Here is a 1,153,433-nt window from a genome sequence, read left to right on the forward strand (position 1 = left end):
TCTTCTGTTCCGATTTTCCCACAGTGCTGGCCGCTGGGCCGCTGTGGCCGAGTGGTTTTAGCCGGCACCGTAGCTCAGTGTGTTCGGTCAGAGGGTTAGCTGCCCTCTGTAATAAAAAACTGAGCTAACGGATCAACGATGAACTTTAACAGGTGTCATGGGACGTCCGCCCTGAAAATATCCAACGAACAATTACGAACAAAATGAGATCAGCGAAAAAAAAAGCGGTTCTACGCGCTTCAGTCCGGAACCGCGCTGCTGCTACGGTCGCAGGTTCGAATCCTGCCTCTGGCATGGAAGTATGTAATGTCCTCAGGTTAGTTAGCTTTAAGCAGTTCTAAGTCTAGGTGACTGACGACCTCAGATGTTAAGTCCCATGGTGCTTAGAGCCAATTGAACCTTTTTTCCCACAGTCCATTTTTCACTACCATACAATGCTGTACTCAATATATACATCCTCAGAAATTAATTCCTCAAATTAAGGACTATGTTTGATACTAGTAGACTTCTCTTGACCGGGAATGCCCTCTTTGCCATTGCTAGTCTGCTTTTGGTGTCCTCCTGCTCCGTCTATTATTGGTTATTTTACTGCCTAGGTAGCAAAAGTCCTTTACTTCATCTACTTTCTGACCATCATTCCTGATATTAAGTTTCTCGCTGTTCTCATTTCTGCTACTACTCATTACTTTCGTCTTTCGTCTATTTACTCTCAATCCATATTGTGTACTCATTAGACTGTGCATTCCATTCAACAGATCATGTTATTCTTCTGCACTTTCACTCAGGATAGCAATGTCATGAGTGAATCGAATCATTGACATCCTTTCACCTTGAATTTTAATTCCACTCTCGAACCTTTCCTTTATTTCCATCATTGTTTCTTCGATGTGCAGGTTGGACAGTAAAGGCTAAGGACTACATCCCTGTCTTACACCCTGAGAACTTCGTTCTTGATCGTCTATTCTCATGATTCCCTCTTGGTCCTTGTACATATTGTATATTACCCGTCTCTCCCTATAGCTTACCTCTATTTTTCTCAGAATTTCGAACATCCTGCACCATTTTACATTCTCGAACGCTTTTCCCAGGTCGACAAATCCTATGAACGTGTCTTGATTTTTCTTTAGTCTTGCTTCCATTATCATCCGCAACATCACAATTGCGTCTCTTGTGCCTTTACCTTTTCTAAAGCCAAACTAATCGTCATTTAACACATCCCCAATTTTCATTTCCATTTTTCTGTATGTTATTCTTGTCAGCAATTGGATGCATGAGCTGTTAAGCTGATTGAGCGATAATTCTCGCAGTTGTCAGCTCTTGCCGTCTTCGGAACTGTGTGCGTTAAATTTTTCCGGAGGTCAGATGGTATGTCGCGAGAGTCAAACATTCTACACACGAACGTGAATAGTCGTTTTGTTGCCACTTCCACCAATGATTTTAGAGTTTCTGATGAAATGTTATGTATCCCTTCTGCCATATTTGATCTTACGTCCTCCAAAGTCTTTTAAATTCTAGTTCTAATACTGGATCCCCTGCATTTTCTAAATCGACTCCTGTTTCTTCTTCTATCCCCTTACTCATAGAGGCTTTCAGTGTATTCTTTCCACCTATCCGTGGAGTTCCCGTTGAACTCTTAACGTTGCCACACTTGCTTTTTGGGTCACAGAAGGTTGTTTTGACTTTCCTGTAAGCTGAGTCAGTGCTTCCGACAATCACATCTTTTTCGATTTCTTCACATTTTTCATGTAGCCATTTCTTCTTAGCTTCTCTGCACTTCCTATTTATTTCATTCCTCTGCGACCTATATTTCTGTATTCCTGAGTTTCCTGGAAAATTTTTATACTTCCTCCTTTCATCGATCAACTGAAGTATTTCTTCTGTTACCTATGGTTTCTTCGCAGTTACCTTCTTTGTATCTTTTCTTTCCAAAATCTGTGATGGCCCTTCTTAGAGATGTCCAGTCCTCTTCAACTGTACTGACTACTGAGTTATTCCTTATTGCTATATCTATAACCTTAGCGAATTTTAAGAGTATCTCGTCATTCCTTAGTACTTTAATATCCTACTTCTTTGGGCATTGATATTTTCTGACTAACGTCTTAAAACTTCAGCCTACTCTTCATCACAACTATATTGTAATCTGAGTCTATATCTGCTTTTGGGTGCGCCTCAAATCTAGAATCTGATTTCGGAATCTCTTTCTGACCATGATGTAATCTAACTGAAATGTTCCCGTACCACCCGGCCTTTTGCAAGTATACATCCTCCTCTTGTGATTCTTGAACAGAGTATTCACTATTACTAGCTGAAATATGTTACAGAACTCAATTAGTCTTTCTCCTCTCTCATTCCGTGTCCCAAGCCCATATTCTCCAGTAACCTTTTCTCCTAGTCCTTCCCCTACAACTACATTTCAGTCCCCCATGACTATTAGATTTTCATCTTCTTTTACGTATTGTATTAGCCTTTGAATGTCGTCATATACTTGCTCTATATCTTCATCGTCAGCTTGTGATGTCGGCATGTATACCTGAACTATTATTGTCAGTGTTGGTTTGCTATCGATTCTGATAAGACCAACCCTATCGCTGAAGTAACACACACTCTGCCCTACCTTCCTATTTATGACGAATCCTACTCCTGTTATACCATTTTCTGTTACGGTTCATATTACCCTACACTCATCTGACCAGAAATCCTTGTCTTCTTTACATTTCACTTCATTGACCACTCTCATATCTAGATTCAGCTTTTGCATTTCCCTACCATATTCAAGCTTCCGACGTTCCACGCCCCGACTAATAGAACGTTTTTCTTTCGTTGATTATTCAGTCTTTTTCTCATGGTCACCTCCCTCTTGGCAGACCCCTCCCGGAGATACGAATGGGGAACTATTCCGGAATCTTTTGCTAATGGAGAGATCATCATGACACTTTACGTGTCTTTAATTCAGTGGTTTCCATTGCCTTCTGCATCCTCATGCCGTTGATCATTGCTGATTCTTCCGCCTTTAGGGGCAGTTTCCCACCGCTAGGACAACAGAGCGCCCTGAACCTCTGTCCACTCGTCCGCCCTTTTTCACAAGGCCGTTGGCAGAATTAGGGTGACATGTTATGCCGGAAGTCTTCGGCCACCAATGCTAATTATTAATCAAAATTTAAGCGCTGGCGGGTTTCGAACCCAAAAGACTCTACCACCTTCTTTTTTTAAAAAAAAATCTCATATTGTTCGTTAGTGTTCGTTCTATTTGTTCGGGGCAGTTGTACCATGACGCTTGTTCAAGTTCTTCGGTGATCCATTAACTAAGTTTTTTTTATTATAGAGGGCAGCTAACCCTCTGACTGAACACGTTGAGCAACCGTGCCGGCACCCCTAGACCACGGAAAAGTATTTGTACCAAGTCCCCTCTGCAACTGTTAGAAAGTTGTAATAGGAATTTTGAAACACTGTATACTTTCCTTACCATGTCATGAGCCCACCACAAATCCACCAAGCGGTATTCAGTCTCGCGGTGAGCAGTGGTCACAGTATTCTGAATCATCAATGTCTTCAGAACGGAGACCAGTTTGATTCGACATTGCAAGGTACTGTACCCCGTGCAAGTCTCTTCATCTCTGAATAACTACCGCAATCTATGTCCTTCTTAATCCGCTTACTGTATTCATCTCTTGGTCTCCCTGTACTATTTTAGCAACCCCCCCCCCTCGCTCCTCCACCACCCATCACACTTACCTTAAATACTAAATTGGATATTGCTTGAGTCTATGTATGCTATCAACTGATCCCTTCTTTTACTCTATTTATACCACAAATATCAGGTCTCCTTAATTCTGTACACTGCTTCCTATGTATGTTCGTTTTATCTTACTATGAGGTTCCCTTCGATTGGATTAGTCTTGCATTGTTTCTCCTTATCATACTTGGACTATGGAAACTAGCATTGCTAAAATAGAATTACTATTGCTCCTAGTGAAAGATGAAATTTACTCTACATATATCACTTTAGACAGTGAAACATGGATCAGAACATGGTCTTATGCTTACAAAACCAATGTGCCGAGGTAGTGAAAGCCTGGAGTGTAAAATGAAACTCCTTTATCGGAAGGAGGTGCCGAGAATAATCGGAATCTGAGAGAGAACCCCGTCTTATACCAAGGCTTAATGATCATAAAACCACATTTTTTAGAAGTTGAAATGGTGCACATATCGTATCCTCCGCACATAATCCGGACTCGTACCAAGATCGCTGCCTTTAAAAAATTGTGGTTACCTGTTGAACGTCTCTCATCCCGGTAATATGTTAAAATATCCAAACAAGCATCACATCTTTAAAAAGACACGAAACGCATGATGATGAACAACAAAATTACACACTCGGGAAGGGAACAAAGCGGCCGTCTTGCGATGAAATTCTTTTACTGCATTTTACAGCCTCGGGCCACACAAGGGCAGTTTTCGAATCATTGATAAGTCATCATCAGATATTGTGAAGCTGTTACACAGTAATAAAAACTAACACCTGCTCGTATAGTGCAACAACCGTGGGTGGCTACACGGGCTAGCCTAAGTGTGGTATTTTATATGGTTTTTTACTTAGCTTAGACAAATGCTGCATTGATCGCAAATTCCACCTCAGAGAATACTATGCTTAAGCACATAATATACAATAACATGCAGAACAAAGGTTACACGATTCAGAGACGGGCGCAGCACAAGATTTTCCTTCCTTAGGTTACTTTGCGACCTGGGTGTCAGGAAGGGCATAAGGAAAATAATAAAACCCATTTCGCCAAATTCTCAAAAGGCATATTTCGTACTAGACGGGAGAACCACTGTGGAAAAGAAAGACGTAACTCGTAACTGAAGAGTTACTATGTAATGGACCCAGAAAATTTGGTGATGACTTACTAAAAGATTAGAAAGCGGTCTTCCACTAAGCTATTTCTGTGACTCGAGGCCGAGAAATGAAAAAAAGAACAACTGAACAAATTTTTCGCGTAAGACTCTGTGATTTCAGCTGTACAGCTACACTGTATGAAGGACAGCGAGATGAAAACGAGACAGATGGTGAAACTATCTCTTTAATTATTTTTACTAAACACTGACCTACAGAATTTTCCTGACAAAGATCACGCAAACTTAATCTATTCATTTATTACCCACAATATACAAGCCGAACGCAATCTGGCTGCTCCACGTTGACAACATGACTTCCAATAATTAACACAAAAGAAAGGCCCTAAAATTGCAAGAAATCCTAACAATAACACAAATCCAAAAAAAAAAATGAAACTAAAGAAATATGAAACTACCTCCAACTCTGTTACTTGCCTAAACTCGTTTCAATTACGAATCCCAACAGTGCAAACCCCATTCTTTTTCATACGTCACTTACATCAAAGAAAATCTTCACAACACGAACTATACAATTACATCAAGTAGCAACTGCAGCCAGCTAAATAAAAAGATTCTAACTATTATAGACTCTAACTACTAGGAGGCATATGGTTAGCGAAAGAAAGATTTTATTGAAGAGCAATAATTTATTTAGAAAATTGTATCTTATCTATGTGACATCCAGTTCCCAAAAATTACACGTTGTTGTTGTTGTGGTCTTCTGTCCTGAGACTGGTTTGATGCAGCTCTCCATGCTACTCTATCCTGTGCAAGCTTCTTCATCTCCCAGTACTTACTGCAACCTACATCCTTCTGAATCTGCTTAGTGTATTCATCTCTTGGTCTCCCTGTACGATTTTTACCCTCCACGCTGCCCTCCAATGCTAAATTTGTGATCCCTTGGTGCCTCAGAACATGCCTTACCAACCGGTCCCTTCTTCTTGTCAAGTTGTGCCACAAACTCCTTTTCTCCCCTATTCTATTCAATACCTCCTCATTAGTTACGTGATCTACCCATCTAACCTTCAGCATTCTTCTGTAGCACCACGTTTCGAAAGCTTCTATTCTCTTCTTGTCCACTGAAAGACCTGAGTCGAAACAAGGCCCTGGGAGTAGTCAACATTCCATTAGAACTACTGACGGCCTTGGGAGATCCAGTCATGACAAAACTCTACCATCTGGTGAGCAAGATGTATGAGACAGGCGAAATACCCTCAGACTTCAAGAAGAATATAATAGTTCCAATCCCAAAGAAGGCAGGTGTTGACGGATGCCGGCCTAGGCGGCCGAGCTGTTCTAGGCGCTACAGTCTGAAACCGCGCGACCACTACTGTCGCAGGTTCGAATCCTGCCTCGGGCATGGATGTGTGTGATATCCTTAGGTTAGTTAGGTTTAAGTAGTTCTAAGTTCTAGGGGACTGATGACCTCAGAAGTTAAGTCCCATAGTGCTCAGAGCCATTTGAACCATTTTTTTTGTTGACAGATGTGAAAATTACCGAACTATCAGTTTAATAAGTCATGTAGCTTTACTGTATAGTTAAATGATGATGGTGTCCTCTTGGGTAAAATATTGCGGAGTTAAATTAGTCCCCCATATGGATCTCCGGTCGGGGACTACTCAAGAGGACGTCGTTATCAGGAGAAGGAAAACTGGCGTTCTACGGATCGGAGAGTGGAATGTCAGATCCCTTAATCGGCCAGGTAGGTTAGAAAATTTAAAAACTGAAATGGATAGGTTAAAGTTAGATATAGTAAAGTACGGTGGCAGGAGGAATAAGACTTTTGGTCAGGTGAATACTGGGTTATAAATACAAAATCAAATAGGGGTAATGCAGGAGTAGGTTTAATAATGAATAAAAAAAATAGGAGAGCGGGTAAGCTACTACAAACAGCATAATGAACGCATTATTGTGGCCAAGACAGACACGAAGCCCACGCCTACTACAGTAGTACAAGTTTATATCCCAACTAGCTCTGCAGATTATAAAGAAATTGATGAAATGTATGATGAGATAAAAGAAATTATTCAGGTAGTGAAGGGAGACGAAAATTTAATAGTCATGGGTGACTGGAATTCAAGAGTAGGAAAAGGGAGAGAAGGAAACATAGTAGGTGAATATGGATTGGGGGTAAGAAATGAAAGTGGAAGCCGTCTGGTAGAATTTTGCACAGAGCATAAATTAATCATAGCTAACACTTGGTTCAAGAATCATGAAAGAAGGTTGTATACATGGAAGAACGCTGGAGATACAAAAAAATTATACAGTTGTCAATAATTCCACCACCCAAACAATATCAAACAAACATCCATCATCATACATTTCCTTGCATATTTTCTTATGAACACATCATTTCATCTCACTTCACAATGAGTGTCCTACCAACACAGAGTCTGCGCTAAGAATATCATGTCCATACACTTCCCTAGCCACTCGCCAACTGCTAGTCCGTCCAACCACAGAATCTCTTGCCGAGGGCGCAGAGCGCTGTCAGCGATATTAACACAGTCTATGGCGCGGCCAACATACAAACAGGCTACTTACAATGGGAAAAAGGACGTAAACTATTTATTCTTCCAGTTAACAGATTTATCCCAGATTAAGACAAGACGGTAAATGCCTTCACGGAAATATATCTACGGATTCCTGCGGAACCATGATTGTACCCAGGCGTGCCCCTCTCGTCCGAAGCAAATCGACAGCCACTAACATCTTTCTTCAGGACTCCAAAAATTTGGATATCACATGGGGAAGAGATTGGAAGGTAAGGAGGTAATCTAAGGGCTTCCCAGCGAAACTTCAGCAACGTAGTCGAAACAAAAGGCACGCCAGCACTGAGAATGTCGTGATGACCTTTTTCTTTGAGAGCCGCTAATTGACCTCTGGAACTCGGCGCTACAATTATCGCACTGTGGCACGTGGAGACTTTGCAAAACTTGAAGCAGGCCATCAAGTTCAATCACCCAGGAATGTTGACGGACAGCATTGACGGACAGCATCATTCTATAGCAAGATATGTTCCCAAAGTCGTTTCGATTACGCTGCAGACGTTTCGCTGGGAAGGCCTTACACATCCTCGGTACAGTCCCGATGTCTCCCCATGCGATTTTCATACATTTGGAGCCCTGAAGAAAGACATTCGTGGCCGTCGATTTGCTTCAGATGAAGAGGTGCACGCCCGGATACAGTCATAGTTCCTTAAGCAACCGCAAACATTGTTCCATGAAGGTATTCACAGTCTTTTCTCACTGCAGTATTACCAGTTATAGCGGCTACTTTTGAAATAATAAACAGTTTACTTGCGGTTTTTTTTCCATTTCTCTCATTTTCATTTGAGAGTCCCTTAACAGTTTCAACTGAAGACCTGTAAGTTACATACGTGTTACATATTCGAAACTTAGGAAGTGACATATGAAGACTGCACATATAAGCTGCGCATGTTGAAAAACGGTCCAACTTTCCTGCCACCAACACGCTTGTCCAGCAGAACTCGTAAGATGGGAATGTCGCTGAATTACCATGAGATTGCACGTAGTGGGAACAGACAAGAGATTTAAAGCTCGATCGCTGGGACTTGTGCAGTTACAGATGTCCGATCACAAGCAGACATAAGTAGTGCGCTCAAGAGCAGGGCGTGGCCGATGAACGTGCTTCGTCGCACAAAGTGGAAATATTAACTGCCGACCAGTGTAAGAAGTACAGTCTCCAGAGGCTCTCGCCACCATAGTTCCAGAGCGTACCTCTTTGTTGCACGCCAACAGCCTGTGTGTCTAGCGAGATTCACAGCAACGTTAAGAAACCATCGTTTACCAGATGAAGGAGGACTCATCCTCCCGACATTGACAAGTAAAAGAAGGTGTAAAAATTCCCTCCAACCAGATTTCGGAGAACGAACTGAATTAATGGACGCTCCTTGTGGAAGTCTGCAGAAATACGCTGTCTCACAAAAATAAAGTCGCATTAATACACTGGTAGTAGCCGCTATTAGAATCTTACAGCTGCCTGATTCTTCTCAGCAGCAAGTAGTACCATTTATACAGCAAATCAGCGGTGTTGTGTGTGCGTGTGTGTGTGCGCGCGCGCGCGCGCTCGCGCGTGTGTGTGTATGTATGTATGTATGTGTGTGTGTGTGTGTGTGTGTGTGTGTGTGTGTGTATAGATGTATCAGAGAGAGAGACACAGAGACAGAGACAGAGAGAGAGAGAGATACTAAGCTCTCGCAAGAGCACTGAGTGGTATTTCAGGACACCCGAATGAAAAACGGCGTATAATCTTTATTCTGTTGTTATTTCCTCCAATCGAGCTATTACGTTTGGACGTCAGGTGAGAGAAATAGAGAACTTTCTTCTATAATAGTATAATTTTGTGTAAACCACTGGATCAGCTGCTTCAAACCAGTCTTCCGATTGAAGAACACGACAACAACAAAACCTGAGAGAATACTTCATAAACAATGTGATTGAGCGTGTTAGGAAACACAGTTAACATACCTTGTCGAAGCACGGAGAAACGGAATCGACGAAAAATGGTAAATTGAAGCGGCATTGATTAGTAATCAAAACGGCCTCGGTCACGGGGTCGATCTCATCACCGCTTAATTTTTGGTTAATAATCAGCACTGGCGGCCGAAGACTTCGGCATAAGAAGTCATCCACATTCCGCCAACGGCCTTGTCAAAGAGGGTGGAGGAGCGGGCAGAGTCTTGTCCTTGGAGAGGGAAACTGCCCCTAAAGGCGAAAGAATCAGCAACGATCAGCGCCATGAGGATCCAGATGGCAATGGAAACCACTGCATTAAAGACACAACGTGTATCTACAGGACGTGTGGTCTGTAATTGAAAAAGTGTCATGATGATCTCTCCATCGGCAAAAGATTCCGGAATAGTCTTCGGATCCCCACGAGGGGCCTAGGGGACGGTGACCATGAGAAAAAGACTGCGGGATAACGTTCTGCGAGTCGGGACGTGAAATATCAGAAGCTTGAAAGTGGGAGGGAAGCTAGAAAGTCTGAAAAGGGAAATGCGAAAGCTCAGTCTAGATATAGTGGGGATGACTGAAGTGAAATGGAAAGCAGACAATAATTTCTGGTCAGATGAGTATAGGGTAATATCAACAGCAGCAGAAAATGGTATAATGGGAATAGGATTCGTTATGGATAGGAAGGTAGGGCAGATCGTGTGTTACTGTGATCAGTTCAGTGACAGGGCTGCTCTTATCGGAATCGACAGCAAACCAACATCGATAACGATAGGTCAGATACACATGCCGACGTCGGAAGCTGAAGATGAAGGGACAGAGAAAGTATATGAAAGATGAAAATATAATAGTCATGGGTTACTAGAATGTATTTGTAGGGGAAGGAGTAGAAGAAACTGTTACAGGAAAATATGGCCTTCGGAGAAGGAATGAAAAGGGAGAGAGAATAATTGAATTCTGTAGTAAATTTTAGCGAATACACTGTTCAAGAAACACAACAGAAGGAGGTATACTTGGAAAAGCTCGCGTGATGCTGGAAGATTACGGTTACAATACATCAAGGTCCTGCAGAGATTCCGAAATCAGATACTGAATTGTAAGGCATACCCAGGAGCAAATACACTCCTGGAAATTGAAATAAGAACACCGTGAATTCATTGTCCCAGGAAGGGGAAACTTTATTGACACATTCCTGGGGTAGGATACATCACATGATCACACCGACAGAACCACAGGCACATAGACACAGGCAACAGAGCATGCACAATGTCGGCACTAGTACAGTGTATATCCACCTTTCGCAGCAATGCAGGCTGCTATTCTCCCATGGAGACGATCGTAGAGATGCTGGATGTAGTCCTGTGGAACGGCTTGCCATGCCATTTCCACCTGGCGCCTCAGTTGGACCAGCGTTCGTGCTGGACGTGCAGACCGCGTGAGACGACGCTTCATCCAGTCCCAAACATGCTCAATGAGGGACAGATCCGGAGATCTTGCTGGCCAGGGTAGTTGACTTACACCTTCTAGAGCACGTTGGGTGGCACGGGATACATGCAGACGTGCATTGTCCTGTTGGAACAGCAAGTTCCCTTGCCGGTCTAGGAATGGTAGAACGATGGGTTCGATGACGGTTTGGATGTACCGTGCACTATTCAGTGTCCCCTCGACGATCACCAGTGGTGTACGGCCAGTGTAGGAGATCGCTCCCCACACCATGATGCCGGGTGTTGGCCCCGTGTGCCTCGGTCGTATGCAGTCCTGATTGTGGCGCTCACCTGCACGGCGCCAAACACGCATACGACCATCATTGGCACCAAGGCAGAAGCGACTCTCATCGCTGAAGACGACACGTCTCCATTCGTCCCTCCATTCACGCCTGTCGCGACACCACTGGAGGCGGGCTGCACGATGTTGGGGCGTGAGCGGAAGACGGCCTAACGGTGTGCGGGACCGTAGCCCAGCTTCATGGAGACGGTTGCGAATGGTCCTCGCCGATACCCCAGGAGCAACAGTGTCCCTAATTTGCTGGGAAGTGGCGGTGCGGTCCCCTACGGCACTGCGTAGGATCCTACGGTCTTGGCGTACATCCGTGCGTCGCTGCGGTCCGGTCCCAGGTCGACGGGCACGTGCACCTTCCGCCGACCACTGGCGACAACATCGATGTACTGTGGAGACCTCACGCCCCACGTGTTGAGCAATTCGGCGGTACGTCCACCCGGCCTCCCGCATGCCCACTATACGCCCTCGCTCAAAGTCCGTCAACTGCACATACGGTTCACGTCCACGCTGTCGCGGCATGCTACCAGTGTTAAAGACTGCGATGGAGCTCCGTATGCCACGGCAAACTGGCTGACACTGACGGCGGCGGTGCACAAATGCTGCGCAGCTAGCGCCATTCGACGGCCAACACCGCGGTTCCTGGTGTGTCCGCTGTGCCGTGCGTGTGATCATTGCTTGTACAGCCCTCTCGCAGTGTCCGGAGCAAGTATGGTGGGTCTGACACACCGGTGTCAATGTGTTCTTTTTTCCATTTCCAGGAGTGTATACATTCAGATCACAATTTAATAGTGACGAATAGTAGGCTGAAGCTCAAGAAATTAGTCAGAAAGAATCAGTACGCAAAGAAGTGGGACACGGAAGCACTAAGGAATGACGAGATACACTTGAAGTTCTCTCGGGCTATAGGTACAGCAATAAGGAATAGCTCAGTAGGCAGTACAGTTGAAGAGGAATGGACATCTCCAAAACGGGCAATCACAGAAGATGGAAACCTTTGGTAACAGAAGAAATACTGAGTTAATAGATGAAAGAAGGAAGTACAAAAATACTAAGGGATATTCAGGAATACAGAAACACAAAACGCTGAGGATCGAAATATACAGGAAGTACATGGAAACTAAGTCGAAATGGCTGCATGAAAAATGTGAAGAAATCGAAAAAGAAATGATTGTCGGAAGGATTGACAGAGCAGATAGAAGCATATAGAGGAAGAAACAGGAGTCGATTTCGAAGAGAAAGAGGATCCAGTTTTAGAATCTGAATTTAAAAGACTGTGCTGGAGGGAACACATACCGTGAATCCTGCAGGGCTGTCCATAAATCTGAACAGCACGTTGTAAGGCATCCCAAATATGCTAAATAACGTTAATATCTGGGGAGTCTGATGGCCACCGGTAGTGTCTGAAATCAGAAGGGTCTTCCTAGAGCCACTCTGTAGAAATACAGGATGTGTGGGATGTCGCATTGTCCTGCTGGAATTGGATAAGTCTGTCGAAATGCACAATGGACATGAATGGATGCAGGTGTTCAGAGAGGATGCTTATGTACGTGTCACCTGTCAGAGTCCCATATCACTCCAACTGCACACGCCCCACACCATTACAGAGCCTGCACCGGCTTGAACAAATCCTTGCTGACATTCAGGGTCCATGGATCCATGAGGTTTTCTCCTCTCTCGTACACGTCCATCCCGTCGATACAATTTAAAACGAGACTCGTCCGACGAGGCAACATGTTTCCAGCCATCAAAAGTCCACTGTCGGTGTTGACGTGCCCGGGCCAGGCGTTAAGCTTTGTGTCGTGCAGTCATCAATGGTACACGAGTGGGCCTTCGACTCCGAAAGCCCATATCGATGAAGTTTCGTTGTATGGTTCGCACGATGACACTTGCTGTTGACCCAGCGTTGAAATCTGCAGCAATTTGCGGAAGGGTGACACTTGTGTCACGTTGACCGATTCTCTTCAGTCGTCTTTGGTCCCGTTCTTACAGGATTTTTTTTCCAGCCGCCGCGACGTCGGAGATATCATGTTTTACATGATGCCTTATATTCACGGTCCACTCATGAAGTGGTCGTACGGGAAAAGCCCCACTTCATCGCTACCTCGGAGATGCTGTGTCCCATCGCTCGTGCGCCAACTATAACACCACGTTCAGACTCACTTAAATCTACCGTTATAGCAGCAGTAACCGATCTAACAACTGCGTCAGACACTTGTTGTCTTATATAAACGTTGCCGACGGCAGCGCTGTATTCTGCCTATTTACATATCTCTGTACTTGAATACGCATGTCTATAACAGTTTCTTTGGCACTTTAGTGTAAAAAGTCAAGGATGTAGCTTGTGTAGGATTTCCCGAAGTATCTGTCCAATGGTCGACGTAGCGAAACAAAATTATTTCTCTCTTCCGTTTTACAAATACTTTATTCGCAGTCCAATTATGAAGTGGAGTCTGTACGAGAAATACCCACGGAGCTTCAGTTAGCACACCTACACAATAATGTTAACTAACAAATGTTTTGTTCGTTTGCAGGTACACTTTGAAATCCCTACTTGAGCGACCGTACATTAGAGTAAATACTGACATGTATGAGGGGAACAGACCAGAAACTCGCAGTGTCTACGTATTTAGTAGAGAATGTCGTCACCATATTTTGCCCTTAGAGACCCACGAATGGTGTCTTTTAGTTGCATACTATTCATATTATACTCAGTTCTTAGCTATAGAAATCCTTTCTACATACCAAGCGCACAATATATGAACACAGTCTTTTAACTACAGCGAAGAGTGATAAAAATAATGAACAAAACTTATAGTAGAGCTCATCATAAAGACCTGTTCTAAACATTGGTGATTTTAACTACGCCATGTGAACACGATTACGCGCATCCAATATAACATTGCCAATTGCTTCACATACAGATCTATCCACGATCAAGAAACAGGATCTGGGCTAAGCTCACAGCTAGTTAGAAAGAATAAAGGTACATTTCGAAACAGCATTTTCTACCAAGGAATAAAACAGTACAATAAATAGCCTAAGGAGGTTACTGAAATGAACTTATTTAAAAGTCAGTTAAAGTTACCGGTTATGCAATACTTTTATACAATGAACCATTACTTACGAAACACAGAGTAGGGATTTGGTAGCCCGCCCGGTTAGCCGTGCGGTCTAACGCACGGCTTTCCGGACTGGGAAGTACAGCCTGGTCCCCGGCACGAATCCACCCGGCGGACTTGTGTCGAGGTCCGGTGAGCCCGCCAGTCTGTGGATTGTTTTTAGGCGCTTTTCCATCTGCGTCGGTGAATGCGGGCTGGTTCCCCTTATTTCGCCTCAGCCATATTATGTCGGCGATTGCTGCACAAACAAGTTCTCCACGTACCCGTACACCACCATTACTCTACCACACAAACGGAAGGGGGGGGGGGTGTTCACCGGGGACCGAACCGCACAATAACCCTGGGTTCGGTGTGGGGTGGCGGTAGTCGTCGTGGGGTTGTGGACCACTGCGGCTGCGGCGGGGACGGAGCCTCTCCGTCGTTTCTAGGCCCCCGGTTAACATACAATACAATACAACATCAAATATATTAGTTGTTAATCTCTGAGTGCGTTTTCGTCAATGACACTTCACCCAACAATAAACAGACACGAAAAACACCAGGTAGTCTCAAAGATAAATATATTGATAAGTAACAAATGTATAATCCAACGGTACGCTACAGTGATTTCAGATAAACATTTCGCTTTTTCTTCGTGATTATAGTCCTTTTCACAAATTAGAGCGTTTTCACCAATAATTTCGCTTACTCTTCTTTTGCGTATTGGCCATGTCCTATTTTACTAAACTAGCGTTTGCCCCGTGATGCTACCGGCGGTTGAATGTGTCTGCGTAAGTAATGTTAATGGCAATATGGCTGGAAAGGGTGACTATTGTATATGCTAGAATACTCACTAACACGTTGACGTTCGAAAGTCATAGATAACATAGCTTTTTCTAAGAGAACTAATTGTTCCGGATAGCGCATTACACCGAAATACCGAGATATGTGCCAGCCACATTCACCCTCTTCCATCCACCACAGTATGGATGAAACACGTTGAGGACTGTGTCACCATTACATTTCGTCTTGAATGAAACAATAAAAACATTTTCACCTATACGGTGAAGTTCGTAAGTCGTATAGTATTTAGCTTTACCTGAGTGTATTTATTGCTCAATATTTCCGTGAGTTTTGCCCACCACACTCATCCACTGCCACGCACCACGACCAAACTACCTTACAAACAGGATAATTGCACCCACAATAACCACGATGAGATATACATCTGCATGTTCCTCGTATGTAGAAAAGTTATTATGCCTTCTCCCATGCCATATATTGTGACTCGGGTAACCGCGGGTTTTTTCCGTTTACGCCTATATACGAGGGTAATCCGAAAAGTAAGGTCTCCTATTTTTTATAAGTACATAGACCTGTTTATTTCTACACTGGATTTACATCAGTTTACAGCTTGAACATTTAGCTATTTTTCGACATAATCACTATTTCTGTTGATGCATTTTTGTAGACGCTGTGGCAGTTTTTGTATGCCCATGTCATACCAGCTCTCCGCCATGGTGTTCAGAAAGCTATGAACCTCTTCTTTCACCTCGTCGTCGGAGCTGAATCGCTTTCCGGCCAAATGTTCTTTTAACGTAGGGAACAGGTTACGCACTGGCGCCAAGTCAGGAATACAGGGTGGCTGGGTGATTATGTTCCACTGAAACTGTTGCAGGAGAGCAACGGTTTGCCGAGCGATGTGTGGGCTAGCGTTGTCATGGAGAATGTGTACGCCCTTGCTCAACATTCCTCTTCTCCGGTTCTGAATTGCCCGTTTGAGTTTTTTCAGAGTCTGACAGTACCCGTCAGCGTTAATTGTGGTCCCAGCGACTCAGCTCCGACGACGAGGTGAAAGAAGAGGTTCATAACTTTCTGAACTGCATGGCGGCGAGCTGGTATCACATGGGCATACAAAAACTGGTACAGCGTCTACAAAAATGCATCGACAGAAACGGTGATTACGTCGAAAAATAGCTAAATGTTGAAGCTGTAAACTGATGTAAACCATTGTAGAAATAGACAGGTTTATGTACTTATAAAAAAATAGGATACCTTACTTTTGGGATTACCCTCGTAAATGAATTATTTTTATAGTAGCAACATGACATTAGCTAGGCTGTCGTTGGAGAGGTGAGTAAACGAGGCAGCTACTCCAGCCGCCGATGCTGCAGACGGTGCACAGTGTCTGGAGCCGCGGCGGCGGCGGCGGCGGACTGCCCGCCCGGCCGCGGGTTATCACCTGATCTGGGCGCCTCCTGTCAGCATACCAAGCAGCACGCGGCCCCTTCCAGGAATGCCGGCGGTCACCGCGTCCGCATTCGGCTCACATACGACGCTTTTTGGAAGCGTTGTTGCCCCGACGGCCACAACTGCGCCATAAATGCTTCCGGTGACCTTTTCGGTAACCTAACAGAAAATCTGCTTAAGAATCGGTATTTGATACGCATGCTCTTTAGCAGAACATTCAGAGGATTCCCGAGCCTTATTTGATCACAGAGTATGATATACTATATGTCTGAGCTAAATATACGCTGGTTTCTATAACTTACCAGGAAAGTACTTGGGCTCGAATAAACAGATCTGTATAAACGCTTGGTTACAGGACCATTATGTACCTCTGAATGTGGTGGTGGGTGTCGTTTTTCTGCAAAACTGTGCAGTCATGTTCTAGATATCACTGTAGATGTAATTGTAGACGCCATACGCAATGTAGCACTCTGAACTATAAATGTAAATGCGGAATGTCAATAAAATGCTCCGAGCAATACGAATGATTGCAAAACGCACAGTGAAGAAATGCAAGTTGATCGCATGGCGTACTTGCACATTCTATAATACCAGTGTTGAACGCTACGTCAATGACACTTTTGAAGTTGTTCACTGGTTCACCAATATCGTAGCCAGCGTTCTGCCACGCGTAACGAAGCATTGGTAATAATCATGTTCTCCAGTGTGTTGTCATCAAACGCCGTGATGATACTTGCAACTTTAACCTTCTTCTTGGGAGACGGTTGGTATTCACTGTCACTGCTTCCATCGCCTCTTCCCGCAGCACTACCGTTTGCAATGAGTTGTTTGTCATTATCATCCCTATCATCATCATTATGTCTTACTGTCACAACAGTATCTGTTTCTAACTTATGCTCATATTTCTGCACTATAATAGATACCAGAAAACATGCGAATGATTCGTCTTCTACACCAATACCATCTTCACGAAGAAGGGTTCTTCGTAACTTCATCTCAACCAATCGCAATACATTAGCAGGACTGATTACTAATCGCCGAGCCATCTGACGCTTCAATACACAAATAATGTCACAAAACGCAACTTCAGAGGCACACTGCACCGTCCCTACTGGTCCCGACTGGCGTACCGGCAGGTCAGTGTGCAATGCGGCATGGCATACGCAGAGGCCTCTAACGGACGACTGCAGAGTTTTGCAGATGCGGGAGTATCGCTAGTGCAATAAGAGATCTTTACATTATTTCTCACACGATTTTGGTGTATTTGTGTTTGTTCGAGCCCAAGTACTTTCTTGGTTAGTGAAAATTTATAGAGAAATACAGCTACGAGAGTCGGTCATCAACTTTTAATTATTAGTTCGTCAACAGCTCGTGATCTCGCGATTACCGTTACTGACACTCTGTTACTGGGCCCCGGGTTCGATTTCCGGCCGGGTCAAAAATTTTCTCCACCCAGGGCTGCCAGTGTGTGCTGTCCTCATCATCATTTCGTCACCACTCATGCGCGAGTCGTCGAAATGGCGTCAAATGAAAAGTTTCGCCAGGCGGCCGATCAACCCAGATAGGGTCTCCCAGGCAAACATGCCATACGCACCTTTCATTTCATTTCATTTCATTTCAATTAGAACCTCGGAGAAAATCAAACTGTCATCATGAAATTTGCCACTATCTATTTCTGAGCATTATTTTTTTATATCAGTGGCATCATTAAGATGTATTTGACATTGTCCCTTCATAAGTACCACATACATTCGTCGTTTTTATAAGTCGTATTTTAACGTTGTTACCAAAAATGTCGACAATTATTGTCTGGTTTACTCCATATTTTTAAACGATACTCTCTGAACTTTCGGACGGACTTAGGCTATTTATTTAACATATAACTATTATGTAATATGTAAAGGGGAAACGTAACGAAAATCTCGAAAAGTTCTTTTCACCGATTTACTTCAGATTTTTACACGATACTCTAATAAATAATTAGAAGGACATAGGAGAAATATTGTTAATGTATATAATATATATGTAATATGCAAAGTTCTTACCAAAACCCATGAGAAGTTCTTGACCTATTTTCTTCAAATTTTTACAGGATACTCTAATTAACTTCCCGACGGACAAGGACTACATGTTTTTAACGTTCAATATATAAATATACATGTTATATACAAAAGAGAAACGTTTTTACGAAAATTCTCGAAAAGTTCTTCGCCGATTTACTTCAAACTTTCACACGATACTCTCATAGACATTCAGACGTCCATGGTGCACACATTTGTTAAACAACAATCTATAGCTTTTATATTAAAATGTACTCCGAAAAGGATAAGCCTGTGCTGTGCTCTGCGTTAAAATGTGCGGTTTTGTTTTCAGTCAGACAAATTGTTTCTCACGTGTTTGTTCTTTCCCACGGCACACATTTTTATAATACTGTATTTTTGTTTCCTTCCTCGCAGTCAATTATTTAGAGAAAACAGAAAGCTTATGTACATGGCTAATCGGCTTATTATTAGAATAGTGCTGTCAAACACAAATTTCCAATAACAATAAACAAGATTCAAATTCAGAGAGAGAGGAAGGAAGAGGAGATGCACAGAGAAGGGTGCAGGAGGAACAAATGGGCATAGAGAGTGGGAAAGAGCAGATTGACAAAGAGAGGTGGAAGCAGTAGATGGAGAGAGATGGAGGCGGGAGAAGATAGAGCAGGGCCGGCCAGAAATTCTGCACGCGTGCGGAGCTCCTGCACGTGTGCAACTTCCGGGTCACAGCGTGCACGCCGCAGCCGTCAGCGTTCATGTAGTGCATGTTTCTACGCACAGATGTCGCTTTATCCACTTGCTGGGATACTCTGTACCGGCGCATTCTAGAGCTGTTTCCACAGCTTGCAAGCCAACCATGGGAAGGTATTTCGCGTATTAAACATTTAAAATACTGTCACAGTCTACTCATTGAGACGTCTACTTTTATGTTAACAGTTTAACCCAGTAAGACAAGTAATACAGTTAACAACCGTGGGTTTTTATTAAGGGAGCTTGACTGACTGCACGTAAATACGCGTAATGTTTTTGATCTAGTATTTAAGAAAGAGAGCACTTAGCGACTTCCAACGAACCTTATTCATGATTTCAAATAACATTAAACTAATGCAAGGTTTCCTATAACTAATTCTCGGTGCCCTCAGTTACATCCACATAATTTCTGTCTCACTGACCTCTGAACAGACTGATAACCGCAGACCCCTCGATGATCACCTGTTATTTCAATACGATTATTGCTACATCTTTCATCAGTTCCGTCTGAAATCTACATAACAACCGACAATTAGATGAATGTTACGTTTTATCGACTTCAGCTGAGCGAAGCCCTTCACACATTTAAAAAACCATAAATGTAAGTATACATTGGAACAGTCGTTTTAATGACCAACTTTCCTGATAATAATGTAACATGGAGCAGAATGAGGCAATAATGCACAGTTAGTAAACAATAATTTTTAATTACGAAAGGAATAAATCGAAACACGTTTATCACTGGTCATGAGAAATGATAATCGAGTTGATGTGTCTCATCCATTTTCTTAAGGACATTTAATTTTGCTTGCCGTTCTTCACTGTTGAGTACACTACACTCGTCCTTGTGATATGTGTTGTAGTGTCTTTCAACTGAAAACTTACGCTGGCCGCCTGTTATTCGGCGTAATAGCAAACACTGTGAGTTTTCACCAACGGCTACAGAAAAGAATTGCAGTTCCCAGTCATTTTTAAACTACTGAGAACATAGATCTCCCGTCCTTTGCTTTTTCACAGTACCTGCCATTTCTCAGTACTTCTCTGTTAAGGTTACGGTCACCAGGGGTAAACGAGACTGGGTATGTAGCACTCTTGCTTGTACCACATGAACGGGGAAGTGGAGCCGCCGCCGTTCATTTAGGACACATGTCTAATAACAGATGTCGCTGTCGCTCGCTGTCGCACACGTGCGCACATGTGCAGCACTTCCGCACGTCTGCACACTGCGCAGCGTTTGGCCGGCCCTGAGATAGAGAGACGGCGGAAGAGTTGATGGACAAAAAAATGGTTCAAATGGCTCTGAGCACTATGCGACTTAACTGCTCAGGTCATCAGTCGCCTAGAACTTAGAACTAATTAAACCTAAATAACCTAAGGACATCACACACATCCATGCCCGAGGCAGGATTCGAACCTGAGACCGTAGCGGTCGCTCGGTTCCAGACTGTAGCGCCCAGAACCGCACGGCCACTCCGGCCGGCAGTTGATGGACAGAAGGGATGGGACCGAGAGAGGCTGAGGAGGTGGTGGACAGACAGGGGGGGGGGAGAAGGATATTAGGATGTACATTTAATTTGCGTACGTATTCAGCAGTTGCGAGTTATTGCTGCGTTTGCTAGTTTTGTATGATTTTAATCCAGTCCGTGCTAACGTGACTTCTTTCATCTGTACACGTATAAAATACTTTCTGCATAGAGTTTTATAAATTATTATACGATTAATCCAATTTGAATATATAAAAAGTTTTGTAACGTTACGTCGTCTGCTAGAACTTTTATCTGTGTAAATCCATATCTATATATATATATATATATATATATATATATATATATATATGCAACTTGTCTATTTTACTCTAATAGTTTCATTACAATAGGTATAATGTTAATTGTTTTTTGTTTTCATTTTATAACGTAACTGTATATCACTTACTATACTACTCGAAATTGTGGTGTACTATTCAGACACCTTGCTACATTTTCTTCACCTATGAGACTCGGCACTGAGCATAGGTCAGTCTGATTACGACCAGCTCGCGAAAACTTTGACTGCCGCTGTTACCTGACTGGATGGTTATTTGTCGTGTCGGTTTGACTGCACGACAAGAGTGCTAGTCTATACTTAGTATATAATAGTGTTACAAGCACGAGTTGGAAGGTATGCCTTTAACGTAATGATTTTCACGTAGCTTTCAAACTATTATCTTCTCATTTATGGCGTCTATAGACTTGTATTACGTTGCTTCTACGCCAATCTTTACGCCAGTTTTGACAGCTGATGTCCATACATTACAGTTGACATTCCTTTACGTTGTTAACAGCCAACTGAAAAAGTGTCCAGCTATCTAATACGTGCTGTTCAATAATTTTGTTAAAATATTTTGTAAATATCATTAATGGTGGATGCAATTTCTTTCTTTCAACCCCCTATTTCAATATGTTTCACATTATGAAGATGGCACGAAGCGGCCGAAAATAGTTGTCTACTTTCCTACGTGCAAACTTGGCTAATAATAATTTACAAAAAAATTCAACATTCAATGAAATTTGGTGATGTTATTCCTCTACATACTCATGCCTCAATTCGACACATTTTTCCTAATGATGGATGACTTGGCGGACACCTTGGTGTTGGAGATTGAATTTTGGCCGCTTAACGGAAGTTGCGCCTTGCAAATCAGGTCCTCGTCTTTCTGAAAATGCCTGCCGCTCAATGATTTCTTCACCAGCGGAAAGAGGAAGAAGTCGCTGGACGACATGAATAGGGAATGCAGAGGGTGAGGCAAAATTTAATAGCCTAAAGAAATAGAAGGTGTGCGTGTGTACTGTACAGAAAGAGTTACGGCGTTGTGGAGTAAAAACACACTCTTGGACATCGTCCTGCAGTATTGACAACTTCCCGTAATTTCGTCAGGAGATTCCGGTAGCGAGCGTTTTTAATTGTTTCTCCAATACGAACATAAGCTGTTAGCACCAGACATTGGCAAACGGTGTAGTTCTCGCCATTTTTTTCTTACTGTTTGCTTTAATTCTTGTCTTTAAATTACAGCGATGCATTCAGCACTCCTTCATATAAAAAAACAATGGAAAATCCAGGATGAAATGTAAAAATATTGTGAAAAGGAATGTTGTTACTCACCATATAGCGGAGAGTGTGTAAGCGTGTGTTTGTCGTCTAATTTTGACGAAGGCCTTACTGGCTGAAAGTTATGTTTATGACAGTCTTTTTGGCGTGCCTATCTGTGACTCAGCATCTCCGCTATATTGCCAGTAGCAGCTTTTCTTTTCACAATATTGCTTCATATAAATAAAGTGGTTATCTAACTCACCTACACTGACATGACAGAGCTGCAATATCTCAGCTACCGACACGGTCGGGTGCCATTCTTAATTCGAGATCCTCAAAAATTGATCCATTACAAATTTTCAAATATTCCCCTTTCACCTCGGTTGAGATTTGTCAATCCTCGAACCCCAGCGTCTCCTCTTGCTATCCCCATTTCTTCACAGAAATATGGTCTGTCAACTTCATTCTTCGCCATTCAAATCGTTTGACCACACTGGAAGCAACTGTGCTACATAACTGCTCTGTCGTATGATCTTGCACTTTTGCCATACCTTTCCACCAACTCAGCTAAAAACTACGACCTTGTTTCTCTTCAAATACAGGAAACGAATAATGGCGTGATAATCCAGGATATCAACTGACTGTACCATTTTGTTTTCGACCATGTACAAGAGTACTAGGAATACTACAGGTCTGTGACATTGCAAGAAAACAAAAAAATATTTACGGAACCTTATTTTTCCGAGGTAACAATTAAGAATTACGGGGTTACCTCTCGTAGTGACGGACACTGCAACAGTTACTTTTATGAAAATACCAATCGTTTGTAAATAAAGTTATCGTGAACCCGAAGGTGAATTTGAACACCATAATGGTTTACTAGTCACGGTTCTATTGAGATGATTTGTCTTTGCCTCCTGAGAATTTGGACCTGACATATCCCGATCGTTGCATGGGACTTCCAATTTAACGTGGATTCCAAACCACAGTGCAGCTTCGAATTTTTCACATGAAGAAATTATTGCTAAAGGTGAAAGGAGTGATAAGTTACAGAAAAAGTATTAGGGACGACTGTGGACTGACTCCCAATCATTTCGATTTGTTGTCTGACATCACCCGCTAAGGGACAACAGTAGTCAAAATCCAAGATGGCAGAACTAAAACAGTTGTGCTAGTAGGAAACTTTTTTAAAAAATCAAAAAACCCTGACGGTGGAACTAACTCGTTTTTACTTTGCAGTCCTTCCACTTCCCCCCCCCCCCCTTCCTTGTAACGGAACTGATCAAAGGGCCATTTTCATTGACAAATACTCCGACCCCGGTAGCTGAATGGTCAGCGCGACAAAATGTCAATCCTCAGGCCTCGGGTTCGATTTCCGACTGGGTCGGAGATTTACTCCGCTCAGGGACTGGGTGTTGTGTTGTTATCATCATCATCATTTCATTCTCATCCACGCGCAAGTTGCCGAAGTGGCGTCACATCGAAAGACTTACACCCGGCGAACGGTCTACCCGACGGGAGACCCTAGTCAAACGACATTTATTTATAGACAAATATACAGAAGTAACTGATGTACTCGATCATAATAATGACTATCCAATACACTAAGATAACGCATCACCTAACGAACATTAATTTTTCTGAGGTCGCATAAACTGTGAAATATTATTTTATTTATATTCAAATACAGAAATTTATCTTGAAACGAAAGATCTAACATAAATAATGTTAATTTATTTTATTTTTCCAATAACATAATTATTTTTCGTAGTCTTGATTTAATGCAAAATTGTAATTGAAATTTTTGACGTTATTGTTGTTGCTATAATGTAATTTACTCTAGGTAACAATCTGTAATTATTTGTAAGATGTGACTTTCTGTGTCTTAAAAAATCAATATGTAAACAATGGCATCTCTATACTGTGAAATTCGCATTAGTGGTCGCCTAAGGTAAGTTTTTTCCTCTTGACCTATCATGTTTTGGCGCATGGTAAGGACTTACTCTGGTTTTGGTGCGTCGTAAAAGTAGCAGTCTGGAATCTGTGCTGTACTGTTTCAGTGTGTTGGATTGTATGTGTGATGTTGTACTGCGAAATTTTGTTTTCTCGAGGAATTGGAACTATACCATGTCAAGATGTGAATTAAGTATTTTATGCTACCTGCAACTCATTTCAGAGCACATATTTGAAAACCAAATCCCAGCCTCCTGTAAGCAGATGATTTCCACTAGATACTGAACACCGACAAAGAAAACCAAGATATCTAGTCAAGAAAACAAGTTAAGTAATTTAATAATTGCTAACTAATTCTGTTCACAAGCAATACCACAAGGAAAACTCTACCTGTTTCTTTCACTGGCAAAATACATTATGGAAACAAAAGCAACGAACTGAATTGTGAGGCTTGCACATCAAAAACTTAAATAGCTTTAAGTGGAAATAAAATGAGAAGCAGGTTTGTCCAATCAAAAATTTTAACCTTAAGTAGAAATGAGAAGCAGGTTTAACCTACTCCAGCCAATCTCAGCGTACTATTAGCATGAGCCAGCCAATCCCAGGAGTGTAGGATTGTATTTTCGCAGGTATTAAAATGAGGCAGCCAATTACAGTTCACCTGTGAAATTAGGCAAATTTCACTTCAATTGCGCGAAAAGTTCGAAGACACTAGTATTTCCGAAAAGAAATTGAGTTGGATTCACTTCAATTGGGGTCATGTTTAAAATTATTTTAGTAAAATGGCGTCATGTTCGAAGATGTTTGCCTCTGAATTGTGTAAATTGGCTCCATTACACACACACACACACACACACACACACACACACACACACTGCATAAAGCTCCACGTTTGTAAGTTCTGTGCTGACTCATCATTAAACTTCATCTCAAACACGTCCACGTAATACTTCCAAGTCTACTGTATTATCATCATCTTTCTGCTTTGTACACTTCGTAAATTTCCTATCTTCTCCTCTCCCTCTCCATCTCTGCTTCACCAATAAATTTATGTGTGTGCACGCAACATCGAAAGAATTAGGTACAATACTTCCGCTTCTGCCTCATCGTCATCATCATCTCTGTGAGTTACAGATCACAGTACGAACTCGAAACGGCGCACCGAGTCGAATTTTTTTCTTAAAGTTATTTTTCAGCACAGCCTCCCATACAACGTCCTCACAAGCTTTTCGGCCCGTTTCTGGCCACCGTGTGAACATGTGAAAGGAACTATGGCTTGTATGTGTGACATACTACTCACATCAAAAAAGTTTTGCATCACCTCGGTTCCTAGAGTTCCGGAACCGGCACAGAAAATTGCAATAGAGATCAACGTAAACATCATTTCCACCCTTTTTATTGCTCATGAAAACCACACTCTGTTTGTTGTACCACCATACAATGAGACCTTCAGCGGTGGTGGTCCAGATTGCTGTACACACCGGTACCTGTAATACCCAGTAGCACGTCCACTTGCATTGATGCATGCCTGTATTCGTCGTGCAAATTGCCCGCCTGGTTAGCTGTGTGGTCTAACGCACTACTTTCCGGGCGGGAAGGCGTGCCGGTCCCCAGCACGAATCCGCCCGGCGGATTAGAGGTCCGGCGCGCCGCCCAGTCGATAGATGGTTTTTAAGGCTGTTTTCCATCTGCCTCGTTGAAAGCAGGCTGGTTCCCCTTAGTCTGCCTCAGTTACACTTTGTCGGCGATTGCTGCGCAAACACTTTCTCCACGTACGCGTGCATCGTAATTTCTCTACAACGCAAACATTGGGGTCACACTCATCTGGTAAGAGACGTTCCCAGGGGGGAGGGGGTGGGGTCCACTGGGATGGCGGTGGGGTGAGTGGACTGCTGTAGCCCCAGTTCCATACAGTACAATACAATCTACAAGTTCGTCAAGGTACTGTTGGTCCAGATTGTCCCACTCCTCAACGGTGATTCGGCGCGGATCCCTCGGAGTGGCTGGTGGTTCACGTCGTCCATAGACAACCATTTTTAATGTATTTCAGGCATGTCCGATAGGGTTCTTGTCTGTAGAACATGCTGGCCACTCTAGTCGAGCATGTCGTTACTCTGAAGTGGAAAGGTCACATAATATCAGTTGTAGACTAAGGAGATGCCAGGCTACGATTGACTGGAAGAATCCTAAGGCAAATTAATTCATTCAAGAAAGGAGCGGCTTACTAGCGACTGATTCTTGACTACTTCACGTCGTCACAAGATATGCAAGATGGGGGAGCGAATTGTTGTCCATGAAGACGAATGACTCGCCAATATGCTGCCGATATGGTTGCGCTATCGGTCGGAGGATGGCATTCACGGATCGTACAGCCGTTACGGCGCCTTGTATGACCACCAGCGGCGTACGTTGGCCCCACATAATGCCACCCCAAAACATCAGGGAACCTCCACCTTGCTGCACTCGCTGGACAGTGTCTCTAAGGCGTTCAGCCTGACCCGGTTGCCTCCAAACACGTCTCCGACGATTGTCTGGTTGAAGGCATATGCGACACTCATCGATGAAGAGAATGTGATGCCAATCCTGAGCGGTCCATTCGGCATGTTGTTGGGCCCATCTGTACTGCGCTACATAGTGTCGTGGTTGCAAAGATGAACCTCGCCAAGGACGTCAGGAGTGTAGTTGCGCATCATGCCCTCAGTTTGAGTCGTAACACGACGACCTATGGTTGCACGAAAAGCATTATTCAACATTGCGGCGTTACTGTTAGGGTTCCTCCGATTCATAATCCGTAGATAGAGGTCACCCACTGCAATAGTAGCACTTGGGCAGCATGAGCGAGGCATGCCATCGACGGTTCCTGTCTCTCTGTATCTCCTCCATAACCGAACAACATCGCTTTGGTTCACTTCGAGACACCTGGACACTTCCCTTGTTGAGGGCAATTTCTGGAACAAAGAAACAATGTGGACATGATGGAACAGCGGTATTGACCGTCTAGGCATGGTTGAACTACAGACAACACGAGCCGTGTACCTCCTTCCTGGTATATTGACTGGAACTGATCGGCTGTCCGACCTCCTCCGTCTAATAGGCGCTGCTCATGCATGGTTGTTTACATCTTCAAATGGTTCAAATGGCTCTGAGCACTATGGGACTTAACATCTGAGGTCATCAGTCCCCTAGAACTCAGAACTGCTTAAACCTAAGGACATCACACACATCCATACTCGAGGCAGTATTCGAATCTGCGACCGTAGTGGTCAGGCGGTTCCAGACTGAAGCGCCTAGAACCGCTCGGCCACACCGGCCAGCTGTTTTCATCTTCTGGCGGGTTTAGTGACATCTCTGAACAGTCAAAGGGACTGTATCTGTGATACTATATCCAACGTTAACGTCTATCTTCAGGAGTTCTGGGAGCCGGGGTAATGCAAAACTGTTATTGATGTGTGTATATTAAAATAAATCTTCCCTCATACGACGCTTCTGGGAGAAAGGTGGCATTTTTGCAGTACTAAATGTGGAGTGAACCATGTAGGATTATCGAGATTTATCTGAGTCAAGTACTGAATGATGTGGCAGACTGGTTCACGAATGCGATGCGGTAGGGTGATGCAGAACTTATCTGGTGAGCGAAATATAGGCTTGTTAAATGCCATCACGAAATAAATGCAGTTAATAAATAGAACAGAAATTCTCTGTTTATAAATTGCAGTTATTTCGTGAAGGCGTTTAGCAAGTCAATATTTTGCTCACCAAATATGTTCAGCATAGATGAAGATTATGAAACTAGAACGCATGTTTGAATATGGTAGCACAGTGCAAGATTCTTACAAATTTTCAAGTATATTTTCATTACCCATTCACCAAATACTTGGTTCACACTCACTGTCATAAACCTTATTGAATTTCTCTCTCAGAACTAGTAATTTATTCTTAAGAAGTACGATAGTTCTCCGTAAAACCATGTAAGTAATATTTGGAGATGAAGAGCGTTTAAATGTGCTCATTATAGATTGTTTTAGTGTTACAATTGGGCCAGGTTTACGAACGCTGTGTTTGTATATAATTGGTAATTCAAGAATTACGTGACTTTGTGATATTTAGCACTATTATGGCTCATATGTGGTGAACATAACTATCATCCAAGTTTTTGTTGTAGAGGGTATAAAGATAATTTTCAAATGTATATTGAAGAAATGATTTTTGTATGGCTGTACTGAGGGCAGCACGTATTTCATGCAACTGTTACCAACGTATTCCATGTAAAACTTTTGTATTCTTGAGACACCATAGTAATTGCAAAGTTGACGCAGATTGTATGTCTCTATTTGAAATTCATACCTTTCAGAAATTTCTATAAATGGATACAAGTTTCGTGAGTCGACAGATGTGAGCAACCATAAGGTCCTGCATGAATGCCTTGTGTAGAAGTAACTTAACTAAATGTTTTCGTGTCCAATTCAAACAATATTTCATTCAGCATTACTCCTGCTCGTAATGAAAATTCAGAGACGAGCAACTAGTTAGTTACTTTCAGATCACGGAAAGTAAGTTTGCCCCGACATGTTCGAGAAAGCAGCTGCACCATATTCCCATTAACATATTTTGTGATATTGTGGAATTACAATATCCCCATGACGAAATATAATCACTTTATATGTGAACGCACAGGTTTTGATCTGTCTTTTTTTTTTTATCAGAGGAAAATTACTTGTAGTTAGAAAAGTCCAGTTTGGATTCAGTAAAGGGCAAGTTATCAAGTTTAACCAGTGGACAATATTAAATTATTTTAAGTATCAAATGTAGTATCTGCTGTGCTATCTAAATATCTGTGTCTGAAGAAATTGAACTGAGAGTAGTCAGATTGCATTATACTAATATATGTTTGCCTTACTAGTTTTCAGAAGAGTACTGTTACGTGGATCTTAACAAGCATTGAGTGTTAGTCGGTATACAGACACCATACATCGTCAAGTAACAATGGAAGCTCCTCTTCAATAGAAACTATTTCATTATCATGTGAATTACTGCCTGTCGCTTTCGAAGTTAGCAAGCAAACTAATCACTCCACCGATTCATTTGGATTATTCCTATCGGCAACATCAAGTGCACTGTCATTATTTATCTCTCTCTGTTTTTCTCTCTCCCTCATTCATGGTTACATGTTACACAAGACCTAAAAAGCTGCACTTCTCTTTACAACAAAAATTGCAACATTGTAAAATTAATGTGTGTCCATCCTTTGCGTTTGTGATAGCTTCAACTTTGCTGGACAGACTGTCAACGAGGAATCTGAATGTCTGTGTAGGAATGGCACCCCACTCTTCCTCAAGAACTGAAACTAGAGTAGGTAGTGACACTGAAAGTTGAGGTCTGGAGAAAAGTCGACTTTCTAACTCATCTCAAAAATGTTCCATAGGGTTTCGGGTCAGGACACAAGGCAGGCCAGTCCATTTAATTAATGGTAGTGCCCACAAACGATTGCCCCACAGATGATCTATGACAGAGTGGATTGTCATGCGTATACAGTCATCGTCTCCAGATTGCTCCTTCGCTGTACGCAGTGCAGAATTCTGTAATAGCCGTGACAAACACCGCCATACAGTAACACCATCATCTCCATACTTTACTTATGGCAGACAACGTTCACAACTTCAGATCACTTGTTTCCGGTAATCCACGGTCTAGTGACATCACTCTTCACACGAACTCGCCCATCGTTTAGCAATGAATGTAGAAATGTGTGCTTTATGAGGAACTGCTTTACCGCTGCATAACTGACCCACCGGACAATAATGAGTCCAGCCAACAATTTAGGATGAGCATTGCCACTATCGAGAGTGGGCCATAAAAAGCCGGCATTGTTCTCGTAAATAAGGACTTGTTCGGGACTGAATTGAAGATGTGATGTCGCAGCCCTCCTTGTATCTTAAATTCAAATTTCTGTCCAGGATAGAACTCTATTTATACACTACTGTCCATTAAAATTGCTACACCACGAAGATGACGTGCTACAGACGCGAAATTTAACGGACAGAAAGAAGATGCTATGATATGCATATGATTAGCTTTTCAGAGCATTCACACAAGGTTGGCGCCGGTGGCGACACCTACAACGTGCTCACATGAGGAAAGTTTCCAACCGATTTCTCATACACAAACAGCAGTTGACCGGCGTTGCCTGATGAAACGTTGTTGTGATGCGTCGTGTAAGGAGGAGAAATGCGTACCCTCACGTTTCTGACTTTGATAAAGGTCGGATTGTAGCCTATCGCGATTGCGGTTTATCGTATCGCGACATTGCTACTCGCGATGGTCGAGATCCAATGACTGTTAGCAGAATATCGAATCGGTGGGTTCAGGAGGGTAATACGAAACGCCGTGCTGGATCCCAACGGCCTCGTATCACCTTCAGTCGAAATGACAGGTATCTTATCAGCATGGCTGTAACGGATCGTGCAGCCACGTCTCGATCCCTGAGTCAACAGATGGGGACGTTTGCAAGACAACAACCACTTGCACGAACAGTTCGACGACGTTTGCAGCAGCATGGACTATCAGCTCGGAGACCACGGCTGCGGTTACCCTTGACGCTGCATCACAGACAAGAGCGCCTGCGTTGGTGTACTCAACGACGAACCTGGGTGCACGAATGGCAAAACGTCATTTTTTCGTATGAATCCAGGTTCTGTTTGCACCATCATGATGGTCGCATCCGTGTTTGGCGACATCGCGGTGAACGCACATTGGAAGGATGTATTCGTCATCGCCATACTGGCGTATCACCCGGCGTGATGGTATGGGGTGCCATTAGTTACACGTCTCGATCATCTCTTGTTAGCATTGACGGCACTTTGAACAGTGGACGTTACATTTCAGATGTGTTACGACCGTGGCTCCACCCTTCATTCGATCCCTGAGAAACCCTACATTTCAGCATGATAATGCACGACCGCATGTTGCAGGTCCTGTATGGGCCTTTCTGGATACAGAAAATGTTCGACTGCTGCCCTGGCCAGCACATTCTCCAGATCTATCACCATTTGAAAACCTCTGGTCAATGGTGGCCGAGCAACTGGCTCATCACAATACGCCAGTCACTACTCTTGATGAAGTATGGTATCGAGTTGAAACTGCATGGGCAGCTGTACCTGTACGCGCCATCCAAGCTCTGTTTGACTCAATGCCCAGGCGTATCAAGGGCGTTATTACGGCCAGAGGTGGTTGATCTGGGTACTGATTTCCCAGGACCTATGCATCCAAATTGCGTGAAAATGTAATCACATGTCAGTTCTAGTATAATATACTTGTCCAATGAACACCCGTTTATCCTCTGCATTTCTTCTTAGTGTAGCAATTTTAACGGCCAGTAGTGTATCTTATTGAGAATTTGAGTGTAGCCACTGGTTTTCCCACCAGAAGAACAATCTAAACCATAGATAAGCAGTTAGTATTTCGATTCAAGAGGTTTATGTAGTGCAGCTGCAGTGCAAATAGTGCATTTGTGGCTTTTAAGTGCGAAAGCATATCTGCAATCAATGAAGGAGAAGTACTGTCCAGCAGAGGCAGTAATGGAAGGCAGAAGAGGCGAGTAGCTGTGTTTCCATTCATCCATGTGTCCGTGGGCACATACATCGCGTCACTCCTCGTCCAAGGTGTCAGTCCATGAGAGTTGGCATCGCATCGCGACATGGTGGTAGATAGCGGTTACACATCACGTTTGCATTGCGGCAGGGAGCAACGGGCGGCGCTAGCGTGTTTGATTACATCCGTGTTGCACCATGTGATCAGACTGTATCGCTCCACTTACATGGGGCAGACAACGAGGGGACACTTAACAGCTTCATTTGGCGTGTAGAGTCTTCGCATAGCGAGCGGCATCCTCATGTGACCGGCAGTGTTTTCGCGTAGCAGCTAACAATTTCGTGTGGTGGATGGGATCTTCACGTAGCGGACTTTGGCTTTGCTTCACAGTAGTAGCAGATACCATCATCCCATCACACCGGCCACAGAACTGCGAAGGCAGCATACACTGGGTGAGATTGAGATAAGTCTAGGCAACAGTCACATTGCACAGTTTTTGTTCTTCTGATCATCAGGCATGGGTGATGGAACTAAGTAGCTATTGAGTAATTGCGGGTCAGAGGGTGTAGCAAATGATTAATAAAGCCCTAAAATGTGAATGGCAGGAGTAGAAATGCAAAGCCAATAGGTGGTACAAAATCTACTACCACGTTTTGAACACTTTGAATGAATTAAAGGAGGACATAAAAACAAAGTTTGGGAACATAGGATCAAAATTTCAGTTTATGAAATTCTAATGGGGCAATAAGGTTCAGGGGATAATTTTGGGAATATGGAATCAAACACTAGGGAAATGAAAGCAAATTATGAGAAAATAAATCTAACTTTGGTGAACTGAAATTGGGGAGCAGTAAAACAATAAATTTAGTGAGAAATTCAATTTGTTGGTATATTGTTTCAAATAAAATGAAAATACAATTTAAGAAAATGTTAAAGTGGCAGAGAGAATCAATAACAACGTCGATAATATAGAAAAAAGACTGTCAGCAAAGGTGAAAACAGTGCAAAGTAACCTTATGGGGATGAATTGAGGCACAGGATCAGAAAGGAAAGAAGTATGAATTGAAGAAAGACTCTAAATTAAAGTCTATGAGTATTTATGTGACTGAAAGTACCACAGGCATAAGGAAATAATGGTAATGATAGTAATGAAAAGTTAGAAGAGGAGGAAAACAACAAAATGAGGCAAATAAATGAACTACAAGATACATCAAATAGTGTAGCAATTGGGCAAGCACGTTTACTAGTGTGATAGACCACGAGGCAAAAGCTGGTGCACTACACCGTTCAATGGTGAAAATAAATACCATGCCATAGATTTCTTGGCATCATGCAAAAACAATTTTATTCCTTGTGTGAGTCATGCCGTTAAGGTACAATTTGTACAGAGGCAGTTCGAAGAGGGAACTGAGGTATGGGCTAGCAAGCACATTCAGCTACTCACTAATGATAAAACTTTTGAAAATCTTTTTTTTAAAGAAAGAGATACTGGGATAATCCAAGAAATACCGATTGCAAAATCATTTCTTAAATGGGAAAAGTCATAAAAATGGGAATGGTTTTATGAAACAACCATGTACCAGTGAATTAAATAAATTGTTCAGTTAGATAGACCACTAGAGATGCTGGCAGAAATTTCTGCCTTAAAGAGTGACTTCACACCCATTAATGTGAGAACTTATGTATGGGAAAGAGGGATAGGGGTCTGTTAGAGACCAAAATTGGCAGAGTATAGAGCGAATAATGATTAGAGATATCATGACACATGTTACAATAATAAATAATAATTATAATGGTAGAATAGGTAACATATGGAGAGCCTGCCCAGTTAGCCGTGAGGTCTAACACACTGCTTTCCGGGCTGGAAGGCGCGCCGGTCCCTCGCACGATTAGTGTCGAGGTCCGGTGTGCCGGCTAGTCTGTGGATTGTGTTTAGGCGGTTTTCTATCTGCCTCGGCGAATGTGGGCTGGTTCCCCTTATTCCGCCTCAGTTACACTATGTCGGCGATTTCTGTGCAAACACTTTCTCCATGTGCGCGTACACTGTAATTACTCTACCACATAAACATTGTGGCTCCACTCGTCTGGTGTTAGACGTTCTCGGGAGGGGGGGGGGGGTCCACTTGGGGCGGAACCGCACAATAAACCTAGGTTCGGTGTGGGGTGGCGGTAGGGTGAGTGGACTGCTCTAGCCTGTTGTGGAGTTATGTACCACTAAGGCTACGGCACGGACGAAGCCTCTCCACCTTTTCTCGGTCCCCAGTTCCATACAACATAATACAACATATGGAGAAATGACAGGAAAGGGCAAAGTAGGACAGCAAGGCGAGTACAAGAATTATGGAGGTGGAAATCGGTATACACCATACGGATGCCATTAAATGAAATTAAAAGATGTGCGGAAGCTGAAAAACGTATAACAGATGGGATAAAGGCAACAAATATAATAAATCTTACAGAAACAATAAATTGAAAGAATATTCTAATTTTGTGTTACGGAATTGTTTAGCTCAAATACACTCCTGGAAATTGAAATAAGAACACCGTGAATTCATTGTCCCAGGAAGGGGAAACTTTATTGACACATTCCTGGGGTCAGATACATCACATGATCACACTGACAGAACCACAGGCACATAGACACAGGCAACAGAGCATGCACAATGTCGGCACTAGTACAGTGTATATCCACCTTTCGCAGCAATGCAGGCTGCTATTCTCCCATGGAGACGATCGTAGAGATGCTGGATGTAGTCCTGTGGAACGGCTTGCCATGCCATTTCCACCTGGCGCCTCAGTTGGACCAGCGTTCGTGCTGGACGTGCAGACCGCGTGAGACGACGCTTCATCCAGTCCCAAACATGCTCAATGGGGGACAGATCCGGAAATCTTGCTGGCCAGGGTAGTTGACTCACACCTTCTAGAGCACGTTGGGTGGCACGGGATACACGCGGACGTGCATTGTCCTGTTGGAACAGCAAGTTCCCTTGCCGGTCTAGGAATGGTAGAACGATGGGTTCGATAACGGTTTGGATGTACCGTGCACTATTCAGCGTCCCCTCGACGATCACCAGTGGTGTACGGCCAGTGTAGGAGATCGCTCCCCACACCATGATGCCGGGTGTTGGCCCTGTGTGCCTCGGTCGTATGCAGTCCTGATTGTGGCGCTCACCTGCATGGCGCCAAACAGGCATACGACCATCATTGGCACCAAGGCAGAAGCGACTCTCATCGCTGAAGACGACACGTCTCCATTCGTCCCTCCATTCACGCCTGTCGCGACACCATTGGAGGCGGGCTGCACGATGTTGGGGAGTGAGCGGAAGACGGCCTAACGGTGTGCGGGACCGTAGCCCAGCTTCATGGAGACGGTTGCGAATGGTCCTCGCCGATACCCCAGGAGCAACAGTGTCCCTAATTTGCTGGGAAGTGGCGGTGCGGTCCCCTACGGCACTGCGTAGGATCCTACGGTCTTGGCGTGCATCCGTGCGTCGCTGCGGTCCGGTCCCAGGTCGACGGGCACGTGCACCTTCCGCCGACCACTGGCGACAACATCGATGTACTGTGGAGACCTCACGCCCCACGTGTTGAGCAATTCGGCGGTACGTCCACCCGGCCTCCCGCATGCCCACTATACGCCCTCGTTCAAAGTCCGTCAACTGCACATACGGTTCACGTCCACGCTGTCGCGGCATGCTACCAGTGTTAAAGACTGCGATGGAGCTCCGTATGCCACGGCAAACTGGCTGACACTGACGGCGGCGGTGCACAAATGCTGCGCAGCTAGCGCCATTCGACGGCCAACACCGCGGTTCCTGGTGTGTCCGCTGTGCCGTGCGTGTGATCATTGCTTGTAGAGCCCTCTCGCAGTGTCCGGAGCAAGTATGGTGGGTCTGACACACCGGTGTCAATTTGTTCTTTTTTCCATTTCCAGGAGTGTATATCTAATTACAAAAATCAGAATTATTACTGCGCGTGCGCGTGTACGTGTGTATGTACTTGTGTGACTGCGCGCGCGTGTATGTGTGTGTGTGTGTGTGTGTAGGAGATGCTCAAGACACAAATGAATCAAGGCAGCTCGAATTAAGGTCCTCAGTTATAATCTAGTAATAATTCTGCGTTGTTCATCAGATACTGAATACGTACAATAACAGGAAAGTGCCTATTATTTCTGCGAAAATGGGGGAAGTGAAACGTATTCTACTTTTAGATTCTCTATTTTGCCAGCTACGAGCGGATGCTGAATTTTAATGCCGCCGAGTTTTTTACTCTGTTCTCAAAATCGGTTGAGATGTTACACGTTATGCATATCACTCCGCTGACACGAGTTACAACCCTTGGCCGCTAGAGGGCTCCGAATCGTACCGTTTAACATGGCAGTGTGTAGCGTAACCATGTCGGTGTCTGAGGAACAGCGTGCTGTAATCGATTTTCGAACTCGAAGAACACTGTCGCCTTCAGCTAGACAATACCAGACCACACACGAGCTCTACAACATCTGTGGCAGTTCGACGCCTTGAGGTCACTGTCGTTGATCAGCCTCCATACAGTCTCGAATTGGGCCCATCCGATTTTCACCTGTTTCCAAAACTTAAAGAAAACCTCCGAAGACCACTTTGGTAGTGATGAAGCGATACAAGCAGAGGTGAGGTTGTGACTCCGTCAACGAAGTCAAACATTGTACAGTGACGGTACCAACAAATTGTTCCCTCGTTGGAAGAAAGGTGTTCGTCGCTAGGGCGCCTAGGTTGAGATAATTATGTAGACATGAAGATTAAAGATGTAGTAAATAACGGTTGTTTACTTTAAATTCTTCAAGAGTTTTCACTTACAAAACTCGGACGCACTACTTTTACTATTGTATTTCACAATCTTTCTGGCAAAAAAGTTGGTTGAGCTTGTGTGAAAATAAAGGCAGCAAATAGGGCATGCAGCAAGCCAGTTAAGAAAGAAACATTGATAGAATTTAAGATTTAATACATGATTCTGTCTTGAAATTAGCCCAGACAGCTTCCTAATACATGGATGGGCAGAGAGTAATATCATTCTCATCCGTTGGTGTCGTCAATTGCATAATGTATGCATGACACTACACATTTGTACCACTGCCAATGTTAGTTCGTTTTCCGTTTGTACTTTCTATGCCTCTTCATAGAAGTATTTTACCTCCTCATCAGGATGTGTGCTCTTTGGGATGTGTGTGATGTCCTTAGGTTAGTTGGGTTTAAGTAGTTCTAAGTTCTACGGGATTGATGACCTCCGCTGTTAAGTCCCATAGTGCTCAGAGCCATTTGAACCTTTTTTTTTTATTCACGTGAAATATCTTTCGTTTATTTTTAAAACGAGTCTTACTAGTTTCGCTCACACCTATGATATTGTTTAATCTTTTTTGTTTAGGATAAATGCATGAACTTTATCCCTGCAGTGTCGCCATGTTATAAAATTAAGACACTACTTTTGGTTCTATTTCAATCTACACTTCGTTTCTTTCCCCTGCTGATGTCTCATGACCCTGCTACATGTAATTCTATCCTATTTAACTGCTCACCTAACTCCACTGACCTATCATCGGAGCCTAGAGTTATGTAATTTAATGTCACTAAATAATTAAGCAGAAGAAGATGAATTATTGAAGATGCTAATAACTCTGTCCATGGAAAGGCAAATGCCTGCATGCCTGCATTCCAGCATGCAGGTAAATTCTCTCCTCAAACATTGATTCATAACACTAGGCTTGTTCGACTTATACACCTGTACGACATTACTGAAATGTATGGAACAGCTTAACTTATGAGGTCGTATTTACCAGGAACCACGACTTTCACGTGAAGAAAAGCTTTTAGATCTTTAGAAACTTAACATTTATATGTTTACCTGTCAGTCGTTATTCACTCACAGTTGCAACGGTGACAATAATTTATCTTTACGGAGGAGTGTATTTGTGGAGAAAAGTACACAATGATAACACTGATAAGCTCACACCTACGGCCTCCCAGAGATAAACGTGCTCATACGCCAGTACCTCCACACGGTGCCTTGGATGTCGGAGCTAACACACCAGGTATAGTTTTAGTTCCTTTACATAAATATCTTATTTATCTGCTATGTCAGTATCACGTCACTGTTATCTGTGACTTATTACTGAATTAATAAAATAGACAGCCACCTAGTTGCCGGACGTTTAGTTGTTTAGACCTGACCCAGGTTTCGATACTATTATGACAATCATCTTTGTTGTTTGCTTCTGTTAAACAGCCGTGCCTACCTCACTTTCAGAGTTTAGACATTTTAATTAAAGTTGTTGCATGTGACTTGAGGTGGTTAGCTCGTGATTCATATAACATGTTTAAATGTAACCAAAGTACTAGCATGTACTTCTGAAAAAAATATTCGTAGAAGTGTCGAAACCTAATTCAAGTTAAAATAAACAAACTGTTGGGAACTGGTTGGATGTTTATTTCATCAACTGAAGATATTCACTGTCGTTGTTAACAGCCATGTTTTAGATTCTAAGTACGTGTATGATCAATTTTCCTCTTTCCACCCAAAGTGAGAATTTAGCATAGTTCTGTTTTCTACAGTGCTGGCTCTTAAATTCGTTTTTATGGGACGGTTGATTTCTTACTTTGCCACCACCAAACAGAAACAAAATGTTTTAGGTAAATACAACCAGTGTGATAATTAGAAATGCAAAATGTGATATCTTTACTGCGCCGTTTGCTGGCGTTTATCGCATCACTTGGATAAATATACTCATTGTGTCATTATCATTCCAAACGACTAGCCATTTTCTCAGTCTGTGTGCTACTACTTTGGGACAGCGTGTATACATCTTGCCTCTGTTCTCCGAATGTTCGTTTCGTATATTCAATTACTTTTTCGTGGAACTTTTTGAACTTTTACTGAATAGAACAACAAGCTACTTGGTCCGCGCTAATAGTATGCGTATGCGTATAAAATGTCGAATCAGAACACCTTAAAGCCGTCTAAATTTCCAGTTGTTATTTTATTTGATCAGCTAGTTTCAGCGCTACATTAGGCAATCTTCAGTCCTCCTGATCGACGTGCAGTACGAATCCCACATCTTGTCCAACCAAAATAGGAACCAACATTCAGTGAATGGTATCCGCAGACTTTTAACACAGTGATCCCTTCGATCATCATCACAATCATGTCTGTCTAACACTCGGCAAGTAATGCTCGAAGGGATCACTGTGTCGAAAATCTATGGACACCAGTCATTGAAAGCTGACCCCTATTTTGACTGGACCAGGAGTGGGAAAAACGGTAGCAGCATGCTTATAAATATATTTGTTAATCTATGTCTTTGTTTATGTCCGACAGATACTATTCATGAAGAAATTGGTTAAATATTTACTGTGTTTTAGAAAGCACAGAGACATTAGGCTACTGGCCTACCTTTGTTGCTATTCCTTCGATATAAGTTTATTTAATTTGTTTATGTATTAAATAATGTGTATTAGAGCATGTTTATGGTCCAGCCGTAGGAATATTTAATTGAAAGTTATTTAAATGTAAATCCAGTATTTCGAATGTGTTTAATTATGATTGCGAGTGTGCGTTGGCTTGAAAACAGGGCGGGAGCGCTCTAGCCAATCACAGCGCTTGTGTATGGGGAGACTGGATGGAAGAGGGAGGGGAGTACGGCACAGGACACGTGAGGTGCTGGACGCGACGGCGCGATGGACGGACGGTCGCAGAAGAGACTAGTAGAGTGTGGAGCTTTGCGTGTCGTCGTGGAGGATAGAAATATTTCGGAGTGCCGACCTGTGCTCTTGTGTGATTTCTGAGGATTCTGCAGTGAAGACGTAGTATGCGATCAGAAGTGAATATCTCGCGAGCTATGTTGTTGTTCATAACTAATTACGTGAAGTAGGAATCTATTGTTTCCCTGTTATTCAACTTATATTTTATTTAATTGCAGAAATATACTGCATTCTCAAAAGTACTTATGCTATTATACTCATCATATAAAGTCGTCGTTAAGATAGTTCCTGCAGATTTTATTTAATTGAAATTTATCATTTATAAATTTCTATGTTACATTCGCAGTTGCCGAGTGATAGGAATCTTTGACCACTCGATTCATGTGTATGTTCATATTGTATACTGTAGACTCAGCGGTATTTGGCTTGTAATGTGGCAACCACGTATCCCAGCCCCTAGACAATGAAACCAGACAAAACTTTTAATATTTCAACACTGAGTCTGAGGGTACGCAGCTGAAGGCCACAACACGTCATTTCATCATTTTATATGAAAGCCCGCAATCTGCAGTTCATAACCAATAAATTGTGGTCAGAGTCGATATCTGCCCCTGGAAATGTGTTACAATTTGAAATCTGGTTCCTAAATTTCTGTCTAACCATTATATAATCAGTCTGAGACCTTCCGGTGTCTCCAGGCCTCTTCCAAGTACACAATCTTCTTTCATGGTTCTTAAACCAAGCCTTAGCTACGACTAAATTATGCTCTGTAGAAAATTCTTCCAGGAGGCTTCCTCTTTCTTTCTTTTCCCCCAGTGCGTATTCACCTGCTACTTTTCTTTTTCTTCATTTTCCTACTGTCGAATTCCATTCTCTCATAACTATTTCGGCTCCTTTATGTATCTGAATAATTTCTTCTGTCTACCATAAATTTCCTCAATCTCGTCATCTGCGGAGCTAGTTGGCATATGAACTTGTACTACTGTGGTGGGTGTGTGCTTCGTGTTTATCTTGGCTGCAATAATGTGTTCACTATGCGGTTCATAGTAGCTTATCCGATTTCCTATTTTTTTACTCATTATTAAACCTACTCCTGTATTACTCCTATTTTATTTTGTATTTATAATCCTGTACTCACCTGACCAGAAGTCCTGATCCTCCTGCCACCGAACTTCACTAATTTCCGCTATATCTAACATTAACCTAACCATTTCCCTTTTTAAATTTCTAACCTACTTGTCCGATTACGCGATCTGGCATTCCACGCACCCATCAGTAGAACTACAGTTTTGTTTCTCCTGATAAAGACGTCCTCCTGCGTAGTCCCCGCCTGGAGATCCGAATGGGGGACTATTTTGCTTCCAGAATGTTCTACCCATGAGGATGTCATCATCATTTACGGAAACAGCAGTGCTGCATGTCCTCGAGAAAAATTACGGCTGTAGTTTCCCCTTGCTTTCAGCCGTTCGCAATACCAGCAAAGCGAGGCCGTTTTGGTTGATGTTACAGGGCCAAATTAGTCAGTCATCAAGACTGTTGCCCCTGAAACTACTGAAAAGGCTGCTGCCCCTCTTCAGGAACCAAAACAGATTATGTTGAATTATTATTTCGCTTAGATGAGCGTTGGCATATGAGCCGAATAGCTTCTACCTGGAATGCTCCCTGTGTCAGCAAAAGTGAGCTGATGTGATGGGTTTCACGAACCCTGTTTGCTTCTCCCAGTACTCGGAGTATGCTGTTTCATGAGTAATAGCATGTTCTGTATGCCAGAGGTGAAAATTTGAATATTAAAACGAAAAGTGGGTTAGAGCGCTGCAGGACTCGTATCTGTGGAGTAAGAGTTGTGATTTTTTAACGTTGTCTCGTGAAGTGAACGGAGTGAGATGGCGCAGCGGTAAGACACTGGACTTCCAGAGTACGTTTTCTTCACCGTAGGTGACGCAATTACGTCCTATTGACAACTGGCACGCGCAACAGAGTCGTGGAACTCATGGGCAGCAGCCTTGCAGGCATGATTTTCATGTCGCGCCTAAAAGAATTCGTAACCAAGTACAAATGGAATTTGTTCCACTGTAATGATTTTTGGCTATGGCCCGAAATCGGATGGCTACATTTAATCGGAAATCATCCTGAGACAAACGAGTATTATCGGCGGTTGTGACACGCAGCGTGCAAAATACGTGGTATAGTAAGCACATGACAGCACGTTTGCTTTTCATCCTAAACTCTACAGCACGTTTCGAGAACCCTGTATATCAGTTACGTATATTGTGCCAAGAAAACTTGGCAACTTGGCAAGAAATAAGTTCTATCTCAATGTAGTTGGTTGGTTGGTTTAGGGATGAAAGGGACCAAACTGCAGAGGTCATCGGTCCCCTCAATGTGGCATGTGATAACCAAATAGTGTAGAACAACCATCAGTTCGATTTATAAGACGCTGTGTGTAGAAAACAATGTACGCTTCGTGTTTGCACGCTGTATCCTAAAATTACTGACAGCACCCGTAACTTAGCGACAGGGCGATGTAAATATAGTTGTAAGAGTATAGTTGAAGGACCTTGTCTACCATCAGCTAGGCGAGACGATAAAAATTTATTCCAAAGGACTTATGATTGGTTGAGATACTTTATAAATCTTCTGTAATTCTTGGTATTTAAAATACACGATAATGACCTTAACACGTTCACAGATTTATCTTTTCTTAAGTTCTTCTATTATGGACTACGATATAAAGATGCCTGGTAGTGGTAAAAAGACGTTTAGTCCGACATTCATATTATTTGCGTCTCTTACTTTGATTTCACTTCACAGGCGATTTTTTTTTTTACCTTCACGTACAAAGAAATGTAGTACCTCCAATTTTCATTCAATAATGATCATAATTGGTCTATATTACTCAGAAGTATTAAATGCGCGGACTGAACGAACTACTACTTATCTACATAATACGCTGCAAGTCGCCATACGCTACACGGCAGAAGATACCTTCCGTTACTGCTCGTCATTCCCTTTCCTGTTCCACTTGCAAAAGGACCGAGGGAAAAACAACTGAATATATGCTTCCATCCGAGTCCTGACTTCTATTTATCTTGTCTCGCTGTCCTCACACCGACTGAAAGTTGCTGTCAGCTGGACCGTTCTGCAGTCTGTCACAAACGCCGTTGCTCTGAACTTTCTCAATAGTGTTACCTGATTCTTCTGTCACTTCTTGGTAGAGTAACGCACTAACAGATGAAAGTCATAATATTGTGTATGTTGTACAGGATTAATTTACTTAGTTAACTGATTTTTGGCTTACAACGCCATTATCGGACTTTAACTGACTAAAATGTCGAATCAAATTACCTTCAGCCGTCTAAATTTAAATCTCCAGTTGCTATTTTATTTGAGTAAACAGTTTGGGTGCTACATTACGCCATCATCTGTCCACCTGATTACACCATCAGAATCGTCGTGCAAATAATGTACATGTTTCTTTTTTGAGATATCATGATTCATCTGGCTTCTCTTAATTTCTGTATGAGCTGTAAAATGTCTGACATGATGGTTTCACAAAGTCCGCCATCTTTGGCACTCTCGGCATACAAGTCTCTTTCATCGAGACAGTGTCACCATGGAATTCCCAGCCACGCGGCCGCGGGACCCCTTTTGCTTCGGGTAGCATTCATTTCACGCTAGGTGAGGAGAGCCATACGTCAACGTGACGTAGGCGCGCGTCATGAGTTTCACGAGTTGTCCTATCGACTGTTGTGAGCATTGCATTCTGTATACATCGACTGTTGTGAGCGTATTGAATCTGCACTGTTCATTGTTCTTAGTTGATGTACAACGTGAAGGCAAAATTAAATGGAACTGGATGGTTTAATATTTCCAGCAACATTCGGAATTACTTCGAACTTCAGTTTCTCAGTTTAACGTTTCTGCCCACATGAATTATGTACAATTCATTGGCGTTTATAAAAATTAATTTCTCCCTATTTCACGTTTTTATCCACATGATTTACGCACGATTAATCAGACTAAAAATGCCTAGACACTTTCGACATGGTTATGATTCCTTCAATCAGATATTCGTTATGTTCATGAAACACACAATAACATCACACATTCTTTGGATTGCAGCTTAATAATTAATTATTTCATGTTTCTATCCACAGGATTTAGACACGATTCATCGGATTTTTTTTAAAAAAATGGGGTAGCATTCATTTCACGCTAGAAAAATAACAAGACACTTTCGTTATGGTTATGATTCCTTCTTTCAGATATTCAGTATATTCATGAAACACATAATACCATCCCAAATTGTTGGGATTACAGCTTAATAATTAATTCAACTGGGATGAGCGTAACAGATAATTCCTGTCACTTTGTTTGTACACATGTTTTTATTATTTATTTTATGGCCTTCATTGGACCACTGTAGTCAAAAATACAAAGTTCTAAACAAGTTGTTACACATGGATACAATTTGGTTCAACAATAACTTAATATATTTAGGTAATATAATTATTAGAGGATATTCTTATATGAAAGGTGTTTTGCTCTTCTGTCTGCCCAAATTTCTTCATTCTTTCAGATATTTTCTTTCTTTCTTCATCTGAGACAACTCTTCCTGTACTCCTTTTATTGATTTTCATTTGTAGTCTGGTTTGCGGGTCTTGCAGTATTCTGGTTTTCTCTGTCTTGTTTTTCAGGTCATCTACTGTAATTTGAAGTTCTTTTATATCTTCCTTGATTTCTGTGATCCATTTAATGTCGCTCTTGCTATTCCACAATTTTTGTATTATTTTTTTACTAATTCTGTTTTCTGGAGTTCTCAACAGATGTCCAAAGAATGAGATGCGTTTCTTCCTGATTGTGCTCATGACTGGTTATATTTTCTTATATACTGTTTCATTTGATGCTATTCTCCAGTGTCCATTTATTTTATACTGTTTATTTATACATGTCCTAATTATTCTTCTTTCTATTTTTTAGTATTCTGTCAATTTCTGCTGTATTAGTTGTTTTGAAGATAGTTTCAGCTGCATACGTTATTTCTGGTTGTGTAACTGTTTTATAATGTTTTAATTTTGCATCTATAGATAGGCTTTTTTTGTTGTATGTAGTTTTGGTAATGTAATTTGCATAGTTCAGTTTTTTTATTCTATTTTGCCATGATGGCTTCCCATTTAGATTGTATGTTATTATTTCGCCTAAATATTTAAATTCATCAATAATTTTGATTTCCTGTTCTCCTATTGTAATTTTGTTTGCAAGTGGTGGATCAGTTAGCATAATCTCCGTTTTTTCAAATGATATTCTAAGGCCTACTTTCTCTGCTATTTCTTGTAGTGATTTCACTTGTTGCCTGGCTTCTTGAACGGTGTTGGCTAGGAGAGCAAGATCATCAGCGAATCCCAAGCAGTTTAAGCTAATATCATCTTTTGCACTTCCAATTCTTATCCGCTTTGGATTGTCCTTGTACCATTCTCTCATTATGTATTCCAGTGCACAGTTGAAAAGTAATGGTGATAGGCAGTCAACTTGTCTTAAGCCTGTTTTTATGAGGAATGGTTCCGAAATTTCTCCTCTAAACTTCACTTTTGATTTGGTGTTGGTTAGAGTGAGTTGTATTATTTTAATTAGTTTTGGATGCAGTCCTAGATTTCTTAAAATTTTTAATACTGAAGGTCTGTGGAGACAGGCATATGCCTTCTTAAAATCTACAAATGTTATTGCGAGAGGTTTGTTCCGTTTCTTGTAGTATGTCATAATCAATTTTAAACTAATTATCTGCTCTGCACAGCTTCTCCATGGTCTGAAACCTCCCTGATATTCCCCTAACTCCTGTTCTAATTGCTCCTTGATTCTTTCATATAGGATCTTGGATAGAATTTTATATGTGCAATCTAGGAGAGAGATTCCTCTGTAGTTGTCTGGGTTGCTCTTATCTCCCTTTTTGTGTAGTGGGTGGATGATAGCTGTGGTCCAATGTTCGGGAAATTGTTCTGTTACCCAAATTGTTGTTAGAGCCATGTGTAAGGAGGTCTTGACTGTGTCACTTGCATATTTCCACATTTCAACAAAAACCTGATCTTCTCCACATGCCTTATAATTTTTTTGTTCTTGAAGAATTTCTTCTACTTCTTGGAAAGTTGGAGGGTCTAGTTTGTTAGGTTTGGTTTTTATTGGGGTATTTATGTTGATTTGTAAGGGTTTTTTGGGTTAATCGCAATTCAGAAGTTTGTAAAATGCTTTTGCCATGATTTCTGCATTTTTCTTGTTGCTGTGTGTCATTCTTCCATCTTCATCTTTCAGTATTAGTGTAGGGGCCTCATATTGTTGTAGTTGTTTCCCAAAGATTTTGTAGTAGTTCCTGGAGTTGGTTTTATGATAATTACCTTCTATAGACTTTATAATATCTTTATGAAATCCTCTCTTGATTCTTCTAATATTTTGAGTGAATTTTTTTCTTTCATTTTTTAGGTTGATGGCATTTTCTTCAGTTTTATGTGTTTGAAACTTTAACCATGCTTGGTGTCTATCTTCATGGAATTTGTCACATTCTGATGTCCACCATGCATGTTTCCTTCGTGGGTTCAAGGGAGCTAGATTCTCTGCTTCTTTTTTAAGATTAGGCACTAGTTGTTCTAGATCATCTGTTAATTTGATGGTTTGTGTTATTTGTTGGTACTTATTATTTTTAATTAGCTGATGTGTGTCAAACCTCCTTTTTATTTTATTAGTTTTTCCGGTCCTCTTCTTTAACGGTGTGAATTTGATTTTATTTTTAACCATATAATGGTCTGAGCCTGTGTCTACAGCCTGTGTCCATACAGACATGGTCTAGCTGCCACTCGCCCTTCCTCCAGTCTGGATGTTTCCATGTTTTAAGTTTACTTGGCTTCCTCTTAAAGTATGTTGATTTAGATATAAGGTTGTGTTCTCTGCAGAGTTCTACAAGTCTTTGACCGTTTTTGTTTGTAAATTTATGTGGACTCCATTTTCCAGTTATATGTTTATATTCCCTTTCTTTTCCCAACTGAGCATTGAAATCTCCCAATAAGATTTTTACATTCTTTTTATTTACTCTGTTCACAGTTCGTTCTAGAAGGTCCCAAAATTTATCTACCTCTTCCTTTGTTTTTGTTAGACAATTTTTTTCATTTGTTGGGGCATGAGCATTTATTATTGTATAGGTTTTATTCATTGTTTTAAAGCTTAGAGTCGCAATTCTTGGTGATACTGCTTGGAAATCCGTTACTGAATCTATTATTTTTATGTTTACTAAAAACCCTGTTCCGAACTGAGGACATTGTTTCATTGCCCTCGGTCCTGGTTTCCCATTATAAATTCTGTATCCTTGTGATTCGAATGGGTCCTCTGTGGTGTTTCTCATTTCTTGGATCCCTGTTATTAAAATTTTTTGTTTATTTAGTTCATCTGTGAGCTCCTTGAGTTTTCCGGTTTGAAGTAGTGAGTTTATGTTGTGTGTTGCTATATAATTTATTTGCTCATGTTTAATCTTCTTTTTGTGTTTTAGTGTGCATTTGGATGGTTGCAAACGCTCCGAGTCGTTGCTGTCTTCTGGTTGACTACCCACCGAATCCGATGTAGCCTTTTCCTGCCTTTTTGAGCAGGACGGTGGATTTTTTTTCCTAAAAGACCTTTCCATTTTTGACTGTCGAAGGTTGTCAACCTTAGTTGGAGCAAGCTCCGATTTACAACTCCGGTTGTTAACCGAAGAGGGTGTGTTTGGTCCGCGAGAGCTATTTTATTTCACTCAAGTCCGCCAGTAAACCGGTGAGGACTTCCCTATCCGCCATCTGGGACGCGCCACGTAGGAGTATCACCTCTCCTCCTACTATAACAGCATAATAGGTTCGTGGTTGTACACATGTATTTACGTTTAGCTTTGACGTTATCGGTACAACCGCAAAGATCGATATATGCACTCATGTAGTCGATTTAGTTGATTTACGTCACGATGACAGAGTGTTACGTCATTATGACGCAGGGTTCTCCTTACCTAGCGTGAAATGAATGCCACCCTTTTGCTTCGGCCAACGTCGGGCACCACGTGGTCGGCATGCCGAGCGGCCGGCGCCCGCCGAGCGGCGCGTGCGGCCACGCCAAATCCGAACTTAGAATATTTTCAGGCCGCCACATCTCGCCCGTCACCTCAGAAGGTTAAAACCAAAGAAACTGCAAAAATGCAGGAATTTAAGGAGATGGGACCTGGATAAACTGAAAGAACCAGAGGTTGGAGAGGATTTCAGAGGGAGCATTAGGGAACAATTGACAAGAAAAGAGGAAAGGAATGCAGTAGAAAAAGAATGGGTAGCTTTGAGAGATAATGTAGTGAGGGGCAACACAGGATCAAATAGCTAAATAGGTACAAAGACGAGGGCTAGTAGAAATTCTTGGTAACACAAGAAATATCGAATTTAATCGATGATAGGAGAAAATACAAAAACGCAGTAAATGAAGCAGGAGAAAGAGAATACAAACGTCTCAAAAATGAGTTCGATAGGAGGTGGAAAATGGCTAAGCAGGAATGGCTAGAGGACAAATATAAATATGTAGAAGCACATATCACTAGGGGTAAGGTAGATACTGCCCTATGAAAATTAGAGACGTTTGGGGAAAAGAGGACCACCTGCATGAATATCAAGTGCTCAGATGGAAAACCAGTCCTAAACGAAGAAGGGAAGCCGAAAGGTGGAAAAGTATGTAGAGGGTCTCTACAAGGGAGATGTACTTGAGGACAATATTATGGAAACGGAAGATGACGGAGAGGAAGATGAGAAGGAGATCTGATATTGCATGAAGAATTTGACAAAGCACTGAAATACTTAAGTCGAAATGCGGCCTCGGGAGTGGACAACATCCCGTTAGAGCTACTGATAGGAGAGCCAGACATGACAAGACTTTTCCATGTGATGAGCAAGATGTATGAGACAGCCGAAGCACCCTCAGACTTCAAGAAGAATATAATAATCCCAGTTCCAAAGAAAGCAGGTGATGAGAGGAGTGAAAATTACCGAACTATCAGTTTTATAAATCACGGCTGCAAAATACTAACACTAATCCTTTACAGAAGAATGGAGAAACTGGTAGGAGCCGACCTTGGTGAAGTTCAGTTTGAATTCCGGAGAAACGTCGGAACACGCGAGGCAATACTGACCCTACGACATCTCATAGAAGATAGGTTAAGGAATGGCAAACCTACATTTATAGCACTTGTATACTAAGAGAAAGCTTTTGATAATATTGACTGGAATACCCTTTTTCAAAATCTAATGGTGGCAGGGGTAAAATACAGGGAGCGAAGGGCTACCTACAATTTGCACAGAAACGATATGGCAGAGTCGAGGGCCACGAAAGGGAAGCAGTAGTTGAGAAGGGTATGAGACAGAGTTGTAGCCTATCCCCGATGTTATTCAATCTGTATATTGTGCAACAATTAAAGGAATCGAAGGAAAAGTTTGGGACAGGAATTAAAGTTCAGGGAGAAGAAACAAAAACTTCGAGTTTTGCTGACGACATTGTAATTCTGTCAGAGACAGCAAAGGACCTGGAAGAGCGGTTGAACGGAATGGACAGTGTCTTGAAAGGAGGATATAAGATGAACATCAACAAAAGCAAAACGAGGATAATGGAATGTAGTGGAACTGAATCAGTTGATGCTGAGGGTATTAAATTAGGGAATGAGACACCTAAAGAAGTAAATGGATTTTGCTATTTGGGGAGTAAAATAACTGATGATGGTCAAAGTAGAGAGGATATAAAATGTAGACTGGCAATGGCAAGGAAAGCTTTTCTGAGGAAGAGGAATTTGTTAAAATGGAGTATAGATTTAACTGTCAGAAAGCCTTTTCTGAAAGTATTTGTATGGAGCGTAGCCATGTATGGAAGTGAAACATGGACGATAAATAGTTTGGACAAGAAGAGGATAGAAGCTTTCGAAATGTGGCGCTACAGAAGATTAGATGGGTCGATCACGTAAATAATGAGTAGGTACTGAATAGAATTGGGGAGAAGAGAAATTTGTGGTACAACCTGACTAGAAGAAGGGATCGGTTGATAGGACATATTCTGAGGCGTCAAGGGATCACCAATTTAGTTCTGGAGGGTAGCGTGAGTGGTAAAAATCGTAGAGGGAGACCAAGAGATGAATACAGTAAGTGGATTCAGAAATACGTAGCTTGCAGTAGTTACTCGGAGATGAAAAGGCTTGCACAGGATATAGTAGCATGCAGATCTGCATCAAAGCAGTCTTTGTACTGAAGACAACAACAACAACATTAATGTACAGGATGTTTCCAGATGACTGATCTGCTTTCATAAATCTTCACATTGTACACATATAAGCTAGACATTTTTAGCGAAATTTAGCTTATGCATAAGAATTAAAAGTTTGCCTTGGCGCCAGTCGTAAATTTCCGGTTCATGGTGGTCTCCCTGGTATAGCTAGCTTGCTCTCTCCCTCGTCCGTTGCTCATTGTGTGTCGAATAGGTCTGATGATAACACGGCAACACATGGAATCTTGCGTTCTCCGTTTCAACAGATACAGTTCAGTTACAGTCGTGCGTTGTGATTTTCGTCTGGCGTGTTTTGCGGCGACGTTTAGTGTTTAACAAGGAGGCTGCTTTCCATTTGAGTTAAAGGTAAACAGCCATAGCATAATGATACGGGGACATCAACATCCGCACTCAACAGTCACGCACGAGGGCGACTCTCCAAAGCTACATGCGCTTTCCTTATTTTCCCGAGAAAAGTATTTCAGCGCATTACTTCATGTGTAAAAAGACGTTACAGGAATCGCTACCTGGATTTTTTGGAGGCGTACCTCTTTGTAGAATTGTTAAATCTGCCGAAAAGTTCATTTGTTTGACAGTACGGCCTACAGATTTACTGGAACCTGGATGAAAGACCATTTCGTAACAGTGAATAGCCTCGACGATGGATCGTCCGCAAGGGACTTAACGTTCTCATAATGTGCCATCGACCCCGACCTCCTCGCGACGTGGGTTTGATCGAAGCTACGGGTAATTAATCTAGCACCATCTTTGTAAATTACTTCGCTATGTGCTTTCAATCCGACCTGGTGGGGATCCCAAACAGAAGAGCAGTACTCAACAATACGTCGCACGCTCGTTCTATTCTCTACTGCTTCATAAATGAGCCACATTTCCCTGCAGTTCTCCAAATAAACATAAGTCGACCGTTTGCCTTCCGTACAACGTACCTTACGTGCTCAGTCGATTTCGTGTTTCTATGCAACGCTAGACTTAGATATTTAATAGACGTGGCACTGTCAGGCAGCACACTAGCAGTAATGTACGCGAAAATTATTGGATTATTTTTCCTACTCATTCGCATTTCCTCACATTTAGAGCAAGTTGCCATTCATCACACCACATCGTAATTCTGTCCAAGTCATCTCGCATCCTCCTACAGTCACTTAAAGACAGCACTGTCTCATACACTACAACTTCGTCGCTAAAAACTCATATTGCTGCTTACCATACCCATCAAATCGCCTGTGTGTGTGCAGAACAAGAGCGGTCCTATTACACTACCCTGGAACACACCTGACGATGCATATGTCCGATGCACTCTTACCGTCCTGGGTTCTATTACTTAACAAGTCTCCGAGTCAATCACATATTTGAGCACCTACTCTCTATGCTCAGACATCTTCGTAAACACATAAAATATCCAAGGGGACAAACTATACATTAATTATCAACAGACTGCACGAAAACAGTAAACGACTTATTATCATTCCGACTCCGCAGACTGTTGTCGACTGTGGCTTTCTCCACCGCTCGCCTCCATTCACCTTCGTTGTCTCTTTATCTCCCCGACCATACGCGTTCACCAACATCTATTTTTCGTTTATGAAGTATTTTTTCCTTTAATATAAGTCCTATTGTGAGGCTCTAATTGAGATTACTTACCTAAATTTTATAATGTAACATAATATTTGATACTAGGTGCAACCCTCAACCTGGAAGACGTATCCTTGTATAAGGATGCAGTAGCTCGTACCTCTCCTCCCTCATTTCACACTCTTCTCTGCTGTATCTGGCCACATGGTGTATTATATTCCGGAGCATGAGAGTGTGGCTAATGGGCTGAGCTGAGTTCTGTGCCTCTAACCTTCAACTCGTAAGTTTCTCAGACATTTACTTCAATGTGTGTATCAGCCGCTCACATGGTCTCTGAGATCTTTTCCAGCTTTTAACCACATTTTCAGTATGGTACTTCTGAAATACCTGATTTATAGTGTGCACTGAAGTGACAAAAGTCATGGGTTACCTCTTAATATCGTGTCGGACCTCCTTTTTCACGGCGTGATGAAGCAACTCCACGTGGCATGGACTCAAATTGTTGTAAGTCCCCTATAGAAATATTGAGCCATGCTTTCTCTACAACTGTCCACAATTGCGAAACTGTTGTCGGTGCAGGATGTTGTGCACGAACTGACCGCTCGAATCGTCCAGGTGTTCTTCTAACCAATCACAAACAACTGTGCCCTAGTGAAAATTCCATCGTTGTTTGAGAACAACAAATCCACGAACGGCTGCAAATGGTCTCCAAGTAGCCGAAAACCATTTCCAGTCAATGATCGGTTCAGTTGGACCAGAGGACCAGTACATAGTTGTCTTATTGACAACTTGGGCCCATGACTTCGAACGGGTCTGCACCACACTCGAACCCTACCACAGCTCTTACCAACTTAAATCGGGACACATGTGACAAGGACACCGTTTTCGAGTCGTCTAGGGTCCTACCGATTATGATCACGAGCCCATGAGAGGCACTACAGACCGTGTCGTGCTATTAGCAAAGGCACTCTGTCACCTGCTGCTATAGCCCAGAAACGCAAGATTTTGCCCCTCTGACCTAACGGATACGAAGGTCGTAGGTCCCACATTGGTTTCTGTAGTTATATCACGCAGAGTTTCTACTCTATTAGCACTGACAACTCTACCCAAACTCTATCCAAACGCCACTGCTCTCCGTCACTTCGTTTTCTGTGGTAAGAGTAATGCCTGAAATTTGGTATTCTCGACACACACTTGACACTATGGATCGCAGAATACTGAATACCCGAACGATTTCCGAAATGGAGTGACCCGTGCGTCTAGCTCCAACTATAATTTCGCGTTCAAAGTCTGCTAATTCCCGTTGTACGGCCATAATCACGCCACAAAGCTTTTCACGTGTATCGCCTGAGTACAAACGACAGATCCACCAACGCACTTCCCTTCTATACGTTGTGCAAGCGACACTGTCGCCATCTGTACATGTGCATATCGCTATCCCATGACATTCGACACCTCAGTGTATGTGAAACAGTGTCCCATCGTCTTAATCGAGGACAGGGACACGATTAGAAGCAATTTGCAGTATTGTGATTCATAAATCCCTTGGGCAGTTTTGATAGGTTTGTTGCGATTGGTGAAGATTCATAAAGGAACACCATTATCACAGTGAATTTTTTTTCGTGTACCCTGCCTAAACAACATTACATCCCACAATGGACTGGTCTGTGAGCATTGTATCTTATTAATAGTGCAGAATTAACAATAACGTCTTACTTTGCTCTCGCTGATAGTGTGTTACAGTAGTCACTCCACCATCAAAAAGTAGTCCTCTTGTTTGAGTAACGACACGTTCAGCATTCTCTGCTTCGTCATTAAGGAATTCTTTTAAAGTAAAACAGTGTTTGTCTGTTATTTATTCCAATGTCTTTAATTTAATCTATATGCAGACCGCATTCTTCTGCGGGTATTAAATTGAGCTGGAAATGGGCCGCGTTGTATTTTGACCGTATTATAGTACGGAAGCCTGCAAATATATATGTTTCACATGAAGGATCTACCTTTGCCAATTTCAATTAAATTTTTCACTTTTCGCTTTATTCGTTCCTGTAGTTTTTAATTTCATACAATTTCCTTGATTATCCGTGGCTTTCTTCTTGGGTGCATACTGAACCAAATCTGAAAAGTCTGAAACGAAACACGTAAGCAGAAAAGCTTATAACGCGGTTTAAATGTCTATGTATATAATAAGCAGTTGTATTATTGCAAGGGAGATTGATTTAGTAGCAGCAAACAACAGTAGGTTAGGTAATATGCAATAAGCTGCAATTAAAATTTGTTTGTTGTTACGTTTGCGAAATATTTTCCTTCAGTAATATTTGTTTTACATAACCTGCAGAATCGTGCAGAATTGATGTAAGAACAAAGTCAACAGTCGCCCAACTGAGTGACTCAAAATGTAGTCACACTATCGTAATATGAAGTGTTAACTTCCTAAGGTCCTTGTCTTCACAGATTTCACAAAATACATAAACTAAATAATTTACAAAAAACGATAGGTCTCATAATACCTATTGTGTACCAGTAAAATGTTTATTAACTGCATATTGTAGCCCTAAAATGGATTTCCAACTACGGAAGGAAAAACCACTTTCTTCTACTATGCGTCGTACAACAGTCAGTGTTTTGTCAGTGCATTGCATTGACCGTGGGAGAAATCAGCTACAGCACAATTCAAGAAGACGTAATCATGTCATCTGTTGCTACACTGCTTGGGTTCATGGCATCAAGATTGTAGCAAAACACTGCAATATTACCTGTACTACGAAAGTACTTAACCTTACCCTTATATACTGTACAAAGGCAACGAAATGCGGAGCTAGCCCATGTCGATCATTATAGGCCTCATGTCAAAGTGTCTTGTTTCAAACATGTCGCATACTAGTCTCAAAAGCAAGGTACTTCCCTTGTAATGGCACAATGTATTTTCCTGATTCGATATCACTACATTTGTACCGACCATCAGCTAAAGCTGCCTGTTTTCCCCATATTGCGTGTCTTGAGATCTTTTTTCGTAATCTAAATGTCAAGCGGAGATTAGATAGGAGGGTCGATAGATAGTTTTTATCACAATGACGTCTGATCGACTGATCACCGAATGATAAATGCGGTCTTACCGTGAGATGGCGGTAGCCGAACTAAAAGGAATGTGTGACTCAATTTAAAACGTAATTTTTTAATTACTTTTTTAATTAAGCTCGACTTGTTTCTTAATCAAGATATCCGCAGTGACTCAGATAAGTATTTTAGACAGGTCATTTGCATCAGAGGCTGTCTTTTTGACAAATCACCACAGGTGTGCACAGTGTTCGAATTTGAGTACATCTCCACTTTTGTTAGCACTCACTGACATGAAAAGGTGTGATGTTCTCAGGTAACTAAACACTGTAAGCTCATTTTTCATTTTGAAATTCGCCATTATGAACATTTAGATTTATAAATGTAGCACTAAAAACACAAGGAAATATTATATTGTTCACGACAGTATTCCAGCTGTAGCACAGAAAGGTCCCAAGTATATATGTGTATACATTTTAATCATCAGTTTTCTGACTGGTTTGATGCTGCCCGCCAAGAATTCCTTCCCTGTGCCAACCTTTTCATCTCAGAGGAGCACTTGTAACCTACGTCCTCAATTATTTGCTGGATGTATTCCAGTCTCTGTCTTCCTCTACAGTTTTACGCTCTACGTCTCCCTCCAGAACCATGGAAGTTGTTCCTTGATGACTTAAAAGATGTCTTATCATCGTGTCCTTTCTTCTCGTCAGTGTTTACCATACATTCCTTTCCTCATAAATTCTGCGGAGAACCTCCTCATTTCTTACCTTACCAGTCCACCTAATTTTCAACATTCTTCTGTAGCATCACATCTCAAATACTTCGATTCTCTTCTATTCTGGTTTTCTCACAGTCCATGTTTCACCACCGTGCAATGTTGTTGTCCAAACGCACATTCTCACAAATTTCTTCCTCAAATTAAGATCTATGTTTGATACTAGTAGACCTCCCTTGGCCAGGACGTAGATAATAAGAGATAATAAATGTAATTTTAAAAACCAGGTAAATTAATTTTTGTGTGACGAATTCTCTTCTCTTCCAAAGAGCTTGTTCCGAATTGATAACATATTCGAGCGTACGAGCGCGCGCGCGCTCATATGTGTGTGTGTGTGTGTGTGTGTGATGTATAACCCTAAAGTTAATTTAAATTTTAATAACAATTACTACATACTAATAGCCAAACGTAGCAACACACTGGTAAAAACCTTTTTGAAATACAGATTATAACAGTAACGCGTTTGTAAAATTTATGCAGTGAAGTTTATCATTAAGTAGCATACATAAAAAAAACACAAATCGTGAAATGTAACCAGTCAAATAAACGTACGCTAACTCTGTAGTTCAACAAAACTGAATTCTGTTAGCAGGGAATTACCTGATGTTGGTAGTAAGTATCAGGACTGGTAGGAAAATGTTGCACGTTGAGTATCTTTTTCTGCTTTGGTACCGATGTGGGTTTTAAGGTCGGTGATAGTATACAACAGACAATCCAGGCCCATTTCAGACACTAGAAAACTTATGACCCAACAGTACACGGAATTTGCCTGTTGTGGAACAAGTTTGGAGGGAACTTAGTTCATACCTGCGGTTTTTTTTTAACATTCAGAATGAGGGCGTTACTCAGAAGTAAAGAAAGTTGCTTATAAACAATTCAGTTAGCGGGACTTAAAATTGGAGGGGTCAGTCGAAAGAAAAGACATACCTAGGAAAACTTTTGTAAAAAGCAAGCGGCTTCAACGTGCTTCTACTATAACATAGTTTGCTTCCATGGATGATGTGACATACATTACCTTCTGCTGAAATGTTGCTCATAAGCGTAAGTGACAATGATTAGGCAGGTGAATCCCAGTAGGTACCAAGACTGGCTGAGCAGTACCCCACACTCATGCCTCCAGATGTTGCCGTCACAGGTGCACAGTCTAAAAGGCAGAGGCTCTCCATGTCAACATAGTGACCACACTCCTTCTGATAATGAAATCGGCTAACGAACCTCAGTAAAAATCCGCCTGCCAATGTTCTGTTTGTCTCAAAGAAACTAAAAACTAACACGCAAGTAAGCAACCACGAGTTTCTTAACAGAATGAACATGATTCTAAATGTTAGTTTTGGAAGAACGTTACCTGCTTAGGTTTATACACCACAGAGTAAGCTGTTAAATAATTTTGTACGTGGTAATCACTTTCATGTTATCTGTGATCCAAAATGGATAAGTGTATGAAGAAATAATGCAACTATGGTAGACTTTAATTCCATATCTAAAGCTGATACATTTAATTCTTTAATTTTATTGATATCAAATCCTACTTTTAAGTGACATTCTTCAATTAGTCTGACTATAGTTTGTAAGGAATACGTGCACTGTTTGTCAATTAGAAATGTAATTAAAGCAAAGTAGTTCTCCCAGCCGAATAACTTAATTAAGTTATTGCTACGTAACCTTCATCCTAAGAGTATCATCGTAATTAAATTAATTTTTGAGAGGAATATCAAAAAAAGTGTGAAAAGGAACTCTGTGCATATTGGCACTAAATTGAACACAAAAGGTACTAAACCCAAATCACTATTTTCAGCTGAGGACATTGAAGATGCTCCTGGTCTTAATAAGAGATACTTAAAATAAAAATAGCACTGTAATAGAAATTACAGGTTAAATAGACTTATCAAACAGAGAGACTTTGAAGATACTTATGAAGTCTGGCGGCACTCGAGAAAAGTAATTTAGTTAAAATTATATAAAGGATCTGAATTCCGTGCATAGTTGTTCATTAATATTTGCTTCTAATTTATAAGTCGGCTGTGTTATGATTTGTTCGCTGCTATTCATCTTCCTATCATGTTTTAACCTCTTCATCCCTATAGACACTATTTGATCAAAAGTTTCCTGACACCGATCAGTGGACATTAATAACGAGGATGCCGGTACTTCGCCTTTATGACGGCTTGGATTCAGCTGGGGACACTCTCAATGAGCATGTCTTTGGGGGGCTCGCAGCCCATTCTTCCTCAAGACCGGAAACCAGAGAAGTTAGTGATGCCGGACGCGAAGTTGGAGCGAAGTAGACTTTCTGCCTCATCCCAGAGGTGCTCTATTGGGTTCAGGTCTGGAATCCGAACAGGTCAGTTCATTTTAGGAATGAATTATCTTATTGTCCACAAACCATTCTCTCACAGATGCTGTTTTCTGAGGGGCTGATACAAATCATTGTCTACCAACCTTTCTTCCACTGTATGCAGTACGCTATGCTGTAAATTTTCTTCAAATCTTTCCACATTTAGCACTTTCTTAATCACAGTAAGGGACCACGGCCAAACCACAAAAAATCTCCGTACTTTAACATCATTTCCTCCTTACGTAGCTGTTAGCCGATAGCACGTAACATTCTTCAGGCATTCGCGCAAGCTAAATCCTTCCTTTAGACTGCGACAGTACTTTGCGTGATTTATCACTGTAAATCACTCATTTCCCATCGTCCACTGTCCAGTGACGTCGCTCTTTACACCTCTTCATGGATTGCTTAGCTCTGACGACAGAAACGTGTGGCTTATGAGCAGCTGATCGATCATTGCACCTAATTCTTTTTAACTCCCTACGCGGAGCCGTAGTGCTAGCTGGACTGTTGGCAGCACTTTCAGACTCGTGAGTGACTCCTTCCGCTAATTTCACGTGATTTTTTACAAGCACGCTGCTCAATACTCGACGGCAGCTGTACGTCAATACATGAAGTCTGCTTGCTCGTGGTTTAGCTGTAATTGTTTCTTCGAGTTTCACTTAACAGTCGCATAACCAACGGTCAACCTGAGCAGCTTTGAAATTGTTGAAATGACCCTGATGAATCCGTTACTCAGGTGACATCCAATGACTAGCCAAAGTTCGAAGTCACTGTGCTGTTACTGCTTCTCTTCTAACAACACAATCCTGCCCGCATCCTTCTATATCGGCGGGTCCGCCTTCCAGGACATCTAGTGGTCCATTCCGCTTTACATAGGCGTGTCCGGATGCTTTTAATCAGATAGTGTGCTTATTGCACCAAAATCTGAAATAGTCTTTTTTTTTTTTTTAATCTTTGTGTGCCCAATTGATCCCTCTTACAGCTCCGTCCATTGTCTGCTAAACATTGCTATATGAGTAGCAGATGTCCCAACCGCCTTCCCTAAACGAAATTTTGCGTGATCATTCCTTTTCATATCGCTTGTTACTATTAGCCCTAAACACCCATGTGATATGCTCCCCATCACTCTTGTAATCGGACACTGTCATGTTGTTTATATCTGTGTAGGCCTCGTCTTCTATAACTAAATTGAACTTCTTTTCATTACACCGAGTGGAAATTTTGTGGAAGTCATTCGACATTCACCGAGCGAGATGGCACAATGAATGGCACAACACACTCGTATCCTTGACAAAAGCGTTTCAAACATCTGTCGGGCCATCCAGATATAAGTTTCCAGTGGCTTCATTATAACGTTTAGATCAAATAGCAGAACTGTTCCTCTGAAAAGGGTATTGTCAATGTCCTTTTCCATCCGAGCTCTAAAGACCTCGACGTTGACGGGACTTTAAACCGTAGCCTTCCTATCCCTTTTCTTTCGGCGTTTGCTTACAATCAACCAACAACGATACTTCATTGTAGACAACTGCTTTGTCAGCAAACACTCCGACAAATATGTGTATTGAGCAAAGCAGCTGTCCCATTATGCTTGCTTGGAGCACATCGCTTGTTACTTTCGTTTCTGTTTAATTATTAGTTAGATATTCATCCGGTAAATCACATATGTTCGAAGATACTCCTTATGGTGGTAAGTATGGAAAGCCTTTCGGAAACTAGGAAAACGGAATCTACCAGTTCAGCTGCATCTACCGTTTGTAGGATAATGTGTGTGAGCGAAGCACCTTATGTTTCCGAGTGGTTTTTGTAGAATCAGCTCTGATTCTTTTAGAGAAGCTCGATTTCTTCTAGGAACGTCATAATACAAAACTGTTGAGGCTTTCTGTGGCCATTTGACGACGTATTGCCTGTTGCTGTTCGTCACGGGATCTTCGACCAACGTTTGCATAATGATTTTTCAAACGTTTCGACAGAGTGAGTCGCTAGTAATGTCAAAGATTCACTCTCCATTGCTTGTGGCGGACCGACCTACTGCAAACTATGACCTCCATTCATTAACTTACTTACATGTAATGACCCTTGTGAAACTACATAAAATCTTTGAGGTAAAGCACCTCAAGATGTGCCTCTAGAACTCGAAATTTATTGTGGATCTCCAGTGGACCAACAGTTTGTGACAGTTGTTCATTCCCTTCTAGCTGCATCCGCCACGTTTTTCTGTTGTTCAGTCTGCTTAAACGGAAAAGAAAGAAAAGATAAAGCACGCGTTTCTAATATGTATGGGAATTGGATATACGTACTAATCTCCTTATCTCCCCTGTCTCTTTCTCCATCTCTTCCCTCTCTCTATCCATCACCTCCTCCCCCTCTCTCTTTCCATTTTCTCCTCCCCCTCTCTCCCAACCTCCTCTCCCCCTCTCTCAGTCCACCATTTCCTCCCCCTTTGCTCAATCTCTACTCCTCTCTCTCTCTCTGTCGATCTCCTCCTGGCCCCTCTCTCTGTCCATTTCCTCCTACTCCTACTCCTCTGTTCATCTGCTCTTCTCTCCCCCTCCCCCTCTCCCTCCCCCCCTCTCTCTCTCTCTCTCTCTGTCTCTGAAGTAGTGTCTTGTTTATTTTTATTAGAAATTCAGATCCTGCTGCAGTAATCTAATCCTAAACCTATAAACCATAAAAACAATTTCCCTCTTCGCTAACAAAGTTTCTCTATTTTATATTCTACACGTATATAAATTCATGTATTAAAAACTATATAGTCATTATGTGTCTACACGTTTATCACAGATAACCTTTATTACAGACTGCATTTATTACAGATCGCCTTCATATATCATATGTATTAAAACATATGTATATTAAATAATTATGTGCCTAAAAACAAGCCCATATTAGAATTCAACGATGTTTCAAAATTTCAAAGCATTCGGTCAAGAACTTTCGGAGATTAACGATTTTGAACAAACCAACGTTTCCCTATATATCAGATAGTGTTCCAGTAGGTATATAAAACACTTGAGTATTGAAATGCAAAGTTATATCAAAATTTCAAAGCCATCTGTCAAGAACTTTCGGAGGTAAACGATTTTGAACAAACATACATTTAAATTTTTATTTATAAAGATTTTACGCAAACACTCTCACGGCCGTAACATCAGTTGGCATGAAGTGTGTTCAAATGTGTGTGAAATCTTATGGGAGTTAACTGCTAAGGTCATCAGTCCCTAAGCTTACACACTACTTAACCTAAATTATCCAAACACACACACCCATGCCCGAGGGAGGACTCGATCCTCCGCCAGGACCATACGCACGGTCCATGACTGCAGCGCCTAAGACCACTCGGCTAATCCCGCGCGCCTGGCACGAAGTGCTAATCTAAATCATCAATTACTTGTGTGTGTCAAATCAGTTTGTTCAGCATATTTTTATGAATTTTTTCTTTACTGATAGGTCGTCCTACAATTTTTTCACCCAAAAATGTACGTCGCTGAAAGTTACTCTTACCAAAGCTACTATTTTCAATTATCGATTGCTGTAAATTTCCGTGTTCTAATATAGGTCATTGTCTAATTAATTTTTGCCTGCTATGAGTAGTCAAAGTTTACTGAGTATAGATTCACTCTCGACATAATTGAAAACCTGCTGAAAGAAAGGCAGTTTGAAGTTTTCATTCAGTTTTTCACTTGGATGTATCTCGCACTTCTTCCTTCAAAAACCAACTACTATTCAAAGAAAGATTTTCTTCTGACTTACGTGAAGCTTAACAAAATATTCCTTTTGATTGGCAGTGCTGCCCCCAGCAGTGGAAGTTCGAAAGACGTCTCTATGCAGCGGGGAGAGAGTAGCACTAAAGCTTCTCGGAAATAACCTCTGACTGGGCGAATGGGCAGCAGTCAAAGTCATCCAGCTCAGAAGGCGGAAGTAGCAGACACAGTAGAAGAAGTGAGGGTGGAAGACCAGGAAAATGCCAGTAAGCCTGTTTGAAAACGTGACACTTCACGGTTACAGCTGTGAAGTTAGCTGCTGCATAATTTTAACTACTGACACTGGAAATTTATTGTCTTGCTTCATACTTTTATTAAATGGAGTAGTTTTTTTCTAGTGCTTGGTCCAGAACTTTATAGTAACTTGCTTTCAGTAATATTAGAACGAAGTTTACATAGTTTTTCTGTAAATAGTTTGGGTTTTTCTATTACCTTCCGTAAATTAAGGAAAAATCATAGAAGTAACAACATCCTGAAGCAGTTAATGTTGAGTGTGATAACAAATACTTCCGTTATTCAAAGGCCATTCACAACCATTAACAATATTTTATCCATCAAGCTCAAAATAACAATGTTTTTGTTATGGTCTTCAGTCCAAAGATTGTTTTGATGCAGCTCTCCAAGCTTCTCTTCATTTTCGAGTAACTACTGCAACCTACACCCATTTCGACTTTCTTATTGCAGTAAATCATCTGCCTTCGCATTTTTACCACCCTCCCCCATATCTCTATGCTATCAAAATGACGGTTCTTTAATGCCTCATAATGTGCCCTGTTAACTGATCTTTTGTTTTAGTAAAGTTTAGTAAAGTTGTGCAATAATTTCGCCCCCATTCCCCTTCCAGTTCCATTCCGGACCTTCGCATTACTCGATCCATCCATCTAATCTTCATCATTCTTCTGTAGCACTCTCCCATTATTGGGTCATTTGCTTATCGTCCACGTTTAGCTTTCATACATGGCTACACTCCAGAAAAATACCTTTACAAAAGACTTCCTAACACATTTATGTTAGATGTCAATAAAGTCCTCTTTTGCAGGAAAACAATTTTTGCCATTGCTATTCTGAATTTTATATCCTCTCTACTTCGCCCATCATCTATTATTTTGCTTCCCAGATATCAGAACTCATCTACTTCTAGTGTCTAACTGCCTAGTCTAATTCCTTCAGTGTCTCCTTATAATTCCACTGCATTCCATTACCTGGTTTCACTTCTGTTGATGCTCACCTGATAACTTCTTTTTAAGACACTGTCCATTCCATTCAGCTGCTCTTCTATGTCCTTTGCTGCCTCTGACAGAATTAAAGTGTCATCACCAAATCCAATCTTTTTATTTCTTCTCACTAAACTTCAAATCCCTCTCAAAATTTCTCCTTGGACACCTTTACTGCCCGCGCAATCTACGGACTGAATGATATGGGCGAAATGGGATGAAGCCCTGAGACATTCTCTTCTTATACTGCTTCGCTTTGTGAGATATACGAGGGCTATTTGGAAAATAACGTCCGATCGATTACGCAAATGACAACCAGAGTAAAAATCCGATGAAGCTTTGCATAGGTGTATTGGACATTGTCACTAGTATACCCCTCGATCGCGTCACGTCGCTCTTTTCTGTTCTGAGTACACAAAGAGCACTTAAAGATGCATAGAAAAAATGTGTCTCACGACAAGTATGAGTGGCTTTGGAAGATTTCCCCTGATTTGATGCAGCCCACACAACGTAACTGTCATGCATTTCCTCCAATTATCGGTTGCACACTGCAGGAGCAATGAGGACTCTGCTGCAGCGTTTGATCACCCACCATACAGCCCAGTCGTGACTCCCTGTGATTTTCATCTCTGCTGACATGAACCGCTGGCTATGAAGATAATATTCTGGCGCAGACAACAAGCTGCAGATCAGCATAGAGAATTGGCAGAAAACACAGGCGGCTCCCTTCCGTGAAGAGGGCATTGAAAAGTTGGAATAATGCTACGACATTTGTTTAGTCGCAGCAGTGACTACGTAGAGAAGTAGCCGGAAGATGCAGCTAACTATTGCAAACAACACATTTTTGACTTTCACTGTGCTTTCCGTTTAGCGAACTATCGGACCTTACTTTGCGAACAGCCGTCACATGTGTGCCTCCAGAGTTCAACTTTTGTATCAATGTATCGAATGATGCACTTTTATGTGGTTTTTCTGAATTATGTACTTTGAGTGAATGTGAATGTTCATTGCTGTTTGTTTCTGGTCTCAACAGTGGCCCTGATTTGGTGCGGGCCAGCATGCAAAAAGCGTGTTGCATTAGTATGCATGAGAAGAAGTCGCTGTGCGAAAGCGGGTCTACCAGGCCGCGTTGGTCTGTCGTGTTTCTGGAACAGTATGCATTGTGTTAAGTGTAGGGCTGTCTGTATGGCAGTAGCACATGATCAAATGGTTCAAATGGTTCTGAGCACTATGGGACTTAACATCTATGGTCATCAGTCCCCTAGAACTTAGAACTACTTAAACCTAACTAACCTAAGGACATCACTCAACACCCAGCCATCACGAGGCAGAGAAAATCCCTGACCCCGCCGGGAATCGAACCCGGGAACCCGGGCGTGGGTAGCGAGAACGGTACCGCACGACCAGGCACATGATCATTCACGAAATTAATGGCTGTCATGTTGGATGTTTTCTGGGACCGGTAAAATAAACGTAGTTGCTCTTCCGTATTTGACGACATTTTTGCTGACGTGCGACGGTCACAGACAGTTCCTGAACCCTGTAGCAGTAGAGCCTATCAATAGAGTCCATGAACTTGCATCCTAAACAGCCCGAAATTTCGAGGATGACCAAAATAATACCGAGTGACAGGACAGTAGGGGAAGAGCTCACACCTTCCGTGTCCTTCGCCGCTTATAACTGCAGTCTGATTTCTGTGTAATTTGTAAAGCCGGCCGAAGTGGCCGAGCGGTTCAAGGCGCTACAGTCTGGAACCGCACGACCGCTACGGTCGCAGTTTCGAATCCTGCCTCGGGCATGGATGTGTGTGATGTCCTTAGGTTAGTTAGGTTTAAGTATTTCTAAGTTCTAGGGGACTTATGACCACAGCAGTTGAGTCCCATAGTGCTCAGAGCCATTTTTTTGTAATTTGTAAACAACCTCTCACTCCCTGTATTTTTCCCCTCTGCCTTCATAATTTCAAAGAGAATATGCCTGTCAACTTTGTCGACAGATTTCTCTAAATCTACAAATGTTACAAATGTATGTTTGTCTTTCTTTAAACTGTCTTCTACGATGAGTCGGCGGGCGAGTATTATCTGAAGCGTTCCTGCATTTCATAGGAACGCAAACGGATCTTCCCCGAGGTTGGCTTTTACCAGTTTTTCCATTCTGCTGTAAATAATTTGTATTAGTATTTTTCAAGCAATTGTGTGAGTCTATTGTGATATAGGTTACTTATTAATTACACGACTTACTAAGTAGATAACTTATTAAACTGATACTATGGTAGTATTCAAACCAGTCAACATTTGCCTTTTTTTAATTATTTCATTCTTCTTGAAGTCTGAGAGCATTTCGCATGTCTCATATACACTCCTGGAAATTGAAATAAGAACACCGTGAATTCATTGTCCCAGGAAGGGGAAACTTTATTGACACCTTCGTGGGGTCAGATACATCACATGATCACACTGACAGAACCACAGGCACATAGACACAGGCAACAGAGCATGCACAATGTCGGCACTAGTACAGTGTATATCCACCTTTCGCAGCAATGCAGGCTGCTATTCTCCCATGGAGACGATCGTAGAGATGCTGGATGTAGTCCTGTGGAACGGCTTGCCATGCCATTTCCACCTGGCGCCTCAGTTGGACCAGCGTTCGTGCTGGACGTGCAGACCGCATGAGACGACGCTGCGTCCAGTCCCAAACATGCTCAATGGGGGACAGATCCGGAGATCTTGCTGGCCAGGGTAGTTGACTTACACCTTCTAGAGCACGTTGGGTGGCACGGGATACATGCGGACGTGCATTGTCCTGTTGGAACAGCAAGTTCCCTTGCCGGTCTAGGAATGGTAGAACGATGGGTTCGATGACGGTTTGGATGTACCGTGCACTATTCAGTGTCCCCTCGACGATCACCAGTGGTGTACGGCCAGTGTAGGAGATCGCTCCCCACACCATGATGCCGGGTGTTGGCCCTGTGTGCCTCGGTCGTATGCAGTCCTGATTGTGGCGCTCACCTGCACGGCACCAAACACGCATACGACCATCATTGGCACCAAGGCAGAAGCGACTCTCATCGCTGAAGACGACACGTCTCCATTCGTCCCTCCATTCACGCCTGTCGCGACACCACTGGAGGCGGGCTGCACGATGTTGGGGCGTGAGCGGAAGACGGCCTAACGGTGTGCGGGACCGTAGCCCAGCTTCATGGAGACGGTTGCGAATGGTCCTCGCCGATACCCCAGGAGCAACAGTGTCCCTAATTTGCTGGGAAGTGGCGGTGCGGTCCCCTACGGCACTGCGTAGGATCCTACGGTCTTGGCGTGCATCCGTGCGTCGCTGCGGTCCGGTCCCAGGTCGACGGGCACGTGCACCTTCCGCCGACCACTGGCGACAACATCGATGTACTGTGGAGACCTCACGCCCCACGTGTTGAGCAATTCGGCGGTACGTCCACCCGGCCTCCCGCATGCCCACTATACGCCCTCGCTCAAAGTCCGTCAACTGCACATACGGTTCACGTCCACGCTGTCGCGGCATGCTACCAGTGTTAAAGACTGCGATGGAGCTCCGTATGCCACGGCAAACTGGCTGACACTGACGGCGGCGGTGCACAAATGCTGCGCAGCTAGCGCCATTCGACGGCCAACACCGCGGTTCCTGGTGTGTCCGCTGTGCCGTGCGTGTGATCATTGCTTGTACAGCCCTCTCGCAGTGTCCGGAGCAAGTATGGTTGGTCTGACACACCGGTGTCAATGTGTTCTTTTTTCCATTTCCAGGAGTGTATCTTGTACACAAGGTGGAATAGTTCTCTCATTATTGCCTCTCCCGACGTTCTCTTTAATTCTGAGGGAATGACGTTTACTACAGGGGCCTTGTTTCGATTATGGTTAACACTTGCCAACCAAAGTTTGAGCTTACGCTGGATTTTTTTATGAGATAGAGTGGCAAATCACAGGCACACGCCGTCACTGAACCGTGAAGGCATTGGTGCCTGTGGACATACAGGGTGTCCAGATAAGGGCTCCCTGATTTCAAAATTAAATCTCTCGAAAGCAAAGACCGATAGAGGAATGCCGCAAACGGTATGTTTATTGTGAAAGCTGTAAGAAGTTTATACAGCAGTTTGAAATAATAGTTACAAAAGCTGCTAACAGATGGCGCTGTAATCGCCATACGTAATGCCTAGTATTAATAGTGATCCGAAGCCCAGAGCGATCAGTTCCACTATTGAAACGTGAAAGGAGGTTAGCGTACCGAAGGAAGAGATTAAAACCATGTACTCCATTGAACAACACGTTTTTCTGGTGCTAGAGTACCACAGGTTAGAAGAGAGTCCTACGGCAACAAGGCGAAGTTTTCAAGCACGATTTAATGTTCCAAAAGGATCCGATGCGAAAACCATTCGTACGCTCTTCGCAAAATTTCAACGACCAGGCAGCGTAACTGATGATCTAGTGGGGCATGTTGGCCGCAAGCAAACCGCAGTTACGCCTGAAAATATCGCCACAGTTTCTGGAATTATTCAGCGAAATCCAATGTCATCCGTCCGTAGAATTGCATCTGAGACTGGTTTGACGCGTTCCAGCACGCAGAAAATACTGAGAAAGAGCCTACACATGTTTCCATTCAAAATTCAAACGCACCAGGCCATACCCGTACGAGATGTGCAACAAAGGGTTTCCTTTGCTAATCAGATGCTCACAATGATTGATAGTGAAGGATTTGATGTTGGCTGCATCTGGTTTACAGATGAAGCACACTTCCACCTGAATGGATACGTGAATAAGCAGAACTGGCGATTTTGGGGTTCCGGAAAGCCATATTGGTGTGAATCGTAACCCCTGTATTCTCCTAAAGTTACTGTGTGGGCTGCAGTATGCAGCAGAGGCATTATTGGGCCTTTTTTCATTCGAGAAACGGTCATTGGTGCACGTTACGTTGCACTTTGTCGCCACACAGCAAGCATTAGAGGATCGACCAGGTACTGAATGGTTTATGCAAGATGGAGCCCGACCACATCGGACCGAACAAGTGTTTCGCTTTCTTGAGGAATACTTCGGGAATCGAGTCATTGCTTTGGAATATCCCAAATTTACTGGTGCAGGAATGGATTGGCCTCCATATTCGCCGGATTTGACTCCCTGTGACTTTTTTTTGTGGGGCACAGTGAAAGACATGGTCCACCCGAAGCATCCCCCCACGCTGGACGAGCTTGAGTCGGCGATCTCTGTGGCATGTGAATCCTTTCGGTTGAGACACTACGAAATGTGATGGCGAATTTCATTCTTCGTTTGCGCCACCTCTGTAGTGCCAATGGTGAACATTTTGAAAACATTGTGATGTGATTGTTTGCAAAGATTGTTTTCATATGATTATTTCACTTATGTATGCTGATATGAGCTGTGCAGCGGACAGGGCGATCTGTTAGCAGCTTTTGTAACTATTATTTCAAACTGCTGTATAAACTTCTTACAGCTTTCACAATAAACATACCGTTTACTACATTCCTCTATAGATCTTTGTTTTCGAGATATTTAATTTTGAAATCAGGGAGTCCTTTTCTGGACATCCTGTATAGTCATCTTGACTGTTGATGGGAGAGGTCACTGCTAGTACTTTGCATTTCATAATATTGTTGACCGTTTGGTAGGCCAGCGCATATGTCATGTCAGTCATGTGACTGTTAGTCGCTAGCATCCATGAACTGCTTACAATGTATACAGTCATTTGACATTCACTAATGGACAAGAACCTGCTGAAGACTTTTGTAAGCATTGCGATTTTCAGCTGTTTGCATCCATATTGTTCCTTCCTGTTCTCTAATGTCACCTACCCACCTTCCATTACTTCATCATCTTGATATTATCTCTTGAATTCCAGCAAGGATCTTACTTGGTCTATATATCACCCAGTCGCTTGGTTGTAAGTCCCTCTCATTTCCGTATAATTTTAATTCCGGTTATAATTCCAGAAACACTCCAATCGTCGTGCTGGAGTGTGTAATCCAGGCATAAAACTGGTCATCCTAATCTATAGTGATCTATTTCGGAGCAGATAGTGGGTATGAAGAGTGTAGTTACAAATTTGAACCAATTTTTGTAGTCATCTACGATAAAATTTCCTTTCAGTAGAGAACATAGAGTTCCGATAGCTATGAGCTAGTGCTTACATCCAATATAACATGATGTAATGTAACAAACATTATGCGTCCATCAGTTGCAAGCTCATACAATACATGTTATGCTAATAACTCATATTGGATAGTTTGTGTATTTAAGGCCCATGACTCGTAATCTATTTTACAACCCTTCACTACATATCTACAAATCTTTTAGTTGGAAAAAACAGCTGTACTCAGTAGTCGGTTGTCGTCGTATGCGTTTGTTGGGTGACGCCATGACCCCTTGCATAATTACGTAGTTCAGCGACGAGGATAAACGCCACGTCAGTCAATATAGAGGGTGTGATTCTTGAGTTTCTCCCGGCGTATTTTATAATCAAAATATCCACGGGTGTACTGCCGGTCTACAGTGTCCAACGGGCACAATATTTCGGCGATCATACATGTCGCCATCATCAGGTGAACTGACGGACTGAGCTCCTGTGAACGTGCCGGCACGGAGATCCGAACACAATGGCTGCTCAGGGGGAACTGGGTTCGGTCGCGGCGGCGGCCGATTTAAATACCCTCCGCCCGCGGCGCGCTCACTCCGCCGTCCGCGCCCCGCGCCACGGTCGCGCGGTGGAACAGATTGCGACGGCGTCTGAGATGACGTCGGTGTGATGGCTCTATCCGCCGTGGTCGTCACAACTATACATTTGCTCGATTTACTCTTGATTAACCCAATCGCTGGTTCCCAAGCCTTGCTAAGATTATAGCCACAGTCACGGTTTATGAGGTCGTCATTGGTGCGAATTTCGATGGCCTCTCTAACAACGCTGTACCAGTATCTCGACGTCTGTACCAGAATCCTCGTGCGTTCATACTCCATAGCGTGATTTTCCGACAAACAATGTTCAGCGACCGCCGACTTGCTCGGATACATCAGTCGAGTGTGCCTCTGGTGTTCACGGCATCGATCCTCGACGGTACGCATCGTCTGACCAATATACGACTTGCCACATTGACACGGAATCTAGTACACGCCGGCCTTCCTCAAACCGAGGTCATCTTTGGCGCTCCCCACCAATGCACGAGTTTTATTCGGAGGACAAAACACAGTTCCGACCCGGTGTTTCTTCAAAATGCGGGCGATTTTCCCCGAGAGTGCGCCTGTATATGGGATAAACGCAGTGCCTACCTCCTCCCTCGTGATTTCATCCATCTCCACAGGTTGTGCTGTAGTGGTTGGGCGGAGAACACGTTGAATCTGCCACTCTGAGTACCCATTTTTTCGAAATACAGTTCTCAGATGTTACAATTCCTGGGGTAGACTCTCTGCGTCAGAGATAATGCGCGCCCTATGTACTAGAGTTTTAAGCACCCCATTCCTCTGTGAAGGGTGGTGGCAGCTGTCTGCGTGCAAATACAGATCAGTGTGCGTTGTCTTCCGATACACCCCATGGCCTAGGGTGCCGTCAGGCCTTCCCTTGACCAAGACGTCAAGGAAAGGTAGTTTACCCTCTGTTTCAGTCTCCATAGTGAATTTGATGTTGGGGTGTATGGAGTTTAGATGTGTAAGGTAGTCAAGGAATTTATCCATACCATGTTTGTTCGTAGTATTCTCCATTAAAAAGAAAATACGTGGAAGTCAAGACATGCCTAAAAAGTTCAGTGGTCTTCTCGTCAAACTTCTGACTAATCAATTCTAGTGACTCTCGCAGGGGTACCCTCGTGAACAAGGAGGGAGTCGCCATGGGTAGCCCACTCTCACCGGTGGTAGCGAATTTGTACATGGAGAACTTCGAGGAGGAAGCCCTGTCGTCATCAGAATGGAAACCTACTTGCTTTTTCCGTTACGTGGACGACACGTTCGTCATCTGGCCACATGGTATGGATAAACTCCTTGACTTCCTTACACATCTAAACTCCATACACCCCAACATCAAATTCACTATGGAGACTGAAACGGAGGGTAAACTACCTTTCCTTGACGTCTTGGTCAAGAGAAGGCCTGACTGCACCCTAGGCCATGGGATGTATCGGAAGACAACGCACACTGATCTGTATTTGCACGCAGACAGCTGCCACCACCCTTCACATAGGAATGGGGTGCTTAAAACTCTAGTACATAGGGCGCGCACTATCTCTGACGCAGAGAGTCTACCCCAGGAATTGGAACATCTGAGAACTGTATTTCGAAAAAATGGGTACTCAGAGTGGCAGATTCAACGTGCTCTCCGCCCAACCACTACAGCACAACCTGTGGAGATGGATGAAATCACGAGGGAGGAGGTAGGCACTGCGTTTATCCCATATACAGGCGCACTCTCGGGGAAAATCGCCCGCATTTTGAAGAAACACCGGGTCGGAACTGTGTTTTGTCCTCCGAATAAAACTCGTGCATTGGTGGGGAGCGCCAAAGATGACCTCGGTTTGAGGAAGGCCGGCGTGTACCAGATTCCGTGTCAATGTGGCAAGTCGTATATTGGTCAGACGATGCATACCGTCGAGGATCGATGCCGTGAACACCAGAGGCACACTCGACTGATGTATCCGAGCAAGTCGGCGGTCGCTGAACATTGTTTGTCGGAAAATCACGCTATGGAGTATGAATGCACGAGGATTCTGGTACAGACGTCGAGATACTGGTACAGCGTTGTTAGAGAGGCCATCGAAACTCGCACCAATGACGACCTCATTAACCGTGACTGTGGCTATACTCTTAGCAAGGCTTGGGAACCAGCGATTGGGTTAATCAAGAATAAATCGAGCAAATGTATAGTTGTGACGACCACGGCGGACAGAGCCATCACACCGACGTCATCTCAGACGCCGTCGAAATCTGTTCCACCGCGCGACCGTGGCGCGGGGCGCGGACGGCGGAGTGAGCGCGCCGCGGGCGGAGGGTATTTAAATCGGCCGCCGCCGCGACCGAACCCAGTTCCCCCTGAGCAGCCATAGTGTTCGGATCTCCGTGCCGGCACGTTCACAGGAGCTCAGTCCGTCAGTTCACCTGATGATGGCGACATGTATGATCGCCGAAATATTGTGCACGTTGGACACTGTAGACCGGCAGTACACCCGTGGATATTTTGAATATAGAGGGTCTTCGGAGCGTGATTGTCGATCAGAGCATCCATCATGATTAACTTTATGGCTGACAATAAAGTCTGATAAGATCGCTGCACGAGCTGTGTTGCTGTTCAGTGTAATCGCACTCCATATTGCTGTTAAAACCCAACTGTAACCGACGTATGTTTGCCTGAAGACGATGCTGTGGACAGCGGACGGAGCTAACCGTCCGAACTATAGCTCGGAGCTACTGCAAGTGTAGCAAAGTTGTTGTCAATGGTTTTCGTATTGTTACCGTTTGTGTAATCATACATAATCCCCAACTTTTTTGCTATTTATACCCGCGGTTGAACGAAATTTGACTGGTGTGAACAGGGAACTGGCCACTACTACATCAGCCAACCTTACAAGGTGAAATTCAGGACATCACTGTGTTATTGATTCCTAACAATAAGTTTTGGTCGATATTTAAGCAAAATGTTTGAAAGAAAATGAATTTTCAGATATTAATTCGCTTTGTTAAGCAAAATATATTGTTACTGAAAGCATGATACTAAATTTGTTGCCAAAAGCAACGTTAATTTTGACTTTCATATCACAGTGATAGTAAAAATTCAAATTGAGCTATGATTTGTCTTAGTTGTCTTTCGAAAAAGGTCAGCTATCCTACTTCAAACTATAGAGAAAGAGACAAATTAAAAGGGAAGGTGAGTGGGGTGTAAAGGGAGTCATTTCGAATGTGATAGCTATAGCCTCTATGAATTCAAGTCTCGGGGCTGTCAACCAGAATTATTGTCTTCTACAGGGGTACTATTTTACGGCAAAAATGAAAATTGTGTTTCGGACTCTGAACTGCAACAACAAAAGGGACAGAAAAGACCTGTCAACTTCCTCCCTGTAAGGCGGAAGATGTTACCTAAAAATAATTAAAAAAAAAAAGGTATTTTAATCAGACTAAGGATCAAGCTGATGTTAGAAGTGAATAAAACATTATCAAGTTGTCAGTGAAATTATGGATCGGAACTGCGAGTAGGTATATGTTCTGAGACAGTTTTACACTGACTTTCAACAAAGGCGGTACTGACAATCCTTGAGGAGCAAGGCGTTAATTTAACCTATGTCACGACACTGAAGAATACGACATATACGTTCATAGCTTCAATTCAGAATTGAAAGGAGAGTCAGGCAAGGATTCATTAACAGTAAAACTATTATTAGCAGCCCTAGCGTAAATTTTCAGAGCCCCAAACCGAGAAAATATGGAATGAATACGTATTAATAAAAATCTGAAACAACCGTGTTTTGCTGATGTCGTTGTGTTGCTCACGTTCAGTGCAGATTTACGTCAACAGCGAATGGAATATCTTAAAAGATGGTTTGGAAATCACTTACCGCAAGACTAAAATAATTCACAGATCAACATGGCGAAAAGAAAGAAATAGAAATCATCAATGAAGTCCCAGACCCGGGGGATAGGCTTCTATATTTAGGGCAGGGTAGGAAGGTAAACAAACAGATGAGTGAAAACTGCCTGGATGCTTCTTAATACAAAAAACCATCCAGAATTGATGTTGCTCAACAAAGCACTCTTATTAGTAGTTAGTGGGAGAACCATGAAAAAAAAATGTTTTAGGGAACAGACTGGAGTGAATGACATTCCAGGTTGTCTCCAACAAGTACAGCACCAGATTACTGTTATAAGAATCGAAGGGCACGAAAACGAGATAATATTTGAGAAGGATGTGAGACGGGGTTGTAACCTACCCTCAGCATTATTACATCTTAGCATTGAGCAAGCTATGAAGTAAACCAAGGAGAGATGTGGATAGGTAATTAAAGTTCGAAGAGAAATCTTTAAGGTTTACCGAATGGCGTGTAATTCTGATATAGGAGCCAAATGGCTTCGAAGATCCGTTGAACAGAATGAAAACAAAAGTGAAACAATGAAAAGTAGTTGAACCAAAAGAAGCAATGCTTAGGGAAATATTTTACAAAATGAGACAGTAAAAGTAGTGCGTGAATTTTCTGTTTTACTTCGAAATTTTACGACTAGGAATGTTATGGTTAGGCCTGACGTCAACTAATTCTTTGTAGAAGTGTGTGGTGTGTGTGTGGGGGGGGGGGGGGGGAGAGAGTGGGTGTTTACTCACCATAACTTTCCCAATCGTAAAACTTTGAAGTAAATAACTATTCTACATTAAGATCTGTAAGGGTGCAGATGACAAACTGAAACAAAACAAGTGCAATAAAAAACGAGGAAAGCCACAGCATTTCGTAACAAGGTATATACACAAAGTCTTTCTGGTATTTAAATTCATAAATATTGTCTTAAAGAAACATGTCTGCGATACAGAAAAAAATATAAAAATATGTTTTTCTCAAGGGGGTCCTCCAAAAACAAATCTGTACACCAAATACTCTTGTTTCATTAGCAGCCTCAGATCACATTATTCAGAGTAACCACAGAAATTTTAGTTGGATTTATTCAATTATATGCCGCACAAAACCAGAATTGCAGGAAAGATGTCAGCATGGCAATTGTATTCACCTTGGCACTGAACTCCAACGTAAGTCAAATTACAATTTTACATGTATTGAGTTACCAAAGTCCCAATAAACAAATATATGGATCGATAGGCTAATGGAACAGCAGTATCTTGCTGAAGATAATCATTTGTGTATATGTGCGGAAATCTTTGTTTTGGTATGTTTATTCAATTTATTCAGTAAAGATATATAACTATTTGTTTACATGTTCCACATTAATAGAAACCTGATCATTTCCTAGCTAACATGAAGCTCTACCTGACGGTGTGTCACATTCCCATACTGCGTGTCTGCAACATGAGGTGCTGTTTTTATAAACAATTTCCAGCGTCAATATTAATAACCTTGTTAATAACAATTTTATGCACATGATGATAATTTTTGCGAGCTCATCTCACAGTTGTGTACCCAGGGAAGTCCTTGGATTTTTCATAGTACGCCTGTAACCAGTTTTAGTGTTTTCAGTAAATATATCGGGTTTCAGTTATTACATACTCACGAGGAAAGCACCGCAAGTGCCGTAACCCGATTTCCCAGTAACTTCGCTCAGTGGGAGAGGAGCCAAAATAAGCGAACACTTGTCTTGGCTTATCCGTAGATACTCCATAGTTTCTGAGAAAATGATTCAAAGTTTTCACCGTAATTACATGCCTTTTAGCACCCAGTAGGTTGGGCCGAAGCAGTGCCGCAGTGACTAGCGTGGCCGTTTCAAGCATTTGCGTCCCGTGTTCTAAACCCGATTTTGTAAAGTACATTAAATTTAATTTATCTACCCATGTTCGTAGAAGATTTCTATAAAAGTGTTTCTTATCAAATTAGGGGATACAAGGGCGTTACATTAACCTTAAAATTGCAACTGGATTTCACAGTAAGTGTCAGACATTTATTGAATAATACATGTGTGTGTGGTATTTTAACGGTTTACAGTCTTTTCAAATTCTAATGCTCTCTTAGATTTCATTTATATATAAGTTCTTAGATCAATTCTTGTATTTTACTCTTATGTTTACTCTTTAGGATGATTTATTGCCTTGGATGATGCCGATCGTAGAAACATTCAAAATATGGAAATTCCAAACACCATGAGCATCGCGGGAAGGCAGATTTACCACAGTGACATTTCTTTGTCAGAATATCACTTGGGAAAGAAAGGTCGTTAAAACTGCTGAAGATTTCACGCATTGGCAATAATTTCATGGTAAACGATGCGTAATGGATATTTTTCCGAAAAATCGTGTTCCCAAATTCCTTATGAATCAAGATACCGTACAGGAATTTCACCATAAACAATGTCAAATAATTTTCTCATTCTTTTAGTTTATTTTTTTTATTCATTTATCAGACAGATAATTAGTAGACGAATAAGCACAAAATTATTTCAACAGATATTGGATAACATTCGTGTAGTAATCTTCATGGACAATGGTAGATAAATGAAAAGCAAAAACAAAAATAAAGACAATAATCTTGTTTCGAATACTGGATGCAAACCTGTGAAACCGCGACGCTAGCCCCTGTGCCCCCTCTTCAGTTAAAATTTATCACGTGCTAAAAGACTCACCTCCTCTTAGAAAAGGTCGATTACCTGCTGTTAAGGCGAGGCACGTGTTCGCTTATTTTGACGCCTCCTCCAGGGAGTGAAGTTTCTGGGAATCTTGGTTATGGCTCTTGCCGTGTTCTTCTCGTCAGTTCCTGGGTCATCTTGCCTTGCTTCATCAAGCACACGGTAGCACACTCTCCCCTTACCAGGCAGAGATTTCCATATCGCTGAACCACGGTCCCCAGCAGAGCGGCCTCCACATCCAGTCGCAGCTCACTGCGACAGCAGGGTTAACTCAGCCCGGAGCAAAGTCGGGCTTACCTGGCGCAGCACAGCACGGCACCTTCCCAGCCATACACCACTCAACTAAATACTCTGCGTGTACCGTACCCACCACAATTAACGATCTCGCCACTCGTAACGTCATACCTCGTAGGGAAAGTGAAACGTAGACGATAAACCATTAAGACAAGAAGAGAACAGCCACTCTAAAATGTAGTGACAGACAAGACTGCTGAACATTAGGTGGATGGAACGGAAAACTAACAAGGACGAACTCAATTTAATTGGTGATAAAAGAAATTTATGGCGGAGCTTAACTAAAAGAGCGACCGGTTGATAGAAAGTAAAGAATGGAAATGTGGGGGTAAAAATTGTATATTCGTGACCACGTCCAGAATCCACATACTCTCAGCGATGTGCGGGGATGAGACAAATAACGCGACGTAATGGTCCATGGATTTGACTGGAATAATTTACTGGCAGGCCAGGACTAATTCTCTGCTGTGTTACACTGTTATTGTTGTTGTGGTCTTCAGTCCTGAGACTGGTTTGATGCAGCTCTCCATGATACTCCATCCTGTGCAAGCTTCTTCATCTCCCAGTACCTACTACAGCCTACATCCTGCTGAATCTGCTTGGTGTATTCATCTCTTGGTCTCCCTCTACGATTTTTACCGTCCACACTGCCCTCCAATACTAAATTGGTGATCTCTCGATGTCTCAGAACATGTCCTACCAACCGATCCCTTATTCTAGTCAAGTTGTGCCACAAGCTCCTCTTCTCCCCAATTCTATTCGATACCTCCTCATTAGTTATGTGATCTACCCATTAAATCTTCAGCATTCTTCTGTATCACCACATTTCGAAAGCTTCTATTCTCTTCTTGTCTAAACTATTTATCGTCCACGTTTCACTTCCATACATGGCTACACTCCATACAAATACTTTCAGAAATGACTTCCTGACATTTAAATCTATACTCGATGTTATCAAATTATTCTTCTTCAGAAACGCTTTCCTTGCCATTGCCAGCCTGTATTTTGTATCCTCTCTACTTCGACCATTATCAGTTATTTTGCTCCCCAAATAGCAACACTCCTTTACTATTTTAAGTGTCTGATTTCCTAATCTAATTCCCTCAGCATCACCCGACTTAATTCGACTACATTCCATTATCCTCGTTTTGCTTTTGTTGATGTTCATCTTATATCCTCCTTTCAAAACACTTTCCATTCCGTTCAAATGCTCTTCCAAGTCCTTTGCTGTCTCTGACAGAATTACAATGTCATTGGCGAACCTCAAAGTTTTTACACTCCTGGAAATTGAAATAAGAACACCGTGAATTCATTGTCCCAGGAAGGGGAAACTTTATTGACACATTCCTGGGGTCAGATACATCACATGATCACACTGACAGAACCACAGGCACATAGACACAGGCAACAGAGCATGCACAATGTCGGCACTAGTACATTGTATATCCACCTTTCGCAGCAATGCAGGCTGCTATTCTCCCATGGAGACGATCGTAGAGATGCTGGATGTAGTCCTGTGGAACGGCTTGCCATGCCATTTCCACCTGGCGCCTCAGTTGGACCAGCGTTCGTGCTGGACGTGCAGACCGCGTGAGACGACGCTTCATCCAGTCCCAAACATGCTCAATGGGGGACAGATCCGGAGATCTTGCTGGCCAGGGTAGTTGACTTACACCTTCTAGAGCACGTTGGGTGGCACGGGATACATGCGGACGTGCATTGACCTGTTGGAACAGCAAGTTCCCTTGCCGGTCTAGGAATGGTAGAACGATGGGTTCGATGACGGTTTGGATGTACCGTGCACTATTCAGTGTCCCCTCGACGATCACCAGTGGTGTACGGCCAGTGTAGGAGATCGTTCCCCACACCATGATGCCGGGTGTTGGCCCTGTGTGCCTCGGTCGTATGCAGTCCTGATTGTGGCGCTCACCTGCACGGCACCAAACACGCATACGACCATCATTGGCACCAAGGCAGAAGCGACTCTCATCGCTGAAGACGACACGTCTCCATTCGTCCCTCCATTCACGCCTGTCGCGACACCACTGGAGGCGGGCTGCACGATGTTGGGGCGTGAGCGGAAGACGGCCTAACGGTGTGCGGGACCGTAGCCCAGCTTCATGGAGACGGTTGCGAATGGTCCTCGCCGATACCCCAGGAGCAACAGTGTCCCTAATTTGCTGGGAAGTGGCGGTGCGGTCCCCTACGGCACTGCGTAGGATCCTACGGTCTTGGCGTGCATCCGTGCGTCGCTGCGGTCCGGTCCCAGGTCGACGGACACGTGCACCTTCCGCCGACCACTGGCGACAACATCGATGTACTGTGGAGACCTCACGCCCCACGTGTTGGGCAATTCGGCGGTACGTCCACCCGGCCTCCCGCATGCCCACTATACGCCCTCGCTCAAAGTCCGTCAACTGCACATACGGTTCACGTCCACGCTGTCGCGGCATGCTACCAGTGTTAAAGACTGCGATGGAGCTCCGTATGCCACGGCAAACTGGCTGACACTGACGGCGGCGGTGCACAAATGCTGCGCAGCTAGCGCCATTCGACGGCCAACACCGCGGTTCCTGGTGTGTCCGCTGTGCCGTGCGTGTGATCATTGCTTGTACAGCCCTCTCGCAGTGTCCGGAGCAAGTATGGTGGGTCTGACACACCGGTGTCAATGTGTTCTTTTTTCCATTTCCAGGAGTGTATTTCTTCTCCATGGATTTTAATTCCTACTCCGAACTTTTCTTTTGTTTCCTTTACTGCTTGCTCAATATACAGATTGAATAACATCGGGGATAGGCTACAACCCTGTCTCACTCCCTTCCCAACCACTGCTCCCCTTTCATACCCCTCGACTCTTATAACTGCCATCTGCTTTCTGTATAAACTGTAAATAGCCTTTCGCTCCCTGTATTTTACCCCTGCCACCTTTAGAATTTGAAAGAGAATATTCCAGTCAACATTGTCAAAAGCTTTCTCTAAGTCTACAAACGCTAGAAACTTAGGTTTGCCTTTCCTTAATCTTTCTTCTAAGATAAGTCGTAGGGTCCGTATTGCCCCACGTGTTCCAACATTTCTACGGAATCCAATCTAATCTTCCCCGACGTCGGCTTTTATCAGTTTTTCCATTCGTCTGTAAAGAATTCGCGTTAGTATTTTGCAGCTGTGACTTATTAAACAGATAGTTCGGTAATTTTCACATCTGGCAACACCTATTTTCTTTGGGACTGTTTCATACATCTTGCTCACTAGATGGTCGAGTTTTGTCAGGACTGGCTCTCCCAAGGCTGTCAGTAGTTCTAATGGAATGTTATCTACCCCGGGGGTCTTGTTTCGACTCAGGTCTTTCAGTGCTCTGTCAAACTCTTCACGCAGTATCATATCTCCCATTTCATCTTCATCTACATCCTCTTCCATTTGAATAATATTGTCCTCAAGTACATTGCCCTTGTATAGACCCTCTATATACTCCTTCCACCTTTCTGCTTTCCCTTCTTTGCTTAGAACTGGACCGAGCGAAGTGGCGCAGTGGTTAGCACACTGGACTCGCATTCGGGAGGACGACGGTTCAATCCCGTCTCCGGCCATCCTGATTTAGGTTTTCCGTGATTTCTCTAAATCGTTTCAGGCAAATGCCGGGATGGTTCCTTTGAAAGGGCACGGCCGATTTCCTTCCCAATCCTTCCCTAACCCTAGCTAGCGCTCCGTCTCTAATGACCTCGTTGTCGACGGGACGTTAAACACTAACCACCACCACCACCACCGCTTAGAACTGGGTTTCCATCAAAGCTCTTGATATTCATGCAAGTGGTTCTCCTTTCTCCAAAGGACTCTTTAATTTTCCTGTAGGCAGTATCTGTCTTACCCCTAGTGAGATAAGCCTCTACATCCTTACATTTGTCCTCTAGCCATCCCTGCTTAGCCATTTTACACTGCCCGTCGATTTCATTTTTGAGACGTTTGTATTCCTTTTTGCCTGCTTCATTTACTGCATTTTTATATTTTCTCCTTTCATCAATTAAATTTAATATTTCTTCTGTTACTCAAGGGTTTCTATTAGCCCTCGTCTTGTTACCTATTTGATTCTCTGCTGCCTTTACTATTTCATCCCTCAAAGCTACTGTATTTCTTTCCCCCATCCCTGTCAATTGTTCCCTTATGCTCTCCCTGAAATTCTGTACAACCTCTGGTTCTTTCAGTTTATCCAGGTCCCATCTCCTTAAATTCCCACCTTTTTGCAGTTTCTTCAGTTTTAATCTACAGTTCATAACCAATAGATTGTGGTCAGAGTCCACATCTGCACCTGGAAATGTCTTACAATTTAAAACCTGGTTCCTAAATCTCTGTCTTACCATTATACAATCTATCTGATACCTTTTAGTATCTCCAGGGTTCTTCCATGTATACAACCTTCTCTCATGATTCTACACTACCATATCAAAATAAGGGTCGGTAGCCCCACTTTGATACGCAAGACAGGGTTCAGCTTCTCATTACTCCATTGTCAGTAGTCAAACGCCCGTAACTGCGTGACCACTTTCAGGTAACATTCCGAGATCCGACCATTGGACTAAGATATGTTCACTGCCAACACTTCTACACATTGTCTCAAAGTGGCAACTAGAAACTCTCGCAGATAATCACCACAACGACAAAGAAGGAATGCAGTTCAAAGACAGTAGGAAAAGACGCTAGACAACTCTGTCATTTTTGTCCGACTTTATCTTCAGTTAACTAATGGCTCAATGCTGTGCTCTGAGGTTGTTCTTTTCACCGAACGATCCCTGCTCTCTAATCTGCAGCAGTTTCCGGGAAAAACAGGAAAATACCTGATAGAATTCCATTTCCTAGCACCGGAACGTGCTTCCCTTACCGATAAGTAACCTCGTTTATCATGAAGGATCACTAACTCCACACCTCCGAAATGATATCTACAGTAAAACACAAACCCCACCACCAGGGCAGCACACAGATTCTCATCTCAGCTTGACAAAGGCTGCGAGCTATCTCCTCGTGAGCTCCACACTACTTCACGACATCATTTAACATATGAGCCTTCCAGCTGCTCAGAACTAGTAGCGAAGTATGCATTCTCATTGGCGCTTCTTTAAGGTGCAGCTTCCAGAGAGGTCCAAAAAGAACTCATTCTGCAATGTGTTAGAAACACCAGCCATGATGGACAAATTACTCGTCCTTAAAATTCGCCTAGAGGGCTCTGACTATCACCCACTTAGAAGTATTAAGCAAAATCCTGCCCATCATCTTCAGGCCGAACAGAAGCTCCCTTCCCACTGCAGCTAGGAACTGACTGAGGTGAGTATAAAACGAAGCACACATGGGTGGCCAGGAAATGACACGTTACAACGTATTCCACAATAGCTCTTGCGTCATCTGCAAAGACTAACAGATATAGGTTGCAGCAGCTAAGCAGGGATAAAGAGACTTGCCCAGGATAGACTAGTATGTAGAGCTGAAGCGAACCACTCTTTGAACAGCTCTGATGACCTTCATGCTGCCACAGATTCCGCTTTCTACAACCCTGAAGCTGCCTGCACAACTGGGTGAGAGCCTATGCTGCAGCATGACAAGCCTCCATTCCTCTCCTTGTGTTCTTTGCTGTGTCCAGGTGCCTCAGATGCCGCTGTAGAGCGGTGTCAAAGTGCCTCAGATGCCACCATACAGCCTTGTCCACATGCCTCGGAAGCTGCCACAGGACTGCGTCCGGATACCTCGGATGCCACCAGAGAGCCGTGCCCAGGTGCCCCGGATGCGGCCGTAGAGCCTTGTCCAAGTGCCCCGGATGCGGCCGTACAGCCTTGTCCAAGTGCCCCAGATGCCGCTGTAGAGCTGTGTCCAAGTGTCTCGGATGCCAACACACAGCCTTGTCCACATGCCTCGGGAGCTGCCACAGGGCTGCGTCCGGATACCTCGGATGCCACCAGAGAGCCTTGTCCAGGTGCCCCAGCTGCGGCCGTACAGCCTTGTCCAAGTGCCCCGGATGCGGCCGTACAGCCTTGTCCAAGTGCCCCAGATGCCGCTGTAGAGCCTTGTCCAGGTGCCTCGGAAGCCACTGAAGAGCTGTGTCCTGATGCCCTCGCTCTGGCGCCGCAGGCAGCCGCGGGCGACCCGCAACGCGCGTTCCGCCGCCGCTGGGCCAAGGTGCAGCTGTACACGCACGCGCTGTGCGGCATGGGCGTGGCGGGCGCGGCCGCGTCTATCAGCCTGCCCATGATCCTGCACTGCGTCAGTTCCCAGCTGCTCAAGCACTGGTGCCTCACCGTGAGATTCTTCGACGAGGAAGACCGCGACCGCATCTGGCTCTGCGACTTCGCCAACTCCCTCAGCTTCAAGCTGGCCAGCGCAGGGGCCTGGCATCCGCGGAAAGGTACTTTGCGCTCTACACAATACATAATCCGTCAGCACGTTTTTGTTTTTTTTTCTTTACTGTGTGGCGCAGGAACCGTTGGGATTGGAAAGTAACTCGGGGTTTTGTCGTCATAAATACTTTACAAAAAAACTTTTATTAGTAACATCTCTGTATACATAAACTGAAGCACCCTGTTCACTTTCGGCAGGTTTGGGCTAATCTCAACGAGCACTGTAGGGGTTTTGACCCAGTTTGACTAATAGTCTGATTCGCGAGAAATATTCGTGAATTTAATTCATAATTATTTCTTGGTAACTGGCTGAACTACAGCGAATTAAAGTCCCCCACTGTTGTGGAAACGATGGCTTTGTCATCTAGTGGTACGTTTTCCACAACTCCAGGCAACATGGAGGCTCCTAATCAAGCCTGGTAGACCATCAGTAAAGCGCGTGCATGAAAACCGAAAGGTCATGGGATCGAATCCCACTTTGACCATAGGTTATTCACTGTAGAGCATTCACCTCTCAGTGATATTGACACTGCCAGAATGCAAACGAGATTCAGGTATCATGTTTTTTTTTTTAATTTATCTTTTTTAATAGGTTTCTTTATAAATAACTCATCTGCTACCAGTCAAGATTTACTTTATCTTATTTCTCACACAACGCGTTTCCGGGAACTGATTACCATTTTCAAGTACGTTTTTTGTGTTTTTCATGCCATTTCAAAAATGGCCCTAAGCACTATGGGACTTAACATCTGAGGTCATCAGTCCCTAGACTTAGAACTACTTAAACCTAACTAACCTCAGGACATCACACACATCCATGCCGGAGGCAGGATTCGAACCTGCGACCGTAGCAGCAGCGCGTTCCGAACTGAAGCGTCGAGAACCGCTCGGCCACAGCGGCCAGCTTATGCCATTTCTATGTGAAGTTGTCGATGTGTGAAAGCCTGCTTCATTTCTTTGACTTTAACCTTGTGGTCCATTTGTTGCTGAGTTTAAAACATACTAAACATCACACACAAGTTGTTGTACACTTTTAAACATCGAAAACATGTTTAAAAGTGTACAACAAAACATTTTAGATGTAAATTATTTTCGATGTTTAAAAGTGTAGAAGTTGTGTGTGATGTTTAGTGTGTGTGAAACTCAGCACAAATGGACCATAAGGAAACTTGAAGTCAACGAATGAAGCAGGCTCTCACACATCGACAATATCACATACAAATGGTGTAACAACACAAAAAACGCACTTGAAAATGGGAATCATTTCCCGAAACGTGCCGTGCGAAAAATAAAATAAATAAAATCGTGACTGTTAGGAGATGAGTTATTTACAAACAAACCTATTGTTTTCACAGTCGCAGGCTTTCAGAACCATTTACAATGGATCAAATCAGATTATCTTTTTTAACCTAGCATATTCGCCAGAAAATAAACGTGTTTCAGTTTCCATTTTAAGTAGGTCGGCTTTTTCTGGTTGGATAATTGGCTAAAGAGATTCACCGAACTAACATCCGATTGAAAGACACTGATCCACACGTAATTATTATTGTATTTAAATAAAACAGGTCAGATTCAGGGTCACTTAAGTTAATAAGAAATTATATATATAAATGCAGGGACGGAATTCTGACTGGAAATTGAGGAAAAAAGATCCTATGCACACCTGTCCCGAAATGGACGATGTGAGTGCAACGACAAAATAATCGTCCTGGAAGTACGCACAGTCCGCCGCCTCCCTGCACGTTCATCTGTCTGAAAGGACCCATGATCACACAAACGGCCTAAAAAGGGGCCTGAAATGTTGTGTGACGTGGTTGGGCTCACGTTTTCGTATAACCGTGTTGCCTCTCGGTCATCTCCTTGGTCGTACACGAACGTCGTCTCGGCTTTTTCCTGACATGAATACCGGAGCATTCTGCTGCGTCAATCACACAACCTGCGACACACAAGGAACACACGGCACTTACAAGGGAACCTCCCCATCGCACCCACCTCAGATTTAGTTATAAGTTGGCAAGTGGATAGGCCTTGAAAAACGGAACACAGATCAATCGAGAAAACAGGAAAAAGTTGTGCGGAACTATGAAAAAAATAAGCAAAATATAGAAACTGAGTAGTCCATGCGAAATGATAGGCAACATCAAGAAAAGTGTGAGCCAAGGAGCGCCGTGGTCCCGTGGTTAGCGTGAGCGGTTGCGAGCGAGAGGTACTTGGTTCAAGTTTTCCCTCGAGAAAAAAATTTAATTTCTTATTTTCAGACAATTATTATCTGTCCGTCCGTTATGTTTTCATCACTTTTTGGGAGTGATTATCACATCACAAGAAAACCTAAATCGGGCAAGGTAGAAGAATCTTTTTACCCATTCGCCAAGTGTACAAGTTAGGTGGGTCAACAACATATTCCTGTCATGTGACGCACATGCCGTCACCAGTGTCCTATAGAATATATCAGACATGTTTTACTGTAGAGGCATCGGTTGACCTATGACCTTGCGATCAAATGTTTTCAGTTCCCATTGAAGAGGCACGTCCTTTCGTCTACTAATCGCACGGTTTTGCGGTGCGGTCGCAAAACACAGACACTAAACTTATTACAGTGAATAGAGATGTCAATGAACGAACGGACAGATAATAATTGTCTGAAAATAAAAAAGTAAACTTTGCACTCGAGGGAGGACTTGAACCAAGGACCTCTCGTTCCGCAGCCGCTCACGCTAACCACGGGACCACGGCGCTCCTTGGCTCACACTTTTCTTGATGTTGCCTATCATTTCGCATGGACTACTCAGTTTCTATATTTTGCTTATTTTTTTCATAGTTCCGCACAACTTTTTCCTGTTTTCCAGATTGATTTGTGTTCCGTGTTTCAAGGCCTATCCACTGTGCCAACTTATAACTAAATCTGAGGGGGGTGCGATGGGGAGGTTCCCTTGTTAGTAAGGAACTCCCATTCATCAACTCCATCTACCGTGGCAACGATGCATTTCCGAACACGTGTTCATAGGATGTCCATTTCCAGTCAGGAATCCGCACCTGCAATTTATTTACTGTTGTTCGCCCTTTATTTGTAGCTTTGTTGCTCAGACTATAAATGAACAAGTTTTGAAGTCATCCAACTTGTGAGCGCGCGACCGTCAATTGACCATGTGCAAAGCATGATTCGCTTAAATGAACACGACAATACGGAACGTTTGATCCTGTGCTTTGTTGATGGTCATACTGTAAGCCAACTTTACTGGAATTTGGAATCGCCGTAAACAGAAGGGCAATCCAGTTGATATGCAAGGTATTAGTGATACAAATACTGTCAGCCCTTTTCTTCCCAGACATTATACTGGCTTCGATTATGTTATTATGCAGTTGTTTGATGCAACATCTTGTAATATTATACATTTTTAGTGAATTCATATTTCGCAATTAAATTTCTGGGGAGTCGGCCATCAATCTGAGGCAGTGTAACAGCATTCCTGGAACACTGAACGAATTTAAAAATTCATTACGAAAATTTCATTAGTCATACTATCGATCGACATGTAAATTTTCTCTGCTCCCAGATTTATCTCTTGGGCGGTCTTGTTGATGTCATGTAAAAATTCGTGTGGCGTAACTAGAATAATTCGCTCACATAACCATTCTTAATTGGTATAAATTTGTACGATATCCTTATATAGTTCGCTTATAATTAAAAGTTTTTCGGTAAATTCTTGTGGTCTTTCATCTTCTGAGATTCTATAACATTTGGATATATTAGATTTCGGCAACTGAAGAAATTTCGTGAGAATTTAGCCGTATACATCTTGAAGAATGTAAATCTAAATTTTTTTAGTGTTTTAGAGTTATCTCTGAGAGAAAATATTAGAATATGTTAGAAAATTCTAAAACCATTTTAAAAAATTGTTAAAGATTTGAGTTGTAAATTTTTAAAAATAGTTAACTACATAATTCTATGAATATCTGTTTTTAATTATTAATAATTATTGTAATTATGTTACTTTAGACGCTGTTTATAAATCAATAAACACCCACTGTGACCAATCTCCCTTAGTAAAAACAGGTTACAAAAGGCTATCTACCACCACATCCATGAGTGAGTGGCAGCGGGTGATAATGAAGAAAAGTGCGTCTTTACCTGCATGCTCTTGTCTTATACATATTGGTCCTCTTTCTATACATGCTATAAATTATAGTTACCCATCTACTTTTCCTACCTATATATGTAGGAAAATCCTAGGAACTACGGCAGGGTTTTTGGTAAGGTTTGCACTAACAGATGCACTGATTCATTTAAGCAGAGGGTTTATGTATGAACTTATTAATGTTGATTTCAAATTGGCTAAACTACACGATTACAGTCCCCCGCCTCGTTTTTCCATCTGTATGTGAAGACCTACTGTAGGAAGTTTGATGCATGGCTCGTACGGGCTGCAGTTGGGTAGTCTCTCACGCTTTTAGGCGCTGCCTTACGGTAGCAAGCGGCGTGTGCTTGCTTAAATCGTTTATTTTATAAGGAAGTGATGCTATTCTGTTACATACCGTTGTTCTACGATTTTAAGTTACAACTCTACGAAGCGCCCTGTAAACAAAGTTACCGTTACACCGGACAAGCCTTCTAGCCGAAGATACTTAGTGCTTTCCGAGCGAAGCCGGGCAGGTCGCTAGTAATTAGGTAAACCAAAGTGAACAAGAAAAATTGAGATGTAAGGAAAACGACCAGTGCTCAGTCAACATATATGCATTAACTTCGTACCTAATACAACATGCCAACGGTGAAACTCCTGCCCTTCAAAATAAATTTAGCTTCACAATAACAAGGAGGGCACAAAGAAGTAGGCAAGCAAAGGCCTAATAGCTATACTTGCTGTAAGGGATGACAAGAATATTAAAATAGCAGCACCAACGTCCAAAAATAAACCAACTATAGCCGACACATCTAAGTCCCAAAACTAATATAAGTACAACTAATTAACAAGAGATAATGGCAAATATTTAATTAAAGCACGCGGAAGGAGGCTACACAAAGCTGGCCACAAAACAAATCAGACCAGTAATTCAAGAAGGCAACCAGTTAGAAGTCCTGAAGTAAATCCTTTAAGCACAATAGACAATAAAGCAAGGTACTCCCATAAGGTGTAATTCACACAGAATCTTCGCACACTAAAATGTATACCAGATAACACCGGTAGGTGTTGCAGGTGCCCTACTGTGATGGCACGGTAATAACTAGCACAGATTAAGCTGGCACACAGGCGTCTGCACAACAGAAGTTTTCCGCCGCTCACAACTGGCCCAAAGCTCTTTTTGTGCACATCCATCAGACAAGACAGCTGGTATCTGTTTGCATCTTGTCAGCACGACCTTCCCTAGAGCCAACACACCAGGCATCGTCTGCTCTCCTGCGAAAGGAATCCCTGTCCAGTGCTAGGTCAGGCCCAGACTCCGTCTGGCTGGCCCCACCTACTGGTTACGCAAAGTTGCAGCTCCGTCTTCTCCAGCTGACTCCGTCTCAGTTGCTAACTTGTTGTTGTCTTCCCTCGTTGGCTCTGTGTATAGTGACAACATCTGCGCTACAGATCATCGCAGCTCCAGCGTGGCGGCTCTGACTATCGATGACCTCTCCCTGACCAATTGACAAGTCAAAGTTGAAACGCCCCTCTAGCAAGAGGGAATACAATGTGCCATGACTCACTCCTTCATCCGACTGTCTAAAGGTGAGTTGGCACGCAGTAATAATGCAAAACCCCACACTTGGGAAGTCCCCCTAGCCCAGAAAACTATCTGTGGGTAGTCCACGCCTTCAAGATCTACGATATGAATTTAATGAGCACAGCTTAAGCGGATTACGCGGATTTTAATGGCCCTAGCTGTGTATTTCAAAGCAGGGATTTAAACTCAGAATAATTAAATTGGAGAGAAGGTGTCTAACAGAAGCAATATTTCGTTTAAACACGTTAATTGTTAATTTATTCACTAAAAACATCAGTCATAAGCATAAATCATGAGAAAATGTAGAATAGTTGAGACGCCCTGCTAAACCCGTAGGACAGGACAGGTAGTTGGCATTGTGGAAAGGGGCCAATATGAGCGGCTGTCAGTTACGCTCGAACACATAACTTTATTTATTTGACCAAACATTACAGTACAAATTCTTGAACTTACTTATCGGCTGAATACGCCACACTATCTTATGCTTTAAGGGCACAACCACTTTAATTTTTTTTAAAACGCCTAAAAGCCATTAACTCAAAATTCAGACTCCAAAGATAATATTTAGAGGGCAGAAGGCCTCACGTTAAGTACGTTCTACAATTTGGCTGAAGGCCCAAAATCTAACACTTGAAAAGAAACAACCTTAATTTAAAAACGGCTGAAGGCCCCATGACTTAAAACTCAAGGTAAAATAAATTTAAACAACAAAGCCTTATCTTAAATTAGGCTGAAGGCCCCAAACAATCTAACACTTGACAAGCAAGGAACTTTAATTTTAAACAGCTGAAGGCCCATGACTTAAAACACCACTAAAAACAATTCAACTTTAATTGAAAACCATCGGCTATGAGCCATACTAATACACACAACAGAAAATAAGAAAAGGTAGTGCATCTAACGGCGCTCAGAAGCTTTGGGGGTCGGCCAGCACTTGAAATACTAACGATCACTTAGGTGAGACAGGCAGTCGGTCCAACCATTCTCGATCTGACGACAACCCAACCAACAGACAGTCAACGGCCCACTGACAAGGTAACTTGCACTCCACTCGACAAGCGCACAACCAGGAGTTCAATGCAAAACGAAAAACGCATGGAAGCCCGCAACCAAGCATACATTAAGCTGTCGAACTACACACCATGCTGGAGAGCGACAACACGGTGAGGAAAGAACACTGCCTAAATTTACACCAATGGCCAGGGCAGGTAATCGGAACGTTAACGGCCACAAGGCAGAAAATTCCGCTGGTGCACCTCAATTGCAAATAACCAAATACATTTAGACTCCACCGGATGGTGGCTAAACCTTCGCCAACTCGAACACACACTTTGTTGCTTGCGGGAATGTCCCAATAGCCAACACCAAGAACCAATTGGCACAACGTGAAAAGTCTACACTTGCTGGTAAATTAAATCCAAACTCAAATTTTGTGTCCAGGGTCGGTGAGCCACGGACGTCGTAGCGATGAGAACAGCCCCACACACTCCGACCCTGCGTAGAAACCGCCAGCGGGCCCAGCCAAACCACGCCCCGTGGAGATTTCCTCGCTGCTTCACGCCAACCGACCGACTCCACACATCATCATGGAGACAGCACAAAAATAACTGAGCAGTCGACATGACAAGCTAAACACAGTTTCACGAACACTTGCACGAAGGACTAGGCAATACTAACGACAGTGACTGTTCAATCACAAGGACGAATCACGAGTCGGCACACGCAGGCAACCTGTGGTGTCACAGCCAGACACCACACGTCCTAGGTGGTAGCTTAAATCGGCCGCGGTCCTGTAGTACATGTCGGACCCGCGTGTCGCCACTGTGTGATCGCAAACCTAGCGCCACCACAAGGCAGGTCTCGAGAGACTGACTCGAACTCAGCCCAGTTGTACGGACGACAGAGCTAGCGACTAGACATACGAAGCCTTTCTCTCTCATTAGCCGAGAGACAGAATAGCCTTCAGCTAAGTTAATGGCCACGAACTAGCAAGGCGCCATTAGCCTTACAGTGATTGTAATTAAAGTCTCCTTTGTGCGATGTACCACAATGAATGAGTAAAGATAAGTGTTATACCAGCTACGTACTTTTCTTCATAGCATTAATTACGTATCCTGTTCCAGTACTTCACGCCCGTCTGCGTTAGTCTAGCGTGCATTAAGCCACCTCTATCTACAAGGTGTTGGCCCAGCTGCCGACACATCACAACCCATAAGCGATCGCCGGCCAACATACACGTCGTCCGACTAGACGACCGACCGACGACCAACCAAGATGGTCCGCACTCAAGTGATACGCATCGGCACCGTCGGGCGAGTCATGGCGGTCCGGACCTCACTGCAGCTGCGCCCTGACTGAACTTCTGCCGCGTCCTAAGTCAAACACTGCCATGTCCGAACTGCACTGCTAGCGCCTCCCAACTCACTAGCAGATCCGAACTAACTCTGAACATACGACAATCGGGAAGTAATAGTAGTCAGCAAAGAAAATACGCCAGCGCTTATATCGATAAGGGCCGCTGCTGCCACTCACGGACAGGCAAGGTGGCAACTCAGTGACACCAGTAATTGAAATTAACCTAACGAGGTGGTAGTACAGTAAAATTAGGATGTCAAATGAGATATGGCACGAACACGAGCCATGCATGGCTCAATGGTTTACAAACACAAATTCCAGAAATTGTAGTTAGTGGTAGTAATTTATTAGCAATGTAGCTGCTGACACTGAAGTCAATCAGAAAGTCAGTCGCAAAACTTGTTAATTCCTGTCGAAAAACAGTGACTCCATATCTGGTTACTAATTGGAAAGCTCACACATTCCACCCAACAAGCCTGCATCTTGCACAGGTACTCGCGTAGAATTCTGCAAGCTCTGTCCAAAAATGCCCTTGAAGCCTTCGATGCTTCCTTCCACGCACCGTGGCGTATTCACAACCAAAGTCGACACTTCAGTTTTAAAAACGAGTACGTACTACCGAAAGCATTAGAAATTGAACAGTTTTTACGATATGACGTTCACATCGATTACCACGATATAATAGATTCACCTTTCATCATGAGCAGCGTGATTTACGAAAAACTGGTGGACGACGCGACTTGTGAAAAGATTGGTTCAAATGGCTCTGAGCACTATGGGACTCAACTGCTGTGGTCATCAGTCCCCTAGAACTTAGAACTACTTAAACCTAACTAACCTAAGGACATCACACACATCCATGCCCGAGGCAGGATTCGAACCTGCGACCGTAGCAGTCGCACGGTTCCGGACTGCGCGCCTAGAACCGCGAGACCACCGCGGCCGGCGTGAAAAGATTGTCAAAAGGACAAGAGATCTTCAGTTCAGGCATTGGGAGGGGCACATTGGCCCTGTGAAAGTAGAACATGCAGGTCTCGGCCAGAGGACAGTCCAGGTGTTCGAGCTGCCTTTTGAGGTGCCAGCAGAGATGATGATGGCATCGTTGAGACCCTACAGCACTGTGATAAGCCATACGGCGGAAAAATGGGCGCACTTTAGCACGTACCCCTTGAACATCGGCGGATGCTGTGCCATCGTAATTTACGACGGCCAGCCAATGACCTGTTCGGGATGCGGGCAAGTGGGACATCTCAGATCAAGCTGTATCCGACGTCGCATCACGCAACTGCCGACGGGGAAGGAGAAGACGTCGCCCGATCTAACCATGCTCCCATCGGCATACTTTGGGGCCCTCCAAACTGCTCCGTTTGATCATCGACCGTCGACAGAGGCGTCGCCTTCAGTCCGCAAACGTCCGCAAACAACGGGCTCCTAATCGACGGTAGAAACGTCGACAGGCTCCGTCTGATACCTGCAGGACGAAGTCAACAGAAGAGGAAGATCTCGTCAACAGGAAAATGGGATTGTTGGTTCCCCTTATAGGATTCGATCAGCAGCGGATCCGAATAAGACCTCTCACGGTGCCATGCTTCTGGATGAAGGGCAGCAGGTGGATTCAGTATCTGAACCTGTCACTGACGTCCTGCAACCTTTGGCAGCCCCGTTAATTCCGAGGGATGACTGCAACACAAGCCTGTCCGCGTTTCCGACGATGTCGAGGTCTTGATGTCTGCTACAACAGTTAAAGCGGTTGCAGATGCTTCGCGTCATGACAGTTAAATGCCACTTGACATAGGAGGGGACCCACTGTTGACAGTGGGGCCTTCTTCCGGTCTTCCATCTCCATCTCTCCCAACAGGTGCCTACAAAACCGCTTTCCAACGCCAGGCCTACCGAATTGGCAACATCAGTATCAATGCCATCAGTTCTGAGGTCAAGGTACAGGTGTTTCGTGACATCTCGCTTGCAGCAGATCTCGACGTCGCACTCCTCCAGGAAGTGCACATCGACCAGTTGCTGTCTGTTTATGGATACGACATTTATAAGGATAATGGTAGTGGTAAAGCCGTTCTTATGAAAGGAAGCGTCGCGGTCGACCATATGACCTACCTATCGTCAGCATGAGGACCTGCTGTTGCATATCAGGGTGTCAGGATTGTGAATTTGTAAGCCCTCTCTGATATAAACGAGAGACCGTTCGAGATTTTATGAGGAGGAGGTCGCGTCCTTATTGGAAGAACGCTACGATCAATCATCGTAGGGTGCGTCATCAATTGTGTCCTGTCACCACGGGATTCCACTTTAACACATGCAGTGAACTGCAACGCCTGGTGCAAGACCTTCGCCTTGTCGACACATGGCGGAGTATCTATGGCAACAGACAGAGATACACATATGTTACTGGGTATTCAGAAATTCCCCTTGACCGGGTCTGTGTCTCCCAGGGAGAAACAGCCTTTGCAGATCATGATGTTTACCTGTGCATCATCTCCCTCCCACGATAGAGGGCGTGGGGTAGGAAGAGAGCATGGAAGATGAACTTAGCACTCCTCGAGGATCCAGAGTGTAGCCAGAGGATAGTGGAGACCTGGAGGAACTGTGAGAGGTGGCATTCGACGTTTGCTTCCATTATCGAGTAGCGGCTCGATTGATCAAAACCTGCACTGCGGCGTGTGATGATGAATTACGGTCGAGAGGCTATGTTTTGGTAACGGCAAACCATAAAATATCATTTTATGCTACTGCGGGAGATAGCCGCCCAGCCACCGTCGCCATGGTGTCGGGCTGAGGTCCACAGACTGCAAGCAAATATTACAACGCTTACACGCCATCGTCTCGAGGGCGTGAATGTGCGCGCGAGTAGCCAAGACCGGATAGAGGATGAAGAGCTGTCCATGTATTACATTATCCACGAACGTCGCAGATGTTGGAGAGCATTGATTTCCGTGCTAGAAAGGCTAGATGTTCAACATCTGATGGCCCAAAAGGGTATTGCCAACGCCTTCTTGGATCATTACCGGCGGTTCAACGGCGTAGAAGACCAGGATGCTAAGAGGACGGATGGTCCTCCATCTGCTGTCTCGGACCCTCGATGTCAACGCGGCGGCGGCCCTCACGAACCCCAAACAGTGGAGGACGTCGCCGATGCGACGAACAACATATCGCCTGGTCCAAATATTATCCCGATATAGTACTGTCGTACGTTCCCTGACGTTACCATGCCCCGATGGGCTACAGTGTACTAAGAAATGATGGACCCTGTAGTGCAGATGTCACCTGCCTTTGTCGACGGCATACATCGGTCCCCAAGCCATCTGCCAGACAGGGAATTGACATTAACCAGTCTCTACGCTGCTCAACAGCGCTTTCAATATATTTACGAGCATTGTGGGTGCCCGAATTGGTAGTGTCCTGCACCGAGCTCTTTCTACCGACCACACCTGTCTTGACGGTAACATAAACGTACAGGCGGTGCTCAGTGATTACCACCATGTCATTGCACTGGCAGCGGCACATCGCGCGCACGGGCCCTTAGTGTCAGTGGACTTTGACCATGCTTTTGATATGGTATGCCATAACTGACAACTGGCCTTGCCTCAGTCCTTCATAAACACCATCATGCGCCTTTTGGATGGTGCGACTTCACAGGTCGCACTCAATGGATGTATAGCAAGCAAGATTACTATCGCCCGCTTCGTGAGGCAAGGTTGCCCCTGTCAGTGGTTATGTATACCATTGCCATGACTGCTACATGGACTACGATGTCGGCTGCAGGGACTTACTTTGAGAGCCTATACCTTTGTCTGCCGAGCGTATGCGGACGATCTGATGTTTTCAGTGATTTCGCTAGCCGAAGTCGAAAGGTCACTGGACTGGACAGCCCAATATAGTGCTATAGCCGGAAGCCGCGTGAACTCGAAGAAGTCTGGAGCGACTGTCATTGACAGCGGTTTCCCAGAATGGAACTTGGCCCCAAATCCACTCTGGAATACTATCAAATGTCTGGGGGCTATATTTACGCGTGACGGTCGATGGACTGCAAAATTTGCCTCTACTCGTCTCCTAGAAGGCGCACTTATAGATATCCACAGCAACTTGTTCCAATCTATGAACAAGGTACAGCAGGTGTCTTATATCAACACTTATCTGGCTGGCATCTAGGATACACCATTTGGCCATGATCCTCCGGATGCCAAAGGTGATAGTCAGCAGTTTACAAGCAGTCTTTGGTTACTTTGCCAGTGCAGAAAAGACCATTAAAGTGCGAAGCGACACGCTTACTCTCCCTACCACAAAGGGCAGTCTCGGAATGGTAAATGTGTGGATTGAGGCAGCTGCCTCATATGTCGCCACGATGGTGAAGATGTGGAACCACCACCACTCAAATTGAAGAACTGGCACGCGCTTCTCACGAACTGTCCACTGCAGTGACGCATATTTCGCCACCAGTATCTGACCTAAAGGATTTTTTGTGGACTTCAGCTATGTCAACGCTGCCCTGCCGAGTGAGTGACTCCAGAGGGCGCATGAAGCTTACTGCCAAATGATGCGAGGCTATCCCTGAAATTCGACTGAGAGCAGTATATCCTCGATTACTTGACCGGTGGTCTGGCGTCCAGTGTATTTCGCTCTTCTACATTCCGATGCCAGAACGGCCTGGTATTTGGTGGTCAACCACAAACATATAGATCGGCAGAGACTCCATTCCGTACGAATGGTTGATTCTCCATTATGTCCTCAGTGCCCTCTACCTGTTACATATGAACACCATCTGGAATGTGGGTCCACCATGAAGGTGTGTCAGCGAACGCCCCTTACAGCAGTGACTTCGACATCCCTTCTTATGCCAGATAAGACGCTTTATCCACATACTAAGATGAATGCAGTGATGGATCATGCGCCTGACGGCATTGTGTCTTTAGCATGGCGACGACAAACACTTTCTCACCTTTTGGACATTTCTGTAGAAACGATTCAATCTTCTACGACGCCACCGGCGGTTCCACCAATACGTTTGCTAATCATCTGGGTAGTGTCTTCTTGGACCTTACGCACAGTTGTGGTGTGCCAGGTGTGAGAAGTTAACCTTATGAGCATGTTAATTTTACAGAACGGATAAGAACAAGTGAAAGAATCGTATGAACCCCTTCTTAGTGAAGACATCCCAGGCCCGAATGATGGGTTAGAAGGATCAGTGGGCATGTTGAACGATTTTAGCTGTGGGTGTCGTGTCTAATGTCGGTTCCGCCAAAATGGCGACCTTTGCGTTCTACTTATGCTTTAATTTTTTTTGGTTGGTTGGTTACCGTCCATATCCCTAGAAGGACACCATCGTAAGAATAAAGATGATAAAATAAAATAAAATAAACTGATGGGAAGCGGTTCGGGGACGGAAAAATGGAGGCATCGTGGCCAGGCCTCGGGTTCGACCCTGGCCAACCTGCCTCCACCGGCCTGACGCTGATGCTCTACTTCTTTACTTAAAAAGTGGTTAACGCAAAAAAAAGACGTGGGCGTGTCCCTACTGCTGCTCCATGCTTGTCTGCTAAAATGCGCTGACCTCCCTCTCCCAGGTATGCGGCTGACATTGCGAGGTGCCGGGGCTAGTAGTGTATTTATCACTAAATTCTACTAGAATCCACATGTGTAAATCATGCTCTAAGCCCCCCCTATTCTAACTCCGACTTTTGCTGTTGCACAAGGATAAAACAAATACGCGAACTGACTCTAATCAACCCTGCTAGTGGAGTAGAAGAGAGTTTGGCACCTGCAATAATTTAATTTGATAAATAAGTTAAATAAACAAAGGTTTCATTAGCATAGTGAGGAATGATAGGGTTGCTCTATTGATTAACAGAAAGAAAGTTCTGTCCAAAATAACAATATGATTTATTAAGATTAAATGCAGAATAGTAAAAGAGACACAGGAAATATAAAACATCAAATTGGCTAAAATTGGAGATTCATACAAACACAGTAAAAGTGAAGTTGTCCCTAACTTAGATCGTGAGGTTTAAGACGAAGTGGTATGTGGAGCCAATTCCTTTCCACTCAAATCTCAAGAGAGACACACAGCTAACCCAATAGTAATTGCTGCTACTCGAAACTGAACAAAGTTAGAAAAGGATGAACAGGCGCGCTCTGCTGAGCTCTGATTATCACCTAGGGAAATCCCTATCTGCCGGTGCTGCGGACGTACATTACCAACAGTCTTCTTATCTCCCAGAACACGATCTGGCGTACCGCAGGCGAGGGCTGGTTGCTCCGACGTCCTCGACCGAAAGGCGACTGCCGACTACCCAGAGCACCCGCACAGGCCGAACACCGAACATTCCCGCCCCCACGACAGTGGCCGTGGTTACGTTCCAATCAGCAACTCGAAAACCGGCGGAAATTCCACTCCATTGCCGGAGCACTACCATTCCACCAATGGAGATTCTTGGCGCCAATTTCTGTGCTGATTTTGCAGAAAGTGCGGGAATTTTCCCGCCACAACTGCGTGGGTACACAAGTCATTCCCACGCCTCGCTGGTAGCCCGCCAGAAAGTGTTTTCGCAAAGTTTCTCTGAAGTAACGGAACCTCTAGCCCAGCCGCTACTTCACACCCCAGCGGGCGTGTCTCTTGACAATGTCGGCGTCTGAAAAGCATTCACTCGACTGCCTCACACACGTCGGCTTAACTCTCTCCATTTCCACAGAGCCCGCCTGTCACCGGCCCACCCGGGTGACGAGAGACGCTGCGTGGGAAGTACGCGTGTTAAGGAAAAGCAACCCTCCACCGCATGCAACTAGAGAGGAGAATCGTAAGATAGAAATATGAGAGGGGGCTCATGCCACCTCTCATTGCCCCTACGCCATTTTAGATTGTAATTGGTGAGCGGTTGGCTCACTTAGGAGCAAGGTAGTGAGTCAATCGCCCAAGAACAATCTTACAAAGTGACTCCACATGCCGCACTCTATAAAGAAAATCACTGCAACTGAAAAATGCAGCTCATAGAGGGAGGATTATTTATGATGTAGCCAACTTCACCTTCTTAATATGGAACACTAACACTCACATCACACATCCATACCCAGGGAGCCCCTTCCAAACACCGATTCACGCAGACATTCACGCTCTAAACATGGCCCGGGCATCTGAGCCAAATATGGAGCAGTTTATTCTTTACAATCAGAGTTGGAGTGCTCCGCAATTAAATGCCCAAGATGTTACAACAATTTTAATCATTAAACTAACCTGACCTCACTCACACATGATAATATTTAAGTTAACAATCTCTTTGTGAGTTTTCAGAATCTAGTTACAACCTCCGATTCATTCTGTCTCCCTGCAGCAAGAATAACCTTTACAAAATGTTCCCTGAACTGATGGTCCATTCACAATGACAGTGGTGGTATCTGCTTCAGTTTATGGGGACTTCAGGCACACTGTTAGCATACACACAACAATAAACACAAAATACAAAAAAAACATGATGTGGAGAACAATACAGTAATCTGTAATAAGAATTACAGTGTAAAACACAAACGCATACCAGGTATAACATACATTACAGAAACAACATAAGAGAAAGAAATTTAAGAAAAACAAAAAAAACAAGGTTCATGGGGCATCAAATTGTGCGTGCACATTGCACAAAGTTCACGACTGTGCTGAGAATGAGGCACTAAATCACATTGTTAGAAATATCCGTGGCACTTCACTGATTCCACTGTACTGACATCACATAAGGCTAAACGTCGGTTGTAGTTGCTACGTTGTGGCAACAGCAATAGGGAGTTCTGGAGTGTCTGCAGTACGCTGTTGAGATTGTAGTCAGACCCACGCATATGATCACGGCCGTATGGTAGGAAGACACAGTGATAGGCTCTCCTCACGTCGATTAATTGTCTCTGAGGTCTACTCGTTGGGATACATCACTAGTCTAGGTCTCTTCTCTCGCTGGACAGAACTTTATGTTTCCCAATATTGCAGTTCGACGAGGGATGATGGCACGTGGAGTGACTCCATAAGTGTGTGAGGTCATCCATACAGGATCGAACTAGGAGCGACTATTGTTAAAAACTGCTCTCTAATAGAGAGGAGAAGTAAGACATGAGACCATACATTTGTTAGTGTGGCACGATACTGCTTTGTGTATGCAGATCGGCCAATGCTAGTGAGTTGTAAAAACCCAAACAGGTGAGTATAGAGCGTCCCTTTCTGTCCTGAGGCACATGAGGCGCAGGTTCTGACACGATATGTGATGTTCTTCGTGTACTCACGACAACGTGGTCTGCCGCAGGGAATCCCTCCAAGCGGCTGCCGCGTCCGGAGAGCTAGCAGGCTGTCGCGTGTCAGGGTCAACGGCCAGCCCCACTTTCGCTTGTGGCGGGGCGAGGGTCCCGTGTAATCCCTCAGGTAGGCAGCCGGGTGACTGTCAGCGTGTAGGACGGGACGCTCGCCCTCTAGCAGGTAGCCGAAGACCTCTTGTTTTTGCGCTGGCTGGCCTCTGCATTGCCACGTTCCTCGTCATCTGTACAATTCTTACAAAAGTCTTATGCCTAACTTTTTCCCATGACCTTCTATGTTATAATAAATTTACATAATGAAACATTGATGGTCTGTCATTTCAGACACTCTTATTTTACTTTTATAGTTATTAATCTATGGCAATCATTATAACATCTAATCTAGACATGGAAATAATTTATTTTGATATATGTGTAGAGACCGATCTCAGTATGTACATGGTGTGTGATAACTGATGCTTTGTAATGGATGGACAACTAAATGTGCGGGCCCGCACTAATATTACTATTAATTATATAGATCGACAGTAGACATGCTTCAAGAATTAACTACCATATCCCAACGATCTACATTCTACGTCTTTTAATTAAATTATGTTGTTATGCAGGTCTAAGTTTTACTGTGCTATAAAGAACATGCAACTACGCTACTTTCGCTCGCCCGTCGTCCCTCCATCTCGGGTCTGTGGTTTGGTGACCTGAAAAATAGCAACTCAACAGGCGCGCGCCACACTTGTGGTAGAAAACCCCCACAATATTAATCTAGTTATTGTTAAATCCTACAGTTTAACTTATCCTAGTATCGTACTTTCCCTTTTATTTATTTATTTATTTATTTTATTTATTTATTTATTTATTTATTTATTTATTTATTTTTTTATTTACCTTATACAATACCCTTACATAGTTCCTGTTACGCTGAGATGTCTTGCTGCTCGCCGCTATTGACGACAGTGATGTGCGCGCCGTACGACATGACCTCCGAGTTTTCATTACGCCTCACTGAAACTCCAGAGACTGGGTTAGCCATGGCTATACACGACAATAAATTTATAGTTGCAACTTCCTTCTCTATGTGAAGCGGTTTTCGCGATCGAAGTACACCTTTCCAGAAGCAATGTAATATGACCAAGCCAGGACTGGTTCCTGTTGAGGATTCAGACACCCAACACACGCCAGCTACACAGTATGTCACGAATATCCAAGTACAATTCCTTGGTGATTCATCTGTGACAAAAACGAGCAGCACGCTAAATCCCCAACCAGCACATTAGCATGGTAGGCTTTTATGCCCTCATTTCTCTCGTCTAGGGCACCATTAGAGTCAAATGCTCACAGGTTCACCCCGACTTGCAAGACAACGATACCGGCGCAGCTCTGCAAAAACTATACTGCCCATATTCACCCTCGAAATCGCGCAATATACCACAATCGTGCAGTGCACTGACGCGTGCCTGCAAGCATTGGTATGAACGTCTCACGAACTGGTTGTGGCCGCTATGAAGCGTATCACGACCTCTCAGAACGCTTCTAAGAGCACGTTCTTGTATGCGCCCGTTTGTGCGACGTCTCGTCACTCATCCTTATCCCTTAACATGGACACCAGATAGGAAAGGACAAAAACATTGCTCATGAAAAGGTAGTGTCTCCTACTCCATCGACATTGGAGATCGCAAACATAAACAAAAAGAGGATAGCAGCAGTAAATTCTTATGCAAGACAACGCAGCGTGTTAATACTTTAGCAATCTTAATCTATTAATGTAACGATTATTGTTCCCCGAACAAAGGTTCATATATTTGCCTATTCTACTATGTACATTTCTTACACTACTACTATTCTACGAACTCCTTTACGTGAGATATGTGGTGGAGTCCTATGGACTTCTTTCCTTTCAGCGTCTCCAATTCATAAGCATTGTGGTGAGCTGCTCTCCTTATACGGTACGGGCCGTTGTAAACAGAATAGAATTTTTGGCATTTCATTTTTTGTTTGTTCGAAAGTCGGAAAGACTTAACGAGCACCTTTTGTCCAACTTGGAAGTGTCGTAGACGAGCTCCCCTGTCGGCACGTCTCTTCCTGACCTCTGCTGCAGCCCGTATCCTCTTGAGAGCCAAATCCACTATGGCTTGGTGCTGCGTTCGCGCCCTTGGTGGGAAGTTTACGACCTTGGTTATCAAGTCCTTAGGAATCCAGTTTTTTAGTACTGTAATGGGTGCCAATTTTGTTATCCCATGGGGTGCCTCATTGATCACCTCCTGGAAGTCTTTAAGGAAAACGTCCCATGTCGTGTGCTGTTTGTTACAGTACAACCGGCACAAGTTTCCGAGTTCTTTAATAACCCGTTCTGCAGCATTCGAGCTCGGATGGTGTGAAGATATAAAAATGGGATCAATTTTACATCGACGCAACGTCTCCTTCCATGTTTTTGACTTAAACTGTGGCCCGTTATCAGAAATGATTCTACTCACATGACCAACCTGTGGTAGGAAATCCCGGATGAGGGCTCGTGATACAGTTCGTCCTGTCGCCCTCTTCAGTGGCGTAAAGGTAACGTATTTGGACGTTAGTTCAACAAACACTAATACGTAAGTATATCCTCTTCTTGTTCTTGGCAAAGGTCCCATCAAATCTGTTGCTGCTAATTGTCTTAATTTGGTCGGTACGATTGGGTATAATGGTGCCTGCATGCTCACAGTGGTGTGCTTAGCCTTTTGGCAGTCTTTACACACCGACAGTACCCTCCGAATTCGACGCTCCATGTTTCGAAAGTAACACATGGTCCTTAGCTTGAGATTGCACTTGCGTGGTCCGAAGTGTCCATAGCTAAGGTAAGTATGCCATATAACCTTGTTTATTAGGTGTTCAGGGATGCATACCCCCCATTCAGTGTCATTGGTATAATTTCGGTGGAAAATTATGCCTTTACGCAAGAGGTAGAACTGCCTGATGGTGGCGTGTCTTCTGTCTATCCATTTCTGCTTCAATAACACTAGGGCAGGGTCCTTGTCTTGCTCCTTCTTGATGTCCTGCATACTACAGGTAATAAAATTCTCAAAGGCTACTTTCTGCATATAGTAAAGGCAGTAGTGATTTTCCTCTAGATCTTCTTCCATGTTGTGCTCAAATCCGATCGGTGACCGTGATAAGGCGTCTGCAATAATGTTCTGACTGCCGGGGATATATTCTATCGAAAAGTTGTACTGCTGTAGATATGATGCCCACCTAATGAGCCGCCTGTGATTAAGCTTTGCAGTCATCAAGAACTCGAGTGCCTTGTGGTCTGTGTAGACTTTCGTCTGGCGACCAAACAGAAGGTATCTGAATTTTTCAAACGCCCATACAATAGCCAGCGCCTCTAACTCGGTTACTGAGTAATTCCTCTCACTCTTGGCTAGTACTCTGCTAGCAAACGCAATTGTCTTCCACACCCTGTTTCCTTCATGTACATAGTCTTGGAACACCATGACACCCAGACCGGAGTATGAACTGTCCGTTACTATGCAAAGCTCTTCAGCTAAATTAGGGTGTGATAGGATGGGTGCTTGTAATAATGCGAATTTTAATGTTTTCCATTCGGATTCGGCCGCCTCATCCCATTCCCAAGGAATCTTCTTTCCTGTAAGTTGATGCAACCTAGGACTGCTCTGAGTTTTGACATGTATAAAGCGGTTGTAAAAATTTATGATCCCCAAGAACCCCCTTAACTGCTTCTTTGTCGTAGGAATGGGAAACTTTTCAATCGCTTCGATCTTTTCGGGATTTGGCGCAATGCCCTCACCCGTGATGATATGTCCTAGAAATTTCACAGAGGACGTCCCAAAATTCGATTTTTCGATATTGATAGTCACACCGTATTCCTTGAATGTCGCTAGGAGTTCACCGAGGACCGCATTGTGCTCTCCCCAAGATTTCTCCGCGATCAGCAAATCGTCCACATAGCTGGTGACATGACGTTTCAAATTATCGCTTAGTATGCCGTCCAGCCCCCGAATGAATGCGGCAGATGAAACGTTCAAACCAAATGGTAGACGACGAAACCGGTAACATCTTCCAAACGCTAAAAAGGCTGTGTACTGTCTGCAATTTGGATGGAGCTCGATCTGCCAGAAACTCGATTTTAGATCAACTGATGAGAAGATTGATATTCCATGGAAGTTTTGTAAGAGTTCCTCTAATCGTTCCGGTCTGTCTGTTTCGGGTTCTATTATGGTATTAATTTGTCGCGAGTCCAAGACTAAACGAATACTACCATCTGCCTTCTCGACTACTCTTAACGGGTTATTATAGGCTGAAGCCGTAGGTTCTATTATTCCTTCACTCAGCATTCGCGTAATTTCAGCTGCTACTTTCTGTCGATATGCCAAGGGGATTGGATAGGGTGGCACACGAAACTGGTTGTGCGGACGTACACGAAATTCATATTGGAAGTTCTTTATTGATCCTGTCTTGGGAAGGAAGACCTCCGCATGTTCTACTAGTAATTTATGAAGTTCTTTGCGGTGTTCGCCCCTTATATTCTTTATTGCTTCCACTTTTTCTCCTATTTTCTCCTTTATTTCTCCCATTATTCCGACTTCCTTCTCATTCGTGTCCTCTCCCCTATCCGCAACGTCGTCCTGTTCTTCCTTTCTGTCTTTCAGACACGCATAGTTTATCCGAACACAGTTAGACGGTAGTTGAGCTGGGATCAGCTGATCGTCGAACTTAATGTGGACGGGATTCCCTTTCCTCAAAACCACTTCACCTCGTCCTAGATCAACTATCACTTCATGTTCATTTAGGAAGTCCGTTCCTATTATCATGTCGATCGCCAGATTTGGCACGATCCAGAAGTTAGACTCTATTTTGTGTCCTTGGCAGGAGAATTCCAGTCTTGTTTGTTGGGTGACCTCCGTACATTTACCCGCTAATGCCCCTTTTATTTTGGTTTTCTTAACCGATAGGACAGGCCAGTCCATCTCCTGAGAGCACCTCTTGTATGCTGCCTCAGATATTGCTGTTATGTAGCTTCCACTATCTATTATCGCATTCAGACTCTTTTCAGCTATTGCTACTGTGATAAGAGGCTGCCGATCATGTCGAGGAGTTGCTTTATGTTCCTCGAGCAGGATTTCTGATAAATCTTCGTAATGTATCATCCGTAGTTGGCCAGGTCCGAGATTACGTGCGAAATTCCGGCGGCCTGTGTTCGCACTAGTCTGGCGTCAATCCCTAGTTAGGCTCCCCCTCCTCTGACGTGCATTAGGATTTGCGGGTCTGGTTTCAATCTCCTGGTTCCACCGTTGTCCTTGGTTTCGCTCTCTCCAATTACGGTCGCTTTGCCGTTCGTTATTCCTTCTATCCCAGATTCCTTGTCTAGATTGACCCTGCTCCCTGACGTTCTGGCTTCCGTGTCTTTGGTTTCCATAACCTTGAATAGCGTAACCTTGACTTCCGTAACCCTGGTTTCCTAACTGACCAGTGCGATTATGCAATCTGCTATCGTCTTCTGTTCCTGGCCGGTGGTATTTGTTACTTTGCCCCTTCTTCCTGTCCTTTGCGTCTTGTTTATCAAAGACTACTTCGAGTTCGCGCAATAGAATCTTGAATGCTTCTATGTCAGCTCCACACTTGCCGACAAGTGTCTGTTGGTACCTAACTGGCAATTTGGAAAAGCAAAATTTAATGATTTCTCCGTTACTATATGGACTATCTAAAAATTGATTCTTCTTGAGTAAATCATCAAGAAATTTGGTTGCGCTCCTATGCCCGGACACTTCCAGTTCAGGACAAAATATTATTTCCTCTTTAATCCTATCTTGCGTTTCCTTTGACCAGTAGGTCCGCAGGAATGCACCAACAAATTCCTGATAAGTCCGACACGTCACTGCCACACCCCGCATCTTTTCCGCGGCTTGGCCTTCGATGTGTCCACACATGAATTCTAATTTTGCCTGGGTTGGCCATGATGCCGGTAATGAATTTGTAAACTGCATCACCCAGCTCTTCGGATGCATCGACCCTCCATTTTCTTTGAACTTCTGGAATTTCAGTATCGACAGGAAGTGATTGTGATCAAAATCCTGTCTGATCCTCGCACTGGTGTTGTCACTCGTTTCCGATACTTGCACGTCTGCTGAGTGTCCTGTTCTATCTTGCTGATAACTGTGATGTGCAACCTCTGTATCACAGTGGAAGTGGCACTCAGAATTCACTCTCCTAAGTGGGCTATAATTATTGGAGCTATTACTTGCTGTTTCTGCGTGTGCATTGTTAGTTCCGCACTCTGTCACTGGGCTAGAGCACGGCGGGCTTTTCCTCGGAGACACAATTCTGTGTACTCCATCATGGGTATCCGAACGCGCAGTGCTCGTGTGCCCGTTTTGCTCTAGTTTTGCTATCCGACTCTCTACTTCTTCCATTCGTTTCGTGGAGTTCGCAACCGCGATATTACCTTGAGTTTTTAAGAATGCTAGGGATTTTGAGTGGGATTGTGTTGTACGTCGCAAGCGCCCTGCGAGTTTAGAAGTTGCTTCCGCGACTTTCATTGCCCCTGTTGCTGCAGTTTTGGCAAGGCCTGCTACTTTTTGTGCTACCGTTGACATTTGTTTTGCTTCTCCACATTCTTTCTTTATTGTTAATAATTCCCCACGAATTTCCCCTATATGCGAAATTATTGCCTCCGTGTCCTTCTTACGCTGTTCGTCAGCTTCTTCCTTCTCCTTCTTACGTTGTTTCTCCTCTTCTTCCTTCTCCTTCTTACGTTGTTTCTCCTCTTCTTCCTTCTCCCTCTTACGCTGTTCGTCAGCTTCTTCCTGCTTCTTACGCTGTTCGTCAGCTTCTTCTTTCATTGATCGTAGGAAGCTCAGTATTGGGTTTACGTCATCTTCTTGATCCTCTTCAAACATGGGCGATGTAACTCTGGACACCTGGGCGCTAGAGCTCTGACGTGACCGAGCTGGCCTCTGTCTGCACTCGTTCGTTTGACTATAAACTTCTGCTACCGTCTCGACCTGTGTGCCTGTCTCTGTTTCATCCTCTACCTCACTATCATAATCACGGCCGCAACGCTGCTCTGAGATCGCGTCCAAATCACCTTCCTCATCAATGCCCCTGGCGTCCTGTCCTGCTAAAAATGTGCCCATCTCATCTCCGAACCTATTCCCGTCAGTAAACTGCCCCTTATCCATTATGCTATCCTCTTTTGTTTTAGCTTCGCCCGATAATAGTCGTGCCTTACTTCTCGTTATCATTCATAAAAACAAATTCATCTAAAATGCACAATAAAATTAATCTACTCCATATATTTTTTACACATAAACATAAAATTTCAACAACGCTGTTCCAACGCTGTAATCACAAACACAATTTGATGTGGTACAGAAACCGCACACAAATCCGACAAAGTGCGATGCGGTACAGACACCACATCAGCGAAACACAAAAAAAACAATGAACAAAAAATGTATACACTGAAAACAAAAACTGTAGTCATGCGCCGCTACTTAAAACTAAACGCGGAACTACCAAAAAAAACTTGGGTATTAATCATTAAAAAAAATAGAGAGAAAAAAAATTGAATGTTCCTACTAAGAATCCTGTTTGTTTATCAGAGATTCACAGGAAAGATCCGAGGCCAAGGGTCGCCATATTATGCGAGGTGCCGGGGCTAGTAGTGTATTTATCACTAAATTCTACTAGAATCCACATGTGTAAATCATGCTCTAAGCCCCCCCTATTCTAACTCCGACTTTTGCTGTTGCACAAGGATAAAACAAATACGCGAACTGACTCTAATCAACCCTGCTAGTGGAGTAGAAGAGAGTTTGGCACCTGCAATAATTTAATTTGATAAATAAGTTAAATAAACAAAGGTTTCATTAGCATAGTGAGGAATGATAGGGTTGCTCTATTGATTAACAGAAAGAAAGTTCTGTCCAAAATAACAATATGACTTATTAAGATTAAATGCAGAATAGTAAAAGAGACACAGGAAATATAAAACATCAAATTGGCTAAAATTGGAGATTCATACAAACACAGTAAAAGTGAAGTTGTCCCTAACTTAGATCGTGAGGTTTAAGACGAAGTGGTATGTGGAGCCAATTCCTTTCCACTCAAATCTCAAGAGAGACACACAGCTAACCCAATAGTAATTGCTGCTACTCGAAACTGAACAAAGTTAGAAAAGGATGAACAGGCGCGCTCTGCTGAGCTCTGATTATCACCTAGGGAAATCCCTATCTGCCGGTGCTGCGGACGTACATTACCAACAGTCTTCTTATCTCCCAGAACACGATCTGGCGTACCGCAGGCGAGGGCTGGTTGCTCCGACGTCCTCGACCGAAAGGCGACTGCCGACTACCCAGAGCACCCGCACAGGCCGAACACCGAACATTCCCGCCCCCACGACAGTGGCCGTGGTTACGTTCCAATCAGCAACTCGAAAACCGGCGGAAATTCCACTCCATTGCCGGAGCACTACCATTCCACCAATGGAGATTCTTGGCGCCAATTTCTGTGCTGATTTTGCAGAAAGTGCGGGAATTTTCCCGCCACAACTGCGTGGGTACACAAGTCATTCCCACGCCTCGCTGGTAGCCCGCCAGAAAGTGTTTTCGCAAAGTTTCTCTGAAGTAACGGAACCTCTAGCCCAGCCGCTACTTCACACCCCAGCGGGCGTGTCTCTTGACAATGTCGGCGTCTGAAAAGCATTCACTCGACTGCCTCACACACGTCGGCTTAACTCTCTCCATTTCCACAGAGCCCGCCTGTCACCGGCCCACCCGGGTGACGAGAGACGCTGCGTGGGAAGTACGCGTGTTAAGGAAAAGCAACCCTCCACCGCATGCAACTAGAGAGGAGAATCGTAAGATAGAAATATGAGAGGGGGCTCATGCCACCTCTCAACATGTACAAGACGGGCACAGCTCCTCACCCCCATAAGAAGACTAGATGCGGTGCTCCTCCGTGTCTCCCCAAGAATTCTCTCAATTCTGATGGATACTAACGTACTCCTATTTTTTCCCGCCTACCATTAATGAAAAAAGCAAAACACAGCGGTGCAGTAGCGACATTTTTTTCTGTCACACAAAATCCTGTCAAACTCTTTCTGCCTTATGGTAGGTCTTGTCATGGGGGAAGCCTCGTCAGAGAGGTCCACCGCATGAGCGTTTAGGGAGGTGATTCCAGTGGTTATCTCCCGTTGCCTTCCACTGATGATGAAACGATAATGAGGACAACATAACACCCAGTCCCGAGAAACGAACCCGGGCCCCATGGCATGACAGACCGCCGCGCTGACCACTCAGCTATTGGGGCAAACATCCTGTCAAAAGCACGCTACAAAAAGACTTGCTAGCACTAAGAAACGGCCACTTCAATGGCGTCTCCATGACGAGACTGACTTATATACCAATCGTACCATTTCAAGACCAATTAGCCTTGCATCAGAGGGCCTCTGAAATTCCATGAGCAGCTCACGAGGCTAGACCATTACTTTCTGGAAGCTATGTTTTCCTCCTAAAAGAGTCAGATGACTATCTGCAACGACCCTTCGAAAAACATAAAAAAACTTTGCACTCCTGTTGCTAATGTCGCCACTCCAACCTCATTTCAGCCGATGAGCAAGGGGAAGTAGTAAAAACAATAGCCACTATCCCTGGCTGGACCTGGTGCCCTCGTTCCTGGGAAGCCAACGCCTAAGCCACCAGCCTACTCTCACGTCAATGACCCTTTTTTCCATTCTGTCAATCTCATCTTAAATCCAACGCATTGTGCCTTCACACACACAAAATGATCCAGAAACATGTGAGTCCAGCACCACAGTAAATGGAATGAAATGAGGCTACATAGCAGCGATTCTCTATATTTAAATAAAGACCTTCACTTCGTATCCCATTTCGATATCATCCTCTACTTACAGACACAATCTTATTTTCAATTAAATTGGCATGTAAACCGCCTTCATGTAAGTCTGCTAGATGCCGCCGCTGCATGTCATCTTACATGATATCAAAGAAGTACGTTCCTTATGCAAAAGTATATATGCACTGTATAACAATCAGTAATTATCTTCTATACTGAAGGAAGGAAGGGAAATAAAATTGCACAATACAAAATTTGCGATCACTCTACATCTCAGCATAAATTTTAAAAAAAGCATAAAAAGGTAAAGAAGCAGAGACAAGTAAAAGAGCAGTTTAAAAAAGACTTGAAGAATGTGGTTTGTCGATGTAACGTATTTATTATACCTTTTGGTCTCGTTTATTAAGGTTGTTTACCAGAGAAATAACTCAATTATTCTCCTCTGTAGCCCATTGCGAACACGTGCTTATGCACTAGAGTTCAGCTTTGAGGCAATCGATACGAATCCTTGTAACATTAAAAAATATCTGTCATTCATATAGGAGACAAGAGATGAGCTGTTGTTATATTTTAATCACTGGGCAAAAGTGACTCATTCGAACAGCGAATTTTTTTGGTAACTATTGACTTACTTGAACATACGAACCTTCAGATGCTGGTTAGTATTGTCTATATTTGACTAGAGAACAATCACATTTCCTAATTACTGAACAATAATGCTTGATTCGAACTTTATCACCACTGGACATGTAAACTTGTCTAGTGATGTGTAGCATTAGCTTTATTTCGATCACGAGAAAAATAATTGTGTTACTCTGTTGTTCGTAGTGACTCTTGAGTAATACTGAAACTATACACTTCCACGTCCGTTTTACACCACTGTTAAAGCCCATGTGACTTCTACCTTCAAGGAAGGCACGATCTTTATACAACGGTTTGAATCCAATTCATTTCCAATATGGTTACATACTTTTGCGTTTTCAACAAGACTGACGAGATAGTTAGATCGACTAGAAATCTTACTCTTGTCCCCGTTTCCTGCGTGTTTTCACTCTAGGGATAACTGGCATGCGTCGAAGTATCATCTGTGAGACTGCGTCATAGTCCCCAAACTAGAGAATAGCTTCTACACAGCGCTAGCGTGACACCTGTTAGGCGCAAAGGATCTTTCGGTTCAGTTACTACACATATGCAACACATTAGCCGACGTGTCGTGCTGTTTCCACGAAAAACAAACATAGTAAACAACAGCTTGTGGGAGATCAGAAGACATCTTGACGGATATCCAAGTTGGCCGAATGACATCGAAGTGTTATTTACTGGATAAAATATTGTGGCGAGCCTGTAGCAGATTAGAAAGAGAGAAGACTCAAATGGGTTTGAAATAAGCCGTTGTTCCGACGATGCTTTTGTCTAATGTAAATAATTTCAGAATATTGATCGCCTAAAAATGTGATTTCGCGCGACGCTACCGTAGCTCCGAGGCTCGAGCGAAAGGATCGTTTCAAATTCAGTGCATAGGCACGAACTTATAGCAAGATTTCCCAACATTAAAGAAACAGCGTTATTGCGATATACAGGGTGAACTAGAACACCATTGAAAAACTTTCAGTGGTGGTAGTATGGCCCAAAAGAAGAAAAGATGTCTAGTAGAAAAGGGCTCTAAAATGCATATTTTAAGAGCTATGAGCAATTTTTCGTCTTCTGTACTGCCAGACACATCTATTTTCCTGAAAGTTCCTTGCGTTCCGTATTTTGAGAGGTGGTAGCATGGGCCAAACCAAGAAAAAAGGTCTAGTAAAATTGGCTCTACAATGCGTACCTTGACAGCTGTGAGCAGTTTTTCATCTTCGCTACAATGAAACACATCTGTTCTACTGAACAAGTGTTCGTAGCTCTTAAGCTCTGCATATTATATACCATGTTTATTATGCATTTATTCTTTTCCGTGTTTCGCTCTACACCAACTCTGATTGTCTGTCGGTGGAATTCCGGTTCACTGACTGTACTCCTATCAGGAGCATCGATGGTTGCAGTTTTCCCTTCCCCCCTCCTTCCGTCGGCTATTAGCTTCCAACGAAGCTCACTACATTGTTTTAGTGCTCCGGATAAACCAGTCCACACTGACATTATTGTCGTATGTCAAACAACCACACCCACTTCGTACACTTCAGATGTGTCTAAGACCGAACATAAATCCTCTGTCTCGAATTACGTTTCAAGTTTTTAGTGCTGGAGTGTTGTGTTCTCGGCTTTGCAATAGACTCATCATATTAGTCTTCTAACCCTATTTTCACTTTTTGAGATTTTCCTCGATTATGTTTATTTCTTCCAGAATGAGATTTTCACTCTGCAGCGGAGTGTACGCTGATATGAAACTTCCTGGCAGATTAAAACTGTGTGCCGGACCGAGACTCGAACCCGGGACCTTTGGCTTTCGCGGGCAAGTGCTCTACCAACTGAGCTACCCAAGCACGACTTGGGTAGCTCAGTTGGTAGAGCACTTGCCCGCGAAAGGCAAAGTTCCCGAGTTCGAGTCTCGGTTCGGCACACAGTTTTAATCTGCCAGGAAGCTTCATGTGTATTTATTATTTAATTTACAATGTCTGTTCCTTCAGACATGTGTATCTGTAGGAAAAGGCATTGCTGAAGATCCACACCTGTAGTAAATATTATGAAAATATTCGCTGATGGCGAAATCTTTCACGCCAGCTGTGACACACGAAAATTTGTGTCATACCGCGGCTCGAATCCCGATTTTCCACTTATCGCGAGCGGTGTAATGTGGCACAAATAGATAGCACATCTATACGTAACACAGCTAATGTTAAATAATTCGCCCTCGGCGCATAATTTCGCATGTGTATTCAATTGCTACAGCTGTCCCTAATGCTTTACAGGCGAACGCATTAACTACATGGCGCGTCCAGTCAGCAAGCGGGCGCTGCGGAAGGGCAAGATGATGGAACGCAAGTTCTATCTGGGCACCATAAAGATCTCGGAGTACGAGCTGCAGGCCATCTGCAGCACCATGAGGCACAACGGCAAGAAGTACCACCCGCTAATCAGGAACTGCCAGGACTGCTCCAAGGACCTCTGCCGCCGCCTCGGCCTCTCGCCGGGTTTGGCCAACGACCACCTGCTGGTCTTACTCTGTCCGCCCCTGGCGCTCCTGATAGAGCTCCTCAGTTCCTCCTACAATGCGGCCACTAAATTCGCAGCGTCCAAAAGCACGAAGTGACGAATGCATTCCAACAAGAAGAAATGTAACAGTTCATTACCTGGCGCAACGGGGTTCGTGATTCTTGCGTAAATAATATTATGTTAAAACCCCTATCACGTATTGACACAGATGTTCTGAGGATGAATACATTTTCTATAGTAAACTCAGGTATCACTGAAGAGGATTTCTAACTTGAAGCTTAGCATTTGTTTAAAGTGGAACGTAAAACCCACAGGTCAGCTTCTCGCTTGTAGAGCTCTACCCGTTGAGCAATCTGGATCTGGCTGAAGGGGACCTGCTAAGTTTCAGTTCTACATTCCGAAATTCCAAAGATTCTCATTATTTGATCAAACCTAACGCTGATAATAATTAGTCAGTCTGTTAGTGACAAAGAGAGAGGGATCCAACACAACGTGCAAAAACCTTTTTTGTTGTGGACTCATAAGTGTTTAATTTCTACTCTTTTTATTAAAAAATATGAACTGTAACTTGTAATTTTGCTTCACTTCTTTGCCATTTATTTAAAATTCAGGAAAGGTTATGAAAAAATGATGTACGTTTGTTACCCATACTTCACATTTCATGAACAATTTGAGGCACACTAGTCTTTAAAAAGAAGGCTTTGAAGCTGCCTAAAAGTTATCGAGGTTCATAGTTCATTTGCACATCCACCTATAACTTTCCTGCCTGGATAGTTTACTGGTCGGAGATTTATCACCTAGCTTCAAGTGAGTCTCTAAATACAATGTTTCTGTAAAATGTGTAAAGTTCCTCTTGGTGTGAACATCTTTGAATAGTAAGCTCGCTAAAACATTATTTAAATAAAATTCAAATTCAAATACAATTATTTAGGTGATTTATGCATAAAGACTGGAGATGTCTTATATACTTAGATAATCACTCTTTCTTGTAGCCAATTATTTGTAAATTTTAGATGGCTTTCATGTACACTAAAATTTTCAACCATCCATTTACAAGTAATTGCTAATTATCACCTTTGAAACTTCCTGGCAGATTAAAACTGTGTGCCGGACCGAGACTCGAACTCCGGACCTTTGCCTTTCGCGGGCAAGTGCTCTACCAACTGAGCTACCCAAGCACGACTCACGGCCCGTCCTCACAGCTTTACTTCTGCCAGTACCTCGTCTCCTCTTCTTCTCTTTCATTCTAGAATTATCACCTTTATTTTTCGATGGTATTCTGATCCACACAGGTATTTGTATCCTCGACTGAAGACACAGATGTGTCTGCCATCACAGTCTGAAGTGCTGATGAAGACGAGAGATTCAGAATTCCAAATGACAAACAGTTGAAATTTTTACCATTGCGGGTATAATTTCCTTTTCATTGAAAGCAGTAACAGAGCAACAGTGGATTATGTCAGACTGTATTCCTACGTGAGATTTGGACTAATAACATCACTCATTAGCCGGCCGGAGTGGCCGAGCGGTTAAAGGCGCTACAGTCTGGAACCGCACGACCGCTACGGTCGCAGGTTCGAATCCTGCCTCGGGCATGGATGTGTGTGATGTCCTTAGGTTAGTTAGGTTTAAGTAGTTCTAAGTTCTAGGGGACTTATGGCCATAGCAGTTGAGTCCCATAGTGCTCAGAGCCATTTGAACCATCACTCACTAGAAAAAAATAAGGATTTATGGACTGCAAGAATGAAGAGTTATCGGTGGTTAGTATGTCACTACTGCAGCTTCGCCACTCTGTCATCAAATAGTATAGATGACTGCTACATCTCTCGGAAATAAATTACGCCTACATATTCTTCATATAGCAGATCCTGCTTATGACAGTCCAAATACGTTCTGTAAGATCCAAACATTTTGAAATAAAACATTATTAAGTTAATAAGATGACTATCAGGACTGCAAGAGGGATTTTAATTAAATAGTGACTTGTCAATATTTGTAAAACTACAATTTACAGCACGTACAGATTACTGAATCATTGATAAAAATCTTAATTTAAAGAATAACTCATACTTGTAAAAACTATAGTTCTATTTTGTCAACATACGGCGCAGATATTTTTATACATGGTGCCTTAATCTGTACACATATCAGTGAGTTGGTTGGTTTTCCTCTACGTCGAGTCTTCCCACAAAAACACCACACAATTTACTGCCTGAGGTTTTCTGTACAGTTGTAAGTGCTCCATTAAGTGGACTGCGTCTGTCAGTATAGACTACCCGTTTCGTATCCATGAATCCACATTTCAACACCGGAGTTCCTGCCTAGGGGTAAATAAGCGTTAATGACTACTAGGTACTAACTAACCTAAAAACGTGCTACTCCTAATAGCTATAATTATCAGTCTGCAAATGAAATAAAAGTGATATTATGCAGTTCAATATACTGCCCTCATAAAAATATTTGCACTTACACCCCTAACATTCCATATTTACATTCTTAGTTCATAAAGTACAGTTGAACGTATCAAGATATAATTATGTTAGATATATTTTCGAAGGTCTTCTAGGAGTGTTTATTCAGGTAGACAACACGTTTTCTAGTTATGTGTGATATGTGCAAGAAAGATACCACTGATACGGAAATGATTTGGCAGTCGCCAGGGCTGTGTAGTGGAAGTGGCTAGGAGTTATGCGGGCACCATACATATTTGCATATACAGGGTGAACATCAATAAAGCCTACAAACTGCAGGGACTAATTCCTGACTGCAAATGGAGGAAAAAAAGTCCTATGAAAATGTGGCCAGAAAAGCTTCGTTGCCACTGTAGATGGCGATGATGAATGAAAGCTCCTCTGACCACATGTTGTGCGTTCCTTGTGTGTTGCAGGCTGTGTGACTGACTCAGCGTATTGTAAGCAGCAGTGTTCCAGTATTTATATTGGAACCCGGTCGACATGGTTTCGTGTGTGGCTAAGCAGATGGAAACGGTCGGAAGGCAATACGACTGTACTTAAACATGTACCCTGACATACATATCGCGCAATATTTCAAGACCTTTTTGGGCATTTGCGTAAAACTGGGTCCTTTCACACAGAAGAACGTGAAGGAGGCGGACTGTACTTACACTAGATTTGGAGGTCCGAGTTTTACAAGATATTGAGACGAATCCTAGTACAAGCTCCAGGCAAGTGACCCAGCATCATGGTGTAAGCCAAAGTACGATTATGTGTATCCTGCATCACAAACGCTACTGTCCCTATCACCTGACCGAGTTCAATGGTTATCAGCGGCGGATTTCCCTCTGCGGGAAGATTTTTGTCGATGATTTTTGCATCACACCATCACAATTGAGGGATTTCTATTATCAGTTCTCTTTATTGACGAAGCAACCTTTAGCAGAACTCGCATCATCGATCTGATTAATCGTCATCTGTGAGCTACAGGCAGTCCTGTTTTCTGATGATACAAGCATCATTATTAATCCAATAAAGGAACTCCAGTAGAAAATTATACAAATACTGTCTTGGGAAAAGTTATTAATTGATTTTCTGGGAATGGGCTAGCTCTGAACTTTGAAAAAACTATATCCAATTTTCTACTGCAGGGAGTACCATTCGTTCAATAAATATAATATATCAACATTATTCAGTAGCCATTGTAGAGCATACTAAATTTTTGGTGTACACCTAGGTGAAAATCTTAGTGGAAAAATTCATATTTTGGATCTCCTAAAGTGACTAGGTTCAGCAACTTTTGCAACCAGAATAATTGCCAATTTTGAGGATATAAAAATTAGTAAGCTAAAATACTTCACATACTTTCACTGTCTGATATCATACAGAACAATATTTTGGGGTAACTCAACACTTAGGCAAAAAGTATTCACTGCTCAAAAGAAAGCCGTTAAAATAATTTGTGGGGCTCATAGCTGCACAGCTTGTAGGAATATGCTTAAAAGGTTAGAAATTCTTACGACAGCCTCACAGTCCATTTACCCAGCAATTAAATTTGTTCTCAACAACATGGACCAGTTTAAAAACAACAGTGACTTTGATTATTATAATACCAGAAGAAAGAAAGACTTACACTATCCTCTACTTAACCTATCTTTGGCACAGAAAGGGATAAAATATGCTGCTGTAAAACTTTTCGATAAATTACCAGATGAAATAAAATCTCTGACAGGCAGCAGTAACAGTTTCAAAAATAAATTGAAATTATATCTCCTTGATAACTCCTTCTGTACTGTAAATGAATGCTTGAATTGGAGAACAAGACCCACATCGTCTCAAAAACAAAAACAACAGAGCAAAATATATCTATAAAACTGGACAAAAAACACAATGCAATGATCACCAGAGCAGACAAAGGGAATACACTTGTACTGATGAATCAGGCAGAGTACATTAACAAAACAGAAGAAGTTGTAGAACAGAACAACATCATCAAGTTAATCAATGATCCTACCATGAGGTACCAAACAAACATTCAAAAACTCTTAAAAACCCTCAGAGTCACCATCACAGAAACTCAAGCCGAATAGATGACACAAATGAATCCCAAAGCACTCAGCCTCAGCAGTTTATCAAAGATACATACAAATAACTGTCCAATCAGGCCTGTAATCAATTTCAAAAATGCAGCATCTTACCATCTAGCTAGACACTTATATACATTGGTGCAGAAATTATACACTTTCACAGACAACAGGAACCTAAAAAAATATAAGTGAACTGATAGAAAAGATAATAGATATAAACATACCATCAACAGCAACGCTGGTATCTTTTGACATCACATCAATGTACACAATTGTGCCAGTAGAAGAAACAATCAGTATTGTTAAAAACCAGCTGCAGTATCAAGGGGACATAACAAGCACACACACAGATGAAAGAGAAGCCACCCTAAAGATCATAACAGAACAGAACTACTTCACTTTCAAGAAAGAGTTCTATCTGCAAAAGGATGGCCTAACAATGGGCTCACCCATCAGTGGTCTACGTGCAAACATATTTCCAAGCCACATTGAAAACAAAATATTCAGTAAAATCATACATCCATAACAGTACAAGACTATATACTGGCACCGATATGTAGATGACATCATTTGCTTGACTGATGAAACACATAACCGAAAAAAAGTTACACAGTGGCATAAATACAGTTCACCCAAAAAATAAAATTCACCATTGAGACAGAAGAGGGAATGAAGCTTAATTTCTTAGACATTACCATGCAGAGAATCAACAACAAACATATTTTTGGAATTTTCAGGAAACCTACAGCCACAAGTACAACCATTCACATCACCTCCAACCACCACAAGCACACAAACTCTCAAGTTTCAGACACATGCTACACAGGCTCAACAGAACTCCACTGTACAAACTCAACTACACACAGGAACTAAATACAATACACCAAATATCCAGGGAAAATGGGTACAACACACAAATAATAAGCAAACTCAACAACAAAATTAAAAAACAAATTAAAAGTGAACAAACCATCGACGATCACCAGGCACAACAGAGAACCAAGAACACAAGTTCCAGACAAACGCAGGATACCAGGAACACCCTACAAACAGTACGGTATAGCACACACTAACATACAGTAACAAAATCGTACACAGGGTGGGAAATATACCGAAGAAACAAGGGCTACAAATATCATTTCACACAAATAACACAGTACAGAAGAATCTAAGATCCAAGAACACCGCTGCAGAGAAATTCTCCAAAGCTGTAATATATCAGTTAACCTGCAGTTCATGCCAGTCGGTCTACATAGGCCAAATACAGAAATTTCAAAACGAGGTACTCCGAGCACCTCACAGCCCTAAGAAGTAGTAGTACACCCTCCACATTTGCAGACCATATAATACAAGTAGACCACCACCCGAAAAACATGGAGACTGATCTTAAGAACCTCTGAGAAAGCAACAGTCTCTATCAAAAACTCACAATAGAGAAGAACTACCACATACAAAAAGCAATAATACAGGGAAAGAGAGTTCTGAATGAAAATACAACACTGTGCAACAAATTTTTTGGATCACTCAATGAACTATACATAGGTGACTCCTTACAAAAAACATAACAGAAAAAAAAACAAAAAATCTTCTGTTGTCTTGGTTCTCTCCACACCCATCTCTCTCTCTCTCTCTCTCTCTCTCTCTCTCTCTCTCTCTCTCTCTCACACGCACACACACACACACATTCAAAATCAGCGCCATGACAAACACAAGACCAACGATGAACAAGTGTGCAACGACAATAACATGACACATCTCACTGAGTGTATTGTCAGAAGTGTCTGCTCAGATCTCATTTCGCCACATTTTGTGTAAGTGCATATGAGGTGAAGTAGTGAGCGGAAATTTATGGAAAACTTAGTAAAACAGTGCACTAAGTAGTAGCTGATTGAGACACCAACCAGGGACACGAAACAGGACGGATAATGTAAGTACAGAAACATACATAACCTCTACCCTCGAAACAGCTCTCCACAAATACGCAATAATTTTCTTCGTGGCTAGTTTGCAGATGCCATTCTGTCAAAAAAATACGAAAACGAGCTCAGAAAATCGATATACAATAATACAGTTCGACTAGCGATGTAATTTTAAGGTGAGTGTCCAAACAAAACGCAGCCAATTGCAAACATTGTATTTCTTAGGCCTACAGTAGTTAAATTATTACAAATGTGATATTGCACTTTACAGAAATAAACATTTAACCCACAGAAAATGACACATTGGTGTCGAAACATGTCTGGGGAAATATAAAAATAAACTAATTGTGTTTGCACGAGGCTGATTTCCAAAACAACCCAGTTTTTAAATCGCGAACACGGAAGAACGAAAAGAGGAGCTTCAAACCTTAGTAAAATGAGTAACATTTCTTGTTAAGCACTGCTGGACCACACAATTACACGGATCACCTGAACTTCAGTAAAGCAGATGAGTGTTTCACTTGGGGGCTCATGTACTGGGCACTTAGTTCAAGGCGCTCCACAGCCCATGCACTCCGGCAAGAAGAGTACGCCGGCAGTGGCAACCAAATCGACGGCCATGCTTCCTCCAGCATTGCTCTGTGTGGTCGGCGAGTTTCACTCGAAGATTAAGGGGTGGGGGATGTTGGGAGACATCACTCGAAATTGAGGGGAGTTAACAGGGTCTTCCCTGAAATGATAAAGGTATTGTAATCGTTTTTTATTCTGACATCAATTCACGAAGAAAAATACGTAATTAAAACATGGAGAAATCATAACGTCTCCTGTTGTCGTATTCGAATTATACTGTGTCTGATGATTCTTTAGTGGTACAATATTCATTCTTCCAGAATAAAACTTACTTCAATACCTGAAATGCAGTATTAGTATATGAACTCAAGAAACAGTGTATGTAAAATCCAAAATGCGTGTAATTACTCCGACAGAGGAATAAACAAGGCATTTTGTTGCAAAGTATACATTTCAGGCTGATTATATATTTGCTAGTGAATATATGAAACTACTCTTATCAGCACGGCATTTGTAACATTAATTATCACGATGTCTCCAAAACTTGAGCAGTTAATGTGGGTGTGGTTCAGACACCCTCTTTTGCAATTTGTTCGATCATTTTCTGGCATGTTCACGAAATCGAACGAACTCACTCCTAAGTATGAGCAGTTCTATACGTATATAACATCAAATATTGCAGAACAATCTTAAAGAAATGAGGACGTTCCAGAATCATTATCAAACAGTGTTTGAATATAGTAAAACACGAACCTACTCCTTATGATTCCATAACGCTACTACTGCTCTATCAGCTACATCATCGCGAAGTCACACGTCTTCTGACTTACATCTTAGAATCTGCTGAAGCCTTTTACCACCGATTTCCTACTAACAGATATTTGATTACATCAGATCGTACCGAAAGTGACGAGTCTTTGACAGAATGTATGCCTAAGAAGAAAAACAAGATAGTGTCTCCAAAGTTGTTCATTTGTCGAATTTCCTTCCCCGTCGTTCCCTAATCCGAAGGGACCGATGACCTCGCTGTGGCCGGCCGCTTTGGTCTAGCGGTTCTAGGCGCTCAGTCCGGAACCGCGCGGCTGCTACGGTCGCAGGTTCGAATCCTGCCTCGGGCATGGATGTGTGTGACGTCCTTAGGTTAGTTAGGTTTAAGTAGTTCTAAGTTCTAGGGGACTGATGACCTAAGATGTTAAGTCCCATAGTGCTCAGAGCCATTTGAACCTCGCTGTGTGGTCCCCTCCCCCGAACCAACAAACCATTTGTCGATCCCTATCGACCTTACTGGAACACACGTCATTTTGACGTCACTTTTCAATAAGCTACGAGTGACAGAGGTCGCTGCAGTCGCTTGCTCATCGATATCGGTGACGCTAGCTGCCGCTGCCTCAGATACTTTCAGCCTCCCGTCTTCCGCAACGAGAAAACTATTAAATGCAAATTTGGCGCCGGCTGCTCAGCAAGGCGGGACCTCAACTTCGCCGCACACTACTTTGTCGGTAGAAAAGTACCGAGCAGAAATATTTCTGGCCTCCGGCCAGAACACATACGGTATGTATACAGCTATAGAACATTCCAGTACAACGACTCTGGTCGTAATAACAGAGCTTGGTTGGCGTGTACAGGTACAGCTGCCCATGCAGCTTCAACACGATACCACAGTTCATCAAGAGTAGTGACGGGCGTATTGTGACGAGCCAGTTGCTCGGCCACCATTGACCAGACGTTTTCAATTGGTGAGAGATCTGGGGAATGTGCTGGCCAGCGCAGCAGTCGAACGTTTTCTGTATCCAGAAAGGCCCCCACAGGACCTGCAACATGCAGTCGTGCATTATACTGCTGAAATGTAGGGTTTCGCAGGGATCGAATGAAGGGTAGAGCCACGGGTCGTAACACATCTGAAATGTAACGTCCACTGTTCAAAGTGTCGTTAATGCGAACAAGAGGTGACCGAGATGTGTAACCAGTGGCACCCCATACCATCACGCCAGTATGGCGATGACGAATACACGCTTCCAATGTGCGTTCACCGCGATGTCGCCAAACAGGGATGCGACCAGCATGATGCTGTAAGCAGAACCTGGATTCATCCGAAAAAATGACGTTCCGCCATTCGTGCACCCAGGTTCGTCGCTGAGTAGACCATCGCAGGCGCTCCTGTCTGTGATGCAGCGTCAAGGCTAACCGCAGCCGCGGTCTCCGAGCTGATAGTCCATGCCGCTGCAGACGTCGTCGAACTGTTCGTGCAGATGGTTGTTGTCTTGCAAACGTCCTCATCTGTTGACTCAGGGATTGAGACGTGACTGCACCATCCGTTACAGCCATACGGATAAGATGCCTGTCACCTCGACTGCTAGTGATACGAGGCCGTTTGGATCCAGCACGGCGTTCCGTATTACCCTCCTGAACTCACCGATTCCATATTCTCCTAACAGTCATTGGATCTCGACCAACGCGAGCAGCAATGTCGCGATAGGCTACAATCCGACCTTTATCAAAGTCGGAAACGTGATGGTACATATTTCTCCTCCTTACGCGAGGCATCACAACAACGTTTCACCAGGCAACGCCGGTCAACTGCTGTTTGCGTATGAGAAATCGGTTGGAAACTTTCCTCATATCAGCACGTTGTAGGTGTCGCCACCGGCGCCAACGTTGTGTGAATGCTCTGAAAATCTAATCATTTGCATATCACAGCATCTTCCTCTTGTCGATTAAATTTCGCGTCTGTAGCACGTCATCTTCGTGGTGTAGCAATTTTAATGGCCAGTAGTGTAGAATGTACTCGAACCGAGTATAGAAATTAAAAGTTTACAGTTTAGGGTAGTTTTTAACTAACGACTTTATGCCACCGTCTAGTATCATAACCACTACACCACGGTGACTGTGCTATATGCACTCCTGGAAATTGAAATAAGAACACCGTGAATTCATTGTCCCAGGAAGGGGAAACTTTATTGACACATTCCTGGGGTCAGATACATCACATGATCACACTGACAGAACCACAGGCACATAGACACAGGCAACAGAGCAATCACAATGTCGGCACTAGTACAGTGTATATCCACCTTTCGCAGCAATGCAGGCTGCTATTCTCCCATGGAGACGATCGTAGAGATGCTGGATGTAGTCCTGTGGAACGGCTTGCCATGCCATTTCCACCTGGCGCCTCAGTTGGACCAGCGTTCGTGCTGGACGTGCAGACCGCGTGAGACGACGCTTCATCCAGTCCCAAACATGCTCAATGGGGGACAGATCCGGAGATCTTGCTGGCCAGGGTAGTTGACCTACACCTTCTAGAGCACGTTGGGTGGCACGGGATACATGCGGACGTGCATTGTCCTGTTGGAACAGCAAGTTCCCTTGCCGGTCTAGGAATAGTAGAACGATGGGTTCGATGACGGTTTGGATGTACCGTGCACTATTCAGTGTCCCCTCGACGATCACCAGTGGTGTACGGCCAGTGTAGGAGATCGCTCCCCACACCCTGTGTGCCTCGGTCGTATGCAGTCCTGATTGTGGCGCTCACCTGCACGGCGCCAAACACGCATACGACCATCATTGGCACCAAGGCAGAAGCGACTCTCATCGCTGAAGACGACACGTCTCCATTCGTCCCTCCACTCACGCCTGTCGCGACACCACTGGAGGCGGGCTGCACGATGTTGGGGCGTGAGCGGAAGACGGCCTAACGGTGTGCGGGACCGTAGCCCAGCTTCATGGAGACGGTTGCGAATGGTCCTCGCCGATACCCCAGGAGCAACAGTGTCCCTAATTTGCTGGGAAGTGGCGGTGCGGTCCCCTACGGCACTGCGTAGGATCCTACGGTCTTGGCGTGCATCCGTGCGTCGCTGCGGTCCGGTCCCAGGTCGACGGGCACGTGCACCTTCCGCCGACCACTGGCGACAACATCGATGTACTGTGGAGACCTCACGCCCCACGTGTTGAGCAATTCGGCGGTACGTCCACCCGGCCTCCCGCATGCCCACTATACGCCCTCGCTCAAAGTCCGTCAACTGCACATACGGTTCACGTCCACGCTGTCGCGGCATGCTACCAGTGTTAAAGACTGCGATGGAGCTCCGTATGCCACGGCAAACTGGCTGACACTGACGGCGGCGGTGCACAAATGCTGCGCAGCTAGCGCCATTCGACGGCCAATACCGCGGTTCCTGGTGTGTCCGCTGTGCCGTGCGTGTGATCATTGCTTGTACAGCCCTCTCGCAGTGTCCGGAGCAAGTATGGTGGGTCTGACACACCGGTGTCAATGTGTTCTTTTTTCCATTTCCGGGAGTGTATATATGATGATAATGGATGATGATAATAATAATAATAATTATTATTATTATTATTATTATTATAATGTTTTTGTATGGTGCAGTGGCCTGATGCAAAACTTCCTACTGGACGCCACTTCGTCGACTTGGGTGCCCCTAACCTACCCCAGATATCCAACATGGGAAAGCGAGCCTAAAGTTTAAGGTGGAATCCGAATCACGTGTTGTTTCTGGCGACTGCTCGCATAGTTTAGGGGTGAAGGCTAGATTAAAGCGAAGACTGGAATATCTGTAGTAAAATGTAACACCTACGGCCATCGTTTTGAAGTTATTTTATTATTTTGCAACCAGTTTCGACTACTTAATACATTTTCACACCGTAACTGGCACTGAAGGGGTGAAGTTCAATCGCATATGCGATCCCATCAGTGGCCTAAATCTTTGAACTGCCTTCTGTAGAAAACTGTGAAAGCGATGTTGTGTCTGCAGCTGCAACTACCAACTTACAGTCAAAACGACGGCCGTAGGTGCTTCATTTTACTATGTAAATGAATGCCCGAAGTTCCGCAGAGCATCTACCACAAGGATGGACATATAAACATAAGATGTATCCGTGGTCCAAGAGACATTAAATCCAAGAACATCTTGAAGGCACTTGGTTTACCATTAGACCCGATCCTGCGATACAGGGGCCTTGAAAGTCGGACGGTCTGAGAGAGAGACAGGGAACAAAGTGAACCCGGCCAACAAAGTGGCACTTTAAGGATCTCGTTTTTAACGATTGAGGTATGGAACACTAGAAAACGGCGAAGAATCTAGGAGCAACTTCTGATCAACGTCTAAACTGAACAGAAAACACTGTCCCTACGTGCAGCACGAAACTCATTTATCTCTATGCCATATGAAAATTACACTACGTATATCCATAGGATGAGAAACAGAAGCTGGTGAATCCAATCTCTCTATCAACTGTAGACGTTTAAAAAAAGTTTTAACACCATGTGTGTTTTACATCTTTAAATGGAACACACGGTCTACTTTATTTAGTGTACTGACTGTATCCTTTCGTAAAATAATAACATTTCAAACTCTTCCACCAGTGCTGGCAATTTCTCTTTATCTAAAAGAAAAGAAAACACTTATTTCAGCTTTCGGTTACAATTTTTTTCTTCTTCCTGCGGCATCATTCATATTGTTTCCTCTCTGCTTTAACAGTATCCAGTCGTTACCCCTCAGCCTTCATTTCCCCCATTTTCATTTCTGTTTGTAGCTTGCTATACGAGGTGTGGCTAGAAAAAAACCGGACTAGTACTGGTGAAACAATAAAACGAATGCAATAAGGCTGAAAGTCGCGTGGCCTGTCACGTGACTCTCGCTCCGCCTACTGCTCGAGTTTCATCTGCCTCCTGCACTCAGTCTGCCCGTGGTGTCTGTTTTAAGTAGTTGACGTTTTGTCTGTGCGTCGGAAAATGTTGAGTGTACAGAAAGAACAGCGTGTTAACATCAAATTTTGTTTCAAACTAGGAAAAACTACAAGTGAAACGTTTGTAATGTTACAACAAGTGTACGGCGATGATTGTTTATCGCGAACACAAGTGTTTGAGTGGTTTAAACGATTTAAAGATGGCCGCGAAGACACCAGTGATGACACTCGCACTGGCAGACCATTGTCAGCAAAAACTGATGCAAACATTGAAAAAATCGGTAAACTTGTTCGACAAGATCGCCGTTTAACAATCAGAGCAGTGTCTGAGTTAACAGGAGTTGACAAGGAAAGTGTCGAACAAGTTTACCGATTTTTTCAATGTTTGCATCAGTTTTTGCTGACAATGGTCTGCCAGTGCGAGTGTCATCACTGGTGTCTTCGCGGCCATCTTTAAATCGTTTAAACCACTCAAACACTTGTTTTCGCGATAAACAATTATCGCCGTACACTTGTTGTAACATTACAAACGTTTCACTTGCAGATTTTCCTAGTTTGAAACAAAATTTGATGTTAACACGCTGTTCTTTCTGTACACTCAACATTTTCCGACGCACAGACAAAACGTCAACTACTTAAAACAGACGCCACGGGCAGACTGAGTGCAGGAGGCAGATGAAACTCGATCAGTAGGCGGAGCGAGAGTCACGTGACAGGCCACGCGACTTTCAGCCTTATTGCATTCGTTTTATTGTTTCACCAGTACTAGTCCGGTTTTTTTCTACCCACACCTCGTACGTGCTTCCCTATTATAAATTATCTACGAGGGTATGCTCAAAAGTAAAGCCTCCTATTTGTTATGTGAGAACTCTTAAAGCTTTTTCAACAAAACAAACGTTATTAATCTTTACATCTACATCTACTTCGACGTACATACTGAGCAATCCACCATACGGTGCGTGGCTGAGGGTACGTCGTACCACAACTAGCATCTTTTCTCCCTGTTCCACTCACAAATAGAACGAGGGAAAAGTGACTTCCTATATGCCTCTGTACGAGCCCTAATCTCTCTTATTTTATCTTTGTGGTCTTTCCGCGAAATATAAATTGGCGGCAGTAAAATTGTACTGGAGTCAGCCTCAAATGCTGGTTCTCTAAATTTCCTCAATAGCGATTCACGAAAAGAACGCCTCCTTTCCTCTAGAGACTCCCACCCGAGTTCCTGATGCATTTCCGTAACACTCGCGTGATGATGAGACCTACCAGTAACAAATCTAGCAGCCCGCCTCTGAATTGCTTTTATGTCCTCCCTCAATCCGACCTGATAGGGATCCCAAATGCTGGAGCAGTACTCAAGAATAGGTCGTATTAGTGTTTTATAAGCGGTCTCCTTTACAGATGAACATCTTCCCAAAAGTCTACAAATGAACTGAAGACGACTATCTGCCTTCCCCACAACTGCCGTTACATGCTTGTCCCACTTCATATCGCTCTGCGATGTTACACCCAAATATTTAACCGACGTGACTGTGTCAAGCACTACACTACTAATGGAGTATTCAAATATTACGGGATTATTTTTCCTATTCATCTGAGAGGTGGCATGAGCCCCCTCTCATATTTCTATCTTACGATTCTCCTCTCTAATTGCATGCGGTGCAAAGTTGCTATTCCTTCACACGCGGACTTCCCACGCAGCGTCTCTCGTCACCCGGGTGGTCCGGTGACAGGCGGGCTCTCCTGAGCTGGAGAGGGTTAAGCCGACGGGTGTGAGGAAGTCGAGTGAATGCTTTGCAGACGCCGACATTGTCAAAAGACACGCCCGGAGGGGTCTGAAGTAGCGGCTGGGCTAGAGGTTCCGTTACTTCGCAGAATCTTAGCGAAAACACTTTCTGGCGGGCTACCAGCGAGGCGTGGGAATGACTTGTGTACCCAGGCAGTTGTGGCGGGAAAATTCCCGCGCTGTCTGCAAAATAGTAACTGTGATTGGCTTGCTCAGGGCATAGCTCCGTGACGTAGCAAAATCAGCGCAGAAATTGGCGTCAAGAATCTCCATTGGTGGAATGGTAGTGCTCCGGCAATGGAGTGGAATTTTCCGCCGGTTTTCGAGTTGCTGGTTGGAACGTTTAACCACGGCCACTGTCGTGGGGGCGGGAATGTTCGGTGTTCGGCCTGTACGGGTGCTCTGGGGAGTCGTCTCTCGCTTTTCGGTCGAGGACGTCGAAGCAACCAGCCATCGCCGCCGATACGCCAGATCGTGTTCTGGCAGTCAAGAAGACAGTTTGGTAATGTATGTCCGCAGCACCGGAAGATAGGGATTTTCCTAGTCAATCAGAGCTCAGCAGAGCGCGCCTGTTCGTCTTTTTCTAACTTTGTTCTGTCTTGAGTAGCAGCAATTACTGTTGGGTTAGCTGTGTGTCTCTCTTGAGATTTGAGTGGCAAGGAATTGGCTTCACATACCACTTCGTCTTAAACCTCACGATCTAGTTTAGGGACAACTTCACCTTTACAGTGTTTGTATGAGTCTCCAATTTGAGCCAATTTGATGTATTATAAATATTTAATGTGTTTTTTTTTTATTATTTTGTGTTTAGTCTTAATAAATCATATTGTTATTTTGGACAGAACTTTCATTCTGTTAATCGGTAGAGCAACCCATCATTTCCCACTATGTTAATGAAACCTTCGTTTATTTAACTTATTTATCAAATTAAATTATTGCAGGTGCCAAACTCTCTTCTACTCCACTGGCAGGGTTGATTAGAGTCAGTTCGCGTGTTTTTTTTTATCCTTGTGCAACAGCAAAAGTCGGAGTTAGAATAGGGGGGGGGGGGGGGCGCTTAGAGCATCATTTACATATGTAGATTCAAGAAGAATTTAGTGTCAAATACACTGCTAGCCCCGGCACCTCGCACATCTGCATTAATTTACATTTACCTATATTTAAAGTTAGCTTCCATTCTTTTCACAAATCCTGTCCAAGTCATCTCGTATCCTCCTACAGCACTCAACGACGACACCTTCCCGTACACCACAGCGTCATCAGCAAAGAGCCGCACATTGCTATCCAGCCTATCCAAAAGATCATTTATGTAGATAGAAAACAACAGTGAACCTACCACACTTCCCTGGGGCACTCCAGATGATACCCTCACCTCCGATGAACACTCACCATCGAGGACAACGTACTGGGTTCTATTACTTAAGAAGTCTTCGAGCCACTCATATATTTGGGAACCAATCCCATATGCTCGTACCTTAGTTATGAGTCTGCTGTGGGGCACCGAGTCAAACGCTTTCCGGAAGTCAATGAATATGGCATCCGTCTGATACCCTTCATCCATGGTTCGCAAGATATCATGGGAAAAGAGGGAGAGTTGCGTTTCGCAGGAGCGATGCTTTCTAAAGCCGTGCTGATCCATGGACAACAACTTCTCTGTCTCAAGGAAATTCATTATATTCCAACTGAGAATATGTTCGAGAATCCTGCAACAAACCGCTGTTAAGGATATTGGTCTGTAATTTTGAGGATCCGTCCTTCTACCCTTCTTATATACAGGGGCACCTGCACTTTTTTCCAGTCGCTCGAGACTTTACGTCGGGCAAGAGATTCGCGATAAATGCAAGCTAAGTAAGGAGCCAATGCAGTAGAGTACTCTCTGTAAAACCGAATTAGAATCCCATCAGGACCTGGCGATTCATTTATTTTCAACCCATTCAGCTGCTACACAACCCCAGGGGTGTCTATCACTACGTCCTCCATACGGCAATCTGTACGAGACTCAAACGGCGGTATGTTTGTACGATCCTCCTGCGTGAAAGATTTCTCAAATGCTAAATTTAAAATGTCAGCTTTCGTTTTGCTGTCTTCCGTTGCGAGGCCAGACTGATCAGTGAGTGACTGGATGGAAGCTTTCGTCGCGCTTACAGATTTTACGTAAGACCAGAATTTCCTTGGGTTTTCAGCAAGTTCTTTTGTTAGGGTATGACGGTGGTAGTGGTTGTATGCTTCGCGCATCGCTCTTTTTACAGCAGCACGAATCTCTACTAACTTTTGCCTGTCATTCTCCCGATCTTTCTTGTACCGCCAGTGCAACTGCCTTTGCTTCCTGAGCATTCTCCGAATTGAGCTGTTAAACCACGGTGGGTCTTTTTCGGCACATACTTGTCCAATGCGTGATTTACAATGTGTTTAAAATTTGCCCATAATTCTTCCGCGTCCATTGTACCGGAAGTAAATGAAGTCGATTCATTTACTGGGTGGGATGCTAACAACTGCTTATCTGCTCTTTCTAGTAAGAATAATCTCCTAGCCTTCTTGACCGACTTTTTAACTTTCGTAACCATAGTCGTAATGACAACAACATAATCACTAATCCCTGTCTCAACACTGACACCGTCGATGAGGTCTGGTCTGTTCGTGGCTACCAGATTCAAAATGTTTTTATTACGCGTTGGCTGTCGATTTAGCTGCTCAAGACAGTTTTCGGATAATGTGTTCAAAAGTAATTAACACGACGGCTTGTCTGTACCACCTGTAATGAATCCATAGACATCCCAGTCTATACTAGGTAGGTTGAAGTTGCCTCCGTCTAATATTTCATGATCCGGGTACTTCTGCGATACATAGTGTAGACTCCCTTTGAAAGATTCTAGAACTGTCACGGTGTCTACACATTTGCAGTCCTCTGCCGCTAGAGCGCTCCGAATTCTAGCGTATAACATCAAATATTCAACAGCGGCGGTATCAACAAACTGGTTCCTTGTTGGGCTGGCTCTGAGCACCATGGGACTCAACTGCTGAGGTCATTAGTCCCCTAGAACTTAGAACTAGTTAAACCTAACTAACCTAAGGACATCACAAACATCCATGCCCAAGGCAGGATTCGAACCTGCGACCGTAGCGGTCTTGCGGTTCCAGACTGCAGCGCCTTTAACCGCACGGCCACTTCGGCCGGCTCCTTGTTGGGAGAAATATGTTTGTCGCCAGGGGTATTATGTTCAGAAGCAAATATATAGATGTGAAGAATAAAAATGCAGAATGTTATTAGTGTTTATTTTATTTAAAAACCTTTAAGAGCGTCACATTAAAAAATTCGGAGGCATTACTTTTCAGCTCGCCCTCGTACATTACCCAGCTCTTCACACACAAATGTTTCTCTGTCGTAGGTGTCACAATTTTTACTTATTCTGTGGTTACTACTGTTAAATGTTGGGTTCCACTCTAAAGACAAGACTAGCACATCACACAGATTTGTTGAAATGGCTCTGAGGACTATGGGACTTAACATATGAACTTAGAACTACTTAAACCTAACTAACCTAACGACATCACACACATCCATGCCCTAGGCAGGATTCGAACCTGCGACCGTAGCGGTCGCCCAGTTCCAGACTGAAGCGCCTAGAACCGCTCGGCCACACTACATCACACAGATTAATCAAGTGCAATGATAAAATATGAAAAAAGCATATTTAGATATAATTATCCTGCAGGATAAATAAATCCCAAATTAAATTTATATTCCATACACTTTTTGGTGAAGACACATTTCTCTCAATTTCAGTGCACCTGAATGGCTACATCTTATCCTTGTTTCAGATACGCTGAAGAAAGAGTCGTAGAATATTGTTTAGTACAGTACAGAATTTTCTAAATACTATAACAAATTCAGTATTTAGCCAAATTTCTTTTGTTGTCTATAAGCAGCAACTAAAATGTAAATTATTTTTTCAAGCCGTTTATAATTCTTCTATGTGCATTTGTTCTAAGAATGTTGTAAGTAGGAACTTATGAAATGAAATAGTGCTGCAAACGAACTGTGTCTGGCTTACGTAAATTTCGCAGGACAGTGTGGCCGAGCGGTTCTAGGCGCTTCAGTCCGGAACTGCACTGCTGCTATGGTCGCAGGTTCGAATCCTGCCTAGAGCATGGATGTGTGAGATGTTCTTATGCTAGTAAGGTTTAAGTAGTTCTAAGTTCTAGGGGAATGATGATTTCAGATGTTAAGTCCAATAGTGCTCAGAGCCATTTGATCCATTTTTTTGAGCTTACGTAAATTTCTTTTCAGTTGTTATGGTGCCTGTATGAAATTATGCTTCGGCTTGGCAGAAACAAACGTCAGGTTTGTCGACCCAAAATGACAGTAATTTCACACTGACAGTGCCCATTTCAGCTTCCCTTGGAGCTGCTACATTTTCGTTGGTGGTCTACATTTCCTGTTATTTTCCTATCGCTTTTTCTTGATCACGACGGATTCTCCACTTGAGAGGGGTCATTCCTTCACCATTTCGTACGAAATTAAACTAATTCAAACACAGTTTGATTTCAACACTATCTGTTTTTGGCACCTTATTACTTACAATCATTTTTTTTTTCTTTTTCTTCAAGTAAACTGTAGATGAGGTAAAAGTCTGAGTAGTGCCACATAGTTTTACAAAGATACTTTCCGGTAAATATGGACATAAAATCATGAAGTGCTTGAAAAAAAATTACTTTTTAGTCACTTTTCACATTTCTGTATCTCCCCACTTTCTCTTGCATGTGTGTTGCAATAAAATATGAAAAATTTGTACATATTTATTTAAGAGAAAGTTTTCACTCAGATAATCATAGCAAAATTTTTCAAATTATTAGTTATAGACTCTGTGGAGAATATAAGCTTTGGAATTCCAAGAATAAAATTCTTAGGCCCCTAAACAAACGCTGTAATTTCTCCCTTCAATTTGTTAGACAAGGAAAATAAAAAGTAAAAACTTACTTAGTTCCGTACATCAATTTCATTTACAATGGACGCTATTTTACTGTTTGATGTAGCAGTGTATCTAGTTAACGAGTTTTTTAGTGCGAGGTTTCCCTTCTCATTTCAGCTCTATGTATTTAAAATGTTCCGCTTCACTGGCTGCTAGCCTATTTGGAGGCAGTGAGACGTCGCACTTAACTGAATAGCATGTAAGGAACTGCACACTGTGAATTTAGCTGCAATCTCGTTGCGTGTGACGGAGAACTTTCCGCGGAGCGGTGAATGAGGTGCTTGCTACGGCAGCCAGTTGCTAGAGATTTTGAGGATGGAGAACGTGACCGGACAGGAGCAGCACTATGTCACGCCTCGCTGCGTATTCCTCTTTGAGATACTGTCTTTGGAGGCGACATGTAAGGAGACCGCCTTAGCCGACCTTACCCACGGTGAACGCACGTAACGAGCAGTGAACGGCGGCTGACTTACTGCGCGTGCGCCACGACAAATGACGCGCGAAGGGCGTGTTCGGCTCACCCGAATAAATCTCCGCCGCCAGCGCCAGCCCAATTACAGAAATCGCAGTCTCCGGCAGTCGGCTGCCAGTCGCCTGCGATATTCCCTCCGTCCTGCCTCCATCTCTCCGCCTCTCCTTCGCTTATTTTCCCGCCGGCGAACGGCGAGCCTACCGGTCTATTGAGAATGCGACGCGCAGCTGTTTCTCACACTTCGAGGTGGAATCTGGGCGCTGTTGTTTCCGCGGATGAGCTAATGGGCGTTGTCTGGGCGGACATCTGGGTTCGTGACCTGGGGGAGTGGGTCTCCGCGTCTACATGCTAATGTGGAGATGGCACCGCGCACGCACTGACCCAAACCCCCTCTGCTTTCCACCCACGCCGGTTCTGTTTCAGGCCGGTCGTGCTGCGGCGTCAAAGCGATCGCTACGGGCGTCATTCCCGTAGAAGCTGTACGCAGGTTATCTGGCGAACGTCAGTCACACACCTCTTCTAGCTAGTGCGCCGCAGTGCAGTGTCGCCATGACGCCAGAAAGAATAGAAGTCGTTTCTGTCGATTATCCGTTGCGAAATCTCACCCGACACGCGGAAAGCTGCAGTCTGTTTAAAGGTTGCTTTGATAATATGTTTACATACGAGAATCATATTTGCATTTGCGAATATTACTAATCTCTGGCTGCAGTACGCAGTGGTGACGCGCGAATGACTCTGCACGGGTGGGGATTCGAACCCGGATATTCCTCTTGACGTGAGCGGTCGCCTTGACCGGCTCGGCCACCGGAGCCTTCTCCTCAGACCGACCCAAACTTCCATATATCACCACTTTTGTCTAAATTCTGTACTCCAACATATACGGCTAATCCTGTACAGGAAGGGATGTATGATTAGAGTCGAAGCCCAGTTATTAGGCGTGAAATACTGAATTGCAATGCCTGTGTTATTCTAATAAATTTTGCGATGTCCCCCCAGATATTAGAACAACACAGATACTGCAATGTAGTAACATCATTAGAGGTAAGAAACATTTTATAAATTTTTATTTGTGGGATATGCACAACTGTCCTGCAACACGTTCATGGTTAGCACACTGGACTCGCATTCGGGAGGACTACGGTTAAATCCCGCGTCCGGCCATCCTGAATTAGGTTTTCCGTGATTTCCCTAAATCACTCCAGGCAAATGCCGGGATGGTTCCTTTTAAAGGGCACGGCCGGCTTCCCTCCCTGTCCTTCCCTAATCCGATGAGACCGAGGACCTCGCTGTCTGGTCTCCTCCCCGAAACAATCCAACCACGTTCATGGTAAACAAATCCACCGCAGTTGTAAAATACTTCTATTGACCGAAGTCTTACACGACAGAATCAGCTATACACAACCAAGGTTTCGGGGTCTTAGCCCCATCCTCAGGTGTATCTAAAATCTAGCAGTCATGTCAATGCGTACTATTTGTTTGGATGCGGACAGGAGGTACTAATACTGCTAGATTGTGACAGCGACTTCTATCGTGTAAGACTTCATCAATAAAAATGTTTTACATCTGTGACTGATATGTTTACGATGAACAGAAGCAGTTTTGTTAATAACACGCCGTCGTCAGTCACAGTGTCCGCCTCCGAAGAGTAATCAGCCCAGACGGCCGGCATGCGGAGGACCAGCCCTATATTCCCGGCGCGGCCAGGAATTTTTCCTTGGTGCAAGACCGTAACGGGTCCACTTAGTCCTGTTGTGCCAAGTGAGGAACTACTGGAATGAGAAATAGCCACTCCCACAACTGCAAGGCCGACAACAGCCGGGGATAGCAATGGGATGAGCCCACACCGCTCCATACCGCATACAAATCACGCCATAGGAAAAGGTTAACACGCCGGTCGGCCGGTCCCCATCTGCCCATCAGAGTACAGAACAGTACCGGAACTTTTTCTTTCAGTCACAATATTTTGTAAAAAAAAATGGTTCAAATGGCTCGGAGCACTATGGGACTTAACATCTATGGTCATCAGACCCCTAGAACTACTTAAACCTAACTAAACTAAGGACATCACACAACACCCAGTCATCACAAGACAGAGAAAATCCCTGACCCCGCAGGGAATCGAACCCGGGCGCGGGAAGCGAGAACGCTACCGCGCGACCACGAGCTGCGGACAATATTTTGTCATCCTCTTCTGTCAATCAGCTATACGTCGCACTCCGCATCATGCCTCATCACGCCCTGTCCTATATCGTCTCTCTTCTCCTCCCCAAGCCCCGCCCTCCTCACAGCCATCACTGTGACATCTGCTAAACACACTAATCTAACTCACTAATTAGTCTTCATAAAATAAAAGTAACACGACAATACTGCTGAATGAGGTACACTACTGGCCGTTAAAATTGCTACACCAAGAAGAAATGCAGATAATAAACGGGTATTCATTGGACAAATATATTATACTAGAACTAACATTTTCACGCAATTCGGGTGCATAGATCCTGCGAAATCAGTACCCAGAACAACCACCTCTGGTCGTAATAACAGCCTTGATACGCCTGGGCATTGAGTCAAACAGAGCTTGGATGGCGTGTACAGGTACAGCTGCCCATGCAGTTTCAACACCATACCACAGTTCATCAAGAGTAGTGACTGGCATATTGTGACGAGCCAGTTGCTCAGCCACCATCGACCAGACGTTTTCAATTGGTGAGAGATCCGGAGAAAGTGCTGGCCAGGGCAGCAGTCGAACATTTTCTTTATCCAGAAAGGCCCGTACAGGACGTGCAACATACGGTCGTGCATTATCCTGCTGAAATGTAGGGTTTCGCAGGGATCGAATGAAGGGTAGAGCCAAGGGTCGTAACACATCTGAAAAGTAACGTCCACTGTTCAAAGTGCCGTCAATGCGAACAAGAGGAGACCGAGACGTGTAACCAATGTCTCCCTATACCATCACGCCGGGTGATACGCCAGTACGGCGATGACGAATACACGCTTCCAATGTGTGTTCATCGCGATGTCGCAAAACACGGATGCGACCATAATGATGTTGTAAACAGAACCTGGATTCATTCGAAAAAATGACGTTTTTGCCATTCGTGCACCCAGGTTCGTCGCCGAGTAGCCCATCGCTGGCGCTCCTGTCTGTGATGCAGCGTCAACGGTAACCGCAGCCATGGTCTCCGAGCTGATAGTTCATGCTGCTGCAAACGTCGTCGAACTGTTCGTGCAGATGGTTCTTGTCTTGCAAACGTCCTCATCTGTTGACTCAGGGCTCGAGACGTGGCTGCACGATCCGTTACAGCCATGGGGATAAGATGCCTGTCATCTCGATTGCTAGTGATACGAGGCCGTTGGGATCCAGCACGGCGTTCCGTATTACCCTCCTGAACCCACCGATTCCATATTCTTCTAACAGTCATTCGATCTCGACCAACACGAGCAGCAATGTCACGTTACGATAAACCGCAATAGCGGTAGGCTACAATCCGACCTTTATCAAAGTCGGAAACGTGATGGTACGCATTTCTCCTCCTTACACGAGCCATCACAACAACGTTTCACCAGGCAACACCGGCCAACTGCTGTTTGTGTATGAGAAATCGGTTAGAAACGTTCCTCGTGTCAGTACGTTGTACGAGGGCAGTTCAATAAGTAATGCAACACATTTTTTTTCTGAAACAGGGGTTGTTTTATTCAGTATTGAAATACACCAGGTTATTCCCCAATCTTTTAGCTACACAACACTATTTTTCAACGTAATCTCCATTCAATGCTACGGCCTTACGCCACCTTGAAATGAGGGCCTGTATGCCTGCACGGTACCATTCCACTGGTCGATGTCGGAGCCAACGTCGTACTGCATCAATAACTTCTTCATCATCCGCGTAGTGCCTCCCACGGATTGCGTCCTTCATTGGGCCAAACATATGGAAATCCGACGGTGCGAGATCGGGGCTGTAGGGTGCATGAGGAAGAACAGTCCACTGAAGTTTTGTGAGCTCCTCTACATCTACATCTACATTCATACTCCGCAAGCCACCCAACGGTGTGTGGCGGAGGGCACTTTACGTGCCACTGTCATTAGCTCCCTTTCCTGTTCCAGTCGCGTATGGTTCGCGGGAAGAACGACTGTCTGAAAGCCTCCGTGCGCGCTCTAATCTCTCTAATTTTACATTCGTGATCTCCTCGGGAGGTATAAGTAGGGGGAAGCAATATACTCGATACCTCATCCAGAAACGCACCCTCTCGAAACCTGGCGAGCAAGCTACACCGCGATGCAGAGCGCCTCTCTTGCAGAGTCTGCCACTTGAGTTTATTAAACATCTCCGTAACGCTATCACGGTTACCAAATAACCCTGTGACGAAACGCGCCGCTCTTCTTTGGATCTTCTCTATCTCCTCCGTCAACCCGATCTGGTACGGATCCCACACTGATGAGCAATACTCAAGTATAGGTCGAACGAGTGTTTTGTAAGCCACCTCCTTTGTTGATGGACTACATTTTCTAAGCACTCTCCCAATGAATCTCAACCTGGTACCCGCCTTACCAACAATTAATTTTATATGATCATTCCACTTCAAATCGTTCCGCACGCATACTCCCAGATATTTTACAGAAGTAACTGCTACCAGTGTTTGTTCCGCTATCATATAATCATACAATAAAGGATCCTTCTTTCTATGTATTCGCAATACATTACATTTGTCTATGTTAAGGGACAGTTGCCACTCCCTGCACCAAGTGCCTATCCGCTGCAGATCTTCCTGCATTTCGCTACAATTTTCTAATGCTGCAACTTCTCTGTATACTACAGCATCATCCGCGAAAAGCCGCATGGAACTTCCGACACTATCTACTAGGTCATTTATATATATTGTGAAAAGCAATGGTCCCATAACACTTCCCTGTGGCACGCCAGAGGTTACCTTAACGTCTGTAGACGTCTCTCCATTGATAACAACATGCTGTGTTCTGTTTGCTAAAAAATCTTCAATCCAGCCACACAGCTGGTCTGATATTCCGTAGGCTCTTACTTTGTTTATCAGGCGACAGTGCGGAACTGTATCGAACGCCTTCCGGAAGTCAAGAGAAATAGCATCTACCTGGGAGCCTGTATCTAATATTTTCTGGGTCTCATGAACAAATAACGCGAGTTGGGTCTCACACGATCGCTGTTTCCGGAATCCATGTTGATTCCTACATAGTAGATTCTGGGTTTCCAAAAACGACATGATACTCGAGCAAAAAACATGTTCTAAAATTCTACAACAGATCGACGTCACAGATATAGGTCTATAGTTTCGCGCATCTGCTCGACGACCCTTCTTGAAGACTGGGACTACCTGTGCTCTTTTCCAATCATTTGGAACCCTCCGTTCCTCTAGAGACTTGCGGTACACGGCTGTTAGAAGGGGGGCAAGTTCTTTCGCGTACTCTGTGTAGAATCGAATTGGTATCCCGTCAGGTCCAGTGGACTTTCCTCTGTTGAGTGATTCCAGTTGCTTTTCTATTCCTTGGACACTTATTTCGATGTCAGCCATTTTTTCGTTTGTGCGAGGATTTAGAGAAGGAACTGCAGTGCGGTCTTCCTCTGTGAAACAGCTTTGGAAAAAGGTGTTTAGTATTTCAGCTTTACGCGTGTCATCCTCTGTTTCAATGCCATCATCATCCCAGAGTGTCTGGATATGCTGTTTCGAGCCACTTACTGATTTAACGTAAGACCAGAACTTCCTAGGATTTTCTGTCAAGTCTGTACATAGAATTTTACTTTCGAATTCACTGAACCCTTCTCACATAGCCCTCCTTACGCTAACTTTGACATCGCTTAGCTTCTGTTTGTCTGAGAGGTTTTGGCTGCGTTTAAACTTGGAGTGAAGCTCTCTTTGCTTTCGCAGTAGTTTCCTAACTTTGTTGTTGTACCACGGTGGGTTTTTCCCGTCCCTCACAGTTTTACTCGGCACGTACCTGTCTAAAACGCATTTTACGATTGCCTTGAACTTTTTCCATAAACACTCAACATTATCAGTGTCGGAACAGAAATTTTCGTTTTGATCTGTTAGGTGGTCTGAAATCTGCCTTCTATTACTCTTGCTAAACAGATAAACCTTCCTCCCTTTTTTTATATTCCTATTAACTTCCATATTCAGGGATGCTACAACGGCCTTATGATCACTGATTCCCTGTTCTGCACTTACAGAGTCGAGAAGTTCGGGTCTGTTTGTTATCAGTAGGTCCAAGATGTTATCTCCACGAGTCGGTTCTCTGTTTAATTGCTCGAGGTAATTTTCGGATAGTGCACTCAGTATAATGTCACTCGATGCTCTGTCCCTACCACCCGTCCTAAACATCTGAGTGTCCCAGTCTATATCTGGTAAATTGAAATCTCCACCTAAGACTATAAAATGCTGAGGAAATTTATGCGAAATGTATTCCAAATTTTCTCTCAGTTGTTCTGCCACTAATGCTGCTGAGTCGGGAGGTCGGTAAAAGGAGCCGATTATTAACCCAGCTCGGTTGTTGAGTGTAACCTCCACCTGTAATAATTCACAGGAACTATCCACTTCTACTTCACTACAGGATAAACTACTACTAACAGCGACAAACACTCCACCACCGGTTGCATGCAATCTATCCTTCCTAAACACCGTCTGTACCTCTGTAAAAATTTCGGCAGAATTTATCTCTGGCTTAAGCCAGCTCTCTGTACCTATAACGATTTCAGCTTCGGTGCTTTCTATCAGCGCTTGAAGTTCCGGTACTTTACCAACGCAGCATCGACAGTTTACAATTACAATACCGATTGCTGCTTGGTCCCCGCATGTCCTGACTTTGCTCCGCACCCTTTGAGGCTGTTGCCCTTTCTGTACTTGCCCGAGGCCATCTAACCTAAAAAACCGCCCAGTCCACGCCACACAACCCCTGCTACCCGTGTAGCCGCTTGCTGCGTGTAGTGGACTCCTGACCTATCCAGCGGAACCCGAAACCCCACCACCCGATGGCGCAAGTCGAGGAATCTGCAGCCCACACTGTCGCAGAACCGTCTCAGCCTCTGATTCAGACCCTCCACTCGGCTCTGTACCAAAGGTCCGCAGTCAGTCCTGTCGACGATGCTGCAGATGGTGAGCTCTGCTTTCATCCCGCTAGCGAGACTGGCAGTCTTCACCAAATCAGATAGCCGTCGGAAGCCAGAGAGGATTTCCTCCGATCCATAGCGACATACATCATTGGTGCCGACATGAGCGACCACCTGCAGATGGGTGCACCCTGTACCCTTCATGGCATCCGGAAGGACCCTTTCCACATCTGGAATGACTCCCCCCGGTATGCACACGGAGTGCACATTGGTTTTCTTCCCCTCTCTTGCTGCCATTTCTCTAAGGGGCCCCATTACGCGCCTGACGTTGGAGCTCCCAACTACCAGTAAGCCCACCCTCTGCGACCGCCCGGATCTTGCAGACTGAGGGGCAACCTCTGGAACAGGACAAGCAGCCATGTCAGGCCGAAGATCAGTATCAGCCTGAGACAGAACCTGAAACCGGTTCGTCAGACAAACTGGAGAGGCCTTCCGTTCAGCCCTCCGGAATGTCTTTCGCCCCCTGCCACACCTTGAGACTACCTCCCACTCTACCACATGTGAGGGATCAGCCTCAATGCGGGCAGTATCCCGGGCAACCACAGTCTTAGTCCGATCGGGGGATGCGTGGGACGAGCTGGCCGTCCCCGACAGACCCCCATCCGGACCCCCACAGTGATGCCCATTGGCAACAGCCTCAAGCTGTGTGACCGAAGCCAACACTGCCTGAAGCTGGGAGCGAAGGGATGCCAACTCAGCCTGCATCCGAACACAGCAGTTGCAGTCCCTATCCATGCTAAAAACTGTTTTGCAAAGAACGTCTGAACTAATCTACAGAGAGCGCAAACAAATCGACAAAATTTAAACGGTTATTAAAATACAAGATTGCCTAGTAAATGCAGTAATGCTGCTACTAACGCACTGCTGACACACTGCTCGGCAGCGGAAGGAGACTACGCGATTTTACACTATTCAGGTACTAAAACGCGATGCTACAACTCGCAAATACTATAATACGCCCGAAATTTATGTATCAAACAATGCAAGTACCAAAAACACTCAAAGAAATTAAGAATTAAACTATGTAAGAAATGAGTGAGCTAGGAGTATACGACTCTCGGGTGCGAAGACTTGTGTGAGGTCTTGTGTTGTCATGAAGAAGGAGAAGTTCGTTCAGATTTTTGTGCCTACGAACACGCTGAAGTCGTTTCTTCAATTTCTGAAGAGTAGCACAATACACTTCAGAGTTGATCGTTTGACCATGGGGAAGGACATCGAACAGAATAACCCCTTCAGCGTCCCAGAAGACTGTAACCATGACTTTACCGGCTGAGGGTATGGCTTTAAACTTTTTCTTGGTAGGGGAGTGGGTGTGGCGCCACTCCATTGATTGCCGTTTTGTTTCAGGTTCGAAGTGATGAACCCATGTTTCATCGCCTGTAACAATCTTTGACAAGAAATTGTCACCCTCAGCCACATGACGAGCAAGCAATTCCGCACAGATGGTTCTCCTTTGCTCTTTGTGGTGTTCGGTTAGACAACGAGGGACCCAGCGGGAACAAACCTTTGAATATCCCAACTGGTGAACAATTGTAACAGCACTACCAACAGAGATGTCAAGTTGAGCACTGAGTTGTTTGATGGTGATCCGTCGATCATCTCGAACGAGTGTGTTCGCACGCTCCGCCATTGCAGGGGTCACAGCTGTGCACGGCCGGCCCGCACGCGGGAGATCAGACAGTCTTGCTTGACCTTGCGGCGATGATGACACACGCTTTGCCCAACGACTCACCGTGCTTTTGTCCACTGCCAGATCACCGTAGACATTCTGCAAGCGCCTATGAATATCTGAGATGCCCTGGTTTGCCGCCAAAAGAAATTCGATCACTGCCCGTTGTTTGCAACGCACATCCGTTACAGACACCATTTTAACAGCTCCGTACAGCGCTGCCACCTGTCGGAAGTCAATGAAACTATACGAGACGAAGCGGGAATGTTTGAAAATATTCCACAAGAAATTTCCGGTTTTTTCAACCAAAATTGGCCGAGAAAAATAATGTGTTGCATTACTTATTGAACTGCCCTCGTAGATGTCGCCACCGGCGACAACCTTGTGTGAATGCTCTGAAAAGATAATTATTTGCGTAACACAGCATCTTCTTCCTGTCGGTTAAACTTCGCGTCTGTAGCACGCCATCTTCGTGGTGTAGCAATTTTAATGGCCAGTAGTGTATTTAGATTCATGAACAAGATACGTATGAACAGAAGCCAGTAGCGCGAGGGCGAGAGGACATTCAAAATCTCACACGACGCGCCACGTGTGCTCTGTAGCTTTTGTAGACCAATTTGTGGTACTTTCTCGATTGGTTGGATCACAGGTGTCCTGTATGAAATGGTTCGTATTGACTTCCTCTACGCCATTACACCATGTTGTGAACAGTTGTAGTTGATACGCTGTATGTAAGAATACGTCGTTAGTGTACTACCCCGAATAACTTTGTGTTAACTCACATGTTAAGGAAACTCTACTAATTTGAACTCTGCTGCTTCAGTACACCCTATAATCAGAAATTGAAGTCTGTCATTTGAACAATGTAGTACAGTCATAAGCATGTTTTATTATTTCCATATTTGCACTCATACTTCAGAGTGCGAATATGGAAATTTTTCATCGAAGCATATGTTGAACATTTTGTGTCCTAATAAAGGTAAACATTATTTATACTTTTTTATGTCGTCTATCACATCCGACATTTTCTTTTTTCCACGTTAATTTGACACCTGTTTCGTCATGTACCGGTAGGTGATGAACTGAAGAAGATGTGACGCCTAAACTCCGTCAACACAGTTCTTGAGAAGGGATCTGTAGCTACGAAATACGCAAGACTAAAAGAATTAAATAAAATGCGGGTGATAAAAGCATTTATAAGCTATAAGTTACAGTCATGAGCAATGAGCAGCCCAGACGGAATATCAGTTAACAACGAACAGGTATCATTTGTTGCGTTCAGACTGCCTCAGTGATAATTCAGGTACTGAAGTAAAGCAGGGAACTGTCATTAAAGTTAAGAATAATGAATAGGTTGTTTCACAGGAGGCTTCAAACCTGACGTCGGTGGACAAACTTCGTTTTAGAAAAATATTGAAGTTGCTGTTGATACTTTCCTTAAGGAAAAGGATTCAACTAACGTCTGACCAATTATTCCGCATAGGCCTTAAGCATCTCCTTAGTAGAAAGTTCGTAGGATATCATTGAAAATGAGGCATCATTCAAATTCACAACACATATCCTTGGTGATTTTAAGTGTTGTTGTGCAATGCGTATATGCATTATATGGCTCATTCAAAGCATTTGAATGGGCAGAAAGTGAGCTTCTGCACTGGGTAATATTTTCGACACCAAAATGTCTCGGAAACAATTTTTCTGTTAGATAATGCTCAGCAGCCGCCGGCCAAGACAGAGCAGCAACAGGGAAGTAAGAAATTTTGTGCCATTTTACGGCTTCCCAACCAGCAACGAATTATGTAGATTCATCGGTGTGCTTTGGTAGTTTAATTTTCGAATTTCTGTTTGTTAGTTTGGTATTTAATAGACACTGTTCTCGATTTTTCATTTCTGTCGGAAAGTAACCGATTTCACGACACTCTACAAGTTCATAACCAGGAGCGAATTATTTGGTCTCACCTTTGTGCTTTGGTAGTTTAGGTGTTGAATCTCTGTGTGTTAAACTGTTTTATTAGACACTGTTGTTGCATTTTCGTCGATGTCTACAGTAGAATTTCGTAGCGTGTGTCGATAGGCGTTTGTTTGTCTATGTAGTGTTGTTGGCCTGCTGTTGGGATCCAAACGGACGTCCAGCACCAACCACGACTCCACCGATCGGTCCGCACCTGTGGCCAGTGAGGTTGACCCCTCATCTGTGGTCGAGTGGGAAGTCGTCTCGGGGTGTGACATGCTGCGAAAGACCTCCCGGAGGATCGAACGTAAGGCCTTCTCGGTTAGTTTGACAAACAGATTCCAAACGCTTTTTGTGGCTGGCAGTAAATCTCAGCCAGATGCAGTCGCTAGTCCTGTATCAGGGGAAACCTCTCAGCCTGCAAGATCCAGAATAAATTCACGCCGATGAGCACTTATACTGAGTGAGTGTCTCTCTCAATATGTTTCCCACAACACCTTGTATTTGTCTTTATATGTATAAGTGACTGTGTGTGCTCAGTTGTGTTGAATACCCACACAGTTGGTTTGAAACTGCTTTCACACGACACGCTTACGTTGTTGTAGCGATCTGCTCCAGCTGCTGCAGACGCTGTATTGAAGCTGAAAGTGTTAATCAAAGTTGCGGAGAAATATTCGTCTGCGTTCTGTTGCATAGCAATCAGATTTTCTTTCAGTTCTTAGAAATGTCCAACATTGGTGCACTTAAATGATCCGTGAAATTACTCCTTTTCCGAAGAAAGCATCAAACTATTTAATTATAACTTAACGCTCCCGTCGGAAATGTTCTCGAGCTGGTATTCATTAATAAGTCATAATTGAAGTATACGTCAATTGTGGAATAAACACGTACCTTCTTGAAATGAACAATCTTTTATTGACTTTTGGGTCAATGAAATTCTTCTCGTAACCTGAATTATCTGTTCACTGGCTTATATACAAATATATAATACATTTTCCTTCAAAAACTCGCAGTGGTGTCGATTTCTGCTTCAGAAGAACGAAAACTTCTAATGAATTACTTCTTAACCAGAACAAGGACTTCCTACAGTAAGAATAATTTCCTGAGCACTAACCGCCGCAGAGTAATAAAGAATATCTTTGTCTCTCTCCAGCACCGTCACGCCAAGTCACACTGCTTTTTCTCGTAGCCGGCCGCGGTGGTCTAGCGGTTCTGGCGCTGCAGTCCGGAACCTCGGGACAGCTACGGTCGCAGGTTCGAATCCTGCCTCGGGCATGGGTGTGTCTGATGTCCTTAGGTTAGTTAGGTTTAAGTAGTTCTAAGTTCTAGGGGACTTATGACCTAAGATGTTGAGTCCCATTGTGCTCAGAGCCATTTAATTTTTTTTTTCTCGTATTGCATGATACATCATATCAGGCAGTCACAGAGAGTGGAATTATTCGTAGCTGTGAACTCCAATGTTAGGCGCGCTATGGGGTCCCTTAGGAACACGGATGCCAAGGAGAGAAGCAAGAAAATGTTCACTCAGTGTGTATAGCAGGTGGAGTCATTCGACACGTGGAACGTGTCCTTCCGGATGCCGTGAGCAGCACAGTGTGTAGCCACCTGCAGATGGTTGCTCATGTCGGTACCAATGGTATGCGTCGCTTTGGATCGGAAGAAACTCTCTGGTTTCGAGCGGTTATCAGAAGTGGTAAAGGCTGTCAGTCTTGCGTGCGAGGTGAAAGCAGAGCTCACCATTTGCATCATAGTCGACAGGATCACAGACCTCTGGTGCAGATCCGAGTGGAGAGTCGACGCAGAGGCTGAAGACGGTTCTTGATGTAGGTATAGATGAGAACTCAGTGAAACAGCGTGTTGGCAGATGATCTTGCGTCACGTGCTCACGAGGGGAAACTCCGCGGCGTCCCTGTTTAGAAAACAGTCTGACAGAACGGAGGTTTATTGCAGCTCGGCGCATTGTGTCAGGATGTTTCCAAACAAAGTGACGGATTCCTCCGTGACCGCTCACGCGGGACGTGGCTGTGTGTTCCCCGGGGTGTTCGAGCGGAGAGGACAATGTGCCAACGTGCGGCGAGACAGGTAGCGGGATCGAGCGCCCACACGCCGGTGGGAACGCGCCCTGCACCCCGCTGGGTTACCTCTCGCTGTTCGCGACTCAGCGAAGGTGTACCTACAACTACCGTTAGAGCTTCCCTCGTTCAGAAATCTGGAAGTACCCGTTTCAGCGACGCCAGTCGATTCGAAAACGGAAAGTTGATGACTAATGTAATGATAATATACCACAAAGGCAATAAGAAATTAAAAAAATAAAAATACTCACGACGGGGAGAAAGAATTTTATCTTGTAAATGTATTTCAGTTCGACAATATAAATGATATTTAGGTTAGGATCGTCTGTGTGTAATTGAATAACGGTTATATTTGTATGTAAATAAGTGCATAAAACTGCAACCAGTCACTTTTTTGAATAATTATGTTTTATTCCATGAGCGTGTTTTCGAAAGTGACTGGTTGCAGTTTTATGTAATTTATTTACATTCAATTAACAGACACCGGTTCTGAAATATCCATAATGGATAAGCTTAATAACAGCAATATTTGTTTTACCAGGTGCATTTCGACTCAGTTTTTAAGGTATTATCAGTGAACTGAAATACACAAACTTTTTCTGAATGAAAAGAGGATGAATGGAAAACATTAAAGAAGCATTTTAATTCTGTTAACAACAACAATAAAGTTTTGTTGTGTTACCTTAATACTGTTACCGATTGCAAGCACGCAGTTATTGTTTTGCTTTAACGCCCAAACTTGTTTCACCACAGTTGAGGCATCCGTAGTGTTTTTTCTTCTTTTTTTTCTATTTATATTTTGTTCACATTGTGTGTGTCCTGTGGCTGCCAGCCAAAGTCAGCCACAGATCTAAAACAATACACTATGTTATTATTGCTGTGTATGGCTTTTCATGAACTGTGGTTGGTGTTTATGCGTCTTCCAACACGGGTTTTTCGTACGTTTCAATGCATAATTTACGCTTGAGGTACCAAAGAGGCAGAGCAATAGCTTCACCAGAAGAGTGCACGTAGAGCAATATCAAAGTAGCAAGTAAACAAGTGGCGAATATACTGAGCAAAAAGCTCCTACGTGAATACTGCTTGTAACTTATATATATATCAGCGGAATATGTCAGTTGAGAAAGCTGTATACAAATGAAAATACATAAGTATTCCAGGTCACTAATGATGCCTTAATGACTTGAGGCGAAACACTTCAGAAAAAAGAAAGAAAATGCCGTTATTGAGTTGCACACGGGCGGCCCTAACCTATAAATCTGCAATATAATATTAATAATCATCGAGAAGTGATAGACCAAAAACATTAAAGAAGCATTTTAATTCTGTTAATAAAAACAACCGAACTATAAATTTAATAAATCAAGTTTGCAAAATACTCATGCAAATCATTTGCAGAAAAATGGAAAACTGTCAGATAACAATCTCGCGGAAGGTAAGTTTGGGTTCAGGAGAAATGTAACAACAGGCGAGACAATAATAACCGGCTTATCTTACAAGACAGTTTACAGAAAGGAAAATATACTTTAATAACATTTGTGAGCTTAGAGAAAGTTTTGGACAATGTTGAGTGGCGTACATTCTTTGAAATTCTGAAGGGAGCATGGGTAAAAAAATATGGATCTGAAAATTACTTACAATGTGTACAGAAACCAGACGGCACTTGTAAGCTTTACCTAGGAAAATCGCCAAACAACCGCACGGTTTGATAAGTCATTTTATTTTGACAGTCAGCTTCGGCTTCTCAATAATGCCATCCTCAAGCCCATTTGCACTCCATGTACAGCCAATCAGACATATCGACACTTACATACTGGAGCCATCAATATCTGGATATCGTGAATTCGTTTATGGAGTGTTTACTTCGAAGATTTGACAACAGTCTCTCAGTTGGAGATGTCCCTTGCTAAATATTTGACCGGCCTCCACCCCGATTCCAGAATGGACCAACAGAGTCAGTTAAATGAGTCGAGTGGCAAGAAAGGAAAGCAGTGTCTTAAGAATGGAGTGAGATATGATTGTAGCTTATCCCCAGTGTTATTGCCTGTACAACGACTAAACAGTAGCAGAAACCAAAGAAAAATTTAGAGAAGAAATTAAAGTTCGGAGAGAAGAAATGAAATTTGCGATGTTTGCAGATGACACTGTAATTCTGTCGTAGACTTGAGCAGTTGAACGACAAGGAAAGTGTTTTGAAAGATGGATATAAGTTGCACACCAAGAAAAGCAAAACAATGATATACGATTTAAATCAAGCGATGTTGAGGGAAACAGCCTAAAAATGGTTCAAATGGCTCTGAGCACTATGCGACTTAACTTCTGAGGTCATCAGTCGCCTAGAACTTAGAACTAATTAAACCTAACTAACCTAAGGACATCACACACATACATGCCCGAGGCAGGATTCGAACCTGCGACCTTAGCGGTCGCGCGGCTCCAGACTGTTGCGCCTAGAGCCGCACGGCCACTCCGGCCAGCAACAGCATAAGAAATAACTGATTACTTAAGCAGAGAGGGTATAAAATGTATACTGCCGACGATTGAAAAAAAATATTGGTGAAGAAGAGAAATTTCTTAATATCAAATATACATTTAACTATTATGAAGTCTTTCCTCAAGAAAGCTTTGTACACAAATAGAAACCTGGTCGATAAATGGTTCAGACAAGAAAAGTACAGCTTTTGAAATGTAGCGCTACAAAAGAATGCTGAAGGTTAATTGGGTAGTTCGCGTAACTAACGACGATATACTGAAGAGAACTTGGGAGAAAAGAAATTGTGGCACCACTTGACTAAAAGAACGAGATCATAAATTTGGGATTGAAGAGAAGTGTGGTGGTAAGAACTGTAGGGGGAGAGCAAGAAAAGAAGAGGCTTGCACAGGACAGAGTAGCGTGGAGAGCTGCAGCAAAGCCTTGAAGCTGTGGGCGAGAGGTTCTAGGCGCTTCAGTCCGGAAACATTAGGCTGTTACGGTCGCGGGTTCGAATCCTGCCTCGGGCATGGTTGTGTGTGATGTCCTTAGGTTAGTTAGGTTTTAGTAGTTCTAAGTCCAGGTGACTGATGGCCTCAGATGTTAAGGCCCATAGTGCTTAGAGTCATTTGAACCATTTTTAGCTACAGCAAAGCATTCTCCATACTGAAGACCATAACAACAAAAAGTTTGTTGAAAGCTTTGTTGAAACGCATGTGCCGCGCGGAGTAGCCGTGCGGTTTGAGGCGTCATGTAACGGACTGCGCAGTCACTCCTGCCGGAGGTTCGAGTCCCTCGGGCATGGGTGTTTGAGTTGTTGTTAGCATAAGTTAGTTTACGTAGTGTGTAAGTCTAGGGACGGATTACCTAAGCAGTTTGGTCCCTTAGGAATTCACACACATTTGAACATTTGAAACGCATTTTGCGCGTTATGGAAACATGCAGAAACTAATATAAGTGATGCAGAAAGGCACACGGCTGGGTATATCACCGTAAAGTGAATCTGGGTGCTTTTTGTCAAGTGACAGGAATGCGATGCACTGCTGTGTCGGCTGCCGCTGGTTGAGACGGAACTGTTAGTTGCAGGAAGGACAGGAGAGTGGCCGGTGCAGAGACTGGGGCTCCCTGTGGCGAAGCCCGCAGCCGCGCTGCGGTGGACGCCCACCTACCAGTGGGAACGGCTGTTGGCGGATTCTCCGGCTGACAAAGAGCCGGCAGGTAGGGCGGCTCGCGGCTGCCTCCAGGGACGCAGCAGTCGCTACTCCGCCGGCCGCAGACCTGTCGCGGCCCGACGCTGTCCTTCGCGTCACGGCCTCGCCTGCCGTGAAATCAGAATTCTAAGGACGCAAACGGACGGCGAAACGAATTGCGGGGGACTTGACCCACCGCAAGTGACACACACAGACCAGCACCTGCTTGACAGAAGACTCAACCGGCAGAGTTAGGAAAGTCCATTGGACCAATCACGTCAGCTCGACACACTGCTCTAGTTTGTTTTAATACAGTACTTAGCAGCTGTTCATTTAATGCTAGTTAGAAGCTACCTTTTAATCAATCATCCGTCGGTTTACTCACTGCTATCGTGATCCTATTTCCCCATTTATTGCTTAAAAAGCTGAATCTTCGACTGGACCCCACCATCCACAGCGACCTTCCGCTCTTCTTAATATAACGTGAAGAGATAGGCTAGTAATCTTCTTCACTTGATTCAACCATCTACTTGCTGCACTTCCTCGCAGTTTTCTGCCATTGAATTTGCTTTGTTAGATTTCTTTTCTCCATTCAAAATGTGCCCAAGGAACTGGAGTTATCTTTGACTGATACGGGAAAACAAGCTTCTTATGTTGCAAAGTTTCTTCTATAATTGGGGCATAGGTTCTTCTTTCTAATCATGGTACCCGTAACACGTTCCTTCAACACCACATCTCGAAGGCGTCAATTCGGCTCTTTTCACTCACTAGCTTTAATGGTTCAAGGTCCGCCCCGAGAGCTGGTCAGCGTGACAGTTTGCCGTCCTACTGGCCCGGGTTCGATTCCCGGCTGGGTCGGGGATTTTCTCCGATCAGGGACTGGGTGTTGTGTTGTCTTCATCATCATTTCATCCCCATCCGGCGCGCAGGTCGCCCAATGTGGCGTCGAATGTAATAAGACCTGCACCAAGGCGGCCGGACCTGCCCCGCAAGGGGCTTCCGGGCCAATGACACCAAACGCTCATTTCCATTTCCACGGTTCAAGTCTCACAGCCATACAGGAACACAGAGGACACCAACGAGCCCATCGAGCACATCTTGTTGTTTTGCATATTGCCCACTTCTGCCAGATCTTAGTGAGGTTAGCCATTGCGTCTCGACCAAGGACGATTCGTTTTTTTTACTTGTTTAAGACACGTCCCTGTGTTACTGATCAGAGATGCTAGATATACACAACCATTCAAGGCCCCCGAATCATACAAGCTACATGTAAGGTAAATTTAACGGTTAACAACCATTAGTCCAGCTATTTTTATGTGTACTCCAGATAGAAATTTAAGCTATGCGGGCTTGCTGGAAAGTAACGCATCTGAATTTTTTATGTGCAAGCGTTTTTAATTAAAACAAACGTTACTAGTAGTCTACATCTTTGTCCTTCATGTCTATTAAGGGTAATTCACCAAGATATGCAAATATTTTAGTATGTTATTCTAGAAGCAAAACTGAAGAAAAAAGTTCATATAAACATAGGTCCGAAAACGTTTAGTTACAGAGTTACAGATAAAAAAAGATTTTGCCTGAAATTAAGTAACTTCGCTAATCTGAAGCCATTGCAAAACTGAACGATGGTGAATCTAATAAAACATGTTCTAGACATGTATCTTCTGCAGTAGTTTTCCAGAACATCCAGAGAATTAAAGAAGTAATTTAGTAAAATATTGAATTTATTAACTACTTGACCCAACTTGTTTTTTAAATTCCAGACAATTGCACAAAATTTTCAACAGAAGTTGTAGAGAACTTAATTTTGGAAAAATGATGGTAATAACGTTAACTTAAACTGTATGAAAGTGTCAGATAATCAGCTTTTATTAATACCATAGCACACGTAAATTCATGTTAAACCAGAAAAAAAACAAAGCTCGGTGTTAAGGAAGTTGTACAGTGTACATACAGTTTCACAATACATTCACAGCAAACGTTAAAAATGTCTCCACCGCGTCCAATGCATTTATCTGTACGTGTATGAACAGTTTTTGTTGCTCGTTTAAGTTTCACAGGGTTGTTCTTACTTTCGTCTATTGTGTTCATAATGGGAGCAAGTAATGCCTCACGTGTATTGACTTTCACTGTACAATACATAAAACTAACTCGTTTCAAAGTTAGGAAACAACTGAAACAACTCTCTAACGGTTACCAACAATGACATAAACGTTTCTAAATTCTTAATGCAAGGTAAACAAATTTACTTGAACAATAATCTTTGCTTGTCTGGATGTTCTAGAAAACTACTGCAGATACACGTCTGGGACATGTTTTATTAGATTTACCAGACCGATAACAACAAAAGAAATGGAAATCGTTCTTTACTTTAAACTCGTACAGTTTTGCAGTGGCTTCATATTTGCGAAGTTGCTAAATTTCCAGCAAAATCTTTTATTAGCTGTAACTCCGTGAGAAAGGAAGCAAAAGAAAAATTCGGAGTAGGAATTAAAATCCTTGGAGAAGAAATAAAATCTTTGAGGTTCGCCGATGACATTTTAATTCTATCAGAGACAGCAAAGGACCTGGAAGAGCAGCTGAACGGAATGGACAGTTTGTTGAAAGTAGGATATAAGATGAACATCAACAAAATCAAAACGAGGATAGTGGAATGTAGTCGAATTAAATCGGGTGATGCTGCGGGAATTAGATTACGAAATGAGGCGCTTAAACTTGTAAATGAGTTTTGCTATTTAGGGAGCAAAGTAACTGATGATGGCCGAAATAGAGAGGATATAAAATGTAAACTGACAATGGCAAGGAAAGCGTTTCTGAAGAAGAGAAATTTGTTAACATTGAGTATAGATTTAAGTATCAGGAAGTCGTTTCTGAAAGGATTTGTATGGAGTGTAGCCATGTATGGAAGTGAAACGTGGACGATAAATAGCTTAGACAAGAAGAGAATAGAAGCTTTCGAAATGTGGTGCTACAGAAGAATGCTGAAGATTAGATGGGTAGATCACATAACTAATGAGGAGGTATTGAATAGAATTGGGGAGAAGAGAAATTTGTGGCACAACTTGACTAGAAGAAGGGATCGGTTGGTAGGGCATATTCTGATGCATCAAGGGATCACCAGTTTAGTATTGGAGGGCAGCGTGGAGGGTAAAAATCGTAGAGGAAGACCAAGAGATGAATACACTAAACAGATTCAGAAGGATGTAGGTTGCAGTAGTTACTGGGAGATGAAGAACCTTGCACAGGATAGAGTAGCATGGAGAGCTGCATCAAACTAGTCTCTGGACTGAAGACCACAACAACAACAACTCCGTAACCAAACATTTCAAAAAATTTTGAAATGTGTGTGAAATCTTGTGGGACTTAACTGCCAAGGTCATCAGTCCCTAAGCTTACACACTACTTAACCTAAATTATCCTAAGGACAAACACACACACCCATGCCCGAGGGAGGACTCGAACCTCCGCCGGGACCAGCCGCACAGTCCATGACTGCAGCGCCTTAGACCGCTCGGCTAATCCCACGCGGCAACTAAACATTTGCGGACCTATGTTTATATGAACTTTTTTCTTTAGTTTTACTTATAAAATAACATATTAAAATATTTGCACTTCTTCGTGAATCACCCTGTATTTTTACAGCTCTCTGACGCTAGCTAGAGTACTCAACTATAGCGTGTAACAAAGCGGCGTGTAATACAACTACGTCCGTGCTTGACAAACAACGTGCTTTAATCGAGTTTCGAATTCGAAGAGTTCTTGTTCGCCCACACACAGAGCAGCTGCTCTTTCAGCACGACAATGCCGAATACACACGAGCGCTGCGACATCTGCAACAACCCCACGCCTTGGGTTCACAGTCATCGATTATCCTCCATACAATCCCGACATGGCCCCGTCCGGTTCTCATCTGTTTCCAAAACTTAAACAACAACTTTGAGGACTTCACTTTGCTTGTAATGAAGCGGTGCAAGCAGGAGCGAGGTTGTGGCTTCGTTAACGAAGTTAAACATTCTACATGTGGCGGTAGCGACAAACTGGTCTCTCGTTGGGAGAAACGTGTCCGTCACCAGGGTGACTATGTTGAGAAATCTAGATACATACTCCGCAAGCCACCATACGGTGCATGGCGGAGAGTACCCTAGATCACTATCTGTCATTTCTTTTCGTGTTACACTTGCAAATAGAGCGAGGGAAAAACGACTGTCTATATGCCTCCGTACGACCCCTAATTTCTCATATCACATCTACGTCGTCAGTACGCGAAATTTACGTCGTTTGCAGTAGACTCGTTCTGTAGTCAACTTCAAATACCGTTCTATAAATTTTCTCAATAGCGTTCCTCTTAAAGAACGTCGTCTACCCTGCAGGGATTCCCGTTTGGGTTCAGAAGCACCTGCGTAATACTATTCCGCATCGGGGTTATTTCGACGTCTTCCTTTAATTCGACCTGGTGTGGATCATAAACACTCGAGCAGTACTCAAGAATAGGTTACACCAGCGTCCTATATGCGCTCTCCTTTACAGATAAATCACACTTTCCTAAAATTCTCCCAATAAACCGAAGTTGACTATTTGTCTTCCCTAACACAAGCCTCACGTGCTAGTTCCATTTCATATCGCTTTGCAACTTTAGATCCAGATATTTAAACGTCTTGACAGTGTCAAACAGGACACTAGTAATACTGTACCCGGAAATTACGGCTTTGTTTTTCCGCATCACTTACATTATTTTTCTTCATTGGGAACTAGCTGCCTTTAATCACAACAACCAGAAATTTTTCTAAGTCATCGTGTATCCTACTACAGTCACCCAACTTCGACACTTTGCCATACACCACAGCATCATCAGCAAATAATCGCAGCTTTCTGCCCAGCCTCTCTGCCAGGTCATTTTTGTATATACGAGGGTGAGTCAAATGAAAATCTTAAAGCCGGCCGGTGTGGCCGTGCGGTTAAAGGCGCTTCAGTCTGGAACCGCGTGACCGCTACGGTCGCAGGTTCGAATCCTGCCTCGGGCATGGATGTGTGTGATGTCCTTAGGTTAGTTAGGTTTAATTAGTTCTAAGTTCTGGGCGACTGATGACCTCAGAAGTTAAGTCGCATAGTGCTCAGAGCCAGCCAAAATCTTAAATTTGTAATGTTGTTGTTGTGGTCTTCAGGCCTGAGACTGGTTTGATGCAGCTCTCCATGCTACTCTATCCTGTGCAAGCCTCTTCATCTCCCATCTTCATCTCCTTCTGAATCTGCTTAGTGTATTCATCTCTTGGTCTCCCTCTACGATTTTTACCCTCCACGCTGCCCTCCAGTACTAAATTGGTGATCCCTTGATGCCTCAGAACATGTCCTATCAACCGATCCCTTCTTCTAGTGAAGTTATTTTGCTCCCCAAATAGCAAAACTCCTTTTCTACTTTAAGTGTCTCATTTCCTAATCTAATTCCCGCAGCATTACCCGACTTAATTCGACTACATTGCATTATCCTCGTTGTAATAACAAATCGAAATTTTGCGCCGTTATCCTGTAAGTTGGGAAGAGTGCTTCAAACAGTGTGCAGAACGGTCTGTAGTTGGCAGCATAGTGCAGATGCACACATACCGTCGCAGTATCAGTAAAGAGATGGCCGCCCCACTTGCGACTTGCACCAGGGAAGAACAGCGTTCTGTTATTCGGTTTTTGTGTATTGAAGGTGTGAAACGTATTGAAATTCATCGACGAATGATGGTTCAGTACGGTGATGCATGTTTGTCACAGCAGCAAGTCTATGAATGGAGTAGGAAGTTCGCAAATGGTGTGACTTCAGTGGAAGATGCTCCTCGTCCAGGTCAGGCACAACGAGTTGTGACTCCACAGAACATTGCAGCAGTTGAAGCCATAGTGAAGGAAAACCGCCGAGTGACACTGAATAACATTGCAGCATGTTTATAGATTAGCCATGGGTCAGCACATCCATTGTGCATTATGTGCTCCAGTTTCACAAAGTATCTGCAAGATGGATTCCACGGCAGCTGACTCCTGAAATGAGAGAACGACGTCTTGATGCTTGTGAAGAACTTCTTCGGCGCTTTGAACAAGAAGGTGATGGCTTCCTTGCAAGAATCGTTACTGGGGACGAAACCTGGGTTCACTTGCATCAACCGGAAACGAAGAGAGCGAACAAGGAATGGCGCCATTCCTCATCATAAGAACCAAAGAAGTTTCGAACAGAACCAAAGAAGTTTCGAACAGAACCATCAGCTGACTCTCTTTTGGGACGAAAAAGGCCTCATTTTGGAGCATTACATGCCTAGAGAGACCACTGTCATCAGTGCATCATACACAGATCTCCTAAAAAACCATCTGCGGCTTGCAATGAAATCAAAGCGACGTGGATTGCTGTCAGCACGTGTCCTTTTGCAACATGACAATGCAAGACTCCACACTGCCCGTACAACAGTTGCAACAATCACAGGCCCGAATTTTGAGTGTCTTCCTCATCCACCATACTCACCAGACCTTGCCCCAAGTGATTTCCATATGTTTGGACCACTCAAAGACGCAATTGGAGGAAAGAAGTCCCGTTCTCATGAAGAGGTACGCCACGCGGTGCATGAGTGGTCGCGCGGACTAACAAAAGAATTCTTTTCTAAAGGAATTTATGCACTTTCTAAGCACTGGAGGACTTGCATTGAGATTATGTTATGTTGAAAAGTGATACAGCTTTGTACCACTTCTGCACAATAAATAATATTTAAAAAATATTTAAGTTTTTCATTTGAATCACCCTCGTAAAATATTATAGCGGTCCTGTCACACTTCCCTTGTCTATGATGAACACACACCACCGAGGACAACGTACTGGATCCCATCACTTATGAACTCTTCGAGCTACTCATACACTCCTGGAAATTGAAATAAGAACACCGTGAATTCATTGTCCCAGGAAGGGGAAACTTTATTGACACATTCCTGGGGTCAGATACATCACATGATCACACTGACAGAACCACAGGCACATAGACACAGGCAACAGAGCATGCACAATGTCGGCACTAGTACAGTGTATATCCACCTTTCGCAGCAATGCAGGCTGCTATTCTCCCATGGAGACGATCGTAGAGATGCTGGATGTAGTCCTGTGGAACGGCTTGCCATGCCATTTCCACCTGGCGCCTCAGTTGGACCAGCGTTCGTGCTGGACGTGCAGACCGCGTGAGACGACGCTTCATCCAGTCCCAAACATGCTCAATGGGGGACAGATCCGGAGATCTTGCTGGCCAGGGTAGTTGACTTACACCTTCTAGAGCACGTTGGGTGGCACGGGATACATGCGGACGTGCATTGTCCTGTTGGAACAGCAAGTTCCCTTGCCGGTCTAGGAATGGTAAAACGATGGGTTCGATGACGGTTTGGATGTACCGTGCACTATTCAGTGTCCCCTCGACGATCACCAGTGGTGTACGGCCAGTGTAGGAGATCGCTCCCCACACCATGATGCCGGGTGTTGGCCCTGTGTGCCTCGGTCGTATGCAGTCCTGATTGTGGCGCTCACCTGCACGGCGCCAAACACGCATACGACCATCATTGGCACCAAGGCAGAAGCGACTCTCATCGCTGAAGACGACACGTCTCCATTCGTCCCTCCATTCACGCCTGTCGCGACACCACTGGAGGCGGGCTGCACGATGTTGGGGCGTGAGCGGAAGACGGCCTAACGGTGTGCGGGACCGTAGCCCAGCTTCATGGAGACGGTTGCGAATGGTCCTCGCCGATACCCCAGGAGCAACAGTGTCCCTAATTTGCTGGGAAGTGGCGGTGCGGTCCCCTACGGCACTGCGTAGGATCCTACGGTCTTGGCGTGCATCCGTGCGTCGCTGCGGTCCAGTCCCAGGTCGACGGGCACGTGCACCTTTCGCCGACCACTGGCGACAACATCGATGTACTGTGGAGACCTCACGCCCTACGTGTTGAGCAATTCGGCGGTACGTCCACCTGGCCTCCCGCATGCCCACTATACGCCCTCGCTCAAAGTCCGTCAACTGCACATACGGTTCACGTCCACGCTGTCGCGGCATGCTACCAGTGTTAAAGACTGCGATGGAGCTCCGTATGCCACGGCAAACTGGCTGACACTGACGGCGGCGGTGCACAAATGCTGCGCAGCTAGCGCCATTCGACGGCCAACACCGCGGTTCCTGGTGTGTCCGCTGTGCCGTGCGTGTGATCATTGCTTGTACAGCCCTCTCGCAGTGTCCGGAGCAAGTATGGTGGGTCTGACACACCGGTGTCAATGTGTTCTTTTTTCCATTTCCAGGAGTGTATATCTGGAAACCGAATCCTTATGCTTGTACCTTCATTAATAGTTTGCAGTGGGACACCGTGTCAAAGGAAATATAGAAATATGTGATGTGTCTGTTGCCCTTCATCCATAGTTCGCAGTACATCATGTGAGAAAAGGGCGAGTTGAGTTTCGCACGAGCGATGTTTTCTAAAACAGTGCTGAATCGTGGACGTAAGCTAGTGTTCATCAGAGACACAGATATCGTCAGTGATACCCCAGGGAAGTGTGTTAGGACCGCTATAATATTTTATATACATAAATGACCTGGTAGAGAGGCTGGGCAACAATCTGCGATTGTTTGATGATGATGCTGTGGTGTATGGCAGGGTGTTGAAGTTGAGTGACTGTAGTAGGATACAAGATGGCTTAGACAAAATGTCCAGTTGGGGTGATGAATGGCAGCTAACTCTAAATGTAGAAAAATCTAAGTTATGCGGATCAGTGGAAAAACAAAACATTAATGTTCGATACAGCATTAGTAGAGTTCTGTTTGACAAACTCACGTCATTAAAACATCTGGGCGTAACGTTACAAAGGGATATGAAATGTAACAAGCATGTGGGGACTGAGTTAGGGAAGGCGAATAGTCGATTTTGGTTTATTGGGAGAATTTTGGGAAAGTATGGCTCGTCTGTAAAGGAGACCGCATATAGGACGCTAGTGCGACCTATTCTTGAGTACTGCTTGAGTGTTTGGTGTCCGTACCAGGTCGGATTAAAGGAAGACGTTGAAGCAAATCGGATGTGGGCTCCTAAATTTGTTATCGTTAGGTTCAAATAACACGTTGGAAGTTGACTTTCTTTTCGAGGAACACTACTGAGATATTTAGCGAACAGTCATTTCAAGCTGACTGCAGAATGATTTTACGGCCGCTAACATACATTTTGCGAAAGGGTACGAGAAATTAGGGTTACAAAATTGTTAAGGCTTTCGTGGCCACTTGTTGACAAACTGCCTATTGGCTTATGTCTCGGGTTCTTCGGCCGACGTTCATCTAATGATTTTTCTGACGTTTCGCCAGCACGAGTGGCTGGCATTGTCAATGCTTCTCCCTCCATTGCCGGTGGTGAACTGGAGGCGAGCTCGCGGCCGCAGACTATATGTACCTGGCGCGCCAACGTCCGAGGGCTTCTCCGCGGTCATTTCCGGTGCGGTTCTCCTCTTGCTACCTGCGACGGTCGTTCGCTGCAGTACGGGAAGCCAGGATCCGTTTACCTTAAGGCTTTCCTCTTTCTTGTTGAAACTGTTCGCGTGTTTTTGGATTTCTACAGCTTCTCTGAACAAGCGCGTGTGATAGTGCTTCTCTACAGCCAGAACTTCCGTGTCGGCGAATTTTACTACGTGGTCGGTCTCATTCAGTGCGTGCTCTGCCACGGCCGATTTCTCCACCTGCCCCAACCTGCAATGTCGCTTATGCTCTTTGATCCTGGTGTTAATGGATCGTCCAGTCATTCCGACATAAACTTTTCCGCATGTGCAAGGTATACGGTATATTCCCGACAAAAAAAAATCATTAGATGAACGTCGGCCGAAGAACCCGAGACATAAGCCAATAGGCAGTTTGTCAAATTAGGGTTAGTACGGAGGCCTTTAGTTAGTTGTTTTTTCCTCGCTCTATTTGCGAGTGGAAGAGGACAAGGTTTTTACAATTCACTTCCTATATCTTACGTAAACGTATGGTCAAGGGATACTGATTTATTCTGAGGATAACAGATTAATCTGTTGAAGCCGTTAAAGCGAAATGAAATTTACCGTGCAAGTGACAGCTGAATTTAGTCTGAAATATGTACTACTATTGTTGAGAAAATAACAGCCCTGAATAAAATCATAAATGAATACAATCACATATAACTACATTCTAAGAAGAAAAATAGAAAAAACCGACTCACCAAGAAGAAATCGTCCGAATGGGAAGGAAATCGGTAGATGCGATGTACATGTAAGGACAAACAAGAGATTACAATTTCGGTTTTATTCAAGACAAAGAGCTTCACAAATGAGCAAGACAATAACGCGTTGGCCCACCCCTGGCCCTTGTGCAAGGGAGCAGAATAACTGCTTGCATAAGGGTCAGAGGTGGACCAACCCGTTGTTGTCTTCCTCAGTTTGTGAACTTCCTTCTCTTCAATACATCATCCAGTGTTTCTGAAATTGTAATCATTTTCTTTTGTATACATGTGTATCAGATCTGCCGATTTCCGTTCTATTCAAAGAATTCCGTCACGGTGCGGTGTTTTTTTTTCTTTCTTTCCTTTTTTTAGGGTGTATTTTGTTTGTGTCTTGAAGTTTTACGTTCATATGTTGCCATATAAAACATCAGTTTTGTAAACCACTTAACATCAATTAATTGTAAATATTGCACAATTTCCCCTCATTTTGGAAAAGCAACCTGATTTCTTCCAAACAAACAACAAATATTTGAAGCACGTCGCCGCAGCTCAACCAGCGAATATTGTTAAATATCATAGGCGATTGTAGGCGGAGTTGAGTTCAACTAAAAATGCTTCGAACTCCCTTCCATTAGAAGTTCGTGACGATATAAGGTTCATTATTTTTGTGACAATGGGTATTATATTGTTAAAGAACGCGAAACCACGTTTTGCACGCAAGGCTTGTTGATGTTTGATAGAATATATACTTGGAATAAACTAATAAAACCGTTTTTGTAAGTGTTTTTAACAGCTGCACAAATATCTGTGCGCTTATAAGTTACTGGCAACGATACTATAGCAATCAGCTCTTCTTTGATATCATTGACAACAAATTATCGAGAAAACATATCAGATTTTGTTACGTCTGTACTACGTCATCAACATACAATTAAATGTACGGATATGTAGTTTGAAGGTTGTATCACTGGTATAAGGGGCGCTATAAAAAGACATGGAAGTCTCAGGTTGTATGGTGACTACATTCTTTAATAACGCGTTTCGATTTACACATCCTCAGATAAGTTAAGGTTAAGGAGAACACATCGTACATAAGTATGGAGTGAAATATCTCATCCGTAAGACAATTCAGGGCGTTATAAAACTGATACAACTTTCAAATTCTGTAATGATGGACACATACCTCTTACCTGATCTCACGTCACACCTGTTATAAGCATATGACTTGATCTGTCTCAGGATTCTGTCTTTTGTTGTGTTTCAAGATAAAGGAGTACCTTTGATGCGCTGAATTATCTTACCTTTATTTTCAATATCTTCAAAAGTGAGGCTTGGCAATGACATTTGCAGCCGAGAAAGTTGCAGCACTGACATGACAATCCTTGGTAACACATTTAATCATAGATAACGACTGTCTATTCCTGGACATGCAACGAACTGCTTTTGCTGTGGTTCACTTTTTTGACAGAGGGATATGTGAGTTGTTTTATAGTGCTGTTTTACAGGCTATGTTCTACATACCACTGTTCCAGAACACTTGACACACACTGCTTTATTGTCTTTATTAATGATGCCATATTTCTCGTGCTTCTTTGCCAAATTATCCATGCTGAATAATACTGACAAATTTATAAATGTTACTAACTATGTGTAATCTGGCAGTATATTACTTATTGGTAAAGCCTGGAAGTCGTCGTTGTTGCAGCACTTGCCAGCCTGTGCTACTTAACAGTGGATGACGTTGTATTATTGTTAATACATCTGAATACACCATAATTCACAGTGAATGAGCATGAGTGAAGATCTGTCATCTTCAGCTTCTATGACGCTGGTTTTAGCTCTGGATTAAAAACATGCGAGTGCTACCCAGTTGTTGCCACAATTAAAATCTTTAAATATTATACATTTCACTCATAATTTGGCCACTGCGCACAACTAAAACAACATCTCACTCAAACAACGCTAATGTATTCCTGATTATATTTGTTAAATAAGAGTGATGTAGAGTTTGGAGAAGTTATAGGGGGTATGATTCCTAAATGGAAGTCTCAGTACATAAATGGAAGACTCAATACATCGAAAGCAAGCCTGTAGATTATCTCCCTATTACAACTCTATACGGGAATGTGGTACGAGTTGCGCACTTCATATATCTGGGAGAGAGAATCCAACCACCAGGACTGAACTGCATAGCAAATCAAGAAAGAATCTCCAAATTACAGAAAGCATAAAAACTCACTTGGGGTCACTACAATAAAAAACCTATTTCCGATAATGCAAAACTAAGGCATTACTACACATTTGTTCTACCAGGAGCACTCAACCCTGCAGAAACTGCAGTGATTCATAGTCATGAAAGATTGAAAAATAACGATGAAAAATTCTGAGGAAATTATGTGGACCAGTTTTGGTGAAGGAATTTGGATAAAGTGGTCAACAAGAGAGATCTACAAAGAGATAGGAAAAATAACGGACACCTTTAGAAAGAGAAGGCTGAAATTTTATGGACATATCAGCAAGATGAATAAGAATAGGTTCACAAGGCAAATCTTCGACATAACAAACACTAACAAGAACAAGAACAAGACAAAGTGACCACTGGTATAGAACTTTTAAGTGTTACAGAGTTTAGGTTAGCATCTCACTTTTGTAGATCAGAAATGGAGAAAGGAGGAGTTGCCACATTCATCAGGAACTGTTATAAATTTAAGAACATAGACATTCATAAATTTTGCCTAGAACAGCATATGGAAGCATGTGCAACAGAATTAGAATTTCACAAAAAATCCTTCATAATATTAAGTGTATATCGAGCACCTGCAGGTAACTTTAATCTGTTTGTCAACCACCTTGAAGCTGTACTGGCCCATTTAACAACCAAAAACAAAGAAATAGTGGTTGCTGGTGATTTCAATGTAGATTTCCTTAAAGACTCTCCCAATAAGAACTTGTTTGAGTTAGTAACACTATCATTCAACTTAATTCCCACAGTAAAGTTCCCCACTAGGATAGCCACTTGCTCACAAACAGCCATTGATAATATCTTTATAGAAAAGTCCAATGAACAAAATTATATTACAAAACCAATAGTCAATGGCCTCTCAGACCATGACATGCAGTTCCTTCTGTTAAATGTTAATACTGAACAGGATATAAAATCTGTTAAATCTGAGCTCAAAAGGGTAATCAGTAAGCCAAAAATTGATTATTTCAGGACACTCCTCAGAGACATTCACTGGACTGATGTTTACAGCGTTCATGGCATGAACGAAAAATATAACATTTTTGCTAATAAAGTGCTTACCTTATTCGAACACTGCTTTCCCCCAAAACTTACCAAGGTTAGAGCAAAGTCTACAAAGAAGCCATGGATTACTCGAGGAATAGGGGTATCTTGTAAAACAAAAAGAAAACTGTATCTGTCACTCCGAAACATTTCCAATGTTGATGCTATAGCACATTATAAGAAATACTGCAAAATATTAAAGACTGTAATACGGATGTCAAAGCAAATATATTACAAGGAAAAGATAGTCATATCAGATAACAAAATAAAGACAATATGGGATATAGTGAAGGAGGAGACCGGTAGAACCAGACATGAAGAGGAACAAATAGCATTAAGAGTAAATGATACATTGGTGACAGATGTGTATAGTGTTGCAGAACTTTTTAACAAACATTTTATAACTGTTACTGAAAAGATGGGGTTGTCAGGTTCGGTAGATGCTGCTATGGATTACCTTAGACCAGACATTTCAAGTAACTTCCTTAATATGAATTTGACCCTCACTACCCCAACAGAAATAATGTCCATCATAAAATCTTTAAAATCAAAAACATCTAGTGGGTATGATGAAATATCAACAAAGTTAATTAAAGAATGTGATTCTGAGCTAAGTAACATATTAAGCTATCTGTGTAACCAGTCGTTTATTAGTGGAATATTTCCTGAATGGCTGAAATATGCTGAAGTTAAGCCACTGTTTAAGAAGGGAGATAAAGAAATAGCATCAAATTTCCGTCCAATTTCACTGTTGCCAGCATTCTCAAAAATTTTCGAAAAAGTAATGTACAGTCGTCTTTATAACCATCTTATCTCAAATAACATACTGTCAAAGTCACAGTTTGGATTTCTAAAAGGTTCTGACATTGAGAGGGCTATCTACACTTACAGTGAAAATGTGCTTAATTCATTAGACAAAAAATTGCAGGCAACTGGTATATTTTGTGATCTGTCAAAGGCATTTGACTGTGTAAATCACAATATCCTTTTAAAGGCAACTGGTATATAAGGCAACTGGTATATTTTGTGATCTGTCAAAGGCATTTGACTGTGTAAATCACAATATCCTTTTAAGTAAACTAGAATATTATAGTATAACAGGAAATGCTGCAAAATGGTTCAAATCTTATATCTCTGGCAGGAAACAAAGGGTGTTATTAGGAAAGAGACATGTATCAAGCTATCAGGCCTCATCCAACTGGGAACTAATTACATGTGGGGTCCCACAAGGTTCCATTTTGGGGCCCTTACTTTTTCTTGTGTTTATCAATGACCTTTCATCAGTAACATTACCAGATGCAAAGTTTGTTTTGTTTGCCGATGATACAAACATTGCAATAAATAGCAAGTCAAATGTAGTCTTAGAAAGATCAGCCAATAAAATATTTGTGGACATTAATCACTGGTTCCTAGCCAATTCTTTGTCACTAAACTTTGAAAAAACACACTACATGCAGTTCAGAACTTGTAAGGGGTGCCCCAAGAGTATATGTCTAACATACGATGACAGGGAGATAGAAGAAGTGGACAGTGTTAAATTCTTGGGATTACAGCTTGATAATAAATTCAACTGGGAGGAGCACACCACAGAACTTCTGAAGCGTCTTAACAAATCTCTGTTTGCAATGCGAATTTTGTCAGACATAGGGGATATAAAAATGAAAAAGCTGGCATACTATGCTTACTTTCATTCCATAATGTCATATGGGATTATTTTTTGGGGTAATTCATCAAGCCAAGCTAAAGTTTTCCGGGCACAAAAACGTGCAGTGAGAGTTATATGTGGTGTGAACTCAAGAACATCCTGCAGAAGCCTGTTTAGGGAACTAGGGATACTAACTACTGCTTCCCAATATATTTATTCCTTAATGAAATTTGTCATTAAAAATATATCACTTTTTCAAACCAACAGCTCAATTCATGGAATCAATACTAGAAATAAGAATAATCTTCACAAGGATTTAAAGTCACTTAGTCTTGTACAAAAAGGTGTGCATTATTCAGGAACACACATTTTCAATAACTTGCCAGCAGCCATAAAAAGCTTAACAACCAATGAAATTCAGTTTAAGAGAAGCCTAAAGGATTTATTGGTGGCCAACTCCTTCTACTCCATTGACGAATTTCTTAGTAAAACCAACTGATTTGTATATGAGTACAACATAACTTCTGCACAATTTCAGTGCAGTAATGTGTCCATTGAAAATTTGTGTGTGTGTGTGTGTGTGTGTGTGTGTGTGTGTGTGTGTGTGTTAGTATAATCTAACTTCTGCACCATTTCAGTGCAGTAATGTGTTCATTGTAAATAAGTATTACAGTAGTTGTATTACTTTATAAATAATTAAAATACTTTTTTATTTTCAATTCAGTGCATTAGTATTTGTAAAATGACTCTTAGTGTTCATTAAAAAATGACGATCATTCCACTTGGGACCTGTGGAATGGTACATTAGCTTATTTGTTTTAGTTGTAAATATTTGTCATGTATTGTTGTTTTTCTGACATGTTCCACATCCTGGAGGACCTCCTCACTACGGATCAATTGGAATGAAAGTAAATCTAATCTAAAAGTGGATCACTGAAACAGAAGAAGACGTTAAGGAACTGGGAATCACACAAGACAAAATAAACAATAGAGAACTGATTGTTTACTGCAGGTATCTTGTATCGACTTAGGTCTTTCAGTGTGATGTCAAATTCTTCTCGTGTATCGTATCTCCCATCTCATCTTCAACTACGCCCTCTTCCATTGCAGTAATATTGCCTTCAAGTTCTTTTCCCCACAATATAATCCTTCCACCTTGCAGCTTTCCCTTCTTTGCCTAGTACTGCTTTCCCTACTGTTCACACAGCTGCTTCTCTTCCCCCAAAGACCCCTTTAATTTTCCTATAGGAGGTAACTATCTTTCCCCTAGTAATACAAGCTCCTATATCCTTACCTTTGTCTCTAGCCATTCCTATTTAGCCATTTTACACTTCCTGTCAATATAAATTTTTAGACATGTGTATTCCCCTTCACCTCGTCCATTTTCTGCATTTTTAGATTTTTGCCTTTCATCAATTAAATTCAATATCTCCTGTGACATCCAAGAATTTCTACTAGCCCTTGTCTTTTTACCTATTTGCTCCTCTGCTGCCTTCACTATGTCTAAAAAGCAACCCATTCCTATTCTTGTATTCCTTTCCCGTGAATTGATATAGGATCGTGAGTCGATGCGTACGATTCATATTACGTTGTGTAGACAGTAAAGACGATGACTTGCTCTGTACGTGCAAAGTACCTATGCTGGCGTGCGAGCGCAACCTTTGCCTGATGAGTCTGGAACAATGAAAATATTCTCCATTTATGGAAGCTATGCAGACTGATAGCTGCGACTAGTAACTGAATAAAATTGTAGCTGATTGTATGCTAGAGAACCCATAGTAAAGAAGGTAAGTCAGAGGGCAGTCACTGCACGTTCCACATGCTCCACAATCAGCTGCGCACTCAGACGTCGCGTATGAACATGTTGAGTGATATTACACGTGTCTGCCACGCTACAAAATCTGAGGATTTGTTCCTGCGCCTTTCCCCTCGTAACGCATTCCACAAATGGTGCAGACGATAATCTGTAGACAAGCGCTGCGTACACAGTGTAGCTGGCTGCAGGATGTGGCATTAACAGTCCCCGCACTCGTCGCGATGACGTCTGTGTGCGGCGAGCATCGCTCCTCTGGGACAGATTTACTGGCCAGGGGGTATGAATTCTGAGGCGCTCATCTGCCGTCTGCCTCCACAAGCACCGCTTCATAACCGCAGCCGAAAGTGACAAGACGCTTCGATCGACGAGCTGAGACCTTGTGTCAACTAGGCGATTAAATTGTCCAGAATATTTCCGCATTACGCAGCTTACAGAACTATCAAGCGGAATAAAGGGACGTCTTCAGATAAAGGAACCCCTTTATGCCCTTGTTCTCAGTAAGATTATGTCCGAAATCCTATACGCTGGAACTTTGGAATAAATTACACTACGGCCAATTAAAATTGCTACACCACAGAGATGACGTGCTACAGACGCGAAATTTAACCGATAGGAAGAAGATGCTGTGATATGCAAATGACAGGCTTTCCAGAGCATTCACACAAGATTGGTGCCGGTGGCAACACCTACAACGTGCTGATATGAGGCAATTTTCCAATCGATTTCTCATACACAAACAGCAGTTGAACGGCGTTGCCTGGTGAAACGTTGTTGTGATGCCTCGTGTAAGGAGGAGAAATGGGTACCATCACGTTTCCGACTTTGATAAAGGACGGATTGGAGCCTATCGCGATTGCGGGTTATCGTATCGCGACATTGCTGCTCGTGTTGGTCGAGATCCAATGACTGTTAGCAGAATATAGAATCTATGGGTTCAGGTGGGTAATACGGAAAGCCGTGCTGGATACCAACGGCCGCGTATCACTAGCAGTCGAGATGACAGGCATCTTATCAGCAAGGCTGTAACGGATCGTGCAGCCACGTCTCGATCCCTGAGTCAACAGACGGGAACGCTTGCAAGACAACAACCATCTGCACGAACAGTTCGACGACGTCTGCAGCGGCATGGACTATCAGCTGGGAGACCGCGGCTGCGGTTACCCTTGACGCTGCATCACAGCCAGGAGCGCCTGCGATGGTCTACTCAACTACGAACCTGGGTGCACGTCATTTTTTCGGATGAATCCGGTTCTGCTTACAGCATCATGATGGTCGCATCCGTGTTTCGCGACATCGCGGTGAACGCACATTGGAAGCGTGTATTCGTCATCGCCATACTGGCGCATCACCCGGCGTGATGGTATGGGGTGCCATTGGTTACACATCTCGGTCACCTCTTGTTCGCATTAACGACACTTTGAACAGTGGACGTTACATTTCAGATGTGTTACGACCCGTGGCTCTACCCTTCATTCGATCCCTGCGAAACCCTACATTTCAGCAGGATAATGCACGACTGCATGTTGCAGGTCCTGTACGGGCCTTTGTGGATACAGAAAATGTTCGACTGCTGCCCTGGCCAGCACATTCTCCAGATCTCTCACCAATTGAAAACATCTGGTCAATGGTGGCCGAGCAACTGGCTCGTCACAATACTCCAGTCACTACTCTTGATGAACTGTAGTATCGTGTTGAAGCTCCGTGGGCAGCTGTACCTGTACACGCCATCCAAGCTCTGCTAGACTCAATGACCAGGCGTATCAAGGCCGTTATTACGGCCAGAGGTGGTTGTTATGGGTACTGATTTCTCAGGATCTATGCACCCAAATTGCGTGAAAATGTAATCACATGTCAGTTCTAATATAATATATTTGTCCAATGAATACCCGTTTACCATCTGCATTTCTTCTTGGTGTAGCAATTTTAATGGCCAGTAGTGTATAATCAGCTACCTCCGTCCCGCGGTTTTGGCCCCGGTAAAGTGCTGGGTATTTATTTATTCCAATCTGCCATCCATAAAGTTCTTTTCCCCTCCATATGTCTCCTCCTTCCCACTCTCTCTGTCCATCTCCTCCATCCTCTTTCTGTCCATCTACTCCACCCCTACTCTCTGTCGATATCCTCCAAACCCCTTTATCTGTCCATATTCTCCTCCCCCTTCTCCCTGTGCATAACCTTTGCCCCTCTCACGGTCCATCTCTTCCTTCCCCTCTTACCGCTGCTCCTTCCTCTCTCCGTCCATCTCCCCGTTTTTCATTTCTCTGTCAACGTCCTCTTCCCTCATTCTGTCTATCTGCTTCTTCCCCTCCGATTCCATCTACTTCTACCTACAAACAGAGTCCATCTCCTCCTTCGCCCCAGTGTCTATCTCCCCATTCGCCATCTCTGTCCATCTCCTCGTCCCCTGCTCTCTCCACGTTATCCCCCCCCCCCCCCCCACACCGATTGGAGACTGGTGGTCCTTATCCCCACAGCGTTTCTTTGCAGAAAAGACATATGTGTCCCAAATTTGGCTGGAACCGTTCCTGGTGTTTAGGATGAGCTTTTTATCTGTTACTTTGCCCGCATTCTCACATGTCAGATATGTTTACATGTGTGTAACATATTTCACACGTATTTGTACACATATTACACCTGCATCTCTAGAGAATTTCTCCCAGCAGTTTCATATTCAAGCAGCTAATGATTATGACGTCGTATCCCGTGGAGCATTTGTCATAGAATAATATAAATTTGCAGGTATACCCAATGATATATGTGTCTGCTGTCTTCCAGATGTGCTGCAAATCGAGTTAGTAGTAAAGAAGTACAAAATTAATACATCATGCATGATGCGGCAGTTTTTCACGCGTCTCAGTATTTGACATCATATCTCCTGAACCATGCATCGTACAACGATATTTTCGTGGGTACATTCAGCGATTATGTGGATACTGTCTGAAAAATGTGTCCCGAATATAGTGGATAGCAAAAGTAATAAATTTGAACGCCATGCACGATACGGCATTCTTTCACGCATCTCAGTGTTTATGACATAATATCTCCTGAACTGTGTGTATTATAATGATATAACTCTGTAGGTATATTCAGCGGCATATGTAATAGCATAGTTGGACACTCTGAAAGATGTGTTGGAAACACAGTTAGTAGTAAAGAAGTGATAAAACATTATCCCTGATGCGATAGTTTTACGGAATGAATAGAGAAAATGTAATAAGCGATAACATTTTTTCTATCATAATTTGTTTGGGGTTGTCAGCGAGAAAAAGTTTCCTAAGTGTTTGTTATTATGCGTAAAGTTTGCTGCAATTCACTAAGTGCTGTCATCCTCAGATACCGGATGAGTAAAATATGGGTACTCGCGCGTCTTAGGCACACTTTTTTTAAAATTTCATCCAGATCCGTCCAGCTGTTTCAGTGTGAAGAAGTAACAAATATATATATACATACACAAACACACACACACACACACACACATATATACTTTCGGATTTGAAATACAATTGTTCTTGGAAAATTACATAAAGGAAGTATATGACAATAGAGAGGTAACTAAATATGACCACAAAGAGTACTCGAAAGGAGAAAAATTATTTCCTAAGGCTTAGGGTATCTATCACGATGGCACAAAAAAATTAGGCTTGAGACTGACATTACAGTATTGCATTACGGAACAATAGGTAATTCATAATATGTGAGAAATCTTCATTTAGATAACAGACAACAGCATTCATAGTACCCCCTTAATCTCCCCCATTTATTAAATTTGTCACTATAGTAATGCTGTAAAAGACAGATGAATAGAGCCTTGATGAGAAAGTGACGAATCTTAAAAAACATCAAACGTTGAAGACGTTGGTAAAAGCGCACAGATGGACGGGGATGGTGAAAAGACAATTATTGTAGAAAGGTCAAAAACACACCATCAACAAAGAAGTCGTATTATTAATAATAATAATAACATTTATTCATCCATTGGTCATTTTGTACAACTATACAGACATGTCATTTCTAAAGACGTGTATAATACATAGAATGTGGGTCGCATTGTAGGGAAACCAATTTATGTATCAATTACGTCCAAAAACAGTCATGCCTCTTCAGATAACATCACTCACACAATCTTTGTTGCACAGGGTCCAGATAATGTTCCTCTAACGCTTCCGTCTGATGATGAACCTGCAGTTGATTGAAAACAGATACTGAAAATGAATCGTATCAAAATTCAAAAACGTAACTGGATGTGCATTGTACCCAAATAAACCGTCATTTGTTGTTGCTCTGCGTCAAATCATATAATAGCTTTGCGCGTCCTCAACTGTCTGACACAGTTTAAATAGAAAAGCAGCAGAAATAGAAGAAACATTCCTTGTATGAAAGATATATACAGTCCAATCGCATGAATGTGGCCATCTGTGCCGGCCGAAGTGGCCGTGCGGTTAAAGGCGCTGCAGTCTGGAACCGCAAGACCGCTACGGTCACAGGTTCGAATCCTGCCTCGGGCATGGATGTTTGTGATGTCCTTAGGTTAGTTAGGTTTAACTAGTTCTAGGTTCTAGGGGACTAATGACCTCAGCAGTTGAGTCCCATAGTGCTCAGAGCCATTTGAACCATTTGGCCATCTGTCAAGAGCCTGAATAACCATCTTTTGCACACCTGACGTGTAGAAAGGGAGTGAGTGAGGTTCTGGAAGATACCGTCGGGAATGTGGAATAAGGCCGATTCCAGTGCCGTGGCCAAATGCTCTAGGATTCTCTCAATTTAGAAGCCAAGGCGCGAACAACCCGATCGAGGTGACGCCACAGATTCTCGATTGAGCTTAAATCCGGAGCGGTTGGTGGCCATGGGAGTGCGGTAAACTCATCTTGGTGCTCTTCAAAGCACGCAGGTACTCCCGAACTATGTGGCGCGTTGCATTATCCTGTTGGTGGACGCCATCATGATGAGGAAAAAACAAGCTGCCTTCTGGGTTGGGCATAGTCTCCAAGGATAGATGTACACTTCAGTTGATAGACTGTGCCTTCCCGAATGAGAAGATTTCCCAGGGATTTCCACGAAAACGTTCCCCAAACCATGACGCGCCCTCCTCTGGTCTGGGCCCTTCGACTATTGTAGACGGGCCATACACGCCAGCGGCCACCTATCCGAAGCAGGAAAGGTGATTCATCTGAAAAGGTCCCCTGTCGCCGCTCAGTGGACGTCCAGTTGCAATAGAGACTAAGATTTAAAAACGGAATTATCAAATTGATTTTATCCATTAAATCAATCTTTACAAAATTCATTTCTTATATAGATTACTATCCTCCCGTGTAACTTATTAATGAAAAGGTAACGGAGTAGTGAATCTTTAACTGAGTTCAAGCCACGTGAGCCGATACTTTTGCTGAATCTCCTCCAGACAATCAATCTAACCGACCCGAATCCGCAAAAGAAAAATCATGCTGAAAATATGCTTTTTACAAATTCATTATAAATTACGAGTGAGTGAGCAATGCAGCGACAACATTACCTGACTATCGCACACTTCTAAAGTCAATCTCTACAAAATCATTTTTCTAAAAATCAAACCCTTCTGCGTTTGCACTTCTCTGTCCTGCTAGTTGCTCCCAGACCTCTCAGCAGCGTGACCAACACGAGACTCTCTCCCTTAATACTATCGACAATGCCCCTGGCAACCAAAGATCATATTGCTTGTACTCACAACATGTGTGGCGCAACATATCGACTGTTAAAGACATCTGTCCGAAAAAATATCCAGTGTACAAATATAAAGTATGACTCATCCAATAAAAGGAAAACTCTTCACTCTCATGAAACACGAAAAGTAAGCTGGAGACATTACAGTTGATATGAGAATAATATTTTAGTTCTTTGATCACTCTTTACTCCAAATTTCACATTTACTACTGGTTTTGTAAATAAAACTGCCTTTTCCTGCTGCTAGTTACTTTATTTATCCCATACGCGTCTCGCCTTCTCCTGTTCAAAGCATCATCAATGGGATCTATAATGCTACAGTTTTGTTAGTTTTAGGTTATTAAACAGTTCACTTCGTGATTTCTTGTAAAAAAAAGTAATTACTTACGATATGCTGATCTGCGTTTCCTCGCATCTGGTCTGGAGGTCGCACAACCACTTTTATCACTGCCATATAATCACATCTTTGTGTTCTCGCTTTCCACAGTGATAAAAGTGGTAGTGCGACCTCCAACCCAGATGTGAGGAAACGCAGATCAGCAAATCGTAAGTAATTACTTTTTTTACAAAAAAATCATCGAAGTGAACTGTTTAATGATCTAAAACTAACAAAATGGTATCATTATAGATCCCACTGATGATGCTTTGAACAGGAGAAGGCGAGACGCCTATGGGATAAGTAAACTAACTAGCAGCAGGAAAAGGCAGTTCAACTTACAAAACAAGCATTTATATGCTTGCTGCGGAGGATGGCCACACAAACAAACTTGTTTCACATTTACTCTCCTGACCTTCCTTTTTTTTCGTTATACAAGCACAGATGGCAACAAATCAGCGCATCTTTATCTTAGCTCGCCATATGAGGGTTGTCCAGAAAGTGGTTCAAATGGCTCTGAGCACTATCGGACTTAACATCTGAGGTCATCAGTCCCCTAGAACTTAGAACTACTTAAACCTAACCAACCTAAGGACATCACACACGTCCATGCCCCAGGCAGGATTCGAACCTGCGACCGTAGCGGTCGCGCGGTTCCGGACTGTAGCGCCTAGAACCGCTTGGCCAAACCGGCCGGCCAGAAAGTAAGTTCCGACCTTTCGCGAAATGGAAACCACAGTGAGAACCTGCAACGCTTTATTTTCAACAGTTAGATACACATTCCACCTACTTCTCTACATAGTCGCCGCTCCAACTTCGAAACTTGTCGTAGTGTCGTATCAACTTTCCAATATCCTCGTCATAGAAAGCAGCCGCCTGTGCTTTCGACCAGTTATCTGCACTGGTCTGTAGCTCGTGGTCTTGTGAGCAGTGATGAGACTCGGGGGGAGCCAATTACGGTCTGTATTGTGGGTGATCAAACACTTCTCAACGGAAACGCTGCAGGAGCGTCTTCATTGCCCCTGCATTGTGCGGCCGAGAATTGACACGAAGAAGGAAGTGCTCGACAGTTGTGTTACGTGGGTTGCATGACACAGGCGAAATCTCTAACCAGGCCCTCATACATGGCGGGAGACGCTATTCCCTACACATCTTTATGCGCTCACTGTTCACTCAAAACTGAAAAGAGCGACGCGACGCAATCGATGTACATACTAGAGACACTGCCCAACTCATCTGTGCAAAGCTTTACCAGATTTTCCCAGTACAGTAGTTTCCATTTCGCGACCGATCGGAACTTACTTTCTGGACAAGCCTCGTATTTCTGGTACAAAGTAATAATTGTATAAGAACGCTACAGCAGAGTGGAGCTGCGAGAAATTTGTGCGTGCTTGCACAAAACGCTTGTGCATGCGTGCCTGTCAAGCATGCAGTTACGTTGTTGCAGCCAGGACAGCAGCACAGCAGTGAATGCCGGGTTCCGGTGTCGGCCGCCGCTGGAACCCCGTCAGTCAGGTGGCGCGCTGTGCGGCAGATTTACGGCCGCCGGCGGGGCTCGGCAAGGCTGGGCGCGCATTCCCGCTTCCATTAGCTGTGCCCGCGGCCGAACAATGGAAACACTGAGGCTCGCGTGAGCGACCGCCCTTAGCCCGCTTTCCTGGCGCACGTCACTCACTGCCCATTTCCTCGCCTCGTTTCTCCCCTTCCCTCATCCTCAGTTCACGAGGAACGCTTTCTTCATTCTCCTCTTGGAGATTTCTTCCAAATTAATTCTTGCTTGTACACATTCAGAGTGGTTACAGTGCTTTGGCGTCATATATATATATATATATATATATATATATATATATATATATATACACTCCTGGAAATTGAAATAAGAACACCGTGAATTCATTGTCCCAGGAAGGGGAAACTTTATTTACACATTCCTGGGGTCAGATACATCACATGATCACACTGACAGAACCACAGGCACATAGACACAGGCAACAGAGCATGCACAATGTCGGCACTAGTACAGTGTATATCCACCTTTCGCAGCAATGCAGGCTGCTATTCTCCCATGGAGACGATCGTAGAGATGCTGGATGTAGTCCTGTGGAACGGCTTGCCATGCCATTTCCACCTGGCGCCTCAGTTGGACCAGCGTTCGTGCTGGACGTGCAGACCGCGTGAGACGACGCTTCATCCAGTCCCAAACATGCTTAATGGGGGACAGATCCGGAGATCTTGCTGGCCAGGGTAGTTGACTTACACCTTCTAGAGCACGTTGGGTGGCACGGGATACATGCGGACGTGCATTGTCCTGTTGGAACAGCAAGTTCCCTTGCCGGTGTAGGAATGGTAGAACGATGGGTTCGATGACGATTTGGATGTACCGTGCACTATTCAGTGTCCCCTCGACGATCACCAGTGGTGTACGGCCAGTGTAGGAGATCGCTCCCCACACCATGATGCCGGGTGTTGGCCCTGTGTGCCTCGGTCGTATGCAGTCCTGATTGTGGCGCTCACCTGCACGGCGCCAAACACGCATACGACCATCATTGGCACCAAGGCAGAAGCGACTCTCATCGCTGAAGACGACACGTCTCCATTCGTCCCTCCATTCACGCCTGTCGCGACACCACTGGAGGCGGGCTGCACGATGTTGGGGCGTGAGCGGAAGACGGCCTAACGGTGTGCGGGACCGTAGCCCAGCTTCATGGAGACGGTTGCGAATGGTCCTCGCCGATACCCCAGGAGCAACAGTGTCCCTAATTTGCTGGGAAGTGGCGGTGCGGTCCCCTACGGCACTGCGTAGGATCCTACGGTCTTGGCGTGCATCCGTGCGTCGCTGCGGTCCGGTCCCAGGTCGACGGGCACGTGCACCTTCCGCCGACCACTGGCGACAACATCTATGTACTGTGGAGACCTCACGCCCCACGTGTTGAGCAATTCGGCGGTACGTCCAGCCGGCCTCCCGCATGCCCACTATACGCCCTCGCTCAAAGCCCGTCAACTGCACATACGGTTCACGTCCACGCTGTCGCGGCATGCTACCAGTGTTAAAGACTGCGATGGAGCTCCGTATGCCACGGCAAACTGGGTGACACTGACGGCGGCGGTGCACAAATGCTGCGCAGCTAGCGCCATTCGACGGCCAACACCGCGGTTCCTGGTGTGTCCGCTGTGCCGTGCGTGTGATCATTGCTTGTACAGCCCTCTCGCAGTGTCCGGAGCAAGTATGGTGTGTCTGACACACCGGTGTCAATGTGTTCTTTTTTCCATTTCCAGGAGTATATATATATATATATATATATATATATATATATATATATATATATATATATAATGTATTTTTACCGCTATTGACTACTAAATTATCAGTTGCATTTTTTAATGAGGAAATGTGCGTATTTATGAAGACTGTTAGAATTATCATATGCAGCAGAAACGTTTGGAGAAATTAACCGATTCACTATCTAGTATGTCATTTACAACTTTTTCTCCTTGCTTTCTGTGGTGTATAGAAATTTCAAGTTCCTCCATTAAACCCATTAAATGAGAGTTTTGGAAGTGGTGGAGTATCTTAAGAGCTTCTTCAATGTTTTCGAATGGGTGTCCAATGTTTCTTTATGTAGCAGTTGATGTGTTCAGTGTATGTAATTTGAAAATTCCTACCAGTTTGTATTATGTAGGAGCTTGAGCAAGTTTTTCATGTTATTTTATATATTCCTGTGTCTGAGAATTTATCTTTTTTTGTTCAATGAGTCGCCTACCTTCTGTTGCAATTTGTCATTTGTGGAGAAAGATACGAGTACTTTCACTTAATGTGGCCTAAGTAGGTTTGCTATTTTTGAGGAACGTTACCTACATAAGTTATGCTAGCCATACATTTGACTGTATTATTGGTTTCTCCTAAAGAGCCAGGAATTTCTTTGTTTTCTGTTATTTCTCTCTACATACTGCCTGTCATTGAGCTGAAAAAGTCACTGGCCACTGCAATTTGATTAATGACGTCTAATTCTTTTTCCCTGTCCACTTTGTTCATCGGGACTTTGTTTGCAGAAAGACGCAAGAGTGGCAGACACTCATCCACGCAAAGGTTACCAAATATATTCATGTAAACAAATGCACTTGAAAATGAGAACAAATTCTGGAAAAGTGTTAAGCATAAAAAATTTATTAAAATTATCTGTTGAACTTAGTGCAAAAAGAAGCCGACGCTACTTTCCGGTCCCCGTAATAATTAATTTTTTTTCAATTTTTCACATAAAAATGCGAAAATTCCTGATTTGTAACATGGAAACAAAGCTTTTCCTGACCCATGTTCATAATTTCTTCGTCTTCGTGTGAGGAATGTGTCCTGCAATTTGTGCCGTACCTTTTTGTTACACCGTGTCTCGAAACTCTTTGTTTCCATGTTTCAACTCGTTTTCTATGACTCATTAATCGTAGGAATCACACACGAACACAACGCACCACCATACCACATGTAACTCTTCCTAACAGGCGATGTTCAATACGACCTCCATGAACATTGGTAAATGCATCAATCGGCCGTCGTAGTGGATCTCGGATGCGCTGATGTATCTATGGAATATTGCGTGTAATGGTTGGGGGTTGGTTTTGGGGGAAAAGACCAAAGAGCGAGGTCATCGGTCTCATTGGATTAGGGAAGAATGGGGAAAGAAGTCGGCCGTGTCCTTTCAAAGCAACCATCCCGCCATTTCCCTGGAGCGATTTAGGGAAGTCACGGAAAACATAAATCAGGATGGCTGGACGCGGGATTGAGCCGTCGTCCTCCCGAATGCGAGTCCAGTGTGCTAACCACTGCGCCACATCGCTCGCTATTGCGTATGGTTTCGCAGTCTTCCCTAATACGGGCACACAGGCTCTGAACATCTTGTACTGGGGTTCCATACACACAAGATTTCAAATGCCCCCACAAATAAACGTCCTGTGGGTTTATACCCGTGGTGCTCGGAGGCCAGGCAATTGGTCCATTTCTACATATGCATCTGTCACCGAATCTGTTATTTAGAAGCTGACGGACATTAACACTAAAATGAGGAGGTGCTCCATCATGCATGAGGTACGTGTATCGCTCACAGCTGAAGGCACATCTGCTACCAGATCAGGTAAAACATTTTCAACGAAATTATGATACCATCATCTGTTGAGCCTGTATAGAACAAAGTGAGGCCGTACCAGTTACCAACGATGCCGGCTCAAACATTGACAGAAAATCTTTCTTAATGACTTGCTTCAACAATTTCGTGAGGATTGACGTCTTCCTATACTTGCCTATAAAGCACAGCGGTACGTCGAAGATATAGTACGCCCCGTTTTGTTCCCCTTCGTGCAAACCATCCTGGACTTACATTTCAGCAAGATAACGCCTGCCCGCAAACGCCGAGAGCGTCTACTGCTTGTCTCCATGCTTGCAAACCCTACCTTGGCCAGCAAGGTCGCCGAATCTCTCCCCAATTGAGAACGTTTGGAGCAGTATGGCAGGGCCCTCCAATCATCTCGGGATTCTGACGATCTAACGCATCAGTTGGATAGAATTAAGCACGATATACCTCAGGAGGAGATACAATTATTCTTTCGATCAATGCCAAACCGAACATCTGCTTCCATAAGGGTCAGAGTTGTACCAACGCTTTACTGAGTTGCTTAGCTTGTGAAACTCTTTCTTCTGAACAAATTATCCGATTTCTCTGAAATGGTTAATATCAAGGGTAAAATTTTATAAATACGAAACAATCAATTTGAATATTTATTTGTACGACACAGTTGTCAGAAAGCACTATTTATTTGGTCTCCCTTCTACCTACAAACCATCTGTTCGGGAGAAAGAGTGAAGGTAGTGAAGGTAGACGATTTTAGTTTCATTCGGCATCCGAACTGCACCGGCACTAATTTTGACCCAGAAGACGTTCTGCTAGAAGCGGAATCGCACTAGAGGCCACCATATGCAGTTTCCCCCTTTTTGTACAGTTTTAATTGTACTTGACACAAGGTGCTTTGTGTAGTAATTGTAAATATTTAGAGCTGTACACCTGTAAGAGCTGTATAATATACACTCCTGGAAATGGAAACAAGAACACATTGACACCGGTGTGTCAGACACACCATACTTGCTCCGGACACTGCGAGAGGGCTGTACAAGCAATCATCACACGCACGGCACAGCGGACACACCAGGAACCGCGGTGTTGGCCGTCGAATGGCGCTAGCTGCGCAGCATATGTGCACCGCCGCCGTCAGTGTCACCCAGTTTGCCGTGGCATACGGAGCTCCATCGCAGTCTTTAACACTGGTAGCATGCCGCGACAGCGTGGACGTGAACCGTATGTGCAGTTGACGGACTTTGAGCGAGGGCGTATAGTGGGCATGCGGGAGGCCGGCTGGACGTACCGCCGAATTGCTCAACACGTGGGGCGTGAGGTCTCCACAGTACATAGATGTTGTCGCCAGTGGTCGGCGGAAGGTGCACGTGCCCGTCGACCTGGGACCGGACCGCAGCGACGCACGGATGCACGCCAAGACCGTAGGATCCTACGCAGTGCCGTAGGGGACCGCACCGCCACTTCCCAGCAAATTAGGGACACTGTTGCTCCTGGGGTATCGGCGAGGACCATTCGCAACCGTCTCCATGAAGCTGGGCTACGGTCCCGCACACCGTTAGGCCGTCTTCCGCTCACGCCCCAACATCGTGCAGCCCGCCTCCAGTGGTGTCGCGACAGGCGTGAATGGAGGGACGAATGGAGACGTGTCGTCTTCAGCGATGAGAGTCGCTTCTGCCTTGGTGCCAATGATGGTCGTATGCGTGTTTGGCGCCGTGCAGGTGAGCGCCACAATCAGGACTGCATACGACCGAGGCACACAGGGCCAACACCCGGCATCATGGTGTGGGGAGCGATCTCCTACTCTGGCCGTACACCACTGGTGATCGTCGAGGGGACACTGAATAGTGCACGGTACATCCAAACCGTCATCGAACCCATCGTTCTACCATTCCTAGACCGGCAAGGGAACTTGCTGTTCCAACAGGACAATGCACGTCCGCATGTATCCCGTGCCACCCAACGTGCTCTAGAAGGTGTAAGTCAACTACCCTGGCCAGCAAGATCTCCGGATCTGTCCCCCATTAAGCATGTTTGGGACTGGATGAAGCGTCGTCTCACGCGGTCTGCACGTCCAGCACGAATGCTGGTCCAACTGAGGCGCCAGGTGGAAATGGCATGGCAAGCCGTTCCACAGGACTACATCCAGCATCTCTACGATCGTCTCCATGGGAGAATAGCAGCCTGCATTGCTGCGAAAGGTGGATATACACTGTACTAGTGCCGACATTGTGCATGCTCTGTTGCCTGTGTCTATGTGCCTGTGGTTCTGTCAGTGTGATCATGTGATGTATCTGACCCCAGGAATGTGTCAATAAAGTTTCCCCTTCCTGGGACAATGAATTCACGGTGTTCTTATTTCAATTTCCATGAGTGTATTTGGAATGTATTGTTAATTCCTCAGCTATAGAATTTTATGGCAAGTGAAATTCATTAGTTTTAAAACTAGTTTTATAACGCGTGGACGGTAAAGCCATGCTTCGTCGGGCGTGCACCATCTTGTACCTTCAAACAGACGATCCTTAGTTATGGAAATTTTCAAATTAATTGACTTATGTTAATATCGTAGTAATTTTTTCTTGGAAATTTATGTTAGTTTCCAATAGCCCCAATTTCAAAATTCATTTAACTTATAACTGTTTTTGATAATACTTCTGCTTATTTTGATTTCAGTTACAGATCATTGGTGTGTAGTAGGGTAATAATATAACAGATAGACGACTATACACACTACTGGCAAGATTTTCTCGAACGAAACGCTTTGAAATTCGAATAGAGTGTTGGTTCCTTGGTACATTACCATGTTGTTTACTGGAACATGGATTTTTATTTAATTTTTTACATTCGGGAAAACTAATTTTTCGGAGTGTTTGTATAATTTCAGAAGAAGTGAACGTCGTAATTTAAAAATGGGTCCTGAGAATATATTAAACTTCTATTACAGAGCTGGCTAGAGATGAAGGTCCTAGTGTCGCAAGGTACAACACTCATTTATTCCGATGTTTGTACAAAACTAATGAACCAAAACACATGATATGGTAATCTGTTCCGAGCACACGTTCTATAATGGGTGCAAGAGCTTGCTTCGTATCTCTTTTCCGTTCTTTTCCATTATTATTCCTCTATGAAAATATAATGACATCCAGAATGTTACAAACAGCTCTCTGAATAAGGAATGTCGCCTCCCCATCGGCATCTAAGGCAGGTGCGAAGCATGAATAAAAATAAATATTGTATCGTTCATTTGATATCTTTACATTGATGTTTATCATTATACTGTAAATGTTTCCGTTATTTGTAAATAAATATGAAATGAAACGTAGTAGTGCCACCACAGACTAACATACGGTCGCGACACACACTACTGCAATAGTTGATGCCGTTTGACAACTGGAGCAACAATGGCGCTCCAAGCGGCGAGAAAGCAGTCGCATACGTCGTAAGAATAATGTTTGCTTTTAACTATTTTTCTATTTAATTAAATACAAAGTTATTGTATTGTTGTTTTTCTACGCCTTATTAAGTTACCAAGAGACGAGTTATGGTGAAATAACTGATTCAGTGACATAGCCTACAACTTATTCATGAAGAAATCTTTCGAAATATGTGCATAATTGCAGCTTACCCAATTAAAGGATGAGAATATAAACAAATATTTCATGCATGAGAAGCATAGATTTCTGTTGTTATATTTTCTAAAAAATTTTTATAGAGTCCAATGATTCGCCCATTCTCACACGTCACTCGACTTTCAAGCACCCGAATATTTTTGGAAATGTAATTACCTTTACCTCAAAAGCCAATGTGTTGATTCTTGTAGGTTGTGACTCTGATGTAGAAAACATTGTGCAATTGTTTTATTCTACGTCGGGAAACAGTGTTACTGTTTTTGGCGTTTTATGCGTCTTTGTGGTTTTTCCTTCCGCTTCAGGTATGGTGGCCTATTTGGTAGATTAAATCATGTAGGTTTTACATTCCATACCAGTTTCCTACGTTCCACATTCACTGATTTGGGGAAAGTATAGCGAGCAAAACATCCCGCTGCAGGTTAGGTACATGAAGTCCTTGTGCAAAATATCAGATCTTCTGCTGTTCACTAGAAATAGAAAATGATGTTCTTCAGTAAATATCTGTATGTTACAAGATAACTGTAAATAAACTCTTCTGTAATGTACCCTTTCATATCTCCCAGGGCCGTACGAGACTACGGAAAGACAAATGTGGAGTCATTTATTGGTTATTGTAGATTTTTATGGCACTACGTACCCTCCCCAAATCAATATAAACCGTGCTTTTCGCACTCATCCGATATCTTATTCATATGTGTTGCTTGGTGGCCACTTGGCGCGCTGCTATTGCGGTGTGTAATAAAAACAAGACGGAGTGTTGCGACTGTTATGTCAGACTGTGGTGATACTAAAAAATATATTGACATAGGGTATTACGTAGACTCTGTGGCCAAACGAACAGAGGAAGCTCTTTGGTGCAACTGTATATCTTTAAAAACAACTGCAAAGCGAACACAACGATGCTATATAACACTCTTTGGGACGACGTACAACGAACAACGGAAGAGTAGTTTGTAAGTAACAGTAAAACTTTAACTAAAGCTGCCGCATAGCGCTTTACAGACTTGCATGACCACAGAAAAATGTGACTGTACTGTCTGCAGAAACTGTTTGCATAGAGTGAGAGACAAATTAGCGCTTGAATACCATGTCATTTAGTAGCGCAGCTTCGTCTGCATTTACTTTTATGAAATTTAGTGTGCTTAGTTGTCCGAAAGTAGCGGAACTATTTACGGATTGACGTATTGTGCCACAATAGTCGATTCACACTAATGCAAGAACAACAACGAAACATAATCCTTTTCGACCACTTACAGCTTTCGATTTGACTATACCTATAGATAATTCGGTTTTTCATTTAAGTTGTAGTTATGTTAAAATTGTGTGTGTGTGTGTGTGTGTATTTCTAGCTAGATGATATGTAGATGCACTTTTAAATTTGAGTTGTTCGCTTCTTATTGTTTCATTATGCATCTCTTTCTGGGGCGCTAACTATCGGTCTTAATGGAACATTATTCTTATGGATATTTGGTACACCATACAGCCGAGGTGATAGTGCTTCTGTGTTACGCGAGTTCCTTTGTATGTCCACCGAGAGAGAAGACGCATTGATTAACCGATTCGTATTCCATGTGATCCGCTGTGTCGGATCTGTGACTAGTTTTCAGTACGACACCGGATCTAATATGTCCAAGATCTTCTGCTCATAGCTGCCGGTCTGAATCGGACAATATTGCGCAAACACAGCTTAAAGACTATTTACAAACCGACAAAGAAGGTTAAAGAGTGTCTCAGATCGACAAAGGAAAAAAGTGACCCAATTTCTTCGCTACCGCACACCTTGTATATGCGGAAAGTTTATGTTCGAATGACTGGACGATCAGACAACGCCAGGTTCACTGAACGTAAACGGCATTGCAGGTTGAGGCAGGTGGAGAAATAGGCAGTAGTGGATCACAAGTTATGTGGGACGGACCACGTAGCGAAATTCGCCGACACGGAAGTTCTTGCTGTGTAGAAGAGCTATTACACCTGTTTATTCAGAGAAGCTATAGAAATACACAAATATGACAATAGCGTCAACAAGAAAGAAGAACGGATTCTGGATTCCCGTGCTCCGTGCTGCAAGGAACGACCGTCGCAGGTAGCAGGGGAGAACCGCAGCGGAAATGACTATGGGAAAATCCATTGAACGTTGGCGCGCCAGGTACATATATAGGTTCGTTTGAGCAGTTACAGACAGCGCCAGACAACAGGCTGTACTGCGAATGCGCAGCTACGATGACGTAGGCAGCCCGTGCTTGGTGCTTGCTCTGTTCATACGCTTTTCTGTGTGGAATTTCGTGCGTAGTGGGGCATCACGTGACCATGTGCAGCCCTGCGGCATGTTGTTGAGAGGACATACAGAACTGCACTTAGAACAATTGTTTTATCATATCCCACCCAGATAAAAGATGCAAATAAGAAAGCAGTTCTTGACAAAATATCATTTCAAAATTAGACTCCACAGCTCGAAGTACCATAACATTTTGCTATGGGGTGACTTTGACAGATTTTTTTTTTAATTCTTACTCTGCAATATTGTTATGTAGCATTTCCAACAGGTTTACATCTACACAGCACTGCAAAAAGCTGGTAGGATGGAATACAAATTTCTTGCAAAAAAAAATGAAACAATTTCTTGTGTAGCTTACATCATTTCATGACTATTTCAAAATGTGTAAAAAATTAACAAGGTTGTCTGTGAGGCAAAGAAACTGTATAACTGACAGTTTACATTCTACTCAAGGAATAAATGTGAAGCCATGTGGGGAGTTAAAACGATAAAACACGGTATGCTGACAGTCTACAATTTAGCATAGAATGACATTCTATAAATTTAAGACGTAAACACAAATTAAGAAATAACTTCAGCCCTAGAGGAAGTAAGTGCCTTGTGATCGAAAAACACTTTCACAGGAGGTAGATTTGTAAAAATCTGCTACAGCCGTCATTGTATCTGAAAAAAATATTTAGTTCAAAACTACTGACCAAATTTGCCTACTTAGTCAGCTTCAAGTAAATTTTTACGTATGTTTGTACGTATATAGCGTTAAGAGATCTTACAGTGTCAGAAAAGGAACAGGACATCAGAGACTACTCCAGCCAGCATCGGAATTTCATAAACCATACTAAAATGCTTCATTCCGCTCTAATTGCACATTTCTATGTTCAGATGCACTCTGAAGTACTTGATATTCAGCTTTTCATGTGGTTTTCGTGATACCAATTTTCTCAGAGATCCAGTACTGTATTCTCATATTTGGTTCTTTATTATGGTATAATGTCATTCGTCCCATGAAATGAAAATTTGCACTTGAAATTGAACGAAGTTGAAAGTATCCACTAGTGCGGAATGAAACACTTCGTTTCAAATAAACTAACTGCCTCAGCGGCAAAAAATTAATAGAAACAAATTTCTCTACAAAACAGACAGAAATAGTTTCATTAAGACATTAATGGTTGATTGCTAATAATGTGGAAATAATATAAAATCAGAAAAATGAAACTACTAACTTATTTTGGTCTTTCATGGTTATGAGAATGTATATTAATTCACTTGATGGCTCCCGGCCACAGAAATCTGTTTTGATTTCATTTGACGTGGGAGCTGTAAACGAAGAGACCAGCAATATTACGAAGACATGAAACATATACACGGGTCACATGGGGAAGTATCCCTCCCACCATAACTCAGCTTGCTCTGCGCATGCGCGAATCTGGCAGCTTGGGCGCGCCGGAAAAATGTTTCCGGGTAGTATCTGGCTACTTGCTGCTACTGCTCATACAGCAAACAGCCACGCTTCAAGTAGCCAGAAGCGGGAGGAAGGCACTGCTTCTACGCGAATTCAGCTCTGTGCATGCGCACGAACCCGCTGGCAACTGCTCATACAAACCTTATCTACGGCCCCGAGCTCGACTCGAGTCCACACCAGCAATGAATGGTGAAGCTTTGACGATAGCAGCCACTCGTGCTGTCGAAACGTCAGAAGAATCATCAAACATGTTCCAGCCGAGGAACCCGAGACAGAAGCCAACATGTAGTTTCTCAAAAAGTGGCCACGAAAGCATTAACGTTTTTTGTTTCAGGGATATTGGGAAACTAACCATTATTCTGGAATATTTCTAAAGGAAGCAACTGTCAGCAAGTGTGTCTTTTTTTTAGCATGGAGGAAAAGGATAAATAGCTAGTAACAACTAATTCGATTTTCGGGACTCAAATCCTAAACTGACTAAGCACACGTAAAGACACGTAAGCAACAAATTTTTATGAATGATGTGGGAAACAAGAGATTTTGTTCGATTACTCCTACTGTGACACACTTGATGCTACACCTGATGTGATCAATTTTTATGTGAACTGGAGGCTTGCTCAAAAGTAAACAGAAGCGTGACCGGTGGAGAGTCATTCTAGACATACGCTTGTGCTAGTCCATCTTTTCCAGCCGCAGCCTACACAATAACGTCTGCTGCCATCAAATGCAACTGTGTCGCACACAGTATTGCGAAAGTCATGAGTTGTCTGATAGTAACCCACTACCTTATAATGAAATTCTGCAGTATATCTGACTAAACATTTGCCTTTAGCACTCCAGTTTTCTCAAAGCCATTATTTTGGATGTGGATAGGTGACTCTACAACACATGGAACAGAAACCTGAATGCTTGAAGAAAAAGATTGTAACTCGTGTAAAAGTCTAGTGAGGTCTTGACCAAGCAGTGGATGTCAAATGGCCGAAGAATATTATGATGATGATGAAGGACCCTCAATTCGTACGTGGTGCATAATGGGCAATAAATGTAGAAATAAAAACGCTTATGGTGTATTTACATTTGTCCCACAGTTGGTGCACTTAGTCCTTTAATTTTTTAATAACAAACACTCATATGCAGCAGTTTAATTAGTTTGTTTAAAAGCAATTTGCTGCACTATTAGTTAACAGAAATTTACATAAAGTAAATTAGTTCAAGCTGAATCGCATAAAAAAACACATCACCACATAAATGAATTGCCCAAAGCCAGTTCCGTAAAGTGCACTAAATGGTCGCTATCTTCTTGCGTTATAGGGACTAGGTGTCTGCTTGTTCCATAGTCTGGTGAACAAGAACTGTATCTCATCTTTGCCCATTACTGATGTAAATTTCGTACACCACCTGACGCCGCTGCGTCTCCCGAACCCACTTGCAGGTTGCCAATCAAACGAATTGCAGGGGCTACGAAAATATGATTTTCGGTATCTCACATAATTGTTGATCGATTTTAGAAATTTTAAATCCTATCATAATCTACTCTTTAAGAACTACAATCTTACGTTAAAAGTTTCACACAGTAAGTCCTGGTCAGTTTTGATGTTGTTTCGTTATTTACGAAAGTGCCACACAGCGACGCTCTGGAGCACATCGGTTCCAAGTTCCCGCAAGACATCAAAAAGCTCTTCCATGCATGTCTCACCACGAGCTATTTCACGTGGAATGGCGATTTCTACGAACAGCTGGAAGGCGTCGCCATGGGTAGTCCTCTCAGTCCAGTGGTGACCAACTTCTTCATGGAACAATTCGAAGCACAGGCACTGGACTCGGCGACTTGCAAGCCTAAGGTGTAGTACAGGTACGTCGATGATACCTTCATGGTGTGGAGCCATGGTGAAGAACAGCTCGGTGAATTCCTGAGACACTTGAACAGCCTCCATGCCAACATAACATTTACCATGGAAGTAGAAAAGGACAAGAAACTGCCATATCTAGATGTGCTGGTCACAAGGGACGGCGAAAACCTGGGACACAGCGTGTATCGAAAACCGACACACACGGACCGATACCTGCACAAACTGTCAAACCACCACCCGAGCCAGAAAAGAGGCATGATTAGTACGCTCGTAACGAGAGCAGGACGTATATGTGAGCCTCAACACCTCAAACGAGAAATGCAACACCTGGAAACTGTTCTGAGGAGCAATGGGTACTCCACAAATTACATTACAAGTGTAACAGAGCCAAACACTCGGCGAAGTAAGGAACCAGAAAAAGAAATGTCGGGTACGGCCTTTCTGCCATACATTCCCAGAGTGACGGACAGAATCGGCCGTATATTGCGCAAACACGGCGTAAAGACGATTTTCAAACCGACAAGGAAGATCAAAGAGTGTCTTAGATCGGCGAAGGAGAAAAGAGACCCACTTGCAATGTCGGGAATATACCGTATACCTTGCACATGCGGAAAAGTTTATGTCGGAATGACTGGACGATCCATTAACACCAGGATCAAAGAGCATAAGCGACATTGCAGGTTGGGTGGAGAAATCGGCCGTGGCAGAGCACGCACTGAATGAGACCGACCACGTAATAAAATTCGCCGACACGGAAGTTCTGGCTGTAGAGAAGCACTATCACACGCGCTTGTTCAGAGAAGCTGTAGAAATCCAAAAACACGCGAACAGTTTCAACAAGAAAGAGGAAAGCCTTAAGGTAAACGGATCCTGGCTTCCCGTACTGCAGCGAACGACCGTCGCAGGTAGCAAGAGGAGAACCGCACCGGAAATGACCGCGGAGAAGCCCTCGGACGTTGGCGCGCCAGGTACATATAGTCTGCGGCCGCGAGCTCGCCTCCACTTGTAAGGGCATAACATCTATGGCCAAGCATACGCAAACATAACGGCACAGGCGAGCCCCTGTTAATCAGACGCCATTACTGGATATCCAGCTGAAATATACTGCCGAATAACTGGCACCACACAGGGAAGCCGTACCGTACACTGCATGCAAACAAGCTCCACACATCCCCCACACAGTGAGACGATCTATGGCCGATCTCCCACTACTGTATAACGATCTTGATTGTTCCAGGAATGTAGCAGCTGCAGCCACTGGGACACATCGCCATCGCTTGTCACGGTAATGATGCATGATACCCATACTAACAAATCCAACCTTGCATGAGCTATCGCAGCTAGTAAGCCACTACTGCTCTTACTACCCATCCCACTGTCGCAGAGGTTTTTTTCCCACGGCACGAGCCATGGCACTTTTTTCCCTCTGCTCTTCAAATCGCTACCCTCACTCGCGTTTCGTCCACTATCTATCACCTGATGGACCGTGTTAATGCGTAGTCTTACCCAGACGCACGGACAACATCACAGCCCAGCATCCTGTGATCCACTTACTAGATAACTAACATGTTTACGGAGGTGACAGTAGAACTTTTGGTTTGGTCACCACGTTGGTGCGGGCGTGGAGGGGCCCCATCTCTATTAAAGCTCGCCTCCAGTTCACCACCGGCAATGGAGGGCGAAGCTTTGACAATGCCAGCCACTCGTGCTGGCGAAACGTCAGAAAAATCATTAGATGAACGTCGGCCGAAGAACCCGAGACAGAAGCCAATAGGCAGTTTGTCAGTAAGTCAAATGTTAAAGCTAGAAACATTGTATGTCTTGAGGCAGATTAGCTCATGGCGCGCAAATTACTCACTTTATATACATCCCGTATTTGAGAATGAAAGCACTTAGCGACTTCCGAGTAACTTTAACACAATTTCAAACCTTTTTCGTAATTGTTTCTTGTTGGCATTTCCCACAAAATAATGGAAGGAAATAAGTTTATCTCTTACTACATTTTCACTGGTTATGCGGTTAAACTTCAGCATCAGCCAAGACGTTTTAGCTTTTTACTTCTTTATTACTAATTGTATTCGCAACACTTCTGCAGACAGTATCCACATATACCACCGAATGTATTTGCAAAATTATATCTTTATATGTCACATAAGCATTGAAATGCGTGAAAGACTGTATTTTCTTAAAATGAGATGCAAAATACCCCGACTATACTCATCCGTTGGTTGGTAATTAGAGCACTTAGCGATTTTCAAGAGACTTTAAATATAATACGAAGTTGTTTTATATATGAAAGTTCGATCCATTAAAGAATCGGACATGGGGTATTGTCGGTTAATGCTAAACGGGCTATGAAATAACAGCTGGAAGTTGGTGTTAGAAACATTTGGCTTCAGTGTAAAAATCAGACTTAACTGAAACGCATAAATTGCAGTTAACAAGTTACTTTTGAAGAAACAATATGGAGGGGGGGTTAACAACCTTTTGCTTTTTATCTTGTCGATATTGTAAATGACTAAGGTTGTGACTGTCTGGCATTTCGATCCTTGTCCTCTTAAATTAATGTGCTCTTTAAAGTTACCATAAACTCCTATATATATATATATATATATATATATATATATATATATATATATATATATATATATATATATATATATTCATTTCTGTGCCTGTTAGGAAAATCTTAAATTTCTATATTTTTCACATCAACTTAAAACAACCTATAGGCCTAAATATATTCAGATGTACGTTTGCAATTACAGATACTGCAAATATTGACAGTTACATATCATTCACACGACACTTCAGTTATCAAATGTACATACATTATCTTTCATTAAACCGCTGACTCAAAGAGAACATGTCGTAGACGTACAAGATGAGAAGTTATATCAACGATATTCTGACAGTGTAGACTCCGTGGCCATGTCTTTATGCACCTTGTTACTTAGAGCTCTTGTTTCGGTGACTCTTGTTAGTCTTTTTCCAGCTGTCTTTGCACTGAAAGGGCACTGACGCACCGCAATTTCAAATAGCGAAATAGATTTCTCGAAAGAGTAGTAACATGTAATGAGACCTATGCTCATTATTATGAATCTGAACCCTACCAGTGACAATAAAGGTCCCATTCTGGGACCTAATTCAAGAAAAAAACGATAGTATGGAAAGAGGAAGATCAATTTATTACAAAATTTGCGAAGTACAGCGTTCTATAATTAATCATAAACATAGATGTGTGCTTAACAATACACCAAAGTCTTTGATGTATAGGAATGAATAGTCTATGTCGGAGACAACGGTGAATCACATGATAACTGGGGTAGAAAGTTCAGGCACAGCAATTCACGCCTTGTAGCATGAAATCATTAACTTACGCAAGGAGACTTACGAGCTGTATGTGTCTGCTGAATGCACGAATGACTAAAGCTTAGAATTTAACGTATCGTCAACTTACTCACAAGAAACGAGAGGTAGCACTGGTTGAGCAGGAACGAGGAATAAATTATCCGTATCGCCAGCTCTGCGTACTCCACTATTAGCTCAAAAATGGTACAAATGGCTCTGAACACTATGTGACTTAACGTCTGAGGTCATCAGTCCCCTAGAACTTAGAACTACCTAAACTTAACTGACCTAAGGACATCACACTCATCCATGCCCGAGGCAGGATTCGAACCTGCGACCGTAGCAGCAGCGCGGTTCCGGACTGAAGCACCTAGAACCGCTCGGCCACAGCGGCCGGCTCCACTATTAGCAATGTACATAATGGCAGGTAACGTTCTCCAGGCATTCGCCATATCCAAACGTTGGTATCGGTTTGCCACAGGGTATAGCGTGGTTCATGACTCAAGATAAGTCTTTGGCAGTCATTTAGTGTCCAGTGATGTCGCTCTGTACTCCTCCTCAAGTGTCGTCTAACATTGAATACACAAATAGTTGAGTTATGAGCAGCTGCTTGACCGTTGTATCCCATTCTTTATAACTCCCTACGCACAATCGTTGCTATAGCTGCACTGTTGGTAGCAATTTGGTACTCACGAGAGATTTCTTCCGCTGATCGCACGTGATTTTTTAAAAGCACCCTCCTCAGTGCTCGACAGTCCCCCTTTATCAGTACATAAGATCTGCCTTGACCTTTGTTTAGCTATGGTCGTCCCCTCGCATTTCCACTTCGCAGTCACTTCAGCAACAGTCGACCTAAGCAGCTGTAGACGGATTGAAATATGTCTGACATGTTTGTTACATAGGTGACATCTAGTGACTTGTCCACGCTCGAAGTCAGCAAGTCCTACCGACCGAAATATTCTGCCATTATTGCTTCTCTGCTGATAACACAATACTCGCTGTCTCCTTTCATATTGGCCCTTGTTACGTCTAGTGATCAATTTCGCATTACACAGGTGTGTAACTATTGGTTTAAGTGCAATACTTCTGAACAGATAGTGTTTTTATTTTGGGTATAAAAGTAGTGGGGGTTTTAACTTTGTCTCAGAGATCACAACGACGTTGGCGACCCTGTAACGCCCTATGATCTAAAAGCGTAGCAGCGTAAAGGGTAAGTCTGAGTTCACCAGTAAACGTTTCCGAGAAGATCAATGGGACAATTGTAACGTAATTTGTCTCGCACGCTGCACACTGGTGAGAGTGTCTGGATTCTGGTAGCGGCCGCTAGTAGGACTTAGCTTGACGCCACGGAAGCTCCAGCCGCGCAAAGTGGCCGCGCGGTTTGAAGCGCAATGTCACGGATTGCGCGGCCCCTCCCGCCGGAGATTCGTGTCCTCCCTCGGACATTGGTGTGTTTGTTGTTCTTAGCACAAGTTAGTTTAAGTAGTGTGTAAGTCTAGGGACCGATGACCCCAGCAGTTTGGTCCCTTAGGAATTCACACGCATTTGAACGGAAGCTCCGACGACGAAACTAAACGAACGTTTCAACTCATCGTCCGCAAAAACTACTACAGAAAGATTGGAATAAAGCAAACTTAATAGTCTGATTTGACCCATTATAAATGGTTTGTGAAGACCTGCGACTTTGAAAACAGTCGGTTTGTTTGTAAGTAACTTTTCTGCTACCAGGCACGATTTTCTTTTATTTATCTACGCCTACATCTACATGATTACTCTGCTATTCACAATAAAGTGCATGGCAGAGGGTTCAGTGAACTACGTTCATGCTGTCTCTCTACCGTTGCACTCTCGAACGGCACGCGGGAAAAACGAGCACTTAAATTTTTCTGTGCGAGCCCTTATTTCTCTTATTTTATCGTGATAATCATTTCTCCCTATGTAGGTGGGTGCCAATAGAATGTTTTCGCAATCGGAGGAGAAAACTGATGATTGAAATTTCACGATAAGATCCCGCCGCAACGAAAAACGCCTTTGTTTTAGTGACTGCCACTACAATTCACGTATCACGTCTGTGACACTATCTCCCCTATTTCGCGATAATACAAAACGAGCTGCCCTTCTTTATACTTTTTCGATGTCATCCGTCAGTCCCACCTGATGCGGATCCCACACCGCACAGCAATACTCCAGAATAGGGAGACAGGCGTAGTGTAAGCAGACTCTTTGGTAGACGTGTTGCACCCTGTAAGTGTTCTGCCAATGAATCGCAGTCTTTGGTTTGCTCTACCCACAATGTTATCTATGTGATCGTTCCAATTTAGGTTATTTGTAATTGTAATCCCTAAGTATTTAGTTAAATTTACAGCCCTCAGATTTTTGTGACTTATTGTGTAATCGAAATTTAGCGAAATTATTTTAGTACTCATGTGAATAACTTCACACTTTTCTTCATTCAGGGTCAATTGCCAGTTTTTGCACCATACCTATATCTTATCTAAATCATTTTGCAAGTGGTTTTGATCATCTGATGACTTTACAAGACGGTAAATGACAGCATCATCTGCAAACAATCTAAGATGGCTACTCAGATTGTCTCCTACGTCGTTAATATAGATAAGGAACAATAGAGGCCATATAACACTTCCTTGGGGAACGCCGGATATTACTTCTGTTTTACTCGATGACTTTCCGTCTATTACTTCGAACTGTGATCTTTCTGACAGGGAATCAGGAATCCAGGCGATACTCCATAGGCACGCAGTTTGGTTAGAAGACGCTTGTGAGGAGCGGTGTTTAAGTACGAGTAGTTATCAATGTCTATTAGTGTATACTGTGCACAGAAGATTGTGTATGATGTTTAACATGTAAAAAATTTTACACAAAGCGTTCCCCATTTTTCAAGTGCGTTTTTCCCTGTGTACTGCGCTATTTTTACGTAATGTATTTGATATGTGAGGTTCTGGTCTGTAATGTTCCTTTACTGCAGTATATTTAAAAAAACGCAATTTTTAGTTGGTTATCAATCTTTACATGTAGTTAATGACGAAATGTGGATGAACTTGTAGTTTTTTTGTGGTCCATTTGTGCAAAGTCACACACATTTTAAACATCATACACAGTATACACTCATAGACATTGATAACTACTCGTACTTAAACAAGCAAACAGTTACAAGGATGTTTTTAGATATAGTCGACAGAGATAATGCTATTGGTCTCCCACATAGTACGATACGTTTTTGTACAGACATAAACATAATTTTCTTACATTTATTTGCAATGGTGCTTCTTCCTGTGTGTTACAGTTTTATTTAAGCATACTGTCGAAGCATATGAAGAAATTCACTGATTCACTTTCAAGTTTTTCGTTTAATACTTTATCTTGTAATGTGATTGTATCTCCAGTTCTCCTAACAAATCCATTTTATGACTTTTATTTAGTGACAGTTCTTTGAAATTTTGTTCTAATATATCCAAATGGATGCCCTGTACTACGTATGTGTGTGGCTATTGCTGATGCTGTGTATCTGTTGTGTGTGTAGGCTTCAAATGCGTTCTGTGTACCTGATGCTGAAAATTGGTCCTGTTTGTCCTAGGTAGAACATGGAGCATTACTGATATGTTAATTTGTATATTCCAGAGTCTGAGTATGGGTCATTATTACACTTCATATTATGTATTACATTTTGTTGTAGTTTCTTAGATGTAGAAAACCCAATTCTTTACTTTGTTTTTTGAAAATATTTCAGGCTTCTGTGACATATTGCCAATGTATGGCTTGCTAGATATAAATCTGTTTTGTCTTTTTCTTTTGTGGTGCAGTTTGCGTCTGGATCTTACTTCACTTTGTCTAGTACTGTGTCAACCAAGGAAAAAGTACAGCAATTGGCAACTGCAATCTATTCCACTAGTTTTATTTCTTGTTGCCTGTTCTCTTGGTCCAACGGTATTTTAGTTCTTCTACGTAGCATTGACCTGTATGCTACCTGTTTACAGATGTTTGGGTGACATGAGGTTGCAGCGATTGTGGCGTTAGTCACTGTATTTTTCCTATAAATTTTGAATAGCCTGTATTATTGAGTCTTGTAACATTTAGCTCCAGGTAATTATTACTTTTGTCTTGTTTATGTCTCACTGTTAATGTAATTTTCTCATGTAGATTACTGAAGCAATTTGTGGTGTCTCTTATGGCGTTGGCATCTCCTTCCGCTAACATTAATGTGTCATCTACATATCTGCTATAGAATTCAGTTTTCTTTGTGCAGAGTTCTTGGGTCCTAAATGATTTTTGTCACAGTAATTTATGTATATGTCTGCTTTGGTACCAGATATGTATGATTTGATTGCTACGTCATTTAGTTACTTTATGTTACCATTAAAAGTACAGCAATTGCAAGTTAGGGTTAGCTGAAGGAGTTCCATAAATTCAACAACCTCTGTGTATACAAGTTTTTTATGTTTCATGAGGTTCTTTTGGATAACTGTTACAGCATCTTGTATGGGTATGTTTGAGGAAAGGCTCGTAATATGAAGTGATAAGAACTGAGTATCTTGAGGGAGATTTTTGGTTTTACTTCTTCAGATAGTATCATGCTGTTTTTTCTAATAGAAAATGATGTTTCATATGTACAATTTTTTAAATTTAGTTTCTGAGACAGTTTGTTTGTTGCGGTATTTACAGAGTTTACCACCGTGCACGTCAGATTACCTTCTTTGCGTATTTTTGGCTGTGCTCTAAGGTGTGATGCTTTTGGATTCATACATGTAAGATATTTGTTTCAGTTTCTGTCAATATCAATGTATGTTCCGGTTGTTCCTTCACTTTGAAATTGTTTTGTGGGTCCTTTTTAATGTGTTGAATATTGTTAACATCGAAGAATTACAGTGTTTTGTCAATGTAGTCCTTTTCTTTCATCACGACTAATTTACTGCTTTTGTCTGACTTTGAAACTACGGATTGTTTACTTTTCAGTTAATTATGTATTGATTTTAGGGTTTTCTTTTTGTATCATTTATTGTATATTTATATCTAAATTTATCTTCATTCGTTTCTTTCTCAAGGAGATCGCTTACTTTGTGAGCTATTGCTGCTTTTTTTGCATTTGAATTTAATTCTGCAGCAGCTGCTGTATTTTTAGGTGCAACTATGATTATTTTAGTGTATGATAGTTGTATTTTAGTCCTTTTCGGAGCAGATTATTTTCTCTTTGGTCGAATTCTGCATCTGTTGTTTACCATAAGGAAAATATGTGCAAGTTCTTCCAAATTTGTCTACTAAATACATATACATAAAAAGCGATAACCAACTAAAACTTTAGCGGTCTTTTTTTTTTTTTTTCATTGCAATGAAGTCAATAGAACAAAGTAGAAACTCACTACTCAAAAGATATTACGTAAAAATGTCATAGAGCACAGAGAAAAGCACACTTCGAAATGAGAATCATTTCCCGAAACGCGTCGCGTAAAATATAAACAAAAGAAAATTGTGACTGGTAACAGAAAAGTTATTTATAAACAAATCCACAAACTGAATGAGTTCTACGGAAGAGCAACGATGCAGTTACTCCACAGTAGCGATCCCCGTCGAGCACTGAACTCCCCAAACGGCAAGAGTTCCCCCAGGTTGCTGCTGTTTCCGATGGGTGAAGAGGTACGGAGATGGCCCTCCGACGCCGCGGGCGAGCGACGCTGGAGGCTTGCACGTGTAGCCCGCGGCAGGCAGGCGGCGGCCGCCATTGGCTGGAGCCAGCGGCGCGCATGCGCAGTGGCGGCTTCCCCCTCCGGGGCGCCCGGGGCCACAGCTCCCAGGCCGGCGGCGAGTCAGTGTCCAGTGGCAGGCGAGCCGTGGCGGTATGTAGCGCGCTGACGGATGCGGCGTCGCGATGTGTCGTGCATTGTGGTCGCGTTTGTGTAGGGGCCGCCTTCTGCATGGATATGTCGTGTTCCTCGGCCTCCTGCTGTTCCTACAGGTAAACCGACGCCCTGTGGATACCGACAGAAGACACTGCCTGCTACCACCATCACCTTTCTTTAATCGTATTTGTGTGTGTTGTTTATTTTGACGTTGAGTGCCAGTGAGAAAGCTTTGACGTCTGTACTCCTCTGTGTTGTTTGTGATATATCTGCGGATGGACCACAGATTTCTCAGCAACTCGGCTAGAACCACTGCAGAATGTGTCACCGTTATGCTTCTGGATATGACAACGGCATCTCTGAGCGTTTCGGACTCGATCCGAACATCTTAAATTTCTTTTTCGTTTGGTTGTGTCTGGGCGTTAATGGCGTATTACACTATTAGAGACTTTCGTTATTTATCACGTAGCTGCTAATGTTAGCTAGTTTTTATGCATGACGCACAAGGGGGTCGTTCTGAGCGTCTATTTCAAAACAGAAGCGGGCTGGACCGGTGATGTTACAAACGATCTTCATCAGATGAGTAGCTGCGCTTCTGTACAATCAAAGATCTTCTAACACTTGCATTTATCTTCCACTATTTGCATAAAGATGTAATTTTGAATGTAGTACAATGAGGTAAAAAGTCGCCTGTCGCTGTCTGACGCACAGTCCGATCCGAAAAGCAATCGTAATGTTTTCAGCTGCAGAGTCCTGCAGTGAAGTCGACCAGCGTTAGGATTATTTGCGTTACAACGCTTTGGGAAGAGTTCTTCAATTACAGAAATTATACTTTGTTTCATGTATAATTCCTCAAACAAATGTGAGTTAAACGTGCAGTTAAGCGAACGAGTGAGGTGATTTGAGCTCCAGATTTTTTTCGTGATTTTCTTAAATAGCACAAGTCAAACGACGGGTTGGTTCCTTTGAAAGAGAACGCGACGAATTTCGTTCCTCAATCCGCTGTTGTGTCGCCATGTCCGATCACTCCATCGTCGACGAGACGTAAATGAAACGTGTGTGTGGCTACGGCCTCCCGTCGGGTAGACCGGTCTCGTGGTGGAAGACTTTATAGTTGACGCCACTCTCGCGGCTTACGGGTCGATGAGGATGAAATGATGAAGACAACACGCACCCAGTCTGTGAGCAGAGAAAATCTCCAACCTGGCTGGGGGTCGAACTCAAGTCCCTCGCATGGCATTTTGCAGCGCTGTTGAGGCGGACTCCACGAAATATTTAACCCCAATATTCCTACTTTCTTCACGTCATAGTCCGCAGCTACATGGACAGTTGCCGGATGGCTACAAAAGCAATCAGACTGTTTACATCTACATCTGTATTCTGCAAGCCATGTTGCGTCATGTACCATTGTTACAGCCCCACTTTGCTGTTCCAGCCGCGTATGCTGGGTGGGACAAGCCTCCGTGAGTGCTCGAACCTCTCGAATTTCCCTGTAGGAGGGAGAAATCTTTTGGCTAACTCTTCCCAAAAAGTGCGCCTCGGGTTTTGACAGCAAGTCATACCGTGATGCACAACACGTCTCTTGCGGCGTCTACAGCTGGAGTCGCTTCCAAGCTTACAAACTCAAACTGTGACGAAACGCGCAGCTCTTCTTTGGATCTTACTCTCCATAACGCGTTCGAGCCGAAGCCTGAAGAAGGCAAGCGCGCCGAGCAGCGTGTGTGAGCTCGCGGTCGCGGCGGAGCGCCTGACAGCGAAGGCTGCCGCCGTGGGACCGGCGGGTCGCTGTCCTCGGGTACGCCGGAGCGCAGGTGCGCCGCGCCAGTAGGGGGACGGACAACTCCTCGAGCTGGGCGCGCCCGCTCGTGGACCGCCACTGTGGCGGCCGCTCTGACTCACCTCCCAGGGTCTCGAGCGTGCTCGCAACAGCACTCGTTACCAGCGCAGGTCCGCGCGGCGGACAGAAATATTATACGCACCGTATCGGCAAGTTCCTTACTAGCATCGGAGGGTACTATAATTCTGTAAACCACTTTAAACCGTTCGGCAAGCCGGAACTCTGGCGGTATGATTGTCTCAGCCCTAAATTTTCATCTACTCGTAATTTACGTACCACACTCAACGTTCAGGGTGAGAGCGGTACCACTTTGTAATACAGCTTATCGTGTCATTTTCTTGGGACGTCCCACAAGTTATAAATTTCTGACGTAACTGTAGGAACGAATTTTCTTGGAGCAGTTTTACAGTACTGGGAAGTTAATTGTAGCCGTGCTACAAGTGTGTCGAGACGTCTTGCATGGGACCGTGTTTCACTGCCAAAGTTCTTTGACAAATCTTTCATGAACGCGAGGACCACGCTCTTTCCGTACAGCTATGATAAAAGTACTCCACCACTCCGTTAAAAAAATAAATATATATATATTAAAAGTCTACCATAAAAGATGACTGACAAAATTCTTTTACTGTGTAACACAGGCCATGTTAAAAGTTAATCAGATATTACTTTTATTAACTACACGTTAATTCACCATAATGTTAAATCGTGTTAACGTACCACACTTCCCAATGCAAATAAGCCGTTGTAATGCGTACTTGTATTTAAGAGAAATGTTGACAACTTCGTTTACATTATACCGAACATTACTTGTGTCATATGTGATCGATAAGCAAGAGTCAGGCTATGAAGCGAAGATTCCAATGGACGAAATTTTCCTGTAGCACATTTTATGGTGGTTTGTAGCACCTATATGATTAGGTAAGGCCAAGTCCACACATTAGCGCCAAGATTGTTCGTCCAATGTGTCGATCGATGAAATTGCGCTGGATCCAACGTTGGCCCCAGTATCGGTACGAACCGTTGCTTGTCGGTATTTCGCCCACACATCAAAGAACGTCGGCGCAGTATCGATACGCCGACCACACATAGCTCCAACGTTGTTTGTTTTCTGTCTTTGCCGTTTAGAAACCGATATTACTTGTTCTTTCGTTCGTTGTCGTCGTATTTACGTCGTAGCTGAGTTTTTCGAAATGGTTCTGGAACAGTGGAGCAACATTACTCATGCTCAAAGCCGCGAATACACCGGCCTCGATCTGAGCGTCAGACGTGTTTACGACGGCTCTATACGAATTCAACTGAATGTTGGCTCCAATGTGTAAGCGCTGCCCCGTAAATATTGGCCAATGTTGGCTCCGGCTACGACACCATTGTGTGGACGAAGGATAACTCTTATTGCAAATGAAACACGAACGACTTAGACATAAGGTAGTTGCTAGTTGGATTAAAACAGGATACACTACTAGAGGATACATTACTAAAAGTTAGGGAAAACTACATATCGCCGTAGCAGATTTTAGCAACACAGCTGGAAAACAGTAATAATAATGACAATGATTGTTCCGATAGTATGTAACGCAAATAGATGCAAATTTTAACACTACACTCTACCTTTTAAACGTAAAGTAGTTATTATCGTGGATATCCTCGGATATCATTGATGCAGGAATTACTGCGGATATCCGCGGACATCTTCATTCACACAGACCTCTAGTTACCACATTTCCTGCCAAATTCAGGGATGTAACACGGGAAAAACTGCCTCTGCGATACGAAAGTAACGACTGAATAAAATATTCGTACACTGTTCACTGGATTCAAGTCTTAGAAACTTCCAGTGAAGATCTGAAAGACACTCGCACCTACGTTGCAAAGTATCCCAAGGGTAGTTGTTGTGGAATTAATTAATCCTTTGTGCCTAATACCAATAGGACCGTCTTCGCAGGGCACAATTATTTTGTCTTAATGCCGGAGAAGATGTTCTATAATTCCTCCTCTTTCTTTCAATTATATAATATAATTTTCAAAGAGTTGTGGCATTCTTTCCCTTTTGTAACTGTTTTAAACTGTGATTTTCTTTTATGTTTTCTTTTATCTTACTGGAGAAACATTGGGCATAGTTAACGTGACTCTCCGACACTCCACGTTTGAAGGTAAATTGTGCCATCGTTCATCGGTAAAGTGCACCCACTGATTGTGACATAACTGATGAACGTTGAGAACATGTGAGCACGAATGATTGGGAAAGCACACGTCTTGTCTGATCCACAACATCAGCGTAGAACGAAACAATAAAACCAAATTGAAGTATCAGTTGATTTTATTAACACAGTAACAATAATATCGGGTTTAATCCCTCAAGTACCTTTGGCCTACAGTTGGCGACTCTCTAGACACTGAAAACTAATAAAATCTGCACCACAACATCATCTGCTAGAAGGACACCATTTCAGACGTTGTGGACCAAAAACACCTTAAAATCTGTGATTAAATCTTTAAATGCGCCGTACGATATTATTAAAATCATTTGCGGCTAATTATGGATTGTAATTTGTTTTTCTACTCATAAAACTGACGTTCGCAGCAGTCCACTTGATAATGCCCAAAAGACCGAAAGTCAAATACTAGATTTTAAGAATAAACAGATTTAACAGTCAAAGACGAAAGGTATTCCAAAAAATTTACGTGCCTGAAGCCCAAGCACAAAAAATCTGAAGGAATTGTGTTTTGCTAAGAGGGAGTTACGGAGCATCCCCGTATTACTGTTGAACTGGCCAAATAAACAGAATTGCTCTTATTCAGCCATGCCGATGCAATATCAACTGAGAACAATCAGTGTTGGTTGAGAATGGATTGCGTAAGCGTCTTGAATGAACATTAAACAAAAATGGGACAGCAAATTGCTCATGGCCTTTCTATGACAGTATCTTGACGTAGTTTAAGAAAACCGGACAAAACTTAACGCAAGACAGCGCCACAAGATTTGGAACCCGCTCCTCCACAAATAGTTTCCTGAGCTACTCCACAAATAGTGTCCTGAGTCTCAACCATTGCGTTACCTTCCACGACTAATGACTGAATAGTAAGTTTCATCCTTCCCAAATAACTTACATCTCCTCAGAATCGTTCCAAAGACTGAGACGATCTAATATTCACTGCTCACATTGTTAAAACTGGTTTAGCGTATTCAAACCGTCATAAAAAATTATTTAAAAGAGACCAGCACTCACCGTAGCGATTTATCACAATTATTGGGACCTTCGTCCTCTAATGCGTGTTAGTTCGTGTTTAATCATCTTTAAAGACTTTTGGTGGTTGTGGAATAAGTATCAGAATACAAATTTCATGCTTCCGGTAACTATTCAAGCATTACTCTAAACGATTTTCTGCCATGTTGGATTACTTTCGGCTTTGGCAAAGTCGTACGTTGGTGGAAAATTTGTAAGTTGTTCCGTGCTGTAACACTCTCCTCTACATCTATTTCTTCTTCCGTAAACGTCGGAGGAGGACATGCGCACAGAAGCGCATGATCCCCAATATTGTGAGCTTCAAACCAACCTTATGGGCACGACAGCTTTACTTACGTTTAAAGAGAGTGACCACTCGTCAACCAAAACGTTTTTTATATGTCCAAAATGTCCTACATAGCACAACATTAATCATAAGAGATCTCCTCCCTTTGTGTGTGCACATTATCTGCGTCTTAGTCAACTGATACTGATTAAATCACATTGTTATAATATGCATAGTAACAATACTGTCTCATTTAGGTGAGTTATAGCCTAACTCCGAAGAAGACCCTCCGTCTAGAAATACGAATTGACTTCTATCCGTTAAAAAAAAATAGTTCTCGATTCAATCATATGTCTGATCGAATAGTCCGAAACTGTATACGTTACCGATCTACTTATTGTGTTACTGTATCAGAAACAGTGTGAAATTTTATGAACGCATCTTTCACATGACTGCGTGACTTAAACAATAAAGGGAGTCGGACATCACAGGATAATTGTTTCCGAAAACCGTACTGACCCCAACATCGATCTCCTACCGGGACCATCGTTATACTTCAAATACGCGTGATATGCAGCTTTAGAGATTATCAAACCAGCTGCAGCAATATGAACTCCTGTGCAACAGGTGTTCACAGTTCTTCTCAGATTCTATAGTATCTCAATAACACACGACGAAAGGACTACAAACTACTTCCATAGCAATTTTGTATGAAGGTGTATTTATTTCTGTGCTTCAAGCACTACCTGATAACGCTGGCAACTCCAATAACGACTTTCATAGTCTGTTCGGCTCATGGATGGTAAATCGAAAATTTAGTTTTCCAACACTGAAGTTTGTCAAATTTATAAATACAGGATTCAGAGAAAAGAGTAAAAATTGACCATTTAATCGTTACGTTTACTGCCTGTTCAACAAGGATATTGAAACAAAAAACTTCCGATAAGAGATGTCATGTTTCATATAAAACTTGTGGTTTCGTCTGTTCTTAGTCCGGGGCTATGATCCTGTTAAAATTTTGCAATCATAAATATTTTTTGAAACAGTTTTTGAAATATTTTCCATGTCGAGAACGGGATTATTAGAGCCTGTGACGTTAAGATACCGCGAAAGATAGTATTTTTACGTGTTATGTTACCCTTTAACCCACTATGAACAGATTTTCATAATTTGTTTGCACAGTAATCCCGTACCATCACGTACGTCAAGGTTCGCAAATTGCCCTTCCACAGGTTGTTAATTATGTTACACGCTTCCATGACGACAAGAATAAGAAATTTACCAAGTATCGGGATCGGGCAACGATGTTTCATAGAGATAGCACAAAAATTTTGTCTTACAAGTACGTCGCGTAAGGGCCAACACTTGTACTATCCAATGTGAATGTCAGCGAATAGTGTATAACATGCCTGCAACAGTCTGCGAACGTAAAACTATCACACAAAATAACATGTAGTTATTATAAGGCGCTGATCATTAAAAAATACTATAGAAACCAATGTCGAGTATTACCATGATCTGATAGTGACAGACAACATAAAAAATAAATTGTTACGTTTCATAACAATTATATTCCACAACTACCGAAGTAGATTTTTGTAAAATAGGTTTCTGATTGCGATAACAAGTAGAATCCATCGAAATACAAACTTAAACATAAATGTAACAGATTCACCCCTAAACATTTGACACTGTGCGTGATCGATTCTATTTGCAAACATTCTGTAGCCTTATTATATAGTTTAGAACGCCGTGACGCACGCTGTGACCAACAGTATATATATCGACATCTGTATTAGCATAGTAAGACGCGATTTCCCATTACTCGTTCGGTATTCTTTTGAGTTTGGTGCAATGCTGTGTATCTGGGTCCAACGCAATTATAAATTTGTTGTGTTTCATTCTCACTAGCAGATAGTTTCGCATACAGTAAAGTGTAGGAGAAAGTTTGAGATTTAGCGGACAACTTCTGAAAAAATTTTATACTCACCAATTACGATGTGTCTAGATAAATAACGTAAAATTCCTGGTCCTGAACAAGTACCGATCCGAAATGCGCTACTATAAAACATAAATTTATCTTACGTTTAAGTCCGATTGAAGGTTGCTTTCGTAAATAGTGTAACAAGGCCCGTATTACACTGTAAAAGAACTTATTCAAAGACTTGAGAATGTTCGATAGCGCACTGGTGTGCTTTTATTGTTTGTTGCGGTTACTGATTTCGAACAGTTCCTTAATCTTCAGACGGCTGCAGTACATTTTTGAGAGGCACAAATTTTTTTGGCGCGTAACGGTAGACTAACAACAATTTTAAATGACAAAATTTGTAAATGGAAGCAAAACTAATTTCTGTTTGCACCGTATGTATGACCAAATTAAATTTTTTACTCGCATACATTGAAAACTCCACTACATTTTTTTCGCGAAGTTCTCTGTAAACAAAGAGCCAATCATTGTTACCTCGCACAAATGTACTGCAGCCTTCTAAGGACTAGCAAATTTTACTGAAACAGTAACCGCAGGAAGCAATAAAGAGATTGAAACATTTCTTCAATTTAGTATTCGCACAACACCTTTTCCGCGAACCACTGCGTTAGAAACTAATGTTTTAGCCAATCCATTGGAGATTCAAGGGTAGAGTTAAGAGTGTGTGACGCACGAATTCGAAACCTTGTGCTTCATTAGTCATTGGTCTACTTCCAACAGTAAAGCAAGGTATCCACTGCGACTTGGAATACTGCACCCGTTGAATGTGACTTCTATTTGAAGGCGTGTAATTGCTTCCACCTCCTCGCTGGTTAGGGAGAATTCTTTTGAGGAATCTTTCGTTAACCAGTCATTGTTTCATGTTCCACGGTGGAGCTATTACTTTTGCATGCAGCAGCAAACAAAACGCTTTGGATGCCGCAACGGTTTCGTAGTTAGCGGTTTTTTTAAGGAGGTCCATTCGTAGTACGGCCGAATGCTGGGTCTTTTAATGGCTCGGGGTGCAGGTGAGCGGGTCGTTTTAATTATACGTGGAATGACTCATCCTGAAATATGACACTGGCGACGGTCGTGGAACAGGTTGGCCGTGCTCCTGAGTGAGGGAGGCGACCGTGGGAACAGCCGCCGGAAGCTTATTAACGTGGAAGGAACCCGTTTTCAGGAAACGTCATCAGGAGCTGCAGAGACTCCCCGTTCACTGCACTCATTAACAAAGAGACGGAAGAGCACTGTGATAAGTCGCGGGATCTGCACGCTAGAATATGGATGTGTGAGGTTCGACGCGATAGCGAAAGAATTACAGATGGGAATATCTCAATTTAGATGTCACCCGAACAACTTTGGGAGAGTCGTTTCGTAATACAACTCCCGAGATACCGCCTTTTATATGTGTCCTGTCACAAACGGGTTACTGTTGTGTAGTCAAGCCATAAAAGAAGTTAAGATGGCTCTAAGCACTATGGGACTTAACATTCGAGGTCATCAGTCCCCTAGATTTAGAACTACTTAAACCTAACTAACCTAAGGACAGCTCACACATCCATGCCCGTGGCACGATTCGAACCTGCGACCGTAGCAGCAGCGTGGTTCCAGACTGAAGTGCCGAGAACCGCTCGGCCACAGCTGCCGGCCATAAAGGAAGTAACAATATAATTGCATCATCATTACAAATGATAGAAATGTTTCTTTCATTGTGCTAAAACAAAGATGCTGGTAAACGTTATACATAGTTTGTCTCAGAAAATTACTCAGGTGTGTGGGACCCGTATCAAACAGGACTAGCAGAAGGGCAGAACGAATGGTAGGAGGTGTGTTTGACTTGCGGGAGAGTGTCACTGAAACTTTGAAAGAAATGAAGTGGCAGGCTCTTCAAAATAGACGGAAACCATGCCGTGAAAGTCTACTGACAATGTTTCAAGAGCAGGCTCTAAATGATGATTCTATGAATATACTTACAGGCCCCTATATATCGCTGATCATAAGATAATATTAATTACAGTACCCACAGAGGCATTTAAGCCATCACTATTCCCACGCCCCATACGTGAATGGACGGGAAAGAACCCTAATAATTGGTATAGTGCGATGTAACATTTGCCATGTACCTCACAGTGATTCACAGAGCATAGATGTGGACGTAGATACGAGCTAACTGAAATAAAGGAATGATTTGCGAAATGACTGAAAAGGCCACAAAAAGGAAATTTTATGTTAAATTCCTGCGGTAACATTTCTACCGACAGTTAATAATTATCTGTACCGCTCTACAGTGAGCGTTAGGCGTAGCTATTTTCAACCCTTCTCTCAATTCCATTAGACGTAGTAATATTAAAGCAGCTGCATGTTGCTATTTGTGAAAAGTGTTAGGGATATGCTTGCGAATATCATCATTCACTCTCAAGCGAGCTATTAAATCACTGTTGTTTGCTATACTTTTGCCAATTATAGTAAATAATTCATCCTCTTGGGTTCTCAAAAGTAATATATTAAGAACACTGTTTATATGTAATGCCTGGTCGCTGCTGATATTCCATAAGTTTATTTATGGACTTCTCTCTCTCTCTTTCCTTTTTAAATTTTTTTTTCTTTTTTTACCTGGGAAGAAGCCTTCAACAACCAGTCATCCTTAGAGATTCTGTTTATAGCTAACGTTGGAGTGTATATTGTATGTTATATGGGTTAAAAATATTAAAAGTAAATAATAATAATGAGCGTAGATGTAGCATGAATGCCCGCATCTCGTGGTCGTGCGGTAGCGTTCTCGCTTCCCACGCCCGGGTTCCCGGGTTCGATTCCCGGCGGGGTCAGGAATTTTCTCTGCCTCGTGATTGGTTGGTTGGTTTTGGGGAAGGAGACCAGACAGCGTGGTCATCGGTCTCATCGGATTAGGGAAGGATGGGGAAGGAAGTCGGCCGTGCCCTTTTAGAGGAACCATCCCGGCATTTGCCTGGAGTGATTTAGGGAAATCACGGAAAACCTAAATCAGGATGGCCGGACGCGGGATTGAACCGTCGTCCTCCCGAATGCGAGTCCAGTGTCTAACCACTGCGCTGCCTCGTGATGGCTGGGTGTTGTGTGCTGTCCTTAGGTTAGTTAGGTTTAAGTAGTTCTAAGTTCTAGGGGACTGATGACCATAGATGTTAAGTCCCATAGTGCTCAGAGCCATTTGCACCATTTGTAGCATGAATGGCATTCCTATTAACATTTCGGTAAACTCATTTCTCAAAATAATAAGTTCGTTGTGAATTTAGCTTTCGCCAAGTGATTTAAGGAACGCCTTAGTGGCAAAGATGTTATATTTCTATCCCAATGGAACCTACGTCATCCTACTGTCACCCGCAAACCTTCTGCGACGAACTGTAAAAGTTGACCTTTTAATCTTCCTTACTATTGTGAGCTTCTTACCTAGTGTATACGTTGTGAAAGCTCTCGCATGTGTTCTTCCTTAAGCTACAGTTGTTACAGTATCATAACTTTGGAAAATGTTAAGAAATCCATAAAACATAGATGCAGTATCAGTCAGTCATCAATGCAAGAATGCACAGTATAAATTAACGATAATCGACCATTTGCAGATAGATACATTAAATATACCGGCGCTTGTGTAGCAAACACATGTAGAACGTGTGCTGTTGGGTGACAACATCTGTAGAAAGCATGCTCGTTATCAATCATTTTCCATCCGTTTCTTGACAGATTTTTCATGACGGCTCTATACAGGACGACCTCACCTTGACGCATCAAAGCTGTTCGTTATATTTCTTGATGTCGCCTACTCATCTTACAGTAATTTATCGTACAATTTGTCGCTCTAGACTAGAACACATATTGTTTTAAGACAATTGTAGTTGAAGGTAAGAAAAATGAGATGACCGCACGTGCATTCCTAGTTTTCCTAAAAGCTAATTACAGATTCTTGTTTGAGAGTTAAAGGTGAAGTTTCGTGGAGAGCATCTATGTTTGTGCAATCTGACGTAAACCTGAGTGGCACGGTTTGTTCTGTAAGGCTGTGTTATGTTGGGAACTTACTTTGTAAATAACGCTGTTTTACCTTCACGTAGCGTATGAACAATAATGACGTCAATTTTAGAATGGCGCAAAGTTATAAGGAAAATGAACTGTGCACTATCTGCTCAGTCTCTTGCCCACAAAAGCCTGTCAAGTTCCTCGTTGTTGAAGTTAAGTGGCATGAAAGAATTCAATTGATGTACATCATCACTTGATATTTCTTAGGTATTCTTAATATCCAATTTGCCATTCACTGATGTTTTCGAAGCATCATACACATTGTTAGTTATTTCATTGACAAATGATACGCAACGACATAACTCCATTTTCTACTCAGAAATAATTATCAAATCTCCATCCATGATTCGCGAATAATCTTTCCTGTTACACCACTCTTTCCCATTTGAACACCAAGGGAATTCCAGCTTCAGCCATTCTGGTCGAAATTCACTATCTGGAATGTCTGAGATCTTGTTATATATATATATATATATATATATATATATATATATATATATATATATATATATATATATATATATATATACTAATCTTGAAGCGGTCAAGGCAGCTTGTTTATTTATTCTTGTTAGCTATTTTCGGTAAACTGGGTGTCAAGACTAAATAAAAATGCTGCTTGTATTGTTTCAAGATTAGTTTCTGATAGTCGTATAGGTCCACAGATATAACTAAATTCTGTATGATTCTGCCGCCCTTAAAAAATAAAATTTTGAGTTCATGTATAGAACTGCAGTTAGAGCATATTCGTAATTTAAAATTCAATGTTTTTCGTAACCTCGGATTTAAATAATTAGAAAGCATACATCTGAACCTGTACGTCTGAAGGCATATACTTGAACAGCGTACACTTTCGAAATCACTATTGTCGATTTCTGAATGCCGACGACTTCGATAATTCTCATCGTTTGCTTAGCTTCTATCGCAAACTTCGAAGCACTTTTCTTCATAATGTTTGTGTAAGCACTGATAGAGGAAACGAAAGTTATTTAGTTTATCTTCCCGGTAACTGGCTATCTTCAGCATAAACTACAAACAGAGAAGCACTGAACACTGCGTAAGTTTTCAATATGTCCGAGGGCTTCTCGAGTGCACTGCGACAATTTTTTACGACATTCTTTTTCAGATTTACTACACCCACAAAATTTTTACTGTAACACTGCTAATTAGGTCTCCAGAAAATAATGTTTCTTCACTTGGTGTCCAGTAAATCACATTTATTGACTCTTTGCGAGATTAACGCATCACCAAAAACTTAAGAAGAAAGGTGGAATTCTTCATATGCGCGTTGTCACGTTCCGGAGCAGTTAGCTTACACACGACACTGTACTGTGTAGATGCTATGATGAGTCATTTTCGAAACACGTCATAAAATGTGAATTACTGAACACCAAGTGAAAAAAATATTTTCTAGCTCCCAGTCAGTAGTGCTCTAAAAATTTTTGTTAGACAATGGTCGCAATCCTCCCACGCGGAAAAAAATACTACATTCGCTATAGAAAATATCAAATAGTAATTCAGTACAGTGTATTTTTACAACATTTTTCTGAGTTTATAAATGCACAACTTCAACGTTTATTTTCTGCATATGGAAGGTACATTCCAAAAATTAAAGACCGCCTAAATCACAGACCAACAAATTAAAGATCGCCTAAATCATAGAATAGGAAATTAAATCACCTAAATGACACGACAGACATGGTTTGGTTCTTGTTTTTCTGCTGCTGCTTCTTTTTAGTTTCTACTGATCGCCCAGCTTGCCTAATTACTATCTCATACTTTTGATGGAATTATTTTTTTTACATTATTCCGTTGTATCTCGTTGTGGCTTACATTTCGAGTGAGATCTTCGCATCAGCAAAAGTCGTTTCCGTCCATGAAGTGCTGACGGCCTATTTGCACTCCCCCTATGTACTCGCTAGGTGTAGCCAAGGGGGTCGTGGGAAAGGGGGGGGGAGGAGGAGGGTAACCCGTGTTGACTGCTGGCTGCAGCAGAGGAAGGTCGGTTCCTAGCAACAAGTTCTCTTGGCACGGCTTCCAGCTAGCTGGGACGTCTTTCCTTCTTTATTCTTGTGTGGATCCAGGCCCGAAGTTACGTTGCCAATGTCATCACAACTGTTCCCCGCTAGCGGCTTTGCAAAGCAACCTAGGCGTTCAAGGATGTAGTCTTAAGGAACGGACTTTCTTTGGTTCATGAAAAGATACATCATATGTTTTAACGCCTCCTCAAGAGGCTTACACCTTGACTATTCTGACATGTCTCGCTCTACACCTAAACACATGTTTACTTTTCTGATACTCCCCGTTTAATATTAACGTCACAATTGTTAGAAACACACAACTAAAAATCAATATTCATAAAGCGGTGCATAACGCGCTTTTTCCCTATCCCCTGGATCTTGTTTTCTTTCATATTACCGAACAGAGTTAGAGAACTGGCCGTTTCACACTTGGGCAGCGCTGTATTTTTAAAATTTGTGTATTTTGTAATTTACCTTATGCAAAAAATTTTCTTTTTATTCACCCAGACGTGTTTCGGCACCTATGTGAAATCTTCTGTATAATATAAAGTTTATGATCGTTTATCCATTTCAGGAGTAAAAATTATATAACATATGGTATTTTCTTTGGTTTGTTTCGATTGTTCACTTGAAAATTACATTACTAGTGAAACTTAATTTTTACAAATCGGTTTTCTTACCTTTTTTTTGTCAGTTTGTCACCATGTCTGGGATAGTGGTTATGTATGTGACTGTGCTTACATTTTCCAGCCAGTTTTGTATTTCTGGTGGATACCTCTTTCTACTGCTGCTGACTAAACTGTTTTCAAACAGTTTTTTTTATATAATTTCACTCACATTTACTTCAGACGTATTTTCCCGAAAACATGATTTGAACCGATACGTCTGTCTCAGTATTCATTGAGAGGTATTATGTTGTTGTCGCTGCTCACTTTTTCATCGTTTGCCCTATGTTTGATGTGGCGCTAATTTTAAATGTTTCGTGAGAACTGTTGTGGTGATTATATATTTGTGTGTGTGTGAGCGCGTGAAAACTTACGCAAAAATCTTTGTGAAAACAGTGAATAGCAGTAGAAAGAGATGTTCACAACAGGACAGAAAATGTAGCTGTAGTCACAATCATAACTACTATCCACGAGAAAGTAAACTCCAGACAAGGAAAAATTTTCCTTCATGACTACTTTGCAGATGACATGCTGTGATTTCAAGACTAGCAATGCAATTTTCAAATGAGTTATCGAAACAAACCAAACAAAATACACACTTCATAATTTTAGGGCAATAGATAAACGATTATAAACTTTGTGTTTATTACTCTTCACAGGAATAAATTTGACCAACAGATAGTTACACGCAGTGTCAAAACACGTCTGGGTGAATAAAAAAAGATAGCGTTTTGCATAAGGCATGTTTACAAAAAATTTAAATCGCAACACGGGAAAACATCAAGAGTAGCTTAGAACCTGAGCAAGATGACTCTTTGAGGTCTTTTTCGTTATCCTTTGATGTAAAACAATTGTTCTTTCACGGATGATCAGTTGGGGAAGTCGCGATGCAGTATTCCGAATGTATCATGAAAACAAAGGGGAAGAAATAAAATAAGTGATATACTGCACTAGATACACTGTAACATGATCGGGCGCTGCCGCAGTACATTAATTTCACGTGCTCTTATGGGGCGTGCCATCAACATCGAAACTTTCTTACAGACGCGTTGACGTTCTGTACCGAACCGCTGACGGGTGTTGTGAATGACGCCATTTGAAACACACTGTGGAATGTTTCGACCTAACGTGACGTAAAATCGTCACTGGTACTGAATATATTCGTACGTTACGGAGCGGCCGCCCATGTGGGGAAAGGCGTTGATCGCCGGCCGATGAGCCGGTGCGCCCTCGTAAACACAAAGTGCAGCGCGGAGGGGCGGCCGGCCTCGCGCCAGCGCCATTTAGGAGGCCAATTTGTTGCAATTACTAGCCTAATAGCTGCCACAATTGTCTCTGGCTTGGCAGCGCTAGCGCGGGCCGCGCCGCCGCCCGCCGCCGACCTCTCGTATCGGTTCCGCTCTTCCAGCTCTTCTGCAACACTTTCATGTCACTGTACGGTTCCAGAGGAAAGCTCTCACTTACGGATTCTCTGCTACAAAAATCTTCATGCAGATGCGTAAGTCGTAATTCCCTGCAGTCTAGTAGCATCTGCGGGGTCTACACTAGACAAATCGGTTGTCTAGTTCTGTTCATTTTAATCCATCTCTTTGAATTATGCCATTGGCACACGCTGCTAATAAGCTCCCGCTTTGAAATTAAATTCCGGGACGTTTAGCCCTGCAGTGCTTAAGTAATCGAGTTTTTACCAATCAAGCAATAACATGGAAGAGAAGTAAGGAAGATCCATCGACGCCTGAGTCATCACAGCTGCCGGCCGGGGTGGCCGAGCGGTTCTAGGTGCTACAGTCTGGAACAGCGCGAAGGTTACGGTCGCAGGTTCGAATCCTGCCTCGGGCATGGATGTGTGTGATGTCCTTAGGTTAGTTAGGTGTAAGTAGTTCTAAGTTCTAGGGGACTGATGACCTCAGATGTTAAGTCCCATAGTACTCAGAGCCTTTGAACCATTCATCACAGCTGGAGGCCAGGCTCGGACTGAGCAAAGAAAATGATTGCGTCATTTTCGAAGGAACCATCCACGGAAAAACCAAGTCAGAATTCCCGGATGAGGGTCTGAACCGCCGTTCTCCCAAATACATGTCCAGTGCGCCACATCTCTCGGGGCAACCGATAAGAAATGTACGCATTTGCAACACTAGGATCAAAGCTTTTGGCCAAAATTTTTCCCCACTAGCAACATCGCAAGGAGTCCCATGAACTATTAATACCAAACAGGCCTGTGCTTTGCTTATTTTTCACACACTTTGAGTGGTCGCTGTCTCAACTGCTTAAAAAAAATTAAAAAATGGTTCAAATGGCTCTGAGCACTATGGGACTTAACTGCTGAGGTCATCAGTCCCCTAGAACTTGAAATTACTTAAACCTAACCAACCTAAATACATCACACACATCCATACCTGAGGTAGGATTCGAACCTGCGACCGTAGCGGTCGCGCCGTTCCAGACTGTAGCGCCTAGAACCGCTCGGCCACTTCGGCCGGCTCAACGGCGTATTTACATTATTTTGCAAAAGCAGGAAAGTATTATTTGCCCCTCTTTCTAGTTCTAAAGACATTTTATAATAATAACGCGAGACTGTTTTTATATTTGGGACCTCTTTAGTTCGTTTCGGTTACCAACGCTTTTCGCATACTTTCCCCGTTATTATCGCTCAGCACTTTTTCTTTCCTCTGTTCTTGCTTATCGGTTGATGGTCTTCGTCTTCTTATCCTCTGCAGCTTGAGATCTTCCTGAACATGTACCCATTCACTTCATCCTCTTCTGTTATCACACTTTTCGTCAACGCCTTCGTTCCTTCTAGTTTTCCCTGTGCGCTCACAAAGAGACGCGTATCTTGTCGAACCATATCAGTCTTCTTTCTCTAATGCAGGGTCTTAATTTTTCCAAATTTTTTAACCACGTTGTCATTGTCCCCTTTAGATGCAGAGTTTTCTTCCGTTTCTCCGAGGCCACTTTTCCAGGTCTTACTCTTAAGGTCAGATTCTGGTTTCTTCGCCGGCTGGTGTGGCCGAGCGGTTCTAGGCGCTTCAGTCTGGAACCGCGCGACCGCTACGGTTGCAGGATCCAATCCTGCCTCGGGCGTGGATGTGTGTGATGTCCTTAGGTTAGTTAGGTTTAAGTAGTTCTAAGTTCTAGGGGACTGATGACCTCAGATGTTAAGTCCCATAGTGGTCAGAGCAATTTGAACAATTTTGAATCTGGTTTATTCATCGGCAGTATCTGTTCTTGGTGCAAGTGACAGCTGTGTCGTTTGTCGTAATCGTAGTTGGTTTTACAGCATCATAATGTTTTTTTTTTTTTTTATTGTGCAAGGCATTGTATCATCTTTTGTATTTACTTATATATTCTTCTTTGCAGGACTAGAGCTATAAGCCGCTCTCTTATATGTAACTAGGCGTTCATGTGATTACATTAATTATCGTGTATTTACTACAATAGCCCTTACATTAATTCTGGAATTAAGAGTTAGACGTAGTAATTAGTCGCAGTAATGGAATTCTCTTTAATGAGACTCTATAATTATACTTCGTTCATTAATTAACAATTTTCGTGTGTCATACTTCTCGGAATTTATCAGTCTTGTAAAAAATTTCCTAGCGGCTCGTCTCTCTCTCTCTCTCTCTCTCTCTCTCTTAAACCCGTTACACCAACGGCATCGACCATCGACACAAATGAGCGAACTCTCGCAATGATTCAGCCACACGAACGTTCAAATCTCCACCCACTCATCCTGATTCACATTTTCCGTGCTTTTCCTAAGTCAGATCGGAACAAAATTTGGCTAGTTTCTTCGAAAAAGGCTAAGCACCAGTTCCCCTCTTCTCTTCTCCAACTTAATTAGCGCTTCGTCTCAATGTCCACACGGTCTGGATCTTCCTTCCTTCGTCACTCTGAAGACGCATCCAGTGTGCGAGTTGGTTAAAATACCTATTAGGGGGATGCCTAAAGTCCTTCCTTGTGGATACTGGTTTCTACTCGGAAGTACAAAATAGGCTTCTGCGGAGAAGACACGCGCAGAGGCGCACGCCTCGGTAGGGTGCGCGGACGTCGCCGGAAGCAGCACGAGGGAGAACTGCCGGTTTTGCTGCTGGTCTGCAGGACCTCATTCCTACACGTAGGAGAGCCTGCGCCTGCGCCATTCACGGTGCGCGACCAGTTCCTTCCCTGCCAACTGGAGGCCGCGGAGGGCGACAGCCGACCGCTCAGTCACCCAACACGGTACGAGCAGGGCTCCGGGTGTAACAGCCCGTCACTGTCTACAGCCCTTTGGGACAGCTTTGCGTGGATCATGTCATTCATGTCATCTTGCACGGACATTAAGAACATTTGATCTACGGATAGTCGTTGTAAAGTTAATAATACGCTAACATACTTATATTTCAAATAAGAATAATTGTCGAAGGAAATGTTATCAATACAGAATAATGACAACTCTAAATACAGTTAATTAATTCATTATGTTTACGGTATGTTCGCGTTTTACACCGATAAATGCTAATGAGAATTGTAAATCTTAGTTAGGAATGAAACTGGAAAGTAAATGAATGCTTTGCTGGTCCACGTACTAAAGTTCCTTTTTTTTTTACCAAAGAAAGGCGAAATACCCTCAGACTTCAAGAAAAATATAATAATTCCAATCCCAAAGAAAGCACTAACGCGAATTCTTTACAGACGAATGGAAAAACTGATAAATCCGACCTCGGGGAAGATCAGTTTGGATTCCGTAGAAATGTTGGAACACGTGGGGCAATACTGACTTATCTTAGAAGAAAGATTAAGGAAAGACAAACCTACGTTTCTAGCATTTGTAGACTTAGAGAAAGCTTTTGACAATGTTGATTGGAATACTCTCTTTCAAATTCTAAAAGTGGCAGGGGTAAAATACAGGGAGCGAAAGGCTATTTACAATTTGTACAGAAAACAGATGGCAGTTATAAGAGTCGAGGGACATGAAAAGGAAGCAGTGGTTGGGAAGGGAGTGAGACAGGGTTGTAGCCTATCCTCGATGTTATTCAATCTGTATATTGAGCAAGCAGTAATGGAAACGAAAAAAAAAAGTTCTGAGTAGGTATTAAAATCCATGGAGAAGAAATAAAAACTTTGAGGTTCGCCGATGACATTGTAATTCTGCCATAGACAGCAAACGACTTGGAAGATGGTGGTGGTGGTGGTTAGTGTTTAACGTCCCGTCGACAACGAGGTCATTAGAGACGGAGCGCAAGCTCGGGTTAGGGAAGGATTGGGAAGGAAATCGGCCGTGCCCTTTCAAAGGAACCATCCCGGCATTTGCCTGAAACGATTTAGGGAAATCACGGAAAACCTAAATCAGGATGGCCGGAGACGGGATTGAACCGTCGTCCTCCCGAATGCGAGTCCAGTGTGCTAACCACTGCGCCACCTCGCTCGGTGACTTGGAAGAGAAGTTGAACGGAATGGACAGTGTCTTTTAAGGAGGCTATAAGATGAGCATCAACAAAAGCAAAACGAGGATAATGGAATGTAGTCGAATTAAGTCGGGTGATGCTGAGGGAATTAGATTAGGAAATGAGACACTTAAAGTAGTAAAGGAGTTTTGCTATTTGGGGAGCAAAATAACTGATGATGGTAGAAGTAGAGAGGATACAAAATACAGGCTGGCAATGGCAAGGAAAGCGTTTCTGAAGAAGAAAAATGTGTTAACAACGAGTATAGATTTAAATGTCAGGAAGTCGTTTCTGGAAGTATTTGTATGAAGTGTAGCCATGTATGAAAGTGAAACGTGGGCGATAAATAGTTTAGACAAGAAGAGAATAGAAGCTTTCGAAATGTGGTGCTACAGAAGAATGCTGAAGATTAGATGGGTAAATCACATAACTAATGAGGAGGTATTGAATAGGATTGGGGAGAAGAGAAGTTTGTGGCACAACTTGACTAGAAGAAGGGATCGGTTGGTAGGACATGTTCTGAGACAGCGAGGGATCACCAATTTAGTATTGGAGGGCAGCGTGGAGCGTAAAAATCGTAGAGGGAGACCAAGAGATGAATACACCAAGCAGTTTCAGAAGGATGTAGGCTGCAGTAGGTACTGGGAGATGAAGAAGCTTGCACAGGATAATGTGCTCCTAAAATAGTGTAAAACATGTAGGATTTATTTTATGAGCATAACATGGAATCACATGAGCAACGACACACATTGCGTAAAAAAATAATCCATAAAATACTTGAAAACAGCCTAAGGCCGAAATTAATCTGTCAAAAAATTCATCGCCGTTGCACGCTCTATCGCACTGAAAATCCTGGAAAGTTTGTAAGACGATGAAATTTCCAGAGGTAAGCGAAAACCTAGACAAAATGGTTATTGTCGGTCTTTTAAATCAATGAAAGGAAAAGCGTAATGTAAAATAAACACGCACGTTGATAACATGATACCATGATGCACATTAATATATCTGAGTTGGAAGTGCAGCTCAAAATTATTGACGAAATAACAGCGAAGAAAGGGCTAACGCGAGCCTATTGATTGTTCCCCCAACAGGCACGGTATCCGGTTACAGAGTACAGAGGCCCGTCTAAAGCGCAGGAGCTCGGCGACAGACGGCGAGCTCTGCTGTACCGGTGTACTTGTGGCGTTTGCCGGGCTGGGACTGTACGCGGCCGGGCAGGCGCGGCGAGGCGCCCTGTCGCGCGCAACAAGTGGTCGTCCTCCGCGGCTTGTGTCTGCTGACGGACGCGATCGTCGGCAGAGCCGCTTTTTGTGCGCAGCGTCCGAGCAGTCGCTGTGCGCTTAGCTTTCCCGCAGTCCTTAACGAATTCGCTCCGCTGCTCATTGCCACGGTCACTTCACTACTTTCAGTTTGCGAGTGTTTTCTTCAATCGGAAAACTCATACTACTTACCTGCTTAATTGGTCACACGAACCGAACTCTATTGAATGCCTCTGTCCTTAGTCTCGAACATCGCTGTCTGTCGCTGGTCATGTTCTCGTGGGCTCCCAGGATCCCCAGGTCTTTCTCGACTCCACTTGTCCACCTCAGTTTTGATCCAACGAGGGATCTCGTATATTCCTGCTGCTTCCCTTCTAGCACTGTCTTCACCAACTTTTCTTCTTTTACCTGTCCCAGCAATTCAGTTCTTCTGTTGTTTATTACAGCTGACGTATCTGGCTCATTAAATAGCGTGTAGCTTTTTGTGTTTCACCTTCTTCTAAAAATTCCGTTTTGTAACACAAGTCCAAAGATTTTTCTTAACACCTTGTTTTCGAAGGTCACAGTTTTTTTCTCCATCTTCTTGCCCAGTGTCCATGTTCATACATTAATACTGGTCGCTCAGTTGTCCTGTACATGCAGACTTTTGTTGCTCTTGTCAGTAGTTTGCTGCTGAATACTTAACCCATTGAGAATAGACATCTCTCCGCAGATTTTGTCCGGTTCATTATCTGCTTCTCCATGTTGCTGTTCACACTGCCATACTACCTAGGTATCTGAAGGACGTAATCGTCTTAAATTCTACATCTTCTATTGCCAGCAATTCCTCCGTTTCCTCCTCATTGTTCCATGTTACAATCATTCACTGTGTTTCATCTTGATTGATCATCAGCCCCTTTTTCTGCCTGCTCTATGAGCACTTTAGTTTTTCTTATTAGTTCATCTTTATCATTCGCTATAACGACCTTACCATCAGCTAACACTAACGGATTCACTTAAGCAGCTACACTAACACTTCTTTCTATCAATCGCACTCTTTTTAGGACCTTTTCCAGTGCCAAATTAAATAGGCTAGGGCAGATGCGGATGCGTTTGACATCTGTCTCCACTGTAAACCACTCAAACCCCCTGCCTCCAAACCTCACTTTGCATTTAGTATTCTCAATGCACATTTTGGTCAGCCTGATCAATTTGGGAAGTATTCCTGATCCTTGCTTTATCAAAGTTGTGTATAATTTATTTCTTGAGTTCACGCGATATTTTTTGGGATACACTGGTTGTTAGCCACAGAACAGACGATGCTTGAAACAGATGCGAACCACTTTCTTCCAAGTAGGAAGGGCTGTTAGTTTTCTGCCTCAGCTCATCATACTTTAACTAAAAATCTATATTTAAAAAGAAAATTTCCATGTATTTGTGGCATTAAAGAATTAATAGCTTTAACGAAAGTTAAAGCTACTATCCATATCAAATAACCCCATCCTGCAGTTTGCATTATTGTAGATATACAAAAACCGCGAGAATACCACTTAACTATAAAGTTAATGCACTTCAGTGCTCTAAAAATGGTTCAAATGGCTCTGAGCACTATGGGACTTAACATCTATGGTCATCAGTCCCCTAGAACTTAGAACTACTTAAACCTAACGAACCTAAGGACATCACACAACACCCAGTCATCACGAGGCAGAGAAAATCCCTGACCCCGCCGGGAATCGAACCCGGGACCCCGTGCTTCAGTGCTCTCACAGTTTTTTTTTTTTTTTGTGCTGGCTATACTGGTTTACATTTTTCAGTTATAATCAATAAAAATTTATTTTTGTGGGGGTCCACAACCTCAACGAGAATAAAACCATGGTTCCAGTCCGGAGTATTTTTCCATGTAGCTAGCCAGTTTCAACCGTGGATCATTTTCAGTCACATATCTTAAGCTCCCAGCTTCATTTCTCATTCAGATACATCTCCGGTAGTGTTAACAGTAGTAGTAGTAGTAGTTATATGCGTATGTGACAGAAAAAAATATAACAGTATGAATGATTATCGATAATGCAAAACGTGCTGCCCTTCTTAGAACTATCTCGATATGCTCCGTTAATCCTATCTTGTAAGGATCCCACATGGCGCAGCAGTACTCCAAAAGAGGAAGGACAAGCGTAGTGTAGGAAGTCTCTTTATCACATCAACTGCATCTTCTAAGGGTTCTGCTAGTAAAACGCAGTCTTTGGTTTGCCTTCCCAACAACATTTGCTATGTGTTCTTTACAATTTAAGTTGTTCGTAATTGTGATTTCTAGGTATTTAGTTGAATTTACGGCCTTTAAATTTGATTGATTTATCGTATAACCGAAGTTTCGAGATTCCTTTTAGCACTCATATGGATGACACTTTACATTAATTGTGGTCAATTGCCAATTTTCGCACCATACAAATGTCTTCTTTCAATCGTTTTGTATTTGGTTTTGATTTTTAAAAAAGGTTTTTTCTCATCATATCTGTTTTACAAAGTTGATTCAGGTTCCAGATGATGGTCGGTGACAACCGGCAGGAAATTAATAAATTGCTCTAAAGCTGTCAAGTGTCATGAAGTTACAGCGACTACAGAAGATGCTTTAAAATACAGCGAAACGCGTATAGTCTAATTAAAACTTTTTTTAGAGTCACAAAAGACGGTGCATAACTTGTATAACTGCGACTAGGAAAAGAGGCCTAAAAAATAACACATAATAAAAAATATACAACAATCTGAAAAAAATAAAAACATCAGACTCGCTCCACACGGAACAAAACAGGTTCCGTAAATGAAACTGCAAACTCGTTTAGCGTCCGAAACAAACAATGCTGTAATGGGAGCGCTGAAGCAGCTTAACCGGCGACCGGGCAATTGGGAGCGTAAGCTGTATCCCGGCGGGCAGATAGGCGCCGTGTCGGCCGGAGCGGCACGCGCCCAGTAGCTCTCGTGACGGCCGCCGGCCTACAAGCGCGGAGCCGGCACGGCGGCTCGTTTCGCCGGATTACAGAAGGTAAACACCGCTATCGCCGCGCCTCAATTTGGCCCGAGTGTCCCAGCCGGCGCGCCCCGGGCGCCGAGGCCCAACCGTGGCTCTTGCCGCCGCCGTAATTGACCGCCGGTGAGCGGTCGTTACCAAATGAAGCGCGCCGTTGCGCCCCTTCGAGAACACATTTCCATTCCAGGTGTTTTAATTACCAATTCTTCCACTCTGGATGCCTTTATTGCGTGTTCCATTACTATAGTGGTGTCCACTTAAGAAGCTTGCTGGTGGGGCGATGTACAGTGGCAAGGTGCAGTGTACCAAGTGACACTTCAGCCAATAGCGTCATTCTGCAGCGTCTGTAGCGTGGGCTTCGGGCTACGCTTAGAATATTTAGATGTTCATAGCTGTTCATGGATAACGTCGGTCCGTAGCTACACTACTGGCCATTAAAATTGCTATACCAAGAAGAAATGCAGATGATAAACAGGTATTCATTGGACAAATATACTATACTAGAACTAACATGTGATTACATTTTCACGCAATTTGGGTGCTTAGAGAGCCGGCCGGTGTGGCCGAGCGGTTCTAGGCGCTACAGTCTGGAACCGCGCGACCGCTACGGTTGCAGGTTCGAGTCCTGCCTCGGGCATGGATGTGTGTGATCTCCTTAGGTTAGTTAGGTTTAAGTAGTTCTAAGTTCTATGGGACTGATGACCTGAGAAGTTAAGTCCCATAGTGCTCAGAGCCATTTGAACCATTTTTTTTTTTTTTTTTTTTTTTTTTTTTTGTGCTTAGATCCTTTGCACGCAATTCGGGTGCATAGATCCTGAGAAATCAGTACCCACAACAACCACCTCTGGCCGTAATAACGGCCTTGATACGCATGGGCATTGAGTCAAACAGAGCTGGGATGGCGTGTACAGGTACAGCTGCCCATGTAGCTTCAACACGATACCACAGTTCATCAAGAGTAGTGACTGGCGTATTGTGATGAGCCAGTTGCTCGCCCACCATTGACCAGACGTTTTCAGTTGGTGAGAGATATGGAGAATGTGCTAGCCAGGGCAGCAGTCGAACATTTTCTGTATCCACAAAGGCCCGTACAGGACCTACAACATGCGGTCGTGCATTATCCTGCTGAAATGTAGGGTTTCGCAGGGATCGAATGAAGGGTAGAGCCACGGGTCGTACCACATATGAAATGTAACGTCCACTGTTCAAAGTGCCGTTAATGCGAACAAGAAGTGACCGAGACGTGTAACCAATGACACCCCATACCATCACGCCGGGTGATACGCCAGTATGGCGATGACGTATACACGCTTCCAATGTGCGTTCACCGCGATGTCGCCAAACACGGATGCGACCGTCATGATGGTGTAAAGAGAACCTGGATTGATCCGAAAAAATGACGTTTTGCCATTCGTGCACCCAGGTTCGTCGCTGAGTACACCATCGCAGGCGCTACTGTCTGTGATGCAGTGTCAAGCGAAACCGCAGCCATGGTCTCCGAGCTGATAGTCCACGCTGCTGCAAACGTCGTCGAACTGTTCGTGGAGATGGTTTTTATCTTGCAAACGTCCCCATCTGTTGACTCAGGGATCGAGACGTGGCTGGACGATCCATTACAGCCATGCGGATAAGATGCCTGTCATCTTACCGTTGGGATCCACCACGGCGTTCCGTATTACCCTCCTGAACCCACCGATTCCATATTCTGCTAACAGTCATTGGATCTCGGCCAACGCGAGCAGCAATGTCGCGATACGATAAACCGCAATCGCGATAGGCTCCAGTCCGACCTTTATCAAAGTCGGAAACGTGATGGTAAGCATTTCTGCTCCTTACACGACGCATCACAACAACGTTTCACCAGGCAACGCCGGACAACTGCTGTTTGTGTTTGAGAAATCGGTTGGAAACTTTCCTCATGTCAGCACGTTGTAGGTGTCGCCACAGGCGCCAACCTTGTGCGAATGCTCTGAAAAGCTAATCATTTGCATATCACAGCATCTTCTTCCTATCAGTTAAATTTCGCGTCTGTAGCACGTCATCTTCGTGGCGTACTTAGAGCTGACACGGCAACAATTACGTTGAGAAAGGGATAGCGATAGTTTCAGATTCAAATTTGTGTGAATTTCTAAGGGATCAAACTGCTGTGGTCATCGGTCCATAGACTTACACACTACTTAAACCATCTTATGCTAATAACAACACACACACCCTTGCCCGAGGGACGACTCGAACCTCCGGTGGGTGGGGCATCGCATTCCGTGACATGGCTCCTCAAACCGCGCGTCCGATAGTTTCCAGAGCATGTAAATGTTATCTGGAGAGTTCTAAGAAGAAACAGTGGCACAAAGTGGTGCTAATCCCAGTATTGCCAGTGACTAGGGTAGTCAAAGGCCGGGGGAGTGGCGTGTTGCGGATGCCCAAGCGCTGTGGGTGACCCGCCATTACGCGGGAACGAGGTTGATGTTGTTGAGATTTCGCGTTTTTGAGGTTTCGCAGTCGAGTAGCACTAAAACATATATGAACAGTTTGAAGATTTTAAGAAAAATGTGAGTCTGGAAGTTTTTGCGTTGAACGGTAGAGCAACAGTGAGTGGCAAATCGTTTTATTTGCGGAGGGTGCGAGTAATTACACGCGAAATCGGTAGACAAATCAGTATCGTTGTTCTTAGTCAGTAGCATCCGTTGGCAAGCTATAAATGGTACGAGCTGTTATCCTTTCAAGACAATGAACTTTAATACTGGTAAAGAAATAATACTCATTTTCGTTTTTAGCAACGCGGTCAGATTTCATACAAAGTGTGTTCTCTCTGTTAAATAAACCTTACCAACGACCTTTCGACGCAAAGAAAATTGTCCAAAGTAGGAACTATCAAAATATAGTGAGAGATTTGCGCGGATGCTTATATCCTTGGAATCACTGTGGATATCTATTAAAAAATGCCTTTGTCGCCAAAATTGTGGGATATTGTTCTATTAGTATACAGTTTTCGTCAAATTGTGTTACTTGCAATTAATAAACGCAATTGCATGAAGCTACAATTCTTACAGTGAGGTAACACCTTGGCATGATTTTAACATTATAGAGAAATAACGTAGGCATATGGCTAACGAACTGTATTACAGACATTTAAAAATACGCAACATGTGAGAACTGTACCACGACTTGATCTGACTTCACAATGTCGCGGAAATGCCTAGCAGAAAATTTCACTTATGTCTCAGTAATTACGACAAAATGCTATAATTTGTGGAAAGTATCGAGAATGTGGCAGGCTGTGTGTACTGTAATGGTGTCACAATCGCTCTCTACGTTCTTATTCCAAGGAATGTAAATTATGAGGTCCGTCCGCACCGTGACGAGAAACGTATACTAATTTTCTTCTCAACAAAAGGCCTTAAACTTAAATAACAAACAAGGGTACTTAGTGCCACCCTTTGACGCAGACGGAAATGAGTTTTAAATTGATATGAGTGGCATTGAAGTATGTCCAATTGTCTGTTCGCAGCAAAGCTTCACAAACGAAATCTCAGACCAGGAGAAAATCTCTATTCCAGCGCAGCATACGGATTGGAGTGCTTAACCACATTGAAGTATGTCCAATTGTCTGTTCGCAGCAAAGCTTCACAAACGAAATCTCAGACCAGGAGAAAATCTCTATTCCAGCGCAGCATACGGATTGGAGTGCTTAACCAAACTTAAATACCTGCGGGAGTGAATCAGACCTGCGGGTAAAGGACTTATGGACGTCTACACACATCTCTGTCCATTACGTTTGACGGTGAAAGTACTCTCGAAACACTTTTTAATTACATATGTCATTTTGCTATAAGTAGCCTTCATAGTTCACGTATTTAGATCATAAAGGAACGACATCCAAATCTAGCGTTTACAGGTTGCATCCATTTCCTTTCATGCAGAGTATAACGACAGAGACAAATTGTTCTACATCTGTATTCTAGGAATTACAGTGAAGTGAGGGAGGGTACTTTTTATTTTAGCATGACAGCATTTACGCCTATGTACAAGTTACTATTTTCCTGTTTGTTTCAGCATCATTTCTAGAGAGTAGATAAGTAGATAGCTGAAGAATAGTCGTTTCTTCCCTGAAATATGATTTCTTAAGCTTTCTAAACAGGTACTCGCTGGATGTACGGCGTCTTTTGTCCGACAATCTTCCAGTTATGATTTTTCGTAACTATTCGCACCGTACTTCTTAGACTGTGCTCAATCTTCCGTGATAGTCTGACTTGATATGCTTTCCATACACTTAAGTCGCCATCATTTACGAGCTGTACAAGTATTTGTGTGTAGTCTCCTTCACAAATAAACGTAATTTCCTGGTGTCGTGCCAATAAATAATAGCCTATCGTTAGCTATACATGCGACGGATCCTTTTTGGTACTTTACTTTATATCTACATGTTGTTGTAGCTGTAAGTCATTAATTCAGAGTTCAAAGAATAGCGCACTACCGCGGTTCTGATGTGCACAACTTTGAATTTCTCCACATTAAGAGCTAATTACCGTCTTTGCACTAGGTGGATATTTTGTCAAGAAATGGGCTGCGTAAGTCTCCTGTCTTCTTTCCAACTTGGGATTACATAAAAATACGTACCCTGAAACATTCTGTGAATAACATGTCCTCTTCCATGTGAAGTTTTCTGTCATTAATTCATAATAACACACGGTGGTTGCACCGCTTTCGAAGAAATGGAGCGAGATAAGAACAAGAGTGGTTTCTTCGTACAACTTAACAATGGTGGCCATAAGCAGATACTTGAGAAGGAACACATTTCACACGGTACGATAGCAATGTGCACAGTTTTATTGCTCCGGGATGAACGATTTGAACAGTCTCATGCTCCCATCATCTAAGGGGGAAGGAAAGATAATAAGGGGGAGGGGGGGGGGAGGGAAAATACGGTTCATATGAAGGATATATAAAATATACAATATTCCACGTATCTATTGGAAGTTATTATAAAAATACCATGTTACATTACAACAAGTCAAATCACAAAAAGCATTTCTCATATATACATGTGTTGATAGAAATACAGGCGATAAAATATACGCGCTTGGTAAAATGCACACAAATGGAAAACGCAGTTCTGTAAGCTGTGACTGTGGCAAAGTACTTTCAACTGGATACTATCACAATTTTTACATTACAGAATTTACTCATAGGTACCTGTATCGTCTGCGTAAAAACTGAGATTAAAATTAATACTATCCAGAATGAAACTAATACCATTCCCAAAGTCAACAATGAATAACATGATCAGCAACATAAGTATTACACTTCACAGCGGCACACCAGATATTACTTCGGTGTCTAGATGATGACTCATCTGCAATAACGTGCTGCGTGCAGCCAGTTGAAACGTTTTAGCAGATATATTCATCTTTTCTGTCAGTTTACGCAGCATAAAGTAGCTGTCGCTTTCGTGACATGAGTGTGAAATCAGAGAGTAACACCTTCAAATGCCGTTGGCGACGTCTGAAATACGCTGAGACTTGACACCGTCTGTGCGAAACTGTTCAAAAGCACTGTCTAATCCTTCGTCGGAGTCAGAACGCCGTGATCCTTGAAAGGCAAATTGAGATACTGAGTCATATTTCCTATTTTTCCACTTCTTTGCTCTATGTGGAGTCAAGAGCGTATCCTGCATCAAGTGAACGCTGTGTTGGAGTGCTTGACGAAAGCAGTATCATACGTCGTACTTCACGATACAAGGTGGAGAGCTTTGGGATTTAAGGGAAAATATTGGCGCAATCCGGGGATAGGAAATAGAAGCCTTTGGTCCGGCATTTTACGCACAAATAGTAGTAATGAAAATTACTTCCGCGACCAGGATTCAAGTCATTTGCCTTCAAGAGTTGATTTTTTTTCGGGTGAATGTTGGGATAGTCACATCCCCCCCCACCCCCCCCCCCCACCCCCACCCCCACCCTTGCAATGTCACTGCCTTTTCCGTCTCAAGATCTTTCCCAAATGAATTATCTGCCAACCTCTTAACTTGCAACATCGATCCCGACAAGGCGTTAAGTTTTAGACATTCCCTTCCTTCTGCGTATAACAGAGCCGTGCGTTATTAATCTCTTTGATGGTCGTAGGTTACGTCAATTTGGTGTAGCTTTTCTCACGTCCTCTGAGAAAAATAACTGCTTCAACGCTTTGTGACGAACGTGTTTATTCGAAGGCACTGGTATCGAAGTGGAATGAGACCAGCAAACAACGGAGGGGAATGTGTGCTCTCGCGCGGTTTAACCCGGTAAGCGCTGCGTGAGTTTCTTTTCCCGGTTCCCGCGGGACGTTAAGAAGATTAACCTCTCGGCGATGACCTTATTTCCTGAAAGACGGCTGAGTAATGGTGGCGGCAGCAGGCCGTGCTTATTGACATTCGCGTGGGCCGCGGCCCGACTGCTGACACGTGAGACGGGGGAAGGACGCGCTGCCGAGTTACGACACCAGCGGCCACCGTGGGCCGAAGAGCCACACTGGAGTACGCTTACCCGATCTCTTCACGAAAGTCTGTACTGCAGTGCAGATTTAGTCTTTGGTGGTGCACATTCATGGGAAAGGCACTAGAGAATATACCGGGTAACTGTAACACACGTAGCATTGAGTAACATTGCATTGTGGGTATGCAATTGTTGCTTGGATTCTTTGTGTGCTGATTTGGGTATCCTATGTAGCCTTGTCATCTAAAATTCTTATTAACCAGTTAGAGACAGCAAAGCGAGGTGTCTGGCTGGTGATTTTACGCAGAGGGGAAGGTATCTTGCTGTATAGTTACTATAAGGGTGTGCTGAAACGAAATGCCTCTGAATTTTTTATTTAACGACCCTTAAGTGTTTTAAGAAAAATAATATTCTACATCTTTATTCTTCATGTGCATACATTTCCAGTCCTTTGCTGCTACTGGGCGCCGACCTGTAGCGTGTAAAATGACGTGCTGTAATCGAGTTTCGAATTCGAATAGTTCGTACATACACGGAGCACCTCTCCAGCAGCTTGCCATGCACACACAACACTGCGCTATTCATAACAACGCGACGCCTTGGGTTCACTGTCCTCGGACATTCTTCATGCAACTTGGGCACATACGATTCTCATTTGTTCCAAAATTTAAAGAGCACCTTCTAGGACTTCACTCTAAAGCGTTGCAAACAGAGGTGAGGTCATGGTTCCGCGAACAAAGTCAAACATTATACAGTGATGGTATCAACAAACTGGTCTCTCGTTGGGAGAAATGTGTTCGACCCGCCGGCCGAAGTGGCCGTGCGGTTCTAGGCGCTACAGTCTGGAGCCGAGCGACCGCTACGGTCGCTGGTTCGAATCCTGCCTCGGACATGGATGTGTGTGATGTACTTAGGTTAATTGGGTTTAATTAGTTCTAAGTTCTAGGCGACTGATGACCTCAGAAGTTAAGTCGCATAGTGCTCAGAGCAATTTGAACCATTTTTTTGTGTTCGACGCCAGTGTGACTATGTTGAGAAATACATACCCAGAAACGAAGAATAAAGCTATAGAATATTAATAATGTTTGTTTTATTTAAAAAGCTTTAAGAATTTTCACCTTAAGAAATCGAAGGTATTATTTTTCAGAACGCCATTGTAGACGTAAGATTTTAACCTAACCAGAAAGTGAAGCAAATGTCTTTTAGAAGCTTGTAGACACTTTTCAATGGAAAGGAACATAGACATACAACGAATTTTATTGTTCATTGTAAAACTTTTCCCATGGAAATCTGCACAACGAATGGGTGACCGTCTTCCACCTCCACCGTTTGTGAAAAGGGGGGGGGGGGGTGAGGGAGGTTGTACTGTAAAACAGAAACAGGAATCGCAGGTGGCAGTCTCCTCTTGGGAAAGCGTGAGTTTTAAATGGGGCCGTCCTTGGGTGCCTTGCAGAGATCTTTTTTTTTTTTCCTCCTATGGTGAATCTGTCTTATGACATGACATCTCCTTCATGTCCTCTTCGGAGCACAGTCCTTCGCCTGTCCGTATGTTTGTCCATTTGTAATGTCATCCATCATTCCAATTCTCTATCTACCATTTCTGAACAATCCTTCCACTTTTTCCTCTATAATTCTTTGTTGCAGACAATTCCTATTCAGTAATTCACAGCCCAGATATTTTCCTCTTTCTAATATTTTCCAATAATCTTCTTTCTATCCGTATTCCTAGAAATCCAGTTAAATCGGTTTTTTTTCCGCGCCAGTTTACCGTGATTGTTAAAACCGCTCAAAATAACCGGTCTCTGAAATAACCGATTTCTGGTTTTCTATTCCTATTATTTCTTGTAAGCCTAACAGAGACTGAAAAAATTTGACTCTCTCAGTGTCCATAAAGATGGAATAAAAAATATCAAATTAAATAGACAAATAGAAAAACTTAGTCCGTCCAACGTTTGCTGCTTTTCTTGAAAACAGATAGGTGGTTGAATACTACAAAACACCAGTATTCTCCTACTGATTCTAATTTTTTGAAACTCTATTCAAAAATCAAGTTGTAATCAAGGACCAAACCACTATTAAGACAATACGAATAATCAGTGCCAAAGGGTGAAAACTGAGGTTGAAGACCTCTGTTTTTCGTCTTAAGTATCCGTCTTCAATGGCTACAAACAAACAAACGCACATTATGTAGACACAGACAGCAGATCAGCTACTTCCTCCTATTTACATTGTATACAATGAAAGGATTTTGCAAAGTTTTTAATTTTTTGCTTTTACCGTAAGTTCCTTGCTCTTTCATTATTTCGTAGAAATGTCAGACAAATCTTTAATCTTGTAAAAAGATAGTGTAATGCATCGCTACGTCACTTCGTAAAAATATTTCCAACCTAGGGTTTGTGCTATTCTGCAACAAAATAGATGTCTGGCGAAGACACCGAGAAACTATCATGACCAGGTGGGGGCAAGTCTTGCATGCACGAAGCCACGACACATGGCAGCAGGAATATTGTCTCAGCAGTGCTGTACTAATGCTAAAAATGTTCAAATGTGTGTGAAATCTCATGGGACTTAACTCAAATGGCTCTGAGCACTATGCGACTTAACTTTTGAGGTCATCAGTCGCGTAGAACTTAGAACTAATTAAAGCTAACTAACCTAAGGACATCACACACATCCATGCCCGAGGCAGGATTCGAACCTGCGGCCGCTCGGTTCCAGACTGTAGCGCCTAGAACCGCACGGCCACTCTGGCTGGCGGGACTTAACTGCTAAGGTCATCAGTCCCTAAGCGTACACACTACTTAACCTATATTATCCAAAGCACAAACACACACACGCATGCCCGAGGAAGGACTCGAACCTCCGCCGGGACCAGCCGTACAGTCCATGACTGCAGCGCCCTAGACCGCTCGGCTAATCCCGCGCGGTAAGTACTAGAGCTTATCCCATGTTTGTTGCCCGTTTCTGTCAGTATTGTTATTAAAATATCACTGAGCGCTTTCTCCATTTTCTAAAATAACGCAATATTTCAAGGAAATGCAAATTTTACGAATAAAAATTACGCCTATTTTAATAAAATGTTTGTTTGAAAACAAAGAATTTTAGCATTGATGCTGCGCCTAACTGATATTTCGTTTTTTACTCGGTTATTAGTAAAAATTAAAAAAACACCTGTTATAACCGAGACCAAATAAATGCCAAAAATACCAGTTATTCACAACTAAAATACAGTTATTGATTTTAACCGGTCGGTTTTTCTCATCCCTAGACAGAATTTGTGATACAGTGCGGGGTCTGTTATTTCATTGCTCAAGCTGTGGAAATATTATGTATAAACTAAATTTATAGCCTCCCTTGTGTTACGCAGTTCTCTGACTTAGTAACCACATCATCGATGGGACGTTAAACTCAGAGGATAAGTGATTAACCTCAGGTAGAGATAGACTGCTGAGTCCAGTAGTCAACACGTGTTTTCCTTTTATTTTCGTCTCTCAGGATCGCCATTTAGGGGTGGAAGAGGCGTGCAAAGCAGTTGCAGAAGCCATCGGCTGCGCCCACGAGCGAGCGGCGTTAGCGGCTACTAGCGTCGGCGTCGTGGTCGGTGTCGGCGCCGGCGCCGTGGGCAGAGCGAGGCCCTCACCACTGTGTCAATAGCGGCGTGAGAACCGCCTGTTAACGCCCACGCTCGGCCGGCTCTTTAGACCGGCCACTTGCTAATGGCGGCCGGCACGTAGGCTTCGCAGCTGCAGGTCGCGTGGGTTGCACTCGCCGGCTGCTGTCGAGGCGCTCGCAATGTTTATCGGCTTCAGCGATGGATAGCCACCACTGTTTCTTGCTTGCGTCATGTGGTGTCTCCCAACACGTAATTTCAACACGTACATCACCCTAGATCATGGTGTCGGTTGGATGAGTGGGCTAGCAACGCCATGGGTAGATTAACACCGAAATCTTGAAACGAACTGTTCGCTCAAAAAATACTATTGCTATATTCAGGCGCTGACTACAATTTAAATATATTTTTTAAAACTGTTCTTGAATCGTTTCTTACACTTCTTCGAGACATGTTTTACGTGATTAGTAATCCATTAGCTTTTGGTATCGACACATACACGTATATCAAGAGCTCCTCTGAAGGCAGAGCGAAGCTCCTAGCTCTGGCACAAATGAGCCAATCGGGACCGACCGACCGACCACCATGTCTTCCTCTGACCGTCACTGGATGCTATAGAAGGGACGAGGGGTCAGCACACCGCTCTCCCGGCCGTGTCGGCCTTTTTGAACTTAGAGCCGCTACTTCTCACTCGGGTAGCTTCTCAGTTGGCTTCGCGAGGTTGAGTGCACCTCATTCCAGTCCTCCCACCAAAGAAAAATCCGTGGCAAATAACGGGAATCGAGCCCAGGTCCTCCGCGTGGCAGTGAGATACGCTGACCCCTAAGCTAAGGAGGCCGGCTATCTCCTCCCACTCTTTACCACTAACATTGCCAAATTCGAAAATCAACATGCCTACCCTGTGTAGATATGGAGTAAATGCCAGGGAAAAAATATGTATGTACAGAGTTCAAAATGGTTCAAATGGCTCAGAGCACTATGGGACTTAACATCTGAGGTCATCAATCCCCTAGAACTTAGAACTAGTTAAACCTAACTAACCTAAGGATAGCACACACATCCGTGCCCGCGGCAGGATTCGAACCTGCGACCGTAGCGGTCTCGCGGTTCCTGACTGAAACGCCTAGAACCGCTCGTCCACACTGGCCGGCTATGTACAGAGTCGTAAGGCGCATTTTCTCTGGTTTTTCAGCAAATATTTGCTGATTCGTAATTCCATTGCGTAGCTGGAGCACAAATAGTGTTCATAAAGTCTTTGATACGAAGCCCTGTGTCGATAGAAAGCGTCGATTTGTTTCCCGTTACAAACAAAGTTATTTTTAAACCGGAATTTTCCGTGGCCATTCGACAGAACGGTCTCAGATTAATCTAGTGGTATATTTGTTTTATCGATATGCGTTAACAGGGACAGTAAAACTTGAAAAGTAGCCAGTATTCGAACAGTGACATCACTGCCCTGACCCACGCTGTCTGTTAACGCCAAGCATGCAGCATTACTGAATTTATTCTTCGTGTTTCAATGTCCCCATTAATATATATCGATTAAACAAATACCGCACTAGATTAAGCTGACACCGCTCTATCGGATGGACGTATAACAATCCGATTTTAAATTCATTTTGTTTGTAATGAGAAAAAAACCGGCGCTTTCAATTTCCATCGGTCGTCGCATGAAAGACGTGACTAGCAGTAATTCTTTGGACTGACTCCAGCTACATAACGTAAAGACGAAATAGCAAACATCTGCCGAAACACCACAGAAAATGCACCTGAGAACTCTTAGGAGAGAGACCCGGTGACGAAACCCAGCACTGTTTGGGTATTCATTTTGCCAGTTTTCTGCTAGGAACGAAAACAAATAATTAAGTGTGTGTATTGTGAAGTATAGGAAAAAATTCAAGTCCTTGTATTCGGGGAAACACCTTTGAAATTAGGAAACAGTTGTTCAAAGAAATATGCACAATATAAAAATATTTATGTACCGTATCCAAATTAAGAAATATGACCTCGGACAGTTTCTGTACGCTGGACGCAACTGCTTCCCACGTCTACAACGCGATTTTGTAAACGACTCTATGGAAACGCCTTTTCATAGTTCTATAGGCAGCTATCGTTTTCGCCTAAAGCCGTTTGCACTTCGCAGTTGAAATCTATCAAAAGAGCTGTCATGTATCAGGGATATGCTTAAGTTGACTCGACTGCACGATTGTCTTAACAGTAAGGAACAAATGTATTAAAACTTCATGCATGATGCGGCATTTCTCTGGGTTTATTGCGCCATATCTAACTATGTGTCATACGGCGATATATTTGGGTAGGTACAGTCAACAACATATGTGGATACTGTCAGAGAAATACGTTGCGAATAGATGTAAAACCAAAGAAGTGATAAATTTTAACGTCATGCTAGATGCGGAAGTTTTTTCACGCATCTCATTGTTTATGACGTCATATCTCCGAAACTACGATAGGTAGGTGGTTCTTTACCCATAGCAAATCTTGCCTGACGTAAAGGGATATGTGCATCAGGTGTGGTTGAAATCGGCCCAGCGGTTTATGTGCACACACACACACACACACACACACACACACACACACACACATACACACACACATCATCATCATCAGATATCTCCAGTTTAGGCATCCGTATTTTCCCTACATCAGCTCATGTGAAAGCCGGGATGTTTCGTTTGAAACGGGCGAGGCCCTAAATTATTACCATTATTTTAAATTCCGGAATGGTTCTCCTGAAAAGGACACGGCCGATTTCCTTTCTGATCCTTCCCTAATTTTAGCTTGTACAGCACCTGTTATGAGCTCATCGCGACGGTGCCTTTTTTCGTACTACGGTAGCAGCATAACGCACACGTTTTCCTTTGACTCACAGTTGATTGCTTGCTTAGGACTTGAATCAACCGTTAACCGATAAAAATGTGGTAGAGACGAAGTACAAAAAACGACAATTTGAGGAGATATCTGCTACGCTGTTGCCCAAGGATGCAGCCCAGCATTCTCCTAAATTGATTGGCGTGTCTGTTATGTATTATCTACTTTCTAATGAACATTGCCTGAGTTTCTTTATCTAAGTTTCGTTTAAATGGTATCTCTTGAGCGAACACGTCAGCGCAGTTGATAAGACAATGGATTCAAATCAGCTGTCTATTGTCTCAAGTTGGGGTGTCAGTATGTTCCCTAAATCACTTCAGGTGAATCCCGGGATGTTTCCTTTGACATGGCCGATTCCATTTTCCTGTCTCGTTACTGCCTAAGGCGAGCTTGTGCCCCTGATGACCTCGCTGTCGACAGGACATTAAAACTCAACTTATTTCTTGATGTGGAAGCTCCTAGCTATATTCGTAACTAAAATGAAACGGGTTCTAAGCTAGGATATTCGTATATTATTATCAGCATCGTGCATATGCAGAGATAGAAAATAATGAAAAAGGAGGAAAACCCTCACGCTGATGGCTCGTTTATGTTCAACAGAAGTGTAAACATCAAAGCCAGAGAGCAAATGAGATTAACTGTATACATAGTAATAACAGGCAAGATGTACTTGCACGACACTCCTACACAGAAATCACCGACCCCATATAATACAGTACCTTAATCCCTGTTGTCTGTTTCAGGAAACGAAAATAATATTAGTTCACTGTTCTGAACGTAGCCGTTACGGATTCTGTAGAAATGTGTAACCCTTCCGTTTAGGAATCGTCTATGATGAGACTACCTTTCGTTGAAGAAAGTGAGAAACTGGGCCAGTTAAAAAGTTTGTGGAGTTCTACTACCGACGTTAATGTGGAACGAGGAAAAGCGTTACCTCATCGTAGAGAACCTTCAATTAAAGCAACGATACCGCTCATCTGCAAAAGGCCGGACGAATCGATTATACATAATAATCGTCATACGAAGAACAGAAGTACAAAATTATAGAGCAGTTAAGCTACCCTATCTCAGCTGATCGCGTCCTAAACCGTTATAGGCAGTACGGCGTGCTCGGTTGGGTGAAAGGGGGGGGGGGGGGGCATGGTAGTGTAGTGGAGGGTGGGAGGGTTGGGGGGGAGGGGCGGCAGACAGGGGGACAGTTCAAACGCGAGCTCTGCGACCGGTAAGGCAGCTGCAGTCGGCCAGCGAGCGGTGTTGATATCGATCCCCTGCCGGCTGCTTGCACCTTGACTGATTTACACAGTGTGCTTGACGACCAACACGCACAGGCAATTGTACGTTTGTCCCCTGTCCAAAACTTGTGATTTCTTGTCAATTAAATCTGTGATATAAATAGTAGCTTCAGGTTTCTAAATTCAGATCTGAAAGTCATCGATAGCGTTGCTATTTGCAAAGAGCATTTGATTCATATCTGTCTCATCACACCAATAAGGAGTTCGATTACTGAGACCCACTGGCGATGGAACGCTGACAAGACATCCAAAAGAACATATCCGACGGAAATGTCGTGGCCAAAGCAAACGTCGGGGCCGAAAATTCTGTGATTGTTTCTCTCATGCAGAGTATCATACTACCACTATAGACCACATAAGATACTGGTGAGTTCCCATAAGCACGCAGGCAATATCTCATATTACTGCTCAGTTCCAAAAATCATAAACGTGTGAAGAACATAACAGTTTAAAACTTTTAATGGAGCACTCAATGAAATTCTAACGTGTAACACTCGTCCGTTATGATCGTTGGCGGGCACAGATCACATGGCGTACGTAAATGTTCGTGAAAACAGAGGAAGTTGGGAATGTTTCTCAAATTTTCACATTTTTTTCTAGTTTCTTTGCTAGCTTTGTTGCAGCAGCTGAAACAGGACTTACGCAAGTAGCTGTCTTGACGCAATGATTAAAAACATCTTCACCCCATGGGAAAATCATCCGTTTGGGCACTATACGTGGTGTAACGCACGGTTTTCATTTTTGCTCTTTCTATTTCTATATTTTTAGGGGGATGGCATGTCAGTCAGATATTCTTAAGTGTATCACGGAACAACGCTCAACTATGTATCTCTAATTTTTTCTGGTCTTTGGACACCTGATACGCAATGAGATGACTGGTTCGGCGAGGAAAAGCTTAAACACAGGCAAAAGTTTAGATTCATGATTGAACTGTCTTTCTACAGCGGAATGTGCACTGAAACGAATCATCTTGATAATTTAAAGCAACTTTCCAAAAAGAGTCTTAGGTCCGAAGCTCAGAGATTTCGCGGGTCGAATCTTCCAGTTAATCAGAGATGTTTCATGATCCGTCGCAATTCTCCAGACGACATGCTGGGCTCTCTCACTTCCAAAGGCTCCTCAGGGAGTTTGAGGAGAAGGTAATAGCAAAATTAAGCTTTGATTTAGCCTTGGACGTGATCTTACGTTTCATTCCTCATTTGTAATGACTAATAGCAGTTTATTACACCAAATGTTCTGCATCGATAAGAAAATGTTCGCTGAACATTTCTGTATGACTATCGCGCTTACTAAGCACGTTAGTGACGATTCGCACACTGAGGTAAATGTTTTTTTTACTGTGTACACTGATCTGACGTAATAAGACTCTCATGTTTGACGAATAGTATTCATTGTTGTGAGCAACCGCCTTCGTGGTAAATTACGTCACTTTAGGATTCCTGCACTCACTCTCAACCATGTCTCAACCACCTCCCCAACTACATTTATGTGGTAACACTGTTTTAAATCACTCCGAATGAGTATCCCTCCCCCTCCAGATACTTCTGTAACTGATTGGCTTTAAGGCACTTAGAAATATGATTTTCACGTATTTTATGAATAAGGAGCGCCCCAAAAGTTCCCATTCGTAGGCCACGCTAATGTCTGGTCTACATGTCGGTACTTATACAGTGTGTTTCCGTAAGACTGTGCAAAAATGTAACAGGACGTAGAGGATGCTCCACTGAACAATTTGAGGCAGGAAACCTGGAGTATGAGAAGCCAGTTTAACGATATATGGAAGTAAACTTGTCAATCGCTTTGTCTACTATTACTGATGATGATGATGATGTTGTTTGGTTTGTGGGGCGCCCAACTGTGCGGTCATCAGCACCCATACAAGATCCCAATTTTTATACAGTCCATTTTTTCACAATTCAATCTAGTCACTGTCACAAACGATGATGATGATGATATGAGGAGGGCTACACAAACACCCAGTCCCCGGACAGAGAAAATACCCAACCCGGCCGGGAATCGAACCTGGAACCCCGTGGTCTAGAGGCAGCAACGCTAGCCACTAACCACGAGCTGCGGACGTCTAGTATTACTGTTTTCCAGCTTATTTACAACTAATGTGCGTTCAAGTTTACACGTACTGCACTGTTTATTTACGTGAACATTATTTTCTGCAAGGAAACGAGGAGATCGACCCTAATTACTAGGGAGTCATAACGAAGGTTTTGTTTACCTTAGTTTTCCGTAAGGTGGCTCTTTTGTATCGTATTTACATTGTCCCATGACAGAACGTTCTCTGAATCAACGACAGACCCATTCATTACTCAGTGCCATTCAGAGACATACAGTACAATTCGATGTAACAGTGACGGCACAGTTTCGCAGAACTCACTGACGTGCACCTTGTGTATGCGGAAGTACGTTGTAACGCTCCCGCTGCTGAAAGTCGGTACAGGGAACAATTTCCTAACGAATATGAGACGTCACGACGAATGTTCATTTCTCTCGCTCGGCGAATACGGGAGACCGGTTCATTGGAAAGAAGAAACGAGGGACCTGGCAACATGAGGAGCACTCGCACACCCAATTTTAAAGAGGAGTGCTGGAACCTGTTGCAGCGGACCTCATTACAAATACTAGTCGTATTGCAGGTGAAATGGGCGCAGCACATACTAGCGTGTGGCGAGTACTCTAACAAGGGAACCTCCCCATCGCACCCCCCCCCCCCCCCCCTCAGATTTAGTTATAAGTTGGCACAGTGGACAGGCCTTGAAAAACTGAACACAGATCAATCGAGAAAACAGGAAGAAGTTGTGTGGAACTATGAAAAAAAAGAAGCAAAATATAGAAACTGAGTAGTCCATGTGCAAGGTAAGCAACATCAAGGATAATGTGAGCTCCGGAGCGCCGTGGTCCCGTGGTTAGCGTGAGCAGCTGCGGAACGAGAGGTCCTAGGTTCGAATCTTCCCTCGAGTGAAAAGTTTACTTTCTTTATTTTCGCAAAATTATGATCTGTCCGTTCGTTCATTGACGTCTCTGTTCACTGTAATAAGTTTAGTGTCTGTGTTTCGCGACCGTACCGCAAAACCGTGCGATTAGTAGACGAAAGGACGTGCCTCTCCAATGGGAATCGAAAACATTTGATCGCAAGGTCATAGGTCAACCGATTCCTCCACAGGAAAACACGTCTGATATATTCTACACGACACTGGTGACGGCATGTGCGTCACATGACAGGAATATGTTGTCGACCCACCTAACATGTACACTTGGCGAATGGGTAAAAAGATTCTTCTACCTTGCCCGATTTAGGTTTTCTTGTGGATGTGGTAATCAGTCCCAAAAAAGTGATGAAAACATAAGAGTTTGTCACATAAACTGCAACAAATGAATGCAACAGTTTCACAGTCGCAAAGTTTTCCCTGTGCTGTGTCAAAACATATGTTTTTTTAACGTTTTCAAGTTTTTCCGCGTGTAGACCGTCAAATCCTGCATATGTCCAAGCATATCTGAACATGTTCTGGAATTTTGGAGAGCGAAGTTGATTATGTGTGAGTGCCTGAACTTTGATAATTTCTGAAAATAAAGAATTAAAATTTTCACTCTAGGGGAGACTTGCACCAAGGCCCATTCGTTCCGCAGCTGCTCACACTAACCGCGGGACCACGGCGCTCCTGAACTCACATTCTCCTTGATGTTGCCTATCATGCGCATGGACTACTCAGTTTGTATATTTTGCTTATTTTTTCATAGTTCCACACAACTTCTTCCTGTTTTCTCGATTGATCTGTGTTCAGTTTTTCAAGGCCTATCCACTGTGACAACTTATAACTAATTCTGAGGGGGGTGCGATGGGGAGGTTCCCTTGTAAGAACAATAATTATACCCGTGTCAACCACAATGAGTTCATGCAATGCTTGCGACTAACTTTGTGCCAATGGTCGCATTGTGTTGGTGGTTGCTTCAACAATAGGTTAATCGACCAGACTTCCTCCATATCATGCTGTTTACTGACGAAGCCTGATGTAATCGTAACAGTATTTCAAACAGGAGGAGCAGTTATGCGTGGAATGAGGAAAACCATCACGCTATAGTAGAGTCACACTATCAAGTACGTTTTGCTGTGAATCTGGCCCGGCGTTGTAGGCGAAAGTCCCACTAGGCCACATTTTCTGCCTGGCCGTCTGAATGACCACCTGTACTTAAGGTTCGTGCAAAGAGTTCTACCTGAGTTGTTGGAGAACGTACCCTTGGCTGTTCGTGAGAGGATGTGGATACAACATGACGGTGCACCGCCTTATTTCATTGCGAGGGAGGAGTCCTATTCCAAGGCCTTAGAGGTCACATGACCTTAACTCCCTTGATTATTTCTTATGGGGATATCTAAAGTCACTTGTGTATGAGACCCTAGTGGATACGGAGATGGAGTTAGCTGCCAGAATTGTAGCTGCCTGTGATGTGATTCGAAATACATCAGGGATATTTGTCAGGGTCTTTCTGAATCTTTTCGCCGATGTCATGCTGGCATTGAGGTCGATGGCCGTCAGTTTCAGCAAATTTTGTAAGATACAGTACAAATGAGACGTTCATTGTGTCAATGATGACATTTGCAGCTAACTGTAAATAAAAAATTACACAGTAATGTGATTTTACTTCTAATACCTCCATAAGCTGGCTTCTCCGACTCCAGGTTTCCTACCTCAAATTGTCCATTGTGACATCCTCCATGTCCCGTTAAATTTTTGCACGCTGCTACGAAAACACGATGTGTACACGACCGGAATCGGCTGGGTCACATACAGGCTGCAGCAACGCCTCCAAACGGAAACTTTTTGATCACCCTTATATTAAATTTGTGTGTGCACAAGGACTGCTGGCTCTGTTTGGACCAAGTTTTGATCGTCTAATAGTTCTGCATTTTGTAATGAGATACCAGATTTTAGACAAGTGCTCAAGAAATGTACTGACGATATCTATTGGGTCTTTTGTACATGGTATAAACAGCAAAAATCATGAGGCTCAGTGAGTTATATTAGTGGCCATCCTGTCCTCAATCAGACATATCATTAGGACAGGCATGTCAACCACGCAGTGTAATAATCCATTCACCGGCAGTAACCGTAAAAATGCGCACCATCCGAACAATAATGACAGATTCTGAGTGCTGCGCTGAGGGGACGAAGCTGGCCTCCCCGGTCCGGCCCCGCGGCTCCGTCGCGGTGGCTGCACGTAGGTGAGGCAGCGCTGCATATCGGCGGCAGCTAATGGCTCACACTTCCGCCGCTACACACGGCCTCCGTGGTTTTTACCTGCCGCCGGCCACCGCAGAGGTGCAGCCCGGGGCCGTGGGAGCGATCGCTCGGAACAGCGTAACCAGATGCTCGGCCTCTTACAAAGGCTCTCAACTGTAAACAACCAGCCCGACATCCTTGGCTGGACGCTCGCTCGTTGTCAGCCGGCCCGGACCTGCTGTCGCTGCGTCTGCGTCTCAGGCTGCGACCACCTCGGCCACCGATCGCAGACGCCAGGAGCAGGCGTGGCGAGACAATTTTCAGAAAGTGCACTGATGGAGTAACTTAAGATATACTTGGTATATGAGACCAAGACGTATACAAAATTATTTCAAAATTGCTTAAGAGACTGGATCATTTGCACCAACCTACTCCGATAATCTCCTTCACAGTGAGGACCGTACCTATGAAATTATCAAATGAATGTGACATTTTTTCACTTTGACTGCATTTATTTCAATTTCTTCTGTGTGCCACAACTACTTTCGGCTTTTTAAGCAATTGTCAAATCTTTCGCCGTAGAAACGCGCACCACATAACCGCTATGAAACGGTATCACAATTATATGAATGCAGATGAATGGATAGATAGTTACCTAGATGCAGGTATTGTACGTATAAAAATGGCAGCGTGTTCACATTATGTGGTTCCTTATGGTTTGGTTCAAATGGCTCTGACCACTATGGGACTTAACATCTGAGGTCATCAGTCCCCTAGAACTTAGAACTACTAAAACCTAACTAATCTAAGGACATCACACACATCCATGCCCGAGGCAGGATTCGAACCTCCGACCGTAGCAGTCGCGCGGTTCCGGACTGAAGCGCCTAGAACCGCATGGCCACCAGGGCCGGCCCTTATGTTTTGGTTTAGAAATTTAACTGGTGCTGACGTCTTGCCATTACTCGTTGGACGCAACGCGGCAAACGTGAAAAGATTTAACGTTGACCAAAGAATAAAAGTGAGGGCAGTCTAACAGCTCTGAACCACAAGAAGGTGAAAATGAAACAAAAATCAGCCACCGGTGACATTACTGTATAGAGAGAGGAAAACGGCAAAACAAAAGAATAATTTCGCATTTATCCCGTTCAAACATAGCAGCCAAAACTACCGAAAATCATAACTGGATTTGAAACAAAAAAAAAAAAAAATATTAAAAGTAACATACTACCTACAGAACGGAACTATTAAATGGATACACAAAACTGGATGTGGCGACTGTGAAATGATGTACATTATGCAAACCAGAAAGAAAATTCGTATTAGATTGAAAGAACACATGAAATCTAACGAAAATAAAGTCCATCGCAATGCATCTCATAAACAACAAACACATGAATAACAGTTTGAAAAGTCGAAACTGGTTTAGGAACGCTGAAGTTTAAACAAATACAACCAAAAGTGAAAAAATGCGGCATTCATTTTCTATAATTAGTGATAAGGAGTCGAATCAATCAGTCGAAACGGCCTTGTTATACAATGCGTAGGTCTGCTTACACGTAACCTCATGCGTAAATTTCTAAATCTCTGTGTGCCAAACGTCAGTTAACACATGTTTAGTAATGAGCTGCTGTCTAGCCGATCCTCCATTCGTTCGTTCTTTCGTAGTTACATGAACTTAATTAAGCGTTGATCTGGGTCACCTACCAGTCTGAATCATTCTTGTAAGTGGTTTTCTTCGTCCGTTTAAGAAATTTGCACGCTGGCTCATTATTTCTCCCTTTGGTATCCAACACGTAAGATGTTATCTTTTTCTCCCTTATTTCCCTATGCCCATACAAAGCGCATTCCTACTTTCATTGCAGGTTGCCACTTGATGGATATTAATACTGTGTATCTGATACAGATTTCTGTACACGTTTCTACTCGTATGAACTAACTCCTCATGTATGTCTTAATATAAGGAAAGTAATTATATGGCCAACTGTCCGAGAAACGAGGTAATTTTGTTCTGTGTTGTGTAAATTTGCTGTTTGTGTGGTGTGTTTCCGAGACAGTAGTACCGAAACATCTCTATGTTCACATACGCGGATGTGACACAAAGCCTGTGTACGCAGGTTGGTGTTAATCTGCCACACGGATTCAGTCAGGATTTTTCTCACCTGCCAGTCAAACAACGTAACGACGTTGCACGACACGCTAAGCCGTCAGCTACCAATATGTAAATACTTAAATTCACAGATCGATGATTCAAATGCGATGCAAGTGACGATTTCAGGATGAATAAATGTCCATCGAGTACCATCCCTCAAAACTGGGTGCCGCAGCAAATGGAAAAAAAGGTATAAGAAACCAGAAAAGAGTAGGAGCATACTCTCCTACCAACGCTTTTCCGATTGTATATTAGAAAATAATCTCAACAGTTTTATAATAATAAACTAAGTACAGAAAGTATTTGAGTCTCCCTTCCAGATGTTACAAGTTCCCGCAATTTCTCGCCATATCAAATGCAGAAAGAGTATGTGTCTGACAAAATGAGATGCATTTTGTAAAAATAAAGCAAATGAAGACTATTTCTCATAGAGTAACGTGCCTAACAAAGTCCCTCCATCTTTAATGACTGACCGTGGTAAACGATACGCAGTAGCGTGTTCGTCCTCCTCGAGAATCATTATAAATCCATTTCTCCCCAGAAGATATACTAATATATTTCACAAGATGGAAGACAAATCTGTATGACGTCAGAAGCCCTGCTGGGAAGTACCACTCAGTAAAATGACCTGCTAAGTGATGAAAGTCGGCTTGAGGAAACCGAGAATGTATACGTATTCATGCTTCAAACGAAGCCGAGAATTAATTCTTATGGGCACAGCTGCCGCCGTCATATTTCGTTAGACGACTATTAATTTGATTAACACTGGAGACTCTTCACTGCCATCCGGTTGTGGCAACATTATATATTACGCTTTATCATGGAAGGTTCCGCCTTTTGCTTCCTCTTTTGCATAATACTGTGAGTACCTTATTTCTACTTTCTTGCACAAAATACTTTTGTACGGCATGGTTTACAGTTTGTCTCCTCACAAAAACAGACCAGCAAATTTAAAAATCCTCATTTGACTGTTTGCATTTTTAAGAACAACCACCTTTTCTGCAAACTATTACTCAATTAGATGTGCTACTTGAGCAGCCATACTTCATTTGTTCAATTTCGCCATGTAAACTTGTACAGAAATCGCTAATAGATCTAGAAATAAAGGTTTCTAGTGAAACAAGGAAAGCATCGACAACTAAAGATCATCGTCACTGGAAATCAATGATGTAATGACTGTATACCTCGCTCACTAAAATGATAATTGTTATTACTAATCAGCGTACATCAGAAAAATAAGAGCGATGGAAATATAGCCGCGCGGGATTAGCCGAGCGGTCTTAGGCACTGCAGTCATGGACTGTGCGGCTGGTCCTGGCGGAGGTTCGAGTCCTCCCTCGAGCATGGGTGTGTGTGTTTGTCCTTAGGATAATTTAGGTTAAGTAGTGTGTAAGCTTAGGGACTGATGACCTTAGGAGTTAAGTCCCACAAGATTTCACACACATTTGAACATTTTGGAAATATATCTATTTTCAAATGATTTTTGATTCTGTGCACCTATCAAAGGAATTCGATACAGGTCTCTCAAGTATCATTTATTGCTTGGGTAATAGTCTCATTTCACCTACTATACTTAAAAGGAAACAAAAATGCTGGCATTAAGCCGTAGAGTCATTTGGATAATTCATTGCGTTGCTTTCCATGCCACTATTGAAAATGCAATTTCTTTACCGTTCACCGATCAGTGACTAAAATTAACACAATGGCTGTCGGACAACCTACAGTTTTATACGACATCCTAATGCCATGCAGCTTCGCTTTTAGTTCACTGAAGAAAAGATTTGGCAAAAGCAAGCCCACAATAAGGTCCAGAAAAATCCCAACAGTGAACAAGGATCGATCCCCAAACCAATTTCTTAATACTTTATCTCTTATCTAACTGAGCTCCCGTATCCCATACATCTAAACACATGATATTTGTTCGCAGTGACGGATGGCATTCACTACATGTGACAGCTGGATCCTGTCGTCTCTAATACGCTTCTTTCACTGTGGAATGGGTGCGACTGTTCATGGATTCATGGCGATGGGAGTTATGGGCCAGACGGAACAATGCAGGAGCGCCTGTGAGAAAGGGCAGCGTGCTGGCTGAAGCGCAGACCGTTAGAGCGCGTTGCCGCATACTGATGCCCAGTCGCCCCCTCGGGTTCCTCGCTCTACCGTACGTTGAAGTCTCCACTCACCGAGGAGTACGGCTGTCTGAAATTCCTATATTTCTTGCGATCGTGTTTCGCTAAGGCTTCGGGAGTCTATGAACACTGGTTCGATGAAATAAAGTAGTTCTCCGCCAATAACGGGAGCTGACAGAGCCGCGTATCATTGAGCTTCACTATGATTACCGACCAATTTTTTTGTTGATCTAACACTTACGACGATTATCCTATATATTTTTAAAATAAAAATAAAGTTCTTATATTCCCGAAATCTACCTTCGTATATTGTAGAAGTGCTCTTCTTCTTCTTGCTCTAGACAAATCTTAAAACCCGTTATGGAGACTCCACGGTATACCCCTGGGGAAGCTAATTCATGAAGGCTACCAGGGAATGATTTGCCCCTCAACGAATGTGACGATTACATTTACCACGACAAGGCAGTCATCACACGAGGATACAACTGTCAGTATGTTGGAATTATTATCAATCATTTCACTGGATTTGTGATGTATGATTCACCGAGATCGTTAGCTGTGTCGATAAAAAAATCATTTAATTTGATAAGTCACTCCGTGAAGAAACCATCACTGCTAAGCTAATTGTGAATCATTGACTAAAATATGTGTGCCGACTGTTACCGATGTTCCTACCATTCACCGGTTCTGTCTTTTATTTTTACATGACGCGAAAGTATTTGGTTTGTCCAAAGTCTTCCTTGTGCAAAATTATGGTACACATACGTAATGAAATATATGCTGTGCTTTATATTTAAAATTATTTTTTTCATATCCCTTTTACGCTTCGATATATTTCACATGGCGTAAATCGAAACAGTCTATGCGAAGAAAATTCACTCTGTTTAGTGGATCTCCCTTTATGCAATGCGCAACGTTCAGTAGTGTGGACTCAGTATGCAGTATTTAGTGCTGTAAAATTAGTTTTTTTTGTCATTCGTATGCCATCGATATCGAGATAATTACACATGTAGCACTAGACATTAATTCAAGGTAGAGAAGAATGGTATAGTGAATTCAATGTGGCCTTATTAAAGGAATAGTCATAAAACTCTCTAAAATCAGTTCTGGAAATTCAGTGAAAGACTGAACCAGGAAACAAACATTTAACAATGATTCATTTGGATGTATTTGCTAACAAATTATTGGTGCTGCATGTTATTGTCGGATTGTGCGGTTTCGCTGCTTTTCAGATGCTGATAACCAGTGATTCTTGCAACTTCAAACCAAGTATACAACGTGAGACAAGCTGGGAGAGACTGGGTTTTATGGCAGCTTGAGCATTAACATCATCGCCCGCCGGCCACATTTTCCTTGAACAAACAACCTATTGTCCCACCGTCGGACAGCTCTTTTGAAGTCTGCGTCTGACAAATAAGATAATTTATGTACTTGTTCACAAACATTCGCTGCGTATGTACCATGTCATTTCTCTCCCACGTATTGAATGCTCGTATTCGCATCTCTCTCAGGTGTAGACTTTACTGCTTAAGGACTTTTCTCGTAAGGTTATGCTGTGTATGAATCAATAATATTTTAAAGAGGAAGAGGAGGGGAAGGCTATAAAAACCACTGATCATTTGTACAACATCCAACAACCTTCCATGAAGCATTTCCTAACTGACCGTAGCTGACGAAAGGAATTTTTCTCACACTGGTAACTACAAAAAGAAAAACTGAGAATAGTGTAGCTGCTCTTCGAGAGAGGCTGAGGAAAAAAAGAGAGGCTGGATTAAATTATTACACATCCGTATGAAATGTACAATTCAGCACTCCTCTAAACATGGTGCTAATTCAGAAATGAATCTTCTTATGTAGCGAGAGAAGACAGTTTCAAAATCAAATTTCTAAATACCAAGAATCAGGCTGACTAGTGTTCGCATTAAACGCATTTACACTCCAACCTTTTTGCTGCCACAAGAGTTTGAAATGACGAGAAATAAGACTTCCAGAAAATAATATGCTTCAAAATTTCCCGGGAGTATTCTGCAGGCACCCTTGAAGATATTTGCACACAGTCCGCTGTGTTTGCTCATCAGTTGTACAAAAACCTTGAGGAGAATAACCACTTTAAATGTTCACCAAAATGCTGGTCTAAAATTTTCGACGCGCTCATTATCGGAAAAATTAAGTCTTCATCAATACTAACAATAAGAATAATCTCTCTTTGAAATGGTAGAGAGTAATACGTGTTACTATTACGTGACAAGCTCAGTAGAGGAAGCAGTGAAATTAGCGACTGTGTATTCTGAAAGAGAAAATAATCTAGAGGCTTTGAACGTTTTTCATTCCCCTTTTTTAAATATAGAGAGGAACTTTTGTACTTCTAGTTAGTGGCTGAGATGATACAGTAACGTGTTTAGAAATACAGACGTGGTTCAGTTTTTCCGTGTCTCCTTAATCAGTGAGGCACGTTCTTCAAATGGTTCAAATGGCTCTGAGCACTATGGGACTTAACATCTGTGGTCATCAGTCCCCTAGAACTTATAACTACTTAAACCTAACTAACCTAAGGACATCACACACATCCATGCCCGAGGCAGGATTCGAACCTGCGACCGTAGCAGTCGCGCGGTTCCGGACTGAGCGCCTAGAACCGCTAGACCACCGCGGCCGGCGAGGGACGTTCTGCGGCAGTCTCATGAATGATGCTTGTCTCGTTGCTTCTTGCATCCTTCTCTGCCTAAAAAGTATACTTGCTGCATAACTGATTCTGGAAATGGATTTATTTTGAATGTGACATTGGAAAGACCACAAGTTGAAAAAGGATAGATTTGTAAGAAACATCCAGGAAAAAGTTGCTTATCTGAATTCTAAATCTTATCGTTAGCACCGCACAGAAAATTAGTCAGAATTTACTTCATGAATGCCCATCATGTGAATTTGTAATTTCTTAATTATTGGTGTACAGAGGGAGGAGGCACAGTGATTAAGGCGAGGAATTCGTGTATATGAGGAGAGAGATTAAAACCTCCTCCTATAAACGGTTATGTTTTCTCTGATATCCGTAACTCTATTGATGTGAACGTTGGGAAAATTCCTTTGAAATAAACACGACCTATTTCCCTTCACATCACTGTCCAATTGATGCTCCGTCCATTATAACCCCGTCGTCGACGGCGTGGTTAGCCCCAACATTCATTCCTTTCCTTTATTTGTATAACATGAAGAGCTTTTTGCAAGTCTCGCCAGTGCTAAGCTCCATATCATTCACAGAAACGAAATGATAAGCATTTGGACGCTAATGCGGTAGCGAATTACCAGGACAATATTGAGTGCCAAGATCTTAATTACAAAACCACAGATACGGTGAGAAATAGCAAACAATGTGAGACTGCCGCTAGGTGATTCGCATAGCGCCAACCGCACAACGGTCCTTCGTCCGGCGGATCGCCTTGATTGTGTGTAATTACGCGTATTTCCTGGCGCTGCCTCGGGCAGCAATTAGTATCTTGGAAACTGGTTCCCCGAGCGCACACTGTATCTGTCGTATGGTCTTAATTCTTCGTTTCCTCCGAGCAGATGTCTTCCCCATCTGTCGCGAGGGAAAGATTGCCTAAGTGCTGTACTTAAAGAGATTTGTTCCTAAGATAAATATTTATGATAGAATTCCAAAACACAAAAATTCTATTTTGTTCTATCCTATCTTGATATATTTAGCATAAATCGATTACTTCTGATTAACGTTGTAGCTGCTCATACTCTCTCATTTCACCTTAACCGTGACTCATTGAACATACATGAAACAATCTCTGAAAATTGCAGCATAATATAGGAAAGTAACGACTTAATTACGTAACGAGCTTTTCTTTTGTTGAAAGTACAGTCGAACTTGCATAAGTAAAGCAGAAGTGACATTTAGTTGCTAGTGACTGTAAATTAAATACGTTTACCGTCTATGATATTGACGTTTAGTCAGTTGTATTTTATTTATCCTAAGGTAGCTACAGAGTCGACATATATTGTGCATAACAAGTCAACAAACAGGCTACATTACTAGGCGGGTTGACTTACGAAAATCTTTTTCAGAGCATCATTCATATTGCCTCTACAAAATTTCAATATCGCAAAGGTAATTAGGATAACTGACTTGTAAAACAGCGCTTTCAATTGTGCTGTTAATTAATAAGACGTCAAAGGTCTCAACAGACATTTCTCTGGTTTTAAACGCAACTCAAAGCCATGACATCAGAGACAGCGAAACTACTCAGACTCAGGAATGGTCATCACAGGTCTCTGCTGTATCTTTCGTGATGAAATCATCCCAGGACTGGTTCTGACTGTCTGTGAAAACTTACGAAAATGTTCAATTTCGTAGCATTTACGCACTCCATTTTCGAATTATTTAGTTGTACTCCGTTTCATTTATAACGATTTCTATTCATTGTTCATCTAGTTGATGCAGTTACTAGTACTGCATCATTTTATTTTATAGTTTTTAGTGCAGTTGGAACTGGCTGACCAGCCCCAACAGCCGCGCGCGTGAACACGTCGATTCCGGGATTCAGGGAAAAGCACCGGCCCCGGATCGAATACGCCCGGCGAATTGACAACGAGCCTGAATGTGGCTTGTGGCTTTTAGGTGGAAAAAAAATTGGAAATTTGTCGTAAGGTCTTACGGGACCAAACTGCGGAGGTCATCGGTCCCTAAGCTTTCGCACTACTTAATCTAACTTAAACTGACATACGCTAAGGACAACACACACGCCCATGCCCGAGGGAGGACTCGAACCTCCGACGGGGGAAGCCGCACGGACCGTGACAAGGCGCCTCAGATCGCGCGGCATTTTAGGCGGTTTAGCCCACCCAGTCAAGTGAATACCGAGCTGGTACGCACATCTGGCCTCAGTTACACGACTTGCAACGCATTCTCACACTTTCCCATGGGATAACACTAGATGCAGACGGATGGGGTACACAAATTATCCGACCACCTCCTATCACTAACATTGCTAAATCTGGAATAACATGGCGACCGGGGCGGAAAAAGAAGGCTTCCGTCAGAACTGGTTCTCTCCGAATTCCGTGGCAGATGCAGACGGCTTTATTCTGGTGAATAGATTTCTACAGAGTACTTTCATTAAAGCGCCGCAAAACTGAATCACAGTGTAAAAATCAAACAAAATGGAAATACACTCGGGTGATTCTTATAAAAATTTTCTTCTGCACGCTACAAATCTCCCGTGATGCAGAAACTGTGCCTCCGTGTTAACCCTCGCAATATTTTGAAATAAATATTTATTGCTTTTAATTAATTAAAATCCAAAAATGTTTTAAATTTTTCAGTTAAATTGAAGCCACAAATTTGCGTCATAGTAGTAGACGTGGCTTTACCCAACGAATATCAAATATATTTTCAGGTTTAGGACCATACTTACAGATCAGTATCTCTTTAAAACGTATATTGTGGATAAAAGTCAACAAATTTGTATTTTATAAATAATTTTTTAAGGTGAGCATAAAGTATCCCCCCCATTGGCAGTATGTTACTGAAAGTGCGCTGATATTGCTAAGAGTGTGCCAAAAGATATTTTTAGTTTCTGAACCCTAATTACTAATCAGTATCTCTTTAAAAAATGTGTTGTTAAAATAAGTCAACAACAATTAACGAATTTTGTTGTTCTTTTCGGGTGGGCATAAAGTGCAGCTCCCCTGCCCCGCTCAGGTAATGCGCGTTATTGTATGCGTTATCATTTCTAGGGTTAAAACATGACGGTTTTCAGAAATTTAGAGTAGGGAAGTGTTGCAAAACAAAATGTATTTTCCTTTTTTGTCAAAAACGACCAAATGTTTTTAATGAATCCGCAGTGTCATGTAAACAAAATTTGTTATTCGTAAACATAACGATTGACAGAAGCATGATGTGTTACTTCGTCACTTGTTATTACGCCCTGTAGGTAATGCACACGGTTGAAGTCTACCGTTTTTAACCAGACAACAGACTTTCAACGCGTGTCCCGACACCTGACCGGCTCACGAGGCTGGTAACCCGAGTCAGTGGTGGCGGGCAGCGCGGGTCATACCGGCCGCTGCGGTTGTAAAGAGGAGCTGGCAGCTTCTCTGCCGGGGAGTTTGTGGTCAGAGCGTTTAACGTGCCTGCAGCTGCAGCCGCGACGGCCCGCCGAGCCGGATCTCCCTGCTCGCCGGGGGCCGCTGAACCTGGCTGGTCTCACCAAACTCAAAGGTCAGCTGCCCAGCCGACAGATCACTTTGCTTTCGTTAGGGAGTCCCGCCAACAGACTGCACTATAGTGGGGAGGATTGTTTGTGTGATGAGGTCGCAACAGCATCTTGTCGCACAGCAATCCTGACCTAAAAAAGTGGGGTATCAGTCTATTCTATGATTTCAAAATTAGCGGAGCATGATCTCGTACAACTACGGGGAGTAATAACGCAGGGGTGTATGACGTCAAAGATAAATCAAACAATGGGCTTCAGTTTGTTGGATAGATACTATAGAAGACATTGGCAGAGAAAGAGATTGCTTATAAAAATGTCTTGTACAACTTGATTGTGCATAATCCATATCACACAGGATGTACTCTATACAGAAAAGAGCAATGCCAATAGTAACGGTGTGAATGGTAACCTACAAGATTGTTAGCGTTGAATCTTGCTTATTATTCGGCAAAACATGAACTTCTTCAACAGCAGTCAGCTTTCCAAAAATAAGCAGGATTTCCACGTAAATAATACAAAATTAACCCATCCCCTTTCTTAGAAAGTTTGTTTCAATTTGTTGTTAGGTCAAATTACCCCCTTTCTCTTACATAGTGTTTGGCTACATGGCATCGTACCCCGAGAAAACTTCGCCTAAAAGCAAATCAGAACCATCACATGTACAACACAATCTAATCTATATGTAATTTTAAACGCGAACAGTCATCTGACGTCGCACCTGTCGGTTCGAAACGGGTAATGCCACTATTTGCTAGTAATAAATAACGTTATTAACGGTGGAAATGCTGTATCTACTTTATTGTGCCGCGCGGGGTAGCCGAGCGGTCTTAGGCGTCTTGTAACGGTCCACGCGGTTTTCCCGTCGGAGGTTCGAGTCCTCCCTCAGGCATGGGTGTGTGTGTGTCGTCCTTAACGTAATTTAGCTTGAGTTAGATTTAGCTGTGGCTCTGAGCACTATGCGACTTAACTTCTGAGGTCATCAGACTAACCTAAGGACATCACACACATCCATGCCCGAGGCAGGATTCGAACCTGCGACCGTAGCGTTCGCTCGGCTCCAGACTGTAGCGCCTAGAACCGCACGGCCACTCCGGCCGGCAGATTTAGCTGAGTGTAAGCTTAGGGAGCGATGAGCGCAGCAGTTTGCTTCCTTAAGACCTTACCACAAATAAAAAAAACTGTATTGTACGAATTAGCGTGTAATAATAGACACAATTCCTTGGTTATCAACCTAAGACCGTCATCACACACACACACACACACACTTCCGACCTGAATCAACCATCTATAAAGATTAAAGTAGCTTTAATTACATCTGTCATAAAAACAGATAAAAACTGATTCTTCGAAGCATCACCCGTGAACGAAACGGGAAAACTTCATTACACGTAACAACCAAATTTACACTTTGCAACGCATCTCTGAGTGAGTAGCCAAGTGCAGATGCAGATATAAAAGGTGCACCATCGTCGCTTATCTGGATTCTTGGCAAGCAAAGCAGTAGCTCCTTCTCAAACTTCGGGACTCTTTTACTGCTATTATATCGGCCCCATCATTTGGTAGTCTCCTCTTAGTAAAGCTGCCTGCACGTCACTGAACCTGCAGACCTTCCGTTATGAAACTAAAATAGTTTGAAAGTGAACTGTAGCCGCCGAAGTTTTTAAAAGAGCAAGATCCACAGTTAAAAATTTCTTATTGAGTTTCACATCTGCACCATTGCCCAGTGCAGTGTTGAAATATCGTGTTCTTTATCGGCGGTATTCACTTGTCTATTCTGAGACAAGTATTTCTAGTGGATTCTTACGTGTAATCTACTGTAATACGGCACGCTACGACTAGGTGAAAAGAACAGCTTTGTATTTCTTGTCAAATTAAATTGTTTCTCTTATAACACGCAAAATGGTTTCGGATACCAAATGTCGATAATCTCAGATTATGCCTCGCACAATAATGTTTTAGGCTATTTCTCCATTATCTTAGCATTAAGGTGAAAGTTATTATAGCTACAAGATATGCTAAAACTTTTCCCGCCCTGGCCATTACATATAGCTGTTCGTCTAATACGATTCAGGTACTCGATTCTATACAACTAAAGAGAGGCCTTCCATTCACTCCATTCCCTCAAATCAAACTTTGTAATAGGAAGGAAGAATGAAGAAAAATTACGTTGACAGAAAATTTAGTTAAAAAATGTTTTCTATATGTCCTTACGGCAACGGATCCAGTCCAATCCGCGTTTAACTTATGTACTACATGGTGAAAGTAGAAGATAGTTTATGTCCAGAAAAAGATGTTCTATCCTACAAAGAAGAGTGATCAAAATGAATGATCTCTTTTATTCACAAACAATTCTAAATGTTGATCAAGATTACCAATAACCTCACTCTAATCGGACACAGAACTAAGGTTATAAAAATAGTAACATTGTATTGCAGTAGTCTATACAAAATGGAAAGCTCACGGACTTCAGACTATCCAACCTAGTGATAGAACTGTATGTGAACTCATGATTTGACAAATGTATCGCTGTTTTGTTCCAGCAATTGGCTAGAGTGATTCGGAATGTATAATATGTCCACACCCGGTTGTTTTTGAAGTCTGTAGACTAAGCCTTTAAGATAAATGATACAATTTTTAAACGAAGACAGTTAATTACCTAGTCTCAGAAGGCCGTATAAATCACTGGAGTCTTATTAGCATAGCCCCGAAGAAACATTAGACAAGAATTAGTGCTGCACGCGTCACTCCTTGTAACTCCTTTAAAGTGCGTCCAGAAAAATCGCTCGCGCCGGACAAAAGATAATTACACGATCAGCAATCAGTTCGCTCACGTCCCGTTGGCCAAGAAACGTGCGGTATATTCGGTTGCCTCGATGAGTCTTCCTGGGCGAGCAACAAAGAGCGCGAGGCAGACAAAAACAAGGTGCTCCTGTCGGCGATGCGCTGCGCCCGCACTCTGTTGTGTTTGCCCAACAGAGAACGAAAAGCGCCAGCGCCGGAGATAATTCAAGTCATTATGTCTGCTGTGGCATTAGCGCAATTTTGCACGGACGTCTGCTCGCTACTTTCTATATAAGGGCGCTATTGCTTTTTCTCTCCCGTTTTTTTCCCCCCGTACCGGGTCTGTCTGACGTAGATTGAACGAAACATGATAGATTAACTTTAATCTGAGTTTATTAATGCATAAGATAACTATGCCTCGCGCGGCATTGGCCGCTAATGGGTCTGTCAAACGGTGTTCACCACATTAGTAGTCTTTTTGTTTGAGCTCGTGATATGGAAAAATGTGCTTCATTATACCCTGCTCTCAAAATTCTAGCTGCGGCACTTAGTTGCTGTGCCTACAGTATTAGTCCGCCGGAAGCCACCTTCGAACACCTAGCTTAGGCAGTTAATTTGATCAACGCATTATATCAAATATATACCTAATTTGCCAGCAAATATTAAAGTGTTTAAACACAGTTTAAGCATTATAGCTTACTAAGAATTAGAATTTACTTCACGAGAATATTTAGTCTTGATTAAGAACTCTTTAATTCCGTCGAGTCCCTTCGTTAGGCATTTATACTCAAACAGCCGGAGTAGCGAAGACATTTCCACAATCTTGAGAAATCGTTGTGGCCTGTAAAACGAAAAACGAGAATTAATAGCATTTTCGTGTAGTACTTATATTCTGCACCTATCTTGCACTCTTACTTTCTACATTTTTTTTATTTTGTTTGTTAGTGTTTAGCACTCAGTTGATAATAAAGGCACTATAGTTCTAAGGGCCAAATGTAGAGGACGAAACCGACAGTGCTTCATTGGGAAAAGAAACTCTTCATTGGTCAGGAAAACGGGAGTGAATCGAAATTGCGATGGCCTACCGGCAGTGTGAAATTGACTGCATAAACTTCATATTTCTTTCATCATTTCACAGTAAAGTATGCAGGAGTTTTGGCAATAACTGAAAATATATATTTTTTCACACGTGCATTTAATAATCTAAAGTGCACAACGTTTGTCAGATTCGCAAAAGCATTATCTATCATGTCTAGATTAAAAAACAGATTATGTAACAATGGGCTACTCACAATAAAAATTAAATTACATGTATATAACGCTTATTTTATTAGCACCCTTATCTATAGCTCTGAGATGTGGACAACTCTTGCTAAGCACGAATCTCGAATGAACAGCTTTCATCTCCACTGCCTCCGGAGAATCGTTCAGATCCCTTGAGAGACATAATACACAACACCGAAGTCTTAACAGCTCGCAAGCACAATCAGCATTCATGCACTTCTGAGCCACCGACGTCTAAGGTGGCTAGAACGTGTCAGGCACATGTCTCCCGAATACCGAAAAAACTGCTGTTCCGGAGAACTTCAATATGGTGTGAAGCAAGTGGGAAGCCTCCAATTTTGCTCAAGGATGTCTGTAAGGAACACCTGACCAATGCCAATATTTAAAAAAAAAAAGAAAACCGCACACAAGAATACATCAGGAACAGGATAAGACGGGAAGGGAGCGGCTTCTGTTCGAAGTCCCTCACGTTTCTCGCATTCAAAGTAGCGACTGCTACTCTCGAGTGGGTCTTTTCAGCCACAGCAGACGTTGCAGTATGCATCGTTCGAGGATGGGCTGATGCTAAGGAACAATCATTTATAAGAGGTGTCTTTCATTTAGTAAAGTAATGAACGGACGCTTTCCGTTTGCTTTACCGGTAACGCCTCTGTGATCAAATGAAAGATCTCGTGTGGAATAGCCGCTGAAACTTACTTCATGAAGCTCCCTCACCGTGCCTTTCGTTCAGACTCCCACCCTTTCCATTTTCCACACGCATTCCATTATTTTAGTAGGTAACTCTCTGGGCACTGCTTAGGAATTGGATTAGATGCTTGATCTGACGAGCGCGGTATGTTGTCTCTGGTACTGCTGCACGCGTCGGCGGTGCGTGGTGCGTGACGCACACCCCTGGGCGCGCTAACCGTCGGCAAACACCGGTCGGCATTCCTCACGCACAGGCCGGACGAGCGGCCAACTCCAACCACAGCCGTTTCCAGTCCTTTGGGCAGCCCCCACAGGTAGCTCTCTGAACATAGAGGACCCTACTCAAGCCGATTTCGCGAACCATTGCGTTATAATGCGGCTTCTCTGCACCGTGTTATCTGAGAACCGAGGCCACATGCTCTCGAGAACCAACTGTTGCGAATATAAACCTCACGCGACGAGACAAAACGGCGGATGAATTCCAGCTGCTGCTAAAACCAGTGCTTAAAGCAACTGTTGGTGCAGAATGAACTGAGAAAGTTGTATGCAACCTCTGTTGAGCAATAACACTGTTAACCAAGAATTGTTGCTTTTATCGCTTTTCATGTTACACCCGCACGGATAGTCGCGTCCCCTAGGGCACTGTTTCCGGGGTGCTGGGAGGCCCACCGGCCCCGAATCGAGTCCGGCCGGCGGATTAACGAGGAGAGCTGAAGTGCCGGCTAACGTGAACTTGGTTCCTAGGCGCTTTCCAACATCTGACTAGGTAAATGTAAGGGTCGTACCCACTTCCGCCTCAGTTACACGATTCGCGAACACAAATTCCGTCGGGGAAGGGAAGGGGGAGCTCTACCACTAATATTGCCGAACCCAGTTAAACATGCCGACCCCGTCAAGATACGTGGTAAAGGCCAGGAAAAAGATGACGACCCGCTTCTCCTGCTACATTAATTGGCATTCAGCTTCGTTGACGTAACGGCGCTATGTTTCTATATTGTTTATCTCTCTTCAAATTGCAAATTTCTTCTTCCTGATTCATTTCCTTTCTCTGTCGATTCGTGCGGATATTTGATCGTTTCCTAGATGCCATCGAGACCATATCGTTCTTCGAAGATTTTTAAACATTTTGTCTTCACGATATTTTTCCGTAAAGGAACCTCAGAGAATGATAAGTGTATTATTTACGAAAGCACGCACAGTACTCGTATGCTGTCACCTTAAAAAGTAAACATCTCAGCCCTCACGTGGAGGAATGGATTAGTCTAACCAACAGAGAAAAATTGGCCAGGTGGGATTACGACTTGTGCACAAACTTATGTACAAAGACTGTTCATCGATTCAGGAAATACAGAATCTTGGCGATTTTTGCCTGTTATCGACATTGATACTGGTAAGATATCCTCCGAGCGATATGACGCTGTGGTTAGCACACTAGACTCGCATTCGTGACGAGGCTCAAAACCGCGTTCGGCCATCCAGATTAAAGTTTTCCGTTTTCCCAAAATTAATTCAGGCAACTGCCTGGATAGTCCCTTTGAAAAGGCATGGCCAATTTCCTACTTCCTCCTTGACACAATCGGAGCTCGTGTTCCGTCTCTAAGAACGTTGATGTCCACGGGACGTTGAAACCAATCTTCTTTTACTTTTCCCATGAATTCCAAGACCTTCGAGAATGGTTTAATTCCAAGTTTGAAGCCGGACAACAAATAACGAAGTCTTTTCTTCGTGTGACAGAATTAAAAATTAACGACTTCGGATTTTTCGTTTTACTTGTACTAGTTATCTTTCTTCTTGCCAAATTTCATGATTTTAGACCAACAGGATACGCCTTATAGGTTATGATGAGTGAGTTTGCGAGTATCAAAATACGTGACACAAATCGCTGTATCTTTTGACTGCAGTGACTTAGAAGATAGCTTTTATTATACGGCCAAGGGACCAATCACCTTTGTATATGAGATAAATTTCAACGTACACGTCTAACCGTTCCTGACAAAAAGTTTTTTTTCTAGACAGGTGGACAGACAGTCTGACAAAAGATACCTTTTTTTTCTTGTGATATAATTACAGATTAACAGTTTCGGATTTTTTCATTTGGTTATACTGTGAAACCTTGCTTCTTGGCAAATTTGATGATTCTAGGCCAACGGACGTAGCCTGGAGGTTTTGATCAGTGAGCCGGCCGAAGTGGCCGTGCGGTTAAAGGCGCTGCAGTCTGGAACCGCAAGACCGCTACGGTCGCAGGTTCGAATCCTGCCTCGGGCATGGATGTTTGTGATGTCCTTAGGTTAGTTAGGTTTAACTAGTTCTAAGTTCTAGGGGACTAATGACCTCAGCAGTTGAGTCCCATAGTGCTCAGAGCCATTTGAACATTTTTTTTTTTTTTTTTTTTTTTTTAGGCCATAGTATGTGACATAAACTTCAACTTTCCCGTTCCTGAGAGAAAGGGTTTTAACAGTTGGACAGACAACAGACAACAAAGTGCTCCTGTAAGGGTTCCGTTTTCACCGACTGAGCTACATAACCCTAAAAAGAGGTAAATTTCGTAGGGTAGATGAATTTTATGAGGAGGTTCGAGTCCTCCCACGGGCATGGGTGTGTGTGTTTGTCCTTAGGATAATTTAGGTTAAGTGTGTAAGCTTAGGGACTGATGACCTTAGCAGTTAAGTCCCATAAGATTTCACACACATTTGAACATTTTTTTGATTTTACGCGCAAGAAACGTTACGTGCAAGAAATGACAAGTCTGAAAATATCAGCGACTAGGGTGTATTTTATTGAACATCCTATAATACTCATGCGTGCTGTTGAGGACAAAAAAGTGAAAGACAAAGGTCACTGGTGACGAAATGGATTTTTATGCAGGAGGAACCGTGTTCGAATCGCTGTCCAGTCATCGGGCTTTCTTAGATCGAGCCTGGGGTACTGAAAATAGTTCACGCTAATATGATGATGGTCGTTTACTTCTGTAATCGCTATGAAGCTGGCCGCAGCCAGGAACTAATAATCAAATAAAGAAATGACCTACAAAGCATTTCCTCTTAGCTAAAAATTGTCGATGTACCTCTAAACAGACAAGAATCAAATGAAGAAGAATGTCTCAACAAGTCGGTTTCATTCACCAGTATCATCATATCGCACATAAATATCTGACAACGTCTGAAGGGAAGAGAGGTAGGAGTGTCGTCATTATCATGTAACACCTGAGCCCTGTTTAGTCAGTGTCGTTATTACGCTGTACGTGATGTTGTGACAAAGCTGCCGCCATTGCACAGATAGCAAGACGCTCCTAGGGACTCATCGGCCTCTGCTGTGCAGTACTCGTCCGTCTGTGAGAGCAGGGAGAGAGCAGAGCTACTCCAAGCCGGAGAATGTAATCTGAGTCGGGAGCCGTCGGCCAGCCGTTATGTTCCGCAGGCTTAGCACCCAGAGGACGGCAGCTGGCGTGGCCTGGCTTGGCGTCCCAGCAGGTGAGGCGCTGCGAGAGAAGCCAGCGGAGCGCAGATTAGCGGCAATCTCATATTATGCCACCTGCCAGCTGAGCAGGGCTGCTGCAGCGGCAAGGTTGCCCTGTCTCCTGGAACGCGTATCTCAGAATCGGCGTGAATCACTGTTTATAAAAACTCTTACGGACTAAAAATCAACCGGGAAGGGTCTTTGGTGGCATCCTGGGTTCGGACTGAGAAGAAACGCGATTAGAACTAAAGTCAAAAAGCACTCAGTCTTCAGGCCACGAATGGCCGACCGGGACCATCCGACCGCTGTGTCATCCTCAGTGGACGATGCGGTTAGGAGGGGCGTGGGGTCAGCACACCGCTCTCCCGGTCGTTATGATGGTATTCTTGACCGAATCCGCTACTATTCGGCCGAGTAGCTCCTCAATTGACATCACGAGGCTGAGTGCACCCCGAAAAATGGCAACAGCGCATGGCGGCCTGGATGGTCACCCATCCAAGTGCCGACCACGCCCGACAGCGCTTACCTTCGGTGATCTCACGGGAACCGGTGTATCCACTGCGGCAAGGCCGTTGCCTCGAACTAAAGTCAAGGGACACAAATTTTGATAGTTTCTTTATGTCATTCCACGGAAATGTGGAGGTTTTTCCGTCAATGAGGCCGCTTTCTCACACTTGTGCCGTTGTTGTGACGCTCGCCACTGCTAGGAAATGTTCAACGGTCAAGAGCAACAAACTTGCTTATCTGTTGACCTGAAACAAAACTGTTGGGTTGTGTCTTTATCGAAGTTGATGATTTCGTCCAGGTTAAAAGTGAGTGGCCGCCTAGAAACTAAAACGAGCATTTCCAGTAAAAACTACTGATATATCAAAACAACATTCCAAATCCCTAAGAGACGGAGTCATCGCTTTTGTAGCCACTGTCTTCCCAAAACTTTTATCGCTTCGCCGGCCGCGGTGGCCGTGCGGTTCTGGCGCTGCAGTCCGGAACCGCGGGGCTGCTACGGTCGCAGGTTCGAATCCTGCCTCGGGCATGGGTGTGTGTGATGTCCTTAGGTTAGTTAGGTTTAAGTAGTTCTAAGTTCTAGGGGACTTATGACCTAAGATGTTGAGTCCCATAGTGCTCAGAGCCATTTGAACCATTTTTTTTTATCGCTTCCAAAGACAACAAACCTACAAAAAGTCTGCATTGCTACTGTGCCATTCTCCATCTAAATTTACAAACAACACATTCCCACTACAGACTCACTTTATCTTCAAGCGTTTCGTTACCCTAAACCTCCAAAAGCTTCCGCAGTAACTCATACCAGCAACTTCGCACCCCTGTGTCGTAAAATCCATTCGCCATGAAATTTCGATATCATAAAGCGCTCCCTGACAATGAATTCCCCGATGACGGGCAGTGGATTCGAACTGTTCTTCTGAAAGACGAAAAGTGTGGTCGTCTGTTATCTATATTGTGGACATAATGCTGTCTTCTGCTCCATTCCAGTCAGATCTCGATCAGATTTCGAAGTCGTGCAAAGATTAACAATTTGCTTTAGATGTTCAGAAATGTTAAAATTGTTCGTTTCACAAAAAGAAAGAACATGGTATCCTATGAGTACAATATCAGTGAGTCACCATTGAAATCAGTGATCTCAGACAAATGCCTATGTGTAACAATCTGAAAAGATAGTAAATTGAGTTATAACATAGGCTAAGTTTTAGATAAAGTATGTAGCAGACTTCGGTTCGTTGATAGGATACTGGGAAAATGCAGTCACTCAACAAAGACGACTGCTCGCAAAACGTTTTTCTGGCTCATTCTAGTATACTTCTCAAGTCCGTGTGACAAAATAGGTCGAACATGGGACACTGAATGTATGAAAAGAAGAAGGGCTGCACTATTGGACATAGGTCTGTTTGGCTCACGGGAGAGCGTCACGGAAATCCTCATAGATCAGAGCTAGAAGGCACTGGAAAATGGACATCAAATACTTCTCGAAAGCCTACTTACAAAACCAAGAACCGGTGTTAAATGAGAAATCCAGGAATTTTTTTTTCCAGTGCTCTACGGACCGCTCCCAAGGGAAACAGTGAAGATAAAGTTAGAAAAAAGTTTGGGTTAGATAGAGCAGCAATCAGTCGTGGAATTAAGTTGCTTTAGTATGACATTTATAGTCACAACGCAGATCAGATTTCGATCTGTGTCAGGTCATTATCAATGCAGTGCGGAATTGTAGCAGTTGTTCGTGCTCAAGTGAATGCTTACACAGTTCAACCATTACTGTTTACTGTTTCTGGTTACAAATTATTTTATTTCCATTGCTTGTTTTAGATGTTTAATCCTTCGTCATAATCAGCTGGATTGATGTGAATTGAAGCGACATGTACATGTCTGCCAATTTTTGCTAACCTCTGGTACCTATCTAACAGCAGAGAATAAAAAACAGTGTTTACAAAATATATATGATGATGTATGTAGTATAACAAGACAATAAAGGGAGCCTCTGACCGCTTACTTAGCTATTAATACTTTTACATTTCGGTTTTTGTTCATCTTTGCGATCAAGGACCACCACAAAACGATGAGCCATGTACACAGGCATTTCGGCTGTCTAGTGTAAGTTTTACTATTTGGCACCATTTCGGCGACTTGGGCGTCGATGTTGATGATGTGATGAAATTATGAGAACAACATAAACAGTCAGTTTCCGAGCGGAGAAAATCCCCGAGCCCGCCGGGAATCGAACCCCTTGGGTTGCACGAGCAGCAGCAGCGATAACCAATACACCACAACTTTCGGACACCGATATCAGTATAAACTATTTACAGCTTGTTCAGAGATATTTAAACAGTGACCCTCCCTGCGCTACATACGCGAATCGAACCTCTAATACTTCCCTCGGGCCGTGGACGTCAGATTGGTCTGCACTGTGTGGATGCGTATGTAGATACTGCTGCAGGTGGTAAACTGCTTGACAGGTATTTTCGCGCCACCACAGTACTGTGAATCAGTTGCACAAGCAATATGTCGAACGACCCTTCAGACTCTAACACTCTAGAGGTCGACTCATAAACTGGAAGGCCTGTCGACAAAAGGGAGAGCACACCGCAAAACCGTTTCCCGTCCAGATTCAGCAAACTTGAGAATTCACCGAGGCAAGAAACGGAAATAGCGCGCGGATCTCTTATTGGGTCGCCAGCGGGCGGGTCTTATTGGCGCTAAAGAAGCCAAAGGAAACAAAAGCGGGGAATGCAGCCGCCGGCGGGAAGCGTCTTCTCGCGCCGGTCCTCAGAGGTGCGGCGTCGCGCCCGCAAAAGACGGCGGCGGCAGACGCGAACAATGGCCACCGGTGGACGGGCTGGGCGACGCGTGTTGTTTATAGCCGCCAGCGGGACATTTTATCCAGTTCATTAAACACGGGGCCGGTCGGGCGACGTGGCCGGCATGACGCCGCGCCGCCGACCCGGCCAGCCGACGGGTTCCGCGCGCAACGCGTCTCCGCGCTGTAATGGCGCACTTGCCGCGGGCGCGGAGGAAGTGGCTTCCTGTACTGACCGCCACCGCTACTGCAGCACACTGTTACCACCATCTGTGAACACGTACCAAGAGTCCTCAGAACAGCCACTCACCCTACATCCACCGCCTGTCGAACGTTGGGTGATTCACGAACCCCAGTCAGTCCTCAGTTAAACAAGTGAAAGGTAAAGTTCTGGGTTCTGACAGGAGATGGGCCAATCGGGTCCGTCAGAACGGCGGGTCATCATCTGCCAATGGCGCCATCGGCTGCGGTATGCAGCGGTATGTGGTCAGCACACTGCTCTTATTTGACCTCTGAACCGCTACTGATCAACTAGTACCTCCTGACTGTCCGCGGCTCGTGGTCTTGCGGTAGCGTTCTCGCTTCCCACGCACGGGGTCCCGGGTTCGATTCCCGGCTGGGACAGGGATTTTCTCTGCCTCGAGATGACTGTGTGTTGTGTGTCTTTCATCATCATTTCATCCTCATTCACTCGCAAGTCGCCGTAGTGGCGTTAGAGAACTTGTGGAGCGGCAGCCGAACCGCCCTGAGAGGGGTCGCCCGGCCGCCATTACCTCCTGAGTTCGTCTCACGAGGATGAGTGCACCCCGCACCAGTCTTACCACTAAGGAATAATCCCTGCCAGTAGCAGGAACCGAAGCTGGTTTCCCGGCATGACAATCAGCCGCAATGACTACACAGCCGTATTGACTATCCAGCCGTAATGACTACACAGCTACAAACGCGGACACTCCTCAGTTACCAGAATTAATTTTTCACTTTGAAGTGGAGTGTGCGCTAATATGATACTTCGTGGCACACTAAAACTCTGCTGGACCGAGACTCAAACTCGGGACATTTTACCTTTTGTGGGCCAGTGCTCTACCGACTGAACGGGGCAAATGACTCGTACCCACAGCTTTATCTCCACCAGCACCTCATCTATTAGCTTACAAACTTCACGACAGTTCTTCTGTCAAGCTTGCACGACTAGCCGGCCGGAGTGGCCGTGCGGTTCTAGGCGCTACAGTCTGGAACCGAGCGACCGCTCCGGTCGCAGTTTCGAATCCTGCCTCGGGCATGGATGTGTGTGATGTCCTTAGGTTAGTTAGGTTTAATTAGTTCTAAGTTCTATGCGACTGATGACCTCAGAAGTTAAGTCGCATAGTGCTCAGAGCCATTTGTTTGCACGACTAACACTCCTGGAAGACAGGATGTTCTAGAGACAGCTTAGCCACAGCCCCAGGTATGTTTCCCAAATAAATTTCACTCTGCAGTGGAGACTGTGCTGATATGAAACTTAACTGCATGCCTGACTTTTGGAAGGTAAGAATGAGGTACTGGCGGAAAGTGAAGCTTTTAGGACCTGTCGTGGATCGTGCCTGGGTAGCTCAGTCGGTAAAAACCTTGCACGCGAAAGGCAAAGGTTCCTAGAACCGGTCAGTCTGGCATACAGTTTCATGGTCGTCAGTTTTCTTTCTAATAACGCGTCGAGTCCCTTATCTTCCTATCTTTTTGAATAAAATCCTTTTGGGATTAGATCAGAATGCAGTGTTTTCTTCATCCGAGGAAAGAGCGAAAAGTTGCTCTGTGCCATACTAGGGTTCTAAAAGCTGACAGCCCAGAGAAGCAACGAGTATGACTTTGTCCTATGTGCGGTGAGCTGGCACTTTATCGTCGAGCAAAGACTTTCCCTTGCACAGCTTCCCACGACGCTTCAGCTTCCCACAATCTCGGCAGGATATTTCGGTAGCATACATCTGTGACAGCTTTACCCCCTACAAGCAAAGTTAGGAGTACACCACGGCAGTACAGAAACCACCCTGCACGATGATGGTTCGCCGTTTTCGGAGGTGGTGAACACCAGTATCCTTCCACTAAACCTCCCTCTTTTCCAGCTTTCATAGCCATTTATCTTCTATTACTCTTCAATACTTTAATCCCCAAGCGTTCTTTTTTTCTTTTTAAATTCTGAAAGCATATTCTGTGCTGCACAGATTCTAAACATACTTCCTATACGGCCAGTGGAAACTATTACGATTACATATTTTCTATGCTTTATAGAAAATTATATGAATTTAATCTATTGCTTGTAACCTCTTTGTCTCAAGAATTTAACTAAAAAAGAAATCAACTGACATAAAATTGTAGAAAGTGATGCCAGTTGTTCTGATAAAGTTTAACGGGTGACAACTTTTGACGAAATGAGTATTAAGCTAATAGTATCTGACCAACAAGAAGTGTCGCTACTTGCTTCTAAGAAATTTTGCCACGTCTATGATCTATACACTAAAACGCAAAAATAAAGAAAATAAAAACATTTGATAATGCCCTAAACCTGCATAAAACATGAATGGTCCACTTGGCCTTTTTTATGTCGATACATAATCTGGATAATCCTATCGGTCCGGAAAATTCTGAGGACATACCTGCAAAAAGAAGAAAGATCGACGCTACCATATCCTCTACGACCAAGTAGCACACAATATCCGCCAAGTTCGGGTAGTACAGAAATAAACGTAAGATGTAAAGACAACGCCCTAGAAAAAGTGCCTCAATCTGCAGCACTCTGAACAAGGTCTTCTGATATAAGGGGATGATCAAAAAGTTCCCGTTCGAAGGCCGTACAGTCCAGAATGGGCATGTCAATCAGGCAAAATCGTCGTGAGCAGTGTAGGAATCATCCACCCGTCCCACCAGGTTGAAGATACCTGTTTGGCAAAACACCGTGTCCTGCTGCGTGTAGAAGTCCATAAGTGCCTGCTGCACATCCTAATCCGACAAGAATCGCCAACCCTTCAAGGCATTTTTAAGAGACCGAAGGCTTTATAATCGCACGGGGAGAGATCAGGACTATAGGGCGTTGATCGAATTGTCTCCCATTTGTTTGCGTGACTTCTACATTGCGACATTTGCGATACGGGGACATGCGTTATCATCAAACAGCAACACCCCTTGGTGCACCATTTCACAACGGTGGTTTGCGACAGACATACTGGACCACACAAGTTCTTCATTTTCTGATGAATATCTGGCAGTGTTTGCCCTTCGACAGCCCAGGAAAGAATAACAGCACATTGGTCGTGCTTGGACGCATTTGGAAACAACGCCGCCATAGTTCAAGTTTGCGCATTTAACGCACGCGTCTGGGAAGACACGAATGCCACACTAATCCCTTTCCTAAATGTCAGTGTTGATATACCCACTTAGGAATCACGCTACGTTGCATATACACTGCAGCAACGCCCTTAAATGGAACCTTCTTTATCGCCCATTACACATTATCTTCTGTACACGCCCGACGAAACACTGACTACTGCACAGTAAAACAGAGTTGGGGTCTGGGGAGCGCCGTTGTTTCCGTTTCGAACAGGAAAACCAGTTGAAATTTTGTATCATGCATCTTGCATGAGAATCTTTTTAGTCCTTCCACATCTTGTTTTGCTGCCTCTTCAAAGGATCCGGAGATCCGAATGAAGTGGAAAATACGAGTATCCAAGTATCATGAATATTCACTGGATTAAGTGATTGTACATCAGCAGTGGAGCAAGGGATGATACCTGGCCAGATGACAAAAGCCCAAAATTCGTATTTACAGGCCCTTTATAGCGTCATCTTGTAGCACCCGCCACTATTTACCATTGTCTTACCTGAATTATGTGCTTAAATTACAATATTACTAGGGTAAAGTCGACAATGAACACACAAGGTCGTCAACAGGCACCAGATAACTCTAACTGAACTTCTGATGTACGTCGCAGAATTCGCGCGTAATTGAGCGAGCTTTCTGGAGAGAGACGTTCTGCTTTAATTTTCTCCCACTCAAATTTTTCGCCCTCTCGTACTTCGCCCGCGAGCTGTGAAGTGAGGAAACGGCAGTGGCATGAATTATTCACAGCGAGGTCCCCAACCACGCCGACTCCTGCTGATGGCCATCTGCCCAGAGCCGCCTCTCTCTTTATTTGGGCCCCGGGAGAAGCGAACACGGCCTTCCCGGGATCGGATTATCTCTGCCGCACCCGAATTCCCGTTAAAACTCCGTCTCTCTCCTGTCTTTTGACTCCCACCCAGAGCAACATTACTCGGTTTTATTACGAAAAGTCTCCTCACAGCTGTAAAATTTTCTGATAGTCGCTTAAGGAAACTAACAGATTAGTGAACATTCTCAAGTGTTCCTGTTATTTCATTTGCTCAAAAGGGCTAATAAATAACTTTTATTAGCTAATAAGCAATGTTTCTTCAAAGATGGTTCAAATGGCTCTAAGCACTATGGTACATAACATCTGAGGTCATCAGTGCCCTAGACTTAGAATTACTTAAATCTAACTAACCTAAGGACATCACACACGTCCGTGCCCGAAGCAGGATTCGAACCTGCGACGGTAGCAGCAGCGTGGTACCGGACTGAAGCTTCTAGAACCACTCTACCACAACGGCCGGATCATGTTTCTTATTTATAGTTGAAAGTACTTTTCGCTTTTCTGGCAAGCATTCATTCAGCCAATCATTTTGCCCGTGATACGATACATGAGCACAAGTTTTGATTTCTTACTTTACATAAATTCTTTATTATCCACTTTGAGCAATACAAATTCACATCATGAAAAGTAATCACAATAATTTAGCTACAAGTTTGTGACAAAGTCTTGCCTTCACCGACCACGTCACGCTGAAATTGCAGTGACTTCTACTGCTGAACTGCTGTCAACAGTATTCACGCGCTGAGGTCGCGCCAAAGAGAGAAAAAAAAAAGAAGTCGCTATCGATCAACTCGACTTCAGAGACATGCCAATATACGCATCTTGAATGGACGCTGCAACCAAACATCCGTACTGGAAGGGGGGGGGGGGGGCGAGGAGGAACCTCTTGCAACGTTTCAGTACGTTGTACAACGTTTATCTTACCTTTCACCTAATATCAGAACGTCGGTTGAAGTTTAGAAACTGTCATCATAAAGAGATATTGGCCCAGTTTACACTGACTAATTTAATGTCCACTGCGAAGCGGAAGTCAGGTGCGTCATTACAATTCCCTTCCACCAGAAAATGCAACATTTTAGGCCAGTTGTGTGTCACTTTCAACTTTGAGCCACCACTTTCCCGTAGCCGTGTAACAAAGAGCTTCATTTTAGACTATTTCTATCTCGACTAATAGAAAATAAATTTCTATGATCACACCATACGACAAGTAATCCAATGTGCTTCATCTTTTCGAATTTATACTGGTATAAATTACGAATAACCTGCTATTTAAAAGCCAATACGAATTGTACACAGTGACAGATTCAAACCTTTTGTTCTTTCACAACTAACACTAATTGAAGAAAAAATCTCTACTTTTGTGCAACGAAGCAAAATTTGTACTCTAGGCGCCTTGTTCTTTTTGCAGAATTTGGAATCATTTTTATTTTGAAATATTGAAAATTTTCCTTTCTTCTTGTAGCTTGCCGATCAGTATCAACAGCAGTACTGTAACTAATTAACGCTTCATAGTCACTTTTCCTCCATAACGCACAGTCTTTACCTGACTTGTATGCTATACTGTAATACGAGTATGTAGCTAGTACACTTCATACGGTATAATGACAAGGATTCCAGTAAATGATGACAAGGATTTCTTCGTTTAACAAGTTAGGAACAAACTACACACACAAAATATGTTAATCATCACCATTCTTAAATCGTAATCATGAGAAGTTTGTCATTCACTATTGGATTCAGGCGTCCTCCAAACTTCTCCACACTTAGCGTCCAAGTTTGTCTGCCCGTTTATTTATATCAAAGCAAATTCAGTTAGATCGTCCTCTAAATCTTTTCTTATTATGAGCAATGAAAAACAGAATCTCCTTTATCTCCCATCAAGTCTGGCCATAGACCCAATTCATCTTCTTTTCAGTTTCGAAACTAACAAAATCACGCTTTCAACATCTGTGTTTTCTTCTTACCCATTTGTTTTGTTTCCCTGCCCCTTTAAGTGACGCTCAACAAATAATTTATGTCGCAGCTCGCTTGGTAATGCTCAATTTCTAAATTGTTTTCACATTTATAGTAAAAGGAAGGAAGGAAGATTGGGTTTAGCGTCCCGTCGGCAACGAAGTCACTAGAGACGGAGCGCAAGTTTGGGTTGTATCAAGGATGGGGAAGGAAAGCAGCCATGCCCTTTCAAAGGAACCATGCCAGAATTTCCCTTTAGTGGATTAGGGGAACCACGGAAAACTTAAATGTGAATGGCAGGACGCTGGTTTGAACAGTCCTCTTCCCGAATGCGAGTCTCGCATTTAAAGTCCATGTTTCACGTCTGTAAATTAGTACTGGCATTATACACTGCTTGTAGACCGTTTAGAGGCAACATTCAATTTCCCACACGAGCTCGAAACCATTTTTATCCTGCTGTTTATTTCTTTAAGTATCTGTTATTTTCATTTCGTCATCTTCTTTAACTTTAACATTAATATTAACTATTTTGCTACTAGCATTCTGATAGTATATTCCTTTGGTGTTACTGTAAATGATCTTCAGGTCCACTGTCATAGTTTCTATGTTCAGTTCCTACATGCCTTTCTGAAGTTCTGAAGCAATGCTATCATCAAATCGAAGGTGCTCAAGCAAGATCCGTTTATGCCCCCTTAATCATCTGAAATCATGCTCCACAACTGCATAAAATGCTTTTGGTGAAACAGAGTCACCTTTTTGAATTTTTTTCTCGGTTACATATTACAGATAAATATACTTTTATAAACTGTCAACTGTAGTCTTATTGTTAGTAACACCAGCTCTCATAATAATCATTTCTCTATGAAACGTTCCGTAATTTTATCAGGCACTCGCTTGAGGACAGTTTGGGGTCTGGACAGGCTTGTCGCCGTGGATTAACATCGTGGTAGAAGTCCCACGGTGGCTACGTTTCCTCTGGCATGCATTGTAGAGAACGGGTTTAATTTGAAATGCCGACAAAGGCCGTTGGCCGTTAAAGGCCTGGTGCTTTTTGTGTCGTGCCGCCTCCCCCTCCCCTCCCCCCACCCACCCCATCAGCTTCATCCCCTAGCAGGCTTTTGTCGAGTGTCGCCCTGAGCCTAGAGTGGTCGCTGCAACCCTCCGGCTTCCGACTCTTCCCTCCGTATGTTAAACGTGAGCCACGGGAAGAACTGCACCGTAGGTAGTCCTGTCACTAACAGTGAAGACCATGACCTCATACAGTATCTTCGTAATAACGAGAAGCGATTAGAGTGGTCTAAGCGCATTGGAATTGCACGTAACTCATTGGGGCAGCCGCATTCCTACAAGTTAATGCTGAGGTATGCGTAGCGACTTGCCGTGACGCAACCATACACGCGTTTTCCGTTCCCACGGAATACATAACTCCACCAGAAACTATCGCACACGCCGTCCTTCAACAGGCCGCATTCTTGACTTGCTAATCGCACTACTGGAGGAAACAAATCCCTTTCACTTTGGAAGAACAGCGTTCTATCGTCAGTTTCTCTAAAGAAAAACTGTAAACTCCTAGCTAATCCTCAACTCTGCCGTTTTCCCCTCGCCTGTTCCATTCAAGAATGATTTGCGGTCCGAGCACCTCTCCGTAAACCAAAATTTTCTTAATTTTACTGATGTAATAATTACGTAAGATGTATGTCGGCAGAAGTAATATGGGTTCCCAGAGTTTGTTGAGAATTTGTGGATACTCTCGCTGTGACTGAACAACGAACCGCACAGCTGCTTTTTGAATCTTCTCTTGTTGATCTGACCTGACAAGTGACCCATAACAACAAACAATACTCGTGAACCCACAGGTGCTAACTCAATGACGTAACTTATTTCTATTTCATACCCTTAGTTTCAGCATTAGCGTATTCTTTTCTTTGAACGTTGACACAATCTTCTGAGTGCCTTATTGCATAAGAAGACATTCTGAACAAGCTGTCGATGACACTTTAATACATGTACGAAATAATGCAAATACTTACAAAGCGTGTGCGTTAATAATTTATTAAGGCGAGAACGTGGCAACGACCATTGAATAAGAGTGTAGGCTATCGGTGGGAGAGCCATTTTCAACAACATATTTCCTGATGTGCGACAGCGTCATGATTTGATAAAACTGTTATCGTTTCCGCTACTACTGCAGGCAACCTTCACCAGGGTGACAAGAACACCCTGATGGAGACTACCTGCAATACTTTTATCATCTCACGACATCGTCACACTCTCGGAGGAATTTTAATGAAATACAGTAAGTCCCTTAGTCAGCGGTCTGTAAAACGCATCTATTTCTAACTATGATGAATGAGATCAGAGGAAAACAATTTTTGTATTTTTCTGTTGTGTTGTATTACCGATTTCCATTTATGGTTCATGTCCAGAAATGACATCCTCAATTCAACGAATTTCACAGCTCGGGCAAAGAAATTTTCTGTTCTTATTCGTTCCAGGTTACGCAGCGCTTTTTTTCCATTTCCTTATAAAAACGTAACAAGGCTGAAGCTGTTCTTTTGACAGCCCCCCTCCTACATGAACTGTGAAACGCCGATGAGGTTTTTTTTTCTTTTAAGTATTCCGTATCTTGAGGGTGGTATGATACACAAAAACAAGGGGAAAATGTCCAGTAAATATGGCCTGTAAAATGCATCCCTAAAGACTTATGAGCACTCTTTCATCTTCGCTGCTGTAAGACACATCTCATTTCACTGCAAGCTCTTTGATATTACGAACGAGCTACAAATCCAGTGAACAAATGAGTAAGTAGATTATAACACATTAGTTTGTTATTGTGAAACAGCAAAGCTTCTAATGTAATTTGCTTGCTATTACGTACGAGCTGCACTTGTGAGCCATCGTTAAAGGAAGTTTAGACATGCCGTCCGTTCATAGTGAGACATGCTTTTGTCCGACGTCTTAGGGATTTGCGGAGAAATTACTCTGGTTTCTTGATATTTTTCAGCGTACAGTAGATGGTCTCGACGGTTGCTCCATTTACCAGACCATAACAGAAGATCATGTCTGTCATTTCCTGTGTGGAAATACCTTCGATTGTGCTAGTAAGTGCAAAGATAAAGCAGCAATGTAAGTACATTTCACAAACTTATCAAACTAAAAAGTGGTTCCGGTAGAACTAAAGTATGCGAACTGTGAATTTGGTTTGTAATAATAATACCGACTAGCTGTTTACAGCAAACTGTATCCAGAGCCAATAACACAGGAATGTTTCTACATTTAAGGTAACTCTCATTTACAGCTCAGACTCAGCTGCACATTTTTCATTAGATTACATGTTGCAAACATTCAGCATCGTCTTCAGCTCTGACGGAACTAGTTAGATCTGAAGATGATCCTGAGTGATTAAAATATGTAATCTAATTAAAAATGTGCAAGTGAGACTGAAGAGTAAATTAGAATTATTTTAAATATCAATGCAGTCGCTGATTATCGCGAGACGAATATCTTGGCTATAGTTTCTTCACTTGTTTACTGCAATCTGTAGGTCGTTGGTAACAGCAAAGAACTTACAGTAGAAGAGATGTGTTTCACAGTAGCCAAGATGAACAAGTGCTCATACCTCTTAAGATACACTCTTTATAGCCCATGTTCACTGGATATATTTTTGCCTCGTTTTGGTTCATATTACTACCTCTCAAAATGTGGAATACTTTTTTTAGCACCCTACATATATCGCTCCTTTTACACTGAAGCGCTAAAGAAACTGGTATAGGCATGCGTATTCAAATACAGAGTTATGTAAACATGCAGAATACGGCGCTGCGGTCGGCAACGCCTGTAAAAGACAAGTGTCTGGTGAGTTAGATCGGTTACTGCTGCTACGAGATTTAAGTGAGTTTGAACGAGGTATTACAGTCCGCGCACGAGCGATGGGACACAGCATCTCCTAACCAGCAATGAAGTGGAGATTTTCCCCTACGACCATTTAACAAGTGTACGGTGAATATCAGGAATCCGGAAAAAGATCCTGCAAGAACGAGACCAACGACGACTGAAGAGAATGGTTCAACGTGACAGAAGTGTAACACTTACGCAAATCGCTGCAACTTTCATTGCTAGGCCATCAACAAGTGTCAGCGTGCGAACCATTCAACAAAACATCATCGATGTGGGCTTTCGGAATCGAAGGCCCACTCGTGTACCCTTGATGATTGCACGACACAAAGCTTTACGCCTCCCCTGGGACTGTCAACACCAACATTGGACTGTTGATGACTGGAAACACGTTGCCTGGTCGGACGAGTCTCGTTTCAAATTGTATCGAGCGGATGGGCGTGTACGGGTATGGAGAATATCTCATGAATCCATGGACCCTGCATGTCAGCGGGGGACTGTTCAAGCTGGTGGAGGCTCTAATGGTGTGGGGCGTGTGCAGTTGGTGTGGAACCCCTGATACGTCTAGATACGACTTCGACTGGTGACACGTATATAAGCACCCTGTCTGATCACCTGTATCCATTCATGTTCATTGTACATTCCAACGGACTTGGACAATTCCAGCAGGACAATGCGACATCATAGACGTCCAGAATTGTTACAGAATGTCTCCAGGAACACTCTTGTGAGTTTAAACACTTCCGCTGGCCATCAGATTCCCCAGACAAGAACATTATTGAGCACATCTGGGATGCCTTGTGACGTGCTGTTCGGAAGAGATCTTCACCCCGTCGTACTCTTACGGATTTATGGACAGCCCTACAGGATTCATGGTGTCAATTCCCTCCAGCAGTACTTGAGATATTAGTCGAGTCGATGCCACGTTGTATTGTGGTACTTCTGCGTACTCTCGGGGGCAGTGGTACCAGTTTCTTTGGCTGTTCACCGTATATCTGAGAGGATAAAGAAGTTTCGAGTGTTAATAGTGTGGCGAAATATTGGCCCCATTGCGAGCATTAAGTTGTCAGGAAATTTCGTTTCGAATTACTGATATACATGTCTTTGAAAATAATGCGACGGTATTGCAGAGCCTTTGGGGATGTAGATATTTGTGTCGGTAAATTACAAAGATCTGTGTGCGATAAGAACTGGTAATAACGACTTGTTGTCAAAAAATACTTCGTGTGACGTCGCATTGATACAGTAAACGGCGCCTGTAAACGACTTGACTCTGGCAAGTTTCCCATCTGCGTTATACAACTGGTTATACGGAAAGTGAGACAGTGCCTGTCCATATTTGACTGCCTGTGAATTCGGGGATAGGTGAAGGATGAAGGCACCTGCCCCCGCGCGACTCGGTGCGTGACGCGGCCAGACAATGGCGCAGCGCGGCGCAGTACTGTCCGCTGTGGGCTGAATGGACAGAGCGGGTCGGCTCTCGGCCGCGCGGGCCAGCCCAGACGGGCCGGGCTAGATTCCAGCACGCAGCCAGGTACACTCAGATACACATCTTTATAGCGTCCCGCCGGACCCGTAATTGACGGATAGGCCCCGAGCGGCGAGCGACGCGCACGCTTTTATGCTGCGTTTTATTAAGTCCCTGCTGCGGCCGCGGCTGCGTGCGCCAGCCGTCCGCCCACACTCCCAAGAATGAGCCATGGGACGCCCGGAGCCGTGACGATTAATACGGACACTAGCTGCACGGGCTGACAATGTGTCTGGCAGCTGTCGCGAGGTGTCTTACCCGTTCCTTTCCGACGGTACGTCACGCGTGTTAAAGTCTCATGCGGTAAATACATACTGATGATAGCAAAGAAGTTCCGAAACATGTTGAACTCAGGATATAAAGACGATTCAATACTGAAACTTCCTGGCAGATTACAACTGTGTGCCGGACCGAGACTCAAACTCGGGACCTTTGCCTTTCGCGGGTAAGTGCTCTACCAGGCAAAGGTCCCGAGTTCGAGTCACGGTCCGGCACACAGTTTTAATCTTCCAGGAAGATTCATATCAGCGCACACTCCGCTGCAGAGTGAAACTCTTATTCCAAAAATGCTTATTCAGAAACAGCTCGTGCTCCTACCTTTGTTTCCGTACGGACGTTTACTCGAGAGCACACAAATTATAAAATGTCTGCCTCCCAAAGTCATAGCCACACAGTCTACACGTTCGGAATATGCACTCCCGATGAATAGCGGTCCACGGCATTTAGTATCGTACGGATCCTGTCACACATGAGCCAATGAGTGGAAGTACTTACTTGGTTAATAGTAGCATCTGAAGATGACACAGATGTTGCACTGAAACTAGACGTCGGAGTAATGAGAACTTTGGAAATACGGCTGTGGTGTTCCATCTCCATTACTTAATGTAGTCCAGTCTCATATTGTAAACGACTGAAAGGTTATTTATAAGGATGTGCTACCAAAGGAAGGAAGGATAAAGAGACATCTACACAGTGCGAATGTAGACTTAGCACCGTAGCTGAAGTCACTGTCTGCTTACATTTGTTCCATTTATCGACATAACTGTTCTCGCGAATGATTTATCGTCGAGAAGGTTGCAGCGTGCCACTTTCAGTAAAACCGCCACTGATAAGTGTAACTGCAGACATACGTCAATTTACGAAAGTTTAAAAGTTGACATGCTGACATTAAATTGTTTTTTATATATAGTACTTAGCTGATTTTATGTCTTTCATTTGTTTTCTTCTGAGTATGCTGGCTCTGGATTTTCCTGCACAAAGCAATCTGAAACTTTCGAGGATTACAGAAGTACAATGAATCAATAACTAATTGGTTCAAATGGCTCTGAGCACTATGGGACTCAACTGCTTTGGTCATCAGTCCCCTAGAACTTAGAACTACTTAAACCTAACTAACCTAAGGACATCACACACATCCATGCCCGAGGCAGGATTCGAACCTGCGACCGTAGCAGTCGCACGGTTCCGGACTGCGCGCCTAGAACCGCGAGACCACCGCGGCCGGCAATCAATAACTACAAAATAATATATTTTACACTTTTATCATCTGTATTGTTACACACGTCAAACAACTGTCTAACAAAAATAACCTCCATCTGATCCCTTGAGATAAACACTATATCCAACTGCAAAACATGTATACTCTTTACAAACGACTTCACACGACCCCAAGCGTGTGTGGGATGAGAGAGATAACATTTTCAGCCAAGGAATCTAGCTGTTCACATCGCTGGCAAACATAGCATTTAGATTAACTGATACATATTCCTCACATATATTTCAGAAAATTCCGTGAAGAGCTCATAAAAAAGTACACTTAAATTTTTACAGCGTTTATAAGTCTGGCTTACTATAAAATTAGTTTCAGAAAACACCACTGTTGTGATATTATGTGACACTGCTCTCGTGGTCCAGATTCAAATTTCTTTCGAGTGTCAGTGGATGTACTGTTTCTTTTAACAATGACAAATATAACATACATTTTATGGGACACCCAGAACTGTTGCTAAGATTTTTTATTAGGAATAAATCCGCTACAGTTGTACTTGACATAACCTTTTGGATAAAATCATACGTGCAAGCTGAAATCCCATCTTCAGGCGCTTGATTGCTGGACTTTTTACATGATTGCTACGACTTTCTCGTCCGCAATCAAGCGCATGAAGACGGGATTTACGACCTGAAACCTGGGTTATGTGTACGATGTTAACCAAATAAAGGATCTGTGAAATACAACTGCAGCGGATTTCCTTATCATGAAAAAAAAAAGTCAAACGTTGCAAATCGTTCTTCAACAAATCCCTCGTCGACAGATTCAGCAGCTCATTATCATGATGTAGGTTGGTCGTTAACATGACTCGCCTCCTTACTTTATTAAAAAAATGCTTGCGGGGAGGGAGTACCGATAGTACACATACACCCACACTGCCGAGAAATCATGTCGTTAGCCACGCAGCATCCCCACCAGCAGCGGACCCACCTACCCAACCGCAAGGGCAAAGTTCACACCGACACCGCAACTAGAGTGGTCGGTAGAACCGCCGGCCCGACGATGCACGTAAGAAACGGAGGCGCGCACCTGTAAATACTCGGAGATCATTTACAGACAGCGGCAATTTCGTCCTCGCACTGACGTTTATAATTCCCTCTCACGGCCCGAGACGATGTGACGTTCGATTTACGGGCAGCGCGCGGCGCAGGGAACGGCCGAATAATCTTCATAAACAAGTGAGAGCCACCAGTGAAGCACGCAGGATGGATCTTGCCGTTCACGCCCTACCCCACTCCACCCCCATCCCCCCACTCGGCTACTGATGGACGGGCTCTGCCGCCAACCCGACATCCGCGGCGGAATCGGCTCGGGCGATCGCTGGCGGTCCTGGCCGATAAGCATCGGCGCGGGCCTCGTCCGGGCCTCGAACCCCGCACCGCGTCCTCCCGGATGCGCCGCGGAGCGCTTAAATCAGCAGCGCCCCTCACCCCCGACCGGCCATCACCGTCGGCTTTATTGCCCACGGCTGGTGCAGCGCCGCGCCACCTGCCTCCGATGCTGCGGGCCGATAGCTGTGACGTCATTTACCGGAGACGCTTTTCCCCACCTTCTATCCTCCTGATCCTTTTTTTAAAACTCGGTTTTGTTTTTTTGTTCTCCTCCCCTTTCCTTTTTCTCGCGCTGCACTATCTCGCGACGATGACGCCGGCAACCGGCCACTAATTAATAATTTTCGCCGCACGTCGCGCGGGCCCGCGCGCCTCGTCTTCTGAAGAGGCCGCGGCGGCCGTCTCTGCCTCTGCTGCCCTATCGTATGCAGATTATTACGAGGTAGTTGCTGGCCAGGTGGGCGCACGACGCGCCGCGTTTCGCTTTTATCCCTCGTTAGAAGAGTTACGCGGCGTGTCCGGGCATGCCTGCATTTTCCTGTCTCTTGCAGGACTCCGAACGCAGTCGACTGAGTAGTGGTGACCTTTGGTTCACTGCACGGCCGAGTACTGAATTATCATCCTAGCGTGGCTAAGCACTGAAGTTTTGCCTGTGCCTCTTGCGTGTAAATAGCTGCCATAATCTGGCCACTGTTCCGCAGAAATCTTCCGAGGTACTTCGAAGCGGCATTTGAGAATTCGATCTGCAGGGAGAAGAGCAACTTTCACTCATAACGACGCTGGCCCGTCGACGAAGTCTCTCAGCGGTTCGTCTCGGTAGCTTCACTGTCAGCGCGACGGATTGCTAAATGAAGGAGCGCCTGTTCGATTTTCTCCACTCGGGGACTGGGTGTTGTGTTGTCCTTACATTTGTATCGTCGTATTTGACATTACTCTTTACTCTTGAGATAGCTGAATGGGCACGGCTCGAAAGCTGGTAAATTGAAAACAAAACAAAAAAAAAAAAAAAAACCTCTTAGCGAAATGACATGATCACCAAACACTCCTCACTCTAAAATGCGCCGCTATTGACAGTCTGTCTCTTTAGACTGTGTCTGAGCAGCGCTTATCGGTTCCGTTGGGCTGCTATTCTATGCACTTATGCTGACCGTATCGTTGACTACAGCTGACTTTGGATTTGAACTTGAGTGGACGTGTTCTCAAGCAATATTTCTCTCATCTAAAGACGACTCTTCGCGGTTTGGAAGTCCTCTTTTCGAGGGACATGCACATCTATCTCTGTTTAATGCAATATATCTGTTTGAGGATGCGCCTTAACTGAACCCACGGTCTGAAATGGATCAGCAGTTAGTCTCTGCGGCTACCCATAGTCTGACCCCCTCCTGGTTCTACAAAGCCATTGTGAATGAGAAAGACAGGAAGAGTACGATCTGACGTCCTGTTGACGTTTGACTACTACGGTGTCTCGGTCAGGGTGTACGCCATCTTTCTAGTTCTGGCGCAGTGTACGTGCCGTGGGTATGCTGGATACTGTTGACGCAATCAGGCGTTCACATAGTACGTTGAAGGATATAAGGAAAGGATGGAGACCGTTCAAAGTTTATTAGAAATCGAATAATTGAGAGAGTGTACAAAGGATACTGATGGGAAAGGAATCGTACCGACTTTAGCTGCAACTGATTGAGGGAAACCACTGGACTGATAAAGTTTCGTGGATGTAGAAATCGTGACGTAGTTCAGCTGGAAGAGGAGAGATGAACGAGTTGGGTGTAGCCTTTAGAAAACGACAGTCGTGGCAATGACCTGAAACGATTTAGGGAAATCAGGATCTGGATGGTCGGAATCAATCCCATTTCGTGCACCCACTCACTCATTCTCATCGCTGTTTTGGTATTTAGCGAGGTACCTCCGAGAACAGCCAACTTAATGCTCAAAAATATTATATGCAGTAGCCAAACAAAGCCTTTAACGTTTCTAACTCATAGAAGAGACCTATCAGGTTGCACGATATTCACGTATCAACTTGAGCGATACTCCCATATTATCTATAGAAAACTATGTCGCCGGCAATAACAAATCAACCAAACATGACTTCCGGTGTCGATTTGGTGCAGTAAATATGAACTCTACCTAACTGTAAATGTATGCAAGATAATGAACTTTAATGGCAGTCACGTCACCGCCAATAATAAAGCAACCGAACATGACTTCAACTGTCGATTTGGTGTAGTAAATAGGAAAGCTATCTAACTGCAAATGTATGCAAGCTAATGAACTTTAATGGCAGTCAGTCGCGGTATTGTTTTTGGGAACAGAATTAGTTTTAACTGCCTGCATGTCTGAAGGCAATTACGTCATCTGTGAATATGCTAACTTTCCCTACATTTCCACATAAGTAAATTAGAGTTGGTTCAGATGGTTCAAATGGCTCTGAGCACTATGCGACTTAACTTCTGAGGTCATCAGTCACCTAGAACTTAGAACTAATTAAACCTAACTAACCTAAGGACATCATACACATCCATGCCCGAGGTAGGATTCGAACCTGCGACCGTAGCGGTCGCTCGACTCCAGACTGTAGCGCATAGAACCGCACGGCCATTCCGGCCGGCCAGTAAATTAGGGTGAATATTTTCACAAAAGGTCCACTTATCAGCAGTTGGGAGTTGCCGACCAGACGGTTGAGACTGTATTTAAGGTAGCACCCCGTAAAATAGCAAATTTTTCTTTTCTGTTCAAAAAGTGGATCCAGAAGAAGAAGAAGAAGAAGAAGAAGAATCACAGTTTTAGGGATTAGTCCAAAAAATGAAAATTTAAAAATAACAACTAAAAAGTGAATCGCTCAAACTTGTTGACGAATAAAGATCAATCCTGGTTATGATTCACGGGATAAAACCTAACAATGAACAGCTCTGGAGAAACCAGAGGAGAAGGAGTAGTGGTTAACACACCGAACTGGCATTTGAGAGGACTGGAACGCCAGTCCCTCTCCGACCATCGAAGTTAGATTTTGTGGTTTTCCAAATCTACTAAAGGAAAATGACGGGATGGTTCCTATGAAAACGACACTTCCATGCAGTCTTCCAGCCCGAGCTAGTGTGCTAATGATTCGTCGTCAAGAGAACGATAGAACTTTTTAAAAAATGATCATGGGAAAGTGTTGAGTGCTACAAGTCCTCACCAAAGGGAAATTGGAAGGTATTCCAGACGCTAAAACAAAAATAATTCGATCATCGAAACGGTTAAGAGAAAGGCGGCAGCAACGTGAAATGAACAATAAAGTGAAACTGCGGAGAAGTGGAGAAAAAATAAGAAAACCTGTCCTTGGGCCAGATATTAGAGCACGTAATACAAATGCTCATCGTGTATTGCAATTGCACATCGTATATTGTAAATTAATACTACTCGACCACATTTGAGCAGGAGTCCGCTCACGAAGTTGCTGCCCACCAGCAAACAATTACTTCACTGCAGCTTAGAGGAAAGTAGCCGACACTGGAGCACGTTAATTATCTGACTTGCTAACTAGCATTTCTGGCTGCTCGCTTCCTGGAGCCATTAACTGCATCGCTCTTTCTTTTTCCCTTGAGCCTTTACTGAGAAGCGAATCGTCGTGGCAGCTTTCAGCGCAGCGCTGGTCGCGTGGTTTTGATCTCGCCGTCTTACTGATTCCCAGCACACGCGGCACACTCCGCCTTACGCAAGTCGGTTAATTCACTGGCCGGAAAGCTGACAGCACATGCAGAGTGCATGAGGATGATTCATCAAAAAGAAAAGCCGTAACTGCATTCCACTGTTCCGTGGTGATTGCCAGCGCTTCTTGTAAATCTTATACTCTCAGACTGCGATGAAGATCCTCAGCTCATACAAGTAGTAGCCACAATTCGATTTATTTTGGCATCAAAATACCTGCACTTGGGCAGATATAGAGGCACTGTGATCATCATGAACACAGCAATATGCAAGTACTGCATACACCTGCTTATTTTTGACGCTCACTAACAGTGCAATGATTATAATCTTCTGAAGAAGGGCACTAGGTGCCGAAACCGGCAAAGGAATAAACTCTGCCGGCCGGAGTGGCCGAGCTGTTCTAGGCGCTACAGTCTGGAACCGCGCGACCGCTACGGTCGCAGGTTAGAATCCTGCCTCGGGCATGAATGTGTGTGATGTCCTTGGGTTAGTTAGGTTTAAGTAGTTCTAAGTTACAGGGGACTGATGACCTCAGAAGTTAAGTCCCATAGCGCTCAGAGCCATTTGAACCCTTTTTTGAATAAACTCTCTTCCATGCGACTTATTACTGATTATTTCAGCAAATTTCTGAAATAGATTGGCCTGCATAGAGTTCGGAGCTGAACCCAATGGAAAACTTTTGGGACAAGTTAAAAACCAGACTTCGCCTCAGATCCGGGTGTTCAACATCATTACCATCTCCGGTTTCAACTCTTGAGGAAGAAGGGAGGAAGAAGGGGCTGTCGTTCCCGCACAGATATTCAGACACCTCACTGACGGTGTCACCTGCGGGGTTAAAGCCAGCATAAACGCGAAGGGTGAGCAAACACCAGATCAATGGCCACTGTGACCGGATACTTCTGATAGAGTACGAGCGGCATTCAGTACGTAATACAACACATTTTTTTTTCTGAAAGCAGGCTGGTTTTATTCAGGATTCCAATACGCCATACTATTACTCACTCTTTTGGCTACAAAACCCTATCCTCCAATGAGACGGCCCTACACTACGTTTACTGAGAGGGCCTATATGACCGCATGATATCACTCTACTGGTGGGCATCAGAGCCTACGTCTTGCCGCATTAATAAACTTCCCATCATTCACATATTCCTTCCCGTGGAGTGTATCCATCATTCGGCGAAACAAATGGAAGTGGGAAGGTGGGTAGGCGGAAAAGAAGCCAGCGGGCACACACATTTGAGTACCCGAACTGGTGGACGAGTGTGTCAGCACTATCAACAGAGACTTGTGCAGCGAGGTGTTTCACTGTGACCTATCGCTCACTTCGATTGGGTGTCCACACATTCCAACATTGCAAGAGTAGGAGCTGTGCGTGGCCGGCCGGCTCGCGGGGGGACTGGAAGGGTTTGCGCCCAAAGACTCGCCGTGCTTTTGTTCACTGTCAAGTCTCCGTAGACATTCCGCAAGCGCCACAAGTATCTGTGGTGCTCTGGTTTTCCACAAAAGGAACTCAATGACAGCTCTCTGCTTGGGACGCACCTCCGTTAAGCCGTCGGCACACGGACCGTGCATCCGAACGTTGTGCGTTGCGCGTGCCGAGTTTCTGACGTCAAAGTGTGGAATAGCACGTTCGGGAGTCTTTCCGAACGTGAAGAGCAATATGTGGAATGTCTGATATTCTGAGCGTGCGTCTGAGCGTTGACCAATGAGATGGCACAACGCCACGTACGTCACACCACGCCGTCTCCTTTCAGTACAGAGTTGTGAGGCGCCATATTGGCATTCATTTCAACTATATATATATAAGAATTATTGTAACATGCGTATTATGAGAGTAGGCTATTTGAAGGCAGCGACACACTCAGGATCTACATCTACATCCATACTCCGCAAGCCACCTGACGGTGTGTGGCAGAGGGTACCTTGAGTACCTCTATCGGTTCTCCCTTCTATTCCAGTCTCATATTGTTCGTGGAAAGAAGGATTGTCGGTATGCTTCTGTGTGGGCTCTAATCTCTCTGATTTTATCCTCATGGTCTCTTCGCGAGATACACGTAGGAGGGAGCAATATACTGTTTGACTCTTCGGTGACGGTATGTTCTCGAAACTTCAACAAAAGCCCGTACCGAGCTACTGAGCGTCTCTCCTGCAGAGTCTTCCACTGGAGTTTATCTATCATCTCCGTAATGCTTTCGCGATTACTAAATGATCCTGTAACGAAGCGCCCTGCTCTCTGTTGGATCTTCTCTATCTCTTCTATCAACCCTATCTGGTACGGATCCCACACTGCTGAGCAGTATTCAAGCAGTGGGCGAACAAGCGTACTGTAACCTATGCATTATTCTTGGTAAAATTTGTTATAATTAAATTCCAATTAATAACATAATTATCTAAGATTAACGTTTTTAGCAAGGGGCAACACAATATGATTAAGTACAAGGAGCCTATTGGTGGATTAGCGTAATGAGTAGTAGGCGGCACGCTAGGTCAGCGTGTTCAGCCAAAGAGCTGTTTAGCCTCTGTAATAAAAAAAAACTGAGTGGAAGGATCAACAAAACGAACGGATGTCATGTGACGTCCGCAACGACAAAACACAACGAACAAAATTTTTATAAAAAGTAGCGTCTGTGTCGAATACTAAGTAATTGTTGGGGCGGTGGTTCGCGCCCATACACCTCCAAATTTTTTTTCCTAACATTTTATTAGGTTCTGATACTTTTTTTATTAGTTTAATACAAGTATGCGCTACAATATTTGATGTTATGTAAATATAAGTTCGCCTTTTTTTAAGGGGTGACTTGGTGCGATTGGCTTAATCTAAAGGACAGCTTGCGCTACTTGTATAAAGATATTTTGCTCCTTTTTCTTTTACGCCTCGTAATTCACATGTTGTAAAGATTCTGTTACTGGGTAGGAACAGTGATCAAGTAAGACTGACCTTGGGTTCAAAATGGCTCTGAGCACTATGGGACTCAACATCTGTGGTCATAAGTCCCCTAGAACTTAGAACTACTTAAACCTAACTAACCTAAGGACATCACACACATCCATGCCCGAGGCAGGATTCGAACCTGCGACCGTAGCAGTCGCGCGGTTCCTGACTGAGCGCCTAGAACCGCTAGACCACCGCGGCCGGCGACTGACCTTGGGGTTTTAGTGAAATGTGGAATGATGAAATAATGTTTATCTTATGCGGGGAAGTACTGCAAATTTGTACTGCACTGTTTTTAATGGAAATTTTATACGCCTGCGTCCTTATTGATTGGACATGGTACTTTCCTTTTCGTGGACGATGGAGGAAATGTACGTTTTAATAGAGCTAACATGAGAATTTTACGCGCGCCCGTTGAGTAAAGAGTGTGATTGACGAAATAGAAACATCCCTCAACTGCCGCTGGAGTGCGTTGCGATCGCGTATACCACGTTGGGGCCCACGTACCGTATGCACAAGTCGCATCGTTCCTGGGCGTTCCGCAGCACGTTGAACTTGGCATGCTCAACGTTAACGTTCGGCAGCACGGTCCGTGTGCCGACGGCTTTACAGACTCCCCGTACATCGTTACCACTAATCGGAACTTCATGAAACTATAGGGGGCGACGCTGGAATATTGCAGCAGGTACCACAACAAATTCCAAATTTTTTCAACAGAAAATGGTCGAGAAAAATGCGTTGCATAACTCATTGGGCCGCCGTCGTGTAAAGCGATGGCTTACTTGGCATTGTCACGGATCTCCTTTGTCTGGGAACTATTTGCTGGCAGCCCAGCAGTCGCCGTTAGTGCACAGTGAGGTGTCTCGCGGTTGTTTGGGAAAGCTGCGTCCTTGCCAGGTCGCTGGGCGCAGCCACTTGCCAGCAGGCGCCGGGCCCGCGGCCGGAGAGCGCCCGCTGCCCGCTCATCTGCATTCAATCCCTGCAGCGGCATTCCGGGCCGCAGGACGTGCCGCCAATTGGAACGTTCTGCTGTGCTCCGCTCTAGCGTTCCGGCCGGCGTGTGCGCGATGATGTAATTGCCCACCAATAACCTCAGGTGTGCGCTCTCGTTCCCCCTCCTGACAGCTGCTTTTAATGGGGGCAAGCGCCGGCTGGCGGACGGGGTCACTCTCGCTGAGAGCGCGTCGGTCGGCCTTTTTGTGGAAACAGCTCCTGACCACTAAGTGAAGGGGTGTAGCTGTCTGACACTTAGCCGAGTCATCTCGCATGAGACTCGCGGAGCAGCGAGACGAAATGAAACAGCATTAATATAGTGTCAGAGTACATGGAATTTCTTGTTATATATCTGTCGATGTATTCTTTGTCAAAAGCTAAATCTGTATTTTCCACACAGTTTAGTTCAAATTGTTCAAATGGCTCTCAGCACTATGGGACTTAACTTCTGAGGTCATCAGTCCCCTAGACTTAGAACTACTTAAACCTAACTAACCTAAGGACATCACACACATCCATACCCGAGGCAGGATTCGAACCTGCGACCGTAGCAGCAGGGCGGTTCCGGACTGAAGCGCCTAGAACCGCTCGGCCAACTCGGACGGCCCTGATGCTGGTCAGACGATTGAAACTGGTTTATAAATAAAGTATTTTACCAGCAGCTCAAGGCGGTAATTTGACATTATTTCATTACATTAGAGCTGCAGGTCACCATCTACTGAAAGTATATTAGTTTTTTGAGTATTGTCTGGGTGTCTCCAGACAGTACCAGATTTATTCCTTTATTTATTTTGTATTATAGCCAATTACCTAATACTCTAAATATGCCATATTTTACGTCTACAGTTATGTTTCTAAATTTACTTTAAGTAAAATAATAACAACGACGCTATGGTTGAAGCATTACCACAAGTAGTAATCGTGGTAAGAGCCAGAAAACTAATCTAGGAGCATCGAACCTCAAACCTTTCGCAGTCTGAGACGCTTAATCGCGCTGCCATCGAACCCTGTAGCAGGTTTCAAATCACCCTTCACCGATCCTGGTAAGATACAAATCATATACAAATCATAACAGGAAAAGAAAATTTGTCCCACGAAGTCACAATACATTAGTTCCTCTCCTGTTGCACTTCTCGGATTTCATCGTTCTGACGACAAAGATATTTCGATGTCCAACTGCTCGCCACCTTCAGGTGGGATTGAGGGTGCACAGTCAAATACAAGCCTTTCCGCAGTGACAGGGAATTTTATATAATCTAGGTTTCCTCAGCCCCAAATCATCTTTAACAGGTCCAAGAAGGCCTCTATTTTGGCCGAAGCCAAAGGACACTTTTAGTATCGTATTTTCTGAGGAATCTTGAAATACTCCCAGCAAAGGCTAAGAAACTGATTTACAAGTGTTCATTGTTGGTTCACATGGTGGCCCAAATTGGAAAGCAAACAATTTTATGATCAGTATATCCACTTTTTTCTGACAACGACCACGTAATCCAGTTCCAGTGTCAAATTATTAGAATCCCAAATAGCATAAGCTCTCCTGACCAGTGTACGTAAAACTCCGATGCGTTGATGTGGTGGATGACAAACCGGTCGGTATGCTTAGACTTACGGTGTATACTGTATCCCAAAGTCCTATTTTCTTTTTTATACATTGAATTATCTAAAAATAATTTGCCATATTTTTCAGTTTCCATCTGTGAAGAGCATCATCCTTTACTAATCCGGGAAAAACTAGTACTTCCTCAGTTATTCTCCAAATGATTCAGTTGATCGTCTCTAGTGGCTTTAATGCCGACGTGATCTGCTTTTCCTCCTCATCACCCACCGCTTACGCAAGCTGTGAACGGAGATGCTAATGCGGGCTGTTTTCCTTATGACCATCCATCCAATCATGGAGGCTTCAGTGGTGTGCAAATGCAGAGCCCCCAGCTATCGTTAGCTACGCATACGTTACGCAACCGTGCTCTATCTGACACTGCTCAACAGCGCCATCCTTGACGCCGAATGAATGGTAGTGGGGGTGGTTCAATGACGAGGAACTGCGAAACAGGCATTGTGTGGCCCACTCGGCGAGCATAAACAGGCGTGCTGGATGTGTAAGCGGCCACGGCTGGGACCACGCGCTCCTCCGGGACGACCAATTACCGGACGCAGACCCACTTCCTGGAGGCCGTGCGCGCCTCGTTAAGCTGCGCCACCGCCAGAGCCCGGCTGCCTGAGCTGTGTCGGGCGCCGCTCTCACACGAACCGCTACGTCAGCCTTATCTCCAGCGGCTCGCGGGTCTGTTCCGCTGTTTAGTGTCCTAATTTACGTCGCTATTACTGTAGACAGGCACCCAAGTTCGCACAGGACACTGACTGCAGCAGCTCCCTTCCACAGGAGGCCAAGAAAGTATTTGCAAATGTTACTTAGTAGCAACTGCTTCAGGTTGGGATGTACGTACGTCTTCAGGGATCAACACTAGGCCCAGGTCTTTATTGGTGAGACCTTCGAAACGTGATATCCTCATTTTCTTGAGGAGAACAGAGCAAATACCTAATAAATAACAGCTCCGGTTTTCCAAGAGCGGCATGCTGGCTACATGCAACTCCATGTTGCTGTCCAATGTCGTCTAAGGTAGAACCTGAAGCAACCGTCCGTCGCAAGAGCACTTTCCTACAGCTTGATACCGCTAAGGAGTTTCTAGCTGTTTATTTGCGGCCACTTTATCCATCCAAATGTCTTTATGGTTTATCTAGGCATATTAGTCGATAGCAATATCACCCGCGCTGCTTCCTGGACTCGGGTATGCGCGCCGGCCCCGGTTCGAATCCGCCCGGCGGATTAACGACGACGGCCAGTGTGCCGACCAGCCTGGATGTGGTTTTTAGGCCGTTTTCCACATCCCGCTAGGTGAATACCGGGCTGGTCCCCATGTTCCGCCTCAGTTACACGATTCACAGACATTTGAAAACGTTCGCACTCTTTCCTGACTTACACTAGACGCAGACAGCTGGGGTACGCTGATTTGGAGCCGCTCTACCGGACGGGGAGCTAAAATTCCGCTTCAGAAACAAACCGACACTTTCCTTTCACAATGGGCGTCGCACGAAAGTCGTGAAGAACTGCATTTGTTTGTCTGACTTTTGATACACATTGCAAAAAGGACATTTCAAACTATCTGCCTAAACACCAGAGAAAATGCGCCTGGCGACTGTTAGGAGAGACACACAGTTATGTAATCTCCAAGCCACTGTTCACTATAAAGGCAGAGGTTACATCTTACGTTAATTATTGATTTTCTGTTCTATTCCATTCACGTATTAAGCAGCAGCGAAATGCCTCTTTACGTGTTCTAATCCCTAATCATACTTTCGTGATCCCTACGCGAGGTAAGTAATCGATAGTCGCAGCATAACGTTCTTCGAATACAGGTGTGTGTGTGTGTGTGTGTGTGTGTGTGTGTGTGTGTGTGTGTGTGTGTGTGTGTGTGTGTGTGTGCGCACACTTTCTAAATTTATCCAGTAGGATTTCGCTAAACTAGTTGTGTTGTTTCCAAGCATTCCCTTTTAAGCTCTCTGAGCACTTATGTTACACTTTTGTATGGGCTATAACTACATGCGACTATCCTACCGGCGCGCCTCTGATTTGTGCCATTATACGATTTCTTACACAGACGGATTCCAGCAAATTTAAGTTTCCACTAGCTTTTCCTAGTAGTGGTTATCATAGTCGTCGACTCTATTTCTCCACAAAGCCGGTTGAAGCCCCTGAAACAGAGCAAAGTGGTGCATTGGTAGAGCCATTGGAGTCCCAATCGAGTGCGGTTAAAGCATTGGTCTGGGCATCCTAATCTGCATTATCGAACATGTTGCACGCGAACACTGTTATGGTAACGTTTGATAACGCACTGGTCGAGTCCTTCCTGCACCATTCTCCAGTGAGCTAGAGCTCCATCTCTAATAACCTTGACATTGATCTGATGCGCAACGTTTCTTCAGGTCCCTCGAAATCGATCAGCTCAATAAAGATGACATGTCTTTGACATCTTGGATATTAGGGAATCCAGCTGAATATTCGCGTCGTTCTCGCACGATATTTCAACAGCGTGCCTCGCCTTCAGGTGGTATCTGAGACTGGTCCTTGGGTCGATCGAGTCCAGTATTTTTCCCTGGAAGGAGCTGGGCGTTCTCTAATCGGTCCGCGCCGAGTCGAGTGTTCCGTCTGTGGTCCGCGCCCGCCAGACGCGGCTACATTGGCCCTCTCTGGTCGCCGGTATTCCAACCGCCGTTCGCGCCCTGTCTGGCCGTCTTCTGAAGTCGAGTTCATGATCTGGAGTGTGTCAAATCTGGTCTCTAATGTCCAACACCTAGTCTGACGGCTGTTCTATCGGTCTCCACTTCTATTTCTTGCAAAATCCCGGACTGTCCTGCGTTGAGTTTCCACAAGCTCAGGCGCTGGATTCCAGAACCAGTCTCAGGTAGCACCTGAAGAAGACAGCGAGGCACGCTGTTGAAATATCGTGCAAGAACGACGCGAATATCCGGCTGGATTCTCGAATAGCCAAGATGTCAACAGATCGCCGGGAAAGCATGAAGAATTACACGACATGTGTTTCATTATAATTCTCGTCCGTAACCATCGTCTCAATCGGAACTGAGAGGCGAGTTCAGACGGTCATACGCTCATCGAATGTGTGATATCGGAAGTAAACTGATTGGTGCCGATGGCACAATAGCCGTTGTAAACGCGGTTGTCGTCCTGTCAATCGAAACGCCGCCTGTTGTTTCGCGGTGTACCTGCTCCGGACTGTACCGGGAGAGCAGAGTGCGACGGTAATTGAGCCGGCCGGACGTTTACGTGTGCTGTGTCTGGGCAGCGCAGATTGCGTCCGAGGGACTTCCCGTCACGCCGCCCCGTTATGAGTGCGGTCTGCCAGTGGGCGGCACCCGGCCACGCAAGTCGCTGCCGCCGACGCCGACGCCGACGCCGCTGTCACCGGCTCCGCAGTTACCTGCAGTCCGGCTCGTGCTTCGAATACCTGATATTTCAACGTCTCTGTCTCTGCCACCGCTCCGTCAGCGTCATTACTTTCCAGCTCGTGATGGAGGCCGAGCAAAGAACACGAAAGCGAGTAAACTATACGCGTCAGTTTATTTCACTCAAGGGTAAAGCACTGCTCATAAGAGCGGCGTACACGCCGTCGGTATCTGCGTTATTAGAGACAGAGCTTAGTCACATCGGACACAATTAAAAAAAAAAAAGGTTCAAATGGCTCTGAGCACTATGGAACTTAACTTCTGAGGTCATCAACCCCTCTAACTTAGAACTACTTAAACCTAACTAACCTAAGGACATCACACACACCCATGCCCGAGGCATGATTCGAACGTGCGACAGTAGCGGTCGCTCGGCTGCAGACTGTAGCGCCTAGAACCACACGGCCACTCCGGCCGGCCCTGTGCAACACAGTGTATGCTCCTCTGGCTGTTAATAACGTACCAACATTTCACATCTGTGGCAACGACCTTGCCGCAGTGGATACATCGGTTCCCGTGAGAACACCGAAGTTAAGCGCTGTCGGGCGTGGCCGGCACTTGGATGGGTGGCCATCCGGGCCCCCATGCGCTGTTGCCATTTTTCGGGGTGCACTCAGCCTCGTGATACCAATTGAGAAGCTACTCGACCGAACAGTAGCGGCTCCGGTCAAAGAAAACCATCATGACGACCGGGAGAGCGGTGTGCTGACCACACGCCCCTCCTATCCACATCCTCACCTGAGGATAACACGGCGGTCGGATGGTCCCGGTGGGTCACTTGTGGCCTGATGACGGAGTGCTATTTCACATCTGCAATGGCTTATCTCAGACTTACATTAAGCTGTGATCTTGCAATGTTAATCACTTAATCACCTAGGTAAATGTATTCCCAAAATTTCATTAGTCTACATTAATTATTTTTCGCTGTTGCCATTTTTACCGACAGTGTAGTTATACAATCCGTCATTTGCTGCGACAGGTAACAGCGAAGTGTTGTGCGAAGTTAAAGATTTTTGAGAGCTCAGATTCCACTTCGAAATTTTTTTTTCATTCTTCCTTTTTTCGGTTTTGACTAGTATCAGTACGTGTGAGAAAGGCCTCGTTGCATTGTTGGCCGAATGCACGCCCCTAGATTGCAGCGACATCTACATCATAGATTGGAGAAAAGACTATTCACCTATAATGTCACAAGTGCTGTAGTATTTAAAACAGCTTTTTCATTTCCTAGGCGGTCATATTGAGTGTCGCATGGCCCATGAGTGTGGGAAAGTGCAGGCAGGGGAAAGAGGAAGTAGCATGAGGTCAGTCCCGAACCAAAGTTACTAAAGGGAAGTTCAAATATCAAATTGTGTCCAAAAGCCTCATAGCCTTCGTATTACTGATGTCTCCTTAGCACATTTTTCTCCTGCTTCAAGAGAACCAGAGTACGATTCTCCTCTGCTTGAAAAACAAATATAGACCATAGTATTGGAATAGGTGGACAGAAAATATCTGGAAATCTTGGGGAGAGCAAAAAGCACCTGCAGAAACACGTTCATTAATGACGGAAATAAATCCACATATCTTCCTCCTGTAAAAGCACACTTACATATCTGTGGAGCGCACGTCGATGTATCAGTTGAGCTTTTCCATTCTAGGAGTCGATCTGGGACAAGTGATCATACAACGTATGACAGAACTTATAGATTTCACGACTTTTTCACGCCTCGTTTAGTAATCAATATAAACATATGACTAGTATGACGGAACTTATAGATTTCACGACTTTTTCACGCCTCATTTAGTAATCAATATAAACATATGACTATTTTCAATAGAAAGTTTTTACCAGTGTCTTCATTTAGCTACATGCTACTGCACTTACTAAGAAAGTAAAACTGACATGATTTACATTATCTTGGCATCACCAGGCTGTAGGAAATCCATACACCTCTGTGTCATGTATTAAATATATTGCACGTATCATTCGAAGTATAAACACATTAGCAAGGTGTACAAAAACTAGTCATGAAGGTTTATCTGTACTTCCAGAAACAGTTCCTATAGTTGGTAAATATTCTCACTTTTCTCAGAACGTTGATGTAATTTATGGAATAACGTTCGCTGTTAACAAAATGTTGCCTCGGTGAATATATAATTTTTTCATTGTTACCTCGGTGTTTCATAACAGATACACTTCTTCAATTACACTGCATAGTGAAAGCTCGGCTATATGCAGCGCTGCATTTGAGTCCATTTCGTGGCTGGTTCTAGACCCTTCCCTGGTGCTGGCCAAAGACGGTCTGATGCACTTAGAGCGTAACTTGCTAAATCAATTATTCCCGTGAATGCTGCAATGTACTCGGCTCATTTACAGCTCTATCCCCACCCCCTTTTCCATCTCTCCCGTTCTCTTTATGTAAAACCTGGTAAGATCCATATTGATGCTGCTGCTATTACATATTGCAAAGCGTGGAAGAGCGGATAATCTACACTAAACGTTGACATATTCCGTAAAATAAAAAAATTCTATCTGTTATGTGTCTAAAATTCACTTCTACTGATTGAAAACCAACTTGTAAACGTTGGAATTAGGTTTGGGGAATCCGATAGTTTCGTAGTATGAGCACTGTTGGAAGTACTGAGATTACGCAACCTTGGTCTTGCGGATTAATTTTCTCTTTTGTAAGTCTGAACAGTTTAATTCATATGGAATAGTCATTTTTAGAAAAGCAAAAGAAAATTACGTTTTTGGCTTTTAAAAAGGATTATGAGCTCTGAAAAGAGGATAAACGATGGCAATATCGTAGTGTTAGTTGTTAGGAACAACATACTCGTATCTCTCGGTAGGGAACAGAGAAACATTAGAACGGTTCAGAACCTTTGCTTTTGAGCCTCTCTCATCAGAAAGTAAGATGATAACTGTCACAATTATCTTCTGTCTAGATAACAACCAACGCGAAATTGCCGCGCGTGGTAGCCGCGCGGTCTGAGGTGCCTTGAAACGGTCTGCGCGGCTGCTCCGTCGGAGGTTCGAGTCCTCCCTCGGGCATGGGTTTGTGTGTTGTCCTTAGCGTAAGATAGTTTAAGTTAAGTGGTGTGTATGCTTAGTGACGGATGATCTCAGCAGTTTGGTCCCATAGGACTTACCACAAATATCCAAATTTTCCAAAGCGAAATTATAAATGATGAAACAATGTTCAGTAGAGGAAATGTCGAACTGTGTCAATAGTAAGCAAAGAAGAATATTCATTTACTTTCTGTCCCGGTTGCTGCCTGCACGCAGCTCCAGTTGCTCAAATTGTTAAAAATAAGAACAAAAATTACAGAATGCCTCAGAAGCTCACCACTTTTAGTTTGTTGCCGTATAAAGGAAAGTGTCTTACTCTAAGTTATTTATTAACGAGGACTCAAAAAGGATCGCATAGTGCATGAATGGAGAGTTTAGGATTCAAGTTTCTAAGAGACTTGTTTAACCCTTCAAACTTGTGCCACTCTTCGTAGATCATTGCCGACAAACGAATCCATTCACTTAACAGGTGTGCCAACTGAAATATGTGGGGCGGACAGCTAGGTGGCTTTATGGCTTTATTACTCCCGCTATCGGCCTGAAACGCAGTTTTCTTAATAGGCAATAGTCTTTCGAAACAGCAATAAAACGTGAAGTGTAACAGGAGCTACTACGTAACAGCCGATGCCGTTGTCTGTCACTACCGAACGTACGGCAACAAAAATAAAATGTGAAAGAAATATAGTCTTCACTTCATACCAGAGATTAGCAGCTGGTAGAAAACTCCACTGATGCAGTATCGTTCGCTTAATCACTACAAAGCAATCTGCAGTAATTAAGGACGCCGTCATAATATATGACTACACCGAAGTACAGACTGGGACATAGTCTCGAGCATCACCGAGTAATGGGGAAAAGAAAAGCAGGATGGTAAGATCTTCAAGTAGAGGTACAATGTTAGTTTCTCTGTTCAGTAACGCAATCAGTTATATCAACGAAGGTGATAGTTTTGTACGTATCTACATTAAACTGCCTTCCAACAAAATTGGTTCCTTTGGAGGATGTCATGTGACAGTACTCGAACAGTATTATCACAGAAGATTTGAAGTGACGTCTTCTTCCTCCTGCTTACAGCAAGCTGTTTCATACGATTCGAGAATAGTAACCATCAGAGAAGCGCTAAATGGCTGAGTTGTAATTGTTACAGATAGTGATTTCCGCCAATTTTGCTCACTGAGAGTCGTTCTCGTACCGCTGTTTGCAACAGATCTTTTATACACGTGTTGGTCCGATAGTCAGCCCACCACAATAGACATTGTGATTCTTAATAACAATTGTACCTTCAATACGTGGCATATTATTGAACAAACGTTCAGAGATGTCCAGGAATCTTGACAGTGGAGCTCATTACAGAGTATCTAGAGGCGGAACGAAGATGCCTATAAAACTTGAGTTAAATTTACCCTTTTCAGACTTTTCAGAATATATGCATGTATGATTTTGCACGAAGATAGTTCCCTACATTGCGATATTTTTATTTATTTTTTAAATTCTTGGACATAAACAGTCATCAGTTATGATCATAGTGGCGTTACTTAGCCAGCTCTACTTCTATTCCTTACTATTCAGCAACTACACCTGAATAACGTATAAATGTTTGATGTATATCATCTTCATCATCAGTAGCTGCTGCCAACTGAAATTCATTGCTGTATAAAGGCTTTCTCATCACTTCTCGGTTTCTCGCTATTTACATATATTGCTCCTACTGGTATCATTACTTTACCGCTGCTATTTACATATATTGCTCCTGCTGGTATCATTACTTTACCGCTGCTGGTTGTGCTGGTAGAAATTCTTCATTTGGATTTTCTAAACATAAAATTTAAGGAATGGATGAGGTTACTTTATTAATGTATTCCACATCAAGTATTCCTTGAAACTCACCGTTTACCTGAGTGAGGAAAGGTAATAGAATATTTGAGCTCGCCTCTTCTTACGTCTGCTCAGTTCCAGCGGTATCCTTGGAAAAGAGCCGCGTCCACATATTGTGTTACATTATCCCAGATAAACGGTGAGTTTCAGGAAGTACATGGAGCGGACCAAATTACTTAAGTAACCTGGACAATGCCTTAAATTTCATATTAAGAAAGTTATGACAAAGAATTTCTGGCAGCAACAGCAGAAATAGCAGGGATAAAATAATGGCACTAGATGTAGTAATTGTGACAGGACAACAGAAGTCCGAGACTTCGGATCCATTATTTAAAGTAAAATCTGAAGTAATGATAACAGATAGTGCATTTTTTATGTCATAGCCGAGATTTTATTAGGCCATCAAATGGTTCAAATGGCTCTAAGCACTATGGGACTTAACATCTGTGGTCATCAGTCCACGAGACTTAGATCTACTTAAATCTAACTAACCTAAGGACATTACACACATGCATGCCCGAGGCAGGATTCGAACCTGCGACCGTAGCAGCAGCACGGTTCCAGAGTGAAGTTCCTAGAACCGCTCGGCCACAGCGGCCGGCTATTAGGCCATCAGCTGAGTCTTTTCTTACCCCTAGGAAGCCAGCAAAGAACCTCTTTAGTCCATGCACCATACCATTCACTCGCAAAGTCACATGCATTTCCATGTACATTTCAGTTTCATTAGAATAATATCTACATTTCGCATACCAATCTGTTCCAACGATTTTTTTTTTTGCTTTCCTTTCTGCTCTGGCAATTACCAACAGGAAGTTTCAAAGGTAATAGAGAGGTACTGTTGGAAAATGAGCTGTGAGGGCGGTTCGAGAGCCGTCCTTTGACAGCTCAGTCGATAGAGCACTTGCTCGCGAAAGACGAAAGTCTTAGGTTCGAGTCCCAGTCCGAGACAATCACTCCTCTAAAGTGCGAAAATTCTTTCAGGCTGCCGACACGGATATCGCAATCCACTTGAACGGTATTCACATACAAATTTTAAGTTTCACTTGCAGAAGTCAAAACTAGTAGAACATAGCCCTAACCATCTTAGACTTTACTTTTCACACACGCCGGATACTTAGTATTGAAAACTCCACGTATTTTACCGAAAGCTATGCATTTTTTGTGCTTTTCGCCTTTTCTGAAACACGCTAAGGTGAGGTGCAGGCCTCCAGCCGTGCGCTACCGGCCGTACGTTAACCCCTTCAGACGCGAGGAAAACCCAGCAGCCGATGAGACGATCACGTTTCAGGCGCTGGCGCTCTCGTTTTTCCCGTTCGGAATCCTTCCCCCCCGCGCTCGTTAGAGGAGCAGCCGTGGAGAACGCTTGCCCTGCAGCCTGCGGCGGAGACCTTCCTCGCCGCGTCACTGTCTCAGCCGCGCCCTGGGGCTTTGTGCCGCGCCCGAGGGTTCCGAGGAATACGGCCAACAAGACCGTGAGTGATTCCTCCTGTAAAGCAACCTCGATAGACGTGGAACTCTCCCCCCATTAGCCCGTGAACAGCCACTGAACAGCGTGCATTCGAAGCAACTGGTCACGAAGTTACCAGAACACTTAGTTCGAGACTCTTGTTACACTCGCCGTACGACACAATACTTCGAGTTCCAGCCTCTGGCATTACAAATTCCGCTCAGGCCTATGGCATGATCTTCAATTTCTCCACTCGTACTGACCAGTAGGCAGTTAGCCTAAGTGTGAATATTAGTCTTCCTCGCGCAATAATTTTTGTTTTTGCAACTTAACAGCAACGCATAAATGCATATTTCATCCTCACTCGTCATTTCTGTTACACTACAGTTGGCTACCCAACATGGTACCATGAAGCGTGGCAATTTTATCCACAGCAATATGATCCCGCAGGTAAATCATTTGTTGTTTTCAGTCAAATGATTAGTTATTATTCCCTATAGTGTGACTAGCTTTTAGTGTACACTCCAGCATGAAAGATTTTTTCTAGTAGCACCAGTTATAACAGTTGCATGAACTTGTTTGTGCTCGTAAGTGGCTAACATCCATGGATGTTTACAAAACATACAAAATAACAATTAAATATATTATACCACTCTATAGTTTTATTGAAAGTACCGAGCTAGATGGTGCAGTGATTAGCACACTGCGCTCGCATTCTTGTGAATGACCGTTCACATCCTCGACCGGCCATCCAGGTGATTTCCCTAAATCGCTCCAGGCAATGCCCGGATGGTTCCTCTGAAAGGGCACGATCGATTTCCTTCCGCACCCTTGAACCATTCCCAGCTTGTGGTCTGTCTGTAATGACCTCAAAGTTGACGAGCCGTTGAAACCTTAATCTTACTTCCTTCCTTCCTTGTTGAAAGCGGCTCATCGCCGCTAAGAATTAGCAATCATGGGCCGGCCGCGGTGGCCGAGCGATTCTAGGCGATTTAGTCCGCAACTGCACGATTGCTACCGTCGCAGGTTCGAATCCTGCTTCGGGCATGGATGTGTGTGCTGTCCTTAGGTCAGTTAGGTTTAAGTAGTTCTAAGTTCTAGGGGACTGATGACCTCAGGTGTTAAGTCCCATAGTGCTCAGAGCCATTTGAAACATTTTTTGGAACAGCGATTTTGGATTTCACAACCACTGTAACCTGAAACAATGAATTTCAATGAAACAAACATGATTCTCAAAACTATCTAGAGAGCATAGCTGGTGTTGCCCCCAGTCATTTAGACCTTACTTCAGCAGTTTCTCCTATTTTTATGTTGAGAGATGCTAGTAACGCAAGGCATTATTCAGCACCACCATAAACCCCAAATTGGTCCTACATGCTCTCACGCTGTCAGGTATTTCATATGTATGACTAATCGTATCTTCGTCGCTGTTATTCGCCATGAGTACACATACAATTAGGAAAGTAAGAAAAAGTTTGGTCTAAACATAAACTGATAACTAAACACACATGAACTCAATTTGCCGACTTTTTCAGTAAGGTTGACGACCATGTGGAGTTATCGCGGTGACTCATTCTGGACTAACGTCGATGACTTATTGTCGCATCATAAAAGTTTAGTCATAATAGAAACGCTATTATGAGCAGGAAGCAAAAAATGTAATGCAAGTAAGATTGAAATGTATATGATATTTTTGTGCCGAGTTTGAGAAATTCCTGCATAATGTAGTAAGAACTTCAGGAGTAAAATATGTTGCGTCAAGTATATATAACCTTAGAAATCGAAAAATTAATGTTTAAACAAATTTATGGACATACTCTGCGCAAAAGCAGAAACTACAGCACGCAAATACTACGTGGAAAAGTGTGAGTATGTTAGGATGGCCATCGGGCATTCGAGGTCAAGGATTATTCTCTCCGTTAACAGCAGGTTGAAGCATCTCGACGCTTTCTGTCTATTGATGGGAACCGAGCATTTTTGGTGAAAGCGCCTTTGAATTTGCGAAAGCTCACAACGAACTGTACTTAACGAGAGTGGAAAGGCGTCCGCATGATGGCACAGTCACGCTATGTGCTGTTGGAGCCACCGCCCTCTAATGAAGGCTTTGTGTGAACCGAGGAAAGGAAAATCCTAGGGCGCAGCCCCACGGACGGAGAAAAGCCCGCTAGTCCTCCAACTACAACTTGTCATCAGCACCAGTAGGATTTTTGTTCACGAAATGATTTTTTACAACTTAGCAGAGCTGCCCTTTTCATCACTCTGCTGACTGTTCTACGGTATCGAGATGATAAAATATTAGCTCGACAAGTTAAATATTCAATAATAATATGTAATCCAAGAGAAAAACAGTGATGTTTTGTGGTTTCCTGTTCGCCTGGAAATGTAATTACCTTTGTTGACTACATAACAATACGTAACACAAAAGAGTAAAATTAATGATAGCAAATATTGTTACACTTTTTAATCAACGGTAATGTGTACGTCTGGTGTCTTCAGAGTAGGGAGTAGGGAGACGAATTCAAATCTGACAGATTTGCGTCAACACTTTCAGCAAAGTACTGTGTGAAACATATTAAATTTTAAACAAATTGTGGAAACTAGAATTGTGGCGCTTAACAAGACGGTGATCTTGTAGATCTTATATCTACGAAATATGCTAAGGAAATATTAATTGGCGATATTAGAAAGATAACGTGTAGTTTCTGTTTATTATTGTTCAAACTTTATCTTAAACACTAAATAAATCGTTTATTCTCAAATGAGCAGCGTTACTTGCATGTTTCATATCTCTATACAGCTGTAAACTTGTTCTCGATACATATCCTGATGGCTTAAGAACTGAAAAATTTTTGTCTGATAGATTTCCTCTTATACATATTGTTAGGAACTATTTACCCATCCGTTAAATAGTGTAAGTGAGGGCTTCTACCTCTTAAACCGAAGTCAGTTTCCAGAAGATGATTAGCTTACTTTTCTGTAGCTCTTGTTGACTTTTGACATACCTGAGAATACTGTAAATCATCTGTCTCTCTTTTTTTTTAAGTAGGTTCTCCAAATAGGAATAAATTGAAAACATCGTCTAAGATAAAGGAGTGTAAGTTTTGTGGAAGTCGTCGAAAAAAACGTTTTGAATCAGTGGAGGAAGGAAGATTAGAATTCAACGTTCCGTCGATGTTAATGTCATTATAGTCAGGATATCACCCATCCGCAGAAAGACGGATAAAACAGAGGCAATGAACAGCTTGCGGAACCTTTCTGACATTCGCGTGCAATGATTTGGGAAAACCACTGGCCATATCAAACAGAAAGACTAACGGAGACTTGAATCCCGCTCCTCTTTAACACATACAGTGATTTAAATATTGTTCGAGCAAACTTGCTCAGTGGTCTCAAGACTCTGCTTCTGACGTCTGCCAAGGAAAGGCTGAGGGGGCATTAACTGAATAATTCGAGGATATTTCCATGTTTTCTCAACGAAGTGCTTTCTTAGACAACATAGCACAGTGCTTAGTTACTCTATGCGTTCCGAAAAAAAAAAAGTTTCCAACGGGAATTCGTGACAAATTCGAAACCATTTTTTTTTAACTTTCTGTGTGTGCCTTATTGAGGAACAAAAGCTCCCTGCGATTTTTTTCTTTTTTTCAGCCGACGGTTTGCCGATTACTAGTGAAGTAGGGACATAGGCCGGCAGGGACGGTGTCGAGTTCGGGGTTCTTCTCATTTAACAGCGTGACTTAGAGTTTCAGGACGCCCCCGGACCTCGCTAAGGTTTCACAGCTGGACCACGAATCCCCCCTCGTGATGTCGGACACGTGATTAGGCTGTCTGGGACGGCACAGGAATGCGCCGGCTCGCAGTCACACAGGGAACAAGGTGTTTCGGAAACGCCTTCCCGCTACCCGCCTCACTCCTTTGTCTCAGGCGCACAAAACAGCTATCCTGAGCCTGTCGCAGGTGGATACGACCGCGCTTACAACCGACCGTAACACGTAAATGCCCTTTCGCAGACAAAACCTTGCGTATCAAGAACAACTTCTCTTTAAACAAGCACATGCGCTGGATTTCGCATTTCGTCCCAGGCTAAGGCCATTGCGCAACAAGAGTGGCGCATTGTCAGAAGAGATTACATGTTCCAGGCTTCATGAAGCGACAGTTCTGCTGCGGTACGGGTAACAGCCGCACCGCAGTGTGCTAGTGAAATGGCGAGGCAACTGGAAACGTACTCCAATGTTGAAGCACGCATGGGACGTTACAATTATTGTGAACAAAACATCTAAATTGCACTCATATTCACCGTCAAATTTTGGCAGTATATGTACCAAATGCAGTGGCGCGTCAAGTCGTTGCGAAATACTGCCCACAATTTGGTCAAGATCGCAAAGATGTGAGAGACGCTGATCGGTAAGGAACGAAGATCTTGCACCATGTGATTTCCATCTTTTCGGCAATACACGCTGAAAGGACATCTAGGGGAAAGAGATGTTCCAACGATGAGTTCACACAACGGTTCTCGAATGGCTCCGTAAACAAGAAGCGGATTTCTATCGTCGAGGAATTCGATGCTTTTATTTTTATGTTTCAACCGCTGTTTCCAGAGACTTGGTGACTGTTGAGAAACAGTGTCGCGTATTTGTGACATATTCAAATGTAGAACAGCATTAAAAAAAAGGTACATGATCTGTAATAATAATGTGTAACTTAAGTTTTGAAATCCCCTTACAACAAAAGCTTGTTCAAGCGTGCCACGTGTTCTGTTCGCTTCTGAAGCATCTGTGTACTTCGATTCGTACATGTGACAGATGCGCAACCCTTCCGCAAATTGTTGCAGATTTCAGTGATGGGCCATTAACAAATGTCAGCGTGCGTACCATTCAACGAAACATCACTGATATGGGCTCTCGGAGCCGAAGCCTTCTCGTGTAACCTTGATAACTGCACAACACAAAGCATTACGCCTCGTCTGTGCCCGTCAACACCGACATTGGACTGTTGATGACTGGAAACATGTTGCCTGGTCGGACGAGTCTCATTTCAAATTGTATCGAACAGATGGTCGTGAACGGGTATGGACCCTCAATGTCAATAGGGGACTGTTGAAGCTGGTGGAGGCTCTGTAATGGTGTGGGGCGTGTGCAGTTGGTGCGGTATGGGATCCCTGATGTGGGACACTTGTTACGTCTAGATACGACTCTGGCAGGTAACACGTACGTAAGTATCCTGTCCGAGCCCCTGTATCCTTTCATGTCCATTGTGCACTCCGACGGACTTGGGAAATTCCAGCAGGACAATGCAACATGCCACACGTCCAGAATTGCTACAGAGTGGCTCCAGGAACACCCTTTTAGTTTAAACACTTCCGCTGGCCACCAAACTTCCCAGACATGAACATTATAGAACGTATCTGGGATGTCTTGCAACGCGCTGTTCAGAAGAGATCACCACCTCCTCGTATTCTTACGGACTTATGGACAGTCCTGCAGGATGCGTGGTGTCAATTCCTTCCAGTACTACATCATACATTAGTCGAATCCATTCCACGTCATGTTTCGGCACTTATGCGTGCTCGCGGGTGGCTACACAATATTAGACAAGTGTACCAGTTTCTGTGGCTTTTCGGTGTAAGATGATGCAGAGAGAATAACTTTTCAGCTGCCTAGTCCCCGGAAGCTATTCCCATTATGGTACGTAACGTGCACTGTTCCCATATTTTAGAAGCCCTGTACGTAACGCACCGGTGCCGTACTGCATCCTCTTTCCTTTGATTTACACTCGCGCGCAGCTTTGATTCAATAGTCTGCGAGGCGGCTCAGCACGGTTCGGTCCCCAGCTGGTGGAGCCGCCAGCTGCGCACAGAGAACGCCCGCGGTCCCCGACCGCCCACAACGCCGGCCGTAATTAAAACTGCCCATCCTGGCATTACGGCACTTGCCGGCGCCCGCACTCCCGCGCACAGATTACCTCCGGCGACTTTGCCCATTAATTAGTTCTCAATGTCCGACCGGCGACTTTTTACTGGTCCTTTTACGTCTTCCACGGAGCGGTCGCCAATGAAATTTGAGAGCGCTTAATTTAGTTGACGGATCGTATAGAGCCGATGACCGGCCTGGTGGAACACCTGACCAATTCTCGACGACGGTTTAACGACCCACGGGCAACGCTGGGGACTAGGTAGCTCTCCAGAAGATTATTCGTATCATTACTGCTTATACAAATCCTCAGCGACATTTCACGTGGTTTCAGTATCTGTATTGAAGAGCCTATATCCCTAACATGTCACTGGACACTCATTCATAGAGTCATGGGTGTTTCTGAAATTATGCGTAGATATATATGTAGCAGTGACGCAGCTCGGTATATCGGCTGAACAGATGTGATTCATTCTTATTAATGAGTTTGTAGACGGCTAATTAGCACCGTACGGCAAATTCTCTGAGAGTTGCCACAAGCAAACGCAAACAAATAGTTTTGTTTGCTGTAAAGTAACTTCTGCTGCAGCCATTCAAGATACTGCTTTATTTTCCGTACGATGCGAGTTATTGCAGTTAACTATAGTAGTACTTCTTTAGATATTTATTTATTGTGTTTTTGTTCGGACCGTAGCTTCAAAAAGGAACTAGGTCGTTAGCTTCATCTCAACTCGCAAGATGAAGCAAAAATATTGTTTATGGTGCTGTGTAATTAAGCGAGAATTACCTTGATTGAAACTCAAAATCAGGACGACCGGGAGTTTTACAAATGCACTGCATTGCACAATATTTCGGCTGGCGTCGATGTTTGGGATTTTAATTCCAGTTTTAGATGTGTAAGATTAATATGCAATCACTGCAACGTAATCGTTACAGCTGTTCTAGAATTACCTACAACAAAATACACAGGACGTAATTCTATATCATAAAGTACGGTTATTACTGTTTTCCAGATGCTGCTTTAGTACGATAGAGATTAACTAACATGAAATTTACAGGCGACAAACACACAGATTCGTATTGTTCTGCTATTGGACAAATTTGTTTGTAAAGAGACTTTTGTAAAGAGACTATGTCAAACTAAACCATCTATCCAAATGAGTGTAAATAAATAAAACAAGAGACTGACTGTTTCGTATCTAGACGTCTGCTACTTCAACAATAACAAATACCGAGACGCTGCACATTTACGATCTTGAAAAAATAATCCATCCGAAAGATTATTTTAAAATTTAAGTAGAAGACGTCATATATTAGTACATGGTGAGACATGAGGAAATGTACATACTTCGTGGGGTGACAATATTAGTGATACTGAACAAAAAACGTCATATAAGCATATGTCTTGTTCTTAACAGCTTCCGAATAAACTAACGAAAACAATGGGGAACAGGACAAATTCAGGTGATGTTAAATAAAACATTGTGATCTAATGTTTCGTTTAACTGCGTACATTTCCTCACATAAGATGTTCAAAAAGTCCACCTTCAATTTCAATGCATTTTGCAGCTGTTGTAGACAGCTGCTGTGTTGCTGATCTGAGCTCATTATTGGGATCCTCTACTCAATCACACGAGTGTAAAAGACGAGCGCCTTACCATGTGCAAGTGAAGTGCTCAATGGAATTGTTGGTAAAAACAACACTACTTAGCCTAATGTTGCTTTGGTTGTATTTGCATGTGGGCAGTGGTGAAGGACGCCCGTGATTTTCAAACAGCAACACAAAAGCTCAGCGGTTTCTGAAAGAAGGGTTGTGTGGTAGTATTCATAGCGCACGACTCGACTTCACACTTCGCGCCTTCTTAGTGTGTTAAGTGTCGCCGTTGTCAATTTGTCCTCCTTCAAGACGTGCAAACAAACATTTTGATTTAAAAGGGGAGGTAATTGCCACCGTCCATCAAATAGGATAATGACCTTTTTTTTTCTTTTCTGATGTAAGAGATGCAGCATAGAGTTTCAGGCATCAGAAGAGGAGAGTATAATTAAAGAAATTGCTTAATGGTATAATGACCCTCGAGGAGAACGCTCTACGAATGTCAGACATATAAAAAAACCAGAAACCTGGTTTCCTCGATGCAGTTGCTGCTATCTTTTTGACCCACCGCTCTCTAATTACAGCTTTCTTTCTGTTTCTCCGCGTCAGTTGGATTTTAAAGCACACGCGTTAATAATTTAGTTTTGCTCCCAGCGAGTTCGCTGTTTTACGTGTTTTCTGTGCCGCCAAACACCTGACACACAAGCCACTAAAGCTCATCGCTTTACGTTAATTTTAGCTCTTTAGCAAAAATAAAAATTTGGTGGAGTTTTCCGCATGAGTCTTGGTACATCTCGCTCTCTCATTACTACCTGTACATGCTATTTCTTCCGTAAGAAAACTTCCCAAAAATTTATGGTGCATGAAAACAGCGCAAGATCACGCCGATTTTACTGTCTTTGGTTTCTACCATTACTTGGAAACGATAAACTGACCACGATTCTCTTCAGTTATCGATTAATGACCACATGTGTTCATGAGCTTACTCTAAAGCCCCAGGTTCAATCCTGACCAGCTGATGTTCGTACCAGTCTTCGCAGTGACGATTACTTCAATTTCACCCATACATAACAAGAAGTACGCAATAATTTACCCGTCGCCCCTATTCCATGTAATCCCATACGCATTCAATGTCTCGGTACCGCAACTTTTTAATAGCTAGATTCAAATTTAATTGCCGCCGCTTCCGTCAACCTCTTCATAGGATGCACATTGTAGAGACCACCTTTCTGATATCGTGGAGAACAAGAGGACACAGATCTTTGTTTCTTTCGGAGCCCCAGACTACTGCAATCCTTTTATAAAGACTTGTAAATTTGGTCATTTGTTGCCAACCTGCATGATGGCTTTGTTGGCATGCGGAACAGAGATCCACTCTTGCGCAGGTATACGCATCTAATACCAGAATGCTACAAAAGACTGCACAAAACTGTTCTAAAACATTCGAATTTACACACACACACACACACACACACACACACACACACACACACACACACACACGTCTGTATATATACCGGGTGATCAAAAAGTCAGTATAAATTTGAAAACTGAATAAATCACGGAATAATGTAGATAGAGAGGTACAAATTGACACACATGCTTGGAATGACATGGGGTTTTATTAGAACCAAAAAAATACAAACGTTCAAAAAATGTCCGACAGATGGCGCTTCATCTGATCGGAATAACAATAATTAGCATAACAAAGTAAGACAAAGCAAAGATGATGTTCTTTACAGGAAATGCTCAACATGTCCACCACCATTCCTCAACAATAGCTGTAGTCGAGGAATAATGTTGTGAACTGTAAAGCATTTCCGGAGTTATGGTGAGGCATTGGCGTCGTATGTTGTCTCTCAGCATCCCTAGAGATGTCGGTCGACCACGATACACTTGCGACTTCAGGTAACCCCAAAGCCAATAATCGCACGGACTGAGGTCTGGGGGCCAGAGAGGCCAAGCATGACGAAAGTGGCGGCTGAGCACACGATCATCACCAAGCGACGCGCGAAAGAGATCCTCCACGCGTCTAGCAATATGGGGTGGTTCCAATAAAACCCCATGTCATTCCAAGCATGTGTGTCAATTTTTACCTCTCTATCTACATTATTCCGTGGTTTATTAAGTTTTCAAATTTATACTGACTTTTTGATCACCCGTTATATATATATATATATATATATATATATATATATATATATATATATATATATATATATATATGTGTGTGTGTGTGTGTGTGTGTGTGTGTGAAACAATATACAGAGTGTTTCAAAAATGACCGGTATATTTGAAACGGCAATAAAAACTAAACGAGCAGCGATAGAAATACACCGTTTGTTGCAATATGCTTGGGACAACAGTACATTTTCAGGCAGACAAACTTTCGAAATTACAGTAGTTACAATTTTCAACAACAGATGGCGCTGCAAGTGATGTGAAAGATATAGAAGACAACGCAGTCTATGGGTGCGCCATTCTGTACGTCGTCTTTCTGCTGTAGACAACATGGTTTATTCCTTAGAACAGAGGATTTTTCTGGTGTTGGAATTCCACCGCCTAGAACACAGTGTTGTTGCAACAAGACGAAGTTTTCAACGGAGGTTTAATGTAACCAAAGGACCGAAAAGCGATACAATAAAGGATCTGTTTGAAAAATTTCAACGGACTGGGAACGTGACGGATGAACGTGCTGGAAAGGTAGGGCGACCGCGTACGGCAACCACAGAGGGCAACGCGCAGCTAGTGCAGCAGGTGACCCAACAGCGGCCTCGGGTTTCCGTTCGCCGTGTTGCAGCTGCGGTCCAAATGACGCCAACGTCCACGTACCGTCTCATGCGCCAGAGTTTACACCTCTATCCATACAAAATTCAAACGCGGCAACCCCTCAGCGCCGCTACCATTGCTGCACGAGAGACATTCTCTAACGATATAGAGCACAGGATTGATGACGGCGATATGCATGTGGGCAGAGTTGGTTTACTGACGAAGCTTATTTTTACCTGGACGGCTTCGTCAATAAACAGAACTGGCGCATATGGGGAACCGAAAAGCCCCATGTTGCAGTCCCATCGTCCCTGCATCCTCAAAAAGTACTGCTCTGGGCCGCCATTTCTTCCAAAGGAATCATTGGCCCATTTTTCAGATCCGAAACGATTACTGCATCACGCTATCTGGACATTCTTCGTGAATTTGTGGCGGTACAAACTGCCTTAGACGACACTGCGAACACCTCGTGGTTTATGCAAGATGGTGCCCGGCCACATCGCACGGCCGACGTCTTTAATTTCCTGAATGAATATTTCGATGATCGTGTGATTGCTTTGGGCTATCCGAAACATACAGGAGGCGGCGTGGATTGGCCTCCCTATTCGCCAGACATGAACCCCTGTGACTTCTTTCTGTGGGGACACTTGAAAGACCAGGTGCACCGCCAGAATCCAGAAACAATTGAACAGCTGAAGCAGTACATCTCATCTGCATGTGAAGCCATTCCGCCAGACACGTTGTCAAAGGTTTCGGGTAATTTCATTCAGAGACTACGCCATATTATTGCTACGCATGGTGGATATGTGGAAAATATCGTACTATAGAGTTTCCCAGAGCGCAGCGCCATCTGTTGTTGAAAATTGTAACTACTGTAATTTCGAAAGTTTGTCCGCCTGAAAATGTACTGTTGTCCCAAGCATATTGCAACAAACGGTGTATTTCTATCGCTGCTCGTTTAGTTTTTATTGCCGTTTCAAACATACCGGTCATTTTTGAAACACCCTGTATATGGTGAAAGCTAAAGGCCAATAAATAATAATAACACTACACATACGTATCGTCGTGTTATAATCTAGAATCTAGTGTAATTGGATACAACCCTCAGTTCTCGGGAATACCTTTTTGCTAAATATAAATATTTTATAGTGGCATTAGTGCAAAAACATGATACGCCATGACCTCTACAAATAACCACGTTTTCATCATGTGCAAAGCCGAGAAAGACGTTTGATGGTAAGAAAGTAATATTCCGTACACACCGTTCTGCAAATGATACAGCGAACCATGAAGAAATCAATATACCTGCTTCACTCTAAGCATTTCGAATTTCACGCCGTCATTAGCAAATAAATAATGTTATTAGGAGTACAGTAACATTTGATTTGCAGCAGTGTTCAACGTGTTTAGCAGCACGAAAGCGGCGGCAGTGAAGCTATATGTCGTCTTGACAGCCAGCAACTAGTTTATGGCAAACACAGAATTACTGTTCTTTAGAACATAACATCACGCAGAACAAAACGTATAAAGATTGTGTAATTAGTAATGGAGTAAGTTTTACGCTGTTAGACAATTCACTAATGCCATTTAGTACATCTGATGGCGCGATGCTACGAAACTTCTTTGTTATATTTTATACCGTATCCTAATGACAAAATTAGTAGTATGGGTATCTCTGGTAAGTTTTTTTCCGCGTTGTAAAGTAATCTAAAGCAGTGGAATATATATTTTTAGGAATTCATGTACAGGGTGCTAAAAAAGTATTCCATTTTTTTTTTTTTTGAGAGGTGGTAATGTGGACGAAAAGTAGGCCAAAAGCATATGCAGTAAAACAATAAACATGGGCTCTAAAATGCATGTCTTAAGGGCTATATGCACCTGTTCATCTTCACTACTGTGAAACATATCTCTTCTGCTGCAAACGCTTTACTGTTACGAAGTACCTACAGAATTCAGTAAGCGAGTGAGAACACTTCCGTTACTGAGAAACAGCAGAGATTCTAATCTAATCTGCTTGTTATTACATACGAGCTGTGCTTCCTAGACATCGCTAGAGGAGGTGCTCAATATAGTGCCCATTCATAGTAAGACCGGAAAAGACTGCGGATGGTACCCCGACCTCGGGATATTTCTCAGCATACAAGACGCGGGCTCGGAGGTTGCTTCATTTGCCAGCCAGAACAGAAAGTCACCTCTGTCATTTCCCAGTGTGGATAATATTCTTGCGTTACATGGGCAATTAAAAAGACAAAACTACAATGTCAAAGCATGTCAAAAACTTTATATAAATTGGTTTCATTAAAACTGATGTATGCACTACTTTTACTCGGATCTGTGATTTTGTTTACAGTAGAAACAATAAAGATTAAGGAACGGCAAACCTACGTTTCTAGCATTTGTAGACTTAGAGAAAGCTTTTGACAATGTTGACTGGGCCGGCCGCGGTGGTCTCGCGGTTCTAGGCGCGCAGTCCGGAACTGCGCGACTGCTACGGTCGCAGGTTCGAATCCTGCCTCGGGCATGGATGTGTGAGATGTCCTTAGGTTAGTTAGGTTTAAGTAGTTCTAAGTTCTAGGGGACTGATGACCACAGCTGTTAAGTCCCATAGTGCTCAGAGCCATTTGAACCATTTTTGAATGTTGACTGGAATACTCTCTTTCAAATTCTAAAGGTGGCAGGGGTAAAATACAGGGAGCGAAAGGCTATTTACAATTTGTACAGCAACCAGATGGCACTTATAAGAATCGAGGGGCATGAAAGGGAAGCAGTGGTTGGGAAGGGAGTGAGACAGGGTTGTAGCCTCTCCCCGATGTTATTCAATCTGTACATTGAGCAAGCAGTAAAGGAAACAAAAGAAAAATTCGGAGTAGGTATAAAATCCATGGAGAAGAAATAAAAACTTTGAGGTTCACCGATGACATTGTAATTCTATCAGAGACAGCAAAGCACTTGGAAGAGCAGTTGAACGGAATGGACAGTGTCTTGGAAGGAGGATATAAGATGAACATCAACAGAAACAAAACGAGGATATTGGAATGTAGTCGAATTAAGTCGGGTATTGCTGAGGGAATTAGATTAGGAAATGAGGCACTTCAAGTAGTAAAGGAGTTTTGTTATTTGGGGAGCAAAATAACTGATGATGGTCGAAGTAGAGAAGATATAAAATGTAGACTGGCAATGGCAAGGAAAGCGTTTCTGAAGAAGAGAAATTTGTTAACGTCGAGTATAGATTTAAGTGTCAGGAAGTCGTTTCTGAAAGTATTTGTATGGAGTGTAGCCATGTACGGAAGTGAAACATGGTCGAAAAATAGTTTGGAAAAGAAGAGAATAGAAGCTTTCGAAATGTGGTGCTACAGAAGAATGCTGTAGATTAGATGGGTAGACCACATAACTAATGATGAAGTATTGAATAGAATTGGGGAGAAGAAGAGTATGTGGCAAAACTTGTCAAAAAAGAAGGGACCGGTTAGTAGGACATGTTCTGAGGCATCAAGGGATCACAAATTTAGCATTGGAGGGCAGCGTGGAGGGTAAAAATCGTAGAGGGAGACCAAGAGATGAATACACTAAGCAGATCCAGAAGGATGTGGGTTGCAGTAAGTACTGGGAGATGAAGAAGCCTGCACAGGATAGGGTAGCATGGAGAGCTGGATCAAACCAGTCTGAGGACTGAAGACCACAACAACAATAATAACAGATGTTTGCTGCATGCTGCATCCCTGGACAATAACAAAGAACTGTGTTATTACTGTTTATTGCACTCCGTGGAGTAGTTGGTTCGTAACAGAAAAGAATCTGCAGTAGAAGAGATGTACTTCACAGTAGTGAAATGAACAAGTGCATGTAGCTCTTGAGGTATTCATTTTAGAGCCCATGTTTAGTGGACTTTGTTTACTTGATTTGGTCCATACTAACAACCCTCAAAATATGGAATATTTTCGTGACACCTCTTATAAAGAGCTGGTAAATAAATTGACAGAACACATCTTGAGCAAAGCTGGAATTATACAATTACTGCTGGTAAACCAGTGCCAACAATTCATTTGGAGTGGTATCGTCAGTGAAAGCCCGCAGAGCAATGTTGTCTGTAGAGCCATCGCATTGCCCATTCTTCTTTCTTTTGAAAGTAAGTGTTGGGCAGAGTGCCGCAGGGATGTCAGCGGCGAACGACGCAGCGGGAGCCGCATTCTCCGGGTGGCCAGTGATCGCTCGTTCTGACATCACATCCTGTTTGCCGCAAGCCGCTGTGCGGGACGAAGCGGCGCGCGGTCACAGTGTGCTCAAACACGGCCGCGTTACCTTCTGTTCTGGCAGCAAGCGCGAAGGTACAAACCGTCAGCGCAGCTGGAATTTTGCAGCTGTATTAATACTGCAGTGCGTGAAGGGTGTGCTGTATGTTTTCCTGTACAAGCATTAATAGATGTTTCCCGTCGTTGACTACCGCGCAGGCGCGTAAAGGCGAGAATACAGACGTCTCTACTGCCCTGCATTAAATGCTACGTCACACTTATCGAATTCTGTGTGAATGCGTAGACATTATTTTGTTACCGTCTCGGAGTCTCGCAAGAGAGTATAGACGTTTTTAATCGGTGTGTATCAAGAGTAAGAGTCTTCCCAATTCTCACAAACATTATTACATTATCTAAGGAAAAGCGTGCTTAACTAGTGTGCTGCCGGCCGGGGTAGCCGAGCAGTTATAGGCGGTACAGTCTGGAACCGCGCGACCGCTACGGTCGCAGGTTCCACTCCTGCCTCGGGCATGGATGTATGTGATGTCCTTAGGTTAGTTAGATTTAAGTAGTTCTAAGTTCTAGGGGACTGATGACCTCAGCAGTTAAGTCCCATTGCGCTCAGAGCCATTTGAACCATTTGAACTAGAGTGCTCTGGAGTACAACTAGTCTTTGTAGACCATCACTGTGCAAGCGGGAATCAATTCTAACTTGTAGATGAAAGTAGTATTCCCACATACGACTTACTCTTACCATCTCGGATAACTGGTTCAAGCCGGCCAGTGTGGCCTGCGGTTCTAGGCGCTTCAGTCTGGAACCGCGTGACCGCTACGGTCGCAGGTTCGAATCCTGGCTGTATAATTCCATATTTTATTCCTTTCCAATTACTACCTGAAGTTAACACATCACATTTTATAAATGTGTCGTTGTTACTTATACACCTTTGCTTGTTTCGTATATACTTCACGAAGACAGCTTCAATGAAATTCTGTCGAGGATTTGGTAAGGATGCTGCGAACAGTCATGGACAATCAGTTTGTTACCGTATTAGCTCAAATTCGAGTACTATACAGAGCGTGTTTTTTTCTCCAAAAAGTATTCCATATCTTGAGAGGTGTTAGTATGGATCAAAACAAGGTACAAAGTCTAGTAACTATGGGCTCCACAATGCATACCTTAGGAGCTATCAGCACTTGTTGATGTTCGCTCTTCTGAAAGAATCTACTGTGCTGCAAGCTGTTTGCCATTACGAAAGTCCTACAGAATGCTGCGATCAAATGTGGACAAAGTCCTCTGTTATTGCCCATGGAAGCAGCAGGCAGTAAATATCCGCTAATTTTTGTTACAGTAAACCGTATTCACAGTTCTGTGTTAGTGCAGTGCAGACATTAGTCGTAATGCGGCCAGTTTTTGTTTTGATAACTTTGTGAAATGCTTTTACACCGCACTTTTGCCTTTGCATCTACCGGCATAATAGAAGCCTACTACTCATTTTCTTCACACTGTTTGTTAGTAGCGAGGAGCTTGCAGTGGCGAAGATGCTAATAGCTCTTAAGGTATGCATTTTAGCGCCTATGTATACTGGACATTTCTTTCTGTTCTGATCTCTCAAAATACGGAATACTTTTTTTAATAACTTGTATAAGGCAAATAGTGGACTATAATTCGTGGAAAGGCGTCTCATGAGCTGTATTGGACAAATTAACTCAAATGTCATGAATGAATTAACACTGCCGCGAAGACAAGCAGAGTATGCATTCTCAAAGAACCCTCGCGACATCAGAGCCTCTAAGACTTGTATTTCATTGCTAACGAGATGGAGAGATCAAAATAGGGGGACCTAAATCCGTGAGAGTACGAGGGGATGGAGATATCTTCTAAACAGCACATTGCAAGACATCCCAGATATGCTCAATAATGTTCATATCTGTGGAGTTTGGTGGCCAGCGAAAGTGTTTAATCTCAGAAGAGTGTGCCTGGAACCATTCTGTAAAAATTCTGGACTTTCGGGATGTCGCATTGTCCTGCTGGAATTGCCCGAGTCCGTCAGAATGCACAATGGACATGAACGGTTGCAGGTGATCAGACAGGATACTTACGTATGTGTCATCTGTCAGAGTCCTATCTAGACGTATCAGGGGTCCGTATCATTCCAACTCCATATGCCCCACACCATTATAGGGCCTCCACCAGCTTGAACAGTCCCCTGGTGACTTGCAGGGTCCATGGATTCATGAGGTATTCTCCATACCCGTACACGACCATCCGCTCGGTACAATTTGACCCAAGACTTGTCCGACCAGGCAACGTATTTCCAGTCATCAACAGTTCAATGTCAATGTTGACGGGCCTAGGGGAGGCGTAAAGCTTTATATCGTGCAGTCAGCAAGAGTACACGATTGGGCCTTCGGCACCGAATGCGCACGTCGATGATGTTCCGTTGAATGGTTCGCACATTGACTCTTTTTGATGTCTTATATAGGCGTTGCCGACCGCAGTGCCGTATTCCGCCTGTTTACATATCTCTGTACTTGAATACTCATGCCTGTACCAGTTTCTTTGGTTCTACGTTTACGTAGTTAATGTACGAGTGCAGTTTGTAGATACGTGGTTGACGACATGTGGAAGTTTGGGCCTGGCAGTGGTATGCGCCCGGATAGCCTAATAGCAAGGCGTCCGTTCGCGACTAGCGCGAAATCCGGGTTTTAGCCCAGTTTCGCCATAAATTTAAAAAAAGAAAAAATGGTTCAAATGGCTCTGAGCACTATGGGACTTAACATCTGTGGTCATCAGTCCCCTAGAACTTGGAACTATTTATACCTAATTAACCTAAGGACATGACACACATCCATGCCCGAGGCAGGATTCGAACCTGCGACCGTAGCAGTCGCGCGGTTCCGGACTGAGCGCCTAGAACCGCTAGACCACCGCGGCCGGCACAAATTTTCACTGACGTCATTCCATAATAGAGCTGATGGTTGTACATATTTGCAACTGTGAATACTTTTCACGTAATACCGAACTGGTCTAACTCACGTGGTCGTCTAGGGAAAGGAGTGTTATGGGGCGTCAAAGACGTTTTCAGGTCATCAGTGCGAGGAGAGCTAACGCCGATGCTTCTGGTGTGTGTGTGCAGGAGGCGCGCGGCTCCGGGTACTTCGAGCTGCAGGTGCTGGAGATGTCGAACCCGCGGTCGCGGCTGCTGGACGGCGGCTGCTGCGGCGGCGCGGGCGACGCGTCGCAGTGCCCGCGGCCGTGCAGCACGCTGTTCCGCGTCTGCCTCAAGGAGTACCAGAGCAGCGTCACCGCCACCGGCTCCTGCTCCTTCGGCAACGCCTCCTCCGCCGTGCTCGGCGGCAGCTCCTTCACGCTCGCCGACCCCGACTCGGGCGCCGACACCATCGTCCTGCCCTTCACCTTCCGCTGGACGGTGAGTACCGGCCGCCGCGCCGCTGCGCCACACACCTGCCGCAGTCCCCAGAGGGCCCCTCCACACGCTCGACGTTTATTACACAATTACGAATGTAGTGCAATAGCACTGACCGTCTGTAGGGTAGGTTCTCGCAGTATACTCAAGAAGACGTCATAGATTTCTAAATATTTATGTCCTTTCAATACATTGCGGAGCCAGTACTGACAAGGGAACCTCCCCATCGCACCCTCCTCAGATTTAGTTATAAGTTGGCACAGTGGATAGGCCTTGAAAAACTGAACACAGATGAATCGAGAAAACAGGAAGAAGTTGTGTGGAACTATGAAAAAATAAGCAAAATATACGAACTGAGTAGTCTATGTGAAAGATAGGCAAAATCAAGGATAGCGTAAGCTCAGGAGCGCCGTGATCCCGTGGCTAGTGTGAGCAGCTGCCGAGCAAGAGGTCCTTGGTTCAACCCATTCCTCCAGTGAAAATTTTATTTTCGCAAAGTTATGATCTGTCCGTTCGTTCATTGACATCTCTGTTCACTGTAATAAGTTTAGTGTCTGTGTTTTGCGACCGCACAGCAAAACCGTGCGATTAGTAGACGAAAGGACGTGCCTCTCCAATGGGAACCGAAAACATTTGATCGCAAGGTCATAGGTCAACCGATTCCTCCACAGGAAAACACGTCTGATATATTCTATACGACACTGGTGACGGCATGTGTGTCACATAATAGGAATATGTTGTCGACCCACCTAACTTGTACACTTGGCGAATGGGTAAAAAGATTCTTCTACCTTGCACGATTTAGGTTTTCTTGTGGTTGTGATTATCATCAATTAAATAAAATCAATTAAACTTTTCATTCGATGGAAGGCTTGAACCAAGGACCTCTCGTTCCGCAGCTGCTCACGCTAACGTCGGGACCACGGCGCTCCTTAGCTCACATTGTCCCCAATGTTGCTTATCTTGCGCATGGACTACTCAGTTTGTATATTTTGCTTATTTTTTTCATAGTTCCACACAACATCTTCCTGTTTTCTCGATTGATCTGTGTTCAGTTTTTCAAGGCCTATCCACTGTGCCAACTTACAACTAAATCTGAGGGGGGTGCGATGGGGAGGTTCTCTTGTGAGAATATTACGCTCCAGTTGCCAAAAATGTGCGATTTATTTAACGCATTATGTTTCGGGACAACATTATCCTATTATCAAATTCTTAAAGTTAACGCGCTATTAAGAACCGTTAAAAGTTTGCGAGCAGCAAACTTCCATGCCAGGACATATGCGAGGGTCATTCAATACTTAAAGAGACAAATTGGTCTGGGAAAAAACTGATAGTAGGGCAAGTTTGGTACTTTTATGGCTTCAAGTTGGCATCACTGAGATGAGCCCTGATCAGCTGATGTATCAACATTGTTTTGTTTATAACCTCAAAAATACATTTCAAGATGGCGGGTCCGCTTGAAAGTCCACATTAGTTGAACAACGTTCTCTTATTCGTTTTTAACTTGCTGAAGGCGTGAAACCAGTGAATATATACTGTAGAATCTCTAAACCCCCGCCCCCCTCCCTTGCTCCAAGAAATGTGCCACTTATCCTAAACACGAATCCGTATTGCACTGTGCGGAAATTTATGTTATGGTTCTGAACGTCACACTTTAAATATTTTCACACTTGTTTCATTAACACGAAATTTAAAGCCAAAACAAAAGAAAACTTACACAGACTGTTTTGTTCAGGTGAAATTTCGTCTATGCACAAGCGTGCCCACGTCTCACTCAATTTTTAATCATCATGTCTAAAGTTATTTAGAGGACCCCCTGCATTTTTCGTTTCTTTTTATGTGCGATATACAGAATAAACATAATATGCATCAAAATTCTCCTCGGAATATTGCCCATTACCTAAACATTTTTTCTAAATTTAACTTGCAGTTTTAGTTTTTAAGATGAAAAGTCCGTTAAACATAGCAAACTGCTTTTGAATAAGGCGCGAACGCCAATATTAGACTACACTTTAGGCCAATACGTTTCTACAAACTTTTTTTGGCATTCACATTCCTGAGCTACGTGACCTCACAACCTGATTATCACCTAAAGCAGGTAGTGGAATTAACAGTTCTCCCGTTTAGTCTCATAAGCCGCCCTCAGTCAATCAATCAATCAACAGTTCCCATTTCTAGTTCACCTGTCCAGATATACCAGCTAGCATATATACTTTCCAGTTCCTGTTATTTATTATTTGTGATCAATCACAGAGGAGTAGCTGTGGTGAGAACATTTTAACGTTGTTGGATTGCGAAGGAATACAGGCTGTGAAATCGTAAAATGTTATTTAAAACTGGCAAATCACAACCAAACATACTGGTTACCGAAAAGTAACATTACCGGAAGGAGGGATACAGGCTGTGAATTCGTATAATGTGATTCAAAACTGTGACAAATTGCAATTAAAAATACCAGTTACCGAAAAGTCGCATTAACAACAGCAGGGATACAGGTTGTTAATTGGTTAAATATGATTTAAAACTGTGACAAATCACGGCTGAAAATATCAGTTAGTGAAAATTAGCAGTAAGAGAAGGAGGGATATGGGTTGGGAATTGGTAAAATGTGTTTTAAAGCAGTGACAATCTACAAATAGAAATACCAGTTACCGAAAAGCAGCATTATCAGAAGGTGGGATCTCGATTGTGAATTCATAAAATGTGATTCAAAATTGTCACAGATCACAATTAAAAATAACAGTTATCGAAAAGTTGCATTAACAGCATAAAGGTTGTTAAATGGTAAAATGTGATTTGAAACTGTGACAAATCACAACTAAAAATACCAGTCACCGAAAATCAGCGTTAACAGGAGGAGGGATACAAATTGAGAAGTAGTAAAATGTGATTTAATGCTATGGTAATTAAAAGTACCAGTTGTGAACTGGTAAAATGTGATTTAAAACTGTGACAAATCACAACTAAAATACCAAATATCGAAGAGTAACATTAAAAGAAATCACTGTTATCGGAGAGTCACAGTCTGAGGCATCCCTACCTCGCGCTATCGAGGTTCCCCACTATTTATAAGGCAGCGAGTCGTCCCTCGAATTAAAGAAACGCAGGCGTGAAATCGTTGGGCATACGTGACCGCAGCGCGGTGGAGCAGCAGGTATCGCATGGCACAATGGCGAGCAGTGGCGCGGCAGTAAACGGGCGCGGAACAAAAGCGGCGCTAGCTGGCTGGTCCGCCGCTCCCCGCGGGGCGCCGAGGCTTCGTAGAAACAAGGAGGCGCCGACAATGGGCTCCCATTTTCCTCGGCCCCGGCTGCGGCCGACACGCTCCGCGGCCGCGCAGGCGCTAACGCAGCCCCAATTTCCCGCGCGCTCGCGGACGCCTTGCGCGCCCCGGATGTATAATGGCTCCGCCGGGGCCGGTGTCCAGACTCGCCCAGGGATAATGACGTTAAATTGTGGCCGCTCCGTGGGGGGAATCGTCGGACCCTTCACACTTTGACGCCTCTCTGGGGGGCGGCATTCCCAGACACCTCGCTTCTCGTCCCTAGTCGACTGTGATGTTTGAAGGGCTAGAAAAACTGCAACCCTCATATTCTTATCACTACTCTGGTTCGTATGACGAAAGAAAAGCCCCAACAGTAGGCAGTGCTGTTGTGGTTTTTCGACAGAGAAGCACATAAGACTACTCACGGTACTGGAGTCGTCTGTACACCTGTGGCAACACTGAGGCGTTACCACATATACCACGGATGGGCAACCGGCGGCCCACGGGCCGGATTCGGCCCGCAGTTGGTTTCGAACCGACTCGCGGAGGAAATTCGTGGGAGCGCGTGTGAGGCGCTCGCGTTGTAATCCGCTCGGGACGCCTTTCCTGCTTGGCTGCCATGGGTTTGAGCAGTTTCTGCCATTTCGTGTAGTACAACATATGATTGGTGTCTATCATCTGAAAAAGTAAAAATGTCACACGGACGTTAAGGGGCCTCACACGTTCAATATTATTGCCAACACGTCAATCTAATGACCATCTGCGGGCGAATATTGTCGTATTATCACTAAGAGAAATTCTCGTCTGAGTAAAATATTCTCTTTCCGGGCGGGAAGGAGCGCCTGGTCCCCGGCACGAATCCGCCCGGCGGATTTGTGTCGAGGTCCGGTGAACCGGCCAGTCTGTGGATGGTTTTTAGGCGGTTTTCCATCTGCCTCGGCGAATGCGGACTGGCTCCCCTTATTCCGCCTCAGTTACACTATGTCGGCGATTGCTGCGCAAGCAAGTTCTCCACGTACGCGTACACCACCATTACTCTACCACGCAAACATAGGGGTTACACTTGTCTGGTGTGAGACGTTCCCTGGGGGGGTCCACCGGGGGCCAAACCGCACAATAACCCCGGATGCTCTCCATCGTTTCTAGGTCCCCGGTTAACATACAATACATACAGTACAATACAAAATATTCCTAGTATTGCCAATACATATTGAGCGTGTTATCGGTTTGAAAATTTGCTATTCTGTTGTTCGCATTTTTTTTTCAGTTTGGATTCTGTATAACAGAGCCGATATACGCAAAGTTCAAGCGATTTCGAATTTTAAACTTTTGAAATGAACGTGGAAATGATGGCTTATATATTTAGGTTAAAAAAACAACCCATGCTTGTGCGATCAGTTAACAAAAGTATTTTTTGACATATATTTAAGAAAAGCTTGCAAATGGTGTTCGCGGACATTAACGCATTAAATTTCAAATACTGGAATCACCTGTTGGGGGAAAAAATCACAGAGTTACTCCAAACTGCTTGGCGACAGAAACTGCCTACCTACTCACTGCCCTATTTTTTATTTCTGTTCTTTCTCGTATTAACTTTGGTAAATAATTCTTGTCCATTGTGGATGTATTATAATACTGCAGCTGTTGAAACTGAAAGTAATTTATAATGAATTAGCTTCAACACGTTGCTTGTATAGGCATTTATTTTCCCATACTGACATTTCAAGATGTCTAACATCCCATCTTCAGATGTTTACATTTATGTAAGTTTCGTGAGCATTGGCGGCGTTGCAGAATTACGCAACGGAAGTTTTTAAGACAGCTATTCTAAAATGTCGTAATCAAATAAACAGTGTTCACGGAGCGTAAATAAAAGTAAACATCTAAAGATGGGGTGATCATAAAATGAATGTACTCTCAAAAAACGCTTGCTTTCAGCCACAATTTGCTAGCGTTGTGTCTCGGGCAAGGAGTGCCATTCATACCGGTAAGTTGCTTTATCAACATTAACGTCACGGACGCTATAGTTTCGAATTTATGCGCTAGGAGCGCTGCTGCCGCACCACGCGACGAGGCTGTCGGCGAGAATCGGACCCGCGGATCAAAACAGGTTCCCCATGCCTGATACAGACAAATACATTATCACATTACACGATTGATTGTAGCAGACGCGCGAAACAGTCGCGCCAAGCCCACTTTCACTGTTAGAATTCTTCTTTCGCTGTACGGACTGTAGGATCTGGGGATGGATATCTCGAAAGGATAAAATTGATTTTGATGTGTCTGAAAATTTACTGCACCAATGATAGTCATCTTTGCTTCTAAACGTACGCTGAATTTAATAAAGAATCTAACAACCCTGACGTCTTCAGTCCGAAGACTGGTTTAACGCCGGCCCTCACGCAGTGTCTCTTGTGCAACTCTCTTCGTTTCTGCAAAAAGATTGCAGCCTACTAACAGCAGTCAAGTCTTCGCCTTTCTCTGCAATTTTGAGCACCTACCCCCTCCTTCCCCCGCCCACCACCTCCCTGACCTACTAATTTAGCCACTTCTTGATACAACAGGACGTGTCCTACCAACACATCTATTTTAACCTTCGTTCGGCGTACTTTTGTCTACAAGTTTCATTTCTCCCCAGATTGATTCAATAAACCTCTCATTAGTAAGACGATTTACCCACCTAATTTTCAGCACTCTTTTGCAGCACAATATTTCGTAGCATTAAGTTCATGTTCATTGATTTATCTTCGGCCGACACTACATAAAGTTACCAAAGAATAATTAGTGTGCAAGAAACCATCACCTTTCAATGTTCTGAAGTAATTAAAATTTAATAATATATTGGTGAAAGTTTACCTTTGTAAAAACACAGTTATTTCTACTTTCATTTATGTCTTCTACATGTTTAGATAAAGTTGTGTCATTGTCAGCGGGAGTTCTGATATCGCGTTTCAAAAATGATTGTATAACGAAAATGTATATGCGGCATAACGTTTCTTAAGGGCAAATATCACCTTCTGATATTACATTCACGTACATCATTAACTTCACACTTTTTCTGATATACTCCTGTGTGAATCTCGGAACGTTTTTTATCAAAGGCCAAGGTTTCATATCTCCTTGTACAGTGTGGATCAATATTGATTTACCACACAATAAATATCAAAAAGGTATTAAAAAGTGAAATTGTCTTCCTTCCTTACGGTTCTAAATTACTATATCGTGTGTCAGCGAAAGTCAGCACCAATTTTTGATCAAAATAATTCGACGTTACATGTGACATGCCGAAATTATGAAACATTTGAGCACAATTACAAATGACTGTATAAATCGCTGTGGGCTCTAATCGAAAGTAGGAAAATGTTTCCAGATTCTTTTACCACCAAACTATAATATCTTACAAATCATTTAATAGGGGCAACATTGTAGTGCAACTGAGATGTACTTGCATCGATATATTTGGGAAATAAGTAATAGAACAAATAATTCGATTTTACTAAGGCATAATTCCACCAGTGCACTTTATCCAACGAAAACATCATCGACATAAGGAGCTATCCATCTCTACAGTGATTAATAATTTTGAAAATGTGTGTGAGACGTTTCGGGCTGACTGCAGTTATCAGTCATGCACTCTTTTTACGCTGTTGTACGTAGTGAAATAATGTTTATAAATATGGCGTGTATTGTGGATACATGCTCTTATGATGGACAGACGTCCAAAAACGTATTGCTTGTAATACAGCAGAAATAACCTGACCCAGTAATTTGAGTATTATTACTGAAATGGTTGGGTGCATTTTCGTCGAATAGTAAAACAGTAGCACAAAGTAGTACATACCACGTTTCACTACTAAGGTAATTACAGGCTTCTGCTGAAGGAGTGAGGAATTCGTGAAAACAATGCCTCAACCAAGACGTGTAGTGCAAACGAAGCTTTCTCCGGCAAGGCAACACCCTTTGTTCCACGGCTTCTCTTTCATGGTTCATGGCCGAACTTTCATTGTCGTTGCGGTAAGGAATGTTAATAGTGAAATCTTAATGTTACTTGTGCGAAGCTTGTTTGTCGGGAGAAACAAGGAAATGCGTGTGCGATTATTTTTCCTCTCTACACTTTGTGATCTGTCTACGTTGGCAATACTAACAATTTCATCTTTCACTACTCCCAGCCAAGAACGCCGTACGCCCATTTCGTTTCTGTAAAAGCGTGACCATTTATAATAGAGCGTCTCGAATAATATCTGCGCGACTGTATTTCACAACCTATACAAAATACACAAAAAGTATTTCTGTTAAATGGATAATATACAAAGAAGCGTGTATGGTGCAGTTTGATTTTTGCTCGTAGCAATTCTTTTTTCTCTTTGGCGAGATATTTTAAGTATCCATAATATTTTTAAGGATATGCAATAGGTCTGTAAACAGAAGTATAATATTGTATTACAACGCTACTCCTTGTTCTGAGAATACATTTCGCAAACATATAAGCGCGGTGTTCTGTATACAGGATGTCCCAAAAAGAACACCGACGAACTTCAGGGACAAGTTCCTTATAAAGAATTACGTAAAAAATGTATGGTAAAGTGGCCGAACGGTTCTAGGCGCTTCAGTCCGGAACCGCGCGACTGCTACGGTCGCAGGTTCGAATTCTGCCTCGGGCATGGATGTGTGTGTTGTCCTTAGGTTAGTTAGCTCTAAGTAGTTCTAAGTTCTAGAGGACTGGTGACCTCAGATGTTAAGTCCGATAGTGCTCAGTGCCATTTGAACCATTTTTGTCTGGTAAACATGGGCTCTAAAATGCATACCTTAAGAACTATGAGCACCTGTTCATGTTCGGTACTGTGAAACAAATCTCTTCTGCTGCAAGGTATTTGCTTTCCATGTTTTCGGAGGAGGAAGTATTAACCAACAAGTGACCAAATGCTCGCAGCTCTTAAGGTATGCGTTTTATAGCTTATATTTACCGGACTTTTCATGTTTTGGTCCGTACTTCATCTTCCCAAAATCTGAAAAGCGAAGAGCTTGCAGTAGAAAAAATGCGTTTCATTTCATCGAAGATAAACAATTTCTCACATCTCTTGCGTTACGGCATGCGCCTTACAGCCCTCGTTTACAGACATTTTTTTCTTGTTTTGGTGTAAGGAACCTGCCCCTAAAGTTTTTTGTTTCTTTTAAGATACCCCGTATATGTGAAGGAAAATGCTTTCAGAACAGCGCAGTTCTTCTCGTTGTCATTAAGTACATCTCGCCGAATAAGACTGAAATTTTCCAGAACCGGTAGGCTTTAGTCTACTTTTCGCACATCTTTTGCCTATTTTCGCTGCTAACATTAACACGTCAATTTGAGAAAAATTCACCTTTGCCTGAGTATCGAAAATGGCAGAAAGTTACAACTGTTTATCACACTGTAAAATACTCAAGATCCTCAGCGATATCACTTGTTTCGATATATTGAATTCTTCGTCATATCCTTTCATAACTGTAGTAGTTCACGATTCCGTTCATTTCCTTTCTAGAGCACTGTTTCCATCCCTGAAACACTGAAGTTCCAATGGCTCTAAGGACCATGAGACTTAACAACTGTGGTCATCAGTCCCCTAGACTTAGAACTACTTAAACCTAACTAACCTAAGGACATCACACACATCCGTGCCCGAGGCAGGATTCGAACGTGCGTCCGGAGCAGCAGTGCGGTTCCCGACTGAAGCGCCTAGAACCGAACACTGACGTAAACTTGCAAGTTACTCAATCAAGAAGTACGACAGCTCGAAAAGAAAATGTAATACTGATGCTAAATATATTGGTTTGAAAGGAATCGCCACCAAGAATAATCGACATCTTACAACATTCGTTGGACATGTAAAGCTTAAGGCTGCGAAGAATGGCAGACAAAAGTTTCTAGCCGAGAGTACTGGCATAGTGCTGTTGTTGTTGTTACCGTAGCTGACTAGGAGACAATATTGCTCACTTAATAAGGGACATACTTAATTGAATATGGTAAACTTAAATCAGCCATAATTTGCTCCTGGCATCACTTGCAGCCAGACTGTGTTGCGGACGCGCAGGTGGGACAAGTGGTTCCCAGGAGTCTAGCAGCTGAGGCTCCGTCGGCAGCGTCCGTACAGTGGAGGCAGCATCGCCAGGGGCGCCCGCTGACCTTCAGAAAATGTTACCGTGACGAGATTAATCGTCTGCCGCCCCGTCCACTCTGCGCCACGCCTCCAGATAACGTAATTTGGAGCGTAAGAGCGTCTTCATGTCGGAGCGCCCTATCACGGCCACCAATCAAAACGATACCAAACGCACCTCCACCGTCTCCAGCTCTCCAGCCCCCTCCCTCGTCTATCACGGCTGCTGGTCGAGTTGTTCTTACCACTCTAAAACACCTTCGGGTCGGGTACAACACAGATATTGAAATCTATTTTTCCACTAGTTTCTTACCCTTAACTGGCGCCCTCTGCTTTGTTTCACCTTATCAGCTCGCAAGGGAAATAATTACCCTCTAAATTTTCCCATCCATTAGCAATTCAAATTTACATTTACTGCGGAATCAGTCGCGTCTGCTGAGCAGAAGGACGGCCGTTTATAAATCAGCGCAGATGCTCGCTTATCCTGATGGCAAAGAAACAGTCGCAAGAACTCGGAAAGCAATGAAGGAACAATTCATCGAACGTGAGCGGGCCAGTAGGAATATGGGATTGAAAATCAACCAACAAATGGTTCAAATGGCTCTGAGCACTATGGGACTTAACACCCGAGGTCATCAGTCCCCTAGAACTTAGAACTACTTAAACCTAACTGACCTAAGGAGATCACACACATCCATGCCCGAGGCAGGATTCGAACCTGCGACCGTAGCGGTCGCACGGTTCCATACTGAAGCGCCTAGAACCGCTAGGCCACACCGGCCGGCAAAATCAACCAACAGAAAGCAAAAAATATTGCTGCTGGGACAGGAAGCAAGGAGTACATTACAACCTCAATAACAATGGACAGTTACAGTTTTGAGATGGTTGAGCTGTTTAAATATATTGGGTCGACAGTCACCCTGACAAATAACACCTCTTACACTATTAACAGTTTAACAGCAGTAGCAGAAATGACAACACTACTCAGCTGGCTCGCATTGGACAGTATGGTGACCTGTCCTCATGCATAACAACCATCACTCGGGAACTGCATCATATCCACTTGGCAACTGTATCACAGCCGATATCAGCCAAAAGTGGAAAATACGTAATTACAGCCGATGGCAGAAATGATGCTTATTTGGAGTTATTAGATTATGTATGCAGCTAGAAACTAATTTATTTATGATTACGAATCATCATACGATTGTGTTCCTAGAACTACTGTGATAGATTGTAATTCAAAATAAACACTGGATGTTGAGACAAAATGTTCTCTGACGCTTCTCGGCGACTCCAGTCTTCTTTTATTGTTGGCTATGTGGTAAACAAATGAAAGCGCTCCGTTGCATAGGTGATGCATTGTGTATTGCCTATAATCCAGTCATCTGCGCGAGGTAAAAAGGTATAGACAGAGCGAATGTAGGTTCCTCATTCGCGTCTAAAATATCTTTCTCTGCTTTGATGCGTTGATTCTTAAGGTTTTACTGTTGAAAATCACTGTCTCAATTTAGTGGGAGGCATGCGGTAGTTCTACTGCATGAACAGCGAAAATGTGATGAGCGTTAAACTTCTTGCCTTTCGTCATTTTGTGGGAGTTGTCAGCGAGAAGAAAGTAACCAACATATAAGTGTTGTCTGATATGTGGTTCTGAGTGGACAAGATGGGTTGCTGGCGGAGCTACTTAGATCTGAAGATGATCCAGAATGAAACTTCCTGGCAGATTAAAACTGTGTGCCGGGCCGAGATTCGAACTCGGGACCTTTGCCTTTCGCGGGCAAGTGCTCTACCATCTTTTTTTTAATTTTTTTTTTTGTATTGTGGTGCACGCCGCACTAGCAGTGGGGTCTCTTCGCGGCACTGCCAGTGCGTCGACTCCCAAACCCCTCCCACCCCTTTTTTCATGTCCCCTGTTGGGTCATAGCACTAAGTGTGCAGAAATCTTAACACAAAACTCCCATTCTCCGACTATCTGAGCTACCCAAGCACGACTCACGCCCCGTCCTCACAGCTTCACTTCTGCCAGGTTCGCAAGAGAGCTTCTGTAGTAAAGTTTGGAAGGTAGGAGACGATGTACTGGCAGAAGTGAAGCTGTGAGGACGGGGCGTGAGTCGCGCTTGGGTAGCTCAGATGGTAGAGCACTTGCCCGCGAAAGGCAAAGGTCCCGAGTTCGAGTCTCGGCCCGGCACACAGTTTCAATCTGCCAGGAAGTTTCATATCAGCGCACACTCCGCTACAGAGTGAAAATCTCATTCTGCATGATCTGGAGTGCTCGAAACATGTAGTCCAACTACAAATGTGCCGCTGAGGCGGGACAATCAATGAGAATTGTTGTAGTTCTTGTAATATGTATGGATTGCGAAGCATACGAATGGTTGAAACGGCTCTGAGCACTATGCAACTTAACTTGTGAGGTCATCAGTCGCCTAGAACTTAGAACTAATTATACCTAACTAACCTAAGGACACCACACACATCCATGCCCGAAGCAGGATTCGCACCTGCGACCGTAGCGGTCGCCCGGTTACAGACTGTAGCGCCTAGAACCGCACGGCCACTCCGGCCGTCGAGAAGCATACATATTTTGTGCAGTTTTGTCAAATCACGTAGGAGGGTTAATGCCTTTGAAAAGGCCCCGGCGAATTTCTTGCGACAACGTCGTCCAATTAAAGATGTGCCCCGCGTCTAATGTCCACTACGTCGGCGGGACGTAAAGCTGCTGCCTTCGTTCGTCGCTTTCGAGGTCCATATCTGAAAGCGGTAGAAAAACTGGCGGCCAAGACGGCGGCGGGTGGCGAGATAAGGAGCGGTGAGCGTGTACGGTCGCGTGTCGTGTGTCGCGCGGCGGCCGGAGCAAGTGTCGCGTGTGGCGGAGGAGGGGGCGCAGCAGCGGGCGTTTCCGCCGGCGGCCGAGGTATGCCAGCTCGCGCGCCAGCCGCATCGCAATGAGCGACACGCGGCCACGCGCGTTCCCACGGCCGCCGCCGCCGCCGCCGCAGCCGCAGCCGCCGCGCCCACCGCCGCCGGCGCGGTTCCGCCTCTAGCCCGGCGGCGCGACCTAGCGCAGGCCGGCGGGTTCATTGTCACTCGTCTGCACACGCTGCTCCCGCAGGCAGCCGAATCAAATCTCTGCTGGAAACAATCAACTCATACAGTCTCACTGTACTCATAAAGGACTAGGACACTAAATCGCGGTGCTCGACTAAAGTGGTCGGTATTAATACGTACGAGAGAAGTAGTGACACGAGCAGCGCTATTTGGGGAAGAAGGATAGCGGAAGAGAGTCTGTACTGCACTCGACATACAAGTGTGAAACTAAGAACATAAACGGCAGGGACATTTAGAAATGGAATGAAAGGAATGAAATGTTGCAAAGATTAGATGACAGAACTAATTTTATTTACATACGGATTGCGCCGATTCAGTATATCACTAAATATATTCATATTCTCTTTTTGAATGTGTTTTTAAATCCGTCTTTGCAATTACTAGAAAATGCGTATTTTTCCACCAAACATAGTTTTTTTCGTTTTGTTGAAACAAAACATCCCCAGTGGTCTGTAAGGAAAGATAGCCGGCCGGAGTGGCCGTGCGGTTCAAGGCGCAACTGTCTGGAACCGGGCTACCGCTACGGTCACAGGTTCGAATCCTGCCTCGGGCATGGATGTGTGTTTTGTCCTTAGGTTAGTTATGATTAAGTAGTTCTAAGTGCTAAGCGACTGATGACCTCAGAAGTTAAGTCGCATAGTGCTCTTAGCCATTTGAACCATTTTTGTAATGAAAGATATTTACAATTTGGCTTATTTTCTGGATAGAAAAACAGTTCGTTAGAAAACATGCTAATTTTACTTACTGTATTCCATGTGCGATTTTCAGTCACAACAGGTAACTCCGTCCGCTTGCACGTTTTTAAGGTATGTCTTCATTTGGCACCTAGTAGATAGTGTCGTAAGTTCCACGCGGCTTTTCGCGGATGTAGTATTCAGAGAAGTTGCAGCATTAGAAAATTGCAGCGAAATGCAGGAAGATCTGCAGCGGATATGCACTTGGTGCAGGGAGTGGCAACTGACCCTTAAAATAGACAAATGTAATGTATTGCGAATACATAGAAAAAAGGATCCTTTATTGTACGATTATATGATAGCGGAACAAATACTGGTAGCAGTTACTTCTGTAAAATATCTGGGAGTATGCGTGCGGAACGATTTGAAGTGGAATGATCACATAAAATTAATTGTTGGTAAGGCAGGTGCCAGGTTGAGATTCATTCGGAGAGTCCTTAGAAAATGTAGTCCATCAACAAAGGAGGTGGCTTACAAACCACTCATTCGACCTATACTTGAGTATTGCTCACCAGTGTGGGATCCGTACCAGGTCGGGATGACAGAGGAGATAGAGAAGATCCAAAAAAGAGTGGCGTGTTTCGTCACAGGGTTATTTGGTAAGCGTGATAGCGTTACAGAGATGTTTAGCAAACTCAAGTGGCAGACTCTGCAAGAGAGGCGCTCTGCATCGCGGTGTAGCTTGCTGTCCAGGTTTCGAAAGGGCGCGTTTCTGGATGAGGTATCGAATATATTGCTTCCCCCTACTTATACCTCCCGAGGAGATCAGGAATGTAAAATTAGAGAGATTCGAGCGCGCACGGAGGCTTTCCGGCAGTCGTTTTTCCCGCGAACCACACGCGACTGGAACAGGAAACAGAGGTGGCACGTAAAGTGCCCTGCGCCACACACCGTTGGGCGGCTTGGGGATTATAAATGTAGATGTAGATGTAGATGTTTCGCCTTAATCCTATACAGGTTTTCAGAACCGTGGAGTTCCTGATGTGTAACACAATACAATGTGGGAAGAATAAATGTTTATAAATGTGCAATTCCTGTTCGTGTTCCTGTCTCAGCAAGTGTCTGTCTGGTCTCCGTAAGTAATTACCAACTTAAAACTATTTTTTTCATCTAAAAATGCTCTCTTTCTCTGTGATGTTATGTCGTTTAATATTGTTACTATGTATTTTATTTAACGTATGAGAGAAATGAAGGCTTGCGATGGAGTTGAATATGTAAATATTCATCATCGAACTCACTCTCAATAGCGCTACTTTTCAGTCTCTGTTCTCTCGTCGTCGCCTCACTCCCCTTGTTCCTTTCACCCACCTACTCACCATTTAGATCTTCAGCTCCATCAGTTCGTAACATTACTCACAGAAACCAGACAGACTCGTGCTTAGCCAGATAAATGCAAGCGAACAGTAGTGCTGCTACGTTGTGTTGTGTTTCACATAAAAAATGCTTATTTGTGCAAAACAATATGGAATTACAACAGTGCCAAACTAAGGAATACCCAAAAACGTACACGCAGATGGCGTCTCCTGATGTGAGCCAAAAGCGAACATAAAATACAGTAAGTAAGATCGGTACCGTCTGTAATGAACTGTTTTTCGATCTAGACAGCAAGAAAATAGTAAATATATTTCATCGCAGACCACTGATGCTTTTTATTTCAGTAAAACGAAACCCGTTCGTTACAAAAATACACATTTTTCTGTGGTCGCGACAACGGGCTTAAAATACCTTCGATAACTGCATAATAATTACTGGCAATATGGTTATATATACTGCATGTTTTCCTTTTTTTATATTTTTATTCCTGCCTTAACGTTGCTGTATCGCCTGCAGTTGCATCGCTGACTGATTTTTGCCAGTGAAGGAATTCATATTACATGACCACTTTCGCTTACCTCTTCTCAACTACTTCTGCTTAACCCCTCACTGCAAGGTTAGTCTTTTGTAAAGTCGCTTATTTGCAGTCGCTTTTAACGCCCCTTCCTTCCCTTCCTTTTACCAGCTCGTTGATAATAGGTGCAGGAATACTGAAACAAACGCTAAAAGCTCTCGGCGATGTACACTAATTACATGCGTAAAAGTTTTCTACAGTTGGCGTTCTCCGACGAACTGAGGTCAAATACCGGTTCCGCATTTGTAAAGCGGGCATTAACAGTTGAGTCTTTAGGTGTAAATTCAGGTTGTACTATCGAAAAAGAGTTTAAATTCAAAAAATAAAACGTCTGTTTTTATAAAACATTTGTATAATCTTGTGGCTCTATTGCATGTCTTAGCTTTATAAATAATTAGCTGACACACAGGCATTGCCCGTGATTTCATTTTGCCAATTTTGTAATAGAAATGAAAACAAGAAATCAACTGCGTCTGTAGTAAAAATCGAAAAAATTTCATTTCCATGTGTTCGTTGAAACACCTTAAAATTATGAGACAGTCCTACAAAGAAATATGCATAATGTACAGACGTGTAAGTACAGTTCAAGCGTTTCTGAAATCGTCACTACACCAACGCCTCTTCATAGCTCCATTGACGGCTATTGTTTCCGCGTACAGCCGTTTGCGCTTCACAGTGGAAAGGTGTCAAAAGTGCTGCCAGATGTTAGGCATTTACTTAAGTTTACTCTACTGTAGGAAAGTCTTCGCAGTAAAAAAATTAATGTATAAAAACTTAATGAATGTTGCGGCATTTTCTCACGCATCGCAGGGTATATGACATCATATTTCTTGAACTATGAGTTGTACAATGATATATTTATGTTGGTACATTCAGCGGCGTATGTGGATACCGTCTGCGAAGTATGTTCCGAATAGACTTAACAGCAAAGAAGTAATAAATTTAAACATCATGCATGATGCGACAGTTTTACACGCATTTCATTGTTTATGACGTCATATATTCTTAACTATGATAGGTAGGTGGTTTTTAAACCGCCTCCCCCCCCCCTTCCCAGGGATTCCTGCGTGACACTAAGAGCTTTCTTTGACTGTAAGCGGTCAGGACATTTAGGAGGAGATGTGGAACATATACACATACATACATAAATACATACACAGATTTTTATAACCCATATAGATACTTACTATTTTATATCGTATATTATATTCGATTTGCTTGTAATATGCAGCAATAAACAGGTAAATAAAATCGAATCTCTTCGATTCTGGTGTATTTTCTGGAGTTCTCGCCGCTGTCAATTTGAACAACTTACAGTCATTTCGACATATGTGGGAATTCGTTATGGGTAAAAAAAATTGTTCATAGGTTACTAAATTTTAAGTCCGCCTATTTTTTGAACAACTGTTTTTTGTATAAACCTTAACATATTTTAGCATCTTTGTGCCATCGTCGTTGGTTATTCGTTATTTAGCTGTTAATATTTTCCGCTTCATTGGACTATCTGGGATCTACTGTGCATTAGTGTATGTTGGTAGCTTGTCATACTTTCGAAATATTCGTTTCACGTTTGAATTCTCGCCCATTTTGGAGAAATACACATTAACTAAATTCATGTTTTTGCGTAACTTCACTCGAAAGTAGGACACGGTGTTTTGTAAAGTGAGAAAGTGTTAATTGCGAATCAAGTTCCGGAAGAAAACTTGTGTTAGTTTGCACTTTTCAGCAACAGATGAGAATGGAAATGAGAACGGGTATTTCTAAACTACTCAAGCTACCAGTGGCAGTAATGTACAGACGTTCGTACATTACCCAAAAATGCAGAAAAAAAAGAAAAGAATAAAGAAAATCCTATGACGATAGCACAAAGGTACTGCAACATACATCGGATTGCATAAAAAAAACAGTTGGCATAACTGACGGACATGAAACCCAGTAATTTTTTCTGCAAACTCGGTTACTGGAAGAGCTTCAAAACCAAATCCATACATTTTATAAAAACTGCTGTATGTATGTATGTGCGTGTGTGTATCTACGTTCCACATCTCGTCCTAAACTATTTGACAGATTTCAACCAAAGCTGGTACATATATCCCTGGCAATAATCCTGTCGGGGTAAGAACAGTTCAGGAGCTATAAACACTGAGATGCGTTAAAAATGCAGCATCGTGAGTATATTTATTCATTACTACTAAGATAACTCCTACAGTTGATTCAACTTCAGCAAATCCCCGACACCTGTCGGCGATTTTGACAGCTTTCAACTGCGAGGTGCAAACGGCTGCAGGTGAAAACAATCGTCGTCGAAAGAGCTACGAAGAGATGTTTCACAGAGACATTTACAAAACCATGTTGTACACACCACAAGCAGTTGCGCTGAGCGTACGGAAACTGACCGGGATATTATAGTATAAATGCAGTTCAGATTTTGTTTTCGTTCCTAATAGAAAATTGGCAAAATTGAATGCCGGGTTTGTCAGCTAGTGATGATTAATTTATTCGTAGGGTTCAGTAAAAAAATGGTTCAAATGGCTCTGAGCACTATGGGACTCAACTGCCGAGGTCATTAGTCCCCCAGAACTTAGAACTAGTTAAACCTAACTAACCTAAGGACATCACAAACATCCATGCCCGAGGCAGGATTCGAACCTGCGACCGTAGCGGTCTTGCGGTTCCAGACTGCAGCGCCTTTAACCGCACGGCCACTTCGGCCGGCCTAGGGTTCAGTAGGAATGGCTAAATAGGCTGATGAATAACAAAGCAGATGGCTTCTATTTGCTGTCGGCCGGTGTGGCCGAGCTGTTCTAGGCGCTTCAGTCTGGAACCGCGTGACCGCTACGGTCGCAGGTTCGAATCCTGCCTCGGGCATGGATGTGTGTGATGTCCTTAGGTTAGTTAGGTTTAAGTAGTTCTAAGTTCTAGGGGACTGATGACCTAAGAAGTTAAGTCCCATAGTGCTCAGAGCCATTTGAACAATTTGATCAGAGCCATTTGAACCATTTCTATTTGCTGATGGTGGCGTGACATCGAGTAGAATGGAATAACGGGTTCTGAAACCAGGAAACCAAAAGGAAGTCAGGAGGAAACGAGGAGATGGGAAGCGGCTTCCCCCCGTGTGCCGTACGTGGGCTCTGTGAGCTGCCTCGCGCTGTTGCCGCGGAGCGGAGAGGCCATAAATCCTCTTATATGGGTCGGCCGCCGCTCGGCGTGGCGTTCCCACGTCGCGGCCGTGACGTCACTCATTTACGCTGCAACATCATCCCGCGTCAAGTGCAGGTCAGCCGGCAACCGGCAGCCGGCAGCGGGCGTAACAGGACACCCGCTGCGGCCGCGCGAGCGCTACAGCTGCGGCTCCAGGGCCCGCCCGTGGCCGTGCCCCTGGCCTTCCACGCGCGCACCACGCCTCCTGCGACACCTGTCCCTCCTCCGCCTGCATTTGGCGTCCACCTCTCCGAGCATTCCGCGGTCCCTACTCCATCCAGCGCGTGCTTTAAATCCAGGGAATATACAGGGTGTTGGTACCGGGGTTGCGTAGACAAGAGCTTTCAAATGCCCCCATAAATGAAAGTCAAGAGGGTTGAGGTCAGGAGAGCGTGGAGGCCATGGAATTGGTCCGCCTCTACCAATCCATCGGTCACCGAATCTGTTGTTCAGAAGCGTACGAACTCTTCGACTGAAATGTGCAGGAACTCCATCGTGCATGAACCACATGTTGTGTCGTACTTGTAAAGGCACATGTTGTAGCAGCACAGGTAGAGTATCCCGTATGAAATCATGATAATGTGCTCCATTGAGCGTAGGTGGAAGAACATGGGGCCCAATCAAGACATCACCAACAATGCCTGCCCAAACGTTCACAGAAGATCTGTGTTGATGACGTGATTGCACAATTGCGTGCGGATTCTCGTCAGCCCACACATGTTGATTGTGAAAATTTACAATTTGATCACGTTGGAATGAAGCCTCATCCGTAAAGAGAACATTTGCACTTAAATGAGGATTGACATATTGTTGGATGAATCATTCGCAGAAGTGTACCCGTGGAGGCCAATCAGCTGCTGATAGTGCCTGCACACGCTGTACATGGTACGGAAACAACTGGTTCTCTCGTAGCACTCTCCATACAGTGACGTGGTCAACGTTACTTTGTACAGCAGCAACTTCTCTGACGCTGACATTAGGGTTATCGTCAACTGAACGAAGAATTGCCTCGTCCATTGCAGGTGTCCTCGTCGTTCTAGGTCTTCCCCAGTCGCGAGTCATAGGCTGGAATGTTCCGTGCTCCCTAAGACGCCGATCAATTGCTTCGAACGTCTTCCTGTCGGGACACCTTCGTTCTGGAAATCTGTCTCGATACAAGCGTACCGCGCCACGGCTATTGCCCCGTGCTAATCCATACATCAAATGGGCATCTGACAACTCCGCATTTGTAAACATTGCACTGACTGCAAAACCACGTACGTGATGAACACTAACCTGTTGATGCTACGTACTGATGTGCTTGATGCTAGTACTGTAGAGCAATGAGTCGCATGTCAACACAAGCACCGAAGTCAACATTACCTTCCTTCAATTGGGCCAACTGGCGGTGAATCGAGGAAGTACAGTACATACTGACGAAACTAAAATGAGTTCTAACATGGAAATTAAGCGTTTCCGGACACATGTCCACGTAACATCTTTTCTTTATTTGTGTGTGAGTAATGTTTCCTGAAAGTTTGGCCGTACCTTTTTGTAACACCCTGTATTCTCAGCGGTGAGAGCACTTTCCACAAAAGTTGAAGGAAACCGAAATATGCTCCCCTGACTTCTCCAGCATCCATTTTCCTATACCTGTGATGGCCATAGCCCAGGTACTCTTTCCTCACGTACTTGCATCCGTAATTAACCTTGGCAAATACGCAGAAGCGCCAAAGAAACTGGTGTAGGCATGCGTATTCAAAAACAGAGACACGAAAACAGGTTCAATACGGCGCTGCGACCGGCAGTACCTACGTAAGACAACAAGTGCCTGGCCCAGTTGTTAGATCGTTTACTGCCGCTACATTAGCAGGTTATAGTCGGCGCACGAACGACGGGACACAGCATCTCCGATATAGCGATGAAGTGGAGACTTTCTCGTAAGACCATTTCACGGGTGTACCGTGAATATCAGGAATCAGGTAAAACTTAAAATATGCGACATCACTGCGGCCGGAAAAAGATCCTGCAAGAAGGGGACCAACGACGACTGAAGATAATCGCTCAACGTGACAGAAGCGCAACCCTTCAGCTTGTTTCGGGAGATTTCAGTACTGGGCCATCTACAAGTTTCAGTCGTGTACCCTTGATGACTGCATGACACAAAGCTCGATGCCTCACCTCAACACCGACATTTGACTGTTCATGACTGGAAACATGTTGCCCGGTCGGACGAGTCTCATTTCAAATTGTATCGAGTGAATGGACGTGTACGGGAATGGAGACAATGTGACTATATGACAAGCACTATCTTTCGAAGCAAAATAGAGCTTGTAGATGGTTCAAATGGCTCTGAGCACTATGGGACTCAACTGCTGTGGTTATCAGTCCCCTAGAACTTAGAACTACTTAAACCTAACTAACCTAAGGACATCACACACATCCATGCCCGAGGCAGGATTCGAACCTGCGACCGTAGCAGTCGCACGGTTCCGGACTGCGCGCCTAGAACCGCGAGACCACCGCGGCCGGCAGAGCTTGTAGAGCTTGTAGAAAATAAACTGACGCTAAATCACAGTAAGACTCAGATTTTACAGTTTCTAACACACAATTCAACAAAACCCGATGTTTTAATTTCGCAGAATGGGCATATGATTAGTGATAAGATTTCTAGGTGTTCACATAGACAGTAAACTGTCGTGGAAAACCTACGTTTAGGATCTTGTTCAAAGACTTAATAGTGCCATATTTATTATTCGAATGGTATCTGAAGTAAGTGATCGTTCGACACGAAAAGTAGTCTACTTTGCTTATTTTCATTCGCTTATGTTGTATGGTATTATATTTTGTGATAACTCTTCCCATTCTAAAAGGATGTTTTTGGCGGTTCGGGCAATAAGTGGTGTAAGTTCACGAACCTCCCGTCCTCCCCTGTTCACGAGTCTGGGTATTTTAACATTGGCCTCGCAATATATATATTCCCTACTGTCATTTCTTGGCCGGCTGGGGTGGCCGAGCGGTTCTAGGCGCTACAGTCTGGAACCGCGCGACTGGTACGATCGCTGGTTCGAATCCTGCCTCGGGCATGGATGTGTGTGATGTCCTTAGGTTAGTTACGTTTGAGTAGTTCTAAGTTCTAGGGGACTGATGACCTTAGAAGATAAGTCCCATAGTGCTCAGAGCCATTTTTCTGTCATTTCTTGCTAACAATATCAGCTGATTCCCAAGAATAAGCAGCTTTCACTCAGTTAATATTCGGCAGGAATCAAACCTGCATTAGGATCGGACTTCCTTAATTCTTGTGCAGAAAGGTGTGCAGTATACTGCTGCATCTATTTTCAATAAGCTTCGACTTTAATTCAAAAATATTAGCAGTAATCCACACGCTTTCAAATGGGAAACTGAAGCGTTTCCTCGTGTACTCTGTCGAGGAGTTCCTTGAAAAACTAAGCTGATTCTTGCTACATTATTCCTTGCGTTTGCTTAAACTTGTGGCTTGACTTTTTTCGGGTTAATGGACATTTTATTTTTATCTATTATTACTTTTATGTTGCAATTTCATATACTGACACGTCATATGATCTTGGAGATTTGCTCCTCAATTTTATCCTACGGAACTTGACGTGTAAATAAATAAGATACAGTAGCGAATTTCTGCACCGGCGCAGACTTTTACCCACGGAGTCAATTTTACTGTAGGTACGACATCCGCCAGTGTCTTGACCAGCGCGCTAGCTCGGTTGTTGCCTCGGACAGAAAGTAGAGAGTAGCTGCGAGATTCGCTGGCCCCGGTGCTCAACTTTTACGGCCGTTGCCGTCTGCGCAGCGTGGGAGTGGGGCCGCGTAGCTCCCGTGTTGCGCGGTCCACCATACTGGCCCAGGCGCTCCCGTGGGGAATTTTCAGGAGCCTGTGGGAAACCAACCGCCCGTCTCCGCCGGCCGCGCCTCTCGAGGAGTTCTGCCGAAGGCCGTGGCGGGACTGCGGCTGCGGCGCGCTGTGACGTGAGCGATCCGCCCAAGGTCTGGACTCACATTATGTGCATCCGTAGGCTAACAATGACGTGTTTCCAGCAGCGCCTCTGCAGACACAGCCTTTTGTCTCCGTCTCCGGGAGATGAAATAGTGCCTGCGCACAGCTTTCGAGGCCTTTGTTCCAGCGGCAGCAGCCGCTACGAGGGCGCCCATGTTCTCAGCGCAGCTGGCGTGTCCGAGGACGTAATTTTATTTCAGAGACGAGATACCGCTGTGGCTAACGCAGCAGCACACCTTAAGTGAAGTAGTTAAATAAGGAATTTGTCGGTCGAACTAAACCGAGTGGCCAGAAGAGACGGGGAAGTTCATCCCATTTGAAGGCGTGCCACGTATGACGCCCGAATGTTGCACTTAGATGAGGCGTATGCAGATACGATAAGTGATTAGTCAGTTGCAGACTAGTACGTGGCGAACATGGCAGCACGCCTCGACTTTATTGTCTTTGAACGTGGGTAACTGGTGCAAACACATGGCATATAGGAGATTCCACAAGAACTTCGGTATTGCCGGCCGCGGTGGTCTAGCGGTTCTAGGCGCTCAGTCCGGAACCGCGCGACTGCTACGGTCGCAGGTTCGAATCCTGCCTCGGGCATGGATGTGTGTGATGTCCTTAGGTTAGTTAGGTTTAAGTAGTTCTAAGTTCTAGGGGAATGATGACCAGAGAAGTTAAGTCCCATAGTGCTCAGAGCCATTTGAACCATTTGAACGTCGGTATCTGAGATCAGCTGTGTGTCACACATCGTGGCCGATTTGAATATAAGGTGTGAGAAACCCGTTTCTATCAGGGCTGTACAGAGAGCAGCAAACGCCCGATTCGTCTTACCAGTGTCTTCCCAGATTCAGTTAACTACGCTCAACATCGCGCAGATGCTGCGTGAGTTTAAAAAGCTTCAAGTAACATATTTTAGGTTGTGTTGTCTCTCGTGCACGCGCACTCGTGTTCTGCAAGTTCTGGAACATAAAACGGTTCGTACATTATTCTTTAAATGGGAAATCACATTGGTGAAAACAGTGACTCGTATTCGGATGTGGGAGTTTGACATCAGCATCTGATCGTTTACATTTGGGAATGTAAATTACCACGTCCGACTTCAGCAAAGGAAGATTCAGGCCAGACGCAAAACAGCCGTCAGAAGTCCAGCATACCAAACGGGTTAAATCGCTTTCCAAAATTTTGGTGATCGCGGATATGGAAAAAAAGACTTTCAGAGGCAGACCTATAAACACTGCTCTCCAACTCGTGAAGAACAAGGTTCGTCATCGGCTTGCTACCATTTATGAAGTTTACTACGGTTTTCCTAAATCATTTAGTAGCAACGACGGTGTGGTTTATTAAACTGGTTTCTGCCTTTGACACGATCGGATAATATTGTGAGTGTAGCGCCCTCTATGTCGATGAGATCTTAAATTATATAGCCATCCTTCCTTCTTTTTCAAGCACTGAGAACTGTTCTAATATTTTGAGATATCTTATAAAGAATATTTTAGATGGATAACTTTGGAATCTCCATGTGGCTGCTCGCGGATGTTGCTGCTGTACAGAGAAGTCGCAATGCTAGATGATTGTAACAAAATGCAACAAGACGTGCAGCGATTCGGCATTTCGTGCAGTAATTGGTAGTCGGATACTCATCATTAACAAATGCATTGTATTGCGCATAAATGGTCTAAAAATGTTCAAATGTGTGTCAAATCTTATGGGACTTAACTGCTATCGTCATCAGTCCCTAAGCTTACACCCTACTTAACCTAAATTATCCTAAGGACAATCACAATCCCATGCCCAAGGGAGGACTCGAACCTCCGCCGGGACCAGCCGCACAGTCCATGACTGCAGCGCCTCAGACCGCTCAGCTAATCCCGCGCGGCCATAAATGGTCTAAAAGACCCGTTATTGTATATTACACCATTGCCGAACAATTGCTGGAGGCAGATGTCAGAGTGAGATTCACCGGAAGAGTCCTCTGGAAGTTTAGTACGAAATATAGTGTACGAAACCCTCGCTCGACTCGTACGTGAATATTGTTCGTCAGATCTGGACCCGTACCAGATAGGATTAATAGACAAAATAGAGAATATGCAAAGAGAGCAGCATGTTCCGTCACACATTCATTTATACAGCACAAAAGCTAGTCTATCTCCAGTCATTACAGGGGAGAAGTTATTCGATGTTGTAGTGGATTATCAAAAATGGCTCTGAGCAGTATGGGACTTAACTTCTGAGGTCATCAGTCCCCTAGACTTAGAACTACTTAAACCTAACTAACCTAAGCACATCACACACATCCATGCCCGAGGCAGGATTCGAACCTGCGACCGTAGCGGTCCCGCTACTCCAGGCTGTAGCGCCTAGAACCGCTCGGCCACTCCGGCTGGCCAGTGGATTAGCTATCCAATACAATGGTTACAGATGACAAAAAGAATGGCAGGAAGGCAAGTAACAGGCTTACAATCCAAGTTTCTTAGACACCAAGTCCCATAGTGACAAAGGTGTAGTTCATTTGGAGGAGTTGGAATAGCCTCAGCTTTAATGTAAGAACCATTCCGGTGTTTAATGAAGCTGTATGGTCCAGAGACCTTTTCAGGTCTCAGACATCTATGATGTATACATGCAGATCACAGTATTTGTCTGAATTAGTTAAAAAAAACTACGGAAAACTTCTGTCGGGGAGGAAGGAAGGCAATTTAATGGCCACTGCTACCGATTACAAGTTCAGTGACTGATTTCACATGCAGTAATTTTTAGAATCAGCGTAAGAGTAATTTGAAGCAGATCGCGGAGATTAAATAAATTTAAAGATGAAATGAATGTACTTCGTAGAAGAAATTATATTCAGTGTAAAAGCTCCTGAGATACTCTTGAACATAAAGCGCATGAGGTGCGACGGAACCTCCGCGGGATGATGTACTCATCCGCTTTATGTGACTCGGTAATTTTATTCATTGCCTGAGCGTAGTGTGCACGGCACGTGGAAGTGTGTTGCGCGCTTTCATCACGGCACTCAGTACAGGAGGCAGAGTTTCCAACCATGAACTGTTCCGTTTTATGGCGCTACGCTTTCAAATGGCCTGCCTAAGGAATGCTCCCACGAGACCGAAGCTTTTCGTGAAAGTCTGCCCACTTCTCACCGATGCAGAAGGAACAACGGCATCACGTCTCATACAGTAGGTCTAAGTCGTAGTAAGTGTGAGGTGCCGCTACGTATTTTCCCCGCGACCACAACGCAGCTACTCGTATATCCGAGGTCTCTGAGTTTATTTAATTACTTTCGAGAAATAATTGCTTCTTGCTGTCTTAGCCAGTAGCCGTACTAGCTAGATCAGCTTGGTGCTGCCTTCATTATGCCCTTTCTAGGTCAAATGTTTGAGCGGAAGGAAAGCAAGACTCCTTCGAAATTTCACAATGGATATTTGTCGGAATTTTCTTAGCCAAACAAGGAGTGGGAAAGGGAGAAATGAGGTATTGAAATGACCAGCGTGAGATATAGTTTTGCAAAGGAAGATTTAATTGCTTGAAAGTACTCAGGGTAATTAAGAAAACCTTAATTAGTGATTTGAACGAAAATTACACAACGCATTTTTAACCTATATTATAGCTGAACGAGGAGTGGGAAATGGAGAGATGGAGTGTCAAACTGGCCCGCGTGGGGTCTTAGTTTTGCAAAAAAAGAAATCATTTGAAAGTAACCAGGGTCAATAAGAAAAACCAAATTGGTTATTTGAGAGAAAATCGAAATATATCATGAACAGTTGCTGCTAGTTATGTAAATGAAGTGTCAGAAGGTCCATATCTTGAAAGCCTAGCTATTCTGGGCGTAAGAAATTACATCGGTGTGATATTTAACTGTTGTTGTTGTTGCTGTGGTCTTCAGTCCGAAGACTGGATTGAAGCAGCTCTCCATGTTACTCTATCTTGTGCGAGCCTGTTCATGTCTAAATAAGTACTGCAACCTACATATTTCAGAATCTGCTTAATGCATTCTTCTCCCTCTACGATTTATACCACCCACACTTCCCTCCAATACTAAATTCGTGGTCACTTGATGTCTCAGAACGTGTTTTACCAACCGATCCCTTCGTTTGGTCAAGTTATACCGCAAATTCCTTGTCTCCCCAATTCTATTCAATATCTCCTAATTAGTTATGTGATCGACCCATCTAATCTTCAGCTTTCTACTGTAGAACCATATTTCGAAAGCTTCTATTCTCTTTTAACTACAAATAGAAAACACTGAAATAATCTTTCTTAAAAAATACCGTCAAATATTTTGTGAAATGTTATTTCTAAACGTAAGAAATAAAACAGATCAGAGAAACATACTGCGAAATGATGTGCAGCAAATGTGGTGCCTATTGAGAATCTTAAAATTTTAAAGAGTAGGAGAGGATATTTGTCCGGTAGATGATGTATTATAATCATTTACTTTTGAATGAAGTCTCTTTGTCCGTCATAAACTAAATTTTCAAAAATGGTTCAAATGGCTCTAAGCACTATGGGACTTAACATCTGAGGTCATCAGACTTAGAACTACTTAAACCTAACTAACCTAAGGACATCACACACATCTATGCCCGAGGCAGGATTCGAACCTGCGACCGTAGCAGCCGCGTGGTTCCGGATTGAAGCGCCTAGAACCGGTCGGCCACCACGGCCGGCTAAATTTTCACATACTAAAAGTCGTTCCTTACGTAACATACTTTCCGTCGTAACGTGCAATTATAATACTTCTTTTAAATTAAATTGTCCTTTCTGTTGGCTGACGTACAGTTTTGTTGACGCCTTAACAATGAAATCACAAGCCACTATTACCAAAAAAAAGTTGCCTCCACTGAAAGCGCGTGGCTACAGACGGAGTAGTAGCAGACGGGAATGTTTGCTCCTTCGCTTTACCGAAGTTCGTATCTTAGACCTTGAATAGCTGATCATACATATGTATCTCGTGGTAAGACGCGTAATTCTGCGTGCGAATGGCTACCACTGTGTTTGTGACGAGGTGTTTGGATTCCAAGCATGTGGCTTTTAGGCGGTTTTCCACATCCCGCTAGGTGAATACCGGGCTGGTCCTCACGTTCCGCCTCAGTTCACAGCTCGCAGACATCTGAACACATTCACACTATTTCATGGATTCCACTAGACGCAGACACTTGGGGTACACTATTTCCGTCCGGGGGGGGGGGGGGGGGGGGGCGGCAGGAAGGGCATCCGGCTGCCCCTTAAAATTAACATGCCAAATCCGATTAACCATGGCCGACCCTGCGTAACCGTGGGACAAGGCGGAAGCGATAGATAGATAGATAGACAGGTAGATAGTGTTTGGATTCCAAGCACATTTCCGTGCTGTTATGAGCATTCGAGGCCACGCACTTCCCCTGCGAGTCCATTACGGAATGTTGTCACCTATTGTTTAAGTTACTCCGTTAACAACGCCCGTTTCCACACAAAATGTATCACAAGGTTGATTTTGTTCGATGCAAGGAGAAATTGACTTTTTTACTGGAATAAATCAGAGTTAGTAGTGCTTTAACGCTCAGGTTCTATGACACTGCAAGGATATATTGGAGTTTAAACGGGGAAAGGTGGCACATCGTCTGCTTAGAACACGATACCTTCCTTGCTGTGCCCGGGAAAATGCGATGACAGAACACGACCAAGGGAATTCTGGCCATCAGACTCCTGATCGCGATCTGATGTGAAGGACTGCTTAGCCGCAGATCCGCGGAAACGATTGAGCTCTCCGGAATCGGGAAGAGAACACGTGTTGCTCAGCGGGAGGGCGGTTGTAAACGGGCTAGAGCGAGCGCCGTGGGTGTCTGCGGAGCCGCGACGAGTCCGCCATCTGCATACGTGAGTGACGTCCGCGCCCGACCGCCTGACAGCTGACACGCCGCCACCGCGCCGCCTCCAGCGGCCGTCCCACGGGTCGTCGCCGAGGCCGCTCGCCACTGGAGCGGCATGGAGAGCGCGCCGTCCAGCTCCTCTCCAGGTGGCACTGGACCATCGCACACACGACGTCGGAATCGAGGCTACGAAACCATGCGCACACACTGGTGTAACGCAAGCGTGAAGTCGTCCTCACACGGGACGAGTTAGGTGACTTTTACGTGGTGCTAGACGAGTTTTGTGACGTCACTTCCTATTATTTCACTTTGTGGGGACACTGCTGTGTGTGAAAAACAAAATAAGTTCTGCGATATTTCGGCAACGTGCTTCGGAACGTGTAACGTCCCCTTAGAAAAATTTATGAATTACTGTGCTGGTAAACCTCTTACGTTATTTTATTTTCAAACAGCTGAGTAAAACTGAACGTACTCAGACATTTCTCTCTTTACTTATTCTGATTATCACTAAACCGACACAAAATATTTTTAGCGCAACGCCGTCTGACTTTCAATAATCCCGACAAAAGAATGGCCGTGACTAATAATAACCTATACCTTTCATGAATCACTTACCTCACAAAAATCTTCCTTACTCGAACTACTGGAATACAGCGAGCGCCAATACTGCCAGCTAAATAAAAGATTCTAACTACTGAAGGCACTAACTACTGATAGGCATAGTTAGCAAATGAAAGATTTTGATAGAGACTAAACAATGTGTTTACCTTAATAGTGTTCAAAAGTCATTTTAATGACATCTAGTCTTACAAATTTCGTTTTTCTGACGGACACACGTCCAGATCATCCGCTCTCAAAACTCTGTCATCTCTCTTCCTACATCCACCACTGCTGGCGGCTCACCTCCAAATGCGCAACGCTACGCGCTGTTCACATTCAACTGCCCAACACTAATAGCAAATATTCCAACAATGCAAACCAGCCACAGACTGCGCACAGCACAGTCTGTGATTTTCATACAAAGCGCTACGTGGCGTTACCAACTAGAAACCTAAACAGCCTACTTACAAAAGTTGTACCGTTGTAATGAAATGTGAAACCTCATATTGGTGGTTTCGCATTTAATTATTTTTGTATCACAACTTGGGTGTTACGAATGTATTCCCTTTTAAAGCAACAGCACATTGAAGATTCACCAAAAACTCTTTGTTCTTGGTACCTTTGTTATAACGAAATTTCCGTACCGGCCAACTCTCTAGATTTAGACGAGAAACTCCCAATTTTCCACATTTTCTCCCGCCTCCCGATTAATGCATCCTATTTTTACTTGTTATTGTCTGACCTACGATACTTGTTTTGAAAAACCTCCATTTCAGTTTTTTGCCAAAGGTCGGAATTCGTATGCTCATTAGTCGGTTTTAATCGATATACGTATCCAAGTTTATAGAAAACAGGAAGTCTTGCGCGAACTACATATCGATAGTTATTTGTCCTCTTTCAGTACTTCCATTTGTGTTTTTATAGCCGTTATATACCTTTATGACACCATAGAGAAAGACTCAAATCGGTTGTCATTGGTTTATATAAAAATGAGCAGCGGCTTTTTGACCATTCGTATCTTCTGATTCTCCTGATTTTTGAGACTGAGTCTCCGGATTTTTGGTTTTTGAAAGCTGGCTGGTGTGAATGTCAGTTAATGACATGTCGGTGAATAAAGGCTTCAGGAGATCACAAAATGAAATACAAGGTAGTATGTTACAGGAGATCCGAATAGTGTTGTGGGTAAGGACGCCGAATTACGAAGTAGTGGGTAGCCAGTAGCGGGTTCGTGTTATGTTCAAAACTTTTTTGTTCAGCATCGCGTTTTCTGAAAGACTGAGGGATCTTCTTATCAATTTAACAGAAATTTCTTCTGTAATATTCAATGCTAAGTAAATATACGAGTAATTGTGCTCTCTCGGGAGTGATTCCAGACAATTTTGTGAACTTTTATATTCAACTGACTTCACGTTGAGTTTTTATTTTGGCCCTATAACATGTTCATAGATACAGAAGCTTTTATTTATGTATACTACAGACAGAACAACATGACTAATGTATGGACAAGAGAGGAATCAATTAGTCAGTTACGTGTTCGACGATCATTTGAACGATTCTTTTATCGTAATAACGTGGAACGAGTCAGTTTATAGGAAACGTACACATGATTAGTGTTAACATTAATGAACACAGTATTTTTTTTAGTCCTGGTCATGCAACTACCCTTAATTTTACTTATTTTTTATTTTTTCTGGCTACCAGATTTTAGGTAGAAATTCGTCAATGGAGCAGAAGGAGTTGTCTAGGACAAATGATTTTAAATTAGATTTAAAACTCACTTCACCACATTTCAGACATTTTATGTTATTGGCTAAATGACCAAACATTTTTGTTGCTGGATACTGAACTCCTTTCTGAGCCACTGACAGCTTTGACAATGGGTAATAAAGATAATGTTTCCCTTTAGTGTTTTAGTTATGTACATCACTGTTCTTCTCAGGTTGTTTCAATAGAGCTAACGTAGGAATATTACGCGCGTCCATTTTCGTAAACAAATTGTATGGTTTGCGAGTCACAAATATCCGACAGCTGCCTCTGCAGAGCGCTGTAGTCACAAACAACGTTAACTAGCACGTTTCATGTGACATGGGCGCTGTGTTCCGTCCACGTCAACGTCAAAGTCAATTACCTCGTTCCGTGCGAGGACAGGTTTGCACGTAGTTTGTAAAAGTTTTTCGTTCCAGGTGCTCTGTCCAAGGACGAGGTACTATTCAGCAAACGCGCCACTGACTAAGCGTTCTTCTTCTGTGTTCTGCACTGTTGTCAGTTTCTGTAGTAGAAAATCTTTTCGTCTTCTCTCGGTTTTTTGGCAGAATTGCGTTTGTTCTTAACGGAACGAAACCGTTACCTCTAGGAATGTGGCTCCGTTACTCGTGTAACTACAGACAATATCGCTGCCTCCATTTCTCCCAGGCAACGTCCTATTACGTCGCAATTAACATGAATACTTCACAGAGATAAACATCAAGATACGGGCACTAGATACGCTTGCATCAGGACTAATGAATGAAATGCGGACGTTCAGTAGCTCCCCCAAATTAATGATTTGCATGCGATGAAATGAGCACGGCTTGACTATAGCCCTACTACCACGATTCCGTACGTAATTACATTTACTTTCACTGGTTCCTTCCTCATGCATATTTTATTATACATAGATTTCGACAAGACAGAGCGCATATTATTTACTCACGATCTTATCAGTCTCCCTTCCTCCAGGAACCTTCGATCGCTATTTACGCTACAACACTCCCAAATTATGCCTATTATCACAAAACAATAGCTGATATCCAGAACTTTATTTCTATGGATCGCTATGTAGGATGCAGTAGAAAATATGCTGATAAAATCGACCGTTTTCTTTGATGATAATGTAATTTTAACCCTTTCACTACCACTGAGGCTCATTATTAGTCCCACGATAGGTTATCAGAACGCAAGTGGGAATTTACTGCCCGTTATTGCTGCGTATCAGTGTCCTCTTGGTAAAGAAAACCCTGCTAATGGTTTGCATGATTCTCATTATTATAGCTATTATAGCTTGCATCTCTGGATTCTTCTGTCTTCAAGTTTCATTTTTAACCCTGTGCTCCGTATTCTCGTATCGAATTAGTTCGCGTCTGCAGACAGGCAACCCAATGAACACACTTACAAAGCAGACTGCTGCGTCGTCTTCCCGGACAATTCGTGTCGATGAATTGCACGCACGTATTTAGTATGCTGCGTCACAATCGGTGCCAGTATCGAGCACCTATAATGTGAGTTACAAACTTGGAGAGAGGCTCTGTTCGTTGATGTGTACTTGTCGTTTCATGTCTTTTAATTTTTCTCAATCGTCTTCTGAAACCCGAACCGAAGGTATTTACGAATTGCCTTGTATGTCTCAACCCTCCTCACCTTTAAAAAGGAAACGGCGGGATATATATATATATATATATATATATATATATATATATATATATATATATATATATATATATATATATGTGTGTGTGTGTGTGTGTGTGTGTGTGTGGTGGTCCATTGATCGTGAAATAAGGATCAAACGAAGAAACTACAAAGAACGAATCTCGTCTAGCTTGAAGAGGGAAACCTGATGGCGCTATGGTCGGCCCGCTAGATGGCGCTGCCATAGGTCAGACGGATATCAACTGCGTTTTTTTTAAAAATAGGAACCCCCATTTTTATTACATATTCCTGTAGTACGTAAAGAAATACAAATGTTTTAGTTGGACCACCTTTTTCGCTTTCTAATAGATGGCGCTGTAATAGTCACAAACATATGGCTCACAATTTTAGGCGAACAGTTGGTAACAGGTAGGTTTATTATATTAGACTACAGAACGTAGGTACGTTTGAACATTTTATTTCGGTTGTTCCAATGTGATACGCGTACCTTTGTGAACTTATCATTTCTGAGAACGCATGCTGTTACAGCGTGATTACCTGTAAATGTCACATTAATGCAATAAATGCTCAAAATTATGTCCGTCAACCTCAATGCATTTGGCAATACGTGTAACGACATTCCTCTCAACAGCGAGTAGTTCGCCTTCCGTAATGTTCGCTCATGCATTGACAATGCGCTGACGCATGTTGTCAGGCGTTGTCGGTGAATCACGATAGCAAATCTCCTTCAACATTCTCCCACAGAAAGAAATCCGGGGACGTCGGATCCAGTGAACGTGCGGGCCGTGGTATGGTGCTTTGACGACCAATCCACCTGTTATGAAATATGCTGTTCACTACCGCTTCAACTGCACGTGAGCTATGTGCCGGACATCCATCATGTTGGAAGAACATCGCCATTCTGTCATGCAGTGAAACATTTTGGTGTAACATCGGTAAAACATTACGTAGGAAATCAGCATACATTGACCATTTAGATTGCCATCGATAAAATTGGGGCCAATCATCCTTCCCCCCATAATGCCGCACTATACATTAACCCGCCAAGGTCGCTGATGTTCCACTTGTCGCAGCCATCGTGGATTTTCCGTTGCCCGATGGTGCATATTATGCCGGTTGGTGAATAACGCGTGCAAAAAATGTGTCATCATCCCGTAATTTCTTTTGTACCCAGTGGCAAAACTGTACACGACGTTCAAAGTCGTTGCCATATATACATATATGGTGGTCCATTAAAATAAGGACTGATCGGAAAAAAGTACTTAGTACGCATACAAACATACACTGCTGCCAAGCTCCAGTCTGCTGATCCCAGAACAACAAATTTTCTCCTGTTTATTTTCAGGGACTAGTATTCCTTATTCCTAACAACAATGAGCCCTTCTTCGTATCTGTGTCTCTTCAAAAATACTATTGTACTGTATTTCATTTTTAATGATTAACAGTGAACATAGTTGCCACGTTTAATAAATGTTGTGATTATAAAGCATGTCAGGCAACACTGTAAGTTTCAGGAATGGTTTGTCATCTTCAGGTGTTTACACACATAAGTACAACCGACAATTAGCAGCAGCCATTACATCTTTCCGGAAAAAGGTGGCTTTTGAGATGGGAAGTTTCGTGACTTGCTATCGGTGAAATATCAGTTGCATACGTTGGCTGAAGAGAACGGCTTAGCCTGAGGCTAACAGTTGACAGTTGAGTGTTGAACTGGACTGAACATACATTTTTCGGTCCTCCCGTTTGTGACTGCAGTCTGGACCGGGTGGTAAGACACACTTCGCAGTGCTTGAGATGTACCGCAAGGTTGAGTGGGTGTTTGCAGTTCCACATTAAAGGCCCCGCCGCCACTGCCGCCCGCACACCTGCGGCAGCGCCGGTGTTTGCACTGGCGAGCTCCCGTCGCTCGAGATGTTAGCCCTAGTCGCTCCCGGTCTCACAATAGCCGCTGCGCTGTGTACAGCCTCTCCGGGCTCCGGTTCGCGTCGTACGTAAATAGGAAACCAGTGATGCGTGTCTAACGTCGGGCAGGTTCACTCTGCCGGTAAGAAGACGTCCCGTCATGTTCGCCCCCCCCCCCCCCCCCTAGTAAGTCTCTCTGGCTGTCTCTCGGGCGAACATCTCTACTACTACCAATTAGAGACGATCACTTATCTCCACAAATAAATGCAGCTTCCCAGTCGCAATTAATCCGAGGCACGATCTAACAGCGTCCAGAGGCAACAAGAGTTTGACTTTCAGTTTTTCATATAGTTATAAAAATTGAAAAAGCCCCCACAATCTACACATTAAAAGCAATAATCTAATTTTAAAGGTATGACACCATCAGTAAAGGTTAAAAAAACTGTCTATTTGTCTTGAGGTAGCGTAACTCAAGGTGCGCAAATTACCAGACTTCACTCATCCAGTATTTGAGAATAGCAGCACTCAGCGTTTCCCACAAAAAAAAAAAATTTTATCGCTTACTACATTGTCTCTGTTCATGCAGAAAAACTGCAGCATCAGCCGTGAAGCCTCAATTTAGTACATCTTTATTACTAACTCTAATCGCAAAACATTTTGCAGGCAGTCTATACAAATACCACTGAATATACCTATAATATTGTACGACACATAGTTCAGGGCATATGACGTTTATTCGGCGGGGAGGGGGGGGGGAGGGAAGGGAAGGGAGGGGGTTACTGGCCAACTAAAACAATACTTAGTGGTACGAAGGAATTTAATTTCACCAAGCCTATCGTTTCTTTCTTGTAATATCAGTAGAGCTCTTGACTTAACCATACGCTAACGTATTGGTCACGTCTACAAATCTTTCCAAAATACGACAATTCCTTTCTGTGTACGTATTTTGCTTTGCTGTTACGCCAGTCTGTAGCAGTTATTCTAAATCCCTCCAACTGATTTTGGCTCTTGCTATACTTCTTTGCCGTAATGAAAAGTGTTGTATTTTTAGTACTCTACCATCTTCCATCCTTACGATAATGTTTTTCTCTATCTTGTAACATTTAATGTAAAGCCATTATTTCGATTTCGATCTACTGTTGTGTATCCTTTTGACTATCTGGAAACTTCATTCATACGACTAAAAACTAATGTTCAGTGTGGCACTGTCGACTATTGATTATTGGTTCCTATCGCCTACATATAATTACCGTTGGTTCGGAGCAGCAGTTAGTATTGGCTCGCCCGCATCTCGTGGTCGTGCGGTAGCGTTCTCGCTTCCCACGCCCGGGTTCCCGGGTTCGATTCCCGGCGGGGTCAGGGATTTTCTCTGCCTCGTGATGGCTGGGTGTTGTGTGCTGTCCTTAGGTTAGTTAGGTTTAAGTAGTTCTAAGTTCTAGGGGACTTATGACCACAGCAGTTGAGTCCCATAGTGCTCAGAGCCATTTAGTATTGGCTCGTTTAAATGAAGAATTTTTCAATTTTGTCACAAACTTTTCACACTTCGAACTGTTGTTTTGTAAAACCGAGACTGTAACACGTAATTTACTTTGATAGCTACTTGCTAACGGTCTGAATAAGGCAAACTCAAACTTAAATGCATTGTCTCATAATAAGCAAGTAGACTAATGTGATGTCCTATGTCGTTAATCTGACAAACGTGCGATAAGACAGGTTCACGCTTCAGTATAGTAACACATTCTTGACGGATACCGAATGTATTCGTGCTTCGCGAGCCATTCGTCACGGACGAATCTCGAGATAACGGATGTTGTCTACACGCTGTCCTTGTATGCCACCTCCTGTGATATATTTTAATTATTTCGTCTATTTGCGTGTTTACAAATGGTTCAAATGGCTCTGAGCACTATGGGACTCAACTTCTGAGGTCATTAGTCCCCTGAAACTTAGAACTAGTTAAACCTAACTAACATAAGGACATCACACACCTCCATGCCCGACGCAGGATTCGAACCTGCGACCGTAGCGGTCTCGCGGTTACAGACTGCAGCGCCTAAAATCGCACGGTCACTTCGACCGGCCCGTGTTGACATGAGTAGTAAATATATCAAACTTTATTGCCTTCATGCACCTTCTGTTTGTTTAGTATTTTGATTATATTTCGAAATTTCAGATAGTTACTGTTTTCGTCTCGAAGTTCCTTGTGCTTTTAGATATGGTTCTACTCAAAACAAAACAGAGGGAAACGAACGAATCTGAAATACTTTCGCAGGTTTTTGACAATGATTATTCTTAATTTCCCAGTGAGAATGAAGATCCCGATTACTGTGTGGATGAGTGGTTTTATGGTTCTGAGGACTATTCCAGTGACAGCAACATTATAAGACTGGTAAAGAAGCGTCAGGTAGCAGTGTTTTCAAGTGATTCCGACAATAACGATGAAGGTGATTCCGTTCTGGTGAATGATTCGTCTTGTCATAACGTCAACCCTTTCCGTCTTGAATGTGTTAATCAAAGACATATAGACCGGGCACTGATGTAATTTCGGCAAATTAGTAACACGAGTAAGAGAAATTAGCGGAAAATAAAAAGTATTGGATTTTAGCTTCCCGTGCGAGGTCTGTATGGGATAATTTCTTTTGACATTCAAATACGGGAAATCTCCCTTACAGTACGGAGTGGTCGGTAACCCTGGTCAGTCGGATGCAGTCTACGGCAGGCAAGTATTTCGCCGCCTCGTCGACCTGTGTATCGCGTTTGTCGTCCCCGGAGACGGATCCGAGTGTAGGGCGTTGGCGACGGCGGCGGCAGCAGCTGCGCGTTTTAAAGGCGGCGGCGGAGCCGGTTTTTTGGCAGTGAAGGGGTTAATGAAACGCTCCCAAAAATAACTCCGGGGCCAGGCGGGAGCTGGGCGCGCAGCCGTGAACAGGTCGGATCCTGCCTCAAGGCCGTGCTGCGCGCGGCGCGGTGCGGCTGCAGCGAGCGGCCAGACTGCTGCGCAGCGGTTCCCAGCAGCCGGCGACGACGGCTGCGGCGGCGGCGGCGGCGGCGGCGGCGCCCTCATGAATAGTCATCAGCGGCGGGGAGCCGTCTGTTAGGCTGCCGGGGGTGCGCGCACGAACCCAGGACCCGCGCGCCGCGGCCCCCGTGCCAGATGCCATCTCCACCGGCGTCTGGCCCGGCCGCCGCTGCTGCCTCTGCGTGCGTAGGCGCTGTCCCGAGCCTTGCACGCAAGCGACGCAGCCTCTGCGTAACGGGTCACGGAGCGCCAAGGCCACTGCCCTTGAAAATGTAAGCAACTAAATTTCGCTTTAATGCATTTAAATAATACTGACTTGTCGAATCACTATCTGTTTAAGTCCGACTCAGCAGTCGAATTCGATAATACACGTTCGCTCGGTGCCGGCCGATACAAAGGTAGCTGGTTCGAATCCTTATGACGTAACAATTTAGGTTACTGTCTGTGGTTTGTGTGGGTGCGAGGGAGAGAGATAGATAGATAGATAGATAGAGAGAGAGAGAGAGAGAGAGAGAGAGAGACCGTTTGTGCAGTTTGTAACTTAAGGGCATTCAACAGCTGGGTTATTAACGCTCTTGCTAAAAATTAGTCCTGCGTGAATACGATTAATACTGTCAAAACCAAGCTGAAATGTTTCTGCCTCCAAACAAGGAAGGCGTGAAACTTCCTGGCAGATTAAAACTGTGTGCCGGACCGAGACTCGAACTCGGGACCTTTGCCTTTCGCGGGCAAGTGCTCTACCAACTGAGCTACCCAAGCACGACTCACGACCCGTCCTCACAGCTTTAATTCCACCAGTGCCTCGTCTCCTGGCTTCCAAACTCGCAGAAGCTCTCCGGCATACCTTGCAGAACTGGCACTCCTGGAAGAAAGGATATTGCGGAGACATGGCTTAGCCACAGCCTAGGGGATGTTTCCAAAGTGAAATTTCCACTCTGCAGAAGAGTGTGTGCTGATACGAAACTTCCTGGCAGATTAAAACTGTGTTCTGCAAGGTATGCAGGAGAGCTTCTGCGAAGTTTGGAAGGTACGAGACGAGGTACTGTCGGAATTAAAGCTGTGAGGACGGGTCGTGAGTCGTGCTTGGGTAGCTCAGTCGGTAGAGCTCTTGCTCGCGAAAGGCAATGGTCCTGAGTTCGAGTCTCGGTCCGGCACACAGTATTAATCTGCCAGGAAGTTTCATATCAGAGCACACTCCGCTGCAAAGTGAAAATTTCACTTTGAGGAAGGAAGGCGTAGTCTTTGATGGCACTGACGTATGTCCTTCGTATTTCGGGACCCTGCCTAGAGACAGAGTTGAGTTTTCAAAATCAGCGGGTACGTTGCACCCAGCGCCCCAGGGGTTTTCTTAGAGATCGGAAATACAACAATAGTTCTGTCGGGTAGGAGTCCAGACAGTGAGGACGTCTAATAATACAGCTCGCAACACTTGAAGAAGTCGGGGTCGGTCGTCGAAATATTTTTCAGTAAAATGGAATCTGCAACTGTAATAAACCCCAGGAAGCACACCGTTAGTGGGTGGCCGAGCGGTTCTAGGCGCTACAGTATGGAATCGAGCGACCGCTACGGTCGTAGGTTCGAATTCTGCCTCGGGCATGGATGTCTGTGACGTCCTTAGGTTAGTTATGTATAAATAGTTCTAAGTTCTAGGGGAATGATGACCTAAGTAGTTCAGTCCCATAGTGCTCAGAGCCATTTGAACCACACCGTTAGTGACTCAAGTTGAGAAAACCTGAAGTCTACACTTCCTGACGAAAAAACGTGAAGCACACAGATGAAATGCTTGGATGTGAATGTAACTTCATATACGTACACACCATTGGTAGGTATATATCAATTCTCTGTAATAGATATAACGGCCACCAGAATGCACTAGTGTCGTTCGTGTTTAATGTTCTTACAGTGCCTAGTACGGCATATAAGGTGCGTGAACAGCGTCAGATATTGAGAGATCACTATAAAAGACACAGAGATGCACTGTACTCGTGTGAGACAGCGTTATCAGAGCGGGACAGAGTTTGAAAGGGACTTACATTCGGCAGGCTGGTCGAATGGTGCATTATCCAGATTTATGACAGTGTCTCCACTTTGGGTTGCATGGGTACGTGAGAGCAGGCACACTCGTCCGTGAAGGTTCCATTCGACCACTTCTGAGTACCACGAGGGAGGATCATGCTGCATCCTCATGTGTTACCTGTCATGCGACAATATCGCGGTGCCATTTTTCAATAGGATACTGCTCGTCCACACACGGCACGTGTCTCTAAGAACCGTTTGCCTCATGCTGACCTACTCCACTGACCAGCATGATCCCCAAATCTATCTCCGATAGAAATTCTGTGGGACCAATTCCGATGTCAACTGCGTTCCAGTTCCAGCGTCACTTACAACAGTTGAGGGCCATCTTGCTTCACGAGTGGATAGAACGGTATTGTGTGTCACCCTTCCCAAACGAGCATGTATCCAGGCCAGAAATGGTGCAACGTCCTGCTGGTAAGTAGGCTCCTACCTCCAGGTCCTTTGTAAATGTGATTCTACATCTACATCTACCTCTACATACATACTCCGCAATCCACCATACGGTGCGTGGCGGAGGGTACCTCGTACCACAACTAGCATCTTCTCTCCCTGTTCCACTCCCAAACAGAACGAGGCAAAAATGACTGCCTATATGCCTCTGTACCAGCCCTAATCTCTCTTATCTTATCTTTCTGGTCTTGACGCGAAATGTAAGTTGGCGGCAGTAACATTGTACTGCAGTCAGCCTCAAATGCTGGTTCTCTAAATTTCCTCAGTAGCGGTTCACGAAAGGAACGCCTCCTTTCCTCTAGAGACTCCCACCCGAGTTTCTGAAGCATTTCCGTAACACTCGCGTGATGATCAAACCTAGCAGTAACAAATCTAGCAGCCCGCCTCTTAATTGATTCTATGTCCTCCCTCAATCCGACCTGATATGGATCCCAAACGCTCGAGCAGTACTCAAGAATAGGTCGTATTAGTGTTTTATAAGCGGTCTCCTTTACAGATGAACCACATCTTCCCAAAATTCTACCAATGAAACGAAGACGACTATCCGCCTTCCCCACAACTGCCATTACATGCCTTCTCCTTTTTGTAATTATTATTGCTTAAAAGTGGTTTGACGAACCCTCTACCAGGCACTTAATTGTGAAGTTTCCTCCTCCACTTCTGCGTGCTTCAGTTTTTGTGACAGGCAGTTTACGTGGAGGCGAGTTTCTTAGTTGCGTGGTGGAAGGTGCACGACTGTGTTTTCAGTGCAGATTCGGAGCGTGGTGCGCGGCGACGACATGCGCGCCCCCTGCCAGCCGCGGCCGGTATCTGGCGCCGTATCGGGCGCTCCTTGCCATGCGGCCTGCGCGCCTCGCCGCCGCATCTGCAGTCCGCTCACGCGACGCGCCCGCCCGGGGATCCTCTCCTCTCGCCACAAAAGCAAAAAGCGCTGCGAGGCGAGGCGCGCACGCGAGCACCGGCAGCAGCCGTCTCCCCCTCTCTCCCTCTGCCTGCCCTCGCTCCTCCCACACAGCCGCCGTTTCTTTATCCCCCGTCTAACTAAATGTTCCGGCCCTTCTTTGGCTTAATGGATAACTGGCGCTGGTTGGCAGTTCGCTGACGTCCCGAGTTTGTTTTACGAGCACATGACGGATGACTCTCGAATATTGCGATATTTAATCACGCTACGAGAAAACAACTTGTATCACTTCTAGGAAGTGATAATTGTAAGACTATTCTACTGCTAAGTGCTCAGCCACGTCTGAGACTGGAGACGAATTCCGGCGCTTTGTCCAGAAAAACTTCTAGAATTCAATCCACTGTCAATTATGTTATCAGTCCCATATCACTATGATTGCAGTATTTTTTAATTGGCTTTTGGCGTTAACCATATAGCCAGAGAAGTGAGTAATGACAGTCTTAGCATACAATATTGTACATACAAAAAAAAATGGCTCTGAGCACTATGGGACTTAACTTCTGAGGTCATCAGTCCCCTAGAACTTAGAACTACTGAAACCTAACTAACCTAAAGACATCACACACATCCATGCCCGAGGCAGGATTCGAACCTGCGACCGTAGCGGTCCCGCGGTTCCCGACTGTAGCGCCTAGAACCGCTCGTCCACTTCGGCCGGCCGTACATACAACATAGGCAAATTAAATTACGCTAGTACCAGATGAACTTCATCGTACACTTTACGCATTCAACACAGCCCATATATAATATCTTCTCACGCTGGATCCTTTGCGGCTGATATAAAACTGTATGTCTGGTTTTTACTGAAACAGAGCAATACTGCAATAGTTCGCTGTGGACAGCTGCTGAAACATGTTATCACATGGCCGAGGTCTGCAGTCTGAGTTGGGTGTACTTCGCAGATGACTGAGCTCACATCCTACAAAGACGTGAGGGGTAACAGCCGTAATCTAGCCGAATGCGCGTTGTAGTAATGGCATGACGTCTAGATAGCCGCATTTGTGAAAACCAGGCTTTTTGCGGAATGCTCCGCTGTATTGCTGCACGATGTCTTCCTTTGCACTGTTGTGAGATCTATCACATCTGTGACCAGTCTTGAGAAAGACTTATTTCTTTACACCGACACGAAATCTGTATGCAGGAAACAAGTGTAGTAAGGTTGGCCATCAATTACACTTTCTTTCGGCAGCCTGATCACCAACTGCTACGATAGTAATAAATTCTAAAAATGTTAGAAAGAGATGCTTTTAGAACGAGAAAGGTTGAGCTATTTAGGCTGTTCTACACTTTCTGATATTGGTACGAGATTTTCTGCCACTTCGCCTCTACATACCGATTAGCGATCATGCCAACCAGTGTTGCTCCCAGGGAGACATTATCGTTATTATGTATAAAGGTGAACCGCAGTTCTACTGACGAAATTCTCGAGGCTATTCAGCGATATTTTCTACTTTGGTGTAAGGGAACCTTGGTGTCCGGTAGCTCGTTACAGAGAAACTACATTTAGATTGATTTCTTATTTCCATTTATCTTTATCTCTCTATTGCTACGATAATTTCAGTGCAAAAGAGGAAAGGCCAACTGTACGTACATTTTTTTTTCTTATTAGGGAACAAACTTGTTCCTTTCACTCTCGACAGTTGATTTTCACAGTAGGAATGCTAACTTCACTCTTCGCTCTAATGCTTGCATTCAGTACTGCTCTGTTCCATCCCGAGTTCGTCCGCAGCTCGTGGTCGTGCGGTAGCGTTCTCGCTTCCCACGCCCGGGTTACCGCGTTCGATTCCCGGCGGGGTCAGGGATTTTCTCTGCCTCGTGATGGCTGGGTGTTGTGTGATGTCCTTAGGTTAGTTAGGTTTAAGTAGTTTTAAGTTCTAGGGGACTGATGACCGTAGCTGTTAAGTCCCATAGTGCTCAGAGCCATTTGAACCATTTTGAGCCATCCCGAGTTTGTTTTTTCGGCTATGTTAGTAGTAGAGACAGGGTTTTTAATGAAGAGCTGGCCAATCAGCACTGAGTGCACCTTGTGCACTGAGTGGAGAGAGACGCAGCGACTGCAACCAAATCACAGTATTTTTGCATCTTTCCGAAGTTGTTGCATTACTCTGCCCTTGGTGCTGTACGTTTTGGTTAGTGCACATTACAATATACTTCGATGTTGCGAAACTATTTGTACAGAAGCAAAGGTAATCGTGGTAATGGACCGAATAAATCGTAATTGCTTTATGGCTCTGTAAGGAGCAACTGTAGACCACAAATCGCCTGAACAATCTCAGAAAGTTTGTCTGTGAACAGCTGGTTCGCCCTGTATATTCAAGTTTGGCCCCTACTATTTTAGCTTAGGCTTACGGAACAGTACTGACAAAACTAATGTCATAATAATAAAACATGTTTTAATTGATTCATCATAGTCACGGTGCTTATTATCTGCTAACATGACCAACGACCAGTCTACAAGTGCTGTAGGAAAAGGGTGGGGGGCTATTAAAGAACTGAGGGGCAAGGAGGGGTGGGGAGAGATGATAATATGTGGCATTGCCAGGAATGCATTTTTTTCCATTGTACGCTAGAACCCCACTTCAGATTTAAAGAGTTGGTCACTGCCCTTTTCTCATGTCATAAAGACGGACTTATTCTACTACCTTAACGTACAAAAAATTTTGTGCTATAACAGATCGAGGTGCCACAATGTTAGTATAATGTTCTCTTACTCGGCAGGGTCATGGGTGCATTATTTGACCAATGAAACTTATTTAGTTTCTCGACGGTTTTCTTAAATCAGTTCACGTCCATGCCGAGATAGTTTCTTCAGTAAGGCAGAACTCTTTTCACTCCCCGTTTCTGTCGCAAATTATCGCGAGGTGTTGCTTTTTTAGAGGGCGCCCGACAACGCTATTTATTGAGCTGTAGTAAACAGTAACGTACCCCAATATTAACGTAAGGTTCAACATAGGAATTATGTAATGATTGGCCCTTGAAAACTGTTTAGTTTTTTCTTATTGGTTTGGTTCGAGATGAATACTTAACAAATATCTGTGAGACGCTTTCTATCTTTAGGGCCATCGCTAAAAAAGCGAGGGCATACATACAGTCAAACAGCAAGCCACCACCAATTAGAAAACGTGATGTATTCATCCAATACGGCTTAGTGGTCTGTCTCTCAGGAGAAACCGTCTTTACTTCAAATTTCTAATGTGAGGCCAGGTTGGAAGGCCTTCTCGCCCTATTTGTGGAAGGAGCGACTGTATGTTAAATCTTATCTTCTTTCCCTTTATGCTGCTCCTGGCAAATTATCCGATTAAATATTACTCTCAATGCCGTTCGTAAGATGCGCTAGAAGCTTAAACAGAGGCACTGTTTCATTGAATTGTAACCACTGTAGTCTGCTGATACACCACCAAGATTATTCGCCCCAATTACTCAGTGCTATCAGCCGAACTGAGCTGTAGAATAATTCCAAGCGTATGCAAACAATATGTTAAGCAGAGCGTGGTCTGAAAACAAAGTCGCAGCTGGTTCTTATTCCCTGTACCTGCGTATACGAAACTAAATACCGGTGAAAAAACCGAGAGTTGACGGCATGCTCCGCGCGTACATCGCGGGCGCGGGTAAAATTTTATTCGCAGTTGGGAGATACGAGAACTGATGCGAGAGATATGTAGCGTCGTAAAATTTCTTTCGCTCGACAGAGAGAGAGAGAGAGATCTCGACGTCCACCGAAATCTTAAAGCCGTATAATGCAAACTACAGTCCTCGCCTCTTAAAATGTAAATCTGGATCTGGACTCACGGATTGTTCTACGGAGATCCTGGAGAAAAACGGTCGTTCTCCGCAGCGGTGAATGGAGGTCGTATGTTAAGTGACAATGTCAGCGAGTGGCGAACATCTCGTGTTCCGATGGCTGAGGTGCAGCGTACTGAAGGCTAAGAATTACGTGTCTGAAGGAACTATAACACATGTTTTGTTTCTTACTGCACTACTATGTCTGTCGTAGGGTTTCTCTGAACACATAAACTGAAGAACTCCGCCCATCGGTCAGCGTTCGTTCAGTGTGTGTTTGTACGAGAGAAATAAAAGCGTTGTCTGTTTCATGCATCGAGTGTATACACTCTTACTGATTAATCTGTATTCCTCTCTCGGATTTTTTTCACTCTCTATCTCTCTCTCATTGAGTTCGTACAGCGATGAAATGCTTTGTTACAATGTTGTTGCATTTTTTTTTGTACCTGCGACAAATTATTTAAAACATCTCATTTTGCAGGAACCACGTAGTTTTAGTGTCACGCCAGGCTAATATTCCATACTGTCAGTAATATGGACTAAGTTTCCTTTAATTTACGTCTATGGTCCCAAACTTTTTGTTTACAGATTACCGGTTTCGGTCTTTAATGACCCATCATCAGGTCTGTTTCATAAAAACAAAGTCCTAATGTACTGCAGCCATAGTCAGTAGTACTACTGACAACATGACTCGTGCATGTGATGTTATTTATATGTATTTGACGATGCTGGTGCTGATTCCGCATTTAACATTTGACGATGCCACTATGGCTGCAGTACATTAGAACTTTGTTTTTATGAAACAGATCTGATGATGGTCATTACAGACCGAAACCGGTAATCTGTTAACAAAAAGTTTGTGACCATAGACGTAAATTAAAGAAAACTTATTAAATATACGGGTCACTGTGTTTTTTCGCGACGATGTCGCAGCTTGTGAAAGTAATATGGACGTTCAGCTATCTTCTCGAATTGTTTTTGCATATAATTTCAGACGTCGTTTATTCTTTTAGGCATGTAAATTAATAATAGCAGTCTCTACAGATCCGCCATTGAATCCTGCATTACAATGTTTCACGTTTCTTCGACGTCTTTTGCCTGGAAATAAACTCATAAATCGTTGAATACTTTGAACATACGATATTTTAGAAATTGAATTTGTTCGAGTCATGGTCCGACACAGTTTCAGCATGACTTCAAATGATCACCGCAGTGTATCTCTGTAATTTATAACAGATTTCAAGCAATATGAAGATTACCTATCACTTCGCCCATAATTGTTTATATTCTCGACGGATGAAGTAACTAGCAGAAACGAAGAAGAAAGTATTCTTCGCCGAAATAAGTCTACTATTATAGTACAGAGGCCCGCATTTGAAACGTAAATTTATTTGAACGTGGGTCTGGAGGACAGAACTGCAACGAAGTGAATCAGAAACAGCGGGAAGATCAGAAAATAAGAGAATTGCAGCGCTTGAGATATGGTGATATAGAAGGATGTTGAAAGTTTAGTGGACTGATAAAACAAGAAATAAGGATATCCTCCGTTTACCGAGCGAGGCGGCGCTGTGGTCAGCACACTGGACTCGAATTCGGGAGGTCAGTAGATTAAATCCCCTTCCGGCCAAACAGATTCACATTTTTAGTGATTTCCCTAAATCGCTTAAGGCAAATGAGAGGATATTTTTTTTTTTCATAAGGGTACCGCCGGTTTCCGTCCCCGTTCTTTGCTATTCGTGGACGGAACATTCAACCCTAATCTTTCTTTCCTTCCCATTCTTACATAATTCCAATCTTCTTTTTATTCTGTCTTACGTTTCTGTGTGCGTTTTCTGTGAGTTATATACAGCTTTTTTTCGCAGTACTACAATTTTCGGAAACATTAAGGTGCATTCGTCTTTCCACAAACAGGTTCCTGAAGATGCGTCGACGAAAACTGTACCAAAACGCTTCTGGTAACCACACAGTCTTATATTTTAGTCGCAGAGACGAAATTTTTGGGCTACCAAGATATTAAGAGAAAGAAAGCTTACACAGAATGCACTTTTGACGGAAAGAACTGGGACATTGTCTGTGATAAGGCATGGTGTTGTAGGTCTGGGACACCTTGCATGTCTGAGGTAAGATACATTCAGCGATCTTGTAAGATAATAGTTGCGATTCAGTAGTGGTTATGCAATGACTTTTACAAAGAGCGGACGTTTGTCGTTATTTTGAATGGAGCTGCATTTAAGGGCATATTCACTTTACAAAAACGCAACTGTTATTTCGCAGAATGTCTTGAAGATGATATGCGTGGATCCGCTATGAACAAAGAACATTCACAGATGTTGGAATCCCGAAAGCCTTGCCAATCATTATCAACGAAATAAAAAAAATTTGCACTTTGAATATTTGTATTTTAACTCTTCGAATATTGGAACAGAAAAAATGGAGCATTCATCTACTGTCTCGAGCTATCAATTACAACTACAATATCTGCTTTCTGACGCATCACAAACACAATTTGTCTCCATTACTCCCCAACTTCCCAGCAAGAGTTCACAAAGCAGAAGTACAAAGATAATATCTGCAGCAGTTTACATCGCTGTAAAAGATATTAACTGATAACTATTTAGCAAAAATTGGTAGATTTCAATGTTTATATTATATCTTCCAAATTTATTCTAATCATATAAGATGTTAATAGTTACTTAGGAATAATGAATGTTAGTGTCTATAGTATTATAGGAACATATAAATACATAAAATGAAATTACCGATACCCGGCGGTATCGAAGCATTCAGAATATGTCTCAGTCTGGGTTACATCACACGAACCTACAATTAAAGCTGGGAGCCCCGCAGCGACAGGTAGCTGTCGGAAGGGGCAAGACGGATGGGAGCCGGTGGGATGCGCTCGTGGCTGTCAGCGCAGCGGGGTCCAGCGCCTCTCGGCGCACCGCCCCCGATAGTTTATGCATGAGGCCATAAAATTTAATGCGCAGATGAAGTGCAGGGATACCGGCGGCGGCGGTCGCGGGGTCCGGGTTCGAGGGGCGCCTCCGCGGCCGCCTAACGGCCCGCGCGCTGGCTCCTCACGAAGGAGGCGCATCTTCGCCGTAAACCTGCGCGCCGGCCCACCGATTTATTAGCGTGCGGCACGAGTTTGGCCTGGAATCTCCGGCGAGGCGCGGCGCTCACACAACGGTACCCCGACGTGTCAGCCGGGGTCACCGAGGCAGCGCCGCAGGCCAGGGGTCGCTCCCACCTCCCCCACACTACACCCCCGCAGCTCGTGACCGGGGCAGCCGCGAATCCTGTTATACCGGCGCTACGCCGCCCACCACCCTCCCACACTCTTCCAAGTCTGTTCGCGGGTACTCCGCGCCAGTCCGGACCCACCGCGGGTGGAGGATGGTGAATCCCTGCGGTTAATTGCCTGCGATTATATGACTGGTTCGTTGTGTACACAGTAGGGATGAACGGAGGACGTTTTATCGGAACTGACGTGGATGTCGAAGATTGCCCAATTAAGTCGACCGACTCGGAGATTTTATTTAAGCCATTAGCATTTCGGAATGACAACAATGCTGTCAAAATCGTCAGTCATACTACTTAAATTATACATTTATTTTAATGCATTGACCCATCAACTGAAGGTTATAGCAAATCATACATCTACATCTACATTCTACATTTATACTCCGCAAGCCACCCAACGGTGTGTAGTGGAGGGCACTTTACGTGCCACTGTCATTGCCTCCATTTCCTGTTCCACTCTCGTATGGTTCGCGGGAAGAACGACTGCCGTATAGCCTCCGTGCGCCCTCGAATCCATCTAATTTTACATTCGTGATCTCCTCGGGAGGTATAAGTAGGGGGAAGCAATATATTCTATTCCTCACCCAGAAACGCACCCTCTCGAAACCTGGACAGCAAGCTACACCACGATGCAGAGCGCCTATCTTGCAGAGTCTGCCACTTGAGCTTGCTAAGCATCTCCGTAACGCTATCACGCTTACCAAATAACCCTGTGACGAAACGCGCCGCTCTTCTTTGAATGGCACATTTCAAGTGTAAAATAATTCTACTTAAAATATATAATTTTTTAATGGTGCTGCCGCCATTTGATTGTAACAATTTTTATTTTATTGCTATTCGATCCAAATTTCGGCCTTATGCCATTTTCAAGCACAACACTTACTTATACGTCAAAAGACATCAGACTAGTATGAAATACAAGTCATTATCGAAGAAGCTTGTCTGGTCATTAGGCCAGATCTGTCACTAGTAAAAGTCAGAACATCGATAAAACGCCAAAATCTGTTGCAAATTTTCATTTCTGGACTGTGTAGCACAGATGTATATGAAACTGTTGACCAATAAACAGGTATGCACCACCTCATTGCATCTGTTCAGACACAATAGCGTGGTGCATACTCCAAAGGTTTGGCTTCATCAGTTGCTTTTAAATGGAACCAAACTAACCTAATGCTGGGATTTCTGTCATCCACCCTATTGAGAGATTAGGCAAGCCTTACGAGGAAGTATCGTCAACCTACACAACACTCTCAGGTGGGTTTACGAGGAGTCCCCACGGTATGGCGGCAACTAATAGTTAGCTCTGGTTCATATTCAGTGTGTGGGCCTGTATTGTTGGCGACCGCTTCCTAGGACAAGTCATCCTTTCACATCGCCGCACAGGCGAGGCGTTTGTGCTCTTCCATTGGGTGACAACGCCTTACTTGGTGGAATACTTACTTTGGGCGGTAGGAAGGATAATAAACCTTTGGGAACACGAAGGGTAATTTGGCTGCTACGTAAAGGTATTCCAGTTCACTTCCACATACCCTGCGGATGTAATTCGACAGTATGTACCCCGGTCGATGGAACGGACGAGGTGGTAATCGCATGGCTCATCCCGTCACCGGACATTAACCCTTTAGGATATCTGTCTTTGAGCTCACTAGACCGACGAAGTCATGCTTGCTGTGGCACCATTTAGTTGAAGAATAGCACATCTGAATGTGTGCATCAGTCGCTGCTCTACCGTGTTCGCATACACACACGGGAAGAAAAATGTTGGCAATGCAGACTCCTGATGTAATCATGAATACTTGTTGAAAGGACTAGTATTACCTCCTGCTGGTTAAAGTGAGCTTCATTCTCGAAAACTGAGTTTCATATCGAATGGTTGTTTGTACCTTTTAATAATTAAACTGCGTTAATAAATTAACATCTTAGTTATTTCACTGATTCAAGAGCATTAGCTTTCACAGCACGTCAATATGCATAAATTCCTTTTGGGTGTTAAGTCACTTCAGTGCGCAATACTAAAGTAACTTTTAAACCGACTTTTCCCTCGTCTTTGAAGTGCTCCTCGTCAGGGCGTCAGTTAGCTTCTCTAAAGAGAACAGTTGCAAAGATGGCCGAAAGTTCGGTTTTATAGTTGTTTTAGTATTTCATAACGACGCCGGCTAACATCCGAAAGAAATTTATTGTAACTTATATTTATTCCACCTTTTTAGAAATCTATTAGTGCTCATATTTTTTGTTACTACAACACAATGGTAGTGAGGTCATTATATAAACATTTATTATTACTTCAGAAAGAATGCGCAACGAAAATGATGTCATGCAGGAGCGGTGGGCGTCTTGGAATCAAAACCATTCGGATGTCTGCAGAGCGAGTGGGATAGGGAAGACCATACTTGCTTTCTCACGACGCCTTCGTACGATAATAAACAGAGAAAGTTAAGAAGTTCCATACAGCTTTAATAAATTTCATACCGCTCCTGCTCAACCATCTTCTACATTTTATTCATAAGGTAAATGTTGCTGGGGTGTTAAGAGCTAATACCACACTTAATATATCAGATACGATGAGGATCTTGTTCAGTCCAAACGGCATGTGAGACTGGGATTTATGTATGACGAATATTTCGTCAATACGGAAAGTATTGTGAGGGCAGCGTCTGTTGACAAGTAAAAATAAAACAGTTTTCTGCGTCAGGCACTTGTTTATGTTGACACTACGCGTTTCGATGGTTCACGCCATCTTCTTCAGGTGGTGAATTGCTTATTTATGTTGTTCGGGGTGTTGATGAAGAGTAAAGACGTCTTTTCATGCTAGCAGCCCAAGGGCAGTGTTGGTTATGTTACGTCTTTTGCCAATGATAAAAACTTTTATTTATAAAACGCACTTTTGAATTTAAAAACCATGAGTTTCTGACAGTGAACTGTACTTACAGAGGCGGTAGAGTCATAAAAAGTCTGCATACCTGTTGTGTGTCCTCTCCACTGTACATTATGTTTACACAGTCACTTCAATGATGATGAACATGTGACAGATAGGCTTGCTTACATTGGAACACAGGATAAAGCATTAAATGTTTTATGCATAAATATGTTTTCCTTTTTAAATTTGCTATAAAAATTGTTACACATAGACATGTTTTTATTTTTATAGTTTTATTTTCGTAATCTTTTATAAAGATGAAAAATAAAAACATATGTATGTAAGAATCATTTAATCTTTTAAGCCCAGTTTAATCAAGCATACCTGTAAAATGTACAACGTCTTTGAGGTGACAGTGTAAACATAAGGCACAATGGAGAGGACATCCAACAGGCAGCAGTACGCAGACTTTTTACGATGCTACCGCCCCTGTAAGTACAATTCACTGTCTGAAATTCATATTTTTATCCTCATAAGTGCCTTTATAAATAGAAATTGTTTATCATTACCAAAAGACACGGCATAACCTACACTACCCTTGGTCTGCTACAGCGTCAATACGTATGACCTCTTCACCAACAGCTATGTAAATAAACAATTCTCCAACAGAAGATGACGATGTGAACCATCGAAAAGCGTAGTGGCAATATAAACAAGTGACTGACGCAGATAGTTGTTTTATTTGTATATTTATGCTGGCCACTGCCTGTGTGATTACATTTTCAAAGCTTGAGTGCGTAATATTGCTAACCGTGGCGACAGATTGGAGCACCTGCTGCGCTGTAGTGTCGCTGTATAGCGAGCGTGGACTGCGTGTAGCGGTGGAGATGCGCTCGCAGATGACCTCGCGCGGCTTAAGCGCACTGCGGGCGCCTCGATGGCCGGGGAAAGCGCATCCACTTGGCGAGGACAATGGCGACCCGGCGGCCGCCGCGACACGGAAAACACAGAAATGTCAACGGGGAGGTGCGCGGCGCATCTGCCGACCCCGTGACCCAGTCGCTCCGCCGCTGGATGGCTAACGGCGGAGAAAGCGGCTCCGCTGCCTCCCAACTGCCTGCACAGCCTTGGACCACCTGCGAGGGTGTCGTACAGCTGCGTCCCGCCTCGAAATCACTGCAACTAACTCTGGATTGCTTCCAAATTGGTCTGATACTCTTCGTAATGCAGTGCAGCAAGGGCGCACCCAGCTTATTCTCTTGATAATGCTAGACAACAGGACCTTATTTACAAATGTTACTTACGACATGCAGCTAGATTTAATGATTCAAATGGCTCTGAGAACTATGGGACTTAACTTCTGAGGTCATCAGTCCCCTAGAACTTAGAACTACTTAATCCTAACTAACCTAAGGACATCACACACACCCATTCCCGAGGCAGGATTCGAACCTGCGACCGTGGCGGTCGCGCGGTTCCAGACTGTAGCGCCTAGAACCGCTCGGCCACCCCGGCCGGCAGCTAGATTTAGTTACATTCATCTTATCGATAATAGAAGCCCATTTATATATATAACCGGATTATCAAAAAGTCAGTAATACATTTGAAAACTGAATAAATAACGGAATAATATAGATAGAGAGGTACAAATTGACACACATGCTTGTAATGACAGGGGGTTTTATTAGAACCAAAAAAATACAAACGTTCGAAAAATGTCCGACAGATGGCGCTTCATCTGATCGGAATAACAATAATTAGCATAACAAAGTAAGACAAAGCAAAGATGATGTTCTTTACAGGAAATGCTCAATATGTCCACCACCATTCCTCAACAATAGCTGTAGTCGAGGAATAATGATGTGAACTGTAAAGAATGTCCGGAGTTACGGTGAGGCATTGGCGTCGGATGTTGTCTTTCAGCATCCCTAGAGATGTCGGTCGATCACGATACACTTGCGACTTCAGATAACCCCAAAGCCAATAATCGCACGGACTGAGGTCTGGGGACCTGGGAGGCCAAGCATGACGAAAGTGGCGGCTGAGCACACGATCATCACCAAACGACGCGTGCAAGAGATCTTTCACGCGTCTAGAAATGTGGGGTGGAGCGCCTGGTTCTAATAAAACCCCATGTCATTCCAAGCATGTGTGTCTATTTTTACCTCTCTATCTACATTATTCCATGGTTTATTAAGTTTTCAAATTTATACTGACTGTTTGATCGAAAAACACTTGCGGGCCACCCTGGACAATCCAACCTTCCGATTAATGCATCTTCAGGTGAACAATCACGAAAAAATACAAGTTGTTAAAAACATTCCATATTTTGAGAGGTGGTAGCGTAAACACAAAACAAAAATTGTCATTAAACACAGGCTCTAAAAGAAATACCGTAAGAGCTATAACCACCTGTTTATCTTCTCTACTGGGAAACAACTCTCTTCCAATGCAAGGTCTTTCCTATTACGAACGATCTACAGAATGCAGTAAACAAATAAGAACACATCTCATTGCGTTGGGTATTAATAACCGCTTCAGCTATATTTAGTCCTTTATTACTGGATCACTACCGGTTCCGTGACATTAAAAGCCTCATCTTCAGCTCTCAAGCTGGAAATCTGGCATACATACCCATTCGTGAGGAATTTCAGTTTAACTGCGAACAGTGGTGATGCTACGTTCCAGTCTGACGGATTGGCTGTTAACAAGGGCGAATCCTTGAGAAACAGGCCGAGACCCTGGAACTAACTAAGAAATTAAAATATTCTCCTTCGAAAGTAATGGAGAAGATACTGAAAAGCTCACTAAATAAATGCACTTGTTACAGTTTTAAGGTGAAAATAGAAAATTGTTTCTAAAATAATGTATATAGTGCAACAGAGACTTGTTACCAAGACCAGTACTTTATCAGCACAACACGTTTCGGCAGCGTGCTGCTATCATCAAGTGCATTTGCAGTTACTTTACATTGTAATTAATATTAATCGAGGTTAGTTTCCTTTGCTGTGTGTGCCAGAGAGGTTAGTTGTCGAAAAAGACTCTTGTTCAGGAAGATAAATATGTTCCAGTGTGTACATTATGCGATAAGCATGATTAGTCGCACTGTAATTATTTATCTTCCTTAACAGACGTCTTTTTCGACACATAACCTCCGTGGCACGGCAAATTAAACTAACCTCACTTCACATTAATTACAATGTCAAAGTAATCGTAAACGCAACTGATAATGACAGCAAGCTATGGAAACGTGTCGTGCTAATAACAAGTTCCTCTTGCAGTATACATTATTTCATAAAAATCTTACAGTATAGTCCTAGCCTTCAAATAACATCCGTATAACATGGATAATTTAAGAAAATAGGAAGACTAACCAAAATCTTTTACAATATTTTGCAGAACTGAAAGGAAAGCCCACAGAAGACGACACATAAGTGTCTAAACATGTATGGGTAAACAATAAGAAAATCTAAAACACTGTCTTTCGTAGAAGGAAAGGTTTTAAAAACGCACAGTTTTAATTGTATTTTAACTGAATCTTGAGCTCTGAAGGTAGACCTTATCGCGTTGCAACAAATAAAATGCGGATGTCAGTGGTGAAACGATTAGAATATTCATTCACAATATTCCATAATTTTTGTGAGTTCAAAGGTCGCCAGTTTATGTATCATCGCTAATTAGTGCAAAGGTTGCCAGTTTATGTATCACCGCTAATTATAGTCGCAACAGTGAGCTTAACACGAAAAGTAGTACGTATAGTACGAGGAGTATTCGGATCAGTCGAAAAACGTAAAGGACTGTGAAAATCAAAAATGTATTTGCAACAGTTAGCTACACCTTCCAACTACATCTCTAAATAGTCGCCGCTCCGACGTAGGCATTTGTCGTAGTGTTGCACCAACTATCCAATAAACTTGTGATAGAAGGCAGCCGGTTGTGTTTTCTACCAGTTCTCCACAATGGTCTACAGTCAGTGCTAAAATGTCTTCATAGGCAGCGGTTCATATGAGCAGAGACGAAACTCAGGGGGAGCCAATTCCGAGCTGTATTGTAGGTGATCAAACACTTCCCATATTAAATTCTGCACGAGCATTTCATTGCTCCTGCAGAGTGCGACCGAGAATTGGAGCGAAGAAGGAAATGCATGGCAGTTGTGTTATGTGGGCTGCATGACATCAGGCGAAATCTCTCTCTTATCTGGGCATCTTTACGTGCTCACTCTGCGTTCAGAACTGAAAAGAGGGACGGGATGCGATCGACGGACATGCTAGAGACACTGCCCAACAAAACTGTGCAAAGCTTCATCGTATTTTCGGTGTGGTTTCCATTTCGCGCTCGATCGGACCCTACTTTCCGAATAGTGCTCGTTTTAAAACCACATGGACTTTGATGACGGTGGTATTTTGAGACAAATGCAGTAGTAGTCTGTCGGACAGGAGTGCCACTGCTGTTAAGTTGGAGGTGGTGAAAATCTCGTGGCGAGCGCGCGTCCGTATGTACGAGGCGAAACAGCACCGGTTGGACCAGGCCATCTTTCTTGTCTCCCGGAACCCGTTATCCGGGCGCAGCATTTATGCGCGACAGAGCGTCGGAGGCCGGAGGATTTCCTCCTTTGTTGACGATCCGATGCCGTTTCCCACACACGTGCCTCGCCGGCTCTGCGCTGAGCGGTACTTTCCACCTGGCACCTGGCTGGCAGGCGACAGCGATACGCGCTCCGCGACAAAGGTCGCGCACTCTGAGCGCGCGCATTCGAACTCTCTCGGTGATACCCTTTCCTTTTTCTCTTGTTGCTAAATACGGCGAAAGATGTTTCACATTTACAAAATAGTCTTAAGGATGAAACTTTGCCTCGCTGTCCACCTACAAAGGAGGCAGCTTACAAAATCCTCGTTCGATCAATACCCGAATACTGATCGTCAGTCTGGGTTCAGGATTAGATACGATTGATAGAATAAAGTAGAGAAGATCCAAAGAAGAGTAGCGCGTTCCGTCATTTAGTAACCTCGAAAGCGTCTGGCAGATGCTAGGCCTTCTCCAGTGGCAGATGCTGCAAGACAGGCGTTAAGCATTAATGTGTGGTTTACTGTTAAACGTTCAGGGAGCGTACGTTCCTGACATAGTCAATATATTGACTCCTCCTATGTACACCCCGAGGAAGCATCGTGAAGCTAAAATCAGAGAGATTCGATCTCACAAGGAGGCTTACCAGCGATCGTTCTTCGTGGGAATCATTTGGGACTGGAACAGCAAAAGGGAGAAGAGACAGTGGTACCCACTGATGATTGACTTTAAGGAAGTTGCACTGAATTTGTGACAGTATCTATAAATTAGTAATTTTTTCAGAAAACTGCAACTAGTTACACATTTGTTAAAGCAAATAAGTTCACATGCGACTTGTTCCATTTCTACACGATTGCAGGCGTGTTTAACTCGTTGCTTTTGTAATTAAAGATAAAAAACTTGTTTCAGTTGGCTGCGATTGGTGAGATCAAACTATATTGCTTCCGTCGTCGTTACTAAAGACTATAAGATACCCGTGTGATATATGACGACGAACACTGAATTTAATTTATTTCCAGGCAGGAAGGTACATTATATTGAATTTTTACTCACTGTACATCCAACAGAACACCGTAGAAGTACTTACTATACGATTATATCTTATTCCACATCGCCTCAAATGCAGTTAGAGAAACTGAATTGAACATAAATTTTAGATCTGTCACTTTGTACTGACAAACATGTGTTTAAATGTAACAACGTGATAGAAGCTGTTCTTGATAAACGTCGCATACGAAATAAAACATGCTGGTAAAAACTTTTTATTTAATAAAATCAGTTCGTCAGACTAGAGCTTACATTATATGATTTCCACTTCCCAGTGAAATTCAGTTATTTATTATTCTTATAATTTGTCGTACAACAGCTTTCAAATGTAAGAGAAACTTCGACCGACATTTGTTTATCATGGAAAAATATATTCGATTTCTCTCGTAATACACCAAGAGCATTTACAAACGATGTGCTTCACCGTTTGAGAATCAGCATCGAAGCATCACTTGGGATAAAGGGTCCCATTTATGAATCGAATCCCCTTATCCTCCATGATATATAAAATCCAGTACTACCATAATCCTTTAATAAAAAATATAACTGAATCCATGCTGGCAACTGGCTCCATTTCACGTACGAATTTCGTTTGGTATGAGCAATTTGCTGGCAATTAACCAACAGCACGTCTATGCTTCAGCTTTGTAAGTATGTACCGGTAGGACGTTTTACGTCTTCTGGTGCTTGCACTTGTTATTTATTCTCAATACATTGAAGATTTGAACCACTATACGAACGTCAGCACAGCATTAGTCGTAATACTCATAAAACGGTCTCTGCATGGCAATTTCATTACGTTGTCGGAGCCCACAATTTTTACAATTTATTGGCAAACGAATTGTAGTACTGACCAAAATTCATTTGTGTGGTCTGTCTGGAGGAGGGTGCACGATGTGACATGCACTCCCGGAAGAAATACAGTGGCGTCCTTTACGATGAGAACTTTTTTTTCCTGCTGCTCCCAGAAGACATTTGAAGTGGCTTAGGTTACGCGCCTGTATCTGCTGTTTATGCTCCTATGTAAACCTTATGACGTAAATGTGAGCCACTTCAAGTTAAATCCTCGCTCTGCACAAACGTAAACAACTGTGTCATTTACTGCTATGTTTTCATGTGCAGTGTTGCACTGGAACTGAACTTTAAAATAGGACGTGCAGAACGCTTATGCAGCATATGTAGAACACACTACACGAAAATAATCTCTCACGAAACAAGTGTAAAGATGAAAGAAGAAATGGTTTCATGCGTTCAGTTGTTATTGTAATCAGAGATTGCCTGCCTTTGTATCAATTAAAAGATATGTGACTGAAAAATAAATTTGTCCTATCACTGATTTGAAGCTTAATATCAATTTTCGTTAGAAATGTACTAAAATGCTGCGGCACATGGTAATGTGTAAAGAGTGTAAGAGTGTAATATCACGCCGGTGGCAGTGATTAGACGACTGGAAAGCAACTGAAGCTAAGAAATTATTACATAAAAACTAGTGGATAAGCAAGGTAGTTTAGTAACACTGAAAGCCTAGTTGCTCAATATAAGTAAGAAACGTAAATTTAAAAGGCGAGGCAAGTTCTGTCCGTCATAGAGATGAATCAAATTGTTATTTTATCCCGTGAAATTCTTTTGCCAAACAATAGTTTTCCACTAATTTTCACCTCTGTCTCAATTCATCACAATCCGTGTTTTCTTTGCTTAAGCAGGAGTGATAAACTTGAAAACTTTTTCTTAGATTCTTCGTTTTTGTTAGACCAGTCTTGCGACAGATATCGACTGGACGCGCTCCAGTTTCCTATGTCCTGAGCTTCTTCCTTAATATGCTGGAAACTTCCTCCATTTTTGGTGTTATACATCATTCCGAACCTTAGTCTTCCGTAATCTTTCTTCTCTGTAATCTTACCTTCGAATCCCCGTCCGGCCATCCAGATTTAGGTTTTCTGTGACTGCGATAAACTGCTCCAGGCAAATGCCGGGATGGTTCCTTTGAAAAGGTCACAGCCGATTTCCTTTCCGTTTCTTTCCTAATCCTTCCTTCTTATGTTAGATGACTATTGGTTGTGGAAAATATCATCGCAGCATACGTCCCAGCTAAGATTTTCCCATCGTTTTATCATTTTCACTGGTTCTTTTTCCTTCCTCATTTTTTAAAAAATATTTCGTCGTTACTCGTACTATCAGCCCATTTCATTTTAAGTATTTTTCTCCTCCATACCACATTTCAAAGTTACCAAAGTTTTAAATATATTTCTTTCAGTACACACTTGATTCATTGCCGTATATTACTACGCTCCATACAAAATAGTATGTGAATCTCTTTCTCATATCTATCAGGATTCCTTTTGCAGACAATGAATTCCATCTTTCCACAATCTTTCTTTCTTTATTTTTTCTTAACTTTAATAAAGTGAAAGTTTAGGACTGAGATGCAAGAACTGGAATTCGGTCTGTCAGGGACAAATTAATACTTACAAGAGGATTCTTTTCATCAAATTACGTGATGGTGATTATGATGATAATTTTGGTTCAGAGCGTCATTTTTAGTAGAATTTTAATTGCGAGTTTAGTCCTCGTCGTCAATTTTCTTGGGATCCATGGACTGTATTAGAGACTTGAAAAACTGTCTTACAATGACACTACAGGTAGTGGCTGCTTATTAAATAGTAAAATACATAATAAAAATCACGCGTGGGAGTGTTGCACGTATACTACAGGAATACTTTACCTGATATTCGATGTCTCCTATCCTTTATTCTTTTGCGCGAGTCTCATTCCTCGCGTTCAGCCCTGTTGTGGAATTCCTAGACATGGTTTCTACACGATCGCAATGTAGTTGGTTGACGCCAAATCTCTACTGTTTGTTTCAACCCTGCACATAAGTTTCCAGTAAACTCCACCTGTCGATCTTTCCCTTGGAAAAAATAAATCGATAACTAGGCCATTGTATGTGTGGGATTTTGACAATAGCGGCGTTACTTCCGACTGTCTTTTAGAGTCTGTCCTTACTATTGGAATCATATAGAAGGTATGTGTCGTTAACAGCGTTCCACGATTTGTGGACGCTGCAGTAACGTCCAGGGCCACACCCTCCAGACTTGCACGACTGCCGCGGAGGGCATCGGCGCGCCGGTATCGCGGGGACACGCCAGATGCCGGGAGAGGATAACAGAGGCGGGCGTGGTTTTCCCAATCAGGCCCCGGCACGACGCGCGGAATTAGCGACGCGGTAAATTGGAAGCGACCAGTCTTAGCGCAGCGCAGGGGATCGGCTCACAGATAGCGCCGGGACAGAGTGGAACGCGACGCGCGGGCGCCAATCACGTCTCCGGTCCCACAGACGTCGCTGCGGGCCCTTGTCGATACCGGGTGTCCCAGAAGACCTGCCTCATTCCAGACAATTGTTTCCATCCGTTACAGTTATGCAGAGATATACAGTATGTTGCTAGAACCTGAAGTTATTTCAGCAACATTTCAAGTCTCGAGGATTCCCTCAAAGTCTATGGGGAAGTCCCGCAAACGCGAGGCAGCCTGAACAACCCACGAAAGCAGAAGCAGGAAATATTTCGCTATTTGCCTTCGTGCCGGAACCTTGAATTTCCAACCTGCGGCGTGTCCTAAGCCTGAGCCGGCTTTAAGCCTCTTTTGCAAGAGCAACTATCTAGTCGTGGCAAGTGAGTTTACTGTCACCCCCTCCCCCTTCCACATCACCACCGCCACCCTCACCACCAATTCTCCCAAGCGCAATATTCCTGTACTAAGTCACAGCCGAAATTAGTCAACTCATACAAATACAAGTCCAACAATTGCTAGGATATAAAATGCAATGTAGGTAACAGACTTGGTTGATTGGTAGAACACAGGGAAAATGCAATCTACAAAGGAACTTGCTTACAAAGCGCTCGAACGATCCATCCTATATTATTGCTCAGGTGTACTGCACCCATGCCAAATAAGACCATCAGGGAGTATTGAGCGTATACGGAGAATGGCAGCACGAATGGTCACAGGCTCGTTTGACCCACGGGAGAGCATCGTGGAGGCACTGAAAAACCCGAACTGTCAGACACTTTAATATAATCACTTCATCTTCTCCAGTAGCTTCACTGGCCGTGGTGGACGAGCGGTTCTAGGCGCTTCAGTCCAGAACCGCAAGACTGCTACGGTTGCAGGTTCGAATCCTGCCTCGGGCATGGATGTGTGTGATGTCCTTAGGTTGGTTAGGTTTAAGTAGTTCTAAGTTCTAGGGGGCTGACGACCTCAGATGTTAAGTACCATAGTGCTCAGAGCCATTTGAACCAGTAGCTTCACCTCTTCTCTGGCGCGACTCTGGCCCAGTTTTCTCCTGTATTCCGGATGATTTTTTTTTTTTTCCACTCCTTTTGGCCACTTGACCCGTGGCATTCCACATTGGTCTCCTGCCCTCCATTTTCATCTCGTGTATCTTCTTAGGCATCCTCGTCTCCTCATCTTTAAACCCTGCTGTGCGGCTGATCCCGGCGGAGGTTCGACTCCTCCCCCCCTCGGGCATGGGTGTGTGTGTTTGTCCTTAGGATAATTTATGTTAAGTAGTGTCTAAGCTTAGGGACTCATGACCTTAGCAGTTGAGTCCCATAAGATTTCACGCACATTTGACCATCTTTTCGATACCCTGTACAATTCTACTCTTTCCTCTCTGTCTTCTGTTGCAGAATTCTTTATGTATCTCCCTAGCTCTTTCATTGAGCGACCCCTTCTCAAAGTCGTAGCAGACGGGCGATTGGCCTGTAGGGGCCAAATATAGTTGCGACCTGTGCCCCATGACCGCTACTTTACGCAGATATGTAGACGAAACACGACTACTATAACCGGCATCCGGCAGGGTCAGGGCTGTTACTCTTTCACATTTTTACAGGATGAAAGTTGAGCCATCTCCGTACTGCGGAGAACATCCAAATAAGATTGCAGACCTTAGGCATGTGATAATATGATGTTTGTTTTACGAACGATAACTGTGTAAGCTTCTTAGGGACTTGATCAGAGCAGGAATTCCCCAATCTACCTCTGTGACAGACCTGTTTCGGCGTCTGTCCACGGCGGACTATTCAGTATTGGCCGGCTTCTGCAAAAAGCAGGCGGACAGCTACAAATCAGACGCATAGGTAGCGGAAATCTCACCAAAGAGGTCGTTAGTTGGAATCCATCATGTGAACTATCAGTGGTCAGCGAAACGACTACTGGCGAGGCAGTTTTGATGCCGCCGATGTTGTCTTCAAGGGAATTCGTATGTTCAAGGTACTCAAACGCGATATATCCGGAGAACTGCTGTCTTCCCGAGAAATTATGTGTTCAAATTACTCAGACGCAATATATACAGCTCCAGTGAACATTCATTCCTCTTTGTTACTGTAATAATCTCTTCCAATACTATTTCACAAAATGTATCATGAAGTTTCAATTGTATCACTATACTATAGAAAAATTCCTATATTGTGTATGTGATATTTAATAACAGTGCCGTCAGTACTCATTTCCCTGGCTAAATGGCTATCACCAAAGACCAAGAAGTGAATAACTTCAAAAAATGACCGCTACGGTAACTGTGAGAATCAAAGAGAACCTTGAAAAGTGCCGGTGCTCTGGTGAAGCAGGCTAACAGATCAACAACGGATAAATAACATGCTTTAAAAATGTAATACAGTTTTATTGATAAATGTAACTCGGCTGAAATCTGGTCATTCTTTGCCAGGCGCCCTGTTACAAAATGGCGATCGCCAGAGCAGCTGTTTCTCCCTTATAGAGGCGTCCTGCTCAATTTGTGGCGGCTAATTAAGTTTGGCGCAGGGGGCCGCAGCGGTGTGCGGCGCGCGGCCTGCCGACAGGCGGTTGGCGGCCGTGACGTCACGCGGCGACACGCTCGCTCTGTCTCGCACCGGGATTTATTGGCGCAGTCTGCCGGCGATGCTCGTGGGGAACGGAGATGCTGCGGTTTAGAGAAACGGCGCCTGTTCAGCAGCAGCCGGACGGTCCCGCTTCGCAAATGAGGGACTGCGTGTTGCGTGACGAAATCGGGATCCCGAATGACAGTAGAAACGTTAATGGCTGCCTCCCTGCTACACATTCCATCGAATTAAGTTTAACTGGATGGCGATAACGATAAGAAGTATGAATGATTTTTGTCCCGGTGAAGCTTTCATTAATAAGAACAGTGTTCCACTCGAGGAGTATTCTCAGCTAGCACATGATGAAGGTAACGAATTCCGCTATCGAAATGTCGTGCAAGAACGACGCTGATATCCGGCAGAATACACGAAACCTCAAAGATGTCAAAAAGAATGTTGCTGTTTCGGTCATCGACCATAATATCAAATGGTTCAAATGGCTCTGAGCATTATGGGACTTAATATCTATAGTCATCAGTTCCCTAGAACTTAGAACTACTTAAACCTAACTAACCTAAGGACGTCACACAACACCCAGTCATCACGAGGCACAGAAATTCCCTGACCCCGCTGGGAATCAAACCCGGGCGCGGGAAGCGAGAACGCTACCGCACGACCACGAGCTGCGGACGACCATAATATCGGTTTAACACACAATATGAAGATGAATGCGGCCCATGATTTCTCCTCACTGAATACCTTTACCTGTCGAGAATCTACGTCTACATCTGAGGCTATTTCTGGTACGGAACCCTTTCCCTGTGCCATTCGCAAAAGAACGAGCGTCGGTAGGTCTCTCTGATTTTGTCGTCCTGGTCACTTAGCGAGACTTATGTAGGAGGAAGTAAAATGTTGGCGAACTTCCCGGAAAGTACTGTCTCGGAAGTTTAGTAGTAATCCTCTCCTTCACACACCGCCCCTGTCTTGCAGTGGTTTGCCACTGGAGTTTGTTGAGCACTTCCGTAACGCTCTCGCTCCGGCTAAGCGATCCTGTGACAAAGCTCACTGCTCTTCGTTTTATCTTCTCTATCTCTTCTATTGATCCAACTTGTTAAGGATCTCAGACCGATGACCAATAGTCAGAGTTATGGTTAAAGTGACTTTTTAAGTCACTTTTTCGTGGATGGATTACGTTTCCTTGAGATTCCTGCTTTTCCTGCACTTCGTGTTTTGTGGTAATTCCACTTTGTCACTCTGGATGGTTACTCCCACGTAATCTTCGGTGGTTATTGTTAACAGTGGTTTGTCGCCAGTAATATAACATTACAGTAGTGGACTTCTTCCACTATTTGTGTGTCATATTATTCTTTAATTTACATCTGAGGTCAAATGTCAATCCCTGCATCGATCCTCTACATGTCTTCCTGCAATACAATCGTTATATAACTTACTTCCGTTAAAGTTACCACCCCTGCCTACCAGTTTCGTAACTAGTACTTTTGACGGATCTCAGAAAACGGTGATTCGTGGTATACAATTCTGAAATGAAAATCCTGGGCCTGCTGTAAGATCTTTACAGTAACACATATTCCCCAGACCAGATACATGGTTTTAATCTGCCAGGAACTTTCAAAACTGCACACACTCCGCTATCGAGTGAAATATTCATTGTAGGAACTCTTAGTGTGGCTAATGACTAAACACATAGAAAAGCCTTACTTACGAATTATAAGTTTCAGAAATATTTAACGTTCTGTTGATACCTAGATACACAAAATGGCCGCTTCGTCAGCCGAACAAGGTTCAAATGGCTCTGAGCACTATGGGACTTAATATCTATGGTCATCAGTCCCCTAGAACTTAGAACTACTTAAACCTAACTAACGTATGGACATCACACAACACCCAGTCATCACGGCCGAACAATGGTTGAAAAAAAAAAAAAGCTACAGTAGACTCATTAAAGGAATCATAGCTTTAGTCCGTAGTGTGTGAAGAAACTCACTGACAGTCTAAATTTACCGGTCGTTATACCAGTTCTGGTCCAATCGCCTTCGTATACAGTCCTTTCACTTATTATCGTGTCAGTAGTTTCGGAAAATTTAAATTCCATAGTTCACTATCATGCAACGCTCTACCATTGCGCGAACGTCCAGTGCCGATGGTCACGTCCAACTAGCAGTCATTCCACGCCATGAGACGCTGATTTCGCCTGGATGGGTTTATATCGATGGTAGGTCGTTGGTTATAATATTCTGGCTGATCAGCGTATAACAAGTGTTTTATTCAGAAGCGATTGTGACTTTTCACTTTTATTATAATAAATGTTTCACTAACATGTACAAAGCAAAATATAGACATTCTGGAGCAACTGATTAGCTGAATTTCAAACATTAACTTTGGAACTGTACCTGCGTAAGTTGTACTTGTATTCTGTTATACGGTACGGTAACGCAATTTGCAACTTTTCACTAGTGGGTGTAATTAGTAACTGACGTACCCGGGTAACTGAAATGAAATTCCTGCGAAGAAAAAGTGCTAAAGAACAATGAAGCCATAACGTATCCATCCGACCGGTTGTCTGACATAACCAGTGGGTTAACACTTACGCACTTACGTATTCACCACATTTTTGATTCCACGGGCGATGGCTAATATCCGCGTGTGCGGAATAAGGAATAGGCCGCACTTTATAGGTCTAAATCAGCCTCTTACTGCAACGTATTCTCAATTACTACTATGAAGCACCTCTGGATGTATACCTTCGACAGCATTAACGATCTACGCGGGGAAAACAAGTTGCCAATTCATATAAAAAAGGGGCAGCTCCCGTTATGCGCCTATGCAGATACCTGTCTTGAATGTGAAATCTCGCGGGGCCGTGGGAAGCTCAGCCCGTCGCAAGCTAGACCGGTCGGGGCCGTTATATTGCACGCCGCGCTGCCGCGGCGGGCCGCCTGGCAAATGCGATATCTTATCCGCTAATGCCGCCTTCATAGGGACCGGCGGCAATTTTCCTACCGCGCCTTGTTACCGTGGTAACTCCGACTCCGTCTAAACAGCTTATATATATGCGCCACTCCCGGAACCGCAGTTTTCGGCAGCCGTACAGCTCTGGACGTAGATTTCATGCGGTGACCACTACCTGTGAGGTTGAAAGTGGGAAAAATTTAGGAAACTGGAAGTAGTGTGCCCTTAGCTCGTATTCCGTATCTAGGAACAACTATGACTAACTTCTCCGCTTCTTGTTCTTCCACGGCTAGCAGTTTAATGTGTTAGTAATCACCGCGTTTCGATCGATTACTTATAACGTAATCTAGCCTCCGCTCATGCGATTAGCTGGCAATATTCAATAAAGATCATCCGTCCCATATTCTCTCTGCTGGAGCAAATAGTAGATGAATCAGAGGTAGTGGATTCACGTTCTAGCGGCGTCTCGACAGCATTTTTATGTGAGCGTTTGATCCCTGCGTGCTATGAGCTGAGATAATACGATCCTGCGAAACGAAAGCTCTGTTACAATCGATGTTCAAAATGATGCCATTTTCATTGTGCTCAGCTACCACTACTAATATTTCTGACAAGCCAGTTGATTGAGAGACTAATAAAACCTAATCGTATTCGCGAAAAGTGGGGTTCAAATTTCCGTTCGCTCAAACTGATTAAGATTCAAGTCAGCCAGCTAAAAGCTGAGCTGATTTTTTCAAAACCCGCGAGTGTGAATACTTTCCCAAGTGATCCAGTTCTTCGTGTCTAATGACATCTATCTCGACGAGTTGCTCCACCTGATAATATTTTAAATTCTTCACTCTTTCTGGATATGTTCCATTTTTTCCTGTGATCTCCATGTATCACACAACTGGCCACTACTGCAACTGGTCCTTGACTGTCCTATTGTCGCTACACAGTCTGAAAATAAGACCCGAACTTAACAGATATCTGTATGGGTATCGTTCATAAGTCTCTTTTATCGAGCTGTCTCTTTTATGGAACGGATCGAGGTATGGAAAGTAGATGTTAGAGGCTATAAACTTCTTTAAATCTACCGAATGAAGAAGGAAGAAAAAATACAAATATATTCAAATGAAACATAGATCGTCGCTCGTAAAAAAAATTCTATAAGCAATTCGTATAATTATACGCTGTAGAGCATTAATAACTTCTATCTCGGAAATCAGCTGGAGAAAACAATATGGTTTTGGAGGTGTACTCATACAAAACAAATTGAAGTGGTCGGAGAAAGACCCCGGGTATCATTGGACTTAACGCTAATTTCACCTCAGAGAATTTGTAGATTGTTTTTAATAGTTTTTTGACTGCAAGGCATTCTAATGGTACACATATCGGGAAATTGGAGAGTGAAATGATTGAAAGAGTTTCGCGTAAAATTGTAACTATGATTGGATAGATTTGTATGCGCGTGTTGAACCAGCTGTGTAAATTTATATCTAACAAAATTGTCGGCCACTAAGTTCCCATTTAAAAGTGAGCTAACCTAGAGAAATCCAACATTTGAAAACATTACCTGCTGCCGTTAGACTGCAAATGATATTTCGTTCGAAAACGAAGGTAAGAATTTTAGCATCGCAGATTGGACTCAGAGGAGAGAAACATGGGCTTGTTGAACGAAACGCCCAGCTGTTGGCGTGATACGTTTTAGGATAACCGCGAACACAAATTGGGATGTAAAATGTAAACTTTCATGGCCGGAAATGTCAAACTGATCAAAATATTCCGAGCTGTTATGTCCTGTCGAATAAGTTTCTCAGTAACGATCTACGATGTGGATCGGATCTTCAGAGGAGCTACAACCCCCCCACGAAAATGTCCTCCGCAGATGAGGATGAAACTCTGGGTTTACCAAAAGAAATTCATTCGGTTACGGTATTATAGCCCGGAATATTTTCATAAGTGTGACAAACTGGACTGACCGAACGGAGATATGAACCAGCAATCTAATCTCTCGGGGTCTCTCCAGAACCGCAGATACAGTTGGCATGTTACCATCCAAAAAATATGAACCTGAACAGCTCATTTCGGTCCAGTGTCATCGACCGCAGGAACACTTTTTTAGCGCCTGTTGTTCCAGAGCGAGGAGACGAGCGCGAATACACCGCTGGCAGCAGACTCGCTGCCCCTCCCCCATCAGAGGGTTTCCCACGCGAGAGTGACGACGATGGCTGATACCGGGCCGGACTGCGACAGCTGTCAGCTGCCCACCAATCTTCTGGCCCTTCTGCAGGCGTTCTCCCAGTCTTCCCTACGTCCCACAAGCAGTACCGAGCCGTTCCGCCAATCAGGAGCTACCGGAGGCAATAAAAAATGTTGGGTGCGTCCGTTCTTCGTTACGTCCAACCCTTGTCTTCGTTTTTCTTGGTTGTCACTCTCAACTCTGGTCATCGACCTCGTAGCCCGTGACAAATATCTACCAGTAATTAGTCACTTTTTGCTTGTTACACATTGACCTGCCTGTGGGCTAATTGTCAGCTGAGGTATATTTCTGACGGGCAAATATGTGGAATGTAGCGGCCGTGACATTGCTGGGCTGACGTGTCTTAATGAGATAATCTTAAACTGATTGCTGTTTTTTTAATTTAATTCGAACGCTTTGTTCTGTCATTGTATTCTACCACTTTGATTAGCTACATTTCAGTGTACAGTTGACTCCATTTAAAAAGTAAGGGCGAGCTTATAACCGAGAGATGGCATATTGGATATGATGGTGGATTCGTATATGAGAGTGCTGGTGTTCAGCTCTACACCTAGGGGTATCGATAGATTCGCTAAACAATTTCAAATTGAAGTTGGGTTATTGATTTTAACCATCTTTCACATATCAAGCTAGTGCACCATCTCCACTGCACCCTCTCTAACGTCCTGAATGTCAAACGGACTTTTATTCTCTTAACGAAAGCCCCAAATCATGATGGAGTGGTCCGCAGACTACTGGGGAAAGCGACAGTGCGGCAACTCCATCTCAACTGCTTGTAATTCATGTAAATTTTAACGTCTCTGAGTCGTTCGTGTATATTATTTCGGAAGCGAAACCGAGAAACCGCAATGGAATTTGAGTTGACGGATGTGGAATATCGTCTAGAAACACTATTCAAACTGATGACTTTTAAGCCCAGTCATCATTTATTCGGTATGCAGAATAGCTCCAGGTCTGGCTTATAATCTTTAGTCTCAAGTCAACACTGTTAGTGTTAGTACGAGCAGATCTCTGTTCATTCTCCCTGCAATACTATCACGTATATTTATGTATATGTGATTTTGTGTGTGTGTGTGTGTGTGTGTGTGTGTGTGTGTTTCTGTAGAGAAGAAGGATACGAGTATAGAAAGAAAAATAAAGTCAAAACAGTTCTACGTGATGAAGTTTTCCAACAGCAATCGAAGCTAATATACCGTTTGTGTCCTGCGTTCTTCGAACGATAGACTTTCTGTAATGCCTGTTTTCCCTTTCAGTCTCACTCTCCCATCCTGCCCACAAGACAACCAAGCATCTCTTGAAGGTCAAGTGTGATTTCATACTACTGCGTGAGTCATAAGATTTCCACGTCATTGATGCAACATCGTGATGACATTTTTTTTCTGCCTCTGCAGTGGGGTACGAATTTTACTTTCATATCTTACGGATTCCCCTTACGTATCAAGGAGAATAATCCTTATTGTAAACGTGTCCATTATTTTCCCAATTTAGTAACGTGGTAGAAGAGCGATATGAATTGTATTGTTGTGGCTTGAACAGGACGTTGCAGAAAGTCACATCTCTCTTTTTATGTTCTGCTTTCTATTCATTGATACAATTTGGATACAAGTATGGAGCGAGGGGTAATAGGAAATTTATAGAATTGTAAACAGACAAGTCATTTACGAGGGTGGTTTGATAAGTCTGCTAAACTAACGTGAAGGAATGAAATATTTCTGTTGTGCGTTCGTGGCAGGTGAGCTTTATTATTCCAAGGATCGTATAAAAAGTTCATTGTTGACACCCATCTGAATTGGTCAGTGAGCCGACAGCGACTGAAGATGGATAAAAGCGAGTTTCGTGCTGTTATTAAATATTTTCATTTGAATATTTGGCCTGCCACACAAAAAAAGGAAGAAGTTCAAGTGGACTCTTCACCATCATTTAACACCATTACTCTTGGCTTAATGAATTTAAACGTGGTCGGACAAGCCCAAGCGCACTCCGAATATCCAATTGATGTCACCACAAAGGAAACCACTGACAAAATCCAGGTTACGGTAATGCAAGACCGCCGAATAAAACTTCGTGACATTGTTGAGACTGTAGGCATCTAAAATGAGCACGTGCATAATATCCTGCACGAAGAATTGACTGTGAAGAAGCTGTGTGAGAGGTGGGTGCCGCGATTCTTCACACTCGACCAAAAGCGCATCCGGTTCAAAAATGGTTCAAATGGCTCTGAGCACTATGGGACTCAACTGCTGTGGTCATAAGTCCCCTAGAACTTAGAACTACTTAAACCTAACTAACCTAAGGACAGCACACAACACCCAGCCATCACGAGGCAGAGAAAATCCCTGACCCCGCCGGGAATCGAACCCGGGAACCCGGGCGTGGGAAGCGAGAACGCTACCGCACGACCACGAGATGCGGGCAGCGCATCCGGCACAACAAAAATGGTTCAAATGGCTCTGAGCACTATGGGACTCAACTTCTGAGGTCATTAGTCCCCTAGAACTTAGAACTAGTTAAACCTAACTAACCTAAGGACATCACACACATCCATGCCCGAGGCAGGATTCGAACCTGCGACCGTAGCGGTCTCGCGGTCCCAGACTGCAGCGCCTAGAACCGCACGGCCACTTCGTCCGGCCCGGCACAACATTTCAGCATAATGTCTGGCGACGTTTAATTGCAGTCCGCAAGACCTTTTGTACGGATTTGTGACTGTTTATGAAACCTGAATCCATCGTTGTACAACAGAGTTACGGTAGTTAAAACAATGGACAAAGCCACCTAAGAAGGCAAAGAACATTTTGTCAGCTAGCAAGTTGACGCCCACTATTTTTTGTGTTTTGGGATTCCCAAAACAACAATTACTCGAAATAAGACAGTACCGTAACTGGACCCTATTATGCTTTATTGATGTATAGTTTGAAACTTTCGTTGGCTGAAAAAAGATCAAGGTTGGCTCGCAAAAAAGTGCTCTTTCACCAGGATAATGCACCATTCCAAATATCAGCGATAACAATAGCGAAAATGCATGAACTGGGCTTTGAATTAGTTTCTCATCCTCCCTTTTCATCAGACTTAGCTCCAAGTGACTTTTTCCTGCTCCCTAACTTGAAACTTCGGCTTGCTGCGAAAAAATTTTCATTAAATGAGAAAATGATAGTTGCAGTTAACGAGTATTTTGCGGAGTTCGACAGAATCCATTTTTCCGATGGAATGAAAAACTGGAGGATCGCTGCACCAAGAGTATGCCCTCAAAAGACACTACACTATGTCGAGAAGTAAGGTGAACTGTTTACGAGACAAACATTTTTTTCTTGCTTTTTTTACAAGACGTGTCAAACAGCCTTTGTACAGCATATGAAAGACAACGTTATAAAGTCTAAGTACACACATCAAAAAAAGTTTTGCATCACCTCGGTTCCGAGAGTTCCGTAAGCTGTACAGAAAATTGGAATAGAGATAAACATAAACGTCATTTCCGCCCTTTTTATTGCTTATGAAAACTCCACATTGCGTGTTGTACCACTATACAGCGAGACCTTCAGAGGTGGTGGTCCAGATTGCTGTACGCACCGGTACCTCTAATACCCAGTAGCACGTCCTCTTGGATTGATGCATGCCTGTATTCGTCGTGTCATACTACCCACTAGTTCATCAAGGCACTGTTGGTTCAGATTGTCCCACTCCTCAACGGCGATTCGGCGTAGATCCCTCAGAGTGGTTGGTGGGTCACATCGTAGATAAACAGCCCTTTTCAATGTATCCCACGCGTGTTCGGTAGGGTTCAAAAAATGGTTAAAATGGCTCTAACCGCTATGAGACTTTACATCTCAGGTCATCAGTCCCCTACACTTAGAACTGCTTAAACCTAACTAACCTAACGATATCATACACATCGATGCCGGAGGCAGGATTCGAACCTGCGACCGTAGCAGCAGCGCGGTTCCGGAATGAAGCGCCTAGAACCGCTCGGCCACAAAGGCCTGCCTGTTCGGTAGGGTTCATGTCTGGGGAACATGCTGGCCGCTCTAGTCGACCAATGTCGTTATCCTGAAGGATGTCATTCACAAGATGTGGGCGATGGGGACACGAATTGTCGTCCATGAAGACGAATGCCTCGCCATTATGCTGCCGATGCGGTTGCACTATCGGTCGAAGGATGGCATTCACGTATCGTACACCCGTTACGGCGCCTCCCATGACCACCAGCGGCGTACGTCGGCCCCACATAATCCTACCCCAAAACATCAGGGAAGCTCCACCTTGCTGCAATCGCTGGACAGTGTGTCCAAGGCGTTCAGCCTGACCGGGTTGTCTCCAAACCCGTCTCCGACGATTGTCTGGTTGAAGTCATATGCGACACTCATCGGTGAAGAGAATGTGATGCCAATCCTGAGCGGTCCATTCGGCATGTTGTTGGGCCCATCTGTACCGCGCTGCGTGGTGTCATGGTTGCAAAGATGGACCTAGCCATGGACGTCGGGAGTGAAGTTGTGCATCATGCATCCTATTGCGCACAGTTTTAGTCGTAACACGACGCCCTGTGGTTGCACGAAAAGCGTTATTCAACATGGTGGCGTTGCTGTCAGGGTTCTTCCGAGCCATAATCCGTAGGTAGCAGTAGTAGTCCTTGGGCTGCCTGAGCGAGCAAGTCATCGACAGTTCCTGTCTCCTGTGTCTCCTCCATGTGCGAACAACATTGCTTTGGTTCACTCCGAGACGCCTGAACACTTCCCTTGTTGAGAGCCCATCCTGGCGCAAAGTAACAATGCGCACGCGATGGAAAGGCGGTATTGACCGTCTAGGCACGGTTGAACTACAGTCAACACAGGCCGTGTACCTCCTTCCTGGTGGAATGACTGGAACTGATCGGCTGTCGGACCCCCTCCGACTAAGAGGCGCTGGTCATGCCTGGTTGTTTACATCTTTTGGCTGGTTTAGTGATATGTCTGAACAGTCAAAGGGACTTTGTTTGTGATACAATATCAATGTCTATCTTCAGGAGTTCTGGGAACTGGGGTAATGCGAAACTTTTTTTGATATGTGTGTGTTTTCCTAACATTCTTATAGATCGAGGATATTGTGACAAAAGCCAGTCCCTCCATAGCATGGCATCACAACAAATATAAGCTAATCGTACGATCGGAGGTTCTCCTGTTTTCGGCAAGACTCGGTTATACTTCCCGCAGAACTGCCGTCCATTAACGTTCGAATGATCCTGAAATATGCATCAACGCTGGGAGGTCGCAGATAGTCTCTGAATGCGCTCATTGTAACGACAGGTGGCGACAATGGTGAATAACGACAGAAGAATTTAAGGGCTATTGTCCGCAGTTTAGGAGGCCGTAGCGCCACTCATCGGGCGTCTGGCAGACAATGGACAATGTCTGCGGAGGACCGCCCCGCCTGAATTCAGGGACGCCGCGCGGAGCTGCCTCCGCACGCGGAGCCGGCATTAATATTTTGATAACGGGAACCCGAATGGACGAGACGGCCGATGCCGCCTCCGGTATACAACTGCCCGTCACCTGCTGCCAGCTAAGCCATCGTTTTATTGGCGCGTGCGCCAGACTGGCGGGGTGGTCCCGCCGTAAGTAGCGGGAGGTCCACAGACGAATAAACATTCGACGTAGGCGAAGAGTACCTCAGTGCCGGACCAAAAGCAAGTGTACTTTGTCGTTTTGCGATTGTGTCATCAACATAGAAATATGTGCACATTAAATAAAGGTACAAGTGGTATAAGTAGGATACAACTGAAACACGACACCGTTTCTAGTGACATTGCTTTGGACAAGAACGTGTTAATTCTTTTTGTTTCATTGCCGATCAAAACAGCAAACGCAAAATATACTCTTTTCATTTTCGTTGAGTTGGCTGATTGGACATAACGGATGTGGATCCATCTAGTAACTGCAAATAAGATACAAGAGTCTATGCATGAGTGCTGTTCGGAAGGTAAGGAACGATCGCGAAATAGAAACCACAATGAAAATCTTAAATGTTTTATTTGGAACAGTTAGCTACACCTTCCAGCTACTTCTCTATATAGTTGTGGTTCCGACCTAGACATCTGTCGTAGCGTTGTACCAACTTTCCAATACTCTCGTCATAGAAGGCAGCCTGTCACACAACAATTTTCTACGCTGGACTGCGTTGTCTGTGCCAAAATGATGCCAGCGGTTCATTTGAGCAGATATGAAAATCAGAGAGAGCCAAGTCCAGACTGTATGGTGGGTAATCAAACACTTCCCATCGAAAACGCTGTAGGAGCATCCTCACTGCCCCTGCAATATGCAGACGAGAACTGTCATGAAGAAGAAAATGCATTACAGTTACGTTATGTGGCTTTGCATGAAATCAGGCGAAACCTCCCGGCAGCACCCATAGTCTTCGGCAGACACTATTTTCTCGGCATCTTTACGCTCTCACTGATCCCTGAGAACTGAGGAGAGCAAGGAGAGGCTATCTACGGGCATACCAGAAACACTACAACACACCTGTGCAAAGCTTCATCGGATTTTCACCCTGGTTTCCATTTCGCGACTGATCGTTCCTCACTTCCCGAATAGCCCTCATATTAGGGAAGGGTAAGTCTTATGAAAATTTTGCTCAGTATAGTCCAGTCCAAATCTCTTCCTTACCATTTTAGTCTCCAACCCTACCCCCTATTCTTCTTCTGTTTCTTCTTCTTCTCCTCTTCCGGCCTCCCTGTTCCACTTTTATTTTCCCCTGCCCCATTTTTTTTCGCCTCTCTGAAAATTGAGCTCTCACGGAAATGACACCCAGGGCACGCATTCCGACTGTCTGACCCTAATTACGCCTGCAAAAACTACAGTGAACAAGATGGAAAAAAACCGATGATGTGAGATACCAATTTCTATAACCACACTAATAAAATCTTTCGCAAAATGTAGCCGTCACCGGCCCCTGATAGCTGGACTATTGTGTACTTAAAAGAGGCATACACAGTGGAAGTAGTAATCGGTTTTATTCCTGAGGAAGACGATTAAAGTAACTCTTGAAATGTTCCATGTTAATTCCCAATGGACGCGGCTGGAACGACGTGAATCTTTTACACGGCTATGAGATGAAGAGGTTGGCACATGAGTGACATTAGTGGCGGGCCGCATCAAACCAGTCAGAAGACTAATGACCAAAAAAAAAAAAAAAAAAAGAAAAGTTTATAAACATATTCTCGCCAGACTTACACGAAATGTAAATACACGTAATTTCCATGGAGAAATAACTCATTCTAATTGACCATTTATATATCCACGTAAACAGCTGTACCCCTCTTCAATATTCAAGTAGTTGTCAACGCAACTCTTCGAAACTGTAATTACAAAGTACCGCAAGTGAACTGTAACACTGACGTTACCAATAATATCGCAGATCGTGACAATGACACAGCCGCGTGGGATTAGCCAAGCGGTCTAAGGCGCTGCAGTCATGGACTGTGTGGCTGGTCCCGGCGGAGGTTCGAGTCCTCCCTCGGGCATGGGTGTGTGTATTTGTCCTTAGGATACTTTAGGCTAAGTAGTGTGTAAGCTTAGGGACTGATGACCTTAGCAGTTAAGTCCCATAAGATTTCACACACATTTGAACTTTTGAACATTTGACAATGACACAGAAATCTTGTGGTATTACTAGTTCATAAATAATGTGTTCAGCCACATGAAGACTGGTTTTGCAGTGCACTGCTTAGCTAGCGCCTGTTGTCTTAGAGGGACATCAAATTACCGAAATGGCTCAGGCGACTAATGATGAAATCCAAATTTAGTTTGAAATTCGTAATATAACATTAACCTATCCTTACCGGAGGTGCAAGTCATTTAAGGAGTCGGAATGCCATTAGAAAATTTGGTTACCAGGTAATACTATTTCAATATAGCTAAGATCTTTTCCACTTGATTCCCTTAAAGTGGTCATTAACCTATCCTTACCGGAGGTGCAAGTCATTTAAGGAGTCGGAATGCCATTAGAAAATTTGGTTACCAGGTAATACTATTTCAATATAGCTAAGATCTTTTCCACTTGATTCCCTTAAAGTGGTCAGAGTATCAGCCATGTCTCTTACTCGTTCTCACATAGTCTCGATCCGTCTCATTAGGCTGGACGGATCGTGTTGAAAATTGTTCAATTGCAGCACAATGATTTGGTTATGAAATAGAAAGAGGGTGTTCCCCCGTTAGCAGACGATAATTCCAATCATCAGGATAGATTCATGTTCGTCAGCTGATGATGATGAAGTACTTTCACTGAAATAAGGTCACTTTATCAGAGGCAAAGGATATTTTTGAGAAAAATCCTGCTTACTTAATATTTAATCACAAACGTTTACACGTCAAGTTTCGTTTTTATCACTGAAAATATAACATTGTTCTTTCAAGCAGCTACGGAAGAATCCATTAACATAATAACTACAGCAATTTCTTGTGAGGCAATGGCATGGTGCAAGTTTTTCAATCGGACTCCACTTTGGCGACTTGCTTGGCCCTGACCTGTCCTAGTTATCAAAACAGGGAAAGGGGACCTTCATTTTAACATCGAAACCGAACCACGTGTCGTTTCTGGTGACTCCTCACATGAGAAGTGACGGCTAGGTCCGGTAGAGATACAATCCCGCGACTTCTCGGTTCCCAAGCGCGACTCCCACTAGAGCTTGACGTCCGACCCTCGAGAATTTAAATTTTTTATTCGGTAGCAAACTTACTTTTAAAAACGCCTATCAGTGAAGCCGTAGTTGAAAATATAGTGCCATATTATTACTTTTTCATAAAACTGCATTATCTGTATGAATTCACTCTTTGACGCAGCGATCTTCTTAGGAAACTTACACTGAATATTAATTTACAAAATGTTCTGGTAGTAAATCACCAGCTATATTTCTATGAAATCCTTCATTTTCGAGTAACGAGGTTGAACACCGCAATATTTTATTACCTTTGAAAAGAAGGTGACAGGAGAAAGGGAAGTTGTATTTAACGCGCAGCTAAGAAGCTATGATGTCGCTGTCTAAAATGTGTTTTTCTTCAATATAATAAAAACGCAGTGCTTGTCTGCTGATGATGCAGTCAGCTCTTGGTGCACAGTTTTGGGAACGTTTTACGGTCACGTAATCGGGGCAAGGTAATGGGATTCAATATTTTATCTTTCATATAAGTTTTGTTCAATAGTGTGCCTTCAGCATCCAGCAAACATATATCTATGGGACCGAAAGCTCTCAAATTTCGTGGGATTCATGGCCTCTACAGTTGGAGCCACGACGAGAGCTGCACCAGGTGGTTGCCGTATAGCGCGCGCAGTTGCAGCGGCCTCTTGTCATCTCTCACAGTAGGCCACAACTGTCCCCTCGCCGGCGAAAGCGCCTGCGCTGCGAAATTGAATTCGCTGCCGTCGCTTCCTGCGCAGACTGGCAGACAGGTCCCGTTCCGACCAGTCGTGCGCCACAAATCGAGAACAACCTGTTTCTGGAAGCGTGGGCAGCGGAGACATACGGTCAGCACCCGTTCCCCGCGCGACGCGACGCCCCAAACAAAACGGCCGTGATGCGCATGCGTGGCTCCAAGCTCTGGAGGAATGTCGGGTCACGGCGGCGGAGGCCATCACTAGCTTTGTCTGCTCCTCGCCCATCGTATAACCAGGGCTCTTTCTTCGTGGCTACCCCTATTTAGCTTCGCAGTGTTCCCACACTCGCCCCTCTTGCGATAGCAGTAAGCGAGCTTTCAAGTAACTCTATCACTCAGTCAAACCAGTAGATATAAACAAAGCGTTGCGATTTATTTTATTCGAATCCTCGTATGTATTTTTAGTCATCTAGCAATACCATTAGTGCTGCACGACATCAGTAAGCAAGGTTAAAAGTCTTTTCATCCTGCACACAACTAGATCCAAAGTCATTTTCTTTCTACACAGGACCACAAAAACGTTGCAAGAACTCTACAAGTGATTCAGGGAAAACACGTAAAAATGAAATCAGGATGGTAGGACGAGGATTTGAGCCCTGCTTCTGCAAAAAAGAATGCCGTGTTACTTTATCCATCCCGGAGCTTGTAAAAGCGGTCGTTGAGGATTTTCGGTGAAGAACGCATCCAGTTACAAATACTTTTAAATAACGTTTTTATAACGCCGTAACCGGTTTCGGGCTCTCATGCCATTTTCAGGTGGCTAAGATTTCCATTGACATGAATGTGTACGTCAGCAACATACCGTCCGCTCCTGAACTGTGCAAGAGTATTTGAGTATTTTGCAGGGCACCCGTGACGATTTTTTCCAGAAAACAACTGTCTACGTTTTGCATTTCGGTGAAGTCGCGGAAGGCGAACATGCGTCATTGTTTTCGTCTAGGAGTCAAGGTGTGCGGGACAAACTTTACACATACTTTTCCCTTCTTCGAAACATTCAGGGGAATGTCTTAAACACGGAGAGTTTGCTCCTTTGTGGTTTGCGTCACAACGACTTTGGCACACTACGGTCTCAAGATCACCATTTAACACTGACCGCTCACAACTGACTGGTCGAATGGGCATTGATTGTTTAAAGTTGTTAGTTCAAAATGCCACCACGGCTACTGCGCTGACGTCGCTTATACGCAAGGTATAAAATCAGTCTCGGAACTTTTTGGACGGACGGTGCATTTTTGCTGAACGTAAATATGGAATATAGGTTCTAGTTTTGCTGTGTTTATAATGACTTTCATCTGTCACCTTTCTTTGTTCGGTGTTATTTCTTTTTAACAGTTATTAGTTCTTAGTGGACAATCTCTCGTCTTTTTGCTTGATATTTGTCTCGATAGAAAAGAATAACAGGTTTGCACACCTAGTGGCACTCTAAGGCATGTCTTTTTACTACATCGTGGAAAATGTACCACAGTGGCTTTTTCTGTATGAAAATCTTCCTAGGGAGACCCAAGGCGAATATTATTGTATGCCCGATATCTGTCTCCTAAGTATACGTACAGGAACAAGGACTGCTGATAGCACGAGGTGCTGGACAGAAGTTCGTATCAGTGGAAGTTTACGCCGTCTAAAGAAATGGTTATTAACTCAAGACTAGTTACGGTTTTCATGTAACCCATCACCAAGGGAATAACAGGTCGTTTGTTATGTTTGTCATAATAGTAATTAAAATAATATGCAGCGCTGGGAATTACTGCCACGTCCGTGCAAACAAAAGATAGAAGTTAAAAAGTATTATGAAAAAGGCGAAACAATGCTTTTTTCCCCCTCTCTGCCTTAGACGCGCATCTATGCTGGCTTTAGTCGTGGCGATGCACATTCCGTTTTTGAAATCGCGAAAGCAAGGGTCATCGCCATACTCTTGGTAAGTTTAATCTGGACAGGATGTTTTAATTCTTCCTTAACATACATTGGATAAGCCACTACACCATTTCTCGAACTGTGGCAGAAACAGAAATTCGGACGCTCCCAACCAGTCGCTTTACTTGAGAGATCTGGCAGCTGCAAAATACAGAGCTTCTCCTTTACACTTGTTGCACATGTTACCGAGGATACAACCTCGGTTGCGTGTAAGGCGTCCCCTAAGGGAGAGGTGGCGCGCTCGCGAAGTTCGGGACGCCCTCCTGCAGGAAGGCTGGGAAGTTGGGAGGAAGCCATCCGAATGCAAATGACGCGCCGGCTCCCAGTGAAGATTTAATTACAGCGGCGTGTAAAGAGCAGTGCGGAACAGTGATTGTGCGTGTAGCGCTGCTTTCTACGTGACGGGCCAGCCCGCCGCAGATAAACAAATGTTCATGCGCCGACAGTGTCCTGCCAGAGCGCTCCCATTAGGGAAATACAAATTATATCCCCCGACAGTCGTAATTGGGGCCGTGGCCAGAGTACCGCTGCTAATTGACAGCATGTGAACACGTTCGCTAATTACGCGTGATCGATGCTCACCTCCGCGGAGAATCCTTGTCTCCGTATGCCGCGCGCCTGCCCGCACTACGCATCCACCCTCGCTTCATCAACAAGTATAATTCCCCAAAGGCCGCTTAAATTAAACGCTGCCTATCGCTGCGGCTCCGCCAGCCATTGATAGGTCAGTCCTTTCAGTATCGCTGAACAGGTTGCACATGTAAACTTGCGTCGGGTCGAAGATTTCGAGCAGCAGACATTCTCAGTAAGGTAGACACAAGTCCACTAGAAAATACTTTTATTTTCTCATTATGAAATCATACTTTCGTGCTTCGGACTATTTCAGAGTTTTAAACGCCATTTACAATTATCTGTCAACATGTCCTTCACCCTGTAGCGGAGTGTGCGCAGATTTCAAACTTCCTGGCAGATTAAATTTGTGTGCCGGGCTGGGACTCGAACCTGGAACCTTTGCCTTTCGCGGGCAAGTGCTCTATCGACTAATCTAGCAAAACAAGACTCACAATCTGCCCTCACAGCTTTACTTCCGCCATCCTATCTTAAAGAGGATCAGTAACATTTTTCGCATACATCTTTGATCTGGCGTTGGAAGTGCGACGCACGGAATGGTACAGCTTGCAATGGTTAATGGGCGATTACCTTACTGCAAATCATTTCGCTACTAATGTACATAATGAATTTTGAAGTTCCATTTGATTCTGTCCATTATAATAATTACAAAATTCATCGAGAGAGTTCCAGATTGAGAATGATTCAACAGTTAAGTCACTAATAAACTACATCGTCTTACGGCTACATATTGTTTTGCTCAAATTTTTGAGCAAAAGCTTTCGTCCACTCTCCACTGTTCTTTAAAATATTTCGTGCTCCTTAAGATAGCCGGCCGCTGTGACCGAGCGGTTCTGGGTACTTCAGTCCGGAACCGCACTGCTGCTAGGGTCGCAGGTTCGAATCCTGCCTCGGCCATGAGTGTGTCTGATGTCCTTAGCTTAGTTAGGTTTTAGTAGTTCTAAGTCTAGGGGACTGATGACCTCAGATGTTAAGTCCCATAGTGCTTAGAGCCATTTTGAACCTGAAGATGGGCAATGTAACTTCATCATCTGCCCCCAGAAGTGAATTGTGTAAGTTGGGTTGCCTATCTTAAGGAGCACGAAATATTTTTCTGGGTCAATATCATTTTGCTCACGCTGTAGTGGCGGTGTTCTCAGGCTCTGTCATGGAGATGCTCAGCACTGCAAGGGAACAATCTGGTGTTAGTAAACACTTCCCTCCGAAATTTTGTCTCATTTGTCAACACAACGCAACTTTTATTTATTCAACATCCGAACTCTGCGACTTGCCAAAACCTGCCCTTACCACCAACACACGAACTCCACGACTAGCAGCAAACTTGTGTTTTTCTACTGACCACTCCGCGCAACACGACAGTAGGCCATATTGAAGGTGTAGCAATGTTAAGCTATTGCAGTGTCAACTACTATTTCATTTGTATTAAAAACCTTATAAAAATGTGAAATTACTGTGTTAAACATCCTAAGTGACAGAAACAAAATGAGAATGTGCTAGATAAAAGAAAGTATATAATAACGTATTCATTCGCAAATAATTTTATTCAGAAAATATTGTTAAGCTAGAGATAGCAATTGAAGGAAACACATTTCAGTAGGTTCAATCTGTCCATTTCACGATTTTATCGGTGCGTAGTTTTTCCTCTGGATGAATATTAATTTTTGGTATGGAACTGGAGCCGAACTATTTAGCCGGATGTAAGAATCTGTTGATACCCTTCGCAGGTACTCACAAAAATGTAAGTGTTGGGATGATTCGATAAACACAAAGCGTTAATACAAGAATGAAAACTCTCATATGCACTTGTCGTTCTCAAAAGGCAGAGGACACTTCTTTCCCTATATAGGGTGCGGAAAAACAATTTCACCAAAAGTGTGGTGCAGAAAGACAGCGTCAAAGGAATTTGAGTATAGAAATTAGGGATTGCAGTTGCATATCTTCAGCTCTACGGGAACGTCATTGAAATCTGACAAATGGACGTTTCTGCTCAGAATGAACCGTAATTCACAGAAAACGTATACGGAAAAAAATTTGGTTAGCTAATCGTAGCGATGGGAACAAGAAAAAGTTAAAGCATCAAATATACGTGTATCGTATTCAGCTGACGTACCATACAGTACTTATTTAGAAATGAAAACAATCATGTGTCTGTATCATGTTTCAGAATGTCCTAAAACGTTCAAAATAAATGAAAAATGAGTATGCTCTCGTACACAGACTTGCGACCACTTAATTAACGTAAGAACGTTTTGACAAATGTTCAAACTGATCACCGTTCTCACGTTGCCATGGCATCATAAATATTCAACTGCGATCTCTAGTTCCTGTATTCAAATTCCTTCGTTTAACCACGTCTTTCGTCCCTACACTTTTGGTGAAATTGTTTTTCTGCGCCCTGCACATGTACACGCTCTTCTACCTGAAGGGTAAGTTGCAGGATTGCTTCCTCGACCTTTTCTGAATTGCACCGAGCGAGGTGGCGCAGTGGTTAGCACACTGGACTCGCATTCGGGAGGACGACGGTTCAATCCCGTCTCCAGCTATCCTGATTTAGGTTTTCCGTGATTTCCCTAAATCGTTTCAGGCAAATGCCGGGATGGTTCCTTTCAAAGGGCACGGCCGATTTCCTTCCCTAACCCGACCTTGCGCTCCGTCTCTAATGACCTCGTTGTCGACGGGACGTTAAACACTAACCACCACCACCACCACCACCACCTGAATTGCAGAGCTCTTGTCGGCCCGCGCTGATTTTGCGGCTCGCACAACCACGTATTACAATTTTTCTCATGGTGCCAAACGAGAGCACAGTAAACAGAACAATGCTTCAGTAAGAGCTGACATGGAGCAGGTGCACAGCTCTGAAAGGTTCGAATGTAAGTGCCCTCAAAAAATGGCTCTGAGTACTATGGGACTTAACTGCTGAGGTCATCATTCCCTAGAACGTAGAACTACTTAAACCTAACTAACCTAAGGACATCACACACGTCCATGGCCGGCCGGAGTGGCCGGGCGGTTCTAGGCGCTACAGTCTGGTACCGCGTGACCGCTACGGTCGCAGGTTCGAATCCTGCCTCGGACATGGATGTGTGTGGTGTCCTTAGGTTAGTTAGGTTTAAGTAGTTCTAAGTTCTAGGGGACTGATGACCTCAGCAGTTAAATCCCATAGTACTCAGAGCCATTTGAACCATTTTTGAACACAACCTGCGACCGTAGCGGTTGCGCGGTTCCAGACTGTAGCGCCTAGAACCGTCCACTCCTGCCGGCCTAAGTGCCCTCATTCTGAAATAAAGGACGACGACGACACTGCCCGGAATACACACGACTTCTTCTCTCACCTTATGAGCGAACAAACTACAATAAACTTAGTTGCTCTAGAAACCAAGGGTGCACGTCGTATCTTCTCCGCTCTCAAGTGCAGTTGGGAGGCTAGTGAATTGCTGCCAATTTTTGCGCGGCCTTGGCAGGCCATCATCACGAGCTCGTTACTGTGGGCGCGGTCGCTATCCATCTCGGCATTAACGACTGTCGGCTGTCTTGAGCAGTCCCCCCCTCCCTTCTCTCTCTCTCTCTGTCGTTCTCGTTTCGTTCTCGCTCTCTTTCTCATGTCCGGCAGTAGCGGCTAATATCCTCTCCTAGGGAGATTTACCGCCGCGTCCGCAGCGGCCGCGTGTTCCGGTGTGGCGAGCACGATAATAAAAGAGCGCGCGCCGCCGCTCCACCGCGCCGCCAGGTCGGTCTGCCGGCCGTGGCGAGCAGCAGTAGTCTTCCCCTCGGGGCGCCAATCGAACCTGTCGACTGCAACACGCGGCCGCTCCGAGTCCGCTGTCACTTTCCCCGCGCCCGCTGGAAGAAGACAGGTGGGCCTCCACTCACTGGTCAGGGCATCCGTGCCTCCTTCCTTACTCCACCACCCCTCCCCCCCCCCCCAGACATTTGTAATAAATGGATGCTGCCTCGGCGACCCATCCAGTCCCGGTCGGTTCTTGCGTGCCACGGGAAACCGGCCGAGCTAGCTTCTGCCCCGTCTAACGAAGCTTGATCTGGCCGCCCAACAGAAGTCTGTCCAGGCCGCTCGCTACGTTTTCTACCTCTTGCTGGACGAGCGTCGCCGCTGCGACTGGCCGAGGCACGCCTATCGCTTACCTCGGAATGAAGAGGCGGTCTGATGGCACGCCATCAATCGCTTAGATTTGTTACGAGCCTGCAGCTGCGTGCTACACGGTTCGGAGAATACAACTAATTTATACTGAAGCCGGCACAGTCGCACTTGTCGATCTGTTTCTCACAGTGATTTTTCTTCTTACTCCGTTGGTCTACTGTTTTGACTCCTCAGCGGACAGCAAAGAGCCAACTGGCGAACTGGTTTTGCGCTATTCTCCCATACTTCGTTTCTCTTTCGCTGGTCGCACTACGTAAGTTTCTCAGTTTTCGTATTTCCTTAGTGCTGTGACACTTCTCGTTGTCAGTATGTTCACCGTGTCCATCTCCTCAAATTAAAGACATTGTATGAGTAAACTGCTTCAGAGGAACTTTAACCTATGCCTCCAATTTCCAATTTCCTTCATATGTTTTAAGCGTGAACAATCCCTTGGAGAGGAGAAGTGTCTATTAAAAACCTAGGTTACTTACTTCGGAATTCCAGTTGTAAAGTAATAAGACGTACTAAGAACGTGATCGTGGCCTTGTCAGAGGAAAAAAATCGTTCAAATGGCGCTGAACACTATAGGACTTAACATCTGAAGTCACCAGTCCCCTAGACTTATAACTACTTGAACCTAACTAACCAAAGGACATCACACACATCCATGCCCGAGGCAGGATTCGAACCTGCGACCGTAGCAGCAGCGCGGTTCCGGACTGAAGCGCCTACAAACGCTGGGCCACAGCGGCCGGCCTTGTCAATGGAAAGCTGTGTAGTGTGGGTCCTTACCAGACAGGATTGAAAAAGTTCAAAGAAGGGCAGCAACTTTTGTATTATCAACCTCAAATTATTGTTATTTTGAATCATTCTTTGTAAATGTTGTAGATAAAACAAAAGGAAAGAAAACTGTAAAAAGATGAAAAACCAAAATTGTAAGATGTACGACCTGTTTTAAACATTAGGTAACAGGTCTATAATTTGGCAATAAATAAAAATAAAATAAAATTATCATGAAATAGGGGAGAGAGTGACACTGAAATGATGCAGGATTTGTGGGGACATCATTGAAACAAAGGCATTATTCGTGGAGGTGAAATCTTCTCATGAAATTCCAATCACCAACTTTCTCTTCCGAATGCGAAAATATTTTGTTAACACCAACATACATAGGGAGAAACGCTCACCACGATAAAATAAGGGAAATCAGAGCTCATACGGAAATATATAGGTGTTTGTCCTTTCCGCGCTCTATACGAGATTGGAACAATAGAGAATTGTGAAGATGATTCGATGAACCCTCTGCCAGGTACTTCAATGTGATTTGCAGAGTATCCATGTAGATGTAGATGGAAATACCCTATTATTTTGCTAGAGTAATAGGAGACCAACATCTTAAACCTTGCGACACTTCAGCTTATAATATACAATAAATATATGACCAGTAGTGCTGTTCGATTTAAATGACCGTGATAGGGAAAGTAGATTAAAGAATAACAGTCTTAACTACGGTGCATCAATGCGGATTAATCACGCTTCATTTACTTGCACGTTTTTCATTCAGTAACGCCACATTTTCGGTTTTCATACACACTGGGTCATATTTTTCAGTGCAGTAAAAATGTATGCTAGTAACGGTTAGACGTTTAAAGGTTTATCAGAAATGTCTTGTTATGCAGTACTGACAAGTTTCGCAGCAACCTATCTGTTAACCTATTAACAGTGACAGACGTATAATACGAAAACGGAACAGAAAGACTACAACGCTTTTCATTACAAGTACGTTTTATGTCTTCGGAGTCGATTTCTCAGGGTCTAGAATACAGTTTGCGTCACAGGAATTGGATGATGACCATTTGCAGCCACTCTTGATCTACCGCACTCCTTTCCCGAGGAAATAGACGGCCGCCATTGATTACGTACCATTCTTTCTGATTTGTTTCAAAATACCAAGTTGGCTGAAGTTTTTTTGCGTGACGTAAGACGTTCACCAGCTCTAAATAAAAGTAAACTCCGACAATTCCAGCTTTTGAATTTCTTTTACACCGAATCACACACTCTCGCCGAGAAGGCTCCGTACAATTACAGTACAGTTGAAACCTTGGCAGAGCTAATAAACTCATCTTTTTATGAATAGCTGTTTTCCTCTTTTATGACCTCCCTTTCAAAACATTTCGGGAATGGAAATATTTTACCTTCAGTGCAAAAATTCACGACGCGTTGACGTTTTAGCACAGTCGTAATTAGAATGAAAATTAGCACTTGTTACTACAGCGATTTATTCTGGCAAGGGGAAGCAGCAGATAGAATGTGAACGGACACTTTAGTTATATTATCATATGTCTGTAACACCGCTAGCGGTTATTCACAAAGCTATAATACAACAGGACGCCGAAAACTATGGATTTATTTGTACTGCCATACGTTGTTAACTGGGAGACAAGCCAACAGTTCTGTGATTCGAGAGGAGACTGCCACGGTTCCCTTCACTGTGCTTACATAGCACATATCGTGAATATGCGAGCAAAGAGATGCTATATCAGTGGAACACCACACGTATAACGAGGAGAGACCTCTTTGTTCACTCCTTTAAATTACAAGAGGTGAATTCCGAGATTTTTCCTAAAAGAAACATTCTTATTGTCATAAATCGTTAATTAAGGTAAGCTAGGACTTACTGGTGAAATAAAAATATTCAATCTTATAAATCCGAAAAAGTCCAGTATGTTTCTTTTGGCTAACAAATACAAGTTTTGCATCTCCTAAATGAATAGCACTACGAGATTTTTCCGAAGTGCTACCTGACTGTATACTTCAGGCGTATTCGGTTTATAAATTGAATCGGTCATGGAAGAATGCACTAGTTTGATATTGTCAACCAGGAATCACATTCACTCCTTTTCGTTTACGAATCTGCAACTGTCATTATTCACTAAACATAGATGTCTAAGATGTTTATATCCGTGTGGAGAGCGCGAAGTAGCCGAATAAGGAGATGATGACTCACGCAGACAATCGCTGAGCACATCTCCTTAGCGACGCGTAGCACTATCGTACATCATAAGACGCCTCCTCGCGATACCTTAAGCCCTTTAATCGCCCCATCGCTGGCAGCTACCATCGTACGAAACCGGCGCTAAAAACAGCGCACGGGCAGTTTCTCGTGTACCGCGCACTGTCCGACGGTCCTCTTTATGTTTCTCGTAATAGGCTGTTTTCATCACATTACTGCTCGAAACCCCAATTTAATAATGGCAATAAATTATAGTTATCTTCATTTCGCTGCATTCCTGGGTGCTGTTAATTAAAACGCTTGTTCGAAGCTAAGCAATTTTTCCTTCTTTTGTTCGATGCTCTGGACGCGAGCGTACATCTTGATTGAAAGATGAAACACCTCTCAGACTTTCCAAGCCTCTTCTTTTTTGAAGTTTGTTCCTTCGTGATTCACTGAGAAAAAGAACTAATCTCGCTTTCGTGAGTGATATGATTAATGTAGTGGATCTCTGTCGCGTTATCTGAGACAGTAAACTTCCCTTAACAATACACACCGGTAGATCGATAGTGAGCTCGCTTCTGCTGATGCTTCCATTCTTTTCCTTCTGCTCTCCCTCCCCTTCTTTTTTTTTTCTCATCCCACCCACAAAAGTTTTCTCCTTTTTCCCAGTCGATGGTACGCTAATTAATGACTGAGACGCGCATTAACATTCTTGTTGTTTGTGTTTTAATCATGGGAAGCAGGGAATTAGAGGTCGGCGGAGCGCCAGCTTTTTACGGCAGTATCTGTACATCTGAGGAACCTGCCCATCTATCCCCCCTCCCCGCCCCCCTCTCATGCCTGTCGAAGCGTGACGAGTATTCCGGTACTCACGGCTGACGCACTACATTGTACGATGCTCGCGCTCCCAGCCAAGATCTGCTGAAGTAACGGAAGGAGCTGGAGCAAATCAAGAGATTCTTTGTCCTGATTTGACTGTAGTTTTGTGCATTCTGTGGAGCCGTATAAGTGCAGCTCTATTCTATCGATTATTTCACACATTTCACCTCTTCGCATTCTACACTCGATTTTTTACTTATGTATATTAACTAATAAAGCAGTTAAGGTACGATATAATAGCTTCAGTAAGTAGGACGTAACAGGAAATAGAATGAAACAACTTTAGGTATACAGCACTGTCTTTCTTCGTTTATTATTCTACACTCTTTTGAAAGAACAATCCTTCAGAGTGTCTGCGTCACTGATTACATTTTCAGATACCATTCCTCAAGTTGATTCCAAAAGTTGTACCGAGAAGTTACAGAGTATTTTGCTGAATGTGACGCAACGTACCATCACACAAATTGTGTCCGAAATGACTGCTGTGGGTTTCTTAGTCAGTAAGATCAGTTGTCTTATCTCCTGTATGTAAGCTAGTGCCTTTGCAAGTAAGGAACATTTGGGGCGGTGATTGCGATTCATTTACTTTCGAAGCATCCTCAGTGGCTGTCTTCCGGCAGTTTTTGTTGCATCTGACATGACAGAGAAACGATTGTGCAAGTGGTATGAAAGCCTATTGGAATACACCATCGCCCCAAAAACACGTTCAGAAAGCCACAGATGCGAAAAATGACAGCAAAAAACATCATTAGCGACGCTTCAACAATAAATGAAGCGCAACACATATCACTAATATTTAAAAGTCTTATTTGATTGGAATAGAGGACCTTACATAAGAGAAAATCACAATTAAGTAATTACACTTTTTAACAGATCTTTCGTTAAGGGTTGTCCCTAATCATACCTTACAAATTAGAAATAGTTTTGTTAATAATACGCTTCCCTCAGACACAATATTTTTATCTATCGCGTTTATTCCAAAGCATTTGACTTACGGCTGTACAAAGCATATTACATTATTTGAAGTGCAAGTGCAGATGCAGAAGTTTTTCATCGATGCAGAAAAGGGACATTTCGTCGTCAAATGGTGATACACTAAACGTAACAGCCAAAAATGTCAATGAAGTATTTGAGATTGGGGATGCAGCTCCGCACCCCGTTGGGTTAGGTCGTGAGAAAAAATTTGTGATTGAAGACAGTGTATTAAAGCATTCACAAAAAAGTCCTACATACTGCATTAAAAAAAATGTTCAAATCTGTGTGAAATCTTATGGGACTTAACTGCTAAGGTCATCAGTCCCTAAGCTTACACACTACTTAACCTAAATTATCCTAAGGACAAACACACACGCCCATGCCCGAGGGAGGACTCGAACTTCCGCCGGACCATCCGCACAGTCCATGACTGCAGTGCCTAAGACCGCTCGGCTAATCCCGCGCGGCTACTGAATTTCTTAACATGGGGTGGACGCTCAGCTGATTAAAAATTTGGACGGTAGTGATTTCACAGGTCCCTCTTGTTATTTCTTCTGATAATTTTCCTCCACTGGTAAATGTCGGTATACGCTGAAGCTGCTGGCATAAAAGCATTGTACGTCAGGTTCTCAGACTTCAGTAAGGCAAAGTTAAGCCGGAAAGGCAATAATAGTGTTAAACCAGTGCGATGCTGTTCTCTCTGGTTTGGAGACTGACTTATTTCAGTACCTCTTCGGACTCCACATCTAGCTGCCATGTTGCACTAATGTGTTAGTGAACAAGGAATTATCGCGTGTTTCGCAGCAGTAAGAATGTAGCAGTATCGTTTCTCAGACGGGAAAGCGTTTTTTTCTGGGCTGGCGAATCCATTGAGTAAAGCGGAGTGTTATGGTGGACGCGTTTGCAGATCAGTGGAGGGAAAGTGCGATAGGTATCCGGGCGTAACGGCTCCACCGCCAGCCACGGCCGGGCGCCAACGATGGCCGGCTTACTCAACCGTCCCCTCTAGCGTTGCGCAAACTGCGGCAGACATTTGTTGTAGCGCCTCTGCGCGCTCCTGTCTCACCAAAAAATGAATCCTGCCAATTTCTCTATTTGTGGAACTGTGGAAGCAAATTCTCACGCCGGCACGTAGCCTGTTCAAGGGCTCACGTGCACATTTCTGCTTGCAGTATAACCGCTCAAAGTTTCAGCCAGTTTTGGAGGTGCTTAGTTCTACTACCCAGAGATTCCCTGTGGCTTTCAGGTGTGGCACTGCTGATAATGTGTTGAGAAAGTAGTTTAGTGTTTGCTTTGCTGATTTGCAGCCACGCGGAGGGTGCAGTTTATTTTCTTCAACCTTTTTCCTTCAGCATTGGTTGCTGTCTTTCGGAGAATATGGTTACAGTCGAATTTTTCCATAGGTGTTAATTTCAAGCATCCAGTAACTACACATGAGTAGCCATTAAGGACCAGTTGTATTTGCTTGCATGGGCGATTTATCGGATAAGCTCGGCAGCAATAACTGGTCGTTCGTTGATAGTGCTGTTGTCTACGTTGAAGTATTGTCGTCGGTTTGTCGTAAGGAAATACAGATTTTTGGTGGAATATATACTTAATTTAACGGATTACACTTCTCGTTTAATGTGAGAAGAATATTAATTACGGGTTTAACTTCCCATCGATGACGAGGTCATTAGAGATAGCGACCACGTCCGGACTGAGGAAGGATAGGTAATGAAATCGGCTATGTGCTGCATTTGAAATGCGATTTCGGAAAACCTTGGGAAAATTTAGATAGCTAGAATTTGAAACTTTGTCTTCTCGAATTCGAGTCCAGTGTCTTACCATTGCGCATTTAATCTCGGTTTTAAATGTGGGAAACTGCAAGATACTCCGGACAACACAGCGAAATAACGGGATATTTACGGTTTCAAGATTAGTGGTAAATTTCTGAGGCCGGTAACGTCGTTAAATAATTGGGGGAGGTAGGGGGGTAAATATTAAGAAGTAATGAGAAATGAGACGAGCACTTAAAAATTAACCTCCAAAAAATAGCTGTGAAATTTAGAAAATGGTATACCAGAATGTGTAAACATAATTGTGTTGGAGGTTCGTGACACTCCCGCACCCCACCCCACCACCACCGTTGTATCCATGCCTGGCCTGGTAAAGATCAGATAATAAGAAACAATTATCAGTAATCGGTAGAACGATGGTAGAATGCATTTCCTTCCAATTGTCCCCATGAGAACCAAACTCTTCTACAACTAGCTTTTTGTGTGAGTTTCCCCCAGATTACTAGCGGCAAACTGTGTTTCTAGAGATTTATCGTTGATGATCAGGTTCTAAGTATCCTCTACTACGTGCCAGCAGAGTAGCAAGTTACGTAATAACTTTCTGTGCGTCTTCTTCGTAGTTTAATTCTTAAAAGTCCGTTTGTGTTTTTATGTTTCAAATGTGTTTTTGTAGCTATGAAATGCGGACTCGCACATTCTGTAACACAGTTGTCATTTCCTTGGAATGGCCAGCTAAACAGCTCTGTAAGGCGTCAGTCTCCACGTGTCAGGAGGGTAGCATGTTCCGCTTTCTCTGTGTGCTTTTCCAGTGCACTTCTTAAGTTGGTAGTGCTGCGATGGATAGGGTGTGTTCATACTCTGTACGAACGAAGGAGGAGCTCGCCTCACTTTGCGAACAGCAGAAAGACACTTTTGGCTACGGTCAGCCGTCTTGAGGGTGCTGACTCAGGGTGCAGCGGTGAAACAAAGCGGCGGTTCCTGTGGCCGATAGCGGTGTCCACAAAGTGAATGGCTAGCCAGAAGAAAAGTTCACACCGTGCAAAAGCCGTTGTAAGCGTACACAAACAGTCCTGGAAGCGATCCGAATCGAAAGAGTGAACAGAGGCAGGGTCAGTCACTCTGCTATTCAATAGTGCGTATTGAAGACATCAGTGCAATAGCGGGACTAAGGGACAAGTGCCGTGTCACGGTATTTACAGGCACTCTATCGTCAGTGGGCGGGCCCGCGTGAGGGGTCTCCAACTGCGGCAGCGCCCTCCGTAAGAGTGAGTTGCAGCCGTGGTAGGATGCCCACTCTCTGACTTTTCCTCCACACTGATACTGGGGCTGAGCGGGTATTCCGAATCATTGTCGGATACTAAATTTTCGTGTGAGATTTCGATGTATGATACTCCTTGCATATGACGATGTAGACGAGCAGGGTTCATGACCGCACAGGACACGCCTACTCTCAGCGGAGGAGTACAGTAAAAGGGAAATGAAATGATTGTGTAGCACTGATGGCCCGGAGGCCCCATCCGGGGAAGTTCGGCCGTCGGGTTGCAAGTCTACTATCAGGTAACACCACGTTGGGCGACTTGCTTGTCGCCGGCCGCGGTGGCCGAGCGGTTCCTAGCGCTTCAGTCCGGAGCCGCGCTGCTGCTACGGTCGCAGGTTCGAATCCTGCCTCGGCCATGGATGTGTGTGATGTCCTTAGGTTAGTTAAGTTTAAGTAGTTCTAAGTTCTAGGGGACTGATGATCTCCGATGTTAAGTCCCATAGTGTTCAAAGCCATTTGATTTTGACTTGCTTGTCGGTGAAGATGAGAAATGGAAGAAGAGCCAACACCGTGTTACTAGTAGAGGCCTAAATTCACGCGTTTTAGCTCACGCAGGCTGGCGTGAAGAGGGAAGAACTATACTGACGTGAGATCTGAAACATGACAAGGAATTAGATTTCAGAAAGCGGACGTAATCAGTTTGGTACTTAACTTTAATCCATTAATGATGAACGTCGCTCTTGACGGTACATGATTCACAATATTATATGTTCAGAATACATTCTCATACATAGTAACTGAATATGGCGCCTTGCTAGGTCGTAGCAAATGACGCAGCTGAAGGCTATGCTAAACTGTCGTCTCTGCAAATGAGAGCACGCCGGCCGAAGTGGCCGTGCGGTTAAAGGCGCTGCAGTCTGGAACCGCAAGACCGCTACGGTCGCAGGTTCGAATCCTGCCTCGGGCATGGATGTTTGTGATCTCCTTAGGCTGGCTCTGAGCACTATGGGACTCAACTGCTGAGGTCATTAGTCCCCTAGAACTTAGAACTAGTTAAACCTAACTAACCTAAGGACATCACAAACATCCATGCCCGAGGCAGGATTCGAACCTGCGACCGTAGCGGTCTCGCGGTTCCAGACTGCAGCGCCTTTAACCGCACGGCCACTTCGGCCGGCTGATCTCCTTAGGTTTGTTAGGTTTAACTAGTTCTAAGTTCTAGGGGAGTAATGACCTCAGCAGTTGAGTCCCATAGTGCTCACAGCCATTTGAACCATTTTTGCAAATGAGAGCGAATGTAGTCAGTGAACCATCGCTAGCAAAATCGGCTGTACAACTGGGGCTAGTGCTTAGGGAGTCTCTCTAGACTAGACCTGCCGTGTGGCGGCGCTCGGTCTGCAATCACTGATAGTGGCGACACGCGGGTCCGACGTATACTAACGGACCGCGGCTGATTTAAAGGCTACCACCTAGCAAGTGTGGTGTCTGGCGGTGACACCACAAGAACAGCACAACATCCAGTCCACGAGCTGAGAAAACCTCTAACCCGGCCGGAATTCGAACCCTGGCCCGCTTCACGGTAGGCAAACACGTTACGACTCAGCTACGCACCCGGACAGGAGCACAGTCAGATTGTACGACTGTAGAGGTGACACGGTAGTGGGCGACCGTCTTTACGGAAAGCACCAGGAGACGTGCAGAGCCACGGCTCGAAAAGTGCGGTGCAGGTCGCGGCGGAAAGGCGAGCTCGTAGAGACGTCCGGCAGGGAGCGGTGGTTTTTTGTCGGCTGGGCCGCGGGCACAAGTAGGGCAGCGGGGACAATGAGGAAGGTGGCAGCGGCTCATAAAGCGGTAGGGACACGCCGACGCCGCTATAAGGAAGCCAGCTCGGCGAGCGCGCCGACTTGGGCGGCCGTGGACCGACCGTGGGAAAACTGTGCGGCCGCGATCTGGATCGGGGCAAAGGTGGCGCCCGGCGCGGCGCGGCCCGTTACAGGACACGCCCCGCCCGGCTGCAGCCACGGCTGCACTCGCCGCACCTGCGTTAATGCACTCTCGCCTGGCTGGCTGGCTGTCCTTCGCGCTGCTCCGCTGAGGAACTGCGGACGTCTCGAGGCAGACGCTGCCGCGCTGCTGATGCTGCCTGGCCCTGAGCCACTCTACCAGCGAACGGGCGGGACTAGCAGCCAGTGCCCGTGTTTTTCTTGTCTTCCGGAAGTCTTCGATACATTCCCTCGCGTTAGTTCAAATGGTTCAAATGGCTCTGAGCACTATGGGACTTGACATCTGTGGTCATCGGTCCCCTAGAACTTAGAACTACTTAAACCTAACTAACCTAAGGACATCACACACATCCATGCCTGAGGCAGGATTCGTAGCGGTCACGCGGTTCCTGAGTGAATCGCCTAGAACCGCACGGCCACACCGGCCGGCCCTTGCGTTAGTCTAGTAAGCAAAATACGCACGTATGGAGTATGCGAACACGTATGCGATTGGATTAGAGACTTCCTAACGTAAAGCTGTCCCCATCTCAAAGATTGCTCTTAACACCACTGTGCTTTGCTAGTCATCACACCGCTTTCATCAGAACTTCAAGGTAACTTTCCCACACAGTTATAGAGGGATCTACAGCTGAACGTACGCTGGAAACCATGCCATAGCATTGTTCCAGATTAACAAACAATGTAAGAAGCGAATGAAGTGATAATGACAGATAGAAATCTTACCACTGACCCCGATCGAATCCGTGACTTATGGAACCGTGGTGTGGCACTTCATGATTGTGCCAGCAGGAAACTACTACTTCTACAAGAATTATGGAGGATTATTGTCATAAGCGAAGATAGAATAGCCGGCCGGTGTGGCCGAGCGGTTCTAGGCGCTTGAGTCTGGAACCGCGCGACCGCTACGGAAGCAGGTTCGAATCCTGCCTCGGGCATGGATGTGTGTGATGTCCTTAGGTTAGTTAGGTATAAGTAGTTCTAAGTTCTAGGGTTACTGATGACCTAATATGTACCCAAGATAAGATGTATCGTGGAGAGAGGCTTAATTCCGAGATTCCATGTTCCACAAGGGGTCAAGAAACATACAATTTACTCCAATCTTGGCTATGGCTATGACACTAAATTTATAGACATTCCATCTCACAGAGAATAGCAACGCCAGTCATTCTTCTTTCGTCCCATCCGCAAATGAAAGAGGGAAGGTTGTAAGCAATAGTGATAGATTTTCTATCCTGTGCCACACATCTTTAAGTTAATTACGAATCACAGATGTAGTTGTATAAGTAGCGCTGAGATACAGGGGAAGATTGAAACCTGGTGAGTTTGTTACCGCTTCATGAAACAACTAAGTGGTCTGCTCATTTTCGTTGTGTATTGCTCGTAACTATGGTTACCGTACATACTCTTTATTGGTAACTTTAACCGGTGTGTTAGACCATACGGCGAAATGTATTATTGTTGTTGTATATTGATGGATGGATATGACAGTTAAGGACACGCAAGAATATCGTCGTTCGACCCTAAGAACGTTAAAAAAGAGGTGTATGACATCTCTGTGAAACTTGCAGAAAGCATTTCTGTGACACAAATTTTTAGTGCTGATGGAGAAGGGCAACTGTATAAATTTGAGGGAGGAAATCCTGGTGTGGGAATTACAGAGTCGAAAGTACCACTTGCTTTCCGTGTAACTCATTATATTTCACTTGCACTAGTCCTGTACTTGCCAGTAGCTTCCTTCCTCTACAGTCTGCTCAGAGCATTACATTGATCAGCCAGAACATTATGACCACCGAGCTACCACCGATATAAACTCGTCCGGGTGATGGCAGTGTCACCTGGCGAGGAATGACTACTCGTCAGTCACAGCCACGGTACATGTAGCAGCGTGCTGTCCGTGTGTAGAATGGGGAAGGCGCGTGATCTATCTGAGTTTGGACGAGGGCAGATTGTGACGGCCCGGAGGCTCGGCAGGAGCATTTCTGAAACTGAACGACTTGTCGAGTGTTCGATAAGTGCAGTGGTGAGGGTGTTCAATACGTGAATACAGGAGGTGTGCGTTTGGACGGCCACCCCTCATTACAGGTATCGGGCGTCGTAGACTGGTAAAACAGGACAGGCGGCGAACTGTGGTGGAACTAAAATGAGACTGTAAGTGTGTCTGAACACACAATGCACCGGACACTCATAACGATGGGGCCTCGCAGCTAACGACCCATACATGTGCCCTGTTAACGCCAAAACATCGCCAACTACGACTGAAGTGGGAGCGTGACAATCGGCACCGGATGTTGGCGCAGTTGCCGAACGTTGCATGGTCTGATGAATCCCGATACATTCTTCATCACGTCAGTCGGACGGTGCGAATCCGTTGTCTTCCAGGGGAACAGCTACTTGACATCTATAATACAGGATGGAGACAAGCTGACGGCGGCTCCATTATGTTCTGAGGAACTTTCACGTGGACATCCATGGGTCCAGTAAAGCCTGTGCAAGGCACGATGACGAGTAATGAGTATCGTACACAGGTTGCAGACCACGTGCATCTGTTCATGACGACCATGTTTCCCGAGAACAGTGGCATTGTTCAGCAAGATAATACGGCATGTCACAAGGGCAGGAGTTTGATGGAGTGGTTCGAGGAACACAGCGGCGAGTTCCGGTTGATGTGTTGTCCCCCCAACTCGCCAGATCTGAACCCGACCGAACACATCTTGGATGTGATTGAACGTGGCGTCGGAGCTCATCGCCCCCTCTCCGCGGACTTTACGGGAATTAGGTGACGTGTATGCTGATGTAGTGCCAGCTCCCTCCATCACCCTACCAAGGCATCATTGCGTCCATGCCACGACGCGTCCCCGCTGTCAGCCGTGCCAAAGGTGAACATACTGGCTATTAGGTAGGTGGTCATAATCTTCTGGCTGATCAGTGTATTATGTTAATTGCTTTTCTATATGGATGAGTAAGGTAATGTACAGTTCAGGTATTATTTTGCATATTATTTGGGCAGGTTAGCACTGTGTTGTAGCAAATGGGTTCACAATAACTAATAATCTTTTTTCCTGCACGATAGATTACTGTTATACTCACGATCAAAATTTCTGTAATAAATAGGTGCAGGTCCTACATTTTGTGGTAAATAGCTTATATGAGAGGAAAACTGTGATTAAAACGCTAATACGAGATGTTATCCGCGCTGTGAAGCGACCGTGGCAGCGTTTCGTGGGGACTGACTATCTGGAAGCGCACCTGGAACTGGCAGGAGGTTCACGTGGGGAGGGCACCGAAGAGCACGGATTGAGGGGCGAAAGCGGCCTATAATGAAGACGCAGTGCACAAGTGTTATAATCACACAGATTGGGACCGGGCCGGTCGAATGAGTGTTTTTAGGGGGCCGCGTACTTCCACACCGAAGTAAACCACATATAATCAAGGCCGGGCCCGGGAGGACGGCCCGGGGGGTAAATCACGGGGCTCTCCGGAATTAATGACATCTGTAATGACTAGGCGGCCGCGGTGTCCCGCGCACCCGCGCAGCGAGACCAACAAAAGACGGCGTGTCGTCCGCTGCGCGCTTCGCACGCACGGCTCCGACTGCTCGCCCGCCGGCGGGCTTACCGCTCCGTGAGGGGCGGGCTCAGCAGCGGTTACACCTGCAGGAACAGAATAAGCAAGCGCGGTGCGGGAATAATGGATTAACTTACGTTATCATAAATAAAATTAAATAAATACATCAGCTGTACGTAGTAATGGCTTATTAGTGGTTTCGGAGCGAATGCTCTAATGCCTATCGGTCATCTACATTTAGGTTTTCCCCTATTTCCCTAAATCTCTTACGGAAAATGCCAGGACGGTTCCTTTGAGAGCACCCAGTCGATGTCTTTCCCCTTTCTCCCCTCGATCCCAGCTCGTGTTTCGTGTTTCGTCTCTAGTCATTTCGTGGTCGACTGTATGTTAAGCTTTAACTTTCTTTCCCTCCTTCCATCGTCTACTCCGGAACAAGTCGTATGTTAGAGAAGATTTATTGATAAAAAAGTGTAAGGGGCATAGTTCTTGCCAAGAGTCAGTGAGTCGTGAAACAAAATTTCAATGCGCCTGAGTACTACAGATTTACCTCTTGAGTTTCCTGTGCAGCATGTCGTTCTTAACACCAATATAAACGAAAATAACACCAGAGGAAGAAAGGAAGGAAACTTGGAGTAATCGAGGACCTCACAGTCGGTATTTTGTACATCACGACAAGGTAACAATGAAGCACAGGAATATTGTGTGCACGTACATATGAGGGTTATATATTACTAGTAAAGCAGTCACTTCCCTGTAATATTGTTTTGCAGGAGCGCATAGATTGTATATTTTCCAGTGGAAGATACTTCATGATGGCAAGACGCAGTCGTTTACTGATAAGTAAGCGGAAAGGAGACGTAAATCTTACTGTAGCACCTAGTAACAGTACCAGTGAACGCCTGCTGAATTTCCTTTACAACGTTCGTTCTTTGTTCCCACTTCGTAAGTGGCGATGTACAACACTGATAGCAGGAGGGAAGATTAAGAGTCTCATTCCTCGTCGACATCCAGGTTCTTAGAGACGCAGACCTACATCGGTCAGGGTAGAAAATCGATCGTGTCTTACTCAAAAGAACTAACCTAGTAATCGCTATTGCTTGAATCTATTTAGGGTAATTGATGATTAGGTCCCATACTCCGAGGAGCGTAGGGAACGATGCGGGAGACCCGCACCGCCAACTAGGCAAGGTCGTAACGGAGGTGGTTTACCATTGCCTTCCTCCGACCGTAATGGGGATGAATGATGATGATGAAGACAACACAACATTCAGTCATCCCGAGGCAGGGAAAATCCCTGACCCCGCTAGGAATCGAACCCCCTTACTTACAGGAACTATAATTCTGGGTACCTGCTCTGGTAATCGAAACTCTTTCCTGATTGCGAGGCAAGGGGCACCTTCTCATTCTGTGACAAGGTTGAATATTTCACGACTTCACGAATCCAAACAATGTCCAACAGACGTATTGAGCTACAGATAAATAAAGTTACGTAAGTAATATTCCTGTTAAGAAATCTACTATTCTGAAATAACGGCAGAAAATGAGGAACATATGTATATGTCGGATAGTTTTATTCGTTTATTTTTCAACCTCCGACCGGTCGCGAAATTTAGGCACACACAACGAGCTGCAGACTAGAGCAGGGAAATCACAGGACGCTGCCTTATGTGGCGAGGGTATTGGGAAGATTGTACCACGCTACAACAAATGTCTACGTCGGAGCGGCGACTATGCAGAGAAGTACCTGTAAGGTGTAACTAAATGTTCCAAATAAAATGTTTCTGATTTTCACTGTGGTTTCCATTTCGTGGCCAATTTGATGTTACAAACAGAAAAAAAAATAGTCCTTGTACCTGTACAGCAGAGAGGTGGAAATACGCATTAGTCTCGGGATCTTTCAGTCGGCACAACAACATTGCCGAAATGCTCAACAAACTCCTATGGCAGACGCTACAGGAGAGATGTACATCACGGAGAGGTTTACTATCGAAATTACGAGAGAATACGTTTCGGGAAGATTCAGGGACATATTACTTCCTCTCATATAGTCTCGCGAAATGACAACAGCTATAAACGATAGAAATTGGACCTAATATGAAGGTTTACCAACACTCGTCGTTCAGGAATGGAGAAGGAGGGGGGATATGATAGCGGCACCAAAGGTGTCCTCTGGCCTGCGGAATATAGATGTAGATCGTGCCCTGGTTCTCCGCATCGGTAGCCACCGACAAAGTTACGGGAGCATTCTGTAAACAATACCATTCATGGCAATGATGAGTAATGTAGCCTGGTTGTCAGATTGTAATTACAGAAGTGCAGTTTTTTACCCTTGACATACCCATACACCCTTTTCCTGATGCTTAGTTCGTGCTCCATCTCTGTTAATAGTCGGTGAGCAAATGGGCTACCTCCAGATATCCAGCGAGCTGTGGTAGTTTCTGCGTGGGTGTGAACACGGTCGCTGGCCCTGGACATCGTCATCGTGTGTACGACCGCCATTCGACACCCCGGTGGGAGTGTCTCGCGTATCGCCGCCGCCAGATACTACGGCCGCCGGACATGTACTACGCACGTGCGCCGCCCGCCGCTCCGATAAGAACGCACAGCTGTACGCGCCGCTCTCACGCTCTACTGTTTTTTTCGATGTAAACAGTCCCAGCCAGACACGATAAATCGTTCGCGCCTGCTCTTGTACAGTGCAGTGTATGCCCGGCACTGCACAAGTCCTACTGTCAGGAGAGCGGTGGCACCAGATGTGCAGGTGATACACTCACAAGCAGATCAGAAAATAAATAAACCGATAAGTAAACAATAGCGATGCAGATCCTGGGAGATGAACGGGCAGTCAATTACACAGCGAGTTGCACTTATTGTTTGTGCCTTGTATGTATCCCCAATATTTACCACCAACGCAAAATATTGGAACTGAGTTTTTGCAAAAATGGTACAACGCAAATTTGCGAACATTTTCTTGTATGATTGCAAGGAAGGAAGGAAGGAAGGAGGTTTGGGGTTTAACATCCCATCGACAGTGTGGTCATTATAGAGCAGAAGCTCAGGTTGGGGAAGAAAATTCATCTTGTACATCTCAAAGGGATCAGCCTGGTATTTGTCTTAACCCGTTTGGGGAACCCCACGGAAAATCTCAAACTGGATGGCCGGAAGGTGAGTTGTACCTCTTTCCTCCCAAACGCCGTATGACTGAAATTGTAACTTTAACGTCTCTACCGAAATGTTGAAGTAACGAAAAATAGCTAAATGGAATGCCGTTCCCACGGCATTGAGAGTTGATAAAATCTATAGTAACGCATAACTGACGGCATAAGTCAGGAAAACGTGATCTCCGTTCTGTTAATCATATCGAAACAGGTCACTGTCATTTAAAAAAAAAACTGTTATCCAGATGGTGTTTTTCATTCATTATGGCTACAATATTTGTTGATGTTCACAGGGAAACTATTTGTAAGTAGAGAAATGTCCTGAATATGAAGGCTAAACCTATCGGATCTCTGCAGTTTATGCCTGGTTCACGTGACAATTGAATTGAACTTGCAATTTGTTGTTTTCTCGTAGACGTTCCAGTGTCATCACTAATAAGCTTTACATCGATGTACCCCTGTAACCTAAAATTTTCGAATTGCGTAACAGTGCGTCTTTCCATTAGCAAAACATTATTTGTTCATCGTCTTGACTGGTAAAAAAATATTACGAATGTTAATGATGCAAACGTATACCCGTGAACATCCATAGCCGGCCGCGGTGGTCTCGCGGTTCTAGGCGCGCAGTCCGGAACCGTGCGACTGCTACGGTCGCAGGTTCGAATCCTGCCTCGGGCATGGATGTGTGTGATGTCCTTAGGTTAGTTAGGTTTAAGTAGTTCTAAGTTCTAGGGGACTTATGACCACAGCAGTTGAGTCTCATAGTGCTCAGAGCCATTTGAACCATTTTTTTTAAACATCCATATTTGTGGTGCCAAGATACTTCTTCATTTGCTATAATGGTTGTCCCAAACAGTATTCCCATACCCTGCAATATTCACTAGGTATTAATCATTGAACTTTAGAAAGATACGTTGAGCATTCTTTATTTTGTTCGTAGGATTTATTTTTGGGAGTAAGAAAGGATAGAACAAAATTTACTGTCGAGGTCGATGTAATTAGAGATGAGGGATGGTCAGAAATGGCGAACGAAGGGGTTTTGCCGTTTTTAAGAAATCCAGCATTCGCTGGGATTGATTTAGGATGACCACGGGAATCCTAAAACTAGTTTCACAAGCTGCGACACCGTCGCGAAAAAACACAGTGACCCGTATGTGTAACAAGTTTCTTTAATTTGCGTCTATGGTCACAATCTTTTTTGTTTAACCGATTACCGGTTTCGGTCTTTAATGACCATGATCAGATCTGTTTCATAAAAACAAAGTCCTAATGTACTGCAGCCATAGTGGCATCGTCAAATGTTAAATGCGGAATCAGCACCAGCATCGTCAAATACATATAAATCACATCACATGGACTAGTCATGTTGTCGGTAAAACCGATCACCTCGATCGATTTTATACAGGGCATTTGGTGTCTTAGAACCTTCTCATTTAGGTATATTTTAATCAAACTGATAAGACTAGCATAACTATAAGAAACCGTAAGCTAATGCAGTAAAATCAGCCACAAAGCCAATCCCTTGTGTAATGAGCGTGCCTTGACCGACGACGTTATCGGTCAGCGACGCGGACATAATCCGAAATCTGGTGCGACATTCAATGAAGCTGTCGGTCATAGAGGGTAGGGGCAGTGTGCCGCACCTGGTGGATGCTGCCTGGCGCTGCACGGACGCAGCTAGTGCAGCGTTGATGTAATTCAGGCTCGTCAGTCGTAAACAACAGCCGTTATACGAGGAACGGCGAACCAGCAACCCGCGGAGCTGGGGGCGCAGCGTAAGCCGCCTGCCACAGCTTTATGGGCTGCAGCTGCCAGCTCACCTACATACGAGAGCTAGTGGCAGAAGTGCTCTACCGACTCGGCTACCCAAGCATGGCTCACGACCCACCGTCACAGCTGTACTTGCGCTCGTATCTCATCTCCTACAATCCAAACTCCACAGAAGTCCTCCTGCAGTCCTTACTGGACTAGCGTTCCTGGAAGAATGAATACTGCGGGGAAATGGCTTAGGACCCCATAGGGGATTGTCTGCAAAAAGAATCTTTCACTACTCGGTGGAGCGTGTGCTGATCTGGAACTATCTGGTGGATTAAAACTGTTTGTCGCGAAGCTATGAGGGTGGGCCGCGAGTCGTGCTTGGATAGCTCAGTCGCTGAGGCATTTGCTGGAGAAAGCTTAGGTCCTAGGTTCGAATCATAATCTGCCAGGATGTTTGAGGTCGTTAAATGTTTATCTTATTTATACACCCAGTAATCTTGAAAGGCATTTCATTATTTTTTCATACTACTCTATTAATCCAAGTATGTTACCCTATGACGATATTATTCTGCGTCCCATGTCGTCGTCTTTTCACGTTGTATACAGATGTTATGCTAACAATTTCCAATCAATGGTGCATTGTTTCCTGTTGTAATCATAGCACGTTATTTTTGTGTCTTCTGAACTCACCCGAGGATGATGGTTACTCACCGAAACTCGTTATTCGATGAGATAAAAGATTAATGTACTCAAAGGCTACAATTTCTTGCTCTTCTTCTTCTGAGGACCATGTTAATTCGGCTTCGGTTTTTGTGCTGTTCGCACTTGTCCAATATTCTTTAAGTCCCATTCTTTCTAACCTTCTTGTCTTTTTCGTCGATGATGATTTTGTCCTAAGTCTGTTCTGGAAACAGATGAGATCCTGATTTTTTTATTTGAAAGCTACCGTGTTGTAAATCCCTTTTCCCTTTATTTCCATTTCTTCCAAGTCCCTTTTTAGCTTTTGGGTATAGGCTACTTTGGTTCTCTTGTTCAAAAGAACCTGTAGGATCTGGTGTCGACCTCCCCTGGTCCATTCTAAGGATGCGTCAGAAGAACATGATCCTTCTACCTCTGATGGTGTCCGAGATTCTATTGGATACCCAGTTCGTATTTCGCTAGTCTTTTGTATGACCGTCTCCTGTTCTTGGAGGTCCTGATACGCTCCTGAGAATCCTTCGTTCAACAAATCCTAGTTTCGTAAGTAATCCTGTTGTTACGAGATTCAGACTTTGTGCTGCGTATAGGGCTTCAGAGTCGATTGCTGTCTCGTAATGTCTCAGTTTTACGGTGACTGATCTTTCGTATTGTAGATGTTCTTGGTGTGCATGACAAATTCGTTTATACATGCTTCCATTGATGATAAATTCGTTTATAAATGCTTCCATTGCATCTTTTTCGGTCAGACAAGTCTTTATTCATTCTCATAGGTATTTATTATTCTCTTCCTTCTGAATTTTAGTAATTCTGTTCTCATCTATCTAGGAATTGTCGCCGGCCGCGGTGGTCTCGCGGTTCTAAGCGCGCAGTCCGGAACCGTGCGACTGAAACGGTCGCAGGTTCGAATCCTGCCTCGGGCATGGATGTGTGTGATGTCCGTAGGTTAGTTAGGTTTAAGTAGTTCTAAGTTCTAGGGGACTGATGACCTCAGATGTTAAGTCCCATAGTGCTCAGAGCCATTTTAACCATTTTTTTTATTATCATATCGAAACAGGTCACTGTCATTTAAAAAAAACTGTTATCCAGATGTTGTTTTTCATTCATTATGGCTACAATATTTGTTGATGTTCACAGGGAAACTATTTGTAAGTAGAGAAATTGCCTGAATATGAAGGCTAAACCTATCGGATCTCTGCAGTTTATGCCTGGTTCACGTGACAATTGAATTGAACTTGCAATTTGTTGGTCTTTTTCTCTTAGACGTTCCAGTGTCATCACTAATAAGTTTTACATAGATGTACCCCTGTAACCTAAAATTTTCGAATTGCGTAACAGTGCGTCTTTCCATTAGCAAAACATTATTTGTTCATCGTCTTGACTGGTAAAAAAATATTACGAATGTTAATGATGCAAACGTATACTCGTGATCATCCATATTTGTGGTGCCAAGATACTTCTTTATTTGCCATAATGGTTGTCCCAAACAGTATTCCCATACCCTGCAATATTCACTAGATATTAATCATTGAACTTTAGAAAGATACTTTGAGCATTCTTTATTTTGTTCGTAGGATTTATTTTTGGGATTAAGAAAGGATAGAACAAAATTTACTGTCGACGTCGATGTAATTAGAGATGAGGGATGGTCAGAAATGGCGAACGAAGGGGTCTTGCCGTTTTTAAGAAATCCAGCATTCGCTGGGATTGATTTAGGAGGACCACGGGAATCCTAAAACTAGTTTCACAAGCTGCGACACCGTCGCGAAAAAACACATTGGCCCGTATGTGTAACAAGTTTCTTTAATTTACGTCTATGGTCACAATCTTTTTTGTTTAACCGATTACCGGTTTCGGTCTTTAATTGCCATGATCAGATCTGTTTCATAAAAACAAAGTCCTAATGTACTGCAGCCATAGTGGCATCGTCAAATATTAAATGCGGAATCAGCACCAGCATCGTCAAGTACATATAAATCACATCACATGGACTAGTCATGTTGTCGGTAAAACCGATCACCTCGATCGATTTTATACAGGGCATTTGGTGTCTTAGAACCTTCTCATTTAGGTATATTTTAATCAAACTGATAAGACTAGCATAACTATAAGAAACCGTAAGCTAATGCAGTAAAATCAGCCACAAAGCCAATCCCTTGTGTAATGAGCGTGCCTTGACCGACGACGTTATCGGTCAGCGACGCGGACATAATCCGAAATCTGGTGCGACATTCAATGAAGCTGTCGGTTATAGAGGGTAGGGGCAGTGTGCCGCACCTGGTGGATGCTGCCTGGCGCTGCACGGACGCAGCTAGTGCAGCGTTGATGTAATTCAGGCTCGTCAGTCGTAAACAACAGCCGTTATACGAGGAACGGCGAACCAGCAACCCGCGGAGCTGGGGGCGCAGCGTAAGCCGCCTGCCACAGCTTTATGGGCTGCAGCTGCCAGCTCACCTACATACGAGAGCTAGTGGCAGAAGTGCTCTACCGACTCGGCTACCCAAGCATTGCTCACGACCCAGCGTCACAGCTGTACTTGCGCTCGTATCTCATCTCCTACAATCCAAACTCCACAGAAGTCCTCCTGCAGTCCTTACTGGACTAGCGTTCCTGGAAGAATGAATACTGCGGAGAAATGGCTTAAGACCCCATAGGGGATTGTCTGCAGAAAGAATCTTTCACTACTCGGTGGAGCGTGTGCTGATATGAAACTTTCTGGTGGATTAAAACTGTTTGTCGCGAAGCTATGAGGGTGGGCCGTGAGTCGTGCTTGGATAGCTCAGTCGCTGAGGCATTTGCTGGAGAAAGCTTAGATCCTAGGTTCGAATCATAATCTGCCAGGATGTTTGAGGTCGTTAAATGTTTATCTTATTTATACACCTAGTAATCTTGGAAGGCATTTCATTATTTTTTCATACTACTCTATTAATCCAAGTATGTTACCCTATGACGATATTATTCTGCGTCCCATGTCGTCGTCTTTTCACGTTGTATACAGATGTTATGCTAACAATTTCCAATCAATGGTGCATTGTTTCCTGTTGTAATCATAGCACGTTATTTTTGTGTCTTCTGAACTCACCCGAGGATGATGGTTACTCACCGAAACTCGTTATCGAATGAGATAAAAGATTAATGTACTCAAAGGCTACAATTTCTTGCTCTTCTTCTTCTGAGGACCATGTTAATTCGGCTTCGGTTTTTGTGCTGTTCGCACTTGTCCAATATTCTTTAAGTCCAATTCTTTCTAACCTTCTTGTCTTTTTCGTCGATGATGATTTTGTCCTAAGTCTGTTCTGGAAACAGATGAGATCCTGATTTTTTTTATTTGAAAGCCACCGTGTTGTAAATCTCTTTTCCCTTTATTTCCATTTCTTCCAAGTCCCTTTTTAGCTTTTGGGTATAGGCTACTTTGGCTCTCTTGTTCAAAAGAACCTGTAGGATCTGGTGTCGACCTCCCCTGGTCCTTTCTAAGGATGCGTGAGAAGAACATGATCCTTCTACTACTGATGGTGTCCGAGATTCTATTGGATACCCAGTTCGTATTTCGCTAGTCTTTTGTATGACCGTCTCCTGTTCTTGGAGGTCCTGATACGCTCCTGAGAATCCTTCGTTCAACAAATCCTAGTTTCGTAAGTAATCCTGTTGTTACGAGATTCAGACTTTCTGTTGCGTATAGGGCTTCAGAGTCGATTGCTGTCTCGTAATGGCTCAGTTTTACGGTGACTGAAGGAATCTTTCGTATTGTAGATGTTCTTGGTGTGCGTGACAAATTCGTTTATACATACTTCCATTGATGATAAATTCGTTTATACATGCTTCCATTGCATCTTTTTCGGTCAGACAAGTTTTTATTCATTCTCCTAGGTATTTATTATTCTCTTCCTTCTGAATTTTAGTAAATCTGTTCTCATCTATCTAGGAATTGTCTTGATGTTTGTCGCATGTCACAGGTCAATTTTTTTAAAGTGAAAGCTATGGTGGTTTTCAGAATCTGAGATGATTCTCCGTCGATGATACAGCCTCTGTGTAAGAAGCAAAGCCGAAGAAAAAATTATTCTTGCGAAAAAAAATCGTTAGTGAGGCGTGGAGGGACGATGACACGCAGCCGGCTGCCTCATGTTTTTCCTCTTGGGATCTGTCCTGCACATTTTAAGACTCAAAAGGCAGAAAATAGCAGGGCACACTCCAGCTGACGGCGTTGCGGAACAGATGTCCAGTTTCCGGCCCGACAACACCAACACTTCAAGCGTGATATGAAAAAGAATGCTGGGGTGCTTTTTTTTTCATCCTAGGGGTGATCTGCGGGTCATCCTCCGTCCGGTGGGGGTTGTCGAGCGTAAAAAAAGCGTTTTTCGCGCTTCCGAGGCGTGCGTGGCACGTGGCGTCCCAGCTGGCAGCCCGGAAGTACGCCGCGAAAAAGTCCCGCGGTGGCAGCGCTTGTTTTAGCTGAGCGCGTTTTTTACCTGCCCGTCCCGAATCAGTGACAGCACCCTGCTGACGAGTGGCACACGGCCGAGTGCGACAGAGTTATTGCTTTCGAAATAGATGCAGCCAAAAGAAAGACCCCCTTCAAAAAAAAAAAGTGTCTGGTAGCATTTACATCCAGCACGTAACGTACTTATAGACACCACCATACAACAAATAGTAGAAAACATGCTATTATAGACGAGGCATTCCTTACCGCTTGTAAATTAAACTTCATTACAATAAGTGATACTGCGGAAGTCTTATCACACTCATAACAAGGAAACAATAGCTTCCTACTGCACGTAATTAGTTATGAACGACAACATAGCTCGCGAGATATTTACTTCTAAACGCATACTACGTCTTCACTGTAGAAACCTCGGAAATCTTACAAGTTCACAAGTCCGCACTTCAAAGTATTTCTATCTCTCGCGACCACGTGCAAACCGTTCCTCAGTCCAAGTCTTTCCGCCGCGCCGTCATGTCCCACACTCTCCGAGTCCTGTGGCGTACTCTCATGCCGCACTGTCCACAACTTCCTCGTGTCCTCTCTGGAACCGATGCTCCTCTCCAACCTCCATAAGTCTCTCTTAGTAACGAGCGCTGTGATTGGCCAGAGCGCTCCCTCCAAGTCCCCAATCCAACGTAGACTCACAAACATATTGAAACACACACGAAATACTGGATTTACATTTAAATCAGTTGAAATTAAATAAATATTCCTACGGCTGGACCATAAAAATGCTCTAACACAGATTATTAAATACATAAACAAATTAAATAAACATATATCAGCCGGTCGAAGTGGCCGTGCGGTTAAAGGCGCTGCAGTCTGGAACCGCGAGACCGCTACGGTCGCAGGTTCGAATCCTGCCTCGGGCATGGATGTTTGTGATGTCGTTAGGTTAGTTAGGTTTAACTAGTTCTAAGTTCTAGGGGACTAATGACCTCAGCAGTTGAGTCCCATAGTGCTCAGAGCCATTTGAACCATTTTGAAACATATATCAAAGGAATAACAACAAAAGGTAGGCCAGTAGTCTAATGTCTCTGTGGTTTCTAAAACACAGTAAATATTTAACCAATTTCTTCATGAATAGTATACATCGTATATAAACAAAGACATAGACGAATAAATATATTTATAAGCATGCTGCTACCGTTTTTTCGTGTCACTGTGGGGTACTTATGGACTGACGCGATCGATAGTAATTGGCCACTTTGACCTCCAATAACTCATGTACTATTCAAGTTACATGCCTGCAATTTATACCAATTTAGGTTTACATGAATAGCTTTCTAAAGACACATCATTCGACGAAATGGGATGAAGCGTTTAGATTTTGAAAATTCATTGCTGGGTGTTACTTATCGCGATTTGTAATTGTAATTCCTTAAATCTTAAGAGCATAGACAGTTTGCTGTCACTGACATCCTGCAGCCCGAGACATGATGCCTCAAACCGCGCGGCCACTCCGGGCGGCGAGCGCAAGAAGAAGAACACATGTAGAAAAGCAGCTACAATCTTTGCCACTGATGACGGCTTTCAAAAAATAGATGAAATGCATAAGGCACGAAAAAAAAATCGTTTTATCATGTTGCTGTTTGATATATTCAAATTGGAGATAAGCTGCGGATTCAAAAAAAATTCATTTATTAGTCAAAATGTCAAGTATACTTTCTTTATTGATAACTAGTGCCGGATAAATTAATTGGGCATCTTCAGATCACAAGAAGCTCTGATCTGAAAATTACTTTAGCTGAAATCAGTTATTAATAAAAAATTATTCTTGCGGCGATATTGACTAATGAAAGTTTTTTTTCTGAATCCACAACTTTCGTTTTATTCTGTCGTAATGAGACGGACCTACCGTGAAGGTTATCAGCATAAGATCGGACATTGTCAGCGGGAAAAAGATTCCCTTTGCAGTTGATGCGGGCTACGATGGACGTCAAGCCCAAGCTTAACACAGATGGGAATTCTATTAAATATACATACAGATAGCGTCGCTGAAGCACATCCAGTGTGGGTCCGGAAACAAGGGTTGAGAACCGTAGGTCAACTAGTAAGCCCTTAGGGCTGTCTGCACTCCTTCCGTAGTTTTCCTCCCGCCAGCCACAGTGCCACGCGACTCCCCCTCCCTCGCACTTCCTTCCCACTACTCATCCTTTTTTGTGTGTGTGTGCATCCTGCCGCACTGTTTTAGAACTGTTCACTTTCATTAGTCGCGACGGCTTCCGTACCAGTATTTATTTGCTCGAACTAATAGCCGGCGGCGAAACGGAACGTCGGGTGGAAATAGGCGTCTCGCTAATGGCGCCACCCTAATTTGCTGCCGTATATGGCAATTACCCGCGCCTCGCAGCCTCGTGGCAGTGGCAGTGGCAATGCGCGCGCAATGAGGAGAAAATGATACACATGACACACAGCCCCCGGGCTCGAATACCTGCTTGACTTGAAGCTTGCATCTAAGGGAGTCTGAGCACGTAAGCGGTGCTTACTTCAAGGAGGGGAAGCGGGACATAATGTGTGTGTTTATTCAATCACAGGCAATGTGTCAGTTTCTTAGAAAAGTGCAATCAATATTTTCTGTTTCAACATCACCTTTCTGTGTTTTGCACTAGATTCGCTATTTACAATAGTGTCTAGTCAAGTGCATATTTGCAGGTTGCACCGAACAAGATGCCGCAGTATTAAAGATCTGAACATTACTGCGGTAGAATTAGAGTTCGGTTTTGCAGTAAATTTAATGTGACTTATAAAATCGTGCAAGGCTCTCAGGACTCTTCGCAATGTTCGCTACAGTACGCTCATTACAGCTTTAACATCAGCCAACTTTGTGGTGTGTGACTGTAATCCCTTCTTAGCCGGCGAAAAACTAACCTTAACTTCTGAAATGAGGCCAAAACAAGTTCACTTTGCTGCACGAAAAATTAAAAATATCGAGAATTATCGCCATTTGAAACAGGTATGACATGTATAGACGCCACTAATGAACCTTTGGGAAGACCTTTTTCGATTTTCAAATGGGTTTGAGAAAGAGTTTGCAAGGTATGGGTGGGAGATACAGAAAAATTGAAGCAATTAGTTGATGTAGGACGTTTGCATCTATAGCTGAATCGTTAATAGCATCGACAAATAAAAGCCACTGTTCAGATCCAAGGTCCGGTACGAAGTTTTTACTTGTCAAATGTGGTTTATTAATACAAGCGGGTTCGTTATCTCCTGCAGTTGTGCCGTAATTAGTTTATCGAGAACCAGGTAGCAATCCAGTTCGCATTCGTGGTAATCGGATTACTTACTACGGCTGAATATTTCGTTCAAAAACCTGACTGTAAAGCTAAACCCACAGTGCGCTAACTTTGGAAACGGGCAGCTCAGCTAGATCCGGATAGAATTCGCGCAACGGGTTAACGACCTCGTTCTGGTACACCAGGATGAGTGCGGTTTTGCGGCGTTTGTCCACACTTTCTAGGGCAAATGGCGGGCTGTTCCCCAATCTTTACCTCACAAAATGCTATACACAGTTAGCATGCGATAACACACAGAACAAAGCTTACACAACTGACACGCCTTCCGTCCCTTAGGTTAACTGACGATAGCAAGTGGAGGAGCATCCAGCCACAAAGTTAGAATAAAATAAATTTGGCAAATTATGAAAACAGAAGAGCCACTACGACAGGACAAACACTAGAAAAGAGACTAACAAATCATAACGTTTCAGAAAGCATTTTACTACCCCAAATTTTATTCAAAGTAAGCCATGATTTAGAGCTTATGCAACAGTTAATTACAGTTATCAGATTTCCAGTGGCATGTTACATGAAAAGTAAGTACAAAATTCGCTATTTTACACTTTGTAATGACAATTTTACTGCTCAAACTTTTATGGGAAAAGAAGTCCTAATTTATGCTATGCACTAGTTACCAGTCATTATAATTTTTGTGACTCCAAGAGTAGTTTACACTACATATGCGTAATTCCTCATTTGCTGCTTCAACCTCTGGGTCTACATCACTGTTATCTGCACACAGAACATTATCTTCTTGAAGAAAAATGGCTTGGTTCAAATGGCTCTGAGCACTATGGGACTTAACATCTGAGGTCATCAGTCCCCTAGAACTTATAACTACTTAAACCTAAATAACCTAAGGACATCACACACATCCATGCCCGAGGCAGGATTCGAACCTGCGACCGTAGTAGTCGCGCGGTCCCGGACTGAAGCGCCTAGAACCGCTCGCCTAGAACGGCCGGCCTCTTGAAGAAAATCTTACATGTATGTTTGGAGCTTATAGGCGATCAACGGCGAGGTTATCAACGCCCGAAATCTTCCTTTTCACTAAACTCTCCACTGTTAGTGTCTTTATCAGCTTCTTGAAGCAAGCAACCTCGAATAGTAGTGCCAAAATCTAACTCAGCACCCCCCCCCCCCCCGCCCCCATATTGTGCTACTTTCAGTAATTAACTGAAGAGGGCTAATGTGCTATACGCCAACATTCTTCTAAGTATGGCTATTTGATATTTCACGTACGCTGCCACACTGTGATAAACTGAAAATAATAAAACAAGTATGCCTACTACTAAAAAAGAGGCACACCATTACTAAATATTTTTAATACTTGCGTTAAGGGCACCACTGCCAACAAGTCGCTGGATTCAGGCAATGAATAATTGAGCCATTGTGATGTTTATGGAACAATTGAGCCATTGTTGTCGCTGATGTGTCCAGACTGGTTGGAACTATGCAGAGATACCAACTGCAATCGTAGTTTTTACGTGTGTTTACTAATCTATGGTTAAATGAAGCACTTTCTTTTAATTGCTTTTCGGGACGTACCAATACAGCCATTTCAACAGCGGAAAGTCAGTTATGACGACACGAACGTAAGGACAATACGAAACGAAGTCCTCGAGCGGAGAAAATCACGAACCCGGCCGGGAATCGAACCTGGGCCCCTTTGCTCAGCAACACGCCACGCAGCTACCGAGGCAGACTCAAATGGTTCAAATGGCTCTGAACACTATGGGACTTAACATCTGAGGTCATCAGTCCCCTAGAACTTATAACTACTTAAACCTAACTAACCTAAGGACATCGCACACATCCATGCCCGAGGCAGGATTCGAACCTGCGACCGTAGCGGTCGCGCTGTTCCAGACTGCTCGGCCACTTCGGCCGGCAGGCAGACTCATATCAAGCAGAAAATAGCCGTTTCCGTCCTGAGTAAATAAATGCTTGTCCTGTATGAAACACACAGTTTTACTCTGTGTGTCCACTTGTGCCGCTGCTGCTCCTGGACGGCACAAACTGTTACGTGGAAACAGGCTACTTAAACGCAGTGACGGTGCGTTAGCGCGGCAGTCGGTGAGCACGCTGGGCTTGCGTAAGCGGCGCAGCGCAAATGCAGCCTCTAACTGGCGCCGGGCTTGCAACACGCTAAAAGCTCGTCACAGTCGTGCTTATTCCGTTTCCATTCCCACACCTGACCCCCGCGACCTCCGCTCTCAGCCGCTCGCGCCGTCTCAGCCTACCTCCTACCGTACGCCCGTCGAAACGCTCGCTGTTCGCCTCTGGCGGCAGCCTCCTTGGGAATCCTACGCGCGCCACTCCTTCTGAATACGCGGTGGCTTTTCGTTCTCGAGTATCGTGTTCGAACTGCAAACTCCCCGCGGTCGTTGAACCGCGCGGGGAATAAAATCGACGATCTGATGTTTGCTGTTGCCTGTTTCTGAACGCTGTGTTGCCGGAATTTAGATGGCAGTGCAGCATGTCTCTGGTGACACCGAAAGCGAAACGAAAGAAGGATTTTATTTCAATTCTTAAACACTGTACCCTACTGTCTCTGCCTCGCTAGCCAACAATGTCTTATTTTCACCCGTCCAGGTCGCCTTTCCACATAAGGAAGAGAAAGATGCCAGTCAGAGCACATACTTAGCTGACTTTGTAATTTCTGAATGACTCATGAAACTTGTCTACCTGATGCTTCCTTTCGAGGCTTCGAGAGGTGTAGCATAAAGTTTTAATTATCACCTGGCACAAATACAGAGTTACGTAACTACTATTCATTTTGTTGATGATGTTGGGACAGCAACTAGCCGCAAATTTACTTTCAGTTCCTTTATTCAAAGGGTATCGTTACCGGTTTCGAATCGTTGTGATTCATCCTCAGACGGTTTACACGCTTTCTTTATGACATGTGGTGTGCTTTTTACAGATTAATTGTGGCGCAGTGGTTAGCACACTGGACTCGCATTCGGGAGGACGACGGTTCAATCCCGTCTCCGGCCATCCTGATTTAGGTTTTCCGTGATTTCCCTAAATCGTTTCAGGCAAATGCCGGGATGGTTCCTTTGAAAGGGCACGGCCGATTTCCTTCCCAATCCTTCCCTAACCCGAGCTTGCGCTCCGTCTCTAATGACCTCGTTGTCGACGGGACGTTAAACACTAACCACCACCACCACAAATTAATTGTCCTAAAATATAAATAATACATAAATATAAACATGCCACACACAGATGGTTGCGTTACAGATTTTCGTTGCATGTGACTTGCGTGAAATGTCGGTTTGGAGTGTTTGTTTTCATAACATTCGTCCAACAGATGTGAATACGTTCCCACTGCATTCTTATTGTTGCACACGTAAATTTTTCTATCTGAACAGTTTAGATTTGTCACTGACAAGATTTCTATCACACACCACATGTTTTGATACATACAAAGAGCTTACAAACATACGAGTATCAAAGATGCTATGATATATCGTAACATTTGGCGATGATGTCCTATGTTTGGAAAGGATCATAAATTCATTTACGCAACAGTAATGTATTTCACACTAGTACAGAGACATTGATTTTTTGAGTTGATATGGTTACATTAATTATAAAGTTTTTCATTTGTTTGGAGGTATACACGGTGTCGCAGAAGTGATGTGACAGGCTTCGAGGGGTTGAAGGGACTGCCATGATCGCCTGTGGAGACGAAGGGGCTACCTGATACGTAGATAGGTCTCGTCTCCTATGCGTCCGGTGCTTTGTTACCTTGATGAATGACGGTTTCGAGGAGGGGTTTCCATCTGCATTTTATTTATCTCCAAAAATACTGGAGATTCGACGCCCGTAACGCCGTTGGATGACGTTTCCAGACTCGGATTCCTTTACTCAATTTGTTCCTTCCCTACCGAAGTTCGTCCCAACACTCCTGGGACACCCTTTATATCTGCAGTCCTAGTACATATTGTACAATACCGTAGCACTTAGGTATCGGTGGTGTGTGTGTGTGTGTGTGTGTGTGTGTGTGTGTGTGTGTGTGCCATATCGATCTGGCTCCTGTAAAGGCACCCTACCAATAGTGTTTCTTCCAGCGTTTAGAATCCACGTCAAGAAGCCAAGCAACAAGACATAGAATGCGTTCAGAGAAACGCTGCTATGATCGTAAGTTATCAGTAATCAGTACAGAAATGTGACAGAAATGCTCGGAGAACTTTGGGCAGACCTCTTACGTATCCGAATGGTTAGCGCCGCTTCTGTCCGGAAGGACCTGGGTTCGATTCCAGGTACCGTCTCAGATAGGTAGGTAGGTCTGGTACGGGGTCTATTTATCCTCGTGAGACCAAATGAGTAGCTGCTTGAATAAAGAAGCAGCGGCATCCTCACGAGTCATCTACTGGAGGGACTGTCGACAGGCTTATTGTACTTTCCACGGTAATACTTCGCTACTCTTACTGACTTGTAAGCAGGAGACGAGCAGACGGAACTGGTGTAAGGCGTTCTTGGCAGAAAGAGGACGTAGTTCTCAGGAAACCCCGTCGCGGTGTAACGCTGCCAAGTGTCGGACTTCGCGGTCAAGTGCTGAAGTCGTGACCCTGGAAACAGTAAGGTGGCGGGATAGAGTTCCGTTCACACATCGAGATTTTTCAGTCTGCCTTTACGCTAACCGTCACCTTTCAATGACTCAGATTTCCCTTTAAATTATAGGTCCCCTTTTTTCAGGTAGGATTACTGGGGTAGGTTAAGGACGCACAAGTTCCCGAAGTGGCGTCCAATTGAAGGTACTTGTTAACACATGATTGAACACGCCCTTGAGAAATTCCCAACCAGTCATGCCATTCGCATTTACTTTTGCTACCAAGTGGGGCACTCATGTCATTGTGGTTCTTTTTGAACACAGCAACATAGTTTTTAACAGCATTCTAAAGCTGTTGAAGTGATGAATACAGTGAGACAACGCTTGTTACAATTGGCGTTCAAATTTTTAGCAAAATTGTTTGACAAATAAGCCACAACAAAGTGCATCATTGTATCAAGCCTTTCGACTGTTTACTTGTTTCTACATGATTACGCACACACGTTTGGCTCTGAGCACTGTGGGACTTAACATCTAAGGTCACCAGTCCCCTGTAACTTAGAACTACTTAAAACTAACTAACGTAAGGACATCACACACATCCATGCCCGAGGCAGGATTCGAACCTGCGACCGTAGCGGTCGAGCGGTTACAGACTGAAGCGCCTAGAACCGCTCAGCCACAACGGCTGGCGCACACACGTTTGAAATAGTTTTGTCAAGCATCTTCTGATATGATAGGTTATACAGTTCCAGCTACAAAACAAGTAGGTGACCTGGAGTCTTCATCGTATAAAGCAGGGCCAAGAGAAATTACGTTTAGTCTTACAAACATAGACCTATATCCATGCTGCTTATGACGACAGAGCCTGGCATAAGATGCCGTCTTTGCTCTGATTATTCCGTAATAGTTGATTCCGTCCGTGTTGCCTTTCAATTGTGGCTCATGTCTCAGATGCTTTTTGCGAAAAATTTCAACAATGGTAACCAGCATTGCATATACATCAGTGTGCTCAGTTTTCTGAGAGCTTTCGAATGCTGTTTGAAAGCTACTTTGTTCCATTAAAGAAACATACTTGTTTCAGTATACTGACTGATACGTCAGTTAGATGGATTAAACATACAGAAAACTTTCGCGCCCTCTGAGTGCTGTTATATGCAGAAAACGTCGTTTCGATGTCTTGAACGATCCACGAAATGAAATGGGTGTATTATGTGACTGTCCAAATAACGTTTGTTGAATTGCTCTCAGCCAGAACGTGTTTAAGGCTCGTGTCACAACGCCAACTCTATTATGTAATATTGAACTGCACTGTCTCTGCATCAGGAATGACTCACCCCAACATGTGCGCTTACTGATAGTGAATGGACGGGATGTTATCTCTCTCTACTGCGAATGAAGGCCGCTCGGATATATAATCGCCCTTTTCATCTAACATTCTGTGTCGAATGCTTCTCCTCCTCCGCTGCACTGAAAAGTTCATTTGCTGCATTGTTACTGAATACTCTTTTGTCCTCACATACGCACCGCCGGGTTTGAGCCAGCGAGACGCACACACATCAGAGCACCTGGACGATCGGTGAAGCAGAGAGACCCAATTAGCAGAAGACATCTCTGTCTTCCCCTCTCTTTTCTCTCTCGCTCGCTCAGTCCCTCTCGTAGAGAGAGGGCGGCACGCCGGCAACAATTCGCGTGTCGAATCCCGGGTCGTGACGGATCGCCGAGTGTGCGTGCGCATGCGCACATGTGCGTAGGCAGCTGCAAGCGGTCGCACGGCGCGGGAGAGACGCAGCTTTGTTTAAGGCGCGCCTGTGTCATTAGCGGCGATCCGTGATGATGCAATCAGCAGCGGTCCGTTGCCTTTAACGTCTGTAATTCCGCTTGACGCCGCATCGTAGCGTCGCAGCGAGGATCGTGCCGCGGCAGAGGGGTTGGCCCGCCACGTACCAATTGATGACGTGGACACTGCGGCGCTGTAATTGGTCGGCGGTGTCCCCTCGCCTGGGTTGACCGCCTCAGGATTTGCATAATACGCTTCCATCGCCACAGAGGCAAGTTAAGCTGCGCCTTGTATAATAAAACGTTAACTCTCTGCGACCATGTGTTAATTATTGACGATCTGGTATAGTGTTCCAGTCATCTAGTTTCAAACGCTTAGGGACTGACATGAGGTACAGTTACTAGACCGCACAACAAACCACAATTCCCACTAACTTCGATCTAATTTAATTACTCTGAATGGCCTGGAAATTATCTGTAGGAACGAGAAAATGGTTTCAAATGATTTATTTATAAATAATGGAAGGAATTTACATGTCTGGGCGCCAAAATACATAACAAAATACCAAACATGAAAAAGTTGAATAAAGAAAATCAAAAAGTGGCAAATAAATACAAATGTGACACAGACTACCAGCAGAACACAAGCGTCAAGAAACATAAGGCACTGTAAAAGTTGTTTCGTTACAACGGTATTAACAATGCAAATACGCTTCTTCAGGGCTGACATGTGAAGAAGAGAATATAATAGATATTCATGATTATATCCTGATGACGACTAGATTACAAAAATGGTTTGCCAAACCTTGTCATTCTTCATTGCTGTTCAAATTCAATTCCGCTCCTTTATTTACGTTTTCTGCAAATACTGTCCTCGAGCTTGTTATGTCAGTATATGCAGAAACATAGCTCTACTTGGTCTTGAGCGATGTGAATTTCTCTAGTGTTTCGTCCATTTCTGTTGCATTTTCGGCGCGGGGTAGCCGCGCGGTCTAGGGCGCCTTGCCACGGTTCGCGCTGCTCCTCCCGTCAGAGGTTCGAGTTCTCCGTCGGGCATGGGTGTGTGTATGTTGACCTTAGCGTAAGTTAGTTTAAGTTAGATTAAGTAGTGTGTAAGCCTAGGGATCGATGACCTCAACAGTTTAGTCCCATAGGAACTTACCACAAATTTCCAAAGATATTGTTGCATTCAAAATTTTGCAATCTTCTTAGAATCTTTCTGTTTATTAGTCGCACAATCACAGTGTATCCTGTATCTTACTGTCTTCTTTACCTTTTTATAGCGCAATGGGAAAAGGTAACGGTAATCTAAAATTTAGATGTAATCAAGTCCTTCTTTCATTGATACAAAAGACACCACAATCAGCAGAGGCATTAAATGTACGTGACGTATGCAGCGTCGCGCTGAATCGTCGATACATCCATTGGAAATGATATGTGGAAATTTTGGTAAGTTCTATTTGCAGGAAGCAAATCACAGATACCGCAAACTCTGCCGCATATTACAAGGGGGAAACCAAAGGGATACCAAACTACAAGGCTATTAGTATTCGAGTTAGGAAATTGGTACAGGCTCAAGCAGTAAAGAAAGAAAGCGAGAGAGACAAGTAAAACAATGTGTGATCGCGGAACATGTTAAATATCCTAACTACATAACTAAGTCGTGAATGAAAAGAACCTCAATTCTTATTTTAAGGCGGTGTTATAAATCATGTGGTTATGAAACCCCGCTTCATCCGCCTTTTCCTCCTTGAATTAAATGGAAAAATTTCATTTTCGTTCGACGATCGACGACCTTCATGCGCAAGAGACATCTGTTTGTCGTCCTCACCAATATGATATCTTAGTTCCTTCTTGCGGTGACCTAATTCATTAATTAAAATTAAAGTAGCGGGCATCACGAACTTGTAGAAATACCACAAAACTACTAGTCTAGTTGCGATTTGTAGTGATTTTCGGTGCCATTGTCCTCGATTGTTGAACATCGTTCCTTAAGTGTCTTTCGTTTCGTTTTCAACGTTTAGTCCAACATTCCCGGCAAATTTAAACGGACGGAACGATATACTACCAATCATTCTCGGTTGTGAACTCTGGTGATTAGTGAAGTAAGCACTGTACATATACCATAACACTGCGAGATCTGAGCTAAACTTCTAAGCGTCCACGTCTGTATCCAGGCTGGAAAGCAAAGAAGATACAAAGCATAGAGCACAAAACAGGATAAACTGGTAGATTAAGGTGTTAAAAGTAGTGCTGGCAATAAGAGGGAAGCAATCCCACCCTCATCTCGAATCACGCTGAAGAATCAAGTACCATGTCCTTTGAAGACCAGTGTCCCGCACGCTAGTTCGTGTCATTCAGGGATCACCGAACGAGGTGGCACAGTGGTTAGCACACTGGATTCGCATTCGGGAGGACGACGGTTCAAATCCGCGTCCGGCCATCCTGATTTAGGTTTTCTGTGATTTTTCCTAAATGGCATCAGGCACATGCCGGGATGGTTCCTTTGAAAGGACACGGTCGATTTCCTTCCCCGTCCTTCCCTAATCCGAGCTTGTGCTCCGTCTTTGATGACCTCGTTGTCGACGGGACGTTAAACACTATCTCCTCGTCCTCCACTCAGGGATCGTAATTATCTGCATCCCAGACGAATCCCCTTCGTAGATCTTTTACAACCCCTGATTGCTCTTCCCAGTCACAGAAGACTGGATTGTTACTTTACGGAAATGTATCCTTGGGCTGGCCCTAGAGGACTGGATCGGATAAGTCCGTTGCGCCATACGTGAGCAGCGCATCCTTGGCGAAAGCGTTATTGTTATTGGTAGCGGAGGTGAAAGTGATGCGCCGGCGGCCTACAAAGATGGTCTCAGGATAAAGAGCTCACTGTGCAAGAAGCTCGTGAGCTCGCCTTTCAATTGGTTGCGACAGACCGCATCAGCCTTGGGGTTAACGGGTACGTAAGCTTAAACTACCGGTCGCTTACAGTTCTGGGAAGGAGAATGGGATCATCAGAGCCGAATTACACACTTGGATTGGGGAAAGGTAAGGGGCGAAATCGGATTTGTTTTTAGCAAAGGAACCACGGGGATGGTCTTTAAGAGATTTAGGGAAAGCAAGCAAATATGACTCGCCGGGCTGGGGTTTTAACCGCAGCCCTCTCGAATGAAAATCTGTCTTATCACTGCAGCGCCTCGTTCGATTGTGGCAGAAGTTTCAGTCACTATAACCAGTGGCATAGACGGGAAATTAAACGTTGTTATTGTTAGTAGCCTCCGGAATGTTGATTAAAATTGTAGTGAATTCATATTTTTACATATTTTCATTGTATAAATTTCTGGCTAAGTATCAGGTTGACGTTTCGCAACGTGTCCAATTTGCCTCCTTCAGGCAAAGTGGCAGAAATTCAGATTCGATCACTGCCAATGTTGTTAGCGGCTCTGAGGCGCCGAGGAACATAACGGGAGGCCGCCAAGAAGCTGTAACTCCCGCAGAGTACGGTACTCACATCTGTCATGGTATCTTTTGAAGAAGCAAAGGCCGCGAATACATTAATCATCGCGCGGACGTTGAAATCAGCCGAGACGAAACGTAAAACACGGGGAATATGGCCATGTTGGTCACGTTGCCTTTAGGAGGAAGACCTGCAGCGACAGCCAGAACGTTCATATATTCAATTGCCCTCCGCCATTCATTTCGTAGTACAGCACCGTTCCAATCTAAAAACCAAGGTTCCTTTGTTCACAATAGTCGTTTGCACGAATATTGTCAAGTAGAATCATAATTTTCCGATCCTATCACTTCATGAATAATTTTATAGACTGTTTTTGCGGACGACACATCGCGACAAAAACTGGTCATCGTATTTCTAATTGGCGTATATGACTACGCTTGCACACTATTTTAGTTCTAAAACTACCGTAACACGGCACAAATATGTGATTTCGTAAGTAAATAATCTATCAGTACCCCTGAAAGAAGAAACTGCCAAGCGAATAACGTGTAAGCATAAGCAAATGTCTCAAAATGAGTACTCAGAGATGATCTTCGACGGAGTTTTAGACTCAGTAAAGTTTATTTGTACTGTTTTCTTTTATTTAAAATTCATCTTTGTAACTAGTAAATCTGTTTGTTTCTATCGCCATGCCCGTTTCGTTTTATTGATCGTAACTGGTCTGAAATTAAACTCGTATTGTGTTCTGCTCTCTAGGTCTAAAAACAATTCGTTAGAAAATATATGGACATGCGAATTTTACTCGAAGCATTTTTCCATCATTCCACAAACATCTATAAAGTGAAATCAAACTGTAAATATCATTCGTTTCAGGCTACTGACTATGTTTTAAATCAATAAAACGAAATACGCATGGTAATATAAATACGCATTTTTAGCAGTTGCAAGGACGGATTGTAAATAACTAATAATTGTAATTGACACAACGGCCACACAGATTAAGATTTTCTATGCCTTGGGTATGATCATACCTGTATATTCAAAACTTGTCATTAATACAGAAAAAAAAGATTTACTGTCGGTTATCGTTAGTTGGCGTTAGCCGGTTGTCGTTAGTTGAACATCTTCGCTGACTTACTTCACTACGGAATTAAATGGAGAGTCACGTAGCTGCTCTTGTTCTCACAGTGCTAAACATACCCTCAAAATACGTGGTCTATTCGAAAAGTAAGGTCCCATCGGTCGCGAAATGGAAACCATTGTGAAAATCAAAAAATGTTTTATTCTCAACATTTAGCTACACCTTCCAGATACTTCTCTACATAGACATCGCTCCACCTGAGGTATTATTCTGTCATAGCATTGTACCTACTCTCCAATACCCAAGTCATAGAGGGCAGATGCCCGTGCTTTCTGCAATTCTTTACACTGATCTGCAGCTAGTTGTCTTCATAGCCAGTGGTTCATGTCAGCAGAGATGAAAATCAGAGAGATCCAAGTCCCAGCTACATGGTGAGTGATCAGTCACTTCCCATCGAAAACGCTGCAGGATCGTCCTCATTTCCCCTGCAGTGCGCGGCCGAGAATTGTCACGAAGAAGAAAATGCATGTCACTTACGTTGTGTGGGCTGCATCAAATCAGGCGAAATCTCTCACAGCGCTCATGCTGTGCAGGGGACATTATTTTCGAGGCACATTTACGTGCTTTCGGTGTCCTCAGAACTGAAAAGAGAGACGTGAAGCGATCGACGGGCATACTACAGACACTGTCCAACAACGTTACGAAAAGCCTCATCGAATTTTCACCTTGGTTTCCATTTCGCCACCGATCGGACCTTAGTTTCCGGATAGTGCCCGCCGTAGTTTGCACGAGAATTAATCACAGGAAACGGGTTTGCGTGAAGTTAGCACAGACGTCGTACCACACGGTACGTGTTCTCTTGTCTGGCCGTAATTAGCGAATAAAATGCTAAGGACTTTTTTCCTTTTTTAAGGCTTCAATCCTTTCCTTGCAGATCGCCGGAACAGTGACTTATTTTAGATCTTTTGATAACTTATCCAGGGACTAATCTCGGCATCACTTTTGTCGAGACGCTTCAGCGAGCTCGGCTCCTGCACCTCTGCCACACATTCCCAGGGCACTGCTGGCCGTTAGCCATCGCGCGACAGCCCACGCAAGTCACACGAGCGCTCAGCCTACAACGCATTGTCAGCACATCGCATATTTCCTGGTGGGCGTGCTCTTCCACGTTGGCGTGGGAATGCGCTGTACAGAAGCCGGATGCTCGCTTCGTGTGAACCGCGCCGTACTTCCAGCTGCACGTCTCGGATGTGTAGTCGCGACCAAAGCCCCGACTATAGCCAACTAAGACTATGACTACATATTATTAACTAACTCTTCCCGCTTTAGTTGCCGTTGCCAATGAAGGTAAAGTCTTTTATGTTGTTAAGTTTGTTAAGTCTCGTCGTGTTCCTCCTCAATTATCACCTCACATGATCGACGTTTCGACCCTTCTGCTGTATTCTTCTTCAGGATCTTGAGATGTCCCCAGTTTTCTGTTGAGCTAACAATCTAGAAAATTTTACCGTCAACATGTTATTAGCTCCCACAGTTTTATAATATCCGATAACGCTAAACTACTATATCGATAAGAGAGGATCCAAAGGTATTAATTTGGCATTGAGTAAAATAAGATTTATGCCTGAAGCAGCAACCAGCCACGAGTAGGTTTTAACAAAAAGTTTATTTGGATCAAACCATGACCGGTTTCGGATTTCTTATAAATCCATCTTCATATGGTTGTTAAATGTTTCGTCGTTTTCTTACTGAGACCTCGTTTTGTATCCGTTATTGCTCTTCTGCACCGTTCGCTGTTTGTTAAAGATCGCGAGAGATTAGTTCTTATGACTTTTATCAAAGCATTTAAAATACGAAAAGTTCTTACCACATTTCACGCTTTAATAACTTTAAAACCGTTTCATAAATGCTTTGACAGAGCTCGTAAGAACTAAGTCTCTCGTGAACTTCGCCAAATAGTGAATAAAAAGCTGTCTATCCTAGTGCAGGAAATCAATAGCGGGTACAAAAGGGGCCCTAGCAAGGAAACAATTAAACCTGCAACAACCCTGTACAGTTTTTATTCCCACCACTTCCTTACATTACCAAATTGAAGAATCTGTGATTCCTTAGGTCTTGTCCTCCTATTCGCCATGCATGGTGGGTGAGGCAGTGGCTGGTAGCAGATCTTTTTATTAAAAAAGTGAGGAGAGAAGTATGTAGCCACCAATACCGCGTTGATATTTGATATTTCCAGTGAAGTGTTTCTGTAACTTCTTCTTAGTTTTATTCGTCAGCCACTAGATATGCACTCCTGGGGTGACCCCTTTCAAAGATTTCCATGTCGATCTTTGCTGGGCGGTATGGATACAGTTCTTTTCCCGTATGTCGTTGAATGTCGTCTCTCCATCTCACCAGAGGACGTCTGACAGTGACTCCCTCGGACGCCACTGCATCAGTGCTGGCTATCCGCTCGGCAAAGTCATGGAACCCCGTTCTCCCTATCTCTTCGTTCTTGACTCTGTCTCTCAGACTCACTCCAAACATTGGTCTCTCTACTGCCCTTTGACAGATCCGGTGTCTATTTGCGCTGCTTGTCGCAAGTGTCATTGTTACGATGCGTTTGTCGTGAACCTTCCTCTTTAAATTTAAGGGACAGAACGTAACCTAGTTTCCCGAATGCCATCCAGAGGAGGCCATTCCTCCCGATGATCTCTGCTGTCTGGTTATGTTTTCAAACTTTATTTCCCAGATAGATATATTCATTTATTTCTTCTAGAGCATCGTTTTCGATGGAGACCGTAATACTGACAGGGCTAAGGAATTTGGTCTTCTGAAAGTTTGTTTTGAGCCTCGAAGCTTGGGAAAACATCTTTGAATTCTCGAATCATTGTTTATATTTCGTGTCGCAGCTAAAGAGAACGATATCACCTATAAAGCGAAGATGGCTGAGGTGTTTTCCACGTGTGTTGCAGATACCTTTCTGTTCCCAGCACAGACACATGCTCCCGGGGCCAAGATCATTTAACTTAGGTGAGACTGTGTCCTTGTCTGACGCTTCTTCTCATGGGAACATTTCCAGTGACCCAGCCTTCCTTTACTTGCATATGTAGAGCGGCGTTCTCTTACATGTAGCGGTTTAAGATGGTAGGAGCTGTAGTCAATGCGGGGTCAGTTCAACGCTGTCATTTCCATCCAGGTTTCGATCGTGTCGACCGCCTTCTGGAAGTCTGTGATGCCCTTGTCAAGTGGTATATTATACTCTCTACATATCTTTATCAGTGTGGGCGCTACGTGAATAACATAGTGCAGCCCAATTCCTAAGAGTGTATCATAAGCAAATTAAAAAAAAATTGAAAGCACTGATCTAATTTTTTTGCCCAGAATCGCAACGTCGAGCAGTGTTCGCTACGTGTAGAGAGCGTTTCCAAACACCTGTCGGCGCTAAAATGCGGCCCTCCAGTCGGCTGGAGCGTGTATGAGTTGCAGGAGGAGCGCGCCTGAGGGCGTCTCGGGCGGCTGCGGCTGGGCTGCTGCGGCAGGTAGCCCAGTGTGTTGGGCCGCGAGTGTCCCGTGGCCTTGGGGCAGGTGGACTTGCATTCCCCAGCCTCACACACAGCCCGGCGCTCGACGCCGGAACCGCTGCACCGACCAGTCCGGCATCCTCCAAACCTAGCGGAGGCCGCTGCCCGCATGTCCCAACGCTTCCTGGCGGCCTTCCTCCAACAGCCATTAACGAAACGGCAGCAAGAGAATGGGTCGCAATATGTTAATCGCCATCCTTATCGCAGCTTCCGACTCGTATAATATCGGTTATCGTTTATTATATATCAGTAAATCCCAAGATTCTCTGTGATGCACATGTCCACTACAGTGGACAGCTATTAATAGTCGCTTCTTTGGCGTTTTCAATCAGTCCTTAGGCTCTAATTGCAAGCAATACACAACACCATTAGTGAGTGTCCACTGGAGTGGATTGGGTGCATTTGCAGTCTCGTAACTGATTGAAAACACCAAAAGAAGCAACAACTGTCCACTGCAGTGGACATGTCCACTACAGAGTTAAAGAATCCAACTCTGTTGTTTAAAATAGCTTCGCACGTCTGATTACTTTACAAATGAGTTAACACGTTAAATATCTGCATTTAGCTATGTAACCGAGGAAGAGGTCAGAAAAGGTTGAACGTATGCTTAAAGTTTGTTGGAAGCCGCTAAGTGCTGGGCGAATATAAACTGGATAATCTGCGCTCTATTATAAGCAGAAGCTATTTCTTCAAGCGTCTTACTTTTATGACGTCACATCATGACCTGGATACTGCCTGCAAAGTGTGTTCCGAATAGAGTTAGTAGCAAAGAAGTAATAAATTAAAACGTCATGCCTGACTGTTTAAGTTTTACTTCGCACCGTCTTTTGAATGTTTGTGACGTCATATCTCCTGACTACGTGGCGCACAATGATATACTTTTGCCGGTACATAAAGTACCATATGTGCATACTGAACAGAATTAGTAGTGAGTAAGTAAGTAATTGAAACTTCATTCTGAATGCTGATGTTCTATTTCGTGGACAACGAAGATGTAGTAAGCGATCAACTTTTCCCTTTCATCAATTCGTAGGGGGCGACAGCGATAAGGTTCTAAAGTATCTGCAAAGTTTGTTGCAAGTTGCTAAGTGCTGTCATTCTGAAATATTGGAAGAACGTATTTTAGCTAATTTGCGCGCCTTGATCTATGTTGTCTTATAACATGTACACAGTTTCTAACTGTAATACTGAGTTAAACCTTTGACTAATGATTGTAGCTTAATGAGTAGATTATATCAGCTGCTTAAATCTGACTATAATGATTTGAAATACTGAAACTCGAATTATTTGTGCCCTCTAGAAGCCACTGGATAGCCACTCTACAACTAGGATGGTTCACCATGAACATGAACCATAAACGTGTTAGCCGTGTAGTAAGATCGATATTTCATTAGCATGACAATGTGTAATCATCTTGAGACATTGACGCAACACTAATTTCGAAACGATTCTTCTTAATGAATCCGTGCCACGAATACCAATCTCGGTCTTAAAAAGTTCCCTTGTATTTGGTGATGACTTCTAAGGTCTCGGTGTAGCGGAGATAGTGAGCTTTTAATGGTTAACTGAGTACGTCCTTAACACTGTTGCAGTTCGCCAAGTAACCACAAAAACTTTTTTTCGGGCATGGCCAATCATCAGTATATCAAAAACGAATTTATTACGAAGTATCTGGTACAGTAGTATCTCTGCTAATACCGGCACTAAATGAGGCATTTTGGTGTTAGTAACCACATTGCATTATACTTGTACCAAGTTTGCTTCTGATATTCTGATGATGAGCCATGCCCGAAATGCGTAAATAAAGTTTTTTTATAACAAATAGATTCTTGTTATTTATCGACCTTGTGCTTAGTTAATCATACAAAGGTCGCAGCTGCCGTGCACGATCTTATATCACAAGTTGAATATTTTTTTCTATGTTCTACTACAGTGATAAACGCATACAAGCGAGTGCACGCCAGTGATCGTTGAATTCCAGAAAAATACATCACCTACAACAGTATGTAGCTCTGTACTGCAAAACTATCGGAAATTATCGGATGAAACCTATTCGATTGACCAGATTAGCTTTGACCTCACTATAGTATCCCGCTGCGAACAAAATCTCCACCCAAGCATCAACATCTGGGCTATGTTACCCTCAACAAGAAAGATAAGTTTATCACTCTTCTAATCTGTTTGAATTTTCGTATTGATAGTTCACGAAGTCAGTATGCCGCACTGTCGCCGGAAAATGATGAACACTTGCAGACAAGCGAGCCATAGCGAAACAGGTAAAGATAGGCGCTGGACTGTGTCAGCAAGCGCATAAATTACACGCCTCGACAGAGCCTAGCGCGTCTGTCTGTAATAAAAACACCGTGGACGCGACAACGTTTGTTGATTTTACATCGCGCAGTCTGCTTCATGACTGTCCTCGGAAGAATAGCTGCAAATTTATGTCCACTACTCTCGCGTTTACAGGATAAGCTTGTTCCCGCCGTTATTTCCACATAATAAGTGGTGTGTGGCATGCTCAGGCTGAAGAGTGGCGCCTGATCTAATGATTACGTCATGCGGGGTTGATCAGTATGCGCAGTACTGTGTCGTAATGTGATGTTGCTGGCAAGGAAGCGGCGTTCTTCGCCTCATGCAACTGAAGAGAGTTGGCGGTGATTAGAATAGCTGTTTCCAGAGTCTCCTTGGACACCATTCGAGTACTCTTTATAGTAGCATAACACTGTCTGAACAGCAATTCTAGGAAGAAGTTGAAGCAAACTAGGGTAGTATATTCACCGTGTCGGGATCTCTTAACGATTACCAAAATTCCTCACAGTATGCCTAGAAGTGCCTGGCAAACCCGGTCATCCGCATATATCAGTAGTGAGCTATTAAAGTGAAAGGCGATATTATTAGCAAAATCTGAAGCTGCTTGCTTTGGAGAATCGTTAAACCGTTATTGAAACGTCCTATTTAAGTCACATTAGCATATTTAGCTGCTGGTTATCACTATTTATTGTCTCTCTTATTTGCAAATAGTGTTTCAAAAACGTTTTCAATAGTCCCGGCTCAGCAATTTCGTAATGCGGGTCGTATTTCTCGAGCTGAGAATGGAGTATTAATCCTCAGTGGCCATTAGGCATTGCCATCAAACCGGTGCCTAACACATCAAATTAGGACGCTAAGGACCGACAGGCACGTATCGTTGTAACAAAGTAGCCATAAAACATCCCTGCTGCGGTCAGTGATTAATGCTGCATTGCAGCACACGTAGGTTTTTTTCTGTCTTTACTTCGCACGAGCGCTCATGGTAAGAAGAACGCACGACAGTGGATCAACGCTTTTACCGGCCATATTTGTTGGATATCTTGCACACGGGAACCGCAGTTTGCGGTTAATTCAGCCTGCGTCGGCAGAATACCGTGCTTATGTCTGCGTGTATCATACAGCCGTCTCTCACACTAACAGGGTGGAATGTTTGAGGTTTCGGTCCATGGCACAGGTCAGATTTTTTTCAGGTAGCGAGATGAAAACGAGTACAAAGTGGGACGGGAACACCAGCTCCGGATTTTTAATTACAACCAAGGGAAACCTCTCGGAAACCTTGGTCGGGAACGGAGGATAAAAACTATATCTAATTACAAAAATCAGAATTATTACTGCGCGTGCGCGTGTACGTGTGTATGTGCTTGTGTGACTGCGTGTGTGTGTGTGTGTGTGTGTGTGTGTGTGTAGGAGATGTTCAAGGCACAAATGAATCAAGGCAGCTCGAATTAAGGTCCTCAGTTATAATCTAGTAATAATTCTGCGTTGTTCATCAGATACTGAATACGTACAATAACAGGAAAGTGCGTGCTCAATAGATAAATTAAAAATAGAGAAAAAGAAAGAAACACAGGGACGTGGTATGAAGCCACAAAGTTGTTTACCAAATTTAAATGTTGCTTACTTTTGTGTTAGCATGGCTTAAAGTCAAGAGGGTAACATTGTGAATCAAACGATTGGCGATTAGATTTTCGTTCCGTCCTCATACATTTTCCTTGTGTTGCCTCATCGTGGAGGATCAAAACCAACGAACAGAAACAGGGAAGTAAAATCCTATAATTCGAACACTAGCAACGTAAATAATTGGAATCTAATAACCTGCATAATTTTTTGAAAAGTTCAGAGCACAATGTTTTACTTCAATGGAAAACAGTGTGGGTTGCAATAATTATTGTTCAAAGACGCAGTTCCCTTTTTAGGGCGTCATCAAATTTTGTTTGCTGTTATTCTGTAAACCAAGCATACGTCGAGACGGCGCTATGCAGGGCGAGTACCTTCGGGACACACATAACGGCAGGCACGGCGGTGTAGGATTTTTACTACGCGGCGTTTAAATGAAGCCATATGTCCGCAGTTCTGCAAGTGTGGTCCTATCGCTGTATCGCCGTGCCTGCAGTTATGTATGAATATCGAAGGCACACGCCCTGTTTAGTGACATGCTGACGTATGATTCTTTTACAGCAAAACAGCAAACAAAATCTGATTATGCCCCAAAAAGACGAACCGATGTGTTTTTCTGAAAAATAATCTCTATACGGTTGCTGTACCAGCCAGCCTGCTGGTATGGGGAAAAGTTTTATTGGATTATGTATTAGTCACTCCCATAAAACAGCGTACTGTTTGCTTTGGTGCACTGAAGGCGGTGTATAACTGGTACCAGGCTGCCACGTGACACTCTACCACTGACGTGCCACGCCAGTGAAGTGGTGTGTGGGTGTTAACCGGTTGTACAGAATTAGCGCAGCAAGATAGGTAGACTTGGAGACGTGACAGAATAGCAGAAAGAAGCTATCGTGTTTTGACGTGCTGTGTGATGACACTGTGAATTAAGTTGCCCGATTTGTTGGGCGTGTGTCGTGGCTTTTCGTCGTGTCTACAAGGAATGATGTACCATTCTCAGCCATGTTACAAGGCGTAAGAATAGTGGTTGTATTAATATTCTAGATACACGGACCGAAGACGAGTGTTATTCCTTGATAGGGACAATCGTTTTCATACCTGACAGAAATTGCTGCTCTCAGTGGATGCAGGACCATCTCGTCAACCCGCAACCGCATCACCGTGGGCAGGGCCTTTAAACGAGCAACTGCGAAGTGTCCTTCGTATCTTGTGTTGAACATATCTTGTTATTTTCTAGAATTCCTTGCCATTTTTTTGCGGTTTTGATGGTTACAGTGACATGGCCAGCCGAGCTAGCAGTGAACAGCCTGGTGGAGGTTGTCCCACAACATTCTCGATTGGTTTTAATTCCGGTGAGTCTGGCGGTCAGAGGACTATGACAAACCAATCCTGGGGCTCTCCGAACCACGCACGTGCAATGCAAACTGTGTGACACGTATAATTGTCCTGGTGGTAGATGCCATCATGCCGAGAAAAAACAAACTACATGTAGGGGTTGACATGATGCCCTAGGATAGATGCATATCTTTGTTGACCCGCTGATCACCCACGGAATGGAACAAAAACATTCCCCAGACCATAACGCATTCAAGGTGTTAGCTTTCAGACATTTCTCGCCGTACATGCCAATAACGATGTGTCCAATGGAGTATAAGCCGTGAATCACCAGACAATGTCACCTGTCGCCACTCAGTGGACGTCCAGTTGCAGTATTGGCGCCCTTATTTCAGATTTTTTCGCCTATGAACATCGGTCAGCATGGTGCACGAATCGTGCGCCTGCTGCGGAGGCCAATACGCACCAATGTTCGCGCAATGGTCGTTGAGGAGACAGTTTTGGTAGCCTCTTGGTTCATCTGGGTGGTTTGTTGCTCTACAGTTTCACGTCTGTTCGCTCGTACACGTCCCTGCAGGTGCCGTTCACCCCTGTCATGCATGATCAGTGGTGTACCACAGTTCCAACGGCGCCGGTTTTGCCACGCACTGTGTACTTTAACCACGGCGGCACTCCAACAGTTTACAGACTTAGCCGTTTCGGAAATGCTTCCAACCTTGACTCGAAGGCCAATGATAATGCCCTTGTGGACGTCAGATAAATCGCTTCGTTTCCGATTGCGGCAACGACGGCATTCTTTTCACTCCCTCCCTCCCCCCCCCTTCTCATCCCAATTCCCTGACACGCTTTATACAACCTCCCCTGCCAGTGCCGCCACCTGCTTGTGGTTGACGTCCAGTATATGCAGAGGTCACATTTACAGGCGTCCGATGTAGGCGTGTATAAGTGCATGTAGGAAAACGTTCTGGGGTGGGGATAACCATCATGACCCACCAGCTTCATGAGGCTCTCGGATCCGCACTCAAATCTAATCATTAATGAGTGGCTTCAGCTGGTTCAAAATGGTTCAAATGGCTCTGAGCACTATGGGACTTCACTTCTGAGGTCATCAGTCTCCTGGAACTTAGCGCTACTTAAACCTAACCTAAGGACATCACACACATCCATGGCCGAGGCAGGATTCGAACCTGCGACCGTTGCGGGCGTGCGATTCCAGACTCTAGCGCCTAGAACCGCTCGGCCACCCCGGCCGGCGGCTTCAGCTGGTGATTGCACATCTGAAGAAACTTGTGGACACTCTTCCTAGCTAAATGGAGGCCATTATCAGAGTCAGGTGCGACACGATGTCTCGTAGCAAGTACGTCGCGAGCCTGGGCCGCGCAGCACCTGGCACAGAAGGTCTTCTGCGCCCGACGCAGCTCGCCTCGGCACTGTCCAGACGATACAAATGTGCAGGGCGGTCCATTTCCCAGCCTGGCGGCCGCCTGTGCGCCCGCCGTCTCACGGTCTGTTACGCGGCCGTCCGCGCCCCTGTGACGATAAATACGGCGGCAACGCGAGCCCCGCCAACAAAGCGGCTCTGGCCAGCCCGGCCTAGCGGTGCGTGACGGCGCCGCTTTTTGTTTCCGAGTGCGTCAGGCGGCTGCAGCCGCGCCGCGCCGGGGACCGGCCTTTGTTTGAACATTACGAGCGCTTGTTGCGCTGCCCCGCGGGGGCAATGCGTCGCGCCCCCGAACCATTGTTGCGGTCTCGCCCGCCTCTCGGCTCGCAGGCGGCCGGACCCCCGCCGGGGGAGCAACAGTGGCACCCTCTGCGCTACCCATCTGTGCCCGTTCCCTTCTCCCTCTCACGCAGCTTAAATCTGCGAGCGCGCAAGTGCCGTTCCGCGCAGCGGCGACAGGTGAGAGAGGTCTTCAGCCGTGCGAGACTCGGAGGTCTCGTTACATTCACTGTTACGTACGACTAACCTCCTGCCGGAGACGCACAATGGAATTAGTTGCGATCCCACGGTCTGTGCACTGCGCTGGACGGCCCTTCCTGACAGTATCGCTGCCAACAAACGACATTCCTTTACCTAAAGTAACTATTGGCTCATGTCTGCAAGATAAACTTATACAATAATATTCCTAATTGCAGAATCAGAAAAGCCGAAAACAAAGCGATTACCCTCCGTTTCTTACAGTTTTGCCGGCGAACCGAATATTCCATCATTTTTCGGGCGTGTATCCGGAACATTTTATTTCGTGTTCCGATATTTCGGCTGGAAACCTTTCACCCATTCTCAAGGCCAATGGCCTGTCTACAGATACTACGGACAGCGGCGGGATACCTACCTCACTGTCCCCCGCCATGCGGCCTGACAGCCATGAGTGATGGTGTGGGATGCCGTTTATTTTGATAGCAGGACCCGTCTGGTTTGTCATCCTTGTATCCTTACAGCACAGCGGTACTTCGACGATATTCTACGCACCGTTTCGTTGCCTTTCATTGTAAGCCATCCTGGTCTTACAGTTCAGCAAGATAACGCACGTCCGCACATGGCGAGAGTTTCTTCTGCTTGGCTCACTGGCTGTGAGAACTATGGGAGTTAACTTCTGAGGGCATCAATCCCCTAGGACTTAGAATTACTTAAATCTAACTTACCTAAGGACATCACACACTTCCATGCCCGAGGCAGGATTGGAACCTGCGACCGTAGCAGCAGCGCGGTTCCGGACTGAAACGCCTAGAACCGCTCGGCTACCCCGGCCGGCTCTGCTTGGCTCAGTGTTTGTCAATATGGGGAGGGCACCCCAACGCTTTCGACGATCTAACGCGCCAGGTGCACGGAATATGGCACGATCGAGGACATCCAACAACTTTATTAGTCAAGGTGAAGCCGAATAACTGCGTGCATAAGGTCCAGAGCTGGCCCAATGCGTTACTGAGTTGTTCAATTTGTGAAGGTCTTCTTCTCGAATAAATCACCATTTTTTTAATGAAATTGTAATAATTTGTACATGAACATCACATCTACCGATTTCCGTCCCATTGACATAATTCATTCGTGAAGTGTCGTTGGTTTCTTTTTATTTTCTATTTTTCTGTATTACTCACACACATATACAGGGTGTTTAAACTCCCCCAACTACGGATTTTATGCAGCCTGCAACTCCTTCAAATAAGAAATGCAAGACTTTCACATTCCGTCACTCGATACGTCCAAACTATTAGTCCTACAGAGAAACTGAACGGGCTCTCTCTCTAGGAAATTTGATGTAGCTAGTTTTTAACTGGGATATGTTTTCGCTAGAGGCCGTAGTTTTCGAATTATTCAAGAAAAGCGTACTACAGTGACGCTCAAACGCGTTTCTCTTAAGTATCTCGAAAACCTTGGCCTCCAGCGAAAACGTACTCCGGTACGAAATTTAACTACGTTAAATTTCCAACAAAAAGATCCTGTTTATTTTTTCTGCAGCACTAATAGCTTGCTTGCAGCTAACGACACAGTATGAGGATTTCGCGCGCGGTTTACGAAGATGTTGCGGGTTGCTTAAAAACTCATGGGTAGGCCCAGCTGAATCACCGTGTATATGTACAAACATTCGTGATTCAACTTCGGTTCGGTCCTTGTTCATTATTTTTTCTTCCATTTCATGCTACGACTGATAAGACAATATGTGGGGCAATACAATGAACTTCCCATTTGTGCACTTACAAGAAAATGTATAGGCCAATAATGGACATACTCGTATGTATAAATCACAGTTGCTGCAACTAATATTGTTTATGTACTTGACGCCAAGGAACCTTCCTTTAAGCTGATGCAATAATACAGACGGTTGCTTCATCGGAAGTCGTTAACAATACGTAAATACTCGTCACGGTAGCTTCGTCGGATTTCGTGATGCCATTCGTTAATCAGTATTACTGAGACACCAGGGCGTTGCGTAAGATTGTGTGACTGGAACTTGGCAATATTTCAATGTAGCACCTGAAGATGACGAACTCGAGCTCCGTCGACATATTGCGAAGTTTCACACGCACAATCGGACGCAACCACGAAGAGCCTCAGCAATAATGAGCAACCTCGGAGCCAAAAGGAAGTTGCGCCAGGGCTCATCCTCAATTATAAAATTTAAATTCAGGTGGGTAGGATGTCGAGAGTATTAACGACGGAACCCTCTTGCGTATATGGAGAAACGAGGAATGAATGGATGTATTATGTGCGTCGATTCATGGAAACCACTTCATCCGAAACAAGGATGGTCGGGAGAGATTTGACACAATTCCTGTCGAATAAGAGCTAAAGTATAGACGACACCACCATCTCATCCGATTTAAAGGTTATGCTAGATATTACCTGTCCCGTTTCTGATGCGAAGAAACTTCATTGGCTATATCGATCTTAGTGGAATGCTAAATATTAAATTAGTTAATAAAATTAAATACACCTCGAGCAAAGATCCTTGGTATATCGCATTGTGTCTGATTCACACTAGGAACTGATTATGTATCCGAGATCTGTGTAATTGTCTTTTAAGTTGATGAAATGTAGTAGTCTCCATCACCTCAAGTAATTTTCTTAATTTTTAAGGATATTGTGAGGTGAATTAGACAGTAGTTGATTTAAAATCAGACCAGTACCTCTCAATTTAATGAAATAACAAACTGGAAAATATCATGGAATATGTATTTATTCGTTCACTGTGAACAACGACGACGACAAGTAAAGAATACGGGAATAGCAGGAATCCATGTTGCTTCTTTTGAGTGTTCATTAGAATAATGAATTTGAACACTCTCCAAATCAGTCTTAAGAATCCAGATGAACCTTGTGAAAGCGAATAATGAAATGATAATAGTTGTGACAGCCAACGTCTTCACTCTCAATTATCGGACAAAATAGCGCAGTGGCCAAGCGTCCGAGAGGAGTAGAAATTGAAATAACATCTACCCACTCGTGCTTAGCAAACTGCGCGGTTTACCAGAAACACGTCAGGCAAAGGTTTCTTTCTTATGGTTACAGTTCTCTCTTCCAATTTAAGTAGTCTAATGAAAATGGTGTTCCGCCCCTAATGGTCTTGACTTCGACAGGGCATTGATATTCTCACCTCCAGTGAATAAGAAAGTGTAAGTGAAAAAAGCAAAGAACCGTTGTACTTACGACCATTAATCAATTGTCTGCATCTATATCTATACCCCGAAAGCCACCTTACGTTTTTTGGCGGAGAGTTCTTCATTCTGGTACTACTGTCTTTTCCTGCCTTTCCCTTTTCCATTCGCAAATGGCGCGCGGGGAGTATGACTGTCGTCAAAGATCCGTAACACATCTAATTTCTCTGCGTTTCTGATGTGATCATTTCGCGAGACGTGTCTGGAAGGAGATAATATGTTACCCGACTTTTCTTGGGACGTACATTCTAGAAATTTTAACAGTAGACCTTTCCGCGTTAAACAACGCCTCTCGTGTAGCGACTGCTACTGGAGTTTGTTGAGCATCTCCGAAACCCCCTTGCACCGAGTAAACGATCCAGTGACTAAATGCGCCGCTCTTCGTTATATCTTCTCTATCTCTTCTGTATATCCTATGATTGACAAATCAAATTCAAGAATCAGTCTAACGACTGTCCTACGAACCGTTTCTTTCGTGGTTCAAATGGCTCTGAGCACTATGGGACTTAACTTCTGAGGTCATCAGTCCCCTAGAACTTAGAACTACTTAAGCCTAACTAACCTAAGGACATCACACACATCCATGCCCGAGGCAGGATTCGAACCTGCGACCGTAGCGTTCGCGCAGTTCCAGACTGTAGCGCCTAGAACCGCTCGGCCACTCCGGCCGGCTTTCTTTCGTGGATCAATTACTTATGATTCTCCCAATGAATCTCAGTTCCTCTGTAGTCCCTGTTTTCAATTATATGTTGCCAATAATGTAATCGAACAGTGGAGAATCTCTTCGCCTATTTATTGGCAGTATGTTGCGTTTATTTACGTTCAAAGGCCGGCCGCTGGTGGCCGAGCGGTTCTGGCGCTACAGTCTGGAACCGCGCGATCGCTACGGTCGCAGGTTCGAATCCTGCCTCGGGCATGGATGTGTGTGTTGTCCTTACGTTAGTTAGGTTTAAGTAGTTCTAAGTTCTAGGGGACTTATGACCTCCGCAGTTGAGTCCCATAACGCTCAGAGCCATTTTTACGTTCAAGGTCAACTTCCAGCCACTGCACGAATCGTAGGTGTTCTGCAGGTGTTCTTGCATTTCGCTACAGAATCTGCCGTTGCAACTTTCCTACAGACGATAGTATCATCCAGGAATAGTCTCAAAGAGCCTCCATCCACTAGATCGCTATCAACACCACAGAGCCACCTTGATTGGCCTAAAAATACCAGATGGTTTTAGTTAAAATGTAGCGACTCAGGGAAGTTCACTGTGGGCTATAGTTATCGTACGGTAGCGACATTTGGTAGAAGTGCTAATGCGTTAATGCGAAACCGATTTACGCTGGTAAAAAAGTAGTTTCAATTTTGGGCACCAGATGGAATTCTGGTACTCTACAGCATCTCGTCAACGTCTTAGGTCCTCATGTTGAACAAATTATGTAAACGGTGGTTAATAATAAAGGCGACATTGTGATTTTCTTGCTTGTTTGACCTCTTCTGCCCAAACCCCGTTCCTAATCCATTACATGTGGAAACATTCTTTACGTCTTTCTTGCATTCACGGCGCCAGATTTGCAGTTAGTGGCCAAAATTGGAACTAATTTTTCCAGCGTAAATCGGTTCCGCATTAACGTGTCAGAATATCTACCAAGTTTCGCTGTCATTCGATAATTATAGCCCAAACTGGACTTCTGTCAATTTCTGGACTTTAATTATAATCATCCCGTACTTCAGCATTTCGCCGTGTGAGCCTCTACACTGCTCGAGATTGACGGCAACAGCGGAGACGAAAGGAAGCAGGCAGGCAGACGGAGAGCCAGAGCGACAGAGAGAGAGAAAGAGAGAGAGAGAGAGAGAGAGAGAGAGACAGAGAGCGCACTGCTGTACGTTTCGCGCCTCAGAACAAAAGGGCATTGCTATGCAGAGGCATCAGCGCCCCCAGGGAGCGAGCATGCTAATGACGGCTCGCACCTTTGTGTGGACTGCCCGAACAGTTACTTACCAGGAATGCAACTGGCGACCGCCGCACTTTCACGGGGCACTCGCCAGGACTCCGCCTTGGCACAACTCACTTTCCTCCGCACATTCCCGCCGGCTAACGTCATTCGCCCGTAGGTAAAACAGTCCTAATCCTACGAGGTGGTTAGATCACCACAGTGCTTAGGCAACGACTAAAATGAAATGGAAATCCCTCGTTTAGCTTTGACCTTGAACTGGGTCACCTGTCCCCTTACATGACGGGTCAGGTTTCCTGGATGTAAAGTCCAATCCTCAGCATTGTACACACTAGCACTTACGCTGTAGTAGAGTACCGCCAATGCTGAAAGTGATTTTAAGCTCTATAAAACAACGATCAAACAATGTGAAGAGATGTAAAGTTCTCGGTTAACTTCCCGCTACCTCTAGCATCATCATCAATGCCCTGCCAGACTGACGACAGTGATGGAGAGGCACTCAGACTTCGTAGCCAAATGATGTGAAAGATTCCTTTGAGTGTCAGTGCCACCGTGTTTGCATGCGAGACAGTGACGGGCAGAGGCAAAGGAAGGTTACGACTTAACGTGCTGCTAGAAGGAGTCCATCAGCTACGAATCTTAGGGTCCGATAGGACAAAAATGAGGAAGGGTCCGATAGGACAAAAATGAGGAAGGACGTCAGTCGCGTTGTTCCAAGGAAATCATCCCGACATTCATCTGGTGAGCCAAAATATTGTGACAGACTGCCTAAGAAAGTGTTAGTTTAATTTGGAAAACAATGCACCAGCGATTTGTGGCTTGGGTCCGAGAAGTCATTCATAGGTTTCCGTAGCTGGGCGGCACCAGATGTCTACGCACAGATCACGAAACTACCGTAAGTTGCGGACAGGTGGTTTGTTGTACAACATCTCCTCCTAAACCACTGGATCGATTTCAACCAAACTTGGGTACATATATCCCTTACTACCTGAAGAGAATCACTGTTGGGGTAAAAGCCACCTCATTCTCTAAATATTGGGGTACAGGGGAAGAAGAAGTGTAGCTCACGACGCGCAGATAGCCAGACTATTAATCCAGAATCTGAGAATGAGAGCACTTAGTAACTTTCAACAACGCAACAACTTTTGTGCACATGATTTCAAACCTTAATGATACTTTTACTCGCTCCCGCCCGCCTCCCCCCATCCACCGTTCACACAGTGACGAAAGGGAAAAGTTTATCGCTTACGACATTTACGCTGTTCACGCAGTAAAACTGCTGCATTAGGCATAACCTTTCGATTTATTACCTCTTTACTAATGTAATAACTCCACTGGCAACACATTTTGCATACAATAGTCACACATACCACTGAATATAGCTGCACAAATAGATCAGTAATCGACACACAGTTCAGGAGATAATACATCATGAAACCTGAGATTTAAGAAAAATTGCCACATCGTACATGACGTTTTAACTTATTATTTCTTCACTGATAACTCCAGTGGCAACACGTTTCGCAGACACTGTCCATGTATACCACTGGATTTACATGTAACATTATTTCGCTGTACAACACTTAGTCCACGAGATGTCACGTCATAAACATTGAGGTGTGTGAAAACGAAGCTGCATTGCGAAGTACGTTAGAGATACAGGTGAAATATGTGTACAAATATGTGTGGCAAATGCTATATAAATGTGTCATATGAGTATGCGAGCAAAGCCGCTGGTAAAGGCCTCCTTCTGTACTAAGTTTGGTACATATATTATTACGTACTGTCTGGAAAGAAATACTCTGGGAGTAAGATCCAGCAACCTCCTAATGGTAACGTAGAGGGAGAAGGGAGAGGGAGGGACAGAGAGTGATGAAGAGGGGGACACATGGAGTGGGAGAGGAAAGGGACAGCAAAGGAGAAGAGGAGGAGATGTAGAGAGAAACGAAAGGGGAGGAGATGGACAGAGAAAGGGAAGAGGAGATGGACAGAGAGCGGGAGGGGGAGAGTGAGGAGAAAGGAAAGAGGAGGAGGTAGACGTAGAGAGAGGTGAGGAGGAGATAGAAGGGATGAGGAGGTAGTAGAGGGGGCAAGAGAAGTTGGACAGAGGATGAAAAGAGAGAGAAAGGAGTAGCAGAAGGCAAGAGGGAGGGGCAGGAGGAGAACACAGTGTGCGGGGAGGGAGGAAGTGGACTAAGATAAGGAGGAGAAGGACAGAGATGGGAGGAGTAGATGAACAGAGGGCTAGAGGAAAAGATGGACAGAGAGAAGGGGGAGGAGGGCAGAATTGAAATAAATACATAGCCGGGTAATGTCGGTAGTCACATACTGGCCATATCGGTTTAGATTTTTGAATCAGTAGCCCATAACGTTTCTTGGCTGAGGGCTGTTTCACGACTCACGAGTATGAAAAGAGTGCACACACCCTGGCGTACCCTGCTAGTTCACTCCCACCTCACTCTGACGGTGTCGTCGGGCACTCGTGCCACAGTTTCTATTGTGGCGTAATGAGGCAAGCTAGCAGACTATAGTACTAGTGTACCTGCGAAAGCGGGCGGTCAGAGATGGGCGTGCGTCGGTGGCACTGCCCGAGGGCTAAGCCACCGCAGGTGCTGGCGTGATTTACGCGTGCGCAGACGACCCCGGCTAGACCGCAGCTGCGGCCAGGAACCCTCAGTTCGCCCGCGGCTGTCCGCTTCGCCATTCCGCACCCATTACCCCGGCTTTATGGCCGGTCCCTACCTGCCGCCGAATCGCTTTGTAACTCTTTCATCATTCATGAGTTTATCATTTAGCTCCCTAAAGACGTCCTGCATAATGCATCGGAACCGCGCCTAATGTGCAACTCTAGTCTGCGGGAAAAAGAAAAGTAGGGGCAACCTCATCGGTTGCATCTCCTTAAACTGCCGATTTTGCAGTCTCCGGCTCCACTATTGCGACGCCGTTCCGAACACGCGCGCAATTTAAGCGACGTCTAATGTGAGACACTGTATAAATACGTCGGACGTGAGCCGGACAGAGGAGGTGAACAGCCCGCATTATTCCGAAATCGGGGAAATGCTTTTAGCGGGGCCGTCGCCCATTAGGCCGTCATAAATTTCGCGTGAATCTAACGCGTCGTGTCCGCCTCGGCTCTTTGGTGGTTAGAATTAAGTAATTGATTGGCTGCCGTGTCGTGTGCGCGGGGGTGCGCGACCGCGTTATCGACATAAATAACAACGTAGGTTCCACGGTGTCTAAACAGCGGGAAACCGACACTGTTTTCACTTACCAGTGCCCGCCGTAAATAGAACTGTGGGTTGCTCCGCTGGAAGCGCTAACTACCGTGGAGTTGTCAATTTGATGGTGAGATTCTTTTGTCGACTCTTCTCGATATCGTCTGCTGATTGAACTGTTCCAAACTCATTTATGTTTCTGTTGCATTCGAAGAATAAACGAAAATTTCAATATTTAACGATATATCTATCCCAAGTTAAGTTTCTGCTACCACGCTTCCATTTCAGGCTGAACGTCCTTTTTCGTTTCGTATTTTATTGGTCGACGTATAGCTGTCACCGACTAACCACAATGAGATGAAACTTCTTAGTGTGTGAGTAGTTCTTTAGATTATGGGCATATTTATACACAAAAAGTGGCAGTATACGGTTTTCACTGCTGCAAGACCATAAGCAGCCTGAAATGGAATGGAATGGTGCGGTTTCTTCATCGGCACCACCACCCCAAGGAAATTTCGTCAGCTGGGGAAACAAATAGGCGAAATCTAATGTAAAACGTGAACTAACCGTCTGAAGATGAACCAGTCATTTCGAAACCGATAACTGCGCTGTTTAAATACCCAAACAGCATTACAAAAAGTGGCTGGGTGCTGTAATCTTCTATGTAAGAGTCAACCTATCATTACGTCTATTTCGTGATGTGTACGATATAATTGTATAGGGAATCGTGACTATACAATAGCTAATAAAATGTTTCTCTATTCTACTTCACATTTCCTGTTTTTGGCAATGTACAAAACAATGTATTAGAGTGCATAAACATGTCTCTCACACTTCTTCGTATTCTAAATCGCTTCTACACAACGATCGATGAGCTACAATTCTCGGAAACCCAAACCCGTTGATGACGAGCACGATGCCACGAATATCAAAGTGCATCACGTCAGTAACGTTGCCTAACAAATGACATTATATTCGCTACCTTTTCCATGTCCTGCTTCCCATATTTTTATAATGAAACTTGAAATTTTATGCAGAATAATGTTACAGTATTTGAATGGTTGACCTGCATTGCTGTAATTAATAACGCAGCATCATAACAGCAAAGCAAGGCTGTAAGAGGGATTCCAAAGCTTTACTGGAACTACGGGAACTTAATTCAGAATGCCGCGAAATGATCTGAAATCACTTTCCCGACAACAGTCAAGAATTTCCGCAATGCTTCAGTAATAAAATTAAGCAGCACTGTGTCTTGAGATTCTTGTGAGTTATCTGGTAAAACTGAATGTACTGTAATTGTCACATCTCACTATCTTGAAGAGGGCCAATTTTTTTCACTAGAAAATAATTGACTGTAAGGGAGTGTAATTGTGAACGCCTCAGACAGCTTCCTGACCTTTCGAAATGTGTCCGAAATTTTTCATACAATGATGTGTCAGTATGTTTACCGATAAACATCGTCATTTACTTCATGGCTCTGTCTCCAGTTGCTCATTCGTGACAGGCCACGCGTTGGAAACTGAAGTCCAGACCGCTCCTCTCAGACACCAGATTGTTTCCAAGAAGTGCGTTCTGCACTCCACTCTCGCGAGCAGTTCCGCAGTAACTTACCAAGTCCATATTTCTCCTTTCTCTTCGTGCCCAACGTTTTAGTTAATACCAGTTTGGGTGATGGATTTGCAAATGCACGCGATGGGAAACTGTTTCCACACAGTATTATTCAGCTTGATTTTTATACGAAAAGAGTTACCATGAGTCGGATATCTAACCTATTTGGATACAGCAGTAAAAGAAAAAAGTAAATAAAAGTGCCACGAAAGCGTGCTTGCAGCTAGTCTGAGGCAAAAACCGTGCACTACAGAAGGATTTCTGAGGCATCTGCTATTGACTCTCGCAGTGAATCACCGTCCCATGCGAATTTCACTGCTCGTGCCCTTGTTTACGGGGGTTGACGTGGGGTGACACCCTAAGCGGATCGGCGTTAACAGTCTGGCGCGGCCAACTGTACATTTATTGCTCAATATCCGGAGAGATTCCTAATGGTGCTTGGCAGTTGAACCTTTAGCAGGGGAGTGAGTTTAGCCGTCCTGAATCGACAGCTGGGGGTCACAAAAGTTTAGTCACTTTCAACTAACTATTAGATATTTTTCAGGTGTTCTTCTAGAATCGCGTGGACAGAAGAATTTACCCGTTTTTGATAGTAAGTATTAATAGTAAAGGTAGCTCAATATGCCAGAATATCTGGTGAGAAGAAACTCCTCCATGTATAAAACGAAATGCCGAACCATTCTAATGTCGTGGCAAAGAAACGAAGCAGAATGAGATAATCCATTAATTAATAAAAGTTTCGCTTGCTAGCGCTGAAGCAGGTCCGGGAGCATAGGATATCGTACAATAATGTGTATAGCAGTATGAAATAAATTTCTTCCAAGCAATCTAGAAGACGCCTGGGAAACCCAAAGGGTACTACTTGTCTTAACGACATATTACAAAACATCTTACCGGCTACCTTCGATAGGTGTTCTTTTCGTGTGCCTCTTTTCATCTAAAGAATTCCGCAGAAGACGAAGCAGTGTTAAAGTAACTCAAATTGGAAACCCCGAAATGTAATGAAAACTAAATTTTGCGTTCTTGTCTTAATTTTCTTCTTGGTAATTTACGTAAGCCATTTTCAACATACAATATGTAATGGTCAAAGCGAAAGTTTTCAGACTGATTCTATATAAGGCGCCTAGGACACTGCTATACAAATTTAAAGACTAAACTCTAAGCAGGGAATGCCTGCAAGGGAAGCTTTCTAACTAGCAATTAATCTGGAGGAGAATGACACGTTGTAAATTATCGTACACAGAATTACTCATTGTCTGATTTCACCCGCAATAGTGTGGTGGATGAATCGTGTTTCTACCGTATGTTCTACTATACATTTATTGCAAACCTTGGTAACTGTGCTGCTTCAACAACATCCCGAATACGGTGTATACTTAGCAACCAATAATAAACAACTGGGGGTCATTTATCGACTGCACCGACAGTCTATGTCTATCTTTGAATTTCTCCTACTGTAAAGCAACTTCTTGTTTCCAGTTTTTTTTTTTTTTTTTGCACACTTATTAACAAACAGAGAGTGGCCAAATTCGTAGTCATCTTTCCACAAAACTGCTTCATGTGAATCCGGCATACCTCCCGCATTGGCTCATACCATCACTAGTTCAACCGGTACTTTCGCGTCTCGTATTAGTTCCTTTAATCTAATGTTGAATGACGATTTTAGAAAGGAAGAATAGGAATGGCTTATTATTTTATTCACATGCGCAACTTTGTGTTCAAAATAACGCAAATGAACGTAGATTACTCCCCTTTAAGAACAATGGTACATCGTCGAGAAATCATCTTGACCTGCAGTGAACAAGTCGAGTGATATAAATAAGCAGAGTTCCCGATTCAGAGCCCTCGAAAGACATGTTACCGCTGCTACAGATGATGTCTTCACGCAGACAAAGCAAGCATTCTTTGGTGAAGAACGTCCTCCTTGAATTAATGGCGGCCCTCGTTAATTGACTCCCCTCGACAGCACACACTGACCTCAAAATTTGTTCATGCCCTTCGCGTTGGATTCACCGCCACAGCGCTCTTGATAGAAGTCCATTAACAGCCTTAAGGCGGTCATTAATTTTGCTGTCCGTGCGTAATTAAAATAAAATGTAAACATAGTCCACGGCTGTCTATACAGTTTACGGCTCGCCTTTGAATAATTGCGCTGTTGCGTGCGTCCAATCAAGGGGCTCCGGAGTGGGAGCACTCTAAAGGGTATTTAGCATTCGGCTAATGGCGGCGAACCTCCTCTTCTCACGGAGCCCAGTCCATTGCATAAAGGCCCATTATTTGTACGCCTAAGTGCGCCTGCCACAGAGTCACGGATGTGCACTTATTTGCGCTACAACGAAAAGTTTATTGTGCATGTGATACTAATGAAGTTTTCTGCGCGTCATTTGCGAGGAATACAACTGCAGAGACATACCCAAGAAACAATTAATCGTTGTAGCATTTTTCGCATTTTCACGTTTCAGTACTGGAATTAGCGATGTTAAACAAGGTCTTTGCCTTTTTGTGTGGCCCTTGTAATGCAAAAACGTTCGCAGTTTCCTGAGGAACCATGACTGTACCCAGACGTGCACCTCTTCGTCCGAAGCAAATAAACTGCTACGAATGTCTTAATTCGGGGCTCCAAAAATATGGAAATCGCGTGGTAAGAGACCGGAAATGTGTAAAGGATTCGTCAGGGCTTCCCAGCGAAACTTCTTCAGCGTGGTCGAAACAACCTTGGCAACATTTAGTTTTTGTTCGAAATAAAATTAATGCTTTTTTCTTGGGACCTTTGACCACCTACTGGACTAGAGCCAAGCGATGGTCTGACGATTAGACAGATTTTGAGCGTCCCGAATTGCATATTGTACAGCATATCACCCGTGGAAGTTTCAGAGCGAGACATGATTCCCCACATTTGCTATATGATTCAACTGGCATTCTACACAAGTCAGAGCTTAACGCCAATGCTGTTCCCAGCACGAAGGCTCGTTTGACCACCGCAGGACTTTACCCGCTAGCGTCATATGCTTTTTCCTTCCTCTAAGGTAAAGACTGACACCCACTGTCATAGAGACATCTGCAGAACCACGGCGAAACTTTGTGTTTTTCACCTACACAATTCATCATTGCCAGAGGTGAAAGAAAAAGTCCTAGGACATAAATCTTAGGACCAGCGGAGTCATCTATCTCGGACCTGGTGATAAGGCTCCAAGTGACACCTACAGGTTTAAGTGCAAGGTTTTTCACAGTTCCCAATAATTTAATTATAAGCATAGAAAGTAATTCCACTGTTCCGGAATATTACAGACATACTCTCATCCACATTTGTTGATGTTTTGTGTAGTGTAACTGCAAATTGATATTCCCCCCCCCCCCCCCTTTATCTATCCTACCCTGAACTGGCACCCATCTGACATGACCTCAACATCAGCGCGGCGCTCAACTGTACCCTTCCTTCTTTACTTACGAAACGAAACTACTGCTAAAAATGTGAATTATTCTCATTAAAACCAAACGAGGAGACTAAGTGGTTATGTCTCAGGATTCCCATTCTGGAGAGAAGGGTTTCAAGCTCTTGTTCGTTCATCCAGATTCAGATTTTGCGTAATATTTCCTTACGCAAATGCCAGGGTGGTTGCTCTTTCAGTAATTGGTCTTTTTCTTTGCTGTTTCGCGTTTGCACCAATAATCATCAATGTACCTTTTGGTTTCCGTAAGGGGTTATAAATATTCGCCCTCCCCCTTTTAATCCCTTTTCCATTCACAAATTGTGAAATGGAAGAATGATTGCCTGTCTGTTAAGGATCTCCATGTAGCTTCCGCGCCGAGTAAATTACCCCGTGACGAAACGCACACCTCTTCGTTGAATCTTCCCGATATCTCCTAATGCTATAACTTTGTAGGAATCCCATACTCAAAGAATGAGTCAAACAAGTGTTTTGTAAGCCACTTTCGTGGAATTCTTACCGATGAATGTCAGCCTGCAATCTGCTTCTTTTTACAAATTCTTTTCTGTGGCTTTTAGACTTTACATATTTTAGTTACGCGTTACGGTGATTTGTTGGTAACTGGTGTACAGTAGGGTACGTCTGTTGATGTTCAGAGTCAACTGGCAGTCCCTACGTCACGTCTAGATCCTCTGCAAGTCGTTCTGTGTTTCGCCACAGTCTTTTGGCGTCGCAATCTTCGTTCCGACAAAATCTTTGTCATCTAATAGCTTCACGTACAATAAGGGTCCTTGGGGTACTCGTGAAGTTAACTTTACATCTGTCGATTTTGTTCCATTAAGAACGACGTGTAGTATAATGTTCGTAATTTCATTTGCAAACTAGAACCATATTATCCTTAACTTTCAAATAAAACTCATTATAAGTGCAACAATGACTGTTAGTTTCCTAGAATACTTACAGCCGGCCGGTGTGGCCGAGCGGTTCTAGGCGCTTCAGTCTGGAACCGCGTGACCGCTACGCTCGCAGGTTCGAATCCTGCCTCGGGCATGGATGTGTGTGTGATGTCCTTAGGTTAGTCAGGTTTAAGTAATTCTAAGTTCTGGGGGACTGATGACCTCAGATGTTAAGTCCCATAGTGCTCAGAGCCATTTAAACCATTTTTAGAATACTTACAACAAATTTTTCTCAAATTCATGATGTCCACTGAACTCTCACCGGCCTTTCTTCACCGTAACTCAGTTCCTGCCCTGCGCATGAGAGCAATTTGCTGCGTGTCGATAAGCATGAAAGTGCTCATGCGAGAATGCAAGTACTCGCAGTTAAGTTTGCCATGGCCTGCCTCACGCGAACATTATATTGGATAGCAGCCGATGTTCCTCCGCTAGCAGCATCCTAGCGGAGACCTGCGCATCGATATGGAAGCAATTTCAATACGAGAGCAGCGTGTTAACTCTTCGCGAGAGTGTCCCGTGCAAATGAGTTCCTCAGTAAATGGCGCTCTCTGCGTGCGAGTGGGGTGCATTTCCAAGTAGCGGGGGTTGCGGCCCGAGATATCGGTGCAGTAAAGCAGCGCGGTCCGAGCAATCGTACAGGCTTCGATATTGGAGGCTCTCGCCGAAGAGTGCGTGAAAGCCAGTAGCTCAGCGGGCATTTGCATCGCGGTATGGAGAGGCGTCGGGCGTCTTCCGCGTGGGCCGCGACGCGAGCTTGTCGCCCGGCCGGCGCGCAGCCTGCGGTGCGTGCGTCGCCTCGCGATGGTAATTGGCCTCCCGTTGATTTGTTGCCTTGTCCGCCCGGCTCAGCTGACACTCGCATTAGAAAACGCGCCGTTCCCACTCGCTACGGATTCAGACGGCGCTCGTCCCATATGTTCTGCTCGCCGGCATTATCCCGTTTTTCTCGGGCGCGCGCGACATTATACGGGAGGAAATTTCTGCCCCGGCAACGATTTATCGGAGCAAAGCATCGGCCGGCAACTAGCATTAATTTCCTACAGCCTCTCTGTTTCTGGATCGCGAAACAAGAGGCCGAGCGCTTGTTACGTATGATAATATTATTCGATTCCGCTCGTCTCCCGGCGGAGGCCGCTCCGGAATCATTGTGTCGAAATTCATTGCCGAATGTAGCCGAGCGCGTACGCTATAATTGAATAATTATTTCGCTTGCGTGTGTCCCACTCGCCGCTTATAAATAATTTATAGTCCGTGTGCCTTACGTGCGCCATCAGGAGAGACTGTAGCGTTGCAACTATTGGCATGCCCTGTTGCGTGTTCACCGTTACGTGCTGACCATTCACGTCTCCTCTAACTGGAGGTAATGTGAATCTATTCTGACAGTAATTACTTCTCTTGCAAAATCAATCTCTGACAATACTGACATTAAAAATTCAAAGTTTTGCGTTGTTGTCACGCTTTTCACTTATTTTCTTCCACAAGATCACTTTAACGTTATATTAGGTTCGTGGAACGAGGTAATTGTTCCCGGCCACTGAGGGGTCACTTCCCGAGTGTTGCTGTGGACAGAGGTTTTACAGTGCACGCTACTGCTGGACGGCGATTTCAGAAAGCTGTGATCCTAGGAAAAACATATTTCATATCGGACAGATGTACGCACACCATGCGCATCTGGATAAGCGGTTGGTAACCTTGAAATAGATCATGACACAACGCAAAGAAACCGTAGGTCACTTTTGGAGTCAGAAGAAAATTTATTCCTAGTGTCAAGTTGTCGTACGACTGCGTTCTCGCATTCCATCGCAACAGAAAGTTTAAACACAGGTTGTCTCAAACTTTTTGAGTCAAATTGAAATAGGTGATACTGAATATATTGAGATACGGAACCAATGGTCGGAAATGCACATTTTATTGGCCGGCCGGGGTGGCCGAGCGGTTCTAGGCGCTACAGTCTGAAACTGCGCGACCGTTACGGTCGCAGGTTCGAATCCTGCCCCGGGCATGGATGTGTGTGATGTCCTTAGGTTAGTTAGTTTTAAGTAGTTCTAAGTTCTAGGGGACCGATGACCACAGATGTTAAGTCCCATAGTGCTCAGAGCCATTTCACAGTCACATGAAGTTCCAGTAAAAAAAGTCATAATTTTAACGAAGAATTCAGTCGCGTGTGCTTTTAATCTAATACTTAGTCAAATACGTTACTGAGATAACTCATTATTTCATTAAAGTTAGTGGGTTTACCAAAAAAATGGTTCAAATGGCTCTGAGCACTATGGGCCTTAACATCTGTGGTCATCAGTCCCCTAGAACTTAGAACTACTTAAACCTAAGTAACCTAAGGACATCACACACATCCATGCCCGAGGCAGGATTCGAACCTGCGACCGTAGCGGTCACGTGGTTCCAGACTGAAGCTCCTAGAACCGCACGGCCACACCGGCCGGCAGTGGATTTACACTAACGTGTATTGTGCACATAACAGTTATACATCCAGTAGTATCTACAGTCCATGACATGTATACTTGAATTAAGTTCATAAGAGGAATAACAGCTAGGGGGGGGGGGGGCAAGTGTCAAGCATTTACATTCAAAGGACCGAGGTTTTTCAGTCACTTCAACTGCCGAGAGTAATATACTTATAACTGGTTGAGTGAACAGCTTCTCATGGCAGAGCATATGACTTCCGATCAGACCATATCTATCAATTCACAGTCGGTTAACGAGAGCGGTACTGAGACATGAGTTTTAGTCTCACAGGGTTGCACTCATTGCTCTCACGAGGACGTCAGAAGACGCGGCCCGCATATTGTGTACTTGTACCTCCTTTAGCGCTAGGATGCATAAGAGCGAATGCGTCCCCTGCCAGGCGTCTTGTCGGACAATGCGGGCAACGCCCACTGCACTCGTCGGAAGAGGGCGCCGACACGCAAGAGGTCGTGTTTACAAGTACGTAAAGGGGCTGTAGCCGCAATCGTCGGCGGCTGCAGCACACAGACCTGCTCCCATTACCTTGGCGTGTCCTGTGGCAAGCACTGCTCCCTGTAACTTGTCCTCTGTGCCGACTCGCAACAAACCGATACTAACGCCAAGCTTCGATCGAAGCTTCTCGCGACGACTTTCGTGTATTCTCGGTTTACTTGTCTCCTCAAATCTGGGTGCAGTGTCGAGATTTCAACGAAACCCCCCATCGGCTTTCTCAGGAACAAATGACTGTCGTGGCTGATGTGTGACTGATCTGTGTAAGTCACCATTACGTCATTCCTCAGTAGTCTGTGTCCGTGCCTACACTGTTGGCGTGAGCCATCCCGTAGGAATGTACACAATTCAGCGCATTTCTCTGTGTTTTCTCAGCGTCGACAACTCGCTTACACGCAACATTAAAGTTATAGCCGCAGTCTCAACTGACGTTCTCGCACATTCTAATTTCCACTGCTTCATTAATAACAGAATCTGTCTATAGGAGAGCGCTACAAGATTTTATTTACATCAAACATTATTCTGTGTTTGTCCAACAGTTTCTGATTTTTCAACTTCTTCAATTTTAATTTGCGTATTAGTGCTATGCACAACAGTCGGTATCGGTAAGGGTAGACTGGCAGATGTAGTTGCTTCCGCTCTCACAAGGAATCTTATAAGTTCTAGAAACCCTGACACTGGCGCTGTTCTTAACCGGGCGTATCATCTCTATCTTTTTGGGTGGTCGGGAAATAGGTCATACTTATTCTTCCCAGAATCCTACTCATTTTGCTACATGTAGCAACGCAGAAAGGATGAAATACAATAGGATGATTGTTCAGCGTTACATGCTTTCGTTTCTTGGAGAGCGCTCACTTTATTCTCGAGCCTATGGCTTTTCTTTCGGAATACGTACCTCCGATAATTAATCTCAGAATCCAGTTAGTTTAGAGCACTCTAATACGTCATACTTACTACTACTGCACTTTTTGTAAACATGCAGACACAGAAAGTACAGCGCCGTATTTTCATTCAGAGTGAGTCTGTAAACATTCTGGTTCTATTAAAAGGAGTTTAACGAGCAGTCGACGTCGAGGTAACCTGAGAGGAGACAAATGTTTGTAAACTGAGAGTGACAGGTAGGGAAATGGTGGCTTTGCCTTTTAAATGTACCATTCTGGGGCTCGTCTGGATAGATTGACAGAACTGGGATTTGAACACCACCTCTCCCATACGATACCCGTATGTCGTAAGCAAAGGATCGTAAGAAAGATCTCATAGAAAATGTAAATATTTAAGCTGGAAAATTTTGAGAAATACCACATTATCTTATAAATATAATGCATTCAGCTTCCCATTATCGTACATGCCCAAAGAAGAATTTCGGGACATCTTCCGCATCATCTGCTGTGATTCCCCGTGCTTGCGCATGCTATCTGAAAACGAAGTCACAAGATTATTTCTGCGTTCCGCCATGTATTTTGTTCGAATGTCGCCGAATTTCCTATATTTTCTCTATAACTGCTGAAAAATTCCCGTAAAATATTACTGTTCGCGAAAGTAGTAGTTTCGAGACACAGTACGATTGCGATTACATGGTAATTCTTTTTTTCAACAATTTCAATGAGACTAATTGCAAAAACAGACACTACTTGAACCTAGCTCCTAATATTGTGTAAAATACCATTGCGTCTTTGCTTAGTGACACGTAGCTGTTAACACACCACGCAGTTGTTAATCTGAGTGAATTATGTGGCAAGTGACAACAAAAGAGCCAATTCTATGCCGGGCGTCGCTTTCGCATTTATGAGAGATGCAGCATTACTAAACGACTGGGACTTGGTGCATCGCGTTATAAGAACAAGCATAGAGAGGAGCACAGAACACGAGTCACTCATAAATCAAGAATCTTAATACAACGTAGTGAAACGACTTCAGTTCTGGCTTCTCAGAGAACAAGCGTGTCATTAATTAATGCCCGGAACAAATCAATTATGGTGGACGCGCTAATAGCTGTTTGGCGGCATCTACGCTAAATCAAAGTGATGGCTGACAACGTCATTTTCTCGCTGTTGCATCACAGTGATGTTAATGGCATGCGAAATTAACTTCTGCAGTCGGCATCCTGTTATTATATTATAAGTGCGGGGCAGAGATTGACATTCTACTTTAATGAATCTGTTAAATAAATTTAATGGTGGAGATTTTTAATGTTATCGTTTTCACATGATTTTGTCTCAGAGCTGAAATTTAATGACATTTCAGTTACACATTTGGATGTTCCGAGCGCATTTTGCCAGTCGGACGATAACGTTTTTTGGTTAAAAACGATCAGTAACAATTTACTCTAGGATGACGGTATTCTGACAAACGTAGTATTCTGTTAGTCTTTCCCTGTTACTTAGTACTGCAAAGTGCCTAGATTCTATAATCTGTATCACGCATAGAAGCTGTAAATTTTCTGTTATGTGAAACTTCGTGGCAGATTAAAACTGTGTGCCGGACCGAGTCTCGAACTCGGGACCTTTGCCTTTCGCGGGCAAGTGCTCTACCAACTGAGCTATCCAAGCACGACTCACGCCCCGTCCTCACAGCTTTACTTCTGCCAGTATCTCGTCTCCTACCTTCCAGACGTTACAGAAGCTGTTATGTATTTGATAAATTATAGAGATGTGTGTACTTTGATTCGAGGGTCAGATTTCGCCGTTAGCGGTTCCTTTAGAGAAGAAAAATTTGTTTCACTGGAACATACCGATGATAATATTTTCAACCAGTTTCAGTTTGAAGCCTTCTCGCTCCCAATATGCGTCGATAGTGATACATAACCACTCCACTGAGCTATATGAATGGCAGAAGTGCCCGATGAACGTACGATGATACACTTCACGAGATTTCGTAATGTATGTAGTAGAGTTGATTGCCCACGTTCCCCAAAGAATCAAACAGTGAGCGTTTGATCACACCACATTGGGTATCTTTCGTGTGAAATGTACACACAACACTCGCAGGCTTTCCATTGGAAAATGCTTTCCTATCTCATACGAAACACACCAGCGGTGAGTGATGTAAATCTTATGATAATAAATAACAGCGCTTTTAAACTTTGCATGCCTTTAGTTGGCTTTGTGTGTGTGTGTGTGTGTGTGTGTGTGTGTGTGTGTGTGTGTGTGAGTGTGTGTGTACGTAGTATATTTTCTTTTACTTTATTAACCCCATTCATCTTTGTATACGTATTCAACTGAGATCATCTGCACTACCGTACAAATGTCGTTGATATCTACAGTACACAGAGGTGGGATACCTCCTAATATCGTGGTGGAGCTCCTTTCACCCAGCGTAGTGCAGCAACTCGACGTGGAATGGTCTCAAAAAGTCGTCGGAAGTCTCTTGTAGAAACATTGAGCCATGCTGCCTCTATAACATCCATAATTGCGGAAGTGTTGACGGTGCAGGATTTTGTACACAAACTGACCTCTCGATTATGTCCCATAAATATTCAGTGGGATTCGTGTCGGGAGATCTGGGTGGCCAAATAAATCGCTCGAATTGTCCAGAATGTTCTTCAAACCAAACGCGAACAACTGTGGCCCGCTGACATGGAGCATTGTCATTGATAAAAATGTCATCGCTGTTAGGGAACATGACGTCCGAGAATGGTTGAAACTTGTCTCTAAGTAGTAGAATGTCGAGAGAACCCTCTCCATTCCATGCAAATTCGGCCCACACCACTATGGCGCCACCAGCATCTTGCACAGTGCCTTGCTGACAACTTGAGTCCATGGCTTCATGTGGTCTCCGCCGCACTCAAACCCTACCATCAGTTCTTACCAACTGAAATCGGGACTCATCTCACCAGGTCACGGTTTTCCAGTCGTCTACGATCCAACCGATATGATCACGAGTCCAGGAGAGCGCTGCAGGCGACGTCGTCTTACTAGCCCACATTGATTTCCGCTGCTATTTCACCCAGTGGTGCTTGTCTGTTAGCTGCTGTGGATCGCGGAATATTGAATCCGCTAACGATCTCCGAAATGGAATATCCCGTGCATGTAGCTACAACTATCATATTCCATGCAAAGTCTGTCAATTCCCGTTGTGCGCTCATGCCCACGTCGGAAATATTTTCACGTGAATCGCCGGAGTGCAAGTGACAGCTCCGCCAACGCACTGCCCTTTTACACCTTGTGCACGCGATACCACCACCATCTGAATATGTGCATGTGACCGTCCCACGACTTTGTCGCCTCTAGTTTATGTTTTGTTTGGAAACGTACTTGTTTCATTCACTCTCATTTCTCTTCATTGAGAATTCAGCAATGCCCTCTTTACTCTTCGCCCTCAAATTTGCATTCAGCAGAGCTCGGTTCTTTCACGGGTATATTTTCTCTGCAGTGTTAATTGTACGTTAACAGGGGTACCCTGCAGTATGGATAGCAGAACAACGACGCTAAGGTGAACGGTTCCCGCAGCAACGGCAACACTGCCACGATACTTTTGCGTTTGTCTGAGCACTGTTTCATTACTTTGCGTTTTGTGTTGTACGTTTTGTTAATTGCATACTATGGTTTTTTTTATGCTGCGAGGGTATTTTCGCAGAAACAAATAGAACTGTAGTAACAAACCGAATACATAATAATTACATTACTAAATCGTAAAGAGCCGTTGCATAATACAGGCCCCTCAAACCAAAATTCTCAGACAATATCCCTCGAAAACTTGCGAAATGTTGTTGGTGGTGTCCGTATTCTCCCGGTACGTAATGGAGTGTGTGAAGGTATGCCAGGATTACAAAGGCCAGTGCGTAATATTTCAATGCTACCGCTGGGAAGTTAATAGTACTAATTGAGTAGTTACCACTAACATAGTCAGAATTTCCATTAACGTCACCTGTTTTAAATTTTTCCACGTCCGAACTCGGCCTCATTGAATACTGGCGCTTTTCTTGTTGCTCCCCCCTCCTACACTGACGTTGCCCTCTCTTTGAAGCATCCGACGTCGACAAGCGCTCGGCGTAACTGCCTGCCCTCCGCCTAAAACAAAAGGAGCGTCCTGACATGTTCGGCTCGCTGAGGGAGGTCGTGCAACAAAGCGCTTCAGCCACTTAGCTCCTAATTGTTCCTCCCATGTGTTGAGGCTATCGATCAATGGCGCTGTCACAATTTTTAAAAAAGTGATCATAAATGATTACGTTTCAGAAAGTTACGTTCCGTGCATATCGGAGTCTGTTGAGTCCTTTTGCGGCGCCCTCGGTCTGGGCTGCAACGTGGGGCCCTGCCTATTCAGACGCCTGCGTTCTTGCTGCATCACGGGCAAGCCGTCTACCCGCGGCCTGAGAGCCAAAGCTGACGCACCCGTGGACGACATACAAATTTCTCGCTGACGCACGAAAATGTAGTGCTACGTGCCTCAGGCTTCAGAGTGACGAATGTGTACCACAAATCCCCCCAAAACCAGAAAGGAATAACGGCTGTAAAATTTAAAAAGGTAAAAGTTTGTATTAAGAATTGTGTTGGGCAGTACTGTAGCCTATTCCAACTGTTACTTACACTATGCTATTGAAAGTATCCGGACTCCTCCAAAAACACACGTTTTTCGTATTAGGTGCATTGTGCTACCACCTACTGCCAGGTACTCCGTACCAGCGACCTCAGTAGACATTAGGCATCGTGAAAGAGCATCATGGGGCGCTCCGCGGAACTCACGGACTTCGAACTTCGGTGATCGGGTGTCACTTGTGCTGTACTTCTGTAAGCGAGATTTCCACACTCCTAAACATCCCTAGGTCCACTGTTTCCGATGTGATAGTGAAGTGGAAACGTGAAGGGACACGTATAGCACAAAAGCGCCGACTCGACTGTTGATTAACAGAGACCGCCAACAGTTGAAAAGGGTCGTAATGTGTAATAGACCATCACACAGGAATTCCAAACAGCATCAGGATCCACTGCAAGTACGATGACAGTTAGGCGGGAGGTGAGAAAACTTGGATTTCACGGTCGAGTGGCTGCTCATAAGCCACACATCACACCGGTAAATGCCAAACGACGCTTCGTTTGGTGTAAGGAGCGTAAACACTGGACGACTGAACAGTGGGAAAACCTTGCGTGGAGTGACGAATCACGGTACACAATGTGGCGATCCGATAGCAGGGTGTTGTTATGGAGAATGCCCGGTGAACGTCATCTGCCAGCGTGTGTAGTGCCAACAGTAAAATTCGGAAGCGTTGGTGTTATGGTGTGGTCGTGATTTTCATGGAAGGGGCTTGCACCCCTTGTTGTTTTGCGTGGCACCATGACAGCTCAGGCCTACACTGATGTTTTAAGCACCTTCTTTCTTCCCACTGTTGAATAGCAATTCGGGGATGGCGGTTGCATCTTTCAACACGATCGAGCACCTGTTCATAATGCACGGCCTGTGGCAGACTGGTTACACGACGATAACATCCCTGTAATGGACTGGCCCGCACAGAGACCAGACCTGAAAACTATAGAACACCTTTGGGATGTTTTGGAAAGCTGACTTCGTGCCAGGCCTCACCGACCGACATCGATACCTCTCCTCAGTGCAGCACTCCGTGAAGAATGGGCTGCCATTCCCCAATAAACCTTCCAGCACCTGACTGAACGTATACTTGCCAGAGTGGAAGCTGTCATCGTTCTTAAAGACGAGTTATCCCAGAACATTATTCCCAATTAAAGATACCCAAAGAATTTCAACTTTCTAATCGATTTCTCCCCAAGATTTTTAGAGATTCGAAGTGCAGATGTTGCTGAGCCAAGTTATTTTAGGAGTTCCACACTGTTTTTTTCGCCAGTTTAAATTCTCATCAATATGAACAACGAAAATTTTTGTAATTTCCCCCTAGTTATTTTTTCCTTTATGTTACGCTTTACATTGGTTGCAGCCTCTGTCTTCCCCTACAGTTTTTACCCTCGACGGGACCAACTAGTACCATGCAGAATTATTCCCTGATAACATAACACCTTTCCTATCATCCTGTCACTTCTTGTGCTAGTATTTTCCACATATTCCTTTTCTCATCGATTCACTGGAGCGCCTCCTTAGTCCTTATCTTTTCCTTCCACTTCTGCTTTATAAAATAAAATAAGGTCTCGGCATCAAATTTGGAGAAGACACAACACAAGACATTATAGAATGTGTCTGGAACCAGCAACACATCAGCCGATTACTGCCTGAAAAACATTGTTTTTCCTCTACAAAATACCTGTTTTTCTTCAAAAAAATACATCTCCTAATATCTGATATGCGTATGCTGAAACTGATACAGAAATTTATAAACTAATAAGTTTTGGAGCACAGCGTCTTATGGAAGTGATGCATAGACTGTGAGGAAACTGAATGAAAGGCTCTGGAGCTCTACGTGGACGGACGAACACGATTTAAAAGAGATACTTGTACTATAAACAATAAACTAGCAAAAATGTCTATGAAACTTCGTACCAGAAGAACGTTAAGGCATAATAAGCTTTGTACTGAGGGAAAGAGAAGAAGGGAAGACTTTCAGTCGCGCACACAACGGGTACAATATGTAAAACAGATTATCGAGGGTATTCATGGGATTGTCACAAGGTAGGAAGAGGTACTTTGACTATACCTGTACTGCTACTACTCGTTTAATAAGAATTGCTAATAATGAAAATAAAGTAATTATAGTTAAATCATTGTAGCCCTGAACAGATAATCGAAAAAGAAACGCACTTGCAAAATAGAACTCGGGAAACAACATGCGCATGTAACGACAGATGTATGAAATAATAATTGCTATACAGATTATCATGCTTAAATATTATATAGATTATCTTGCTTCAATACTGTCGGGTGACAACTTGCCATAACAGTTTTAGACATGTTACTTGCTTTTTTTATTGTTAGACCGTTTTGTTAGTAATTTAATTAAAGAGAAGTTTACACCAGACACCTTTTGCGTCTTCCGTAGTTATTCTGCAAATTGCGTACATATTTTTGTACATTTTTGTCTAAAAAATTTATGAAACATTTCTGCATGAAACTGCTCTGCAGTAGCGTTAATCGTATTTACTGGCCTCATCAAAAGCGGAATAACATCCTGTAAGTCTTCTAAGGGAACAGCAAACAAGTACGTGCTAGCTTACGATATCTTCCCACACTGCATCTGTAATTACATTGATCATTAAGTAGCGTGAAAACTTAGCCTGTTACTCCTGGCGGAGAAGCGTAGAAAGCAGTTTGCATGGATCCGTACTTTCACGCCGTAGCTGTCCTCCGATTAGGCGCAGAGCGTTCGCTGTTGGCGTGATCTCCAGGAACGTAAAATGTGGCGTCACGTAATGTCCGTTGCAGAACGACCCGGAGCCAGCGGTGTGCACTAAATCTTCAGAAGCACTCGTTCTTTGTCGAGTGCTCGCGCCTCTCCGGGCTGTTTGGAGGCTCTCTCAACGCATTAACCTTTATGGTATTATACACAATTAACCCTAATGGCTTGGGCACATAGCTGTTACTGTATTTGAGCGTAACCGAGCGCATTTAGATAAGAGGTTAATGCGCAGCCTTCCGGACGTTTCGACTCTTCAAATCATAATTAGCTGTTAACTCTGACACGTATATTCCAACCGTAGCCTCGGTGCATGGCCGGCTGTATGTTCAATATCATTAATTTCTTATTCCTCGGTATCTTTCGTGTTGGCAGACAGGGAAAACCTACACTTGGTAAGGTGGCCTTAGTCTGGTAATGCAGTAAGTGAAGCGCGCAAGTAAGCGTGACTGAAACTTCGCTTCCGCCAGTGAGGCAATGATGATCCAGTAACGACATTAGTTGTGAGCAATGCAGGTTGCAGGGAGACTGAAATCGAAGGACCGTAGGCGTTGTGTTCTGTGGTAAATATTGAAAGGGGAAAAAATATAAGAGAGTTAAACACACTACTATCGGGATATGCGTCGTCCCATTGCAAAATGTGATGATGAATCTCTGTCGATGGACATCTCTTCAGTGACAATACAGATTCAGTGCTTTAACCTATCAAAATATTGATCTCTATCCTGACTACTACTTTCACGACTGGTGAAATAGTTGAAGCGAAGTGTCTACTAAGAATAAATGACTCACAGAAACTGATTTCGTTGTCAGATCTCAGACGACTACGTATTTCTAAGATAGACTTTCGAAAACTCGCGTAAAAATTGCAGTAGCAAGCTTTTTTGTGATCAGAAAAGGAAGACTTGTCTACTGTACACTGCATTAAGAACAAGAAAAATATTATAACAGCGTAAATTCGTAGAACAGAGTGAGACGATTAGATGACAGTTTCCCTTGCCGAACCTCATCTAAGGAGGGCAGACTAATGACACAGTCAGCAAAAAGTTGCAAAGACTGTTTGGTTGTTCGGCTCGTCAGCACCTCCCTGATAATGTACTTCAACAACATGAGTCATAACCTTCTGCAGATATTTGATTTCTGCTTAGTAATTGGAAAGTTTCTGGATCAGAACGTGTCCAGAAGGATAACTGAGTTTCATATGACTAGAAAGGAATAGCTCCTTTTCTGGTAAATTTTTCGTATCTCTATCATACTTTCGACACTGCTTTACTGGATATTTTTTTCGATTTTCAATCGTAAGATGGTCCCTACAAAAGGCAGTTGACAAGGAATCGAGAAATCTCCACCAGTTCATCCCTAACGAATTCTCAAAAGAGGAGATTGAAAACTGTTTTCCTTTCAAAACTAAAGACGACTACCCATGGGAGAACAAGATGAAAATCTGATATTGAAAAAGATGGCTAGAAATGCTACTAACAAATAAAGACGAATTTCATCGAAACTCTGGTTATACACAGTTTAAATGATTAAAAACACCACAAGTCGCAAGAAATTCGATCATTTCCGCCGGCCATAGGTACTGAATTGTGCGTGCTGTGAATATGACAGCGTAACAAAGTGACATGTAAATCATTTTTTCTTCGCCTGTGGATTATGCAGAAACCATCAGATGTCACTTACACACAATCAACCATTAACGAGAAATGTGACAGTACCCGTTCATCAAAACTATCTGTTAACTGTAATAATGTTAATAAATTTTTCAGGCTGTTGTAACCTTGCCCGGTAACTTTCTGAAAGTCCCTAATTCACTGACGGCAAGCTGTGTGGCATAATGGCGAAACAGAGAGAGAGAGAGAGAGAGAGATAGGGAGGGGTGAGAGAATAGGCATGTGGCGAGCACCTGCTTTTTTTCGCAACCTAAGAAACGGCTCCCGTGCCATTAATGTGGAAGCGTGAATCCGTACCACGGTGCAATTTAACATGCAGTACGTAAATGAGTAAGGCCAGAGAGGAAAGCAACCAGAAGTGCCATGAAGCATCCTACGAGCAGTCGGGACCCGAACACCGTGCAGTAGTGTTTGAGCTAAATAGCCACAGTCTCCCTCCCATTAGCCTACTGCAAATCGGTCCCGCTTTCCCTGCGTCTACGACCACAGATTCCAGCGAGAGCCGGAGGGTGCGAGGTCGACAGTTGGGCACCTCCCCCAGGGGGAAGCGCTATTGCCACCCTGCTCCGTCTATAAGCTCGTTAACTCGCCACCCGCCTCAGCCGCAAGCAGAAGGGTGGGTGTGAGCAAGCAACGAGTCACCACGGCTGTGCCGCGTCCCAACAAATAATAGAGAGCCTGCCTTCTAGTCGATACAGCCAAGGGGAAGCGACTGTTACAGTCGGTGCAGCTGTTAGCAAGTGACCACGGGGTGCATATGGGGTTGCGTCATGCTCGCAAATATTCTTATATACAAAACTGGAAGTCTCCATGATTTCAAACCTTAAGAATGGAATCATTTGCATTCATTCATTACTTATGCAAGAACCAGTCTCGTCAAGACACAGCCTATAACCTGTGTCGTTTGTTTTATTAACACCTAGGATCTCTCGTTATATCTTTGCAGCATAACAATGCCCCGGCGGAGGTTCGAGTCCTCCCTCGGGCATGGGTGTGTGTGTTGTCCTTAGGATAATTTAGGTTAAGTAGTGTGTAAGGTTAGGGACTGATGACCTTAGCAATTAAGTCCCATAAGATTTCACACACATTTGAAGATTTGAACATAATAATACATCATCTCCATTACCGAATAAAGTAGCGAATTGATAAAACACTGGACTCGCATGCGGGACAGCGGCTGAACACCCCATGTGCCCAACCATGTTTAGGTTTTTCGTGTTTTCCCTAAATCACTTAAATACAAATGCCGGAGGGGGGGGGAGTCTTATTTGAAAAGGACGTAATCGAATTTCTCCTCTTCCTCCCCCAATTAGAGTTCTCCTCTTCCTCCCCCAATTAGAGTTTCTGTTTGGTCATCGTTAGTCGTTCTCATTTTTCGAATATTTCAACAAAAACGACTTGAAATTTTCCTGTGCCGCCATTTTATGTTAAATGCTACGTTAAATGTTTCACTGGAGGTCAATTTTTCGTACTGAAGTATACTCTGCAACGTAGCTAGTTGTGTATGATTCAGCTTTCGAAGCATGGCTGGCGCTACCTTAACATCTCTAGCAGTATTTCACGCACGAAAGGGTATTTTGTCTGGATTGAGAAAAGCTGAACACTGCGACTGTGCAGTAAATAGAGGATGATACAGGAGAAACGGCAGCAATGTGCGATTTATTGTCTCGAAAATATTTATTCTGCCGGAAGTTCGCTATGGAGTGGGTGTCAGGCTCATCATGACATGATGCGATTTACCTTGCTAAATTAATCAGGTGCAAAATCTTCGTCCGGACATTAGCGCTGCTGTAAACAAATTTAGTTTGAAAGTACCAAAACATGCCCAAAACTGTTCTATCAAGTTGTTGTTAGTCTTGCGTAAGACCTGTGCAAGCAAGAAGGGTTGAGTAAGCCAGCAAATCTACCCACTTCGGTCACGGTGTGCTTAAGGGCAAGTCAAATCATAACAACTCCTTTCTGCTGTTGTGTCACATCTCCACGTTGACTCATGTTATTGTATTATAAGTGGCGTATACGGAAAGCAGGATCCGATCTGTCGCGAAATGGAAACCACAGTGAAAATCGCTAGTACGCCCATTGATCGCATAACGTCGCTCTTTGCAGTTCTGTGCGCACAACGAGCTGATAAAGACGCTAAGAAAATAGTGTCTCTCGCCAAGAACGAGGGCTTGGTGAGAATTTTTGCCTGATGGTATGCAGCCCACATCACATAACTGTCATGTGTTTCCTTCTTCAAGACAATTCTCAGCCGCATTCTGCAGGGGCAGTGAAGATGCTCCTGAAGCGTTTTCAATTGGAAGCATTTGATTACCCGCAATACAGCCCGTAATTGGCTCGTTCTGCGTTTCCTCTCTGGTCACATAAACTGATGGCTATGAAGACAACATTTTCGCACAGGCAGCATGCTATAGGCCATTGTAGAGAATTGGCGGAAAGCACTGGCGGCTGCCTTCTATAACTAGGGTGCTGGAAAGTGGTATAACGCGGCGACAAACGTCTTAAGTCGAATGGGCGACTATGGAAGTTGTAGCTTACTGTTGCAAATAAAAAAAAAATTATTTTCACAATGGTTTCCATTTCGCGACCCATCGGACCTTACTTTCCGAATATGCCTCGTATTATTACGTTATTCCCTCATGTCACGTCGCATTATAAGATATCCTTTAACTAATGTTTGATTACTGCAGGGACCTTGTACAAGTGACTGCTATCAGTTGTTTTTTTATCACACAGATATCTGTCTTTTTATCGGGATGGGTTTAATAGGGATATAGTTAATAAAAGAGTGTGTTTGGTAATGTTGAAACGCAATTAGTCTAAAAGAGTAGTTAATTCTTGGCCCAAGATAGATTATACTAAACACATCACACACAACAGCGTACTACTGTCATGATTACTGTCCGCACTTTGACATTGAAACGTTAGATTTAATCACGTAAAACAAATGGGTTCCCTTCCATTATACCAACATTGTTAAACTTTTACACAGTTTTGTGTACAACATGAGCCTCTGAAAACCGTTAAATAACATTAGCCTCTAATACTACACATCATAGGTCCACGCTCTACGAGCACTTGCTAACAACGACCTTCTTGCATGAAGTGCAAAATGCCCCCAGCTTAAACCCTGCAACAGTGAATCTATAACCACGTGTCAAAGAGGCTTACCTTTTTTTCCACTGATTTGGGTTTGGGTACCGACTTTTCATGAAGTGAAGGAAAAAGTAAATGAACATAGAGAAAGTAACTAGGGACCGATGGCCTTTGTAGTCTGTTCCCTTCAACCGCCACAAACCAACCAGAAAGTAAATATATATAAATAAGGTTCCATGTAAGGATACAGTCTACTCACAATGGTTACTGTTCTGCAGCGCTCCAAAGCGTCTATTGTTGTCTTTTCAGGAGGCTGGATAACATTTTGTCCAGTTGAGTTGATTTAAACACACGCGTAGGTAGACGTAGCAAACTCCGTGGAACTCGAGTTCGTTTCTGAGACTAGGCTGCGTTGCGTCGTAAACAGAGAGAAATAGCTTGAAGTAATTTTTGGAAGACGCCGCCAGCGCCCTTCCTTAGCGCCTGAGCACCTCTTCGCAGAGTGATGGGCGTTGCGCGTGGGCCAGGACCTCGGGTGACTGTTTTTTGACTGTTTTTCTGCGGGCGCTGACGGCGGCGTCAATGGTGCTCGTAAAGCACTCACAGCCCGCTCCCTCCGCTCCACGGCCACCCAAAAAGTGCAGACTCACGCTCGCCAGCCCTCCCATCGGACGTAGTATATCGCCCTGCTGCCTGCAGCGGGGGGTCCTATAGTAACGCGGATTTAGTGCACTGCCGGACTTTGCCATCCATTGTCGATTCTTTCCGGTTCGGACGGCGGCCCTCGCGCTGAAATTTATGCCGGCTGTTTCCTTGTTAGCTGTCAGTGCTGCGGAAGAAGATACTTCGTCCACGTGATGCAAACGCACGCCTTCTTCCCCCACTCTTACGGACGTCGGCTGTATCTACGGCTCCATCGTCAAGTCGCTGTTCGGGGCTGTGAGCCTATATTAACCGCATATACCGAGAGTTCCAGTAAACGCTGGTCATCCATAAGGTTTCAGTATCGTTCCCTTCTCTTCATCCGTCACAATTTTTTTCTCGTGTGGATACGAATACGAAAACACTTATTGGTTTCTATGATATCAAAAACGAGCAGGGAAGACATCTGAAACACGTAGATGTCTATTGTTGGTCATCATTTTATTAATACCGTGTCATAGAGACAGTATTCGTCCAGATAGTAAGTAGTTTGCTCATAACATAGCTAAAATAGTTGTAGTTCAGGATCTGTAACATTTAGCGTTTGTATATTTGCTTTACTAATTTGTTTATTTTTGGTTAGATATTAGAGAAGTGACTTCAGTTAGTACGTAGCCTACTGCATATAAGAGTGAAGGCTCTCGTGATCGGAGTCCATTTCAATAATATTCTTCTAGGTATGTGACCGCCCATCATGGACGATCTGATCAAAAGTATCCGGACACCTATTACTGGATATTAATGTGACAACTCGAACTCCGCTGGCGAGACTTGCAGTGAGGTATCTGAAGGTCTGAGGAGGAATGGCAGTCCATTCTTCCTTAAGACCCGAAACCAGACAAGACAGAGACGTTGGATGCTGGGGTCTGGAGCGAAGCCGATGTTCTGACTCATCCTAAAGGTTTGAAATGGGTCAGGTCGGGATTACGGGCAGGTCAGCCAATTTCAGGAATGTTATTGTCTACAAACGATTACCTTACAGTTACTGCTTTACGGTAGTGTGCGCTATCTTGCTGATACAAACAATGATTATGTCCGAACTATTCTTCTACAATACGCAGTACACAATCCTGTAAACATCGTTTTACCGTGCTTCGCAGTTGCCGCTATACATGGTGGAAGGAATTGCGAAACCCAAACCTTTCCATCGGACTGCCTCACGATACAGCGTTATTCATCAGTCAAAATCACTCGAGTCCAGTCATCCACTGTCCAGTGATATAGGTCTGTACACTACGTCAAGCGTCGCTTAGCATTGACTGCAGAAATGTGTGGCATATCGTCATATGCGTCACGTCGCTGTTCGACCATTGTAACCCATTATTTTTAACTCGTTACGCGAAGTCTTTGTGCTGGTGGACTGCTGGGAGCTCTTGGGAATTCACTAGTGATTCCTGCTCTTGATTTTATGCTCTACGGCCCCTGTCCCTCAGTTTAGCTGTGGTTGTTCCTTCGCTTTTCCGTTTCACAGTCACATCACCAACAGGCAACCTGAACAGCTTTAGAATGGCTGAAATGTCTCTCAAATTGCTCTAAGGACTATGGGACTTAACATCTGAGGTTATCAGTCCCCTAGACTTAGAACTACTTAAACCTAACTAACCAAAAGACATCATGCTCAAGGCAGGATTCGAACTTTCGGCCGTAGCAGCAGCGCGGTTCCGGACTGAAGCGCCTAGTACCGCGCGGCCACAGCAGCCAGTTGAAATGTCTCTGATAGATTTGTTACTCAGGTGATATCCAAGCTCACGGTTGGAATCACTGAGCTCTTCTCACTCACTCTGCTGTTATTGCTTCTCTACTGACAACACAATACTCTCCACCACCCTTCGTACTGCCTGGTCTATCTCTCGTGATACCTAGTAGCCAATTCCGCATTACATAGGGTTGTCGGGATCTTTTGGCCAAATTATGTGTTGAAACTACCAGCGGCTACCAATGTTTAGACTTCTGTTGCAGGTAGACTTCAGCCTGCTTAGAGATTGGGTAAGAGCTTAGCTTGGGTAGAGCTTAGCTTAGATTGGGTAAGAGCGAACAAGTCAATCGGCCTTGTCCTTTCAGAGGAAACATCCCTGCATATGACTTAAGCGTTTTAGGAATATTACGGGAAACATAATTCTGAATGGTCGGACGGGGCTTTGAACTGCCGCACTCCCGAATACACGTCGCGATTGTACCTCGCCACATCCGAGACCCAGGACTGTAATGAGATGTGCCCCCCGCCTCTCTCTCTCTCTCTCTCTCCTCATCCATGATCCATGCAGAACAGAGGCGAAACGTAATTCTTTGAGCAGTGTAGGTACTTTGTTAAACCACACGTAGATCGCCCGCAACACGGAATCGGCAGTCGAATAGATTAGCAACACCAACTGCCTAGCAAACGAGAAGTCAGTCCGTCTACAGCGGAGAAGCTTCCGTCCCTAACGAGAGACGCAGTTCCCCCAGTGTTGTCTTCTCGTTTCGTATGCGCGCAGTCCGTCGCAGCATTCCTGTGCGGATCTGCCGTTCGCTGCTACAAGACGCCCGTCAGCCCCTCTTGATTGGATACGTGGCTGCGAATGCGCAACTGGACTGGCTACCAACGCCGCCTAAAGCAGGCTACCCGGCATACTCAGCGCTCTTGCGCTATCGTTCTTTTAAACAATATACGAGCAAGACAGTCGTACGCATGCAGGCGTGAAATACCTAATTATGAAAACAGAGAATTTGTAAGTAGCGTCTGCGACTGTTACCAAAGCCACCAATCGTGGTGATAGATTTTCTGTTTCTTTAAGAGAAGAAAGGAAGCTAGAGTTTACCCTCCCAACGCTATCAGCGTCATTAGAGAGCGAGCACTAGGTCAGACTGGGTAATGACGGGGATCAATTGTCTACGACATTCTTTTTTTTTTCAATGAACCATTACGGCTTTCACCACAATATAATATAGTTGAACCACGGGAGACTACAAGCGACATGGCTGGACGAGGATTTGAACCCCACTGTTGCTGAACACAAATCCACTGTCTTATCCAATGTGAATGGTCATCAGACAACATATATATCCGGCCAGATGAGAAACAAGTTCCTATTGTTGGTGGTATAGAAGTATTCAACTATATGTCTGTTGATTTGCATCATAGACGATATTCCGAGTACGCAGTGCCTTGAATCCACTCGAATTCTGTTTTCGATTTCCGTTATTTCCTACTACTGCTGATTATTTGCATTACTTTCATTATTTACACTTTTATCTCCCTAATTCCGATTTTCACTTGCAGTGTGTTTTTAAATGTATAGACCAATGTCTTTGTTGCTGTTAATCTGCAGACCTATTGAGGTACAACAGCAGATAAGGTGTTTTTACAAGCAACAGGTGATAATCACAACCGCAGTTATCTGCACATTCAAATCGTCTTTTTTTTTCAGAATACACAGACACTCCCACGATTGATATCGATGACAGAATGTGCTGTATAGGGAAACGACAAACTACTGTGTTTTTACAAATCGTATTAGTATAATTATCTAGGCAGTGTATCGTAATTTGTTAAGATGTTTCGGATGCTTACGTTTTGTGTACCTGCTGTAGCCACCGTTTGCTTAAAGTTGTTTCGGAAATTATCGTTACCTTATACTCTTGTTACCAACGTGACGCAGGTAAAGAACTGACATTGAACCGCATCAGAGCGTTCCCGTCGTTCCGCAGCAACACATAAGCTTTTCATTGCCTTAGCTAGTGCAGTTATGTTGGTTAAACTAATCGAAAAATTAAGTGTTTAGCGATAAGGAAATATGGTAAGCATTAAATTTTATTTTTTGAAAAAATGAATGAACGTACGAACAAATAGCCATATCTCTGTTAGTACCCAGCAGGTAACGATCATGAAAATTCGTACGGACTCACGTTGCGTAGTAACGAGCTTAGCCTCCATCCATCGTTCATGGAATTTCAGGTCCAAGGCTGCAAGCTTCTGTAGTTACTTTCAGAACACTGGTTTGACACACTAGTGAGTAAGAGCGTACGTTGACGTTCACCGGGTTTGAAATTTATGGTACACAACGAGGGGAATCCAAATTCGTACAAGTTCATCGAAGTTGCCAGATCGTTCATTCTAATGGTAGATGCTTTGATCTGTATAGTTTGACCGAACGAAATGTGTGATGAGGCAGCGATGGATGCTGGGAACTAGTTGGACTCCAGTAAGCCTAATGGGTCTTTGTAAATTAGTCTTTTTTTTATTCTTTCGGAGATCTGAAGCTTTTACTTTGTGATCTATTCTTCATGTAGCCAAAGAATAGAAACAGTTCCATCTGCCTTCCTGTGTAGCACGACACTGTACAGTGCAGTTCTCAACGCGAGGTATTGACTTGCTTTAGTCAGGCTATAGTGAAAAACGAAGAAATTTGTGTGTAAATTAGCCACCGCGGAAGCATAATTTCGTACAAACTCCGCATACTAGCAACATGCGGGACAATGGCGGCCAAACTGTACCCACTTCAAGGGAGTGTGTTCAAGGACACTCGCCATCGTTCGTGAAACCTAGAGTGTAAGTGAATGTAGGCAGTGCCGTCCAGAAGAATAAGTCTTTAATGCAAATAGTGGCGGCGTCGCCGCGATGAATAAAAACCCATTCATTGCAGATGCGCCAGTAGGTGTCGACTAACTGCGCCCGCATGCAAAGTGGACGCACGCGTTTGCATTACCGCGCTTGTCCTCGGCAGCCGAAACGCTAACTCTATAGAGCACTATAAGGAAACTTCGCTTTTAGTATGTGGCTAGCTGGTAAGAAGAGTCAAGCAGCTTTGTGGTGATGGATGAAAGACAGAGACCACGTTAAGAAAGTGTTGGTTGTTTTCAAACGGTATTCTTCTGTTCTGAGTCCTTATGTCAACTGATATTGCTTGGCCCCACCATGAACCAGATGTACTGTGAGTAAGCCAAGTAAATAACAAAAAATGTATTCCACATTTCGTTCCACAGTGCCTACAAAAAATTTATGTTTTACCTCGTCTTTGATGGCAGTTTTGACTGTCATAAAATTGTTCGAAATTTGCGAATGCGGTACCACGACAGCTATACAATTTACTGGAAACAAACGAAAATTTGTTCTTGATCGAGACTCAAACCCGGATTTCTCACTTGTAGTAAGCGGTCGCTTTAACCATATCGGCTGTCCAAGCACGTGTTCAGGATCGATGGAAAATCTTCTATTTCCCAGTGTCTGCTTCCCTTTGGGAACACACAATTAAGTTATTCCCGCACAGAGGGAGACTTATTTCTTTATTTTTCTCATCAGGTCTCCTTGGCTTCGGCATGAAATGCGATAGAGCGGTCTCTGTATTTGACAGTGTCTGTAACGTGCGAATCAAAAATGGTTCAAATGGCTCTGAGCACTATGGTACTCAACATCTTAGGTCATAAGTCCCCTAGAACTTAGAGCTACTTAAACCTAACTAACCTAAGGACATCACACACACCCATGCCCGAGGCAGGATTCGAACCTGCGACCGTAGCAGTCCCGCGGTTCCGGACTGCAGCGCCAGAACCGATAGACCACCGCGGCCGGCAACGTGCGAATCAGTGTTCCTTCGGACGTGCAAGTATGCATCGAAATTTACAAACACTGTCAAATACATACGCTGCACTAATGCAGTTTTCACTGTAGTACCTACATTTTGTTGGATCCTAATAGGTACAAGACTGCAAAGCGAAATTAGCAACAAATATCTACGGTTATATTGGCCAGAGTTCCATCTATTCAGCCGGAAGCCAAGCCATAGTTCCTTCTATTCAGCCAAAGGGCAAGGAACAATTTCAACTCAAAACACATATGCATCTGTGCATCTGTACAGCGAGATTCTACTGCCTTCTTTTCCTCCAAAAGAACAATGAAAGAGGCAAGCAACAATCAACACTGTCATCGCAAATATGGAGGCTCATTTATTGCGACAGCAAATTACTTGTGAAATACTCTAAGACGCCCTGGAACGAAGATCGTACGTTTCTACAAATGACTGAAGACCAGATATTCTATCAAGGGGGTTCTATTCGTATCTTCGTAAGGAACAAAGTTACAAGAAATTAGATCATGCTGGTTAATGTCTCCATGGTGATTAAAAAATATTTTCTCGATACATTTTTCTATTTTGCTTCTGGACAAAAATTTGTTTGAGGTCGTCAAGGTAAATGAGACATCCTGTGTATCTGTGTGTGTGTGTGTGTGTGTGTGAGAGAGAGAGAGAGAGAGAGAGAGAGAGGGAGAGAGAGATATAGAGAATGTTAAAGGACAGCTCCCAGCAAAAAGAAATACGCTCAGTTAACCGCGACTTTTCATATCTTCCAAACGAACAAGGCATTTCGAGAATGAATTCGTTGTGGAAACGATCTTCCAGTCTGTGGTTAAGCTATGTCTCCGCACTATCCTTTCTTCAAGAGGCGCTAGTCCTGAATGAGGAGAACGTCTGCGAATTTTGGGAGGTGAGAGATGAGCTGCTGGCGGAAGTAAAGTTGTGAGGGCGAAATGATTCAAATAGCTCTGAGCACTATGGGACTTAATATCTGAGGTCATCAGTCCCCTTAGAACTTAGAACTACTTAAACCTAACTAACCTAAGGACATCACACACACCCATGCCCGAGGCAGGATTCGAACCTGCGACCGTAGCAGTCCCGCGGTTCCGAACTGAAGCGCCTAGAACCGCACGGCCACCCCGGCCGGCTGTGAGGGCGAGTTGTGAGCCTTATTTGGATAGTTCGGTGGGTAGGCAAAAGTCCCAGGTTCGAGTCCCTGTCCGCCAGATAGTTTCAATCTGTCAGGAAGTGTCATACTAGTTAATGCCCCCTGAGCATTTGCGCGATATGTTTTATTTATTTGAAGTGATCACGATAAATGGTAGAAGGCGCACCCTGTATATTTGTTTGTTTGTGTGTGTGTGGAGGGGGGGGGGGGTGCCGGAACAGGTCTCCTTGAATTAAGGATTTTGTAAGTCCTAGCATAAAGACACGTTTCACGCGGCCAGTTAACTGTGGCTGTCGTAATCTCCTTCGGGGTAAAGTTTACACTCATGGTGCTCCGGAGGCGTTGCCTCGGAACGCTCGTACAGCGGTTGTCGGTGGCTGGCCTGGGCTTCCCAGCATCCACTCGAGAGTGAAGTGGCTGGAGGGTGGCGGCCTGGCATCTCAGAGCGGCGCGCGTGCCTCTCGGGCCGGCGTGGTCCTCGACTTCTGTCCAGCCACGGCCGCCTAATGGAACCAGTTTACTACCGAACAGCCCCGGGCTGCCTCAAATTGGACCACGTGATGCAGGGCTGCCCAAAGAACGGTCGGGACCCCCGTAGCCCGCTGCGCGACGCGATGTGCACGCAGCTAGTTAGCGCGTCAAGAAAAGCATTGCACTGGCGGAATTGGGGCCGCACTTCCCGCTGCTGCCAACGCCGGCACTGTCTGAGCCCATTAAGGGCGACTCTGTCGAGATGATAGATGACAGACGCCGCCTAAAAACAATGTTATCGCCATCATCTTTTTACGTCTAAGCTCGCCGGCATATTGCGGAGCCATTTGCCCAGTGAGCTATGTTCATCATCTCCTTCAAAACAGGTTGCCGCCCGGTGTCCGCTGGACGATATACGGAGAACAGGTGGGAACAACTCTACGAAATTGCTTGCGTTCTTTTATTTCTTGTTCTTAATTATACGCCCACTTTCTGACAATGTGCCGGTACGTAATTGCGGCGACACATGAAGGAACAATCAAAATGGCGCAAAGGAAAATAAAATCACAAGGACAAGCACTTTGTGTCCACAGTTTTTCGCGAAAAACCTTCACATACGCCCCTTCTAATTCGAGACTCATTGTCTGGTACCTGCGTCATAATTACGCAGGACAGGTTTCTGGTGTTTTTCCCAACGTCTTTAGCAGACGTGACAAGAAATTCATCCTATTGTGCGGTCATACCATTGTAATACAGTCGGGAGTACGCAAATATGCTTGAGCAGCAGGAAAAACGGGAATCCTTTTCTCATGAGCTGTCAACAACAAAGTCGGCGAGGATTAAATGTACACAAGAGGAACACCCATGTTATGTGCTAAAGGAAGAAAAGAAGAAAGATTCGAGTTTAATATCCTGTCGACAGTGGTGTTACTATGAACGGAGTTTTGGACAGAGTTGTGGTGAGAATTGACCTTGACCTTGCTGAGGTGGCCGTCTCGTCGTTTCCCTGACGTAGCAAAGGAAAAACACGAAAAAATTAATATAATAACCGCAGATTGTCCGAACTCTTCTTCCCTGAATACAAGTTCAATATTTTGCCGCTCTTGTTCGGTGAACCATGTGATGTGTAAATGATGCTGTAAACATTAAAATAAGAGAGTCTCTACAGACAAATTTGAGATAAGATAAGGAACGTGGCATCTACGTAAATCATGGGAACATACGGACACAAAGGTGTATCTCTGCATTGTGTCTTTGCTTCCTGGTACGTATTTCACTTATTTTTTAAAGAACTCACCAGTCTTAATAAATGCATTTTAATTGTTGTATGCATGATTTGAGAAGATCTGTGAATGTAGGTGCATAGTCCGTGAAATTACTCATTATATTATGCCTCTTTCAGCATCTTGACTCAATCGAATAATCGTATCAAGCGAACCTACTGCAGCGCCCCTGTTATGGGTCTCACCAATCAGTAGTGTGTGTGTGTGTGTGTGTGTGTGTGTGTGTGTGTGTGTGTGTGTGTGTGTGAAATCTTATGGGACTTAACTGCTAAGGTCATCACTCCTAAGTTTACACACTACTTAACCTAAATTATCCTAAGGACAAACACACACACCCATGCCCGAGGGAGGACTCGAACCTCCGCCGGGACCAGCTGCACAGTCCATGACTGCAGCGCCCAAGACTGCAGCGCCCAAGACCGCTCGGCTAATCCCGCGCGGCCCAATCAATAGTGTTCGATTTTGCTTACACTTTAGCACCAAAACTGAATGTGTTGTGAGAGCTGTCTGCTTTGTATTTTGACACACGAAAGCTGAAAGTGAAGTAATGGGGAGTATCTTTTTACATAAAGGAAAAATGTAGTAAAAGAATTAAACAACTTTCAGAGACAATAGATCATACAATGTCGGCTTTCACGGCCTATCAGCCCGGAAGTTTTAAATGAAGAGACAGTAGTATTTATTAATAACCAAAACTATATTCACACTGAGTGTATTTAACAGAGGTAGTAAGCTAATTTCACCTCATTGATGAAGAATAGAAAGAGTATTGTCGAAACATTTCAAAACATCAGTATCTGTTTGTCAGGAAAAATATGTACTTACGAAGACATCAAACAATTCCAACATACTTTTATTTCAGTCTATTGGCGCATTTCACAATGATAATCGGTTTTGTTCAGCCTTCGGACATTTTCAGATCTGTTAAAATAAATAAAAACCCATTGTGAAACTTCCTGGTAGACAAAAATTGCGTTCCGGACCGAGCCTCGTACTCTGTGCTCTTGCCTGCGAAGGGTCCTTAGTTCGAGTCTCGGTCCGACAAAGTTTTAATTAGCCAGGTGGTTTCATAACTATGCACACTCCGCTGCAGAGTGATATTTCATTCCAAAAGACATGGTAATCTTGACATCACATAATTAATCTGAAATACGCATATGATAAATATAAAAGTGCATACGATACCTGCAGTAGTTGCAGAGGAAACCCGTCTGTTCTATACGCTATACGTTGCCTCTACAGATACTCTGTACTTACATTACAATGTCAGGAACTATGACGGAGTGTGGGCAAGCATCTTAGAAGGTATTGCACCCTATATTTGATATATCAAGGTGATAAAGTCAGTCTTAAAACAGAACAGTTGCAAAAGTATAATAAAATTATGGTCACTGTGCTCTTGACATCATGCCAAGAGAATATTGTATGATGTGAAAGCCTGACATCATGCCAAGCTTCCACATTATACAATATTTAGAACGTAGTGAAAGCTTGACATCATGCCAAGCTTCTACATTATACAATATTTAGAACGTAGTATGGTACCTTTTTACTTTAGACTTTGTATCTAATTTTCTTTCTAAGAACACATTAACACCGAAAATAATTATTCTCATTCATTAGGCCCGAATTTTTCATTGTTGGAATAATTTTCATTTAAAAAAACGTGTGCCTATTTACGTTCTTATTTACATACAGTGAAGGCGTTTTCCTTGCCCAGTTGTTGTAAATCTGCATACCTATTTGCTGCCGCCGGAGTGGCCGAGCGGTTCTATCCGCTACAGTCTCGAACCGCGCGATCGCTACGGTCGCAGGTTAGAATCCTGCCTCGGGCATGAATCTGTGTTATGTCCGTAGGTTAGTTAGGTTTAAGTAGTTCTAAGTTCCAGGGGACTGATGACCTCAGAAGTTAAGTCCCATAGTACTCAGAGCCATTTGAACTTATTTGCTTTCAGATATCTTATCTCTCTTGTGGGAGAACACTAGTAGGAGAAATATCAAGTTCTCGTGCAACATTTGCAACGAGCCAAGAAAACAAACCAAAGAATAAAATAACAACATGTTGAGTATTGGGTAGCGCCGTTACGAAACATGGAAGCAAATAAAATGCCGACGTTTATAGCGACTTTGGAGCGGTCCTCTTCACGTTGACTAAAAGCTGGATTCTCGTGATCGATCGTCTTCACTAGATCCAGCGGTAATCGCCCTGAAGAGGACACTGGAAAGTCGGTTGAAACGTATATTGTTTTAATGTTTAATAATGACGCGGTCTCATAGTCAAAACGCTGATACTGGCCGCGGAAGCCTACGAACATACAGTAAAATAAAAGTGAAAAGGAGACAAAAGCATATAATCTCATGTCCATTATAATTATCCGGGCAGTTACGCCGTGGTCGGTTGATGAATTCTGTGTCAGTTCCCAACGTTTCGTCCCCGTCTGCGGAGGACATCTTCAAGGGGGTCTGTAGCTCGATGGGGGGTCCAACACACCCACTGGCTAGCTGCAACAGACGGGGACGAAATGTTGGGAATTGACACAGAATTCATCAGCCGACCACGGCATAACAGACCGGGTAATTATAATGTAGTAACGAGCCAGTGGGTGTGTTGGACCTTCCATCGAGCCACAGACCCCCTTGATGATGTCCTCCGCAGACGGGGACGAAACGTTGGGAATTGACACAGAATTCATCAACCGACCACGGGATAACAGACCGGATGAAATGAAATGTCGTGTGGCTAGGGCCTCCCGTCGGGTAGACCGTTCGCCTGGTGCAGGTCTTTCGAGTTGACGCCACTTCGGCGACTTGCGTGTCGATGGGGATGAAATGATGATGAAAGACACACAACACCCAGTCATCACGAGGCAGAGAAAATCCCTGGCCCCGCCGGGAATCGAACCCGGGACCCCGTGCGCGGGAAGCGAGAACGCTACCGCAAGACCACGAGCTGCGGACAGACCGGATAATTACAATGTAGTAGCGAGCCAGTGGGTGTGTTGGACCTTCCATCGAGCTACAGACACCCTTGAAGATGTCCTCCACAGACGGGGACGAAATGTTGGGAATTGACACAGAATTCATAATTATAATGGACATGACATTTCCGGCCGTGAAAGTCTACATTTTAGTAGGATATAATCTGTTACTACGGGCGAGCGCAGCGAGAACATTAATTTATAACTGTTACGTCACACTCCCTTTTTTTATGCGCATGAGCGGTCTGCAGCATTCGGGGTTTTACTAACTCTTCCTTCGGTTCAGCTCACTGATTACCGACGCAAATGACACGCTCGCGATTCACACTCGGACAAAAATGGCTCTGAGCACTATGGGACTCAACTGCTGTGGTCATAAGTCCCCTAGAACTTAGAACTACTTAAACCTAACTAACCTAAGGACAGCACACAACACCCAGCCATCACGAGGCAGAGAAAATCCCTGACCCCGCCGGGAATCGAACCCGGGAACCCGGGCGTGGGAAGCGAGAACGCTACCGCACGACCACGAGATGCGGGCACACTCGGACAAATGACCCACATGTGCCACGAGTAGTTTATTTGGAGTAGAAAGTCGCTACTGGAGAGGTCGGTTGAGAGTCTGAGCGAGTTCATCGATGGACCACTGCGCCGGATGACGAGTGGCAATGAGACTGTGACGGCGAGCGAGTAGCGCCAGTGGCGGCCGGAGGCGCGCCCTCCGCGCTGCCACTCTCTGGCGGGCGGCGTGCCGTGTTTGCGCGAGGCGAGCGAGCGCGCTTAGTCAACTGTTGCGGCCCGTGGGCGTCATTGACGGGCCCGGCCCATTCACATGCATATGAGCCGCGGCAGCACACACCTCCCAGTCACGCCGCTGCTCGCCACCAACACCAGCAGCAGCACAGCACAGCGCAAGCACTCCCGCTGATGAAGCCACCGGTCCAAAGTCCACAGCACGCCCACCACCGTAGCCCGAGGGAAAGCACCATCAAAGACGAGCACCGCACACACTTTCAGTTTTCAGTTGTACGCCACATAAAATACGACGATTCTCTCGTAATGCACCCTCCTGTGTATCGTCAACAGCAAGCTGCTACCAATTCCGAATTCGATAATAAAACAGCGATACAAAGTCTTTCTGCCGGCCCCGGTGGTCGAGCTGTACTAGGCGCTTCAGTCCGGAACCGCGCGACTGCTACGGTCGCAGGTTCGAATCCTGCCTCGGCCATGGATGTGTGTGATGCCCTTAGGTTAGGTTTAAGTAGTTCTAAGTTCTAGGGGACTGATGACCACAGATGTTAAGTCCCATAGTGCTCAGACCCATTTGAACCATTTTACACAGTTTATTTTTTCAAGATATCACTAGCTTCGACCCAAGTTGATCATCTTGAGACCTGTGAAGTTGCGAATGGATTACGACATCAGAATACGCGCCCAATGGGGTAATTCCATATGACAGGTTGCTTATGCATCTACGTTGATCTGAAGATCATGAAGCTGTGGAACGTCTTGCTTCGAATATGTCGGCATTAGTACAAATGTTAACGTACACTAAATGTGTCTGTAGGTTACAACATAATCGTAACAGAATTGTAATGTGATGCATTTTCCTGACGTACTGTCAGTGGAAAAGTGGTCAATACAATACTGGAAAAGTTTGAGTCTATAGTCGCATTTTATTTATTTTGCCTACTAGCTACCGGTTTCGGCACACAGTACCATCAGTAGGCCATCCCGTGGTTCAGATGGTTCAAATTTCTCTGAGCACTATGGGACTTAACATCTGAGGTCATCAGTCCCCTAGAACTTAGAACTACTTAAACCTAAATAACCTAAGGACATCACACGCATCCATGCCCGAGGCAGGGTTCGAACCTGCGACCGCAGCGGTCCCGCGGTTCCAGACTGAAGCGCCTAGAACCTCTCGGCCACAGCGGCCGACCATCCCCTGGCACACAGTCCTCGCGCTCACTTCCTAAATAGGTGTGCTAAATACTCTAATGTGTAATGTCGTGCTTCATATCGCTCAGCGTCCTTATGAAACGTAAATAATGATAAACGTGTTTTCTTTAGTAGGAATACAATGGGCAATCTGGTGACAAATATGTACACTGGCCATTCCTCGGACTGCAGCAGGTAGAGGCAAGAGCAGAGTGGTGTTGGCCAGATGATGTCGTTATGCTCCGCCTCTCTCATAATCCACGCCCGTTTCTTGGAAATAGTACAATCAAACAGCTTCTAAGCCAACACACACATATTAAGATCTCACAGTCCAGTATTTTACTGGTCACTTACATTTTTCTACACCTTCTTTAGACACGCTACTTTCTTGGAAATAGGGCAGTCACAGAGCTTCTAAGCTAACGGACACCTGTATAGATCTCGCTCGACAGCTCATTATTTTGCTAGTAATTAAAACGTAGCAGCTTATCATCATGTACCTCGGCATTTGCAGCAACATAAGCTTTGTCAGCGGAAAACACACACACACACACACACACACACACACACACACACACACAACTGCGTCTCGTTGCTGTGAATGCTGAAAAGATGGGGGGGGGGGGGGCTGTGGGATACATATTGATTCGCTGTTTCGTTTTAATGGCTGGTAAAATATTCCGCTATCATTGGAAGATCTAAATACGTCTGTGTTGGTTTAGAAGCTCTCTGATTGGCCTATTTCCGAGAAAACAGAGTAGCTTAACATGGAGTTGAAAAATGTGATTGCTCAGTAAAGTACTGAGATGTGATGGTGTAAGCGCTCTCTGTTTGGTCAATTTCCAAGAAATAGCTATGGCTTAGAAGAGCAGTGGGGCATGATGAAGTCATCCTGCCGCCGCCGACGCTGCCATGTCCTCGCCTCCACGTGCCACAGTCCGAGGAGCAGGCGGTGTGCATATTTGGCCTAGAATGCCCATTACCTTCCTACCGTCTTTTCTTTGTTGCTGCAATTTATTGTTTTGCATACGCTCCCCTTTTGTAAAAGCTAAGTGTTGCGACTGTATGTGTAAGATTGAGTCTCGTACTCTCCGCTTCCGCAAAGTGACGGAGCGAGGGTTGCGCTAGGGTGCAACGGGACAGCGAGCCGGCCCGTAGGCTCATTTGCGGACGGTGGTCGCGTGTGGGGCGCGTGGTGGCGCGTCTCCGTGTGAAGCAGGCAGGGGGCGGGACCTCCGGCCGGCTTCGAAATTAGCTCTTTAGGCGCGCGGCGGTCCTGTTTATAAATGACGGCGATCTACATAAATTTGGGCGCCGCAGCCGCCGTCATTGTGCGCGCCCTGATTTACGACCTCACATGCGGCCCTGTCACTGCGGCGTCTTTCAGTTCCTGGAAAACGACTAGGCCGCCGTCCTTTCCGGAAAATGCAAATTTGCGGCACTGAACGGCTCGAGGGTAGATGTGTAAACGTTCAGCAATCGACTGTTGTTCCAGTTCTCGAAATTGACCGCGCGAGGCGGTACAGCAAGTAGCAATCGTTGCATTTGCAAATCTGAAAGAGTGGGAACAAAATGTGGTTTCTTAGTACCGACTCGAGATGCATAGCGTGACGTTCGATTTTTCGTCCCGTGCTCGCTTTCTTCGAAAGAGCAGATTACCTTAGGAAAGATAAGGCCACGACCGACTCCCTCATACATGGGTGACCCCCTAGTGCTTCGTCGCTAATGATTTCAATGTCGATGGTACATTTTAAGTTACTTCCTTCGGAGGTTGAGCGATGATTAGGTAGTCCTTGCGTGTGTGGGCACAGTATTTTGTTTCTCACATGTTTAGTACTTCGGACAGAATCTGAAACCAGTGTAACTGTAATAATAAGTTAGTTAAACAATGCTAAACACTACTTCACAGTAACGTAGACCATTAGCACAATGAATACATGTATAGAATTGGAAGGAAAATCAGCATTGGCCGTATTTTGTGTGTTTTATTGTCAGCAATGTACAATTAAAATTGGTAGGCACTGGTATCAAGCTATAACCACACATGTTTATGTGATCGCTCTAAGCTTCTGGTTATAGCTTGATACCAGTGCCTACCAACTTTAATTGTATATTACAGCACTGAGGATGGTCACTAAGTGGCCGAAAAATCGATTTTGCTGACAATAAAACAACAAAATACGGCCAATGCTGATTTTTCCTTCCAATTCTATCCACTATTTTGTCGTGGTGCGCACAACACGCCATGGAGTCGCCAGTCAATGAATACATGTGTCTCACTCCTAACAGTTTTTACATTTAAATTTTACATTTTGCATTACAGTTTGTACATTTTCATATTTGGATTACATGTTTCGATCACTCAGAACAATCTTCAGTTCTAAGTAGTTGTGTCAGTAAATCTGATATGTGGATTTGAGTAGACAAGACGTATTGCCGACGCAACTTAGATCTGAAGAAGAACCCCAGTCATCGAAACATGTAATTTAATTAAAAATGTGCAACTGATACGGAATAATAAATGAGAATTATCTTAAATATCAACGAAGTTGCTATTTCTCACAAGACGAATATGTCGTCTGCAGTGAGGATGTGAAATTTTCATTCAGTTACCTGTATAGATAGATCATGAAGCATTAAGCTCACACTCGGCATCACCGTAAAGGTGCTGGGAAACGCACTGAGGTTAGTCAGTAGCTGCCCAACAGCAACGTACGGAAGTGTGGGGGCCTGTCTGTAAACGCTGGCAGGCACACAGCTGGTTTACTTCATAATTACCGACGACGTGCCGTAAGTGATGCGTGTCACCCTGGAGTCACGCACGCGGCACACGCGACCGCACGCTCCTCGTGTGACGCCGCTGTCACCTGGAGGCAGGTGTGTGCCGGGTTGACGCGTGGCGGCAGCGTGCTGGCACCCAGCCGTGCGCGTGGGCGTCGGCCGCTTTAAATGCCGTTTCCACGTTTACAAATAACGCCCATCTACATACACTTATCCTGTACCTGCTAATTCTGGACATTGGCAGCGTCTGTGTATCTGATGCCATCACCATGTTTCAGTGCAAGTGAATTGTCTGACGCAAAAAACATCTCTATAAAGTCTCGCTGTCATTTCAAAACACCATAATTTGGAAACTATATGAGATATAGCATCGTGGTTTGTTGTAAAACGTTTAGCAGCTCTCAAAGTTTTTTTCTGTTATGCCAGAATATCAATATTTGCTCCCCTCGTAGCTCGTAGAATATCATGGAGATATTCGAGTTCTGCCCATATATTGATCAGTTTTGCGGCATCAACCGTTCCCGTAGCTTCAGTCGAAGGGTAGCACATCACGACTGGTGCTGTGGCTATGCGATCTTTGACGTGACTCCACAAAAATAAGTCTAATGGCTTGAGATCGGTAGAGTGCGAGGGCCATGCAGTGGGACAACCACGACACATCCACGTCTCACAGAGTGTGTCATTCAGCAAATCCCACACGTCCAAATAATCAGTTGGAAGACGATGGACCGCTGCAGCTCTCCGCTTTAAAGTTCTTTAACCACCTCATTATGCTTGTTTTTGCTGGTGGCGCTTCCCCATACTGAAGTCGGTAATTCCATAATACCGTGGTCACAGATTTGAATTCTGCGTACCAGATGACACACTGCGACTTCTGCTGATCTTTCGTCATTTTGATGCAGTCCAAGCCAAAGCTGTAACAAAGCACAAAGCAGAAATACTTTGAGATCTTATAACCGCTTTACAACAAACCACGGCTCTCTGTCTCTAATAGTTTCCAATTTATGAGGTTTTGGAAGGATAGCTGGACTCTGTGGACACCCTGTATTTTATTCTCAACGGTCGGGAGAGAGGAAAGAAATTTTTTGGGTGACGATAATTTGGTGGCACTAACTTGGGTAGCAATATCGTTTTTCTTTCTATTTTTTTTTTTCAGTGCCGCACAGTTTTGGCTGTAATCATTCACAAATGTAACAGGAAAATATTCCAGAATGAGACTCGAACTCGGGACCTTTGCCTTTCGCGGGCAAGTGCTCTACCGGCACACAGTTTTAATCTGCCAGGAAGTTTCATATCAGCGCACACTCCGCTTCAGAGTGAAAATCTCATTCTGGAAACATCCCCCAGGCTGTGGCAAAGCCATGTCTCCGCAACATCCTTTCTTTCAGGAGTGCTAGTTCTGCAGGGTTCGCAGGAGAGCTTCTGTGAAGTTTGGAAGGTAGGAGACGAGGTACTGACAGAAGTGAAGCTGTGAGGACGGGGCGTGAGTCCTGCATGGGTATCTCAGCCGGTAGAGCACTTTCCAACGGAAGGCAAAGGTCCCGAGTTCGAGTCTCCGTCCGGTACACAGTTTTAATCTGCCAAGAAGTTTCAGGAAAATATTATCACACTGCAGGCTCATAATTTCCGACCGTTTTGTACAGATATAATGTCATATTACTGCGTCGTCATCGATTTCAACCCCACCCATCTATTCATATCATTTCCTTATATTTAATACAATCCAATGTAGTAAATCAGAATCCAAAGCACCAGTTCAATTGCCTTTAGAATTCTCTATATTTCACAGTCATATATAGAACATAATGAATGATGCTGTAATGATTTACAAACAACTGATAATGCACTAGGGGAAGAATGATTTTACCAGTCACACGCACTGAAGGTAGCGTTCTCATCTCTGGATGGATGGCTTTTGTGTTTTACATATACAGTTGATTGGTAGCCAGCACCCCCCCCCCCCCCCCCACTTATGAGTCCTCTACCTCCTTGTTTTCCCCCTCATATGTCTAGGTCCTTCCCCCACACCCCTCCCCATCTGCCCTTGGCTAGGGTGTGTCATCTTTGTGCCGACATTTTCGTGCAGTGTTTACAGTGAGTGTTCAGTGTTGTGTGTGTTTTCGGAAGTGTTGCGAACGAACATCATACTGTCGCTGGGTGTGATTTTTATATCTCTTGCGAACAGAAACCAGACTGTCGCCATGGTTTTTTCTTTTTTTATGGCTGTCTACAATGTTACTTGTCTGATCCCTGTATATTTTATTAGCATTGCCAACCCTTTGCTTTATGTTTTAACTTTCCCCAATTTTTCCGCCGTTTTACAATTTAAGTCACCGTTTTATCGCCTTTTTATTGTTTCTTATCTTCTTCTTACGTTTTAAAAAGTCTGTAGGCTGTAGAGCAGCGTACTAAGCTGCTGCCAGCCCGCCCCCTTCGGGGGGAATCGAAATTCAATAAAGGAAAAAAAAAGTAGCCATCGGTGTGGTGGGATTTTTTGCGTACATAATACAAACACAGCGTTCGTTGTTTGCTGCCAGAGTGCAAAATACAACTCTGTCGTGCCACTTTCAGATTATTGTAGATGATGTTGACTAAAGAACCCGCTCACTCGCTCGCTTAGAGATTGTTGTGGACTTTTTCATGTATTTATTGGACACTGTGGGTTCATATCCGAGTTTGTAGTACACTTTAGACCAGTTTGACGTCTGTGGCATGTCGTCTTTATGATGTTGCGATTTCTGTGCGCTAATAGTGCATGTACACGGCAGTGTGTGGCTGTTGTTAGTAAAAGCAAACGGTTGCCAACTACAAGGGCGTCCACGGTTTAAGTGACGGGACAAGTCAGGGAGCTGAACTGCAGGGAGCTGACCTGTTCGTGGCCGAGCATGCAGCGACCCAGCCGGGATGTCCGCAGCTGAGTCCGGCGCCAGGAATGCCACCTAACGCACCTCTCGTCACCAGCCGCCGCACAGGTTGCGCGACGAGCGGCCGCCACAGGAGAGGGCGGGGGAAGAAAGGAATGGGAGAGACGCCGGGGGAGCGCCGTGGAGCGGCGCCTGCAGCCGTTTGTCAGGCGGGCCGGGGCCGGGACGAGGGGCTGGCGCAGATAACGCTGCCGGAATCTGAGGAATGGCCTCTTAATTGGAAGGCCCTCCCCCAACAAACGACTCGGGAACACACCAGCGGCCGGTCACACGGTGTCACAGCGCTGCCGGGCCCCTCACCGAACGTATAAACTGTTTACCGTTCCGGGACAAAGGAGCCATTCATCTGATTTACACTTTACTTTCTCCCCACACTGCTACAAACTACGCGACGGTCGTTCGGTCTGGAAGGAAGCTGAATGGGGGCTAGTGTTGCTACCAGAGGTCTATAATAATGCACCCGTGTTGAGATCTCTCAACGGTTTTGTGCAACGAATATATAATGCCCGAGGATTCATAAAGGGAATGCGGAGCTGATGAGATACCTTAGATATTTCGTGCCTTCAACTAGGCCAACAAGACGATGACAATGGATGCGGCCTGCAACAGTTATTGCTTTTTTGGTGACACACACTTAACAGTTACAACGAGAAGAGATAAGTATGCTATTGTCCAAAGATCTACATCTACATTTATACTCCGCAAGCCCCCCAACGGTGCGTGGCGGAGGGCACTTTACGTGCCACTGTCATTACCTCCCTTTCCGGTTCCAGTCGCGTATGGTTCGCGGGAAGATCGACTGCCGGAAAGACTCCGTGCGCGCTCGAATCTCTTTAATTTTACATTCGAGATCTCCTCGGGAGGTATAAGTAGGGGGAAGCAATATATTCGATACCTCATCCAGAAAGGCACCCACTCGAATCCTGGACAGCAAGCTACACCGCGATGCAGAGCGCCTCTCTTGCAGAGTCTGACACTGGAGTTTGCTAAACATCTCCGTAACGCTATCACGCTTACCAAATAACCCTGTGACGAAACGCGCCGCTCATCTTTGGATCTTCTCTATCTCCTCCGTCAACCCGACCTGGTACGGATCCCACACTGATGAGCAATACTCAGATCGCGGTGCCGTAACAAAGTAGGCACCTCGCACCGATACCACAGAAGATTACGATGTCTCGCTGCATTCCGCAAAGACGAATGGGTGGCGCTGGTGAAGCTATACCCTCTGTCCCAAGACCGCAGCGCCACCGTACGAAGACCGATATACAGCCGTGAAGCGGAATCGCTCAAGCCAGTTAGAGACCTCCGATCAAACAGAAAACACGCCTAGTTAGCAAACATGTGTTGCACTTGTCTTGAAACGAACTATATTTCAGAACTTTGTGATCTGTGTAGCTGGCCGGTGTGGCCATGCGGTTCTAGGCGCTTCAGTCCGGAACCGCGCGACCGCTACGGTCGCAGGTTCGAATCCTGCCTCGGGCATGGATGTGTGTGATGTCCTTAGGTTAGTTAGGTTTAAGTAGTTCTGAGTTCTAGGGGACTGATGACCTCAGATGTTAAGTCCCATAGTGCTCTGAGCCATTTGAACCATTTTTTTTTATCTTTGTACTTCAAGAAAAGTGTAAACAAAGTGATGCCTCAGTAGTGAAAAGCAACAGCCTTGTGGCAGTGGTAACACCGGTTCCCGGCAGATCACCGAAGTTAAGCGCTGTCGGTCTGGGCTAGCACTTGGATGGGTGACCATCCGGTCTGCCGAGCGCTGTTGGCAAGTGGGGTGCACTCAGCCCTTGTGGGGCAAACAGAGGAGCTACTTGATGGAGAAATAGCGGCTCCGGTCTCGTTAACTGACTTACGGCCGGGAGAGCGGTGTGCTGACCACATGCCCCTTGATATCCGCATCAAGTGGTGCTGAGGATGACACGACAGCCGGTTGGTACCGTTGGGCCGTCCAGGGCCTGTTCGGACGGAGTTTAGTTTATGCCCTTCTCACTGTATGCTCTTTTCTGCCCACACTCCATTCCTAATCCATTACATATGGAAACATTTCAATACGTCTTTCTTCCGTTCACAGCGCCCGATTTGCACCTGGTGGCCAAAACTGGAACTAATTTTGTTCTGCATTAACGTATTAGAATATGTACCAAGTTTCGCTGCCATAGGATGATTACAGCCCACACTGAACCTCTGTAATTAGGTTCAGTTTTATTATAATCACCTGGCACCTAGACTCCGAAAATGAGCCTATTTGCAGCAAGAAAAGTATCCGGACGGACAGTGCGATGCTTGTTAGCACGGCGACCAGTATTGCGGTTTCCACTGACGTGATGACAGAGACAGGCGCTCCGATTGCAACATTGGAGTGCCACTACGTCATCCTTTCATATTATTCCCGGTTCTCCGTACAGCATTACCATTGAGGTATCCCTATGTGTAGGCACCGAGGGAATCAGCGTTGTCATATTTCATTCGTCGTCATAGGGGGACCTGGATGTGACTGTATGGGGTGCCTAGATGGGTACACACAGAATTAACTCTGCCTCGCATAGCCGGTGGTTTGTACAGCAGAAGCTATTTGTGACACTTTAAGACCGATGGCTGTTAATAGTTGTTCTGCTGAACGATCTAGCACATTACGCGAGTATCGTTGTAATTCTGTAAGCGCAACTATGGTACTAGCACAAATACTGATTTCTTGGCAAGACGCCTCTCTTTGTCCGTAAGCGCGCCGACCGCGCCAGAAGCGGAGGGTGCGTGTCTGGCTGCGCAGCCGGGGAACCCGTGATTAGCACCGACCTAATGATAGCGCACTCTGCCTACCAAATGAAACGGCGCCTCATTAATAGCGGAACACATCTCTGTGCCCGCCGCGATGCAAACGATGTTTTTACTGTGTAACTCGACTCAGGAGAACACGGCAGGCGTAAGACAGAATCTGAGTAGTTCCCGGTAATTTTAAATTACCTCGAGCCGCTTTAGGGACAGTAAATAAGAATTACGTAAATGTGTTGGCTCAGTGGCAGTTTTTTCAGTGTTATTAGTTCCCACAACACTTGCTCATTTTACGTCTTTGGTTTCCCCGACAGGTGCAGCTGGGGCCACCGCCTTCGCTAATACCCAGAAATCTCCCTTTTCCGTTTCTGTTTGTGGCGTATTTTAAATTCAAATCAGAGTGTTTCGCGGCGGGGTTCCTTTACGTTTTATTTCCGAATGTGTTGCGTGCTTCCTTTCAAAATGTAGGTTGTCTTCCCTTTTAGACCTTGTGGAGAAGTTTCTCAAACACGGAACCTTTGTCAAGAAGTTTTCCCAGCAGACCGTGGTGTAGAAGAGCATGCGTATAGATGTACGGAACAGACGTTATGTATCTTGCTTTATGACACACGTATTCGTCACTACTGTTACTATTCGTTTTAATGTACCATACTGTCTACAAGAGGACGTTCATGAACGTGTCTCATACAATCTTAGATCACATGCTGAAGTGTCTTATACATCCTTAGCTCGGATGCTAATAAGTGAACCTGGAGACGTATTGAATAATTTTCAGTTATTAGCTCCTTTGGTCTGAAAATTTGGCTTGAAAATGAGTGAAACGAATAAAACATGCGGTTTGTCATTAAGAAATTATGCAGATATCCTATTCTTACTGTCACAGTGTAATAGTAAACATAGATTTCCATACCCGTAAAGACCCGTAACCTTGTTTAGTGTCAAAGTTATTCCTTAGCGTTTTTCAAAAATTAGCTTTCTCTGCGCGATTCTATCATAGTTGAAGAGAAAAGTCTCTGGGAGCTATATAAGAAAACAGCTTGTTCCTTAACAAGACGGCCTAACATAAAGAAACATGCAATTACACTACCAGTTAACAAAAAAAAAAAAAAAATGGCTCTGAGCACTATGGGACTCAACTGCTGTGGTCATCAGTCTCCTAGAACTATTTAAACCTAACTAACCTAAGGACAGCACACACATCCATGCTCGAGGCAGGATGCGAACCTGCGACCGTAGCAGTCGCACGGTTCCAGACTGCGCGCCTAGAACCGCGAGACCACCGCGGCCGGCACCAGTTAACAGTCCTTAGGCAATAGTTCTCCGTACGTGGCTCAATGCTGAAGATGACACTGTAGGATAACGAAGTTTTAACCTGCATGAGGACAAAAAAATGGTTCAAATGGCTCTGAGCACTATGGAATTTAACATCTATGGTCATCAGTCCCCTAGAACTTAGAACTACTTAAACCTAACTAACCTAAGGACAGCACACAACACCCAGTCATCACGAGGCAGGGAAAATCCCTGACCCCGCCGGGAATCGAACCCGGGCGCGGGAAGCGAGAACGCTACCGCACGACCACGAGCTGCGGACAGCATGAGGACAATACAGATGAGCGTCTTCCTTCTAGGCACACTAACTTTATTTCCGCCAGCCAGTTTTTAGAAGATTCATACAATGAGCTGCGTAACATTTACATAATATTATGCAAAAGTCTTTATGGACCTTCAGCTTCCTCAGTTCGTGAAGCCGCCACTCGATATATACTCCGGAATCCATCTTATGGTGTGTGGCCAAAGGCACTTTGACTTCGCCTTTTCGTGTTCCATTTCGCGAATGGTGCGCGGGAGGAATGACTATTGGCTAATCCTCCGAGTGAACTCGAATCTCTCTAATTTTTCCTCTCTCTCTCTCTCGAGATACGCGTCGGAGGAAGCAATACTCTGGCTGACATTTCTAGGAATGTGTGCTCTTGGAATTCTAACAGTAAGCCATACCACGATGCACGACGCCTCTCATGTAGCGCTCGACGACCATTTGCCAGACGCTTTCGCGCATAGTAAACGAACGCATGACAAAAAGCGCAGCTCTACTACACGTATATTGCCCGTGGCGTCACTTCAGCAGTACACACTCACACATTGCAGCTCTCTCTTCACCACCACCTCCTAATCCTAGGAATGACATCAAACTGAAAAGGCACCAAATTTAATACAGATTTATTAATCGAGAAAAGATTACTTGCTCATCTGTGCTAAACGTGGCATTTTCCCATAACGATTTCACCCCTCTGCGAAGAAAAATAATTGATCTAGAATTCTGTTCCCCCACTTGTTAAGAACTAAATTTGTATTAGTCTTTCTATTATTATTATTATTATTAGCCGGCCCTGTTAGCCGTGCGGTCTAGCGGTTTCCGGGTAGGAGGGCATGCCGGTCACCGGCACGAATCCGCCCTACGGATTAGTGTCGAGGTTCGGTGTGCTGGCCAGTATGTGGATGGTCTTTAAGGCGGTTTTCCATCTGTTTTGGCGAATGCGGGCTGGTTCCCCTTATTCCGCCTCAGTTACACAATGTCGCAAACACTGTATCCAAGTACGCGTACACCATAATTACTCTACCATGCAAACATTTGGGGCTACACTCGTCTGGTGTGAGACGTTCCTGCGGGGGTCCACTGGGGGTCGAACCGCACAATAACCCTGGATTCGGTGTGGGGCGGCGGTGAGGTGTGTGGACTGCTGTAGTCTGTTGTGGGGTTGTGAACCACTGAAGGCTACGGCGGGGACGAAACCTCTCCGTCATTTCTAGGTTCTCCGTCCCATACAATAGAATATTATTGTGTCCGCCCCGATAGCTGAGTGGTCAGCGTGACGGATTGCCGTCCTACGGACCCAGGTTCGATTTCCGGCCGGGTCGGGGATTTTGTCCGCTCAGGGACTGGGTGTTGTGTTGTGTTCAGTTCGCCCAATGTGACGTCGAATGTAATAAGACCTGTACCAAGGCGGCCGGACCTGCCCCGCAAGGGGCCTCCCGGCCAATGACGCCAAACGCTCATTTCCAATATTATTACTATTATTATTATTATTATTATTATTAATTTGAGCCTTAACTCACACGAATTGTTTCGCCATGTACTTGTTAGTTACTTGTGGAACAGTCTGCAGTCGGATGTCATCTACTCTGCTTTTAGAGCACGTCTAGCTTATCTACACTCGTCGTCATGTAAAATTTTCACTGGTTTTCGCTTTGAGATGGCTTTCTCTCACATTCAGTTTTATATTGTGAATATTTTTAGTCTTATATTTACAATTTGAGTATTATGAGCTTTATACCATTACTTAGATGTCTATAGCCTTTAATTCCCATCATCCGAACACTGGAAGATACTTTTATATATACATACCAGTTACGGTTTATATATATATATATATATATATATATATATATATATATATATATATATATATATATATATATATATACCAGGTTATTAGTTTCGACCGTGTCAACGGCGTTGCCGCAGTGGTACCCCGCTTCCCGTCAGATACCCGAAGTTAAACGCTGTCAGGTTTGGCTAGCACTTATATGGGTGACAGTCCGCGTCTTCGGAGAGCAATTAGCAAGAGAGATGCACTCAGCCCGTGTGACGCCAGTTGGGGAGCTACCTGATGGAGAAGTAGCGTCTCCGATCACGAACACTGACAAATACCGGGAGAACGTTATGTAGGCCACATGACCCTCCACATCCGCATCCAGTGATGCCAATCGGCTGAGGATGACACGGTGGTCCGTCGGTATCATTGGGCCTGTTCAGACTGAGGGAGAGAAGGGTATTAATTTCGGTCAGTAATGACCATCCGCAGATCTGACTAGACACAATTTTCTGTCACACCGAGTCAACATATGCAAAAATGGTACAGTCATGTAATAAGCCATACAAACTTCGTCCTGCTTATTAAAATGCAAGCATCTCATAGTCAATTCTAGCACAGATGTTGGCACTATGAAGCGCCTTATTCGAACTGTTGTTTTATAATTTAGTTTCTTAGTATTTTACAATTTTAGTAGATCATTTGATGTAGGTAATAAAGTCAAAACCGGTAGCATCACTCGCGTAAGTTGAGCATAAAATACATGACCAAAAAACTAGCATATTGTCATCAGGTATGCTTAGTCTGTGCCGCATCAGTCTCTCCCGTACTCGTGTATTGAACCCAGGGCCTTGGCGGGAGGCTGCACTACATCCCGATCCAGCCGATCTCTTTCCCACCTACCGGATCCGCAACACGTGCGAGCGCCTCGCCCCGATAAGGAACTTATCCGGCCACTGCATTCTTCGGATCTCGCGCAAAGCCGAGGCGATCACATCCCGCGGAGCCAATACGGCTCACGTAATATCTCAATACTCGATCGGAATAAGGGTGGACGGCGGAAGGGAATAGGAGTGAGACAAAAAAGAAAGGGAAAAAGGGCAAGTGCGCGGAGGGGCAGGTACCGGCGTGCATCAGCGACAATACGAGCGCGACCGATGGGGATGCCACGCTCCATTCTGCGCTGTCCGTGCGCGTTAGCGGGCACGCCCTGCCCGCCGCAAGAAGTGCCTGTAATGGCCGGCCTAGCGGCGCGCGAAATTGGAAGAGCCGCTTCTTATTTTTCGTTTCCAATTTCCTCCCGTGTTGGCTCCCACGTGGAGAGCCAGTCGGGGCGAGGGCGTGAGAGCAGCAGCGCCTCCTTCTAGACCACCGTGTTACGCCTTCTTCAGCCGGCCGCCTGTCGTCAGGAACGCCCCTCGCACCTCCCAGCGCGACTAGCCGGCTGTTCGTTTCTTCTTACAAGGGAACCTCCCCATCGCACCCCCGTCAGATTTAGTTACAAGTTGGCACAGTGGATAGGCCTTGAAAGACTGAACACAGATCAATCGAGAAAACTGGAAGAAGTTGTGTGGAACTACGAAAAAAATAAGCAAAATACACAAACTGAGTAGTCCATGCGCAAGATAGGCAACATCAAGGATAATGTGAGCTCAGGAGCGCCGTGGTCCCGTGGTAGCGTGAGCAGCTGTGGAACGAGAGGTCCTTAGTTCGAGTCTTCCCTCGAGTGAAAAGTTTCCTTTTTTTATTTTCGCGAAGTTATGATCTGTCCGTTCGTTCATTGACGTCTCTGCTCACTGTAATAAGTTTAGCGTCTGTGTTTTGCGAACGCACCGCAAAACCGTGCGATTAATAGACGAAAGGACGTGCCTCTCCAATGGGAACCAAAAACATTTGATCGCAAGGTCATAGGTCAACCGATTCCTCCACAGGACGTCTCATATATTCTATACGACACTGGTGACGGCATGTGCGTCACATTTTGCTTATGTTGTCGACCCACCTAACTTGTACACTTGGCGAATGGGTAATAAGATTATTCTACCTTGCCCGGTTTAGGTTTTCTTGTGGATGTGATAACCACTCCCAAAAAAGTGATGAAAACATAAAAATTTGTCAGATAATAACTGTCTGAAAATAAAAAATTAAACTTTTCACTCGAGGGAAGATTAGAACCAAGGACCTCTCGTTCCGCAGCTGCTCACGCTAACCACGCTCCTGAGCTCACACAATCCTTGATGTTGTCTGTCTTGCCATGGACTACTCAGTTTGTGTATTATGCTTATTTTTTTTCATAGTTCCACCCAACTTCTTCCGGAACCGTGCGACTGCTACGGTCGCAGGTTCGAATCCTGCCTCGGGCATGGATGTGTGTGATGTCCTTAGGTTAGTTAGGTTTAAGTAGTTCTAAGTTCTAGGGGACTGATGACCACAGCTGTTAAGTCCCATAGTGCTCAGAGCCATTTGAAACATTTTTTGAACCAATGTCTTCCTGTTTTCTAGATTGATCTGTGTTCAGTTTTTCAAGGCCTATCCACTGTGCCAACTTATAACTAAATCTGAGGGGGGTGCGATGGGGTGGTTCCCTTGTTAGGTTCCTAAAATTACACCTTCTCCGCTTTCCTATAAACCCCTCCACCCGGACGTTCTTGTGGCAGCGACGAGCAATGGCGAGCACATACTGATCAGAACAGCATACGTTTCTAAAGGGTTGTTCAAAAAGAGCGCCGATTTTGAAACGGCTGGTAAATTTTTGTTCGTCGGTCAGTGACATTATTTTGATTCGTCTCTGTCTGCAGCAACAAAAAAAAAAAAAAATGGTTCAAATGGCTCTGAGCACTATGGGACTCAACATCTTAGGTCATAAGTCCCCTAGAACTTAGAACTAGTTAAACCTAACTAACCTAAGGACATCACACACACCCATGCCCGAGGCAGGATTCGAACCTGCGACCGTAGCAGTCCCGCGGTTCCGGACTGCAGCGCCAGAACCGCACGGCCACCGCGGCCGGCGTCTGCAGCAACATTCCGATTGTTGACTCAGTTGAATTTCTCGCATTCAGTGTCTAACCACCGAACAGTTCACTTGTGCACAACGTGTGCTAATCATGAAGATGTATGTTAGAATGAAAAAAGTTAAGAAGCAGCTGTGAGGTGACTTCGCGCGATTGTAGGGCGTAATGAGGCACCGAATGACATTTCGCAGACTTATGAGAAAGTTCCGTGAGATGGGCTCAACAGTAAAGTCCTTGGCGTCGCCGTTCTGGTCGAAGTAAGCGGAACACTGCGGTGGTTCGTAACAGTGTGGCTGTTAGCGCAATGAAATCAATTCGTCATCGTTACCAACAATTGAGCTTAAGCTGGTCTTAAGCACGGAGAGTTCTTCGGTATGATGTCCATTACCACCCTTATAAAAGTGACGGATCACGAGAAGAGACGACAGTTTGTTGGCTGGATTCTGACAGAAGACAGAAGGGCGACAGCTTCTCAAACAAAATCATCTACTGTGATGAAGCAGACTCTGACTTAAATGCTTTTCTGAATAAGCAGAGCTGCCATATCTGGGGTCAAAAAATCCTTGCATCATCCGAGAAAGGAAATGGCATCCACAACGAGGGACAGTGTGATGCCGCTTTTGGTACAGCGTCGTCATCGGCCCTAATTTGTTACAAGATGAGGCACAACAAGCTGTGAGAGTCAGTGGAGATCGATACCATAGAAGATAATAGTGTTTTTGTGGCATCATTTGGATGTAATTGACTCGGAAGAGATGTGGTTTCAGCAGGATGGTGCCACCCTACCATACTTCCCGCGAAACATTTCAGTTGCTCCAAAAATGGTTCAAATGGCTCTGAGCACTATGGGACTCAACATCTGTGGGCATCAGTCCCCAAGAACTTATAACTACTTAAACCTAACTAACCTAAGGACATCACACACATCCATGGCCGAGGCAGGGTTCGAACGTGCGACCGAAGAAGTCGCGCGGTTCCGGACTGAAGCGCCTTGAACCACTCGACCACACCGGTCGGCTCAGTTGCTTCATGGGCGGTTCCCGGATCGCTTCATTTCGCGCAGTGCTGATCATCACTGGCCACCAAGGTCATTTGATGTAACTCCTTTTTTCTTCGGGGTTGTCTTAAGCAAATGGTGTATGCCAATAAACCCCCGAAACATCCATGACTTGAAGGAATAAATTCGACGAGTTGTCAGCAAAATGGATGTGGAAACTTGCCGTACAGTCATTGTGAATTTCATGGACAGATTTCTTACGTGCCAGCGCGGTAGAGGAGGTCATATGCCTCACATTTTTGACACAGGAAATGGGAAAGTTAGATTAACATGTTTATGTATTTTGTTTGTGTTTTTCGTAAAAATAAACTTCTTACTTTGATGTATCAAAATTTTACGCCCTTACATTGTGAAAATACTGCTTTCGTGAGTTCGATGCATATTTTTGAATTCGTGGGTAACTACCAAAATTAACTGTTCCATTGTTGGTGTTGCGGTCTTCACTTCGAGGATTGGTTTGACTCAGCTCTCCTCCCTAGCCTACCCTGTACAAACTCCATTTGTTGATAGCTTGTAGGGGCGAAGAGTAGTAACTTGAAGTCTTTCAGGGAAATTCGTTATTCATAGGGAGTGTTTAAAATGAAAAATTGAATTTTAAAACATTGTCACCCCATTCAGTATACAGAGGACAGTGGGCATGTCCTGGGGTTGTAGACTGACCACTAGACGGTCACGACGGTTATGGCAGGTGTTGTTTGGTAGCGGAACGAAGTCCGTAAACCAACATCCTATGCGTCGGGCTTTATTGGCAACACTGGATCACAGACCTTTCCAAACGATGTACAGATATACTGTTGCCGCAGCTAGCTGCATCAAGGACCAACATAGCACTGACAATGGACTGCGCAAAAGTGTTCTGTAACTAGTGGTCTGTAACTATGTATCGGGTGGTTATAATTGAAGTGCAGTTACTCACAGATGTATAGAAATGTTCCCTTCTGCAGTGGATTAGAAAAGGGGCATGAGCAGGAAAGGTGAAGCAAGCGAGAGAGGCATAATGTTGATGTTATTATGAACTGTCGCTTACACATTTTGGCCGATATGAGCTTCGGAGACGTCGATGGGACATTGTACACCGCTAGATTTACTCCTGGTGGCCAAAACCGGAACTATTTTTTTTTCAGCGTGTATCGGTTCCGCATTAACGCATTAAAATATCTACCAAGTTTCACTGCCGGACGATAATTACAGCCCACACCGGATATCTGTGAGAAGCTGCGCTTTAATTATAACCACCCGACGTGTTCTGTGTGTGTGTGTGTGGTGTGTGTGTGTGTGCGTGTGCGTGTGTGTGTGTGTGTGTGCGTGTGCGTGTGTGTGTGTGCGCGCGCGCGCGCGCGCGCGATAAACAAATATTCTAACACTAAATTTCCATCAATACATGTATATTTAATGTAAGTATCAACTGACTGTACAGTTTAAATTAAGGTCAATAAACTCAATTTAAAAAACTTCAGGATAGAAAGGAGGGGAAAGACATCATGCCTCGCTGAGATCCAGTGACAGGGAGAGTGTTCGTCTTCGTTTCGACACCCTTGTGGCTTCGTAATGCCCACACGTGTTTCCTCTTTAAAACTCCCCATTTGTCGTCGCTCGGACGTAATGCGGTTAACATTGTCTGTCAGCGTCCTTTTTTCTTCTTTTACCAGAACAAGCAACTTAATGCTGAGGTGATGTTTCTACCTGGCACGCAGGCTACAAGAGTTGGAACGTAGGTACTAAAATTGAAAACTTAAATAGGGAATTTTTTTAAATTAACTCATGACTCTTAAGGTATGTGTTTTAGAGCCCACAGAAACTTTACTTCTTTTGATACGTACTACCTCTTCCCAAAATGTATGAAGCAAAGATCTCGCAGTAGAAGATATTTCTTTCAGAGTAACGAAGGTGAAGAAGTGTTCATAACTCTGTTACAGCACATGATTGCCAGACATTTTTGGTTCGAACGATCATTCCTGTCATATCCTTATAACTGGCCACTCCTCCCGGGGCAACTTGTATAGACAGTGAGATCGGTCGTATCGCACTTCCCCAGGGTACTCCTGAAGATACCTTCGTCTCACCCTCCAGGAGACTGTAGTGGGCTGTATTACTTAAAATGTCTTGGAGTCGTTCACATATCTGGCAACTATTCCATACGCTCGGGCCTTCATTGTCTGCAATGGGGCATCCTTCCGCAGTGACCTTGACCGTCCACGGGATGTTATCCTAATATTCTTCTTTTCCTGTTGAAGAGTCACATCTGCCTACAATTCTCGTTCTCACGTGTAACGATCGTAGCAACACCAATAATGAAGTCCAGTAGCCACAACGAGCGTTCCCGCCACCTGTGTGGCACCCCGCCTCGGAAACCCACATTCTGCGTCTTTTACTCCTAATACCCCCGCGGACGAGAATTAAGCGTGCCCCTACGGCGGGCGTGCGCCCTCGGACGGCGCGCAGTACATTAAGCTGTATAATACGCCTGTCGAGGAAGCAGCGCGCGCCCTTTTCTCGTGTAACAGGCGAGATACATCATAAACGGCGATAAGTCAACGCTTACAAATGTAAATTAGTCGCATATATCGCGGCTATAAGTGGCCCCCGTGCTGCGTATATCACTTGATAGAATGTTCCTAAGCGCCCGGCTATAAAGTTCTCTCTCTCTCTCACACACACACACGCGCACGCACGGAATATTCGTCGCTTCTCTCGGTTGGCCCCGCCCCAGCCCGGCGCGCACAGCCTCAAGCCCGCCCCGGAATACTACTTATTACCGCCACACGTCAGGCGATAAAGCACGTTAATTACTCGCCTTGTAATGCCCGGACACGGGGCTGAGTCTTCGGGGGGACTCATTGTCGCCGCTATTTATCCGGCGCGACGCTCCGCCGGCCGGCTGTGGGGACACCTGTGTCTACAGCACTTTTTGTGGGCCCGCCTCCGCTCTCCCCCGCTGGTGGCATGCGCGCCTCACCAGTTCTTGCGCTCGTTCTTCCGTCTAATTAATTTACTGCGTTACCGTCGTTTCGGTTACTCGTCCATCTACGAACGTGTACTGTTCATCGTAGTACAAATGCACGGCACTCGTCCACGGTGCCAGACAAGTCCGTGTTTACTGTTACAGGTCGGATCACGCCTCCCTGACGCTAAGTACCAGCGTGTCAGCTGCGCTATGCGTGACATACTGGTGGTGACTGTGATTGAGGAAGGCCCGTACCTACTTATGCAAGGCTGGTTTCGAAGCGCCGGAGGAAATCGGTTGCAAATTATTAGCGAGCTATTCACAGTACTATTATTCACTTATTTATACATTTTCACAGCAAGTCCTGTAGAACCAAATTGAGGAGCCAGTCCCCAAGGTCATGCAATGAGTACATGAAATTACGTTAGAAAAGTTAATGATAAATGAAATAAAATTCACACGAACGTTATGCAGACGACAAGGTGCTGTGCAGATGTTAACATAACCAACAAAGTAACACAGGAATTTGCTTAATTTTTTTTCCACGAACTCCCCAACGAAATGAAAGCAGTGACCCAATGGGATTTTTTTTTTTTACTTACACGTGTGCTGGGATTACTGTAACTTTATAAATTCTTGATGAGCTTTCTGAAAAAAGGTAGAGTAGAATGTTGTACGCCTTTGTGTACAAGTGTCAAGGAGGCGCGATTGGATTTATAGATAGTGTTACCTGAGTGAAAACTGCTAATTCTTGGGAATAAACTCGTTTGTTAACAACAAACGATAGTAAAGAAAATATGCATTGTGTAACGGGTAGAAGTGCAGACATTTCTGTTGGTGACGGAATAGTCCGCTGACCAACATTCCATCAGTATTTACGTCATTTGAAGACTAAAAATTAGGGCTATTTGAAGCAGTACGTTTTTAGGTTGGTTAGTACATAGAAGTACATATGACAAAGCAAGCCATTAAAGCTTATTTTCCCCTGGGCAGAAGGCCAGGTGTTAAAGTGTGGCGCGTGGACTCAAAATGGTTAGCCAATACTGACAGGTGTAGTCTACTTACTGGAGCAGCTACGATTGTGCAGAAAACATCGGGTCTTAACGTTAATGACGTGTTTGTTGGAAGACTGTTTGATGCAGAGAAAAAAAAAACAGCCAGCACACTGATTAAGGTACCACATAAAAAAATACCTGTAACACCGTGTATACTGAGAGGCCAGTGTCAGAATTCCCAGACTCTTGAACAGCAGACGACAAGAGATTCGTGAACTTAACGCTATATATTGCTTGAAATACCCGTCTCTGAGCCCGATATACCATTTATGAATTCGAAGAGCTGCGACCCGTGGAGGATATGAAACGCTGGACGGCTGCTGTCTTTTGTGTTTATGCACTGACAAAGTTAACCAACCAACAGTATCGTGTGCAGTAGCATCGTAGTATCTGCCATTGAATGTGGTGTTTAATTTCGTTGTATTGTGCTTGTGAAGTTGTTATGTTAGGCTGAGCGTTAAATAAATTACTACACCATCATGTGCATTATCCCCGACTCCTCCATAGACAAGGAAGCTCCCTATCTGCATCGAGAGCAGATGCTCAGTACGTAAGTGTGCATCAACAACAGCTTCATTGATAGCTATGGGCCGGCCTAAGTGGCCGCGCGGTTCTGGCGCTGCAGTCTGGAACCGCGGGACCGCTACGGTCGCAGGTTCGAATCCTGCCTCGGGCATGGATGTGTGTGATGTCCTTAGGTTAGTTAGGTTTAACTAGTTCTAAGTTCTAGGGGACTAATGACCTCAGCAGTTGAGTCCCATAGTGCTCAGAGCCATTGGCACCATTTTTTTGATAGCTATGAGGTAATATGTGTTTGTCTATTGCATGAGTTGTTGTAATGTATGCCCATGTAATCTTACTGCATACATATATTTACGGAAAATACACTCAGTAATTCTGACATTTTCAGCTTATTCATTACATTTACATGAACATGTTTAACTGTAGCAAATACGCTACGAAACACATTGTCTTCGATCGGCACTATTATGAAATTGCTTGGAAGACGTTTAGATTCTCCGTCAGTTACTGACGTGATTAACGCAGGCATGTTCACCACTTTCCATAGGGAAAATGTTATTTCCTTGTTCTTAACGAGCTTTTGATGAGCTTCTTTGCTTAATTTTGGTACGTACTCATAAAGCGGAGTCATAGCATTGCACAGGAAGTCTTTAGAATGGTATGTACAATAAAGAAGAGTAGCTGACGTCGAAGACTTAAATCATCACCAACCCTCTGATAAGCAATTAAAATTCATTATTTTTTAAGTTTATAATACAATCTAACTTCAAAATATCATTCTTTATTCAATGCGAAAAATAATATCTCTGACACTGTGTCACTTTTCCTGTTGCAACATCTCACATCGCAGCCTTAGAGTCAAAATATCTGTGGAGTGAGCACAGATAGTAAAATGCTATCTATATTGCTACATGGCTGAAACGGTCCCTGTATCACTTGCAGGTTGCCTATCTAACGGCTTCCAGGGGCAAAAAAATAGTTTTCAGTATTTCGTAAAATTATTGAAGAAAAATGTAAATGCTACGATAATTTACTCTTTGACGGGCATAACCTTTCGTTAAAGTTATGACAGAGTAAGTCACGCATTAAAGTCAGAAACAGTATATTTGTCGACGCAGTGCAACTCAAGGCGCGCAGCTTACCAGAGTATTTTCATCAGTATTTCAGAATGGCGTTTGAATGTGCTTTTTACGTGTGAATCCCATTCTTTAAGGAATAGGGGGTGCGCATGCACCGGAACTATAATATTAAACGTATTTGCATTGTTTTTAAACATTTATTTGTTAGAAACAGTAATTGCGATGCTATAGATGCAAATCCAATACGTGAATACAGTTAGAAAAGTACCACACAGTCACGTGGCATTGGAGGCAACTTTTGATGACAAAAATCATGTTCCACGCGTCTGAAAGCTCAGTTCATAGGTATTCGTACTGTATAACCTGAACAACCGAACAAATCATAGTAAAGCAATCTGAAGAATTTTCGAATTTGTTCAGTAATGGAGGGCAGATTCTCGGTAGAGCTTTGGCAGTGGCAAATATGTGAATGGAGGGCTTGAGCTAACAGCCTTCCACACATATATCTTGCAGATATCGGTCTTAGTGAAAAGATTCTCTCGTGTTTCGTGTCGTCTTAGGATAAATGCCTCATGCCATGCATCGGAAGCCATTCAGCAGACATCGTACTGTTCCACCGAACAAGACGATTGCCGTGCGACCTGCGATTACAATCAGTGCACTGAATAGAACAATTTCCCGATCGCCATGTTCGAGATAGGAAGATAACACCGGAATTAAGCCGCGGTTTGTCGTTCAGTGGCATGAAGACACGAGACGCTTCCCAGCCGTGGGGCCTGGTCACCTTGGCCTTCGCTCTTTATTGCACTACTTCCTCGTTCACTGCACCATCTCCATTAAGCTGCAGCGGTGCACGTCTTTTGTTAACTACGAGACATTTCTATCGACATGTAAGGCATAAATTGGAAGTGGTACGAAAAGAGTAACGTTCAAGACGACCGTAAACATTGGAAGTCTGTTACTAACCGAGGTCACAATGGAGGCACGTTATCTGGGAAGTGCTGTCTCTTGATTTCCAGATAGGCGGAGGTAAATTGGCGAATTTAATGAAGCAGCACTGCTGCCTGGGAATTTAAACACACAGCTGCTGAAGCTAATTAGTGCCCTGTGGAAGGCTGGCAAGACGCAAGCAGTGCTACATTCTTTTTTTTTTTTTTTTTTTTTTAATGCCAATGATGAAGGTAATTGTCGTCGAAAACCTCAAGAAAAGTAATAAATGGCGAAGGAAAGAAATGATAGTTAAATTACACACTTTTGCGCAATTTTGTTGGAAGTAGCTGAAAAAGAATCATGCTTTCTGCATCCATCATATTAGCAAAATAATAATTCATTGCCTAAGTGCCAATACTCTCGTAATTGTTAGGAGGCTAATTAAAACTTCATTTCTGGCAGCATGCGAAATGTTTCGCTATGTTTCCCTGAGGTATTTCCGGTGAATCTGGGAACTTTCTTCACTCACTAGTCTCCAGTTATGCTACCGCTACTTAACTAACGACATTATTTGACACACACACGCATGGTCAGAACTGTGTATATCACTGACCCTTAGGAAACAAAAGTTAACCTATTACTTAATCACATGTAGATGGATTCGCAATCGCGCTAGTAACGCAAAATCAGGAGTTCTTTCTCACTTATGCTTTAAAAATATATTTCTGCAGTTATGTACTATGTTGCTCAGTATTGCCTAGGATCGTCTGGCTCTCTTACTTTAAAACAATTATTATAAGCGTCCTTTTTCTTTTAAAAACATAATGTTCAGCACAGCCATGATCCGCACTTAGTAATACAGTCATTGTTCTTTTTCTTAGGAGGAGAAGTTTACTAGAGTTTTTCAATTTGTGTGATATGATAGAATGTAATATATCAGAACGGAATAACTGTACACCAACTACCATTTACTTACAACCCACAGATATAATTTTGGCTATGCTTGTTAATTCCAGCAAACGCAGCTACGTGTTAAACCGTTCATTATCTGTCTTCACCCGACTGTACTGGGGGTGAAAACTCTACTGTAACTTAGTTTATTCATTTCTGTGTCCCATAAAATAGTCACCTAGCGCAGAGTCACCGACGTAGCAGTCAAAGTTAACAGCACTGCTTAGCCAAGAATAAGCAAAGAAAATAAAGTCAAGTTTCTCAAAGGTGCCATACGGGCATTTATCCAAGTCGGTGTAAGGGAACTAACAGCAGCCAAGGTCAGGCTGGTCGGACTGGGATTTGTAAGCAGTTCCTCTAGTATCCACCTCTGGTGACATGTCCCCCGTGTCACTATGGACTGAGCACCACGTTTTCCATTGAGAATATCATGTGCTTCTTATTAAAGCGAAATACAGTGACGCAAGGAATCTGTTATTTGTGTTGTCATTACATGCTTGAATGAGGGTGAAGTGGTGAAAACAGTGGAGCTTCCCTGCCTATAGATCAGCATTTTATCAGTTCTTCACTTCAGGTGATAGACATCTGCAATATGATCTTCCTACATTTCTTGTTCCACGGCATTTGTAATTGAACGCCTTTACCATATGTGGTTTTGCAACTCTACGGTCCACATGTTCCTTCCATTTTCTCCTATTTTTTGTTAGGTTATATATTCCTCAATCTTTCTTTATATCCTCACTCTTTCCTTATATCCTCACTCTTTTAGGATCTCTCCATTCGTCTTAGGAACTTCATTTCTTGGGCCCGTATTCTGCTTTCTTGGTGTGTTGTTGTCGCCCATGCTTCACTTCCATAAGCGCGAAGGAAAATCGCCAAAGAGCAGCACGTCTTGAGAAGTTATTTTATTTTGAAAACCGCTTTCGGCATTTCAGTATGCTATCTTCAGGCTCCATAAGCGCTTCATATACAGACGTTCAGATGTATCAATATTGGCATACTGCAGCCATCAGTATCTGGATACTGTATATTGGTTATTCGAGTGTTTCCTTCGAAGACTTCACTATTTCAGTACATATAGGGCCTGAGGATGGCATACTGAAATGCCGAAAGTGGTTGTAAAAGTAAAATAAAATAACTTCACAAAACGTACGGCTGTTTGGTGATTTTCCTTCTCCGCGTCCACAATGGATCAACGGAGATTACATAAGCAAGTGTTGGTTCTGGTATGGTTTTATAAAAGTTCCGCTCCGTTTCTTTCCTGACTTTATTCTGCAAACGTTTTACGATAGTTACACTTCCGTAAATATATTTATGTTGTGGTCCACGCCATGGCTATATTCGTAAATGATGTCTCATCTTAGAAATTTAAAATGTTTAACTTGCTCCAAGAATTTATAATTCAAAACTATTTTAGATCTTACTGGTTGTGTGTCCTTTGTTTTTCTATATACAATGTTAGGTTGTAATCTGAGGCTATCCGCTGCATCTTATAGACCCCCATCTGAAGGCTGTTTTCATTCTCTGCAATCAGAATTAAATCCTTTTTTCTTCAACTTTTTCCGTTTGCTGATCGCTTCATATATGTGTGTTAGGTGTATAAGTGCAGAAATTTTTATTGGTTATAGACGTAGTACTGAACGACACTACGTCAGTATTTACTTCATTTTCAGAGGTAATGCTTAACAGCTGTTGGGACTCGAATGTTTATAGTTTCATTAGTACGTCTGTCAAAAGCAAGCCATTAATGCTTATTTTTCCCTGGGCAGCAGGTCGAGTGTTGAAGTGTTGACACGTGGACGTGAAACGGTTAGTCTATACTGACAGTTTTGGTCGACTTAGTGGTGTAGTTACGACCACGTAAAAACGTCAGCTACTGAATTATGAGACGTGTCTGTGGGAAGACTATTGAACGCAGAAAAAGAGCAACTAACACAGTTGAAGTGGGTATATATTAAGGTACCAATGAACACAATATCTGCATTTATAACTCCTAATACCATGTATACTGTAGAGTGTCAGAGAAATACAGAATCCTCTCCGTATTTCTTTGTTTGTGTTCATTGGCTTTGTGTGATTATATTTCTCATAACTATAACAATTTCCGTGTCTGTGTACAGTCTCTTAATGGCAGTTATAAGTTGAGCCGCATAACCGTGTTCATCTGTTATATTTCGTAGCATTTCTTTGTTAATATTACCAAATACCTTTTCAAAATTTGTAAAAGCAAGATGGGTTTGTCCTACTGAATTCTCGTGTCTTTTGTATTTGAAGTTACGGTAGACTACTTTCGTTGGTAGGATGTAAAAATCATTACTTGTATCTATTTCGACATCCTCGAATCTCGATCTCCCATCTCAACTGTCGGCAAAGTTCACAACGAAATTCCCAGCGGTACGAAAAATACCAACGGAAGCTTTGTATAAGAACAGATCCCGTTCGTCCATCAGTTGTGGAGTTCTGTGAGGAGCACTGCATTGAATAGGCAGCGGTTTTTAGGACCAGTCGCACGGATAGAGTTCTCTTCAAGCGGAGAGGCAGTCAATCAGAGGGCAGATACCGGCGCAAAACGTGACGCCCGTCGACGGGCCGATCACCCCTGGCCTGATGAGCTGGCGGAAACGAACGCAGCCGGACCGCTTTTCTGCAGCATCGCCCACAGCGCCCGTTAACGAAGCAGCCACGCCGCAACCGCTGCTATCGGCGGCCCATCTGTGGCCCGTAATGACTGGTGCGGGCCTCCTGCCGCCACGCCGTAATGTATGCGAGTTGCCGCCAGGAATGCGAGCCCTCGCCGCCCGCGATAATCGATGGGTCGACCGCGCGCACTTGCGACGCTCATCTGTCAGCTGTGTCAGGCGCAACCGCTGGTGCCGCCTCGGCTGAGTGCCGAAGGACGTCTTCAGTGCACTGTGCACAGCAGTTTACGCAGGAGAAGGACGAATTAAGCCACATATTGAATGTATGGTTATTATTTGAGACGAGCAGCTCCAAATCTACAATTGGGACACCACCAGTCATGGTCCCGTCATCACAGATAAGTAGTTCAAATCTCTGACCTGGGCCATTGCATAGTTGATCCTTGTCTGTTCCCACTGAGGCGAATTCGGGTTCAAGATGCGTGATTTACACCATGTTACCATTCTAATTTCCTCGGGGTGAACAGCATCATTATTTTTAAGACGTGCGGGCCTTGCTGATCTGTAAACCGAGCATCCTCAATCAAAGCGATTTCACATAAAAGACCTGTAGAACTGGAGCAGTCATGTTCGGTCTGCTCCCAGTAACCTGTGGCTGAGACACTTTCCCAAGATCAGTGCCTTTACGTCTTTGACATCGTATATACTTCAAGCTTCCATCTACATGCACAAGATTACTGTACAGTTCACACTTAAGTGTTTGGTCAAAGGTTCATAGAAACATTTTCAGACTATTCATAGACCGTTCCGCTTTCGAATGGCTCGTGGAAAGAAATGAAAGTCTAAATCTGCTCTTGCGATCTCCGATTTTTCTTATTTTATTACGATGTTCATTTCTTTTTGTAGATTGGAGTCAAGAAAATATTTTGGCATTCATTGGAGAAATTTACCGATTGAAATTTCATGAAAAGATCTCGCCACATCGAAAAACGACTTTTTGAATGATTGCCACTCTAACTTGGGTATCACATCCGTGACAATCTCCGCCCTAATTCGATATAATACAAAACGAGCTGCCCTTCTTTGAACTGTATGAGTGCCTCCGTCAATAGAATACCACAGAGCAATACTCCAGATAGACAAGCGCAATGTAGGCGATTTCTTTAGTTGATTTGTTGTATATTGTAATTTTCCGCCAATAAAATGCAATCTTTGACTCTCCTTCCCATAACACGTTCTATGTGATATCGAAGTTTAGTTCGCAATTCTCATCGCTAGTTATTTAGTTTGATCGACAACCATTTAAATTCCTGCGATGTATCACAGGACCGAGAGCTGACGGATATTTTTAGCTACCATGTGGAGGAACTGGCAATTTTTATTGTTGAGGATCAATTGCCACCTTTCGTGCCATACAGATCTCTTATCTAAATCATTTTGCAGTTCGTTTTGATTTTATGATAACTTTACGAGACGGTAAAGGCAATCTGGGGGCTTGTCAGATTGTCTCCTAAATAGTTTGTATACATTAACAACAGCAGAGGGCTTATAGCATCTACCTTACTCTGCAAGCCACCCGACGGTGTGTGACACAAGGTACCCCCTGTTCCACTCGCGAATGGTGCGTGGGAAGTACGATTATCGATAAGCCTCTGTGTATGAGATCTAATTTCTCGAATTTTCTCATCGTGCTCATTTCGTAAGATGTATGTGAGAAGACGTAATCCGTTGTCCGAGTCTTCCAGGAAAGTGGTCTCTCGGAAACTCAATAGTAAACCTCTCCGTGATCCACAACACCTCTCTTGTAACATCTGCCACTGGAGTTTGTGGAGCATCTCTGAAACGCTCTCGCACCCACTAACCGAGTCATTGGGGAACGCCAGATATCACTTCTCCGCAAGTGTAGTTGTCTTCATCGTCGTACATAATTACAGAGCATGTGACATACCCTGATGAAGGCCAATTGCAACAGTGCCTGAAACGCTGGTTCATCTTCTTACAGTATGACGCGGCCGGCAAAAAAATGGTTCAAATGGCTCTGAGCACTATGGGACTCAACATCTGAGGTCATCAGTCCCGTAGAACTTAGAACTACTTAAACCTAATTAACCTAAGGACATTACACACATCCATGCCCGAGGCAGGAGTCGAACCTGCGACCGCAGCGGTCGCGCGGTTCCAGACTGAAGCGCCTAGAACCGCTCGGCCACAGCGGCCAGCAACTCAGAGCTATATATATATATATATATATATATATATATATATATATATATATATATATATATATATATATATCCTGCTGCCTGCAGATAGAAAACTCGCAGCGTTGCCTGCGAGCTGCAGCGCAGCGTGATTCTCCCCTCTTGTGATGCTGGAGGCGTGTGGCCACCGGCGATGCGCGGGATGCTGACCGCCTCATGCCCTTTGTGGCCTGCCTGCCTCCGCTCGCAGCGCCGCCACTCGTCTTCGGCTCCAATTTGTCACGTCTGGGGTATCTGCTTCTCGGAAAGTTCTTTGCGCTGGGCTGCTCTCTCCAGGAACGCACCTACAGGTTCACGTGCTTACTTTGTTTACAAAGCCACAAGCTACTCATTCATATGCCACTCGCTTTCAGTTTACCGGTAACTTACTCGGCGGTGTGGTCACACGACCTCGCGCATCTGCTAGACTCTGCTCCTAGCCACTGCCGTCAACTTTTAGAACTGCTTCTGTTTCGCTTCGTTTACCCTGTCTGCCCTTCTACAAAAAGCATTGCAGCCATCACGAAGTACTGAGTAGTTGATCGATTTGTTTTTATTGTTAAAATTCACAGGATGTTCCAGAAATGTTACGACAAACTTGAAGGGCTTGTAGAAGATATCTTGAGAAACAAATCGAGGAAGGGAGACTGTGTCCGGAACCGTCATCCGACGAAGCTACAGAGCGTCAAAGTTACAGATGCCAGCGTCTGCCATTAGTCCACCCCTTCGAGAGCGATCATAACTTTGTACGCTGACGGACCGCAAGCGGAACGTCTCGCAATGTTGTTTGTTATTTAGTGATCGTAACTGCTTGCCACGATTGCCAGTGGTCAAGATGGAGTTAGCTGCTGCGTAGACAGGCCTCGCTTCCTATGAATGAGACACACTGCTGCCTCAGTGGGTGACGGTTTCGGATACGGCTTTCCATCTCCAATTTATTCTTCTCCCGCATACCGAAACGTTGGGGATTTTAGAGAGTTCCAGGAGAAAAATAAACTGTTTATGCAAACCCATGTACGAAATTGCCATCCGTCGAGGCAATACAGCGTCGAATTTGTAGGAGACAAGATCTTTCTATGCAGCAGCTAGCTAGCTCCATCTTCTCCACTGGCGATCGAGGCAATCAATCGCGATCACTGAATAATAAACAACATTGCGAGACTTTCCACCTTCTGTCCGTCAGCGTACAAAGCCACCCTCGCTACCGTATCGGTAGCCTAATGGAGACACCGGCGCCTGTAACTTCAACGCGCTGTAGCGTCGTTGGATGACGTTTCCGGTCACGGCTCCCATCCTCGGTTTGTTCCTCAGGATATCCTCTACAACCCCTCGAAGTTTGTCGCAACATTTCTGGGGCATATATGAAGATAGTAAATGTTCCCGAAAGAACAGATACCACTGATGACCGTGCAGCTTCTCTAGGATAAATGATAATTAGTTGAAACCCTCAGCTGCCGATAGGTGTTGTTCATATACCTCGATGGGGATGGGCAAATATCTATTAGGAGCATTACGTATGTTTATTGTGGGCAGTGGGTCTCACGGGTCTCACGGGAAGCGTGCAAGGGATAAGTCCCTGCAGTCGCGCTATTCATCGTCCCCGGTGGCTCAGATGGATAGAGCGTCTGCCATGTAAGCAGGAGATCCCCGGGTTCGAGTCCCGGTCGGGGCACACATTTTCAGTTGTCCCCATCGAGGTATATCAACAACACCTATCGGCAGCTGAGGGATTCAACTAATTATCATTTATTTCTGGGGCGCCCTGAATACCATAGTACCTTGTGGAATATCATCAGATTACTGCATTTATTTACTTTATTTCAACATACGTGAGCAATTTCTGGAAAGTTGTCTATAGAATTCACTTCCTTTCCACAGTTCTCCATTGAGATCGCAAGCTAGCCTGCGTCTGATTACCACAATAAATCTGGCTCGTTCTTAAGAAGTCAATGGAAATTTCTTAAGGCCAACAGCTGAAGGTCGAATAGGAAGTTAAGGCTAAAATTTTATGAGTGGTTAGGCTCCTTCGTATTCCTCTCGAAATTCCTTGATCAAAACTCGACATATCGATCCCTTTCAATCAATTCGCCGTCATATTTAATGAAGTAAATTTTTTCCTCAACACCTCTGGTGTCCACGATTCAGCAAACTGAGGACCCAAGAAGATTCTTGAGGAAGGTTCCAGGAGAGAAGTCGAGACTTAGAGTTTTCAGGAAAAAGCTTGACGAGGAATACGAAGCGGCCTAATCACCCAGAAAGTTTTACCTTCAGTGAGAGCGGGCACGAGAACCTGTGTACTTATGTCAAGATGTTGCCTATCCCATTTGCTTGACTGCGTACACCAGCCTGCTCACCATCCGGTCACAACGAATTTAATTATGTGACTGCCTTATCTAGAAGGAATTTCTGAAATATGAAACTCCATCCCACATAACACCTTCAGAACTTGATTTCCGTAATCTTCTGTTTTTTTTATATAAAGACTTTTATCTTCGCATCTAATATAGGTTTTCCTTGTGAAGTCAACACTTCACCCATTACTGTAATAATAAGAGGAATGAGGCCTAGGGAATTATAGTAGTACCATTATTAAATAAATTTGAAATCTGTCCTAACAACTACTAAAGATATTTGCCTATTTTAACGTACCATATGGGTTCGTTTTATTTATTTAAAAGTCAGTGGCAGCATTCTTCTATTTGTCTAGCGAGGAGGACGAACATCAACGCTAATGGTCCAACTCTTTGTCGTGTTTTACATGAAAAAAGCGTTTATTGATGCAAACCAATATAAAATTAGGTCAAAACCAACAGTGCAGAAGGCACAAATATCTACCAGTTGTAAGCGAAAAATCAGACAAAAATACTACCACTGAGGATTATTAAATGGATAAAACGATACGCGTATAGTAGAATAAATATGTACCTTTTTTTAGCAACTGCAAAGATGAATTTTAAATATTTTTGATAATTTTAAAATAACTACGGACACAAATGAAGGAGGTACTAGCGTGAACCCCTTTCACTTGTGAATTGCGGAGGGAAGTGGAATAAATGTTCTATTATGTGTTTGCAGTAACAGGAGAGAAATGCGAAACGTGACCTGTAGAGGTACAATTTTTATAGCTCGTAGAACAACGTAAACTACTTGCTGAAACAGCATCAACGGTAACGAGGAGCGGTAGAGGCGAAATCAGGTCGCTTGGAAAGCTAAAAAAGAGTGAAGGCGCGGGATCGTGAGCAGAATGACAGAGAACGTATCTGTCACTTGACATTAAGGCCTCCCTTATGATGACTGACACGTTCCTTCAGGAGCGAAAGCCTGCCTTCCAGCATTCTGTACACTCACTTCTATTGCTCAGATATCGCGTCCACTGCGGCCTATGACGCCTTGCGACGGGTAAGCATATTTTCGTCTATTCGCAACGTCTCCCGCGCGCCTCCTGTTAGGAGCGCAGAAGCGTGGGCGTGTTTGGACGCTCCGACGGCGAGCCTCGTCACTCGCACAACGGATGGCAAAACTGACCAAGACAAATTGATTAAGCGCAAATGGCTGCACAAGATCAGATCCAGCGTGGCAGAAAGCAGACAGCTTATCTGATTCACGAAGACGTTACCGCTCGCCGCTAGTCTGACTGTCACGGCCCCCAAGATACCGTCCCGTCCCGGCCGCGTTCTCGCACGCGCGGAAGAGTGTGATCATCTCGTCCGGGAACTGGGTATCGCACTCGTCGAATCTGCGTTACAAGTTACGCCACAATGACCTTCAGCGTGTGATGACCTTCCACACATCGGAGTCTCACAGCGAAAGCCCTCTTTTACTCAAGGTAAAGGTATTTCTCACGTTAATCTCCTCAGCCCGAAAGTAACCTAAAATAAGAAAACCTATCGATTCCCCATATCGAATCTCAGTACCGCTGGTTCTCTGGTGAGTCGAACGACCTGCACCATTGGAAAGGGCAAAGCGATTTGTTGTTTCCATGCAGTACCTTCTTGCTTCCTTACTCCGTTTCGGCGATGTTCAAAAAAATGGCCCTGAGCACTATGGGACTTAACATCTGAGGTTATCAATCCCCTAGAACTTAGAACTACTTACACCTAACTAACCTAAGGACATCACACACATACATGCCCGAGGCAGGATTCGAACCTGCGACCGTAGCGGTCGCACGGTTCCAGACTGAAGCGCCTAGAATCGCTCGGCCACAATGGCCGGCTTCGGCGATGTGCCTAGAAAGATTCAGATTACTTTAAGTACTGCATTCATTAACCTCAGGGAATTTGAATCACTGTAGCCATAAAACGTGGAGTGTTGAATACTTTAAGAGACGCTTGCCATCTCGTCTTTAGATGACAGCGTACTTTCCGCGTTATTGAGGAAACGTTATTGCCCGTCTGTATCTACACATCCACTGTAGCGAAACTAAAAACCTGTGAAGAATCGATAGCTGAAAATGCCTTTCAAGGCACTATTAAATATATATATTAGTCGTTTACACAACTAAGAGGTCGAATTGATCTGATGGTTTCAAATCAGTAACCTATAAAACATTGCATTCTAAGTACTTACGTCCTCATCATAAACAGAAATGTATTGCGCCTGCCTCTTGTGCTATTTATGGGTTCGCTTATTATTTTTTAAACTATTCTCAGTCGTTTAATGTGAAGTGTAGAGAGCTATGATGACTGTAGAGGTTGTGTAAAGCAGACTTAATGAAATCATCATTCACAGCACTGTTCGCTGCGTACAGTATACGAACACTTTCCAGACGACGATTATTTGCACCTTGTTATAATGCAGCATTTGTGAGATAATAATTTATGGACAATATCATTCCTAAAATGCCCTAGCCCGTCCAGCGTCCATTTAAACCCAAAGGGACGCCCCTGGCACGAGTTAGAACGTCGACTACCGGCCGGTGTGTCCGAGCGGTTCTAGGCGCTTCAGTCTGGAACCGCGCGACCGCTACAGTCGCAGGTTCGAATCCTGCCTCGGGCATGGATGTGTGTGGTGTCCTTAGGTTAGTAAGGTTTAAGTAGTTCTAAGTTCTAGGGAACTGATGACCTCTCATAGAGCTCAAAGCCATTTGAACCATTTGCATAACGTCGACTACACTCCAGACCCCAGCGCCCAACATACTTCCTTCACCGAGCGAGGTGGCGCAGTGGTTAGACACTGGACTCGCATTCGGAAGGACGACGGTTCAATCCCGCGTCCGGCCATCCTGATTTAGGTTTTCCGTGATTTCCCTAAATCACTCCAGGCAAATGCCGGGATGGTTCCTCTGAAAGGGCACGGCCGACTTCCTTCCCCATCCTTACGTAATCCGATGAGACCGATGACCACGCTGTCTGGTCTCCTTCCCCAAACCAACCAACCAACCAACCAATACTTCCTTCTCTGATTCCGTCTGTTGAGGAAGAATGGGCTGCCATTCCTCCACAGATCTTCAGACACCTCACTGAAAGTGTTCCCAGCAGATTTTAAGCCGTAATTAAGGATGGATACTCCTCAGATTAGCGTCCATTAATAGATGTCTGGATACATTTGATCAGATAGTGTACCTGTAAGCTACTTGTGCCCTCTCGCTTCTATTTGTAGTGTGAGCCTTTTCAGCTGTCATACTGCGTAGAATTGTCCTTAAAACTTTTCTACTGGATGCGCATTAGAGCTGTTCCTCGAGATTTTGTCGGTGGTTGTGCTGGCTCGTCGGACCCGGTGGCCGGTGTCCCCCTCGTGGTGAGTGGCGTGCGGCGCGGAGCGGCCGGGCAGGCGCCTCGCTTCCGGCCGCGGTCAGGCCACCGGCGCGCGGGATTGCTCTTGATGACTTGATGATGCCCCGCCATTCAAGTGGCGCAACCTCAAGGCCCCGCTCCGTCCGTCGACCGCGGAAGTCCCCCTCGTCCGTCAGCTGATGCCGCGTCGTCACCAGTGCCGGGCCGGCGTGTGGCGTGCCTCACACAGGCCACGCGCCCATCGGGCATCAGACCGATACAGACATTGGTACTGGCTTATTCTATACACGATAGGGTAAATTTAACTGCGGACGTGAACGATTCGCTGCAGTGAGCAAACAGATTCTGCAGATGGAATCTTCTCGGGATATCAGCCGAGTGGCATCATCGTCTTGCAGCAACGTTTCGGCGAGTTTCCTATTCGTCATCTGCAGCTGAAGTAGAGGTAGGAAACTCGTTGAAACGTTGCTACAAGATTGCGCTGCCGCTAAGTTGCCATCCCGAGAAGATTTCGTTAATGGAATTCGACGAGAAGGTATACACTCCCACAAACAGATTTTGATTCGAGTATAGCCATCAGTTATACAGTGTGATTCCATGATGATGATACAGATATTTGCGGATCATGGAGAAGCGTAAATGTATCAACCTGAGTCGAAAGTTATAAGCGAAAATCTTTCTGATATCTATGACAGTGGAATACGGAATACACTTGCCGGTACTGTTGTTACGAAGATTTTAGGGTAGACAACATTCAGAGGTGATAGTATGGACCAAACCAAGAAAAAAAAGTCAAATAAACATGGGCTCTAAAATAAATATGAGCATTTATTCACCGTCGATACTGCGAAAATCTCTTCTACTGAAGAAGTTCCCCACCTCTTAAAGTATGCATTTTGGACGCGATATTTACTGGAACGTTTTTTTCTTTTAGACCATAGTACCTCCTCCAAAACTATGGAAACGAAAGAGCTTGCAGTAGAGAGATGTGATTCACAGAATCCAAGACGCCCAAGTTTGCAATTTCTTCTGTTTTGATCCATAATGCCACCTCTGAAGGTTGCGTAATCTACAATCTTAGAAACAACAATACCAGTACATGTATTCCACTGTTGGAGGTATCAGAACGATTTTCGCTTATAACTTTCGACTCGAACGTTTCTGGACCAGGGCCCCTTAACTCAGACTGATACATTTACCCTTCCCCATCACCCCTGAAAGCTTAGAACATCATCAGTGAACCACTCTGTATCTTGTCTCGAGCATAGTTTGAATATTTCTCGTGTAATTACTAAAAGATATGCAGCATCCGGCAAATTTTTATTTAATATTAGTAAGATGCCACCACAGCTGTATTGATACACAAATATTACATCACGACCTGTGTCATTCAAAATAACATCATCCTTACACTCCCAACAGTATCCATAACTAATCTCCACAAAACTGTACCAATATCATGACTTAAGAAGTCTTGTCATCTTAAGTAATGTTGAAGGAATATTCTAGAACATGACTGTCATATAAACACTACGTCGACCACCTGGCATAAGTACTGGCCGGAGGCAACTTGGTATATTGTGTTCACTAGACCAGTTCCGTGCTTCTGTCGGGCGGTCGACGGAGGGTTTATGAGATCGTCTTTTTCCAGAAGTTGTCTTTAACGTTAGTTAAAGTAGTAAGACGTTTTAAATCATGGTACTGACTCAAATTTGTGGCTATTTGTCATGAAGAGTCTTGGTACTGTCAGCTGACGATCTTCTTTAGAACGATACCGGTCGGGTCATATTGAATGTGTATCAATACAGCTGTGGTCGTTTCTTATTAATATTAAGTAGACTCAGCGCTTGAGTATAATATGGTTTAGATTTCTTGTTATACGATTTTTTTTATGTCTTTACATTTTTGGAGATTTAGTCCATCTTAAATTGGCGTAACACATTTATATCTTTATCAATGCTAGGTTTTTTTCGACTCCATTTTAAGGCTGCAACTGTCTTTTATTATCTTTAGGGACGTCCCGATGCACGGTAGCATTAGTTCGTCGCATGTAACACGACCGTCAAACAATCGAGGCTGTTTGCAGCGGCTGAACATTCTGTTCAAGCCACAGGCATCCGGAACACGAGCATGAGCCTTGACACTGATGGTCAGTAGTGGCAATGGAGTCGAGGCGGGCACATAAAAGCTAGGGGTCCCTCGTTTTTGTGGGCAGTCAGGAGAAGATCAGTTGGAAAATGCAGTAGATTACCTCTTAACATCCCGTTGGTAACGAGTGAGAGCTCGGACTGGACAGGTGTAGGGGAATGATACTTAGAGAGAGAGTAACGACCTCAATTGGTTTAAAAAAATGATGAAAATCCAGATGACAAATTGATCTCCTCTCCTTCCGAGTCCATTGTTTCATCGATTGAGCCATTTCAATACGTGCGAGTTCAGATGAGGAGCTGCGGATCAGAAAGACTTCGTCTTCGATGCATTCAAAACTGGAGATAGGGTGTAATAACCACAAGTAGTGTCTTCCACAAGCACTGCACTGCGACTTTGGCCTGTTCTCATGGGCTCAGAGAGCAGACGCTCTTGTCTGAGTACTCTTTTAGGGAATGCCAATGTTTGCTTTGCCTTCTAATCAGTGTTCTTGGTCTCTTCCTCAACGATGCATTACGCTACTAAAAGTGATAGACATCTGCAACGTGCGTACCCAATTAGCAGTTACAAGTTAACGGGAAAACAGTGAATATTATGATAACTATTGTAGCCTGTCCAACAACAACGCGTTTACAGAATATAGTATGTGTAAGTGGGTACAACTCCCTGTTGCTACATTCAGTTCCTACACATATGTATGAAACTCATGTTGCGTATGTACATAGACAGCTACTAGATGAAGTACTTTTATTTTACAAACAGTTTCGATACCTGAGACCATCTTCAGGCCCAAAAACAGTCCGGAACTGGTTGTGAAAAAAAAGCAATCCACATAACAAGTGTCGATGTGTGTATAAATATGCATTTCACACAGTACTTGTCAGCTATGGAGTACAGCTTTGCAAAATTATGTTGCATAACTGTTCGAGATACTAAGTAAAAAAAAAAAAAATTACAAAAATTAGGACTGGTTGTGAGCAATTTATTGTAATGTACAGGACTAAAGTAGCTGGATTTCTTACTTAGATGGGCTACAGTTTTTCTTTCTTTATTAGAAGCAATTCTGGATCACGAAGTGATGAGTTGTTACCTGTAATCTGTAGCGCCTTAATGCTGTTTGCATCAGTCTGTTTCTTTCGATGTGGCTGTTTCGTACATGGAATAGTCTATTTCTTTCGATGTGGCTGTTTCGTAGATGGAATGTGACCTTTACCTGCCGTGTTGCTTTCCTCTGTGGAAGCAGGATGTACTACACAAAATAATAATTTCTACAGTCAACCCTTCTACAAGGCCATTGGCCTAAGAATGGTGCCGGTAGTGAGTTCACGCTTAAAAATATTCCCGAAACTGGTTAACGAACTCGCCGCAGCGTGGACTAGTCGCAGGAAGGGGGCGGCGTGGTGGGTGCGCCGGATCGCTATTCGAGGCAGGCGTCGCCCGTACGGCCGGTAGGCGGCGGGCGAGATGCGCGAAGCGTGGCCTCCGCGGTGAATCGCAAACTCGCATCCCGTTGGAATGCTGTATGCTGTACGCTGCCGGGCAGGACCTTCTCGTCGCGTCCCGCTCACACTGGCTCCTCACTGTGACGTCAGCCGGCAGCCGCATTTGCAGGGCGGCTCGAAAACGCGACTGGAAGATTAGGGTGGCCGCAGCACGCTGAATAATGGTACTCACTCGATTCCATCTCTTCGACCTTCCCTCAAACAACATTCCCGTTTCCAGAAAATGATGCAACTAAGCTGCGTTGCACACGCCTTTAATCTGTTACTTACCATTTGTGTCACCAACAGTGATGTCCTTCATCAGTAATGTTTTTATGGTTTCCAGAAATGACTTCAACCAGTCGCCTTCCGCGTGGTAAAATTATTATTTTTCCACCACCAGTTTCAAGTTGTCTAGCGATTCATCATGAGAACCATCTCATGATGAATCGCTAGCTCTTAGCGATCGTTCATATCATTGCTGGGGTTCGCTGTGTGCTTATGGCAATATACCGTAATAACTAAGCACTGTTCCGAGATACTGTAAAATTATATGGTCCATGGGATTACCTTTGGTGCACAAATCACATTGGTAAACATTGTTTATTCATCATACAATGTAAGTTTTCTCGGCTGGTACTAACATCACTTCAAACTTCCGGGCTAATACGCCGTGGTCGATATATAAAACTTTCTCGTAACGTTTCCTGTCCGACTTTGGGCGTCATCTTCAGAGGCAAAATGGAGAATTGCAATCATAACTCGAAGGATCGCCGAATATATGGACAGTGTAAAGGGCACCACAGTCCATCACGCGACGTCGGCTCTGGCAGTGTCAACATTCTCGACCGAAAGTAATCTATCGTCACTCTTACGCTGCAATGTTGACATCCAATTTAACACATTCATCTTTTCTGTTAAAATTATTACGGTGTTTATAAATCTCAATAGCTGCTCTATATATACGTGCATGATAATGCGATGTTTTCGATGTAACAGTCGTCTCTTAATTTTATGGACTGATGGATTTGATGGATTGTGGTGCCCTCTACACTGCCATATATTAGGCGCTCCCTCCGAGTTCTGGTTGCAGTTCGCCATTTTACGTCTGAAGATGTCCCCTGCAGTTGGGGAGAAGGTTTTATATGCCGACCACGGCCTATTAGCCCGGAAGTTTTAAGTGAAAACATTGTTTATGTTCGTCACTCACATTAATTACACAATGCTGCACACACTTCGCCACTGCGTTCGAAAAAAAAAAGAAAAAGAAATTGTTACTATACAGATTATGTATTAGACCATTTTCATTTTCAGGGCTGCATACTGATCTTGAATATACTGGGTGTTTCGGCAGATATTAGCAATTTCGTTTTTAGACAGTGTAGATGGAGTGAGCTCAAACAAATACTGTGCATCAGACGTTTCGTACAACAACCAATGGCAACGGAAAGCGTCGGTTTGTTTCCCGTGGAATTTCAGGTGCCTTTCGATAGAGCGGACCGAAATTGCTCTATTGCGATATTTGTTTTATCGATATGTATTAACGGGAACAGTAAAATATGAGGAATAATCAGTACTCCAGGTGAGCGCGCGTCAGGCCGACACGCGAGTGGCTGCAGGAGTGCTGGTTATTCTTCATGTCTTACTGTCCCTGTTGATACACATTTATTAAACTAATATTGCACTAGACTAATTTGGGACCGCTTTATCGAACGGACATTTGAAACTGCGCTTTAAAAGTCGTTTTATTTCTAACGGGAAACAAATCGATACTTTCCATTGCCACTAGATTGAAATTAACATTCCTTATTACCACGTTGACATACAATGTTTACAAAGTTTGTGAAACTAGTCTTCAGAAGTGTTGCTACGCAAAATTAACTTAATTTCCTTATTGTATATTAATTATAAATCAGGTATCAGAGTTTAGCATGTTGATGGTTACACTCGATAATGAAAATGCCAAGTTACGTGAGCGTTTGGAAGCGTGGTGCTGGTAGACTGTATTTATGTGTGTTTATGTGTGTGTGTGTGTGTGTGTGTGTGTGTGTGTGTGTGTGTGTGTGTGTGAGCGTTAGATTGTGGTGTTCAGTACATTTAACAGTAACGAACATGAAATAGCATACTAAACTAAGCCACTGAGCAATTTAGCTACTTGCAGACTTCGCAGTCGCCATCGTGGTGTTCAGACCAATCATTCCGGTTGACGACTACCTCTCGCACGAACATTGGCGAAAATTAGGAATTAACGTCTGCACTTGTGTGCGCTGTCAAAAGACTGCCCTGCAGTTAGAAACAATAATGAAATGTTTGGCCAAGGTAGTCTGCTCATAATTGAATGACGACGTATTGATTATTTTGATTATTACATGCAGCGTGAAACCAGTAAAATATGCGAACAAACCTTCATTTATTTCAGCTCATTCCATCTGTCATTCGAAATCTCATTTTACACTAGTTTGCAGTGCTACGATATCTAAAGGGAAAGTAATCCGAAGAGGACCGGTCGCAGAGATGGGGGTGAGACTACGGTTGATCCGGCTAATGAATAGCGTTACCAGGTCCGCGGTAGCGCTGGCAGCCCGTCTCTGGCATCCGAGGCGTTTGCCAGCTTTCGGGCAGGGCTGCGCGAATTCTTCCCACGGCCCAGCTGCACCGCCACATCCGCATTGCAGCGCCGTCCCTACCCTGCCCGCACGTGCCAGCCAGCAGAGCACCACGAGCCTTGCCATCGGCCTTGGCCTCCTACCACCGCCCGCCTTGTGTCTCCATGTGTACCTCGTAGCAAAGTGATGAGCCACACAGTCTGTTGCTTCACTCTCTCATAGACCATAATAAGGTAAATATTCAATTGGTGAGAGATCTGGCGAATGTGCTGGCCAGGGCAGCAGTCGAACATTTTCTGTATCCAGAAAGGCCCCTACAGGACCTGCAACATGCGGTCGTGCATTATCCTGCTGAAATGTAGGGTTTCGCAGGGATCGAATGAAGGGTAGAGCCACGGGTCGTAACACAACAGCCACAAGAAACAGCACGGAAGGAACAGAGGTTTTGACAACGACCGTGACTCTTCCTTTAGTGGCAGAATAAAAATCGACTCTTACGGAATAACGAGGTAATAATACAGGTTTTTTTGATTAAGGTGTTCGAGAGTTATGTTATAAAACCCGTTTTCTTTTCAGAAACGTTACGCACTCACATATCGTCTATCATACTGTCAATTTATGCTCCAGCGACGAGCACATTAATACCGATACCCCAGCAAATATGACTTCATTTTTAGTCCTTAGAAATAAAACAAATTAGAATCAATCATTTTAAAATTGCGGTGCACAGTTTTCACAAAAGATGTCATGTTGTAAACAACAACCACAAGCTGCTATTGAGGTTTATTTTTATAATTCTTTAAGTAGGTCCAACCTTCTTATTTTGCTGAATTTTTAAAATTTTCTTAGAGAATACCACATTTCTACTATTCTAAAAAAAAAATCCATAATTATTTATCACTGTGCGCATAGTTACCACTGGGGCGTGACACCATCGTCAAGTTCGGTATTTATCGTATCAGATCTCGATCATTCAGTGATAAGGCTTTTCTCCTTTTTCCATAAAATGTACAATAACAGGTAATAAGAGGAACCATAAACTCGCAATATGTTAATAGTTATCTTCTCCGTTCTCTTTTTCACTTGTAACATATTCTGGGCGGTGATACACAATGTGTCACTGAAGCATTTGAAATTCATCCAAGTTGCTTCCTTTGTTGCACGGCACTAAAAATAAAACGTTATTGTAATGACGCAAAACGCACCGAATGCCGTGCTCGGAAGCCCATTTATCGTACGTCTTTTTTTCCGCAGCTGTCGCTGCCTGACGAGTGTGTCAACTACATGACAGCTGACATACAGCCGGGTGACTTGCGCCATAAGGCCAGACGAATACAGAAGCAGCCGGATCCGGATTTGAAAGTTTAATCGTTTTATCAATTACATCGGAAAACGGACGTTTTTGCTTTTCCCCAGACCGTGCCCCACCCAAGGGAGAAAAACGAAAATCGTATGGGAGCTATAAGGAGAGTTGAGCGTTTATAGGGGCAGCCCCTCTCTAACATACGCCGGATCGTGCAGGGCAGTGGAACAAAGGTGCACGCCGTCGTGGAAGACCAAAGACGGTTCCTCTGTGTCCAGAATCTGAAACCCACCTCTGTAATGAATGCGAGATAGAGATATCGCCGTAGAGTCAGTGGGGCCTCTTATTTTTAAGCTGTAGATATTCCCTAATCTTTGAAACACTCATTACATCCGTCGCAGTCGTCCCTTCCGATTACGAGAGGTCCTCGGCCAGAATAAAAAGCAGTCGGCAGGTATATCCGCTGTTCAACGGTTCGAAACGGGAGAGAAGTCCTGCTCACAAATTGCCTTAACACTAGTTGATACAGGCAGTGCTTGCAACATATGTTCCTTTTCGACTGATATCATCGTTTTACGAACATTACGTTACAATGTGAGTATTATACTATCAGGTAAAATTTTTACATATAGCATAAATGACGTTTGTTATGTGATATGTGTAACTGGCTTTATTTTCGTTGTATAATCACAAGAACTTTATTGGCTATTCCAGAATGAGATTTTCACTCTGCAGCGGAGTGTGCGCTGATATGAAACTTCCTGGCAGATTAAAACTGTGTGCCCGACCGAGACACAGTTTTAATCTGCCAGGAAGTTTCATATCAGCGCACACTCCGCTGCAGAGTGAAAATCTCACTCTGGAAACATCCCCCAGGCTGTGGCTAAGCCATGTCTCCGCAATATCCTTTCTTTCAGGAGTGCTAGTCCTGCAAGGTTCGCAGGAGAGCTTCTGTAAAGTTTGGAAGGTAGGAGACGAGATACTGGCAGAAGTAAAGCTGTGAGACCGGGCGTGAGTCGTGCTTCGGTAGCTCAGATGGTAGAGCGCTTGCCCGCGAAAGGCAAAGGTCCCGAGTTCGAGTCTCGGTCGGGCACACAGTTTTAATCTGCCAGGAAGTTTTATTGGCTATTATTTCAGCGCAACTTCTACTATACACGGTGTTTCAGAGTGACAAATGGCCACGGGTGAGAAACCACGTCATGGCGAACAACTTTTGTTAGAGACAAGATGTTTGCTGACACTTTTCGGTGACGCTAGGCAAACTTCAGTGTTCGCCGGCCCTGGGACGACGAAATTTCACTGAAATTGCAGGATGTACTGACTAGGTGTGCATCATACCAACTACCTTAGCAGACTGAGTGATTTCAAACAAGAAAACATTAAGAAACAGTCTTGAGGTTGAAGCTCTTCTATCCGTGTTTGCTTCCAAATATATTTGTTTATGTAGAGGGCCCGCCTTGACCAAAACACAATTTTTATCTTTTCTTTCATATCCCCGACATGCTTCGCTGAAGTTTCATCATCATCAGTGGGCTTTTATTAGCTTCCTTGTTACGACATGCTGTGGTTTTCCTGGATTTTTGTGTTTTTTATTGCAGTTGTTTTCTTTCACAGTTGGTCCTTTTTTTCTGGTTTCCCCATTATCTTCTCTGTGAAGATCCATGCTATATAGCTTTCTCTGTCACTGTCACGAGGCCACAATTGTTTGCAATTGGTTTGAAGAACATTCTGGACAATTCGAGCGAATTATTTGGCCATCCAGATCGCCCGACGTGAATCTCTTCGAACAATTATGGGACATAAACTAGAGGTCAGTTCGTGCACAAAATCCTGCATGTGCAACACTTTCGCAGTAATGGACGCCTATAGATGCAGCATGGCTCAATATTTAAGAAGGAGAATTCCAACGATTTGTTGAGTCCATGCCACGAGGAGTTGCTGGTCCGACACGACGTTACGAGGTGTGCCATGACTTTTTGTACCTCATTGTATGCTGGAAATACATATGGATGGATGTTTCCGGCTGTCCATTTTTAGATTTTCTACGAAATACAGGGTTTACACGAAGTGCACAAATTTCTATTGGTGGCTGAGAACGGTGTACTGATCCACATCACATCAGTATTTACGACATTTGCTGAATAGTAATTAGAGCCATTACAAGTCGTATGTTAGTAGGTTGGCAACAGAAAGCCAGTAATGCTTATTTTTCCCAGGGCAGCAGGTCAGGCGTTGAAGTGCGAACGTGCGGACGCAAAGTAGTTAGCATGTACTGTACTGTGCGGTACTTAGTGGTCGCAAAGTTTGTGACGCGTTCGTGGGAAGACTGTTCGACGAAGATGTTTCTACATATTAAGGTCCTACATATAAAAATATCATCACATACATCCGTTATTATTTCGAGGGCTGAACTAAAGTGGGGTTCAGAGTCCAAACTTGCAAAACCTAACGTTGATAACGGGATCATCCGTCGAATTAGTTGGTAGAACACTGCGTACACTAACTTGACTGAACACTAAAAAATAAATCTTCTAAAACTTACTATTTTTTTGTTTGTTTCTGTAAGCTTGGTTGCTGGATGCGCGGTTGAAGTTTACATACACAATTAGGAGCCAAAGAAACAGGTGCACCTGACTAATATCGTGTAGGGCCCCGCGAGCTCGCTGAAGTGCCCCAAAACGACATGGCATGGACTCGACTAACGTCTGAAGTGGTGTTGCAGGGAAGTGACACAATGAATCCTGCAGGGCTGTCCATAAATCCATAAGAGTATGAAAGGGTGAAGATCTCTTCTGAACAGCACGTTGCAAGGTACCCCAGATACGCTCAATAATGTTCATATCTAGGGAGTTTGGTGACCAGGAGGAATTGTTTAAAATCAGAAGAGTGTTTCTGGAGCCACTGTGTAGCTGTTCTGGACGTGTTGGGTGTCGCAATGTTCCGCTGGAATTGCCGAAGTCCGTCGGAATGCACAATGGACATGAATGGATGCAGGTGATCAGAATGGATGCTTAGGTACGTGTCACCTGTCAGATTCGTATCTAGGCGTGTCAGCGGTCCCATATCACTCCAACTGCACACGCCCCACACCATAACAGAGACTTCACCAGCTCGAATAGTCCCCTGTTGACACGCAGGGTCCATGAATTCGAGTTCAAATGTGTGTGAAATGTTATGGGACTTAACTCCTAAGGTCATCAGTCCCTAAGCTTACACACTACTTAACCTAAATTATCCTAAGGACAAACACACACACCCATGCCCGAGGGAGGACTCGAACCTCCGCCGGGAGCAGCCGCACAGTCCATGATTACAGCGCCTCTGACCGCTCGGCTAATCCCGCGCGGTTCCATGGATTCATGAGGTTGTCTCCATACCTCTACACTCGTAGATTCGTCTGATCAGGTAACATGTTTCCAGTCATCAACAGTCTAATTTCGGCGCTGACGGGCCGAGGCGAGGCGTAAAGCTTTTTCTCCTGCAGTCCTCAAGGGTACACGAGTGGGCCTTCAGCTCCGAAAGCCCATTTCAGTTATATTCGTTGAAAGGTTCGCTCGCTGGCACTTCTTGATGGCTCTACATTGAAATCTGCAGCAGTTTGCGGAAGGGTTGCACTTCGGCCACGTTGAACGATTCTCTTCAGCCGTCGTTGGTCCCGTTCTTGCAGAATCTTTTTTCGGCCGCAACGATGTCGGAGATTTGATGTTTTACCGGACTCTTCATATTCACAGTACACTCGTGCAATGGTCGTACGGGTAAATCCCCACTTCATCGGTCCCTCAGAGATGCTGTGTCCCATCGCTCGTGCGGCGACTATAACACCACGTTCAAACTCAACTTAATTCTTGATAAATTGACATTGTAGCAGCAGTAACCGATCTAACAACTGCGCCAGACATTGCCATATAAGCTTTTATGTTTACTGCATGTTTACTTTTGCATGTTTACTTCTCTGTATTTGAATACGCATGGATATACCAGTTTCTTTGGCGCCTCAGCGTAGGTTCATGATACACACTGTATTAATCTTGTAAAAAAATCTAGAGATAGCTTCCGCCGTCCGCGTGAAGAGGAGTCGTGCAAGCAGCGACCGCCTCTCTCTCTGTCTCTCGTTAACACTGGACTTAATCAATTAATTGTAAGCGACAGCAGCCGCCCGCCCGGTGGCAGAGACCGATGGGGACCCACCGGTGGCTCTTCCCCAGTGCTCGGCTCGGGCAATGTTTTGTTACGCTCTTGCGCCGCTGCGCTCAAAGTGAGTGTCAATCACAGCTAATAATTTATTTGGATGCTTACCATGATGAACGACCTGTCGTTAATAATCTCCAGTCTAATCTTTATATAACATCGACCCGATAAAAACCGCAGATAAGGACGGACGCCGCTGCGCCACCACTGTAGCAACAGTGGGAGTGTGTGGCGGCGGTCGGTCGCCGCGCGAGAAATTAAAGCGAAAAATAAATAAATAAAAGGAGTCGATCGGAGGGGAGAGGGGGGGGGGCGGAGGAGGGATAGGGTGGCCCCAGGGAGTCGAGGAAGAAAGGGAGGAAAGAGGAGAAGAAAGAAAAAGAACGTTTCAATTTGCGTGAGTGCGGCGCGGCCGTGGAGGCTGGCTGGTCGGCCGGCGGCGGCCGCGGTCCATCTTCCCAGGAAGCAGCGCCAGAGGCGGCACAAAAACGCGGCCCTAACCGGCGTTTAGCTTCTTGCCTCGCATCGTTAATATCCGTAACAATGGGCTCGAATTACGGCGGCCGCGGAGGGCCTGCCGTCCAGGTGCGGCGCGGCGCGGCGGGGCTCGGCGCGACCCGAGACTGGCGACCAGACGGATCTATTAACAGCGCCGGCGCGACGCCGACAAACTCTCCGGTTACCGCGCCTCTCTGCTCTGTCCTTCTCGTTTACAGTTTATACGCTCACCTACGAAACTAACTTTTCCATAATGCCAGTCAATGTGTCCTATCAATAGATGCCTTCTTTTACTTAAACAGCCGCGCGGGATTAGCCGAGCGGTCTTAGGCGCTGCAGTCATCGACTGTGCGGCTGGTCCCGGCGGAGGTTCGAGTCCTCCCTCGGGCATGGGTGTGTATGTTTGTCCTTAGGATAATTTAGGTGAAGTAGTGTGTAAGCTTAGGGACTGATGACTTTAGCAGTTAAGTCCCATAAGATTTAACACACATTTGAACATTTTTTTAGTCAAACACAACGGGGTGGCGAAGTGGTTAGCGCATTCGGGACGACGTCAGACCAGACCCGCAACCGACCATCCAGATTTAGGTCTTCTGTGATCTCCCTAAACCGCTACACGCAAATGCTGGTCTGGTTATTGTGAAAGGGTTCAGTCAATTTCCTTCCCTATCCTTAAAAATGTCTTAGCCTCGATATCCATCTCCAATAAACGCGCTGTCGACTGGAACTCTAACCTACATTCCTTCCTTCCTTGCCGGACGGTGTGGCCGAGCGGTTCTAGGCGCTTCAGTCTGGAACCGCGCGACCGCTACGGTCGCAGGTTCGAATCCTGCCTCGGGCATGGATGTGTGTGATGTCCTTAGGTTAGTTAGGTTTAAGTAGCTCTAAATTCTAGGGGACTAATGAGCTCAGATGTTAAGTCCTATAGTGCTCAGAGCCATTTCAGCCTTCCTTCCTTCTTTTAATCAATTTGAGTAATAAATTTCTGTAGAATGAAATTTTCACTCTACAGCGGAGTGTGCGCTGATATGAAACTTCCTGGCAGATTAAAACTGTGTGCCGGACCGAGACTCGGACCTTTGCCTTTCGCTGGCATGTGTTCTACCACTTGCCCGCGAAAGGGAAAGGTCCTGAGTTCGAATCTCTGTCCGGCACACAGTTTTAATCTGCCAGGAAGTTTGAATAAATTTCTCTTCTCTCTACAATTCGATTCTGTATTGCGTCATTACTTATCCGATCTACCCACCTAAGTTTTAGCGTTCTCCGGTAGCATGACGTTTCAAAGATTCTGTTCTCTTCTTTTGCGAACTTTTTCATTTCTGTACAAGCCTAAGTCCAGACAAATACCTTCCGAAAGGTCTTCCTGAAACATTTATTTTCTTTCTTAGCAAAGATTGTTTCTCAGAAGTTCTTCCTCGCTATTGCTTGTTTTAAAATGGTTCAAACGGCTCTGAGCACTATGGGACTTAACATCTGAGGTCATCAGTCCGCTAGATTTAGAACTATTAAATCTAACTAACCTAAGGACAGCAGACACATCCATGTCCGAGGCAGGATTTGAACCTGCGACCGTAGCAGCAGCGCGGTTCCGGACTGAAGTGCTAGTTTTAATTTTATTTTCTCCCTACTTCGGGTGTCTTCAGTAACTTAGCAAATCAAACAACAACACTCTTCTTCTACATGTTATGTCTCATTTCCTAATATAATTCTCTCGGAATCGGTGTTTAAATCGACCACATTCCATTACCCTCGTAATACTTTTGTTAATTTTACTCTTATAACTTCTTTTCAGGAGAATATCCATTCCGTTCATCTAATTTTGCAAGTCCCTTCTGCTCTCTGACAGAATTACAATGTCATCGTCCAACCCAAGTTTTTAACTCTTGAAGAGCCATCTTCAAGAGTTGAATTTAACACCCCTTTTCTAATATCTCCTTGCGTTTCCCTCCTCAGTGCACAGACCAAATAACATGACGGACAGAGTGAAACCCTGTATGAGCTAATTTGTAGTTTTTCCTCTGCGCGCAAGCTTTTATTAGCTGGCTCATGATGTCTGAAAATATCAGCGTGTCTTCTGGAGAAATATAGGAATACAAGAGACAATACTGACCCCACGATTTATCATAGAAGATAAGTTAAACGGAAACCTACGTTTACAGAATTCTTAGTTTTAGAGAAAGTTTTTGACAATACTGACTGTAGTGCGCCCTTCCAAATTTTGAAGGAAGCTGTGATAAAAGAATGCGCGAACGGTTATCTGCAACTTTTAAAGAAAACAGACTATAGCTGAGAGACGCGAAAGTCATGAAAGGAAAAAGTAAATCAGAAACTTTGTACCCTATCACTGAGCTTACTCAGTCTGTACAACGAGCCAGCAACAAAGGAAACAAAGGAGAAATTTGGAAAGTTCAGGAAGAATAAACAAAAATTTTAAGGTTTGTCGGCGACATTGTAATTGTGCGAGAGACAGCAAATGACTTAGATCATTTGAACGGAATAGATATCGTCTTCAAAAGGGTTGTCAGGTGAAAATCAACAACACTAAAACAGGGTTAATGGAATGTAGTCGAACTAAATCAGGTGATGCAGAAGGAATTAGTTAAGAAAATGAGATATTAAAAGGAATAGACGAAATTTCTTATCACGGCCGAAAAGTAACTGACGATAGCTCAAGTAGAGAGAATATAAATTTAAAACTTACAATAGCAATAAAAATATATCTGAGAAATATGAATTTATTAATATAGAATGTAAATGGCATGAAGACTTTTCTGAAGTTGTTTGTCTGGAGCAAAAATTTCACACGAGAAGAATGCTGAAGATTAGATGAGCAGATCGGATAACTAAAGAGGGAGTACTGAATCGAATGAAAGAGAAGAGAAATATGTTGCACAATTTGACTAAAAGAAAGAATCTGTTGACAACTCAATTGGGTAATTGGGGGGGGGGGGGGAAGTGTGGAGGATAGAAATTGCAGAGATAGAACAATACTTGACCAAAGTAATCTCAAACATCAGAACACATCTATTTTTCGTATCAACTTTCCTAATCTAATTCGCCCAGCAAGGCCTGATTTAATTCACCTGCATTTCCTTACTTACTGAAACCGTAATGTAATTCATCTACAAGCAGCATCAGAACCTTAGAAATCTCTCTCATACCTCGACTGAAAAACCGTCAAATAAGACAACGAATTCTGTCACCTTTTCAATAGTTGGCTTTATTCGTTTTGTAAATAAAAAACGTCTTTTTCCTGTTGCGGTGTATTTTGTTTGTTCCAGATGTGTTATGGCTTTTAACTTTTAAGATATCTTCAGTGGAATGTAAACTGTTGCAGTAACCAAAGCTTTAAGCTAGTTTCTGACATCTTTTACATGCACATTCAGCTTTCTATAATTCGCCCTGACTAACCACACACACACACACACACACACACACACAGAGAGAGAGAGAGAGAGAGAGAGAGAGAGAGAGAACAGAAATGAACGGGCGTTCATTTTCTGCATATACTTCGTTAAGTTGGCAACATATACATAAACAGCGGCACGGGATTAGCCAAGCGGTCTAGACGCTGCAGTCATGGACTGTGCGGCTGGTCCCGGCGGAGGTTCGAGTTCTCCCTCGGGCATGGGTGTGTGTGTTTGTCCTTCGGATACTTTAGGTTGAGTAGTGTGTAAGCTCAGGGACTGATGACCTTAGCAGTTAAGTCCCATAAGATTTCACACACATTTTTGAACAAATACATAAACGAACCGAACAGGAAGAAACAGCGGGTGAACACACGGTAGTTACGACTTTCAAACACACTTTTCTATGAAATATGTACAGGTAGTGACAGAATAATAATAGTGTGCCACAGCAGTTAGCCCAAATAACAAGTAAACTGTGAATAAAAAAGTTCGTAACATTAAAATGTGCTTTCGTGTCGAAAGTGAAGTTAAAATGCGACATCAATCAGGTGTCCAAATGAGAGGAAACGCCAATTCCAATGAAAAACTCAAATAACTGTAAGTAAATCACTTCTTTCGTAAAAAAAATAAGACGTGAAATGCTTTGTAATCCACAAATACCTCATGTCAAAACCAAACTGTATCATTCTAGATTCCACTGAAGATGCCCTAAAGTAAAAAGGAAAACGTGCCTTTGAAACGTCCCCTTTTGAACAATATACACAGGACTGTCCTTAACCTGACACACAATATTTATAGCGCAACGCAATCTGACTTTCCACACACAATATTTTGTTAACGCAACGCAATCTGACTTTCAAAATTCTCTACAAGAGAATGGCCCTGACTAACATTAACCTGTACTTTTCAGAAATCACTTACCTCACAAAAATCTTGGTTACTCCCACTACTGCAATACAGCAAGCGCCACTACTGCCAGCTAAATAAAAGATTCAAACTATGGAAGGCACTAACTACTGATAGGGATAGTTAGCAAATGAAAGATATTAATAGAGAACAAAGAATGTATTTACCTTTATATCATCATATATATATATATATATATATATATATATATATATATATATATATATATATAGAGCAGTTCATGACAACTTCCAAAACTCCGCCATCTCTCTCCCCACATCCACCACTGCTGGCGGCTCACCTCCAACTGCGCAACGCTACGCGCTGTTCACAGCCAGCTGCCTAACACTACAATGGTTGAGTATTACAACAATGCAAAGCAGCCACAGACTGCACACGGCACAGCCGCTGATTTTCATACTGAGGTGGCGTTACCAATAAAAAAACCTAAACAGCCTACTTACACCTTGAACAAATAAAACACACTGCAGCAAAAAAAGAGAGTTTTTAAAATCTACAGAACGAGTATTTCTGAGCATAATGGCCACGCAAACAAACATATTTCAGATTTATTTTTGTCCCTTGCCTCTTTGGTCTTATGCTAAACGTGCGGCGTGAATCTTGACGGTTTTGTAGATGACGTGCAGTGATACTGTTCAATTAGTGACCGATGAGGTGTGAGGTTCCAGAGGACTTCGGCCCACGGAGTGAATGCCGAATGAGCCGGTGTTTCATAAGAAACGCTAGATTACGGCGTGTCCTCGTGAGACAAGCTGCGAGAAGACGGAGTGGCTGCGGTGGCGCCGGAGCCGCGGCAAGTCGCAGCCGGCGGGAACACGGAGCGGCGCGCGCCCCGGCCGCTATCTGCGTAATGAGATCGGCCGCACTTGATCGATCATGGCACTGACGTTCCAATGGTCGCAGCGGCCCCTTTATAAGGCTCTGGGAGGCTGACTTATCTCCATTTTCGCGCGAGCTGCGGTGAATGGTTGCCACCCGGGCATCTGCGTCGCCTCGAAGTCAAGATAGCGCCCGGCAAGTCTTCTACATTTCAATCGTTTCCCCCTCAGGAGCAGGCCGTATTCCAAACGCTCTGTGCAGTGGTGCTTCACGGGCAGCATTCGTGGGCGCCTTTGCCGTTTGTAATCCATACTAATAAGCGACTAACCCCATTCATGGTACCCAATCCTAGTGACAGATTGCCTCTAACAACTTCCAGGGGCAACAAAAAATTTAATTTTCAATATTTCGTGTGTTTATTGACCGAATCAATAAAGATATGTCATCTCACGTTAAAAGTTTAATTCAGTTCAAAAATGGCTCTGAGCACTATGGGACTTAACATCTGTGGTCCTCAGTCCCCTAGAACTTAGAACTACTTAAACCTAAGTAACCTATGGACATCACACACATCCATGCCCGAGGCAGGATTCGAACCTGCGACCGTAGCAGTAGCGCGGTTCCGGAATGAGCGCCTAGAACCGCGAGACCACTAATTCAGTAAAACAATTATTACGGGAAGAACTGAGACAGCGTAACTTCTCGCGAGCAAATTACCCAGCATTTATTCATCAGATATTTGAGAATGATAGCAGTTGGTGACTTTATACATAATTTCAAGCGTTTGCAAAACTTTTTCTCTCTGACAACCCCACAAAATGATGAATGGAATAACCTTGTCGCTTATTCCATTTTCGCTGTTTATGCAGCAAAACTGCTGCATCAGGCACGACGTTTTAAGTTACTACTTCTGTTGTATTGGCAGAAGAGCCAACACCGTGTTACTAGTGGGAGCCGAAATGCACCCGTTTTAGCTCACGCAGGCTGGCGTGAGGAGGGAAGAACTATACTGACGTGAGGTCTGGAACATGACAAGGAATTAGAATTTAGAAAGCGGACGTAATTAGTTTGATACTTAACTTTAATCCATTAATGATGAACGTCGCTCTTGACGGTGCATGATTCACAATATTATATGTTCAGAATACATTCTTGAAGATAGTAATTATAGTAACGGAATATGGCGCCTTGCTAGGTCGTAGCAAATGACGTAGCTGAAGGCTATGCTAAACTGTCGTCTCCGCAAATGAGAGCGTATGTAGACAGTGAACCATCGCTAGCAAAGACAACTGGGGCGAGTGCTAGGGAGTCTCTCTAGACCTGCCGTGTGGCGGCGCTCGGTCTGCAATCACCGAAAGTGGCGACACGGGGGTCCAACGTATACTAACGGACCGCGGCCGATTTAAAGGCTACCACTTAGCAAGTGTGGTGTCTGGCGGTGACACCACAACTTCCTTACTACTAAATGGAGGATATGTGTATTAAATGGTAACCATAAAAAATAGAGAAAAAAATTGCGCAGTATTAAGATGGACCACATCATGCACAAGGCTACACAGAAAAAAGAAAATACGCTAAGTAGCGGAAAGAGCCCAGAAACAAATTTCGTATTTTCATGGAAACAGAACTTGCCGTAAATCAAGAAAATTACACAGTAGCTGTAACTTTCTGATACTGGATGCACTATTAGTTCCCTAAGATGTTGATTAATATAAAAACCCTAAGATGTTGATTAATATAAAAACCCTAAGATGTTGATTCAAGTAAAAGTAATGGTTGTGCCGTTGCTTTGTACAGTTTTACTTTTGTTGCCTGACTGAGATCTTCACTTACGAAAAATGGTATGAGGGCTTCGATAATCTCCGTGGCATTCAATTTCTGTTACTGAAAGTGTTGGTCAATCCTTTGTCCAGTATTATCACTATGTATTTTTACAGTGTTGAACAAGGGCATTCATTTGTCGCCTACGTCTAGGTGAGGCCACAGTACCTCCTCCTTTTCTAAGACAGCATTGCTGCTATCTTGATTGAGATCAGGGTGCTTTTATTAGCTTTCATCCTTTGTTCTGCGATATCACGTTGTCCCTGCATCTGAGATTTTTTTTGCGTCGATTTGTACAAAAATTCTTGTATGTTGCTGAAAGTTTCCAATCGTCTTGACATACAACTTTGGTATAGGGCCATAGTTAAGAAGTTCCACTATAGGGTAGTCTCGCTATACTCCACTGTACGCTTTTTCAATGTAGAGGTCATTTTGCGAGGAGGAAGGAAACTCCTTTCCAACCAGGCAGTTGAACATGGTGTAGCGTTTCGCTTCTTTAACTATGAACTTCCTACTCAGGTGCATTGCTGCGCCGGACACACTAACTGCGCAAGTTGTAGTGTGCGGAAGCTTGCATGTGATGGGCACGTTGAACGAACCGCAAGGAAAACTTCTAGCAAACTGCATTTGATTCTTCCCTAGACATCATATCTTCTAAAACTAAGTTTCCATTGATTTCCGTTTCCATTGATTTCCTCTCAGCAGGCTGCTCCTCCTGACATGCGATTGAAATACAGTGAAGCTGTCTTTCAGGGATACTACTATAGTGCTACTGTCCAAACTCATTTATCACAGTAAAGATTACAGAATTTGATTACAATCCATTGAGCACCATAATATAATGCTTAATAATTCACAATATGTGGCCGAGCGGTTCTAGGCGCTACAGTCTGGAACCGCGCGACCGCTACGGTCGCAGGTTCAAAAAATGGTTCAAATGGCTCTGAGCACTGTGCGACTTAACGGCTGAGGTCATCAGTCGCCTAGAACTCAGAACTAATTAAACCTAACTAACCTAAGGACATCACACACATCCATGCCCGAGGCAGGATTCGAACCTGCGACCGTAGCGGTCGCTCGGTTCCAGACTGTAGCGCCTAGAACCGAAAGGCCACTCCAGCCGGCGGTCGCAGGTTCGAATCCTGCCTCGGGCATGGATGTGTGTGATGTCTTTAGGTTAGTTAGGTTTAAGTAGTTCTAAGTTCTAGGGGACTGATGAGCTCAGAAGTTAAGTCCCATAGTGCTCAGAGCTATTTGAACCATCTGAACCACTATTTCTGTTTCCACGTTTCTACAGTTGAACTTTTAGCTCACTTCTTATTAAACGAAGTAGCGCCTAGAACCGCTCGGCCACATATTGTGAATTATTAAGCATTATATTATGGTGCTCAATGGATTGTAATCAAATTCTGTAATCTTTACTGTGATAAATGAGTTTGGACAGTAGCACTATAGTAGTATCCCTGAAAGACAGCTTCACTGTATTTCAATCGCATGTCAGGAGGAGCAGCCTGCTGAGAGGAAATCAATGGAAACGGAAATCAATGGAAACTTAGTTTTAGAAGATATGATGTCTAGGGAAGAATCAAATGCAGTTTGCTAGAAGTTTTCCTTGCGGTTCGTTCAACGTGCCCATCACATGCAAGCTTCCGCACACTACAACTTGCGCAGTTAGTGTGTCCGGCGCAGCAATGCACCTGAGTAGGAAGTTCATAGTTAAAGAAGCGAAACGCTACACCATGTTCAACTGCCTGGTTGGAAAGGAGTTTGTCAAGGAAATTACTTCAAATCGTGGAGCCAGTTCTGGATAAAAAAATAGGTGAATATCAAGCAGGTTTTAGACAAGGTAGATCCTGTGTTGAACAAATATTTAACCTGAAAACACTAATTCGTTACAGAATCTCAAGAGGCCAGAGATTTGCAATAGTATTTGTAGATTTCAAAAAAGCATACGACTCGGTAGATAGAGAAACATTACTGAAAGTATTGGAAGAATTTGGGGTCGACAAGAAAACAATTCAAATTATCAAACAGACGCTAACAAACAGTAAGGCCAAAGTTAAATTTATGGGTGAAATTTCAAGGAAGTTCGAAATTAAAACAGGTGTTAGACAAGGTGATGGTTTATCCCCAATCCTCTTCAACTGCGTACTGGAAAAGATATTGAGAATATGGAAAGAAGAACTCAAAGGCACCAAGAATGACATCAGAATTGGAACAAAAAAAGAAAAAATAGAAGTGGACTGTTTAGCTTTTGCAGACGATCTGGCAATAATTACAGAAAACGAAGAAATAGCTCAGAATTACTTGGAGAAACTACAAGAAGTGTCGGCCAGAGCTGGACTGCAGATTTCATTTGAAAAAACCGTGTATATGTCTAATCATAGAAATAACAAGAAAAATCTTATTACTAAACACGGCAATATTAAGAGAGTAGAAAAATTTAAGTATTTAGGTGAAATAATTCAAGTGAATGGTTTAGACAAGAGTGCAAACCAGGCGAGAGCAAGGAAAATGGAATTTGCTTTTCAAAAAACCAAAGACATATATAACAAAAAAAAACATTTCGATTCAAGCTAAATTAAGACATTATAAAACTGTCATTAGACCAGAATGCCTGTATGCATCGGAGTGCCTAACTCTTAACAAAAAGGGGGAAATAGAAAACATGGAAAGGAAAGAAAGGAAAATTTTGAGAAAAATATTAGGACCGAGAAAGATTGGAGAAGAGTACAAGCTAAAGAGTAATAAGGAAATATACAAAACTATTGAGAAAGTGAGTGATGCAATGCGTAAACGCAGACTAACGTTTTATGGTCACCTGTCGAGGATGGATGGAAACAGACTAACAAGAAAAGTGTTTGAACATAGTAACAGGAACGAAAAAACCAACAATAAATGGATACAGATGGTGAAAAAGGATTTGGCCTATTTTAATGTCACCCGTGAGTCAATCAGGGACAGGAAAAAGTTTAGACAAATAGTGAACGAAATTAAGTGTTTTCCAGAAGAAAAGAAACTAAAGAATAATAACAGGAAATGGTCGGAAGAGCGGAGGAGGAACCATTCGAAAATGATGAGGAAATATTGGGAAGAGAGAAAAAAGATCAAAAAGCCGGGCAAGTGAATTGTTGAACGTGGTCCAAAGATGGCCGAAATCGAAAGAAGAAGAAGAAGAAGTAGCAACTCACAGTGCACCCAACTGGCCAGTATGAAGGCTGATCTTAGACTCCGTATTGCGTTATCGTAACGCTTTCCCACCTGCCTACGCAGAGCTCACTTACGTGACAAGTAGACGAGTCCGTCAGTCATTCGTAGCATGTGTTATTCTGAATTATGAAGCAAAGTTCCTTTGAAGATGCGTAATGGATGTACGAGTACAGGTTGTAGACGCGTGGTTGACGACATACAGAAGATTGGGTCTGGCCGTGAGTCGTGCACGGATAGCCAAATGGTAAGGCGAACGTTCGCGATAAGCGGGAAATTCGGCTTCGAGTCCCGGCCCGGCACAAATTTTCATTGCTTAATTCCATTCTATACCTGATGGTTGTCCATATCCGCAACTGCGAATACTTAATGCGTAGAAGGTACATGCCTTGGGCGCCTAAGCTAATACGGGACTCCCTGCTATGTTTCCTTACTCAAGGAACCTCAGCCTGCTCTCATCCCGTTCCCACTCTTCCTGTCCATACGGGATAACCATCTGTCACCTGTGGAGTGGGTATCCCGTCTGTGCTGGTGACTCGCTTAGCTACACCAGCGTTTGCAGTTCGAAGCCATATAAGAACTCGTGGCCCGCACCACAATCCCCATGGAGATCTGCCAATGGATTACGTCTCATTCTTTCTCCTGAGGTCGTAGAAGAGGCCAGGAGCAGATCACAGACGGCGAGTGCACCCCCACCCCCCTCTGTTGAGCCGTGTACCGGCCACCTGTTGCACGAGCGGCGCGGCGAGGTACCTGCTGGTGCGTGTCTGCAGCGGGGGCGGGGTGCGGGGGCAGCGCGCGTCGCCGCAGGGGCCAGCACTGACAAATGGTGGGCCGCCCCCGCGCCGGCCATCCTAATGGCCAGTGATATTATTACGATGCTCCCGTCCGGCGCTGTTAGCAGAGCGCTCCGTGATGCCCCGCGGCCGGCCGGTAGCGGCCCAGATGGATGGAGTGGCCGCCCTGACAGGCGCACGTCACGCGCCATTCGCGCTTCTACGCGCCGGGAAGAAAGACTGCGAGCCGCGCCGGACCCGTCACGCGCAGCGTTGTCTCGAGCAGCGTGCGAGAAGTAACATTTGACGCAGTCCGAAGCGTGGCAGGGAGGACGCTGTGCTTCGGGAAGTGACGCAGTATAAACACTTGACACGATGTTGCTGAAAAGCTAACACTGAGGGAGCAAGAGAAGAACAAGCGTGGAGGCTTTTGAGAGGTGGACATGTAGAAGCATGGAAAGAATAAGTTGGATGGATAGAGTGAAAAATGAATAGTTCCTGTGTGGAGAACAAAGGCAATTTCTGGATTAATAAAAAGGATACGAAACTGGAATGGACATACATTAAAGAAGAAGGAGGGGCTTGTAAAAACAGTGTTAGAGGGGTACGTGGAATGGGAGGCGAGAGAGGATGAGATCTCATATCTTGGATGCTTTAATGGCTGGCGGGACGGAACATAGAGCAGCATTAAGAAAAAAGTAATGAATCGCAGAAAGTGGAGACCCAAAGGACCTGGCTAATACAGCAGGAAAGTGACGATGATGATACTGTGAAGATTGTGTCCCACAGCTTGTAAATACTGAAAAAAAAAAAATTGTTCCACTGCCAGGAGCTGCGAATAAAAACTTCTGTATTGCAACTACCATAGGTATCTTAACACATTTCAAACGGCATAAAATCTGTCACAAGTCATTGTTGTAAAGTAGTAAAATATGTTACACTGTCAATAAGAAAGCCGGCCCGAGTGGCCGAGCTGTTCTAGGCGCTACATTCCGGAACCGCGAGACCGCTACGATCGCAGGTTCGAATCCTGCCTCGGGCATGGATGTGTGTGTTGTACTTAGGTTAGTTAGGTTTAAGTAGTTCTAAGTTCTAGGGGACTGATGACCTCAGAAGGTAAGTCCCATAGTGCTCAGAGCCATTTGAACCATTTGAATCAATAAGAAAATGTACCAAAGATTACGAATTTTACTACTTGAATTGTGATGGATTTCGGCTAACTGACTCTTCGACTTCGCCATGTAAACGTCTTAAGATACCTGATGACGGTCTGAGGACTGAAACAGACATTAATAACGAAAGACACTGGTGCGCAAAACTTAAAGGACGAAAGCAACTTTCGCATTACGTGCTATTTCCAGGTGACAGAGGTGGGTGAAACTTAGACCATACATAGAGAGAACTGCTACAGTATAGTGCAGGAGGTAATGAGACGCCTCTATTCAAAGACAATAATTACAGTGAAGAAACCACAATTTGTGATGGTCCCTTGAACAGTAGTAAATGTAGGACATTGTAGTAAGCAGAGCGTGTGATCACCACGGACGGCAGTGCATGAGCTGCAAAGTGTTCCCATTCTGGACACAAGGTTGGTATGGAGTTCTTGTCGTAGGGAGTTCCATTCTTCCGCCATTGCGGTTATGAACTGCTGGATGGTCGCTGCATGTGGGCGTGATGCCATACGTCTCCCCATCGGATAAAAAAAAATGGTTCAAATGGCTCTGAGCACTATCGGACTTCACTTCTGAGGTCATCAGTCCCCTAAAACTTAGAACTACTTAAACCTAACTAACCTAAGGACATCACACGCATCCATCCCCGAGGCAGGATTCGAACCTGCGACCGTAGCAGTCGCGCGGTTCCTGACTGAGCGCCTAGAACCGCTAGATCACCGCGGCCGGCCTTGTTAATTAATCTTGTGGTGTACGTGCCCTCTGCAGTAGCTTCTTTGGCTTTTTTAATCAGTCGTCAGGCTCCAAATGCACACAGTCCACTCTAGTGGACTCTCCCTACAGGTGCTGGGCCCTGCGCTCATTTGCAGTCTCAGGACTGATTGAAAACGCCAGGGAAGCGACCATTAACAGCTGTCCACCTCAATGGACACGTGCACCACAGGGTTAACAAAAATATTTTCTACATTTCTTGGGATTAAGGAACTCATAATATTTAATTAGGCCTGCCGCAAATACGGTTATGATGCCGTAAATTTTTGTAGCGCATTGATCCCGTGTTTGACTCCAGGTGTCCACATGCTTCAAGAGCACAGCCAGTGTTTTTAAAAGGACGCCTAGGAAGGGGAAGGTGTACCTTTTCCGGTCGCCCGGTATCGGCGCATCTTGTGCCCACAGAGCGACCTGGTATCTGCCCATCAAACTGGAGGGACGACCGCCTTCTATTAAAGGAGACCGGACGGGGCCCGCAGCACCGGCATAAACGTCTTGTAATGTGAGGCCGATGCTCTTAAAAATAAATCTCTTCAGTTAGTTTTCTCCCCGAAAACACTCGAGATAAGGCGTTTCGCAGGGGGGAGGGGAGGGCTCCGTCGCCGGCGAGATACACTTTTATGCACGCCGCGCTCCTGGAATGGAGCAATTTGTATTCGGATCAGAGGCCGGCGCCCGTAAACTGAAACACAGGTGGTTAGTGTCGCGCGCTGCGCGTATTTCATAACAGGTTGTCGCCGCGGCTTATCGTCGCGTCCATCGCCGGGACGCTGCCATCCGGCTTAGCGCAGCTTAAGCTTTCCTCGCTCGTTCCCGACTCGTCCGCGGTTACTTCTTTTCCTCTGCTACGTTGGACCGTCTCTAACAGCCCCCGCTCCCGAAGTCATTACATGCCCGAAACATGACTTTGAGCTTCCCATCCTTAAACATTCCTGATGTTCTCCTCACTCTGATTAGCAGATACCAGAAGCATCGACGTTTTAGTCGTGTCGTTGCAGTGTATCTTCCACGTCAGATACCTACCGATAAAATGTTCCCAGTCTCTCTGCCTCGCTGCCCCCCCCCCGTCCCACCCCCACTTATCCCTTTTAGCTTTTATACTGCGCATATGTTTTCATTCGATTATTACATCATTACATGATGGATCTCCTGAACACCCATCTTGAATGATAACTGTAGGAACTGGAAATGATCCGTCAATACTAATACGGCCTAGTGCAAAATCTGGGGTGTATTAGCCAGTATTGCACCAACGTATTAGGATCTTTCACCGAGAAACAAGCCATAGGCCGTAAAATGAAAATCGCTGAAGGGATCGTAATGCCAATGCCTGCGGAAGAACGCACTGCAAGAGCGCTGAGGCCTCAGACTCGCCGCTAGAGTAACATTGGCGCACACCCATGTGACGACACAGCGAGTTCGTGCACGCTGCAGTCAGAGAAATGGAGGCTTCAAAAGAAGACCAGGGGGATGTAGTGCGTTTCCTTGCAGAAGAAGCAGTGCAGCATGGAACGGAAAATCTTCGAGGAATGGCTCAAGTGTATGGAGAGCACTGAATGTGCGTTGCAGTTCCGACGCTCAATCCGACCTCTGTGACAGTGGCTGTCATAGCAACTCGCTGTTCTTCAATACGGAGGGCATACACCCGCGGTATAATTGTATCGCTAATGCGGCGTGGCATTCCAGATCGTGCGTCATCGGCCACTCACATCCGTCCTTCCTTGAATTGCTTGTGTCACGCTTTGTCCCTTGCAACGGAAATGCAGTGCTCTTCGTACACTGGTGCCATTCCTCGATGAATTTCTGTTCCCGAACTCCTTCTGCTGTCAGGAATCCTCCATTTCTCTGTTTTAAGGATGCCACATGCTCGCTCTGTCGTGACGTGGGTGTGCGTCCATGTGCCTACAGCGGCAACGTTAGGGCCTCATCGCTCTCGTAGATACCACAGCTTTCTCCGTAGACAATGGCATTACGGTACCTTCAGCGATATTCATTTTACGCTCTCCGTCTCGTTTCTTTTTGAATGACCCTAGCACCTTATTGATAAGCATTAAATCTGAGTATTTAAAACACACCTTCTTCAAAACATATCTTTTTTAATTATTATTATCCAAGCATTTCTCGACATCTGTACGTCATCTCCAGCGGATTTCGTTTTATTTGTGTAAAGCATCACACAAAACTTGTCGCTGGTTTCATATTTTATAAAGATGGAATTGTACTGGTTGGGCCTGCATTTATGTATTTTGTGGTTTGGCAGCGTGTCAAAATAGTCGGAAAGGACGTTTCTTTGTTCAAAGAGTAGTTATCTATGTCTACTTTCCCCTTCAGTGTAGAGGCATGAAAGGAAGATTGTTGCTGCGTGTCGCGTACTGCCCAGAGAGGGATGCGGGATACTTTGCGGTGTCGCCAGTGTTCTGTCTGTGTTCATTCCACGTCACCACCTCCAGCCGTTACATATGCTCCTCATAGTAACTGATACAGAGCAGTAAATGCTACATAAGGGCACTGTTTCTGCTACTGACTCTCCATGCAAACATTTATATGCTCGGAAAACTATCGTTGTCGCTTCTTAGCTGTAATACTTGTCATGTTTCTACGCGCACCTCGAAGCTAACACTGCAGACGGATGCTGTAGAATGACACTTTTGCTGGAGTGTCACACGCTACACTGCCCTTTTCCAATGCACATCGACCCTCCACCCACCTTCTTATGTTCACGTCACTCTGTAACAGCACTGGGAGTTCTGTGCTCACGTTTTCCGTCAAAGTGTGGGTGTAATTGTATAAATTTTTTTTTCGTGTCGTTTTCATTTCACTCTTTCCTGTGCTATGTTATAGTGGCTGCTCACTGTTTCTCTCTATGTTGGCGTTAATATTTTAGAACCTAAATTTAATTTTCAGACACGGAGAGCCAGCAACGGGAGACTCCAACGCCCCCAAGTCACTAGTTGTGCACTTGAGAAAGTGCGGATAATGCAGAAACTATGAGGCTACGTTTTGTGACCTATGCATTACAGCTAGAGAAACACTAATAGCAGATTAGAAATAATGACGACAGAAAAACTATCCTGAGGCACCGTATTTAAAATAAAAAAATCCAGTATCGTGCATTACATTATGGATGTGAGAGTTTGGGTGTGGGTTAGAAACAATGGCAAAACAGAATAAGTGTACTATCCGCCACGCTCTCGCCACAAGTACAACGGATCAGCGAAAGCAAACAGCTAACACTGAGTAAAATAGTATCATATGTTCTTCCTTAAAACACAACCTGCGTTCGGAAAAGAGCTGCCCTTTAAATGAAAAATTGGTTCAGAAAATGAGATACATTTCTGAGAGCTAATTTTTTACTTCTTAAAGCATCGCCGTGAGTTTTTACGGCGTGATCCAATATGGTGAAAGGTGAATTTTGATACAGTGCCGCTTTCTGGTGTTCACAGCGACTTGTGCGCCGGAAAGGACGTATTTTGAACATGGGCGCGGTGTAAGCAGATTGTGGGAAGAGGCGACGACAAAGCTTACGTCGCGACGGAGATTAATACCCGAGACGAAACTCGACACCTTCGGGTGGCAAGTCGACTCGGAGGGATTTCCAGTCTCTTCTCGAACGTTGCTAAGGCCTTCACGTGTGTGACTCCGACGCCCTGGGGAAGTCCAGGTACGCTGCTTAGGCACACGAGAGTCACAATGTATTTAAAATACAGGGGTACTAAAAATGATATATCCGTTTCTATATATCCTGAAGTCTCACATGTACGATTATGATAGGTGCATGAATAGAGCCGTTGACACATCTAGTTTGCCTTGTGCCCACCAGCTGGTTGGTTGGTTGGTTGGTTTGCGGGGATTGAAGGGAACAGACTACAAAGGCCATCGGTCCCGTGCGCACCAGTAGGCATTACGATCGCAGTGCCTCGACAGAATAGCGACAAAGCAAGAATAGAGTTAGAGCGTGGTCCTCGCTTTTATAAAAGATTTGTCGAATAATTTCGAGAGTGTGATATGGCACAGTGCAACACCACCATTTCAGGACTTGACCAGTAACAAGACAATAACGCTTGGAGAGTTTTCACACAGGTCGGCGTCGCGTAGCAGTGTTCGTGAGGTGCACAACGCAATCATGCGCGCTGCCTCCAGAGTAGACAACGCCGGTTGTCGGAAGTACAGACGCCTCGCTGGCAGCTTTACTGTACGCCGACGCGTCTCTAGGCAGGTCATCATTTCTCGGCGCAGTGGCTGCTTTCTACCGTTACTCGTTTGTGGCGACGTGCTACGAAAGGCAATAGCCGAGCAGGGGGATTGTTCTCGGCGGCTTGTGATCAGCGGTAACTGGCTGCGCTCGCTGGCTGAACACAAATGATCAGACCGGTCACAGGGTAGTCTGGTGCGCACGCCGCAACGTCCTACTATGGAGACTCGCTATTGCTTCGCGCTGCATGTGGCGAAGTAACGGATACTGCAATTCGTAGACAATCTTCTTAATGAGGTACTCTCAGCGTGTATTCATGCACTTAAGACTGACGATTTATAACGAAATTGCTCACTCTCGACGACACTTGGTTAGCAATAACAAGGTATAAAATATACTCAGATGACAGGTTCTACATAAAGATAATTTATTCTGAGTATAGGTTAAGTTGGAAAGTACGCAGAGATCTCAGACAACACAAGGAGTTTAAGCATTCTACAATTACTCAGGCGATTTCCGTGATTCTAAATAATAAACTCGCAATCTTGTATTGGAGGGTGCCGTTGTGAATTTTTATCACTGGTTAAAAATTTCAACGCTACGCTGTTAGGAAGACGAGAGATTAGAGAATGATTCTCAACTCTGGAGGAGAGTGTGCGCTGATTTAAAACTTGTTGGCACGTTAAAACAGTTTGCCGGACCGGGACTCGAAAGGAGGAGACATGTAAAAGTAAGGTCCCTCCGTCATGCGTCGTGTTGTGGCTTGCGGAATATGGGTGCAGATGTAGACGGTGGGAAGCTAGTCGTGTCTGGATAGGCACTGTAGAGGATTTACCTGGCTTCGAGTGCCGGTCCAGCCCATAGTTTGAACTGTCACGAAGTCTCAAAAGGAGAGACGACAGTGTCCAGTCAATGGGACCAGAGTGTTCTTCAGTGTCCTCTATTAAATTCCAGACCACTGAGTAGTGTATATTTTTTCGTTTTGCTTTTGTTGGCATATGCCACTGATGACAGACGCTAAGTGGGAGGCGGAGAACTTCAATTTGTATCCGGGGGAGTGAAGCCCATATTGACGTCCTTCGTCGAAACTCACCTTTTCCTTCAACAATTTCTTACCTTTCTGCCTTCCACATCCTCATTCTACAACAATGTCAATATCGACGACACATTGTAGTGTAATCGCCATGCCTTCTCATTCTTCTTCCTCTTCTTCTTCTTACTTCTGATACTTGCGATAGAGATCCCCCTATATCATTTTAAGGTCAAAGTTAAATCGCGCACTTGCTTAACACTTCTTCGGAGCACCGAATGATGTTACTGTCTTCTGTATTTCACTCATTTTCAATCTACCAACATAAATGGAACTACACCACAGCTATATATGTACTACACCATCTACAAATGGTTCAAAGGGCTCTGAGCACTATGGGACTTAGCTTCTAAGGTCATCAGTCCCCCAGAACTTAGAACTACTTAAACATAACTAACCTAAGAATATCACACACATCCATGCCCAAGGCAGGATTCGAACCTGGGACCGTAGCGGTCGCACGGTTCCAGACTTTAGCGCCTAGAACCGCTCAGACACCCCGTACATCATCTACATTTCATGGAAAGGGAGCAGGACTCATTCTCAGATAGAAATTACAAAAGATTGCTTTCCGCCAGGGTTCATTAATGATGTGGACACCAACTTTTAGTAACCAGTCTCCGCGGCAGCGTAAATAAATTTCCTCGCTCTTCAACAGTGCACCTTTACGAAACATTATGTGTAAATATGTGCATTAATGAACTATTTAGTTCCTGAAAATCTTGCCATTTGACTTTCAGAAGGATGATCGAATAAGGAAACTCACGGAAGCCAAAAGCGTCACTGACACTTCTCCATTACTGCAGAGTCATGTTTCATATTCACACGCGTATAATTGGAATTGTAGACTTTGGCGTGATAGAACCTCCAGCGCTTCGGTTATTGTTGGGTTGGTTGGGTTGTTTCGGCGAGAAGACCAGACAGCGAGGTCATCGGTCTCATCGGATTAGGGAAGGACGGGGAAGGAAGTCGGCCGTGCCTTTTCAAAGGAACCATCCCGGCATTTGCCTAGAGCGATTTAGGGAAATCACGGAAAACCTAAATCAGGATGGCCGGACGCGGGATTGAACCGTCGTCCTCCCGATTGGGAGTCCAGTGTGCTAGCCACTGCGCCACCTCGCTCGGTCGGTTATTGTTGCAACCATCATAAGGGTGCCTTCTTGTAATGTGTTGTTGAAGCTTTCTCGCCAGTTGTCACATACGAGGGACGTACTGGCACCCAGTGCCCTACCTCTGTATCTCATTTAACATAATAACGAAGACGCATACTCATATTAAAAAAGAAAACCAGGCGCTGCTTTATTTGTGGTCGCAATAATCAGTCGCCACAACTCATATCACTGTGCTTTTCTTTGTATCTAACAGTTTTCTTTGTGTTTCAAGTTTCACTAAACGGTCTTAAAATGCTCCAAGCGACCGTCTTTCAGCGGCTGTCCACCACCCGTCCGCTGTGCTGGGACGTGTCTCCGTGTCCCATGAATTTGTGCACCCCCTGGCTCCATCGAGGCGGCGCTGTCAATATTTGTACGACCTGAGGAATTCGGATATCAGCGCGACCGTGGACACGAACTACGAAGGAATGCTTCTGTAAACGTGTCCCACCTTCCGCTGACTTCTTTATCAATACCACGACGCACCGAATGCCGGCGACAACTTTGTTCGGTGCACAGTAGTGGAGAGGATTTGTAATGTTACTCCTCGCCTGCCCTCCGCTTCCACTAACAAATGACACCAAACGAAGATGATACCATACCGTGTGGCTTTGAAAACATCTGGCTCGATCCTACTTGCAAGTGTTAATCAAGCAGTCCTTTTGAAAATTGATTAATCGAGGCTAATCATGGGGAAGCAAGTGAGCAGGAAGTGAAGTATCACAATCATGACAATGGAAAGAGTTCAGATTCGGCTCTTACTTGCGATATATTCTGCATTCAAGAGTTACAAGTTAATAGAAAACGAATATTAATCTCTGAAATCGAGAGGAAAGAGTACACTAGTGTCAAGTTCACATGTTATCAAGCATCAGTTTAAATAAAAGTTCCAAAAATGTAATCAATGAAGCCCAAATAAGGTTGAGGCTAGCGACAGAAAAATGCTAGCAATGTGGAGCAACAGTGGAGCATAATGACGCGTTACCCGGCCTGTGGGTCGCAGCATCTCTCTGCGATCTGCCGACGGCGGCTGGCGGTTGTCCATGAGGTCCTCTGTGATGGACGTTATGTGTCGACTGCTCCAGGGCACCGACGAAAGTGGAGCTGAGTTATACTGTTGGGTTCCAATTTAAAACTGTCCCAGCCTGTGGGTCGTAGTCGCTCGCCGGGATCGGCCGACGACGGCTGGCGGTTGTCCATGAGGTCCTCTATGATGAACGTTATGTGTTGACTGCTCCAGGGCACCGACGAAACTGGAGCTGAGTTATACTGTTGGGTTCCAATTTAAAAATGTCCCAGCGAGGAAACATTAATCTGTCAGCGTAGGTACTATTTTATATTCCTACCCCAAACGGGCATACCTACAAAAATGTTTGTCTTACTAGCGAGTTCTAGGGGGACTCTTCGGATCTGTTAAGACAGTGAGATCCATTATCCTACCTTCTGTTTAGCACAACCTTCGAAAACATTATAAGAGATGCGGGCACCAATGCAAGGGGGTTATCCTGTACAAGTCAGTTCAGGTTCTGGAATATGGATCAAATGGCTCTGAACACTATGGGACTTAACATCTGAGGTCATCAGTCCCCTAGAACTTAGAACTACTTAAACCTAACTAACCTAAGGACATCACACACATCCATGCCCGAGGCAGGATTAGAACCTGGGACCGTAGCGGTCTCGCGGTTCCAGACTGTAGCGCCTAGATCCGCTCGGCCACCCCGGCCGGCTCTGGAATATGCAGAACATGTTGTTATAGTTGCAAGGACGCCAAGAGCAATCAAAAAAGCAGTTACAAGTCTTAAAAGATAAATGAAGGGAAAATTAAGTGCATTCGTGTAGATAAGAAATATTATTCAAATGAATCCCCATTCCTAGCAACTGGTTCATGACGTAGTTTCACTTACCTTGGATCACAACTAAACTGTAAGAACAGTGTCAGCTCTGAAACACAAAAACGAATATTGCCCACCAACAAGTGCTACCGTGGCCAGGGAAACTAACGTTATGATGCATGAAGTTTTAGTAACTCCAGTGCTAACATGTGGTGTTGAAATATGGACACAAAACCCGACAAAAACAACTGGGCATATTTGAAAGGAAGATCTTGAGACTAATTCTTAGTCCAGTGGTAGAAAATGGTATCTGGAGGAGGAGATTCAGCTATGAATTATATATTATGTTTAATGAACTATACATTTTCAGCTACATTAAAGTAAAAGGCTGGAATGGGCAGAACATGTACTGAGAGCAATGGACGGAATGATTAAGAAGACATTCAGCGCAGTGCGAGGAGGAGCCAAGAGATCTAGAAGACCAAAGCTAAGGTGGGAAGAATGTGTCAGACAGAACATAAGGAAAATTAGAATTGAGAACAGGAGGAGATCGGTACTAAACAGTGAAAAATGGAATAATCTTCTACAGAAGGCCGGCCGCTGTGATCGAGCGGTTCTAGGCGCTTACGTCCGGAACCGCGCTGCTGCTGCGGTGGCAGGTTCGAATCCTGTCTCGGGCATGGATGTGTGTGATAGGTTAGTTAGGTTTAAGTAGTTCTAAGTCTAGGGGACTGATGACCTCAGATGTTGTCCCATAGTGCTTAGAGCCATTTGAACCATTTCTACGGATGGGTAAGGGTCACAAAGGGCTGTTACGCCCATCATGACGATGGTTAATGTGACATTAGCGTCCTTCTTCAAACCAAGGAGCTTGGCGACCACCAATGATTATAGTCGGAAAGAAATTGCCTTAAAATTTTCCTGGTCCAAAATTGATCACGTACAGAGCGAATAATGGTGAGTAATTTCTGCTCTTCAAGCAATTTTTCCACCCGTACAGTGACAGATTTTGGATCCCCGTCTACATACTTTCCTATAATCAGTTATTATGAGCCAATTTCTTCGTTTTCTTGGAAGCCAGTGCTGTTCAACCTCCTTTCCCTCTCCCCAAACTCAACCTGTACTCACAACATTTATTTGCAGTCTTCACTGTTATTTCGTGCTGTTGCTTCGCGTTGATAACACCTTCCACCACGAAGAGTGTCTGCAGATTCGAAATTCGATACGTCCTTATTCACTGTTCCCCGCGTGTGGTGCTCACATTTCTCGACGATGATGCTTAGCTTCGTCATCAAGTACCCTGATACTATTTCCCGGAGCAAAACGTATTCTTTAACGTCACACCGCCTTAATCAATCTCTTGACGCAGAAAGCAATTATGCCGCGTATTAACTGACAAAACTCTAGACGACCGGACGCGCACGCGAGGATAGTCCCGCGCCGTAATTCGACGCCGACAGCCCCGCGAGACCTCCCGACAATCAATCCACGGCCATGTCGTCCTCAGCCGAACTGACCCACGGCCTGTCCGTGTCCGGCGATGATGCCCGCTGATGAACGGAAACCGCGATTAGTGCTGCTGCCGGCCGTGATTGATGGACGATACACGGGGTAATTGGACACCTGCGTGAAGAAAGAGGAATATTTCCCGTCGAACCGCCGACGGGCGTTATTAATGAGCGTACTGAGTCGGGGTGAAGCCAGTAAATAGCCGCGGGCAGTGCAAGGAGATCACCACCGTCCGTAATTGAATGTGGAAGCTTTAGGAACGGGGATTGATCGTGTAATCGTCTTTCCATCTTGACCAAAAATCGTGTCACAGCGCAGTGGTAAGAGTATCCGAAAAGCTAAGCTATTCAGTTTTTTAGTCATAATTTCAGTGTTCAGCACTGGAAACGCTAATAGGAACAGTCTTAATTTACACGACCTCATTGGTGCACAGTTGAGAATAAAATAAAAGAAACAGATCAGTAATACTCTTCCAGTTAACAGTTCAAGGGATGTTATGAGCCGCACTTAAAATACTGTCTCCAACCTTTTAGTTCTGTAAGTGCCTTACATTTTCACATACTCAACTATTTTACTGCTGTATTCTATATACGTACATCCTCTGCGACAATTCGCGTAACTGTGATCTTAAGAGTTTAGACCTTGTCACAAGATGCGTCCGACCGAAATGCTTCTTCTTCATCCAATGGTGCTCCAAAATTCCAGTCTTGCTTCGATTTTCTGTAGGACACCATCATTTATAAAAGTCCTTGTCTTTGCTTTTCTCAAAATCGTCCTATAGTATATCCTCTCCGATGCTTGTAGTAGTACCTGCTCAGCGTCTCCGGAAGTCCATTCGTCGTTCACAAATAAAAATACTTTGGGGCTTTTTTAGTTGTACTGTTGTGTTCTTTGAAGTGTGTGTCAACCGTGTCCTTCAAAATATTCTGACTCAGGCTCAGCAACCGGTCAGTATTGCCTCTTTCATTATCAGTTGTCGTTAAGTTAGAAAAAAACGAGGAACAATTTTGTCTATCGTTACGCATGTTGCAATTGCTTATGTTCTGTATTGTTTACATTGTTTCTACTTTACTATCACCTGTTAATGCTCTTTTGTGCAAAACAGATGCAACCTGGTAAAATTTCCGTTTGTTGAGATCGGCCGTTCCCTGCTCCAGTCGCAATGACACAGAAGCAAGCTGGTGCACTTGCTGGAACAATAACACCCGCGGGTATGAGGATTCACGCGAGACCCTTCCAGCCAGCACCCGGACACCAGAGTGGCTGATCCAATGCGAGTGGCCCGGGTTAGCCTGCTGCTCGGTGGGTTGTCCGACGCGGATGACACGACGCGGAGACCCTCCCGAGGTCGGTCGCCCCGCTGGACGCGCTACAGATGGCGCGCGCGGCGCTACAAGATGTACTCGGCGGGCTCACCGCCCAGGCTGCCGTGTCTCGTAATAGCGGCCATCCGTCTGGGGGCCACCTCTTATCGCCAGATCCGGATGGACTCCCGCCCCCCCCCTGCGAGCCGGCGCGTTACGAAAGGGAAAGCGCCCGCCGCGTAATCACCATTTGTCTCCCTTTTTGTGCAGCCAGCCGTCTCAGATATAATAGACGGGCCACTGCTACAAAATTAGTCAAGACTCTCGTCCAATTTGGAAACCTTTCTTCCTCGCTCTTTCGAAACAGTCGTTTTTTCGGACTGTCTGGACAATGGCGTCAGCGCAACAGTTCTCTTACTCCTCATACTGATTTACGGAACCGTGCGGCTCGGTGATAAATTGCCAGATTTCGGATCCAAAGGTCACTGGTTCGTTTCTCCGTCAGTCATAGGATACATATCTGTCAGTTATCACCTCTTTCCCGTCTCGCAATGTTTGTTAATGTGACTCTACGTCGAATTACCGGTACTCTTGTAACTGGCTTCGTAATTCAGTACAAGGTAACAGCATACCTAGTTCACAGAGTGGTGCTCGCTAACACAGAAGCAAGTCGGTTTTACGCTGTTCTGTGGCGCTCGAAAGTGAGGGCATTCGAATTCTAGTAATGGATAAAATTTACACTGCCGGTATTTGGCCGGCAAGGGGAGCGGAGATAGTGGTGGTGTAGAGTTCCGACCACCAGTCTTTGCGCCAGTGTCCTGAATTAATTCTAAATTGCTCTGCAGTGTCTCACGAAGTGAGGATATGTGACACTGCTGTGGACAGGGACGTTAAGTTCGATGGCACCCTTTCCTCGTCATCACCATACAGCACAAACATAACGCTACACTATACATTCATCCGTTACACCCACTTACACTCCATAAATACAAATGCGACACAACTCTCACACATCCGCAAGGGAAGGGACCAATGTGCGCGGAGGAAGAACACCCAACAGGCGGCTGAACCGACCCCGTATGATATTTCAGCCCAACATTGCCAAAAGGCATTTACATTTTTTTTCACGTAATTCTACTTTCAGCTCATGCGCAGCTCCCCACTTAGGTATATGGCAATATATTTCGAATTCCAGCCGTGTTTAATTCTACCAACCCGTGTAGGTGGTTTCTAAACCTGGGCGGTAAGAGAGGATATATCGGCTGGCGGTCTGGTCGCCTAGTAACACAATACATGAACGGTTAAAACACGAAGTAAAGTTCGCATACGTGATTCGTGAAAGATGGCTCAGATGACTTTCTCTCTACTGCAACGTTAAAAGGTTGTGATAGTTATGAAACCCAATAATGAGAATAAAACAACACGAACTCCAGGATCAAAAAGTATAATCTGCTAATGCAATAAATAAAAGGAAAACCCTCCGTTGGCCGACTGAGCTGTTTGGGTCTCGGTTCTAAAGAAGGCACGGGCATAACACTCACGATAGAACCGTGCCTTGTGGAGCCGTTTGGTGCTTTTGTCTTTTCTGGCCGGGTTGACACTTAACGGCGACCATTAAAGTAGAAGAAATCAGTATTCGCGACATCAGTTGTGTCTTTTTTGCACACAGTTTTTTTGTAATCCCTCGTCGCCATCTTTGTAAAGGCGTCGTCGCTACTGCTGTGGAGGCCGAGTTTGAGACTTCATGAAACGGCTTTAGTGCACTGCTTCGCTAAGACAATTTCTTCCTGATAGTGGTACTCAGTTATGCCCCAGGGTCAGGTAACAGGATAGGAGAACAACACTCCAACAAATCAGTAACGAAGTCACACAAATGAGTTAAAAGGTTTACTTATCTTTTTCCCTTGTTGAATGATTAAGTCTGCAACACTGCTTGTAATATAACACAAAAAAGAACTTCAATGGCTATGTGCAAATAATTGTAGTTAAACTTCACAATACATACCAAATGCAATTACATCAACTGTCTGTTCAATTCTAAGAGTTCAATAAACGACGGTCCGTTGTCGTCTTGTCATTGGCGGATTGTGCTCGGCCAGCAATTGGCCGAGGCGAAGTCGATATCTTCATCTTCAGCGCCGCTCGTGGCGCTGGTAGAACACCGGCAAGTGACGAGTTTCTATGGCAATGGCACCAGCTCGCACCGTTGCGCCTGTGTTTTGTCCGGACGAGACAGCACCGTTAACGATAATTTAGGGGGAAACAGGCCAAATTTTTACTGAAGGGGGAAATACTTACAAGATGTAGGGTGATAGCTAAGGAAAGCAGCTAAGTAAGGTATCTCGTGACCTGTCGTTGAGTCTTTCCCGGTGGATGCAGTCGGGAAGAACAAACGAAACCAAAGACGCACTTACTGCATTTTTACGCATCCAGTTTAAACACTACACTAATACTACGTCGGTCCTGAAGCACATTTAGAAAATTTTAGAAGTGTGACTGCGTTCAAAAATGTTTATTACTGAATTTGGGGAATCACTGTTAGACGTTAAGTGTTCAACTATACTACACCCTCAGCACATTCTTCGCATAATTGCGGACATTATTGACGAATGTAGTATAGAGAGGAGAAAATTTTGTTGGAACATGTCTCTCACAACCAAGCGTTTGTCATCCCCCTTGATGAATTCCTTTCTGTTCTTCGAAAACGGAACAACTGTATCTCGCGGAAAGTGGTTCAGAGAACTGCTTAGACAACTTCACATCCGTTGGAGGGGTAGGCGCCCTGCCCTTATTCGAAAGAGGGTTGCAGTAATTATTTTGCTTCTCCAAATGCATCAACAATAAGAGAGGGGGATGTGCTAAAAGTGAACGCGGGGTGCCTTCGGCTTTCGGGTGCAGTGACCTGCCCTGTTTGGTTGTAAGACTCGTTGTTGGACGTAAACTTCGCACTTACTCTTCAGTTTTCCAGCGAAGTTTTAGGGGGTACTAAGCTCCATTTGTCTCTCTGATTGTTTCCATCCCACGCACGGTGGTGCAACGCAAACTTTTTATTCCTCATATGATCTAATCTGTCTATGAACGCAAACACGTCATAGTTGCGTTCCTATAACGGAGAATGTCGTTCTTTAAACTTTTATGGAGATTCACTCTAGTGTGACCTCTTGGTGAATAAAGGCAAGTGATTTTTTGCTGTAGTTGTTCCCGCAACAGTGGTATTTACCCATTAGACAATATCCGTAGATATTTATAGAAAGTGAAAGGTAATGGGGGACTGAAATCTCGAAAACGGTGGCGAGGATACGCGTATGAGGATCGTACAATAGCAGAAACCATCCAGTTCGAATATTCGACGGACAGTTTATTTCCATCATCGTCATCATCATCTTGTTCTTTTTCTTCTTTCTATCACACAGGTCTCCCACCTCTATATCCATGCACACTTTATGAAAGGTACGCTAGCCTTCTAAAAGTTAACGAACCCTCCCAATCATATTGATTGTATCTCACATCCTTGATATAATTAGCCTAACCAAAAGTTGATGTTGGATAAAAATATAGCTGTCTTTCTCAACTACTTCCATCGTCGCCCCTCCCTAACTAATTTCTATCAGTGTTTCATTTAGCCGATCTGCAATAATAAAAATGTCAGGGATATCTTATTACAGCTGCTATTTGTACTCTTAAATATCTAGTTTCTGATCACGAAGCAGACTTCCAACCCAACCAAGAAAACCGTCCAGAGGGTAAAGATATTTGAACATCTGCTTGTTGCGAAGCTTTACTGGTGGTAAATTAAGACAGTTACCCACAGAGAAGTAAACAGTTCTGTGTAGAGATGTGTGTACTCACTTTATTTTTAGAGTGAACGAATACTCTAACCTTTCGCTTCGAATTACGATCTAATAACTTGCAGGCCTAATCAGTTATGCCATTCAAACACGTTGTGGAAATCCTGTTGGTAAGGACGGATTAATCCATAACTTGCACGTACAGCAGGCCTAACTCCAGTTGTACCGAGTGAGGTGGCGCAGTGGTCAGCACACTGGACCCGCATACGGGAGGACGACGGTTCAATGCCGCGTCCGACCATCGTGACTTAGGTTTTCCGTGATTTCCCTAAATCGCTCCAGGCAAATGCCGGGATGGTTCCTCTGAAAGGGCACGGCCTAATTCCTTCCCCGTCCTTCACTGATCCGACGAGACCGATGACCTCGCAGTTTAGTCTCTTCCCACAAACAACCCAATCCTAACTCCAGTAAAATTCGATTTATGTGGGCATGGAAGAAAAGTATACCCAGTTCCCGCGGGATTTAAAATAGCGAGATACTGTTTCTCTGTTGAGCTCAGATACGGAGAGTCTCAGATCAGGTTAACGGGTAAAGACCCCAATTACATCTGCAGAGGAGATGAAGACAATTGGTACGGTGCAGTTAACAGACGAGGCAATGTATCTTCCCGAGAGTTAGTGCAGAAAGGAACCACTGCCACGCGAGGAAGGGCTAAGGGAGTGAACCTCCAACAGAGAATCCGCGGAAGGTCAAAAAAATTCAAATGGCTCTGAGCACTATGGGACTTAACATCTATGGTCATCAGTCCCCTAGAACTACTTAAACCTAACTAACCTAAGGACATCACACAACACCCAGTCATCACGAGGCAGAGAAAATCCCTGACCCCGCACGGGAATCGAACCCGGGAACGCGGGCGCGGGGAGCGAGAACGCTACCGCACGACCACGCTGGAAGGACTCTCCGATGATAAAGTTGATGATGTAAGCAGTTGCGAATGACGATAATGGGAGACTAGGAAAGCGTAGTGGACTCTTGCGAAGCAAGCCCAGGCGTTTTGTAACGCCGTCGGCACACGGACCGTGCATCCGAACGTTGAGCGTGCCGAGTTCCTGACGTCATAGCGTGGAACTGCATGTTCGGGAGTCTTTCCGAACGTGCAGAGCAGTATCTGGCATGTCAGATATTCTGAGCGTGCGTCTGAGTGTTGATCAATGAGATGGCACAACGCCACCTACGTCACACACACGTCGTCTTCCTTCAGTACAGCGTTGTAAGGCGCCATATTGGCATTCATTTCAAGCCTATATGTACATATGCCATTTCTGAGCACCAGCAAATTGAGAATCACTAGAAAATCCGTTGTCAACAGTGTGATTCGTTCCAATAAAATAATGAGACACATCATATTCGTGGCAAAAGAATTATTGTAACATGCGTATTATGAGAATAGGCTATTTGCAGGCAGCGAAACACTGAAGATCCACCCAAAACTCACTGTTCTTGGTACAATTTGTTATAATTAAATTTCAATTAGTACCGCAATTATATACGATTAATGTTTTCAGCACGGGGTAACATAATATGATCAGATGCAAAGTCTGTGTTGTTGTTTAGCGTAATGAGTAGCATTACTGTTCTGTACTGGGTTTTTCATTGGGACTTTGGTCGGCGTCTTGACATTTTCAATTTTTTCCCAACATTCTCGTTGTTATTAGGTTCTGATACTTTATTATTAGTTTAATATAAGTATATACTATAATATTTGATGTTATGTAAATATAAGTTTACCTTTTCTTGAGGGGTGACTTTGTTCGATTGGCTTAATGTATAGGACAGCTTGCGCTACTTGTATAAAGATATTTTGCTCCTTTTTCTTTTATGCTTTGTAATTCACATGTTGCAAAGATTTTGCTACTGGGTAGGAACAGTGATCAAGTGAACTGACTTTGGTTTCACTAAAATGTGGGAATGATGAAATAATGTTTATCTTATGCGGAGAAGTATTCCAAATTTGTACCGCACTGTTTGTAATGGAACTTTTATAAACCTGCGTTCTTATTGATTGGACATGGTACTTTCCTTTTCGTGGACGATGGAGGAAATGTGCGTTTTAACAGAGATAACGTGGAAATTTTACGCGCGCCCGTTGAGTAAACAGTGTGATTTACGAATTAGAAACATCCTTCAACTGCCGCTGGATTGCGTTGCGATCGCGTATACCACGTTGGGGCCCGCGTACCGTATGCACAGGTCGCATCGTTCCTGAGCGTTCAGCAGCACGTTGAACTTGGCACGCTCGACGTTAACGTTCGACAGCACGGTCCGTGTGCCGACGGCTTAAGGGTACAACAGTCCATTATGGCTCAGCGTGTCCAAGGGTGCCTCGGAGCAGGTGGTTGCGGCCTGCGGGCAGAGAGGAGGCGGCGAGAGGTAGGGTTCGCTAATTGCAGCGACGGCCAGGTACACGTGTATCCGCTTGTAAGTGGCGCCGCAGGCGCGCCTGCCCTATGCAAATGCGATAAGCTGCCTCTGCGCAGCCGCCATCGCTCACACGCAGAGTGAACCGTCCACGGCAACAGGTGCGCGGGTCGCCCAGCCACCGCGCTACCTGCTAGCCTTCGGCAGCCTCCTAAACGAAAACACGCCGCTGCCAGCGAACGGAACATGGTGCGAGTAGCGCGGTTCGTTCTGCCGAGAATTTACATCTGTATCAACATACAGACTCTGCAAACAATTTTGAATCGTTTGACTGAGGGTCTTTACTAGTGCACCGCATTTCACCTTCTCTTCTCTTTCCAACAGCGTATTGTGTATGAGAATATGACTGCTTAAATGCCTCTGTGTACGTTGTAATTATTGGAATCTTGTCTACGTAGTCTCTACGGGATCTTTTTAACATACGTTCGCGGGGTTGTTGGGACTTCCTTAACGAGTCTATCAATTCAGCTTTTTCGCCTTTCGTCCTGACCTTATTGAACACATTCAGTATCCTCTGTTAATCCTATTTGGTGTAGGTCCCACACGCTTGAGGAATAATCGAAGGCCGGCCGCTGTGGCCGAGTGATTCTAGGCGCTTCAGTCCGGAACCGCGCTGATGCTACGGTCGCAGGTTCGAATCCTGCCTCGGGCATGGATGTGTGTGATGTCCTTAGGTAAGTTAGGTTCAAGTAGTTCTAAGTCTAGGGGACTGATGATCTCAGATGTTAAATCCCATAGTGCTTACAACCATTTGAATCGTTTTTTAGATAATCGAAGATGGCACGCACGAGCGTTTTGTAAGCAGACTTCTTTATAGAAGCACTGTTGGCCCCTATTCACCTCCCATTAGAGATACTGCAACACTATTGTACAGGGCGTAACGGCTGTAAGTGCAGATACTTATATTGGTGACTGAGGACCGTGTACTGAACAACATTACACCACTGTTTCCAGACTCATAATTACAGTTATTACAAGTCGTTTGCTTTTAAGTTGATTATAGCTCCAAGAGCAAGCCATGATGCTCGTTTTCCTCTGGGCAGCAGCTCAGGTGTTGAAGTGTGGACGCGAAATGATCAGTCTATACTAACAGGCGAAGTCCTCCTAGGGGGGCATTTATGGCCGTGCAGAAAACAACAGGCCGTGCAGTTTGTGACGTTCTTGTGGGAAGACTTCGACAGAGAAAAAACAACCAACCCAGTGATGTATGTACGTACCACGTATAAAAATATCTGCATTTATACTCGTTATACTCTGTATTGTAATAATTATTCGCGGGACTGCTCTCTGTCTTCTTCCAAGGTTCAAATCTGTGTGAATTCCTAAGAGACCAAACTGTTGAGGTCATCGGTTCCTAGACTTACACACTACTTAAACTAACGTATGCTAATAGCAACAAACATACACCCATGTCCGGGAGGGAACTCGAACCTTCGGCAGGAGGGGCGCGCAATCCGTGACATGGCGCCTCAAACCGCGTGGCCACTCCGTGTGGACGCCGGCCGCGGTGGTCTAGCGGTTCTAGGCGCTCAGTCCGGAACCGCGCGACTGCTACGGTCGCAGGTTCGAATCCTGCCTCGGGCATGGATGTGTGTGATGTCCTTAGGTTAGTTAGGTTTACGTAGTTCTAAGTTCTAGGGGACTGATGACCACAGATGTTAAGTCCCATAGTGCTCAGAGCCATTTGAACCAGCCAACTCCGTGTGGCAGTCTTCTTCTGATTCGGTTAGTTATTATCGAAAAGCGATGAAATCTGTGGGTCCGGATAGAATCTACAATGGATCATCTGGAAAATAACTTCGAAGCGGTGTGAAAAAAAAATGAAACTGGTGTGATTTCTACGGTTTTCGGTTGTGATTTAGGGAAGATATTCTACCGAAGGTGCAGATGAATTGACGATTCTGACTCTTTGCGCTTTCCTACAGCGGGTTTCCTAATTTCCTGAACTTCATCCGCAACTATTGCCATGGTTCGCGAAGGAAGTCGAGCTACATCTACATCACACTCCGCAAGCCACCTAGTGGTTTGTGACGAAGGATACTTCTGGTACCATTAACTGACCCCCCTCACTCCGTTCCACTAGCGAACGGCGCGTGGGGACAATGATTGTCGGTAAGGCTCTATGCTAGGTTATACTGTGATTTGAATAGCACACTTTGGTTCTAGCTCTTTCACGAGAACTTCCAGCACTTGTTTCACCCGTACGAGTTGTCATACCAACTGTGATAAGCACTGTATGTAAATCCTGCCTTGTACGCACTTCACAGCTTGGCGCCCCAAGCCGCAGCTTGTATCGCTTCAATCTTAAATCGGCATATGGACGCCTGGTGTCGAGCCAAGCTCTGAAGGTAGAAAGTTGGAGATGCTCTTTCACCTTCAGTCCGACACACACTTTCAGCATTTACTTCGGAGCGCAATCCAATTGTCAGTGATATGTTTCTTTTGTACGAACCGTGGTGAAGACAAAGACATCTCCTGTCGCATCCTATATCGTAGAACAGTTGTGCTATTGGAACAAGCAGAAACACATCCAGTTTCGAAAGGAAGCCATCAGCCCGTGCCCGTGGCATATTCGAATAGTTCAAATGGGAGAGCACAAACTGTGCAATCGTATAATCCATTTTCATTACCCTGTCCGATATTCGACATCTACAAATATAGTCTACATGCCACTGTACAGTGCGCAGGGGAACAGGTTCTTCGTGATGATAGTACCATTCGCGCACTGGGCTACGAAAAAATGACTGTCTTTATACATCGCTATGCGCCTTCATCTCTTGTGGTCTTTCCTCAAGATAGGCGACTGATCTAGTATTCCTCGACAACCAGTACTCTAAATTTAGCTAACTGGGTTGGGAAGAAACAACGCCGCTTTTCTTCCACCTTTAAGTTTCCTGAACATCACAGTTAAATTTTCAGTCTCTGTGGAAATTCAGTAGAAGACGCTGTGTCATACTGTAACATTTCCGACTATTTCCTGAGAATGCCAGTAGGCTTACTGGTTTTTTGTTGTAGCTTCTTGGTATAATGCGAGTTGCTATATTTATGCGCATTTTACTTTACAGGGAACACACGAGTGATAAAGCAGTAGCTATAAAAATAGTTAAAATGATATATAGTAATATTTTCCTTTGGTCGATGGGCGCAGTGGGTGGTGACGTAACATACCAGCCATTCAAGACGACGGGGCACGCGCCGAACAGCAGTGCAAAACGTCTTCCTTTTGCAACGTTGCCTTCTTGTGTTTCGACCACAAGCAAACAAAGTTACACGCCACATCCTGAATGTGGCCATCGAAGTGGAATACAGATGCCGTTCTAGAGTTACGGCTATATCAACACAGCAGACAAACGCTGGAACACATGATTTGGATGTCGTACAACCGCTGTATAAGACTTAACATTCTTAGAGTACGCAGTAAAGCACTGAAAATCATTTATGAGTGGCAGTTCTATTTTATGTTGGTTACAAAGGATAAACAAACGAGTGGAAAGGTGGCATTGACTCGCAGGCGAAGTCGGTGTTTTATATCACGTTTTTACTTAATGCTTTTGACCGTTTGGTTATTGCAGAAATATTTTTTCATACTGTTAGTAAAGCTTTTGGTGGCGATAAAAAAATATCCAGATATAGAAAGAGAAATGGGGGTAATAAGGAAGTAGTGTAAATTCAGTAAAACGGCTGATTTAATAAGGGAAAAATAACGGTAGTAACGGATTCAGTGAGTAGATGTAAACAATGGATGCTGCGTGGGTTGAGGGAGAGCACGTTTCACAAAGACGGTAAGATTACATTCACTATGTGATGTCATTCTCATCAGCTTGTTCCATGCACAGCGGTGCACAATTTATTATTGTTAAGTACTGTAAAAATAATGTGACGGCAAACTATGTCTAGCGTCTTTAGCAATAGCCAACGTAGCAACTGTATTCAAAAAGCTTCGGCCGCGTTACCATTTCTGGTTGGGTATCCTTCCCGTCCTCCAGTAATCGGCCAATTTCTTTCACTGTTTAAACTTTTGTTTCTGGTAGTTCTCTACATACGCGAAGAATGCGAAAATTCATGAGGGTTCGGTCTCTGTATTAAATCTAACTGTTGTTAGTAACGCTCTGTGAGGTTGAAATTAACTTTAGGTTTAGTGACCCAAGACTTGGTGAAGGAGAAGATTCATAGACGACATAACCTTTCGATGGAAAATAAGAAAGACTTCTCGAATATAATGGACAGCTTACTTTGCACAGCATGTGGGTAGGGATAAACAAATCTCAGACGAAGATGATGTCGAGTCGCACCGTGAAGAACAAAACGTGCGCAGTGTCAGCGTTACAAATGACACAGTAGTAGAAAAAGTGACAGAATTTATTTATGTAAGAAGAAAGATCGCAAAAGATGTCTTAAAAAAGGAAGATTTCACAAATAGAGTGACATAGACGAAGAAAACTTTCTTCAGTAAATGAGTCCTACTGCTATCAAATATTGATATGGAGCTGCAAAAAAATTTATTGAAAAAGTATACGTTTGGGACACAAAATCGTATACAAGCGAAACGAGGCCCCACGGAAATAAGGTGAAGAAGAACCTGAAAGAAGTTTTACTATGGCAGAAAGAAACTAAGTAGGCAGATAGCGTACGAAAAGAAAATGAACTAACAAAACTAGAAGAGGAAAAAATCTATCCCATACTAAAGGATGGAACAAGTTTGTGGGATGTAGTTGTCAATTCACCGCTGAAAGGAACAGTAGACGGGAAAAACTGTAGAGGGGTATGGAGAATAGGGTAAGCAAAACAAATTATATGATATGTTAGGTGTGGTAGTGAAGTAGGGATGAGAAGATTAGCAGATGGTACAAAGATATGGTGTTCTTAGCTGGAAGATTCTGTAAGGTGGTCCAGTTCGCTATCAGGAAGATTGTCTTTCCTAACACACATTGACACCGTCGCATTGTGAAGTGTTAGAGGAGAAACAGGCGTTTCTGTTGTTATGGTCTTCACTCCGAAGATTTGTTTGATACAGCTCTCCGCGCTACTCTATTCTGGTCTCAGCCTCTTCGTTTCCGAATAGCTATTGCAACAGACATCCCCTTGAATCAGCTTACTGCGTTCATCCCTTGGTCTCCCTGTACCATTTTTCGTCTCAACATCTTATTCAATTACCAAACTCACGATTCCTCGATTCCTCGGGAAGTGTCCTATCAAACGGTGACATAGACGTCTTTTTTCCCCATTTCTATCCAGTACATCCTCATTAGTGACTCGACCTACCCATCCAATCTTCAGCATTCTTCTGAAGAACCACATGCCAAAGGCCTATATTCTCTTCTTGTCTTAACTTTTTGTTGTCCACGTTTTGCTTTCCCAGAAGGCTAGACTCCAAACAAATATCTTCAGAAAAGACATCCTAACACTTAAATTTATGTCAGGTGTTAAAAAATTCCCCTTTTTCAAAGATGCTTTTTGTGCTTCGGTCAGACTGCATTTATATCCTCTCAATTTCGGACAGAGTTATGTCAGTTTAACTGTATTTTCTTTTTCGTTATGTTGGAAATTGGCTCATGAGCGCCCGTTATTGCAGTATATCTGCAAGGTACCTCTTCTTCCTTCTTGTGGTTTGTCTTCATCATCTTTTTATCTGTCTGTATTTCCACTGTTACTCGCTTCACTCTACTCACCACTTCTGTGGTCAGAAACAAATGCTTGCAGAATTTGGTTCGTGATTCCTTTTGTTGTGCCGTTCTCTGCAATCTTTTTATCGCAGGTAACACAAATACTTCTAATGGTGAATAAGCGTTCCAAAACTGGATTTGATTATACGGTGCGCCGGGCTATAAACTGGACAATTTACACCACGCGGCGTTATATGGACCGTAAAATGGCCGTCTTAAAACGATAATGACAACTCGGAGGCACAAACGTAGATTTTTGCAATTTTCTTTTACACCTAAGTTCATTAGGCGTCTTACATCGGCAGCTATTAATTCTCTTTTCTGCGAACAAGTAATGTGCTTATTAGCAAAAGTTTGCTTTCCTTTTTCCTCGCGCTTCTGAATTATGACCTTAGCTGAGATAATATTCGTTGCGCCTCATAAAGGTAAAGCTGAATTTGGATATAAACCGGACGCCGACGCTCAGTGCTGGCAAAACATCACGCAAATCCTCCTCTGTCCACCTTTACTGGCGCATAAAACTCGCCTCAATCTGTGATCAGATCACAATTCATTTCGTCAGACACGTGCTTCTGGTGAAGTCATCTCTTTGGATTAGCAAGATTCTTTTGTAAAATGTTTTCAGAGCTTCTTCGTCGACATTCGCAACTTCCGGTGTCGAGCGAAATACACTCCTGGAAATGGAAAAAAGAACACATTGACACCGGTGTGTCAGACCCACCATACTTGCTCCGGACACTGCGAGAGGGCTGTACAAGCAATGATCACACGCACGGCACAGCGGACACACCAGGAACCGCGGTGTTGGCCGTCGAATGGCGCTAGCTGCGCAGCATTTGTGCACCGCCGCCGTCAGTGTCAGCCAGTTTGCCGTGGCATACGGAGCTCCATCGCAGTCTTTAACACTGGTAGCATGCCGCAACAGCGTGGACGTGAACCGTATGTGCAGTTGACGGACTTTGAGCGAGGGCGTATAGTGGGCATGCGGGAGGCCGGGTGGACGTACCGCCGAATTGCTCAACACGTGGGGCGTGAGGTCTCCACAGTACATCGATGTTGCCGCCAGTGGTCGGTGGAAGGTGCACGTGCCCGTCGACCTGGGACCGGACCGCAGCGACGCACGGATGCACGCCAAGACCGTAGGATCCTACGCAGTGCCGTAGGGGACCGCACCGCCACTTCCCAGCAAATTAGGGACACTGTTGCTCCTGGGGTATCGGCGAGGACCATTCGCAACCGTCTCCATGAAGCTGGGCTACGGTCCCGCACACCGTTAGGCCGTCTTCCGCTCACGCCCCAACATCGTGCAGCCCGCCTCCAGTGGTGTCGCGACAGGCGTGAATGGAGGGACGAATGGAGACGTGTCGTCTTCAGCGATGAGAGTCGCTTCTGCCTTGGTGCCAATGATGGTCGTATGCGTGTTTGGCGCCGTGCAGGTGAGCGCCACAATCAGGACTGCATACGACCGAGGCACACAGGGCCAACACCCGGCATCATCGTGTGGGGAGCGATCTCCTACACTGGCCGTACACCACTGGTGATCGTCGAGGGGACACTGAATAGTGCACGGTACATCCAAACCGTCATCGAACCCATCGTTCTACCATTCCTAGACCGGCAAGGGAACTTGCTGTTCCAACAGGACAATGCACGTCCGCATGTATCCCGTGCCACCCAACGTGCTCTAGAAGGTGTAAGTCAACTACCCTGGCCAGCAAGATCTCCGGATCTGTCCCCCATTGAGCATGTTTGGGACTGGATGAAGCGTCGTCTCACGCGGTCTGCACGTCCAGCACGAACGCTGGTCCAACTGAGGCGCCAGGTGGAAATGGCATGGCAAGCCGTTCCACAGGACTACATCCAGCATCTCTACGATCGTCTCCATGGGAGAATAGCAGCCTGCATTGCTGCGAAAGGTGGATATACACTGTACTAGTGCCGACATTGTGCATGCTCTGTTGCCTGTGTCTATGTGCCTGTGGTTCTGTCAGTGTGATCATGTGATGTATCTGACCCCAGGAATGTGTCAATAAAGTTTCCCCTTCCTGGGACAATGAATTCACGGTGTTCTTATTTCAATTTCCAGGAGTGTATATGTCCATGTTAATCGTTAAGTAGTTGGAAACACAAGCTTCTGGTCCAAATTCGATCTCATTACGAAATTATTAAGGAACACTTTTTTATGTGAACATTCACAATTTATATACGTATGTGGAATATTTACACTTGCGGTCACTTCTAGGAATCTTATCTCTCACTTTTCACTTCTTTCCCCTCCGGAAATGTTTGTTTGTAACTTGGAAGAGAACACAAAATTGTTTGTTCAGAACATATTTCATTCTTATAGAAACTTAGCAATCAACATTTTGTAGGAGATTGCCAGAATCTGCACTTACTCCTAAAGATTGCAGATCCATACGAACTGATTGTCAGCTGTGGTTTTTCATTGCATGACATAGTGCAAACTTGTCCTCATTGTATTTACGAATGTACCACGAGAGGCATAATAGTTTACGTTTTTCTATGTTTGCCTTAATTAGGTTTGCGTGGGCGGTTCGTATAGATCTGCAGGACATTCACGGCCTCCCTCTACCGAGTGACTATTCGAGTTTATTATTTATCAAATTGTCATGGATGATAAACTTGTGACAGTCCCTACTAACCTTCATTTTACTAGTCCGACGTACGTCACTGGTCCATTGCAATAAACTCCAATATTGGCTCTGAGCACTATGGGACTTAACATCTTAGGTCATCAGTCCCCTAGAACTTAGAACTACTTAAACCTAACTAACCTAAGGACATCACACACATCCATGCCCGAGGCAGGATTCGAACCTGCGACCGTAGCAGTCCCGCGGTTCCGGACTGAGCGCCTAGAACCGCGAGACCACCGCGGCCGGCAACTCCAATATTAATCTACAATAGATGATACAATAATTTCGTGATGAGGTGCAGTTTTTCAGTACTCCACACGTTAGATGCCTGTTCCTGATTGCCTTATGTCTGTAGTTTCGTTACAGTTCCATTTCATATTCGTATCCGGTGCTGCACCTGACATATTCCTAGCGTCCTGACGTATATTCATAGAGTATAAATCATTTGTCAGGTCTCAATCTTCTAGTATGTCCTACGTTAAATGTTATTGTATCGAGGTGCTGTATTATAGAGACCTGCGAAAAGAAAACTTTTAAGCATAGCTTATAACGTGGTAAATGAATTTTCTGTCTTTTCAAATTTTTTTTCCCCTTTCAACGGAGACGATTACAATAATAATGATATAAAATTTTCTTTCACGTTTTCTTCACTCAAGATTAATTTCTGGTCTTCGAATCAGCCTCAACTAGTTGTCACGTTATAGACAACAGCAAGCAACTATAACTGAATTTCACCTTCAGTAGACTTTATCACAACATAAAAATGTTTCCCGATGGGGAAGTTTCCGGCAAAGTAATTGGCGAAATTTATAGCTCTTCCACGTGTGGCATAAAAATTTTCGTCACGTGTCTCCAGATATAAATTGCATCCTGATCTCGTGTTTATTCGGTGCGTTTCAGTAAATATATTCTCGTTATGTTGCAGGAACGACAGCGTTCCTCAAATGAAGTTTCGACAAACAGGTTTCACTGCAATATATATTCATGTATGCAATTTAAAACTAGTCCTTAACACCGAACTGGAGAATTTTGATGAGAAATGCCCCGTTGCCTGAGATCCTGTTGGTAAATATGCAAAAGGATAACGCATTGCCGAGCCGCAGCTGGACACGGGTTTTCTGCCACGTATGCCACAATGAAGTTACTAATTTCCATAATGTGCCCTGCGCAGCAGTTACTCATAATAGCGGCGAATGGAACAGCGTAAAGTATGGGAATTCCACGAGCACTATCTGCGGAGCTTGCGTTAAGCATTAGCGTAATAGTGAAGCGTCATTCCGCACTGCCATTACTCTTATCCGATTTCTGAACAGAGGCGCAAATTGAGAAACTTGTCACAAACCTAGGAAAAATAAATTAGTCATTCGCTTTTCGTAAGCCAGGCTTATTATATTATACACTTCAAAACTAGATTATAGGGTCGTATTTCAGTAATACACTACAGTTTGGACATACTGTATAATGGACCATAACGTCGTCCTCAGTCCTTAAACTGAAGTATAATGTCAGATAAAAAGTAATTTTACGAAGCGGATTCCTTTCGATCAAGATGAAATACATCATTACTTCATTTCTTTTTCCTTTTGTTAAAAAGAGTCGTGGTAGCTACTCATATCGAATTTTCTGATAGTTGGCGGCAGAAAAAATCGCACTTTTTGTCGGGAATTGTCTTGAGTAAAACACCCTCGATGACTTAAACTTTTGGATTCAGATTCAGTGACTGTAGAGCCATATTAATTTAGGTTTCGCTTGATCTTCGGGGCGAGCAATGGCTCAGTTGTACCAACATCAGGCACTAAATGTATTGTGCTCTCCTCGCGGAATAAACCAGATATTCGTTGCAACTAGTACAGACAGAACTCGGGAAATAGTCATGACGTTCTTAGGAATACAGATCCAGAGCGTTAACCACTTCGCCATTTCTCTTATTCGCACCGTATACGTTACAGCATCGAGACGTCACATCTCAAGATATGCTTTTATGCACTTCAGCACTCCCAAATGTCCCAGTGACGCATCTAGACCGACACGTACTGATCAAAATGGCTCACTGATAAAATGGTATGTTTTTATTCGTTATCATCCGAAATCGCGTTGCATTGTTTTATCAAAGAAAGTTAAAGGCAGATACTGCCGTATTGTCACCACGGATGTAACTATTTGTAACAGTAATAACACGTAAGAGCTAAATATGTGGCTAGCACGCTGACTTGTTGTGAACTATCTTAGCCCCATTTAGATTCTTCTATGCATTTTAGTCGACAGCTATGCTCATACTTTTTTTCTGATTCCATGACCTCCCATTAGGTTGTCGTCTTGCTCTACGGGGGTTGGACAAAATACAGAAACACCGCGCGAAATGGACGCTTGAACATAAATATAGATGCTAGCCAGCCCAGTCCGCAAGTTGCGCTGTTCTGTGACCACGAACGCCATCTGTGCAATATCCTCAATAAGATGCAAGGGTCAGTCATGTTCACGTGTTCTGTGTAGCTGTGAATGCATCATGTCGGAGCCAAGTGTACTAGAACGTGGATGCTTCTGTAACTAAGTTAGCCGGAATATTTGGTGTTTCAACAGGCACCGTATCGAAGACTTATACCACTTACAAGGAAAGCCTAAGAAAGTAATCCAGTAAGTTACAACGCCGACGAAACTGCGTGTCGAGTGATCGCGACAGATGGTCGTTGAAGATGCTTGTGAAGAAAAATAAGAGGAGGATATCTGCAAAAATCACTGCACAACTGAACGTCGCACTCCGAACCCAGTCAGCGACAAAATAATACGCAGGGAGCACCATAAGCCGGGAACTCTAGAGCGAGATGGGATTCCAAAGCCACTCATCACTGATGCAAGTGCCCGTAACAGGAAAACACGGTCCCGAGGCCATAAAACCTGGGCTGTGGAGCAATGGGAAAATTTGGTCACATGAATCTTGTTGCACACTGTTTCCAACTTCTGGCCGAATTTGCGCCCCAAGGGTGAAACTTGGCGGGGTTCGGTGATTTGGGCAGCCAAATTGTGGTATTCCATGGGCGCCATGAATAATCTGCAAGTAGCATTATTACCATTTTAACTGATCAGGTTTATGCCATGGTACAATTTTTCTAGCCCAGCGGTGACGCGGTATTCTAAGACAAGACTCCTGTTCCACAGCTCACACCGTCCAGGACAGGTGTCGTGATGTAAGTAGGCTGTTTAGGTTTTTACGTTGGTAACACCACGTAGCGCTCTGTATGAAATCACTGACTGTGCTGTGTGCAGTCTGTGGCTGGTTGGCATTGTTGGAATATTCGCTATTGTAGTGTTGGGTAGTTGGATGTGAACAGCGCATAGCGTTGTGCAGTTGGAGGTGAGCCGCCAGCAGTGGTGGATATGGGGAGAGAGATGGCAGAATTTTGAGAGCGGACGATCTGAACGTGTGTCCGCCAGAAAAAGGAAAAAAAAATGTCTCAGTTCGTTCAGTTTTGCTCAGCTGTTTGAAAATCAAATAACGTAGAGGTTTACCAGCACTGTCGTTTATAAATTTTTCTAAGGGGATGTTTGAGTGAGCCCGAGGATGAAATTTCTCATTACCGCTATCCACCACGGTCACCAGATCTCAATATTATTCAGCCTTTGTTGCATACTTTGGAGAGAAAGTTTTGTGACAGCTACCCATCTTCATCACCATTACTTGTACTTGCCACTGTTTTGCAGGAACAATCGTATAAGATTCACTTGAAAACCATACAGAACTTCTATTTATTCATTCCGAGAGGACTGGAAGCTGCTTTGAATGCTAGCGGTTTTCCTACACCGTATTACGCATGGTAATACATGTTTTTGGTGTTTCCACACTGTTGTGCACCCTCTTTATATGCTACCAGTGCTTTTTTTCTGGGGGAACGCTGAGGGATGCGCACCCCTAAACTTTTTCGTCGACAAAATAATTTTTTTACGATGTTGAGGACTTGGAAGAGTGCCAAAGATTTATTTCACAGACGTACATTTTTTATTTCATTTTTTCGTGTTGGTAATTGCAATACGAACGATACCAGTGCAGTTTTTGGTGGGAAAAGCGATGTCATTGACTGTTTCAAGCGTTTCGAAGCTGCGGCAACCGTTCTCGACAACTGAACCGCTGGCAGCCAGTTCGACAACCATGTAGTACTCTCGCCCGCTAATAGGGGGCGATCGTAGTGCTAAACGGACATGCGTACGCTCAAACGCCGAGCTACCGATAGATGTCTCTACAGTCCCGCTGCCATGACGATGTTGATGACGTCATGGCTAAAAGCAGACGGGTTGGTACCCATGCTTCAGTTATAAGTAATTTTCGCTGCTTTATATCCGATGTCGGAGTACCCTCAAACTTTTTTTTTAGAAAAAAAGCGCTGTATGCTACATATCCTTCGGCATTTACTGTGTCTTCCCTGAAACTGAAAAAAATTTGTATGGCCTTCTGTGGCATAAAATTCCTGTTCACATCATAGATACTCTTCAGCAGGAATTTTTGGCGTGTTGTGTCACCTGCGGTTATAAGATCTTCAAATGACAGTTTCAGGGGAGTCTTAAAAAAACTTTTATCACGCAGGATTGTTAGTACTGATTTCGCAGTTGATATCCATTGGAGTCCAAATCGTTGCAGGGGGGGGGGGGGGCTGCGTTGAGCCGAGATTCACTTATCTAGCGGCACGCTGGCCAGTTCTAGGAGCCCCGACCCGCCGTCGCGTGCCGCCAGCGGATAAGGTCGCTTCCTGAGCGGTGATAGAAGCGCGTGGCGTGGCGCTGCGCTTCCCGATAACACCGGAAGCAATTACTGGGCCAGCTGTCCGCCACTGCGTCGCCAGCCGACGCAACGCAGCGGTGCTGCATCGGTGTAGGAATCAGTCCCTGGGCGGCAACTTCAGTTGACTTCTCGTTGTTGAGTATTCTCCCGCCATAAAGCAACTCCACCAGTGATTGTCACCATTGAAGTTTTATGAATTTGGGTGGCGTCTCAGAAGTAAAACAGGCAATTCAAAAAAATGGTTCAAATGGCTCTGAGCACTTTGGGACTTAACTTCTAAGGTCATTAGTCCCCTAGAACTTAGAACTACTTAAACCTAACTAACCTAAGGACATCACACACATCCATGCCCGAGGCAGGATTCGAACCTGCGACCGTAGCGGTCGTGCGGTTCCAGATTGTAGCGCCTAGAACCGCTCGGCCACCCCGGCCTGCTACAGGCAATTGTTAACACTTATCTTCACAGTGGCTAGCACACTGGACTCGCATTCGGGAGGACGACGGTTCAATCCCGCGTCCGGCCATCCTGATTTAGGTTTTCCGTGATTTCCCTAAATCGCTCCAGGCAAATGGCGGGATGGTTCCTTTGAAAGGGCACGGCCGACTTCCTTCCCCGTCCTTCCCTAATCCGATGAGACCGATGACCTCGCTGTCTGGTCTCCTTCCTCAAAAACAACCCAACCCAACTTAACTTAAACTGTCCTTATATCATCCTCAGTATTTACACTGAACTAGTGGTAGTAACGGTCGTTCTATTATCTGTACTCGCATCGAGGGAGGTGACATGGTGGTTAAGATATGAACTCATACTCTGGAGAGATCAAGTGTATCATTGCAGTATAGTAACCATTATACCATCTCTCTCGGTACGGGGGTAAAAGCAGCTATCAGTGACGAAACTGGGCTCACATTCTCGGTCCGAGTGGGGGAGGGGGAGAGGAGTGGGCACTATTTACTGGTATCACATTCAAGAGGATAGAGTTCATGTCACCGTTCGGCCGTTACCGATTTTCCGTGTTTTTCAATAAATCATGTCTTAGAACACCGGGGTATTTCCTTTCCCATCCGTACCTTGACATAGTCCCTATGTCTGATAACATTGGTGTCTACAGGGATTCAACACACTCGTATCTTCTCTCTGTCTTCCATATCCTGGACATGCACACTCAGACCTTTTCGTGTTTTCCCTACACCACTGATACCGGTTTTTAAAGCGTTTCTTTCTGATACTCATGTATGACTACTTCCCACCTTCTTGTTGAGCTCACTCGTTTGCACCACCTAACTGTCGATGGGATTCTGAACCACGGCAATTCGTATCGCTGTCCAATACAGTTTTATTCGTCCCGAAACTTCAATTAGATTTAGTGTTACAGTTGTTAATTACCCGCACCTCCTTTACGCTATTAGCATAAATGTTTGTTTGCCAAGAGGTTCCAGTTTTTGGCTACATTGTGACATTTTAAATACACTGTTGCATTTGTTCGAGTAGCCGTTTTCTGATGTTCAATGGACACTGCTAGAACACACATCGAAGTCGACAATGTACGATTACTGAATATGTTTTAAACAGACTAAGACTAAGATTTAATGTTCCACCGGTATAATTAGAGGTAGATTACAAGCTCGATTTATGGAAGAAAATCGACCGTGTCCTTCTTAAAGGAAAGAATCCGGACATATGCCTCAAGAGATTTAGGGAAACGACGGATAACCTAAATCCTAAAGACCGCAACCACACTAGTATTTGATTCTCGGTCGTCCAGTATCTGAGCCTATTGTACTGAATACTGGTTGGTTCTGGTCTTAGGCTTTTTAGAGACTCTTCCGTCTTCTGACTAGTTTGATACAGTCCGTGACGAATTCCTCTCCTGTGCCATCCTCTTGAACTTTTTTGCATAAATTTCAGTCTTCGTCTTTCCCCGTAGTTCTAACCTCTACAGTTTCCTCAAGTACCATGAAAGGTATTCCTCGATATCTCAACACATGGCTTATTATCCTGTCTCTTCTTCTTGTCAATGTTTTCCATGTGCTCCTTTTCTCACTGAGTCTGCGAAAATGTCCATATAATTTGCAACATTTTTTCTTTAGTACCTCACTTTTCTCTCCCTTTTCTGTTTTCTCACAGTGCATAATTCACTTCCGTACATTGGTGTGGTACAAGGGTTCATTCGCACGAGTTTCTTCCTCAAATTCCTTGATACAACATGTTACACCTTCAATATTCTTTCACTCTAAGGTTTACCATAAACAATACCATGAACAACCAGAATAGTAACCCCAACTGCTGTGATGGTTGTTGTACACTGAAATCCGTGAACGAATACACCCAGCAGTTTATGATTTTTTTCGAAGACTTACTTTCTCCACTAAATCAGCGAAGTAGTATGTGGCGATTTCATTCACATAACCATGGAATTTTTCAGATTGTAAACAATACGAGTCTCTTTCTTATCCTGAACTTATGTTCTATTAACTTTCTCGTATGCAGTCCTCATCTTTCTATCATTTTGGCGTAGAACCGCAATTATATAAATCAGATAAACTGCATTAAGCAAGGCAGACGATCGAAGTTATCTTTTCATTGCATTATCTCGCGGTAGCACGCAGCTGAGCGAAGGATTTTAATTTATTCTCCTAATAGCCTTATTAGTGTTCTACGTTTATGCGTCCGTGTTCTTCTGAAAGACTTAGGCTGATGCTTCGCCCGCTGCGGAGAAGCGGCTAAGACAAAACGGGCGCAAAAATAAAACCAAAGAAGTGAAAGTATTCCGGATTTGGAGCGCCCTGTTGCCCCAAAGTGGCCGGGCATTAAATGCCGGCGAACTAGAACTGATATATTTGATTGTGGCCATAAAGCGGATTACGACTGCGCATAAGAAGTGCGTCGCCTGATGGAGGACGCAGCCGGTTCTCGGAGTCTGTCTGCTGCGTGTGGTCGCCTCACAATCTACTGCAGAATGGGGGCATTGTGTGGCGGCGGAACTGTCATCTTTTTTCCACACCTATTATCTATGTTTTTCCACACCTATTGTGTATATCCCAAGTAGTCTTAAGAATACAAAGAAGAGGCTAAGGAAAGGATGTTGGGTGAAACTGTGGAAGAAACTCAGCTTCCAAGGCTCCTCATTTCAATTCCTCGGACACTTATGTCACACCTAGGTATCGTGCCAGCCTTCTACGATCAGAACAGCGCGTCTCTGAATTCATTCGATGTCCGTCGTCATGGCTACTTTACAAGAACTCCAAGCAATGGAACAATACTCTAGAATCACTCCCACTCGCACATTGTGCTTTATTTCCTCTACAGAGACACTGCACTTTCCAAGAACCCTTCGAACAACTTTAAGTCTTCCGTTGGCCTTTCCTAATACTGACTTCACGTGATCGTCCTGTTTGGTATCGATTCTTAGTATTAATCCCGATTAGACTACTTGTATGATGTGACTTGCTAAATTTTGTAATTAGATACTGTCTGGTTTTTTTCGCTTTGTTACGGCCATTATCCTACATCTATCCACATTTGAAAAGAGCTGCCGTTCATTACACTAAGTGGAAATTTTGTCCAAATCTTGCTGCATTTCCTTACGATCCTTTCCTGTAGCAGCAGCGATGTTAACGAACCATCTTATAGTTCTTCTTATCCTGTGAGATATTCCGTGACGGAAATGTATCCTTGTGATGGACGACACGCGTCGACTTCTGCATGTCCTGTCTGTAAAACAGAATCTTCTGGGCGATGTATACCTCCCACCAGGCGTATGGAAGTAGCGGTAGTAGCAAAGCAGAGGGTTCGGATTGTACTGGATGCACAGAGACGTCAACACGTATCTAAACATTGGGATCAGTTCATTACATCCACATCCATACTCTGCAAACTATTTTAACTACCTGGCAGAGGGTACTTACCGGTACCAGTGAGTAGGGCTCCTTCCTGTCCCGTTCACATACGGAAGGCTGGAAGAACGATTGCATGCTGTTATTAGTTTTCCTTCCTCTAAGGGATCCCTGCGACAGCCATACGTGGTTGTTGAATTATGTTCCTGTATTTGTCACTTAAAGCTGGACAAATTTTGCAAGATGTTCGAAATTCTGAGAAAAATAGGGGTAAGCTATAGGGGAAAACGTGTAATATACATATTGTATACAATAAAAAACTAAACTTAACTCCGTCCTAACAAGCCGCGGAAGGCACAATGGTGCCGACCGGACGCCGTGTCATCCTCAGCCCAGAGGCGGCACTGGATGCGGATATGGAGGGGCATGTGGTCAGCACACCGCTCTCCCGGTCGTAGTTCAGTTTACGAAGCCAGAGCCGCTGCTTCTCAATCAAGTAGCTCCTCAGTTTGCCTCACAAGGGCTGATTGCACCCTGCTTGCCAACAGCGTTCGGCAGACCGGATGGTCGCCCATCCAAGTGCTTGCCCAGCCAGACAGCGCTACGGTAATCTGACGGGAACCGGTGTTACCACTGCGGCTACGCCGTTGGAACAAGAAACAAGAGGGAACAATAATACTGGAAGACAGGGATGTAACCTTTTGCTCCTACTGCTCCATCTATGCATGGAAGAAGCAATGACGGAAATAAAAAGAAAAAAATAGTTCAAGAGTGCGATTACAATTCAAGGTGAAAGGTCACCAATGATAGGATTCGCTGATGACATTGGTATCCTCGGTGGAAGAGTATAAGAATTACAGGAAATGTTGAATGGAATGAAGAGTCTAATGAGAACTGAGAGTAAATCGGAAAAGACGAAAAGTAATGAAAAGTAGGAGAAATGAGAATAGTGTGAAACTTAACGTCACAAGTGGGGATCACAATGTAGATGATTCCAGAATGAGAATTTCACTCTGCAGCGGAGTGTGCGCTGATATGAAACTTCCTGGCAGATTAAAACTGTGTGCCCGACCGAGACTCGAACTTGGGACCTTTGCCTTTCGCGGGCAAGTGCTCTACCAACTGAGCTACCGAAGCACGACTCACGCCCGGTACTCACAGCTTTACTTCTGCCAGTATCTCGTCTCCTACCTTCCATACTGTACAGAAGCAGGAGAGCTTCTGTAAAGTTTGGAAGGTAGGAGACGAGATACTGGCAGAAGTAAAGCTGTGAGTACCGGGCGTGAGTCGTGCTTCGGTAGCTCAGTTGGTAGAGCACTTGCCCGCGAAAGGCAAAGGTCCCGAGTTCGAGTCTCGGTCGGGCACACAGTTTTAACCTGCCAGGAAGTTTCAATGTAGATGATGTTAATGAACTGTGCTACCTAGGTAGTAAAATAACCCACGACGGGGGCAGCAAGGAAGACATAAAAAGCAGAAAGGACATTTCTGTCAAGAGAACTAGTGTCGAACATATGCCTTAATTCGAGGAAGGAATTTATGAGAATGTACGCTTGGAGCACATCATTGTATGGTAGTAAAACATGAACCATTGGAAAATTGGAACAGAAGAGAATCGAAGTGTTTGAGATGTCGTGCTACAGAAGAATGTTGAAAATTGGGTGGACTATAAGATACTAAAAGAGGTGGTTCTCCGGAGAACCGGCAAGGAAAGAAATATATGGAGAACACTGATAACAAGAAGAGACAGGATGATAGGACATCTTATCCACCAGACTGCATTGAACCGTGTATGTTGGATTCATATGATCTGTATTGTGTTTAGGAGTGAACGTTGAGTCGGTCAGTGTAAAACAGAAAACACTCTATCCAAGATAAAACGCTACGACCGTTTCGGCCAGCATATGAGTCGAAACACTATAAACAGGAGATCTGGTTTCGAATATCGATGTGGCACAAATTTTCAATTATACCTGTAGACGATCTGCTACACCACTTTCGAGAGTTGGTGGACTTTATGCAGAACGAAATTTTAACGCCCGCGGCTTTGAGTGAGTCGATGCTCTTTACTTTTTAGTGAGGTAGGCGTGCACCGTAAAGGTTACCCAATCGATGGCATCGTTCCCAGTGTATCCGCCCGAGGGCACGGAACTGTGTCGTGCCTAAAGAAGACAGATCGTCGTGCGGCGGAGCGAGGTGGGGGTCGGCCTGGCATAGAGCGACCATCAGCTAATGGAATGGCGTGGCCTGCGCCAATATCCTGAGAGCCGGCCGTGGCTATAGAGGGCCGGCGGCGGTGGCGTGCGCTGCCCGCCGGGGCGCCACGCCCGCTGCCTACCGACTGTACCGGCGGAGGCGGCAGGCAGACCGCCTGCAGGTAGACAGCGCCAGAAAAAAACACGCGCCTCCCGGCTTTGTTTTGCTGCCCTGCCGGCTATAACACGCCATGTCCGAAAGTGGTTTTTAAAACTTATAATTATTTATTCCTCGGCCATATCGAGCTCTTCTCACGGTGAGCTTGCCGTGTGTGCCGCACGAAAGTCTCTCCCTCGCTGTGGCGGCGAGCGCGCCAGTTTTTACACGCGTGGCGGACGACTCCTCGCGCCGCCGCACGGCAGGCGCCGCCGCCGCCGCACGCTGCGCTCCGACTGGGCTGTCCGCGCCGACCTGCTGTAATTCTTGTCCCGGCCGCAATTAAGGCAACTCTGCCGCTCCCAGTCTCCAATTAAGGGAAACCTAGCCCCGTGTGCTAAGATATGTTTATAAGTGCGGCTTCTGCGCGCCCGTGTGTGTCAGTGTTTCAGGGAGAATCGAGAGAAGCACAGAAAAGACGGCGATGTCCTCATTTTACCAGCGTCTGCCTCCGTACAAAGTGGAGGGCATAAAAAGGGCAGATTAAACCTTAACACACATCCCGCTTAGGAATTCCTTTTGTTCTACATCTACATCTACATTTATACTCCGCAAGCCACCCAACGGTGTGTGGCGGAGGGCACTTTACGTGCCACTGTCATTACCTCCCTTTCCTGTTCCAGTCGCGTATGGTTCGCGGGAAGAACGAGTGCCGGAAAGCCTCCGTGCGCGCTCGAATCTCTCTAATTTTGCATTCCTGATCTCCTCGGGAGGTATAAGTAGGGGGAAGCAATATATTCGATACCTCATCCAGAAACGCACCCTCTCGGAACCGCGATGCAGAGCGTCTCTCTTGCAGAGTCTGCCACTTGAGTTTGCTAAACATCTCTGTAACGCTATCACGCTTACCAAATAACCGTGTGACGAAACGCGCCGCTCTTCTTTGGATCTTCTCTATTTCCTCTGTCAACCCGACCTGGTACGGATCCCACACTGGTGAGCAATACTCAAGTATAGGTCGAACGAGTGTTTTGTCAGCCACCTCCTTTGTTGGTGGACTACATTTTCTAAGGACTCTCCCAATGAATCTCGACCTGGCACCCGCCTTACCAATAATTAATTTTATATGATCATTCCTCTTCAAATCATTCCGTACGCATACTCCCAGATATTTTACAGAAGTAACTGCTACCAGTGTTTGTTCCGCTATCATATAATCATACAATAAAGGATCCTTCTTTCTATGTATTCGCAAAACATTACATTCCATTTTACAGTCGGTATATGGCAGGAGAAATAACATACAAGCCCATTCATATTAAAATATAACACATTTCAGATAGCTGTCACATATAGAGGAATGTCGGATAATGTCGCCACTCTAAGGGAAATTGAATTTCCACCAAACCCTGCTTATTGATAGAAGCTTGGCACTTCAATATTTTCAGTCTACAAGGGGTATTCAAAAAGTAATGCAACACATTTTTTTCTGAAAGCAGGTTGATTGCATCCAGTTTTCCAATACACCATATTATTCCCCACTGTTCTGGCTACAAAACTATTTTTCAACACTATCTCCGTTCAATGCGACGGCCTTACGGCACCTTACAGTGAGCTGCCGCATGCCAGCAAGGTATTACCCTACTGGTCGACGTCGGAGCCAACGAGTGTGTCAGCCCTAGCAACAGAGACCTCCAGTTCAGCAGCGATGTGTTTGATTGTGATACACTGATCTCCTCGAATGAGAGTGTCCGCACGTTCCAGCACTGCAGGAGTCACAGCTGCGTGCGGCCGGCCGGCACGCGGGAGATCGGACAGGTTTGCGCGACCTTGTTGCGATGGTGATAGACGCCTCGCCCAACGACTCACCGAGCTTTTGTTCACTGCCCCTTCTCCGTGAACATTCTGCAGGCAGCTATGAATATCTGTGAAGCTCTGGTTTTCCACTAAAAGAAATTCCATGACAGCCCTCTGCTAGGAACGCACCTCCCTTACCGACGCCGTTTCGAAGGATACGTATGGCGTCACCACTTGTCGGAACGTAGGGGTTGAAGTGGGAACATTCCACGATGTTTTTTTCCGACCGAAATTAGCCGAGGAAAACATATGTGTTGTATTAATCCTTGAACGCCCCTTGTACGTATTTTGAGGTATCACATCCAATATTTTTAAAGAACAGATTACAATATATACCATGTAGGCTATACGAAGTTTTATGAACACTTTCGTAGTGGCCGTTTTTCCCTACCTATGGCGGTATTGTGACCAGCGCCGTCGCAACAGGATCCCATGTTTGTTTTTCTGATCTCCGGACGTATTTTCTAACCACCTTGATGCCCTAGCATTGAAACAATGCCAAGCTGCTGAAGCAGACCTTTGCTGTCGGTTTTTTTGCATTAGGCCAAATATAACAGAACAGACACAGTTTTAAATAATATAAATTAATTAATTCAAAATCGTCACAACGGTATAGAATGACAGATGGCAGCTTTACAAGTAAAGGGTTTAGAAGTAAATCTGTAGTATTGTGTGTGTCGTACGAAAGTAGCTACCTCGTATTGAGGAAGACAATATGGCCACTTTCGCGACGAGTAATGCTACCAGTTTTCCCAGTGGGAAGGCATGTCGGCGTTAGTGGTTCACAGATGAAACTATCGTGGCAAAAGAAACAACGCAAACTCCATATATAGCCCAAAAGACGTTGTTTGAACATTAACTTCGCGAACATTAACTTCGCGATCGAAATAGAAAATTTTTATGTTAACTAGCAGTACTGCAGTTGTCGACATCCCATTGACAATATCACCATTTCAGATATTTTTCAATTATTGCAAGGAGGTAAATGGCTAGATATATTCTATGGACTATGAGTCATTCTCTGGTTTTTACAACTGTTGACTTGCCTGCTAGTTACACATGTGCTACGTTAGTTTTCTCTATAAGAGTATCTACGGTTATAGAAATTTTACCGGCCACGGTACTTCTTATAACAGATCAGCGCATGTCGTCCATTTTTGTTGCTGTATTCAGAACATTTTGCATGCCAGCATAGCGCGCTTCGATCGGCGGCGTTGTGTAAGAAGCGCCTGATGCAACGCTGACTATTGACTCTAACAAAGCGTGTCTCCATCGATTTAAGGCAAGACGGAATCGAGATGATTACTCGGTAAATGGTGTGCATGAATCTACACAATGCACGGAAATATTAGTTGCAAAAGAAACGAAATCATATACATGGACTATTGTAAATAATACTTTGCAACATTACATAGGCTGAACAGGGATCTGTGTGCGCGAAATCGTTCGGAATTTTCACGCTGCCTGTTTAGTGAAGTTACCGATGAGCAGTGAACAGACATTGACAGGTATGACTTCCGGCGCTGCAAGTTATCTGGTTATTAGTTGTTCGCTGATCCACTGACAAACTCATTTTCATCCGCAGCACGATCGTCTAGTTACCCTTGTTGCACCAGGCTAATCGTAGGTTTCTGAAGCACCACCCTCTATAATTATTACTCATCCCCCGCCAATAAGGTTGGCATGCAAATACCCAAAGTGGCACACTCTGATTGGGGCTGCTGCTTGGGCTTGGGAAATATAGAAGCTTATCATCACAGGAGATTTCGACGTAGATTTGAAGGGCTAACAACGTACCAAAATATTAGGTAAATACTAAATGAATTTTAATTACCATTTCTTGAATATATCAAGTTGTCGAGAGGGGCCCAGAAAGACAGGATAAAGAGCAAAGGTGCTCCCGCCAACGGCGACCTATAATTAACTTCTGTGGCCCTGGCTAACCTTTTGACTGGACAAACAGTACTGTTGTCGGCATTGTGAAAAACTTTTCCGCCACAAATTCTAATACCTGTTATCTTACGTTCTCTAAACCTTTAATTACTTGGCCTCCAGTAGCATAAATGTCGACGGGCCCTTAAATATTTATGTATGGAATGCGACATTTTTTAAAAAAATATGTATATCAGCAGTTTTTCCTTGGATGATTCGTCAATTACCATCATAACAACCCAAATTACTTGCGTGTAATCTTTATTTATTTTTTATTTCACTTGCCGTGGTCTCGTGAGCCTTGTGGGACCACTAGATTCCTGTATTGCGTGAAGCAAGTAAGACTTCGATGGGAATTAATTTAAGTTCTATCTCTTTTTATTTCTTTGTCGTCGGTTTCTTCTCGGTCAAATCTGCTCCTGCTGGTGATGATATACATAGACTACTTGTCGCTAGAACATACAGATGCGCCCATCTACTTTAACAAAAATCATGGTTTGTTCAAAACAAAAACTAAGTGACAAATTTTTAAGCATAATATTACTATAGAGATGAAGGTAGTTCCACTCTTGTCTTTGCTTAATATCACAGTATAATCGATTATTAATGTAAAGACATTCGATGCCTGAGGACGACACGGTGGCCTTCAGTTCTACTGGCATTTTTGAGTATTTGAAAAATAACAAGTTGTGTCGCCGTTTTTTTCACATTATAAATGTCTGAGTGGTCTGATTCTGGGGTTTAATGGAGGAAATATCCTACTATCACCAATAGGACGATGAAATAAAGGTACAAAATAATCTTAATTTTCAGCTCAGTTGTTACTTACTTCTCTATAAAATAAAAAGGTGCTGTAAATGAGATACGCCTGGAATAACTATAGAAGAAAATAGAAGACCATCACGGTTGGCATTACATTACCAGCAAAATGCCAGCCGCGAGCTTATGCAGTAAAATAGTGGTGTAAGTACTACAAATTCCTCTTAATCGAGTGACACAGTTGTCGATGTTTTAACATACAGGGTGCTAGAGCTATAAGTGCAGATATTTCTGTTGATGACTGATGATAGTGTACATCTCTATTTACTTCTTTTGCAAAGTAATAATTATAGCTATTACGAGTGGTATGTTTTTAGGTTGGATAGTACCTCTAAATACAAGGGGCACAAGCAAGGCATTAATGATCATTTCCCCTGGGCAGCAAGTCAGGTATTGACGCCTGGCCGCAAAACGGATTGTCTTTACTGACAGCTGCAGTCTACTTCGCGGCGCATTACGACCGTGCAGAAAACATCAGCTAATAAATTATGTGATGTGTTTGTGGCAAGACGCTTCGCCGTTCGCCGAGAAAAAAACGACAAAGTGAAGTGGGTAGACACTAAGGTACCTATTATCACAATATCTGTACCTAGACCCCTACTAACCTGTATATAAAAAAGAATCAGTTCAGAATAGTCAAGACTCTTACCTTCGTCTTCAGAATCTGCAAAATGAGACTGTCAGGGAGACCAGTATTGGTGGAAGCAGCAGGGAAAGAGATAGATGATATCCCCATTTGATATCACTGTTTCGTCCCACATCCCGCATGACCTCACTGATGAGTCACAGAGTCGTGCGTCGTTGGGAGGATAAGGGGCTGGAAGACAAGAAGCTATTGGCACTGAAGTCAACTGATCCTCCTTTCATTTACTGAGAGCATTCCATGCTCCGAATTGAACACTGTTCTCAAACGTGTAGACTCCTCGCCCGGTGAGAGCATCCGTCTGTGTGCAATTCTTACGGCGCACATGCCTCTCTATACGACATTTTGTAATAGAGTACTCTTTTTGTATACATGTGCGTGGCCTGTGATTAGGACTGGTATTTCTCATCTGCTTAAGATGACGGCAGCGTTAAACGTCTCTCAAGCTTTTACTCTGTTCCCAGTGAACTTCACGTGTTGCCTAACACCATTTGGAGCAATTGCCTTTCTCAAGCACTGTCTGTTTCCTAATGTGTTTTCGTGATTTGAGAAATTTATTTTAATTACAGTCGTAAGTTAATCAAAGAGGGGAGTTATGTCCGCCATCTTTCTACGAGTCGTGCAAATTTTTTTTTTGTGCGTTACCGTATTTTCACTTGTCGCATATAGTATTTTCCGAGGTGGAGATATAGGACCAGCCCATCATTTGTCTAAACGAATGTGGAAAACCGCCCAAAATCCACACTCAGTTCATCTGGTGCACCAGACCAACGGCCATTATTCCTCCTCCCTCCCGGTATGGCTTACCTACATGTCACGCTAGCTAGCTACACAAATAGGATGTGACTTTTTAAGTATACGGCTGTTTTGTTAATATTGTGTTTCTTGATTCACTTACTGTATCATCTGTTTGCTTTTGACCGTAAAATATAAGTTTGCGGACGCTGATGACCGCGCTGTAGTACGTCCTTCTGTCAAACAGTAAAAGACGAAACGTGTCTGGTTAGGGTAAAAGAAGAATAAATTAGCAGTTTTCTCCAGACAGTATTTCTTAAGAACACCGTTGCCAGGCGTAAAGGAAGACGGACGCACAACCGAAAATATGTCTAGTGCCTTTTCAAAGGTACTCACAAAAATTGCCGGCCCTGACATTCGTCACAGGTGAAGTCCGGCAGTCAGCGGCCACCGTCGATGAAGGAGCAAGCCGCTTCTTCGACCGGCGCTGCCGCAAAACAACGGCGGAGCGGAAATTACAGCCGGCCGCTACAAGAGCCCATCTCTTGCCGGCGCGCCGATTGCACTTACTTTGTGGCTTGCGGTGGCCGACGGCGTCTGCGACGTGTCGGCATTCGGTGCCCATCGTAACAGAGCGAGCCACCTCGGGACCGGCCGAATTGTCAATAAGGGGTCCGCAGTCTATCGAGACGTGCAGCTACCCGCCATGGCTCTGGCTACACGTTTATTTCCAGCTGTCCACCTCTCTAACACCTTTGTGCTCCCCTGTCTCTTGGACCTGTGGTTGTTTGTTTTGTGCTACTCCCACAGACCAGATTATTAGCTGCACCAGAGTAGCTCAACGGCACAAGAATTTCGCCGGCCTGCGGTTTGGCTCTGAGAGTTGTGATACGAGGAGTGGAGATGAAGGGTACTTTTAGGGTATTCACATAGGGATCGACTCCCTCCTCAAATCTGAGTGGCAGATGTCTTGTCTTCACAGATCTGGGGTTCCGATATAGGTCTTTTCACATTCACCGTATCAACGTGTTCTGTTTGTTCGTGTATCAGGAATTACACCCAACAACTGTCTATGAAAATGGACCAAGAGGCGAAGTACTTAGACACTTCATTTCTAATTGTTCAAACCTCCACCAGATCATCTAGATTTAGGTTTTCTGTGATTATCCTAAATCGCTCAAGAGAAATGCCACAATGGTATGGTTTCTTTCTCCATCCCTCCCCAGTCCCAATTTATGCTCCTCTAATGGCATAACTGTGCACGAAAAGTTTAACTCCACTATTACTTTTTTTTTTTTTTGGTAAGAATACATGTGGAACTTGACTGAAATAAGTGCTCAGTAAAATCTTGAGCGCTCACATGACCACAACGGTGGCAAAGTCAGTGTTGCAGCACATCATTTATAGTGTTGCAGTACCAATTATTGTTCGATTTTAGTCATACGTCAGCACCCCAAATGGCGAATATTTCTTGTGTCTAATCGGGCTGTGGTGTACTACAGAACGAACGAATATTGTAAATGTGAACTGCCTTTTTTTTTAATGTAACATGACATGTAGAGTTGGAAATTCCAAAAGAACCTCCCTGCTTTGTACGAGACTTCAAGCCACGCTACTTTATTACACTGTGTATAAAGCAAATACCCATATTCGTACGGGTAGCACTAAATGTCTACGGCCGGACGACTTATCGACACGGAATCGTAATAAATTATATACGAAACCTTCCTCGTGTATCAGTCTATCTATTAGTGAAAACCATATCAAAATCCTTTCAGTAGTTCCTGAAAGAAGCCTTCGCATACTCGCAGACCGGGTGCGGGACGCTAATTTGTAATACGTACGCCTCAGATGGTTTTTCTTTATTCGATTCGTTGAATTATACAGGGTGATTCAAAAAGAATACCACAACTTTAGGAATTTAAAACTCTGCAACGACAAAAGGCAGAGCTAAGCACTATCTGTAGGCGAATTAAGGGAGCTATAAAGTTTCATTTAGTTGTACATTTGTTCGCTTGAGGCGCTGTTGACTAGGCGTCAGCGTCAGTTGATGCTAAGATGGCGACCGCTCAACAGAAAGCTTTTTCTGTTATTGAGTACGGCAGAAGTGAATCGACAACAGTTGTTCAGCGTGCATTTCCAACGAAGTATGGTGTTAAACCTCCTGATAGGTGGTGTATTAAACGTTGGTATAAACAGTTTACAGAGAATGGGTGTTTGTGCAAAGGGAAAAGTTCTGGACGGCCGAGAACGAGTGATGAAAATGTAGCACGCATCCAGCAAGCATTTGTTCGCAGCCCTGGAAAATCGACTCGCAGAGCTAGCAGAGAGCTGCAAATTCCACAATCAACTGTATGGAGAGTCCTACGAAAAAGGTTAGTTATGAAACCTGAACGTCAACTACCCGAGGCGATGGATCGGCCGCCAGGCAGCCGGTGACAGAGCACTTCATCACTGGCCTCCAAGAAGCCCTGATCTTACCCCCTGCGATTTTTTCTTATGGGGGTATGTTAAGGATATGGTGTTTCGGCCACCTCTCCCAGCCACCATTGATGATTTGAAACGAGAAATAACAGCAGCTATCCAAACTGTTACGCCTGATATGCTACAGAGAGTGTGGAACCAGTTGGAGTATCGGGTTGATATTGCTCGTGTGTCTGGAAGGGGCCATATTGAACATCTCTGAACTTGTTTTTGAGTGAAAAAAAACTTTTTAAATACTCTTTGTAATGATGTATAACAGAAGGTTATATTATGTTTCTTTCATTAAATACACATTTTTAAAGTTGTGGTATTCTTTTTGAATCACCCTGTATATAGACAAGACAAGGCGTAAGCAAATTTTCTGCCTTAACATTCCGCTGGCAGGATCGGTATGATACTGCAAGTTTCTGTATCTGACTTCTCTGTCCCGCTACGTGAAGCGCCCGTATTGAAGAAAGCGTATACCGTGCGTTTCCAGGCAGTTATGCTGCATCTAAATACAAATAACATGTCATTCACGCTACAACAGCGTAACATAGAGCGTACAGTTTGTTACCAAATCTTTTCTCTGCACCCCTACGGTCGCAGGTTCGCATCCTGCCTCGGGCGTGGATGTGTGTGATGTCCTTAGGTTAGTTAGGTTTAAGTAGTTCTAAGTTCTCGGGGACTGATGACCTCAGATGTTAAGTCCCACAGTGCTCAGAGCCATTTGCACCATTTTTCTCTGCAAATACTATTCGTAGTAGTACCTGTTATCTGAGACAGGCAATTTCTTGAAGAGGAAGTTATTCAACAGGTGGCCTTTTCGAAAGGGTCTCATAAGAAGAGGTGCTCCACGCCCACTTCGTTTCCAACTTCCGGATATGCTTCAGGAACGCAGTGCCTTCGACTTTCTGCGCTGTACATCACTCGCTGAACTCTTGCCGCCGCCGTGGCGAGGTTAAAAATAGAGAGAGCGTCGGTCCCTTTTGAGTTACGAGACAGCTCGCGCTCATGTGTGGCGTGACGGAGCCGCCGCGAGAGTGAGTGGAGAGCCCGAAGCTGGTTTTTTCGTGCGGCTGCCGGCGGCCGGCCTGCTCCCTCGCCTTACCTGCACACCTGCCAACTGTCTCTCGGCCCGCCGTTCGAAATAAACAACCCCGCGCGCGCGGGGGCGGTGGCGTGTGTTTTAGGGGCGGCGCTGACACCTTTAAGGAATGGCAGCGCCTTCCGGGGTGGGCGTCAGCAGAGCGTGCTCGCCGTCACTCATCACCTCCGCGGGGGTATATTTGGTCTCCCACCCCTCGGCGTCTGTGGCCACGTCGGGGGTGTCGTATGGCGATCCGCGACGTCTTCTAGAAGTAAAACTCGCACTAAATTTTATTTTGCACGGTAGTCAACTTTATGTATTTTGACAGATGCAGCACCCCATGTACAGTGGGTTCATCAATAACAACCTATCTTAGCCTGTCGGACCTGTTGGTCTAGCGCTGAAACGAAGACCAACTCCCTGTAGTGGATATGTGGACACGCAGTTCACTACTCGTTTGCTGACGGCGAGAAAAATGGCAGTGATTTTTTTGCACTTTCTTAGTGAACGACATTGTGCAGTTGTGGGCAATCCCATATAAAGACAATTTTTCTCTAATTTTCTTTGTAATGTCTTTCTTAACCTACCCAGGAGCTGTGGTGGCCTGCAATGAGAAGTTGACACACGCATTTTCCACTCTCAGTACTGGTTATTCTCTGATCATCGGAATTTTCTTCTCCAAAAAGCTAAGCGCCGATAGCCCCAACGAGTGTGGCGAATTACCACTCCGTCATTCTCGCGACGTCGATACGTCGATTTCCTGCTACTCTCAGTTAAGGAAAAAAAACTTGTCTCATTGATGTGCTTTTTACCTTTATTCCACGTTCCCAACTCTTTCCTTGGTTCCTGGGGAATGGAACGGGACATGGTGGCCAGGCCTTGCCCACTTTGCCCTTAGCCTCCATTTAGGCGCCAGGAAGGTTCCTTTGAAAAGAGAAATGGTGTAGTGGTCATCGCAAGCAGGAGACCTGGTTTCGAATCCTAGTCTGCTAAAATAAAAAAAAATTTATATAAAAGGGGTAAAGTGCGCGTCTAGAAACAGTCTCCTCCTCTCAATTCCATGAAAACTTACCAATACTCAACGTTAATCTGTAAATCCCCTGTCTCCGGTGTGATTATTGCGGTAGGTATGGGACGTGCTGATCACCTGAGTAATGTGCAGTTAAAAGACTTGCACCAGGCTGTTGAGCAATACAGAAATATTATTATTGTTGGTGTTGTTATTTTAACGTTACTCTGCGAAAGTAATTTTTGTTAACAGTGTGTGTATGCTCTATTCTACATATACTGGTAATTAAGTGCAAAACTGAACTAAATTCACTGAAATGAAATGAAGTGATCGATGGGGATTAAATATGCATCTACCTCTATACTCACCTATGTCGACAGGACTTCGGTAGAAATGAAACAATATCTCAGTTTGGCCATGGGTGAAAGAAGAAGCCGGTAGTAGCCATGATGAAGGACCTAACATGGTATTCAGCAGTGTTTGGTATTGGGAACAACGGTAACATGAAGGTAACTGAAATTGGAGATTCAGCGGAATCTGTTCGCAGTTTCAGATTTCTTAGTGTCTCGTTTTTTTTCGCGATAACAACCACAGTCGAGTAAGGAGGTGAGCCCTTCAACAGTTAACACCGACTTCTTCTTCCATCATTGGCTAAACTGGACTATCATCTCGTCTGATTCAACGTCCTGACGAGCCTTTAGTAAGTTTTCTAGCGAATGACAGTTTGGTACTATGACTGTAGTCGCACACATCGCGTGTTACAACTGACAGATGTACACATTCCACATTGTGTAAATTTAATGAGATATTTAATAACATTATAAGTATTATTTACTTTAAACAGGGTTAGTCAGAAATTTGCCTAAATAAGAGTGAAAAATAGTTTAAGCCCAGAGATCTTACGTTATAATTACACGTCGTCTCCTGCTACAAGGGCCTAAAAGAGAATGATATTCTCTCATGCTGAGAGCAGTCAAGCTGCTTGGGATCAGAGTTTGCTATACTCTCTGTAGACCATCTACATTATGCGTCCGACTAAATCTGTATACTGCCATATATGGACTGACAAAATGGATCTAAATGAGTGTCGACTGATTACCTTAACAACTAGGAATGGTAGTCAGTCCACCCAGAAGGCGAATTAGAATGAAGCCCAAAGAGGCAGCTGTCTATAAGGTGACGTATGCAGAAACAGGAGTAGTACCACAGTGAGCACATATGTTGTGATGTGACACGCTTCTTGCTGAATGTGTTTTCGTACATCAAGAGCAATGGAATTATTTAGCGTTCCTAATACCCTCAACTGCATCTCTACCGAAATGGCACTAATCAAGAAGAAAACTTACTATGTTTGACTGTGCCCGAACAAAGCAGCTTATACGTTGGTACAGAGAGTGACTAACTAGTTTGAAAGCAACTTCCAAAAATGGTAGTATCGTGTTACAGACAGCTATAGGAGACGAATACCTTCGCCAGGAAGACCTGCTCACTTACGTTCTTGGCTCAAAAAAATGGGAAGAAAATGGCTCTGAGCACTATAGGTCATCAGTCCCCTAGAACTTAGAACTACTTAAACCTAACTAACCTAAGGACATCACACACATCCAGGCCCGAGGCAGGATTTGAACCTCCGACCGTAGTGGTCACGCGGTTCCAGACTGTAGCGCCTAGGACCGCTCTGCCACACCGGCCGGCTATGTAATTAAAGATTTCATTGCATTAATCGATCTTTTTACATTGGGGAGTACAATATAAAGATGAAAATAATATATTCATCGCCCTGAAGCGGTACTGTTAAGCGCTCAGAAATATTTCATTGGTGTAAATGTAATGTTAGCACGCAGTCGTAACACCGGTTTTCGCCAGATCACCAAAGTTAAGCGCTGTCGAGCTTGGTTAGCACTTGGATGGGTGAACGTCTGGTCTGCCGATTGCTGTTGGCAAACGGGGTGTACTCAGCCCTTGTGAGGCCAATAGAGGAGCTACTTGACTGAAGAGAAGCGGCTCCACTCACGAAAACTGACAACGGCAGGGAGAGCAGTGTCCTGACCATGCCGCTTCATGTCCGTATCCAGTGACACCTATCGGCTGAGGATGACACGGCAGTCGGACCGCGCCATTGGGCCTTGTGAGCCTGTTCAGTCGGAGGGAGGGAGAGAGAGAGAGAGAGAGAGAGAGAGAGAGAGAGAGAGAGAGAGAGAGAGAGTAGTGTTACACACACTTGCCGCACCCCCCGCCCTCTCCGTCTCAATCACTCAAATGCGTCCGTTTTTGATTTTTGGACTGTGCACGTTTCAATACCTTGAAATCAGGCTATGGTGTACTACAGAACGAACGAATCTTGTGAATGTGAATTACGGTTTTTTTTATATATATCAAGCAGTTTATAGAGTGTGACGCAAGTTAACGTACGAATCGAGACCAGCATTAGGACGTCGGTTGACAAAAATTAACGTAATCGACACGCATTACTGTAACTCAGTAGTTTATTTTTCTTTGTATTAATTCAGCATTGGTCATGTAACATGACATGTAGAGTTGGAAATTCCAGAAGAACCTCACTGCTTTGTACGAGACTTCAACCCACGCTACTTCATTACACTGCGTATAATGCGATTACCCAGACTGAAGCGCCTAGAACAGCTCGGCCACAGCGGCCGGCGTTCTTGACTGATACCTCGTTTCGTAAGTGACAAGATGGATCGTATTGTTGAGAACTTTAAAACTAATGTAGCCAGCATGTGCCATGCTGTCCTGACGCTACACGTCTGATCGAGGACGGTCCGTTGGCGTGCGTGACAGAAGCCTGGAATGGAACGTGCGACAGGGGCAGCTAAGTGGCCGTTTGTGCCAGCGGCTCCTCCCTCCGCTCCGGTTAGGACAGCCGGGCAGCTGATTTCCAGGACCGCGTGAGATGCAGTTACGGGCGGGCCGGACCAGCCGGCCGGCAGGAAGCGGCTATTTAGCAAACAGAGGAGGTCAGACGACCCCCGTGACGTCACCAGCGCCCGTGAGAGAGCCGCTGCGCGCTGGCCGCTGGCCGCTGGGTGTTGTCACCGGCGGGCGGATGCGCCGCCGCGCCCGTGCCAGGCCGCGGGCTCCAGCTGCTGGAATAGGGCGGCCGGCCCCCAACCTTCTCAGTCGCTGGTGCTACTACTGGTACGAAAGGAATAAAACTCCACGTCGCCTGTGCCACAGTACCGAATAATTTTCTACAGTAGAAGTTATCTACAAAGTGGCTCGTTTTAACCCTAACGGGACATTGTCAAACCGTACTCAGAATTGTGAGAGGGATCTCTGGCGCCAGAAAATTCTCGTCCCCAAAGTACGATTTCCACTGTCCTCACCCCCAGAGGTGACCTAGTTGTTAATTCACCATACTACTATCCGAGTGTACACTGTCCATGATTTACCCAAATTTCTTCGCCCGAATGCTTCGATGATTCCATCATCAAAGCGGAGGCAGATTCTTTCGATCTTCCATTGACAGAGCTATTGTTCCGTCTCTAATGATGTCGATGCCCACACCGCCCATTCAAAAAGTTCTGACAGTGATTTTATTCCTGGCATACAAGCAGCGTCAGCGCAGTGATTATGGTTGCAGCTGGAGCTAACAACTGTAAACAGTAAATCTGCAGTCGACAAGGTAGACATGAACAGACTGTGGTAAGTAGTGGACGTGCGGCCGTAGTGTGTCAATACTGTTGCGCCACAAATCGCAGTAGAGAAACTTGTCTAAATCAAGTGTTCAAGACGTTCTCCAGAATGTGTTCAGTCAAACGTGGACACCACATAATCCTGAAGGAAAACCCAGGAGAGGGCGGTTCTAGGCGCTACAGTCTGGAACCGCTCAACCGCAACGGTCGCAGGTTCGAATCCTGCCTCGGGCATGGATGTGTGTGATGTCCTTAGGTTTAAGGAGTTCTAAGTTCTAAGGGAGTGATGACCTCAGAAGTTAGGTCCCATAGTGTTGAGAGCCATTTGAACCATTTTAACCAGGAGAGGGGTTGAAATGTTGATGGTAGAAAACAAATAGAAATATAACGCTGCTTACCAACCCAGAAGATTTTTTCTTAACCACTCTTCTGAGGGACATGCTACTGCACAACAATCCGATAAACTCTACTGCATATCAGCTCTTCATGTGTCTTTTTGGTTGCGTGTTTAGCCAATCTCATCTCAGAAGATGCGTTGTTTGATCCGTTTCTAGCAATATAGGTTTGCTCCCTAACTGACATTCACCTGTACCAGTGCTTCGTTTAATTCATCAGTAGCAGTGCTTTAAGCATGTGACAAAAATCAATTTCCACAATATCATTTAGCTTCTCTATAACTGACTTGGTGTTCCACTTCACAGGTTGCAGAAAGGCCAGTAAATATTACCTCGAACCGGACAATGGTCAGTAAGGCTCTGCGATGTTCAAACCCGTCTTCAGGTTGATGGCTCACATCTGCTAAACAGTTGCTGATGTTCAAGGTACCAATCAACTGCCCTAACATTAGAACTTTTTCAGTGTGAGGTTACCGTCACTGACATCAGTTTTAAGAATTTCTTTCGCTTCTGACCAGAACTCTTCACTTTTACGTGAAAGCAGAAAACATACCTTTCACAAGAACAAAAATTTCACGTTTATTCAAGAAGTGTCATTTAAGAGAAGAAAAGTTGCAATCTTCCCATGGTTTCTCTCTTTGGAATAATATTCACAACAATAATGGAGCCCTCCTTGGAAGTCTTGCATTTGGGACAAAAACTGCAAATATTCCAAACACTGAATACATGTTCCTTGAAGATCGGGCACTCGCGACAAAAGATTGCATTTATGAAGCTTTGATGATAGTTTTGATTGCCCGTCGCCCCTACGACCCGGTGTGAACTGAGCCTTAGAGCCATCAGAACCTATGCCACGCTCAGAACTTGTATCCTTTTAGCTGAAATGAAATTATTTACTCTTAATAGTCACAGTGGATGCCGTAAGACACTCGTTCGGGTACTTAACTTACTACAAAAACGACTGAAAAACAATGTGTTTTAATCTCATACCAGCCAGAACAGAGTAAATCCCTTCTTCTCTCTATCAGTGACTTCTCTCTCTCTGCTTTCACCAAAGCCGTGTATACTCACAGGCCAAAGGAATGTGCGCTAAGGTCTCTCTTACATAGGGCGAAGTGCCAATAACTTGCACCACTTTTATCTCGTGAAGATTTCGGCAAATGACAGTAGGCGGAGGGGGACGTAATTTTGTTGCATAGGTAAGTACTCTTGACGTTTGTATCAACCGATATTGAAGCAACTACCGTTTTTTTTTAGTGGACCGATGTACATTGTTAACGAATTTCGAGAGCTCTTAAGAAGATGAGTACAGCGATATACACTCGTCAATGCTGGTCTTCAAACCTTTTGTGAAAAGTATCCGAGAAATTTTCTAAAATTGAAAGACAAGGCTGTTTAAGCTCAGTGACGAAGTGCTCCAATGTTACGATCCGTCGTTACATGCAGCAAGAAGAAGGCCTTCGCTACAAAGATAAAACATATTTCCTCTTGGCCCTATTTTATACGACATAAATATAGGAACAGCTACGATTGTTGTGGATTGAACTTTCTGTTAACTTCTGGCATACCAGAAGGTGCTTAGTAAAACTGTTTCAAATGTGTGATATTCACGTCTGCCAGCCGGTGTGGCCGAGCGGTTCTACGCGCTTCAGTCTGGAACCGTGCGAACGCTACGGTCGCAGGTTCGAATCCTGCCTCGGGCATGGATGTGTGTGATGTCCTTAGGTTAGTTAGGTTTAAGTAGTTCTAAGTTCTAGGGAACTGATGACCTCAGGTGTTAAGTCCCATAGTGCTCAGAGCCATTTGGACCATTTGATATTCACGTCTAAGTGTACGGCTTTTACGAAAACAAGGCCGGTATGAGAGCAACACAAGCTGTGTTTACACCGCAATAGCCGACACTGGCAATCTTGCTTTTTCAACAAAAAAAAAAAAAAAAAAAAAAAAAACGGCTCTGAGCACTATGGGACTTAACATCTGTGGTCATTAGTCCCCTAGAACTTAGAACTACTTAAACCGAACTAACCTAAGGACATCACACCCACCCATTCCCAAGGCAGGATTCGAACCTGCGACCGTAGCGGTCACGCGGTTCCACACTGAAGCGCCTAGAACTGCTCAGCCACACCGGCCGGCTCTTGCTTTTCAGTTTTAGCTCATTTCTCACTTAATATTTCTGCGAAACGCTGCAGCGAGAGCGCTAAAAAGCATTCAGTGTCTTGGATGATTCAAGAGTTAAGAGTACTACCCATGCAACATAGTTAGGCACCCTTCCTCCTATTAGAATTAGTCAAAAATCTTGTTTCGATATCTTGAAAAGCTCACGAAATAAAAGCGGTGTTGTTTTTAGGTGATTCGGCCACTGTAAGACTAACGCGGTCCCCATCTAAAAGGTAGAATGTTTATCCCAACAAGAAGAGAGTGAGTTTTGCTGTCGCAAATAGCCAGTGCTCCCTGCGGAAAGTGGTTGGAGCCCGCACGTAGACATCCATTCGACTCCTGAGGCAGGCGGTTCTGTAAACACAGCGCGGCCCTGGCCGCAGCTCCATAAGAGGGGCCTGTCCGCAGCGGATTCTGCGCCTGCCGCCCTCATCCATCAGCGGCGAGGGCCGTCCCGCCACCCCATTAATCAGATCCCGCGGTTACCTGTCCACCGAGCCCTAGTAACGAGACGCGTGTGTCGGCGAGCACAATTAGCTGCTAATTATTAGATTACTCTGCGGCCATTGTCCCGTGCACCTAATTACTCGCGCAACAAAGCGCCGCTGGAGCGGGGTGGCCACCAATTAGCCATTCTCGAGGCGCTCGAGTTCGCCCAGAACCGGGCTGCACGCGCGCCCGATGAGAGCTGCGCTGAAATACGAGCGCTCCGGCAGCGACCGCGGCCGGCCGGAGGCGGACAAAGGCGCCAGCGACGCTTCCAGCGTTAGCAACGGCGGAGGCTCACGCCCGTCCAACGCTCTCTCCCCACCTCCCATACCCGTCGCGTGCTTATACCGGCTCCTCTGCTGCTCTCAGCTGCTAAGTCCATTCAACGTTCGATTCTAATTGCATCTTACGCTAATAATATCGGGTATGTTGCAATGTTTTAAGAAAGAAGGATCCTTTATTGTATGTTTATATGACAGCGGAACAAACGCTGGTAGCAGTTACTTCTGTACAATATCTGGGAGTATGCGTACGGAACGATTTGAAGTGGAATGATCATATAAAATTAATTGTTGGTAAGGCGGGTACCAGGTTGAGATTCATTGGGAGAGTCCTTAGAAAATGTAGTCCATCAGCAAAGGAGGTGGCTTACAAAACACTCGTTCGACCTATACGTTTGAGTATTGCTCATCAGTGTGGGATCCGTACCAGATTGGGTTGACGGAAGAGATAGAGAAGATTCAAAGAAGAACGGCGCGTTTCGTCACAGGGTTATTTGGTAACCGTGATAGCGTTACGGAGATGTTTAGCAAACTCAAGTGGCAGACTCTGCAAGAGAGGCGCTCTGCATCACGGTGTAGCTTGCTCGCCAGGTTTCGAGAGGATGCGTTTCTGGATGAGGTATCGAATATATTGCTTCCCCCTACTTATACCTCCCGAGGAAATCACGAATGTAAAATTAGAGAGATTCGAGCGCGCACGGAGGCTTTCAGACAGTCGTTCTTCCCGCGAACCATACGCAACTGGAACAGAAAAGGGAGGTAATGACAGTGCCATGTAAAGTCCCCTCCGCCACACACCGTTGGGTGGCTTGCGGAGTATAAATGTAGATGTATATGTATGTTGTTGATCTGCCAATCCTCAGTTCCTTTTAGTATTATGTTAACGATTTTTACGTTAGGATCGTCTGAATGCAACTGAATACATGCAATATTTGTTTTGACAGATGCGTTTCTCCTCAATTTATTAACACATCACCAGTCCTCTGAAATACAAAACATTTTCATTTGTACGCAGCACTTCGAGCTTATGTATTCTGTAGTGTACCTGTAAGCTAGAAACAGTTCTCACCTAGGCAGCTCGATGTATATTTTGTTACTGTGTGTGTAAATGAAATGAAATGTCGTGTGGCTAGGGCCTCCCGTCGGGTAGACCGTTCGCCTGGTGCAGGTCTTTCGAGTTAACGCCACTTCGGCGACCTGCGCGTCGATGAGGATGAAATGATGATGATTAGGACAACACAACACCCAGTCCCTGAGGGGAGAAAATCTCAGACCCAGCCGGGAATCGAGCCCGGGCCCTTAGGATTGACAGTCTGTCACGCTGACCACTCAGCTACCGGGGGCGGACACTGTGTGTGTTTTGATAATGTTCTACGTGTACTCCTGCTGTATTGCTGGTGAAGCTCTTGTTCTGCCTGTAGCACTAAATACAGTTTTCAGCTCAGTATACAAGCCACTCACACACTCTTTCACCAAGTTAACTTGTTTATTTTACGTAGCTTTGCCAAACGTGGGATGGATTTTGTGGTGTTTATTGCCAAAGGTTATATTTGTTTGTGTGACCACACACGTCGCAAAATATACCCCACAGTAGGCAATACTACATAAAAGAAACCAGTTAACGTGGTGAAAGTGTGTGTGTGTGTGTGTGTGTGTGTGTGTGTGTGTGTGTGTGTGTAGTTCGTGTCCTGAGCTGAAAATTGTGTTGAGTGCTACAGACAGAACAGTAGCTTCATCTGCAGCACAGGAAGAACAAATGTAGAACAATACTAACACACAGAGTAAACAAATTCCACATCGAGAAAAAGGTGCCTAGGTCAGGGCTGTTTGTAGCTTACACGTATCATAGCAGTAAGTTGAAAGATTTGCATACAGTTGAAATGAAAATGAATTTTGGGCCACTGATGATGCCATAATAAAATAAGCTTAAACATGTCTGGTAAAATAAATATTGCCTTTATTTAGTTGCGTACAGTCGGTCGTAAGCTAAATATCATTAACGCAATACCTTTAAGATAAGTATGAGAACGGGAACCATAGCACATTTTACTTATCTCTTGTATCATTGATTTCCACGAAAGTTCTTCGTACGTATTCCATTATTGTCCTTGACTCATCTCTGTTTCTGTATACTATAACGTGGAACTGATCCTTCTGCTTCTTTTATGAATTAACTTCTTCCATTTCCATCAAATACATTAATAAATGCTTTTGGACACAGCGCTAAACACAACGACTGACCGAGGCAAATTCCAGTTCACAGCTTTCCAGCTGAACTCATCCTAAAATTTAACGTAATTGCCCACCAAAGATAACTCGCTCATAAGAGATAGTTATGCAATACAAGGATTTTACATCGAGGGCTTCGAAAACTTAATCTTTAGAAATAACTGATTCACATCGGGGTACGAATAAAAGATAAAAACTATGGTTTCGAGCCAAATGATGATACAATAGTACAGATAAATACTTACAATGTTTGAAAGTAGCATAGGCATGAAAGCAGTAGATCTATACGTTACGTGCAATATGGCGCATGTACAGTTTTAATGTCCAACAGATGACGCTCAGAGTATGTCAGGAGGAACAAAACAGCATGGCAAGCCAGCGGTAACTATCGGCTGTGCGAGTCGCGGAAACATCGTTGCACGCAAACATCGCGTTTACCTAGCAATATAGAGCGTTGTACGGGGCTTACGTACTGATCTCGTAAGTTCTATGGGACCAAACTGCTGAGGTCATCGGTTCCTAGGTTCTCACACTACTTAATCTAACGGAGACCAACTTACGCTAAGGATAACACACATACCCATGCCTATCGGAGGACTCGAACCTCCGACGAGAGGAGCCGCGTGAACCGTGGCATCCGGCCGTAGTGGCCGAGCGGTTCTAGGCGCTACAGTCTGGAGCTGAGCGACCGCTACGGTCGATGGTTCGAATCCTGCCTCGGGCATGGATGTGTGTGATGTCCTTAGGTTAGTTAGGTTTAAGTAGTTCTGAGTTCTAGGGAACTGATGACCTCTGAAGTTAAGTCCCACAGAGCTCAGAGCCATTTTGTTAGACTATAGTACACTAGTCAATAACGGTGGGTTTTGAAAAGGGAGTGTTTCAGTGTTCAGTATAGGAAATCCTCGCGGAAGTTGAGGACGTTTTTCTGTAATGCGTTATTTATTCGTATACTCGGCTTTATGTAGTTTTGTTAGCTCTTTGGGAATAGGAATGAATGAACCTGCTGAATTTATTACGTATTTTTAAGTCTATCGTAAGGAACAAGGTGGTAAAAATTCATACCAATGTATCAAGAAAAAAACTGTTATACATGGTAATTTACTTCGTTTACCACTAATGTATTATACCTAACAGTCACTTAAACGGTTAATTCTTTAGCTCTTTGTTTACATATTTTCTGATGATCTGTCTGTAAGCTGTACACTTCCTTGTTTTATGACCAAGAACCATTGGCTCGCAAGGTCCCAGAGGACTGGATAAATAAATAAATAAATAAAAAGAACATTACAAATTATATGAAATATCTGATGGCTAGTTTCAGATCGGAATAGGCGAGTGACATTCGCCTCAGAGTGAAAAAGAGAAAGAAGAACAAGACGAATAATAGGGAGAAGATGATTTAATAGTCCTCCTCCTAGTACGGTACAGCAGTTTGAGCAAGACATTCAGTGGAAGTTCCTCAAAGTGTTTCATTCAACATACCAGTGCATCTCTGGGTAATGGTACTTCTTGAGAGCAACGCACACTTATGCAGGCTGAGTAACACGGGCGGAATGATGTACTTGAGAATGTCTGCGTTTAACGTCGGAAATGAAGACGCTCCACAGGTCTGTCTTATCGCGAGGACGTAATAAACAGGCGGCGAAGTGGACAGCACAAATCGCGCAGAAGAAATAGTAGCCGGCGGGAGTCTGTAGTGAGGAGTCGCGTGGGCGGGCAGCGCAGCGCAGTGCAGTGCGCATGCGTGGCTCGCCTCGGCTCTGCGCGGCGTGGCGTGGGCGGCCCATTCACCTGTCTGGCCGTGCGCGGCCCGCGATAGCATCGCCACGTGCGCTGACCGCGCCAAGGCCGACCACGGAAACCGCCGCCGCTCGAATTTGCATCGGCTCCCCTCGCCTGGCCATCAGCATCCTGTTCTGCTGATACCAGAGCCCCGGACTCGCCTCGGTTTCCGGTGCTAAACCTCCGCCGTCTCCTTGCCACCTGGACACCTTACACTGCGGTGAGGATCAGCTGTGTTACACGACATCCAGCAGGACATCTAGATGGTAATAATCCCGTTTTCTGCCTGTCGACTCTCCACAGCGCCGTGCATCCCTTGCACGTACATTTGTCCCGCCATCTTCGTTGTTTAGCAGAGCGATATTGGATACTTCAACAAGATTACACAGTCCTCCACTTTCCTACGAATTTAAACTAAAAACTCCTCCCGAACAGGCAATGAAGGTCCATCGGTACCGACCGGCCGCCGTGTCACCCTCAGCCCAATGACGTCACTGGATGCGGGCATGGAGGCGCATGTGGTCAGCACACCGCTCTCCCGGCCGTATGTCAGTTCACGAGACCGGAGCCGCTACTTCTCAATCAAGTAGCTCCTCAGTTTGCCTCAAAAGTGCTGAGTGCGTCCCGCTTGCCAGCAGCGCTCGGCAGACCAGACGGTCGCCCATCCAAGTGCTAACCTAGCCCGACAGCGGTTAATTGCGGTGATCTGACGGGAACTGGTGTTACTGTTGCGGCAGGGCCATTGGCTCCACCGAATTTAGCCAACTGAAAAAAGGTAAAAAGACGTCGTGGTTCCTCTGAGGCTGCCTGTTATTTGAATTTATTCGTCACTATTGGCGATTATAAGGTAGCACGTTACAGCTGATCGCATATACAGGGGACGGTCAATATTCAGAGATATGAAAGGACTGATAATTCGAAGCAAAAAAATCTAGTAAACACCAGCTCTAAAGCGCGTACTTTTAGAGCTAAGAGCACTTGTTCAGTAATAGAGATATGTTTCAGAAGTGAACATCAACAAGTATTCATAGCTCTTAAGGTATGTATTTTAGAACTGGCGTTTTCTGTATGCATTTTTTCTTGTTCTATACTGCCAGCTTTCAAAATATGGAAAGCGTAGTTTGCAGCGGAAGAGATCCGTTTCGCTGCAGAGAAAACGAAGACGTGGTCATAGCTCTTACTCCAGGTCTCGTACATAGCCGTCGGCCCCCTCCTCACCCACTGTAGTACGGCACACGGAATTTTTTTTTTTTTTTTATAGTCAGGCTGTGCGGAACAAAACTTTGCACACACTTACGCCTTCTTCAAAACATTCTGGAGAATTGAACACTTGATTTTTTTTTTTTTAATCTTATGGGACTTAACTGCTGAGGTCATCAGTCCCTAAGCTTACACACTTCTTAACCTAAATTATCCAAAGGACAAACACACACACACCCATGCCCGAGGGAGGCCTCGAACCTCCACTGGGACCAGCCGCACAGAAACACTTGATTCTGAGATGTTGCTCCATACTGACTTGCGTCACAACACTGCTGACACACTACAACCAGAACAGTCTATTCGAATGCCTATGGTTGTTTACAGTTGTTAGTTCAACCTGCTGCCAAAGTTACTGCGCTGATGTCCCTTTTACGTAAGGAATACATTCAGTCTCGGAATCATTTGCGCGGACGGTATAAATCGTAATAGTAGATGCTACACGCAGTTATAAATAAAGAAGAAATACTTAATCATGCCCAAATGCGTCATCGAACCAGTCAACTCTAGAACGCTTTGCGAAACCATAAGACTTTATTCTGCTCCTATTACAAAATCGAACGTACAATACAATCGAACGTACGTACGTAAGTTCACTGGACAAAATATTAGTCGGACTATTGAAAAAACACACGTGTCTTTTTCTAGTGCTGTTGATGGTGTAGAATTGTTGGATATATACCAATCGCTTGTATAGAATCCGCGCAGCAATACGAGTAAACGTGCAGACATGACAGAATAGCCGAAGGAAGGAAGGAAGACTAGGATTTAACATTGAGGTCATTAGAGACGGAGCACAAGCTCGGACTGTCTCAAAGATAAGGAAGGAAATGAGCCGTGGCCTTTCAAGGCAACCATCGCTGCGTTTGCCTGGAGTGATTTAGGGAAATCACGGAAACGAAAATCTGAATGGCAGGACGCAGATTTGAACCTTCATCCTCTCGAATGCGAGTCCAGTATGCTAAACTGCTGCGCCACCTCGCTCGGCGTGGCCGTCAGGTACTACGGAGTTTGTACGTGCCAGTGACTCCATTCTTCAGTCTGTATGTTTCTGTGATGTTTTGGGAACGTTTTCGTACCATGACTCGGACCTAATCGTTGACGTTACCGTGAACGTCTAATGGGATCTCTTTTTCAACATTCTCAGTGACCAAATATTATCCTTTTATGTAGCTCTTCATGATACGTGTGCAATGGACACTCTCGTCTTTCAAGATGACAACAGCCACGTTCACGGTGCTGCACAAGTTCCAGATTTGACGAGCACTCAGCCATCCTACAGTACCTCACTGGCCCACTAAACCATCCAATCTTAATGTCAAAATAAATATTTAGGACTATTTGGAACAGTGAGTGCAACGTAGCGATCAACATCCCCACAATTTTGTAGCTCTAGGGATAATGCAGATACATAGGGATAATGCAGGTACATAGAAGAAAGGGGAAAAAAGTGGTCAGCAAGGCTGAGTGTCATTCGGGAAATCCGGGTTCGATTCCCAGTACTGCCAGGGATTTTTCCTTGGTGGTTGGACTGGTACGGTATGCACTCAGCCTCACGAAGCCAACCGAGGAGTTGTTCGCCCACTCAGCAGCGGTTCGAAGGTCTAGAATCCCGACGCCGACCGGGGAAGTAGTCTGCTGTTCACATGCCCTCAATACCCCATCCGATGATGTCATTGGCAGAGAATGACACGGCGCGGAATTTTACTTTCAGCCGGCCGAAGTGGCCGTGCGGTTAAAGGCGCTGCAGTCTGGAACCGCAAGACCGCTACGGTCGCAGGTTCGAATCCTGCCTCGGGCATGGATGTTTGTGATGTCCTTAGGTTAGTTAGGTTTAACTAGTTCTAAGTTCTAGGGGACTAATGACCTCAGCAGTTGAGTCCCATAGTGCTCAGAGCCATTTGAACCATTTTTTTTTTTTACTTTCACTTGTACGTGACAGACTTACATCATTGGGTACTTTAAAAAAGAAAAAAGAAAGAAGCAAAGCTTGGGTACGTTCTTGTAACATTGTTGGAGTGATGGAATGGTGAGGCACGAACATTGTAGGAAGAGAGGTCACTTAGAAGAGTGACTGCGACAGCAAGTAGCAGGGCGTGGCGGGTCGAGGAACCAGGAAACGGCATTCAGAACACGGTCGCTGGCAGCTGCGCGACGCCAGCAGGTGGAAACGCAGCAGAAGACGCACCCCACCCGGGGCGCTTTCCCAGACGGTAGCATCGCTGCCAACGGTAATGGCGTGCCGCACCAGCCATTAGCCTGCGCCCAGAGGTGTTACAAATTAGCGGAGCGACCGCGCACCAGCTTTCTCGCGGCTCACCCCGCCGTCTGCCACTCACTCCGACATTTCCAGAATTTTCTCTAGCGGCACACGCTGCAACCGCTCGTATCCGATTTCGAACGCTTTCGCCGGTACTGGTCATTCTGTCCGTGTCCGGTGAAAGGGGTCACTCGAATGGACGGTCGCTCGTTTCCCAGCTTTCGTGAGACGCGGAAGACGCGAATACAAGTGTGCTCACTACAGAAGTGGAGTTCATGAACAGTGTCCGCCGTTCCTGTCATTATTAAGATTTTCCGCGCAAAAACAAGGCTTATGTGCCGTAGTAGACTACATCTGCTTTGTGAGATTGCAGGTTTGTAAGAAACAGCTCTCGACTACCGCACAGATAAAAGTGGCACTACTTTTCACCATCAGACCTAGACCGTTCCTGATCTGGATGGACATGCATTATGTAATGGTCTCAGGTGACGCCCAAAACCTTCCGTGCGCTGGCCGTTGATAAGCTACAGCGCCCTCCAGGTAACTCCGGCTGTTGGTATGCAAAATTGTCTCTTCAGTCGCTTTAAGATCTAGGACAGACGAAACATCAGGATTGGACAGCATCTCAGACCACAAAGTACCTGAGAACGCCATCTTGTTCTGACACCGAAGTAATGTACCACATGCACACTTACACTCGGGGAGACATTTTTCTGGTGTTACTTGTCTACAACAGTGTCTGTCTCCACGGCTGCTAATTCACCACATGTTACATCTCACCCTCACCTCTCCAAGTGACGGTGTAGTGAGATCTGGTATTTCATTCAAAATCTTGATCAGTAACTTTATGTCACCACTTCCTTTCATTTTACCCGCTGGACACGCCATGAGAATAGTATCTTACACCTCTGAAATCGAATTAGGTAAAGCCTGCGTTAGCGAAATCTACTGCGAAAATGGCTTGTTCAGTCGATTAGAAGTTTCGATTATTCAACAAATAAAAACAAAGAGACGTACTGACGAGGAGAGCTTAGCACGGGTACTTCTTGTAGTACCCGTACAGATCGGTATCACCGCGTGGGGTAGCCGAGCAGTCTGAAGCGTCTTGTCACGGTCCATGCGGCTTCCCCCGTCGTAGGTTCGAGTCCTCCCTCGGACATGGGTGTGTGTGTCGTCCTTAGCGTAAGATAGTTTAAGTTAGATTAAGTAGTGTGTAAGGTTACGGACCGATGACCTCAGCAGTTTGCTCCCGTAAGACCTTATCATAAATTTCCAAATACAAATCGATATTATACAAATATGCTAATTATTAACAGATAATTGTCAGAAACACTCACCCATTGGTTACAGTCTGACGCTTTCCTCCTTGCTTTATTAGTGTGCTCAGTACGCATACCCTGTTGATGTATTTAGTCCACTTGTGGGAGCAAATGAAATTTAGGTCTGTAATTTGAAGTCCGGTCAAGTGCTATGTCCTTAAAGAGAACACTAGCTACATTGCAGAATGCTGAGAGAAGAAACAGGGCGCTGCATTCGTGTGAAAGTATTTGTGGAGAACCTGTGCCAAGATAGCTGGGAGGGAAACTGGAAGTCATTGCCTTTGTTACTGCGCCATCTTGCTCAGTCTGCAAATGGACCGATATTACATGTACAAAAGGTTTCCACGACCGGTGTTCACATTCTTGTGGGCACGTACCTGCATCACGCTGCGAAACATTCCTTAGTTTCGGTCAAGTGGTCTACATTACGGTAGACACGATTGTTATAGAATTCACGTCAGAACTGTCAGTGTATGAGTGGCAAGCCTTGTCATCCTGACAAAGACCACGTGAGACAGTGACTATAAAATGGGAGCATTTTACAACACGCCGCGCTTCACACTGACTGGATAAGTCAATATATGTTTAGGTCCCATCTTTGCACTTTCACTTGCCTGCTCTTAAATTAGGAACGCTACTAATTATGGAGACGTCCCACTGAAGTGCTTGATTGGGGGCTAAGACAATGGGACCAAAACTTAGTCGTCAGTAGGACAGCAGGAGGAATTACATAAATATCGTGTGACAGCATCCTAGTCTTGATAATGGACTCAGATCGGCAAAGAATAGAGTCAAAAAGTTTCATCAAGTGTGCCGCATCCAGCAAAATCCCCTCATTGATGATCACAGCACTCGAAGTTGGCAGATTGCAACGATGTTGTTTTGTACGTTTTACTCACTGTTCCAAGCAGTTCCGGACACTTTCTATGGGATTAAAATCGAATGATTAAGCGAGCCAGTCGAGGCACGGTAGAGTCTCTGAGTGTTCTCAAAGTAGGAACGTATCAGTGCAGCCATGGGAATACAGCTGTTACCATCTTGGGATGTCTCCGCAGCATATTCATCTTGAACATGTAGAAAAAAGGGCGACACGTGGTCGCTGAGAATGTTGTAGTAGACATTCTGCTTCATGTTGATGATAACCTCAACGAGTGGGCCCAAGTCAATGCAGAAAATGCAAAAGCAAAGTGTCACACAACCACCTCCAGCCTGAGGTACACCCTCCACACTGTGGATTAATAGCCTCATTGGGCTCTCTTTGCAATCGATGACTTGCGTTATTTGAAAAGAGGCAGAACTGCGACCCCGCGGACATAACACGCCATCCCATTTACGACGTACAGTTTTGTACACCAATGTGAGCGATGGCCTTTCGCGAAGTATTACACTCATAAGTGTCCGTTGCACGCAATTCTCTTTGCACTGTTCGTTCGGGGACTGAGATGTATCTGTATTCACTGACAGGTGCGATTTCTCTCAGGCTTGAAAACGATTGTCATTGACAAGGTTGTGACATTCGTCTCCGTTCCCTGTAGGTTAGGATCTTTTTACGACCACATTTTACGCCATGTTACTTGACTAATAATGGTACAACATTCCCTGAAGCCCCTTCGTTAATCAACGTTAATACACGAACAACTTTGTTAATGTTGTGATCCAACAAAGTGTTTGTTTCATGGAAAACACTCATTTCACGGCTGCACTCTCAAACTTCACCTTAGCATGGCTGAATGACTGTCAGCCGAAATATCGGACTATGAATTAAAGATATCTCCGTTGCACGCCCAAAAAATATTGGAATATAGGATAACTCTTTATTGTCATTCGTAGGGACCGAAAAATGTAGCATCTATTTTTGGAAAAATTCGAGTCTATTTTTGTCGAAATTCCCATCTATTTTCTTTGTTTGTCAACAATTAGACGACCAAATTTAAAAGGTTGTGACGATACATGGATGAATACAAAGAAATTATTACTTCTTTGAAACTGGCTGTTAAAAAATTGCTGGTTGGGAACTATTTGACCAGAATTTTTGCTTTTGCAAAAACTTCAACACCTTTTTCTTCGGGAATGTTTTCTTTGTTTGGCTGTATCTAAGCTTTCAAAAATGATTGTTCAGTTGAAAGGCAGCAGCATTTTCCAGCCATTTAAGTGAATGCGCTCCGATATAAGGTGTTTCTGGACATTATTTGTCTTTTCCCGCCCAATCTGAAGATTAAAAAATTGGCGGACTACTAATTTCGACCTTAAATGGGTATTCATAGCCCTATGACCCATGTTACACAACGCTACAGATAGAAGTGACAAGGCATTTAGCGCAGAAGTAGAACCGGACGTACGGCAACTCCATTTTAACGTTACGGGACGAATTTGTTTTGCAGTTGGTATAGCGAAGAAGGCGGACGCTGTAGGCCAGTCACAGATGATCACGAGCATAAACTGACTAGAATTTTGACCGCCACAGAGGAAAAAGAGGTGCGAAGAAACAAACCCCGCCTCCATCACACTGTCACAGGGATCACCGATCACTTCTGGTGTTGTAAAGATCGTAATCGAAACCCGTAACAAGGATTAGGCGCTTCACTTATTTCAAAATAAGAAAAGAAAACAACGGGCAACGCACAACACAAAGCATTCGGGGACCGCTACCGTGCAATAGCTTGTTGAAGTTAGCAGAGTATTGTTAACGACGTAGTTCAGGCCCAACCTCTAGCAGTATTCGATGCAACTACAGTTCAGAACCATCAATCACCCAATTTGCCACATTAAAACTATTCCCTTTATACTATCTTTCGAGCTTCATCTTTCCTACAAAATGCTGGGTCCCATGGCTGAGTACTACGTTGTATCTTAAACAAACTATTCAGCCGTCCACAACTGGTATGGCACCAGATCATTGAGCGCATTGATACGTCGTTGCGTTCGTACACTTTATTTTGCAGGTAGGTTCTTGCGCACATTATCTATCCAAGCTGGACGTCAGCACGTGATGTACAATGCCAGTAACCGCTTACATTTTCGATAGTGTATGCAAAAAATAAAGCAGTTTCGAACTATCTCTGATAAATAGCTCATCTGGACACAATTCGCTAAGAAAAAGCGTCTATTATGCAATTATACGTTTTCGCATTTTGACGCAGAATTCACATCTATTTCACATTTATCGCAAAATGCGATTTTTTTCCGGTCCCTACTCATTCTTCTTGCTGTGCTGATTCCGACTTATATTATGGCGCAGGGTCCCATGACGGCCTCGTACGAGTCCTGCACCACGTACCGCACTCCACTGCGCCCAGTATGCTGTTTTGAGGGGTGACTAATCTCTTGTCCGGCAAGCTTACCGACCGCGCCGCAGACGCGGACACCTCGCCGAGCCTGGGGGCTGTGCGTGGAGTAGTAGGAGTCTGAGTACGTGCCGGCGGCCCACGAGGCGGCGGGCGACGGACTGCCTAATGAGGTGCGTGTAGGCGGCGTGACCGGCAGTACACCATCTCGTGACAGGTGCTCGCTCGCTGTTCGCCCCAGCGGGACCGCACGAAGTCCTCGTATGCGCCGGCTGCGACCGCAGTCGCGCAGGAATGCCCGCAGTATTCCTAGGAAACTAGAGGCCCCTGACTCGCACTGCAGCACGACTGCAGACAAACTCTCACACGCTCCCTCTGAGTGATATATCTCGTACACGGCCAGTCCCTGCGTTTTCCGCTAAAGCCAACTGCTGCCCGATAATGGCCGACAGCAGGGAGCGGAGAACAAGCCAGACATCAGCGTAAAACTGTGAGCCGAACCGGGATTCCAACCACGAACTTGCCCCTCGCAGACAGTGATTTTTCGACTTAGATTCTCAGCCCCTGTTCGAATATTTAACCAGCCATTTACCCCTTTGAATTTTATTAAGACCCACCCGTAGACATTTTTGTTAGCTGGAAGTCTGTTTGGAGAGATCAGCCTCTTAGTGATAGTACGTAAGATCACTTCCTTAACAAAGAAAGTAATATTCATCTGCCAGGAATGATAGTGTGAGATGCCCAGTCGATATGTATAAAATAATGGGTTTTAGGTTATTGGTGCGTGTTGGTCAAGTTTTCATTCCATTGTAGCTAATTAACTTTTTTCAAAAGTGATTCGACTAACTTCAACTACGCTGAAACGAAAAGACTTTTCTGGGGTTCATGGGGATATCAATAAAGCCTTAACATGAATAGATATTTTATGTGCAGAAAATAGGAATGACTGACTAGTAGAAAACAGTGAACAATTAATTGAAAGTTATTTCGTGTTCTTTTTGTCCATCAGTCACTTGAACTACGAAAGTCACTGAGTCCCATGTATCGTCTGAACAAATTATTAATTTACTGTGCGCACAACGTGAAATGCTGAAACGTTCTTCCCTAGGAGAGGAAACCGCAATTCATTGTGCTAGTAGTGGGGTGGAAAGAATTTGCTTAAGTGAAATAAGTACTTCTTAATTTTACAAACTGATTTTTTCTGCAGACATGAAAATTCCGATGTAAAGCTCTCAGGCTTCCAAGCGGATGGCAGTGTTAAAATACAGCGACGTTTCCAAGTGTTTCACACTCATCATTATCTGGCATAATTAGAAACCCGAGAGCCTTTCATCAGTAGTATACCCTGGGAAAGTCTAAATTCACACATGACAGTTCGTATAAAACTAAATTCACACATGACAGTTCGGATAAAACTATCATTATACACATGAAATAACGAGACAAAACCCGACAGATAATGTTGGCAGGCAAGTGGAATGGTAAGAGGTAATACATTTAAAAGCACTCATTAGTCAAGGAAAAGCTCATTAAAAGCGAGTCTGTAGGCTTACGCTAAAAGATAATTACATCACTTAACGCCAAGTGAAGACTGTAGTGTAAACCCCGATCTTAATGTTGACACAAATCTGAATTTCCAGTGTAATTACTAAATTTCGTCTCTTAGTTTTCCCTTTATTCAAGGGAAAGAGACATGGCAGAGTACCAATTAAGCCAGCAGCACTTCACACTTAGTATAACTCTTATTTATATCAAGAAATTTTTTTTCACTTCTGATCGCTGCAAAATGGTGAAACATATGACGTATTTCATAGTATTTGAGGCAACAAAACAATGAAAGTAATACAGCAGAACTATTATGCAAAAGAGGAGCTGGCGTATTTCCAGTGGGATGTAGTGGCCTCGTATTCTAAATATCGGCTCATGTCTGTCACTAGATTTCTTAATAATGTGTTGCATGTTTGCCGTGTTATTTGTTGAGCTCTTTAGTGAGCACAATCCTTTCCGGTATAAAGTTTTATTCAGACTTTGTTCACAAAATTATACCGGTTTCAAATTTCTAGCCATTATCAATAGCCCAGAAATATTGGTTTTGGTTGTACTGACGGAAATGAACTTTATTCCAATTAATTTGTCAGCCATAATTCAACAGTCACCTGGCGTTTGTTTTCGTGTCTATATTCGCCTTGAAGGTACATTTAGAAATCACGTCATTGTCGCAGCGGTCTGTCGTCACAGCACACACCCTGCTCACAAAACAGGATACCTGTTATTTTGAACGGCATCTGACGTACACTTGAGAGGAAATTACACTTATCGCCTCCCGTTATGTCGCGACTTTGTGCCTGGGGCGGGGCGGAGGTTTCCTGTGACCTTCGCCACCCACACAGGACGAACAATAGCGCCGGCGTCTCGAGTGCTGTTAGCTCAGAGCAACAGCTTTCGCGGTCATCCGCTGTAACTGGTTTGCCTCGACACTGTGTGGTCGCGATCTGCATACCGCTCTCTTCAGCCTCCAGTACGCTTCTCACGTCTGTTAAATACCTCTCACTGCGGAAGAAGTAGTAGAAACTACTTAAAAACAGCAGTTAAATTTAATACGATTACGTGAGAGGACGCAAGAAACTTTTAGAAAAACATCGACATCGGTTACACAAACCGCAAGCTGTTTTGACCTTATGTCTGGGTATGGAGGCAGCACCAACACGCAGAAACCCTTGCAGACAGCGTAACCACAGTCGTGACTAGTCATCTTCGGAATTAAGAATTCGCTTCACCTATATTTAATCTCGTTACTATCAGATCACAATCGGTTTTGTGGCACTGAAAAGCACTTCCTCACGTGACATGTAACTAATTCATAACAACTAAGTAGCCCGAACATGAAACTGAACATTCGTGGCCATACCAAACCATTTAGCCCTCTATTACTGAAGATGTGGTTTTCAGTGCCACGAAACCGGTTTTGATATGATAGTCACAAGATTAAATGTAGTTGAAGCCGCTTCCTAATATCCAATTCAACTATGATTGCAGAAGAACAACAGACGATCCACTAAAAAGAAAAATGGACAAGAGAGCAAGTTTTCCTGGAATGGCTCTGTGTGTGTGTGTGTGTGTGTGTGTGTGTGTGTGTGCGCGCTCGCGCTTGGAGATGCTGAAACAATGTTTTCCGGAGAGAAAAAGCTTTGTAATCTCTGTCGCATACCCTACGCACTCATCGACAGACGAAATTCGACAATGTTAATTTTTTTGCCGAAAAAATTTGTATACTGAACACGTAGCCTGAAAACTTATTTAGTAAACAGGAAAATTACTTGATATATCAGCGTGACTGAAATGGGCAAAGTTTTCGTTATTTAGTCGATTTACAATACTGGCACCGAGCGTATCTACATCACACGTAGCTCCCGATGAAGACGACTAGGTTAATCGAAACATGAACTCATCAGTTCTGATGAACAACCAAATACATTTCACCTAGAAACATTATTATTCATTCACTGGAAAGGTTCGTTATTTTATAGGGGCTGTTAGAAGACAAAATATGGTTCAAAAGGCTCTGAGCACTATGGGACTTAACATCTGAGCTCATCTGTCCCTTAGAGATACATAAACCTAACTAACCTAAGGACATCACACACATCCATGCCCGAGGCAGGATTCGAACATGCGACCGTAGCGGTCGCGCGTTTCGAGACTGAAGCGCCTAGAACCGCTCGTCCACAGCAGCCGGCTGTTAGAAGACAGTTCTAGTTCATTATATGCACAGGTTGTTTCAAAGTCTTTGCGTCAAACGTCTATGGGCGATGGATCATGTCAGGAGGAACAATTTTATTAGAGAGACGCTAGAGTCCTGTTGTATTCTTTTGTATTGGGAATGGTGGCCCTGAGTGTGTAGGCACTCTGCAGCATGCGTACGCCTTGTGTGTTGCCTATAATGTAGTCACCTGCTCCCAGCAAAGTTGAAGCATTTGATTCGCTTCTAAAATATCTTTCAGCGCTTGGACTCATTCTTAAGGTTCTCTTGTTGGAAATCACTCTGTCAATTTACTGGAGTAGGTAATGCAGCACATGCGGTTAGTAGCCCATACTAGTTTGGTAACATCCCGTTGCTCCAGGGGCGGAATATACTAAAGGACGGCTAGCGTCGCTGGTCGCTGGGGAATGTTGGCGAACATTTTGTCTCTCACAAAAGATGTTCCCCATGAGCCTATCTATCACTCCTAGGCGTTTGAAGTACCCTTTATATAATCTGACAGGCAACACTGGAAGCCCCACGAGGCTGTTAGACTCTTGATGCTGTTGTGTATGGGGACGTAGCAAAGGAAAAAGTGCGGGAAGACTAGCAGACGATCGACCTCATATGATAATTGATTCCTAGCAGTAAGTGAGGTAGCACAGTGCTCACACTCGGGAGAGCGAAGGTTTAAATCTACCTGACGCCATCCTGATTTAGGTTTACCGTGATTTCCCCAGATCGGTCCAGGCAAATGCCGGGATGATTCCATTGAAAGGGAATAACAAAAAAAAGTTTTATGTATGTTCGAAGAACTATTAAAACGATGTTGGATATTTTTTGTTTTGATTTTGATAAATATGTATAGTCTTCTTCATTTTTACTACATCAACCCTCTGTTTCACGTTACAAATCAACAAGTTTCGAATAAAACGTGAATTAAACACTGAGAAGCTCAATTTTGCTATAAATACTGTTTATTTTTAAGTAACATACAGGAGGACAAGTATGTAGAATAAAAATGTTTCATAGGTTACTCGGCCCCTTATATATCCTCACTCAGTTTCTAGACGGTTCGCCGTTTCCGATTTTTGGAGGAATGTAGTGAGTCGCCGATCGCGTACGTAAAGAAAGCGATCGTTGGGGGGTAACGGTGGACAGGTATGCAACACACCAAACGTACAGGTGACGCGGATACGACCTTAGCTGACCAGAACTATTACGAAAACTACCGTGTGCTACGCTCACTTACGACAGTCTACGGTAGCCCACGGCAGTTTTATAACTCAAGTTACACGTCATCTACAACCACCGAGTTGGTGTCCATCTGGCCGATGTTACTGCAGCGTGTAGCTGGGGCGCACTGTTCTCCACCGCTTGATGAAGGTGAACTGGAACAAGCTTTAACATCACTCACAGTAGTTCTGCTACATTGTTCTCGTCAGACATAACATGGCCTCACTTCAGATTTGTTGTGATCCCTCGGCCGCGGCAGAACGCCCTCTTGACCCCCCAACATCTAATGTACAGGTGACGCGCATACGATCTTAGCTGACCAGAGCTATTACGAAAACTACCGTATGCTACACACACTTATGAAAGTCTACGGTAGCCTACGGTAGCTTTATAACTCCAGTTACATGTCATCTATAACCACCGAGTTGATGTCCATCTGGGCGACGTTATTGCAGCGTGTAGCCGGGGCGCACTGTTCTCCACTGCTAGATGAAGGTGAACTGGAACAAGCTTTAACATCACTCACAGCAGTTCTGAGCAAGCTACATTGTTCTCGTCAGACATAACGTGGCCTCACTTCAGAAGTGTTGTGATCCCTCGGCCGCGGCAGAACGCCCTCTTGACCCCCCCAACTGCGCCGAGTGTTCCTCGACAAAGACATCGAGTTGTTCCCCCACCGTGCCGGTCAGTAAAACGTTACGAGGCGCGGCGCGGTGGGCTGGCAGCCAGCTAAACCGACCCGTGTAGTGGCCGGGTCGGTGGCTGGTGCGGGCGGCTCGCCCCACCGCCGCTGGATGCGGCCCGACAGCGGCGTCGGTGGTCCGCGCCCGGCCGGCCGACGCCGGCGCTGCCCATGTCGATGGCATCGGGCCGCGTCTCTATTAGGCAGCTCCATCCATCATGCGCGCCGGCCCGCTTTGTCCTCCGGAGACAATCGGTATTTGTGACGGTCGGCAAGTGGCAGGTCCGCACTCCGCCGCTCCCTGCTTCTCCGCCTTCGTTTTGTGCCCTCGGCGGACCTCGTAGGACCTGACTGTCAGATAAAAATCCCACCAGCGATACCACGAGTTTTCCCGCATCTGCGCCCGAGCGTCACCCGAACACCTGCAAAATTTACATGCTTGTGACACGTGGCAACAAAAAGAATCGGGCCTGGTGTGAGATCTAGTCCCTGACAGCGAAGTGTCGCGCTTCCGCCGGGACGTCTGGAAACACGACTTTTACAGGGAGTCCGACGGCGTGAGGCAACAGGACACGTGTGAATTACGTCAAAAAAGCAAAACGATTAGTAGCGTGACCATGCTGACAAAGATAAACTGCTAGAGAACTTCAAAAATGAAGTTACACATTACATGCACAGATGGTGGTAATAACGCATACGCGAGGTATAAAAGGTCAGTACATTGGCAGAGCTGTCGTTAGTACTCTGGTGCGTATGTGTAAAACGGTTTACGACGTAATTCGACCGCGGAATGGTAGTTGGAGCTATAGGCATCGGACATACCATTTCGGAAATCGTTAGTGAATTCAGTATTCCGAGAACCACAGTGTCAAGACTGCGCCGAGAACATCCTATTTCACGCACTACCTCTCACCAAGGGCCGGCCGTGATGGCCGTAGTCTGCTTTCTGCAGCGCTGCGGCGAGGACGTCTTGTTTACGTCCCGTCCGCGCGGTCGCGAGTGCCCGTAGTTGTTGACTACTGCGTTGTCGCTAGTTTAGAGTCCATCACTACCGACGCAACATGGCACATTCATACAGACAAACCACCATCAAGATCAGTTTTCAGTCCGATCATGCACGACCGCGAGCTTGGTGAAGTGGAACGTTTTCTACGTGACGACGTTAAAATTGACCTGCGAGACATAATTGGTATCCATCTCTCTATCACGAGCAGTGTTGTCTACGTCAAGCTAGTAAGTGACGAGGTGTGCAACAGAATCGTGAGCGCACATGCGAACGACCTAAAATTCAAACATTCTGATGGAAATATTGGGGCGGTCTCTATTGATCACGCGGGGCTTGGCCTCCGTACGATACGCGTCTTCGAACTCCCTTTCGAAGTACCACCAGACGTAGTCACCGCGGCTTTCCAGCCCTGCGGCAGAGTGATCAGCCATATGGCCGAAAAATGGACCACCTTTACAACGTACCCCGTTCTTAACGGGGTACGACAGATTAAAATTGAACTGACCAAACATGTTCCGTCATATCTTGTCATCGGCGGATGTAGGGCGATCATTATGTATGACGGTCAGCCACGCACTTGCTCTGGTTGTGGCCAAGTAGGGCACGTCCGGTCGGATTGTCTCCGACAACGGCTTACTCAAATCCCGACAGGTGAATCTATGACTCCTTCTACGGTGACGGCCCTTCCTCTCAATTACGCCGAAGTTACACGGGCAGCAACCTTTTCCGATGCTGACAACATTAGTCCGATAACCGCCCCCGATGGCGAGACCATAATGGCTTCTGCAGTACAGGATCCGGCCTCTACAACGGCGCCCCCACCTGAAGATAATCACCGACCGACCTTGCCAGAAGGCGTGGATGCCAGGATGGACATCGACACACGGGTTGTGCCGACAGCGGCTTTTCTTCCAGACACCGGAGCAGCTGAAGAAATCCACCCACATTCAGATACTGAAACACACGTCCGTAAACAGCGTTCCCCGCGAAAACACAAGAGACGGCGGCGTGCTCCATCGGACGAGTGTTTGCAGCGATCGTCTGACATGGACTGTGGAAATTCCGACGACGGTACCGGCGCTACAGAGGCCGCTGTAACTTCAAACTCAACAGATCGCCGTGGTGACGGCTTCAGCCCCTCCGACCCCACAGAACAACAGGATCACAAGCAGACAGCTGCTGCCGATTCCCACCCAGCAGACCCGAGGGAGTCAGCGCCGAGTGCCGCAGCAGCCACTAACAGCCACCAACAGCCGCTGGTATTTCATGGCGACTTGGCGGACGACTGTGAGGAACACTCCTTGCCCATCGTGTCGGACGACACGGGGGGAAATTTACCCCACCAGTGTTGATCCTTTCCCGCCAACAGTGACGCACCAGCCTTACAAGGGTATTGATGGCCAACACGGAAGCTGTGGATAGACCTCAAACTTATCGCGTTGCAACTATAAACATCAACACTATACGGACACGCGCTAAGTTATCCTTGCTTCAGGATATGTTGAACTCTGCTTCCATCGACATAGCCCTTCTCCAGGAAGTGTACGTCGACGACTTCCCAGGCATGTACGGTTACGATGCTTGCGTCTCTCCAGCTTCCCCAACAGGCAGCGGTGTCGCTGTACTTCTTCGGGAAGGGATAGTGGCGGACGATATCCTGTTTCTGTCTGGGGCAAGAGGAATGGCACTCACAGTACTGGGTGTCCGCCTTATCAATATCTACGCACCTTCCGGGACGGACAAACGTCGTGAACGTTCACGATTCTTTGCGGAAGACGTCGCCCCGCTCTTCCAAGGCCGCCACGACCATCTGGTGTTTGGAGGTGACTACAATTGCGTACTGGCGCCCAGAGACCAACTCCCACGACATAATCCGTGCCCGGAACTCGAGAAGCTAATTCGAGACCTGCAGATGGTGGACACTTGGGAACATCTTCACGGCCACCGACCGGGATTCACCGCACTTCACGAGTCACTCTTCGAGTCGTATCGATCTGATTTATGTCTCACGCTCTCTCGCCGCTGGAACACAGGATGCAGAACTGTGGCCTGCAGCATTCTCGGACCACTCAGCTTACATTTGTGCCGTCACCCTGCGGCGGCAAAAAGTGTGGAGAAGCCGCAGCCCGTGGAAATTAAACATCGCTCACCTATCGTACCCGGATTGCCGCCAAGCCGTTGAGGATACGTGGCATTCGTGTGAAAATCGCCTCCGTGCATATCCCACAACGATCCGCTGGTGGTTGGACTGCGCCAAACCGGCACTGAGGCGAACGTTGATAACCTACGGTCGCGACCACGCTACTTGGCGAAGACATACACTCGACCTTTACTTCCGGGTCCTGCGCGACTGCGATGCTATGGCGCCGTCTCCGGAACGACAAACGGCGGTCCACCGTGCTAAGGCTCAGATCCTCGCTCATATGCGACGCCACCTAGAGGGGGTAGTCATCCGCTCGAGGACGCAGGATCGGATACCTAGCGAACGCCCGTCAATGTTCCACGTCCTTCGTGAACGTAAACGACGCCAACGAGCGCTGATACGCTTCATCGACACGGAGGACGGTCGTCGCCTCACCACGCAACAAGGCATAAACACAGCGTTCTACAATCATTATTCCCAACTCTATTCCGCCCAGACCCCTGATCCGACAGCACTGGAGGACGTCTCTCAGACGATTTACGGCACCGTCACCCCGGCAATGGAAGCGACCTTGATGGAAGAAATTACAGAAGAAGAAGTGATCGACGCCATTAGAAAAGGAGCTGTCAACAAGTCTCCGGGTCCTGATGGCCTCCCCTTGGAATTTTACCGGACTTTTCAATATTTATTAGCCTCCCGATGGACGGACATCTGTCACGAACTACTATCCCCGGACGTGCTGCTCCCTGCGGTCCTGGTGGAAGGGATGATTATTCCTATTCACAAACCGTCCGGTGGCTCACGACTGCAGGACTACCGCCCGTTGACGCTATTAAACTGAGACTTTAAGATCTTTTCTCGACTGTTGGCGGCGCGGATACGCCAGACCATACGAAATGTTATCTCACGATCAAACGTCATTAGGAGGCGACAATAATATTCAAACAGCACTCAGTGAATATCGTGACTTGATCTCACTGGCGAGGGCGTGTCGTCTGAAGGGTGCACTGGCGGCAATCGATTTTAGTCAAGCTTTCGACCGAGTGGACCACAACTATTTGGAAGCGATCCTCCAACATATGCGGTACCCACAGCCATTCGTCACTGTCGCCATGCGACTATTCCGTGGCGCGACGTCCAAGGTGATCGTCATCGGCCGACCTTCGCAGCCCCTCACCATTTCTCGATCGATACGCCAAGGCTGCCCTCTGTCCACTTTACTTTACTCTGTGGCCATGGAACCTCTCCTCTGCGGCCTGCGCCAACGACTAACGGGTATGACGTTACGAGGCCACACTTTCCGATGTAAAGCGTACGCTGACGACCTGGTGATTGTCATCCGCAACGGTGACGACACCGCTAGCGCACTAAGTTGGATAGCGAAATATGGCATGGCCACTGGTAGTCGTATCAACGTCGCAAAATCGGTGGCGATGAACATCGGGATCGGATTGTCTGAGAAGTGTCACCCCCTTACAGCTCAGAGATAGTTTGAAATGTCTCGGCATTGATTTTTACATACGATATACGACGGACCACTGCTCACAACTTTCGACGGCTTTTACGAAATGTTCGGACTGGAATTACCAACAACCGCCTACGAGCCCTGGACATCGTCCGACGGACCCAGTATGTTAACACACATTTAGCGTCACGCATTCCGCACGTTGCCCAGATATTACCTATACCGGTGATGTTAGCTCGCCGTATACTTGCGGCTTTTGGGTCCTTCGTGAGTTCAGGAATGATTTTCAAGATCAAATATGAGACTCTCACCCTTCCCCCGGATCGGGGAGGGCTTGGCCTTTATCACGTTTATGACAGAGCGGTCGCCCTATTTGTGAGCACATTAGTCAAACTATGGCACCGCCGTCCGGACAGTCTGACCAGTTTGTTAATAGGAGAACTAGCACCGCCCTCCCTGTTGCCGCCTGTGCCGATACACCACGTCCCCTCCTCGCTCTTCTACATCGGTGTCTTTTACCTCGAACTCAGTTACGTTCGACTTGCCTTACCAGTGACTCAACTGGCGACGGCAAAGACGGTTTATAGGATCCTGCAACGTGGACGACCCGATAACGTCGTGGAGAGGAAGCACCCGAACGTCAACTGGCGAGTAGTGTGGAGGACAATTCACCACGTAGCACTGGATACTGACGTCGCGGCGAGGTGGTATATCACTGTCAACGGTAAGCAGGTGACCAGATCAAGGCTACATGCGATCCACATGGTAGACTCACCCACGTGCACGAGCTGTGGCGTTCAAGACAACGACGAACACCGTCTTAGCTGTGGGGAGACTACGGCAGTGTGGCACTTAGTGAGGCAAATGTCAGCATACTTCCTTCGGGTAACGCCGCATCATATAGACCCCAAGACTATCTTATTCCCGGATGAAACGTATTACCCACGCACTAAAACTAATGCAATGACGTGGCTTCGTGGACATGCAGTGCATTATTTGTTTCAAGACGACACTAAGGACACTTTCGCCTTTTGGAAATATTTGCAGGAACGACATTGCAAGATCCTCCGTAACCCAAAGTATCGACAATATTTTTCCAATTTTTTGTGGAGTGCGTTCCACGACCCTCCACGTAGCTGGAACATCACGGGTACGAGAAGCTAAAATTACAATACGATGATAGAACACTACACGGTACAACGTGAGATCTACTTTCATCATTACGAGAAGTCATACCTGGATGATACAGCAGATGGAGAGTTTCGTTGTGAACCCTCACACTCTGTAGCAGTATTTGCCCCATTTCCTCTTTTTGTCCCCGGTGCGAAAAGGTCTTCGCAGATTTAGTTTTCCCATCCGGTGCAAGATGTAGCACTGGTTAATGGTGGTATGGATTCCACCCTTCAGTTTTGTTTTATGGTTTCCTTCGCCCCGTACTTTGCTCTCTTTCTTTATGCCTTTTTCTACAACTATTAGCATGGTTTTATTTATGTGCGTCCCCAACTCGACGCAACGAGTGCACTTACTAGTTTTCAGTTCCTTACTGTTAAAAAAATTAAAAATTAAAAAAAATAAAATAAAAAAAGAAAAATTTAAAAACAAAATCAAAAATAAATAAATGAATAAATAAAATAAAAAAATCACAATAATACACCAACTGCATCCTTTGTACCACATCACATCCCCAGGATGGGAGGGGGGAGACATCGTGGACATGGCTCGGGTCGCGACCCCTGCCCACCTTGCCTCCGCCAGCCCACTACCTGATCCATCTCCCAATAAAAGAAAAAATAAATAAATAAAAAAAAAGCGGTTCTAGGCGCTATAGCCTGGAACCGCGCGACCGCTACGGTCGCAGGTTCGAATCCTGCCTCGGGCAACGGTGTGTATGATGTCCTTAGGCTAGTTAGGTTTAAGTAGTTCTAAGTTCTAGGGGACTGATTCAAAAAAAAATGGTTCAAATGGCTCTGAGCACTATGGGACTTAACATCTTAGGTCATCAGTCCCCTAGAACTTAGAACTACTTAAACCTAACTAACCTAAGGACATCACACACATCCATGCCCAAGGCAGGATTCGAACCTGCGACCGTAGCAGTCGCACGGTTCCGGACTGCGCGCCTAGAACCGCAAGACCACCGCGGCCGGCTAGGGGACTGATCTCAGAACTTAAGTCCCATAGTGCTCAGAGCCATTTGAACCATTTTTTCTCACCAAGGACAAAGCAGTAGCCGACGTCCTTCACTGAACGACCGAGAGCTGCGGCGTTTGCGTAGAGCTGTCAGCGATAACAGACAAGCGACACTCCGTCAAATAACTGCGGAGACCATTGGGGATGTACGACGAACGTATCCGTTTGGACAGTGCGGCGTAATTGGACGTTAATGGGCTATGATAGGAGACGATCGACGCGATTGCCTTTCCTAAGAGCATGACATCGCCTGCGGCGAATCTCCCGGGCTCGTGGCCATACCGGCTGGACCCTAGACTAATGGAAAACATGGCCTCGTCAGACAAGTCCCGATTTCAGTTGCCAAGAGCTGAAAGTAAGGTTCGAGTGTGGCGCAGCACTGCGTGAAGATTTGGACCCAGGTTGTCAACAAGGCACTGCCCAAGCTGGTGATGGGTCCATAAAGTCTTGTGCCTTGTTTACATGGAATGGAGTGGATTCTCTTGTCCAACTGAGCCAATCATTGACTGTAAATGGTTATGTTCGGCTGCTTCGAGACCATTTGCAGCCATTCACGGACTTCATGTTCCCAAACAACGATGGATTTTTATGGATGACAATGTTTATAGGGCTACCGAATGCTGCTACAGTCAAGTCGTGCTGCGACCTATTTAGCAATCTCTTTTATCAACTGCGCAATTTTACAAAATACAATTATATACTCGGTTCATACCGGAAAAATTACACCTTTAAATGTCTCTTATCAGAGCAAGCCCTCAAAAAACGCAATTATTACTGGGCTACTCAACTAAAGCTCCTTCAGCGACAGTATCAGTTAAGAGATCACTAGAGGCGTAAGTGAAAATCTCGACGCAATTACATAGCAGCAGCATTAAAATGATAATCAGATTGACCTAGCTTTAATATGAGTAATTGTAAAAATATTCTCCGCATAACCACTGCAGCGATATTAGATAAAAAAAAACAAACCATTGCCCATGCGCTAGCTCGAGGTGGAGCCACGATCAGTAGATACACTATCCGGGAATCTTAGACACTGCATACAAAAATCTTTTGATTAACCAACTTTCACATTTATTTCGCCGTTTACGAAATATACTGACCATATAGCATATCCATACAGTACCGTAATTCTAGGTCCAAGAGATCAGCGCCCTACAGGCCATCGACATCGCGTTGTGTCATCCAACAATCGTTCTCCCACGGGTGCAACTGACGATCCACACATAATGCTCGTCACGCCAAGAGCCATACTTTGCGGTTACTTCACTACCGCGGTGCACGAATAGCCTCGGCGCGACATTTCAATCGCCACAGTCGTGTGACGTCTCGTGACGGCACAGCAGTCACGCAGTGAGAATTATTGCGAGACTTTTGTTACAAAGTTTAGCTGCGCCAGAGAGCAGCCGCTTCCGAAAGGACTAGATCATTAGAGATGAAGTGCATGCTCAGATTGGCGAAGTGTGGAGAAGGAAATAGTCCGTGCTTTTTCAGAGGAACCACCGTGGCATTCACATGAGGCAGTTTAGGGAAATTATGGAAAACCTACATATGGATGGATGGACCGGGATGTGAATCGCCGCGCTGTCGGATACGAGTTGAGTGTCTCGCGACTGCGCCGCCTTGCTCAGTAGCTGCTTGCGAATACACAGAATGGCAGCTATTGTAAGTTACGAGGCGATACGGCCGCGCCGAGAAGAGGTCAGCGACGTAAGCGAGGTCCGGCAGTTGCAAGTTCCGACAGGCCGACCGACAGACGCGAAGGGTAGCGTATCGGTCCTGTTCGCCAACAAACTCGCGTCGTTAGGGATTTTGCTCCTGTACAAGCGCTACCCGTGCCTCCTTTCTCTCTGCGCGCTTGTGCACGTCACAAATTAGACGTGCTAATTGGCAGAGCCGACGTCACGACGGCGGCGCATGTGCACGGCAGGAAGAAGAGTGCGCCCTTCTCCGGCGTGTCGCAGCGGAAAAGCGGCCGCGCCGGCGCTCTCAATTACGGGTGCGGGGGTTGTGTTCGCCGGCGGGCGGTCACGATGGCGCGCGGCGCTGCCAGCCGTATCTTGGGCCCGACTGGCAGCGCGGGTTGACAAAACACGGCCGAGGCCGCGCTGCGACGAGCGGCTACAAGCCCCAGGCCCTCTAGCGCAGTGCTTCCCGACCATTCTTAGACCATTACCCCTGAGCGCAATCACACATTAGCTTGTACCGCCGCTCTCCACTCCCCCCGCCATCTCTTCCCCCACCGCCTCCACCCCGTGGTCACCCACATTATCACCAACTTTAGCACCTAACTATACTGTAGAGTGAAATACTTTTAATTTTAAAATTATGAAATATGAATGGTATTTAGTTTGTGTGTGTGGAGGGGGGGGGGGAGAGACAGGGGGGGAGGAGGTGGTAGAATGAATGAAGAAGGAATTCGCGGTGCACCGCAAGTGCTACACATTACTCCTTCTCAGATACGAAAGACAAGTATCCACGTTTAGGGTACACACTTGTTACAAAACATACATACTTCCCCTGCATTACTCCTCTCTGTTGCGGCACTTGCTTGACCTGCACACTGCAAACCCATTTAAAATCACCCAAGTTAAAATGTGTGCACTATAATTACTGTTGGTAAATCTTTTTACTGCGGCACTCCTTACTTCTGAACTGGCAGCAATTGGAAGACTTCGGATTGTTAATGCTTTGTGTCTGACCACGGCCGCTAATAATAGTAATAATAATAATAATAATAATAATAGTGTGTACATCACTACAGTAGCCCTTATGTACGACTGTGTCGTTCTGTCTATTAATTCGTTTACCTTTTTCGAAGCGAGTAATGAAGCAATTTCTGGACTACTGCATGCACTATATACAACTTGGAGAAGACATTTTCTTGAGATAGTTAGCATTTGTTACGTATGTGTGTCACTTTTATCATCATCGACGTACTGGGCAAAGCACAACATATGTGTGTGTAGAGGGTGGACTATGTGAGAAACCTCCACCGCGTTAATGCCACTAACTGAGAGAAAGTAATTATTGATAACTTATATAAACAGTTTTAGAGTCTTACAAAATTGTGATAATAGTAACAATCTTTTGAAAGTAATCTAGTTTCGTGATTGAAACAGAATCGAATTATTTAGTTTTTACCCTTCAGAAAACTTCATTTTACTCCTCAGGGGGTAATTACCCCTAGGTTGGGTACCCCGTCTAGCGCTACCCTCTCGGCAGGTGGGCTCTCACACACTACTTCTTTCCGCGAAACTGCCCGGCGGAGGGGAAGAGAACCTACATTCGCACGTGACGCTCTGTTGCAGTAAGCTTGCAGAGAGTACCGCCTCGCTACATTTACCGAAATCACTGAAGTACAACTCATTATTATAATAGCTGTTGCTTCCACCTATACTTCATCTTCTACTTATGTAGAACCATAATACTGTTTCAAAGTAGGTTCTTAAATTAATAAGCGGTAATTGACTTATAATCTCTAATAAACTGTCTAATCAAATTAAATCAGGCGATGCTGAAGGCACTTAGATAAAGAAATTAATCACTACAAGTGCGTTATTTGGAAAGCAATATCACAGGCCATGGTCGAAGAAGACAAGGTATAAAATGTATACTAGAAGTAGCAAGAAAAGCATTTCTCAAAAATATGAATTTGTTAATATCGAATTGAATCTTAAATTTTAGGAAATCTTTTCTGAAGGTATTTGTCTGAAGTTTAGGTTTGTGCAGAACTGAAACGTGGTCGACAAATAGTTTGGACAAGAAGCGAGTAGACGCACTAAAATGTGATACTATAGAAGAATTCTGAAGGTTATACTGTTACAACAGATAACTAACGACGAGACAAGAAAGCCATGGAACACCTTGACTAAAAGAAGGGACTGGTTGATAGGACACGTCGTGTGCTACTAAGGAATCGTCAAGTTGATATTAGGGAGAGGGGGGAATGTGGGAGAGTAAAAATTGTACAGGTAGAGCAAAGCTTGTGTATATTAAGCATGTTCGATTAGATGTAGTTTCCAGTAGTTATGCAAAGTTGAAAAGGTTTGCGCAGGATAGATTAGTGTGGAGAGCTGCATCAAACCAACTTTTGGACTGAAGAACACAAAAACAAAGTGACTTTTTTGAATTGTTTTTGCAAATGCTGTAATGATTCCTTTGACCGATTTAATTCCCTATGCGTAATGAACCTGATCCTGTGCGGCATCTTTAATGACACAATCAGACTCTCTTTCTCCTGGCAATACACAACCTGCTTAAAATATACAGACACTATTTTTGGTATCACGTATCGATACCATCCCATGAGCATAATAAAACTGGCAACAGAATTGCAAGTTTCCCTCTGACGATGATAGCTGTCGTGCATGATCCGGTGGACCGAATGGTGCACGCTCACTGAGACATGCCTCCAGCACCTCCGTATCACGAGCGCCCTCTGCCGCCACAGTGTAGGACGGCAGCCACAAAACCCACTCGCACTTGGAGCTCTTCGCTTCGCGACGCTACGCAGACGTCGCCTAGTCGCAGCTCCATCGTTTGTGCTTTAGTATAGAGAGCCTCATCCCTGCAGAGAATGACAGCTGCCTTATTTGTACTGAGAGTTTGTACGCTCAGAGAAATACAAGTTAAAATGGTTCAAATGGTTCTAAGCACTATGGGACTTAACATCTGAGGTCATCAGTCCCCTAGACTAAGAACCTCGTACTTAAACCTAACTAACCTAAGGACATCACACACATTCATGCCCGAGGCAGGATTCGAATCTGCGACCGTACCAGCAGCGCGGTTCCGGACTGAAGTGCTTTGAACCGCTCGGCCACAACGGCCGGCAAGTATATCTTCTGTTTACTGTGTTAACTTGTTCGCTAATAGTTTCTGTTCTTGTCCAGCTTTCCTACATTGACAGTTGCTACCACACTCATCAGCCCAGTTCCCCTTGATGTTGGTACGATTTTGTACGAGTACACAACACTGCTCGTGGATATGTCTACACTTCGCCTTCATGACGCCTTGAAATCTGCTGGGGACACATTCAGTGAGGTGACTGAATCTCTGCAGAGCATGGCAACCCATTGGGGTAGTCAGTTTCGGGAATGTTACTCTCCGCAAACCAATGCCACAGACATACAGGATGCATGTTCATGCTGATACAGTCATCATCTCCTAAATGTTCCTATAGAGCAGGCAGTACACAATGCTGTAAAATGTTTTCATACCTTTCTAAATGTAGCGTTTCTTAACCAGAATAAGGGGACCACGCCCAAATAACAGAAAGCAAAGCCCCTCCAGAACGTAACACCACCTCCTCCATATTTTATTACTGGCAATACACATTGGAGGAGGCAACGTTCTTCAAGCATTCGTGGAAGCTAAACCCTTGCATTGGTACAGGGCATAGCGTGATTCATCAGTCCAAAACACTCGTTTCCATCCATTACCCAAGGCCCTCGCTCTTTACTCCACCTCAACCGGCGCTTAGCACTGACTGCAGATAGCCGGCCGCTGGTGGCCGAGCGGTTCTAGGCGCTTCAGTCTGGAAGCGGTCGCAGGTTCGAATCCTGCCTCGGGCATGGATGTGTGTGATGTCCTTAGGTTAGTTAGGTTTAAGTAGTTCTAAGCTCTAGGGTATTGATGACCTCAGCTGTTAAGTCCCATAGTGCTCAGAGCCATTTGAACCATTTCTTCTGACGACAGAGACGTCCCGCTTCCATTTATACTGGCTGGTCCACCTCTCGTGACATCTAGTGGTCAGAATGAAATTTTCATTCTGCAGCGGAGTGTCCGCTGATATGATAGTTCTGCAAGGTTCGCAGGAGAGCTTCTGTAAAGTTTGGAAGGTAGGAGACGAGGTACTGGCAGAAGTAAAGCTGTGAGGAAGGGGCGTGAGTCGTGCTTGGGTAGCTCAGTTGGTAGAGCACTTGCCCGCGAAAGGCAAAGGTCCCGAGTTCGAGTCTCGGTCCGGCACACAGTTTTAATCTGCCAGGAAGTTTCATATCAGCGCACACTCTGCTGCAGAGTGAAAATCTCATTCTGGAAACATCCCCCAGGCTGTGGCTAAGCCATGTCTCCGCAATATCCTTTCTTTCAGGAGTGCTAGTTCTGCAAGGTTCGCAGGAGAGCTTCTGTAAAGTTTGGAAGGTAGGAGACGAGGTACTGGCAGAAGTAAAGCTGTGAGGACGGGGCGTGAGTCGTGCTTGGGTAGCTCAGTTGGTAGAGCACTTGCCCGCGAAAGGCAAAGGTCCCGAGTTCAAGTCTCGGTCCGGCACACAGTTTTCATCTGCCAGGAAGTTACATCTAGTGGTCAGTTCTGCATTACATGGGGTGTCCGAAAACTTTTGATCGGGTAGTGTATGTTGCCCTCTGAGAGCGAAATCTGTGGTCAGCGTAATTATGTCAAGACTGCTCTCGGCCCATTCCTCTTGTACGAACCCCGCGCTGCCAATGCGGCCAGCGGGAGAAGGCGCCTTTCCGTACGGGAGGTCACGGCTGGCGGCACGCTGTGGCGGTGGCACCGGGGGGACATTTTACTGCCGCGCGGGCCGCACGACCGGTGCGCGGCGCGCTTCTCCCCGGCTGCGGCTGCGGCTGCGTCCCACGACCCGGCCAGCCCATCTTTGTTTATGGCCGGTGCTGCTCCTCCGCTGCACCGGGGACTCGTCATCGTCGGCACGGCTCTCGCCGCAACCGCAGCGCAGACGTGACGCAAAAATGCCGGCGCGCCCCCCGTATATATATAAGGAATTATTTGTGTCCCCGCACACGGCCGGCTGCCTCCTCAGCGGATCGAGCGACACGACGGCGATAAAATCTGAACTGGCATGCGGCTGGCGCACGACGTATGAGCCGGGCCGCACACGTCGCCGCCTGCGACAGAGGCCGCAGCAGCCCGCCGGTCCGGCGGCGCTCCTGCCCTCCGCGTGACCACTGGACTCGTACCGGCGTAACGAGGGATAAACGTCCCACACAACTAAAAAACGTTCCTACCGTCAAAACGCCTTTAAAATTTACTGCAGTGCAATTTCTTACACCTGCAGCACGCTGTATTCGTACACGACATCTTCCACACAACAGAGGCAGGTGAGCAGGTAGATTCCGTCTTTCTAGATTCCCGAAAGCGTGTATAAAAACATAGCGGCATAGCCGGCACGGTAGCTCAGCGCGTTCGGTCAGAGGGTTAGTCGTCCTCTGTAACAACAGACTTAGTAATTGATCAACGATGAACCTGAATAGGTGAAATCATAATTAAATGGACACCCTAGCTGCAGACAGCCGCTGATATATTTCATTGAGGATATGTTGAAAATGTGTGCCCCGACTGGGACTCGAACCCGGGATCTCCTGCTTACATTTCCTATCCTTTTCACCAGTATACCACATAAGAGCCCTAAGCTTTCCTGCCTGTAGGGAAAGTTGCGTAGCTCGGACGGTAGAATTAGTGGACCTTTTCCCCCGACCCTTTCTGGGCGCAAACTTCACCGGGAGCATTTTATAGGATACCTTTTCGAAAGGCATTCGACACAGTGCCGCATTGAGGACTGCTCAGTATTTTGCAAATAGCATCTCATAAAATAATCTTCAATACCGTTCCGACTTCAAACATTACACAACAACACACACACCGAACAATGTGCGACAGTGGTTAGGGACACAAACCTCACACTCGGATGGAGCAGATGTTCAAATCACCGCCCAGATTTAAATTGTCCGTGTTTTTCCAAATTCTCCTAATACGGAAGGAATGCTTTGTTACAAAGCCTCGTTATCGAAGGGACGTTAAATCCTAAATCTTACACACACACACACACACACACACACACACACACACACACACACACCACATCACCCCGTCTTTCGACTGCAATTTCAATTTAACACTTTTTTCATAACTATTTCCCCCCCCCCTCCCCCCACTGCCCTCCCCCATCCTTCTGATGGAAACACATTAACACTTTTTTCATAACTATTTCCCCCCCCTCCCCCCCCCCCCCCCCCACTGCCCTCCCCCATCCTTCTGATGGAAACACAGTGGAGTTATTCCCGTTCTTGACTAATAACTATTCCATCCATAATGGACTGCATTGTGAAGGCAGTCACTGATAATAGCTGGAATGGAACTATTTTCACCATCGCCATCAGGTGAAAAATCAGTGCGGTTAGTACAGCGTACAAACTTCCTTATACAGTTAAAAAGCTAGATATCGCTTAGCGATGGTGCTTAAAAACAATCGCAAAAGTAATTTGCATTTTCAGGAGTATTAGTACAAAGAGGATGCTGCATATTTCTGGTGGTTGCAGCCGGCCGGAGTGGCCGTGCGGTTCTAGGCACTACAGTCTGGAGCCGAGCGACCGCTACGGTCGCAGGTTCGAATCCTCCCTCGGACATGGTTGTGTGTGATATCCTTAGGTTAGTTAGGTTTAATTAGTTCTAAGTTCTAGGCGACTGATGACCTCAGAAGTTAATTCGCATAGTGCTCAGAGCCATTTGACCCATTGAACTGGTGGTTGCATGTTCTCGTTACTGTACATATATTATACGTTTTTTTACTCTCGTGAAAGATGATTCCTACTTTTTATCAGTGAAAATGAATGGCAGAGTTAGATAATCTCTCCAAGGCCTCTGATAGGTACGCGGATTGAGCCGTTACAGACGTTTTAGTACACGCAGTAAGGGTACCTAGTTCATACTTTAAGACTATGTAATGTGGTAAACGATAAGTCAACGAATTCATAGGATTCATCATTATAACGGGATAACATAAAATTAAATTCACACAGTGTTGCTATAAACCGTTAAATATGGGCAACAAGGTTTCACAAACTTAAGCCAATGTACGCAGGTACCTTTCACTTATTCGAGGTTCGACGTGATACGTGAACAGATACTGGTTGTATTAATATGGAGTAGCAAGGTAAGTCTCGAAACTCAGGTAAACAGATACGATTTTTTTTTCAATCACATGAATGAATTTCTGTGTGCGTAAGGGTTACTATAACACACGCAAAGTCTTCCCAGCCTATTAGTCTTCAACAGGCTGCGAAACTTTTAAAAATAAAACGTGACCCGTCTAAGAACGAGCTTGGTAGCGGCCTGTCTCCGTTAACTGTTCGTGAGTTACAGCTGTTTTCGAACGCAAAAATTTCCCCTGCCTTTCAGCGCCAGACGGTCAGCGGGACACTGATCGATAGGTGAACTGGCTTACCTATAATTATACACTGGTTGACTTGACGTAGCCTGTGTGTGCTGCAAGTCAGGTTGGTTACCTGCTTGTTTCTCTCTGGCAGTAATGGGCGTGTACTTATTCATTCGAGCCGAAGTATTTTCTACCTATGGATTCTTAATGAATCTCGCAGAACAGAAAAGAATAATGTAAGGTAGTTGTCTTGACGACGATTTTTCACGAAGTACTTTTCGCGTGAGTCTTTATTAATGAATTAGACGGGAAATTCAACTGGAAGAATTTGCTGTCTTTGTTCAGAAAGGCAAACTCTCGTTTTCTGCATTGATCTGGTCGCGTTGTCATGACAGTGAATTGCCCCTGGTAGAAAGGAAAGTAATAAGGGACTATCATTACTCCAGACTTCTAAGCTGAAAGATTGCGCTGTCATTCAGACCGTTCTGGTGGTGAAGAGAAAAGCTAGCACTTACAGCTAGATCTGGCGAAATTGTTTTAAATGAAATACCTCAACTGAGTAGTAGATTCGTGACCAACAAACCTGTGTCATTTTATTACGTGTCTCATTATACCATTTCTTGCTGGGTTTTCCTTCGGTTATGTATCTTTCAGATTTCGCAGCGCTGTCCTAATGGGTAGGTTCGTCGTACGTCCCACATTGATCCATGCGGCTATTTCACAGAGTGTTGCTTGTCTGTTAGCACTGACAACTCTACGCAAACGCCGCTGCTCTCGGCCGTTAAGTGAAGGCCGTCGGCCACTGCGTTGTCTGTGGTGAGAGGTATTGCTTGAAATTTGGTATTTCGGAAAACTACTGACGTTGAGAATATTGGAATACTGAATTCCCTACCTAACGACTTCCGAAATAGAATGTCCCGTGCATCTAGCTCCAACTACCATTTCCGTCGTGCGGCAATAATCACGCCGGAAACTTTTTCCTATGAATCGCCGGAGTGCAAATGACAGTTCCGCCAACGCACTGCCCTTCTATACCTTATGTACGCGATACTACCGCCATTTGTATATGTGTCTAACGTTATTCCATGACTTTTCTCACCTCTGTGTATTTTTCCAAGATGATAATTAAAACTTATCATTGGTTCCTGATGCCAAATACCCGCCATAAGATACTGTAATGTTTGTTGCTCATTAGGATTAAAGATTTGGGACTCTTATAACGCTTGGTCACTAGTATCGACGCGCAGAATAATTGCAACGTTGCAGTACGATGAACTGGCGAAGACGACGATCGCTGCTATGTGAGGTGGGCATGCGACGCAGACGGCGCCGGCGCCTGCCCGAGAGGCGGAATGCAGCCGTCGGAATGCCGTATACGGGCGCCACGGCAGGCGCTGACTGACGGCGTGGTGCGCGCGTGGCCGCCTTGTACTCGTAGCCGACACTTCCTGCTGCACAGCGACTTGTATGGGCAGCGGCTCTCACCCCAGTACTCGTACGACGCCGCACATGTCACGGGGCCGCGCGTTACTGGCTGGACGCTATCTGCATAACTCCCTTACTGCTAACGCCCGTATTCGGTGTCGGGTCAGAGGGGCCTCTCATCAGCATTTACTACACAGCTCCGTGTAAAATATCGCTTCCAATTTTAGACCTCTTTCATAACGGCCGCGTCGTAAGGTTCCCCTTAGACGGCATCTTTATATCACCGAAACTTATTCTCCGCCCTTTCCTCATGTTATGAGCTTGTTTTCATTGTTCAGTTAGCAAAGTCTGTTCATTCTCACATCCTGAATATTGTTTTCAAATGTCTGCTACAATATCGCATTTTTCTGACCCTCTTGGCCGGCCGGAGCAACCAAGCGGTTCTAGGCACTTCAGTCTGGAACCGCGCGACCGCTACGGTCGCAGGTTCGAATCCTGCCTCGGGCATGGATGTGTGTGATGTCCTTAGGTTAGTTAGGTTTAAGTAGTTCTAAGTTCTAGGGGACTGATGACCTCAGATGTTAAGTCCCGTAGTGCTCAGAGCCATTTGAACCTTTCTTTTTTTTACCCTCCTAATTCCTCTGAATTCTATCCTGTGTAGTTTACTTCATAGAATTGCGTACGAGGTGTGTTCAAAAGGCATCGAGAATTTTTTTTTAAAATAATTTTATTTATTCGTCTATATCACTGTGGTCATCTGCAAACTATGGTGTCATGTATCGATATCATCCCACTGGCGTCGTACGGTTGGTAACGAAATTGCAAGTTTCAGTTAAACTCCTACAAGGCCGCCCCCTTGGCCGTGCGGTCTAACGCACGACTTTCCGGGCGGGAAGGAGCGCCTGGTCTCCGGCACGAATCCACCCGGCGGACTTGTGTCTGTGGATGGTTTTTAGGCGGTTTTCCATCTGCCTTGGCGAATGCGGGCTGATTCCCCTTATTCCGCCTCAGTTACACCATGTCGGCGATTGCTACGCAAACAAGTTCTCCACGTACGCGTACACCACCATTACTCTACTACGCAAACATAGGGGTTACTTGCGTATGGTGTGAGACGTTCCCTGGGGGTCCACCGGGGGCCGAACCGCACAATAACATTGGATTCGGTGTAGGGCGGAGGAGGGATGAAGTGGACTGCGGTAGTCGTCGTGGGGATGTGGACCACTGTGGCTGCGGCGGGGACGGAGCCTCTCCGTGGTTTCTAGGTCCCCGGTTAAGATACAATGCAATACAATACAATAGACTCCTACAGCGGTCGCGCCAGGTGAGGCGGACACAGTGGTGTGCGCCCAATAAGACACACCTCCAGTGGCTCCGTACCACGATCGCCACCGCCGCCATGGTACAGGACGGCCGGCAGCGGGTTCAAATGGTTCAAATGGCTCTAAGCACTATGGGACTTAACATCTGAGGTCATCAGTCCCCTCGACTTAGAACTACTTAAACCTAACTAACCTAAGGACATCACACACATCCATGCTCGAGGCAGGGTTCGAACCTGCGACCGTAGCAGCAGCGCGGTTCCGGGCTGAGCGCCTAGAACCGCTCGGCCACAGCGCCCGGCCCGGCAGCAAGAACTCTACCCACTTGCACCCCATTTCAAATCACCACGTAACGTTACGGCATCTAGTCATGACTCTAACACCATAGTCTGTGCTTTGTACAGGGAGACCCTTCTTTATTAACACTGATGAGCTGGACTCTGTTTCTTGCTGCATCATCTGTAATGAGTCTTCGTTCGCTTCGAAAAATACAAGTTAAGTAAATCTGCTTCTATCCAGCTTTCCTACGACGACAGTTACTGCAGCGCTCTGTAGCTCAACTCTCCTTACTGTTGCGTCGTACAAAACATAAAACAGCCCCCATTAAGTATTACAGTTATGGCAGCACTTCTGCCAATCCCCGAAACACTTTTGGAACACGATCTTTAAATTGTTTCTTAGCTCTCTCAGCGATGGGCTTTTAATCCCATGTATGCTTGTAAAACTACCGCCCTTTAAGGTCCTTTTTATTTTTGGAAACACAAAAGATCAACACAGTGCCGTATATGGCGAATGTGGACGCCGCACATCATTACATTGTTGTTTTTCACCAAAAATTGACTAAAATGCAATGAACTGTTAGCAGAGGCACTAACGTGGTCCAAAAACTATGAACTGTTTCGCCACAAATCCGGGCGGTTTTTTTTTTTTTTTTTCAGATTGTTTCCCGCAACGACGTTTGAAGTTGTAGGCAGTATTCCTTACTGATCGTTTGCCCTTTTGGCAAGTAGTTATGATGCACTATGCTGTTAAAATCTACCGCACTTGTCGAACTTTTATCGATCTTAGCAATTTCGTCACTTTCTAATGACACGTTTCAGTAGTACATTGTTGACTTCATTTAGCGACTTCTGAGCACCTTCCATTTTCCACTGTTATTGCTCGCTATTCAAAGCCTTTGGCACAAATTTTATCGACGCACGTTTCATACCCAGAACATCCGAAAGGATTTCATTGCATGAACCAGTTGATACACCAACACCATCAGCAACTTCCCTGGTACATAATAATTTTTCTCAGTTTTTCCACGTTTTCATCGTTTGTTGATGTACTAGGGCGTCCAGAACGCGTTTTACCTTCACCGTCTTCAAGGTCATTTTGGAAACGTTCATACCACTCGAAAATTCTTGTTTTATTCATAACAGTCCGACCAAAATCAATAAACAACATTTCCAAAATTTTGTTACATTTTATTCCTTTCCAGTAGCAAAATATAATGCAAATTCTCTCATCCATTCTTAAAACAAATAAGTAATATCCACTCTTAGGGTAACACATTTAATCTTCTCGACAACTGACAAAAGAGTAAACATCCATTATGACTACCAGTATACAGGAATCTTTCAGATATGTTTACTAACACAACAACGAAAAACCGCACGAATCGGACTAATACAACCCGCGACATCACAAAATTCGCGATACTTTTTGAACACACCTCGTATGTTCTATAGGATAGAATGCAGATTAGAATTTAACAAAACTCAGAATGCGGAAGGTGAGGTGCCGTGTTCTTTTTAAGGAAACCACCCTGGCATTTGCCATGAACCATGTAGGAAAATCAGGAAGAACCTATCAGGATTTGCAGACAGGGGTTTGAATCCTGTTCCTATCGAAAGCAAATTCAATGTCGTAACCATTTAACCACCATGCCCGAAGTGCGCTTCGTATATTTCGGACGAAATGCGCAACCGTTCGAAATTCGCCTAAGTAGTACAGGTAACTGCTCAGAAAAACTATACGAGTTTGCCACAATGTGAGAGAAGCCGTCCATGATCCGTTGCACTGATTCATTTAATTACTCTGCCTAGCGAGCTACGTCCATTACGCACGTCAGCCCGAGCAAGTGCACCTTCACGTCGAGGACACCAGTGAGTGATTCAGTAATTCCGCTCGTACCTGCCAAGGTTAAGGAAAGGAATCCTGTATGATATGTGCATAAAAATGTGCCAAGTCATTTCCCGTAACGACTAAAATTGCCATGAATGCGTTCATGCGTGCTACTTGTCTGAAAGCGGTTTCTGTACGAAGCACTTAACGAAGAAGAACAGAAGACCAGCGTTCATGTGGGTGAACAATAGTGCAATCGCACCTACCGTTTCTTCGAATCAAAGCTGTTGCTCGAACTGTGTGGAGAGATGCGTTCTCTGGATCAATACAGTCCTATTGTTCGGCCTGTTTCGTCTAATTATTCTTTTTTCCCCCCCACTAATCACTGTAGATGAATATTGGTGTACTAGCTGCAATAACGAGGTGGTGAACGAAATGGTGAATGATCTAATGAGTACACAATATGGATTGACAGTAAACTGAAGAACGACTTAAGTGACGAGGAGTAACTGAAATGAGATTAGCGATAAATTTAATGTCAAATTTGGAGACCAAGGAACTATCAGAAGAAAAGGAATTTGGTACCTTAGAAACACGATAACACTGAAGGACCAAGCAAGAACGATTTAGAAAGCAGATTAGCATAGCAAAAAGGGCTTTCCCTGCCAAGAGAAGTCTAGTAGTGTGAAACATCGGTCTTATTTTGAGGAAGAAATTTCTGAGAAGGTACATTTGTAGTAGCCCATTCGTTGGAAGTGAATTATGGATTGCTCGAAAATCCGGAGAAGAAGACAATTGAAGCGTTGGTGAGGCAGCTGTAGACGGTAAAATTTGTAAGGGAAGATTGGAACACATAGGGGAGACGGTTGTAATTAGTGGATAGTGTACCCACGAAAACATGATGTTTTTTGATCGGGACTTAAGGTCAATGATTGGTTTTAGAACCACGTGAAGGAAGACGCACTAGACATGGCGATAAACAGTTTCCACAATTTTCTAAGTTTTTGTTGTTACTAGACATGAGATTGTGCTTAGTGCAGCACTTGTTAATAATTCGAGTTTTACATATTTATATATGACAAATATATTTTCTTAATTCTTCAGTTACAGAATTTTAGCCAGCCGGAGTGGCCGAGCGGTTCTAGGCACTACAGTCTGGAGCCACGCGACCGCTACGGTCGCAGGTTCGAATCCTGCCTCGGGCGTGGATGTGTGTGATGTCCTTAGGTTAGTTAGGTTAAAGTAGTTCTAAGTTCTAGGGGACTGATGACCTCAGAAGTTACGTCCCATTGTGCTCAGAGCCATTTGAACAATTTTGAACAGAATTTTATGGCAAATAAAACTGCATATAACTTGAAAACTACATACGAATATAATGCGTGTACGGTAAACCCATACTTCGTCGGTCGTGGACCATCTTGTACGTTGAAACAGATGGAAGGTTTTTTACCATGCAACATTGGATATCTGATAATTACCTGTGTTGCGCCAACCTCTTAACAGTTTTACCTATCTTGATAATGGAAATCTGTATTAGTTTCAAATAGCTTCCATTTCAAAATTCGTTTGACTTTTAACCGGTGTTTGATAATACTCCTGCATAATTTGATTTCATTTGCTGGTTATCGTGTGCAGTAGAGTAATACAGTAACAGATAGAATACCAAATATTTTACTGACAAAATTTTGTCGATTGCAATGCTTTCAAATTTCAGTACAGAATTTGTTCCTAGGTACAAAACCATGTTGTACATTGGAACACTTTTTTACAATTGGATACACGTTAATTTTCCGGAATAATTTCTGTAATTTCAGAAAAATATTATTATAATGTAGTATTCCGCGTAATAGCAGGTCCGTATCATCGCACAAAGAATTTCTGATTCTAGTGTCTTCAATGCTTTCCTTCAGCCTGCTGTATCTCCTTCCGTCTTTCATGTTATCCAGGCGTTGAATTCTTCTCCTTCCTCGTCCTGTAGTTCCTCCTAAGTCGTGTGAGTCCCTCGTGTCTAATTGTGTGCCCGATCCAGTTGGCCGTCCTCTGAAGAAACATATTCAGAATAGTTCTCTTCTCTCCCGCTCTTCTCCACACATCGTTGTTTGTCACCCGATCTGTCCACTTGATCGTCTCTATTTTTCACCAGCACCACATTTCAGAACTTTTCAGGTAGTTTTTCTCTATTTTTCTCGTCGTCCACGTCTCTGCTCCGTACAGTGCAATGCTCTAGGTGTAGTACTTCACCGGTTTCTTCCTGAATTCCAAGCTCAAATTTCTGGTCAGCAACTCACATAAAAAGTGAATGCAACCATTTAAAAATGGAAAAAGAAAATTTGTTGAATTTTTGGTCTGAAAATTGTTCCAAGGTAAAACAGTCTCCTGTACAACCACAACTGAGAAAGTGCTACTCTGAAATGATGAAGTTGGCACTGGAGAGAAAGTTATGGCGAAGCATATCAAGCCAGTCAGACATTCCCACCTCCCACTCCAAACTTCCTCCCCCACAAAGTTGCCAATAACAGCACCTCCATTGCATGAGGGATTCTCGTTGAGAAGGGTAGCGTAAAGGATAAACGGGGATTAAGCCACCTCGGCTGCCGACAAGGAGCTGCACGGTGTCCGCGCTGTCACACTGCATTCGCGCCACGTCTCGCTGCGGGATTGAGGAGCGCGGCGGACAAGACGCGATGCGGCCGATGATGTCTGGAGGATTCGGCGCCGTCCGGCGTGTATCAGTTGGCCCGGGCGCGCGCGTGCGCCGCTAGGCCAGCTGCCGAGATGTCACGGCGCGATGCGCAAATTCCTGAAGCGCCGCCAGCCTGCCGCGGTCGTGTCGTGTCGTGTCGGCCTTAACCGCGCTACCCCCTCCCCCTCACCCTGCCGTCGCGACGCTATCGTCGCTGCTGTATGGGGCGTCCTGTGTTTTAACGCCTGCATCCCTCCGTGGTCTAGTGGCCAGCGTCGCCGGTTGCTGACACGGAGGTCTCTGGTGATGGTCCCAGAAGCGTCGTCAGGGGGGGAAACGGGTAGGGGAGGGGGAGGGGGAGGGGGAAGGCAAGAGGGACAATTGGCCTCCTCCTAGAGTCTGTGGTAGACTTCTTATTAGTGACAGACTTCTCTTCGACGAGGAGTGTCGAGAAAATAAGTAGCTATCGGTCGCGAAATGAAAACCCTATGAAGCTTGCATAGAAGTGTTGACAGTGTCTCCAGTACGCCCATCGGTCGCGTCACGTTGCAGTATGCAGTTCTGAACGCACAGTGAGCACATAAAGATGCCTAGAATATCTACATCTACATACATGCTCCGCAATCCACCATACGGTGCGTGGCGGAGGGTACCTCGTACCACAAAAAAATGACTGCCTATATGCCTCTGTACGAGCCCTAATCTCTCTCATCTTATCTTTGTGGTCTTTCCACGAAATGTAAGTTGGCGGCAGTAAAATTGTACTGCAGTCAGCCTCAAATGCTGGTTCTCTAAATTTCCTCAGTAGCGATTCACGAAAAGAACGCCTCCTTTTCTCTAGAGACTCCCACCCGAGTTCCTGAAGCATTTCCGTAACACTCGCGTGATGATCAGACCTACCACTAACAAATGTAGCAGCCCGTCTCTGAATTGCTTCTATGTCCTCCCTCAATCCGACCTGATAGGGATCCCAAACGCTCGAGCAGTACTCAAGAATAGGTCGTATTAGTGTTCTATAAGCGGTCTCCTTTACAGATAACCACATCTTCACAAAATTCTACCAGTGAACCGAAGATGACTATCCGCCTTCCCCACAACTGCCATTACATGCTTGTCCCACTTCATATCGCTCTGCAATGTATGCTCTCCCGTCGAGTACGGATGCCCGCCGAGAGATTTCGCCTGATTTCACGCTACCCTGTATAAAATAACTGCATTTCCTTCTACAGGACAAATTTCAGCTGCACAATGCAGGGGCAATGCAGACGTTCCTGCAGCGTTTTAGATGGGAAGTGTTTGATCACCCACCATACAGCCCGGACGTAGCTTCCTCTGATTTTCGTCTTTGCTCACATGAACCGCTGACTACGAGGACACTATTTTGGCACAGTCAACGAGCTGGGGGCCAGCTTAGAGACTTGGCGGAAACAACAAGCGGGTGTATTCTGTGACTAGGGAATTGGAAAGTTGGTATGTACACTACGACAAACGTCTAAGTCGAAGTGGTGACTATGTAGAGAAGTAGCTGAAAGTGTAGCTAACTGTTGCAAATAAAACATTTCTTATTTTCACTATGGTTTCCATTTCGCGACAGACCGGAACTTACTTTTTGGACAACCATCGTATTTCTAGTAATTTGTCTCTCATTCTACTCTACAGTATATTACGCAGTGCCTAATGCAAGGGGAAACGCTGTGGATTAAGGAAGTTCTACATTGTTTGGTTGTGATGAGAAATTTTACCGTTTTCTTGTCGCGGCGGCGGCGGCACCCATCCCCAGTTCATATATGAACAGCGCCTTCACCTGCTTCACATCTTTATCTCAGCATTGTATTTGCGTTTCATCCAAGACTTCATTCAGTTTACGATAGGGTGATTTTAGTACAGTATGAACGTGGACATGCTCTCTTGTAGGTCTATTCACATATACTTCATCTGTGGAGGAGGCTGATAAGATTTAGTTCTATCCTCTAATTTCAGGTTGTTTTCGAAAGCTTCTTCACACTATATTCATACTAGTAAAATAATAAAACGTACTTTGGGTATGCTAATGAAATATACTTATCTTTATGGTACGACTTTATTCTACGTCAAAAAATATTGGCTTCAAACTAACAAACGTTTAAGATACTGGTTTAATGCAGCTCTCCATGCTACCCTATCCTGTGCAAGCTTCTTCATCTTCCAGTACTTACTGCAACCTACATCCTTCTGAATCTGCTGAGTGCATTCATCTGTTGGTCTTCCTCTACGATTTTTACCCTCCACGCTGCCCTCCAATGCTAAATTTGTGATCCCTTGATGCCTCAGAACATGTCCTACCAACCGGTCCCTTCTTCTTGTCAAGTTGTGCCACAAACTCCTCATCTCCCCAATTCTATTCAATACCTCCTCATTAGTTATGTGATCTACCCACTAATCTTCAGCATTCTTCTGTAGCACCACGTTTCGAAAGCTTCTATTCTCTTCTTGTCTAAGCTATTTATCGTCCATGTTTCACTTCCATAAATGGCGACACTCCATACAAATACTTTCAGAAACGACTTCCTGACACTGAAATCTATACTCGATGTTAACAAATTTCTCTTCTTCAGAAACGCTTTCCTTGCCATTGCCGGTGTACATTTTATATCTTCTCTACTTCGACCATCATCGGTTATTATGCTCCCCAAATAGCAAAATTCCTTTACTACTTTAAGCGTCTCATTTCCTAATCTAATTCCCTCAGCATCACCCGACTTAATTCGACTACATTCCACTATCCTTGTTTTGCTTTTGTTGATGTTCATCTTATATCCTCCTTTCAAGACACTGTCCATTCCGTTCTACTGTTCTTCCAAGTCCTTTGCTGTCTCTGACAGAATTAGAATGTCATCGGCGATCCTCAAAGTATTTATTTCTTCTCCGAATGCTTATTGACATGAAAACTTCTTATCACAAACCAGTGCCATGGTGTGAGAATTATTAAAACGTTGTTGGCCTCCTTCTTTTAAACATTACAGCGATGAACTTGTTATCGTCTGAACCTTGAGCGTAAAGTAACAGAAAAATAAGCAAGGCGTGTAGCACGTGGAGATCAAGACGATGGAGAAACGCGGGTGGCTCTCAGCGGTTGACGCACAGTAAATATTCTTGGAGGAGTATGAGCGATCCGGCGATTTGATTTCGCAATTAGGAGGCCATTAATTGGGACGAGTAGCGCAGCGGAGTCGCGTGATTAATGAGAGCGGCGGCCGTGTCCGCTATTAGGCGGCAGCTGCGACGCTAGGCCGGATTCCGCCGACGGCGGTGGCACTGCTCGCTCGCGAGGGGCAGCCGAGATGCGCCGATAGCGGCGCCCTGGACCACACACGAGCTGGTCTGGCCTAGCCGCCACCGGCAGTGCGAACCCGCGCATGACTTGCACCTAGAATCGCCTGTCCGCACCGCTCCTGCAGTCCCCACTCCCCACTGCTCTCTTCCTGCTGTACACGGCGCTCTTTTGGTTCACGGTAATCTGCTTACACTTCGTCTCAACGTCCATTTTCTTGAAGGATTCTGTCAGACATTGGCTTCCATGAGACGTTGATAAAGTCGACGTGCACATGTTTTCTCTTCTTACATCACTGGGGAACATTAGTACCCCGTAGAGAGATCGTTAGAGATGTAACTCCACTTGCCCAATGGACTGAAAGGCATTTGGGCACGAATTATTGTGAGGAAAGCTTTCTCGCTTAATATATTTCCTTATTTACACTACTGGCCATTAAAATTGCTACACTAAGAAGAAATCCAGATGATAAACGGGTATTCATTGCACAAATATATTATACTAGAACTGACATGTGATTACATTTGCACGCAATTTGGGTGCATAGATTCTGAGAAATCAGTACCCAGAACAACCACTTCTGGCCGTAATAACGGCCTTGATACGCCTGGGCATTGAATCAAACAGAGCTTGGATGACGTGTACAGATACAGCTGCCCATGCAGCTTCAACACGATACCACAGTTCATCAAGAGTAGTGACTGGCGTATTGTGACGAGCCACTTGCTCGGCCACCATTGACCAGACGTTTTCAAATGGTGATAGATCTGGAGAATGTGCTGGACAGGGCAGCAGTCGAACATTTTCTGTATCCAGAAAGGCCCATACAGGACCAGCAACATGCGGTCGTGCATTATCCTGCTGAAATGTAGGGTTTCGCAGGGATCGAATGAAGGATAGAGCCAAGGGTCGTAACACATCGGAAATGTAACGTCCACTGTTCAACGTGCCGTCAATGCGAACAAGCGGTGACAGTGGCGCGTAACCAATGGCACCCCATACCATCACGCCGGGTGATACACCAGTATGGCGATGACGAATACACGGTTCCAATGTGCGTTCACCGCGATGTCGCCAAACACGGATGCGACCATCATGATGCTGTAAACAGAACCTGGATTCATCCGAAAAAATGACGTTTTGCCATTCGTGCACCCAGGTTGGTCGTTGAGTACATCATCGCAGGCGCTCCTGTCTGTAATGCAGCGTCAAGGGTAACCACAGCCATGGTCTCCCGAGCTGATAGTCCATACTGCTGCAAACGTCGTTGAACTGTTCGTGCAGATGGTTGTTTTGCAAACGTCCCCATTAGCTGACTCAGGGATGGAGACGTGGCTGCACGATCCGTTACAGCCATGCGGATAAGATGCCTGTCATCTCGACTGCTAGTGATAAGAGGCCGCTGGGATCCAGCACGGCGTTCTGTATTACCCTCCCGAACTCACCGATTCCATATTCTGCTAACAGTCATTGAATCTCGACCAACGCGAGCAGCAGTGTCGCGATACGATAAACCGCAATCGCGATAGGCTACAATGCGACCTTTATCAAAGTCGGAAACGTGATGGTACGCATTTCTCCTCCTTACACGAAGCATCACAACAACGTTTCACCAGGCAACGCCGGTCAACTGCTGTTTGTGTATGAGAAATCGATTGGAAACTTTCCTCATGCCAGCACGTTGTAGGTGTCGCCACCGGCGCCGACCTTGTGTGAATGCTCTGAAAAGCTAATCATTTGCATATCACAGTATCTTCTTCCCGTCGGTTAAATTTCACGTCTGTAGCACATCTTCGTGGTGTAGCAATTTTAATGGCCAGTAGTGTACGTTTTCTCTCGTAGTAAGACAATGAAAATTCAGAATCTCATCGTCCGTGATTTCAGTGAAAGTCGTATAATTTCCCCGAGCAAGCGCTGGTGTTCCGTCCTCTGATCGCTTAAGGCACAGAAATCGCACTGTAATACACACACGTAACGTTGACATCCCTACTGTCTCACTCAGAGATGAATGTAACGAAATACGTTCGTTGATACACGTAGGGGTGGATGATTTGCTGCCTTGCATATCATCAGACAAGAGTGGTCAATATTCGAAAATTACACTTTTTGTACAACTCTTTCACATAATTTGAGAACGTTTGTTGCCCCAAGAACCAAATTAGACAGTAATTTCATAAAACGTTATGTATCTTAAGCTGTCAATATATATCTGTTCGACGTTTTAAATATAATATTTTAACAGCAAAATGGTAACCATATTTCATAAGTATAGTCTGAGTATATATATTAGTGACGTGAATATGGAAGCCACCGTTCTAGATTAACGATATGAAATTTTTACACGAAAAGAGGAACCGTGAAAGATGTATATATCGTCTTCATAATTTTGACGCTAAATGTTTGGAACTCCTTGTATGCTCATAAGTTTCATCGGTATTCCTGTTCTCAAAATTATTCGTGAGCCATTAGAGAAGTATATCATCCTTTAAAAGACAGAATCGTAATTTTACGGTGGAATCTTGAATTAACAGTAGCAATATGTGTCAGAGCTGCTACCATCTCTTTCGCGTATTTCTCCTCCCCAATAATCAAAACAATGTAAAGTGTTTTTGAGGAATGTTCTCTGCAGTTAGCTTACTGCATGAGTCTACCTTCAGCCTTCAATATTTATTTATTTATTTATACTTCTCACAAAAGTACTATTTTGATATCTTAAAGAAGAAAACTGAACTGTAAGCAAGTCGGCAACAACAAACACATGATAACAAAATTAACCTTCTGATTAAATTATTATATACTTACGTAATAATATGACTTAATGGTGAACGGCTTTTTCATGGCTAAGAAGGCGCCACTCATGCTGAGCATGCTCCCGTTAAATAACTAAAAGTTATCTCTACTGGGCAGCTTGTGTCAAAATATACAAATACGACAAAGAAATAAAAGACATAGCTGCAATATTTGATAGCTGCAAAGCATCACTTGTTCAACAACCTATACTAAACCATTCGTCTAGTACCGTACGATACATAATAGTAACAATATAGAATGAAACCCCAGTCTAAAACCTTATCTGTACAAAGCAGACACAATACATTTATATAAAATCTTAAACTATCTTCTTCAGTGCTGTCATATGTTTCCGTATCACATATCAACACAGATCTCTCACAGTTGTACGAAATACATCAATAGGTGTAACATTTGGAAATGGGGCTTCTGCTGCCAGACGTGACAGTAGCGCTGTTACAAACATGTTCATTTTGGAGAGGATACTGCCTATCGATTGTAAAACGACCTGTGTCGCAGAATCCAACGTATGGTGTTTTACAGTGACTTGTGTATTAAATACTCGTCAAAAGTCATGTAATATCTGATGAAGTAAAATGATCATATGGCATCGTTGGCCGGGAAGCCCCATCCGGGGAAGTTCGGCCGCCAAGTCAACTCTTATTTCAGTCGACGCCACATTGGGCGACTTGTGCGCCGGTGATGAGGATGAAGTGGTGATGGGGACAACACAACAACCAGTCCCCGAGCGGAGAAAATCTGCAACCCGGCCGGGAATCGAACACGGGTCCGCCGGCCGAAGTGGCCGTGCGGTTAAAGGCGCTGCAGTCTGGAACCGCAAGACCGCTACGGTCGCAGGTTCGAATCCTGCCTCGGGCATGGATGTTTGTGATGTCCTTAGGTTAGTTAGGTTTACTTAGTTCTAAGTTCTAGGGGACTAATGACCTCAGCAGTTGAGTCCCATAGTGCTCAGAGCTATTTGAACCATTTTTGAACCCAGCTAAGCAGGCGGACTATCTGATTAAAACCACGCACGTTATTGGAGTGCCTGTGTTATTCTGATTACCATTGAAAGTTCCAGACACTGCGGCGACTACAACCGTTATGAAATACATGAAATGAATTTGCAATTGCGAATAAGGACAACCATCAGCTGTAGAATGGAATGACGACATGGAAGTTTGGGTGTGGCCGTGAATCGAGCACGGATAGCCGAATGGTAAGGCAACCGCTCGCGATAAACAGAAAATCCGGGTTCGAATCCCAGTCCGGCACAAATTTTCATTGTCGTCATTCCAGTCTACAGCTGATGGTTGTCCTTATTCGCAAATGCGAACTCATTTCACGTTAAAACCACGTATCTGAAAATAAGTGGAAGTAAACATCTGGTCGTTGCAATAATATTTGCTGACATCGAGCTCGACTGAATACTACTAACTTCAGGAGAAGTTGCTTCAGCTAAACAGTCACTTAAGTGGTATGCTCATAATGCTGCACCAACACATTATTTAATTAGCACTGTCGCAGTGACGTCGCAACCAGACAACAACTCCAGAGCAACTCCCGATAACTCGATGTGTCCACCGCTATCGGTCCACCATCTGACTGCAGATCAGCCGTTGATAGTGGGACGGAGCGAGCGCAAATGGGGCCGACGCTGCTGGAAACCGTTTAAGCGGCGCTCAGCTGTGACGGCGTGGGGCTGCGATTTATGCGACTCATTATAATTGTTCGGCGGAGGCACACACGCAGCAAGGCCAGCCGGTGCCGGCCGCCACTGCCAGGTGCTCTCTTGCAACTGCCAGATTTTTAACAGCCTACCCGCTGAACACGCGGGCGACGGTCTTTTTATCCGTAATTAATTTTGCCTTTTTTCCACAGCCACATACCTCGGGTTCCCCTTCTCCTCGTCCCTCTCCACCCAGTCCTCTTACGCCCAGCATCCTTCCCTCTCACTCCCTTGCGCTCCATTCTGTGGAGATGTCCTCAGACGTTACTCCTATAATTCAATTGGCGCGACAGGCAAACAAGTCCCGTATTTCCACGACCAATTTCCCGAGTCGTACACCAAGGAGAACGGGCTTCGAGCGCAAAGTTTTATGTCGCTTCGCCCAACATTTCTTCCTCTCTCTCTGTGTTTCTTTCCTACTGTCCTTCGACTTCGCGTAAGAAATATCGCGCGTGAAAGGCAATTTCTTTAGAGGAAATTTTGTTCTTCATTCTTTTTTACTCCGCCCTTATTGAGAGTCGCAGGTGGTCCATAATTGTGCGATCACGTGCCCCGCGACCAGTCTTGTGATACACACAGTTCGTCCGGTCTTACGCAGTGATCTCCTCTTTCAGCCGTATAGTTGCACAGTGTCCCACTTCCGTGAAGAAGAACAGTGTACGTAGACAGCACATTCCCAACTCGATCAATGTGGCCGTTATACAGAAAATTTCCTATTTTCGGGGTGCAGATTGCCCTTCATAGTTCGTCGACGTTTGAAAGAAAGAATAATCAAACGTTAACTATTCTGTTATAGTTAGAAGGGATCTTTTCGTTTAAAACACAGTATTATGCTTGCGATTCATTTCTTTACCCTCAGAAGACGATGCCGACTGCAGTTCGCACCGTGATAATCGTGAGCTTACTTCCTGTACAAATTACTCTATCTTAGGGTAGAGGAAGAGAGCGAAGAAAAAGTGATCGAGGAACTCGTTATGATGAACACCGAGCTACTGAATGCGCTCATATGTTACAGGATTGGGAGAAAATACATTTGACTATACTGATGTTTTGACTCTCCACAGAAAAAGAGATCAGGCGTCAAGAAAAACGTGAATAAAGAAGACAAACATAAAAATATGTACTGTTATTTCTCGAAAGCGAACTGATTGCAAGTGTATCGAAATACAGTGTGTTTTAAGCGTAATTCTGTAAACAAAATGTTAGTTTCTGGAGAATAACGCAGTGAGTTTGCAAATGGGACATGTTTCATGTGTAGAAAATAGCAGCTTCCGCTAAAAACAAGAGCATTTTAAATTACTGGTGTATTTCGATTACCTGTGCAGTCTCAGGCCAGTATTAACCCTGAAAATCGAGAGTTTGCTGCTTATCCAATTTATTGTCTGCTGAAAAGTACTATACAAACTGCGGAATACAGGGCGTGGACAAAACTATCGCACACCAGAAACATTAAACATGCCTATCACGGTGCAAGAAACCCTTTGATATCCAAGACAGCTTCCAGTCGTCACCGAATGGGTAAATGCAGGTCCTGCATATTTTTAAAGGGGATCTTACACCATTCTTCCTCCAAAATAGTGGCAAGTTCAGATAACGAAGCTGGAGATAAATAGCGAACACGCATCCTAAATAGACCATGAAGGATCAATAATATTGAGATTTGGTTTTTGTGGTGTCCAAGTGAGATCCGACAGTTCATCCTCCTACTCATAAAACCAGTCCTGAACAATGCGAGCTTTGTGAAGAGGAGTACTGTCAGCTTGGAGCACAGCATCACCACTGGGGAACAACTACTGAATCATGGGATGGACCCGATCTATTCATTGGCAGTAATGCGATCTTACGGGTTAACCATTGAGTCCATGGCATACCACAATATGGCTGCTCAAATCGTCTCCGAATCCCCGCCATGTTTCACTCATGGGACGTAAACGCGGCCAGTAGTTGGAAAAAGTGTGAAACAAGCCTCATTCGACCAATTAACTTTCTTCCATTGATCCGCAGTCCAGGTTTTTTGGTTTCGATACAGCTCACTTTGCATTTCCCTGCTTACGGAGCTGCCTATGTGTTGTGACGGTGCTGACAGAGCTCTCGACACTCAGTTTCGCAGTGACTTTTTCAGCTGAAGTCCTCTTACTTTTCGTCACAATCTTCTTCAATCACCGTCCTTAACGCTCAATTAACGCACACTACCGTCCTCGTTGTGAGTTATGGGATGTTTTTTCGCTTTTCCTGTATGAGGTATATAAATCTTTGATACGGTACCTCTTGAGACCCCAAACACTTCAGCTACTTCGGTTACGGAAGTACACGCGTTACGAGCACCAACAAATTGCCCACGTTCAAATGCGCCGAGCTCCGACATGATGCACTCAAAACTACACAGTACACTGTTCTGACCAGGACTGACACTTGCAACGTATTGCGGACGTCGCAAAGGTGCCGTTCGTGGTCAAATACAACAGCGCAGCCCTCACGCTTGGCCAGCATCTGCATGCGTTTCTCGTGATATCTTCCTATTTTTCTCCGCTGTCTGTACGACTACAGACGCGAGAACGGCAGAAGGATAGGACTACCACGAAGAAGATGGTACGACCAGCTACAAATTGCTTAGTTTCGGAACAGGCGAATGTCTATAACCAGAAAATTTGAACAATGATGGTGGGTTGTTTTCGCAGCTGTATGAGGGCGAGCATTTGCAAACCGCATTGTGATTCACTTATCATTTACACGTTTTGCATGTTCCTTGAAGCTCTCTTCTGTACGTTGCTGTAGATAAAAAGAATTTGTGTATTTTTATTCTATTTACATAAAAAGTGTTTGTTCCAAAGACCGTTGCTGAGTTGGACCGCAAGCTGAGCGGCGTTCTGCCGAAAGGAAACACCTCGCAGACAATGGCGCGGTGCTGAAGCGAGTCGCAAGAGCTCTCTTCCAGCTTTTATTTACCAAAGCTGTTAGCGCTGATCACTAGACCCGCTCGCTCTTTCTCTTTTTCTCTGTGTGCCCATGCGAGGCTCTCTTAATCCCCTGGCTTGGCTTGTGTTGGCTCACACACTGTTTTCTTCTTCTCTTTGCAGAAGTCCTTCACGCTCATCCTGCAAGCCGTCGACTTGGACAACTCCACGCAGCCCGGTAAGTTTTATTACGGCTTATGCTCCCCTCTGACTTACTGTGCGATAAAATATAAAGCTGCACAATTACGAAACACGGATGTGAGCCCAACATCGTGCGAGGTGGCCATGTGTCTACAGTTCGTGCCCCGAGCACACACATTGCTCCGTACGATATTGGGCGACGTTTGCTTGCTTCTACACTGTCTGCGTGTGCGTGTGAGTGAGTGAGTGTGGTGAATTATACATTCCGTGCTCGACTTGCGCTCGTACGATCTGAATTTTACGCTGTGAACCGCTCGTAAATCAGCCATCGGAGCAGCACAACGAGGTACGTGTAATTCGCCACGCTTCTCATGCAGTCGCAGCGCGTGGATAACGAGATATGCTCACACTCGCACCTAAAACATTGTAGTCGCAATAATTCGGGATATGCTTTGCAAACGGAGGGTGACCCTTGATAAGGCAACCATGAGAGTATAAATTACTATTTGTGTGAGTAATCCCGTCAATGGCGCAAACGTGGCGTAGTAACGCAGAGGACACGTTGTTTGTGTAGAGCTTAATTTTTGTACTAAATCTTTATTGAATCGGCACAAATGGTTGTAAGGTTGTTGTCCGAAAATCGATGTGTGCATACGAGGAGGGTGACAATGTCGGTGAATTGTGAGTATAAGTGAAACTGCATATCTGCCCACATACATGGGTTTGTTTGCCCTGTGTCTAGTGCCGCTAGCAGTAGCAGTCGGTTGGTAGAGTCACTGGAGACCTGTCGCACTAAATGGCTGTACGAGTCAATCGCGAGACTTTAATTTTGAAATATTTCGGCCGAGGATAACAAGAAAATTTTCTGAAATAGAGTAGTCGATAGCCTGAAATTATCCAAGGTTTAATTAAACTGCTGATCAGATGGTGCAGTTAAAGGCAGTGGCATATGGTAATCTGTGTAGTTTAATTGCTGTGGAGACCCGTCGAGTAAGGTAGTTAAATTCAGTTCCGTAGCTCATCCCGCTTTAGAGAAAGAACAGATCCACGAGACGGCGAACAACTAAAATGTAGCATCTGGAAAGTTCTAGGGCGACTAGGGCGAACGGCAAGACCCTTTCCTGCTATATCAGCCACAGGACGCATCAAGCAGAGAAATTCGTATTCCGGATTGACTGATAACCAGCTCAGGCAACGGCCTTGCCGCAGTGGATACACCGGTTCCCGTGAGATCACCGAAGTTAAGCGCTGTCGGGCGTGGTCGGCACTTGGATGGGTGACCATCCAGGCCTCCATGCGCTGTTGCCATTTTTCGGGGTGCACTCAGCCTCGCGATGCCAATTGAGGAGCTACTCGACCAAATAGTAGCGGTTTCGGTCAAGAATACCATCATAACGACCGGGAGAGCGGTGTGCTGACCCCACGCCCCTGCTATCTGCATCCTCCACTGAGGATGACACAGCGGTTGGATGGTCCCGGTAGGCCACTCGGGGCCTGAAGACGGAGTGAGAGTGATAACCACCTCGTATCCGCGTTAGAGCGGAATGCTAACTGTTAAAGGACTCATTATTTTCTTCTGTGTCCACCGCTTTTTTTAATAAAGTTGTAGCCTTACAGATAAGTTTCGTCAAAGTCACTGCCGCCTGTTCCACTGTCTACGTATTTGTGGTTTTTCTGTGTGCGCCATAAGCGTACCACTTATCATATTTTCTTAAATGATGTATTTTGATGGCTTTATATTTAGTTCCGTAATTTTTGTGCTACGTTTTCTGTCTACTGAGAACTACACTTCATTTGCTCACTGTCATATAGTAGTTCGCGCATCATTGTTGGTTTCTAATGCTCTAGTTGAGATTCTTTCGTTCTTTTGTTTGTGACAGTGTTTCCATATGTGTGAAACTTATCAACACTACTCGACTTTTGTGATAGCAAATATCGCATTATAGTAATTTAATACTGCTGTATCTTTCTTGGCCGGCCGGTGTGGCCGAGCGGTTCTAGGCGCTTCAGTCTGGAACGGCGCGACTGCTACGGTCGCAGGTTCGAATCCTGCCTCGGGCATGGATGTGTGTGATGTCCTTAGGTTAGTTAGGTTTAAGTAGTTCTAACAAGGGAACCTCCCCATCGCACCCCCCTCAGATTTAGTTATAAGTTGGCACAGTGGATAGGCCTTGAAAAACTGAACACAGATCAATCGAGAAAACAGGAAGAAGTTGTGTGGAACTATGAAAAAATAGACAAAATGTACAAAATGAGAGATGCGGAGAAAGGTAGCAACATCAAGGATGATCTGAACTCAGCAGCGCCGTGGTCCCGTGGTTGGCGTGTGCAGCTGCGAAACTAGAGGTCCTTGGTTCAAGTCTCCCCTCAAGTGAAAAATTTTTCTTTATTTTCGCAAAGTTATGATCTGTCCATTCGTTCATTGACGTCCCTGTTCACTGTAATAAGTTTAGTGTGTGTGTTTTGCGACCGCACCGCAAAACCGTGCGATTAGTAGACGAAAGGACGTGCCTCTCCAATGGGAACCGGAAACATTTGATCGCAAGGTCATAGGTCAACCGATTCCTCCACAGGAAAACACGTCTGATATATTCTATACGACACTGGTGAGGGCATGTGCGTCACATGACAGGAATATGTTGTCTACCCACCTAACTTGTAAATATTCTTCTACATTGCCCGATTTAGGTTTTCTTGTGGAAGTGAGAATTATTCCCAAAAAAGTGATGAAAACATAAGAGTTTGTCACATAAACTGCAACAAATGAATCCAACAGCTTCACAGTCGCACAATTTTCCCTGTGCTCTGTCAAAACATGTTTTTAACGTTTTCAAATTTTTCCGTGTGTAGACCGTCAAATCCTGCATATGTCCAAGCATATCTGAACATGTCCTGGAATTTTGGAGAGCGAATTTGTTTATGTGTGAGTGCCTGAACTTTGATAATTGTCTGAAAATAAAAAATAAAATTTTACGCTAGGAGGAAGACTTGAACCAATGTCCTCTTATTCCGCAGCTGCTCACGCTAACCACGGGGCCATGGCGCTCCTGGTCTTTGAGCATCCTTGATTTTGCCTATCTTCGCTTGGACTACTCAGTTTGTATATTTTGCTTATTTTTTTCATAGTTCCACACAACTTCTTCCTGTTTTCTCGATTGATCTGTGTTCAGTTTTTCAAGGCCTATCCACCGAGCCAACTTGTAACTAAATCTGAGGGGGGTGCGATGGGGAGGTTCCCTTGTAAGTTCTAGGGGACTAATGACCTCAGATGTTAAGTCCCATAGTGCTCAGAGCCATTTTTTGTATCTTCCTTCTGTAAGATTATTCTTATGGATTATTCTCCATTTTATTTATTTCTCTCGAAATGCAATTACTTTCGTTTTATATTCGGTTATACTCAATCATACTCCTCTCAGACTTGTGATAATTAGTATAATGCTACCTGCAGATCGTGTTCATCATCTTGTATCAAGGCGAGATCCTTAGTGAACAGCAAACAAATGAGGAAAACGCCGTTTGTAACGTTCAAGTCCCCGGGAACTACGTTCTTCCATAGGTGGACTACATAGCCAGTTTACATACCGAATAATTTTGAGGAGACCATAAAGTTTAGCAAGTCTGTTCTTAGTATACTGCGGTAGCTACGAAATGGGACACAAATTATTGTCCGTCAATTTTAGATATCCTGTACAGTGAATTGGGTAACGACACTTGAAAACATTTCCAGAAATGAGTGTTTTTTCTGTTAGGCTTAAAAGCGTCTTCATGTCTGAGTTCTGTTACCGAGTCCCTTCGCACCGGTTTTCACGCTACGGTAATTACTCAGGTGCGTACAGTGCAAATAATGCGCACCGCGTGACGTCCGTAACTCTCGAGACAACGAACATAAAGTGCCCGTGCACTTTAAGCTGCGGTAATTTGCCCGGCCTTCGTACTATGAGAGCGTTTCATTTACGGAGGAATTCTGCCTCGCTTATTTAATTTCTTCTGTTGTCTCTGGGGTCTTTTTCTAGTTCCCGCAAAGCAATTAAGGGATCGGGTAAGTGACAGCGCACACTTTTCCGACGGCCACCTTAACCAGCAGCGAAGAGTAGGTGGACGAAATACACGGCTGTCGCGCCCAGCATCTGTTGCGCTGTACATGCAGGGGACATTTGGTGGAAGAGGGGGGGGGGGCGAGGAACAGGAGTGGAGGGTGGGAGGGATGGAGAAAGAACTACTCTGAGCGCTGTAAGAGATAATTGCAAGATACTCTGCGTATTTCTGCTACAAAGCAGCCGTTGGGAGTTGAACGCCTATGTTACGAAAGTTTTGTAACTATTTATTTGCCCATTAATAACATACAGTCGTCCCGTATGCATGTCAGTAGTCTCAGAACTACTATCAGGCTTCATTACTGAACACCGGATGCAAACTAAGATAGTGCTGTGCGTTCAGCAAGTCAGCCGCAGACTACAGTTTTCTGCTTCGTTAGAATAAACGATGCACTGAAATTCTCGCTTCTTCTTGACAATTTAACGTAGTGTGCTAGAGCGAGAACCTAAACTGAGGTTTAGAAAACCCGGTACTGTATTTCAACGAAGTAGTAGTGGTTGGACGGCAGCTCAGTGTCTGAAAAAGACGTGCGCACCTGAGTGCTTAAATAGGCGCGTAGCTGAATAGGGTGAACATCAAATGTTCATTTCAGCTTATAATAAGCAAAACGATTCCGCTGGACTATGCAAGTGTATCTCGTTACATGTCGTGTCACAGGACGCCCAGCGAAATTCTGTGGAAATGTATCGAAGGTTAATTTGCAGAACTGTTCGAATAGGTGGCTAACGCGCGTTCGGAACGCCATGGTCAGGGCAGTGGATCGCTGCAGAGCAGGAATGCAGGGCTTGACGAGCTCTACGGATAGGGCGGCAAGTAGACGCGAGGCAAAAAGCGGCGGAACTGCGTCTCACTCCGCAGCATGCCGATACGCGTGCAGGGCTTAGAAAGTTGAGCAGATCGTTTGCTTCCTGTGGTAAGAAGGCTTTGAAAATACCGAACAGAGTTCAACTCTGAAGGGAACACGATGCAAAGTATTTCTCCTGCATTCCGTTTATTTCCCACTCCATTTTTCATTGGAGTAACGCTACATTGTCTCACTAGTATGTCATTTGACAAGAAAAGACCACTGGACACGCTGACAGGGATTGAATTCCTCAGGAAGGCCGAGTGGTATGGTGAGGGCGGCCGGACCGTTGAGAAACGTCCTCACACCGAGGTATGCAGCGAGCATTTTCGAAGGCTTGACTACTACAGTAATCCACGTTAAACTGTAGATCACCTTTCGCCGATTGGATAATTGGGACGAGCAGATCAATAAAGTGCCACCAATTAAAAGACTTGCGCCTGGGCATTAAGCTCAGTACAATTATTATTGCGTCCAATTATTATTCGATCCCTGCGAAACCCTACATTTCAGCAGGATAATGCAAGACCGCATGTTGCAGGTCCTGTAGTGGCGTTTCTGGATACAGAAAATGTTCGACTGCTGCCCTGGCCAGCACATTCTCCTATATCTCTCACCAATTGAAAACGTCTGGTCAATGGTGGCCGAGCAACTGGCTCGTCACAATACGCCAATCAATACTGTTGATGAACTGTGGTATAGTGTGGTATCGTGTTGAAGCTGCATGGGCAGCTGTACCTGTACACGCCATCCAAGCACTGTTCGATTCAATGCCCAGGCGTATCAAGGCCGTTATTACGGCCAGAGGTGGTTGTTCTGGGTACTGATTTCTCAGGATCTATGCACCCAAATTGCGTGCAAATGTAATCACATGTCAGTTCTAGTATAATATATTTGTGCAATGAATACCCGTTTGTCATCTGCATTTCTTCTTGGTGTAGCAATTGTAATGGCCAGTAGTGTAGTTCTGTGCCGGGACAAAGAGAAAATACTAATCTTGAAATTTTAAATGTTGACTTTAGAGAATAATAACTTTTTGTAGAGCTCCTCACACGTATTGGGTCCCTTTCGTCGCTGGCAACTCTCTCGCCGGCTGAGTTATTCATGCATGCCCCCCCCCCCCCCCCCCACGCCCCAGTTCACCCACCGCCTAACTGTTTCAATCTGCCAGTATCTTCTTTCCACACCCCACATTACAAACTTCACTTCCCTCGCTGCTCTAGTATACACCGCTAGTCAAAAGTATGCCAGCTGTTAGTGATGTGATCCTGCAGCGGAAACGCGACAGAACAATCACAGCAAATCAGGACCAGGCAGACGCTGCGTACTGTTGGTTGTGGACCGTCGAGCATCTCGGTGGATGGTTGTAAAAAATCTCATGAATTAACGGAAGGAGTTACTCGCGAGTTCCAAAGTGTTACCAGCAGTCCACTCGACTATGCATAGGGAGTTAAAACGAATGGGGTACAATGATCGAGCGTCTCGTTGCAGGTCACACATTTATATAGTCAGTGGTAAACGACGCTTGATGTAGTGTAAAAAGCGAGACATTGTATGACTGGACAGCAGACTACTGTAAACGAGTTATTTGGAGGGGTGAACCACGCTGTACCCTCTGGCAATCCGATGGAAACCTGTAGGTTTGGCGAATGCCTGGAGAACGTTACCTGCCATCATCTGTCGGGGCAATAATGAATTACGGAGGAGTTGGCACTTTGTTAAATTTGGAGGGATATGAACATATTTTACTGCGTTTTGTACTGGGATAGGATGACTGCAACGACATGACAATGTACCCTGTCGTAAAGCAACATCTGTGAGGCCATGGTTTTTGGAGAACAACATTCCTGAATTGGACTGACCTGTCCAGAGCCGTGACGTGAATCCCATGGAACACCTCTGGGACGAGTTAGGACGTCGATTTTGCTCCAGACACCAGTGCCCAACATCAGTATCTTCTCTAGTATCGCCTCTTGAAGAACTCGTTGCCGTTCCTACACACACACACAACTCGTTGAGTGCCCCTAGCAAGTTCAAGCTGTCATAAACACCACTGGTGGGCACACCCCATTATAATGCCCACTAAAAGGTGCAGGAAAGGATATCGCAAAGAAAGTCACGTCCTAGAAGATGATTCAAGAATGAATCTGTCACTCTGCAGTGAAGTCTGCTTCCGAGCTCGATTCCCGATCTGGGACACAGATTTATTATTCGAAACTAGAGAAAGTAGTGATGTTGGACACTGGGGTCTGGAGCAAAATTGACGTTCTAACTTGAAGGTGTGTTTTCTCAATTCCGGGCATCGCTGATGTATGTGACCAGTTTTTACGGCTAGTTTTCGTTTTGCCTCGTGGATACGAAGAAACGTTAGAGCAAACAACGCGTACTCACGCCTTTGTTCGTCCGCAAGGTCTCGCTCCGAGCGCCAATTGCGAAGCTCCAACTGTGGCCCCTCCTTCTCTCCTCGCCTCTGGCTTCCTTTTTTCCGGCCGAGCTTGTGCGATCTCATGTCCGGCCGCCTCCCAGTCGCGCCGTCCGATTGGGATGGCCGGGCGTGGGATGTTTGGCAAATGTGCGGACGGCTGCCCCTCCTCTCTTCCAGCCCCCCCCCCTCCACCACAACCCCCACCCATTGCGCGCGGCCTATTAGCATATAATGGCCCACCGCCGCCACGCGACATCTCCCGCGGCGGCCGCGAATCTGCTCTGTAGTTTGCCACACTGCCCCCTCCTGTCCCACAGTTCTTCTCTGGCTGAACGGCTGTCTGTACTCGGGTGGACCATTGGTTCAAAATTTCCTGCGACCATTACCCCAGAAAGAGGTAAAATGTCATCCATTACCCTAAACAAAGTGTAGGACCTAATTAAACAACAACCTGTAAAAAAATTTGCCGCTTCTATCTTTAAAGTAACAAATTATTATTAACACTTAGTTAATGTTCAAGCAATTGAAACTCGTTTTTTATGTTTCTCGCTGAACAAAAAATGAATGACTGTTGATGGTGTTTGGTTCTGCTTATTTTTAACAGTCCTTTTCTGTGTATGGTATGGAGTCTACCATTGCACATAGGAAGTCATAAAACAGGTTCCTTCAGCTCTTTAATTTTGTTTTCATTGCTACCGTAGTTTTCAAAAACGGTTGAAATGGCTCTGAGCGCTATGGGACCTAACATCTGAGGTCATCAGACCCCTAGAACTTAGAACTACTTAAACCTAACTAACCCAAGGACACCACACACATCCATGCCCGAGGCAGTACTTGAACCTGCGACCGCAGCGGTCACGCGGTTCCAGACTGAAGCGCCTAGAACCGCTCGGCCACCCCGGCCGGCTAAAAACTGTTCATATACATCAGCGATGCCCGGAATTGAGAAAACACACCTTCGAGTTAGAACGTCAGTTTTGCTCCAGACCCCAGTGTGCAACATCACTACTTTTCGGATAATATATCTGTGTCCCAGATCTCGAATCGAGCTCGGAAGCAGACTTCACTGCAGAGCGACAGCTTCAGTCATCTTCTAGTACGTGACTTTCTTTGCGATATCCTTTCCTACACCTTTTAGTGGACATTATAATGGGGTGTGTCCACCAGTGGTGTTTATGACAGCTTGAACTCTGCTAGGGGCACTCAACGAGTTGTGTGTGTGTAGGAACGGCAACCAGTTCTTCAAGAGGCGATACTAGACAAGATACTGATGTTGGACACTAGTGTTTTTTTTATTGGCTTTCAGACCCATTGAACCATCTCACTAGAATAAGGTCGTTATGACGATACGAATGTAAGGACAACACAACAACCAGTCCTCAAGCGGAGAAACTTCCCGACCCGGCTCGAATCGAACACAGAGCCCTTTGTTTAGCAATATGTGACTGTTCAGGTGCCGAGGAGGATTGCTACCATAGTTGAAAATCTACTTTGACACCTGCAATTCGTGCTGATTTAATCGGCACTCTTAGGAGTTCCGCCAGTAACAATAGCTACTAACGAGAGACCGTTCGCTAGAACAAGGCCAATTGTGTTGCATGAAAATCGGTTTATAATCTACTGCCTTCGCAAAATCCAAGAACTTGTACTTCGATTCAAATTTCACTACCTGAAAATGTTCCTTTATCCCTTGAAACATGTCTAGAACCCAGGCGAATTTCCAAAATCTGAAAAAGTATTTACTATTAGAGTTTATTACTAATGGCTAGCAACTACTACGAGTGGATGGACAGCCAAAGCAAGCAGAAGTAAAGCTGACGTTGAGTGCTGTTGGTGAACTAAATAAATTTTCAAAATGAAGCTTTCAATGTGTGTGAAACTCAAGATTAAGAAACGGTTCGTCTTAACAAATTTTACTCGTGACAGTGAGACGTGATCTGAGGATGTTTCATCGGCTAATAGGGAGATGTGTGTTGCAAATTACTCGGAGATACGGCAAGCAAATAAATGGGTTAGAGGACAGATTAGAACGGAGACAACAATGTTAGTTTATATGAATGCGTGGTATCTGTTCTTTCGGACATGTCCGAAAGAATAAGTACCACGCGAAATCCGCAGCTGTGATACTTAATACGCAAATTGAAGGTGGAGGGGGAAGAAACGATAGGAAAGAGAAGGAACTAATGATATCAGCTGCATCGGGACTTTATGCAGATTCAGCGGCGACGAGTGAAAATGGCTGCCGAACCGGAACTCGAATCATGTTGGAGGCGGAAAATAAAGAGATATTGCAGTTCGTATTTGAAAAAAGATCATATTCAAAAACGTTTAAGAGGTGCCAATAAAACATTTCCTTATTTGCTACCGATTTCGATCATACGATCACCTACCTTCAAGTACCATAAAATTATTTACGAGAGCCACCACTGTAACGATCGTACCGCAGCGTCAAATAAAATAAAACCAATCCCACGTTGCTGTTATCGGTAGTAAAATGTATACCAACGTAAAATGTACTGAAGCAGTTAATCCTCATATTCTGTCATAATCAGGTTCTGCCTTTCATGTTAAGTGCTTTCTACATACTGAATATGGTACTACTTCTTTTCGTTTGGGTATGCTTAGAACCAGAGAGATCGTTTTGACTCTTTGCACCGATCTTTCATCTTAGCCCAGGAAGCTTTCATCTTCTGGTTGTGACCTACATTCCTCTCCACTGTCCATTTCGATCTGCTGGTTACTATGCTCTTGTTGTTGGTTTACCTCTTGCAGAGCCAAATGCCTGAATTTGGAACGTCCTCTTTGGTTTCTAGTGGAACTTAAAATTCCTACAGGTCTGACTCCACACTGGTGATCCATTTGTGCTTGGAGGATTTCCCTCTACCTGTTGTGTTTATGATTCTGTTCATGAGTCTGCAGGGCTTCATGCGTGTCAAATGTCAACAGGCCAATAACCTTTCCCTCTTAGGTGTGATTATGTCTTCCGGGAGATGGTACAGCTCACTGTTGTGTCTGATCCCGTAGATGCCATCCTCTCCTGTCATCGGCCATAGTATTCTTCCTAGGATTTTCCGTTCCTTAAGCTCCAGTTTCCCGAATGGTCCTTTCCGGTTCATCAAGAGGCATTTAGAGGCACAGAATGCGGAAAGCCTTACTGCAGATGGTTCAAATGGTTCAAATGGCTCTGAGCACTACGGGACTCAACTGCTGTGGTCATAAGTCCCCTAGAACTTAGAACTACTTAAACCTAACTAACCTAAGGACAGCACACAACACCCAGCCATCACGATGCAGAGAAAATCCCTGACCCCGCCGGGAATCGAACCTGGGAACCCGGGCGTGGGCAGATGTTGCAGTGTTCGAGTTAAAGATTCTTGGAAAGTTACTTGGAGAAGTAAATGCTGTTACATAAGAGGTAGACCTTCTTCAACTATATACTGAATATACTGATTATGACAGTGTACGAAGACTGATTAACTGTGTAGTACACTTTACTATTGACTGCATAATATATTTTACCATTGCCGCAGGATGCATTTTATTTGGTTTGAATCTAGTAAGAACCTTGCCACGTAGGCTGTTGTAAATAATTTTGACACCTGAAGATGATTGAAGATGATATAATCGTCGAAACAAGTGCCGTAGCAAATATTTATTTCATCAACGCTGTTGGTAATTTTGGACTATACATTTCTTCAAATTATAGAATGACTGCTTCTGAGTGCTTCAATGAAGAACTTTGTCCGCAGAGTCTTGTCCCCTGCATCACCTCTTTCCGTGTGGCCAGAAGACGTGTTGACACAAGCGGGGCAGTATGTGGATCAGGAGCAACAGGTTGCCCTAGTCTGTGTTGGGGGGGGGGGGAGGGGGGGAGCTGGGAGTCAGCCGGCGGTGGGCAATAAATCGGAACTGGGAAGAGGCGGAGAGGCGTGCCGTGGAGCGGCAGCCGGCGCCACATGCTGCGACCGGGGATCGAAGCCCGCTCCCCGCGTGGCGCTGCCGCCAGGCGTTTCCCACGGCCGGCTCCGCCAGGAATGTCGCTCCCATTGTGCGCGCCGGGCTGGCAGACACCTGCTCGGCCGCCTGCGCCAGGGCCGGACAGATAAATCCACGACACGACACCCGGCGCTGGCCTTCATCAAGATAATTCAATTCCCCTTATTTATGTCTCTAAATCGCCGAGAGGGCGCTCCGTTCCGCCCACCGCGTACGCTTCGCTCTGTACCGAGGACGAGACGTGTTGAATTCACCAAGCTGAGATGAGCCTTCATGTCTCTACGTTGATCTCGTAGATAACCGCGTCGCAAAATGGGCGTAGAAATTGTATCACCTAAGCGCGTGGTCTTCATCTGTGGAGACAGAATTTGATAATGTCTGTAGAAGCAACCCATCTACAGGCTTGTCTCAGAGTGCAGAACCAGTTATCTGCAACGGCTATTTTTTTTCTCCAGGTCCCATCAGTCACGAAATTAATGCCACAGTGAAAATCCGATGAAGCTTTTCATAGATGCGTTGTGTAGGGTCTCTAGTAAGCCCATCGACCGCGTCACGTCATACTTTTCAGTTTGGGGCACACAGCGTGCACGCAAAGCTGCCTAGAACAATAGAATCTCCCGCCAAGTTTGAAGTGTGCGCTGTTATTCGATTTCTTCATGCTGAGGGGTTGCTCTGATTTCATAACGTAACTGTCACGCGTGACAGCAAAGTACGACAAAGGTGTTGGAAAATTAAACAGGACATACAGGTGTTCATGACGCAGGCCGTCGGGGAAAGAAGCGATGGGAAAAACCGTCTACGACGTGCAAACGAAGAGGAATATTGTTCTCAGGCACTTTCCTTCTTCATGACAATTCTCGGCCACACACCGCAGCTGCAACGAAGACCACCTGCTGCGTTTTCAATGGGGAATGTTTTATCATCCACCATAGAGCCTGGCTTTGCTCACATGAAACGATGGCTGTTAGCAAAGCAGTTTGGCATAGACAACGAGCTGCAGACCTTTATGGAGAATTGACGAGGGTGCTGGAAAGCCGGCCGGTGTGGCCGTGCGGTTCTAGGCATTTCAGTCTGGAACTGCGTGACCGCTACGGTCGCAGGTTCGAATCCTGCCTCGGGCATGGATGTGTGTGATGTCCTTAGGTTAGTTAGGTTTAAGTAGTTCTAAGTTCTAGGGGACTGATGACCACAGATGTTCCCATAGTGCTCAGAACCATATGAACCATATGGTGCTGGAAAGTTGGTTCAATGCTGTGACAAGTGTATAAGCTGGAGCGGCGATTATGTTGAGAAGTATCTGGAAGGTGTAGCTACACGTTGCAAATCTCCATTTCAAGAAATGGAAAAGAAGTTGCCCTCGTATAAAAAGTGAAGCTCGTAGAAATTTTCCAGTTGATTAAAATGCTCCTATGTACCATCACAGTCGTTTGATACTTATACCCATTGTCACACGACGTAGAGTGCTTGCGGCAAGCTATTGGAACGCCACAACAGGTATGCATTATTTTATACAGACATGCCGTATGTTCCATATTTCTTAACTACACTAAATAACTCTTTCGCCAGAAGAAATTTTTTTTAAAAAAAGTATCAGACAAATGTTGAGTATCTGCCAGCATCTAGCATGATTGGCTTTCCTGTAACTTCATTTGTTACAAAGATATGAAGTACGCCTTTGTTAGATTGCACCTAACACGTTTGATTTGGCAATCATTTTCAAGCTAAAGCTCCGTCTCTAATAAACTGTCTCGCCCTCGACTACCACCTCACGATTCAGCACTAATGAGTCAGAAGCGAAATGAAGATACTGTACAGGCCGAGCTTCCGAACAACCGTTTTCTCAGCCCAGACAGAGAGACCTGTAACTTGAAATGGAACCCAAATTTGAATGGAAACACTTTTTAAAAAATCATGAATAAATTTACGAGGGTCACTACTCTTAACGAAGAAAAAAGGAGTGCTCATTAAGTAAATGCAGAGTTACTAAATATTGGACAACTGTTTCCTGTTTTAGTTGTACGGTTCTGTATCAAGTCACTTTTAAGTACGCGTCCGTTGATATACATACCTGGGCTGACGAACGATTATTTCCCTATTCTAAGACAGAGAAAGATGGAGAAGTTACATGTCACCCCCACCCGTTTCTCTCATTATAAAGAATTGATTGAGGTTAATGTGCAGGTCCGACTGTTCACGCGAGAACGTTTAGGCAGTACGAACGGAAGGTCCAGAGCCAAAAAAAGAAAACGTAGCCATAAAAACCAAGTCGTTAATGCAACGTGAGTTGCTCACCGGACCGGTCGCCCTCCAGCGCATTAATAATTAGTGTCGAGTATTACTTATCGTCTGTTATGGCGACTTAAGCGCAATTGATAAATTGGTGGCTTCGGTAAGTGGCTCACATTTGACAGACCCTCCCATCAGAATTAAATTATGGCAAATAGTGTATATCGCATTTACAAGAACGCCTGAGCAAATGGCCTTCTCTAGTAGACGTCACGAAGTTGCCATTTTTCAATAGCGCCGCTTCTGCCCGGTGAGCAAGTGCCGCTAGTCTAGTCGGGAGCGACTTGCGGAAAGAGAAGAATGTGCCGACGAAATTAATGGAGGTGCTCGCACGGCTCGTATCTCGCTGCCGGTGACAAACATCCGCGCAGAACTCGTCGTCTGAAATGTAGTTGTTGGCAAACGAGAAGAAAGGCAGCTCGAATGACCCTTGTAAGGTATAAGCATCCCGTTTAAATAAAACCTTGCGGAACAGGTTATAATTTTCTTCACGTATGGTCGTAGCTCTTTTGCGCAAGAATTGTCTCCAGCCGGGTTTTCCTAACAAACGGGGAGCTGCGCGATTTGCGAACGATAAGTTTTGGATTAAGCACGAGAAGCGTTCAACATATTCAGGATAAAGGATCTTCCAGTGAATCTCTCATGCAAATCATAACACATGTAGCCTCGAGTACAACATAAAGGGAAGCAACAAGCCGCTTACCTCACTTCCTGCTCCTCCGCGCGTAATGTATAACTTCATTACCCTTCTTGCCGCATCTTCCCGAAAGTTCAATATTCTGTTGAGATTTTTCAACAGACGAATTTCCTGGTGAAATTACGCACTATCGAGGGACAATTTACCGTTTCCTTCTTACGTACCACTTAAGTACTCTCCCATATTTTTGCTTGGAAATAAATAATGTTCTTCACTTTTTTTTATCACGCCTGGCCCAAAGTGCATGATATATTGGTCAGTTCACTCGCATTCAATCTCGAATATGATTTCGCAATATTTATTTGTTATCGTTTCATGGGTAAGGTGTTTTCGATTATTGAGTGGTATATTCTCGGACAACAGATCTAATAAGAGTGTGCTTTCAGGCGGTTTCCTACTCTTTACTAGGCACGGACGCGAGCTCTCGCATCTCATCCTCAGGAAAACAACACACAAACAGCTCTGATCTGAAGACATCGAGACCCAAGTTTACACGATTCACATATAAGTGAACACGGTTTTGTCCCCATGGGCTAACTTACATTGGCAGCGAGAGCAAGTATGTGTACTTACAGACCATATATGGGACAGTCACTGAAGAAAGATACTGCATACTGCAACTGAAATAAGGGATAGATTAACCAAAAATCTGCGTTTTGCGTTAGTGTATCTCTTGAGACGTATTATTTTGAGGCAATGTAAGAGGATACGCTAATTTACACGAAGTACCAAAGCAAATTTGCTCAATTTTGTAATTAATTTACCTATTTGTCCCAGTAGTTGAACTGCCTGTAGAAGAACTGACAAGCCTCATACTCTGTATGGGAAAAATATTATTACCCCTCAGCAGATAACTCCTATTGCAACGTCTGAAATGAGCATCTATAGAAACTTCAGACAACATCCACCACCCAAGACAAGTATCTAATGAACAAGCATCCGGATTTTATATGTTTAATAATATTAACCAGGAAACAGTATGAAGATTTATCACCCCTCAGCAGATAACTCCTATTGCAAGGTCTAAAATGAGCATCTATAGAAACTTCAGACAACATCCACCACCCAAGACAAGTATCTAATGAACAAGCATCCGAATTTTTTGGAATATTAACCCACATTTCATTCCCCAAAGTTTCAGCTGTGCATCAGAGATGCTTTTTAACAGGGACGCATCCTACGCTGCAGAGATCGAACAATTTCGAACAAGACTCTGCAATAGGAAATATATTGATGACTGTCAGTAATCACTGCACATAGTCACGAACAGTAAACCTACACTGAAACGTTAAGCTCTGGTACAGAGATTTGAGTTTTCAAACATAAAAGTACAAGTAAAGAGACAGAGGCTTCGGAAAAGCACCTAATCAGTGTAGCCACACTCTTTTTAAGGAAATTTCACACTAAGTCCTTTAGAAATGGATACGATACCTAGGAATCATAATTTTACAATGAATTAAATATGCCAGATCAAAATACAATCGCAGATAGTAAGTAAAATGTTTAACATGCATGAGCCTATGTTCGAAAATTTCTACTTTTGATCTCATAGCAGGCAAGGTCAGTGACTTTCTTTCTGCAGCTCTGAAGACGCGCTCCCTATTAGCGATAACTGTACGTGAACCACTGCTCAAAAACGTTAATATCAACATTACGCTACTGACTCATCATTCGAGACCTCCACCCAAGTGCACATTTCGTTCAACGAACCCCTACCTTACAGGCAACCACGAAGCGATTTTTCACATAACAAATATTGCGACCAGTGATTGGCTCACCTCATTGGTCCAGCAGTGTACATATTAAAATATTTGTTACAGGCGTTGTAGAGAGATGTGACTTTTTCTGTATGACACATTAAATATTCGCTTGAAGTATGGTTTCTTATCTTCTCATTACTGAGTGATTTCCCTGACAGCGTAATTGTAAAAGCAGGTATGTTTTCTCGATAGTCTTCTCCGCAAAGACCGCTACGAACCCATTTCCCTCCTCGTGTTATTTACACTAGTTACACTACTTTTTACAGTGCTAAGTATTTGCGTAACAAATTAGGCGAATCTTGCTCGATATGTCTCGGTTAAATGCCTGCTTCAATGTTATTATACTTGCTAATTACCTGTTCTCACCCTGGCTACACGCACGAGATCCGAACTCCTCGTAACTTGGTGGGTTTTACTACGGCTGCCACCAGAGACGAGTGGAGGGTGGCATAAACAGCAGCAAATTGCTCATCAACAAAGTGTATTTCCATACATAAAAAACTGCCTAAAATATGAATGTGATGAAATTATTTCTTTGCATCGCGGTAATGAGTTGAAGTCACACGTTAATATTCCTTTATGTATTCCCATTTGATTCTTGTGTCAACATAAAATGAACTTAGACAATTTTACTGGGGCCTAAATCGATAAAACAGAACCTGGAACACGTAAGACTGGTTGCTTGTAGATAATTTGAGCAGTTTCTGAAAAAACACTTTATTACAGATTAACAGGCTAAAAAATTTCAGAAATACTGCGTGAAAGAGATTCTATAATATTATGGGCAAGCGATATTTTATGAAGGAATGAATATATAAGTCCCCTGGTGTACGTTATTGACGTGGTAGAACTAGCTGATGATAACTTAAGTGTTCTTTTAAAAAAAGCAGACTTTTTGCTTTTTAAATCTGTATTTACTGGTGCAAGATGTAGTTTATGATTTAGTCAGTAGGTCTACAAGCAAATGGTACTGAATTACTGAAAATAAACTGTTATTTTGAAGTGTTAGAAAAATTCAAGTTGCACTGGCAGGTAATACAGAACTTTTTGCATTTATTGAGACATAAATGGAAAATTATAGTAGATAAAATCTGATAAATGATGGAAGGAAACTTACCAACTGATGTATATCATTATTTTGCACAGTACTTAACCACAAGGCCGTTCCACAATCTATATGTTTCAAGCACATCCAATGAGAAAACAATGTAGAATTCAATCTTACATTACCACTTTTGTTCCACATACAAAGTTCAAAAGCTCTGTAATTTCCTCTGAGCTGCGTATGTCTAATATTCAATACTGAATCTTACGACCTCACACTTAGGTAACACAGGATAAAGCAATAACCTATGACAGTGTTTGATTTTGTGGCCAAGTTTGCAGTGTTGTCAGGTTTCTCCTCCCCACCCTTACAGTACTGTCAAGTTTCTGACAGGGAAAATTCAAAATAATCCACTTTTACTAAGCTGAAAAGGCGAGAACGAATCCAAGATCGAGGACATAATCCACTACCTACAATTGTTCCACCATCTTGAATTTTTTTTCTCTCAGGAAATCTATAATCTGTAAACTGAAGAGCAATAATCATTTGTGGTGGGTGGGAATGGCATTTCCAGGAAGAATGCTACAATTGGCGTTGAGTCTGACTAGGAATCAATTTCCTCTCTAACAATGCAGTGCAGCGCGCTGTAATTTATGTAGATTATGTTCGTGTGCGTTCCTTGCGTTAGTTTGATTAGTTACTGATTTTTGTACTCACTGTAGTGGAAAATTAACACTCTCCAAACGTTGCAGTACGTGTGTCATCGCTATTTCAAAAGTCCGTGTTGTGGAAGGGTCTTTATAGCTTTGTGACATCGGCTGTACGTGTTCCTTGCGTCGTCACTGCGTAGACAGAATAGGGATTCGCCCCCTGGCTCTTCAGTTTGCAACCAGACTGCAGTAACATTGCACGGGGAACGAAAAATCTGGCATCAGTTCATAGTGAGCCAGAAACTCTGGTAGACAACTGATGGGGACTCAACTGAAATACATTTATCCACGCATCACATTCTAGGCATCTGAGCTATTAGAGCATGCAACCGAGGGGGGGGGGCGGAGGCAAATTATTAGCATGTGTATAGCCTGTGTATGAACATTACTCTTTTTCCTCTAAATGTCTATGCTTGGTACACAGGGTGTAACGCATATAAGAGCAGATGTTTTTATATCTGGTACCTCAATATATACCCATTTCAATGCGGTAGTTGTTTTTTCTCTGCATTTAACAGTCTTCCCCCAAACATGTCACATAATTTACTACCCGACGCCACAAATAGCTTTTTATTACGGCAGAAGGATCCTCCGTTTTGTGATGCTTGTGGTGTGCAAATCTCTGTCCGACACATTTTAACAGACTGCATTTTATACCGTGATGCAAGGGCAGAAGCACGAGTTGATGGGGATCTGCCCTGTGTTTTTAGCCCGCATCTCGTGGTCGTGCGGTAGCGTTCTCGCTTCCCACGCCCGGGTTCCCGGGTTAGATTCCTGGCGGGGTCAGGGATTTTCTCTGCCTCGTGATGGCTGGGTGTTGTGTGATGTCCTTAGGTTAGTTAGGTTTAAGTAGTTCTAAGTTCTAGGGGACTGATGACCATAGATGTTAAGTCCCATAGTGCTCAGAGCCATTTGAACCATTTGAACCTGTGTTTTAGCTAACGATGAGACGTGTGTGTTTTCAAGTTTTGTGACGTGTCTGGACTCTGGCCTCAACTTTTAGGCTGGAGGTTTTAGTGTATTTCAGAGTGGCTGGTTCCTCCCTTTTTTCCTTGCGGTGAGCCAGCCACTTCCATCTGCTACATTGTTTTAGCTCCCTCTACCACTTTCTTCCTGTGTTTTCCATGTTTTACTGCTGACGACATGCTTTGTCCCTCGCTTTGGTGTGGGTAGGCACATATTTTTTCAAAGCTTGTTACCTGTGTTTTATGTTCTGATTTATCTTACTGTTCTGAGTATTTTCTTGACACCCGTCTCACTATGTTACTGAGCGGGCGCTGAAGACCTTGCTGTCGTGCGCCCAAAAAACCCTCTACTACTACTATTACTACTACTACTACTTTTCTGCACGGTCATAACTGCACCGCTAAGTAGACTACGCCTGTCGGTATAGACTAACCGTTTTGGGTTCGTGTGTCCAAAGCTCAATAGCTGACCTGCCGCCCAGGGTAAAATAAGCGTTAATGGCTTGCTTTTGCCATATGTTCTTGGAGGTACTACCCAGCCTAAAAATATACGACTTCTAAGAGCTGCAATTATTATTCTGAAAATTACATAAATACTGATGTAATGTTGTTCACTACACTATCCTCCGTCACCAATAGAAATAGCTGCACTTACACGCGTTACAATCTGCATAATGACTGTGCTGAACCACTGAAGTACGTACTGAGCCGGGCTGGTGTGTCGGCAGGTCGCACCAGGGTGATCGAGGAGGCGACGTTCTCCGGCATCATCGTGCCCAGCAGCGCGTGGCACACGCTCAACTACGACGGCAACAACTCGCGCATCACGTACCGCGTGCGCGTCCAGTGCGACTCGCACTATTTCAACCTGACGTGCACCAAGTTCTGCCGGCCGCGAGACGACAAGTTCGGCCACTACCGCTGCGACGTCAACGGCGACAAGCAGTGCATCGACGGCTGGCAGGGTCCAAACTGCGAGTCCGGTAAGTGCCAAGGAGGGCGACCACAAGCTCTCTGCACACTTCACTTCCATCCATTTAGTCGGTCATCATCATCTTCAACCATTTGACTTCTACTGCTGGGTGAAAAGTCTTCTCTATCTTTCTCCTACTTAATTTTTATTTGATCTAATTAATGCACTACTGTGCTTCGAAAGGATTATGCCTTGAGCAAATACAATTTTGTGAACGAAGAAACACACGACATTGGTGTATATCCTACAATATTTATTACTTTACAAACCAGTTTTCAGCTGAATCGCAATCGTCAGGTGCGAACATCAATATATGTAGTTGCAAAATTTTTGTGGGAACAAAGATTTAAACTAGTGTATCTACTATGAAAGTATGATAAGGGAACTTTTCGTGACGCACACTTGAAGCCGACATCCGCCATGTTAGTTGCCCCAAACATCAGCTTCTGGTGGAAGTGTTTTGATGAAAATGATTTAAGGGGGGTAGGAAGTCAAACGGGCCGACTTGCAGCAGGAGAGGCACCACAGAACATTTTAATTTCCACTGTCTATACTTTTACAAATAAATTTATAAAACTTTGTCAGCATGACCAGCAAGGATTCAGGATTCACACTCATAGCAGTGGACGTTCATAAACATCACAAAATAATTTTGTTTTACATGTGAAATTTCATCATTTTTCCAGTTACTGTTGGCAGAATTTGATGCTGTAAGTACACTTTTCTTCATAAGTAGGAGAGACTCTTCAATGAATTTTTCACAACATACAAACCATACTTACAGGTGTATGAAACTGTAGAATTTATTTAATTTATTAAAAAATGAATAAGCTTTTACATTTTAAACTCCATGTATAGAAAAAAAACTCAAATTTTATAGTTAATTATCTCAGTTTTTACCACAGTTTTTAATAGATTTGGAAAATTCTAGAGTTTCATACACCTGTAACTATGGTTCGTATGCTGTGCAAAATTCATCGAAAAATCTCTCCTAGTTGTGAAGAAAAGTGTACCTATAGGAACAAATGCAGCCAATAATAAGTGAAAAACTGACGAAATTTCAGATATAAGAAAAAAAAATTTTCTTACGTTTTTGAACTTCCACTGCTATGGGTGTGAATCCCGAACCCTTCCTGGTCATTCTGAAAAAGTTTTATAAATGTATTTGTAAAAGTAGACAATGGAAATTAAAATGTCCTGTAGTGCCTCTCCTGCTCCAAGTCAGCCCGTTTGACGTCCTACCTCGCTTAAGAGAATTTCGGTTGCCCTGTTTACTTTTACTGCAGTGGTCTTAATCCCGTCATTTGACTTTATATTTCCTATCGATCCAACTCGAAAAGCTCTCTTGAGGAACACTGTGAGAACGAAAGATTGGAAACCGACTAAATATGGCAAAATATGTTCCCAGCATTTTCGAGAAGAGCACATAGACCGAACGTCAGTTCGGTCAGTCCGTATTAATCTAAATACTAGAATATGAAAGAAGCGTTTTCAGACCACATACTTCCCTTCATGGTTACTCTAAACGTATAACAAAAAGAAAGTTACACCACCATCGAAGCAAAATTTGTCGTATTACTGGCTAAAACATGAATTTAAGAACAGAAAAACGTCTGAAAATGCCTTCCCTACACTGTGTTATTCACCAAAACACTGTAACATTTTTTAATCATATTTAAAACAGCTGTTGTGTACGCATGATAGAAATTAAGAACAAGAAGCGATCGTAAACAGTGGTCTGCCAAAGTTTTGGTAAATCTAATAAGGTGGCGCCGGCTTCAAAGCAACGTACAACGTAACCGTGTGACGCCATCTCCCAACATTATATCTCCATAATGTCCAAAGAGTTTCTTAGTTGCTTTCCAAAGATGACAATTTTTAATGTCTGACTTAGGACTAAAACGAGAGGATCTCTTTCAGTAAAATACTGAAAAAACTCCTAAATCAAACATTAACAAAAATATGGAAATAATCCCTTTCGTTTTAGTCCTAAATCAAACATCAACAACTGCCGCTTTTGGAAACCAACTGAAATACTCTGTAGATACATCAGTTTTCAATCTTTGATCCCACAAAAATTTTGCAGTCACATATTTATCTTCGTACCTGACGATGGCTAAACATCCGGAGACCAGTTTATAAACTAATAAATATTACAGAATATTATACTAGTGTTGTGCTTTTTTTCATTCATAATGTCTAAAATATTCTACCAGGAACCAACGGAACAATGAATTAAAGCAAATGAAATTTTCTTCTTTTTAACCTGCACATGTTTCATAGAAACTTCACCACCATTATTTACTTTGCAGTAGAATAACAAATGAAATATTGCATGATAATAGAAATAGTTTTGAGATTATGGTAACTATATTAAAGTAGATATAAAAAAACGTGTACCTTAAATAGAACATACTGTTCATGTAGCAGTGCGTCATCTGCAAGTACAGCCAATTCTTTACTGAAAGTTGTCATCTATAACTAACAATGAATTCCCTATCGTACATTTCTTAAGTGAAACAACATAATTAGACTTAAAATGAAACTATGGTCTATTACACGCTTACCAATTTATTTCTGAATTTCTACTGTCAACACTGCGTTGTTAAATGTGTTTATCGTTCGTTTTTAGATTATTGTAACTGTTTTCAAAAAATATTTGTTTTTGTTAGTTATGAGAATGTGTTACTCGTAATGAATTTTCTACGTTCGTGAGTGTGGGTATGTACGTAGTTTGTTTTTACTCTCTCTGCACCACAGAAGTTCGTATATTTGTTTCAGTTGTCCTTGGGTGTATACTATCGCCAGTCCCATATTACGCGATTTGTATGTGCCTAACTAGTCGTAATGATGAACCTTATCAAAGGAAAGTGTAACTTGAGGAAGTGGAGTGGATCTGAAATGCACATGATCTGTCTGCTCTAACTCAGCGAGATCGATAAAGGAAATTGAAACTTAATTCAGTTTCGTATAAGAACAAAGACATGGTCTGCTTTCTGTAACGCTGAAAGTCAACAGCAATTTTTAAAGGAACTTAATCAGTTCCGGTAACCACGGTCCTGCAAAGGAGACGGTTCTTTCCTCTTAACGGTAATGAATTTCGCACTTCTTTAGTAGGTTACTGCTAAAACGAGAATCAATATTCATACAATTTGAGGAGTTTCTGCAGTATCACATATACAAAACACTCTTAAATTCAGACATACTTGACTCAAAAGTATAGTTTTTTAGATAGAAAACCACCACAAGATTTATTCTTGTATATAGATGGCATATTTGAAATTCAGTTGCCCTCAGCCTGCCTCTAAAAGGTGACAGTAATCGATTCCTTGTAAACTAGGACGCTATAATTGGCGACGCTGTATTTTGAATGGCCATGAATGGCGTACATTGCAGCGATAAAGGCATTAAAGAGGTTGGAATATAAATACAGGCAGATTGGTGCTATAGCTCCACATTGCTGTATACAACAGTTTAACAAGCTCTTGTGTTCAACCAAGCGGAACCGTGTCCCTCGTTATTCAGTATATCTAGTCAAGCTCTGCCAACCCCACGGGTAGAAACGGCCTCCTTAATTCTTAACTACTGCGAAGAACATTTTTAATGACATGATTCTTCGGCAGAAGACTGTTCTTTAGAAGACTCTATGTGCCTCAGCCATTGATACTCCGCGCAGAGTCATACGTACATCAATGGTTAAAACATCATTTTTTACCGGTCTGTATAAAAGAAGTACTGCGTGCGCACCATGTATTTCTTATTAAAGCTATTATCAATGCTGATGGCAGTAACGCAACGAAGCTCTTTGGTACACTTGCTCCTGGTGTTACCGATAGTAAAATGTAATTTCATCTATTAAATGAAAAGCGCTAGCTACCTTCAATAGCTGTAGAATATATTTTGTGATTCTGAACCACCCATCTTCATAAAAAGTCCCACAAGGACGATGTTCTACGTCGTCTACCTCGATAAACGCGAAAACGTCGAAACATATTACGAAAAACAAATAGCTCTCATTATGACAGTTTTTCATAAAAACTTGTATTGGAAGAAAAATCTTTGTATGATCCAATAAGCATTACTTAAAGAGAATTAACTTCGTATGGAGTTCTTTGAAGCACTGTGATACCATCAGGATTAGGCAAATTTTATTACAGGAAAAACTATCCGGATGTCAGTACGCAACAGTGCCCACTAACATCACTGTAACAGACCCCATACATATGAATAAATGAAGCAAGGCATTTCAGTGCGAGAAGATGTGCATGTAGAGAACCTTAATCACTTTACTATCTCGCATAGTCCCTCACTACTCTATACAACCTCTCACACTTGGATAGTAGAATTTCCATACATTCATCTACATAATCATCTACATCTACAATTATACTCCGCAAGCCACCCAACGGTGTGCGGCGGAGGGCACTTTACGTGCCACTGTCATTACCTCCCTTTTCTGTTCCAGTCGCGTATGGTTCGCGGGAAGAACGACTGTCTGGAAGCCTCCGTGTGCGCTCGAATCTCTCTAATTTTACATTCGTGATCTCCTCGGGAGGTATAAGTAGGGGGAAGCAATATATTCGATACCTCATCCAGAACCGCACCCTCTCGAAAACTGGCGAGCAAGCTACACCGCGATGCAGAGCGCCTCTCTTGCAGGGTCTGCCACTTGAGTTTGCTAAACATCTCCGTAAAGCTATCACGCTTACCAAATAAACCTGTGATGAAACGCGCCGCTCTTCTTTGGATCTTCTCTATCTCTTCCGTCAACCCGATCTGGTACGGATCCCACACTGATGAGCAATACTCAATTATAGGTCGAACGAGTGTTTTGTAAGCCACCTCCTTTATTCATGGACTACATTTTCTAAGGACTCTCCCAATGAATCTCAACCCGGTACCCGCCTTACCAACAATTAATTTTATATGATCATTCCACTTCAAATCGTTCCGCACGCATACTCCCAGATATTTTACAGAAGTAACTGCTACCAGTGTTCGTTCCGCTTTCATGTAATCAGACAATAAAGGATCCTTGTTTCTATGTATTCGCAATACATTACATTTGTCTGTGTTAAGGGTCAGTTGCCACTCCCTGCACCAAGTGCCTATCCGCTGCAGATCTTCCTGCATTTCGCTCCAATTTTCTAATGCTGCAACTTCTCTGTATACTACAGCATCATCCACGAAAAGCCGCATGGAACTTCCGACACTATCTACTAGGTCATTTATATATATTGTGAAAAGTAATGGTCCCATAACACTCCCCTGTGGCACGCCAGAGGTTACTTTAACGTCTGACGTAGACGTCTCTCCATTGATAACAACATGCTGTGTTCTGTTTGCTAAAAATTCTTCAATCCAGCCACACAGCTGGGCTGATATTCCGTAGGCTCTTACTTTGTTTATCAGGCGACAGTGCGGAACTGCATCGAACGCCTTCCGGAAGTCAAGGAAAATAGCATCTACCTGGGAGCCTGTATCAAATATTTTCTGGGTCTCATGTTACAATGGAGCTACTTGATTAACACTACGTGGAAAGCTGAAGTTGGAATTATTGCTCAGAGACATGACAGGTGGACTAAAGCTATATGTTGCACTCTGTTGATGGTACATGCTATTCTAAAAAGAAAAATTGTGTTGTTACATTTCAGCTCAAATTAACAAAACTGTTCTATGTAATTTTATGCTGTCATGTTGAGATTACTCGAACGAATTGTTTCATCTAGTCAGCAAGTTAGATGCAAAATTCGATCAGATACTAATAAAAATTTCGCAATTTTCATTAACGCAATAAAATCGAATTTTTCTGCAGTTGTAGCAATACATGTTAGCCGCCTCGCAGGCAGTGCCGAAATCTCATCAGTATAATGCTCTGGTTGGCAATGTAGCCTGCTTCTTAAAAAGCCAGTTCATTTTGATAGCTGATCTCCGGTTAAGTAGACGAATAGTCACATTGCGAGAACTGTTGGCTACTGGAAAATTATTTAGAGCTATGCAATGCTGTACTTCGAATTTCATTTGTCCAATTGCAAGAATGTGCACTACAAATAGGAGTCTGAACGCATTGGTGCTATGCGTGAAGTTCGAAGTAAGACTATCGCAGAAGTCACGAACTTGTTTCTGCCGAACACTTTCGTCATCAAATGAACCAGAGTCCTTTTTTTGTCAAAGGCTGTCGGTCTTACGGCTGCAGTGGACGTGCTACCTTTTGGATACACATACTGTCATCCTCTCGAGGTCGTTTTATTACCCATGCGGCCTGTACGAAGTTTCTGTTGGCTCAGTTACCTAAGAGCTCTGAAAACATCAACGCATTGCAAACAGCGACATCATTGTGGACGTGACAAGCAAAAGACTGCGTAAAAAACTGAGTGACGCTTGTCAACGTTACCAGTTTATCGTACATATGAGTCTGGGAGAAGTACCAGGAAAGGACGCTTACTGGTTACCAGCTTAACTGCATCGACATCGGAAAAAGGTCTAAGATAGGACGAGTCGTCTTGCTTCATAAATTAGTCCAGCATACGCTTTCACCTAAAGCACAGCAAAAAAATATGTCAGAATGACTCTATCTATACCCAGATCCTCCCTAATACAAGTACGATATCTAAACTATTGTGTCATTTTGCTTGGTGTGAATATGGGGGAATGTACATAAGTTGAGAAAATAGTTGTTTGAATTTGATCGACCTCATGAATGCTTATTGGTTTGCAATTAAATAGACGCTGACCTTTTAGTATCTGTTATGGACCTCAAACATTATTAATTCTAATAGTTGTACATCTTGGCCTAATAATGCTTAATAGCATGTTTTGTTTCTTAAGCAATTATTAATAAGCGCTTGATTCTTGGCTGCCATTTCTTACTATTTCAACATTTCATCTTTCAGCGGTCTGCAAGGCTGGTTGTCATCCCATCCACGGCAAGTGCGATCATCCTGGAGGTTGCGAGTAAGTACATGATTTATACAATATTGCAACTCTTAAACAACCTTATCGAGTTATGTGGCACCAGATAATGCAGATATATTCACCACAGATTTTGCAACTTTATGTCAGGAATTTCAGTGCGATGGCGTTTTAAACAACTGGAATTCCTGCGCCATTCTTGCTATAACACCCCCTTTGTACAGCGGACACACATTATTACTTTTTTTCGATATTCCACTTCGTTTATTTCATGTTGCCCTCTTTAAAAAGTAAATGAGCGCTGCAGTTTCATAACCGCTTTTATCTGAAAAAGATGGCTACAGACAGCGAAAGAAGTGACGAGGATAGAGGACCTGCAATAAATGGTGTAGTTCTAAGTTAAAGAATGAGGCACCCTCCCCTTCTCGCTTGAGCGTGCCACTGGCTTTTGCCTTCCCAACAAAAGAGAACCGTTTTCTCCGAGCAAGCTGGCAGTTTACATTCCACGGCCATAAAAATAAATCTTTTCCTCCGCCCGAAATACGGTACAGAATTTTAAACCGGCAGTAAAATAAAACCCATTTGCCCTCAAACACACTGAGGGGCTTCAATATTTTGGATACTATTAACATTTGGTTACAGGAAGCCATTAAGTGAACAAATGGCAGTTATTAAATTATGAGATGTTTTAACCGCTTCGTTTGGAAGCGATTGCTTAATTACTTGAACGACATTTATGGCGTTCCTCAGACCCACGAAGTTGACTCCATTCTGTTACATGGTATTGTCTGCATAATGTGAAAGACGACCTAAATTATTCTAAATTTCGGATGCTTGCTACTTGTAAATACCTCGTTTACGCGTCACTCTTCAGAGCATGGTTGAAGTGGGTTGGACATCGCTAAATGCACAAATGGGTGTAAAAAAGAGGTTTGAAATTAATAGTAGTCTTAGAAAGACTTAGTTAAGGAAATAAGACGTGCAAATCTCTGCCAAGTTATTCGCCCACGACTCAGATTTAAGCCGACGGGGCGATGCTTGCAACGGTGTGCACAGATTTGCCATTGCGAGAATTTCGTCACATATTCGATATTCTTTCGCTGCTCGTACCAATTGGCAACGTATAGACTAGGGTACATCAATGATTTACACTCGGGAGTAATCGTTACGCACTTCTCATTAGTAGTTCCTGAAGTCTCTTCTGAAGCACGTTACAACCAGTACTCCAGACCAGAAACGATTACCTTCATGGTTACTGAAACGATCAGCGTTGAGGGTTGTAGGATTCCAAAATCACCTATCTTGTAGTCCGCTCTTCTATTCCACACATGAATGGCAAAAGATTGTCGGGACACCACGAAGTGAAGTTTTCTGAAACAGAAATTTTTTCTACGTCAAATTATTATCCACGACTATGTAGAGAAGCCATTGAAATTTATAAGCATCAGGATAATTTTAATAGGAAAGAGGAGGCAATGAAACTTAGCGATAGCCGGACGGAGTGGCCGAGCGGTTCTAGGCGCTACAGTCTGGAACCGCGCGACCGCTACAGTCGCAGGTTCGAATTCTGCCTCGGGCATGGATGTGTGTGATGTCCTTATGTTCGTTAGGTTTAAGTAGTTCTAAGTTCTAGGGGACTGATTACCTCAGAAGTTAAGTCCCATATTCTCAGAGCCATTTGAACCATTTGAACTTATCGATATATGGACAGTAGCTCTGCAGAATCGCTAGACAATTGTGTCTTTGACAAGACGACAATCGATAGTTAAGTTTTATCTTTGACAAGGATTGTCTCTGCTCATCAGGTGCTACTTCGACCACGCCCCCTTTCATACAGTATATATGTCGCTCTCGGACGTCCGACCGGTGAGGCGGCAACTCAGCGGAGAAGTGCCTCTGAGGATGTCCAGCGCAGTCCTGGACAAAACGTCAGGAACAGAAAGGTTTACCAGCAGCTATGTCATCCGGTCGTGAGAGCCTTCATTCTGTGATTAGTGACGTAATGGCTGTGGACAATAACATTGCTGAAATGGACCATCCTGCTCAGAGTCCTGAGTTGTGGGATGAACTAGAACGTCAGTTCTCTCCAAATATCACTACCTTCTTTGGGTTCGGCTCTTAAGGAATCATGGGCTGCCATTCTTCCACATGTCTCCGCAGCAGAGTTCAACCCGTCATAAAGGCAAAACGGGTATTTACCGCATGTTAACGTCCACTTGTGGTGTCCGGATAGTTATCATCAGAGCGTTTATTCACAATGAGCGCCAATTGTACACTGCCGCCTCCACTACTCCACTACTAAATGGCGAAGCTGTAGAGCTCTGATGTGCTTATTCGATCTCTGAAATGGACAGGCCCTCCATTACAGAGATTCGAATAATCGCAGCAGCACTCTAGAGCCGCAGCATAAGAGAGATTTAGCATCCTCGGCGAGTGGGAAGCGAGAGGAACGCACCTCACGAACGGTTGTGAGTCCATTACTACTGGCGCTCTCACGTACAGATATTTTCTCGCATATTGGAGGCGCACTGCCGCACTAGATCAGATTTCTGGCCTAAGAGCGCCGTTTTGCCTCAATGGCAAGTCCAATATCTCAACAAAAAGCTTGTAAGTGTCCGGGGAGAGCAAACGAATGGCGCGACTCTCGGAGCTCGCCGCGTATTTACAGCGACGCGACCGCCAAGTGTGGGAGCGCGGCGCGGCGTGGCACACGCAGAAACCCGCGACGCGCCGTGTTACGCCGGCGGCTATCGCGCCCTCATCGCCCGCGGACGCACCGTGTCTTCCGCTGCGAGTACCGAGAGACGACGCGGCCATTAATAACGGCAGACCACTACACCCACTGCGAGGATTAACAGGTGCGTAGCGAGACTGCCGCAGCCACAGAAAAGGCCCACAGCGCTCGTAGTCACCGTCAATGGCGTATTCGATTCACACTGGGCGTCAACGAACCTGAACAGAGGGCCACGTCACCGTCAGATAGTGGTGTATTCGCTCGAGACGGAATGTCAACACCACGTAATTTCGCATAGCCCAGCAGCAAGCCGCGTATGTGAGGGTATAAGATACCATCCACATCGAGCATCATTTACGTTTAGAAGGTGTGTTTTTATACGATGTCTGTATCTTCACATTACAGTGTTCCTGAGACATGCATGCATGCATCCGGCTTGACGTCAGCTGTTTGTGACAAAAATTTGTGCTGGACCGGAATTCGTATTCGAACCCACATTTTTCTCAACTAACCTGTTTACTTTCAAACACTTACCCTTTTTTCTTCGCGAAACTAGATCTCATGGTGGTCGATTTGACATCCTTATTGTTCATTTCCACTCTTAGTTCGGCTGTGGAAATTCGGACAAATGTCCGTTGTATTTTTTATAGTGAGTCTTTTTTTGGCTCTGCTCACGAAAAAAACACATAAAGGCATCCTACAATATTTGGAAGACAATAGATAGAGCCTTTCTAGCTTATCCATAGTGCTTTATTGCTAAGTACTAAATAAAGGCGAAACAACTGCATTTTGCTCACTAAATTCCTTATTGGTTTACAAGATAAAATACCAAAATACCCAAACTTAAGAAGGGAATACATACAGCCTTTCTAGATTATCCATTCTGTTTTACCGCTAATAGTCAATAAAGATAAAAATAACCGCATTTTTCTCATTAAAATCTTTCTTGGTTAAAATACTAAGATAATCGAACTTTCGATTGCGTTGCAGTGGCCTTCCTCGGGATATGGAGTGTGTGCCCTGAGGAAAACTGCTGCAACACAGCCGAAACGTCGGTTATTTTAGTGTTTAAGCGTTTTGAAGTATTTTATAAGAAGACATGGCAGTGCACTGGGAGGAATTTTAATGAGACTGACATTGCCCGAAGAGGTCTACTTGTCTAGAATTGTACCTTTATCCATCCATAGTGCTATTAACTGATAAAAAAGGTCTACCACTTAATTTTTTCATGAATTTGTATTTCTATTTATGTACAATGCAGGCTTATTTTTCGTCCACGTAGTTTAAAACCTAAGTCTTTTTCAGTTACAGATATCGTGGAAAAACACTCATGTGAAAAATATCCAACTCTTCACAGAACCTTCACAATATATTACGTAAACGAAGCAAACAATAAAACAAACACTGATGTAACACAAAAGTTCGAAATCCACTCCACAAGATAAGTGAACGCTGCGAGAGTTTGAAAAAGTTTTTCACAGATCGTTGCCCGTCACAAGTTTTTTTGACTTGCTATTTAATGAAGCGACGTGCCTCGAAGTACAAAGGTCGTCTTCTGGCTACAGTTGCAGTCCACAGACACTTAACTAAACTGCACACAGATTTTTTAAAGTTCTTCTGTACAATCTCGGCTTGTGCTGTTGTTATCTTGCGCAGAAAGAGAATTAAAACCTAATATGAGGGAAAATTCACTTAGTTTGTCGATCTGTGGTTAAAATGAAGACTTTAAAATAATCACTCACTTCGTTCATGTCTGCTTGTGCTGTATTCAGTTGCCTCCATTGTATGGCTTGTTGGGTCTTCCTAACCACTATTCATAAACTTGCAAGAGAGAAAAAAAGCACATCTTAATCAACTATGCCGTGCACTAGCGACAATATGATGGTCAAACTAACGCACGTTTCGATTTAACTGTCGATATGTCGATCCTGATTCACTTCCGATCTTAGCAGACGACAGCACAGTCCTCCCACCAGCGTCAACCTCAAAATGTGCTTTCCGAAAAACCCTTACGTTCCATTGACGGCTTTTGCGAATGCCGCAATTTGGACTACAGCGTGGAATATTATTAAGTTCCGTTCCGTTTCACCAAAGTTGACTCGACCTTTAAGAGATAGTCAACAAGTCGGCCGACCGCTTAGCCGTTTGCTTTACGCATCAGACGTGGGAATAGCTTACCGCTAACGAGACAAGCCACTGCAAAAACTGCCCCCCATACTTGCCGTGACGACACTCGTTAATAACATTTCACCCGATTCAGAGCGGGCAATTAGGAACATTTGCATTCCCCCCACCGCGCGTAATGCGTGTCATCAACGCCACCGTTGTCCCCCGTGACGCCTCATATGTGCCACATTAAAAAGCCTATTATTACCCAGCGGTATCTCACTACAATCTGAAATTGATTTACCGCCGTATTAACGAGTGAGCTTATCTAGCGACGGCTACCGTCTGGCACCCCTTCCAGCGCCAGAGATGACGCTGGCGCTGGCGGAATATTAACCGAGTTTCGCTCGGGGCGGTAATTACAAACGGCGAGTCTGCTCTGCCGTACTGCGAGCCATCCGCGACCGCGCTGCGCTCTTGGTCAGAGAGCTGCTGAAATAAAACGGCAATTAAACCTCAGCGTTGATTAATGAAGTCGTTTCAAAGAAGAAAAACTTTGTTTTCCTTTTCGTAGACGGGCGGCCGGCCCCGAGACGCGGACGTAAACGATGAATATCTTTTCACGGGCGCTACCATCGAGCTTTTCTTATTTTTCCGCCTTTGTTTCAGTTTATATGCATGGCTCCGCGTAATGGTTTTAATTGTTCCTCGCGGCGATCTATAGATGCTATCGACGCTGTAAGGAAAACGAGATCTTAAGTAGAATGCGAGAAGATACTTTCGCCAGCATCCTAGATTGCGTAATATTTTTTCTGGTGATTCATCCACGACAAAGATCGTCTTCTCATGATTCTAAAAATCTGTCGATCTTACAAATGTCCAGTTTCTGAAACGTTTCCAATGTGGCCTATTATCACGGAAATTCGTAGGAAAAAATGTGATTATAATCATGTTCGATTATGAGTTTATCACTCAAACCATGTCGTCATTATGCATGGAGAATATACAGCATACGAGAATAGAAGCTTTCGAAATGTGGTGCTACAGAAGAATGCTGAAGGTTAGATGGGTAGATCACATAACTAATGAGGAGGTATTGAATAGAATTCGGGAGAAGAGGAGTTTGTGGCACAACTTGACTAGAAGAAGGGATCGGTTGGCAGGACATGTTCTGAGGCATCAAGGGATCACCAATTTAGTACTGGAGGGCAGCGTGAAGGGTAAAAATCGTAGAGGGACACCAAGAGATGAATACACTAAGTAGATTCAGAAGGATGTAAGCTGCAGTAGGTACTGGGAGATGAACAAGCTTGCACAGGATAGAGTAGCATGGAGAGCTGCATCAAACCAGTATCAGGGCTGAAGACCACAACAACAACAACATTGCACATATGTTTTTCGAAAGTAAAATCATATACTAATATAAAGTACGTTATGCAAATGAGCATGTTCACACATATAATACGTTATTTAAAAACTCTTGGCTTGTTCCGTCGTGGCAAAAACTTGGAAACTTTCGTCCGTATGTAGTTGTGAATCGCAGACTGAGTTTTGTTTAGATTTCCCCATTATCGCTAGTTAAGTAACAAGTTAGAAAAAAAATCCACACACACACACACATTCCCGGCTACTACGACTTTTGGAAAAACAAAATTTTAATTCTGGTAATTTTATCAATATGCTGCCAAGATGCAGTATTGATCATTCTCATTTAAAATTCCGGCATTAAATTTCATGTGAAAATTTTATTTTCGAACCTAATCGTATGCTAAGTTGGCAGTCTTGGAGTTTCACATCATTCCAGTCTCAATGTAACTACTCCGTGTATATTATATTATTTGTCGTTAACGTTAACTCACTAAACTAGTTCATTATATCAAGAAAAATGGAAATCGTATGTTTTAGGTACTTCCAGATAGAGTAGATGAGGCACGCATGTTTATCTACCGTTTTTTCATAAGTAACTATCTAGGAAATATGTAGAGAGGTAGGCATACTAAAATGAAGTAACGACGTGTACTTTCAATCTCGGGCATTTCTGGTGGGGGTACAATAACAGAAAAAAATATCTTATTTCAGGGTTTCTTGACAAATAAACAAACAGTACGTGTATGATTTAAACACACACTAAGATATCATTATGGCTAGCAGCGAATGAGAACTGTAGACAGAAGTAAGTTTAACACTTTCACTACCAGCCATGTAAATCTTACCGTATTTTAAAATGCGAGCCATTTTTTATGGTTTCTCAATATTTGTTAAGAACACTAGCCAGCAATGAAGATCTATCGACCCGTCAATATACGTCCCGTCCCATCTTTTGATGGGATTGGCAGTCAAAGTGTTAAGCAGTATATAATTTCAAGATATTTGTTTTACATTAGAACACTGTCAACATTTTTTTCTGATGCTGCAGTAAAACTTAATACACCCTGGTAGGAATTTTAATGCGAGGTGGTTGTATGAAGTTACTGAGCCTACATGAAGTACCAAGCATACTTAGAAATTGGCATACATTCGACAAGCATATTTAAATGGGAAATGATCCCGAAGTCCATGATTTCAGCTAGATTCTTCTCGTAACCATTTCTAGCAGTGTGGATGTTTAAATGAAGTAGAGCCTGGACTGGGAGGGATTGCCACGAAGCACTGTGTAGCCCAACTGTCAACGGTGATGGAGAACCCACAGCGGTGGAAACAAAGTTGTGTAGGAGAGACGACCGTGCGCGCACAGTACTCGCACTGCCTCTGTCTCCGGCGGGGTTATTGGCAGGCTGTCCCTGCATTAGGATGCAGGCTCGGTGCCGCGCCGTCGGCCCAGGAATGCGGGAGTCGTTTCCCATGTCAGGCGCGCAGAGACGCACGAAAACCTTGCGATGTCTCACGCGCCAGGGTTAAGGTCGCCCGCCGCCATCTTCCTTACCGGGTGGATGCGCGCGCAGCAGCCCAAGTCGCCTTCTGCTCATCAGCTGATCGCGCTCCGCCATCTTGCAACCGTATTTACGCTACTTGGTTATGCAGACCGTGTCGGAAAATATGGTCACGACCAGAATAAGCTCCTGGGGCGCCGCTAGCTTTGTACTTCGCGATTAAATCGGAATTTTGTATAAGTATATTTCTACTTCATATTCAGTGGAAGCAGACACCAGATTCAGGATGAGCGCCTTTGCCAACTACATGTTTTGAAATTCTAAAACGTGTTTTGAAGACAAATTTCAGAAAACACGGTTTAAAGCTGCCATAATGCGTCTAGAGAATATTATCTGCTAGATTCACAAGTACAATATTTTTATGGCAGTTACTGGTTCCGGTATATTTTACAAGCCCTCTTTGGAACCACTATATCCACAGCAGTAGATCCAATTAATAAACATGTTATGTCGTATGCTATATCAAAGTTGTACTCTGTAGGAACACACTGGAGTTTATTTCCTTTATTCGTCTAGAAATAATGAACTATGATGTACTATATTTTGTTAATGTACCTGCAACTATTGCCGTGGTAATAATAATAGCTCTTGATTAACAGCTAGTAACTGCCTCAGTGTTGAACCTCAAAAAATAATCCTCCATCTTGAACGACTGTGTTTCAACAAGGCGTGCAACTTTTCATTTGATGGGTAAGATGTTTTACAGTTTTTTCTCCACATCAGCTCTCAGAGTTAGTTTTGAGCCACGTTATCCTCATGAGGAAAACCTACAGGCGAAAATAGTTCTACTACATAAAAATTATAGCATTCATTGTGCTTTAAACGTTACAAAATCAAAGGTATATTTACGTTTGCGATATTCATCGTTAATTTCCCTCCTAGCACATTAATATGTTTCAGAGAAAGAAGTCTCACACAGTGTCAGCACAGATATATCTCTCAGTTTAAAGAGACATGGACTTCACTGACGTTTCTATCTACTATCACAGCTAAGATAAGTATAAACTCATATTGTTTTCGAATGCCATCAATTAATGCACCAGAGCACCTTCGATACGACCGCATACTTCATTTAAGTAAAGCCACTCTTGTTTCTGTCGCCGAAGTAGATTTACATCCTGCTCAATAGCGACAGAATAGACCGATAAATTTCCTTCCTGTCAGGAACATGATATATTGTTCTTTTGTCACGATATGGATCTTAGCTCCATTAGCTGGTCTGTCGGATACAGTCCTAGCTTCAGTCTCAGGCCTTATTATTAATTATTACCCTTCCAATAAATATAGTGCTTGCAGCTGCGTTGCAGTTTAGTGTATTTGAAATGCACGAAAAAGCCTTTACCATGATCGCGAAGGTAGCCGATTGTCCTGTCAACATACATGTACATGCCTGAACGAGGTAACTCTATATTCCAGCACTTGTAAATATTCTCAAAAGCCCTTAGTAGTGGCGTATGATTACGTATCACTTCTTTTCTACACAGGGCATATTGTTAATAAGCTTTAAATGCAGCATCTCTTATATCTAAGTGTCTCATGCATACATAATAGTGTTCCACAGTTATGCAGATATATATTTTTTCCGAATGTTGAGGAATTTGATTGTGGCACTTGTTCCTAATGATGAAACTACCAGAGCTTAGAAATCGATTGTAATAAACAAACATCATCAAATACAGCTGTTTGGGATTAATTTCAAAATAAAGAGTACCAATAGTTACCCTACGCAACAATTTTAGGGTTATTATTTTCTACATGTCTGGATGATGCTGTAGAACTTTATTGAGTTCACACAACCATTTTCGGCCTTACTTTAGGCCATTATCAAATATATCTGAAACTGCCAAATGTTAATACATAATGTGATCTGCATATAGGTTTTTTTGTTTTTTATGCTAGGAGATGGGACACAATGCTTACACTCATATATACTCTATATATCCTCTATAAGAAAACATAATATACGTCTTACGGTGCTGTAGAGAAGCAAGGTGAGCGTAACTTTCTACCCCTTTTACGGATGTTTCTGTAGATACAGAAAAATCTGCTCACCTAAAAAAGCCAAGAAAAAAATGCTTAATGAGCAATGCATATCGAGCAGCACAAATTTCTTGGATATCTGTCGTCCAGTTATTGACAATTTCGTTTATACATTATTCGTAACTCGGCTGCAGTAGCTAATTTCTCGTAAACATAATTTCGTAAGCAATCGACGATGCATCCAGGCTATGTGAGAGCCCTCAGTTGTTCCCGTCGGTTCTAATTTTACTCGTTAGAGGTCGTACCTTTACGCTCGATTTGGACATCTCGTCCATTGCAACTATCTTACACATTTAAATCATTACTTTCAGCTTTTGTTTCTAAAAACATGCAGTTGTAAACATGTCAAAATACAACCTTCTAAGGTAAAGGATGTTAACAGTTTTTCGCATGGTACGTTTTTATAATTGCAACACACCCATTTTCTAATGATGTATATTTGACTTTGCTGTTTTATCGTTAACTTTTAGCATTGTAGCCGAAAATATGAAATACAATTTTGAAACGCATCAGATAGCTCTTTGTAAGCTGAACCAAGATGACAGTTTGCAAGTAACGGATTGTACAGTTTCTATAATAACGATACGCCAGTTTTCTCATGACGTCATCGGGCGCGAATTTTTTTAAAATCCGCTGGACTTCTATTGTTTTCATTATCTGATGTTGTTCCTTTAGAGCATAACGTAAGTTCCGTATCATTTCTGCTCTTGTACTGTACATACAGGGTAATTCAGCTGGCACTACCCACTGGTTTTATGCACCCCGCAATGTCTTCAAATACCACGCAGAAGATTTTCATAATCTATCGCTCGTTACGTGCAAACTTAAAGTCCTACAGAAAAAAATGACTAGGATGTCTTCATAGGAAATTTAATGTAGTTAAATTTTGTACTGGTCTACGTTTCCGCTGGAGGCCACGGTTTTTGAGTTATTCAAGAGAAACGCGTCTGAAGGACACTTTTGCACGTTTTTCTCGAATAATTCGAAAACTACGGTCTCTAGCGAAATCGGATCACAGTAAAAATTTAACTACATTAAAATTCTCACGAAAAGGTCCAGTTCATTTTTTCTATAGGGCTAATAGCGTGCACATTGTGAGCGAGAGAATATGAAAATCTAGCGCTTGGTTTTTGAAGACACTGCGGATTACATAGCATCTATCTGTATGGGAGCTAAATCGCACTGTATATGAGTATTGTCTCTCATCTCCTACCATAAAAAACAAAAAAAAAAAATGTATGTGTCAATCATACAATTACCATTCACGTATAGGCACAATAGGACCACGCGAGGTGCAATGTCACTTTCGATGGTTGGCCTTTCTTTACAACTAAATTTGTTTCATCTTTTCAGAATGAAGTCTCTTCCTTTCATCAGATCACAGCGTTCCAGTCCGTTTTCTAATTTCCCTCTGACCAACTTTCCAATCACATATATTTTGTCTGAATGTTTTTCTATCTGTAACTTCTGCCTAAGTTATACCGGCTACTTTATGATAGTCCTTAATCGCAGCGATCCACTTAATTGGCTCAGTTTTGACCTTACTTCCGTTTTCGTGGAGTTCTACTGTTTAGTCAACCTAGTGGGTACCATTCTTTTAATGTCCCCATAAAATTTAAACCTTCGTTTTCAAAAAAATGGCTTTGAGCACTATGGGACTTAACATCTGAGGTCATCAGTCCCCTAGAACTTAGAACTAGTTAAACCTAACTAACCTAAGAGCATCACACACATCCATGCCCGAGGCAGGATTCGAACCTGCGACCGTAGCAGTTGCGCGGTTCCGGACTGAAGCGCCTAGAAACGCTCGGCCACCGCGGTCGGCTCTCTTCGTTTTCTCATATCACCATGTTCGTCTGTGTATTCTTCTAATTTCTTGTTACTTCTGAGTCAATAAGTTTCTACATCAATAATTTTGGGCCCAAAATATTAAAACTTGGCAATTTCAGATACTCTTGATAATGGACTAATACAAACCGGTCGTGTGAACGTAATAAAGTTCTAAAAAAAGCAACTGGAGCAGCGTTTCATTAGTTTTAGGAGCATTGAAATTACGATGAAATGAACACCCTTAGCTGCTTACAGGCGTTGACATACGTCAAAGGGGGCAGATGAAAATGTGTGCCCCGACCGGGATTCGAAACCGGGATCTCCTGCTTACATAGCAGACGCTCTACCCATCTGAGCCACCGAGGACACAGAGGACGGCGCGACTGCAGGGATTTATCTCTAGCACGCCTCCCGCGAAACCCACATTCTCAATGTATTGTTCCGCGCTACATTCGTATTGCCCCTGCGCATTATACTCATTACTCGCGGCGCATTGCCGATTCCCGTAAGAGTTCGGGCAGTGTTGGTGCATTCGCACAGAAGAAGAAGAAGATGGTCAAGTGGCCGGTGAGCCTTAACTATATATATATACTAAGATGGTATCTGTCCTTTCGAGCACTCGAGCAAGAAACATGTTCTAAAATTCTACAACAGATCGACGTCGGAGATATAGGTCTATAGTTTTGCGCATCTGCTCGACGACCCTTCTTGAAGACTCTAAGAGCGACCTCAGAGGCGAAGAGAGCGCAGAGTGGCGGTGCGGTATATTATTATGCAGCGTGACAGCGGGCCGCTCCGGGAGACGGACGGGCGCCGCAGACGGCCCGAGGTTCTCAGGCCGATGGCGACGGCGATGGCCGGCCCAGATAGCCGGCGAACAATGAGCTGTCAGCCGCCCCGCCCAGCGCCTCGAGGCACGCAACCTGCGATGCCGGCCGCAGGTGTCCGAGACGTGGAGGCGGACCGTCACCGGCGGCTGTCAACACCGCGCTAACACCAGAAACACACGCCTACTCCCACGCCCTACTTACTCTACTAACAAGGGAACCTCACCAACTAGCACTCGTCGATTTTCTTCATACTGCCGGGACACCAGTTTCCTATGCAGTACGGGGCAGTTCCCAATAATAAAAGATCTCGTAAAAATAGTCTTTGGCGATTAGAAGACGTCCGAGCCCTTTTAAGTAGTTTATTAACGTACTCCTCGGTAGTTCAGTGAAGAAAAAAAGTGCTTATCGTAATACTTTTCGTTAAGTCACTCGATCGAATCTCACTGATAGCACCTTTACAGCTTTTATTTCAGTTCTGCAGGGTGAAAAGCATTTAAACTGACAAACTTTGGGAGGTTGTAGGGGACATCTAAACAAATATTTTTCCCTAATGTCATTTTTTCCTACGAGGATTATTTAAACCGGTGGAACCTGTATTACGCTCTTCAGTTGTTAGAGGCCGTATTACGATCTTCAGTTGTTAGAGGACGTATTGCGCTCTTCAGCTGTAGGCAACTGCTGTCCACCAGTGAGGTAATGCATTGTCTCTGTTTACTAATGGAGAGATACACCTGGAGTGAGTAAATTGATAGGGTTGGTGCGTACTACGTAGCGCACCACAACGGACGAGCTGCACAGCGGGTTTATCAACTACCCGCTCCCTACAAGACAACGCATGTGGTTCCAACATAACGGGGCGCCGGCACTTTTCAGTCGTCGTGTGCGTCGATTTCTGGACCGACGGTTCCCAAAAACGTGGAATGGCAGAGGTGGTCATGTACCAAGACCTGCTCGATCCCCAGATATGTCCCCTCTGGACTTTTTTTGTGTGGGGAGGGATGCGCAACCTTGTTTACGCAACTCCTGTTGCATCAGAAGACGATTTGGTTGTCCGGATAGTAGCAGCAGCAGCAGGAATAATGCAGGATACTCCTGGGGTTTTTGCCCGTGTCAGACAGAACATGATCCGACGGTGTAACCTTTGTTTATGTGTCAGTGGAGGAATTTTTGAAAATCCACTGTAATTGAAATTGGGTTGTGTTAATGTGTTGTCTCTTGGTCATAAAAAAATGGAAAAGTGTTTGTTGGTTTAATTAATTTGCCGCCAGAGAAATCTTCCTCTACCGGTTTAAATACTTCTCATACGAAAAAATGGCATTAGGGGAAAATATTTGTTTAGATGTCCCCTACAACCTCCCAGAGTTTGTCGGTTTAAATACTTTTCACCCTGTATACAGGGCGAGTCAAAAGTCCTTGGACACCTTCATAAGTTTGAAGATTAAAGGGAAAATTTAAATGTGATGATGGGAACATAGGTTTGATGTAGGGCTGCAACTTTTGAAGTGAATGTCATTCATGGCCACCATCTTGAAATCCGCCATTTTGGATTCAAGTCATTTTTTTTAATCGGAAAGGGGGTGTATGACACATCCAATAACACTCGTTTGAGCTCTGGAATTTAGTGGTGTAATTTGTTTTTGTCTATCTTCTACAGTTTAGAGGTTATTAATGTTCATAGTTGGGAAATTACCTTCATACCGACCGCTACAACACATGTTCTACGTGTTGTCCATCCCGAGCAATGCACAACTGTAGTCCCCGCAACCACATTAATAACTTAGCCTGTGTTAGACGGCACACTCATCGCTACATTGGGCGAACTCTTCAAGGGGACAGTTTACATCGTTTCTTCCCGTTCTGTGACTATTGATTTACTGTGTTCCAGGCAGCATGAAATAATTGATGAGAGGTATTTTTTTGGGCTGACTCTGGCTACATACTGCAAAAACAGAATTGCAAATATCTGCCGAGACAAAAGAAAAAATGCACCTGACAACTCTTAGTAGGACACTGTGTGTGTGTGTGTGTGTGTGTGTGTGTGTGTGTGTGCGTGCGTACGTGCATGCGCGCACGCCATTCAACCTTTTCCTCTTTGATGCTACTGTCTCAGCCACTGAACTCCAGGGTCTTTTTTTATTTATTGACTTCTGCTGCAGTGATACGTAATTCTGGAGCCTATAACAGGAAAACGACCACAAAAAATTGCGTCTAAGGAGCCGCGCTGGGACAAGGTCCTGGCCTCTTCCCACGGAGGCGGCAGTGGAGTGAAAGCGGCGAGAAAACCGACTAAGTTGGGTCTAGTGTTAAGAATAGGCGATGCTTATTTACGTCGCGTCATGGCCTTCGCGGCGCAGTCGAGAAGAAATGAGGCGTGCGTGCCGTTCTGGCCACTGTGGTTGCCTGGAGGTGGGGGTGCCGTCGCCCACAATAGCGGGCTGCCTCGCCAGTCCAGTTCGGCGCGTCCCACGCTTCCGTGGCACGTACGCGGGCGCATCACGTAGCGCCGCCGGCCGGCCTCCGCGCTCCGCAGCGACGCAAGTGCCAGGGGCCGCGCGTGCGCGCCTACCGATAGGCCACCCGCAACGCACACTGCTCCGGCGGCATCCAGTTGCGCTGCTGTCACGTCAGACCGCTACGGTACGGAAGGCTTTCCGTGCTCCTCTCGCTCTCGTTAAAAATGTCAGGCAGCGAGTCGGTTATGGGTAGTTCTCATAACCGAAATCATTTTCATAAGAATAATAACGTTACTCCTAATCATCATATACACTTTGTGACCAAAAGTATCCGGACACCTGGCTGAAAATGACTTAAACGTTCTCGGTGCCCTCCATCGGTAATGCTGGAATTCAGTATGGTGTTGGCCCACACTTAGCCTTGATTTCAGCTTCCACTGTCGCAGGCATACGTTTAACCAGGTTCTGGAAGGTTTCTTGGAGAATGGCAGCCCATTCTTCACGGAATGCTGCACTGAGGATAGGTATCGATGTCGCTCGGTGAGCCGGCCGCTGTGGCCGAGCGGTTCTAGGCCCTTCAGTCCGGAACCGCGTGACCGCTACTGTCGCAGGTTCGAAATGGCTAATGGTTCAAATGGCTCTGAGCACTATGGGACTCAACTGCTGAGGTCATTAGTCCCCTAGAACTTAGAACTAGTTAAACCTAACTAACCTAAGGACATCACAAACATCCATGCCCGAGGCAGGATTCGAACCTGCGACCGTAGCGGTCTTGCGGTTCCAGACTGCAGCGCCTTTAACCGCACGGCCACTTCGGCCGGCTTCGCAGGTTCGAATCCTGCCTCGGGCATGGATGTGTGTGATGTCCTTAAGTTAGTTAGTTTTTGTTAGAAATGCACATTAGATTTGTGATCGTAAGGGTCACATTCTGTTATTTACAATTTACGTTATAGTGTACAAGGGAACCATATGCGGGAAACTCCAACGCCAAGTCAGGCAGTTCCATTTGCATTTACTTGTCCGAGTGATTCACGTGTGGTACTCAACGGTTCGTGTATTATTCCATGTAGCTAAAGCAATTTCACTGTTGTCCGATCCTGACGCGCGCCATTACATTCAACAACAACGCAGTTCTCATTTTCTTGCCCGTATACGGTACGACTAATACGGAGCTACACGGAAGAGAAACCAGGGAGTATCAGCCTTACCGGTACAGTGACACGCGCAACACAGTCTGAGTGAAGGAATGAAACGACGAAGGCTTATGATAGAACATCTTTGTGCCAAAATGGTTCAGCCTTAAGGAAGTTACATTATTTATGTGTAAGTTGCTTTCCAAGGTCGGAAGAGATAGATAAAAGGGGCGGAATCTGATATGTTCTTTAGTAATAGTTTACCATCAAAGGGAAACTTACCTGTGTCATAGTGGAAGTGTGATTCATAGAAGCATAATTTCTCAACTTGTGAAACAATGGCTCTCAAACAAATCTTTAATGGCAAACTTAACTGTGAGTAGTAATGAGTGCTTGGTGATACTGTTACGCCAATCAGAAGGTCATGTTTTAAAGCCTTATATACGTACAGTGTTTTCGATTTTATTCATATAATGAAAACGCGTGACGCGTGGGTGTAGTTATACGTTACAGTGACCTTATTTTATACTGAAATTTGGCGTGCTAGGGAATATGGGGAAATGGAGTGATTAGGAGGCAAATTATATTGGCGGTTGCCTCCGTACGAATTCAGTAATCATTGCTTAATTGTTGTAAGTGAAGTGACAGGCAGCTTACAAGCCCTCACCACCTCTGGAAGACTTTCTGTAGCGGCACAGTAGTAAAGCTCTGCAAGCAGATGCTACTGACACTTCAGTGAAAAATTAAACGGAACAACGGCTTCCTCGTAATTCTTTCCAAATCCGCTCCTAATTCGGCTCAAACGGATACGCCACCAGCTAGAGACTTATGAACGGCCCGTAGCGTATGCTGCGAACGGAACCTCTCAATGCGGTATTCACGGTATCGATTCCAGCGCAACGCCAGCCACACTGCAAGCCTTTCTCTCCCTGGCACAGATATGACATTAAAGTCAGTGAAATTTTGGTTTTATTATACTGCTGTGTTAACAATAATTGTACGCCACTTTCCTGCGTGAGGATTTTCAGAACTCCCAACGTAGATTCCTTTGCGAGGTCATGCATCCAGATAAATGCCGTCATCCTTGATCATACACATACTATAATAAACCTTTGTGTACCGACGTCGAACAACAGTATCTGAATTGTTCAGTCAATGCACCGCTGTTACCTTGGTAGGCTTCACTTTGAGTTAGTTGATAGCTCTGTGAACAAACGTCACTGACAAAACAGCTTGAAGGTTGTTTTTTTTTTCCTCGTTTGACCGGATAATCTGTCATTTTTAGCCTCTTACATATTGTCCCAGTCCGCCTAGCTCCGAGGAACAAAGCTGCCCGACACAAACCCTTGCGTCCACATGCACCGCTGTCCGTGTCTGCCGCGTAGATTTCATTTACTCTCTTTACTTTTTTGTTGAAGCAACATTTTATCTATTTAAAAGAAAAAAACAGTTGCGTGAAATGGAAATAAAAATTAATTATTCGGTAATTTAGAAGGAAAAGATACACGGATGGGATAGATGACAGGATTTAGAGCCTTACCATAATATCCGAGGGTGAATACCTCGTACTTTGTCATCGATCGTTTACCCCACTAGCTTCATTATATGTTAGTGGTAGGCTAGTTGGATTAAGCCAGATCTAACTTGTTGGGTAGAATATATTGAGAACTAAAATTTTACACACAGGTTTATAATGCCTTAGGTGACAATTACACCGATACCGGTGTCTGCATTTCATAGTCGGTTACTATTTGTCTTCTTCTTTTTCTTCTTCTTACGTGCTATGAATTGGTTCGTTTTGCTGCATATCGATTTGCCTCTGTATGGCCTAAATCGTTGGTATATTTGGTAAGATGTTCTATGGATTTCATGTGCTAATTTGTTTGTATGCATCCACCAATCAAAATTCCTTATGGCTTCGTATGTTCAAGATTCAGTGATTATATTGTATATCTGTGGTGTGTCTCTGATGTTCCCGTAATTCCCGCAAAAGAGGACTGTGTGTTCTGTGGGATGCCTAATTCGCCATATCAACGACTTGGTGTCTGACTGAAACTTACGTGGTTTAAGTCCGTATCCAGTTAAGAAGTGCACCACGCTGCAGTTAGGATCGCCATGTTCCACACTTAACTGCTCCGAAATGTCTTAGAAAAAAGTATAGGCCCTTCGTCCCTGATCACTGACGTTCCATTCACTTTTCCAGGTCTCCATTCACCAGAGTTTAAGGTGATACTTGTTGTTAATAGGTACATTGAATACCAGTCTGGAACGCTAAATGTGGCAGTTTCTTCGGACATTTTGCCGACTCCGCTTCTAGATCGTTTAGTTCCACTAGAACTTGTATGCCATCTGCGAGAGTTCAAAGAAAGCGTCGCAACGTTTGCTGTGACGTTTGTAAAACACTTTGCCCCTTATCCCTTGCCCTGGTAGCTCCGACAACGCCGAATACGGGACGGGTGACTGCCCCGTGCACCGGTAACTGTTTGTCTACGAGGGCGTCGCACTGTTGTGCGCTGCCGCAGCGGTGGATGCTCGCACGCCCTTCGGAGATCGGCGCGGCCGCGTACCAGGCGCGCGACCCCGACACGGCGCGCGCGGTAAATCATGTCCGCAGAACGAACGAGGCTGGCTGGGGCGGAGCGCACAATAGTTGTTAGCAGCGCGCAAATAACAGCCGCAGATGAAGCTATCGCCGGCGCACAATGGTTTGCGGTGGCCGGCATGGGCTACGTGACCGCGCCGTCCAGATTAATAGCAGCAGCCCCTACCTGCTCACGCAACGCACCCGACCTCTGATTGCGTCGCTCTCCGTCCCTCCCCTCCCTCCCCCTCGCGCACACACACGAGCTCACTCTCCGACGGAGGCCTTCCGTCAAATGACAAATCAAACATTCGGAACATGACTTTGTGGCTCTCGGCATGTACGAAACGAGATCGTAAGGTGCCTTTAGTTGCCGCTTCGGGAAAGAGCACACAGAAGTAGAAGGACCAGCAGAGCGTCTTTTTTCTTTATTTTTTTAAGGTACGAGGGCTATTCGGAAAGTAAGGTCCGACGGGGTGCTAAATGGAAACCACAGTGAAAATCCGATGAAGCTTTGCACAAATGTGTTGGGCAGTGCCTCTAGTGTGCTCTTTTCAGTTCTGAGCTCACAGTGAGCGCGAAAAGATGCTCAGAACAATAGTGTCTCGCGCCAAGTATGACAGCCTGGTGTGAGATTGCGCCTGATGTCATGCAACCCACATAACGTAACTGTCATACGTTTCTTCTGCATGACAATTCTCGACCGCACTCCGAAGGAGCTCCTGCAACGTTCTCGCTGGGAAGTGTTTGATCACCCACAATAGAGCCCGTTATTGACTCTCCCTGAGATTCATCTCTGCTCGCATGAACCGCTAGCTATGAAGACAACATTCTGGCACAGACAACAAGCTGTAAACCGGCGTAGACAATGTTATTGGAAAGTTGGTACAACACTACGTCAAATTACCAAATCGTAGCGGCGATTATGTAGAGACGCAGCTGGAAGGTGTGGCCAACTGTTGCAAATAAAACATTTTTGATTTTCACTGTGTTTTCCGTTTCGCGACCGATCGTACCTTACTTTCGGAATAGGCCTTGTATTTGTTAAAGTAGCGCTCCGCGGAAAGCAAGGACTTAAATTCGCTTTCGGAATTGGCTGAGACGTCATAACACTGGAAATATCTTCCGTACGCACTTCCAATTGTTGGTATACCCCAGTGAGAGTACAAACCACTCTTTTATTTACCTTCTTGGTCGTTTTGCGAGATGTAGTAGCAGGAAGCAATGTGTTGGTTGATAAACTTCTCTCGGGCTTCCAGCAGCGTCCAGTGATTTAAAACCATGAGCTTGCGATCGAGTCCTCATCCGCCATTGTCAAACGATTGCTACCTTGTGATTGCTGCTCCCGTCCCTATATAGCCAATTTGCCTTCCGTGTTGTCGCTGGTGCTTACGGTGGTACTATGTATTATAATGTGTTCGTTGCGCATTGCCGCGAAACCATGCTTTAATATGATTTATTGGTTGACTCATCTAGGAACAATGGAATGGTTCATTTTCAAACTGGAGCACACTATGTGATTGGAAACACTCTTTTATTCACAAATGTGTTGATTCCATTTCGTAAATTTAGAACAGTTACCCGACTAAAGACTGCTGAAAAAAAAACAACGATAGAGAACCGAGCAATATGAAATGCAAGTTTGAGAACGAAGAGTAAAATGGGCATTGCTATTGTCAACAACAAATAATGAAAGTGAATGGATCCCGGGTTCGATTCCCGGCGGGGTCAGGGATTTTCTCTGCCTCGTGATGACTGGGTGTTGCGTGATGTCCTTAGGTTAGTTAGGTTTAAGTAGTTCTAAGTCCTAGGGGACTGATGACCATAGATGTTAAGTCCCATAGTGCTCAGAGCCAAAAAAAGTGATTGCAACAAGCTAGTTTGCAAACAAACAACCCAGCGTACACGGTCGACGATCTGCATAGCCGTGCAGATGTTTTCAATGATGCAAAAATAAACTAGATTAAGAAAACGAACAAAATACAGGTACTGTGCAAAAATCTGTCAGCACGCCTCGTTTATGCTAAAATACTCAGAAAATATCTCTGAAAAATCTCCGAAATTTTTTGTTCACCCTACGTATTCTGGAAAAAGTTATTATGCCGGATTCAGTTACAAGAATTTTCTCCCTTAATATCTATCGTATTTGTAGAGCGACAGTGCTTGTCCCTCCAGTGACAAACGGCAGGATTTACAGCCTTCTAAAATCTTTACAATGCGCCACACTAATGTGACAGTTTTCTCTGAAGATTGGCTAGACTTCTCATTAGCGAACTACGCGGTAACTCCACTGTCCGCGAGTACTTTGTTCTCCGCCATCACTGGAGCCGTCGTCGTGTTGCTTCTCCGTTTTTGTTTCTAGCTACCCTTACCATTGGCAGATTCGGAGTCACGGCCGAGGCGTCCAAAGGTAATCAATTCTCAACGGTGCTCCTTCTGCAGCGCGACTGCGTGACAGACGCGCGTTTGCGCCGATCTGTCTTCGGCGAATTCCTTTCAAGTCGCATTTTCTTTTGTAGAGTGAGAAGTGGCGTACCAAGGCGATGTATCGGGAACAAACGGCACGACAGTCGAGAACTTCACTCCAACGAATACGAATTCCACGTAACAGAAAATTTACTACACTAATAACGAAATACAGAAGGGACACTTTGAGTAGCATAGTGGTTTGCTATACAGATTTAAGTACTAAGTCATTCTTATTTGTGCAATGCCCAATTTTGAGCTTTTTCTGTTATATTAGTTTTGGAGAGTGTTTTATGAATGTACAGTACGTATTAACAATTTGACATTTCAGACTCTTGCTCTTGACTGTGTGTATCAATATGAGTGTGAACAGAAGGAAGATACACAGATTTTTTTGCCAATGAATGAGATTAGCCATTTTTCCGTAACAGTCTGTAAAACTATGACTTTTAATATTTTATTAAAGTCATTATAATTATTGAGCCCCTTAAAGGCTAACCACTACCATCACGAACGCCGTAAATCGTTACGCCGTAAATCGTTACTCCATCAATATGGCCGCCATATTGTGTCAAATACACCAGAATATCACAAAATGCAGAGACAATCTTCAATTCCTTATACGCGTCGTTCGCAACAGGACGAAATCTAGAAGAATGAAATCTATAAATCATCGTTTAACGCGAAGAGCATAGAAAAGTATAGACAATAAATATCCCAATCAAGTCAGCTATAGTAGCCGTATTACACAAGTCGACCGCTGATGTTCGGCCTACAGTGCACAACTTGAGTCCACCTACAAAGTTCTAGAACCAAGCTTCGAAGGATTCACATGCAGCAGAGTTTGTTCATCGTGACTGTAAAGGCCTCAGCAAGCTATGCGCTATTATACAACAGGATGTCCTAGTATGCATTTTTTCGGTTGCAGCTATATACTGACTTTGTTAGCGCGTTATTTACACACGAAGACTCTCATTTCGGCTATTGTACCATTTTCAAGTGCTCGTTTTAGCTGTCTCAACATAGCGCCCTACAGTGCATTGCCGAGATATTTGTTCTGTTGAAGATTGTCAGAACTTAACCTATGGTGCTTCCTTTTTACTTGCAACAGCGTTCATTTGACAGCAAAACTTACTCCATTGACGCATTCATTGTAAACATTTATGCGTCAGTGGAGTAAGTTTTTCTATCAAAGGAACATAGGTACGATTAAAGAGTGAGCACCTTACGTCAGGTTCTGACAAACTTCAACAGCACAAAAACTGAGAAGTAATCTCAATAAGACAACTCTAGGATGCTATATTGTGACACCTAAAACGTTCACTTGAAAACAGCGTAAAAGCCGGAGCGAGATGCATCACATATAAATAACGAGCTAACAAAATCTGTGTGCAACAGAAACCAGAAAAATACATATTATGCACTCGCTGATTTCCCATCAGAAAAGAAATAGGATGTCCGTCAAGGCGGTATTAATATAAGACATTCACTCCTGATCCATGGCTTCGCCCGTTATCTAGTTGTTACGTAATTGTTTCAGGTAAATTCGGAACTTTTTTATTTTGAATCTGAATATGTACTCTATTATATTCAGCACCTTAACATTCAATCCTAATAACCCACTACACGTAAAGTGTCAGATGTGCTATTCCTATTTCACAGTCTGTGTGTTGCTTCAGTTTGATTAAACTGCACTTTGTCGCAGTTATTTTCGTTAGACATCTTTCCAACACTTTAAAAAAAAGTATGTTTACTTTATGGCAGATTTCGAGTTCGTGTCCAGCTCCGGCATACACTTTTAATCTGCCGTGAATTTTCATAGTAGCACGCATTCCGCTGCAGAGTGAATATTCATTCCGAAAACACATTTACTCCCAATTTCTTCGTCTCTGTTTCTCCCGCTGTTCGTATATCGCTTCCAGATTATGCTATACTTATCAGGTACAGTTCTAGAAATTTCTGTTCTGTACGTGTTAAAACTTAAATTCCACTAAATTTCTTTTCTATTACAAAGCTTTCTTTCTCTGCGTCAATATGCTTCTGATATTTCCTCCTACTTCAGTTGTATTGTATAATTTTGCTTCCTCTATAGCAGAACTCTTCACTTCTTTATTGAGCCTTTAGCGACGTCAGTGTGTAGCAAACCGTATTCCGTACGTGTCATCACTTTATTTTTGTTTTTTTAAACCATAATCCGGATTATGTGCAGTTTAGGAAGCCTACTCCATTTAATTTTTGAAAAATCATGATTTGGATGAAGGACTTGTGCATCTACTTAATGTATAAATTAGGTACTTACAGTATTTTATAATTTTGATATGGTTGAGGATAACGCAGATCTGGATAAAATGATCACGATTGGATACATGTCCTGTAAATAATAATATTTCTTAGACCTGACGACGTCTGTTGTTTGGCATAAACTGGTATTTTTAATAAATTAACCTACAGTAATGGTGCCAGTTACTGATTTTTCGAAAAATATTAAAAATCCGTATGTCATCCTCTCGTTAAAATATATCTACATCTACACTGTGCAAGCCATATTATGGTGTATTAATAGTGGAACGTACTTTCTGTAGGACTTCATTTTTCAGCAACAATTTCGATCAGTGTGGGCGATTGTAGGTAAAAATCCCCTCCGTGTGTCCTCGAATCTCTCTAATTTCATGATCTATTCGTGGGATATTTGTACGGAGAAGCACTATATCGGATGAGTTTTCTAGGAAAATATCAGCTGTAAACTAGACCTTGATACATAGTGAGCCACTCTTGTAAGATCTGCTACTGGAGGTGGATCAGCATATGCGTCGCTCTTTCACGCATATTAAACTCTATATTCTTTATGTAAAGATGAACAAAATTTATTGGAAATCTTGTAAATAATTTTTTAAACGTTACCGAAATATTGCTCTTCACGTCGAACGTAAGCAGTAATGCACAAATTACGGCATTTACGTTCAAATGCTTTCGTATGAGGTTACTGTCGTTAAATGAAATTATCGATACCCAGCGCTGTTAGGGACCTAATAACGTGCATCAGGCTTGATTATGTCACACTCCTTCGTCGGTGGACTACACTTTGTTTTCCTCGGCCGTCCGTACTCTCAGCTAAAAGCGTTACGCGTTCTACTAACTGAACATTAACATGTGAGTGTGTGTGTGTGTGTGTGTGTGTGTGTGTGTGTGTGTGTGTGTGTATGTGTTTGTCTCTCGTGATACAAGGGGGCACGTGTCTCGCTGCACAGTTGCTGCGGCGTGAGACAGTCATAGTGAGGCGATGGCCTTCCGCGCACGGGAGCTCGGTTTTGCCAGAGCACAAAAACGGCGCCTATCCTGTGCTCGCTATTGGCCGTGACTACTGTGCGAACGTGCCCGCTGGCAGGCGCGGTGCGACCAATGGATGCCTCGCCGCCTTCGCCGTGGAGAATCACGTCAGCCGCCAGGTCCGCTCCGCCGTGCGCGCGCTGTCCGCTTCGCTGCCCTACTCTACTCCCTCCAATTTCCCCCACACCCCAAACCCCGCCCCGCCGACCATCGACCATCTATCCCCCTTTATCCCTTACCCCCCCCCCCCCCGTCCGTCAATCCTTCGAGCCACGACCCTCTGTCCCTGCCTGAAAGAGCTGGCCGACAGAATCAACATAATTAAAAGTTTTGAGTCACCGGACACTCATTGTCGTCAACGAGCTGCCTCCGCCTTTTGTCCTTGTTCACGGCGCCATTTTCAGGAACTTTGGCTCGGTTCGGATTCGGCCCTTTTTATCCGACGTCATTCGTTCTGGGGCGTTCACTTTCGTTGTCATCCGAACGGATGTTCACTTGTTTTCGTTCCCGTAACCAGCTTCAATTGACCTCGTTTGGATTGGCCCAGTTAGCGTGAGACCAGTAAACCCCCGATTCTCTAAAGAATCAAATTCGCGTCCTAATACAACTTCAAACATCTCATAACTTTATAACTGAGTTAACACGTTAAGTATTTGACTTTATGCAGGTACACGAGAAATAGTTCAGAAAAGATTTGAAAATATATTAAACGTTTGTTGTAAGTCCGTAAGTGCTTTCATAAGGAAACACTAAATGAATATAGTCTCGGTAGTTTATGCTACTTTTTAAGCAAAAGCTAGTTTCTCGTGCGTATCAATGTTTCTGATGTAATATCTCCTGAACAATGTGTCGTACAATGATATACTTTTGCACGAACATTCAGTGAACTGTGTAGATGGGTCGCTAGTAAAGAAGTATTGAATTAAAAAGTCTTGCCTGATTCAGAAATTTTACTCCGCGAACAGCGAAGGTGTAGCAAGTGGTAAACTTTTTTTTTCCTTTCATCACTTTGTGGGGAGTGTCAGCTACATGAAGTTTCGTAAAGGCTTGAAATTACGTATAAGATTTGTTGGAAATCGCTAAGTGCTCTCATTCTCAAATACTGGATGAATAAAATTCCGCCATTTGCGCGCCGTTAGTTACTCTGATTCAAGACAAACACAAAGTTTGTAAATGTACTAGTTGTCATATGGTGTTAAACTTTTAAAATAAGATTGGACGTCTTAATGAGTGAATTATGACAGCATTTTAAATTTCTAAATTCGGGAAATAATCATGCGAAATATTGATAATCTTATTTTTGGTGCCTCTGGAATCCGTTAAATAGGCACCCTACAACTGCTTCTGGGTTCTAGGAACTGGAATAGCCGCTTAGTGATTCAGGTGTCAGCAGCAGTGCTGTAAAGCACGAAAGATTTGATAGGTACACGATACCAGACAAACACAACACATTGCCTCGCTGTAGTAAGAGACTGCTAACTTCCCAAATTGTAAGTTTCAGAAAAAAGTACATATTTGCTACAAAGGCCAGTTTCCACTAGCGTATCCAGACTCGGGCTGGCAGAGGGAGGCGGGGAGGGCTATCAAGTCATATTAATTTCGCGGTAAATGACGAAATAGTTTTGAGATTTCACGACAAATCCCTCTAGGTGCATTTTCCACTTGTCAGTGTCCATTCTAATTTGATCTTTTTCTCTGAAGAGGGATAGAGCATGGTGGGGGGGCGGGGGGGGGGGGGGGGAGGAGGGTATCTGTCCTCTCCTGCCCTTCGCTTGCCAGTTGAAAAAAGAAAGAGGCTTGTTCATGTTGTAAAGTGTAACGGAATGTAATTTAGTTTCTATAAAACCTAAATTGTCATCAGTTTATACAGGGTGAATTAGCTGCCCCTACCGATAGGTTTTATGCAACCCACAACGCCTTCAAAAACCCCACACAAGACTTTTATGCTCTCGCACTTGCTACACACAAACTGTTAGTCCTACAGAAAAAAACGAACAAGAACTTTTTGTAAGAAATTTATTGTAATTAAATTTTGCACTAGACACGTTTTAGCTAGAACCTGTAGTTTTCGAATTATTCAAGACAAATGTACAAAAGTGACCTTCAAATGCTTTTTCTCGAATAAATGGAAAACTGTGCTTTACCAGCACAAAATTTAACTATATTAAATGTCCTGCAAGAAGCTCCTATTCATTTTATCTGTATAACTAACAGTTTGCACATAGCAAGTGAGAGAATATGAACTCTCACGCATCATTTTTGAAGACGTTGTGGGTTGCATAAAAGCCAGTGGTACGGGCACCTGAATCACGCTATATATTGATTACAGTTATCGAAATTCTCATGTTATCTTTGTATAACCCTCACTAAGCTGGGTTTGTAGGTATGGTTCTCTTCGATGAAACATCAGTTCTTAAATTTCAGTACGGTTTTTCTAAGAATTTCACAGATGAAATGTTCTGGACTTATCAGCCCAGTAACAACATCGTCCTGAAGCAGCGTTTCGGCAAGTTACTTTTCATTACATTCGTTTCGAAACATTGCCTCAAGATAATACTGTCACTAGGCTTATAGACTGACAGTGTTTTGTCAATATTACTCTTGTCGGTAATTACTTTATCGTTTACAGAATGGCGGGCATAAATGATAGCTGGTTAATGCTAAGTCCGGCAATCGTCTGCACATCCTGAACAAGATGCATTTCTACCGATTCCGCAGTATGAGGGCATTGGGCATGGACTGTATACACCATTGCTTTCGGGTGCAACTTCCTGCATAACAAGGGCTAGTAAAGGATCTTTATGGTGTTTTAATATCCGTGCTTTATGCTACGGTTGGTTAACAGATCTGAAAAGATCTTCTTATTTAGGCTCTATGCTAGTTAATTTCATCTCTGCACATCTGCTGCAGTTTTCATTTGTGACTATTTTAGCCCATAGCTTTTTTTTTTATTTCGACTGTGTTCTTTGGATGTGAAAATTATAACGTCGCATCTTTTGGGCTCCACATCAAATAGTACGCGTGTTAATAAACGCTATACGAGCTGATTCTCAGGTCAGAAGTGAGCAACGGCTGACAACCTATACTTGACGATAAGTACGGCACACTGTGTTCCTCTAACTAGCTAGCAGTTTTTTGTTTGTTTTAAATTAAAACGTAGATTATTAGTTTCCGTACGCTCCGCAACCGAGTACAGAATTAATGTATACGCACTCCAATTGCTAAAATGTTTTTTATTTAAGTCAGTGACCGATTTCGGCATTTATGTTGAAGCTATTTTCTGATGAAAGCTGAAAATTGTGCTATGGTGAATTTTTCATCTCGTCCTCAGATCGTGTAGAAGGTTCATAGACACGTGTCAGGAAAATGGGCAATCGTCTGAATACCTCACTTAAGTTTTAGGGGTATTTTCAAGATGCTGCACGATATTGACTGTGTTCATACTAATGTTCTGGAGGGGAAATATTCTTATATTTCGCCTCCAGAACATCAGTATGAACACAGTCAATATCGTGCAGCCTCTTGAAAATACCCATAAAACTTCGAACGTTTCTAGCTTCCTAATTGAAACTGATAGAAATCTTTTTTAAATTAGTTTGCACAAAGTTGTTTTAAATACGCCAGCTACATGATACGTGATGTGCATTTAAAAAAAATTGTAACTCGTTGCTGTAACTCTAAGAATTCTGGACCATCACTTGGACTGGACTGAACACACAACTTAAGTCTGTAGCAACGTGTGAGCATCACTTCATTCATTACAACAATATAAAAAGGTATTTTCTCTCAAGTTTAAAAAAGAAGAAGAATGAAGGAAGATTAGTGTTTAACGTCGCGATAACATCCAGGCCATTACAGACTGTCGAGCTTAAAAAGAAATTCGTAGAATCACTAATACGTCCCATACATGATTATGATGCTTATATTCTTAAAGAACTTTTTTATGAGAGCTCACACCAGCTGGAACTGGCTTTGAATGCTTGCGTGCACTACATTTGTGAAGTTCGCTATGTCGACCGTATGACTCCTGCTTACCCGCCATGGTTGCCTGCCGATAAGCGTAGAGAGTACCTTACCCTGTTTGTTGCTTTATCGTGCTCTCAATCATTGCACTCCCTTCAACTATTACACCACCATCTGCCTGAACAGCGCCGTACAAACAGGCGTTCTCACCAAAGTGGAAATCTCTCTTATATCACTGCGTAACACACACACCTTCTCAAAATGACTTTCTGTACCAGGGCGGTAACTGTGGAATGTTCTTACCCAAACTGTCTGAGAAAATAAATTCCTTTCAAACTTCAAAAGGCAGCCAATGGACAACATTCTGTCACGACAGTTATATCTGCCAAATATTTGACTGCAGCTCACTCTTGTCAACACCTCGTCCCCGACTACTTTTGTCTGTCCCTTAACACAGAGTCCCCCACTGACATTCTGTTCATTCTTTATAGCTATTTTCGCAGTGATTTCCACTCTTCTCCTCTTCCATTGTCACTGTTCTCGATGATAATACTAAAATGGCTTCAAATGTGCTAAACTGATTAATATTGTTATTCTTAGTGCCTTTTATTATTATTGACGCCAATTGATGTTATTACTCACTGTCATTATTTGTTTTAGTAATTATGACTTTTCTCATAACAATTTTTCAGATAAACGTAATTAAATCACAGTTATGCGTAGAGCTTGAGAATGTTTTTGTAATATTTTTCGGTAAATGTTGTTCCTCGTCCAGTATACGAGAGGATCTAATGTGGTCATGCTAAATAAACAATTAGTGTTATTATTTATCTACGTAGATAAATAATGTTCATTACTCCGCAGAAAGAGTAACGTTTCTTAGGTTTACCCATCCACACAAAAATTCCTTTCACTTATTGTTATTTGTCAGTTACAGAGAAGAACGCCTCGTGTCAGACACTGTAGAGCGGCAGCCCTCTCCTTCCACCAAAAACCACCTCGAAACGAAAGTAAACTTCTTTGGTCAGAGTTCACTTCAGTGTACCAGATAATTATTGTGAGGCCGTTGTTTCCACACAGACTGGAGTAAACTACCGGCAAAATGTTAGGGGGTCCGCCTCCTGTGTGTTTTGCGGGATCCCTCGTTACAAAACCGAGACGCAGTTTGGTGCACGTGTTGACATTTAGACGGCGCCCGTCGTTATGATCCCCGCCGCCGTCAACCGCAGGCTGCCGGTTCAATTACCCAGCGACAAGCAGCGCTCTCGCGTCGTGCGCGCCTGTGCCGTGGGAAGCAACGAACCCAGGCTCCGGGCATGCGGGCACTTTCTCCTCCCGCCGCTTAGTCGCATCATCGTCCTACCGTGAACCCGGCTCCCTGATATTGCCCTCGGGAAGACAGGACATAACGAGACGCTGTCTGACTAAGCCTCTAGCCAGAGAGGCTGTTTTATCCAACAGCCTATTAACTAGCCGGCCGCGGTGATCTAGCGGTTCTAGGCGCTCAGTTCGGAACCGTGGGACTGCTACGGTCGCCGGTTCGAATCCTGCCTCGGGCATGGATGTGTGTGATGTCCTTAGGTTAGTTAGGTTTAAGTAGTTCTAAGTTCTAGGGGGCTGATGACCACAGATGTTAAGTCCCATAGTGCTCAGAGCCATTTTTGAACCTATTAACTAGACATGCTAGACTTAGTCGTCAGTGATGGTAATAAGTGGGCGTTGAGTGAAGTTCATACTTTCGTCTAAATATCTATCGACGATCTCTTTCCGTTGTCGAATTTCAGCCATACGGCTTAGTCAGTGAGCTACCAACCCAAGTCTGCGACTCAAACACGCACTTAAATGGTGGAATTTACCAAAGCATTTCCTTGTGCCATCTGTCGTCCATTCCCGCATCTCCCTTTCATTTTCATTACAGTCGTAATTACGTCATAACAAAGGTAAAGATGCCGTCAGCCCGAAGGCTTCTCTCAACAGAACAGTGCTTTACTAAGCACGAACCTTTTGCAGTTGGCATACTTTTGCTATTCTCTGTATTTTGAGCTGACATAGCCAGCCAGTTAAAGGGGGAGATACAGTAGAACTTGGATTCCAAACCACTGTGCAACTTGGCATTTTTTCACAATAACAAGTCGTCGTAGACGTGACAAAGGCGATAAGTAAACGAAATATTTTTTACGATCGACTCCGGGGCCGAACCACAGACCTTTCTAGTTGTAGTATGGCACTTACCTCTGAGCCACCGAATCACACAAATTACAGTAAAGCTTAGCACAGCATTATAATTTGCATATAAATTATCTGCCAATATTGGGTGGTAAGGCAGAGTACACAAGTCCATAAGTATGACATACTACAGCCGAACAACAACCAGAGTATCTTATCGTGGGGCATATCACAGAATCTGTAAACATGTAAGCATAAGTACTGTAGCACTGATCATAGTAATTATGCTTACCTGTGTGATTTGTCATAAAATTAAATGATCTCGTTGTTGTTTGGATGTCGTCCGAAATATTCGTAGTACTATCCACTCGAAAATGGCTACACAGGGTGTCAAAAAAAGGTTTGAAAGGCAGCAGAAAAAAAGTCCAGTAAACACAGACTCTAAAATGCATACCTCAAGAACTATGAGCACCTGCTCATCTTCCCTATTGTGAAATCTGTCTACTGCAAGCACTTCGCTGTTACAAACGAGCTACAGAATGAAGAAACAAAAGAGGACGCAATCCTTTGTTATTGTCCACAGATACAGCATGCAGTCAACAGCTGTTAGTTTTGTTACTGTAAACCGCATTCACAGCCCTGTGTAATTGCAAGGATACATCAGTAGGACCTGTTTGTGTTCTGATAAGTTTGTGAAATTTCTTTACATTGTAATTTCATCTTTGCATTTACAAGCGTAGTTGAAGCCTGTTATTCCACATGATTCCATATGGTCTTCAGTTGTGGTTACGGTTGCTTCCATTTGATGGGCCATAACAGAATATCATGTCTGCTGTTTCCTGTCCGGAATAATAGGCTTATATTACTCTGGTAAGTGCAAAGATAAAATTACAATGTAAAAGCATTTCACAAACTTATTACAACACAATCTGGTTCTATTAGAAGTAATGTTTGTCTGGTCTTACCCAGAGCTGTGAATACGGTTTACAGTAAGAACACTAACAGATGTTAACTGCATACTATATGCACGGAAAATAACAGAGAAATGTGTCATTGTTTGCTTGTTTCTGCAGGTAGTTTGTAATAGCAAAGCGCTTGCAATAGAAGAGATGCGTTCCACAGTAGCGAAGATGAACAAGTGCCCTTAGCTCTTGAAGTATCCACTTTAGAGCGCATGTTTACTGGACGCTTTTGTCTTGTATTATCGCCTCTTAAGACATGGGTTGTTTTTCTAATACCCGTTATACAGGGTGAGTCAGGAGGAAAGCTACATGATTTAAGGGGTGACAGTGATTCTGAACAAAATTCTGCATGTAGACATTTCCCTATTCCGACTGGTTTCCGACATAGAACACATTTAATGTACACTGTTGTTTATTTTATATATTATTCAAACGTTTCCATTGTTTACAATGCACCACGCTAGTGTAGAGGAAGCTGAGAGGAATACTTTGATGCAGGAAACGTGTGGTCTCCAAATAGGGGAACTACCTCAACTTGGGCTACAAAAACTTCCTAAGCTACAACGCATGCCCGTCGCGCCTACTATATGGCTGCGAAGTCTGGGGCGTTGCTGCAGACACGTACATTCATAAGTTCTAAGTGGTCCAAAACAAGGCCCCCAGAATAACTGCAGACGCTCCCTGGTATCGGTCAAACGAAGACATCACACACGAGCTTAACATCCCCTTCTCTCATCCCACATCAAAAACAGGACCATCAAATTCTAGAACACATCAGAAACTTCGCCCCTTGAAATCATCTCATCATTAGGCCACGTCTCTTTCGAAATCAATTACAAACACCCGCCAATTTAGGCACTAACACTCACATAACACACTATTAAAATGGTTCAAATGGCTCTGAGCACTATGCGACTTAACTTCTGACGTCATCAGTCGCCTAGACTTATAACTAATTAAACCTAACTAACCTAAGGACATCACACACATCCATGCCCGAGTAAGGATTCGAACCTGCGACCGTAGCGGTCACGCGGTTCCAGACTGAAGCGCCTAGAACCGCACGGCCACACCGGCCGGCCGGCACACACTATTAAAACGCACTTATAGTAATCAAAGAAACACTATGCATGTTCAAAAAAACCATCATATTTCAAAACCACTAGCTGAGACAGAATGCAGGATAAAATCTTCTGGACCCTCCAACTATATGGGCCTTAGCCCAACATGCTGACTTCGTCGTCGCGCGTGATTTTCAATATTGCGCAAACTAGTGCTAGAGTAAAAATGAACGGGACATTTTTTGTAGGCTATTTAACGCAGCTTAATTTTGTGCTATGACACATTTTCCCTGGAGGGAGCGATTTTCCAGTTATTCAGGAAAAAGGTTCAAAATGGCTCTGAGCACTATGGGATCAGTCCCCTAGAACTTAGAACTACTTAAACCTAATTAACCTAAGGACACCACACACATCCATGCCCGAGGCAGGATTCGCGCGGTTCCAGACTGTAGTGCCTAGAACCTCTCAGCCACTCCGGCCGGCTAGGAAAAAGGTACAAAAGTGACTTTACATGTGTTCTGTCTCGGAAACCATTCAGAAGAAGGGATAAGTCCATTTGAAGTTTTTTGTTCAGAATCACTAGTACTATCGCCCCTCAAAGCATGTATCTTTCCTCCTGACTCACCCTCTATGGCTGCAATCAGCCATTAGTAGTCCTAAATACTGTTTCATGCAAATATACATCTCCGCCGGGAGCAGCTTCTTTCAATAAATTTCGAAGTGTTGTAGAACCAGATTCAAAATAAATAAATAAATTTACATCTCAACTTTTAATCTACCTGCAGATGGCGTGTCCAGTCGCCAACGTGTCAAGCTAAACCGTGAACAAGAATTCGCTCTGTTTAGGTCGACAGAAGAGCCTATATTTATAACGCTCGTTTGTGCACCTGTCGCTGTTTGATTTGTACCACGCTGGCCGCAGCTGGTGCCGGTGGAGCGGTCATCCGCGGGACCCAGAATTCTCGTGCGTGCCGGCGCTGCCAGCTGAGGGTCGGTGCGAGCGAGGCCAGTGGCCCGAGGCGCTGCCCCAGGCTTCCCACGAGCAACAGGCGCACACTGCCAACACCCAGCGCTCATTTCCCGAGGTTTCAACCTCTTGCCCGGACAACGAACGGCAGTTCCCCCAACACGACGATAGAAAAAGACTGGCGGCTGCTGTAGGCTTCACAGCCCGCTTCGAGTGCAGACAGCAAACATGTCTACTACTGTTTCTCATATCCCCTCAACAACGTGATCGACTGCGGCATTTACGACTCGCCACAGCACTCACCATTTAATCCATCATGCCTCATACGAATATTTTATCACAATTTTATCACAATACCAATACACACAACACACATGTTCGCTCGACCATTCGTCATATTCAACGTGGTTACAATACTGATAAGCCACAACATTATGACCATTGCCCACTACGAGATTTAATGCCGTCTGGCACCGTCGCAGGCATGTGACGCAGTTTTATAACGGAGCAGGGAGGAACAGGGAATCACTGTAGCGGCGATACGGAACCCAAATGATCAAATCTATTGATTTAAGAAACTTTAACAATGGGCGGATTGTTTTGGCCTGGTGCCTGGGAACGAGCGAAGCTGGTCGGCTGCTCGCGTGCTACTGTCGTGAGCGTCGCTGAAACCACAAGTAGGTGACAAAGTGCCGGACGTCCTCATAGCAGAACGTGGAAGTCGGGGTTTTTTCAGCTCTGTAAAGTAGCATAGATGGTGATCGATGGCAGATCTGAAGACAGAGTATTTCTGCAGCCATAACTGTGTTAAGAGTACGCCGTCCACTGCCCATTACTGAACATGGAGTTCCGTAGCAGACCACCTGTAAATGTTCCCACATTGACCCAACGACAGTTACAACTGCAGTAGGCGCGGACTCTCGAGATTTGACTGTGGAACGATGGACATTTGATGTCGGGTCGGATGAATCATGTTACTTTTACACCTGGTCGATGGTTTTCAAAATGGTTCAAATGGCTCTGAGCACTATGGGACTTAACTTCTAAGGTAATCAGTCCCCTAGAACTTAGAACTAATTAAACCTAACTAATAAGGACATCGCACACATCCATGCCCGAGGCAGGATTCGAACCTGCGACCGTAGCGGTCGCGCAGTTCCAGACTGTAGCGCCTAGAACCGCTCGGCCACCCCGGCCGGCGTCGACGGTTTAACCAGACGTTCAGTCATCCACACGAACAGCTTCTCGAAACATGTACCAGGCTGACACAGGCTGGAGAGGGCACTATTATACTTCGGGAGAAATTCGGCTGGCCTTCCATGGAAATCGAAGGCATCAGGGCATTTACCAGCAGGGCAACCGTCTGTATCACAAGGCCACAGTAGTGCCACATTGTTTGCTAAGCTCTAGGTGCTTCAGTCCGTTACCGCTCTGCTGCTACTGTCGCAGGTTCGAATCCTGCATCGGGCATGGATGTGTGTGCTGTCCTTAGGTTAGTTAGGTTTAAGTAGTTTTAAGTCTAGGGGACTGATGACCTCAGATGTTGAGTCCCATAGTGCTCAGAGCCATTTGAACCATTTTTGTTTGCTAAGTACAATGGTGAACTTAACAATGATATCTTGATCACCAAATCCGCCTGATCTAAATCCTATGAGGCCCATCAGGCACGTTGTCGGTGATATCCAGTGACATATATACCCGGAAACTTACCAAGGGCTTGACGAATCCATGCCACACAGGATCGTTGCCGTTTTGTACTCTAAATGTGGACCAACACGCTATTAAGGAGGTGATCGTAATTACGTGGCTGATCAGCGTTTGTCCTCTTTAGTGCGGGCACAACAATAATTTCTCCTACAAGATTTAACCAAAAAGATGCTACGTATGGCCATTTTGCTTGTAGCAGTATGCACCGTCTTTTTGGTTTTACTTTACTAGTAAGCACGCAGTAGTCTTGTATCACTAATCTTTTTAACTTTAGATGTACTATTTCTGCAGGATCCTTCCTTCCTAGTAAAAGACGAAAGATAACCAATTTAGCACTTTTTTCTGCTTCAGTTGTTTGTGCTTTGTATTTATAGGTAAAAAGAAGGTAATATCTGTGGCGCTCAACCCGTGAGCGAGCTTCTGCCCTGACTGCAGAGAGTGCAGCCTTTCGTTCGCGCGGCATTACGAGGGGGAGGGTGGCGAGTCGATCACCCCAGCCGCCTTTTACCCCAGAGAAACATCCACGGTACTCATTTGACAGCAAGTTGAGTGGATTGAGCAGTCCTGGCCGAAATGGATCGAGGAAAATTGCCCGCTGCTGGCCTGAACCTGGAGTCTAATGCTCTACCCGCTAGAATACCACGGCCTCTGCACTGGTACAAAGACTGTACTATTTTCCTTTCCACAAATTTTAGGCTGCGGAGGCAGGCCTGAAGAAACGGTAGGGGAACAGAAAGGGAGATGCGAGAGTAGCGCTTCCCCACGCCGCGGCGGGAACAAGATGGAGGTGTCGATACCTGTCCGGGCGAGCAGTGTGGCCGATGAACACGTCGGCGCGAGCGCACGCCGCGCTCCGCACGTGACATCATTGTCTGCGCGCGAGCCACGCGGCGCCGTCACGCCGGCACGCCACGCGCACTCCACACCACTCCACCACATCACAAACCGGCCCATACCAGCCCGCTGCTGGAATCGCAGAAGCGACACTGCCCACACAGAGAGCTGTCGCTTTCTATATTTCTCATGAAGAAGCCGTCGAAATATGGCGCGCCTCATAGTGAATGGGAGCAACAGTGGAACACATTTCACAATTTGCATTTTCCTGTGTACATCGAATCCAGAATCATGAGCTGTATGGTCGTGAGTCGTATCTGGCTAGCTCAGCCGACAAGAGCATTACCTATGAAAGGCGATGCTCCAGATTCGAGTTCCGTTCCGCCATATAGCTCTAAAATGTCAGAAAGTTCCACAGCAGCGTACATTCCAGTGCTGAGTTTATGTTTCATTCTAGTTTACTCTTTGGCGTGGGATGTGGTGCCACAAGCAACTGTGCAACTCAGGTGCCAACATAATTCGGAGGGGTTGAGAAGATGGAGGAAGCAATAACACTTCCCATTCATTGCTACGCTGAAAAGTCTTTCCACCTCCGTGATGAATTCTGGACAACCATATCTTCGTTACAGTGTGTTAACTGTAAGACGGCAGAGTTGTGAGGGGAGTGCGGGGAGAGGAGGAAGCAAGCATTGGCTGCCGAGGGGAGCGGAGCCGTTGGGGGGGGGGGGGGGGACAAGACACGCCTACCAGTTGAAGTGCTGGCACTACAAATTGCGCGTCATGCTTACACGAAAGCAGACGAAAGGCTTGGAAGTAAAACTCGCTTTAAATGTTGTTCGTAAACGAAACTGAAATCGTCATGTACCTTAAAATCTCTCTCTCTCTCTCTCTCTCTCTCTCTATATATATATATATATATATATATATATATATATATATACTATGCGCTCACAAACCATTCATCCGATTGCAATGAAACTTTGCCGAACCCCCTAAAAGCGTAATGGACAATGTTTCAACATTTATACCACTGTAGCATGCGTAGCGCAATTGATTTGGTAAAGGCTTGTCAAGCAGAGGACATAGGTCCGATTCCCACTGTTCGCAATTTCTTTTTGATTTTATTTCATTCCCCGCAATGTTAAACTATTAATTATTAAATTTAAATATACTTAAACAGGTCATATAGTATAAAGTAACTATCAATCTCTATATATAAAAATGAATGTATGTATGTCTGCCCTCTGTGCGTTCCCAAACCATTCATCCGATTGCGATGAAATTTTTGTGATTTGTTGTCCGTACGCCCACGAAGGTTCCTATCCGAAAAAAAAAGAAATAAGACACATTCTTGAGGAGATATGACGTCATAAACAATGAGATGCCATCGCGGGAAAATGCCCAGATTTATGCATCCACTATTTGAGAATGAGAGCACTTAGCGGCTATCAACAAACGTTACATACAATTTCAAACCTCAATTTCTCGTTGACACCCCCCACAAAATAATCAAAGGAAAAATGTCAGTAAATGCACCGGCAAATTTATGTCTCTTTACGACATATAATTCAGGAGGTATGACGTGGTAAACATCGAGATGCGTGAAAAAGTGCCGAGTCAGGCATGACGTTTTGTTCTATTATTTCTTCACTACTAACACCATTCGCAACACGTTTCGCAAACGTGTTAAAAAAAGTATATAAAACCACGGGCGTATTCCTAAAAAACTCCCGAGATGGGCCAGCAACTGCCTCTTCACTCATTTTGATAATGTTTAGCACAACTTCACAATAAAAACACGTAGAACAGTACAGCTCAAAACAATAACGAAGCAGACGACAATGGCTACCTTGTACAACACAGTCAGCTACGTAATGTTGGCAGCAGTCGAAACTGCGTGCCTACCGAAGCCTCCCGACGATTACCGACTTCTACCGATTCAGGACTAGGGAGAGGTCTGCCATCTAAAAGTTCACACACTGTAAACCCACCCTCGTAGCGAGGTCGCTAACGCACGCCAGTGTGGTGGGGTTCGGCTAGGAAGTAAGCCGTTTCGAATCCCGGTGGTGGAAAGGTTTCATTGTCAGAATTTAGCTGGCGAGGAGAGGAGAGGTGATGGAGTAGAGTTCCTGATCACCAGTCTATGTGCCAATGTCCTGGATTAAATTCCAGACCTCTTCGCAGTTTCTAATGAACTGAAAGCATGTGACACTGTTGATGGTGGTAAGTTCGTGGGACGGGGACTGCAAGTTACAAGTTCGGCAGCCGCCTTGCTGCTGTGCGAGAGGAGAAGGCTACGTGCTTCAGCCTCTCCCTTCATGCATAACAACATAAACCCAACACAACACTGTACGAGCACTCATCACAGTAATCGACTCGACATACGTATATAAGCACTTGACACATCGGAGGAAGACAACGGAATACCACTTCCACTAGGACCTTGCCTGTAATGGTGGTGCAAGTTCCTGCTCACCTATGCTCGTTCCCTGAGTGTGGGGCTACTTTGACTTGATACCTTAATTACTATGCATTAAACTAGAATCGTCATATGCTGGAAACTTTAGGTAACCAGGCTGTTAAAAGCCAAGGGACGAATGATTGTCAAAAGTGGTGTTCAAATTGAGTCCTAGAGCCAGATAAATGGACAACGTGATAGGGAACAGCTCAAGACTTTTAAAAGATGAGCTAACGAGTACCTTGAAAACTCTCATGTTGATGATTTTATCTTTGTTTTTCTTCAAAGAAAGTTGCGCATGTGTCACGCACCAAGAGTCCAGCCACTGTCCTGCTGAAATATAGCGTGTGGGGCTGTCTGAAGAAGGAAAATAAGTTCGGGCACTACACTGTCGCTGATAAAGCAATTTCTGTTCAGATTATTGTCCACGCGTGGTGTATGAGAACAATACCGACAAACTTGGAGGGTTTGTAGAAGGAGTCTTGAGGAAGAGTTTGAAACAGGAATTTCGCCCGACGTTGCTGCAGAAGATCGAATTTACCGATACTAATGCTTACCCATACACCTACTCTTGGGCGGAAAACGAGATCTACCGCTGACGAACCACAAAGTGTGTTGATGTAAAAACCGGGGCCGCCCTCAGCGCTATTTAACATCATAAATGCTTTCGGGTCTGTTGCACGAAGTTTCGCTGGCGATCCGTAATCGCAACATAATCACCACTCACGGATTAGGCCTTTTGCCTGTTCCCACCAACCGACTTTTGCCCACAAGGCAGTATGAGGAAGCGATATATGGGACATGTGATCAACGTGCCGTCAATTCCTCCAGCCATTTTTGCCAAAAGATGAACGCTGATGGTTCCACTGCTTCTTTCTTCAAGCAGCTCCTCACACGGCCTCTCGAGGCTGATGGGCCCCATTCCATACGTCCTTACTTCAGAGAAAAATCTGAAGAGGTGCCGGGAACCGAACCCGTGTCCTTCCGCACCGACGGCAGCGACTGCGGAGGCAGTCCGTCAGCATACAGACTCACCTTTCCTACCCAAAGTGTGGCCTAATGGTAGGTGTACGCCTCCATAATTTCCACTCCGTAGCGTTACTGGATGAAATTTTCGGAAATCTGCAACCCTTCGAAGTTTGTTGGTATCATTTTGCTGTACATTATACAAAAGACTCCAGATCATACTTGTACCGAATAGCGTCCGAGACCAGCACTCTTGGTGTTTTTGTGCAACCCGCCAGCTAAGGTCACCACGACAGCGTCTAACATGGACGTTCCCATAACTGCAGGATAGGCTGAAGTGAAATTACAGTTTGTCATTCATCATTACAATGACGGTGTTTACGTGCAGTCAGATGCGTTTACGGTTTCTGAAGAACAGAAGCAGGTGCAATGGCCTAGTTGTCGTCAGCCCAGACCGACGCAGAATCTTCGGCTCAAAACTTGTTCCAGTTGCAGCGATTCAGCTTCAAATCGCCACTGCGGTCAGTGGAGTATGATTCGTTACGGCTATAGGGATTAGATTTTTAATCTATCAGCTCAACGTTGCTTACGAACCTCTTCTATCTACTGGTTCCACCAACCAATTCATCTTCGTTGAAGACGAGCGGTCTAAGGCGCTGCAGTCATGGACTGTGCGGCTGGTCCCGGCGGAGGTTCGACTCCTCCCTCGGGCATGGGTGTGTGTGTTTGTCCTTAGGATAATTTAGGTTAAATAGTGTGTAAGCTTAGGGACTGAGGATCTTAGCAGTTAAGTCCCATAGGACTTCACACATTTTTTACGTTGCTCGACATCGCAGCGAACAGAGACTTGGTGGCTCCTAAGAACGCGCCCAGGACGTCACAGCATCACAGGGAAGTTAGATAGCACGCACCGGAAATCGGGTATGATGATATTAGCTGGTCCAACCCGTGCACCTCCGACACCGGGAGCACCGCCTCACCTCTGCGCGGCGCCTGTTGGGGTGCTGGGGACGGACCAGAGGGGCGCATAGTTTACACTATGACGGCCGGTAGGTGGGTTTACGAGGCCGTTAAGTCACGGCGCCGTCGATGGTATCGGGGGTCCGGCGAGCGCGCAGCGCCCGCGGTTATCGCTACCGGCTCTGCTTCCATTACACGGTCCAGCGCTCGCCGCCCAGAGTCAACAGACCGCGACACGCCAGGTGAGACACCGGCTTTTGTTCGGCCCTTTCGGAGCCACGGCCCTCGGAATTGTCGCGTTCCCTCTCCTCTGAACATGTAGCTATTTATGAAGGAAAAAAGAAAAGAAAAAGAAAGTGACTACGGAAAAAACTGGGGAAGAAGGGCACACAAATCAGGTATTGTACTAATGTAGGTGAACACCAGCGTAATTAATCAGTTTGATCGTGTGTGTGCGATACGTTTAGAACTTCAATTCATTATCAGACTGTAATGATTGTTTTAAAAATAGACAAAAAACAAGAGCAAGAACCTTACCTTCTGGGAAGCAAGGTTAGATAATTTTGTGTGGCCACTACTGGTCAGGAGAAAGAAACTTTTTGAACAAAAGATACTCGTGTCTCCAACTGGCGATCCGCCACCATTCCACATGGCAGTCTTATCTGTTGTCGTTCAGCAAAATGCGTCAGATTCAGTATGTGACTAACTTCTTAAATATAGGTACGTCTGGTAACTGTGTTACCAGTTAGAGCTTCCGTCTCATAAACTCCAATTATTGAAGTCTCGTTTTAAATTTCTAGTCCTTTTTCAATTCTGGTCGGTATTTTGCAACTTGGGCGTTTTCAGTCACGAGATTCTGACTGAGTCTGAAAGTCAAGATCTAAAAAACGATAGACATTTTTTTCGATTCAGAAGTATACAGTCTTCCAACTCAGCTGCTGTCAAATGGTGAAACTGCTTTCAAATACTAAGATGTTTCCGCGACTATTGCTTACGGAAAACAGCGCTGTAAGCAACTGAGAAGACGCTTCGGAAACCAAGTGACTGCTCTGATATCTTGCAACGTTTTGATTTTCCAAGCATGTAAATTTCGATAACTATCAGCTTAATAGAAATATTCGCTTACAAGTAAAGCGTCTTCTTCATACTATAATCGGGGAAGAAGAACGTTTGAGATGTTCTATTACAGGGGGATGCTGAAAATTAGGTAGACTTATTAGATCATAAAAAAAAGAGATGCTTGTATAAGCGGCGAGCAAAAGGATATGCGGAAAGCACTAAACGAAAGAAGGGACAGGGTAATAGGATATTTATTGACAAATTGGCGAATAACTTGCTGGGTACTAGACGGATCCGCAAAGGGCAAAAATGATGGGGGAAGATAGATTAGAGTCTGTTCAACGAATAATGGTGTTGAGTGTAAGTAAGAAAAAGATTAGAATACATGCAGATGCGTTAGGTATAGCTGATAGATAAAGAGATTGGCAGAGGAAAGGTAACCATGAGGGGTTGCATCAGTCACAAAACTGATAATAAGAAATAAATAAACAAAATTTTATAATTATTAATGTCAGACGCGTAAAAAATCAGAACTTTAACTGCGTTAAATCTGATATTAATACGTCAAAAGCCTTTGTAGATGCAGGTGTTAAAATTGCCTGTCACGTATAGGAAATATCAATACTGCAGCACGAAAATGGTGTTTTAGATTACAAATGAATATTTATTTCCACATTCATTGTCACGAAGTTAAAAATATATGCTAGTGAGTGATAGTATAGCACGTGTAGTCCTTCACTTCGTTTCCTGTTGCACAACAGTACGGACGAAAACGTATAATTATAAAGCCTGTAATCTACTCCAGGGTAAAGCTTGAGCATTCGTGTCTCGTTTCGGATTGTGTTGACAGTAAGAATTCTGCAGTCGCGAAATTTCCGTTCTCTGTTGATCCATTGTAGATACGGGACAGCGGTTGGTCAAATATGTACCAAGGAAAATCGCTAACAGTCGTACGTTTTGAGAAATGATTTTATTTAGACAACCAGTTTGGGCATCTCAGTAATGCAATCTTCAGGCCCCATATGCACTTCATGTGTATTGAGTTGTTGCCAAGTCTTCGGAGGAAACACTCGAAAACAAATTCACGGTATCGAGATACTGACGGCTCCAGTATACAAGTATCGATAAATTTGATTGTCTATACATGAAGTGCATGTGGAGCCCGAAGATCGCATTGCTGAGATGCCGAGACTGTAATAAAATAAATAAATTCTCAAAACGTATGGCTGTTTGGCGATTTTCCTTGGCAAAGGTTTTGTATCTGCCTCAGAATATGGATTAGCACTATTCATTCTACGTACTCAAGATGCCAAATCATGAAATACGAGCTTCTTTTGTGATATCAGATAATATCTTAACGATCCTTTCAAACTCCTCTTCGTATTACACCACTTAATATAACTTGTGCCACTACCGTCAAGAGGAACCTGATCATGTATGGGTGGTACATATAGAATACCCTTACTGACAGTACGAGTGCGAAAGGTCAGTACATACAGTAGGAGTCTGGCTATGCCTCCCTAAATTGTATACTACGTGTTGCAATACATGTTACCACATGTTGATGTAAAATACAGAGTTTTTGAGACGAAATACTCATATTACACTACTGGCCATTAAAATTGCTACACCACGAAGATGACGTGCTACAGACGCGAAATTTAACCGACAGGAAGAAGATGCTGTGATATGCAAATGAGTAGCTTTTCAGAGCATTCACACAAGGTTGGCACCGGTGGCGACACCTACAACGTGCTGACAAGAGGAAAGTTTCCAACCGATTTCTCATACACAAACAGCAGTTGACCGGCGTTGCCTGGTGAAACGTTGTTGTGATGCCTCGCGTAAGCAGGAGGAATGGGTACCATCCCGTTTCCGACTTTGATAAAGGTCGGATTGTAGCCTATCGCGACATTGCAGCTCGCGTTGGTCGAGATCCAATGACTGTTAGCAGAATATGGAATCGGTGGGTTCAGGAGGGTAATACGGAACGCCGTGCTGGATACCAACGGCCTCGTATCACTAGCAGTCGAGATGACGCATCTTATCCGCATGGCTGTAACGGATCGTGCAGCCACGTCTCGATCCCTGAGTCAACAGATGGGGGACGTTTGCAAGACAACAACTATCTGCACGAACAGTTCGACGACGTTTTCAGCAGCATGGACTATCAGCTCGGAGACCATGGCTGCGGTTACCCTTGATGCTGCATCACAGACAGGAGCGCCTGGGATGGTGTACTCAACGACCAACCTGGGTGCACGAATGGCAAAACGTCATTTTTTCGGATGAATCCAGGTTCTGTTTACAGCATCCTGATAGTCGTATCCGTGTTTGGCGACATCGCGGTGAACGCACATTGGAAGCGTGTATTCGTCACCACCATACTGGCGTATCACCCAGCGTGATGGTACGGGGTGCCATCGGTTACACGTCTCGGTCACCTCTTGTTCGCATTGACGGCACGTTGAACAGTGGACGTTACATTTCAGATGTGTTACGACCCGTGGCTCTACCCTTCATTCGATCCTTGCGAAACCCTACATTTCAGCAGGATAATGCACGACCGCATGTTGCAGGTCCTGTATGGGCCTTTCTGGATACAGAAAATATTCGACTGCTGCCCTGGGCAGCACATTCTCCAGATCTCTCACCAGTTGAAAACGTCTGGTCAATGGTGGACGAGCAACTGACTCGTCACAATACGCCAGTCACTACTCTTGATGAACTGTGGTATCGTGTTGAAGCTGCATGGGCAGCTGTACCTGTACACGCCATCCAAGCTCTGTTTGACTCAATGCCCAGGCGTATCAAGGCCGTTATTACGGCCAGAGGTGGTTGTTGTGGGTACTGATTTCTCAGGATCTATGCACCCAAATTGCGTGAAAATGTAATGACATGTCAGTTCTAGTATAATATATTTGTCCAATGAATACCCTTTTATCATCTACATTTCTTCTTGGTGTAGCAATTTTAATGGCCAGTAGCGTATTTATGCCACAGTGAATTATGGCATCGAAGGAGTCTTGCTTGATACTGCTTCGCTTATCTCTCTCTTTCAGAAACCTTCTCTGGACTTATCAGATTGTTAAAATGCACGACTATCTCTGTGGTTTGGCGCTTTCCGCTCACCATCTCGACCGTAGAGCGCATTCCTCCTCCGAGGACGCCCTTGGGTGTTTCGTGTGTTTTCGCGTGCAGTCGCAGGTTTGGAGGTAGCTCGATGTCGCGCATGCGATGATCTCCACGTCCGCTTCCGTAGCGGGCAGGCCGCTGGACTGCAGCTCTAGTGAGACGTCTGCGGAGGCGGCGCTGCAGCGGGCAGCGCAGCAGAAGCGCGCAGCTGTCGCCGCGGAGCCAGCTGCAGCACGCAGGCCGCGTTAAGCCACTGTGGCCGCCGCAGGTCACACTCGCGTCGACGCCCACCCGTCCCTCCTCTCTGGCACAGCTTCATCACTGCACTAGCCAACCGGCCGTCGCACAGCGAGGAGCAAGTGTAGAGTCCAGAACGTGTGGGCCGTCATTATGTGCGTTGGAGTAATGAAAGAACAAGAACGAATTGCTCGGATTGAAAAGAGTGTGAAACAAGGATTCAGCGTTTCTGCTCTGCTGATCAATCTGTACATCGAAAAAGCAATGACGGAAATAAAAGAAATATGTCGAAGCGACAGTATACTTCAGGGTGAAATGATACCACTGATAAGAACCTGCTCAATGGGATGACAGTCTAATGGGCACAGAATATGGACTGATAGACAGTGTGTTGTAAGACGTCGGGTTGAGCCTAAGTATCTCTTGACGAAGACAGCACAGTCAGTTGTCGAAATACTGTGCAGGATGATCACTCTACAACCTGGCTTGGCAATGAAGCGACAACGTTTGCTGTACTTACACTAAAAACTAAACTCCTCCCGCACAGGCCATGAAGGCCCAAAGGTACCGCCTGGCTGCCGTGTCATCCTCAGCCCACAGGCGTCCCTGGATGCAGATATGGAGGGACACACCGCTCTCCCAGCCGTATGTCAGTTTTCGAGACCGGAGCCGCAACTTCTCAGTCAAGTAGCTCCTCAGTTTGCCTCACAAGGGCCGAGTGCACCCCGCTTGCCAACAGTGCTCGGCAGACCAGATGTCACCCATCCAAGTGCTAGCCCTGCGCGACAGCGCTTAGCTTCGGTGATCTGACGGGAACCGGTGTTACCATTGCGGCAAGGCCGTTGGCGTACTTACACTACCTCTTCATAATTAACCCTATACCCCTGTTTAGTGCAGAATTGACTACTAGATGTCATTAGAGGCGAACCAGCGAAGCAGTAACAGTAGGATATGTCGGTCAGAAGAGCTCATTGACTAATAAAGTAGAGTTGTCATTGGATGTCATCTGATTAACAAGTCCATTAGGCACATATCAGTCTTTATAAAGCTGCCCAAGTCGGCTGTTGGTGATGTGGCTGTGAAAGGGAAACCTGAAGGTCAACAAATCAGACCTCATGTAATGACAGGCAGGGACCGTCGACCTTCGGCGGCGGGTACTTTCAAAAAATAAGGGGGAAGAATCACCGGTGATTTGCAAAACTGCAGCCAACTTCAGGTGACTGTGCATAGGGAGTTAAAAATGATGTGTTACAATGGCCGAGCAGCTCTTCATATGTCACACATTTTTATAGCCAATGCTAATTGACACATGAGCAGGTATAAAGAGCAACGCCACAGGACAGTGGATTTGGAAAATGAATCACGCGGTAGAAAATGAATGTGGCAATGCGATGTGAAAGTTCGGGTTTACTATTACCTCGAGAACGTTACCTGCCATCATGTGTAGCACCAACAGTGAAGTGAAGTACAGTGATGCCGTTACGGTACGGAGGTGTTTTTCGTGGTTAGGGAAAGTTTCCTTATGCTGTTTAAGAATGATGTAGGATATCAACACATTGTGTACTACGTACAGTAGAGTAACAGTTTAGTGTGCATGATTACTTATATCAGAATGACAGTGCATCCTGTGATACAGCAGCATTTGTTACGCAATGGTTAGTCGAAAATAACTTTTTTGATGTTGCTGAGCAACAGTCATACAAATAATTTTTAAATGAACCACTGCCATTTGACGGTATTGTTGCTAATTTAATTTCTACCCAGTTTTCGGTTTTTTATGGCATTTTCCAGTGATTGAGTTTACGTCATTAACATAATTGCAGGACGTCAAGTTCAAAATTGCCCATAAATTAAGAAAAATATTCGCTCCCGATGAAATGATGATATTACATCTGGCATTTCGTGGGGAGCGAATACTTTTCATCATTTATGGCTAATTTTGAGCTTGATGTCCTGCAATATATGTTAATGACATAAACTCAATCACTTGAAAATGTCATAAAAGGCCGAAACCTGGGTCGTAATTAAATAAACAACAATACAGTCAAATGGCGGCGTGTTCATTTGAAAATCACTTTCTCGAAATGGATCGGCCTGCCCAATTTTCTGACCTGAACCCAATGGACCACCTCAGGGATGAGTTACAACGTCAACCTCGCTCCAGACACCAGCGTTGATCATCACAACCTTCTCTAGTTTTGGTTCTTGAAAGAGGATGCGTTGCCTTTCTTCCACAGTCATTGAGGCACCCCATTGTAAGGTCCCCGTATTATAGTCCACTAACAGATGTCCGGATACTTTTGATGAGTTAGTGGTCTCAGGCGCTGCAGTCATGGACTGTGCGGCTGGTCCAGGCGGAGGTTCGAGTCCTCCCTCGGGCATGGGCGTGTGTGTTTGTCCTTAGGATAATTTAGGTTAAGTAGTGTGTAAGTTTAAGGACTGATGACCTTAGCACTTAAGTCCCATAAGATTTCACACACATTTGAACATTTTGATGAGATAGCGTACTTTATTCGGTAAATGTACTCATTTACGTTGCAGTGGCTAGGCAAAACGCGTGATCTCTATCGCCGACACGTGCAGAAATCAAAAGCACGAGAAATGTGAGCAACTAAGAGGGACAGAAGGTTTCTGGAGCTAACGAGAGTTGTGTTCTGTTCGCAGGTGCCGTCCTGGCTGGCAGGGCGAGTACTGCGACCAGTGCATGCCGTACCCTGGCTGCAAGCACGGCTACTGCAACGGCTCCTCCTGGCAGTGCATCTGCGACACCAACTGGGGAGGCATCCTCTGCGACCAAGGTCAGTAACCTCCTGCTGCCCGTCTACTTCCGCCCGCTGTCTGCCCTCGTCCAGTTGTTTGCTGCTACCTTTGTAGGGCAGGTGAACTGGAAATATTGTTGTTTCAGCATCCAGTACGGGGAATGGTTTCATGCAGGTCTCTGTTATAGCCTGTCCTGTGCAAATTACTCCATCTATGCGAAACTACTGCAACCTACACCCACATAAACTTGCTTATTATAGTCAAACCTTGGTCTCCCCCCTACAAAAAAGTCACCTCCCCCCCTGACACACACACACACACACACACACCTTTTAGTCACATGTTTGCAATAACGTCCTTTTCTCCCCGATTGGGTTCCGTATCTCTTCACTAGTTACCCGATATATCCACCTAATCTTCTTGTTACACCGCACTTCTAAAGCCTCTGTTCTCTATGTATCTATAGTGTTTATCGTCTACATTTAGCTTCCATGTAGGGATATTACCACAAACATCTTCTTAACACTTCAGTTTACATTCAACTAGCGATCCGCCCCAGCTTCGCATGGCTAGCAGTATGTATCTATGGCCAGACCACCTATCTGGCGTACCGGTAATACATTATATACACAAAGATTCCTAGTGAATGTTTATCAATGGAAACCATATTAAAAAGTCCTACGGAACTTCCTAAGATTATTCTTCACATACAGACAGAAAAAAATCGGCGGGGCTTCAGTTTATAAACATATAGCTAGATGTTGACATATTCCTCTTTTTCAGTAAAGTTTGTCTTGCTATTACGAGTCTGCATTTTGTATCCTCTTCTCCCCTCGGCAGTGATTTTGCTGCCCATGTAGGGAACCTCCCACGTTTAGTGTCTCATTTCCTAACTAATTGTCCCAGCATCAATTGACTCAGTTCCACGTCACTTCACTACACTTCTTTATTTCCTTTAATGATGTACATCTTATAATTTAGTTTCAAGTCACTTTCCTAATTGATAATTAACTTACAAGCGGTTTGTCGTTTTTTACTTCTTCTCCCTGCAGTGCATTCCTTTCCGAATACACACACACACGTTATGTTATCCTCGGCAATATGGAGTGATTCCCTGGCTCCACTTAATAATTTCTCATAAAAGCCAGTGGATTTTATTTTGATATTTCTAAGTTTTTCTCCAAAAGCGGCAAAATCCGAAACACTTAACGTGTTATAAAATGATACTAAAAGCCTCTGAGTTCCTAGATCGCACCGTATTCTTTTTTAAAGTTATAGATTACTCGATGTCTCGACCGATCTGCTAGGAACTTCTTCAGGATTGTCTACAATCTACATCAAATCACTGCGAGACAAAGCGGGCATTGGATGCACTTAAACACTTTGAAATATCTTGACAATAATTTTATTATCCCAATATGTCTTACGCGTTTCGACTTAAGTCATTATCAAAGGCAAATACTTAATGTCATTATTATGGGTCAGTAGAAACTTGTCAGAATGGATTCATGGTATTTAGTCAACATTCCTTCACAACAGGCAACTGCAAAACTTTGCCTTTACCTTTGATAATGACGTCAGTCGGAACGCGTAAGGCATACTGCAATTATAAAATTATGGTCAAGACAGTGTTCAAGCTCTTCACGACAGTGAATCATGGAGAAGATCGCAGCAGATGGGCCGAAAAGTCGACGGCTAAAGAAATATGAAAAGGAAAATGACGTCCTATAACAACTCATCAGCGACAGTGACCACGAAACAATGCGTACTTAAGTTATACATGGAATAACATAACAAAAAGCCGGCCGGAGTGGCCGTGCGGTTCTGGGCGCTGCAGTCCGGAGCCGAGCGACCGCTGCGGTCGTAGCTTCGAATCCTGCCTCGGGCATGGATGTGTGTGATGTCCTTAGGTTAGTTAGGTTTAATTAGTTCTAAGTTCTAGGCGACTGATGACCTGAGAAGTTAAGTCGCATAGTGCCCATAGCCATTTGAACCATAACAAAAACTCCTTACGCGATCCAGACCGAATCATTCATAAAAATAATGAAACGAAACCCTCGTAGGAAATATATTCACTGTGTATAAGACATATGTGTAGACAGTGCAGCTGGTACCCAGTTAGAACGATAACCACATTTAGACTAAGAACTTCCAGCATTGCAGCGCGTCAGCAATCGTAAGTATCGAAATAATTATAAAAAATCCGCCTCGATTGCACAAACTACCTGGTGTTTACCTGGGTTTCATCGTGGGTAACCACGCCTTCTTCAGAACAAATATAAAACAGCTTGCCTAAATAGGCATAGTCAAAGGCTAAAATCAACACCTACAGCGGCAAGACCCCATAACATTTTTTTACAAATACACGGTACATATGTACGGTACGTACGATGGTACGTTGGCTGGGGCGAGACAGCACACACAGGGTTGAGATCACTAATGTTATTGACTTGGTACATATGTACCGTGTATTTGTGAAAAGTTTTATGGGGTCTTGCCGCTGTAGGTGTTGATTTTAGCCTTTGACTATGCCTACTTAGGCAATCTGTTTTACATTTGTTCTGAAGAAGGCGTGGTTACCCACGCTGAAACCTAGGTAAACACCAGGTAGTTTGCGCAATCGAGACGGATTTTTTATAATTATTTACATTTAGGTTACCTGTTTTCTAGCCACACAATCTCGTGTACTTTACAGAAACATAACAATCAGTGTTGACTGGGCTTTGACGTTCGAATAGCGGAATATGGAAGTTAAATACAGCCGATGAGCATGTGCAGAGGACTTAAAATAGCGAAACCATCCACTGGCCTCGCCAGTGAAGACCGCTGCCGCTCCGTCTCGCATCGAGTGTGAGCTGAGACGTTTGGTGTCGTCGGGGCCCTGCAGCTGGAGTCTCCGGCCTGTCGCTCCGTTCGGTCGGTCTCCGGTTGGAGAGCGCGATGTGATTAGCGGCGAACAGACGCGCCCCGGAAGTGGAGTGAGCGCCAGACGGCGGAGAGGGCGCGCGCCAGCCTGCCATCCCGCCAGATGCGGCCGCGGAGTCGGGCCCGGCCCTGCCCATAAAACACTCGCAGCTGCGGGAGACGGGCGGCGCGTGCCGCTCCCTCGCGGGGCCACGGGCTTTCGGCCGCTTTTTAGGCCGTGCGCCATGCGTTGCTATCACTGCCGCCACACTTATCGAGAGGCGGAGTGCTGCCGCTCACACAGCCACCTGGTGCCATTATCCACAAGCATTAGTCGGCACTTCTCACAGCTCTCTACTGAGTCACTTCCCTGCTAGCAGACCACATGGTCTATAATTTTTGTTCCTTTTTTTTTTAAATTGGCTCTTAGATAGACCCATGTCATTTGGCGACGACTATTTTCAGACACAGGGTCTTCCAGGAGGAATGGTCAACATCTCAGGGTGTTCCACAAAGCTTCATATTAGGCCCAGTCCTATTTCTCTTCTATGTTAATGGCTTACCATCAAATATCACCTCCCCATCAGTTCTATTTGCAGACACGACTACAACGATTATTTGAAGCAGAAAACTTACATTGATGTAAGCCGTAATCCGAATGGTTACGGACGTAAAACACATTCATTATCGTTCCTGTCGTATCCCTGAATGTTGACCGTTCCTCCTCTACATGTAGGTTGTTTCACAATTCATGTTATACACTACTGGCCATTAAAATTGCTACACCACGAAGAAATGCAGATGATAAACGGGTATTCATTGCACGAATATATTATACTAGAACTGACATGTGATTACGTTTTCACGCAATTTGGGTGCATAGATCCTCAGAAATCAGTACCCACAACAACCACCTCTGGCCGTAATAACGGCCTTGATACGCCTGGGCATTGAGTCACACAGAGCTAGGATGGCGTGTACAGGTACAGCTGCCAATGCAGCTTCAACACGATACCACAGTTCATCAAGAGTAGTAACTGGCGTATTGTGACGAGCCAGTTGCTCGGCCACCATTGACCAGACGTTTTCAATTGGTGAGAGATCTGGAGAATGTGCTGACCAGGGCAGCAGTCGAACATTTTCTGAAACCAGAAAGGCCCGTACAGGACCTGCAGCATGCGGTCGTGCATTATCCTGCTGAAATGTAGGGTTTCTCAGGGATCGAATGAAGGGTAGAGCCACGGGCCGTGACACATCTGAAATGTAACGTCCACTGTTCAAAGTGCCGTCAATGCGAACAAGAGGTGACCGAGATGTGTAACCAATGCCACCCCATACCATCACGCCGGGTGTGATACGCCAGTATGGTGATGACGAATACACGCTTCCAATGTGTGTTCACCGCGATGTCACCAAACACGGATGCGACCATCATGATGCTGTAAACAGAACCTGGATTCATCCGAAAAAATGACGTTTTGCAATTCGTGCACCCAGGTTGGTCGTTGAGTACACCATCCCAGGCGCTCCTCTCTGTGATGCAGCGTCAAGGGTAACCGCAGCCATGGTCTCCGAGCTGATAGTCCATACTGCTGAAAACATCGTCGAACTGTTCGTGCAGATGGTTGTTGTCTTGCAAACGTCCCCATCTGTTGACTCAGGGATCGAGACGTGGCTGCACGATCCATTACAGCCATCCGGATAAGATGCCTGTCATCTCGACTATTAGTGATACGAGGCCGTTGGGATCCAGCACGGCGTTCCGTATTACCCTCCTGAACCCACCGATTTCGCATTCTGCTAACAGTCATTGGATCTCGACCAACGCGAGCAGCAATGTCGCGTAACGATAAACTGCAGTCGCGATAGGCTACAATCCGACCTTTATCAAAGTCGGAAACGTGATGGTACGCATTTCTCCTCCTTACACGAGGCATCACAACAACGTTTCACCAGGCAACGCCGGTAAACTGCTGTTTGTGTATGAGAAATCAGTTGGAAACTTTCCTCATGTCAGACGTTGTAGGTGTCGCCACCACCGGCAACCTTGTGTGAATGGTCTGAAAAGCTAATCACTTGCATATTACATCATCTTCTTCCTGTCGGTTAAATTTCGCGTCTGTAGCACGTCATCTTCGTGGTGTAGCAATTTGAATGGCCGGTAGTGTATTTTCTTTAAAAACGTTTGCTGTTGCCGAACGTTGATATATATGGAAACATAACGTTTAAAGTGATTTTGAGTTCAACCGACATAGGAAATTTATTCGATCATTTCACATAATTGGAAACAAGCTTGTCTCGTTCTTTAACATTAGTGTTATTATTATCATTGTATAGTTTTGATTTTTCCGGCAGCAGCCACTCGTATTTTTGTATCTGCACAACTTTACAACGCTGTACGCTTCTAGCGAATCGTTGATCAATGGCAATATAAACTTACCCCGCTGACAGAAACAAAAACGAACGAGACGTGTGCCGTCTTTCAGAACATTATAGTGACAGTCCCGCACATTATTCTCCTGTATAATTATCTGAAGCTATCACATCTGCTGCTTGAGAGTTAAAGGGGAGTTTTCTGTGTTTTTACGGCTGTTATTGACGGTAAAGCTTTCGTACAGTAAAGTCGACCGTACAGCGAAAAATTTCCGTCCGCCGTCTTAATAGCGCGATAAATTTTTTGGCCACGAAATTCCCGGCAAGCGTGCACGATTGATGTTGTTTCGGTAAGTGCAACGCTTCTCTTAACGGAAGAATGATACGCTAATTACCTCGTTTATAAAATCCCTGGCTGCGCCGGTACGGGTTCTGTGTCCAGGCGGCTGCGCAGCGGCAATTTACATACTTGTGTGTGGCGACTGGCTACAGGCAGGTCTCTCCAGCGTTCCCGTGGCGCTGTCTCGCAATTAGACCATTCAGCTCAGGAGCACGACATTCAGCTCTGGCAACTGGGACAGGGTACAATTACTGCAAATTATCGGTAACGTGCTCACTTGAAAAGAATTGAAATGAACAAGTCGGTGTGAAATATTGACTGTGTCCTGCAGCGACACAGATACCACATTACCCCCTGATAACTTGCTTCTCGTTTACCTGTTAATTAGTTAATTAAAAGTAAGAGTCACCTGTTGGTCGCTGTCGTGATAAAATAGCACAGTCCTCTGTGGAGTTCATGTTTAATCATGTAACTGTGTAGCTCCATCCTGAAAGTACACTGAATGAAACTGGATGAGCATATTAAATAAGGCACTAAGTTGTCTTCGCACCACAGAGATAAGAAATAACGCTGTGCGAATCTTTCCGAACTGCGGAAAAGTAGCAATGAAATTCTTACAGTGGTCACTACATCACTGGCTAACAAAGACATGCTGAACCGACATTGCTACAAGAAATGTTGGAAGTATGAATGTTTAAAATGTAAAAGAAATAGTGTCTCAGCAGTAGCGGTCAGAGAATACGAGTACTTCTCTGGATGCAAGACTGCTTGCTGTAGTCACGCAAGTATCATCGTCAGAAGATTGATATTCGGTTACTGTTTGTTACACCAATATTTTATTTTGCTTTTTACCTGCCTACAACAGTCAATTTGTGGCTACGAACAATGTTTCGCTGAAATTTTTTTATGTTACTACAGTTCCATAGATAATGATGAGTGCATGGATATTCTAATTTCATTAAATGCGCCAATGAATGGTTCCTACAAGCATGGGGCAAGTTACGATAGTTACAGAATTTTAAAAAAAGTTTTGGTTTATAGATGAGAGGAGAAATTAGAAAAATTTTGGTGCAGCACATGCTAAAGTAGTATCTTCTATTCCTGCAACAGCATGGACATTACAAAATATAAAATTACATTCTAATTTTCCTAGTAGTGGACGTATGGCAGTGAATACGACACAGTTACTCGCTATTTTCATTCCAGTTTTCCACTTCACGTACGGTGGCATCCAACTTTTGCACCTTCCCAAATTGCAGTAACACATCTGATGCAACACCAGACACTAGATACTTGTCTGCATGTACATATCGACCGGTTGGCAGGAGGAAGTTCCAATTAACAAAATCGAAGAAAATGAGCTGTTAGTGTGACAAGGCTCAATTTGACTTTTGCTGCGAGTGGAACGCACTCGTGCTGCGGTCTGTCGACAAACAGCCGAGTTAGAAGATCTCAGAAGTTCCAACTGATATAATTTTGTTCGATGAGTTGGGATGACAAGGTTCTATTTGACAGATGGAACTTTTTTTATTACCGAATTATCTTTCTTGTAAGTAATGATAAATAAAGTTGAATATTTGTGTAATTATTAGATTTCATTAATCAAATCTTATCATCCTTTTAAAAATAGGATTAACACGGGGAAATTGTATGTCACGAAATTCGTTCAGTTTTGGCAGAAAAAAAAACAAGGAAAAGGAAGTGTGGTCTTACAAACTGACTGAAGAATCAAGTGTAGAGGTAAGCGACACGTGAAGACGCGTAAGAACTACAAAGAACATTTACAAAAACAATGCAATATTAGTGCAACATAACTGTGTTAACCTTTCCCCCACCTCATTCTTTGTAAAACTGCTGCTGCGAACAACCCCTGAAAGCCACAACAAATTGTCATCTTATCATGCTAATCTGTAATCGATTCCTCGTAGCTGATCAGATTTTAAGCCACCAACATTTGCTACCATATAACATCAAAGGCTAAGCTATTACTTTGTAAAGTTCAATTAATGTGTCTTTCCTCACATTATGTTTCAGTGTACTTTGTATAGTTCCATAGAATTGGATCTGGCCAGTTTTAACTCCACGTCATCTGAATTGGGACACTTAATATATTTAAACTCTGTTACTGTTTCAGTTATTTGTCCGTCTATAGCAGTTTTGACCCTTATGGGTTCCAATCCTTGAAATGCTTTCACTTTTGTGTTTACCTGAAAATTTGCTCATTCCGTATTTAGTGGCTTCAAATGGTTCAAATGGCTCTGAGCACTATGGGACTCAACATCTTAGGTCATAAGTCCCCTAGAACTTAGAACTACTTAAACCTAACTAACCTAAGGACATCACACACACACCCATGCCCGAGGCAGGATTCGAACCTCCGACCGTAGCAATGTAGTGGCAATTAGGCTCAATATACGTAACGCAATTCCTACCTTTACTTCAGATTCTACTGTTGTAAGCTGATTATCAGGGAATAGCGTCCTCATGAAGTTAAAATTATTTCTTCTTAATGTATCTTTTAATATAATCAATCATTTACGAGTGATATAGTCAATAGGAACATTGAAAATGGTTGGAGGCAGTACGATATGGACAGAGTCTGTCCCATTCCTTACAATAGTTTATTATTTTAGAATAATAACTGAGTTGCCGTAACCAGATCTGCTGGAACTCCCATGTACTTTTTCGATTCTCTTTGCATATTCCGCTTTACTGTGTCAAAGACCTTTTTATAATCGATAGAAACATAATAAATTGACTGTCAAAATTCTCTTCTTTTCTCAGCTGCTTGTGCCAAAATGAAAAGACAACCAGAACAAAACGCTGCTATACCCCTAACATATGTGCTCTAGCTATTGGCGTTAATCTCTTATTTATAATTTTAGTTAGATGATAGTTATAATTTATTCCATTCCATGCTGGCCGTCTGGTACAGCGAACGTTTTGAATTATTTCAAATTGAAAGACAGCCTAGGTTGCATTTACTTTCAATAACGTGTTTCGCCATTTTGGGACACCATCAGATTGTGCGTCCATCATAGAGCCATAAAGAATGAGTAGTGCACTTTAAGCACACCAACAGATGCCGCCTTAGTGGCCTACAAAAACATAAACGTGTTGTCAGCTATGCACGGAGCAATCGGTACATTCACCGCCCACACAAATATGGCTATGTTTCTCTGACGGTGACTGCCGGTGTGCTTAAGGCCCACCACTCATTTTTTATAACTCTATGACGGATAGGTTTTACATCCGGTTAGTTTTTCACAACCTGATGTTGCCCCAAAAGGACGAAACACGTTATTAACATCAAATAACTTCCAACCCGGACTGTTTTTTTTTTTTCGGTTCGAAATTAGATTTCTGTAGTTATCTAACTATTCAGGAAAATTCCAAGATCGGACGGCACACCACGCGCAGTTCATACACCGCCTTTGGCAGGCTACCAGCAACTTTTCCCGATAACCTCCACGACAAAAAAGAACAGGAACAATCATTCATTGACTTTATAGTTAAAAGTTGTAATCCTCGCTCGCGGGTCGAAGAGAGGTGCAGAGTTGCAGAAAATTAATCCCCATCCGCCAGTAAAAGTTACCTATCAAATCGCTCACTTGTTTCACGTGCACATCGCTAAGTGTGTCTAGATACTGTTCTCGACCGCAATTGGGCCTAGGCGCGACGCCACGGCAGCTTCGAGGTCTGACGAAAGCAGCGTTTCAAAATAAAGTGAGTTCCGCTACTAATAATATCACCCCAGCCCACCCATTTAGGAAGGGTTTTGTCTTTTAGAGCCCATCCGTCCAATCGCCTATGTAACAAACCAAGTGTTCTCTTCAGGGAAAATACACTAATGGCCATTAAAATTGCTACACCAAGAAGAAATGTAGATAATAAACGGGTATTCATTGGACACATATATTACACTAGAACTGACATGTGATTACATTTTCACGCAATTTGGGTGCATAGATCCTGAGAAATCAGTACCCAGAACAACCACCTCTGGCCGTAATAACGGCCTTGATGCGCCTAGGCATTGAGTCAAACAGAGCTTGGATGGCGTGTAAAGGTACAGCTGCCCATGCGGCTTCAACACGATACCACAGTTCATCAAGAGTAGTGACTGGCGTATTGTGACGAGCCAGTTGCTCGGCCACCATTGACCAGACATTTTCAATTGGTGAGAGATCCGGAGAATGTGCTGACCAGGGCAGCAGTCGAACATTTTCTGTATCCAGAGAGGCCCGTACAGGACATGCAACATGCGGTCGAGCATTATCCTGCTGAAATGTAGGGTTTCTCAGGGATCGAATGAAGGGAGAGCCATGGGTAGTAACATATCTGAAATGTAGCGTCCACTGTTCAAAGTGCCGTGAATACGAACAAGAGGTGACCGAGACGTGTAACCGATGGCACCCCATACCATCACGCCGGGTGATACGCCAGTATGGTGATGACGAATACACGCTTCCAATGTGCGTTCACCGCGATGTCGCCAAACACGGATGCGACCATCAGAATGCTGTAAACAGAACCTGGATTCATCCGAAAAAATGACGTTTTGCCATTCGTGCACCCAGGTTCGTCGTTAAGTACAACATCCCAGGCGCTCCTGTGTGTGATGCAGCGTCAAGGGTAACCGCAGCAATGGTCTCCGAGCTGATAGTCCATGCTGCTGAAAACGTCGTCGGACTGTTCGTGCAGATGGTTGTTATCTTGCAAACGTCCCCATCTGTTGACTCAGGGGTCGAGACGTGGCTGCACGACCCGTTACAGCCATGCGGATAAGATGCCTGTCATCTTGACTGCTAGTGATACGAGGCCTTTCGGATCCAGCACGGCGTTGCGTATTACCCTCCTGAACCCACCGATTCCATATTCTGCTAACAGTCATTGGATCACGACCAACGCGAGCAGCCATGTCGCGATACGATAAACCGCAATCGCGATAGGCTACAATCCGACCTTTATCAAAGTCGGATACGTGATGGTACGCATTTCTCCTCCTTACACGAGGCATCACAACAATGATTCACCAGGCAACACCGGTCAACTGCTGTTTGTGTATAAGAAATCAGTTGGAAACTTTCCTCAGGTCAGCACGTTGTAGGTGTCGCCACCGGTACCAACCTTGTGTGAATGCTCTGAAAAGCTACTCATTTGCATATCACAGCATCTTCTTCCTGTCGGTTAAATTTCGCGCCTGTAGCACGTCATCTTCGTGGTGCAGCAATTTTAATGGCCATTAGTGTAAATGAAACTTGTCAGCCGCGTAAGACTCGTGCCTGTGACTTTTCTGAACCCCTGTCAATGTTTGTGATGCAGTCTGCGACACACGTAAGTCCGGCCGCGCTGCCGTGGGCAGCCCCTGGGCCGAGAGCAGTGGGCAGCCACGGCCAGCTAAGGCTCCCTAGCCACGGATGGACTGCCAGTGATCGATGTCCTCGCGCCAGCGACACGGCGCGCTTCGTTTCACGACTCATTTGCATCCTCTTGACACCTCTGCCCCGTCAGTGACGCGCCATTAATTCCCAAGTAATATGCAGCCAGCATACGAGCCGACGACCTAATGGAGCGGTATTTAGTTGCGTGTCCAACAATGTATTTAACACTCAGATCGGGCCGCAGATCGCATCGCAAGAGTGACAGGGTTGACCGTGTTATTAGGGGACCATTAGGCGGAGGATGCTGCGTTTTTCGAAGGACCGAGTTGCGTAACGTTTGTGGCGTTAACGTCCTCAATTTATCTCCGTCTTAATTGGACGCTATTTGCCGGACAACTAAGATTTTTTGTCACACATAGGAAGCTCATTATTAGCAACGAAACTGTAGCGAACGGTTTACCTGATTATTTAACAGATTAACCCTCTTGATAACTGAAAGTTTTAACTTTAAATACAAATAGTTATATTCGAGGAATAATTATAGTTCAGAGATACTATAGCATTTGGTTCTTCTCCATTAAGGGCATACACATTTCTAAATAACTACTAAATTAGTTGACGCATGGGTTTTGATTCCAGTCATTCCCACAGTTATTAACGTTGAGTTACAATTTTCGTGAATAAAATCTTTCCTGTTGTTTATCCGTGGTATTTCTAAGCGACGGTACATTTCTAGACAGTTTCTACAGCTATCGCAACACTATAACGTCTTCGATGTCCTACTAAACGAATGGAAAAAGAAGAAAAGGATCATACCAAATTAATATAATCGCTCGAGCAAATTTTTGTTTCATATTCATCAGTTGTTATCCATAGGTGCCATTGCACTGTTTCTTTTTCTATTTAACTGTACATTTTTCGTATTCATAATGTTGTATGGCATTATTGGCAGGGAGACGCCTTCTGGGGTTATTCGGCCGTCTAGTGTAAGTCTTTACTCTGTAATTTGAGTGAGGATTATAATTAAATGATGATAAGGGCAACACAACCTCAATCCCTGAGCGGATAAAAGCTCCGACCCAGATGGGAATCGAACCCTGGCTCCAACATGGCATTCAGCAGCAGTGACCTTTCATCTAGGGAGGAGGACATTTGTGGTATTATGAATGTATCTGTTGTAATATGTGTAGATCTATTAGGATTTAACCGCTAAAACGTCTCACTTCCTCTACAGTTGCCCACCAGTGCTGCTTCCTGAACCGAATTGCCTACTTCTCCAATGACGTGCTCGTATCTTTTTCCTGCGTCTAGCTGTACACAAACAGCAATTACGTATGTTTCTTTTGAAACAGCTTCTGCATAATACAGCTTCCGTACACTGAATATTCTTTTTGCCTGATCTTATTTTTAGATGTTTCTGTTAATGAGATATTGAGAGATGATTAATGCAAAGATGTAGTCTGCTCTCTGACATTCAGCGGACTCCATATCACCACCAGATCACCACCTTCAGTTTTTTTTATGTAACTTCTCCATACTCGTATATTGCAACAGTAAATTACATATCCCACTAAGTGGCAATGATATTTTTAGCCATCAGTTCATCTAACTGATTAACGTCTAAACTTCTTTAGTTTTTCGCGGTTAACATTGAGTGTAAATGTCCATTACACCAAAAGTAGGACTCATATCCGTCTTTAGTTTCAATGGAACATACACAGCACAATCCTTCTGAAAAGCCCTGTGAACAGCGCTGTTCTGCAAATCAAGTTGATACGTAAATCAGAGCTATATCTAGGACAGACGGAGAACTTTCATAATTGCCATTTTTGCCCTTGCTAATTTCCCTCTTTAATTTCAGTCAATTATGACAAACAAATGATCGTCAGATTATCGATTTCTGCCCATAATGACCATCTTCAAGTCTGTCAGGAGAAAGGAAACTAAAAAAACTTCTGGACAATCTACTAATTATAGAATAATGAAAAGACACTAATTTCGTATACAGTGTGTTTTTATTTATGCTTCGTATGAAAAAAATTATCCAACTAAAACGGGCCACCCCCTAACCCCCCCCCCTCCCCCATGGGTCAACATTTCGTTTTCAAATGGGAACTCTTTTTTTTATTGGAGATTGTGATTCTACCCCAAAAAATACCTAAGGTTTAATACAACTTTTTTTATTCACAGCAGATAGCGCTGTAATCGATAGAATTGATTTTTTTGGTTTTTGCAAATGAGAACAGACTCATTTGAGTCTATATTATATCTTCAATAAGAAATAAACTTTTTGTCATACTCAATAGAGATTATCTAAAAAATTTCAGTCGTTCAGCAGATTGAATTTCACAGCGAAAGTTTACATTTAGACATTTAAAAGTCTGGCAAATAAGCTACTTGCAAATTAACATAGTTTTCCGTTCCCTTCGGGGTTGGTTTCAGTCAGCCGCATGCCATAAGGATGCTTGATTTCTGTGAGTCCCTTGAATCTCATGACTCGGGTAACAGTACTATCTACCACGAATGGAAAAATTGTTTCAGATTATCCCCTAAAAAGAGGAAAATAAAACATTAACCCCCAATGGGGGATGGGGAGGGGAGGAGAATTAGGAAGTGGTCTGTTTCAGCACAGACATATGTCCACTATGAACACATTAACTTTTCATCGGGAACATTTTTTTCATACAACGAGTATTTTTCGAGGTATTTCGTTGTTCCAAGTGTACAGAAAACCTAAGCTTTGAATTTGATGAAACGTACCCGATTTAAACAGAAAAAGCCTTTATTGACCTAATATGGTGGACGCAAAACCATTACTCTATATTGACAGGCGATGTCCGCTTAGTAGTGCAGTACGACCATGCAGAAAATAATAGTTTGTAAGGTTTGTGTCGTATTTGTGGGAAGACTGTTAGAAGCAGAAAAAAATCAACACACTAATGTGCGTACATATTGAGGTATCTGATATAAAAATATCTGCACTTATGCCCCTTACACCCTGTATATGATTAATTGTCAACGGCGACCGTTTTGTTGTGAGCTGCAAATGAGAAGACGGCGGCAGGTGTACGCGAATAAAGCCGTCTGGAGGGTGTCAGTAGCGACGAAAAATTTGGGTGTACGCCCGCATCGCCGCATAGAACGACACCGACAGGGTGGCATGATGGATGGCCGGCTAGGCCCTCGCGACGCCTCCATCCATCAGCCAGCAGACACTAAGGATGACCGCCATTACTGCCGCCGCCTCTTACCGCTCGCAGGGGTGGCCACCCTCGCACGGGCATCTTGCGCGTGTCGCCTGCTATACTGCGCGCGACCTTTCTCTCCACAGGGCAGAAGCAGCTCAAAGCAAATGATTCAAAGACACAGTCTGTTTAGTTTACCTGTTTACTCGAACTAACATCCGTCCACATCTTCGTCGTCAGAGCCAGACCCTCCACTGCCTCAGCTAAGCTCACGAAAAGGAATTGTCGGGAGTGATGTAGGGAAACTATGAAAATGATAAAATGCCATTAGCTCGCCTAGATGTATCGAACCAGTCGAATAGCGAAATACTGAAACGGGGAAACGGCCAGTCGACGACGAGGTCTTTAGAGACCTTGTGGTCATCGCTGCTGCATCTGAATTGACACGAAACAAATACATATCGTCTGACAGCTGGGATAATGAGTTTTAATATTGCTTGTTTCTGAGCACGTGCCAATGCAGCAGTCGTTGGAATGAGTCTACAGATGTGGCCGGTCGTGAACAGTCGATCGGAGGAAGTAGCTGAATATTGTACTGAATTCTACAGCCATGAGAAGATAGCACTCGACAGTAATTCGCAAGTAGGGGATGTGACAATGTTTCTGAATACATTAAGTCTTCACATCTCTAGTCATATGAGGGTACATCGAAGGCTGTCGAACGTGATCGTTTTAGTGGCCCAGGTGTTGTGGGGGAGTAATAATATTGCATACGCGTACTGACCTCCTAATTTTTGTACACGGTACATTCACCCGTCAACGTTGTTGTAACACCATACCCCTTTGTTGTATGCAGCTTTTCAGGGGTTTACTTCCATTCTTTACTTCATTTTTATGGATGACAATACACGACTGCAACGAACTGCGCAGATGGAATAGCTCTTAGAACGAGACGATATGTGGCCCGTTGTCCGACTTAAAACCCATCGCACATGTATGGGATGTGTTGGGCGAACGTATTGCATTCCGTCCGCCTGGACCAACTACCATACATCAGTTGTCAACCACGACAGTGGAGGAAAGGAAAGTGCTGCCACAGGAATTCCTTACCGACCTTGTGGCCAGCATGGCTGTATGTTGCAGAAGATGGATTGACGTCCGTGGTGATCACAGACTATAGTAAGAACCGTGTCCCAACATTTGTAATGTTCAGCGGACCATCATGAATCTCGATAACTTTAGTGTAAGTACTGTCTTTGAAAAGAGTGTCATTTCTGTTCGCCTCGTTCAGTATTTTTTTCAGTTACCTTTGGTACTGTACAGTGGCAGTTCTTTCTATGTATGGGCCAAGCTTCATCGAGCAATGTGACTCCAAACTGACACATCATAAGAAAGTTACAGCAGTCTGTAAGTTTTGCACGCCACTCTATTTTGCGTGAGATGTAATAATATAAGAAACGAATCAGTAACTACAGGGCTAAAGTTTAGGCCGAGGCACATGCAAAAAGGAAAGCACAGCTGAAATAGCGTCGTCAGTCAATTACCAATACGAAATCAACAAAAAAATTCGGAACACCTATCCCTTACTGTGTATCATAGTTCAGCAGATATGACGTCATAAACAATGAGATGCGCGAAAAATTGCTTCTTCGTGTACAACATTTAAATTTATTACTTCTTTTTTATTAACTCTAAGCGCAACACATTTTGAAAATAGTATCCGCATATGCCGCTGAATGTACCTACAAAATTATATCATTGTGTGACATAGATCAGGAGATATGAAGTCATAAACACTGAGATGCATGTAAATTGCAGCATAATGCATGAAGTTTTAATACATTTATTCTTTACTACTAAGGCAGTCCTACAGGAAGTCCTTGACACCTGGCATCGCTTTTGACAGCTTTCAACTGCGAAGCGCAAACAGCTGTAGGTGAAAACGATAGGCGTCTATAAAGCTACGAACAGGTGTTCTCATACAGCTGTTTACAAAATCACGTTGTAGACATGTAGGCATGCGCCCAGCATACAGAAACTGTGCGGGACCATCTCACACCGAGTCACCTGCAGGAGTACATACAAGGTTTCGTTTCTAAATAGAAAATTGCAAAATGAGTACCCGGGCTATGCCACGATCCTCAGCTAGTAATAAAATTGAGCAAAAATACTAAACATTCAACCAGCACTGCTTGCGTATGGGCATCAGTTCGAAAATGTGTGGACCACGGCTAGGTATATAATATAATTAGTTTTTACGTTCTGGGCGCTTGCTTTTTGTCTAAATACGAGGCGTATTCCGAAAGTAAGGTCCGGTGGTCGCGAAATGGAAGCCACACTGAAAATCAAAAGTGTTTTATTTGCAATAGTTAGCCACAATTTCAAGCAGCGTTTCTACATAGTCTCCGCTCCGTCTGAGACATCTGTCGCAGCGTCGTGACAACTTTCCAATACCCTCGTCTTAGAAGGTAGCCGCCTGCACTTTTCGCCGATTCTCTACGCTGATCTGCAGTTCGTTGTCTGCGCCAAAACGTTGACTTCAAAGCCAGCGGTTCTTGTCAGCAGAGAGGTGAATCAGAGGGAGAAAAGTTTGGGCTGCACAGAGGGCGCTCAAAAATTTCCCATTGAAGACTGTCATGGAGAAGGAAATGCATGACAGTTATGTTATGTGGGCTGCATCATATCAGGCGAAAACTCTCACGGGCACTCATACTTGGTGGAAGGCACTGTCTTCTAAGCAAGTTTACGGGCTCACTGTGCGCTCAGAACTGAAAAGACAGACGTGACGCGATCAACGGGCACTGTCCAACACACCTATGCAAAGTTTTATCGGATTTTCACTGTGGTCTCCATTTCGCGACCGATCAGACCTTACTTTCTGGATACGCCTCGTATTGGACTCGTGGTGTCGTCTACCACTTGAGCAATATACTTTCCTTTCTGTATCCCGGTAACTTATATCCGAATGGCTGTGACGAGTTTCGGAGCCACCGAGTGGGATAATGCATTGGTTAACACTGGACTCGCATTCGGCAGGACGACGGTTGAAATCCGCATCCTGGTTCAGGTTTTCCTTGATTTCCCTAAATCGCTTAAGGAAAATGCCGGGATGCTTCCTTCGAAAGGGCACGGCCGCGTTCCTTCCGCTTTCCTTCCGTAATCCGAAAAAAAATGGTGCAAATGGCTCTGAGCCATGGGACTTAACTTCTGAGGTCATCAGTTCCCTAGAATTTAGAACTATTTAAATCTAACTAACCTAAGGACATCACACACATCCATGCCCGAGGCAGGATTCGAACCTGCGACCTTAGCGGTGCGCGGCTGCAGACTGTAGCGCCTAGAACCGCTCGGCCACTCCGGCCGGCCCGTAATCCGAGCTTGTGCTCCGTCTCTAATGACCTCGTTGTCGACGGAACATTAATATCCTTCTCCTCCTCCTCTAGTTTCGGAGCCATCTGAAAGTGATAAATAACAAAAAGCAGTAAAAGAGTGACAGAAGGCTGACAAAAACGCGAGGGGCCGACGATGACGTCTCTCGCGACATGAGGCAGTGTCGGCCAACAATAAGAACGGCTGTTGTCGGATCACCGCGTGCTCGGCTGGCGAGCTGTTCGTGGCGGAGGGAAAGCGGATAATGGCCAGCCCGGGGCAATGTTGCGGTAGCCGCCGCAGGATTACAACGCCACAAAGCACCGCAGGGCCCTATGCGCTCACTTTTTTGGCGCGCCGGTCGCATCGCGCGCTTCGAGTGGCCCATCTGTTGCTCCCACGGGGCGATACCGCTCAGCCCCCTGGCGCTTAAAAAACTCGCCGCACAATAGGCGCTCTGATTGTCGCGGCCTCTTCGCACAGCGGCGACGCACCATTTCACCGCAATCGCATTACGTCTCTATTAACTCCTGACTAACGTCCCGGAAGGCAGTCTGCACGGCGTGGAGCGATACTGTTGCCGACATCTGGGGAGCTCCATGTCGTCCAGCTCGCATAGCCACTTCAGTAAAGCACTGGGTGTGTGCTCGTGTGCCTCTGCCACTAAATTTTAGTCTGCAAGCTACCACACGGTGTGTAGTGGTGAGTACATTCACGGCCCTGCCTACCTCTCCTAATCGCTGATGATGCCCCGACAGGACGACGATGTAAGTATACCTTCGTGAAAGCCCAAGCTCTTGGAAGTGCACTGTCGTGATCATTATGGCATATCTATATTACTAAGCGCCTATCCTGGAACCCAGTTGCAGGTTGTCTATCTAACGATTTTCAGGGTCAATAAAATTTGATTTTCATTATTTCACGTAATTATTGTCGCAATTAAAAAAGTTAAGTTGCTGTTATAATTATATAAGTTAAAAGTATTACTGTTAGAAACTGTGTGTTCGTCTAGCCATAGTGTAACTGACGGTGCGCAAATGCCCCAACTTTATTCATCCAGTATTTGAGAATGAGAACACTTAGCGACTTCCATCAAACTTTACACATAATTTCAAACCTTTACGAAACTTTTTCTAGCTGACATTTTTCACAAAATGACGAAAGGAGAAAAGTTTATAGCTTATTACATTTTCGCTGCTATACGCAATAAAAACTTCAACGATATGGTGTTTTAATTTTTTACGCCTTTACTACTGACTCTATTCAAAACACTGTTTGCGAGCAGTATCCACATGTGCCACTGGGTATACTTGCAAACACGCAGTTCAGGTGATGCCACGTCATAGACGTTTAGATGCTTAAAACCACCGGGTGCGCCCACACACAGAGGTCCAGTGTGGCCTGTAATCATTGCATAGCAGCGAAACTCGGTAGATATTCTAAGGTGTTAATATGGAACTGATTTACGCTGGAAGAAAATTAGTTACAATTTTGGCCACAGAGTGCAAATCTGGCGCTGTGAATGCAAAAAAGACGTATAAAAATGTTTCCACATGTAATGAATTAGGAACGGGCCATAGGCAGAAAAGACCAAACAAATGAGAAAGACTTATAGCTGATTTTATTGTTAACCGTCGCTTACACAGTTTGTTCAGTATGGGCACCGGAGACGCCGACGAGATGCTGCATCCGTCAAACGACGTGATCAACAGATGCTCGCAGCAGTTCCGGTGGAATCTGAGAAACTGTTCCTGTATACTGTCCTTCAGGTCAGGTAGAGACCGAGCGTGTCCCTCGACGTTCTTTTACAGTATCCCCAGAGCCAAAAATCACATGGATTCAGGTCAGGTGATCCTGCAGGCCATATATCTGGAAAACGTTTGGAGATAACACGTTCATGAAAGCTTGCATTAAGCAGACATTTCACTGGGTGAGCGACATGAGGTGTTGCATTTCTCGGTGTTTCTTCTGTCTCTTCCTTTAATATAACTTATCCCTTTAATGCCAGCTTTGTAGGTTCAAAATGGTTCAAATGTCTCTGAGCACTATGGGACTTAACATCTGAGGTCATCAGTCCCCTAGAACTTAGAACTACTTAAACCTAACTAACCTAAGGACACCACACACATCCATGCCCGAGGTAGGATTCGAACCTGCGACCGTAGCAGTCGCGCAGTTCCGAACTGAAGCGCCTAGAACCGCTCGGCCACCGCGCCCGGTGGCTTTGTAGGTCGCTTACCAGTGGCGTAATAACCAAACCGCGACGTTTACGGTTACCTATGACGCCTAGTGGTCATCTCCAGTACTCGGTGCGTAATAGCACACACATTTTGCACCTTTCATGGTTTTGCGACTAGTTCGTCCTTAGAGTGCGCCCCGCTGTCTGTAAGTTGTTTCTTGTTTGTGATTATACAGTCCAGAGAACATCCAGTTCGTTTATGCTAAGTGTTACGTGTCTTTAAAATTGCGTTTAGTGTGTCGCAAGGTATCATCACTATGAATCAGATTTTGTACTAAATAAGGTAATCATGTGTAGTTTCTGTCTCTAACGACCGACAAGGAAGTGTCGAATCACCTTCTTTTCTTAGCAGCAGAATTACGATTTCAGCATATTTCCGGCCTGAACAATGACATGCTAGATCATCTACAGTATGAACTGCACTTTTTTCTGAAAATACTTGTGCTTATGTTAATTTTCACGTACTCGATTGTATTTTACGGATAAGTTGCCAAGAAGCCGTTCTTCATTACCTTGAGGCAAATTTGAACTTGGAGATCAATCATGTTTCCTGTGGACAATATACCGTCATCAACGTAGAAAAATATTGATGATAACGGGTGGTGCCCCTTCTGGATGCTATCGTGGGCACTTCCTTACGCTGGTAACGGTATGTTGGGTAGAGAAAGTATTTATCTGCCTGTGAAATTTACAAATCTGGAGTTTAGTGATGGTATTGGTCATGCTCCATATCAAGTAATACTACTCCATTCTCAGTATCAGGGAATAATATTTCCGTCTGTGAAAGTGCAAAAGTAAAAAGATACGCAAATAAACCCAAAGCCACTTTGTCAAATGTATTCTAGGTAATTGTAGACGTGATAAAATACCTGCAACTCTGCGTCTCATCACTAAATTCCATTCGATTGCAATGGATTTGCCACAGTTAACATGAACGTTGTTTCTTCCATCTGCTTTCTCGGAGCGCGACGCGTTCTTATTTTTTTATTTTGACATTGAAGTGACCAGTTGACACTTTTTCCTCCTTGCGTGCTAACACTAATAGCAGTCTATTAGGACACGACAATTTTCTCCTCCGTTCCGGTCTCAGCCCGCTACAGTCGCAGATAAATGGAAAGATGACGGGTGGAACACAGCCACTCCGTTTGCTGTGATCCTCCCTAATTTGCTGCTGTAATTTCTTTCTCCATTATTTGATAGTCAATACAGAATTAACGCCCACTTTGCCTAGCGATACCAGGGCAGAAAATTACCGTGCAGGAGGCAATAAGGGAGGTTTTCTGCGTCGTCTCGGCGAGACAAGTCTGATCCTCCAGTTAAAGTTTGACAGCTCCGCCATCGAAGGTTGCCAGCAAGCCAAGAACTGAAACACGCGAAGCCCGGCGTAATTACGCTCTCAGATTAGACCTGATCATTTCTATGTGCGCGTCTGTGGGGAAGTGTCAATATTTTCGGATAACATCTGGGGACCACTTCTAGCTGTTGACCAAGAAGCGTGACGTGCAATGAACGTTGCTTCAAGTTAGAAGCAAGCTGCCTTAATAATTGGTTACGATCTGAAGCGACTAGTCTCCATTGCGGGGGAAAACTGGCAATTAAAGTGTCACCTGCGGAGCTTCAGAGATCGGACTGTTGTGATGGTCGACTACATTAAGCACACTACTGCTCTGGTGGCTCGGACTACCTGACGCTGATGCATGAGCGACGAGAATACTGACTTATTCACAAAGCAACACGCGAACTGTCTTCATTATTTCAATCAACGCTGGTCATGCCAGAGATTTACCAAAAATCCACTTTCCATTGAAACGTTGTCGCTTCAGGAAGCAGTGGCAATAACGACAAGTCCCTTATCAACAGAAAGACTTATTTTTACAGACATCAGATAAAAAAAATATATTTAATCCCTAGACTTCAGTACTATACTCGAAAAAGTCACAGCATATCTGGTAAGCAGCCAATCCATTACAATTTTATCATCATGAGTCGTTTGACATTCAGTGCTGCCTTAACGTCTCCTGAAGACTTTTTCCATATTTTAAGCTATATGCATCTGTGCTGCACTTGCATTATTTCTGACAACCTCTATCCACCTTCCATTTCAACGTCGTCTCGGCCTTGCCTCATCTTTTAGAACGCAGCAAAGAACTTCGTGGGTTCACTTATCATCCATTAATTGTATTACAGCTCCCGCCCACCAGAATTTCATTTTCATGACATTCATAATTGTGTCTTCCATTCTAGACTATTTCCTGAATCATTTATTTGTTTGCCTGACTCTTCTAATAATGCCCAATATACTTTTTTCACTTTATTTGAGTAGCCCTCTGAGCAATATAATCGTCTGCGTCGGGATGCAGTACAGTCTTGCTATATGGCGGTTTTCATTTCTTTTCGACTCCACAAAGAATACGAAGCTCTAATGGCTGATTATTTTCATCTGTTTGTTCGTTCAAAGCAGGTCCTTCGACTCTGGTACATCTAGACAGACTCTGCACGGGCCTATAGCTCTTGAATTCTACATCTACATCTACATTTATACTCCGCAAGCCACCCAACGGTGTGTGACGGAGGGCACTTTCCGCGCCACTGTCATTACCTCCATTTCCTGTTCCAGTTGCGTATGGTTCGCGGGAAGAACGACTGCTGGAAAGCCTACGTGCGCGCTCGAATCTCTCTTAATTTTACACTCGTGATCTCCTCGGGAGGCATAAGTAGGAGGAAGCAATGTATTCGATACCTCATCCAGAAACGCACCCTCTCGAAACCTGGACAGCAAGCTACACCGCGATGCAGAGCGCCTCTCTTGCAGGGTCTGCCACTTCACGTAACGCTATCACGCTTACCAAATAACCCAGTGACGAAACGCGCCGCTCTTCTTCGGATCTTCTCTATCTCCTCTGTCAACCTCACCTGGTACGGATCCCACACTGATGAGCAATACTCAAGTATAGGTCGAACGAGTGTTTTGTAAGCCACCTCCTTTGTTGATGGACTACATTTTCTAAGGACTCTCCCAATGAATCTCAACCTGGCATTTATAAGAATCATTCACTGTACGACGATTACTCTGTCCACATGAAGGTACATGGCAGCAGCGTTTTAGACGACATCCGGCATGTCGAGAGGTTTCTGCGTGTCTTGCGTCACTCCGATAAATTTTCGTGAATTGTGTTTAGTGTTGTTCGGGGTCGCCGCCCAACCTCACGATTTCTGGACGTGGTTTCATCATGGTGTCGCCACCTGTTGAAGACACTCAACACAGCACTCCTCGAACACACGACACGTCGTGCAGTTCCCGTGCTCGTGTCGAGCGTCAGGCCCATCCATACAAGTAGTCCTCGGTCAAACTCAGAACTCAGATAGATCGCATGCCTTCCTCACTCTAGACACGGACAGCTCGCTCACTGATCTTACATGAACCGTGCGTATTTCTGACTGGCAATCATTCCTCGCCAGGTGACGCTGCTATCGCCGAGGGGGGGGCAGGTAGAGTCACAATGCTGTGGCTAATCAGTGTAGTTCTTCCAGACTCAATGAGTTGCGTAGAGAGCCTAGCAACTCTGTAGCCAGCCCTCCATCAGGAACAGATTCCTGATAAACTGACGCTACGAGCAGGATGAAATTACCATACATAAGAGTTGAAACCGGCACTTGTCCAGTACCAAATACATTACATATATGAAGGCCACTTGCAACAGTGGCCGAAACAATACTTTTACAGGCAATATGACGTACCTGGATATGTTTTATTGCAGATTCCAGGTATGTTAGGAATTTATCCTGGACCATCGCCAGCTATAACTTGTACCCCCGAGAACGGGAACCAGCGGCCTATGAGAGTGCCCATGCGAGCTTGTGGCAGACCTTTAGCTGAGCACCACTAGAGGGCAGCGACCAGGTGAGCGGCAAATTTTTCGGCGTGGCGATCGTCCGAACGGTAGCTGGCGGCGTCAGGCGTCCGTGCGGTAAACCGCAGCGGCGCAGAAGGGCACCCGCTGCTCCTGACCGCCGCGCCCAGACCGCTCTGGCCTTTCTGCCAAGGGCGCCACTCACTCGCCTCTGCTCTGCGCTTCTTTCCCACAGTCGCCAGCCGCTACGTGTCCGCCTTACACCTCTACGTGGTGCAGCGGTGCTCTACAGAGACCACTGCACCGAACAGAGTTAAATTCATCTTGTAGATGGGATGGACACATATATTACCTTAGCAAAAGCAAGCGGACGCCCCGACGCAATGAGGAATGTCACAAGAGGCGGAGACTTCGAACGTGGACTGGTAATTGGTTGTCAACTGAGAAATAAATCCATCAGGGATACACCCACTTTCTAAAGATTCCCAAGTAAACTGTTGGTGACGTGATGGTGAAACGGAAACGCAAAGCAACAGCGACAAGTAAACCAAGATCAGACAGACATCATGTACTGACGGACGGCGACCGTCGAGCTTTACGATGGTTGGTTCTAAAATCTCTCATGTAATCAGCGAAAAGAATCACTCGTGAGTACGAAAGCGCTACCATCAGTTTAATAAGCATAATGACTGTGGATGGGGCGTTAAAAAGAATGGGAAGCAATTGTCGATCAGCTCTACAGTGGTCGATCAGCTCCTCAACAGTCACACATTTCTGTAGTAAAAGTTAGACGGCGCTTGAGGTGGTATAAACGACGACGCCATTTGACAGTGAATGACTGGAAGCGAGTGATTTAGAGTGACGTACCATACTATTCCCCGTGGCAATCCAGCTGAAGAGTTTAGGTTTGACGAATGCCTAGATAACACGACCTGCCATCATGTGTAGTGCCAACAGTGAATTACGGAGGAGGTGGTCTTAGGGCAGGGTTTTTTTTTTTTTTTCGTGGTAAGTGTGGGACCACGGACAACATCGCTAGCTCACATGTTGCCCTGAATGTCATCCCGCAGTGCGCGATTAGCATGCTGTCTGCGAAGATTCCGGCATGGGACGAAAAGATGCGGACGCAGGATTCTCACCGCAAACACTGTGACTGACACGGTCTCACAAATTTTCAACTGGGTTGAGATACTGGGACTCGGAGACAAATTGAAGTAGAGCGCTTCCATCCGTTTGCGGATATTCCTAGCTATATTTCTACAAGGTGCAGTCACATTACAGAGTGAAGGTAAGATCTTCTAGGATATTAGGCTGCGTCATGCTACACCAAAATTTCTTCTATACTATGACGTGTCGGCCCCTCTGATCTTCTGGTGTTCATGGTTAGTTTAACACCATAAGATGCGATAGAATATCCCATCAGAGGGGCCGAATCGTCGATCATGTAGAAGAAGTAACGATTCTACAGACACAAACACTATCTATTTAACCACACTGTTTGCCTTGAAGACCATGCATGTGCAATGGTTCGAATGGCTCTGAGCACTATGTGACTTAACTTCTGAGATCATCAGTCGCCTAGAACTTAGAACTAATTAAACCTAACTAACTTAAGGACATCACACACACCCATGCCCGAGGCAGGATTCGAACCTGCGACCGTAGCGGTCACGCGGTTCCAAACTGAAGCGCCTAGAACCGCACGGCCACACCGGCCGGCATGCATGTGACAGATGTACTCTGTAATTGTAATACTTTGTGGTTCTTTTGAATATAAAAATGTTATATCTTACACGTAAATTTCTATCTTTTTTCACGTGGAAAATACAGTCTTTTGAAATGGGATTACTCTTTTCTAAACACGCCGTACATAGCCAATCTATCTGATCTGTAGATCTGAACTAAAGAAGCTGTCACTCCAGCTCGTGGTAGCGTCACAAAACACTTGTTCGTTGGCAGAGATGCATTCGCCATCAGCTAAGAGTGGCATAAATCTCATACATTTCTGATTATACTTTCCCGGCGATTCAGTTTTCTTGGCCGAGCAGCAAAGCACAAAACATCGATTTATAGAGACACTGAGAGATGTTCAGACGCCAGAAAAATTCTTTGCTAGCTGACCATCAAATGGAAGACCTGTGTCATAAATACCAACGCTTCTCGCAAGAATGGCGCCACGCAACTACGGAGACAAATGGTGGGGAACATCTCGGACGGCGTTCGTAGTATGTGCATTTGCTCAGTATGAAGGTGCTCAAACATTTTGCTGTCAGCAGAAGGATAAAGAAGTTCGCTGCGAGTTACGCGGCTTCACATTTTTTTTTTTTTTTTTTTTCCGAGCACGCAAGCCGGAGGCGGGTATTAGAGAGCGATACGTCTTCAACGCTCCGAGCAGACGACAGCTGCGTGCAAGAACAAGCACTCTCGTATAATTCTAACTGGTTTAATAACAGTGTTTGCATTTATTGCTGTTAAATCTCGGGCCGTATTGGCTCTTAAACGGCGGCTGAACAATGTGGGCACTTGTTGTTCCGACCGCAGCGCGGCCGCCCGTTTTGCAGCGCAATAAACGCTTTGCTAATACGATGTGAGGGGCCCCATTTACGACCCGGCAGCCCCTCTTGCTCCCGTATTAACAGCGCAACCAGTCTCTCGGTCTCACTCTCTCACCGCACCCCTCCCTTACGAGCTAATCTCCGCGTCGGCGGAGTTGGCTAAGCGCTACCGGCTCGCAGACCGATCCGCCGGCCGATGGCCGCCTCGCGTGATTAAGCCTTCCGGTAGCCGGAGCACGAGTTTCGCTAATGCAGAAACGACGTGTTCTGCACATCGTAATCGAACTCTCTTCAGATCGCGGGAGCACCGAGATGCACTCAGCTGGCGTAATTCCGGTTCGCCCCTCCTCCTCCTCCTCCTAGTCCCTAGCGGAACTCCTTTTTTCCCACTTTTCTTGACCCGACCCCGCGCGGCGAGAGTCCACGATGGGGAGCCGGCCAGCACCGCGATCGACAGACCGAGCAATCGAATTATGCCAGGATGATATTCGTTGCACGAAATTGCTTCCAATTGCACGTGATGGCGGTTGTGTATACCGCAAAACCCCGTGTCTGCCCTCGCCCGGCGATGAATACGGCTTCTGTTTTTGCCGCTCGACGGATGGCCATTTTCGATTGGGAATAGCTAGGGACGCCATCGCAACAGCAACAACAGCGGGAGGGCGCCGCTGTGATTAGCCAGCCGCGAGCGCGTGCGATCTTGGCATTCTCTCTTGGGCTGCGTGTCCCGTGACCAGCGTGCCGCAGTCGCCGCCCAAATTTGGCCACGTTCGCGAGTGCGGCACGAGTAATTTGGGACCATAGTGGCTTGTAGCAGCAGCAGCAACCTCTCCCTCTGTCTCTCTCTCTCTCTCTCTCCCTCGCGTGATGCTCGGGTCCGCCACAAATCCACAGCTAATTCGAGCCACGAACGCGCGCACGATTATTAACTGGAGGATCATTATTTCGAGAGAAAACTTCCTTGCCCCTTTACCCTTGCTCCGGGTAACCCCGCTGTGCCGGTAAGGTTGGGCCGGGGAGGTGGGGAGCAGCGGCGCGCGTCCGGCTCCTTCTGGGCGAGCCCTGGCGGCGACGGAAACAAAACAAAATCGGTGTTGGAGCCAGTGCGAGGTCGGCGGCGCTCGCCGTTCCCGAGGCGGACCCAGCGCGCGCCGGAGAACAAGCTGCGGCTTCCGCACTCTGCTCCCACGTTCTTCACTCCGTTTTTAAGCCCCGTGCTTAACATTTTCCAGACATTACCATTCTTACGAGAGTGGATCAAAAAGTAATGCCTTCCGTATCGTAGGCTACAAAATTTAATAATGAACACATAACAGGGAATTAGTACAGATCGTACCCTAAACTGTCCTCTACACAGAGCCACCGTTCCACATGCAATGCAATTGTACACATGTACGCCAGCGTTGTATCCTGGCATCAAACCCAGCTTGGAAAAATTCCAGGTTTTGCTTCTTGACCCATTTTTTTCGCAGAATGATTTTAAAGCTGTTGACTCTAAACTCTAATGCGTCTGTCTCCTCGAATTACTTCATCAGCGCATCCTCGATTGGTACCTGTAACAGGTGTCGTAGGCCGCCAGCTGCAGTTTTATCTACAATGTCTGTTTCTTCATTACCAAACTCTTTCACTCAACGCCGCACATCACCGATGTCCATTACAGCGTCCCCATACGCTACCTTGATGTATGAGATCAAACTAGCTTTAAAATCATGGATCAAAAAGCAAAACTCTGATTTTTTTTTTCGAATTGGTTTTCGAGCCTGGGTTCAACGACGGTGCAAATGTTTACAAATGTTTGGTGACTATGTTCATTGGCAGTGTTGTGTAGAGAACATTTCAGGCCATGATCTGCACCAAATCCTCTATTATATGTTCATTATTACTTTTTGGTTCACCCTCATAGTACTAACTCCATGAACTGAGCTGTTGCTTTTTTGAATCCCAGTTTCCTGAATAGGCCTTGTAGTCGTAGAATCAGTTTTCGGCAACTAGAATATAAATTCTTCAAGTTACTTACTCAGAGGAATTTTCTAGAAAGAGAATACGTAGCCATTCAAGATGAAAAAAACTACGCACTCCTATCATCGATATATTTACGCATCATAGGAACTTCAGCAGTTGTGCTCATTCCTTGCCTCGAAACGGGGCAATAATATTTTATCATCGTGCTTACACCGTCGGTATTTTGCATTATAAGAGAGGTATATTTTTCTCTAACTAAAGAGTAAAATTTAGTGTTCCCCTTCGAATGATAACGTCGAAGGAGAACCATCAACAAACTTCAGAATTCGGTGCAGTTATGATGCAAATTTCAAATTCGCAGTTATTCATCTACATGTAATACAGGTGCTTCCAAAACATATGTTTCAAGAAGTGCTGCTTCTCCAGTAAATGAATGGTAGCCAGGATAATGTACTTTGCGAGAAGACAGACGAAAATAATGTATATTTACAGCAGTACTGCGCAAAAAAACACTCTTGTTTATCTCCTGCACTTCGCGAGCTGTATACATACTTATTCTAAATGTTATTTAATATAATAACTCCTGAAGTGTAGTAGATGAAATTGTTATTTTCCACAGGACTGCTGCAGCATCCACACTGCAGTCGATGTTTTTAACGGCGTGCTAATTGAAAAAAATGGTTCACATGGCTCTGAGAACTATAGGACTTAACTGCTGAGGTCATCAGTCCCCTAGAACTTAGAACTACTTAAACCTAACGAACCTAAGGGCATCACACACATCCATGCCCGAGGCAGGATTCGAACCTGCGACCGTAGCGGTCTCGCGGTTCCAGACTGTAGCGCCTAGAACCCCGGCCGGCTGCTAATTGAAGATTTAAATATGTATTACACCAACTTAAGATGGGCGGAAGCTCGAAGCGCAACTTGGTATATATAAAAATACGCAAAAAGTAGCTGGTTGCTGTATTTCTTAAAGTAATGTAATCCACAGTAACGGAGCGTAACAACCAGTAAAATAGATAAATTAATATTGGTGTCGACATTTCTCCTATTGTTGTACATAAAGAGTGATCAGGAAGAAAGGCACATGCTTTGGAGGGTGGTAAAACTGATGATCCTGAAAAAAAAAAAAAAAACTTCGAATGAATGTCCTTATCTTAACAGTGCCGGACATACAGCTGTCTGTAAATCACGGTCGTGGAGTCCTTTCTTGGCCACCGAAGTCACCCGATCTTACTGCATTAAATTACCGGTACTGTTGTAAGAATGGATTAAGAGCGAAGTCTGCAAGCGCGGAATGGACGCAGAGGAAGAACTTCTCGCTCGTATTTTACATGCTTGTGCTCAAATAAAGGATCGTGAGAAACAGCTCAGATCAGCAACGTAGCAGCTATCTTCGAGAGCTACAAAATGCAATGCAGTTGACGGTGAACTTTTTGAACACCTTTTGGGAGGAAATGTACATAATTAAACAAAACATGAGATCACAATATTTCATTTACTATCACCTGCATTTGCCCCTTACCCCACTGTTTTCATTAGTTTCCTCGGAAACTGTTAAGAACAGGACATATGTCCACGTGACTTTTTTGCTCAGAATCACTAATATTACCACCCCTCAAAACATGTACCTCTCCTCTCCTGTGTGTTCGTTGTCCCGTCGACAGCGGACCTTTGGCTCCGACCAGTCAATGACGCCATCCACGACATGGAAACTGAGATGAGCTCGCCACTGAAATGCTGCCGCTTCTCTCGTTTCAGACCTGAACACTTGCGGGACGCTGGATCCATGCCAGAACGGAGGCACCTGCGAGAACACGGCGCCGGACCAGTACCGCTGCACTTGCCCCGAGGGCTTCTCCGGCCTCAACTGTGAAGTCGTGGACAACCCGTGCGCCACCGAGCCCTGCGCCAACGGCGGAACGTGCCAGGAGAGTGCCAGCGGACAAGTCAACTGCACGTGCGCGCCCGGCTGGACGGGACCCACCTGCCTCGTCAGTGAGTACCAGCTTCCTACTTAGCTTCTTCCTACAACAATACCAACGAGTCAAATGGCTCTGAGCGCTATGGGACTTAACATCTGAGGTCATCAGTCCCCTAAATGCGGGCAAAGCAGATGGGACGGTGCGAGCTACCGCTACCGGCAGGTCTTTGCGACCTACAGCTGATTTCCTAAACGACCTGAGATGCAGCACGTATCAGGCATTAAACTAATAAGAATAGATTTCTACGTAAGTGTAAATATTTACGCAGTGTGACGGAAATTCGAGAAAAGGTCAGATAGGAAAATGTAGCTCATGCTGAACTGGCACTGCAGTCAGGCAGTGCGGTAGCTCGCGGATCCCATCATTGTCATGAGAACTCACACGAGGCGCCAATTAACTATGGAACGGATAACATTCATGCCTCCTAAGAACTTTCCTGGTACGCGTTGCTTAAGCCGTTTGGGTTATATGACAATTTCGATATTCAGGTAGCTAGAAGAATGATTAAGGAAAGGCAAACCTACGTTTCTAACATTTGTAGACTTAGATAAAGCTTTTGACATTGTTGACTGGGATACTCTCTTTGAAATTCTAAAGGTGGCAGGGATAAAATACAGGGAGCGAAAGGCTATTTACAATTTGTACAGAAAGCAGATGGCAGTTATAAGAGTCGAGGGGCATGAAAGGGAAGCAGTGGTGGGGAAGGGAGTGAGACAGGGTTGTAGCCTCTCCCCGATGTTATTCAATCTGTATATTGAGCAATCAATAAAGGAAACAAAAGAAAAATTCGGAGTAGGTATTAAAATCCATGGAGAACAAATAAAAACTTTGAGGTTCACCGATGACATTATAATCCTGTCAGAGACAGCAAAGGACTTGGAAGAGCAGTTGAACGGAATGGACAGTGTCTTGAAAGGAGGATATAAGATGAACATGAACTAAAGCAAAACGAGGATAATGGAATGCAGTCGAATTAAGTCGGGTGATGCTGAGGGAATTAGATTAGGAAATGAGACACGTAAAGTAGTAAAGGTGTTTTGCTACTTGGGGACCAAAATAACTGATGATGGTCGAAGTAGAGAAGATATAAAATGTAGACTGGCAATGGAAAGGAAAGCGTTTCTGAAGAAGAGGAATTTGTTAATATCGAGTATAGATTTAAGTGTCAGGAAGTCGTTTCTGAAAGTATTTGTATGGAGTGTAGCCATGTATGAAAGTGAAACATGGACGATAAATAGTTTGGACAAGAAGAGAATAGAAGCTTTCGAAATGTGGTGCTACAGAAGAATGCTGAAGATTAGATGGGTAGATCACATAACTAATGAGGAGGTATTGAATAGAATAGGGGAGAAGAGGAGTTTGTGGCACAACTTGACAAGAAGAAGGGACCGCTTGGTAGGGCATGTTCTGAGACATCAAGGGATCACAAATTTAGCATTGGAGGGCAGCGTGGAGGGTAAAAATCGTAGAGGGAGACCAAGAGATGAATACACTAAGCAGATTCAGAAGGATGTAGGCTGCAGTAAGTACTGGGAGATGAAGAAGCTTGCACAGGATAGAGTAGCATGGAGAGCTGCATCAAACCAGTCTCAGGACTGAAGACCACAACAACAACAACGTTGTGCTTTGAATTTTAATCATAGCTGTATGCAGTGGCTCTTAAACTAATTAGCCTATATGCGAAACAACTCGTCCAGTCATAGATACATTGTGCTACCCATGCGAAGCCAGAGAGGACCGTTAGTTTCAACTAAAGCAAGGCGTCACCAATCCGAAGAGCTTTACTAGATATGGTCGTGTTGGAATATGCCATTGCCTACCTGTCAGTTTTGAGATGACTTACCCAGCCATTTGTAGGGGGACTTAACAGTTTAACCTGGATTCCGAACCATGGTGCAACTCGGTATTTTCACATCTACAAACATTCCCAGAAGGAAAAGAAGTGATAAATGACTGATCAAAATCCTACGATTGGCCAGGGATCCAACCTGAGACCATTGGATGTGTAGTTTGGACTGTACCGCTGAGCCACCGAGCCACAACTATGAAACGAATAATTCGTTCCAGAGATTGCCTGAGAGGCGGTCTGTTTTCTGGAAGAAGCGGTGATCTTCAAGCAGAGAGAGTCCGCCGGGGCTGGGGCCTATCTGGCGCAGATCTGCCCACTCGGTCCCGCCCCGGCCGACCCCAGTGGCCGGCTGAAGGCCTCCTGTCCTCCCCTCGCAGCTTCTGCTACAACAATGAAGTGGGGGGCGGGGGAGGGGCTACCAGCCCCTCGACAGTAATGAAGCCGAGCGGATAAGCGCTGCCCCGGGGCCTATCGAGATCCCCAGAGGATGGCGCGGGGTGAGGAACGGCCGGAGGAAAACAAAGGGGCGAGCAGAATTACGAAGAACCCAGCCGCGCCGGTGTAGACGAAGAGAGAATGAAAGAGAGGCCAGGTAATTGCTAGTTGCGCTGATTTACTGTTCTGGAACTACCTCCGCCGGTGGAGGAGCCGCTCGTGAGAGCTGGACCGCAAGATGATGGGGAATTACTGTGCTTCGCCTCGCCTCGCGTCGGCATTCCTGCGCAGGCGCAGCGCACCGCACCGCTCTGGCCGCCGAACCAGCGTGCGCGACCTGCCGCATACGACTCACCCCACGGCTCAATTCTGACACTCCACGGGGGTATCTTGTGCTGAATGCACGCGTCCGCTTCGACCTACTGGATATTTTTCCTTGTATACCCTGACCTTTTGTGGGCCGCGGGGCGCAGTTTAATACTGGCTTCCCTCTCCATCGTCATCATCTTCTTCTTCGCCTCCTCTCCGAATTTCTGCATTCTTTCTCCTTTCTTCTGACAGGGTATCCTTGCTCTTCATACATTATGTTTCCTGCAATTCGTTGATGTTATCTACCTTCGTTAGAACAACTACTTTATTTTTAAGTTATTCCTTTACATGGTCAAGTTGAAGGTACGCGATCTGTAATTGTTTGTATTTACTGAATTCAGAAAAAAATATTTTATCCGTCTTGATCGCAATATACTATTTTCATTGATTACTAGTTTCTGCTAAAGTTTTTAGCCGTCTTCACATCACAGGATAAAAAAATATAATCACCAACCGGTAGGACACATCGTCATAAACTTTGTGCCGGCTTCATAGTTCAGTCTTCTTATACCACTCGATGAAACATTAATGTAAAATCGTCCATGACCAAGAGATCATTGCATCCACTGTGTAATAACATTATATCAGATAATCTCCACAAGGGCAGGGTGAGACCACAATTAACACTTAGTCACCAGAAAACACGTAATACAGTACTTGCACAGTGAGTACGTCATACAACTGAGTGAAAATTACGTATTGCTTTCTGGTAATAGACTTTTAATTGTGATCTCACTCTACCTATGTGGAGGTTATCTGATATAATGTTTTTACGCAGTGGATGTCACGATCTTCCAGTTACAGGTGGTTTCATATGAATGTTTCATCGAGGTGTATAATAAGATTGAGCTATTCATCTTGCACAAAATTTATGACGAAATGTTCCACCAGTTTGTGACTGTACGAAGAAAAAATGTTTTTCTTATCTTGTGATCTAAGATACCTAACAGTTTCAGCCGAAACTGGTAATCAATAAATATAATAACTTGCGATCTTGACCAATAAAGAATTTTTTCTGCCTCCAGGAACTGTAAATTTTATTTTAAATTTTCTTTCGAACGATCTTACCTTCACCAATACCATCTTTTTTTGTTTCCGCAGCTCATTCTGTCTCAGCTTTAAACACGTCCATATAGTGGAAATCCACTCTCTTTCATTTATTATTGTAATGTTTCCTTAGACTTTTCGGTCTTGTCTTGAGTATCTGCTTGTCTGTGAGGATCTCCCCGTTACCGGTGAAACAACTTTTCTTTTTTCTGGCCTTAAAATTTTTTTTTAGGTTTTTCTTTCTTTCTTGTTCAACATCAGGCATTTTGAATGATGCAGACTTCTCTCGTCTTCGCACTGAGCAATAGTAATTCCAGTCTCTATAATCTCGCATATGATTGGTAAAATTCGGATAGTACGGTATACAGATGAACAGCAAGGTTCGCAGCTCGTGGTCTAGTGCCTAACGTTGCTGCCTCTGAATCACGGGGTCCCGTGTTCGATTCCCGGCCGGGTTGGGGATTTTCTCTGCCCGGAGGCTGGGTGTTTGTGTTGTCCTCATCATTTGATCATCATCGTCATTCGTGACAGTGGCTAGATTGGACTGTGAAAAAAATTGGATTGTGTGAAAACTGGGACTTTGTAAGGGCGCTGATGACCACGCAGTTGAGCTCCCCATAAACCAAATGTCATCATCATCATCATCATCACCACCATCACCATGAACAACAGAACAACAAGAAATTTAGCGAGCTTTAGATATGGGAGGACGCGTAAACTTTCGTCGCTGTTAGTGGAGCTCGAATCCGTTGAATTATCCAAAAGAATGTGTGAAACATCCCGACTAAACTCAATGAAAAACTTACTTGTCGATCAATGGAAGATATGTAAAAATTGTCGAACTGTAAATCTATGAGCGAGGTGCATAAGAAAACGCACAAGACATACAAAGGACAGCCGCTCTGGCCACAGAGGGCCAATCGGGTTCGACCGAACGCCGTGTCATTCTCAGGCGAAGGTGTCATTTGAACGCGGTAAGGCGTGGGCGTGGAGAGGGAGGGGGGGGGGTTGTGCGGTCAGCACGGTCGGGTTAGTAGACCTTGGAGCCGGCACTTCTCATTCAAGTGAATGAATTCCGTTCCATTCCTCTCACAAAGGGTAAATCCCTCGCAGTACCGGGAATGGAACGCGTGTCCCTCACATGGCAACCATGCCAGGCTGACCACTCAGTTTCGAAGGCGGCCATATAATAAGATAACAATCACATAAGGCCACAGTGTTCAACAAATTTTATGTATTTATAGCTAAATAAAGTCACACAGATCATTATGTAACAGCCAAAAAACATTTCATCAGAGTAAGCAAACCTGTGTTTTGTAAAAGGACCACTCAGAATTAAAAATTCTCTGAAAAATTGCCGAAAACGATGTCAAACTGGTTGGCATGTTGACATCCTCTTTCTTCAGGGAAATAAAACTTTCGTTATTTTGATTTCTTTTGCCAATTTATTACTGGGTTTTGAAGACTACAGCAATATTATAATCACAAAATTTCGTGCTGATGTTTCCTGTCTCTATTGGTCTGGAAAAACGCAAAAAAAAAAAAAAAAAAAAAATGGATTTTGCTTGAATTACGCCATGTGTATAAAGTGCCCTCATGTTTCTGCCACTTGTGGGGGGGGGGGGGGGGGCTTCGTCGGAGATTTCCTTTCTAATGATACTGCCATAGTACTAGATATGCTTATTTCTTATCTTCTATTTCGCCACTTGATATTATTCGTCTGTTTTGTAATGGCAGAAAAATTAGAAAAAAAAATCGCGCGAATTGTCACAAACGCAAAATACTAACTTTATACGAAAGAGGTTGCGATTAAAACTGTCTTCACTGTTGCGCTCTTTGACCAGGTAACTCACGTTTGAAGGCAATATTCAGAGGCGTTTTCTGTAGGCGGAAGCCAGACGGCGAAGCGGCCGCCGAAACCGGAATGGTGCAGACATAAACAAGAGTAGCGACAGCATGCACAATGGCAGCTGTTAATTATCGCCAGCAGACAACGACGGTAACTGCGACGTAATTTTTCTCCGCCGTCTGAAAACCTCAGCGCAGAATTCCTCAGTGGGGAGGAAGTAAAGTCGCTTTCTTCGAGGCCTGCCTGCATGCGAGCCACAGTGGAAGGCGGTAACCGGGCATGCCACTGCCACGGAATCCAATTAATTTAACCCTCTCGCTTGTCCGGAGGAAATAACAGGCTTGGCGGTTCGGGGCCCGGTGGGCGTGCGGAGGAGGGATAGTGGGTCCGTTGCTGCGGGCCCCAGGGCCGGGGGTCGGGGGAATCACCGCCTGCAGCGCTGCCACCGCTCCGCACGCTCACATCTCGCCGATCCAAGTCGGCAGCACTGCGCCTCTCCCGTCTCCGCAGACGTCCCCTGTCAGTAGTGGCGCGAGAACCCCAAAATTTTCACGGAAAAAAGGGAAACTCACTTTGTTCCTTGGAAATATAGGAGAGTATGATAGAAAATTTCTCAGTCTGGGACAAATTTTGCGTTGATATCCATGAATAATACAGCATAAACAGGAGCCATCAGAAACAGAACAACGCATGGAGCAGAAAGTTTCGGCATAAAGGCCGGAATTACACTATCAAATATCTTTGTCCAATATCTTTGTCAAAGATATTTGATAGTGTAATAGGGATCTTTGACAAATGTCGTCCAATATTTGATCAAATCTAGGCCGAGGCCGTATATTTGATCAAAGAAATCGCTTGTCTTCTGTTCACTGCAATGCGATATGTTACCACGCGGAGCGCTAGCATCGCTGCAGCATTCTGTCGTCTGTAGTGTTTTTATAACCATTGCCGGTAAATACAATTGGTGTGTGCCGACAACTACAGAATTAATAGAGATGTCTGAAGCTGATGAGGCGCTTTACAACGTGAGGCACCCTGAATACAAAAATAGATTAAGAAGATTGGAGACCTAACCTGACCTAACCTAACGTAACATAACCCTCTCCTGTAGCAAGGAATCGGAGTGTTATAGTGAGCCTGTCTTCTGAAGATGTAGCAGTTCTTAAGTGAAAATTGTGCTTTGTGATATGAGGATACACTTCATTGAGCACATACAGAAATGTATGCTCATCCATTCTTAAGTAATTGATGTACGACTTGACGTCTTCCACTGTAAGCTCACGTAACAAGTTTTGTTGAATGCTTTTATCGTGTCGTAAAACCTACGGCTTCACCCAGATTAGATTAGTTTTTCGTTCCATTGATCCGTGCTGAGGAGATCCTAGTGGATGTGGAACATGTCGATTTTTTAAAGCTGAAATAAAAATACTAATAGTATGAATAAATACAATACATCATTTGTTTCTATTAAAAATTTCGCCAATGGAGTAGAAGGAGTTGGCCAGTAGTAAGTCTTTCAGACTCCTTTTAAACTGATAAGCTGATCTTTATTTCTAACTAAATTTTTTATGTTTCCTGGCAAATTATTGAAGATGAGTGTTCCTGAGTAGTGGACCCCTTTTTGAACTAAAGTAAGTGCTTTTAAGTCCTTGTGCAGATCATTTTTGTTCCTGGTATTGTAGATATATTATTTACGACAAATTTTATTAAGAAGTAAATATACTGAGAGGCAGTAGTTAGTATACCCAGTTCTTTGAAGAGGTTTCTGCAGGAGGTCCGTGAATTTACTCTACAAATAATACGTATTACACGCTTTTGGACATTGAAAACTTTTGTTTGACTTCAAGATTTACCCCAAAATATTATCCCATATGACATTATGGAATGAAAGTATGCAAGCTTTTTCATTTTTGTGTTGCCTATGTCTGCTAACACTCGAATTGCAAATACAGATTTGTTAAGGCGTTTCTGCAGTTCTGTGGTGTGCTCCTCCCAACTGAATTTATTATCAAGTTGTAATCCCAGGACTTTTAAGACTGTCAACCTCGTATGTATGGTTCCATTCCCCCCCCCCCCACTTCTTTTCAGCATGTGCACACCATGCAATTGGAGTACGTAGAACTGCTGCGGTTAATAACAAGTTGTTGTCAGCCATCTTGAACTTTGACGAAAAATTTGATGACAGTGTAATACCCCTTGTAGCGCTACGTCAAAGATCTTTGTCAAATATATTGGACGGAATATTGGATCACATCTTTGATCAAATCTTTGACAAAGAAATTTGATAGTGTAATACCGGCCAAAGCGCCAAGAGTTCTTGATCGGCGCGTGGAATTGTCAAAGGTTTGAACCACAGGAGAGAGCAACGGGAACGCTGAAAAAATCTGAACTGGCTGACGCTGGAGGATAGGCGTAAGGCCGGTATTAAACTATCGAATTTCTTTGTCAAAGATTTGATCAAAGATGTGATCAAATATTCCGTCATATATATTTGACAAAGACCTTTGACGTAGCGCTAGAAGGGGTATTACAATTACACTGTCATCATATTTTTCGTCAAAGTTCAAGATGGCTAACAACAACAACTTATTAACCGCAGCAGTTGCATGTACCACAATTGCACTGTGTGCACATGCGGAAGAGAAGCGGGGGAAAAAAAAGGAAACATACCTGGGTGAAGCCGTGGGTTTTACGACGACACGATAAAAGCATTCAACAGAACTTGTTAAGTGAGCTTATAGTGGAGGACGTCAAGTCGTACACCAATTACTTAAGAATGGATGAGCATACATTTCTGTATGTGCTCAATGAAGTGTATCCTCATATCACAAAGCACAATATTCACTTAAGAAATGCTACATCTGCAGAAGACAGGCTCACTATAACACTCCGATTCCTTGCTACAGGAGAGGGTTAGGTTAGGTCAGGTCTCCAATCTTCGTAATCTATTTTTGTATTCGGCGTGCCTCATGTTGTAAAGCGCCTCGTCAGCTTCGTACATCTCTATTAATTTTGTAGTTGTCGGCACACACCAATTGTATTTACCGGCAATGTTTATAAAAACACTACAGACGACAGAAAGCAGCGATGCTAGCGCTCCATGTGGTAACATGTCACATTGCAGTGAACAGAAGACAAGCGACTTCTTTGATCAAATCTACAGCGAGGCCCCAGATTTGATCAAATATTGGACGACATTTGACAAAGTAACCTATTACACCATCAAATATCTTTGATAAAGATATTGGACAAAGATATTTGACAAAGAAATTTGATAGTGTATTACCGGCCTTACCAACACGTCAAAAAGTCTACGTACAAAGTTTCTAGAACAGGCATTAAGTGTATCGCTCACTTGGGAAAGCGTTGACAACGTAAGACTAAAGCCGTGAGGCCGGGTCGTGAGTCGTACTTGGATAGTTCAGTCGGGTGCTTTGGAAGACGTATTATGTTTTAACTTTGAAACTGAGCTTTTCTTTTTTGGTTTGACGAGGAGCCTTGGTTGCTTATTTCACTGAAGAGGAGTATTTTACGTTACGCCGTAACAAAATGTAGGCTGTAGCGTGAGAAGCTACCATGGAAGGCACTTTTAGAGAGAGAAAGAAGGGCTACAAGGCGAGATTGTAACCCCCTCCTCTCCTCTCTCCAAAAAAACAAAGTCGTTAGTACTCGCCCACGAAATTCAGAGGTCCCATGCTCGAGTGCCGGCCCAGCAAACAATTTTATTTGCCAGGAAGTTTCATATCAGCGCACATTCCGCTGCAGAGTGAAAATTCATTATGGATCAAAATTAGTCTAACTACAGCGCGCAAACAGGCATTCTTTCCACGAGCCCGGTATACAAATGGAACGGGAACAAACCCTATGAGGTGCAATGGGAAGTATCCTCTGCCATGCGCTTCACAGCGGATGATGATAATAATGCCCCTGATGCAAGGCTTTCAATTGGAGGCCACTTTGGTGTCCCAAACCTATCTCCGTTATCCTACCGACAAAAGGGGCCCCACTGCTTAATGTACGTTCCCAACTACGAATCTTTCCTGTAGACTCTTCACTCACTACGTTTGCTTATGACACATGTTCCAGAAAACGAAAACCGAACTGCTGAAACCGTTTTACGCTGTCGTGTTTGCATGTTTAGGTCTGATGCGGATTTGCTAGCTCAGTTAAATATAGCTCCTGGAAAACGGCTGCCACACTTTATGACTCATTCAGCACAATCTCTATTTCCTTTCAATTAGACAAGGTGTAAACAGCTTCAGTCTAATATTTCTAATTATCCCTCACTATATAAAAAGCCACTCCGTCCATATTAGCCAAAAAAAATTTAATAATAAGACGAAACTTGACAACACAAGCACGTTTCAAAACCGGTTGCGTTTACATGTGAACGAAAATCGACTGCGGAGTTGGAAGACCGGCAACCAGAAGCAGATTTCCAGAGTCGATTTTGAAGTGTTTACATGACCACTCAGAAGTGGTATTGGGAAATCGGTTTACGAAATCCGGTTTTGGTAGTCCCATGTAAACGGTGTGACAGAGGCAAGGTTACAGGCAGACTGAATTATTTCGTGGTCAGACCGGGATTCGATCACTTGACAAAAAATGGTTCAAATGGCTCTGAGCACTATGGGACTCAACTGCTGAGGTCATTAGTCCCCTAGAACTTAGAACTACTTAAACCTAACTAACCTAAGGACATCACAAACATCCATGCCCGAGGCAGGATTCGAACCTGCGACCGTAGCGGTCTTGCGGTTCCAGACTGCAGCGCCTTTAACCGCACGGCCACTTCGGCCGGCGATCACTTGACAATTCCGTTTCAAGGAACGAGCTTTAATATTACAGTCTAGTGACTAGTCTATCAGGCCCGATTTCCCAGTGGATGTACTGTAGGTGTAGAACGAAATTTTGTTTGTATTATGGAGGTATATGTTGCACGAACGGTCATATCAACTTCATCTGTGCAGCAACTTTGTTTTTACATCTTTTTATACTAGTCGTACTGCATTCGTTTCATTTAAACAAATAAACTGAAGTCATTATTTATTTATTTACCTGTGATTCGTCGCCATCGAAAAGTTGTGAAGTTCTAAAGAGAGTCTTTCACTTTATTTTACATTTTTACGAATTGGGGGGGGCAGAATTCTACGTGATGACTGCTTTTGAACGCTATTTTGTTAGTATGGGCGAAGCGTGGCACGAAACCATCAAAGGAGTACTTGGAAGTCAGTGGTTCTGAACAAAAGCAAGGCAGTTCCATTTGCCGTAAACGCTGGCCAGTGTTTAGCAGGATTTGAAATGTATACTTCTTGTTGATTACTTTGAAAAGGGTTAAATAATGAGTGACGAATACACTACTGCTCAAGTATTCCGGGCCAATAATAAAAATATAAAAAAAAGTACAAGAACAGGGAGTGGATTGCAGAAAAAATACGTATTACATCAAGACTACGAAAGTTGTTTTGGGAATGAGTAACATGGGACATCAGTATTCTTAAAGCTCTGTTGCCCACATTAAAGACTAACGGTGTAAATTTCTGCGACATTTCACTGTTTATATCTATATAAATTTCAAATTCAAACTAAATTAAAGCTAATGTCTCAGTGCAGTATGTGTTATGTTTAAAGTGCGACTACTGTTTTGACCAAGCTGTCTCCATTGGAATAATGTGAATCGGTTAAAGTTAGTCATAATGCAATCTCTCAACAGAGCTATCATATATAAATATAATTGCTTACAAACATGTAGCAACTGGCATTTCATCGGATATTTTAATCTTATGAACGATCCGAAATTCAGCTACAAACTGTCTCACTACATCGAACTAACTACACTGGAATGTTGACTATTTTTTCCACCGATAAGTAATAGCATTGTTCAGTTGAATAGCCTGTGTAACTTGCGAAACTCTTGACTCCGCGTTTTCAAAATATCATGTACTGAAGCTGTAGGTAGGCCTGCTTCCTAATTTTAACAGTGCCCTTCTGTGTAGGCAGAAAGGTGCTGGGCTTTACAGTATTGTCTTCCAGAGCTGCCTGCCAATAAGCAGGTAGACGAGAGATTAGAAGTACAGTACATAAAAGATGCGACAATGGACGACTGCAAAATGAACAACGGAAATGCATGTTTCCAGTTTCGCTGCGTTGATGATGAACCGATGGGTTATTATGAGGGAGAAAAAAAACCAGTAGGCCTACAGTGAAAATCGCTGACAAAATTATGCGATTTCTTTTGTGTTACCAAAACAATACATTGAATACCGTGTATTTAATCGTATTTACAATAACACTCTTAAAAAGTATAAAGTCAATATAATTACGTGACTTTTGGAAAGTGTTACTGCCGATAGACTACCTTGAACTCAAAGCTGCTGTCGGTTCCCCATACCTTTCGGTAGTTTCTTCGCGTATAAATAAGCTACGTCTTTGCACTGTGTTCACGACGTTTTCCATATACGCCAGAACTGTATTAAATTTGGAGTCCTTCGCCTAAGAAACGAATTGGTTATGAGAGCCACCAATTACAGTGAATACTATGATCCCTTCGTGGATATATAATGCAACAACCACCAAGTCTATAGAGACAGCGTTGGTACTACTACGCCGTCGAGGCATCTGTAAAAGCTACTTCCATACTGAAACTAAGCAGTTCTCAAAACTCACGCAATCGAAAATGTTCGTTGCTTGCGCCTTTCAGTGCCGTCTGCATGATTTGAGGGACAATATAGTTTGATTTAAATATCAGCATTATTGCATATAAATTTTTCTTGATCACTGGAAAAGCCAACTGCAACACTTCTTTATCATTATTTCACACATGATAATTTAAAACGAAAAGAAAAAGCGTTTCTTTACAATGGTGTTGTCTTCTTATTGTACCCATAACCTGAGTTTATCTACCTAATGAAACGGCTTTCCTATTCTTTTTTCCCCAGCTCTTCTTTTCCTCGACCCTTTACCTACTTACCAAATCTTCACAGCTTCCTTCCATGTCGGTAGAAAGATGAAGGGCTCAAACTGGATTGGCTTTCGGAGCTGCCTCTGCTTCCCAATAAGTAGGAAGACGCGACATTACAAGTACATAAAAGTTTAGACAATGGACGACTGCAAAATGAACGAAGGAAATTCGTGTCTCCAATTTCAGTGCGTCGATAACGAGCGATGAGTAATGTATGCCTTATGAGGGGGAAAAAGACCAGTACAGTGAAAATCGTTCGGAAAATTGTGATTTTTTTTTCTGGTACCAAAAACAAAGTTTTGTGCAAGTCATCCGCGAAAGTGATGGACAGCATACGCGGTAAATATAATTTATTAATTTTCTTTTTATGAAATTAGGTGTGTTACGAAAGGCGCAGCATAATTTAGTATACTATGTCATGACCAGTTTTATACGAAACCCATGTTCCATGTTTCACTCTCCCAAAGATGAATGATAACGAATTAAGAGATCATTTGGAAGAATCAATCTGTCAATTCCTTAAAAAAATAGACCCAGCCATTTAAAAACATACCATGCTGTTGTGTGTGCTCTTTCTTTGGACTATTATAGGCCACTGACTTACTCTCACAAGGAGCATAAACACAGAAATGGTTAACTAACATGTTTACTTACTGATACCCCGTTTCCGGACTTGTGTTATTACAAATCGTACCAAGAACTATGTGATTTTATTGTTCTACTCTGTACCTCGGAGGTAATAACTCTGAACTATCAATTTTTTGTCACGTGTATAAGAAAGGAAAGGTGTCAACGATATATCTAGTTTATTTCATTTTCTTGCAGATATAGATGAATGTGCCTCAGCACCATGCCAGAATAGTGGAACATGTGTTGACCAGGTGAATAGTTTCATGTGCCTGTGTCCACCTGGATGGGAAGGAGATGCATGTCAGTTTGGTGAGTTGACATATATATTTGTATGTAATTATGTTTAAAAAGTTGTGTGTAAATAAAATCCTATGGTATTGCAGTTTATTGCTGTACTAAGCTACCACTACTCGGTTTATAATTTTTGTAGAGTTTCAGTAGTACATAAGTCAGACCTACCAAATATAATACATTATTATTAATAAAGCAATTTTTAATCAGAAACTCCATATAACTAGATAATGCACGTTTTTTTTGCCAAGATAGTATAAGAAAAATTTTGGAAAGGTATTGTTCACACACATGACTAGGTTAAAATTTTTGAATTATTAGTAGATAGTCTACTCTTATGTTTATTTATCGTTCACTCTTTCTGTAATGTAAGTAAGTATTTAAAATATATGTTGACAAATCACAGGAATCATTCTTCCAATGCTATAAGCTCTTAAGTTCCTGACTATGCCTTTATATAAAAGGTGTCCGTAAGTATCGAGTGACAAGTTGTGGACTTAAAATTTATCAGTTAATTACACTTTATCTTCACATGATCCTTAAAAAGTGAAGAATCAAAAGATTGAGTGTACTGAATGATACCTATATGGTTCACAGATGCAGACGAATGCCAACAGGACCCTGATCCATGCAAGAATGCCGTATCATGTCACAATGTTGTTGGAAGTTATCGTTGCAAATGCAGGAAAGGATGGGAAGGACAAAACTGTGACTTAAACATTAATGACTGTGTCGGCCAGTGTCAACATGGAGCAACTTGTATAGATCTTGTCAATGACTACCACTGTGCCTGCCAGCCAGGCTTTACAGGTAAATCATTCACAACATGAAGTTAGCATGATTTAATAACGGAAAATAAGAAAGAAGCAGTGTAAGGGGTCAAGATTCATTAATAAGAATTTGTTTCCTTGTTACAACAGTCTGTCTCTTCAACACAGAATCTGCATTTTGACAGGCAATTAAGATGCCAAAAACATTTGAATTTCTATTTATAACCTTTATTCTTTTGTGTTAATTATTTACTCTTTTTTTCCTCTAGCAAGTAAATATATTGAGAGGATGTATTTTCTATTGTAATTATTATTTCACAGGACGTGATTGCCACACAAACATCAATGAATGTGAGAGTAATCCTTGTAAAAATGGTGGAGAATGCTCAGACCAGGTGAATGGGTATCGCTGCATTTGCCCTGTTGGCTACACTGGAGATCAGTGTGAGGTAGGTGCAGTAGCAACCGTGAAGTTACTAAATGGTCTTGTGCTCCTTATTACAATTCATTTGACAGATTATCTTTTTGTATCTTGATGGAACAAAACCGACATTATTCAATGTGCCTCATGTAAACTACTATTGTGTAGCAAATCTTATGCTTCTGGAGAGAATACAAATAAAATTGTAATTTTCAGATTCAACCAGCTCACTGCACACCAAACCCTTGCCAAAATTCTGCCCCGTGTTTCAATACTCAAGCAGATTACTATTGCCATTGTCCTGAGAACTGGGAAGGAAAAAACTGCAGTACACCTAGAATACAGTGTAACAATCCTCCTTGCAACAGTAAGTACCACATTTTAACACTTCTCATACCATTTATTAGTAATTTTTTGCTATTAATAACTTTTACTTAACTGTGTTTTGTTATGCACTTAAAAAAAAAAAAAAAAAAAAACATTTCCTAAGAAATAGCGGCCTCCGACACCAGCTATATCAAATGCGTAATTTGCTCTCTGTGTAACATGTCACACTTCGTAATTTAGTACTGGAACTGCATTAACTTTCCTGTTGATTAAGTGATTTCTACAATGTAAAGGTCTTTATAATTATCAGCACAACCCTTAAAATAAACATTATCTTTGCTGTTTATCCCAGTGTACAGGGTAATTTGAAACAGGTGTTCCACATCTATTGCCCATGCATGTACTACAGCTCTGGTGTTATTGAAGAGGCAGCAGGGAGTCTGGTGGCTCCCTGCTGTGAAGAGAAATGAGCTAAAGCCAGTAACAAATATACCAAAAAGAATGTTGCCCCAGGTTCCGAAAGAGCCGTTCTGAACGCTTTAAAAGTTTGAGCCCCTGTTAGAATCTCATTACCTATAATTGACCATGTTCACACCATTAAAAGTTGTATTATATTTTGCATTGTGTAAGTGGTTAAAAATTATCTGTACTGGTATACTAGTTTTCTCAATACAATTTTTACTTTTATACCTCAACTACACTGTATGGTCATCAGTTTCTGGGCATTCATTGATACATATTTAGTACATGAAATTGGTTGTGGCACATTAGACTAACTAGCCACCATTCTTCTTTGCTTAGAACATCATACAATAAAACTACATGTTCAACAACAAAAATTTGTATGTTATAGCTGTCGACAGCTGCATGGTGCAAACTGGAAATGCATCTTCTACCAGCCCAGGAATTTGTGGTGACCACGGAGTATGTGTCAGTCTTCCAGAAGGTGGTTTCAAATGCAACTGTGATCCTGGATTCACAGGAAAATACTGCCATGAGAGTGAGTTTATATGTATGTTATATGTCAGTATACCACATTTCATTTATCGTCTGCATTTTTATTCCTCGTTATCTCCATTTTTAACAGATATAAATGACTGCAAAGTTAATCCATGTCAGAATGGTGGCACTTGTGTGGATAAAGTCAACTCCTTTCAGTGTATTTGTAAAGAAGGATGGGAAGGAGACATTTGTGAAAGAAGTAAGTTGTATTTTAATTAGAAACCTGTAGAAGGTTCTTGCACAGAAGCACTAGGTTGTAGACTAACTGGTGTTCAGCATCACAAGCACATATATTTTATGATTGCCACTATTTACCATTCCAGATAAGAATGAATGTAGTCCCAGTCCTTGTCATAACAACGGAAGTTGTTTAGATCGAATGGCAGACTTTGAATGCATCTGCAGAGATGGATGGAAGGGCAAAACCTGCAACCTAAAGGACAGTCATTGTGATCATACAACATGTCGTAATGGTGGAACATGTCAGGATCTTGGTGATACTTATATATGTCACTGCACCTCAGACTGGGAAGGGACAACATGTCACATTGGTGAGTAAATATATCTTCATGCATGTTAAGTCGGTATCACAGCTAGCATAAACAATTCCACTGATATAACAAAGACTTCAAAAATGGTAATTGTAGAGTTGAGCATTATTCTGCAAATGAATTGTACTTGGTTTTCAATTAATTTTTTACATAATTAAATTTTAGTTTTTTTCTAAATTTTGTTTTTTGGTGATTTACAGCAAAGTCAAGTGCATGCAAATCAAATCCTTGCCAGAATGGTGCCACCTGTGTGAATACCGGAGATGCATACAAATGCATCTGCAAGGATGGCTTTGAGGGAAAACATTGTCAACATGACATCAATGACTGTCATCCGCCCCCTTGTTACAATGGTGGCAAATGTGTTGATGGAGTAAACTGGTTCCTTTGTGAATGTGCAGAGGGGTTCACTGGACCTGATTGTAGAATTAATGTTAATGACTGTGCTTCAAACCCGTGCAGTTTTGGAAGCACGTGTGTGGACGGAATTGGTGAATTTCGGTGCATCTGTCCACCAGGGCGTACTGGACTGCGCTGTGAACATGGTAACTAAACTTATTAACAGATACTGTCATTTCTAGATATAATTCTTTATTTTTATTTACTTACTTGTGGGAATTATTTTGTTTGTAAATAAATTACACAGCCTTGCATAAAGCAAAAGGTATACATGTGAGACATGGTCTTTTTATAGCTGTGCTGCCAAGATTGATTCAGATATTTTGTGTAAGTGGTAGTTCAAGCTCTCCCCAAAATTACCCAACACTTGTTAATATCTGAAAGCTTCTATTTCTTATCATTGCAAAGACCAAGCACCATGAGGAACTATGTTTTCAGACCATCATCTCAGAATCCCTCTGCACCAAGGAAATTCCCTCCTCGTCTGTCCCAGGAATCTGATGTTCAGACATTGTTCAGTTATATCCCAAATACAAAGTATAAGCTTCTAGACTATTGTAGATGCTGTCTGTAACAACATGTGTACTTTCTTTAGTGGCTGATCATCTCTCTGCACTTGGAGAGTGTCAATGGGAAGGACGAAAGTACACCAGGAATATGACGTGGCTTGATGAATGCAATACATGCATTTGCTCCAGTAGTGGACCAGTTTGTACACAAATTTGGTGTGGATTAGGAAACTGCCTTGGGCAGCCCAACTTAACACATGGAGCTGTTATTTGTCAGTCAAATCAGGTATGTGGCTCACTTAAAAAAACTTATTATTTATGAAATTTGTCTGTATACTGTTGCTGAGAAGAACTAACTTAGATGTACAAATCATGGGCTGTGCCTCATTCTCTTGTATTAATAACCATGTTACATTATTTTGCTGTTCTTCACGCCTCTGCCAACCACACACAAGCATAATAGTTGTCTATAGAACATAAAGGTTATTATCACTTCATGTATTTTTGTTACTCTGCAGTTTAGTTCATCATAGTACTTTCCAAATGTTCATTGCTGTTTATTTTATCTGTACTCCAACAACTATCTGTACATAACAGGTACCATGTTCTCTGATAGTAACTTCTTGTACTCATTATAATGGTACAACACATTCAAGTTACTTTCTTCATGACTTTTGAGTCTCATCATACTCTGTACTTTCTTGTTCAGTGTTATGGCTAAATTCAACTGGATTGCCATTCACAGTTACCTGTATGGTTCCTCCAAGTCTGCTGTAGTTACAACACATTGATTCATATTACTTTACTACAACATGATACTGAATATGAGTTATGTTCCATAAGTCTGTATTTATTTAACTACTCTACTACTGCTGTAACTCACAATTCTTATTAGCTCTCAATTTGTGTCACTCTCAAAACGTGGCTCATGACTGACCTTTAACACATTATATATTAATAGAAATTACAGAAGGAAAATAAGTGATGTATTATCTTAATTGTTTGGATCGTTTGTGCCGTATCAGAAGTAATCCAATATCCATCCTTGTAGTTCGAGTATTCGAAGTTTCCTATGTGACAGTCCTCTTGTAGGTATTAAGCATTTACTTTTCTAGCAGCACAGGATATTTTATTTTTCATTTTTTCCTTCACAATCATGATACAATTTTGTACCACAAACTAATGTTATGACCACCATCATTTGAAAATTGCTTACAATAATGAATTCTAGGCTGAAAATAATAAATAAAAGTCAGGACAGCCAACCACTATGCTGCAGATGATTGAAGGGTAACACAGTGGTATAGTTTTTATTTATATACCATTATTAGCAAAAGGATAGATTGCTACTCACCATAAAGATGACACATTGAGTTTCAAACAGGTACAACAAAAAGACTCTTACCTCAAGCATACACGACTGCCATTTCTGGCATCTTGGACTGGAATTATTTATTTATTTTTTTAGTCGTTCATCCAGGGCTGATCTTATGATGCCATTTGATTTTTCATCATAAAAGAATGAAAATAATTAGCTCCAAAAATATTCATAGACACAGTGTACAGGGTGTATATAAAGTCCGGGTACACTTCCAATTATTTATTGCACAAGAACCAAACATTGTACAGGTATCATATATATGTCATTTTGAAGAGAAACCCTGAAAGTTTTTTTTTTCATGTATACTGCCACAGCGTAGTTTGGTAATTTGCCGATAGTCATCACTAGTCACAAACATGGCGAGTTTGACCACGCTACAGAAGAGGACAGCTGTTTCATGAAATGGCCTCCCCGATCACCATATCTCACTCTGTGTGACTTTTTTTCTGTGGGGACACGTTAAAGATCTGGTGTATTGACTGCCACTGTCGACAATGTCATGCTGGGTCGGGTATGGCAAGAATTCGATTACCATACTGACATCTGCTGAGTCACTCGTGGTTCGAATATCAAATGTTTGTAAAGAAAACTTTCAGAGTTTCTTTTCAAAATGCAATATGTATGACATCTGCACAGTGTTTTGTCTTTGTGTAAAAAATAATTGAAAGTGTTCCCTTTACTTACACCCTGTATATAAGTATGCTTTATGAAAATATGCCCCTGCATTAACTCCATGCCCATAAACATTCCAGTATTCCCCATGCACATCTCCACGTTTTCCCCCTGGTCCAACTGAAAATCTGAGTCAGCACCCCCATGATGCACGAGATATTGAACTCAGGAGAATGACAAGACATTATTATCATGTACTAAAGATTTTTATCAAAACAGGACATATTTGTCACAGGGAATGATCTGTGATCCTGTCTGTACAAAATACAATTATTTTTCTGACTGTCGGTTGTTGTTTTTTTTATTTCAAAATGACTGGTTTTGGCGAAGTCGCCCATCTTCAGACCTGTTAAACAACAAAATAAATTACAATTGGATTCAATCCTGTGTTTACGAAGCTGAAATACTATAAAATGCTTTGTAAGCTTTGTAAACATGGGATTAGAGCCCAGTAGTTATTTATTTTGTTGTCTAACATGTCTGGAGATGGGAAATATCGCCTAAAACTGGTCATTCTGAAATAAGAAACACTGATAAATGGGAAGAAAGAGACTATAGATTTCATGATATGATTTTCTTGCAAAAGCATTACAGTTCTGTAATGTGGCAAGGTGTTCTAGTTATCCCATTTCATTATTAGGTACTACTCTGTGTAATCTTTGACTGTGTAATATGCATTCTTTATGAATAATGTTTTAATTGGCTTCATTAGAGGATGTATTTTCACAGTTTTTCATCTCCTTGGGCAATTTATTATACAATTTTATACCCTGATAGAAAATGCTCTTTTAAGTCTTTTGTTTATTTCTCCATGGTAACTGTGATTCCAAACTGTCTCTTGTCCCAGGATTACATATAGAACTATTAGTATAATATTTAGTAATGTTTTCCGTGATATACACAACAGATTTGTAGATGTACTTATTGTAAAGATACCCAATTTTTTAAACAATTCTTTAAATGATTGTGTATACCATACGAGAGGAGGCATGTACAGGGTGTTTCAAAAATGACCGGTATATTTGAAACGGCAATAAAAACTAAACGAGCAGCGATAGAAATACACCGTTTGTTGCAATATGCTTGGGACAACAGTACATTTTCAGGCGGACAAACTTTCGAAATTACAGTAGTTACAATTTTCAACAACAGATGGCGCTGCAAGTGATGTGAAAGATATAGACGACAACGCAGTCTGTGGGTGCGCCATTCTGTACGTCGTCTTTCTGCTGTAAGCGTGTGCTGTTCACAACGTGCAAGTGTGCTGTGGACAACATGGTTTATTCCTTAGAACAGAGGATTTTTCTGGTGTTGGAATTCCACCGCCTAGAACACAGTGTTGTTGCAACAAGACGAAGTTTTCAACGGAGGTTTAATGTAACCAAAGGACCGAAAAGCGATACAATAAAGGATCTGTTTGCAAAATTTCAACGGACTGGGAACGTGACGGATGAACGTGCTGGAAAGGTAGGGCGACCGCGTACGGCAACCACAGAGGGCAACGCGCAGCTAGTGCAGCAGGTGATCCAACAGCAGCCTCGGGTTTCCGTTCGCCATGTTGCAGCTGCGGTCCAAATGACGCCACCGTCCACGTATCGTCTCATGCGCCAGAGTTTACACCTCTAGCCATACAAAATTCAAACGCGGCAACCCCTCAGCGCCGCTACCATTGCTGCACGAGAGACATTCGCTAACGATATAGTGCACAGGATTGATGACGGCGATATGCATGTGGGCAGCATTTGGTTTACTGTCGAAGCTTATTTTTACCTGGACGGCTTCGTCAATAAACAGAACTGCCGCTTCGTCAATAAACAGAACTGGCGCATATGGGGAACCGAAAAGCCCCATGTTGCAGTCCCATCGTCCCTGCATCCTCAAAAAGTACTGGTCTGGGCCACCATTTCTTCCAAAGGAATCATTGGCCCATTTTTCAGATCCGAAACGATTACTGCATCACGCTATCTGGCCATTCTTCGTGAATTTGTGGCGGTACAAACTGCCTTAGACGACACTGCAAACACCTCGTGGTTTATGCAAGATGGTGCCCGGCCACATCGCACGGCCGACGTCTTTAATTTCCTGAATGAATATTTCGATGGTCGTGTGATTGCTTTGGGCTATCCGAAACATACAGGAGGCGGCGTGGATTGGCCTCCCTATTCGCCAGACATGAACCCCTGTGACTTCTTTCTGTGGGGACACTTGAAAGACCAGGTGTACCGCCAGAATCCAGAAACAATTGAACAGCTGAAGCAGTACATCTCATCTGCATGTGAAGCCATTCCGCCAGACACGTTATCAAAGGTTTCGGGTAATTTCATTCAGAGACTACGCCATATTATTGCTACGCATGGTGGATATGTGGAAAATATCGTACTGTAGAGTTTCCCAGACCGCAGCGCCATCTGTTGTTGACAATTGTAACTACTGTAATTTCGAAAGTTTGTCTGCCTGAAAATGTACTGTTGTCCCAAGCATATTGCAACAAACGGTGTATTTCTATCGCTGCTCATTCAGTTTGTATTGCCGTTTCAAATATACCGGTCATTTTTGAAACACCCTGTAACTAAACTGCTATATGCATGCAGTGTGTTCATGATATCATTAACTTACACTATAAGCATTTTAAAGTAGAAATGAAATATTGTAACCAGTCTATATGTCAATCAAAATGAGACACCTGTTTTCTAAAATGTTTTTCATACTGTAAAACCATCCTTTCTTAACAAAAATAATAACATTAGATTAATATTTTCATAGGTTTGTGTTCCTACACCACGAGAGGCATGTTTAACTCCTCCATGTGCCCCATGGGGTGAATGCCGCAATTTGGAAAGCGGAAAACGTGTTGGTCCACCATCGCTGCCAGCACCACCAGGATGCTGGCCCAATCAAGCAGTACTAAGTAACACATGTGCCCGGCTGACTCTGCTATTGGATCGATCACAGCTGCCTCAGGGCGTTACAGTGGAAGGGCTGTGTTGTGATTTACGACGACTACTGGCTGCTGGTCATGCTGCTACAATTACAGCTGCACATTCCACACCACAACTTGTTCTACTTTGTGACCTCAAACAGGGATACAATGACACAATTGAGGTCACTTTGGTGAGTCTATTGCTCAATTTTATAAAAGAATTGTCACACCTGTAATATTGGAAACTTTTCATTTATGATTCAGTTTTTACTGGAAATTAATTTATAAATGTTTAATACATAATTTTGACAAATTATAGCTAGCAGCAAGCTGTTATGTGCAACAATAATTGTCTTTCATGAAAACCGATAAGAAGAAATTATGAAATTGGCATGTAGTTAAAGTTATTTTTAAAAATTTTGTCTACTAAATTCCTGTTCAAGCAGCCCGAAACTGCATTTTTCTTCTTTTCCTTGTGTCATTCTGTGCTTTAAGTTTGTATTATAATTGTAACTGTGTAGTACTGAATAGTAAGTGCTTCCTCACAAGCATTATGTTGTGTGAAGCAGCACTACTGCATCAGCTACATTAATTTTTTCCTTTATTCAACTGTCTTTAGCGCTAGCCTCATTTGCCTTAAACAGATGATTCACAACATCTGTCCTGGATCTAATTCCATTAAAAATAGATCTTTATGCATGCTGTAAGTGGAATCACCTTTCTTATAAATGCATTACTATATTCTTGAATCAGGGCAGACTGTTACTGTGAGTAAACGTTTATGATGTCAATACATGTCATATACCATCTCCTCACTAAGACCCTAAATGCACAATTATTTCACCCTCTTTATAATGTGCTTAATTTTCTTTTTTTCTTTTAATCATAACTTTTTATTCCCCCCCCCCCACTGCTAGAGGCACATCCATCCTCTTATAGAGATACTTCAGTTGATTATTATAAGAACTCTCCTCTGATTCTCACCAACAAAGCAAAAAGTAAAAAAAAGTCTCTAATGTATGAACTGCGCATAAAAAAAGTTTTGAGTGAGTGTTAATAACGTTTAGAATCAAATGAAATGTGCAGAGAGTTCAACTTTTGTCATAAAATATATAGTTTGAACAGGTGACATAGGATTAAAAATATATCGGTTGTACAGGATTATCTCATTTAGACCTCTCTTCCCAGCCTTAGGGTACACTGAGCTTCATTTACTTGTCTGTTACATTTCAATTGGAATTAGAGCCCGTTCGAGTTATGTATATTCTTACATTTTTATTCACATGTCCACTAATGTTTGTATACGGATACTGAAATTCAATTTCCAGGACAGCCAGTTTGGAAGATAAATATTTTCAGTTATGAATATTTCACCAAGCAATGGTAGAAGAATCCGTCAACTTGTAGTTTCATAGTGTGACATAATACCATTGCTCAGTCAATATACAATGTCTCATATCCTATTAAGGCAACAATCTAAGCCTATAACAAATATTTTGTGTGTATCATAGCCTTTCATTTTGTTGTTCTATTTGCTTTTTGTTTTATTTTGATGTTAATAGGTACCTACAACACTGACCAAATTGTTTTTCTCTCTTTTTTTCTTTAGTCCTCACCTTCACCATACTCAGGCATTGAAGAGAATCGAGCAGTAACTGAAGGAATAAGAGTCTTGGGTGAGCTAATAAGCCGCAAACAGACCAATCTCTCAGCTCTGACATCAATAGTTGAGGTGAAGGTTGAAACAGCACTAGTGAGTGAAGAAAAACCTGGTATGTATTCTCAAAGTTACGGTATATGTTTCTGTATTTCTCTTTTTTTTTTTCTGAACAACTTCAATCTTTCAGAATGCCATTACACAATGTCTCACCTCTGAGGAAGTAATTTTGTTCAGCTTAGTAATTACTCAATTGAGAGTAGCAGATGTTATTCTAATTTAAAAATTCTTTCTTTGAAAACACAGCTGCACTATCCTGTTTTGATTTTCATCAGCTACACATCTTCCAGCATTCAGACCGTTACACATAAAAACACTGAAAGTATATGGATAATTTCACTAAAACTGGTATCAGGCAATTAGTGTGAAAGTTGTACCCATTTATTTCCAATTTATTTTCAGTAAAGCAAAACTTTATGTATGTAATTTAACTTTTAATGTCAGTTAAGTGCTCATTTAATATAACAAAGAAAAGCATTTGTGTATTATGTCATTTATATGAAAATGTAACATTAATATATCTTCCATTTTCCAACAGGTAATGGATACATGATTGCTCTAATCTGTGTTATTTTTGCCATCCTGTGTTTTGCGGGAGTTGCTGGCTTTTTTTATTGGCACCACTTACTGCGTCGCCGCCAGTCAGGAGCAGGGAACAATGGTGGTGTTATGGGCAATGGATCCTCATGTCACCACCTTCATCATCACAGCCATCATGATGATGAAAAATCTAACAATCTCCAAAATGAGGAAAATTTAAGAAGATATGCAAATCCACTTAAGGATGAGGGGAAGGCAGCAGGAACTGTGAGCAGTTCTGGTGATGGAAACACACTGGATCTACCCCCACGCATCAGTGTTGTACGTCCACTTTCTGCAGCAACACTAGTGTCATCTGACGGTCCATCAGAGGCACTTGAAATGGTTTCTGATACCGATGCTACAGAAATGACTTCACCTGGTAAAGCTGGAAGCTCTTCAGCAGCCTCAGCTGGCCAAAGTGAACAATTACAGCGAACACCAAGATCTGCTTCAACACATCGCAATAGCCAGATCTTATTATACAAAGCCCAGAACCCAGATGTACGGAAAAACACTGCAGCAACTTTTGATGATGTAGGCACACACAAAGACTTTGCCAAAAGGATTATAAACCTCAAGACACAGCCACCAGTCCAGAGGACGTTGCATTCTTCACAGATTGACAGGAGTGGTGATGTGTTAACAGTGATTGTGTAGTATCAGTGTTCTGTCGCAGGAGGATTGGTGTCATAGAATGTACATGTGGGTTTAAAGCTTAACAAAAACGTGGTGATAAAAATAAAACTGAATCCAATAAATTGACAGCTTATTTTGTGCATTGGGAATAAGTGCAATGCTGACTTGTTTGTAACAGACTTATACATTCTCCTGTATATCATAATATTGTTAATGAGGAACAATTGGTGAGTGGAGATGCAAAAAGAAAGGCAATATTTTACTGTTTTGCATCTGAACTGATAATTGCTGATTGTTCAGAAGGTGTAAATATGGAACTGAACAGGGAAAAAAACTGTTGACTGTCATGTGTATAGAATAGTAATATGTTAAAGACTGTGTCATGAGAAACAGTATTAAAATTAAGAACAGTCTGATGTGGGTGACATAGTTTTCAAGGCCTTTCAGACGTGAATGAAAATTTTGCACAAGAGGAATTATAAGGTTAGAATGGAGGAGGTGGATCAAAGATAGAGATTTAACAATTTGTTCAAAAGAAACATGTGCTATGAATTAGTTTTTTGCTGTAGCTTGATACTCAGTTGGACATTGTAGATACATTACTGACTGCCCAAACAAATTTTATTGTTTTTTTTTTTATTTTTGTTTTCTTTAACTAAGTTAACTGTGCTTCTGTGTTGTTCATGTTTAAGCTTCACTATAAAATTTCCTGGCAACAAAAAAGCATTGATGTTGAGTAGCTATTCAAATTTCTTTATGTTAAAAGTACCATGGAATAAAAATAATGTAGAATAATTTGCACTGTTTTAACTTTCTTCAGATGTATGGTAAATATACTTCTTGCACACCATGACTATGCTTCTAATGTTTTTCTCAAAAGTTAAGTTTCTTTAAAAAATCATCTTTAGCATAAATAGAAATAGTATTCCCATTCGAAAATAAGTTATACAACAGATGTATCAGTTTGAATTGTCCTGCAACAGCATTTATCTGCACACTGTTAAATAACTTACAATACTACCACAAATTTTTTGTAATTTGTAAAATGATTGAATTTATGCACATGGCATCAGTACACCAGAAAGTGCCTCACAATTCTTGCACAAACATTACACATATAAGTTTAACAGAAAATCTCATATTAATAAATACAGAACTTTTGTGCAGGCTGTGTTCCTTTATAGATAAGGTCTGTAGTGTACTTCTTGAAAGCATCCGTATTAAGTTAACTCATTGTATTCTGGAAATGTGATAGTACTCACTTGAAATATTTCATTGTAAAAAAATAGTGTAGCTAACACTGACAATACTGTGTCTTCATACTACTGAAACCAAATTTGTTTTGTATTTGTCATAAAACATTTGAGTTTATATTATATCAGGAAAACAATAAATCTGTAATGTATAAGGATTTGATCAGCACTTAAAAATGGAATAAGTGTACTATATTATGAATTTCATTAATGTCAAATTCCACATGTTCTGTCAAGTTTTTATTTTAATAATGAAACAATAACTCATTTTAATTTATGGCTCTGCTACTTCAACTATGATTTTCTCTCCTTTTATCATCTTCTGTTAACAATATTTGAAATTTAATTTTTATAACAACTTACCTGGTTCTTTAATCATCCTCCTTTAAAAAAAAACTCACATTGAATTCTGTGATCGTTATTAAAATACTTTTCTGTGAAAATGTTAGCATAATATTTTCCAGCCTGTAGATATAGATGTACATAACATACATTTATTGAAACTGATGTTTATAATGTATATGAAGTAATTACTATTTATACACTGCTAAATAATTCATATGGAATTGTTTACAGATATACAAAAGCAGGCATGATTTATGCAGTACTGTCGTAAGGCACAGGAACATGCATGTTTCATGCCTGCCTGGATGACTCTGTGACATGAGTGTACTTAGTGAACAGTTTAAATGTTTAAAAATAGAAGGTTGTGATTTGTATATTGTAAATTTCTTAGAAATATGTTGCAGTAATGTACCTGTATATTTTAGTATAGAACATTTATTCAGTCACATAAGCTTTCAAACCTGTTCCATTCCACAGTGATGGAAAAAGTGCCTAAGCACTGTGCCTTTTGTATTATGGCTTTCATTTATTTTTAAAATTTATAAATAAGAATATTTGTACATTACTACACATGTCATTTCATACAGCAGTACTGCCTTTTGAGCACTGCTCCAGAATAGTTGTTCCACATAAGTACAGAAAGAAAATGAAGGGAAAAGGCAGATTTATAACTTAAATATATTTACACTATATTTTTAAGATTGCCTGTATTATTCTCATGTTTCTGTGTATATGAAAATGAGCAAGAGTGTGAGCATGTTTGTAGTACAATATGTGTAATGCATATTTATACATTAACACATATTTTGATAATATCTCTATAGCCTGTAAATACATTAATCTGTTGATTGACTGAAGAACAGATTCCACTGAGAAAAACAAAAGCATGTGTGAATGACTGACCAAAGCTTGCCATTGTTGTTTACTAGAGCAGATGAGAGGATGAAATGACACTCTAAATTATTGAATAACATAGATACACTTTAGACATGATACGCAATAAGTAGGGACATTCTAAACCTTAGAAAGGTCATCTGATAATACAGAAAGACGAGGACAATGTAAGGTTAATATTTTGAGCCACTCTATTATCCTTTCAACAGTTTTCTTCGTAAGTTTAAAATGAAGCACAGTCATGATTTTATTGCTCTTAATAAAGGCTTTCAGAGAGACTGGATATCATTCATAAATATGTCATAAATTATAACTGAGCATGATTGTCAAGTTTGTGTTGTATATTTAATAGACCTGTTAAATTTTAGTTGCTACAAAGATGTGTCCAAAAAACTCTGAATGAATACTGCTCATTAATATGTGTAACACCTGAGTGTTGTAGATGATCTGCTTTTGAATGTCAGATGAATAAAGATGTTGAACATATGCTGTTATTGCAAATAACTAATTGTACCCAATATTCATTCATTGATTCATTTATCCATCATATTCCACAGAGCCTATACAGAAGGAGACATTCAAGGATTTGGAACAAGTCAAGATGTACATTAACAAAACACATGCAGATAATAGAAACTTGATACATACACTGTACAAACAAAAAACTATTACTATATTGCTTAACACTATTCATGCTAAATTTAACCAAGTGAATTACAAAGAAAGCCGATTCTTCCCCAATTATACTAACAACAATACAATAATTGGCAATATGTACTGTTTTCTCCTGAACAGACAAGACACCCATGACAATTCATAATCTACTTCAAAATCAAGAATCAACAAGCTCTTAAGCAGAAACTAGTTCACATGTTAATTTTCATAATATAAAGATGAGTAAATAAACAAAATACTGTAAAATGATAACATAAGGATAATATGATTTCATAATGCCACATAGTACTTTCACTTGATCAGTTTAGTTTCCAGAGAATGTTTGTCTTACTGGATACATTTTTTAGGAATACTGTTCCATGACAATGCAGAAGCAAGAGTGAAATTCTGACATACAATTTTCCTTAGGCTGCCAATGTGTACATAAAACTGTCATCAAGTTGTTTGACCACATTTTGGGGCATTATGGTGGTGGACTGTTCCACCGAATGTACAGATCTATAGTGGAATGTCATAAGAGGGCCTGTGAGTGCATATGATTTATCACCAGACATCATTCAGCTGTGGCAGATGATGCCAGTCATGCAAGATGTTCTATATAAAGATTTCCCATTGACATCATCACCATATGACCAAGCAAAAGCATCACAATGTTTAAGGTATTGGACTCACTTTAGAAAGGAGTAGGGTGTAAATTCCAATCCAGGCTAACCTAGCATCATTTCCCAATGGTCCTTTTGGAAAGATACACCCACATTCCTTCTTCTTGTACAACTGATCATGTCTACAATGATCTCATCATAAATGAGACATTAAACACTAGAGAGAAGGTCCCTGATAATATGCCTTTGCACGAATTTTTGTTGTCCAACACAGTATTGTTGAGAGATCTGTTACACTGTTCTGTTGCATTTATGAACTGTTGTGGTAAAATAAGTAAACTGAGAATTCAGCAAATAATTCAGGTAAGATTCTTACCACCACAGTGGACAACTATAAAAATTGTTTCAAATTAATCAGGAATGGAAATCAGCATGAAGACCAAAATGCCATTTTCATGTGGAATGCTCCACTACAACCTGCAGTGAAGAATTATGCTGGTCATTTTCAGAAAAGCAGTGTTTACAATTATTCTCCTCTAGTATTAGCAAAAAGAATTGAAATTCTTTTAACTTGGAACCTATTTTATAGTTGCGTAGAAAGGGTGACACTACTGGCAAGTGCACTTTCCAATCTGCCACAGTTTAAATCATGTCCTGGTTATATTTTTTGTCCATGAAAGACATTTTCAAATACATCACTTTAGTGTGAACTTTCTGATGAAGAAATGTTATGTTTCCTACAGAATTCCATGGCTGAACTGGAAATCAACCACTGATGAAGACGAGGATTTTGTACCAGAGACAAGTGAAGATGAAACTGAAGACATTGTGAAGGAGGAGGGATTGGTGGAAGAGGATTCAGCTGTTGATCTACCAGCAAGTCAATAAAACACCTCACCCGTCACAGCAGGCCCAGCTGAAGGCCTCTACAAAGATCATCACCAGGGGAGGAACCAAGTGGGATAAAGCCAATTTTTCATCTTCTGGATGGTTGACTGTGAACACTTTAAAGGAGAGATGATGTCCCATTACTTATGCTTGCCAATGTGTAGACAATTCTGTCATCAGTGCTTTTTGTCTTATTTTTGACAAAGCAATGCTCTCTCTCATGAACAAATATACAAAGTTAAATGCTTGAAAGGTATTAAAAATAATGAGTAAATGGAACAACTGATAACCGTCATAATGCTCAGAGTGTCATTTGTACAAAAGGTATGACTGCAGATAACCTCTGGTCATCTTCTTGTGGTCCTACTTTCATTAAGGACATTATGCCAAGGAACAGATTTCAGGAGCTTCTCAGATTTTTTTGTTTCAATGAAAAATTGACCTGAGCCGAATACCTGCCAGGCAACAAATTTGCTCTTGTGTCTGAAATATCAGGAAATTTCATGGAAAGCAGCATTCATTCTTACACACTGGAGAAAATATAACCACAGGCAAGCAACTATCACTGTACAAAACAGGATACAGGTTCACTCAATTAATGTCCAAGAAACCTGACACATACGATCTCAGATAGTTACAAAGTCTGTATGTAATGCTTTCCAATACCTCAGAAAAGAGGTGATGCATATAGAGAAGCAACCATTTGGGGAGTACATTGTTCTGCATCTCATGGAGCCACTTCTAAATCGCAGAAGAAACATAATGACAGAAAACTACTTCATATCTCTTCAACTTGCTATGAAGATGTCCCATCAGTGAACAAGATCCAAAACAAAATCTCTGATAAGGTAAAGAGGACAATGTTGAAATACACTCCATCACCATTCTGCACCACACTGGCAACCCAGATTGCACCACAATTGTGTACCAAGGAAGGAAGAATAAAAATGTTATTCTTTTGAGTATGTTGTTCCTTACATACTAAAGATCTGTACAAGTAAACAGGGTTATTCAATAAACTTCTTTAAATCCTTATAGGGGTATAAGCCTTTGACAATCATGTTGTCTGGTTGTGCCAGCCTGTAGCCACCCCCACAGGTAATTTCTATGAACTTTTGGTGCTGTTCTTCTAAATTCTCTGGCCTGGTACATACCGGCATGATTATCTCATTAATATTTTTCACATTCAGAACCAGCCTCAGACTACTGTCTGCCTTTGCTGTTGCCAGTAGCAGACTGCTATACACAGAATAGGAAGGCTCTATTACATCCCATTTGATCATCTTCCTAATTTCCTTTGTTACCACTTCCTTCTTCGTCCAAGGGATGGGATATGTAGTGTGATGATATGTTTCATGTGGGTACATCTCTGTGTTTTATACATACCTTTTTATAGTTCATGGTTTTTCAGAAAATACTTTTGTGTGCATACTAAGTAAATGCATTGACTATGTCTGTCACTGCTTATCTAGACACTCCGACTCAACTATCTTTTTCCAGATTGGCTCTTTTGTGGTAATTACCTTATTGTTTTGACTGAGATGTGAAGTACAATACCCCTTAGTAGGTAGATTACTGCTTAGAAATAATATTTGAGGTTCAGTATACTAAATATGGATACTCTGGCTGTACTAGCCATGTATCTCCTCTGTGGCACTTAATTCCAGCACGATTCTTTTTCCTACAGTGTCTACAGTACTGGTTCCAGACGAGGGGTCGATTGTTGTGTTCCTTCCTCTGGTGAAATTCCACCCCAGGATTCAGGCCTCTGATGAATTTTTTATCAGCAAGAACATGCAGTTAAAGGCTCCATTTATCATTAAAAGGTCAACCTGCAACTATGTTTTTACCACCTGCGACATGGCACTAATAACCCTTACTACTCTAAATCCTTGAACTGGAAATGATGGTATCTTGTATACCCAACATAATTCTTTGTGTAAATCATAACTTAAAGCTTGTCATTGCTCCTGTGTCCAAGATCACAGTCTACAGTACATTACCTATTTTTGCATGCACTGCAGCTTGCACTATACATTTACCTGTCTTATTACAAGTTTTCAGTTCAGAGCATAGTTCACTGTGCATATCCTTGCCAATGTTGTGATGCAATATGTTTACAGAGGTTATAGAGTTGCCTTCATTTTTCTCCTTGACCACTACCAGAAGGCATGAGAAGGTTAAAGGCATGCTCATATTGAGTTGGCTTCATCCACTATCTCTACTATCCTAATTCGTTTGTCGTGATGCTGCTGCAACATATGACTTGTTTCTTTCCTGCACATTTTGGTGCTCAGAATTACTTCTGAATTGAATGTTTCTGTCAGGTGGTCCCCAGTTTTGATTTGGGTGATTCGCCTGTTGGTTAGCCCAATTGCCAGCATCAAATTGACTAGTTTTAAGCTGTTGGAAGTTGGGATTGTTGTGTCTCAAGATGCCTCCACGTCCCTTCCTATTGTTTCCTTGCTGATTATTGATGTACCTGTTCCCATTTGAGTTCATGTATGCCACATTCTGTTGTGGTTGCTTATAACCACAGTTATTATGGTCACTGTTGTTATGGTAATTGTTCCTTTTTCTGTTTCCATTACCATTCTGCGGAGGTAACCTTTCTTCTATCTTCATGGATCAAACCTAGTGAATCCACAATGGCAAGAAATCTTTCCAAGTCATCTTCAGGGACGTTAACTAACTGCTCTCTGATGTGAATAGGTAATTTTGCTTTTAATATTTTTAACACCTCTCTTATTGTCATGAGTTTCTACCAGTAATGAGTTTTACTAATATAACTCTCTCTGCATTTTCTCATGCTACTTAACTTCAGGTTGTACAGGTAGGATTGTACACCTCTTGTTTTTAGATGTTATTGGATACAAGTACTCCAGTATTTTGCTAAGAAAGTTTTCTTAAATTCTTCGAGTGTTTTATAGCTGTCCCCTGTCTCTATTTCCCATAGTGTGGCTTCACCTATATGTGAAGTTGCAAACTGTATGTTGCTCCATCCAAACCTAGGGCAGAACGTGCCTAACACCTCTTGCTGTTATATAAATAACACATATACAGAACAATACCTACCTCACAATAATAAAATGTACCATGGGGTATCAAAGCGCTTTCCTGATCTATCAGCACAGAAAAAAGGAAAACACACTAGTGCCCTTACCTTAGTTGCATTTAGCGATACGTCCTGGTTGTATGTTATGAATCCTTGTCCATGTATATAATTCTTTGTCGATATAATTTCCTCTCAATGCAAATAAGTTTTTGGGACTTTAATTATCCACTCAAGCACAACTGATGAACATGTGGAAAGAAACATCCATCAACTAATTACAAATACAATGAAAATACAATACAATAAAATAATGATTTCTATTAAACTTTGTATTTTGCACAGATTCGAGCCGCACATTAGGGTGCCACTTATATTGTCTCTCTCTCTCTTCTTTGGTAGTACATTGTTTTGATTTTAATGTAAGTTGTGGTTGGGGTTGTCGAGAAAAAGGTAAAGAATATTTAACACACTGTTGTCATTGCATATATTCTGCTTGCTCATAAATGCAGCTTACATACATGCCGACAATAATCAAGGTTGCTACACAGGCACAAATGTTAGTAAAATTGCATACAGTTTTGCTTGTAATGGTTTAATTACATTATTTAAATTTGTGGATAGCTCAAAGATAATTAGAAGTAGCTTGACAGAAATAAATTTAATTACAAACTCAAAGATATCGTGAAGTAAGCTTACTGCAGTTAAATCTATCCATGGAATAATGTAAAAATTCTGATAAAATGAACTTCACAAATATTAATGCTTGAAAACTATTATCAATATTCAAAGTATTTACAATGTTAGCTTGATAGTGAAGCCTGATATTTAATTAACCATTATGTAACAGCCACCTGTTCGCCATTACGACGAAAGAAAGCTAGACGGGCAATCTTCTACACGACTCATTTTAAATAATTATTTTTCACTTAAATATTTCCATAGGGAGGGACGGGTACTGAATAAGATCAGAAGAAACTGACTTTTTACCACATATTATAAAAGAAAACAGTGCACCAGAACAGTTAAGTGACTTAATTCTTCAACAGCAGAGACAAAAGTAGTATTCCATCTTTGAACCAAGTCTTTTCTTTAACCTTAATGAGATAAGATGTCCATGGTTACAAAGAATTGTATAGTTACTCTCTGATATTAAACTAGACATTTTATTAACATTTTAGCAAAAAAAAGGTCATATTGATGAGTTCTAGGTTTTATAGTTATTTGATGTATTAGCTACAGTTTTGACTGACAGAAATACACTCAGTTATGTGCTTTCTTTACAGTTCACATTTACTTGTCTGGTATAGGTTTAGTATAATTTTATAGGGCTTTCAAAGAGACATCACAACAAGATCGAACATGAAATCCCAGATAAGGTAAAGAGGGCAATGCTGAAATACACTCCATCACCACCCTGTACCAGACTGGCAACACAGATTGCACCACAGTTGCATACCAAGGGAAGAACAATAAAAATGTTATTCTTCTGAGTACATTGCTTGCTGAAACAGCAATAAGCAAACAAGGAAAGAAGAAACGTCAAACCATAACATACTACAGTGCCACAATATGGGGTGGACATGATTGATCAAATGGCTCATAAATATGTTAACAAAATTTGCATGAAGGAGATGGCCAATGCACAACTTCTACATCATCTTGGACATGGTATCAATAAATCCTTATATCTCTACAAAATAGTAATGAACAGGAAAATGGAAAGGAAGAAGTTGATACTTCAGCTGGAGAATGAACTCAAGGATATGAAAGAGCAGGTGGGTGAATAGACAAAATCTAGAAAGCGGAAGAAGTTCCAAATTGGCCCATGAAAAAGCAAAAAGATCAGTGACAGCTGTTTGAAGTGCCTCAAAGCCATGTGCAGAAAATTTGCATGTAAAATAGAATTTAACAGATACCAGTGACTTGAGTAAAGAGCACAACAAAGCCTTGTGTAGGATGCATGTGAGTATAATATGGACCATATATACCAAATGTGTTTAGAAGGTTCTAGAAATAATTAATATATGAAAGTCTGCAGTTTAGGAAACTCGTTAACATGAGCAATGATAAATCAGTATGATATTTTTTGCTGTATTAAACATCATGTTAAAGAATTATTTTTATAACTACAAAAAGGTAGGGATTAGAATACACTAAAATGACATACTTGTTCAAATCAAACATGAAAAATTTTCTTCTATTTTAGGAAAGTCAGATACTCCACTGTTCTAGTGTTAACAATGGTAGGTTCAGATCCACTTGAAAATGGCCTCAATGTGAAGGCTGGGACTGGCCAAGGACTTAAATAAAGAATATATCAGTAACTGTGACAGCGTTTCATTAAAATTTTCAGGCTGATTCCACACTTAGCTATGCATCATCAAAGTTGATGCCTTGTTTGAAATTTCCATTATCTTCCATCTTCAAATTCTGTACACTGTTTGAAGTTGTGCAACCACCCTCTCCTTCCCTTGAAATCACTGTAATCTATTCCATGCACAATTTGATAAGATAACATAGTACATCACTATCATGCAGATCTGTAAATTTACCCAAACAGCCTTGAAATGTGCAGACAGCACTTTTTGTAACAAGTGTGCCTCGTCCTACCTTGAATAGCCATAGTTTTTATTATGCGCTATGGATGATAATTACGTTTAGTACTCACTCCCTAGAAATGATTGTACTTTGGGGGGCAGCATTTGTGGCTCCCTGTCCAACATGGCTCCACATCTGTTTCAATATCACTTTCACTTGTCACCATTGTACTCCTCATGTACATTGTTTGCATAGTCAAGCATAAATAACACTACACAGTCCACTTACTCACGTTGCAGAAACGTAATGTTTCATCTGCCACTTCTTTCTCACTCTGCAAAATTCCTTGTATTCCTTTCTGATGAAATTTCAACTTTGGCAACTGTTGTTGTAGATGTAATGCGATGTTTGCTTTGTTTATTGCTGCCATTGCACTGCTTTGTATCTACACCACTAGCACTGTAGCACTGTTGTGAGTTATTTGTCAACTAAGCAGTTCAACTACACTCTGTAGCCTCATCCTGTGTTCACCATTGGATACCTCCAGTCACATGCCCTGTTGCCATTAGCAGCCAACATTGTGGTTGCATGGCAGACAATATGTGGGGCATCAAATGCCGTAAACTTTATCGGCCTTTTGCGATCTCATACTCAAGGGATTCCTTGTATGTAAAGAGTAAGCTAATCAACACAGTACTAACAGTCCTATAATAGTGAGGAAAGGAGTACCTTGTATACAGTGTGCAAAATAGTTTCCTGGCTGTGGTGTATGCTTATTTAAAGCAGCCAAGGAACCAAAGGATGTGTCCATCTAAGTCACACCTCCTGGCAGCTTCTGCTGCCACACAGCCCAGTGTCCATGATATGTCCTATGCGGAGGTGACTAATTGATTTCATCTGCATCACTGCCCACTGGAGGGATATCCTCATCACTATTTGCTGGAGATATGGTGCCTCAACTTTATGCATTAGAAGTGATGATACTAATAGGCTCACAAAAACCCTACACTCTTCTTACAGAGAAAATAATTAAGGATGATATGAAAAATTCCACACAGTTAATTGAAGTAATACATGTACACTTGAAAGCCATGTGCCTGAGAAGTATGTTGTCATCCGTGAGAGTTCGCTGTGAAAGACCAATACTAGGAACTTCCGATAGAGCTTGCCACAGGCAAGTCCTATTTAAACCTTGCCACGTTATGCTCCTGCTTAGTTATCATGTTATTACAGCTTGCATACATTAACCTGATCTTCTTGTGTTAAGTGTGTGCTATGGTGATTAGCGTACATAAATCTGTACTAACATTCTTGGTTGTGTTGTGTGTCCAAGTTACAACATTCATCATACACATTTCATTTAAATAACTGTATGCCCTATTATAAGCAATACATACACTCAGCTGATTCCAGTTAGATATAATTTTTTTCAGAAACAGTTCAGTCTAAATGAGTTTTCACAAGTTCTGTGAATTTGATTGTTTACTTTTGAAAATTATTTTCAATGTCTTTGGAGTAATTTATGTCAATTTATATGTGCCCATCCTGACTTTGTTTTTTGTAGAAGTTGGTAAATATTGGAGCTATTCATGTGTACTGTTCAATTGTATGTAGACTCCCAGCTTACTCAAAAAGTGGCAATAAAATTGAAAACAATTATGAAAAATGTTTAACTCTGGACTATTCAAATGGTTCCTGACTTTTCTTGCAAAGTTGTTTTTTGAAATAATCTCTTGAGCATTGTTAGTTTTTCAGTTTTGTTGCTTTTTCCATGCTATCCTAAACCACCTGACTGGGGTTTAGTTTCTTGTTCTTATTTTAACTAAGTGGGAAAAGTTAGGTGACTGGTCTCCCACCTTCAAATTACTGGCAAGCAGAATTGATAGTTGTCCACATTTACAGGTACTGACTTGTACATAATGTCTCATTATTGATTATAAATTATTGCAACTCATATCAAAGAGTAAAATGCGTTACAATATATAAAGCTTACATCACCATACAAAGCAACATAGTAAATCATCGCAATACGCTAGATGGCAAAGCATGATCTACATTGTAAAAGGGAATTTGCGATGTTTTATATGAGAGAAAGAGCACAAAGGTGTATCTGAAAGAATTAAACATCAAAGCAAGCTTGAAAACGTTAAGAAGTGCACTGACATGAGATAGACAATTGTACTGGAAACCCTATTTTCTATGAACTTAAAATTAATTAAAGGAATACAAAATAAAATTGCAAAAATCACACTAAGTGACCAAGATTACCACTCAACTGAATTTAAATGAATAGCTATCAGGCTGTGGGAGTATTTTGGTTGTCTGCCTGTTTCTCTTATGGATCAAAATAGTTTCATGCTAAGGTGTATCAACTAAAGGTTGTTAGAAGAGCTTAGTTAATAATGTAAAGCAAATAACTTCTTATAATTTTTTGCAATTTTCAAGTAATGTACAGCAGACTGGAGAGAAGTAACACATGTAAATAAAACTAGTGTCACTTTGTAAAACATAAAATCTAGTACAATAAAACTACTACACTGAATGTATTCTCCAAACATTTGAAAATACTCATGATTTTATGTCAGTAATCTGTTATTTTCCATGTTTTAAAAACACTGCACAGTCATTAAAAACTGGCAGCACATAATTTTCTTGCCAAAAATATGTGTGACTGTGGGACCTCTGACAACATGGGGCCCATAGTATGTGCTATATGTGCCATATGTATAAACAGCCTCTGATAGAAGTAATCTGACAGTTTGTGTGTTTCCTGATAAACTGTTGTGGCAAAACATTCAAAAAGCTGTTCAACGTATTTGTTAACTGAAGGGCCTGGAACTCTTTTATGGGGACTTCATCCTGCTTATTTCTGATGCTTCTGATGTTTGATGGAACGCACTAAACACATTTTCTTTATTATCTTGGGCTCTGTCCAAGTTGCAGTATTCTGTTGTGTATTTAGTGGCTGTTTTAACTGTAAATATTTATTCTGCAGCTCTGTCTTTTGGATGGGTTTACCCTAAAAAAGTTCTAGAGAGCATACTGTAAATCACTGTGATATGACAGGGACTGGTTTGATCAGACTGGATGCTTCTGGCAATGAGCTGTTCAAGAAGCCTCCTGCCAGAAGCATTCAGATGCAAACCACAGTGTGCATGACAAGACCAAGAGAGGGTAATGCCTCAGTCACACCCTTGTGTAAATGTCCTTCTCCCATGAGTGATTTTCCAAGCTCTGCATTAATACATTCCACAGACTGCCACAACATTGTAGCCAAAGTTTATCACACCATTTAAAGGAGGACACGACCTTCACACTAGTGTGAGAATCATTCTCAGTAATGTGCCTCATGCCATCCCCAATTGTGTAATTAAGTTTATGATCCAAACTGTTACCTGTAACCCAGTGTAACTGCATGATTGTCTTTCCCAAGATCCTTACTGATCCTTACTGAAAGAGCCTAAATCACAGGTCATATTGCTTGAGCCCTCCACTTGGCTAAAAAATACTACCTTTCCATTAGGAATGTGGAATGCACTCAACAACTGTGATATGACTTTCAAGCGATGGAGAGCAGCAATCAGTCATCCTTCCTTTTCAGGCTTTATTAAAGCAAATCTAGATTTCAGATAGTAACTAGCCTTTATCAATGCTAAAAAATACAAGAAGTACAATAATATAAGAAAATTACAACTAATGGTATAACCTAATTGCTTGTACAATAGATTACATAACTGTATTTAAGAGATTTAATACATGCCCTAGCACGTCAACTCCTGTTGTTCAGGTTCCTGTCACAGTTCATTCAAGACTACTGCATAATGAAAGTAGGCTTTGTGGAGAACACATTGGTTGCGTGTATAGCGCACTCTGTATGAACTATGTGAGATGTAACATTCATAGCAAAGCAGTTATGGTCTCTAATAAAGCCTAAAATTTGCATAGGAACCACACAAAATTAAATACAAGTAAATTATTGACATTGCTCTCTGACTTACTGTGACATTCAACAGTTAACATTAGAAGATGTAAAAAATGCCAGATTCACTCCTTGTGAGTCAATTGTTTCGTGGTAATGGTGGCCAAATGGGAAGGAGGCCAGAAATTTGGTTTGGGAAACATGTCATATTGGAAAGAAAAGATGCCATGGAGAAATCAAGTATGGGTGCTCATTTACTTACAGCAAAACATAAGTCACTGATTTTGACGTCAAATATGAGGTTATTGCATAAATGTAAGAAGGGCAGTTTCCTCAACCTCCTAAAAGAGGAAGAGATCTTTTGCCATCAAAGAAATATATGAAAGCATATGTTTCTCAAAAGAACACGAGGAATTTTCTACATTAAACAGAGAATTTCACAACTACGAAACAAGGAATAGGAATGATTTCCACAGAGAAATTCATAAAACAGCTATGTATCACAAAAGTGTACTACACCAACCCAAAATCCTCTACAGTGCTCTCCCCAAAGAACTAAAAATAATACCAAAACTGCACATATTTAAAAGAGAGTTAAAAAACATGTTATTGAGCAATAGTTTTTACAGTACTGAAGAGTTTATGAATCATTAACAATAAAAGCACAGTTAATATTTCCCTGACATAATAAATATGTGTAATTGCTCACATTTAAATACTTGCTGTTTCTATGAAAGTGTGAAACAGTGTTAATGCAAGAATGGAAATAATCTTTGTTGTGAAAATCACTAGCTTTTTTTTTCCTACTTGTATATTTTTATGTTAATGTTCTTATAGTTCTATTAAAATTGTAATGTCTAAGTGACAAGTAAATTCAATTATAAATTTTCATGTACATGTATTTTAAATTGTAATGTTTATTGACAAGTCCTATGTCATTTTGATGATGTACCACAAGTACGCTAATAAATTGAATTGAATGTTGGTTGCAACCTGATTAATGATAAGGTCATTATGAAAAATGCACAATTTTGGTAATTATTTGAAAACTGCTTGCTAGAAAGCAGTGAAAGATATGACCCAGGGGCTAAAAAATAGGTCCTGCCTTCTTGCCAATATGTAGGAGCCATTAAAATAATACTGTATGAATATGACAGTTATAATACTGAACCCAAAGAATTTTTTTCCATTTTACATTGGTTTAAATGTATGTACATGGTAAATAACAGCAATTCAGTACATTGTTTTTATTGTAAATGGCTCTGGCTCTGAGCACTATGGGACTCAACTGCTGTGGTCATTAGTCCCCTAGAACTTAGAACTACTTAAACCTAACTAACCTAAGGACATCACACACATCCATGCCCGAGGCAGGATTCGAACCTGCGACTGTAGCAGTTGCACGGTTCCGGACTGCGCGCCTAGAACCGCGAGACCACCGCGGCCGGCTGTTTTTATTGTATTTATAATTAAAAACCTGTTTGAAGTGGCAAAGTGATCATTACTCTCTACAGCCATTAAGGAATGGCAAACCACACCAACTACCTGTCTTATTGATATTTTGTGCCATCTATTAACTGTTCAGTAAGTAAGAGGAACAACATACCTTGTCATGATGATTAAATAAAGTAAAAAATAGCACAAAAGAAAAAAAAATATTTAAATCAAGTCAATTCTAATAGTTGCAGGATACATCATGTGCCCTATTGTTTTTTAGATATTTTAGAATTTTTATGAATTTTTAAATAATAACAAAACAATTTTTTTGTAAATATTTTAGAATTTTTTTGTGATTCTGATGTTACCTATGCATTTTTAAGTAATAACAAAACAACTGGCCCACAAGTAGTGAATCTGGCATGTTAATTGTTGAATGTCACAGTAAGTCAGACAGCAATGTCAATATTTTGCTCAGAAACCTCAAAGTAAAGAAGCTGGACAGATTTATGGACAACGACATGTGTTAAAGGCAAACAAAAACAAAACAATGATGTGCTTATTGGAACTTGGAAAATACAATCACTCTACAGGGTGGGGGCCCTGAGATCACTGCTAGATCAGCTCAATAAAACCAAGGCAGGCATAATTGCCCTGCAGGAAATGTGATGGACTGGATACAGAATGCTTGATATGGGAAGCTGGATAATTTTCTACCATGGTCCAAAGAGCCACCATGAATTTGGTACAGGGTTCATGGTAGGACAAAAATTTAAGCACTTAGAGAGTGGATTCACTGGAATAACATCTAGAGTCTCATATATGGGATTGAAGACCCGAGTCTCAAACTACTCATTGATCAATGTACAAGCACCCACAGAAGTTTCAGATGACCAGGATAAAGACACCTTCTTTGAGAACCTCGAGAGAACTTATGACAGATGCCCTGTGTATGACACTAAAATAATTATTGAAGACTTCAGTGCACAGATTGGTAAAGAAGACTATTACCTCCCAGCAATAGGAAAGCACAGCCTCCATGAAAACACAAATGACAATGGCCACAGAGTCATTCAGTTTGCACTGTCACATAACATGGCTGTAGGCAGCATTATGTTCCCACACAAAAGGGTTCATAAAGCAATATGGTGTAGCCATGACAAGTGTACCTAAACTTACTAGATGTACGTACTTACAGAGGAGTCAATGTAGATTCAGACCACTACCTTGTAATTGCAAAACTAAGAGCTCGAATATCCAATGCAGGTAAAGTCAAAGGAACACTTCAAAGTAAGTATATGGTATTGAAGCTAAAAAATGAAGACATCTCTCAAACATACTCTGAGAAGGTTGCTGAGAATCTTGCTTTATACAACCATAGTGTAAGTGACAATTTGAATCAGGAATGGAACACTTGCAGGGATGCAGCCATTAAGGCATCAGAAGTAGTGCTAGGGAAAGAAAGAAAACAAACAACGAATTTCTGGTTTGATGGAGAATGTATGAGAATAAGTCAGGGGAAAAATCTGGCATACAGGAAATTGCTTGAGAAATCATATACTCATCTAGCAGTAAGAAATTATCAAGATAAAAGGAAAGAAGAGAAGAAACTGCATTGGAGAAAGAAAAGGGAATGTAAAGAAAGCAGATTGAAGAACTGGTGACAATTTTAAAAACGAAGTTAGAAAATTTCATCAGAAAATTAATAGTGAATGAAGAGCATTTAAGCTGCACACCAACCTGTGTAAAAGTGAAAATGGGACACTACTAACCAATGATCAAGAGGTATTGGAGCATTGGGTAGAGCATTTCAGTGAATTGTTGGGTGCTTCAGAGTCCCCTATCGAAGATATCCCAGTCCCTCCAAAAGATGATTCCATAGTACCTCCGCCTCCCCACGGAGAAGTGAACAAAGCAATTGCCCAATTGAAGAACAATAAAGCACCAGGGACTGACATTATAACATCTGAACTATTGAAAGCTGGAGAAGTTGAGCTAAATCGTAGGACCCACATGAATGTGTGTCTCATCTGGGAAAAGGAAGAGTTGCCAGAAGAATGGAATGTAGGGATAGTGTGTCTAGTGCATAAGAAAGGAGATTTATTTGAATGCAGCAACTACAGAGGCATAACACTCTTAAATATCATATATATAAAGTGCTATCAAATATCCTGTTTAGTAGACTTTCACCTACAGCAGAAGACATTATTGTAAACTATCAATATGGGTTCAGATCAGGAAAGTCAACTATAAACCATATATTTGCTCTCCAACAAATAGTAGAAAAGACCAATGAATTCAATGTTGGAGTGTGCCATCTTTTCATTGACTTTAAATTTGCATATGACACAACAAACTGGACCAAACTTTATGAGGAAATGTGAGAATTCTGAGTGCCTGGAAAATTGGTGCATTTAACAGAGGTCAACCTAAAGTATCCCCATTGCACCGTGCGAGTGCAGTACAGGCTGTCACCTCAGTTTCCCACTCGAACTGGGCTAAGGCAAGGAGATGGGCTTTCCTGCCTACTTTTCAACCAGGCACTTGAAAAAGTGGTACACGAATTGGGTATTCAGACAAGAGGTACTATCTACTATAAGTCTGTATAATTGCTGGGATATGCAGGTGACTTGAATTCAATGAGTAGAACACTTAGAGATCTACAAAATGCATTTTCAACTCTAAAACTGAGTGCAGAGAAGATGGACCTGAGAATTAATGATGGAAAGATGAAGTTGGCGCTAACCAACCCTTACAGACCACAATAATCCTTGATGGAATGACATTTGAGCAAGTGGAATGTTTCACCTATCTGGGCTCAAAGATAGAAGCAAATGGCACCACCTTTACTGGAATTATGGCTCACATAAGTGCTTCTAACTGATGCTACTTTGGAATGTTGTGACATTTTAAATCCAAGCTTCTGTCATGAGAGACTAAGTGCCGACTTTACAAAACATTGATATGCCCAGTACTTATTTATGGCTCAGAAACACAAGAAGCATGTATATTGAGGAGGGTTTTGACCTGTATATGAAAATGGGACCAGGAGAAGGCAAAGGAATGACAAAATTTATGACTACTATAAGGAAGACGATGTGGTCTAGTTAATAAAGCTGTGTAGACTGAGATGGGCTGGACAAGTAATGCGACTCGATGAGACAGATCCCACAAGGAAAGCCTGCTGCAGTGAATCTGGAGGAAGAAGAGCAAGAGGATGACCTAGGTTGACATGGAGCGATGAGGTTGGAGTTGGTTGGTGTAATAGGAGGTCCACGGTGAAGTCCAGAGAGCAATGGCAGAAAATTATTGAGGAGGCCAACTCCCACCCTGGGATGCAGTGTCAATGGAAGAAAAAGAAGAAGAAGAAGAAGAAGAAGAAGGAGTGAATAGTAATGAAATTTTAAATTTCAGTCTGAATGTATATCGCAAAAATAGGCAGATATCAGTAATGTAGGTCTGTTTATTTACATATATAATACCATAATATCTATTTAAGTTAGAACTTGTGAGGGCAACATCTTCAATCTCTCAGCAACAAACAGGCCTTGAGCTTTTGATTTCAGTTAACATAGAGCAGGAAATCTGTGATTATAAGGCCATTATGATATCACTGCCTATGGGTACTTATTCAGTTCTGTAAACAATGAACAAAACTTGAGTGTTTTGTGATTGGATTGAAAAGCATCTAGCAAATTGAACACAGCATGTCATTCTTCACGCAGAGTTTTCAGGCATAAAAGCAGCTTCATCCTACCCATGGGGAGTGTTGTTGGACCATTATTGTCCACAATACTGTATGTGTAAATGGCCTAGTGGATAATGTCGGTAGCTCCATAAAAGTGTTTGCAGATGATGATTTTGTTACAGGAAAATTGCAAAGCTAGAAAATTGTCATGAAATGCAAGAACCATTGCACTTGTTGCAAGGAGTGGCAGTTGGCCCTCAACATGAAGAAATGTAATGTATATAAAATAAGAAAGAAGCAATCTTTCATTCACATCAGATCAATAACAGAAAACAGCTTTCACACTAGCTTTCACACACTAGCCTCTTTTCTAACAAAGGTACATACATTCACACACAACCATGCAGACACCCAAATGCACACTCCAGGAGTCACAGAAAGACTAATTATTGATCCCCAATAACTGAAAGCAGTTGCTTGACCTGATGGAGGTGAGGAGGAAGAAGGAAAGAACTTAAGGAAGGGGTTGTAAGAAGGAGGCAGATCTTTGGACAAGTGGCTCTGTGGCTGGATAATAATACAAAAAGAGTACAGAGGGGAGAGCAAAAAGATATATAGGGAGAGGGATGGGGGTGAGAAGGGAGAGGGGTTGAAAAGGGGGCTGGGAGGGAAAAGAGAGAGAGAGAGAAAGAGAGAGAGAGAGAGAGAGAGAGAGAGAGAGAGAGAGAGAGAGAGAGAATGCCTGCATGGGGGGGCAGGAGGGTATGAAGAGTGGTGGAAATGGCAGTGCACAATCTGAATGGAGAAGGAATGGTGTGGACAGAAGAGAGAAGGAAAAGATAAGGGAAGGAAGTGGAAACAGGTAGTAGAGGTTTAGGCCAGGGGAACTGCAAGAGTGCAGGATATGCTAGGGGGATAATATACACTTCTTTCACATGTGGCCATGCCTTTAATTGGGTAGGAAATAGTTGTGATTAGACTGCATTTGGCGGCAGTATGTCTTCAACCTGGGCCAACCACAAGGGAATGATCCATGGGGTGCATGAGTTGGAATAGGATTGGAATAGGGATGGATAAGCACTTTTTGTAGGTTGGGTGGGGTGGCAGAAAACTACTTTGGGGAACGTGGGCAGCATTTTGGGTCAAATAGCTCATCTCGGGGGTGGAAAAAGGTAGCTGAAGCAATGGCAGATGATGTGGTTGAGCTTTGCAAGGCAGGGTGATACTGGGTGATGAGAGAAGTGCTGGTCAGTGAATAGCTGAAAGGTTTGTTGGTGTGAGAGGAGCAGATGGTGTGGGAAATTTGTATATGAATAAGTTGGATAGAGTATTGTCTGTCAGTAAAGCCTCTGGAAAGGTTATCATCATATTTCAGTAGTTGCTGCTTTCCAATGGAGATGCAGCATCCACAAATGCTGAAGCTGTATGGAAGAGATTTCTTGATCTGTCAAATTGGAGGCTTTGTTGGTGGTTAGTGCACTCAGTATAGACATACTTATTTTTTGAGGATTTTGAGAGGTGGAGATCGACATTTAAGAAGTTGGCTATAAGTTGAGAAGAACCAGGTGAAGCAGATTTGGGAATAGGTGTAAATGTTATGGAGAAAAGAGCAAAGGTTGTTGATGCCATGAATCCAAACCATGGAAATGTCATCAATGAATCTGAACCACACACAAGGCTTTAGCTGTTGATTGGATAGGAAGGATTCCCTCAGATACTCCATACATAAATTGGCACAAGATAGTGCCATGCAAGTACCCATGGCAATACCATAAATTTGTTTGTAGATTTGGCCTACAAAAGTGAAATAACTGCGGGTCAGGATTTGGTTGTCTTAGAGTATTAAGAAAGAGATGGTGAGTTTGTTATCAGGAGTATGTTTGGGAAGGCAGTGATCCATTGCAACAAGGCCATGGGCATGTGGGAGACCATGGGCATGGGGGAGACCATGGGCATGGGGGATGTTGGTGTACGAGGATGTCACAGCCACAGTTACCAACAAGGAGACAGGAACTGTGCAGATGTGATGGAGGAATGGCAGTGAACTTCCTACATAGAATCCACTGAACTTCCTTCACAGCTCTCTATGCATTAATAATTTTGTCCATAAGTTTTCAGTTGCTCCTTTTGCCCAACAAGCATCCAACTATTAAGCCCCACTCTTTCTACCTTTGCCAATTCTGAATACTCTTGTTTGCACTTGCAGAACTCCAGTCACATGCCATCTTTCTAAAATCTTGTCTGGCACATGGTATCCCGCCCAATGGGTTTGCCATTAAAACTGACATCTCAGACTGTCACCCGTCCTACCACAATTCCATCAGTCCCTCATCCTTATCAATCTCATTCTTCATAATCATATAATCCAAGCTCAAATCATACCTGACAGCCTCTATTCCTTTCATAAACTCTTTTACTCAATGACCCCCAACTTCCTGAGTGCCATTATTGCAGTAGAAACTCATGCCCTTCAACAGTTGGAACCGCATTCTCAGCACCGCCTAAAGAAGCTACCCAGCCACTCCTGTCTTATGGCTGGATGACCACTCTGAGAAGATGTTTTGCTTGTGGGGCACTCAACTGTGCAGTCATCAGCACCTGCTAACCACTTTGATTCAATCCCAGTCAACCTCTCTACTCCTCGACCACATTTTGCTGACTTACTTTACCTTCCACATCCCCAAAACTTTGTCCACCCTCCATGAAACACACATCTGCTGAACACCCATCCTGTAACATTGTTGTCAATCTTTTTGCGAAAACTCTGACCCCTCCAGAAGCATTAGTACTTTCTAAAGAGCTCACCTTTAGCCCCAAACCTAATTTTAACCATTCTGGATTTGTAAAGGACCTTTTTTCCTTTACTTTTTCTTTACAGTGAAAAAATTTCTTTGCCACATGTCCCACTGATAACAGCTAACAAAAACCCTATATGGAACATTGTTTAAAACAGTCCCAACCTCCCTCCAACTGTTATCCTCCTCCCCTTCAATCCACTCAAACCATGCAGGAATTCCTCACTTCTAACCTAGCCTCACCTTCCTTTCCTAAATCCCTCACCGCTAAGTCCATTATCACTCTTATGGAACACACTGCTATTTGTAACTCAAAAATCAATCCAGATCTTATAACCCTTTCCAAAGACATAGGCTCCATCACAGTGATCATGAATTATAGTGACTGTGTGGTTGTAGGTCTCTGCCATCTTCTGTCAACTCTGTACTCATGAATCCATCCCAAAAGTCCAACATGACCTCAAGCAGCTCCTCAAGGCTTAGGACATCATGAAATGTGACACATGAATCCATCTCCCTCCTCACACCAGCAACTCCCTCCACTCCTAGACTGTGTTCATCATTAGAATAAAGCTGGTGTAAACATTACACCATGTATTCTTCTGTGTTTGCTTGAATCTCATTGGATTTCATTTCATGTGGAGTGGAAGCTAAGCTGTGTCCAGTACAATCAAGTACAATCATAAGGATATGTTTTATGCTCTATTACACGCACACAGACTGAGCTATAATGTGGGCAACAGCTTTACCAGAGCATTCAACTTGGACAACACTGGCCAGCCAGCTGGTCCAACTAATCTGCAATGAAGTGAGCAGTTGCAGTTCTGACATAAAAAGAGATGAGCAGAGAAACAATATAGCTTTGAATGTCATTTAATTTTTAAAGAGAATGAAATAATATTCGGCAAAACTCCAGCACTACCACACACTTCTTACATGGCCAGCTAGGAAAGCATAGAATGCTCTCATTCTCACCTAACATAGTATTCTAATTACAAACAAGAGTGATGAAAATTCAGTTCAAACAATGGAAAATCCAGGATGGAATGTAACAATATTGTGAAAAGGAAAGTTGGTACTCACTATATACCGGAGATGCTGAATCACATATAGGCACACCAAAAACACTGTCACAGATAGCAGCTTTCGGCCAGTAAGGCCTTCATCATAATTAGATGGCAAACAAACACATATACACACTCATGCAAACGCAACTCACACACACGACTCATGAGTCGTTAGTGTGAGTTGTGTTTGAGTGAGTGTATACATGTGTGTGTTTGCTGCTTAATTCTGATGAAGGCCTTACTGGCTGAAAGCTATTATTTGTGAAGGTCTTTTTGTTGTGATTATCTGCAATTCAGCATCTCCACTATATGGTAAGCAGCAACTTTTCTTTTCACAGTGATGAAAATACCTAACTTAAACACAGGATAATTTTTCTGAGCATTCCATGTGTGATGCAAAAGCATACTGCAGGGATTTCTCCGTATTTTTGAATACTAAAGCCATTGAAGGTATTAATTACAATCAGTTGTCTGGTAATCTCTTAGCTCCTTCCATATCTGAATCCAAGAAATACATTCCAGTTTTGGAGCTGTCATCTGCTACGTTGATAACATGTCCATCAACAACAGAATCTACGAAACCACCCAGGAGCCACATTTTCTTCTTTTATAATGTGCCATTCTATATCCCTCCACTGTTCTGCAGTAATATGTGAAAAAGCTGTGTGGGTTAGTTGCAGTATGTCTGGCTGCTTAACAGTCTTGTTATTATAATATTCTTCTCGGGTATGCAGCCGGATCATAACATCTTCATGACACAATATTTCTGCAGTCCAACTGGCTGCCACCTTCAGGTGAGAGTGGTGGTGCACGATCTCGCCGGAACTGACTTCCCAGTGCAAGCGGCGGCCCCTATATAGGCCACAGGAGACCCACAACGTGTGTGCGAGGTGCCATAACTGCCCTCTAGCACAAGTAAACAAGAAAACATACCACGCCGCCAGTGATGGAAACAGGCGAAATCGAGATATTGCTATAAAATTATTTTTTTTTTTTTAATTTTTATAGCGATATCTCGATTTCGCCTGTTTCCACCACTGGCGGCACAGTATGTTTACTTGCACTAGAGGGCAGTTACGGCACCTCGCACATGCATTGTGGGTTTTCTGCGGCCTATATAGGGGCCGCCGCTTGTGCTGGAAAGTCAGTTCCGGCGAGATTGTGCACCAGCACTCTCACCTGAAGATGGCGGCCAGTTGGACCGCGGAAATATTGTGTCATGAAGATGTTATGATCCGGCTGCATACCTGAGAAGAATATTATCAATTATTACGCCAGGAAAGCCTTCGTAGTCACAGTCTTGTTATTTCTCATGACAAATCCCTTAACCTGACTCCAGATCAGTTCTGTTGTGTTCATATTGTAATGGTACACTGACAAATGTAAAAAAAGCAGCATTTGTATGGTGTGCTCAATGCTGTGAAAATGACTGTTTTTCATGTTTTTATAACACTCCCCTCCCCCCCTCTTTCATGAATCATGGATCTTGCAGCAACACAGACAGCCATACTGTAGGTGCCACCACAACAGAGCTGTAGCTGTTGAGAGGCCAGACAAACATGTGGTACCTGTAGAGGGGCAGCAGCCTTTTCAGTAGCTGCAGGGGCAACAGTCTGGATAATTGACTGATCTGGCCTTGTAACATCAACCAAAATGACGTTGTTGTGCTGGTACTGCAAACAGCTGACAGCAAGGGGAAAGTACAATGATAATTTTTCCTGAAGGGTGAAGCTCTACTGTATGGTTTAATGATGATGGCATCCTCTTGGATAAAATATTCTGGAGGTAGAATAGTCCCCCATTCAGATCTCTGGGCAGGGACTCCTCCGGAGGACGTCATTATCAGGAGAAACAAATATGGCAGTCTACGGATCGGAGCATGGAATGTCAGATCCCTTAATCGGATGGGTAGGTTAGAAAATTTAAAAAGGGAAATGGGAGGTTAAAGTTATATATAGTGGGAATTAGTGAAGTTTGGTGGCAAGAGGAACAGGACTTCTCGTCAGTTGAATACAGGGCTATAAATACAAAATCAGATAGGGATGAAGAAGTAGGTTTCATAATGAGTAAAAAAAAAAAAAAAAAAAAAAATAGGAATGTTGATAAGCTACTATGAACAGCATAGTGAACACATTAGTGTAGTCAAGATAGACATGAAGCCTAAACCCATTACAGAAATACAAGTTTATATGCCAACTAGTTCCGAAAATGAGGAAATGAGGAGGAGATTGAGGAAATGTATGATGAGATAATAGAAATTATTCAGATAGTTATGGGAGCCAAAAATTTAATAGTTATGGGGGACTGGAATTTGATAGTTGGAAAAGGAAGAGAAAGAAAAGCAGTAGGTGAATATGGACTGGGGGAAAGGAATGAAAGAGGGAGCCACCTGGTAGAATTTTGCACAGAGCATAAAATTAATCATAGCTAACACATTGTTTAAGAATCATGAGAGAGATAGTATACATCAAAGAGGCATGGAGGCACTGGAAGGTTTCAGATTGATTATACACTGGTTAGACAGAGATTTAGAAACCAGATTTTAAATTTTAACTCATTTCCAGGGGCGGATGTGGACTCTGACCACAATTTATTGGTTATGAACTGCAGATTAAAACCGAAGAAACTGCAAAAAGGTAGGAATTTAAGGAGATGGAATCTGTATAAACTGAAAGAACCAGAGGTTGTAGAGGGTTTCAGAGGGAACTTTGGAAATTATTGACAAGAAAAGGGGAAAGGAATACAGTACAAGAAAAATGGGTAGCTTTAAGAGATGAAATAGTGAAGGCAGCAGAGGATCAAATAGGTACAAAGATGAGGGCTAGTAGAAATTCTTGGGCAACACAAGAGATATTGAATTTAATCACTGAAAGGATAAAATATAAAAATGCAATAAATGAAACAAGTGAAAGAGAATGTAAATGACTAAAAAATGAGATCAACACGAAGTCCATAATGGCTATGCCAGAATGGCTGGAGGACAGATGTAAGGATGTAGAAGAATGTATCACTAGCGGTAAGATAGATACTGCCTACAGGAAAATTAAAGAGATGTTTTGAGAAAAGAGAACCATCTGTATGAATATCAGGAGCACAGATGGAAAATCAGTCCTAAGCAAAGAAGGAAAAGCACAGATTAGATTAGTACTTGTTCTGTAGTTCATAAATACGACACTTTATAATGATGTGGAATGTGTCACGTTAATAAAAGATGTCTATACAAGATATTACATTACACAAAATATTACATGACACTTAACATTTTTTATTTATTTACCTATTTTTTTTTTGGGGGGGGGGGGGGGAATTACCCACTTATTGTATCCAAAAATTCATCTAATGAGTAGAAGGAGTTGACATTCAGAAATTCTTTTGATTTCCTTTTAAATGCTATATGGCTATCTGTCAGACTTTTGATGCTATTAGGTAAGTGACCAAAGACTTTTGTGGCAGTATAATTCACCCCTTTCTGAGCCAAAGTTAGATTTAACCTTGAGAAGTGAAGATCATCCTTTCTCCTAGTGTTGTAGCCATGTACATTGCTATTACTTTTGAATTCGTTCAAATTGTCAATAACAAATTTCATAAGTGAAAAAAAATTATATATATATATATATATATATATATATATATATATATATAAAAACAAAGATGATGTCACTTACCGAACGAAAGCGCTGGCAGGTCGATAGACACACAAACAAACACAAACACACACACAAAATTCAAGCTTTCGCAACAAACTGTTGCCTCAACAGGAAAGAGGGGAAGGAGAGGGAAAGACGAAAGGATGTGGGTTTTAAGGGAGAGGGTAAGGAGCCATTCCAATCCCGGGAGCGGAAAGACTTACCTTAGGGGGAAAAAAGGACAGGTATACACTCGCACACACGCACATATCCATCCACACACAAGCTTGTGTCTGTATATGTGTGGATGGATATGTGCGTGTGTGCGAGTGTATACCAGTCCTTTTTTCCCCCTAAGGTAAGTCTTTCCGCTCCCGGGATTGGAATGACTCCTTACCCTCTCCCTTAAAACCCACATCCTTTCGTCTTTCCCTCTCCTTCCCCTCTTTCCTGATGAGGCAACAGTTTGTTGCGAAAGCTTGAATTTTGTGTATGTGTTTGTGTTTGTTTGTGAGTCTATCGACCTGCCAGCGCTTTCGTTCGGTAAGTCACATCATCTTTGTTTTTAGATATATTTTTCCTACGTGGAATGTTTCCCTCTATTATAACCATATCATTAATTTGAACCCAACAATTATGTTTGTTATTGTCGCTGTTGCATTTCGAAATCTTTCCTGTCATCTTATTTTCTCTTTATTTTCTATATATAATAGAGGGAAACATTCCACATGGGAAAAATATATGTAAAAACAAAGATGATGTGACTTACCGAACGAAAGCGCTGGCAGGTCGATAGACACACAAACAAACACAAACACACACACAAAATTCAAGCTTTCGCAACAAACTGTTGCCTCATCAGGAAAGAGGGAAGGAGAGGGAAAGACGAAAGGATATGGGTTTCAGGGGAGAGGGTAAGGAGTCATTCCAATCCCGGGAGCGGAAAGACTTACCTTAGGGGGAAAAAAGGACGGGTATACACTCGCACACACACACACATATCCATCCACACATATACAGACACAAGCAGACATCTCACAAACATCTCTTTGTGAGATGTCTGCTTGTGTCTGTATATGTGTGGATGGATATGTGTGTGTGTGCGAGTGTATACCCGTCTTTTTTTCCCCCTAAGGTAAGTCTTTCCGCTCCCAGGATTGGAATGACTCCTTACCCTCTCCCTTAAAACCCACATCATTTCGTTTTTCCCTCTCCTTCCCTCTTTCCTGATGAGGCAACAGTTTGTTGTGAAAGCTTGAATTTTGTGTGTATGTTTGTGTTTGTTTGTGTGTCTGTCGACCTGCCAGCACTTTCATTTGGTAAGTCACATCAACTTTGTTTTTAGATATATTTTTCCTAAGTGGAATGTTTCCCTCTATTATAACCGTATCATTAATTTGAACCCAACAATTACGTTTGTTATTGTCGCTGTTGCATTTCGAAATCTTTCCTGTCATCTTATTTTCTCTTTATTTTCTCTGGTCTTTAAATATGTCTGCTTGTATCTGTATATGTGTGGATGGATATGTGTGTGTGTGTGAGTGTATACCCGTCCTTTTTTCCCCCTAAGGTAAGTCTTTCCGCTCCCGGGATTGGAATGACTCCTTACCCTCTCCCTTAAAACCCACATCCTTTCGTCTTTCCCTCTCCTTCCCTCTTTCCTGATGAGGTAACAGTTTGTTGCTAAAGCTTGAATTCTGTGTGTATGTTTGTGTTTGTTTGTGTGTCTGTCGACCTGCTAGCACTTTCATTTGGTAAGTCACATCATCTTTGTTTTTAGATATATTTTTCCTACGTGGAATGTTTCCCTCTATTACATCCAAAAACAAAGATGATGCGACCCACCGAACGAAAGCGCCGGCAGGCCGACAGACACACAAACAAACACAAACACACACACAAAATTCAAGCCTTCGCAACAAACTGTTGCCTCATCAGGATAGAGGGCAACAGTTTGTTGCGAAGGCTTGAATTTTGTGTGTGTGTTTGTGTTTGTTTGTGTGTCTATCGACCTGCCAGCGCTTTCGTTCGGTAAGTCACATCATATTCGTTTTTACATATATTTTTCCCACGTGGAATGTTTCCCTCTATTTTATACTCCTGGAAATGGAAAAAAGAACACATTGACACCGGTGTGTCAGACCCACCATACTTGCTCCGGACACTGCGAGAGGGCTGTACAAGCAATGATCACACGCACGGCACAGCGGACACACCAGGAACCGCGGTGTTGTCCGTCGAATGGCGTTAGCTGCGCAGCATTTCTGCACCGCCGCCGTCAGTGTCAGCCAGTTTGCCGTGGCATACGGAGCTCCATCGCAGTCTTTAACACTGGTAGCATGCCGCGACAGCGTGGACGTGAACCGTATGTGCAGTTGACAGACTTTGAGCGAGGGCGTATAGTGGGCATGCGGGAGGCCGGGTGGACGTACCGCCGAATTGCTCAACACGTGGGGCGTGAGGTCTCCACAGTACATCGATGTTGTCGCCAGTGGTCGGCGGAAGGTGCACGTGCCCGTCGACCTGGGACCGGACCGCAGCGATGCACGGATGCACGCCAAGACCGTAGGATCCTACGCAGTGCCGCAGGGGACCGCACCGCCACTTCCCAGCAAATTAGGGACACTATTGCTCCTGGGGTATCGGCGAGGACCATTCGCAACCGTCTCCATGAAGCTGGGCTACGGTCCCGCACACCGTTAGGCCGTCATCCGCTCACGCCCCAACATCGTGCAGCCCGCCTCCAGTGGTGTCGCGACAGGCGTGAATGGAGGGATGAATGGAGACGTGTCGTCTTCAGCGATGAGAGTCGCTTCTGCCTTGGTGCCAATGATGGTCGTATGCGTGTTTGGCGCCGTGCAGGTGAGCGCCACAATCAGGACTGCATACGACCGAGGCACACAGGGCCAACACTCGGCATCATGGTGTGGGGAGCGATCTCCTACACTGGCCGTACACCACTGGTGATCGTCGAGGGGACACTGAATAGTGCACGGTACATCCAAACCATCATCGAACCCATCGTTCTACCATTCCTAGACCGGCAAGGGAACTTGCTGTTCCAACAGGACAATGCACGTCCGCATGTATCCCGTGCCACCCAACATGCTCTAGAAGGTGTAAGTCAACTACCCTGGCCAGCAAGATCTCTGGATCTGTCCCCCATTGAGCATGTTTGGGACTGGATGAAGCGTCGTCTCACGCGGTCTGCACGTCCAGCACGAACGCTGGTCCAACTGAGGCGCCAGGTGGAAATGGCATGGCAAGCCATTCCACAGGACTACATCCAGCATCTCTACGATCGTCTCCATGGGAGAATAGCAGCCTGCATTGCTGCGAAAGGTGGATATACACTGTACTAGTGCCGACATTGTGCATGCTCTGTTGCCTGTGTCTATGTGCCTGTGGTTCTGTCAGTGTGATCATGTGATGTATCTGACCCCAGGAATGTGTCAATAAAGTTTCCCCTTCCTGGGACAATGAATTCACAGTGTTCTTATTTCAATTTCCAGGAGTGTATATATATATGTGTGTGTGTGTGTGTGTATGTGGATGGATATATGTGTGTGTGCGAGTGTATACCTGTCCTTTTTTCACCCTAAGGTAAGTCTTTCCGCTCCCGGGATTGGAATGACTCCTTACCCTCTCCCTTAAAACCCACATCCTTTCGTCTTTCCCTCTCCTTCCCTCTTTCCTGATGAGGCCACAGTTTGTTGCGAAAGCTTGAATTTTGTGTGTATGTTTGTGTTTGTTTGTGTGTCTTTCGACCTGCCAGCACTTTCATTTGGTAAGTCACATCATCTTTGTTTTCAGATATATTTTTCCTACGTGGAATGTTTCCCTCTCTCTCTCTCTATATATATATATATATATATATATATATATATATGATGTCTTCTTGTGTCTGTATATGTGTGGATGGATATGTGTGTGTGTGCGAGTGTATACCCGTCCTTTTCTCCCCCTAAGGTAAGTCTTTCCGCTCCCGGGATTGGAATGACTCCTTACCCTCTCCCTTAAAACCCACATCCTTTCGTCTTTCCCTCTCCTTCCCTCTTTCCTGATGAGGCCACAGTTTGTTGCGAAAGCTTGAATATATATATATATATATATATATATATATATATATATATATATATATATATATATATATATATATATATATATATATATATATAGTGAAGATCCCTAGCTCTTTAAATAAGTGCCTGCAGGATGATCTTGGATTACATGCTTTTGTGCAATGAACACTCTTTTACTCAATGATGAGTTACCCCAGAATATGATGCCATACGAAATCAGAGAATGAAAATAGGCATGGTAAGCTAATTTACTGAGATGTATATCGCCAAAATTTGCAATGACCCTAATAGCATAAGTAGCTGAACTCAAACATTTCAGCAGATCTTCAGTGTGTTTTTTCCAGTTCAGCCCCTCATCAATGCATACACCTAGAAATTTTGAATACTCTACCAATTTCTGATCAAAGTCTATATTTATTAATGGTGTCATTCCATTTACTGTGTGGAACTGTATATACTGCGTTTTGTCAAAGTTTGATGAGAGCTCATTTGCAGAGAACCACTCGATGATTTTCTGGAAAACATCGTTTACAATTTCATCAGTTAATTCTTGTCTGTTGGGTGTGATAGCTATACTTGTATCATCAGCAAAAAGTACTAGCTTTGCATCTTCATAAAAATAGAATGGCAAGTCATTAATATATATCAAGAACAGCAGAGGACCCAAGACTGAACCTTGCGGCATCCCATTCTTGATTGTCCCCAGTTTGAGAAATCACCAGTTTTTTGCATATTATGTGAATTGCTTATTTCAATTTTCTGCACTCTTCCAGTTAGGTATGATTTAAACCGTTTGAGTGCTGTCCCATTCATACCACAACACTTGAGCTTATCTAGAAGTATCCCATGATTTACACAATCGAAAGCCTTTGAGAGATCACAAAAAAATCCCAACAGGTGACTTACAGTTACTCAGAGCATTTAATATTTCATTAGTGAAAGTATATATAGCATTTTCTGTTGAAAAAACCTTTCTGGAAACCAAACTGACATTTTGTTAAAACTATTTTTACAACGGTGTGAAGCTACTGTACAATACATTACTTTTTCAAGAATTTTGGATAAGGCAGTCAGAAGAGAGATTGGGCGGTAGTTGTTGACTTCATATGTATCCCCTTTTTTATGCAGTGGTTTAACAATGGCACAATTCAGTCTATCTGGGAAAATACCCTGCTTCAGAGAGCTATTACATATGTGGCTAAGAATCCCACTTATCTCTTGGGAACCAGCTTTTATTATCCTGCTGGAAATGCCATCTATTCCATGTGAGCTTTTATTCTTGAAAGAGTTTATTATCTTCCTAATTTCAGAAGGAGAGGAGGGTAGAATTTCAATTGTATCGAATTGTGTGGGTAAGGCCTCTTCCATTTAGCTACCTTGCTTCTTCTAATGAACATTTAGATCCTATTTTCTCTACAACATTTAAAAAATGATTATTCAAAATGTTTTCGACTTCTGGCTTGTTGTTTGTCAAGTTTCCATTCGCTCTGATGGCAATGCCATCATCCTGTACTCTTGGTTGCCCTGTCTCCCTTGTAATAACATTCCAAATTGTTTTGATTTTGTTATCAGAGGTATTAATCTCAGACATGATGCATATGCTTTTGGACTTTTTAATAACCTTTCTTAATAAAGCACAGTCTTTTTTATAATATTTGGCTGTTTCTGGGTCATTACTCTTTCTTGTTGTTAGATACAGTTCTCTTTTGTGGTTACAAGATATTTTTATTCCTTTAGTAAGCCAAGATTTTTTGCATGGTTTCTTATAATTAGATTTAACTACTTTCTTGGGGAAACAGTTTTCAAATTCTCTTACAAGTGTATCATGAAATAAGTTATATTTTAAATTAGCATCGGGTTCCTTGTACACCTCATCCCAGTCTAACTGCTGAAGATTTTCCCTGAAATTTCTAATTGTTGAGTCATTAATTGAATGCACAACTTTGGAGGGTAGTTTTGAGTTACTGAATGGAGCTATGTCATATACTGTAACTAGCTGAGCACCATGATCAGAAAGGCCATTCTCAACAGGACAAGAATTTATCTTTTTAAACTTATCTTGGTCTATAAAAGTGTTATCTATCAATGTGCTGCTGTCCTTTACTACCTGAGTAGGAAAATCAATTACAGATGTCATATTGAAAGAACCAAACAAGACTTCCAGGTCCTTCTTCCTATTACACTCTTTCAGTGAATCAATATTGAAGTCCCCTCAAATAATAATTTGCTTTCTCCTATCTGACAGATAGCACAACAAGGCATCCAAACTTTCCAGGAATAAATGAAAGTTTCCTGAAGGGGACCTATATACTGTTACAATTATAAAAGAGCCCTCCTTCAGTTTAAGTTGACAGGCACATGCTTCTATATGTTGCTCTAGACAAAACTTTTTTGTATCTAAGCTTTTTACACAGTGATAAATTTTGACATATATGGCAACTCCTCCTCTCACTGGATTCTCTCTACTCATATGTGCAGCTAGTTTATAACCACTGATATTTACCTTTTTCATATCAGACACAATGTGATGCTCAGACAGGCATAGTATATCTAGTACATTATAAGATTCAATGTCATCTAAACAATCCAGGAGCTCATCTACTTTATTCTTCAATCCCGGAATATTTTGGTGAAAAATGGTAACATTATTTTTTACTTTACTGTTGTGAGAATCTTGTGAGTTTTGGACCTCTTTAGCACCTGCCTGCCTGAACTTCTCATTGGACACTGATATTAGTCTAAAAAAGAGGTACATCCATGAGTACTAGTGTCCCCCCTTATGGATTTCAACCCTGTCAGTTTACCCTTCCCTTTCCTATTGAGGTGTAGGCCATGCCTTGTGAAATCCCCCCTATCAATAGCCTCGACAGGAACCAATCCAATGTCTGACAGAGTGGCTGCCCTACGCAACTGATCAAACTCCCTATTTACCCTCCTGACAGAGCATTTAAACTGCTGCATGAAAGCAGGCACTAGCCCAACATTGGTATGTGACATTGCAGAGGCTGTTTTCACCAGGTCACACTCAATACCATAGCCTTGACCCCTATCAATACTGTTTCCCACTCCACTCACTATCATCACATGATCCTGCTTTGAGAAACCCTTGCACAAGGAACCTATATCCTCTACCATCTGGCTAAGACATGCACTTGGCTTGAAAAAGTTTGTGACCTGGTACCTGTCACCTAATTTTTCCTGCAAAATCTGGCCCGCACCTCTTCCATGACTGCTACCTAGTAACAGAACTTTCCTCTTACTTTCTACTTTTTTTGAAACAGTTGGTTTCCTAGTGAGATTCTGTTGCATCTTAATTAAATCTACTTCTACCGAAACCTCTTCCTTACTTAACTGTGGTAGCAAGGCAAATCTATTGGTTGTGCCAATTGGGAAACTGTCAGACACTGTTCTCTTTCAGTGGCCCTTGTTCCCAGCCACCACTTCCCACCATTGTTTACCCTCCTCCCCACTTAACCTCTTCAGTTCCTCCCTCGCTCTGTCCAAATCAGCCTGAAGGGCTCTAATTTTCTCCTCCTGTTCAGCCATAATCTTATCTCTTGAGCAAACTCTGCAAAAGAATTGAAGAGTCTCGTTTGCTTCCCCAATTCCCACACCGCTACAATTTCCCTAATGAAACCACCTGTCACAACAGCTGCACAAAATCCCTGAACTAACTTTCCTACTGCAGCTCACACTCTTAGTATCCATGGTAGTTTGGAAATCAGTTAAGGTAGAAGGAGTATGTAGAGGGTCAGTACATGGGAGATGTACTTGCTGGTAATATTATGGAAAGGGAAGAGATTGTAGAGGAAGATGAGAAAGGAGATATGATTCTGTGTGAAAAATTTGACAAAGCACTGAAAGATTTAAGCTGAAACAAGGCCCTGGGAGCACAAACATCCCATTAGAGCTACTGATAGCCTTGGGGGCATCAGCCATGACAAAACTCTTCCATCTGGTGAGTAAGATGTATGAGACAGGCGAAATACCTGCAGACTTCAAGAAGAATATAATAATCCCAATTCCAAAGAATCCCAGTTCCAAAGAAAGCAGACAAACTATCAATTTAATAAGTCATGCCTGCAAAATACTAACACAAATCTTTTACACAAGAATGGGGAAACTAGTAGACCCCGACCTCGGAGAGGATCAGTATGGATTCTGAAGAATTGTAGGAACATGTGAGGCAATACCAATGCTACAACTTCTCATAGGAGATATGTTAAGGAAAGACAAACCTATGTTTATAGCATTTGCAGCCTTAGAGACAGTTTGTGCAATGTTGACTGGAAAACTCTCTTTCAAATTCTAATGGTGGCAAGGGTAAAATACAGGGGGTGAAAGGCTATTTAAAATTTCTACAGAAACCAGAGTGGAGGGGCACAAAAGGAAAGCAGTGGTTGAGAAGGGAGTGAGACAAGGTTGTAGCCTATTTCTGTTGTTATTCAGTCTGCATATTGAGAAGCAGTAAAAGAAACAAAAGAAAAAATTGGAGTAGAAATTAAAGTCCAGGGAGAAGAAATAAAAGCTTTGAGATTTGCTGATGACATTTTAATTCTAAATGGCTCTGAGCACTATGGGACTTAACATCTGAGGTCATCAGTCCTCTAGAACTTGGAACTACTTAAACCTAACTAACCTAAGGACATCATACACATCCATGCCCGAGGCAGGATTCGAACCTGCGAGCATAGGGGGTCGTGTGGTTCCAGATTGAAGCACCTAGAACCGCTCGGCCACTGAGGCCAGCCATTGTAATTCTGTCAGAAAAAGCAAAGAACATGGAAGAGCAGCTGAATGGAATGGACAGTATCTTGAAGGAGGATACAAGATGAACATCAATGAAAGCAAAACAAGGATAATGGAATGTAGTCGAATTAAATCAGGTGATGCTGAGGGAATTAGATTAGGAAATGAGAAACATAAAGTAGTAAAAGAGTTTTGCTATTTGGGAAGCAAAATAACAGAGGATGGCCGAAGTAGGGAGGATATAAAATGTAGACTGGCAATGAGAAGAAAAGCATTTCTGAAGAAGAGAAATTTGTTAACATTGAGTATAGATTTAAGTGTCAGGAAGTCCTTTCTAAAAGTATTTGTATGGAAGTGAAACATGGAGGATAAACAGTTTGGACAAGAAGAGAATAGAAGCTTTTGAGATGTGATGCCACGGAAGGATGCTGAAGATTAGATGGGTAGATCATGTAACTAATGAGGAGGCACTAAAAAGAATTGGAGAGAAGAGAAATTTGTGGTACAACCTGACTAAAAGAAGGGATCGGTTGGTAGGACACATTCTGAGGCATCAAGTGATCACTAATTTAGTACTGGAGGGAAGTGTGCGGGGTAAAAATCACACAGAGACCAAGACATGAATACAGTAAGTAGATTCAGAGGGATGTAGGTTGCAGTAGTTTGGAGGTGAATAGGCTGCATCAAACCAGGCTTCAAACTGAAGGCCATAACAACAACAACAAAAACAACAACAACATAACATATATCACTCTGGTTTGTATGTGACTACATCTGTGGTATAAAACAATGGACATAGTCCAAATAAAGAGTATTTGGTTTTCAATTTTGTCCTAAAAATTAAATTGTTATACTTACTTAATTTAAGTAACCTTTACTAAAAATCTTTCATAAAATACTGATAATTAAGAATTTATATTTGAAATGAAAACAGGAATTTTACTAGCAATATGCAATTAGAAGCAAAAGGACGTGCATTTTTCATAAAAAATGACGATAAATTTTACAATTGTGAGATGCAGGTATTTCAGATCCAATGATAAAAAAAAAAGAATGACCAAGGTGAGACATGAATCAGCAATCCATTAACTGCACCAGATTATCAATTTACTATGTTACTGATTCCGCTATACATCCTGTGTGTATCTGTATTAAATACAATCTCTTGGATGACTTCAAAACCATTTTTTCTCTAAATTTATGAAAAACATTAGGAACAACATACTTGTCAGCACTTTTTAACCATGTTCCACACATGTTTCACTACGGGGCAGGGAGCAGTCTCAGCTACTTCCATACTGCATATTAACAGCACGACAATCAGAGCACAATAGTACATAGACCATGACTGTACAGGATTTTTGGAATAAAAACTACATAACTAAAGTGTGATTAAGAAAAATGTTGATGGCTGTTAATATAATAGAATAGCTTAAAGTTTCATTTAACATAACTTAGTAATAAGATATCTAATACACAAGTAGGACCTACTTCCAAGAGAGTAACAATACCAATGTACGTGTGCTATGGCTTCTGACCAGTCATCATTTTCGAGTTTGTTTACATCAGTTTATTCTTATGATGAAAGGAGCATACCTTTTTCCTTCTCTCCAAACTTCACAACCCCAACCGCACGGGTCTCCCTACTGCTTGTCGCATTGTGATTGGGTTCAAAGCTCCCAAAGAGTGAACATCTGCCTTTGTTGATCAATGCCTCCAAACAACTGCCTGTAACCTCTCATACTAGTCAAGACACTGCTCCCTTCCTTCACTACCTCTTCAGAGTTCTTGTCCCATTATCACCAGACTCTTTGTTGGTCACTGTGGATGTGATGTCATTGTACTTGCGGCCGTGGTACATGACCTTTCCCAACATATTTCCTAATCCCCCTAGCCAACCACATCCTGATCCACAATTATTTCAGTTTTGATGACCAAATCCACAAACTGATCTGTGGTACTGCTACGGGTACTCGCATTACTCACGTGGCACCATCCTATGCCAACTTCCTTATGGGCCATCTGAGGGAATCCTACCTATCCAGTTAACATCTAAAACTTCTTGTCTGGTTCAGATTCATTGAAGACATTTTCATGATCAGTGCTCATGGCAAGGACAATCTCTGGCCTTGCCTCCAGAACCTGTAAATTTAATCCCACACAAACAGGCATTGGAAGGACGAATGGTACTGACTGAGCTCCATCTCATCCTCAGGTTACAGGCATCACAGGATGCGGATATGTTCTCCCAGCCATTTTCAGTTTTTATGACTGAAGCCACTACTTCTGTCACATAGCTCATCAATTGAACTACAAGGGCTGAGAACACCCTGTTTGCAGATCCAGACCGCCACTCATCCAACTGCTAGCCAAGCCCGACAGCACTTAACTTCGGCGATCTGGTGGAAACCTGCTACTACTGAGGCAAGGCTGTTGGCCCATAACCTCTACACCTATTCCCAAATCTACTTCGCTTGCCTCATTCTCATCTTATTGAGCCAACTTCCTATATGGCCCCATACATATGTCTTCCATATCAAGTGCACGGATCACCAACAGTACTTCCACTACAACAGCTGTCACCTGTTTCACATCAAAAAGTCTCTTCCACACAGCTTCAGCATCTGTGGATGCTGCAACTGTGGTGGAAAGCAGGAGCTGTGAAAATAAACTGATAATAAATGTCATGTGACTAGGGCCTCCCATCCGGTAGACCATTCGCCGGGTGCAAGTCTTTCAATTTGACGCCACTTCGGTGACTTGTGCATTGATGGAGATGAAATGATGATGATTAGGACAACACAACACCCAGTCTCTCATTGGAGAAAATCTCCGACCCAGCCGGGAATCGAACCCGGACCCTTAGGATTGACATTCTGTCACGCTGCCCACTCAGCTTCCAGGGGCAGACAATAAACTTATAACCTTATCAGAGCCTCTACTGACAGACATTATTCTGTTCAGCTCATCCATAAACAAATCTTCTGTGTCATCTGCTACTCTGACACTCATAGACATGTCAACGAGTCACTGACCAGCACTCCTCTTATCACCCAGTATCACCATAGCCTTGAAAAGTTCAACCACATCCTCCACCAAGGCTTCCACTGTCTCTCAGCATGCACTCAGATGAGTGATATCTTACCCAAAATCCTACCAACATCTCCCAAAATAGTATTTTGCCACCTACCCAACCTACAGAATAACTGTCCCTATTACAATGCTGCTTCCAATCCTGCACCCTAAGGATCATTCCCTTGTGGTTGGGCCAGGTGCAAGACTTGCCCCTTGCACCCACCCAACACCTCCTGCTGCAGTCCAATCACAGGCACTTTCTGTCCAATTGTAGACAGGTCCTTGTGTGAAAGCATCCATGTTATACATCAGCTATGCTGCAACTACTGTACAACATTCTATGTGGGAATGACCAGTCATCAAATAAACGTTCTCACTGCCTCACTTTATCTTTTCCTCCTTTTTTTCAGTGTACAACACTCCTTCACCATCCAGATTGTGCACTGTGTTCTCCCACCACTCTTCCACTCCCCCTGTTTCAGGCACTTTCAATAGCACTCTCACTCTCTCTCTCTCTCTCTCTCTCTCTCTCCCCCCCCCTCCCTCTACCTGCTTTTAAATCCCTCCTCCACCCCTCTCTCTCCTTCCCTCCTTGCACTCTTCCTACATCTCATTTTGCTCTACCTTGTGTACTCTTTTTGTCTTATGGTGTGATCACAGAGTCAATCTGTCCAGAGTTCTGCCACATGCTAGTGTGCATTTGGGTGTCTGTGTAGCTGTGTGCAGGAATGTGTGTGGATTTGGTATAAAAAGAGCTAGTGCTTGAAAGCAGTGTTAATGCTCTTTTCTGTTACGTGTTTCTATGCTCCATGCATCAATCCACTATAACTCAGTGGTTGCCTTTCCCTTATTTCATGTATTGCTTCAGTCAGAAATTTCCATCATTGAAATATATTGTACATAAACTTGTGGAAACATACATAAATGTTTGATTTCATGATTGCTGAACTGTCACATTGATTGAATATCTGAAAGCATGCATGCAGAGCAATTTAAAGTGTAACTATTACAGAGAGCAAATCATAGAAAAGGCAGATACCAGACTGAGATTAACTGGAAGAATCGTCATGAAGTACACTGCCCCCCCCCCCCCTTTTCACCTCAATTCCCACAAAAAATAAAAATAAAAAATGAATCAATACTTGAGTACTATTCTTCAGTCTGGCACCCTTACAAGGTGTCAGGGATCCTTACAAAGGGGGATTGAAGAGAAGAGATTCAAAGATCAGCGGCATGTTTTGTCAGGGCTATGTTTAGTAAACATGGTGGCCTGCAAATGCAGCTTTAGATACAGAAGTAGATGTAAATGTAATGTATACAGTGTGGAGAAAATAAGATAGGGCACCCCAGATGCATGCAAAATGAATAAATATATTGATAAACTGTTTTCATTAAGTTTTAATGGAGAATATGGTTAATTTTGTTAAGGATACAAGTAACTTTCAACATTTACAGCCGTAAAATTGTGACACCTAAATTTCGCTTTTTAATGAGTCTAAATATTTTTCTGCAGCACTGGAAGGGATTGTGAAAATGACTTCAATAACTCTGCTGTTGCACCAATCATGTGAAGCAACTGAAACACATATTTTATGCTTTTGTATGGTCCAGACTTAAAAACCTAAAAATTTAGGAAAATTCAGAATCGAGGAAAACGTTGAAACCCCAAAAGTACAAGCAAAAACACGTGTAATTGGCATATATGAATAAAAATCATAATCCTCTCCAACAGATTGTATAAATTCTGTATAACTTAAGGAAATGAAATGTACAATAAAATGTTTATACAATAATTTGTGGCAATGAATGCCATCAGTTCGTAAAAAATCACAGAGGTGTAAAAGTAAGTAAAAACTCTTCTAAAAATTTAAATTGGTATCTGGGTGCAAGGTAATCAAGCTGTTTTCTGACATGCTATCACCACAAATTATATGTCAAAATACACGTCCTTGAGAGATCTTTCCTTTGTGCTCACCAAGAAAAAAGCAAAAATTGATGAACATGGTAAATTAAACCAGAAATTGAGAAGTACTGTAAAAGGTGCAGAATCTAACATTTGGGTGTGTGTGTTTTTCGTCCATAGCCAATGGCAGTGCAGCATACTCTGGTGATACAAGCGCAGTGACCACTTGTGTGTTGCTTGTAAACTTTTCCTTGTTCATTGTACAGGTTGGTTGAAGTGGAGTGTTTTGCAACATTGCCAATGCACACCGTTAGCACTTTGAACTCATCATTCACTGTAGCGTAAACACAGCAGGTTTTGTGAAAGCATGCATATACGTATAAGTTTTCCTTCACATGTGGTAACCTATTATTCAGACCTTTAAGTCTTGTTCAGAGCTAGCTGCCTGTAATAACTCCCTTCTCTGAATGGGTATTGAAAACTGAGTAGGCTTTAGTACTTAGCATGTTGATGTTGTATTGTTGCATGTGTTACCTGACCTAAACTATGATAATGCTGACTTATTGTACTTTACTATGTATAAATACTGTCCCTCTAAATATTTGTGTGTGTCTCACTGTCAGGAAGTCCAAAATAAAATACTAAATATACATTGGTTACGTTTATTCACACTTGATGTAAGTAGCCTCAGTTGTGGTGTAAGTGTGGTCACAGTGCTGAGAAGGTGTACCTACTGGGAAGCCTTCCAGCATTACTAGTTTACATGGGTCGTACTGCGTGGAAAGGGTAAAAACCAGAATTCTGAATTATTGTGTACGTTCAGGCAATTGTGACGATACCTCAACATGTGAGAGTACTACCAAGCCAGTATCTTGCCATTAGGGAGAAAGAGAATGGTAGACTCACTGGGAGATGTGAATGGATCACTGCATTGTGCATTACCTGCATTTGATGAGATTAATATATCTTTTATGAACAAATTTAATTTTGATATGTGTTTTAGGTAGATTAAATAGTAAGATTTCATTAATTATTTTTACTAGCTTATTTACTGCAGGTATAAGTGACATAGTATTTTATTACTCAAATTTATATCACAAGTAAAACACAGGTTACAGATGAAAGTAATGTGAATTTGCTTGAAGACAGATTGTTTAAAAATTATATGAAATGTCTATGGCATTCCTGAGTATCACTGCAATATAGCAGTGGCCTATTTTCTTCAAGTCTATAAACATTTGTAGAGAATAGCTCTAACTTACAAAGAATCTTCTGTGTAGCCAGTCTGCACAAAAATTGATGGATGGTATTGTTATACCATTGTGTGTACTGCTTCTGATCTTTTTGTTAAGAACAAACATTCATTTTGGTACTGGTGGAATATTTAATCTTATAAGTGCACATGGAAAGTTTGATACATTGTTAGACTAGGAGAGATTGTGAAACAAAATTGGTTCTTACTCAGTGAATTTTTTTAAAAAAAAGTCATGTTGTTGTTGTTGCGGTCTTCAGTCCTGAGACTGGTTTGATGCAGCTCTCCATGCTACTCTATCCTGTGCAAGCTTCTTCATCTCCCAGTACATACTGCAGCCTACATCCTTCTGAATCTGTTTAGTGTATTCATTTCTTGGTCTCCCTCTACGATTTTTACCCTCCACGCTGCCCTCCAATACTAAATTGGTGATCCCTTGATGCCTCAGAACATGTCCTACCAACTGATCCATTCTTCTTGTCAAGTTGTGACACAAACTCCTCTTCTCCCCAATCCTATTCAATACTTCCTCATTATTTACGTGATCTACCAATCTAATCTTCAGCATTCTTCTGTAGCACCAGATTTCGAAAGCTTCTATTCTCATCTTGTCCAAACTATTTATCGTCCATGTTTCACTTCCATACATGGCTACACTCCATACAAATACTTTCAGAAACGACTTCCTGACATTTAAATCTATACTCGATGTTAACAAATTTCTCTTCTTCAGAAACGCTTTCCTTGCCATTGCCAGTCTACATTTTATATTCTCTCTACTTCGACCATCATCAGTTACTTTGCTCCCCAAATAGCAAAACTCATTTACTACTTTAAGTGTCTCATTTCCTAATCTAATTCCCTCAGCATTGCCCAACTTAATTTGACTACATTCCATTATTCTCGTTTTGCTTTTGTTGATGTTCATCTTATATCCTCCCTTCAAGACACTGCCCATTCCATTCAACTGCTCTTCGAGGTCCTTTGCTGTCTCTGACAGAATTACAATGTCATCGGCGAACCTCAAAGTTTTTATTTCTTCTCCATGGATTTTAATACCTACTCCGAATTTTTCTTTTGTTTCCTTTACTGCTTGCTCAATATACAGATTGAATAACATTGGGGAGAGACTACAACCCTGTCTCACTCCCTTCCCAACCACTGCTCCCCTTTCATGTCCCTCGACTCTTATAACTGCAATCTGATTTCTGTACAAATTGTAAATAGCCTTTCTCTCCCTGTATTTTACCCCTGCCACCTTCAGAATTTGAAAGAGAGTATTCCAGTCAATATTGTCAAAAGCTTTCTCTAAGTCTACAAATGCTAGAAACGTAGGTTTGCCTTTCCTTAATCTTTCTTCTAAGATAAGTCTTAAGGTCAGTATTGCCTCACGTGTTCCAGTATTTCTACGGAATCCAAACTGATCTTCCCCGAGGTTGGCTTCTACTAGTTTTTCCATTCGTCTGTAAAGAATTCGTGTTAGTATTTTGCAGCTGTGGCTTATTAAACTGATTGTTCGGTAATTTTCGCATCTGTCAACACCTGCTTTCTTTGGGATTGGAATTATTATATTCTTCTTGAAGTCTGAGGGTATGTCGCCCGTTTCATACATCTTGCTCACCAGATGGTAGAGTTTTGTCAGGACTGGCTCTCCCAAGGCCGTCAGTAGTTCCAATGGAATGTTGTCTACTCCGGGGGCCTTGTTTCGACTCAGGTCTTTCAGTGCTCTGCCAAACTCTTCACGCAGTATCATATCTCCCATTTCATGTTTATCTACATCCTCTTCCATTTCCATAATATTGTCCTCAATTAAATCGCCCTTGTATAGCCCCTCTATATACTCCTTCCACCTGTCTGCTTTCCCTTCTTTGCTTAGAACTGGGTTTCCATCTGAGCCCTTGATATTCATACAAGTTGTTATCTTTTCTCCAAAGGTCTCTTTAATTTTCCTGTAGGCAGTATCTATCTTACCCCTAGTGAGGTAAGCCTCCACATCCTTACATTTGTCCTCTAGCCATGCCTGCTTAGCCATTTTGCACTTCCTGTCGATCTCATTTTTGAGACGTTTGTATTCCTTTTTGCCTGCTTCATTTACTGCATTTTTATATTTTCTCCTTTCATCAATTAAATTCAGTATTTCTTCTGTCACCCAAGGATTTCTACTAGCCCTCGTCTTTTTACCTACTTGATCCTCTGCTGCCTTCACCACTTCATCCCTCAAAGCTATCCATTCTTCTTCTACTGTATTTCTTTCCCCCATTCTTGTCAATTGTTCCTTTATGCTCTTCATGAAACTCTCTACAACCTCTGGTTCCTTCAGTTTATCCAGGTCCCATCTCCTCAAATTCCCACCTTTTTGCAGTTTCTTCATTTTATATGGTAGAAATAGATAGTTATTTATTTGAGCTTTTTTTCTAATTTGTTAGTGAGGAACAGTGAAAATGCAAATGAGAAACATGAATATGTACATTTTTACAGAGTCATTTCCTTTCAATGCCATATTTTGAGAATGATTCCATTCCATTTAAAAATTACACACACATCTTTGCCTAAAACAATTCTAATCTAAAATTCACTTTCCAGAATAATTCCATGATTAAGTCAGGAAATAATTTCTTAGTTCACTACAAAGGTGAGCATTCTTTGCTGCAAAACGTTACTGTCCTTGCCTTGAGTATCAGTATAAAAAAAATAAATAAATGGAAATTGGAAAAATATATGCTCTTTAAACATTCTCTTTTGCTCATTCATTTTCTTCCACCACTACAAAATTTAAATGACATTTGTGTGTTTTGGGAAAGCAAATATTCTTTATGCCATCATAATATGAAACAAGCTACTGTACAATATATAGTCCTGAAAAAGGGAACTGAAATTTTTATCCTGTGATCTGTAGACTCTGTATGTAACTGAGATTAAAAAGAACCATGTTAACATACAAATTATTAATTTTTGAAGTTTCTGTTTGTCTACTCCAAAACCAGCTATTCTCATTTTTTTTTATATTTGTCTTGGTCACATATTCCTCTTTCTTTGTAGTATGGTTGTGTTCAAGGAGTCCTTATCCTCTTTTTAATTCCTACGTAGAGTAGTCGATATTTTTAGCTATGTTACATATAAAGTCTGTTGCACTTATATTGTTTAATGTTATTACTACTGATAAAGTAATGCATCTGTACTAATTTTAGAAACACTATACATTTTTACTGGAATATTGTCAGTGAATTTGATGTTTCTGTTGAAATAACACACACACATTTTCCAGGAAGAATGATTGTTTAATATTAATAAAGCTGTGTGCTGGTATCTGATTTTTGTGAGTATATTTCTGAAGTATGCAGAGAGACCAACTTTTCACATACATCTGACTAGTAAAATACTCAATAAGTGTCTGGTAAAGCAGTTAGTTACAGCAAATAGTGAAAGTTGGAGTGAAGTACCTTTAGTACTAGGAATATGATATAAAAGTAGCTGAATGTTTAAAGCTTGCTATTCTTTTTCTCTCTTAATGGGGCAGAAAAGGAAATTAAATCCTACATCCTCCTTCCTTGAAACTCCTATGTATTATGAGTAGTTGATATTTTTAGCTAAGTTATTTGTAAGTGTCTGCTGCACTTCCATTGTCTGATATTGCTACAACAGACATTTTAACACCAATTGTTTTCTACGTGAGCTACAACATGATTACCTGTCTTTTCTTTTCTGTTTACCGACAGGCAGTGCCTGAAACACTGCTCTTCATTTGTGGTGCGAACTGAAGTATTCCCGCATCTGTTTAGTTCAGGAGATATTGAGTACAAGATCTTAGCGTTTCTTGGAAGATGTGTTTGAAGAAATCAGTTAGAAGCAACCTTGTCACATTTCAAAGTTGATTTTCCTGACTTATTGCTCAGGGGATGGGGCAGGCACTGTTCCTTTAATGCTACAGATTTGTTTCAAAAAACAGTGTTAGATACTAGATTTTCTTTTGAAACTGAAGTTTGCTTCTTGCATAGTTTTGCTGTATGCCATGCTTTAACAGTTAGCAATTACCTGAATATAATTCTTTACTAAGAATATATAATTCTTTACTGAATCTAATTCTTTACTAAAACTAAAACTCCTTATCTATCTTTACATTAATTTTGTATTTCTGGACAGCTTCCTGTTGACATTTTGTTAGTTTCAATTTCTGTGCTCTATTTACCAGTTCAGCACCTTGCCATAAACTGACTTCATACATTAGACTGATGGAAGTAGCTGGTTGGCTGTTACTGATGCTGCTTCAATAATTTATACCAATGAAAATTAAATAAGTGAAGCCTGTTATGATTACAATGTTTCTCTGACCCAGTATTCCATTACATATTTAACAATCTGTCTGCCATCATAACACATTAAGCACCATTGAGGACTGCCACAAAAACGAACAAGCCATCGCACAACTGTTCACTGAATATGCCCTGTTAATTGTGATGCTGCACATGGAAAAGTGAGTAGCCTATGTTGGTGGCAGTTGGTAGAGGCATAATATGTTCCAGATTCTGTTGACAGGCTCTGAGCGTAATTACTGTAAGTAAAATTAATGAATGATAATGAAGGGAGTGTCAGGTATAATTAAATAAATTAAACCTATGTGGACGCCACAGTCAATCCATTTGCTATACAACGATCACATCAGCCATACTCTGGAACAAGCTGCCAAGTAAGCTTTCTGTTTATCACTCTGTATGCTAGAAACCATGCCATACAACTATTGGCTGCTAGAGGAAAACAAACATCTGAGATTACACTGGTTTGGAGGTGTTATAATCCAGCAGTTTTAACCATATTTCACAGATTTTTGTTTATTTCAGCATGTAGGCTGCAAATTTTTGCTATTTTTGGAGTGAACATAAAATGCAAGAAACCTCAAAATTGCATGTTCTAGGGTATAATTTGTGGCAGAAGTGTGTTGGGAAATGGCTCAATCATCTCATATGTTATTTATGTACCCTACAGTATTACTAGTGACAAAATTCAACTTTTTTCCTAATAGGTCTATTAAACTGCATACACATTGAGCTTGAATCATGTTTTCAAAACATGTTTGTGGTTATTTGATGCAGACAACATTCGGAAATGTGTTTTGAAACATGGGGACATCTATCCATAGCAGTGCCAGTACAGATCAAAGGAAATAATGTTTCACCCCAGAACAGCACGTCACTGTTGCACGGCACTAATGTACATTTATATGTCGCATTGTGTTATGTGTTGTATAGAGTTGTGTTTTTTGTTTTCCTTTACTGTACTGTGTTTTTCTGAAATAAAAAAAAAAAAAAAAAAAAAAAAAAAAGTCAGCAGCCGAGGGAACAGACTGTCGAGCTGTTGTTGTTGTTGTTGTTGTTGTTGTTGTACCAGGCTCAGGGCTGGTTGTGGAATATGTGAAGCAAGCTGTGCAAGACCAGCAATGACAAAACAAGATGCTCTGCACAGAACAGCTGTTGCATTTGTTATAATAATGACAATAAAGACTGAATAGAAAAGAAAATACGGTCATTTATCATAGTTTGCTTTGAAATGTGAAATAAATATTCAAGTCTGTGGAATGAAATTCACGTTCCCTAAAAAAGGTGATACCAAATTTGTCAGAAATTCAAAATAGTTAGATTATATCTGAGTGAAATTACGGGAACTTGAGCTGTCTTACATATTCAGTTCCCATATGTAGCAAGTTTTTCCCATTGGTTTTTCTGTGGTATATTTTTGCTCACCAATGATGATGATTGTATGCAAACTAGGAAATCGATTTCACATAACAACTCATTTGAGTTATCAACCATTACCAAATACTACAGAAACTCTCCTTCATCAAAATAATATCATGGTTTTAAAACCTCTTCCTCTAAAACTTTGTAACACTGAGAGATGGCTGTATGACCACAATCTAAGACTGTGGTATGACCTTCAGGCCACAAACCATGGGAAAGAAATAAAAAAAAAGAGAGAAAAAAAACATGACACCTTTCATTTTGTTTGTGTAAAGCTTCGAGTATTATCAATGCAACAGCACATAATACAGTTTTCTCATCTTTATACATGACATGACAGACAATATGGAAACAATACAACAAATAGCATTACAGACCATGCAAATACACTAAGAAATGTTCACTGCCAGTATGTACAGAAACAGAGGCAAGGAACAAAGTTGGAAACAGATGCGAAACACTGCAGGGAACAATGTTTCCAATTGAAACATGTTTCCATTGACAGTGTGGACATGGCTTTATATGAATTTTGAAATTTCATGTTTGATTATGGATTTGCAATTTGGTTATGTCAGTTGATGTTATGAGTGTTGATAAAATTGCTACCTATGAGGAGAAGAATGATATTCTCACACCACTTTATAATCCAGTACTTTAGGAATTATGAATGTTTTGTAGGCTGTAGACTTATAACATAATGGCTAAACAAACTGTGTTAGTGTGGTGTGGCAGCTGCACTGGCTGGTAGGTAACATAACAGGTTGTGCCACCCAGTAAAAGCTCACTAACTGGATTCTGACCAAGAATATCCTTCAAGACATAGTGTTTGTCGAATGATAGTGGTACTGATGCCGAATACATTGGATATACATTCAAAAAGATGAGACTGAGTTGTAAGTGGCACAAGAAAAGGTGGGAGCTGGGCCCCTTTGTCACATGGGCACATATGGTTCAACAAGCTGCCACAAGATTTGAAAACTTATGAACCAAAGCTATTCCAAAGGGAGTTAAAAGCCTTCTTAGTAAATAAATGTTTATATTCACTCAGTGAATTCTAATCTATTTGCCCTGTCTTGTGACATGTAATATAATTATAATATTAAGACAAATTTATGTACCACTGCAGTCTGTAAGTGCTATCTACAGTAATCTACTCAACCTATGTTTGACATTTGGAAAAGACATCGGCTTGATGGCCTACATGCAAAAAATGTAAATAAATAAATAAACATATTGGCTCAGTACAGAACACTCTGCATTGACTGTCATCTTTTCCCATTGGTGCTGTAAGCTAGCAGTTGTTGTATCATAATTGCACAGTGAAACTAAACATTGCAAGTTGTTTTAGAAATGCTGATCGTGGATTACGTCAGCATTTCTTATCTCACATCTCCTCTCTCAGCAACAGCTTTCAATATTCTTCCACCATCCGCAGTGGGAACCGTCTGTCTTTGGTGCCACTTATAACTCGTTCAGGCACATCAAATGTCAATAGGAAGAAAACGGGATGCTGTCAAGTGAGATGTCCAGTAAGAATGTAGGATCGAGGTAAACTTACTAGGAAGAAACATAAAATCAGGTAATTTTTAGCATTGATCTTATGGGTTTTTCACGGGGGTTACGAATTTATGGTGTAGAATCACAAAAAACATAAAACTGCAGAATGTGAAATTGAAGTTTTGCTGTATGCAGATGGGCAATGGTACTAATTCCAGAATAACCTTCTGAATGAGGGCCTGATAGTCAACCACAGGATGGCTTTCTTTGTTTGGGTACTAAGAAAATCAGCAATGCGTAGGAGGACACTGAAGACCAGATTACACTGTCAATCAGAAGGTGGTTAACAATTTTCCTCAGTTACCTCATCTTGGGTGGTGACAAGCCGTAGGGAGGCTGTAGAACTGAAACATTATCCGTGAGCAAAATTTTGTACTTTATCTTATTGGTCACCCCAACCTATTGGTCAGTACCTCCAGATATCAACCTAAGACCTCCAACAGAGTCCCCCTCCCCTTGCTCTGTGACTAAATGAGAAGTAGCAAAGGCTGATTGTTCCATCTCTGCAGTATACATCCCATAATGACACTCATGTTCACACGAAAGATATTTCTCACCCAGCCTAAATTTGAAAGTGTTGACCTTATCTACATAATGCAATACACATCAATTTCATTTGATAGAATTGCACCCCAGGAGCACCTCTGTGCTCAACCCTTCTATTATGGTAAACTCCATAGGCCAAGACAGTCCCTGAATGCTAAGATGCAATCAAACCTCTCCACAAAAGGTAATGGCTTTCCATTTACCATTCATTATGATATATGTGACTCTGTGCAACAGGCAGCTTACAGGCATGAGAAAATTTACTGTATCATCTTGAACCCACTGATGACACGTTACTTCCTGTGTCCAGTAACATGCAAACTCGTTCATGGTTCATAGTATTGTGCATGAGAATAGATCAACCCGTGAAAGAGCCCTGCACTGCAGCTTTTTAATAACCCTGCAGGCTCCTAAACCAGCCTGCAGCTGTATGGCATTATCTTTTCTCATATTTCTCCCATAGTGCCAAGAAAACACACACCAAGTGCAATGCCTGGTGGCACTGGAAACATGTCCCCACATCATCTGACATGATTAAGAAGGTTATACTGAGCAGTCACCTTTTCCACCCTTAGGTTAGAAATAAATGACACCTGAGCATGCTACTTGTCACTGAAAAAACTGAATCCACAACCAGTCCTCTGGGAACATCTCTTCTCACATGTTATTTATGGCTTCTGAATCTGAAACATTAAAGACCAAAACCATATGGTGATTTGGATATCCTTGATACACTACACTAAGATTTCTTTAAGACCCTGAACCTGGTAAAAATATCAACTCACAAGATCATTGTAAAATTGGCTAGACAATTTTCCTTCTAGCAGTCTCCTTCAGAACACATTTAATGATTCACTATCTTCAAGGGCTTCTGACACTATTTTATTTAATTTACCATGAGTCAGGGAGTAAATAATCTCAAGTATCATTGAGTCAGTGACTTGCAAAGTGGCTGCTTTGTGCTCCATGCTCACTATAAGCCACATGAAATCTATCACTTCTTCATTATTATTATTATTAATGGATAGGTTCACAATTCCCTATACCACAGGTCAAAGCGGGGCAGGCAACTTGTTAAATAACCCCCAATTGTCTAGCTGACCCTGCCTTACAGGCTTGGATGTTTGCTGCTGATTGACCTGCCAAGGAACAGAACCCTCTTCCTGTTATACATTTACTACTAGTTCAACAATCTACTTTTGAATTGTAAACAGATATCATTATGACATAATTCCTCAATTTCTGACTTCTGTTTAGGATCAGGGTTCATTAAATTGAAGTCTTTGACATAATTCCCTAAGTGATTAAGCTGCATTCAGATTCTAAATATCTGAGTGTAGGTAGGAACACAGCCCTTTAGTAACTCAATGTTAGTTTGCACACCCGTGAGGTGGCTGCTGCAAATAGAGAGAGCATTACTTACTGTGTGCACAGTGTCAGTTGTAACACCAAGGCTGCAGTCCAGTACTCATCACAACTGTTGATTCAGCTTGACCATGCTACCCTCAGTTCCCCCACCCCTTACAGCTAACTTGTATTGCAATTGGACTTTGGAAGATAGGATGTTCCCAAGACTCCTCTTTGATCCATGACTATCCAAGTAATTCTCTGAAATAAAAAAATGAAGTACACAGCAAAATTATTCCTCGCTACCACTTCTCATGATCAGAACACTGCCATTCAAATATAACCATGCTCTGTTATCACTGAAGTGATAGGGAACTTGTTGGGCAATGGTACTGTTCTGGGTAAACTAATTTGTATTTCCATAATCAATAATTTATTATCTCTTCAGCAAAACAATCTCTTAACAGCAAAGGGTAGCAATTAGGTAAGCAAAAACTGAATCCAAAAACAATTAAGTACAATTTTCAAAATTTTAAAGTATAGAACAGTTATAAAAGTATGCAGCATAAACTAATACAACTCAGTGAGACAACATTAGCAATTTGCAATCAGGAACTTCAGGTCAAGTGATAATAGGAACAACAACAACAGCAATAAAAATAATAATCTTGAACAACTAAATTAGCGGCCTAGTGCAATCAAGTTGTTACACAGCAGTTCACTAGAATACCAGAAGACCCACCGAAAATATGTCTATATTACAATCCAAATATACTGTTGCCAGTAGACACACTACATTTTTTAATGCGATTAAGTTAAATCTGTTTTATATAGTAAGTGAGACCTCTTAAAATGTCCCAAACAGCACTGAACATAGATACAGCTGAGGCCCACTATGAATGTGAAAGTAATTTTAAATTTTAAAACAGTCTGCCATCAGGAAACGCCATAATGTACAAACAGCTACGTCTCGATGTCATCACCAAAGATTTTCACAAATAGTTTTAGCAAAAGAATTTGACATTGATGGCTGTGAATAACTAAGCTTAATAGCAGACATTCAGATTATTCATAAAGTTACAAAATTAACTGTCAGTGCTGCTAGATATTATAGCAAAGGATTATTTGCAAGCATGGCACATTAGTGGCCAGCAATACAGGTGCTAAATACATCAGCTTAGGGCCACTGGGGCAGAAGTGTGAGACAAATAAACTTGCAATTTGATAGTAGCACAAGAGGTGAGCGCACTCAAACACAGTATAACAGCAGACAACTTATACTAAAGTGCATGCATGAAATTAACTGCCCAGCTGTTTTATAAAGGGTTCTGTACCTCAATCTGTAAAAAAAAGAACCCTTACAGGATCACACTTTTTGTACATCTGCCTGTCTGTCTATCTTCCAGCTGTTCGAAACTTTTTTTCTCAGAAATACATTGACATTTAAAGTTGAAATTTATGTCACATGTTAAGGTCTACAGCAACTTGGTGACGTAAAAAAGTGAAGCTTCCAAGACAATGCAGTCAAATATATAGCCATTTGTGTCACATATTTTGAAACTCGGAAACTCAGATATCAAAACCTATAGGGTACTTGCCACTGATCTATAATCATGAAATTTAGTAATAAGCAAGGTTTCACCCTATAACCAAAGGAAAATATCCGAAAATTGTTAATTTGTACTTATATCACATGAAAAAAATTTTTGTCCATTGTTATCAGACTGCCTGTTATTGTTGGGGTACTAGGGGATGAACTCAGTTCTGTCAGATATCACATAATATCTGCTTTGTTATCCCTGGAATAAAGTGACTTCCAATCTTGGGGTTTGTTGCTCTGTAATTGGGTAATTCTTGAACTTTTACATCTTCAAGGTGTGCTGCTGTGAATTCATCATAAGTAGTCTGTCTGGAGATGGCATTCATGCATGACCAGGCTTGCCACAAGTTTCCATTTTTCCCTGACAAATTTAGAGACCTCAATGGTAAGTTAAGATGTAAGTTGACAATCTGTCTTTGGAGCTACCGTACAAGAAACAATAGTGCAAAGGAGGAAATAACTAAAAAAAACTTGCAAGCAGATGGCGTTCCCTGATGTGAGCAAAAATCTTAAGTACTAACATCAACATCTTTTCTAATGAACTCTTTTTAGATGGAGAAAGCAACCCAAATGGTCTGTGTACTCTTTTAAGACCACTTATGCTATTTTATTTTAATAAAATGAAACACATTTGGTGACAAAAATACGCATTTCCTTGGTGTTGCATGACAGATTTAAAATATCTTCACTGATTTCAGAAATAACCACAGAAAAAAGTAGACCTCTTGAAAGAAGTGTATAAGGCGGGGAAGAATTGCGTAAACCAACATTGTAGGTGACCATCAATAAAATGTTGGTTCTACTACGTTCATTATTGTCAGTTATTATCCACGGTGTTATATCCATTATTTTACACTTATTTTGTGATTTTTCTTTTGAGAAATATATGAGTATATAGTGTACAAACTGCCAGCAACTGACACAATTTTCTTCTTCTAATCATCCATACTTTCTAACATATAAACTATTTTTTAAGTGCCAAAATGTACTAGAACAAATAAAATGTCTATAAAACACCACACTGTATAACATACATGCAGTGAGACAGTCACAATTCCTGAAATCCATTGCCCATGGCCTCTGGCCCACTGAGGAGCAATGCAGTCCTGTATCCAAGGAAAAACCATGAAAATCCACTTATGATGAAAATTACACCACACTCAAACAGACCCAGCCTGCGGGCAAATCGGTGAGACTAGATGTGATGGGTAAGGCCTGCACATTACTGCAAACTGAATGGCTTCAGATTGGCAGGCCCAATCCATTAAAGATATCATCAGAAACAGCCTGCAGTTTTGGACCATAGTGAAAATCCACTCGTGTAGCCAGCTATTCGTGAGCCACAGACATTATGTTGATGAAATGAGAACATGGTGATCAAAAGATAACTTGTTCAAATACTCTGAGAGTTAATAATAATGAGGATAGGTAGCAAATCACAGTAAATATGATTGCTGAGCCACAGACAGTCATGTAGAAAAGACAATCACACTCTCACAACTAAATATTCAGCCATAGCTTTTGTCAGAAAATGAGAGTACACACACAGTCACTCGGACACAACCCACGCACATGACTGCCATCTCTGGCCACTGCATCTACAGTCTCTGAGAATCAGATCCAAACAAACCACTCATGCCTCCCTGCTTTAAATCAGGCTAGTGGCAAGAAGTGGTGGCAGGACTGACTGCAAGCTGAAGGGAGTGGTAGGAAGGGGAGGAGCAGTAGTAATGAGGGAGTGGGTAAGCGGCATACGTACTCAGCTGCACCCAGCCAACGATGATGCAGGTCACCTCAGAAAACAAACCATTTCATATAGTGAGACAAGAATGAGATTTTTGTTTTAAATTTCCCTGATATGTTTGAAATTCCCTGATTTCCAGAACCCATGGCAACCCTGATGACAAATAATTGGTGACAATGTTGCCTGTGCCTGTAAGGTGAGGTACATCCATTGAAAACTGAGCAATGTAATTGAGGTGTTGATAACATTTTTGGGATAAGTCTTTTGACAGGTTAAGGATGAAGTCAACTGCTAGTGGCCTGCGGTTTGTGTAGCTAATTAATGATCAGCCTTCAACATCACTTTCAAAGGGATGGATTGCCTCGTATACTGTAAGTTCATGATCATAACATGATCATTTGTGTTCTGAGATAAGAATCTGAGGAGTTGTTGTATGCCTCCCACCTCTTGTTGAAGGACAGCGCCAGTTGCAAAGCCACTCACGTCTGCAGTTATTGACAACTGTGCATGCAGGATTGGGTGTGCCAGAGTTGTCACCTGAGTAGGACAGTCTTTTAGTTTTTTGAAGGCTGTCAGCATATCAGTAGTCTACTGAAGCTTCTGTTTGCTGTTAGTGTTTTTGCCTTCTAGTGTTTCCATCAGTGGGACCTGTAAGGTGGCTGCTTGCAGCAGGTGGCATCAGTAAAGATTTATGATCCATAGGAAATAGTGTAATTCATGGCAGTCTTGGGGAGGACGTAGTTGATGGGAATGAGTTATGTTCATTGTGGTGCTGGGCAGATGCCAGCAGCAGAAACAATGTGACCCAGAAAAGTAACTTTGGTTTGTTGTAGTTGACTTTTTTGTCCTTGATAATGAACTGTCCATGGTAAGGATACCAAGAACTTGTTGCAAATGAGCTTTGTGGGTGTTGTTATCTTGCAATGAAACGAGAACCTCATCCAAGTATGCACAACATAATGGCAGCTAAAAAGAGGATGCTATCTAAGAATCATTGCCACATCTGTGCTGCAGTTTTGAGGATGTATAAGATACAGAAAGTTTCAAACAGGCCAAAGTTTCATAATTGATATCTTGTGTGCATCAGTATTTGGTGATAGCCCTGTTTACAGTCCAACATGCTAAAGACAGATGTGCCTGTGCCTGTGGGTGAAGCCCCATATGTCAGGTATCAGGTAACTGTTGGTGATAGGAGGCACATTAAAGATTCTGTAATCACCAAGTAAGTACAGGGCACCAAGTTTTTTCAGTGCTAGCTTGATGGGTGAAACCCATGGGCTTTCTGAGGGTTGAACTATTCCAGTTTGAAAAGTTCATCAACTGCTTCCTTTGTCACTCGAAGTTTATCAAGTGGTAGCCGACATGATCTGTGCTGAACCAAGAGCCCATGTTGTGGTAAATTTTCAGTGCACTGTACCATTTATGACTGCACGTTGGGAGAAAGTCACATTTGGATGGGATGTTGGAGGCTGCAGATGCGGAGTGGGTAGAGGAAGGGTGGGGTGTGCTTGTATGCGAAGCATGTTACTATCTCATTGGTATGAAAAGGTAGCGTAGATGGTGGCAATTGCTGTGATGTGGGTGGAGGTGTGGTGAGACTATGTGGTATCTACATCGTGGAGTCATTGGCGGTGGCTGGTGCTTGCTGCAGGTTGTGCAGATGAGGTCGTGGTGTGGTGAGCTCATCAGAAATTGCTTGTATCACCTGTTGAAACATTTTGCTGTCCATTTGGAGGCAGAGAGGTTCTAAGTGTTCCTCAATGTAATGAAACTGGTTTTTTGAATTTGTTCAAGTGTAGCAACATAGCTGAGAAGGTGATGACAATGTTCATCTGTATCAGTAATATGTCACTTGTTACAGAAAGGTGTGCAGATGTTGCATTGCTTTTGAGGGAGGCCTTGGCTGATGATGCCAAAGGCTATGCAGCCAGTGTCACGTGGATGAACATGCCTTTGTCTAAGTATGGAGTGGCCTCTAATAACAGAAGAAATCAGCTCCAAGAATGGGTTCAGTGACTTCTGCTATTTGAAAGTTCCATAGAAAAGTACTTCAAAGCTTAGGCTCAATGTGCACCCTTCAGCTGGTATTCCTAATAGGTGGTGCATATTGTAAATCCTCAACACCTGCAACAAGGCAATTTGTGTGGGTGTTGTAGCACAATGTGCCTGTTGCAAGCCATGTGCATTATTTTCGACAGTTACAAGGTGGACGACAGTTGCAGATGGCATTGCTGAATTGTGTATTATACCACCATCAGTGCGAGGTTGTAGCTTGATGAGCATGGTTGCCTGTTGTTTGTAGTGTTGTCCTGGCTGGATGGAGGTCATTGTTCCAGGCAGGGGCTGTGACATCATGGTTGGCAGTCATCAGGCGTGATTGGCTTGGTTTGGCAGGTGCAGGAAGCTGTGCACAGTGAGACTGGTGATGCTGGCTGCACGCAATGGTATTGTTATTGACTAAATTGGGGCATTATCAGTGTTGCACAATATCGAAAATTATGAACACCAATTTAAGTTTACGATTGGTTCACTCTCTCATTGATGGTCATGGTGACTTGAACTTGGGGTGGGAGTTTTGCTACCCAAAATGTTCAGTCAGATATTAATCACAGTTTGATTGAAATTATAGTCAAGGACATAGTTGAGATGGCATTTTGTTCATTAAATGTTCAATATATATTATATGTTGTAATTGTTTTTGTGGTGTCCTAGAGAGACATTGCAGTAGGGATGATCTATTTATTTTCTGCCAGTGGCAACAAGATGATCATGGTAATGTTCTCCCAGGTTGGTTAGGAGCATGATGAACATAGCTGCCTCACTTGTGTTGTTATGGGTGGTAGTGATACTGTCCACTATGATGAACCTTATGAAGGGTTGGTCCAAGTGAAATGGTGGAAGCTTTTGCTGGATGCCAAATCACAAAGAGTTGAAATTTGTTCCATCTGTTACCATGGAAGCATGTGGTGTGATAATGCAGTTGAATGTCCCATTGCTGTATATGGTGTGGTTGGTAATGTGAGCAAACTGTGTGAACACATGGGCGGCTGTGATGACACCAATTTGAAATATGGTTCATGTGGAAACATAGAACTGTCAATCATGGTTGGTAGTTGTGCGTAGAAGCGATCATGTGGTAAATCTTTCATTTGCACCTCAAGCAAAGGGGTGGCAGCTCCAAAGTCACACGTAAGTCCACTGTAGGACACCATTGTTTGGCATTAATATGGTTTGTTGATGCTCTGCAGTTATGAGTGTCATTGTCACTTTTCACTAGGACATTTAATTCAAATGTTGATTATGGAGCACTGTATGACACAGTGTTGCACTCATGGGCAGACACTGTGAATCACGATGCAGAACGGCTGCATGTTGCCTCCTTTGTTGTTGCACAATATCCAGTTGAGGACATATTTGCACAATTTGCAGTAACTGTGGGTCACCAATGTGGTCCTGTGTGGTATGAGATGCTGTGATGGAATAATGGCACTTTGTTTTTCACTATATTTATGCAATAGCAAGAAGTGTCCACATTTAGAGGAGGCATAAACTGAACTATCTCCCCATGCAGCAGGGTCAAAGATCGTACACTGTGAATAGAAATCTCTCAATCAGCGACATTAATTTGCATTTATATCCCACATCTGACTCCACCAACAGCTTCATGGGATTTAATTCCAAAATTAATAAAGATCTCCGAATGGTATCTAATTTTTATTCTTTTTCCCCTTTGCTTATTTCTCACATCTTGTTCATTTTTTAAGTAGTATACATGTGGAAGGTTCACAAATATTCCAAATGTCATTTAAACTGTTTCCCACTTAGACTCAGTATTCAGAGTAATATTTCTTATGTTCTGATCCTAATGCTGAACTTACTTTTACCAGAAAGTCAGTTAATTAAAAAATATACCTAATGGAAATTCTACCTCAGTATGTAATAAGAAAAATCTTGTGAGCTAATATGTACTTCTGAGTGTAATGCCACCACTAGTTACAAAGACTGGCAGTTCAAATTTGAAGCAACATATTTCAAAGTCTGTGAAACTAATTAATTTATGAGATAATTAGTATTCTTTCTCAGAAGTAGCTATGATTTCTATTGCAATTTTACCTCTATGCTTATTACATTCCAACTGCCACCATCATACTTTTGTTAACTTAAATTTTATGCACAATATGGTGTACTTCAGTAATTAACTAAGTTACTACTTAAGATTTTTGCATATTTTACCAAAGCCAGGAATCAAACCTGGGTCTCCTACTCATTAGGTAGATGTGCTAACAACTATGCCACCCTGTCACAATGGCTTTGCATAACTGCACAGACTACACTAGCATGGCTCCCTCCTGTAGACTGCATATATACATCATAGATGTTTGAGACTTGAAAAGGTCTCTGGAACAATATAGTTTCATTTGATTTCTCAAACGAATGTGTAGTTACCAAAATAATATTTTGTTCATAGGTCTGTCCTTTAAATTGTCAGCTGTCACTCTAGGTCTGCAGTATTCACCCAGTCCTGGTCGAGCTAATACACTTGTAAAATGTATGTCGAGTCTGCTTCCAGTGTTCGCTCACACAATGGGTACGAGCAATGTGTTCAAGGGAATATGTGTGTTGGCATATGAGAAAACTCAATAATGACGATGTCTGAAAACTGTCAAGTAATGTCTGTAACTCAAGTTAATGAATATTTAGACTAAATTGTGTTGTAGTTGGTAGGAAAAAGATTGCCAAGAGAAGTGACTTCTGTCAAGGGCTTATACTGAAGCACTACGTTCATAATGTCAGTGATGGGATCATTTTGAGTTTACAGTAGAACTTATATCTGTGAAATTAAACATATCTATGCTTAATTTTCATTCATCTTCTGTTTAGTAAATCAATATAGTGAGTTAAGTCTTCTTATTGCTACCCTTTTGTCTCAAGACCAGCAGCCAGAAAGGTTTTGCATATTTATGTATGATTTTCAGTCAGATCTTGACAAGATCTCAAAATGAAGCAAATATTGGCAACTTATTTTAAACGTTCAAAAATGTAAAATTGTGCACTTTACAAAATGACAAAAGGAGAATCTTATGACTACAATATCAGTGAGTCACTGTTGCAATTGGCCAACTCATACAAATACCTGAGTATAATGGTTTGAAGGGATATAAAATGGAATGATCACATAGTTGCAGTCATGTGTAAAGCAGGTGTTAGATGTTGGTTTATTGGTAGAATACTGGGGAAATGCAATTAGTCTACAAAAGAGATTTCTTACAAATCACTTGTGTGACCAGTTGTAGAACATTGTTCAAGTGTGAGGGATCCATACCAAATAGGACTAACAGGGGATATTGAACATATACAGAGAAGGGCAGCATGACTGGTCATAGGTTTGTTTGATCTGTGGGAGAGTGTCACAGAGATAATGAAGGAACCAAACTGGCAGACTCTTGAAGATAGATGTAAACTATCCTGGGAAAGTCTCCTAAAAAGCTTCCAAAACTGGCTTTGAAGGAGTGCTCTAGGAATATACTGCAACCTATAAATTTACTCACATAGGGATTGTGAGGATAAGATTAGAATAATTACAGCACTCTCAGAGGTATTAAAACACTCAGTCTTCTCACATCCCATATGTGAATGGAATGGGAAGAAATGCTAATAATTGGTACAATGGGATGTATCCCTGCCATGCAATTCCTGGTGGTTTGCAGAGTATAAATGTACGTCTAAATGTAGATTTGTTCTCTGTAAATTAGTTTCAATAATAAGCATAGAAACTTAAATATATATTAATTTATTGACAAAGTAATCCATTTCTTCTTGTAATCCCAAAAGTTAGTGTTTATATGTTCCAGGTAATTAAACTACCGGAAGAGGATGGTTTGGTGACAAAATTATCACACACCATCAGTGTGCTATTGAATGTTGAACCTGCAGTCTAATTTTTCTTTCACACAGTCTGATTATCATTACTTGTGTTAAGTAAATCATTTATTACATTGCCATTTAATATAATAATAGTTGTACATCACCAGATGTTTCCACCCTACAATGACAACATCTGAGTCTAACTTTTAGAAGAATTTGAAAAATTCAGGCAAACAAGCCTTCAGTGGACATAGAAGGCTTTCGCTGTGAACATTAATGTAAAATTATACCTATTTGTGACCTTCTTATGCTTGTGCTATCGTCAGTGTGATGTTTCCCACCTTTTGAACAATAAACATTCAAAATTTCACTTTTACTTATTCATTCCTCATTTTGTGGGACACACCATAGTTGTGACAATGTGGAAGGACATTTTTTAACTTGTTATATACAGAGTCCATAAACTTTACAGTCTCTCTCACAGTTGTAAGATTTCTTGTATTTGCTTCATGTTTCACAAAAACTGTTGAATACTAAAGAAAATTAGCTGCCAGCAAATGAAGAACCAAAACATATAACAAATAATTTGAAAAAAATCATTGTAATACCAGAAATGTTTATATAAAGGAACTAAAATTTGGACCATTATCTACATTGCATCATAATACAGAAGGTAAGGGCAACATTGTTTATTTCCTTTTCATGCGCTTAGCGTAGATTTGTGGAATACTTGTAGACATTCATGGCCACATTTTTTTATGGTATTTTACATTTTTGGTAATTAGTTTTAACAATAGTAAAGATCTAATACCTACAAGATAGTTGACTTTGTGTTGTCAATGCAAAAAATGGTGCACTGCTTCTTCATTCTTTCATCTCAGTAATGTCGTCTTTCTACATTGTTCTTGCTCAACAATATTGTAATTTTCATATTAAAATTAAACTGAAATATGTGAGTTTATACATTTGATTTCAGTCATCTTACATGTTACAGTGAAGATAGGAAAGTTTCAGAAATTGAAATTGAAACAAGAGTTGAAACAGAACCCACTGCTGGTGACAGCGAATTCACTATGTAGCAAATAAGCTTGTTGAAACCTCACCCTTGATTGATTTCGTCAAAGTGAGGAAATCAGTCCAAATCCCTGTCCCCCACAATATCCAACTAGAAAAATATTTAGTAGATTAGCAGGTATGACAAAGGAAATGTCCACCAAAAATGATGAATTTCTAAATGAAATGTCCTCTCAACTAACAACATTAACAAACACTGTATCAAATTTAACATTGTAACAAAATGCTATGTCAACTGATGTGGCTGATATGTCAGTTTGGGTTAAAAAATAAAATAAAATAAAACAATGCAAGGAGCAGTACACATGGCTGCGGTGTGGAGAGCTGGACCAGCAAAACATGCAAGGGCAGCAGTATTCATAGTTGAATACAATGATTTTATTTTGAGCTAGATTACCTTTGAGAAATAACAACTTATTCTTAAAGGAAAATAATTTTACTCCCCCCCCCCCCCGAAAAAATTAATTAATCAAACAGTTGAAAATATTTATTTCAACATAATTAAAATTCATGCTACAGGCATTGGAATATCAAATATGGTTAATAAACAAAGACATAAGAAATGAATACAACTACAACCAAGTAGTCTCCTTCACCCAGAATTGTGATAGTAATAATGACAAGAAATTTCCACTCAAATCAATCAGATCTTAAAAGATTAATTTTTAATCCCAAAGCAATTAAATTTTGACTGCAAATATTTTATGCCCAAACCGGCAATAATATTATTAATAAGGAAACATTACTCAAAACAATGAAATGTTAGATGGTTAAATTTTTATCTGCAAGGCAATTAAAATTGCCGTAAGTTCCTTTCACCCAAAATGGCAATAATAATAATAATAATAATAATAAGGTAAGAAAATTTTACTAAAACAATCAATCTTGAATAGTTTAAAATTTTGTCCACAAGCCTAATTTTGACAGTAGATAACCCTCAACCAAATTAGTGATGATTTGTTTATTTATGTACACGAATTGGCCAACAAAGTACCATGTTGTAAATTCTATTTCATGTTCGCTTTTTTCTTTCTCTTCTCTTGGGCTGCTCTTCAGCCTGCGGCCATTTTTGCCAGATGTTCAGCTGTTAGTTTCCTGTTGGCCTTTGGTTTTGGAATTCAGTTATTGCCAAGTTCACCAAGGTCTTACTTTATTCCTTGCAACCAAGAGTTGGGAGTTTTCCTCTGTTGAATCATATTGAAGATTTTCTTCATTAATCTGCCACCATCCATTCTCATCAGATGAGCAAACATCATCAGTCTTCTCTTTCTCATTTCTGTTGTGACTGGTTTAATAAATTGGTAGATATTCTCATTGCTCATCTTTACCCTTTTTTACTAATTTTCTGTGTCCACCAAGAATTTCCACAGAATTACTTTTCCTTCTTCTCAAGCTCATCTATTAGTCCTTTGTTCTTGAGTGCTGCATATTGAACTTATGTTCTTGTCACTGTATTGTAGTGTAATAACTTTGCATTTCGAGATAGGCATTTCTTGTTGTACAGCTTGTGTGTTAAAATGTGTGCCCTCCTAAGTTTAGCTACTTGAAGTTTGACAGCTTCTTTTCCTGTGCCAGTATCCATTATTGTTTCTCCCAAATATTTAAAGTGTTTGACCCTTTCAATACATCCAATAATTGTGTGCAATTCTTTGATTTCCTTATATTTGTTAAACATGGATACAGTTTTTTCTTGTGATAGCTGTATACCAAATTTAGCTGCATGCTTTGCTGAGATTTCTATTTGTTTAATTGCATCTTCTATATTTGTGGATAGGAGAACAATATCATCTGCAAAAGCTAGTGCACGTATTGTAAGGCCTTTAACTGATCCTCCAAAAGAAATTCCCTAGTTACTTTTTGTTGTGGGCTTTCCTCCAATGTCTCCCTCACAATCTTTTCCAAAGTGATGGTGAATAGAATTGGGGAGGGTCTATGCCCCTGTCTCAAACCTATTTGGATTTTAAAAGGTTCAAAGTTTCAAGTCAAAATTTGACTTTGGACTTGGTATCTGCCAGTGTTTGCTTTAGTATCTCTCTAGTTTTTCTGTCAATTCCAAATTCCTACAAAGTTCTACTGATGCTGCCTCTGTCTATGGAGTCATAAGCTTTTCTAAAATCAATAAACATCATAACTTGTGGTTGGAACGGACAGAAGGGAAACCCCCTGCAATTGTTCACATTTGATCTGTCACCCTTTTCGTGAAGTGAATGTGTAAGTGCCGTCCTCCAATCTTATGGGATCTTCTCGGTTCTCCAAATTTCCGTAATAATTGTACTGAGGTGTAGTGCTACTTTTTCCTCACATAGTTTCAAAAGCTTAGCTGCAATTCCATCTTCACCAGAAGATTTGTTGTTCTTGAGGGATTCTATAGCTTGCCAGACTTGATGTAGAGTTAGTGGATGTGATTCTGCAGGGATTTCTTCTGGAGTTTTGAATTCCAGTTTCTATGGAGGCACTTTACAGTTCATCTACATCTACATACATACTCCACAATCCACCATATGGTGCGTGGTGGAGGGTACCTGGTACCACAACTAGCAACTTCTCTCCCTGTTCCACTCCCAAACAGAACAAGGGAAAAATGACTGCCTATATGCCTCTGTACCAGCCCTAATCTCTCTTATCTTATCTTTGTGGTCTTTCCGCGAAACATAAGTTGGCGGCAATAAAGTTGTACTGCAGTCAGCTTCAAATGCTGGTTCTCTAAATTTCCTCAGTAGCGATTCATGAAAAGAACGCCTCCTTTCCCCAGAGACTCCCACCAGAGTTCCTGAAGCATTTCCGTAACACTCGCGTGATGATCAAACCTACCAGTAACAAATCTAGTAACCCACCTCTGAATTGCTTCTATGTCCTCCCTCAATCTGATCTGATAGGGATCCCAAACGCTCGAGCAGTACTCAAGAATAGGTCGTATTAGTGTTTTATAAGCGGTCTCCTTTACAGATGAACCACATCTTCCCAAAATTCTACCAATGAACCCAAGATGACTATCCACCTTCCCCACAACTGCCATTACATGCTTGTCCCACTTCATATCGCTCTGCAATGTTACGCCCAAATATTTAATCGATGTGACTGTGTCAAGTGCTACACTACTAATGGAGTATACAAACATTACGGGATTCTTTTTCCTATTCATCTGCATTAATTTACATTTATCTATATTTAGAGTTAGCTGCCATTCTTTACACCAATCACAAATCCTGCCCAAGTCATCTTGTATCCTCCTACAGTCACTCAATGACGACACCTTCCCATACACCACAGCATCATCAGAAAACAGACGCACATTGCCATCCACCCTATCCAAAAGATCATTTATGTAGATAGAAAACAACAGCAGACCTACCACACTTCCCTGGGGCACTCCAGATGATACCCTCACCTCCGATGAACAATCACCATCGAGGACAATGTACTGGGTTCTATTGCTTAAGAAGTCTTCCAGCCACTCACATATTTGGGAACCAATCCCATATGCTCGTACCTTAGTTAGGAGTCTGCAGTGGGGCACTGAGTCAAACGCTTTCTGGAAGTCAAGGAATATGGCATCTGTCTTATACCCTTCATCCATGGTTCGCAAGATAGCATGTGAAAAACGGGTGAGTTGCGATTCACAGGAGCAATGCTTTCTAAAGCCGTGCTGATGCATGGACAGCAACTTCTCTGTCTCAAGGAAATCCATTATATTCAAACTGAGAATATGTTTGAGAATCCTGCAACAAACCAATGTTAAAGATATTGGTCTGTAATTTTGAGGATCCGTCCTTCTACCCTTCTTATATACAGGCATCAACTGCGCTTTTTTCGAGTTGCTCAGGCCTTTACGTTGGGCAAGAGATTCGCGATAAATGCAAGCTAAGTAAGGAGCCAATGCAGTAGAGTACTCTCTATAAAACCGAATTGGAATCCCATCAGGACCTGGCGATTTATTTATTTTCAACCCATTCAGCTGCTTCAGAACCCCAGGGATGTTTATCACTATGTCCTCCATACGGGAATCTGTACGAGACTCAAACGGCGGTATGTCTGTACAATCCTCCTGCGTGAAAGATTTCTCAAATGCTAAATTTAAAATTTCAGCTTTCGTTTTGCAGTCTTCCATTGCCAGGCCAGACTGATCAGTGAGTGACTGGATGGAAGCCTTCGACCCGCTTACTGATTATACGTAAGACCAGAATTTCCTTGGGTTTTCAGCAAGATATTTTGCTAAGGTATGACGGTGGTAGTGGTTGAATGCTTCATGCATCGCTCTTTTTACAGCAGCATGAATCTCTAGTAACTTTGGCTGTCCTCATTATCCCGAACTTCCTTGCAAAATGAGTGCAACTGTCTTTGCTTCCTGAGCATTCTCCGAATTGCGCTGTTAAACCATGGTGGGTCCTTTCCTTCCATAACCCACTTTTTCGGCACATACTTGTCCAATGCGTGATTTACAATGTGTTTAAAATTTGTCCATAATTCTTCCACGTCCATCGTACCGGAAGTAAATGAAGTCTATTCATTTACTAAGTGGGATGCTAACAATGGCTTATCTGCTCTTTCTAGTATGAATACTCTCCTAGCCTTCTTGACTGACTTTTTAACTTTCGTAACCATAGTCCTAATGACAACATCATGATCACTAATCCCTGTCTCAACACTGGCACCGTCGATGAGGTCTGGTCTGTTCGTGGTTACCAGATCTAAAATAATTCCATTACATGTTGGCTGTCGATTTAGCTGCTCAAGACAATTTTCAGATAATGTGTTCAAAAGTAATTCACATGACGGTTTGTCTGTACCACCTGTAATGAATCCCTAGACATCCCAGTCTATACTAGGTAGAAGGTCTTCGAAATAGTATGCTAAAATGTTGCAGTTTTCTTGGTCATTTGTACCTAATTTCCCTGATTTGTCACAAAAATTTAAGCTGGGTGGTTCATACCCTTTCAGGTGTCTTTTGAAAGATTGGTAATAGTCTCTGGATTTATTTTGAGTGAAGTACACTTGTATTTGTTGAACGGATAGTCTTTCATACAGTCTCTTTTCATTAATGATTGTGTAGGAGGCTATTTTTCTACCTTCTCTGAACCTTTACAGGTTGTCTTATGTCAGATTCAATTTAAATTTTTGCCAAAGCTTTTGTCTGCTTCCCAAAGCTTCAGTGCACTTGTCATTCCACCAGATATTCTTCTGTTTAGTTTTACCTGGAAGAGATTCTTCTTCAGCTTTCATTATTTGAGACTTTATTTTGTCCCATGTCTCACCTTGTAATTTTGATTCGAAGTAATTTTGAAAACCTGCCACAGTATTCTTGGTTTCAAAATGTTTTCTCATTGGTTTATTATTATTTCTTCCTGAATTTGGGATGAATTTAATTTTGGACTTAACAAGATAGTGATCCATATCTATTTTGGCTCCTTTCTGTACCTTAATATTTTAAATTGTCTTAAATTTTCTTCTAGAAATGGCTATGTGGTCAATTTGGAACTCTTCAAGGAGTTGATTTGGAGCTTTCCAAGTCTTCATCTTCTTGGGATGTTTCTTGAAGTGTGTAGTCATAATTTTGAGGTTGAGGATTTGGCAGAGTTCCACAGGTCTTATTCCATTGTTGTTTATCATCTTATGTGCTGGGTGTTCCTCAATGATGTTTTTGTATTTCTTCTCCTTGCCAAGGTGTGCATTAAAATCCCCAAGCAGAATGATGACATTTTCCTTTGGAATCTTCTGCATTGTGTCTTCTAGTTCTTGGCAGAAAGTCTGTACTTTGTTTGGATTTTTTTACTGTCAATATTTGTTGGTGCATGAGCATTCACTATCATATACATTTTGTTTTTACATTTGATTGTCAGTGTTGAGAGCCTGTTGGATGTAGAGCTGAAGTTTGTTACAGACTCCATTTTATTTCTTCTAACAATAAAGGCTGTACCTAACAGAGGGCATTTTCCAGAGATATACTCAGCTGGTTTTCCTTTATAAATTCCGTAAATACCTGTTTCAAAATAATTTTCATCAGTATAGCAAGTTTCTTGTAGTGCCAGAATTTGGATATTATGGTGTTCAAGTGCTTGAGTCAGTTCCTGATATTTTCCTGTTTTGACCAGTGAGTAAATATTCAGGGTTCTTCTTGAATTTGAGTTTTTCAGGCTCTTTCGATAAAACAAGAGCAGAAAGTGCAGGCTCCCCAGAATCCAGAATGCCTGCTTGTGACCTGAGGTCAAGAGATTTTACTCCCTGGGGTAATTTGTTTTCTTTTCCACTCACAAGATATAAAATTTGTAAGGTTGGAGTGGTGGAGCTTTCCAGAGATTGTTCGAGATACAACTGGAGTGTTAATCCAGCGGGTTTGTGTTTGGTCCAGGAGAGCTATTTTATTTTGCTCAAGTCCACTGGCAAGCCAATGAGGACCCCCACCCCCCACCCCTCCCCATCCTCCACCTGGGGACACACCATGTCGGAGTAGCACCTCTCCGCCTGTTACGACAGTGCAACAGGTTGATGGATTCATCATAATAATAAAGATATAAAAAAATTTTCTCACAACAATCGGGTTCAAAAAGGTTAAATTTTAATCCCAAAAGGAATTAAGTTTCAGCTCTAAGTAACTTTTAGCCAAAGGGCAATAGCAGTAATAAGGAGAAAACTTTGCTCAAAATGATGAAACTGTAAATGTTTAAGTTTTCATTTCCAAAGCAATTAAATTTTGCTGTAAGTTTCTTAGCCCAGGTAGTGATAACAATAATGGAGAGAAATTTTTTTCTCAAAACAAATAGTTTTAAATAGACAAGTTCATATCTCCAAAGAAATTAACTCTTAACTGTAAGCACTGAACTAGCAAAGTTATCAGACAGTGTTACAATTAATGGGCATACTCAATTCAACAGCCACCAAACACTTTGGCACCAAGACAAGACAGGCTACTGGCAATGGAAAAACCCAAAGAGGGGCCACACTAAGGCTCATAAATGATCATTAACAGCATAATACAATAACAAAAAACACATAGATGAAATATGCGTACGTATACAAGGTATGAACCCTCATGAACTATAGACCTTGCCATTGGTGGGGAGGCTTGCGTGCCTCAACGATACAGATAGCCGTACCGTAGGTGCAACCACAACGGAGGGCTATCTGTTGAGAGGCCAGACAAATGTATGGTTCCTGAAGAGGGGCAGCAGCCTTTTCAGTAGTTGCAGGGGCAACAGTCTGGATGATTGACTGATCTGGCCTTGTAACACTAACCAAAACAGCCTTGCTGTGCTGGTACTGCGAACGGCTGAAAGCAAGGGGAAACTACAGCCGTAATTTTTCCCGAGGGCATGCAGCTTTACTGTATGGATAAATGATGATGGCGTCCTCTTGGGTAAAACATTCCGGCGGTAAAATAATCCCACATTCGGATCTCCGGGCAGGGACTACTTAAGAGGACGTTGTTATCAGGAGAAAGAAAACTGGCGTTCTATGGATCGGAGCATGGAATGTCAGATCCCTTAATCGGGCAGGTGGATTAGAAAATTTAAAAAGGGAAATGGATAGGTTAAAGTTAGATATAGTGGGAATTAGTGAAGTTCGGTGGCAGGAGGAACAAGACTTTTGGTCAGGTGAATACAGGGTTATAAATACAAAATCAAATAGGGGTAATGCAGGAGTAGGTATAATAATGAATAAAAAAAAGGAGTTCAGGTAAGCTACTACAAACAACATACTGAACGCATTATTGTGGCCAAGATAGACACGAAGCCCACGCCTACCACAGTAGTACAAGTCTATATGCCAACTAGCTCTGCAGATGACGAAGAAATTGAAGAAATGTATGATGAGATAAAAGAAATTATTCAGGTAGTGAAGGGAGATGAAAATTTAATAGTCATGGGTGACTGGAATTCGGTAGTAGGAAAAGGGAGAGAAAGAAACGTAGTAGGTGAATATGGATTGGGGGGAAGAAATGAAAGAGGAAGCCGCCTGGTAGAATTTTGCACAGAGCATAAGTTAATCATAGCTAACACTTGTTTCAAGAATCATAAAAGAAGGTTGTATACATGGAAGAAGCCTGGAGATACAGACAGGTTTCAGATAGATTATGTAATGGTAAGATAGAGATTTAGGAATCAGGTTATAAATTGTAGGACATTTCCAGGGGCAGATGTGGACTCTGACCACAATCTGTTGGTTATGAACTGTAGATTAAAACTGAAGAAACTGCAAAAAGGTGGGAATTTAAGGAGATGGGACCTGGATAAACAGAAAGAACCAGAGGTTGTAGAGAGTTTCAGGGAGAGCATAAGGGAACAATTGACAGGAATGGGGGAAGGAAACATAGTAGAAGAAGAATGGGTAGCTTTGAGAGATGAAATAATGAAAGCAGCAGAGGATCAAATAGGTAAAAAGACAAGGGCTAGTAGAAACCCTTGGGTAACAGAAGAAATATTGAATTTAATTGATGAAAGGAGAAAATACAAAAATGCAATAAACGAAGCAGGCAAAAAGGAATACAAATGCCTCAAAAATGAGATCAACAGGAAGTGTAAAACGGCTAATCAGGGATGGCTAGAGGACTAATGTAAGGATTTAGAGGCTTATCTCACTAGGGGTAAGATAGATACTGCCTACAGGAAAATTAAAGAGACCTTTGGAGAAAAGAGAACCACCTCTATGAATATCAAGAGTTCAGATGGAAACCCAGTTCTAAGCAAAGAAGGGAAAGCAGAAAGGTGGAAGGAGTATATAGAGGGACTATACAAGGACGATGTACTTGAGGGCAATGTTATAGAAAGGGACGAGAATGTAGATGAAAATGAAATTGGGAGATATGATACAGTGTGAAGAGTTTGACAGAGCACTGAAAGACCTGAGTCGAAACAAGGCCCCAGGAGTAGACAACATTCCATTAGAACTACTGACGGCCTTGGGAGAGCCAGTCCTAAAAAAACTCTACCATCTGGTGAGCAAAACGTATGAGACAGGCGAAATAGCCTCAGACTTCAAGAAGAATATAATAATTCCAATCCCAAAGAAAGCAGGCCTTGACAGATGCGAAAATTACGGAACTATCAGTTTAATAAATCATGGCTGCAAAATACTAACGCGAATTCTTTACAGACGAATGGGAAAACTGGTAGAAGCCGACCTCAGGGAAGAGCAGTTTGGATTCCGTAAAAATATGGGAACACGTGAGGCAATACTGACCCTGCGACTTATCTTGGAAGCTAGATTAAGAAAAGGCAAATCTACGTTTGTAGCATTTGTAGACTTAGAGAAAGCTTTTGACAATGTTGACTGGAATACGCTCTTGCAAATTCTGAAGGGGTAAAATACAGGGAGCGAAAGGCTATTTACAATTTGTACAGAAACCAGATGGCAATTATAAGAGTCAAGGGGCATGAAAGGGAAGCAGCGGTTGGGAAGGGAGTGAGACAGGGTTGTAGCCTCTCCCCAATGTTATTCAATCTGTATATTGAGCAAGCAGTAAAGGAAACAAAAGAAAAATTTGGAGTAGGTATTAAAATCCATGGAGAAGAAATAAAAACTTTGAGGTTCGCCGATGACATTGTAATTCTGTCAGAGACAGCAAAGGACTTGGAAGAGCAGTTGAACGGAACGGACAGTGTCTTGAAAGTAGGATATAAGATGAACATCAACAAAAGCAAAACGAGGATAATGGAATGTAGTTGAATTAAGTCGGGTGATGCTGAGGGAATTAGATTAGGAAATGAAACACTTAAAGCAGTAAAGGAGTTTTGCTATTTGGGGAGCAAAATAACTGATGATGGTCGAAGTAGAGAGGATATAAAATCTAGACTGGCAATGGCAAGGAAAGCATTTCTGAAGAAGAGAAATTTATTAACATCGAGTATAGATTTAAGTGTCAGGAAGTCGTTTCTGAAAGTATTTGTATGGAGTGTAAGTCATGTATGGAAGTGAAACATGGACGATAAACAGTTTGGACAAGAAGAGAATAGAAGCTTTTGAAATGTGGTGCTACAGAAGAATGCTGAAGATTAGATGGGTAGATCACACAAATAACGAGGAGGTATTGAATAGGATTGGGGAGAAGAGGAGTTTGGGGTACAACTTGACTAGAAGAAGGGATCGGTTGGTAGGACACGTTCTGAGGCATCAAGGGATCACCAATTTAGTATTGGAGGGCGGCATGGAGGGCAAAAATCGTAGAGGGAGACCAAGAGATGAATGCACTAAGCAGATTCAGAAGGATGTAGGCTGCAGTAGGTACTGGGAGATGAAGAAGTTTGCACAGGATAGAGTAGCATGGAGAGCTGCATCAAACCAGTCTCAGGACTGAAGACCACAACAACAACAACAACAACAAGGTAAGGCACCGGGCGGAAGCAAACTAGGTTGAGAATGGATTGGACACGAGTGTCAGTGAGCATGGCTGCATCACAAGAAAACACACAGACAACTAGGGTGATCCTTATGACTGAGACACAGAAGTGCACAGTGCACAACAGAAGTACCTGAGTTCACACTACAGACTGACCCACATTAGCTGAAATTAGAAAGGTCCATTGAAAACCAGTTATAGTGGTTGCTAATCTAACAGTTGGATCCAACCCATTGCATGGGAAAATAAAAGAACTGCCGCTAAATATAAGCCAGTACACTCAAAATCAAATTTAAATACCAATACAAATTCTATGGCATTTGATGAAAAAAGTAAACACACAAGCAGAAAGTTAACATTTGCATCATATAAATAAAACCAAATACAAGCAATTGCTCTATATCCACACAGAACAAGTAAATACTTAATGTAAGGATCAAACAAACAAGGTTCTTAAAATAGAAATGAATAATTAATTTGAGAATCTCACTCATGTCGACCAGTGTAATAACATAATTCAATTCACATTAAGTATAAGGCATTGCACAAATTCAAATTAGGCCAAACAGGAGTGGCCAGTGAAAAATCAAAATATTCACACAAAGGGCTGCTAGTCCGCCATCCCTCACCAGTGGGTACAGTTTACAATCAGATATGGAAATTGGCAACATCTGCATGCACGCACTGTTCAAAGCTGAACAATAACACAGCTACAAGTACCTCTCATGGAGTTATGCTGCAAGACCCAACAGAGCCTTAGTTACGTACCTGCCACAGCTCAAACAACGAGTTCCATAGCACAGTGCACAAGTAAGGGGTTGCAGCACTTAACATGAAGCCCTCACCTACATTCACTTGACAAAACCAGTGTCCACCAACTCCAGCAAGAAGAAATATATACTGCCAGTGGAACACATTGGCCACTGAAGCACAGGGACATATCACGCTGGGCCCCCATGGCACAGCCCAACTGAGACAGCAGTGCGAAAGCTCTCTCACTCTAGTTGTTCCCATTACAAACCCATGCAGAATAAACACCAGATGCGGCCTGGAAGAAGGAAGGATCCACTACTCACCAGTATCAGTTCTCAACTTGCCTTCAGCTCCATAATTATTAATATATACACTGGTACCAAGGTGGTGTGTATTGGCTTTATGGTGATAATGCATTCACTGTGCTGTTTACAATAGTTTATCCACATTCTTGTGTTCTAATTCATTGTTAGAACTACTCTTGCATTTGATTTTGTATTTATAACCATGTACTCATGTGGTCAGAAGTCCTTTCCACTACATCTAAATTCAATGCACCTATCTCTCTTTTCAGATCCTCTGTCCTACTTACCCAATTAAGGGATGTAATATTCCACACTCCAACCAATACAAGTTTTGCTTCTCCTGGTGATAACACCCTCATGAGTAGGTCCCAACCACACAGCTGAATTGATCTACATTTTACCATTGGAATATTTTACAAAATTCACTAATGTACAACAGGAGAAGGACTGGTAAGGGACTTCTCCAATTCATGCAGACAACTAACCAATCAGTGTCTTCATCTGCATGTAAAACAAACATTAGCTGGCATGATTCCCTGTATTGTTACAATGTGCAGTGAAAGTATTCATCTCACACTACAAAGTGAAATGTTTAGTACCGAAACAAAGTTATGCAGGTCTGTCACCCATGCACAAGTCCTCTGGGATGGTAACAGCACTTGCGTACAGTCAGTTTTATTATGTGTATACCGATTTGAAAACAAGCAGTTGCAGGCGTACACAACTTAAAAAAAAAAAATAAAATAAAATAACGACAATAACAGCGATGACAATAGCAGCACAGCTCACTTTTCTTCACTGCAAATGGCATAAGACAATGCCAAGAGTATAACACACACAGTTACCATAATGTAAACAAAGTGCAGAATCCCCCCATAAATATCACTGAGGTGGTGGAAAAGGTCCCACCCCCCCACACTGAATACAACAAACTAAGTTGGACTACATTGTGCCCTCAAATGTTCACCATGGGGTGGTATGTAACCCAGTAAGCTTATTATATTACAACTATGACATGGACAATAAGGAATAATTAACTACTGACTATTACAAATGCTGTGATCATAGTGAAGAGACTGTTCAAGTCACAGTACATACTATTATAGAGAAGATACTGACTATGACTGTTTCAGACACAGGAGCTACAGTGAATGCGATGTCATCTAATTTATTTAATAAGATTCGTGGTTTCAAAAGTGTCCAAGTTTCCTGTGCAGAAAATGTACAGTCTTTGAAGATATTAGTGTTGAGTCAAAAAATTTCAAAATACAAAAGCAGGTGGAAGTTGAAACGGGAAATGGTGTTATAAATGCCCACCGCTAATAGTAAGTGGGTTAGTAGTACAACGTATTTATGCATTGATTTCTTAAGCGAGACGTATGCCATAGTTGACTTCTCATCAACAAAAACGTTCTAAGTTCCACCTGGAATTCCACTGTTTTTATAATATTTAAGATTTTTCCTATTTCTGTAGTTGTATTTATCCACAACATTGGTTGAGTAAAAGAAAATTTGGGATATAAACAATTTTTTATTAATTCTGGATGCTGCCTTTACTAGGTGGTGCCACTTAATTAATAAGAATCTTCAGCTTTCTTCTTCTAATGGCTATAACTATACAAAACTTTCAGTGTATAATACAATAACTTAATAAATAACACAATGCAATTAATTTGTGCACTTGGATGAGGCAAATGTATTCTGTGGCTGACCACTGAGGGTATCACACTTCTACATCTACATACATACTCCACAATCCACCATACGGTGTACCACAACTAGCATCTTCTCTCCCTGTACCACTCCCAAACAGAACAAGGGAAAAATGACTGCCTATATGCCTCTGTACCAGCCCTAATCTCTCTTATCTTATCTTTGTGGTCTTTCCGCGAAATGTAAGTTGGCGGCAGTAAAATTGTACTGCAGTCAGCCTCAAACGCTGATTCTCTAAATTTCCTCAGTAGCAATTCACGAAAAGAACGCCTCCTTCCCTCTAGAGACTCCCACCCGGGTTCCTGAAGCATTTCCGTAACACTCGCGTGATGATCAAACCTACCAGTAACAAATCTAGCAGCCCGCCTCTGAATTGCTTCTATGTCCTCCCTCAATCTGACCTGACGTTCAAGCATTACTCAAGAATAGGTCGTATTAGTGTTTTATAAGCGGTCTCCTTTACAGATGAACCACATCTTCCCAAAATTCTACCAATGAATCGAAGACGACTATCTGCCTTCCCCACAACTGCCATTACATGCTAGTCCCACTTCATATCGCTCAGCAATGTTACGCCCAAATATTTAATTGACGTGACTGTGTCAAGCACTACACAACTAATGGAGTATTCAAACATTACAGGATTCTTTTTCCTATTCATCAGCATTAATTTACATTTATCTATATTTAGAGTTAGCTGCCATTCTTTACACCAATCACAAATCCTGTCCAAGTTATCTTGTATCCTCCTACAGTCACTCAACGACGACACCTTCCCGTACACCACAGCATCATCAGAAAACAGCCGCACATTGCTATCCACCCTATTCAAAAGATCATTTATGTAGATAGAAAACAACAGCGGACCTACCACACTTCCCTGGGGCACTCCAGATGATACCCTCACCTCCGATGAACACTCAACATCGAGGACAACGTACTGGGTTCTATTACTTAAGAAGTCTTCGAGCCACTCACATATTTGGGAACCAATCCCATATGCTCCTACCTTAGTTAGGAGTCTACATTTCGCAGGAGCGATGCTTTCTAAAGCCTTGCTGATGCATGGACAGCAACTTCTGTCTCAAGGAAATTCATTATATTCGAACAGAGAATATGTTCAAGAATCCTGCAACAAATCGATGTTAAGGATATTGGTCTGTAATTTTGAGGATCCGTCCTTCTACCCTTCTTATATACAGGCGTCACCTGCACTTTTTTCCAGTCGCTCAGGACTTTATGTTGGGCAAGAGATTCGCAATAAATACAAGCTAAGTAAGGATCCAATGCAGTAGCGTACTCTCTGTAAAACCGAATTGGAATCCCATCAGGACCTGGCGATTTATTTATTTTCAACCCATTCAGCTGCTTCAGAACCCCAGGGATGTTTATCACTATGTCCTCCATACGGGAATCTGTACGAGACTCAAACGGCGGTATGTCTGTACAATCCTCCTGCGTGAAAGATTTCTCAAATGCTTGATTTAAAATTTCAGCTTTCGTTTTGCTGCCTTCCATTGCCAGGCCAGACTGATCAGTGAGTGACTGGATGGAAGCCTCTGACGCTCTTACTGATTTTACGTAAGACCAGAATTTCCTTGGGTTTTAAGCAAGATCTTTTGCTAAGGTATAATGGTGGTAGTGGCTGAATGCTTCGTGAATCGCTCTTTTTACAGCAGCACGAATCTCTACTAACTTTGGCTGTCCTCATTCTCCCGATCATTCTTGCACTGTGAGTGCAACTGTCTTTGCTTCCTGAGCATTCTCTGAATGTTTTCGGATAATGTATTCAAAAGTAATTCACACGATGGCTTGTCTGCACCACCTGTAATAAATCCATAGACATCCCAGTCTATACTAGGTAGGTTGAAGTCACCTCCGACTAATATAGCAGGATCCGGGTACTTCTACGATACAGAATGTAGACTCACTTTGAATGATTCTAGAACTGTCACGGTGGAACCTGGTGGCCGTTAATAACACCCGACAATTAACTTTACTTCCCCTAGCCCTGTTAAACGTGTCCAGATAACTTCACAATCTCACTCTACATCGACCTCAGTAGACACAATATGTTTGTCAACTGTCTAATCTGTCTTTCCGATATACGTTCCAACCCTCACTAAATATTTCAGAACTTCCTATTTCAGGGTTCAGCCAGGTCTCAGTCCCGAGAAGAATTTGCGCGCCACACGCTTCCTGGAGGGCAGTAAATTCAGGAACTTTATTCCGAGCACTCTGAAAATTTACTGCTAATATCTTGATAGCTGAAGTGTCTTTACACTGAGCACGTCCTGATTTCCCTGCCTGCACGTTGACTGGTGAGTGTTCATCAGGACACCTCACACTACTGCCTAGGCCATCACTTTTGAGTGGCACCGTGGATCCTTGGTTACACAGCGCACATTACTGAAGTACAACTGATGACAGCAAGACATGGTACTAAGATAAACTTACCACATGTCAGTTTGAAGTAAATGTATCAGATACGTTTACCATGTGATCATAAACAAACATTTGAAGTTTACCATGTGACCATAAAATTGATCATTTAATTCCAGTGTGAGTCAAATTCATTCATATCACTTTATCATACAACTTCCTGCAGTTCCATCAATGATCAAATTTTGAATACATACATATATTCTGGATTCATCCAAAATTAAGAAACATTTTTAGTCATGTTTATGTGCCTATTGATGACTCAACACTCCATCTGTACAGTGAGTTGTTACCATTATTCCTAATCCACTAAAGAGTTTCTATAACCTTAAATGTATATTAACTCTCACAGAGTACATTGATTTAATAATTAAACAAGATACCTTCATTTCTGAAAATGTATAAATAAGATTTCTGATTTTTTTTACCACTATTAAAAATGTGAATGAGCTGTAGCTTATGTTTGTAAGTAATATGTGGGTAATTCGTAAGAATGTATAGGCACAATGGACAATGCTTTACTCAGTCACAGTTAGCAAATGAAAGTGCAGGCAACATGTGTTGATATGTGAAAACAATTACTTAAAATATAATTTCAACTTGCTTCATTGTTTTCATCCCTTAATATTGCCCTGAATGTTTTTATTCTTTGAGTCTTTCTTGTATTCCATGAGTTTTACTTTTTTATGCAAGACTCTACTACAAGGGGCAATCAAAGTTTCCATTTGAAGGCCATACAGTCCACAATTGGTATGCCAATCAGGCACAAGTGCTGTGAGCACTGAGACAATCATCCCAATGACGCCAAGGCTGAAGATACCTGTTTGGTGAAACACCGTGTCCTGCGGCACGAAGAAGTCTTAAGGCCTGCTGCACATCCTCATCTGACTGGAATCAGACCTTTTTTTTAAGATACCAAAGGCATAATAATCAAATGAGGACAAATCAAGACTATAGGTGGGCAGGGGGGTGCTCGAGTGTGTCCCCCTTCAGTCGGCGTAACTTCTGCATTATGACATTGTGATACAGGTATGTGCGCTGTCATAAAGCAGTAGCATCCTTTGTCGCATCATTCCACAACCATGTTTTTAGACAAAGATAATGTGCCAAACACAACCTTCATTTTCCTATGGATGTTTACCGGTATTTCTCCTTCAGCAGCCAAGAATTTATAATAGAACATTGGTCCTGTTTGAATGCATTTAGTAATAACACCGATGTAGTTCACATTTCCATGTTTACAACATGCATGTTGGAAAGACACAAATGCCACACTAATCCCTTGCCACCTAAATGCCAGTTCCTATAGACCAATATCGGAGTTGTGCAATGTTGCATATACGCTGCAGCAATGCCCTCAAATGGAAACTTTTCGACTGCCACTTATATTTCACAATACTTGGGACAGTAGAGTTTTAAGTCTTAGTGAACACCGCCTGTCATTACTTGTTCATGCAGTACACTATCGTCTTTGTAAATTGAGAGTATTCGAGGATGTGGAACTAAAAATACAGTCATACAACTTACTGGAAAAAATAATTAAAAACTAGTCCCTTTCAGCAGCTCTGTCTGCTGAAGAACTTCCCCTAAAAATTCTACAGAATGACTAGATCAAGTAATTTTACACTAATGTTAAATGATTTTTATGCTGATGTACAGTACACAACTTTTATTTTCCTTACAAGCTACTAGTGTTGCCAGTTTTGGAAATGTCTTCTCAAAAATTAGTTAACAATGTACGGAACAGACAAAATTTTCCCTTATATTGCTTTCTGCACATACTTCATTCAGGTTTGGTGTGCCAATACCCTTGAAGAAGTATGCATTTTAGGATTGGAGAAGATTATTTTGTAGGCTTCCACTTTTATTGTATTTTCCTACACTACCCTTAGCTCTGTTATCTGTCCATAATTATCTAGGAGGTCAAGATTACTTTACACAGTATGAAACCACACTCCAAGAAAATTTTGGAGATTTTTCAGGTATATTTTCTGAGTATTTTGGAATATGGGACTTGTGATCTCAAGTGGCTCATTACAGCATAAAAGTAAGTAATCACCACCCACAGGTTAGTCCTTACGCCTATAGCAAATGACCAAATGTGGCTCACAAGGCAGTAAGAGGAGCGATTTATGATTGTGAGATGCGATCAGCATGTTGCCAATCCCTCCAGCTGTTATTGCCAGAAGATGAACCTAATGATGCCATTGCTGCTTTATTCAAGCAAAATGACTGAGTGCGCACTGTACCAGAATTCCCTACCCTGGAACTGCATCCACCACTGTAGTATTAGTTTGCACACATTATGATCCCTGCCCACCAAGACGTTGGATGCTGCCTGGTGGCGTTGCAGGCACGACACAGTTAAAGTACATAAGCACAGCAGACATGGACGGAGGATCACCCCAGTGAAGATAGGGTTGCAAGTGGGGAAATCCATTGAGATAAGCGACTTTGACAAAGGGCAAATTATTATTACACATAGCCTGTGAATAAGTATCTCGAATATGGAAAAGCTGGTTGAATGTTCACGTGCTACTTTTGTGAGCATCTATGCAAAAAGGTAGGACAGTTGACTACTGATCAATGAAAACATGTTGGCTCTTAGGGTGAATCACATTTTTTCTTCAGTTCGTCAAAGGTCATCTCCATAAATGCCATCATTGAGGTGAATGGCGACTCAAAAAGTGCAGCGTGCCATGGATGCAGCCTGTTGGGAGCAGCATTATGTTATGGGAGACACTCTCACGTGCTTGCATGCGACCTGCAGTAGCAATCAAAGAGACACTGACAGCTACGAACCACCTGCATCCCTTCATGCTTGATGTCTTCTCTGATGGCGATGTTATCTTTCAACGTATAACTGTCAGAGTCATGGACCCAGAACCACACTACAGAAGTTTGAGGAGCATTGTAGTGAACTCACAATGTCTTGGTGACCAAATTCACTTGATGTAAATCCTACGGAACCCATCTGGGTCACTATCGGACTTCATAACAGCATATGCAAATCAGTGGCCTGTTATTTACGTGAATTACATGATCTGTGCATAGACATCTAATGCCACAAACAAACCAACAAACTGTCGGATCCCTGATAAGTAGAAACAGTAATGTATTTCGATTCAAAGATGGACAAACACACTATTAAGCAGGTGGTCATAATGTTTTGGCTCATCGGTGTATATCAACTAGTTGCACAGATGAAGAGACAAAGGATGTATAATGAGATAAAAGAAATTATTCAGTTAAGAGAGACAGAAATTTAATGGTGACAGTTCACTTGTATATGACAGGACAAATTGTGGAACATGGACTGGGGGGAAAGGAATGCATGAGGAAGCCACCCACTAGAAATTTTGCCAGAACGTAATTTAATCACCCCTAAAGCTTGGTTGAAGAATAAAGAAAGAAGCTTGTATATGTGGATGAGACCTGGAGATACTATAAGATTTCTGACTGATTATAAGAAGCGTGTTTTTCTAAGTATCATTCTGAAATAAAACAAATAGAATTTTCTTGGAAATTTTATTTTTACATGACAGTCTGTACTTTAATCTACTTTTCTACATAATTCACATAAATTTTAAGGCGATTTTAATTGTACATCCAGATTTGAATACCATCTTCATAGAAATCTGCCATGTGAGCATAACTTTCAATAATTTAAAAGTTCTGTAACAATTGCATAAAGCACACTTCTTGACACTTGACAAAACACATCACATAACGTCGAAATGATAAAGCACCTGTTCTCTCAATTGTTAATCAACTTAGTGTACCACATTGTAAGAATGACTGAATGTCACCTACTTCATTCCTAATCACACATATTTGTTTGGACATCTTTAAAAGCTCTTGCCCATTTCTGTACCATCCTATCACTTGTAAGTATCAAGAAGTGTCTGATTTGATCCATTATAAAAGGATCTGAAAGCCTGCAACTGTGAAAACAATAACTCATCTGCTACCAGTCACTATTTTCTTTATTTTATATTTATATATAGTTTTCATTGCCTGGCTTGGCACTAATAATCTGATTTGATCCATTATAAATGGTTCTGAAAGCCTGAGACTGTGAAAACAATAACTCATCTGCTCATCAGAAACATTTATAATGGATCAAATCAGATTATTAGTGCCAAGCACGCCAATGAAAGCTTATATATAAATATAAAATAAAGAAAATCGTGACTGGTAGCAGATGAGTTATTATCAAGAAGTGTGCTTCATGTAATTGTTACAAAACATTTAAACTATCAAAAATTGTGTACAATATGAAAAGTGCCTTAATATTGGTGGGATTAAATGTAGATTAAAGTACAGGCTTTCAAGTATAAACACAATTGCTGCAGAAAGTGTACACGTAAAAAAACAACTTCAATGATAGTAAGACAAAGATTTCAAAATCAGGTGTTAAACTGCAAAACATTTCCAGGGGCACTCTGACAATAATTTAATTTTTTTTCCTCAAAAAGGTAGGAAGTACTGGATATTGGACTTGCATAAATTAAAGGCATTAGAGGTTACTGAGTGTTTCAGAGACAACAATAGACTGAAATTAGGCAATGGAATACAACAGAAGAATGGCCAACTTTGAGTGATGAAATAGGGAAGGCAGAAGAGGGTTTCATACACAAAAAGACAAGGCATAGTAAAAGTCCATGGCCAACTCAGCAGACATACAATGGAGTGAATGAAGGAGACGAAAGTGAAGACACACATCTAAAAAATACGACAGATAGAAAGTGGAAAAAGGTTATTAAGCAGGACTGGCTAGAGGACAAATGCAACACTGCAGAAGCATGGACAACTAGGCAAAAATTAGAGATCACTGGAGAAAAGAGAAATAACAAGATGATTATCATGAGTTCAGATGACAAGTCAGTATCAAGCAAAGTCTGGAAAGCTGAAAGTTCTATATGAAGTGTAAAGGTGACAAACTTTAGGACAGTATTATAGAAAGAGAAGTGGTATTAGGCGAAGATGAGACAGGAAACATCATACTGCAAGAAGGTCACAGAACACCAACATACCTAAGCAGAAACAAAGTAAATGGAGTAGATGACATCCCCTCACAATTATTGAGATCACTGGCATGGCCAAACATGTCAAAATTATTCCATCTGGTGTGCAAGGTATGAAACACATGAAATACCCTCAGACTTTAGGAAGAATGTAGTAACTCCAGTTCCACAAAAGGCAGATGCTGATGAGTGAATACTACCAAATAAGAGTTTAATAGAAAATGGTTGCAAAACATTGAAACCAAGTATTTACAAAACAATGAAAACTCTGGTAGAGGTCAACCTTACGAAGATTAATTTTGGTTCTGGAGAAATGTATGTACTTGCCAGCAATACTGACCCTACGACTTATCCTAAGGATAGGCTGAAGAATGACAAACCTACATTTCTAGTATTTGTATATTTAGAGGAAGCTTTTGACAATGTGGACTGAAGGTTTTGGGGCTAAAATAAAGGGAATGAAAGATTATTTACAACTTTTACGGAAACCAGACTCAGTTATAAGAGTTGAGTGGTGTGAAACGGAAGCAGTGGTCGAGAAGAGCATTAGACAGAGGTGTAGCCTATTCCAGCTGTTATTTAACCTGTACATTCTTCTTCTTTAGCTCTACAGCCCTTGGTGAGCCTTGGCTTCTTCAACAATCTTCCTCCACACTTTTCGGTTATTTGCTGCTCTTTTCCACCCCCGGACTCCCATACTGCTGATATCCATTATTACCTCATCGATCCATCTTCTTCTAGGTCTCCCTTTTTGCCTAACTGAATGGATCATACCTTTCATCATTTTCTTTGGTACTCTATCCTCTGCCATTCTCTCAAAGTGTCCTAGCCATCGTATTCACTGTGATTTCACAAATTTTACTATGTCCCTGCCTTGTATTAACTCTTGTAATTCGGCATTGTAGCGTATTCTCCAGCCTTCTTCCTCCCTTATTGGCCCATAGATTTTGCGTAGTATTTTCCGCTCAATGCTTCTTAGAGCATTTTTATCGTGTTCTGTCAACGTCCATACCTCTGAGCCGTATGTGATAACTGGGCGGACTAGGGAATTATATATTAGCAATTTAGTTTTTCTTGTAACAAGGCTACTTTTGAAAAACTGCATATTTGCAAAGTAAGCTCTGTTTCCTGCTTGTATTCTTTCCCTTAAGGCCTTTCCAATACTGTTGTGATTTGTTGTTAGGGCTCCCAAGTAGTTAAAAGAGGACACTCCATTGAAGCATTTCCCATTGATGTTTAGGTTTTTAGTTCTTCTGGCCTCAGATTGTGACATTACCATATATTTTGTTTTGTTTTCATTTACTAAGATGCCAATTTTTAAGGCTTCTGTTTCCACTGCCCGGTATGTTTCTAGGAGTGTATTGGTATTTCTTCCTATTATAGCAATGTCATTAGCGTATGCACATATCTGGCTAGTTTTCATAAATATGGTGCCTCTTTTGTTGATTTTATTTACTGCACTATGCAGAGCTATGTTGAATAGGACAGTGGAGAGACTATCCCCTTGCTTCACACCTTTATTAAAGTCAAAGCTTTCACTTGTTCTGCTATGCAGAAGGCATACTAGGGGAATATCAGTGTGGCTTTCGACCAGGCAGAGGAACAACTAATCAAGTATTTGTGATAAGGCAAATGATGGAAAAGTTCTATGAATATGATATAGATCTGCATTTCTTATTCATCGATTTCAAACAAGCCTTTGACAGCATAAATCGGCAAGAACTATACAGAGTACTGAAAGAAGTTGGTATATGTGCTAAATTAATAAGACTAATCAGAATGACAATGACAGAGACAAGAGCAAAAGTAAAGGTCCTTAGCAGAACAAGTGAACCTGTACATTGAGCAAGCAGTAAAGGAAACCAAAGAAAAATTTGGGGAACGGATTAGAGCTGAGGGAGGAAAAAAATAAAAACCTTGAGGTTTGCTGATGACACTGTAATTCTCAGAGACAGCAAAGGAATTTGAAGAGCAGTTGAACGGAATGGACAGTGTCTTGAAAGGTGATTATGAGATGGACATCACTAACAGTAAATTAAGTGTAATGGAATGTAGCTCAATTAAATCAATTGAGGCTGTGGGAATTAGATTATGAAATGACACATTAAAAGTAGTTGATTTGTTTTGCTGTTTGGAGCAGAAACTGATGCTAGCTCAGAAAGGGGAGATATAAAATGCATACTGGCAATAACAAAAATGCACCTCTGAAAAAGACTAAACTATGAATATAAATTTAAGTGTTAGCAGATTTTTTTTCGGAAATTAATTGTTTGGAGTGTAGGCTTGTATGGAAGTGAAATATGGACAAAAGACAATTCAGTCAAGAAGGATGTTGAAGAGTAAATGGGTAGATCAAATAACAAATGAATGGTACTGAATCAAATTGGGGAAAAAGAAATTTATGGCATAAGGTGAGTAAATGAAAGGATCAGTTTATATGATACATCCTGAGGCATCAAGATCTGTCAATCTGGTAATGAAAGAAACTTGACAGAATGGCAAGTCTGTAGAGTGAACCAATTCGAGAGCCTAGATGTAGCAATATCAGGAACCAAGCAATACTGAATACAATGAAAAATATGAAAGTGCAGTAGAAACATGACTGAGATACGAGCTCCTGCGCTGCTAACTTTATGGCAGGCTACGGGCACTTAGTGCTGAGGTGGCTACAGCAGTGCTAGCAAATATTAAGAGTGCAACTTAGCTGCTGACATGTAGGTCCATGCATTCTGGTGGGCTTTTGAGCTGGTCAGCCTGGGATACCAGCAGCAGCACCACAATTCAATTTTCTCCAAGTTGAATTTTTGGTTAGCCTCATAACAGCATTTAACATTGTGCAATGCCAAAAGTGCTCAAAATGTTTAGACACTTGTCACCAATTTCAACCATAACACATGTCAAGATGATGTTATGATTATGTTAGTTGCTGGAGCTAAAGCTGTCGAGGAGGAGATTAGGCCTATCGACAACTAGATAATTAGAGATGGAGCAGAAGCTTGGATTGGGGAAGGAAATTGGCCATGCCCTTTCAGAGGAACCATCCTGGCATTTGCCTAAAGCAATTTAGAGAAATCACGGAAAACCTAAAACAGGATGGCCCGGTGTGGGTTCGAACCATACTCCTCCTGAATGCGAGTCCTATGTGCTAACCACTGCACCACCTCGCTTGGCGACTGGCCAGGGTTCAGTCAATTTGTTGAAAAATATGTCCACATTGCCACTAGGTGAGTGGTGCACAGAAATAAATTGCTTTTTGTTGATGTACGATTTGTTAGTTCAATGACTGACATTTCAAAATTTCTATGTACACTGTGATCAGGTCTTGTCTGGCTTTAAGAAATATCCCGTTTTTGATGCAAACATACAATCCCCCATTCTTTATGATAGTTCTCGTGATATTACATGCTCTATTTCAGTGTATTTACACCAGTGACCTGTACTAGATACCACTGGTGTTCGATGTCTGTAAACCAACTTAACTGCCTGTACTTTATTTTAGGTTGCAAATATTGAAATAGGATTGATAACTGTGTGCACATTTCTGCTTTGTATGTCCTCAAACATTTTTCTTCTTTCCTATTACTGGTGCGTGTGTGTTCTCCGGTGTAGTTTGTTCCTTTACACTGGTTGAGATACTTTTCAGGCAGGGGACCCTGTTGTCATGATCTATCACATAAAAAGCCCACTTTTCCTACCAATGCCAACAGGAACTTTACTATGCACGGCCCACCCTGACCACCTACACTCTTACAATTCGGTTCACCAATCTATACTATTAAGACCTAGTGTAACCTCATCTCATATCCTCAACTGTCAACAATGCATTCTGCATCTCGGATGCAGTCATCAGCACCATTTGCAGCTTGATCGGTGCTCATTCATGGCACAAATTAAGGGGCTATTTTCTTTGGGTCTCGACCTGTCAGTGCACGATCTCTCTTCAGGTATTCCCTGTCCTACCCACTATTACTACCCGATTATCTTTAGTGAAATTCTTGTATGAAAATACTCTTTCACCTGATTGTGCCCTACAGTTGGCTTGGAAAAAGCTGGTGATCTAATAATCTAACTACTCATTTACTATCTGGCAAGACAACTACCAAGTAGCAGTACTTTCTTCTTCCTATCATCCACATCATGGGCAAAGTCTGCTGCACATTTCTACCTATATTTCTGCTGGAGGCTCATCCCAACTATGACAGCAGCAATCTGTTTCTGGAACTTGCAACAAAACTGCCAGACTGTGCTCTCCTCCTACTAGCTGCTAGTTCCAAACCATTTCCCTTCATTCTCCGTAGGTCGTACTTGGCTTCTTCCTACTGCGACTAAAGTTCACAGATCTTCCTTTCCTGATCCTCTATAACCATTGCATATCTTGTAGTGCCAAGAAACAGCCTCTGTAGCTTCTTCGGTGGCCTCGTCGGAACAATCATCCCAGTGAAACAATTTACTACAATCCTCACAATGAATCCTACTACTCATTTTCTCACTTTGCCATCATAGCTTCCACAGTCTGCAGACATATTGTATTACTAGCACACATATTCAGTACATAAAGTATATGTAAAAACACACGAGATTTAGTACAAAGTTTGTTACATGCATGAGTTCAGTATACTACCTGTACATAAACAAATGTCTGACCTAGGTTGTGTCTACTGAAATTTTAGCATACAGATAATGGATGCTACAAGGTAGCTCACTAGCTTCTCTCCTCCTGTACTCCAACTCTAGTCTCACACCTCATGCCTCGTCTTCAATATAATGCACTCAAACATAAATGGTGCACCTGTCACCTAGCCAAGCTACTTTAAGATAGTCAAGGTCTTAAGGGTCTTTTCTTAACAAAAATCAATTTGAGTAACAATCTCAGCCTTTTATGTGATATGAGATTCAGTAACATTGCTTAAATATGTAAAGGAAAGAGAGCAGCCTTTATATAACTGGAATATTTTTAAGTTAAAAAATTAGCAAAAATAAAATAACAGAATTAATACAAAATATTTTCCAAGTTTAAAAAAGTAAACCCTGCCTTTCCTGCAACTTTTAAAACCTAAAAATTAACTGCAAGTGATGTGTTATTGCAAATCTTGAGCCATGATGGAAAATCATAAAAGCAATCACAAAAAGGTACTACACTGAACACTACACAGTCCTGATAAGTCTACTACTAACAGAATCATAAAAGAAACTTCAGTAAACTTTTCAACAAAGCACACCTCCAATTCAACAACAGAAAGCTGGTATGCATAATTTTCCCCTCTTTTTCATGAACCACAACCACACAAAAATATCAAATATAAACTTTTTAATTTTATGATGAGCAAAGTATATAACTTACAAAAATATCACAACTAATGTATAGTGTAAATCTGAGAAAGAACTTTCGGATAAAATAAAGCAATCATTCATCAAACTCTTTATTGTAAGTTGATACAGTAGAAACTTTAGCTTTGGAAACAAATGCTGCTTCAAAAATATAAGATTGTAATTAGTAAATGAATTATTGTACAACAACGTTTGAGAATTATTCTCCCATATTTTCAAATTACTAATCAAAATAACTGTATGGAATATAAACATAGATCCATTCTTCACTGAGTTTTCTCATTACTGAGGAGAAGCTTGGCACAATTTTGCTTAAATGTTATTACCGTCATTACAATCTTACTTAAAACATAAGAAATCACCAGTATGTAACACTAAACTTTTTACAAATAAAGAGTTTAAATCACTGTGTTATGTATTTTCCTTCTTTTCAGAAAAAAAGGAAACATTAAGTACAGCTCAACATATTCACACACATCAATTACTTATCAGCCTTATGTACAAAATTCTCAGCACCTGTCAAGTTCTAGTAATCTAATAAACTACAGCATTCTACTCTCTCATCAATTATTATACATTTCCAACATTTGGGTGCACGACATTATAATACAGTTGCGACTGGTACTGGGTTTAAAAAACAATAGATACATGCTTTATAAAAAAATACAAGACTTTAATTATTTACAAATGTTAAGGTGCATCACAAGGAATATGAACAGTACATGACATCAATGGATATCTGTTTCTCAGTCTATTCAATACTGTTAATAGAAATGTTCCAATTATCTATCCCTATTATTTGTGTAGTGATAGTCAACTCCTAAGCTACTGCTGTCAAAAATCCTGAAATGTGCCAGCAGCGACATTGTGTAATGTGGTAGATAAACATACGACGAATAGCAAATAAGTGCTACAATGAGAACAATCATCCCATCTTTATAAACTGTTAAGGAAATATCAAACACAAATTTAGGTATTAAATTTAATTTCAACAAGCTTCACGCGTCCAAGTACTTATCTACTATTGTTGTACCCAACACTAAAAAGGATACTCAGTAACTTCTTTTCCCATGGCTCGAAAACGTACATACACGTAACGAGTTCATACTGTAGGTACCAGTATGACAACAGTTTCCAGATTTTCTCAAGCATTTTTCATATGAATATCACACTGTAACATCCAAAAAGATGTAATTTTCTGTAGGAGCGAAAGCCCGTAACTCTTTCTCGAACAATCCAACTAAACTAAATATCAGTCCTTTGTTTGCGGGTGCTGCCAACATCCGAATTCCGATCAGTGCTTACACGCGTGAATAAACTGCAAAATACAGGCCTCACGTTTAGTGTGCAACATCTTTGATATTTAATAGTATAAATCATGGTTCTTACAAGAGAGCTCTCATTCCAAATGACACGATAACACGCTCATTTCATCTGCTGTTAACATACATATCGAATACTTGAGAGATACCAACTTCTTACACTATTGACAGTATTGACACTTGATGGACAGTTGAATGACGTGTTTATGTATGTTGAACACAATAGTTTGAAAAGTAGAATTGGATTTTACTTAATCATCCGGGAAATTGTGATTGACAGCCGGAATGGGTCTACTCACCGTGTTGAAGAAAATGAAGATGAAAGAAAAGGAAATAAGAATACTAATGTTGTATCCTTTATTTACCTCGTGAATTTTTCATCAGAAAGCCCTCTACCTATATTCTGATTATTGCAGAGTACTTAGTGTAGTTTTAACGTCAGTGTATGCTGATGATAGGCTTTGAGAATAAGAACCCATACATCTTTCCGTTTGAGCTTGCATATTGTACCCCAATGAACTGACTGAAACGCGACAGGTCCAAAAGAGAGTGGTATGGTATAAATTACGTACTCGGCACCAACGACGCTGTCATTCTGAAACTAGAAGTTTCTGTTGTATTAATATATTTCTGTAAGTCATATTGGGTGATAATTAATACAATTTTGTCAACACATATACAGCTCATGATGATATACTTTAACCGTGCCTGTATCAATTTCCAGGAAATCACTTAATAGGTAGAGAAAGAAGGAAGTTTCATTTTATCGTTCATCACCATTTTTTTGTGTTCTGTTTTCTCGTGGCAGAAATTGAGGGACCGAAACCATAGTGACAATGGGCACTGAGGTAAGGGATTAGAAAAATGGTTAAGAAATTTCCGTGTTAGAAATTGGCAGCAAAAGGTGCTGGTGTGCAGGCCAAGATCAGTAGGCCAAATATCGGTGTACTCTATGAAATTTCATACCATTGTTTTGTGTCATGGGTTAATGATGATCAGTTCATGGACCTGAGGGTAAGCTCATGCATTATGTGGTTATCTTTTGAAAAAAGTATGCCATGGTGTGGCACAATTATTCATTCCCCACTCATTCAAAACACATAAAAGTAAGATTTATAGACATTCACTGATCATGCTTTTAATGTGGTTACACAATTGGTATGATACCCATATGTCAAAGGAAGGGAAAGGGAAATCACCTTTACAAACCTAACTCAAAACAACAAAGCTTATTGGATGTGGGAACGAATTGGTTTGTGGTAAACTGCACTTGGATGAAGCATGAGAAGGACAATTCCTAATGTGCCTCAGGGGTATCTGTAAATAATCTAACTTGGTATTCTAATCCTTTGAAAAGCTGTAATCTTTGCTGCTGTGTGCAGGGTATTGTAAGGGCTATTCTTCAGAGTCTTCATCTTTAAAAAATATTGTACAGTATATAGGAAGAAGAAGGAGAAGCTCAAACAATATCGATAACACCAAAAACTCACACATAACTCCAAAGCCTGGTAGGCCTATTAGAAATTTCACTTGACCTACATAGGTCAAGTGAATTCCATGGACCAACAAAAACCTGCAAAAAAAGGTACTTGAAATTTCACTTGGCCTACGTAGTTCAAATTAAATTCACAATGGGCAACAAACCATAACAACTGGAGGAATGACTATTATTACAACCTAACCAGCCAAAATAACTATAAACCGCTAAATATGAACTCAAGCTACCAACCCAAACCGCAAAATCATGAGAAACGACTCTAGTATTTGACAAATAAAGCTAGGCTGGTCCTTAACCAACAACTAATAAATTTCGTTGTATGATTCATACCAAGTACCAAACAAAAACCACAAAAATTAAGTTTCAAACCATTAACAACATTCTTAACTACCAATCCCAAAACCAAAAACAAATCACTAGCCAATAACATGTGACATTAAAATAACTCACTGACAAATCAACAAAAACAAATCCCTTTATACTTATCATGTGGCACTAAGGCCAGTGCTACACTTACATAATTCACAAACAATATAGGAACCCAAACATCCCATACTAGTGTGTGGCACCTCTTACTCCAACGTGCCCTTTGCAAGCATAATCTGCAATATGCTGCACCACAGTGATTTCATACAAGACAACACTGTTACACCTCAGATCAAATCCAAATGCTGGTTCTGTAGTTTTCAGTTGACCTGTGCCAGATGAATCTGGGGAGTCATTCCATGTCAAATCAACACATCTATTTTACCTCACCCTCTTAGATTTTGCTGAAAGTTGGTATACTTATAGTGGGCACTGAGACTAAGAAAAATACCAAATTTCAATTTTTTATCTCAAACCATTCCTGAAATATGGCTATGTAAACTTTTCAAAAACCAGCCAAAAATGTGTGAACCGACTTTTTTCAAATTGTCCTAGGAGCTGCCCTAATTGAGCTAGAGAACTGGGAAAGGTGTCATTTTGCATGCTCTTTCCAGGGATATACAACAAAACATAGCTTCTACTTAATAACCTTTTACAAAATACTAATTAATATTTTGATTTAATTATAATTTTTTTACAAAAAGTACATAATTGAAAATTTTCAAAATATTTCCATAACTACTTCATACTATTGTAAATCACATGGCAAAATATAAATCTGGAATGATGATGGGTTCATTGTTAAAAAAAATTATTCCAGACTCTTGTTTTTCACTAACGGCCCTAGTTTGAACAAATTGACCTTTAACAAACAGGAATTTCTTTAAAATATACTGAAAGGTAAGTAAAAAAAGTAGGCTATTAGAAATATCAAAACATCACCTTATTAAACCAAAACTAATCAGCATATTTTATAATTAAGTTGATTGCCTATTTTAATTTCATACAACTTCACTAACAATATAGTAACTGATATAACAAAAACAAGAAATTGAGCATTTAACTACAAACTGAAATAAAGTATGAATAAGTACAAGTATTTACATAATAGTTCTGGTCCATGAAGTTTGAAATGGAACTATTATACAAATTAAATACGTAATGCTTGTTTTTGAGTAACAGGTATCCGTACATAGCTAAATTTAACACAATAGTTACTAACAATAATTTTGAAACAACTTTCTATAAAATATACATTAACACTAACCTGAGACAAAAATTAAGTTTTGAGTTGAAAGCAGTTTCCCAATAAATTGTCTTGGAACTTCACATATTACATTTTAATAAAGCTGACTGGGTTTGGTTTACATCACTTTCATTAAGAATGTATGTTCTCCCTGTCAGAGTAAATGGATTCACTTTTGTGAGACCATCCACAACTGACACCCACAGGTCATCTGCATGTGCAGGATAAGAGAATGACTTAGCTGGTCCACATGGATGAAGAAAAGTTATTTTCACTTCATCAAGTTCTTCATTTTTTTCTAAAATGTACCCAAGCTACCAGTTTCTGCCATATACAGTGGTGATATAGCCTGATACATCACACAGGTACAGAAAGCTGGCTTAAGCCAGAGATAAATTCTGCCGAAATTTTTACAAAGGTACAGACGGTGTTTAGAAAGGATAGATTGCATGCAACCAGTCGTGGAGTGTTCGTCGCTGTTAGTAGTAGTTTATCCTGTAGTGAAGTAGAAGTGGATAGTTCCTGTGAATTATTATGGGTGGAGGTTACACTCAACAACCGAGCTAGCTTAATAATTGGCTCCTTTTACTGACCTCCCGACTCAGCAGCATTAGTGGCAGAACAACTGAGAAAAAACTTGGAATACATTTCACATAAATTTTCTCAGCATGTTATAGTCTTAGGTGGAGATTTCAATTTACCATATATAGACTGGGACACTCGGATGTTTAGGACGGGTGGTAGGGACAGAGCATCGAGTGACATTATATTGAGTGCACTATCCGAAAATTACCTCGAGCAATTAAACAGAGAACCGACTCGTGGAGATAACATCTTGGACCTACTGATAACAAACAGACCCGAACTTTTCAACTCTGTATGTGCAGAACAGGGAATCAGTGATCATAAGGCCGTTGCAGCATCCCTGAATATGGAAGTTAATAGGAATATAAAAAAAAGGAAGGAAGGTTTATCTGTTTAGCAAGAGTAATGGAAGGCAGATTTCAGACTACCTAACAGATCAAAACGAAAATTTCTGTTCCGACACTGACAATGTTGAGTGTTTATGGAAAAAGTTCAAGGCAATCGTAAAATGCATTTTAGACAGGTACGTGCCGAGTAAAACTGTGAGGGACGGGAAAAACCCACCGTGGTACAACAACAAAGTTAGGAAACTACTGCGAAAGCAAAGAGAGCTTCACTCCAAGTTTAAACGCAGCCAAAACCTCTCAGACAAACAGAAGCTAAATGATGTCCAAGTTAGCGTAAGGAGGGCTATGCGTGAAGCGTTCAGTGAATTCGAAAGTAAAATTCTATGTACCGACTTGACAGAAAATCCTAGGAAGTTCTGGTCTTATGTTAAATCAGTAAGTGGCTCGAAACAGCATATCCAGACACTCCGGGATGATGATGGCATTGAAACAGAGGATGACACGTGTAAAGCTGAAATACTAAACACCTTTTTCCAAAGCTGTTTCACAGAGGAAGACCACACTGCAGTTCCTTCTCTAAATCCTCGCACAAACGAAAAAATGGCTGACATCGAAATAAGTGTCCAAGGAATAGAAAAGCAACTGGAATCACTCAACAGAGGAAAGTCCACTGGACCTGACGGGATACCAATTCGATTCTACACAGAGTACGCAAAAGAACTTGCCCCCCTTCTAACAGCCGTGTACCGCAAGTCTCTAGAGGAACGGAGGGTTCCAAATGATTGGAAAAGAGCACAGGTAGTCCCAGTCTTCAAGAAGGGTCGTCGAGCAGATGCGCAAAACTATAGACCTATATCTCTGACGTCGATCTGTTGTAGAATTTTAGAACATGTTTTTTGCTCGAGTATCATGTCGTTTTTGGAAACCCAGAATCTACTATGTAGGAATCAACATGGATTCCGGAAACAGCGATCGCGTGAGACCCAACTCGCTTTATTTGTTCATGAGACCCAGAAAATATTAGATACAGGCTCCCAGGTAGATACTATTTTAATTGACTTCTGGAAGGCGTTCGATACAGTTCCGCACTGTCGCCTGATAAACAAAGTAAGAGCCTACGGAATATCAGACCAGCTGTGTGGCTGGATTGAAGAGTTTTTAGCAAACAGAACACAGCATGTTGTTATCAATGGAGAGATGTCTACAGACGTTAAAGTAACCTCTGGCGTGCCACAGGGGAGTGTTATGGGACCATTGCTTTTCACAATATATATAAATGACCTAGTAGATAGTGTCGGAAGTTCCATGCAGCTTTTCGCGGATGATGCTGTAGTATACAGAGAAGTTGCAGCATTAGAAAATTGTAGCGAAATGCAGGAAGATCTGCAGCGGATAGGCACTTGGTGCAGGGAGTGGCAACTGTCCCTTAACATAGACAAATGTAATGTATTGCGAATACATAGAAAGAAGGATCCTTTATTGCATGATTATATGATAGCGGAACAAACACTGGTAGCAGTTACTTCTGTAAAATATCTGGGAGTTTGCGTGCGGAAAGATTTGAAGTGGAATGATCATATAAAATTAATTGTTGGTAAGGCGGGTACCAGGTTGAGATTCATTGGGAGAGTGCTTAGAAAATGTAGTCCATCAACAAAGGAGGTGGCTTACAAAACACTCGTTCGACCTATACTTGAGTATTGCTCATCAGTGTGGGATCCGTACCAGATCGGGTTGACGGAGATAGAGAAGATCCAAAGAAGAGCGGCGCGGTTCGTCACAGGGTTATTTGGTAACTGTGATAGCGTTACGGAGATGTTTAATAAACTCAAGTGGCAGACTCTGCAAGAGAGGCGCTCTGCATCGCGGTGTAGCTTGCTTGCCAGGTTTCGAGAGGGTGCGTTTCTGGATGAGGTATCAAATATATTGCTTCCCCCTACTTATACCTCCCGAGGAGATCACGAATGTAAAATTAGAGAGATTAGAGCACGCACGGAGGCTTTCAGACAGTCGTTCTTCCCACGAACCATACGCGACTGGAACAGGAAAGGGAGGTAATGACAGTGGCACGTAAAGTGCCCTCCGCCACACACCGTTGGGTGGCTTGCGGAGTATAAATGTAGATGTAGATGTAGATACATATTGTAACTTCAGTTTGTCTGGTGATGTAGTTTCTTCCCTCTCCCAACTCTGCATATCACCTGAGAAGTATTTGACTATTAATTTTGATGTAGTGTTGGGAATGAAAGCGTGAAATTGCTGTGTTCCTTTGATTGTCAATGCCTCTTCAAGTCGGCTTTTTAAGAATATTTCTGAAGCAGCATAGTCTTCTTGACTGGATATGCAAAATCAGCATTTGTGATATTATCTACTGCCGACTCAAATAGATCTCATGCGGTTTGGATCTAATTTTGGTATGGCCTTTGCAAACTTGCACGAGCTGCCAGTCTCTTTACTGAACCTTCTACTCCATCACAAGGCCCTTTCCCATGTACTGTGACTGAAAAGTGCCACTCAGCTTTTATGTTGAAGTCTTCCTCATGAAGGCAAAGGTTCAGGAATTTTTTCTTATTTTTATACTGAGCGGCAGAACTGTCAGAATAATAGTATATCTTTTTTGGAATAGCTTCTTTTGAAAGGTGTAAACCGCAGTTGTATTGTGCTCCAGGTAATCAGAAACAATGACAAAGCTCATATGCTCAATTTTGTCTTCCTGTTTGTAATATATAACAAAAGGATGAATGGTAATCTGTTGTCTTGTTCAGTGGAAACTCTGAGCTTCATCCTGTACAACTATACTATAATTTTCTGAAAAATCACATATTACAACAAATTCAGATTCCATAAGGTTTTTTCTTGTGGAGTTAAGGAATGTTTGTTGTTGCTTGGCAATGAAGTCATGCCGAATAATGCTCCTAATTACATTGTTTTGCAGTCCAAAAAAATTTTGAAAGAGAAAGGATTCATGGAAGGTCCAAACCCAAACCCAGGGAAGTTTTCTGAACAATTTCCAGATTACATCGGTCAACTGACATCCACTGTCGGAACTGAACTTGTTCAATTAAGTTTTCATGAAAAGAATCTTTTAAAATTTTACGTATGACAGTTTCTCCTGGGCAGTATTCACAGTTTTCCATGTTGCAATCAACTGATGATGGGTTGCAAAGCATTTTTGCAATGTAATGCTTATAACTGTTTAAGCTGCTGTTTGTTACTGTATTTAGTTTGGCATTTTCTATCATTGATTTTATGTTTTGGTGAGTTGTGCTCACGCAGACAGTGTGTGTGCCACACCGGCCAGCTAATACACAATGTTTTGATGTCAACTCAGCAAATTTAGAGAAACCTATTTTTATGTTAGGAAACTTGTCTTTAAAATGCTTGTAAGCTTCTTTAAGGTTACACAAAATAAGTCTTTTTGATATTTTTGTTTTATTTCCACTTGTTTCTGTAATTGTCACACAATCTTTAATACCTGGCATTGCCCTCCTAACTTCATCATTTTCATAAAATGAATGTACAGTTTTGACAGTTTCTGTTGGTAAACACTTCCCTGGTTTTGGGTTTGGACCTTCCACGAATCCTTTCTCTTTCAAAATTTTTTTAGACTGCCAAACAATGTAATTAGGAGCATTAAATTCCCTCATTATTTTCCTGACACTCCACTTTTCAGGTAAACTTGTAAGAATCATTAGTTTTTTTGCTCTACTTATAGAATTTTTAAAGTTGCTTTTAAAATTTTCAAGAACGGATTCATCAGTATCAGTATCTGACGAAGTTTCAGGAGCAACAAAAAGTTTACGTGTCATTGATGAGATTTTCTTCACTTTTGATTTGGCGTAGTGCCTAGATGTTACTTTTCTCTTGTCAATTGGGTACTCACCTAGTTCTTGAAGTGTTGTGTTAAATGTTTTAACGGCTACTGAAGTTGGAGTGTAGTCAGGGTCCTGGTCTCGGATGATTATCTCTGATCCAGAAGATTCTTCTTCAACACTTTCATCACTGATGGGCTCTGGTGTATTTTTCAATTTGGTTACATCTGTCCTACATTTATCACAAATCTTGGCACCACTTGGTATTTGAGGAAATAATTTGGGCATCCATGTTGTGACATTTCTCAGTTTTTTTCTGTCCCTAATAAAATGATTTGACTTCTTCAATGGATTACAACACTGCACTCTTACAGCACTGCACTTTTTACTTGGTTCCATATTTATACAAAAACCACTTATAAACTGTCCTTCAATGTACAGATTTACTTGAAAATGAACTATTAAATATAATAGATACAGACTGGTCAACACAGAGGTAACAATTGATTTGCACTAAAACCACAGTGCACAATAATGCTGTAGGCACACAAAGCCTTAGAAGGTAACAATGCAGACTACATCATCTCAACAATGGCTCCAGTCTCTGAATTATTGTACAGACATCAAGCCCTATGTATACGGTCCTCTACTGACGTACCACCTTAAAGGTCAGTTTGGTCAAACTAGGGCCGTTAGTGAAAAACAAGAGTCTGGAATAATTTTTTTGAACAATGATCCCATCATCATCCCACATTTATATTTTGCCATGTGATTTACAACAGTATGAAGTAGTTATGGAAATATTTTGAAAATTTTCGATTGTGTACTTTTTGTAAAAAAATTAAATAAAATATTAATTACCATTTTGAAAAAGGTTATTAAATAGAAGCTATGTTTTGTTGTCTATCACTGGAAAGAGCATGAAAAATGCTGCAAAATGACACCTTTCCCAGTTCTCTAGCTCAATTAGGGCAGCTCCTAGGGCAATTTTAAAAAAGTCTGTTCACACATTTTGGCCAGGTTTTGAAAAATTTACATGACCATATTTCAGGAATGGTTTGAGGTAAAAAAATTGAAATTTGTCATTTTTCTTAGTTTCAGAACCCACTATAAGTATACCAACTTTCAGCAAAATCTAAGAGGGTGAGGTAAAATTTTTATTTAAAGTGTGTTGATTTGACATGGAATGGCTCTGGGGAAAAAAAAATATTAACAGCTGACACAGCCTTTAATGGAAAATTATTATGTGTATAACAATTTTTTAACAGTGATATGTTGTTATATACACACATCATGTACTTTGTAATCAGAGACCTGTTCGTATGAAATTCTTTGTGTCAGAAGTATATTTATTTATGGAAAATGACCTTAGCCATTTCTTCAGGGGATTAGACAATGCAGGCAAAACAACCATTCTTAAAAGATTTAATGGTGAGGAGATAGATACCATATCACCAACACTTGGATTCAACATTAAGACACTAGAACATCGAGGGTAAGTCTGAGATTTGGCATCATTAATTGTATTCATTTAAGTTTGCAACCAGGTTATAAACCATACAATGATCAGCTTGTAGAGGACCTTTCCTGTACTCAAATTTTGAAATACTGGTTATAGTTCCCTTACATACTCTGATATCCAAACATGTTAGATTCCATTCATATTGCCTATTAACTTTCTTCTTGGCAGCATGACACAAAGTCAAAGCAAACCACATTAATGCAGTGGTTAACTCTATATGCAGCTGAAGTAAAATATTCAAGAATATTCAGCCAGCTATAGGCTTAGGTGTACTTTCACTAAGAACCACATGAGGATGGCCATTTTAGTGGACCAAAGACATTTTTGTACGTGTTTCAAACCACATCTTACCCATGTCCCTTCCCCTCATGCTACCATACCCTCTTTTGAGCTTTTTAGGTTAAGTTCTCAACACAATGACAGATTTTCATAATTCTGTGTACTTTTCCCTGGTACGTAGTCATTAAAACTGTCACTTCTAGCACGTAACATCCAATATGTTGGACAATGCAAGAACCAACTGACCTCCTACCATAAAAGTGTGTATCAGTTCAATAATTTGCACACATTTTGCTAGTTGGTGCTATATTTACGTATCTATAATATTTAGATAATTAATTCTAAAGAAAATATCAGTGATACAAAGTGTGATGTTGAATCTGTTAATTGAATAATAAATTTCAAAAACAATTAAAAACATATATAGTTATATAGCTACATGCTGGCCTTTTACAGTTATTTCTATTCAAGAATTCTTTTATTGTATAGAAGTAGTTTTTATGGAGGAATAACTTTAACCTCAGTTTGAAAACACTTCTGCTTTCTGTTAATATTTAGTTCCATTGGAATATTATGAAATAATTTTAGAACTATATATTTCATTTCTGTCTGTGCCAAAGATAGATTCTCTAGAGGAAAGTGTGAATCATTTTTCTTCTAGTATCATATTTGTGAATATTTCTTATTACTTTTAAACTGCACGAATTGTTGACTGCAAATTTGTTGGTGAATAAATGTACTGTAAGGTGAGGCTGTAGTTAATATTCCCAGGTGCTTAAACAGATTCTGCCTACAAGATGTATTTGTGTGAACACAGTTTGTTTTCACCTAGATGCTGACTTCCTAAAGTCTGAGGGTATTTCTTCTGTCTCGTATATCTTTGCGCACCAGGTGGACTAGTTTTGTTGTGGCTGGCTCTCCCAAGGATTTCAGCAATTCTGAAGGACAGTCTTCTACATCAGGGGTCTTGTTTTGACTTGGGTCTTTCAGTGTTCTGTCAAGTTCTTATCGCAGTATCATTTCTCTCATCTCCATTTACTTCCTCTCCCCTTTCTAAATATTACCGTCAAGTTCATTTTCCTTGGATGGCCCTTCTGTACATTCCTCTCACTGATCCAGCTTTGCTTGTATGCTCAGAACTCACTTGTCATCTGAGCTCTTGATATTCATAGAGCTCTTCTCTTTGATTTTCATAGTCATTTCCACAAGTCCTGCATTGTTGTACAACCTTGCATTTATTCTCTAGTCATTTTGCATTTTCTGTTACATTAATTTTTTTAGAATTCTTTTTTCCATTTGCTTGCTTCTTTCATGAGTCTTAAACCAAGTGTTAGTGATTATTAAAGTGTGCTCTGGGCAGAATTCTACCAGGCGGCTTCCTCTTTCATTTCTTTCCCTCCAGTTCATATTCACCTACCATTTCTTCCTTCTCTTTCTTTTCCTACTATTGAATTCCAACCCCCATCACAATTAAATTTTCGTCTCTCTTAAGTAACTGAATAATTCCTTTATCTCACTGCGTATTTCTTCTATCCTTTCATTATCTGCAGAGCTAATTGGTATACAAACTTATACTACAGTGATGGTGTGTGCTTCATGTGTACCTTGGCTGCTTTAATGCTTTCACTATGCTCTTCAAAGTAACTTAACGGCATACCTACTTTCTTATTCATTATTGAACGTGTTCCTTCATTACACCTGTTTGATTGTGTATTTATAACCCTATGTTCACTTGATCCAAAGTTCTGTTCTTGCAGCCACCAAAATTTACTAATGCCTGCTATATCTTACTTCAACCTAGCCACTTCTCTTTTTAAATTTTCTAACCTATGTGTCTGATTAAGGTATCTAACATTACACACTCTGATTTGTAGAATGCCACTTCTGTTTATCTTGATGACGACATGCCCCTAAGTAGGATCTGAGTGGGGGACTATTTTATCTCCAGAATATTTTACCCAAGAGGATGTCATTATCATTTAACGATACAGAAGAGCTCCAAGCCATCAGGAAGAATTACAGTGTAGTTTCCCCTTGCTTTCAGGTGTTCACAGTGCCAGCACAGCAAGGCTGTTTTGGTTATGTTACAAGACCAGATCAATCAGTCATACAGACTGTTGCCCCTGCAACTACTGAAAAGGCTGCTGACCCTCTTGAGAAACCATTTGTTTGTCTGACATCTCAACGGATCCCTCTCTGATGTGGTTGCCCTTACGGTACGGATATCTGTATCACTGAGGCATTCTAGCCACCCCACCAACGGCAAGGTCCATAGTTCATGAGGGAGGACTGGAAATGTTATGCAGTTTAAAATGTGATTTGAAAATCTCTGTCTTGTAATTACATAACCTATTTGAAATCTTACAATGTTTTCAGCTTTGTTTCACATATGTAACATCCTGTCATGATTTTCTTCAACAACACAGATTTTATCAAGCACAAATCACAGAAAGTAATAGAGTTTGACTCTTCCAAAAATACACAAAATTAAACACTTCTGGAGGTGGAACCTCTTGGTCAATACAGTAATCTAGAAGTTTGTTGAACAACTTGCATATTAGTGCAGGAGAATACTGTTTGGGAATTTGACTGTGAAACATTCGAATATGAATCATTCTCTTGGTGCATCCACTTGCTGTTGGTTCGTTCACTGAAAACTGTCAATTTAACTGAGAGTCATATTTGGCACACATGCAAGTCCATGCTTGAGCCAGAAAAGATAGGCAACAGCAAAGTCCAAATTACAGACAAAGAGTTAACCATGTAGCACATGGTTGTTGTCCAGAGATTTATTGGGAAACATGCTATAAATATGGCTGGTTGTGACAAGAGAGACCTTTGCGGTTCACAGCAGACCTTAGATCTGCCACGGTGTTTCACCAAATGACTTGGTGCCAGCAGATATATACTTTCATGCCATCCCAAGGGACCGTGCTGCATAATTATATTAAATGATCCATTGATTTGTTTGGCAGAATTACTGGACACCTCTCCTCATTAGTTGGTCCATAAGGCCGGAACTTCACTGGCTGATGCAGGGGAGAATGAGGTGGGCAAAATGCGACCTGACGCAAAAGCTGGAGTGTGGTTTTGGATGCTGCCAGTGCTACAGGAGCAGTGATTGGGTCTGGTGCTGGAGAGGCAAGACGCTATACTGGTTCAGAATTGTGGCTTTCTGCTGATTTCAGAGAGGGCTGTGGGTCAGACATCATACCCGATACATACTGGGGGTCTGCTCTGTATTGTCCTTGTCTCAGTCCATAGGGATTATGGATGGTGGCTGAAGAACTGGGGATTCCAGGCACTCACTACCTGGGGTGTTGTTGTGAAACCGGATCATACATACGCCATTGCTGGTCCTTGAGGTGGATGAGGTTGCTGCCACTAGGGTGACAGATCTGGAGACACTTTGGGTCAGATGGTGCAAATGGAGCTGATGCCTCAATGTATGGCCATCAGGGTGAGCTAGCATCCTTGCTAAATGCTGATGGACCCACATATCCAGCCAGGTGTATGTCAAACTTGCATGCCTAGATGGGGATGCCCACCTTAAAAGATGTGGCTTCTTCTTCTTCTTCTTCTTCTTGTACCAGTGGAGGCTGCAATGGATCTAATAAAGAAGAATGAGGGCACCCATGCAATTCCTCAAAGTTTCAATAGAGGCTCGGATTCAACTGATAAGAGGATATAAAAGAAAGCAATGCAGAATTGATAGACGTGGAGGTCGGTGATTTTTACATTTGTGCTTTAAACTATTGTGCTTGATTCCATTCTGAGTGCAAAATCATTGAAAACCAGCATAGGAAAACTGTGGTCTACTATTGGTGATGACCTTGTCAGGCTCCTCCAACAGATAAACCAATTTCCAGGGCCTTATGGTCTGTTGCATTTTGATGATGTATGAGAGATGAGAATATACATCTATTAAAATCAATCAAACGGCCCAATCAAATGGACGAGTAAAATTCACATGCATCCAATCCTATGGCATGGTTGGCTGGATCAGGCCATGACTGATAGACTTGGAACTGTGCTGGTTGCTGTGTTCGGCAAGCGTGCCGGCATTGAGGCACGTGCTTAGTATTCTCGTCAACCTTGTGGCCAATACATGTATTGCTGGGCCAGATTTTTCCTTCTGGAAATTCCCTAGTGGGACGGATGCAGGAGTCACAATATAGGGGAGTGCAGAACAGCTGCAACTACCACTCAACACTGGCAATCATCTCGATTGAATAATAAAACAATAGAAACTCCTGGTTGGAATATCAACAATATTAGGAAAAGGATAGATTGCTATTCATCGTAAATATGATCCATTGGGTTGCAGACAGGCACAACGAAAAGACTGTTACACTTTATTGGTTTTGGTCAGAGCCTTCTTCACCAAAGAAAGCATGCACACATTCACGAAAGCAAGTGCACCTCACGCACACATGAGCACTACCCCCAGCAGCTCTGACTGGAAAGCATCTCAACAAGTCATCTTTACAGTGAGTAGCAGTCTGTTCTTTTTCTAATATTGTTGATTCAATAATAGATGACCATTGGAAAGATAATGGCCACTATGTTACAAAAGGAAACAACAAAGTTCTGCTGAACCTCTCGCAGGAAGCAGTTGCAGCCAACTGGTTTGTGCAAACTGGCAAAACTTGCCTCAAGAGTGAATCATTACATGTGGCTGCTCTGACATATCTGGAATGATGATAAACTCTTCCACCAACCATGCCATTCGTGAATCAGTGTGAAAGCAAACAGTCTCTTGTTTATCAAATTTGTCATCGGAACCCATAGGGAACTGTGACAGTGTGACTTCAGTCACATGCTGGATAAATGTATGATAATGAATGGAATAATGGTAATTTGACAAGAAATAATCCCAGTGTTTTAAATTTTATTTGTTTTGTATACTTGCTGTAGTGTCCATTCTTGTCACACAACTGAATATTAGTGTCCCAGTATTGCTTGTTCTTGAAAAAACTTGTTCTTTAGCTGAAGTCCCGATAATTGCGACATAACTCGAAATTTTGCGTGACATAACCACAAAAAATTCTGTTCAAGTTTTGTTGATAGCGCAAATTTCGTTTAAAAGAAACTGCTAGTAGTTTCATCAGTGTCTAGTGTCGCAATAAAAGTGTTATTAACGTTTATACATTGCATTTAACTAACATATTTTGTATTATTTACTAGTTAGATAGATGCGATCTAAAAAAAAAAAAAAAAATAATAAAATAAAAATAAAAACACCGCACATAAGACCTTCGTGTCATTTTTTGTGACATACAGCCAACCTCGCATCCTTGATAAATTTAAAACATTCTTTAATACATAGTTATTCTTTCGAAACTGACCATGAGTGAGAAATGTGGGAGCTGTTATATGGTAGTGAGTAGAGGGATTTGTTGCCAACCTTGTAGAAAATATTTTCACTGGGCTGGATGCAGTGGGGAGAATGTTGGGAGAACATCTCTCCTGGAACTGCAGAGTATGCAGTAGGAACATTTTGATTGGGGAACAGGAAAGGAAAATCTGTGCCCTTCAGGCATAGTTGGAGGAAGCAAGGAAGGAACTCATAAGGATCAAGGGAGATAGGGGGGAGGAGGGTGATTGGGAATGGGCAGCTGGTAGGAGGATAGGAAGAAAGAGAACACAATCTGACAGTTTTATCATCAACACCAAAAACAAGTATCTACCACTGCCAGAGTTTAGTGGAGAAGAGCCTCAGGTCCAATGAGGAACAGGAAATGTGCAGCACACTTCAACTGATGCCAAGAAGCCCAGGAATGTACAAAGTGTTAGGAACAAGAAAGAGCTGTTGCTAGGTAGTAGCCATGGGTGAGGTGTAGGCCCTCAGTTACAGGAAAGTTTAGGGGCAGCATACCAGGCCACCAGTATCTTAAAGCCAAATGCAGGGCTAAGTCATGTGATAGAGGACCGTCTTTATGTAAGAACTTTACAAAAGAGGACCATGTAGTGATAGTGGGTAGGGCTGGAAACAGTTTGGACAGGGGTGGGGCATATGACATAGGTGGTGACCTGGACAAGATAGCTTCCCTGACTCATGGCACCAACGTACATTTTGTTGAGCTGTTCCGACATCATGATCGACCACACCTTGATGGAGCTGTGAGGCGAATCAGTGTGGGGATAGGGATGGCTCTGAGGACAGCCAACTTTGCTCATGTTTCTCTGGTGTCCTTCGGGACTATCAACAGATGGGGCTTCACTAGGCATGGCCTACACCTAAACAGAACTGGGAAGGGAAGATTGGTACAGCTGATTCATGAAAGTATAGGGGATGGATCTCGGGCCACACAAGGTCAAATACTTGTTGTCATAGGTAGGAAAAGTAGGTCTTTTTTAGGATAAATGCAGACAACACATTCCCCTGCCTAAAGAGTATCTCCAGCACTTTAAAAAATATTGAAACAATCACTCACAAGACAGATTTTAACACCTCAGATATTACATATACCAGATGTCACAAAGAAAAACAAACCATTGGAAAGAGTAACATGGGTCATTTTACAGACTTAATAATCCTCCATCAAAACATGCAATCAATAAAAAATAAAATAGAACTATTAGAAGTTGAGCTCCAATCTTTGAACTGCTCAGTAGTTTGTATTACTGAACACTGGCATAGAGACACAGAAATCCAACATGTAGTATTGTCATTGTATGAAAAAGCAAACTCTTACTGCAGAACTACTTCAAGGGGTGAAGGATCATACATTTATATCAGAAAAGGAACACAGTTCAAATCAAGACCTCAGTACTGTAAGTGAAGACAAGCACTTTGAAATATCAGCTATTGAATTAACAGGACTTGATATCACCAAGAAATTAATCATTTTGTGTGTGTATAGATCTCCCAGTGGTAGTGTGGACACTTTTTTCAATAAGTTAACAGAAGTTCTAGATAAAGTCTCAAGTACAAAGGTCAACGTAATTCTGTGTGGTGACATCAGCAATAACATCATAAATGAATCCAGCAGCACCTTCATAAACATCCTTCAAGGTTTTGGTATGTCCCTATTGGTCAATAGTGTAACAAGGGTTACTACAATGACTTCATCAGTAATTGACCATATGGCCACAAATATGCACAGGGAAAAATGTGATGTAGCTGTAAAAGATCTCGAACTATCGCACCATCTCTGTCAAATAACAACAGTAAAGTCAGGCATCGAATCATTCCCTAAATTGCAAGTCTACAAACGACATCTATCAGAAATCAAAATAAAAGATTTTTCAAAAGAACTAGAAAAACAAAGCTGGAATGAAGTGTATAAGGAAACCAATATGAATATGAAATTCTCTAAGTTCTCCACATTGTTTAAATTGAACTTTAAAAAGGCATTTCCAAAAGTATGCATGTCTGTATCAACATCTCACAAAAACAGATGGATAACAGCAGGTAATAAGAAGTCCTCCCAAACACTTAAACACGTCAGTTCCATGGAAAAGATTCGCAATGATCCAGAACTCTTAAATTTCTATCATAGATATAAAAAGATCTATAGGAAGGTGCATTGCTGCAAAAAAGTCATTTAATTACAAAATAATATATAGTGCAGAGAATAAAAGCAAAGCAGTCTGGGATGTTATAAAAAAGAAAATGGAGTGAAGCAAACAAACGCAGAATAATATACTGCTAAGGGAGGGGGATAAAGTAATAAATAACCCACAGCACTTAGCAAACTATGTAAACGAGCATTTTTCAAGTATTGCAGAGAAGTTACAGCAGAAATTCCCCCAAAGAAATATAACACTTGTAAATAATGTTGCGCTAAATACAATGATGTTACTTCCAACCACAGAGAATGAAGTCAGTAAAACAATTCAAAAACTAAAAAATAAAAAGTCAGTAGGCTTAGATGCAATACCAGTGTGCGTACTGAAACAGTGCATAGGGATTATACAAAGCCCCTTCACAAATATAATAAATGAATGCTTCACATCAGGGACATTTCCAGAGCAGTTAAAACAGGCAAGAGTTGTACCTTTGCTTAAGAAAGGTAATGCAGAAGACATAGAAAATTACCGGCCCATTTCCCTGCTGTCAGCATTCTCAAAAATAATAGAAGCAATTACATGAATAAATACAATCTTTTAAGCGAATCACAGTTTGGTTTCCGAAGTGGCAAAAATGCGGAGTCAGCCATAGTAGAATTCACTAAAGTTGTACTTGATGCTCTTGATAAAGATGAGTGTGTCACAGGCATATTTTTGGATCTTTCTAAAATGTTTGATACAGTTGACCACAAATTAAATAAATTAGAAGCATTAGGAATAAGAGGGGTAGCTAATGACTGGTTTCGGTCATATCTAACAATAGGGTACAAAGAGTAGAGATAACACATACTTAAAATAGATCTAAACATTTAGTAAAACACTTATTAGAACCAAAATAAATAAATACATTAATATAGGAGGTTCCGCAAGGTAGCATATTAGGACCAATACTGTTCCTGATATACATCAGTGACTAACCCCGTAGTGTTACTCATGGTGAAAAAATCCTCTTTGCTGATGATGACAGCAATATTATAGTCACTGAGAAAACAAGAGAGCTCCTTGCCGAAAAAGCAAATGAAATTCTCAAGGAAGTTTATGATTGGTGTATAACTAATAAAGTGACATTGAACATAAAGAAAACTAATGCCATGTATTTCAGTTTGAAGAGGAAAAATGACAATGTTAAATTAAATTTAGATGGCACCTCTATAGACTGTGTAACAAATGCAAAATTTCTAGGAATGAATATTGATTCTCAGTTGAAGTGGTGTTAACACATAAAGATACTTCCAAACAGAATGTCATCAGCATGTTATGCCTTTAGAATCCTATCATCAGTGTGTAACATGCAGTGTCTTTTAGTTACATATTATTCATATGCACACTCAGTTCTTAGCCACGCCATTCTTTTTTGGGAACAACTGCACAAAATATGAACACAGTTTTCAAACTCCAGAAAATATCCATAAGAATAATAACCAAAAATACAAGTCAAGCTCATTGTAAAGATCTGTTCAGAATACTGGGGATTTTAACTGCTGCATGTGAATACATGTACTAGTCAGTTGTACACATCAAAAATAACATTGGTAATTACTTCACAAACAACTCTGTCCATGACATGCAATGAGATAGACTCAACTTACGTTTACCAAGAAAAAATTAACATAAAACTCAAAACAACATTTTCTACCAAGGAATAAAACTGTACAATAAATTACCAAAAGAGATTAAAAAATTGCAAAAATACACTTATTTAAAAAGGCAGCTAAAAAGCACCTGTTATGTAATACATTTTATTCATTGAAGGATTACTTAGCTAAAACAGTAGGGGTTTGATAAAAAATGTTAAACAAATAAATAATAATAATAATGATGATTATAAAATATCCAACATTCCACATAGCATCTTCACTTTATTGTTGGATGTGAGGTCCACCAGTTATGCAAAACACCACTTTTCTCAGTACCAAAACGTGTTTTGCACCACTGTGCCATCATCAGTGGGTTTTCGGTTTTATTTATTCCGCAATGTGAACATTTTTTTTAAATGATTATAAAATTATCTTCATTTTTAGTTCAAACAACAGATCGTTTCTTTTTGTAAATACCTTTACATTTGGTGTGCATGAATTTTCTGGATCACTTGAGTGTTAATTACTACACGTAGCTTGTCATGTGCAACCAAACGATGTTGGTGAGAAAGTTTTTTGCTGGGAGTTAACCTATCTTCTAGAATGTAATTTAGTTTTTCGCGATGTCTTCGCACCTATATTCATTTTTACTTGCGTATTCGTATATCAAACACTTCCATTCTCCGCATCATGCTGAGGTGTTGTGATGCACACATAACTATAAGAAGTATTTTCCACAAATAACATAGTAAAACACAGTGTGATTGTGGTTTGTACTGTGTCCCAGCCCAGTCAGTGTTCATTTGTTCACCAGAGAGTTCGGTGCCAAATTTTATCTTTGTGTGTGTGTGTGTGTGTGTGTGTGTGTGTGTGTGTGTGTGTGTGTGTGTGTGGACTTTATCTGTTTGTGCTGTTTTTATTTGTATATTTCTTTTAATGTGTTAAATAGTATGCCCTTGCAGAGTGTAGTGTATTCGTTTATCTGTAATTTAACTGACTTATTCTTAATAAACTATTACGTTTATCATGAGTGAAAAGTGCTTGACTTGCCGTAGAATTGTTAGGTCGGGGCTTTGGTGTGATGGGTGCTGTAGTTTTTTCCATGTGGGTGACTGTAGTGGCGTGGGAATAGGGGAAGTAAATGAGACTCATCAGTGGTTTTGTAGGATTTGTAGTAGAGATAGGAAGATACTAGAACAGGAGGGGAAAATTGCCGCCCTTCAGGCTGAGTTAGACAAGGCCAGGGGAGATCTTGACAGGTTAAGGAGGGAGAAGGGTAAAGAGAGGTGGGAAGTGGCAACAGGCAACAGGAGGAACAGGCCTAGAACTTTGTCTGACAGCTTTATGGTGAATGTGGAAAATAGATTTGACCTGTTGCTTCAGTTAGAAGCTGGTGAGCCTCAAGCAGTTGCAGGTGTAGACAGGGCACAACAAACTTTCAGCAGCAAATTGAAAAGTAAGAATGTAGGGAAATCAGTAAAGAGAAAGAAAGTGTTGTTGTTAGGTAGTTCCCATGGAAGAGGTGTTGGCCAACTTTTGCAGGATGAACTAGGATCAGAATACCAGGTCACCAATTTTTTTAAACCTAGTGCTGGTCTGGAGCAGGTGACAGAGGATTTAGGATCACTTTGCAAAGATTTCACTAAGGAAGACACCGTGGTTATAGTGGGTGGGGCAGGTAACAGTATTGACAGAGATCCTGGGTACAGTATAGAGTGTGACCTGGCGAAGATTGCATCAGCATCGAAGCATACTAGTGTTGAGTTTGTATCTGTTCTTGGGCGCCATGACCGACCTCATTTGAACTCTTCTGTCAAGAGAGTTAATTTGGAGCTGGAACGGCTGCTCATGTCGGGTGCGGGGTCACACATTGGTGTGGTTCCTGTTGATCCTCTCAGTAGGTGGGATTATACTAGGCATGGCCTTCACCTCAACAGGAAGGGGAAGGGTAAATTGGCTGGGGAAATAGCAGGAAAGTTAAAGGGGGGAGGCACTGTCATGAGTGGTAAAATACCAGTGGTTATAGGATTCAGAAAAGACCCTTTTTTAGGGTAGGGAGGACAGAAAGAAAGCAAATTTTAAGAGAGGTTAAAACTGAGACAAATCTTCAGTTTGAGAAAGAAATCAAAAAACATAATTCCAGCTTATTACATCAGCATAAACAGCCATTGGTTAAGAATTTTCAACTGTCAGCAGATATCTTAACTCCACCCAATTTTAACTCAGTCAATGAGAAATGTCAGCTATCTTTATTGCATCAAAATATTCGAGGACTGAGAAATAAAATTAATGAATTAACTATCTGCATAGATGAATTAGAGTCTTCAAACCCAGCTGACATAATCTGCCTCTCTGAACATCATGTGACCACTGGTATAGAACTTTTAAGTGTTACAGGGTTTAGGTTAGCATCTCACTTTTGTAGATCAGAAATGGAGAAAGGAGGAGTTGCCACATTCATCAGGAACTGTCATAAATTTAAGAACATAGACATTCATAAATTTTGCCTAGAACAGCATATGGAAGCATGTGCAACAGAATTAGAATTTCACAAAAAATCCTTCATAATATTAAGTGTATATCGAGCACCTGCAGGTAACTTTAATCTGTTTGTCAACCACCTTGAAGCTGTACTGGCCCATTTAACAACCAAAAACAAAGAAATAGTGGTTGCTGGTGATTTCAATGTAGATTTCCTTAAAGACTCTCCCAATAAGAACTTGTTTGAGTTAGTAACACTATCATTCAACTTAATTCCCACAGTAAAGTTCCCCACTAGGATAGCCACTTGCTCACAAACAGCCATTGATAATATCTTTATAGAAAAGTCCAATGAACAAAATTATATTACAAAACCAATAGTCAATGGCCTCTCAGACCATGACATGCAGTTCCTTCTGTTAAATGTTAATACTGAACAGGATATAAAATCTGTTAAATCTGAGCTCAAAAGGGTAATCAGTAAGCCAAAAATTGATTATTTTAGGACACTCCTCAGAGACATTCACTGGACTGATGTTTACAGCGTTCATGGCATGAATGAAAAATATAACATTTTTGCTAATAAAGTGCTTACCTTATTCGAACACTGCTTTCCCCCAAAACTTACCAAGGTTAGAGCAAAGTCTACAAAGAAGCCATGGATTACTCGAGGAATAGGGGTATCTTGTAAAACAAAAAGAAAACTGTATCTGTCACTCCGAAACATTTCCAATGTTGATGCTATAGCACATTATAAGAAATACTGCAAAATATTAAAGACTGTAATACGGATGTCAAAGCAAATATATTACAAGGAAAAGATAGTCATATCAGATAACAAAATAAAGACAATATGGGATATAGTGAAGGAGGAGACCGGTAGAACCAGACATGAAGAGGAACAAATAGCATTAAGAGTAAATGATACATTGGTGACAGATGTGTATAGTGTTGCAGAACTTTTTAACAAACATTTTATAACTGTTACTGAAAAGATGGGGTTGTCAGGTTCGGTAGATGCTGCTATGGATTACCTTAGACCAGACATTTCAAGTAACTTCCTTAATATGAATTTGACCCTCACTACCCCAGCAGAAATAATGTCCATCATAAAATCTTTAAAATCAAAAACATCTAGTGGGTATGATGAAATATCAACAAAGTTAATTAAAGAATGTGATTCTGAGCTAAGTAACATATTAAGCTATCTGTGTAACCAGTCGTTTATTAGTGGAATATTTCCTGAATGGCTGAAATATGCTGAAGTTAAGCCACTGTTTAAGAAGGGAGATAAAGAAATAGCATCAAATTTCCGTCCAATTTCACTGTTGCCAGCATTCTCGAAAATTTTCGAAAAAGTAATGTACAGTCGTCTTTATAACCATCTTATCTCAAATAACATACTGTCAAAGTCACAGTTTGGATTTCTAAAAGGTTCTGATATTGAGAAGGCTATCTACACTTACAGTGAAAATGTGCTTAATTCATTAGACAAAAAATTGCAGGCAACTGGTATATTTTGTGATCTGTCAAAGGCATTTGACTGTGTAAATCACAATATCCTTTTAAGTAAACTAGAATATTATAGTATAACAGGAAATGCTGCAAAATGGTTCAAATCTTATATCTCTGGCAGGAAACAAAGGGTGTTATTAGGAAAGAGACATGTATCAAGCTATCAGGCCTCATCCAGCTGGGAACTAATTACATGTGGGGTCCCACAAGGTTCCATTTTAGGGCCCTTACTTTTTCTTGTGTATATCAATGACCTTTCATCAGTAACATTACCAGATGCCAAGTTTGTTTTGTTTGCCGATGATACAAACATTGCAATAAATAGCAAGTCAAATGTAGTCTTAGAAAGATCAGCCAATAAAATATTTGTGGACATTAATCACTGGTTCCTAGCCAATTCTTTGTCACTAAACTTTGAAAAAACACACTACATGCAGTTCAGAACTTGTAAGGGGTGTCCCAAGAGTATATGTCTAACATACGATGACAAGAAGATAGAAGAAGTGGACAGTGTTAAATTCTTGGGATTACAGCTTGATAATAAATTCAACTGGGAGGAGCACACCACAGAACTGCTGAAGCGTCTTAACAAATCTCTGTTTGCAATGCGAATTTTGTCAGACATAGGGGATATAAAAATGAAAAAGCTGGCATACTATGCTTACTTTCATTCCATAATGTCATATGGGATTATTTTTTGGGGTAATTCATCAAGCCAAGCTAAAGTTTTCCGGGCACAAAAACGTGCAGTGAGAGTTATATGTGGTGTGAACTCAAGAACATCCTGCAGAAGCCTGTTTAGGGAACTAGGGATACTAACTACTGCTTCCCAATATATTTATTCCTTAATGAAATTTGTCATTAAAAATATATCACTTTTTCAAACCAACAACTCAATTCATGGAATCAATACTAGAAATAAGAATAATCTTCACAAGGATTTAAAGTCACTTAGTCTTGTACAAAAAGGTGTGCATTATTCAGGAACACACATTTTCAATAACTTGCCAGCAGCCATAAAAAGCTTAACAACCAATGAAATTCAGTTTAAGAGAAGCCTAAAGGATTTATTGGTGGCCAACTCCTTCTACTCCATTGATGAATTTCTTAGTAAAACCAACTGATTTGTATATAAGTACAACATAACTTCTGCACAATTTCAGTGCAGTAATGTGTTCATTGAAAATTTGTGTGTGTGTGTGTGTGTGTGTGTGTGTGTGTGTGTGTGTGTGTGTGTGTGTGTGTGTTTTAGTATAATCTAACTTCTGCACCATTTCAGTGCAGTAGTGTGTTCATTGTAAATAAGTATTACAGTAGTTGTATTACCTTATAAATAAATAAAAAACTTTTTTATTTTAAATTCAGTGCATTAGTATTTGTAAAATGACTCTTAGTGTTCATTAAAAAATGACGATCATTCCACTTGGGACCTGTGGAATGGTACATTAGCTTATTTGTTTTAGTTGTAAATATTTGTCATGTATTGTTGTTTTTCTGACATGTTCTACATCCTGGAGGACCTCCTCACTACGGATCAATTGGAATGAAAGTAAATCTAATCTAATCTAATCTAATTTAAGACCTGTTTTCCTTCTGCTATTGCCTTCTGTATATGGAAGTTTTCCTCAATTGTCAGTTTGCTGTATAGGCTGTGGCTGGTTTTTAGTATTCTTAAGTCTGTTTCTATTGTGGTTGGGTGGTGACTGTTGGTTACATGGTGGTCAGCAATTCAAAATTTTAGGTGTGTCCATTGATGAGAGATTACATTGGAAGAAACACATTGATGATCTGCTGAAATGTTTGAGTTCAGCTATTTATGCAATAAGGGTCATTGCAAATTTTGGTGATAAACGTCTTAGTAAATTAGCTTTCTATGCCTATTTTCACTCATTGCTTGCATATGGCATCATATTTTGGGGTAATTCATCACTGAGGAATAAAGTATTTATTGCACAAAATCGTGTAATCAGAATAATAGCTGGAGTCCACCCAAGATCATCCTGCAGACATTTATTTAAGAATCTAGGGATATTCACAGTAGCTTCGCAGTATATATACTCTCTTATGAAATTTGTTATTATCAACCAAAACCAATTCAAAAGTAATAGCAATGTGCATAACTATCAATACTAGGAGAAAGGATGATCTTCACTATTCAAGATTAAATCTAACTTTGGCACAGAAAGGGGTGAATTATACTGCCACTAAAGTCTTTGGTCACTTACCAAATAGTATCAAAAGTCTGACAGATAACCAACAAGTATTTAAGAAGAAATTAAAAGAATTTCTGAATGACAACTTCTACTCCATAGAGGACTTTTTAGATATAAATTAAAAAAAAGAAAAAAAAGCAAAAAAAAATATAAAAAAATTAAAAAAGAAACAAAAAATAAATAAAAAAGTTGTTATATTAACTTAATTATGTTGTTAAATTAACTTAATTAAGTCATGTATTGGAAAATTTGACTCGTTCCACATCATTACGAAATATCGTATTCATGATCCATGGAACTAGTATTAATCTAATCTAATCTCTAATCTAATCTCTGCTATGGGAGCTGTTGCTTTTTAAAGCTCTGAGATGTTCTGAATATCTTGTTTTGAAGTTTTTGCATGTTTGTCCTATGTACACTGACTGGGAAGTATTGCAAGTGAGTTCATATATTCCTGATCTGTTAAATTTATCCACGGGTGTTTCTTGTGTTCTGATCTTTTTCTGTGTTTTGTTCTCCGTCCTGTATCCTATTTGGAGTCCCTGTTTCTTTAATATGTTGCATATTCTGTGAACAATCTTGTTGTTGTAGGTGAGTGTGTGCCATTTCATTTTGTGTGTGTGTCGTTGCTCTGTTGTGCCTTGTGTGTGGTCATTGTTTGAGTTTTATGTTATTCTGTGCTGAGTGAGGATTTGTGTGTGTATGGTGTGTTCATTTTCGTACTGTTTGCATATTTTTTGATTTAACTTGTCTACCATATGGTTAGTATAACCATTTTCTACTGCTATTTGTTTAATTGTGTTTAGTTCTTGTGTGTAGTTCTGTTTGTTCATGGGTGTTCTGTTTAATCTTTGGAGCATGAATCTGAAGTTTGCTTGCGTATGTGTCAATGGGTGGTTTGATGGGTTGTGAATGGTGCTGCTTGTGGTTGTCGGTTTCCTGAATATTGTGAAGTTGTGTGTTTTTTTAAAATGGTGAGATCTAGAAAATGTAGTGGGTTGTTAGTTTCTGTTTCTAATGTGAAGTTAATTTTTGGGTGTAAGTTGTTTATTTCATTGTGTAGCTGTTCTATGTGTGTATGTGGTTCATCAATCAGGCATATTATGTCATCGACATAACGGTACCAGTATAAAACTTTTTAGTTCTTTGGTTTTATTATGTGTCTGAAGATCATGTTCTCCAGGTTGTTCATGAATATGTTAGCTAGGAGGCCACTGATTGGTGATCCCATTGGCAGTCCTTCATGTTGAGAATAAAATTCTTTGTTGAATACAAAATAATTTTGTGATGTTATGGTCTTGAGTATGGTTGTTATTTCATTGATGTGTGTGTCTGGTATGTTTCCTTGTTGTTTTAATCTTTGTGTGATGATGTTGATTGTTTCATTTATTGGAATGCAAGTGTACATTGATCTGATGTCGAATGATACGAGGGTTGCTGTGTCCAGTATGTGTATGTTCTTGATGCTGTCTATTAACTCCTTTGAGTTTTCCAGATTTCTGTTGTTATGAAACGTGTACAGTTTTTTCAGTAGTGTGTGTGTTTGTTGGGCCAGGTGGTGGGATGGAGCATTTCGGAAGTTAATGACAGGTCTTAATGGGATATTATCCTTGTGAACCTTCGGTAGGGCATTTAGGGTGGGTGCTTTTTGATTTTTCTGTGTCACCCTCTTTACCTGGCCTTTTGGGAATGTATTATTGATGTTTTTCAGTGTCTGTTGAATGTTTTTGTGATATCTTGTTGTTGGATCACTGATAAGTTTTCTCTGTGTATTATTTTTCATCCATAATTACAATAATATTCCCTTTGTCTGCTCTTGTTACTATGGCATTGTTCTGTTTTAATTTCTGTTTAAGTTTGATGGCTGTGATTTCCTCTGATGTTTTATGATTAGAAATAATTCTGGATTTGCGTGCTCTGATTATCTGTGTTATTTCTGCAGCTACTAATTCTCTTGTCGAGTTTGCATTAAAGTTTGGTGTGCTCAGTCTTTCTTGTTCCTGTATAATGTGTTCCGATTATGTTATGAGGTTTTCTATTGTTTTGTGTGATATGTTTGTGTTAATGTTGTGTTCTGGCCCTTTTTCTAGTAGGCTCTTTTCTTTTTTGGTAAGATTTATGTCAGTTAGGTTAACGATTCTGCCATGGAACTTGTATTGTTGGTTGAGATTATTTTTAGTGGGTGTGTTTGTGCTGTTGATTATTCTGTTAAGTTTTCTGTTTTGTTTCTCTTGTTTTTCTTGCATTACTTTCTGAATATATGCCTTTTCTCTCTCTGTTATTTCCTCAAAGTGAGCTGGTATTGTAAATTTGTTCACCAAATCTAAATGAGTTTGCTAAAGTTCAGTGTTAAGCGACTGCTTTTTAGCTTATAATTCCCTAATATCTTGCTTCAGCCACAAAATCTCCACTCACATGCAACACTTGACAGTCAGTGTACATAGGACAAACATGCAGAAACTTCAAAACAAGATATTCAGAACATCTCAGAGCTTTAAAAAGCAACAGCTCCCATAGCACATTTGCTGACCACCTTGTAGCCAACAATCACCACACAACCACAATAGAAACAGACTTAAGAATACTAAAACCCAGCCACAGCCTATACAGCAAACTGACCATTGAGGAAAACTTCCATATACAGAAGGCAATAGTAGAAGGAAAACAGGTCTTAAACGAATACACTACACTCTGTAAGGGCACACTATTTAACACATTAAAGGAGCTTTACAAATAAAAACAGCACAAGCAGATAAAGCCCCCCCCCCCCCTCACGCAAAAAATAGATACACTAAAATCTGCAAAGACACACCATTTACACCCAAAGGAATACCATATAAAAGACAACATACACAGCTAAGAAGCGCACAGAAAACACACACACACACACACACACACACACACACAAAGATAAAATGCAAACCAAATTCAAATTTGGTGCCGAACTCTCTGATGAACACTGACTGGGCTGGGACACAGTACAAACCACAATCACACTGTGTTCTGATGAAGTGAAAAGTGTTTTACTATGTTATTTGTGGAAAATACTTCTTATAGTTTTGTGTGCATCACAACACCTCAGCATGATGCGGAGACTGGAAGTGCTTGCTATACGAATACGCAAGTAAAAATGAATATAGGCGTAAAGACATCACGAAAAACTAAATTACATTCTAGAAGATAGGTTAACTCCCAGCAAAAAACTTTCTCACCAACATCGTTTGGTTGCACATGACAAGCTGTGTGTAGTAATTAACACTCAAGTGATCCAGAAAATTCATGCACACCAAATGTAAAGGTATTTACAAAAAGAAACAATCTGTTGTTTGAAGTAAAAATGAACATAATTTTATAATCATTTAATAAAAATGTTCACATTGCAGAATAAATAAAACCGAAAACCCACTGATGATGGCACAGTGGTGACGAAACATGTTTAGCTACTGAGAAAAGTGGTGTTTTGCATAACTGGCATAGCTCACATCCAACAATTTTAACTGCAAACACAGCCAATACAAGGAGCTGCAAATTAAAATGATGGGTCTTCACTTTATGTTTTGTTCCTTCTTTTTTTTTTTTTTCCTTTCTAGAAATATTTACTCCGAAGCTATGGTGGCACAATACTAACACATCTTCCTCTTTCTGAGCTCAACATGTCACTCATTATGGAGGTATGCTGCCTCAGTTTTTCAGGATAGCAAATGGGAAGTTGTCGTACAGAAAATCGCCCAGAGACCACCATTTTGTGTGTGTGTTTGTGTGTGTGTGTGTTTGTGTGTGTGTGTGTGTGTGTGTGTGTGTGTGTTGTGAGTGAAGTGTTATGAAACAATGTGTGTATAGTGTGTGCAGTGACTGATAGTGAGATATGAGTGAACAATGTGGCATTACATTATTTAATAAGTTAGGTGTAAAAAAAGTATTGTGTACCAGGAGTAAATCTAATGACTGTCTCTAACTAGAAGTCTGTAAATATATGTGTATAAGAATTAGCTTATTTTAGATTGATCTAAATTTGTAAATACTTTGACAAGTCCCATGTCCTTGTAAAAAGAGATCTATGGCTGAATAAAGCTACTACTACTAACTTCTGAGGTATCCTTTCAGGCAACATTGACATAGGCGTAAATGCAGACAATAATAGCTTATGATCTGTGACTGCATGAAATTGATTGCCATACAGGAAATCCAGAACTTCTGGATACCAAGGAAAATTGCCAATATCTCTTTCTCTTTATGGAAATAATTGTCATGTGCTGTGGTGAACATGCTAGGCCATCTGAACTATTCAGGTACTTACGCAGTAGAATGGACTTTACATTGCATGGTGACATGTCCATGGCCAGTGTGACAGATAAATGAGGTTGATATAGTCAGGCAAAGAGCAGTTTGAAGACCTTGCTTCAACTTAAGAAGTTCTTGATGACTGTCCATAGACCATTGAAAAGGGACCCATTTTCTCTGCAATTGATTCAACAGTCAGCCTGCCGTTGCAATTTGGGGTATAAATTGGGGTATAATGTCTGGATTTATGTATGTACTGTGCAAGCCACCTTATGGTGCATGGCGAATGGCACCTTGTGCCACTGCAGGCCATTTCTTCCCCTTTGCTACTCTCAAATGGTGCAAAGGAAAAACAACAGTCTATATGTGTTCATACAAGCCCTAATTTCTCTTTCTTGTGTTCATGGTTATTATGCGAGATGTACGTTGGTGGAAGTAGAATCATTTTGTTGTTAGTCCCAAATGCCAGTTCTCTAAACTTTCTCAATATTGTTTCTTGAAAAGAATGTCATTTTCCCTGCAGCGTCTTCCATCTGAGCTCATGGAGCATTTCTGTAATATTCAGTTATTGGTCAAATCTTCTGGTAACAAATCTAGAAGCACACCTCTGAATTGCTTCTATATCTTCCTTTAATCTGACTTAGTGGGGATCCCAAACACTTCAACAGTACTCAGAGTATTCTGTACACTCAAAGTGTTCTGTATGTGGTTTCCTTAATAGATTAGCTACACTTTCCTAGAATTCACCCAATAAATCCAAGTAAACCTTTTACATTCCCTATTACTGACCTTATGTGCTTGTTCCATTTCATGTCACTTTACAGTGTTATGCCTTGATATACAAAGGATGCCCAATAACTAAATTTTCCTAGTTTCATGAAAAACATTACGTACAATTTATCACATTGAAATAATTTTATTGACACTGTACAATTTCTCTTTTACTTTTCTGTATAGTTGCCATGTTTTTCCAATCATTTTTGATAATGTGGCACAGATTTTTCCAAACCAGTGTTGTAGCATCCTGGTTTGTAACCAGGTCTTCTCTGTTTTAATTCAGCATCGATGTTGAAGTAATGACGAATGTAAGGGAAACTCAGAGAGGTGGTACCATGGCAGTTGGCATCCTGTGGCATGCATGGCAAGACTGCTTGTAACCCCCCCCCCCCCCCCCCCCCCCTTCTTCTCTTTTCTCTTTCTAGTAGTGATGTAACAGTTACCATGGCAAGTGTGTGTTTACAGGTGGCCTGACATGTGTCTAACCTCCTCACCAAATGCATCAAGCCTCTGTCTGCTTTAGATTAGGGTTAAGCGTACATACATTGACATGTTCCCAAGTGCTGGTGGTTTAGAAGAAATAACACAAGCTAATGTCTTTTACACTTGCTGACAAAAGTGCATAAAGGTTTATTATAAAAAAGAATTACTACTACTACTACTGCAAACAGAAAAGTGTGGAGGCCCTGGCCACCCTTGCTGCCTCTGATTGGCTGCCATTGCTTGATAGACATAGTCTTTTGTCAGTTGCAATGAAACTCCCTCCTCCTATGAAATGCCTTCCTCCTATTACATGTAACCTTTCTTTTTGATGTACATTCTGTACTGCATTTTGGACCTTTTTACTTCAAGTTTCATTCAAGTCTCAATTATGAGTATAATTTGAAAGCAACAGCTTTCCTGGAAGCCAGTAAGTTCAGGAACTTTGTTATTAATGCTTTGACACTTTACTGTTGTAATGTTCGCATTTGAAATGCAACCTTGCCCATAAATATCTTCAGTCCTTTATGTTCTTTGGTATAGGAGTATTAGCAAATGACTGGCACATTTCTTGACAGTTTAATGCTATCATGGCTAATGATATATGCTATATACATAATGGAAAGCTGAGAGAAGGGGAATTTCGACATATTGCACTTTAACCTGGCTTGCAAAAGGATGGAAAATACTCATTGGAGGCTTCACATAGTATGTTCCTCCTGAGTCGATCCTGTGACCAGTACTTCATCCAGATAACTAATGCTGTGTGGAATATTGGTAATAGTTTGCTCTAAAAATTTCCAAAAGCTTCTGGTACATAATAAATACCAAAAAGCAACCATTATTTTGATAGAGGCTGCAAGGAGTATTTAATAGTAGAATGGATTTGGAATCCTCATCCAGGGGAAGTTGAAAATAAGCTTCTGAAAGGATGATCTTAGAGAAATACCACCCCTGCCAATTTAGGAAATAATTAATTAGGATGTAGAAGGGGGCATGAGTCCACAATCGACTAAGTATGTTTGAAGTCCTCACAGTGACATAATACAATGACTGAAGCTGACATGTCCCTGCTATAAGGAATTGGGGACAGCACTTTTAACTTTCCTAAGAGATCCAGTTCTAGTTGCGTGGGCTTTCAAAAATTTTTGAAACTGCTGACTGTTTTGATGTAAAATGGATGGGGGGGGGGATGTCAGAAGCCATTCCCAGGCTTAGGGAAAATTGGGAAGCATGTTAGAGAAACAAAGAATTCTCTTCTGCACATGGAAAAGTATTCTGAATTGCTTGACATTGTTGGATAGAAAACCCAAAGGCTACATGTGCGTCATGACCAAAAATATTTTCCACTGCTACTACAAAAAAGGATGGGTCCTGTTTATGTGCTTATATATTAATTCCAGAGCTACCTGGCCTAGTAAGAGGATTTTATAATGAGCGTAATTCTACAACTTAGCTGCTACTGATTTTAAGGGTGGAGACCCAGTGGGAGATGTAGTGGCTAATTAGTAATCAAGACAGAGGCCCCTGCATTAAAAAAGGAATAGAGTGGGAATGCCACGAACTGTTGCTTACAGTGTAAGGCAGTGTGGTACTACCCTTGACTCCACAATACAATTTATTTGCATTGGTGCACTCTACTGCTGATGGCACAAATATCTGCTTTAAGACCCTGGCGAAAATGCTTGTGGCAGAACATCATTATAATGTGGTAATGTGGCCAACTATGCCTAGAATAAATAGAAAAATGATCAAGAAAACTAGTCAGTCTGTGAAAATGTCACAGTGGCCAGGTGGAATAAATGTTATGACTCTTGGTTTGATTCGTGTGCAGTCAAGTAGGAGCTGCTCCGCTATTGCCAAGACGGCACAACATTTTTGCATTTCATCAACAGATGGACTAGGTTGTTCACATTTGGCTGTCGATGTGACAGTCCTGATATCTCACAGTCCGTGGAAATATAAGCATGAGATGCTTGTGAAATCTTGAATTGAAAGCTCTAGCAATATGCAGAACTATAGCTATAGACGATTCTGAGTACTGTAACATGTGAGCACACACTTAACTGTCCAATGAAAATTTAATTACCAAGTCATATATTAATGATTCTCCATATGGTAGTTCACAAGAACATGTCAACCAGCATTTTCTACTCAGTATGATCCATGATGTGTAACTGCCTTACGATGTTGAAGGAACTATAAGATTAGCCACCTCATTCAGTTTTATACCAAAATGTTTCCTTATGTATAAGGGATGTTCAAAAAGAAATGAGCTGGAGGCATAATTACAGAAACCAGTACCTATATGTTAGAAGTATTAACCCTGGCTGTTGAGACACTTGTCTGTCTGTGACAAAAAAACTGTGAATGGCTATTACGGATATTGATAATTTTTACTTATGGAACATCTGACAGCAACTGAATAAAACACAATTTTAGTGCCATACGCGTTTTGCCTTTATTTTCTGCAAGGCATCATCAGTGGCAGGTTGCGTGGACAATTTCTTACATATTACGCTCCTGTTGCATTTTTGGTGTAGTTCTTCTTCTCAGGAATGCCAATTTGCAGTATTTTTTTCCCACGTTCCACAGCACTATGAACTGAATGCTTGTTTCAATGCAATGTTTTGGTTTCTGTTTCTGACTGCCAGATCTTTGTATTTATTTATGTACTCATAAATCAATTTTTCCAAATGATGCATCATCTCTCTTCAGAAACTATGGTTTCAGTGTCAGTGTTAAGAATGGTTATTTTAAGAATACTACCAAATAAATTAGTTATGTCATCTTTGTAACTGAAAGTAGCCCAAACCTGGCTGTGGAGTCCCTAAATCGTTTAAAGGGACTGCCAGCATAGTTTCTTTGAAAGGGTGTGGCTGATTTCTTTCACCTTCCTTCCCCTTTCCAAGCTTGTGTTCCAACCCTAGTGAAGGATGTTAAACCCTTATCTTCCTTTCATCCCGAGCCCAGCAGCATTGCAAGACTTCTGCTCTACTATTTGCAATAGACTTTCCATCCATGATATTGTTTTTTATCTTTGTTTATAACAGGTACAAGCTGAATGTGTGGGATGTAGGGGGCCAAAAATCCCTGCGTTCTTATTGGAGGAACTATTTTGAAACAACTGATGGCCTAATTTGGGTTGTTGATAGTGCTGACAAGCGGAGACTGGAGGATTGCTGTAAAGAATTGCACACACTTTTAGAAGAAGAAGTAAGTCAAAACTAAAACAAACAGCAAAAATATTGACTTTTAGTATTCTGTACCTCAGAATAAGAAATTCATTTATGCAATTTGTGCAGGGGCACTGAATAATTGACTCATAATGTATGTCACAGTATCTTTCATCTCCAATTTAGTTAGCTAATTACATGCAGTATCACTTTAATGTTTCTAAAACATGCTGCAAATTTTCCTGTTGATCAGAAAGACATATAATCTGCATTATCTGCACCAGTCTTAAAAATATTATTACTCTGGTTAAAATTATATTGCACATTATCAAAGAGGACTTAATGCAGTGAAAACCCTATTTTTCATTTTCATGTGGTCCATGCATAGAAACCACAAAATTGAGGAAAATGCAGAATCGTGGAAAAATTTAAAACCCCCAAAATACGAGTAAAACATATGTAATTGTCATATATGATTAAAAATTCCAATCTTCACCAATATATTGTATAAAATCTGTATAAGTAGAGCAAATTAAATGTAAAATACAAAGTTTATACAATAGTTTGTGGTAATGAATTTCAGTTCTTAAAATATCACAGACGTGTAAGAACAAGTAAAACTCGTCAAAAAATTGAAATTGGTGTCTGGGTAAAGTTAATCAAGCTATTTTGCGACATACCACAACCACAAATTCTACCTCAGAACACATGTTTTTTAGTCATATTTCCTTTGTGTTCACCAGAAAATAGCAAAAATTTATGAACTTAGTGAATTAAACTGAAAACTATGAAGTTAGGTGAAAGGTGGTGTAATCTATCATATGGGGATGTGTGTGTTCCTTCTGTAGTCAGTGGCAGTGGGTTGAGTAGACTTCAAGCCGTGTACACACTAAACTTGAAACATGTTTCTGGCTACTTGATGTGGACACCATTTGGAAACCTCTTTCAAAACACGGAAACATCTGTACATAACAATGTCTGTGCAAAGGAAACAATGTTTCAGGGCAGCTACCACATCACCTCTGCACTGCGCAAGTGTAAGTTTATATGTCACATTGTGTTGTCTGTTGTACATAGTTGTTATATATTTTGTTTTCTCATGTTGTGCTAAGTTTTTCTAGGGGGAGCGGGAGGGGGATTGCAGTGGGCAAGATTGTAGGCTGTCAATTTGTTATCGTTGTACCAGACTGAAGGGTGCTTGTGGAATATATGAAGCAAGCAGTACAAGAACAGCACTCAGACAAGACATTGCAGAAACTGCTGCTGCATTTGGTAGAATGTCGAGGAAGACTGTGGAGAAGATAAGGTCATTTGTCGTAGCTTGTTTCAAAATGTGAAATACTCAAGGCTCTGGAATGAAACTCCTCTCGACAAAAAATGAAAAAAAGAAGATAAATGGCATATTTGGTTGTAATTGCTTTCCTGAAATTGCTTTCTTTTTTTAAAGAAACAGTGATACCATATTTGCTAGAAATTCTAAGTGAAATTACGGAAACTAGAGCTATTTTCCATATTCAGTTTCTATATGTAGCAAGTTTTTCGCATCAGTTGTTCTGTAGTATGCTTTTGGTCACCAATGAAGACTGCATGCAAACCAACAAATTGATTTCATACAACTAATCCGATTTTATCAACCATTATGAACTACTATACAAACTCTCCATCAAAATAATATCATAGTTTTTAAACCAATTATGAAATTCCTTGATAAACGCAACCTTATTCTGTAAAACTACAAAACAGTGACAGATGCTTATGGCTTTAAGGTCACAAGTCACGATATATAAATAAAAAAAGAGTGAACGACGATGATGTCTTTCATTTGGTTTGCATGAAACTTCAAGTATTAATAATGCAGCAGCACATATTACAGTTTCCTCGTCTCTAGACATGACATAGCAGACAATACGAAAATAATACAACAAATAGCATTGCAAACTATGCGAATATGCTGAGAAATGTTTGCTGCCAGTGCGGACAGAAAGAGAGAGACAAGAAACAAAGTCATAAACAGATGCGAAATACTGTAGGAAAAATGTTTTCAGTGGCAGTGTTGATGTGGCTTCACAGAACTTTTTGCAGTGGTCATTCCACCAGTGGGCTTTTGACTATCAACTTCTGCGAGCCATGTGGATGACCCCTGTGTGAAGTGCGTATTTTGATTATTCATTTCCTTCATAGTGTGTGACATATGTGTGCGGTATGCCATTTCAAAACAGTGATACATTGAAAGTACCATATCGCAAATATGTCACACTATCATCAAATGTCAATTAATAAAGCATTAACAGTGTAAGGCTTAAAGAGATTTTATGATAACTAATGCACAATACACAATTCGGAGGAGTAAGCTGCAGTGTAATGGATAACGTCATGTTTAGCTGAGTTAGAGATTAGAGGTTACAAATTGACGCATGCCAATTTTTTTTAGCATTGTTATCATGTTCATTATGATCATAATACAATATGCTCTGCAATAATTGATGTTGTTGAACGTTTGTCTGGTTGGAGAACGAAGAATGAAATAAATATTTTGCTGTTTATTTACGAATGTGTGGTCATTCCTGGGTGTGTAGTTAGGCAGAAACCTAAGAGGACAGCTTACATTTATGTGAGTGAAACAGGCAGCAATAAAAGTCATATTCTTCCTTGTCACAAATACTTTGCTGTTTATTTCAGAATATGTGGCGATTTACTAGTGCGTAGTGAGCAAGAACATAAGACAACAGCTTAAATTGCGACAAGTGAAATGATGAGCAATAAAATTCATACTCTTCTCTGTTACAAATAGTTCACACATTCACCTGCAATGGTGGCCTAGAACTGGGAATCTCCTCTCCGTCCGTGTCTGGCCACTTCTTAATGAACTTGATGCTTCCCCTCTACCACCTTTCCTATGGGTCCACTTATGTACACCCCGATGCTTCATATCTCGGTCACTGCTTTGGATGGACCTGTCACAAGGCCCAAAAGGCTCCATTCCACCTGAAGCCCTGCACCAGCAATTTCTCTCTCTTGTCAGTTAGTTTGAGGGCTCAGAAATACTCTACACAGATGGATCAATGGTTGACGGTCTTGTTGGCTTTGCTTATGCTCAAGCTGGCAATACTGAACAGCACTCCTTACCAGATGGCTGCAGTGTTTTCACTGCAGAGTTGATAGCCATTTATCACACTCTTGAGCGTATCTGCTCCTACGCTGATGAGTCTTTCATCATCTGTTGTGACTCCTTAAGCAGCCTACAAGCTCTTGACCAGTGCTTCCCTCAGCATCCTTTGGTAATGACCATCCATGTGTCTCTTTATGCCCTCGGGAACAGTGGATGTTCAGTGACCTCCGTTTGGACCCCAGGACATGTTGGGATACCAGGCAATGAACTTGCTGATAGCCTGGGCAAACAGGCTACTGGTAAGCCAACTCTGGATATCGGTCTGCCAGAGACTGATCTCCTGTCGGTCTTCTGCCACAAAGTTTTTGTGATCTTGGATACTGAATGGCGCACCCTCAGTACCCCAAACAAACTCCATGTTATCAAGGAGATGACAAATTTGTGGCAGTCATCCATGTGAGTCACTTGCGGGGATTCTGTTGTCATTTGCCGGCTCTGCATCACCCGTACTTGGCTAACACATGGTCACCTTCTCTGTTGTGAGCACCTACCTCGGTGTCACTGTGGCTCTCGTATGACTGTCATCCACCTCTTGTTGGACTGCCAAATTTTACCCGCTCTGCGGCAGACTTTTAACCATCCCAGCACCCTACCTACAGTGTTGGGTGACAATGCCTCCATGGCCGATTTAGTTTTACATTTTATTTGTGACGTTTTTTTTTATCATACTGTCTGAGGTTCTGCACCTGGCCTTCTCTCCTAGCCCTCCACCATCCCTCCCTTCTACCTCTTCGTCATTCTTTCTTTGATTTTGTTTGCTTTGGTGTTCATCTTTTCCCTATGTGTATTCTTCTCGCCTTGTCTTTCAGGCTTGTGATTTTAGTATGCTGCTGAGTGGCTAGCTCTTCCTTTTCTGTCCTTGTGATCAGCCTGCCCAGGCCATCTGCTGTGTGATTTTATTACCTTCCTCCATCTGTTTTCCCATTTGGTTTGCTTTCCCTTTGACTGCCCATTTCCCATTTTGGTTCACTTCTTTTGTTTTCTCTTTTGGTGTGGTTCCTCATTAGTTTTATGCCCTTTTACTTCCCCCCAATCATTTGTTTTTTAATTGTTTTCCCTTGAGACTTGTTTGCTCGAGGAAAAAGGGCTGATGACCCTGTAGTTTGGTCCCTTTATACCTCAAACCAGCCAACCAACACACCCACCCTTCCTACGTTAATTGTCTGGGGGGAGGAGGGGGGGGGGGAGACAGACCTAGATTGCTCTGTATATCATTAAAAATGGAGAATCCAAAAAAGAGATTACAAACTATGACTCATATGGCAATGCTAAAGCACCAAAGAATGCATTACAGCAATGTATGCAGTGACATTCTGTATGACAGAAGAAAGGAGCCAATTAACGTATCTGGTGCAACTCCATGCAAACATCGAAGACAGGTGTCAAGCCATGTGCTGCAAGAACACACCACTGGCAAATCAAGTAATTGCCTCCTGTTGATAACTAAGCCAACAGATACCCATGATGGACAGTCCACTCTGCCCTGAAAACGGTGGACAAAATGTATATTTTTCAGTGTGTCCTGATATGTGAAGACTACTGTCACCAGTGAACTAAGGAAAGTTAGATTGCAATTCAAAAACATAGGAAAAAAGCCAAAAACAGTCTGATCATCTTAAATTCATCATTTAAAATGAATCAGAGGCACTGTCCAAAGATAAATACATTGAAATCAGCCTTGAGTGACCCGAAAAGTTTGTGTACCCTTCTGCTGTCATAAGCTTTACAACTTGGTGAAGAGAAAAGAGGAAAGCAAAGAAAAACATTACTGATGAAATTGATGTCTTTCTCAGTGGAACCTAAATGGCTTCTAGTCACATGGGAGGCCCTGTGTTAGTGTTTTCAGGAAACCTGTTCCAATAGTAAAGAGCTATACCATCCACTGCAAGGATTACTACATTGGATACAGGGATTATGGACTACAAGCAGTTGATTATGATCCAAACGGGATAACGGTACACTCACACTTAACCTCAGCAAGTGAAGAATCTGGTGCTGTCTCAGGAACTAGGTGTCCCCGATAATGGCGATCACATACTCTGAAGCAGTGCTACACAGAGCTCCTCTGTTGTAGGGCTTTCAACCTGCCCTCCATTCCTCATGGGTTATTCTCAAAGGAAGCTATCAAGAAAAGTAATTGAATAAATACAGGTAAATTTCCCTCCAAGGTTGTCTGATGTAATAATGAAAGTTCATTTAACACTGAAGAAAGGGAATCTTTATATTCTAATTTTCTTCAGTAGTGTGACTGTCTTTTGTTGAAATTGCCATCCATCACTGTGATGATATAACTTGATATTTCCCATGTTTTATTAATCTTAGTGAATGCTGATATTAATCTAGGTGGCTTTCACCTCATTTGGGTGCAAAATATACCAAATTTTAAAAGGCCAAGTGTAATATTGCTGAAATTTTCATCTCTCGTTGTGGACTTTGAATTACTTCATAGTTTTTAAAAGTATTTAGTTGTCAATAGATGTTGTAGGAAAGTTTTGGATTAAATGAGATCACTCACTGAAAAGCAGAAGTATCGATTTGTTACTAGCCCCACACAAAAAGAAAAAAAAAAAGAAAAACCTCAATAGCTTTCGGAGTAATCCTTTAAGAGCTGGAATAAAACACACACACACACACACAGGTACGGCCAAACTTTCAGGAAACATTCCTCACACACAAATAAAAAAAAGATGTTATGTGGACATGTGTCCGGAAGCACTTAACTTCCATGTTAGAGCTCATTTTAGTTTCGTCAGTATGTACTGTACTTCCTCGATTCACCGTCAGTTGGCCCAATTGAAGGAAGGTAATGTTGACTTCGGTGCTTGTGTTGTCATGCGACTCATTGCTCTACAGTACTAGCATCAAGCACATCAGTACATAGCATCAACAAGTTAGTGTTCATCACGAACGTGGTTTTGCAGTTGTTTACAATGTTTACAAATGCGGAGTTGGCAGATGCCCATTTGATGTATGGATTAGCATGGGACAATAGCCGTGGCGCGCTACGTTTGTATCGAGACAGATTTCCAGAACGAAGGTGTCCCAACAGGGACGTTCGAAGCAATTGATTGGCGTCTTAGAGAAGTTGTTGCTGTACAAGGTAACGTGAATCACGTCACTGTATGGAGAGTTCTACGGGAGAACCAGTTGTTTCCATACCATGTACAGTGTGTGCAGGCACTATCAGCAGCTGATTGGCCTCCACGGGTACACTTCTGCGAATGGTTCATCCAACATTATCAAATTGTAAATTTTCACAATCAACATGTGTGGACTGACGAGAATCCGCACGCAATTGTGCAATCACGTCATCAACACAGATTTTCTGTGAACGTTTGGGCAGGCATTGTTGGTGATGTCTTGATTGGGCCCCATGTTCTTCCACCTATGCTCAATGGAGCACGTTATCATGATTTCATACAGGATACTGTACCTGTGCTGCTAGAACATGTGCCTTTACAAGTAAGACACAACATGTGGTTCATGTACGATGGAGCTCCCGCACATTTCAGGCGAAGTGTTTGTATGCTTCTCAACAACAGATTCGGTGACCGATGGATTGGTAGAGGCGGACCAATTCCATGGCCTCCATGCTCTCCTGACCTCAACCCTCTTGACTTTCATTTGAAAGCTCTTGTCTACGCAACCCCGGTTCCAAATGTAGAGACTCTTCATGCTCGTATTGTGGACGGCTGTGATACAATATGCCATTCTCCAGAGCTGCATCAGCGCATCAGGGATTCCATGCGACGGAGAGTGGATGCATGTATCCTCGCTAACGGAGGACATTTTGAACATTTTCTGTAACAAAGTGTTTGAAGTCACGCTGTTACGTTCTGTTGCTGTGTGTTTCCATTCCATGATTAATGTGATTTGAAGAGAAGTAATAAAATGAGCTCTAACATGGAAAGTAAGCGTTTCCAGACACATGTCCACATAACATATTTTCTTTCTTTGTGTGTGAGGAATGTTTCCTGAAAGTTTGGCCATACGTTTTTGTAACACCCTGTATATAAAAAGAGAGGGAAACATTCCATGTGGGAAAAATATATCTAAATACAAAGATTCTGTAACTTACCAAACGAAAGCATTGGCACGGTGATAGAGACAATAGCAAACACAAACACAAATTTCAGACTTTTATATATATCCAGGAGTGCACTTGCACCTAGGCCCCTACATGCTGTCAGCGCACCACAGAGGGGCATAGTTGTGTGTACATTTTACTTTAGGTCATAAAGGGATTACTCCAAAAGCTAGCCAGTTTTCTTTCTTTCTGTGTCTGCCTGTTAACAACTCAGTGCTACTGCTTTTAAGTTGTTAATAGACTTGTCTAACTTCTCTGTTTTTCTGTTCTGATTGTTTTCAGTGTGCTTTAGTCAGATTCTTTTATAACTGTTATTGTGCTTGACAAGATTACTTCACCTAATATTTTAGAAGTATCCAGTTGTCAGAAGACTTGATTAACTTGTTGCGTGCTATTTTCTTTTCTTTCAGACATTTATTGTTTGTTTTTAGTGCTGTTTTAATCATGTCCTACGAGTTTTTTGTCTTGACATAAACTGAATGTATTCATTTAAAATACTTTTTGTTTTCTCAGAAACTTAAGAAAAGTAACAGTCCAATACATGCACGTGATTGAGATTGTTCATTATACCTTCAAAATCTATTAGCTTTTCCTCCCACACTTTACAGCATTTCTCACAACACTTTCTACACTATCAAACCCAGTTCTCTTAAGATCTTACTTAGGATTTGAATGCGGTTGATTATTTGAAGTTAATATTTGCTTTATGCACTGGTCTTCTTGAAATTCTTTCTAAATTTTGGCAAAGAACTGAAGACTATTATGCATGAGAATAGTTACATGTCTAACTGTGTTTGAAAAATAGACATAAAAAGTTTTTTAATCATAATACTGCTGTTCACCTTCCTCAGTGGATAAGACTGCATGTATTTTTAAAACAGTTACATGAAAGTTACGATGTGAGTCAGAATGAATTTTGATCTAGGCTGAAGCCCATACAATGGCAACAAATTTACTTTGCTACTTTTCTAACTATACTGTACACCTATCTGCATAAATAACACTAGTTTTTAACAGTTATCTGAAGACTTTTGTGTCTTTCAGACTCTTCTTGACATTTTATAACTGTACATTAATTTACATTTTATAAGTGTAGATTAACTTACATTTTGTGGGTAATGTCAGATCATTAAAACTATGCATCTATTTAGAATATAGAATATGAACTTTTAAAATTTGAGCATAAAGGCTAAGGCTTCTTTGTTGATCATGGTATATTTGTATATTCCCTTGTGCTAAGTAATCTACTCTTCTTCAGTGACACACTCACTACTGGATGTGCCAAGCTAGAACTCGAAATAAATCTTGGGTGAACAGCCTGGTATGAGTGTGCATAGGACACAATATTTCGGCAATCGACCACGTTGCCATCATCAGCGCACCTGATGATGGCAACGTGGTCAATTGCCGAAATATTGTGCCCTATGCACACTCATACCAGGCTGTTCACCCGAAATTTATTTCATCATAAAATACACCTGGAGAAATTGAAGAATCACAAGCTAGAACTTGTCCAATAAATTAGGACATGGAAAATAGTTGCCATGGACAACTTACATTTACTCAGTGGAATTACTGCTTTTTGGTATCTTTGTCACATTCATTATGCATCTTTCTTTCATAGCTTCCATACCACTGAATCTGTGATACTGGGGGTGAATCATCGTTAGAAATCACATAAAACAAGGAAAAATTGTAGTTGCCTTTTGCATATTAGAGCTTGGAAGTTTTGTGACTGCTGTTAATTTTGCCGGAACTGGTTTGTTTGACCTCTGCTTAAGACAGTATTACTACTCAGGGCACATATTTGTTGAAAACACCGATGATGGCTGTTAATCAGTTGAAATCGATTTGCAAAAGTGAATAAATAAAACATGATTTTGCGACTGGTTGCTGTATATTTGGTAATTTTATGGTTTACGGTCACTGCACGACTTGGGAACCACATGGAGCCCACCATTCATAACTTCCAGTTTTGTCTGTCCATATACAGTCTTTTCATTTCTGAATATTTGCCTCCTTTGATATTGTCCAGTATTTTATATCTTCTTTTTCCTCTTCCCCTTTTTCCCTCCACCATTCCTTCTATTACTTCCTTCACTAAACAGTACCTCCTCAAACAATGTCCAATCCAATTCCGTTTTCTCTTTCTGATGACTTTCAGCATGTTTCTTTCTTTTCCAACTGAAACCACCACTGGAATTACTTCCCTAGACGCTCATGGGATGGACCCCTTTGTACAATATTCCAGAGGTAAAACTTCCCCTCAGTCGGATCTCTGGGAGGGGAATACAACGAGGAAAGAAGGGTGGCAATATAAAAATTATAAATCAGATCAATTTGAATAACTTGAAGAGCTATTACAGAAATTTAAATAAATAAACTCCAAGCTGAGACCTTATTAGAATGTATTGGGAATTGGAATTAGCTCAAGAGAACTGCAAATATACCACACTAGCGAACCCGGCATTGCTTCGCAATTGCTATATATATATATATATATATATATATTCCACGGAAACATTCCACGTGGGACAACTATATCTAAAAACAAAGATGATGTGACTTACCAAATGAAAGCGCTGGCACGTCGATAGACACACAAACAAACACAAACATACACACAAAATTCAAGCTTTCGCAACAAACTGTTGCCTCATCAGGAAAGAGGGAAGGAGAGGGAAAGACGAAAGGATGTGGGTTTTAAGGGAGAGGGTAAGGAGTCATTCCAATCCCGGAAGCGGAAAGACTTACCTTAGGGGGAAAAAAGGACGGGTATACACTCACACACACACACACACACATATCCATCCACACATATACAGACACAAGCAGACATCAGTCCGCTCCCGGGATTGGAATGACTCCTTACCCTCTCCCTTAAAACCCACATCCTTTCGTCTTTCCCTCTCCTTCCCTCTTTCCTGATGAGGCAACAGTTTGTTGCGAAAGCTTGAATTTTGTGTGTATGTTTGTGTTTGTTTGTGTGTCTATCGACGTGCCAGCGCTTTTGTTTGGTAAGTCACATCATCTTTGTTTTTAGATATATTTTTCCCACGTGGAACTGGATAAATGTCCTAGACTCATCCTCCCCCTCCCTGCCCCCCCCACCCCCTTTGTCCACCTCTTCCTCCTCCTCACCCCTCTCTCTCTGCCAGTCACCTCCTTGCCCCTATCACCCTCCATCTCCTACGCTCCCTCTCTCTCTGTTCACCTCCTCCTTTCCCCTCTCTATATTCATTTTTTTATTTTCTCCCCCCCCCCCCCACTCGCCCCTTTTTCTCTGTCAATCTTCTCTTCCTCCCTCTCTCTGACCTGACACTTGTTTATTGTTATTGCAAACGAAACCTTGATTGGTAACTGAAGTCACTTAAAATGAATGGCTAAACTGGTTGGTATAATAGGTGTATGGGGTATGAGAGAGACTGTCTGCCGAGGGATCTGTAAGGGTAGGAGTCTCAATGTATTTTGCATAATTTTAATCTGCAAATGTGTAGGATTACAAAGTTTCAGATGATTCAGATTTCACAGTAAGTACTGTAACCATAAGCTGATAAAATGTAAATACAACTTTCCTGATTTCTGTTAAAACCGAATGTGAGGTAGAAAACAACATAGTATATTGTTGTGGAGAGAGAGAATATGTAGCAGAGAAACAATGTGTCTAATGCCCTACTACTGTAGTTGAAAGTGACTGTGAGAAAGAAAAGGAAACCACACATTTTCACAGCACAGCATTTTCTTTCTTGCAGTCTTTTGTGTGTGTGTGTGTGTGTGTGTGTGTGTGTGTGTGTGTGTGTGTGTGTGTGTGTCTAGACAAAGGCCTTACTGGCCAAAAGTTTTATTTGTGACAGTCTTTTTGTTGTGCTAATCTGCGACTCAGCATCTCTGCTGTATGGTGAATGGCAACTTTCCTTTTCATAATGTTGTTATTTTCTATCCTGGGTTTTCTATTATCATACACATTAAAAAATATATAGCCTATGTTCATATAAATATTTCCTATATTATTGTGCAAAAATTTAAAGTAAACAGTAAATCGGTCAAAAACTTTGAGTGTATGTAAGTGGAAACATTGTTCCCAAAAATCTCAAAAAGTTCTTGACAAATTTACTTCAGATGTTTACTCTAATAATCATTTAGGCAGACAAGAGCTACCTATTTTTTAGAGGTTTTTGGAAACAATAATTCCCCATTTTATTATATATACATATAAAAAAATATGTATAGCCTCTTTCCACCCAATTGTGTGATATAGGTAAAGTACTGGGCGGTGAATTAGTGAAGAAAGTAACAATGTATGTTCACTGTCTTCTCCCAGCTAACAAGGTGTGGCAAAAAAAATTAGCAGTATTGAATCTTGTTTTGAAAGTATTTAGAACACAGGAGGTACTATTAATCTGAGAAAATACAAGTTTAAAAAGACGCAAGATAACATGTTGATGACAGTGAGTGTATGTACCTGTGGCTGTTTAATAATGGGAAGTGTCCAACAAAGTTAATATGTACATGGGAAAAACGGTGATTGATTGGAGGAAAAGGAGTGAAGGGAGCATGGATGTAGCAATCTACTTTGGCAGGCTGGCAAGGGCGGCAGGTGTGTGCCTAGGTGGTGCAGTCCAGTTATGCGCTGGGCCATATGAAGTGTTCGTGCACAAGGGCTATCAATTGACCACGCACTGGGGCTAGACAGGCTGTGGAGGGGCTCAAAAGCTGACTGGGGAAGTCAGGAAGGAGGTAGGAGTGTACGCATTCTGTAGGGTCTTCTAGGCAGTTGCAACTTACATGGAAGTTGCACCGAATGTACGATTCCGCACCAGGAACTGTATACGGTCGAAGGTTGAGGCCAGTGTTGGGGTTGCTGCGCAGCTTTGTAGTTCAGGATCAGCTGTCTGGGTGGTTGCCAAGATGGCATAGCCGAGGGAGGCCTTAGGTGCAACTAAGACAGTCAACGACGGTGTTGTTGACACCTACCCATCATATGTCTGTGGTAAACTGCGTAACATATTCCTGCTGGTGGAACAGCGAAGGGGAAATTTAGCCACTATCTTTTTGGCAAAAACCTTTGGTGAGGTGGCAGTGATCAGTGAAAACTGTAAAGGGGCGACCTTCAACAGAGGGATGAAAATATTATATTGCTTCATAAACGGCAAAGTGCTCACAGTCTTATGCAGCCCAATGCTCCTGAGGCTCAGACAGCTTCCAGAGAAAAATTCAACGGCTGGAAATAACTTTTGAAACGTTGCTGAAGGACAATGCCTATGGAGGATTTGCTGGTGTCTGTAATAAATGAGGGAGAGGGAAAGGGGGAAAGGGGGGGGGGGCAGGTGGGTGGGTATGACCTGCTAGAAGGGCAGCATTGGAGAGGCCTTGTTTTGTTAATGTGACTCTGTCTGTCATTTGCACTGTCCAGGGTAGGGGTCTGTTGCCTTTTGTGAGGTTACTCTGGGGATCGAAAATGAGCAGTGTTTGAATTCCACCTGCATTTCTGAGGTGATGTTGGTGAAAGCATGCCATTCCGAGGAATCTTTGGAATTACTTTAAATGTTATGGGGTGTGGGAATTTAGCAGAGGCATAGATCTTCTTGCATATTTGGTGGGAGCTAGTAGGAGAAATTCTGTGTCACTTCCAGAACACCAAAAACACAAATTTCCAGGTTAATTCTCATTACCACCTTGGAGGCAAGAAAAAACCTCCTGGAGGCGACGGCAATGCTCCCCTAGGTTGTGCAAGTAGATGAGGACATCATGGTTCAGATTATTATCAGCAATTTGTGTGTTTCTCAAAGTTAGATTTGTTTTAACTGCACTAGTTGTGGAATCAGTAATTGCAAAATTTAAAACTGTGTATCAGTGTGACAGTTTTCACTTCCTACACAACGCCATCTTTTGTTTTTTTATTGTTTAGCATGGAGTGTAGATGCTCATGTCTATTTGATTACTATAATCTGCTTATTGTTTTCTCTCCTTTCACTGAATAAAAATGTTGTCTGTGTTGTGTAACCAGTATTCGCGCATTGCGCATGTCCTGGATTGTTCCATTTTGTCCATTCCCTTGCCACATTTAGGCAGATCAGAGTAGTTCTTTGGAACCACTGTGCAGTTCCTACACTGGTGACTCCACCCAAACTGCACAGGCTGACTACTGATGTCATCTCTTACCCCTCCCAGCGACCGCCACACCTATTCACTGTGCATGTAGCATAATTCTACACTCCTCACACACAGCACCCTATGTACCAAACCAGGAATGATTCTGACCCCTCCCTTCAAGCATGGTCCCAGCTGAAGTGCAGAACCTCATGGCTCCTGTCCGTAGCTTGTGGTCTCGCGGTCACATTCTTGCTTCCCAAGCATGGGGTCCCGAGTTCAATTCCCGACGTGGCCAGGGATTTTCACCTGTCTCTAGATGACTGGGTGCTTGTGTTATCCTCATCATTTCATCATCATTCATTCAAGTGGCGAGATTGGACTGAGCAAAGGTTGGGAATTTGTAAGGGCACTGATAACCGTGCAGTTGAGCGCCCCACAAATCATTCATCATCATCATCATCATCATCATCATCATCATCATCATCATCATGGCTCCTCCCGAGATAACAGAGACAATGGCTAGTTTGCACGCCGCATGCACTCCTAAGTCACTATGCACAGTTCAAGCAAAATGCCACACCTCAATGCACACCCCACCATCCACCCCCAACTAGCCCAAGCTATGATTCATCTGCTCCCATTCAGCTCTCTTGACTACCGCCTATGGCTTCCCCAAGCAGAAGCAATATTGCAGGTTCTTCAATAACTAGCAGTGCCACACAGTTCACCCTGACGATTGCACAGCTTGAGGCTTTGGTTGCTGCAGAACAGCACATCACCACCACTCTGTCCAAGTATGTCAAATTCAGTGCTGTCAGAGACAGGCTGATAGGATGGCTGGCCTCAACAGAGATCCAGGGCACACACGCACTTTTTTCATCAGAAGAATGCAACAATATGCAGCCCTCACAGCTCCTTCAACACCTTCACACTCTGGCTGAACCCACAATAATTCCAAATATTCATTACTTGCGAATTGGCTTGGGCATCTACCTGCTGTAAGCCATATGACACTGGCTGCAGATAACTACATAAATGTTGATGCAGCTGTCACCATTGCTACTAGTGTGTTCGAATCACTGGACACCTACACCTACACCGTAGTTGCTGCAACACAGTTTTGCAACCCTCATTAGCAAAGCCATTCCCACTTGCTATCCACATCGGTTTCCCCGCCCCCATGCCCCATCATGGCCTTGCAGACATGATGCAACTCGTGAACCACACAATTGCAGAAATGAGCAAACTTACCACTGCTCTGGTACACATGCTCCCTCTCACCTGTGCACCTTTTCTAACACATCACAGTGACGCCTATGATCGGGACATGCCCACCTAAGTGGATGCGCACATCCCACCCTCCCCCAGCCTGCAACTGCCAAAGTGCCTGTCTTGCAGGTGTTTACTGCCCCCAAGCAACTATTAGTGAACCAAGCAAACTGGAAACAAGCAGCTTGTGCTAGCATCAAGAGTGCTTCACCAATAATGTTGCTAACTGCCATGCACCATGTGTATGGGACCCAAATGCTGACAGCAACCAACAACAGGTGCATCCAGCTGCTCTGCAATGTTGTAGTGACTGTTAATGTGTGATTGTGGTAACCCACTCTCGCTGACACCCTACCTCATTGACACTGATTCAGACCTCTCCGTCTATCCCTGTTGTTTATTACCCACTGCTGGCCAGCGTCCACTTTCCCCCCTACTCTTCACTGCAGCTAATGGTTCAGCAAACACAACCTGCTACCTGCACAACTGATTCATTGACCTGCACCTCAGTAGAGATTTCATATGAACTTTTACTGTGGCCAAAGTTATGGGTCCGACCTTTGGTACCTGATTTTATTTCCCGCTATGGGTTCCTCCTCTATCTGGCAAACCACTGTATTGTCAATGCCACCTCCCACCATTCCACCCCTTGTCAATCCTGCTCCACCACCCCTTGCTCCATCACACGTGTCCCATTCCACTCCTTTTGCCGACCTCCTCGCTGAATTTCCCCTCCTCCTCACCTTTCCAGCCCCCCCCCCTCTCCCACCCCCTGAGATGTAGCCATGACACACTGCACTATGTGGCAACAACTCTGCAACTCTTCCAATTTTCTGCCACTCCTGCCCAAGTCACCTCCTACTGCCCAAACAACAAGCTACACAGGCAAAAATTGAGGCAGCAACTGTGACCGGGATGTTACGTCCATCAAAGAGACCGAAGTTCTCCGCCTTGCACCTCATTCTCAAAAAAGGATGGGAGTTAGTGCCCATGTGGTAAACTTTCATGCCCTCAATGCCTGGACACCTCCCGACCGTTATCAGTTTCCACTATCATGCAGCTACAATGACAACCTATCAAGTACTACTGTGTTCAGCAAGTTAGATTACTCTAAAACATTCAAGCAAATTCCTTCGCCGTAGAGAACATGGAAAAGACAGTGATACTCAGTCCTTTCAGTCTATTCAAAAAAGTTCTTATGTCTTTTGGACTCTGCAACATGACCAAGACCTAGCAGTGTTTCCTTGATAATATAGTGCGAGGTACCTCGGGTTGTTATGACATCAGGAAAAACTTCCATGGTACTAGAGGGATCAGTAAAGATTAAGAATTGTAGCAGAAGAGAGTGCCTGGAATACATCCAACAAGTAATTTAAAATGTAGGGCGGAAGTACTGTTGTGGGATGAAGAGGTTGGCATAAGACCGTGTTGCGGCAACTGACCTAATGCTATTTGAGTGCACACAACAGTTGCCAGACTACTTGACACCATGCGATTTTTCTTGTGAGGTCATATTGAGGATAGTGTTCATGTTCCACCTCTACTACAGAACCTCGACAAGGCTTTGTTGTGGGTAAGCAGTTGGTAGACTTCAGTTTATTTGTGGAATACTGGGGAGGTGCAATCAGTCTGCAAAGAAGATTGCTTGCAAATCACTTCTAGAATATTTCCTAAGTGTGTGGGACCCTTACCAAACAGGACTAATGGGATATTGGACATCTACAGAGGAGGTCAGCATGAATGGTCACAGATTTTTTATCTGTGGGAGAGAGTAACAGAGGTACTGAAGGAATTGAACTGGAAGACTCTTGAAGATACAGAAGGAACTGAACTGGTAGGCTCTTGAAGATTGGCATAAACTATCCCAAGAAAGTCTATTAATGAAGTTTCAAGAACTGGCTTTAAATGATGACTCTGGGAATTTACAAAAACCCCAATGTCTTGCTCACATAGGGAATGTGAGGATAAGATTAGAATACTTATTGCACGCACAGAGGCGTTCAAACAGTCATTCTTCCCACACTCCATACATGAATGGAAAGGGAAGAAACCCTAATAACCGGGACAGTGGGACATATGATATGCACCTCACAGTGGTTTCCAGAGTATATATGTAGATGTAGACAATTTGTGACACTACATCACAGCACCTTCCTTACAGTCACTCTTGATATACTGGGTTGGGTATGGCCAGAATTTGGACTACCAATTAGGTGGGTGCCGTGACATGAAGGGAGCACACGTAGGACATTTATAAACATTATAAAAATAAAACTTTAAGTAGTTTGACTTTCACATACCGCATCATTTGTTATGTTCTTCTTGGTCATGTGCCTGTACCCATCCACAACTTTATAATTACCTTGTATGTAAGCAGAACAGATGAGCAAAATGCATACCGTGAATCAAGAAATAGAATGATACAGCTGGCCAGTTGAAATATTGTCCAGAGGAATAAACAATAACTGGCCGCAATCTCAATCATCGTCTAATACTGAGTATGACAGGCAAACTGTAAGATCTGCCTTTAACTATTCTCTTCCTCGTCCAAAGATTAAGTAATGTAATTTACAAATTTGACATCTATGCAAATAATTAAGGAAAATTCTCCCTAGTACAAACTCAGCAACTCATTGCTTAAATCAAAATTTTCTGGCTAAGTCATTAAATATTTTTCTTCCTGTAATTCATTTTTTTTCCTTTACCTCTCATGAAATTGTGGATTGTTTTTCCACTTTTTACCAGTTTTTACTAACTTCTTATAGAAACCCCCTCCCAAGGTGCAGGTCTTTTTAGGTGATGCCATATAGGCAACTTGTGTCGATGATGATGATGATGATGATGATGATGATGATGATGACAACAGAACTTTCAGTTCATGAGCAGAGGAAATCCCCAACTCCACCTGGGAATCAAACTAGGGCTCCTACGGTTGGCATTCCGCCACACTGACCCTGCAGCTATTGAGGCAGACCTTTTAAAATACGATTAGTGTGGATTGTTATTAGATTAATGGTAAAACCACTGAACGTCTAATTTTTAAGGGGACCCGGAACCTAAAAATGATGAAATTTTGGGTTTTCAGTTTACTGTGAAATAAAATACTACAGATCTTCCTCTTTAAAATGACATATTAATCTTACCTGTAGCTCAACTCCAAGTATTGAAAATATTATTTTCAATAATGTGCTGTAGAGGGCATGTCGCGTCATTGAATTTCCATGGATACATGTTCATTGAAAACATCGTTTTTCAAAACTTCCGGTCTTTCCAAAGACTTTATATTATGTTGGCAACATGATTTGATAGGCAATTGTTTTGTCTGCGTTTTGTAGTCTTTAGATACTGTTGTTTACATTGAGCATTTGGTGGTTATTGCACGATTTGTGTTGTATTTCTATTGCGTAACTGGAACTTATCAAATATGCCTCAATTTAGTAACAGAGTTTACAAGAGGAAGAAGCCTCCTGCGAGGTACACTAGTGGAACTGTGACAATTTCTCTGACCTTGGGAAATGATTCTGAAAATAGTGAGGTTATTCATGAAGTGAAATCTACTCCTGTCTCTAGCACAAGCAAGAAGTTGCATGGATCAACTGAAAAATACTGCTGTTTATTGGAGAAGTGTAGTGAGGATAATGTGAACGAAATAATTAACATTTTGTTGCTCTCAAATGTGATTGAGAGTTCAGCACTGTGTAAGGAATGTTGCAAATTGAGTATGACAGTAAATGTCAATCGACACATAGGACTTGCAGCAGAAATCTGTCTCCATTGTACTAGTTGTCATTACAGTGTTTCATTTTGGAACTCAGAATATGTCGAAATAGGCCAAGATAGTGAGAAAAGCAAGTACTATGGTGTAAATATTAGATGTGTTTATGCTCTAAGGTCAATCGGTAAGGGATACTCTGCTGGTCAAATGTTTTGTGGTGTAATGAATCTACCACCACCACCAACGAAATTCTCAAAATATAACTCGGTTGTTGGATCCTGTGTTGAAGATATTGCCTAAGAATCCATGAAAGAAGCAGTGGAGGAGGCTGTGGCGGTGAATGAAGAAATTCCAGATGTTCAGAATCCTCGGGACCTGACTGTCGCACTAGATGGTACATGGCAGAAGCACGGGCACACTTCACATAATGGGCTAATAACGGCAACAAGTGCTGATACTACAAAAGTTATAGCTGTTGTAATTAAATCCAAGCACTGTAGGTGTCCTAAAAGAGTGAAGGATGAGCATGCAGAAAACTGTCGAAGGAATTACAGTGGGTCTAGTTGGGCCATGGAAGTTTCTGGTGTGAAAGACATTTTCAGTTGCTCTCTTCTGTGGTACAAGGTCAGATACCTACAGTTTGAAGTCTTTTTCTGCTGTATCTGAGCTGAAACCTTATGGAAATGATGTTACCATTACTAAACAGGAGTGCATAGGTCATGTTCAGAAACGTGTGGGAACAAGGCTGTGTCGACTGAAGACCACAATGAAAGGCCAAGTACTCAGTGATGGAAAACCTTTGGGTGGAGCTAAAAGATTGACAGATGAGGTAATCAACAGATTGCAGAGAGACTATGGACTGGCAATAAGACAAAATACTCACAGTGTTGATGCAATGGAAAAGGCTGTAATGGCACTTTACTACCACACCTTATCGACTGATGAGGAACCACTACGTGGACTATATACCTGGTGCAAGCACAACAAATGTCAGTGATCTGAACGTGTATACAAGCATCATCACAGTCTACCAGAAACTGTCATGAAGGCTATAAAACCAATTTTCAGAGATCTTTCTGCAACTGAACTTTTGAAGAAATGTCTCCATGGACGTACACAAAATCAAAATGAGAGTGTGAATAATGTAATTTGGACCAGAATCCCAAAAAATGTGTTTGTGGAAATTCATTCTCTTCATTTTGGAGTATATGATGCCATTGCTATGTACAACAAAGGTAACATTATAAAGTGCAATGTGCTGCAGAAGTTGGATGTGATGCCCGGAAAGTACATGGTGAGTGCAATGATGTCGATAGACAATGAGAGGAAATGGGATGCTGAAAGGAAAGAAAAGGAGTGTGAGAGGCAAGCCAGACAAAGAATGAAAGGTGTGAAAAGAAGGCTAGTTGGGGAGATGTCTAGTGACAGTGAAAACCCCTCTTATGGTGCTGGACTCCACTAAAATGTTAGTGAAACTTTGAAACTCGTTTTCCACAAGTTCACTTTTTTGCCATATGAGGAACATTTTCTGCTAAACTATTAGAGATAAAGACTTAAAATTTTCAAGGAATGTAAACAGTGCCAATATACACCTCGTATCATAGCCTTTTTGTGATACACAATTGATAACAGATTTTATTTCAAAGATACTATGCCAAAAAAGTCTCGATTATTTTCAGTAACAAAATAATTAATATCTTTCCAAAAATCACTAATAAATTAAAATCCATATGGTACATGGTATTAAGTATATGTAATATTATACTGTAAAAGTTTCATCATTCTGGTGTTAATAGTTCATAAGAAAATGTTCCTTACATTTAACATTGGAGGTATAGGACGTTCCGGGTCCCCTTAAGAAAGTCTGTTAAAAATGGTTACTTTTTTCCTAACCTGTTAATCAACCAACTTTTTTTCTAACCTGTTACTCAACCGTAAACAAGATAGTTAAAAAAAGCTTCCTTTCTTTTATAAAAAAATAATAATATTTTGTCTTTCTACAGTATTATTTTAATTTTTTGACCAGATTTTAGACAAGATACAGTAATGGTGAACAGCATTTATTTGCAAACACACAGTAAATGTCATCTATGACAGTGTAGTGGTAACGTTAGCAAAGAATATCACCCAACAGAAGAGAAGGTGTACTTGGGGTAAAATAATACATAACAATTTAAATTAGCAGCCATTCCTTAATTTGATTACTTACCATACCACAATATGTTCCAGCATATTAGGCATTATGTTAGTATTTTATCATATTTTTTCCATTAACTAACATTGGCCAAAATACAATCAGAGAACTTTGAGACTACCCACATATGAGTTACCGGAATTAATTTAAATAACACTCATGATGTGTACAATTTCAAATCCCCCCTTATTTATTTATTCATTTATTTATTTGTCCAGGGTTCATCCCACAGTGATAAAGGATTTGTCACCATAACCAAGGAAAATAAATAGATCAGTATACACACACATAGAGTATATAAATGTTTTTGCAAGGATAGGACAGGTGGTGCGAAAACATTCTGTTAGCACCCACCTACATAGGGAGAAAAGATCATCACGATAGGACAGGTGGTGCAAAAACATTCTGTTAGCACCCACCTACATAGGGAGAAAATATCATCACGATAAAATAAGAAATCAGGGCTCACACAGAAAAATTTTAAGTGCTTGTTTTTCCCACGCACCATTAGAGAATGGAACGGTAGAAAGACAGCTTGAAGGTTGTTCATTGAACCCTCTGCCAGGCACTTAATTGTGAATAGCGGAGTAATCACATAGATGTAGATGTAGATGTGGTGGATCATGACCTTGCTGAAGAAGCCATCCCAACATTTATCTGAACTGATTTAGGAAAATCACAGAGACTTAAATCAGGATGATGGGACTGAGCAAACTCCATCCTCCAGAATATGAAATAAGCATCTCAACTTCTGCAGTACCTCATTTGGTTGATCCATATTGTACCAGGTTCTTTTAATTATATGCAGTTTGCACAAGGCAGTGTATAATAAAAAAACATAATGTTGCACTCCGTCACTGTATACACAATGGACATCAACAAAGACCTACTTTTCCTTTTATAAAACTATAGATCACACAAATAATAGTTGCCAAAACTTTTTGACCAGCCTGCTTAATGTCCCATTTACATTCATTAGTCTGACTTACATAAGCTTGTTGAGGAGCAGATTAGCAAAGTATGTCAGTTTGCAAACTTCGTTACTGTAAACTCTCTATAAAACACACATGTAATAGTTTCCAAAGAGATTAATTAACATAAATTGAGAAAAGTATAAATGTACTAGTTTTCCTCCTGTGAACCATAGATCTTGCTGAGGCAGGGTAGCATGTGTACATCAGTGATAGAGATAGCCATACTGTAGGTGCAACCACAACTGAGGGTCCAAACTAACCTGCTGTTCCTGAAGAGGGGCAGCAGTGTTTCAGTAGTTGCAAGGGTTAATGAATGACTCATCTAGCCTTGAAACATTAGCCATCATGGCTTTGCTGTGCTGGTAGTGCAAATGGCTGAAAGTAAGGGGAAACTACAACTATAATTTGCTGAGAGCTTGCAGCTCTACTATATTGCTTTAATAATAATAGCATACTCTTGGGGGAAAATATTCCAGAGGTAATAGTCCCCATTTGCATCTCCAGACTGGAGGATATCATCATCAGGGAAAACAAACAAGGCATTTTGTGGGTCACAGCATACAGTTTTAGATCCCGTAATTAGGTGGGTAGTTTAGAGAATATAAAATGGGAAGTGAACAGGCTGATGTTAGGTATAGTGGGAATTGGTGAGGAGTGCAGTGGCAGGAAGAACAGTTCTTCTGGTCAGGTCAGTACAGTACTATTGACACCAAATCAGAGGGGCAATGCAGGAATAGGCCTAATAATGAATAAGAAAATAGGAATTTGGTTTAGCTACTACTGAACAGCATAGTGAATGCTTTACATAACCGACAACTAGCACCGCAGATTATGAAAAGATTGAAAGAAAGCATGAAGAAATAAGGGACATTATTCAGATAGTTAAGAGAGAAGAATATTTGATCAGGATGGGTGACTGGAATTTGGTAGTTGAAAAAGGAAAAGTAGTAAAAATAATAGGAGAACATGGACTGGAGGAAAGAAATGAAGGAGGAAGCTGCCTGGTAGCATTTTACACATAACATAATTTAGTCATTGCTAGGATGTGGTTTAAGGAGCATGAAAGAAAGTTGGAAAAGGCCTGGGGACAATGGTTGATTTTAGATTGATTGTATAATGGTAAGAGAGAGATTTAAAAACCAGTTAAACGTCAGGGCATTTCCAGTGGCAGATATGTACTATGTCCATAATTTATTGATTGTGAACTGCAGATTAAAACTGAAGAACTTGTAAAAAGGTAGGAAATTAAGGAGATGGGACCCTGGTAAACTGAAGGAACCTGTCATTGTTGAGATTTTATAGGATTTGGAAATATTGGACTGAACTGGGGGAAAGGATTGCAATAGAAGTCAAATGTGTATCTTTGAGAGATGAAATAGAGAAGACAATAGAAGATCTCCTAGGTAAGAAGACAATGCCTACTGGAAATCCTTGCATAACACAATCAATATTCAGTTAAATAATGGAAAGTCTTGGGTAGAATAACATCAACTTGTAAAAGGTAGATTGCTACTCACTGTATATACCAGGTGTGGGCATCCTTTGGTGACCTATGAACCTGATTCACAACTTACTTAAGCTTGCAGGCCACATCATCATGTGATATGACACCAGTGCTCCTAATGCATAAATTTAAACTAATGTGTCTGTGACATTATATTTATGGGGTAATGCATCAATATGGATGGCACACTTCTGTGAGAAGCCACACCATCAGATTTTTCCTCAAAACGTCCATTTTTGAGAGTACATTGATTTTGTGTTCACCCTATTTTCAGATTTTTATATTTATTTATGTGTCATGAACACTGTACCATTATTTATGACATTTTACAATAACTGTCTTAAAAACTGCTGTTGCAGATTCTGCAACACCACTGTAAAGAAACAATGTTCACTGCATGTAAATAAATGCAAACATCTGAAGATGGCTTGCCAGTCATCTTCAAAAGTAATCAAGGAAAAATAAATGCCTATAAAAGCAACTGATTGCTGCTAATTCATTATAAATTACATTCAGTTTCAACAGTTGCAGTGTCCTGATATGTGCACAATGGGTAAGAATTATTTACTAATATTAATAGGAGAAAGAACAGAAAAACAAAATATGGCAGTGAGATAGGCAATCCCAGTCAGTAAAAAATTATGAATGGGCTAACTTGGCAAATTTCTTCTATGGGCTAGATTGAAACCAATCGCAGACCTGATCTGACAGTTGCCCACCTGTGCCATAGAGGATGCACTGAGTCGCAGACAGGTATGATGAAAAGGGCTGCTAAAATGTGAAGCTTTTGGACAAAGTCCTTCTTCCAAAATAGGAAACACACACACACACACACACACACACACACACACACACACACACACATTCACACAAACATACCTCACACACAATGACCACTGTCTGGGCACTGGAGTCCAACTGCCTGCGTTTGATGTGAGCATCTGTCTGCTAGGGTGAGTGGTAGAGGATAAGGAAGAGGTGTGGGGGTGGGGAGGTGGAGGTATAGTAGGGTAGGGGTGGTGGAAGATGCTGTGCTGTCTGTGGAAGTGTGCAGGAATGTGGTGGGGATAGGCTAGGGCTGTTAGATGCAGTGTTGGGAGGCTATGCTAGTGGGAGGGGGAGGGGGGACAGAGAGGGGAAAGCAGAGAACTAGAGAAGGGGAAAAGTCTAATGGGAGTGTTATTTGGATAGAGGGCATGCGTAGTGCTGGAATGGGAGCAGAGAAGGGGATAAATAGGTGGAGGACCAGGGCTAGTGGTTGAGGTTGGAGGGGGGGGGGGGTCATGGGAATGAAGGATATGTTGTAGGGAGAGTTCCCACCTATACAGTTCAGAAAGCTTGTGTTGGTCCATCCGTGCCATGGTACTGCTGGTGGAGGGCTGGAAGCATGACTGAAAGAGGATGAACAAGGCTTCATAATGAGGCAGAATTAGTGGAACAGCCACAGAAAGTGGGGAGTGAGGTAGGTGACCTAGGTGCGCAAAGAGTGGATGAACTCAGATGTGTGTGCAGAGGCGGAGGAGGTCAGCCTAAATGGAGGCGGAGTTTATTATAGTGACGAGTCACCAGTCTGTCATCTATATGCAGTGTGAAGACACACTGCCCTTACTGGCTGTGGATCACTGCTGGAATCCAGTATCCTCAGCAATTGAATGTGTGGGCCCAGACTGGATTCCCCATCACACAGCATGTTGTCAGAGGGGGCCTTGGAAGGCTTGGTGTGGGGGGTAGTAGATTCACCATCATGAGTGGCTGGCTGCTGCCCAGTAGCTCCTCCAGGCTCTTGTTGCTGGTTGGTGGTGACCCACAGGAACTCGGAAAGCATGTGATGGTCTCATCCATAGGGACATTGCCAATATGCTTTTTCATTTGCATCTTAAAAGTATGGATGAGGTGTTCCACCTCCTGTTTGACTTAAGGTGGAATGGGTCTGTCAGTTACTAGCGTGCAGGACAGAAATTTGATGGAGAAGATCCAAGTGAGAGCCTGCACTGTTGTCTCTGTTGCAGTGCAGCGGCAGTTGATGACATACTGGAATTGGGAGTAGGTGTCGATGACCACCAACCAAAATGCGTCCAAGAAAGGGCTGGTGAAGATGACATGGACATGCTTCCACGGTTGTGATGGCTCAGTTGTAAGGAATAACATTGCCAGGGAGAGGCTTAATAAGCTGTACATTTAGAGCAAGCAATGATTAAATGTTCCAATTTCATGATCAATTCCAGGCCAATAGATTGGCGGCAAGCCAGCAGCTTCATGCACGAAACGGCCAATGATCCTGATGCAGAAGGGGAAGAAAGTTATACCATAGAGCTGCTCGGGTAACCATCAGTGGCGCAGCATTTTCTGGGAACAACAAAGAACACCTTTTGTGAGGCTGAGTCTGTGTCTCAACAAAAAATCAATGCTGATGGGATACGATGCACGAGCTGCAAGCCGCTCGGGCCACCCTTGCTGAACATATTGTCACACTTGATGAAGAACAGTGTTGGCAGTAATGGCATGAGCGATGAAAGAACTGGTAATAGGAAATACATCAGTTGTTTGATGAACTTCCTCATCAATGTAAAAGCAAGTACAACAACTTGATCAAAACCATGGTCAGGTCTCATCATCAAATGCAAAAGCACTGAGCCGTAAGGCAGAAATGTCTCTAATTACCTACTAAGGAACAGGATCCACCATTGAAGTCTGTGGGCTGTCTTGTCCTTCAAATGGGCTGCAGTGCTGAAAGTAAACACTAATGGTTTGTGATCAGTTACCAAATCAAACTAAACACTGTGCAGAAACACCTGGAACTTCCTGATAGCATAAATAATAGCGAGGGCCTCTTTCTTTATTTTCAAATAATTCTTCTGCAAATCATTAAGGTCTTCAATGCAAAACCAATCAGCTGTTCCGAACTACCAGCATTACATTGAGACAAAATGGCCCCCTTGAATATTGTGATGTGTCTGTTGCATTCTCAAGCTGGAGCCCCAGCTAATAGGTGGCTAAGCATGGGGCAGAACACGAACCATCTTTCAATGTCTTGAATGTGTGTTTGCAGGCAGGTGTTCACTCATATGCTGCACCTTTCTTGAGCATTGATTTAGAGGATAGGAAACCAAAGCCTCGTGAGGCAGGAACTTGTGGTAATACACGACTTTGCCTATGAATGCTTAGAGTTCCTTCACATCAAAAGGGATGGGAGTATCATAATAGCTGTTATGTGGCTGTCTGTCAGCTGAGTCCCCTGATGAGACGTAACATGTCCCAAATATTCAATAGATGGTTGGAAGAAATGTGACTTTTCCAAATTGCACTGAAGACTTGCATTGTGCAAGATCTGAAACAAAAGAGAAAGATTGTGAAGATGGTCCTGGGGTTGGTAATGACTATGTCATTGAGGCAATTGGTACAACAAGGAATGCATTGAATTAACTGTTCCGAGCAACACTGTAAAATGGCAGGTGTACTTGCAACTCCAAAAACCAAGTGGTTGTACATGTAGAGGCTACACAACAAAAAGCTGATGTGCCACATAAGTGGCAGCTGTAAATATGCTTCCAACAGATCAAGTTTTGAAAATATTTTCCACCTGCCATCTTCATCATAGGTTTGTCCAAATGGGAAATGAGGTAAACATTGACCATCGACTGTGAATTAACTGTCACCTTAAAGTCACTAGAAAGATGGACTTTGCCCATAAACTTCTTGATAACGACCTATGGTGTAGCCTACTGACTGGATCAGAGGGGTTACATGAGGCCTAAAGCTATCAGTCTGTCTAATTCTTCTTCACTAGAGAGCAAAGTGCAAGCGGTACAATTCTGGCCTGGGGAAAACTGGGTTGTACCGTAGATTTGAGAGTAATGTGCACTATGTAATCAGTTCCTTGCCAAGTCCAGGTGAAAAAGGGGCTGAATATTCTTCTGCTAAATGGTCCAGCTCATGATAGACTACAAGTCGGACACTAAATGAATGGAATCTGAGACCATAAATTCAAAAGCCCGCAAAAGGATCCAAATCAGATAAATTTTCTGTAAATGCACTATCCACTATCAGAATTGTTACTGGCCTAACCACCACTTTGTATGTTGTTTCTGCAATAAACTTGCCATGAGGAGGAATCTGCTGTCAGTTGTAACTGATAAGATGGCATGAATGAGAGTGGAGGGAAACAGAGGCATAGGTAAGTATTAGAATTCAGTAGTGAGATCACTGAGCCTGTATCCACCTAAAAACATAAGAGAGTTCCATCAGCATGCATATCAGTGAACAGCTAAAATATCTTCACACACATGACTAATGACATTAATCTGCATAGGTTGAGATGTGAATGGCACAGTGGAAGCAGACCAAGCATTGCACACAATTGCAATGTGACCTTTGTTATGACATGGACGGCACAACACTCAATGCTGCAGACAAGGTAGCCAGTTGTGTAGAGCAAAACAGACTGGGCAGGGAGCAGGGGCTTGCAGAAAGTTTACCACCATGGCTGTGGAATGCTGCAGCTGAAGATACTGCACTGACACAACCTCCACTTCCGAGGGCATGCTAGGCACATACACATGTTGCTGCCTGAGTCCACCCAAGAATCTAATTGGTGGCCAGTGGCATAAGAAACTTCAAAAGCTTACAATGCCCATCACCAAACTTCCTTATTGGAGGCTACTCATGTAATAGCATCTTTAACCATAATATCTGCATAAGATTTCCAAGATTTAGCAATAGTGAAATGACAGTTGCAACTTAACCCCTGCAGTTCTGCAGCCCAATTGCAGTAAGATTGATGGGGTTGCTTTCTGAACTGATCAGACTCTACTCTCACAGGAATCAGATCAGTATGCGTGTGGTAATAGGAAATCAGTGAACAACACATTTCATCAAATGATAGAGATGCTGAATATTGAAGGGAGGCAGACTTCCCTAACAAGTGATACATTTGTGGGGAGATCCATTAAGAAAAAAGTGCTTTAATGACATCTGCGTCTGTTACTTTGAGGGCCACACAGTTGTAGTATCCTCGTTGCCACTGTAGAGTCTTATACTGTGAGGAAGCAAGGGAGAGGAGGATGTTATGGGTCGCCGGTATCCTCTTTCTTCAACACAAATGCACAGATGGATTAATACGGTTTACATAACGGAAAGTATTTACTTAACTTGAATAGAGTTCATATGTTGTGGTACAAGCTCATCAACAATAGTCCTCCTGCAGAAACTTGCTATTACAAACTTTAGTCCCACTATAGGCACTAATCCTGTCACTTTGCACTGTCATAACCTGCGATAAACTATACCCGCACCGGAGTGGACTGGCAGAAGCCAAACTGGAATAGTGAGTCAAGTGAGTCCCTCCGGTCAGTGGCAGAGGGTAAATACATGCTGTTGAGAGGGCATTGGCGGTGTGTTTCTTGTCGGTGTGTCTCTGGCCTCTTTTGTGATGGGAGCACTTGATCCAGTGCCTACTAGTCAATCTACGCTACATCTTTGCCAACTGGTGTGCTGGCGTCAGACAGCTTATGCCAGCACAGAAGTGTTGCCTTAGGTATTTTTCATATGATTCCCAATCTTCCGTAGCATTATCATAGGCAGGGAAAAGAGGTGGGTAGACTGGAAAAGTTTGAGGCCTCATTAACAGGCCCATAAACACCCTGTCCAGCATGACTGTATGTTCCTGCTCCTGCATTTCTAAGCAGTGCTGTTTTTACAATTGCTGCTTTAGTAGCTTTGTACTTTGTAGAATGACCTCCAACGATGCGACTGTTGACAGTGTCATAATTTTCATGAAATGCGTGAAGAATAAACCTCACTTGTTACCACTTGTGTAGTAACACACACAATTGAGAAAGTCAGTAAAAGTACAATTTAATGCAGTAACACAAACACATTCAACACATTGCCCTTGGTACGTTGCCAGGCCAGTACCAGTGAGACAAACAGTAACCCGTGAGTGGTTTGAATGTAACTAAGGCATGGAACAGAACAGAGTGATAACAAGACCACCCGACTCTAGGGTTAAATAGCAAAATGGTAGACATCTCTGCCTGGCTGTGCTCGATGATTGCTGTGCATGCCACTCCAGTTGCATGGCTGTCTGCCCCATGGCGGCCAAATTTAGCCAATGTGTGCCATTGTGGGCTGATTAAACAACGTGTGATGGGCTGGTGTCTCATGTCCTGCTGAGTTTTGATGGGCAGTGAGGTGCCAATAGAATTGATGTGATAACCACAGTTCACCACAATAAGCTTAGAAAATGAGACACAGAAAGTAGTAAATGGGCTTTGTTATGTGGGTAGCGAAGAAACTACTGATAGCTGAAATAGAGAGGATATAAAATGCAGACTGGCAATAGCAAGAAAAGCATTTCTGGAAAATTAGGCATTCGTAAACATCTAATATAAACTAAAGTGACAGAAAGTCTTTCCTGAAGATATTTGTCTGGAATGTAGCCCTTTGTGGAAGTGAAATGTAGATGATAAGCAGTTCAGACATGAAGAAAAGAAGCTTTTAAAATTGTTACCCTGTATAAGAATGCTGAATATTAAATGGGTAAGTTGAATAACTTATGAGAGTACTGCACCACATTGGGGAAAAAAAGAAATTTATGGCAAAAGTTGACTAAAAGAAGGGATCTGTTGATAGGACACATTCTGAGGCATCAGGGAAGCATTTTGATGATGGAATTTCTAAAATTGTTAGGGGAAATGGCAACAAAATGACTATTAATGTTGGTGTGTAGAATGTATGAGGCTGTCAGTATAGCATTAGACTTTTGGAAATATATTATCCAAACAATTCCGATATTACAAGAGCCGACATATGGGAGGATTACCACATAATCAGCTTAACAACTATTGCACCAAGTTGCTGGCAAGATTAATATACAGAAGTATGGTAAAAAAAAAAAAAAGATGATATGTGAGATGGTGATCATTAAGGTTTTAGTACAGGTAGAGGCACCAGAGAGGCAATTCTGACATTGTCGTTATTAATGGAAACAAGACTGAAGGAAAAATGAAGATACATTCATAGGATTTGATGACCTGGAAAAAGTGTTCAACAATGTAAAATGGCGCTAGATGTTCAAAATTCCGATAAAAATAGGGAAAGACCAAGAACGAAGAGCTCATATTAAAAAGGGTGTAAGACAGGGATCTAATCTTCCCCCCAAACTGTTCAATATAATCAAAGATGCGAAGACAGAAATGAAAGAGTAGGATTAAAATTCAATGTCAAAGGATATCAGTTATAAGATTGGCCGGTAACATTGCTATCCTCAGTGAAAGTGAAGAAGACTTACAGGTTATGTTGAATGGAATGAACAATCTAATGGATAAGGAATATGGATTGAGAGTAAACTGAAAAAAAGACAAAAGTAATGAGAAGTGGCAGAAATGAGAGTACCTGCAAATTTAACTTCAGAATTGGTGATCACAAAGTAGAAGAAGTTAAGGAACTATGCTACATAGGCAGCAAAATAACCCATGACACATGGAACAAAGAGGACATAAAAAGCAGACTAGCAGAGGCAGAAAAGGGAATCTTGGTCAAGAGAAGTCTACAAGTATCAAACATGGGCTTAATTTGATGAAATATTTCTGGAAATGTACATGGACTGTGGGAGAACTGGAAAAGAAGAGACTTGGAGCATTTGGGATGTCGCACTACAGAAGAATGTTAAAAATTAAGGTGGGCTGTAAGGTAAGGAATGAAGAGGTTCTCTGCAAAATTGATGAGGAAAGGAATACATGGAAAACACTGACAAGAAGATAGAACAGGATGATAGGACATCTGTTAACACATCAGGGAATAACATCCATGGTCTTAGAGGGAGCTGTAGAGGGTAAAAACTGTAGAGGAAGGCAAAGATTGGAAAAAAAAAGAAAAAACCTGGAGGGAATTGGGGTAGGAGAGAGGCCACTAATACTACTAGAGTTTATGAAAATTACCCTCATTTTATAATTGTGACTTATGGTAGCTACAAATGTTATCACACAATATGCCACTTTTGATTTATGTTCCAAAATGGAAAATGGCATGGCTTCCCTCGTATGCATCATCATAAACAGATTGTATTACACAAACATGATAATACATATAGTGTTCTTAAACGTAAATTGGAAACAAAAGTATTAAAAAATAAAATCATCAGTTTTGGGCCCCTACTCCATTATTTTCTTGTTTTGTAGTTACTTTAAGTTTCCGTGCTTTTCATGGCTATCATGCTCATTACACTTAGAAATTAACTATGTCCAATCTTAGTCATGTACTATTTTTTTCTTTTTTTAAATCTCACATCATAATAAATTATTGAGATACATTAAATTACTTCACTGGAAACAGGGAGAATATCTTTTACATCAGTTGTAGTTGTCTTATTAGAGGCTAAAAGATTTGGAAGATTTTCTGAGTGAGTTGTACAGTTTCACAGATATCTTTTTTAGTGTAACAATAACTTATATTGTCTACCCAATTTAGAAATTCATTTTCTGTTTGAGGAGAAAGTTATAAACTTTCTGGAGTAAAGACCACTTGGACCACATATCAGTTGATCTATAGCTGTGGGCTTGCAGTTCCATTCACATCTTGTGCCAGTGAGATGAAAAGGGCCAAACTACTCATACATAGATGCCAGACTTTTCCCGTGACTGCATTCTTTCACCCTCTGCACAATGCTCACAATTGTGATAACCTGTGCTGAGTTGGGCAGAACTTATCTTAGAATGTTCAGTGGAACCTGCTCTATTCTCATCCTCTTTCCCATTTCAGTAAGCAAAACTACACACAGAACCAACAAGAGACAGTTCTGATTTTCTGTTGATTGTTTCTATAGCCAAATGCTGTCTCCATTCTATACTTCCACAGTCTGATGATCTGTCTAAATCTACTGACAGGAATAATGGCATCAGTACATGCATCATATGCTGTGGACACCCCCCCCCCCCCCCATGCAGATATTCCTGATTTTATCTTCTATTATTGTTGGTGCTTTCTAACTAATTTATCACTAGCACTTATACCCTCTAACTTATCCTGCAGCCTCTTGCTAAGCACTGCCCCATTCATATTCAGACTTAAGAAATTCTTTCAATACCTCATTTATCAATAGTCTTTTATGTATCCCTTTCATTTATATTCACATAAATAATGCTTCAACTTTGATTATTTGCATCACACTACTACTATTGAGAGCCAAAGTTAATAACATTTGGAATCTATGCCTTTATTTGCCCAAATAAGGCTGCTCCACTCCTTCCTATTCATAATATATTTGGGGCTTCTTTTGATTTTTTAATGATTACTAACTCTAAAATCGTTACCCACACTGCACTAAATAACAGTTAAGAGGTCGCCCAAATATCTCTTCTTATGCTCCTTAATGTATCACAACTAACAGCGAAAACTGACTTGGCCGAAAGTATATGATAACAGAAACAAAAATTGCCAGTGACCCTGGATTTGCGAGATAACAACGGGTGTGTGCTTATGAGATGCCACTGACTTCAGTATGAAATATTTTCTTAGTTAGTCCAAAATATTTTAAATGTTAACTTTTTGATAAAGTCCCCGTTCACTTTGACTGCAGGATTGGAGACTGTGGCAGATGCATGATGGAGTACCAGGATGTTTTGCTGCTGATGTAAGACGATGGTCTGTCCCACCAAAATGGTTTCAGTTGGATAGGTTTAACAAGGCCTGTACCGTAGACTCCAAGAGCACCTGACCTCAATCCTCATGATTTTTTTGCTTGGGGTCATTTCAGAAGTGAAGTGTGCAACACTCCTTTTGATATGATTGAAGAATTGGAGTGTTGAATTCTTTGATCTTGTTGAGATTTATGAAATGAACTGGCTTTATATGAAAGAATTCTTAACACACTGCAGAGATGAGTACAGTATTGCATAAAAAAGTCAGGATGACACATGAAACACCGTATTTATCAAATATAAGTGTACAGTCAATTGAAACCTGAAACAGTTTTTTTTTATAAAAAAAGAAAAAAAAGGTAGACTATGGGTGAATTTTGAATCGAATTAGTAGTTCTTGCTGCTGTAGTTGTTAGTGTTGTTGTTGTCATAAGCAGTTCAAATACTCATTTGCTGTAGCTTTTCACACAAGTCTTACTTGTGCAGACCTCTTCATCTCTGCATAATTACTACAACCTATATCCATCTGAGCCTACCTTGCACTCTCTCTCCTCAATTTTTATCCCCACACTTCCCTCCATTACTGAACTGGTGATTCTGTGAAGCCTCATGATACTCTGTGTCAACAGAACCCTTCATTTTTAATGAAGTTGTGCCATAAAGTTGATTTTATCCCAGTTGGATTCATGCCTCCTCATTAGTCATTCAGTCTGTCTAATCTTCAGCATTCTTTTGTTGCATCACATTTCAAAGACTTCTATTCTCTTCTTGTCTGAAGTGTGTAATTTCCATGTTTCACTTCCATACAAGGGTACTCTCCAGGCAAATACCTCCAGATAAGACTTCACAACACTTAAATTTATATTCTCTACTAATACATTTCTTCTTTTCGGAAATGCTTTTCCTCCTGTTGCCAGTCTGCCATTATATCCTCTCTACTGCCCACCCAGTGATATATTTGGATCCCACCATGACTGCTTGGCTGATAGGCAAGCCTAGTAGCAAGAACAAAAAATAAATAGATAAAATAAAATAAAACCAATGTAGCTGTGTAACATCTGTTTCCAAAACAAATTCTCATATAAACTCTTTTCAAGACACTATCTACTCCATTTAACTTGACCTGATTGCCTCTGACAGATAATATAACTGGCAAACCTCAAAGTTTTTATTTTTTCTCCCTGAACATTAAATCCTTTTAAAAATTTTTGCTTAGTTTCCTTTACTTGTTGCTCAGTATACAGATTGAGTAATTTTGGGGATAGGCTACAAACCAGTCCCGCATTATTCTCAACTACTGCTCCCCTTTCAGGTTCATTGACTCTTACTACTACAATTTGGTTTCTGTACAAGTTGTAAATAACCTTTTATCCTTGCCACCATGAGAATTTCAAAGAGTGCTTTCCAGTCAACAAAAGCTTCCTCTAAATTCACATATGCTGTAAATGTAGGCTTGCCATTCTTCAACCTATATTCTCAGGTAAATGGTAGGGTCAGTATTGCCTCCTGTGTTCCTAAATTTCTCTGTAATCCAAACTGATTTTCCCTGAGGCTGGCCTCTACTAATTTTTCCAGTCATGTTGGTATTTTGCAGTCTTGAAGTTATTAGGCTGATAGTTTGATAATTTTGGAATGTCAGCACGTGCTTTTTTTGGAAATAGATTTATTACGTTGTTCTTGAAGTCTGAGGTATTTTGCTTGTCTCATATATCTAGCACATCATATGAAATAGTTTGGTCATATCTGGCTCTCCCAAGAATCTGAGTAAATCTATGTAAATGTCATCTACTGCAGGGATCTTGTTCCAACATTGTTTCTGTCAGATTTATATCTCCATTTAATTTCTCTTCAGTTCTATGGTACTGTCCTTAAGTTCATTTTCGACACATTGCCCTTCTATGTATTCCTTCCATTGTTCCAGCTTTGTTTCTGTGCTTTGTACTCACTTGCCATCTGAGTCCTTGAGAGTCATGCAGCTACTTTATTTTTCTACAAATATTTCTGTAATTTTATGAAACAGTTTTGCATTTTGCAAGTACGTATTGACATCAGCTGCTTGCTACACATGAAAATTTGTGCTGGACCAGGGCTCAAATTTGGATTCCCTGCCTAGTGTGAGGATCACCTTAACTACTTTAGCTATCCAAGCACACCTCTGGGACCAATCCAAACTTGCATATGTCACATAGTCACAGTCCTTACACTCACACAGTTCATGATTCCCGTACAGGGAGACAAATATTATATCATCCTTATAGCTCGTCAAGGCATGGATACATCATTGATGGTTATAATGTGTGTTTATACAGTGTCTGTATCTTCACAATACAAAGTCCATCATGTATGATCTAATATTTGTCTCCCTGTACACGAATTACAAATTGTGTGAGCATAAGTTTTGTGACTACGTGACATGTGGAAGTTTGGATCGGTCATGGTGGGGTGGTTGGATAGCCAATGTGGTTAAGGTGACCACTCGTGGGAAGCAGGAAATCAGGGTTTGAGTCTTGGTTTGGCACAGATTTTCATGTGTCACAAACAGCTGACATCAGTGCATAGCTGCAGAATGTGAAACTATTTCGTAATGTTTATCACAGCTGTAATTGTCAGTGATTATATTGTGAGACAGATGTTGTAAACACACAGGCATTGTAACCATCAGTGCTCCCTCTAATTTTTGTACAGATGGGATAGTCATGCATACTCCTACAGCCTAGTATTTACCCTCCTGCTCAGCCATTTTGCACTTTCTGTCAGTCTCATTTTTTTAAACTGCTGTATTCCCTTCTGCTTGCTTCATTTGTATATTTCCTCTTGTCATCATTTAAATTTAATACCTCACGTGTTGTTCTGTGATTTCTTTGGGCCTTGTCTTTTGCTTAGTTGGTATCCTGCCTTCACGATTTCATCTCTCAGAACTACCCATTTGTCTTCCATTGTATTGGTTTTCCATGTTTCAATCAATTATTGTCTAATGCTCCTTTGAAATGATCAGTAACCTCTGGGTCTTTCAATTTACTCAGGTCTCATTATCTTGTATCTTAATGTGCAGTTCATAAACAATAAATAGGGCTAGGAAAATTTTTCATAAACAATAACCTGAGAAATAACATGAAGTTGGCAATTTTTATTGACTTAAAATGTAATCAGTGGTTTTTATGAAATGACTCACAATTTGGCATCATCCTCATTCCCGTTAAAAATGTCATAAATCTTACGACACCAATTTACTAACCAAACTAAATTGAATCTTGAGATTTTTCTTAAGGCTGAGGTTTGTGTAAAATCATAAAATGACTTCATTTCCAGCATAAACAGCTGATGCTCTAGATGTGACATCAAATGAAAATATCTTACTTCCAAGAAACTAGATTCCAGCGACAATTTATTCCTCAATATCACATTTTCTGAAACTCTTGCACAACAAATCATACAAAAAAGACACATTCTGGATATATCTTTAAATGATGCCTGAATTAAATTTCCTGTTTTCGTAGTATGCAAATATAAAAAAGAACATCACCAAATGTGGAATTTGAGTTTCGCAAACATGTAATTAACATGGCAACTGATTGGTATATTTTTAACAACTAAACACACAACTGGATATGTGACATCAATAAATATAGTGTAATTAAACAATATAAACTGTAGATTGTAATATCAACAATATACGTTATCCTTACAACACATTCTTTGCTCCCAAAATCATCCCATCCCCACACCCTCCACCCAACACTTTTCACCCCCCGCCCCCCTGTCCTCTCACCTCCTCCCTATACACACTGCCTTGTCCTCATTGTGTGCCACCATGTACCAAGGCACCCATCTTTCCCCTTCCCTGTTCCTCTCCTTTTCCACTCTCAATTTCCCTCCTTCCCTCCCCACCTCCTTACCCCACAGCCTCTCAACACGGTGCCCAGTGAGAGTCTTGTCAAGCCTCCATATAGTACCTGCTTGCTCTGCCAGACAGTGCTCTTTTCTTCCCTGCCTGTACCCTGCTATTCCTTCCCCTTCCCCTTCCCCTTCCCCTTCCCCTTCCCTGTTCCCTCCAGATTGCTGCTTTTATTCACTTGAAAGTTGCAGTCTGGTCCGAGCTGCTGGAGAGGGGATTTTGTGTGTGTGTGTGTGTGTGTGTGTGTGTGTGTGTGTGTGTGTGTGTGTCCTTCTCTGAAGAAGGCTTTGGCCAAAAGCCAAATGTGTAATAGCCTTTTGTTGTGCCTGTCTGCAACTCATTTTTCATTTTTACAGTGAGTAGCAATCTACCCTTTCCTTATACACTGCTGGCCATTAAAATTGCTACACCACGAAGATGACGTGTTACAGACGCGAAATTTAACCAACAGGAAAAAGATGCTGTGATATGCAAATTATTAGCTTTTCAGAGCATTCACACAAGGTTGGCGCCGGTGGCGACACCTACAACGTGCTGACATGAGGAAAGTTTCCAGCCAATTTCTCATACACAAACAGCAGTTGACTGGTGATGCCTGGTGAAACGTTGTTGTGATGCACCATGTAAGGAGGAGAAATGCGTCATGTAAGGAGGAGAAATGCGTGCCATCACGTTTCCAACTTTGATAAAGGTCGGATTGTAGCCTATTGCGATTGCAGTTTATCATATCGCGACATTGCTGCTTGCGTTGGTCGAGATCCAAGGACTATTAGCAGAATATGGAATTGGTGGGTTTAGGAGGGTAATCGGAACACCGTGCTGGATCCCAACTGCCTCCTATCACTAGCAGTCAAGATGACAGGCATCTTATCCACATGGCTGTAACAGATCGTGCAGCCACGTCTCGATCCCTGAGTCAACAGATGGGGATGTTTTCAAGACAACAATCATCTCCACGAACATTTCGACGACGTTTGCGGCAGCATGGACTATCAGCTCAGAGACCATGGCTGCGGTTACCCTTGACGCTGCATCACAGATAGTAGCAGCTGCGATGGTGTACTCAACGATGAACCTGGGTGCACGAATGGCAAAACGTCATTTTTTCAGATGAATCCAGGTTCTATTAACAGCATCATGATGGTTGTATCCGTGTTTGACAACATCGCGGTGAACGCACATTGGAAGCGTGTATTGGTCATCGCCATACTGGCTTATCATCCAGCATGATGGTATGAGGTGCCATTGGTTACACGTCTCGGTCACCTCTTGTTCGCATTGACGACACTTTGAACAGTGGACATTACATTTCAGATGTGTTACGTCCCATGGCTCTACCCTCCATTCGATCCCTGCGAAACCCTACATTTCAGCAGGATAATGCACGACTGCATGTTGCATGTTCTGTACGGGCCTTTCTGGATACAGAAAATGTTCGACTGCTGCCCTGGCCAGCACATACTCCAGATCTCTCACCAACTGAAAACGTCTGGTCAGTGGTGGCCGAGCAACTGGCTCGTCACAATACGCCAGTCACTACTCTTGACGAACTGTGGTATCGTGTTGAAGCTGCATGGGCAGGTGTATCTGTACATGCCATCCAAGCTCTGTTTGACTCAATACCCAGGCATATCAAGGCCGTTATTACAGTCAGAGGTGGTTGTTCTGGGTACTGATTTCTCAGGATCTATGCACCCAAAGTGCATGAAAATGTAATCACAGGTCAGTTCTAGTAGAATATATTTGTCCAATGAATACCCATTTATCATCTGCATTTCTTCTTGGTGTAGCAATTTTAATGGCCAGTAGTGTATTTTTAAAATAATGTAATTGGTAGATATGTTTACATAGTCAACATAACATTGACAAACTTTGAATAAGTAAAAAATAAAGAATCTACAGAACTTGAAAAGTAAACCAAAATAGGCAGAAAAGGTAAGTTGGCAAAAAAAATGTCCTGTCCCTAACAATAAATCGTGATCAGAGTCCAAATCTTCCTCTGGAAATGATGTACAGTTTTAAAATGTGGTTTTGATGTCCATCTTATCCATTTGTAATCTGTTAACTATCCTGTGTCTCCCAGTCATCTACAATAACACAATCTTTCTTTCATGTTTCTCAGACCATATCTAGCAATGATCAAATTGTGACCTGTGTGAAATTCTCCCATATCACTTCCCCTTTCATTATTATTTCACAGTCCTTGATCTACATCTATTTTTTTTCTCTCTCTCTCTTTTCCTCCTACGGCATTCCAGTCCCCAATCGTTGGTTCACTATGCTGTTCATAGCAACTTATGCACATTCATTTTTTCTTATTCATTCTACCTACTCTTGCACTACCCATCATTACCTGTATTAATCTTATTTGCTTTTGGGTTGATAACTCTGTATTCACTTGACTAGAAGTCCTGTTTTTTGTTTTGCCCCTGCACCCCACCATTTTGTATAATACCTAGCTTCAAACTATCCAGTTCTCTTTTCAGATTTTCTAACCTACCCATTCTGTTAAGTGATTCAGCATTCAGTGCCCCAACCCATAGAACCTCAGTTTGTATCTCTTAATGATCCGAATTGGGGGTTATTTTACCTCTGGAATATTTTACCAAATAGGATGTCTCCTGAATATATAATGGCTGTAGTGTTTTCCTCTCTCTTTTAGCCATTTGAAGTACCAACACAGCATGGCCAAATTGGCTAATGTTAAAATCTGCATCAGTCTATTATACAGATTGTTGTCCCCACAACTACTGAAAAGGCTGCTGCCCTTCTTCAGGAACCTTGAGTCTGGCCTCTCCACAGATGCCCCTCCATTGAGATTGCAACTATTAGACAGCTATATGTATTGTTGAGGCACATTGGCAACGTCCATGATTCTTAGAGGGAGTGAGGGATGGAGGAGGGAGAGGGAAGGCAGAGGAAAGGGGCTGTTCAGTTAGATGGTAGACTTAATAAAAAAAATTATACTTCAGATATATTTGCACTAACTAAGACAGTATTTCATACTGAAGTCAATTGTGGCTGATGATCACACATTTGTAAATATCCTGCAAATGGCTTGTTTGCAAACCCATGTTTAATGAAACAATTTTGCTTCTGTTACCACATATTTTCCCCCTTTTGAGTTTTCCCTTTTAAAAACAACACACTGCATACTTTCCATGGCACACTTCCCCTTAAATAAAAGGTGGTTATCTCAGGTGGCTTACACTTAGATCACAGTAACCGAGTGATTGAAAATTGATCATGGAAGGGAGTGATATTGTTGGATTGCTGTTGCGTGTATATGCAGAATGACTGTCGCAGCAACAGCTGTCTGAGTCCTTTCTCTGTCCACCCACTGCCCATTAATCTGCATTAATTAGTTTGTTGTGTAGGACTTATTAAAGTCTCATAACTTTTAATGACAGTTACATTACTGGCCACTTCATTAATTAACACTTGAGAGTAAATAAACTGCCTTTACAGTTTGTGTGAATATTGTATTTCGTAAATGATTTTCATTTTCTCAACGTAAACAAAGTATTTAAGTTTAAAAATGACATTTAAACTATATAATACTATTGTAGGCGAATAATTTTCAATTATTTCCAACTAGTGGATGTTGTCTCTCCTTGAACATATATATATTAAACCTAATATTTCATACAAAATTTTACTGTCAGTGTGCTAAAATAGTTGTTCTGAATGGAAATCATTGTGGGAAATGTCATTTTACTGTCTTATGGTATGTCCATGTGAAGAATGATGCTGGACATTCTGTACTGTTGATGCAGTGATGGATACTGTCACTCCTCATTAATGGAAAAAGAGTGGCAGTCTGAAATTCTGAGCTGATTTATCAATAGCACAAGAAAGGCTTGTACAGTTGCGAACTGCAGTTTGCAGTACTAATATTAGACCTAGATCAGAAGACTAAATTACTTTCAAGCCTTCCAAACACGTGAAAAGCTATCCAAGAAATGCTGCAAATCAGATAGCTTCAGTATTAAACATTTCCAACAGTCAGTGCTTTGGAGACAGTGTACAAAAATGTACAGATTATCCGACAATTTCAGAGGTTGTATAAAGCATAAGACATAAGGTGGAATGTGAGGCTGGAAAGGAAAGAGTTAAGAAGGCCAAGAAAGTCTCATTGTAAAGTAATATCATAGGAGGAAAATAGTAGAATTGTTAGACGACTCTTTGGGTGTTGATTAAGAGGTAACAAGTATTTTTAGCCAAATACAAAGGTCAGTGATGTCACCTGTGATTGAGGGTGTTTGGGGAAGGATGTTTTTAAGGAGTATCATGTCATAATATTGGGGAGTGCTGGTAATAGTAGCCTTAATTATGAACTTGAGAATTACATCAGGCACATTGCTGGGGCAGGCTCTCACATTAATGCGAATATTGTGTTACTTTTTGAGCAGTCTGATCAGCTCTGGATGAACCATTACGTCTCAATGACCTGGAGAATCACTTAGGAGAGAGTCTGTTCACATGTGAAACTCATTTCATGGCTAATTAGTAGAAGCGTCTGATCTAACAAAATTACTGTCCATCTTATCTCAGTGGTTTCCATTGTGTTCCCTAGAGCTTATTAGGATAAATTTTTCCTGAAGACAGAATTACAGATAAGTATCATCTCCATTTGAAACATCTACCAGCAAAATACAATACTGCAACTTGGACAAAGGTGTATATCTTGAAGCGCACTTATTTAGTACATTCTGTCAAAATACCAGAACCCTGATAAGCACACAAAATGAACTTTTAAAATCAATAATTTAGGAGGAAATGTAAAAATTCACTGAATAGTAGAGGTGTTGAATCATCAACCGGTGTGTAAACAAAATGCAAAACTTTGCTAAATTTAGGACAAATCTTTTTCCGAGTTAAAGTATGCTTACATAAATGTATGTGTGTGTGGGGGGGGGGGGAGGGGGGGAGGGCGTGAGTGCGTGCAGACACGCACACATGTACGGCCCTCCTCCCCATAGGTGCACGCGCACGCTCGTACACACAGACACACACACTCGCACTCACTCACACACACCTGTACAGCTACATTGTGCCAGCATGTAGATGTTGTGCTATGATACAGTGTGTAATCCATCATAATGCCAACCTCTCACTGTTGCTAGGAGCAAATTATGCTGGCTGGGGAAGCAATGAGTTAAAGTAAACCACAAATAAGCTGTGGTTGGTGCAGTCAACCACTTGGCCATGGTGAATCTTTTGCCTTTCATGTCAGCGGAAAAAAGTTTTGCTTAGCTGGATAAAAGTGGAATATTGTCTATCTCACACAGTCTTCCTCTCGGGGTAGAAAGCTTGTTATATGCAAAACATGTGGAAAACTACCTTCGGTGCAGAATATTTCAGCTAGATGCATATTAAAAGTAATATTTTTAGTATTTAATTCTCTTTTTACAGTATTTACAAATTTTAATCTATTGCATGGGTTTTGATAACGATGCTGTCCTCGATCAAAATCATGTATTTTGTTTGTACAATGATCCTGTAATTCATTGTTTATTTTGGAGATCTAAATATTTTGCATTCTTGTTGTTGTATATCAGTTATATCAGTGTAGTTTGTCTTTTATGTGTGCAGAGACTGGCAGGAGCAACACTGTTAGTTTTTGCTAACAAACAAGATCTGTCTGGGGCACTGTCTGCGGAAGAAATAAGAAATGTAAGTTGAAGAAAGTTTATTAAGCAGTGTGCTTGCATTTTGGAAATGTAGTGCTCATAATGAAACAAACCAGTCTCTTAGTTATGTACATGTGCAGACTGAAGCAACAAATTAAAATTTGTAGCAAGGTCATGGTTTAAACCCGGGTCTCCTGCTCACTAGGCGCAAACCACTACACCACACTGGCACAGTATCTCTGTACAACTGCACAAACTACACTAGCATGCCTCCCTCCTCAATCCAGTCTGCATATATGTCTGAGACTTTGGAAGGGTATATGGAGCTATGTAGTTTCATTGATCAGTCTCATAATGTTGCTGCTGTACGTAGTAGCATTAGTATACAACTGTTTGAAAGTTTCAGAGAACATACTTGCTAAAATCACTTCGTTTTATTGTAACAAACTGAGACAATTAAATTTGTCCCTCCATTCTGCTTTCTTCTTTGTTATCAAAAGAAAAATGTGTTATCAGTCTATGCATAGAAAAAGAAAGACTTTGTAAATTTATTTCATTTTTAAAAACTGTGAGCATTGGTTGGATGTTTTATATTACATGTTGTGAATCACAAGGAATTTGCATATCAGAGTTTGCCAAGTTGATCTTCAATTTAAAAATATTTGTTTGTCATTAATAATATGTTACATATGACACCAAAATTCAATGTCGTTCTAAATTTCATTAATTAGCCACATATCAGTAGACAGATCACAGGCACTTGGTGGTGCTCGTGGTCTAAAAGAAACAGTGCATTATTGAGATTGATTGGGTATTTTCAGTAATACTTTTAGGAGATGTATTAAATATCTTGAGAAATGGAAGTGACAGCATAAATCATGTAACTGGCTAAAAAGAAGAAAGAAAAAGTAGAGTGAAGTGAAATAAGCCCATTGAAAATATTCAGAGGTCTTATAAATTCTGAATTTACTATATGTTTCTCAAAATGTGGGCAGTAGAACACACATTTACAGTCTTTCTTGATTCTGTGGCAGCATGAACAGCCGTGTGAGTTAGCTGAAGGAGAAGCAGGTAGCTGCGAACATTTATGGAAAGTAAAAGTAAAAGGAAAAGCAACCAATTGAAAACGTATTTAATACAAAAATGATTAGTGAAGTTGGAAGGAAGAGGCCACTTTTTGTCAGGGGATATGTGACAAAGAGAAAAGGGTGTGGTGGCCACATTTTCTTCAACATACTAAATTGTTATTCAATGTAGTAGCTGTGGAAAGTTTCTCCACTCATTGAATGTTTCTCCTAATGGATATCAAAAGTGCTAAGATATTGTCTGAACTGTATTTTATTTCTTCATGGCATCAAGAAGTACCTTAACCACACAAAGAGTAATTTCTAAACATATCAGCAAATGGCTGTTCTCGCTTCAGAAAGTTGCCATCACACCTTTTTTGTGTGTTTACCAGGCTCTGTCATCTGCCAAGAACGTCATGGTATGTGTAAGTGCCATTTGAAATCAGTCATTGACTGAAGTAAATGTAGTCAAGGAATTTACTGTGGTCATCTTGTAGTGTAAAAAGCCAAAAGTGAATATTAACAACAGTATGAGCAAAAATAACTGCTCACTATATGCACTACTCAAAAATAATTATGTTCAACCGGAATATCTGTGAATGTGTGTAGGCTATGATTGTAAGCGATCAAGGAATGAACAAATAAGCCTTATGAAACTGAAAAATAACTTTACTGTGACCTAAAGATAACAAAAATAGCAGCAGCTTATTCAAATGTGCACATCTTTGAAATCAATACCTGCTGCATAGGTGACAGTCAATGCTGTTATTCCACCCCGTTTATTGTAACAGGCTTGAATTCCCATCAGTTTTTGTCCACAAAGTCACTGCGATGTTGCTATTCATGCCTGTCCCACTCATCCATGGCAAATCTTCCAAGGTCATCTGTTGTGTGAAGGAGGATCTGTGTCAATGCACTGGAAGTTTCAATTGGTGCTAAGTATGCTCAATCAGTTTCAGGTACTGAAGGCCATTCCATTTGACTGAATCCCATCTCCTAGAAAAAAGTTATTCACAAGGTGGGGGCAGGATGCTTCTGCATTAATATCTTGAAACACAAACCCATCACCAAACTGTTGACGATGGTTCAATCCCGTCTCCAGCCATCCTGATTTAGGTTTTCCGTGATTTCCCTAAATCGTTTCAGGCAAATGCCGGGATGGTTCCTTTGAAAGGGCACGGCCGATTTCCTCCCCAATCCTTCCTTAACCCGAGCTTGCGCTCCGTCTCTAATGACCTCGTTGTCGACGGGACATTAAACACTAACCACCACCACCACCACCAAACTGTTGACTGTAGAGCTTGACAGCGGTTTGGAGGATCCTGCCCTGATGCTACAAAGCTGACAAGAGTTGTCTAAAATGTGTAAATGACACCAGGTCGAAGTGAGACTTGTCCACCTTCCTGCAGAACTCATGGTATCACATGCTTGTAGTGTGCATAGATATGTGGCAACATGCACACTTTTTTATGACAGTCATCAGGTGTTAAACTCTGCCCTTGTTGGTGAAGGGATCCAGGTTCCATTGCTGGTATTCCTTGCCCACCTTCCTCAAACAACCCAGTTCTGAGGGGCTTATTCTGTCCTTAGTAATGGATGCCTAAAGCTCAGACGGATTGTGTTAGGTCAACGCAGCCATCCCAGTTGCCTCCAAAAAGCCATCGTGCAATTCTGTTGCATTCTCTTGCGGTATATAAGAGCCATAAATTGCAGGTTGTGGTCATTTGCTGGTGATCTTGAGGAAAATCTTGTGTGTTTTGTGTTTCATAATCATAGTGGGATACTCAAATGACATCACTATAGTGTATATCAGTATCGCAGGCAATTTCCTGTTCTGATAACACCTACCCACACTGTGTAAGCTTGGGAGGGACATTCAAGGCCTGTTTAAAACTAAACATTGTTCTGTTCATGATTTGAGACAATTGTTTTTCTATTAAATTGCACAGAGAATGAAAGGTTGCTTTTTGCCTCAGTTACCTGGTGGCTGTGTGTGTTGATTTCCTATTGTCAAAAATATTCCGATTATGTTTCTGTGAAAAACAACTGCATAATCATAAAGGTGATGCTGCTTTAACTCTTTCAAATTGATTGAGACACTTCAGGAGGCTTTGAGTTATTAGCTGCCTTTATGTTACCTGTTATCTTGATGTCAATTTTTCTGTGCTATTATTTGGTAACAGTTCAAGCACTGTACTGCTCAGTGGCACATGTATAAGATGCTGCGTGCCACACAGAACTGCAGTGTCTTTGTTTTTATTGTGAACACACATAATGAGGTTCAAATCAAATGGCTCTGAGCACTATGGGACTTAACTGCTGAGGTCATCAGTCCCCTAGAACTTAGAACTACTTAAACCTAACTAACCTAATGACATCACACACATCCATGCCCGAGGCAGGATTCGAACCTGCGACCGTAGCGATCATGCGGTTCCAGACTGTAGCGCCTACAACCGCTCGGCCACCCCGGCCAGCACATAATGAGGAGTACAAGTTTTAAAACTGAACCCTGAATGAGAAATATGCTATAAGATGAAGACTAAATGTGTAAAAGCCTTATGCATCTCAAACTTTGGGTCATTTATGGCGTTTGGTGTGTGTTATGTGGACATTAAGCCACTTTCAACAATTATCAATTGTCATGCTGCGCTCTTTAGCTTCAGTATATTTCAAACCCACATTGGCTGTCCTATCCAGCTAGTGCTGTGTCTCTGATGACCTGTCTTAACCCAGAAAAAGATGGACTCATGTTCATCAATTTTTGAGAGCCAAAATTTCTCCAGTTTAACCAGTGCAAAATCTTGTCAAAAATGAAAGTTTTCAGAATATTGTTTCTTGTTTACGTAGGACAAAGTGACATTATTCTTTTCAGAAGTCTTCTTGCATTTTTCTAATGGTGCATCATGTGTGGTTTGTTTTCCAGGTCCCATTTTAGCCTAAATATGTGTGTAGTGACACTGAAACTGTTATAAAAGTACAATCAAAACTGTATTCCAAAAATTTCGCATACCCAAACCACCCCAGCTTTCATAATTTAATAGTCACACAAGATAATTACTTACCAGAGGGAGTGTGAATAGCTTTAAGTGGGAAACATTGTAATTCCTTGCCTATAAAGAAGCATGCCTTATTGACTCGTACTCATTGTGGTATGAAGTTTTCTAACATTTTCCCAGCACAGTTGATGGAATGTAATACTTTTGAGTGTCCGGAAGAATAAATTATTTCTTTATTATGCAAAATAATTTGTTTCACTTATGGCTAAGAGTGAGATGGTTTCTTTGAAAATGAAATGGTTTTGTTCTCTACTATTGGAGTTAGTGATCCATCAGTGTTAACCTGTTGAATTTTAATCATCCTATCTTAAGTAGTTGGAATTGTCAGATGCTGTGAATGCTGCTGGTAGGTATTCTCAGTGGCTGACATAGACTTGACTCTGATGACTTCATGGCAAAATGTTGCTAATATTACCAGAAGCTCGACATCCAGCAAATGCTACATCTTATAATGAACTGTCTCACTGAGCAGCAGAATGGCCACTGTTTGACAAATGTACACCAAAGGGCGTAGACTGAAACCAGGAGTTTAATGCTGTATGTGTAGCAACGTGTTACTAACAATGCCTCACAGTTTTGTAGAGCTTTAGGCAGCAAACTTATTTTAGAACACTGCTCACAGTATATACGAAGTTGACCAGCCAACATGGCTGAAAAGTTAAAAGTATACGTTCAGAATGGTGGTTTATTACTTTGATAACGGAGCCAACCTTATTCAAACTCTTGGTATACTTCTTTATAACAATTAGAAGAAACGACTGTACAGTACACATTCTTTGAGTGTAACTGTGAAGTCAGTGTCTCATTTTATCTGTTTTTCCCATTTTGGTAAACTCTGGTGGGAAAATGGAACAAGTGTTTCATTATTGTGAAAAGGAAAGTTGCTATTTACCATATAGCAGAGATGCAGATAGGCACAACAAAAAGACTGTCACAAATATAACTTTTGGCTAGTATGTGTGTGTTTGGTGTCAAATTCTGACTGTGGTGCAGCTGGTTAGTATTATATAGGGTCATTTATAAAATTAAACTTTCAAAACGATGTAGAAGTAACACCACTGGTCAGAATGACATCAAATTGCAACAGCATATTATTGGAGAAGGGGGAAAATGTGTGGCAGAAGAAAAACAAATAGTGTGAAAACTGATCAGTAGAAGGCACTGTATGTGTCAGAATACACAAATGAAATGTGCACGACCCATTGAAATTGGTATAAACGCGCTGGCTACACGGCTTTTCCTCCTTTCGCATCTGTGACATTTGGCATGGCTGTCTCAAAGCAGGATCATGCTCTGCTTGTAAAGCTGTATTACAAGAATGATGACTGTGCACACGTCGCTCTTCAGAAGTTCCAGACACTAAAGGGTTTGAAAAAAGGCGTTGGACCGATGACTGCTGTGGGTTTAGAGAAAATGATTCGGAAATTCAAAAAGACAGGTTCTTTTGGTGTGCAACCTGTTAGAGGGAGGAAATTACTCAATTTCAGTTGAAGCAGTGGCCACAGCAATGTAGTGGGGGGGGGGGGGGCATGGGGCGGCAAGTGGTGGTGTGCAAACATGTAATGTATGGAGAATTGCCCAAACATTGGACATACCCGTGAGCACCATGTGTAAAATCCTATGAAGCATCTTTCTTTGTTATCCATTCAAAATTACCCATATGCATGAGTCACTTCCTCTTGACCTGCCAGCAAGAGAGACCTTTACTTTAGAATTTCTTGCTCGCATGGAAGTGGTCAATGATTGGCCGTGGAAACTTTTGTAGACAGATGAAGCCCACTTCCATCTGACGGGATGTGTCCATACACAGAATTGTCGAATATGGGCAATAGAAAATCCACACACAAATCAACCAGTACCACTTCATCCTGAAAAGATCACTGTATGATGCGGATTTATGTCATCATTTACCATAGGGCCACATTTTTTCGAAGAGACAGGTGCTTCTGGTCCTGTTACCTGTATCATCACTGGTAAGTGCTATGAGTGTCTTTTGCTCGAGCACGTCATTCCAGCTCTCCAACAGCGTGGATGTATGGATGGGATCATTTTTATGCAAGATACTGTTTCTTGATTTCAACTTGTTGCAGAAAATGGTGGACAGCATAGTGAACATGTTTTGCACCAGCCACACGGAAATTAATAATCCGATTTGATTTGGCCTGATGCTTTTATGCGATTTCTGGCATCAGGCCAATTAAATACCAATTTTTCCCACCCAATGTGATATGACCTTGCCTTGGTAGATGGGCTTACGTTACTAACACTATCACACCTGTACACCCAAGCACACTGAGTAGTACAGTTTGTTTAACGTCAAAGATACACCTTAGGCATGGTTGTATGATTCGTTTGTCATTTGTGGTCAACCACTATTAAAGTATGATGCTTACAGCACCATCTATTGCTACATTTTGTAACTGTTCATTTTTCTTCTGCCATACGTTTTCCCCCTTTTCCGATAATATTCTGCTGCAATTTGACGTCATTCTGACCAGTGGTGTTATATCTACAGCAGTTCAAAAGTTTAACATTAATTATAATCACTCTGTACATATTTTTAATAATTTTGTCTGCCATCACTACAACAGAGTCAGGATCTGTCAGATATATGTTTGCACTCCACAGAACAGGAGACACTAAAAAGTGGCACACTTGTAGCAATGCTCCAGCATTATGCTGATGTGCAAGATCTTCATGGTCCATCACTACTATATGAAAGGTATGTCCATTGCTGTCTCAGAGACAGCATGCTGCACACTGCGATTTTAGCACTTTGTGTCTGATTAAAAATATAAAATATAATAGGCGCACAATTTGTGACAGATGCTCAACTCAAAAGAAATTATGTATTTGACATGAGGAACCTTCCTTTAATTTGATGTATTGTAATTAATATTAGGGTCCTCTGACAGTTGTTGATGTCATTCTCACACTATATTTCGAATTGCATGACTCACTGTCTTCTATAGGTGCTCACTGAGACTGGTTTTTGGGGTAAGCACTTTTCTTCTTGAGGATGATTTCTTCTTTCTTCCCCAGTGATTGCTGTTCAGACTTTGAAGTTACTCCTGTGGACATTATTTGTAAAAGAAACGTGGACATCTATGTACATTGACACTCTAATTCACAGACATTCACATTTGTTATTAGAGTTATCGACTTTTGGGGTGGGAAATATTTACAGTGGGAAGTAAGTACACCATTTACATTCAGAAATGGATTTAGGATTGTTAGGGTTCTTGGGAGAGGCAGCGTGTGGTTGCACCATCTTCTTAGATTCTCAGAAGGTCTGGCCACTGCTTGCACTTCCTGAAGTGCTGGTGGTTGCCAAGTTCAGCTCCTCAGGTCATCTCATCTCCGACAGAATCTCTCTCTCTCTCTCAGGTGAGCGATATCTGTCAGCTCGTATAGCTCAGTGGTTGAGAAGCTCCACGGCAGATGGAGGGTGCACTGCAGCATACAGTTGTGGACTTGTTGCAGTTGTCCTGTGGGTTCTTTGCAGCATTACCCCACACCACTGCAGCATATTTGAGGACTGATCTCAAAGTGTGGTTCCTTATGGGAGTGTGGAGATGGGATTGAAGAGTGTGCAGGGTTTCCTCAGTCTATCCATGGCCTTATTGTGAATGTTTTCGACATGCTTTTTCCACATGAGGTGTCAATCTAGTGTTATCTCCAGGTAGAGTGCAGTTTTCCCCCAGGCACTGGGGTGTCGCGGGCTTCATTTAGAGGTTATCAGTGACTCACTGGAGTCTGTGTTGGATATATCTTGCACTTCTGCTCCTGGTAATACAGAGCCATATTACTTGTGTAGAGTGTAATGTGAATGTCCGGTGTTGTAGGGAAGTCTTTAGTGCAGAGTGTGTACTGGATAGGGCCAATTACACTCCCTGGAGGGACTCCAGCTAAGATGTGGTGTGTCAGTGATTCTCCATTATGTACGTGCACGTGGAAGGTGTGTCCATTCAGATACGATTTCAGTAGTTTTGTGTGAGACTATGGAACCCCCACCCCCACCTCACAGCCCTCCCACTCCTGATCTAGCAGTTTATGCAGGAAGCCACACTGAGCCGAATGCTGGTGATATATCTAGGAATACTGTTACCAGGAATGCTTGACATTCCAGGTCTCCCATTCAGTCTTCTACCACTGGTCTAGCTGGTTTGTTGAGCTATGGCCATTTCTGAATCATAACTGTTCATTGGGAAGCAATTATTCAGCATTCACATAGTTGAACAGTCTTCTCAGGTACGGGCACTTGAAGAGTTTGGATATGGCTGGCAGTACACTGATGGGCATGTTGTTGGAGGGATGCCTGGGGTCATTTCCAGGCTTGGCTATTGGTACTACAGTAGCATATTTGCTTTTCGGTATTGTCCAGTTCTTCAGTGTGCTATTGAAGGTTCTTGTTAGGAGAGTGTCAGCTGCTGGTGGCATCTGCTTCAACATCTGATTCATGATGAGATTGTTTCCTCATGATGTTCAGGAATTTAGGTGTCGAGTTGGAACTCCGCTTCGGCTGTTGTGATTTCTTTGATCATGTCATCTTCTGCTTGTGCTGTCTTGAACTAGGGTAGTCAATTATGTGCAGTTTCACTGTGGGCAGGATTGTGAAAGTCATTTACTGGTGTATAGTTCTTGATGAAGATGTTAGCTAGTGCATCTGCCTTGTCGTCTGGATTGCAGACTGCATTGTTGCCCACTAGCAGTGGGGGGGGGGGATCTGTTGGTGTTGCCAAGAAGACTTCTAGTCACCTTCCAAGCTGATCTGTCCTCAATTCTCAGGGCTGCTGTCCGATTTGACCACGCCTGGATGCAATGTGCTTCTACAGCTGCCTTTATCTCCCTTTGTTGGCACTTGACTTGCCTCTTGGTGGTCACATTTCTTACACATTGCCATTCGCAGAACAGTGTGTTTTTGTCTGCACTGGCAGTGTGGATATGCTGTGGTGTCCGTTTTTACTCTTCCTCTTGGAGAAGATGCTGAGACAGCTGCATCTATCCATCTATCACTTTTTCAGTGATGTAGCATATTGATTTCCATGTTTCCATGTCATATGCAAATTGTTCATGGTAGTTCTCCCACCTTATGCCATGGAAGTCAAGTCCTATCTTCTGCAGTGGTCTGAGAAGAGTATGTTCCGGTGCTGACGTGTATTGCTACTGGTAGTCCTCTGACCAGTGCTGTGTCCAGAACGTCAGGGGCTCCATTCTTAGGGAAGTATGTGGGATTGTTCAGGCCAGTGATGACTGCCTAGCATTGATCTGTGGTTTTAAGTAGTCACCTTCCACTGATTCTGTGTTGCTCTTGAGTTCCAAGAATGTTCTTGGTGTTGAAGTCACCTCCAATAAAGATATCACCTGAGATGGCTAGCAGTGCATTGACATTAGCAGGGCCCTTATGTGTAAGTTTAGGCTGCTGATAGACTGCTGTGCAGTTAATGCAGCTTCTTGGGGTGTGTACTACAACTCCGTTGTCTTCTGTGGTGTTTAGCAAGGAAGCTCGGTGGGGTGGTGGTGTAGTGGTATTTTAATGTACATGGGTGTATTTCCTTTGCGAGTTGACCATTATTTTCAGTGGCCCTCATATTTGGTAACGCCGACTCTGACTTCTGGCTTCAGGAAGGTCTCACACACTAGGCATTGTCGATGTGGTCCTTGGGTGGATGGAGTCTGGTATTTATGCCTGTATGGTGCTAGGCACTCTGTTTTCAGTCTGAAAGGCATCAGGCGCTCTGTATACAGTCTGCAGTCTCCAGTGGCAGCTCTAGTTGTCCTCTCTTGCTGTTAGTGCTCTGACCACCGTTTGCACCTGTTGTAGCTGTCCTCTGGTGTTGTGCCCATCTTATAATGCTCCATTTTCATTCTGCACTATGTCATACACTCCACCTGTGGTTTGCACCTGCCAAGGGCGACTCTAGTTGCCCTCTCATGCCACTGGTGTTTTGACCACGGTTTCTACCTGGCTTGGCCATCGTCTGGTGTTGTGCCTGTCATCTGATGTTCTGTTTCATGTCTGCACTGTGCCAGGCATTCCATACTCCGACTGCTGCCATCTTGGCCATCCTCTAGTTTTCTTGGGCATTGTGTGTGAAATCCTTGCCTGTTGGAGCAGGCATCCAGTGTTGTACTTGTCATCAGGCACTTTAGGTGTTCCATTTCCTCCATGAGAGCACTGTCAAGAACTCAGTCACTTGTTGAATTACAACAATAGCAGATGTAGGACTGAACACCTTATTATTTCCAAGGAGGTAGCATGGACTGAAAACGAAGCATCAGACCTTAAGGAATCCATTTCCTTGATGCTCTCTCATGATGAAAGAATGGTTGAACAGGTTTTCCTGTTTCTTTTGAGAGTGGGTTCTGTTCCCATCTTTAAAACTTTGACTGTAAGATATCAGGGTGGGAGCTACCCCTGTCACATGCTGAGCGCTGGAGGACACTCGCCTGCACCCAACCACTCACCCACCCACCCACCTACTGACCTGATTATTTCTCTCACCTTACTTTACTATCATTAGTCCTACTGATGTTCATTACACTTATACGCTTTTCACTTGTAGTATTATGGATCACCTCCACCTGGTTAGAAGGAATTATTTATTGCATTACTGTCTTACTCCTGCATTGAGTCAGTGAGTGATCAGAGGGTCCAAATGTATTGGAGGTGCCACTCACTGCAAACGGGGGCAGGTAGAGGGGTGGGCGGCTCATCTGCTCTCTGGCTTGCAGACTGGTCTGAACCACAAATTTTCACCTCTCATTCTTGTATTTCCCATATCTGGTCCAATATTTCTTTTACTGCCTCAGTTTTAACACATTTACTGCCACAGTGTGATCAAATTTCTATCTGACACTTTGCAGCCTTTTGGGTTATGAGGGCACAGGCTTGACAAACTATTAAGGTGAGCAGAAGGGATGTTTTGACAAGTATTCCAGGACAAAGTCAATCAGTCCACTCTCTTAAGACAAATATATGAGAAGCCAACAGAAAAAAATCTAAAAGAAGTAGTCAGGAACCTGTAGAAGCTATAATGAATGAGAGGTGTCCCAAAACAACAGCATTTTTTTCAAGGCTGCGGTCACTGTGTGCTTGGATCTGGCACTACATCAGCAGTGTGAGCCTGTTCAGGGGGTAGTTTGTACTTCAGATTCAACATTTTTTTGTAAGTCCTACAACTGCGCCTTTTCAGTTTGGGAACTGAATGCAGCACTATCTGAGACTTCTGATCCTGGGCCCTATCATAACTGAATCAAGTAAGCTATGCTCCAGCATCTTGACAGCAAACCAAAGGAAATTGTTCTACAATTTTTATTAAAATGTGACCAACATAACAATTTCCAACCAGTGAGACTGTTTTGATTTCCCTTCACAAACCACAGAGAACACAGTAGCTACAGTTGCATTGCCTTAGTTAGTACTATCGAAAAGTTTTGGAACAAATGGTCAGTTGTTGCCTGATGTGGAGACGTTATACTAGATAGCTCTCAGTGTAGGTTCAGGATGTAGTATTCTACCATAGAACCCTGAACCTTGTAGAGCAGCCTATAAAGCAGGCTTTTTCTGCAACATTACTTTACTTTACTTTTCCGTGTCCAGATCAAATTTTATTTTTCCAATAGTTAGCCACCGCTACGGCTTTGTCGTTGGCTTGTAGCAGGTCACTAAAACTGCAGGGCTCCGGCAGTAGTCGGCACATGAGCAGATGTGCCTCGTCTTGTACCTCTCCGCATCCACAAATAACGTCGTCATCGTTAGTCAGCAGTCCCCACTTGCACAGATTAGTTTTGCATCTGGGTACACCAGCCCTCAGCCTATTTTGTGTTCTCCACACTGTATAAGGAAGTTTGTTTCCAGGTGCCATTTGCTCTTTTGTTATTATCTGCAGTGCGGTTTGTTCATTCTCCCATTTACGGACTCTATTATCTTCCTGTGAACCGTCAAGGATCTTGGTTCTTGCAATAAAGCTATTTCTAGACTTAAGCCTGCGGGCCTGAGTGACGTGCCCATTCAGTGGGTGTCAAGAATCTGTTTCTTTCTTTGTTCTCTCAGCGTCTGCTGCCACCTGCCTTCTGATCTTGGATGGGGCAATTCCAGCAAGTAGGTACAAATTATGCGTTGGTTTGGGTCTGAGACAGCCTGTAACAATTCGTATTGTCTCATTTACACCTACATCAACCTGTTTAGCATGTGCAGATGCTTCCCATACTGGCGCTGCATAGTCTGCTGCAGAAACACACAGAGCAAGTGCTGATGTTCTCAGTACTGATGGTTCAGCTCCCCATTCAGCCTGCGGATGATGTTATTCCTGGAGCAGACTTTAGCCTTGGTGTTTTGGCAATGCTGCTTGAAGGAAAGCGTTCTGTCAAGTACAACCCCAAGGTATTTAGATGTTGGACAGTGCTTTAGCTTCTTACCTTGCCATGTAACATCGAGCTCAACTCCAGCATCTCTATTGCGCAGATGGAAAGCACATACTTGGGTTTTGTCAGGGTTTGGCTTGAGGTGATTGGCGTCGTAGTATTGAGCCAGTTCTTCAAGTGCTCAGAGAGATTTCCAGATGTTGCATCAAAATTGGACCCCTGGACCACCACAGCTGTGTCATCAGCATATACGAACAGTCTTGTATCTTGAGGTATAGGTTGGTCATTAGTGTACACATTATAAAGGATGGGAGAAAGTACACTTCCTTTTAGTAAGCCATTCTTCTGCAGTCGCCATCTACTGTTCTTACCATTTAGGGAGACATAAAATCTTCAATTCTGCAGAAGACTACCAATAACCATCGTCAACCTACAGTCCCCTGTGAGGTGATATAATTTGCGCAATAGCTTTCTGTGGTTTACCGTGTCATATGCAGCCGTAAGATCTATGAAAGCTGCTCCAGTAATTAATTTTTTTTAAACCCATCTTCTATATGTTGCGTCAAATTAAGTATTTGCTCACAACAAGATCTTCCTGGTCTGAAACCGGCTTGTTCCTTTATGAGCTTTCCATCTATAATTTCTGCCACCCGGTTGAGAATCATCCGGTCCAGTATCTTATAGAGATGGCATAGAAATGACACTGGTCTGTAACTTTTGGGGTCCTTTATCTCCTTGCCAGGTTTTAGTAAAGCCACCACTCTCGCCTGCCACCATAGTTTTGGAATATTCAGCTCTTTAATACAGGTGTTCATCATTTGTAGTAACCAGTTTCGAGCTTTGGGCCCAAACTGTTTTATCTGCTCCATTCTAAGGTCATCAGTTCCAGCGGCCTTATTCAGTTTCATACTCTGAATGGCATCTTCTGGTTGCTGTTAATGAAGCATTGAGGAGTCCGTGATCTTTTTGTTCTAGGGGTATAACTCTTTTCCTTTCTCTTTTCCCTTTGGTTGTCCCATTATTCAGAAGTTGGCTAGCAATCTGATTTGCTGTTATCCCGTTGTTGTTCTGCTGGTGGTCAGTTGGGTCCCCACTTAAGTTTTTCAGTAATTTCCATGCACGTCTGCTGTTTTGTTTCATGTCAAGATTCTCAACTAGTATGCACCACTGTGATCTCTTATCCTCAGCAATAGCCTGCATTAGTTCCTCCCCAGCCTCCATCGTATCTTCGCTGAAGGGGTCCTGAGTGAACAGCTTTTGGTACCTGTCAAGTAAGACCTTGCTGCTGCCGGTCAGACCCTGGATGTACTGGGTACGGCAACCCCTTGGGATGTTTTTCCTTGAGATCCCTTTCACAAGATTGATAAATCTACCATACTCATCTGGTTGAGGAGGGATTTTCTCAATCTCTTTGTCCAATTGCTCTTTAAATTTCTGCCAGTCTGCCTTTTTGAAATTAAACTGTCTTCGGAAAGGCACCTCCCCTGGTTTAACCATGGCATTCACAACACAAATGACGGTTCTGTGTTGTGTACTTAGGATAGGTTCTTCAACAAGCTTCATGCACTCTGCTGCCAACTTCCTACTCACAAAGATGTTGTCAGGATTACAAGGTGTGGCTAGAAAAAAACCGGATTAGTACTGGTGAAACAATAAAACGAATGCAATAAGGCTGAAAGTCGCGTGGCCTGTCACGTGACTCTCGCTCCGCCTACTGCTCGAGTTTCATCTGCCTCCTGCACTCAGTCTGCCTGTGGCGTCTGTTTTAAGTAGTTGACGTTTTGTCTGTGCGTCGGAAAATGTTGAGTGTACAGAAAGAACAGCGTGTTAACATCAAATTTTGTTTCAAACTAGGAAAATCTGCAAGTGAAACGTTTGTAATGTTACAACAAGTGTACGGCGATGATTGTTTATCGCGAACACAAGTGTTTGAGTGGTTTAAACGATTTAAAGATGGCCGCGAAGACACCAGTGATGACACTCGCACTGGCAGACCATTGTCAGCAAAAACTGATGCAAACATTGAAAAAATCGGTAAACTTGTTCGACAAGATCGCCGTTTAACAATCAGAGCAGTGTCTGAGTTAACAGGAGTTGACGAGGAAAGTGTTAGGCAGATTCTTCATGAAAGTTTCAACATGAACAAAGTGTGTTCAAAATTGGTTCCAAAGTGTCTCACAATTGAACAGAAGGAACGCCGAAGAATGATTTGTTCTGACATCCTGGAAAACATTGAAAGTGATCCCACCTTCTTACAAAATGTTATTACTTGCGATGAATCGTGGTTTTTTACTTATGATCCCGAAACTAAACGCCAATCGATGCATTGGAAAACTCCTGGTTCTCCACGACAAAAAAAAAGCACGAATGTCAAAATCGAAATTCAAGGCAATGATGATTGTTTTTTTTTTTTTTGACATCAAAGGGATTGTGCACATTGATTGGGTACCAGAGGGACAAACAGTGAATCAGCATTACTACATTAGCGTCCTGGCTACCCTACGTGAGCGAGTACGGAGAAAACGGAACGATTTGTGGAGAAAAAAAGTCATGGATCCTTCACCAAGACAATGCCCCAGCTCACAGTGCGTTGTCAGTGAAGACGTTTTTGGCAAAACACAACATTCCCATCTTAGATCATCCACCCTACTCACCTGATTTGGCCCCCTGTGACTTTTTTCTTTTCCCTAAAGTCAAGTCAGCTTTGAAAGGAACTAGATTTGAGACTGTTGAAGCAGTAAAAGAAAAAGCGACGGAAGTAATGTATGGACTTACCGAAAATGATCTGCAGCATTGCTATGAACAGTGGAAAAATCGTATGGAGTGGTGTAGAGACCGAGGAGGAGAGTACATTGAAGGAGATAACATGAAATTGTAAATAATTGTAAATAAATGTTTTTTCCAGCATCAGTCCGGTTTTTTTCTAGCCGCACCTCGTATATCCCCTTCTCCATCTTCTGCTGTTGAACGATGCTGGCTGTTTTGGGTCATGAATGAGTTGTAGGTCATTAGTGTCAGCCCAGGATTCAAGCTGTACACCATTCTCATCAGTCTCGTTATATCCCCATGCTTCACCATGGCAGTTGAAATGGCCCATGACAAAATTAATATGGTCATTTGTAAAATTGTTTGGTTCATGGAAAACGAAGTCCACATCTGGTGGTTTGTACACAGACGTCACAGAGAACTTCTGGGCAAGAATGGTAAGTACTTCAATGTTATTTACTTCTGTCATTGCAGCTGATGTTACATTGAGCCCGGGTCTGATGAAAATCGCACTCCCATACTTGTTGTGAGGTCTTTCAATGGCCAAATTCATTCCTGCTATTTTAGGTCTGTGGCTGGTGGCTCCCTGGTGTGTTTCCTGCACCAACAATACGTCGCATTTATGCTTATAGCACATGTCTGCTAATAAAACACACTTATGAGTAGAGAATCCCTCAATATTTATCGAGATTGTCACAAGGGGTGGTCTTGATAAAGGCTGTTGGATCTTGATGTTAATTTGGTTTTGGACTTTAACTTGATCTGGTGTTAGAAGGATTAGCCGGTGAAATCTTTCACCATTTCCAGGGTATGCCCGATTGTGCCTGTCTTCAGTCTTTAGGCTCACAATCTTCTAGGAGGCTCCTTCTTTGTACCCCTCTGCAACATTTATTCACATATATTTGTATATATACAAAATATAAGGGGTACAACACTCACATAGCTCAATCAGTGGAGTTTCTGGGGCCAGCTTCCAATATTAATACAGTCCTCCCTATGCCAACAGTTAGTTGTGGCAGCCAGGGTGGCATGTGATGATCAAGTGTTTTAATTTTCTATGCTATCACATTGCTGTTGAGGTGTTGAGTCATATATTGATTGGTAGAAAAGTAACTGGAAGTGTAGGACAAATAAAGTCAACAACTCAGACTGGCTTACCTCCTTCTAGCCACAAAGACAAGATGATATGCTTTTCATTATTATTGTAGCTCCAGGAAGAGGATCCTCAAATATGTGGTTCTTGCAACATGCAGATCATGGTACATTATCTAGACAAGAGGTTCAAGGCTAATTTACCTGCAGATCTTCCCTGTAATTTAGTTGTGAAATGTCAAACTTGTTCCGTAAAATACAAGGAAGGATTTTTAATATATTATCACTGTGGCTACTGGTGACAGGTCTCCCAAAACTCCAACCCCTAATTCATGTCATTGGAGATAGGGAACAGCATGAAGTAGGGGATTGCCTGTATGGGCAAAGTACAGTGGTGACTGCATGTGCCCTGAGACTGCTACAGTAACTGTGAAGATCTGAAAGAGACTCTCAAAAGTGAAGCTGCAATAGGCTCTGCAAGTTAATAGTGGATAATCCCTATGCTTTCAAGAATGGAATGAGCCTCATAAATTATTGATGTAATAGATGACAACCCCACTGTGTACATGGATTACAATTTGTAACAGTGAATGTTTTTTGGACATTGGCTGGGAAGGTGGAGTAGATGGTTACATAATGAAAAAAAATGGAAGTTGGATTTGTTGTTTGTGGCAGAAACATATGGAAATGGGAAGGGAGGAGACAACAGAGAAAAGCTATCAGTTATATTGGGGCAGGAATGATGATGTAAGGAGAAATGAAGTGAGAGTAGTAGTGAGAAATGGGTTGAAATAACTGGAGAGAATAATTGATTAGATAATGAAGACAGAAGTATCAATGGAGAGAGAGACCATGGACATATTATGTGTGTATGACCCACAGGTAGGCTACACTTCTGCAGAGAAAACAGAATTTGAAGAGGGAATGCAGATGAGTTGAAAGAAAATGATAGTAATGGGAGATTTAAACACTCATGTTGGAAGAGAAAAACAAGGGCATGAAAGTGTGCTTGGACCAGAGATTCGAGGCAGTCAAAATGAGGAAGATGAAAGACTGTTGGATTTCTGCCAAAGGAATGGTTTGTTGGTTGGGAACTCCTACTTGAAGTAAAAGGAGAGCGACAAGATTACCTGGTATAGTAATGACTCGACTAGAAAGTTGGTAGTTGACTCTGTACTCTACAATAATGAAACGAATAGGAACATCACAGATATCAAGGTGATACCATCAGAGACTTGGACAGTGACCATCAACTACTAAAAATAACTCTGAGATGGACAGAAAACAAGGATAGGCGTGTAAGGACATGGAGGCTGAAAGAAGAAGAGAGCAGCATAGAGTACCTCATAATAGTGAAGGAAAATCTCACAGTGGATGAAACTAAAATGGTGGAAGAGGAATAGTGTGGATTTAGGGAGACATTAGTAAGTGCAGCAGAGAAGTAATATGTGAAGGAACAAGCAACAAAAAGATATTGAAGGAATCTCCGTGGTCAAATGAAGAAACAAAAGTTACGGTGCTGAAGAAGAATAGAGTCCTTTATGATATGGTTCCAGGATAGGACAATAGAGGCAAGAGAAGAGTGCCAGAAGAGAAAGAAAGAGGTACAAAGAGTGATGGCAGAGGAGGGAAGGTGGATGGAAGAGTGGACTAGAGTGATGGAGGAGGAGAGTGAAGATTCAAAAAGGTGCTATATGGGATGGTTAAAAGTAAGAGGTGAAATGATATGACGGACTACCGTATTTACTCGAATCTAAGCCGCACTTTTTTTCCGGTTTTTGTAATCCAAAAAACCGCCTGCGGCCTAGAATCGAGTGCAAAGTAAGCAGAAGTTCTGAAAAATGTTGGTAGGTGCCACCACAACTAACTTCTGCCGTCGAATATATGTAGCGCTACACAGGCATGCTTTGCTGGCACAAAGATAAATACTGGTGCCAAAACCTATGCGTCAGTAAATAAATTAAAAAAAGAAAGGTGTAAGACGAGCTTTTTACTTCGCCCCAAGTTTTGACCACTGTATTTTCATACATTATCCAACGAAGTAAATACAAATTCAGTGTTGTTCATCTTCGAATGTAGCAGCATTTCAATGTACTATGAAATCTGACTGGCAAGACTATTTGGGATGTTTGTCAATATGGCCAACTCTACGTTCTGAATTTTTTCCTACCTGTGAGAAGAGATGGTTGCTAATAGGAACTTTTATGAATTGCGAATCACATGCAGTATTCTCTTCAACATAAGAATAATACCAATATAAACATTTTGCCATGTATTCTTTCGTGTTTGCTGCTATCTCATTTAAATCCTGTCTGCCTAATAACCTACGAATCTAGTGTGAGACAGTAGCAAATGCGGAAGAATATACATATCATGTCATGTTTATATTCGTATTATTCTTATGCCTAATAGTGATACAATCAGAAATGAAGCACGGCAATTGACTAGATTTTAAAATCTAAGATGACTCTAATTTCTGTGCAGAATGTAATGTAAAAAAGAGGCGTCTGCAAAGATTTTTAAACAGAGAAAATTTTTAGCTTGACTCTCGTTCAGAACATCTATCATATGCAGTCTATTATTTGGTTCTTGTTGATGATTATCAAAGAAAGCAGCAGTGTAAGTAACAACAAATAGCAGTCTCTTGCCATTGTTTCGCTAATGAGACAATTCCTCTCTTTTTTTTAATTGTAAGCGGCGGTAACGCGCACAAAAGCAAGCCATGCCGCGAGTGGCGACAGGTCGTAAACACTTATTATCAGAATGCGACAAACAATGCATGACACAGTACAATAATGAATTTTCAGCCTAGAGTGACGTAAACACCTATAACAAAGAGAACGGCACTTATCGGATCAAAGAAAAATAAGCAATCGATTCAAACCAGACGAAGCACGCCTGATGCATAGCAATGGCTACCTGGTAAAGCTTAACTGCTGGCCGAAGTGGCCGTGCGGTTAAAGGCGCTGCAGTCTGGAACCGCAAGACCACTACGGTCACAGGTTCGAATCCTGCCTCGGGCATGGATGTTTGTGATGTCCTTAGGTTAGTTAGGTTTAACTAGTTCTAAGTTCTAGGGGACTAATGACCTCAGTAGTTGAGTCCCATAGTGCTCAGAGCCATTTGAACCATTTTGAAAGCTTAACTGCTAAGCTCACGACTCGAACCAAACTACTGTATCTGTATCGTCATTTATCCTACCTAAATTGTGTCTCATATTACAATAGACCAACTTTGTTTCGATTTGGAGATGTGGCCTAAAACTTTTCTCTCCCCTTGAATTTCGAGTCTCAAATTTCAAGTGCGGCTTAGATTCGGGAAAATTTTTTTCCTTGATTTCAAGTCTCATTTTTCAGGTGCAGCTTAGATTCGATTGCGGCTTAGATTCAAGTAAATACGTTATGTTTGAATGCTGCATAAAAGTGGCCAAGAGGTAGAAAATAAGGAGGAACACAAGTTCATGTAGAGGTCGTATTTTGATGAACTCTTAAACCCAAATGGAGACCTGGACAAGGAGAATGAAGAAGAACCGCAAATAGGAAACGTCTGAACATGGAGAAAGTTTAATGGAGGGAAAGCACCAGGTTTGGGTGAACTGAGTGTAGAGATGGCAAGAACAGCAGGGGAGGTGGGGACACAATGGCTCTATTGAGAGACAGCATTTATGGGGAAGGAGAGGAGGATCCCAGAAGTTTGGAAGAAGAAAATAGTTGTCCTGATCTTCAAGGAGGGTAATAGGAAAGTGTGGAGAAACTGTCGGGGAATCAAATTGATGAGCCATTGAACAAAGATCTTTGAGAAATTTTTGAAAAAACAGATTTGGACAAAATAGAAGGAAAATTGAGAGAACAACATGGTTTCAACCTGGAAGGTCCACTAGATCTGATTTTCACTGGAAGGCAGCTACTGTCAATATGAAATATATCTACTGATGACCTTCCTGGATACAAGCCTGTGGTAGTGAATGTAGAAACAATGCACGGAAATCCCTGGAGGACAGAAGAAAAGGAAGCCAGGTTATATGAAGGATAAGAGAAATGTGCAGCAAGAAGGTGACCTGTGTGAAAGTGGGGGATCAGATTGACTGGAACACAAGAATGGCTTGAGGCAAGGAACTGCACTTTCACCATTGCTCTTTATTGCAGTGATTAATTAGATACTGATGAAAGTGGTATAGGTTATTTTTGAAGGAAAACTAAAAGTAGTGGTGTTTGCAGACAATTTGGTGATTTGTGGAAACAATGTGGAGGAAGTGTGGGGCAGTTGAAAGTATGTCAATACTTGTAAATAGTACAAGGAAACGGGATGAAATCTAGCGTAAGTAAGTGTGAAATAGTGATCACAACCAGGAATAAGGAGAGTCACTAGTGGAATAACAAGTATTGGAGAATGACTGAGGAAGGTGGAGAGTTTCAAGCATTTGGGAAGCTTAAAACAGAAGAATGGAAGAAAAGAAAGAGAAATAAATGAGTGGAGGTGCCTAGCAGAAACATTCGGGAAGAGTGTTGTAAGGCTGCTGTGGAGGAAGGGTGTGTGTCAAAACAGTGGAATCGTTATATAATGGGCTTGCTGTGTTGCAATTCTGACATGTGTTGGAGACCTGGGTAATGAAAGGTAGAGATAGAAGCAAAAAAAAGGAAGGTAAAGACAATTGGAAGACCAAGAGACAGACAGCTGAAAGAAGTGAAAGACTGTATTCAAAAGAAAGAAGAAGACTGGATCAAGATGGAGACAGATAGATAGTGGGAAGACACAGGCAATGGAGATGTTTATGTTCCAGACCCAGACAGTGGCTGGAAACTGTACAAGATGATGAACAGGGTGACTGACACATCGTATTTTGTAGGTGATCAGCCAGCCACGTAATCATGTGTCATAAGTTTAGTTTTAGTATCAAGACAATTGAGAGGTCTATACCAAATAAATTAATAAGAAATGGAACTGATCTCCCATGGTGCACAAAACAGATTGGAATGCTGTTGAAGAAGCAAGGAAAGAAGCAAGCCAAATTTAAAACAATGCAAAATCTTCATGGTTGGCAATGTTTTACAGAAGCTCGAAATTTAGGGCAGACGTCAGCATGATATGCTTTTAGTACTTTCAATAACTAAACTCTGTCTCAAAATCTGGAAGAAAATCTGAAGATATTTTGGTTGGTTGGTTGGTTTGTGGGGGTTAAAGGGACCAGACTGCGATGGTCATCGGTCCCTATATTCTGGTTGCATGTAAAGTATACCGAAGGCAAGGCACAGTCAATACTTTCACTGTGAAATGGCAGTGGTAATGTTACCAATGATGGTGCGACTAAAGTGGTGTTACTAAACACGGTTTTCTGAAGTTTATTTATCAAAGAAAAATAAAAGTAAATATTCCATCTAGAATTCAAGAAAAACTGTCAATATGAGAAATTTAGAAGTAGATATCCTCAGTGCAGCAATGTAGCAAAGCAACTTGAGACATTTAATAAAGGCAAGTCCTGTGGTCTAGGTTGTATACCAGTTAGGTACCTTTCAGCATACACTGATATAATAGCTCCATTCTTAACAATCGTATACACCTGCTCACTCAACCAGAGATCTACGTCTAAAGACTGGAAAGTTGCACAGGCCACGCCCATACACAAGGAAAAAAATAGAGGTAACCTGATGAATTACAGGTCCATATCGTTGACTTCAATGTGCAGTAGGATTTTTGAACATATACCGTATTTACTCGAATCTAAGCCGCACCTGAAAAATAAGACTCGAAATCAAGGAAAAAAAAATTTTTCCCAAATCTAAGCCGCACCTGAAATTTGAGATTCGAAATTCAAGGGGAGAAAAAGTTATAGGCCGCATCTCCAAATCGAAACAAAGTTGCTCCATTGTAATATGAGACACAATTTTGGTCGTATGAATGACAATACAGCTACAGCAGTTTGCTTCGAGTCGTAAGCTTAGCAGTTAAGCTTTACCAGGTAGCCATTGCTACGTGTCAGGCGCTCTGTCCGTATTTATACGGGTACCCTTCCTTTTCCACGTGCTTCGTCTGGTTTGAATTGATTGCTTATTTTTCTTTGATCTGATAAGCACAGTTTTCTTTGTTATAGGCGTTTACATCACTCTAAGCTGAAAAATGCATTACTGTACTGTGTCATGCATTGTTTGTCGCATTCTGATAGTGCGTGTTTACGGCCTGTCACCGTTCGCGGCATGGCTTGTTTTGGTGCGCACTACCGCCGCTTACAATAAAAAAAAAAAGTGAGAGGAATCGTCTCATTAGCGAAACAATGGCAAGAAAATGCTATTTGTTGTTACTTACAGTGCTGCTTTCTTTGATAATGATCAACAAGAATCAAATAATAGACTGCGTATGATAGAAGATGTTCTGAACGAGAGTTTAGTGAAAATTTTTCTCCGTTTGAAAATCTTTGCAGGCGCCTCTTTAGTACATTACATTCTGCACAGAAATTAGTCACCTTAGATTTAAAAATCTAGTCAGTTGCCGTGCTTCATTTCTGACTGTATCACTATTCAGTATAAGAATAATACGAATATAAACGTGACATGATATGTATATTCTTCCGCGTTTGCTGTTGTCTCACTCTAGTTTCGTAGTTTGTTAGGCAGACAGGATTTAAATGAGATAGCAGCAAACATGAAACAATACATGGCAAAATGTTTATATTCGTATTATTCTTATGGTGACGAGAATACTGCATGTGATTCACAGTTTATAAAAGTTCCTATTAGCAACCATCTCTTCTCACAGATGTGGTCTTCAGTCCTGAGACTGGTTTGATGCAGGTCTCCATGCTACTCTATCCTGTGCAAGCTTCTTCATCTCCCAATACGTACTGCAGCCTACATCCTTCTGAATCTGTTTAGTGTATTCATCTCTTGGTCTCCCTCTACGATTTTTACCCTCCACGCTGCCCTCCAGTACTAAATTGGTGATCCCTTGATGCCTCAGAACATGTCCTACCAACCGATCCCTTCTTCTTGTCAAGTTGTGCCACAAACTCCTCTTCTCCCCAATCCTATTCAATACTTCCTCATTAGTTACGTGATCTACCCATCTAATCTTCAGCATTCTTCTTTAGCACCACATTTCAAAAGCTTCTATTCTCTTCTTGTCCAAACTATTTATTGTCCATGTTTCACTTCCATACATGGCTACACTCCATACAAATACTTTCAGAAAAGACTTCCTGACATTTAAATTTCTCTTCTTCAGAAACGTTTTCCTTGCCATTGTCAGTCTACATTTTATATCCTCTCTACTTCGACCATCATCAGGTACTTTGCTCCCCAAATAGCAAAACTGCTTTACTACTTTAAGTGTCTCATTTCCTAATCTAATTCCCTCAGCATCGCTTGGCTTAATTCGACTACATTCCATTATCCTCGTTTTGCTTTTGTTGATGTTCATCTTGTATCGTCCCTTCAAGACACTGTCCATTCTGTTCAACCGCTCTTCCAAGTCCTTTGCTGTCTCTGACAGAATTACAATGTCATCGGCGAACCTCAAAGTTTTTATTTCTTCTCCATGGATTTTAATACCTACTCCAAATTTTTCTTTTGTTTCCTTTACTGCTTTCTCAATATACAGATTGAATAACATCGGGGATAGGCTACAACCCTGTCTCACTCCTTTCCCAACCACTGCTTCCCTTTCATGTCCCTTGACTGTTATAACTGCCATCTGGTTTCTGTACAAATTGTAAATAGCCTTTCGCTCCCTGTATTTTACCCCTGCCACCTTCAGAATTTGAAAGAGATTATTCCAGTCAACATTGTCAAAAGCTTTCTCCAAGTCTACAAATGCTAGAAATGTAGGTTTGCCTTTTCTTAATGTAGCTTGTAAGATAAGTCGTAGGGTCAGTATTGCCTCACGTGTTCCCATATTGCTACGGAATCCAAACTGATCTTCCCCGAGGTCAGCTTCTACCAGTTTTTCCATTCGTCTGTACAGAATTCGCATTAGTATTTTGCAGCCGTGACTTATTAAACTGACAGTTCGGTAGTTTTCACATCTGTCAACACCTGCTTTCTTTGGGATTGGAATTATTATATTCTTCTGGAAGTCTGAGGGTATTTCACCTGTCTCATACATTTTGCTCACCAGATGGTAGAGTTTTGTCAGGAGTGGCTCTCCCAAGTCTGTCAGTAGTTCTAATGGAATGTTGTCTACTCCCGGGGCCTTGTTTCGACTTAGGTCTTTCAGTGCTCTATCAAATTCTTCACGCAGTATCATGTCTCCCATTTCATCTTCATCTACATCCTCTTCCATTTCCATAATATTGTCCTCAAGAACATCGCCCTTGTATAGTCCCTCTATATACTCCTTCCACCTTTCTGCTTTCCCTTCTTTGCTTAGAACTGGGTTTCCATCTGAGCCCTTGATATTCATGCAAGTGGTTCTCTTTTCTCCAAAGGTCTCTTTAATTTTCCTGTAGGCAGTATCTATCTTACCCCTAGTGAGGTAAGCCTCTACTTCCTTACATTTGCCCTCTAGCCATGCCTGCTCAGCCATTTTGAACTTCCTGTCGATCTCATTTTTGAGACGTTTGTATTCCTTTTTGCCTGCTTCATTTACTGCATTTTTATATTTTCTCCATTCATCAATTAAATTCAGTATTTCTTCTGTCACCCAAGGATTTCTACTAGCCCTCGTCTTTTTACCTACTTGATCCTCTGCTGCCTTCACCACTTCATCCCTCAAAGCTATCCATTCTTCTTCTGCTGTATTTCTTTCCCCCATTCTTGTCAATTGTTCCTTTATGCTCTTCCTGAAACTCTCTACAACCTCTGGTTCTTTCAGTTTATCCAGGTCAGGTCCCATCTCCTCAAATTCCCACCTTTGTGCAGTTTCTTCAGTTTTAATCTACAGTTCATAACCAATAGATTGTGGTCAGAGTCCACATCTGCCCCTGGAAATGTCTTACAATTTAAAACCTGGTTCCTAAATCTCTGTCTTACCATTATATAATCTATCTGATATCTTCTAGTATCTCCAGGGTTCTTCCATTTATAAACCTTCTTTCATGATTCTTGAACCAAGTGTTAGCTATGATGAAGTTATGATCTGCGCAAAATTCTACCAGGCGGCTTCTTCTTTCATTTCTTAGCCCCAATCCATATTCACCTACTATGTTTCCTTCTCTCCCTTTTCCTACTCTCGAATTCCAGTCACCCGCGACTATTAAATTTTCGTCTCCCTTCATTACCTGAATAATTTCTTTTATCTCATCATACATTTCATCAATTTCTTCGTCATCTGCAGAGCTAGTTGGCATATAAACTTGTCCTACTGTTTCTCGTGGTCGTGCGGTAGCGTTCTCGCTTCCCACGCCCGGGTTCCCGGGTTCGATTCCCGGCGGGGTCAGGGATTTTCTCTGCCTCGTGATGGCTGGGTGTTGTGTGCTGTCCTTAGGTTAGATAGGTTTAAGTAGTTCTAAGTTCTAGGGGACTGATGACCATAGATGTTAAGTCCCATAGTGCTCAGAGCCATTTGAACCATTTGTCCTACTGTTGTAGGCGTGGGCTTCGTGTCTGTCTTGGCCACAATAATGCGTTCACTATGTTGTTTGTAGTAGCTTACCCGAACTCCTATTTTTTTCCAGGAGAGCTTCTGTAAAGTTTGGAAGATAGGAGACCTTCTGTAGAGTTTGGAAGGTAGGAGATGAGATACTGGCAGAAGTAAAGCTGTGAGCACCGGGCGTGAGTCGTGCATCAGTAGCTCAGATGGTAGAGCACTTGCCCGCGAAAGGCAAAGGTCCAGAGTTCGAGTCTCGGTCGGGCACACAGTTTTAATCTGCCAGGAAGTTTCCTATTTATTTATTCATTATTAAACCTACTCCTGCATTACCCCTATTTGAGTTTGTATTTATAACCCTGTATTCACCTGACCAGAAGTCTTGTTCCTCCTGCCACCGAACTTCACTAATTCCCACTACATCTAAGTTTAATTTATCCATTTCCCTTTTTAAATTTTCTAACCTACCTGCCCGATTAAGGGATCTGACATTCCACGCTCCGATCCGTAGAACGCCAGTTTTCTTTCTCCTGATAACGCCGTCCTCCTGAGTAGTCCCGGCCCGGAGATCCGAATGGGGGACTATTTTACCTCCAGAATATTTTACCCAAGAGGACGCCATCATCATTTATCCATACAGTAAAGCTGCATGCCCTCGGGAAAAATTACGGCCATAGTTTCCCCTTGCTTTCAGCCGTTCGCAGTACCAGCACAGCAAGGCCGTTTTGGTTAATGTTACAAGGCCAGATCAGTCAATCATCCAGATTGTAGCCCCTGCAACTACTGAAAAAGCTGCTGCCCCTCTTCAGGAACCATACGTTTGTCTGGCCTCTCAACAGATACCCCTCCGTTGTGGTTGCACCTACAGTATGGCTATCTTTGTCGCTGAGGCACGCAAGCCTCCCCACCGACGGCAAGGTCTATGGTTCATGAGTGGGTTTTTTCACAGATAGGAAAAAAATTCAGAACGTAGAGTTGGCTATATTGACAAACATCCCAAACAGTCTTCCCAGTCGGATTTTCGTAGTACATTGAAATGCTGCTACATTCGAAGATGAACAATACGGAATTTGTATTTACTTCGTTGGATAATGTATGAAAATGCAGTGGTTGAAACTCGGGGGGCGGGGGGGGGGGGGGGAGAAAGAAGCTCTTCTTCCACCGTTTTTTTGTTTTAATTTATTTCCTGATGCAGAGGTTTTGGCGCCAGTATTTATCTTTGTGCCTACAAAGCATGCCTGTGTAGCGCTACATATATTTGATGGCAGAAGTAAGTTGTGGCGGCACCCACCAACATTTTTCAGAACTTCCGCTTGCTTTGCACTCGATTCTAAGCCGCAGGCAGTTTTTTGGATTACAAAAACCAGAAAAAAGTGCGGCTTGGATTCGAGTAAATACTGTAGTGTGTTTCAACATTGTGAATTACCTAGAAGAAAATGATCTATTAACATAGTCACCAGGGATTCAGAAAATAACATTCTTGTGAAACAGAACTAGCTATTTATTCACTTAAAGTAATAAGTGCTATTGACAATGATCAATTGATTCCATATTTCTAGATACCCGGACATGTCCCTTTTTGACATCGTTCTTCACAAGTGACTTCTAATCAAACTGCATGCATGTGTATTATCAACTTAGTTGTGTGATCAGATTCATATTTTTCTGTCAGAAAGGATACAGTTCATAATAACTGACAAAGTCTTGGAGTAAAACAGAAGTGATATATTAGGCATTCCCCAAGAAAGTGTCATAGATCTCTACTGTTCCTAATGTATATAAAGGATGTAGGAGACAATCTGGGCATCTGTCTTAGATTGTTTGCAGATGGTGCTGTCATTTACCATCTAGCAACCTTATCAGAAGTTTGAAAAGAATTGCAAAATGATTCGGACGTGATACCTATATGGTGCAAAAAGTGACAATTGGCTGAAAATAGTAAGAAGTGTAAGGTCATCCACATGAGCACTAAAAGGAATCTTGTAAATTTGGGATTACTTGATAAATCACACAACTCTAAAGACTGTCAGTTCACCTAAATATCTTAGGATTAAAATTATGATCAACTTAAACTGGAATGATCACACAGAAAATGTTGTGGGCAGGGGGTGGAGTGGGTAAGCAGATGAAAGGCTGTGTTTTACTGGCAAAACACCTAGAAGATGCAACAGAGCTTCTAAACAAACTGCCTATACAACACTTGCCCCCCTCCCCCCTCTTTTCTAGAGAATTGCTGCACATAATGGGAACCTTACCATATAGAATTATCTGAGGATACTGAAAAAGTTTGAAGAAGGGCAAGTTGTTTCATGTTATGTCGCAATAGGGAGTGTTATGAATATGATATATGAGTTGGGGTGGCAGACATTAAAATGAAGGCATTTTTCTCTGTGGTGAAATCTTTTCACAATGTTTCAGTCACCAACTTTCTCCTACAAATGTGAAAATATTTTGTTGTTGCCCATGTACATAGGGAGAAATTATCATCGTAACAAAACGAGAATTCAGCACTCGCTTAGAAACATTGTTTGAGCGGCAGAAAATAGTCTGATGGTAGTTTGATGAACTCTCTGCCAAGCAAATGAGCATCATTTACAGAGTGGTCATGTAGATATAGATGACAGTTATGGACTTTTCAGTCATATTCATCTCTAGACATTTTATCAGGGTAATTGACATGGAAATCACCACTTCAGTTGTAAAGCTTTTATTTTTAAATTCTTGACCTGTTTCGGGCTAACAAATGCCCCTCATCAGGTGCAATTACTGAAAACAAACAAGAGAAGTGTGCTAAAAACTAATCTTTACATGCTCTTGTATGCATAAAATAAAATGAATGAGGACTGTCACTTATAAAATTCCAACAGTGGTCAGGTTAGATACGGTGAAAAGTGAGAAATTAATACATCACAACACCGTGGCAACAACTAATAATAAAAGGGAGAAACCAAGTTGGTGAAGAGGTATGGTATAAGAACTAAAACACTTACATTGTGACCCTGAGTGCCATGAGACTAGGTAGGGCAGAGGCAACCATCGCAAGTGAGTGCAGAACACGGAGTGGTGCACAAGAAGGAGGAAGGTAAGTTGGTAAACTTTGATGTGACAGTACTAGGGCCATCTGCTAGAATGACTGAAAGTGAATGGCATGGACCAACTAGCCCAGCTGTTCACATTCAGATTGATAATTTTAACTGTATAATAGGAAATAAAGTATTATAAAGCGATGTAAACAATGCAAAAGATGTGTGGAAAAGTATAATAAAAGACATGTGGAAAAGTATGACGAATTTTAAAATTTTAATGAACACATTAAAATGAAACAAAATGAATAGGTGATAAAAACCCCTAAATAAAAAGCTAGTAGCTTAAAGAGACCTGTGCAGAATAAAACCTGATTGAACAATAATTTTTTTGCCATAAGTCATAGGGACATGCTGTTTAGTGCCTATATATTTAGCAGGGTTCCAGTAGTATGCCATAATGAGAAGTTAATAAAACCTTTAAAAGTGTGCAAAATTCTGTTGGAAGCGGAATTCTTAAAAGTGTGCAGAGTAAAAAATAACTATGAGGTTCTTACTGTAAGTGGTAAACATATGCCATTTAGTGGCTAAATGTTCAGTAAAACTTCAGTAATGTGTCACAGTTGGGAATTAATGTAACAGTTAGAAGCAACCCATAATTATCAGATGTTACCTTAACCAGTTGTGAATTTAAAAATGAAAGCCTTACAACTGAAGCTGTGATTTCTGTGCCTATTATGATGCTTATTTTATTAAAGGTGTTGATAACAGCATCAGAGTGGCCCAATGTTACAAGCACACACACGCATTTCTGGTATTCATATTAGAAAAAGAAAGGAGAATAAATCTCAAGCTTTTGAGAGCAATACCCCTATAATTTAACTTTTGTGTTGTTGATTGAACCAGATGCTTACAAAGCAGTAGCAGTACGTCAGAACACTTCAACTGCTTCCTTGAAACCAACATATTGTTGTAAAAGAGTTAAAAAATGCATCGCATGAAAATTTTACTTAAAAACTGTTTAAAAAAAGTTTTCACATCGCTCATGATTTGCATAGTTTAAAGTATCAAAATCTTCCTCCTCAGTACTCTTCTGATCACAGAAAATAACTACATACAGCCACCTACGTAATAGAGATGATAATAAACTTCAGTGCAGTTCAGTGGAGCATGGTGCCTCCAATTGTAAATGGGACAATGTGGCTTGTGTACATGTGTCTGTGAACATGACTCGAAGAGTTATTTCAAGCTTAGACTGTGCGTACATTATCACTTCATGGCAAGCAGAGTTGCCAGCACAAGAAGTTGCCCACTGAATTGCCATACACCACAACAGTGTCATTGCAATTATCAAGTGCTATCATAAAACACAGAATACAGAAGATCTGCCACATAGTGATCATCTATGTTCAGCTACACCAGCTTATGAGTGCTACCTACAAATTATGACACACAGGCATCTCAAGAAGAGTGTAACAGAATTGCATGCTGCCTTTTGATATTTGCTGGACTTGCATTGCAGAGGACGAGAGTTCAAATCCGTATCTCTAAATCACTCCAGGCAAATTCCGGGGTGGTTCAATTGAAATGGTACAGCCAATTTCCTTCCCCATGCTTGAAATAATCAGAGCTTGTGCTCCACCTCTATAATGACCTCAATGTTGATGGGACATTAAACCCTAATATTCCTTCCTATTTCTGTATTTGCTCTATATGATAGATTCACAGGACATTTCAGTGATACTATAATTAAATAAGCTTGTACAATTCCAGAATTACTCTGTTATAAGGGTCAGCAACTCAATTTATTTATAATTTATAATAATTTTGTGTAACATCTTCACCTGAAGCTATTTAGTATTTTTTTCACGCACTTCCGTACATAATATACAAGTAGATGTTTGTGTGAATGTTCATCATATTCTCTTTAACCACTGGCTCAATTTGAAGCAAACTTGTTGCAAATGTCACTGTCTGAGAAGAACCACTGTGGGCATAAGAACCACCCACCTCTCAAAGGGGAAGGTGTTTGGGGTGTAAAAGAATCGTAATTCACAATGTACAAATAGACAAACTATATTCATGTGGCCTGAGCTCCCAGTTGGTGCACATCGACAGCACAGAAAGATACGTATATAGCTTCTTTTCTGTGTTTACTTCGTAGATTCTTACTTAAATTGTGTGTGAGTTTTGTATAGGAGGTGTAATTTCGAGTTTTAGTTACTGTAATTGTAAATTCAGGCAGATTGTAGCGCAGTCGTTAGGCATTTGTACAGGTTAGTTCATACATTATTTGCATGTTTCCCTTGCATTATCTAGGCACGGACTCGTGTTTCAGTAACTGTTGTTCAACATCGATTAGAATGGACAGGGACTGTGATTGCTGTGTTCTGATGAGGGCTGAGTTGGCATCCCTTCACTCACAGCTGCAGGCGGCGCTGACTTCGGTTGCGCAGCTTGGGGCTGTTGCCAGTGGGCATCACTGTGGGGAGCCGGACTTGGGTATCACGGGGATGTCAACCTCGTCCTGTCTGTCCCCAGATCAGGCTGTCAGTGTGGTTGCCCCGGTTGCTGCCCGCAGTGGGGCTGAGCCCTCGCCTGTGGTTGATTGGGAGGTTGTTCCAAGGCGTGGCAGGCAGCGAAAGACGTCCCCGGAGGCTGATCAGAAAGCCTCCCCGGTGCATCTGACAAACAGGTTTCAGGTACTGTCTCTGGCTGAGCCAGATGCAGCTGCCTGCCCTGTTTCAGAGGATGATTCTCAGCCTTCAAGGTCCGGGCAATTGCAGAGGGTGGGCTTATTGGTAGTTGGGAGCTCCAGTGTTAGGCGCATAATGGGGCCCCTTAGGGATATGGCGGCTAAGGAGGGGAAGAAATCCAGTGTGCACTCCATGTGCATTCCGGGTGGAGTCATTCCTGATGTGGAAAGGGTCCTTCCGGATGCCATGAAGAGCACAGGGTGCAGCCAGCTGCAGGTGGGTGGCACATGTCGGCACTAATAACGTGTGTCGCTTTGGATCTGAGGAAATTCTCTCTGGATTCCAGCGGCTATCTGATTTGGTGAAGGCTGCCGGTCTTGCTTACGAGATGAAGCCAGAGCTCACCATCTGCAGCATCGTTGGCAGAACCGACTGCGGATCTTTGGTGCAGAGCCGGGTGGAGGGTCTGAATCAGAGGCTCAGACGGTTTTGCAACCGTGTTGGCTGCAGCTTCCTTGGCTTGCGCCATAGGGTGGTGGGGTTTCGGGTCCGCTGAATAGGTCAGGAGTTCACTACACTCAGCTGGCGGCTACACGGGTAGCGGAGGCTGTGTGGCGTGGACTGAGCGGTTTTTTAGGTTAGAAGGCCTTGGGAAAGTACGGGGTGGGCTGCAATCTCAAAGGGTGCAGGGCAAATACAGGACGTGCTTGGATCAAGGAACAGTCGGAATTGTAGTTGTAAATTGTTGTAGTTGTCCTGGGAAAGTCCCTGAGCTTCAAGCGCTAATAGAAAGCACAGAAGCTGAAATCGTTATAGGTACAGAAAGCTGGCTAAAGCCTGAAATAAGTTCTGCAGAAATTTTTACGAAGTCTCAGACGGTGTTCAGGAAAGATAGATTAGGCAGAATTGGTGGTGGAGTGTTTGTGTCTGTCAGTAGTGGTTTATCTTGTAGTGAAGTCGAAGTAGATACTCCGTGCGAATTGGTATGGGTGGAGGTTATACTTAACAGCTGAACTAAGTTAATAATTGGCTCCTTCTACCGACCCCCAGACTCCAATGATATAGTTGCTGAACAGTTCAGAGAAAATTTGAGTCTCATAACAAATAAATACCCCACTCATATGGTTATAGTTGGTGGGGACTTCAGCCTTCCCTCGATATGTTGGCAAAAATACTTGTTCAAAACTGGTGGTAGGCAGAAAACATCTTCCGAGATTGTCCTAAATGCTTTGTCCGAAAATTATTTCGAGCAGTTAGTCCACAAACCCAAGCGAATTGTAAATGGTTGCGAAAACACACTTGACCTCTTAGCCACAAACAATCCAAAGCTAATAGAGAGCATCATGACTGATACAGGGATTAGTGATCACAAGGTCGTTGTAGCTAGGCTCAATGCCGTTTCTTCCAAATCCACCAGAAACAAACGCAAAATAATTTTATTTAAAAAAGCGGATAAAGTGTCAGTAGAAGCCTTCCTAAGAGACAATCTCCATTCCTTCCAAACTGACTATGCAAATGTAGACGAGATGTGGCTCAAATTCAAAGATATAGTAGCAACAGCAATTGAGAGATTCATACCTCATAAATTGGTCAGAGATGGAACTGATCCCCCATGGTGCACAAAACAGGTCCGAACGCTGTTGCAGAGGCAACAGAAAAAGCATGCGAAGTTCAGAAGAATGCGAAATCCCGAAGATTGGCTAAAATTTACAGACGCCCGAAATTTGGCACGGACTTCAATGTGAGATGCATTTAATAGGTTCCACAACGAAACATTGTCTCGAAATTTGGTAGAAAATCTGAAGAAATTCTGGTCGTATGTAAAGTACACAAGCGGCAAGACGCAGTCAATACCTTCGCTGTGCAGTGCCGATGGTAGTATTACCAACGACTGTGCCGCTAAAGCGGAGTTATTGAACGCAGTTTTCCGAAATTCCTTCACCAGAGAAGACGAATGGAATATTCCAGAATTTGGAACACGAACAGCTGCTAGCATGAGTTTCTTAGAAGTAGATACCTTAGGGGTTGCAAAGCAACTCAAATCGCTTGATACGGGCAAGTCTTCAGGTCCAGATTGTATACCGATTAGGTTCCTTTCAGATTACGCTGATACAATAGCTCCCTACTTAGCAATCATATACAACTGCTCGCTCACTGATAGATCTGTACCTACAGATTGGAAAATTGCGCAAGTCGCACCAGTGTTTAAGAAGGGTAGTAGGAGTAATCCATCAAACTACAGACCTATATCATTGACATCGGTTTGCAGCAGGGTTTTGGAGCATATATTGTATTCAAACATTATGAATCACCTCGAAGGGAATGATCTATTGATACGTAATCAGCATGGTTTCAGAAAACATCGTTCTTGTGCAACGCAGCTAGCTCTTTATTCGCACGAAGTAATGGCCGCTATCGACAGGGGATCTCAAGTTGATTCCGTATTTCTAGATTTCCGGAAAGCTTTTGACACCGTTCCTCACAAGTGACTTCTAATCAAGCTGCGGGCCTATGGGGTATCGTCTCAGTTGTGCGACAGGATTTGTGAGTTCCTGTCAGGAAGATCACAGTTCATAGTAATAGACAGCAAATCGTCGAGTAAAATTGAAGTGATATCAGGTGTTCCCCAGGGAAGCGTCCTGGAACCTCTGCTGTTCCTGATCTATATAAATGATCTGGGTGACAATCTGAGCAGTTCTCTTAGGTTGTTCGCAGATGATTTACCGTCTAGTAAGGTCATCCGAAGACCAGTATCAGTTGCAAAGCGATTTAGAAAAGATTGCTGAATGGTGTGGCAGGTGGCAGTTGACACTAAATAACGAAAAGTGTGAGGTGATCCACATGTGTTCCAAAAGAAATCCGTTGGAATTCAATTACTCGATACATAGTACAATTCTCAAGGCTGTCAATTCAACAAAGTGCCTGGGTGTTAAAATTACAAACAACTTCAGTTGGAAAGACCACATAGATAATATTGTGGGGAAGGCGAGCCAAATGTTGTGTTTCATTGGCAGGACACTTAGAAGATGCAACAAGTCCACTAAAGAGACAGCTTACACTACACTCGTTCGTCCTCTGTTAGAATATTGCTGCACGGTGTGGGATCCTTACCAGGTGGGATTGACGGAGGACATCGAAAGGGTGCAAAAAAAGGGCAGCTCGTTTTGTATTATCACGTAATAGGGGAGAGAGTGTGGCAGATATGATACGCGAGTTGGGATGGAAGTCATTAAAGCAAAGACTTTTTTGTCGTGGCGAGATCTATTTACGAAATTTCAGTCACCAACTTTCTCTTCGGAATGCGAAAATATTTTGTTGAGCCCAACCTACATAGGTAGGAATGATCATCAAAATAAAATAAGAGAAATCAGAGCTCGAACAGAAAGGTTTAGGTGTTCGTTTTTTCCGCGCGCTGTTCGGGAGTGGTATGGTAGAGAGATAGTATGATTGTGGTTCGATGAACCCTCTGCCAAGCACTTAAATGTGAATTGCAGAGTAATCATGTAGATGTAGATGTAGATGTAGAGATACTTAAGAATGAGAGCACATAGTGACTTGCAACAAACTTAACACACAATTTCAAACCTTTATGAGACTTCTTTCGTGGGGACTGTCAGTGAGAAGATGAAAGGAGGAAGAGTTCATCACTTACTATGTTTTTACTTTTCGTGCAGTAAAACTGCCACATCAGGCATGACCTTTTACTTTATTTTTTCTCTACCATAAACTCTATTTGGAACATATTTCGTGGACAGTATCTACTTGCACTGCTGGATGTATCTGCAAAATTATATAATTTTGTGATACATACCTCAGGAGATATGACGTCATAAACATTGAGCTGCCTAAAAACAAAACTGCAGGGCAAAATTCACTAGAGATACAGATGAAATATGCATATAAATATGTGTGAAATATGTTAAAGATATGTGAAGTGCATTTGTGGGCAAAGCCATTGGTGATGCTCCTAAACCTCTAGATTGATTTCATCAAACTTAATACACATATTACTTACTATCTGGAAAGAAATACTGTGCGGCTACGAATCAGCAACCGCCAGTTGGGGTCCGGATGATTATTTGGAGAGAGAATTGGTGAGGAAGAGATGGACAGACAGGGAGGAAGGAGGAGGAGATGGACACAGATATGGGAGAGGAGGAGACAGAGAGAGGGAGAGGGGCAAATGGACAGAGAAAAGATAGAGAAGGGGATGAGCAAGGGGGAGGAGGAGATGGACAGAGAGGGAGAGGAGGGGGAGATGGAAGGGGCGAGGAGGAGACAGAGAGTGAAAAAGGAGTTGGACAGAGAAGAAACCATGGACAGAGAGAGGGGGCAAGAAGAGATTTAAGTGGGGGGGGGGGGTAGGGGGGAGCAAGAAGGTGGACAGAGGGAGGAGGAACGAAGGAAATGGAAAAGAAGGGGGGAAGGAGATGGATATAGAGAGAGGAGATGGAGATGGACAGAGAGGGGGTGGGGTGGGTGGGGGGGGTGGGGGGTGGGTAAGGAGGAGATGGATTAGTAGAATTGGAGTAAATATTTCCTCAAGCAATGCCGGATACTCAGCAAGTTGTAAAAACATTACGCACTTCATTTTAGTGTTGTCAGTCTCCCAGGAATTTCATTCATTTAAATACTGCCAGATAACAGACAGCACTGGAGTTTTATGTGAAACTCAGCTGATGATTTAATGTTGTCATGGACTTTGCTGATTATCAATGTATATTTTATTTCTTGGAATAAACATTTAGACATACCTAACTAGCACAATTCATTTAATTGATAGCCTGTTCCTTTTAGATAAAATGTGTTGAAAGTTCTATTTTCACATGATCTGTTACAACATTAATCTCATCTTTCACGTGCAATTCTGCCACAGACTTGTGTATAATCTCTTTCTTTTTGTCATTTCACATAACAAATGCTACACACAGGTTTAATTCAACCAATTTTCCAACAAAAATGAGACAGGTTTGCCATATTCCTTTTATTGCATGCTATCCTGAACTAGAATTAATTAATCAAACACTTCATACAGGTTACCATGATATGATGAAGATGACCAACATTTCTTCCCACTTTTCCCAAAACATTTCCTGCTAGACTTTTGCTATAAACCTATTACATCCCATGACATCCTTAATCATCCCTCCTTGCCCGCATGCTCTTTCAGTATATGTAACATGCAATATATGGACTAAGAGAAAAATACAAACTACAATGATTATTGTCCTAGAAGTACATTTATGTTGGTTTTTATGTCATGACAGGAAAAAAAGTACTGTCTTCCCCAAACTTCTTTGTACTCCACCTCACCCCAGTGAAGATGGTGAGGATGATTTTCTTCTTAAATGTTACTGGAGATGAATGAAGTGCATTTGTACCGAGGCCGATCATCAAGTCCCTATTGTTTCACGCAGACATGGACCAACAGAAGAGTTTTCAAGTTACAATGAAAATTGTAAATTAAGATGAACATTCATCTTGTACTGAACATCTCATTCAATTAACCTCACTCTTCTGAAATTCTTCATGATACCCCTCTCAGTGCTGCATTCGTAAATAGAACTGGCTTCATTTTTACAGAAAAGCATTATGTCCTCCACACCCCAACCCCCATTATCCACCTTCATCCCACATCTATGCATCATGAGGTAGGTGCAACCACATGCTTATGCTCCTATAGTCTGCAATAAGTGCCAAGTACCTTGGGCTTATGGTACCTTCAGATATGCTTATTCATTACAATTTTAGAAAATGCTTTTGTGCTAAGACTTTTGTTTACACATCTCTATTGTATGGGTATTATTTATCCTTTGTTTTCAAGAACAATCAGTGGATTAATGTGTCAAGCTACTATTGCTTTTGTTGTAATAGTATCAAAATTTATTTTAAATTTGGACATTTTCCATGTAAAAATCATCTAATCTATTTCTTGTAATAGTCAGCAGTACATTTAGTTATTACTCGTTAGTTTTGTTGTAAGTAATGACATAAGAAACATATTTACCTTGCTTCAAAATATTTTGTCGAGTAAAATATACTGAGTGTATGTTTGACATGTGTTTATTTGGAAACAGGTGTTGGAGCTGGACTCCATAAAAACTCATCACTGGCAGATTGTATGGTGCAGTGCTATAACAGGACAAAACTTACTTCAAGGAATAGATTGGCTTATCGATGACATTGCTGCTAGGATATTCACGTTAGACTGATGTAATGTGAAATTTAATTAAATTATTTAACTATTTCACAATAATTTAATATCTGTGACTTTTTTATACTCCTTAACTACAGTTTCAGTTATAATAAACATGCTTGTAATAAACAGCAGTTCTTTTTTTTCCCCCTGTCATTTCTTTTCAGGATTACTCCATATCTGAAGACACAGCTGTCGAAGTTTCTGTCGCTGTTGATTCAGTTTCAGATTGTTGGCCTTTTTTCTTTTTTCCTTTCTTTTTCTTCTTCTTTTTCTCTGGAAGTTTTGTGTCTGGGTATAGCATCATATAATATTGTTTTATGGCTAAAGGATCTACTTTCTTCTTTCCTATTTGAAAGTTCTTCATAATTTGACCGACAAGGTTTTCGGACAACTTTATCTTAAATTCTTCAACTAGCTGTCGGAATTTCTTTTTAGTTATAGGCTTTTCATCCATCTTCAATAGGAAATGACTGAAAAAAAAAAAACAAAAGCGTCTGCATATTTTGTAAACACAGAAATTAAAAGTCATTATGATGACACACCATAGAAAGTTATGGTTGAAAACTAGTGATTTTTTTAAAGATAAAAACCAACTTTTGTGCACTTAAGTCTTTCATATAAGAAACAACATCTCCAAATATTGTATTTAGCAAATAATCCAGATAAATTCACACTATTTTGGCAATACTGGAAACGATTACTCTATGTGTACTGTTACAGTACAAAAATGTTTATGACTGTAAAGGTATAAACAATGTCAGATAGGCTGATCAGCACTGTAATATTTCTTCAGGGAACTTGTAAGACTTTTGAGGTAGATTCTAGGCAATGACTCTATGGCTTTAGATATGCTTCAAAGAGTTTTGTTCCTTTATTACCTCTTTCACAGTAATAAGATGGTTATCATAATTGGACGAAAAAAGGAGAAAAGGAAGATTTACAGAAGAGAAAGTTCCTTTTCTTCTTTTATCTGTAGAAATGAATCATCAAATTTACAGTCTTTCTTACTATTCAGAAGGTGAATGTTTGGTTCTTTTAAGTGAGATAACTGAGTCAACTAAACGCATAAAATTGTGTTGAGCTGTCTTGTGAGCTAGCCTGTATGAGAAGTGAAAGTCTTGATTGTATTGCTGGAATATTTCTTCTTTTCTTTAAGAGTGCTTCTGGAAGCTCATTCATTAATGACTTAAGCTTAAACTTGGAAAATCAATCGTTCACAAGCTGCGGGCCACTCCGTACCACAGCCTTATATAGGGTGGTCATAAACAATCTGAAAAGCTTGTAAAGGTGTTGCAGAGTAGGTTGTACTGAGAAATAACTGTTAAAAACATTTTGATATGTTACACCATTTCAGAGTTAATTATAATTTGTAATGGCACAGTCACCAACAGCTGGGATTGCAGCCCAGGAAATAAAACTTGGCTGCAGTTACTGGCCAATGCCCTACCAGCTTAGCAGTATCAACAGACATGACTTCCACAGCCTGCACTTCCATCTGAGGGTCATCATGTGGATTCCCATCACATGATCCACTGATCTATTGATTACGCCACACCAGGCGATTGACCACACTCCAGATGTTTCAATGTGGCCTCGATAAAGAGAACCTTCCGCAAATGTCAGCATGTGGAAATGGGGTTGAAGCCACCAGGACCAGCTCTTCAGCAAGTCATCACAGCTGAGCCATCCGAAGACACACAGCCTGTGTTGGCTGTTGCCGCATCAATGACACTGCCTCCGCCTGGCGCCAACCAGTGAATGCTACCTTGTCGAAGCTGAGCACAGGGGCATCATCTCACTGCTGTGCTGCTGCTCTGCAGCCATCAGCCACCATCTGCCAGCCTGTTGTGGTAACTAGGCCACCTTTGTCCACAGGAAACACCTGCGTCAGCACACCCATAACAGGGTTCTTGTGCAAAGGATCACCTCCCATCACCTGTAATATGTGCTGAACCATGTCTGACAATGTTCATCAATAGTGTGTTCTATCAATTGATTGGTGCCTTCTTCACCCGCTCAATTGCCAACATCCAGCAGAGAACCACTCGCCCATTCCTCTTCTGCAATAAATCTTATTATGGTGTTGGTGTCAGGATACTTGCTGGAGCTGGAAATGGTCGTCAGTGGAGCCCTGAAGAGAGAGAGTTGCATTATCAGTGGCTTTCAGTGCAGGTTTTCAAGTAAGTGCTGGAAACAAGTATTTTATTTTGGCCTCTCTTGTTGTGTTGTCCTTTATTTTTTATTTTGTGTCTATTATACTCTTGTGATGGTAGTCCTGAGAGAAGTGGCTTTCCTGGAGAAAGCAACAACCCAGAAGACAATTCAGCATCCACTAAATGAGGTAGATAAGGTTAGAGCTGATAATGAATTTTTGTGTAGAGAAGTGAACCATTTATAGGGTGAAAGAGGCTTGTCTACACCTATCCTTGATGGTAGTATGGCCTCATTGGTGGCACTGTTTTCCAATAAATCTGGGGAAGGTATGTCTGTATTCATGTATGGTTTGCATATAGCCACGAAATTAGGAAACTGGAGTTATGAACAGTTGTTAAATGTAGCTCGTTGGTAGGAGATTCCTGGACATACCTGGTGTACAATGATAAATTGCAGGAGGCTCAGTCCTTTGCCAACTTTAAGGGAGGGTTAATGGGTCATTACAAGAAGAAGAATACCTCATGGTATTATCATCAACATCTTAATGGAGTAGTGCAGAAGCAGGGAGAATCAATAGAAGGTTTTGTGAACCACAGCAGGCAAATCAATGTCAATAAGTATGAATTGACAAATGATGATTGACAGTAAAGCCATTTTGCAGGAGATGGAACAATAGACACTTGAGGCATTTTTGTGGAGGCCCGCTGACCAAAATGTCATGTAAAGTGTGTGTTAAGTTTCGAGAAACATGAACAAGGCAGTGACAACTGCAGTAGCTCTGACTGAAATTGTTTCTGTTACTAGACCAAGGGAAAAGATAAATGTGGTACTCCAGCTACTTTCAATGTTCTTTTCGAAACCACAATGTCAGAGGTGCAAGCAAATGGGGCACTCTCTTCAAAATGTCCACAGGCACATAGATGATGGAATCAGCATAATGCTTGTGCCCCTGCATTAAATGGTACAGGAACGATGTAACTACTATGCAATGTTCCCAGTTCAGAAAGGTCCACAGGCACATAGATAGTGGAATCAGGGTAACACTCGCGCCCTTGCATTAAACATTACAGGGGGCAGAGTGACCACTGTGCAACATTCCAGTAAACTTGACTACAGGACACCCTGGTGCAAAATCAGTGGCAGACATTTCTCTATTCAGCTATATAAAGGACAGAACATGTAAGCTATTGTTAGATACGTGATCACATGTATCTGTCATTAGCCAGTGTATATTGGCTATAGTGAATTTGAACCCACCACACTGTAGGTAAGTAATGTAGGTGGTGAAAGGGTAAAAGCTTGAATTTTCTCAGTTCCACATCATTGGGTTTCCAAGTGTGAGGGGGAGAGTTCCGAATATATGAAGCAGTTCCTAAGTGTCATGCTGGGTATGGACTTCCTGAGTAATAATCACGCTAAAGTTGATCTGCAGCAGTGCACATTAGAAGGGGGATGAGACATTGTTCTGTAACAATGGCTGTAAGAGCTGAACTGTGCCAAGGAACACCCGAGATGTCGCTTAAGCTGGTTAAACTGCATACACTGTCTTTTAGACTCGATTCGCAGAATACAGTACCGAAAGGTACAGAAAGGCTGGTCTGGATGAATGTAGGTGGTGATCTGCTGGTTAATAGTGTGTGTGTGCGTGTGTGTATGTAAGAGCTCTCACCAGAAGTAAGGTTCTGGATAAGGTGTGATGTTTTGACAAAGTGTGCCATATTTGCAAGAGCTAGGTGATAGCAAAGTAGTACCTGTCAACATACATAATTTTGGTTCAGAGGAGGTGATGCTATTGAAAGGAACCCTTAGAGCTCACTTTGAGGTTTTAGAAGATGAATTAGAAGGGGATTTCACTGTGGAATATCAAAATCCTGGACAGTCTCTTAATTTAACTGCACTGAGGAAAAAAGTGTTGCATCTGGAAGGATGTAAGAGAATAGATATGGAGAAGCTATTAGATGAATACACAGGATTGTTTAATCTGCCTGGTGACCACTACCAACTGCACTTCTGGTACAATACAGAATTCCCATTGGGAACAAGCTGTCAGTATACAAGAAACCATACCATGTCCGCACTGTTTGCAACCAGTAACAGAGGAGTTCAAAGGCCAACAGCTTTGGGATAGAATCATAGAAAAAGGTACTAGTTCCTGGCCAGTCCCAGTAGTATTTGCACCCAAGAAGTCCTCAGGGGGGGAAAAAAAGCTTATAGGTTCTGCTGCAATTACGGATTTGTAAATCAAGAAATGGTCATCAATGCTTACCTCATGCCCAATATCGCAAAGACATTAGACAGTCTGGGGCAATGCCGTTACTTCATCACCTTAGATTTACATAGTGGCTATCGCCAGTTAGAAATAGCACCAGACAGCATTTTTGGTCTCATCTGGACACTTCCAGTATTGTCAGATGCCTTTCATCAGAAAAATGTGCCAGAGAACTTCCAATGCTTATTAGTCGGAGTTCTATGAGGCCTGAAACCAAAGCAATGCCTGGTATATCTAGATGACATAATAGTATGCTTCAAGAACAGCCAGGAGCACATGGTGCATCTGCTTGAAGTATTTGAATGGTTGTGTGCAGCACGGCTGACCCTCAACTTAGAAAAGTGTCCCTTTGTAGTGCAGGGGTATGTACCAACCCTCGGCTTGTCCAAGCAGTAAAAGATTTTCCAGTACCTAGCATGGTAAAGAATATTGTGGGATTGTGAATTTCTATTGAAAATACACTCCAAAATTTGCAGAGGTAGCAAGACCCTTTATATATTTGTTAAAAAAATTTGTGAAATGAAAATGGACTCCAGGTTGTCAAGAAGCTTTTCAACGGTTAAAGGAATTACTAACCACAAGTCCTGTTCTCATTTTTCCAGACTATAAAAAACAGTTTGTCTTGTCCTGTGATTCCAGCAACCATGTCCTCAGTTGTGTCTTGAGCCAAGATGTGGTTGGGAAGGAACACCCCATAGCCTATGCTTCCAGGCAACTGAATAAAGCATTAAAAAAAAAAAAAAAAAAAAATTCAGCGACAGGAAAGGAAATGCTGGTGCTAATTTTTGATATCACATATTTTTGTTGTTACCTGTATGGGAGGCTTTTTAAGGTCATAACAAATGCACTGAAATGGCTTCTAGAATTAAAGAATCGAACCAGTAGGCTAATCCACTGGACCTTAAGGCTTAGCAAAATTCGCATTTGAGGTAGTACATCATCCAGGGAAGCTTCATGGTAATAATAAGCTGCAAAGTACACACTGTATAATGCATCAGAATAAACACAGAAGAGTGGTGCTGAGCTCTGGTAGCAAGCCCATGATTCCACCTTTGCTGGGCACAGCAGATGGTGAGCCACGGAGTGCCGCATTGCAGAAAATTACTGGTGGCCACAGAGGAAATAATACATTGGGTGCTATATAAAGAACTGAATCTCTTGCGCTCAAAGAGCTGAGCTAAGTCATCAGCAAATACCATTGCAAAGTCTGCCTGAGGCAGGAAAATCTTTCCAATTAACAGGCCTCGATGTATTTGGCTCTTTGGCACAAACACCAGCAGGAAACTGATTTGTACTAACCATAATTGATCATTTTTCAAGTTACTTGACCATGATTGCCATACCAAACCAACAAGCAGTGGCTCATACTTTTGTTAACTATTAACTATTTAAATTCAGCACACGAGAAGCAATAACAACAGACCAAGACATGAACTTTATGTCTGAGTTATTTAAGCAGCTATCGACTGTTGCACATTATAAAGTTACAGACTAGTGCCCTTTGCCCGCAACAAACAGCAGAATGAAGAGCATAGAACACTGAGCAAAATGCAAAGTTATTATGTGAACTGCAGCCACGATAATTGTGACACCCTATTGCAATATGTTGTGAGTGCATACAAATTAAAAAGATCCCTGAAAATGTGGGTCTTTCGCTCTATGAGATTGTTTTTGACGTTAAAATGCTCTCACCTTTTGAATTGTGTCAACCTACTCCAGGGGAGGATATATCTGCTGTTCGGGACTTTACTGAAAGGCTAAAAGGCATATGGCATCAGGTGAAAAAGATGAACACAAGGCTCTAGAAAGACAGGAAAACACACACAAAAAAGTGAAATTCCCAAAGTGTCTTGTTGGGTAGTGGGTTATGCTGTCTAATCCTCACATTTTGAAAGGGAAAAGAAAGAAGTTCTTTCCACAGTACCAAAGACCCATCAGGTAAAATATAACTCCGCACCCAAACCACAGTTGTCCATACCAGCAGATATGTTGAGTGACTCTGGTAGGGAAATTTATGACTATGTCGAATTACAACTGGTTAACAGCACCTCTAGGTCACTTTTCGTTTCATATTCCTTCTAGAAATTAACATTAAAATCACAACAAAATAATAATCTCTTCTGTTTCCTCTGACAGACGGCTCAGTAATCCACAAAAAATTCTCATGAAATTTTCCCAATTACTCAGTGGGGCCTGTATGGGAGCAATCACAAGTACCACATTGTGCAATATTAACTCAAAAGCACAAGCTTCTATATCCTGATGCATACAGAATTTAGTTATTTCTACGTATTTGTATTTATATTTCTTAAAAAAAAAATGTTAATTCATCATGAATATGCAGCTAATTTATAACCACTTACATTAAGATTTTTTATCGGTGCAGTTAATTGATCAGACAGACAAATGACATCAGCTTCTTTCCAAATACTAAGATATTGCAAGCAAATTAACAGCTGTGATCTCCCTTGTTTTCTTGGTGTGATTGATTAATGATGTGCTTCTGGGTATTCTGTCATGTTTATATAATAACTCAACAGAACACCCAGAAGCACATCATTAAATTTACAATTCAACCACAGATGTTTGGCTTTATGTGCAGTGGGAACCCCCTTGTGTTTTTTGCTAATAGATCTGCTAACTCGTCCTTAGCCCTCCTATTCATGTGTAAGCCATGAGAAATATGTCCCCACCTTCCTACAGAAACTATTGGAACAGAACCAATATGAGATTTCATATCTGTCTGAAGGCTCCATTGGAGTTAATTCAGGGCTGGTCATGCCACCACAGAATCTCCTGTTTTGTCCAGGTCATCCCTCATACTGTAATTTTTGTTTTTAGCCAAGCTGTTTTTAGCTCCTACAACTATTAACAGCTGATCTTCTTTGTTGAAGTTCTTGTACATTTCTCTGAAGTTCCCTATTACCTGTCTAAGACTAGCACATGGTGTCACTCAACTTGTGACCTGAGACTCTGCACCTAATTTTTCCAATATCTGCTGACATACAACTCTCCCATGATGGCTATATTGTAAGCAGAACCGTTTTTTTTCCTGTTCTCTTTTCCATCCAACTCATTTACAAGTTTCCTAGCATTGTTTTGCTGCACCCAAAATTTCTCTACATGTCAATAAGGCTTTACTTTTTCTAATTATGGAGAAATCTGTTTGTAACTGAATTTTGAATGTGTTAACAAAATTTTACCTGCATGCAATTTGATTGTCACTTTTTCTCAGTACCCCTTTTCTTTTCCTCCCTTCAAATGTCTCAATTCAGCCTTCGGGTTTTCTAACTCTGAGCAAACGGCGCAAATCTTTGCCATGGAAGAGCCTCATTGGGCACACCATTTTCATTATCACTGTAGTTGTCTCAGTAGAACCATAACCTATGATTCTTATAAAATGCTCTCTGTGTAACTAATCTGCAGCGACATCCACACATGCATGATTGATTTTTTTAAAGCTTTAACACCGGATACAGTGGATGTAAAACGGTAGGTAATGAAACAGAAATAAATGCCTTTTCATAAAATTCTCATGTGTAAAATTATGTGTTCAGCAGCAAGACGATGTATCAGACAGGCAGAATACCCTCAGACTTTAAGAAGAGTGTAATAATTCCAATCCCAAAGAAAGCAGGTGTTGACAGGTGTGAAAATTATCTATCAGTTTAAAATACTGACACGAATTCTTTATAGACAAATGGGAAACTGGTAGAAGCCGACTTTGGGGAAGATATAGAAATGTTGAAACACGAGGGGCAATACTGACCCTACGACGTATCTTAGAAGATAGGTTAAGGAAAGGTAAACCAACTTTTCTAGCATTTGTAGACTTAGAGGCAGCTTTTGACAATGTTGACTGGAATACTCGAAAAGTTCTGAAGGTGGCATGGGTAAAATACAGGGAGCAAAAGGCTATTTACAATTCGTACAGAAACCAGATAGCAGTTATAAGAGTCGAGGGCATCAAAGAAAAGCAGTGGTTAGGAAGGGAGTGAGACAGGGTTGTAGCTTATGCCCAATGTTATTCAAGGTGTGTATTGAACAAGCAATAAAGCAAACAAAAGAAAAATTTTGAGTAGAAATTAAAGTCCAGGGATAAGAAGTAAAAACTTTGAGGTTTGTTGATGACATTGTAATTCTGTCAGAGACATTTGCTGATACTTGGAGGAGCAGTTGAATGGAATGAACAGTGACTTGAAAGGAGGATGTAAGATAACATCAATAAAAGCAAAACAAGGCTAATGGAATGTGGTCTAAATAAATCAGATGATGCTGAGGGAATCAGATTAGGAAATGAGAGATGAGTTTTGCTATTTGGACAGCAAAATAACTGATGATTGTCGAATTAGAGAGGATATAAGATGTAGACTGGCAATGACAAGAAAAGCATTTCTGAAGAAATTTGTTAACATCGAGTATAGATTTAAGTGTCAGGAAGTCTTTTCTGAAAGTATTTGAATGCAGTGTATGGATGTGAAACGTGGACAATAAATATTTTAGACAAGAAGAGAATAGAAGCTTTCAAAATATGGTGCTACAGAAGAATGCTGAAGATTAGATGGGTAGATCACGTAACTAATGAGGAGGTACTAAATAGAATTAGGGAGAAGGGGAATTTGTGGCACAACTTTTCTAGAAGAAGGGATCGGTTGGTAGGACATGTTCTGAGGCATCAAGGGACCACCAATTTATTATTGGAGGGCAGCATGGAGGGTAAAACTCGTAGAGGGACACCAAGAGATGAATACACTAAGCAGATTCAGAAGGATGTAGGGTGTAGTAGTTACTTAAATGAGGAAGCTTGCACAGGATAGAGTAGCCTGGTGAACTGCATCAAACCAGTCTCTGGACTGAAGACCACAACAACAACAACAACACCTGCAAGAAGAAAAGTACACCTTGTTACATAATTTTACTTTATTTAACATTGTACTAACACACACACTAGTGTAACTATAATTGTATTATATTTATAACAATAAGTAACATTTAAAAGTACCTTCTAATCTCTTATTTATATAATTATTTGTGACAGCAAAATTCACAGCAGTCTAGTGTTGTTGATATTACGAATATACTTCAAGCCCCTATGTATCTGTCACACAGGGACCGCAAGGACAAGATTAGAATAATTACAGCATGCACAGAGGCATTCAGCCAGTCATACTTCCCGTGTTCCATATGAAAATTGAATGGGAAGAAAACCTAGTAACTGGACGTAACCGGCGCCATGGACTTCATGGTGGTTTGCAGAGTATGGCTGTAGATGGAGATGTTGATGTTGCCAAACAGGCAACTCACAAAATTTTGAAAATCACCACCAAACCAGAAACAAGAAGACTAGAACAAAAGGAACTCACCTGAAGCCTGTAGATTGTATTGCACTGGTTTTGTTTCGTGAATCAGGTGAAGATAAGTCAAGGATTTTGAAGTCTGTCTCATGGAACCTACAAACACGTAAAATTGACTGCCAACTGTAATATTACCTCCATCTTGACAGAAATTTATGAAGTGTTGGGGAGGGGGGCTCTGTTGGTAACTGTAATGCTCTTAAGCTACAAATTCCCCCTACACAGTGCTGAATGTAGCGACTTTATGGACCTCAACCTAGTCTCTTTGGGTTTGGAAGTAGGTAAACAGAGGGTTCAAAAGCTGAGGGGCTGGTCTGTGCCACCAATTCTCTATTGCCACCAATGCTGGGTATGTATCAGTAGCTACTTACGAGCATGATAATAGAATGTGTGTCTCACATAGAATGAGGATATTGTCTTGTCAGAATAATGAATGTTACAGTAATGTACCTAACAAGAAACCTCAACATCAATCTACACTGAAGTGGATGACTGCTGAGGAATGGCAATGAATAGCAAAGAACTCAAGCCCATGTGCTGCATCTTATTTAGTTTTCTTCGATACTTGCAGCTCTTCTTGAGTCAGCATCTATTTCTGTAGTAGATCATGGCAACACAACTGATTTTCAGTAACAAAGAAATGATACTCTTAGTGAAATTGTTTTACAATCTGGAAATAATAACAGCCTGTCAACAAAGTCTTTAGAAGCTGACTGCAAGGTTCAACTCAGAAATGATGTACTGTATTTACTCGAATCTAAGCCGCACTTTTTTTTCCGATTTTTGTAATCCAAAAAACCGCCTGCGGCTTAGAATCGAGTACAAATTAAGCGGAAGTTCTGAAAAATGTTGGTAGGTGCCGCCACAACTTACTTCTGCTGTCGAATATATGTACTATGTAGCGCTACACAGGCATGCTTTGCAGGCACAAAGATAAATACTGGCGCCAAAACCTTTGCGTCAGTAAATAAATTTAAAAAAAGGTGGAAGACGAGCTTTTTTCTCCGCCCCGAGTTTCGACCACTGCATTTTCATACATTATCCAACGAAGTAATACAAATTCCTTATTGTTCATCTTCGAATGCAGCAGAACTTCGATGTACTACGAAAATCCGACTGGCAAGACTGCTTGGGATGTTTGTCAATATGGCCAACTACGTTCTGAATTTTTTCCTACCTGTGAGAAGAGATGGTTGCTAATAGGAACTTTTATGAATTATGAATCACATGCAGTTTTCTCTTCACCATAAGAATAATACGAATATAAACGTTTTGATATGTATTTTTTCGTGTTTGCTGCTATCTCATTTAAATCCTGTCAGCCTAATAAACTACGAAACTAGAGTTAGACAACAGAAAACGCGGAAGAATATACATATCATGTCATGTTTATATTCGTATTATTCTTATGCCTAATAGTGATACAGTCAGAAATGAAGCACGGCAATTTACTGGATTTTTAAATCTAAGATGACTAATTTCTGTGCAGAATATAATGTACTAAAGATGCGTCTGCAAAGATTTTCAAACGGAGAAAAATTTTCGCAAAACTCTCGTTCAGAACATATTCTATTATACGCAGTCTATTATTTGGTTCTTGTTGATGATTAACAAAGCAAGCAGCAGTGTAAGTAACAACAGATAACAGTCTCTTGCCATTGTTTCGCTAATGAGACGATTCCTCTCTTTTTTTTAAAAAAAATTGTAAGTGGCGGTAGCGTGCACAAAGCAAGCCATGCCACGAGCGACGACAGGTCGTAAACTCTCATTACCAGAATGCTACATAACAATGCATGACACAGTACAATAATGCATTTTCATCTTAGAGTGACGTAACCACCTATAACAAAGAAAACGGCACTTATCAGATCAAAGAAAAATGTGCAATCAATGCAAACCAGAGGAAAAGGAAGGGTACCCGTGTAAATACGGACGGAGTACCTGACGCATGGCAATGGCTACCTGGTAAAGCTTAACTGCTAAGCTTACGAATCGAACCAAACTACTGTAGCTGTAACGTCATTCATTCGACCTAAATTGTGTCTCATATTACAATGGACCAACTTTGTTTCGATTTGGAGGTGCGGCCTTTTCTCTCCCCTTGAATTTCGAGTCTCAAATTTCAGGTGCGGCTTAGATTCGGGAAAATTTTTTTTCCTTGATTTCGAGTCTCATTTTTCAGGTGCGGCTTAGATTCGAGCGCGGCTTAGATTCGAGTAAATACGGTATTAGTAGTAAACTGGGCATTTAATTCCTTGGATAATGTGTTTATGAGTGTGAAAAGGAAAGACACGATTACTGGTTTGTCAACATCTGTTATTCAGAAAGGTCTGCAGTGTTGCTGGATATCTGATAATAGGAAGATGGCTTATAAATTGGACACTTTTACCAGAAACCTCTGCATCCTGTCAACCTACTTTTGTGCAAAATCAGAAAGCACATGAAGATTACCTGCTTATAATTGGACTTTGAACCCAATATTTCTGTGGATGTTGTCTGTTACATTTATTTGATAAGTTCCACATTGCAAAAACTTGAAGATTAATGCACTGTGATATTATATGAAAATTTGTAACAAAGAAAGTAAATGATGGAGTAAAAGAAATGGTCAGCTTTTATGAACACATTTAATTTCTACGTCTACAGGGGTTAGTCAAAGTTCTAATTACCGCCTCGAAAAAATAAAGTTCTGGAATTAATCTTTTGTTTGTTTGCAGGCAGATGCCTGCAATTCTGTACCACAGTACCTAAGCACATCACTAGAGTAGCTAAAACAAAATGGTGCAACCAAACTCCACATTATCAGTGGGCAGCACCTAAAGCAGTGTTCTTAGGTACTGTGGTATGGAACCGCAGGCCTGTACCTGCAATCGATCAAAAAAATAATTATGTAACTTTAATTTTTTGAGGTAATAATAAAAACTAAAACTTTGTGATTACATCTTATATAAGGGTCGATCAAAAAGAAGTGGGCCAGAGGCATAATTACAGAAACCAGTACCTGTATGTTAGAAGCAATAACCCTGGCTGTTGAGACACTTGTCCCAATGTGACACAAGGTGGTGAACGGCTGTCTCATAAAATTCCTGGGGCTGCAATGTTAACCAGTTCTGCACATATAGGTGGACATCATCAGAGGTGAATCATTTGACCCTCAGAGCCTTTTTAAGGGGACCAAAAATGGCGTGATCACTGGGAGATAGGTCCAGACTGTGTGGGGGGTGGCCGAGAACCTCCCATTTGAATTTCTGCAGGAGTGCCATGACGGCATGGCCATATGAGGCTTTGCATTGTCGTGGAGCAGAATGACCCCACAGGTGAGATTGCCTGATCATTTTGATTTGATCGCTTGGTGAAGGGTGGTCAGGGTTTGTGAATAATGCTGGGCATTCATGATTGTGCTGCAGGAAGTGAATCAGAAGGGGGCCATCTTGGTCAAAGGAGGAGGCCAGTGTAACCTTTCCTTCACTTTTCTTGAGGACCTTGGCTTTTTTTGGTGGTGGTGACCCTGGATGCTTCCACTAGAGACTTTCTCGTTTTGATTCTAGTTTGAAATGATGACACCATGACTCATCTGCAGCCATCACTTGTGCCAGGAATGTATTCCCTTCCTGAGCAAAGTGCTGCAGATGAGAAAGACAGTGGGCCATTTGACATGCTTCCTGGTGTGGTTGAAAACTGTGGAGTACCCATTGGGCACACACTTTGCGCAGGTGCAGTCGTTCCTTCATGATTGTGTGAACACTTCCAACGCTCAATCTGACCACAGCGGCTATGGCTTTCACTGTCACTTGGCGGTCCTGGATAATGGGTGCAACCACCAGTTGGACAATGTCATCAGTAATGCAGTGTGGTACTCCAGACCGTGCATCATCGGCTAATGACACCCGTCCTCCCCTGAAGCGCTTGTGCCACGCCTTGACCCTTGCAAGGGACATGCAATGTCCGTCGTACACTTGTGACATTCATCGATGAATATCCATTCCTCCTACTCCTTATGCTGTCAGAAAACAATCAACACCTCTTTGCTTGTCTTTTGATGCCTCCATGTCACTGTTTGCAATGCGACTGGCAGCAGTGGACGATAGGAGCATGCTGCTGCTAGCTCTGTATAGTCACGTGATGTTTACTCATGCCCTCTAGAGATGGGCTGTGAACTTTCACGCTCTGGTTGGAACCACACCTCATTACACATGCCACAATATTACCCTCCTGTCACCGGTTTGCGCATTCCAGACTCCAGCTCATTTCTTTTTGAACTCCCCTTATACATAAGCCCACCAGACAAAAATTAGTCTCCCCAGGACATGTCACGCTAATACTGTGCAGTACCTTCTCTAGTATTGATAATAGCTACAGTTTGGTGAGGAAGAGTGTCCATATGTTTCTTTCGGATTGCCATATCCAACTGAAGATTTTTTACTGTACAAGCCTGGCAGTAGCAGCTGATGGTAATGTATCAGAAGGGATAAAATAGGGATGGCGACTGCATTTTGGAACTGGAGACATTATGGCATAGTGCTTCAGAAAAGGTGAGATAGCAGAGTGGATGGCATCAAGCTGTAGAGGGTGACTGGAAACAGTCTGTGAAGCTTGTAAGGATGTTGCAGGATACACTGTGCTGAAAAATGATTGTCAAGGAAAAAATTCAATCCATTGTGCTGTTTCTGAGTTAATTGGCATTTAAATTAGTGAATCAGGACACAGCACACACAAATTCAAGTGGCCTACCTGATGCAGTAGTATCAGTTGTTCTTGTAGTACAGATGATAGTACACAAGCCCTCTCAGCCTTTGGTTCATGTTCGATCCTTACTGCTGTCTCATGTCCAATTTGTGCATCACTCTCTTGCTCCGTGTTATGAATTCAAACAAAGAATACATTTCGCTACACTGTCTCTGGCAGGCTGCATGAATTTCCATGCAAATTGCTTTCATTAGCGCTAATTTCAATGTCAATTAACTTGGAAATGCCGCAACATGTCAGATTTTTTTCATAACAATTCTTTCTCAGCACAACCTACCCTATAGGCTGTTGCTGATTACCCTTTGTATCTGATGGACATACATATTTTGAGCTTATGACATAATAACGCCAGGGAAGCAGTAATCAGGGTGTGTATGAGCCGGGACAACCGAGAGATCCGGGAAAAACCTGGGATTTTTTTCATCTGGGAGAAAACTGGGAAAAACCCAGGAATTTTTTAGAATTCCTAGAATTTTTTGTTTTGTTTTAGTTTTCAGTTAAATTTTTGTAATTTTGACTGGTAAGAAACAATACTCTAACAAAGGATATTAAAGTAGAGCAATATTGCAGCAATAAAACGTGAACGAGAGGGGAAAAAAAACCTTAAGTTGCAAAGGAAATGTGCCTTATACATCAACACAACACAGTACTTATACAAGCGTGTGCCAACAGCAAAATGTGTCAAAGGCTTTAGGAAGACTGTGCAATGCTTCATAACAACAAATTGCCTCCGATGAGCATGATGTCACAACTGTTTAAATTAGGTTCGTTTGAGCAGTTGCGAGCGGGCTCATGTGCGTGCACAATACAATTGAGGAAAAAGCCTTTTTTCACAAAGCGCCTAGTATCCAGTGCCCGTTGGTCTATCGATTATTCATATGATTTTGAAACACATCCCTGTTGGTTTTTGAACATTTATGAACGTATTCTAAGTTTATTTCTGAATGTATCATAAGTTGATTTTTGAATGCGTGCATAGTGTATGTCATGTCTCTGTCAGGGGAATCCCCGTCGCATCTAGAAATAAACTTTCCTGCAGACAGAAGGGGACGGGGCTATTCGAGCTGATTGGAATAAAGCCGAACAGGTGAATGTCAATTGCAGTTTGTTTATGTGACTGACTGGGTTTGCGAACGATCAGCGTTGTTATAATTACCAGCAAAGTCCATAGATTCAGACTACCAGAGTGGAAATAAACTACTAACAGGAATAACAGGTAAGAAAGATTACGTATTATCTTCTCGGTGTATCCAAAAAAATGAAATTTTGATAGAAAATTTTTGGCCAGACCACTACAATAGTAACGGCCAATTGTACAGACTCCGGTAGCAGCCGCCTAAGTTCTATTCTGGGAATAGTGCGGAAAACGCATTGTACGAACACGTAATAACGCCTAACCGGAGAATAAACGTGGAATAACTAAGTAGTTGGTTGTGGCAGGGATAGTGAAATTAACCGGAGAATAAGTTTTGACACTGGCAGGAATAGTTACAGAATTAGTGATGACAAAAATGTTTCTTAGAACGAGGAAGGAGAAGAAATGGGGACATCATACAAATTATGGAAGAATATGATGATTCCAAATTTATACAAAAAATTCGTACTACTACTTTTCGATCTCATGCTTGAGAAGGTGGAGCGTATGAATGAAATGTGAAACTATTTCCGAATACAAAGCTTTTTGCTTGTAGTAGGCCTAATAGGCATTTGATATTGGTACTTCGTGAATTATATTCTGTCGTGTTAAAAAAAACTGACCGTTTGTGCTAAAACAGTCTGTTTATATGGTATGTGTTACGATTGCTGCAATATTAGACAGGCCTATTTCGTTTTATCTAGCAGACAGTGACAAAATTCACGTAATCAGATCGAGAAACCACACCAGTCTTGCGTACTGTTTGTATTAACAGCTTTTTCAGTATTAGACGACATTTTGTTTTTTTATGTGGCAAAACGTTTGATGAAGTTTGATGAGGTAATAGATCCTTTCGCAGAAAGAAACGGACACCATGTAAAGCAGTAGCAAGGTTAGAGATAAAAAAAATGCTAGGACTTAAGAATTGAAGAAATGTGTACTGTTTTGTTTGTCACTTGTCTTAATTGGTTTGGGGTGTATCCTATGTTTAATTTTATGTTACACAAAAAAAAATCAAGTTATTAGCTAATAGGTAATAAAGCGTGCAAATTTTCTGAAGAGTTGTTCTCCGGGCTATAAATAATCCCATCCAATATTAGGCTAATTGCGAGTATCTTTTTTTTTGTGTGTGTGTGTTTTTTTTTTTTTTTAATAAAAAGAAAAGAAGGGCTGGATGTCAAACTGGCAGACTTGGGAGTAGGAGAGACATCACAGGACATTTCAATTTCCACTGTCCTGAATACAATTTGATGGCATCCATTACAAAATATTATACGTTTGAATTCCACAGAGTGAAGTACAGTGACGTGCGATAGAAGAATGCTGTGTGAAGAGGCGTGGCACTGCACTTTGGTACATTTAAGACCAAATAACATGTCTTACATTTCCTCGAACACATGTTTCATACATCAGACTCACAAAAAGATGTGCGCTACAAAATGAACATATTTTTAAAAAGTCGATTTTTTTTTTTTCAAATTTTTGACATCCTACCGCAAACTCATGAGGGAGGAAGGAGGGGTGGGGAACCACTATCTAGTATTGACATGGTTCGGAAATATCATAGATCCAGAGCTGATGCACAGAGCTGTCTGAGTTGTTGTGGGAAGTGGATAGTCTCCACGTGACCCGTGTTTACGATTAGAGATTTTGCTGTTTCCTCTTCGTTTATTGCTCTCATGTCAAATGAAAATAAAACAGATTTCTGTGGCTGGGAGCTATCAAGTGAATTAAAATTCATTCACATAATTACAGAAGGCTAAAATATGTTATTAGTTTCAGATTTTATTTCAACCTTTCTGACAGTCAAGCATTAATCGTCTTGCTGAACAATGAAGTTATTTTTGTCGGTTTGCTAAAGAAATTTGGCTTTTATTAATCTTTCCACTGAGTCAGTCAATTTATTTGAAACGAAGTGTTTAGTTCCACACTATTGGCTAGTTTCAACTGTTCGCTGAATTTCAAAAGTGCATCTTTTCATCAAGAACCAAACATGAGATAATGCAGCACTGGTTCTCGAAGAAAATTTACATCCGAATCTGGACGTACGAATGTGCACTGTAAGCCGAATTATGCGAGTCAGTCAATTTATTCGAAACGAAGTGTCTAATTCCACACTATTGGCTAGTTTCAACTGTTCGCTGAATTTCAAAAGTGCATCTTTTCATCAAGAACCAAACGTGAGATAATGCAGCACTGGTTCTCGAAGAAAATTTACATCCGAATCTGGACATACGAATGTGCACTGTAAGCCGAATTATGCATTTTAGTATTGTTCACGAAATTCCGATGCTCTTGGAGTATCCTCTGATGTCTTGTTTCTTTTATGATATAATGTAAGATCTTTTAATGTTTTACATGCACGAGCATACGGGCTTCCTGCACCATCGTAGCAATGCCTGTTACCTGGCGCTCAATGGCAACTGCTAAAATGAACCTATTTCTAGCAGGTTACAGGAAAACATTGCAAATGGTTGTTTGAAAAGCGTTACTTTCAAAGTAAATTTCCTTTTATGCAAGCTGAACTATGTGCGAGAATGTACAATGAATTTCTTAAATCACAGAGCGTTTGCCTCTCATTTAAAAATCAACTCTTTGAGGACGACCATTTAGAAAAATTTCGAGCCCAGAAGATCAGACATTTATGTCGTTATTAAAAAATTTTCTGTCACATTTGTGTGATGCAGCTTAAAGTGTAACATGCACAAAAAAGATCAATATTATATGTGAAAGCTTAGCTTCTCTTTCAGCTTATTAATCTTCGAGACCAATATTATATGTGAAAGCTTTGCTTTTCTTGTAGCGACACTATTTATATTAATTCAAACCATTAACTTTTCCAATTGGTGTATAAGCACCAATAGCAACAGTGATGTTGCTATTGGCTGACTACGTCACATGTCCTATACCTTGAAAATCTGCTGTCATAGGTGGGCGAGATCACGTGACATGAGCTATGACTGGCTTACAAAAGCGCATCGCAATCTCGATTTCAATGCTTCGGAAAGTAACATGCGATGTTTGGTGGAATTCAAATTTATACTTTCATATTATGAAAATATGCAGTGTACATGTTGCTGCACATCACAGATCTTTCCAAAATGTGTTTTTTTTATATTCTGTTATTACTGAATTTGGTTTTGTAAAGGGCCGGGAAATTCTACGCCGGTCTATAAAACCATAAGCATTCAAAGGATTGATAAGTTTTGCTGTTCTGAGGAAAAGTATACTGTCACTTAACACTGAAAAAGTGTTTTTTCACCTGGGAGAAAATGTATTTTTAATCGGGAAATCCGGGAAATATCCAAGAATTTTTTTATCTTGTCCACGTATACACCCTGTGTAATACTAGTGTGAGAAATTATCTTGAGGAGGGAACAATATTCTATAGTCATTTGATGTGCTGTTTTATGACAAAGGCAACCTGTGCCTCCATTTATGCCTTTTCTTTGCCTCTTAGCATGCTGTAATTAATCTATTTATTCTTTTTATTTTTATTTATTTATTTTTTTATTTTTTTTTGTGGTTCCTACAAAACTGTTCGTTACAAAGTTGTAGTATATTCCTAGATTCCTTACATAACACATTTCTTAAAACTTTGCAAGTAGCCTTTCGTGCTGTAGTTGGTATTTATCTTCAACCTTCATTTGCTCACCCATGCTCATGAGAACAACGAATTTCTTGTTGCCATGCCATATACTTTATGGTGGTTTCCAGAGAATGTATGTAGATACTAAATTTGCTATGGGCACATTCAGTTCTGGCAGGTTAATTTATCTCCTATCTAGTAGGATACCTGTGTGTGGTCGAGTCATGTCATAACTACTCCCAAGAAATTGCGGAAAACAGATTTGTTGCCATCTTAAGGTTCTCACTAATGACTACTGCTGTGCTCCTGTCAGAGGCCTATATATGGTGGCCATTACCCCCGACCATCATACCACTCCTACTGCTACGTGTGTGGCCTCTGCAGTGCATGGAGGCTGTGTGGGGGAGCAGCACCACCATCACCACCATCCACCACCATGGCCGCCTGGGTAGCAGCAGGAGCAAAATGATCAGGGGAGTAATGGCCAGCATACATAGGGTGCCAACAGGACTGGAGCAGCAGACACCAGAGACCACCTAAAGATGGCAACAAGTCTGTCTGCTGAAATATCCTGGAGTAATTACGTGACCCGGCCAGACATCTGAGAATTATAGAAGTTGTAAATAAGCTGGGGAAACACCAGTCTGCTTATCTCCTATCCTTGAAGACTGATTAATTTGAAATAAAATATTTAATCATTTAGAAATTGAAATTGATTCTGAAATCATTCACAAATTCCAGTAAAAAATTATTAGCTAAAATTCTAATTCCTGTAAAGAAAGTTGTGGCTGGAATACAGCTGCACTCAGTGCAATGCACATCGAATTGCAGAGCTCAACGACCTTTATGTGAGGTTTGTGAAATTAATAAATGACTGTCTGTAGGCTTTCTCGCAGTTTTATCAAGCTTTCAATTTCTCCATACTGCAATAAATTTCAGAAATCTTGAAATAATTCTCTAGAAATAATAAAGAGGCATATAGAAGCTAGTTCATCCTCATGGTGTGCTTGGACAAACATTTATTAACCAATCTTCCATCATTAAATTCAACAACTTGTTGTATAATGAGCAGTGGAATTGGTAATACTAATTCCAATTACACCCCTGACTCCTGCACAGTTCCAGAACCATAGCAATGAGATCACATGCTTCTTCTTGATAAAGAATAGAAACAATAAAATGTAGCACGGAGATCAAGCTCATGGAATGCAGTGGACTGCTACTGTACAAATAATGTTAACTCCGGTAGTAAATTGGTGCATTGCCAGTACATAGATTTGATTTGAATATGTAAGTGAAACATAATAAAAAGGTACAATATAAGGTTATAATTTGGTAAGGTTTAATCAGCACCCTTCATAAGACCTCCTTTATGAGATAGCATCTCTCCAGTGTATAAGTCTTCCAAGTACCTTACTTGGTGACATTTGATGTCTTTATTAAAATGAAAGTGCGAAACAAACTATGAAAACTACGTATTTGTCTTGTAATACAAGCTTTTACAGTTTATATTTTCAAATTTTTAATTCTGTTGTAATTATCTCTACCATGAAGTAATTTTCTGCTATGGGCACTGCACCTGTGGATGTGGTATCATTTGTAAAGATTCACCATGTTATACAAAAACAATATATTGATTATAAATTATACCAAGATATATAAAAATGAGTGATTCCAACATTGAACTGCTTTTATAACCAGAGCAACCGGAATGCTTATTTGTATCTGCCCAATATTATGATGAGGCAAGAACAATATTTTTGTGTGGACCTAAAATACAGATTTGGTTCACATATGAAAATGATGTTCTTATGTTATGACATTGTCACAATGTTCTGCAAGATCCCTGCTTTGAACTGGAGTGGCATCAAGAGCTCAGATAGTCAATAAATTGCACAATATGCTTTATTTAGTTCGAAGCTCCCTGTCTAGTTTGACTCCTCCATATTTCCTGTAAAACCTATTCCCATGTATTCAAAATTCTTAGGCTTTTGTAAATCTTCAATGTTACCCAGTTTATTAGGTTCTGCTGTGGGTTAGCACAGGTTATTCTGTTATCAATTACACATAATAACAATTGTTCCTTTAGATAAGTGCCATTGTTTCTTCTGTGGTGGACAATATGTGCATTGGTTTCTGTCCACTTTTGCTTTGATTATCAGGGCACAAGCCTGTAAAGAAATTCAAATAGTTGTGCTTCCTATTTATATTTTTTTTCTTAATCAAAATATAATGATAGTGCTGTACTTGTGTAGAACTTTGCTAATATTGTCAGAAACTGTCTTCAGTAATGGCATGAAAAAGATCTCTTTAACTGGTTCTCTCTTGCAAATAACACTTCTATTTTCAGTATGCAGGAGTGTGTTTCTTTCAGTGTTAAACAACACATTTCCTTTGAGGGTAGTTTTGCTAATTTAGTTCTTTCTCCAAATACTGCCCTCAGAATCTTAACCCAGTCAGCTAACGGCTTGATTAATTCTCTTGTCTATCTTTCTGTGGGAAGGTTTTCTAGACATTTTTGAATTCTTTCCACCAGTACATTATAGTGCATGCACATCCTGAAAGTAAAGTCAGATCATTTTGTTGATCTGGTTATTAGAATTAGTACTATTTTGTAACTACAGTTGTTCTTTCCTCCAGTGAGGCTATGAGGCTATAAGTTCAATAGCACTCAAATTCGAGAACTTGTCAAATTTGGCATTAAATAAATCAAGCAGTCCTCTTTGTTGGCTGCGTAAGTTCTGATGTCATTTAGAGTATTCAGCTGATGCAATATAGTGAGCAATAGCTCATAGGTATCTGCAGAAATATTTCCAAGGTGAGCAAGATCCTAAAATTGTAGTTTTGATATAGCTGAGTTGGTGAGTTTGAGAATGCATTGTGCCTCAAGAAATAAATTTGAAAGTAAATAGGTAAAACTTAATGTTCCACATACATTTAATTTTTTCCACCCAACAAGGCAGTGGACTTTTATCTGGGAGGATGGCTGTTCAAATACCCATCTGACCACCCAGTATATGCTTTCATTGATTCTCTTAAATAGCTTATGGTGAATGATGAGATGATTTATTTAAAAGGGCATGGGCACTTTCCTTCCCCAATCTGAACTTGTACAATGTTATAACTAAATTAAAACCTAATCCTTCCCCCTTCAGTAAGCTAGCATATATTCATAAAATAGGGTTTTATGCATCTATCAATAGTGTTAATATAATAGAGGGAAACATTCCACGTGGGAAAAAAATATGTCTGCTTGTGAGATGTCTGCTTGTTTGTGTATATGTGTGGATGGATATGCGTGTGTGTGCGAGTGTATACCCGTCCTTTTTTCCCCCTAAGGTAAGTCTTTCCGCTCCCGGGATTGGAATGACTCCTTACCCTCTCCCTTAAAACCCACATCCTTTCGTCTTTCCCTCTCCTTCCCTCTTTCCTGATGAGGCAACAGTTTGTTGCAAAAGCTTGAATTTTGTGTGTATGTTTGTGTTTGTTTGTGTGTCTATCGACGTGCCAGCGCTTTCGTTTGCTAAGTCACATCATCTTTGTTTTTAGATATCAATAGTGTTAGTTTGACACTGATAGTTAAAAATCTGAAAAAAAACAGAAATCAGTTTGATGGAAAAAAATCCTGGTCAGTGTAAAAAAAAAAAAATTGGTAAAACCTGTGACTGACTAATACTTCTCAAAATGGAGGAAATAAACTTTAAAAATGATTATTCATCATACATTCAATTTGTAACACTTTTCTAGAATGAGTTTTCACACTGCAATGGAGTGTGTGCCAAACCAAGACTCATACGTTGCTTGCTTTTTGTGTGCAAGTGCTCTGCTCAATGAGCTATTCAAGTGCAACTCATGACCTGCCCTTGCAGCTTTGCCTCTGCCCATAGTTTGTCTCCTACCTTCAAATCTGACTAACACTCTTCTAAGCAGAAAAAAAGAAAAACTTTCCAAGACATGCAAATGGTGGTTTTCCAATCTCTTTAAAAATTCCAGCAAGGGACAGTGACTGTAAAGCACTTGAGAGTACATATTTGAGCTAAGAGCTCACAGTCAGAATGTAGGAAACTTTTGGAGCAATCATTTGGAAAAATTATAGAACAGGACATTCCTGTTTGTAAATGAGATGAGGTATTTCCACTTCAGAAAGCTGAAATGGTTCCTACAATATACCATTAGGATTGAGCAAGATGCTTAACAAAATGGTGCAGATATAGAGCTAGGAAATCACAGCCACCTCATGCAGCTCAGAAATCACTCACAGGCATGTCTCAACAGGAATTCAGTGACTGAAGAGGGATTCTCACTGATAACCATTACCAACATTTCATGCACACACCAGATACAAATCTAATTCATTTCATCTTCCAGACTTTGAAGAGAGTTCTGAATATTAAAAATGTGCAGAACATTTGTGTACTAGGCTAGTAACAAATTAATTCATGTGACTGTAACTAATTTTTAATATACATAGTGTTTGATGTCATTTTGATCAGCATTTGAGAGTAATACATTGTGTCATCCTTTTAATCAATATTGACCAATAGGGTATTTGACTGTTTTCTGGAAATTGTCTTAAATGATTAATTATGTCATTTTATGCTCCTAACATGCTTTTTTCCCTCTTGAATTTCAGTATTCTTTTATAAAAATGGAAATGAAATTCATATAATTTGAAATCCCACTGAAACACTCTTCCCAAGTCATGTGATGGCTGTGACGTCACTGGCTAGCTTGCTGCTCCTACTGTCATAAAGCTAATTCACAGTGATGTCTTGTTTTGGAAAATGGGTTACAAATGGTGTGTAGTACCAGACTACACAAATTGATCTATAAAAACTCCAGAGAATGAGAATATGTGTAAAATATGGTTGCACTGTACTGGCAAATTGCCACAATGTCAACACACAAGTTCACTAGCTTACTTACAAATGTGTTGCACCATGAGGTTAACATTAATTTACCTCCAAGATATGTTCTCCCACTGAACAACAAAGGATAGTGTCATTCAATGAAATTAAACTCCTAGTGAATATTGTCATTTTATCCAACTATATCTCAATTATTTGGTAGCCCAGTGTCATCGAATTTTGTAAGATGATGTACGTAGATTGCTGGTTGGAATCTAACCTGAAAGAACATTTTAAATTATTTGGAAAACATCTTGACAATCCTCTCATATGAAAACCAAATCACAATTACAAAACTTCAATACACTGAACAAAATATTTTTGTTTTTTCCCTTGCTGTTTACATGTGCTTACATTTGCAATCGCTGTTCATACATGCCACATTCAAAAAAATGTTTTCTAGTTAATGTGACCACACACTTTATTTCATTAGATGCTTTTATCTTCATACTGTTCAGCTAAGATTTTTATTGTTTAAACTTCTGCAGTTTAATTATCTCACATAAAGATGAAGTAAGTCTGCTTCTGACGCTAATGTAAGTTTATACTCACAAACTTCATCATTCTACACCTCATTGCACTGGGGCATATTGTGATACCATCACTACTAGCAAGTGCTTTCCAAAAAAGTGAATTGTTTGTTTGTAAAGTAAATGCATTTATCCTCTGTTGTCCATTTCTCAGACTAAGATAAATGTGAAGCTACTGTGTCGTAATTTGTGCAGGTGCAAATGATGTTGCCAGAGATAAAGGTAGTGAACTCATCACTGTTCTTGAAAGTGTGCTACCCAAATTAGGCAACACAAATGTAGCTGTTGTGAATCAACCATACAGATACAACCTACCTCCTTGGTCATGTGTTAATAAATAAATAGAAAGAGTAAACCAAGAGATAGATGCTGTATGCAAAAAGTTTCTGTGTGTGAACTTAATAAATGTAAGCTCATTAGACAGGTCCATGCACACCAGCCATGGCCTTCATTTGAATCACAGAGGGGAAGAATTTTTGGTTGAAGAAATCTAGCAAATTTAAGTCACAACAGGCATAATATAGACGCAGTCCAAAGTACTTTGGACAAATGGATCATAAAGAAAGATGCAATGTCTTATAAAAATGGTGAAAGACATTTTTTAGGGAAGTAGACTGTATCACAAAAAAATGTGATGCAGAATTAAATTGCAAATACACACTGAAGATTGTACACCAGAATGTACAGTCATTAACAAACAAAGTTGATGAAATAAATATATTCCTCAATAGTGAATGGAAAGATGTTTCAGTGTTATGTTTTTGTGAGCATTGGCTACAAAATGATTATTTTCAGTACTTAAAAATAATGCATTTTAACCTTGCAAACTCCTTTTGTAGAATGGAATCAAAACATGGGGGAACTTGTATATAGGTAAGAGAAAATGTAGATTATAAGAGTATAGCATCTGTTTGCAAATTTGGTTGTGAAAGAGACTTTGAAATCTCAGCTGTTGAGTTAATGTCTGAAAAACTATTATTTTATGTGTGTATAGATCTCCTTTTAGCAACATAAGCGTTTTTTTTAAAAAAATGGACCTTGCTTTAGGCACACTTAAGGCAACTGGGAAAACAGTGGTACTATGTGGTGATTTTAATATTGACTTTCTGAGCCATAGCCCTCACAGGGAAACATTTTTAAATATTATAAAAGCCTACAATCTTTGTCTGACTGTTAGCTCCCCAACATATGTAACAAAAACTAGTGTCACTCTCCTTCATCAGGTATGTGTAAACATGGACAAGTGTACATCAGAAAACTGATTCTGGCTATAGTGACCACCTTTTGCAATTACTGACCATACCTGTATATCACATTTCGACCAGTATAGAAAACGTCACCCATAAAAGAATTTATAGTAGGAAAAATATTGAATACTTCCAGTACCTAATCAGCCAACAATCTTGGAGAGAAGTATATGATACCTCTAGTACCAACGAAAAGATGGAAAATTTTTTGAACATTTTCAAGCATAACTTTGACATAGCCTTTCCACAAAGGAAAGTGATTTCCAAAAGCACAGATAGATTCAAAAACTGGATTACATGAGGCATTAGAGTATCTTGTAAAAGGAAGTGGGAACTTTTTCTGCAGTCAAAAACTCTCAGCAATCCAGAATTTATTAATTATTTCAAAAAATACAAGTTAATTTTGAAATGGGTCATAAAAGAGGCAAAAATTAAGGAAAATGACAAATGTATTATGAAGTCATCCAATAAAACTAATTACATGTGGAAAGCTGTGCAGGATCTTACGGGGAAGAAGACAACTCACAAAAATGTTGTGATATCACATGATGGCAAGAATGACACTGACCCAAGGGCAGTTGCAAACAGGTTTAATTCTTATTATGCAACTGTTGCTGGAAAATTAGTGAAGGAAAAATTTGGAAATCCACCTAATACAACATGTAAAGAACTTTCATCTATAGAAATAAATAATATATCCATGTTCCTCAGTCCAGTAAGCCAGACAGAGCTCCTAAATACCATTAATTCACTGAAGAGTAAGTATTCAACTGGTATTGATGGTATTCCAGATTATATTATAAAAATAACAGCAAGACAAATACTTTCACCTTTATTGGACATATGCAATTCATCCTTATCACGTGGTGTCTTCCCTCAGCAACTGAAAATGGCAAAAGTAATACCCCTATATAAAAAAGGTGATCATCAATGTATGGTTAACTATAGGCCTGTGTCTCTATTGTCGGGGTTTTCGAAAATTATTGAAAAAGTGTTCCTTTCAAAACTAATTACATTCTTCGACAAGAATAATATTATTTCTGGATGTCAACATGGCTTCAGACCACAGTGATCAATTGAAACAGCCACTTTCAATCTGATAAACCATGTCTTAAATGCAGTGGACAACCACAGAAATATCTCAGGTTTATTCTTGGACCTAACAAAAGCTTTTGATATGATTGATCATTCTATACTCCTGAGGAAGCTTGAATGGTATGGTGTAAGAGGTGTGCCAAATCAGTGGATTGAATCGGATTTGGAATATCACTCTCAGGTAACTGAAATTAAGTACACGGATGGAAATGAACTCCAGGTACACCTTTCAGAACCATGTGGACTAAGCCAAGGTGTTGCACAGGGGTGCATTTTAGGTCCCTTTCTTTTTTTGGTCTAATTTAATGATTTCCCATTACACGTTAGGGATGCTGTACCAGTACTGTTTGCAGATGACACCAGTCTATTGATTGAAGGGAATAAAGAAGAAAATCTTACTGCATCTGCAAAAGATATTACATAAAGAGTGTCTCAATGGTTTACCAGAAACAGGCTAATAGTTAATCCCCAAAAAACGGTACTCATGAATTTCCACACTGATCAAAATAAAAATCCGGCACAACCTGTAATATGTATAGATAACCAAAACATTAGTGCTGTCAATTAAACTAAATTTCTTGGGATTTATATCCAGGAGAATCTTAAATGGAGCACTCATATCACATCCTTAAATTCAAAACTAGCAAAAATGAGCTGTGTAGTAAGAATTCTCTGAAATAATACTAGTGTAGAAACAGTTAGGGTTGTATACGTTGCTTGTGTACATTCAATACTGAAGTATGGTATCATTTTCTGGGGAAATATACACCAGGCCATAACAGTTTTCAGGAAACAAAAGGCTAATATAAGAATAATGAAACAACTGAACAGCAGAAAACCATGCAAACCTTTCTCTAAAGATCTTATCCCTTCCCTGCATTTATATACTGGAAGTAGTCATGTATGTAAAAAAAAGCATACTAAGAAAAGAAAACCTTTTTCCTCAAAACAAAAGTGTCCATGATTACAGTACCAGGTCAGACAGTGACATACATGTTAATCATTGTAACACAACATTATGCCAAAAAGGTTTATATCATGCTGGAACAAAACTTTACAAGACATTACCAAGACATATAAAATCTCTTCCTGAACTAGAAAGCTTTAAAAAGTCTGTGACAGCCTACCTTCTCAAAAACTGCTACTATTCAATCTCACAGTATCTTATGCAAGAAAATGTAATTTGTATCTTTAATTGCAGAAATAAGTTATAAATATATGGTATTTCAGAAATTTGTAATTATTAACTGTATAGATCCAATTTGTCAAAAAAATTTAAATCATGTATCTTTGATGTTTGAAAAACCAATAGCTAAAAAAGGGTTTCTGTCCAATATCCTGTGTACAATATATGTACTGAAAAAGAGATTTATATGGACAAATAAATATAAATAAATAAATAAACATATAATATATCCAAAAATTGAAACAACTGCTACAGTCAGTTCTTGCTAATGCTCTTTTCGTATTTCGTACAAAACTTTTAAAAATATATATGACCCTTCCAGGATCTGACAGATGCACTATCTGTTGCACTACCAAACTTCTCCTGTGTGCAGGATCTCTTGTGAGTGTCTTTGACAGAGGAAATCAGCACTAAATTTTGCATTGAATAATTTCATTGTGCCTTGGGTCATTGTTTAATTATAGTATACAGACCAATTTGCAAAAGTTCTACAGTTTCTTAGCTTTGAGCGAGTTTAATGATATTGTAGGGAGCAGGGAAAAGAATGTTTGTCATTGCACGTATCCCCTCTTTAAATGGGTGGAACATAAACACATCAATTTTTGTAAGGCTTCCGCTATCAGCGTTCACAAAATACCTTTCTATTCTAACTTGAAAGTTGTAACTGAGTTTTCCATTACTAAACAGCTAAACTGTATGCAGAAAAAGTATGTAGAAACCTTGTAACTTCAGCTAACACTCCTATAATACATGTATAGCTTCGTGTTACTCCTAGTCTGTGGCATCACCAGAGCATCAGCCAATAAGATAGCGTTTTTGATCACATGACCAGATCTTAATATGATTTTCAAACTTTAATAATATGAAAATAACACATATTTTGTGACAATATTGACTGTAAATGATATTTAAATGTTATAATCAATCAGAATAACAGCAATCTGAACCATATTTTTTACATAGGAAAATAGCCTATTGGCTCAAAGTGTGAAAAACAATAATAATAATAATAATAGTAATAATAATAATAATAATGCATGTCATATGACGCAGTGGCATGGTAGGGAGATGATGGCAGAAGCTAATGAGAAAAAACTGTAAGAAATGATGGATGCAAGGCAACTAGTAGCTGGGCTTGGTTGTAAAGACTTGAGAGTAACTTGTGGTTTAGACTCTGAGGAGAGAGGAAGGGACTTTGTGTTTAGTGCCAGAAGGATGAGGAGTTCTGTCTACTGGATGTGAATAGTAAAGTTTTTAATTGATTTCTGGATGGGATGGCAAGTGGACATATAGTTGAGTTTTTGAGACTGATTATTTTTCAAATGTATAACAACTTAGAATACTTCATGAGTGACACTCGTAAATTAGAACTGAAAAAAAATGAGGACTTGTTTTGTATACTTGAGAGAGTCAGGTTGCAGTTTGGCTATTTGTGTGACTGTTTTTTTTAAAGGCAAATGACAGCATAGTGGAAGTCCATCATGACTTAGAATTTTTCAGCGAGTGTGAATGTGGAGTGACTGTAAAGTTTTACAGGGAAGGTTCCAGACGTTACTGCACCTATACACTGAGGTGACAATAGTCATGGGATAGTGATATGCACATAGACAGATGGTGGTACTACTGTATATACAAGGTATAAAAGGACAGTGCATTGGCAAAGCTGTCATTTGAACTCGGGTGATTCATGTGAAAAGGTTTCTGATGGAATTATGGCCACAGGATGAGAATTAACAGACTTTGTGTTCGGAATGGTAGTTGGATCATGGGACATTCCATTTCAGAAATCATTAGGGAATTCAGTATCCTGCAATCCACAGTGTGCCAAGAATACCAAATTTCATGCATTAACCTTCACCATGGACAATGCAGTGGTGGATGGCCTCCACTTTAACGACTGAGAGCAGTGACGTTTGTATAGAGCTGTCAGTGCTAACTAAAATGCCACCCTTAATGTGTGAGAGGAAAGCATTTTAATTACCACTGATGCTGAGTGTGAATAAAATATACAGTTTTTAGTTATATCTATAACTGAATAGTGGTAATAGTGAATTCTCAATCATAACATAAGAGCAACTTAATAGTTTGGCCCTCCACCATTCACAAGTACAAAGATGAGTGAAAACTAGAAAATTTCAAGCACAGTTAATAAAAGTTCACATAATAACTTAGCTGCTCCATATGATGAGATACTCAACTTCGATATCCTCGGGGGTTGTTGCTTCAGAAAGTCTAGAGTCCGCCATTGCTGATGTACTAGTTTTTAAATAAAACACAGTGTATATCACTTTTCTTAATAATATTCTTCTCAGGTGTGCAGCCAGATCATAACATCATCTTGACACAATATTTCCGCAGTCCAACTGGCCGCCATCTTCAGGTGAGAGTGCTGGTACATGATCTCGCTGGAACTGACTTCTCAGCGCAAGCAGTGGCCCCTATATAGGCTGCAGAAGGCCCACAATGCGTGCCCGAAAAGGTGCCGTAACTGCCCTCTAGCGCAAGTAAACATACCATGCCGCCAGTGGTGGAAACAGGTGAAATCAAGATATCGCTATCAAAAATTAAAAATTTTATTCCGAAGATCGAAACACAGACCGTTGTTTTTTAATGTCTGATAACACCGGGTTCCAAGTCTTACTTAAAGGATAATCCTTGTCTCTATTAATAAGATTATCAGATAAATGAATCTCTATGGATTCTTTTAAAACACAGTCCCAATAGATGCAGGGGCAACCATTTGTGTCTTGTCATACAGCATTCTATGTCCCTCGGTGGGACAGTGCTCCGCCACTGCAGATTTCTCAGGTTGAAGCAACCGTGTATGCTGCTGGTGCTCAACACATCGGTCCTGAATGGTCCGGATTGTCTGACCAACATGAACTTTCCCACAGTGGCAAGGGATCTTGTACACACCGGGCTTCCTCAAACCCAAGTCATCCTTAACAGAGCCAAGAAGTGCTAAAATCTTGGCTGGCAGACAAAAAATACTTTTTATATGATATCTTTTTAGAATTCTTCCTATCTTCAAGCAAATGCTCCCAGTAAAAGGCAGAAAAGCCACCGGTCTGCAGGTATCTTCTGGTGGTTCAGGCGAAGGTCCAAACTTGAAAGCACAATGGATCTGTTTATCTGTATAGCCATTCTGCTTGAACACAACCTTGAGATGGTCCAATTCTTGTGTTAAGCTTTCTCCATCTGAAATCGCATAAGCTCTTCTCGCCAATGTCCACAGGAACCCCGTACGCTGGAACGATGGATGACAGCTAGAAGCATGAGGTAATGGTCCGTGTGCGCAGGCTTTTGATAAAACTGTGTCCCAGTGTCCCATCATCCATTCTGTACACCAGAACATCCAGAAATGGAAGCTTTCCATCACTTTCCACCGCTATGGTAAACTTGATGCTAGGATGTAGGGAATTAAAATAATCTAGGAGACGGTCAAGAGCTTCTCTCCCATGAGGCCACACCATAAACGTATTGTTGACGTACCTCCAGAAACAGGTTGGTTTTAAAGACGCCATCTTCAGTGCCATGTCCTGAAAATCTTCCATAAAAAGATTGGTGACTATTGGGGACAATGGGCTCCCCATAGCCACTTCATCAGTCTGTTCAAAATATTTGTCATTGAATAAAAAGTATGTGGACGTCAGCACATGGCGACAATGCCTGGTTGTTTCCTCATCCAGTTTCTCAGCAATTAATTGCAATTGCCTCCTAGATCATTTTAATTCCCTGCATCCTAGCTTCAAGTTTACCATGGAGGTGGAAAGTGATGGAAAGCTTCCCTTTCTGGATGTTCTGGTGTACAGAATGGATGATGGGACACTGGGACACAGTGTTTATAGAAAGCCTATGCACACGGACCGTTACCTCATGCTTCTAGCTGTCATCCATTGTTCCAGTGTACGGGGGTCCTGCAGACGTTGGCGAGAAGAGCTTATGCGATTTCAGATGGAGAAAGCTTGACACAAGAATTGGACCATCTCAAGGTTGTATTCAAGCAGAATGGCTATACAGATAAACAGATCCAGTGTGCTTTCCAGTTTTGACCTTCGCCTGAACCACCAGAAGATACCTGCAAATCGGTGGCTTTTCTGCATTTTGCTGGGAGCATTTCCTCGAAGATAGGAAGAATTATAAAAAGATATCATATCAAAAGTATTTTTTGTCCGCCAGCCAAGATTTAGAGTGCTTCTTGGTCTGTTAAGGATGACTCCCTTGCCACTGTGGGAAAGCTTATATTGGTCAGACAATCCGGACCATTCAGGACCGATGTGTTGAGCACCAGCGGCACACACGGTTGCTTCAACCTGAGAAATCTGCAGTGGCAGAGCACTGTCCCACTGAGGGACATAGGATGCTGTATGACAAGACACAAATGGTTGCCCCTGCATCTCGCTATTGGGACTGTGTTTTAAAAGAATCCATAGAGATTCTTTTATCTGATAATCTTATTAATAGAGACAAGGATTATCCTTTAAGTAAGACTTGGAACCCGGTGTTATCAGACATTAAAAAACAACGGTCTGTGTTTCGATCTTCGGAATAAAATTTTTAATTTTTGATTGCGATATCTCGATTTCCACCACTGGCGACGCGGTATGTTTACTTGCGCTAGAGGGCAGTTACGACACCTTTTCGCGCACACATTGTGGGCCTTCTGTGGCCTATATAGGGGCCACCGCTTGCACTGAGAAGTCAGTTCCAGCGAGATCATGTACCAGCACTCTCACCTGAAGATGGCGGCCAGTTGGACCGCAGAAATATTGTGTCAAGATGACGTTATGATCCAGCTGCACACCCGAGAAGAATATTATCAATTATTACGCTGGGAAAGCGTTCATAATCACATCACTTTTCTTTTTTTGCATTACGACTACATAGTATATACATTGATGATAGTTACATTTTATCATCTGAAAGCCTCCAAAAAGAGTCTCACACAGACAGCTTCTGAAAGGCAATAAGGCAGACTCACCGTCTCTCACTTACTACTCTCATACTACTACTACTACTACATCCTTACTGGGCACTGCCTCTCCTGTGTGGTTCATGTGCCACTTCCTTTTATCTAAAACAAAACAACTGAATATATTGCAAATGTAAAATTTACAAAACAACAATTAAGTCATTAGATGGTTCCAGTTACTTACACCAAAAATGGGCATGCATATTGCCCTACATGATCTGATATGCAGTTTGGAAGAGTGTACTTAATTTCATATACAATTTCAATGAGTTCTACAGTACAATAATTTAAATTACATTTTAGTCGTTTATGACCAAATTACTTTGAATAAGATATTGTTATTGGTGTCTAAGATAGCTCTCAAGTGGCGCTACTGTTTAAAATAACCATAATGAATAAATATTGTAGCTTTTCGTGAAACATGGGAGAAGTAAATTTCCAAGAATTTGTGGTGCAACATGTCTTAACCCTTTAACTGTTCTGGATGTGTTAATGTGCGTACCTTTGTACCTGTCCGTGTATGCTCTGAATGTGTTTACGCGCACCACACTCCTTCTACCTGGTACTCTGAACGTGTCTACGCGTAGGCACATCCAGAGCAGTTAAAGGGTTAACAGTTCATATCACGAAATGTCAAAGTTGGATTATTAATGAATGGCTCACTCCCTTTAGTTGCTAATATAAACCATGTAACATACTAATTTGAAATTTAATCCGAAATAGGAAACTCATTTGTATTAATTTTTTAAAGGGCAGATTACTACTGGAACTGGTTATAGACAATAGCATTATAAGTACATAAAGTTAAAAATTTGAGCTAAAATGTTAACATGGGAATGGAATTCAGATTGGAATGGGAATATAGTCCCATTTTATACAAACAAGGGACACTAAATGAAACAACCACAGAAATCAATGTGGGACATACAACGAACGTATCCGCTGGGACAGTGTGGCGAAATTTGGTGTTAATGGACTATGGTAGCAGATGACCAATGCAAATGCCTCTGTTAATAGCAGAACATGGCCTTTCCTGGGCTTGTGACCATATTGGTTGGATCCTAGATGACTGGAAAACCAGGCCTGGTCAGATGAGTCCCAATTTAAGTTGGTAAGAGCTGAAGATAGGGTCAGTGTGTGGTACAGACCCCACAAAACCATGGACCCAAGTTGTCAATATGGCTCTGTGGAAGCTGGTGGTGGCTCCATAATGCTGTGGGCTGTTTTTATGTGGAAATGAGTGTGTCATCTGCTCCCACTGAACTGATCATTGACTAGAAATCGTTATGTTTGGCTACCTAGAGACTGTTTGAAGCCATTCATGGACTTCATGTTCCAGAACAATAATGGAATTTTTATGGATGGCCACAAATTTTGGCGATTGGTTTGAACAACATTCTGAATAGTTCAACTCAAGTGAATGATTTGGCCATCCAGACTGTCCAACATGAATCCCACTGAACTTCTATGGAACATAATTGAGAGGTCAGTTCATTCACAAAATCCTGCACTGGCAACACTTTCACAATTATGGATGGCTAAAGAGGCAGCATGGCCCAATATTTCTGCACACAGCTTCCAATGACTCCTGTGGAGACCATGCAATGCCAAGTTGTTGCACCACACTGCGCAAAAGCAGGTCCAACAAAACATTAGGAGGTATTCCATAACTTTTGTTGCCTCACACTGGCCAACAATAAAAATATTTTGGGCTCAGAAATAAATTCCTCCAAGCTAAGTTTGAAAGCTGAATTACTTCACAATGGCAACTGTCTTTGTTCTGTTCCTTTTGATCATGCAGTTCACATGAAGGAGACTTATGCAACATGAAAGCCCTCATCGACTCACTCAAATGTGCCGAACACAGATTAAAATATGTGTTGATCTAAAAGTCATTGCTGTTCTTATAGAAATGCAACTAGGATACACTAAGTACTGCTGGTTTTTATGTGTGTGGGACAATAGAGATAGAAAATCACATTATATTGAAGCACAATGGTCTGAAAAAAGCCAGTGAGAAACATGTTGTTGCTAAGCCTCTTGTGGCCCCAAAAGACGTTGTTCTTTCACCCCTACATTTAAAGCTGGAGTTTAATGAAAAATTTTTCATTGGTTCATTGACCAAGAAAGACATGGCTTGAAGTACTTACGAGGTAAATTTTCTACATGAAGTAATGCTAACATTAAGAGAGGTATTTTTGTTGGGCTTCAAATTTGTCAACTTGTAAAGGATCCTATGTTTGATTGAGTTATGGAGGGGAAAGAAAAGGAAGCCTGGGAAGCCTTCAAGAGATTATTCATAGATTTTTAAGCAACAAAAGAGATGATACCTATTCTCAGCTGTTGGCAGCACTCCTGCAAAAATTCCATCAGCTCAAATGCAACATGTCCATTAAGGTACATTTTTTCCACTATCATGTAGACTTTTTCCCTCCTTGTTGTGGAGCTGTCAGTTATGAATTTAGTGTAATGGAACACAGATATCAGAACCACTGGAATGAAGCAGTACTTGCAGATTACTGCTGGTCTCTGTGTAGGGAAGCTACAGAATTCGGTCACAGGAGGAAAGCCAAAAGACAACAAGCTCATGAAGTCACCACATGGTGCTTTTCAGACCCAACCACCTGCTGTGGGTTCTTCCGTTAACTTAGAACTCTTGGAATGTAATTCTCATTAAGAATTTCAACTGTACTTTAAATGTACTTGACATATTTAATTAAGGAAACAAAAGAAAAATTCGGAGTAGGTATTAAAATTCATGGAGAAGAAGTAAAAACTTTGAGGTTCGCCGATGACATTGTAATTCTGTCAGAGACAGCAAAGGACTTGGAAGAGCAGTTGAACGGAATGGACAGTGTCTTGAAAGGAGGATATAAGATGAACATCAACAAAAGCAAAACGAGGATAATGGAATGTAGTCAAATTAAATCGGGTGATGCTGAGGGAATTAGATTAGGAAATGAGACACTTAAAGTAGTAAAGAAGTTTTGCTATTTAGGGAGTAAAATAACTGATGATGGTCGAAGTAGAGAGGGTATAAAATGTAGACTGACAATGGCAAGGAAATCGTTTCTGAAGAAGAGAAATTTGTTAACATCGAGTATAGATTTAAGTGTCAGGAAGTCGTTTCTGAAAGTATTTGTATGGAGTGTAGCCATGTATGGAAGTGAAACATGGACGATAACTAGTTTGGACAAGAAGAGAATAGAAGCTTTCGAAATGTGGTGCTACAGAAGAATGCTGAAGATAAGGTGGGTAGATCACGTAACTAATGAGGAGGTATTGAATAGGATTGGGGAGAAGAGAAGTTTGAGGCACAACTTGACTAGGTAGGACATGTTTTGAGGCATCAAGGAATCACAAATTTAGCATTGGAGGGCAGCGTGGAGGGTAAAAATCGTAGAGGGAGACCAAGAGATCAATACACTAAGCAGATTCAGAAGGATGTAGGTTGCAGTAAGTACTGGGAGATGAAGAAGCTTGCACAGGATAGAGTAGCATGGAGAGCTGCATCAAACCAGTCTCAGGACTGAAGACCACAACAACAACAACATCTTTGTGGACAGTATTAAGACATCAACAGGTTTGAGCTAAAATAGAGGCTGACATCATAGAGTCATTCTGCAAGAGGCAGAACAGAGGGTGTTAGATGCGTTTTCACCATGATTGTCTTCTGAGTTATCAAGCAAAGTACAGGCAGAATTCCCAAAGAACTTGGGTGAAGCCATAGGCACTCCAATGGCATTGGAAGAATTAGACGCTGTGACTGGAGTCCAGAATAGGGCACTGAGAACAAGGCTGCAGACGGAAAACTAATAACAGGCATGATAGAGGGACATGGAGTGAGAACCATAAATTAAATGGCTGTTGGGCTCAGGGTTATCAAGTGGTACTCCGAGTAAGTAGAAACTCAACTAATGCATGCAGTGGTGGCTTATTAGATGGAAAAGACCATAATTTGTTGCTAGACATTGGTTTTCAGTTTGTAACCTTATGAGCTGTATGACTACTGCACAAAATATTAAAAAATGGCTGACTAAGTTGAACATCTTGTAGGTGGTAGGTTTCAATGAAGATATGTAAGCAAGTGCTGGGGAGTAGTCCGAGCTGCTGCAGCAAATTGTGAGAGAAGGTTGGGGTCGCTGTCCAGTGGGCTGCTGGGCGGATGCAACTAGGAATTTCTGTGACAGGTAGGTAAATTGTACTGCTGCTTGCCTGTGAACGCCAAGCAATATGCCCAGGGTCTGACTGCACTAAAACTAAAAGCTTTGACTATTTACTAAAACATGAAAATCACTTCCAGACATGCTACAGAAAATCTGATGACAGTGTCAGAATTGCAATAAAGAGATGAGCTCAATAAAATTATTATCATATTTATACAAATATTAGCAAAGTTATCAATAAAATTGGTTATAAAACAGTGACAAAAGGTATAGACTATATGTGCAACACATGATTGGATAGGTCTTCAAGTCATCTATAGAAATGATCATATATATCTTACTGAACAAATACACTAATTGTCATAAATAATTTATTTAATATTGATTAAACTAGTGCCAAAACAAAGAGTTCTCACAGATATGCTATAGATTAACATCAGCATGAATGTTTTGACCTTTTATTCAAATTTGTTTATGTTTGTTTAGTAAGAATCACAATAAGTTAATGCTTGTGAGGTGATTATTTGAGCAGCATAGTATGGCAGTGGCAAGCTGAATAATGAGTTGAATTAGACTAGCTCTTGCCCTTCCGTCTTATGATGCAGAAAAATGTAAATTAAAGTTGATTCTTCTGTGCTCTTTAACAAAATACTATCTGTCAGCTGACTGTCTCAATATTTATATTATATATGTTGGAAATAGCTAAATATTGTAAGATATGTACTAATTAGAATGGTTGTCTAGCTCCAACATGCTCAATTGAGTGTAGCGGTTAGTCGTTTCATAGTTTTAAGTATTGGTTTGGAGATGGAATTTTTTCAGTGTACATCTATTTAGGAATTAGGTATTTTTCAGTGCAACAGTTTGGGACTGACTTAATATTTGAATACTGAGTTCTACTATAGCTATTGTGACTTAACTTTGCCATGGCGGATTGGTTATTGAATATAGCCTTGAATGAACTTAGTGAATAAGAATTTAATTCAGTTTGAATAGTTTGGGTGCACTGAAAATGTCTTTGGCTTACACTTGATATTTCCTGTGAAAGTTCTGCTTGCTCTGTTAGGTCACTTAATTGATCTCTTATTATTTCACTGTGTTTCAGTATTAGCCTGTATAAGGCATCCATTTGAACTGGTCTGAAGAAACGGACAGTTAACTTTAATCCCATGTGTAGGCTACAGCAGTATCCTGAGGGATCCTTCCTTTACTGTCTGCAGTATTTATTAATTTATTCGTCAAATGTTGTTTTATAAAATGTTTACTGATGGTCTGTTAAATATTCCATGTGAGTAACTATTGCTTCCATAAGGGTGTGAAGCAGCAGTGTATGACCAAAATTTTAATTTTCCGATGAGCCACATACAACTTAAGGTTGTGCGCACACCCTATGGTAGTAGCGTAGTAACAAATTGATTTTGTCTAGTGATTAATTCCACAAGAGATGTCAGATAACAAAACCCCCAGTGTGAAGTTGCAATTGGGTTGGCTCATCCAGGATCTGAATGTAGTTGCAATTCACTGTTAAGACTTGTTTTGGAATTGGGTTCCATATCAATATTTTGAGGCCTTAATGATAGATGATTATTGTGGTGGTTCTGAACTTTAGACACTGTGAGAGTAGCAGCAGCATCAGCAGCAGTAGTAGTAGCTATGGAGTTGTTGTGTATTGGTGCACATTTGGTGTAATAGTAGGTACCAGCATACATGAAACCATAGTACATGCCTGGTGACTGTGCTGCCATGTCTTTGTGTCACAACCTCTGCATTGCAAGTTTTGTGCCACCATGCACTCATGACAGGGTCTTCACAGTGCTGCTTCCTGCATCTGTCCCACAACCTGTCCATGCTGCTGTTACTGCAGAGCCTTCATGTTCATGCCACCACCTGGCAATGCCACCAGTTCCGTACCACATGGTCTCTGTGCTACCAAGTCTCCATGCTACAGCATCTTCGTACTGCTGCCTCCATGTCAAATTATCTCCCTGGCAGTGCCTAGCTGCTGCATTGGCTCTGTAGTTCTATCTCCTGCCACAGTGTCTCATTGCACAGATGGTGAGCCCAGACATCAACTTCGCAATGCATCACACCATAGTAGCGAGCAAAAGAATTTTGAGGCAAGTACAACATCAGTTGCATTTCTATGTTTGTGTTTTCAATCACCAGCCATGATTGACAAAATTAAAAAATCACTGAGTGATTGTGGATAAGATTGTGTATGTGGTTGACAGAAGATCTGTTAACATTACTTTTTAATGCCCTTAGTCGGGATTATCTGGGAAAATGCAATCTAATTTTGGAAATATGGATTCTTAATTAGGGAGTATGAAATCTAAATTTATGGTGAGAGAAATGGAATTGAAGAATGGCAGCAGCATTAGAGAGTTACAATCAGAGCTTGGGAGTGTAATAACTTCAAGTTGAACAAATATATTTCAAGGAAGACGCAATACATGAAAGTCACAGATCAAGTAAATAGAGTAAGACGTGTGTACACTTTAACAGTCAAATCATAACTGAGTCCAAGTCTAGCGGCCGCTGGTTGGCTGGCCGCTTATGTGGCGCTGCTGCTGCATGGCTGGCAGACAGCACCGCATGTAGAGGACACACGTAACTGCCCGGCGGCACTTTGAAAGATCGGCGAGTCACAACACTTTTCCCCCTTTGAATTTTTTTGCACAAGTCTTGAGGGAGGTGGCCTGTAGATTGCTAATGTCAATAGATGTTGTTTGACTGGTCGTAAAGTCTCAAGGAGGAGGCTTCCCATACGGACGGAAGTGTCCCCGATGATAACGGGTCGAGATGACAGGAGACGTAGGGGTCGAATCTGCTAGGGCCCCGTGCACCAATCTGCCTGTTGTGGCAAGTCTGGTTGTTATAACAGGAGACATGGGTGATGTGTCCGTGTCCTTAGGAGAAGTAGGTGAGTAGAGTTGCTCCGACAGATGATGGTCATCTGGTTCCTGCATAGGCATATCTCCTGGTGGTGTCAGTTCTTGTGCTGGCACTGATATGATGGTGAGAGGACTGCGTTGTGAGTAATGAGAGATTCCAGTATCCTGAGCATCAGGTAGAGCCGAAGGTGGTGTAGGGTCATCCGGAACAGGCGTTGCTGGCACACGAGGCTGAAGCTGGTCCGAATGATGCACTGCAACACCCGTGTCCATCTGGATTTCATACAGGTGTTGGCCACGGTGTCGTAAGATGTGGCCAGGACTCCATTTTGGGCGCCTGCCATATCCCCGTACCCATAAAAGGTCATCAGCGGTGAACCGGCCAAGCGAAGGCACCCGCGGCCAGGAGGTGGAAGGCCGCAGAAGATGAAGTAGCGTGCAGGGCTGTCGACCATGTAAGAGCTCAGCCGGGTTGTGGTCACCCATGGGGTTGAAACGGTAAGAAGCCAGAAATTGGAGAAGTGCATCATCAGCAGAAGAAGTCAGGAGTTTCCTCATCTGAGCCTTAAATGTGCGGACTAGTCGTTCAGCCTCACTGTTTGACTGTGGATGGAATGGAGTGGCCGTGACATGCATGACGCCATGACGGGCACAAAAATCCGCAAAATCGGAAGAGGCAAATTGCAGACCATTATCAGTAACAAAGTAGTGGGAAGGCCTTTCAAAGAGAAAATGTGAGCTAGAGCATTGGTGGTTGCCGCGGTGGTAGGCGACGTGCAACAGACAATGCAAGGAAAATTAGAGTAGGTGTCAATAACGAGAAGCCAATAAGTACCTAAAAAAGGTCCCACGAAGTCAGCATGAATATGCTCCCAGGGCTTCTCAGGCGAAGGCCACAGTGACAAAGATGAGTTCGGGGCGGCGGCCTGTGATGCACAAGGGCTGCAGGCAGCGACCATGTGTGCGATTTCAGAGTCAATGCCGGGCCAGTACACATGACAGCGTGCCAGAGAATTTGTGCGAAAGACACCCCAGTGCCCTTGGTGAAGGAGGTGCAAGACCGAAGCACGCAAAGATGCAGGTACCACAACACGTGGTGAAGCATTTTCGGTGGAAAGGAGGATAACACCATCCCTAGCCATGAGACGGTAACACAAAGCATAGTAGTTCCGCAATGGATCAGAAGTCTTAGTGGATGGACGATCTGGCCAAACCTTCTGATACAGCGTAAAACCCGGGAGAGGGTAGGATCAGAACCCGTAGCAGCTGCCAGCCGGTCCCCGGTGATGGGGAACCCGTCCACAACCTGCTGCTTGGCAACATCCAGGTGGAAACACGAAAGTTCGTCCCTATCGAATGCCAGATCAGGACCCATTGGAAGGCGAGACAGTGCATCATCATTCGCATGTCGAGCTGTCGGCCGGAAATGAATCTCATAATTGAAATGTGACAAGTAAAGAGCTGAACACTGAAGGTGGTGTGCAGCCTTGTCGGGAAGTGACGATGATGGATGAAACAAGGAAACAAGTGGTTTGTGATCCGTAACAAGATGAAGTTTGGATCCATAGAGAAAAACACCAAACTTATGAAGAGCATAAATAATGGCCAAAGCTTCTTTTTCAATTTGAGAATATTTTCGTTGGGCATCTGTGAGCGTTTTGGATGCATAAGCAATGGGTTGTTGACAACCGTCAGAAAAACGGTGTGCAAGGACTGCACCGACCCCATATTGAGAGGCATCCGTGGCAAGAACAAGATGTTGGCCAGGTCGATAATTAGCCAGGCATGGGGCCTGTTTCAGCATAGTCTTCAATTTATGGAAAGCCGCATCGCATGATGCGTACCAGTGAAAAGGCACGTTTTTATGCAACAGATGATGCAACAGCTGACCCACTGAAGCAGCAGATGGTAAAAACTTGTGATAGTATGCTATTTTCCCCAAGAAGGCCTGCAGTTCCTTAACAGATGTTGGGCGAGGAAGGGCATCGATCACAGCGACAGTTTGCTAAGTGGACAAATATCATCCCGAGAGAGCTGAAACCCCAAATACGTGATAGATGCCTGAAAAAAGTTTGATTTCTGAAGATTGCACTTAAGACCGGCAGTCTGTAAGACATGAAAATGTGTGCAGAGATTTTGAAGATGTTCGTCAGTGGTGGAGCCAGTGACAACAATGTCGTCTTGGTAATTTATACACCCAGGGATAGTGAGCAATAATTGTTCCAAGAATCGCTGAAAGAGAGCAGGGACGCTGGCAACCCCGAATGGCAATCGTTGGTATTGATAGAGGCCGAAAGGCATGTTCAAATGGCTCTGAGCACTATGGGACTTAACATCTGTGGTCATCAGTCCCCTAGAACTTAGAACTACTTAAACCTAACTAACCTAAGGACATCACACACATCCATGCCCGAGGCAGGATTCGAACCTGTGACCGTAGCAGTCGCGCGGTTCCGGACTGAGCGCCTTAACCGCGAGACCACTGCGGCCGGCCGAAAGGAATGTTAAGGACCAGAAACTGCCAGGAAGCAGCGTCGAGAGGAAGTTGATGATAAGTTTCTGACAGGTCAAGTTTAGAAAAATACTGGCCTCCAGCAAGTTTAGTGAACAATTCTTCAGGTTGAGGCATAGGGTAAGTGTCGATAAGGCATTGAGCATTTACAGTGGCTTTGAAATTGCCACAGAGACGAATATCACCATTTGGCTTAGCAACAACAACGACAGGAGACGACCACTCACTGGAAGTGACAAGAAGCAAGACCCCTGAAGCAATGAGACGATCCAGCTCCCGTTTGACTTGATCACAAAGGGCCACAGGAATGGGCCGAGCCCGAAAAAACTTAGGCCAAGCAGTGGATTTGAGCGTGATATGAGCTTCAAAGTCGTTTGCATGGCCTAACCCAGGAGAAAAAAGGGACAAAAATGTCATCGGCAAGGAATCCAATTGAGCATAAGGAATAGCATCAGAGACGATATTGACAGAGTCATCTATGGAGAACCCAAAAACGCGAAAGGCATCGAAACCAAAAAGATTCTCCGCGTTACTATGGTCGACCACAAATATGGGAACAGTGCGAATGACAGATTTGTAAGATTCCTCAGCATCAAATTGTCCCAAGAGAGGAATCTTCTGTTTATTGTAAGTCTGTAATTGCCTAGTGACAGGTGACAGGATTGGAGAACCCAACTGAAGATAGGTCTGAGAATTGATGATAGTGGCAGCAGAACCAGTATCCACCTGCATGCTAACATCTCAACCAAGTGTTTGGACAGTGAGGAATAACTTCCCTGAAAGGGAAGAAGTACAATTGACAGACAACACAGAAGCAGAATCAGCGTCATGTTCATGAACTTCATGTATGCGGTCGGATTTGCAAACGGATGACACATGACCCATTTTTTTGCATTTGTGACACACGGCCCAACGTTGTGGACAATCTTCTCGTGAATGTTTCGTAAAACACCACGAACATGAAGGAAGTTGCCATGGGTTTTGTTGCAGTTTCTTAGAGGTTTGTTTACGGTTAGGCTGAGGCTGCGCTTGGGAGCGTACTGCGGCCACGTCGGCCAGCGGGGACACGCCACATGCTTCGTCAACATTGCACAGAGGTTGTATTTCCCCAACATCACCCCATGCCTCTATTTGCGCTCCACTGGTGCGAGAAATTTCAAAAGACTGAGCGATGGGTAGGACTTCATCTAGAGTCGGATTTGCCAACTGAAGGGCACGTTGCCTAACTTCTTTGTTGGGCGCCGATCGGATAATAGCATCCCATACCATGGAATCGACGTAGGCTTCTTTGTGAACTTCAGTAACAAATTGACACTTTCTACTGAGGCCGTGAAGTTCAGCAGCCCAAGCGCAATAGGATTGATTTGGTTGTTTTTGACAATGATAAAAGGCAACATGAGAGGCTACTACATGCGTTTGCTTTTGAAAATAGATGGACAGAAGTGAACACATTTCAGCAAAGGACAAAGACGCAGGATCATTCAAAGGAGCCAATTGTGACAACAGCCAATACATTTGAGGTGAAATCCATTAAAAGAACAGAGACTTACATGTTTGTTCGTCCGTGACATGAAATGCCAAGAAGTGCTGTCGAAGACGTTTTTCGTAATCAGACCAGTCTTCTGCCATCTCGTCGTAAGGAGGAAAAGTAGGTAGAGACAATGACGAGAGACGCCCCGCATTTTATGCCGCGACAAAATCATGAATCGCATTTGTGAGAAGCGTTTGCTGTTCTATGAGACCTTGCAATAGTTGCTCTAAAGTAGCCATGGAAACATGTCGGTCAATGGTAGAAAAGAAAAATCACTACCTCGTCGCCAATTGTAATAACTTCAAGCTGAACAAACATATTTCAAGGAAGACGCAATACATGAAAGTCACAGATCAAGTAAACAGGCAGAGTAAGACATGTGTACAGTTTAACAGTCAAATCATAACTGAGTCCAAGTCTAGCGACTGCTGGCTGGCTGGCCACTTAGGTGGCGCTGCTGCTGCATGGCTGGCAGACAGCGCCGCATGTAGAGGACACATGTAACTGCGCGGCGGCACTTTGAAAGATCGGCGAGTCACAACAGGGAGAAAAAAAATTGGTGAAGTAAATGTAAAGTTTGAACAGTTAGAAGCCAGATTTACAAAGATTGAGAGTAAACTTGAGACTACTGTTAGACTGGGAGAGAAGCAGAGGGACTGTGGGATAGGAAAGGTGTTGGTAGTTTTGTGGGATAGGGAAAGTGTTAGCAGTTAAAGAGGAAGATGTGCAAATTGATCCTGATAGGCAGATCTAGGTGCAAGAACAAAAATGTAAAATGTATTAAAGGCAGACAGATGTAGAATTCAGGTCAATCATGGCAGAGATTTCTGAATGCCGTGATGAGATTAGAAGGGGAAATGGATATTTTGAAAGAAACTGTTAATAATGTAGCAGCTGGACTGCATAAAGGATAAGTTTGCAACTAGCATAAGTGAGTTTGCTAAAATTAAATTTTTAGAAAGGCTGTGAGAAGGGGTGTCTCAAACCTGGACTAATCAAAATGTAGACCAGTTTGCAGTTTACATACATTGGGAACAATGTTCTTGAAAAAGTATTGGGGACAGGCAAAGTAATTTGAATGGGTTATGTTACAGAAGTGGGAAGGAAATCATGAAGGAGTGCTATGCTAGAGAGCTGGATAAATTAATTCATCTGGATAGGCCACTGGGTGTGCTAACAGAAATTTCAGCTTCAACTAGAAGGTTGCCAGAATCCTTGCAATGGGAACTCATAAACAGTCCTGATTTTGCAGAAGAATTTCTCAACTTTATTGAAAGTATGGATAGGCTATATGTTACAGACCAAGGCGTGTTAGACAGAGAGAGAACAGTAGGAATCAGGGCAAGGAATATTAATTATAATAAAAACAATTTTAAAGAGCACAGTGATCATAAATGAAGGAATGAGAGGACTGATGTGTTCAGTGATGATTTGGGCAGCCGTATTATGGTATTCCATGATTACTCTGCAAGACTGCATTACTGCCAAGGATCATGTGACCATTTTGGCTGATCAGATCCATCCCATGGTGCAATGTTTGTTTCCAAATGGTAATTCTGTGTTCTAACAAGACAGAGCCACTTTTGGCACTACTTGCGTCATCCAGGACTGGTTTTATGAGTACGAGGATGAATTGCTGCATCTGCCCTGGCCACCACAGTCACTTCATCTCAATATTATTGAGCCTTTGGGGTCTGTTTTGGAGATAATGGTGTGTGATCACTAATCCACCTCTATCAACATGGCATGAACTTGCCATTATTTTTCAGGAAGAATTGTATAAGATTCCCTTGAAAATCATACAGGACATGTATTTGTCCATGCCGATATGACTGGAAGCTGTTTTGAAAGCCAACAGGTTTCCTACACCACATTAGCCAGGGCATTGTGTTTTGTTTTGATGTTTCCATATTTTGCCCAATCCCTGTATCTGGGAGCAGTATATTGGGACTGTATTTAATGAATTATTTAAAGGAAATACAGAAACTGATTATGGGGAAAGATGTAAAAGTATATCTATAATGGAGGACGAGAGTAGAGAGTAAATTGCCATTGATACATTGAGGGGAATAGAATTAAATAGGATAACTGATGTAAGTTTAAGGAGCTGGTGGAACTACCATTAACTTGTGTAAAAATTAAAACAGCAGAGTATATTTAAAAAACAAATCAAGAAAGAATTTTATTGAATTTCAAAATCAGTGATTATCATTTTAAGGTAAGATTTTGTAATTCCATGTCTGGCAATGAAAATTACATTTGGGGTGGATTTTTCATATAAATATGATTGCAACACGAACAATATAAGGAAAATATAGATTGCTACTCACCGTAGAGAGGCAGGCACAATGAAAAGGCTGTTACACGTTTAGTTTTCAGCCAAAGCCTTCTTCAGAATAGGAAACACATACACTTTCATTCACACAAGCAAGCACACATCACACACAGATGATTGCCATTTCTGGCAGCTTGAACCAAAATGCAATTGTCATAGTGAATGGAAACAGAAATTGAAGGGGGTGAGGAAGGGGAAGGGACAGCAGACTATGTGTGGGTGCAGGGACTAGAGGGAGGCGTGATAAGACTGCCACTAGGTGCAATGTTGGGAGGCTGTTGAGCAGGGAGGGTGGGAGGGAAGGGGGAAGATGAGTGAATGCATTGGCAGTGGACGGCACACAAATAGGGTTAAGAGACATGTATGTGAAGGAGGTGATAGGACAGAGGGAACAGAAACTGTTGGGTGGAGGGTATGGGGACCAAATGTTAAGGCTAGGATGATTTCGGGTTGGAGAATCTCTTGTAAGGATAACTCCCTGCTGTGCAGTTCAGAAAAGCTGATGGTGGAGGGGAGGATCCAGATGGCACAGGCTGTTAAGCAGCCATTGAAATCAAGCATGTTATGTTCAGTTGCATGTTGTGCCACATGGTCATCTACCTTGCTCCCTGGCAGAAGGCCAGTTATCTCACTCCTTCACCTATAAACCCTGCCAGATTGATCACATCCCAGAAATCCATCATAACTTCCAGTCCCTACTTAAAGCCTTAGACCTTTGCCAGAGCCTCTCCATTGAATATACGAGGCGTGTTTTTTAAGTAAGTACCGTTTTGAAATTAAAAAAGGATGTGCTAAGATATCTCAATAATTTTATTTTTACATGAAAGCCTGTACCTTAATCTACTTTTCTACATAATTTCTGTCAATACTGAGGTACCTGTCACAACGTTGTACCAGTTTTTGAATACCCTCCTCATAGAAGTTTGCTGCCTGACTTGTTAACCATGGCATCACCACTGTTTTGACTTCGTCATCATCTTGAAGACGCTGACTGCTCAGGTGTTTCTTCAAGTGCAGGAACAGATGGTAGTCACTGGGTGCAAGATCAGGGCTGTATGGAGGCTGATCTAGAGTTTCCCATCGAAAAGATGTGACGAGATCTTTGGTCTGATTTGCCACATGTGGAAGGGCATTGTTTTGCAGCAAAACGATGCCCTTGCTCAACTTTCCACGTCTTTTGTTCTGAATTGAATGGCGCAGATTGTGCAATGTCTTACAGTAAGCTGCTGCATTGATTGTCTCATTATGAGGCAGAAATTACACAATCAATACTCCTTTTCTGTCCCAAAAACTGTGCACATGATTTTCCAGGCAGAAATTGTTTGCTTAAACTTCACTTTTTTTTTGGGTGAATCTGAATGCCGTCATTCCATGGACTGTTGCTTTGATTCTGTTGTGACGCAGGTGACCCATGTGTCATTGACTGTAACAATTTTGCTTAAGAAATCATCACCGTCGTTGTGGTACCGCTCAAGGAAAGTCAATGCACTGTCTAAACATTTGGTTTTGTGCACATCCATCAACATTTTTGGTACCCAACGTGCGCACAATTTTTGGTAATTCAAGTGCTCGGTCACAGTGCCATATAAAAAACTACAAGAAACATTAGGAAAGTCACCCCGCAAGGAGATAATCGTAAAGCATCTGTTTTCTCTCACCTTATTGTCCACTTGCTGCACCAAACTTTCATTAACGACCGAAGGACGCCCACTCCGTTGTTCATCATGCACATTTGTGCAGCCATCTTTAAATGCTCTCACTCACTTTGTTACCATTCCATTACTCATAATGTTTTCTCCATAAACTGCACAGAACCCATGATGAATATCTATTGCTTTTAGGCCTTTAGCACTATGAAATCTTATAACAGCCCGTACTTCACAGTCGGCAGGACTCATGATTATTGGAGGCATCTTAAACACTCAGTACACAATGTAAACAAGGAAGAATCAGACTGTAATGGAGTCAGTGCGTAGAGAGAGAGAGAGAGAGAGAGAGAGAGATAGTGTGTGTGTGTGTGTGTGTGTGTGTGTGTGTGTGTGTGTTGGGGCTTATGGGCGCTCAGTGTCAAGGTCATCAGCGCCCTGACACACATTAAAGGGAATGAATGTGGGTAGACCTAATAAAACTGAAACACACACGCAAAGAAAGCAGGAAAAGAAGGAAAATCCGACATAAGAAAGTAGAATGTAAGGAAAGGAAAAATGTAGCAACAAGAATGCCACAGCAAATTGTCATTGGCTGGCCACTTACATAAAATATGGGTGAGCTTGTCACACAGTGAGCAAATTAAAATCTCTAGTACCTTCCGCTGCAGAAGTCGAACACGCGCCAGAACAAATGGACGTGGTCAGCCTATAGAGGGCTCCGCCTCTGCGGCGGCTGTTCCACGCAGCGGCTCTCGCGCAGTGAGGGCGCCACCACTACGCCACGTGCAGACAGCTGCCAATAGCCGCTCCCTCCGGTTTCATATATAGGGACCCGCTCTGCCCTAGTCGAGTCAGTCTGGTACTCGCTCTGGATTTCGTTTCCATCTCGGCAGTACTGCGTTCTGGTCATTGCTCATTGTTGACATTTGCCTGGCTCTGGTTCTGAGTGGATTTACTGTTGGTGTTTGGTGTTGTGGTTTCCACAAGCCTCCGTTGTTTATCTCTTCCTTGTTGTGTCGGTCATAGTCGGTCGTGGTAGGTTGTTGTCAGTTGTCGTTGGTCTGTCGCCCGACTCGTCCTGTGTTTACCCAATGGTGCGTGCTCCACCGCTGGTGGCTTCCCCACCTGGCGGCTCCGATCTGCAGCCCAAGGCGTTCCCGCAGTTGGTTTTGGTTACTACAAAATCCTCTCCCTAAAATCTTTGTAAAAACATTTGACATGGCACAGAACTTTAAAACTTTAACCACATTCATCTGAGTGTTGCCTAAAAGAGATGGCAGGTCCTCTGGCAAGTCAGCTGCGGCCCGCTGGTCAGAAAATAAAAATGCAATCCAATAAATTGTGGCGAACAGTGACCTTGACGCCACAAGCACCACACATAGGAGGGTCCTCCCGCCGGAGCAGGAAGCCGTGCGTAGACAACAGATATAGGTACCCAGTGCACATGCACAGAATGGCGACTGCAGCACTGCGGCTGCGGTGTGGCAAAACAGTACTTACTCAAAAAACACGCCTTGTATTTCCCTCCTCACCCCTATGTCACCCTGTACACCCATCTTCCACAGGCTTCCCAAAATCCACAAACTCAACAATCCTGGATGCCCCACTGTAGCTATTTATTGTTCCCCCACTGAAAAGATTTTGACTCTCATTGACCAATACCCATAATCTAGCCTCTCATGTCAAATATACTAACCATTTCCTTCACCGACTCCCCACAATCTCCACCCCTTTACTTCCTGGTTCTCTACTGGCCACTGTTACACCTCCTTGCCATACACCAACATCTCTCATCCCCATAGTCTTGCCATTATTGAACACTACCTCACCCATTGTTCTTCAGACTCCAAACCTACTACCTCATCCTCATACACCTTTCTAACTTTATCCTTACTCACAACTACTTCTCCTTTTGAAAGGAAGGTATACAAATAAATCTGTAGTATAGTCATGGGCATCCATGTCGCGCCCTCCTATGCAAACCTGTTTATGGGCCATCTAGAGGAGACCTCCTCCTAGACTCCCAAAACATCAAACCCCTAGTCTGTTTCAATTTCAGTGATGATATCTTCATGATGTGGACTCAGGGGCAAGTCACTCTATCTTCATTCCTTCACAACCTCAACACTTTCTCTCCCTCTGCTTCACCTGGTCCTCCTCAAACCACTGTGCCCCATTCCTGGATGTTGCCCACCTCCTCTCTGATGGCTATACCACACCTCTGTCCACATTAAACCCACCAAAGACCAACAGAACATGCATTTTGACAGCTGTCATCCCTTCTGCAAAGAAAGAAAAAGGCCTCTCACATGCAGTCTGGCCACCTGGGAGGGGTGTATCTGCAGTGACAAGAACTTCCTTGTCCAGTATGCTGAGGGTCTCACCAAGGTCTTCATAGACAGGCACTATCCCCCAGCCCTATTACCCATTTCATTATGAGTGAACTCTGACTTTGAGCTCATATACTGGTCACATCGCATGTTGAACATGTGATATGTGTGTTATACCTTGCTGGAATTCTGGAAATGTCTGCTTTTATTTGGAGTATGAATATTACATTTATACAGTATACAGTTGAAAAAGGGGGCAATATACATAATAATATTTAAGAGAAAGGGTGCTTTTTTTATCATTTTTTGGAAAGTGTCAAATTTGAGCAGTCTGACCACAATTAAGAGAAAACTTCTTTTGTGCAGTTTAAAGATACAACCATGCTCAACTTACAGACAAACTTTCGTTGCTTTCCAATTAGTTGTTTTGTCCTAATAATGATGGGTGTAGATTGTTGCATTTACCTAATGGTGATTCATATCAACAAGGTGAAAAGTGTAAATGCAAGCTCTGTTGTTGCCTTTCACATCCATTATGTTTTTATGCACATAAATCTACATAAAGTGCTAATATCACATCTTTAATTTATTTTGTTTTTCATTTCTATGCACCCTGTGCTCATGTGTGCTACGTTGGCAGACCTATGAATAGTATTTCCACTTATCATTGTTCATTGTTGCAGTGTTTACATCTTGGCTTCCTGTCAGACAGGAAATAATTGTGCTCCTATTCATGTGTGACAGTGCTCGTAATATAATTAGTTGCCTTGTACTTGTGTGAAACCACACATCATTTATGGAGTTCTGGGAAGTCTATGGTGATTGTGCACATGTTTACTTTGAGGTCAAAAAAGAACAGGGCCCAAGCAGTTCTGTATCACAGCCAGTAAAGAGAACTTCTGAGTGTCTTGGTATCAGCGAAAGTACAGTGAAGTGAATTTCAAGAGAATACACAGGAACTGTATGTCTTACATCACAAAAAATAATTCTGACAGATGACAGAAGTTTGTACTGAATGATTTTACACAGGGAGTCATAAGAAGAAAAATTCATGACTTCTATGTGGAAAAGCGGTTTCCAACAATGGCAGCCATGTTGGGAAAGTTGAAGACTGAAGTGGAAGATTTTCCTGATATGAGTGAAGCAACCCTTTGGCATACTATTTGAATAATGGGCTTCAGATACAAGAAGTTCAACAAAAAACCTGTGATGGTGGAAAATAACCAAGTAGCAGGAAAAAGAGATGAGCTCTTGCTGGAAATAAGACACTTGTGCAACAGTGGGTGAAGTATTTATTAGACTGATGAGAGTTGGTTTGGTGTAAATCATTCCAGAAAGTCTGGTTGGTAGGAACAAAAAGTGCCTTTTCCATCAGAAAATGTATACAAGTATCACAGAGGAAGTGCTCAAGAGTAGAATGATTAGAAAGGAAGAATTCAAACACCATCCATTTCTGGAAAAAGGATTACAATGTGCCACATTGTGAATGAAGATGGTTACAAGCAAAATGTTGGTTTATGTCTTATTGGGTGAAAAAGTCATGCAAATTATCATTCTGAAATGAATGCCAGACACTAAGAGGAGTGATTTAGGAGTGTTCTTCAAAAATTACCAAACTGATCTGCAATTGTTATAGATCAGGTTGCATATGACATGATGATTAATCCAATATCATGAAATCCATCTATGAACTGGAGAAAGGGTTCTATTATTGAATGGATGGAAAGCAATAATGTAGAGCTTCCATCTAATGCTACATCATATGAGGAATTTACTAAAGCTGGCCAACTGGAACATGTGTGACTGTGCTTCAGGGTGCAGGAATACCTTTTGGAAAGTATATTGTGATCAGTGGACAAGGACATTAAACTTTTGTGGTTTCCTGTAGTGAACTGCGAATTGAACTCCACTGAATTTATTTGGGCATTTGCCAAGTACAAGGTAGTAAAGGAACAAGAATTTTAAAGTAAATGATACTTTACAGTTGTGTTGTTCTGCTCTAGAAAGTACTCCTGAAAGTGTCTGGAGGAATTCAGCGAGTCACGCACACATGCTTGAAAGCAGTTATTGACAAAGAGCCCATTGTCTTGATATACCAATTGAACCATTGCTGATCCAAGTAGACAAGTACTATAGCAGCAACAAGACCTCAGCCAGCAGTGAAAGCAATTAAGGTAGGGTTTATTTCAGCCATCATTCTTTACTCTAAAATTTATTTGAAGTAATTGACTTTTGCATTTATTGTTGAGATGTGTTATACAGATGTTCATTTACTGTGAGCTGCTTGCGCATCAAGCATTTATTTGTGATTTCACATGTTATCTCTCTCAAGTCACAACGAAAACTGAATGTGGAAATGCTGTACTGGAATGCAACTACGAAGTTGCCATTCTTCAATGATCTCCACCACAGCCTAGCATATATTGCAGCTACTAACACAATTGCTTTGCAAGCTCTTAACTCAAAAACATGAGGAGTATTCATTAGTAAAGACGTATGATACAACCAACAAAATTTCAAGCTTAACACCAGTGCCTTCACTGTCGCAATAGCTACAACAGTAAGCTCAATTGCAGAATCTTGTGTTTAACATTACAGTGATGAAACGAGTAATCAGAAAATAACAAATATCTGCATGTAAATAGAACAAGTTTGTATCTTTAAACTGTTCAAAGGAAATTTTTCTCTTAATTACAGTCTGATTTTTTACATATCCTTAAAGTTGACACTCTCAGAAAAATGCAAGAAAAAGCCCAGTTTCTCTTAAATATTACCAAGTACGTTACCCCCATTTAAACTGAGATGTAATATTCATATATTAAATAAAAGTAGACATTTCAACAATTCTGGTGTTGTGTCTAGACAAGACAGCCTAGACACAATGAGAGGAAGCCGAAAGGCACTCGCTTAAACTCACGCAGGCTGGCGTGAGGTCTGAAACAGGATACGTAATGAATGCTATAAAGAAAAGTACGTAGCTTCTGGAATACTTAACTTTAATCCACATTTGTAGAACATCACTCTTGATGATACATTAATAGAATCTCAATATCAGTTGAATACGGCGCCTTGCTAGGTCGTAGCAAATGTAGCTGAAGGCTGTGCTAATTATCGTCTCGGCAAATGAGAGCGTATTTGTAAGTGAACCATTGCTATGAACATTGGCTGTACAACTGGGGCGAGTGCCAGTACGTCTCTCTAGACCTGCTGTGTGGTGGCGCTCGGTCTGCAATTACTGACAGTGGCGACGCGCGGGTCCGACGTATAGTAATGGACCGCGGCCGATTTAAAAGCTACCACCTAGCAAGTGTGGTGTCTGGCGGTGACACCACACTGGCAGGGTATAACATATCAATTTTTGTAATGCAATGTGATGAGAATATGAGCTCAGAGTCAGGGGTCAGGCATTATGAAGTGAATAATAGTCTATAAACAGACCTGTGCCATTTTCCACACACCCACAATTGTCCCACCATTCTCAAGAACCAGCTAAAAAGAAGTGCCCCTTTCATTATTCAATACCACCTTGAACAGGAACAACTGGAACATATCCTTCATCAGGTCTTTGATTACCTTTTGTTCTGACCTTAAATGAGGGACATCGTACCCAAAATCCATCCCACTCCTCCTTAAGTGGTGTTCCGTCATTCACCCAACCTTCACACCATCCTAATCCACCCCTATCCCTGTGGAATAACAGGTGTAGGACCTGCTCTATATACCCAGCCAGCAGTTCCTTTTCCAATCCTGTCACAGACTTATCCTACCCTATCAGCGGTCGGACTACACGTGAAAGCAACAATGTCATATACCAGCTATGCTTCAATCTTTGCAGAGCCTTTTATACTGCTGTCAGTACAATCATCTGTCCATCAGGATGAACAGCTACCACCAAGTCGTGGCCAAGAAGAAACTAGACCACCCTGTGGCACAACATTCAGATAAACACAATATGCTTGATTTCATAGGCTGCTTCACAAACTAGGCCACTTGGATCCTTCCATCCACCACCATCTTTTCTGTATGGCACAGATAGGAGTTATCCTTGTGACACATTCTTTGCTCCCAAAATTATCCCGGCCTCAACTTACAGTAATCTATTGACCCCACACCCTCCATCCAAAAGTGTCCAGCCCCTCTGTCCTAACATCTCCTCCCGACTCACACCCCTTCACCCTTGTTCTGTGTCACCCTCTGCCAACACACTCGCCTGTTTTTCCCCATCCCTGCTCCATGCTCCTCTCCTTCCCTCCTTCCCCCCCCTTGCCCGCCCCCCCTCCCCCCACTGCCTCGCTACCCAACAGCCTTCCAATTGCTACACCTGGTGGCAGTTTTGTCTTGCCTCCTTCTGTTCCCTGTACACTCCACCATAGAGCACTCTCCTTCCCCCCCACCTGCACCTCGCTATCCTTTGCCTTTGCCCACCCCTCTCCAGATTGCTGCTGCCATTCAATGCAACAGTTGCATTCCAATATGAGCTGCTAGAGACGGCGGTCATGTGTGTATGAGATAAGCTTGCTTGTGTGAATGAATATATATGTGTGTGTGTGTGTGTGTGTGTGTGTGTGTGTGTGTTTACTTTTCTGAAGAAGACTCTGGCTTAAAGCTAAACATGTAACAATCATTTCATTGTGCCTGCCTGTGACTCAATGTGTCATCTCTATGGTGAGTAGCAATCTATTTTTTCCTTATATTGCTGATATTCCAATCTGGAGTATCCATTATATGACTGCAACATTATATTGATGGAGTAGAATTGTAACATTTGATGCTGGAAGGTACTGAAAAAGATTATATTCAAGTAAGGATTGAAAAGGGATGAAGCATTGTCTCTGCTGCTAAGAGAAAACAAGGAAACTGCAAAGTCTGCAGATGGATAAATAAATATATAAATAAAAATAGAGATCTGTACAACAAAACTGAGAGTATACACTGAAAAATCATGAGCATGATTATGCTGTAATATCTAAAGTGTTTGAATGTATAGATTTTGTTTTAAGTAGCTATAAGAATTTTGGATGGTTCTTTTGTGTGTGTGTGTGGGTTTGCCTATGAGCAATAGGTGTATAGGTCAAATATGGAACCTGAAAATTATGTATGATATATGTGGGTGGAATTAAAAGGCAGAATTCTCATATGAATCATGTTTGTTAAGTAATGAGCTGAGATTTAATTGGTATATTCACTGTTACAGCCACAAATAAGAGTGAACTGGGGACATGAATATGTTTTTTAAATTGTAATGGAACTTTGAAGAGTATGGAAGAATGTAGAAGTATGCAAATATTTGCACTGATATGTATGTAATGTATTTCTCATCTGAATAGGCCTCAATTGAGAGCTAAGCACTGCAGATATGTGATGATAGTGGGAAGGGTTCATATAGCATGATCACTGGAAAATCAAGGGTCTTTTTATGTGAGCAATCTTGTATTTGGGATTTAATGTATTTTGATAGCTAGTTTAAATGGTGAAGATGCACAACACTGCTGGCTGTACTTCTAAGAGTGGAAGAAGGACTGCAGTTGCACTGATGCAAGAAATTGTCCATTGCCACTTGAAGGAACCAATGGACAATGCGCAATGTCCCAATGAAGAAAGTTTTAGTGCAATGAGGGCCTAGTGTACAGGAAGGAAAAAATTAATTGAAATTCATAATTACAAACCCATAAATAAATCAGCACATTTGTAAGCTATATGACTGAATAATTTGTTATGCATATGTATTTAATGTTAATGATTGTATGTTTATATGTTGTCCTGAGTAATAATCATGTGGATTGATTTGCCAACACAGAATTATTATGCATATTGGTCCAATAAAAAGGTCTGTAAGGAAACTGACAAACATACATGTGGCTGATTAATGTGACTTTATGTCACTGTTAGCAGGCTAATCTCGGGGTGTGTAATGTTATGAGCAGTATGTTCTCTGTACAAGGTATCAAAAAATAATAGGATTTGTTGAGCATCATCTAGGTGACTAATTGCTGGGAGTACTCCCTGTAACTGCAACAAGACATGAGAGGAGATGGGGTTTGCTGTCCAATGGGTTGCTGGGCCACAACTTCAAATCCTATGATGGTTAGCAAAATTGTACCACCACATGCTTGTAAATATCAAGCAATATGACCAGGGTGTGACTACATTGAAATTAAAAGCTTTAAATTTTCACTGAACACATGAAAATCACTTCCAGACGTGCTAGAGAAAATCTGATGACCATTACTGAAATCAATAAAGAGATGAATTCCATTATTACCTTATTTATACAGTAAATATTAATAAAGTTATCAATATCTATATATGAATTTTTAATAACAACTGTAGCAAAACCTAAAGACATAATACATATGGGTACAACACACCACAAGATAGGTATAAAATGATTGTATTTATTGCATTATTGAGCAGATCCACTAATTTTATATATAATTTATTTAATATCTATGGAATTACTGCCAAAGCAACGAACTCTCCACAGTTACACCACAGATTGCCCTATTATTCAAATTTCTTTAATCAGCATTTTAATAAGTTAATGTTTATAAGATGGCTGTCTGAATACCATAGTAAGGCAACTTCAAGTTGAAGAGAGACATAAGTTTGACTAGCTCTTGTGGTCCCATTTTATGATGTATAAAAATATAAGTCATACCTGATTATTCTGCAGTGTTTAATGTGTAACAAACTCGAAAATGCTTCCTTGACTGTAGTGGTAGGTCACATGACAGAGATTTGAAATAGGCAAGTAAAGCATGGTTGGGAGCTTCTGATTTTTGTGTGTTGTTGAGCAAAATTGTTTTATAAGGTTTGCATGGCTAGTGAGCTGCATGACTCTAAGTATTCACTCAGAGACAGAATTATTTTGATATGCACTTGCTTGAGACTTAGGAATTTTTCAGTAGAACACTTTGGGACCTAGAAAATATTTAATAATGAGTGCTAAGAAAACATTCTAACAGTGAGTGCTAGTGCAGCTATGAGTGACTGAACTTTGGAGTGGGGTGTACAGAGTGATTCTGTGATGATGTTACAAACTTTCACAGATGACGATGTATGGTAAATACACTCCTGGAAATTGAAATAAGAACACCGTGAATTCATTGTCCCAGGAAGGGGAAACTTTATTGACACATTCCTGGGGTCAGATACATCACATGATCACACTGACAGAACCACAGGCACATAGACACAGGCAACAGAGCATGCACAATGTCGGCACTAGTACAGTGTATATCCACCTTTCGCAGCAATGCAGGCTGCTATTCTCCCATGGAGACGATCGTAGAGATGCTGGATGTAGTCCTGTGGAACGGCTTGCCATGCCATTTCCACCTGGCGCCTCAGTTGGACCAGCGTTCGTGCTGGACGTGCAGACCGCGTGAGACGACGCTTCATCCAGTCCCAAACATGCTCAATGGGGGACAGATCCGGAGATCTTGCTGGCCAGGGTAGTTGACTTACACCTTCTAGAGCACGTTGGGTGGCACGGGATACATGCGGACGTGCATTGTCCTGTTGGAACAGCAAGTTCCCTTGCCGGTCTAGGAATGGTAGAACGATGGGTTCGATGACGGTTTGGATGTACCGTGCACTATTCAGTGTCCCCTCGACAATCACCAGTGGTGTACGGCCAGTGTAGGAGATCGCTCCCCACACCATGATGCCGGGTGTTGGCCCTGTGTGCCTCGGTTGTATGCAGTCCTGATTGTGGCGCTCACCTGCACGGCGCCAAACACGCATACGACCATCATTGGCACCAAGGCAGAAGCGACTCTCATTGCTGAAGATGACACGTCTCCATTCGTCCCTCCATTCACGCCTGTCGCGACACCACTGGAGGCGGGCTGCATGATGTTGGGGCGTGAGCGGAATACGGCCTAACGGTGTGCGGGACCGTAGCCCAGCTTCATGGAGACGGTTGCGAATGGTCCTCGCCGATACCCCAGGAGCAACAGTGTCCCTAATTTGCTGGGAAGTGGCGGTGCGGTCCCCTACGGCACTGCGTAGGATCCTACGGTCTTGGCGTGCATCCGTGCGTCGCTGCGGTCCGGTCCCAGGTCGATGGGCACGTGCACCTTCCGCCGACCACTGGCGACAACATCGATGTACTGTGAAGACCTCATGCCCCACGTGTTGAGCAATTCGGCGGTACGTCCACCCGGCCTCCCGCATGCCCACTATACGCCCTCGCTCAAAGTCCGTCAACTGCACATACGGTTCACGTCCACGCTGTCGCGGCATGCTACCAGTGTTAAAGACTGCGATGGAGCTCCGTATGCCACGGCAAACTGGCTGACACTGACGGCGGCGGTGCACAAATGCTGCGCAGCTAGCGCCATTCGACGGCCAACACCGCGGTTCCTGGTGTGTCCGCTGTGCCGTGCGTGTGATCATTGCTTGTACAGCCCTCTCGCAGTGTCCGGAGCAAGTATGGTGGGTCTGACACACCGGTGTCAATGTGTTCTTTTTTCCATTTCCAGGAGTGTATTTAAATATGAGTTGGGGCCCTGGTCTGGCATCGTCTGATCCAAAAGGTATAAGCGAAAATTGTTTTGATACCTCTGACAATGGACCTCTTCTATTGCAAGCTCTTTGCTTTCCATATTTTGACAGGAGGTGGTATGGACCAAAACAAGAAAAACTGTTTAGTAAATATGGGCTCTGATATGCACCTGCTTGAGACGTAGGAATTTTTCAGTAGAACACTTTGGGACCTAGAAAATATTTAACAATGAGTGCTAAGAAAACATTCTAACAGTGAGTGCTAGTGCAACTATCAGTGTGACTGAGTACTTTTTTCAGCAGAAGAGATGTGCCTAACAGTACCAAAGATGAAGAAGTGTTCACAGCTCTTAAGGTATGCAGAGGCAATATTTGCTGGACTTTTTTTCTTGTTTTAGTCTATAATACCTCCTCCCAAGATATGGAAAGCAAAGAGCTTGCAGCAGAAGAGGTCCAGTGTCAGATGTTTCATGATTTTTGGTCATAACGTTCGACTTGGTTGTTTCCGGAAGAGGGTCCAGTACCTCAAATTAATACATTTACCCTTCTCCATTGACCCTGAAAATTTGTATCATCATCATTATGGAATCACCCTGTATATAGTGCTGAATGAACATACTGAACTTTAACAATTAATTTAGTTTGAGTGATTTGGGTTCACTGAAAAATGCCTTTGGCTTAATTCTATATTACTGCAAATGCTCTGCTTGCTCTGTTAATTCACCTCTTATTGCTTCAATGTGTTTAAATATTAGCCTGTGTAGGACTACTATTTGAAGTAACTTTGTGACTGGTCTGAACAAACTGACAGTGAACTTTAATCCTGTGGTTAGGCAAAATTAGTATCCTGATGGATCATTACTTTCCTGTCTCCTTTATATATAAATTCATTCATTTAATTATGGTGTTTTATAAAATTTTCACAGAGTGTTGTGTATGCCATATGAATAATTTATGCTTCCAAAAGGGCTTAAAGCAACAATGCATGACCAAGCCCCTAATTTGCAGATGAGCCATAAAGAAATTAAGGCTATGCACTTGCTCTCCGATCATTAGGTAGCAAGAAATTTATCACAGCTTGCAATTGATCTCACAATAGTTATCATTTACCAAAATATCCAGTATGAATTTGCAAGGTATCTGCAAAGTTTGGACCTCGTGGGGAAGAGGTGGTTTTTTCCACCGTGATGTAGGTTAAGTGGGGTGGGTGGAAGTGACATGTATTCTTTAGGTTCGGCAGTGTTGAATTTTCAGGCAGGGTTGAAGAATTTTCAGGCTCTTACAGAAATTTTCTCTTGTTGTCAATTGTTAATGTGCAGTCTTAGGGTATAGATTTCTTAATTAAAAAACACACTTAAAATGACCTTGACTGGCACATGTCGAACCTGATGGGATATTGTTCCATCTGAGGGAAACTGCTGACAGGGCTGCACTGCCACGAGGTTCATCAGTAGCACAAGGATGTCCAATTAAACTATGTGCACAGCCATTAAGGATCAAATTGTGTGATAATGTACCACAAGGTATACAAAAACTACTGTGGGTGTGCATGGAAACGAACTGGGTGGCAAACGTGTTGTGTGTGTTAAGAGCCACAACAGGAGAGTTAGGAACTTGATAAAGTGTAGAATGTTGAATGCATGCAGGAATTAGATGGAGATCAGGCAGTGTCTGTCACAATAGATAACTCATGGACTGTGGACTCTGAATTGTCTAAATGGTTCACACTCACCAGTTTGGAGATGTCAGAGGAAGATGATTTGGAAAGAGCAAATTCAGACCATAAGTTTAAGCAAGCTCACAGTACAGCTGTGTTATGGGAAAAGATAGAGTGCTTGAAAGGAGCAGAAAAGTTAAAAATGGATCAGATGTTATCAGAGTTTGAGGATCTGTGTAAGCCTTGTGAACATTGCCAGTGATCCCTGTAATGCATCATTGAATCCCAACTGGAAATGAGCCACCTGTGTATTGTAACCCATAGTACTTGCCTCATCATCTACAACTGGTGATGGAGAAATCTATTAATCTGCAATTTTGAGATGATATTACTGAAGAAAGTGCCAGTTCTTTGGGAGCATCAATGGTGATTGTTGTGAAGAAGAGTACTGATACATTATAGATATCTTAATGTGCAAGTGATGACAGGTGCAAATCCTTTCCCAAATTTAATGATAACTTTGGACATTCTGGGGCTGTGCAGATAATTGGTTCTGTGGGATGAATGTCATCAACTAGAAGTAGAAACAGAGGACTCGCCAAAAGCAGCATTTATGGTTCCATCAGGACATTATTAATATCAGTGTATGCCATTTGGGTTAAAGAATGCAACAGACATTTTCCAATACCTAGGCAATGTTGGCATATTTAGAAGACTTAATGGCCACAGGATAATAAAATCCATGCAGGATTTTCAACCACTGCTGATGGAAAAGGAATTACTGTCTTTTCTTACGCCAAAGTTTGTACCAATTTGCACAAGTTGCATGACCACTAACCCGTCCATTAAAGAAAGGAGGCAAAATTTTAAGGAGCAGCAGTGTGTGAAGAGGCATTCAGTAGACTGAAGGAATCAGTATCAGTTTCAGTATCAGTTTTTCCAAATTATGAGGAGTTTGTGCTCTAATGTTACCCAAGTAGTTATGCTCACAGGTGTGTACTGAGCCAAGATAAGGGTGGGACAGGACATCTTGTTGCCTATGCATCATGGCAGCTGAGTAAAGTGCAAAAAAATTACTCTATGACGAAGAATAAAATTCTGAGTCTCATTTATGGTGTACCTTATTTTCAGTGTTGTTTATATAGAAGGAAATTCGAAGTTATGACAGATTATGTAGCTCTGAAGTGGCTGGTAGGGTAAAAGACTCATCAAGTAGGTTAGTACTCTGAATACTTAAATTAAGTGAATTGGATTTTAAGATGATTCACCAATCTTCAAAAATGTGGGAATGCAGATGACTTCAGTCGGAAGACTTGTGCTTTATGAAGAGTGTGTTTCATGACTATGGAATGGCAGAAAGCACAGGCTCAGGGTGATGCCAACTACACTGCCAGAGGTGGTATTGAAATAGGAACATAATCAAGTTTTAGCAGACCGAGGGGGCTATAAACAACAGAACAATATGTGACAGAGCAATTTGGGTACTGGATATGGTGACAGTTATCAGACAGTATGTAAAAAAACTATATACTGACTTGGGTCGCTAACATATTCTGTTACAGAGATTACCAGAAACCACCAAACTATTTGGGATGAATGGATTGGACATTTTGGATTCTTTTGGGCAAACACCAATGGGAAATTGTTGTGCATTAACAACAATAGATCACCTCTTATGCTATGTGGAGATGGTCAAATGAACAATCCAATACAGTGGCACAAGCAATGGTCAATAGTTGGTTGTTAAAATTCAGAACCCCAGAGATGTTTATTATGGACCAAGGTACTAACATCTTGTTAGAACTAATTAAACAGCTGTGTCATTTATTGCATATTTTCAAGTGAAGAACAACAGCATTATGCTCAGAAGCAAATGGCAGAACGTAATTGGTACACAGGACAATGGCAGAGTGTCACTATGTCAACAGTCACCACAATGAGAGGGACACACTACTGCAGCATATAATTCAGAGTCCCATGAGACTGCAGGCTTATCACTATGACCAGAAGATGTCTTCACCACTCAAGAGATTGAAACCAAGAAGAGGGAATGATTGTGAATTAGTGTAAGAGCCTGCAAAAAGTTACAATACATTAGGACCCGGCAAAGAGAAAATGAGGCAATGGAGTACCAGGTTGCCTTAATACCATGCTGGACAATGGGAGATGCTGTCAAGTCCATGTACCCCATTCAGGAACACTAAAAAGTTCTACACACTTTATCAGGATCTGTACCAAGTTGTAGAAATGATCTCACTGGTAAATTTCAGTTTACAACTACCTACTTGGTTGGGTGTATTTGACCCTAGCAGGGTGCACAAGAAGCTTTGCCTTCATTATCAGCATTGGTCTCAAAAGAGGGGAGAGGTGGTAAAGAAGGTTGATGATTCTGCTCACACTACAGCTTTGAACTTAACATATCCTCTGCTGTACCTGTTAGACAGTCCTTTCGGAGTCTTATCAGCAAAGAACCAAAACTTCCTGAATGAAAGCCTTGACACCAGTGTAATAAAATCTCTTAAAAAGCTAGTAGCACAGAATGAGCACATCACTGCAGGACATTTTTTTTTTTTACCACTCTATAGAACCCCAATGGAGACCAGCGTCAGATCATGCTCATGGGAATCTCATTGTCATGAACTCACCATTTGCATCGCCTATGTCCAGTATCAGCAAAGAAATAATTGCCATCCTGAGCTCCCATTGCATCATCTGCCAATCCAGTGGGTCAAACCACCATGTGAGTAGTGAATGTGGTAGAGCAGTAATTGTAAATAAGAAGCATAAAGAAACAAACTTTACATAACAAGTGTGGGAAAGTAGAAATATAAACACAAGAAATCATGTAATTGTATCAAATTCACCAGTTCAGGAGCAGACAGGAATTTGGATGTCCAAATTATTCCCAAGGGAGGATGAATAAACATGGCTTCGGCTCCTGTGGGCCACAAATGATGGGCCACCAGTTACAAAAATATACTGGCAAGCCCTGCAGTATATTTTCCTGTGTCCTGTACTCTGCAAGCTGCCTCAGGACAGGCCAGCCTGCACCACATACAACACCTGAGGCAGTGCTTTTGAGGTGTGTGTGACAACAAGCAGGGCTTTTGTCAGAACAAAACTGCCCGGACAAGATCCACCCACCTGGATCTTCAGCTCAGCCAAGCATCACTCACACTGGGGATGTGTCTCTTGTCTGGGTCTTCTGACATGACTACCACAAGCATTATGCTGCATTTCAACTTCAGCCCTGACTATGGATCCATCCTCAACACCAATGCAGCCTCAGCACCAGCCGGCTGCCCCATGCTTCTGCACCAACTACTAGATGCAGCCACAGTCAAACTAGTGCCATTAGCTTGATGCTCTTGGGCATTTAACAGGATACACTCTGGTGGAGCCATTCAGTGCACACCAGTGCCTAGTATCCATCTCCTCGGAGATCGTGGGTTTGCTTGGGTCGCAGTAGGGATGGCTTGCTACCTCTCAGTCTGCAGACAGCACTTGCTGTTGGCTGCTCTCAACAAGATGACTGTGCTGATACTTGTTCTCTGCAAGGCCACACCGGGTGGCTGCCACCAGCACTTTTGACATCCCATTCCACCATCTCAGCAGGTCTCCACTATGGGCACCGGCCAACTCTGCTGTATTGAATGAGATGTCAATAAAGCTGTTTGTCATCTGAGAGCATTGTCTGGCTCCACCATCACCACGCACCCATCATTACCCTTCCCTAATGTTACCAATAAGTAACATCTTGATGGCCAGACTGCCATCTTGCCATCATTGGATGACTACATACCTATCAGCAACTCAGGTTGCCACAACATGTTATTGTGGAGGCGTGCAACTGTACTGCAAAGATTGTAAGTCGATGACTGAATGGTGCACTATGTTGCATCATATCCAGTTTAAGAAGATATCTGCACATATTTTTGACCAGGAAATTTCTCACTTTTTCGTCCTTCCTAGTGCTTAAAATGTCATTTCTTCTTGTTGTCTCATGCATTTGGGTCATAGGTAAAGTATATGTGAAGACACCTTTGGTGTAGTGTGGCTTTGTTATTTGTAATCTTCTACAATAGCTCTGCTGTGTAAAAATGAATGTAGCCTGAGTAGTCCTTGACAGTTCATTTTTGTCCATGGCCATATGGTAAAATAGTGTTAATATTAACTTGTGCAGTTGGGGAGGGCCAGTGATTGTGGAAATTAGAATGTCAGGCATATATTTTGCCACTACATTTTCTTTTTGTTTGAACTACAGATCAATGATGGCTTTATGAGGAACTGACAGAAAAATATTAGAGTACTATTTCAGCAATGGTTACATCTGGTGTGAGTGTAAAACATTGCTGAAATTGCTGCTGCACCAAGAAAACAGTGTAATTTACTGTCTCTAGCCTGACAACCAAACAAACTAAAGCCACAGTCTTACATATCGCACTTGGAAGTGCTCAATCTTCAGTACAGACAGTCATTTCTAGGAGTGTATGACAATTCTGTAATGAATGAACAGTCTGTTTCACATATTCCTTGTGGGTGCCGATGCAATGGATAGATGAGAATTAACATGTTGGATGTTACTGCTACACAAAATACTGCTTCTGTTTTAATCACTCACCTCTGTAACATGCCAAATAGTCAAAGAATATTAACAGATATTCTCCGTATCTTCTGATGACATCTGCTGTAGTTTTAGATTAAATATTAGATGTTAATTTGTGTCTACAGTCACAGCCTAAGACCCAAACAGCAACGGTCAGACTCGTTTGAATCCCTTAAAAGTTTGTAAGAAGAGCTGCATATTTTCTTAAAATGGTATGACATGCAAGTTCTACAAGTGTTGTGAGGAAAAGAAGGTATATAATATAAAACACCTGAATAGCTGAAAACATGAAAATATTCTCAATGGTTACATAATGTATATTGTTATCACCTATAGATGAATCAGATGTCACAAATATAATTAGGTTAATAAAAAATTCTGGGTGATTTTATAGATATCTCCCACAACAGTCAACTATGTTTGTAAGTACCTAGCATATCCTCTCACATTTTTCGTAAATGTTATGCTGGAGGTAGAGATATTGCCAAATTACCTGTGAAGGATCAAATTAATTCCCTTGAACAAGAGTGGAGATAAAGGGAATCCTGCTAATAATAAGCCTATTACTATCACATGTGTACTACCTAAAATTGTAAAAATAGCTACAAATAAGAGAACAGTAAATGTCTTAGAGAAACACAATACAATAAATGGTTCACTGCAAGGTTTCCACTAAGGGACCAGTTTCAGACTTTATAGCATATCTTATCAAAGCACAGGAAGAGCAGGGACAAGTCTCTATTCACCAGAAGCCTGCGCACTTAACAGCATATGTTACCAAAGCTCCATAAAAATGGGGACAAGTCTGAACTTACTGAATGCTTTCAGTTATGTATGTCACAGAATTACATTAGAGAAATATCATCAGTATGATATAAGAGGGAAAGCAAAAAATATTATAAAAACTCTTAATGAAAACAGACAACATCATATAAACACAAATGCACCATTGGAGAGAGATTGAAAAATGCACATTACTTTCATAGAAGTTAAATGTAAATTACTCTGTGATTTGGTATTGGGACCTTACTTTTTATTCCCTACGTAAAATGACTTACTAGAAGCTGTAGATGTAATGCTGGTAGTGTATGTTGATGACAAATATCTAATAGTAAATCAGCAAAAGACTTTGAAATAAGGATGTGTGTATAAATGGAAAGCATATCCCAATATTTTTTGAGAGCAATCAATTCATATATGAAAATAAATCAACATACATAATAACACAATAAAAGAGGGCATCCAAAACAGATGCTCTCTTCATCAAGCTTAGAGACTCAAATACTTCTGAAGCTTATCACATTCTGGGGCTGATGAAGGACAGTTCTGTCATAAGAGCCTCCTTAAAATCTAAGTAATCCAGTGGGTATGATAACACATCAACAAAGTTAATCAAAGAGTGCTCATGCGAGTTGAGTTCTATCTTAAGCTATTTGCGTAATCAATCTCATTTATCAGTGGAAAATTTCCAGACTGGCTAAAATATGCTGAAGTTAAGCCTCTTTACAAGAATGGGGATAAAGAGGTACCATAAAACTATCAACCAATTTCACTTTTGCCGGCTTTCTCAAAAATATTTTAAAAGGTTGTGTTCAAGTGTCTCCTTACACATCTGACTGAAAATAATATATTGTCCAAGTCACAGTTTGGATGTCTTAAGGGGAGGTTTACTATCTTTTGGTTCAAAAAAGCAATTTTTTTAAAATTACATTTTTGGATCCATAAAAGTGTTTAGAATCCACCCCTGAAATGATTTTTATGAATACAGAACAGAAATGTTTGTTATTTGCGGTGGAAAAAAAAATGCACCTGCCTGAAATCAGCCTTTTTCACGGACCAGTTTTTTTCTTTCAGAGGACAAGTTATTGTACCGGTGCTTGGGAGGAAACACACAAAATTCAAATGAAAGTTTGAACGCGTGTGTTTGGTAGTTAGCCCCCAAGCATTTGCATTCTGGTGCGAAGACTGTGGAGATTGCGCCTTCCCTGGCAGTGAGCAGCTTCAACGAAGGGTATTCAGCATTTCTGAAGACCATGACAATGATGGATGTCACCCAGTGACTCCATTTGACACAGTTTTCCAAGCATTTGAATGACCACTGGATTCAACCAGCCGAAAACTGCTTGTCACCGGCCGTACAAGCAGCTCTGGAGCAGCGCAGGATGGCCCAGATCGAACAGAACATCCTCTATGAGGAAGACGAAGGACTAGTTTATGGACCCAGTCTAGCAGATTGAACGTACATTGCATAATATTGCATTTATATGTAGTCAAAACTTCAAACGCATTTTTCTCGAAATGGCTTTTTTTTTTATTGGGCGGTGTGGTAACTTCAAATCTACTGAACCGATTGGCAAGATTCTTTGTTTCTGACGAAGCTAACTAAATTGTCTAGGAGTTGTACCACTTTTATTCTGATCCATTGACTATAAATATTTTTAATTGGCCATCTAAGTCGAAAAATCAATGACAAAAACCTTTTTTTTTTTCAAATAGTCGCCGTTTTGTTTCCTATGGTCCAAGCGAGCTACAACTCCTAAAGAATCTTATATATTTCGCTAACGTCAACTCAATTTTGATTTCAGATGATCCGGCTGACCTGTGACTTACCACGCGTGGAGGTCTACGTCGAAATTTTGTTTCATTCTGATGGCACTTCTGCCTTTTCTCTTCGACATATCTGGCCCAAAAAAAATTCCAGTTTGTAGAGGAAATATCAGTAAACATTTTGACCAAATTTGATATTGATATGTATAACACATCCCTAGAAAAAAATTCTCAAAGAACATGCTTTTTTTGGGCCAAAGATAGTAAACCTTAAGGGTTCTGATGTAGAGAAAGCTATTTACACTTACAGTGAAATGAAGTGAGTGTATGGCATCATTGGCCGGGAGGCCCCACCCGGGGAAGTTCGGCCATCAAGTGCAAGTCTTATTTCAGTCAACACCACATTGGGTGACTTGCACGCCGATGATGAGGATGAAGTGATGATAAGGACAGCATAACACCCAGTCCCTGAGCAGAGAAAATCTCCAACCAAGCTGGGAATTGAACGCAGGCCCACTTGTATGTGAGGCGAGCACCTTACCACTCAGCTAAGCAGGTGGACACTTAGAGTGAGGATGTACTTGATTCATTAGATAATACATTAGGGGCTACTGGTATTTTCTGTGACCTGTTAAAAGCCTTTGACTGTGTGAACCACAGCATTCTCTTAAGTAAATTAAGAATATTATGGTGTCCCTGGCAATGCTGTGAAATGGTCTGAGTCTTATCTATCAAACAGGAAACACAGGGTCTTGTTGCAAAATACCTGTGCAGTAAGCAGTCAGCCTTCATCTGATTGGGCATTAATTACATGTGGTGTTCCTCAATATTCCACTGCTTTTTCTTGTGTACATTAATGATCTCTTGTCTGTTAAATTGCCAGATGCTAAGTTTGTTTTGTTTGCAGATGATACAAACATTGCAATAAGTAGCAAGTCAAGTACAGATTTAGAAATGGATGCTAATCAAATTTTCACTGACATTAATAAATGGTTTAAAGCTAATTCACTATCATTACATTTTGAGAAGACCCCCTATATGCAGATCAGAACCTCTGAGGTTTCCTTCCAGCATGTGTATAACATATGAAGACATGCAAATCGAAGAGGTTGACAGAGTTAAATTTCTGGGATTACAACTCAATAATAAATTCAGTTGGGAAGGGCGTATCACAGAATTGCTTAAGTGCCTAAATGAGTCAGTGTTTGCAATGAGAATGATGTCATATATATATTTATAATAGAGGGAAACATTCCACGTAGGAAAAATATATCTAAAAACAAAGATGATGTGACTTACCAAATGAAAGTGCTGGCAGGTCGACAGACACACAAACGAACACAAACATACACACAAAATTCAAGCTTTCGCAACAAACCGTTGCCTCATCAGGAAAGAGGGAAGGAGAGGGAAAGACGAAAGGATGTGGGTTTTAGGGGAGAAGGTAAGGAGTCATTCCAATCCCGGGAGTGGAAAGACTTACCTTAGGGGGAAAAAAGGACGGGTATACACTCGCACACACACACATATCCATCCACACATATACAGTGTGGATGGATATGTGTGTTTGTGCGAGTGTATACCCGTCCTTTTTTCCCCCTAAGGTAAGTCTTTCCGCTCCCGGGATTGGAATGACTCCTTACCTTCTCCCCTAAAACCCACATCCTTTCGTCTTTCCCTCTCCTTCCCTCTTTCCTGATGAGGCAACGGTTTGTTGCGAAAGCTTGAATTTTGTGTGTATGTTTGTGTTCCTTTGTGTGTCTGTCGACCTGCCAGCTTTTTCATTTGGTAAGTCACATCATCTTTGTTTTTTTTTATATATATATATATATATATATATATATATATATATATATATATATATATATATATATATATATATAGGGAAACATTCCACGTGGGAAAAATATATCTAAAAACAACTGTTGCCTCATCAGGAAAGAGGGAAGGAGAGGGAAAGATGAAAGGATGTGGGTTTTAAGGGAGAGGGTAAGGAGTCATCCCAATCCCGGGAGCGGAAAGACTTACCTTAGGGGGAAAAAAGGACGGGTATACACTCGCACACACACACATATCCATCCACACATATACAGACACAAGCAGACCCCCTATATGCAGATCAGAACCTCAGAGGTTTCCTTCCAGCATGTGTATAACATATGAAGACATGCAATGTCTGCTTGTGTCTGTATATGTGTGGATGGATATGTGTGTGTGTGCGAATGTATACCCGTCCTTTTGTCCCCCTAAGGTAAGTCTTTCTGCTCCCGGGATTGGAATGACTCCTTACCCTCTCCCTTAAAACCCACATCCTTTCGTCTTTCCCTCTCCTTCCCTCTTTCCTGATGAGGCAACAGTTTGTTGCGAAAGCTTGAATTCTGTGTGTATGTTTGTGTTTCATTTGTGTGTCTGTCGACCTGCCAGTACTTTCATTTGGTAAGTCACATCATCTTTGTTTTTAGATATATTTTTCCTACGTGGAATGTTTCCCTCTATTATAACCACACACACACACATATATATATATATATATATATATATATATATATATATATATATATATATATATACCCCAATTACAGTGCTAACTGTAAAGATAACTACCATATGCACACAAAAGCCCAAAATTAAGATACAAAAATCCTGAAACAAATAAAAAACTTCCTTGCAACATAAAAAATATAAAAACATTGCCTAAATTCAAATCCAAATGGAGATGTCACCAAATTTTGGCTGACAATGTAAAGGAGTTTTTACGAGCCAGTACACAACTTATCCACAATATGAAATAAATTTTGCATTTATATCCTTGTTAGTTTATCTACTATCAAATAATATGACTGTAAATGTAATATATTCATGTGTACAACTGTATTTTGTGAATTTTGAATTAAAGTTGAAACTTCTACAAAACAAGAAAATTGCTTTTAGTATGACATAAACTTTAAATCCTTACATAATTACGTCAAAAGTGCCTGACATGATACATTACTCATATTTTCACATGTTTTGTAACTCTTGTATTTATATTTTGATATATCCAGTATCATTACAAAAGTGACCAGCAGATTAAAAATGAATAAATGTTGATGAGTAGGCTCTGTATTACTTTCTGGAAACTACTTATACATTAAGATGGACAATGTGTTGATAATACTGTATACTAACTATTTATAGATTATTATTCACATAGGTGAACAGGGAAGTAAACACATCACTCTTTTGTGCCAAGTGAGAAACTAATTTCTAACAACTGTCTGACATTAACTAATTCTTGTAAAGAAAATCAAATAAAGTTTATGTGCTTTACACAATAAACATTACCAAAGTTTCTAGATGCTGTGTGTTGTGAAACCTTTACAGATGCTCCACAAAAATATTTCAGAATTTTAGTGACACCATGCAGTACAATACTCGATGGCTGCAAAAGAATTTCAGTTCACATTGTAAATAGCTTTTCTATTTAGCAGACAATTTATGGCATAGGGCTGATGACATAATACTTTGGCAGCAGCGTAATAGACCTTTCTACAAGACAAAAATACTTTTAAAGAAGAGTGGAGAATATTTCTTTCTGTTCTAATATTATGCCTCTTCTTCTTACAACCAATAAACATTATTTAAAAAGAAAATCAAGACAACAATGGTTGAGAAGTCTGAACATGTTCTGTAGATTCAAAATGAAACTGCAACACAGTTACATTTCATTGATTCAGCTGAAAGGATAAATGATAATTTGGTCTTTTATCTTATTCTCAGTGATATGTGAATGATAAAATCCTCATGGCAAAGAACAAGTAATTGACTTGGTCAGAATCCTCATGGCAAAGAACAAGTCATTGACTTGGTCAGGTAAAAAAAAAAAAAAAAAAAAAAAAAAAAAAAAAAAAAAAAAAAAAAAAAACCTATCATCACTTGTTACATTTTATGCTGAAGTGTTCTCTGCATTATACCAAATACATCATGTGAAAAAAATTCTTAGGTAAAGATATAACTGTCATCAATTGTAAGGCATGTTTTTACAGTAGAGGGGACTGACCAGTGATCTAACAGTAGACCTTCGAATCTGTGGCATCTTTACCACTGAGCCACTAAGCTACACATTATTACACCTCAACGCCCATGACAGTGAATAAAGAGTTCCTAAGGGTAGCAGAACAGATTGAATTCAGGACTGGAAGAAATGTGACACATGAATCAAACTAATTTACATCAATGGTTTGCTGAATCTACAAAATGACCATGAAAATTTTGTAAAGCTTCATGATAACACTGGTCATGAGTTCAGTACCATTATACAAAAGATGATCATAATTGTACATTATTTTCAGAAATCTACCAAAACTTTTAATATGAATTTTATAGAGGTTAAAATAGATGGTAATTACAATGGTATGCTGAAGGAATTAAGTTTAAGAGGTTCCATCATAATACTTTCTACAATATTGATAAGCCCCAAGTATTGGTTACCACATTATTAATAGTCAACCAAACAGTGTCTCACAATTTAGATACATCCCTCTTGTATCAGTCTAGTGAACAGTAATTGAAGAAATGGTAGCAGATAAACATTTTCCTAAAGCAAATAAGATTTCAGAGTGGACTCTGAAGTTATAAATCAGTATGCTCTTCAAAATACACAGGACATTTACTCCCATTGGTAGTAAATACATCTGTGGAAACTGACAGAAGCTATGTTCCCATAAATTATAATGTAGCGTGCAAACATCAAAACTGAATTTTACAACTATAATACAGTTTATTATAATAATTATTATTAACATGAGAAATTTTGCCTACCATTAAATAGTAAGATATAATTAGGATACATTCCTACAATTGTTGTAATAGTGATAGATATAACATGGAACTGGTCTTTTATAACATTTATGGTTTTATGCAGATAAAAATGACATGTAAAAGTAGAAGCTGTAGCAATATACAGGGTGTCCCAAAAAATACTGATAAGCTTTAAGGACAGGTTCCTTGAACCAAAACAAGAAAAAATGTCTAGGGGCTCTAAAACGCACACCATAAGAGCTATGAGCACTTGTTCAGTAGAGGAAGATGAACAAGTGTTCATAGTTGTTGAAATATGCATTTTAGATCCTATCTTTCCTGGAATTTTTTTCTTGGTTTGGTCCATACAGTCTCCTCCCAGAATTTGGAAAGCAAAGTCCCTACAGCAGAAGAGATCTGTTTCATAGTATTGAAGATGAACAAGTGCGTATAGCTCTTAAGGTATCCATTTTAGAGCCCATGTTTAACAGACATTTCTTTTTGTTTTCGTGTAAGAAACCTGTCCCTGAAGTATGTTGGTGTTCTTTTAGGACATCCTGAATAAAATACGGGATATGATTTTCTGCAATGAACTTGCTGACAGCAGCATCCTAAATTCAATACCTTTTTTTTCTTTTTTCTTTCATCCTCTTGCTATTTTGTATATAATTCTGCTTTTCCTTGTACTATAATAGTATAACAAGAATGCATCTTTCTTCTGTAAGCTTTAAAACTTCATTCATTGTTCCATACAGATGCCGATTATGTGTCAGTTTCTACCACTGATATTATGACAATTGTTCCTTCCTGTGTGTAATATGTTGCTAAACATGGCCTTTGTGAATGAAGTTACATTAGCATAATGACCCTCAGAAATGAAAGTATTGATCTTATTTGTAAAACAGTTCCTTAAAAATTTTGTCCTCAGAATAACTACATTTTAATGTTTTGCACCAGGAGTAAGGTGTTAAATATAAGTTCCAGAAAAATGTAGGCTGTCTTTCATAGTCAATATTGATGGAACAAAATGACACACTGTTACAATTCTTGCATCATGGGGGGTTTCTTGTAACTTGTTCAGTGTAGCTGGCCTCTGTTGATAAACTTCATGTGTAAGGTCTGGAGACATTGATGGATACTCAACAGATCCTCTTCAATCTATCCATCATCAAGATAGATTTTCATCCAATTATGCTCTGACATCTCTGTGGCAGTTACATGGAGCGCCATCTCATTGTACGTAAAATCTTTCATTTCCAAACACCTCTTAGATGGCACGTAAAGTCGATGTTTGCAGCAGATGAACATACACCTCACCAGTTATGATATCTTCGAAGAAGAATGGGCCAGTCAATCTGTGCAATGACAAACCACATGACACATTAACACCCAGTGATTAACATGTTTTCAGCATGAATGTGAGAATTTTCAGGAGCCCAGTACATGCAGTTGTGGCAGTTTGCAGTACCGTTCAGTTTGAATTGTGCTTCATCAGACCAAATAACCCTCTCTGCAAACCATTCATCCTCATGAAGTATGCCTTTGAAGCACTCACAGTACTCCACCTTTGATCTGGATTGTCCTCATTCATAGCATGCAGGATCTTGGAAAGTACACTTTCCACTTTGCAGCCTTCAGAGTTTTTGGTATGCTTGATCAGTTTACCCCGCTTTCATGTGCACCCTGCTTCATAGATTTTTGAGGTGACCTAGTAAAATGTTACAACACAGCAGCATTGGAAGCTTACTTATTAATGTTTCTGGTCAGTCAGAGCTTTCCTTATGCATATCCTGCACAGTACTACTGGCTTTATCCCAAACACAAAAAATTGTTGTGCATGTTGGTGGCTGTGTTTCATACATGTTACACCACTGCTGTTGTACCTCCATCATGTTTCTGTACTTCCAGTACCACTTCAATATGGCCTTCCATTGCTCAAACGACAATCTTACTTTATTCATCACTGCACTGTCATCTCGTGAAAAATGTGTGTCAAGATCTTTTGAGAAAACAATGGACTGCTACCACTCTAAATTGCAGACCTATGTCATTTTGTTCCAAAGATATTTACTATCAAAGAGTGTCTACATTTTGCTGGATGCCTCTGGATATGGATGGTCACCATCACTAACTGAATCTATGAATGGATGACCAGTAACCAGCTGCTGGACATGCTGTGTGTCACGACTTGGGAGACCTTAGTCCCTGCAGTATCACACTGGTCATTTGAATACCACCAGGTAACACTAGTTTCTCTGAACTCTGAATATAGGAATTTTCTGTCCAACATATCCTCCCACCCTATCACCTATTGTATTAAAGCTCTGTTAGCACACTCAACCTCTCCTCCCGTATTCTGTGTTGTGCTTGTTCATCCTTCTCTGCCCTCACTATCTGTACCATTTGGTTGTAGTTGCTGCAGTTAATTCCACTGATAACACTTTGTAATATGGGATTCTGGGTGTGTACCTTGATTTTTTCCAGGAATCTTCCACATCAAAGGAATTTTTGAAGCTGTTGTGTCTAATTAAGTATAGTTAATTTATTTTTTCTTTCTGTTAACATATTAATCAATGTCCTTTTCTCTTCAATTGATTTTACTATTTGTTCACAAGATTTTCTTTCAGTCCAGCATGTTTTTTTGGCTCTTCTCCATATCCATGTAACCACTGATTCTAATTCTTTTCTTTCCTTATTTCCTCAGAATCCACTCTTGGCAACCATAACCTAAAGTGCTCCAAATAAATGACTTGATAAATTTTTTTTAAGTTTGTATATTAATATACAATTTCTGTAATTATTAATTCTATTATTGTGCTTGTTAGGATTTTATTATTTACTCATTTGTTTTAGTTTTGCCATTCCTCTCTTTTCCTTTTTCTTTCTTGTCCCTAATTGCATTAATCTTTTCATTTTTCATTTTATCTTCACCTTCTAAAACATTTTACTTCTCATTCTACCATGTATGGTCTAAGACAGGCACGTAAGTTGCTTAATGACCTTTTTCCTCACGTATTTTAATCTTCGCATTTCCTCATCCTCAGAACACTTGAGTCCTCATTAATCTAGGATCTGAATGATTTGTACCACTCCTCCCATCCCCCTTCCCCTCCCTCTCAAGTCCCTTCCATCCTTCTCAACCAATTCCCTTTTCCTTATTAAGAAAGGAAAGAACTAGTTCCAAGAGCTGGAAGTAGTGTTCACGTTGTGCTTCAAAATGTAATTTTACAGCATCACTAATTAATCTATTTTGAAGGTGAGTTTTATATTCTTTGTGTTCAAAACAGATCCTATTATTCAGAATGAAATTTTCATTCTGCAGCAAAGTGTATGCTGATATGATACTTCATGGCAGATTAAAAGTGTGTGCAGGACTGAGATTCAAATTTGGGCAAGGTTTGCAGGAGAGTTTCTGTGAAGTTTGGAAGCTAGAAGACAAGGTATTGGTGGAAGTATGGCTGTGACGATGGGTTGTGAGTTGTGCTTGGATAGCACAGTTTGTAGAGCACTTGCCTATGAAAGGCAAAGGTCCTGAGTTTGAGTCTCAGTCCAGGACACAGTTTTAATCTGCTAGAAAGTTTCAGATCCTATTATTGATTAGTGTAAGTTACGTACCCAAAGTGCTTTCGTTGTTTCTTCTTTTTTACACTCATTCCTTCATATGTCGCTCTTGCTAATAGCAGTGTCTTCATGTCAGGGCCTTTCAGTACATAGTTACTATACACACCACCTACCACTACAGAAGTGTCTTCCTTACGTTCCAGTATTGCTGTCTGCTCCTTTTAAAATGAGTGCAATATTTTTTAAAAAGTTAGAACTGTAGGTCCTTTCTACTATTCTGATTACATACAACAACTGTCGTATAAATACCTTCAAAAATTCTTTGTCTACCCATACATTGTCTAAATCAAGTACTCTAATTGATGAAAGCTGCAGTTGTAGCACAGTAAGAAGTGTCATACAGTCTTCTTGTGAAAGTGGATTGAATCCTATTTTCAAGACTTCAAGGGTTCTGTTTTTCTGCAGTCCAGCTTTAATCATATTTATAGATGCTCCTGTTAATCTGTAGGAAAGGAAAAAGGAACACAATGAGAATATGAATGTGAATATTTCTCTCTTCACAGCAACGAACAGAAATAACATCTGTTATGAATGATTACATAATAGTACAAATGTGCTTAGTATGCTTCCGCCAATTTCTGTGACAAGCTAATACTATGCTGCCAATAATGTATGTGTCATTTCTAGTACTAGCATTGTCATCTCTCTCTCTCTCTCTTTCTCTCTCTCTCTCTCTCTTTCTCTCTTTCTCCCCCCCCCCCCCCCCCTCTCTCTCTCTCTCTCTCTCTCTCTCTCTCTCTCTCACACACACACACACACACACACACGGTTGCTATCTATATCTCACACAACAAGAAAAGTCATTAAGGGCATGTGGTAGGATCGGTGCATAGAAACTTCTATAAGTAACTTAAGACCAACTATAGTAAAGTGCAAGCTGGTACCTGTTTGGAGGGGTTTGGAGTTTATACCAGTTAGGGACTGTTAGTGAGGCATGTTTTGAAAGTGTTGCCTGTAGGCAACCGATGGAAATCAGCCTTCGACATTACAACAGGCAACCTTCATTCATGCTTCTAGTACTTCAGACTTTGATCTGCTGTAATTTACCCATGATGGCCTCTCTGAGCAGTTGGGACATGTTCACTTTCCTGTATACTGAAATTCGTTGTTCTTTTTACCTATTTAATTCTCCTGTTATCATTTGAAGCTGCTCGTACTGGATGACCACTCCCTCCTCCTTCCTTGCTCCTGTACAAAACTGGTGTCTGTGCAATGAGATCACCCACCCTATGATCCATAAATATCTATATTGTCATAGTTGGATATCATTGTACATTGTTGTCGTTGGCTGAGGACACAGCAGGTCCATGAGTTACTGGCTTCTGTCTCTCTCCAGGTGGGAATGCACTAGCTGACACTGCATATTCTGCCACAATGTTGAGCAAAGTCTTACTGCTTTGCCACAGCCCACAAACCCATGCTAACATGTACTGAACCTTTGCTGCTGCACAACATGCCTGCCTGGTACACATGAATGTGGCCCCCCTGTGACCTCATGAACCACCCCCGCAGCCTTCCCGGCACCCCCTGCACTGCCTGCAGCTCACGATGGCTTCATCATCATGCCATACCATGCCATGCTGTGTGCCACTTAGTCGCATGGCCCATTTCCCCCAGCACTGTATCTCCGCTGCCAGGGCAGTACCCTCTTACCACAATTTGCAGCCATGTGGCCATCTGCTGCCTATCTGTGATTGCATCTAGCCTGTGGCTGCCACATGTTTGTGGCACCCAGAGGCCTACATGTGCCATTGTTACCACTGTCCTCAACTCACTGCACTCAAAGTAAGTGTTGCCAGGCTAAGCACTTCAGCTGCCAACTGATCAGTGGGAAACGATGAGATAGTTGTAGCCAATGGCAGAGCAAACCATTTTCTTTGCAAATACTTTGTACTAGTGTGGAATAGCTTTTTTTGTTGTGTTTTGTAATAGTGTACTAGCAACATGGGCTTCAATCCATAAAAAAATGCCATTTACAAGTCACAGGTAGATAGCAGAGCAGAGGAAAATAGTAATGAGGACCCTTTTAAGGTTTTGCAGGAACAGATGAACCAACATTCCCATAAGAATTTTGATTTAGAGGAGAGCTTAAAGTAGATGCATGCACAGCTGTCTGTGTTAAAGATTCAAGTTTTCAGGCTACTCCTGAGGGGCCTAGGGAAACTGACACCAGCATTGCCAGCCCACAGTTTAACATAGAGAGCAGCTTCCCAGCAGTTACTTTTATCCTTTCCTTTTTGTGGAAACCCAAAGAGAATGTGTCCACTTTCTTACAAAATGTTCACAATGTTTGTTGTATTTGTTTATGGTCACATGGCTTTCTGCTGGATGTGTTGCATTTCAACCCATTGAGTGATGCATGCAATTATGTGGAACACATTGAGAAATACACAAAGTTTTAAAGTATTGACCACAGGGTTAGCAGGATGATATTTGGCTACTATTAGGACAAATTTTCTACACTTAAGCAGAGGCAGGCAGAAGATTTTGAAGCATTTACTGACAAGATTTGCACAAACTTCTGTTGTGCATACACCCTGTGGCAAGATGTGACATGGAGAATAATGTACTGCTGGAAGCGCCTGATGTGTGAGCTGTCAGTGTGTTTGCCAGAGGCATAAGTCTGCAAATCAGAGGTGAGGTCATCAGCTTTGTTTTTGCATGAGGCAGTTCAACTCATGCTATTGCCCAAGGAGGCTGGGCAGTTTGTTTTTACCCCCCCCCCCCCCCAATACAATAATGACTTTTGCCATGTGGTCACAAATGAAACAAATAGTGAGCGATGCAAACACTGATAATAAATTCAACTGGGAGAAGCACACCACAGAACTGCTGAAGTGACTTAACAAATCTCTATTTGCAATGTGAATTGTGTCAGACATAAGGGGTATAAAAATGAAAAAGCTGGCATACTGTGCTTACTTTCATTCCTTATTGTCATATGGGATTATTTTTTGGGGTAATTCATCAAGCCAAGCTAAAGTTTTCTGGGGACAAAAATGTGCAGTAAGAGTTACATGTCGTGTGAGCTCAAGAACATTCTGCAGAAGCCTGTTTAGAGAACTAGGGATACTAACTACTGCTTCCCAATATATTTATTCCTTAATGAAATTTGTCATTAAAAATATATCACTTTTTCAAACCAACAGCTCAATTCATGGAATCAATAATAGAAATAAGAATAATCTTCACAAGGATTTAAAGTCACTTAGTCTTGTACAAAAAGGTGTCCATTATTCAGGAACACACATTTTCAATAACTTGCCAGCAGCCATTAAAAGCTTAACAACCAATGAAATTCAGTTTAAGAGAAGCCTAAAGGATTTATTTGTGGCCAACTCCTTCTACTCCATTGATGAATTTCTCAGTAAAACCAACTGATTTGTGTATGTATATATAAGTACAATATAACTTCTGCACAATTTCAGTGCAGTAATGTGTTCATTGTAAATGTGTGTGTCTGTGTGTGTAAGTACAACCTAACTTCTGCACCATTACAGTGCAGTAATGTGTTCATTGTAAATAAGTATTATAGTAGTTGTATTACACATTTATTACCTTATAAATAAATAAAAAAACTTTTTTATTTTAATTTCAGTGCATTAGTATTTGTAAAATGACTCTTTTGTATAGTGTTCATTAAAAAATGACAATCATTTCACTTGGGACCTGTGGAATGGTACATTAGCTTATTTGTTTTAGTTGTAAATATTTGTCATGTATTGTTGTTTTTCTGACATGTTATACATCCTGGAGGACCTCCTCACCATAGATCAATTGGAATGAAAGTAAATGTAACCCAATCTACCAACAAATGTCGAGCTCTGTACTGCCTCCGTTGTGGGGAAAGTGGTCAACCAGTTGTTGACAGTCCCCAGTCACGGGGTAGAGCATATCACAGCTAAAATGAATTCCAAAATCATGGAGGCAATGGAAGGACTAATTGGGGAAATGGCAGAGGATCTGAGCACTCATCTTTCCATACTTCCAATAAGATTAGTAAACGTCATTAAATTTAGGGATTAGAGAAAAGTGCCAAATGTGATGGTGGTTGACAAAATTCAAGGTGACAGCTAAGAATTTTGATAGATATGATTGCAAAAATCAGCATCTGTTTCTACCCCCTGACAATAAGTGGTCATTAAAGCCACCTAACTGTCGTATTAGTGGTCTGGGAAAGGCATTGATAGGGCCTGTGGGAACTTCACATATTGCACTTATATTTGATGGAATAAAGTGATAGTTCAAGATGGAAGCATTGTGGAAAAAGAGGATAGGATTTGATGTTATCCTCGCTAGTGATTTTCTGTACCATTTTCAAAGTGGTACCGGCTGTAGTTTGGTATCCAATTTGGCTGTTATAACACTGAACAGACCTTAGGAACCCAAGAGAAGGGGCCTATTCCCTGAGATTTCAATGAACTGCATACCTGCTGTTAGTTGCCAATTCAGCTGAAAGCATACACGACAGCACTGGAAAGTTTTCTGGATCAGCCAAAATTCAAGAGCCTGTCAGAACTATCTTTCTGGCTGACCCACTCACCCTGAATGAACTTATAGAGTGACTCCAAATTCACTTGAAATGGAGCCTGAGACCATGACTGGAAGAATGCATCCCTGTTTGTGTAGATAATTTTTGGATGAGGGATATTGAAAATCCATGTGGAACTATACTTGGCAGCATACAGAAAATAGCTGATGATGAACAACCTCAGACAGGAGGAAAGCATTTTCAAAAGAATAGGAAGCAGCTGTCATTTGCACAATCATACCATATCTTAGAAATTGTTTGCAGGAATAACTGTCACATTTATCAGAATCAGATCAAAGACTTTTACATCCAGTACTGGGAGGAGTTTGCATTCCTATTTGAGGAGAGGCAGTATTTGCTGGCCAAACTTCACATAGTATGAAATTCTGACTAGGAACGCTAGACTAATACCACAAAAATCCTATCATTTCCCTATTACATTCCTTATCATTTGCATCAAGTGGTGGAAGAACGTATTTAGCAACAATGCAACAATGCAACAATTAGATGATGGAATCATCAGCCATTCTACAGCCCCTGTGCCTCACCTATAGTAATTGTACTCAAAAAGTCTGTTACTGATGAGAAAACCTATTGCCCATACATTGATATACAAGTAGTGAACAAGGTCACAACACCTTATACATGTCATCTGCCTCACATACATAGAACTTTAATCAGGCTGGGAAATTGCAGGTAATTTTGATATGAAATCAGACTCTCATCAAATTCTTATTGCACCTCAAGACAGGCCAAAGTAGGAATTGTAGGTCATTCATGGTTGTACAAATTTCTTATGATGCCAGAATGAGATTTTCACTCTGCAGCGCAGTGTGCACTGATATGAAACTTCCTGGCAGATTAAAACTGTGTACCGGACTGGGACTCAAACTCAGGACCTTTGCCTTTCGCGGGCAAGTGCTCTACCAACTGAGCTACCCAAGCACAACTCATGCCCCATCCTCACAGCTTTACTTCTGCCAGTACCTCGTCTCCTAACTTCCAAACTTTACAGAAGCTCTCCTGGTAGAGCACTTGCCCGTGAAAGGCAAAGGTCCCGAGTTCAAGTCTCGCTCCTGCACACGGTTTTAATATGCCATGAAATTTCTTATGGTGCCCTTTTATTAGAGGAATGCATTGACAACATTTAAACAGTCTCACATTTGTGATTAAGGGAACTGAAACCAACCATGTGTCTGATTATATGACTTCTAGCAGCTACATGTTTGTCTAAGTACTATCAGGGATTCAACACTGGTAAGTTGCTGCAATACTATATTTACAGGATTTTGATACCACAGTTTCTAGTTCTTCCACTTATCTGCCCTATCTTTCAGGTATAAATTAGTATGTTCCTCAGTGATGAACCATAATTATCTAAGTTTATTGATGCATCTTTCAACATCTATTGCATTTGATGCTGCCAGAGTATGTGCTTCGTAGAACATTGGGAGATCATATTGGTTTAATGACTCATTGAATCCATCCAAGTGAGTACTTTTCTATCTCCTTCAAAGTAGGCACTATCAGTTTTTGCACCTAAAGGCCTCTAATTCATATGTATGTTGTAGACTAACCTGAAGCTATGATTCATTGTTGCGAAATTGGTTGTACCTTGATCTCATCTACAATTTTTTAGAAGATTTTAAAACAAAGTTTTTTAAAAGATCTTTTAACTAAGCTGTGGTTGCCCACATAAAAAACTTAGCTACCAAGAGTGCTTCAGTACTGCGTAATCACACACTGTCATATTAATATCCAAGCCTGCCACAGTGGGAAGCATGCCACTAATGCATGTATTGGAATATACTACTGGTGGAAAGGCTGCCAGCATAAAATTGAGAATTCTGTTCATGCACACAAAGTTTGCAACAGAGAAGACTACAAACCCCATTACAAACCTTGCCCGAAGCTTCTATGCCATTTGAGTGTGGTCTTAAACATTATGGGGCCCTTTCAATAGATGCAACAAGAGAGACACATAATGACTGGGACTGAGTAGACTTAATGAGACACAGAGCACACACCCTACAAGATGACCAATGAGTTCTCTATTTGAGTTAGATGAGTTGCCTTTGGTATCGATGAGGGCAAAATAAAAAGCTGGGGCTTGTGACTTAAAATTATTTGGTGACAGCTACAGCAGAGTAACCACAAAGCTACTGGTGGGTATGTACTAAGGGAGCTGTGTTACCACTGTGTCAGCTGGGTGAATAGGTCTTTTTATGAAACATAGTGATCAAAAAGGAAAAAGAAGAAAACAAAAAATTTCCCCACACTACAAAGGGGCATACCAAATTACACATCTGATGTCCTCAATCAACGCTGAAATACAGTCGGTGGACTACTCTGTAACTGTCCATTTCAATAGGTTGAAGCCCCATCATGGACAAGCAGCATCACCTCCACCAGTGTTTCCAGTGGACCCATTGTGAGTCACGCCCAGTACTCTGAAGGGTGTTCAGAAATAGAGAAATCTCCCACCTCCTGCACTGCACAGGTATGCCTTTATGTTCCAAGCATTCCTATGACCTGCGATCATGAGACTGAATACAGCTCTCTATAAATGTTTTGTTCGGTGTCAAATTGAAAGCAGGCCCTCATGTGCATTGGACATCCTTCTGGAACAAAATACACCTGTCAAGTCGATAGCTATGTGCTGGTAGTGGGCAGGTGGGTCCTAGGCTACTTCACAAACCATGACAGCTGCCATGTCAAGAGATAAGCAGTGCTATGCCTGCTGCTCAAATTGATCATGCTACCAGCTACAAGAAGCAGGATTACCATCTCCTCATGCATTTTCCCCATTTTATCAAGGTGTTATACATATATTAGGGAAAGGATTGATTCCTACTCCAGCCTGGAGTTCCATTGTTTGATTTTGTTCGAAATATATGAATTATATCACTCTGCCATAGGCCAATATATCACCTGGTATTCACGTCATGTTTTATCAATATTTTTCTCCTCTCTGTTATGTGTGAGCTCTATTTCAGTATGCAGTTTATTCATATTCACTTATTCCATGTAGCTACACGCTGTGTTCTTTCACCAGTTTTCATTATTCTTTCATTTTCAATATTCCCTCATGTTCATTTTCAAGAGATCTGTTTGTAAAAAGTATGATAATATATATTATAAGTCCCCATACTGAGATTGGACTGAAATGCATTCCTGATCTTAAGATTGTAGCTCCCAGAATATAATCATACGCTATGTAACTTTTATTAGAGACATAACTCCCCCCCCCCCCCCCCCCCCCCACATGAACCATGGACCTTGCCATTTGGCCGTTTGGTAGAGAGGCTTGTGTGCCTCAGCGATACAGATAGCCTTACTGCAGGTGCATCCACCATTTGGATCTCCCCTTTTGGATCTCTGGGCAGGGACTTCTTAGAAGGATGTCATTGTCAGGAGAAACAAAAGTGACGTTCTGCGAATTGGAGTGTGGAATGTCAGATCCCTTAATTGGGCAGGTAAGTTAGAAAATTTAAAAATTGGGATGGATAGGTTAAAGTTGGATATAGTGGGCATTAGTGAAGTTTGGAGGCAGGAGGAACTAGACTTCTGGTCAGGTGAATACAGGGTTATAAATACAAAATTAAATAGGGATAATGCACTAGTAGGTTTAATAATGAATAAAAAAATAGGAATGTTATTATGAACAGCATAGTGAACACATTATTGTAGCCAAGATACACATGAAGTCCACGCCTACCACAGTAATACATGTTTATACGCTGACTAGCTCTGCAGATGATGAAGAGATTTTAAGAAATGTACAATGAGATAAAAGAAATTATTCAAATAGTTAAGGGAGACAAAAATGTAATAGTCATGGGGGGCTGGAATTCAACAGTAGCAAAAGGGAGAGAAGGAAAAGTAGTAGGTGAATATGGACTGGGGGTAAGGAATGAAAGAGGAAGCCGCCTGGTAGAATTTTGCACAGAGCGTTACTTAATCTTTGCTAACACTTGATTTAAGAATCATGAAAGAAGGTTGTATACACGGAAGAGACCTGGATACACCAGAAGGTTTCAGATTGATTGTATAATAGTAAGACAGAGATTTAGGAATCAGATTTTAAATTGTAAGGCATTTTTAGGGGAAAGTGTGGACTCTGACCCCAAGTTACTGGTTATGAACTGTAGACTAAAACTGAAGAAATTGCAAAAAGGTGGGAATTTAAGGAGATGGGACCTGGATAAACTGACAGAACCAGAGGCTGTAGAGAGTTTCAGGGAAAGCATTAGGGAATTATTGACAAGAATGGGGGAAAGAAATACAGTAGAAGAAGAATGGGTAGCTTCGAGAGATGAAATAGTGAATGCAGCAGAGGATCAAGTAGGTAAAAAGATGAGGGCTAATAGAAATCCTTGGGTAACAGAAAAGATACTGAATTTAATTGATGAAAGGAGAAAATATAAAAATGCATTAAATGAAGGAGGTGAAAATAAATACAAATATCTCAAAAAGGAAATTGACAGGTAGTGCAAAACAGCTAAGCGTGAATGGCTAGATGACAAACGTAAGGATATAGAAGCATATATCACCAGGAATAAGATAGATGCCACCTTTAGAAGAATTAAAGAGGCCTTTGGAGAAAAGGGAACCACTTGTATGAAAATCAAGAGCTCAGATGGTAAACCAGTCCTAAGGAGGAAGGGAAAGCCGAAAGGTGGAAGGAGTATATACAGGGCCTATACAAGGGAGATGTACTTGAGGGCAATGTTATGGAAATGGAAGAGGATGTAGATGAAGACGAGATGGGATGTATGATACTGTGTGAAGAATTTGACAGAGCACTGAAAGACCTAAGTAGAAACAACGCCCTGGGAGTGGATGACATTATGTTAGAACTACTGATAGCCTTGGGAGAGCCAGCCATGACCAAACTCTTCCATCTGGTGGGCAAGATGTATGAAACAGGCAAAATACCCTCAGACTTCAAGAAGAATATAATAATTACAATTCCAAAGAAAGCAGGTGCTGACAGGTGAGAAAATCACTGAACTATCAGTCGGTAATGCAAAATACTAACACAAATTCTTTACAGATGAATGGAAAAACTGGTAGAAGCCAACTTCAGGGAAGATCAGTTTGGATTCTGTAGAAATATAGGAACATGTGAGGCAATACTGACACTATGACTTATCTTAGAAGCTAGGTTAAGGAAAGGCAAACCTACATTTATAGCATTTGTAGACTTAGAGAAAGCTTTTGACAATCCTCACTGGAATACTGTCTTTTAAATTCTGAAGGTAGCAGGGGCAAAATACAGAGAACGAAAGGCTATTTATAATTTTTACAGAAACCAGAAACCAGAAGGCAGTTATAAGAGTCAAGGGGTACAAAAGGGAAACAGTGGTTGTGAAGGGAATGAGACAGGGTTGTAGTCTGTCCCCAGTGTTATTCAATCTGTACATTGAACAAGCAGTAAAGGGAACCAAAGAAAAATTTGGAGTAGGAGTGAAAATCCATGGAGCAGAAATAGAAACTTACCGATGATGTAATTCTGTCAGAGACAGCAAAGGACTTGGGAGAACAGTTGAATTAAGAAATGAGGCACTTAATGTAGTTGATGAGTTTTGCTATTTGGGCAGCAGAATAACAGAAAATGGTCAAAGTAGAGAGGGCTGTGGCCTGTTGCGGGACTGTGAACCACTGAAATTTACGGTGGGATGAAGCCTCTCCATGGTTTCTAGATCCCAATGTGATGAAGGAAGCTAGGATAATTTTAATTCCCTTCTGGTTTTGGCATCTGCCTCCTTAAATTTGTTTTGTTACTTTTAACTAATTATCATTTACATACATGAGTATAATCTGCATTTCCATGAAAGAGAAAGATTGGCCCTCAGTTTTAAAGTAAATAACACCAGATCTAATTTTGTGCTTAGTTTTATGTATGCAATTCATTTTATAATTTATTTTGACTATTCCTAGTTGGTATCTTTTGTTATAAGGGGAAATCAGTAATTGCTTTGTAACTTAAATTCTATTGTTGATGTATAAACAAAAATAAATTCTGTTATAATTGTAAACATTTGGAACACAAAGTACTTGTAATCTTAAAGTATCTATTTGGCACTGTTCAATGTTAGCAAAACCAGCCCTTAATTAATTCCAAAGTAATTAACAGTTTTGTCAAAAGTATTTTTGCATGTCTATATTTGTTAATTTCTTGATTTAAATAAATGATTTGGCCTAACTCTTGCAGTAGAAGAAACTGTTAAACAGAACCAATCTTTTGATTTATTCAGTTAATTTAATGAAGTAAATTTTAATTGTACTTTCTGTAAATTAAACTTTGAACAATGTGTAGTTTCAGTAGCGATTATTGTGATGATATATAAGGGCCCAAGTTTTGGTCATGAGACAGTCCGTCAATGGCCAAGTTTAGATGAGTAACCTGTGCTGGTTAGAACAACAACAATGCTTCAACTTAACTGTGAAATAAGTGTTAAACAATTAGGTCATGTGTAAAAACCAATGACAATGACTGAACCATATGTACCTGATTATTCCTCAAGAACTGTGAACTTTGTGGTTAGGTATTACTGCTTGTAGATGTACAACAAGAAACTATTGTAGCAGTATGTGGAGTTTTGTCTGCCAACTATTAAAGAGGCTTATGGAAAGTTTAAAAAATAGTGCGCTGGCCATATAACTGTATATTATTGGGGGTCTTGTGAACAGTGAAATTAAAGTACTGTGACACACAACTGTGCACCTGTCAGCTACATAATTTACAGTAGTCAGTGTGAGAATCCACAAACCCCATTTTTCAGCCAGTGTAGCAACACAGTACATCGACACTGAGGACAATCAACAAATGAAGAAATGAATAAAAGCAGGTGGGACCACCACACCCAGTTTAAATACACAATACACAATAATAATTAGTTGGCTTGTCTTGGCTTCCTGAATGCCATGTGAATGAGTATTACTTGACATTCAGTCCTGCCATGACATATTCTAGCTCACTGCTCAGGCAAGAGGCAATGGAAAGAACAATCATACAAGGAGATGTTGATGGCTGAAGATGTGTAGGACATGCACCTCTGTGGCAGTTATACCAGATTAAGAGTCTGACTGGGATGGGTTTGTTGTGAGCAAGTCACCATGCCCAATACGGAGCACAATGGAAGAAGGTCTTCAAGCAGGTTACTATGTGATGCCGCTACACCCTTGCATAGCACTGACCAAAGAGAGTGAGTTAAGGTATTACAACAAAGATTGTATAAAAGATATTTAAGCTACATTCATATCATATAAAGATGCTTTTGTAACAACTCTAATTTACATTTATTGCTAACTAAATTAAATGAAGCACATCATCCCTGTTATGCTCCTACAAAATGATATTATTTATGACTGAAGACCTCATGCCTGATACTACTGTTGGAGTTTTGAATTAAATTAGTTTTGTGCTCTGTGTGTGATGTAAAATGAACACAATGTTCATATTTATTATTATAGTACTCTGTGAGTGAATTAATGGACCAAATGTGTTGCAGAGTTCTATGTTCAGTACTCAGTTTGTCTGATACAGGATGGTTGTGAAGCTATATTGAAGGAATAGTAACCTGCTGTTTTCCACATATTGTTATTTTATCTTCTCAAATGAAGTGACATTTTACTTGATAAATTAACTATAAGATTCAACTATGTATTTGTTCGTTAGTGTATAATCTGTTAACAGTGCTCAAGATCATGCCACAGAGATTACAAATGATACCAGTTTTGTATAGGGCTTCAGTTATTCATAATCATATACTCTTACTGGTTTCCAGTGTGTGTTGTGAGTTATTAGCAGAGACATGTGGAAAAGTCTGCCTAGGCTCATATTATTCTCAGTGTGCTCATGTATAAATACAGGTGCTCTGCATGTAAGAGACTGTGATTGTGTAAAGCTGTGATATAGTTTCTAGTGCTCACCTGATAGAATGTAAGATGTGCTCTTGGTACAATTGATGGAACTAGTGTTGAAGTATAATGTCTCATGCAACCCCTATCTTTTAGTCAATCTTCTATACTTGTGTATGTTTTATGTGAAGTGTTTTCCATGAACCTTGTGAGAAAGGTTAACCCAAGCTTTATGATCCACTTATTAATTCTGTTTGGAGCCTGTGAAGACTGAGATGTCTAGGATAGTAGACCAAAACAATGGTATTCAACAAGTTAGCCAGTGGTAATAATCTTTGCCAAAAACTGGTAGATGTAATGTACATGTACAGATAAACAAATGGTTACGGTTTCAGAAGAATTGGATGATTTACTCAAGAGAAAGAGTTTCACAAACTAAGCAAGTCAATAATGTGTTGGTCCACCTCTGGCCCATACAGAAGTAGTTATTCAGCTTGTCATTGACTGATAGAGTTGTTGGATGTTCTCCTGTGGGATATCATGCCAAATTCTGTTCTATTGGTGCATTAGATTGTCAAAATCCAGAGTTGGTTGGAGGGCCCTGCCCATAATACTTCAAGTGTTCTCAGCTGGGGAGAGATCTGGCAACCTTTCTGGCCAAGGTAAGGAGACAAGCAGTAGAAACTCTCACTAAATGGGAACAAGCATTGTCTTGCTGAAGTGTAGGTACAGGATGGTTTGCCATGAAGAGCAACAGAAGGGCATGGAGAATATCATTGACTTACCACTGTGCTATAAGGGTGTCATGGATAACAACCAAAGAGTTCGTGCTAAGTAAAGAAATGGTATCAGAGACCATCACTCCTTGTTGTCAAGCCGTATGATGGGCAACAGTTGATTTGGTATACCACCACTGTTTGGGGTGTCTCCAGACAAATCTTTTGTGTGGAATCTCATTGACTGGAGGAGAACTTCCTGCAGTGATCAGTTCCACTTCAAGTTGAGCTCTGACGTCTAGCAAAGATGTGTTTGGAGATGCCTTGGAAAACCACATAGCCTGACAACCAGAAGTGATGGTCTAGAGAGCTATTTATTTTCATAACAGGAACCCTTTGGCTGTCGTCAATGGCATTCTTATAGCAAAACAGTACATTGTCAATATTTGAAACCCTGGTTTGTTTCCCTTCATGGCAAGTCATTTTGGGCTTACATTTCAGCAATAAAATGCCTGTCCACACACAGCGAGAGTTGCTACTGCTTCTTCATGATTGCCAAAATATAAATTGGCCAGCAAGCTCACAAATCTCTCCATAATTGAGAACATTTGGAGCATTATGGGCAAAGCCCTCCAACCAGCTCATGATTTTAGGAATGAGATTTTCACTGTGTAGTGGAGTGTGCACTGATATGAGACTTCCTGGTAAAATAAAACTGTGTGCCGGACCGAGACTTGAACTTGGGACCTTTGCCTTTCGCGGGCAAGTGCTCTACCATCTGAGCTACCCAAGCACAACTCATGCCCCGTCCTCACAGCTTTACTTCTGCCAGTACCTTGTCTCTTACCTTCCAAACTTTACAGAAGCTCTCCTGCAAACCCTGCAAGACTAGCACTCCTGAAAGAAAGGATATTGCAGAAACATGGCTTAGGCACAGCCTGCGGGATGTTTCCAGAATGAGATTTTCACTCTGCAGCAGAGTGCGCTGATATGAAACTTCCTGGCAGATTAAAACTGTGTGCCGGACCGAGACTCGAACTCAGGTGGTAGAGCACTTGCCCGCGAAATGCAAAGGTCCTGAGTTCGAGTCTCGGTCCGGCACACAGTTTTAATCTGCCAGGAAGTTTCATATCAGTGCACACTGCACTGCAGAGTGAAAATTTCATTCTGGAAACATCAAACAGGCTGTGGCTAGGCCATGTCTCAGCAATATCCTTTCTTTCTGGAGTGCTAGTCTTGCAGGGTTTGCAGGAGAGCTTCTGTAAAGTTTGGAAGGTGGGAGACGAGGTAGTGGCGGAAGTAAAGCTGTGAGGATGGGGCGTGAGTTGTGCTCGGGTAGCTCAGATGGTAGAGCACTTGCCCACAAAAGGCAAAGATCCTGAGTTCGAGTCTCGGTCCAGCACACAGTTTTAATCTTCCAGGAAGTTTCATATCAGCGCACACTCCGCTGCAGAATGAATATTTCATTCTGGAAACATCCAGCAGGATGTCTCTGCAATATCCTTTCTTTCAGGAGTGCAAGTCTTGCAGGTTTCGCAGGAGAGCTTCTGTAAAGTTTGGAAGGTAAGAGACGAGGTACTGGTGGAAGTAAAGCCGTGAGGACAGGGTGTGAGTTGTGATGGTAGAGCACTTGCCCGTGAAAGGCAAAGGTCTGGAGTTCGAGTCTCTGTCCAGCACACAGTTTCAATCTGTCAGGAAGTTTCATATCAGCACACACTCCGCTGCAGAGTGAAAATCTCATTCTGGAAACATCCAACAGGCTGTGGCTTATAAATGTCTCCGCAGTATCCTTTCTTTCAGGAATGCTAGTCATGAAAGGTGTGAGTTGTGCTTGGGTAGCTCAGATGGTAGAGCACTTGCCCACAAAATGCAAAGGTCCCGAGTTCGAGTCTCTGTCCGGCACACAGTTTTAATCTGTCAGGAAGTTTCAGCTCATGATTTTGATGACTTGATATGCCAGCTGGACCGAATTTGCCATAATATCCTCAGGAGGATATCCAACAATTCTATCAGTCAACATCAAGCAGAATAACTGCTTGCACAAGGGCCAGAGGCAGACCAACATGTTCTGACTTTATCAGTTTGTAAAGCTCTTTCTCTTAAATAAATCATTTTGTACAACATATCTCCCAGTTTCCATTCCATTTGGATAATTCATTCATGGTATGTCCTTTTTTGTCTTAGAGTGTATAAACATTTTTATTTCAGTAGTTTGGGCAGCAGCACTAATAGGTGTGAACTGAACAAATGTATGAGGGGCAATGCAACACATTTTTTCTGAAATCAGGCTTTTTTTCTTAGGATTCCAATAAACCATATCATTTCCCACTCTTTTGGCTACAAAACCCACTTTTTCAATGTAATCTCCATTCAATGTGATGGCCTTGTGCCGCTTTACTCAGAGGGTGTAAATGCCCATGTGGTACCACTCTACTTCTCAAAATCAAGAGCCAACATCTTTCTGTATCAATAAGCCCCCCAACATCCAAGTACTGTTCCCTACATAGTGCGTCCTTCGCTAGGGTAAACAGATGGAAGTCAAAAGGTTCAAGATGAGGGCTGTAGGGTATATGAGGAAGAAAAGTCCAATGAAGTTTTGTGAACTTCTCTGGGTGCACTGACTTGTGTGAGGCCTTGTATTGTCATGCAGAAGGAGATGACACAGTCAAAGACTGGGACACTTACAAGAAATGGCTTTGTCAACAATCCCATGCCATTGGTGTCATTGATGCAGACATGTGTAAGGCTTTGTTTCTTTCATGGATTTGACATCAGTATCAGTTGCTGTCCTAGGTAGCACAACTCCAAGCACCAGCGTCACTTTCGTTCAACAAAATGTGTAAGCTGTTGTCCAGTTATCATTGTAAGCACACGCATGTCACTGCAGCATGTGTGAGTTCTATCACTGTCATAAGCAGCCCCACCAGTCCTACTGGGCTTTGGTGGCAGAGCTCCACTGCCTCATTCCCAAGTGTTATATTGTTACTGATGCTCATCAGTATACCTCCCATGCTGATTCTATGGTCCTTGACACCTTCAGTCAGTTGGATCTGGACAAGGAGGTGTGTCAATGTGCACTACAGTGCAAGAATTGATCTTTGGCTGAAGGGTTGTATATTTCTCAGTCTTTTGAGGTATCTCATGCTGCTGGTGGTCAGATTGGTGTTTAGTGTGCTGTCGCCATGCTTGCTTCTGTTCCTAGTCCCTGAGCGCCAGTTAGATTTTAGAGGGAGGATGATGTGGGAGCCATACAAACACTGCCACTGCGCTGTGCAAGACAGCAATATGCCCCCCCCCCCCCAAAAAAAAAAAAAAAAAAAAAAAAAAAAAAAAAAAACACGGGCATATAACATGTAGATGTCATTCCCAGCCCTCTCCTGGAGATATACATGTGGATGTTAATTGTGGGTCTCCAATGCTTTTGAATAACAAAAAATTGTCTATTGAAGTGCAAATGATGGACAAAGAGCTCAGACTACAAGAGGACATGGGTGCAGCTGTGACATTGCTGAACTCACAGACCTATGTGTACTTGGATCTCTGTCATTGTGTCCAGTTACTCGACATTTGGTGAATTACAAAAAGCAGCATATTACAATTTTGCAGTAATATATGGCCCTCCACTGTGTACCTCTGTGTTTGTTTCCTTAACTTTTATGGTAGTGGATGATGCTGGTGCTGACAATTCATTCAGTCTGGATGCTTTCAACACTTTTGGTTTTTCCATTGCAGACATGCTGCAGTTTGTTTCTGACCAGGTCCCTTATTAGTTGTCAGATGAGTTAAGTTGTGCCACTAATTTTACGGCCAACATTACTTTGAATACTAGGACACAAGTGCTCTGTTTCCTTGTGTGCCCTATTCCTGTGGTTTTGTGCTATCTAGTGAAATCAGAAATGGACAGGCTGACATCTTTGAGGGTCATACAGCCTCTTACATAAAGTAAGTGGTCTACCCCTCATAACTGTTAAAAAATGAAATGGTCCGCATAGCCTCTGCAGTGATTTGAAAGTTTCCGTTAATACTCAGTCTGTCATTGATACCTACCATTTCCCTTATCAGGATGAATTGTTGGCCATACTTACTAGGAGCCAGTTTTTTTTCTAAAATTGATTTAAAAAACTAAACTAAACTCCTCCCAAAAAGGCCATGAAGGCCCAATGGTACCGACTGGCCGCTGTGTCATCCTCAGCCCACAGGTGTCACTGGATGCGGACATGGAGGGGTATGTGGTCAGCACGCCACTCTCCCAGCCATATGTCAGTTTTCAAGACCAGAAAATTGATTTAGATGAAGCCTATTTACAGGTTCCATTGGATGAGGATTCAAAAAGTCTCCTTGTGTTTAGCACAGAAACCACAGTTGGGGCACTCGTGACCCACTTCTTAATTCTTTCATTTTTCACTCTTTTGTCGTATTGCCTAGGGTGCTGAATTTCTGTGACTTTTTATTAAATAAAGTAATTAGTAATTATACCTAGTTTTAAATGTTACTGGGAAACCTTAAAAGAGAAATATGAAGATTCACCTAGAACTGTGGAATGGATCGGCTGCTACAACAACTGTATTTTTTGTGTAGCTTCATCTTATAGTTAGATTGTGTTTGGTGACAGTTTCAGAGAGATATTGCATTATCTCAGATTTGACGTTAGATTCACAAGATCATAATGACCGAAAGAAGACAAATTTACTTTGGTATTAGAAATATGGTATGAGTGCATTGCGAACACAAAATGTAGCTACATACTGGGTCCATATATAACGATTGATGAACAGCTTTTTCCTTCAAAGTGCCATGCTGCAGGTTCACACACTTCATGGCCTCAAAACCAGGCAAATTAGGCAAAAAGACTGGATGGCAGTAGATAAAAACTCCAAATATATTGTGAATGCTTTCCCTTATCTAGGAAAGGATGACAGTAGGACGAGTGATGAGCATCTTGGTATCTTGGTGATTTTGTTATAAAAAATGGATGCAATGTTACTTCAATAAAGGAAGAAATGTCAAATGTGACAACTTTTTCACATCCTCGGCTCTCTCTGAAACCTTGAAAGCAAATGCTACAAGTCTAGTTGGCGCCATAAATTGATCTCACAGGGAAGTTCCAGTCTGTATCAAGAAGGCAAAAGATGTGTTATACAACACACTATTGTTGAAGAAGAATGAGACTACACAAATAAATTGATCTCACAGGAAGTTCCAGTCTGTATCAAGAAGGCAAAAGATGTGTTATACAACACACTATTGTTGAAGAAGAATGAGACTACACAAATAGTTTACCAGGGAAAGAGCAACAAGAATGTCCTGATTTTCAGTACTATTCATCCTCATGTTAAAATTAAAGATGGTATGAAAAGATGCCAGATTCAAGTACATTGTATAACAGCTCTAAATAAGGAGTGAACATGGTCAACCAAATGGCTTGCAAATACTCTGTCAAAGCCCCATTGACATGTTGGCCTGGATTTGGCTGGGATAAATGCCTGGGTATTGTACAATGCTCTAAATGTCAAAAAGTTGAAATGCAGAGACTTCATGCTGCAGCTGGGGGAGGAATTTACTGAGAAGTACACAGCTATCAGGAAGACTACAGGTATTACCTCCATTACTCCCAAACATATTCCTGAGAGACAAGAAAAGTGAACATGTTGCCTTGTAAAGTCTAACTGTGAAGAGAACAAATCATTTGGAAAGTGTTGTATGTGTGAGAAAACTCTCTGCAACAAATGTACATCAAAATACTGTTATTTGTGCTCTTTGTGTGATGGTAGCCGATAAAGGCACCCAGAAAATGTCTGTAAGTATTTTAAAATAACAAATAATAATTTGTGAAAAGCTACTTTATTCTTGTTGATTTCATAGTAAAATTTCCAGCACCTCAAAGAACAGTTTAATTAGTAGTAACAATAACTCACTGACACAAGATAAGAAAAGGGGAAGGATACACAGGTCATTAGTGACCCAGCTGTGGTTCTAGGTAAAACCCAAATATCAACAGTTCTAGCATTAACATGCCCTTCAGGTTGGATCAATATCAACACCTCTTGTTCAGTGTGGTTAGTGTCTGTAGGATTGTGTGCATTTCCTGGAACAACTGATGATGTCTGTTCTGGAATGCATTAACTATCTTGATAATATCATCATGATTGGTGCATCCACAAAAGAGAAATTATGCAGCTTACACTCCTTGCTCATGGTCTTACATACTGGAGAGTTGAAGAGCAACTTGGCCAAGTTTCTCAGCCAACCATTGTGTACTTAGGTTTTGAGCTTTCTCAGAATGGTGTTAAGCATTTATGTCATCATGTTGCCACTGTCACAGCTCTGCCTCACCCTTCCAGTGGCAAACAACTTTAGATGTTTTCAGGGACAATTGCCTACTAGCACACATTATTTCCATGTGCAGCCCATGCTGGCCCATCCTCTCCCTGAATTGCTCCACAGGACATTCTATTTTGGTGCTGGCCTGTGAGTGTGTGTTCTTGCTTATGAAATGTAAATTACATTCTTGAAATGTAAATTACATTTGATCCTTGTTTGGCTACCTTCCATCCTGGCCACCATCTGGTCTTGGATACAGACACCCCTCAGTATGGCCTCGTGGCCACTCTTGCACACTGCCATGAGGTGGTTCCTAACATCTGATAGCTTATGTATCAAAAATGCTCAAATCTGCTCAGCACCACTACTCTTCTCAGTAAGTTCCATGTATTCTTGTTTGGGTCTAATTTCCACCTCATTACTGACCACAAGCTCTTGGTTTCATAGTTTAATCCTTCTGCTTCCTTGCCTGAGAAAGCAACAAATCACTTCCAGTGTTGGGCCTTGTTTCTGTCTCGCAACAATTATGAAATACGTTATCGGCCTACTGTGCAGCAAGCCAAAGCCAGTGTGCTGTCCCTGCTTCCATAGGGGCCGGATCCTACTTTTGTTTTCACTTGATGTTGAGACACAACATACAGTGGAATGGTTTCCTATTAAGGGTTCCCAGATTACAGCTGCTGTTGCTGGCGATCCAGCTTTGTGACCAATTGTTCACCCCTTTCAACATAGTTAGCTTGAAAGGAGTCTAGGAGGACTTCCGACCCTTTACATAACTATTTTTTCCTGTCACAACCTTTTGGTGTTTGATTGCATTGTTCTCTTAGCTGTGGATGGGCTGTTGCACAGAGTTGTGACCCTGGCTGCCCTACAGTGGGATGTGCTTCAGCTCCTACATCTGGGACATTGGAGGTCCATTGGCAGCAGACCCATGTTTGTGCCTGGCATTCATGGTGACATTATCCGTCTTGTTGTGGCCTGCTCTTAGTGTGCTGCATAACAGGCGGTGCTGCGGGCGACATTCTCTATGAGGTCTGTGCTGAAGCATCTGAGGGAACGCATCCCTGTTAATTTCATGGGTACCTTCCTAAATTCTGACTGGTTGTCAATTGTTGATGCTTTCTCAAAATTTCTGTTCATTATCCACTGTCCTTCCACATTAGCTGTGGTTTTGGTTCAGGTCCTCTCAAAAAACTTTTCTGTTGGAAAATGTCCTTATATACTTGTAATGGATAATGGTCCACAGTTTGTGAGTCAGACCTTCCACGATTTCTGCCCCCTGTCAAGTCATTCACTACATTACTACTCCTCTATAGCACACTCAGTGTAATGGTGAGGGAGAACAGCTCATCTGCATGTTCAAGGTTCAAATGAAGAAGTACATTGTGAACTCTTCCAAGCACAATGCCTTGAAGAGTTCCTGTAGGTTTACACAGGTGGGGGATTAGGGTCTGCCTGAGATGCTCCATGGTCACCAGCCACATACCCTCCTGCGTCTGCTCATGCCATTCCACTAACATCCATCATCATCGCTCTTTTTGCAGTTTGCTCCTGGCTCTGCAGTTTGGACTCGGTGGTTCAGCTGCAGACCAAAATGGTTTCTGGCCATGATCCATAGCTGCTATGGCTACTGCCTCTGAATGGTGCACATCAGTGGGGGGGCTGGTGGTGTGCCACTGTGATCAGCTGCATCCTCACACCATGTTGATGGCCATGGGTCCACTATAACTGGCACCTTCGCCTCCTCCCTCAGCAGCTGCACAGGCCTTGTAAGACATCCCTGCTGTGGGGGCAGGGACTGCGCTCCTTGTGGATATCACTACCTACTGCCTCTTCTCTGGGGTCTGGCACCAGTGTGCGTGCTGGTGGCCCATCCTGATGATGCTTTGCTGTCACCTGTACTTGTGACTGTGCTGTTGGGTCTCTTGTCACTGGTGTCTTGGGTCTTGGGTGGGTGGGGGGGGGGGGGGGGGATGGCACTGTGTATGCCCACAGCTGCAGCACTTACCACTTCTGTGCCTACTCACTAGTTCCAGTGTAATCCCCTCCTGCCAATACTGTCATCAGCTGTGAACCTGCTGCAGAGCCCATGTATGTGTCATCAAGTGCCCAACTCCCCATTCCCCAAGGAAGAGGGGTGCTATAACCCTGTAAATCATATCTGGATATGCAGTGTGGCACCATGCTGCTTGCAGGTTACACTCAAATAGTCCACCAATGCCACCTACAGTGACTGTGCTGTTGGGTCTCTTGTCACTGGTGTCTTGGGTCTTGGGTGGGGGGGGGGTGGGGGGGGATGGCACTGTGTACGCCCACAGCTCCAGCACTTACCACTTCTGTGCCTACTCACTAGTTCCAGTGTAATCCCCTCCTGCCAATACTGTCATCAGCTGTGAACCTGCTGCAGAGCCCATGTATGTGTCATCAAGTGCCCAACTCCCCTTTCCCCAAGGAAGAGGGGTGCTATAACCCTGTAAATCATATCTGGATATGCAGTGTGGCACCATGTTGCTTGCAGGTTACACTCAAATAGTCCACCAATGCCACCTACAGTGCTCAGCCACCAGAGGCCGCCCACAACTTGTGCCCACGGTGCCATCTACTGGAGCTTATATAAGGACAGCAAGGCAGGTTCCCATCCTCAGATTGTTTTCTACTGCTTATTGTATCATTTGTATGTTTGTTCTTTACCTGATAAAAAACTTTATTTTCTTTGTGGCAGCACTATTGTTTGTGTCTAGCATTATGAAAAATACAATTTCAAAAAAATTGGATGATTTATTCAAGAGAAAGAGCTTCACAAACCGATCTAGTCAATAATGCCTTGGCGTGTAGTAATTTCTTGGAAATATCTTGCTCGATAAATACTTTATTTATGATATGTTTCATGTAATCATCGTCAGATAACTGTGGCAAAATTTTCACACAAGACAAGTTAGAAAAGCTTATCTGTAAATATTACAAGACCAATGTTACATTAGAAGCAAAAGTATGTACTGACTACAAGTACTTACAACACACTTAGGAAAGAGCCGGCCGAAGTGGCCGTGCGGTTAAAGGCGCTGCAGTCTGGAACCGCAAGACCGCTACGGTCGCAGGTTCGAATCCTGCCTCGGGCATGGATGTTTGTGATGTCCTTAGGTTAGTTAGGTTTAACTAGTTCTAAGTTCTAGGGGACTAATGACCTCAGCAGTTGAGTCCCATAGTGCTCAGAGCCATTTGAACTTAGGAAAGCTCATACAAGTGGGCAATATAAGAAAAAGGTACAATCTCATGTGCAATTACTGTTAGGCACATTTCCCAAAGATGATATTTTGAGATGTCACCATTATTGAAATATAGACCAGCATCTAGCACACCTATTTTCAAAGTATGTAGTTCTACTAGAACAGTTTTTGGTATCCATTCCCATACATAATTGTTGAAACATTCATTGGGATTTTGAGTCCTAACAAGTAAACATTTCTCTAAGATCCCTATATATAGGTTTTATAGCTTCCATTATAGCAAATGGCAAAGAATGTTTATGGTTGTAGTAACAGCCCTGCAGTAGCCAGACAATGAATCACTGCCAAGTGGGCAGAATGCATGACATGAGTTGTCACCTTGTGACGAAGCAGGATGCTATATTTATACTTCCCCTCTCGTTTTGCCATCTGCCTCCTTAAATTAGTTTTTCCACTTTCAACTAATTACATTAACATGCTTGAGTGTAATCTCCATTTTCATGAAAGAGAAAGGTTGGCCCTCACTTTTAAAGAATATAACACAAGACCAAATTTTGTGCTCAGTTTTATGATGTAAATGATTTTATAAGTTATTTTTTCTATTCCTAGTTAATAATTTCATTATAGGGTGAAATCAGTAATTGTTTTGTAACTTAAAGTCTATTGTTGATGTATAAACAAATATAAATTCTGTACTAATTATAAACATTTGGAGGAGCAACTAATAGTATTCATAAGGGAACTATTTGGCTCTAATTGAAAACATGTTAGCAAAGCCAGCCCTTAATTAATTCCAAAGTAATTAACAGTTTTCTCAAAAGTATTGTTTGCATTACAATATTTCTTAATTTCATGATTTAAACAAATAATTCAGCTTAACCCTTGTGATAGAAGAAACTGTTAAAAAGAACCAATTTTTCAGTTAATTTAATGTGTTAAGTTTTAATTGCTGTTTCTGTAAATTAGACATTGAACAATATGTAGTTTTAGCACCTATTATTGTGAGGATATATGAGGGTCCTGAGACAGTCAGTCCAAGGCCAAGTTTCAGACGAGGAACCTGTATTGGTTAGATCAATAACAATGCATCTGTGAAATAAGTGTAATACAATTAGGCTGTGTGTTATAACAATGACAGTATCTGTCCCATATGTACCTTGTTATTCCTCAAGAACTGTGTGGTTAGGTTTTGTACTGCTCATAGATGTTCAACAGGAAACTATTGTAGTAGTATGTGGTTGTTCACCTGCAACCTATTAATGAGGCTCATCGAAGATTAAACAATAGTGCACTGGTCATATAACTAGGTATTATTGAGGGGTTGTGAATAGTGAAAGTAAATTACTGTGAAACACACATGTGCACCTGTTGGCTACATCATTTAAGTAGTCAGTGTAGTATTCCCACACCCCATTTTTCAGCCAGTGTAACAACGCAGTATGTTGTCACCGAGGACTCAAAAAACAAAGAAATAAAGCAGGGAAGATTGTCATGAGCAGACTCAAGGACTATATTATTTCAACTTGGTGCCAGATCTCATTGGTCTCCAAGATTTAAACAAATCAGGACATAGCATTTATAATATGCAAAATATCGTAAATATCCTTTACCACAGTACATCTGTTTTTTACAATAAGTGTCATATCCCTAATGAAAAAATAAAACATAGAATATGTTGTGAGTAAAATCTGCATGGGACATATACAAATGTACACCACACTAGGTACAATGTCCAAACACTCTACTGAGAGAGAGAGAGAGAGAGAGAGAGAGAGAGAGAGAGCAATGTAAAGGCCATCATTTTAAAAGAAGACACTGCAATTTCTTTTTACTATTCTCCAAACAAAGCAAGTAAACTTAAACCTATTGAGACCAGAGGTGGGTCATGTCAAAAAAGAAAACCTTATCACAAAAAATAAATTTTCCAACTGCATAAGGGTGGACTGGGACAGACAGAGATATGATGTTTTTTCTTATAAACTTGACCCGTTTGTGGTTTGAAAAGGTTTCAGCTTGCTAATTCATTTTAAATTTTATTTCAAACTAAAAGAAGTGAATATTTATCTTCTGTTACATGTGGGTTATGTGCAAAATGTTTCCTTTTCAAGTAATAGGTATTTGAATAATGTTATGTAGTTGCATATTATACTTTTCATTCCCCCTTCTTCTTCCTGTTTCTGCCCTCCCCTCCCCCCTCCCAGGAAAAGGAAAATGCTCTAATGACACTGTTACACTTGTAAACATCTTAATGAGGTTCCAGTTAAATGATCTACTTTAAAAGAGAATAATTTACTGAGAATGTAATTTTTGTTATAAGTTAATTTTAAATACAGGGTGTATCAAAAAGAATCATCCAATTTGGCATGTCTATATTTCTAAAACTAATAAACATATACAATGAATTTTGTTTTTTGATGAACAGGAAACTCAAAAAGTTTTTTTTTTTTATTTCATAACTTTCCATAGTTGTTCAATACGCCCCCCTTGAGATGCATGGCCTATGTCAATGTGGTATTCAAACTGTTCCCACAATGCAGGGAGCATTTCTTGAGTTACAACTTCCACAGCTGCTGTAATGTGATGTCCTAGTTCATTCATTGTTGTTGGTAATGGAGGCATGTAAACAGAGTCTTTTACAAATACCCACAAGAAGTAATCACATATAGTCAGGTCCAGAGACCTTCAAGGCCAGCAATGTAAGGCTTAATCATTTGATGCAGTGCAACTGATCCATTGTCCAGTAATCCTTTGATTTAAAAATTCCCAGACTTCCAGATGCCAGTGTGGTGGTACCCCATCCTGTTGTAAATGAAGTTGTTTGAATCAGTCTCCAACTGTGGAAAAAGAAAGTTCTCAAGCATATCAACATATGTGCTTCTTGTAACAGTGGTCTTGGTAAAGAAAAATAGACCATACACCTTTTTCCATGAAACTGCACAAAACACATAAAATTTTGGAGAGTCCATCCAATGTTGTACTACTTCATGTGGTTGTGGTTCTCACATTATGATGGTTCACCTTTTCATTTAAAAGGAATGTTGCCTCATCACTAAACATTAAACATGGAAGAAAACTGTCACCTTCCATCTTGTCAAGAATCAAATTACAGAACTCCATATGTTGTTGTTCATTACCTTCACAAAGAGCTTGCAGTAGCTGAACTTTGTATGGTTTAATGTGTATATGTTGATGCAACACATGCCAGATGGACATTACGAGCATGTTGAGCTGTCAAGCTGCATAGTGAATGAATTTCTGCAGACTCCTTGTGAAACTATGGCAGATGCATTCGACATCTGTATCAGACACTCAGGCATGGCCCAGCAATTTGCCTTTAACTGTTTCTTGGAATTGTTCATGCCATCATCTAATGCTCTGTTCTGTAGGAGGACCCACACCATATCTTGTACAAATGTCACTCTGAACAGTTATTATTCACCCACATTGTGCAAAACATAGAACTCAAAATGCTTTCTGTTTTCCCAATAGCAGTTTTACTACAACTGAAGTGGGTGCACATTGCTGCTACCTAGTGGGAACCATGGAAAACTTGAGAGTTTGCTCTTTCCATCAGTACACAGTTCATACACATATCTCAAATAACATAACGGTTACGATTTTTTTAAAATCTGGTGATTCTTTTTGATACACCCTGTATAATTATCTTTATTACATAAAATTGAGTGAAAATGTACCACTGGAGTGACATTCTCCTTCCTCCTCATCCCTTCATGCTACCCTTCCCTCCATTTCCTCAGTTCCCCCACCCACCATCCCCTGTGTATTTTCCTATTCTTATCCCCCCTGTCCTCCCCCACACCCCTCCACCAACCAATTCAACAACTACCTCATCTGCCCCTGCCCACTACCCTGCCATTAGTGATAAGGTTTTGCTTTGCGACATAATCCATCAGTGGTCTCAATAGGTACAAGTTAGCTAGCTTTGTTTGGAAAATTGTAATAAAAAATTATAATGTCTTCCTTTATAATGATGGCCTTTCATTGTTCTCTCTCTCAATGGAGCATTTTGACAGTGTGCCTAGTGTGCTGTCTCTTCTTTGTATGTGTTTCATGATGGGTTTTACTCATTATCTTTTCTACATTTTATGTTTTCATGACAATATGATGCTTATTGTAAAATACAGATGTACTGTGGTAAAGGTTATTTATGATATGTCATGGTATGTTTCAATCTTTGAGATCAACGCCATCTGGTATCAGTTGAAATAACACAATCCTTGAGTTCGCTGCCTTCAGACTGGCATGTGATGTCTCAACATAACATCTTTTGCAAATGTGCCTTACGGCTATTGCACATGAGATTGTACATTCTTCTTGTATTGCTCATTTGTGTGAGCTTTTGTAAGCATATTGTAAATACTTGTACTTAACATGTACTCCTGTTCCCGATGTTACATTTATCTTGTAATACAAGCTTTACTGATTCGTTTTTGTAAATTTTTGCCACAGTTACCTGGTGATGAGTACCCAAAATGTGATGTAAATAAAGTATTTAGCAATTAAGATGTTTCCAATGAATTATGACATGCCAACTGTGGATGGTCACATGCCATACAAATGGATGACTTTATCAGTCAAATGAAGGGGAAGGGATTACGCATTGGTCCACATCTAGCACGTATGTGTGTGTTCCCTGGTCATTGGGGCTCAGTTTTAAGTGGGACTGATCAATGAAGACAATTCTACTCCAGTTAATGAGATTACAGGCTAACAGCATGTCTGGAGATGATCTGGACAGTAATGGAATACCTATCTGACTGTCATCCACTATAAAGCCTGACAACCAGGAGTGATGGTCTGGGGTGCTATTTCTTTACATAGCAGCACTTCTTTGGTTGCCATCCACAGCATCCTTACAGCACAGAGGTCAATGTCAATGATATTCTACACCCTGTTTCATTGCCCTACATGGCAAGCCATCCTCGGCTTACATTTCAGAAAGATAATGCCTGTCCACACTCGGCAAAAGTCCCTACTGCCTGTGTTCATGCTTGCCAAACCCTACCTTGGCCAGCAAGGTCATTGGAACTCTCCTCAACTGAGAACATTTGGAGCATTATGGGCAAGGCCCTGGTAGTTTCATAGTGTTAAACTGGATTTACCAGGTAATTAGAAAAAATACATTTTGCTGTATGCTTATGAAGTGTAAATAAGAATATAAAGAGGAATATGGTGAATATATGTCAAATCTGTAAAAATGAATGCTGGATTTTGATTTATAATGTTGTTTATGAATAATTTAAACTGAAAATATTGATGGTAGAAAGAGTATTGTTGTGTTACAGGAAGAAGTATATGTGTATATATCAATCACTGTAACAAGGCCAATGCACATACTCTTGAGGATAGTAGGTATTATATCTCTTAGGTGATCCAAACTTTGTTACAGGATAAGAATAAGATGTATGAAAGGAGCATGAATAAAAGTGGCTAATCATTTTAGATTTGGACTCCTAAGTATTTATGGAAATCAAAGAATGAAAAGAAAGAATGAGAAAATAAAAATTATAGTTCTTGTTATTAATACTGCAATTGTGTTTTATCCAGCTATGGGCAGCATTATTTCAACAGTTTTTAACTTTGAGCTTTAACTTTTGTCCAGGAGTTTACATTTTTATGATGTTCTTTCCATTTTATTTTCTTCTATAATTTTCACTGGAAATCCTTGCTCATCAGGTTTCTTCTTTAAGGTCAACTGGTATGTTTCATGATATCATTGTGTAATGTCCCTAACTCTTGCAGTCTTTTTCCACTTCTGTAAATTATGCAACTTTGGTTTAATGTTATTATTATTATTATTATTATTATTATTATTATTATTATTATTATTCCCTACTCTTGTGTTTGCTCACATCTTTCTTTTTTACTCATCTTTCTCCTTCTTTTATCTTCAACAACTTAAAATTGCTTTTGGTCCATCTTTTATGAAGGAATCACTTAAATATTTCAGACATTTAAAATTGTTCTTGCCTAATCTTTTGTTATGTCAGACAGGTAACTGCCTCCTTAAATATTACTTATATACTGCCATTTTGGATGTACAAAAGGGTTACAGTTGATAAAGGACTCATTGCAGACCTGATATTTATTGCACATTATATCTTAGACTTTTTCGTTTGAGTCTGTCATAAAAGTTACTGATATCAGTTATAGAAACTAACCTGTTGTTGCTGACATCAAGAAATCGCAATGTTCTGTTCTTTGAGAGAAATTGTTTCAGAGGTTTCCCTGCATCTTTTCCTAATCCATTCCAAGACAGGTTCAATTCTGTTATAGTGCTTTCAGTTAGTCCTTTGAAAAGAGCTGTGAACCCTAAAATGAGAAAAGAACATCATTGTTACTGAGAAAGAATTTAGGCACATGAAGTGTCACTTGGAAATAACTGACAAAAAATTTAAAAGCATTACAGCCCCCCCCCCCTCCAAAAGGTTTACTCATGTCTCATTGAAGAACTCTATGGAAAGTAATCAATTGGGGCTAAAGTTGGGCTAAAATGGATGACTGAAAGAATGAATATGAATAAATGAATGAATGAGTAAGCTGATTCCAGAAGTCTCTGGATATAGGATTATTCAAATGCATCTACTGTCTCCTGTCAAAACATCAGAAGCCTCATAAAAATGATGAAATATCACATATCCATGCAGGAAAAGGAAAGTTTAGATGGAATTTCAGCACATCTGTTGTATCTATCAGAACATCACATGAAAATCACTGAAAATGAACAGATTCATCTTGATGCATACAAGTTACAATCAGGTGACTGCAGACATGTAAGAAATAAGGGGCAGTAGCTATACACGCAGAAAACTGGTAAGACTCAGGCCCTTTAGGTTAACAAATGTTGAGTTGAACAGCTATCTGAATGCTCTGCTATGATAGTTGACCAGGAAAAACATCAGATTGTAGCACTGACAGTTTATTGGCCACCAGCAGGAAGCATCTTAAGTATATAGCAGCTAGAAACAGATTTAATAATGTTATGTAGACTTAACTGGAGAATTATTACATGTGTAGAGTTTAATGTTGATTTTTTTATGAAGCCACTTACAGCTGTTGATGTTGCACTATAAAATTCCCTACAAGGATTGGATGACATAATGTAACAATTATTTGTAATTTGTTTTTAGATTCATTCATTCATTCATTCTTTATTGATCGACTGAGTCATTTTGTGTACAGAGAGTACTACATGATATGGGACAAGTCATTATACTTGTTAAACATTTAAAAAATACATAACACTAAATTAAATACACCTAGACTTACACAATTGTATGATAGTCATAGGTTACAGGATGTAGTACTAGTATATTCACAAGTTGTTCAATATGAAGGTCAACAAGGCCTACTTAAAATTAAAATTTGTGGATACATTTAAAATCAAATTAAGTACAAATAAACATTATGTAATTTATACAATAGTTAATATTGACTAGATAAATACAATAAGTACATACAAGTAGATCAATTTTAAACAGTTGGTTAGGCCTTATTGAAATTTACATTTTGAAGATAAATTATAGTAGAGAAACCTGAGTGTGCAAATATATTACACAGAACAATTACATTCAAAATATTCATGTAAATTATCAAAACAGTATTTTCATAATATTGATGGAAACCTTATTTTAAAATGTGCTGGACTGCTGATGTTTTTATGTTTAATGATAGATGATTATAAAGTTTAATACCCATGCATTTTACACCATCAGTATATAATTTGGTGGAATGGGGAAATTGTGTCAACAAGTATTCCCCTCTATTGTCATGCTGGTGATAGTCCAGATTCTGCTTCAGACTGCCAATGTTTACCTTGGTAAAACTTAGTATCTCCAATATGTACTGGCTTGAAAGTGAAAGAATACCTAGTTTTCGAGATAGTTGTTTACAAGAGTCTCTTTGCTTTTTAAATAACATTATCCTGACAGCTTTCTTTTGGAGCTTAAATATTTTATTGGGCTCAGAACTTTGTCCCCAGAATATGATGCCATATGTTAGAATTGAGTGAAAAAGAGCATGGTAAACTGATGTTAGGATATTTATACTCATGACTTCCCTGACGGACAGAAGCATAAACAAATTTTACTTAGCTTAGTAGCTAAGCTGCCAGTGTGCCTTTTCCAGATTAGAGTGTCAGAGACAGATATTCCAAGGAATTTGGTTACATTTTCCAGTTCAATACTATTTCCACCTATTTGTATAGTTGGGACAGTGGGATTTCTATTCTGTACTGCATGAAATGTTACGCCTACACCTTTTTTCATTAAGAAGTAGCCTATTAGCTGTAAGCCATGAATCCAGTAGAGCAGTACATTGGTTGTCTGCAACTTCAGTACGATCATCTGAGTCAGATGTCAGAATATTGGTGTCATCAGCAAAAAGAAAGGTATTGCAACTCGGTAGGTGAAGAGGAAGATCATTAACGAACAGGAGAAATAGGATTGGGCCTAAAACTGATCCTTGAGGGACACCATGCATATCAGAACATGAAAATGTGGATTTTCCTGAAGGCGTGACCTCACATAACTGCACATACTGTTTTCTGTTAATTGGGTAGCTTGCAAACCAATCATAGGCAGTGCCCCGTATACTGTAGTAAATGAACAGGAGAAACAGGATTGGGCCTAAAACTGATCCTTGAGGGACACTATGTAGTGATTTGTCTGTAAACCCGGTAGTCATGATGGTCAAATGTTAACAATAAAATGTACTGGCCATTTAGGTACAGTTCATCAAAGAAAAATATCATATGATAGAATCTTAAACAATAATTTGATTAAAGTTTTTAGAGAGAAGTTGCAGGAAGACTGGACTGTATAAAGAGGAAATTTAACTCTGTCTTTAAAATATTTCTGCAGCAAGCTGAGTCTTGTTTTCCCCTAAAATAAGTCAAGGATAAAACCAAATTAAAGTGAAATAAGAGATAGATAACTCCTGGGGTTTCAGTATCTAGTGCTAGGAAAAGAGAATCCTGCTTAATTCAGCGAACAAGCTGTAGTCTGGATCTGATACTCTATTTCTGAACATTATTAAACAAGAAACTAATTTACCAGAAAATAGATCCGGCAAAAATGGTGATGCTTTCAAATCACTGGCCACCAAGTTCAACGTGTTGTTGGAATCTTTTTCATGATATGCTTCAATGAAATTTTCTCACTTTACAAGCCATATTATTTCAAAATGATGCAGCTTGTAACTGAGAAAATTTTATTGCCCCAAATACAATGATTAATGTCTCACAGTGGCAGCAAAAACTGATACCAGTAATAAACAACCAAATACAGATGCATTCTACTTATTTGCGCAGATGCTGAATGTGCCATCAACAGGTATTACATTTCAGAAATAGAACCCCTAATGAGATTACAAAATTCATCAGGTGACTAAAAAATAATAATTTTGCCAGCAATTATGGTGTTTCTAGTAGTGATAAAATTTTGTGCTGACATGAGAGGATTATTCTTAAGCTGTCTTTGTAATCAGTTAATAACTCAGGGCATATTTCACAGTATACTTAAATACGCTTTAGAACACCCATCTATAGATCTGTATCACTTCTTCCAGTTGTAAATTATTAACTTTATCTACTTTGTTGTGCTCTGTAGCTGACATCTCTTCTCTTGATTGTTCTAACTGGCTGTAAACTATTGGATATGGAAGTATAGCTCTAGCAATGTAGCTTACACAGTTTGTAATATTGGGTGTTTGTCACTTTTTAAACCACTTTTGAAATATTAATAGGTAACAGCCAGCTCAGGTTTCACAATTCTCTGTTGAATGCAGTTAATGGAACATTACACACTGCACTTGGTTATGGTTCTCTCTGTTCAGTTCAACTGCAGTAGATCTACCACGAATGAGATTATTAGCAATTATTTTGGTGGCAAAAGGACAATCAGCATAACAGCTGCAATACTAATCAGAATAATTTCACCAGGATAGCACAATGTTTTTCAGGCTGGGCAAAATGTATACTAGTTAAATGAGACTACTCAGTGAAAGTATGTTCACACTGGTTAACAATGTCTGTTGCTGCACCGGACTGTTATTGTAGCAGTACACCACAGAAAACAGTGTGTGCAGTTATGTGAGGTCACCCCTTCAGGAAAATCCACAGTTTCATGTTCTGATAAGCAAACCGTAAAACATGGTGTCCTGCATGGATCAGTAATGCAAATTCACAATGTGAAGTAATTACAAGATACCGCCATTGAGTTAACAAACAACATACAATGGACATGAGATACAGCTTAAAAGCAGCACATTTTATAAGCTGTAATGGCTGCAATGAAGTTTCCCATACTGACCAACCTAGTTGTTCCACCTAATTTTTCTTGTCGCAGAATGCAGACTCTAGGGCTCACATGATCTTATAAAGACTAGTGTAAGAATAAACTCTTATTTTGTAAACTACATAATACTTTGAAAATTGCCTAGGTCAAATTTGGCTGTTTTGGAAGGATTGCAAGCTTTCATTAAAATTTAGCATATAAAAATGTTACTGGGTAGAAATTTAGAAAAATATATGGATACTACTACACTTCCATGATGTGAATCCTCTTGTTCACAAGTATAAGCATGATATCCAAAATCATAGTAAATTACATGTACTTATCAATTAATGAGTTAATTAATCAGTGGAGTCCACAATATTGTACAGGAAAACTAAGGTAACAAAAGTAAGTAATCAATAGCTGAAGGTCAGGATCAAACACTGATTAGAGCAAAATCTGCAATGAAAATTGGTGGAAGTTCCAAACTCCAAATTTAATTATTTCAGAAGATAATTAGTTTCGCATACTGTAATTTAAAATATATTACTAGAAAGTCAGAATGCTTAGGTTGCAAATGGTGAGCACTGGATTCGACCAGTTAGCTCAAAGGTTTTTCCTGCTTTTGAACGTGGTGTTACCTTCAATTAGCTATAACTTTTAATTGTCGTAATCTACAGCCAAATGAATGGTATCAGTGGAAACAATGCAGTGAGGAGAATAAACTGAACAGTGAATTTAAATTGGACTTTGCCTGATAACTGACTGCAGGTTTTCATATAGCTATCACATGTGGCGTAAATAGGGTTCAGAATGAAGTTATGTATTCTGCTGGGAAGATATTTAAACTTAGGTAAAAATTGATAATTACTGGGAACTGATCATATAACAGATGGGGAGTACCCACCTGTTCCATGTCGCAGTCTTCTCAAGTGTCTGAGAAAAGTGTGCTACGACAGAATGCTGATTCATTTAACAGAGCAAAACTTGTTCTCTTCCTTTAAGTTTGGTTTTTGTAATCGAATCTCCATAGAGAAAACAACATAAGAAGTCAAAAATGTAGTATCAGCAGACCTAAACAAAACATTATTCTTTTCACATGCTGTGTGACCTTGTTAAAGTTTTGATTTTGTAAATCACAAAATTCTACTTGACAAAGTAAAGTGTGGTATTAATGATATGTATCTTGCTTGTGTGGAGTCTTACCTTCATAACAGAAAGCAGAGAGTCTCATTAACAGAATGTGTTACAGGCATGAAACTAATTTCAGCATGGGGCAGCATAAAATATGGAGTATGACAAGGATCAGTAACAGGCTGACTGTTTTATCTAACTTTTACATAATTGATTTTATAATGATTTTAAAGGCAGTTCAAAACCTGAAACATTTTCTGATGACACAATCAAACCAATCAATGATCAAAAATCAACCTTAATGGACACACCCCATTTGTCAGTGGAAAAGGCCTACAAGTCATTCACAGCTGACAATTTAAGTCTTAATCTCAAATGACTCATGTTACTATGGTGTGGAAAGTTCTGGTAGGAAGTAAATAATTTGGGAGTAAAGGAAACAACTCACCAAATAATAGACATGCCAAGTCATTAACAGCCATAAAAATGATACTGGAAACACAACAAGCACACACCTGTATGGCTACATTGTATAGGCTGAATACACTCTCTTTTATTTTATGAGATAAACATTTGAGGCAATGCACCAATAGTAAATAAAAAAATTATTTACAAGAAGCAAGTAGTAAGAATAATGTGCAAAGTAGATAACTTTATGTTTTGCAGAAGCCTTTTTACAGATATTTGAATTCTTATACTCACTTCACTATGCATTTACTCCATAGTGTATTTTGTTGTCAATAATAAAAATAATTTTCATCTGAAAAGTGATGCACTCCATCACAATACAAGACACAAAAATAAGTTCCATAAAGGCTCTGCCTCCTGGTTCTGAAGTTTAGAATTATAGTATGGTGGGAAGATATTTAAGCTCCCATCTGACATATCAGAACAAAATTTGGAATCCTGACCAATTCAAAATAAAATTACAAACATACCTCATTAGTATCTCTTTCTGTAGATCTTAATATATAGATTTAGGGATAGAAAATTATTGTTGGCTCTTTGACAGAAAGTGCAAAAAGGCTAAATAAAAATACCTAGAGGACAAATGCTAGGCTGTAGAAGCATGCATGTCTAGGGGAAACATATATGCCAACTATAGGAAAGCTAGAGAGACCTTTGGATAAAAGAGAAACAGTTGTATGTATATCAAGAGCTCAGACTGCAAGCCAGTACCAAGCCAAGAAAGAAAAAGTGAAAGGTGGAAGGAATATATTGTGGATCTATGTAAGAGAAAAAAACTGAGGACATTGTCATAGAAAGATAAGAGAAAGTAGGTGAAGAAGGGCACTGAAAGACCTAATTGGGAACCAGGGCCTGGAGTAGATGACATTCACCCAGAAAGTTGATATCCATGGGTGATGCAGAAATGACATAATTCCACCTAGTGTATGATATACAGGGTGGTCCATTGGTTGTGACCAGGCCAAATATCTCACGAAATAAGGATCAAACGAAAAAACAACACAGAAGAAAACTTGTCTAGCTTGAAAGGGGAAACCAGATGGCGTTATGGTTGGCCTGCTGCATGGCATGCCATAGGTCAAACGGATATCAACTGCATTTTGTTAAATAGAAATCCCCATTTTTCATTACATATTCGTGTAGTGCATAAAGAAATATGAATGTTTTAGTTGGACCACTTTTTTCGCTTTGTGATAGATGGTGCTGTAATAGTCACAAATATATGGCTCACAATTTTAGATGAACAATTGGTAACAGGTAGGTTTTTAAAATTAAAATACAGAACATAGGTAGGTTTGAACATTTTATTTCGGTTGTTCCAATGTGATACATGTACCTTTGTGAACTTATCGTTTCTGAGAACGCATACTGTTACAGCGTGATTATCTGCAAATACCACATTAATGCAATAAATGCTCAAAATGATGTCCGTCAACCTCAATACATTTGGCAATACATGTAACAACATTCCTCTCAACAGCAAGTAATTCGCCTTCTGTAATGTTCGCACATGCATTGACAATGCAGTGACACATGTTGTCAGGCATTGTCGGTGCATCACGATACCAAATATCCTTCAACTTTCCACACAGAAAGAAATCCAGGGACGTCAGATCCAGTGAACGTGTGGTCTATGGTATGGTGCTTCGATGACCAATCCACCTGTCATGAAATATGCTATTCAATACCGCTTCAACCACACTTGAGCTATGTGCCGGACATCCATCATGTTGGAAGTACGTTGCCATTCTGTCATGCAGTGAAACATCTTGTAGTAACATCGGTAGAACATTACGTAGGAATTTAGCATACATTGCACCATTTAGATTGCCATTGATAAAATGGGGTCCAATTATCCTTCCTCCCATAATGCCGCACCATACATTAACCCGCCAAGGTTGCTGATGTTCCACTTGTCGCAGCCATTGTGGATTTTCCATTGCCCAATAGTGCATATTATGCCGGTTTACGTTACCACTGTTGGTGAATGATGCTTCATCACTAAATAGAATGTGTGAAAAAAATCTGTCACCACCTGTAATTTCTCTTGTGCCCAGTGACAGAACTATACATGATGTTCAAAGTCATTGCCATGCAATTCCTGGTGCATAGAAAAATGGTATGGGTGCAATCGATGTTGATGTATCATTCTTAACACCAACGTTTGAGATTCCAAATTCTCATGCAATTTGTCTGCTACTGATATGAAGATAAGCCATGATGGCAACTAAAACACCTACTTGGGCATCATCATTTGTTGCAGGTTGTGGTTGACATTTCACATGTGGCTAAACACTTCCTGTTTCCTTAAATAATGTAACTCTCGAGCAAATGGTCAGGACACTTGGATGATGTTGTCCAGGATACCGAGCAGCATACATAGCACACACCCATTGGGCATTTTGATCACAATAGCCATTATTACAACACGATATCAACCTTCTCCGCAATTGGTAAATGGTCCATTTTAACATGGGTAATGTATCATGAAACAAATACCGTCTGCACTGGCAGAATGTTATGTGATACCACGTACTTATACATTGGTGACTATTACAGTGCCATCCATCACAAAACGAAAAAAGTGGTCCAACTAAAACATGAATATGTAATATAAAATGGGGGTTCCCATTTTTAAAAATGCAGTTGATATCCGTCTGACCTATGACAGCGCCATCTAGTGGGCCAACCATAGCGCCATCTGGTTTTATTCATCCTAAGAAATCAATTTACTGTAGAGAATTAATCAACTTTTAACTAGACTACTAATTCACTAAAGGTGGCTGATAGCTGACTAAACTGTGGTTACTAGACACTTCTTGTTGAAAACAATGAAAATAAGCACTACCTGTCTCTGGATGTATTCAAAACAAACACTAGCACTACTGGCACCACAGCTGACTAAAGGGACTCTCTCTGACTATATTCAAAACAAACTCGAAATCTATGGAACACTATTGCTCGTACTCGAAAATTAAAGCTTCCTAAAAGCAAAAACACATGGAAGAAGTGACAAGTAAGAAAAATACAGTTAATACTTAAATTAATGTAGCTCATTGCACAGCAGATGTGAAACAGACAGCAGTTTGATGACACTGACACTGCTGGCAGTATGGCTGACTAAAGGGACTCTCTCTGACTGTATCCAAAAATAAACACAAAATCTATGGAACACAGCTCTCTGAGACTGCAGATGTGTGTGCAAGTTGTGCTTGCCTGTGTGTGTGTGTGTGTGTGTGTGTGTGTGTGTGTGTGTGTACTGCTGACAAAGGCCTTATGGCCGAAAACTATGATTGTGTGAATCTTTTTATTGTGCCTATCACGGCTCAGCATCTCTGCTATATGGTGAGTAGCAACTTTCCTTCTCTCGTATTGTTACATTCCATCCTGGATTTTTCATTGTTTAATTGTGTTTTGTAACAGATTTGTGCTTTAGAATTTGATACATATATGCCATGTGACTAAATAGGTAGATCCTTTTACAATTTTGAAATGGGACAATGCCATTAAATATCTAGTAATAAATTTCTTTTTTTAAAATGCTATTCAATATTATTCTTATTATTGCTGCGTACTCTGCAGAAAATAATTACATTTGTCATGAACTATTTTGGGTAAAGTCTTGGATGTTGTGGTAAATTTAGTGTACTGTAAATATTAGGAATAACATCTTGAAGTTTCATAAGTACAAGCCAAACACAGAATTCTTATGTCAGCACATCATGGACTATGGTGCATACCTCATTTTGTAGGCATTTGTTGGATGCTGTGTTAGGGCATTCCAACTTGACTTGCTTGTGTGAAAAATTTCTTCTAATCTGCTAATTGCTAAATAAATGTTACTTTGGGATATCTTTAGTATGTCTGTGTATATTACATTACCAGTTCATTTTTTCACTGCATTCAGCTCTGTTTACAAATATAACATATATGTGAACAGTTTTTAATCCATTCTGATGTGAACCCTATATTCTTATTTTTTCAAAATAGATAGGAAAAACATATGCCACGTGATGTAAGGGAGGCACTGAACAGCATCTTAGTACACGAAACAATGTTTCAGGATTCGATGTGAAAGCTAGACAGGAAGTTACCTATCCTTTGGAGTACGTGATGAGAAATCTAGGGAGGAAACTGAAAGATGTGGGTGGATCCATTCACACACTCCTGTATGGATGCACCCTTGTTGGTCCAGTTGACTTACAAGAGATCATAGGTGATGGGCAGTGTACTCAAGCAACTGTCAACTACATCAGTCTTGTGACTGAAATTTGTAAATTGTTAGCCAAGAAATTATCCTGTATGAAAAATTCTTGGATCTATTTGTTTAGAAAAGTAGTCACTGCTGTGGATAGTGTTATCCCACATAAATGTATGTTTTTTCAAGTGGGGGGATTAACTTCCCAATACATTATGTAGATTGGAGATTGTATTTTATTGGTCCTGTTGTCTACATAGCAGCTTATGCGTAAGACATTGGACAAGTCAAGTTATAAATATATAGGCTGAAAGTAATTTCAAGGCATACATATTTAAGCTTACAATAATACACTTTACACGTAAGTATTTATATAACACATTTCATAAATTTAAATATTCTTCAATGGAGTAAAAGCAGTGATGCTGTAAATATGACTTTAGAGATTTTCCAAATGTATTGACCTCAGTGATAGCTTTTATGTTTTCAGGAAGTTTGTTATAAAGCTTAACTCCCATGTGAAAAGTACCTTTTTGGCACAGTGCTGTGCTGATTTTAGTCATATGTAAGTTTCTGTTTTGTCTGGTAAAGTGCTCACGTATATCACAGTTTTTATGTAGTCTCTGGTCCTTGCCTATTACATTTAATTTAAAGAACAAAAGGGTTTCCATAATGTATACACACGGTAATGGGGGAATACCAGATTTCTTAAACAGGGGTTTACAAGAGTCTCTAGGCTTGCACCCAAACAAGATTCTAATGGCCCTTTTTTGTAGTTTAAAAGTGCTATTAGCTATTTTAGAGTTTCCCCAGAAGGTGACCCCATATCTAAGACGAGAATGAAAGTATGCATGATATGCATTCAGTACTGTTTTCTCACTACAGCATGATTTTAATGAACAAAGAAGATAACATGTTTTGCTCAGTTCTGCATTGAGATATTCAATATGCTTATTCCATCTGATGTTACTCTGCAGCCAAAGTCCTAAGAATTTGGTTTAGTACTGTTACCAACTGGTTCGTCATTGATAGAGACTGATGGGATAAACATGTCCTTGTTAGGAACATTTTGGAATTTTAGAGCAACGGTTTTCTTACTGTTTATTACAAGCTGATTACTCTGTGCCCAGCTGCTAAGTTGTTTCGTGACCGTGTTTACTGTCTGCTGTAACTGTTCATCGTTGTCTCCTTTTAGTAGCATCGTGGTGTCATCTGCAAATATGATTGATTTGTATGCATCAATATTTAAGCTTAGATCATTTATGTACAGAAGAAACAGAAGGGGTCCCAATACGGATCCTTGGGGTACACCACATTTTATTTGTTTATAGTCAGATAAGTGATTATATACAGTTTTTAGTTCAATATTTGTGTGCTTGACGCACACTGCCTGCATACGATTTGTCAGGAAGGAACTGATCCACTTGTTGGACAGACCTCGAATACCACATCTTTCTAGCTTTGATAGCAGAATTTTATGGTCCACCATGTCAAAAGCTTTTGACAAGTCAATAAAGACTCCTATTGTTTCCTGTTTTTTGTCCATCAGGTTTAGGATGGAATTGATGCACTCATAGACAGCAGTTGTCGTTGACCTCTTATTTCTGAATCCATGTTGTTCATTACATAGGATGCTGTTTTTATTTGTAAATTTCATAAGTTTCTCATACATAACTTTTTCCAGTACTTTAGAGATGCAGGAGGAAATTGTGATGGGTCTGTAGTTATTTACATTGTCTTTATTCCCTTTTTTATATACAGGATTAACTTTTGATGTTTTTAACACATCAGGGAAAGCGCCTGCCTGAAGTGATCAGTCGCATAAATGTGTGAGTACTTCAATTAGGTTTGATGCGCTCTTCTTTAACATTGTTGCAGGTATACCATCAATACCTGCTGATTTGGAATTTTTTAGTCCTTTTATTGCTTTAGCTACTTCATCTTTTGAAACAGAACTGATGTACATTGATCCTCTACATGCACTTATTTTATATTCATTTGCCTGGATGCTCTTAAAGTTTGATTGTAACATATTTTCAGCAGCACCTGTGAAAAAGTTGTTGAATGTGTTGGCTACTTCTAAGGGGTTTGTTACTTTTTGATTTTTATGTGATAGTGTTATATTTTTCCAAGGTTGTCTGTATTCTCCACATTCTTTTTTTATAACACTCCACATAGCCTTTGATTTATTAGCTGAATTATAAATGATTTCATCATTATGCATTATTTTTGCTGCTTTTATTACTTTTCTTAATATTTTGGTGTATTTTTTATAGTATGCGCATACTACAGGTGAAGAATTTTTTGAGTTACATATTTCATGAAGTAGTCTTTTCTTCTGGCATGAAACCCTTATTCCCTTTGTGATCCAGCTGTTTAGAACGTTTCCCCGTATGGTTAATGTTTTCAGTGGGAAAGCAAGTTCAAAGAAATGGGTTAATGTATCAATGAAAGTGTTGAATTTTTCATTTATATCGTTCAATTTGTACACTCCTAGCCATTTTTCTTTCTGTAATAAGTTGTTGAAGTAGTTCACATTATGCTGGTTATAGCTTCGATATGCTGTTCTAAAAGACATGTTGTTAATAATACTGCCTTGTACTTTTATGCTTCATATTTGAGCAAGATGATCACTAAAACCTGCATTGAAAATTTTTAGTGAGGTGTTGTGTAAACTCTTCTTTACTAGAAACTGATCAAGAGCCGTTTGACAAGTTTCTGATACTCGGGTAGCTGCTTTTACTTCAGCCTTTAAATTGTAGGACGTTGCAAGGTTCAAAATGGTCTCCCTATTTCCACTATTCGTGAGGAAGTCAATATTGAAGTCACCACAGATTATCAATTCACAATCCATTTTATTTACTTTATTTAGCAATGACTCCATTTTGTTTAAGAAAAGTTCAAAATTCCCGGACGGTGATCGGTAAACTGTAGCAATAACCAGGTTGAACTGAGTAACTTTAAATAATGATGTGAAAGGTGATGTTCTATGCCTAATGATTTGTTATGTTCATCACAGAAATGTGAAAACTTAACAAGTTCAATAGTACATTCTGTGAACCATGCTGTAAATAATTATTGGAATTATTAGGCACTGTTAGTTAGTAGTCATACATTTCAATGAATTTTCTTATCTCAAGATTCAGATGTATTTATTCTATCAATTGTACATGAATCTTCTAGTATTCTATGTACATAGGTTAGTTTGTATGAACAATTAGCAAATAGTGTGGAAGACATTTATGATTGTGATCATAAATCAAGTATAGACTGTATGACAATAAGTATACTTTTCTGATTTCACACACTGATTTTGGTCCTCACACTACTTGATTATGTCATCATTCAGAGCTATTTATGACTCTGATTACCTGTATTTATTATGAGTACTGCATCATTGTACGTCATTGGAACTTGAGTTTTCTGCAGATTCATGCTTAACTCTCTTTTGGGTACCCTTGGCCATTGTGTGTGTGTGTGTGTGTGTGTGTGTGTGTGTGTGTGTGTGTGTGCATGTGTGCATACTCAAGGAGAGCGTGCAATCCTTACATACACTGGTTTATGTGGCTGATTGGTTTTGTGCTATACTCATACTTGTGACTGAATATATACTTCTGGTCTGTACCCTTCATTGTGAGTTTTTCAAGTTGGCTCACTTGTAGTACATTTAGGCTCTGAATATTTTTTCTTCCCTTTTGATTATTTTGAAGGTGTGACTTTATAAATGTAAACTTGAAATTTCTAATTCTAGTTATTTACATTGCCTCTGCCCTTATTTCTAGTGTTGTAATGTTGTAGTTTTGACTTTGTATCATTTGCCATGAAACAGAATGTTCCACAGATATGAAAATCTGAATGCCATGTCCTCATGTATGTACAGATTATGAGTAGAATAGAACAGAATAGAATATTTTTATTAGCCTTTCAGTATTTTTCATACAATTGGATTCGTCAAAGTTTACAGAGGGTTTTAGTTTCAGTACGATATTCAAATAGTTACAGAAAGGGGAGAAAATGAACTAAAGACCTTTTCTTCAGCATTATGTAAAGCAATGTTTTATACAATAATTAAATACACACATAAAAATAGAATCACAGTAAATAACTAGCTTATATAATATCAAAACATTTTCTTCATAACTTAGGTAAAAAAAAAATATTTTGATGATTAGTTTCTAAGAATTCTTCAGTTGTATAGAATTCGTTGTTTTTTAGCCAGGTTTGCAATGTATTCTTATATTTATTTAGTGCTACTGTACGAGCTGAGCATGGTAACTCATTGAAAAATTTTATGCTCAAGTACTTATAGTTATTATGGACTACAGCAAGTCTTGTGGAAGGCAAGTCCAGCAGGTGACTGTTTCTTGTACTGTGTGCATGCACATCACATCTCATGTTCAATTTTTTCAGATTTTCTCTGGCATATATTAAACAGTTATATATATATACATACTTGTCACTGTCATTACGCCAAGAGATTTAAAATAATTTCTGCAGGACTGTCTGGGTACTAACCCTTCCATGCACCTGATTGCTTTCTTCTAACATCTGAAAATACATTCAGCCCCTGGTTACCCCAAAGCAATATTCCATATTGCAGTTGGGAATGAAAAAAAGCATAGTATGAGTGGAGTAGCAATTGCTTGCTCACACTGTTTCTTCTTAATTTATACAATAAGAAAAGTACTCGTGCTAGTTTACTACATAGGTAATTGGTGTGTCCTTCCCATGAGAGCTTTTGGTCTACGATTAGTCCAAGTAATTTCACTGTTTTGTTTTCATTTTTAGTTACTTTGAGATTAAATATTATTTCTTCTGTTTTTGTTTGATTTATGCACAGCTGGTTAGCCTGACACCAGTACTTAGCCATTTGCATCATTTCTCTATTTTTGTCCAGTACACTCTGTAAGTTCTCTCCTGTACTTATTAATGTCATATCGTCAGCATATAGTATGTTCTTACACGGTATGTAATTTGAGAAGTCATTAACATAGACAATGAATAGAAAAGGTCCAAGAACAGAGCCTTGGGGTATTCCTCTTTCTATAGGGAGTGTTTCTGGCCTCTGCTTATTTGCATATAAAAGTTGTAACCTATTGCTTAGATAAGATTTGAATAGACAGAGTGTATCATCTTAAATGTCATAGTATTTTAACTTTTCGATGAGTATGTCATGTGACACCAAGTCAAATGCTTTACTTAGGTCAATAAGTGTTCCAGACATTGATACCCTTTTTTTCATACCCTTCATAAACATTGCTCACCAAAGCTTCTGCTTCTTTTACAGTTGATAGGTGTGACCTGAAGCCAAACTGTTGTTCATTTAAAATTTTCTTGGTTTCAAAATACCTGTATATCTGCTGATGCACACAATTTTCTACTAACTTTGATATGATTGGTACTATTGAAATGGGTCTGTAGTTATTTGGGAAGTTTCTTTCACCTTTTTTATACACAGGCAATGTAACTGTGAGCTTAAGATAGTCGGGGAATATTCCTTCATCAAGTACTCTGTTTGATAATGAGAGAAGTGGCATTTTAATTTCTTTTGCTATAAATTTTATGATGAAATTACTGAGTCCATAATAGTCTTCTGTTTTGGAATTACTTAATTTGTTTATTGATGTATGAATATCATTTAATGTGATTTGGGTCCAAGTGATCTTCTCACTTCTTGTCTGTTTTGCACAAGTGAGCAATGCTTCTGCATCAGAGGCAGAATTGATGGGTGGGGTGGTGACGCTATTTACAAAATATTCATTGAGAATATTGCAATCAATAGGGATACTCCTTTCTTTATTGATATTATTAATTTCTCTTTTAATGACACTCCAGGCAGCTTTACATTTATTTTTAGAATTTAAAATATATTCATCATTTGCACAGCACTTAGCATTTTTTATTTCTAACCTGTAAAGGTTTCTCATTTTAGTGTAATTTTCCTTGTCCCTATCACTGTTGTGAGATTTGTCTTTCATAATTATCAGTAGTATTCTCAGTTTGTTATGTTGTGGGGCGTACAACTTGTTAGTATTTTGCTGCTTATGAGTAATATTACTCTGGTACTTTTTGGTTATCAAGGGGCATGTCATTTCTACTATATGCTTGATCTCTGTCAGGAAAATGGAAAAACATTTATTAATCGTTTTCTTGTTATCCATTACATGAGTCCAATCCATTTGTTTTAACTGGTTTATCATTTTGTTTACATTCGATTCACCTAGAATTCTATATGTCACTTCTCTCTCTGTAGAACTGAAGGCTGACTTTTCTATTTGAAGCCATAGCCCTGCGTGATCTGATATTCCTAATTCTATTACATCACATTGTATGGAGTCTCTTTGTACATTGCTAATTATGTTATCAAGGCATGCATTCAGTCTAGTGGGTTTTTCATTGGGACAGTAATAGTTTAATGACTTCAGAGTGTTAATCATATGAATTACATTTTTTCTCTTTGCCCTTATATCTATGTTAATATCACCTACAATTACAATTCTATGCTGTTTATATTTTGACAACAGCAATATTAAAGTATTAATTTTTTCTATAAATACTATCTCATCAGAGCCTGGGATTCGATAGATTGAGACAATTACAGTTTTCTGTTCGTGCATTACCACACCAGCTACTTCTATTGTAGCTTCAAGGCATATTCTACTAAGGTCTATAACTGAGTAATGCAATTCAAGGTTACTTTTGACATATATTGTGCCCCCCCCCCCCCCCCTCCCATGTGTAATACTTTTTCTGCAGTAGCTTGTAACTAACGAATATCCAAGAGGAACAAACAAGTCTATTTCAGTGTCTTTCATCCAGTGTTCATTGATACATAGAACACTGCAGTTGATTTTATTGAGCCAGTATTGTAATTCACTGATTTTACACCTCAGAGATTGTACATTTATATGAAGGAGGAGGAAACTGTCACTGCTACATAATGGTATTCTACTTTCACAGAACCTTCTGTATTCATTTATTTTCGCTACATGATCTAGGGTTGCACAATTATCTGAATGAATTAGACTGCTGCAGATTCCACTTAATGTGGTTTCTAACTTTCCTTTGTCTGTAATGTCATTTTCTCTAAAAGAAGGAGATGTACAGTCATGTTCTGTGGGACTGTCTTTTAAGACAAGGCTGCTGCGTGCTCGTATTTCATTTACAACTTTGTTTATCTCATGACACAAAAATGTTTTACCATGATAATTTAGATGCTCACCGTGTTTAGTGTGCAAATTTCTTTCAAGTCTGCTAATATCCACTACATTGCATTTAGCATAAATGGAACATAGTTGTTTGATTTTAATATTTGTTTTACGAATCTCTTTGTTAACACATGAATTATCGATCAAGTCATGTCTATGAGGTATCGTCACAACAATAGTGTTTTCCATCTTACTTACATCTAAAATATTTTTCAACCGTGTTATACACATTTTGGCTTCATTACGTGCTACATCATTTGCACCAGTTCTGAGATGTCTTCAACAATATTTTCTGTCCTCGCACCAGGTTTTACGATGCCAGTTGCACGAAGATCCGTATTCACATCTTGTAGAATATTTGCTACCTTTCTTCTGTGGCTGTCCGCTAGATAAAGCACATAGTGTTTCTTTGTTCGCTGTTTCTGGTTGTTGGCGATGTTTTTGCAGCTTCTTACGATGTATTTATCTTCGCGTTGGGTGGCTTGTTCACTTTCAATGCTTATGGAGTTGCTGCTGTTTTCTGATAACACACTGAACTTTTTTGTGCACACGAGCTTATGTTTATTCCATGTATTTCATTGTGAGCAAGGCACTTTTTTAGTCACTTTGTTTAGCATTACACAAGAAATAGTTTTTGAATTGTTTACACACTTTAGGCCACTGTTTTCACTTTGAAGGGCATTTGAGTTAGGCCTATTTACACAGTTTTGACTTGTATAGTAGATATTTTTCTTACATTTTCTGTAATATGTTATGTATCAGATATCTCTATGCATCTGTATCTTGTCTCTTGGCTTCATTTTGTACACTGCTTTTGAAACCTTATAGTAGGTCACAAAATATTGTAAACATGTTGTTTCAATATTATGATTAAATTAGATTAGATTTAGATTAGATTCATGTGAGGAAGGTATTGTAACAGGACATCCTCCTCTAGCATTACATTCCCTCAACAGTTGTTGTCGACACTAGTATTGTTTTTCAAATTTTGGACAGGCCAGTATTATCTCAACTGCTTTTCTGAAAACTTTTATATAGTTTTATGCACACTATGTTATATTTCAAGCTAAACTTTATGAAAAGGAATTACTTTATTTTTGATGTTACAATCGATAAGTACAGTTAAAATTAGTTTTTTTTAGAAACATTTGAAATCATGAATTATTTGGCACACTTAAAATTATATTATTAATTATGAAATCTAGCAGTATTTATTATTTTTTATTTCTGGATTTATTTATGAAATAATAATTGAAACTAATAGAAATTCATTTGTCAAGAAAAACTGCAGACCATTTGGAATATGGTTATTATGACAGAGTGGGCGAGTGGTAAGCATGCCTCTGTTGTGATCTGACATGTTTTTGTATTTTGGGTGAACAATGTAACTTTGGCTTTGTTCATGTGAAAGACCGTATGACACACTAAAATGTGACAAAATATATTAGTGTAACAACAAAAATTCTCCAACAACAATCCTCATATTTATTTAGATCAATTCAACCACGAGGGCCTGAAATGTGAGAATTTGAGCTTCACGAATCAGACCACTAGACGAGAAGAACTGGAGCAAACTCTACATGAAAAGCTATGTAAACTAGAAAGTTTATCGTAACCTTTTCTCCTCTCAAAGTTTTCATAGAAGACTATGCTTATTGTGCACAATAACTGGAATTAGGAAAGAGGGGGCAGATTACATAATTCAGGATGAGACCTTGATGCCCATCGTTGGTTTCTGGCTGCAGTTTTGGTATAAATTATGAGTTATAATTCGACCTGTCTGTATTACATGTTCATTCTGATTATTGGTGCCTGTAAATTATTTTGTTAGTAGTGACTTCTGATCCAATTCCTTCAATCACTGGGGCTTAAGAAAAAAAAAATTATGTTAAGTTGATGCTTTGATAAATGGCACTTTTAAATATTGGTCTGGGTGTTAACACTCTCAAATCTTTTCATTGATGCCTTATACCTTTTTACATTTACAGTACTTGATGTATTGTAGACAGTTTAATGATTATTTACAAGTGATTAACCAAATAATTAAATATGCCCAGGTTAGCATAGTGTGGCTTATGTAATCTGTTTGTGTTAAATAAATTTGTGAAAATTTTCTGCCGAGAGCGAGCTCACTTGCTTACAACTCCCAGATCATTGCATCCTTAAACTATTTCAATGGTAGCAGATTATTTAACAGGCAGCACTATCACATGTTGGTAATGAGTAAGTGTTGTGAGTCAGTAACTGGTGTTTTGCTTGTTTTACATAGTATGTGACCATGTGAACAAGAAGCATGTTGGGGTGGACTCATTTAAGAAAAAACTGTCTACATTATGAATTAAAGATCTGTCACAAATCATGGAGGGCACACCATCACAGAATTAGTTGTCTGTTAAACAATGCCACAGGTAGGGGGTTGCGAGTTAAGTGCTGCCTTTCCGCTTGTAGGCAGCTGCTTTCTGATGTGCCAGAAAATGTTATGCTGCTACTTGGCTTCTCTTCATCTCACACACAGATTTTCTGTTTAGAAGCACTCTTTGATCTTGTTGCTAATAGGGTTTGTGATGTACGTCTTATTAATGTGGATCACCAGTTTTTGCAAGATGTTCAGGCATTACAAGAAGAAGTTCTGTTATTGCAACAATGAATTTTGTTTCTCAGTTGGCAGGCAGAAGATGAAACAGTTAACAATGATTGTGAACAAAATATAAATATGAGCAAGGAGCCAAATAAGAACATAACTGTGTCATAAATATTTAGTAAACTACCAACTCCACTGTGTTTCTTGAAGTTTTCCTAACAGATTGAATATTCCATCAGTTATTGGGTATGCATCCAGAATTCTTTAAATAATTGTTCTGACAGTCCAGCTGTTAGCTTTTCAGTCAATCTTAAGGTGAGTCACGTGGAAGCTTTTAATTCACTTTACACACTGTGGAGTAAATGTGTTTACATCAAGGACAACACTGTTGGTAACAAGAGTGTCAGTCATAGATAAAACTTTGTGTGTTCAAACAAACAAATGCAGATCAGTGAATCCATAGAGTTTACAAATTATATTGTTGATATTATAGATGGCATATGTTGGAATGCCAGACAGTCAAGACCTAGAACAACATGTTCTTTGAGAGCACAGGCATGAAATGAGAGGTTTCCATTATTTGTCAAACTGGAGATCATCATCTTGGTTGAGCAGGTTGTCTGATAATCATACTTCCACAACTTCCATGACTACCAAATCCCAGCTGGATGAGACTGTGGTCAGAATCTTAAGTTTTCCAGTGGTCTATAGAATGGCCAGTGGTAATACAATGTTCAGCCACTGCAGATTTATCAGGCTGTAGAAGGTGGGTGTATCTCTGGTGTTCAATGCAGTATTTTTGTGCTGTGCATATTGTTTGTTCTGTATACCTTTTACCACTTCTCACATGGAGTTTCATGTATATCAATGTTTCATAAAAGCAGATCATCCTTCACAGATTCTTGAAGAGTTGCCATCTTTTCTGGTGGAAGGAAGATCACACCCTCTTTATGCTTCTTTGTTATTCTTGCAATTTTTGAAGTGATATTTCCCACATGTTACAGAAAGGTTACAGACTTTACATCTATTTCTTCTTCCTCTTGTGTTAGTTTCTCTGGTGTATGCACTTGCAGAGCTCTCTTAATTTGTTGTACAACTTTTGTGAGGGCATGACATATCATAAGATTGACAAGGACGACCCCACTGCATATATTCAAAGATAAACTACTTCCCTTCTGAACTCCAACTCTCTATCCTAGAAAGTTATCAACAGATTGAAGCAACACAGCTCTGTGCCACCAAAACTGTATGGACTTTCCAACATTCACAAAGTAATACAGAAAGTTGTTCATAAGAAGATGGAAGTCATAAATCATCCTTGAGCAGATACTAAACGCATTGATGTTTCGACCAATAGTGAGTAACATAGATGCACCTACTTATTGGTTGCCCAAATATTTAGCCTCAGGGATGTAGATTTGACAGCCCACCCCCACTTTCCCCCCTGCCTGCCACCCCCCCCCTCCCCTGCCCCCACCCAAACCATGCAGTGAATCTCTTTCTCGCTGTCCAGTGATTCTCTTTCTTACTGTCTCTCTCTCTCTCTCTTTACTGTCACTCATATTGAAATAAGGCAGTTATTATATGTAAGGCAGTTATTATATGTAATGAATATGAGATTAATTTTTGTTTGATGAACAATTAGAATAGCTATTATATTGCAAAGTTTGGCAACAGCAATAAGTAGCATGATGTCTATAAGTTGTTGATGCTAAGTTGAGCTTTGGCTCAGTACTTGTTACAGGTACACATTGGTAGACTTTCCATCGACTGTCATATGTTTACGATTGCAGTGTGTTTGAACATGAAAAACTCTATGATGTTTTTTTCACATAACCTTGTTACTTCTGTGCGTAATTTACACAACAGCTGCTGATTATCAGTGCACATGTATTCCTGAAGAGACATCACTGTGTAGCAAACAGATAACATTTCCCCTTTTATGGCCCTCATCAGTGTGACATGCAACACTTTTCTTTATCTTGGCCAATTTCAATTAAAGAAATGCTGCATTTTTTGTGAGACATCATGGAATATTCCTGCTTCAGCCCCTAAAATTTCATGAAAATTTTGATAGGTGGCGACACTATATGTAGGACTTAAAATGGCATCTGTAACAGAGATGTGTTTTGTAATTGATTTTCTTTTGGCAAATAACCAGAGCATCACTGATACAAATAAGCACTTGCAGAATTTCAACAGAGTCCTGGCAGTGAAAAAAGTATGGTGAGTTATTGGGCGAGGCATCTGTCATCACCCCAACAAGGTAGTGCAAACCTGTCCAATCTCCCAAGTGCAGGCTGGCTGTACACAGCTGTGACTCCTGCAATGAAGGAATGTGTGGACACTTTTATCTGAGATGATCAATGGATCACAACAAACATCTTGCTAGACAGTTGGGAAACTCTGTTGGTAGTGCTGACACACTCATCCAAGGTACTCAAAGGTTTGTGCTTGGTGGATTTCTTGCCACCAAATGGAGGACTGTACAGAGCAATGAAAGATTATCTGTGCAGAACTGCTTGTGCATTACAAGGCTGATCATGACAATTTTTTGTTGAGCGTTGTCATAGACCATACAACATGTGTTCAACACTTCAAACAGGAAACAAAACAGCACTCCATGGAGTGGCACCACACCATCTCTCCTCAAAAGAAAAAGTCCAGTTTTGGACCTTCCGACTTTCAGCTGTTTGGCCCAGTGAAGGATATTCTCTGCAGGAAGAAGTACATGGTTGATACAAAATTACTGATGCAGCAAGATGCTGATTCTGATGTTGACCAGTAGAGTGGTCCATGTGGGCATACAGGAATTTCCATTAAGGTTGTGTAAGCCCATCACACTGAACAGAGTTTTTGCTGAAAAATAGGGTTTTGTAGCCAAAAGAGGAGAAATAACATGATCTATTGTGGGCCGTGGATAAAACCAAGACATAAGACATCACAGACAGTTCTACATGGACTTGAGTCTGAGAGTGGCTCTTAAGCCGAAATCATGATTTGGTAAAACAAATGAACAATTTACATTCAAATGACAGAAATTTCTTTCAAAAAATTCTACATAACTATGGTCCTCAACAAAGGAAAGATCATTAAAATGTATTGCGTTACTTATTGCATGACTCTCATATCAACTTCTATCCATGTCTATCGAGTGAAAGTATGGCATCTGAGACAACTAAGACTTGAAGTAAAAGAAATATGGCTTAAACAATATAGTGATTACCAAACACTTGAACGGTTTTAAAACTTTGGACTTTAGAGTGCTTGAAAGTTTTATTCAAAATGTGTAATAACAGTATACCAAAAAACATAGGTAGGATTCACTTTCAATAGCTTAACAGCAACCAGTGGCTATGTCCTAGGGTCTACGACATATCACTTAGCATGTTTTTGTTTGTATGATGGTTAAATGACAGACAGAGTCTGTACAAGCTTTGAAATGTTTAATCATGCTGATAGCAAGAAGGGATTTAATGATGTGACAGCAGTACAAAATTGTGTACCACAACATTGACTCCTATCCACCACTAAACATCTTTTAATGCGTACCCTGTCCCAAATAATGTCTATAGCATCATCATTAATGAAACTACCCTCCAACCCTATCACATCATCTGAACCTCCACCTGTATCTTTCACCACACAAATAACCCTCTCCCATGGCCAGGGGCTGTGTTGCATTTGCCACCACAAGAACGTCCCTGGTCAGCCACAACCCTTGTACAATGTTCCCACTGAACACCTTATGCTTAACCACTTTTTCCAGAGTCTAACCATTACCCTTGCCACCATCTACATCTGACCTAATCAGTCCATCCCCTTTGACTTCTTCACCCACACAGATCATACCTTTTTGACCTATTTTACTGCTGCTGAACTCAGCATCCATAGTAGCTCCCCTGAGAACTCCAATGGTGGTGTCAGTTTACCAACTCCCTAATACTCATCCCATCCGACACCACACTCATCCTGAAAGGAACACCACCCATGATATTGTCCTAGCATCTTCTTATCTCTTTGGATGCCTCACTGCACTTCTAATTAACTCTTCTTCTTCTTCTTCTTCTTCTTCTTCTTCTTCTTTTCCTTCAGCGTTAGTCCTACGTGCCTGCAGGGTCCCCTACATGGGTCCGTTGTCTCCATTTTGCTCAATAACAGGCTGAATCTGGGTGGATGTTCATGCATTTAAGGTATTTATGAATCGTATGAGCCCAACATTGCTTAGGTCATCTTCTGCTGTTAACTTCAAGTGTGTAACCAGCCTTGGCAATAGAGTCATCACCGGTCTGTAAACATGCCCAAACCATTGAAGACGAGTCTCACGCATCATGTCTTGGGTTGGTGTGACACCAAACTGTTTCCTAATGCTGTCATTGGAAACGTGATCTAACTTAGTGAGCCTGCTGTCCACCTTAACATCTGTGTTTCTATTACACTTAGTTAGCATTCTGTGTCAACTGTAGTCGGCCAGCACTTACAACCATATAAAAAAATGAGTTCTGGTGTTGACCTCTTCGTGAGTTGGCTGTCAGCAGTGATCATGGAACCAAGGTACTTAAAATTACTCACACGAGTCAGCTCTTCACCATTAATCATGATGGTTCCCATTTCATGTCTGTCTGATGTCATGTACTCAGTTTTCTTCAAATTAAGGTGCAAACCATGTTGTGCCAACCGGTCACTCCATTTTTGAGTTTGGCTCTGCAGATCAAGCTTTTTTTCTGCTGCCAGTATCACATCGTCAGCATAAGGTAGGGTCCATGGTAATGGCCAGTGCAGGTCAGCTGTCATGGTGTTTATTACAAGAAGAACAGGAGTGGTGATAAAGCAGAACCTTGATGGATGCCAACTGTGATGGGGAAGTCCTTGGGTAGTCCTGATGTTGTACGGACATAATGCACTTCTAATTAATTATGTACACTTTATTGCTTCCTTCCTCTCTAATCACCCATCCTTTGCCGCTGTTAACAACACCAGTTTCCTTACCTTCCAGCCCACTGCAGAAGTGCCCAAGGATCCATCCTCTCTCCTTTCCTTCATCTACACTGCTGATATGTCCAAACCACCTCCACCAGTCTACACCTTCAGTACGCTGATGACACTGGTGTCCTTGTCCTCTACTCTATTCTCCAGAAATCCCAATGATCTCCCCAAATTCAGTTTACATCCTGGTGTAAACAACTGTTCCTTAAGATCAACTCCTCCAAAACCCAGACTATAATTATAAAAGAAGCTACCCACACTTTCTGTCTCCATGACTTTTACCTTACCATTTATGAGTGTTCTATCCAGTTAACTAGGACACGGAAATACCTTGTACTAACCCTTGACTGGCAACTAACGTGGAAACCTCACCTAGTACCCATCCAACACAAAGCCTACAGTGGACTAAAACAACTAAAAGCTGAACTTGGGGATTACAGCCCTCTGTTATTCTACACATCTACAAAACCCTGATCTAACCTACCCTCTGCTATGTGAATATTGCTTGAATATCTGTTCCACTGAAGTTCTATAAGTCCCTCCAAATCCTTGAATGCCAGGCTCTCTGTCTCGCTTTCCGCATCCATTTACCTTCCCCAAACGTGGATCCCCCTCACACACATCAAACACCTGCACATCTCCTACACTATTCAAAGACTAGATTCCAATAAAGCCACTGTCTGCCCTCTTATCATCAATCCCAGTAAGCTGCCACAACTTTACAAACGTATCCCACCACCCCTACATGTAAATTCACTCCATGTCCTATCCCAATGAAACATATCCAATCCCAATGAAACTTCAAACAACTCTCTCTCCCAGACAATGAGGTCTGGCTCAATACTTTCCCCTCCTACCAACTTTAACTCTCCCCACCTATCCCACTCCACATCAGGGTACCTCACTCCTTTTCCTTGTCCATGAATTCTCAGCCTTTTATTCCTGTTACCACTACCCTCCCCACACACCAAACTCATCCTCACCCTCTGTATTTCCCGCTGTCTGTATTTCCACTATCCACCCCAAACCTTCCTTACTTTCATCTGCATAGCTTTTCTAACAGACCCCTGCCTTTTCTATCCACAACTCTCAATCCTATGAGACATATTCTCACCTCCAGAAATACTTCTCATCCATTGCATGTCCTCCAGATTTCATGTGAATATGTAGTGTTTCAGTATTTTTTCTCAGAAGAATTTCACTATTCAGTAATGCCAAGAAGAGAGTTTCAGTGCATAGCATGTTTGAGATTGTGTTGACTGTCCAGTTCAACTGAAGTGATATTTCATAGTAATTTTCTTTGTTTGTAATTTGAAAGAGTGAAGTGTTATTAAATCAGCAGAAATGATGGGAGTGCCTGGTGGACTAAATATGCATAGAGCTCTAATAGCCATTGACCAAAGGACAATCTTCGAAGCAGAAAAATCGGTTTTGGAAGCCAGCAAAGAAGAAATAATAAGAAGAAGAAGTGCGAAAAAGAGAAGGGACGAAGAGCAACACAGGAAACTAGATGAATATGGATCTGGGATGCATCAGTGCCATGCAAGTTTAATAGAAAAAGCAAGTTTTCACTTTAACTTGAATTTCCTGAAAGTCAAATTATTTCATGTTCTTGTACATTTGACTAAAAACTATTAAAGACAGAGAGCTGAAATTTTGTACACTGTCTTAAAACATGTTTAACTAAAAAGCAGACTACTCTTGTGACTTGACTTTGAAAATGAAATGCTTTTTTGAAGAAAAACTCAGAATTCTTTTCCAAAATTTTTGACAATTATACTTAAAATTTTTTGTACCATAATTTATGACAGCATCATCTTTTTAATACCCTGCTTTAAAGATAACAGTGCAAAGAACTTATGGGAAAAAAATAAACCTTCAACTTTGTTTGTATTTTGAGTAATGTGTACCTACAATGTATATAAATAATGAGCATGGTTTATTTCACTTGCAACAAAAAAATAGAGTTAAAAAAAAAAGTGTGAGAGCTAAAGCAGTGGTTCATACATAAAAATGACCCCAAAAAATGTCTTAAAAGATGGTAAGCATTATATGGGCTTACAAATCTTTTTCTTTGAGTTACACTGTGCAGAAAACTGACAATTTTTTCAAGCTTTCCCTTGGTATTCATGGACCAGTCCCTTATAGATAAGACTTGATCAGTGCAGCTCTGTCCTGATTGGAATCCAGCTTGCTCAATAGAAAGTTTCTGGAAGAGAACTGGATTAATCTGATTTTATAGAATTCTTGCAAGGAACTTATAAGTAGTGCTCAACAGTGTGATTGGGTGATAGTTCTTAGGCTGGTCTGAAGCCTTGTTGGGTCTGAGTATTACTGTTTTTGATTGCTTCATTTTTTGTGGGACTGAATTAGATGTCATAATGTCAGACAAGACATCTGCCAGCCATCTTTTTGCATAACTCACACCGCCCAGAAGAAATTCTGGGTGCATTTCATCACTTTCCGGTGCCTTTCCAGGTTTTAGAGTTTTAAGAGTAGCAGAAATTTTAGGTATAATGAAGTTCTTGAGAAGTCAGATCATTCATTATTGTTCATTTTGAGCAATGTAAGTTTGCATCTAATGTGTCTTGTATGAGTTTTATTCCTTAATGCTCTTGATGTGGACAGTAAATGTGATGCAATCCCACTAACTGATATATGAATGTTGCTCCGTACTTTAACTTTGTTTCCATTCAATTTCCTTAGTAATGACCATGCATTTCAACTTCATGTTTGATGACAGTATGTCAAGGTGTAGGAGTTTGTTTCTTCTGCATGCTGTACGAGATTGGAATAATAGAGAATTATTGTGAAGGTGGTTCGATGAACTCCCTGCCAGGCACTTAAATGTGATTTGCAGAGTATACACATAGATGTAGATGTATAACATCTGAGTGACTCAACAGTCTCTGTCCACATAATGTGTCTGGCTGATTTGTGGCTATGAAGTAGGTTATCCACTATTTACGGACCCTGGTTTTTAGAAATTAATCATATTGTCTCTCAGTAGTTGCATTCCAACCTGGAATATATTGCTTCTGATAGCCCCTACGGATTGCCTTCTTTGATGTATTTATCATAGCTCCAACAACCCTGCATAATTTTTTGCTTTTGGCGGGATTGAATGAAATCATTTTTCCAGATTTTTAGCAAATATATCCCACTTCATGTTTCTGAAGTTCCATCTTGGTCATGGAAAGGATCAAATGAGTGGGGTATCTGTCCCTATCTCAATCTGTCCCTATCTTAGCACCACACAGAGGACACATATGACTTATGGTATGTCATGGATGCAAACAGTCACTGTCCCTGCAGGAAAAGCAATATAAATTCCTTATGAATGAAACTAACAGCAAGTGTAGAGCAGCCAAGATAAAATGGCTGCAGGAACGATTTGAAGAAATCATAAAACAAATTATCATCAGAGGACTGACACAGCGCCTTGGGTGAAATTAAAAACAAGTGTGGTAACATTAAGAGAATGGGAGGTCCATTGTCAAATTCAGGAGAGAGAGTGTATAGGTGGAAAGAGTACACTGAAGGCCTCTATGAGGGGTCAGACTTCTGTGACAATGTGAAAAAAGAAGAAGAAGAAACTGAAGCCAATATGGATTACATAGGGGATCCAGTATTAAGAGTCTTTATATAAAAGAGCTCTGGAAAGCTTGAGATCAAATATAAGGCAGAGGGGTAGATAATATTCCACCAGACTTTCTAAAATCATTGTAGGAAGTGGTAACCAAAGAACTATTCAAGATGATGTATAGGATTTATGATACTGATGACATACTATCAGACTTTTGGGGAAACATCATCCACACAATTCTAAAGATAGCAAGGGGAGATAAGTGCAAAAACTATTGCACAATCAGCATAACAGCTCATGCATCCAAGTTCTGACAAGAATAATTACATAAAAATGGAAAAGAAAATTTATAATCTCATGGTGCGGTTTTAGGAAAGTTAAAGGCACCAGAGTGGCATTTCTGATATTGTGCTTGATAATGAAAGCAAAGTTGAAGAAAAATAGACACATGCTCATAAGATTCATCATCTAGAAAATGCATTCAACAATGTAAAATAGCACAAGATGTTCAAAATTCTAAGAAAACTATGAGTAAGCTATGGAGAAAGATGGATGATATGCAACATGTACAAGAACCAAGAGGGATTAGTAAAATTGGAAACAAAAAGAAGTATTTAGCTTAAAAAGGGCATAAGTCAGGGATGCCATCTTTCATCCCTACTGTCCAATGTATACTTCAAAGAAACAGTGTTGGAAATAAAAGAAAGAGTCAAGTGTGGGATTAAAATTCAGAGTGAAAGGGTAGCAATAAGATTCACTGATGAAATTGCTATCATCAGTGAATGCAAAGAGAGAATTACATGACCTGCAGAATGGAATGAACAGTCAGGTGAGTATAGAATATGGACTGAGAGCAAACTGAAAAAAGACAAAGGTTACGAGAAGTAGTAGAAATGGGAATGATGAGAAACTTAACGTAAAAAAAATCGGTGATCATGAAGTTCACAAAATTAAAGAATTGTGCCACTTTGGAAGCAAAGTAACTCAAGAAGAATGAAGCAAGGATGACATAAAAAACAGATTAGTACAGGCAAAGAGGGAATTCCTGGCCAAGAGAAGTCAACTGATATCAATCATAGGCCATAAACTGAGGAAGGAAATTCTGAGGATGTATGCTTGGAGCACAGAAGTGTATGGTACTGAATCATAGACAGTGGGAAAACCAGAACAGAAGAGAACTGAAGTGTTTGAGGTATAGTGCTACAGAAGAATGTTGAAAATTAGGTAGACAAATAAAATAAAGAATGAGGTGGTTCTCCACAGAATTGGCAAAAAAAGAAAGATATGGAAAACACTGACAAGAAGAAGGGACAGGATGACAAAACAAGTTTTACCTCTACTGTACTAGAAGGAGCTGTAGAGGGTAAAATATTGCAGGAGAAGACAGAGATTTGAATACATCTAACAAATAATTTAGGATGCAGGGTGCAAGTGCTACTCTGAGATTAAGAGGTTAGTGCAGGAGAGGAATTTATGGTGGTCCACATCAAATTCTCACAAGACTGATAAATAAAAAAAAAACCTTTTTTCAGCCATGCTCATCTCTATGTGTACTCCCTGCAAAAGAGGTTGAGAAAGTAGGCAATTACTACTTTCGCAACATGCCTGTCATGCAGGGCAGCCTACACTTCAGGTGCTTGAAAACCGTTCATTGTCCCTGACATATAGGCTGCATGCAAAGCAAGTTGATGAAGCAGGTTGATACCACTGCAACACCACACACCTGTCATGCAGGGTAGCCTACACATCGGGGGCTGAAGAATTTCTTCTTGCTCCTGATGTGTAGGCTGCCCTGCAAAGCAGGTTGATAAGGCAGGCCAATACTATCCCTACAAAACTTGCCCGCTGTACAGGCAGGGGTGGAAAAAACACGTTTTTGTCCTTAGTTTTGCTCGTATTTGACTAGGATGTTGTAAACCCCATAGTGCTGATACGCATGAAATTTGCTGTTTATGTGCCAAAGTTGGTCAAAATCAATCCAGGGATTTGGAAAGAGGTCCTGGACATACAAATTCACTAGCAGGAGAATACACTTTGTACAGATGTCATCAATATTTCATACAGTGCTTCTTATATGTTGCCCTAAAACACTTAAACACTTATCCTCAGGCTGTATTATGATCTGCCCATTTACCCATATGTGTGCTGAGTTTTGTAAAGTGCTTTCTTTCCAGATCATCTATGCTGTGAATGAAAGCATTTGAAGTGGACTGCTGCATAACATACAGTTTATGGACACTAAATATTCTTGATTAATGGTGAAATTTATGTCAAAATCAATATGCATCACATTTTTTCTACTAAAATGCTTTTGTTTCCATTTGCTTGTATTAGAATGTTCAGTAGATCCAACTTGTATTCCAATACTAAATTTTTAAACAGTTGATGACAGTTCAACTGCTAATTAATATCTTGGGATACTTAACTGACTGAAGATCTTGTACTTGAACAGAACTGACACACCCTCAGGCCCAATCCCCACAGAAGGAAAAATTATCTGTGCTTCTGTTTAACCTCATTATTGAGGTCTTTTGTAGGTAAACATCTTATCCATAACTCAGTCAATTTTATTAGTGTGTTAAAAACTTCAAAACTTCACAGCACTGATTCATTTCTCAGCTTTGATGTCTTTCATTTGTTTGCCAAAGTAGATATTGCTGACTCTGTATCACTGATTAGCAACAAGTTTGAAGAAAACGTATTTAACCATGCTCTAACCTCCACTTACATTTTATCTTCCAACAAATTTTTTGAACACATTGATGGTGTTGCCATGGGCAGTCCTCATTCACACATGGCAGCTAAATCATTTATGGAGAATTTTGAAGAAAAAACATTCAATTCTGCCATTTTAAAACCAACTATGTTTTGGACATATGTTGATGAATACTCATAGTTTGGCCCTAGCAGAAGAACAAATGGATCGAGTCTCTTGGACAACTAAATTCCATTCATGAAAATACCAAATTTGCAATGGAATGGGAAATGAATGGCTGCCTCTAGTTTCTGGATATATTATTTTGATATAAGGAAGATGGGTTTTAGGCCATAGCATTTACTGTAAGATCTGTCAAACCAATTTATATTTTCATTTGTCTAGGTGCCATCATCCTTTGCAAAGTCTTAGTTCATAGGGCTCATGTATTGTGCAACACTGGTATCCTACAGGGTGAACACATACACATGAAAGAAATATTCCATAAGAATGGATATACAAAACATCAAATTGAAAGAGTTCTGCAAGCTCGTGTACCCAACCAACCAAAAGGCCTTTCTCCAATGCATGGGAAATATCTTTTCAAAAATTGCAAGAGTAATGAAGAAGCTTAACAGTGATGTTGAATTGCATCCTCATACATAAAAAATTAATGGAAATGAGATTTCAGTGGGTCTCTATAAAAGAAGTCTTCCAGAATCTTCTCAAACATATTGGAAGCCAAGGCATGAATACAAATGTTACAAAATTGAATGTAATGTATCCTCATATGTCAACAATTTTATTTCTCTGCTTCTACTACCTATGTCAACTTACTTGACTTAAGAGTTCTTGTTGTCATTCACTGATTTTAGATTCCTACACCAATAACTTGTATGCCAAAAGTTTCCCATGATTTCACCATTGTTATCATTGGCAAGTTTTGTGGCTCTTTTTATGTTTGTTTTATCCTGCTGTTATTTTCATTGTTAATAGTGTGTGCTGTGTAATTTGAGTCTAGTAGACATAGAAAAACACTATATAATAAAGGTAAGTTATATGCATTATTGTTTAACCAAGAGTTTTCAATAATGTATGAAGTAATTTAAAATCTAAAGTAGGGTTATGATGTGCAGTATGAAAACATGCTGCATAAATCTGTGGTGCCGATGAGGTTGACACCAGTATCGATCTGAGCATCATATTTGAACCAAGCAAAACATTATCTTTGTGTAGTTCTGCCAGCCAGTTCCTTGTAAGCATTACTGGTGTAAAGAGGTGAATAAATGAACTCCTGATTATAAGGTGTTGTTTGGTGTATCTCGCCCGAGCATCCACCTCACTGGTGACCCCGAGTTGTAACGTCTTCCATTTTTGCAGTTTTACTGTGTCTGCGGCCTCCGCGTTGGTTATTTTCGCATGTATTACATCAACACAACATTCAAACAACGTCTTCGGCCCAACGCCTAACGCTGGATTTTGTGATCGATATGCATCGGGTTGCGGGCGATGTACACCTGCCAGGACTGCAACACGATGCCTCTCACTCGTTGATTACACTGATTTCGCTGGACGTTTTCGTGCCTGCAACAATAATTGACTGAGTTAGGAGTGTGCATGACTCCAGCTATCAGACGCCTTTGTTCCCGCCACATGTGCTCTCCCTCATCGACGGTGCAGTTACCACTTACGGAACTCCGTGCAGTGCGGGATCAATGCTGATTTCTGAAAATGCTTCGTTGGATAACCTACCACCACCAGGACAATGGTTTTCCACGCAGCAATCTGAGCAGTACCACGCGGATTCGTGCCACGTGGCCGGAACTGCTTTGTTCACGGGTCAACCTCCTCAGCATCCGACCATGCCCGGGCCTGCCTCGGTCCAGCATCAGCACATGTCTTCCTGCTTCAATACCTTGGCCTGCAACAGGAACAATGGCTTGTTATCTGTGTCTGACCTCCATCTCCATCCTACTGCTACACCTCAGTGTTTTGTGCCACGACAGTCACCTTATCCGCACACTGTTTTGAGTGAAATGACTATGAACAGTGAACATTCACACATTCCACCCAACGTTCGACATCATTTTCCTCACTGTGCTTCTGGACAGCCCGCACCTCTGCAGCATCCCTGGAACACAGGTGACTCCGACTCTGATCACATGTCGAGTTTTCCGGGGATGGGCACGCGTTTTCAAACTTTGAACTTTTTCTCACCTGTCGCCCCTGCGCCAGCTCTGGTCGAGCTTCTGCTCCCATTCTCAGCACATCTCGGTGCCTCATCCACATTGGTCTTCCATGACACATCAATCCAAACACACCCGCAATGTGTCAAACTTCCGCAATTGACACATTACGGTGTCTCACCTGCGTCGCCTTTCTGCGTCGCGATGGACTGCGCTCAACCACAATGCGTCACCTTCATGCTGCCACTCAACCGGCCGTCATCGCCACATACCCTGGAGACACACTCTCCTGGAATGCTGCAGCAACAACAGCTCGTTTCTGGCAGTGTCCTGATGAATTCACCTCACCCTGTTCTTCTGAACGTTCTACAATGCTTACTGACGCTGCCACCGTTCAATCCCGACAGGGCAACAACCTGGTTCAAAATTGTGGATAAAGTGTTGGACCATTTCAAAATCGATGAATCAACCAGTTTTCTGTGCCTTATCACCCACCTGCACAACCAGAAGGACTTGATTGCTGACCTGGTTGACGCCCCGGACTCAGCTACCCAGTACACTCCAGCCAAAAAGACAGTTCTACATCGGCTTGCGTGCTCATCTGAGACAGCAATATGGCAAGTGCTCCACGTCGAGCAACTAAGCAATGACAAACCTTCACAACTTTGGAGATGGCTACGGGCCCTGGTCAGTGACGATCTACTCTCTGACACAGCTCTCCTCGCCATCTGGACAGATAAACTACCTCCCCACATCCACTTTGCTCTGGCTCAGAGGCCTCCCAAACCTGTCTAGCAATGAATGACAATTGCTGACAAACTACATGATGCATCACTGCTCTATTTCGCCAGCCACTGCCTACCTGGCAAGTCTCAGGTTCATGCTCCTCGTTCTGCAGCCGGATGCGCACTGTCCCGACTGTTCCGCTCACTCCGGGATGCAGTATACAAACAGCTGGGACGTCACCGGCTCTGCCCTTGGTCATGCCACCTCATGCAACCATACCAGCTGTGGCCACTGAACCTCAGCCACCGCCTCTGGCAACGAACTTTCCGCAGGAAATGCAGCCGCACTACCCATACTGTTACTTCCACACACGGTTCGGTGAGGTGGCACAGAACAGCAGACCACCCTGCTGCTTCCCAAACGCAAATCACACATAGGTCCGGGTACCACCTCCTGTGCACAAAATGACAGGCACCTCCCAGTGCTCCACTCTGTCTGGCATCAATCGGATAGTTACGGACGACTTTATATTAAAGACATTTCGTCGTGATACTTTTTCCTAGTGGACACAGGCGCCGATGTTATCTAGGCATTGACTTCTTGCGACACCACAAACTTTCACTGGACCTAGTGTGAAATGCCGTGTTTCATCACCCGTCCAAAACTCACGTCCCCTGTGCTCTGTCGAGCAAACCCCCACGTGACACATCGGTCCGGGCTCATCTCATCCATACAGGCTCAGCTCTGTCGACAACGTTACAAGAAACAACGCACAAGTGCCTTGTCGAGCTTGAAAACATCACTCGCCTATGCAAGGAAAACTTTGAGCTCTCCCTCTGGCTCCATGAAACTCAGCTCCAGCTATCCGACGCAGCAAAGGAATTACAGACACTGCAGCAAGGACAAAGCAAGGTCAGTAAGTGTGCCGAATCTGCTTGTAGTCCCAGCAATCGAGCCTCCATGTGCTTACCTCCCGCTACCCCTTGCAACTGTGCTATCAAGTCTACCATAACGTGTACTGACAGTTCCACAGGATCACACCCCCCTAACACGGCAGCATTTGACACTCGGCTAGACACGAGTGCGCATGCGTGATGAGCGTCACGTGTTCCTGTACTGACAGCTCCTACCCCTCCCCTCGCAGACCACCTCAAACTATGCATCTTCGGCTCCTACACACCACCGTGTGGCCGCCACTGAAAACACAAACAGTGCACTCGTGCCTAGCACTTCGCCCGTGACCGTGGTGCCACAGGCCGTGCCTTCGGACAATGGACTCACTAATGCTTCTTGAGCTCTACCGAACTCACCCGACCACTGTGCCACTGCTTTGGGCTGGTGGCCATCTTGTCATGGTGACTCCTGGGACACTTCGCCACCTCAGCTCCCGTTGGATCTGCCGAGTGGCTCCGAACACCACGACCTCGCCTCGCCTCTCTGCCTGCCTCTCATTGTAAACAAACCGCCTCCCATGCCACTGGCAACATTTCTGTCATCACCAACGGCATGGTTCACAAGCTTCGCCTCACGCTAGGCCCCCCAATCTCCAGTAAACCATGTCAACTTTGTCCCGAGCACCTCTCCGACATTAAAAAGCAGATTTCTGAACTTCTAAGCTCCAGTGTCATCAAACCCTCTGCCAGCAGCTGGTCTACGCTCATTCATATGACGCCCAAGAAAGACGGGTCCTGGTGCATATGTGGAGACTACTGTCAACTAAACGCACAAACAATTATGGACACCTACCCCATACCCCACATTGCCGACTTTACCAGTTCCCTCGCAGGTGCAACCACGTTCTCTGTCATTGATTGCAAACAGGCCTACCACCAGGTCCCCATGGCTCCTGAAGACATCGAGAAGACAGCAATCACCACCCCAGTCGGGTTATTTCAGTTTCGATTCATGCCCTTTGGTCTGGAAAATGCAACCCAGACCTGGCAGCGCTTCATCAATGAAGTGCTATTCAGACTAAAATTGTGCTTTGCATATCTTGATGACATTCTTGTGTTCAGCTCCTCTGTCGAGGACAACATTTGACATGTGCAAACTGTTATGGACACACTCACGGCAGCAGGCATCGAGACAACCAGGACAAACTGCAGCTACATCAACCCGCTGTCACTTTTCTTGGTTTTTGGGTCTCTGCCAACAGCATTTCATCACCCCCTGACAAAGTACAAACAATACTAAACCTACCCAGACATTCGTCATTCAAAGAGCTCTGGCGCTTTCTGGGGATGGTTAATTATTATCGCCGTCATCTACCTCGGGCTGTGGAGATTCAGGCTTCACTGATGGATGCCTTGGCAGGTACCAAGACTTCTGGATCTTGGCCTGTTCCATGGACCCCTGCTATGACTGACTCTTTCACTGCCCTCAAAAATCTTCTTGATGAGGCCTGCACCATCGCGCATCCTTATCCCAATGCACAGCTTTTCATCACCACAGATGCGAGCGATACTACCATCGGTGCTGTCCTTAGCCAGGCAGTCGACGGTCAAACTTCACCTCTGCAGTTCTTCTCGCGCAAGCTCACCAATGCACAACAGAAATATTCCACGTTTGACAGGGAGTTGCTTGCGGTCTACGAAGTGATCAAGCATTTTAAGACCGACGTTGAGGATGCCCTTTCTATGTTTTAAGAGACCACAAACCCCCACCTGCGGCCATTTCATACCCGCCAGCAGACCCGCCTCCTCGCCGTTTCAGATGCATGGACTTCATATCTCAGTTCACCACTGACGTCAGACATATAAATGGTGCTGACAATATAGTTGCTGATTTCCTTTCACGAGTCGACGCCATTCATTTGCTGTTAGACCTCTCTGAACTGCCTAACCTCCACCCGCTGATGAGGACACACAAAACCTGATTTCAGACTCTACCTCTTCACTACACTTCATACGCACCACCTTCCCTGGCATTTCTGGTGACATCTGGTGCCACGACAGTATTGGCACGTTACGCCCCTTCATCCCAACCATGCTCCTTCGAGCTGTCTTCAACGCACTGCAAAATTTAGCCCAAACCGGTGTTCGTGCGTCCACCTGCCTTGTAGCAGAGTGCTTTGTGTGGGGAAATGTCAACAAGGACCGCCAGCAATGGGCATGCTCCTGCATCGTGTGCCAACGCTGAAAAATACACGAGCACACTTCACCCCCCCTCGGCGCCTTTTTGATCCCTCCTGGGCGTTTCCAGCATATTCACATTGACATTGTCGTCCCTCTCCCACCCTCTAATGGCTCTCGTTATGTTCTCTCGCCTATCAACCGAGCAACTCGCTGGGCCGAGGCTGTCCCCTCCCCAATATCACAGCAGAAACTGTTGCTCGAGCTTTCGTCGAGTCATGGGTATCGCGTTTCGGATGTCCAGCTATCATCACGACTGACCAGGGCAGACAATTTGAGTCGGTCCTGTTCAATGAGATTTGTAACATTTGCGGCATCCGGCGCATCCATACCACAGCATATCACCTGCAAATTAGCGGGCTAGTTGAGCGCTGGCACCGCATTTTCAAGGCAGCTCTTCGATGCCACGACTCTCATTGGACAGAGGATCTTCCTCTTGTGCTACTTGGCATTCGTGCGATCTATAAGGAAGACCTCAAAGACACAATAGCTGAGTTCATATACGGCCAGAACATTGTTCTCCCTGGTGAACTTGTGAGCCCTTCCGCTTCTCTCCCTCAGTCTGACTTACCTTCCTTTGTGGACCATGTCAGACACCACTTCATCAACCTCCACATCCCTCCGCCTGCCAGCCATTCCCGCCCTATGGTTCACATCCCAAAATCTCTGAACAATTACGAGTACGTCCTGCTTCGAGATGACACTGTCCGTGCTCCCCTCCAACCCCCATATACCGGCCCATACCAAGTTCTCTGGCGCTCAGCCAACACCCTATGACATCCAGATAAAAGATTCTTCTGTTACAGTCTCTCTCAACAGACTTAAGCCTGCTCATGTGGAGCCCACTTCTACCCCCCTTCAGGCCACGACCACTGTCGTGCCTCACAACGCTCCAACCACTCCCTCCATGTCGGACTTACTCACTCAGTTGAGTGACTTCCAGCTCCAATCGTCAAGCTGTTCTGACCTTGTCCTCTACTCTGGTCTCACACACTCCGTCAAGGGATCACATGTTCCCCACATCGAGCTTACCTACAATCACGCCCTCGCCGCTGGGCCCTTCTCTGGTCCCTTTGACCTCTCCCCTGTCACCTGCCTCGCCCTGTCGAAGTTTCTCACGCCCCCCCCCCCCCCCCCCCCCCATCTTGAACGTGCCCTCGCTCGAGGTGTTTGAGCCTGTCTCCCCGGACATAATCCATGACATCTCTATAATACTATACGATGACACACTGTTCATCATGTGTTTCCCTTCATCCAGTGTCCAGTGCTCACGATACAACCTCCGCCATTCCCTGCCACCTAGTGAAATGTGTTCCCCTCTCGCCTGACATCGACCTGGACATGCTTCGTATGTTCGCCATGCCCGCCACACACATCGTCATCGTCGTTCCGTTCCTCCCGCAAACCGCCGGCCTACCTGTTGCCACATGACCAGCACGCCCAGTATGACGCTCGGCACACTTCAACGGCTTCCAGGTTCGATGGCCAGACCTTCCTTCACGACATCTACCCACACAGCTTCCCGACGACGCTGTCAAGCTGACCGTGGTCCGGCTCCTGTGGACCACCCCTGCCGACGCCATAGTCAACCCCCCCCCCCCCTCCGGCCTCTCAGGAGTACTTCGTATTGCGGGGAGGAGGGGGGGGGGACTGTGTGGCGCTGATGTGGTTGACACCAGTATCAATCTGAGCATCATCTTTGAACTAAGCAAAACATTATCTTTGTGTAGTTCTGCCAGCCAGTTCCTTGTAAGCATTACTGGTGTAAAGAGGTGAATAAAGGAACTCCTGATTATAAGGTGTTGTTTGGTGTATCTCACCCAAGCATCCATCTCAAATCAATGTACTAGTTCTGAGAGTATGTAGTCACAATATTATTTCGTCAAAATACATTAATGTTGAACACTGAAGTTTTTATGATATGATGAACGTAACACATCTGTTGCAGCAGTGACAAAGAAATAAAATTAAATAACTTGTAGTCTCATGAGAAGAAAAGATAATAACTATCACAAATATGAAAATATTGTTTCTTCTATCTATGGTTTTCAGAAGGAGCATTTGAAGTCTATATGTAATGCTATAATGTCCCTGCCATTAGAAATGAATGGTTCTGATGAGTCTGAAGTGAAAGCAGCTTCAGAGGAAGACTTTATCCAACAAATGGACTTTGGGCATTCATCTTCATATGCTAGCAATAAAGGAAACATTCTACTTTCCAATTCATCTGTCACTATCCAGTATCTTAATTCTACAAATATTTCATATGGTGTGATTTTAGATCCACCTGTGATTCACATTTGTGAGCCAACCAATAATAATTTAGCAGTACCTAAAGTTGAAATAAAACTCCCACCAGTGAGGAGCTACTCCTCTGTAACATGTAGTGGTTATAGTACAGACATTAACAAAAGTTTTGCATCACCTCAGTTCCGAGAGTTCCAGAACATGTACAGAAAATTGGAATAGAAATCAACATAAACATCATTTCCACCCTTTGTGGTGGCCCCGATTGCTGTACACACCAGTACCTCTAACATCCAGTAGCACATCCTCTTGCATTGATGCTAGCCTGTATTCATCGTGGCATACTATCCACAAGTTGATCAAGGCACTGTTGGTCCAGATTGTCCGACTTCTCAATGGTGATTTGGCATAGATCCCTCAGAGTGGTTGGTGGATCAAGTTGTACATATACAGCCCTTTTCAATCTATCCCAGGCATGTTCGATAGGGTTCATGTCTGGAGAACATGCTGGCCATTGTAGTTGAATGATGTCACTATCCTGAAGGAACTCATTCACAAGATGTGCACAATGGGGGCACGAATTGTCATCCACGAAGACGAATGTCTCACCAATTTGTTGATGAGATGGTTGTGTTATCGGTCGGAGGATGGCATTCATGTATCGTACAGCCATTACGGTGCCTTCCATGACCACCAGCAATGTATGTCAGTCCCACATAACACCACCCCAAAACAGCAGGGAATCTCCACCTTGCTGCACTCACTGGACATTGTGTCCAAGGTGTTCAGCCTGACTGGGTTGCCTCCAAACATGTCTATGACAATTTCTGGTTGAAGGCATATGCGACACTCATCGGTGAAGAGAACGTGATGCCAATCCTGAGCAGCCCATTTGGCATGTTGTTGAGCCCATCTGTACCACACTACATGGTATTGTGGTTACAAGGATGGTCAGCGTGACAGAATGTCAATCCTAAGGGCCCAGGTTCAATTCCCGGCTGGGGCAGAGATTTTCTCCGCTCAGGGACTGGGTGTTGTGTTGTCCTAATCATCATCATTTTATCCCCATCGACGTGCAAGTCACCGAAGTGGCGTCAAATCGAAAGACTTGCACCCTGCGAACGGCCTACCTGACGGGAGGCCCTCGTCACACGACATTATTATAAGTAAGGGACTGATGAGACATAGAATTTTGAGTGTTTACAGCTGGGCCCTGGCTGACATAGATATTCACATTTTGACTACTTGACATCAAACTGCCAGCTGCTTCGTGCACAATGCCTGTTTAGAGATGTACATATTTCAGAATTTACTAAATGGTAAAATATGTTTTAGATGTTAGTATAAAAGATAGGGAAAAGAAAGATACAAAGATTTAATAGACAGCAAAGTTAATTTGTTTAATAAATAGCTGTATAATTAGAAAATGGCAAAAATAGTAGCTCCTTTTATGAGAGAGGGAAGTTTTAACATGCACAAGGATTCTTAAAGTTATTGAGAATTTTCTAGAAAATAGTATTTTCTAGTTAGTATAGCTTACCAATCCATCATGATACTGATCCTCATACATACTAGAAAGCAGATCATTGAAACTGAATTTATTGTTAATAAATGTGAAGGAAGTGAACAGTAACTTCTACAGTGTTGTGTATATTTATTCAATAACTGGTCACTACATCCAGTAGCCCCATGATGATGATCAAAGAAGAACTCTGATGTGAAAAATCTAGGCAGTTGCAAACTTCCACAAAGAGAATGAAGACTGAGAAAAATGTTGGCTGCAGTATATTGATGAAAGAGGTTCATGTCATATTTTGAAGAATATTAACTTACTGTACATCTACATATACATTCAAATCATTTCTATTCATGTATTGAGTTTCAATATTTATTAAAGGACTGCATATCATTGCAATGGATGCTGTGTTTAAGCCTATATATAATTTCCATCCTAATGCTTCTATCATTATTATCTGTTTTCAAGAGTATGATTCATATTTTTAATGAAGACATATCCAAGTATGTTCTCTCTTCCATTCTATCTTTCATTAAAACATTTCATACATTTGTGTTTCATTAACATTTACAAATATGTCATAAAAATGAAACGTTGTGTGAATATATAAAAACTTTAATTTTACAATACCGTCCTTTGGATAGAGCTGATTCCAAGAGAGGTTAAGATTCTTTATAGTTGCATTTTCTGTCATAGTGAGTTCAAGGCTCATGCCAGCTCCATTTCCTAATTTATTGTGGCTAAGATTGAGTTTCTCAATACTGCTGTTTCCACCAAGACCTGGCGCTAGCTCTTCCATGCCATCATCACACAGTTCATTCCAACTTAAATCTAAGTCTTTCACACACTTTGTTGTTTTTATGCCTTCACACAATCTCTGAGCTCCCTCTCGACCAATTCTGGAAGTGAGCATTTATGTTTGTGCTGCATCAGTAATTTACATAAATGATTGTTTTAACTAAATATTAAAAAGATCTATACTTATTTTTAATAAAAAGTCAATTTTTATAATATGTAGAGAACACAGTATAAGAACAAGTAGTCGAACAACTACAGACGCATGTAAAAACAAGAATTATCTGATAAATATCATACTTCTCTGGGTTTCTGATTTCTTTTATTGCTTTTCCTTTCCTCTTATTTCCCTCTCATTACCTCTCACAAAACATTAATGAAACGTCTGACCATCCTTATTCATGTTTACTACGATATTTCCAAGACATTTTGTCACATTGAGTTTAGTGTTTCCATTTATTTATAATGGTTTTAAATTGTACATTTGTTATAAAAAATAATCATATGAGATATGACCTTAATGTTTGCTTAGCACTATCAAAGTGTTCAGATTAAATACTATGGATAACTCACCTACAACCACGCAAACTAAGCCTTGTAATGGTCTGATTGACTTTAAGCATCTCACCCAAGTGAAAAGCAGCATCTCTAGTAAGCCAGTTATCTTCAAGATCAACTTCTGTTACAGTCTTATTGTGCATCAATGATTCAGCAATAGCTCTCACAGAAATTGGATTTAGTCCATAATACTGTCACAACAGAGAAATTAAAAATCATTTTTCAATACATTAAGCACATGGGTATTTAATAGGTGATGCAGCACATTTTTCACAACCAAAGATTATTTTAAGTTACTGTAAGTTAAATGTATCTATTGTCAATTATCTGAGACCATGAAATATGTAGGTATACACCAAACATTAAAAACTGCTTCATTCACAATTACTTCATTATTTTCTTATCAATAAAAACATTTATTGTATGGTGGTCTCATTTTCAAATGCTCGGATTTTACAGCTACATTTCAGTCTAAAACTTATACAAAATATAAAAACTCTTATTCAGTATGAAAAGTAAATAAATCTATGGCTGAAATGGAATCTGTATGCTAAACACTCACAACACAGTGTCAGCTTCAATGTACTGCTGCATATTGTGCCCTGCAAGCACACAACACAGTCCGCTCTAGGCAAACATGGAGTTACAGCATGAATTCCTTAAGAGAAACAATGTAGCTGTGTGCCCTGTATAGCTGTGTGCTCTGAAGAAAAATACAAATTTATAACCTGAGCTACTATGTTCCAGTAATTGTTTTTATGCCATTCCATTACTCAGTACCCATAGTATACAGTGGGGTGTTCTCTTTACCCATTCCACTAATTGTAAACAGTAAATTTCCTGCAATGGGACTGAAGATGAAGACCAGAATACAATTAATAAATTATATGGCCTTTAACATGTCTGTTCCCAATCTGATAATAAAATAAATATTATTCAAAGGAAATTAATATTAAAACTATCAGAGATGGAATAGGTGCATCTAGTATTGACTTGCTAGTTACTGAAAGGGGATAAATAGCACAAGTCTGGCAGACACAAAATGAACAAACAGAACTGAAATTTCTATCTCTTAGAATTTGTAAGTGGTCCTTGTTCAGGACAACCAGATAGGTGAGAAACACAAAGAACTATAGCAAAACAGTAAAATAAAGAAGGAAAAGTTCCTTAAAACCACAGAACTGGAGGAAACAAGCCACAATAAAGCAATCAAAATTAACATTAGACTAATTTTATTTATGAAGAATGATGTGCTACATATTAATACCAGCTTTAATCCAAGAGCTTAGATCAAAAGAACTCACTGGTACAGACAGAAAGAACAGATACAGAAAGACAAGAAATGAAGACAGAGTAGGTAAGGAGATGATCTAGTAATAACAATAAAAATAATAACATAATGGGATTTTCAGGAAGAAAAAATGCACATATAATGGGAACAGGTAATTTGATACCAGTAGACAAATGGTGACTTGTGCAATGACTTACTTCAACATTGAATAATCACTCAGCCTTACCTAAAAGAATATGGAAAGCTAGTGGAATTACCATGTCTTTAAGAGTACCTATGCACCACTCACTACTCATCAACAGGTGAGTGTTGTCTCTCTTCTTTTTCATATTATAACATATTATACCTCATTTATCATGTTAAATTTAGATTTCTGTTTAACAGGAGTGCATATTGTCTGCATTTATCATAAGTTAACACATTTAGTGACTATAACCTTAAAAAAGTTTCAGGAAATTTGTAACTTTCTGTTCAGGTCATGTTGTTGACTTAATATAAATTGCATTTTGCATGATGCTTGTTTTGTTCTTAAAGGAAATTTGTTATACTTTTAGCATGACAAATTCAGAAATTGAAAGAGACACGGCAGGCTTATTTTAAGGTTATTTGTTTACTGTTCTCCAAAACATTGCATCAGCCACAATGCAAACCCACTGACAGTATTGTCCTCAAACACAGGATGAGTTAGTTGATGTTTGCAAGCAGCTGGAAATCACCCTGACTACTGACAAACAATTGGATGCTTTTACAGTCTAACAGAGTATCTAGAAATCAAACAACAAAAATAAATATGCATTATGAATATTCTACTTCGTATGTTGTCTCCTATGTTTATTGTATGCATGATTCTTTGCTAAATTACTTAGATACCTAGTCTCTAGGAATGCAATAGAGACTCTATTTTATGTTGTAAAGACTTGATCATGTCCAGTATCCTTGTATATATTCTATACATGTAGGCTTAGAAGGACTAAATAAATGTAGAGCTTTTGTAAATGATTGTTTTGGAAGAACTCCTAAAAGTCATGTGCCAGAAATGCCAAAGGTACCTCAAATACTGTCCTCTCCCGTGTATCCTGCCTTCTCTACAGGAAGTATGGCATATATCAACTGCTTTAGTTGGATGCGAATGGTATTCCCAGAAATGTTAATCCAAAACCAAGTTTATATAAATTTTATTGCAATGAACAATCAGGAAATTCATTAAGTGCAAGGAAATATCTATTTTTCCACAACTACAGTTTACAGCTACACTAGAGTTACATAAGTGACACAAGTGTTAACTCCATTTTTGTTAGAGGGCCTGTAGATGGCTGTAATCATTGATAGAACTAGCAGTTAGTGATACACAACAGGAGGTACAATGTGTTAATCACTTTGAAACATTAAAAAAAATATATATGTTTCTGATACAGTGTCTCACCCAAAATCCAGAGAGAACTAATGGAATATTCAGCTACATTAGACAAGATAATGAAAACAATTGGAAAAATATTCATTATAAGATGAGTTTCATCTAGCTTATGGGCTGTTAAAGCTGATTGGGATAGTTCCTCACTGTTGGCAACTCATTTTAGTTTTGTACAGGTTGATAAAGCAAGAGATCAAAGAAATGGGCAAAGTATGTAGGATTATTCTGGCTTTTTACATCGTTTTAATTTGTAATGAACCTGGATATCAACTGGGTTGCACTAACAGAATTAAGTGAACTTTCTCTACACCTAAAGGCCCAACACTAACAATTCCATCTAAAGAAAAATATGAGTGTTAGGGTCCATGAGCAGTTTAACAGAAGATTGTACAAAAACTGTTATCACAAGCCATCAGTCAACAAAAATTTCAAGTCATTACTAAATAAAGAAAACACCCAAAAATTTCAGAAGTAAACCCTGTCAAAATTCTTCAGATCACTTACAACAAATCTCAACAATAGGTTGATTCAAAAAATAATCAGATTTATCCATGATGTTGAAGTGTCATTTAAAAGGAATTCACCAACAGATATACACATTAGATATGGTGAAGAAAACATTACAAACCCTTGTGAGCTGTTTCACTTTACACAAAAAGTTACCTAAATGTATTTTGAGAATACATTTATGCAGGCAAAGCCCACAGAAAGTTGAATCCCTTTCTTCAAGCTATACCCATTTCAACTTCTGAATGTGAAAGAACTTTTAGCACAGTGAATATTGCCATGAGTTGCAGAATAAATTATTCGCTTATTGCATGAGCTAGTGCTCTTATATGTCTGAGCCATCCAGACCCATCTCTACATGAGTTTTATCCTGAGCCATATGTGGAATCTTGGTTGCAGACAAGAAGGAGATTAGCAGATGAAACAGCTTGCAGGAAGCAAGTAGCTAAAGCAGAGATTCCTGAATATCATACCCTACAGAAAATATTATGATAAAGGTGAGTTCCCATAAATATTTTATTCCAACTTAAGTACTGAATATATCACTACTGATCTACTTGATTGTGGTGCTATACCAGTCCCTCTAACTAATGAATTCAAGGGGTTGTCTTCCACTGGAACCAAAACTGACCCAGTGAGACTCACTTCACCTGTTTTCTGTGTCAAGAGGAAGCAAATGATAAAGGGGAAGGGGTCTATTAATCATTGGCTGTTCAAATGTACAGTGGACATGGTACTCCCTAGGAAAATGACAGTGATGAATGAGAAGGAACACAGATTCGCTCAATGTTTATGCTTAGGATCCTCATTTAACTTGATGAAGAGGCTGCCCTGGCAGCCATTGACAGAACAGAGAACAACCAAATGCAGAGTGCGGTGCACAGTGGAACAAATGGTGTCTGTTGTGTGGATTCTGCAGTCATCTTTAGATCATTCCAGTAACTAACGGAGAAGGTTGAGAAGACTAACCTCATTCACAAAGTTTCAATGAAGCTCACAATTCACAGCATTATCCTCAGAATGGATCATGACCTCCTGGTTCTGAGTTGAGTGAAAGGTTCTGTGACAAGCTGGGCTGCAATTTCCTGGACTTTTTTTTAAAATTAGATTTGGTGACTCTTCATGCTGCCAGATAATGATAGTTTCAGGGCTCCTAGAAGTGTCAGTTTAAGACACAAAGAAATACCCCCTAAGGGATAGAGTACTCATATCCTAGTGATCAACTGCTAAAGCATTTGCAACAAAGAGCAAGAATTTGAAGTGCATCTAAAAAGCTGTGCAGTTTACAAACCAAGTACCAAAGGCTGGTTAAAACTCAATACTGATAGTAGCATGGTATCTGGGAAAAATTTCAGCCTGTATCATAAGGACAGGCCTGTGGAAAGTGGAGGTATTGTATTTATTGCTGTAGAAATTCAAATCCACCAAGATACAAATTGAAACTGCATGTCAATTACCTGGGCAAGATTCGGTGTCAAGGATGGACATAAACTTATAATCAGATCCTTCTCCTGACTGCCACACTCATCTCCAGATGTAACCAAAAACTTTAGAGGAAAACCAAGTTCACTAGTGTGTAAGTAAGTCCATCCAAACATTATAAATGAGTTCTCTGAGAACTACCTAGAACAGATAGTATGAAATCCTACTCATGATTGAAGTATACTGGATCTAATAGCAACAAATAGAGCTGCTATTTTTGAGAATTCCCACTAGGAACTGGTATCAGTGACCATGTGGAAGTTGTGACAAAAATGATTTCAAAATACTAAGAGCAATTAAAAAAGTTTAATTTTCAGCATTCTAGAATAATGTGCAGTAGTGTCATATCTCAATAAGAATCTGGAAAGATTTAGCTCTGGCTGGGAGCATACAGTGAACTGAGGCTCAGGTTTAGAAAAACAGTTGACCATGCACTGGATACATGTGTATCTAGAAGAACAGTTCATGATGGGAGGAGCCTCCGTGGTGTACATTCAATGTAAATAAACTTCTAAAGAAGCAAAGGCTACTGCATAATATGTGTAAAACAAAGCACAGAGTTATAGATTATGTGATACTGAATGAAATGCATTTTTGCTGTCAAGAGGGCAATTTGTGATGCCTTCAAATACTACCATAGCAAAAGTATTATTGCAGGATTTCTCTCAAAACCCAAAGAAATTCTAGTCATGTGGAAAGGCTGTTAGTGGTACCAAAGTTAGTATCCAGACACTTGTAGATTAGACAGGAACTGAAATTGAGAGTACGAAAGCAAAAACTGGAATACTGTAGTTGGTTTTCAAATGTTCCTTTACAAATGAAAACTCAGTGGTACTGCTCCAATTTAATTCTTGATGTATATGTAATAGTGCCAGTGATGTTGCAAAACAGATGAAATTGCAGAAACTGAACAAATCTCCAGGACCAAATGAAATTCCTGTCACATGCTGTAGAAAATTTGTGGTCTATGTAGCCCCTCTCTTGACCATAATGTGGCATAGATCCCTTGAACAAAAATCCATCATTATGTAGGTCAAACTTATCTGCAACAAGTTTAGTGGAAGTTATCCACAAACTACCATCCAATATCCTTGACATCCATTTGTTGTAGAATCTTAGAACATAATCTGAGCACAAACCTTATGAGACACCTCAATGAGAATGACTTCTTCCATGCCAACCAGTATGGATTGTGAAAACATTTATCATGTGAAACTCAACAAGCCATGGATCAAGGCAGCCTTGTAGGTGCTGTATTTCTCAATTTCTGAAAAGCATTTGACTCAGTTCAACACATAAACTTATTACCAAAAGTGTGGTATTGTGTGCTATCAATACCATGGTGTACCAGTACATGTCTAGAGGTTGTCAGTAACACATGTCAATGCACTGCCTATCTGTGGTGACTCCAAGAACACCCTCCTCAGTCTTTGTGGCCCATCCCACCATGGAGCTAACAAAAGGACACTGCAGTGGTATCTAGCTTGTCTGTTAGTGCAGTCCTGCCTGTGTAGTCAAAGTACCAGTTTTCAGCCTCTGTTTTTATTGTGGATATCATGGCCCATCTCAGTGAATCACTTTGGATTGTGCTCTGGACTTGCATTATTCAAGTTAAGTAAAAGAAATTTCTTAAACATTATGTGCACATCTCATGGTTTTACTATTTGTCTTAGAACCCATCAATGGAATGCCCAAACATCTGGTGATGAGGGAAAACTACATTTCATTGTTAATTGGTTCTACAACTCACCATACAACCACTGGTGATGATATTAATTGTTTGTCTTTCTTGCAGAACTGTGGTTCTTCTCCAAGCTCACCTGCTACTTTGCTTCAGTGTTTCTGAGTGTTTTTCAGATTATTGGCCCTGCAACTGAAAGTGTTTTTCTTGTGCTGTTCTTTTTAGTGACACTAATCTGTACCTTTTTTAGTGGTTGCACGATGTTTCTTGTCATTTTTTGTGTTTTATCATGGCCATTCCTTCCACAAGAAATTTCAGTAACTCAGATTATTCAGTTACAGGTTAAGTAGATGCAGCAACTCATGAAGATGATGATGATGATGCTTCCTGTGCAAGTAACCTCAACAGCAATGCCCCAGCACCTGCAGCACTGTCTCAGAAAGCAATGCCTGTTTCTGTACCACCATTCTAAGCATTTGATTCTATACAAGAGGAATGGTCCGAGTGCTGTGCACAGCTCATCTCACACTTCACACCGCATCACATTGAAAGTAGGGACAGGAACCTTATTTTCTCACAGCAGTTGGAGTCTCTGTTTTCTGGTTAGCCTGCAAACTGTTTCCAACAACCCACCCTGAAATTGTTGCTTATGACGAACTAAGATTCTCCTGCAGACAAATGCTGTGATGAACAGATTAATGTGGCACCAGCATGTTACAATTTCTTTTGCGTGCATAGGCAACCCACTCAGACACATGAGCAACAGGCAGCTGATTTGCAAGGAATTATATGCCATTACAATTTTAAGTGTGAGTGCGGACATTGTTATAGTGCTACCATCATTAGGAATGCCAATATTCAAAATGTTCCATTCTTTGCAATCTTTGATTCTGAATTATCCTTATCCTACCTCACATGTTTTGAAATTAGTGGAGCATCAAGACCCATACAATAGAGCAGCAGTAGACTTGACTCCATGCCAAATTTTGCAGTTCAGAGATGTGATAAACAGGTAGTGTCTGTTATTCGCATGCTGCAAAATGCAAAGTCTCTTCCAGGGCAATTATTTAAAGAAAACCAGTGTGCTAGGCAGCAAGATACTGGTGTCAAATACTTCCCTCAGTGTTTCACAGCACATAAGTGACAGGTGTGTCCCTGTCATGGTACTAAGTCTTATCATTGTGGTAAGCATTGTCACATTCTCTCTGTCAGTCCACATAAGTGCAAGTCCAACCAGTGCTCTGCACGTTCTCCAAGTTCTCGGTCAATGAATGCCAGTGCAATTTTTTCCATGTCCAGTACTGATTCTTGTATTGATAAGAGCAAGTTAAGTGCAACAGTGAAGGAGTCACACACTTCTTCCATTCAGCATCAGGCCAATAAATTGTTTGTCACTCTGCAGTCTGTCAAACACAAAATATGCATGGAGCTAGCTACTAGTGTGTCTGCAACTTTGTTATGAACTGTTAGAAAAGCCCAAGCTATGTAAGTCATAGGCAACTCTTTCTTGTCAGGGTGGACATGATATTCCTGCATTGATCATTTGCAGCTTACTTGCCACTTTCTGTAACATTACCAAGACAGTTTTTCTCATGGTTTCATGCTCACATGAAAGTGAAAAAATTTTTGGTATGGAACTCCTCTTTGCATTCAGACAAGGTAGGTGAACTCAGTGATGAATTTAATGACTTTTTCATGATGGTCTAGGAAAAGCCAATAATTTTAAAGCTCACATTACCATGAAAGACAGTGCAAAACCACAGTTTTCCTGAGCATGGCCAAACACTCATGCTATCACAGATCTAGTGGCACAGTAACTCTTATCTTGGGAGGACTTTTGTGTGATTTCCCCAGTAGCAGCCAGTCAGTGGCCATCCCATTAAGTGATTGTAAGGAAACTGATTGCAATCAGTTGTGTGTGCTGAATATACACAGCCCTTCACAGCTGCGAGGCAGTGCGCAGTTACGTAATCACTGTGAACACATAGGTGGCTCACACAGAGAGTATCCCAGAGTGCCCCTGAGAGCTGCAACACCAAGAAGAATCACTTCTCGGGTTATGGCAAGATCAATGTGCATTACTTTTTTCTTTTGGGAATAGCAGAATTTCATTTAATTTCTATAATAATGGGTTGCACCACCAACAAGTTTAATATTTTTACATGCAAGATCATCTTTGATCCTTTTTGCTCATTAATCTTATTATGATTCCACATCCTTAGTTCCAAAGGCATTGTAGATGTAAAGTAGGATTTACCCATATTTCTGTTATATACCTCTCCATTCTGAAAGGTACAATAGGCAATTAATCCCTACTATTAAAAGTCTCAAGTCCTGGAACTGTTTTAACTTTTTCAGTATTATAACAGACTACTCCAATAGTTAACCAACCATTACCACACTGACCAGCATCAACTTTGGTACAAGTGAAATTTAGTACACACACACAAAATACAGAGGAATCCTGCAATATAGCTTGAGCTCCAATACCACTAGCTGTCATAATCTCCATATTGTCGATAGCCTTGTAAACAGTCCTACAGGAACTTTTCTAAATCTCCTGTAATGGGGCATCTTGACTGCCATGCACACATCAAGAACCAGGGTCTCAAGGAGGCAACATTTTTGCCTATATAAGTAATAAATTTGTTGAGAAGGCGTCAGTCTTCATGGAGCCACTCATGCAGCAGCACTGGACCACTCACACAGAAGATGCCCCGTAACAAGAGATTTAGAAGATGTTCCTGTATGACTGTTCACAAGTCTAACAACGATTTGGAGATTATGACAGCTAGTGGTGTTGGAGCTCAAATTATATTGCAGGGTTCCTCTGTATTTTGTGGTTGTGTACTGAATTTCCTCTGTATTTTGTGGGTGTGTATTGAATTTCACTTTTACCTAAGTTGATGCTGCTCAGTGTGGTAATGCTTGGTTAACAATTGCAGTCGTATGGTATAGTGGTGAAATAGTTAAAACAGTCCCAGGACTGAAGACTTTTAGTAGAAGGGATGTATAATGTGTGCCTACTTTACATCTACAATGCCTTTGGTATTAAGGACTAGGAATCATAAGATTAATGAGCAAGAAGCAGCATGTATATGGATCAAAGATGATCTTGTATGTAAAGATATTAAACTTGTTGATGATGTAGGCCATTACTATAAAAATTAAATTAAATTCCCCTATACCCAAAAGAAAAAAATAATACACATTGACCTTGCCAAAATCTGAGAAACTATTCTTCTTGGTGTTGTAGCTCTCAGGGGCACTCAGGGATGCTCTCGCTCTCCGGGGCACTCAGGGATGCTCTCTGTGTGAGCCACCCCTGTGTTCACAGGAATTACATAACCACACACCACCTCACAGCCACACCCAAAATTGTGTTTGTGCAGCCGTTTGCGCAACAGCATTGGACCGCTCACATAGAAGATGCCCTGTTACAGGAGATTTAGAAGACATTCCCATATGACCAAAAGAAGTTTAATATTTTTACATACAAGATCACCTTTGATCCATACACATGCTCCTTCTTGCTATTAATCCTACAATGATTCCTCATCCTTAATATCAATGGCACTGTAGATGTAAAGTAGGATTTACCCATATCTCTGTTTTACACCTTTCCAATCTGAAAGGTACAATAGGCAGTCACATCCCTACTATTAAAAGTCTCAAGTCCTGGAACTGTTTTAACTTTTTCGCCATTATACCAGACTACTGCAACAGTTAACCAACCATTACCACACTGAGCAGCATCAACTTTGGTAAAAGTGAAATTCAGTGCACACCCATAAAATACAGAGGGGCCTTATAATATAACTTGAGCTCCAACACCACTAACAGTCATAATCTCCAAATTGCCAATAGCCTTGTAAACAGTCATAGGGGAACATCTTCTAAATCTCCTGTAATGGTGCATCTTGTGTGTGAGCAGTCCAATGCTGTTGCACAAGTGGCTGCACAAAGACTGTTGCCTTCTTAACAAAATTCATTACTTATACAAGCAATAATGTTGCATTGGTGTTGTAGCTCTCAGGGGCATTCTGGGATGCTCTCTGTGTGAGCCACCTCTGTGTTTGCAGTGATTACGTAACTGCACACTGCCCTGCAGGGTTTTAGTGAGCCACACCCCCACGTGGTTAATTAAGTTTTTGTGATTGCCCTTTGACTGCATGTCCACACCTGCAATTTACCAGTGCTACTTTTTACAGCTGATTGCTACAGTTCCTTCTTGTTTGAACTGTTTGGGTGATGTAGTCATTTCAGGTCATCCTCCTGAAGGACATCTTGGCAATCTCAGGAAATTGTTTCAAGTGCTGTCAGATTCTGGGTAAAAGTGTAATAAAGCCAAATGTCCCTTCTTACAGACTGAGTATGAATATTTGAGTCACATTATTAACAGTCAGTGTATCTACTCTTTGCACTAACACTTAACAGGTCTGAGGGACCTCCCAGCTCCTAGGAATGTTAGTGAACTACAAACTGCAATGGCTGAAGTAAGTTATGTTTGGTCTTTTACAAGTGCTGTGCAGATTTCAGCACCATTGCATCATATTTGATGAAATGATGGTTTGTCTGAACAGTCCAGTGAGTTTTAAGTCAAATTTCAAAAACTGAAAGATGCTTTACTTAGTGGTTATTGTTTTGTACATTTTTATCCCACTACGCTGGTCATGCTTGTGGTTGATGCATCCTCTTATGGTTTTGTCACTGTTATCTTGCACAGAGAATGTCTTCACATCTAAACTTCTCAACAAAGTGCAAAACAGTTATTCACACACTGAGATGAAAGTTCTTTCTATTGTATAAGAGGTGACCAAATTCCACCAAAACTAGTACGTCAAAAATTCTACTTTGTGTACAGGCCATATGCCTCTCACCTCATAGTTCAGCCCTTCTAAGCTAGTCCCTCTGCACAAGACACTAACATTGCAGTGTTGGTTTCTGCTTCTTTCTAATTGTGTACAGGCTGACAGCCCTATACTGGAATGTGTACACTTTTTCTCACCTCACAGTTGACACTGATACAGTGTCAGTACCTCAGAAAATTCCTATTTTTACAGTAATGTCCATGACAGTGAAACACTTGATGGTTTTCTCATTGACCATTGACTTAGTACTGAGGTAATGGCTGTGAACCACAAACTCATGATTCTGTAGAATTACCTCTGCACTGATTGCCAACATTAAGTTAAGCAAATTAGTAATCCAGTCACACACTATAATTTTGTGCTTTGGAATAGCTTATCCATTGAGTAAAGTGTCATCCTTTACATACAGACAATGAGTGGTCCTTTGTGGTTGTGCCACATTTGCTTTAGAAGGAAATTCTTTGCCCTCTTCATCATCAAGGTGACTGGGGCATTTTATGCACTGAGCAGCTATCACTACACCATTGTGCGTAGGTCAGTATGGACTCTCAAACAGAACACTTTATTTCACAATGTGTGTAAAACCAAGCTGCTCTGCCTCAAAGATTTTTTGATTGGCCCTTGGCAGTGTCTGCATATTGACGTTGTGGGTCTCTACTGGAATTCACATTGGCTTATTGTGGTAGACAACTTTAATAAGTTTCCATTTGTACTGCCCATGTCTTCCACCACAAGAGGTAGCAGAATCAAGTCTCTGAGAACAATTCTTTGCATTGAAGCTCTACTGGAACTGTATGTTTCGGACAATGGACGCCAGTTCACAATGGCAGGATTTCAGCACACCTGTGGCATTTAGCATGTGATGACTGCACTTTTCCACCCTCATTCTAAAGGTAAAGTAGAACACTTCATTAGAACTTTCAAGTAACAGCTGAACAAGTTATGCCCACCCCATGTGCAGGGGCAAGCATTAGTACTTCTTCTGTCATAACACCAATCCCAGCCATCAGACGTCAAATCACCAGCAGAGCCTTAAAATGGATACACACATACAACATTACTTCAGCTCCTGCATCCTCTGCAGTGGTTAGACCTTCCTCTGCAGTGTGCTAAGTTTAATGTGCATGGTTTGGGCTTTTTGGAAGCTTTGGCATATACAGGGACTGGGAACAAGCCATTATCACTAAAGCTTTGGGTCCCACAGGGCTGTAAATGTGCCATCAAAACCTGCTTCATTTGTGTGAGCTGTGTAATGCTGATTTGGGGGGGGGGGCTGATTAAGTGCCCAGGAGAAGCAGGCAGCCTCAGCCATCTTCACATCTCCACACCACCAGCACCAGACAGGAAGCCAATAGATGTTGACACAGCGCTCTCACCACATTACAGCACCATCAGCCCCAACCATGGGAGATCAGCCTCCTTTGCCCTGCAACCTCCTGGTGGGCTCTGCCTTGGGCACTCCAGTCACCATTGAGCCTCTGCTGTTAGAAGATGTTCTGTCCCTGGCCATGGGTGTGGGCAATATTGCTTATTTCTCAGATGATGTTTCCAGCTATTCCCAAGATGATTGTTGTGGTGTGAACAGGAGCTTGACATTGGCTGAAGTTCTGTTTCCTGTCTCTTCAGTGACACCTATGCCCAGACCTCAAACCAGCCATCGTTTCCAGCAGTACATGACAACGATATGGATTTTTTTTTTTTGGGGGGGGGAGGGGGGGGCACGGAATGTCATATTATGCTCTATTGATACCATGCGTGCCATTCCACATCTAGAAATTAGCACTAACCCATGGGACTACTGCACCACCATTTTGAAGTCAGCTCCAAAACACTCCCTCTTCAGTCCGCATGGACAGTGCCACTAGGGAGCTGACAAAAAGATACCACATTGATATCTAATTTATCTGTTAGTGCAATTCTGCCTGTGCAGTCAAAGCATTGTTATTCAGCCTCTGTTGTTATTGTGAATATTGAACTGGCCTATCTCAAGGACTCACTTTGGATTGTGTTCTGGACTCGCTGTTATTCAAGTTAAGTAGAAAGAGCTTCTTAAACACTATATGTGCATTTCTTAACTTTGCATTCTGCCTTAGGACCCACCCACTCCCTGGCACCCACCACTGGGGCAACCAAACAAAAAAATGATAGCACGTGGTAGCAAGCAAAATTTGTGACTGGACTGAGGATTTCTTGTTATGGACAACACAACATAGAGAGTAATCAGCAGATGTACAAATAACTTTGGGTGTGCTCAGGGAAGTGTGTTGGGACTCTTTCTGTTCATGTTGTATGAGAATGACTTTGCAGACAATATTAATAATAACTTCAGACCTTTAGCAGATGATGGAATTATCTATAATGAAGCGCCATCTGAAAGAAGCTGCACAAATATTCACTCGAATCTTGATAAGATTATGAAGTGGTATAAAGATTGGGAATTTGCCTTAAATGTTCAGAAATGTTGAATTTTACACTTAAAAAGAAATCATATTATGCTACGAGTATAGTATCAACAAGTCACAACTGGAATCAGTCAACTCTTACAAATATCCGGGTGTACTATTTCGTAGTGACATTAGATAGAATGATCATGTAGGCAACTTGTTAGATCTGTGGAAGTGTCACAGAGATGCTGAAGAAACTGTAGTGGCAGACACATGAAGATAGACACAAAAAATCCTGAGAAAGCTTACTTGAAAAGTTTGAAGTACCAGGTTCAAAGGATGGATTAGATTGTATTAATTACAGTGTGTCTGTGAACGGAAATGGAAGAAGCCCTAATAACTGGTACAATGGGAAGTGCCGTTTGCCATAGGCTTCACAGTGTTTTGCAGAAGATGGATGTGTATATAGATGTAGATGCAGCAATGCTTTACAGTCTGTACAAAGTGTCCACAACCCCCAAATTCAAGTAATTTTTATTATTTAAATTTTACAAAGCATCCACTGATTTTGTCCATTGCCTTTCAGCTGAAGTGATGATAGTCAACCAGTTTGTGCCAGAATAGGCCAAATTGTCATCACCAAAACCATCTTGCCAATCAAATCATGTAGTCCAATCACCTGACTAATGAAACTGAAGGCTCTCAGTGCTGTGAATGAAAAATGTCTCTCTCTTCTGTTCTGAGCCACCACCTAGAACAGATGCTAAATGGCTTAGTTCCTTCATCTTTGACTTTTCCCTTTTCCTTTGAGATTAGTCTAGGACTACTGGAGTTTTCTTTTCTCATGTTCCTGACCATTCTCAGGGTTTCTTTTTCTAAACTTGAGCACTGTGTACCAATTACAAGCCGACGCCACTTTCCAACCCAGACTACATCTCTAAGTGGATGTACAAACTGGTGTCTGAATGCCAAATTCATCCTTTTGTGGCTTTGTGGTGCCACCTACAAATTATTAAGCCATGAACGGATGCATGAAACCACTGTGTAGGACTGTCCTACTGTGAAACAATGGATGAGTGCATGGTACATTCATTCCAGGTTTCCTGGTTTCATCATTAGACACTTTTCTACATGAGCAGGTATACAGAGTAAAAGGCATATTACTATAAAAAAAACTAGGTCTACTTTGCTTCTTTGGGTCAATTCCACAGTGCCAGGTCTTGTAGGCGATCACATCTCAGTCAGCAAAAGATTGTAGTCCAGGTAGCAATGCGTTCTCACAGCGGACAATTGCAAGTGTAAACAACCCACTGCCAGCTGCTCCAGTAGCGAGATTGAGTGAAAAATTAAGTCGACATCCACGGAAAAATATTGGACCATTTAGAATGACGGATTGTGCGGTCCCATTTCCTCCAAGTTTATTTTCAAGGCTGATTATGTGTTTATAAACTGGCATGCGGTGGTAACTATGACGATACACACATCGACGAGGCATAGTGCTTCAATGCTGTTGCAGATAAAGCTCACAGTGGAATGGTTCCATTGGCATGCACTGCCCGCTTATATAGACAGATGTACATCTAGCAGTTTTCGGCTGAAGCCCCCGGTTACAGGAGTCAAGGATAACACTTTATTAGTAATTGTAATACAAAGTAATATCACCAGTTACAGTTACATTATCAGCAAGTACACCAAGTCCTTTCATCCATACATGTATTTTTTCATCATTAGACACTTTTCTACATGAGCGGGTATACAGAGTAAAAGGCATATTACCATAAACAAAACTAGGTCTACTTTGCGTCTTCGTGTCGATTCCACAGTGCCAGGTCTGTAGGCGATCACATCTCGGTCGGCAAAAGATTCTAGTCCAGGTAGCAATGCATTCTCACTCGATCTCACTACTGGAGCAGCTGGCAGTGGGTGGTTTACACTTGCAATTGTCCGCTGTGAGAACGCATCGCTACCTGGACTACAATCTTTTGCTGACCGAGATGTGATCGCCTACAAGACCTGGCACTGTGGAATCGACCCAAAGACACAAAGTAGACCTAGTTTTGTTTATAGTAATATGCCTTTTACTCTGTATATCCGCTCATGTAGAAAAGTGTCTAATGATGAAAAAATACATGTATGGAAGAAAGGACTTGGTGTACTTGCTGAGAATGTAACTGTAACTGGTGATATTACTTTGTATTACAATTACTAATAAAGTGTTATCCTTGATTCCTGTAACCAGGGGCATCAGCTGAAAACTGCTAGATGTACATCTGGTAATCGGGGGCTCAAGGATGCAACAAACAGCAACAGCAAACAGTTTATCTTTATCATTGATACAGGTGCACAGAATAAGCCTTTTGTTTGTTAAATCTACTCACAGTCAATTGGAACTGCCACATTGTAGACTGAGTGGATTGGGAAGAAAGGTAATCTACACAATAGGTTTGATATTCAAAGTGGTTTGGAAGTGTGACCATGATTTTGATCCCATTTTTAGGCAATGACGTCCTAAACCATTTTCAAGTCACCATTAACTCCCAAAAAGGCCAAGTAGGGATTGGGGGGGGGGGGGGATGTCAGTGTTCCCACTACAAGGAAGCGACGGAATCCAGAATGAATGGCTATGTTGTGACAACCCACTAAACCATGTACCACAGTGTTGCAATTAAAACAAAAGTAAGAAAATGTCGGGCGGTACAAGGAAAATCATTAGGAAAGAACTGAAGGAAGATTTTTTTTTTAAGAGAAGATTTTCTAACTCTACCTCACCCGTAAAAGTGGAAGCTTAAAAATTTGCATAAGGCAGATCAGAATGTATGTACACCAGTTCAATTTCCAACTTTGTTTGAAGAAGAGAAACAACTTCCACCAAAACTCAGGAAGAATTATTTGACACAAAAGCTGTTGTGCACCAAAACCGTTAAACAGCAACTGATGTATTCACATCACTATTATTTACATTCCACCATTCTGTACAATGTATGGTCTAGGGATTGAGAAGTATTAAGGGGATTAGAGTTAATATTTTCTATGTCAATCTGTTGCACTTGTGCCATTCTTGTAAAGTTGCCTCTGTGCCTTATAATTTCTTTTTAAATATATTAATTTGTTATCACTACTGTTTGTACAACTCTTATTGCCCATTGGATTGTTGTTATGAGCCCTTTCGTCTGACGCATACTGCTGTATGCTCTAATGTGATTGCGCCTTGGTTCCACAAGGCTAGCAAGCCCCTGTGCTACTAATGTGTCACTACTTTTACATTTATATGTTACACATTCTCTGTTATACCAAAATTAACCAGTATGCCCTTTCAGCCTTGTTTCACTCTTTTACTTATTCCTCCATATTTTGTTATCTGCTTGTACTATAAATGGTTTAGTATTATGTTTGCATTATATCAATATCAGGAGAAAGAAAACCGGCGTTCTACAGATCTGAGCATGGAATGTCAGATCCCTTAATTGGGCAGGTAGGTTAGAAAATTTAGAAAGGGAAATGGATAGGTTAAAGTTAGATATAGTGGGAATTAGTGAAGTTCGGTGGCAGGAGGAACAAGACTTTTGGTCAGGTGAATACAGGATTATAAATACAAAATCAAATAGGGGTAATGTAGGAGTAAGTTTAATAATGAATAAAAAGATAGGAGTACGGGTAAGCTACTACAAACAGCATAGTGAACGCATTATTGTGGCCAAGATAGACACGAAGCCCACATCTACTACAGTAGTACAAGTTTATATGCCAAATAACTCTGCAGATGATGAAGAATTTGATGAAATGTATGATGAGGTAAAAGAAATTATTCAGGTAGTGAAGGGAGATGAAAATTTAATAGTCGCGGGTGACTGGAATTCGAGAGTAGGAAAAGGGAGAGAAGGAAACATAGTAGGTGAATATGGATTGGGGCTAAGAAATGAAAGAGGAAGCTGCCTGGTAGAATTTTGCTCAGAGCATAACTTAATCATAGATAACACTTGGTTCAAGAATCAAGAAAGAAGGTTGTATAAATGGAAGAACCCTGGAGATACTATATCAGATAGATTATATAATGGTAAAACAGATATTTAGGAACCAGGTTTTACATTGTAAGACATTTTCAGGGGTAGATGTGGACTCTGACAACAATCTATTGGTTCTGAACAGTAGATTAAAACTGAAGAAACTGCAAAAAGGTGGGAATTTCAGGAGATGGGACCTCAATAAACTGAAAGAACCAGAGGTTGAACAGGGTTTCAGGGAGAGCATAAGGGAACAATTGACAGGAATGGGGGAAAGAAATACAGTAGAAGAAGAATGGGTAGCTTTGAGCAATAAAATAGTGAAGGCAGCAGAGGATCAAATAGGTAAAAAGACGAGGGCTATAAGAAACCCTTGGATAACAGAAGAAATATTGAATTTAATTGACGAGAGGAGAAAATATAAAAATGCAATAAGTGAAGCAGGCAAAAAGGAATACAAACGTCTCAAAAATGAGATTGACAGGAAGTGCAAAATGGCTAAGCAGGGATGGCTAGAGGACAAATGTAAGGATGTAGAGGCTTATCTCACTAGGGGTAAGATAGATACAGCCTACAGGAAAATTATAGAGACCTTTGGAGAAAGGAGAACCACTTGCATGAATATCAAGACCTCAGATGGAAACCCAGTTCTAAGCAAAGAAGGGAAAGCAGAAAGTTGGAAGGAGTATATAGAGGGTCTATACAAGGGCGATGTACTTGAGGACAATATTATGCAAGTGGAAGAGGATGTAGGTGAAGATGGAATGGGAGATATGATACTGCATGAAGAGTTTGACAGAGCAAAACAAGGCCCCTGGAGTAGACAACATTCCATTAGAACTACTGACAGCCTTGGGAGAGCCAGCCCTGACAAAACTCTACCATCTGGTGAGCAAGATGTATGAGAGAGGCGATATACCCTCAGACTTCAAAAAGAATATAATAATTACAATCCCAAAGAAAGCAGGTGTTGACATATGTGAAAATTACCAAACTATCAGTTTAATATGTCACAACAGCAAAATACTAACACAAATTCTTTACAGATGAATGGAAAAACTGATAGAAGCTGACCTCAGGGAAGATCAGTATGGATTCCGTAGAAATGTTGGAACACATGAGGCAATACTGACCTTATGACTGATCTTAGAAAACAGATTAAGGAAAGGCAAACATACATTTGTAGCATTTGTAAGCTGAGAAAAAGCTTTTGACACTGTTGATTGGAATACTCTCTTTCAAATTCTGAAGGTGGCAGGGGTAAAATTCAGGGAGCGAAAGGCTATTTACAATTTGTACAGAAAGCAGATGGCAGTTATAAGAGTCGAGGGGCATGAAAGGGAAGCAGTGGTTGGGAAGGGAGTGAGACAGGGCTGTAGCCTCTCCCCAATGTTATTCAATCTGTATATTGAGCAAGTAGTAAAGGAAACAAAAGAAAAGTTCAGAGTAGGTATTAAAATCCATGGAGAAGAAATAATAACTTTGAGGTTCACCAATGAAATTGTAATTCTGTCAGAGACAGCAAAGGATTTGGAAGAGCAGTTGAACGGAATGGACAGTGTCTTGAAAGGAGGATATAAGATGAACATCAACAGAAGCAAAACGAGGATAATGGAATGTAGTCAAATGCTGAGGGAATTAGATTAGGAAATGAGACACTTAAAGTAGTAAAGGAGTTTTGCTATTTGGGGAGCAAAATAACTGATGATGGTAGAAGTAGAGAGGATATAAAATGTAGACTGGCAATGGCAAGGAAAGCATTTCTGAAGAAGAAAAATGTGTTAACATCGAGTATAGATTTAAATGTCAGGAAGTCGTTTCTGGAAGTATTTGTATGGAGCGTAGCCATGTATGAAAGTGAAACGTGGGTGATAAATAGTTTAGACAAGAAGAGAATAGAAGCTTTCGAAATGTGGTGCTACAGAAGAATGCTGAAGATTTGATGGGTAGATCACGTAACTAATGAAGTATTGAATAGGATTGGGGAGAAGATAAGTTTGTGGCACAACTTGACTAGAGGAAGGGATCGGTTGGTAGGACATGTTCTGAGACATCGAGGGATCACCAATTTAGTATTGGAGGGCAGCGTGGAGGGTAAAAATCGTAGAGGGAGACCAAGAGATGAATACACTAAGCAGTTTCAGAAGGATGTAGGCTGCAGTAGGTACTGGGAGATGAAGAAGCTTGCACACGATAGAGTAGCATGGAGAACTGCATCAAGCCAGTCTCAGGACTGAAGATCACAACAACAACAACATATCAATATGTTGAGACATTGCTCTACACAGTTTTCACCACTGTCTGATATGGCAAAATTATATTCAGAATTTGTTGAATTTGAAAATTTTGTTACAAAGGTGCAGATCACAAGCTATCATTGTGCAGAACGTTGCCACATTGTTTTGAAGGTATCTTGCAAGATGGCACTGACAGGAAAGTATAGTGACGCTTCTCTCTTGTTAAAAAGGCAAAAAATGAACAGTTCTTTGGGTAGAGAATGTGAAAAGCATGAGGTGAAAGGTATTCTGTGTATCAAATGAAACTACTGGTTACACGAAAATTGTGTGAAAATAAATCTAAAATTTGTCAGCGATGATTTTCCATGGACATGTCACGGTTGTTTACATGATGAAATGGCTGACTTGTAAGTGCAGTTGATACAAAAAACGTAATTATAAAGTTACTACAAAGTGACATCGAGGCATTAAAAACTGAACTTTTGGCCATGAAGAAAGAAAACAATGCATTAATACAAGAAAAGAATTCCTGTGTGTGTAAAAACCATCAAATGGAAAAGCAAGAAGATCGTGAAAATATGAGTGAACGATCGGACTTTAATAACAACATTTCAAGTGTTCCCGTTGACGTCTCGGTAAACACAGTAAGATAAAAACTGGAAGATGAATATAAATGGAAGGTGGTGACATATAGCAAAAGGAAAAACAAGGCAACAGATACGCAACAGAAGGAAAATGACTTTTTAATAATTGGCAATTCGCTGCTGAAGAATATCACTGATTCCAGTTGCAAGATCAACGTACGACCTGGAATTAGAACGCAGCAACTCGGTAAATATTTTACAAATATGGTAAATGCAAGACAAGCTACTACAGAACCAAATTCTGAAAACAGACCTAATTATAAAGGGGTGTTTATACATGTTGGAACAAATTCGTTAAGGAGCAGCAGTGAGGAAGAAAT

The 1,153,433-nt window shown here is 42.5% G+C and overlaps 4 protein-coding genes and 3 pseudogenes across 5 annotated transcripts; 5 read left to right on the forward strand and 2 right to left on the reverse strand.

The window, feature by feature from the left end:
* Positions 1-37,896: 37,896 nt before the first annotated feature.
* LOC126259204 (ESX-1 secretion-associated protein EspK-like) lies at positions 37,897-112,856 on the forward strand. 2 transcript variants are annotated; one of them, XM_049955796.1, is made up of 5 exons: positions 37,897-37,954; positions 61,456-61,637; positions 81,840-81,864; positions 82,063-82,598; positions 111,690-112,856. In XM_049955796.1, exons 2-5 carry the CDS (start codon positions 61,550-61,552, stop codon positions 112,028-112,030), a joined length of 990 nt encoding a protein of 329 aa, XP_049811753.1. In that variant the 5' UTR covers positions 37,897-37,954; positions 61,456-61,549; the 3' UTR covers positions 112,031-112,856. The 2 variants fall into 2 exon arrangements, with proteins under 2 accessions (XP_049811753.1, XP_049811752.1); XM_049955795.1 differs by having other exon boundaries at positions 81,840-82,598.
* Positions 112,857-194,917: 82,061 nt separating this feature from the next.
* LOC126259203 (protein jagged-1b) lies at positions 194,918-786,099 on the forward strand. Its single transcript, XM_049955794.1, has 19 exons — positions 194,918-195,050; positions 311,246-311,539; positions 653,245-653,299; positions 672,814-673,068; positions 679,952-680,012; positions 727,540-727,673; positions 757,562-757,798; positions 771,121-771,234; positions 771,814-772,026; positions 772,308-772,435; positions 772,624-772,774; positions 773,588-773,734; positions 773,822-773,935; positions 774,060-774,287; positions 774,488-774,832; positions 775,282-775,481; positions 780,012-780,359; positions 781,778-781,940; positions 782,424-786,099. Exons 1-19 carry the CDS (start codon positions 194,964-194,966, stop codon positions 783,122-783,124), a joined length of 3,975 nt encoding a protein of 1,324 aa, XP_049811751.1. The 5' UTR covers positions 194,918-194,963; the 3' UTR covers positions 783,125-786,099.
* Positions 257,319-257,436, reverse strand: LOC126261202 (5S ribosomal RNA; annotated as a pseudogene).
* LOC126261415 (5S ribosomal RNA) lies at positions 287,720-287,837 on the forward strand (annotated as a pseudogene).
* On the forward strand, positions 654,453-654,570 carry LOC126261002 (5S ribosomal RNA; annotated as a pseudogene).
* An 84,286-nt stretch (positions 786,100-870,385) lies between the features above and the next one.
* Positions 870,386-871,596, reverse strand: LOC126260073 (serine palmitoyltransferase small subunit A). Its single transcript, XM_049957272.1, has 2 exons — positions 871,362-871,596; positions 870,386-871,243 (listed from the first exon to the last, which is right to left on the reverse strand). Exons 1-2 carry the CDS (start codon positions 871,459-871,461, stop codon positions 871,092-871,094), a joined length of 252 nt encoding a protein of 83 aa, XP_049813229.1. The 5' UTR covers positions 871,462-871,596; the 3' UTR covers positions 870,386-871,091.
* Positions 871,597-871,709: 113 nt separating this feature from the next.
* Positions 871,710-985,440, forward strand: LOC126260072 (ADP-ribosylation factor-like protein 2). Its single transcript, XM_049957271.1, has 5 exons — positions 871,710-871,981; positions 880,870-880,980; positions 905,239-905,401; positions 947,492-947,572; positions 985,193-985,440. Exons 1-5 carry the CDS (start codon positions 871,917-871,919, stop codon positions 985,325-985,327), a joined length of 555 nt encoding a protein of 184 aa, XP_049813228.1. The 5' UTR covers positions 871,710-871,916; the 3' UTR covers positions 985,328-985,440.
* The last annotated feature ends 167,993 nt before the right edge of the window (positions 985,441-1,153,433 follow it).

Source organism: Schistocerca nitens, chromosome 5, assembly GCF_023898315.1.
Source record: "Schistocerca nitens isolate TAMUIC-IGC-003100 chromosome 5, iqSchNite1.1, whole genome shotgun sequence".
Taxonomy (NCBI): Eukaryota; Metazoa; Arthropoda; class Insecta; order Orthoptera; family Acrididae; genus Schistocerca; species Schistocerca nitens.

Coding starts and splice junctions, on each gene's coding strand:
- LOC126259204 (XM_049955795.1), top strand. CDS start 61,550: ATGGGCAGCAGTCAAAGTCATCCAGCTCAGAAGGCGGAAGTAGCAGAC. Junction 61,638..81,839: donor GGAAGACCAGGAAAATGCCA/GTAAGCCTGTTT, acceptor TGCTGTGTCCAG/GTGCCTCAGATGCCGCTGTA. Junction 82,599..111,689: donor GGCCTGGCATCCGCGGAAAG/GTACTTTGCGCT, acceptor AATGCTTTACAG/GCGAACGCATTAACTACATG.
- LOC126259203 (XM_049955794.1), top strand. CDS start 194,964: ATGTGTCGTGCATTGTGGTCGCGTTTGTGTAGGGGCCGCCTTCTGCAT. Junction 757,799..771,120: donor GGGACCCACCTGCCTCGTCA/GTGAGTACCAGC, acceptor ATTTTCTTGCAG/ATATAGATGAATGTGCCTCA. Junction 774,288..774,487: donor AGGGACAACATGTCACATTG/GTGAGTAAATAT, acceptor GGTGATTTACAG/CAAAGTCAAGTGCATGCAAA.
- LOC126260073 (XM_049957272.1), bottom strand. CDS start 871,461: ATGCTTGAGAAAATCTGGAAACTGTTGTCATACTGGTACCTACAGTAT. Junction 871,244..871,361: donor ATGGGAAAAGAAGTTACTGA/GTATCCTTTTTA, acceptor CAGTTTATAAAG/ATGGGATGATTGTTCTCATT.
- LOC126260072 (XM_049957271.1), top strand. CDS start 871,917: ATGGGTCTACTCACCGTGTTGAAGAAAATGAAGATGAAAGAAAAGGAA. Junction 880,981..905,238: donor AAGACACTAGAACATCGAGG/GTAAGTCTGAGA, acceptor TGTTTATAACAG/GTACAAGCTGAATGTGTGGG. Junction 947,573..985,192: donor CTGCGGAAGAAATAAGAAAT/GTAAGTTGAAGA, acceptor ATTTGGAAACAG/GTGTTGGAGCTGGACTCCAT.